Here is a 1,000,139-nt window from a genome sequence, read left to right on the forward strand (position 1 = left end):
GGCAGTCGTATAGCAAGTGAAAAGAAATCAAAGCTTTGCAGTCTGGCTAATGAGAGGTTCTCTGAAGGGCATTCTGCGGAATGCATTTCTCTTGGCAGTTGCTCTAGTGGACTCAATTCACTTCTAAGCAGATTTCTTTAATCCTTAGCTCTAACTGGGTCAGCATCATCTGATTTTAAGTATTATTACAGGAGACATATGCACAATGATTATTGAAATAGCTACAACAAACCTGCCTGGAAAGTTACCTTTTCTTGGAAAAATGCTCAAAAGACCCAATTCACATAAGTGGACAAATCTCTGGTGGGACCACCACTATTGCAGGGGAAGGAACAAATGGAGGTGGCCCTCAGATGATAAACATGCCAAAACTTCCATTGAGATTTTTGTTTAATAGGCTGCTTAGGAAAAATGTTTAATTAGCTTACCTTATTCTCTGTATTGGCTCAGGAAGATTCTGTTGGGTAATTTGTGGACATGGACTTGAAAAGAATTTTCACAGTTGGGAGGGTAACACATTTTGTTTTTCAATCAGAAAATCTAAATAAAACAATCAATCGTGCGGTTACCCCTTACCGGCGGCAATTATCAACAGGTGGGTCAGTGATACTCGTTCAAGAGAGCTGTTAGGTGCTACTCATTAACTTAGAATCCTTTCCCTGTCCCCGATCATCTTGCTGGATTCTCCTACTCTTTGTACTTTGTTGGTGATTCTCTTTGAGGTTGTAGGCTTACAATTATATTTCATCTACAAATAGTGATCATTTTATCTTGTCCTTTCCAAGTTTTTTACCTCTACATTCTTTCTCTTGCTTAATTATATTAGCTGATATTTCCAGTACAATGTTCAATAGTAGTTAAATAGCAGTAGCGATCAGCATTCTATGTTTCTCTAGATCAGTTTGCCTCTGGTGTTGTTCATCCATTAAGTGTGATGCAGACATTGGGTTACTACTCCACTCCATCCCCAAATACAATTACAAGAATAGATTTTATGTTACAGGACCCTCCAGAGTTTACAAATGTAACAGGCATTATACTGGCTGGGCCTAAGGAAGCCATCGTACCATTTTTCAAGTAAATGATTTAAGGAAGAGAGGGTCTTATTCTGTTTGCTTTTGAGGTCTCTAGATCAAAAATTCACCACAGGAAACACACTTTGTTCATCTCCGCATTCCTAAATATTTATTGCCCAAATGTGCACGGTAAGAACCATCTTCAAATGCCCTTTCATCTTTGTAATTAACACTTGAAGTTATGAAGCCAGATTACCTAGAATTCCCCAACTCCTCAGGTACCATTTTCATGCACCTACACAGTTCACTAACCATGAGGACTTCTGGTAGTCAGTAGGCCTTTTAGCTCAATACTACTGCTCTTTTCCCTCAGGCAAATTTCCCTGCCCATTTGTAATGTCACCTTCCAGTTAGTGATTTCCACAATAGAAAAAGTAGCAACTCTTCTTGTTTAATGGCCTTCAGAAGCTGGTGAGTGTCAACAGGCTGAGGATTAAAAATAGGATGAGACTCCAGGGACCCTGAAGGCAGGATTTCCTTGCTTGTCTCAGATTATACAGGTAGGGTGTTGGGAATGGACAGGAAAATGAGGCAAGAAAGAAGGAATGAGAGCAAGGAACAGTTCTCCCATTGACATTTGCCAGTGAGAGGACACAAAGATGTCAATTTACTGAGTAATTCCATTATATTCTCTGGGTTGGTTATATTAACATGTTAAAGGACATGTGAAAGTATATTAAAGTGCAAAAATACTCACACCTATTACTTAATAGTGAGATTAAGGGCCCTGATTTAGTAATCTGACCATTCTATGTGTGAGTCTTGGTTCTGTTGATTACGGGTTCTGTGATTATGGGCAAGTGTCTTAATTAAGACTTAGTTTCCTCATTTGTAAAATGGAGAAACTCACCAACCTGTTTCTTCTGCTTATGTGGATATAATGAGAGAATGTATATAGAGTACCTAGCAGTACCTGGCACATAATGGAGTCTCAATAATTGTTAGGTACCATGATTTTCTATTTAGGCTTCCTTAAGTAATGTGATTTATATTTCATATAGTAAGGACTAAAGGCAAAACTCCAGGGCAAAGAGGGTGGGCTATTCATTTCCCTCTAGTTCTTAGTGCCATTTAGAACCATAATATAACTTCCCATGAAATGTATTTCATTTCATAACCAAAGGAAGTGTGATTCAAAATGTTGAAAACCAAATGTATGGCTCACCGTCTTGAAAAATATCTGAGGCCATGATTTCAGAGGAGACACGAGTCTTTGAAATAGGTTTTGAAAATGAGTGTATATATGTATACTATATATACTATACTATATATACTATACTATATATACTATATATATATATATATATATATATATATATTAGCTCTAAGAAGGTCATAAAAAAATCAACAAGTAAATATGATATGAATGGACTAATGTGGACATTTAGACTATCTTGGCTATCTTTTAAACACATTAGTCAAAAGCCGGAAGAGGGAATTCCTATAGGCACAAACAACACTTACTAGAATAGCAGGTGAAATAGTCGACTCATAGTCGGACTCATTCATCAAATTCAGGGATCAGCAAACTTTTTTCTGTAAAGGGACAGATAGGAAATATTTTAGGCTTTGCAGACCATAGGGTCTCTGTCCTAACTACTCAACTCTGACTTTGCAGCTACAGACACTAGGTAAATGGATGGCATGGCTATGTTCTAATAAAACTTTATTTATGAAAACAGGTGGCAGACCAGATGTGCTCTGTGGGCCATAGCTTTTTCATTCTGATTTAAACCATATATCATACTCTAACGTGACGTACTCAACTATTCAGAAACAAACTTAATCTGATCTCTGTACTGGTTGACAATTTGTGCATCGTTCACACATAAAGATCTATAATTATTTATTATATATACTATATATAATTGATGTATTATAAATATGTAACAAAGTTTAAATGTTTTATTTAATTGTGAAAAAGCTTAAAACTGTATTGTATTTGTTTTATGCCAATATTTCAGTTGTTCACAATTATGTGTCCCTTTACAATAAAAAAATACAGTTAATCTCATTTGTGAATGTGAGATTCACAGAAGTCATACTATTCAGAATAAGGTTTGATGGCTTTGAAACACTAGGAGTCCATCCCTCTCCCAATATTTCTGCTTTGTTGTGTATACACTTTGATTTTTTAAATCTGTAATCCAGTTCTGGATTTTTTCCACCATTACATAAAATATTTATGTTGTCAGCACTGAATTTGACTGGAAATTTAAAATTTATATATGTCAAAGACTAAGTGCTGAAAGAAACTATCAACATATTTTAAAATCCAACTAATGAGATTTAACTAAACCACATGATTCAGAAACAGGCTTAGGTGCATCTTCTTTATGCAATCCAGATGACCATCACTGATAAATACTATGATTCTGGTATAAAAATATATAGGGATGCCTGGGTGGCTCACTCAGTTAAGCATCTAACTCTTGATTTCACCTCAGGTCATGATCTCACAGTTCATGGGACTGAGCCCCATGTGTGATTCTCTCTCTCCCCCTCTCTCTGTCCCTCCACTGCTTATGCTCTTTTTCTCTTAAAATAAATAAACATATATATATATATATATATATATATATATATATATGTATACACACACACACACACACACACACACACACACATATATATATATATATATATATATATATATATATATATATATATAAACACAGTTGTTAGCCCATGGCTATTACATAAAATATTTGAAAATGAAGCTGTCAATTGTCATTTGGAGGACAGAAGCTTATGTTTACCAGGAGACAACTATTAAAAAAAATCCTGTCATCTCTTTTTACAAGTACATAATTTATATTGGAGACTTTTTTTTTTTAAACCACTGTAGTCAGAAACATTATTTCTATAAATCAGCACTTAGTTCCATTCTAGAGGGTAAAATTGCTTCTTCCTGATTTTACTTATTAGTTTGACAGCTGTGCCTTATTGAAAATAGATTAAAAGAGGGCATTTTATGGAAACAAAATAATCAATGGAATTTAAAAAATTTTAAATCGGCATTTTGTATTTATAAGCTTCAAAACATAAAATGTAATGATGTCACTCAAGAGGTGTACAGAATGTCACTGCTTGTTTTGGCTGCAATGTTCTCAGTGCTCTGAAAGCACAAATTCGGAAAGAATTTGAAGTTGAGCAAGATCTAGATATTTACTGTTTTTTTTTAAAGAACATCTTGGTCCCAGGCCAAAAACCTGTTGTTTTCTTTAAAAAGGAATGAATGTCAATTAATTTTTTACAAACCCAACTTGAAGGGCATTTAATTAATAGCCAAGTTTGACTGAATTCACAGATGTATAACCTCATAAATCAATAAAGAGCTCACTAGAGTTTGTTGAGAGGTAGAGGCAAAGTACGTAAAACAGTACCTGACCTAATAAAATCTGTTTATTTTAGCTATTTATTATGATCAACATTTCTTGTAATATATACTTCATTATGGGATAGAACTACCACAGTCTTAGAAATCAGATTTGCTTGGGTTCACATCCTGATAAAACTAAATTACTTAACCTCATTGGATGGTTTCACCAGGGGCAAAATGGTGATATTCCAGATTCTATAGAAGACCTGAAAAACTGTTCTTAATTTACATTTCTTATTTCTTCTCTCTCTCTCTCTCTCTTAAAATAAATAACTAAACAAGCAACTAACTCTTGATTTTGGCTCAGGTCATGATCTCATGGTTTGTGGGATCAATCCCCGCTTGGGGCTCTGTGTTGATGGCATAGAGCCTACTTAAGATTCTCTGTTTCCCTCTCTCTCTCTCTGCCCCTCTCATGCTTCAGCTCTCTCTCTCTCTCTCTCTCTCTCTCTCTCTCTTTCTCTCAAAATAAAGAAATAAACTTTAAAAAGAAGAGGAAGCTGATTAGGGGTTTTTCAGGCATTTTTCATTTTGAGTTCTTGTCTGCAAACAGGTATATAATGTCCTAAAGAAAAAAAAAAAGGAAGAGAAAAGAAAGGAAAAGGGTTGTCACTTCATATATCTAAATCAAACTTGGGTATCCCTTGATAAAAAAGCCCAATTGACAGATGGACTCACTCTCAGAATAATAGAGAAATTATATATTTTTTTTAAACAAGTTATTCTCAGTGTACAAGATGCATAGGTATTAGTGAATATTCTTTTCTGCTTTAGAGAAAAACTGTTAGCTACTCACTAGAAATACCTATCCCCAAAATTATATTAAAAGATCAAAGCTATACTTTGAATGAAATAGTAAAGTTATATATGAGTGTGTATTTATTTATTTTTAATGTGTATTTAAGTTAATGTAATAAACAACTACAAAACACAGTTTTTGTTTTGTTTTTCTTAAACACACTTAGTTAAAAAAAAACGGTTCTATGAAATTACTTTTATGAAAATTTCAGCAAATATTTCCACAAGACAAATTCATAGGAGTGAAATTGGTGGATCAAAGAGTTGTCATGATTTTAACAGGCATATATTGATAAATAAACCTCAGAAAAGCTACACCAATTTACACAACAACCAAACGCAGGTGTGCCCTGAATCCCAAGGCTTTTGCCAACTCACTCAATTTGCTGTTTTCAGTTACATTCAACCCACAGTGAGAACATATCCTATTAGATGCCTTAGATGCCCCTTCTTATCTGATCAACTAATAAATGCACTATAACATTCGTCCTGTCCCATTAAGGTTGAATTGTTCTGTTTTTGGTAAAGACAACACCATTCTCCCCATTTACTGTTTACCCCCAGGCTTACTTTCTTCTCTCTCCTACAGTCTGGACCCGTGGCCCACGTTTTCTCAAACTAGAATGCTCAGCTCCTTCAAACCTCGTCCTTTTTTGCAGTGTCTCCCCCGAAAAATTCCCATTCCTGGAAAATTCCAGCCCTCTGCTCATGGCTCCTCTTTATTGCTGGAAAACATCAAACAAGTCTGTGCCTCGGCACCATTCTGGCTTTGAACTTCAGCTGCCCTGAGCACAGCAGGCAGTCCTTTCCCGTTGCCGGGCCCTCCCCCCACATCTCTTAGGCAGAGCTTTGCAGACAGGAGGCCATCAGAATCACTGGTCAGTCTTCATCTCAGCTGACCTTCCTCCTTACCTGACACCACTGACCTGTCTCCCCTGGGCTTCCAGGGCAATGCTGTCTCGTGTTTCTTTCCCAGGTCCTTCCCCACATTTAAGGACCACTCTAAGGGAACTGAGCGGTTGTGGTCGGGCTATGGGCACCAACTAAAATATGTTCCTTAAGTTCCGAGGGACAAACTTATCGTGTAATGGGTAAGAGTGCATACTCTGAGGCCCACGTGCTGGGTTTAGCTCAGCTCTACTGCTTTTGCACTGGGCAAGGCAATGTCACTGTCCCTGTCTTCATCTACCAAGAAAAAAAAAATCATAATTGGATCTATGATGATGTGTGGCCTAAATGATGTAATCATGAAAAGTGTTCAGAATTATCTGCTATATAATAAGCACTTGAAAAATGACATTTCTCTTTCTACCATCTGAAGGTACAGTAATAAAATGGCAGACTGGAGACCAGGAAGAGGGTTCTCATCAGACATTGAATCTGCCGACACCTTGATCTTGGAGTTCCCAGGCACAATGAAAAATGAATGTGTTTTCTAAGCAAAAAAAAAAAAAAAAGAAAAAAAAATTACTAGTCATAATTGGGAGCCCTAAATAATAGGATAATGAAATAAGCACAGATACAGGCATCAGACTGGCTTCAAATCCTGACTGAACAATTCACTAGGAGTATGATATGGGGTATGCTGTGACACTGATCTTGGCCTGCTGGACTATGTGTTTAATGAAGCTAATTCTATCTTTTTTATATCACGGCATTCTTATATGAGGTAAAATAAATAGAATTAAGTATCTAGTGCAGTACCCAGAATAAAGCCAGCAGAAATTTTCTGTTTTTTATTGCCATGCTTTTTAGACCCTGTGATTATTGATACTATCAGCAAGCAGATAGCAAGCAGACCAAATTTAACATGTAGGGTTCTACTTTCAAATATATATTGGAATTTAGCTCTACTAGTGTATAAACAGTGCTAGTATAAACTAGCAGTTAACAGTGGAGACTTTGCCATCGCAGCTATGAAGTCCTGCAACTAAAAAAATTGTCATACAGAGAAAAACAGTGAATAAAGTGGTATATTTTAAAGAAATAAAAAATATACATATATATGTATGTGCATAATGAGTTAGACAGACCATAGCCAAAACCATTTAGGAACAACATAAAAACTCTATAAATTTCAGAAGTCTAGTTTGACCCCTTTTGAGCAGTTAGACTAATATACTTAACTGTGGGACCAGAAGTTGTAAAGAATTCTCACTTTACACAACACATACCTTAGTTGTCATTGATTCATGGCAGAATTTCCAGTCTGTAATTTTAGTACTATGCCAGTACATATTAGATAAATTAGTTTTACTGGCCATTTTAATACCTGTACTTGTAACATTTGATTGACACATTATCAACCCATATTTGTACAAACCAGGGCTATAATTAATTCTGATGCCTTTTGTATCTAGATACAATAAATGGCTATTTTTCAAATTATCTGCTTTTTGGAAAAATACGAGTCATACTATTTTAGTTTCAATATAAACATTTGCTTGTATCCTCAAACTTTGTATACAGGAAAATTCTGCTATCATTCCTGGAAAAAAAAAAGGTATTTAGCCAAACCGGACTTTTCTAAATGTAAACTAGAACTCCCTGAGGGCCAGCTTCTGACAGTAATAGGTTGTCAGCTTCACAAAGACAGGGAGTATTTTTTAACTTCTATTTTGTCTGCATTATCTGGTATAGTGGATGGCACATGGTAAATTGTCATTAAATGCTTGTTGAATTGAATTACAAAGAAATGTATACAATGTGACCTACAGCTGTCTAAAATACACAAAAATCTTTCTCTCTCCGGAGGTGCCGACATTTCCACTTGTGCCTGGTGGTCACTGATCAGGACCTCAAGCCTGGGAGGATAATGTGCATCGGTAGCCTTGTCATTCCATTTCTTCTCTGAATCTACAAAAAATTCCTGCAGCAATACACATATCCTCTGATGTCCCCTTTTGTTAGTCCTATGTGGCCTAAAAAAGTTCTTTGAGAGTCCCGTGATAAAAACAAAGGCAAAGTAGACTATAAGGGTGCAGACATAAATGGATTACCAAGAAAAGGACCAATGGAAATCTCTGGTAAAAAAAAAAAAAAAAAAGACTGAAATGATTGTTCCAAAAGATCTCATTGTTTTCAATGGACCTGCCAAGGTGAAGCACCTTGCTTATAATGGTCTCTGACCTTTTTCTCTGAGACCAGAATTCGGGATAGATAGCTTAGATATGTACCTGACACTAATCAGGAAATACATGACATTTATATTTAAGATGTGTTTAGTTATATTTAATGATCTCATTCCCGAGTTCCTTTTTCATTAAAGTAGCTTTCATTGCTATTTTTGTAGTTATGAATAATTAGAAGGTTTGTGCCAGTAGACCCTGCTCCTAAATCAGTACCCCCAAATCCTTGGGCCTCTAGCTTTTGTTCAGGCTCTTTGAATTTGAGCAGAGTACAATTTTACTATGAAATGGTGCAGTGAAACTGTGCAGTGAAAGGAAAGGGGGGTTGGGGTGATAAGCCTTAAAACATAAAGATATAATTACTGTCCAATACAACCGAGCAGCTTACTTACGAGAGTAGTAATTATTGCTTATTGCTCTAAGGAAAATAGAACAGGGAAATAGGAGAAACTCCTTTGAAAAATGGAATATCTTTTACAGTAATATCTAATGTATATTATAAAATTCTAGGGGTGCCTGGGTGGCTCAATTGGTTGAGCTCCCGACTTCAGCTCAGGTCATGATCTCATGGTCTGTGAGTTCGAGCCCTGCATCGGGCTCTATGCTATCAGCTCAGAGCCTGGAGCCTGCTTCAGATTCTGTGTCTTCCTCTCTCTCTGTTCCTCTCCCACTCTCACTCTGTCTCTCTCTCAAAAATAAACATTAAAAAATAAATAAATACAATTCTAAAAATAAAATAAACAAATATCTATGAATACAGCAACAGTGAGATCACATTCATGTTGCCCAGGAATGGGAGAACAGGAAACAGGAATAAAGATCTCTGGCAGGGAGGTGAGAGCACAGGACACAAGCCATGTCAGTCAGCAAAGGATGCTGTGTGGACTAGGTAACGAGGTTTATCTGCTCCCTGCTGATATTACAAAGAGGGCGATATCTAAGAGGAAGATTTCACTCACCTCAAGGCCTTAACGATCTTAGGGCTGAGAGATGATTTAAACCAACATCTTCCCCTCCAAAAGATTCCTTTCGAAATATGTTTAAGAGATATGCGGTCATCTAGTCTTTGTTTTGAATGTGTTCTCACCGACTGAGAAATCATGGGGTCACATGTTCCATTTAGAACTATTCTAACTGTAAAATGGCTTCCTGACATTTTTGAGCAGCAGTCTGTCCACCTATGAATCCCAGCCTCTGGTCACAGTTCTCCCTAAAGGAGCAGACAAGCCGTGTCCCTGTAATCTCTTCACACTCCAGTATGTGAGGACGGCTGTCATGTCCCCGGGTTTCCTCATTCCCAGGCCAGTGTGTCCCCAGTGGTCCATCCCCACTACCAACAAGTGTTATGTCTAAAATGTTTTAAAACTATACATTTAATGATCACATATCATACCTCAAATATTTGGCCAGTCACGACTTCTATATGATTTCAATGGAGTTGGCTAACATCGGGGAAACCCTGAACAGCTCTGGGAACATTATTTTACGAGGAACGTTTTCAGATAATAGCTTAGCCCAAATAAGATTATAGGCTTTAAAGAATTCCCTTTGAAATTAGATTTAGTTTAAACAAAGGGAAGTAGTGAGGAAAGAAAAGACTTATTCAATGGCTAACCAAAAGAATTTGCAACTAACATAACCCACTCAACTCTGTCATGTTAGGAGATTTTTGTCTTTATTACATGAAGTCTTTACAGGATCCTAAATAATTTAGGGCTTGTTCTAGAATGGGTCTTAATTTCTGGTAATAGCTAGAAACACTTTGTTTTCTACAAAGCTAATTATAAATATTCAGTTAAATGTTTAGGGCCCACATTTCCAGGGGGTCCCTCAAATAGCACTTGGTTTAGAGTGGGACCCAAAGTAGTTGCTAACAGTCAGCCTATAAGCCCCAGTGCTGCGTGGAGAGGTTTTTCTAAGTTTAAATTCAAGGGATTTATTTAAATGAATAAAATTTCTGTAATATATAGCGTGCACGCACACACAAACTCAGCTGTGGACTTTGAGGTAGGTTAAATCCTAGACTGTACCTTATGCAGCCTGGGGTCCTAGGAGGACGGAACACAGCCAGGAAGAACAAGACTGCAGCAGTCTGGTGGGAGAGTGGAGGAGAAAGAAAAAGGTCAAAAAAAGAAGCTTGTGGGTTCTTCTACCTTCTTCTCTTGCTAGCCATATTACCTCTGGGCATTTATCTTCTTTGAGGCCACTAAAGGAAAGTTCAGAACACCTATTCTGCCTCTGAGGATCATAAGACCGCCTATGTTAACGTACCTTAAAGCACATCTGTAAAAATTAACAAGAATCAGTAAGACTGGGTTGACTGTCTACACCAGTTTGGTGAGAACTACTATCTCCATATTTTTGAATCTTCCAACCCACAAAAATGGAATATCTTTCTATTTGTTTGGTTCTTCATATAAAAAATAGTTTGTGTATTTCAGTATAGAAATAAATATCTCTACACATCTCCCCTTAGACTTCTTAGCTCTTGGATGTTTTGAGTGTTATTTTAAATGATATCACTTCATAAAGTCCATTTTCTATTTGGTATTGATTTATAAATATAAGTGACTTTTGAGTACTGTACTTGTAAGAAGTTTGTTAAATTCACCTACTAATTCTAATAGTCGGTAAATTCATTTGGATTTTCTATGTACATAGTATCTGCAAACAAATGACTATTTTATTTCTTCCTTTTTAGTCTTTATGCCATTCATTTTCTTTTCTTGCCTTATTATATATGGCAAGAACCTTAGTACAATGTTGAATAGAAGAAGTGATTATGGGAATCCTTGTGTCATTCCTGCTCTCAAGGGCAAAACTTTCAGTATTTTACCACCAGATATGTCTGCTAGTAGACTGTATAGCAGTTTACAGAAGTTCTATTCATAGTTTGCTAAGAATTTTTTATAAATGGTTGTTAAATTTCATCAAATCCTTTTTCCAATTTGTATCAGTTGAGATAACTATTTTTCTCCCTTTATAAAAATTAACGTGGCAGAGTACATTGGTTTCTCAAGTGTTAAGCCACATTTGCATACATTGAGAATTAATGTCACTTGGTAGTGAGATATTATCTTTCATATCCATTTCAGGGTCCCTTATTATACATCATGATGCCTTTGTCATGTTTTGGTATCATGATTAGGATGGAGTTAGTTGGGAAATATTCCATTTTTCTATTTATTGGAAGAATTTGTTTAGAATTAAGGTAATTTCTTCCTTAAATGTTTGAAAGAGCTCACTGAAAAGGCTTTATATTGTCTTTGTGGAAAGACTTGAATAACTGATTCAACTTCCACTAACAGAAGACACTCTCCAGATTTTCCATTTGTGTTGTCAGTTTAATTTTTTGAGGTATTTGTCCTTATTCACATTTTAAAATTGATGTTAAATGTTCATTTTATCATCACATCTTTTCATTGTTGGTGTAGTCTCCAATGATAATGTATTTTTCATTCCTGATGTTACTTTTTCTCTTTTTTTATTGATGTCTTAATGGGGGTATGTCAGTTCTCTTAAACTTTTCAAAGAACAAGCTTTTAGCTTGTTTTTGTTTAACTTTTTAAAAAAAAAGTTTATTTATTTTGAGGGACAGTGGGGGGGCAGAGAATGGGGGAGGGGCAGAGAGAGAATCCCAGTCTCCATTCAATCAGTGCAGAGCCCAATGTGGGGCTCCATCTCAGGAACTGTGAGATCATGACCTGAAGCCAAGAATTAGACACTTAATTGACTGAGCCACCCAAGTGCCCTTAGCTTCGTTTTCTATTTCACCGATTTCTGATTTTTGTTTTCTTCTTTCTGCATTCTTTGTTTTACTCTTCTTGCTTCTTGAGACGAAGTGTAAATGATTTTAGTCTTTCAACTTTTCTAGTAAATATAGTTAAGGCTATACATTTCTCTCCAAGCATTGTTAGCTGTAGCCCACAACTTTTGATATGGCACATCTTCTTTATCATTCAGCTTAAAATATTTTCTAAAGCCTGTTATTTCTTCTTCGTTCCATGGATTATTTAGAAGTGTGTTCTGTTTAATTTCCAGGCACCTGAGAATTTTCTAGTGATCTTTTGTTACTGATTTCGAGCATCATTTCCCTGAATTCAGAGCATATTTTCAATTATTTTGATCCTCTGAAATGTTTTGGGGCTTCCTTTATGGCCTGCTTATTGTCAGTTTTGATAAATTTTAAATATGGTTTTAAGTAAAACATTGTCATTGTTGGCAGTATTTTCTATATATCAATCACATCAAGTTTGTTAACTGTTCTTCAGATCTATTATTTTTCCTACTTGTTTGTCTGTTTGTTTACAGGTATGTTAAAGTAACATACTTTATGATTGTGGATTGTCCATTTTTCTTTTTAGTTGTCTATTTTTTGCCTTATAAATCTGAAATAATGTTATTTACAATTGTGAAATCTTCCTGGTAAACTGGCTTACCATTTCAGAATATCCCTCTTCCTCTCCAGTAATGCTTCCCGACTTCAATCTGTTTTATCTAACATTACTGTAGCTACACCTGTTTTTTCATTAGCTGTTACATGGTTGATTTTCTGCCATCCTTGTACTTTCTATGCACCTTTACTTAATATGTGTGTCTTGTAAATCAGAAATACGTACGTAGGCTTTGTTTTCTTCCCCAATCTGACATTAGCTTATTACTTGAAGTATTTGATCCATTTTCATTTAATGTAATTACTGATTTAGGTGATTTTATACCTACTATCCAACTACTTGTTTTCTATCTGACCCACTGTTTCATTTACCTTTTTTTTTTTTTCTGTCTTGTCTTCTTTCGGATTACTCTTTTTGATGTTATGATACACATTTGGGTTAAATATAATACAAATTATTGTATTTACCACTTCCTTGATGATACCAGAACTTTATTCTTCCATGTTTTCCACCTTTTCCATATTATTGTTACCATGTATTCTAACTCTACAAAATTTTTAAACTTCACATTGCCAGTATTGTTTTGTAACAGTCAAAATTCACTCGCATTCACTTTTTGTAAAAATCTTCTTTCCATTTCTGTATTTCTACTTAGGATCACTTTCCTTCTGCCTAAAGACCTCTCTACAGACTTTAGTTAATGCAGCCCTGCTAGTAACTTTTTTTTTTTTAAACTTCTACATTTCGGGGGCGCCTGGGTGGCGCAGTCGGTTAGGTGTCCGACTTCAACCAGGTCACGATCTCGCGGTCCGTGAGTTCGAGCCCCGCGTCAGGCTCTGGGCTGATGGCTCGGAGCCTGGAGCCTGTTTCTGATTCTGTGTCTCCCTCTCTCTCTGCCCCTCCCCCGTTCATGCTCTGTCTCTCTCTGTCCCAAAAATAAATAAAAAACGTTGAAAAAAAAAAAAAAACTTCTACATTTCACATTTATAGAGAATATTTTTATTCTACATAGAATTTTGGGTTGACTTTTGCCCCCCAGCACTTTAAAAAGTCTTTAATGATGTCTCTAATGAGGTATAATGTTTCCTTGCCTACATTAATAAGAGGGGCATAATGAAAAAACTAAAATTGCTTAATGCAGTGATTTTAGAAACATCTCCTTCACCTTAAATTCAAGGTCATAAAATTATGATCAGAGCTTGAAGACTTTACAGATCTAGCCCAACTTCCTCCCTAGTAATAATCCTTATAGGAGGTTAGTGTTTGCCTTGAATACTTTTCCGGTTTTGAGGAATTCACCAAATCACAAGATAATGCATTCTATTTATAAACAGTTCTAATCATAAATGGATTCCTTAGAGAGCACTGAAACAAAATCTGCCTCTGTTTTACTACCAGTCATGGGATCTCATTCTGCCTAAAGGAGCAAGTAAGATGTTTAACTTCAATCCTTTGTTTTCACTTCTAGCATGTAAAAAGAACTACTCTGTCCCTGGCTTCCAGGGTAAGCATCACTTTCTCTACCCTGCCAACTCCACCCTCAACCTTCACTAACTCCACATTCACAATGGGTCACTAATCCCTGTCAATTATGTTCCTAAAAATAAACTGGAATTAGGTCAGTGGCTTAATTTAGGACCTATTTCTCACCTGGATTGCTGACTCTTTTCCTGATTATAAACAGAAGCTAGGAGATCTCATGCAAACACTATTCTCTATATACTTAAATTCCTTAATAGCTCTCCATTACAGCACTGTTTTCCAAACTATTCTTTTGGAACTGAGTGTGGAGAGGTAGAATTGTTTGTTTATTCCATCACCGCTCTGTTTTTCTCTCATTATTAGCAAAGTTTAACCTACAAAATTTGCTGCAATCCAGAAAAACTTCACCAATTTTAGATGCAGTGGTTTTAAGAAATGAATAAACTTTAATACGCATGTACGCTAAAAATGACCTTGGAGTTGGAATATAACCCTAAATTTTAGTATCCTAGCAACTAGTAGGAAAAACTTTAGCCTGAAAGTATATTATTTATGACAGCCTCTGGCTTAAAAATTGAAGATGAATTTAGAAATGACAGCATTTATAATAAAGACACCTGGGTCCAAGTCTTAGCACCCTTTCTTATTAGCTATATAACATAAAGTTATTTAATCTCTTTGAAGTCTATTTGCTCATCTGAAAAAGGCAGTTAAGAATTCTTGCCTTGGTAAATTTACCACAGGGATACTTTACAGTAGTTAAAAAAAGGAAAAATATGCTTGCAGCTACAAACATTTACATGGATTAATCTCAAAAATATGAATGTAAGAAGCCACAAAAGATTCAATGATGCTCTGGTAAAAGGTTAAAACAGTCCAAATTAAATAATATATAGGTAGCAAATTTTTTTAAAAGCCAGGAAATGGTGAACATAGAATTCAAGACAGAGGTTACACCAGAGAGGGTGTGTGTCGGAGGAGGGGGAAGAGACAGTCATGTGATCAGGGAGGCTGCTCTGGTGTCTCCCTAACATTCTCTGAAGGGGATATTGAGAGTTCATTTTATTCTTTAAACGATACACATATATTATACACTTCTGCATTTGTGACTCAAGTTAAAACAAAAAGTCATTTAAATCTCCCAGTGAATCTGAGTTAAATATGTATCTGCACTTGTCGACGGGGAATTCATAGGTTCACAGCTTTTTCCTGTGCTGAATACCACCACCATGGACTGGTTTCACTGGCACCCGGCTAGATGAACTCTCACAACTTTGAAGAAAATAGCTGGATGCAGGAAAGTTTTTAATTCATTGGAAGTAGATCTCAAAAAGCAAATTTCTGGTGTAAAATGAAATGAGATACAGATAATTAATTTAGTGGAGAGCAACCATGTGTCAGGCTTTGTGCCTACAATTGTAAATAAGATCTTACCATACTTGGTCTGTGCCCTGATTTTATTTCAGGGCCACATTCATTTACCAATTATCACTCTCTAGACAATGAAAAGCTCATTGGTCTATTCACATTTGTAACTCAGAAACATGGGAAAGTAGTCTTTTTCACCCTATTTTCTGAAAAGTATGTTAATTTTATGTATATAGGGTAATAAACTTTAGTTGTAAAGACATTAAAAAACAGCATATGTAATATGGCTTATTCAGGAAGTATTAATATTTAAAATTTACTTGCAAGTATTAGAGTGGGAACAAAAGGGATATTAAAATAATTTAAAACATTCTATGAATTTCACAAATATACCAATGTATGTTTAAACATTGCTGATATATATGTATAACCTTTCATTTGCAGACTTGTCCTAGTGAATTTAGTAAACAAATACTTAATACTTGCTTATTATCAAAAGATCATGAATTTGTCCTTTCCCTTCCTTCTGATTGGGGTGGAAGATTCAGCCAGATGACCAGGGCTGAGGATCGAATGGTTAGTATTGACATCATTAGGGTCAAGGCTCAGCTGGCCTGGTCCTTGTGGTTGAGACTAGGGTTTCAACTGGTGTTATTAGGGAGTCGTGTGGTCAGGGCAGTGCAGTGGTGGCTGACATATTTGACATATTTGGAGCTAGGTGGCCCAATGCAGCAGCTAGCATTGTCAGGAGGCTGGTACATAAAAAGTAAGCAAATAATATATTTAGGTTTATGGGAGCCAGATTCCTCACTATGAGAGAAAGGAGTTACAAATATGGAAAGGGAAATAGTAAACTCTAAACTATTGAATTAGAATTGAAGGTACTAATGTGAACTCAAGGTTTTTCAATATATATGTATATATAGATACACATATAGCATATGTCTGTGTGTACACACATGTATTTCTTTGATCTGTCTGCCAATAGGGCTTAAAACCAATGGCTCTCCAAAAGCAACGAGCACTTCTCAGGTCTTGGTTTCCATATACTATTTTCCATTTAAAGGAACCAATGTTCCTCAGGAAAAAGTAAAAGATAAGCTTGGGATACCTTCATGTGCCAAAAAATAAGGAAGAGCTAAAAAAAATCAAAAGGACAGGAGAGCCTGGGTGGCTCAAGTCGGTTTAGCGTCCTACTTTGGCTTGGGCCATGATCTCACGGTTCATGAGTTTGAGCCTTGCGTCGGGCTCTGTGCTGACAGTTCAGAGCCTGGAGCCTGCTTCAGATTCTGTCTCCGTCACTCTGCCCCTCCCCTGCTCATGCTTCAGCCTCTCTCAAAAATAAATAAACATTAAAAAAATTTTTTGTTTTAAATCAAAAGGACATAGAAGGAAGGTGTAATAGGCTCCCATAGACCAAATCTGGAAAAAGTTCAGTATCGAAATAAATGATAGTCATATATAGGAATTTACTGAATAAAGGAGGAATCCATAAGTCCACATTGATATAAATGAATAAACAATAAATGAATGGAGAAGGGACTGCTTTTCCTCACATCAATCAAAGCATAAGCAATGATGAATTCACTATTTGGCAACCAGAAGAGTAATAATTGATTCAGGCAACAGGTGTTAATAGACTCAAACTGGTGACAATTTGATGGGAAACAGGACCTTCACAGTCTCAAAAACTCTCCTCACAAAGTTCTTTTCATTAATTTTAAAATAGACAAAACTGATAGATACTATCCTAAACCAAGTGATCGAAGTTAACATGACCAGCAATGGGACAATTTGACATTGTGTATCTCCTGGTAGGATATAATGAGAAGAATATCATTTCTGACAAAAATGTATATCCTGAGGAAAAACTGGATAAACCCAAACTGGATAAACCCATGTAGGGACATGCTACAAAGTACCTGGCTTATACTCTTCAAAAAATCAAGGTCATGAAAGAAAAGACTGAAAAACTGTTCCCGGTCAAATGAGGTAGTAAGACAGGACAACGAAATGCACCATTTGATCTTGCCTAGGGATGCTGGAGCAAAGAACATTGGGACAATCAGCACATTTGAATGTGGTCTATGGATTGGATGTCCTACATCAATGTTAATTTCCTGATTTTGATTGTCATACTATGGTTCCATAGGAGTGTTCTTGTTTCAAGGAAATATCGTTAAAGTATTTAGGCGGGACGGGGAATCATGTCTGCAGCTTACTTTCAAAATTACATTGGATGACCCTACATTTGAATTGATAAGTGATAGGTAAATGAACACCTTTACAATTTTGAGGCTTCCATTCCATGCACATCACAGAGCACTCCATTTTTTCCAAGATCTCTTTAAATGCTTCTTGATGGAGTTTAGATTGTCTCCATGAAGATCTTGTATATATTTTGTTAGATTTATTCTTAGGTATTTCCAACTTATTTTAAGAGATCTTTCCAAAAAATTTTATTGCCTATTAGTTACTGATATGTAGGAATATAACGGACATCTGCATATTATGAATGTAGCAACTTTGCTAAACTCCCGATGTTACTGAATTATCTACATATATAATCATATCAGCACATCAAAACAATTTCTTGCCTCTAGGAAAGAAAAACCCAGAGATTACATTGATGATAACTTATCATAAAATATACAATGGTTGCCACTGAAAGAGACTTTTATAGCTGTACAAATGCTGTAAGCAACACAATGTTAGCTGGAAGTAGTGTCGCTTTAGTATAATGTTTAAATTAATTTTAATCACTCAAGGAAGGGAGGTGTGATTTCATTTGCTTCTGAGATCTCTGGACAAGTCCTTCACAGGGATCATCTCTTCTTCATCTCTACATCAAAAGAAATACATTGCCTGAAGTGCACTAAAAGTGACTTTAAATATTCATAGATGCGAATTAACTTCTCACTATGTAAAATAAGCCTATCTAAGAAAGTCTGGATCAACCCTTCACAAATGACTTCTTGCAAACTTGAATGAGACGCTTTCCACAAACCTTTCTAGTGGCGTGGCAGCTCTAAAAGGACTCCCCACTATTGCTCTTTCCCTTGACTCACATTCTTTCCATGTGTCATAAAACAATTTCCTATGAGGAATTGCTGCCATGTTACTGAGTAGAGTAGGGCACAGTGAGTACTCTAGAAACAGCAACATCTTCTGGGAGATACTTGCTTAATGTCTCAGGAAACTAGAAGCACCCATAGACTGACGGTTTAAGCTGGATGAGACGCCAGAGGGCCCTAAAGACAGAAAGGCCCAAGTGGAACTCTCACATGTGAGCTTTAACAGTAAGGGGAAACAGAGACGCCAGTTGATTCTATGACATATGTTTTGACTCTGTTGTCTCAATACATTAAAAGAAAACTGAAGGAACTTAAAGGTATATTTTCTTTTTTTTTTTTTTTTTTTTTTTTTAAAGGTATATTTTCTAAGTTTCATTATGGGATGATGAGAACGTTCTGGAGATGGGATAGTGGTAATGGTTGCAGAATAATGTGAATGTAGTTAATGTTATTGTATACCTAAAAATGGTTAAAATCGCTAATGTTATGTTACACATATTTTACCACAATGAAAAAATTTTTAAGGTGCATTTTATATTGTTAAATACTACCTGATAATACTTAGTAATAACACAGTAAGAGTAGTAACCATCAAGAGTCTGATAACCAGTTTGAGACTTGACTCCAACTGTGATACCAGTGGAACCTAGAGCACATCATAACTAAGCCTCAGTTTCCTTATCTGTAAGACAGGAATAGTAAAGTACTTACCTACATATTATAGGTTGCAGTGAACCTGAAATGAAATCATTTATGTAGGGATTTAGCAGAGTTCATGGCACAAAGAGAGGGCTCAATAAATGTTGGCTCTTATTTACTTTTTAGGTTTTTGAAGCAATATGATTCTTTTATATTCTGTACAATAAAGACTAACAACAAGGCTCCAGAACAAAGGAGTGAGTTACTCATTTCTCCCTAGTCTCTAATGTCATATAGAGCTATAACAGCAATGTCCCATAAATGCATTCCATGTTATATAGTAAGGGATGTATGAGCCCAAGTGTTGGCCATTAAGCCAACAGTTAATAAACCTTAAAGTCTCATGCCCTAAGAGGCAACAATTTCAGAGAAGCCATGAGAACTTAATTTATACATGAGAAGCCATGTATACACACACACATATATTTTTTATCAACTATAACAGGGTCATATAAAAGCATTTTCTACAAATATAATTCACACATAGGAAAAGAGGCTATTTGACTTTTTTAGTCCCTTTTATACCCTATTTTAGGCAAAATAATGAAACCCAGAAAATAACAGGACTGTACTAGTTCTAAAAACTGAGAATTTGATAAATGAAATACATCTGTCCAATCATCTACACCTTCTCTCAAGTTCCAAACAATGATCCTTATCGAACTATACTCTTAGAATCAACTTAAATAAATCTCTGCATGATTTGGATGAAACATACATCGTCAATGGTTAAAAGTCCTGGTAGAAAAAGTACATAGAATTACTTAAAAGCGAAAACATTTCATACCAAAGGAGTGGTTTAAAAAAAAAAAAAACAAAAAACAGACAATATGAAGAGGAAATGCACTGAATTTTAAAACATTTTTGGACCATTATATAAAATACCAAAAGGTTCAGAACTGTTGAACAACAAAAGTTTATGCAGAACAAAGCCAAGAGGTAAAAAAAAATATTAAATGTATTAAAACCATCTAAAGCCAAATAAGGCATAGCTGAACTATGTAATTTAGAAACAAGCTTAAGTGCACTTTCTTTGTACAATTCAATTGACTACCACATGGAAAATCTGACAATTAACCAAAATGCAATTAAATAGAGATTTGCAAGCCTTTTGGCCATTATGTAAATATTAAAAAGTGAACTGCCAACTGAAAAATAAAAGGTTACATATATACCATACAAATGGTCAAAGACACACTATAAAATTGTGTGAACAAAACAATCCTACCAAACAAAGATCTTTCAGGCACTTGCATTCAGAAATATTTCTTTTATAAATAAGCAACGTAGTTTCACTTCAAAAAATAAAGCTGATTTTCCCCAATTGCACCTGTTAGTTCAGAACTATATCATATATTAGGGATGCATTTAAATGAACCATTTTATGGGAAAAATCAACTGAACTTTAAAAAACATGAGTCCACCTATTTATTCACAACTTTAAAAATACATATAATTCCAGTGAGGCACAGATGGGGCCCTATCAAAACAATCTACCATTCAACATAACCAACACAGTATAATGTAATACAACGACAAATAGCAAAATCCATGATTTGGCATACTATACAAAAGGGGCCCTGTCAAAAGTTTCTTTCACAAAACATAATACCACAAAACAAAACAACAAAAAGAGAAAAGCTGAATTCTGACAACCCTACACAAACTGTGGGATTTCATCTTCAAGGTCTTCGAATTGTTGCATTCGTTTTAGCCTTGGTCTCTGACACGCTGGCGGCACATCAGGCAAGTTCCGCTCCTCAGGGCTCTCTTTAGGCTTCCTGGTGGGCTGTGTGGGGGCAGCAGGAGCGTTTTCAGAGTCTGGCACTGTTCTTAGCGCGTGCCCCTGGGGGGTGGGAGTTGTGCTGGGAGGCGGTGCTGGGGAGGGTGCTGCAGCTTTCTCTTCATCCCCTTTCACACCACCCATGGGAGCACGTGGTTTATAAAATGTTGTCCAATGCTGCGGCTGCAGTGTTCTGGGCGCTCGGACAGGAGCAGGAGGACAGGAATCAGAGGACCGTCTCCCAGACACCTGTCTCGCTGGCCTCACTGGTTCTGAGTATGGCTTACTGGGCTGGGCGGCACTGACTGGGTGGCCCCCAGTGATCCTGGGGCTCGTTGTCAGTCCTCTGTCCTGGAGTGCACTGGGCACAGTCACTGCAGTCTTTACAGTTAGGCCATTTTGTTCCCATTGTTGCTCCCAAGGGCTTTGTAGAGTTGACTGCTCAGAGCCATCCAATTTGGAACAACCAACAGAAGGAGTATCTTTCTTACTAACTCCTTCAAAGATAGGATTCTTGCAAAACTTGTCGGAATTTACAGTCCCCATATTTCTGCCATTTCTCTCATTTGGAGGGCTTGCCAGAAGAAGTAGTCTATCTACAGGCAAACTTACAGGTCTCATCTTGGTCCTTGGAGCATGCCTTTCAACACTGTTTGCTTCCCTATCTGATTTCAGATTAAGTGGCTTGGAGGTTTTACAAACATCGTCCATCTTCTGTGATGCTGATTCAAGCTCTAGGTCTATAAGCAAACCCACTTTGTTGTCTAAAAAAGGAAAAGATTTATTTAAAAATCAAATTTCATGGCATGTGGTTAACAAGAGAGTCTGAATGATTTATAGATGAAGAGCCAATCAAAACAGCAAAAGTCTTATGTATTTTTCCAAGTTATTCTCAATTATCTATGCAGAGCTCAATTTGCTGTTTTCAGTTACATTCAATCCACAGTGAGAACATATCCTATTAGATGCCTTAGATGCCCCTTCTTATCTGATCAACTAATAAATGCACTATAACATTCGTCCTGTCCCATTAAGGTTGAATTGTTCTGTTTTTGGTAAAGACAACACCATTCTCCCCATTTACTGTTTACCCCCAGGCTTACTTTCTTCTCTCTCCTACAGTCTGGACCCGTGGCCCACGTTTTCTCAAACTAGAATGCTCAGCTCCTTCAAACCTCGTCCTTTTTTGCAGTGTCTCCCCCGAAAAATTCCCATTCCTGGAAAATTCCAGCCCTCTGCTCATGGCTCCTCTTTACTGCTGGAAAACATCAAACAAGTCTGTGCCTCGGCACCATTCTGGCTTTGAACTTCAGCTGCCCTGAGCACAGCAGGCAGTCCTTTCCCGTTGCCGGGCCCTCCCCCCACATCTCTTAGGCAGAGCTTTGCAGACAGGAGGCCATCAGAATCACTGGTCAGTCTTCATCTCAGCTGACCTTCCTCCTTACCTGACACCACTGACCTGTCTCCCCTGGGCTTCCAGGGCAATGCTGTCTCGTGTTTCTTTCCCAGGTCCTTCCCCACATTTAAGGACCACTCTAAGGGAACTGAGCGGTTGTGGTCGGGCTATGGGCACCAACTAAAATATGTTCCTTAAGTTCCGAGGGACAAACTTATCGTGTAATGGGTAAGAGTGCATACTCTGAGGCCCACGTGCTGGGTTTAGCTCAGCTCTACTGCTTTTGCACTGGGCAAGGCAATGTCACTGTCCCTGTCTTCATCTACCAAGAAAAAAAAATCATAATTGGATCTATGATGATGTGTGGCCTAAATGATGTAATCATGAAAAGTGTTCACAATTTTCTGATATGTAATATGCTTTCAAAAAAAGGACATTTATGAAAACTGCTGTTCCTAATTGGGAGCCCTAGATCACAAGAGTGAAATAAGCACAGATATAAGTTCAAATACTGACTCAACAATTTATTGGGGGCATGACCTTTGACTTTATTTAACCACCCTCAGACTATTAGGCTATGAGTCAAATGGGGCTGGTACTACCTACCTTACAGCACTGAATTGTTATGAAGATCAACTCAGATATACGGAATCGAACAATAATCACAGTGCTTAGCACAGAGCAGGCAAATACTTAATGAATGTTAGCTTCCTTACCTTTTAGATCCTGTCAGACTATGATCATTGATACAGGATTACACATCAAATTTAATGTGTATCACTACATTTTTAAAAACTGGAAGTTAGCTCTGGTGATACATCGAATTATAGTAACAAATGGAAGCCTTTCACCAGCTTGACAGCTAACCCCTGCAACTAAACTTATCATACAGTGAATAAATTGACTGTAGTCGAGTAAATAAAAAAAGATATACACATATTTATGCTTAATACATGAAAGGTGACAGGTAAAAAGCACTTGAAAAAAGTTTTAGGAGTTTTAAGAGTCTATTTTTAATTTTAGGATTCTAGTTGACTTGGTATGAGCAGTTAGGTCAATACAATACTCTATATACTAACAGATTGTATGATAATTCATACTGTTCAACACATTTCTGCCTTGACTTTACTTGAAGGCAAAAATGAAAAAGAACTTTTTGGAAAGGGAACAAAAACGACTATGAATTCCAAGATGTCTTATTGTAAAGAATGACATTCGGGGCGCCTGGGTGGCGCAGTCGGTTAAGCATCCGACTTCAGCCAGGTCACGATCTCGCGGTCCTTGAGTTCGAGCCCCGCATCAGGCTCTGGGCTGATGGCTCGGAGCCTGGAGTCTGTTTCCGATTCTGTGTCTCCCTCTCTCTCTGCCCCTCCCCCGTTCATGCTCTGTCTCTCTCTGTCCCAAAAATAAATAAAAAACGTTGAAAAAAAAAAAATTAAAAAAAAAAAAAAAAAGAATGACATTCATTCAAATGTAAGGTATAGTATAGAGCAACTTTTTAATGGCCAGTAAAGATCCATTTACTAATGAAATTTCTTTCTCTGATTTCTTTTGACTTCACTCATTTTGGCTTTTAGACATAGTTAACTGGCACAGTTTTAAGTCAGCAGACATGTATTTTACATGGCCACTCACCGGTGAGACATGCATCACATTTTTCTAATGCGTTTTGCTTTCGTTCTGATTCCTCAAATGATGTAGCTGGCTCAAAACTTTTGGTTTCACTACCCACAGTATGCATATCCTGTTGATGGAGAAGAATTTTAAATGTAAGAAGTAAAACACACCTTAAAACAATTCAAAGATTTTTTAACTTACTAATACAAACATTACAAATTTCCAACACAATTCCATAAAGGTCAAAACTCACTTCCTTTGAAGAGAAAAACAGTGACTTCATAGAATGTTCTGGGTCTCTTTCTTCTGGTGACAATAGAGGCTTTGGAAGACAGCCTTGATCAACAGGAGATGCAACACCACCTATACTACACACAACTACATCTTGTGGCTGCAGGGACCCATCGAAGATCTTCTGTGAGTAAGTAATGAGGAACTCTACCAACCGTGCTTGATTTGAGTATTCAGCAAGAGAGGAGATGGTGACAGGTGCTGTTGTGGGCCTTGGCCTAATGAGACTTGGGCCAAATATCACCCCCAAATTTTTGGAGTTCATTTTGTTTTCTTCTGCATGATCCACGACTCTGTGAAATAGAACACAGAAAATTGTATAAGATTCGCCTATTAGATTTCCTTGATGGTAGTTTACTATGGGTTGGAAAGGGTGGAGGAAAAATGGGTGGTACAAGTCTAGAAAAAGGATATATTTATTTGATTAGATATTGACCACACAGAAAATTGGGTTTCACAGTATTGGATCAAATTTAATTAAGTAGAAAGAACTACTAAAGTTTTACCAGCAGAAAAGCAGAAGCAAAAAAACCCTAAGAGCTGCTCCCATCTTAGTATATACCACATCCTCCAGGTGTTTATGCTGGAAAGTTAAACATTGTCGATTTCTCTCTCACTGCCACAGCTAGTCTTCTGATTCTGCCTCCTAAAGATCTCTCTGCTCTACTGCCTTGTTTCAAACTCTCCACACCTTTCACTTCTAGACTACCCAAGAAGTTCTAAACTGCAGTAGAGGACCCCCTCCAACTCATTCTCCATATGGCTGCCAGAAAGACCTAACGAGCAAATCCGAACATGTTAAATTCCTGGATCAAAATTCTTCAGTAGGTACAGAAGGAAGACAGTCAACTCATCTGGCAGGTATGTATGACTTTATCAGGCCTCTACCTAACTCACTTCAAGCTACTGCTTGCTTTGTCCTAGCCTAACTGAATTACCTATACTTCCCAAATGCAAACTTATCTCGTGTCTCTGTGTCTGTTACCTCCTGCCCGGAATGCCTTTTCAGATTCTTGGTCACCAAACCACCACCCAGTTCTTCACATCTGGCTAAGGGCTACCTTCTCTGATTCACGACCTTCCAATCCCCCATGTTCCTTTGCATGCTGTGCACGGCTCCCTTAGAACAAGAACCGTGCTGCAACTGCACTTGTCTGCAGGTCTGCCCCGAGGCTGACAAGCACAACAGGTGACAGAAACCTTACATTCTCATCCTTATTTTCCCAGCAAGAGCCTGGCACATAGGAGGCAACTGAAGGAAGGATGTTAGCTGTAAGAACATATATTCAATGTCTCCCTTTCCCTAACACATATTAGAAAGAAAATGTTCCTTTTAAAAACATCACAACAATATGAATGCACTTAATACTACTGAACCATACACTTAAAAGTGGTTAAGACGGTCAATTTATGTGTATTTTGCTACAATTTTTAAAAAACCAAAAAAAGCAAAACGAAAACACTGATTTCCACCCACTAATGAATGCTTGTCTTATACAAAATTCTTACCGCTTAAGATGAACTATGAGGTAATGAAGACTGTTAAAATTTGACACTGGCAGTTGTCTTAAGAGGTCCTTGCTTTTTATAAGAATTCGGTTTATTTCTATACATATACTCGGCCATTTTTTGTCCTCGGAGTTATCCTTTTTTGACTCCTGTTCTTCATTTACATGTTGGATCTCTTTTGCAAGGTCTATAAATTCTTTGTACAATCTGAATAAAATGAATGGTTCTGGGAGCTAAAGAAATAAGATTACATTAGGAATATCAATCTGTCCATTTTTCCCCCGTTAATAATTTACTGACTAGCTACTGAGTGATTTAGCATGTCCATTACGATTCACAAGATTTAAGGTTAATCCTCATTATAAATGTACACGTTTGTTACCGATGCGATCTATAAGGTGAATCTGACATCGCCAAAAATTATATCTATATTAAATATGAGTTAATTGATAATCAGTAAAACTTTTTTTAAAACCTAAAGCTGCATGATGGGAATTTAAAACTCTGCTGTACCCTATACCAATTACATTCATGACTGCCCCAAAGTTAGCAAGATCTAGAGCTGTTTTATTAAAACCATATTAAAAGTCATATTAATAACATTAACTAGAAAAAGTTTATATTCTGAATTTTATTGGTATGGGGTAGACAGAGAACAAAATAATACAGGGTCCTTGTGTTTTACTTTGGCCAGACTGAAGACCAGCATAAGACAATATGGCTTACAAGAAAGACACTGTCAACATTTTATCTAATTTTTAAGCACAACTTGAATTGCCCTAAGTGGGTTGAAGAAAAGTTCCTCTCTCAAACTATCAAGGGGCATGATCTCCCTACCGGCATAACTGATTCCAACGTTTACACTGCTCAGCAATGGAAACAGCATATCTCTGGCTAGCTGGTGTCCTACACTATCTGTGGTGAGGTTGGCACCCACCTCTCCGATCTCCCCTGCTGGAGGAGAAGCCTTGACATTAATTTTTACCCCTACTACTCTGGGATCTAAAGGAGGTCACTTAGCCTCTTGAGGTTTCAAATTTCCCATATATAAGTAAAATGAAGACTGCTTTCTAATACTGTAAGAATTGAATAGTTTCCCCACACTAAAGTGTTGGTCCCACAGTATTCCTGAGACGGAATAGTACTGGACTCCGTTTATTTCCTCTCCCTGACTGGCTAGGAGAGATAAAGGATGATTCATTGTGAGATTAAAAGTCATTCAGAGGTACTTTGTCTCCATTTCTCAGCTGAATTCTGCAAATATGAACATCCTGTAAAAAGAAATATAGTTTTGTGGGCTAACATGACGGATCCAACATTTGTACCTAGTTTCTTTCCCTCTGCAACCCCACTAAAACACAGTTAAGCCCACAAGACTAGCAGAAAAGGAATGTAGATAAAAGCAACATTTCAGCACTGAAGAGCAGATAAATAAGTAATGACAGCAGTCCTGAGAAAGGTGAAATGAGAAACAACACAATTTATAGGAGACTCAGGAACTGTCAGCACTAGGTACTCTGATCCTGGAGAACGGTGAACTATTTAAGAAGTATTAGATATCCAGATCCTTGTCTCAGCAACATGCTTCTGACCAACCTCTTCCCCAGAAGTGTGAGAATTTTTTTTCTCTGGGCAGTGTAGAAGAGAGGGCTTCTGGATGGGCAAAGTCAAGCACAAACAACAGGTGGTCAACTTCTAAAAATAGGGATTTAGTGATTGTATGCATGCTGAGGCAGAGACCATGGGGTCTTCTTGCCCAAATTGGCTCACAGAGTTCTGGCACCACACCTATAGGCAGGGAAAGACCCTTCTGTGGGGTATGAAGCCAGCCTGAGAGCACAGACCTAGAGATACAGACATCAGGTGTTTCCCAAATAGCCCTTCTAGATGACACTAAAGCTCAGAATCTTTAAAGCCTTCACGTATTCAAAAACTTCCAAAGAGACTTCAATTTCCAATTCTTCCATTTCAAGTAGACAACCACAGAAGAAAGAATCAAAATAAGTTTCAAAAAAACCAAATGAAGGTCTAGAACTGGCAATATTGCAATCACTAGCCACACAGGGCTACTGAGCACTGGAAATGTGGTTAAACGACATGTACTCTACATGAAAAATACACACCAGAATTCAAAGACTCAGTAACCTTTCCTTCTAATAATTTAAAAATACTGATTAGATGTTCAGATGATATTTCCGTATGTTAAGTATGAAAATTAACTTCACCTTTTTATGTGGCTCCTAGAAATTTTACTATTATATATAGGGCTCACATTATATTCCTACTGAATAGTGCTGAAGGCTAAGCAAAGAATCCTTTTTAGAAAAAAGCTGTGAATATCTCAGATAAATAAAATATTACATTCATTAAAAAAGGATGCTGTAAAAGGAACAGAGAGCCAAGTTCTTGGAAATTAAACCATGATCTCAGAAATGAAATAGATCAAAGTAGATGTGGAAAATAAAACTGAGGAAATCTTTTTAAAAAGTGTTAAAACAAAAACAAAACAGAGAGAAGATGAGGGAACTAGAGAACCAGTATAAGGTGTCAGGTATACACATTTAAGTTCCAGAAAGAAAATACAGAGAAAACAGAGAGGAGGAAATGAGCAACAAAATTAGTCCCAAGAACAAAAGGCCAAGGAGGACAGAGCTTGTGGGGTTCCTGGAAGGACAGAGGAGAAGACACATGCATCAAGGCATCAAGGTTGTGAAATTTTAAAACAATGGGGAGAAAAGAAGATTTGACAAGCTTTCAAAGAGAAAACAACAGCCCTCATACAAAAAATCAGAAATGAGAAAGATTTCAGGCTTCAAGGAGAATAAAATATGTCTCAAAAAAAAAAGTCTTCAAAATTGTGAAGGAAAAGAATTTCTAGAGTAAGATACTATAACCTTCCACACTATCCATACTCTTTCATCCCATTTAAGAAAGCAGAATAAAGACATTTACAGATAAATAAGATTTCAAGAATCTACTCTTATTCCACCTTGCTCAAGGATGGCATGACCAAAACAGGAACATAAACCATGAATAGGAAGACAAGACACAGAAGACAGGTGTCCCCCTCAGAGGGGAGAAGGTGAAGGGAGATCCTAGGATGACAGATATTCACAATAATTAAAAAGGATCTAGATGCAGAACAGAACTCCAGAGATGGACATGGCCAAGACCATCACTGCTCTGCTCTCTGTGACTCCCTCTTCATTTTCACCCAAGGACAGAATGCAGCCATACTTGACCCGTATCTTTTTTGCATTTGGCTCATCATAACAATGTGCTGATTGTTTCTACAACTGCTCCATGAACTGCTGCCTGAAGCCACTAAGGCCAATTATTACTTTACCCCACAGGAGTGTTTTCTTTGGATCTACTCCTAAAAGCCCCAGATTCAACAGTGAGCATAAAAAGAAAAAATACAGAGCAGCCCACCCCTGACCATATTCCTGCTAAATCTCCAGTACTCAGCTTATTTGAAAGCCCTGCAGATGCCCCAGATACACTGAACTTCATGTTCCCAGGATGCACTCATGATCTTGCCCACTTGGCCTCCCACATTAGCTATGTGAGAATATCAATGAAGGTAAAGTTGGACTATGGCCTTTGCTTACATAGGTAGATTTATGCTTTCCTCTCAGTTACCTAAACTCATTACCTCTCAGTCCTCAATGACACATTAACAACACACTGTGTAGGAACATACAACAGGTATTAAAACTATTAAGAAAAGAGAAGGAGGTATTAACAAGGTTAGAAAAGAGCCCAGGGGCCGAGTTGAGCACCACAACTGGAGAAGGGCACACAGGAGCCTTCTACAGGGTGATGTTCTATTTCCTTTTTTTTTTTTTTTTTTTTTTTAAATTTTTTTTTTTTCAACGTTTATTTATTTTTGGGACAGAGAGAGACAGAGCATGAACGGGGGAGGGGCAGAGAGAGAGAGGGAGACACAGAATCGGAAACAGGCTCCAGGCTCCGAGCCATCAGCCCAGAGCCCGACGCGGGGCTCGAACTCACAGACCGCGAGATCGTGACCTGGCTGAAGTCGGACGCTTAACCGACTGCGCCACCCAGGCGCCCCAATGTTCTATTTCCTTAAGTGAGGTGATGGGAAATGAATGTTTTGATTATTATTGGTCTTTAAACTATATATGTATTTTATATGCTCTTTGATCTGTACAATTAGAGACACATCAATATAGTCTATGTCAATGAAAATATATGTGTAGTAAATGTTATCAGCAAAACACAAGTCATATTTTTTCTGTTTAATGGTACTTTTCAAGGATGAAAACGTTACCTGTCGAAGGTATAATTTCAAGACGTCACAGATGTCATGTGAACTAAATTCTGAAATGTCTACCAAGTGCATTCCATTTTCCAAGGCTTGACACAGTTTTTCAGTTTTTATTTTGTTTCCACATACACGATAAATTCCCTTAAGAAAATGGAAAAATTGGGCAAAATTCTCCTTTAGTATCAATGGTTAAATGAAGACATATAAATATATCTGATGTGTCTATTTCAATTTTTCTTAATAATTAAGGAAAAAAACTAGGGCCAAGTGAGGTATTTTCCAAATAAATCTGAACAAATTCAGTTCCTTATTAAAAATTGAGAGCACTGTTTTCCTTTAAAGTCTCACCATTAGAACAAATCACATAGGGATTTGTGTTTTTAAACTTAATTTTAAGAGTTACAATGTACCTGTAGACACAAAGCTCTGTGTTCAATCTCTGAAGCACATATTTTGAGTATAAATGGGATGCCATCTGATTCCTTTTTTGCAACTTGTGTGAATTCTGCTCCAAATAAGTGTATTTTCCCTGGAAGTTTCTGATGACCACAAATGATGACTAAATTTTCCAAACACTTTCGGTGACAAACAAGGAGACACTACAAGAAAATAACAGTTAAAACATGGTTCACTCACTTTAAAGCTGTGAACAACAGAGCAAACTAGGCAGAGTGGTAACATAACAAAAACGAGTTTAAAAGGTAGTGGTGTTTGAAATACACTCAATATCTGAATGAAATATAAAATTACAGAAAGTACACTATAGTTTAATTTCTTAAAAATATACCTGCAAGAGATCTCAATCAATAAAATTAGCAACAAAAAAGTATACAGAAAAGAGCATAAAGGAGCTAATGTAATTCCAGAAATGTCTTACCTCTTCACATTCAACACCTTGGAATACTACAATGCCTTCACAATCCCTACATTTTGTGGGGGACCTTAATTTTCGAAACTTGTGAGTGAGAGCTGCCTTTGACATCAATGTTTTCTTAAATGTTCCAAGGGAGTTGGGTCCTTGAAACAGAGATAAATTAGTATAAGAATTATAAAATGGTATAAAAATTGTAACACACAATACTAAGTTTTAAAAAATCTTTAGACCTTGTAATAATTCATGCATTACAAAAAGCTGTTAATTTGAGTCTGTAACATCAAAATAAACATTCAATTTATAGATCTCTTCAAGGTAAACATTTATTAAATATTTGAGCAATGGGTAAAAATCATGACCAAACCAGTAAGATACTTCTAATATAGCATGGCATAATGTTTTCAGAATCAGTAATTCTACACTGTTATTAATATACTCTTTATAGCACCTGGAAGGGTATTATAGAGGTGGCATTACATTCTTAGAAAATGCCCCTATAAAAGCTTGAAAGAAAGAAAACTAGCTGTATGAAACCAGTTTGTCAGTATTATTTGCATTGAAGATAAAGCTACTCTTCTTTTTTTTTTTAATGTTTTTATTTATTTTTGAGACAGAGAGAGACAGAGCATGAGCAGGGGAGGGGCAGAGAGAGAGGGAGACACAGAATTCAAAGCAGGCTCCAGGCTCTGAGCTGTCAGCACAGAACCCAACGCAGGGCTGGAACTCATGGACTGCGAGATCATGACCTGAGCTGAAGTCGGACGCTTAACCGAATGGGCCACCCAGGCACCCCAAGCTACTTATTCTTAATTCATTATAAAATTACAGATAATACTAGCTAGTTCTGTATCAATACCCTACCAGAGGTCAGATGTTCCATATTATTTTAGTTAATGATGCCCAAAAAGGTATATCAAGTTTTCAAATGTGCAAAACTTATTTATATGAGTCTAATTCAAGTCATTAAGGTAACTGATATCTCTTGTATCTGTCAACCTCTATAACTTTCCTTGTCCTCAAGAATGTATTTACTTTTTCTGCCTAGCTTCTTCCACTATTTCTTTTAAAGAGACTTTTTCTGAGTTTCTCATGCATTGCAACCTTTTAACAGTTCGGTCACTGTATTTGATTTATAAAAGATCAAAATAACTAGCCTATTTTGGCATCAAATACATTTTAGAGTTAGTTTTGTTGCTTATTCTTTTATTTTTATTTGTAACATTTCACTAGTACGTTATTAACCCATACTTTACATAATTTTGGAGGATATATTTAAGTCATTATAATGTCTCTTAACACACAGCAAAGTAATTCTTTATACTATTTTCCTAATATCATGCAGTGCTGCTGACTCAAAGGGTTTAGAGGGTACATGATTCACATTAAAGCAATACCAGCTTCTGAAGGGGAAGGTGGCTCTCTCTCATCTAAATCATCGGCAGAAGACATGGTTCCACTGGATGGAGTTCGTGGAAGTTTTCGATGAAAGTCTCCTAAAAGAAAATTGTGAATACAATCACCTGACCAATGTAGAATTTAAGAAATGGGTAATGACAATATTTTTGGAATAACACAATCATACTATTCTGCTCAAGAGAACAAACAGAAATAGAAAAAGCTGCTTCCATTCGCAGACTTTGGATATAGGGAATTATGATATTTATTACTAGGAACAACAGAAAATTCAACCAAACCTGACTTTTCCAAATAAATTTAAAATTGAGGAATCATACATTCCAGTAAGACGTTACTGCCAACTTCTGATAGTAAGTGTTAGACACTGTATGCTTTATAAGGGCAAGGAATACTGGCACAATGGTAAATTGTTATTAAATACTCGTTGAATTGAGTTACAAAGAAATGTATACAGTGTAACCTAAAGCTGTCTAAAACATACAAACATCTATGATTACAGCAACACAACAGTAAGATCACATTAATGTTGCCCAGGAAGATGGGAGAATGGGAAGCAGGAATAAAGATCCCTGGCAGGGAGGTAAGAACACAGGACACAAGCCACGTCAGCAAAGGACACTGTGCAGGTATCAGAGCAGCTGGACTAGGTAACGAGGATTATCTGCTCCCTGCTGATATTACAAAGAGGGCGATATCTAAGTGGAAGATTTCACTCACCTCAAGGCCTTAACGATCTTAGGGCTGAGAGATGACTTAAACCAACATCTTTCCCTCCAAAAGATTCCTTTCAAAATATGTTTAAGAGATACGTGGTCATCTAGTTTTTGTTTTGAATGTGTTCTTACCGACTGAGAAATCATGGGGTCACATGTTCTATTCAGAACGATTCCAACTGTAAAATGGTTTCCTTACATTTTTGAGCAGCAGTCTGCCCGCTTATGAAACCCAGCCTCTGGTCACACTTCTCCCTAAAGGAGCAGACAAGCCCTGTCCCTGTAATCTCTTCACACTCCAATATGTGAGGACAGCTGTCATGTCCCCAGGTTTCCTCATTCCCAGGTCAGGCATCCCTAGGTCTTTACCATTTATCTTGTGACTAGTTTACAAATTTTTGTCTTTATCACATGAAGTCTTATAGGATTCCAAATAATTTAGGGTGTGCCCTAGTTTGGGTCTTAATTTCTGGGGATAGCTACAACCATCTTGTGTTTACAAAGCTAATTAGAAATATCTAGTTAAGTATTTAGGCTCTTATCTCCGGGGTGCCGCCTGAATGGAGCTAGTTTTAAAGGAAGACACAAAGTAAGCCTACAAACCCCAATGCTGCATAGAAGTTATTTCTAAATTTAAACTCAAGAGATGTATTTATATGAATAAAATTTCTGTAATATGTAGAACACTATAAAAAATATCTTGGACTTTTGAGGTAGGCTAAATCTTATAATATATCTCCCACAGTGCCAAGGATCCTAGGAGAAGGGCCAGGAAGAATAGGACTAGAGCAGTCTTTGGTAAAAGAGTGGAGGAGAAAGAATGTCAAAGTAAGAATCTCATGGGTTTGAAGTAAAAATCTCATGGGTTCAAACGCCACCTTCTTTTCCTGTTAGCTGTATTACCTATGGCTTATCTTCGTTAAAGCCACTAAAGCAGAGTTCAGAATATCTATCCTGCCTCTCTAAGGAGCATGGAATTCTCTTTATCAAAGTACCTTTTAAGGTGCATTTATAAAAATTAAGTAACTATAGGCACAAAAAGTGGTGTTAACTATATTGTTCATCTTAGCAATTAACTACAAAGCAATCTAAAAAATACAGTTATGTTCACAGAATAGTATACTATAGAAGATATGGTATGAAATAAATACAGCTATTCACATCAACATGAATCTTAAAAAAAAAGATGAAAGAAGTCACACACAAAAAATAGTATATAATTCCATCTGTATAACATTCCAAAGAGGGAAAAGCTCAAGTAGATACAGGCACTAGCACATTTAAAATAGCTACAGAATTATTAACAAAATTCAGGATGATGGCTTATTCTGGTGGGCAACAGGGCAAGGTTTTCAAGGAGGTGTCCACAGGGCCCTTCTCATATACTGATAATATTTTATTTCTTATAGGCTGGGTGGTGAACACATGAGGATCTGTTTATTTTTCTTTAAACTGTGCGTGTATATATACACACTCCTCTAGGACACAGTTCCTTATAAAAATAGTGTAGTTAAAATATATCCCCCTAAAAGGAGTATTTCATTGAATTTTCTCTGCTAGACTTAAATACTTACGTACCTGGACTTATAGATTCAGAATCCAGAGATCTAGATTCACTGCTTCCACCAGTGCTCTCAGAGTCACTAAACATCCCAAATGTCCATGACCTTATAAAAGAAGGACCTTCAAGAAAAGAATATTTAAAGTCAAACTTGGCTACAGAAGGATTTCATCAGGCAAAATACTGACATTACAGAAATGAGACAAGTCAAATTCCTTTAGCAGTGATCAACCATTGACTTTAAGATAGTTGCAGTGTGGGATGCCTGGGTGGCTCAGTGGGTTAAGCATCCAACTTCATCTGAGGTGATGATGTCACAGTTCATGAGTTCGAGCCCTGGATCTGGCTCTCTGCTGTCAGTGCAGAACCCGCTTTGGATCCTCTGTCTCCCTCTCTCTCTGCTTCTCCCTCACTCACACACTCTCTCAAAAATAAAGATTAAAAAAAAAAAAAAAAAAGAGCCACAGTGCTTACAACTTTGACTAAGGTCTCACAGAGTTATAATTCAAGGCCTGATTTTTAAACTTCAGAGCTGCAACTCATTTAATAATCACATTTAAATAATTTGATCTTTCATAAATTAGAGCTCCCTTTAATGTTAAACGCTACCTGTTACATCAGCACTATTGGAGCATCTGTCCTCTTCAATCTTACTAGAGGGGTCAGCAAGGCGCACTACATCTTCTAACGAGTCGCTGGGTCCATATCCAGAAGTGTGAAGACTATTTGTTAACTGCTTATTTACATTCCTAAGAAAAACCCAAATAAAATTCATCATTTAGGAGAATAACTAATTAAGAGCGTATTTTATTCTATTTTCAGAAAAATCTGTTGATTTAATGAAGAGTAATTAAACTAAGTGAATATCAAGAATAAACATTATAAGGGTTCAGCTTCTTAAAGGAGATGCGAAAAAAATTTATTAATCACTTGAACTTGTTACAGCTGAAACATGGAAAAGAGGAGCAAAAGTATAGTTAATAATTCGTGTCATGGTTAAACGTTTCTAGTATAACCACTGCAGAAAATGGAGGTTGTTAAAAGTGTGGGCATTCAAAATTGACATGGTTTGCCACTCTCAGAGGATGTCTAAATCTCAAAGAACTGAGCCTTGTGTCAAACTGAAAAGCTTTAGTCTTACATGAGTTACATCGGGATATTAAAAAAATTCAGAAATTCTGCTGTTAGAAAAGACACCAACTTATACCAGATAGAAACTTATTTTATCTTTTGAAATAATTTCATCTATACATTAATTCTCACCCATCAACTTTTTCTTCTTCAGTTGAATTTGTGGCCTTGACAAACTCACTGTACTCCTGGCCTGGGTCATAGAGTTTGGCGCTATCACAGAGAGACTGTAAATTGCTTGCAAGGGAGGCTGCCTGTAGGTGTTGCATCTGGAAGAGGTTAACTGTTACCTATGGTCACAGAGACAAAAGGCAAAATAACTTATGCTATCCAGAATGCCTTGTAAATATACATTTATTTCAAGTGCCAGCACCAAGAAAAAGGCCACACTGGGAAGCATACAACACTGAACATCATCGTGAGCATATTATGTTGCCTGACTTTGGGCAAGGTCTAGAAAAAACAAACAAACAGATTTAATCCAACATCTAGAAGTAATCATTGCCGCAAAACTGTCTTTAAACTGCAAAGTTCAAATCTTTTTTGTCCCCCAGTCTGCTCCCTGAGTCAGGAACTTAAGTCCTTTTCTTCTGGATCCTCTATGGTAGCACAGTGTCCTAAATGCTTTGTAAAGGGGAAATGACCAAATGAACAGTAATAGAAAGTGTCATTAGCCAAAGTCATCCTGTAATTCTGCACATTTTCTGGTATTGCTCACTCAAACATATACGACTTCCAACTCCATGCCCAGCTTTCATCACCTACATCAAATTTTTAGTTATTCCAGGGTACATGGATTAGAGCAAATGTTTATGACAGCTATTCAACTAGAATTTACCTTAATTTCAAATAAGGGAAAAAGTTTCTCTCATATAAATTAGTAATAAATCTAAAATAAATTTAGTTCAGTGTAATTTTCTACCCTGTATCTTTTTAAAGATAAATTTTTCTTAAATGTACTTTAAAACAAAACAAAAAACAAAGCAAAACAAAACAAAACAATTCTTGTTCTAATTCTTTTCACTCTTCAAAGCCCATTGATTTGCTTAGGTCTTTAATGACTGACCTGGTCATTTCTCCTTCCTCTCAGTCATGTAATTATGGTCTTTATCCCATAACCTTCAACACTTCATAATTCAAGACAATTTTAGATATTCAGAAGTAATCCTTGATGTCCATGATATAACTTACAATTTTTCTGGGATATAATGTCATTTCTGTATCTTCTCTAAGATAGTGAGAGAACCTGTCTAGCATCTTTGTATCTCAAATAATTTGTCTTTTCTTGCAATCTCTAAAAAATGCGGTATGTCCTAGGGTGAAAATAAAATTTTTTAAAAAACAATTTGAGAGATGGTGTTGAAAAATAAGTCACCCAAGTTCCCAAGTTCTGCTTTTGATGGAGGAGAAGAGAACATAAAGAAATATGAGAAAGTCATGGTTCTTCCTAGAAAATAATATCTATATTCAAGAACTGAATGTTGGATTTGGTATATGTTTGGATCTGCATGTGAATAAATGCTAGTCAGAACAACTAAAATTGATCAACTAAATTGGTTCCAAAGAACTCTAGTCAATAAGAAATTTTTTCACAAATATATACACAGAACACCTTTATTATAACTGTCTCTATACATTACATGCTGTAGAGATTTTTGTAAGTTTGGGGATTTGTCCAAATTTGAGAGACTTTAACCTCAAAGTCTACTTCATACACTGATAGGTATTGCTCTCCAATTTTTCAGATGGGTTAATTCTCTCTTCCTAAATATATGCTACACTCTTTGAGAGCATATAACTGACTTAAATTTCTTTTATATACATAGTGGGCATTAATAAATACATACATGCTATATACAAAATTAAGTAACCTCTTATTTACATCAAATTAAAGGAAATCATAATTGTTGGATCACCAAATAGCATTTTTTAAGAGGTATGTAGACAAATAAGATTATAGTTTGTGAAAGAGCTTAAAACCATGCTGTACGAAAAAAATCTGATTTGCGGGTGTTTAGTCTGAAAAAAAAAAAAAAAACATCCAGGAAAGGAAGATAACAATTATCTTTAAATATTTAAAGTGTTATTCTGTAGAAGAGGGAGTATATCACAATATAGTATGACCTGAAAAGGCCACAAGAAAACATTTTTTTCACTCAGTAGAAACATTATATTAGTTTTGGAGCTGTCACACCCAGGCTAAATAATCATTCAGCAAGACAGCACGGTATTTAAGAGCACAGGTTCTGAAGTCATTCAACCAAGTTCTATCCTAGCTTTACAACTTACATGCTGGGTGACCTTGATCAAGTTATTTGTAACCTCTCTAAGCAAATGCTTCAAAAAAAAAAAAAGTTAATGTGCAAATGAATCATATGGGGGATTCTGTTCAAAATGCAGATTCAGATTCCGAAAGTCTGAACTGAAACCTAAAATTCTGCATTCCTCACAGGTTCCCAACGTCATGAGAATGGGACTGGACCAAGGACTGCATTTGGAGAAGAAAGGTTTTCTAAACTTTAGTTTCTTTCCCAGTGAGACGGAGCTAAAAAACAGTTATATTTACTTAATGGAATTGTGTGAGAATTAAATGAGTTAATGTAGGCCAGGAACTTAATACACTGGCAGGTGCATACTCAATTTTAGCTATCATTAGCTATTGTCTGAGGTGAAAAGGACTCTTCAAATGTAAAGGGTTGGCCTAAGTGACTCATAAGGTAATTTTGATTCCTGGGATTTTATAATTCTTTTACATCATTTTGTTAAAATTGACTCTATAAGTTAATCACATATTAATTGGAATTTGGTAAATGAATGAGATACAATTTTAAATACTCAGGAACATTTTATGGAGAGTTTCTGATTCAAATGGAATAGGCTCAATGCTCCCAGTCTCCCACCAAATTCTCAACTATCTGAAAATGCTGAAAAGTAAACAGTAGCAGGCAGATTGTAGAAAGGAACCACAGGTGTGCGTGGGTGGCTAGGTCGGTTGAGTGCCCAACTCCTGATTTCGACTCAGGTCGTGATCTCACAGTTGTGGGACTGAGCCCGGTATCTGGCTCTGTGCTGAGCATGGAGCCTGCTTGAGATTCTCATTCTCTCTCCATCACCCCCCACCCCCGCCTCTCTCCCTCGCTATCTCCCCCTTCTGCCCCTTTCCTGCTCACGTTATCTCTGTCTCTCTCAAAATAAAGAAATAAACATTAAGAGAAGAAAACTACTAACCAAGGTATGAGCAGTCCAGTGCTATGCTTCCTGTATTTCTTTTGCTACTTGTTTCCCAGCCAATACTGAACTCCTATTCAAAGACATGTGACTGAAAGAGTGGGGGGAAACCTTCTGGTTTCTTTTGTATGTTTGTTTTCTCTTGTCCCCCAGCCCCAAAGCAAGTTCCAAGCACAAAGACGCAGTGCTGTAGCAGTGGTGGCAGTAGCAGCTGAGCAGACATCTAAAACTTGGAGAGGAATTCTCTATGATCAGATAAACTGTGATCTGAAGAGGGAGGGGTCTGAAATACCTGTTGTTTTTTGTCTTTATCCTTTTCCTACTTGACCCTCACAGCAGCAGAGTAGGCCTACTAGGTTTCAGAGCTAGAAAACCTGGAAGGGATTCCTTAGGAGCTGTGAAGTGAACCTAACTAGGTAGATCAAATGCTTGCTGAAATTTTTTAACAATAAACATTCAGTATAGGTTATAAAGTCACATAAGGTAATACTGGAAAGTGCAGGATATTATCCAAAATTACTTGTTAGAAGAACCAGGAAATCTCAATTGACAAGAGAAAAGACAATAAACAGACACTAACCCTGAGATGACTCAGGTATTGGATTATTAGATAAAGACGTTAAAGCAACTATTATGACAGTTTAAGTACAGGCAAACAATCTTGAAATATGGTAAGACTGAAGTCTCAGCAGAGAAATGGAAGATATTAAAAAATAAAAATTTACTACTGAAAAATATAGTAATCCAAACAAAAAAATTTACTATTTTGCCTGTATAGGAAAATGGAGATAACAAAGGGAAGAGTCTGTGAACTCAATGACAGATCCAATAGAACAACAATCAAGATAAAAAAGAGGGGTGCCCGGGGTAGCTAAGTTGGTTAAGCATCCAACTTTGGCTCAGGTCATGATCTCAAGGTTTGTGGGTTCGAGTCCAACGTTGGGCTCTGCGCTGACAGCTTACAGCCTGGAGCCTGCTTCAGATTCTGTGTTTCCCTCTCTCTGTCCCTCCCCCACACCTGCTCTGTCTCTCTCTGTCTCTGGATAATAAATGTTAAAAAAAAGAGAAAGAAAAAAGATTAGGAAAAAAAAAAAAGATCCTCCAGCCCCTTAGGATAATAACAAAGGTCTAAAATTTGAGTCACTGAAGTCTCAGAGAAGAGGAGAAAGGGCTACAAAAAAAAAATTTGAAGAAACAATAGCTGACAACCTCCCAAATATTCCAAGAGTCAAACTTGTAGATTCAAAAAGTTCAGGGAACCTAAAAGAGAACAACTTCAACAAAATTCACACTCAAATGAGTGTTGTTTCAAAATGCTGAAAACCAAAGACAAAGAAAACACCTTGCAAGCAAAAAACAAAACCCCCCCAAAAACATTCCATATAGAGGGAGCAATAATTCAAATGACTATGGATTTCTCAAAGTATATAGATGTAGCATACATGTATCAACTACAACCCAAAGCAAGTAAAAGGGACTTACAGTGGGACTACGTGCTTTCTACATTCTACTTGAAGTGGTAAAAATATTAGTTCTAAGCAGAAGAAAGTTTTTATAAACATGTCCCTACAGCAACCATTAAAAAAAAATTGTATAAAGCAATATAGTCAAAAACCCAATAAATCTAAATGTGGATAACAAATTAATTAAAATGTAAATGAGCATTTTAGGTAAATTAAAATATAACTCTAGGGGCACGTGTGTGGCTCAGTCAGTTAAGTGTCTGATTTTGGCTCAGGTAATGATCTGAAGGTTCATGAGTTCGAGCCCCACATTGGGCTCTCTGATGTCAGCATGGAGCCTGCTTCAGATCCTCTGTCTCCCTCCCTTTGCCCCTCCCCTCCTTGCTCTCTCTCTCTCAAAATTAAATAAACATTTAAAAATATATATAATTGTAATACCTAAATAAAAATAGATTAAATCTGTAATATAGATTAGCTGTAATTCTAAAAAATTATCAATTTATCCAATATAAGGCAACAAAATGGAAACAAAGGGAAACATTAAGGTATAAACAGAAAAAAAGAGTAGGCCTAAATTTGAACATACATTTCCATTAAATAGAATGGCCTAAATATTTCACTTAAAAGACACAGATTATCAACAGATTAAAAAAAAAAAAAGACTGAACTATATGTTATATAAGAAATTCACTTTAAATATAATGAAACATAAGATAAAAACAGGGAGGCAAATGATAAGAGACCCTTAAATACAGATAACGAACCAAGGGTTGCTGGAGGGGAGGTGGGTGGTGGGATGGGTTAAATGGGTGATGGACATTAAGAAGGGCACTTTACAGAATGAGTGCTGGGTATCATATGTAAGAGATGAATCACTGGGTTCTGCTCCTGAGGTCAAGACTACACTGCATGTTAATGAACTTGAATTTAAATAAATAGATAAATAAAATGATAAAACTAAAACTAGAAGAATGTAAAAAGATATACCATGATAAAAATTGCTAAAAGAAAATTGAAATACTTATATCAGTATTAAATAAAGTAGACTAAAAAATAAAATAAAAATTACCAGGATAAAAAGAAACATTTTGTAAGGATAAAAGGATTAATTTACCAAGAATATGTAACAATCATTAATGCACAAGCAACTGAGTTTCAAAATACATAAAGCAAAAACTGATACAACTAAAAATATACAATATGTTGAAGACTTCAAAACTCCTTTCTCTGAACAAACTGATGGTTACCAAAAGGGAGGTGAGTGGGGGTTGGGTTAAATAGATGATGGGGATTAAGGAGGGCACTTGTTGTGATGAGTATACTTATTGTATGGAAGTGTTGAATCACTACATTATACACCCGAACCTAATATTACACTGTATGTTAACTAGTGAATTTAAATAAAAATTTAGGGGCTCCTGGGTTAAACATCTGACTCTTAACTTCAGCTCAGGTCATAATCTCACAGTTTGTGGGTTTGAGCCCTGGGTAGGGCTCTGCACTTGGGGTTCTCTCTCTCTCCCTCTCTGTCCCTTCCCTACCCTATATTCTTACCCCTATAGAATAAATAGCACCATAAACCAACAACAACCAATTGACATAAAATACCCGAGGCAACAAAAGCAGAATACATACACATTTTTAAAAATATATGCATGGAACATTCACCAAGACAGACCATATCCTGAATCATAAAACAAACCACAATAAATCTAAGAAAATTGAAATTATACAAAATATTTCTCTCATTATAACACAATTAAACTAGAAATCAGTATCAGGAATATATCCAGAAAATCCTTAAACACTTGGAAATTAAACAATCAACTTCTACATTTCCCATAGGTCAAAGATGAAGTCTCAAGGGAAATTAGGAAATATTTTGTAATGTACAAAAATAGAGCCATAAAATTCAAAATTTGTGGGATGTAAGCATTACTTAGAAATCTAAATACTTAAATATTTGTATTAAAAAAGTACAGAGGTCTCAAAGAACAATCTAAGCTTCCACCTCTAAAAAAGAAGAGCTAAAAGAAACTAAGATGAAAAGCAAAATAAACCCAAAGCAAGCAAAAATAAATGAAATTTTAAAAAGAACAATAGAGAAACCAATGAAATTAAAAGCTAGCTCTGGGATGCCTGGGTGGCTCAGTCAATTAATCATCAGACTCGATTTCAGCTCAGGTCATTATCTCATGGTTCAAGCCCCACATCAAGCTCTGTGCTGACAGAGAACACTTGGGATTCTCTCTCTCCGCCCCCTCCCCCATGTGGCCCTGTGCACTCGCATGTGCTGTACTTTCTCTCAAAAATTAATAAACATTTTAAAATAAATTAAAAACAAATAAATAAAAGCTAGTTTTCTGAAAAGGTGAATCAAAATGATAAACCTCTAGCCAGACTAACCAGAGGGAAAGAAAGAAAGCACAATTACCAGTATCAGGAATCAAAGGATATCACTACAGCCTATTGAGACACTGAAAGTTTATAGAAAACCTATGAACAACTGTTTGCACATAAATTACACAACTGAGGTAAAAGGGACTGATTACATGAAAGCCACAAACTACCAAAAATCACCCCAAAAGAAATAATTAACTCAAATAGGCCTATATCAAAATAAATTGAATACATAATTCCAAAAAAACGGGGCACCTAGATGGCTCAGTCAGATGGCATCTGAATCTTGGTTTCGGCTCAGGTCATGATCTCACAGTTTGTGAGTTTGAGCCCCACATTGGGCTTAGCGCTGACAGCACAGAGCCTGCTTGGAATTCTTTCTCTCCCTTTGTCTCTGCCCCTCCCCTGCTCACTCTCTGTCTCTCTCTTAAAATAAATAAACTTAAAAAAAAAAAAAAAGAAAGAAAGAAAGAAAGAAAGAAAGAAGAAAGAAAAGAAAAACCTTCCAAAAATGAAAACCCTAAGCCCATTTGCTTTCACCAGAGAATGCCACCAAACAATTGAAGAAATTAACACCAGTTTCTCTTCCAGAAAACTGATAAGAAGGAACACTTCCCCATTCATTTTATAAGACCAGAATTACCCTGATATAAAACCAGATTAAAAAAAAACAATAGCAAGATACCAATGTCTTTCATTAACAGAGAAGAAAAAGAAAAAAATACTCAACAAAATACTAACCAAATTGAATCCAGCAACATATAAAAAGAACAATGTATAACAACCAAAAGCAGCTTATCCAGGAATAAAAGACTAGAAATCAACACTCAACTATTAATATAATCCATCATATTAACAGACTACAAAAGAAAAACTGTGTTATCACATCAAATGATGCAAAAAAATCATTTGATAAAATCATCTCTTTTTTTAAAAAACAAAGACACAATTATAAATGTTTATAATAATTTAATTAGCAAACATTGCATATTTAAGTTTTGTAAATTGTATTTATACATGATTTGTTCTAAATATGTTCCTCTCCCATATTTAGGTGTACATGAAATAGTATATAAAGGTACCTATAAAAGAATTTAGAAAATATATACACATATATTAAATACATACTATAGCAGACAGATTTGCTAGTTTATGCTGTAATAAAAAACAATCCCAAAATTCTCAACAGTTAAAAAAAATTCTCTCTTCATGATAAAACTCTCTGCAAATTAGAAAAAGGGAAATTCCTTACCCTGATAAAGGGCATCATCAAAAGACCTATAAGCTATTATATTTAATGGTGAAAGACTAAATGCTTTGCCCTTAAAATCTAGAATAGGACAAAGATATCTTCTGTCACAGCCACAGTCAGTGCAAAAAAGAAAAAGAAATAAAAGGAATACAGACTGGAAATGAAGAAATAAAACTGTCCCTATTAGTAGATAATATGATTTTCTATGTAGAAAAGCCCAATGTTTCTACAAAAAAAGTTCTAGGACTTATTTCAGCAAGGTTGCAAGATTCAAGATCAATACACAAAAATCACTTGTATTTCTGAATACTAACAATGAACAATTGAAATCTGAAATTAAAGAAATGTGTATGCATAGATACATACACATAAATTATATGTGGTATGTATTTAATCTATTTATTTATTTGTACCAATCACATTCACAATAGCCGCCCAAATACATACATCCATACCTAGGTTTAAATCTAACAAAACATGTGGAAAACCTTTATGCTGAAAACTATAAAATTCTGATTAAAAAAATACCATGTTTCTAAATAAGTGGAGAGACATACTCTCTTCATGGATTGAACAACTCTATATATATTTAAGATGCTACATATACAGTCAATTCTTCCTATCTGATCTAAGGTTTAACACAATTCCAATTAAAATACTAGCAGGCTTTGTTTATAGATACAGACAAGCTGATTCCAACATTTTTATGGGCAAAGAATCTTAAATACTCACAACAATTCTAAAAAAGAATAAAGTTGAAGACTCACACTACCTGATTTTAAGACTTGATATAAAACAGTAATCAACATAGTAGAATTTGGGCCAAAGGAAAGGTACATATATCCATGGAACAAAATAGGGAGTCTAGAAACTGACCTATAAAAATTCGGTCAATTGATTTTTCACAAAGACGCAAAGGCAAATCATTGGAGATGGCTCAATGTTTTCAACAAATGGTACTGAAACAAGTGGACACCTGTATTAATGCTTTTCATTTTCCATATTTTATAATGTTTTGATATCTTAAAAAGCTTGCTGGCTGGGGAGAGTCTGCTCCTCCCAGGGCTAACCAATTCTTAGCCCAGGGGTAGAGGGTGGAGGGGGCACATCTTTCATATACAACCTGAACAACCTCATTAACTAACTCTCACACACCAAGTCGATATTTTCTCCTGCTCTGAATCATCCCAGGGCTAGGTACAAGCAACTAGAGACCACCCCTATATCCCAAAGCACACTGGACTTATTCAAGCTAACCAATCCTATACTGCTTATCCTGATGTACCTTGCTTTTCCCTTGAAAACCCAATAAAGGCTATGTACTCAGCTTTCCCCTCACTCCTGCCTCTGCTTCACCAAACCTGGCACTTCTGTGACCCTGTGTGGCACAGCATGTTCCCTTCTCTCGGGAAATGGAAGTAAGCAGTTCATCTTTCAATAACATTGACCTCTCCATGTCAGCATTCAGTCATTTCCATAAATTAAAACCCCACGGGTATAATTTTAATACATCTATATGCAAAAAAATACACCTCGATCTATACTTCATGCCTTATATAAAAATTAAGTCAAAACAGATCATATATCAATGTCGAACTATAAAATTTTTAGGAGAAAACATAGGAGAGAAGTTTTTGTGACCTTTAGTTGGGTGAAACACTCTTAGATATAATGCCCAAAGCATGACCCATAAAAGAAATTCCTAAGTTAGACTCCATCAAAATTAAAACCCTTTGTTCCCTGAAAGAAACTGATATATGAATAAAGTTTCAGACTGGAAGACAAAATATGCAAACCCAACAATAAGAAAACAAACTCAAGTTTTAAAAACTGGCAAAATAGAGATTGCAAATAAGTCCTTGAAAAGATGCTCAGTATCATTAGTCACTCCAGAAATATAAATTAAAACAACTACCACTACACACGTATTAGAACAGTTAAGATATAAAAACAACAACTGACAAGTGTTGTGAAGGATGCAGAACTACCGGAACTCTCGTATATTACTGGTTAGAACGAAAAATGTTATGGTCATTCTGGAAAACAATTTGGCAATTTCTTGTAACGTTAAACAGACATTTACCATACCATCCAGTAATCTCGCTCCTAGGTACTTACCCTAGAAATATGAAAACTTATGTTCACACAAAAACCTGTAAACAAATATTCATAGCAGCTCTATATTCACAATCACCCAAAACTCGAAACAACACAAATGTCCAACTGATAAATGCATAAACACTGTGGTACACTCATGTAACGGAATACTATTCAGCAATAAAAAGAAATGAACTATTGATCCATGCATAGCACTGCTGAATCTCAAAGACATTATGCTGAGGAAAAGAAGCCAGTCTCCAAGTTACATGCTATAGGATTCCATTTATATGACACTCTGGAAAAGACCCACCTATGAACACAGAGCACAGGTCAATATTTGCCAGGGGTCAGGGTTGGGTAGACAGTCTGACTACAAAGGGGCACCATGAGCAAAATTTTTTGGAGTGATGGAATTGTTCTGAATCCTGATTGTGATGGTGGTGGTTACACAAATTTATACATGGGTTACAGCTTGTGAAATGTATACCCAAAAAAGGTATTTTGTATATAAACTTTTAATAAAAGTCATTTTAAAGAGGCAAATGAAAATATTTGAGGGAAGGATACTTTTTTCCCAAATAAATCACTGGGTTCAATTTTAATATTTAGTTTATGCAAATTTTGAAGAATAGATCTTATAGTACTGATAGAAGTTTCAATGGTCAAAATCCATTTCGTCAACCAAGTTAAGAAAGACAGTGGCTTAGAGGCATGTTCAAACTCTCAGACTTTAATTTTAATTGGACAAATCATCAATCCATGGGGTGGCTGTCCAGATAAAAAATGTAACTCAAATCATATACTGCTATGAAAAACTGAAAGTCAATTTTCAAACTCTAAATGTTTCATTAATCTCAGAAATTAAATCCCTTAAGAATCATGACCCATCAAGCATCGCACTCCCTTCTGCAGATATTTACTCTTTTTTGCCCCTGGCCTTCAAAATACTGAAAGAAAAAAAACTTACAGCTTTAAGGGTAAGATCACACTGAAAAACAAGTTTCTGGAGTTGTGTTAAAATTTCTCTTTTGGTATTTTCTAGATCATTTCGTCTCTCTTCAACATTTGTCACACAAACTTTGTAGAGTTCATTTGCTTCTTCTACCTTCAGGAATATCACAGAAAAAAAAAATAACACTGACCACTAGAATTTACATTTTAAAACAAATACATATATAATAAAACTCAATTTAAATAATTGAAAAATCTTTTTATACAAAAATTATGAAATAATCTGTTTCAAAGAGAATATTTCTAAAGATAACAATCTGTTCCGGTCAGTGATTCATGGGCACCTGACTTTAACGGACAGTCAAGTAGGACTTACAATTAGTATACTATGTACGAAATACATGTGTACTTCTATTTAACAGCCTTTTCTATTTACAGTCACCATTTTCTTTATAATCTTCTTATAAACAATATAAAGTTCCAGCCTAGCTTTGCTATCAGGTACTGGAATCAGTATACATATACACACAGTTGCCTAAAAGTTGAACTTCCTGAATAATCAAGTCAAAATATTAAACTACTGCTTTCTCTAAGATACTTTTTCATAAACAAACCCAAAGATTTAGAAGGTAGGCAAAAACCTCTTAGCATACTGATTCTCAGCGTGTGGATCCCACCACCAGCAGCAGCAGCATCACCTGGGGACCTGTTGGAAGTGCAAGTTGCCTGGGGCCAATCCTAGAGCTACTCAATCAGAAACTCTGGATGGGGGGAGGAGGGGGCAGTAGCCTGTTTTAACAAGCCTTCCAGGCAATCCTGAGCCTTAGCAGATTATTGCTAATTCAACTTGCAAACAAAAAAGATAATTACTTTTTGAAGAGCCTCCTCTTCCAACCTTCGCTTTTTTTCTAGCTGCTTGTTGAGATTTTTGACTACTCCACCACTTGAGCACAGATGCTCCTCTTCTGCACGAAACATGGAAGATTTTGCTTTTTCGTACTCATCCTGACGTTGCATGCATAACAGTTTTGCCTTTTTAAGAGCAGTCTCTGTTTCAAGCTACACAGAAAAAAAAAAAAGACTATTAAATGCAGAATAAGAAACCCTAATGTATAAGCTTCTTTAGCATATTCAACAAGCTAATTAAGACAGCATTTTAGAAAAACTACAGAGTAAGATGCATCTTCTACGGTAGATGCTTATATACTGCAGATGATTTTAGATATTCACAAATAGGTAGATGAAACTCCATCATAACTTATTTTTTTGTTTTTGTTTTTTAAATTTACATCCAAATTAGTTAGCATATAGTGCAACAATGATTTCAGGAGTGGATTCCTTAGTGCCCCTTACCCATTTAGCCCATCCCCCCTCCCACAACCCCTCCAGTAACCCTCAGTTTGTTCTCCATATTTATGAGTCTCTTCTGTTTTGTCCCCCTCCCTGTTTTTCTATTATTTTTGTTTCCCTTCCCTTATGTTCATCTGTTTTGTCTCTTAAAGTCTTCATATGAGTGAAGTCATATGATTTTTGTCTTTCTCTAATTTCACTTAGCATAATACCCTCCAGTTCCATCCACGTAGCTGCAAATGGCAAGATTTCATTCTTTTCAATTGCCGAGTAATACTCCATTGTATATATATACCACATCTTATTTATCCATTCTAGATGAAACTCCATTATAATACTAACCATTTTGTTTTGTTCCTGTTTCCAAAGTTCTTTTATTTCTTTCCTTTGTTTTTCCATTTCATTTTTCCTCCCAAGTAGAGGCTGTCAAGAGCATTTTAAAAAAAGGAAAAAAAGCTGTTATCTAAAGGTATGCTGTTGTTAAAGAAATGTGTATTACACATATACATTTTTACCTGCACAAATTTGTTGGCTTGGAGTGCTGCGATTGTTTGTTGCAAAAGGTGACTGTTTTTGATATCACTATGAAGAGCACTGGTAAATAGAGACTGCAATGGCATAAACTCCTAGAATTCAAAATTGAAAAGTAAATTTTCCAATAGAAATAGCACTAAAGTTCTAGATCTCCCATTACTCTTCTTCAGAGGGAGAAATTTTAAGTTTAGACTTTGTTTTTGCAGAAAAACTAGTCATAAATACGACTATATGAAAAAAATACTGAAGAATATTAATTATAAAACTAGGTAGCAAAACTAGTGGCTAACAAGACAATCAATATTTGCATAAAATTGTGAATTTCCTCATTTTTTTCCATAATGGATATCCATGTAAGTTTAAAAGGATTTTAAGTCTAGGGGTGCCTGGGTGGCTCAGTCAGTTTAGTGTCCAACTTCGGCTCAGGTCATGATCTCATGGTTCATGAGTTCAAGCCCCGCATCAGGCTCTGTGCTGACAGCTCAGAGCCTGGATCCCACTTCGATTCTGTGTCTCACTCTTTCTCTGCCCACACCTGCCGCCCCCCAGCATCCCCCCCCCCCCCCCGCCAGCCTGTGCTCTATCTCTGTCTCTCAAAATTAAATAAATGTTAAAAAAATTTTTTTTTTAAATAAAAGGATTTTAAGTTGAGCATTTCATTTCTTTCCTATATTAACTACACAATTTTCTGATTTTGAGAGGCACTATCAGTAGCTCATTTGGGTAACCTCTTGGTACAAAACCCTAGGAGTTCACTGAACACTTACCTGCATTCCAATGTTACTTCTAGTTGCCTCTGCCAACTTGACAATATTTCTAGTGGACTCCAATTCTGAAAAGGTCAAAGAAAGTATCAGAAGGTAAATTAACTTATTTTTCCCTTCTATACTCTAGAATTATTTGTAATTCCCAATTTAAAGAGTGAGCACACATAGTAGTCTGCATCATATGATACTGTGACTCTTAACCAGAAATGCTCATGAAACCCACTAGGAAACTTTCAAAATATAGTTGTTTGGCCTCAATTCTTAGGAGATGTGACCTAGGCCTGTGTATTGCCCTTTTATAAGGCTATTCAGGTGATTCTGATGGGCATTCCCTATAAAGGGCAAATAATGTGGTAGAAAGAGCACAGGCTTTGGGTAAATCCCATATTCTTCCAGTTACTTATAAAATCCTAGATAAATCTGCTATCTGACCTTAGGCAAATCACCTGTCTTGTTTGCCTGAGCTGTAAAATGGGAAGAATTCTTTTCTTGCCTTCTTTCCAGGGTTTTGGTAAGGATTAAATGAAGTACAGGATGTGAAAGTATTTTGTCAACTGAAAACACTGGGGAAAAAACCTAACTATTAAGATGTTTCCATCGCCTGTGCTCATACACCTATTGTTGCTTTTATTTCTTTTAACCATATTATCTGATTGCAATTCTTTTCACCCACTGAAGTATGACTTCCTTAAAGTCAAAGACAGTATACTATTTGTCTTTGTGTTCCCAGATCGAGTGGTTGGCCCACAGTAAAGTTCAGTAAGTACATTTATTGTAAGAAAAGTCTTTCCTATTTCAAGAAGAGAAAATGGACAATGATTTTATTCACTACAATGAAACAGCTACTAATTTGGAATCACATTAGTCATCGTCTGTAGAAAATGAATTGTGAACAATTTAGTTCTTACAGTCCAAAGTTAATCAGATGCCCTAAAGGGCAACTCACCCAAGTTAAGCTTCTTCTCAACCCATGAAACTATGTTCTTGGTATATTTTGACCACGTTTTAGCATAAGACAAAGCCAATTCTACAGAATCAGTGTTCTTTAATAGCACGCTGTCTAGCTCTATGGGAGAAAAATTTCCTGAAAATAAAAATACCAAGTATATATTAAATATCAGCACATAACTCTAAACAAAGAAGCATTCAAATCCTAAGATGTTCTTCAATGAAAACTGTTTTAAAAAATTTCAAGTGGCAAATTTAGACATAAAGGTCACAGTTCAAATTTAAAATGGTTTTAAATTATAATGTATGTTTTATTCTTAATATATATTCCTATTATTCATCAAGTTACAAGCCCTATAGAATTTTTTTAAGTTTATTTATTTATTTTGAGAGAGTGAAAGAGAGCAGGGGGTGGGGGCAGAGAGACAGGGACAGAGAGAGACTCCTAAGCAACTCCACACTGTCAGTGCAGAGCCAGATGAGGGGCTCAAATCTGAGATTGTGACCTGAACCAAAGTCGGACGCTTAACCAACTAAGCCACCCAGGGGCCCCAAGCCCTTTAGAATTCTTGACCAGTCTCTCCATTATCTATCTACTGTAGCAGGTTTTTTTCCCTTAAGTATTTATGTAAAGTTTGACACATCAGTTTGTGTTAAAAATGAACACTTTAGGTTACCAAGCAAGACATTAAGTAATCCAAAAACACTTATGAAAAGTAATCGCAAAAAAAATTTGACTAACATTTTAAGTACCTCAAGCATTACCTTTTTCATTAGATGAGTCCACCGATTCCACAGAAACATTTTCAAAAGACTTACAACATGGAAGAAAACAAACTTAAGATTAGAGCAGAAGCTAACAGATTTTTGCTTCAGAAACTTTTCATTCTGATTTGTTATGTGACATAATTCCTGTTAAAGAATGTCAAGTATTTAGAACTCAAAGGGCTTAAGAAATCTGTTTAAATGCTATGACATCTTATAAGAATTGTATACCTATTTACAACTGCAGTTCTCAAGATCTAAGAATAAATAACCTCATTGTTTGCTAACAGCATTAACATTAATAAATCCATTCAAAACATACAATTCTGCAAATTTTAAAAATATTAGGAAGTTATAGAAGCAATCTAAATATTTATATTGTCACTTAAACAGAATACAAAGACCTGCTTCTTCCAGCCATCTTTTACCATTTTATCATATAATAAGCATTTCTCTGAAGGTCTAGTGAACAGTTTAGTGCAGAATGTTCTATGATGATGGAAATGTTCTGTATCTGCACTGTACAATAAGGTAGATACTAGTTACATGTGGTTATTTGAGCATATGAAAAGTGGCTAATGTAAATCAGAAGTATATTTTTTATTTTACTTAATTTAAATTTAAGGAGTTACATATGGCAAGTGGCTACCTTACTGGACAGTGTAGGAAAACATATCTACCAAAAATGTGAGATCTTAAACAAATTTGATCTCTTTGGTTGGGCAATACAGACCATGCAGGGATTCAATGCAAAAGGGATTAAAGAGACTGGGTTTGAAGTCCAGCACTCACTTAGTAGCTGTAGGACACCGGGCTCAATATTTAAGCTCACGTAACTTTGGTTTGCCCTCTGTAAAATGGGGATAAGAACACTACTTCCCTAAGGCTACTTTAAGGATTAAGATGGTGGAGGCTGAGCACAGTGCATAGTACATAATAAACAGCATTAAGTAAATGGCAACTAGTATTTAAAGATATTTTTCAAAACTCTTCACCAAAGTAACTTTACTTTACAATTAGAATTCTATCATCATGGACCTTTAAAGCTCAATCTCGGTTTTATAATTAAAAACTGCAAAAAGGAAAACAAGGTGCAAAAGAAAAAAGGAAAAAGTGTTTTCCTATTAAGAATTATTATAATAAGTGTGCACAATAGAGGCACAAAAACAAGAGATACGAGTCACACCAAAAATTTTAATTGTCCAGAGCTGTCACACTGATATAATGTTATTATATCTTCTGAATTAGTAGTTATGTTTAAAAGATAAAATTAAAGGAAAATTATAAATAATAGCAAAATAATTAAAGATCACTAGTGTGATATGGTTTATACATTACCCTCCCTGACTAATCAATGGATGACCTCAGAAGTAATCATTATTGTTTTCTCAGTGTTACTGTACATATAACAAATACTTCAATTAGTCGTTCATATTTTGTATCGTTTTAAGATCTGCAGTTTTTATACTACTTTGATATAATACAAAATACTTGGCACAGTTCCAAGTATTTGCTGAAATCTTTTTGGATTTGAACATTCTTAACAAGAAATGATCAACATATATCCTTATTGCAGTTTTTTAAAAATGATTATTTGTTTGTTTATTTATTTATTTATTTATTTATTTTGAGAGCAAGTGAGGGAGGGGCAGAGAGAGGGAGGGAGAAGATAGAATCTCAAGCAGTCTCCCAGTTGTCAACCCAGAGCCTGACACAGGGCTCAATCCCATAACCATGAGATCAGGACCTGAACTCAAATCAAGAGTTGACACTTAACTGAGCCACCCAGTACCCCCTTATCACAGTTTTGAAAAATAGCTTCTTGCATTTAGAGAACAATTTTTAGTCAAACAAAAATATTACTATTATAAATCTTTAAAGCAATATTCTACAAATATTCTTCATGTTCTATTATTCCACAGCAATTTTTCTTCAAATTGGGAACCAGAACTGGAATCCTCTGACATAATACTCTTAGGCAGAATTAAGACCTTCAGGTCTACTAATAAGTGTTTCATGGTAACAAACTATAGGCTGTGTAAAAAGATTAACACCCTCTCTACTTCTTGCATTATTTTTCTGTTTCCACCAATCTTTAAGATCTGTGACAATGTCAGGAAGAAAAAATGGTTAAGAATTACTTACTAAAATTTTGGACCGTATGACATATAGATTCATTACATAAAACACCATAAAACTATCAGAGATAGTCTTTTAAAATGATAGCTCCACTTAGAAAGTATAATTAAATTTTTGCTCCAGAAACTGACCATAATCATATTAAAAAAATTTTTTTTAGGGGCGCCTAGGTGGCTCAGTCAGTTCAGCGTCCGACTTTGGCTCAGGTCATGATCTCGTGGTCCGTGAGTTCCAGCCCCGCGTCGGGCTCTGTGCTGACAGCTCAGAGCCTGGAGCCTGTTTCAGATTCTGTGTCTCCCTCTCTCTGACCCTCCCCCATTCAAGCTCTGTCTCTCTCTGTCTCAAAAATAAACGTTAAAAAAAAAAATTTTTTTTTTTAAATTTTTTTTAATGTTTATTTATTTTTGACAGAGAGACAGAGCATGAGGAAGGGAGGGGCAGAGAGAGGAGGAGACACAGAATCGGAAGCAGGCTCCAGGCTCTGAGCTGTCAGCACAGAGCCGGATGCGGGGCTCGAACTCACAGACTGCGAGATCATGACCTGAGTTGAAGTCGGACACTCAACCAACTCAGCCACCCAGGTGACTCTACCATAATTATATTTAAAATGAACTGATCTGTTTTTCTTGCTCAACTCAAAAACTATCAAAGACTACTGCTGAGATTAAAATCAGGAAATTACTGAAATATTATGTTAAAAATATTAAACTCTCTGCTTTCACACAAACCTGGCTTACCTTGCTTTCCCGAGAAACAGGCAGCCGCAATAATGAATCATTGCCTACATCTCCCATAAGGAAGTTTGTCAGGCTATCCAGGGAAGTAAGAATAAGAAACAGAAATAAAAAGACAAGTCATTACATTGCTCTGTCACAGGCTTTACCTTCAACATGTAATCTAGAATAAATTTTTTTTTAAGTAAGAACCTTAGAAATAAACTCCTAGGAACTTATTCACACAGTCACTTGCAAATGGATGTTGCTTCTGAACAGCTCTAAAGACACTGGCAAATACAGTAATAAAACAATAATGAATATAGCTTTTCCAGTATTGTGACAATATTTTATATTGGTTAATATTTACTTTCCAAGTCTCTACTGATGTGACATATTCTGAGATACCCAGGCCCAAATTCTTTAAATGACAGTCTCTACTTACATATTCCCAAAGGTAAAGGCCAAGGTTTCAATGGAAGAAAATACTTCTTTGAAGAGATCGTTTTTATTTTCTTCATTAACTTCTGTGAAGTTCACAGCTATGGGGAAAGGTTGGTTACAATAAATGAGAGAGAAAACATTTTATTTTTTAATTATTTTTTTAATGTTTATTTTTGAGAGAGAAAGAGAGCACACGTGAGCATGTACATGATCAGGCAGGGGCAGAAAGAGATGAGGAGAGACAGAATCCCAAGCAGGCTCCGCGCTGCCAGCCTGGAGCCTGACACAGGGCTCAAACTCACTAACTGTGAGATCATGACCTGAGCCAAAATGAAGAGTTGGATGCTTAACTGAGCCATCCAGGTGCCCTGAGGGAGAAAACATTTTAAACTAGATTCACACAAAGTCATTTAATCTCTTAAAAATTCACCATTACTTCTAGAAGCACTAGAAGATTTGGGAACTGAGAAGCCTAATACACAAAATGAATATGATGTTCAAGTTCTTCATTAAAAAAAATCATACAAAAGAATCAGCTTGCATAAAAGTAGCTGGCATTCCAAACTTCCTACTCCATGCATTACATAATTTAACACATCTAAAAAGTGATGCAATGTGAAATCAATCCATCTTGAAGTCACAGAGTCCATATTACATCAGACCTCTCATTAAGAGCACCCTATTTTCTCTATGTTTATTGCTTTACGGCATTTAAAAAAATAGATAAATGCACTGTGGGCCCACTTTAGTCAAATGAACTATATTTTTCACTAAGAATTACCACTAATTGACACCATATATACATTTGACACAGCATAAATCCTACATACAAAGCATATCACATAAACACCCAATGCTTTAGAAAATTGAAATTCCTAGTTATTTATAGCTTTATTTCTTTCAGGCTCTTGGGCTCTGAGGTTCAGGCTAATTTGATATATATAGCTGTCTCTTGTTTGCCAAAGAGACAGTCCAACCATTTTGCATTTTGTGAAAAGCAAATTGTGAAACATAACTGAAAAAGGTTTCTTATTATAACTTCTCTAGGCACCTTTGTTAAAAGCCCAGATATAATTTACCAAGACAAAATCTGAAGGTGGAATTGGCAATTTTTTTTAAAGTAACCCCTTCTACTTAAGTTGAGTTTAATGAGCAATTGGCTCCCTGTGTCCCGTCCTCCCTAGGATCCTAGCCAGTAAAGGAAAGGTAAAGAGACCAAGTGAAGAGGAAGCCATCCTTTGCTTAAAACAAGATGTTTTAAAGCTTGGCTGCACAATACAATCATTGCTTAAAACCAAAAATCTGGGTCCTACCGCCAAAAATTCAGATTTAAAAGGTCTGATGAAGCATTGGTATTTGTTCAAAAATCTAGGAAGTTTAAAAACCAAAAATCTGGTCCTACCACCAAAAATTCAGATTTCAAAGGTCTGATGGAGCATACGTATTTATTCAAAAGCTCTCCCAGGTGATTCTAATGTGCAACTGGGGTTGAAAATGCTTGCTGGAAAGCAAGAATTCCTAAGCAAGGATGAACGAAACCTCAAGCCTCTAAACCTCATGAAATTACAACCAAGCTTTTACATGGATAAGCCTCTGTAGACATGAGGGGCTCAGGTCTATATCTTTTATTAGACTCTTCTAAAGTATCCCCAATACAAACAAAAAGAAAAACTTAAGAACCACAATAAATAATTTAAAAACTATTTTTGGACTTCTGCTCTGGCCAAGATGGAAAATCAGGTTTATACTTCTGTCTGAAACAACTAGAAGAAACTCATACCAAATACATGAAACAAAAATTTTCAAGACATTGGCTATCAGGCAATGAAGGACAAGTATCTTGACAGACAAGAAACATGGGAAACAAGAAACATGGAAAGCTCAACAAGAGCCCCAGCTTACTGCCTAACATCACACAAATTACATTTCCCAGCAAAGGAAACTACTATGGATAAAGGTCACTTTATAATAATGGAGTCAATTTATCAAACATAATTCTATACAGTTATGCCCCTGATAAACAACTGAAAATGCATGAAGCAAAACCTAGAATTGCAAATAGACAAATTTATTTACAGTTACAGCCAGAGATTTCAATAGCCCTGTCTCAATAATTGACAGAACAGGTAGATGGAAAATCAGTAAGGATATGGAAGACTTCAACGATACTATCAGCCACCTCTCCTAGACAGACATTTATAGAACGTTCCATCCAGTAACAGCAGAACACGTCTTTTCAAATACACACTAAATATTTGCCAAGATAGACTACATAATGGGCCATAAAACAAGTTAAAATGTGTTTAAAAGGATTCAAATCAGGCAAAAAATGTCCTGTGACTAGATGGAATTAAATTAGAAATAACGGAAAGATCTCTGGAAAATCCCAGATACCAGGAAACTAAATAACACACTTCTAAATAACCCATAGCTTGAAGAAGAAAAAAGGAAATTAGAAAATGTTTTGAACACAAGGAAGATGAAAACACAACATATCAAAATTGATGAAGAAGGGGGTGGCGCCTAGGTGGCTCAGTAGGTTAAGCATCTGACTCTTGATTTTGGCTCAGATCATGATCTCATAGTTCATGGGATGGAGTTCAGCGTCAGGCACTGTGCTGAGAGTGTGGAATCTGCTTGGGATTCTCTCTGCCCTTCCCCCCATGCCTTTCTCAAGACAGACAGACAGACAGACAGACAGACAGAAAGAAAGAAAGAAAGAAAGAAAGAAAGAAAGAAAGAAAGAAAGAAAGAAAGAAAGAGTTTTAATAAAAGGCAGGCAGGTGTAGAAAGGAGGGTTTACAAAGGGGTACACATCATCTGAACTGTGACAGTTTCACAGGGTATGCATGTCAAAATTGATCAAATTGTGTCCTTTAAATACATGTACTTTATTGCATTATCAGTTATATGCTGCTTTAAACATCTCATTGGAAAGTAAACTTTATTATTTTTTTTATTTGGATTTTATATTGAGGTGTTTTTTTTTTGAAGATTTCATTTTTTATTTTTTATTTATTTTTCTTTTTTTAAAAAAAAATTTTATTTTTCAACGTTTATTTATTTTTGGGACAGAGAGAGACAGAGCATGAACGGGGGAGGGTCAGAGAGAGAGGGATACACAGAATCGGAAACAGGCTCCAGGCTCTGAGCCATCAGCCCAGAGCCTGACGCGGGGCTCAAACTCACGGACCACGAGATCGTGACCTGGCTGAAGTCGGACGCTTAACCGACTGCGCCACCCAGGCGCCCCTATTTATTTTTCAACATATGAAATTTATTGTCAAATTGGTTTCCATACAATACCCAGTGCTCATCCCAAAAGGTGCCTTCCTCAATACCCATCACCCACCCTCCCCTCCCTCCCACCCCCCATCAACCCTCAGTTTGTTCTCAGTTTTTAAGAGTCTCTTATGCTTTGGCTCTCTCCCACTCTAACCTCTTTTTTTTTTTTCCCCTTGGAAAGTAAACTTTAAATAGTAACTTATAATGTATATTTAAAATAACTTATAACCAGCAAAAATGTAAAGCCTACTTATATTTCCTAACCTTAACCTGTTAGACTTTAAAGAAAAAAAAAATACCTTATAACACCACACCAAATTCTACAATTATTGTCTCTTTCCTAAATGGTTTTCATAGCACTAAACATGACTGGGAGATTTAAGAAGTAATTGTGAATAGTGAAAAGGCACTTACTTGAACATCTTCTTTCTTTGCCTTCCTCCTTACTTGAATGAAATTACAACCATCCAATGAAAATTCCTATTATTGCCCTTGCCTCCAATTCAAAACAGCCCTATATTTCTAACATCCTTTCTTTTTTTTTTTTTTTTTTTTTCTTTTTCTTCTGCTCAGTGTTTCAAAGAAAAGTCTTTGGCTCCTTTCCAGTAATAAATCTTCCCACTCTCTCCTACATTCTCCAAAACTCTGGGCCACCTTCCTCCATAGTTTTATTATCTCTCACTCAACTGACATTTTTTCTGGGGCGCCTGGGTGGCTCAGTCGGTTGAGCGTCTGACTTTGGCTCAGGTCATGAGTTTGAGCCCCACATCGGGCTCTGTGCTGACAGCTCAGGGCCTGGAGCCTGCTTTGAATTCTGTGTCTCCCTCTTTGCTCCTCCCCTGCTCACACTCTTGTCTATCAAAAATAAATAAAGATTAAAAAAAAATTTAACTGACATTTTTTCTTATGCTACTAACATACTCAAATCTTTCCTATGTGAAAAAACTTTAATTTTACCATATTTCCTCTTAAACCTAACATCCAACTTAATATTTATTTATTTATTATTATTATTATTTTTTACTGCCAAATCTCTATAAATAGGTCATAACTAAATTCACCAGAATTTGGCTTTTCATCCAGTTTAATCGTTATCAGAGGCTGAAAAACTTTGTCTGTAAAGGGCTTGAGAGCAAATAGTTTAGACTTTTCAGACCATACGGTAGGTTGTAACTATTCAACTTGGTCTAAAGGAGCCATACATAAATGAATGAGATATGGTGATATATAAATGAGTAAGAATGGCTGTGCTCTGGCAAGACTTTATTTACAAAAATAGGCAGGCCAGATTTGGCCCACCAGAAGTAGTTTGCTGAGCCTGGTTAAGAGAATGGGTCCCGAAGCCAGTCTGCCTAGGTTAAATCTAACTATGTCTCCTACTAAGTTAAGTAACACAACTGCTCTGTGCCTCAGTTTCCTTATTTATAAAATATGGACGATAGTATGTATTTTGAGAACTGTTATAAAAACGAATGAACTCAGAACAGAGCCTGCTACACAGAAAATGCTCAATAAATGTTAGTTATTATTTTCACTCAAAACCACTTTGAACACTGGCAACAAAAACCTATTGGTCAAACTTGGAGGCCTTTTTTCTTCCAAGTTTTCATCCTACCTGACTACTCTGCAACTCTCAACAACTCTACCACCTAATTTGTGTGCAACCTTGGGCAAATCTCTCTATGTCCCAGCTTCCTTATCTGCAAAGTAAGAGTTGACAGAACAATATAGTATTGACCTGAAAAATTTGCTGTGCAGATTAATAGCATAATCCAAGCAAAATTTAACAGTGTCTAGCATACAGGAAGTGTATCGTCAATAATGTCTGCTATTACTACTACAAATATTAACCACTTGCTTCCATCTTGAAGTCTTCTGCACTGTTAGAAGCAGTTTGTTATAGATAGTAACTAGAAGGAGAGGGCTTCAGAGTTTCAGACCAGAGTTCAAATCTAACCATTACCACTTCTGGAGTTATTCTGGATACATCACCTCACTGCAATTTCTTCGTCTGTAAAATGGTATATTATTCAAAGAAATGTCAAGCGCTTAGAGTACCCTGCTTGATAGTGAACATGGTGCCCTCACGTTCTATATCTATCTATTGACAATTTTACTTAATAGTCATTCCACTCAGCCTGCAGTTCTCACTTTGGCTCTCTTCTCTATACATTATGCCCACAGAATCACATCCTCTTTCATATCTTTGAGGTAAATGGATCCTTAAAAACTACCTGTCTAGTTTTAACCTCTGAGCTCCAGATCCACACTTCCAATGGTCTGTTTGATATATTCCTTCTGCTTCCCAGGCTTTACCCGCATTATAATCTCAACATGTCCTAATTGAACTCTACCCTCTCTTCTGGTCTGCCCTTTAAGCCAACTCTTTTCCATACATTTCTTAGCTCATTATCTTTACTTTCAAGATGCCTCTAAAATATTTTCTTCCTTTCCATTCCCACTGCCACTTAGTTCAAAAGGCCACATTTTACTTCTAGTCTGGACTATTTAACAACCTGCTAACTGGTTTCTCTGTCTCCACTCTCTTCTTCCTATTAGACATTCTTCAAAATTCCATCAAAATTTTGCTCAAGGTTTAAATAATTGTCTCCCTTGGGTTCCTTATTAAGTCACTAAGCACTAAGGCACATTTAGTATCTCTTTAAGAAATCACATGAATAGCTTTCATACATATCATCTATTAGTGACTTTCAAACTTTTTTGACCACAACCTTGCGTAAGAAATACATATTATATCATGACCAAGTATACCATACACACATAATAGTTATAAGTTATATAATACCTATAAAGTTTCTGAAACATTCTTAGGTCTTTTTTTTTTTTTAAGTTTATTTATTTATTTTGAGAGACAAAGAGTGAGCAGGGGAGGGGCAGAGAGAAAGAGAAAGAATTCCAAGCAGGCTCTGTGCTCTCAGCACAGAGCCTGATGTGAGGGTCCATCTCATGAACCGTGAGATCATGACCTGAGCTGAAATCAAGGGTAGGATGCTTAACCGACTGAGTCTCCCAGAAACCCCACATCCTTACATCTGATACAATACTGTTGTATTCTGGTTTTTCTTTTCTATTCTCTTTTGTATTTTAAAAATGTTGGTCACAATCCACTAACCTGATGTCATAAATTAGGGACCACAGGTGAAAACCACTGAATTAAAAGATATAATGAAGAAAATTTTCACCTTATGCATGGGAAAAAATGTTTAGGGGAAAAAACAAACCAAAAACAGTAAGACTTACAAAATGAAAACCTTAAGTTGCTTCTGAGAAACATAAAAGACAACTTGAAGAAATGAAATGCATACTTATGTTTTCAGAAATGCTAAGTATATAACTTCTCCTTAATTCATAACTTTAATTATGACTTTATGAATTTATAAACCTTACTCATCCCCTCAAAAATACCAATAGATATTTTTGGGAACTACATAAGCCAATTCAAAAGTCCTGATGGAAAAATAAAATCCTGAACAAAAAGAGTAATAGAAAGAGGAGTTACTCCTTTCAGACACTAAAACATACTTTACAACTACAAGAAAGATGGTGTGTATTGGCACATGACTTAACAAATCAGTGGGACATAATACAGTCCAAACATGGATATAAACACATATGCCAGTTTAGTGTACTTATGATAAAAAGGGTATCTCAAATCAGTCAGGAAAAGATGAATTATGTGATAAGTAAGCCAGACATGTAGATACTCTAGAATGTATCAAGGACTTAAATTTAGTAAATGACACCATGACAACATTCAATGAAAAAACACTGGAGAATGCTATTATAATCTCAGAGCAGGGAAGTCCTTCCTATTACTTAAAACCCAAGAACCATACAAAAGATTGATAAATTTATTCTTTTTTTTAATGTTTATTTATTTTTGAGAGAAAGAGGGCTGGGGAGAGGCAGAGAGAGAGGGAGACAGAGGATGTGAAGCAGGCTCCGCACTGACAGCACAGAGCCCGATGTGGGGTCTGAACTCATGAACTGTGAGATCATGACCTGGGCCAGAGTCAGACACTTAACCAACTGAGCCACCCAGGTTCCCAAGACTGATAAATTTAAATGCAAAAATAAAATAAAATACCATAAGCACATCAAAAGATAAAGGAAGTCTGCAACTTACATCAAAGTTTAAGGACTAATTTCACTTAACACAGAGTTTCTACAAATCAAAATAGAAAAAAAAGACCAACCATCAAAAAAAAGGGTCAACTCACATAGAAGGATGTATAAATGCCTCCAAAGCATATGAAAAGACAACTGCACTCAAAATAAGGGAAATGCAAATCAAATCTACACCGAGATGCCAATTTTTACTATTAGACTGGATAACAAAGTGTGGTAACCAACTGTGTTGGCAAAGGTGCGGTAAATCAGCATTTTCAGCACTGCTATCAGAAAGGCAGAACCACTGCAAAGGGTGTTTAGCAATATCAGAAATACAAATACAAATGAATAAGGCTATTCATCAAAGCATTATTTGTAACAGAAAAAAATTGGAAACAATCCAAACATCTATTAGTGAACTGGTTAAATAAATTATATAGCACATAAATATAACAGATTACCATGCAGCTTTGAAAAAAACAGAACAAATCACAACAAAAGAATTAGGAAATGCTTTATGTACAGAACATAACTCAGAACAATGAGCAAGGAGCAAAAAGGCTACCATTTGTGTAAAAAGGAAGGTAAAGAAGAGAACATATTGTATCATTTATATATGCATAACATGTCTCTGGAAAGATACACAAAAAAATCAATAATAGTTGTCGCTTATCCAGGTAAAGGAAAGGGTAGCTAAGTGAGATAAAATAGACACTTCACTGTTGAATACTCTTTTATGCCATTTGCATTATGAACCATTTGAATGTACTGCCTATTAGAAAATTAAGTTTTCAAAACAGAAAGAAGACACGAGGCTTCTACAATTTTAGATATGTAATTAAAAGCTTTTTTTGTCAATTTTTTGTCAATTTTTAAATCTAGGGCAAAATACAGATCATGAAAAACCTAAATAAATGGTCCTAGTCCTATTAATTTATATTACAAGACTGACCAAAATAACTATAAATCATGAAAACACAAATACTTAAGTACCTAACAAATTACTGAGCGCTGAAGATGTCTTTTATCTACTTCAAAAATAAGCTGTATCTCTCTTACCATATTGCAAATATTTTGTCAGACTGAACTTCCTGCTTGGAAACAGGAGGAGACACAGGAAATACAAATCACTATTAGAATGAATGAGGAAAACCTTATCTTTTAAAGTTTTTAATTTAAAGTTTTAAAATGTTCTTTTAAAGTTATTAAAAAGGTAAATTCCAAAGTTAAAATAAAAAGTAAAAGGAGTTAAAGATTCCAATTTCATTCCGATGCATTTAGTATGCAGAGGAAGCAGACAGACTTTATGCATTAACACCTGTAGAAGCACAAACAAGATTAGACCTCCATGATTCTAAAGTCATTCTGTGTATGTCATCTTTTAATGTTTTGGTATATTTGTCAAATGCATCGACAGTGAAGACATTCAGAACAAGTCATGTCACCTTTGTTTTTTTAAATGTAATCACGGGTTTAAAACAAAATGATCTTCACGTTCCTGTCAGCTTTCTGATCCTAATGTATGACAGCTTTTTTTCTTTAAATTTTCCCCCTTTAAAATAGAAATAAAAACACGCTTTTATAGGTTTTTTTTAAATATTAAAATAGCATATGCAAAATATCTAGATTGCCAGAGAACAGAGATTCAAAAATAGTTTCTACCTCCCCCTTGCCTTTCCAGGGTTTTAAAATTAAATTATCATTAGAAGAAAAAATTAAGTATGTTTGAATTTGACCTCAATTTTTCGGGTCACTGAATATTTTTCATTTGAGGTATCAGTGATGTTCTTAGATGGCCTCAACAATAAGAGTGAGCTGGAAAGGTTTTATTTAAACACATAAATTTATACCAAGGAAAACACAATTTAAAAAATTTTCTAATCTCATGGGGCATATTGAAACAGAAGTTTAGGAACAAAAAAGTAATCTTTTAAATTTCACCCAACACAAAAGTAAAATTGTAACAATAATCCCAAGGGTAAAGACACTCATAGTGGGAGATAATATTCAAAAGATTGCTTTACCTCAAAGGAAAAAAGATCTCCAAGGCAGCTGAGAGGCCACTTTCTTCAAGTCTGTTTCTGGAATGTGGACACCAACTATACACAGGCACACTCCTTCCCCAGGACATCCTGACTGCACACAATAGCTACTGACAACAATTGAATGAACTGTGGTCGCTATTTCCAAGCATGGAAATTTTACTATCTATAGACGCAAATTTCCCTATCTAAGTTAAATGACACTTATAAACAATCTATTTAAAAACAAATTTGGTTACCAAGCGCATTTTTAAAAGTCGCAACAGAAACTACCCATTTTTCTCATTTAAAGCCATCTATATGTTTCTCAATGTTTGAAATACGGGGGGAAAAAAAAAGAACCACACAAACACAATACATCTATGTCAAAAAACAGAGGAAGTGTTCTTCAGGTATATGGACCATATTTTATTTTATTTATTTATTTTTTTTTTAAATTTTTTTTTTTTCAACGTTTATTTATTTTTGGGACAGAGAGAGACAGAGCATGAACGGGGGAGGGGCAGAGAGAGAGGGAGACACAGAATCGGAAACAGGCTCCAGGCTCTGAGCCATCAGCCCAGAGCCTGACGCGGGGCTCGAACTCCCGGACCGCGAGATCGTGACCTGGCTGAAGTCGGACGCTTAACCGACTGCGCCACCCAGGCGCCCCAGGACCATATTTTATTGACAAGCTTTTTATTTTGTCCTCATGCCTCACTCATCCCTTGACACTTGCCCTTTGCCTTCTCTAGATAGGAGTGTGTTCACCAATTGCACCATGTTCTTCACATCCAGATTTCTCGTGCAAGTGCCCCAAATCACAGTCCCAACCTCCACCACCCCAACTCAAAAATGCCCACTCAACCTCTGAGACTCAGTACAGTAATTTCCCTGCCCCAAAGAATCCTTTCCTTTCCTTACTCAACCTGCAGGTAATCACTTTCTACAATTACATTACTTGAATTCATATTACTTGTAAGTGACATACAACACTGACAATCACTTCTTGTACTCTAATTTAAAATTCCGTGACATCTTTCTCCAGACCATCTCCTTACTTCTTAGGTGTTCATCAGGTTTCTCCATCCTCTCTCTGTCCCTGGGATCTCTTACTCAGCCTATATTTACTCTGCACAGTCTGAGTTGGTCACCTTCTTCCATTACCACCTAGACACCACACCTTTCAAGTCTGCCTCTTCAACTCACATTAATCATCAACATCCTGCATTTCATCAAATCAGTATCCATCCCCTCCTCTAGAACAACCACATTCCACCTCCACCACACTCAAGCTTCTGCCTTAGATCAGACTGCCAATCCACATCCAGTCCCTTATTTCTACTAATCTCCTAACTGAATTCCGTCTCATTCTTCTCAAATACTCCCTTCACTTTCAATCCTTCTTATGTACTGTAGTCCAGAAAAACAGATTCTAACACTTTGGGTGGCAAGTCCTTTCATTAGAGGATAAATCCTAATTCTTGATTCTTTATTATATGTAATACACGTGTGTGTGTTTATCCATACATATAATTAGTTTCACTTTTTTTACATTAAAAAAAAAGTCTTTTTCTCTATTCAGCTCCCTCCTTTAAGTGGAGTTGCTACAAATTACCATTTTCCAGCACCAATTGTCCTCACAAAACAAGGACTTTTGTACACTAATGACCTACTTCAAAAGAGCATGCCCTCTTTCAAAAAACTCAAAAATTTTAAATATCATTTGTTTAATTTATTTCAGGTAGTATTTTTAGGCTGCTTCCTGCCAAGTAAGTTTTAATTTTCGAAAGGAAAAGAGTTTTAGGTGTGACTCCATGGGAATATCCACATATCAAAGTATACATAACTCCTACTGACACGTGATACCAATACCACATGGGGAGATGGCACTATAGTCATTATAGACCAAAATGTATCACTTGGATGCCTTTTGCCCACACCACCCACATTTAATAGATCTTTCTTACCTTTCACTTTTGCAGTAAGCATTTCTGCAGCATTTTGAAGATCAACAGAATTGAGGTTCTGATGTTTATTCATTACAGATTTTAAAACACGGAGGAGTTCATCCAGACGTATATGAATGACTTCTTTAAAGCAATCTTAAAGAAAAAAAAAAAGGTTTGTTTCCCACCAGGTTTCAGGAATGCAAACTATGACAGATCATTTTGAAACACACTTTAAGTAGAAGCAGTGGCCCCACAATTTTTGCCCACTATACGTTCACTTGTGTTTTCACCATTGCAGTTAGTATATATAGTTTATACAGCCTTCAAAAATTCATAATTGTTTTAAGTCAGTAAAGATTTCAGTTACAGTCAAGTTAGTACTACCTTTTTCAGTTTTCCCAGTCTAAATATGTCTCCAGATTTCCTTTGAGGCAACTTCGAGGTCAGTTTTTCCTGTTTTATAGTTTCAACCATAACATGCTTTAGAATATATATGGTAACAGAATTAAAGCTCAACAATACCTGGTATATAAACTAATACTAAAGAACACTTACATGTCAAGTTTCCACATTAGAATTGATTCTTTGCATTAGGTAATTATTAGATTAAAAGTCATATAAGAACTACCATTTGACCTGCCCATTTTAAAAACCTGTGATATAATTTACATATGACAAAATACACAGATCTTTATATGGTTCAATGAATTTGTGTGCTTTTAGGAAAATCGAATTTGTTGCCAATGATGAAAAATTGAGACATCATTCCAAAAATTCCAGATTTCTGCAATTTACTCTTGAAAACTCAAAATCTGGTTATAGCAGGCTCACATCCTCCTTGGCCATAAGCAGCTGTAACAAAGCAGCACTGCTCTCTTGGGTACCCCCTTCTTCCCAGTCTCTACCTGTCTACCCCAAGCCTGCTCTGCTCATTTATACCAACTCTGGGCAGATGGAGGCAGGCAGGATTTTATAATCCCTGGAAACAAGGTGGCCATATGAATTATCATTCAAACCAAAACACTCTAAGCAAGTAAAAAGGGTAATGCTACCCATAATCGTGTCAGCACAATAGGCATATTCCTGGACTGTCATCCCAGGCAAATAAGAACGTATAATCACCCTAAACTTTGAAATCCCTCAAGTAATCCTCAAACATCTAAAAGGACAACCACCTTAAATGCAATACTCTGATGTAATATTCCTTTCTGTAGCCTTACATATAGCGCTAGTTTAATAATAGTTAACATTTATTAAGGGGTTCCTAGGTGCCAGGCACTGTTAAAAGCACTTAAAAAGGTATTATCTCATTTAACTTTCATATCAATCTAATTAGGTAGATAATTTTAAAATACCTATTGTACAGTTGAGAATATTGAGGTACACCTAAGTTCACCAAGTTACTAAACTGTGGGGCCAGAATTTGAACCCAGAGAGTATAATTACAGAAGCCATGCTCTTAATGTTACACTGCCTCCCTACTGAAATAGCTTAAAAAGCAAACAAAACCCATTTTTTAAACACAATGTCATCTTATACAAATTTTTCAGAAATGTTAAAAAGATAACCATCAGAAAGAAAAACTGTCTTTAGATTAAAAAACAAAAATGAAAAATTCTACCACCATCTACCAAATATTCCATTCATTAACTACATTATCAAGAGAAAAAAAATATGTATAAGAGGTGTAGGCAAGGTAGGGAGGAAGATCTATCACGGCAAAGAGTAATTCCAGGAAGAGGCAAACAATAGTTCAGGGAGAGATGGAAGCAGAGAGAACAGAGTACCTTCAGGAGAAAACATGACTCATTCATCCAATAAATTTTAATTTTAAAGGTGCTGGCCTAAGTAACCTTAGAATGAGTGAGTCTATAAGACTAAAAGAAAACAAAATGCACAAAAGTATTATATTCTATTGTATTGACAAAGTGCTTCCAATGAGGCTTTGGTTAATGATTCTGATGTTGTTATACATATGTATTGGAATTGAACAACTGGGTAAATGGATGGTGGATGGTGGGAACCAGGAATCTCACTGTTGGCACAGAAATTCACAAATAAACAGGAGAAGGAGGCTATAAGGATCCATACTGTGGTAGATTACAGTTGGATGCTTCATAAACCTATGTTTATGGAGCACCTGGCTGGCTCAGTCAGTAGGGCATGCAACTCTTCATCTTGGGGTTGTGAGTTCAAGCCCCACGTTGGGTATAGAGATTATTTCAAAATAAAAGCTTTAAAAAACGAATTCATGTTTAGCTTAATACAGACACAGGTGGCTGTATCTAATATAGAAATGTTTATAGATATGTGTATTTACACAGGTTAGTATACACACATATATTTCTTTGATCTGTCCACTGAAAGGGCCTAAAGGAAATGAAACCTATCACTGTGAGCTTGGTTTCTAATACTGTTCTCTAATAAAAGGAAAAGGAACCAGGGCTTCTTAGAGAAAGGGATGACCCTAGGACCGGGGAAGGAAACATGCAAGATGAGTTAGAAGGATCCAGTAGAACCAGAAAGTAAGAGCTTAGAAAAACTAACCCTCACACTGAATAAGGTATGCCAAGAGCACAAAGGAGCCAACTGAGAGAGCTCCTAATGGCCAAAGCTAGAAAAATTTGAGCAACAAATAAAGTAGTACTGGATTATAACCCAAAATATAAAATAAATATAAATGAGCACATACTGACACAAATGAATAAATTAACACGTGAAAGAGAAGAGACAAATCTCTTGTATAGAAGAATGCCAAATAATTTATGTAGATCTTTTGTCCTCAAGGAGGTGGAGCATGCACATAGTGACTTCCTTCCAAAGAATACAGTAGAGAAAAGTGAACAAAATGAGTAACTTTAGAGAAACTTTACTATTAAAGACAGGTGACCAAGGTCAACATTAACAGTGATATACCACGTTAATAGTAATTATTCTTGACATGATCCATGATGAAAATGGCACTTCACATATGTTATCTTCCTCCTCAATATCCCGATCTAATCATGAGAAAAACATCAAATTCTAATCAAGGTACATCCTACAAAAAAACTAGTACTCCCTAAAATCGTCAAGGTCATCAGGGCGCCTGGGTGGCTCAGTCAGTTACGCATCCAACTTCAGCTCAGGTCATGATCTCATGGTTTGTGGGTTGGGGCCGCATGTCCGGCCTTGTGCTGACAGCTCAGCGCCTGGAGCCTGCTTCAGATTCTTTGTTTCCCTCTCTTTCTGCCCCTCCCCAGCTCACGGTCTGTCTCTCTCTCAAAAATAAAATAGATGGGGCACCTGGGTGGCGCAGTCGGTTGAGCCTCCGACTTCAGCCAGGTCACGATCTTGCGGTCCGTGAGTTCGAGCCCCGCGTCAGGCTCTGGGCTGATGGCTCAGAGCCTGGAGCCTGTTTCCGATTCTGTGTCTCCCTCTCTCTCTGCCCCTCCCCCGTTCATGCTCTGTCTCTCTCTGTCCCAAAAATAAATAAACGTTGAAAAAAAAATTAAAAAAAAAATAAAATAAAATAAATTAAAAAAAAATAAATAAAATAGACATTAAAAAAATAAATAAATATGGGAATGCAAGCTGGTGCACCCACTCTGGAAAGCAGTATGGAGGTTCCTCAAAAAACAAAACATAGAACTACCCTACAACCCAGCAATTGCACTACTAGCCATTTACCCATGGGATACAGGTGTGCTGTTTCGAAGGGACACATGCACCCCCATGTTTATAGCAGCACTATCAATAATAGCCAAAGTATGGAAAGACCCCAAATGTCCATCGATGGATGAATGGATAAAGAAGATGTGGTATACACACACACACACACACACACACACACACACACACACAATGGAGTATTACTCAGCAATCAAAAAGAATGAAATCTTGCCATTTCCAACTACGTGGATGGAACTGGAGGGTATTACGCTAACTGAAATTAGAAAAAGACAAAAATCATATGACTTCACTCATATGAGAACTTTAAGAGACAAAACAGATGAACATAAGGGAAGGGAAACAAAAATAATATAAAAACGGGGGGGGGGCAAAACAGAAGAGACTCATAAATATGGAGAACAAACTGAGGGTTACTGGAGAGGTTGTGGGAGGGGGGATGGGCTAAATGGGTAAGGGGCACTAAGGAATCTACTCCTGAAATCACTGTTGCACTATATGCTAATTTGGATGTAAATTTTTAAAAATAAAAAATAAAATTTAAATAAATAAATCATAAAATAAAATAACTGTCAAGGGCATCCAAAGTGAAGAAAGTCTGAGAAACTGTCACAATCACGAATAGCCTAAGGAGACATGAGAATTAAATGTAATAGGATAGGATCCTAGAAGAGAAAAACAACATTAGGAACAATTTATGGCAATATGAATAAACTATGGGCTTTAATCAATAAGAATGCATCATTAGTATCAAATATTGGTTAAGAGATGTACTCTACTAATGTAAGATATTAATAAATAAGGAAAACTGGGTATAAGAATATATGGGAATTCTCTATACGATCTTCTCAGTTTTTCTGTAAATCAAAAACTGTTCTAAAAATAAGGTCTATTTAAGCCAAAGTATGGAAAGAGCCCAAATGTCCATTGACAGATGAATGGATAGAGAAGATGTGGTATATATATACAATGGAGTATCAGCTGGCAATCAACAAGCATGAAATCTTGCCATTTGCAACAACGAGAATGGAACTAGAAGGTATTATGCTAAACGAAGTAAGTCAGAGAAAGACAAATATCATATGACTTCACTCATATGAGGAATTTAAGATACAAAAGAGATGAACATAAGGGAAGGGAAGCAAAAAGAATATAAAAACAAGGAGGAGGACAAAACATAAGAGACTCAAATACAGAGAACAAACTGAGGGTTGCTAAAGGGGCTGTGGGTGGGGGGGATGGGCTAAATAGGTAAGGGGCATTAAGGAAGACACTGGGGATGAGCACTGGGTGTTATACACAGGGGATGAATCACTAGAATCTACTCCTGAAAACATGATTGCACTATATGCTAACTTGGATGTAAATTAAAAATAATTAAAAATATACATATAATAAAAAAATAAGGTCTATTTAAAAAATGACATACAAATGGGCAAGAAATATTAGGAATTTTATGTACTGTTGGAATTTTCCCCATAAATATATGTTACTTTTATAATTAAACATTTGTTTTAATTCCTAGGGAAAATGTGGTATGCAATTTAAAGAATTATCTTAAATGATCACTATATGGTCTGTTTTATAATTGTGTATGTTAGCTCATTCAGTAGGTTTACTTGGTTGAAACAATACAGCTTAGTGGTTGGTTAAAAACATTATCTCTAGAACCAGATTGCTTGAATTTGAACTTCAGTTCCATGGTTCATAAACCTTGGGTGAGTTACTTAACCTCTCGGTGCCTCAGTTTCCTCATCCATAAAAGGAAGATAATGGTAGCTACTTTATAGGATTATTGGATTAAATGAGTTAAAATACATAATGTACTTGGAACAGTGGCCAGAACATAGTAAGCCCTCCATAAATGTTTATAGCTATTTTTATTAGTGTATGCAATAGTAGAAACAGGTTAATAACATAGATTAGGTCTGAAATGGAACCTCATAGCTTTGAAATAAAACAAACTTCTGGAAAATAATACAATTTGAATAGCTTTAAAAAATAACATATAAAAAACAAAATAAAGCTAGTTAATGGTAATACTGCTGCCTACTTATCAAAATCAAGGTTGAATGATTATCTAATATCATAAAACCTAACCTATGTTAGTCCTAAAAAAGAGAAAGGAAAGCCAGTTATCTCTGTCCTGTATTCTTGATGTTTCACAACAAAATCTACAGATATTAATACACTTGGGGAATGCTGTAAAAATACTTATTTTAAGATCTCAGGTCAAAAGAGCTTGATTGTGGAGTGTCAACAACCATCAATATTCAAAATTAGTGTTGGGTATTAAGCAAGAACTACAAGATACTAATGGCTTCAGTGCCTAAATAAACCAAGGTAATAAATTCTGGACTTGTCAGAGCCAAGGAAATTAAATATGTGGAATTAAATATATTTCAAAACTATTATGTTTTTCAATTTTCTTAGTTTTAATTTCTAACACAATAAATAGTAACAGATACAGCCCACACAAACAAAAATCTTCAGGATCCTCAATAATTTTTAACAGTATTAAGAGGTCTTAAGAATCCCTACCATGGTTTTTCTTAAAAATCACTGCAAAACATTCCAATAATTGTTAACATAAATGTTTTATCAACTTGAAATTCTTTTTTTCCTATAAGGAAGCCTTTATAAATAGATATTGAAGTTGTTTCAAATCAAACTATAAAAAACAGTAACTGAGTTCTTTAGTAATAAATTTCAGAAGTGTCTCAAATTACCCTGTAATTCCAATTTCCTGTAACTGAACACTTTTCTGAAGCCTATAAATCAACAGAAATAAACATGATAGCTACTTTTTAGAAATGTTAATTACAAGGATTCATAAACTTTCCTGAGTAGATGAGTCAACTACTAGAACATCAGTATGTCCTGATAATACTTCAAATGGGACTTAATAATTTAGCAAGCTCTTAATTATGTATTATAAGTGGTAAAAAAAAAAAAAGTTCCATTTTTACCAAACGTTCTTTCCCCTTATAATAGACTAAAGCTATCTCATGTTATTTTTATGAAGCAAAAAGCCTCTTAAACTGAAAATACAACTTTGTAAAAAGGGCTTAAGGAATTTAAGCAGCTCTTTCACCAACAGTACTCTTCCCACTCCACACCCCCCCACCGCCCCCCAAAAACAGTCGCAGTAATGAGCAAAGCAAATGAGGTTAGTAACTGTTCTTCCCCAATACAAAAGAAAGCTGTAAGTGGCTAATTGGTGTGATAGAAAATAATGGATTCGGGGGGGGGGGGGGGGGGGGGGGTGCCTGGCTGGCTCAGTCAATAGAGCAGGCAACTCTTGATCTCAGGGTTTTTCACATCAGGTGTGGAGCCTACTCAAAAAAAAAAGAATAGATTTAGATCAAGAAACCTGGGTTCCAATGCTTGATCTTCCACTTCCTTGAAATAACCATATGCAACTAACTCTTAGTTTCTCTAATCCCTGATTTATCATCCATAGAACAGAATTAGTAAGAACACTGTTCTAGCTACTTTGTTATTGTGAATGTCAAATAAATGAACAAAAAGAAAACTGTTTTACTGACTTAATACACATAAATAGCTATTATTTCTGTTAAACCTGTAAGCCAAACTAAATACCTTTGACAATAGATTTGTCTCACATAGAACTACATTCAACAAATACACTTACAGCAAGGTCCTACAATATTTTGGCTAATGGAAAAGAGACCTTTAAGTTTCAATTTCATTTTACATGTAAATTCTAAATTAATGAATTAACTAGAAATAAAGTTATTATTAAAGATATATTTTATATTTCTATTTTTATCACGTTATAGTATTTAATTTAGTCATATAACTAAATACAAGACCATTTTTAAGTTTTATAGTGCCCACATTGTAAATGTAATGAAATTTATACTACAAAGATATTCAATATGCAGTATTATAACATTCAGCCAAAATCTTAATACTAGTTATCTAGAAGAGTAAAACTCCTGTATCCCAATGTTTGCTTGTTTATCTACCATCCCTGTAATATGGTAATTTGAATTTTAATTTATCGTTTCATTCATTTGTGCCACTTATTTTCGGCTTCACTCAGCTTATCAAGTGAAAACAGATTAGCTAGCTCCATTTTTTGGTTCTCATATATTAACACAATACCACAGTGTTTATATTGCAAACACTTCATGGAAATGCTTAAGTAAATAAATGAAAAAACCATGGTGTTTTCCTTGATTTAAAAAAACTGACAATAATTTTTAAAACCAGTCTTGTTAATTCAGCTTAACCTCTGTGGGAAAGCAATGAAAACAAGGAGGAAAATAAGTTTCAGAACATATCACTAGGAAACTCCCCTTTTTTGCTGTAATGACTTCTGAATTTACATGATAAAAGCAAAGCCTGAACAGCAGCTTTCTTTATCCAGCCACTTGGGGATTATAAAATAAATAGCTGGCGTTCAAAAACACTCATTCTAAGAGCTTTACAAATATGAACTCTAATGTTCACAACATCTCACTGATGTAGGTACTATTATTTCCTTTCAACAGATGTAGAAACTGAGGCACTGAGAAGGTAAGTAACTTGCTCAAGGCTATATACAACCAGCAAGTGTCAGAATGAGGATTCCACCTCAGTGTTCCACCTCTAGAATTGTGCTCTTGATCACTAGGATACATTAACATGATTAAAGAAGTTACAGCTTAATGACAGGTGATCTGCAGTCTGTAACTTCTAATCAAATATGCCAGTTACTATTATAAACGGTGTTAAATTATATAAACCATTCTAGGCAAGTGCAAAAAACAGTCTCCTAAGAGCTGGTACATGTGTCATGAATGAGCTACCTATATTTCACACTTCATTCCTCAAATGTTCACTTCTAAGTCATAACCTATCAACATTTACCTGAACTTCTCCTAAGTGCTATCCATTAGAAATCACTTCTGGAGAGGTTTCCTTCTAAAAGAACACAGTAGGAGGACATATCTAAGACTAGCAACCTAATGTTTTCAATATTTCACAAAATTTCTGGCACAATATAGAGGATGAAAGTTAAATATTAATATAAATATTAAGTATTAAGTTAAATATAAATATTCATCAATGGTAAAATTAACACTCATTGATATTTGTTGAAATAAATTTACACATTCTCCTATATATTCACCTGAGGAAATCTTAATTAATCAACAAGACAGGATTTCAATTGAAACTCTGAAAATTTATGCAGAACTTCCCTGTCACGACTGAATGTATTAGTTAATGGCATTAATTTTTTAAGTTTATTTGAGAGAGAGAGAGAGCTCCCCTGCGTGAGCGAGCAGGGGAGGGGCAGAGAGAGAGGGAGAAAATCCCAAGCATGCTCCATGCTGTCAGCAAAGAGCCCAACGCAGGGCTTGAACTCACGAACTGTGAGATCATGACCTGAGCCAAAAGCAAGAGTCAGACGCTTAACCCACTGAGCCTGAGCCACCCAGGTGCCCAAGCATTAAACTTTTTATCTAACTTCTCCTATTCAAAAAAATTTGCTTTACAAAGTTAACATAACTCTTCTGACTCAAGTTCTGCCAAATTCAGGACCTACACAGAATTCATCAGAAGTTATCACTTATAAGATTCAGTTATATTTTTATAAAACAAAAGTGATATACCCTTAAATTAGAAAGTTCTTTTTTAATTAGAGAACTTTATTTGAAACAGATGATAAAGTTTTATCTTCCTTTCTAGCCTATTTAAAGAACAAAACAGGGGCGCCTGGGTGGCTCAGTTAAGCATCTGACTCTTGATCTCGGCTCAGGTCAAGATCTCACAGTTTGTGAGTTCAAGACCTGCATTGGGCTCTGCACTGACAGAGGGGAGCCTGCTTGTGATTCTCTCTCTCCCTCTCTGCCCCTCCCCTGCTCTCTCTCTCTCTCTCTCTCTCAAAAATAAACAAACATTTGAAAAAATAAAGGACAAAACAAAATAAGGCACCATTGTCACAACAGTAAACTTTTATTAAAATCCATTCTTAAAATAATGTTACATAATAAAGATGTAAGAAGTATTAGACTAACTACTGATTTTCCTTAAAATATATTTTACAGTGGCAATGGACCCTTCTAAGTGCTGAGTGCAGAAAAATTAAGTAATTTGCACTATTCTTTCTAATCTAATTAAAAAGCCTTGCACCTTTCAAAATCACTGTTGAACCTCCTTGAATGGTGTTTTACCTGGAAATGAGGAGGTATGCCACAGAGTTTAAGATTATTCTATGAACTAGAACAACACTTATGAATCTGTTCTTTGGAATTCAGAACACATTATTCCTCAGGGGGACAGCTGTGAACTTGAAGTAGTTTATACAGCACATATGTTAATCTGCAGTGTTAAATATAAACACAGACAGTATATGTATAACAGAGTGCATTCAGCATTTTAATATAAAATGTAAAATTTGGCCTTGTAATTATTCATACTGCACCTTAGTAGCACTGGATAGAAATCTAAAACTTCAAATTCCACATGTGCGACTTATATAAGAGAAGAGGATAACCTCCTCCTGGAAATAAACAGTGGTCAGAGAAGCAGCAAACTCTATCAGTCATCCTATCTAAGTATGTGTTTTCAAAGTCCTCTGATGTCGCACATTAAACTCTCCATTTTTATTTGTAAATAAAAAGAGCAAAAACAAACTGCATACCTATCTTTCATATTACCACAGAGCTCTTTGGTAGATGCTTATTTCTGTCATCAGTTCCTCAACAACTATAACAATATGAGTTTCACATTCTCACTTGGGAAATTTTCACAAATACCACACTTAAGATAGTTATCATAAAATTCACCTTTAAAAAATCCTATAGGGGCACCTGGCAGCTCAGTCGGTTAAACATCCGACTCTTGGTTTCGGCTCAGGTCATGATCTCACGGTTCATGAGTTCAAGCCTTGCACTGGGCTCTGTGCTGACAGCATGAAGCCTGCGTGGGATTCTCTCTCTCCCTCTCTCCCTGCCCCTCCCCCACTCCCACTGTGTCTCTCTCTCTCTCTCAAAATAAATAAACTTAAAAACTTTTTTAAAAATAAAAATTAAAAAATTCTATAGACTGGTGGGAGGCAGATGTCCTCTAAAATGCATTATATAGTTTAAAGACATATACTTAACTGTCTTCTCTAGCTCTGAACTCTTCAATATTCAGAACAATGTAGAATCTCCAACTCCAATCAAATTTTGGGAATCACAGAATTATAAAACTGATAGCATCTGGTATAGCACCTCATTCTTAAATCATTAAATGACTTAAACCATATTCTAAAACTAGTCAGTAGCAGAACAAGGCCTAGAACCTAGAAAATGTGATTCTCTTTCCGGAGCTCTTCTGCCATCAATTACTGACAATTTTTATCAATTTGTATAATTGGGCTGGAAACTGATCTGCTAGTTCAAATCAAAGAAGGGCATGAAAGCTATATACTTCAAAAGCAACTTAACAGGATTCCAAATAGACTAAGAGTTCCTACTTCTAGGTAAAATTTTCTTAAATTTGCTCTGATAACTTTTTCTAGGTTTCTTTTAATGCTATAGAATTAAAAAATATTTACAGTTCAAGAATTCATCTGAATGTTTTTGAGATTGATAAAGATCAAATGTCTATGCCAGCACCATCCAATAGAAATTTCTTCAATAGTGTAAATATTTATATCTTCCACTGTCCAAGATGATAGCCACTAGCCACATGTGGCTAATAAGCACTTGAAATGTGGGTACTGCAACTGAGGAGCTGAATTTATGTTAATTAAACAGCCACATTTCTAGAGATTACCATATTGGACAGTGCAGGTCTAGATAATCTCCACTAAAAACAGAACTGGTTGATGAAATAATGAAGACTGAGTGGTATTTTTAAAGTACTTGCCATGTGAAGCAGTTGAGACACCAAGGAAAGAAACACCATTCTGCATTTATAACCTCCAGATTCCAAACGAAATCACTATATATCAGCAATGAGAGGTTGATGAAATCACACAACCTACGTTATACATACAACTCATCTGTGAAATGGGGCTAAAAGTACCTGTCTTTGGGGGCACCTGGGTTGCTCAGTCTGTTGAGCATCACTCTTGATTTTAGCTCTTGTCATGATCTCATGGTTCATAGGATTGAGCACCACATCGGGCTCTGCTCTCATAGTACAAAGCTTGCTTGGGATTCTTTTTCCCTCTCTCTTTGCCCCTCCTCCACTCATGCATGCGCTTGCTCTCTCTCTCTATCTCAAAAATAAACATTTAAAAAATAATAAAAATAAAATTTCCTGTGACTTAGTAAATATGGAAATAAAATGGAAATCACTACGTTTAAAAAAAAAAAAAAGGCACCTGCCTTTGTGGAACTCTGTGATTAAATGCTGTTTCCCTGTAAAATGTAAAGCACCATATATAATTAAGTATCATTTCTAGAACTAGTTTGAGAAAAAGGAAAACGTGGCTGTAAACCAATCACAAAGCTGTTAATCCAAGCCTAGCCTCAAAAATATGAACACCGGAAGCAACAGTCAACTGATTTTGCATATCATTGCCTCATGACAGGTAACGTATATAAAGAAAATGGTATTCAGATTAAACCAAAAAGTGATTTAACTGTATACCTACATTCTGTATTCTTAAAAGCTAACTTTTCAGCAATTTTAACAGCCAATTGATATGAATTAAAGGGTAACAATGCCAATAATTTGGCATCCTTCCTCTTAAGGAGGCAAAAGACAAAATATTGACAAGGCCACTGACAAGGCTCTGTCACTCCAAAAGGAAAACAGTGAAACAGCTCTCTGTCTGACCAGTTTACAACTGTGGTGGAATAAAGAATAGCAGAAGTCCAGGGAAATTTCTCAATACCCAGAAGACAAAAGTATGGCCCATGTCTAGTGTAAAGGTATATAATAACACCATATTAAATAATTACAGAATTTTAAACTTTTTATCTGCTTTCCTGAAGATTATATCTTGTGTGATTCTTATAATAATTCTGTTAAGGAATAGTCTGATACTCTAACAAGCTAGAAATCATAACCAAGATTAGACACAAACATATTATTATGTAGCATTCTTATTATATATAATGAGGTGAATTTATATATTTATATATAGTCCCTTGTTTAAGAAAAACAAACAAAAAAAGTTTCTATCGACTCAAAACTAGTATATTTCTGGATCTTGATAACAAGGATCCAAAGACAGAAAATAAATTCTTGTTAAATCCAAGGTTTATTTTGAGATAGCATACACATATCCTTTTAACTCTGATTGAAGAACCAAACATTAAAATCAATCCAAGGTAAATAATGAAAATTCTCTGGCCACAGCTCACTAATGACAGCGCTGGTTATCCAAAAGATGGTTTTTACATTTTAAAAATTAATTTACCAGCCATAAATGGCAAGCATTTTTATTATTAGCAATAAAATCAAGTATTTAAATTTTGAAGTACTGGCTTTCTTATTAAAAAGATAGTATCTTTACAAAATGTTAATACTAAATGTCCATAAAAACTTTGTTTCCATATGCCTCCTTTCATCTCAGGGGTTAGCCTCCTTTTGCCATATTATAAATTTTTCTCCTTTTTCACTTAGAATCAACTTTCAATCCTCTTCCTTCCTAGTCTCTGAATTGTCTATTCACAAATTAAAACTCACATTAAAAAAACTGAAGTTAAAGAGTTGTCCAATTTGTTTTAAATTACTATCATTTTAAATCTGTGAGAGAAGAGATAAATATGCAAGATCAGGATTTTTAAATGCTATCAATCCCCTGAGAACACAAATAAAAACAAAAATCAGACCTAAGAATCTTATTTATATTAATGAACATTTACTTAAATTGATACATTAAAGAAAACCATACTTTACCCTAAATTGAGGTAAATGATTTGTCAACCAAGACATCATTTTAAATTTCACTTTCAAAACTAACCCAGTTAATGAACTTACATCAAAAAGAACGACTCTTACTGTAAAATTTTCAAAACTAATTTAAAACAATTAACCCAATTAAGAACAAGCCTTTATTTAAAGCTAGGCTTTTTAAAATAAATGGCAGATAGTGTCATTTGGCAGAAATTTGTTCCCAGTATAATGCTTAAAGTATTTAAAATACCTTTTCACAATAAATTAAAACTTTATTACCAATGAATCAACTATAATTAGACTTGAAAATCAAGCTATTAAAATGAACAAGAATATAGGCAACTTATTTATTTATATATATATTTATACATAGTCTCAAAAACATGATTTATGTGACTGTTTTAAGGAAAATTCAAATACTAAAATTTTGAGGCTACAATTCAAGTCCAGTTATTTTGGGCATTTCAAATTGAAAAATTAGGTTAGAAATAAACTCTTAAAAGCAGCATATTTGTACTAAAAGCATCTTAGTACAAGATGTGATTTTATGATATTTCTAGAACATGTATCAGAAAATGAATATTTAACATATATACAAAAAATATTTATTAAACATTTATGTCTATGAAGCCCAAGGAGGTCTCATATAAATAAAACTAGTATCTTCATTCTCTACATCCAGATCTACCATTATGAATATGGAAATGAACTACTATTTATCACAAAAGAATAGGGGCTGTATCTTTTTTATCACTGCCATCAAATATGAATATAAAACAGGCATCAAAAGTTAAAAGACTTAGAGACTAAGATCAAGTTGGGGAATGCAGATGTGTGTAACTCTTTAGAAGAATCAAGTCTTGGGCTTCATTGTCCATTTCTAACTAGACAGAGAATAAATTCTGTGACTATCCCTTAATTCTATAATAGGTTATATATGGGAGGAGCACCTGGGTGGCTTAGTCCGTTAAGCCTCTGACTTCGGCTCAGGTCATGATCTCACCGTTCTTGAGTTCAAGCCCCGTGTCAGACTCTGTGCTGACAGCTCAGAGCCTGGAACCTGCTTCAGATTCTGTGTGTCCCTCTCTCTCTGCCCCTCCCTTGCTTGCACCCTGTCTCTCTCTCTCAAAAATAAATAAACATTAAAAAAATTTTTTTTAATAGGTTATGTAGAACAGCAAAACAGAATTGTGATTTTTGAGGAACAAATTCACTCAAATGCAGAGATTCTAGATTAAGTTTTAGGAACAATATAGAAAACTAAATCTAGGTATAAGTATCAAAAATGTAAATTATAAACATTAGTTTGCTTTTTATAGACCAATCAATGCACCGTGGTACCATTAACAAGAAGGTTACAATTTCAATGATCTAAAATTTTTCCATGTTCAAATGGGCCCAACTGCTAAGAAGCAAAGACTGAGTTTTGGTTTTTGTATTATTATTTCCTCACATCTACCAACGCTTCTATTATGTATTATACTATATCTAATAATAAAATAGTTTACATCGTAACACCAAACACCAAACATCTGTTGGGGAAGAAGCTGTTAATTAACTAAAGCAGAATACCCTGTTCCTACCACTGTGTAAGCATTTATCTGAAACTAGGCTGGCATTTAAAATTTTACCAACTATCCAGTAAGAATGCTAAGAGAAAATAATTGACAAACCTGAAAGAATAGCTTCTTTCAAATATAGTAACATATGCGAGAACTTCCTGATATCATTCACCAACTCCTTGATGTAATCCGGATCAAAAATGGAATTGGAACTTATGGACTTGAGCCCCATTTCAGGAGCTGTAACATCGGTAGAGAGTTGGCCTGATGACAAAACACGTTTTTTCTTTGTCTTTTTCTGTTTGTGAGCAATCATCCTTTCACGGAACAGTCAGAAAAACTGAAATCCTTAAGCAGAAGGGAAAAAAAAGAAAAGAGAGAAACACAAAAACTACATCAACCAGGGGAAACATTATACTAGGTTTTCACAAATAGCCCATAGCCCACCTAGTATTCTATTAGTAGTATTCTATTAACAACAACAAACACTGTACTACTGATGGCAGCAGCTTCCATTTATTAAGTGCCATTGATCTTGACAACTCTATGATGTGCAAACTACTGTTCTCTTCATTTCACAAATAAGCAACCTGAGTTTTGTAGGTGAAATAATTTGTCTCAGTTCTCAGCTAAAAAATCATGAACTGGTACTTAAAACCCAGATTTGTCTTGTTGCCAAAATCCATTCTCTTAATAACTTCCTCTTAACTCCTAGGGTACAGAATTTTTTAAATTGTAAAAGTTATTCTGAAATGTCATTTAGTAGAAGAAAATATTCTACCACCATGACATCAGCTTCAAAAATAAAGATGCAGTATGAGTTCTGAAAAAAGAAAAGACCTGTTTTCAAAACCCCCTCCCCATCACTTACTATGTGTATCGTGATAAACTGTTAATCCTCTCTTAACTTTGGTATGCTCATTAATAAAATGGGAATAACATTCTAACAACACCTACATTGTGAGATTATGGTAAGCATTAAAAGATACAATGGTATAGAAGTGTACGACACATAAAAGAAGTTCAATCATAGTTATTTTTCAGTAATAACGCTTACATACACACAGACACACACACACACACACACACACACACACAGATTTGAGGTTATCAATTTTCAGCAAGAACATTTTTTTGTTGAAAACAAGTTCTAAGGGTGTCTACTAATCTGATACACCCTAATTGATTGAACAAATAAATGTATGAATATCAGAGCAATATTTTTGTTAATTTCAGGATGGTATAGTAAAAACACAGTCTTTTGAAATGAGATTTAGACTTGACTTCTGGCTGAATCCTTTCTAAACATACAACCTATACAATTTGCTTACAGGCTGTGTGAGAATTAAAAGTGACCACAAAATTAAAAGATCTCATATGTTAAAACACAATCCTGGCACATAGTTGGAACTCAAGAAAATCTTAGCTTGTTTCTGCTTCATCCTCACATTTTACCTTTCCAGAACTGAAAGTCCTAATTTTGTTTGCATTTCTTACAATCAAAAAGGAAATTACTGGAGAAATTATGTTAGTTCAAGCATATCACTAAAGCATTTTACAAATATTTTGTCTTCAATATTTTATTACTTTCAGAATGGTAGAATTACTAAGGACTCTGTGAAACTTACAGTGGGAAGTTTTATGTAATATTCACTTCCAGGTCATGTGTAAGATTTATTATTGAATCACTTATTCTTTCCTATACCTCACCCAATTCTCTAAATTTTTTCCTTCCTCATCTACAGTATCTTTAATCTATCTACTTCTATCTATACTATCATACTAGGTAAATTTTGTGAATGTTTCTGTGCGGTATGTGTGTTGGAATGCATAAAACATATTCTAAGGAACCAGGTGATATACTCAGATGTTTTCTATGCTATCGCATTTCATTTTTTAAAATGGTGGCTACAGCCCACCAAATTGGTTTTATACTCATAATGGGTTATGACCCTACAACCTGAAAAACATTGACTATTTGACTCAGGATCCTGTCTATATACATTTCCATTTGCCTGGGGTACTCCTTCCCCTTTGTTTACTCATTCTGACCTCAGCTCAAAGATCATTTCCTCAAAGAAATCTTCCTGGACCACCAATACCCCTGTAAATACCACCACCAAAGCAGAATGGAATCTCCTCTTAAATGCATTCTAGCATCTTACACTTTTCATCACTGCACTTATCAAAGTTCAAATAGACTATTCATATTTTCCTCTCTAGACTATAATCTCAAGGGATCAAGGATTCAGTTTGCTAACCATGTGTTCTCAGCTCACAGCACAGTGCCTGGCATAGGAGGGATGATCTACTCAAAACTATTTGCAGAATAAATGATGTTGCAGAATGAATACTGGGTTTATAAATTTGTAAAGTTGCAATTAATTTTTACAGAAAAAAAAAGGTTAACTTTGGATTATTGCAGTAAAATCTGTAAAAATCTGTCTCTAAAACAGTATATTTCAAAAAAGAAAAAAACAAGTATGTAAAGCCAATAAAGGCAAGATCACACAAAACTGGAATCAAAGTTGGACTTCTACTCTTCTTTCTCTACTGTTGAGGTTTATATAAGGTTATATAAGGTTTCCCTACCTCTCTTAGCTTTTAAAGTTCTTTTATTAAATATTTTTGTTAATCTCAAATTATTTCTGAGAATGTGATTTCTACATTTAAGCTAGTTCCAACTTACCTAACATTAATCCTTAAATGTGTAGATAATTCTAAAATGAGCCTAGAACAATTTTTTAGTACAATTATTATATATGTCTTCCCACCAACACTAAAAACAGGACAGTACCTTGTGTGGGAAGCTTTCACAAATCACTAATTGAGAAGACAACTCCTAACATCACTTTTGCAGCTTACTTATTAAAGTCACTCTGATTAATTCTGACAGCTTTTAGTTTAGTAAAAAGATACTTATTAAAGACATATATCATAAATTTCAAATAAAACAACTCACCTATCTAAGCAATTTACCTATTTCACCATCTTCCCTTATGTCAAGTTAGTAACCCAAAGTTGTAAAAAGTGTTTCAATACTCAAGACTAAGAAAATCTATAAGCAAACAAAATGGGGGGGGGGGGGGACAAAGGAACTAAAAAGAGTTATACTTTACCTATATTCAGCATTATAGTGAGTAATGTACTAACTTTCTTATATATACTTTACTATTTTTCATACTTCAAACTGAAAAAAAAGGAAAGATGAACAAAGTTTATCCAAGTTTTTGTTTTTTTTTAATTTTTTTTTCAACGTTTTTTTATTTATTTTGGGACAGAGAGAGACAGAGCATGAACGGGGGAGGGGCAGAGAGAGAGGGAGACACAGAATCGGAAACAGGCTCCAGGCTCCTAGCCATCAGCCCAGAGCCTGACGCGGGGCTCGAACTCACCGACCGCGAGATCGTGACCTGGCTGAAGTCGGACGCTTAACCGACTGCGCCACCCAGGCGCCCCTATCCAAGTTTTTATAAAATTGAACTATGACAGTGAAAACATTTGGAGGATATACACTTTCCGAGATCATACTACTTTCCTATGTCCCAAAATGAATACCCTCTAGTTGGTGGTAACATAAAACGTAGTTACTAACATAACATACTGCAAGAGGCAATTTAATTAAATGAGGTAATAATATAAAAAACACTTAATGCTGTGCCTGATTCATCATGAACACTCAAAAACTGTTAGCCATTATGACTAGCTGTGCTTTATTGTGGGAGATTGTGGGGTTTTTTTTAACATACTTAAGTAATGAACAAAATGTGGGCTTTACCACAATATATCTGTAGATTGCGAGCAAGAAATATACCACTGGAAACATTTCCAGACACTTAACTGACTTCGTGGAAACCTACTAAATGGCTTCCAAGTGAAGTTTGAACTATGCAAACAGACTGTTGAGCAAAATATTTGTTAAACTCTAATTCTCATGCATCTCTTCCAACTTCAAACCATCAACATTTACAACGTGTTTTAATCACTTAGCAAAGAACTTTGTAGCAAACAAAATATTACTATGCAAAACTACTTTCTCTGTATGTTGTCAATTCTAAGTAATATATGCATTAGAAATGTGAACATTAACTTCCCAGTACCCTGGAATGTGACTTTCCCAAGACTTGAGTAGCCTCTATTAATCAAATGTCCTATGCCCCATGTACATCCTCCCAAGAACACATCATTACAGAAGTGTTTTCATTTTAGGCACTGGGCTGTTTAACAGAAGTATAAAACTGCCCCCAAATATCTACTTAATAGCTCCCATTTTACTATTCCTACGTCAGGAAAAATTGCCAGATATTTCAGAAATCTGCCATTTCAGCACAATTTCTGATTTGGTAAGAATCTACTTAAAAACTCTTGTAAAAAATCAGAAAAATTCATTCTGGAGGTTTTTGATTATACTTTTGTACAGTACTCCCCACAAAAACAGCATACGGCCATGTCAAAAGGTTTCATCAATAATATGCAAATAACTAATTTCTAAAGAAAGGCATGCAATGCACATACACTTCATTCCTGTGCAGTTAGAACCTAGCACGTTTAAAAAAGAGGAAGCTGCCCAACCTCCCACGCCTCCAGAATGTCTAGCATTCCTGGCAGGCATGGCTCTCTCTTGACCAGCCAAAACTACTCAATGCCAAAGAGCCCGCTCCCCATCCCCATATTTAAATACAGAGTGGGGAAATGGAGCAACCGAAAAGGGCAGTGGACATGGATAGAGACGGACAAGAGATGCCATCACAGAGACAGCTGGAGAAAGGGGAAGGGGTGCTCAGCTCCTGACCTTAGCAGCTAACAGTTCTGCCCTCCCAAATGAGGTGAGGCCAATTCCTTCTTGAGAAGGAGAGTAGGAAAAGATTAACATGGAGACACAAGGCTCATCAGTCGCTAGGGCTCCTGAGCTCACCCACCAAGAATAAAACAACAGTCAAGCCCGAAACAACGGAATTGGGAAAAACAATTGACACTGAGGCCTTAGAACGACAGAGCCCTCCTCAGCCCAAAAGACCGAGACGAGAACAATGCACCACGGAAATCCTGAAATGGCTGAGGAATGGAACCCAGCTGAAGTGAGGGCTGCTGTCAGGACAGGTGGGAGCGAGACGGGTCAGAGCCAAGACCAGGCTCTTAGCGGTCAAAAGCATATACTTTAAACCTACACTCTGACAATTACTAGCCTGTGTGCTCCGGCAGGTTAACCTCATTTTCTCCGCGTAAAAAATGAGTTAAAACAATCATGGAGCTGTCGCAGAGCTTAAAGAAGTTAAAATGTGGAGCATTCTTAACAGTACGTGCACGGTGGGACGTGCTATGTGCCTGCTTTAATTTTAATCGTCATCTGCTCTGGGCTACCGCTCCCGCCGCGCCCCGCTCGCCCCGTCGGACCCCTCCGGGAGGACAGGAGCACGGAGGACACGCGCCCGGCCTCCCGCGCAGCCCTCAGCCGCCTCAGCTCGGGGGCCGCCGCGTGGGCCGCTCACACCCTGGACAGCAACTGGCCGGCAGCACCGCCGACGACCCCAGCCCGGAGCCCTGGCCGCCGCGGCCGGAGCGAGCGCCGCCGCCCCACACTCACCGCGGCGCTCCATCCCGCGTCCTGGACGCGGACGCCCGCCCAACACTCACGGCCGCCGCCGCCTCCGCCGAGGGCTGGAGCTCGCCGCCCCCATCCCCCACGGCCCGCGGACGCCCGGCCAAGCCGCCGCCGCCGCCGCCGCCGCCCCAGGAGCTACGGCCACCACCGCGCCGCTCGGGCCGCCCCGCCCCCAGGCCTCGCGCCTCGCGCCTCCCGCCCCTCCGCGGCCCGCCCCCTGAGGCCCAGCCCATTGGCCCGCGCGCCCGGGGAGGCGGGGCTCCGGCGCCCAGCCGCAGGTTGGGGCGGCTGCCGGCTCAGGCGCGCGGGGCGCGGGCTGTCAGCTGCGCCCCAGCCGGCAGGCTGTCCCCAACATGGCAGGTCGTGTTAGCCACCCTGTGCGGTTTGTGGCACAACAGGCGAACCTCAGGCACAAGTCACCTGAAGAGTAGATCTGGTTAAAAGGAGCTTATCAGATGATCAATCTACATTTCTTTTAAGGTACGTCTTCCTCCCTCTCCAAACCATTTAAGAAAACAAAAACAGGACTCCACACAGGTAAAGTGTAATGCAGGCCTGATCCAAATCCCCTCTATAGAGGAAAAATATTTTCCACTTAGACTTATATTACTTTCTTAAACTACAATCTCAAAGTTCACTCGGAATGAGAAAAAATGTCTGAGGAAATTAAAATAATTACAGAAAGCATTAGGGGCCCAAAGCAGGTAAGCTTCCATATCCTACTACACACTGAAACAAGCAATGTCCTTTGTCTCAGTACTGGGACATTTAGAAAGAACTGATGGAGAAACACAGGACATGTGGGGCAGGCGACTGTGGGTAGTGCTGGAGACAGAAAAATTATCACCATGGGAGAAAGGAGAAAAGGACACAAGGAGGGTGTAAGGAGGAAAAGTAGAAAGAAAATGGGGGTACAGACATAGGGAGATGAAACCAAGGAAGGCAGAAAAAGGTGGTGACAGAGAAAATAAGAATGATAAATAAAAGAGAGAAGGAAGAGAGACTACCTACTTAGAAAAAAGAAGTGAGCATGACAGAGCCAACACATGGAGTAGTGTGACTCATTGACAAAGAGATGCATCTTTGAACTTTTACAGGAAAAAACAATGTTGGGGAAATAAATGTGGCCCCTCAGATGCTACCTGGAAAAGATAAATATGAAAACGCTCAGTTCCATGGTTATTTCAGCTGTACACTGGATTTTCAGACTCAACCTATACAAATTTACCCCTTAAGACCCCAAACACAGCAGTACTAAACATGCCAGGGATACTGAGTTTCGTCAAAACCAAACTGTCCTTATAAAAACACTTAAAAAGAAAACTGCACCATGGACTCTCACCACAGAAACTGATGATGCCGTGAAAAGAAACAACTAGTAGGAGGAGAGGTCAGGAGTCCCCAGGCCAAAAGGGGACTGGAGCAGTGCAATGCTGATTAAATCATAAGACTTGGGGGAAGAAATCTGAGGTACTCCAGCAACCTCAAACATCCCCTTACATCTATTTTAAACTGTATTAATTACTGAGTGCTATCTTATCCACCATTACCCTTAATAAGGAGGAATGTGTTCCTTACTAAAGTGGAATTTGCAATGTCACTGCCAATGTCATGAATAAGGTCCTGTTGGGGAGAAAAGATGTGTGGGGAGGAGGTGGTGGTATGACAGAAACAGTAAGGAGCACAGAGAAGGGAGAAAGAGGAAAACGTGAAGAGAGACAAAGATGTGAGGAGGTGAAAAACAACTGTGAAGAGGAGAGAAAGGCAGAGGGGAAAAGAAGACAGAGAAAGATGCAGAGACAAGTGGAAGGAAAGGAAGAATTTAAATGGAGACAGAATAAAGAAGAGAAGAGAGAGAAAAAGAGGTGATAGAGAGAAAGAGATTGACAAACTACCCCCTGATAGAGAAAGGGAAGAGGGATACCTCTCATAGTTCTAGGGAAGAGAAGCCAAGCAGGCCTCTATGTTGTTACATGAAAAAGATAAATATAAGAACCCAGGGTGAAGAGTTGAGTCTTCAATATTCATTGAAGTTGGGGTGCCTGGGTGGCTCAGTAGGTTAAAGCGTCTGACTTCGTCTCAGGTCATGATCTCACTGTTTGTGAGTTCGGGTCCCACCTCGGGCTCTGTGCTGACGCTCAGAGCCTGGAGCCTGTTTCAGATCTGTGTCTCCCTCTCTCTCTCTGCCCCTCCCCTACTCACTCTCTCTCTCTCTCAAAAATAACTAAACATTTTAAAAAAGAATATTAGACAGTTAAATTATAAGTAAGGTTATCTAAGGGAAATTTTAAGAAGTCTCTCAATCCTAATCCTCCTTTTACAATTTTTTAAAAATACATTATCTGTCATCTTCTTCACCCTATTCTTTAGTAAGGATGATAACATTTGGAAACATTTGTAAAAATGTTAGTTCACCTTAAAATTAAAAGGGTTATTTTATTAATTCCCCCAACTTGCATTTTAAGTAATTTTATATCACACAAACAATATCTTTCTGTAAGTTCAAAATTCTTGATTTAATAATTAAATTCTAAAGTGCTAAAAAAGAAAGAAAGAAAAAGTAAAGCCACCTGTATATCTATTGTTGAAGTCCAACATCTTAAAATGTATAACAAGTTGCAGAAAAAACATGGAAGATACATAATTGGGAATAAACTACTTGTGTTTTTACCAGTTTACATTATTATTGTCTCTAGTATTTTTTCCCTCTGAAAGAGAAACTCGCATCCTCTATAATGCTGCTCTTGAGTCAGCCATTCTATAAAGCCTCAACTTGCATATTATTAAAATCTTTTTCATGTGCCCTCTGCAGTGTTAACATAGTCAGCATTGTTATTTTTGCTAGGTATGTGTCTTCATATTCCTGAAGTTATTTCTGTGGTTTAGGTAGCCAACTTTTCATACCAGAACATGGGTCTAAAAACATTTTACAATGTCTGGAGACACTTTTGGTTGTCACAACTGGGGAGGAGGTTGTACTGACATCTAGTGGGTAGAAGACAAGGATGCTGCTAAACAGCCTACTTGCACAGAAGAGCACCCCCCAATTCTTATACCCCCCCCCCCCACTCCTAACAGAATTGTCAGGTACAAATAGTATCATGTTTGAGAAATAATGTCAAGGTTGAAAAACTTTGCACAGGCCTAATTACTACTTTATAAGCAATATAGAAAACAGAGGAACATGTTAAATTGTATCACAGGATGCACCCAGCAAAATCTAGACTGTGGGTCATTTTATAAAGCAAATAACACAATTTCTTAAAAAGCAAATTGCAAGGAAAAAGATGGAAAGAAAATCTCTACATTAAAAAAGACTTAAAATTTTATATATATCAAGTACAGGAATAAATGAGACAAGACTTATCCTTTCACTTATATCCTTTTCAGAACTGGACTATAGACAGCATAGAACTGTGATCCTTGAGATACGGGGTCCCAAACAAATGACGTAGGCCTTCAACTGCTGCAACTTTCTGCCTGGAGACACATTCTAGACCATGGCACAGGAAATGGAAAGACAAGCAGAGCAAACTGGGGCAGCTGGAATCTTTAGGACAGAGTACCAAAGAGGAAGGAGGTAGGCAAAGGAAGAGCTCCAGAAATTTGCACAGGCAATTCTTGCTGAAGTCTCTTGCTGAATACAAAGTTGCACTGTATGGGTGAAACCCCACAAGGATAGACAAAAAATTTCCAGGGAGCTGTAACTGAACAATTCCCAGGGTTTCCACTGGGTTGGAAGACCTCTGAGTATTCACCAGCCAGTGCTGAGAGACCTGATGAACACTGAATGGCACGTGTTAGTAGTGTATCTAACCCAGACCTAACAAAAATGGTATTCTAGATTAACCCCCAAAAAAGCTTCAAAACAAGCCTCATTTGGTAAATTAAAAAAATTAATATTTAAAACAAAAGTAATAACAATGTGTCGTGGCATTCACAACATACAGAAGTAAAACGTACAACAATAACACAAAGTAAGAAAGGAGGGAAATGAAACTATACAATAAGGTTCTTACATTATATGTAAAGTAGCATAATATCATTTAAAGGTATATAATAATAATAATTAGAAAAACCGTAACAGGAAAAAAATGTTTATTAAAATCTTCAGAGATATATTTAGGAAGCCAATAGAAGACATAAATGGAATTTTAAGGAATTAATCCAAAAGAAGGCAGAACAAGAATAAAATGAGAGAGAGAAAAAAAAGCAGATGAGACAAATTAAAAACAAATAGCAAGATGACAGACCTAAACCCAATCATATCAATAATTACACTAGATATAAATACTCTAAACACCCCCACAAAAAGGCAGAAATTATCAAATTGAAAAGTAAAACTCAACTACATACTGTCTATAAGAAACAGACTTGAAATATAAAGACTGAGATAGATTGAAAGCAAAACAAAAGAAATAGATATACCATTAAAATACAAATCATAAGAAAGCAGAAGTAACTCAATTACATCAGACAAGGAGGTTTTCCAGGGATAGAGTATCATAATGATAAATGAGTCAATTCATCATAAAGACAATCCTACAAATACATGCATCTAAAAAACCCTCCAGAATATATGAGACAAAAACTGGCAGAAATGTAAGGAAAAACAGACAAATCCCAATGATAGTTAAGATTTAAATCCCCTCTCATTAATCGATAAACAACAGAAAATCTGTAAGGATATAGAAAATTTGAACAATACTATCTACCAACTTGACCTGATAGATATTTATATAAAACTCCACCCAACAACAGCAGAGTACACGTTCTAATCAAATGTACATGAAATATTCACGAAGATAGACCATATATGGGCCATTCAACAAGTTCCAATACATTTAAGAGAAAATGAAAACATATAGTGTAGGGGCACCCAGATGGCTCAGTCGGTTAAGCATCCAACTCCTGGTTTTGGCTCAGGTCATGATCTCACAGCTTGCAAGTTTGCACTGTCAGTACAGGGCCTGCCTGAGATTGATTCTCGGTCTCCCTCTCTCTTTGCCCTTCCCCTGCTTTCTCTCTCTTTCAAAAATAAATAAGTAAACTTAAAAAGAAAAAGAAAACATAGTGTATGTTCTCTGACCCAAACAAAATTAAATTTGGAGTAACAGTAAAATAATTGGAAAACCCCCCAATACTTGGAAATTATAAAATACATCTTTAAATAATAGTATTCTGGGGGCGCCTGGGTGGCGCAGTCGGTTAAGCGGCCGACTTCAACCAGGTCACGATCTCGCGGTCCGTGAGTTCGAGCCCCGCGTCGGCCTCTGGGCTGATGGCTCAGAGCCTGGAGCCTGTTTCTGATTCTGTGTCTGCCTCTCTCTCTGCCCCTCCCCCGTTCATGCTCTGTCTCTCTCTGTCCCAAAAAAATAAATAAACGTTAAAAAAAAAAAAAAATTAAAAAAAAAAAATAAATAATAGTATGCTGAACTGAATGAAAATGAAACATAGCATTTCAAAATGTGTAAGTTACACAGTGAAAGCAGCAGTTAGATAAATATACAGTTCTAGATGCTTTTAAAAAGAAAGTTCTAAAAATCAATGATCCACTTAAAATCAATGTTCTACTTTAAGAAGCTAGAAAATGAAGAGCAAATTAAACACTAAGTAAGAGAAGAGAAATAATGCAAAGAGTGGAAATCAATGATATAGAAAACAGACAAAAAAGTCAGCATTGTTATTTTTAATTTTTAGATGGAGACAGAATAAAGCATTGTAACAATGTAACTGAAAACTACTTCTTTGAAAAGATCTATTAAACAGATAAATGTCTAGCTAGACTAGTTAAAAAATAAAGGGAGAAAATGCAAATTATTAATACCATGAATTAAGAAGAAACATCAGTATAGACCCTACAAATATTTAAAGAGTAACAGGAATGTTACAAACAAGTTGCCAGTTCAACAAGTCAGATGAAATGGGAAAATTCCTAGAAAGACACAAATGACCAAACCTAACACAAGAAATAGAAAATGTGAATAGTGTTATATATATTAAAGAAATTGAATTCATAATTTGAAATGTCTCACAAAGAAAACTGCAGACTCAGATGGCCTCATGATGAAGTCTGTTGAACCAGATAAAATAATCCTACAAAAACCCTCAGAAAATAGAGAAGGCAGGAGCACTTCTTAACTCATTTTATGAGATCAACATTACCCTGATAACAAAATCAAAGACATTACAAGAACACTTTAGGCCAAATTTCTGAACACAGGATTAGCAAGTCAAATCCAATAATATATGAAAAAGGATAATACATTATGATCAAGAAGGGTTTGTCCCAGGAATGCAAGTTTATTTTAATATTCAATAGAGAAAAACCATCTGACAAAATTCCACATCTATTCATGATTAAAGCAGTCAGCAAAGAATAGAAAATGATTTTTTCAACCTGATAAAAGGCATCTACAAAAAATCTATAGCTAACATCATAGTTAATGATGAAGGGGATCATGTTTTCCGCTTAAGATAAGAATTAATATTGTTACTGAAGGTGTTAGCCAGTACAATAGAACAAGACAAACAAAACACATTGAGGGGCACCTGGGTGGCTCAGTTCATGATCTCCTGGTTTGTGAGTTCAAGTCCCCCTTCGGGCTCTCTACTGTCAGCACCAGAGCCCACTTTGGATCCTCTGCCCCCCTCTCTCTCTCTCTGCCCCTCCCCTGCTTGTGCTATCTCTCTTTCTCTCTGAAAAATAAACATTAAAAAAAGGGGGGAAAAACAGAAAACACACTGAGATTGAAAAGGAAAAAGTAAAACACTTTATTCTAAGTTGACATGTTTGTGTACCTAGAAAATCCTAAGGAACCTATAAAAAAAAAAAAAAAACACTACACCTAATAAATGAATATTATAGGGTCACAGAATATAAAGTCAATATACTTTAATCAATTTTACTTCTATATACTAGAAACAAACAATTGGACAATAAAATTTTAGAAACTCATACCATTTACAATAGCATCAAAAAACAAGATTTTTAAGGAATAAATTTAACGAAATGCATGCAGGATCCTAAATTTAAAACTACCCAACAGTAATGCAAGACATTAAAGAAACAAGTTAAATTAAAATAAATTTACTTAACAAGAAATTAAATGAACAAGTATACCATGTTCATGGATTGGAAGGCTCTCTACTGTTAAGACTTTTTTTTTTTTTTTTTAATTTTTTTTTCAACGTTTATTTATTTTTGGGACAGAGACAGAGCATGAACGGGGGAGGGGCAGAGAGAGAGGGAGACACAGAATCGGAAACAGGCTCCAGGCTCTGAGCCATCAGCCCAGAGCCTGACGCGGGGCTCGAACTCACGGACCGCGAGATCGTGACCTGGTTGAAGTCGGACGCTTAACCGACTGCGCCACCCAGGCGCCCCGCGACTTTAATATCTCTCAAATTGATCTACAGTTTCAAGCAATCCCAAACAATATTCTCCCTGGGGTTTTTTTGTAGAAATTGACAGACTGGGTCTAAAATGTATAAGAATAAAAAAACTGCAACAGCCAAAACAACTTTGAAAAAGAACAAGTTGGAAGACTTATACTGCCTGATTTCAAGACTTAACTATGGACCTACAGTAGTCAAGACAGCACGACACAATAAGACATAGACCAATAGAATAGAGTCCAGAAATAGAACCATATATATATAGTCAAATGATTTTCAAGAGGTGTCAAAGGAATTCACTGGAGGAAAAGATGGTCTTTTCAATAAATGGTGCTGAAATAACTTGATCTTCACATGAAAAACAAATGATCCTGGACCCTTATTTTACAGCACACCTGAAATTAAACTCAACATGTATCATAGACCTAAACGTATAACCTAAATCTATCAGCCTTTTAAATTCAGGATTCAGAGAGGGCAGGCAGCTGCCTGTTTTTATAAATAAAAGTTTTGGGGGAAGACAGCCATTCCTAATTGTTTACATATTGTCAATAAATGCTTTTGAACTAAAACAACAGTTGAATAGTTGAGGTGCTATAGTCTATAAGCATAAAATATTTATAATCTAGTCTTTTCAGAAAACAATTGAGGATCCCTCTTTTAAAGAAAACATGAGAGAAAACCTAGGGAACAATTTCTCAAACAGACACAAAAAGCAAGAACCACAAAAGAAAACACTGGTAAATTGGACTTCAGGAAAATTTAAAACTTCTGGTCTTTGAAAAGCAACTTATGAAATGAAAGACAGCCAAAAACTGGGAAAAAATATCTGACAAAAGAATTATATCCAAATCATATCAAGAACTGTTACAACTCAATAAGAAACAACCCAATAAATTAATGAGTGAAATATTTGAACAGAAACTGCAAAAAGTGGCACACAAATGGGCAATAAGCACATGAAATAGTGTTCAACATCATTAGTATCAGGGAAATGCAAATTTAAACCACAATGAGATACCACTAAATATCTACTAGAATTCTTCATTTTAGTTAGGTTGAAATACAAAATTTGGGGTAGGATGTGGAACAACTAAAACTCTCACACATTGCTGCTATATCAGGTACCACTTTGGAAAACAGGGTGGCAGTTTCTTATGCAGTTACACATACGTTTAGCATACAACTCAGCAGAAGTGAAAACATACATTCATCCAACAACCTGTACACAGTACATAGCAACTTTTTTCACGATAGTCAAAAACTGGAGAAAAATCAAATGTCCATCAACAGATGAATGAATAAACAAATTGTGTTACAGCCTTACAAGGGAATACTACTTAACCATAGTTATCCATGATACAACAAAAACCATGGATGAAGCTCAAAAGCATACTAAATGAAAGAAGTCAGGCACAAAAGAATATATACGATATAATTCCATTTGCATGAAGTCTAGGAAAGATGAACCTAATCATCTGATGCCTGGGGACAGAGGTTGTGGTATGGTGGGGGATGCAGGGGAGTTCCAAATGAGCATGAGGGCACTCATCACTTTTTGGAGTGATTGAAATATTCTAATATCTCGATTATGGAGGTGAACACATAATGTACGCATTTGTCAAAACTCAAAGTGTATAAAAACCTAACAGCATGCTAGTGCTTAATGGAAATATTAGGTAAATAAATTATAAAATTATAGAATGTTACATTTGAATAGTCCCTCAAACTCAACTTACTCCCCTTTCTTAGCACTTTTCAATATGTTTTCCATCTTCTTCCTTAAAAGGGAAGACTATGGTATTCGAAAACTTTCTCAATGCAAGTATGAAACATTTTCTAAGAAAAATTCTTATCTAGGGAGGCAGTATAATCAAATGGCTCTTTTGCTTAATCAGAGTAATAATAAAGAAAGGGCAAACGCTCCATAAAAATCCTAGTTCCTGACTTTTGTTTTAAACTTTCCTTGTCTCTTTACACATGAATGTGTCCTTACGTATTGGGGGCACTTCAGTGGCTGAGTCAGGTGAGCATCTGGCTCTTGATTTCAGCTCAGGTCATGATCCCAGGGTTGTGGGATTGAGCCCCATGTCAGGCTCTGTGCTGAGCATGGGTCTTGCTTGAGATTCTCTCTCTCTCTCTCTCTCTCTCTTTTTCTCTCTCTCTCTCTCTCCCTCCCTCCCTCCCCCTCTGCCCCTCTCCCCTGCTCATGCTGTCTCTAAAATAAATAAATAAATAGCAGAATCAGTGGCATCCTGGTAAGCATAGAGATAACCAACAATTCTCTTCAGAAGGGCCTTTCTGCCTGTGCTTATTAAAATAATTCTCTTAATTTCAATCTCACACAAAACATTGTTTCTTCCAAGAAGCCACTGAAAACAAATCATTCTTCTATTTTCCTATGGGACATTCAATATACTTTCTTGGGTAACCCAATATATTATGCGTTGGGCCCTGTTTATTTGAAATTACCTACTTCTACCCAATAGACTGAAAGGATCCACAGGACTCTGTCTAACATAGAGTGGGATGAAACTAAAGTTTCTGGGTGAATACTGAATGAATCATCAATGGCACAGGATTACAAATCCTTCCAGGGGGGCCTTCTGGGTGTGAGCTTTGTTCAACATAGTGCTCACTCCTGAGACCAACAGCAGTGGTTGTAGAAGCTCACATTCCTAGGTCAAGGGCTTCTGCAGCTGGGAAGCCAAGGCTCGATAATTTAGGAGGATGTTCTATTTTAGGCAGGTGGGCAGAGTGGGAATTGACCAGCCACCACAGATTTGCTGACAGTGCTTTCTTCATCTCAGCCAAAGTTCTATTTCCTACCAATTTGGGGACTAAAACATTTTCTACCCAGGCCTACCTTACTTTCCTTCAAGTTCACTCTCAAACCCTTCTTAGAATCCGGAGACCAGAGCTATTTGTACTATAAAGCTAGCAGAAGTTAAGCTCAATGCTCCTCACTTGCACCCTTCCTACAATCAGGAAGCATTTCTAATTACGCATTTCTGGCAAACTGCCTAAAGAAACCTCTGAAGAAAGGAATCTAAATCTCCAGGACTCTCATAATTTGTTCTGACTTCTTTACTGGTGAATTCTTTTTCTTGAAGAAGCTATCCCTTTCCCAAACTGAATAAAGGGGCAAAGCTAATTCCCAATCAAAGATGAGAAAAGGAAAAAAGAAATGAGGAACAAAAAGCTCCTTGGCAATTTTGGCTCTATCACAGTCTTGAAACTTTCACAAAACACTTCTTCACACTCCCAAAAGGTAAAAAAATAAAAAATAAATAAATAAAAAAAACACAAAATCACACACACTCTGGGAAGATCCAACATTAGAAGACAGAAGAACGTCAAAAAATTCAAAAATCCCAATGTATGGAGGGGTGGTAGTGAAAACAGTGATCAAAACAAAAAACAAAAACAAATAAAAAACACCTCACCCTTGTCTGGAAAGAGGAGCGGTGGTGAAAAGGCGAGATAGACCCTGGACATGTCAGAGGGTTTCAAAGACAAGGAAGGTCCCTGGCTACTCTTCAGGTCGAAGGAAGGCCGCCCCCAAGCACCAAGTTTTGATCACAGGGTCCTGGGACATCCAGGGAAACAAACTCACAGGGATACGTTCTCCTATTAGGTAGCTGCAAGCCCCCGCCTGTCAATTCCATTTTGCAAAGCACAGGACTTGTCCTAGAGCCAAGGCTTGGGAAAAGGTGGATGGAGGTGATGGTGAAGGGACAGTTACTCTGGGAAAAGAGAGGAGTGGGGAGAAGGGAGAGTGGAGGGGAGTGGTGTGAAGACAGTGACAGATACGCACAAGTAGGGGCACTCAGAAAGGGAGAGTGTTTTTCTACATTCCGTTCTTTCTCTGCCTCTCCAAATAATAAACAGCCTGGGCCTAGGTTAGGTGAAGTGTGATAAGAAACGGCGGATATAGAATACGAGATGTCTGTTATTTTATCTCATCGTTTCCATTTGTCAGACTGAAATTTCAGCAAATGCCATCAAACTGCCAAAAAGATCCCAAGTGTCGAAGACGAACGTGAAGTCCCAGTGAAGTCCCAACGGAGTAAGGGTGAAGGAACTCCTGAATTGCGCACGGAAGCGATGAGGGCGTGTGGCCAGAAAAGGGAGAGGGGCTGCAGGACGCTCAGGGGCACCAGAAATGGGATGGAAGCCCGGCGAGCCTCTCCTCCGCAGCCGTGCGGCGTCGCCTAATTCAAGATACCCATCCGGGGTACGGAGTGCCCGCGCAACGACTGCTCGCGCCCTTCCCGGTTCCTCCGCTCCCGCCGCGCCCCGCTCGCCCCGTCGGACCCCTTCGGGAGGACAGGAGCACGGAGGACACGCGCCCGGCCTCCCGCGCAGCCCTCAGCCGCCTCAGCTCGGGGGCCGCCGCGTGGGCCGCTCACACCCTGGACCGCAACTGGCCGGCAGCACCGCCGACGACCCCAGCCCGGAGCCCTGGCCGCCGCGGCCGGAGCGAGCGCCGCCGCCCCACACTCACCGCGGCGCTCCATCCCGCGTCCTGGACGCGGACGCCCGCCCAACACTCACGGCCGCCGCCGCCTCCGCCGAGGGCTGGAGCTCGCCGCCCCCATCCCCCACGGCCCGCGGACGCCCGGCCAAGCCGCCGCCGCCGCCGCCGCCGCCCCAGGAGCTACGGCCACCACCGCGCCGCTCGGGCCGCCCCGCCCCCAGGCCTCGCGCCTCGCGCCTCCCGCCCGGCCGCGGCCCGCCCCCTGAGGCCCAGCCCATTGGCCCGCGCGCCCGGGGAGGCGGGGCTCCGGCGCCAAGCCGCAGGTTGGGGCGGCTGCCGGCTCAGGCGCGCGGGGCGCGGGCTGTCAGCTGCGCCCCAGCCGGCAGGCTGTCCCCAACATGGCAGGTCGTGTTAGCCACCCTGTGCGGTTTGTGGCACAACAGGCGAACCTTAGGCACAAGTCACCTTTTGCATCCTCCCGCAGGTAGCTGGTCCTCTGTTCTTGTTTAAGTGGACATTCCTTTGGTGGGCACTGAATTTCTCCCAGTCGGGAATCTGGTCTTAACTTGCTTTGTCCGCCTTCTTCCCACACCCTCCTTCTTTCCTTCTGAACAAAAATACATTTTGTGCTCAATTTTAAAACTGCCCCCACGCTCTTCTATCTTCGACTGATTGTCATTGTCAGAAAACAAACTACTCAAAACTTGAAAATTTATATATAGTTCCTCTCTATATATAGAAGTATATAGTACTTCTATATATATAGAAGTTGCTCAATAAATACTAGTTGAGTGCATATCCCCCTGATTATGTTCCTTGCTTCTTACCATTAGATGCGCCCTGAGTGATGGGACTCATCAATGCTGTAAGGGAAACGAACAACCAAAATTAAAGCCTTTATCATGATGTTGGATCACACATCATAGATGAAAAAAAGTACAGAGTTTCTATTTAATAGAGTATAAATGAGTAACACTTAACATCTTACAGGGAATATCCTTCCTATCATCTATGCTGAGACATAACAGGCACCTGATGAATACTAGCTAAGTAAGTGGGCAAAATTATAGGAAGGGACTTTGAAAAAAAATCCCTCAATCTCATACTCCCTTAAATCTTTCTCAAAATATCTTAAATACCTGCCATAGTCTCCACTTTTCCTCATTCGTCTGGAGAAATAGGATATTTGAAAGCATTCTCAGAGAAAGATGGTAATTCATTTCGGCAATAAGTACAATTTTTAACTAAGAAAGAATGAGCATCAAAAATCTGTGCCCTGGGACAGACAGCTATGGGTTTGGTAAATAAAAGAAGGAATAAAGGGCAAGCCCTCCACCAAATCCTATAGCAGTGTCCCAGTACATGGCCTTGTAAGCTGAGTTGTTTTTTACCTATAAATGTTTCTTGGTTAAAGAAGTGGTACAGAATCACAGCTTTGGAGCATGAGGAATCACAGACAAACAAAAAGTCAGAGACATATTGGATGCTGAATTAATAATGAAGCTTTTTCACAGATGTAGTATTTCTATTTCATAATTATAATATTTGTTAATAACACATAACCACTCTGTCCATTAAAATGTTCTTCGTTCTTTCCATGATAAAGAGAATACCACTTCTGTTCGCAAGCTTTCCTGTTCTCCCTGAAAATCAATCATCCAATTTGACATTACATGATACATAGAATCCTATTTTTGTGCCACTTATGATTCTCATGAACTATGTGATTGTTTATTTGTAGTTATTAGTGTATGAAGGCCTACAGTACTATGTTACTTGGCCTATGTCGAATGACCAGTTAGCCCAGGAATGAAAATCCTTCCAGGATGCTTTTTCCTTTTTTTTTTCCCCATAAGCTCTGCTGGACCTGTTGGAACTAGTGAAACCGAGTGCAATGGCCACTAAACACAAAAGCTATTCCAGGTACCCTTTGCCCTGACTTGAAGGGCCTGATAATGAAGGTGGATATTCCATGTGGCCAGTGGAGATGAGAGTCCAGCTCCCACAGAAGAGTACAATAAATAGGTGCTATACTTCTTGGTCATGCTTCAATGACGGTCTGTTTAGGAGAGTGTAACATGGTCCACCAGACCTCTCCCATGTTTATTTATTCCACAAATACTTAGTACGTCCGATATGCCAGGCATTGTTCTAAGCACAGGGATTATATTAATGAACTTTAAATCCACTTCCAGACTCCCCTCAGCTATGATTAAATGCCTGGAAGAAGAAAAAGAAATCATGGAAGCTGGTAGCGGTGGCCCAAAGGCAGGTATATTCCCCTTCTTTGCTATTGTCCTTGACCCTCGCTGCAGGAGCATTTAGAAAGAACCACAGAGAGCCTGACAAGACATAGTGAGTACAAAGGCTCCAGATTCCAAAGTGTACAAAACTCACCAAGCAGGTTATTAATCTTGATTCCATAATGGTTGTAATTGAGAAACAAGGAATCAATTCAGACCACATGCTGGAAATGAATGTGAAAGAGATTGCAAACATCCAAGAATTCTGTGTTGTCACAGGAGAGGAAACTAAGATTGACTGAAAAAGAAAGAAAGAAAGAAAGAAAGAAAGAAAGAAAGAAAGAAAGAAAGAAAGAAAGAAAGAAAAACTCAAGTGAGTATACAGATATATCATATTCATTTTATGTCTAAATTAACATATTAAATTTCAAACCCCAGTTCTTTTTCATGTTAAGTTCTCTGTAAGACATTTGATGACATGAACCTCTGTGCTTGAGTCACCACATACCATGACCCTAGCTAATGTCCTAAGAACATGTATAAAGAAACTCCCAGTAATTCATGTTGGCACAAAATAATACTATTGGTCTCAAAAATTGAATTATTGGCATTATTGTAAATAAAGATGATGATGATGATGATGATAGTAATAAAACTAGCCCTCCATGATCTACTCTGTGGTAGACACTGTCTTAACTATTCTTTATATTTGGTAAGTACTTTCCTTCTCACAACAACCTTATGAGGTACTATTATCATCCTCACCTTACAAATGAAAAACTGAGGCACAGAACCAAAGAAGTGCAATGAAGAGTTTCTGCTGGGCTTAATGAAAGTTGATGTTAAGATGAAGATAAGCTTTTTTTTTTTTTTTAATATCATTTGTTGTCAAGTTAGCTAACATACAGTGTGCTCTTGGCTTTGGGAGTAGATTCCCATGATTAAGATGAAGATAAGTTTGATCATTCTTTCCTTGGAAGAGATAATGGACAATCATTCCTCTCATTCTTCCTCTACCACTCTGGCCTTCTTGCTGTTTCCCAGATACCCCAAGGTCCCTCTTGCACAGAGCTTTTGCCTTTGCTGTTCCCTCTATGTGGACTGTATCTACATGACTTCCTCTCTTTTCCCTCCCAGTCTTTACTGTTGTTCCATATCATTGACATATTCCCTGGCCACTCCATAGAAAACAACATGTCTCCTTTTTGATACTCCCCATCTTTCTTAACCTATTTTAAATATTGCCACGGCTGTGGACACCTGGGTGGCTCAGTTGGTTAAGCGTCAATTAAGCGTCCAACTCTTGGTTTCGGCGCAGGTCGTGATTACAGTATGTGAGTTCAAGCCTTGTGTTGGGCTCTGTGCTGGCAGTGCAGAGCCTGCTTGGGATTCTCTCTCTCTCTCTCTCTCTCTCTCTCTCTCTCTCTCTCTCTCTCTCTGCTCCTCTCCTGCTCATGCTCTCTCTCTCTCAAGATAAATAAACTTAAAAAAAGAGTTGCAATGACACTTACCCCTCTACAGATTTAGTATAGTTATTAGTTTATTTGTACAAATTTTAATTTCCCCTCACTGGTGTGGGAAGGCAAACTCCCTGATGAAGGGATTCTGCTTGTTTTATTCACTATTGCATCCTCAGCCCCTGGAAAAGTACTTGAAATTAATAAACAAATGAAAAAGTTTAAAGAAAATAACATGTGCCTAAATACTAGATTTCTCTTTTGAAAAGATTAGTTTGTTAACATTTTGAAAATGTTAATCTGAAAGGAGAACCATAATGCTTTGTTCCACAAAAACTTTACATTAGCTGCTTAAAACCAACATATTAACACATGACAAGTTTAATTACTTCACCCAATCTGTATCTGAAAGAACCATAAATAACTCTAAAATCTAAAATCATTTCCTTCCTTCTTTAAAGTGGAGGGGCAAACATTTTCTACTATTGTTTTTCTTACATTTGTTCTGCCAAATGCTGACTAGATAAGAAAGCAAATATAGCTACCCCTCACCTGTACATTCTATTCCACGGTTGACACTACATTTTGGAGTGCATCTTGTTATTTGATCCTCACAAAAACCTTATGAGAGAGGAAGATGAGATCTGTTTTTCCCAAGAGCATATCATAAATTTTCAGAGTCAGAGGGATACTAGAGTTCAAGTACTCCATTTCTCCTTTACTTTATAAGGAAAACCCAGCTCAGCATTCCCAGGGATCACACGGTTAGTCATTGGCCTGATTAGACTGGAACCGAGACCAGAGCTCTTTCTATACTAACTGATAAACTACCTTTTTAGACAATCTGTCAGTCTATGAAATGATATTGGAGCACCTACGCAACTCATTCTTTGCTTCATGTGTAAATATTTAAGCTATACTAACATGTTTAAATAGGAAATTTGTTCTACATATTTACTCCTATTATTTTGGAGGTCTGACCTATTAAGTAACTAAAATTAATGGTCTTCAAAAAAATGGATGGCTTAGATGGACCCAATGAGGAGTTTGGTTTGCTCTTGAAGTAGAAAGTTGTCCTGAGACATTCTGGAACACATGCACAGATTACTGCCTTTCTCCTAGAGAGAAGACTGGCTGGCTTTAGGAAGGAGTAAAGCCCAATGGAAACATTGCTAATCTCTTTCTTTATCTACCCACTGAACAAATATTGCTGAACCCTGAGAAACAATGCTACCACTAGGGACTTTAATGAGTGTTTATCTTTCTAACTGCATATTTATATAGGGGTGGCTGCCTGTGGCATGCTTGCCAGAGGATTGGGAAGTGGCTGCTTGTAAAAGTTGAAAAATATTTAGTTTTACAAACCTGTTTCAGCAAAGTCTCCTTTTAAGTTTATTCAAGAGGAGGTTGCATTCCATAGCATCAGAAGAACTATTATTATCTAGTCATTTAGATGCCTGGATTTAAATGATTTTACTCTGAAACGATCTCAATAGCTAGGGCTTAAATTAGAAGGAAGAAAATATAGGGAAAAACAGTACTATGAGTTAATAATCCTATTTACTCCTATTGGTCTCTGGAAATGTCTGTAAACACTTCTGTTTCAAAAACCTTAGAAAATATTCATTGATTATCATTGATGGACTGATATCGTGTGCCAGTGACAGATTTGACATTCTTATTATGCTTGATGACAAATTCAGTTTAGGATGCTCATCAGTGTAATTAAATTTTGTCTGGGAGCTACATGGCCCTAAAGTATATGAGGTCACAAATATAACTATATATGCTACTAGCCAGAAAGCTGATGAAATACCTGTTATGTAACATCACTGAAACCATCAGCTTAGAATATTCAGGGTGGAGAACAAATGGAGTGGCAAACAAGGCATCAAGACAGTAAGTTGCCTTGCTTAGGAGTTAGCCTGAGTTGCACTGCAGGGTGAAACATGCTTTAGATCTCTCCTGTGAATAGATAAAGACAAATACTCTTAGTTGGAATGGACAAGATCAAGCCAACTTCTAATGACTTCCTTCTGGGTAATGACTAAGGATCAAGAGGGGAAAAAAAAAAGAGTTCCATTCTGGAAAAATGACTAAAAGATAAAACAAACTTACCAAGAAACCAGAATGTAAGGAAATGAGTAGACCGGTAGAGAAGAGGTCTTGATATAGACCTTGGAGTTACTTAGCTGCTAAAATAAGTAGAAGCATAGGATGTGGGTCAAAGAACAGTGGCTTCTAAAAGGACTCTATGAAGATGTCTCACAGACAACTGATACTTTACACAAGTTTTTCTTGAACACCGAGTCAGTGAAATGGAGCTGCCAATTCCAACAGCAATGTTGTATTCATGAATTAGTGTTTGAACTGCTATGAAACTGAAGGGGCTAGATGGTTTTTGTAGTGGGGACAAGGAAGGACCATGGGGAGGCGGAAAAGATAAAGGAGATAGAAAGCACAGGGAAAATTTCTTGAGAACAAAGTAGATCACTAATTTATCTTACAAAGTGTTATGCGCTGAATTTTGTTCCCTTAAAATTCATATGTTGAAGTCCTAACCCCTCATATGTCAGAATGGGACTATATTTGGAGATAGGGTCTCCAAAGAGGTACTAAAATGAGGCCATTAGTGTGGGTCCTAATCCAAGATGACAGGTGTTCTTATAAGAAGAGAAGATTAGAACACAGACACACACAGGGAGACCATGTGAAGAAACAGAGAGAAGATAGCCATCTACAAGCTGAAAGAAGCCTCAGAAAAAACCAGTCACACCAAACTCTTGATCTTAGACTTTTAGCTTCCAGAATTGTGAAAAACTAAATTTCTGTTAAGCCACCCAACCTTTGGGACTTTGTTATGGCATCTGTAGCAAACTAACACACAAGATAACACCATTTAAGTTCTAGGAATCCAATAACAATACCATTAATGGGTTCTAGTTCGACCTAAGACCATTCCCTTCTCCTGCCCCTTGAAATATTAAGTCCAAGTCTGGCTGAATGTTGCCATTAAGGCATGTCTTCTTCATAATATTCACAAGTCGCAATGAGTCACTATCACTCCCACTCTAGGGTGTAGGCCAGGATGCAGCATCATCTCCATTGTAATATTGTCATTAAAATCAGAAGGCAGGATGTTTACAAGTCTGGTATTCTGTGAGTATTTTCAGTGGGAGGGGACTGGTTTCTGCTCATTGTAGAAGGGATGCTCTGGTCTCTTTATTTGTATCTAACAGAGAAAGATTTAGATTGGCAACTTCAAGGATACCATAGCTGCCACTGCAATTAGTATTGGTAGCTAGTTAATAATAGTAATTCCATTGCAGTTCTTGGTTCATAATAAGAGCTTAATAAATATTAATTTACTTTTTGGTTATTGTTTCACAGCATTTCATAGTGTACAAAGCTGTATCACATATGTTATCTCAATTTATCTTCAAAACAAGTCTGTGAAATATGAATTATTGTTATCATTCTTATTCAGATTTCTGATAAGAAAGTTGTATCTCAATGAGGGTAAGCTATTTGCCCAAAGTTGCACAATCAGTTAATAGCAGAGATTGAACTCAAAGCAAGTTCACCTGTGTCCTCAAGCAGGCCTCTTTACAACTCACCCACCATCTGTAAATAGTCTTGTTGCACACTGTAAGTTTCAAATAATCTACTTTAATCAAAGAATGACATTTCCTCTATATTTCTGTATTACGTACATTTATGTATGTCAAATATTCTGGATAATAAAGAGCTTTGACATTAATTATATATATTGTGCCTATTTTACAAATACTACATGAATAAACATTTTGCACATACAAATTAGCAGAAGAAGAGAATGTCCACAAACCCCCTCGGTAAATTACTTCTCCCACTACTGGCCTTGGTTCAGAATTCCTAAAGAGTGAGTACTCAAAAAAAAAAATAATAATAATACTTAGGAGATACTTTCTCTTACGTACAGAATTCAAACTACTAATACCAAGGGATAGATTACTACCAGGTACTAATCTTTAGATATACTATGGTGTATTTATTTTATAATATATATAATTTATTTTATTTTGGCTGTATATATGTGTGTGGGGTGGAGAGGCGACAACATTGTTTTATAAGGATATGTCTTTTGATTCTTTATTCTAGACTTACAAGTAAACTTTTGGAACACAATCCATTCATGGATGGGGACTCCTTAAAAGTTCAGAATTGTCAAAGAACTAGTTTATGTTACTCTTAAACCAATTATTTTATGAGTCAGGGGCTCTTCAAGAATCTTACAATGTCTCTAGATTATTGTGACATATGTGACATAACCCAGTGATGTATGCCCTAAAGATGCAGAGAAGGTCTAATTAATAAGACACTGGATAATGACAAAGCATTAATGAAATTACATAGGTGTTACTATGATGTTGGAAATTCTGTAAGAATCCCTGATAGCACCTGAATGAAGTCCAGCAAATGCACTGACTGACGACTCACCTCACACGCTTTCCTTCTTAGAGAAGGAAGATGACAGAAGCCCATGTCAGAGATGTTTGACTGTGGCAACAAAGGGCCAATTATTAGGCATAATATACAAACATGTTAAAATAGAGGTTGAAAATTAAAAACGCTAGAGGTAGAGTAGGGGCTGAGAGTGCCAAGAAATAGGCATTTTTTCCTACTTAGCTCCAGACCACTGGGATCATGGGTAGGGTGACCAAACACATATCCCTACTTGCCTCAGTCAGTTTCACTTCATGCCTGTTGTTCAGGCATAATTATTAATAGAACCTCCTCTGGCTCTCAAAAATGTGCCAGTTTGTAAAATCTAGCACATGGCACTCTAGTCATAGGAAAATTTAGGCATAATATTGCCTGGTCTTCTGATTTTTCAACTCAGAAATTTGGGCTTTTAATAAAGAACACCTTTGGATCTTTTTTTTTTTTTTCAACGTTTATTTATTTTTGAGACAGAGAGAGACAGAGCATGAACGGGGGAGGGGCAGAGAGAGAGGGAGACACAGAATCGGAAACAGGCTCCAGGCTCTGAGCCATCAGCCCAGAGCCCGACGCGGGGCTCGAACTCACGGACTGCGAGATCGTGACCTGGCTGAAGTCGGACGCTTAACCGACTGCGCCACCCAGGCGCCCCTCACCTTTGGATCTTTAATATGGGCAACAAATTCCAAATTTGTAAAAACTTTGTCCAGGTGAAGGGGAAAACTCATGTGGGGCAGAAACTGCCGTGAAAGCTGCCAGTTTGCGAGCTCTAGGTTAAAACATCTGGATGATATGAGAGTGCTCTCTGGTTTGTCTCAGGAGAATTTGTCTCTTATTTGGCTGGTGAGAAAAGTTCTTTGGGTCATTCCTATATGGGAAGGCCTTCTTTCTCTAGGAAGTTCCAGTGGAAATCGGTGCAGGCTGTACGAGAATAAAGGCCTTAAATGAGCAGCTTGGGCCAGTTGTTTGCCTTAGTAATGATTATAGCTAGCACTTCACATGTACTAAATTCATCACATAGATGATCTCATTTACCCTTCACAATAGTTCTGTGGGGAAGATACTACTGTTTCCATTGTTCTAAAGAGGAAACTGAGACTTAAAAAGACTAATTAGTTTGAACAAGGTCACCCCGCTAGTAGGTGGTGAAATCGGGATCTGAACTCATGTCAAACTTGACTCCAGGGATGCCTGGGTGGCTCAATCGGTTAAGCATCTGGCTTTGTCCCAAGTCATGATCTCATGGGTCATGAGTTCAAGCCCTGCATCAAGCTCTCTGGTGTCAGCACAGAGCCTGCCTGGGATCCTCTATCCGCTCCCCACCCCCCATCCCTTCCCTGCTCACAGGCTAACCTGCTCTCTCTCAAAAATAATAAATTGAAACAAAATTTAAAAAAACACAAAACTTGACTCCAAAGCCCACACCTTTATCCTCTGTGTCTTCTGCTTCCCAACATAGTGAGATCAACTTTCTACCACCTTCACCTTGGGACATTTTTTTCATTTGAGTGAATCCTTTTTGACCTCTTGTCACTATGGAAAATTACAATCTTGACTATGGGTCTATAAGAAGATATTTTCTTGCTTTTATTTAGGGCTTTAGACCAGAGGACCAGTGGTCAGCCCAAATCCTGGAATGGGGGACACCTTGGAAGTTTAGAGCCAAAGTCCCAGTTAGTTATAAGCAGTGCTCACTTGCCAGGTGTCCCTTCTGCTCAGATCGCTTGAGAATCTATGATGATGCTACACAGTTGGTCAAAAATTTAAGGTTTCATAATCTTAGACATCTCTTTATCCTGTATCCATTTTAGAAATATAAGTAAGAATTAGACCTCATCCAATGGAGACTAAGAAAAGCATAGGATTTCCTTTACATTACCAAAGATTGGAGAATGTTTAACATGTTATACTGGGCTGCAATATGTCCCCCTAAAACTCATGTCTGCCTGGAACTTCAGAATGTGGCTTTATTTGGGAAAAAAGATCTTTGCTTATATAATTTATTAAAATGAGGTCACACCAGATTAGGGTGAACCCTAATCTGATGACTGGAATCCCTGTAAGAAGAGAAAGAGACACAGAGACCTACATAGAGGCAAAATGGCTATGCAAAGATGAGTAGAAATTAAAGCAATGCAGCCTTAATTTTAAAACCAAGGAACACCAAGAGCTGCTGGTAACTATCAGAAGCTAGGAAGAGGCAAGATTCTCCTCTAAAGCCTTCAGAGGGAGCATGGTCCTGCCAATACCTTGATTTGGGACTTCAAGCTTCCAGGACTGTAGGAGAATACATTTCTCTTGGTTTTAACATCCAAATATGTGGTAATGTATTACAGCAGCCACAGGAAACTAATACATATGTTAAAGAAAAAGTGTTTGCAATTTCTATCAAAATAACACCAGCATTCTTCACTGAGTTAGAACAAACAATCCTAAAATTTGTATGGAACAAGAAAAGACCCTGAATAGCCTAAGCAAGCTTGCAAAAGAAAACCAAAGCTGCAAGCATCACAATCCCAGACTTCAAGATGTATTACAAAGATGTAATCATCAAGACAGCATGGTATTGGCACAAAAGAAAAGACACTCAGATCAATGGAACAGAATAGAGAAGCCAGAAATGGACCCACAAACATATGGCCAGCTAATCTTTGACAAAGCAGGAAAGCATATCGAATGGAATAAAGATAGTCTCTTCAGCAAATGGTACTGGGAAAACTGGACAACACGCAGAAAAATGAACCTGGACCACTTTCTTATACCATACACAAAAATAAACTCAAAATGGATGAAAGACCTCAATGTAAGACAAGAAGCAATCAAAATCCTAGAGGAGAAAGTAGGCAAAAACCTCTTTGACCTCAGCCACAGCAACTTCTTATTCAACACGTCTCCAGAGACAAGGAAAACCAAAGCAAAAATGAACTATTGGGACCTCCTCAAAATAAAAAGCTTCTGCACAGTGACGGAAACACTCAGCAAAACTAAAAGGCAACTGACAGAATGGGAGAAGATATTTGCAAATGATGTAGCAATAAAGGGTTAGTATCCAAAATCTATAAAGAACTTATCAAATTCAACACCCCAAAACACCAAATAATCCAGTGAAGAAATGGGCAAAAGACATGAATAGACACTTCTCGAAAGAAGACATCCAGATGGCTGACAGACACATAAAAAAAATGCTCAACATCACTCATTATCAGGGAAATACAAAACAAAACCACAATGAGATGCCACTTTACACCTGTCAGAATGGCTAATATTAACAACTCAAGCAACAACAGATGTTGGCAAAGATGCAAAGAGGAACCCTCTTGCACTGCTGGAGGGAATGCAAACTGGTGCAGCCACTCTGGAAAACAGTATGGAGGTTCCTCAAAAAATTAAAAATGGAACCACCCTATGACCCAGCAATTGCACTACTAGGTATTTATCCAAGGGATACATGTATGTTGTTTCGAAGGGGCACATGTACCCCAATGTTTATAGCAGCACTATCGACAATAGCCTAAGTATGGAAAGAGCCCAAATGTCCATTGACAGATGAATGGATAAAGAAGATGTGGCATATACATGTATACACACACACACACACACACACACACACACACACACACACACACACTGGAGTATTACTTGACAATCAAAAAGAATGAAATCTTGCCATTTCCAACTACGTGGATGGAACTGGAGGGTATTATGGTAAGCAAAATTAGTCAGAGAAAGACAAATATCATATGACTGCACTCATATGAGGAATTTAAGATATAAAACAGATGAACATAAGGGAAGGGAAGCAAAAAGAAAATAAAAACAGAGAGGGAGACAAAATTTAAGAGACTCTTAAATATAGAGAAACAAACAGAGTGTTGCTGGAGGGGTTGTGGGAGGGGGAGTGGGCTAAATGGATAAGGGGCATTAAGGAATCTACTCCTGAAACCATTGTTGCACTATATGCTAACTAACTTGCAAGTAAATTTAAAAATTAATTAGTTAATTAATTAAAAAGAAAAATAACAAAAAGAAAGAGAAAAAGAAAAGAAAAAAAATTTAATACTGTAATGCCCATTCAGAATAGAATGGAGGAATCTGTGTTGACTGTTTAAATTCAGAGTTTCCAAGTTAAACGTTCAGGAAGTATTTCCTAACACACTGTTAGCTAAAGAATATATTCCTCAGAGAGGCAAAATTCCCTCCCTAGATAATGTGAAACCATCTGTGGAATTTCAGCAGAGGACCTTAGGCATCCAGTGCGTTAGGTGGATATGGCTGACTGTGAGCTAATCTTGACCAAGACTTGTGATAGGAAGTCCATCTAATTAATATACTATCATTTGGAGTATCATCCCAAGTCTGAAATCCAATATGGCTAGGATGAACCATAGACATTTGAATATGTGTGGTAGTCTTTTCCCATTCTCTGCCATGTGTGCCCTGTCTGACTGGCATGTGATTCAGTTTCCTTTGTGGGACTATAATTCCCACAATCTCACCAGCTTTCATTTCTCTAAGGGCAGATCCTTCTGGCTAGGGTCTGTCCCAAATTGGATGGACTCTGTGCAACAGGGAGGAATCCCTTATACTCTCAATTTCTAGAATGCCTCCATTCTGAGGAAAGCTAGCCACAGCTTCCATATCCTGGACTCAGCTACCAGGACGCAAATTCTACCACATTTGCATGTCTCATCCAAGAGCAGCCCATATGTAGTATTCTATGAAGTAATCAGACAAGAGAACTCTACCCAATGAGGAAAAAGGTAAGCAACAGCACTAATCAGACCTTCTATGTTGGAGAGTTTAAATCTCTGGAGAATCCCTACTGTTGGTAGCAGGGACAGAAGTTGGAAAGAAAAAAACCTATATAGAAAAAACATACACAGAAAGTAGAAGCCATGAAGGTGACAGATGCTGTTAGTGAGCAGAAGCCATGAAACAAAAAGAAAACATGAAGTTGGCAGCAAATGGCAGGAATAGTAAAAATAAAGACCATTACTGGTGACTGATGAATGGATAAAGAAATTGTGGTTTATATACACAATGGAATACTACTTGGCAATAAGAAAGAATGAAATATGGCCTTTTGTAACAACATGGATGGAACTGGAGTGTTATGCTAAGTGAGAAAAAGTCATACAGAGAAAGATACCATATGTTTTCACTCTTAAGTGGATCCCGAGAAACTTAACAGAAGACCATGGGGGGCGGGGAGGGGAAAAAAAAGTTAGACACGGAGGGAGGCAGTTTTAAGAGACTCTTAAAAACTGAGAATAAACTGAGGGTTGATGGGAGGTGGGAGGGAAGAGAAAGTGGGTGATGGGCATCGAGGAGGGCACCTGTTGGGATGAGCACTGGGTGTTTTATTGAAACCAATTTGACAATAAATTTCGTATTAAAAAAAAAGATACAAAATGATGGTTCTACAAGTCCTAAGGAAAATAAAAGATGAACAGTGTAAAAACAAAACAAAACAAAACAAAAAACAAGGCCATGAAATCACCATGTGCCTCTGCCAAGTTGCATCAGATTAGAATTCTTGGATACCCTCACAGTGATCCTGAGTAGCCAGTCCCCTGTTGGACATTGACACTAAGACTGCTCATTACCATAGCTTGGCTAATCCTTCCAATCTCCACTCTGCTGTTTCCCCTTTCCCAATTTACTTTCTGCAGAAGTTCTGGGGTGCCTCATAAATCAAGACACATGGGTTATAATACTGATTCCATTCGGTGATGAAGTAATAAACATTTGTGTTTATTTCAACAAGGCAGAGTCTCATTTATCTTTACTGTGTTATAAATATGGGTCAAGTATTGCTACATCTCAACAGAATTAAAGATTTCAGCAATTTAGAAGTAAAAAGTTTGGGGCGTCACATGTCTGGTTTATCTGCAATCAGAAACAGCAGTGCTCTTTGGGGCGCGTAGGTGGCTCAGTTGGTTAAGCGTCTGACTTCAGCTCAGGTCATGAACTCATGGTTCGTGAGTTTGAGCCCCACATCGGGTTTGCTGCTGTCAGCAGCACACAGCCTGCTTTGGATCCTCTGTCCCCTTCTCTCTCTACCCTTCCCCTCTCATGCTCTCTCTCTCAAAAAGAAATAAACATTAAAACAAAACAAAACAGCAGTGCTCTAAAGATGTTAGAAGGCTTGCAGACCATATGCACATGTGTGATTTTTGAGGCATGTGCCCATGTGTGAATTTTGAGGCGTGATTATGAAGTGTCAAACAAGGAGACAGAACTCCTCAATGTAATGAATTTCACCCCATGCCCTAATTCCCCTTAGGTATTACACAGTATGTTTCTGCTTTTTGTCTATAATAACACATATTCATTTTAGAACATTGGTGAGAATGTTAACATGATCTATAACATCCCTACCCAAGATAGTAATTATTAATGTCTTAGTATTCCTCAATTTATTCTTTGTGCATTTGTAGATATATCTAAATTTTTTCACAAACCCACAAACCGTGAGGTCATGACCTGAGCTGAAGTTAGATACTCAACTGACTGAGCCACCCAGACGCCCCTGTATCAATCCTTACTTTCTTAGATTAGATCCCTAGAAATGTACGTTTTGGGGGTGCCTGGGTGGCTCAGTTGGTCGAGCGTTAGACTCTTGATTTTGGCTCAGGTCATGATCACAGGCTCATGGGATAGAGCTCTGCATCAGGCTCTGAGCTGGGCATGGAGCCTGCTTGAGATTCTCATTCTCTCTCTCTCTCTCTCTCTCTCTCTCTCTCTAAAAAGAAAAAAGGCAAGGCAAGGCAAGGAAAGGAAAGGAATGGAAGTTTTGGGCTAGGCATATTTTCACAGATCTTTCAACATAATGCCAAATTGGTCCCCAGAAAGAATATACCTATTCACAGTGTTTGCAGTGGCATATCAGAATGGCCATGTCACCATAGTGGCATTTGATTTCTTTCTCCCATGAGTTAGTGTAAGTCCCACTGAACCAAGGAGTTATTGCTGGCTCCTCTCTGAGTCTTTCTTTGTTAGGTTCCATACTGATCCTCATCTCATCTCCACTGTTCATAATTGGCGTCCAGACATTCAAAGCCTGCCTCTTCCATCCCAAGAGTGGGAAGGCTTTGGTCAGCAAGAACATCAATAGCCTTTGCCCTGCTAGTCAGTACAAGTCTGGAAATGGTCTTTGGCTCTCAGGCTGAAATAAGATCTAGGTGCTTTGATATCTTTGGGCAATGTTTCTCCCTGGATGCCGCTGGGTGTCCCTCTATAGCCCTCTTCCTCTTTGGGCTTTTGAGTTCACTCAGGGGAGTCCCAACTTGTACTCCACAATCAAGCTGGTATCTGCTTTCACTGCATCACTTTGCCTGCCCCATTTCCTGGGACTGGGCTATCTCTTGCTCTTCCCTACCTCGTTTTGGATGGCTTTCCTTGAAAGATTTAGCTTTATATTTCATAATCCTACATCCCAACAATCTTCCATCCCACCTACTCCTGGTCTCTGCCAGAGGCCATTGAGGCCATTCTCTTTAACTGTTGCCCCGTGTTAGTTATCCCTCTGACCCTGACATCTATAAAATGGGCCAGTTTTTTTCAATATTTTTGCTTGGTCTGGGTCTCTTATTACCATCCTCTCCTCTGGGAAGCCACCTCTGCCCTAGATTTGCCCTAGCTTTGCCCTTGACTTTGGCGAGTGCTCTCACTTTGGCTCAGAGTTTTTTCTCTGTTCCCAGCACACCCTGGCCCGTGTGCTGCAAGGCCAGTGAGAAGCTGACAGCTCAAGGCCTTGTTTCAGGATATTAAGGGAGTGTACTAAATGAGCACTGAAGGGCTGTGGCAGATTGCCAGTTTCATCTTAATAAACTGTGTTCCACTCCCCAGACTTATCCTCTCCTTGCTCCACATCCATTTGGTCCTTCCTACCTCCCGTTTATTTAAGCTCCATCTCTGGCATCAGTACCTTGGTTGACCTTCCCTCTGGCCTCTGGCCCACCATATGTTATTCCTTTTCCCCCACTTGGCTCTTCCCTCCTACCTTGGCATTACTGGCCTGGTCTGGCTTCCCTCTGAGCTGTATCCATAAGCTGTCCTAGCAGGGATGCCCTGGCATTCCTAAGGGCACTGCCTCCTCCTGGGCTTGGCCCTGTTCCAGAAGCTACACAGATGGGATATTTTAACCCCTCCAGTCTCAGTTTTCTTCTGAGAAGATAAAGCATAATACTTGAACATGGGCAGCTCAAGCTCAGACCATCCCTTTCCAGCAAATCCTTTCCAGGGACATACCTTAGGAAGAAATGTGGAGAATAGGGGCAGCCACTTGGATCTGAAGAAACGCTAAGAAACACCATCAGCTGTTGCCTAGAATGCCCTGATCATCTCCCTATGGAATGTCCTTCCCCAATTCCAGATTGTCAGTTGATTGGGAGCTACCACAGTGCTTTCATCACACAAATGGGATCTCTTCTCCTTGCTGTTGCTCCTGTTACTCAAGCCCTCATAACTTTTTCCTTAGACCAGCTACTGACTGTCTAAATCACCCTGCTTCAAGGTTGGGGTAGCTGGTTTCCCTTAGTGAATGCTACACGGCCAGGGGCTATCTCACCAAAAGTAACAGGGGACACCAAACCAAGAGATTGAAGAGATGTCTCTCAGTGTGTGAATTCAAAGTCCAAAAATCCAAGAGTCTGGTGCCTTTCCACTCTGGCAGCTGTTACAGACTTGGCACAGCACCAGGAAAGCAGAGGTAGGAAGAGTGGGAAGAAGCACTCTTCTTGTTTCTGGTCTATTTTATGAACCAGCAGGCAAGGCACATGATGGTATTCTTTCTAGTCAAGCTTTCTAGTCAATTCTTTCTAGTCAAGCAAGAGCCCAAAACCTACTCAGAGTTCAGGCAAATGGAATGAGAGGAAGGGCTGGCCCAGTTAAAGCTAGTAGGGAAGTAGGGGTGACAGGCTCATTGGCGTGGCCAGAGCAGTGGGTGGTCCAAGGGTCAAATGCCAGGCACTAAATAAACACTGGTCACTGTCATTCCCCTCCTTTTGTAATGCTTATTCCCAGGCTCCCTCCTGCTTCAACAAGGACTGGGAAGTCCTGAAGCCCATGCTACTCCAGAAACAGCTCTCCACAGAATGAATACACTCTCCCCTCCAGAGTATGTTCAGGAATTATCAGAGCTTTGAATGGGATTCTGAATCTCTCTCCTTAGACAGGATCTAACTTTTCCTGTGCTTACTGTATAGATCTAAAACCTAATACTATCTTCGCCCTTCTACTTTCTTCTCCTCCCCATTTCATGAACTGGCCCCCTTAGTGCTATGGCCTTTGCTTCTTTTCTTTTGCTCTGTGGTGGTGTTTGGGGTGTAGAACACATAGTGATGCTGGGAGAACCAACTTATTCCCCTGGTTCTAAAAAGGACTCTTTGAGGTCAGTAGATTTCCTGTTAGCCAATCCTTACTAAATTCATGATAGCTTACTTCTCAGTATTCATACCCCCCTCCCCCCCTCCTCCCCCACCCCCCCACCCCCGCCACTGCCCAGCATTCCCATTCTCAGCTTTCTGAGTCAAACTTTCTGGTTCCAAAGACACATATACAAATAAATTATTTGTGACAACCTATCATTAACTCCTAAAGGAAATACACCTATTGCCATTCTTTAATCTTTACAGCATTGGGCCTTGTATGCATGAGGAAACCAAGGCTCACAGAGGTGAAGTGACTTATCCCAGGTCACATGAGTCAATAGTAGAGGCAGGACAGAACTCAGATCTTCTGTCTTCAATCCAGGAACCTTTCCATCATCCTATCATGCCATCCTCAGTGCTTGGTTCACTTTGGCTTTTGCAACACTGTCTCTTGAGTCGAAATTACTTCTATAGCTAAGAAATAGGCCAGTTGCCTCTGCAGCATTTTCTTTTTGGCTTTCTACAATGGAGCTTCAAAATAATATGACCTGCTAAGGTATAGAATTGGGGCATCATGGGAGTATCTTAGATCCTCAACAGCTGTGCTAGTAATCTCCAATCCTGGAAAGTGCTTATTGGTATGTTCTCACTTAAGATGCAGGGCTACAGCCTTGGTTTCCAAAGGCAATAGTGTCACAAGAATGTGGATGATGGCCGTAATGTCCTTAAGTCACTGTTTCTAAAGTTCTGGGAGCAAGTAACAGTGCAATATGATTATCAAATCCTGTTTACATTTCTCTTCTGTTCCTGTGAAGATTTAACTCGCTTACATTTTATCTCCCACAATAGACACAAATATAATAGTAAGGTGTAGTGGAGTGTGCACTGTCAAGAGTGACATGGTGGATTCTGACATCAAACAAATCTAAGATCATATCCTGACCTTGTTATGATTATCGCATTCCTTTGAACTACCTCAGTCTTCACTATATAACAGGAGACCTTGATATTCAAACTACTAGATGATATAACTGCATTTCTTTGGCATACTGGCAGCGTTAATATTTGTTCTGTTACCTTTTCCCTGTTTCTCTAGCTATTTTAGTTATTTTTACCCTGTGTAAGCTTTAGTTAAACATAGGCTTCCTTTGACAAACAGAAAAGAATGATGAGTAAATTTCATTAATTATAGTTCTGTTTCATACTTTGATTTTTAAAATTAATTATGTCTGTCTTAATTCAGATACTCATTTTAAATATAGCCACTGAAACTCTTAGCTTAATTAAAACATTTGTATTATATGGCAAGACCTATAGACGATATTCGATATGTTAATTTCAAAGATGTTCACTTTACTAATTCCCTCTCCTTCATATATAAGTTTTTGTTCAAATCTCACCTCATTAATAGGGTTTACTCTGGTCATCCCATTTAATTCTGCAAGCTTTCACCTTCCCACACTCCTGCCACAACCCCCACCACTACCACCGGCACTCTTGAATCATTTTATCTTGCTCAATTTTTTTTCTATAGCACTTAACACCATCAAACATACTATGCAATTTTGTTATGTCTAATGTGTGTTTCCACGTGGACAGAAGTTTCTCTCTCTCTCTCTCTCTCTCTCTTTCTTTCCCTCTGTCTTCTTCTCTCTCCTTTTCTCAATATATCTCAAGTCCTAGAAAAGTGCCTGGGACACAGATATTCAGTGACTATGGTATATATTAATATTTGTTAAATGACTACACTGGTGTATTTAATTAAAGCAGGTCCACTTAGAACTACCAAATGATTATCCTCCACAGTAAAAATATAGGCAAATCTCTGGGCCATTATTTCTCTTTTCTTATTTTCCTGCTAAGCTAAACTAGACCTTAATAATGACTGTTTATATATACCTACATGTGTATCTATGTGTACTTATAAGTACATATATAATATGCATAGAAATGCACATACATACACATGTGTAAGAAGATAAAATTTTGTTTCATACTGCAATAACTTTTAAACCTGTCAACAGAGTGTAACACTTTTTTCCTTTTTTCTATTTTGAGATAATGAATTTTTTTTTTTAATTTTTTTTTCAACGTTTATTTATTTTTGGGACAGAGAGAGACAGAGCATGAATGGGGGAGGGGCAGAGAGAGAGGGAGACACAGAATCGGAAACAGGCTCCAGGCTCTGAGCCATCAGCCCAGAGCCTGACGCGGGGCTCGAACTCACGGACCGCGAGATCGTGACCTGGCTGAAGTCGGACGCTTAACCGACTGCGCCACCCAGGCGCCCCATGAATGTTTATTTTTAAAGACATGGATATTTCATCACATATCCCTGGGGTGAATGCCCTGGGGTGAAAGTCCAGAAAAGGTTCCTTTTCAAAACTCCCAGAGATGAGTTCAGGTTTGGCCCTGATCCACTTAGGCAACTGGATCATTCTCCATGTTGGTGCTTGAATATGGAGCATCATTTTAGAGGGAAGCTCAGAAGGAATCTGTTTTTATCTAAAGTATAGTTGTTATTTGCTGTTTAGCCCTGGCAGGCTGACTTGATTCATTTGTTCATGAACATTCATTTCATTAATTTATTTCTCATTCTTTGTCAGGCATTATGCTAGGTCCTGGTTATATACAATGAAAGGACAAAGTTCCTCTTTTTAAGGAATCTAATCTAGGACTAGTAATAGACAAGTAAAAAAGGCAATTATAATACAATATGAGTGCCTCTTTACAGCTGACAGGATGCTAAAGGAACACAAGGGGCTAGGATATATTTGTGGTCTCTCAGTAATGCAAACCACTGCCAACTTCACCCTTAAATAACCAGATTTTTGAGACTGGATCAGCCCTTCTGACTGCTCTGAAGTGGCAATTGCTCATGGCCAGGAACAGAAGGAGCAAATTTTATTATTATTACCATTATTATTATCATCATATTTTTAATGAAGAAAAGGCAGTTTACAGAACAAGGAATACAATCATACTTATAATTAAAGCAATGCAAATTAAAATAATAATGCAATCGATTTTTTAAATTATTGGGCACCTGGTATGTGCCAGGCAGTATGGAAGGTGCAGGAGATATAGCAGAGACTGAAACCTATGAAGTTGTGGCTTTCAAAGAGCTTATATTCTAGTTGGAGAGACATAAAATAAACAAATAACAAATGAGTAAGTAATAGGTAGGTGCTTAATCATATAATTAGAGTCCTGGCTAAAGCCCTGTTGCAGTGGGTCCACTGGGCCCATGGATCTAAATGGGGGTCACGTCCCTTGTTCTCAAGTGTGTAATTGAGACTAACAGACTTGAAAGTTGGAGATGGAGAAAGCCAAGGGATAAAAAAACAATATTATAGTTTTGCTCCAGAGTTATGCTAATGACCCCACTTATCCCAATATAGTCTGAAAAAGAGAGCTGGATTTCTCTCAGGACATTATTACATTGATAACATCATGCTGATCAGGCAAAAAAACAACAAAAACACAAAAAACCAAAAAACAAAACACAAAACAAGAGGTGGTTAGCATCCTGGAGACCTCGGTAAGATACGTGCACTCCAGAGGGTGGGAAATAAACCCTATGGAGATTCAGGGATCTGCCACTTCAATAAAGTTTTCAGGGTCCAGTGGTCAGGGGTGTGCGGGATAAGCCTCCAAAGTAAGACACATGTGACTGCAGCTTACATCGTCTGCCACAAGGAACAAAACACCACACCTGATAACACTTTTGGGTTCTAGAAGCAACACGTTCTATGCCTAAAAATTGTGCCAGTCCATATACTGGTGTCTTGGAAGACTACCAGCTCTGAGTGGGGCCCAGAGGAGAAAACAGCTTTACACCAGGTCCAATATAAACACCTGAGCTGCTCGGGCTCTAGGTTCCAGCAGATCTATAATGATCAAGTTGTTAGCAGTGGAAAAGTAGAGTTCATGGTAAGTCTCAGTGGGAGAGTCACAATGTAGGCTTCTGGAGTTTTGGAGCATGGTCATGCCATCTGTATGTAAACATTATACACCTTTTGAGAAAGAGTTCTTGATGTGCTACTGAGCCCTAGTAGATGTGAACTATTTGGCAATGGAATACCAAGTACCTAGTGCCTACACCTATCCGTGATGAGTCGGGTCATTTGGGTGCCACCAAGTTTTAAAGTCAGACAGATCCAGCAGTAGTCCATTAAAAGACAGAACTAGTACAGCCAGGATTGAGCCTAAGCAGCACAAAGAGGCACAAGTAAGCTTCGTGAGCAGGTGGCCAAAATCCCCATGTCACACACAACAGTTATAAAAGCATTTCTCCTGGGGCATCTGGGTGGCTCAGTCATTTAAGTGTCTGACTTAGCTCAGGTCCTGATCTCACAGTTCGTGAGTTCGAGCTCCGCGTTGGGCTCTATGCTGACAGCTCAGAACCTCGAGACTGCTTCAGATTCTGTGTCTCCCTCTCTCTGCCCTTCCTCCTCCTCATTCTCTCTCTCTCTCTCTCTCTCTCTCTCTCTCTCTCTCAAAAATAAATAAAAATTAAAAAAAAAAAAAGTATTTCTCCCTGGGGCACCTGGGTGGCTCAGTTGGTTGAGTGTCTGACTCTTGATTTCAGCTCAGGTCATGATCTCATGGTTCATGGGATCAAGCCCCATGTTGGGCTGTGTGCTGACAGCAAAGCCTGCCTGGGATTCCCTCTCTTTCTCTCTCCCTCCCTCCCTCCCTCACTAGATTTCTCTCTCTCTCTTTTTCTCTCTCTCTCTCTCAAAATAAATAAAATATTTAAAAAGAAACCAACAAAAGCACTTTTCCTTCAACCTACACCTATGTATGCTATACAGGGGGTCCCTGGATGAACACCTCAAACAGAAGGACAAAGCCTGAGTCTAAATTATGAATGGGTTGACATCACATATGGGAGCAAGCCAAAATTGGACAGCAGCTACATTACAGCCACCCTCAGGGTGGGCTTGAGAGAAAGCAAAGAAAGAAAATCTTCCTAATGGACAGCTGCCGGCAGCATGCCTTCCTCTTTGTGAAGAAAGAGAAGTATCCCAAGATAGGAAAGTATATTTCTTATCTACTGCTGTATTACAAATGATCTTACCAGTTTAAAACAACACATATCTCATAGTTTCTGTGGATTAGAAAGCTGGGTGTGGTTTGGCTGGGTCCTCTGGCTCAGAGTTTCTCTCAAGGCTGCAACTAAGATGTCAGCCAAACTGGGGTCATCTCTAGGCTCCACTGAGGGAAGATCTGGAATCAAGCTCACTCACGTACTTGTTCTCGGGATGCAGTTTCTTACAGGATGCTCTGCAGAGGGCCTCTGCTCCTTGCTGCCTGTTAGCCAGAGTTCCTCTGTTCCTTGCCACATAGGCCTCTGTAAAATAACTTACAACATGGCAGCTGGCTTCCATGGGAGTGGGCAAGTAAGAGAGTAAGAGAAGGTGAGCATGATGGAAGCTAGTCTTTTTGTAAGTAATCTCTGAAGTGATATCCCTTTGCTTTTACTGTGATTGATTTGTGGGAAGTAAGTCACTAGGTCTGGCCTGCAATCAAGGGGGAGGGAATTACATAAGGGTATGGACACCACTAGGTGGGGGTCATTAGGAGTTATCTTAGAAACTGCCTTTCACAGTACAGATTCCCAGGCAATGGCCGTTAAAGCATGTGAATGGCCTAGTGAAGGTAGAGCTGAGGCACCCATTTGGTTGTAATACTTACAGGATGGAGTGCTATCCTTCAGGAAACAGTCTCTTTTAGAGACTTTTTTATGAGACTGTATCCCCTCTAAGAATAATATTAAGGATGGAAGTAGTCTCACCATTATTCCCAATGACTCATCCTAGTTATTCTGGGATCTGCACGGTTAGAAGTCCTCGTCTGCCTTGGGGCGCCTGGGTGGCTCAGCCGGTTAAGCAGCCAACTTCGGCTCAGGTCATGATCTCTCGGTTTGTGAGTTGGAGCCCTGCAACAGGCTTTGCTGATAGCTCAGAGCCTAGAACCTGCTTCAGATTCTGTGTCTCCCTCTCTCTCTGCCCACCCTACCTCCCAACCCACTTTTTCTCTCTCTCTCAAAAATAAACATTAAAAAAAAATTTTTTTTAAGGAAGTCCTGGTTCTCAAAGGAAGTGCCCCCTTGCCATCAAACAGAGCAAGGAGTGCCATTGAATTACAAGGTTTAGCTCCCACCCAGATACTTTGAAACCCTTGTATTCAGAGACCAGCTAACAAAGAATAAAATCAGAACAATTAACCCTAATCAGCAAGAGAGATGGGCTGCTTTTATACAATGGAGGCATGGATGAACACATGTACTTGGGTACCTCCTGGTAATATAGCAACCCTGGTGCCCAAAGGATACGAACAGCCCTCAGGAATGAGGGTTTGGATTCAACCCCCAGGAGGGCCACCAAAACTTGTTGAAGTGAAGGTAGAGCATGAGGGAGATTTAGAATGGAGAGTAGAGGAGGGAGAGGGCGAGTACCAGTGTTGACTCTAAAACTAAGTGCAGACATGGGACAATAGCTTATTCTACTAACCTCCTTTTTCTAAGATTCTCCTTAAGACAAAGGGACTATGGGAACTGTGGATGAGCTGCTCTTTGAACTTGTATGAAGTGAGTGCCTTGTGAGGCGCTAGGTGTAGACTATGGTGACCATGGAAGTGTGTGGTTCAGATCTCCCTTCAAGAAAACCAGATGTAAGGCCAGTTGTTGCACCTTTGAGGCCACAGTCATCCTAGGCTGGCCCCAGCCAATGCCTGAGATGGGGGCGGGGGGACGGCTATTGTAGAGCTAGGCCATTTCTGCCTAACACGAGACCTCTCTAGTAGACTATCTCAGCTCAGAGTAGAGCTACAGCACAGTTCTCCCTCCTCTTCCCTCTTCACATGTGTTAGACCTGCATCACAATCAGAAGACTCTTCCTGCCTGCTGCCACTCTCTCTCTAGCCCCTTAATATCCTTTGGGGGCCTTGCCCCCAGTAAATTTGGGCACACCTAATTCCTTCTTGGTGACTGTTTCTCGGAGGACCCGAACTGACACAAGAGCAGAGTGAACTTACCCCTTGAAGTTCAGGGTGAAATTCCAAAAGAAATTTCTTATATCTAGATAGATTCTAACTCAACACATAGGTATCCCAACTACACACATTCAACCTACAGTCCCACTTATGGAGCATAGATTTGTCCATTAACAAAAACTATAAATTCCTGATGCTCTGGGCAGTTAGCCACAGTGCCCAAGCAGATAAACCCTCAGATGGGTAGATGAGTACTGAAAGAAGTCAAGGTAGGAGTTGCCTGCTGCTGCAAATTCCTGCAGGGCAGAACCTTGGTCAATGCCAAGACTTTGGTGAAATCTTGAATGCTAAGGGAAAAACTAAAATCCTACTTAAGTTCCATGATCAGAAAAGGAAACGAATAAATAAGATGTGAGGTGAGTCAGAGAGCTGTCCTCCTTTACATGAGCTACAATCCACTCTGCAGGACATCTGTCTGATGAAAGGACTTAAGCAATTTAACAGGAGTGGTCAGCAGGCTTTCCAGAAATAAGAGTTACAAGTTAAGTAAAAGATGCCTTTGGAGATTCTTGGCTTGGTTTCCTATTTATCACTCAGACCTTTCTTGCTACAAAAAAAAAAAAAAAAAAAAAAAAAAAAAAAAAAAACTGATATATTTTGTGCTCTTCCCTCCCCCCTGCATTTTTTTCAAGACATTTAATAGAAGTGCTGTGGGTGTTTGGTTTTAGAAGCAAGGGAGTAATATGTAAGACTGATGCCAAGCTCAGGGATAAAGTAATATCTAAGACCAATACCAAGTATGTGAGGTCAAGCCCCTCTTCTGTCTCTTACGATTGAAGCTAGTGCAAAAGCAAACTTCTCATATCAAAGCATGTTTATTAAAAGATCTTGTCTTAGATTTTTTTTTTATAGAAATAAAGACTTGTTTTAGAGTCTCTGTTCTGAGGAACTGAGCATTTTACCATCAAAAAGTAGTTGAACCCAAAGTTCTTTCAAATGGCAGTGCTCTAAAGCTAGAGAATGCTCTGTTTTTTTTTTTAATTATTATTATTGTTATTATTATTATTATTAAAAAATTTAAAGCAATGAGGAATAGCAGAAAAAAGACAAGAAGGAATTTAGGCAAGTTTTTAAGTAATAAAAATAACAGCTACCATATGCTGAACACGCAGTATGTTCAGGTTTGCAAGGATTAACCCATTTATTCTAAGCAAAAACCCTTTTAGATAGAAGACCATTATTACCCCATTATCCAGATGAGCAAACCAAAATTACAAAAAATTGAGCGACATGTCCAATGTCACACAGGTCTGTACAACTCTAGGACAGGAGCTGGCAAACTCTTCCGTAAAGGGCCAGATCATAAATGTTTTGGGCTTTTTGTGGGCCATACGGTCCCTGTCTCTCTGTTGCAACTACTCAACCCTGCCTTTGCAGCATGAAAGCAGCTATAAACGATAAGGTAGATGAATGGGCGTGACTGTGTTCCAACGGGACTTTATTTACAAGATCAGGCCAGCTGGGTTTGCAGGTGGGCCTAACCTCTGTGAATGTTGTTTGCTGTTCTCCGGTGGGACAGTGTTTTAAATTGTGAAGCACATGGGTTGCTTTTCAAAATAAATGCATTTGGAATCCTGCAGAGAAAATTCTAACCAAGTTGGAACCATGTAAAATAAACTCATTCATTCAGCAAACACTGGGTGGGTGCTTGATGCCAGGATACTGACAATATGGTGATAACAGGTACCTTAGATGGAGTTCACAGTGGAAAAAAAATCATGTAAATAGACAATTTTTGTGTTAATTTACTGTGTAAGTGCTATATGATAAGGGCAGTGATTGGGTAGCAAGGGGATGTAGAGGCAGGGCAACTATCTGACCTGAGGAGTCTACCATTGGCAGAATGGGCCAATGATCCAGAGTCAACTCCCCTTAGCTCATTCTTCAGGAGCAAAGGCTATCTGGGTAACAGAGGGAGCATGGCTTCACCTTGCGGTGCAGTCTTCATTCGTTTGAAACTCCACCTCTTTACAGTGTAGATTTTTCACAGCAAGGGCTTGACGATGTCACCTGGAGGTCTGTTCAAAAAAATTAGCAGTTTATTTTTAGGGATCTTAGTTTCTCCGACTTTGCTTTGAACTCTTACCCTGAGAAGCACTGTGCTCACTCTCAGCTGCTATCCACTCCCCCAAACAACAGCGAGTAAGTGGCTAGCTGTGGATTGGTCTACCAGTAGTTCTGAAACCAAGCTGTCTATGAGATACTTGGTGGAAATAGCATTTTAGGGCCCTGATCCTACAGATCGTGATTTAGAATGTCTTGGTTAAATGTCTGAGAATCCAACTTTTTAATAAGCACCACAAGTGATTTTGATGTGCATGAACTATGTTTAGAAACTGCTGGTCAGGAGGATTTCTAAAGTTGCTTTTAACCTTTCCAGGCAGCTATTCTGTGTTTATTGCCATGACTACACTTACAAACATCCTACCAAGAAGGAAGGAAAAATCTGACTGGTTTTAGGGATGTTTACCATGGTTACTACCTTCCCATCGCTACCATGTAGGGACAATGATTTGTTTGATAGGCTGTTGTGTGGAAGTCAACTTTGTTGCCCTAATATGCTGAAGGATGGTTAGGAGTTCCTCCTTGTTAGGCAACAGAATAAAAATGAGAATCTTGGATAGATCATGCCTGCATGCTTACTTCAGCAAAAAAGTACACACAGCAAAAGAGCCGCACCTGTGTATAAATCAGGTCTAGCAAGGCTCAAGCAAGATTCTTCCTGCCTCCAGGCTCTGGACAGACAGAGGTTGGCGGTCTTCTTAGCTCCTGTGTTGGATTAAACTAATGTTCAGTAGATGGGGCGCCTGGGTGGCTCAATCAGTTGAGTGTTGCACTTTGGCTCAGGTCATGATCTCACAGTTCCATTCATGAGTGTGAGCCCCGCATCAGGCTCTGCACTGACAGCTTGGAGCCTGGAGCCTGCTTTGATTCTCTGTCTCCCTCTCTCTGTTTGCCTCTCTCCAGCTTGCGCACGCTCTCTCTCTCTCTCTCTCTCAAAAATAAATAAATAAACATTAACAAAAAATAAACTAATGTCAGTAGGGTCACTGAGTGCCAGCTGACAAAACTTATAAACTGGAAAAGCAAAAGAGTAAAGGAGAGGGAACAGAGAAGAGAAGGAGTTTTAGAAGGCAATGAGAAAGAAATGTTGGGGTGGCAGAAGGTTTCTAAATTCCTGATTCAGCTGTACAAATTAGTCCAATTATTGGCTTTTCAGTTCTCTGGCTCTCCAAAGACCTGGGATTTTCATCTTTTATTCCAAATTAGGGCACTTGGGTAGAAGCATAGCCATGAGCCCAGCAGGAGGATTTTCAACCTAAAAAAAAAAGTTCTGGACACCATTCTGGATATTAAATTATTTCATTTTCTCTTCAGAGAGTATAGGGAAAGGAGTGTCTTATTAGGCTATAGAAATATGACTAAGATGATCTCATAGGCACAATCTTATAAAGGCATCAATGATCACATTAAGCTGTAACTGTTCGTGCATAGAGCTGATTTTTAGAGATTTTTAAAAGACATAATATAGGTATTAGAAATTCCCAAGTCCCTGTTTTCTTTTGCCACTGTAGTTCCTATTATTGGTATGTTGAAAAAAAATACTCTGTAGGTTTCTCGTTTTCTTTTTGTAGTATTTTCCACCCTATTTCTGAGTATTGTAAATGGCCAGCTAACTTTAGTGAATATTATGACTTTAGAGTCTTAGCACTAACCAGCCCATAGGTTTAACTCCCATAGCTGTGACGCCCCCAAATTGTTACCGTGGCCTTTATGAATACTAAAAATGAAGACAGGCAATGCTTTCAACTGGTTTTGACACAGCAGGAACTTTCCCAAACAGCCAGCTCTTAATTTTCCATGCTTTAGAGCAGAGTGCACTTTTTCATCTTACTTTGGAATGTGTTTTTATTCTAACATTTGAATATGGATGTTTCTCGAATTCTGGGAATTCAATGGACTTTAAATAAAATCATGTTGCTATTCGGGGAAGATCCAGCTCTGAAGAAATTGGAGAGCAAGCCAACTTCTCATTCTTAAAGATGAGTTAAGTATGCAGGGGGAGGGAGTAATGTCACAAAGAAACTGAAAGGCAGATTTGTCATGGATTTGGATAATCAACATTTGGCTGTGCTGAATGAGACAGTTCAGACCTTGTTTTTCCACAGATCATGTTCCTCTAAATTACTGCTCAAGGTGCAAGCAAATGCTCTGTTTTGACTAGGATTTTAAACAAATTATACAATAGGTATATTTAAAGTACCATTTATTTTTTTTAGGTGCTAAGTAGACGGGATTTTGTTCTACCACGTGTGTGCTTGCATGAGTGTGTGCCCGTTTGTGAATAAGATGGTACTCCCCAAGTCTGCTGGGGAGGAAGGACCATTCCACTGTAGCAATGAAATAATTAACCTTTAAATTTCCTCTTTCCCTTTCTTTGAAATTCTCTCCTCCTTCCCCCATCAAGGTAAATATCCCAAAGTGTGATCTGCCCATCAGGGAGAGAGGAGAAGGAAGACAAAAGAGCAAGCTGGTGATTTGCTTTTCCCTAAAATACCTACTGGAGGAAGGCAGGTTGGTGAGAGCTATTCTTCTCCATCAATGGCTAGGGGATTCTCCCAGATGTAACACCTGAAGGGAAAACAATTCAAGCCCTCAGGAGCAGAGGGGTTAAGTCATCTGGGGAAAATAAACGCATCTTGGTAACTCCAAATTTTATCTGTTTATTGACCAGTTGATTAAATCTTGCAAGGAATTTTCTGTACACCGATAACATACCCATTCCTAATTCTACTATTTGCACAAAGCCATGAGATTGAGATTCATTTACACACACACACACACACACACACACACACACACAGTGTATTTTGTACAGTTTAGGGTCCTCTGCTTCCCTTAAAGGGGATGTACTGAGAACAGTCATTCCACGTTGCCTTAATAAAAGGTAAGAACTGGAAAGGACTTTGACAACCTTGTCCAAATTTCTTCCTTTAATAAATCAGGAAAAAGCAGCCCAGAGAGGTTCAGTGATTTTTCCCAAAGTTACACAGCTAGTACCTGGCATTTCAAAGCCTAAAATCCATCGTTAAGGTATATGCATGCATGTGTGTGTTTCTCACCACCAGGGAGGAATGTTCTGAGAGACATTGTGAAACTCATTAAAAAATTAACCTAATGGAGGTTGAAATTGAGGGTGTCTTAATTAGTTATTAAATTTATTAAACCAAACTTTGCTCTGGACCCTCAGGGAACTGTCACATTAAAATAGTTTAAACCATATAAAAACCTCACTTTAATTACTAAGTAGGCGTGCTAGCCTGGAAAGATGGGTTTTGGACCAACCCGACAGTCAATAAATACGAGCAAATGCTTCACAGCATTAGGCTGCTCGTCTGGTAGAACTGCTGCCTTTCTCTGTCACAGGACTGAGAACGAGTAGGGTGAGGAGGACTGTATTTAAGCTAATGGGTAAAGGCACACATGTGACCATTAGGAAAGATACTACCTTCTGATGTGCAGGAGATGAACCGGTAATAATATTGATCAATTTGCATTTGTAAGGAATCAAGGTAGTCTAATTACCACGTACATTTGTAAAGCATCAAGTTTACTAGCAACTTGTTAATCCAGCTAGTATTCATATGAGCGTTGGACACCAGTGTCCTACTTTCCTGCTTCTCTGACCATTTGGCCAGGTTTGCTATTTCTCATGGTTTCCTTTTGTCCCTTAATGCAGTGGTTCTCAAAGAGCAGCTGTGAGGGTCCTCCAGATGGTTAATCTCTAGCAGTCTTAATATTTCTGCGTAGATTAGGGAGCAGCTGCTTATGGTATGAAGCAATACTTCACGTGCCATGTGATTTCATGCCTCTTTTTGTCTGTGTCCTACCCTCTGCCTGGATTGCCCCGCCTCTCTTCTCTGACTGACAACTGTCTACGTTATGCTTCAAAGAGAAGGTTCAAACGTCATCTATGAGGTTTTTCCCTGACCCCAGATGGGTGGCACTAATCTCTCCTTTGTGTGCCATTTCACTTACCACATGACCTCTATGACGACACTTTCAGAGCATGTCAAAATCGCTTCATTTACCTTTCTGTCTTTCAAAGGAGGCCATGATGGCAGTGACTTTTATCCAGTTCTGTGGCTACAGGGACGACCTGAGTGGCCTTTAATTCATGTTTGTCAAATGTGTGCTGTTGTTTTACTATTTTATGACTCACTCCATGAGTGTCTTCATAGGATCTCCTCTCTGATCTAAATTTTGTCTTAATTCTAGGACCCCACCTCTACCTCCATTCCCACCCACTGTCCTAAGGGCCCTCACTTAAGAGTGGGGTTAACCTGGGCTTTCACTATAGCTATAATCTTTCCCTTAGGGTCTTTCTTTCCATTTATTCTGAAATAAATTATTTCCATTTATTATCTCTTTGAGAGAGAGAGAGGCAGAGAGAGAGGGAGAGAGAATCCTAAGCAGACTCTGTACTGTCAGTGCATAGCTCAATATGGGGCTTGAACTCCGGAACACAAGATCATGACCTGAGCCAAGATCATCAAGAAGTCAGTCAAGAATCGGACACTTAACCGACTGAGCCACCCCAAGATTTTATTTTATTATGTTTTAAATGTTTATTTACTTTTGAGAGAGAGACAGACAGAGACAGACCACGAGTCAGGGAAGGGCAGAGAGAGAGGGAGACACAGAATCCGAAGCAGGTTCCAAGCTCCGAGCTGTCAGCACAGAGCCCGATGAGGGATGTGAACTTGTGAACTGCAAGATCATGACCTGAACCTAAGTTAGGTGCTTAACTTCCTGAGCCACCCGGGCACCCCAAGATTTTATTTTTTAAGTAATCTCTATACCCAATGTGGGGCTTGAATTGCAACCCGAGATCAAGAGTCTTGTTCTCTACCTACTGAGCCAGTTGGTGCCTCTGTCTCCTATCATCTTGATGCTACTCCCCACCACACATCTTGACCACGTCGAGCTTACACACCATTCATCAAAGTTTCCTTCTACTTTCACAGTCCCCAGACTTTGCTCAGATTTGGCTCTCATTGATTTATTCATTCACACTTGCGTTTCACTCATTTATTCAATAATTTTTGAGCACTTACTATATGCCAAGCACTGTTCTTTCCTGTGTTCTTCCAGGACCACCCTTGTCTTCCTTTAGAAATTTTACTCATCTCCTAATCTCCTCTAGTTAGTCCTGATTCTTCCTTCTTCTTCCACCGTTTAGCATTTGGTTGTTTTGTTTTATTTTGTGTTTGTGTTGCGTTTTGTTTGATTCATTTTTTTTGGTCTGGCTTTCTTCCCCAGCAGATGAAGAGTGCTTGGAGGACAGGAGATGGTCTGCTGGGTTGTGTCTCCTATCCAACCTGGCAGAACCTTTTACAGGGAAATTTCCCACAGGAGAAGTCCCTTGAATTGAGAAGTAAGTAAACTGTTAAGAAACCTGTAGAGGGACATGGAAAGGTTGGAAGCTTCCAGGGTTCTTACTTGTACACTCTTACTAATCTCTCCCAGAAGCAGCATAAGCCAGCTACAGTCAGCATGGTGAGCTCAAGGAATTCACCATTAGGTACAGAAATCTAATGCTACTGGATTGTATACTTACAGATGGTTAAAATGATAAATATTATATTATTTATTTATATGTTACCCTAATTTAAAAGAAAGAAATGTTTGCCCTGAGTTAGGAAAATTAAAAAAAAAAAAAGACAAATAACTTAGGAGCACTATCAGGAAGGGGAGTTGTTTTGGGAATGAAAGAAAGAATGTCTATAGCTTATCCTGATGCCTTTCTGCAAACTGCAATCTGATCCACTATCGCATTCCTCTTCCATAACTGGGAGCAGGGGATGGATTTGTCAAATTATCTTACAGATGGAATGATGGTGGGAGAAGCAGAGAAGACCGGTGTTTCTATTCCACTTTCCTGGGCCACATCCTCCATCAGTCCTTACTTTCTGGGCATAGCTTCCCAACTTTGAATAATGACTTCCAGTCACATAGAAGGGTATCCATTTTGAGGTTTAATTATATGGGATGCCTGGCTGGCTCAGACCTTAGAGCATGTGACTCTTGATCTTGGGGTCGCGAGTTTCAAGTCCCACGTTGGGTGTAGAGCTTAGTTAAAAAAAATTTATCTCCACAGGTAACAACTGTGGTCTGTTATGATCATCAGATACCAAAATGGCCATAATATTGCTCTTTGAGATACAAAAAACACTAGAAAAAATTTGTGTCATATAATATATTGGTGTACACGTGCATCTTAATATCACACATATCTACACACATATCCATACCTCTGCACTTACAAAATATTCACACAGATAGGTGTGTACACACATCTAAACTCACTTTCTAAAGCAAGTGTCTGTGATTTTCTAAAATGACACTAAATCCTTGGGTTTGCCAAGCAGGACAGCATGATAGGGAAGGGAATGGAGCCCTTGTGCCATCATATCTCTCTGGGCAAGCACAAGGTGGGAGGTGTGCTAGAGGCTGCTTTTTCTGAAAACAGCCCAGCACTTAAAGCTAACCCTGAGTTCAGCACCATCAGTGAGACAAGCTACAGCACCTCATGGCAGGGCATCACACAAATTCAGGAGCATATCAAAGCATTCGTCACTCTGATGGCAGGAAATAGGCTGAAAGAATTTGGAGAATTGCAATCACACATAATCGCGTTATCATTGGGAACTGCAGAATTTGGATTATGTGCACATAGGCTTCTCCTTTTAAATGAGTTCCTCTAGCAGGTACTGTTATAAGCACTCAAGGGAAAGGGGATTCTGGGTAAAATCAATAAGGAACCAGCTGCCCACTGGTGGGCAAACGCTATACAGTGTGAGCAGTAGGATGAGAAGCAGCTAGAGTGGGTGGAAATCAACTCGGAGTGATAAGCACAGCCTTGGCAGCACTGTTGGGGGAATTTTCCCCCAGGGGACGTGATGAGTTAAGGCTGTCATGTTGATGGACATGCAGTCACTGAGGCCCTGCATGGAATATTCCATAGGGTTGAGCTTCCCAGCATCTACAACAGCATGGTGTATGTGGGGGAGAGCTATAGCTCTAACCAGATCTATCTAATTGCCAAAATGATCCTAGCTCCAGGTAAACCTCTTTTACCTAAGGTAGAGACCAAGGTAGCCCACAGCCTGGCAATCCTCTCAATACCTCCCAAAGTTGGCAGATAACCAGAATCACCAAGGAATTCTTAAAAAAAAAAAACAAATTCCTAGGCTCTACAACCCAAAGAGCCTGATTCAGAAGATCTGTGCTAGAGCCCAGAATCCTGCCTTTTAAAGAAGTTTGACAGGTGGTCTTGAGGTCCGACAGGTTTGGGAACCACTGGTTTAAGTGGCAGTGCATTTTTGGTAATGCTTGGTAAGAAAAAAATTAAAGAGACGAGAACAAGAAAGATGATGGAATGGGATCTAAGAGCTCCTTACCATCTCTCAGGGTCATCGGTGCCCTTTTCTGCAGAAACCCACAGCCCTGAGGGTTTTTGGTAGCTGATGAGAGAGGAAGCCTCGCAACTCAGAGAGCTCTGAACTGCTTCATGCCGAAGAACTAAGAAAGGGTCAGGTGTAAGCTGGTTAGGATGATTTCCCTCTCTGTGTGTTTTGTCCCCAGGCAACAATTAAGACAGAACATCTGAGTGAATCTAAATTATTCACATCTAGTTCAAATCAGTATTTCTCCCTTGTGAGTAAGAAAGGATGTATTTGTCCCCTGTTTGTGTACATGGTTCCTCGCTTTTCTCTCCCTTGACATTCTAGGCCCTGGTATTTAGAACTTTAGAAATACCCAGTAAAAAAGTTTAGCAAAGACACGGACCAGCTGTCAGCAACCTTTTTTTAAGCTTATGAAAAAATGCGTAAAGCATTGTTCTAATCCCCCGTGCCAACTCTATAAAATTCCTACTGTTACTGAGCATATTTTAATGAGATTACAAACATGGCAGTCTGTTCTCTTACCAAAAAGGTGGCCACTAGTTTGAATGGCAGCCTAGGTACCACTGCCCTTATCTTCAAAGCACTGCATAATCACAAAGGTATTCTGCACAAGGTGACATTACTGAGGGACAGTCTGGTGGCCATGCACACACAGTTCACAGGGTCGAGTGCTTTATTTTTTTTTTAATTTTTTTTAATGTTTACTTATTTTTGACAGAGAGAGAGAGAGACAGAACGTGAGCAGGAGAGAGGCAGAGAGAGAGGGAGACACAGAATCCGAAGCAGGCTCCAGGCTCCAAGCTGTCAGCACAGAGCCCGACGTGGGGCTTGAACTCACGAACCGTGAGATCGTGACCTGAGCCAAAGTCAGACATTCAACCGACTGAGCCATCCAGGCGCCCCAGGGTTGAGTGCTTTAGACAATTCTTAAAAGGTACCACCCATGTGACTTCTGAGCATCACACCTGTCCCTCACATCAAAAGAGATTTCTTAAGAGGTTAAATAGGAAGATACATAGTATATTTCAAAGTCACACTTTGGAATGCCTCCAACTGCATGTTATTTCTTAAATCACATTTGATAGTTCACATGGTTACCAAATTTCTAGAAGAACATAGAATTTCTTTTAGTCATGCTAGGAAGAGTAATGAAAAAGTGGTAAATTGTTATTCTATTTGTTTTTCAGTGGGTGAGTCCAGAAAGCAATCCTACCAGCATTCATGTAACTTGAACTATGTGCCAAATTGGACAACCATGCTCTTTGCTCTGACATCTTGGTAGAAAATGATGTGTAAATTTAATAAATAAGTAAGATTTTTTTAAAAGTAAATATTTCAGGGCACTTGGGTGGCTCAGGCAGTTAAGCATCCGAATCCTGATTTTGGCTCAGGTCACGATCTCACAGTTTGTAGGATCGAACCCTATGTAAGGCTCTGCACTGACTGTGTGGAGCCTGCTTGGGATTCTTCCCTTCTCTGCCCCTCCCCCACTTGTGCACGTGCTCTCTCTCTCTCTCTCTCTCAAAATAAATAAACATTAAAAAAATTTTAAGTAATTATCTCAAAATGTAACTATAAACTTAGAAAATCAGTGGATACTGTGAAATGACAACATAAAGTTATTTTATATATGTATATTTTTAAATATTTATTTATTTGGAGAGAGAGAAAGAGATAGCATGAGGGAGGAAGGGGCAGAGAGAGAGGGTGAGAGAGAATCCCAAGCAGGCTCCACAATGTCAGCACAGAGCCTGACTTGGGGCTCAATCTCATGAACCGTGAGATCATGACCTGAATAGAAATCAAGAGTCACTTAACTGAGACACCCAGGCATCCCAACAACCTAAAGTTCTAATTCCATTTCCAAACATCTTTATTGGCACCAGAAAATCCCCCGGGTGGGGAATTGTACTAGTTTCTAGTCATGTAAAAAGGTATGAGACATGGCTCTGTCCCAGTTGCTTACAATCCTGTTTGGAAAACAGACTTTGAACATGAAGAAGAGGAAGAAGAAGAAGAAGAAGAAGAAGAAGAAGAAGAAGAAGAAGAAGAAGAAATCACAGAATTTTCATCAAAATGATTTCTTCACAGATCATTTTGATCCTGGCAAGAATCATTTGAGGGACAAAACATCCTAGATCTGGAAACATAGTTCAGATAGTTTAAGTGTAGTCTTCAAAGAAAAAAGTCAAAAGAAGAGAGAACTAATTTACTCTATTCTGAAGTGCTTGAAGAGCTTCCCTTCAGTAATTTCTTAAGCTGAATATTAGGATTTGTAAACTTTTAAACCAAAATAACTACCATTTCCTGAGAGACTTCCATGTATCAAACATTTTACACCCTCACCTTGTCTTCAATGTAGAGATTGTTATAATTATTTTACAAATGATAGAGCGGAGACTTGAACAGGTTAGGACACATACTATGGTAGATCATATTACTGTTCACCCTTATTTGTCCCTCTCTGTGTGAATGCAGATGTGCTCATATGATGCTTCAACCAATAATACAATGTGAGCAGACTTGATGTGGGTCACTTCGGGCAGAAGCTTTAAGGACCGGTGTATGGTTCGCCATGCTTTCTCTCTTTGCCATGAAACCCAGATGGAGGCAGCCCAGGTCCTGGAGTGAACACCACCAGAGTAGAGCCATAGTCAGTCCATGGTGGACATGCGGCATAAATGAGAAATGAAACTGGGATGTGCTAAGCCACTGGTATTTTTGGATTGATTGTTCTGCAGCAAAATCTAGTCTATCCTGACCAATATACATAATAAATGGCAAAACCAGGATTCAAACCCAAGTCTGTTTAATTTCCAAGTCCTGGGCATAGAAGAAAAGTGCTTGGCACAAAGTAGGCACTCCATAAATATTTGCTAAAGGAAGGAATACATAGCTATTGCCCAGAATCAAACATAATACTTCAGATGTGATCTGAGCCACATAAGAGCCATTAGGAGTACACACATTTTTTTTTGCGCTGAACATCTATTAATAAGGTTTAGACTGCATTAGTTTTTTTGTCAAATATTTTTACTTATTTAACAAAAATGTATTATCTATCTAACATGTACAAGTACAGAGTGAGAGGTCATGGCTGATACAAAATTAAAGGTAAAAATAATTGTCTTTTAGATATTAATAATCTCATGAGTGAGAGTCACACATTCATAACCTACTGTGTCACAAAACAATGCATAAGGAGTTGGAGAGACTGTATTATTGAATGCAGACTGAGAATGGACCCAGACAGCCATGAATTTCAGTCATTAATTCTACAAATATATGTTGAGTATCAAAGAATGATTTGGGTGCTATGTTTGCCTCTGCAGATACAGATTTTAAAAAAATACCAGCCCCTTGATCTCAAAAATCTCACAAGCCAGTAGGAGAGACAGATTCATTAATAGGGAAGAGCTGTGATAAGGTCAAGCTCAGGAAGCTACGATCTATAGAGGAGGAATATGAAATCGGTCTGGAAGAGCCAAAGAACGCCTTATGGAGGAAGTATTCCTTGAGTTGATTATTAACAGATGAGTGAGGTTTTGCAAGATGAAGAAAGGAAGGTTGTACTGGTGAGGAGAAGAAATTGATTCAAGTCCCAGTGGACAGTAGGTAACAAAAGCCAGGCGGGTTGCAAAGGCAAGATGGTATGAAAGAGCATGACTTGCTCTAAGAGACAGCAAGTGGCACACTGTCTTAGCTCGGGCTACCATAACAAACTAGCATAGCCTAGGTGGCTTAAAGAGTCATGTATTTTCTCATAGAGTCACAGTGGAGGTTAGAGCTTCAGCATATGAATCTTGAGGATACATAAACCTTCAATCCATAACATAAGCCATGGTGGAAAATATGATAAAATTTGAGGAACAGTGGAGGAAAAAAAATGAAGAGGTAAGACGTACAAGGTACGGTAGACACCCATTTAGATATACTCTCAATTTACAGTGATTCCCAGGTCTTTGAGACTGTCCTGTATACAAGAGGGAATCCGTGCCATGTGCTCCTTCCGTGAATCTAGAAATGAATTGATTCATCCAAGCCAGGCCACTCAGAATATTATTTCTAGGAATTTTGAACCTAGAAGCAAGGGACACAGAGCCTGAAAGTCTTTAAATTGAGTCACATTAACGACAACCCTATAGAGAGAAGGGCCACCATAAATAGTGCACAATCAGTGCAATGATGAGTGGTAGCCCCGGTTAAGCGTTTTTTTCTTTTTTGTTTTTTAAGTGAGCACTATGCCCAATGTGGGGCTTAAACTCACAACCCTGAGATAAAGAGTTGCATGCTCTACAGACTAACCTAGCCAGGTGCCCCCTGGTTAAGTAAGGTTTTTTTTTTGCTCTTGCTACTGAAATCCTCAGAACTGTCTTGGTTCAGGTTCTTCCTGGTGGTTGGTTGTTCAATTCCTCCAATTCCATAAGCCTCTCCAATATCTTTCCAATAACTATACTCTTTTTTTCTTGAGTTAGACAGAAGCTGGTGTTTGTTCCTTGCAGCCAATGGAATTTACACTATTAGAGATTATCATATCATGCTAGTGTGTCTGGATTTTACCCTCAAGACAATAGAGTTACTAAAGGGTTCTGAGAAGGGAAGTAACACGGTAAGACTTTTGTTTTGGAACGTTACACTTCTTGTGGTATAAAAGATGGGTAGATTAGAATTATAGAGATTGGTTAGAAGGTTGTTATAACATTCTAAGCAAGAACTAATGAGGTCAGTAGGAAAAGAGAGGATGAATGGATTTCAAAACTGTTGAGAAATAATTAGAACCAACAAAGGCTTGATGACCAAATGAATGAATAAGAATCAGTGCATTATGAGTTAAAGATGGTGGCAGAAAGATGGATCTCAGTGACTGGGGAAATGGAAAACAGAGCCATTTGGTAAAGGGGGAAGACTTGGGCCGACTGTGAAGAGAAATATCAATCATTTAATTTGTAACCTATTGAGTTCTGGGTAGTGGTCAGACATAAAATTAAAAGTCTCAGCAATTACATATTCTGATTTAGAGCTTAGGAGCAAAATTTGGCCCCTAGACTTAGGAACCATCTGCTTATAGGTTGTTTATGCTGGTGACCATTAGCAGTGGATAAGACCACCTGGAGAGAGGAGAAGAGCATTCAATGAGAGGAGGATGAGAACAGAGAAAGGAGTGGAACCTCTGGTGACAGGAGATAATGTTGAACTGAAAGGCAAGGCAGCAGAGGGTTTCAAGAAGGAAATTGACAACATGGTCAATGTCTTCAAGAGGCCATATAAGACAAAGCCTGAAAATTCAACTGCGTTGAGAAATTAAGAATGTGTTGCTGATAATGGAAAAACAACGTCAGTGGGCAGTGTGAGACTGAAATGTATTGGAGTTAAAGTGAGAAAGAGGTGAGAAGGGTAAAATGGCAGTGTAGATGCTCCTTTCAATTCAAGCAGGTTTGAATTCTACTTTTCAGGAGAAAGAAAATGTTGTCTAGGGATGCCTAGAAGGCTTGGAGGTGATTTGGAGATCGTAAAAGAATAGCGCCACCCATATGTACAAATGCATGTTCCTCTCCATCAGTGCTAGGTAGAGAGTGGAGAAGGTGGATAGTTGGATTGACTCAGGAATGGGATTTTTCCAGGTGGACATGTAGCAGAATGAGGGGACATGCAATTGAGAGTATTAAGCAAGAAAGAGATTGAGGGAAAAATATCTTTGTTTTTAAACTGCCTGGAGAAGGAATAAGGACAAGCTGAGACTAAGAAATTGGAGGTGGGGTGTAGGAGTCAAGAGTTTTAGTGCTTTTGATGCAATTATGAAATATGTATTGACAAGTTTAGGAGACTGTGCCCAGATACTGGAGTTTAAGATTTCAGAGATGGAATAATTCCAGTTGATGACAAGATCTGGGATGTGAGCAAGAGTGTAGGATAGGAGCACGTGGGTGGCTCAGTCAGTTAAACATCTGGCTCTTGCTTTTAGGTCAGACCTTGATCTTAGGATTGTGGGTTCAAGCCCCATGTTGGGCTCCGTGCTGGATGCTGGGCATGAAGCCTACTTAAAAAAAAAAAAGCATATAATAGAAAAAGTAGATAATGGGTAAAGATTAAGGATCTGTGAAGCTAAGCTACTTGAGTACATTTATAAGTCGATGAGAATTCATTAGAGAGGGAGAGTGTATTAGTCATCAGGAAACATAAATACATCAGGATCATTTGAGGAAGGGAGTGTTTACAATGGTGTAGTTACAATATAGGGAAGCTACAAGGGATTGTAGAGTACCCTGGGGCAAGAAATAGTGGAACAAGTAACTCAGATTGAAAGGAATGAGGGAAGGGAGAAATTATCAGAAGCCAGAAGGAAAAGGCTGTCTTGAGAAAACAATGACTTTGCTCAAAGAAATAGCCATCCCCAAAAGACTTTCAGGTGAAGAAGTCAGAGAAATACATGCTCCTACCTCAGGCTCCTCTCTCTCTCTCAGACCTCCTGTTGGGGCTTCCCATTGGCCAACCCCCCAGAGGACAGAGGGCAAAGAAGCCTGCTGATATAGTTCATACAGACTTCACCTCCCCCAGCAAAGGCAGGGTAGAGAAGGATAAAAAGTGGCTCTGGAGAGGCAAACAGAGCTATCTAGACGAGTGAGGTTAGAGATACAGGCTAGAGAAGGGCAAATTGATACTGCGGATTCTTGACAAGGTGGGAGGGGATGAGATCCAAGTCTCAGATAGATGAATGGGGCTTAAATAGGAAAGATAACTCCTTTATTGTGCAAAGAGAATTAATAGAGGATGAGTTCCATTTTGTGAAGCAAAGTCATCAATAGAGATGGAGTGGGGAAGAGATGATGTTCTCATTAGGGAACATAAAAGAAAACCAACCAGAGAATTGTAGAGGATTGCTGACCATCCTGAGAACCTCTATGAGGTCTAGTCATGAACTTGGGGTGAAATCAACCTGCCTTTGTGTGATTTTTTTCTCGACTGCTGTTTAATTGCTCATGTTCAGGATGGAGAAAGCAGGTAGTTAGACTCCACAGATTGAATTTTTGCCAAATGGAGACCAGGGAGTTTTTGAAATGTTGAACCGTAAATCTAAGTTACAAAGGGAGGATAGTGAAGTCAGGAGGGGACTAATGCAAATGGAAAGAGGGGAGGAGTTGGTAGAAAACTTGGCGTCCTGAGAAGGCATCATTGAGCAAACTAGCAGGAAAGATGAAAGGTGTAGAAAAGAGTATGATGCTTGAACTCATGACTTTGAGGTTTGTATTGGTCTGCAGAGGGGCTTTCAGACATATCTGGATCCATAGATTTGGAGGATACTATTACCATTAGCTATCTGGGTTCTTTTTTTTTCCCCCCCATTTCTAAGTTTATTAAAAGGTTTCTATTCTTTACTCTCTCCGGCAACAGACAGACTTTCTCCATATGACTCTATATGGAAATATGGCTACTGGCCGCTGCAAACTCACCTCCTGGCATTTCATGATACTTTAGGAAGAGAAACTCTGCTGCTTGAGTCTCAGCCCATCCTTTGGGCACTTATATGCACTGGGCACTATGCAAAGTCTTTTACCCATAAGGTTATTTAATCTTCGTGACAACCTCTGTGAAATACTGAACTGGATGGTCACTGGTTGCCTCTTTACTGTCCGTTTCCCCTTCCCTTTTCCTAGTAGTGCCCAGATTTTCTTTGGGGATATAGGAGACCCCCCATTCTTTGCAAAATTCTTAAAGAATGACAGATTCCACTCTCAGATCCAGTGATTGTCTCTGACTGGTTAAACTGAGCCAGAGGCACCCACCCACCTGGTCTTTCATGAAGATTTATTAGCAGCTCTTTTTAACTCACGTACATATACTTTAGAAAGCTTTATACTGCATAAGTATAAAGAAGTAAACTTACTTTAAAAATAACATGTATTTTCTATTATAAAATTATGTTCATTGTAGAAAATAAAAGTAGTATGTCATTTATAGTGAAACTGAGAGTTTATGGTTATTTCTACAAAGATTGAGCATTGGGTCTTTGACAAGGAGAAAACAAAACAAAACAAAAAACCCAACCTTCCTTATTTATCATTCCATAGAAAAATCACCTTGACTTTGATCATTTTCAACTTATATTACCTAATTTAGAAACACCAGTCATGACGAAAATGAAGATCACCTATACTGAAGAAGTCTCTCATTCTCTCTTTTTCTTTCTCACATTCTCTTTAGATTTGTGTTTATTTATATTTATAGGATTTTACATAAGACAAGTTCAGCACAGTCCTTAAAAATTGTTTTTGTTTAGCCTACAATGTATTAATGAAAAACATGTACTAAAGAGCGATGAAATAAACGTGTCCTTATGGTCAAGAATCTATGAAACTATTTGCCACAAAAGTAGATGGAGACATGGAGGGGGCACCTGGGTGGCTCAGTCAGTTGAGCGTCCAACTTCGGCTCAGGTCATGATCTCACGGTTCATGAGTTCGAGCCCCGCATCAGGCTCTGTGCTGACATCAGAGCCTGGAACCTGCTTCGGATTCTGTGTCTCCCTCTGTCTCTGCCCCTCCCCTGCTTGCTCTCTTTCTCTCTCTCTCTGTCTCTCAAGAACAAATAAAAATAAAATAAAAATTTTAAAAGTTTAAGAAATAGATGGAGACATAGAAGACTAAATAAGTATACAATGAGTTCATTTATATAGTTCCACATATTTAATCTTGCAAACCCAACTCATGACAGCACATTTATGAAAACAAAACAAAAACAAAAAAAAAACATTAAAAACCTTAGAAAGTAATAATAAACACAATGCTGCCGAAACTCAGCTCCACCACATCCTCAGTTCTGGTTTGGATGTAACACAAGTGTTTTCAATTGCACTGGGTGGAGACCCTGGCAGGAAGGAAGCATCGGATATTGCTGGAACATATCTTTGTTTGAGCAACAGCTAATGAGAAAGGTCACCATTATGCTTTGCTTTCAAACACTGTGCCTGTTTTGAAATTAGTACCGAACATTTCATCATAAATGTTGATTTATAATCATGGAAGTACACAACCGGGTAATATTAACTTTTTTCCTCCTAAGTGGAGAATAAGAACCAAAGCTTATGTTCTCACCACTGTTTTGATCGGAATATGTCAGTAAAAGATAGAATGACTTCCAATTTATGGGCTCAGGGTTCCTGGCTATTTACAAAATTCCAGTAGTGGATTTAAAGAAAATGTAGCCTTATACATTCCACCCCCCCCCCCCCCCCGGAGTTTTAGTGTTATTTGTATTCCTGTTAATCTCACTGCCAGTGTTTGAGATGCAAGACTTTTGGGACTTTGTTTCCTAACATTTTATTGTATTTGTTTAGTGGATCCAGTTAGTGGACTGAGATCCTAAGAAAGAGCTCAATTTTTTTTCTGTGCAAAGTGTTTACGGACAAATGCAATAAACTTGAGAAGGCCTCCTTCCAGAATGGGCTGACTTATATCAAGGATAGTAAAAGCAGCAATAACAATAAAAGCAGATATTTCGGCTACAACTTTGGGAGTGGGGAGAGGAATCTCTTAAATCTCTCCGTTTATATTTTTGGTTTTCCCTGTTGGCCAGGCTGTTGTATTCCCATGTCCGCAGCACGTTCCACTGTGGGAGCCTGGAACTCTGAGAATAAACTTTGGGAAAGGCTGGGTCCACCCTCTGGGGATAAGGGAGCCAGAGGGAGGAAGGGGAGGGGGTAAAGGAAAAGGCAAGGGGCCGGCTGTCTTCCTGTGTTTGGATGACCTTTCCTTATGTTTATCTGGCAGGACTGGGCAGCTATGCCGGGTTCGATGTCAGTCTGCCATGTTGGCTGCAAGTGACCTCTTTCTTAGCTTCAAGTGGGTAAAGGAGCTTTGCTCCTGCTGGAGGGACTAGATTAAAATCTCTGAGAAAACAAAAAAGTGTACAAGTTTGTGAGGGGTGAGTGCCTAGACAAAGAAGGCTTCGCAAACAGACACATATGCCTGTGTCTAATGGGTTCCCAAGGGAAAGATCTGGGTGTCTCTTGGAGCCATTTGAGGCAGGACCCACCTGTGCCTCTGCCCTCTTGCTGGGCACAAGACTAGAGACTGCCTTCCTTCTCCTGAATCCTCAGCATTTAGTATAATGCTCCCCACCCACAGGGACTCCATAAGTATTTCGTAAATGAGTAAATAAATGAACGAATGAATGAGCAGTCACCAAGAGGTGACTGGGCAACAGGCAGCAGGTCATACAATACCTAATCTATTCTCCAGTCCCTGCTCCAAGGGCCTTGGGTAGTAGCTGTAGCTCCACTTCAAAGCAACCATTTTCAAACCTCCCTGCCTCACATTCCTAATGGGTGAGTCACTTGTTTCTTCTGGGCAGCTGGGTCGAACTTTTTTGGTTTCTACCTTTCCTTTGTATTTCATTGTGAACCTCTCACCCTGGTCTGGCCTTAACTTAAATGTTACTTCCCCAAAGAAGCTATCCCTTCATGCCCTCCCTCTCCTCCATCTAAATTAGAGGCCCCTGAGAAACTTCTTATGAAACTGTTTTCTTCATAGCACTTAAGACAATGTCTAATCATGTTCATTTGTGTGACAATCCATGCCATGTCTGTTTTCTCCACTAGATTACACACTCCTTAAAGACAGGGAACCATATCTATTTTCTCATCACTATAGCACAATACCTGACATATAAGCACTCAGCAAGTATGTTACATGAATGAATGAGCCAATTAGGGAACAGATTATACCTGAGAGGAGAATTCGTAGGTTACTGAGTGGAGGTAGAGGATAAAGGTCAGAGTCCAAAAGTTCTATTCCAGTCAGACCTTGGACACTTCACGAGTTTGAGATTCTGGAAGAGGACAGAGTGGTTAACAGACATAAATAATGTTGTTCATTTACCTTTGGAAGCTAGCTATCACTCAGAGTTCCTGGGAGTACCGGTAATTTTCTTTTTCGTACCCAACATAGCAACTTCTTCCACCTTTTCAGTAACAGAGGAGGGTATTTTGGTCACCGGGTATCCAAACCTCAGAAGGACTCTTTTTTCCTCATACCACACAGCTCCATAATACTTCTTGTTAGTTTCATCCTTCCCATTCCATTGAGGACCACTTGATCCAGTGGACAAGTCAGGTTTCTTTCCCTTGCAAGTTATAGAAATTCAACTCCCACTAGCTTAAAACCAGGAATGTATTGGATCATGCATCCAGGAAGTTGATGGGGACAGTTGGCTTTAGATGTGTTTAAATCTAGGGGTCAGACGATTGCTCAGGATTCCGCCATCTCTTTGCTTACCTTAAAAAGGACAGCTATGACCCCTGGCTCACAACCTCCTCGTAGCACCAGAGAGGACTCTGAGTGCCCCCATGAGACCACTCCTGAATCAATCCCTTTTTGGGGAGAAGGGGCAAGACTCTGACTGTCCTGGCTTGGGTAACATGCTCACTCTTGTAGTTCTTGTATGAGGCTGGGGGTGGGGCACGGTAGTAGAATCACAGAAGGAGTTCCTCAAGGAAAAGACAGATTGTGTAACTAGGATGACCTGAGGAAATGGTGCTAAATAATCAAGAACAATAGAATGCCTTCCTGCAATAGACACCCTGTGCCAGGTGCAGCGGTAGGTCTTTAACCTACACGAGGCAGAATGTACAGGGGAGATAGGGATGCACTATGGAATCGGATTGCTTCAGTCTAAATCCTACCTCTTCCTCTTACTAGTTATGTTATTTTGGGCAGATTAACCTCTCTAGGTCCAATTTTCTCATGATGAACCAGTGATATAAGACGTTCAATAGACTACTAGCCAGCCTTGAAAGGGAAGGAAATTCTGACACATGCTATAACACAGATGAACTTTGAAGACATTATGCTAAGAGAAATGAGCCTGCCCAGAAGGACGGATGCTGTATGAGTCCACTTATATGAAGTGCCTAGAGTAGTCGAAAACATAGACACAGAAAGTGGAAAGCAAAGGGCTGGGGCTGGCAACCGGGAGTTACTTTTTAATGGGCATGGACTTTCACCTTGGGAAGATGAAAAAAGTTCTGGGGATGGATGGTGATGGCAATTGTGCAACAATTGCGTGTTCGTAACCCCACTGAACTGTATGCTTAAAAGAGCTAAAATGGTCAATTTTGTGTTATGTATATTTTACCAAAATAAAATAAAATGGTGATGTAAGGATCAAATGAGACACCAGGCATAAATGTGAAATACTATTAATTCTCATAATAATCTTTAGAATGAGGTATTGTGATCTCTAGCTTTCTCACTAGATGGAGACTTGGAGGTTAAGCAACTGATTCAAGGCTACCCAGCTAGAAAGTGGCAGAGCCAGATTCAAACCCAGTACTTGACCCCTGAGCCCTGCTGTTTTCCATTATACCACATTTCTTCCCAACACACTGCTGACTAGCTACTGTTGCCTGATTAATATTTTAAAATGCTACTTTGATTACATCAAGCTCCTGCTTAACAAAAACTTAAGGGATCTACCCCTGGTCTAAAGCCCAAATGCCTCCCCAATGGCAACTCTCCTTGCCATCTGACCCGTTACTTTTCCAGTTTCACCTCAAGGTCAAGGACCTGCTTTACCATACACTGTGTTATCTATGTCCATAGCATATACTGGTTCTCCTGCTGGGACATTGTTGAAATTCTCCCCACCTTTCAGTGCTCGGCTCAAGACCCAACTCCTCCAGAAAGCCCCACCTAACTGAAAGAAAGACATTGTTACTGCTTTCCCTTCCCTGCCACAGTATGTATTATTTGATAGTGATGCATAATGTGCTTTAATAGAAGTTATTACTTCAGGGGTGCCTGGGTGGCTCAGTCAAGCGTCCAACTTCGGCTCAGGTCATGATCTCATAGTTCGTGGGTTCGAGTCCCACATTGGGCTCTGTGCTGACAGCTCAGAGCCTGGAGCCTGCTTCGGATTCTGTGTCTCCTTCTCTCGTTGTCCCCCTCTCCCCACCCCCACTCATGCTGTGTCTGTCAAAAATGAATAAACATTTTTTAAAAAGTTATTCCTTCAGTTGTTTATGTCTTATCTCCACAGCAGGCCACCTGCTCAGGGAGAGCAAGGATCGTGTTGGTTCTTCTTTACATTTCCCACAATGCTGCCTTAGTGTTTTGCTTTGCACAGCAACTTAATAACAATGTCTTAATGATGCTGATTCAGGAAACATGACAAATGATGACTAGTTCACTCAACCATGATTTGGACTGAGGAAAAACATGTATTATTCCCTTTCTTGTTAGAGAAGGTGCTGGAACTTTTCCTTGTACTTTTAGGCCAATTCAGGACATAATGTTCCTAGTCAGCTTGGAAATGAAAAGATTGAGTCTGGTTAAAAAGCTGATCTGCTGGTAGGCCTGTGTGAGAGGTAGATGTCTCCTACTGATTAAATTCTGAGAAACAGAAGCAGGCAAAACTATTTACAAAGCCACCAGAGACAAAGCAGTGTTGTTTTGTTTTGTTTTGAGCACATCCCCCAAAATATAAAAGGTCGTTTCAGGTTCTGCAACTAGTGTCTACTGTGCAAATACTGTAGTCTCTACAGAGGTCCTGGAAATGTTATCATAATGTCTTCAAGTCCATAAACCTTGCTAATGACACTGTCCTTACCTCCAGCCCCTGCTCAAATGCTAGTCCTCTGTGAACCATGTAGAAGATCTGCAGACGTTCTCCAGGAAGAGAATCAAGGTCAAGGTGCTGGAAACAGTGCAGAGATGATATTCAGCAGAAAGCCCTCTTGCAGTAGTTCTGAGTGGTTATCAGGTTTGTCCTGATTGGCCAGTTCCCATTCTTTAAATATTTTGAGCATCATCTCTGAGCAAAGGGACCAGCGCTGGAAGTGCAGGTAGTTCCATTTGACTGGAGCACAGAACACCAATTGGAGAATGACAGATGAGGCGGGGCAAAGGTAAGGACCAGACCTTGAAGGAATTCAAATCAACCATTTGGGCAGATAATCCACAAAAAAACTGTTAAGGAGAAAATGACTATTCAGCACATTTTCAAAAGATGAGAGATACCAGCTAATAGGTTTTTATAATGTACTGGGTGAGAGATGATGATGGAAACTCAAACCAAGTGCCTGGGTGTTGTATGGAAACCAATTTGACAATAAATTATATTGGGGGGAAAAAAAAAACTTGGCCGTGCCAATGGATAGGAGGGGATAGATGTAAAAGGTATCTTTTTAGGTAAAATTGACTAGATTTATGATTGATTAGAGGTAGTGGGAGAAGAAGTGTCAGGAGGAGTCAGAATCTGAAATGTGAATTTTCCAATTGGTTGTATTGCAAAGAATACATTGATGTTTCATGTTTATTTTCCCTCTCTTACCTCGAAGTTCAGGGAATAAGTTGTGGTGGATCATACAAAATACATGAGCAGAGCAGATGACCATGAGGCTGCTGGCCACTCTTAAAAACTGCAGTCACCTGATTTGACCACATTTTGGTTCAGTGAGCCTGCACAGGAACTGCTTATTTGAAATTGCATGAGTTCAGCTTGCCATGACTGAAGCAGATATGGAGAACATTCTGAAGGCTTATGGCAACTATGAAAGCAGCAGGCAGAAGCCTTTGGATGAGGCCATTTCCAAACCTTCTCACAGGACATCGTTTCCTCTTTGCAGTAGTTGAGCCCTGGGTATCATCGGGACTGCTACAAATACTTTGGGGCTTTCCTCATCTACAGAGCAGTTGGGATGGGAATGGGGAGCATGCCGCAAGTCTGGAGAGCCCCAGGGGAGAGACTCTGAGTTATGTCCCCAAGGTGGAACAGAGAATCACCTGGGTTTGCAAGGGAGATAAAATGTAAAATGATTGATTTTATGATATCCATCATCGAATCCCTTATGACTGCCTTCTTGAATAGTTCTTTAACTTTGCTTGTCTAAGTAAAGGAAAACATAATAAACCACAAACAATTTGAAACATTAGTAGACTTTTACATTTCATCTAGATCTCGGCTCTTCGATTTTATAACTCGGGATTTTATTTTGAATGGGATTTCTTCCAAATAGCAGCAATTTCTCCTCTCAGTGAGGACCAAGACTATAGTATCTTTATAATTTTAAAAATAAACTGTCCTTTGGACCTGCAAAGAAGTATTCAGATGTCGTAACCTGAAAATGCCTCAGAATTTTCCCACACTCTAACAAATCCCTAAACAGTCAAATGGATATGCACCAACATTTCTAGATCCCCTTGGGAGCACATTTGAGAATGCTTAGTACCGAAGAAAATGTTAGGGAAATATATACACACTCAAGAAATAGGGGTTTACACCAAAAGTGTTCTCCTGTCAACACAAGGAAAGTATCTCAAATATAACATGGTAATACATATAAGATAAATTATTTACACAATACAGAGAGCAGTGTCACTTAACCTTCTTGCCAACAGGTTAACATTTTTATCTTAGTAACATGTTTAAAGAAACAAACCAGTAAAGAAAAAGAGAGAGAGACACGAACCAAGAAACGGATCCTTAACGACAGAGAACAAACTGATGGTTCCCAGAGGGGAGGTGGTGGGGGATGGGTCAAATAGGTGATGGGAATTAAGGAGTGCACTTGTCATGATGAGCACCGGGTGATGTATGGAAGTGCTGAATCACTATATGTACACCTGAAACTAATATTAAACTGCATGTTAACTGTATTGAAATTTTTTTAAAAAAAGATATTTGAAACAACACAACAGGAAAGTTAAATGCCTCTTCATTTATTTGGTGAATAGAAAACATACATATTTCTTTTTTTTTTTTTTTATGTTTATTTTTGAGAGAGGGTGCAAGCAGGGGAGGGGCAGAGGGAGAGCGAAGCAGAGGATCCCAAGTGGGCTCTGGGCTGACAGCAGGGAGCCCTGTGAGGGATTCTTGAGATCATGACCTGAGCTGAAGTCGGACGCTGAGCCGCCCAGGCACCCCAAGAAATAAAAATATCTTAATTTCTTTTCTTCCTCCCTCCCTCTGTTATGCTTATCTTAGCCACACCCAATCCCAGAATGAGCCCAACGAAACCATTCTTTGGCCTTCTACTTAGCGGCTAAGCACTGATGGAAAGCATCACCCAAACTGGAAATAGATGCTGTTATAAATTCTTGGCTGCCTCCTCATCTGCAGGACAATCTAATAAGCTAGCTCTCTATTATCCATAACAATTGTTTCATACTTCACTCTCCTCAAACATCTGATCTTTTCCTCTTCCTCCACGCCTTATTGTAAATGAATGGCTTCGGATAACATTTCATTACAGAAAATATAAGCAATCTTGACCGAAACCATGAAAGGACTTTATCAAGGAACATCAAGTGGTTATAAAGATTGTCCAAAAAGTAAATACACAAGGATAGCCGAGAAAATGGCAAAAACAAAAATGACAGGGGCGATATTGCCCTCCCAATTATCAAACAAACTATAAAGATTCCATAATTAAATAACGTGGGGTTGCTGAAATAGATAATGCCTCAAATGGCACAGGCCGGAGACCACATCTTTAGAATATAAGATAAGATAAAGGTAACATTTCAAAACAGAGGATAACGATAGAATATTAACAAATGTTGTTGGAAAAATTGGCTGTCCATTTGGAAAAGATAAAGTTTTATCTCTGCTTCTCAGAAATTCAATAAAAATGGATAGATTTTAAAAGCTGTGTGTTAAAATACAAAACAAAATTATAAAAGTACGAACTGGAAATATGGGAGAGCGTTTATAATTTTCCTGACGGGAAAGGCCTCAAAAAGCCAGACTTAAAACCAAGAAATAAATAACCCGAAAATCCGACAAACTGATTATCATCCATCCAGTGTACACCCTGACCTGGCCTTTAAGGAAGTCACCGTGGTAACATCTATCAAAATGTTCCCATCTATTTATTTCCAAGATCCTTTCTCGAAAATGTTCACATATGCATAAAGACGTTCCTTGTAGCACTCTTTGAAACCATTAAAAATTAGAGATGAGGGGCACCTGGGTGGCTAAGCATCCGACTTGGGCTCAGGTCATGATCTCATGGTCCGTGAGTTCGAGCCCCTTGTCGGGCTCTATGTTGACAACTCAGAGCCTGGAGCCTGTTTCAGATTCTGTGACTCCCTCTCTCTCTGCCCCTCCCCCACTCGTGGTCTGTCTCTCAAAAATAAACAAACAGGGGCGGGCGCCTGGGTGGCTCAGTCGGTTAAGCACCGACTTCAGCTCAGGTCACGATATGGCGGTCCGTGAGTTCGAGCCCCGCGTCGGGCTCTGGGCTGATGGCTCAGAGCCTGGAGCCTGCTTCTGATTCTGTGTCTCCCTCTCTCTCTGCCCCTCCCCTGTTCATGCTCTGACTCTCTCTGTCTCAAAAATAAATAAAACCTTAAAAAAAAAAATAAGAAACAAACAAAAATAGTAAAAAAAAAAATTAGACACACAAAAAAATTAGACATGATCTCACTGTCCTATAGTAGAGTAATACTTTGAATAAATCATATACACTCATGCGATAGAAAGCTACAAACTTTTCTTAAAAATGAGGTGGATAATAATGGATTGACATAAAAATACCTTCAGAGAGAGATAGAAGAAAAAAATCAAATTTCAGGACAATAGAATATGTATGTTCACAATTACAAAAAACAATATCAAAAACAGTTGTATGTGTGCGTGCATACATATGTAAATGTGTAGAAAACACTGTCAAAGGATATACATCAAACTGTTAATTCCTAGTACTCTGGTGAGTTGGCAAATTCGATTTGGAAAGATGGAAAGTATTTTAGCTTTTACTATACCTACCTCTGCCCTGTTTGAATTTATTACATTGAACATATATTCTAGTATACTCCTATAATGGAATTAAAAATTAAAAAGAAGAAAATAGAAATTATCAGAACCCGTTGCACATAGCAAAGGCAAACATTGTTTCATTTAACTATTGTTTTCTGAAACATTTGTTTTGATTGTATGTGTGTAGAGTACAATTTGTTTCAATTGTATGTGCTAGAGTACATGCTGAATCAGTGCAAAATAGATTTCTTTCCAGGAGTTAGTTGCATTTGAGTGCATAATAAATGACCAAGGATCTCCTGACTATTCATCCTATTCATTGATTTTTGCTGCCATAGAATCCTGTACATGTGTATTTAATTGTTTAAAAATTATTTTGGGGGCGCTTGGGTGGCTCCGTCGGTTGGGCGTCTGACTTCAGCCCAGGTCATGATCTCATGGTTTGTGGGTTCAAGCCCTGCATCAGACTTTGTGCTGACAGCTCAGAGCCTGGAGCCTGATTCAGATTGTGTCTCCCTCTCTCTGCCCCTCTCCAGCTCATGTTCTCTCTCTGTCTCAAAAATAAATTAAAAAAAAAAAATCATGTTGAGGGGTGCCTGGGTGGCTCAGTCGGTTGAACACCCGACTCTTGATTTTGGTTCAGGTCATGACCTCACCATTGTGAGATAGAACCCCTGGGTCAGGCTCTGCCCTGGGCTTGGAGACTCTCTTAAGGTTCTCTTCTCCCTCTTCCTCTGTCCCTCCCCCACCCACATGGACACATGCGCACATGTTTGCATTTTCTCTCTCTCTCTCTCTGTACCTCTCTCTCAAAAAAAAAAAAAGAAAAAAAAAAAAAGAAAAGAAAAGAAAAAGAAAAAGGAAATCATTTCGAAAAGTACTCCTGAATTTAGGAGGGTAATTTTAGATAAACACCCTAGACAAGAGCAACGCTATACTTTCTCCCTATTAAACAAATGCTACATTCGGGAAATTAGAGAAAGTTATAAGAAGTCTAATTATTTCAATGGTTTTGACTGCTGGAAAACATATCCACATTTTCAACACCTGTAAGATGTTTGTTTCTGAACAGCTCCATCTAGCAAAGCTTCAATGCTGCTACTTTTTTTTTTTTCAATGTTTATTTCTGAGAGAGAGAGAGAGTGTGTGTAAGCAGCAGGGGGTGGGGGCTGGTGGTGCAGAGACAGAGACAGAGAGAGAGAGACAGAATCTGAAGCAGGAGCTGTCAGCACAGAGCCCGAGGCGGGGCTCAAACCCGCAAACCATGAGATCATGACCTGAGCCAAAGTCGGACACTCAAAGGACTGAGCCACCCAGGCGCCCCCTGATGCTGCTACTTTTCATTCCTGTAATAATAGTACTCAAGAATGAGCATAACCGTTTATGTCATTCCTCTTTATGCATCTTTGAATCCTTAGTGGATTACATAGGGCCTGGCACAAAGTAGGTAGTTAGGTCTATTGTTTTGAGTTGATTGAACTTGAATTATTCTGATTATGATAGAATATCTTAGGGTGCACATGGGTGGCTCAGTTGGTTAAGGGTCTGACTCTTGATTTTGGCTCAGGTTGTGGTCTCACGATTCCTGAGGTTGAGCCCCACATTGGGCTGCATGCTAACAACTCGGAGCCTGCTTGGGATTCTCTCTCCTCTCTCTCTCTCTCTCTCTCTCTCTCTCTCTCCCTTCCTACCCCCTCCCCATCTATCTTTCTAAAAACAGATAAATAAACTTTAAAAAAAGAATATCTTAGAAAAACAGACTTTAGTGATCAATGTTTAATGATACCCAAATGGGAATAATTTTAACTAGTTTACAAAATATGTTCACATGAATTTCCCTTCTCCCTGCCACTCTCCCCCCAAACCTCTATAATATAGGGAGGAAAGATAGTACCAGCAGTAGTAGCAATTTACCCCATAAGCCTGCCCTTGCTTCATGGGAGAAATTAAGCAGCCTACTCAAGGCCTCCGTCTGAATCTCTTTCAGTTAGGTCCTACTTTCTCTACTTATAGTTGGGTACACAAAGCCAGGCAGGGCATTTGGGGATTGTATTTCTTGATTGCACAGAAACACACAGTGTCTGGAAAAACACAGGATAGATAACTAATGGCTACTCTCTTTTTCTCCAAGGAAGTGGCTTATGATCCCTGCTATAAATGCGAAAGCCAAGTCATGTCACCATCTTCTTCGTTTCCATTTGTGTTGGATGGGCTATATCTTGTGCAGCATTTTAAGTCCTCCTGACCCCACCTCTTACTCCAGCCACTGCTCCAGGCACCCATTCTGAGTAAATTGCAAAGGTATGTGACATGGCCTTCCACTTGCAACTCGGGTATGTACCGCCCAGTCAATGCCCACCAGGCCACCCTTGATCATTGGAGAAATCCTTGGATAAATTCTCCCCTTTAAGTCCTCTGAGGGGACAGTTCTGAAACGCTTGTCATAAGACTCCTCAGAAGCTCATCTGGGATTGAGCACCAGTCACCTGCAGTTCCTATAGCCCTGACCAATTTAGTAACACATCCTTGAACAGCCCTTCCCTCCCTCCTTCCCTGTTTACTCCTCCTCTTCCCAGTCCTGCTCCTCAGGATCACATTCCCAAATGTACAACATGGGGGCTGTGTGTGCGAGCCTTTGGCTCACACTTTCATTTTGGAGGAGCCCAGACTCGGACTGGGGTGGACCCCTTCCTTTAAATGGAGTGAAGAAGGGGCGCCTGGGTGGCGCAGTCGGTTAAGCGTCCGACTTCAGCCAGGTCACGATCTCGCGGTCCGTGAGTTTGAGCCCCGCGTCGGGCTCTGGGCTGATGGCTCGGAGCCTGGAGCCTGTTTCCGATTCTGTGTCTCCCTCTCTCTCTGCCCCTCCCCCGTTCATGCTCTGTCTCTCTCTGTCCCAAAAATAAATAAAAAACGTTGAAAAAAAATTAAAAAAAAAATAAATGGAGTGAAGAAATATTTCTGTACAATAATACTTACAAATATTTGTTTCACACTTTCAGGAATTCTATTTCATTATCACAAAAAAACTTATGGGGGAGATGTCTCTGCCTCCACTTGATAGATGAGGACCACAGAGGCTCAAAGAAGTTGAGTAACTTGACCGGGGTCACATCAGCTAAAAAATGGTAGGACCAGGACTCTGCAAAATTCTTGGAGGAAAAATCAGTGCCTGCTTTGCTATGACACAGCTGCCTTCTATCAGAATATTTGCAGAGGGCTTTGATCTCCGGGCCTCCCCCTCTGGAAAGTGCTCTTCCTCGTTTATCAGCTCTCTGCCACAGCACTCACAGCTGTTCCAAACACATCCATGCTTTTTCCAGCCTCAAATACACCACACGTGGAAGGTTTTCTTTTCTTTTCTTTTCTTTTCTTTTCTTTTCTTTTCTTTTCTTTTCTTTTCTTTTCTTTTCTTTTCTTTTCTTTTCTTTTCTTTTCTTTTCTTTTCTTTTCTTTTCTTTTCCAAGAAGTTTTGTTGTGAGGGAGTACAAGGAATAGTCAGTGGCTGGAGAGGGCAATGTGGATCAAGGAAAGGAGTTTTGAAGGTGAGCAGGTGCATGAGCTGAAGGGAATCCCCCAGAAAAGAGAGAGAGTAGGTAAGAGGAGATGAGTACCAAAGTCAAGTATGGAGCCTGGCTTTCAAAGGGGTAAGAGTTAAGTCCTCTGTTATAATGAGAGGAAAAAAAGAAGAAACTCCAACAAATAAGTTCAGGTCTCTCGGTAAGTTAAAATCTTGCCTAAGCAAAAACACAAACCACAAGCTCCTTCTGATCCTGCCCTGCACATTCTGTGAAAGCAGGGCCATGTCTGGTTTGTCTGCTACTGCTGTATTCTAGTACCAACCTTTTGGAAAGTTCTCAATAAATGTATGTGATTGCTAAATCAATAGATATAAATCAATGTGGTGCCTGGGTGGCTCAGTTGGCTAAGAGTCCAACTCTCGAATTTGGCTCAGGTCATGATCCCAGGATCATGGGGGACGAGCCACGTGTTGGGCTCTGTGCTGAGCATGGAGTCTGCTTAAGTTTCTCCCTCTCTCTCTCTCTCTATCTCTCCCCCCCCCCACCATCTCCACTTGTGCACGCACACACACACACACACAGTCTCTCTCTCAAAAAAAATATAGGCATAAACCAAGTATACACTTCCCTCACTACCAAAAACTCTGAGACTAATAGTAAATGATGAAGAGATTGATAAAAATGTCATTAAGAATTTTAGTAAAAGTTGGGGGCGCCTGGGTGGCGCAGTCGGTTAAGCCTCCGACTTCAGCCAGGTCACGATCTCGCGGTCCGTGAGTTCGAGCCCCGCGTCAGGCTCTGGGCTGATGGCTCGGAGCCTGGAGCCTGTTTCCGATTCTGTGTCTCCCTCTCTCTCTCTGCCCCTCCCCCGTTCATGCTCTGTCTCTCTCTGTCCCAAAAATAAATAAAAACGTTGAAAAAAATTAAAAAAAAAAAAAAGAATTTTAGTAAAAGTTGAAATGACCCGCAAAGAAATCATTCCTCCGAACTTTGCTATTTAATATGGGTAAATACACACATGAGGTCCAAAAAACCCAACTACTCAGGTATGCCATGGCAGAGCCCTCATCTGGCAGCAGTACTTGCACAAAAAAGACCCAGGGGTTGTGGTAGCCAGAGGGCTCAGGGTGAGTTATCAGGGGGAGGGAACCACTGAAAGGGGAACGAGATCCATGGCTTCCAGTACCTGTTGAGGGAGGGTGTCTCTGACCAGGGGAAGAAGGGATCCCTGCCTACTTCTGTAGGACAGAGTCTTTGTTATGGTCTCCCTGTGCCATCTTTTCACAGGAACAAGATTGAGCATGCTCAGTAGAAAGCAACCAGGCTTTTAAAAAATATACTTGAAATATTCTCATATGAGGACCAGTGAAGAAACTGGGTATGTTTCATTGCAGCAAAAAGACTCAAGAGGACCAGAATGGTGATTTTCAAATATGTGGAAGGCTATGTGACCTTTCCAGAACATTCTCCCTGAAACTTCAAAGCCAACCATTCTTTGACCTCACTTGGGTCCCAATTGATTGGTCCTACCTCCTTTTCACTATCTCACTTCCATGTTGGGTTAGCTCAGATTACATAGGTCAACATGGTCATCAATTTCCTGTTTATATCCTCAAAGTTCCCACTCCCTTTTACCTATCTGGTGCTTGCTTCAGGGCTAAAGCAGGGGTAAGGGGACTGGGTAGCCTTTCATGGTCCCCAAGACCTTTCTTTCAATTCATGACTATTCGGAGGGAAACTTCCATCCCCATACCTGCTACTTCCTTCCATGACACATAAATTATGTCCCATTCCTGGCCTCCTTCTCTCCCACTTGCCCTCCCCCACCAACCCCCCTCCAGATAAAATGATGTACCTGACTGGTGACTTTGGAAGGAGAAACTGGGACCTGCATCAGATGGGAACACCTTCCTTGCCTTTCTCCTCCTGGCAGTGATATGCCCACATTAGGTCACTTGTTTTCAGCCCTTTCTCCTCCATGCTATGGAGGTCCACTGAAGCTTGGGCCTGGGTGAGTATGCCTAAATAGTAATGTCTAATTCTGGGGTTCGATGTGTCAAAGTTCACTCAGTTCTCAAATTAAAGCCATGTTCTCCAGTTGCCTCTCCCCTCAATCCCGAGGGAGCTTGCTGCCTGCAAGAAGCATCCGTTTCCCTCTGTACATGGGGGATGGATGCCAAAGCCCCAAAGGAATCAACCTTTCCAACCCCTTCTCATGCCTCCCTCCCCACCTCCAAGCCTGACCCTGGAGAGAACATGCCCTCACTGCATCTATGCACCAGGAACTAGGTTAATTGTGACACAAATGTTTGTAGATTGAATAAAATAATAGATGCTATATGTTTTAAAGCAGAGCACACTTGAGGGGTGGGGACAAAGGGAGGCCTGGGAATTGGTGGTTCAATCTTTATGACCCAACAACGAAATCGAATCTTAAGTGACCTCAAACCCTTAGTGCTGCCTGGAGATCCTAACCGGTTTCCTCAGATGACTTACTCTCCCCTTCTAAAGAGAGGATTTCACTGATTCTCCTCTCTCCTCAAAACTACTCGCTTGCTGAGAAAATAAAAACATAGTAAGAGAGTTTCTACAGAGGTATCATTAAGGCTATCAAATGTCTGCCTCTGTATCTTTTTATTCTGTTCTTGCAAGCCTCCATCTGCAACTGCCCACGTTCCTCTCCAAGGCCAGCCCTCACCTGTGCCCTGGATCTCTTCCCCTCCCCCCATCCAAAGCCCTTGCTCTTGTTCCCTGAACACCAGACCCCGGAGTGGTCATTGTTAATCATCAGTCCTTACAGATGAAGTCTCCTCTCTCCTCCCTGGCTTAGGAGACAGCCTTGAGCTGGTTAAGTCCTCCACCCCTTCTCTGACCCCTTTGCTGGCTTCTCTTCTTCCTGTGGCTCCTTTAAAAGTAAGTGGTATGCAACACTGTTTCTGACTTTCTTCCTTTTTAACACTCTCTCTAAACTCCTGTTAATCATTACCTTTAGATGGTATCAATAGTATGAGAAAGAGTAGCAAAAATGCTAGAAGGAATACTTTAATAAGCAAAATGCACTTTGGTTTGCATTTTAATGACAGTTCTGATTTCAATTAGGAAGACCTAAGATTGAGCCCAGCTCTGCCACTTACCAGGTTTGTGTCTGTGGGCGAGACTCCTAATTTCTCTGGGCTTCCATTTCTGTGTTTATAAAATGGGGATAATAATGTCTTACTTTACATACATTATCTCAATGAAGTTTGAATGATGTATGTGTAGAAAAGTTTTGTAAAATATAACTTGATCTGTAGGCTTAGATTCTATCATGACAGACCATAGAAAGGGGTCACTAAACCATTGTCTATAGGGAATAATAATTGATATAGGGAATTGTCTTTTCATTTCTTATTTTTTAAGATTTTATTTTTTAAGTAATCTCTACACTCAATGTGGGGCTCAAACTTACAACCCCAAGATGCACCCTCTACTGACTGAGCCAGCCAGACACCCCTTTTTTCATTTCTATGTACTCGTGGGGAAGAGGCTGTACATGTAGGACCAAGATTGACTTTTAGGTCCTTTGTCAAGACCAGTCAAATCAATAATGCTCTGTAACTGCCCACGGACCCAGGGTCAAATCCTCAAATAATCTAAAAATAGGCAACTGACAGACTGAGCTGAAATGCCTCTTTTGCCCAAATCAACCAGGACTCCATTTGGCCCCTAGAAGTTAACAATCCGAGAATCTTCATTGACTTCGCTCCCACCAGCCCTGCCTATTTGCTGATGGTAGCTGGAATCTGGCTGAATCATCCTCCCCAGTAAAGGGGGCTCATTTGGGGTTTCAAGCAGGCACGTCAGCACATTCCTACATAAGAGAGGGGAAGTTGAAACATATTCCAGACTGAGCTTTCCTTTTAGCTGCAGATCAGACAAGGAGCCGACCTTAGTTTAATTTTGCTTGTTTGTTGTTGCTGGGTTTTATTTTGCTTTTTCCCCATGACCTAGAAGTGCACACTTTAGGGGGAAAGGAATCCTACTGTTCTACGGTGGTTCCATGAGAAGCCGAGCTATTTATTAAAAGTAGGAAATAGTTTAAGCTGTTCGGCTGAGATTTTAACAGCTCTTGTCTAATTGTTAACATACAAACCTCCCTTACCAGAACATTTGTAAGGGATGACTTCTTAACAGAATCTGAAATCAACCTTTTCCCAAAAGGGCTGTTAAAAATTACACATTTGGAATTTTGTCCCAGCCTGACTCAGCTGCTGAATTCCCTTTTAATATTTCCTGAGGGGTGGGGTAGAGGCAAACAGCTTTATTCCATTTAATCAAGCACATGTTAAAAACCTGGTGTCAGATTTGAGTACTTGCTAAAGGCAGGGTGACCAGCTGTCCTGTCCCAGTTTGCCCTGGAGGGGGGGATTTCCCAAGACATGGGCTGAGTCAATCACCCTAGAAAAGAAACCCGAGTCCAAATCACTCATGGGACAGGTGAGGACGCTGAGGCCCAGCAAGATGAAAGGATTTGCCCCGGTATCACTTGAGTGGCTAACACTCATTGCACTGCTGGACTAGGACCCAGATCTCTTGACTTCATGATCATGGCTCCATTGACACATTGCCCTTGTCCTTGGCAGTAAGATACGGGGTGAACCATGCAGAAGAATTTAGGTTTGATTACTGGCAAGGGACAGAAATCTGGGTGGGTGGGTGAATGCTGCCTTTGGGTTGATTGACAGCACCTCTCTGAGGGGTGGGAGTCAGTTGGCACACTTCCCAAGTGCCAGGCACAGTGCTAGGCCCAGTGTCTTGATGGAAGCCAGGAGTGTGAAGGAGGTTTCTAAGCCAGAGACTCTCAATCTGAAGACAGTGGTATCCTCAACAGGAGGATATTTTTATTGTTATTTATTTTTATTTTTTAGGTTTCTTGATGTTTGTTTGTTTGTTTGTTTGTTTGTTTATTTATTTTGAAAGAGAGAGAGAGAGAGATGGTGAGCAGGGGAGGGGCAGAGAGAGAGGGAGACAGGGAATCCCAAGCAGGCTCTGCACCAATCAGCACAGAATCCTACATGGGGTTTGAACTCACAAACTATAAGATAATGACCTGAGCTGAAATCAAGAGTCGGATGTTTAACTGACTGAGCCACCCAGGCATCCCAAGAGGAGGAAATTTTTTAATCCTGTGACTTTTCAGTTCTGTTCTCTCATGGGTCTCAAGAAATCTTAGAGAAGTAAAAAATTGTACTATTTGCTCCAAGAATCAGAATAAAGACAGGAAGCAGTGGTTGCTGGTTACCTTTTCCGGGAGTGGCCCAGAGGATGTTTACAGGAAGGATTCCTTTCTGCCCTCTGACTTATGGAGCTTTCAGACTAGAAATAGCACCTCCAGAGTAGAAGTCCTAGGGGGCCAGAGCAGATACAAATGCTAGATAAAACCGAAATGCAACATCCTAGGAGACAAAGTGCCTTTGCACATCCCTCATAAGAAAAGGAGAAATGCTGGAGAGCATGTGGAGAATTTTTGTTAATGCAGGATTGCATCTCTGTCCCTTCTGTTCCCCTCTTCAGGCTTGCTCTTTTCCTCCCCCCTCTTCCCTAAATTTCCTTCCATCTACTAAACAAGAATATTAAATGGAGACGGGGGCTGGAGAAGCCTGTAGGATACATGGTTTCCCCAAATCATAGGTTATTTTAAAAGACCAGTCATCATTGTCGTTATTATAGTTACATCAAGTGAAATTATAGTATTTATCAAGTACACACCTAATTTAACATTGACTGGAGTCAGGCTTGGCCTCCCCTCCTCGGTGGAATTGTCATGCTAGCCCCACATGCCAGGGGACAAATCCTTGTGGATCACTGCCTTGTGGAGTAACCGTGGTCAAGTTACCCAGTTTCCTCATCTGAGAAATGGAGAGAACACACGGCTGTCAGGAGGGTTACCAGGCAACCACAGAAAGGAGTTAGCAAGTCGTTACCAAGGCAGTAAGTACAGCAGCCCATCCAGGTTTTGTGGGACCTGAAGATGATATAACTTTGGGGGCCCTCTTTCATAAAAAGAATATAAATCTCACTTTTGCAAGTTTTATATGAATATAGGACTATATGAACGTGTTGCTAAGGCCCCTCCCAGGGTCTGGGAAGGGCTTCTTAAATTGAGATTTTGAAGCTTAAGCTTCCTCAGCTTCAAGATAAACCTGCTTCTAAATAAATGTTCAGAATAGATGTTAGCCTTCGCCGGTAGTTATATATTTGAAAATGTTTACGGAGCACTTACTATGTGCCGGGCTCGGTGTTGGTGGTGTTGCACATCTGGAAATGCTGTGCCTTAGGTAAAGGGAAGGTCATTAAATATCAAAGCAAACCAAACTCCTTATCTAAAGAATGTACTTTGATTTGACAAAACATCCCAAAGCTAATAAATGGCTGCAAAGCACTTTGCAGACCTCGTTAACAGAAACACTGTACCAATAAACCCGATGAGCTTTTGTGGTCATCATTTTTATCTTTTCCTTCTTTAAAAAAAATTGTGGTAAAATATGCATAATGTAACATTTGCTGTCTTGAGCATTTTTAAGTGTACGGTTCAGGGCATCGAATATACCCATATTGTTGTGCAACCATCACCAGCATCCATTCCCAGAATTAGTTTTATCTTGCAAAACTGAAACTCTATACCCATTAAACACCAACTCTCCATTTCCCCCTCCCCAGAGCCCTTGGAAACTGCCATTTTATTTTCTATCTCTATGATTTTGACTTCTCAGAGTAGTCAAATACTCTAAGATGGTTTGTATTTTAGATTTGTAAATACCCACTTACAGAGTACTTCATACAGGTAGAGTCATACAGTATTTCTCCTTTTGTGTCTGGCTTATTTCAGTTACCATCGTGTCCTCAAGGTTCATCCATATTGTAGCATAGGTCAGAATTTCCTTTCTTTTTAAGGCCGAATAATATTCCATTGTATGTGTATACTACACTTGGCTTATCTGTTCATCCAGCGGTGGACTTTTGGGTTGCTTCCATGATTTAGTTATTATGACTAATGCTGCTGTAAACATCAGTGTACAAGTGACCATTATGTTTGTGTTCCTTTAGAACACATACTTCAATTATCACTTTCCTTTGCTCACATGCCAATTAAATAAAGCAATCAAGTGCCCAGGAGCCAGTAATCAAACTTAAATTTTCCTCACAGTTGACCCCATATCTTACTGTCCTTTCCTCATTGTCAATTCTTGGCTCCTTTGTCATAAGTTAATTAACTGTATACACGTGGATTTGTTTTCTGGGTTCTCTATTTTGTTCTATTGGTCTGTGTCTGTTTTTATGCCAACACCATAGTGTTTTAATTATTACAGCTTTGCGATATAGTTTGAAATGAGGGAACAATGATGTCTCCAGCTTTGTTCTTTTTTCTCAAGATTTCTTTGGCTATTTTGATGTCTTTGTAGTTCCATACAAATGTTATAATTATTTGTTCTATTTTTTTGAAAAGCGTCATTGGAATTTTAAGCTCTCTTAGAACACCTTTTGCTGCATCCCATACATTTTGGTATGTTACATTTCCATGTTCATTTGTCTCAGTGTATTTGTTAACTTCACTTTTACTCTATTCTTTGATCCATTGGTACTACAGTAACATGTTGCTTGATTCACATATTTGTGAATTTTCCAGTTTTCTTCATGTAATTAATTTCTAGTTTAATACCATTGTGATCAGAAAAGATTCTTAATGTGATTTCAATCCTATTAATTTTACTAAGACTTGCTTTGTGACCCAATATGTGATCTATTTTGGAAATGTTCCATGCATACTTGAAAAGAACGTGTGTTCTGTTATTTTTGAATAGAATATTCTCTATATATCTGTTAAGCCCATCTGGTCTAATATGTTGCTTAAAGCTGATGTTTCCTTATTGATTTTCTAGCCAGATGATCTATCCGTTGATGTAAGTTGGGTACTAAAATCTTCTACCATTATTGTATTGCTGTCTGTTTCTCTTCTTAGGTCCGTTAATATTTACTTTATATATTTAGGTGTTCCTTTGTTGACTGCATAAATATTTACAAATGTTATATCCTCTTGTTGGGTTGACCCCCTTATCATTATATAATGCCTATTTTTGTCACTTATCACACTCTTTGTTTTCAAGTCTATTGTGTCTGATATGAGCACAACTACCCCAGCTTTCTTTTGGTTTCCATTTGCATGGATTATCTTTTCCCATCCCTTCACTTTTAGTCTATGTGTGTCCTTACATCTGAAGTGAGCCAGCATATAGATGAGACAACATATAGATGGGTCTTGCTTTTCTTTTCTTTTTTTTTTTTTTTCTTTTTTAATCCATTCAACCACTCTATGTCCTTAGATTGGAGAATTCCGTCCATTTACATTTAAAATAACTATTAGTAGGCATGTATTTATTGCTATTTGGGCTGTTTTGTAGTTCCCCTCTGTTCCTTTTTCTCTTGTTTTATTCTCTTCCTTTGTGCTTTGATGACTTTGTTAATCTTTTAAAAATAATACTCCTTCAAGGAGGGCACTTGTTGGAATGAGCACTGGGTATTGTATGTAAGCGATGAATCACGGGAATCTACCCCCCGAAGCCAAGAGCATACTATATACAATGTATGTTGGCTAACTTGACAATAAATTACATTAAAAAAATAAAAATAAAAAAACAATACTCCTTCATGTTACTTTTCTGCTTTAAAACTACCCATTAACATGCTGCCATTTCTCTAAAGTCTATCTCCTTATTTGGACATTCAAGCCTCTCCATAATCTGCCCCAATTTTACTCTAAAAACTAATTTCCCAGTAATCACCTATATGCACTCCCTACAGAGGACAGCTCCAAGCTGGTCATCTGCATTGTTATCTTGTGGCTTTGTTCATATAACCTCCACGCAAAGCATGGTTAAATTCACCTCACCAAAAATGTGCTGAGACTTAATATATAATGTCCATCTGTATACACTCTGACCATCAAAATCCTACCCAGGTTATTCCATTTGGTCAATGAACCCCTCCTGTCCATCCTGTTTGCTCTAATAGCAGCAGTTTCCAGTTTGGGGCATTTATGAATCAGTGTACGACTTCAACATAATAAAGTCCAATATAGGGTTGTCAACTTTTTTATTCTGCCAAAATAAAGACTTTTTTAAAAAGACCACCATCACAATGATCTTATGAAAGAAAAGATATTTTACCACTCAAAAAGACCAAAAGGCACAGTCTCAGAATAATGGTCAGTTCTTTCAATGTTGTACCCTTAGCTTCAGAAAAACTCATTTATATTCACTTATATATTTTTTTATTATGTGACTGTCTAAGGGAGTGAAAACTACACAGGCTAGCACTTGGGAGTGATTGTACAGCACCTGGTCTTACCACCTGTTTAATACTTACAAGCTGCCTCAGGGCACAGTTTGCATTGGTCTCTTCTAATTTAACTTCTTGTGCATGTGTGTCATTTCCTCAACTAGAAGGTAAACTTTATAAGGAACCCGTATAAGAATCATCTCTTTAACTCCCCAGAAAGGACATGCATATATAGAATGTTTGATAAATATTTGTTGAGTGCACGAATCAGCCTAGATTAGGCTTTCCAAGTCTGTGTAACCAATAAATCTCCTCTTAATGGAGTATGAGCACCCTATCCTGAGGCAATTTCTTTCAATATACTTCTTTAAAAAGAGTTAACCAGTACAAATTGTTTTGCTTTTGAGTGAAATCTGAAAAAAAATTTTTTTAACTCTGACATGAAAAGCAAATAGCTTCTTCCTCGAAGCGGTAGCAAGCCACAGCAAAGAGAATCAGTGCAAACATAACCTGTTGTTTCATTGATCCCAGTTATTTGGGGCTTTGTTGGTAGGCATGCATGCAGTGGGTGCTTCTGATCTGACCTGACTTGATAGGGTGGTTGGCTTTCCTTCTGTGGCTCCTCCCCGTGTGCGTAAAGCCTCCATAATACCCATGTTATTTCTTTATCTACCTGGGTGATTTAAAAAAGAAAGAAGCTTAACATCTTCCTGGCCAAGGCTTGGTTTTAGATTCTGGAGTTGATGGAGAACCATGTAGAGAAGTGTCTTTTGGATTTAAAATGTATTTTTTTCCCACTCAGCTTCCGGAGTTATCTTCCAAAAATATAAATAAGATCAGGTTGCATCCTTGCTTAAAATGCTCACTGCCTTTCAACTTAATTCCATTCAACAGCTATTGATTGAGTGCCTGCCACATGTCAGGCCCTGTTCTAGATTTGGGGGTTGTGCCAGTCAACAGAACAGATAAAAATCTGTGCCTTCCTGAAGCTAATGGAAAAGGGTAGGGGGGAGACAAACAAGAAACGTAATAAATAAATACTGTATTATACCGTTAGAAGGTGATATATGCAAAGGAAACTAATCAGAGGGAGGAGGCTATTACAACTTAGATGAGATGGTCATGTTAGGACAAATTGAAAGAGTGGCTGAGCAAAGACTTAAAGGAGCTGAAAGATGTTGGCCACGAGGGCATCTGAGAGAAGAAATAATGCTTTCCTACAGCACGACCTCACAGGTACCTTGTCACTTCATCACATGCACACTGGCCCTCCCTCACTGTTCTCCAGACAACTCAGGCATCTCATTCCCACCTCAGGACTTTGCCGACACTGTTCCATCCACTCAGCATTCACCCTTCCCATCCCTGGCCCCTGGCCCAGCTCCTTGCTTTCAGGTCTCAATCGAAAGACCACCTCCTCAGGTGGACTTCCTTTGTTCCCCAACGCATTATAGCTTAGGTGCCCTCCCACAATTATTCTTATAGCCCTCCCTTCAGATACTCAATAACTAAATGAGATACTGGATAAAACAAATAAATATGAAATAATAAATAGGTGTTTGAATAAATGAACAAACAAAAAGGGCTAAAAAGGGGTGAGCTCGTTAAGAACAGGACTTCTGACTTGTTCATTTATCCTCAGTGACAGGCGCATTGTTGCATGTAGTTGATGGACTTTACCTTCATAAATAAATGTCATTATCAAGGATGGATAATAGGGCTTGGGTTATGATTTGCTCAAATTTAAGCATAATAATAGACAAACAAATGAGATTTTAAAAGAAATATGAAGCATTGAATTGGGTTTGGAGAATGATTTCCCTGCCTGCTTCACTCTTTCAGCAGAGTAACCCTTCCCTCCAGATGAGGTTGTCCTTGGTTTCAGCCCTTGGCCCAGATGGGCCCTTTCAGGACCATTTCCCACCTAGTAAAGGTTCAGATGGTACCTTCCTCCTTTCCTGAGAGTCCTGGTTTGCTCAGTAGTGGTGTCCTACCCAGCAGAGAGTTTTTGCTTCTTCTTCCTCCAGTCTGAAATCAACGTGTGCTTCAATTTCCTCTGTGTTTCAGTCAAATTAATTAAAAATAGCTGCTGTATCTCAAATTCTCAATTACCTGGGGTAATAAAAATATTTAAAAACTTTCCCCCATTATCATTCATACTTTTGGGGGTATCTCCAGGGGCTATTTTCTTGTTGATGTTTGCTCAGAAAATGCCATAAGAATGATAAATGTATCCATTTAACTACCCTGACTTATTTCAAAATGTACCTTACGTGACTTATAAAAATCATGCAATAAGAGGTGCCTGGGTGGCTCAGTCATTTAAACATTCAACTCTTGATTTAGGCTCAGGTCATGATCTCATGGTTCATGAGTGTGAGCCCTGCAGTGTGGAACCTGCTTTAGATTCTCGATCTCCCTCTCTTTCTGCCCCTTTGCCACTCGCTTATGCTCTCTCTCTCTCTCTCAAAATAATAAATAAACTTTTAAAAAATCATGCAATAAAATTGAAACAAAAGAAGAAGAGAAAAAGACAGTAAAGTGAAACAAGAAATAATGCCACTGCAGAGCAATTCCAATCATGGGGATTCAAGCAGTTACTACAGGGGGACCACAGATTTGGCTCTGAGCAACAAAGAAACCATATCAGTCATAAAACTCACCCTGTTTTTTTTTATTTTTTATTTTTTTTTATTTAAAAACATTTTTCTTAATGTTGATTGATTTTTGAGACAGAGACAGACAGAGCATGAACAGGGGAGGGTCAGAGAGAGAAGGAGGCACAGAATCTGAAACAGGCCCCAGGCTCTGAGCTGTCAGCACAGAGCCCGACGCGGGGCTCGAACTCACGGAGTGTGAGATCATGACCTGAGCCAAAGTTGGCCGCTTAACCGACTGAGCCACCCAGGCGCCCCAAACTTACCCTGTTTTGTAAGATACCTACCAGGGGCTCAGGATACTGGAGACCTGAAAGAAGTTTCTCCGGTGCATCTTTGGAAAGGATACTGATGTCATGAATAATATGTAAAGCAACTCAGTTCCCAATAGTTGTTTCTCACAGGACTTAAGTTAGGGCCTCACAGCAAAGTGAAGTCCTCAAGAACGCAGTTTTCTGAGGGAACAAAATGATACAGTTCAAACACGAAGTTCTTTAACTATCTGCCTTGATCCAGGGATTAAGTTTAAAATAGCTGAAAGAAATGACAGAATATATCCTTCCAGAGATGTTCTCTTCTTCAATCAGGCAGCAGAGAAGTCAAGGATAAATTGTGTGGCAGGGGACCTAACGTGTGTCGAAACTCTGTGTTTCTGATTAGATGCAGGTGCACACCTAGGAGCTTGGCATCCACAGGTGAAGAACCAGGCCAGGTATCTGCATAGACCTATCTCTGTAAAGACACAAACTAAGGTGGACCCATGGGCCAGGGCCAGATTTTTCCTTCAGAGAACAGTTCACAGTTCACGTTTGCTCTAGCACAACAAAGGGACAGCCAAAGCTCCATGGAGCATGACCACCATGTGACATAAATAACAGCCCTCCCACAAACATACATTCCACAGTTAAATATCAATTCCATTTTCTGTTATCCTGTTTTGGTTTATTTATCCTATGCGTCCCCACCCATTAGTGTAGATAGTTGAGACTATTAAAAACAAAATCAACCTGCAGAGAAAATGTCATTTTGGATTAATGAGCGGGGCCCTTGGCTGTTGGTTTAGTGTTTAATTTGGCTTCCTCTCAATCTGGTCCTGTATATGAGATAGGTCACCGCCAATAGCTTCCTCTACCAGCAGGATGATTTTGTTTTTTAGAAAATATGTACAATTGGTAAGCTGTCAAAGTGAGTTGCACTTAAAGTATGCATTATTCAGAGGAAGAACATATTTTCAGCACTACTTGAAGTCTGTATTCCTGACAACGCATTAAGAGTTCAACACGGTAATCTTATTGTTTTAGCTCTTGCTTTTACCATTACTCATGCAGCATGACTGGAAAAAAAACTAATGATGATTTTCCCTCCCACCGTGCTGTGTGTCTGTGTGTGTGTGTGTGTGTGTGAATTTTTTAAAACTTCTGGTTTGGGATGAATGCTCCTAACAATCCACCATCTGGTGTCCAAATATTTTTACGGACATGAATCCAAATACCACAAAATCACTGCCATGGCTCAGGTTATGGGAGTCCTTTTCTTAGGCAGACTTTTTATTAAACGTGATTATTCTCAAACTATGAGACTCTCAGCCAGGAACATTGAGATTTAGCCTCGATGACCAGTTTAAAAAAAAAAAAAAAAAAAAAAAAACTGATGGAAGGGAGAGAACTCTCCCTGGAGCTAATCTTGGGACCAAAAAAATGAACTTTTCTTTTTATTATCACACTCGGCAGTATACAGACTGAATCAAAGTGACACCTTGTGCCGCATTCCTGCTGTAATCATCACGAATGAAGAAGATAAGGTGTGAGTAGTCTCTGTGGGAATCAAGTTTCAGCCCTGTCAGGTGTAATCAGAACTGCGGTCTTAAAACAAAGGCCTCCACTCCACCTCCTCAGTCAAGGGACAGTTCATTTCCCCATCCCCCAAACCCTAAAACGAAAAAGAAGGATCAAGTCTGCTGGAGCAAAATAAAACCAAACAAAACAATAGCGAGCTTGAGTGCTACCCACCCACCCCCCCACCCCCCGCCGACACCCTGGGATCAATGAGCCTACGTTAAATATTGGATACCCCTCCTTCTCTAATGCAATAATGACACCAGCTTTTAAAAATTAAGATTTCCATTTTAACCCTTGGTGAAGAAACTTGGTGAGTGAGCCTACGTGTTTTGACGGAGTTCCTAGGACACCACCCTGTGGGGAAGGGTAAGAAGAACATTTTTTTTTTCCTCAGAAAAGAGATAATAGGTTTACTCAGGATGTCACTCAAATTTTTACAGCACAGAGAAAATTGCTCTGTCAGTGAATGTGCCACACAGAGAAAATTAGAACTCGTGTGGCTGGATTCCCTCGCAAAGTTAAAAATAGGGGCAAACAGAGCCAAAAGGATGACATATCCTCTCAGCTTCCAGCTTTGCTAGTGAAACCGATTGGAATGTTCATTAAAATAATCACAGAATGCAGCACGCCCATAGTTTGTTATTGGTAAGACTGTCCCAGAAAGACTGGATTTTGATCCAGCGGCTTTGGGAAGAAAGGGAGAGTTACCACTCCCATTTCAGAGATCGGCAAACCCGCGTACAGTGGAAATTAAGCAGTTGTGCTAGGGACCCTGCAGGTCAGCAGTGAGCTGGAGATAGGTCAGAAAGAGAGAGGAAGTGTAGACATTGGTGATAAGGTGATAACTAGAGGAAATTAAAACCAAGTAGTGTGGGAAAAGAACAATTAGCCAAGACAGAGGAGCAGGAAGGAATACAGAATGAATTACAATCAGAGGAAACAGCCAGTAACAAAGGAGAAGGGACGGGAGGTGGGACACCGGGTGGGAGCTTGAGAGGAGTCAGAAGAAATGATTTAGGCAGGCTGGCTCTCTTTGGTTCCGTCAGGGCCTTATTGTTTGGTTGCTGAGGCTCATAATTTAACCCCTTTATACCTCAGAGTGTCAAACTCTACAGTAGCTATCTTTATTCATGAAGCTCTTTGAGACTGTTACATGAATATTATGAATTCCAGATGAGAATGACTTCATAATTAATTTAGAAAAACTGTCTGTCACCCCAAAAAAAGGGCAAAAGTCTAAGCTTGGATCAGTCAGCAAAATCTTTCCATCAGAAACCCAAGAAACATCTATACCACAGGTATTAACAAGTGTAGATGGTTTAAGACCAAGAAGGCAGTTTTCATGAAAATGGGATAGTTTTTTAGAGAAGACACATAGCAGTATTTAAAAGTTATTTCTGTGACTATCATAATTACCTAAGGAGATGAAATGTTTTTATAACTAGTAGTAGATCATGGGAAAAAATACGGTTGCTTTATGACAATAAGCATGTGCTTATTTTTAAATCAATGTGTTTAGCATACATGATTATTGGCACAAGTGAAAAAGAGTTACCATGAGCCCAAAATAAAATTATTTTTGACTCACTCCTAAAAATCAATTGGCAGAAAGCTAAAGGAAGCTCAATTTTGATCAGCCCGGATGTAATATCACGGGAGAAAGGCAAATAGAAGGATGAACCACAGAAGCTGGTCATTGAAGAGAATGGAGAGTTGATTATAAAGTAGATGAGGATGTTAAATAGGATTAGAAGAACCAGATACTATTACAAAGGGTTGATTGAGGGGCAAAGTGGATAATAAGGCAAAGTAAGGCTTCTTTAAAACCCTCTGTGTCCAGGAAATGAATTAACTGCTCAGAAAAACTACTAAATGAGGAAGGACCACATGAGAATAACCAAAAATGACCATGGGAAAAACAGAAGGCTCTTGATTTATAAAACCAGCATGCTTAAAAAGAAGAGGTTTTAAAAAGGGGTAGGAGGACTGAAACAATACTAACAGGGTACAAAAGTGAACTGAGAAAAATCTGGAGTAGACAGTGATGGAAGAATGGCTTTAGAAAAAGCCACACGATGAGATATTCTTTAAATACCTTAAAAGCCATAGTGGGTAAGGGAGAACATTCAGGAACTTAAATTATTGAAGTAGGTTTCATTTTAATTTATTTTAGTTTAGTGCTTTGGTCTTGTCTTCATGAAGCCAATAAAATGTATCAGCAATGGAAACAGGGTCAGAGGAGTGATAAATTAAGGGCAATTAGGAATTTCCCTCCAATAAACGAAGAGGATTCAGGAAGAGGTAACTCCTGAGCGGGAAGAAACACTGCAGAGATTAATGCTGCCTTAATGCAGCGTTTGGATGCCTCCTTGGAAAGGTAGAGATATTCAGGGAAACCAGAGCCAAGTAAATCTCACACGTTTCTAGCAACAGACCAGGCAAGGAGCAGGAAATTGCTAGCCTTTCCCTTTTAACTCAGAAGCAACTGAACAGTGTAAAGGTAGATAAAACACAAGGATAAAATGACCAAATCCCTAGCTAGGTATAAGTTCAGAAAATAAAGCAATCCAGTGTTGAGAAAAATTACCTCTTGATTAAAATCCTTATAGAGGTTTTGGCCACTTACATTTATAGAGAAGGAAGGTAAATACACATTTGTTGGCAATATCATCATATTCTACAAATGTTATGTGTTAACTAGTATCTCAGAGTAGAGACTGGTTAGGACATATTGAAAGCGGACGAAAGTTCTCCCTGCTTTGAGACTGGGACACTCTCAAGGAGCTGACATCCAGGTGGACACAAAAGTTCCCACAAGCTTGGCCATCCAATGATAGGAAAATACCTAAGCTTTACAGTGAACACAAGAGCAAGAGAATCTCAATCTCAGATTCACCCACAAAGAGAGGACCTCACAGAGAAGGTATCCATGAGGAAATCTTTGAAGAGAGGGGGTGGGGAAAACAGTTTGCTTGGCAGAGAGGGAAGGGGACATAGGGTACTTCTGATACAGGAGGAACCTCTGAGAAGGTCCAGAGTCCAGACTGGGAAATCAGACTGAGGATTCCTGGGCAGAGCTTGGTAAGAGCACACGTTTTGTAAGTCATGATGGGAAAGGTAAGGTATTCTAGAAAAAGGCATTTTATGGCATGGGCTGTATGGTGAGGTGAAGTAGGTTGGAAGTCCAGCTCCATCACTGTAAACATTTTTTAAAACCTCTCCGTGTTTTGGTTTCCACCCCTCAGAACTTAGCTTACAGATTGTTTCAAGAGTTAAGTGAGATAATCATGCGGTTTGAAGTGTTGGGGTTCAGAGCCAAGGCCAAGTTTCTTTCTTGAGATGTCTTTGATGCAAAAAGGTGTTTTTATTTTATTTTTTATTTTTTAAGATATTTTATTTCTTTTATTTTTTTGAATGTTTATTTTTGAAAGATACAGAGCACAAGTGGGGAAGGGGCAGAGAGAGAGGGAGACACAGAATCCAAAGCAGGCTCCAGGCTCTGAGCTGTCAGCACAGAGCCCGATGCAGGGCTTGAACCCACAAACCGTGAGACCATGACCTGAGCTGAAGTAAGATGCTCAACCTACTGAGCCACCCAGGCACCCCTAAAGATTTTATTTTTAAGTAACCTCTACACCCAGTTTGGGGCTCGAACTTACAACCCTGAGATCAAGAGTTGTGTGCTCCACCGACTAAGACAGCCAGGAGCCCCGTCGGTGCAAAAAGGTGCTTTTATTAAAGCATGAGGCAGGACCCATGGGCAGAAAGAGCTGCATTTTAAGTGTGAGGGCTGACAGACTGTATACTTGGGAGTTGGGGAAATAAAGACCAGGGGAAGTTTCCGAAAGGGCTTTCATATGTTAAAGAAGACTTACAGATCCTAAAGACCTGACTATCCTCAAGCTAAGGTTTTTTTTTTTGTTTTTTTTTTGTTTTTTTGCCTCTAAGCAGGCATTAGCATTAAGACTGTAGGGAGTTTCAGGAGAAATGTTTTACCCTGCCTGCCTCAAGTATTTGTCAATGGGCTGTAGGTTATAAGGAAATTTAATTTTATCTCCATTTCCTTTGGCCTTTGTTCTCCACATCACCTCTGCCCCCCCCCCCAACAATTTTGACCCCTAAATCTTTAAGGCTGCTGAGGGAGGAAGGTCTTATCTTCTGTAACTTCTTCCTGCTGAAGAGGGGCAGAGAGATGTCCCTACCTATGGGTCAATATTGGTCAGTCTGGGAATGTATAGGGGAGTTACGAAAGGCAGAGGCAGCTGAATCCAATGTGGACAGTAAAGAAGTATCTCTGTGGAAAGGATCATCTGTTGATGTGAAGTCATCGTAGTGATGGAGTCTCAGCAGAGAGACACTGAAAAAGGCAATATGTTAGGATGAATACGGCTATAAGAATGAGAAGTGCAACAAAGAGACCCTTAATAGTTGACCATAATGCCCCTCCAAACCAGTAATGTAACCAATCACTGAAAAGGAGGGAAAGATTTTGTAGAGCCTTGATTTGGGTATTCATATCTTTTAATAGCTTTGTGACATTTTTGTGATCATCTGGGATGTACACACAGCATCCTGTGTTAATAATGTCACATGTACCACCTTGTGCTGTTGTTAGGACATCAAAAGCCATTGTATTTTGTAGAACAGCCTTGCTTATCTGTGCGACTTAAGTATTAAGTAAGGAGATGCTGTTCTGTGAATCATTGAGGACCTTCACGGTGCATTTATTAAGGGCTTCTATACGCCAAATTACACTTTCTAATCCTACAGATGGAGCAAAAATGGACACCAAGTGATTATCTGTTTTCTAGATTGTGTCCATCTTATTTTTAAATTGGGAAGATCACCTGGGGGAAGTGATGGTTGGATAACGCACCCGTGAATCCAGGCAAAACCTAAGGTGCGACGATGACCTAGAGGATATGTGGTTAGTTCCACATAACCAGTGGATTTCATTTGGAGCCAGCCATCTGATTCCAGGTCGCCTTATCCAACCAGTAGCAAGCCAATCGGCTGCCTGGAGCATAATGGTTTCAGAACCTGTTCTTTTTTTTTTTTTTTTAATTTTTTTTTCAACGTTTTTTATTTATTTTTGGGACAGAGAGAGACACAGCATGAACGGGGGAGGGGCAGAGAGAGAGGGAGACACAGAATCGGAAACAGGCTCCAGGCTCCGAGCCATCAGCCCGGAGCCTGACGCGGGGCTCCAACTCATGGACCTGATCGTGACCTGGCTGAAGTCGGACGCTTAACCGACTGCGCCACCCAGGCGCCCCGAGAACCTGTTCTAATGATAACCATCCTAAATGCCATGTGCTATTTGCCCAAGTGTCATATGTATGATTTCTTGCCTCCCCCATAAAATTGCCGTTGGACTGAACTGTCCAGTAGTGGGTGTGAGACATAAATATCCATCCCAAATTTGATATATGCCATCCTCAGTATAGTGATAAGTGGGGTTTTGTAAGTTAGGCACTCATTAGAGGGCATCAATTCGTGGGTTTGTAAAGTCAGTTAATATTTTAATAGTTTGAGGGTATGAAAAAGTCTGGTTATGTCTTGGTAAATTCCATGTTCTATTGGTCATGGGCTGGGAAGAAACATTCTAAGTAGTGATAGATTTATCAATGAAACGTGGTATCATTATATATTATTTCTGAAATATAAGTATACAGAGAGTGCCAATCAGTGCCTTGCAAAGGGGAAAACCCACCAGGGAATTCAGATGAACTTGGCTTGAGCAAATTCCATATATCCAACAAGTTGTTTGAGGTCGCAGTTCAGTGTAATACTGTGCCCGTTATAGAAAGGAATTGTCAGCTAAGATAGATGAACAGAAAACAAGGAGAAAATATACAACCTTCATTGTTGTTTGAAGAGGAATTTTAGATTTTCTACAGGTTCACAGGTGTAAGAAGGCATGTTAGTTTGCTCATTGGTTTCCTGTGAAGGAGGTACAGGTTTTATTCTAGATATGAGCCCATGAAGAGTGCCCCTCTAATTTTACCGCAGTGGGAGTACATATGGACCTTTCTATTTTGGATTTAAATCCCCCACTGTATTTGACTTGCAATCTTTTAAATCATATCTCTAGGACTTACGTGCGGCGGACTTTCAGTTGTAGTTAAATCAGGTTTGGGGAGCATGTGATCAGTATACTCATTAAGTAACTTACCATTAAACCAACCTTAAGTGAAAAATTTGATGGAGTATTATAATCTTGATCTAATAACAAGTCTACTGTAAGAAATGGCTTTCCATATAATAACTCAAAAGGGCTAAGTCCTAGAGGTTGTTTTGGAGCTGTTCTTACTCTGAGAAGTACTATTGGTAAGAGAGTAACCCAATTTTCCTGGGCCTCTGGACTAAGTTTAGTAAGGTATCATTTTAGAGTATGATTAGCTTTTTCTACCTTCCCAGAGGATTGTGGAAGCCAAGCTGAATGCAGAAAATATTTAATTTTTTTTTTTTTTTTAGAAAGAGAGAGAGAACTGAGGTGGGGGGGGTGCAAGGAAGGGGCAGAGGGAGAGGGAGAGGAAGAGAGAGAATCTTAAGCAAGCTCCATGCCCAGCAAGGAGCTGAAATCAAGTCTGATGCTTAACCAACTGAGCCACCCAGGCACCTCCAAAATATTTAATTTTAAAATCTTGTGCTATTTATTTGCATAGTAAAAGAAGGACCATTGTCACTCTGAAGGGATCATGGAGGCCAAATCTAGGGATAATTTCTAGCAAGAAAACTTTGGTTATTTCCGTGGCTCTTTCCATTTTACATGGAAAGGCTCGATCCACCCAGTGAAAGTATCAGCAAACACCAGTAGGAACTCATAGCCTTTGCAAGGACGCATTTGTGTGAAATCAGGCTGCCAGTCCTCTTATGGATATGTCCTATGGCTTTGGATTGGTTTTAAAAGTGGGGGAGGGCAGACCGCGTCTTCCAGATTTACTTGTGCACAAACAATATAGGATCGGCAGACCAGTTTTATTGTAGCTGTTAAATTTATTCGATCAAATATATTTTTAATACAATGTTTTAAAGTATTTTGCCCAAATGAGTAGCCTGGTATAAACCCTGTATTATCTTCCATTGGTTATTTTTGGGTATAAAGATTTTTCCCTTATTATTAACAAGCCAGTCCTATGCATTTTTTGAATATCCTCATTCCTGCACTTTGTGAATTTCTTGGTCTGAATAGATTGGAATTATGGACTTTATTGGAGTTAAGATTGGTATGAGACTGAATATTTATTTTGTGCTGCCTGTTTGGCTGCATGGTTTGCCAAGTTGTTTCCTTTAGATTCTAAGATCATATCCTTTTTTTTTTTTAAGTTTATTTATGAAAGAGAGAGAGAGAGAGAGAATGAGAGAATGCTTGCATGCAAGTGGGGGAAGGACAGAGAGAGGGAGAAAGAGAGAATCCCAAGCAGGCTCTGCACTGTCAGCACAAAGCCCTGTGCAGAGCTCAATCTCACAAACTGTGAGATCATGACCTGAGCCAAAATCAAGAGTCAGATGCTTAACCGACTGAGCCACCCAGGTCCCCCTAAGATCATATCCTTCTGAGGTCCTTTGAGGTGAACTGCAGCTACCTCCTTAGATAGATATACAGCCTCAAGAAGAGAAATAATTTCAGAGGCCCCTGGATGGTTCAGTCAGTTAAGTATCCAACTTCGGCTCAGGTCATGATCTTGCACTCTGTGAGTTCAAGCCCTGTTTTGGGCTCTGTGCTGACAGCTCAGGGTCTGGAGCCTGCTTCAGATTCTGTGTCTCCCTGTCTCTCTGCCCCTCCCCTGCTTGCGCTCTGTCTCTTTTTCTCAAAAAATAAATAAACATTAGAAAAAAAAAAGAAAAGAAAAGAAATAGTTTCAGGCCCATATTTGATGGGGGAATTACGGCTTGATAATAATCCCCTTTCCTTCCTCCATGGGTATGTAGCAATTGAAGAGTATGGATAAGTGCTATTAATTCAGCCTTTTGAGCAGAAGTATTTGTTGGAAGGGCTTTTGCCTCAGTGGTCTTAATTAAACTAACTATAGCACATCCAGCTTTTCTCTCTCCCTTATCCAGGAAGCTACTGCCATCAGTAAACCAATTATCATCTGCATTTTCAATAGGGGACTCCTTTAAATCTGGTCTGCTAGAATAAACAAGATCAATAATCTCTGAGTAGTCGCAGTCTATCATACAAGTATAATGGCCAGGCATAAGGATAGCTAGGCTTAAGCTTTGACAGGTTTTAAGTATTATTTCAGGTGTATCTAGCCTGGTATTTGCTAAGTGGCCTCCCGTCATCCATTGGTGGCCTTTGGTTTCTAAGACACTCTGGACCAGATGTGGAGTCATCACTCGCAGAGACTGTGTCAGAGTAAGTTTTGAGGCCTCTTCTACTGGGAGGCCTCTTGCAGCCACCCCTCGAAGACAAGCCGCCACCTTGAGCGACATTATCGAGTGACTTCGGAAAATAGCCCACTGGTCTTGTTTCACTTCCTAATTTCTGGGTAAGAACTCCCACAGCTTGTCCCTGTTTTTCTGCTTCATATACAGTGAAAGGTTTTTCTAAATTTGGTAAAGCCAAATCGGGGGCTGGCAAAAGCTTTTAATGTTTGAAAGGCCGTCTGCTGGGCTTTAGTTCAGAATAAAGGTTCCTCATCAGGGCTTTTAACTGAACCATACAATGGTTTGGCTAAGAGCCCAAATCCAGGAATCCATACCTAGGAAAGTGTAAACTGGGAAGAACCTGCTATTCCTAGGAAAGTACGGAGTTGTTTTCTCATAGCTGGGGGTCCAGGATCTAATATAGTCTTTTTCCTGTCAGTAGACAGGATATGGTGACCTGGCGTTAGCTCATATCCCAAATATTGTACTTTCTGTTTAGATATTTGCATCTTTTTAAGGAAGATGCAGTACCCTCTCCTGTCTGCCAAGAAATCAAGTAAAGTTACAGAATTGCCATCAGACATTTCTCTCGTGGGACTACGGAATCAAATATCATCCACATACTGAACTGTAGTCCCTTGAGGCAAGGCGATAGCATGAAGGTCTTTACTAAATGCAGTCTCAAAAAAGGTGAGGACTGTCTCTAAATCCCAGTGGTGGCTTGGGGAGACCATCCATGTTAACTGAGCAGCCTGGGGGCTCAAAGGTGAGGCCCATTCAAAGGCGAATAGTGGCTGCATTTCCTCACTTAGAGGGCTGCAAAAGAAGGTGTCTTTTAAATGAGTACTATAAACCAGTGGGCATCACCAGGGACCTGGGTGAAAATAGTGTAGGGATTTGGGCCTATGGGATGAACAGGCATAAAGCTTCATTTATAGTTCTCAAGTCTTGTACCATTCAATAGTCCCCACTTGGCTTTTTGACTGGTAAAATTGGATTGTTATAAGGAGATTGACAAGGCTTTAAAATACTATGTTTGAGAAACTTATCAATAAGTGGTTGCAATCCAGCCTTTGCCTCAGGTTTTAAGGGATATTGTTTTCTATGAAGGGTAGTGATTGGGTCCTTTATTTATTTATCTTTTTTAAATGTTTATTTATTTTAGAGTTGGGGGCAGGGACAATGAGAGGGAGACAGAGGATCCAAAGTGGGTCCAATTCGGAACCATGAGATCATGACCTGAGCCAATGTTGGATGCTTAAGCGACTGAGCCACCCAGGCACCCCTGGTTGGGTTCTTTAAAATCACTTTAACTGGTTGGGCTTTAAGAGCCGTCCTAGGGCTTCCTAGGATGTCCTAGGACATCCACAATCCCAGACTTGTGGATTTATTTCCTTCCAGCTAGTAGTAGGGATAGCAGGATAAGGTTTTAGCTCTCCAGGTGTTAAAGAGAACAAGCCATCCCCTTCTTTAGTAAGGGAAAACCTGCTTCCCAGTTTACACATTAAGTCTTGTCCAAGTAATGGAGTAGGACAAGACAGAAGAAGTAGAAAAACATGAGTAACCCATTGACTTTTGTATATACAGGTTAAAGGCATTGTCCAATGGCACGTAGTTTCCCCTTCTATGCCAACAATTTTATGGTTAGAAAAACAAGCAGAACCGGAGTGCTGAATAGGAACAGAGAAAGTGGCTCCTATATCAATAACAAAATTGATAAACTTGCCTTCCACATCCAGAGTAACCCAGGGCTCAGTCATCTTGATGTCAAAGGGAGCCAGACCAGCCTCAGGGCCCCATCACGCCAGATCCTCTGGTTCCTGCTCTGAGGCAGGGAAGTGAGTTCCTGTCTCCCTCTCTCTGGAGATGAGGACAGTTTTTCTTCCAATGTCATTTTTTTCTTACAGACAGGACATGGCCCTGGTGGAGAACATTTGTTTAGACATTCTTTTTTCCACTGTCTGATCTGACCACAGTGCTAGCATGGAGTCTTACCTGATTCTTTGATACCAGCTTTTTCTTTGGCCCCTGGTTAGTCTGGTGTCGTGGGGAATCCACAATAGTGGCAGCCAATATTTGAGTCTGTATTTTACCCTGCAATTCAGCTCTCCGGTCCTTTCCTTGCTTTAAGGCCACATCTGTATTATTGAGGACTCCAGTTGCTACCTCTAGTAGGTTCTGGGGGAAGAGGGAAGATTTGAGGACCTAAGGACATTTTAGTCAGTTTTTAGTGGCTGTCAAGTGCCAGCTGACTTATAAAATGCAGGTTTAGTATAGTTGTTCCCTCAGGTGAGGTTGGGTCCAGATTTGCATTTCTACGGATAGCTTCTATCAAATGACCCTGAAATAGAGCTGTATTCTCACCAGCTCCTTGAATAACTTCCTGAATGGTATCAAAATTTACAGGTATAGTGAATCCTTTTTTCATTCCTTCTGTTAAACAAGTAATCACATGATCTCACCTTTCCCTTCCTTGTCTGTCCTCCTGATAAGTTCAGTGTGCTTCAGTATTTGGAACAGCAGCGCCCCCTACCGGATAACGTTCCCTATCTCTGGTTGCTAGAGATCTTCCAAATACATCCCCGATACAGTTCCTTTCCTCATGGGTGCAACGAGTTAATATGATGTATATATCTTGCCAGGTCAAATCAAACAGTATATACACTTGTTAATTGTTAATTCAATAAATTGAGAAGGGTTTTCGCAATATTGTCCTAATTGCTTTTTTCTTTTCAGTCAAAAGTTCTCACATATTTATTACTAACCTACTGGTACAGAAGCATAATAGCAGAGAAAAATCATTTCCCCGATAAAGCATATCTATTGTTCAGGTAGTAGGGAGGTTTACAGAGTGATGGGATAGGAACACGTGACCTTCATGCAGCATAAATATGCGTGCCATCGCACGAGCGATCTCTTACAGACCCAGCTTGGTTCTTCTCCAATGCCGCCTCTTGGAGTTGTACCTGATTTTATTACCAGTCTTCATCTGAACTCACTAGGGAATGGGATGATTCTGCTTTTGTTTCCTGGCCAGAAATCGCTTGATCCCGAAAGTCTTGTGAGAAGACATGGCAAGGATCAGTCACCCGCACACATCATGATCCGTCCTAATTATTATTTTATCTGGGCCAGGTCTGCCATGGAGAAGGGGACATGGACTTGAATCATGCCCATTTCTCCATTGGCAACTTTCCTAAGAAGATGCATTCCAAAGTTAGCTGGAACTCCTGCAAGATGAGGAATCCCACTCCTACTTTGTCCAGCTGGGCTGGGAGCAGACAGGTCTTGGGGTCTATAAGGAGGAGGGATAGCAACAGAGCCAGTGTCCTCTTTGTCTGGACTGGTCAGTGACTCCTGAAGTAGCCCTGGCTTATTAGGAGGAATGGGCCTATTTAGACGGTCATCATCCAGTATATCCAGATGGGGTTTATGAACCTGGTTGGTGGTAACACATTCTACAATAGGCCCTCAGGTCCGAATCCTGACTTAGGGCCATGAAGGCCTGGATATAGGTACCTCAGTCCATTTTCCCTGCTTCTTGCAGAAGAGATCTGATAGATCATACAGAAGCTTAACGTCCCAATAATGGCCATCTCCCCTCATCTCCTAAGGAGTACTGAGGCCATGCAATGTTACAGAAGAAGATCAGTTTTTTCTTTCCTAGATCTTACAATCTGAATTGATTTCCATGAGTTAAAAGGCATCCCAAGGGAGAATCCTTGGGGGCTGAAGAAGCTCCCATGCTTCTAGAAAAGTAGAAAAGGTCCACAGCCAAACATCCCCTGCCCCTGTCTCCTGGGTGACATCCCAGGCGCAGGACATGTCAGAGCTTCTTGGTATCAAAAGCAATCTGAGGCATTCTTTGAACAAAACCGCTGTTGGTCACCATTCCCATTGTAAAGACCTGTAGGAGGGATACTAGCTACCACCTTCCCCTTCCCCATTTGCTTTCTAGACTATAAATGGGTAGCACTGAATGGATCAAAATACATGCTTTGCCTTGAAGAATCCTTCCTTTTTAACCCATAGAAAGCACTAGGAGAGTTTCTCAAGGGGAAATTACCCAACTTTATAATTTAAGTAGCCAGTAAGGGACACTGATGGAAAACAGTAAAGACAGAAATCCATCATGATCTAACTGACATTCCAATACATGTAGTCTTTACAACCAGCTTCCCTAGGGAAAGATCCTGGTTGGGTTTAATTCAGTCGGTTACTGGTTTTGATGTGCTCCAAGTGGAGGTCTCGAGGCCAGAAGCAGCTAGGCCAGAGATGTGAAGGGTGTCACATTAGACCAATGAGGAGGAAACCTCACACGGGAGGCTTAAGACTGAGCTGTCCTGGTGAGTTAGGTGGCTGTCCTGTGCCCAACACAGACAACTTTTGTATAAGAATGGGAATAAAGAGAGGGCATCAAGTTTCTGAGTCTTTATTAGCATTCCGGCCAAGGTACTAACTTCCAGCCAAAAGGCAGGCTTTCTCTTCCCCATAGAGGAGCCGTGGGTTAGAGGATTGCAGCCTGAGCAATTGACATGAGAGTGTTCCAATAAGACCATACTCTCTGAAAAGCTCCTGAAATGAAAGTAAAGGGAGAGGAGAGGAGTACTTAACCAAGTTTGCACCGAGGCTCAGAGTCCAGATGAGAAGACGCAGGCCTCACGTTGGGGTGCCAAAATGATGCAGTTTGAAGCGTTGGGGTTTGGAGCCGAGGGCCAAGAAAGAATTCTTCAGACTTCTTTGGTGCAACAAGGTGTTTTTATTAAGACATGGGGTCAGGACCCCTTGTGGGCAGAAAGAGCTGCGCTGTAAGTGTGAGGGGTGACTGATCACATAGTTGGGATTGGGGAAGGTAAAGGCACAGGGAAGTTTCCAAAAGGATTTTGGAATCCTTGGTCTGGTGACCAAGACTTACAGATCCTAGACGCCTGACTATCCTCAAGCTAAGGTTGTTTTTGCCTCTAGCCAGGCATTAACATTCAGACAGTTGGGAGTTCCCGGAGGAATGTCTTACTCTGCCTGCCTCAAGTATTTGTCAATGGGCAATAAGGAAATTTAATTTTATCTACATTTCCTTTTGCCTTTGTTCTCCACATCAATAATATGTGAAAAATAAGAACTCTAACAATAGCTATCACTGTGAATGAATTGTCGTCAGTGTGAGGATGAGAACACACACCTTCCTAGCTTCCTCAAGGTCATCTCTGGCTGACTCCTATGGCCTTTTCCAACCTGTTATGCTCTCCAAAGACCAGAGCCCCACCTGGCCTTCTGTCTCTAAGAGGTGGGAGGAAGGCCCACTTCACCCTCAATTTCCCTTTTTTCCACTCAGTCCATTTCTTCTGTGTTGATCTGCCCTCCTGTGTAGGAGAACACAGTGCCCCACTCCTTTCCAAGGCTACCTCTGACCCAGCCCAATCAATGGTTAACTCAAGCCTCTGGCAGCAAGACGGTCTCATCACTAAGTCCCACCCACTCTCCTCTCTGGACTCCTTTCCCTCAGGCTCTGGCCGCGCTCTGCTTTTCTCTGGCTTCTCTGGCTTCTCCTCTTTTCCTCCAATGTTCAGTATTCTAATGCTAACTTCTCTCCTTCCAGCAAGAGCAAAAGTCCTCTCTGCATTTTGAGCCCTCACTGTTGAGACGGTGGCTCTGAGGGTCACCAAAGAAGAATCTAACCTGTTTTTTCTTCCTCTTCTAGTCTAGCTTCTTGTGATTCTGCATTTACCTTCAGTGACAGGTTGTTACTCTCTGTTCTGATTGTTCCTCTTGGAACAATCTTTTCTTTACTCAGTCTGTTTCTGTACACATCTCTGAGGATTCTAGACTTAGTGTGTTCTGTCTCTTATGCTGTCTTATGCTGTTCTGTCTCTGATGCACTGTAATGCCCCCGATTTCGAATCCGAGAGACCACCAAGGAGCCGATACCGATGCAAAGGGTTTATTTGCAAGCTCAGCTTGGGCCCAAGTATACCTGACACAGCAGAGCAGGGACTTGGACCCCTAGGTTAAGAGGCGTAGCAGTTTTATACGGGCCAGTGGCCAATGAGATTGTAACACACACAGAAAGTTGCATAGTCATGTCAGTCCACATGCAGGTGGCCAATTGAATTACAATTTACCCTATAGTAACTGTTTGAACTAGCCTATCATTCTGGTCAGAATTGGCGCGCAAGTTTGGCGGGCAAAAGGCGGGGTTTACATTCTTTGGCGGTTAGGGGTTCCGTATTCCTATACGAGCCAATTTCCAGTAAGGGTGTGCTCAGCGGCTTGACTAGGGTGGGGGAGTGTCTTAGGCAATAAGTAGGTCATGTGGGGGTTATACATGAGATGGTGGGTGTAGCACAAAATGGAGTTAGTCTTTCTCTGCTTGTCCAGGGGTAGGGGATTTTTGTTAAATTCCTTGGGTCCCACAGTATTTCCACTGGGCAGCCTCATCAAACCTACCACTTAACCATTTCTCTGCAGGCCATTCCTTCACCACCCTCCTAGGGTTGGAATTTCCAGTTACCTTTGAAAAGTTCATGCCATTGCCTTTTCATTTCATTTATTCATCCATTCAGGAAAATATTTGAGCACCGCTGAATCATCATCTATCTCTAAAATCACCTATTTCTCCATTTCCACCCCCATCTGCGTTTTGTCCTGTCCTTTCTCTGGATAAATTACATTAATCACTCCACCTGAACGAGGATCTCAGAAGCCATTTTCAGCCTCCTCATCTAGACATCTGCTCAGCCACTGAGTTGGTAGTGGATCCTTTTACATATCCCTACTTTTCTTTCAAGAAGCCGGAAGCTTATTTCTTAGGGGTAGGAGCTGATTTTATTTCTCTTTGCAAAATGACTTAGTTTAGTTTCTAGGACTGAGGGCAACTCCATAAATACTGTTGAATTAAACTCAGTTGATATCACTCATAGAGCAATTGACAGCTACGATAAGGATCTTAGAAGACGCATCTGTTAATTCCCTGGCAAAAAATGCACTCAGTTTTCAAATAATACCTACAATTAAGATTCTGAAACTCTGTAGAAATTGTACAAAAAAAATACATAATGGGCCTAAAAACATTAATTATAAAGATGGAAGTAGAATTGTTCAGAGAGAAGACTATCCTTTGTTTTGTGAAAGACCTGGCACGTGAAAGATGAAATCCCCAAGGATAAATTGCCTTGTATGAGAAAAATAACAAGAATTGAAGGTTAACAGCCAGAGGAAAGAGAAGAAACAAAGGGAAAGAGGAGCCAAGGGAAGTGAGGTGAGGGGGTAATGTGAGGGACCACCACGAAGAGAGCCACAAGTGGTTAGGAATGGCCTAGTAAGTTTAAAACCAGTGGGGTCCAATATTTATTTTCCTCTATTGGCTGTGCTGTGCTTTCACATGACTCCCATCATTTTCTCCTGTATTTTAGAACCTCAATAAAAGTCTGCTATGTGGTGCTCCAAGCCAGCTGTGGAGCGTCATTCACTCAGATCTCTCTTGGGGAGAAACTGCTACAAACAATGCAATTAGGTTGGCCTCCAGCTCGTGCACCTTGGGGACCCACTGCAATGTTCACACCAAGGCCGCCATCTACCTGGGCTGCTCCAGCCTTGACTGAACTCAGCGGAGACCTCTAGCTCAGCCATTTCTGCCCAACGCAGGACTCTTCCACTGGGCAATCTTTGCTCTAGATCTCCCATCTGCCTGCTCAGGACTTTCCCAGAACTGTACTGTCTTCTGAGGCTCTTCTTACAAATCCTCTTCCTTCCCCTTCTCTCGTCACAGGTGTCAGACCTGCATCATGTTCTAAGGTTTCCCCGCCCACTCCTGTGTGTGTGTGTGTGTGTGTGTGTGTGTGCGCGCGCACGCGTTCTCTCTCTCGCTCTTCCCTCAAGAAATCTCAAGATTTCCTCAAGAAATCTCTTGCATTTCTAATTCTGTCCTGGTGACCAAATCTCAGAGGAAATGAACTGACACAGTGTGTTGTTTTTCTTGACAGTAGGGTGTGGGGGTGCAGGAATTGGAGCATTTTCCCCAGTGGGGTAACATGGTGTGGAAAAGAGGCCATGCACATAGGAGGTGAAGGGTTGAGTGGGGATTGAGAATTAACAGAAGCAGGAAGCTGAGCCCACAAGTGATTAGGAAAAGAATAATCTAGAGATTTGGAGAGGGAAGCTGGGCTTTCCATTTCATTTTAATCTTAAAGGATAAGTTAACCTTAGTAGCTAGAGAACTTTCCAGGGTCTCCAGGCATCTTGCTGTGTGTGAGCAGGTACAAAGCAAGAAGCTCATGATGTGCTCCAAGGGAACTGGAGGGTGGTGAGAGAGCACTCACAGAGCTTGCAGCTGTACCCACAGCACCCGCCGCAGGGCCTGGCAAAGAGGAAGCTGGAGAGGCTAGCTGAATGAACAAAATTCGCTGTTCTAAGTGCACACAAATTTCCTGATCTGGGTGAATGACGTTAGATCCTCCATGAACTGTGAATGATGTCACCAGTTAGTGACCACTAAGAAATTTGGAAGAGGGGAACAGCTATGAACTAGGTATGGAACAATGCCATTGTGCCATTTCAAACAAGATGACCTGCTTTGGTCACTCACAGTCTGAACACGGTATGACCACTTTTACATTACTTTTAATATAACTGCTTCATTCTGCAAGATGATCTGTATCTCTCTGCCTCATGGCCACCTCTGCCTCACTTACTTCCCATTGTCCAAAAACGCTGAGACTCACTCAGTCTAAGAGGAGAGATGAAGACAGCTGGTCTTACTGGCTACACTAAGTGCTTCCCATGCACTCTATCAAGCTATGTTTACCTAATTAAAAGAGTCCACTAAAGAGACTTTTCCTGAGCAAAGAAAGACTGCTCCATGCCCTGGTGTACATTTTCAACACCTCTCAGATACCCTGTTACCCCAATGTGTCAGGTGATTCTACCAACTAATGACCAGTGAGTTGATGGGATGTTCAACAAGATTCTCGAATGTGTTGTAAAGGCAGTTTCGATAACCTATTGTATAATAAATACTTGGAGAACTCCCAGGGTTTAACTGAGGGTGTCTGGCCCTGCATGGCCATGGGACACATGTGCATAGCTATGTGAAAGGGGAGCTCCTGTAAAAATTTACTATTCATGGTCTTAGTTCTGAACTGCCTTTCTGGACCTATTCTTCTTCCTGTTTCTCCTCTACTCCTGACCCTCTGAGCTAACAAATTTATTGTTTGATGTCCTTCCTCTGTTCCCCGATCTACTTTGGACTTGGTGTTCCACTTCCCCTCAGCTATGACTGTTGCTTCTCCCAGAGAAGACTCTGATCCTCCCCTGCTCAGGGCTGCTTTTGGCCATTTCAGGTAAACACCTCTCCTAGGTAAACTGGAGAACGTTTCAACGGGTGCTCCGCTCCTGGGGGCAGAACACCTAGCAAGTTTGGAAGTAGAACTGGACACTGGGAAGGCATGAGCTGACACAGTTCTGCCTTCAAATGCTTGGAAAAGGCATTTTTCTTATTCTCTAAGGCCCCAAGAGATAGAATGAGCCATAGTGGGACGTTAAAGGGACAGAGTATAACTTGAAAGAAAAGCAAGAGGCATTTGACAGCAGTCAGAGCAGCCACAGCTGTCATTTCTTGTCACTGGAAGGTGCTCACGCAAAGACTGGCTAGCCATCAAGTGGAAACTGGAAAGTGGAAAAGTGGAAAGTGGAAACACTCGCAAAAGGAGTCATGCATCCTATGGGTCATTTTACTAGAGGTCTGCAGCGTCCTTCAATGCCGTGCTTCTCAGAGTCAAAACTTTCATGATTCTTTAAGTTAAAAACAGAAAAGTCAGATGCTTGCCTAGAGGGAACGGTTTGGAGTGAGGATCATTGGAGGGTCACTTGCATAGAGGAACTGCCAAGAAGGAAATTACAGGTTGGGATGAGAAGCAGGAGAGTTTGAATCTGGGCTGGGAAGAAACCATATCCTCTGAAGGGACCTGGTAAACTGTGCTTTTCTGTCTCAGATGGATCAGCTTAGACCTGAAGAATGTCAGCAATTTTCCTCTTCCCACAGGGCCAATCTATAATAATTAGTTTTACTACTTTTTTCACAAGCTATTAATTATTTTAATTAGCTTGTTCATGCACTCAAGTTGTTTACAAGCACTTTCCTTTTTGTAGCGCATCAATAAACAGTAGAAGGGAAACTACCACCTTGGAGGGACCCAGGAAGTTTTTACCAGGCAGGCCACGGCCCAGAGCATGAAGGAGTTTCTTCTGCTCTACACTGGGGACCTCCCAGCAAGAGCGTCTGAGTCAAATGGGTATCCTCTGTGGTCATTGCCCCCTCAGTCAAAGCAACAGAGGGCAAACAACCTGTTTTTTGTATGTTGCTCCGACAACCACCACCACAGAGTAAACCCCAAAGGTTGTGGATGGTTAATAGTAGGCTTTTATTAAAAACCCACATATTTGGCATCTCTTAGTTATCTGGTTTGACTTCTGATTTCACCCCTTACTGGTGTGTGACCTTGTAAAAGTCACTTCTCAAATTCTTTCTTTGCCTGTCAGTGAAGCCAAAAGCACCAAATCAGTGGAATTCTTTTGATTATTAAATGAGTGGGCACGGAGAGTAGGTGCTCACACAGCACCGGCACTGAGCACTCATTCGATCCTCACCTCCTCTTCCCTCTTGCCTTCTTCTCTCCTCCTCCCTCTTCTACTCTTCCCTTCGCTGCCAAAACTGGGACTCTGGCTCCAGACTTCAGGGCTCTTACTTCATTATTGTTCTTAAGTCTGTACTTTACAGAAGTAGGAAAGAGAGAAAGTGAAATAACAATTTCCAAGGAATTATCGCTATTTGAATAGTCCTATTGGGACGTCTGAAAGACCTCAAGGGCCTTTTCTCCGGGGCTATTACCTCATGCTCTCGAAAATTGTGCACATGCGCCATTTGGAAAGTGTGTTTCTCAGTAGGTTCTTTCCACCTCCTGGGGACAACCAGGGGCGGGACGGGGGCGGGGTTTGGTGCGCTAAGGTAAGAGGCTCCTCAGGCTCCACCCACGGCCTCAGGGGATTGACACCCCTCCTCCCACCCCTTCCCTCCAGGGAGGAGACAGGGACTGGGAAAAAAGACCTTGTGTGCTGATAATTTTTGTGATTGAAAATCCTATTTGGAGCTTTCCTTTAACAGAGCCCAGCACCCCAGAAAGCCATGCTGCTATGTTCCCCGCACTGTCTCTCATTTGCTCAGGTATGAACTTGGAAGAGAAACCCGGAGTCACCAAGGCAACTCTGCCTTCACAGTAATCTGTCAAAGCAGGGCACTGGGGCTCTTTATAGCAGATCTCAGGAACCCCATTTTTTTTCTATGCGACGGGGGTGCTAAATCACCACCAGTGAAGTGTAATGTTTTTTGAAAAGTTTTTCATTAAATCTTCAATAGATTAATGGAAACAGAAAAATTTTTCCAGGAGTTTTTCTATGACTAGAATCTAGAACAAAGAGAAAAAAAAAAGGTGTACGTTGAATTGAAATGTTTGTACTTAACCCCATGTGTTGTATTTTTGTTTCAATTAAATATACTCATGTACTATTTTTTTGGTCTAATTTAAACAACCAAAGAAGGAACTGACCAATCAGGTTTCCAAAAGGAATCTTTTGGCACCGTCTTGTGACCATTTATGGTACAATTTAAACAGAACCAAAAGCAGCCCTCTTTAAGTTTTTTAAAACGGTCTTCTGGAACTCTCTTGTGGCGCATCGTGGAACTGAAGAAAACAACAGCTACCGAATAATGCCCCTTGTCTCACATATGGGGAACGCTTTTGCTCCTGCTGCTATTATAACTATTATTCCCTGAAGACTTACAGCACAGCCACACTCACTGATCTCTTTGTGTGACTTTGAAGCACAATATGAGAACGACCACGTCTCATTTTCATCTCAAAGATGGAAATAAAAGGGGACTTGCTCCCACATTTTAACATCTGTCAAGAACCACAGAATTTTAAAGCTGATCAGTCAAGAAAATATCAACTCTCCTCATGCGATGGTCATGCAGCAGGCCCACTTTGACTAGTAGAGAGAAGCGCCTGCCATCCTGGGCACCTTATTGTGCTCTCTAATCTCTTTATGTGTGTCAGTAGTTAATTTTCACAACTCTAAGAGGAAGGACTCTGTGATAATCTTATCCCCCACTGAGAAAACTGAAGCCCAGAAAGGCAATTGCCAGAGGCCAGTGACTGACAAGAAAGTGCCAGAGCTGAGATGTGGCCAGATCATTCCCTCAGAGGCTGTGTCCCCAACCGCTACTTCACACCTCCTCTAACTCTACTAAGACTCTGGGCGTGATTTTAGTGACTATTGTCATTCTGCGTTAACCTTTCCTGTTGTTATAGCCCTTCAGCAATGTCACCTAAGTGCTTGTTAAATTGGTGATGTTAGTGTTAGTCTTGAAAAAAAGTGACTGAAAATCCACCCTTGATGTGAACGTGGACTAAAGGTGTGATAAAATTTGAAGTGCAATATTAGCTGTCAACAAAGTCTCCAAAATGGAAATAAAGGAAATCCCTCTACCTTTTCTGCATTTATGAAGAACCACAAAATTTTCAAGCTGGCCAGCCAAACAAGTGCCATAATGTCTGTGCTGTTTATATAGGGGAGACTCTAAGGGTTTCTTGACTTTGGCACTATTGACATTGGGGCACTATTGACACATAGGGCTCTCCTGTGCATTGTAGGATATTTAGCAGCATCCCTGGTCTCCTCTACCCATTAGATGCCAGTTGTGACGATCAAAATGTTTCCATTTTGGTGGTGGTGGAGGCAGCAGAGAGGCTCAGATTCTTCTGGGTTGAGAACAACTGAGATAGAATATACTATGAAATCATTGCAATAAAATGAGAAAATACAAGGATTATAGCCAGCATAACTTTAATCTTCTCAAATTGTCCTCAGAAAGGGGGAGAAGAATGGAAACAATGAAAAAAATGCCATTGGCCTGGCTGCAAGATCAGCCCCCCCTGAAAAATGACACAAAACTATCACGTTTATACACCTGACAGCCGAGAATGAACACCCCCCCCCTTACGTTGAGTCCTATGGAAAAACCAACGTTGAGTATGTAAGATTTCCATGATTGCATTGCCATGATTGCATCATAAAATGTGACTGTTATGTTTCCAGAAAATCCTAAAGACTTATTCTCCTGATTTCCTGACCTTCAGGTTCTCTGCGGGCTCTGGCTTTCACCTTCATCAAATATTTCACTCACTTCTCAGCACCCTTCCTGAGCTATTCTCAGGTAATGACTGTAATCCCTCTTCATATCTGATGTCAGCTCAGATTTAGATCTCCTCCTTCCACATATAGACTCTAAGAGTTTCCAAGGATAACCTCATCTACTCCACCATTCTCCATGGTTGTCAAAATATCCTAACTTAAATGTTTCAAAATTTCATCACTCTCTGCTAACACTTTTAACCTCTACCTTTTTTCTATGATCAATATTTCATTCATTTATTCACTCGTTCATTCATCACTCATTTGGTGATTACCTATTATGTCTTCTAGGCACAGTATTAAATGCCAGGAATACAAAAAGCATTAAGCTGGTCTCTAGGGAGGGCACCTGCAGTCTAACACTGAAGAGGGAGGGAGCAGGGAAATGACAATGCATTGTGTGTGGCAAATGATAGGATGCAGGTGTCCACAAAAGGCTCTGGGAACATAGGAAAGGAACAAATTCTGCGTCGGGGTAGGATAAGGAGGCTTCACTGAGGAGTTGGGAATTAATCTGAGTGTAGAAGAATAAATAGGAGTTTGCCAGGCAAAGAGCATGGGGTGGTGGGGGGGAGGTGGAGGAAGTGGGGGGGTAGAATGAATAACCTATACATAGACCAGATCTGTGAACAAGTCTGGTGAGTTTCTATTCTTGCCTTTTAGATAGTCTCTCAAGATGGGAATCTTTTCCCTTCCCTTGCATGTTGATGTACTCCATGTTGAACTAATGGCCACCACCTCACAGCCACCACCTCACCAGATTCATTTTTTTCTAGCCACACTGTGGCCCTTGCTCCAGAAGGTTCTGTCACTCTCCCACTCACCACCTCCTCAGCTGACTCCTCTCTCCCTTTCTGCTCACATCCAGTTCCCAGAACCTGTCACTTCCATGTCTGTCATCTCTGCCTCGCTCAACCCATATCTCTTGTCCTATGACCATTACTGCTCTTCAGACATACCTTACCTCTGTTCTAGAATCCGGTGAAAGCCTCCTGACTGGCTCGTGACTTGCGGTCTCTCCCTTTTCCCATCTATTTGACCATAAGCTACAACTTATGGAACCGTTGTGGGGATTTTTGGACGACTCGTTCATGCGTTGACTGAAAGGCAGGCAAGGCAGGCATCTGGTATTTGCAGCCTTTCATGGAGATGAGCTCTGTGGTAGGGAATAAGTAGAGACGGCAGGGTCAGAGCAACCAACAGTGCGGCCACCACAGTTAACAACCAGACCTGGCTGATGTCATCCCTAGCCCCATGCTCACAGTCCTTGCCATGGCTTAGCAGGCTCCACACAGCCCTCGTGGTTGTGAATCACACAGGACATGCGCTCTCCCACCTCAGGCCTTGTGCTGACTTAGTGGCTCCCTGTATTCTTCACTCTCCCTCATTTCCTCCAAATTACGTCTCAGATGTCACCTTTTCTGACCCATCTCTCCAACAACCCTCTGTAGAACAGCAGCTCTCTGTGATCCCGGGAATTCTTACCCTCCCTGACTTACCTCTGTGCTACTTTTTCATCTCCCCTCCATGACAGCAGTGACTTTGTCCATTTGTTCTCTGTTGTATTCCCTGGGTGTGGAAGAGTGTCTAGTCAGGACTGAGTCAACACCAGCTGAATACATAATGGAAGAGTCAAGTTCCATTTCTTCTTTCCCTAGCAGTATCTATATTTCCCAGCCATGGGATCTGGGTGAGGTTTTCCCACCTCTCCGTACCGGGATAGAGTGGAGGGAGGATTTGACTGGCCTAGAAGCCCCATCCTCTTGCCATCAGTCATTGGCTTAAAGGGGCACTTCCCCAAGTCCAAGTCAAACAGCGAAGCAGTGGTTGGTTCAGGGCTGGGAAGGTGGCCCAAGTTGGTCTGATACAGGTAACACTCCTTTGGCTTGGTGGTCAGGGAAAAGGAAGCTCTGTTCTGTGGGTGGGCATGACTTGCCTTATAGTCAACAGCTGTAGGTACTTTGCTCTCAGGAGAGACTCCAGCCTGAGGACCAAGTCTGAAAGCCGCGCAGAGAGCATAATAGACAAGTAGAGCCAGGGCCTCCACCACCATGTGAATCTCTCCTTCTGAAGCCATTGCATCTCTACAACTTCTGGATTCCTTGTTTCGTGAACTGATGAATCCCATTATTGTTTAAGTCAGCTTGATGTCAGTTTTTCTTTTTTGTGCAATCCAAAGCATCCTAGCTGATACACTGCCCTTAAAATGCTATTGTGCCCTAGTGATGATTTAAGGACACTGATCAATTAGAATGTTTATTATTGAATCAATAAATTCATTCGTCAAATATTTAGGGAGCACCATACAATGACTTTAAAGTCAACTAAACGATCATGGCTATAAAACCGACGTTGGGGCGCCTGGGTGGCCCAGTCGGTTAAGCGTCTGACTCTTGGTTTCAGCTCTGGTCATGATCTCACAGTTTCAGGGGTTCGAGCCGTGCATCAGGCTCTGTGTTAGCAGTGTGGAGCCTGCTTGGGATGCCCTGTCTCCCTCTCTCTCTGCCCCTCCCCCACTCACACTGTCTCTGTCTCTCTCAAAATGAATAAATACACTTAAAAACAAAAACAAAAAACACCTCATTTGAGGGAAAATGATAAGAGATAGGGAGTGTTCAGACTCGAGAGAAGTCTTCTTAGACAACAACTTCATGATAGATGTGGCCTCATATTTGAAGAGGATGATGTGTTTAGACATGGATTTGGCTAACACCTGCTGGAATACAAGATATTCTTAATTCTGCTGTAGGTGCCAATCCCTTCTCCTAAGGTACCAGGGGGAAATACATTCACAGAGAACAAAGCAAGGAAAGGCAAGACCTTGTGATTAGCTCAGACTTCAACTTTAGATCACTGTGCTTCCTCTCAAAAGAAAGGGGGTCTTAACCCAAGGCAGACTGTCCTGGAGGAGCTAGCATCAAGGCAAACAGAAGGCCTCCTCTGTTTGCTTCCACCCCAAAGTGCAAACCCTTGTTGTGAGTCTTACCACTCCAATGGGAAGAGAGGATACCTATGCCGGTCTGAACCAGATGGGGAATCCAATGCAGGAATAAAAGATGCATATCTCTATCTCTACATTCCTTCCCTCTACTGAGCCACCAGATGAGATCACAGCCTTGGTCAATAGAAATACAACCTTATAAGATCTTGATCTGGGGTATCCAGCTAGGCCACGCAGGGATTCCTGCCTGCATGACCTATGAGATAATAAATTCTTGTTTTTAAGAGGCTAAGTTTCTGAAGTTTCCAAAGGTAATTTGTTACACAGCAATAGAAAACTGACACAAATGGGTACGTAGAGTTTCATTGCGTAAATTTAGGTTGTTTCCAACCTTTCCCAACTGCAGTATGGCACTGAACACCTTTAGACATATGTCCCTACGTGTTACTAAAAGAAGTTGTGTATGATAAATTATTACACATAAAATTGTTTACTCTTATTTTAAGTTATAATACTGTCAAGTTACCCTCCCAAAAGTTATATACTGATTTGTACTACCAATAAAATATGCTTTTTACCCCATAACCTCGCCAATACCAAGTATTATAGATCTTTATCATTTACCAATTTGAAAGGGGGAAAAAAGGTTTCATGTATTGACTGCTTACCCCATGTCAAGCCCTGGCTCAGTGCTTGACATACCTTTTCCCATTTGATCCTTAGGGTAACTCTATGATGTGTTATTATGACCCCATTTATTACCCCAATGATGAGAACAAGACCTAATCAAGAGTACATAGTTAAGTAGTAGACCAGGTACTCTCAGGAAGTCTCACTTAGGAATCTGATCTTTAAATGGCTGGTGAGGGAGCCTGGGTGGCTCAGTTGGTTGAACGTCCAACTCTTGATTTCAGCTCAGGTCGTCATCTCATGGTTCCTGGGATCTGCCAGGTGTTGGGCTCTGAGCTCACTGTACAGACCCTGCTTGGGCTTCTCAGTCTCCTCTTCTCTCTGCCCCTTCCCTGCTCTTGCACTCTCCCTCTTTCTCTCAAAATAAATAAATAAACTTAAAAAATAAATGGCTGGGGAAATTTGACCTAGTCTCACATGGCCATTATACTCCTAGTATTTCTTTTCCTGTAATTGCATATTTGTATTTTCTCCTTCTGTGCTGGGTGTCTTCTGTCTGCTGCTTGAGGATTCACAGTCTTCCTACTCGGCCCTGCTGTCTCCTAGAAGTTTGACTTCTCTGTCCTTCATTAGCAATGCCCCAGTGCCCTAAGGCTCCCTGCTGGGTTTAGCCAGTGGAGAACCTGGCAGGAGATTAGAGGTGGGAAGAAAATAAACTCCAAGTATTTACTCTGACTGGCTTTGAAAAAAGGTCATTGTTCTTCTCAGGTGACCCTCTCTTCTTCTAGGCTCCTGTAATTTTTCTCTCCTATTTTCACACATAGAAATGATTCCTGATTGGCTGCCAATAGCCTCAGGTAACTGTGGCTGTCCTATACACACAACTATACAAATAGTCTTTTGTAAATGAAGCCTCCTTGCTTTATCTTGAGTGTGCTATTATTTTAGATTTTCTATTATGTTGTCTTTTCTCACTGAATTGTAGGCATTCTGTATGTTGAGGTCATAATTCTTTGTCACTTGATGTGGAAGCATCTATCTTGGTTTATTATTTTTTAGTATCATTCTTAAAAGTGAAACAGCTGTGGGGTGCCGGGGTGGCTCAGTCAGTTGGGCGCCCGACTTTGGCTCAGGTCGTGATCCTGCGGTTCGTGAGTTCGAGCTCCACATCAGGCTCTGCGCTGACAGCTCAGAGCCTGGAGCCTCCTTCAGATTTTGTCTCCTTCCCTTTCTGCTCTTCCCCCACTCCACACTCTGTCTTTCTCTCTCTCAAAAGTAAATAAACATTAAAAAAAAACAGTGAAACAGTCAGTTACTTTATGAATAAAATGGGTTTAATTGGGAATAGCAGAGGAATTTCAATTCGGGACATGTATGCCATGGCAAACCATAGGAAAGTGCAGAGATCAAAGGAGAGAAACATTACTTTATAGAGGAAAGGTAAACATTGGAAGGGGCTGCTTTGAGCCAGAGTCCAATTAAGGAAAGCATGAGTTCAGGCTGGTGATGGTTTCTCATTGGCTGAGTTGTGGCATTTTCTTATTGGCTGAGTTTGCTACCAGGCAAGAAGAAATACTCCCTTTGCTTTCTACTCCTGCTGGAGTAGTAAAATCGGCTCCTTCCTGTTGGGAAAGTGTATAAATCTCTTCCTGTTAGGGTCTGCAATTGACCATGAGTGATGGGGCTTGAGAATTCCTTTTGGCCTTGGGTCCATTTTATGTGGATTCCTTTATTCAGTTGCAATAGTTTTATTTAAGATGATTTCTGTGTAGGGGCGCCTGCATGGCTCAGTCAGTAGAGCTTCTGACTTTGGCTCAGGTCATGATCTCAAGGTTCGTGAGTTTGAGCCCCACATATGGCTTGCTGCTGTCAAAGCAGAGCCTGCTTCAAATCCTTGGTCCCCTCCCCCTGCCCCTTCCCCATTTGCACTCTCTCTATCTCTCAAAAATAAATGAACGTTAAACAAAAAGATGATTTCTGTGGAAATATTTTTATATCCTCACCCAAGGCCCCACCTTAGAGAATGTGGCCTTGACCTTGACAAATCCATTGCAACTCACTTCTCCACTTTGGGGTGGGATGAAATGCCTGGATCCTAATCCATTTGTGCCCCAAATATCATCTTGCCCTCCTTAAAAGTTTACTTTCCTCTTCAAGTATATGGAAAGGTTTTGTCTGTACTCCACCTGACTTGTCTACTAGATGCTGTTCCTCAACGTCATGTGCTTCCTCCTCTGCTCATGGCTGCTTCCTACCTGGAATTCTTAGGCATGGTTCCCTGCCAAAAGGGCTCCTCTACTTGTACCGGTGGAGGAGTGAATGTGGGGCAGGCCACGCTTTGTTTATCATATACTCCCTTTACTTTCTAAGATACCGTTACATGAGCCTGTACGGTTAATCAGACTTTGGCTTTGGGGGTGGGAGGAAAGAGAGGGTGCATTGCAATTGAGGTGGAAATTATTATAATACGGGATGGTGGAGGAAGGAGACTTGCACTGAGGGTCTAATACGATTTTTCCCAAAGTACATGTAGGAGGTTCGCTTATTCATAGGGAGTTCCTTGTGGGCACACCTGGTCACTAACATCACTCCTTATCCTGGTATCTTTCTTCTAACCATCTAACCCCTCCTCTCTGGATTCCTCTCCTGAACCTCCCAGAGAAATGTTGTTCCCTGTCCACATGGTCAGTCTTGCCCCCAGAATTATTTTGTCACCTCTAGTGTTAAACTTTCCTTAGCAGAGTGAAGTGAAAGAGGAGCTCCAGCAGTACACCAATGGAACAATCTTGCCTTTGCAAAAGTCCCCCAGAACTGTGTGCGGAGGTACTCCAAACCCCATGGAAGAGTCTAGGATGGGCAGCCCGAGTCTAGTCCCTTTTGAAGAAGCTCGACCTGCAGAAGCTGCAGACACTTTTGCATTTTTCCCATTCTCGAATGTATTCATTTCGGTTCTCGGTCTCCTGTTTTCCGATTGTGTCCCTTCAGGCTTCACAGAGTAAAAAATGGACCATAAAGGGCCACTCCTTTAGCCATACAACCCCACAGCAGCTTTGAAAGCACCTTTTGTGAAAAGATGGGGTTTCATTTTTAACCAGGGGCTACGCTTACCCTCAGTTTGGGGGAAAAGGCGGGAGGAAGTCTTGGCTACATGTCTTAGGGAGAGGAAGGCAGATGGGAGACAAAAGAAAGAGGTCCATTTCACTCTGTCTCCTTAAAGGACGACAGGCCCAACAGTCAGATTCTAACAGTTGTTACTACAACAATGGAACGGGACACTTTGGAACACAGAAGCTCCCTGTCCTGGGAAGTATGTGATTAATGGGATGTCATAGAAAGGATTACCTGTCTTTTAAGAGCAAACACAAAGTCTTTCTCTTTACCTGACCTTTTAAATCAGTTCTTTACTATTTAAGGATATAAATGTAAAGTCATAATTGGACTTGGCTGACTGTTCATGAGGGAAGAATGCCAAAGGAAAGGGGGATGGGATCCGGGCATGGGTTAGACAGGTAAAACAGGCTGTGTTACATTGTTGAAAGGAGAAGATATCAGTGTGTGTGTGTGTGTGTGTGTGTGTGTGTGTGTGTGTGTGTCTGTGTGTGTGTTGCATAAAGCTAGATGCTGGTAGGCTGAGCTGGGCTAACAGATTCATGAAGAGGTAATTAGCTGGACAGAGGCTTCCCTAGACTCTTGGAACACAATCCACTGCATCCCCAGGAGTTATCTGCCTCTCTTCGCATTGCCCTGTGGGAGCTGGGGCTTGGGACACTGACACAAGTACTGATATTTGGCTACTCCTACTGTTATAATGAGGTCCTTTGTCTATGATCCAAGAGTCTTCTGTTTTCTCCCAATATCCATGAAACTGTGGCAGGCTAACTCAGATTATAGGATGGTAAAATCTCAGACTCTTCGCAGTTCTTGACAGTCTTGGTACCAAGAGGGGATGTAGACAAAGAGGCTAATTAGCAGATTTTTCGAGGGAAGTCTCTGGGAATTGGCAGTGAACATGTTACCAAGTTTTTGATCAATGAGGCACGGTTCTCCATGTTTTTGCCAATTATAAGGAGGAATTGAAGCAAGCTGAGGACTAGGAGGTAGGTTCAAAGTCAGCTGTGTGAAGTGGGGCTTGGAGCATTGCTAATTCATCTTGGTGTAGGGAGACCCTCACCGGTTTGGCAGGCAGCTTCAGGTCTGCCCTGCTGTAACAACTAGTGCTAATATTCATCCTGGATGAGCAGGAGGTTTGGGCCTTTTTTAAAAAAAATTTCTTTTAACGTTTATTCATTTTTGAGAGATGGAGACAGAGTGCGAGTGGGGGGAGGGGCAGAGAGAGTGGGAGACACAGAATCTGAAGCAGACTCCAGGCTCTGAGCTGTCAGCACAGGGCCCTACACGGGGCTCGAACTCACAGACCATGAGATCATGGCATGAGCCAAAGTCGGACGCTTAACCGACTGAGCCACCCAGGTGTCCCGGGCCTTTTTCTAGAAGAATGGCAACAACTGGATCATTAGTCCCTCCTATGGTCTATCATTCCACTCTCAGATTCGTTCAGACAAGAGCAAAGTGTCTCAGCGGCTTTGCAGTGGGTCCCAGCCATTATCATGGTTCTTTGGGGGAGATATCCCTGAGACAGCTTCCATGGGAAGCCACAGAAGAAATCTAATATTTGAACTCGTAAGAGTTCCTGGGATTGGATTTACAATGCCGCTGCAGGAGATCCGCTGGAGAATGAGAAACTGACCCGAAGAATTCTACATAAACTCTTATGGTCAGTTCTCACCCGCCAAAACTTACACTGGAACTAGATGAAGTCTCAAGAGATGTTATTTTGATAATGGGCAGCAAATGCCCCAGATTGAGATAGATTCCTTTAAAAAAAAAAAAAAAGTTGCTGCCGTGTGAGCCATGCCCAAGTCAGCAAAAAGGTGCAAACCCAGTAACACCAGCCAGAATATAAAGTGGCATGGCTACTGAGTCAAGGGGTTCCTAAGGCTGAAACAGGTGGTATTAGCCATGAGGATTTTCACCCAATTTAAATTGTTGAACCAGCCAAAAGCACTGCAAGCTCATTTGGTTGAGCCATGAGCAGACACCATACTGTTTGAAAGTAAAAGTAAATATAAAGCCTTACTGGCCTGGAGAAGCTCTTTTGTCCTGTGTCCCCCTGAACCCTTCCTCTTCCCTCTACCGTTGCCTCAGCTGATGTTAGTACGGATGTTTTATGGACCTTCCAGGATCCATAATGTCCACAGGCATCTGGCATCGACCTTCAAAATTTCTGATTCTGCTCCCATCCCCTTATCCTAGTCCACGCACATAAGTAAATCAGGTTTGGTCACCGAATACAGCTGTCCTCGGAAAGGGATCATTTCCTCCTAGCTGCTTTCTGGGTAATGATCAGGACACAAGGGATGAGGTGATAGGGACCTATTTTGAAAATCTGAGATTTCTCCATGACCATTCCTGGGCATGGTATGTCTTTCTCTCCCCTAACAGCGACTCCAGGCCAGCATGGTTGGCACATCCTCCAGATGGCAGCCCCATCAAAATGGGGCCTGGGAGATTCAGACTTAACTCTGGTTCAGCCACCTGGATTCTCTGGCTGAACTGACACGGTCCCAGATCATAAGGATAGTTGCCATTTGGTTGAGGACGCCGTCATCAATCCCCTATCACAGGCCAATGTGGAGGCTGCAATGGGTCTGTGTAACTTTTGTTAAAATGTCCAAGTTACTTTTTTTTTCTGAATAAAAGGTCTGAGTATGATTAGGGGATGATTGAAGCAAAGGTGAAATGATCAACGCCGAAAGTGGATGCAGAAATTTGAGGCAATGGAGGACAGGCAGCAGTAGCACCTGGGATGGGAGCATCTCAGACCCTGAGACACATGATAGACAGAGAGAGAGAGAGAGAGAGAGAGAGAGAGAGATCTGAATGATCTTTGTTTTTCCAAATCACCTCTGGAGTCTTCCTCATGAAGGAAAACCTCTGGTGAGATTCTCCCAAACCATTGCAAGGACTTTCCCCCCCCCCCCCCCAAGGGCTTTTGATTTGACTGACTGCCTGATTTTGTCATCATCTGCCTGATGACTCTGATTGTGATTTGACCACTAGTCACCTTACCTTTACAGGGGAGTCAATCAGAAGAGGCAGAGGATGGTCCCAGCTCCTGCACCTCCCACAAAGATAATACCTGTTAACACATCTAGATGTCTTCACCCCTATTCTTACAACCATCACTAATAGATAATAGATATCTATTACAGATAAATGCCCCCCAACTGCCCTCAGGCAGTCCTTCTATAAAGAAAGACTAAACTCAATTATTTAAACTCAGCCGGGGAAGTTCAAGGTTTACCAGCTGGCCAAGAGGTAATGTTGGATGTTCTGTCAATGTCTCCCTTTAAATGATATAGGTCCTACTTAGCACCCCCCACAACTATAAACAACACTTTCATTTCATGGTCATGATGTACATATGCCCTCGGGACTATACTTGCTTTGTGGAACTAGGACATTAAGCTCCCTGCCTTCTGAAAACACAATGATTTGCAGCTTTGCCATGGTCATAAGAAATCTTCAAGTGGTTAGGGAAGCAACACTAGTAAATGACGAAGCCCTCACAACTAAGAGATCTCTCCCAAAAGATGCCACCCTTGGTTCTCAAGAGAGATTCCCCAAGAGATAACTGACTTGTTATTTATGTGCACCCTGTGTACACCTATCCCTATATCAGGACTCATCCGATTAGAAAAAGTGGTACAAAAAATTAGTCCCTGACTGTGGTGGAGGTGATCAGTGCTAGTGCCTCATCCCCGGGAAGCATTCAAGTGGGCCTCAACTCAGCAGGTAAGGTTGCTACAGATGAGAGAATTGCCCTAAACTTCCTCCTGGAGGGCCAAGCAGAGCCGGTGCCATCACAGATACATCCTGTAGTACCTGAATTAATGTCTCAGGCCAAGTGGAAACACCAATACAGAAATATAAGGAGAAAATCCCCTGACTTTCTAAGGTAGAACCTGATGATATATGGGATTTCTTCAACTGCCTGGATCTGGAACCCTGGGAGGCATGGTCGGGGTGAATTCTACAGGTTGGTTTCAGCCTACTGGTTTGAGTCCTACTGATAGTAGACTAATTAGATGTTGTACTGTACAAATTGAACAGATTTGGTCTCAGCCTCTCTTGGTCAGATTCATTAGAGTAGCCAATGGAGTGGTAGACTCATCAGAAAAGTTTCCAGAGTATAAGAGAGTGTAGATAGATGTGCTTATCTTTTAGTATAATAATAAAGTGTACTTTCAGAGCAAAGAGCCGGCAGGGTAACTTTTTTTTATTATGAAATATTTTGTTTCTCTAAGCTCAGGGCTCCTTCCCTTTATATGTACATGTGTCAGCTGGCCCTTTCTGCGTCACCCTGTGGGAATTGGAGCACAAATACTCATGCTTTGGTATTTACTTTGCGAGTAAGAAAGTCCTCAGCCTTTGACCCTGGAGTCTCAGGTCTTCTGCCAGGATCCATGAAATTGTAGCAGCCTAACTTCTTAACTTGTGAGTGGGGTAAAATACCACAGTTTTCGACATTAATCTGTCCTATTTGTTTTGTACCTAATGGATTAAAGCTTTCCATCAAGTAAATCTAGGATAATCCTGTTCCTCTCCACCCACAAAGGAAGAACTAATGAAGGACCAGGGTGATGTTTGGTGTCCTTCACAGCTTTCTCCCCATTTGTGGGTTGCCCGTGCTCTTTAAACAGCCCTCTCCCAGGGGTAAAATGACCTCAATGGATCGCTCCAGGCTCTGCCTCTTGCTCTCTCTTGTGCCATCCTATCTCACCCCTGCAGCCCGTTTCTTCTCTTTGTCCATGTTAGTTATAGTGGCCATTGTTGGTTGGCTCTCTAGTATCCATTGTCTATCATTCCCCCATCCTTTCAGTTGAAGCTCCTGTGGGAACCCAATACCATTCAGACATATTTCAAAGCATCCAGGGGAAGCAAACCCTGTCCCCAGCTTCAGACGTGGAATTGAGTGGTGTAACAGCAACATATTCATTCTCTTTGCCAGGAGATCTATTCTGGCCAGTGAGATCTTAGAGGAAATCTGAGGAAGAGCTTCTCAGAAAGTTACCTTTCTCTATTAAAAGATAGCCACAGAAAGAAGCACATCCTATTTCCAGTCGGGAGGTTTGGAGCTTCTGTAGCCATTTGATCCCAGCTTGCAAATAAGGCACCATTCAGGATGGCAGAACAGAGAGACGACCATAATGTCGTGATGTTCAATCAACTGTGAATCCCACTCTCCCTCTGGGAGATAATGCATTTCCTGAATGTTTAAGTCTTCTTGAGTATGAGATTCTATTACTTGTTAGCATACAGTGAACTAAGTTCTGGGCACTCTTCTAAGTACCTTAAATGAACGTGTGTAGTTAAGGCTTATAACAAACCTATGTGTTTATTATTTTCTTCACTTGGAAGACAAGGAAATCTAGATACAGACAGCGTAAATATCCAGCCCAGGTCACACAGCTACTTAAATGACAAAGCTAGGATTTGAACCCAGATCTGGCTCAGAAGCTACAGATATAACCACTAATCTAGCACTTCTCACTATGCTGTTACTTGGGGTCTAAAGCATTTCAACTGATACTAACTGTTCTTTGCTTCTCAAGGCTACCTCAACTGACACTTAGGCTTTGGACCCCTTTGACCTCCAAGCTCATGGCTGCAAGCCAGTTTCATCCTCCCATGTCCACCTTCAGGGCCCACTGCTTGCCCAGAAGAAGAGATTCAACATTAATATCTAACTTCATCTCTTATTTGAACACCTAGGAAGGCAGCCCAAAGTTAATACATGAGTTCTTATTTAGCAGTTTTAAGCACCTTGATATGACCAACGTGTTCAAAGGGCATCTGCGGTATTGACCAAATAATGCCAATTACTGACTGGCAGTAACTGGGAGCTCTTATATTTGCCCTACTTCTGTCGAGGAAACAGACAAGCAGCTTCTCAAGCCTGTCTCAGGGATATACACACACACATATACACACACACACACACACGCACACATATATCTACACACATGCACACAGCACAGTTACTCACCATGTATGACATCGGGCAATTACCAGATAGCAATTACCTTTGCTCCCCTTCCTTTTGTCTTGGAAGTCCCTTCTCCTCTCCTCATTGACTGTTCTGGCTACTGGTCACATTCTTCCCAGCCTGTGATTAAGGGGAAATCTGGACTTTGCACTGGACGTTTCTGCAGCCCACTGTCCCTGCCCAACCTCTCTCCATTACTATTATCGGTAATGTTTCAGATAAATTGCCAAAATAAATTTTTTTTTTAAATCACTGGAGAAATGAGGGCAGAAGTGAAAGGTGTTCTAAGGCTGGGGACAGAGGGTATCAGTGGGTGGATCTGTTTGATTAAATCAGGAGTGCTCTATTGCTTAACATTTTTACAATAGAAATGTTGAGTAACTCATTTCCACATTTTCTCCGAACCACAAGGGGTGTGCCCTTGAGGGAAATGGAGATAGGAAGAGTTCACCTTTGAGAGATTCTTAAATGTTACAAGATTTCCTTAGAGCTACATGTGGAGAACTTGGCTTTTTTCCAAGCCAAAAAGCTTTTGTATTATAAACATCCAAAGCCTCCTTTAAAAAAGATCTTAAATGAAGCAGATGGTTCAAACTGATCTGAATTTGGAGCTCAAAAAGCTAGAAAGTCTCTTTTGTAATTCACACTGGACTTTGAAGATAAAGGTCAGAGTCTTGAGAGGTCTCCTTTTCACATGGATAGTTGAAGAAGAGAATGCTAATAGAGGGTTGGGATTTTTCAATGTGTGAAGAAAGTATTTATTTTATATTTTAAAAATCCAAGTACTCTTTTCTCTAGACCAGAGAGAGAGAGAGAGAGAGAGAGAGAGAGAGAGAGAGAGAGAAATGATCATAGGTATCAGAAAAAAAGACGGAGAACAAGGATGAAAGGCTGTGCATTCTATTAGACTTAGCCCCTAAGACAACTCTATGAACCTAAATGCTTAACAAGAACTGAATGCTGAATACATTACGGAATACTCACACAATGAAATACTACATAATGATGTGAGTGAGCAATTTACAATAACGTGCAACAGATCAATCTCAGGATATTGGGTTTCGGAAAGATACCAGATGCAAAATAGTACATTCTGCATGACTCATTGACAAGAAGTACAAAGCAGAGAAAGCTAATCTATGCCATTAGACATCAGGATGGTGAGTACTTTGGGACATAATGACAGAAAGGGAGCACCAGGAGGATGTCAAAAGTCAGTGAAATGTTCTGTTTTACAACCGAGGGGCTGGTTAACATGGGTGTGTTAAGTTTGTGAAAATTCAGTGTAGCTTCAAAATTGCAACAAGTCTATGAGAATATAGTTATTACCATTTCCATTTGCACATGGGGAGTCTGTGGTTCTGAGAGGCTGATGACTTGGTCAAGATTAAGGATTTGAGTCAGGATTTGATCTAGGCTGCCTGCTTCCAGGGCCCAGGTACATAACTATTCTGAGGAGTTTCTGTTGCTGCATATCCTGGCAACATTTGATGTCAGTTTTTTGGATTTGGACCACTCTAATAGGTGTATAGAGGTATCTCGTTGTTGGAATTTGCAGCTCCCTAAGGATATGTTGTACATATTTTCATGTCCTTATTTGCCAACCGTATATCTTCTTTGGTGGAGGGTGTCTGTGCAGATCTTTTGCCCATTTTTTTAACTGGATTGTTCATTCTCTTTTTGTTGGGTTTTAAGTGTTCTTTCTATATTTCAGATAACAGTCCCCATCAGATATATCTTTTGCAAATATTTTCTCCTGCTCTAGGCCTTTGTCTTCTCATTCTCTTGACAGTGTCTTTTGCAGAACAGAAGCTTTTAATCTTAGTGAAGTCCAGCTTATCAATTATTTATTTGATGGTTCAGGACTTTAGTTTAAAATAGTCATTGCCAAATTCAAAGTCACCTAGATTTTCTCCCATGTTATCTTCTAGGTGTTTTAGAGCGTTGCATTTTATATTCAAGTGTGTGCTCCACTTTCAGTTAACTTTTTGTTGGGTATAAGGTCTGTGTGTATATACATTTGTTGCTTGTATGTGGATGTCCAGTTTTTCCAGCGCTAATTCTGAAAAACTATCTTATCCCCATTGTATTGCCATGCCTCATTTTTCAAGAGTTGATTGGCTATATTTATGTGGGTCTATTTTTGAACTCTCTATTTTGTTTCATTTACCTTACTTTTTTTTTTTTTCTCCAGCACTACCCTGTCTTGATTACTGTTACTTTATAGTAAGTCTAGAAGTTAGATAATTTTGTTATTCTCCTTTAATATTGTATTGACTCTTCTAGGTCATTCACCTCTTTATATAAATTTCAGAATCAGTTTGTTGAGATCCACAAAATAACTTGCTGGAAATTTCATTAGGATTTCACTAAATCTATAGATGAAGTAGAGAAGAATTGACATCTTGACAATATCGAGTCTTCTTACCCATGAGTATGGAATATCTCTCCGTTTATTTAGTTTTTTTAAAATTTCTTTCATGAGAGTTTTTTAGTTTACTTCATATAGATCATGTACATATTTTGTTATATTTATACCTAAATATTTAAAAAATTGGTTCTGGGGAGCCTGGGAGGCTCAGTGAGTTGAGCATCAGACTCTTGATTTCAGCTCAGGTCATGATCCCAGGGTCTTGGGATTGAGCTCTGCATTGGGCTCCATGCTGAATGTGGAGCCTGCTTAGGATTCTCTGTCTCTCCCTCTGCCTCTCTCCCCCACTTGCATTCTCTGTCTCTAAAATTAAAAAAAATTTTTTTAAGAAATATATAAATATCTCCTAACAATTTTTTTTATTCTAATGTAAATGATCTTTGTGCTTTTAATTGTAAATTCCATTTGTTTGTTGTTGGTGTATAAGAAAGCAGCTGACTTTTATATATTAACTTTGCACCCTGTAACCTTGCTGTAATTATTTATTAGTTCCAGGAGATTTTTATTGATCCTTTCAGATTTTCTGCATGGATAATCATGTCATAAATGAAAAAAAAAACAGTTTTATTTTTTCCTTTCTAATATGTATACCCTTTATTTTATCTTCCTGTCCTATTGCATTAGCCAGGACTTAAAGTGTGATATTGAAAAGAAATGGTGAGAGGGGACATCTTTACCTTATTCCTTATCTTAGTAAGAAAGTTTCTAGTTTTTACTTGTAGGTTTTTTGTAGATTAAAAAAAAATCAACTTGAAAAAGTTCTCTTTTCCTGGTGTGTGAGAGTTTTTATCATGAATAGATGTTGGGTTTTGTCAAATGCTTTCTTTCTGTCTATTGACAAAATAATGTGATTTTTTTTCTTCTTTAGTCCTTGATGTAATGGGTTATGTTAACTGAGTTTTGAATGTTGGATCAGCTTTGCATCCCTGGAAGAAACCCCACTTATTGCAATTGGTCATGCTGTGTAATTCTTTGCTGAATTCAATTCGCTGATACTTTATTAAACTTCTGGTATCCATATTTAAGAGAGATGTTAGTCTTTGGTTCTCCTTTTTTGTACCATTTTAATTTGGTTTTGGTATCAGGACAATGTTGTCTTTATAAAATGAATTAGAAAATACTCTCTCCTCTTCTATTTTCTGAAAGTGATTATATAGAATGAGTGTTAATTGTTCTTTAAATGCTGGGTAGAGTTATCTAGTGAAACGATATAGACTTAGAGATTTCATTTGGGGAGGTTTCAAGATTACAAAGCCAATTTCCTTAATAGTTATGAGCTATTCAAATGGTCTATTTCATATTGACTAATTTATGGTTGTTTGAGCTTTTTGAGGAATTGGTCCATTTCATCTAAGTTGTCAAATTTATGTATGTAGAGTTGTTCATGATATTTTCTTATTATCCCTTTGATGTCTGTAGGGTCTCTAATGATATCTCCTGTTTCATTCTTGATATTGGTAATTTATGTCTTTCTTTCTTTCTTTCTTTCTTTCTTTCTTTCTTTCTTTCTTGTCAGTGTTGCTTGAGGTATGTCAATTTTACTGATCTTTTCAAAGAAGCAGCTCTTTATTTATTTTTTCTATTGTTTTTCTGTTTTAAATTTCATTGATTTCTGCTTTTACCCTTATTATTTATTTTATTCTACTTGCTTTGGGTTTATTTTGCTCTTTCATCTCTAGGTTCTCGAGGTAGAAGCTTAGATTATTAATATAAGACTTTTCCTTTTTTCTAATGTATGTTTTTGGTGCTATATATTTCCTTCTCAGCACTGTTTGAGCCATGTACCCAAATTTTGATATGCTGTATTTCCATTTTCATTCAGTTCAATCAATGTATTTTTGTTTGTTTCTCTTGTGACTTCTTCTTTGACTTGTGTCTTACCTAAGTGTGTTGTTTGGTTTTCAAGTGTTTGGAAATTTTCTTGTCATCTTTATTGATTTCTAGTTTGACTCCATTGTTTTTGGAGAGACACTGTGTGATTTCAGTTTAGATTTGTCTTATAGCCTAGGATACAGTCTATCTTGGCATATGTTTCACAAATACTTGTCAAAAATATGTGTTCTACTCTTGTTGAGCGGAGTGTCATATCAATGTCTCTTAGATCTTATTGGCTGATGCTCTTGTTGAGTTCTTCTGTATCCTTACTAATTTTCTGTCTAGTTGTTCTATCAATTGTTAAGAAGGGGGCCTTGGGACACCTGGGTGGCTCAGTCGGTTGAGCATCCGACTTTGGCTTAGGTCATGATCTCATGGTTCATGAGTTCGAGTCCCACGTTGGGCTCTGTGCTGACAGCTTAGAGCCTGGAGCCTGCTTCGGATTCTGTGTCTCCTTCTCTCTCTCTCTCCCCCTCCCCCACTCACATTCTGTCTCTCTCTCTCTCTCTCTCTCTCTCTCAAAAATAAACATTAAAAAAAAGAAAGGAACCTTGAAATTTCCATCTGTAACTGTAAACCTGTCTATTTCTCCTTGCAGTTCTATCAATTTTTTTCTTACATATTCTGGAGCACTGACATTGGTACATATGTTTGTTTTAATACACAGACTGTGAGGAAAGACTTAGCTAAAACAAGGACATGAACTTTGCCCCATGGAGTGACAGGCTGATATGACTATGCCAGGCACCTGAGAAGGACAAGCATTTAAGGTACAAAGGGCAAGTTCTTACTTCACTGGACAAACCATCACTTACCAGATGCCTCTCGATATTGCTATTTTCTGACTGAAATCTCTGAAATGAATCTCAGGATAGAAGTCTCCAAATTCTCCAATGCCACTTATGATTATCTTGAAATGGAGTCAACCCCACGGTTCTTAATAAGGGCTCTTAAAAATGAGTTTTTAAATGATGAGTTAAATGATTTATTTAACTCAACTAGGCATTATGATTTCCATTTTTCAAATAAGGATACTGATGCCCAGAACATTTAATAATTTGCCAGTGGTCACCCCACCAAGGTGACTGGGTCCAGTCCAGGAGCCTGTTTCCTCTTCACTCCAAGTGGTCCCTGCCGTTTGGTTCCCTGCTGTTCAGGAGACTGTATTTGCAAAGTCTGGGTGGCTACTTTGTGCTAGGCTCCGAGGGGGATAGAGGAAAACAAGACAGGGGTTTTTGCTCTCAAGCACCTCACGATCTTAAAGCCTCAAGTGCTACCATTTAAACAGTAGTTTAATTCTTAACTGCTCACGTTTCTTGTTGTCTTCACCTATTCACCCTCAGCAGAGGAGGTAAAGCCGTGAAGAGATGGATTGTCTTTCCACGGTGTTGATGAATGACTTGGTGGAGTATAACGTGAGAAAACAGTCTGTACTCCACATTGCTTTAACAAGAAATGACGTGTTTGTTTAAATAGCCGATCCTTCTCGGTCACTTAAGGTATCATTTGATTTAACAACTTTAACGTGCTACAGGTTTTGAGGGGAAACATACATTCGGTTTTAACCTTTAATCCGATGGCCGAGTTGAAGGAAGCTCCTTCCTGACAAGACTGTGTCCTGTGGCACAGGCTATGGGGAACTGATTGGGTCGCTGTTCGCCTTAACTTTCTCGACAGGTGTTTTGCTTGGCACACGACCTCCCTGGAAAACGTCTGGTCCAACAGGCCCTCACATAACCATTCCCCTCAAAGCAAATCCTGTCCCTGCCCTTTTACTCCTCGGTTCTCGCAGCCCACAGTTTATTTAAATCTTTCATTTCCTTTGAGGGTCAGAGCCAGAGCCACAGCTGCCGCGGAGCCCTCCTATCCCAATCCAGCCTGTGGGGGTTTCCTCCCCCGTAGTACAGAATGGAACTTCCTGTACCCTCACTCAAAAACATAGGAAGAGCACAGCATAACGGTTAAGACTTCAGGCTGTTGCTTAGGCTTCTGGATTCAAGTTCATCACTTACTGGGTAAGTTATCTCAGCCTCAGTTTCTTCATCTGAAAATGGAGATAGACCCCACAGGTTAAATTAACTCCTAGGAAGGTGCTTGAGCAACCAAACGCCCGTCAAAAGCTGAATAGACAAACAGAATGTCATAGATACATACAAAGGAATATTATTCAGCCCTTCAAAAGAACAAAATTCTGTCACATGCTGCAATGTGGATGAACCTTGAGACATTATGCTAAATGAAAGAAACCAGACACAAAAGGACAAATACTGGGTGATTCCACTTAAACGAGGTAACTAGAATAGTCCAATACATGGAGACAGAAAGTAGAATAGTAGCTACCAGGAGCTGGAGGAAGGAGAGAAAGGGGGTTATTTTTTGTGGGGTACAGAGTTTCAGTTTGGGATGAGGAGAAAGTTCTGGAGATGGATAGTGATGATGACTGCATAGCAATGTGAATGTACTTAATGCCACTGAACTGTGCACTTAAAAATGACTAAAGTGGCAAGTTTTAACAAAAAAAGTGCCTGATGGCACAAAGGCATTCTGGATTCTATTTTCCTGGCCATGGAAAATATTTATAATAATCTTCCAAAACCATTATATTTCAGCACCCCTATGTGTAAGTTATGAATCTTGGAGCAATCATTACCCACAAGTTGAGAAATGTCACCCTAATCCAACTTCAGGAGACATTTACCTATGTTGCTAAGCATTTATCTGGAAATTTTCATAAACAGTGGGGAAATACACACACACAGACACACACACACACACACACACACATTCCAATAGCATTTATAGTGCATAATCACAATTAAGAAAAAAGTTCTGGGGCACCTGGGTGGCTCAGTCGTTTAAGCATCCAACTCCTGATGTCAGCTCAGGTCTTGATGTCCAGGTTGTGCACTCAAACCCCATGTTGGGCTCCATGACGGGTGTGGAGACCACTTAAAAAAAGAAGAAGAAAAAGAAAAAATGAAGTAAGAAAAAAAGAAAAAAAATTTCAGGAAAAAAAGGACTGGAAGGATATTCACCAAAATGACAGAAGCTATATTCATTTTCTCTTCACATTTAATATATATCTGTAGTTTTCAAATTTTAAGAAAGTGAGGAATTTTTAGAAGTGCAGAAGTTACTTTTACAATCAATCTCTCTCCTCTCACCCGGGCCTCCCCCTGCCTCTCTCTGCAGGAGGTCCTTCCCCTTTCTAAGCAGAATACCTCCCTGTGGGCCAGAGCCTGGGTAGAAATCTTTGTGGGATTGGCGATGGCCATCTATGACTTAAATGATGGCCTTGAAGTCCATGGTGAGCAATGAGTTCCTCAGGACAAAGGTGGGATATCAATTCAAGAGATCCTAAACTATATTTTAATTTGATAATAGAAACAATAAAAGCCTAAAAGTTTCATAAACACAGGTTTATCCTTTTCAAAGCAAATGTTAAATTACTAAGATATCTTAGATTTTATTCTCTTCTATTATATGTAACTAGCCTTGGGAAGACTGTCGATTCAATTCAGCGCATACTCATCACTTACTATAGACGAGGCAGTTTGAAGAAATGCAAAGCTGAACTTCAAACCAGTCGAAGAGAAAATGTAAGTACACAAATAATAATATCACAGTTTGGAATATGGTCAACTCAGCAAAGGCAGTTAAGTGCTGTAGGATGTCCATAATAATATTTTATACATTTAATACTTTGGAGTCATGATAAAGATTATAAATATAACTATTTGGGTTTTCTAAGTAGCCAATCAAATCTTTAACCATTAAAGAAATTCACTGGAACAAGTAAGGTTTTCAGTGAGTAACATTTCCATTTGATTTAATTTTCAGAGTTAAGCATCTCAGTCTGTAATGATTATTCTGAGCTGCTATAGAAGTGTAACTCATTCTTTGATTCTCTAACATTTTCTTCTCAGTAGATGTGCTCAGATAAATTATTTGCCTTTGCTTCTATATTCCAAAACCTTTTTCTATGTGAAACTTATTCTGTTAAGATAAGATTAAATCTCCATTTCACAATTTAAGGAAAGTCTGATGCCCTCCCAAATGTGTCTGTCAAGCCCTTGGGTAAGACAGTGTGGGCATGCTACTGATGCGACCGCTTACCACTGTCACCTTGGATGGGTCACTTACTTCATTTTTCTGAGCCTTTATTTAACAATAGGCCTTGAGTGGTTGCGATAGTGTATGTCATCTACTACTCACTGTTGGTTTGCCAGAGACTAGAAGAGGTGGTCTGCAAAAAAAAAAAAAAAAAAAGACACTGAAAGTTAGTCATTTCTGTTCTTATAAGTTCTTGGAGCCTCCGTTCCACCAAGCATGACACCAGGCTCTTATCTTGTCTCTCTTGCATTCTTGCTCCTCCCAGCTCTCCCTTTCACTCCACCCCTTCCCTTCAGGGTTCCCTGAAGATTTCCAAACTTTACTATTATGAAGAACAATTCCATTTCTTGAACCCTTTTCACAAACTCAGTTTTTGGTTTACTTTTGCAAAGCCTTACCAATTAAGATACTCAATTCACAATGCAAATATAGGATCAGGTATTCATCAAACGTTACAGGAGAAAATAGCAACTTGTATTTTGCATGGATGAAGGTGTCAGCTGGACATTGTCAAAGGTATGTGATATTCACTTTTTGTAGATAATCCATGTTCATACAAAGGTAGCTGCAAAATAATTTGTAAGCAATTTATTCTGGATGTATGCTAAGTGTTTCTAAAGATGTTTTGCATTTTAAAATAATTTTTAGGGAAGAATTTTTTAGTAAAATACTGATTTGTGAAGTATATGTTGGCATATTATATTTTTTACAAGATCTTCCTCAGATTTTTATGAAAAAAGAATGTGTGGAATGACTTTAACTTTCCCTCTTACAGCTCGTCATAGTTTTTTTTTTAAGATTTATTTATTTATTTTGAGAGAGAGAGAGTGGGAGCATTAACGGGGGAGGGGCAGAGAGAGGCAGAGAGAATCCCCAGCAGGCTCCGTGCTATCAGCTCACATGGGACTTGATCTCATGAACTGTGAGGTCATGACCTGAGCCAAAATCAAGAGGCAGATGCTTAACCAACTGAGCCACTTAGGCACCTCATCACCACGTTTATTTGAAAGTACGGTCCATGTACAGAGCAAGAATTTGATCTCAGGTGTTTACACAATCTACATTTCCTCATTTGATGATCTGGGGTTATTTATTCTAGTCCCACAGTTTCGATTATATCTTCCACCTGAATCATGCACAAGTAGGTATTTCTGATTTATCCCCTAAGGGCAGCATCTGCTGGCTTTCTGCTGAACATCTTCCCTTGGTGTACATGCATCTCCAAACCAAACCATCCAGAGCAGAAGTCATCTTTTGACCCCAGACACCCCCACCTAGCGTTCCTATTCTACTCTGCCTCCTGTGGCCATCACCTTGAGTCATTACCATCCTCTCAGTCAATCAAACTTGAAATCTGTGTAATCTCCAGGTTTCTCTAAAATTTCTTGTCAACTTGTTGATTCCACCTCCAAAATGCCTTTTGAATTTTTTCCCTTCTTTCTACTCTTAACCACTATAGCAACTACCCTCACGCAGGCCTCATGCATAGATCTCCTTTCACCTTTGGTCTTCTCCTACACATGGTGCCTAGGAAGGTGTTTCCATAGATTCCACAGTATGGTTGTTCTCTTTGCAATCCTCATATGACTTCCTATCCCATATAGAATGAAGTTCAAACCTTGTATTCAAAGCCCTTTAAATCTTGACCTCAGCCATGTTTTCAGACTCATCTTCAATTTATTCAAAAATATTAAGTCCACTGTGTGCAAGGTGCTCTGCTGGGCGCTAATGGTGAGCAACACCAGACATAATTGCTGGCCTCACTGGGCTTCTTCGGGAATATGTTCCCCTGCATCTCTGAATTCAGTAGCCCCAAATCACTCATCGCTAGCCAGGTATGCTTTAGGCTTTCCTCTCTATAGGCTTGTCCTCCACCTGGAATGTCTTTTCCTTCCCCATAGTCACCTGTTGAATTCTTCAAAGACCTAAATCTTGCTTCTTCCAAAATGCTTCCCGGATTTCCTCTTCTGTTTATTCATTATGGTACAGAGTAAAAACTACAAACCTTGTAGCCAAAAAACAGTAGGTTCCAGGCCTGTTTCTGCTACTTATTGACCATGTAAACTGGAGCAGATGACATAGTTCTGCAAAGCCTGTTTCTGCATCTGTAAAATGGAGGCAACAGTATCTATCTCACATGGTTGTTCTATAGATTAAGTAATACAGATAAAGTAATATAATGGCAGAAAAGATGGTCTCAGTCTATCTTTTATGTTATACATGTGTAGAAATGAATGGTTATCCTATCCCCGTAGAGGTGTTAATAATAAACAGTCCAGATAGATCACAGTTTTTCACCATGGCAGTATCACTTTACCTGTTTTTTGAGTTGAATATTGTTATCATATATTTAATCCTTACTCTGACCCAGTCATTGTATGGAATCTCATTTAATTATTGCCAATCCTATGAAGTATGCATTATTCCCTTTGTTTGATATTGCTTATTAGCAAAACAGCATCTATTTCCACCCTCTTCTGTGCTTTCCCTGGCATTAAAGGGACTGGAGGTTAGGAACTACATTTCTGGATGCAATTTAAATTCTGCCAATAAGATACACTCAAGATAATTTGGAAACGGTAGAGAAGGTTGAGGGAATTCACCCAAAAGAGAGGCAGATACGATAGCTTGGGCAAATGTGAGTTTTTGCAGATCTGGTCAGATTCTCTGTTCTACCAGTAGTGACCAGCCTTGGAGGCTATTTTTTCCAATAGCTCCACATAAAGAAAATTTGGAGAAGCACTCTACTTGGCTCATTTTGTGTGTCTTAACTAACTACTTTGTTTATCCCATAACCGACCACTGTGGCCAAGGAAACAAAGCTCCCTAAGAATATGCAGCTCCATTTGGATCAAGTGGCCATAGAAGATAGAGGTACAGTTCCTCTAAATAAGTGGAGTAACACAGATATGGCCACTGAAGAATCATCTTGGCCTGAGTTTCCAAAAAAGCAGTCTTGCAAACAGGTTGTTTGTTTAAGAAGGGATCCTAAGCAGTAGGAGTGAGAGTCTGGAGGAATAAGACAGGGAAGGGAAAAAAAATAACCCTAAAATTCCATGATGCATTATTGATTTGGCAATCACTGTGGGTAACTGGTACTCAATTCTGCCAGCATGTATTATTACTTTGATTTGTTAACTTGGCTGAAGGAAGAAACCTAGAGATTCTTACTTCACAGGTTGGGGGACCAATGTGAAGGCACTGTCAGCTACTAACTATATGTGTCCCAACTATACGCTCATAAATGAGAGAAATAACCGCAGGGTGGGTCCAACAGATCTACTGAACCCATAGTGAGACATATTTGAGCTAGGACTCCATTTATCACTTGGCCTCCCTATGACCCCATTTTAAGCAGAGAATAACAAAGGTACTTCAGGTCTCTTGATTCAGTACGAACACATAGCCCTGGTCCCTATATTCAACAGTTCTTAAAAAGTCTGACAATTCCTTTTTGCCAGTGCATATTTACCCGATGAACAGTCTTATATCCCTCTGGGAAAGGATCATGGTAGTGTTTATCATATATACTTGCAGTAGCATTGCATTGTCTTTCCTCAAAGGGATCTACCTCTCCCTCAATGAATGGGCTTTGGGTCTGGGAAGTGACATACTTAGAAACTGGGTAAAGGGCTCTTTTTCTCTGAAGTAAGAGCTGGTGAAGATTTCTGTTCTCCAGCTCTCGATTTTTCTGTTTTATTATACAAGTCAAGTAACATTCTGGTTGGCTCTCCATCTGGCTCACCCCTAGGAACACCATGGTTTGTTGGCTAATTCCTGAGGGTCAAAGCATACTGCGTACTACTTACTATAGCCTTGCTGCCCATTAGGACGTATGCCCCCTTTATTCTAACAGGTAAACACTGCCATTGGTGTCTGCCATTCCAGAATCCTACCATTTCCTCGATAGTAGGAATCTCAGTTTCATGGCAACATCTTCTGTCAACCCCAGCCTATACAAGACAGCTGTCACAGAGCTTCTCAAATTAACTGGTATCCCTTAGCAATGCGTTCCTCACCGCGTTAGTGAGAGAAGTGTCCTCTGGTTCCTCCTGGGGAACGCTGTCAAGTATCGGTTTCTCTGATCACAGATAATAACCTCATTCTAATATTCTTATATCCCCCAATCTTCAGACCCCTTCCTCAGCACTATGCCAAGTCAGTTTCAGCACCTCCATCTCATTTATCCTAGGCTATCAGAGTGTGCAAGCTTCAAAGAGCCTTCTCAGCAGCATGTTGGACACATTACTGGTGTCCTTGACAGAACACCAAGCTCCAAGTCATGGAGAAGTACTCCCAATATCAATAAGCTATACTCCACCCAGCTTTCTATTCCTGCCTCCCACCACCATCCTCAATCCAGTATGCTCAAGATCCCTGCACATGTGTCCCCCGGATTCCTAAAATATTCCTATTAACTAGGTCCTGCAATTTTGGGGCTCATAAGCCCTTCTTCTTGGCACAAGAACGGTATTTCTGCTCAGGGGGCTATGAAGTCTTACTGTAGTAGTCAGCCTGAGGAAGAAAAGTATTATCTAGAGAAAAACCTGCCTCAGGTGTGATCTTTCAAATGTCTTCAGACCGGGAGAAGTTGCTCTCTTCTACAAAGGTCAAGAGCTAGTGAATAGAGAGCTGGTCTCAGTTGCCACTATGGAAAAAGGTAGTCCACTTCATTTATTGTAGATCTGTGAGAAGCTAGCTCTCCTCCAATGGACTGACATTGGCAGGGATGGTCTATATACCTTCTTGCCAGGTTTGTGCCATGTGGGAAGTTCATAAAAGGATATAAAATCCTGGGGCACATGGCTGGCTCAGTTGGTGTAGAGATTACTTTAAAAAATAAAATCTTAGGGGAAAAAAAGAATATAAAATTCTAACATAAGAACAAAGGAAATATTTATATTCAAGTTTATTAAATACTCCCCCCAAAAAAGAGGATACCAAACTTAGAGGACTAAGTACACCTTGAAGCAGAGTTCATACTGGTCACATTTTATTCAGAACATGTAGCCTGAAGTCAGGACACAATACAGGCAGATAAGGAGAAGGCCTTGAGTAAGCAGAGGAACTTAGATGCATTGTTTTAGATTTTGGCTAAGGAAAAAAGAAAACTTAGATGGATCTTTAGTGCTTTTCATTGAAATGATAGTCACAGTTGCCTTGCCTCCACTGTAGCACTGAAAAAGGCCTCCAACCTGTGGTAATTCCCAACCATGTGCAGATGCTGTGATTGGTCTGTGTATGTGAACAGGTGAGCGGCTATGAAAAAAATTTAGTGAATTTAGAATTCTGTGTGTGTGATGATTTTTTTGAAATCTTCTTATTTAAAATCTAGCTTAGGGAAGAAAACCATCATTTGTATTTTAATTGAAAATATTCAGGACTGAGGAATTTGCGGAATTTGCCCCAAAATATTCTTTTCAATAATTTAGTTGTTAAACTGCAAGCAGTTTAAGCAAAGCTATTTGGATTTACTGTTTTGAGAACAGTTAGGCCCTCTACAGAAAGAATCCAGTAATTGTGACACCATCTTAAGCATTTTCCTGATGAGAGGGAATCAGATCCCTAAGGCTTGACCCTGGGCGAGAACTTACCCAGGTAGTTAAATTCTTTGCTTGGAATAGGGATGGGGTGAAATAACCCTTACCTTAAGAAATCTGGAACAGGGGCGCCTGGGTGGCTCAGTCGGTTAAGTGTCCGACTTTGGCTCAGGTCACGATCTCGCGGTCCGTGATTTCGAGCCCCGTGTCGGGCTCTGTGCTGACAGCTCAGAGCCTGGAGCCTGCTTCCGGTTCTGTGTCTCCCTCTCTCTCTGCCCCACCCCCGTTCATGCTCTGTCTCTCTCTGTCTCAAAAATAAATAAACGTTAAAAAAAAAATTAAAAAAAAAAAAGAAATTTGGAACAAAGAGGGGACTGACACAGTATCTGGAACAAAGGTGGGCCTAAGATTCAAAGGAAAGACGTAAGTGTAATTACAGGGTAATATATAGTACAAAGTAAATATTGTTTTTTCTTTTTGTGAAAGCAGTTTAATAGGTGATCAATCATGGATCTAATCACTGGCATCTGCAAAGGGTGAGGAGTTCAAAGATAATCAGCATTTGCCTTATAATCTTGCGTATTTTTGTAATATGTTTTATATGCATTTTTCATGGTTCACAAATGTGAGGCCAGACACCTGCTTTCTTGACCTGCTTTGAAAACATAAGCAGAACTATAGTTGTATTAGTTGCATTATTAACTTAGCTCCACACACCATTTTGTTCCCAACTTATCTAGTATCTGATCTTATCAGGCCCCAAATTGCCGCATTGTCCAGAAGAATGCATACTTCCAGATTGTTTGAGGCCCTCCTTCTAAGGTTTCAAGAAGACCTCTCTTGTGGATAAGCTGTCCTTAAGCACAACAAAGCAAAGCAGCTTTAGCAATGATCCCCTGTCTTCTTGTTGGGCTGCCTTTCTGATAATAAAGCTTCCTTTGGCTTCAAAACCAGTGTCTCAGCCATTGGCTTACTGCACATTGAGTGCCTGGACAAGTTTAAATTAGGCAACATACGCACAACGTTTTTCTCAGCTAAAAGGTAAGTCCTTCCAACAGGAGGCCGAAGTACTAATTATTCAATAAATAACACAATGCCAATTACTATATCTTACAAAACAGTCAATGACTAAATGTTTTCCATAATTCAGAATACCATAACAATGTTCTAGTTTTGTTTTTAAAGTTGATCCCATCTCTAAGAATTTTAACAGATTCTCTATGTTGAAATTAGTTTGCTTTATGTATTAGAAAGTGTGCCTTAACTTTGGAGCAGAGAGATCCTGGTACTCTTATTAGGCACGTAAATTCAACCTCTATAAGATCATCTTACTCTGGAGGATGATCATGACTATTCAGTGAGTTGAATTTTGATTATCAAGCACTTATTAAATGCCTATTATGTACTAATATTATCATGCTGGCCACTGGGGCTCGAATGAAGCAAATATTTTATAAGGCAATTCATGTTCCACAGTACAGGGATTTAGGACCCTTGTACCTCATGTGGCCTAAAGAATTTTGGAACTCAGAGGAAATGAAAAAGATCATCTTGATCAATATCTTCACTTCTCAGATGACTACACAAGGCCAAGGGAGGTTAAATGAATAAAACAAAATCTCAAACCAGTTAGCTGTAGAGTCAGAATTACAAACTAGGTCTCCTTGTTCTTGGCCCTCTGTTTGTCCTGCTATACCTGACAGAGGACGTCCTCTCCCTGGGGATAATAGATGGATGCTTTTCCAGAAATAAAGGCAGAGCTTGAAAATAGCATTTCCTCCATACTTTCTGCCCTATTCTTTTCTTTTTTTTTTTAAGTTTATTTATTTATTTTGAGAGAGAGAAGGAGAGAGAGAGAGAGAGAGAGAGAAAGTGACAGAGCACACAAGTGAGGGAAGAGCAGAGAGAATCTTAAGCAGGCTCTGCACAGCCAGCACAGAACCCAACATGGGGCTCAAAACCCACAAACTGAGATCATGACCTGAGCCGAGATCAGGAGTCAGATGCTTAACTGACTGAGCAACCCATGCACCTCTTATTTATTTTACATTTAAAAATATAAAAGGGGCACCTGGCTGGCTCAGTCAGAGGAGCATGTGAAACTTTTTTAAATAAATAAATAAAAGCTGTGGAGTTTTAAAATTCATCAAAATACAGCCAGTCTAACATTAAAAAAAATTTTTTTTAATGTTCATTCATCCTTGAGAGAGAAAGAGACAGAGCACAAGTGGGGGAGGGGCAGAGAGAGAGGGAGACACAGAACCCGAAGCAGGCTCCAGGCTCCAGGCTCCAGGCTCCAGGCTCCAGGCTCCGAGCTGTCAGCACAGAGCCCGATGTGGGGCTCGAACTCACAAACCGTGAGATCATGACCTGAGCTTAAGTCAGATGCCCAACCAACTGAGCCACCCAGGCACCCCCAGACAGTCTAACATTTTATCTATTTCTTTTGTCCCTGACCACAGATATATGTATCAACATAGATGCAATTGTATGTATTAATTTTTTCACTAAAAAATCATAAGCATCTTTTCTAAATTATTATAGTCTCATAAACATACTTTACACAATTAAGTTTATTGGTGGTTTCCATTATAAAAGATGCTACTTGGTCACTCTAGGAAATTCACAAGTCAGAAAAGTAAAAAATTAGAAGAGAAGAAAAAAGCACCTATAGTTTCACTGTGTATAAATTCACCCCCTATGTGTATTTTGGAACCATCATTATAATATTTAATGACTGAATAATTTTTAATATTTTTTCCAACATCTACAATCAATTTTATTCTAATATAATCTAAACACATACCATTTAGGAAATACCAAGAAAAATATATGTACAAGAGTTGACGCTATTTCATTTGGATAAAGCTGACAAATTCTTGCTATGAGTATAGTCCAGGAAACATCTCCGAGGAAACCTAAAATATTGGAATAGATGCTGTGGCCCCCAGTTTGATAGCTCTCAGAGACAACTGAAGTTGTCAATGTTTGGTACTAGATGTAAAATGTCATTGGTTACCCTGCAACTGTTAAGGCTTCTTATGCATCTTATATCTAAATTCTTAAGCAGATTGTCGTCTCATAAATCCAAGTCTTCTGGAATAGCCTGCAGTGCTAAACCTGCAAACCAAATACAAATCTCTATTCCATCAAAACACAGTTTGATGCTTCTTCAACAGCCTTTTGTATGTACTCAACTTGTGAGATCCCAATGTAACAATTTTTCCTCCAACATTTTCAATTACAGATTGTGGAAGATTCTTGCTTTCACTGATTCCTCGGATCCACCCTTTTACCAGATTATTTAATTTTCACAAATTAAAATCCTGCGCTGCAGTTCCTTTTCCTCTTCAAAACCCCCAAAGGGCTTCACAGTCTCAATTAATTTCTGAGTAAGTTGGCAGTCAGTCTCTTTGGGGGCTGCTAAGAGGTGATGTCACAGCGCCTCTGTGGTCCCTGTGTTTGCTCTGATTCCTGAGGTTTTACCTGCAAGCAGCATGCGGTCCAGCGGCCGCAGCGCCGGGTCACTTCTCCGCCCCACCCCGCCCCTCACCTCGCCCCGCCCCGCACCACCTCCCACCGCGCCGCCCGCCGCCACCGCCGCCGCCCAACTCAGGATCCCCCAGCTCCCAGGAGAGAGGGAGGTAGGGACGCCACAGGTCTGGGTCCAAACTCACTCCCCCACGGCCCCCGTCGCTTTAAGTGCTTCTCCTTCCTCCCCCTTGTCCTAACACGGCAACGCGAGTAATGTTTTATCTTGACAGAAATATTTTTTATTATATTTAGGTGATTGCGTTCAGAATCCTGGAGGGAAGTAGGGGCTGAATGGGTTGTTGAGTTGGTTTGTGATGTTGTGTAGTGCTGTTGTACAATATTTCTCCTTGAAAGCATAGGGCAGAATTCTATTTCTCCACCCTCTTGAAGTCAACCATAGCTTTAACCAATGGGACAGGAGTGGAAATAACTTGTGTTTGTTGCAAGTGGAAGCCTTTAAAAGTCAGTGCACGGTTGGCTATGCCTCTTCCCTCCTGCCGCAGTGACATGCAAAGTACCAGATGGTGGAAGTTACATCAGCCTGAGTCTTTGTGTAAGGAGAACAGTGCCCACAGCAGGACAAAAAAAAAAAAAAAAAAAAGAACCTCAGCAAGAAATTATATTTGTTATTTTGAGACAGTGAGATCTTATTACTGCAGTCTATCCAGTTTAATGTTTTGCTTTAATCTCAGAAGCATTCTATCCATCTCACATTGAAAAGACTGCTGGTTTGTCGTGTGATTATCTGCAACTCCCCTGATCACCTCATGTGATTGTACCTTCCCTCTGTTCCTGTTCCATATATATCTTTCCCAAAGACAAGATAATCTCAGATAGAAGAGGACCACTTTTTAATTGTGATAAAAATAGTTGCACTCTGGCCTAAAACCTGAAAACAAAGCAAATTTGGTTTTTATAAAGAGAATTGTGCTGCTTTGAGAAAAGAATCTGTCTCTAAGAGTCCAGATGGTTGTCATAATTCTTTGACTAAAGAACTTGAAGACTAGGAGCACCTGGGTCACTCAGTTGGCTGGGCAACCAACTCTTGATTTTGGCTCAGGTCATGATCTTAGGGTTCGTGGAATCAAGCCCCACCTCTGGGCTCGCACTGACAGCTCAGAGCCTGCGTAGGATTCTCTCTCTCTCTCTTTCTGCCCCTCCTCTGCTTGCTCTCTCAAAATAAATAAATAAACTTTTTTTAAAAAAGAACTTAAAGACTAGAATGCTTAGCACAATCTGATAGATGTTCAATATATACTTATTTGGAAAGACAGTCAAGTGAAAGAGGGAGAAGGAAAAGTATGTGGAGTTTTAAAATTCATAAAGTGTATTGACTATATATATATATATATGTGTATATATATATACACATATATATATATACACATATATATATATATAATCAGAATAGTTTAATTTGCAGAAAGAAAGTGTATCTATCTTAACCAGGAGGCTCCTTACAACATCCATCTGATAGAGACATTTCCAACACCGTTGGGCCTATGAGATCATAAGGTCCAAGTAGCCTGAACCTAATGCGGAGCCTTTTCTTGATCTGGATGCCACTCGGGACTGGATGCCTCATGTGCTACTACTAAAAGAGTCAGGAAACCATGCTTAAATATGGTATGTACAAAAAGGTCTTGTCCTTGTGGTGGGACATTCCAGGTACAACTTGTCTATAACATTTTGAGGTGATATCTTAACATTGGACCCACAGACACTCACTGGTGTGCCAGAGCCCTGAACTCTCAGAATTTAGCTCCATCTTTAGCACCCATGTTTTTCATTAAAGCATCTATCTGTGATGCTTTATTTTTCTAATGCTTTCTTTTTCCCACTCACCAGGCACAATTAGCACAATGTAACCAATGTAATGGACCGATGTGATAATGTGTGAGATATTAAGATTGACATTTTACTGATAGCAAATGAATAAAAGCATTTTCTAGGTCAGTATCTGCATAGTAGAGCCAGACTGCAAATGACATCATTACCTAATTAAGGCTTGCAAAATTCCACAGTTATCCTCCGAGACTTTCTTGGGTTTTGCCACCAACTAGATGGACAGTGAGTGGGAAACTGAAGCCATTGGTAGGTTTTTATGCAGGGGGAGTCTGGTTCCCTTGGAGCAAGGGGAGGTGATGTTGCTGCTGGCAGTGAAAACTCAGAGGCTATGGGGATTTGAAGTTCTCAGCCCCATCTCTTCTGCTTAGAAGTCTTAGGTTCCTACTCCTTTCCTATTAGTGTCTTAACTGAGCATAAGAGCCTTAATGGTATTGTGCATTTAACGGACACTGAAACTCTGCAACTTTTACAGTTAGGTTCTGTGTTTAATTCTCAGCTGCATCTGCCCCGTGCCTATAGGATCCAAGGGATTACTTTAAAAATGTGATGCTTTCTGATTATCCACCCATGCCCTGCATTGGGCTTTAAATGCCTTAAATTTTACCCTTTTTTTCTATATATGCTCTCCAGGGTTGTAAGACATGGCCATCCCAATCCACACAATCTTTGTACCTACCATTGCCACTAAATGCCATTCCCACTTGGTCTTCTAGTGCCTCGCTTTTAACCTTTCCGTCCCATGCTATGAGTGATCTGTGTCCCCATTTCTCCCTAGCAGGAAGGTTATTTATGTGTTCCATTTCCTGGAGCCATCCCACTCCCCTTTAATTGCTTGATCAGTCAGGGGCCTGGCAGGAAAGAGATGGAACCCTCAAAAAGATGACTAAAGAAAATTTAATGACATTACTACTTACAATGTGTGACAAGATATAGGGAAACTATACAGGCTGGAGGAGTTCTACAGGGCTGGCAACAGCAGGAAGCCTATGGTCTCTAAACTGGGGAAAGCAAGAAGAGGGAGGGATGGCTGAAACCAGTGAGAATGCAGTAGTAGCAGGGAGCGAGGGAGCTGTGGCCTTAGGTGTAGGAATGCATAACCTGTCACTTCACAAACAGGCAGTCAAGAGAATCGACCCATCACACTTTCGCTGCCCTCTCATTTTCTGGTCTCCGGCCCGTCCCAGTTGGAAATCTGGTTAATGCTGTTGATAAAAGTCAGGGGCACAGAGCAGAGTGTGAAAAGATGGTGAATGGATATGAGGGAGCAAATAAAGACTCTGCCCTCAGTCAACCCTCTTCCCTTTTCCCCTTCAGCATCCACCATTAGTCTTTTTTTTTTTTCTCCCCTAGGTGAAAAATTCATTTCCCTCAAACAGGGTGCATACCCAGAGTCCCATCAGCTAGTATAGCATTCCTGGGTGTTAACAATGCAGTCATATTCTCACCTGAAACCTAAGACATTGGCCACCACCAGCCATCGGCGCTCTTCATATAAAACTGTAGATCTTTTAGGGCACTTGGGTGGCTCAGTCGGTTGAGTGTCTGACTTTGGCTTGGGTCACGATCTCAAGGTTGGTGAGTTTGAGCCCTGCGCGTTGGGCTCTGTGCTGACAGTTCGGAGTCTGAAGCCTGCTTCAGATTCGGTCTTCATCTCTCTCTGCCCACCCCCCACCCCCCCCCCCCCCCCCCCGCTTACATTCTGTCTCTCTCAAAAATAAACATTAAAAAAATTAAAGTTTTTTTTTTTGTAAATTTTTTAAAATGTTTTTATTTACTTCTGAGACAGAAAGAGACAGAGCATGAGAGGGGGAGGGGCAGAGAGGGAGGGAGACACAGAATCCCAAGCAGGCTCCAGGCTCTGAGCTGTCAGCACAGAGCCTGACGCGGGGCTCGAACTCACAAACCGTGAGATCATGACCTGAGCCGAAGTTGGACACTCAACCAACTGAGCCACCCAGGCGCCCCCAAAATTAAAATATTTAATAAAAAAAACCCTGTAGATCTTTTAAAAAGAAGATAAATAATCAATTAGCATAGAACATTGTTGCTACCATCTAACATGGACAATATCCAGCACAGTATGGTCCTCTGGCCCCTTAGCATCTATGTGACTCATAACATGTGTGCTCTAAGAGGCAGTTGGAGCTCCTTGGAGGAAAATGGTTCTCAGGTAAGAGACAATTTGATACCAGGGTAGCAAGGGCAGAAGGACAAATCAAGAGCTTCTGAGCTGAGTTGTTTTCATCATCAGGATCCAATTATCAGTCTTGATCAGCATGCTTTGGTCACCATTTTTAGAGGAAAGCAGGATCCAGGTTCAGAGAAGGGACTTAGTAGAAAAGTAGTGAGGTGGTGGTAAGAACTTCAACCTGTTAGGCCGGTGTTCAGAACTGGGTACTACTTCTATCTGGTAACAGTACAGAAGGTGAAGGAGATGAGCCTCTTCCAGCCAATGGTTAGATAGACAGAAAGCAGCCCAATGCTCATGTAGTACACTGTCAATCCACAAATACTGAGCGTTACCATGTGTCAAGTATTGTCTTGAAAACTGGAGGTATGATGTTTGAAAAAAAGAAAAAAAAATCCCTGTCTTTACTGAGCTTGGGTAGAAGCGAGGAAGGCAGAGGTCAGATACATTAATTCAAATGGTTAATTAGTTAGGGGCGCCTGGGTGGCTTGGTAGGCTAAGCATCCGACTCTTGATCTCTGCTCAGGTCATGATCTTATGGTTAGCGAGATACAGCCCCAGGTGGGGCTCTGTGCTGACAGTGTGAAGCCTGCTTGGGATTCTCTCTCCCTTGCTCTCTGCCCCTGCCCCACTCGCATGCATGCTCTCTCTCAAAATAAATAAATAAAAAGGGGCGCCTGGGTGGCTCAGTTGGTCAGGGATCCGAATTCGGCTCAGGTCATGATCTCATGGTTCCCGAGTTCAAGCCCTGCGTCAGGCTCTGTGCTAACAGTTCAGAGCCTGGAGCCTGTACCAGATTCTGTGTCTCCCTCTCTGTCTCTGCCCCTCCCCAGCTCACTCTCTTCTCTCTCTCTCAAAAATAAATAAACATTAAAAAAATAAATAAATAAACTTAAAAAAAGAAAAACCAAACGGTTAATTAATTAACACAGTGAAATGTGCCATGGAGAACTCTTTGGCAATATCAGAGCACATACCAGGGCCCTACCTAATCTGGAGAGTCGGGGAAGACTTCTCAGGGAAACAAATGTATCTCACGATCATTAGTGAGCAGGTGTGAGGGCAGCAGACCACTTCCAGATACCACATCCGTGAAAGGGCACCTAATCACTAGCCCACCAGCCTTGACTCTGCCGAGTTCTAGGCCCACACAGGATAGAGCTAGATGGAAAACTGGCCCCAGAAGAGTCCAGAAGAGACATAGCTGTGAGTGGTCACATGTAGTGGCTCCAATTCCATTTCCTCCGTGAGTCTAATATTTCTCTTTGTGTGGGTGTATATGACAGAGAGAGAGAGAGAGGGACAGAGAGAGGGAGAGAGAACACTTTCATGTCTTTGTCTCCATTGCTATTTCCTTGTTTGCTCCATTGTTGGGTCTTTAAACCTGGAAACCGACCCCAGCAACCATTAAAAGTGACTCTCAGATACTTGAGGTAAATGCTAAACTTTCTCACATTATTCCTGCCTTTCTTTCTCTCCGTGGTTCCTGCATCTGCTCAGATTTTACTCTTTCTGTGTTGTGGCTAAGAACTCTGAAGTCCTATAAACCTGGGTCCCAATGCTGGCTTTGCCAGTCACCAGCTGTGAGACCTGGGACAAGTTCCTTAGTGTCCCTTAACTTCAATTTCCCCAGAGAAATTAGTAGTAACAGAGGCTAGTAACAGTACCTCCCTCACAGAGCTCGTGTGAGAATAGAACAGGATATGCCACTGTAGGTGGAAGCTCTAGTTGTTAATTCAGTTTTTCCTTTTTCACCACTTGGACCTGACAGCAAAGTCTCGATACCGAACTTTGACACTCATCCTCCACTGGGACGCCGACTGCAGTTACTCTCAGGTGCTTCTCATGCTGGGCCACTTCCCATGAACCCCTCATCCAGCCTCGTGCTCTAGGACGCCATGACAGGTTTAGCCATGAAGTCAATGGCCCCGCAGGGGTATCAGGCAGCTCCTCCTCATCTCGCTTCTCAACTTCAACCTCTCTCATTCCTTAAGCTGTTCCTAATGAGGAAACAAATTTCTGTGGATTTTTCCCATATTTATGGAACAATTTTACGTAAATTCTTAATTTTAAAGTCACACAAATATAATGATACACATTTCACTATATGAAAAAAACTCCCAACAACTGAAATGGCATGAAGTTGCTTTGTACTAATGCTAATGTTTTCTATGTGTCTGTGAGCCTGGATGGGGATGAAATGGTTCCCCAGCCCAGGACTAGATGATCTCTTGAGGTTCTTTTAGAGATATGAACAGGAAACTAATGACGAAATAATGAGTTCTAGTCTTACATGATGTGCAAGGTGTATGCCCGGGCTTTGTTGATAGGTTCAAGATGTTGTTGGCTGGTATTTCAAGAAAAAAAGAGTGTTGTGGTCTATAATTCTCTATTTACATTTTTTAAAAAGAGTTATTTATTTATACTAGTTTCTTACTTGATCTCTGGATGCAACAATAAGGCTCCTGACTGGGCAAATATATTTTTAACTGCAACACTAAATGTATTTAAAAAAATACATTTTTTTTTTTTTTAAATTTTTTTTTTCAACGTTTATTTATTTTTGGGACAGAGAGAGACAGAGCATGAACGGGGGAGGGGCAGAGAGAGAGGGAGACACAGAATCGGAAACAGGCTCCAGGCTCTGAGCCATCAGCCCAGAGCCCGACGCGGGGCTCGAACTCACGGACCGCGAGATCGTGACCTGGCTGACGGTCGTGACCTGTCGGACGCTCAACCGACTGCGCCACCCAGGCGCCCCAAAAAAATACATTTTTAATGTTTGTTTATTTTTGAGAGAGAGAGAGACAGAGAGAGAGTGGGGAGGGGCAGAGAGAAAGGGGGACACAGAATCCAAAGCAGGCCCCAGGCTCTGTGCTGGGGCTCTGTTCTGTCAGCACAGAGCCTGATACGGGGCTTGAACTCATGAACTCCAAGATCATGACCCGAGGAGAAGTCAGACATTTAACTGACTGAGCCACCCAGGTGCCCCAACACTGAATGCATTTTATCCTAACATTTTTCTAAACTTTTTTTTCTTTTAAACAATTTAGATTTACAGATGTTTCAAAGATACTACACTGTGCACTATTTGGGCATCTGGGTGGCTCAGTCGGTTGAGTATCCAAATCTTGACTTTGGCTTAGGTTATGATCTCATGGTTCCCAGGATCAAGCCCATGCTGGGCTCTGCACTGATGGAGTGGAGCCTGCCTGGGATTCTCTCTCTGCCTTCCTCTCTGCCTCTCCCTCCCTCACGTCTGTGCACATGCTTTTTTTCTCTCTCTCAAAATAAACATTAAAAAAAAGATAGTACAAAGATAAGTTAGAAAGACAGCACAGAGATGGGTTACAAAGATAGTTTAGAGAATTAATTCTTATATGTACATTTCTTGGAGATCCTGAGGGTTTGGTTCTGGATCTACCAAAATAAAGTGAATATCACAGTAAAGCAAGTCAAATGAATGTTTTGGTTTCCCAGTGCATGTAAAAGCTATGTTTATACTGTACTGCAGTCTATTAAGTGTATAATAGCATTACATCTAAAAAAAAAGAATGTATATACCTTGATTAAAAAATATTGCGAAAAAATGCTAACCAATCATCAGAGCTACCAGTGAGTTGTAATCTTCTTGCTGGTGGAGGGTCTTGCCTCGATGTTGATGGCTGCTGACTGATCAGGGCAGTGGTAATCTCTTAAAATACAACAGTGAGGCAACTGGGTGGCTCAGTCAGTTAAGCATCAAAGTCTTGAGATTGAGCCCCACCTTGAGCATTGGGCTTCATGCTGGGAGTGGAGCCTGCTTAAGATTCTGTCTCCCCATCTCCTTCTGCCCCTCCCCCACTCATTAGCACACACACATAATCCCCCCCTCAAAAAAAGAGACAACAATGAAGTTTATTGCACCAGTCAACTCCTCCTTTCACAATTTCTCTGTAGCATGCAGTGCTGTTTGATAACACTTTACTGAAAGTAGAACTTCTTTCAAAATTTGAATCAATCATCTCAAACCTTGCCTTTGCTTAATTAGCTAAGTTGATATAACATTCTAAATCCTTTGTTATCGTTTCAACTTCAAAAAGGTCTTCACAGCATCTTTGCCAGGAGTAGATGCCATCACAGGAAACTACTATGTTTGCTCATCCATAAGAAACAACTCCTCATCCGTGAAAGTTTTATCATGAGATTGCAGCCGTTCAGTCACATATTCAGGCTTCACTTCTAGTTCTCTTGTTAATTCCACCACACCTGCAGTTACTTCCTCCACTGCAGTCCTGAGCCCCTCCAAGTCATCCAGGAGGGCTGGAATCTGCTTCTTCCAAACTCCTGCACATGTTGATATCATGACCTCTTCCCATGAATATGAGTGTTCTTAATCGCATCTAGAATGGTGAAATCCTTCCCAGAGGGTTTTCAATGAGCTTTGCCCAGATCCATTAGAGGAATCACTATCTATGATTCCTCTATCTATAAGGCAGCTATAGCCTTATGAAATGTATTTCTTACATAGTAAGACTTGAAAGTCAAAGTTACTCCTTGAACCATAGGCTGCAGAATGGATGTTGTGTTAGCAGACATTAGTGACATTAATCTTGTTGTGCATTTCCATCAGACCTCTTGGGTGACAGGTTCATTGTTAATGTGCAGCAATATTTAACAAAGAATATTTTTTGTGAGAAGTGGTTCTCAACAGTGGGTTTAAAATATTCAGTAAACCATGTTGTAAACAGATGTATGTCATTTAGGCTTTATTGTTCCATTTACAGAGCACAGGAAGACCAAATTTAGCAAAATTCTTGAGGCCCTAGGACTTTCAGAATGGTAAGTGAGCAATGGCTTCAACTTAAAGTTAGCAGCTGTGTCAGCCCCTGACAAGAGAGTCAGCCTATCTTTTGAAGCTTTGAGGCCAGGCATTGACATCTCCTCTCTGGTGATAAAAGTCCTACATGGCAGCTTCTTCCAATAGACAGCTGTTTCATGTACATTGAAAATATGTTGTGTAGTGTAGCCACCTTTACGAATTCTCTTAGCTGGATCTTCTGGATAACTTGCTTCAGCTTCTATATCAGCACTTGCTGCTTCACCTTGCACTTCTATGTTATGGAAATGGCTTCTTTCCTTAAGCCTCATGACACAACCTCTACTAGCTTCAAATTCTTCTTCTGCACCTTCCTCACCTCTCTCAGACTTCATACAATTGAGGAGTTAGGGCCTTGCTCTAGATTAGGCTTTGGCTTAAGCGAAATGTGGCTGGTTTGCCCTTCCATCCAGACCACTAAAACTGTCTCCAAATCAGTAATAAGGCTGTTTTGTTTTCTTATATTCGTGTGTTCGCTGGAGTAGCACTTTCAGTTTCCTTCAAGAACTTTTCTTTTGCATTCAAACTTTGGCTACCAGTTTGGTGCAAGAGGCCTAGCTTTTGGCCTGTCTCAACTTTTTTTTTTTTTTTTTTAACGTTTTATTTATTTTTGAGACAGGGAGAGACAGAGCATGAACAGGGGAGGGTCAGAGAGAGGGAGACACAGAATCTGAAACAGGCTCCAGGCTCTGAGCCGTCAGCACAGAGCCCGACGCGGGGCTCAAACTCACGGACTGTGAGATCATGACCTGAGCCGAAGTCGGCCACTTAACCGACTGAGCCACCCAGGCGCCCCTGTCTCAGCTTTTGATGTGCCTTCCTCACTAAGCTTAGTCATCGTTAGCTTTTGATTTAAAGTGAGAGATGTGTAACTCTTTCCTTCACTTGAACACTTGGAGGCCACTTAGGGTTATTAATTGGCCTAATTTCAATATTGTTGTGTCTTAGGAAATAGGGAGGCCTGAGGAGGGGAAGAAAGATGGGGAAATGGTCCATCGGTGGAGCAGTGAGAACACACACAAAATTTATCACTTAAGTCTGCTATCTTATATGGGTTTGTGGCAGCCCGGAACAATTACAATAGTAACAGATCATTGCTTTGTTCTTCAGAGATCATTGATCACAGATCACCATAACAAATGGAATAATAATGAAAAGTTTGAAATATTGTAAGAATTACCAAAATGTGACACAGAGACATGAAGTGAACAAATGCAGTTTGAAAAATGGTGCCAGCAGATTTGTTTAAAACAGGGTTGCCACAAGCCTCCAATTTGTAAAAACAAAAACAAAAGCAAAAACGCAAGATCTGTGAAGTATAAGAAAGTTAGATATACCTAGATAGTTTTCATGCAGCTTCTTTTAATGTTATTACATTGCATGTAAGTAGGTACCTTTATCAAACCTAAGGAATCAACACTGGTACAGCACTATTAACTAAACTTCAGACTTCATTGAAATTTCACCAGTCTTTCACTTACTTTTTTTTTCTGCTCCAGGGTTCAGTAGGTTACCACATTGCATTTGATTACCATATCTCTCTTATCTCCTCCAAACTGGGACAGTTTCTCTTTCCTTGTTTTTCATGAACTTGACACATTTGAGGAGCACTAGCCAGATATTTTGTAGAACGTCCCTCAATTTGGGTTTGTCTGATGTATTGTAATGACCAGACTGGAGTTTATGGGTGTTTTAGAATGTCACAGAGATGAAATGCCTTTCTCATTTCATCATATGAGGGATATATGATATCAACATGTGCTAATCAACTTATTACAGTGCTGTAAACCTTGACCACTTGGTTAAGATGGTATATGTCTGTCAGTTTTCTCTACTGTAATATTACTGGGTTCCCCCCTCCCCCTTTTAATACTCTGTCCATTAGAAGTCACTTACTAAATTCAGTTAACACTCAAGAGCCAGGAAAATAAATGACTCCTCCTAGAGGTGGGATTATCAAAACATTTGTGAACATACATTAAAAACACCAAAACATCTCATAAATGTTTGGGGGGAGATGCTTTGAGGCTATGCAACTATTCGGTTCCTCTTTAAAGTTTCACCCACTAATTTTAGCATTCATCCCAAATCTTGCCCACAATAATTATTGCCGTGGTGCTCAACTGGTAACTTTTCTATTGCCCTCGTTCCTTCTATATTTATTATTCAGAACTTTGGAATTTTTCTGTAAGGAAGGATTTGCTTCTGCCCCATTTATTTGTTTCATCATTTGTTTATATCAATTAAGGACTAATAGATACTTATTCCATTCTTGGGTCATAATCAAATACTATTGTCATTACTTTTTGTTGTTCAAATTGTTCTGAGTTTGGCCAATGAAAACTCCTTATTATTTCTGTACCATCCATCTATCTACATGGGTTCATACTGATATCTTTGACTCATTCAACTCCACAGGGTTCTTTCTAGCCTTCCTGTCTTTACTTGTTTGTAATTTACTCTCCCTGACAGCAAGACATATGACTTCCATCATCTGTAATTTATTTATGTATTTGTTCAACCCTGGTATCCTTGTAAAGCAGTTACCAGAATTGCTAACCTGTCCTCTCGTGTGAAACATGGTTACTAAGTAGCCTACCGTGTTTTTTGTCCATTCTTTTTGTCTTTAGTCTTATAGTTTCCAATAAAAATTACTTGGGTCAACTCTTCCTCCCCACTCCCATGCAGTTATGTCATACTTTCTCATATAGTTAGATTCATTTGTTGTGGTTGGTCTTCATTCTATCTTGGGATTCCGCAACAATCCTGAGTTAGCTTTTCAAATTGCATGCAGTAAAAGAGTAAAAAAGTTTACTCTTTGTGGTATATAGTTCAGTGGGTTTTACCAAACACAGAGGGTCATGTATTCACCACCACAGTACCACATAGAATAGTCTTGTCATCATAAAATTCCCTTGTGCTGCTCCTTGTACTGAACTCCTTTCCCCTGCCCTAACACCCCATGATAGTGTTTTCAAAAATAAGCATTTTTAAGTGATAAAGAATGTTAGGAAGCAACTTGTCCTAAACTTTTCCATCTTATAATTTTTGGTATTTAAAAAAGTTATGAAAGTACTGTATATACATTTGTGTTTACAGGTAGAGAAAGCCACAATATAAAAAACAATCCTCCTTCAGTAGTTAGCATGTGTGAAGATGTAAGAGCTTGTCTATCGGTATGTTTTTGGCACAGTCTTGGACCTTTAAATCTGAAGTGTTTCATGGTAGTAATAGTTCCAAGCCCCAATCTCAGAAGTAACCAGTGTGAAGTTCTCATATATGGGAAATATGAGAAATTTGAGAACCAGAAATTAAGGTCATGCAGTTATTTATGACAACACACGAGGTGGAACTCACACTCAAGGCTCCCAGTCCATTGTTCTTTCCACATCCTGGTGTTTTTTCAAGGCATGAGCTCAGATCAACCTGCCACCCAAATGCAGATGAATGTGAATCGGATAACTTGAAAACACCCGTGAGGTAGTAAGTAGGCGGCTTTGACGTCAGTTGCTGCTGTAGACAAAGGGACACTTGTGTGTGTGTCTAAATCCAGATGATTTTTATTTTCTAAGTTATGCCATGGAGGACTATAAAAAAAATCTTTCCACTCTGGCCACAGCAGGTATGTGATAGGGATTTGTAGAGAAGCTCATAGACAGAAGGCATCAGCAAAGATTCTCTTATGGAAGTCCCTGTTTTGCAAAGATTTAAGCAGTAGCAATTAGAAGCACAGATTCTAGAACAATAAAAGAATCATTGATAAAATCTGTGCCCTTGAAACTGGACGTGGAGGAACTGAAGAGAATGAGAAACTCTGGAATATGTATAACTGTGAAAATGGAAGCACACCCCTCCCCCACCCACCCCACCAAAGGACCAATGTGGCACTCTGGAGCGAAAGGAGTCAAGGAGTGAATGAGCAGAACCAACCTGACCAAAAACATAGGGCTGCTTGCCACAGGACCGGCACAGGACGTCAGTCACCCTAGTGCTACCTGGCTGAAGGCTCCACCAGCATCTAGAGCACGGGAGCTGTGCAACACTAAAATTATACTGTGATTATAATACGTGTACTTGAAATATGGCACAGCTATCTCAACTTACATTATTTCCATTGTGTAATTTAGTTGCCTTGAACGAATCCTTCTATTGCTTGAGTAAAGAGAACTCCTTAAAAAAAAAGAGAGAGAACTCCTTTATTCTGTTAAAGATAGATGTCTGAACTGGGTGGAACTCACTAACGTGTGCTTACAGCCCTGATTGTTGCCCAGCGTCGGCAGACCAGGACAACATCCCCAGGAGAGGATGGTGCCCAAACAGGCCCCGGTTCCATGGAGATATGCCACTTCTCACATATATGAAACAAAAGCTCCACGCAGCAAAATCCAGAAATCCTTGCAAGTGTAGAAATATATACATTTTTCGGGATTACAAACTTACTATTTTATGTGTGAAATTAACTGTACATCTCACAGGGCATTCTTAAATATTCTAAAGGTTATCTGAGTGAATGGCAAGATAAATTATTTCCCTTGAATGTTTTTAAATACCCTAGGCCTTCATAAAATAAATTATGTCCCATTCATATTTTTAGATATTCCACGTCTTTCTCAGGACACGACAGCCTTAACACTGGAACAAATTCCAAGGACATTTAAGTGGATGCAGCTTCTCTTTCAACCTGAATTTACCTTTAGATATCTCCTTTAAAAAAATAGCTTGTTTGTTTATTCATCACTTAATTGGAGTTACAATTTAAGGCACAGATCTAAAATGTTCAGTTTGATGAGTTTTGGCATTTGTAAATATCCATGAAACCACCACCCCAAACAAAATATGGAACATTTTCATCATCAGAAATTTCCCTTATGCTATCTTCCAGTCAGTTTTACCCCACTTCTAAATCCAACCACTTTCTGACTTCCATCATAAATTTATTTTGCCTGTTCTTACATTTCATATTCATTCAATCAAGTAGTGTGTGTTGTGTGTGTGTGTGTGTGTGTGTGTATTCTTTCATTCAGTGTTTTTGAGATTCATCCATGTTGCTGTATTTGCCAGAAGTTCTTCCTTTTTACTGCTGAATGGTGTCCCATCATGTGGCTGTGCCATAATCTGTTTACACATTCTGTTGTTGACACTGGAGTTTTCCAGTTTAAGGCTGTTATGGGAAAGGCTGCTATAGATATTCTTGAATTAGTCTTTCTTTTTTCCTTTTTCTTTTTTAAGAGTTTATTTATTTTTTTTTTTAATTTTTTTTTTCAACATTTATTTATTTTTGGGACAGAGAGAGACAGAGCATGAATGGGGGAGGGGCAGAGAGAGAGGGAGACACAGAATCGGAAACAGGCTCCAGGCTCTGAGCCATCAGCCCAGAGCCTGACGCGGGGCTCGAACTCACGGACCGCGAGATCGTGACCTGGCTGAAGTCGGACGCTTAACCGACTGCGCCACCCAGGCGCCCCAAGAGTTTATTTTTTAAAGTTTATTTATTTATTTTGGGAGAGAGAGAAAGAGAGAGGAAGTGTGTGTGTGTGTGTGTGAGAGAGAGAGAGAGAGAGAGAGAGACAGAGAGAGTGTGGGGGAGGGGCACAGAGAGAGGGAGAGAGAATCCCAAGCAGGCTCTGAGCTGTCAGCAGAGAGACCGATGTGGGGCTCAAACTCATGAACTGTGAGATCGTGACCTGAGTTGAAGTCAGAAGCTTAGCCAACTGAGCCACCCAGGAGCCCCTATATTTTTCTTTTTTAAAAAGTCTTATTTTGAAATAATTTCAAAATTATTCAAATAATTTCATAATTGAAATAATTTCAAAAATTATTTTTGCAGCTACCAAAGTTACAAAAATTAAAATGACACAAAATCACACATATACCCTTTATCCAGATTTATTGATTGTAAATATCTAACTTTTGTTTTATCATTTGTGTGTGTGCTATTTTGTGTGTGTGTGTGTGTGTGTGTGTGTGTGTGTGTTCTTGAATCATGTGAAGGCCCTTTACCCCAAAATGATGGCCCTTTACTCCTACAAAGTTCAGTGTAGGTTTCCTTAAAATATGGATATTCTCTAATATAACCACAGTACAGATCTTCCTTGACTTATAATGGGGTTACATTCTGATAAGCCCATCAGAAGTTGAAAATATTGTAGGGGCATCTGGGTGGCTCAGTCGGTTAAGCGTCTGACTTCACCTCAGGTCATGATCTCATGGTTCGTGAGTTGGAGCCCCACGTCGGGGTGCTGACAGCTCAGAGTCTGGAGCCTGCTTCGGATTCTGTGTCTCCCTCTCTCTCTGCCCCTCCCCCACTCCTGCTCGCTCTCTCTTTCAAAAATAAATAAATCAAAAAAATTAAAAAACAAAAAAGAAGTTGAAAATATTGTAAATTGAAAATGCATTTAATACCCCATGACCTACTGAACACTATAGCTTAGCCTAGCCTACCTTGATCATGCTTAGAACACTCACATTAGCCCACAGCTGAGCAACATCATCTCACACACAAAGCCTATTTTATAATAAAGTGTTGAAAATCTTACGTAATTTATTGAGTACTGTACTGAAAGTGAAAACCAAAATGGTTGTATGGTTACAGAATGGTTGTCAGTGTATCTGTCGTTGCCCTTGTGATCGCATGGCTGATGAAACCTTGCTGTCCCTCATCCCACAAACAACAAAATCCAGTTTAGGGTTAGCTACTGCTTTAATCGTCACCTCTTTTTAGCCTCCTTTAATCTGGAATGTTTTTAAAGCCTTTCTTTTTATGACACTGACATTTTTCACAACAACAGTACCCCTCTCTTGTTTAAAAAATGTTCTTCATTTTGGGTTGTTCTGATGTATCTTCCTGGTTAGATTCACATTATGCATTCTAGACCAAAATACTGCATAGGGGATGTTGTATCCTCAGAATAGCACATTTAGAGGCATAAGATATCCATCTGTCCCACCCTGGTGTTGTTGATTTGAATTGCTTAGTCAAGATGTTGTCCAATTTATTCACTAAAATCACCATTTTTTACTGTTGTAATTAATAGGTGGTCTATGGGAAGATAATTTAGGATTATGAAAATATCCTGTTCCTTATCAAAATTTCCTCCTGGATTTAGCATCCATTGGTGGTTTTTGCCTGATTCAATCTTTACTATGATTATTGCAAAATGGTAATCTTTCAACTTGTGTACTCCTCCACATTTACCAGTTTGTCCTCAGCATTGAACTATAATTAAGAGCTCTCTCCTCTGCTTCCTTATTTATTTATTATAGATATGAACTCATTAATTTCTGTTTCTTCATTGGCTTATAATTCGTTACTGTGCTTATTTTGGTGCCCAAATTATCCCAGATTTGGCCAAGAGGAGTCTCTTCAAGAGGGCTCTTGTGTTTTTGTGACATGCTTCATCTTTTTTTTTAACCACTTCTTATTTTCTGGCATAAGTAGCGCTTTCAGACTTGTACTCACTTTGTTCCATGCCTAGAATTAGCCATGTCTTTGAGGGGCCCTCGTTCATTTTAGTGAAGAATGATATTAAAGACCAAGATCTTTAATAGTAGGTACGAGGCATGATCATTGCTACCAGCATCTTTGCTTCTTGGTCCTTTCAGTGGACAGAATTAAGAAATACACAAATGTTTACACATATATACGAATGTACACCTGCAAAAACATACACATACATGTTGCGACCAGCGCAACAAACACCGAGCTCAGGGTCCTGAGGGTAGGGGAATGTAAGAAAGAAAAGAAGAGAAGCCAGTTTGGGAACAGGAGGGTCCCCTGGGCTGATGGCCCAAGTGGCGGCTTTATTGTTGCTGTACACAATCTTTTATATCAAGACTTTTATGGATCAGGTCATTCTAAGAATAAACAGGTTTCACATGATCGCTGCCAGCCAAAACATTTAGTTCTGTGCACCTTGAACTTTCTAAACGGGTCACAACAAGACCTTGTTGATAGATTGCTAGCAAAACACAGTTCCCATGTTTGTTCCTCTTTGACCCGGGGTAGAAAAAGGGGGGTAACATTACTGCCAACACCCACAGACCACAGGCTTCAGGAATTAGCTTTCTCAGCCTTGACAAGGCTTTCGTATGCCTTTGCAAGTGGGGGAATGGGAGGGGGAACCACCGGGTTGGCTGAGTCAACAGGGAGACGTTGCTCGACCGGGTCTCAGCCTGGCACCGGGGTCCGGCCTCCCACACATACATACTTATACACACACACCATATACATATTTTAGAAGTCATAAATTCATGCCTGAGATCTCCAATTCCAATCCATCCCCTCAGCATCCTTTTCTCATTTTCTTCCATTCCTTATTTGTATGCTCCCTCTCTCCACAGGATATCTAGCTCCCAACAACATCTGTATGTTGCTCAGTCCTGTAATACACTCTAACGTAACTTAGAATCACTTTGCTGACACTACTATAATAAACGAATCTCTAAAATGAGTCCAAGATTCACTTGTAATTCTTTTCTACTCCCCACCTTGCCCAAGACTAAGGGCGCACAGTCAAACATTTATCTGTAAGTTACTTGGCTTCCTTCCATCTTTCCTTCCTTGGTTCTTTTCTTCCTTAATCTTTTTCCTTCCAGTATGGTTATGGTATTCATTTGAAATACAGTTAGGTTCGTGTCATTTCTTTTGCTTAGAGTTTTTTATTTTCCTCCCATTCTTAGCGTTTGAATTTAATTTTTGAATGTGTAGGACATAAATATGCTTTCAAGATCCAAAATTTTGCAAAAAGATATTCTCAGAAAAGTGATACTCCCTTCACATCCCTTCCCACCCTCTTTCTTCCCACCCTTTGTATGCCACCAATTTCATTGTTATCTGGTTTGCTGGTTAGCGTTTCTTTTTGTAAAGATAAGCAAATATATGTATATATCCCATTTTCCCTTCTTTTGTATGTAAAAGGTAGGACCTGTTTAAGCTCTTATGCTTTATTTTTTTTTAAGCTTATTTATTTATTTTGGGGTGGGAGGGGCAGAGAGAGGGAGAGAGAGAGAGAGAGAATTCCAAGCAGACTCTGCACTGTCCGCATGGAGCCCAATGTGGGGCTCAAACCCATGAGCCATGCAATCATAACCCAAAACAAAACCAAGGGCTGCAATCATAACCCAATACGAAACCAAGGGCTGGATGCTTAATTGACTGAGCCACCTAGGCTCCTCTCTTATGCTTTTTTAAAATCTTAAGGGCACCTCCTGAAATAACTTCCTTGCAGTTTTTAGAGATCTGCTCTGTTATTTTTTACAGCTGCATAGAATTCATTGTGTGTCTGTGCCAAAGATTTTTCAATCCATATCCTATATTTAAGTCTTTGATTAGTTTCCATTATTTCATAACTTCAAATCATGCTTCAAGAAGAAGTAATCCTGTGCCTATATGTTTTTTTGTTTTGTTTTGTTTTGTTTTGTTTTGTTTTGTTTAAATTTCTGGAGTGTACCTACTTCCTTGTGTATCTAAATTCCTAGAAGTAAGATTGTTGGGTTGAGGCATATATGCATGTATGGTTTTGTATTTGTTTCCATATTGCCAAATTCCCCATACTTTTTTCATTCTCACAGTGATGTATGAGGGTGTCTGTTTTCCCCATAGTCTTCTCACAGAGTAACATTGTCAAGCTTTTCAATTTTTGCCGACGTTACAGGTAAGAAATGTATATCAGTAGAGTTTATTTTTCATTTCTCTTATGAGTGACGTTGAACATCTTTCAATATATCTAAAGACCATTTTTTATATCTCTTTTTGTGAATTGTCTTTTTTTGTCATTTGTCCATTTTTCTTTGTTTTTTCCCCCAAGTTTTATAAATTCTTTATAAATTAGGGAGATTAGCCCATTATCTGCAAAACAGTTTGCAAATATGTTCTTCTAGTTTGTCATTTATCTTTTGACATTGCTTACACTGTTTTTTGACATATCAAAGCTTAAAAATTTTCATTACTTATATTTTTTATTTTTTTTCTTTTACTGCATCAGGATTTGTTAGTCATAGTTAGAACACCTTTTCTGATACATAGGTTATAGAAGAATTCACCCACCTTTTCCTATAGATTCCCCATACACGTGTAGCAGGATAATTTCTTAAGATATCAGTTTTTGTTTTCTCTCATCAGTTTTCCCTTTCCCTTCTCCTACTCAGGGAGCAAGTTCTATGCATCATTACCTCAGCTGGGCTCTGTACGAGGGCTGCATGACTTTTGATCATCAAAGCTTAAAGGGAGCCTGGGGTTTGAGGAGAATGAAAAGGTCCTGCCAGAGACTGCAGGAGACAGGGGTTCTTTAACTGTATAGTGTACCAGCTCCAGCTGGAGGCTAAGTCAGAACACCTAGCCTCATCCAAGATCTCCTGACTTGAAGGGAACTGTGCAGGCTGAGACAATGACACTCCAGTCACAGTGAGTGCAGAGGACTGATAAATGGAGGGGCCTCTACAAAGCCTTTGTGAAGTGTTAGACTCCAGAACTTTGACACCCTCCATCCCAAAAGGAAAAAAGACTAAGTTTATCTATTTGTTTTATATTTCAATTTCATTTTAAATATATAACGGTTTCAAAATAGTTCTGGGATAACTGGAGATCCACATGCAAATGAGACAAATGAAATGAGAATGAAATTAGACAAATACTTCACATCGTATGCAAAAATTAACTGTAGGGGTGCCTGGGTGGCTCATTCAGTTAAGCGTCTGCCTTTGGCTCAGGTCATGATCTCAAGGTTTGTGACTTTGAGCCCCTCATCAGGCTCTGTGCTGACAGCTCAGAGCCTAGAGCCTGCTTCGGATTCGGTGTCTCCCTCTCTCTATGCTCCACACTCCTGCTCGTGTTCTGTCTGTCTCTCAAAAATAAACAAAGGGGTGACTGGGTGGCTCAGTCGGTTGACTCCTGGCTTTGGCTCATGTCATGATCTTGTGGTTCATGGGTTTGAGCCCTGCATCGGACTCTGTGCTGACAGCTCAGAGCCTGGATCCCATTTTGGATTCTGTGTCTCCCTCTCTCTCTGTCCCTCCCTTGCGCTTAGTCTGTCTCTCTCTCTCTTAAAAATAAACATTAAAAAATTTTTTTAATTAAAAAAATTAAAAAAAATTAACTCCAAATGGATCAAAGATCCAAATGTAAGAGCTAAAACTATAAAACACTTAGGAAGAAACACAGGGGATACATTTTCATAACCTTAGATTTGGCAGTGGATCCTTTGATATGTCATTAAAAGTACAAGCAACAAAGGAAAAAATAGATAAATTTGACTTGAACAAAATTAAAAACTTTTGTGCATTAAGGGACATTATCAAGAAAGTGAAAAGACAGCCTAAAGAATGGAAAAAACTATATGCAAATCATGTATCTGATAAGGATCTAATGACCAGAATACGTAAAGAACTTTACTTGACTTGAAAAGACATTTCTCCAGGGGCGCCTGGGTGGCGCAGTCGGTTAAGCGTCCGACTTCAGCCAGGTCACGATCTCGCGGTCCGTGAGTTCGAGCCCCGCGTCGGGCTCTGGGCTGATGGCTCAGAGCCTGGAGCCTGTTTCCAATTCTGTGTCTCCCTCTCTCTCTGCCCCTCCCCCGTTCATGCTCTGTCTCTCTCTGTACCAAAAATAAAAATAAAAACGTTGAAAAAAAAAAAATTTTAAGAAAAGACATTTCTCCAGAGAAGGTGCGCAAATGACCAGCAAGCACATGAAAAGATACTCAGCATCATAGGTCATTAGGGAGATGCAAATCATTACCACAATTCACATTCACTAAGATTGCTATAATAAAAACAAACAAACAAATAATAGGTGTTGATGAGAACAGGGAGAAGTTGAAACCCTCATTCACTGTTGGTGGGAATATAAAATAATTCAGTTGATGTGAAAAGGAGTTTGGTGGCTCCTCAAAAAAGTTAACATAGATAGGACATCTAGCTGGCTCAGTCAGTAGAGTATGTGACTCTTGATCTCAGGGTTGTGAGTTCAAGACTCACGTTACATGAAAAGCTTATGTAAAAAAAAAAAATTGTCATAGAATTACCATATGTCCAAGTAATTATATTTCTAGGTATATATCCCAAAGAATTGAAAACAGGTGTTCAAGCAAATACTTCAACATATCTGTTCATGGCAGCACTATTAACAATGTCCAAATGTCCATTAGCTGATGAGTGGGTAAATAAAAAAAGTGGCTGGGGCGCCTGGGTGGCGCAGTCGGTTAAGCATCCGACTTCAGCCGAGTCACGATCTCGCGGTCCGTGAGTTTGAGCCCCGCGTCAGGCTCTGGGCTGATGGCTCAGAACCTGGAGCCTGTTTCCGATTCTGTGTCTCCCTCTCTCTCTGCCCCTCCCCCGTTCATGCTCTGTCTCTTTCTGTCCCAAAAATAAATAAAAAAACAAAACAAAACAAAACAAAAAAACGTTGAAAAAAAAAGTGGCTGATTCATAACATAGACTGTTATTCAGCCATAAAAAGATTGAAGTACTAATAAATGCTACAATGTGGATAAACCTTGAAAACATTATGCTATGTAAAATAATCCAGACACAAAATGTCACACAATGGATGATTTCGTTTATTTGAAATATCTGGAATAGATAAATCCATAGAGATGGAGAGCAGATTGGTAGTTGCTGGGGCTGGGATCAAGGGAGAGTGGGGAGCAACTGCTTACTAGGTATGGGGTTTTCTTTTGGAACGATGAAAATATTTTAGATCTAGGCAGAGGTGGTAGTTGCATAATCTTGTGAGTGTTCTAAATGCCGCTGAATTGTTGACTTTAAAAGACTTAATTTTAGGGGTGCTTGGGTGGCTCAGTTGGTTAAGTATCCGCCTTTGGCTCAGGTCATGATGTTCAAGCCCGGTGTTGGGATCTATGCTGACAGCTCAGAGCCTGGAGCCTGTTTTTGGATTCTGTGTCTCCCTCTTTCTCTGGCCCTTCCCTGCTTGAGCTCTCTCTCTCTTGTTCTCTCTCTTTCTCAAAAATAAACATTAAAAAAGTTTTTAAAAAGATTAAAATATTTAATTTTGTTATGTGAACTTCACCTCATTAGAATTTTTCTTAAATGTAATATATGATGTATTTACATGGTTAAAAACTTAAAGATACCAATTTATTCAGTGTAAATATTTCTTTCTGCATCTTACCCCCACTCAGTTACCTTTCCTACAGTCAATATTATCAACCTCATGAATATCCTTCTAAAGATATTATATTTGCCCATAAGCAAATAAGTATATGTTATTTCCTTTCTACTCTTTTTATGAATGGTAACATTTAACATACTATTCTGCTCCTGGCTCTTTCTTCTGCTTAATGTTATATTTTGAGATCATTTCATATTAGTACATATAATCAATATTCCATCACATTCATCTAACCTGTCCTCCACTTGTGGGACTTAAAGAATGTTCCTAATTCTTTGCTTTTACAAAGGTACCTTATATCTATGATATTTCACTGCCTGAGAGTACATTTAAAGAGTCAATTCCCTGAAGTAATTTACTGAGTCATAGGATGTGTGCATTTCTAACTATTTTTAAGCTATTGATCAATTGTTCTACAATTTGTACTAATTTACATGCCTCCCAGAAATGTTAATAAAAAATTACATAATGTGTTATCAAACTTTGGATCTTTGCCATTTTGATAGGTGAGAGTAAGTATCTAAGTGAGGCTTTATTTTCTCTATGTGTGAGAAAAACCTCTTTTCGTATTAATTTTAATTTTTTATTATATGAACTATATTTCTCATATTATTTACCCATTTTTTAAATTCAGATTATGGCCTTTTTCTTACAGATTTGAAGGTACTTTTAGGAAAATAACCACTGGTCTATGAAATGAAGTACAATTTTTTTTCCTACAGTTTTCTTTCTGCTCTGTTTGCAGTGTTTTGTGTCACGAAAAAAAAAATTTTAAAGTAGGCTTCATGCCAAGCATGGAGCCCAATGTGGGGCTGAACTCATGACCCTGAGATCAAGAGATGGACACTTAACCAACTGAGACACTCAGGTACCTCAAGAAATTATTTTTAAGAGGCCAAATTTATTAATTTTTTTCTTCGATAGCTTCTGGATTTTAATATTTGTGAAGGTCTTCCCCATACCAAGATTATAAGATAATTATTTCATGAAGAATTCTTTCCTCTCTTTTTTTCTCATAGTTTTATGGTTTCTTTAATTTTTTTTCTTTTTGTTCATTCTTTGAGCAATTTGGAAATTATTCTGTTTGGAGAATGAAGTATGTATGGATCATAGTCATTTTTCAGATGATTCGGGATTAGAGAAAAATAAGACTTGGTTTCTTCCCTTGTGACGGTTTCTTCCATTTAAATAAATAAGCATTATAGAAGCTGTGACAGAAATCTGAACAGAGTGCTTTGGGGACATCAAGGGAAGGAAAACAGAGTCCAGAAAAGGCTTCATAAAGAAATAGATATCCAATACTTACTGACAATCTCAATGACCATTCCTATACCCTTCTGGAAACTCTTCCAATCATGACTTCTGTGATCCTCATGACTCCAGATTCCCATATTGCCTCTTTAATTATTCTCACTGTCCTGGATTGTTTTCTTTCCTCCATTGATCAAATATATGTGTTCTACAGGATTATATTTCACTTCCCAACTGCCCATTCTTCTTTCTAATTCTTTTTCAGTTCCAAATATTCTCTTTTTTGTATATGAAGACCTCTAAGTCCATATACATTTTTTTCTGAGTGTATAACTAAAACTGTTTATTATATCTGGGATTTTATATTTATGAGTATTTGATTAGTATGTGTTCCCCCTACTAGACTGTTCTGCATAAAGACTGTTTTGTTTTTATCACCACTGGTCCCAGTTCCTGGCATATAGTAAGTCGTTAATAAATATTTTCATATAAATAAATGTTTAGTACTGATCTCTTTTCCCTAAAAACTAGTTCTTAATTTTTTGATTACTTGCTGAGCATTTCCACCAGGTATTCCTTTTAGCTCCTCAAAATCAATTTGCTCAGTTAAACAAACACTGAGATTCTGGCTAACACTGTATAGGACCTGAGGATATATTTACTCTAAATAACAGAAAACACAATAGTAAGTGCATATGGTTTTAATCCTTGTGACTTAGGGCAGCACTCTGCAGTAAGTTAAGTTCTATTTTTAACTTTTTGTTGAAACTCCACACTGTTTTCCACAGTGGCTGCACCAGTTTGCATTCCTACAAACAATGCAACTTACCAACAAGTGATTCTTTTTTAAGCAAAGATGAAAATGATGAATTTTTCCTGGTGACTTGAGGTGTTTACCTTGTTAGAGAAATGAATGCTAGTTTCTCTTAAAAAACATGCAACTATTCAGTAATAGAATTATATATGAGACAGAGGTAGCACAAAGGGAATGATTAACTTGGCAGGAGGTGGGGAGTTGGGGAATGTGGTCAGAAAAGACGGTTTGCAGGAGGAGACCATCAAAGCTTTATTTTAAAGGATGAACTGAGTGGGGAGTGAGGATATTAGGGGAGAAAGGGGTTGGTATTTCAGGTAGAAGGAATAGAATATTCTAGGGAAGACCACAGAGGGGGAATATCAGTGTGTATTTATCTCCTAGGGCAGAGGTGGAATATGTCTTTTCCAGGAGAGGAGTGCCAGGGTAGGAATTCAGAGAGGTAGGCAGGGCTTATGTCAGAACTAGCTTTGTGGAAGGTGCTTCACGTCGGATTTGGAATTTACCTTGGTGATTAGGAACTAGTGAGGAATCAGTCATCTGCATCTAATTATCTTCCCTGGCAAGAATGTTCCACTTCTGTGCTCCTGACTTCAGGTAACTAATGTCATCCTCTCAGGCACTCAACCAGGAAATATTGAAGTAAATTTAAAACTTTCCTTTCCATTAAATAACAATCTCACCATCCCCATCCAATTTGAACCCACAAAGTGTTTTCCTTCCTGTTTGCTTGTGCTGCCTGACTCAGGTGCTTACAACCTTTCACCTAGATTATTTCAAGAGTGTTCAGACTGGATTCTCTGCTTGGTATTTCTTCCTGCAATCCATCCTACACGCTGCCACTGGCATGGTCTTTTTAAATAAAAGCTGAGATCATAACTCTTCCCCCAAACCTGGACTCCTCCCTCTTACATGCAGAATAAAATTCTACCTGGTTGAATGGGTGTTTTAGATCTTCCACCTTGACTTCCATTAAACATTTCAAGCTTTTTTCTTATTTCACACCCTTTCATGAACCTCCACCCAACACCAGACTTAATCATCTTGCTTTGTGCCTTCTTGTCTTTGTATCTTTGCTTCTGTTATATCTTCTCCTTTTTAAAAAAGTTTATTTATTTTGAGAGAGAGAGACGTAAGAGGGGCAGAGAGAGAAGGAGAGAGAGAGAATCCCAAGCAGGCACTGTGCCATCGACGCAAGAGCCTGAGGCAAGGCTCAAACTTACAAACTGTGAAGTCATGACCTGAGCTGAAACCAAGAGTCGGACGCTTAATCCACTGAGCCACCCAGGCAGTTCTTCTCCTAAAGCCCCTTCCTTCCATCTGTTTTTCAAGGCTTGGCCCCAATCACATCAGCTGCATAACAAATTACCCAAACTTAGTGGCATAAAACAATGGTAAACATTTATTGTCTCTCACAGTTTTTATGGGTTATTTTGGAGCATCTTGGTGTAGCGTTCTGGCTCTGGATCGTTCATAAGGCTGCATTCACCCGTGGGGGTGGAAGATTCTGCTTCCAAGGCTGGTAAGCAGGTACTGGCTCTTGGTGGGAATCCATAATTCTTCTCTAGAGCTGTTTGAGTGTGCTTCATAGTTTCCCTGAGAGCAAGCAATCCAAGAGACCAAGGTGGAAGCCACAATGCCTTTTATGATCTGGTCTCAGGAGTCACATGCTGTCACCTTCACCACATTCATTCTGTCACAAAGACTAATCCTGATGTGAGGGAGATTACACAAGGGCATGAATACTGGAAAGCAAGGATCATTGGGGATGATAATGGAGGATGGCTAACATAACAACTCTTCAAGAGGCTTTCCAGATTCTCTAACTCCCTGTGCCCTTCTTTTCTCTGTCCGCTATCCTGTGCATACCAAATTGCCTGATTGTTAACGGAGATGTAAAAATCAGAGCTCTTGGATAGCTTCCAATAAAATCACATTTTTCTTAATTATTAACTATTATAAAGTGTGGACCTGAAAAATTGCTTTGGTTAATTATCAGAGGGCATGTACTAAGGAAATTTGTTCTGTAAAATCTTAAGTTGTCAGAAACTCTGTTGTTTCAAACTCATATTAGTGAGAGAGAGGGAGATGTAAACCATCGAAGTAAGTCACTTTGACTTGGAGAAGCTGCCTCTGAGTTTCAGAAAAGGGGTTTTTGGACACAACATTCTACATTGCTCTTAAATTTAAGTTACTAAGGGAATAGAACCCAGAGTAGACTTCTCAACTCAGGTCTGATTATTAACTCTTTATATACAGATCTGATTTGCTCTGAGTCTATTAAATACTGTTTCATTTAGATTTTATCTAAACTCCTTTCTTCTAATAGTATAATGACCCCCCATTTCTTCCTTTTTTTTTTTGGAGACACACCCGTAATTCCTCTGCTGTGTGGCATCCTCTCTGTAGCAAGTTAATAAACTTAACTTTGTTGGGTTACAGGTTTGTCCTTTGTGGTTTTACCTGATGGGCTTTATGAACAGCTAAAATTATTTGAACACACATTAACTAATTTCATTTTTTAAGAATCGCTTATGCTTTTTGAACAAGGGTACCTTTTAGAATATCTTGCCCAATGAGTCATTTTTATCTTTCCTCTGATCTGTAGTCTATTTCCTAAATATATCTTTCCTCTAAACTTGCATGCCCTTCCTTCATTGCTACAAACTTCAAGATAATATGTCACTTTCTCTCATGGTTCCTAACACTTTTATATTACTGTGCAATTTATTGGTGAATTAATAATATTCCCTCTTGTCCTCTTGCATGGCTCTTTCTCTGGTCCTTTAGGATTCAGCTACAAAATCATTTTCTGTCAAGCCCTAATTGAAAATCCTAGTCAAAACTAAACATTTTCTTTTTTCATGCTGTCATAGTGCTTTGTCCATACCTTTAGTGTGACACTTACATATTTATAATTTTTTTCAGGGGCACCTGGTGTCTCAGTCGGTTAAGCATCCAACATCAGCTCAGGTCATGATCTCACCGTTTGTGGGTTCGAACCCCACGTCAGGCTCTGTGCTGACAGCTGAGGGTCTAGAGCCTGCTTCCGATTCTGTCTCCAACTCTGTCTGCCCTCTCCTGTTCACACTCTGTCTCTCTCTCTCTCTCAAAAATAAATGAAACATTAAAAAAGATTAAAAAAAATTTTTTTTTCATATTTTTTCCTCCTCTACCAGCCTTTGGAGAACAGGGATTGTGATCTGTTTATCTTTGTATCCTCTGTGCATACCAAATTGCCTAATTGTTGAATGAGGTAATGAAAATGTCTACATGCCAAATGGAGAATTTAGTAGAAAACTCCACCTTCGAAAAATGTAAACAGTTACCCCCCCCCCCCCCCTTTGTGATTCTTGTAATCTGTATTAGGTTATCTCCCAGTTTATACTGGGAAAACACCTAGGAAAAGTTTTGTGGGCTACTTTAATATGGGCTACTTTAACACGTAGGCTACTTCAATATGTGTTTTTATTATGCAAGGTTTTATGCATTTATTTTCTGACTCCAGCTTCTTCAACCGAAGACAAGGATTCACTAAGTTACTGTACATATGCCAGTCTAAATGCTAGGGATAATGATTTCTGCAGCATAGTGCCAGCCAGAAGAATGCTGTAATCTGTAATGCCCTTCTGATTCTGGGAGTAAGGCCAACGCTCCCACAACGCACAATTGTTATTTCTGAATGTCCCTTTGCAAAGAACAGTGTTTCTCAAACTTTTTGTTTGATCAGACCCACATTAAAGAAATACACTTTATCACTGCTTGGGACACATGGTTACAAGACTGGAATAAAAATTTCTCAAAACAACTCGTTTACATGTGATGCACTATGAGATTTTTCTGTCGTCTATCCTTACCGATCTCTCTCTCCAACACACATATACACACAGATGGTCTCAATCTACCAAACTGATTCCACAGTCCCCTAGAGATTATAACCCTTGGCTTAGAAAAACTGGCTTGTAAAAAGGTTCTCCATTTGTAGTCATTCTTCCCACATTTTCCTATATCTCTTCGGAGTTTCCGACGGTTATTTTCGTCTGAATAATTACGGTGCCTTCGGTTTTGTGTAAATGTTCTGTGATGGGGCCATTCCCCTTCTTCCTGCGCTCCTTTAAGAGGGTGGTAACGGCCCTTCACCGTGCAGGGGGGGAAAGGGGGAGGTGGAGTGGCAGGTCCCACCAGGTCCGGTGCAGGGCAGGCTCGCTTTTCCAGTTCTTGGGCAAGGTCGGTGTGTGCGGAGGTGGGAGTAGAGGTGAGGCAAGGGAAGCAACCAGGCCGGGGAGAACTAATGAGCACCAGACCAAGGACCCACAGCGTCTCCGCGCCGGCAATCCCGGCGACTCTGCGGGGGTCCGCGCGTGCGCAGAAAGCATCCCAGGACTGTTCCGGCCTCCGTGGCGCCCGCGCGCGCTCCCGCCGAGCTGAAGTCAGGGGTGGGCTCCAGCGCGCGGACGACGCGGCGGCGCGCGCTAGGGGGCGGTCCTGCGCGGCCGGCACCTCCCTCCCTCCGCGCGCCCCTCTCCTCCCAGTCTGCCCCGCGCTTCCTGCACTAGGGTATCCGCTGCCGCCGCCGTCGCTGCCGCCGCGTCCCCGTTCCCGGCTCGCTTGCACTGGCGGTGCTATGGCGGCCTTCAGCAAGTACTTGACGGCGCGAAACTCCACGCTGGCCGGGGCCGCGCTCCTGTTGCTTTGCCTGCTTCACAAGAGGCGCCGCGCCCTCGGCCTGCACGGGTAAGAAGGCCCCTGGCCGCGCCGCCTTCCCGGGCCCGAGCGGGCGCGCCCCGCGCGCTCTCCCTTCTCTCCTGGCGCCGGGTGGCGGGTCCCTTTGCCCGGCGGGGTCAAGCGTAGAGGCCGGCCACGGCTGCTGCCAGGTTCCAAAGTCAGGGCGTCTGGGTTTCCCTGCGGCGCCGTTGTCCCCAGTGTTCCCTGCGCCCCGCACTCTGCCCCCGGGATGTGACTCCCCACACCCTCTAGCAAACCTGTGCCTCTGCCCCGGGGCCTCGTTTCCAGTGCTCTCTGTGCCTTTTCACTGCCTCCAGGAGTGTGAATCTTTCTCCAGCGCCCCCTGGCATTCTTGTGCCCCGGCCGCGAGGCTGTTGCCCCCAGCCCACCTGCTGTGCCAACTTTCTGGGTATGTTCTAGTTTTGTCATCTCATTTCCTGAGAGACCGTGGGTTTGCCTTGTGGACGTGTATGTATGATTTGAGACTGAGGATTGTACTCGCCAGGCTGGAGGCTGTTGTCTCAGTCACTTGGCTGGGGTTTGACACGATTCCCTAGTAGTTGTTGAAAGTCGTGATGATGGTTCCTGCCAACTATCCTGGGTCCATTTGGCAAGATTGCTTTTGTAAAGTGGTTTCCCCATGGAGGTGGTCAGTGAACTCCCTGGCATTTCATCCGGAAAGGCTCAAGTGGTTCCGTAGTATTTGGAACGCAAGTTTCCCTCCTCTGGCTCTTGAGGTGGAAGGTCAAAGTGTGATTTGGCTGAGGATCAAGATCCTTTTTGATTATATTCCGCTGCTTTCTCCTCGAGAGAACTTAAGGTTTAGCTTTAACTTTGGGCGATTGTAAGATAAGAGGAAGGAAAAGAGTATTGAGTTACTGTTGTGGGGTTACAGACATAATTTTTTATTAACTGGGAGACACTTGGCTTCAGCAAATGAATGAGGAAAGGTTACTTCCCAAGCTTTCTTGCCATTCATTGGATATTCCATGTTAAATCTTGGCATACCGCTTTCATGTATTTTATTTCATTCATCTCCCTGGGCAGGTACTGTTGCCTCTTGTTTTTGTTTTGCTTAAAATGTCTGACTAGTAGTAGACTTAGGACTAAATCACTAAGAAGTGACCTTCCTTTCATGAAGTGTTTACTAACGTTCTCCTAGAAGTTTTCCCATCTTACTAAGGTTTGAAGTGATGGTCTTTCTTTTCCTTTCTAAATTTGATTAACAAAGTTGAAAATGATCTGCATCTTTGTCCAGACAATACAGCCCCAATTTGCTTTTCTTCTATTCAATTTGCTTTTAAAATGATTTATTCTGGAAAATATAAACAGTTTTTTTTCTATTGGATTGTATGCTTTCTGAGCTCCCAGTTGGAAATGGAAGTTGTTATCTGGAATATGTCAAAATGTTAAATGCTATAAAATAGCGTTGAATTTTATTAGAGAAATGTTTCAGTGCATAGAACAGGTATTTTAGTGTCAGGTAGGGGATTTGAGGACAGCTCTAACAGATCTGGCTTACTTTGTTTTATCAGAGTATTACATGTGTAATGTGTTTGTAATATAGAAAAGTACACATAAGTGGAGAGCTTCAAGATTTTTACAGATAGAACTCACCCATGTAATCAGCCTTCAGATCTGTACCCAGATAAGAATATTATCAGCATCTCAGCATCTCTTCATGTCCTTTACAGTTACAGTTTAGGTGGCTCCTGATTTATAAGACCATAGATTATTGAGTAAGGAAAGTTTTATTTTATTTTATGTTATGTTATTTTATTTTACATTTACTTATTTTTTGAGAGAGAGAGAGAGAGACAGAGGGAGACACAGAATCAGAAACAGGCTCCAGGCTCTGAGCTGTCAGCACAGAGCCTGAGGCAGGGCTTGAGCCCACGTGCAGTGAGATCATGACCTGAGCCGAAGTCGGACAATTAACCGACTGAGACACCCAGGGGCCCCGAGTAAGGAAAGTTTTAAATATAATCTCCTGGGAAATAGTAGCAAAACAATACAATAGAAATGGTTTTACTGAATTTTAGGTGTTTTTATCATTTACATTTTATTGTAAAATGCGTTAAAACTATCTTTTTTGAGAAACTTAGTAAACTTTTTGGGGGATTAAATTATGCAACAGTTAATTTACTGAACAGAAGATTGTTAACCTTGTGTATTGGCATGGGTAAGGAAAATCTTTATTTTCCACATTAAATATTTTGTGGGAGGAGAATGCAAATTAAGAGCAGATAAGCATGATGTTTAAATTACTGAGATAAAGTAAGCGAATTACTTTAAAACCATTAAGAATGGCATTGAGTCTATTTTTGTAGATGTTATATTTCCAGAAACTTTTGGAGATCTTTCAGATGCTATCTTTGGCTGCACAGTTTGAAGATTAGAAGATTAGAAAATTCTGCCTTTATATTTTACTGGCTTTTCGGGCATCGTTTGTAACAGGGCTAATTAATTTTCCTATCTGGTGCTTAATTAAGGAACCTGTGGCTGCTTGACCTTTTTTCATCTGTGCTTTTATTTTTTTTTTTATTAAAAAAAAATTTTTTTTTTTTTTTAACATTTATTTATTTTTGAGACAGAGAGAGACAGAGCATGAGCAGAGGAGGGTCAGAGAGAGAGGGAGACACAGAATCTGAAACAGGTTCCAGGCTCCGAGCTGTCAGCCCAGAGCCCGATGCGGGGCTCGAACTCAGGGACCACGAGGTCATGACCTGAGCGGAAGTCGGACGCCCAACCGACTGAGCCACCCAGGCGCCCCTCATCTGTGCTTTTAATAATAAGTTTGTCTTAGAAGATATCCCTTAGAATCAAATAGGTAATAGAGCTAGAAAAGCCACTTTAAAAGTTATAATGTCACATTATTCCAAACATTAGGAGAACAAGTAATTTAACTTCCTGAGTTATTTTTTAGTTTTGTTAATGCAGTTTTTTCAAAGTAGGCAGAATAACTACCTATATATACACTTCACTGAAGAAGTACCATCAACATTCTGCCATTCATGTTTCATCTATAGCCCCTTGCCTCCCACTCCTTATTTTTACAGATTTTTAGGTAAATATATATATTGAACAGTATAAATCTTGCTTATACATTTTTTACGTAAATGCAGTACAACAGTGTAACATAGCCCTATCATAAATGAGAACATTTTCATCTTCCTAGAAAGTTGCCTTGTGTTCATTCCTCACTACAGTATACTAACTTTTTTCACCTTAATTTTGCCTAGTCATACATTTTATTTTATTTATTATTTATGGGGAATAGTGGAATCTTTATTTATGGATAAAGGAGAACACATAATCAGTTGAAAGGAAGTTAATGGGTTTCAGAATGTTGTGGGATGGAGAGTGTGTGTGTGTGTGTGTGTGTGTGTGTGTGTGTGTATGTATTACACACACATTAAAAAAATGTATGACAGGGATGCCTGGGTGGCTCAGTCAGTTAAGCATCTGACTCTTGATTTTGATGCAGGTCATGATCCCATGGTTTGTGAGTTCAAGTCCGGTGTTAGACTCTGTGCTGACAGTGTGGAGCCTGCTTGGGATTCTGTCTCTCCCTTTCTCTCTGCCCCTCCCCTGCTTGCACTCTCTCTTTCTCTCTCAAACTAAATAAATAAACTTCAAAAAATATATGACATCTTAGAAAGGATACATTTTTGTTAGGGAGAAGAAATTTAAATGCAAGTTAGTTAAAAATGTAAGGTGGTTACAGAATGCGTTGTACAGACAGATATGCCTTAGAAGTTCTGAGAAAGGGGAGATTAATGTGTTTGAGAAAAGTTAGGGAAGGTTTTATGAAGCTAAGCCCAGAAAGGGGGTAGGAATGGATAACTGCAGATAAATTGAACGTTAATAGCAGCCTTTATCAGATTTTTGTTGCGTTTTGTGATATGAAGATGCTTTGTGGTTCCTTTTTAATCCAGCTTCCACTGCCACCAGAACTCTTTTTAAGAAACACAAATATGATCATGTTATTCCTTCATTAAAGTCTTTTGGCTCTTCTAAAATACAAAATTCTTTTTTAAAATTAAAAAAAGTTTTTTTGATGTTTATTTTGAGAGAGAGAGAGAGAAAGAGAAAGAGAAAGAGAAAGAGAAAGAGACAGAGAAAGAAAACTAGTGGGTGAGAGGCAGAGGGAGAGAGAGAATCCCAAGCAGGCTCCATGTGGTCAGTGCAGAGCCAGACTTGGGGCTCGAACCCACAAACTGTGAGATCATGGCCTGAGCTGAAGTTGGACGCTTAACCAACTGAGCCACCTAGGTGCCCCTCTAAAATGCAAAGTTCTTATCATGAGAAAATCGTGTTCATGATCTGGTTCTTTGGTAGTGCTTCTTATCCTCATCCAGCCAAATGGAATAGCAGTTCTGAGTAGGAGAGTTTGCTCAGCCTTTGCAGTTTGATTGCAATAACTGTCCTCCCCACTACTTCTCCCCTACCCTTTGGTGTTTATTTTCTTTCAAAACTCAGTCCAGTTAACACTTTCTCTTAGGTGTTTTCTGTCTTTTCCTGATTTCCAAATTGATGTTGTCCTTTGCTCTAATGACACTCTAAGCATTTCTCGACTTTAGTAGTTAGCACTCTGCACTCTGTATTGTAGTAGTTTGTTTTCTTGGCTTCTGCCTGCATCATATTGAGTCTCTTGAGGGCATGTACTGTGTCATTCTTAAATTCCTAGTTTGCATATGTTACAGGATAGACAATTAAGTGTTTTATGGGGTACACAAATTACATAGGGTAGTTGAAGAATTTTTAAGTGTGATTGTCTGATAGACAGTTGGAGATGTAGGACCAGTAAAAACATGAGTAGAAATTACATGAGTGGGAAATTATAAGCCAATTTTAGAGGGCAGACAAAGACACCAGTTGCACTGCTGTAGTATTTTATGATCTTAAAACAAACAAACAAACAAACAAAGAAAAACCCACGAAAAACAAAAACAGAACAAAGCAGTTTCTTTCCCTTCCCATGAATGCTTGTCAAGTTCAGATTTCTCATCCTGAATTTCAGAGCCCTCCCTCACCTGGTCTCACCTTACCTGGCTAATCTTATCTGCCATTGCCTGCCAATGAGTACTCCGTGTTCCAAATAGGCAATTTTGCACTGTTCTCTGAACAGGCCACACTCATTCTAGGTTTTGAAGCTTTATTCATATTAACCATCCTTGGAATATCTCTAGATTTTCTGTTTTTCAGCTCTTATCCTTTAAGGTTTAGGTTAGAGTCACCCTTTTCGTGAAGTATCATTCAACAACTCTGGATGATCTAAATAATGATTCTTTTAACTTTCTGAAGCATGAATTTAGCATACCTTTTCCTTTGGATCAAACCATTTTATTGAGGGGCTTCTGCAAAAGGTCATTAGGCTGGGAGCACAGTGAGATCTGACATCTGCAAGCCTGGCTGGGAATCTCTCCAGCTTCACATGTGCAAAAGGTGAGGCATTTTTAATTGCTTGACTGGGTGTGAACTAATTTTCAGCTATCAGGGTATAGCTAAGTAAACCAGCTTATAGAGTGATCCTTTATCCTTTTCAAAGCCCAGTCTATAGAGATGGTGGGAACACTGTTTCCTCCCCCAAATATTTTTCAGGAGTTTCAGGGAGATTGTGTTTTTCTTAATTACACCTTATTTCACTTTTTTGTCTCTGCTCTGTTTTATTTTATTATTTATTTTTTTTAATTTTAAAATATATATTTTCATTTTTTTTAATTTATTTTTTTTAAAGGTCTTATTTGTAATTAATCTCTATGCCCAATGAGGGGCTCAAACCCATGACTCTGAGATCAAGAGTTGCATGCTCTTCCAACTGAACCAGCCAGGCACCTCTAATATGTTTATGTGTATACACACATATACGTATACACATATACATATATATATTTTAACTCTAAGTATAGTTGACATAGTGTTACATTAGTTACTGTTTTACAACATAGTGATTTTACAAGTTTATTAGTTATGCTTTGCATCACAAGTGTAGCTACTGTCACAGTACAGTGCTGTTACAATACCATTGACTATATTCCCTGTGCTGTACCTTTTATCCCTGTGACTTATTCATCCCATAACTGGAAGCCTATACTTTCCACTCCCCTTCACCCATTTTACCCATCCCCCACACTCCACCCCTATCCCTCTGGCTACCATCAGATCTCTCTGTGTATGAGTCTGTTTCTGCTTTTTGTTTATTTGTGTGGTTTTTTTGGGGATCCCACATATAAGTAAAATCATATGGTTTTTGTCTTTCCCTGATTTATTTCACTTAGCATACTGTTGTCTGAGTGCATCCATTTTGTCTCAAATGGTAAAATCTCCTTTTTTATGGCTGAGTAATACTCGTGTGTGTGTGTGTGTGTGTGTGTGTGTGTGTGTGTGTGTGTGTTTACCACAACTTTATCCATTCATCTATCAGTGGGTGCTTAGGTTGTGTTCATATCTGGCTGTTGTAAATAATGCTGCAATAAACATAGGGGTGCATGTATCCTTTTTTTTTTTAATGTTTATTTTTGAGAGAGAGCGCAAGTAGGGGAGGGGCAGAGAGAGAGGGAGACAGAATCTGAAGCAGGCTCCAAGCTCTGAACTGGACGTGGGGCTTGAACCCACAAACCACAAGATCATGACCTGAGCCGAGTTGGACGCTTACCCAACTGAGCCACCCCGGCGTCCTGCATGTATATTTTTGAGTTAGTGTTTTTGTTTTCGTTGGGTAAATACTCAGTAGTGGAATTAATGGATCATATGGTATTTCCATTTCTAATATTTTGAGGAACCTCCATACTGTTTTCCACAGTGGTTATACCAATTTACCTTCTACCAACAATGCATGAGGGTTCCCTTTTCTCCACATCCTTGACAACACTTGTTATTTTTTGTTGTTTTGATTTTAGCCATAGTGAGTGACAGGTATAAGGTGGTATTTCATTGTGGTTTGTTGTTGTTTTTTGTTTGTTTTAAATGTTTATCCATCTATTTTGAGAGAGAAAGAAGGAACCCCAAGCAGGCTCCACACCCCAGCACAGAGCCAGATGTGGACCGGAACACATAAATTGTGAGACCACGACCTGAGCCAAAATCAAGAGTTGGACATTCAACTGACTGAGCCATCCAGGCGCCCCTCTTTGTGGTTTTGATTTGCATTTGCCTGATTAGTGATGTTGATCATCTTTTCATGTGTCTGTTGGCCATTTGTATGTCTTCTTTGGAAAAATGTCTATTCAGATCCTCTGCCCATTTTTAATTGGATTATTTGTTTTTTGTCTTTTTTTTTTAATTTTTTTTTTTTTTGGTTGTTGAGTTGTAGTTTTATATATATATATATATATATATATATATATATATATATATTTTGGATATTATCAGATATATCATTTGCAAGTATCTTCTCCCATTCAGCAGGCTGCCTTTTTGTTTTGTTGATAGTTTCCTTCACTTTGCAAAAGCTGTTTTAGATCCCATTTACATTGTCTCTCTTTTTTATTTTTTCATCTTGTCTCTTGAACCTGTCTTTTTAGTATCTGCCTTGATTCCTGTAAAGCATCAGCCACAAAGCAGGTAATTGTGATAGAGTTCTATTGAAAATTTGGGAGTGGTGGCAGGAATTATATCTCAGCATAGCGAACAGCTTAAAATGGAGACATTCTTTTATTTATAAATTCCTTTGATATTTCCACTGTTTTAAGTTTGTTGACTATTTTTCCCTGAGCCTCAGCCATGTTGCCTGTTGCTAGATCTTCTCTGTACCTTTTGGATATTCTCATATCTCTAGCTTCTACGCCTTGTACTCCCTCCCACTAACTTTACAGCTTTCCTGCATACTTCAAATTCAGCTTTCTTTCCTTCCTGAGATCTGTTCCTTTCAAATCAAGCTCTAGAAGGGGCTGGCTTCCCTTTGCTCAGTTTGACAGGCCCACTAAATGTTTTGCAAAGTTCAAGTATGAGTCAGGTGAGGGGCTGGAGCTGCATAAGACTCTTGGGATGAACTATGAATGGAGTTTTTAGGCCCCATTTAGAACCTCAGAATAAAAAGATGGTGGTTAAGCGAAAGACCTGAAGGAATTTGCCAAGAAAAGCATCTGTGTACTGAAACCAACTAATGCAGGTCAAGTCCAGAAGCAGTGTTTTCAGAACAGTAGAGCTGTCTGGGGTCTATTGGGCAGGGACTGAGTACAAACTCTTTAATTAATTACACTTCTCAGTTTCTGGCACATTAGCATCACTGGCCAGGCATTCGTTTTCAAGGCTTTTTGTACTTGCGGTTGCCTTGCCTGATATGCTCTTCCCCAGGTACCACACTGCTAACTCCCTCCCCTTTTTCAGTCTTTCTTCAGATAACTTCTCAGGGAGACCTTCCAATGCCATTCAGTTTACAAAAGCATTCTCGATACACACACTGTCCACTTTCCCAGCTTTTCCTTATCTGTCAAATGTGATATTTATTTTACATATTTATCTTGTTTATTATATGTCTCTGCCTTTAGGATGTAAGCTCCATGAGGGCAGCAATTTTTGTCTGTTTTGTTTATTGATACAACCTCAGTGGCTAGAACTATGTCTGGCATATAGTAGGCTCTCAGATAAAAATTGTTGAATGACTCTGTTTCTGAGATGCTCATTTCTTAGGGCTGTGGTTACTTTTATCTTAAATAACAAATTTTTCTTGCTATGAATGTTGTCTTTTTAAGTATATTATCAGCCATTTAGGAGCTGACCCCTTTTATATGCATTGGTAAAACAAGTCTTAGAAATTTATAAAAATGGTATTATTGTTTTATAATCTGTTTTTCACAGTTACAATACAGTGGAACAATACAGTGGAAACATTAAAGACAATTAAAATTAAATTGTCCATAATGTCATCACTATAACATACATATTGTTTTTATTACCTCTTATTTCTCATTTATATGCATATAGTTTTACATAATTATAAGGTATGTGTTTTGCTGTTTTCATTTAACATGTAGACATCTTCCCTATGTTTCATCATTAACTTCATAACTATAATTTTAAAGAAGTACATAAATACTCTTTCCTGTGACTGTATCATAATTTATTTTGGGCATCTAGTTTGCTTCTGTAATTTTTCTAGATAATACTAAATATATTTGCAGGTAAACATTTCTGTCTCTGCAGAATTATTTCCTTGGAATAAATTGCCAGAAATGCGATTATACAATTAAAGCTTATGAACTTTTCTTAGTTCATGCCACTATTGGGTTCTCAAAAACTGTCGAGCCTTCCTAAAAATTTCCTCAAAGGTGCCCCTGAAAATCTCCTCAAGAAGCCTTTTTGAATTGATAGAATCATTTACTCTCAGAGTGTGGAAGGTATTTAAGTTACTAGGCCTCTGTATTTTTTCCGTTGCTGCTTTCTGAATATGATACTCATTTCTCCACCTCTTAAAGAAGAAGTCTAAAACTCAGTTTATTATTTTAAGTGTGGTCTGATTGACACAGAGTGGAATGGCTTGTTATCTCCTTAGTGATCCTAAGCTTTGTTAAAATCAGGGGAATTACATTTATTTTTGTGACAGTCGTCAATACTCTTCACTCATATTTAGCTTTACACAGTTGGTTTCCCTCCATTTGCCTTCCTTAACCTGTTGTTGTATTTGATTTTTTTTTTTTAAATTAAAACTGGGTGCAGGTATTTATGCTTATCTTTGGACATACCACTTACTCTAAATTTTTTCTTTTTGATCCTGCTCATTTAATTAATATTCCTTCTGTATATTTTCTCAATAAATTTAAGTTATTGGATAGGACCAAGTATAGAACAGTGGATTTATACCTCTGTAACCTTTCTTTAATTGATACTCTTTGGGTGTTGGATTGGTTCTCATCTTCAACTTACCGAGCGCTTTTCACACCTTTCCTTCCAGTAATGACCTGGCACTCTGACAGTAGGGCAAGGAATCTAATCCATACTGGGCCAGTTAAAGTCCTTTAAGTTGTTACTGCTGGAGGTTCTTTCTTTTCTGGTCATGGAGCTGTGAAAATGAGACCTTAGAGCTGTATGTGAATGAAACTCTGAGAGTAAATTGGTTTCTTTTGCGTGGAAAAGGTGGAGAACTCCTGATTTGGGCCATCGTCAAATGCTTTGTAGCATAGTAAACAAAGGTTACAGAATTTTCATGATCCCTTCAGAGAAGGGAATGAATTTGGTTCCACATGACTTTTTGGTGAACTTGTGCTTGTTCTTAGAATTTACCATTTCTGATAACTGATACCATGTTGTCCATTTGGATAAATTGTAATTCCACCCGCCCTCCCCCCCCCCCCCCCCCCCGATCATTGTCACTCTCATCCATGACCTGAAGAATATCATTACCTTCTAATCTATTACAATAAAATACAAGCTGGAATTATGAAGAAGAAAGATAGGCTCTTTACAGTTTTCTTTGCAATTATATATGCCAAATTGAATTTTATAAAAATGGGTACTGTATTTCTCTATTGTTATTTCTTTTGCAGTGATTTGCATGGAATGTTAGAGTTGTTTAAAAATGGCATTTCTAGTCATTTCTACAAAAAATTTCACATCAGGCCCTTGCTTAAGAACATTGCTCTCATTATGACAGTCTTTTTATGAAGAAATCACTTTTGTTTTAGGCATTTCTGTCTAAAACAGCCTCGCATAAATGCATTTCTGTCTATCCAGCCTTGCATAAATGCAAGGATAAAATTCTTTTACTAAGTGATGGTTGTGCTCTTCAGTGGGAACTAATGTACATTGTAAGGGCATTTGAAGTCTTCTTAAGTACAACCATAGTGAGTGTGTTTAAAAATGGTTTATTTTTATTTATTATATAAAATGTTTATTTTTGAGAGAGAGAGAGCATGCAAGTGGGGTATAGGCAGAGAGAGGGAGACACGGAATCTGAAGCAGGCTCTAGGCTCTGGCTGAGCTGTCAGGACAGAGCCCGACACGGGGCTTGAACTCATGAATCATGACCTGAGCCAAAAGTCTGAGGCTTAACCGACTGAGCCACCCAGGGGCCCTTAAGTGTTTTTTTTTGTTTGTTTAGAAACATGCATTAGTAATCCTTTTGCTAGATTAACAGCTTTGAATGAATGCAATTAAATTAGTATAAAATTGAAAATAAAGCTCATCAAAGCATATTCAGCTAATTTGGTATCTGTTGTTACCCTGGGAGACTTCACATTTGAGTCTGACTTTAAGAGATTTTAGTGTTTTGCTAATGGGCGGGGGGGTGGGGGGGGTGGGTAGGGGTAGAATGTCTTCTGTGTGGGGAAAACAGCATGAGCAAGGGCATGGAGTTAATGAGTTATGATTTGAGAACAGACTGTGAAGACATGAAGCTGGAGGTATGACTATTAACTATTTATTGAGCACTTACCATATTTTCAGCATTGTTCTAAGTATTTTACATTTATTCCTTACAAATGGTCGTTTGGGATAGTTGTTTTACTATCTTCGTTTTACCAGTGATGAGTCAGGTAAAAATGGTACCTGATTATGAGAGTGTTTCAGTTTGAATTAGACATGTGGAAGGTAAAAGACAGAATAAAGCATTTTTATCAAATCCTTCAGGTGGGCTTAGATTCAAAAGAATAGTCAGTCAGTAGTCACTCAGGAGTTAAAAAAAAAAGTCTGAGGTTCAATGCAAAATTAATTGTTAAAATTTTATGGCAAATGTTGATACTAAAATACTGGAATCATCACGAAATAGTCTAAGATTTCTAATGTCTTTTTATTGTATATTACTCTACAGATAAAGAAAACTGCATAAAAACACATACATAACTTAATGACTTTTTGCTTTTAAGATAAACACCCTTGTAACTACACACAGGTCTAGAAATAAATCGTTGCCAGCCACTCCAGAAGGCTTCCATGTGCCCCTTCCAATCACAGCCCATTCCTCTCCCTTGCTATATAATTGCTATCCTGACTTCTATAGTAATTGCATCTGTACGTCTCTTTTTTAATTTTATTGTCCAAAGGTGCATTCCTAAGCATTGTTGTGTGTTTTCTTGTCTCTCTTAATCTACATGTCCTGCTTGCTTTTTGTCTTGCCCCTTTCTTACAGTTTATAGATTGCACTGATTGCATACATTTTTCTTCATTCTCTGTATTTCCTGTAAATTAGTAGTTGGATCTAAAAGCTTCATCAAAGTTTAGATTTTGTTTATTTTTTATTTTTTTGGACAAGAATACTTCTAGGTGTTGAGAGATACTCTCCATCAAGATGTATGTAGTGTCTGGTTGTTTCTTTTTGTGATTTTTAGCAGCCATCGTTGCCTGATGCCTTGATCAGTGCATTTATTATGGCTTGTAATATGGTGATATTTGAATTGTCATTCTTTATTTGTAAGGTGGAATGCTTCCATAATAAGAAACTTTTCTTTACTATTTGGTTACCCAGTGGTACAATTCAATTAGGAAAGGTAGGATAGATACATGCTTCTTAATTGACCAGTTTTCAAAATAATCCGTCAGTTCCCTTGTTCTCTGAAGGTGACCAATGAGTTGTTCTTAAATGTCATTATGAACCTATTGATTTACCACAAGTAAATATTTAATGCTATTTTATAGATGCTTTGGTAGAACTCTATTTTATGAATGTAGTGGATCTTATAAATGAAATATAAAATGTGCCTCAGTTATCAACTCTTTCCACTATGTATTACTTCTATATAAATTTTAAGAGCAGCATGTTGGGATTTTGATGAAGATTGCTTCTAATCTGGATCAGTGTATGATTGCCTTTTTTTTTTTTTTTTGATTAGTCTTGCCATAAGTTTGTAAAATGTGTGAAGTTTAAAAAAAAAATCCAGCTTTCAGTTTTGCTTTACCTCTATTTAGTGTCTGTTTCTTACTTCATTATTGTTTTCCTTTCTGTATTCTTTTATTCTTTACACTTTCTTCAGTTAATTTTATTTTTCTAATGTTCTGAGAGATACGAATTTCCAGACTTTGTTTTCCCTAGAGTGTGCAGTTAAGGTTATAAAGTCTTCTCTAAGCACTGCTTTCGTTGCAGCACACAGGTTTTTTGATGTATAAACTTTACCATTTTGTAAACGTATTTGATATGTCTATTATACATTTCAAAAATATTTTTATTTTGTTGACCCATGACTTTTCCCAAGTGTATCTCTTTATTTATGTCAGTTATCTATTGCATAAAAAATCACCCCGCAACTTAATGGCTTTTTGCCACAATTCTGTGGGTGGCTCGTTTTGTCTGGGTTTGCTTGTGAGGCTGCATTCAACTAGAGGATTGGCTGCACAGGAAGATTTAAGATGGCTTTACTTCTTTCTGGCTGATGGTGCTGGCTGGTGGCTTGGGTAGTAGGTGCCTTGGTTCTCATCTAAGTAACTTTTTATTATCCAGTAGGCTTGACCAGTTTCCTCATGTGGTAGTCTCAGGTCAATATTCCAAGAGGCAAAAGTAAAAGAAAGGTTTTTGCCACATTCTTTTGGTTAGAGCAAGTCATAAGCTCGGCCCAGATTCAAGGATGAGAAAACAGATTCATCCTTTTTAGGAGGAACACAAAGAATATGTCTCATATTTAATTTACCAGAATTTCAGGACATTTGGAAATTTTTCTTCTATTTTTATTTTGTGTTATTGATTAACAGCACAATTGCTTTGTAGTTAGTATTTCTTTTTTCATTATTTTATTTTTATTCCTTCTAGTAGTTTGGAAATTATTCTTTATTTTAATTTTTTCTTTTACTGGTGACCCTAGAAATTTTAACATTTATTAAAATTTTCAAAGTTAAACATTAATAATACTTTATCATCCTTGTAAGCAGTAAAATGACTTTAGAGCAGTGGCTCCTCTTAGTTTCCTCCTGATTTATATGCGTTTGGTGTGGTGTTGTTTTTCCTTTTTTTAAAGTACTAAAAGACATTATTATTGTTTTATGTAATTTTCATTTAGAGTTATATTTACTACTCTTTAGTCTTCATTCATTTTTGCAATCTGCATCTTCCAACTAGAATCATTCTCCCCGCCACCAGCAATATGATCTTTAGTACAAATCTACTGATAATGAACTTTATGCATTTTGTCAGATAATATCTTTGCTTTCTTTCGTGGAAGTGTTTTTCCCCTGAATATTTAATTCTTTATTTATTTTGGGAGAGAGAAAGACAGCACAAGTAGGGGAGGGGCAGAGAGGGAGAATCCCAAGCAGGCTCTGCATTGTCAGCGAAGAGCCTGATGTAGGGCTTGATCCCACAAACTGTGAGATCATGACCTGAGCCTACACCAAGAGTCAAATGCTTAACCGACTGAGCCACCCAGGTGCCCCTAGAATATTTAATTCTTGATTGGCAGTGATTGTCTTTCCACTGAAGATTTGATTCCACCATCTTCTGATTTCCATTATTAATATTGAGAAGTCAGCTATCAGTTTATAACTGTTGCCCCTTTGATGGTAATGGGTCTTTTTCTCCTCTAGCTCTAACTTTTAGGGATTTATCTTTATCTTTGACTTTTCCGGAGCTCAATATGATTTGGTTAGGTGTGGATGTTTTTATCTACCCTGCTTAGGATTCCCAGGGCCTTTTTGACTTTGTGGATTGGTTCATCTTCCATTTTGGAATATTCTCAGCCATATACCTTGTTCTCTTTCTTTATTCTTCCCGGACACCAACTAAGATAGTCTTGTTATAACCACAGTCTCTTACTTTTTTTTTTTTCTTTTAAAACACTTCATAAATTTGTGTTTCATCCTAGTGTGGGGACCATGCTGATCTTCCTTCTCAGTATTATTCCAATTTTAGTACATGTGCTGCTCATGTGAGCACTCTCTTGTTTTCCATTTTTTTTTTTGTTTACTTTTTATTACACTCTGGATAGTGAATTCTGATTTAGCCTCGAGATTATTAACTAGTCTCTTCAGCTGTGTGAAATCTGCTAAAACTATTAAATATTTAATTTCATTTGTTTCTGTGTTATTTTTTTAAATGTCATTTGGTTCTCTTCGGTTTGTGTTGCTTTTTATAATTTACTTGGTTTGGTAGATATCTTTGTTTTATTTTGTGTATTTCTTTTTTTTTTTTTTTTTTTTATTTATTTTTGAGACAGAGAGATAGAGCATGAGCAGGGGAGGGGCAGAGAGAGAGGGAGACACAGAACCTGAAGTAGGCTCCAGGCTCTGAGCTGTCAGCACAGAGCCCGACGCGGGGCTTGAACCACAAACTGTGAGATCATGACCTGAGCCGAAGTCGGACACTTAACCAACTGAGCCACCCAGGCGCCCCTTTGTGTATTTCTTTATATACAGTCTGGGGGAGGCTGGGTGGCTCAGTCGGTTAAGCAGCCAACTTCAGCTCAGGTCATGATCTCACAGTTCGTGGATTTGAGCCCCATGTCAGGCTCTGTGCTGACAGCTCAGAGTCTGGAGCCTGTTTCAGATTCTCTGTCTCCGTCTCTCTTTGCCCCTCTCCAGCTCTCACTGTGTCTCCGTCTCTCTCAAAAATAAAGTAAAAAACGTTAAAAAAATTTTTTAAAGACAGTCTGCATTGTCTTTTAGGATGTGTTTGGCAGTTCCAACGTCTGAAATCTTTTTGGGTCTCCTGTTTTCTTTAATTTCTTCTGGTTCCTGTTTATGGAGTCCGTTTGCTGTGTTCTTGGTTACTTTGATTATGGTCTGGACATTTTATTTCAAATTACTTACAGGGTTGTGCCTAGGTGGCTCAGTTGGTTAAACAATCCAGCTCTTGACTTTGGCTTAGGTTATGATCTCACAGTTTGTGGGTTCAAGCCCTGTGTTGGGCTCTGTGCTGACAGTTTGGAACCTGCTTGGGATTCTCTCTCTCTGCCTGTCCCCCTACTCATGTGCTCTGTCTCTCTCACTCTCTCAAAATAAATAAATAAATAAATAAATAAATAAATAAATAAATAAATAAATAAACTTAAAAAAAAACTAAAATTACTTGTAGGAATAGTTTTGAGGCTTATAGTAAACATACTTTTCTTTTAAGAGGAAAGTTTGCTTTTTACAGTACCTGGAGGCATTATCATTCAGGTGTCATTCAGGTTCAACTTAAACCAAATTCCTTAAGAGCACAGTCTAAGATTTTTTTTTTTTAATGTTTATTTATTATTGAGACACAGGGAGAGACAGAGCATGAGCAGGGGAGGGGCTGAGAGAGAGGGAGGCACAGAATCTGAAGCAGGTTCCAGGCTCTGGGCTGTCAGCACAAAGCCCCATGCGGGGCCTGAACTCAAACCGTGAGATCATTACCTGAGCCGAAGTCGGATGCTCAACCAACTGAGCCACCCAGGCGCCCCCAGTCTAAAATTTTTAGTACAGCATTTTAATAAACGCAAAACTGACATTTCAGAGTCCATATTTTTGTTTCCCAGAGGAGTCATATCATTATGTGTCCACATTATTGTCGTGTTAACAATGCCTTTCAAATCAATAACTCTACTCTTGAACTTCAAATGTAAAATTTTTAAAAATTGTCTTCTGGACAATTCCATATAGTTATCTTATGGGGACTTGAAATCGAACATGTTTACAGTGAGTCCACTTATTTCCCTAACTGCTTTTTCTTTTTTTTTTTTTTTTAATGTTTATTTACTTTTGACAGAGAGAGAGAGAAGGGGGGGGTGGAGACAGACTCTGGGGCATGAGCGTAGGAGGAGCAGAGAGAGGGAGATACAGAATCCAAAGCAGGTTCCAGGCTCTAAGCTGTCAACACACAGCCTGACGCAAGGCATGAACTCAGGAACTGAGAGATCATGACCTCAGCTGAAGTTGGATGCTTGACCGACTGAGCCACCCAGGCGCCCCTCTGTGAATGCTTTTTCTACCGTTATTTTTTTTTATGGCTAACAGAATCACTGTCCTCCAGTCACTCACGGTGTAATTGTTTGTGAAACCTGAGGAAAATGATCTTTGCCTTTCATGGCATCAGTTTGGAACTGATGGTTTCTACTATCTCCTCTATCTTTACACAGTTTTTAAAGTCTGTGTTCTTCTCCACTTTTTTCCATATTCATTCGAACCTTGAACAATGTAGGGATTAGGAGTACTGAACTCCCATGCATTTGACAATCTGTGTATAATTTTGGACTTCCCCCAAATTTAACTACTAATAGCCTATTATTAACTGACCAGAAGAAGCCTTACTGATAACATAAATATTGATGAACACATATTTAGTATATTATATGCATTATGTACTGTATTCTTATAGTGAAGTAAGCTAGAGAAAAGAAACTATTACTCAGAAAATCATAAGAGAAAAATGCATTTACAGTCTCATACTGTAAAAAATCTGTGTGTAAGTGGTCCCGCACCGTTCAAACCTGTATTGTTAAGGGTTGGCTGTAGTCCCAGCTCTGATCTATTCCCTCACTCTGTCATTTCTAGCAGTTTCCCTATCTTTCTTTCCATTCTGATAGCCACCGCCTATGTCCAGGTCTTCACCTTCGGGCCCTAATTAACCTCATTTGGGTGTATGCCATGTATGCGCACGCACACACACACACATGCACACACACACACACACACACAATTTGATGTGGCTATGGAAATGAATTGAAAGAGCTTAGAGATGATAAGGAAACTATTTAGAAAGTAGGTAGGAAGAGTATAGTACTTTATGTGAGAAATTTTGATGGCCTGAATTGAAGTCCTGGAAGTACAGATGAAATGAAGAGCATAAGAGAGCGATTGGATATGAAGAGTATGAGAAAGGGAGAATACTTAAGAATAATTCCCAAGTTTGTGGTTTGGGTGGTAGCTTAGATGAAGCTAAGGCTGAGTTAGGGCCCAGGTTCAGTATGAGAAGATGAAAGACTAGATTTGGGGTAGAAAAGTAAGTTTAGAAGTATTCATTAAATATTATTTAATTTTTAGAATTTTATTTTGGAATATACTAATAAATTGATTATTCCATCAACACTAATGAAGCAGTGATTTAAAACCAATTCATTGTTTACAAAAGAAAAATAATATAAAATAATCTTGGACATTAACTGGAATAAATAATTCTTTATACTCTTTTACCCCCTGCACTGGTAATGAATTGTAGCAATATTATTTCACCTATCACTTTAAATGAATGTTGATTCCATTTTTATTGACCTTAAAATTTTTGCCTGTATTTAAATGGTAAATTTGTAGAAGAACTGTAAGAAAAAAAAGTAGTATATGCTTAATTTCATGCTTATACATATTTAAGGAAGCACCAGTTTCATTTAAGGCCAATGGTGGGAATTTTTTTTCCTTCAAAAGAGGTTCATAGGGGCGCCTGGGTGGCGCAGTCGGTTAAGCGTCCGACTTCAGCCAGGTCACGATCTCGCGGTCCGTGAGTTCGAGCCCCGCATCAGGCTCTGGGCTGATGGCTCAGAGCCTGGAGCCTGTTTCCGATTCTGTGTCTCCCTCTCTCTCTGCTCCTCCCCCGTTCATGCTCTGTCTCTCTCTGTCCCAAAAATAAATAAACGTTGAAAAAAAAATTAAAAAACAAAAAAAAACAAAAAAAAACAAAAAACAAAAGAGGTTCATACATTATCCCAAGTCTGAGAAATACTGGCCTGGAAGAATGAACTAGGTGAGAAAAGCTTTAGGGACAAAATTACTGTTCTGGTTAAATAAATTCTGATTAAGGTTTTCAGAATTGTTTTCTTCCTTTTTTAGTTTGAAAGCTCTTATCTAAAAACTTCTTTGTTTTAATTCTTGACAATTTCTTTTTCCTAGTCTTTAGTTGTCTCTTCCCATCTTTAGGGAACTTCCTGCCTGTTAATTTTATATGTTTTGCCAGCAGTATTAAGGAACAATTAACTCCATCTCCCCCTCCCTCACCTCTCCAAAAATAAAGAACAAACAAAATGCACTATTCTCTTATGTTCTTAGGAAGGAATCTTTCCTAGGTATCTGTTAGTATTTTTTTTTTATGGCTTTATTGAAACATTATTGATAGACAGTAAACTGCTGATATTTAAAGTATACAACTTGATGAGTTTTGGCATGTAACACCTCTGAAATAATTATTGTAATCAAGGTAACGAACATTTCCATCATCCCAAAGTTCCTTGTGACCCTTTGTAGTCAGTCTCCTCCTTGCCCTTAGCTTGAAGCAACCACTAATCTGCCTTCTGTAACTACAGATTGGTTTTAGTTGCTCTAGAATTTCCTAAGTGGAATCATACGTTATATACTTTTTTGTCTAACTACTTTCTGTCAGCATATTGCTTTTGAGATTCATCCATGTTGTGTGTATCAATAGTTTATGTTTTAAATTGTTGAGTACATTTTATGGATATACCACTTGCTTGTTGATGGACATTTGGATTGTTTCCAGTTTTTGACCATTAAAAATAAAGCTGCTGTGAACATTTATGTAGAGTATATGTATGGATGTATGCTTTCATTTCTCTTGAGCAAATAGGAATGGCTAGGTTGTATGGTAGGTGTATGTTTAACATTTTTTTTTTGAGACAGAGCATGAGTGGGGGGGGGGGGCGGGGGCCAGAGAGAGAGGGAGACACAGAATCTGAAGCAGGCTCCAGGCTCTGGCTGTCAACACAGAGCCCAACGCGGGCCTCGAACTCACAGAACGTGAGATCATGACCTGAGCCAAAGTCGGACCCACAACCAGCTGAGCCACCCAGGCGCCCCTATTTAACTTTTTAAGAAACTGTTTTCTAAAGTGATTGTATCATTTTATATTCCCATCAACAGTATATAGGAAGATTCCAGTTGTTCCACATCCTTGATAATTCTTGGTATGATCAGTGTTTTTAATCTGAGCCATTCTAGTGGATGAGTGTAGTGGTGTCTCACTGTTATTTAATTTGCATTTCTCTAAAAACTAAGGGAGGGGCGCCTGGGTGGCGCAGTCGGTTAAGCGTCCGACTTCAGCCAGGTCACGATCTCGCGGTCCGTGGGTTCGAGCCCCGCGTCGGGCTCTGGGCTGATGGCTCAGAGCCTGGAGCCTGTTTCCGATTCTGTGTCTCCCTCTCTCTGCCCCTCCCCCATTCATCTGTGTCTCTCTCTGTCCCAAAAATAAACGTTGAAAAAAAAAATTAAAAAAAAAAAAAAACAAAAAACTAAGGGAACGTTTGAGCATTATTCATGTGTTTATTTTCCATCCATACATTTTCCTTGGCACAGTGTCTTTAATTCCTTTAAATCTTTAAAGGAATTGTCTTCTTATTTGACTTAAGATTATTATGTATTCTGAATATGCCTTTTTCTGGGATATATGTTTTGTTTTGTTTTGTTTTTAAGTTTATTTATTCTGAGAGAGAGCACATGAGGTGGGGAGGAGCAGAGAGAGAATCCCAAGCAGGCTCTGCACTAGTAGCCTGAGATCACCACATGAGCCGAAATCAAGAGTTGCATGGTTAACTGAGCCATCCAGGTGCTTCTGGAAATATGCTTTATAAATATTTTCTTTATCTTTTGAAGAACAAACATTTAAAATTTTGATGAAATCCAGGTTATTGATTTTTTTTTTTTTTTTCTGGTACAGCTTGTATTTTGTGTGTCCTATTTAAGAAGTCTTTGTTTTAACTCAGGGTTACTAAGGTTTTTTTCCTGTTTTCTTCTAGAAGTTTCATAGTTTTAGCTCTTACATTTAGGTCTGTGTTCCACTTCCAATTCTTTTTTGTATATGGTGTGCAATAAGTGGTAGGATTAATTTATTTTACATATGGCTGTCCATTTGATCTGGTACATTTGTTAAAAAGATTGTTCTTGGGGCACCTGGGTGGCTCAGTTGGTTAAGCGTCTGACTTTGGCTCAGGTCATGATCTGGTGGTTTGTGAGTTTGAGTCCTGTGTTGGGCTCTGTGCTGACAGTTCAGAACCTGGAGCCTTTGTCTCCCTCTTTGTCCCTCCCCTACTTGTGTTCTATCTCTCTTTCTTTTTCTCTCAAAAATAAATAAACATTAAAAAATTTACATAAAAAAAGATTATTCTTTCCCCATTCAATTATCTTAGCACCTTTGTCTTAAATCAATTGGCCATAGGTGGAGCTGGATGCTGCACTTGATCCCGCAACCCTGGGATCATGACCTGAGCCAAAATGAAGAGTCAGATGCCAAGGGTGCCTGGGTGGCTCAGTCATTTGAGCATCTGACTCTTGATTTTGGCTTAGGTTATGATCCCAGGGTCAAGGGATTGAGCCCCTGTGTCTGGCTCCACGCTGAGCATGGAGCCTGGTTAAGATTTTCTCTCTCTCTCTCTCTCTCTCTCTCTCTCTGCCCCTCTGCCACTTGCACTTACCCTCTGTCTCTAAAATTAAAAACAACAACAACAACAACACAACTTTTCTGATGAGATTGGTGGCAGTATTAACAAATATAATTTTTAAAATATTGCATAATAAAATATATTACATTTGGAAGGTCTGCTACGCAACTCAGTGAATCAGTATTTTCCAAAATTCAAATGCATATTACAAAATTTTGCATGGATAAAATATCCACTAAAAGTAATGTACTATAGACCAATGGATTTTATTGTATAGGGTACAAAGAGGTTCATTGATTTCATACTGCACTGTAACATTATAGTTATGAAAATTATGAAGTACTCCCATTTGACAACTATCTGTATCACAATAGAAAGAATGACTCTGATATGAGAACCCAGTTTTCTTCTACTAAGTCAGACATGAATAAGATTTTCCGAAATATAAGACAGTGCCACTTTCCTAACTAACTTTTTTGTTTGGGAAAATATAGCTATTTTTATAAAAAATTTATGTAACATTATCTTTAAATGAATTTTGTTGTACTCTGAAATGTAACAAGACAACTATTGACTAATGACTGTTGTAGTTATTACAGATACCTTGCCATTAGTGTAAAAATCAGGAATATATTTTGAACACGCTGACCTTTATTTTAATGCATTTAGCTGGTTAGTTGATCTTTTTGGTAGCCAAAGAATACACAAGAGTAGAAGACATGACTGTCGTAGAGCCTTTTTTAGTTTCATAAGATAAAAATCAAGAAAAGGTAAATACTGAATATTTGTTAGAATTGAATCTGCCTACTGGTAAGTAGATCATGTTTTGGAAGTAAATTAACTTCTCTCCAGGCTGTAGCGTGACATTTCAAGTGAAAACATGTAACTCAATAATTAGGATTCTGGCATACTAATTCTAATAAATTCTAATTTATCATAAAATTTATCATAAAATTCTAATTTATCCTGAATGATCTACATATATTTATGTAGCTAGTGTCTTCAATATTGAGAACTTTCATGGAAAACATTAATTCTTTTTTTAAAAGTTTATTTATTTATTTGGAGACTGAGAGTGCGAGTGGGGGAGGGGCAGAGAAAGGGGGAGAATCTCAAGCAGGCTCCATGCTGTCAGTGCCTGATGCCAGGCTAGAACTCACAAAACTGAGATCGTGACCTGATCGAAATCAAGAGTGGGATGCTCAACCGACTGAGCCACCCAGACACCCCTTAAAGAATTGTTTTAAAAAGTGGAATTTAGAAAGCCTGTAAAAGAGAGCTCATAATTAATTGCACCTGCCTGAACATACATATAAAGGCATTTTCTAAAACAGTTTTACAATCTCATAAAAAATTTAAAACAGAAAAGCAATCCTGTAATACAATTGAAAATAGAAAAAATAATAAACCCAAGCACTCTTAGAATAAGAGCATTTACTAAACTGTGGTTAAGTTTGGCTTGCTAGCCTTGTTCAGTGATCTGGTATCTTATAACTGAAAGTGTTCATTTTAGATTGTTGGAGCCCCACTAAGTGTTGAACATAGAGGATTGAACAATATATGCCCCCTGTAGACACGGAGGTATGCTACCCACATTCCCCTCAAATAAGGGCTTACGGTCCAGCTATAAGGAGTTGGATAACCAAGTGACCCCTTCTGCCTGCATCTTAGAGTCTGCCTTTGTTACAGAGTCACCTTCCCCAAGTGATTGACCTTTCTGGACCAGCATGCATTTGTAGACTGAACAAGGAAAAGGTAAAAAGACCTGGTCTTTTCAACCTTTCACAGAGCACTCTTATGGACAGTACTTGCTACAGGGTTTCCTGCCTGGTTGGTTGAAATTTTATTGGGCCTGCATCACAGTTTGAGTTTTGTCCAGACTTGCTTTCCTTGCTTTCCTTTCATAGGTATTGATCCCCAGTAAACATTTTGTACCCCAAACAGCACCTCATGTCTACTTTGGAGCGACCAACCTGCAGTAGCTCCTGATCTCATGGAACTGATTTATAGGGAGGAATTATCCATCAAATGAGATTTAAAATGTGATCAGTGTTGTACAGAATTATAGGGTTCTATGATAGTGTGTTACAAAAAGAACCTAAGCCTGATTATTATGTTGTTTAGGGAGGTAACCTAAATTAGTGGTCAGACCTAGATGTAATTACCAGATTAATTGCTTTTGAGTAGCATGAACCATGCCACTTATGTACCAAGTCAGTTTTCTATTTGTAATATGGAATGGCACATGGTCCTTCCTCCTTTAGGCCACTAACCTGGGATTGCTCACATGGCTGGGAGAAGATTCCTAGCAGCAAGAGAACCCAGTGCACAAATAGTTTGCAAGCCCTCGCTTGTGTTAATTTGCTAATATCCCATTGGTGGAAGCAGTTTGCATGGCCAAACCTTGATTCAAAGATGGAGAAATAGACTCTGCCTCTCCATGGGAAAATGAGTGTGTGTGTATTAAAAATTAATAATCCAATGCTTGATATAGTAGTAGTTAACATATTGAGCATTTTCTCTAAATAATAGTAAGGGGCAGCTGGAGTATTATATTTAATATGTTCTATCTTTGTGTGATATGAAAGAGAAGGAACTCACTTGGAGAATTTGGTATATTCTTCTGATGTCTTAAAATAATTTTTATGATGGGAACAGTTTGCAAATAAAGCTCATTCTCTTTTCTTTTTTCCTCTGCAGTAAGAAAAATGGAAAACCACCATTACAGAACAATGAGGTAAAATTTTAAATAACCTACTCTTTGGGATTTCATGTATTTCATTTATTTTGTTACATGAATTAGGATAAAATAATATATTAGAATTAGAAGGGAACTTATTATTCAATCCACTGTTTATTATAGGAATTCTTTTTGAAATAGGATTCCTTGATAGGTGACTTCCAGTATTTACTTGAATCTGTTCATATGATGAGGAGTAGTAACACCTAGGAGGCAGCCATTGCTGTATTAGTTCCAGCCCATAATGAGATTAATCTTCCCCTCTACCCTCTTAGTGATTGATTCTATTTTGTCTTCTGTAGCCATACAGGACAAGCCTGCTCTGTTTTCTCTAATAGACTTTCATATTGTTTGAAGATAGTTTATCTGTCTTCTACCTATCTGTCATGGTTTCCAATCTTTTTCAATTCCATATACATTCTTCTGGACCTACACTGATTAGTTTCTCTAGACATTATTCTTAGTCTAGAACACTTGACTAGCATGGAATATATCAGCACTATTACCGCTCTTAATATGAAAGCCATATTGCTGAAATTCAGCCTAGAATTACATTTATGTTTTTGCTCCTAACTGCTGTTTACATTGAATTGAGTTTTTGGTAGATTGTAACCTTCATTTATCCTTTAAAAAAAATTATTTTAATGTTTGTTTATTTTTGAGAGAGAGACAGAGTGCGAGCGGGGGAGGAGCAGAGAGAGAGAAGGAAACACAGTCTGAAACAGGTTTCAGGCTTTGAGCTGTCAGCACAGAGCCCAATGCAGGGCTCAAACTCATGAACTGCAAGATCATGACCTGAGCCCAAGTTGGACACTTAACTGATTGAGCCACCCAGGCGTCCTTCCTTCAGTTACTTTCTGTTGAACAACTCTGTTGGCAGATTCCCTACATCTGTATTCATCAGTTGAATTTCTTCTTTAATAAAAGCTTTATTGAGATGTAATTTATAGACTACAAGATTTATCCATTCAAGGATACAGTTCAGTATATTCGCAGAGTTGTGGGGACTAATTTTAGGAAATTGTCATCTCCCCAAAAAGAAATTCCATACCCATTAACAATCACTCCTCATTAACCTCTTCTTTTAGACCCCAGTAATCACTAATCTATTTTCTATTTCTGTGATTTGCCTATTTCAGAAATTTTATGTAAAAAGAATCATAATATGTGGTATGTTATGACTGCTTCTTTTATTTAGCATGACATTTTCAAGGTTCATTTGTGTTGTTGCATGTATCAGTATATCATTCCTTTTTATTGCCAAATAATATTCTGTTGCATAGATTTACCACATTTTATTTATCCATTTATCAGTTGAGGGAAATTTAGGTTGTTTTCATTTTTAGGTTATAAGGAATAATGCTGCTATGAACATTCATGTGCAAATTTTTGTGTGAACCTGTGTTTTCATTTCTTTTGAGTAAATACCTAGGAGTGGAATTGCTGGATCATATGGTAACTTAGTTGATTTATTTTAAATAAATATTTATTTCTATACATGGCAGCTTATTGGATATGTGCTATTAGTCTATAGTATGTCTGTACTGTTAGTGTAATTTTGAATGTAATTCTGACGTCCAATAAGTCCGGTAGAAGGCATTCTCCATAATTAAAATTTTAGTTACTTATTTATTTATTTTAATATTTATTTATTTTTGAGAGAGAGAGAGAGAGAGAGACAGAGCATGAGCGGGGGAGGGGCAGAGAGAGAGGGAGACACAGAATCTGAAGCAGGCTCTAGGCGCTGAGCTGTCAGCAAAGAGCCTGACGTGGGACTCAAACTCACAAACTGTGAGATCATGACCTGAGCCGAAGTCAGATACTTCACTGACTGAGCCACCCAGGCGCCCTAAAATTTTTTTTTCATGCTTGTTTATTTTTGAGAGAGATACAGAGAGCTCAAGTGGGGGAGGGGCAGAGAGACAGGGAGACACAGAATCCAAAGCAGGCCCCAGGCTCTGAGCTGTCAGCACAGAGCCTGATGTGGGGCTCAAACCCATGACCCATGAGATCATGACCTGGACCACCCAGGTGCCCCATTTTCAGTAATTTAAATTGGCCTTCTCATTGTTCTTCAGAATTGCTGATATTATTGACTATGTAATTAGGACCAAGGAGGTTACTCCAGCATCTCTTAATCTTTATTTGTTTGCTTGTTTTCGGTTATGGTTTATTTGGCTATGACCATATCCAACTATAGCAAAATCAGGTTCATATTTCTTTATTAAGGGCCACAGTAATTTTCTAAGAACATCAATTCTTGATAAGTTTATTGATTCATTTATAAAGTCGATCTCCCAACAAATATTGATTGATCCCTTCATATATGCCTAGTTATTGGTCTTGTCTCTGGGTGTACAGCAGATATGAATATAAGTCCTTACCCTTGTGGAGCTTACATTATACATGTCAGTTAATATACTAGTAAAATGTTCTTAACAAAGAAGAAAATGGGAAGAGTTAGACATGACTTATTCCTAGTAAACTCATGCTCGCTTCTAGTAATTAGTGTCTCTTAATGTACCCAGATCTTCCATATAATATCTATTCTCTGAATATTCCAGAAATTGGTGTCAAAATTGCTGTTCTTTGGTTTCTGTGATCTTTTTCTCTGACTGTGAAGAATGGGACAAGGTTTGTTTATCTCAATGTCTGGCATATTTCTATCTTCATAATCTCATATCTAAATTATATCTGAGTAATCAAACCTTAATTATCTTAGTTATATCTACCATCTGCATCGTATCATATCAAGTTCTAGGACATCATTAAAACTTGTCAGTACAGCTAAATTCATTCACTGATTCTTTAATTTCTATTTTTGTATAACTTTTTTAGCATATACTTATTTGCTCATTGTATAGTGTGAGCAAGATAACTTTATGTTAGATTAAATAGTTGACAAAGGGATATAATACAGTATGCACACTTATACCACATTTGTAAAATTTATAGGAAGTGAGCACGTATACACATACATACATATATGCTGAAATGAAATCTGGTGGGATATTTGCCTGGTAGTTGATGTCTCTAAATGATAGGTATAGGCTCCTTATTTTTGCTCTTCAGACTTTTTAATTTTTCTGTAGTTAATGTGTTACTTAGGAGGGAAAGCAGTTAAAAAGGGAATGTTTTTTTGCATTGAAATTTTTTTATAATGTTTGGTGGGATGGTACAATTTTCACAAGACATGAGATTTAAGAAGAAGATTTAATAGAGTTACACAGTAGTATAAACACATAGTTGAGTTGATTTAAAAATACTTCTTTAATTTTGATGGCAGTATACATGACATAAAACTCAAAATATATAAAGGAAAACACAGTACTGTGTTTATGGGGAACCATAAATTCAAATGGGGAATTTAGCATTCCCATGCATGTTTTATACTGATGGGGTGTTTGTATGTATGTGTATCTTCATAAATGTTAGTGTAAGTAGAACTATTTTGCATATTAAAAATTCTATAAATTGAATCATGGATGTATCATTCTACTTTTTTTCAGCTTAATGTTTTTTAGTTTCAGTGTTAATGTCTGTGTTGATAGCTGAAGATCTAGTTAATGTAACTGCTCTGTAGTATTTTGTTGTATAAATAGGAGCTGCTTCCTTTTTTACAGGTGTGTAGAATTTTCATTGCATAAATTTTCTATAATTTATATACTATATCATTATTGATGCATATTTAGGTTTTGATTTTATGATAATATACGGTGTGCAGATGTTTTTCATTTATGTGTTTAAGCATATGTGCAGGAACACCAATAGGATAAGTTCCTAAAAGTAAATATGCTGAGTTATTTTACATTTTACAGCCCGTGTACATTTTACATTTTGTTAGTTGCTATTATAGGTATTACATGATAGTCGTATCAATTTGCACTTTCCCAACAATACACCGGAATGCTTACACTCTTGTCAGCGCCATATGACCTTTATTTTATTTGCTGTTTCAAACATCTGTTTTAGTTCATTCTAGTTCATCTCACCTTTCTAAGTTGATTGGCACATCAGTTGGAACTTCTTTTTGCCCTTTGACCTAGTTGCCTCCTGAGTGTTAGGTACATTATTTTCTGGTTGCATTTTTCTTTCATTATTTAAATGGTCTTTATCTAATGGTTTGCTTTTTCTATAATTTTAAGTTTTAAATTTGTAACATCAAAGTGTTTTTTTGTATTTTTAAAGAAATAGTGGGAAGTTCCAGGTGGGGAAAGTCAATTGTGAAATTGAAGTGAATTCATAGGATGGGCTAGTAGTGTTTATGAAATGTACTGTCTCTGTAGATGCTCTCCTTTAGATTGGTTTCAGGTATGAGTTTTATTACGTGTCAAGACTGGTAGAGCATTTTGGTACGTCTTCAGCCTTTCTGAGCCAGCCTTCTAGTCCAGGGGTTTCTTTGCAAAACATGCGGTGATGACTTTAGGAATTATATATGCAGTTCCTTCATGGCTTGAAATGAAATGCAAATCAAGTCAGGCTTTCAGAAAGCTTATGGGTTAGGAGTGGTGACAATAGGAGCAGTAATAAAAGAGGAGGAAGAATTACATACCAAGTAGCTGTTAAGATTTTAAAGTGCTTCAATGTGACTTTCTTATAACTTTTCTAAAACTGTCCTCATTGTTTTCCCTAGATCGTTTTTTGAAAGCAACTAGAAATAGGTAATCTTCTGTTTAAGTCAGAAGATGGCCATTTAATTTATTACTACTCTGTTTATTCAAGGTATTGACTACATGTGCAGTGAGGTGTGGTAGGGAGGCAGTGACAGTATAAGTTTTAACTTTTTTTTTTTTAAAGGCAGTTGATATCTATTGCCTTGTCTTTATTTTTTTCTTCCTATATTTTGTCAGTTGGGGGAAGTAAAAGGGGAGATTTCAGTTGAAGTTGTAGGGTTTAGCTTGAGAAGAATAAGCTAGCTAAAGTAAATAGACTGGGGGCGCCTGAGTGGCTCAGTTGGTTAAGCATCCCACTTTGGCTCAGGTCATGATCTCACGGTTCATGAATTTGAGTCCCACGTTGGGCTTGCTGCTGTCCGTGCAGAGCCTGCTTCAGATTCTTTCTCAGTCTCCCGCCCCTAACCCATTCCCACTCGCTCTCTCTCAAAAATAAATAAAAACATTAAAAAATATATTAAAAAAAACAAATAGACTGTAAGTAGCACGTTTGGTCTATTTTACTTACTGGTGTATCCACATCATTCAGAACAGTGCCTGGGACTGAGTGAGTATTTATTGAATGAATGCATGCATGTGTGAATGAAGTAGACTGGGCCTCTAATTCAGTAGAACGAGTTTTGCAACCTTCATAAGGTTTGAAAGACCTAAGCTCCGTTCTAGCAGTAACATGGTGGGCTGATTGTTACCCATCTTAGTCTTCCTGATGTAACTGTACAAATACAGCCCCTTCAGACTTCCTTTCTTGGTTTACAGTTCTGTAATGCAGTCAGTGCCTGTTAAGATTATATAAATATAAGGCACTTAGCACAGTGTCTGACATACAGATGGAAGATTATTATTATTCTAATTCAGTATACAAACTATTCATTTCAGGTTCATCAGCTTAGATGAAACATATTTACACTAAAGTTTAACTATAGAATTTACTATACCATGGGTATTGTTTATCAAGAGCCTACTAGTTAACAAATAAGTAACTGATTATGGGAAGTGGGGAAGGGTCTAGGGAGGGGATGGGATCCTTCTGGTGTGTGTTGCCTACTGCAGGAAGTTTCTCCTGTATATTCTTCCAAACAGTCCAGGAGTAATAAAGTAAATAGCCTCTACCATACCCAGTTCATCTTACATTTTCTTTATCCTTGCGAACACTTAGAAGAAATGTCTGAGGATGGTAAGATTAATCACTGCTCTTAAGTTTCTTCAGTGGTTTCCCACTACACTGGCAATAAACTCTAAGTCCTTACTGTGGCCTCAGGGGTCTGTCTTTTGCAGGCCATGTCAACCTCTTCAGCTTTTCTCATTTTTAATCTCTTTGCTTTAACATTTCTACACTCTTGCTCTTCGGTGTACGCACTAATTTTAATTCTCAACGCTGGGTTTTTGTGTTTGGTGTTCCCTGTGCTTGACTACCCTCCTGTCCCAAAGTTATCACATGGCTTCACTTTATGTCGCAGCTTAAATGTCACCTCCCCAAAGAGCTCTTGCTTTCATCCTACCTGAATCTGTATTTTTCTTCTGGTCCTGCCTAGTGTACCTGTAACAATTTATTGGTTTATTTTTATCTGTATTTCTTCTGTTAGAATGTGAGCTGTAGGAGTAAAGGTACCTTGTCTTAGAGTTTACAAGGAGGAGAGAGTGAGTTGGTAGATTGCATGTTGGAAATGCTAAATGATAAATATAGGAAACTAAAAGTTCCCGGTAATTAATACCAGGAAAATTCCTGTTCAGGATTTTAAAAACATTCTACTGTTAATCAGGAAGTAGATAATAGTAAGTACTTGACCATTTCTTAGCTGTGTCTCTGATCTCATCTTCTGCTTCTATCCTTTGCTTCTAGTTCCAGCCAGATTGCCATTTCGTTGTTCCTCAAGCAACTAAATTGAGCTTTCACCTTGGCATTTTACACTTGCTGTTTCTTCTGCTTGCAGTGTTCTCCCGGATATTCCCGTGGCCCAGAACTTCTCACTTCTTTATTCAGTTTCTGATAACATTTTATTTTTCTTGAAAACATGTTTGAAGAGCAGTGCAAGTTTGCACTCTCTGAATGCAATATCCATTTTGATAATTGTTATTACTGACTTCGATGAAATGTGGTTCTTTAATCTTATTTGTTATAAATATCTTAACTTTTTTTGTTTTAATGTAGAAAGAGGGGAAAAAAGAGCGAGCTGTGGTGGACAAGGTGTTTCTTTTAAGACTCACACGGATTCTGAAAATCATGGTTCCTAGAACATTTTGTAAAGAGGTAAGTCTTATGAAATTATATTGTTTAACTTTTGAGGTTACATGAGATCAGACCAATAGCTTTTGTTATTCTACAGGTCAGATGTTTTCTGTGTAGGTAATGAAGACTACTACTAAATTTTAATTTTTTTTAATCATCTCCTGTCATGTAAGTACTCTTGTTGTTTGGTGCCAGTTTTTAAATAGTTTTCTCTTGTTTATGAAATATTCATTATATTTTGTGTGACATGCTAGATAGAGTACTTCACTGCAGCTACCTTAAATGGTGTTGTTGTATTTTTAATTAATTTGAGGGAGAAAGAGAGGGTGCGTGTGCACTTGAGCTGGGGAGGGGCAGGGAGAGGGGAGGGGGGAGAGAGAGAGAGAGAGACAGAGACAGAGAAAGAGAAAGAGAAAGAATGAATATCCTAAACAATCTTGGAGGAGCCTGGTACGGGGCTTAATCCCATGACCGGGAGACCATGAGCTGTGCTGAAGTTGAGTCAGATGCTTAACCAACTGAGCCACCCAAGTGCCCCCGTATTGTTTTCTTATAGCTAAATTCTGTTAATAAAAACAAGATTACATTTAGAAAGACAAACATTTTTATATCATTGAGACATTAACAAGTCACATTGATTTATGGATGGAATATGTTTGAGGGTTATGCTTTTGTATTTGATTAAATATGTTTTTGAGATGCCCAAAATGATATATGAATTCTCCCAGTAGTTTCAGGATGTGAGCTGGTTCTAGGAATAAATTTTTATTATCTTTTCCTTTGCCCTTTTAATCAGTATTACCTTTATCATTATTTGAGGAGTATTTTTAATGATTAAAAAATAAGATAATGCTGTGTTCTCCATCTTTAGTCACCGTCTGTACCACTAGAAATATCATTACCTTTCACTCTCTTTCCCATAATTCATCTTTTCAGTCACTGGGATTGGATCATTTTTCATTCTGAATATTCTTAACCTGGATATTGTAGTGTTCTTTAGTTAGTTTCACTTCAAAGAAGCTCCCCTTTTTATCTTCTCTGCCAAATTTATTTTCTTTTTTTTTTTTTTTTAAATTTTTTTTTTCAACATTTATTTATTTTTGGGACAGAGAGAGACAGAGCATGAACGGGGGAGGGGCAGAGAGAGAGGGAGACACAGAATCGGAAACAGGCTCCAGGCTCCGAGCCATCAGCCCAGAGCCTGATGCGGGGCTCGAACTCACGGACCGCGAGATCGTGACCTGGCTGAAGTCGGACGCTTAACCGACTGCGCCACCCAGGCGCCCCCAAATTTATTTTCTTGAAACGTGTTTTCCATTGTTCACATTTTAAAAACCATTAGCCTTATAATCTGTGAATAGCAAGAAAAAGATAGGAAGTTCCCAGTGCACTGTAATCCCCAAAGAGAATGCACATTCCTTCGTCACACTGGACTTGCTCTCTTTCTACTTCACTTTGGCATGGTGGCTTGTGGATTCCACCGTTATGCAACTGTAAAAAATAATTTAGTAGCATTTTTCCCCCAAATAAGATAGAGATAATACATGTTCCTTGAAGAAAAATTGGAAAATGCAGGTAGATTTTTTTCTTCTTGGTGTCTATTAGCCTCTCAGAACTTCTGTTGTTATTTTGGTGTATAGTACATATTTTAATAAAAATGAGATCACCCTGACACTTTTTAAATCTGCTCCTTTCTTTATTTTTAAATGTTTTGTAGGGTAAGTCACAACCTGACTTTGACCTGTCTTTCAGTATCATCTGCTTAGAATATTCTTTGCTATTTTGTAGTCAGGCTCTGTGCTCTTGTGCTTTCCTGACCTCATGTCTATGACGTCCTGCCCTCTACCCCAGCAAAAACAGATATTGATAAAAAGTAGCTTAATGCTCAGTATCTTCTTGTGAAGTTTTCTCATTCTCCAACCACCTGACTGAAGAATTATTATTTAAAATACAAACTTCTCTGGAAAGATTTGTATATTCCCCTCTTATGAGTTAGCAGTTCAGTACTTATTTGACCTTTTAGCAAGGGTTTGCTGAGCGTAAAATGAATGTGAAACATTGGATGGGTCTCCGGGAATTAGTAAGGAAGATAAGAAGGGCCTAAATTGGCCAACCTTGCAGCTTTGTCTAGGCCTAGCCATGCTGCAGAGTCATTTTACACACTATCTTTGAGAAATATAAAAATCCAAGTTTAACCCCAGTTCACCAAAGTGAGGTAAACTCCCATAGAAATCACAGGAGATTGGAAGTAGGGATAGAGAGACTAACTGATTTAGGAAATAGAGAAATGATAATACTGCATATGAATATATGGAAGTAGATCTATATCATGAGGTAAAGGACTGCCTAAATCAGTGCAGATCTTTAGTTTATGACATGTTCACAGACCCATTAACCGTGGGAATAGTAGTGATTCTAAGGACTTCTTTGTAGAAAGGTGCTTCAGGAGTGTCAGTAATCAAAGTTTGCCAGATTTTGCTAAAGTGAGCCAAGTCAGGTTGGTACTTATTTCAGGGAAAAATTAAGCCAAGAGCATAAAATGAAGGAAAAAAGAAACTATCTTTGTCTAGTGTTTCCTTTATATGTCAGTGATTAATTTAGGATCGAAATTGTGTTTAAGATCTGAATTGAAAGTTAGCATTACAGTTAAAGTGACATCTGCCCATAGTGTTTATTGAAATGAAGAGATTCTTCTGTTGCCAGTTGCATACCTAACTTTCAGATGGTGGAGAGTGTAGGAAGATGGTATCTTTGCTTTCTGGCAGATGTTGGGGGGTAGCAGCTTTGACTGCTCAGTTACACAGACTTTCTTTGACATTGTCTTTTCTTGTGGTTTCGTTATTCTGTGTTTATGACTCCCTGCCTCGTCTTCACGTAAAGTGCTGTATTTTGAGTGCCTTCACCTTTTTAAAAAACTATTTGTTTTGTAAAATTTACATAAATAATAGTTGCAGTTGCCACTCAACTCCATATCTTTGACTTTAAATACATTATCCAACAAATGTCCCTGCTGCCACATGTCCTCTTCCCTGACTTGAGCTTCTATGTTACTGTCATTACTCTTCCAGTTTAGAAGATTTAAGTGGGGTCAGCTTTGAATGGTGTGTGTGTTGGAGGTTGGAGGGTAGGCTCTCATCTCGCAGAGAGAGTTGACTCCTCACTCAGTCTCTCATCTTTTCCCCTCGGTGATCTGTTTTCCACAGCATTAAGTAATGTCCCCTAAATGACACTTTTCTACATTTTGTTCTACTTAGAGGCTTACAGTAGCTTAATACTGATAAATTCTGCTGGATATGCAGTACCATTATTCATACGGTTTTAATCTATTTTCTGTTTCCCATTAAATCCTTCATCTTTCTTAACTCATAATCCTCATTCTCTCCTGTGTTTTCCTTGGTCTGTTTGATTTGTTCCTAATGTCATAACCCTCTTTTGCCACCCCAGGCCTTCCTGTCCTGCCACTTATCACATGAAGCGATGGAAATATACTTGTCTCCTATGCTCTGTTTTCTTATTTTTTATTTCTTATTTTATATGTAAATCTTATTTTATTTCTTATTTTATGTGTAAATAACTAAATTGAGGGCAGGGGCAGTATTAGAGATTTTTCTAACAAATTGAACCAAATTTATTCCATTAGGCAAACTTTTAGCCTGTAATATTTGTTAGTTATTTAACTGTACATTAACAGTTACTGTCCTTTTTCTTTATTACACTTGTATATTCACAGTACAGGACAATCATAATACACTGTGCCTCAGGTAATTTAAGTTCTACTGCTACCTTCTGTTATTGGCTAATTGTATGAAGGGAAGTCGTTTGACCTGCCTGGGATTCACTTTTGAATTCTGGATGACAGGTTAAATGATTTATAAGGCTTTTTTCATTTGTATTTTTAAATTCTTTTAAAATTATATTTAAAAATTACCTGTAGGTAAAATGTCAGCTACTGTATTAAAGCTAGAATAAAGATTTGAATTTAGAAATCAAAAATCTTCACCAAAGTAATGTTTCTTTTAACCTTTAAAAATGCATTTATTTAATTTACTGTGCCTGGTTTATTTTAGACAGGTTACTTGATACTTATTGCTGTTATGCTGGTGTCTCGAACATACTGTGATGTTTGGATGATTCAAAATGGGACACTCATTGAAAGGTACTTTTCTATTCACCTTCCTCCTATATGTATAAAATACTAATTTGTCTCCTATGTAACATTATCTTAAGCAAGAAATAGATTCTAAATTACATATAAATATTTAACTCAGGTGATGTATTTGTTCATTTACTTAAATGAGTGTTTCCCATGTGCCAGGCACCATGCTACTCTGTGATAGGGATATATTGGTGAGCAGGAGAGACTCTGTACCAAGCCCTGCAGAGCTGACAGTTTATACAGGGCTCGGGACAAATAAACAAATTAAAAGGCAGTGTATTAAATGCTGTAATAGGGGTTTAAAAAAGTCACCAAGTTGGATATTTGAAATTAATCAGATAATTTGGAGGAAAAGATCAGAGCATTTCAGGGAATCACATTGAGAATGTTTACTGGAAAGAAGAAAACAATTCTTAGACATTTTCTTCAGTTTTTGAAGTTAGTGCTTTATTATGTTTTTTTCAATATAGTCTTTCTGCATATTATCACTACATTTGATCATTTTGAATTTAAAAACAGTAACAGCTGGGATATTAACATTTATCTTAATAAAGATTTTACTCCTTATGATACCAATTTGAACATCAGAGTAAAATATTTTTCTTGGAATTCTATTTCCTAGTGTGCAATATTTTATCGGAGAATTTCTTAAAGTACTTAATTAATCTAAATTAATTCGTTCATTTTGAATGACAGTACTTAAAATTTTTTAATGTTCCCAAATTTTGAAATAAGGGTTGATTTTTTTTTTTTTTTTTTCTTTCTCGATTTGCTTCTCAGGATTTATAGGATGAGAAAGAATGCTTTGTGCCCTTGTTCTGACTCATCTCTCTAGGAGAATACAGAAAGTCATTTGCAAAGGACTAAAGCCCCAACTACACGTCTTAGAACATGCGTAATTGTACAGGTCTCCCTGAAACCTGTGGTCAGTCCCCTGTCTTTTTCTTTTAATCAGAGTAGTACGTGAACAGCTTAAAAAGGAGTACATGAACTGGACTTAGTCATAAACACACCAGTCCTGTGCCCCATTCTTCCACTTTAACTGTCGCTCCCAGAGTCAGTTCTTTTCTTTTCTTTTGTTTTTACCATTTCATCTCTGTCTCTGCGTTTCAGTGTAACTTACGTTACTGTCGTAGATTTTTCAGTGTTAGAGAACATGCATTTATTTCCTACTTTGGAAGATGAGAATTTGCTCTTTTATACTCCTACCCGTGCTCACCCTCTCATGTTCTACCTCATTTATTGTTAAGTCAGAATTTATTGTTTACGTGATTTTGACTGTTTACCGCTGAGCTACATGCTGCACTTTGGTAGTTTCTTTTATGTACAACTTTTTGTTTTTCCTGGCATTTAAAAATCACAAGTTTTTGTTTGTTTGCCTTAGTTCTTTGCCTACTTCTTACTAATTCGGCTCAGACTTCCTGACAAACTGTAAAATCTTTACAGTGTTGTAATATGGTCCTGCACACCAGGATTTGATTTTTGTCTCTATTTCCACTGCACCTCATACCTCTTGTCAATTTCTTGTCTTCCTGCTCTACTCAGTATTGATTTCACTTTAGGCTCACTAAATAGCAGTCCTTTTTGAGTTTGCTTTTATCATGATCTTGGGAATTTCCTTTATCTTTCTCTTTTGCATTAAATAACCTGTTTTCTGAATCCTTTGTCTCCCTCTTCCTTAGTTTACTTTCTCATTTTGGCAGGTGCAGTCTTTTTCTGAGAAAGGATACCAGGGAAGTAAATTTTTGAGGCCTTCCTTGTAGATCTGATAGTCTTTCTTCTCCTCTTAAACTTGACTGATAATTTAGCTATTAATGCATTCCAACTTGGAATTCATTTTTTGTTAGAATTTTGAAAACATCACCTGTTTGTTGTCTTCTGTAGAGCTTGGCAGTTCTCAACCTTGGTTGCAGGATGATTTGAATCATCTGGGGAATTTTGAGAAGGAATAATATCTGGGCTCACCTCTACGCATTCTGATTCAATTAGTCATTACTTTTTGAAACATCCCAGTGATTCTAATTTGCAGCCATGGTTAAACACTGCTGGTCTAGCTGCCATGTTGGGTGTGGAGGCCCATTCTTGTGCAGATTGCCCTTCCTTGGCAGTACATCTATTTTAAGTCCCTATGGAAGCTTTTATTTTTAAAAAAAAATTTTGTTTTTCAACGTTTATTTATTTTTGGGACAGAGAGAGACAGAGCATGAACGGGGGAGGGGCAGAGAGAGAGGGAGACACAGAATCGGAAACAGGCTCCAGGCTCTGAGCCATCAGCCCAGAGCCTGACGCGGGGCTCGAACTCAAAGACCGCGAGATCGTGACCTGGCTGAAGTCGGACGCTTAACCGACTGCGCCACCCAGGCGCCCCTGGAAGCTTTTATTATCATTTTTTTATTGTTCACGTATTGCTGGTATTTGGGAATTTTACTGAATATTGCTGTGAATTTTTTTTTTTCATTGTTCTGGGCACTAGGTGGGCCTTTTTCTCCCCTCCCCTCCCCAGGTAGGCTTCATGCCCAGTGCAGAGTCTAACGGTGGGGCTTGAACTCACAACCCTGAGATCAAGACCTGAGCTGAGATCTAGTCAGATGCTTAAGTGACTGAGCCACCCAGGTGTCCCACTAGGTGGGTTCTTTTCTTTCTTTCTTTAAAATGTATTTATTTATTTTTGAAAGAGACAGAGCGAGCAGGCAAGGGGCAGAGAGAGAGGGAGAATTCCAGGCAGGTCCCAAGCGCTGTCAGCACAGAGCCTGATGCAGGGTTTGAACTCACAAACTGTGAGATCATGACCTGAACTGAAACCAAGAGCCAGATGCTTAATTGACTGAGCCACCCACGCACCCCATAGGTGAGCTTTTTTCAATTTGAGGAACTCATTCTGTATTCTGAGATATTTTCTTGTGCTTTTGAAAAATTTTTTTCTCTCCCTTTTTTCTGGAATCCTTATTACTTGAGTGTTGGAACCCTAGACTGATCATCTGATTCTTACAATTTCTCTACTGTTTTCATCTCTGACATTTTCAAGGAAATTTCCTTTTACTGTATCATCCAGTGAACCTGTATTTGTCATAATTTTATTTCCAAGAGTTATCTTTTTGTATGGATGTTCATTTTTAGAGCAGTCATTCTTTCAAGTGTGACTTTCTTTGCTTTTTTCTTTCCTCCCTTCTTCTTTTCTTTCCTTCCTTTCTCTTTCTCTCTCTCTCTCTCTCTCTCTCTCTCTCTGTCTTTTCTCTCTCACTGTCACTCTCACTCTCTCCCTGTCTCCCTGCATTGTTTCTGTTTCCTTCTTGGCCCTTTGTTCTCATCTTTGTTGTTTATGTTAGCAACTCCGTCACTCTTGCCTCTCTATTCACATTTAAAAGTGAGGGCTGAAGGAAGCCAAGTTGAGGGCTTATTGACGGTCTGGTCTTCCTGAATAGTATTTTACAGACAGTCTGGTCATTTTTGTGTGTGTACTCTAGTGAGGAATTCACTAAAAAATTCTAAGAAGTTTGTCATTAACATAAGTGTTTATTCATTGCTGCTAGCATATCAGCTTTGGAGGATCAGTTTTATTGCTAAGTTCTGTTTATATGGGCTGTGTGCCTAAGTAATTTGAGTCTTTTGTATAACGTAGAGAAGACATTTATACCCTTTTACATGATTGTAGAATTTATAGTTTTTCCTTTGATGACTTTATTATCTAAATGCCATATCTATTAATAAAAATACAGTCTCACCAATTACAGCATTGTTAGATACTTAACAGCAAAAAATGTGCAGGTTATATACACTATGAACTTATTAGCTATCTGTGTAGAAAGTTACATATTATCTATAAATAACCTTGCACAACCTTGGTATAGTATAGGAAAAGTAGTTTATTTCGTAACTTTTTTCCCCTTTTATTTACATTTTGTGATTTCACGTTTTGTAATCTAAAATAATATTTACTCTTATAAACTATGGATTTCCAACTTTAACTGAATAGACACTGATATTAGTTTTCTCACAGACTTAATGCCCTGGAGAAAATGCATTGCCAAGAGTAGGTGGTACATTATTTGCTGATGATGGACAGGAGGAAGATTATTATCTGGCATAAGCCAGGTTATAATTCTGTTAGATAGAGTAATCGATTTGTTGGGTACTCAGTTTTAAAATGTAGTTTTGAGATGTAGAAAAAAAATGAAAAACAAAACTACTTAAGGGTTTCTAAATAACATTATTTTGATACTATTTAAACGTACAGAAGAGTTGCAAGAACAGTGCAAGGAGCTTCCTTACACTCTTAACCCATATTCATCAATTGTGAAATGGTCATTTTAAAGTTAATTGTTAATTTTCTCCTTGATAAATATTTTTGAGCTTCTATGTATGAGATCTTTGATCTTTGGTTAAATTTAACATCTTTAAATGTGAATTCATAATATGAAAGTTTTATTTGAAAAGTAACACATTCCTCTAACTCGGTACTAATGCCACATTGTAAATTGGTTTATCTGTCTTTTCCTTTTTGCCTCTGCCACGGAGGTTTAGATTCATGTATTTCTCCTAAAAAAAAAAAAAAAAAAAAAAAGTCTCAAAAAGACTCATGATGGTCCGTAATGTACATTTTAATATCCCTTACATGTTTATTTGTTAGCAGTGGCTAAAAGCTTTGGAGTATGGGCACATTTTAACAGGACAGACTCCTTCTTTAAGGTAGAGACTGGTAATTCCATGATTTGAAGGAGAATCCTTCATACCTTGTTGCTGCTACAGTGGAATCATAAAGATATATTTTATTTTCACCCAGGCTACAGGCAGCATTTTAAAATCACCAAATCATCATTTATAAAAGGCTTAAATGTTTTGGAAGTAATAATAATGTAAATAAACTGTAAAATTATTCTTTATTATTATTTTTCCTTTGCAGCGGAATAATAAGCAGAAATAAAGCTTTATTCAAGAAACCATTTTTTAAATTTATAGCTGCTACTCCAATGGTAAACCATTGCTGAATGATAGCATGTGCTTTACCAAGTTTTATAATCTTGTGTGTTTCACAGCTTGGGCTAAAGCTAAAGCACTTTGGTTTTATGTAAAGTTTGGTTCAAGTCATTTTAACTTAAACCTCTAAACTTTTTGTACTGTCTTAATTGCTTCTTGTTTTTAATATTCTTTAAAAAAATTTTTTTTAATGTTTATTTTTGAGAGAGAGAGAGAGACAGAGCATGAGTGCGGGAGGAGCAGAAAGAGAGGGAGACACAAAACAGGCTCCAGGCTCAGAGCTGTCAGCACGGAGCCCGACGCAGGGCTCGAACTCACGAACGGTCAGATCATGACCTGAGCTGAAGTCGGACGCTTAACTGACTAAGCCACCCAGACGCCCCTTTAATTTTCTTGTTTCTACAAACATTTTTATATGATTCTATTTTAGCTTTTTCTAGTTCAACATAAAATTAAAAAACAAATTGTTTAGCACTTCTATCAAATTTGGACTATTAATTTTTTATCAGTCTAAAGGAGCATTTCCCTAAGTATGTCCTGTCTATGTATGACAGAGGAGATGCTACACGCTATAGAACTGTCTCAAAAGAGTTTCAGTGCAACACATCATACTGTAAGAGCTTTGAGAAGACCTTTTGTAAAGACATTTGCTAGCTTTGTTTAGCCCAGATTTTCCAAATTTATTTGACCATACAACTTTTTTGCTCTAAAAGACCAGTTAACATTACATGGCATTATTCACCTATTCCCTCATAAAAATAAAATTATTACCATATCATTTTTTTTGTGGTGTGGAGCTAGGTTTTGTTTTGTTCTGTTTTTTTCAGTTATTTTGAAAGAGCAGAGGAGGGGCAGAGAGAGAGAGAATCCCAAGCAGACCCTGTGCTGTCAGCATGGAACCCAACTCTAGGCTTGATTCCACAAACTGAGATCATGACCTAAGCCAAAATCAAGAGTCAGATGCTTAACCGACTGAGCCACCCAGGTCCCCGTGGAGCTAGGTTAAATCATTTAGTGCATTGCTTTTCAAAATATATTTTACATATTTGAATATTAATAAATGCTATTTGAGAAAAGAGTGTGTGACCAAAGAAGTTCTATCATTTTAGTAGATCACAGACATAAGGTACTCAGAGATCCTTTACTTATATGATAGTTTTCAAAAAAGTAGTGGAACCCTTACTTTGAATAAGTTCTTAATGGATATTTTTAGAACAGATAAATATGTAAAACAAATGAACATAAAAGAAGAGTTGGTTTAGTTTAAGTGTGTTAACACCTCTGAAGCCTCTGCAAAACCATCCTGAGGCTCTGAGGAACCCCACTAATCTACTTTCTGATTTATCATTTAGTCCTGGGGTCAGCAAACAAGCCTCCACAGGACAAATCCCACTGCCATCTGCTTTGGAAAATTTTATTAGGACACAGCCAGTCTCATTCTTGGCTGTTTTTGCTTCTGCAACTGCAGAATTGAGTAGTTGGAACAGAGACCTTCCTGCCCACGAAAGCTTAAAATATTTACTCTTGACCTTTTGCAGTGAGTTTGCTGATCTGTCATTAGTCCGTCTCTGCAATTAGTTCATACAAATGAGAATCATGGTATTAAAATATTTAAAAACAAAGAAATACTAGCTAATTTCATCCATAATAACCCATTCCTGACTATAAAGTTAATTGTTTTGCCATCTAAGCTCCTTTTGTGGCAGTTTAAGCCTTTTTTTAAATTGCCATTTTTACTAAGGAAAGAACTAAGGAAATTATTCATATTTGATTTTGCCATTTATAGAGGGATTTGCAGGCAGCCTATGTAAAATGATTAAATTTCAAAAGTTAGAAACATGTTTTTGCAAGAAAGTGTTTTTCAGCACCTTTTTTTCTTATTGATTCTTTTGAGTCAATAAAAATTTCCAAGAGTAATTTTAGAGCTTTACAGGGTTTTTAGTGTGAAATATTGCTTCTTTTGCAACTAATGCATTGCATGTGGTGGTTTGCAGTGGTATCATTGGTCGTAGCAGGAAAGATTTCAAGAGATACTTATTCAACTTCATCGCTGCCATGCCTCTCGTAAGTGTAATTCTTTAAAAATCTTTACATATGGACAAATTTGTATCTTACTAAAATCTTCAAAGATTTGTTTGTACTTCTTAACTTTAAAGATTTATGGTACTAAGTTCCTATTCCGAGTTTAGTTTTGTAACTTACAGCAGAATCTTTCAATGTAAACCTTTATCCTAGATAGAAAAATAAATTGGATTGATGTGTATTTTTTTTTTTTTTTTTTTTACCTTTAGGCCAGGGTATCTCTGATGTTTAGTAGCATTGCACTTGATGGTAGTAGTGCCCCTCCCCCAGTTTTGATGACCAAGTATGTCTCTAGGACATTGCCATATGTTCCATGGAGGCTGGGGTGGAGGTAGACACGGTGGCAAAATCACCCTGGTTGAGAACCATTGCTTTAGGCCATTTATAGTAACTTGAACCACTGATGTAGTTTAAGTTAAATTGGATTTATTTATTTATTTATTTATTTATTTATTTATTTGTTTGTTTGTTTGTTTAAAATGGGAATTTATTATCTATTTATTAAAAATAAAGGTCAGTGTTTGGTTTAAATCATAAGTGATTTTCTTAGCTTGGTTCTTTATTGTCACTATAAGAATTTTAATATAAATATATCAGTGAAAAAAACTTGATTGTAAAATCCAGTTAATCAGAAAATATGTCAGAGATTTAATAAAGCTTGAGGAATATACATACATGGCTTTTAGACCTTTAAAAAATTGAGATAAGTAGTATAGATATCAGTAAAAGATTGAGATACAGTAGGCGGCCAGTGTTTTCTTGAGAAAATGTTCATGTAAATGAGTTTGGAACTGTGGAAGAATTAATTTATTAATTTTAATATAATGATGGAAAAGAAATAAAGATGACTCTAGAAATACTCTGGAAATGGTATTAGTTGGTGTGAAACTTAGAGTACTTTTTTTTTTTTAATTTTTTTTTTCAACTTTTTAAATTTATTTTTGGGACAGAGAGAGACAGAGCATGAACGGGGGAGGGGCAGAGAGAGAGGGAGACACAGAATCGGAAACAGGCTCCAGGCTCTGAGCCATCAGCCCAGAGCCTGACGCGGGGCTCGAACTCACGGACCGCAAGATCGTGACCTGGCTGAAGTCGGACGCTTAACCGACTGCGCCACCCAGGCGCCCCTAGAGTACTTTTTTTTAAGAAATGCAAATGAAAATAGAATTTCATTGTCTAGGGTTGTCAGTGCTTGTAGTAGGAAACAAAATATAAACGCAAATGTTAGGACTCCTTTACATTGGATACAAAGGTGACAGATTAGGCTTTTTGTTTGTTTACAAAAAAAGTAGCAAGGTGCTTCTCATAATTGATGATACTAACATATTCTAAAATTGAGTGTCAAGTTAGGTTTTAATAATATATCACGATAGTATAGCCAATTGCATTTGGTTTAGCATATTGTCTTTGTATCTTTGTAAACTCTAAGTAAAACAGAACTGAAGTACATCAGTTTGGACTGTTGGTAATAAAAATCATAGGATTTAGGGACATACCCAATGAAAGAGAAATAAATTGTAATTTTATAAGTAGAAATGTAGTGAAACCAGTAATATCTGTTTGTTTCAGATCTCTCTGGTTAATAACTTCTTGAAGTTTGGGTTAAATGAGCTCAAACTGTGCTTCCGCGTAAGACTAACTAAATACCTCTATGAGGAGTATCTCCAGTAAGTGATAACCTATTTTTGTATTAAAAGTGCTTAAATTGAATAGAAATGCTTATGATATTGAGATATAGAGGTTTTTCCTTTGTATTGAATATGTTTTTCAAGGGAATTGCTCTTGGACCCAGAAGCATACAGGGAAAGCCCTCAGTAATTTAGACTCTCCTACGGGCCTTTCCGTTAATTGACAAGTCATCCTTCTCTGGATGTTCTTCCTTGTTTCTAAAATCAGTTAGGACAATCTTTAGGGACTCTTCCAGCTCCGGACTTTTCTGTTCTATGAATTTACACTATGTGCTAAAGTGTGATTGTTTGTTTTAATGTCATTTTTTTACTGCTATTATAGAGCTTTCACATACTATAAAATGGGAAATCTGGACAACAGAATAGCCAATCCAGACCAGCTGCTTACACAAGATGTAGAAAAGTTTTGTAACAGTGTAGTTGATCTGTATTCAAATCTTAGTAAGGTAAGTTTCTTTATTTTCTTTTTTTAAACTATCAGAAAATTATAGGCTCATTCAATCATTTCAACACATGGATGTTTTGATAAAGTAATAGAATTAAACAATATTACAAGTAGAAAGAGCCTTTTGTTTTATAGGTGCAGATATATAGAAACCAGAAAAGGTGGTACTAGATTTGGGGTTCCATCTTAGGTCCTTGTATTCAGTGTCTTTACACTACATTGAGAAACTACTGAGTTACTCATGGTTAATTATCACAGTAGAGCTTCCTTAGTTGTTGGAAGGTGATACATGTTTTTCCCACTTGATGGTCAGTAGACATTGGTCATGCTGTCTCTATTTTAAGTTTTTAAGAACTGTTTCTTTTATGTATTTGTTGATCTATATACTGTTATAGTACATTATATATAGTGGGAACTCTGCGTGTTGACAAGTATGTGTTAAATGTTGAATAGTATTTTATATTTGTTGTGTTAGCTATATATCTATGCATTCCAGTTCTTTTTAATTCCTTACCTTCTAATATTTACGTTACAGCCATTTTTAGACATAGTTTTGTATATCTTCAAGTTAACAAGTGCAATAGGAGCTCAGGTGAGTTTAATCTCTTTTAAATTGCTCTAATATGGTGTTGTAAATAGCTGGAGTGTTTGTAGGAGTTTTTATATATCTCAAAGAATGTGCTTTTATGACATGTACCTAATAAAGTCTAGTTTATAAACTCATACTGTACTAGAGACTTAGAAAGTATTCTAATTTGGTGTTTTAATTTTCCTTAAGGCAGATACTTGGAAAGTTTCTGTGGCATTTATAACCGGAAGTGCTTTAACAATGACATACATGTACTTACTGTTGTAAAGTAATGGCTAAATAAGAAGAGATTTGGAGGCAGCCATTTTAATATGAAACTTGAATGTTAAAATGTCAGAAATACCTTTAGAGTGGCTATAACTGTTTATTACATCATATATAATTTTATAAAAATGTAAATGGTTGACTATCTCATGAGCCTTATTACCCTGTCTTTCTGATACTCGTGTTGGTAAGAATGACCTTTAGATTTTCTCCGAGTATTCTCATTGAAGTATTACTTTAGGCATTTAATACATTATTGTTACATATTTATCACACAACCATGTAATAATGTGGCCATTGTATATATATGTGCATGTGTATGTGTACACATTTTGTAGTTGAGAATATATGATTTCTATAGTGGATTTAGCTTTTTTTCCAGAATACTGAGAAAGTAGTTTTTTATTTGAATTATCTTATCTACCTTACTAACTTTTTGCTACCCTGTGATCCAAGTTTAATCATTCTTCTAGTTTGTTTTTACTATAAGCAAGTGAATAGGCCTAATGCCTCTCATCTGTGTGCTCCAATATTTTTATCGTACTTAGTACATTTTTATACTTAAATAATCTTTCCATGTATCGCTGTTATCCAATTCTGATTCTCAAAGGTAGAAACTATGTTTTAGTTCTTTCCTTTGCCCATTCTTGCAGTAATTGTTGAACTGCACTGAATCAATCATATTTAATTAAAAAAATATTGAATACACATTATAGTCCACACATCTTGTGTTAGGTGGTAAGGATAAAAACATGAATAAGACACAGTTCCTGCTGAAGAAGGTTTACAATCTAATAAAAGAATAGATATTCAGATTATTATAAGGTCGAGTGCTAAGTTCAGTAACAGAAGTTTGAATAAAATCTTTAGTGTCCGGAAGAATTGGAGGTGATATTTGAGCTGCTCTGAGGAGGATGACTAGGCATCCATTAGATATGTCAGGTTTGTCAGGCATAAGAACAACTTCATTGAATGGCGTGTTCAGGAAGTTTTTTCAGCATGGCGGAACATACAATATAGGTGGGAGTGAGGGATTACCTGTGATGAACTTGGAGAGGTGAGCTTAAAGCTTCTCCCTTGGGTTGGTCAGTGGGTGATGTGGTGACTCACCAAGTTACAAGCTGTGGCAGCTGCAGGCAAGATGTAGAGGGAAGGGCAATTAGAGCTGGCTTGGGGGACTTTGCTTGAGGCCCTACAGAGTAGTGAGGTGTTAAGTGTATGGTACTTACTTGGAGATATTGTCTTGGATTCTTAAGAGTGATGGGAGTAGAGATAAAAATTTGGCAGAAGAGATCTAAGGAAGAAACCTCAGGGAATATTAACATTCCAGGAGAAGGCAAAAAAAAGAGGTCTGAGACTTTCTGTGGAATCTTAAGGGAATATCAGGAAGAGTTTCATCAGAAGAGTTTTAGATGCTATAGGAAGAGTGTAGACTGCAATTAAGAATTTTTGGGTGAACAAATTCAGGAGAGCGTACAGTGTTGGAGGAAGAGTTGATGAGTAGTTAAAAGGATGAAATGCCCAGTGTGTCCTTTCTCAAAAAAGAGTTAAGGGGAAAAAATTAACCAAAAGAGCAGTTTTTCTCAAAGCCACTGGAGCTAATTATAGAAATTGTACATGTTGCATCCGGTGAATGTATTATGATATCCTTAAACTTTGTATATTCTCTCTTCCAATAATAATAGGGCCCAGCAAGTATGATGGCCTACTTGATTGTTTCCGGGCTATTTCTAACTCGACTTAGAAGACCCGTTGGTAAGATGACAATAACTGAGCAAAAGTATGAGGGAGAGTATAGATACGTTAATTCCCGGCTCATCACCAACAGGTAAGGAGCAATGTATTAAAGGAATTTAGCTGTGGGGCACCTGGGTGACCCAGTCAGTTAAGCGTCTGACTTTGGCTCAGGTCATGATCTCATGGTTCATGAGTTCGAGTCCCACATCAGACTCTGTGCTGTCAGCACAGAGGCTGCTTTAGATCTCTGTCCCCCTCTTTCTGCCCTTCCTCTGCTCCCGCTCTCTCTCTTAAAAATAAACAAACATTAAAAAATAATAATAATCATTAAAAAATGAAGGAATTTAGCGGTATTAAAAATGTGTTTTTATGAATATTGATGTCATATAAGTTAACTCCAAAAAGTGTGGTAGACAGTGTTACTAAAATTGTGTTTGTGAATTTCCCTCTTTTGAAAATATACATTATGAAAGATAATCAGTTTTATACAAGAGTAATCTTCCACATTTCTAACTCTTTTTCTTAACTGTGTAGTATCCTTGGTTCACCTCTTCATATCTTTTATTGACTAATTTTCTGTTCATTTCACTTTAAACATGCTCAAAATATAATTCAAATTCTGATTTACTTACAATACTTCTTCAAGGAAAATTCTATCTCAGCTTATCCACAAATACTTTTGAGACTGTTTGGAATTCTTAGTAATTCAGTCTTCCTGCATCTGTCTCTATTTTCCACATAGTTTCCAAAATAGGAAGAAAAAGCATTAGGCTTTGGAGCCAGCCTGACTAGTTTCAAAATCTGCCTCCTCCATTTACCAGTTATATATTATACAACTTTTGGCAAGTTAGTTATAGCTTCACTTTTCTTGTTTATGATAGGGCTATGATAGTTAATATAGGGCTGTTGTGAGGATTAAATATGAAATATATACAAAGCTTCCAGCACAGGTTTTGATATATAGTTTGTACTCAGTAAATTTTCTCATGTATTAATGTATGTATGTATTAATCTGTCAACCTTACCTCATTTTGAGAATCCTGATCTTTATTTAGTACCCCATAAGCATTTACAGACTTATTCAGAATACTTTTTTCAGGGGCACCTGGGTGGCTCAGTTGGTTAAGCGTCTGACTCTTGACTTCAGTTCAGGTTATGATCTCACGGTTCGTGGGCTTGAGCCCTGGTCAGGCTCTGCGCTGACAGTGTGGAGCCTGCTTGGGATTCTCTCTTTGTCCCTCTCTTTCTCTGCCCCTCCTCTGCTTTCTCTCTCTCTCTCTCTCTCTCTCTCTCTCTCAAAATAAATAAATAAACTTAAAAAATATTTTAAAAATATTACTCTTTTAATAATTCCCTCTTCCTTTATTTCCTTGCATTGCTAAAATGGTACCAATGTTAAATAGAATTTTGTGCTACTGTAGGGAGGCTGAGGAATAGATGATTGGTTGAGTAGAGAGGTGATTTACCAAGTGAATGGAAGATGGTATCAGCTAGAATGCTTTCTTTTACAAGAAACAGAAAACCCTGGCTCTTCTTTTATGTTCTCTTGGCTCAGCCCTCCTTTGTACGTTCCTCTTTTCCTCAGCCTAAGTTTTCTTGTGATTACAAGATGGTGAAGCAGTTCCAGATGTCACCAGCACTCCTCCCCTGTAAAAAGTCCAGAAATCGGAACAGGCCACCTCTTCACAAGAGCAGGAAAACTTTCCCGGAAGTCCCATGGCTGACTTTGTTTCACCTCTCATTGACCAGAATTATCACTTACCCATGTCTGAAGCAGTCACAGTAAAGTGATTCCCTGAGACCAAATGGAACTCATTCCTTGTAGATAGATAACTAAGAAAATTGGAGTTCTCTTAGGAAGAAGGATGTGGAAGAGAATTAATGGTAGATGCCCAGCCATAGTATTCTAGGATGTTTTTGCCCTTTCAGGTTTTAGATTGGGGCTAAAATGACTCAGTGGAATGTTCACTTTATCTTCCTCCATGGGCTTAAATGTGCAGAGGAGGTAGAAGGAAGTGAGAAACTAATTATAGGTATAGAATTGTTTTTCAACTGGAACTCTGATACCCTGTGGCTCGATATGATTGTGTCAAGGAAATGGTGAAACAGGTCAAACGTGATTCATTTTTATACGAAGGTAATTTTACTTGAAGGGGCTGAGGCAGGAGCTACCTTGTTTTTATAATGGGAAAAAGGTACATTTTGGAGTAGAATATGCAATTCACATAAATTTTTAAGGGAAAAAGAGACTTTAAGGAAATATTGGGTGTTTATTGAAGGCTTTTCAACTCTGCCCTCTAGACTCCTATGTAAATCTTTACTTTCCTCTGCTGTAAGAGCTACTTTTCTGGGAATGTTTACATCATACTGATGTATGGGAAGACTAGACTTGAGGGTCAGGTATGGTTTACAATCTTATCTGCTTGACTTGCTAGCTGTATGACAACAGATTTTCTTAACTGCACTGAACCTTTCTTCATCCGTAAGAATGCCCTTTTTCTTCTAGTCAAGATTCTTGTGGCCCTTATGGACCCATTCAGTCCAGCTCAAGAAAAGGAGAGTTGTTGTGAGGAAATGGTGGGGTTCCCAGAATAAGAATGACTGTTCAGCTGGGCCTCCTGGAAGCTGGCACTGTGAAATCATTTGGAGTTGGTTTGCTTTTCAGTCTTTCGAAGGCTGCATGTCATGGCATCGCTCAGTAGCTTCTTCTACCTGTTATTTATCCTCTCCCTCCTGTGTGTAGGGTCTGTACTCCATTTGTCATCTATAATGGCTGTCCCAGCCCTGCTTTCCTATATATCATAGCAGCTTCCTTCTTATTTTTTATTAAAGAAATTAATTAAATTTCTGAGGACTCACCCGGCACATCTTTTCCAACCAGGCTACAGGTGGCATATGCAACATATGGCTGCAGTTCAGTCTGTGATCCGGTTAGGTGTGTGTTCCTGTGCTCTCTGGTCAGCTGAGCTTGGAGCAGGATCTCCAGCACAGAACTGTGGCAAGACACACCCATTAAGCCTATAGTCTTAAGTGTCCACTGAAGTTTTTTTTTAATGTTTATTTATATTTGAGAGACAGAGACAGAGCATGAGTGGGGAAGGGGTAGAGAGAGGAAGCTACAGAATCTGAAGCAGGCTCCAGGCTCTGAGCCATCAGCATAGAGCCCAACGTGGGTCTCGAACCCACAAACCGTGAGGAGATCATGACCTGAGCCGAAGTCATATGCTTAACCTGCTGAGCCACCCAGGCACCCCCTAAATGTCCATATCAATAAAATATTCGGTCATCAAATACTCTATTTCAGTTGTTTTTCAGGCATAGATAATATTAAAATTAATTACTAAATTATTTTCTTTAATAGTGAAGAAATTGCCTTTTACAATGGAAATAAGAGAGAAAAGCAGACAATCCACTCAGTCTTCCGAAAACTGGTAAGATAACATGCTTGAGGCTCATGTATTTATGGAAAGATTATTTTTGGCCCGTGATTATCTGTATCTATAGGTATATATCTTTAATCCTTAAGCTATTCATTTTTAAACAGCTGTGAAGTATTTTTATGCTGTGTTTTCATAAAAAATATAAGAATAAAAACTATCCTATTAGTGTAGTAAGCCTCCTGTTACAAACATTATTTATTTATTAAAATAATTGTCAGTGTATTTTTAGAGATGCACAGGCGTCTTATTTAGAGATAAATTCTTTGGTTTCTGTAGCATTCTTGAAGATATTATTATGATGATTATTATTTAGAATAGGGGTTGGCAAACTGTTTCTGTAAAAGACAAGATAGTAGATCTGTAGCTTAGGCTTCTTAGACCGTATGGTCTGTGTTGTACCTATTCAGCTCTGCCCTTCAAAAGTAACTCTACACTCTGTGTAAATGAGTGGGTGTGACTGTGTTCCAGTAATACTTTATTTACAAAAATACGTGGCAGGCTGCATTTGTACTTTGGGCCATATAGTTGGTTGACACTTGATTTAGGGTTCCAAACATTGTTTCTTGTGAAAACTGTACATACATCAGTTCTTTTCTTGCCATTTGGAAAATTTGAATTCGAGGAATTTTATTCATTCATTTAAAAGATACTGAGTGCCATCTAGGTGCCCATGCTTGTTCCAGGTGCTGGTAATATTGTGGACGTGACATACAAAATCCTGCCTGTAAGGAGCTTACATTTAAGTGGAAGTTTGTGAAATTAAGTGTATATTTGAAGTGATTTAAAAAGGTTAAGGAAACTCCTTTTAAATTCCTTATTTCAGAAATTGGATTTTTGCCTTACTTATATTTAACGTGACTGAACTTTGATAGTGCTTACTGATAAAATGCATTTAGGGTAATTTTCCAGGGAACTGCTGCTGTTCACCAGCTCACTCTTTACATGGCTTGCATATTCTTATCCTTAGATTTTAGCCCCAAAGTTAACAGCTTATTGTGCCCTTGCCTTCTCTGGTTAGTCTATGTGAAATGGCCTTCCCGATTTAACGATCTGTTTCTTTAAAAGCATATATTGCAATTTATATTTATCTTATTTGTTTTCTAGTTTGTCTCTTTCATGAGGATGTAAACTCCATGAGCCCAGGGACCTTGTCTGTTTTATTCACTGTTGTATCTCCAGCATTGAGCGTAGCATATAACACATGGCATTTGGTGAATAAATGTTCCAGTCATTGTACTTTCACAAGAGGTAGTAAGCCACCCTGACATGCATGGAGTGAGCAAGTTAGTCACAGAATAGAAATATCAAGGAAGATGGTATTCCTGGCCAAGAGAACAACAGAAGGAAAGCCTTAAGACAGGAACATGTTTGAGGAACCAGTATTTCTGGAACTCAGAGAGGAGGAGCAGCTTAGATTAAATTTAGGATAGAGCCCAGTGCCAGATCATGCAGGGCCTTGAATAATCTGATAAAAAGGCAAAATACAAAACATTTTTAGATTTGTTATTTTAAGGTACTGCATTTAACTGAGATTAAAGCTGCAGACTAGGGCTGCGCAGCATTGATTACATTAGCACTTGGTTCAGATAGAGTGTAATATGATTCTTAGAGAAAGCATAGACCAGATGTCTCCAACTAAAGCAAAGCACTGAGTGCCAATCTAAGCAGCTAGTGTTTTACCTAAATTAGCTCATCCTTCTGTTTTGTTGTTGTTGTTTTAGTTATTGATCATTTTCAGCATATATGTATCTGACCATATTCTGAATACAATATTATGTGCAAATAATACCACATTATCATTTATATGTGATTTCCATTCTGTTTGCATAAAAATGGTTTCATAGAGTATTTGTGTGGCATCTACTCTGTGATCAGCACTGTGCTCAAGAAAATGTGATGTACAGTGTAATCAGAGATCGTAGGCACTCTAAATATTCATGGAATAAATCTTACAATTTTTTTATTTTTAGGGTAGATTCATATTTTTATATACGTACAAAATATATATATTTTTGTTTTTGCTTCTGCCAGGTGGAGCACCTACATAATTTCATTTTGTTTCGGTTTTCTATGGGCTTCATTGATAGCATAATTGCCAAATGTAAGTATGCTTTAAAATGGATAGTGGAATGAGATTTGTGGAAAAAGTGAAGTGTTATTAATGTTTCAATCCTAACTGTTTTGTGTCAGATCTTGCCACTGTTGTCGGTTACCTGGTTGTCAGTCGTCCTTTCCTAGATTTGTCTCATCCTCGACATGTCAAGAGTACACATTCAGAACTTCTAGAGGTAAAGTATTAGTAACCGTTGTCATAATAAATGGAAAATTTCAATATAAAAACAAAAGCTGATTTTTAGTCTTAGAAACATAAGTGAAAACCAATATTTATTTCTTTTTAAGGATTACTACCAAAGTGGAAGAATGCTTTTGCGAATGTCTCAAGCTCTGGGTCGGATAGTTTTGGCTGGCCGTGAGATGACGAGATTGGCCGGGTAAGTAAGATTAGTAATGATGAACAAACAGTTGCAGAGAAGTTTTAAAACTGTGTAATACTTAATGATTATGCCCAGTTGAGGTTAAGATAAGGGGCAACGAAGTCCCGTTTCCTACTCCTGGAAGCTGATTTAGGACCTTTAAAGAAGATTTTTCTCTGATAGTAAACTTTTCATGTTTGCTTAAGACAGCTGTTTTGAGCCTTCAACCAGGTTAGTGGTTCTCAAGCTGTCTGCTCTACGGACACTAGTATTCGATAAGTTGGGAAATGTTAAGTCATGGCAATCTTTTCTTAATTTACAGAAAATTAAGTTAATGAAGAGAATTTTCGCATTTGAACTTTTTTGTCCTCCTCTGTACTTTTTTCCCCCCATAGGTCTTGTTACTGGCAACCTAGCAAAGGATAAACACAGATGAAGTTGATTTTAATGGGTAAAAAGTAAAAAGTCACTTCGTGGTGTCTGTGGCTGCAGTTGTAAATATGGTCATACTGTTAGGTGAAGTTGTTCTTAGACCATAAAATGGAATTAAATATTTCAGTATTTTAAGCTCTAATATAAAGGGCTTGGTATGGTGTAAAAAACACCATCATGTAAAAAGTACTTCTGAAGAAATTGGATCACATCGGATCCTTCCCAGACCTGTGACCCATCCGCCTGTTTCTTCTTTATTCTTCCTTATCTTCTATGGCAGTTCAGGGCTTCATTGCAAGATAGAGGAGATTGTCTACTGCTATGAGGAGTCTGTTTCTCTTGAGAATGCGGACACTCTTCTTGCTTACTAATAACTTTTCTCATGTCTTTATGGTTCATGGTAGATGGGGTGCTTCTGTTCCTTTGGAAGGTTTCTGCTTGATTTTCACTCTTTTGATTCTTTGATGCAGATTGCTTTCTCTTTGACCATCATGTTATTTTTATTTCCTCAATGTCTTGGCGTTAGCTTTGATTTCTCTCTATTGCCACAGTGATTTCCAGCTAATATTAACACTTCATCTTTTCTCCCTTTTGAAGTAGGAAAGAGAGGAATCTTCCGTATTTGTCCGTGTTTATAGGAAGGTAGCAGGCATTTTGGCATACTTGTAATAAATGCCTTCCTCAGACGGAGAAGCTAACTATACTTGGCATTGTAGCTCATTCTAGCAGGAACTTGGTCCATACTTCCTATGTCTAAGGAATGCACTAGTACTAGTCCTTAGTCTACTAGTCTAGTATCTACTAGAAACTTCCTTAAAATTCTAGTGGCATACAACTTTCTTGTCTCACCTGTTAAAAGAAGTAACTATGTGTTGAGGTGGGGATCCTATGAAACCTCTTCCCTTATCCTGTTCCTGTTGTCCTACTGAAACATAATAAAGCATGCATACACTATTAGCACTCATACTTTCTGATGATAAGACTTCTTCTTTTAGGTTATTTCATTTAAACTAAATTATAATTTTGGAAACTTGAGTTCAGTTTGAATAAGTTTTGAAGTTACACAATGTCATATGTCGTTACATCTCAAATAACAAAAATAATAGAGATATGATGGCCTTTGGAGTTTTCATTAGGACTTTTTTGTGTGTGTGTTTTTTTTTTTTAGTTTTACTGCTCGGATTACAGAATTAATGCAAGTACTAAAGGATTTAAATCAAGGCAAATATGAACGCACCATGGTCTCACAACAGGAAAGGGGTAAATATGAATGCACTGGGCCATATAGTTTAAATTTTGGCTGACATAATGTGGTGCTTTAATACTTATTTTCCACTTAAGGTATTGAAGAAGGAACACAAGTCATTCCCTTGATACCTGGTGCTGGAGAGATCTTCAATGCTGATAACATTATAAAGTATGTATTGAAAAGTTCTTTAGCACCATAAACATTTGCTAACTGCATAATAGCCTTTCTCTTTCAGCTGCATTTGCTTAGTATTTAATGTAAAATTTTAATTTTTTTTTTATCAATTTCCTCTGTAGATTTGATCATGTTCCTTTAGCAACGCCAAATGGAGATATCTTGATTCGAGACCTTAATTTTGAAGTAAGTTTTTAAATGATTGTATAAAAGCTTAGATCAGATTCAGAATGTGAAATGGAAAACTGTTTTCTGAATATTTAAAATAACCGTAAGGCTTGTCTTAGTCTCTGAATCCGCAAAATTGTTTTAAAAAGTAAGTCTTTGAAACACTTAGAAATCTATTTTTCTTAATTGTCAGAACTTTAAAGTTTCCTGTATTACTATGAAAAAATCTTTTGCAAATGAAGTCTGTCTCAAGAAAGCGATAGAAGGTATAGTTACTTGTAATCTCTGGTGAGGAATGAATATTTAAACATGCAATATAATTTTATTCTAAGTTAAAAAAAAACTATGGTTTGGTATTGTTTTGACCGTGCAGGAGGGTCTATACCTATACAAACAAAATACAGAATTTGTTATAACTGAAAACATGGAAGAGCAGCACAGTAGCACTGCAGAAACATCTCATGCCAAGTGAATAGTGCTGCTGAGTCAGTGTGGTCTGTTAATCAAATGGGGATATAGCAGATGCTATTAAAAAGAAGAAGCAAAGATGCGTAGTTTTGTGATTTATAAGACATTCCCAGACCTGAGGAACTATAACTATTAGGTTATATGTCTGTTACGACTTTATGAATAGTTCAGATCTGAAAATCTTGTTGATTAGTAACAAATTCCTATCATGGAGGCTGTCTCCCCAGGTCTAGATATCATTTCTCTAGAACAACACTGTCCCATTGAACCGTCTGCAGTGATGGAAATGTGCCATGTTTGCTTTGTCCAATATAGTAGCCACACTTAAAATTTAATTTTAATAAGTTAGATCTTAAATAGCTACACGTGACTGACCTAGTGGCTACCATATTGGACAGCACAGCTCTAGAATTCTTCTCCACATGCCTACATGAGTGGCCTTCTATAATTTGTTTTATGTGGAGCGTCTTTTCAACTACTTTCACTTTAGAAATGTCTGATAGTTGGGGCCCCTGGGTGGCTCAGTCGGTTAAGTGTCTTGACTGCGGCTCAGGTCACGATCTCATGGTTTGTGAGTTCAAGCCCTGCGTTGGGCTCTGAGCTGTCAGCTCAGAGCCTGGAACCTGCTTCAGATTCTGTGTCTCCCTCTCTCTGCCCCTCCCTGCCCCTCACTTTCTCTCTCTCTCCCTCTCAAAAATAAATAAACATTAAAATAATAATAAAAAAGAAATGTCTGGTAGTTGATAAAATAAGTATCGTTACTGGATTTGTTTTGCAATTGTTATAATCTTCAGCAAGTTTTCGATTTTGTTCCTCTTAGTAATGTATATTTTTTAAGTACATCCCCACTTTCTTTTTAAGGAACTATAAAAATGAAAAATGTTAGCTATGCAAAGTACTTTGAACTTATTTGACAATGAGTATTATATACTACCATATTTATTTTCAAGCCAGGAAACACAAGAATACATAGGGAAAGTGTAAATATAATTGGTAAATAATGAATGACTCCCAAGTATCCCAGAAGTGTCTCATTTAATTCTTGGTGTGCCAGTCATTGTGGTGTGCTCCCTTGGCATAGTAGGTAGCCACCTACCTGGCTTGATTTCAGGGATAAAGAAGAGCTCAGAACCCCATTTTTGTTACACCAGGGTGAAGGAGGGCCATGGGATTTCTCCAGTGAAGAATCCTCTTGGCCCTTTCTCCTACTTTCCCTCACTTTGTCTTGATGCAGAAATAGATTACACCAACAATACAGATGTATACTTGATTAAGCATAGTGAGAATGGATTTGGGATCTATACGTACAGATACACGGAATAGAAAAGATCCCGATTATTGTCTGAGGTATTACCTACTTTGTCACATGGGTATCATGCTAAAGGTGTCACTTTCTTTTTAGTCCTGAAGCCCTTCTTTTTAAAGTCCCTATGTTTGGACTTAATAAACTTCTGGCTAGTCCCTATAGCTTCACTTCTATAGTCTCAGAAAGACCATTACTTTTTGCTCTTATTTTGGTTTCACTTGGAAAGTCTTTTGAGTCCCTAGTTATGCCCCTGCTTGTGTTTTACTTTGTGACCGTGTTTCTTAGGACCTGTGATCTCTCCTGTTGATTCTTATTTTGTTTTCTCTTCCAGTGGAAACTGTTTCTTTGACTTGTGCTCTTTGGGCCTAGTGTAATATATTCCTCTTCTGTCTCTCTCTGAGTTAGGTGTTTTAAGTTAGACTTGGCTTTTTCTCCTTTATTTCTGTCATTTTCCTTAATGTAGCCTTCCTTTATTTAACAAACATCCTTTACTTCTTTGTAACCTTTAGTTATTTTCTACCCATTTGGCTTACATGAAAATAAGGATTCCTTTCTCCTGAAAAGAGGCATAATAAAACAGACTTGGCCACCAAAAAATAAATGTTTAATGCTTTATGATTATTTTGTCTTTTGGGTCACCTAATGACAAGATAATATATACCTCTTTAGGATAGGGGATTTTATCCCTCATTCCTTTATAAACTCCCCCACCACAGATGTATTTATCCATTCAGATGTAGACTGAAGAGACCCTCAGAGATTAAAGACTTGTGGATTATAATGTAGGCATTAAAATAGTACTTTGTAAGTTACTCAGATTTTAACTTTTTTAGTAAGGCACATTTATAATGTTTGAAGAAGCCTGTGAATCTTCATAAGCAGCATACTTTTGTATATTCTCTTTTTTACTTAAATCATATTTATGTGTGTAACTGTTTTTGATGAAGTCTTATATCTGGGGGAATATTTTATTGGTAAAAATATAGTGGTACAGAGCGCTTGTTGACCCCTTAAACCGATCCTGGAACCTCAGTAATTATAGTGTTATTAAGAACTTCGTAACTATAAAAGGCCATAAGTGAAAGTTACCCTTGTGTTTTAGTCTTCATTTAAGCTGGGGTGGGGGGACATTTTTATAAATCTTTACCATGGCAAAATTATCGCTGGCTTATCATGACTGAGTCATAATCGGAAGTTTGCCCACCATTACCAAAAGCCATGGGGGTAAAGTTATGGCTGAATCCAAGACATTTGAGCATAAGAGAGTGCTTACAGATGTATGTAAGTCTTATTATTATTTTTACATGTCATTATAAATTTGGTTTTTGGATTTCCTGGCATATTGCACCAAATAGAGTGGAGAAGTATTGGATATCAGTGAAAACCACAATGAACAGTTAGGAACAGAAGAAGGTCTATATGATTGATATGACTCAACGCGTAGTAGTGGGGAACCATTTAATTAACAGCCCTGAACTTTAGGAGCTCCTAAGGAATCACCATTATAGTAAAGTAAAATTACTATATATAATCAGAAATATTCACTATATTCAGTTTCACAGGAAAAGGTAATAGGTAATTCCTTAGGAAGTCCATCAAAAAGATTCTTTAAAAATAATTTCTCGGAAAATGGGATAGTTCATTTTTCTGGAAAAATCATTCAGTATAGTTCATTCTCTAACACTGAAGTACAGAAGATGTGGTATTTTATTGTAGATCAGTTATGTGGTAGGCTAGTCATTCTCAACCATTTTTAAAAAGAAGCTCATTCTTTTGTTACTGTGGTAAAATATACATAACGTACAATTTATCCCTTTCTACCATTAATTTTTTTTATTGTGGCAAAATGCACATAACGTAAAATTGAATCTTTTAACCATTTTTTTATAAACAGTTCAGTGCCATTAAGTTCATTTACAGTGTTGTGCAGCCATCACCACCAACCATCTCCACAAATTTTTATCGTAACCAACAGAAACTCTGGACCCATTAAACAATAATTCCTGATTTCCCACTCTCCCCAACCCCTGGTAACTACTATTCTACTTTATGGATATGACTATTCTAGGGACCTCATGTAAGTGGAATCATACAGCAGTTGTCCTTTTGTGTCTAGCTTATTTCTTGAAGTTCCATCCATGTTGTAGCACGTGTCAGAATGTCCTTCCTTTTCAAGGCTGAATCCTATTCCATTGTACGTATAGTCTACATTTTGTTTATCCCTTCATCCTTCTGGGTCGCTGCCACCTTTGGCTGTTGTGGCTAATGCTGATGGCTGTGTTTCATCAGAGTAAAAGGCAGTCCTTTCAGTGGCTCCCAGTGCCCTGTAGGATTTGCCTGCACTGCTTTCCACCAACCTCTTACTTCTCTCAGCTCTTTTCCTACTACTCCTTCCTCCCTCTCAGTTTTCTCAACCTCTTTTCTGTTTTTTGACAAGGATACGTACATTCCTGCTTCAGTGCCTTTGAACCAGCTTTTTGTGGGTAGGGTTAGGCTAGAGCAGTTTTCCTCTAGATAAACTCTAATTTACTCCTTTCAAAGTTGCCCAGTTGTCATTTCCAATGAGTCCTGGTCTGACCACCTTAAAAATGTAACCTCCCCTAACTGCTTCCAAATTTCCTTACCTTGGTGTATATTTTTTTCCATAGCACTTATTTTCTAAGATACTATTTAGTTTACTCATTTATTGTGTGTATTCTTTATTTTATGTCTCTCCCACTAGAATGTAAACTGGTACGGGCAGGTTTTGTTTGTTTTGTTTTTTATTCATTAGTGTAGCTCCATTACCTAAAGCAGAACCTGACACTGAGCATTCTATAAGTATTCATTCAATTAAGTAATAAGAACATAAGGCCTCAACAGTTAAAAAAATTTGTCAAAGGCAGGTTCCACAGCTAGAGTAACTCATACCTTTGTTGTCTCCTTTCCTGCTGTGATACATTGCTCTGTAATGTTGTGAGCTGAAATTCTAACCCAGGTTTCTAATTCTTCACAGGGTTGATTAACACTTATATGAGACCATAAGCTCAGAACTTAACCACTCTTGATTACGTTTTTTTCATTTAACTTTACATCATTGCAGAGTGATTTGGTGGCACTTGTAAATATTAATAATGCATATATACTTCTAAGAATCTGATCTGTATAGAAACATTTCTCACCAATGCATAAATTCACTCACTGATTCCAGTTCATTGCAGTATTATCTAAAAGAGCAAAGCAAAATGCAAAAGACCTAACAAAAAGGAGGTAGTTAAATAAATGAGGGTGCATTCTTAGAATGGAATACACTGTAGGCATTTAAAAATAGAATGGGAGGAATCTGAGTATACTGACTTAGAATATTTGTGATATATTATTAAATAATAACATATAGAACATACATAGTATGATTGCTTTTTTTTTTAAAACATATACACACATACTTGTTTTCAAGAATTCTCAAAATTTATAAGCGGCAGTCATTGACTTTTAAATGAAAAAAGTGAGTAAATATTGACAGTAAACAAAAATGAAAGGTCAACCAAACCCTCCACTGCTTCTACCTATTATCACATTTATAGACAAACTAGAAAGCTTATCGTTAGCAAAGAACAAATTGACTCAAAAGAAATGTTCACTGAGTATATATTCCCTATTAATTCATGGACTGATTTTCAGGTTCGATCCGGGGCCAATGTTTTAATTTGTGGTCCAAATGGCTGTGGGAAGAGCTCACTTTTCCGTGTTCTTGGCGAAGTAAGTACAAATTGGCCTCAAGATATTGTAGTCTTCTTTTGCCATACAATCTACTACATGGTGAAATTTATAATTGCTCCTCTCCCCCTTCCTTTTCCTTTTATAGTTATGGCCTCTTTTTGGAGGACGTCTAACTAAACCTGAGAGAGGAAAGTTATTCTATGTTCCTCAGGTAAGACCTTGTTTATTTTGTAATCTTTGATTTAAAGATCTTTTCATTTATTTTTAAAGAATTCACTTATAATGATTTTTGCTCTGCCACTATCAGAGACCTTATATGACCCTTGGAACACTTCGAGACCAAGTGATATATCCCGATGGAAGAGAAGATCAGAAAAGGAAGGGGATATCTGACCTAGTAAGGAAATGCTTATGGACTAGACCTACTGGAAATCCTCCATATCAGATTCTTTATCTTAATCAGTTAAGCATTTTAACTGCCAGGTAGTTTATCCTAGCCTGAAAAGCCTTCTAAAACCTTGTCATTAATTATAACTTTCCAGGTTGAGGTAAGATGTTAACTACTTTGCTTAAATATGGTTTGGTGAATTTAACCTTGTCTTTAAACTATTACTTTTTTTTTTTTTCATTGCCCTTATCTTTTAATTATATGCAATAGTGTTATTCTCTTTAAGCTACCACATATGTCAAAGTTAGCATAGATAGGAAGTAAAGGATTTAGGGCTATCTTTGTGTCACATTCTTTTGTGAAATGTGCCCCTTTAAGTAATATTGGCAGTAGAATTACAGCGATTCTAGTTTAAAAAATAAAGCAAGCTAGAGAATGTTGGTTTACATTAAGTGTGATTTAATCTTTAATCATTTTGCTGAAAGGTACTAAAGGAATACTTAGATAATGTCCAGTTGGGTCATATCCTTGAACGTGAAGGAGGCTGGGACAGTGTTCAGGATTGGATGGATGTCCTCAGTGGTGGAGAGAAACAAAGAATGGCGGTAAGTTATTCTTGGACTACATTGCATGACAGGGCAACTGATTGCTTAGGGTCACTCTTACAGTCCAATATTTTGATTAATCAAGGCGCACAGTTTTATCTTAATCTTTTATTTAGTAAGTATTGTTGAATGGATTAGTTTAAATGATAATAGAAATGCTTGAAAATATATAACTTGCATGTACATTTAGAAGTCTGAAAAATCCATAAATTTTCTAATTATATTACTATTAATTCATTGGGGATTAATTAAAGTTGGGGAAACTTTCCATCACATTGATCCTGGGTTATATGGTAGTCCAAGATGTCTTCTATCTTTTTCCTGTTGACCTCTCACTGAAGCTGTTCTTTCTGAAATATCAGAAGGTAGTAGAAATCATCCACTCTAACTTTGTTCCCACTTTATTCGGTTCCTGCCCTGCCCTCTACCATTATGTGTGTCCTGGTTTCAGGGCTCAGTATCTGCTACCCAAAATTATTTAGATTTCTTACATTTTCCTAATATGAAGAAGGGTTTGCAAGGAACTGTTTTAATTTTGTGATTGTCTAAACTTATTCCTGATCAAACTTGACTACAGGACACTGCATATTAAGAGTGATACCTTGAGTACTCTGTTAAGAGGGATAAGTTTTAAAGAGTCATTTTCTAACCCTGCATACCATAGTTTGCACAGATCCAGAGGAATTTTTTTTCCAGTGTTAACCTTGTGGAAATTAGAACTGTGGCTAAGGAAAAACAGTAAAAGAAATGGCTTATTGCTGAATTGCTTACTCATTATCTTTAGATTCTATTCTCCCTTTTCTGTTGCCTCCTATTCCCTGATACTGCATATTATTTTTCCCAAAACATACCCATTCTATATGAACTTAATAGTGATTTGTCTGGCTAGTGCTATAGCATAAGATTAATTGATAGAGTGAAGAATGAGTCATAAACAAAAGAAAAGAGATGTCAGCCACACTCAAAATGGAAATTGGGTGGTAGGAGTGAGAATTTGAAGTGATTGGGGTTTCTGGAATCAATTTAGTAGATGACTATAGAAATAACTGCAAGTCAGTAGAGCAAATTTAAATTCTTGTTACCATGACTTCAAAGAAGATGTCCAAGATTCACAAATGGACACAGTATAAATCCAGAGAAAGAAAAATAAATGTGCTGAACTAAGAACTCTATGTGTAGGGTACAGAAGGGATAGTTCTTCTTTGAAGATAAGACGTTCAAGGTCTGGAGGAGTGAGAGAATATGTTAGGGAGAGGACAAGGGCCAAAGAAGGAGCCCTGTAAAACCAGATGAGCCACTCTGGAGCGCCTGGGTGGCTCAGTCGGCTAAGCGTCGGACTTCGCCTCAGGTGATGATCTCACAGTCTGTGAGTTCGAGCCCTGCTTTGGGCTCTGTGCTGACAGTTCAGAGCCTGGAGCCTGTTTCAGATTCTGTGTCTCCCTCTCTCTCTGACCCTCCCCCATTCATGCTCTGTCTCTCTGTCTCAAAAATAAATAAATGTTAGAAAAAAAAATTAAAAAATAAAATAAAACCAGATGAGCCACTCTAGAGTTGGTTGGGAAATGGAGGAGCTTACCCATGACAGGGCTGCACGACCAAGCCATTGGCAGGTGTGTTCTGTGTAGACCAGTGTTTGCAGAACTGACTGTGAAATTTAAAACCGAGCATATTGCTTTGCTACCTTCAAAAGGTTTGTGGGGAGAGAGAGAAGGCTAATGCAACAGATGTTGATGTTGGTGAAGTTGGGCGAAGAGTTTTTGTGTGGTCACTTTACTGTTCCTACAGTTCTGGGTAGGCTTGAAAATTTTCAAAGTAAACAATTGAGGGAAGAGAGGACATAATTTTTATAAGTTATAAAAATTATAATTTTTTAGGAGTAATAAGCTTGAAAGGTCTAACCACCCCAAACAGTGAATCTGTAAGAGTGATGGTTGGTATAAACAGATGAACCAAAAGAACTTTTGGGTAAGGAAAGTCACGTTTAAATTTGAGGGAATGGAGTAATACCTTTGAATAAAGGGAGGTCTGGTGAACACATTTCTAAAAGTTCCTTGAAAAACGTCATTATAAATGTAGGGAAATGAGATTATTATTCCATGATCTTAGTGAAAAAAACCTTAATTATGGTTTAATTTTCACAGAGTTCACTATTAGCTAGGAATCTACTCTGTGCAGCCACTGAGATAGGTGCCTGCCCTTGATAATTGAGTGAGGAGATACAGATGTTCTCAGCTATCTCACACACAAGGCAGTCTTCAGTTACAGCTGTAAGGAAGGTGCACTGGGATAACACGAGGGAAGGATTGGTTTTGCATGGCAAACTCTATCTAACTCTCCTGACAACCCTGTCAGTTAAGGTACAGACAAGGGAAAGCCTTGCAGGCTACTGAGTGGCAGAACAGAGATTCAAGTGCAGGTGGGTCTGACACCAGAATTCTTGCTCTTTTTTTTTTTTTTTTTTTTTTTTTAAGTTTATTCATTTATTTTTGAGAGAGAGAGTGGGAGTGGGGCAGAGAAAGAATCCCAAGCAGGCTCCACACTGTCCTCGTGGAGCCTGATATGGGGCTGAAACCTATGAACTGTGAGATCATGACCTGAGCTGAAGTCAGATGCTTAACTGACTGAGCCTCCCAGGCGCCCCCAGAATTCTTGCTCTTGACCAATATGTGATACAGCCTCCAGTGTCCAAGTGGACTGTCTGTCCAGTTCCCTTCTCTCACTGTCTGTCACAGTCTCAAGTAACATCTTCCTTACCTCCCCTGCACTTGTTTGGGCCCAGCCATTACCAGCCAGGGTTGCTCTACCCAGTATCGTAAGTTGCAATATCTTACTTCTCTGATTGATAGTTATCTTTCCTACTCCTCTATTCTTGTTCTTCCTATTTAGTAAAGTTTTTTTTTTAATTATGAAAAAGTATGTATGATAGAAAAGTTGGAATATTTTTAAAAGTATAAAGAAGGGCCAAAACCCCCCTTACCAGAGATACCATTGTCATAAAGTTTTTAGTGTTTTTTAAATCCATTTTTGCAATTCTTTTTCTTTTACCTAATTGGCAACTGTCTCCTTGCTTCAGACACCCTGATATTTTGAATATTGACCCCTCCCTTTTCTTATGATTGATAAGTCTCCTTCTGACTCTGCCTCCTTTCTGTCCAGTACAAACTTAATAATCCAGGTCCTGGCACATAGAAGGTACTCAGGTAGTATTTCTTAAAGGAATGAACAAATGATCCCTTCCCTTTAACTTCCTTTCCCACTTTTTGTTTCCTCTTATTACCTCAACCTCAGCCCAAGAGCAGTTGTTTGCGTTGGCGTTTGTGTACATAGGCTCCTGAGCGCAGCTGAAAGATCAGAGTGACGGGGGTTGGTACCGCCACGCTTTCATGGCTTCCAGTCTTCCAGGGGCTCACAGCATGGTCGGGCGATCATTTACTTACTTTTGCCCCTCTCTCTTATTTTCCATGAGTATCATTTATAAACTACCAATCTCAGGCTTTCTACCCCATTGCCTACTCCATGTCTCTCTGCAGAACAGCTCAACTTCTCTTCAGAGGAGAAAGAGAAGCTGTTATGTCAGTGAGATGACAGCTCATTTTTATTGAGTGCTTAATAGATGATAGGCGGTAGGCTAAGCCCTCTCCATTCAATTCTCACAAGTCCCCTGGGGCAGGAACTGCGGAGCACCCCGTGTTTGGAGGAAGGTGAGCTATAGCACAGTGAAGTGTGCTGCCACACAAGGCGGGGGGTGAAGGTGACCACCGAGGCGTAGGCGGTGGCGTGTCCAGCTCAGGTGGCAGTACAGCTGCAGGGGTCATGGACTTATTCCCGTCACCATCTCGTACTGTGGGATCAAGTACTGATGGCGGAGTGGGAGAGAGACACGTGAGAAAATCTTTACACGATGTGCTGGGTGTGGTGAGGTAGGTATGCAGAGACTTCCATGGGGACACAGAGGAGGGGCATTTGTGGAATACCTTTAGATAACCAATCCTCTTCATTGAGCTTGCACTAGGCTGCCCTGACCTCCCTCATTCTGTCTGGAGGCTATGTCATCCTTCCTCTTGAGAAAAGCTCAGTGTCTCCATGTTTTTGGACCCTCTCTCCTCTGACTTTATCGTATTCTTTCCTTCGGTTATGCACATGTGCAGACACACACCCTGTATTCAATCTCTTCTGGTCCTTCTCTTTCAGAAAGACATTCCAGGTCTCCCTGATCTAAAAGGCAAACTCAGCCTTAACCTCTGTCGTCTGTACCTTTCATTCTCTGCACAGATGAACTTCTTCATAGTCTATACTTAATGCTTCCCCTTCCTCACCTCATCAAATAGATACAAACCCCAAGAGAGCTGCTTATGTTCTGGCCATTAATTTATCAAATATTTAAATGTTTCCTTCATGCAAATATCGAGTGTACAGTAGTGATTAAAATAATCTCTGCTTATGCAAATATACTAGCCTCGAGGAGTAGACAAAGAAACAAGACAACACACAGTTCAAAACCTATGAAGCACTGCAGAGATGTTAAGGAGTGACCCGCTTAGATTGTGGGACAGGGGTCAGGGTAGGTTTGAGGAGGTGGTCTAAACAGAAATTTCAAAGATGCGAGAAGCAGAGTGCGGTGCGGTGTTTGAGACATAAGAAAAATGACATGTGCTAAGCCTCTCTGGCCTTAGACACCTTGTATCCTGGTCATACCTTGGCCAGAATGTGGAGGTTAGAAAGTAAGTAGGAATCCGATTATGCAGGGTCTGTGGGCCATGCTAAGGAGTTTGGGTTTTGTTCTTAGTGAAGTGAGAAGTTGTTGAAGGGGTTTAAGCAGAAGAGTGAAATTCTTGGATTTACATTTCTGAAGAATCCTTCTAGTTACAGGGAAAATGGATTGGAGAGGAGTGAAAGAGGAACTAGGCCATTTGTGGTCCTCTAGGCAGGAGAGGATTGTATTCTGGGCTGAGGGCATGATTTTGGAGATGCAGTAAAGTGAATGGACTACAAAAGACTGAAGGACTTACTCGAATGGACTAAAATGAGGGGTAGGAATGTGGAAGGAAGGAGAAGAAGGGAAAGATCAAGGAGGACTCATGGCCTTCTAGGTTGAGCAGCTGTTTGATAGTGTGATTTGCTGAAATGTTTAAGATGGGGGTGGAGTACATGAATGGATTTTAAGGGGAAAATCAGATAACAAGTAGAAATATCAAAGAGGAATATTTATATATCAGTCTTGTGATTAGAAGAGAAGGATGGGCAAGAAATACATATTGAGAGTTTACAAATGTAAATAATACTTGAGATAATGAGATTTAATGAGATCACTCAGACAATGTAGGAAAAAGAGGAGAGGACTTAGGAATTGGCCCTGAGGAACCCCAACATTTAGTGGTCCAGCAGAAAAGAAAATGCTGGAAAAGAAACTGAGGAAGCAGCCTAAGAAGTGAGAAGAAACGTTAAGACTATGGTTTCATTGTTACTTTCTCAAGAAGGAGGAAGTGGTCATCTGAGTTGCATGTAGCAGAGAAGATAAATTGGGTAAGGATGGAAAAGTGTCCATTGGTCTTGCAACATGGTGATCGTTGTTGGGGGCTGATGACCAGCTGGCATATCTGTTAGACAAAGGATCAGGGTAAATAATTCCCAGAAAATAAAATACGTATGGAAAATAAATGAGCACAAATTCAGCATTTTTGCCAATCAAAGAAATGGAAGCTGTAACGATCTTGATGTTAATTTTTACTTACAAAATTTGCAGAGCCTTTAAAAAATGAGCACACCCAGTACTGACCTCAGGGATATAAAATGGGGGCACTCAAAAATAATTGGTGGAAATAGTAATTGGCAGCTTAATATCAATTGCCATGACTAAGGTAACAGAATATTTAGAAGTAAACACTATTTGCACTTGAGCCATCTAGAGTCTGAATTCCAAGATTTGGTTACAATATATACCCTCTAATCTTGTTTAGAGAACTGTCTCTGATAGTTTAAAACTCAACTTCATTTCACATCACAGCTTAAATGTTTTGATGAACTCTTAACAGTATTTCCCATGTGTTACATTTTCCCCTTTGTTTGGGAAGACAGTAAAAACAGGTTTTTTGATATTGTTTCTGTTTTGGGAAAACATTTTTTGAGTTAAAATAATTTTTGCACTTCTTTTACAAGACTAAGTGTAAATCTAGTTGAGCTTACTAGTTTTTGCATGTTGTGATTACACAAAATATTTCTTTCTGTGCTTCAGATGGCAAGGTTATTTTATCATAAACCCCAGTTTGCCATTTTGGATGAATGCACAAGTGCTGTGAGTGTGGATGTGGAAGGCTACATTTACAGTCATTGTCGAAAGGTAAGCACTTTAGGTTCTCAGTTTTAGGGTTTGTGTCATTCTTCTCTGTGTACTCTGTGTCCAGCGAAATATCTGTCCAAAGAGAAGATTTCAAGTTATTAAGTAACGAAATTACTATCAAAGAAGGATGTATCCACTGTAATAAAGATTTCAAATGATAATTAGTAGATATGAATAAAAGAAAAAGAATTGTAAATGATTTCTGTATATAATTCTTTAGCCGTATCTTAGATTTGAAACAAATAGTATATTTAAACTCACTTCCAACTTTCTTACCAAAGTTTCTTTTGGTAGCCCTTTCTTTAAGTAACTATTGAGTGGTTACTAGCAGTATATCCTAACCATTCGCAGCATTGTGTAAGTCAATGAAGTACAGGAGTCTTTTAACAACTTGTAGCTGTTCTTTGGGGGTTTATAGTACATATAAAAGGTCATATCGCATATTTACAGTGTGAATTCCTACCCATCAGTGTTGGTACTAGCAGCAGCAGCATCTCCTGGGAACTTGTTAGGATGCAGACTCTCTGGCCCTACCAAGTCAGAGTCCACATTTTAACAAAATTCTCAAATGCACATTAAGGTTTGAGAAGCATTGGCATGATGACAAAGGAATGCATGTGCTACATTCATCTTTGTAGGAAGATTTTCATTACTGATTTTATTTCTGTAATGGTTTGTTTTCTATTCTTGAATCCGTTTCAGTCATTTATAATTTCTCTATGTATTTGTTCATATAAACTTTCAGATTTATAGGTATTGGAGGTATTTATAGGTATAGTCCATTTGATCAATGATTTAGAGGCTGGTAGTTTTGACCATGCGACTTCCCCTTACATTTAGTTGTAGGCTGTGAGTCCCCACATAAGATGTGATTCTCCTATAAAGCATAGATTCCATTTAAAAGAAAAAAATTCTTATGGGACTCCCAGTTGATAATTTAACTTATACTACTGTAACAGCAATTGAATATGTATAAGTATGAAATCAAGTATGAGCCCCTTGAACTTAGAGCTGATTTACAGCCACAAAACTAGTAAATTCACAAATTAAGTACAGACAAAACAGAGTTTCAATTTGGTAACATTAAAGAGACCTCTAAATACTGTTTTGCTGAAACCAAACCACTGGTTTAGGATTTAATTATGGAAAGATACAGTCTGAGGTCCAGATCTTATATTTTGAATTTTGTTTATGTATCTTCAGCAATTCTAACAAAAAGAATGCTTTCATTAAGTTGAGATCTGATCCAATTATTGTGGAATCATAAGAATAAATAATTTCTGAAGTGAGCTCTCAAAGATTAAATAAATGTTGTACCACTGAAATGTATTTTATTAGTAACTTATTTTGTCATGCAGTTTCTGACCAATTTGAGAACCTTTCCACGTGACATCCAAAGTCACGGCACATTAAAAGCTTTAAGTGCTGTCACTTTAAGTAATCACTTGGTACCAGCAGAAGTATAAATCCAGACTTGGGCACTTAAATCTCATGTCGAAATGATCCGGAATGTACTTAGGCTAATTTTTAAAAAATTATCAAAATGAAAATAAAATTAGAACTCATGATGGAATTTTCTGGATATTCTGGCATTTATCTCTGTCAGCCTTGAGAGATCCATTTTAGGAAACCATGATCTAGAGCAGAGTTTCTCAGTCACCACTCTTCTGACATTTTGGGCTGGATAATCCTTAGTTGTGGGGGGCTCTCCTTTGCGTTATAGGATATTTGGCAGCATCCCTGACCTCCATTCATTAGATGCCAGTAGCTCTCTCAGTTGTGACAATCAAGAATGTCTCCACGACATTGCCAAGTGTCCTCTAAGGGATAAAAATCCTCCCGTCCCCAGTTGAGAACTACTGATCCAAAGCATCTGTAGTTATATTGATTAGTGTTTTGTTTTTAATCTTTATTACAGTCTAAATCTTTATATACAGTTTAAAAACCAATAAGCTTTTTGGGGCGCCTGGGTGGCTTAGTTGGTTAAGCGTCTGACTCTTGATTTTAGCTCAGGTCATGATCCCAGGGTCGTGGGACTGAGCCTCCCCCCGCCCCGCTCCCATGTTGGTCTCCGAGCTGGATGTGGAGCCTGCTTAAGATATTCTCTCTCTCTTGCTCTCGTTCTCTCTCTCTGTCCCTCACTCCCTCTCTCCTTCCCTCCCTCTCTCCCTCCCCTTCTACCTCTCCCCCACTCATGCTCACGCTTGCTCTGCTCTCTTGCTCCTTCTCTCTCAAAAAAAATTAAAAACAAAATAAAAAAATGAAAACCAATAACCTTTTAAAACCACAAGATTTTTCATTATTTTGCAGCAAGCTCAGCTGGGTAGCCAAACCTTGCCTGAACTAACAAAAGATATTTAAACTCTTAGACGTCTCAATGTCAGTGTTCTTACATGCTGCCACAGAAACATTCATATGTTTAATTACAGAATTCTTTCCCAGAACCCTCCGGTGATGATACTACTACTTTTCCAAAATCTGAATTCCAAGACCTATTCCAAAACAGGGGTTCCAATAAAGGATTATGATCCTGTATTGGAAAAACAGATGTACTGTAGACAACACTATATTATATAGATTTAATTTTCCTGATTTTGACCTTTTGCTATTTTAACTGTTCTTGTACCCTTTTCATATATTTTTCGCAGTAAAATAGGAAATGTGTTGGGATGTATATTTTCTGCTCCATACAAAATAGTATACTTAATGCTAGTACCTGTTGTTTTTTTATTTTTAAAGACTTTATTGATATCTGTTTGTTTTTGTTATGTGGCCAATGGTCAGTACTTTGTGTTACCTTGAACATCGGCGTCCGTTGTAATTTTTTCTCTTTCACATTGATTTTTAACTATAGCTTCTGAAGACAGTCATTTTAATAGCTTAAAAATATATACTACTTTAATTTGTGATTCTGTGTTATTGATGTAAACCTAAATCATTTTCTTTCTATTAGGTCGGCATCACCCTCTTTACTGTGTCACATAGAAAGTCTCTTTGGAAACACCATGAGGTTTGTATTTCTTAACATTGAATGGTATAGGGGAATTTTATCTTATTTAAATATGTGCATTCAGGTGGTTATATGCTTTTAGATTTCTTGGTGTATGTTCCCTTTTAAATACATACCTTGAAGTACAAAAGGTGATTCTATTTCAGGTATATAAAATAAAATCGGTTTTTCTTAAATATTGTAGTTGTCAGTTTTGAAAGTTCTAATACATATAAACAAGCCTTCATTGTATTTGAGAGATACTAGAAAACCACTTGTGGTTCTCTGTTTTTATAAATGACTGTTGTATAATAACTGACTAAAATTTACACACCCTTATCACAGCTATTGCTAAGTAAAGTTTTGCTCACTACCCAGTATTGGCAGGAGGGGAAAGAGTCTCGAGGATTAGATGGCAGAAGGTTTAGGGACATTTTTAGTGAGATCATGGCTCTAAAGGGGAAACTGAATAATGTCGGCTATGTTTACCATTTCACTGTAACAAAATAGAATCATTAAGTAGTCGCTATAATTTACACAGAGATTGCGTGAGGTTTGCACTGGTACAATACCCTATTTATTCTGGTGCTTAAGCAGAGCCATTCTCGGTGTGGCAGTTCTTTTCAGCTCTTGATGTAAGGTGATCACACCCCAAACTAAACCCTGTTGATTCATTTTCCCTCCCTCCCTACTTTCTTTTTCTCTTTCTTCCTTCTTTTTCTTCCTAAATGATACATTTTAGGTAGAAGAACGGGTTTGAGAAAAATTAGAACAATGGTATAGGGTACCTTGTGCCTTAAAATACATACCTCATGGAGCAGCGTTTTCACCAAGTACTGGGCTACATAAATGTCCTTGAGGGATACAGAGTACTGTCTTTACCCCCAAGAACCTTATGGTTTATGTGATCGTGTACAAATGATCAAATGAAGAGCATGGGATTTAAAGTCAGAAAACCTGGGTTTAAGCACCACTGTTTCTGGCATCAGTTGCTTCCTTCATTAATAAAGTTTCTTATCCTTGCCTTCCTGTCTCCTAGATTACCATGAGGATCAGAGAAATAGCCTCTATGAAAGTGTTTTGTGAAAAATAATGGAATTCTGTATAGCTGCTTGACTTTTAAAGATTCTTTTTATGATCTTATGACATAATTTGACCATTTTTTCATGAATGAAGTGAGAAAGTGAATAACAAAGCAGTTTAAAAAATGTCCAGGCCTTTGTGTTTTCTCAGGGGTTCATAAACATTACAGCCAGAGGGCTGTGAGAGGACTTGGGCTTGATTTCCCCTCTTTTTCTGGTGGTGCACACAAGCAAAACATCAAGAAGTGATTATGTGAAGGAGGGGTGACACGTTACGATGTCAGAGGCCACAATAGCTAAGAAATAACAACATAGAAGACGGAAAAACAAGTCCTTTTTGTAAATAAAAAGCCACTAAATAAAACAGAAGCCTTTGTAACTGCCGTCCTAAGTGTCTTCAGTGGATAGGGTATATAGGAACTCTGTATAGCTCTTTTCCTCCTCTGCTAAGACCAAGAACTAACAAAAGCCTTAAGTTAGAGGTCCCACACTGATCCAGGAAACCAGATAAAGGAAGTATTCAAGACTGCCCTGTTGATCAGTGTGTTTTTACACAACCAAGATCAGATCCTTGTTTTTGTGGAGTTACAGAAGCATTCTGATTTGTAGGAGGCTTATACATTTGGTTCCTTCAAGATAATAAGGAATTCTGGTATTTTAGTTCTCATAAAGGAAAGTACTATATCCACTCCAAGCAGAATTATATTGTTGCTATTTTTAAAAAAGATAAGACGTCTTCATTTAGTCTTATTACCTTTCTGTGTATAAAACTTTTGACGGTTTTAGTAAAGCTTAAAGTAATTCCCAATCGTACTCTTGCATAATAACCTCTACATAAATTGCTGACAAAAAGGAAATTCTCTTAGTCATTGATTTTTCTCCCCTGCTTCTTCCCTACAGTACTACCTGCATATGGATGGGAGAGGCAATTATGAATTCAAACAGATAACAGAAGATACAGTTGAGTTTGGCTCTTAGAACCCAGAGAGCTGTACTGCTTCAATGAATTCATTACAGAACACACTTAGAAATATACAGTACATTGTAAAATAAAGTTGAGCTTGTTTGTTTTTAAACAAAGCAACAAATTAGCTATGAAATGATTGAGAACAAGTTGTTACAATTAATATTATATAGGAGATTGCTAATTGTGTATATGTTGGTTTAATTATTAATATGTACTAAGAATGTCCTTATTCTTGTGGTTAAAAACCTGCCTAAATTAAATTGGGCTTAAATCAGTGTAACCTGATTCATCCTGGGATGTAAACCATTTGAAGTCAGCTAATTTGACTTTGATGGCTCTATCTTTTCCTTCAGTGAAGAACCCTATTAAAAACTGGGGTCATCATTTATCCTGTTCTAACAAGATAGTTTTGAGTTTCATTTTCTTGTGCTCCATGATAGTGGGAAACAAATCAGTGTATTATCAAAATGTACAACATCAATGCATAATAGCATTTATTACACGGTGGCAGATTTCTTTAGCTGCCACCACTACACTCATTCCTTGTATATGTGTCTTGGGGTACATTTGACTCCAGGAAAGCCATTTGAATTTTCTTTGGCTAAATCATAAATGTGCCCCTCTCAATCTGCAGTATTGAGTTGTTTTGAGGGTTCTTTGTGGTGATATAACAAAAATTTATGTGCAGTCTTGCTTACAAGGGGTGGTTACTATGTTTCACACCTGATCTTCCCAATGTTTGGGATATTAAAACACAAAGTCCTTATATATCAAGCTCAAGGTCTTTAAGAGTGTTAGATTTTTAAAAAGAATCGGATGGATTTGTGTATGGTAGAAACCCATTCATTAGAAGTATGGTGGTTACACGGCATTAAACTCCGGATGAGCCATAGGAATGCACTACAGGAAGTAATGCACTGAGTATGCAATGTTATCACTGTCTTTGACCGTGATTTTATGTTGGAGAAATATGTTATAAATGATTATGCACATGGGTGAATTATGTTTCTTAGGCACTGGTTTATCTCTGTGAATCTTGAATAGCTTTTTTATATTTGGGTTATTATGTTGAACTATCCTAAGAGAAATTGATTTCAGCTCACCAAACCACATTAATGACTTGTATTATTTGCACAGGGAAAACTGAAACTGAATATTATCAATAAGCTAGATATGAAATCAGTTTTATCAAACTAGGGTTTAGAAAGGGGCGTTTTATATTCTTATTTCTGTATAACCGATTTTGGTTTTTTGCAGAATTAACTATGAGAATCACCGGCTACCAAAGTAAAACTTGATGTACTGATTCCATAATACATAACTTTCAGTTTTTACCACTCTCTTTGGCAAACTTGTATACTTACTTATTTTCTGTTCAGATTAAAAAGAATCAGATATCCTGTACAACCTTTGCTTGTTCTTTTTATTCTGCTATCTAAAAACTGGGTAGTTCATACATAGTTCATATAATCTTGACTTGAAAAACACAAAAATAAATTGACATTCAGAAATCTCTTTTAGCACCCAATGTCTCTTTTAAAAAAGTTTTGTTAAATTTGATTTTAACAGAATAAATTTCTCTTTTAGAAAAACCACCATAACACCTTCAGTGTATCAGGGCACCTGGCTGGCTCAGTTACTAGAGCATGTGACTCTTGATCCTTGGGGTCATGAGTTTGAACCCCACGTTGGATGTAGAGATTACTTAAAAAAAAAAAAGTTAAACTACAAACTTTAGTGTACCTCACAAATGCTGCCACATAACCAGGAGACCTTAAAAGATATCAGTCCTGGGAAAGATTTTAAGTTACGGAGGAAATTTTAGATTTTCAGATTTCAAGATTACCCTAAACCTACTAGTAGCTGCCTCCTAATCCCTTCTGTAATGGATGTTTACCATCAAAAAAAAATTGGTTTTTTTTTTAATTTTGTCTTCCTTTTAAAATTTAACAAACATTTTAAAGCGCCTCACCATTTGAGGCATGGAGGAATATCCTCCTGGAGAATCACCATTACATTAACATAATGATGGTTCTGAGAAGATCTACAATAAAGAAACCAAACATTCCTAAAACATGATTGAACAGGGAACATCTTTTTCATCATAGTTCCTCGTAACATCGACTATAGGCTGCACTGGGAAATAGCAGTTTAGTCTGAAAAATAAGCCAAAGGATAAGTTTTATCCAGGAGCAACATACTATTGCGTACCAAGCGTATCACTCTGTTCCAACACCAAGCTTCTAGTTTTCATACAACAGAAAATAGGGATGTAAACAACTAAGGTTGTTTGCTATGCATTAATGGAATAAACATGTATCTAGGGTTTGCCTCTGCAGGGCAGGAAAAATGTTACCTTCCCCTTTGGGTTTTTGGCTGGGCCTGAGAATTAAGTTGACACAAGACGGACGAACAGGAAAGAAACCTTTATTTAATACAAGTTTTCGGTGGCACAGAAGCCCTCATAAGGAGATGGCCCAAAGACGTGGCATAACCTAAAGGCTTTGATACTGGGTTGAACAAAGAGAGGCAGCTGTGGAAAAGCAGATAAGTTATGTGAGGAAGCCAAGAAAAAAGGTTTTGTATAGAATTCTCTCAGTCTCAACATCCTGCCCTTGAATGAAGATGGTACTTTCCTTCTGGTTGAGGGAGGACATCTTCAGAATGGGGAGGACAAGTATTAGCTTGTTTTCAGAAAGAAAAAGGGCAAAGTCAAAGTGCCCTTCTTGTACCTGTTTTTTTTTCTGTGTCTTTAGATCGCAACTGTCGTTATGCCGAAGTAAGCATGTCTTGGAGCGGCATATTTTGCCACCCTTCACCTTTTTCCTCCTCTCCTAATGATTAGCATTTGACTTAAAACTGTAGTGATACTATAGGTTGTATCATTTCCTTATGTAATTTTCACACTTAAAATTGGTGTTTAAAAGTGTAGTTTGCCTAAGGGCGGAGTGAATTGTCTTGTCAGATGGACTTGAGCATTGTTAGTTGTAGGAAACTGTTTACATTTTTACCTACACCAGTCATTTTTCCTTTGCAAGTCATTGAAATGTTCTGACCTATAAACATGCATGTCACTTGGAAAAAATCTACCAAAAATTACTGAAAAACAGTCCCCTCCTCACCCCTAGAGGCAACCATTTTTAATTGTTTTGTGGTAATTCTTATTTTTAAAATAATATGCTCTACAGCTACGTCTAGATTTATCAATTTTAAAACACTTCCTATTGCCCATTTTGTCACTGGCCCTGAACTCAGGACTGACCTCCTGAACTCAAACTCCTAGAAGCTTCTGCCTCAGTCATACTTTTTGAAAACTAACTTAAATGCTGGAACAGAAAAAAGAAAAATCTGAAGAAGACACCTTAGCAGATGAATCAAAAAATGCTTCAGCCTCATTATAATGGTAAAATCCCCTGAATGTTCATCCCAAGCCCTACTAACAGGAGCCTGTCTTCTCTTGTTCAGGGGGTCACTGCTTTGGAAATTACACCCTGTGATCTCATTGTTTGTGCACATGAGGACCTTGTGAGGCAACTCCCATCTGGTGCAGTCTGTCTATAGGTCACCAAGAAGCGGACCAACTTTGGTCCCGTAACAGATTTGGTGACCCAGATGACACTCTCGTCCTTCTGAGGTTCTATATTTCAGTTCCCTGGTTTCCCACGGGCAGAGCAGTGGGTAACAGCAGCTGCCCAGGCTATTGGGGCCAAGCGAGGATTCCTTGGGGGGACTCTCCCTTGTTGGTGCCTGTGTTACCCTACAGCATAGAGACGAGGCTGGACCCAAAAGTCAAAGCCACCTGCAAGGTTTTAACAGGTGTTACAGGTCTAGTTGAAGGGAGGTACCTTATAAAGAGGGAGGCTACGCTTACATAAAGTTCCCGCTCCAATCCAATCCGCTAATAAGAGAAAAAAAAAGCCACCTCATCCTGATTGGTTGGAAGGGCCGTGTCCCTACCGGTCGATATTGGCAGGCAATTCAGGTTGGCACTTTTGGGAGCGAGAGTCTTCTGTGTTAAGCCAGACTTGTATATGGGGCCACGTCGTGGTCACAGTCTCCTTCTGCTCTGTAACAGAAGCAGTTTAACAATAACAGCCCCAGGTGCATAAGGTTTTTCACTTGGAGCCTGTTCCATAGTCCCTAACTGTCTCAACCTGTGTTGCTGGAGCGGCCTCACTGCCCCATTGGGAGACCCAGCAGCTACACTGAGCCTTCTGTTCAGAAGATCCTTCCACGGAGGTAAGTGGTGCTGATCCCACAGCACAGCTAGAAGAGTTACTCTTCGAGTTGTCTCACAAAATGTGGGTAATCGGCAAAAAAAAAAAAAAAAAAAAAAAAAAAAAAATCTCGTTAGTCAAGCCTACTTTGTTCAAGTCAAGCTGGGGGATTGAATGCTCCTTTAAATCCAGCCTAATCATCCCTGGGTTGAAGGATTGCAGCAGCCGGCTGTTTAGAGACTCGGAAGCACCGGCTCAGCAAAGCGGGAACAATCTATTGAGCGCTCATTTAGGGCCTGGATACCTGGTTGGTCTATTTGTCTCAGATACCTGACATTGTTGTGTTGTTTAAAAACCCATCAGTCTTCCCAGAGAGGCTGTGAGATTGTGTAAAAATGCATACAAATTGGGACCCTGAGGCCCAAGGTAGTCAAGTGGTCCTTAATACCTGTTTCTTCCTTTTTTTTAATATATTTTTTTAATTTTTAAATTTTTTTTAAAATTAATGTTTATTTTTGAGAGAGAGACACACAGTGTGAGTGGAGGAGGGGTTAGAGAGAGAGACAGAATCTGAAGCAGGCTCTAGGCTCTGAGGTGTCAGCACAGAGTCCGACGCGGGGCTTGAACCCACAAACTGTGAGATCATGACCTGAGCTGAAGTCAGACACTTAACCGACTGAGCCACCCAGGCACCCCTAAATGTTTATTTTTGAGAGAGAGACAGAGTGCGGCGAGCAGGGGAGGGACAAAGAGAGGGAGACAGAATCCTAAGCAGGCTTCAGGCTCCAAGCTGTCAGTCCAGAGCCCGTCTTGTTGCTTGAACTCAAGGACCATGAGACCGTGACCTGAGCTGAAGTTGGCCGCTTAACCGACCGAACCACCCAGGCGCCCTTTAATACCTATTGCATATCTCAAAGTGCTCCAGATATCTGCAGAAAACTTCAAAAATTGGCCATAGGTCCCAACACTAACTCCACTCAGTGGACAGAGACAGCTTTTAGGGTATTCAATAACTGATATGTGACAGAGGGTGAAGAAGAAGACAAGAAAATGAAGACAGACTGCCGTTGTGGCAGTGGCTCCAGTCTGCATGAGGTAACTCAGGGGAAGAAAGGAAGGCCCCATGGGTGAGTGTCCCTAGTCCCAATCGTGGGACCAAGATACCAAAGACAAGATAGGGTTACAGTCAGTGTGCGTATTGTAAGCATGAGGAGCGCTGGGAATGGGATTGCCCATACTGCCCCGGGGAAGGAGAGGGGATGGGCAAAACCAAATCATTCCAGGTGCCCCTCATAGAAAATCAGATCCTCATCTCCCACGAGGAGCACCTGTGGCCCTAGTAGAAGAGCCAGTTGGCTTTTTCCTTGATACTGGGGCTGCCTTCTCTCTGCGGATCACCCAGGACGATAGCCTTTCCAGTAAAAATATAAAAAGAGTCTCGGGAAAAAGAGACCAAAAGATTTCTGGAGCTTTTGACCTATGAAACAGGGCCCAAATTACTAAAGCACCCCTGTTCAAACCTGGCCCGCAGCTTCCATAGACTTACTTGTCATCAAGGATAAGTACAAATCTTAATAAGGTTTTTGTGTCTAAGTGTGCTATGTTTGACCTCCGGATGGTTGTTAAAAGTAATTTGTAAAAGAACTCCATTTGATTTAAAGGCAAGTGCTTGTAAGAATTGGGCATTGTTGGGGTGCCTGGGTGGCTCAGTTGTTTAAGTGACCTGCTCTCTATTTTGGTTCAGGTCATGATCTCACGGTTTGTGAGATGGAGCCTTGTGTTGGGCTCTGTGCTGGCAGCGAGGAGCCTGCTTGGGATTCTCTCCCTCTCGCCTGATTGTTCTTCTCTCTCAAAAATAAACAAATAAACTTAAAAAAATTGGGCACTCTAGAACTCCAAAATATAAACTAATGCAAATGCTTTTCAAGTTCACATGATCTTTGATAATCTCTTGTAAATTAAAATCCAAGTTTGTTGAGCATCAGCATATCTTTTGGAGTTATCAACATCAAACTTATTACAGTAATCAACTTTTATTCTACCTGAATGTATGGTGCATCTGTAGCACCTTGTCAATAAAAATGGCTTCAAGTGATGGTTGATTTTTGTCTGCGAAATCGTTAAGAACAAGTAGGTTGAATAGATAAAAAGGCCTGTAGGTAAACTTGTGAGTGGCTTCCAAAATCTGTGGTGACCTAAAACTTTAAATCTTTGCTGGATTAGATGATAAACTGGGTTGAACTCACTGGATATATAAGTTGGATAAAATATGGAAACGTTGATCACTAAAAATAAGCTTATTCACTTTTGTCCTATTACAGAGAAACTAACAATAACTTGGGTCTGTTAGTAATCATATTTTATGCTTTATGAAAAATGGTATTGTGAAAAGTAATGTTTTTAGGAATGATGAAATATATCCAGAAATTTGCTGACCTAAATGGTTCTGGTGTAACAGCTCACAATTGCTTTACTACTTAGTTTTTACTAGAAATTAAAGTCTCTAAGCATTTAGAATTCTAATAATTGTAACTAAGACTACTGGAAATAATATGGGAAATAACTGTATGCAAGGAAAGTAAGATATGTGTTTTTGGTAATAAAGGTATGAGGAATGGAAATACATTTTTGTTGAGGAGAAAGAAAGTAACTTGTCCTAAAATGAGACTGGTTGTATAGGAGAGGGAAAATTCAGAATAAAATCTGAAGTTAAAAAGAAAATTGTAGAAAGCCTGTGAAAAAGAAATCTCTGGAAAGGAGTTTTATGTGTGATCAGGACTGAGATGGGAATGAATGAGTTTTATTTATTTATTTATTTATTTATTTATTTATTTATTTATTTATAACTCTACCATTTAATCACTTATTTATTCAGTCATTACCATTGAAGACTCTGTGGGCCGGTTACTGGGCATTCCTGGATTTATTCAATATTTATTCGTTCAATATACATTATTTTAGTGCTTACCACATGCTCTTTACTATTCCAGACTCCTTACTGTATTCTCTCCCTAGGACTATAATCTTGGGAGGTTCTGAAGATGGTCAGCCATGGGAAACTGTGCATGGCCATGGAGTCCAAATTGAACTTTTTAAAAAATATAATTTATTCAAATTAGTTTCCATACAACACCCGCTGCTCATCCCAACTGCCCTCCTCAATGCCCATCACCCACTTTCCCTTCTCCCCCACCCCCACCAACCCTCAGTTTGTTCTCAGCATCCAAGAGTCTCTTAAGGTTTGCCTCCCTCCCTCTCTATAACTTTTTTTCCCCCTTCTCTTCCCCCACGGTCTTCTGTTAAGTTTCTCAAGATCGACATATGAGTGAAAACATAGGGTATCTGTCTTTCTCTGACTGACTTATTTCACTTAGCATAATACCCTCCAGTTCCATCCACATTGCTGCAAATGGCCAGATTTCATTCTTTCTCATTGCCAAGTAGTATTCCATTGTGTATATAAATCATATCTTTTTTATGCATTAGTCAGTTGATGGACGTTTAGGCTCTTTCCAAAATTTGGCTATTATTGAGAGTGCTGCTATAAACATTGGGGTACACGTACCCCTATGCATCAGCACTCCTGTATCCCTTGGGTAAATTCCTAGCAGTGCTATCTCTGGGTCATAGGGTAGTTCTATTTTTAATTTTTTGAGGAACCTCCACACTGTTTTCCAGAGTGGCTGCACCAGTTTGCATTCCCACCAACAGTGCAAGAGGGTTCCCGTTTCTCCACATCCTCACCAGCATCTATAGTTTCCTGATTTGTTCATTTTAGTCACTCGGACTGGCATGAGGTGGTATCTCAGTGTGGTTTTGATTTGTATTTCCCTGATGATGAGTGACGTTGAGCATCTTTTCATGTGTCTGTTAGCCATCTGGATGTCTTCTTTGGAAAAGTATGTATTCATGTCTTGTGCCCATTTCTTCACTGGATTATTTGTTTTTCAGATGTGGAGTTTGGTGAGCTCTTTATAGATTTTGGATACTAGCCCTTTGTCCGATATGTCATTTGCAAATATCTTTTCCCATGAAATGAGTGAGTTTTAAAAGTACACTGGTATAGGGGCACCTGGCCTAGCTCAGTCAGAGGAGAGTGTGACTCTTGATCTTGGCTTGGGGTCATGGGTTTGAGCCCCACATTGAGCGTAGAGATTACTAAAAAAATAGAATAAACTTAAAAATATATACCGGCATAGGTTGGAATTTGATTTACTCTTGATAAAAAATTGTAAACAAAGTTTTTTCTTGGGGCGCCTGGGTGACTCAGTTGGTTGAGCATCCGACTCTTGATTTCAGCTCAGGTCATGATCATGGGATTGAGGCCTGCGTTGGACTCTGCACTGAGCCTGGAACTTGCTTAAGATTCTCTCTTTCCCTTTGCCCCTCTCCCTTCTCGTGTTCTCTCTCTCTCTCAAATCAATCAATCAATAAATAAGTAAAGATTTTTCTTTATCTACCCAGGAAAAACAGTTTCTATGCTTTGTTTTTATCAGGTCTTTGATTATTTAAGAAAACAGAATCCTCTTAATAACCTCCTGTTGAATCTCTTATTACCAACTTGAGCAAAAGTTTCATAATGATCTGTGATCCCACTTAGACATGGGCTTTAAAACCTTCCAATATTTTTTTTTTACAAACTTCCCCAAATTCAAAATCTAAATGAAGTCTTTGACTAATTAGGCTTGTTTATTTGGTTTGGGAAGCATTATCAACTAAGCGATGATAAACCTTCTTATCTTGTATGGGTAAGATTATCTTGTATGGGTAAATGCTATGGCTGTTCTAGAAATTAAATGGAATCCCTCAAGTTCTAGTAGGTCCTGGTATAATGTCATCACTTGTAATTCTGATTATTGAGGTGTTGTATATCACAAAAATACTATAGCCAGCAAGGGATATATAAGGTATTGAAAGGAAAGGCCCAAATTTTGGAGGAAGCTGTAAAATACTTGGGGTTTATGATGTCTGAGGGGCAGTGAGGTCTTCCTCAAGAAAGGAAAATAGTATTATGTCAGCTGGCCCACCAAGGACCCACAGTTGTGTGGGTTTTTGGGAATGGCTGGTTTTGCCGCATCTGGATTCCTAATTTTGCCAATTGCAAAACCCCTTTAGGATAATCTTTAAAAAAATTTTTTTAAATGTTTATTTTTGACAGAGAGAGAGACAGAGCATGAGCAGGGGAGGGGCAGAGAGAGAGGGAGACACAGAATCCAAAGCAGGCTCCAGGCTCTGAGCTGTCAGCACAGAGCCTGACGTGGGGCTTGAACCCACAGACCGTGGGATCATGACCTGAGCCAAAGTTGGACACTCAACTGACTGAGCCACCCAGACGCCCCCCTTTAGGATAATCTTAAAAAGACTTGAGACAGACCTGTTTGAGTGGGATGCAAGCATATGATCAGGTTTGCTCTAGTCACAAAGGTCTCAAAAGTGAACTTGTGTTCAATGCAGAAGAAGTATAGGTATTTGTTTCCATTTTAGATGGGGGGGGGAGGGCAGACAGTCCTCACTGTGAAGATAATATATATTTTTTAGTGTTTTTTTATTTATTTTGGGGGGGTGGAGAGAGAGAGTGATCATGAGCAGGGGAGGGGCAGAGAGAGAGAGAGAGGGAGAGAGAGAGAGAGAGAGAGAGAGAGAGAGAGAGAGAGAGAATCCCAAGCAGGCTCTGTGCTATCAGCACAGAGTCTGATGTGGGGCTCGATCTCACAAACTGTGGGATCATGACCTGAGCTGAAATCAAGAGTCGGATGCTTAACTGACTGAGCCGCCCAGGTATCCCAAAGATAATATTTAAAAAGATGTAAAGGAAGTGAGGGAGCTGGCCATATGGACATCGGGGAAAGAACATTTTAAACAGAAGGAAGTGGTAAATGTGAAGGTCATGAGGCGGCCATGCCTGGCCTGTTAAAGTGTGATAGGCAGCCTCCCTATTCTCACCCCCTGGTGTTCGTGCCTTTGTATAATTGGCTCTCACACTGACTTAGTGCTGGCCCAGTATGATGAAAGAGCACAACAGAAGTGACCATGTATGACTTTTTTTTTTTTTTAATTTTTTTTAACATTTATTTATTTTTTTGAGACAGAGAGAGCATCTGAGCTGTCAGCACAGAGCCCGACGCGGGGCCCGAACTCACGGACTGTGAGATCATGACCTGAGCTGAAGTCGGACGCTTCACCAACTGAGCCACCCAGGCGCCCCGACCATGTGTGATTTCTGAGGCCAAGTCAGCAAAGGCATTGTGGCTTTGCCTCGATTGCTTGGATCGCTCACCCTGAGGGAAACCAACTGCTGTGATGTTGAGGACACCCAGGCAGCATGAGGAAAGGTCCCAGGCTATAGCCAGTGCTGATGTGCCAGCGTGTAAGTGGGCCATCACCGAAGCAGGTCTAATCCCAGCTCCAGTCTAGCCTTCAGACAGCCATAGCTCCAGATAATATCTTGAGTGCAGGCCTCTTGAATACCCTGATTGAGAAGTGCTTCTGATCCCTTCCTGAAGTCTTGACCAAAGGAAAACATGACTTTTGATGTTTTCTTTTCATTAAAAAAAATTTGTTTTAAGTTTATTTATTTATTTTGAGAGAGAGAGAGAGAGTATACAAGTGAGGAAGGGTCAGAGAGAGGGAGAGAAAGAGAGTCCCAAGCAGACTCTGCACCATCAGCACAGAGCCTGATGTGGGGCTTGATCTCACAATCTGTGAGATCATGACCTGAGCCGAAACTGAGAGGCGGACGCTAACCTAAACTGAGCCACCCATGTGCCCTGCTTTTGTTGTTTTTAACTGCTAGACTTGGGGATGTTTTGTTATGCAGCACTGGATTACTAACGCCTGATGAAACATTAAAGAGGCAAAAGTAATAAGACAGTGGGTCAAGGGTTCAGAGAAGCAATGAGGGCTTAGATTATGTGGGACTTTTTGGTCACAGAAAGCACTTTGACTTTCGTGTCTGATGGGAAGTCATTGGGGTGACATGATATGACTTAGGTTTGAATAGGCTCCCTCGGGCCGCTGTGTTGAGGCATGGACTGCACACACAGGGGTCGAGGCAGAGGAGTGGGTGAGGAGGTCCTCGCAATAATCGCCTAAGAGGCCGAGAGGACCTGAGGACTGGGGCAGGGTAGTGGTAGTGAGTGTGGTGAGCAGTGGTAAAATTCTGGATGTATTTTGAAGGTAGAACTGATAAGACTTGCTGAAAATAAGTTAAAAGCCTGGACAGAATATAAAAAAGCAACCTCTTAAAAACATCCTAGAGCCGGCATATAATGAAGAATTACCTAGCCGAGATCACGGAAAGGCCTAGAGCCCAGAAGGATAAGCTAGAGATGCTCTGTCCTGGAAGTAATTGCAGAGCCCAGAGCAGGAAGCTGAGAGCTAGAGTGAGTCTTTGAATTGGGCTCATAAGGGTCAGTCAGCTGCTGCCGAGAATGGGAACCACTGCACGCTCCGAGCAGCTATCCTGGAAAGACAGAACAGGCTAAAAAACCCTGAAAAAGATCCTGGCTAGTTTGTGCCAAGAAACACAGGAAAATTGGTTGAGACTATTATTACCAATATCCCTTTCTAGGATAAGGGCTGCCTCAAGAGGTAGACTCAAACGTAGCTTATTCAAGATGACTTATGGGAAGGGCGCCTGGGTGACTCAGTGGGTTGAGAGTCCAACTCTTGATTTTGCCTCGGGTCATGATCTCATGGTTCATGAGATCGAGCCCCATGTCAGGCCCTGCGTTGACAGTGTAGAGCCTTCTTGGGATTTTCTCTCTCTGTCTCTCTCTGCCCCTCCTCCACTTTCTCTCTCTTTCACTCTCTTTCTTTCTCTCTCTGCTCCTCCCTCAAAATAAATAAATAAACTAAAAAAAAAAAAAAAAATGATGTATGGGAGGCCCTTTCCTACAAACTCTACTCCTCCTCACTGCCAGACCCAGAGGGTTCTCTGGCTATTAAGCATATAATTAACCTTTGACAAGTGGTGGAGACACTCAACGAGTATGGAAGCTTTTACCTCCCCCTACCTACTGAAATTGGACTTCACCCAATGGACCTGGGGAGAAGGTGTACCTCAAAAGTTGGAAAAATGGGTTGCTGCAGGACCAGTTACGCCCAACTAGACAGGGCTCCACCTAGTAGTATTAGCCACACATTCTTCCTTAATATTAGAGGGAGGGGTTCAGTTGGGTAGCTCAGTTGGTTAAGCGGCCGACTTCGGCTCAGGTCATGATCTCACGGTTCGTGAGTTCGAGCCCCACGTCAGGCTCTGTGCTGACAGCTCAGAGCCTGGAGCCTGCTTCACATTCTGTGTCTCCCTCTCTCTCTGCCCCTCCCCTGTTCATGCTCTTTCTCTCTCCCTCTCTCTCTCAAACATAAAAATAGACATTTAAAAAAATAAAATAAAATAAAATTAGAGGGAGTCATGGCCTGGATCCACCACTCCAGAGTGAAAAAGGCACCGGCACCAGAAACTCAGGAGGAGGCGCTCCCAAAACAAATGACCACAAGTACAGGTATGAGTCACTTACAGGCCTGTAACTTCTGTTCTTCTGCATCCACGAGGTAAGTGAAGCCCCCACGGATAGAGGTTCTCAGGTTTGAACTCTGAGAGTTTCAATCTGAATGATACTGGCTCTGCTGATGTGGTTTCTTCAGTCTTGTCTCACCCCTTGAGTGGGTGAAATCATTTTCTCTGCGACTGTTCAATAACGAGTGCCTCAGATCATAGTTAGCACAGTAAATGGATAGTTTTCTGGTTCTCTTTGTCCATTGGGTTCTAGAAACTGGGTGCGATGTTTTAGCCTTACAATCTCAAAATGAACGCTTTTCCTGATATTAGTTTTTGTCACAGTCGTTCTAGGGATATCTAAAACTATCAACATAGCAGGGCACTCTTGGGAATTAAATTCTCTGGTGAATTTAAGTAAGAGATACTAGACTGGCTGTGGACTCCCTGTTAGTGGGAGGAAGGTCTGTGCAGTAATTAATACTTCATGTAGTACCTGGATTAATACCTCAGCTGTAGTAGAAGTAAATATTAAGAAAATCTTTCATCAGGCAGCTTGCCTACCTACCTTCAACCAAAGAGGAGGACCCTCCAGAATGTGCAGAATGGCACTACCCACCCAGGATCACATGGTTCCTCTCTTCTCTGGGGTCACTAATAATCCTGCTATTCTCATCAGTTTTTGGACCCTGCATACCCAACTCTTGGGTAGTTTGGGGTCAAGCGTATGGAGGCTGCAAAACTGCAGATGGTACTAACACAAGGGTGTGAACAGCTAGAGGTTAAACCCAGTGACACACAAGCATGTCTCAGACTAGCGGGGAAAACAGTTCTGCTCCTCTACTAACCCCTGTGACGTCACACACGTCAGGCAGGAAGTAGCTGCGGGAGATGGCCCCTTGGCCTGTGCCCCTTAAGGATGAGGAGCAGAGTAAAACTAGAGGAGGGGTTTTGTCACCAGCCTGACCTCCTGAACTCAGGAACCTCCTAGAAGCTTCTGCCTGTCCATCTTACCTTTTAGAAACTAACAAATGGCTGCAACAGAAAAAGAAACATTTGAGGGAAACACCTGAGCAGATGAATCAGAAAGTGCCAGAAAGTGTCTCGGCCTCCTTATAATGTTACGTTGACCCTCTGAATCTTCATCCCAAGTGCTTATAAAAGGAGCCTGCTCTGCCTTGTTCAGGGGGTCATGGCTTGGGGAATCAGCATTCCCTGTGGTCTCCTTTCTTGTACAAATAACACGACCTTGTGAGGCAATTCCACATGGAACTGGTGTCTGTAGCTCACGCAGGAGCGGCACTCCCTTTGGTCTGCCACATCCTCCACTGAGAGTTAAATCCTTTAAACCATTTAAATTCACTTAAAATGAATTTTAAACACTCTATTGAAGCATAATACATAGGCAGCAAAGTCCATCAATCTTAAGCTCCATGAGTTTTTGGAAAGTGTGCATACTCATTATCACCCTCCAAATCAAGAAACAGAACATTTTTACATCTCAAAGGTCACCCTCCTGTTGCCTTCTAATTCTCAGCCCCTAAGAGCCACTATTCTCAGTTCTGTCACATAAATTACTTGGTCTGTTTTTGAACTTCATATATATTAGATACCCTTCTGTGTACGACTTCTGTTCCTCAACCTTGTGAAACTGATCCATTGTAGATGTGGCAAGAGGTCCCTCATTTTTATTGCTGTATAATATTTAATCATATGAATAGACCATACTTTATTCATCTTCCCATTGGTGGGCATTGGGTTTTCTGTTTGGGGCTATTACAAATAGCCCTAATAAACATTCTTTTTTTTTTTTTTTTAATTTTTTTTCAACGTTTTTATTTATTTTTGGGACAGAGAGAGACAGAGCATGAACGGGGGAGGGGCAGAGAGAGAGGGAGACACAGAATCGGAAACAGGCTCCAGGCTCCGAGCCATCAGCCCAGAGCCTGACGCGGGGCTCTAACTCACGGACCGCGAGATCGTGACCTGGCTGAAGTCGGACGCTTAACCGACTGCGCCACCCAGGCGCCCCGCCCTAATAAACATTCTTATGCACATCTTTTGGTGCCCATGTGTGTGCAATTTTGGAGTGGAATGTGTTCAGCTTTGTTATGTTTTGCAGACTGTTCTCTGAAGTAGTTGTACCATTTTTACACTCCCACCGTTAAGTATATGAGAATTCCAGTTTCCCCAGTCCTTGCCAATATTTGATATTGCTAGTGGGTTTTTTTTTTTTTTACTTTTTTCTTTTCATTTATGTATTTTTAGCCATCAGCAGCAAATCTTGTGGTTTCATTCTGCATTTCCCTGATCAGTAATGAGGCTGAACTTCCATTGCATGTTTATTGCCCATTTGGATATCCTCTTTTTTGAAGTGGCCATATAAATCTTTGGGCCAGCTTTTATAAATTGTCCTAGTGATATTACAGATTTTTATATATTCTGGGTATAAGTCCCTTATTACATAAATGTTCTAAGATCAGACAACGCAGACTTTAGGACAATGAGCATTTCTCAAAAAATAGACAAACAAAAAACCACATAAATGCTTAAACACAATTAACCAACTTGACCTAACTGGCCTGTGTAAACGGCAACTGTAGATTTCTTCCAATCCTTGAATATGATAGATCTGTCCATTTAAGACTTCTTTAATGTTTGTCAGTAACATTTGGTAGTTTTCTGTGTAGAGGTCTTATACGTCTTCCATTAGCTTTGTTGCTAGACATCTGATGTTTGTCGTGTCCTGGTATAGATTGTATCTATTTAATACTCCTAACCGTTGCTACTGAATAGAAATGCAGTTAATTTTTGTATATGGATCTTAGTGACAGATTGTATTTTTCCAAGAATGGTTCCCTGAATATATACCCCATCCCACATACTCTTTACAGTGTGGAGAGGTGAAGTCTATATTGCCTCCTCTTGAACGTGGAAATGTTTGTAATTTGTTATGATAAGTTGGGAGATTTGGGCGTCGATCCAGGAGACAGGATCAGGAGAGGCAGTAACACACAAACCTTATTTGGGTGGCGCTTGAACACAATTGCCTGAGAGGGAAGTTCCTCCCAGTAGCAGGGTCAAAACCCATAAGAACTGACAGAACTAAGGAGAAATTAGTTCCAGAGATGGTGGTGTGGGACCAGCACCCATGAGGGGAACAGGACAAGGGGACCCCCCGGTGGGGGAGGGGTGGGGGGAGGGAAAATCAAATGGACTCCTCTGTCTAGGTAATGCCGTTCAGCAGCAACCGCTCTGAAGGGCAGCAGGAGTTTGGGTCTCTTACAGCTGTAGTGTTGTCTCGTCTGTGGTTGGCAGATGTTCAAGGCAGTTTCATGGGCTATGTACAGTAAGTATGCTCTAATTGGCTAAAAATATGGGAGGTTTTTTTTTGTTGTTTTGGGTTTTTTTTTTTTTTTTTTTTCACTATATTTAAAGCAAATGGATGTGTGAAGATTTGAGTTTGGCACTGGTGGGCTTTGGGCTGATGGTCCTAGACTGCTGTGAAGAAAGAAACAGCAGGCCATTATAGGCTAATTTACAGGGACCATCTTGAGCCCATTTATAGAACACTTCTGCAACGAATAGAATGTAGCAGAAATTCCAGTTAAATCATTTTATGTTTTTTTAAAGTTTATTTTATTTTTGAGAGAGGCGGGGGTGGGGGGGGGGCAGGCAAGGAGAATCCCAAGCAGGCTCTGCACTATCAGCACAGAGCCCAATGTGGGGCTTGAACTCAGGAACCACGAGACCATGATTTGAGCTGAAATCAAGAGTCAGAGGCTCAACCGACTGAGCCACCCAGGTGGCCCCCAGTTAAGTCATTTTGAATTCATAATCAGCATTTGCTTTCTGATGAATGTATAATATAGTTCATTGCAGAGCCAAGCAGAGAGCTGTGTTTGTTTCTTACTGTCTTTTCTCTCTAGTGTCCCATAGCCTTCTTTTTTTTTTTTTTTAACCTTGCTCTATCTGCCATAATTATCATAACAGATAATCTTTAATTACTTCCCACTGTGCCACCATATCAATGTTTTATTACTTTCCAGAGGTGTTCTTCCTGGGGTCTTCTGGTTTATCCTTCCCTCTGGTTCTGGAGACCGGCTGAGCTGCTAGCCTGACACTGGGCTCTCCTGCATTGAATGCCATGTCCTCCTCTACTTTGGGTTTACTCCTTTAGAGTGGAACATGTCCTGCTGTGGCTTTCTGGGACAGGGTGCATGGGAGGAAAATTCTTTGAAGTCTTTCATGTCTGAAAATATCCTTATTCTGTTATACTGGAGGGATGTTCGGCTGGAATGCTGAATTTAAGCTGAAGATCATTATCCCTTAAAATTTTTGTATATTCATCAGCCTCTTATATTTGTTTTCTTAATATCCAGTATGCTGTCGAGACTTTTTCTCCTATCCCGCCGCCCCAACACCCATCCCGCTCCAGATACTCCCCTGCCATATCTGGCAAGTCCTAGTGTCTGAGTTTCTTCAGATCTCTTTGTCAAACACACTTTATTTTTGGTATTATCTGATGCCCAAGATACGGTTTTAATGATGCAAGCATTCCCCCTTCCTGGAGGACTTCTGCTACTCTCCCGTCTCCCTTTCCCCCTTTGCCTGATTAACTCTGTATCCTTTCCTGGAGATTTTACTTACTTACTTATTTATATTATATTTATATTTTGAGGGGGAGAGAGAGAGTGTGAGCGGGGACGAGGGGCAGAGAGAAAGGGAGAGCAAGAATCCCAAGCAGGCTCTGTGCTGTCAGCACAGAGCCCGATGCCGGACTCAAAATCACTAACTGTGAGATCATGACCTGAGCTGAAACCAAGAGTCAGAAACTTAACCGACTGAGCCACCCAGTGTCCCTTTAGCTGAGATTTTTAAGTAGTTCTTCCAAGTCTAAGTTAGATGGCCCCCGAACACCGTATTCTTGACCCACATATTGTTATCGATTACCTATTATTCTGTTATCGTTATTTGACATTTTACTCTACAAATATATGAGCTCTATAAGTGTGGGATTGTGTCCGTTGTATTTTAATCAAATGCATAATGCCTGGCACATAGTAGGTGCTTAGAATTAGAATAAATTAATGAATTCAAATGCATAATCATGGCTCTTTTTTTTCAAGGCAATTATGATTGAAAAAAGGAGCCAAGGCAAGTAAAGAATTATTTTGTACAACAGTAAGGGTCCTGAGAAGGAGCGTAAGGGTGTAGAGGGGTAGTGGGGAGAGTGTTCTGGGAATCCAGGGGAGGAAAGCTTCTGGCTGACATCCAGGAGACATTATGAACTACCTTGAAGGGGGAGCTCGGTAGACACAAGGCACATGAATCAGTGGAATTGAGGCAGGAAAGCTTTCGGTCTTTAGACAGCTGCGGATGAGGCAGAGGTCCTCAAAGTACTGTCTTTGGAAAATAACAGAGTGCGTCTTTGGAAAATGTAATATTTGTAATATCATGGCTCTGCTTTTACTCTTGGCATGGGTTAATAACTTGCTGATATTTAATGCTAATGAACGGCATCCTCTCATCAAGTCTGTGCAGTTCTATCCGTTGGTGAGGTGTGTTTTCCTTCTCCACCCTATGTCCCCTAACCTGCTTTTGTGAAATCGGGAATAGTGGCCTCAGTCGTTGGGAAAGCACACAGAACAGAGCTTCTCAGACCTCGGTGAGGGTACACATCACCTGGAAACTGAAGATTCTGATTGAGTAGGTCTGGAGTGGGGCTTGAGAATTTCCATCTCTCACTAGATCTCAAAGCATGCTCAAGCCGCTGTCCCCCCCCGACCGCACTTGAGGTAGCAGGATCTGGGGTAGAGCTCTAGCTCTGGACCGCAGAGACCATCACAGGTAGAGTTGCAGCAGCTTGGAGAAGGTACTGTGGTTCCACGACTCTGGCCACTCCTGCACTTACAGGTGTTTGGTTTTACCACGACTCCCTTCTTTTTCTAACCCAGTCTACAAGCAGTCTGGTCATGCTGTCGATCCTCCTCAGGACCTGTAGATGGCGCCACGATCTTAGTTATCAACCACTCTTCCATCTGCAGCTCTGGGAGGGAAAAGCATTTCCTGCCCCTCCAATTGTGCCGGTTCTCATTCTCTGGCTTGACACGTGCTCGGAGAACAAAAGTAATTTTGCAGATGAAGCATCGTCTTTTGGTGGTGTTTGAAAATCAAGTTGGAGAAAGCATTTTAGGTCAGGAACCGTTTCCTTAAAGCATTGTTTTAGAACCCTATTTAAAAGTTTATTTAATTTTGCGTGTTCAAGATGAATTGCAGTTTTTCGGTTTCAAAATTCTTGGGTTTTTTGTTTTTTTTTTTTTTTTTGTATTTTCATTTCCCCAGAGGAAGAGTGTTAGTCTTAGTTGTTAATTATTGATGGTCTAATAACGTGTTATAATGTAATTTAGACTAAAAGGAGCTGAAGAGCTTTAGGTCAATTAGTGCACCTGACGAAAGAGAAAACAGGCTTCCCAATTTCATTTAAGTTCTCTTGAAAGAGTTTCTGTTCCTTGCAACAGGAAAAATCCTAAGAGATTCCTACATGACAAATGTTCTCCAAGGCAGTATAGTCTATAGTTGGAGAATCTTATCATGCTGTATGTATTAATTTGATTGTGGCTCTACAGCAGGCTGCATTCTGACCTTTGCAAGGGCTAGGAATGCCCCGTTTGGGTCTATAGCTACTCTTACTGCAGTAAACAATAGATTAAGCCAGTGGTTCTCAAACTTGATTGGGCATTAGAATAACTTGGAGAGTTTCTTGTTACAACACAGATTGCTGACTCCTGTTCTTATCCCACTCGCAAAAATTAACTCAGAGTGGATTACAAACTTAAATGTAAGATTTGAAATCATGAAACTCCTAGAAGAAAACATAGGAACGAAGCTCCTTCGTAATGAATTTTTGGAAATGACACCCAAAGCACAAGCAACAGAATAAAAAATAAACATGTGGGACTACATCAAAATATAAAGTTTCTCCACAGCAAAGGAAGTCATCAACAAAATGAAAAGACAACCTATGGAATGGGAAAAAAATATTTGCAAACTATATATCTGACGAGGAATTAATATCCAAAATATATACAGTACTCATATAATGTAACATCAAAAACCAAAAACTGAAAGTAAAAAATGAGCAAAGGACCTGAATAGACATTTTCCCAAAGAAGACGTACAAATGGTCAACAGGTACATGAGAAGATGCTCAACATCGCCGGTCATTAGGGAAATGCGAATCAAAACCATGACGAGATATCACCTCACAGCTGTCAGAATGGCCATGGTCAAAAAGACAAGAGATAACAAAAGCTGGTGAGGACATTGGTGAAAGGGAGCCCCTGTGCACTGTTGGTGGGAATGTAATTGGTGCAGCCACTATAGAAACAGTATGGAGGATTCTCTAAAAATTAAAAATAGAAATACCATACAATCCAGCAATTCCACTTCTGGGAATATATCTAAAGGAAATAAAAACACTAACTCGAAAAGATGCCTGTACCGCCTCATTCATAGCAGTATTATTCGCAATAGCCAAGACATGGAAACAACCTAAGTGTCCATCGATGGATGCGTGGATAAAGAAGTTGTTGTGCAATGAAATACTCTCCAGCCATAAAAAAGACAGCTAAGACAGTTCTACCGTTTGCAACAACATGGATGTACCTTGAAGGCATTATGTCCAATGGAATAAGTCAGAGAAACACAGATACTGTATGATCTCACTCAGAGGTGGAGTCTAACAAGAACACCACCACCAGTATCACAGAAAGAGATCAGACTTGCAGTTACCAGAGTGAGGGTTGTTGGCCAGAAAGGGGAATTGGAGGGAGGTGGTCGAAAGCACAAAGGTCCAGTTAGAAGATAAAGCTGCACTAGGGCGGGCTGGAAAGTACAATAGACGACTAGCCAGTGCGGCTGTGAGATGCACAGGAAAGCTGTTACGGGAGTCGGTCCTAAGAGTTGGCAGCACAAGGCGAATTTTTTTTTCTTTTTATCCTATCTGTGTGAGATGATAGATGTTAACTAAACCTGTTGTGATCATCATTTCGCAATATGTGAAAATCAAACCATCATGCTGTGTACAGCATGTATACCTTACACGTATACAGTGATGTATACCAATCATTTCTCAATAAAACTGAAAAAAACCTGCACAGATTTCCAGTTCTGTAAGTCTGAGGTCAGGGTTATAAATTCGCTTTGCTTTTTTTTTTTTTAAATGTTTATTTATTTTTGAGACAGAGAGAGAGAGACAGAGCATGAACAAGGGAGGGTCAGAGAGAGAGGGAGACACAGAATCTGAAACAGGCTCCAGGCTCTGAGCTGTCAGCACAGAGCCCGATGCGGGGCTCGAACTCACGGACCGTGAGATCATGACCTGAGCCGAAGTCGGATGCCCAACCGACCAAGCCACCCAGGTGCCCCTAAATTTGCTTTTCTAACGAGCTCTGGGGTGATGGTAATGCCGCTAGTTTGGGGATCCTCACACTTGCAGAACCATTGGATTAAGCTAACACAGGAGCACAGCAATGGTTTGGAAGTATCCAGGAAACTGAATACAATTTCTTTCACGGAATCAGATATGCACACAAGATTTAATCTTTGCCAACACGCAGACAGCTTCCCTTTAAAAGGAAACAGTGTGGTTTAGCTGTTGGTCAGGGGAGGATATTAAAAATGTGAACAAGTGGGAACCCAGGCATGGAACAAAGTGTAAGCAGTATTTTTTAAAATGTTTATTTATTTATTGAGAGAGAGAGAGAATCCCAAGCAGGCTCTGCACTGTCAGCACACGGCCCGACATGGGGTTCAACCCCACAAACCCGTGAGATCATGACGTGAGTTGAAATCAAGAGTCCGACGCTTAACCGACTGAGCCACCCCGGTGCCCCAAAGTATAAGCTGTATCATGGGTGGATGCCAGCAGGGCCAGGGATCTGTCCTACAGAGTGGCAGACCTGCGTGTACTGATTTAGGACAGAGAAAATTCTTCTTCTGCCTCCACAACAGCTGATGAGTGAAATCCCACCAGCACTCTCTCATTCTTCTTTAAAGTATGACTCTAGGTAAAATACTGTGATGAGTCACTGACACCTTACTGTAAGTGATTTTCAAATGCTTTTTTTTTTTTTTTAGTTGGGACAGTGGGATGATGTGCTCTGGAATACCCTTGACCCTTCTCCCTGTTCAGTCAGTCCACAGTCCTGTGCTCCTTGTTAGGGAGAGATAACAGGAGCCGAAAGCAGAGAAGAGTGGAGTTTCCTCTGGTTCTGGACAGTCTGGACAGACAGGACTAGTGCACAGACAGCAGATTGAAAGAGGACATGGCCGTGAGTACGAGCAAGGCTCCTGCCACCTCCAGCCCACCACGCCCGCCTAGAAAAGATTTCCTTGAGCAGGAGGGAGAGACTAGACACGGGAAGTGGAGGGACCCAAGGCAGGAACAGTGGCAGTGGACACAAGTCCAGGGAAAAAGTGGACGTCCCAGGGAACCGCCACATTACTCGGGATGGTTTCTACCAGCTGGTGCAAAGAGAGCCTAAATGAAAATTAAGTCAAGTGTTAAGAAAATGAACAATCCTCCTCTATAAGCTTCTGAATGAAAGTCACGTTGCAACAGCGATGAACCTCAGGCAACCCTTGGAGAAGAAATAACACGCTAAATACACATGTCCTAGAACAGGTAAAAATTGCGTTTGGGAATGAGTTTATTTCCTATTTGATGGACAGAGATCATTGTTCATTTATATAAGAGATGGATATTTGGATTTTAAGCCATCAGTTGTAACTAGGGTAAAATGTCTTTGGATTTCACAAGTCAAACTTCATCAGTATTTTAAGATCATAATTTAAGGTCATAGAAATCCCTTTTCAAAGCTTGGAAGTTGACTTTAGTAACAATCAGCTTTATGATACTTTAAGGGCCGGGATAAGTAACGAAGTATACTCTGGCCCGCTGGAGGGCAGTAGTCTCTGGATGCCGCCAGCCAGGACTCGAGGCTTTTTCTGCTCCCAGCGCTAACTGCTGTGTTGATTTTAGAGGCAGCTGTTTAGTCTCAGCCATAAGGACAGGTGGGGAAACCTGAGGCGCGGCGACAATGTGCGGTATGAAGCCTCCCGAACGTGGCCTCGTCGGGATGTGTAATGAATTCCTTCCCTGTGAACAGCCAGCCACCTCATTAGTACCCCGACCTGCTTTCACTCGGCCTGTGCTCTCTTTAATGGGACCATTCAAATTCCTTAGATTGGGAGGCCGCGCGGTCACGTAACGCTGCGACTACGCCTGGCAGGGAACAAGCAGCTTGATGGAAACGCTCCTTCGGATGCCCTCTCTGGGACGTGTTCTCCCACCCCGCCCCCACCCCCCCCGCCCCTCCCACGTCTAGTGCACTAAGCTCTTTGTCCCGGCCAGCCCCGCGTGAGCAGGACTTCCAGGTAATGGCCCAAGCACACCTACCTCAGGACATGCGCCCCTGCCAAGCTCTCTGTTGTTGACACTGCTGCACACGCACACGCACCCCGTCCGTTCTCTGGCACGCTGCAACAGGGTAGACCGAAACGCTGCAACAGGGTATGATTCAGCCTCTCCCGCATCCGTGCGGATCGTCCAAGGCAAGCGCGCCAACAAAACTAGCCCAATAAACCAACATGTTCTCCTTGACGTCTCCAAAGTTTCGACCATGTATTCGCCTTTCAGGCTACCACTGGTAGGGGAACAGCAAAGGGGTTTTTGCCCATTCTTCCACAGACTGTGATGTTCTATCACACATTTCATGTTTAGAGTTTTACTGATAATGCTTGGAGTTCTTTGGAGCAGAGGAACAGATGAACTTAAAATTTATGAACAGCTGGACAGTGAACAGATTCTTTGCTTTTTTTTTTTTTTTAATGTTTTTATTTATTTTTGAGACAGAGAGAGACAGAGCATGACAGGGGAGGGGCGGAGAAAGAGGGAGACACAGAATCCGAAGCAGGCTCCAGGCTGTGAGCTGTCAGCACAGAGCCCGACGCAGGGCTGGAACTCACGGACCGTGAGATCATGACCTGAGCTGAAGTCGGACGCTTAATCGACTGAGCCACCCAGGCGCCCCTCTTTGCTTATTTTAATGTCCGCTCGGGTCTCCTTGGCGGGGCCGCTTCCAGGTGGGTGTGCCATCTGGAGGCTTTAACTACACTGACTGCACCGGCCCAGCCTTTCACAGTGGGAAGCAAACACGGTTGAGGCCCAGCTACGTGCTGGGAACGTCCCTTCCATTTCGAGTTAGAATCCTCTTCCAACACATTCGTGAGATCAAGACTTCTGCTGTGTTTTATTTGTATTTGAACATTTCCATTTCTCTTCTCTAGAGGGAGCTAATGCTGTCAGTTGGACCGAGCCATGACTAAGAGCCTGCTGGCCCCGCCACCATAAAGGGGAAGTAAATGTGAGCCAGACCCAGTCCCGCCCGCAAAGAGCTCTCCATTTACTTTTTGTTATTTTTAAATGTTTGTTTATTTTTGGGAGAGAAAGAAAGAGAGAGGGAGTGCAAGTGGGGGAGGGGCAGAGAGAGAGAGGGAGACACAGGATCCAAAGTAGGTTCCAAGCCGATAGCAGAGAGTCCGATGCAGGGCTTGAACTCAGAACTGTGGGATCATGACCTAAACCAAAGGTCATGACGCTCAAACGACTGAGCCACCCAGGTGTCCCTCAATTTAGTTTGCTTTTAATGAACTCTAGACACTCCACTTCTCTATCTTACATTGTCCTTTTGTCCAATTTTCTTTGAAGACAATAATCCAAAGAATTTTTCCTTTCTCCTCTCCAGCTCTCATCTCCAACTCAAACTGATGCCCATGGGAAGAAATCACATCTTCTAAATCTGCAGTCAGTTTTATCATTTTCTGTCTTCCCTGTAATGCCATGTGTCCCTGCCATTGCCATGCGACGGGCGGTGCCTCCTTGCAGGCAGAGTATTGTCAGGCGTGGTCAGGTATCTTGCCTGGGGCAGTTGCACGCGAGCAGAAGTTTTGAGTTTTTTTTTTTTTAACAATTTCTTTTTGATTTTAATTTAATTTAATTTTACTGAGAGAGAGAGAAAGCACATGCACAAGTAGGGAGGGAGCAGAGGGAGAGAGAGAGAGAAGTTTTAAGAGGTGGCTTAAAGCTTGAAGATGTGACTACTCTTCCTCCTAATTTTTTGCTTTTCCCTCTGCCCTGACCCAAACAGAGCCTTCACCTTCGGTGTGGGTTCTAGAATGAGAACCTAATTAAGAAGAGCTGTGGTCAACTTGCAGCCACCAAACTAATGTACGCGAGAATTCAAGGTAATGCTGTGTGAGCCACTGAGAATTTGGGGGTCATTTGTTACCACAGCAGTGCCAACTCGTACAATGGCCAAATGGTAAACAATACGTGGAAGATATAATCAAGACGATAGCCACGATTCCCAGTCACCTTTATTTATATAAAAGTATATTAAATAAATTATCTCAATATATACAAACAGAACAATATTACTTCTATAAATAGATAATCCCCATGTATAAAACCTCTTAAAAATATATAAATATACACAATATTGGCCGTAAAAGCTCGAAGTACCTTAAATCATAAACTCTATGTGGTTTGTATAGTAGTCTTATAAAAATATAGTTAATTGTCAAGTGCTTAATCAACAGCATGGAAGTCAGTTAAAGTGCTACCCTTAAGGTGCTTTAGGAATGTGCCCCAAACAGAAGTCTTCTGCATTTCACACATTCACATAAACGTTTGCCAATTGTTTTGAACCTCCAAGAGAACTCAGAAAAGAAGCAGCAGAAGACCCTAAACACCATATATCACAAAAGCAGAGACACAGGTTAGACAAGTCCACCCAATGTCCATTTTACTCTCCTGTGTGATTTGAAGTCAGCTTCTCAAAAGCCTTCCAAAAGTCTACCCAGGAGTTTTTTGTTTTTGTTTTTGTTTTAAGGCATTTGTTCATTCGTTTTTGATGAGACAACCTGGTTTCATCTTGGGTGTAGAATATACATTCTAGAACATGATATGTGCAAAGGATGTCATAGTGTTAAACAGAAATTTTAAAAACTTGGAATGGGTCGTACCGTTCGTTACATTCCACAGCGTCTAATGCTGCTGTCGAAACCAGAATGCTAACTGTGAGAACAGGTCGGATAAAGAGCTATCGCTGAGCCCAAGAGTCTCCGTGCTCCAAAATACTCATTTGTGTTTCCAAATATTCTATTCTCTTCAAAGTTCTTGGTCGCAGTGCAACATGAACTGGGCCATGGTCGGCAGCTCCAAGGGTGTGTTCTTTATGCAGCATTGAGTGGGGAGCCCTCCTTCCAACCTCGCCCCCTGCGCACCTTCCTGCACTTGTACAGGGACACCCCCAGGATGATGGTCAGGATGATGACTGCAAGCACCACCATTCCAATGACGAGGAACATTTCTGGAAAACAAAAGGTCCCAGTCAACTTTGAGAGCTTGAACTCCATTTATCAGCGGGCAGAACGGAGGGTGTAACTCTAAATTACACCAGCCTGCTTTTGCGTAATTTGAAATTTCTTTCTTCCACCCTTTCCACCACAACATATTTTGATTAGGAAAGAACTGGTCAAACCCTAGATGTTTTAGGGCAATTGACAGTGGCGAAATCATTTAATGGGCTACTTAATAAACTGGATAATGTTCACAGCCAGGAGATGGTACACGTAAATGGGAGCAAGAACAGCTTTTGGAAACAAGTGGCTAAAAATAATGCTGGGTTTGGTGGCAACAATTATCATAGTATAAGATAAATGATCAGTGCAAAGAGCAAGATGCAGAGTGCTGGCAGGGTTCAGGTCAATAGAGATGATCATTGGTTGGGGCAACAGGAAGGGCTTCCTGGTGGAGGAGGCATGTGAGACGGTTCTCAAAGACACATTTCAGTAGATGGAGCAGAGGCAGGGAAGCAGCGATCTGGGTGCGCATGAAGACAGAGAGGCAGCAGAACTCCAGCTGGCTTGAGGGAGATGGCTGTGAGGACTGTGGGTAATGATGGCCCAGAGGGGTACAGGACCAGAGCGAAGGCCAGCCCTTTTCTTCCATTATGGTTAATCAGCAGGAAATATTTGTTTAAAAGTGCTTTTAAATTTTCAAATTTCATCTTAGCAAGGAGCCATCCTGTGACTTTTGATCTCAGAATGTCCTCAGAGTACTATCCCTATAAAGCCTGGAGGGAGACTCAGGCTGTCAGTTTCATGGACGAGTCTGAACCCCTCTCAGCACTGCCAGTTAGGAACTAGTCCTCACAAGGGGTCTGGGCCCCATGTAGGCACACACACTCACATAGGTATATTTGCTAGAGGCAATCCCCTCCCTTCATGGGTTAAACTTCCTGTCTTCTGTGACAACAGCCCATAGCAAGTGCTCACAGATGTCTATTGGGTGCAGCTGCAGCTGGCCCAGAAACTCCCCCAAAACCCACAGAATCAGAATTTAAGTGTGAAAAAAATACCCAGAGAAATCTGTGATTTGATGCTAAATGCTAAACATGCACCGTGTGTCCATTGCTCAGCAGCGAGCTTGGCACACGGTAGGTGCTCAAGAAAACACTAGCTAAAACAAGGGAACAACGCAGAAACATTTTCAAATGCCTAAAATTGTAAGAGTCTCCCCCAAACAACATGACCCAAACAAACAAACAGCAACAACAACCAAAAACAAGCCTGTTTCTCCCTGAACAAAAATACTTCCTGGTTCTAAGGGTGCACTCGAACTCTGGAAAGTCTCCATGCCTCCCAGAAGAATAACGGACAGAGCCATTCACCTCTGGACATACCTTTCTCTTGGCTAGTACACTCGATGAGACTTTCTGGACTCTTTTGGTTTACTTTCCGTGATGGAATCACTGCTTGAACATTGAAACAGTAGCTTTCTCCTTTATCCACATCAATCAAAAACTCATTAGTGTTTGTCTTGGCTGTTTTCTGTTAAAAGATCAAGAGTTCTTAATTTATCTGGGCTCAGAGTGAATTCTTTCCCCTTCACTAAGTCAACTGTGGAAGCAAAAGCCTGCAGGGGCACACCAGACATATAATGGATTAGAAGTGACTTGGCTGGTCAGTTCCCCCTGATAACTGCTAAGGATGCTTCTTCCTAGACCGAAAATACCCAACTTAGGCCCATCCAACCCAATTTAGCTCCTTTAGAAGATATTTGCAATAAAGGGAAAAAGGAATGAAGCATTAGTTGTGAATGGAAAACAGACTTTGTCTCTGGGATCCTCAAGAGAGGAAGAAATGGGAGAGCCAGCAGGAGCCTCAGAGAAGACCTGGTCCAGCCCCTGGCTGAGGAGCCTGTGTATCCGAGGGGCCACGTCCAGAGTCACAGAGCCGGGACAGCAGGCACCCCTGCCCCTCCACCACACTGCACTCTCAACCACCCCATTCTGGCGTCTTTGAATTGAGGGAAGAAGTGGGCTGTAAAGTCAAGGATCCACAATTTAAAACAAGTCCTAAAATCAAATGAAAGAATCCTCACCTTTCCCGTACTTGAAGCTTTCCAGTAATAAAGTGTGTAACTTAAGTCTTTGCCAAAAACATCCCGGAGGCTTAGGAATGTGCCGTTCATCCTGACTAAGGTACGTGCATCTTGTACGGTCACATTCAGTTTTGTCCCAACTTGTTTGTAACTCTGAATCATGGGCTGTCCGAGCTTTGCTAAAACATAGAAAATGAGCTTCATTGGAACCAAAGAATTCTATACCAAGTAGAATCGCATTTAGTTATCACAGTTAATAACAAGCCAGTACACACCCCACCCCCCCACTCCCCCCCCCCCCATTGTAAAACAGCCGCATAGAATACGCTCCCTGCAGGAGTTCGCTCCGTGGCTCCAGAGCGGGACATCCTACGGCAGTGCTATCCAGTGCATATATAACAGCCACAGATGTGATTTAAAATTTCCTTGTAGTCGCATTAGAAAATGTAAAAAGGAACAGCTGAAATTAAATTTTAATAATACATTTCATTTAATCCAAAATAGCTAAAATATTATCATTTGGCATGTAATCAATAGAAAAAACTTTGGAGATATTTTTCAAAATCCAGTGTGTATTTTATACTTACGGCATTTAGCTGTGGGTGCTCAGTGGCCATATGTGGCTAGTGGCTGTTGTATTAAACAATACAGTTGTGTACGGTTCCACATTTGAGATAGAGTAAATTAGGGGCTGTGGGAAGCCCAGGAAATGTCCTTGGTACCTCAAGGAACCAGTGTTAACTGGTCATCTCCTATGCTTAGGCTGAAGGACAGTAGAATAAGCCCAGTAATTTAACACGAATTATACGCAGTTATATGTGTGTGTGTGTGAGCACATGCAAAATTAATATATAAAATACTTTCTATCTCACGTCAAGGAAGGATTTGAAGTGGCTTAGAAGAAACTCAAGAATTATAAAAAGGGGAATGAGTGTCACTGAGCCTGCACCGTCACTGAGGTGGCTGTGGCTGCGGTGGCCATGCTCCAGCTGAGGGCCCAGAGAGGGAGCAAAGGCCACAGAGGAGTTTGAAGGCAGACTCTGGCCAACAGGGGCTCAGGAAAGGCACACAGATTCGCTCAGGGGTCAGGCCGCCCCCTATTTCCACCCTCCAAGTAGATACCTGAGGGACCAGGTGGTTGACGGTCCCTCCCCCCTCCCCCCTCCCTGCCGGGAGAGAGCGTTCTCACTGGGCAGCCGCAGGGCTACACACAAAAGCACCAGATAAAAAACATGACACGCTTCCATTCTAACCTTTCGTTCTAATTCTTCTTAAAAGAGCAACTGATTTCACCCAGCACGATGTGCTGCATCTGTTTATTTAAAATACCTAGTTCTGACCAAAAAAAAAAAAAAAAAAAGTTGAAATCTCCTACTTGGCAGGAATCCTCTGCATTCCCTTTTTAGATGCTCAGGTCAGCTTACTGGGACAAAGGCTGGGGAGGAAAGCATTCCTCGTTTTCAAAACCAGCACGAAGGAGGCAGGCTGGGAGCCTGCCCAGCACGGCATCACGTGACGCGGAGCATGGTCAGGTTATTTAAAAAGGTCAGCGAGCCTGATTGTGGACTCAGAGGGACACCGGACCTACCCCCTGGATTTGTGACTGTTTGTGAAAACCCGAAATGGGGACTAGTGGTCTGATAATGGAAGAGAAAATTCAGGAGATTTAGTTGCATCTGTAATATATAATCTAAATATCCTCCTAGACGCTGAATCTCCAGCTTTGATGCATTTTCTACTCCCCAGCCCCTTCATCCAGACAGTTGCTGGGAGGGCCTGGTGACAGAAAAAAGTTACTCAATGACACTGTTACCAACTCCAGAGTTCACGTTCTGTGAACCTCCTAGCACGCCTGGACGGAGCCAACAGCGCTGTGGCACTTACCAATTTCTGAGAAAGAGAACATGTTTAAGGATGAATATTCTTTTCTTTTAAATTTATTCTTATTTTTTAATTTACATCCAAGTTAGTTAGCATATAGTGCTATAACGATTTCAGGAGTAGATTCCAGTGACTCAACGGATGAGTATTCTTTATGGAATAGCCCCTGCAAGTCACAAGCTCACAAAAACATTCAGACCACGAATGAAAGGGTATTACACATTGAGCACTTACTCTCTAAGTAAGGTGTGAACTCTGGGGAGTTTGTAAAGTGAGGCTCCCCAGCGTAATCGGTGGCATCAGCTGGGTAGGAAAAGACCCGGGCCAGGTACGTCTGATTCACATTGTTCACGATCTCGTCGGTGAGGTCACACTCCGTGTCTGTGGTATAGAAGCATTTGCTTTTCCAGTTGCCTAATCTGGGGCTGAAGGAAGGAGGAGGAGCGTATGAGGATCCGCAGCTGAGACAGACGGCTTTCTGGTGTGGTGCCGGGTTCCAACACCACTCACAAGCAGTCTGAGTAGGCATTTGCTACGCCGAGTCCTTTGGACGTATTTGAGTCCTCACAGCAAACTGGGGATGGCTCTGTAATTACTGTTTTCACAGATAAGGCAACTGAGGCAAAGTGAGATTGGGTGACCAGCTCATACAGCAGGACTTTGGGCCACGCAGCACTTTGCCTGCCGAGTCTGTGCCCTTAACCATTTGTTAAATGTCTTTCTTAAAATGTAGACAATTTGTTAGGGTCACACGGGAGAGAGAGCAACATCCCATCAAGACCCAATTATTTGTTCCACACGTATCTTTATCACGTTCTGTAGTCTGTGTGGAACATAGCCAATGTAGTAATAATAGAATCTACATAATAATCTATATCTTACATTTGACTGACCATTGCTGGTATGGTTATTTATCATTGAATCTACTGTATGCCAGATACTGTACAGGGCCCTTTACACGGGCTACCTCATTTGATAGAATCCTTTAAGGAAGGGATTGGATCTTTTTTACATATAAGGACACATGCTCAGGACCACTAAGTGACTTGTACAAGGTCACCTAGCTGATGAGGTGCGGGCTGAGTCTGTCCATCTCATTTTACTACATGCCTCCCTCACTTTACAAGATATGAATACAGCCCATCAAAGTTTACAACATAACAATAAAGGCAGGATCGGAGGGTCTGAGAGACTAAGAGACTGGAACAGATCTTTCTTTTGTAAGACGCCATTGAAGGGGAAATACTTTAAAGAACTGCTAAACATGAAATTATTCTAAAGGACCAAAACAATTTGTAGATGAATGCCCCTGCTCCTGGATCCACACACTTCTGACCCACGTATATTGACAGCCACACTGTTCTCTCCTTTGGCATCATGGACCGCCAGAGAGCCCTGCCCACCATTTAAGACCATGCTCCAGTCCCACTTTCTCCAGGAATCTCCAGATCTCCTTTCTCAGAATTGACCTCTCTCCCTTGTTCCCAGCAATGATACCTCCATTAAAGCACTTACTGTGAACTTGGTCCCACTCCCCATTAAGCAGCAGGGCTAACCTGAAGGATCATACATAGCCAGGCCTCACTGAGTGTTAGGCAGTTTGCACTTACGGGTTGGATCAGGGGGAAGATGGAGCTGCCATAGGATTCGACTGTCTCAGTCCACACATGAGAGCCATAGGTACATATTTTTTTTTTAAAAATCTTAACTAAATATCGAGGCTAAGAGGATGTGGGCAAACACACTCTTTGCCCTAAAATTCACAAACTGAGATCGACACAGAAATATTTTTGTTTTCTAGATTTCTCTTTCTGTGAAAAAGTAGAGTCTGTCTCAATTCCAGAATGACAAAAATGTTTTTTTAATAGTTATATCATTTCTCTTTTAAACAGTGAATCAGAGCATGACGATTCCTCTCCATCACTGTGGCACACACATGGTTCAGATTATCAGGGGAAAGACTCCTGGGCTCTGTGACTATGTTCCATCTGAGAGACAGGCATTGGGCTCCCCCAGCTCACTCGTAGAAATCACAGTACTCTATGGTGAAATTTAGCACAAGCGCCTGGATCACTGAACATAGTAAAGTCATGTGAACAGGTAATGAAGGGGCGATTCTGTACTACATTCCTCTAAATGCTATTGCCAGCATTAATATTTAAAAGACTTCAAGGTTTCTCTAGGTATTGTACACCCTCCTGATTTGGAAATCATAAATGTCCCATCTGAATTACTAAAAAATTCCAGCAGAATCCAGATTCACCAATTTAGGAGCAGGTTGTTTTCTAGAAGGTGTGGAAGTTTAGTGTTAGAATTCAGAACATTTCTGTTCTTACTCATGGGGAGGCTGCAGGAGAGTATGTGTCTCCCAGGAGCAGGATTGGGGACTGTTCACAGGCCTTGGGGTGCAGGGCCAAGAGTACGGGGAGATCCCTCTCTTGGCAGGAACTCCCCACCCCCACCCTCAGGCACCGCCAAGCTTCAGCTCAGCTAGGATGTGTGCACATCGCGCTTCATGGGGGACGTGTTCATTTAAATATTAGCAGCCTTGCAAAGTCTAAGAACGTAGGGTTAACTAAGGCTTAGGTTTAAAAATCAGGTAGGGGCACCTGGGTGGCTCTATCGGTTGAGGGTCTGACTCTCAATATTGGCTCAGGTTGTGATCCCAGGGTCATGGAACCGAGCCCGTATTGGGCTCCATGCTCAGCAATGGATTCTCTCTCACTCTCCCTCTCCCTCTGCAAACCACCCCCCACCCCACTCTTCTCTCCTGCTTGTGTGCTCTCTCCCTAAAATTAAAAATAAAAAGAATAATCTTGGGAGATTATTTACAGTTGTGATGGGGAAGTGATTTGTTAAAAAAGAATAAAAAAATAAAAATTAAGTAAATCATAAATGTTTCCACATGTTCACCAAACATAAGACTGAGTATATTTAGGAGTAAGCATTCTTCCTAAAATCTTATTTTCTCAATCCAGAAGGAAGGTGTTTTACTAAAGTAAGCTTCAGCTCTCTATAAGAGGAATTAATTACTAATTCTCAATTAGTGGAATCTGAATTGACAAGTTTGACCACAATTATAATTATTCCCTGGGGTTATGAAACCCCCGTATCTCTATCTATACATGAACGAACACACACACACACACACACACACACACACACACACACACACACACACACAAATTCTCCTCCTTGTCTAGCAAACAGTCGTCATGAAGTTCATTTTGAAAAACAAGAACATCCACCTAAAAGACCCACTGCGTACTTAGGAGCTGTGTTCAAACACAACAGCAAAACATCTTTAATTCTTAGCCAGTGGTACTATTGTGCCTTTATTCAGTTAGTGTTAAAATAACTTCCACAGCAGCTCTCCTCTATTTAATAAGATCTCTAGCAAGCCTCCTAGAACGTTTCAGAGACCCCAAACTCACCAAGAATATGGTGAAAACCATCAAGGAACAGAGATGGCACATGTCCGACATTCAGACTGAACGTGCAAATCACCAGCTCTTGGAGAGAGCTACCAATCAGAGCAGGATGGATGAGTGCAGACAGAGGAGGATTTCTCCCGGGCTTAGTGAGTCACAGATTTGACCTCCGAGATCATGGATGCAACTGAATTTTGAACCAGTGTCTAAAGATTAATGAATCAAACACTGCTTAAGGGCAATGTACACATTTGTACTCCTCACCGTTTCCTCCTGAACATGTTAGATCTGGCTCACAGTCTAGACAGTTAGCGTGCTGAGAGGATGTTAGTTATCTTCACTTGCGACCCACACCTACCCATGCTGCCATAGTCTGCTCAAGAGAGTTCACCTACCTATGGCTTACACTCCATTTGAGAATCTTCCCATCCTGTCCAAAACCAAGTAAAACATTCTATCAGTTTAAGCTGAGGAAATGTTGCAGGCTTCATAGACTATGCCTCTGGCCAGCAAATTACCACCAATGCCCTCTTTGTCATCTGTTAAATACTCTCATCCATTAATCAGCTTTAAAGACATTTGTATTCAGCACAGGGAAGTGGAAACATCGAAAACCTTAATTTTCTTTTTTCTTTTTTTTTTTTTTTTTTTTGTACGTAGCTTACCTTATCTGAACAGTGTAGACATGATTGATGGGTTTGGGTTCCCACTCCAAAATTGTCTTGAAATTAGTTGATTTCCAAGTTAAATTATATGCTGCCACTACATCTGTAATGCCTTTAAACAACAGAGAAACAGCTATTATTACGTGAACTCAGTACATGATTTCATGTTGATGCTATAAAACATCTTCCCATCCCTCCCACATCACTATAAACTTCATATTAATTTTTTTTTTTTGCAACCACGAAAGCTTCCATTCACTACTGAATTATCAAGACAAAAAAACATTCAAGTTTTTCTTAATTTTCTTAACTTCTCTTAATTTTCTCCTGGCAAGATTGACCTTGTAATCTAAGAAAATCCTTGTTTGAAATGATTTATGGAGGAAGCCCTGTGATAACCTGACCTAGCACACAGCCCAGGAGCTATCAGCCTCCTGGGAGGTCCCAGGCCAGCCCAGGAAGTGCAGGACTCCAGAGGTCCCACTCGCCAGGGAGGGCCAGGTAGGATGGGTTTGGGGTAAGCTATGGAAGAGAGCAGATCCCACATGTGTGAGAGAGGTTAGGGCCGCATACCATAAGAAAGTCAAATCTTGACTTTTCTCATTTGTATCTAGCATGTCTCTATACTGAAACTTTCAGACAGCCAGGCGGAAGTGTGGCCTGTCACACCATCAGATATATTCACTTAGGACGCTTTATTATTAAGGTCTGCTTTGCCAATACGCAGCAGGTCACAGTCTCTGCCCTGCCCCCCCACACCGAATAAGCATAAGGGTCATGCACCATGTGGTGTCTACGCCAATCCAAGCGACTTTTTGCCACAGGATTGCCTCTAATTGAATCTAAAAGGCGATCGAGGAACCACAAGTGCCTCTCCCGCTCCATCAGGGAACGTGCACGCGCAGTGAAGGATGGTATCTCTCCAAACCCTGCACGACGCTGACCAGTGCAGGTGCGGGTCCACGTCCACCACCTTCAAGGTCGCGGACCACTGGAAAAGACTGGCTAAACTTAGAGCGGGAGCCACACTCCACGTGTGCAATCCCAGCGGCCGGACACCGAGCAAGCCTCTCCAGCAGAAGCGGCAGCCGCCTCCTACCCTCCAACTCCCGCCTGCGCGCCCCGGGGGCCGGCTTCGCTGACACTTGGGCGAGAGCTGCCGCTTCAGGCGGGCGAGCCCATTCCTCCGAGCCTCGCGCTCCTGGGCTTCGGGGGCGGCCGCCACTCACCGGAGGCTCCGGTCACCTGCAGGAGGACCAAGCCGAGCAGCAGCATCCGAGCGACGGTGTCCTCGAGGCAGGGAGTCCGGGGTCCGGGGAGGGTCTCCATGTCCACGAGCTGGCGGCGAGGTCGGGAGGATTCCGTTGCGCCGCGAAGGCTGGGGAGGCTGGGCTGGAGGCCCCTTTGGGCACCGGCGGCAAGGGAAACGATCGCGAGGAACCCCGAGTCTGGGGGAGCTTTGGCCGCGCGCGCTTTAAAGAGTCGCGCGGACGCCGGCGCCTCCGCAGGCCCCCGGCCCGCCCCCGCCGCTCCTCCCCACTCCCGCCCCCGGCCCGATCACTGGCCGTCGTGCTGGGCGGACCCCGGGACCGGTCCCCACCCCTGCTCCGCCCCCTCCGGGTAGGAAACTCCGAGGAGTGATTCACGCGTGATTCAACCGCGCCACCGAGCGCGGTGCTGCCCTTCGGTCCGGCGGCTCCAGGTGCTGCGGGGAACCGGGTCCCCCGGCCCCCAGCGCTCCCCACCCGGTCCCCGGGTCGCCCAGGCCGGCGACCCCGACGTCCGGCCTGAGTGCGCAGGTCTTGGGGCTGAAAGCGGGGGCGCTTTGGAAGCAGTTCTCGAGGTGGAGGGAAAGGATTCTTCTCTACCGTTTGGAGACCCAGTGCTGTCCCGGCCGGTGGGAGCGGCAGCACTGACGGGGTCTAACGGCAGGTAGGGGCTCCGGGCTCGGTATTTCCCCCGCGCTTCGCCCACGTGGGGCCGAGCCTCGGAATCTGCAGCCAGGTGGCCGCGTGACTCTGAGCAGGGCTCCCTCCCAGCCTTCGTCTTCTCCCCCGAAAGCAATCATACCTGGCCTTCCCACCTCACAGGGCCCTTAGCGTGGGTCGCATCCCACAAAGGTGGTGCGAATGCAGGTGTCTGCACACAGGTCCGAAGGTCAGTTAGCGAGGCTCAGGCCAGCCCCGCTGGGAGTAGTAACTGGGGAAGAGCTGCTTCAGGCTGGCAGTTTGCCCCTGGGAGAACTCCAGCATGACATCTGCAGCCCTGTGGTTCCCGAAAAGACTGCTCTCACACCGAAGAAGACGACGTTCGTGGGACTGAGTCCCACCCAAGTGTAGAGAAACCAAAAATGAAAAAAAAAAAAAAAATCAGACTTTTTTTTTTTCCCCACTAGTCTTCAGCATTGGTTTTTGGAACCTATTTCTGGCTTCCTCTTCTGGGCTTTCCTGTAAAATTGTCAGGCGATAGGATGTTACCTTGTATTCTACTAAAGCGGCATTGTAGAAAGCCTTGTTAAAGTGTTTGCCATCATTCCTTTATTATTACTCCTTAGTTGCCTCCAAGACAGACTGGAGAGGTGTTCGGGAGAAAGTAGATAGAGTCTCCCACTTTTTTCTAGGGAAGTCAGCCTTGCATTTGCATTTAGTGTATACTAAATACTGTATATTTCCATATAGCCCGGGAAACCGTAGCATACACTCCTTTTAAAAGAAATAAAACCTCGCAAAAGTTTTGTTTTCTCCCTTTGCCTGAACTGAAATAGCACATCCAGTTCTTGTTCTTTTTTCCTAGAAGCTGAACGCTGCACTTGGTGGTTTCTTTTTGTGGTCTCTTCCAGCTCTATACCCCACAAAGTTTGTATTTGCAAAACGAGACCATGTGGGCCTCCTTTTTGTAGTCTCCCGCCTGAGTCACTTTCCCTAACAGATCTTTAGCCCAGCCTGGGATGTGATTCTTTGTACCGGAGTTGAAGGTACCTAGGAGAAAACGTTACACTTGCTTTCTGAGACCCAGGGAATCGTTGCTGTGTCTACAGAGTGATTGGCTCCACTCGGAGTCCCTGACTCTCCTGAAACATAAAGGGACTTAAGTGTGTCAAGGTCAGCAATTTGGCAAGAAAAGTATGTTTCACGTTAGACGGTGACACAGAAAAAATGCCTTAAAGGTTGATACATTAGATACTTATTTTGCAAATTCACCCAAATTATCAGACAGGGAAGAGAGGAATTTGTTGAGTTTCTGCGTAGGTTTTTGAGTAAATATAGAATTATATCCTTCAAGGTTTGAAAAATGCTAAAAATTTTTTTACTACTTCCAAGAAAAAGAGGAAGCAGACTGGCTATAGTAAATAATATCTCTGTGATATCGCAGTCAATCAGACTGTGGCCAGACGATTTCTAGATCTCTGATGCTTGGCACTGTTAAAAGTACATTCCTAAAATTTCACTGTTGATATTTATTGCACAGAAACCAAGTGATTGTCAAAAATTATTCCCTACCCTTACACATTTTTTTTTAACCCCCTTCGGTAAACCTGAGCTTAGCAGTTACCAAAGTTCCCTCCGGTTTGGTATATCTTGGAGACTCGGAGAAGTTGGAAAAATTCTTAAACTATAATGATAATCAGGCTGGCTGGACCACTCCCTTTATGGTTAAGTCATAGAGTATCAGAAGGCTGGCAGGGACCTCACAAACATTCTTTTAGGGATGAGGGTCCTACAGACAGCCTCACCATGCAGCTCTGGTCTTCTGACCTCAGGAACTTTTCTTTCCACAACCATACTTTCCTCTATTCCAGTGCATGGAAATAAGACTGGCTTATAAACCGTGACTTACTTGATTAGTTTATTCATCCATAGGCACTCAACAATGCTCTCCAAGCAGGTGTAGAAAATGCTTGCAGTTTGGGGAACTCACTGTTCTCTGGCAGAAATATCCTGATGGTTATTCCTTGAAGCGTGCATACATGGAGACTTGTGGAGCAGCTGCATAGCTTTTGCATAACCAGTGATGTACTGTGGTTGATGAGGAGTGTGAGGATGAGGGCCATGTTGCAGCCCTTCCTCTGTGCCCCCCGCGAACTTCACTGACTTGACTTCATGGAGTACTTCACTTGATTTCAACTCTGTGTTTGTTGTCTTTCTTCCCCACTAGAGCTCCTTGGGGGTAGTCAGGACTGGATTTTTCTTCTTCACATCTCTCAACGCTTTGTGCAGTTACCAGCACAGGGTAGGCTTTTATACATTTGAATCAATGAAAACTTTTTTTTGGAACCATGCTTGCGGCCAAATATTTTCGCTGGCATTCAAGAGATGAGATTTGCCATTGAAGTTTTTCTGTCTAATGGCTGGGCGGTGAGTGTTCCATAAAGCTCAGATTGGTAAGAAAATACGAATCCATCATGGGTTGTAAGGTGTCCCTTGACAGTAAGCTCTGGCTGTCTCACTAGTGACTAATGATTCTTGCTACAGCAAGAAAATCTAATCTGGAGGAGAGGTAGCTGAACAGCAGAAAACAAATGTGGAAGTTTGGAAATGGTTAGCAGTTTTCTAACAGCCTGGATTCTGGGGTGATTCAGAAGATTTTCAGTCATATGATGAGGCTGTTCTTGCATGGAAAGGCTTCACGACTTTTCAGAAGAAACTGCACAAAATGTATACCTCTCCAGGAAGGGGACAGGCTAAGCTTTATGATCGCAGGTGAGATTGAGAGTAATTTATGTAAAACTATTATATTCATATAGAATGGTAAAAAGAGCAATGGATCCTTTTTACCCCAAATTCAGGAAAAGGGCTAAGTCTGAGAAAAGGCCAGAGGGACTTAGGAGTGGGAGGGAACACAGAGTTCTGGAAAAAGAAAATATGACTTAGCAGAACTTAAAACAACATCTGGGAGGGTATAGTTAGTCATGGAAAAATTGGCAGTCATGACTGTGCATTTTATGAAAATAATTATGTACTAGTTCAAAAGTTAGTGTTTAGACTGAAATTAAATAGTCGAAAGCCTGTACGATGAACTCTATTATCCTCGCCATGCAAAAATACTTCTATTAGCTGTCTAAAATCATTTACAGGAAGCTTTACCGAGTACGTTATCGCACAGCACCAGTATTTTCAAAGCATAATTTTAGAGAAATAACTTCCAGTTCAAACCGTACACAGGATTAGTATGTTCAGCACAAAAGTATCTTTATAAACCCAAGGCTTATCAAACAGCTTGTCAACCTCCATTTCTCCATTTCATGAGCAGTAAATGTTATTTTTATTCTGTGCGTACAATGTTGATAAACTAGGTACCTCCTAAACACAAGTCGTGGATATTGTTTTAGCAACAAAAAGTCATTTAAGATGAAAACCTTTAACGTATATTCTCATTAATATAGCACATGTACTTTTAAAGTTTGTACACGGTATCATTTTATGTAAGCATCCCCTAATTCCCAATTTCTATAGCTCCTTATGCTTGACATATGCACTAACTCGATGAACAGGAATCCGTTCATTCAATAAATACTTGACTATCTTCCTGATGCTGAGTTCTCCCTAGACCTTGGATATACAGAATAAAACAAGGAGTCTCTTTCCTATTAAATATATGAGCACTCCTACTTACTGTCCTGGTTTTAATTGTTTGCATGACTTCCTGTCAGCATTTTGGATTGGATATAAAACAATCTGAATGTTATTTATTAATAAATTTTCTTCCATGCCAAAAAAATTTCTAAGGTTAGGTATGTCATGGTCAATCCATCGGACAGGTATCTTCAACTCAGAAAATTATCTGTAGCCTTAAAATCCATGTACTTTATCAGTTTGAAAGTGTGGATGAACTTTCAAAATTTTGCACGTGGAAAAAAAGTCAATATCCCAATATAGAGAGCCATGTCTATAAACAGGCAAAAGATGGCTAAGTATGGGATTCCTCAGAGGAAGAGTTAAAAAAAAATTGGTGAAATAACTAGTTTAAAAGTACTCACATCTGGAGGCCTTGTTCTTTTTTAGATAATTTATTTGTTGACATTTTATAAAATAGCATAGTTTACAGATGCTGTAGCATATTAGCTCGCAATCCATCCAGTCACTTGCCGCCTTTAATGGATGATACTCCATCCTGTTACAGCAATCCCTCTTTCACACAGAGCTTGCAAGCTGGAAAGTAATTGCTGAATAAGCAAAGTTTTCTGCACATTGGAAGCATGGTTCTAGCATTCGGCTAGTTGTACTTGCCAACCTAAACCACTACCCTCTGTTACTATATTGCAGCAACTCCAAGTTCTAAATCAGCTACACACCAACCACAAAATGACTCCTCTCCCCTGTCATAAGGACCATAACAGGACATAGTCTATAGAGGGAGCTTGTGGTACCATGACAGAACTGGGTTTTCAGGATTTGGTAAACTTTATAGACAGCTGTTAAATTGACCAAATCAAAAGGATGGGCCTTAAACCTGGCCCTTATTTTTAAAAATAGGTTTTGTCTTACATCTCCTATCCTTTACGGATTTGTCAACCCAGATCTTCCCGTATACAGGCTAATAAATACGTACTGAAGGATTACTGTGTGTAAGGCAAGGTACTAGGAACATTATGAGTCCTTTTTTTTTTTTTTTTCTGTTTGTTTATTTTAGAGAGTGAAAGGGCGGGAGCAGGGGAGGGGCAGAGAGAGAGAGAGAGAGACCCAGAATCCAAAGCAAGCTCTAGGGTCCGAGCTGTCAGCACAGAGCCAGACGTGGGGCTTGAACCCATGAATGTGAGAACATGACCTGAGCTGAAGTCGGACGCTTAACCGACTGGGCCACCCAGGCGCCCCATGAGTACTTTTTCTAAAATATCTTGCAAGCTAGTCAGAGAGCTGAAGTAAATGTGTAAGCTTCCACAGGAGAAGGCGGGGGGGTGGGGGGTAAGTGAAATGCGACACATCACCATGTCTCTCACTAGTAGATTGAGAGCTCTGTGCCAGCAGAGTCTGCTTTATCTTTACTGGCATCCCTAGTGCCTGGCGTAGTGCCTGGCACGTAGTGGGTCCTCCACAGCCATAAAGCTTTGTTTAAAGATATAGGAGATATTTGGGACTTCGAGGAGACAGTTCACTGTTGCTATTGTCTTTTTTTAAGTTTCTATATTTATTTTGAGACAGAGAGAAAGGGTGAGGGAGGGACATGGAGAGGGAGAGAGAGAATCCCAAGCAGTCTCTGTGCTGTTTGCGTACAGAGGGGTTGAACTCGCAAACCATGAGATCGTGAAATGAGCCAAGATCAAAAGTCAAACGTTTAACCTGCTGAGCCCACAGGTGTCCTGAGAGAATTCACTTTTCACTGGGATGATGAGAGAAGGTTCCCTGGAGGAAGGCATTATCTGAGCTGGATCCCAGGGGAATGGGTAAGGGGGGATGGGTAAGGGGGGAAAGGGTGAGCCAAGGGCTGAGGCCTTTGTGAGCAGAGTGGGGGCCACACACACCAGGTTTGGAGATCCTGCAGGTGACAGGTGTTGCCAAAAGCTAGAACATTGGGTCATGGGCAGCTCTGTGGGCTCCACTAAGAAGTCTGGACTTGGTTCAGCAGACGGTACCTTAAGAGGCTTACTCTTCTGGTCGTGGAATGTCAGAAGAATTGAGTCAAGGGGCATAGCGGGAATCTAACCCCCTAACCCAAATGGTGGCTGAGAAATGGAAAGGAAGGACAGCTGTAGGAAACTGTATGAAGGAAGAAGCTGCAGGACTCAGTGACTGATTGTAGGTGGGGGCAGGAAGGAGAGAGAAGAGTAAGGTCTTGGGGCAGAGAGAAATGGCGGCACAGGTCAAGATGGAGCCTGGAATGGAAGGTTGGCAGCTCAGAAGCTGTGAATTTACACATGTTGAAGGGGAGGGGCAGTGGACATCTAGGAAGAGTGCCCAGCACAAAGAGTTGGGAGCGGGGCACTAAGGCTTGCAAAGAGATTGAGGGTAGAGCTAGAAATTGGGAGACATTTGCCTAGAGGTTTGGTCAAAGATGTAAACGTGGACAAGGTCTCCAAAGGAGGGTCTTTAGTGACAGTAAATCCCTTAGCAAGCACTAACAACCTGCTCAGCCTGGCTCAAATCAAAGGGGCATTTATAAGTTTGTGAGTCTGGGAAGCTCATAGCCCAGTGGAAGGGTTACAGAACCAGGGCCTCTGAGACTGGGTTTCTCTCTTGCTCTTGCCTGCTCTTTCTCCCACTGAAGCTGGTCTCCATTTGTGTCTGCACATGGACTCTATGTGGTAGGGCCTGGTTACTGCCAACAGTGTAGGGCAACATTCTCTCAGCTCTATCACACCAGGGTACAGCCATCATTCTGGGGAAGGACTTTGTCCCTATTTGGGGCATTTGTTCACTCCTTGGCCAGTCACTATTGCCAGAGGAATACTAGGCCTGGCCATGTGTCCACTCCTGGGGTCAGGGAGTGGGTCTCCTCTACTAGAAAGAACAGGTCAATAAAGTTAGCCATCAGACAGAAACAATCGCTACCAGTGGGTCTAGAACTGAGGCTGGGACATGACTGGAGGAGGAAGATGACCTATGGAAGAAAGTAGAAGAGATTCCGGAGAGATGGGGGAGGACAGATGGGACCCCAACACTGAAGGAGAAGAGTTTTAATAAGAGAGAAGGGGCCAGGGCACCTGGGTGGCTCAGTTGGTTAAGCATCTGACTCTTGATTTTGGCTCAAGTCATGATCTGACAGTTTGTGAGTTTGAGCCCCCGTCCAGCACTGTGATGACAATGCAGAGCCTGCTTGGGATTCTCTCTCTCTCTCCGTCTCTCTCTGCCCCTCTCTCAAATAAATGCTCTCTCTCTCTATCTCTCTCTCAAAATAAATAAACTTATAAAAAATTTTTAATTAAAAAAGGAAGGGACCATGGCAGCTAACAGTGAGCAGAAAGCCAGTTATGTATGTAATTATGATGGGTACTAAAAAACAACCCCAACTGCTAAAATTAACTTGGCTACCCATCTTGTCAAGTTTCTTATTTCTTTGGGTTAAAACTAGGAAGATCTACACGGCTGAATAGGGGAGAGACACATTAGGTTTCCTTAGTCATTCAGATCAATTCAATAAACTTTTATTAACCCATTTCCCCTATGTGCTAGGCGTGATGTCAGGTGCTGGGGACACAAAAAGAAAGATGTATTCTTGCTCTGAAGATTCTGAGACGAAGGACAACCTGAAATTTACAATAAAGCACAGGAAGTGCTATGTTCCTTAATCCCATGAATGTTTATGGAGCAGCTACTATGGACTTGACTAGTGCTGGGTACTTGGGGGAGGTCCCGTCTTGCCTGGTCAGTGGCCAGAATCCCGATCTCACCCTCCTACCACAGTCAATGCCCCGTACTGAAGTTAGTTGTGAGGTCATTCTCTTCTGCTCTGGTCTAAGCATCATGCAGGCAGGAATGTGTCTGCCTTGTTCCTGCACTGAAGGCCAGTAGCTTAGATGCTAGTATCACATATTTGCCAAATGAGAGAATAATAAACTATACATAGCCCTGACATGATGTCATTTTCGAGAATCCAGGAAACATGCAAAATAACTTTGTTCTCTCTACATTTTCTTTCTTCTTAGCTGATATCATGCCGCCAGTGGAAAAGCGAATGGTCATTTGGAAGCATTCAGCAGCCCTCAGTAGCTGTCCATTTCTATTATTTGTGGCGAGTAAAAATCACCAGAAAATACTATTCTAGCATTCTCTAGGTATTAGCTTATTTAATCCTCACAACAACCCTGTGAGATGTAGGTAGAATTTTATACACATGAGTTAACCCAAAGCCCAGAGAGGTTAAGTAACTCACTCAGGGTTACCCAGCTGGGAGGTGGCGAGAGCTGGGATTTGACCGTAGGCAGTTAGCTCCGAGGTGCACCTCCGCACCCACTATACCAGGCCACCTCTCCACAGGGCAGCGTTAAGGTGCGCACCTTCCCTGCTGTACATCCCTTTTCCTTTTTCCCAGTGTTTCCTGCCCTTGTGAAGCTGGCCCTCTCTGAGGTTCCTGGCTTTGAAATACGGGGAATTTCCAATAGAAAACCATGGCAAAACCAGGCCTTAGTTGAGAATAAAGGGCTCCTTCTTTTGCTTTGTTTCCACCTCATTTAGTCCTTAATAATTTTTGACATCCAGATTTTTTTTCTCTCCGGAGTGGGGAAAAAAAAGGAGACCCTAGCCTGAAGATGTCTTTTCCCCCCACTGACAACTTGAAACAAAAGCTCTTCCCTGTTTCTGTTTTTCATTAAGAAATTGGGGTCATGATGATAATTAACAAACCAAGTTTAGGTTAGGAAGGCCCTTCTGACGTACTTCTTGCTTATGCCATAATTGAGCTGATGAGCTAGTTGAATCTAGAATCACCTCCACCTATCGATCCACCTTCCACATGCCTTTTCTAACATGTGAATTCTCGCCCTATTTGATACACATGTCCAGGCTTGAGATGGAACTTGTCGTAGAATCACTTATATTTCTACTGGTCTATGTGTACGCTGATTTCTCCTTATTCGAGAGCCCAGAGGGGATGCTCAGGCAGGTAAGCTCCCTCCCTCGGGTTGCAGAAGCCATCTCCACCTCCGTGGCCCTTCACTTGCCCACACCTTCTGCCTCCTGCTAACCCCTGAGCTTGCCTCTGGAAACAAGTCAAGTGGCCCCAGTGCCGGGGTGACAGAGGCCTTTCTTAGCTGAACAGCTACGATCTTTGTGCCTTTCCTATGTGGTCATTTCCACGTCACCTTTAAAGCATCTTAGAAAAATGTCGATGGTATCTGAGATGGTATCTTCTCCCCCCTCCCACTGGAAACATTTTTATCATTTGGCAGTCAGGTTCCAATAATCATTAAGGGCATCCACGAGGCAACACCCCCTGGGGGCAGCAGGAGCTGAGTGAGACAGCGTGTGCGATGTTAGGGGGCTACGGGGAAAGATAGGGAGAAATCTGTTTTTGTAATAGGGAGGAGTTTGGGTCTGACTCTATGACATGAACCACAGGTTCCCACCAGCTGCCCCCGAATACTCCAAGAGGTACTTTGGGGTATGTGAACACTTAGTCCCCATACCCGAGGAAGTCACTTTGCCTCTTTTTATGTGGGGCAGAAAGGTTGTGTTGTAACTGGGGATATTACTCTAATGCTATCAGGCAGTACTCACAGACTCTGATTCCCGGTGGCTGTTTAGCCCAGTGGGGCAAGGATGGTTACCGCACTCACGCCGTGATGGGTACCAAGAACATCAGGTGTGTGAGAGATGCCATTCCGTGGGTCTTTCACAGAGAGTTCCACCCACCCCGAGTTACCCAAGAGAGCTGCTCCCTACAGTGCAGCCTCAGCTCTCGCTGCCACGCTATTTCCTGACAGTATCTGGTGCCTCTCCAGATAGCCTCCACTTCTCTCTGCCTCTGCTTTGATCTCTAACCTCGGTAAGCTGGATCTGACATCGGCTCCATAAAAATCTGGTCCTGGACCTCTGACCAGGAACTTTGTGTCGCTAAAGAAGTGTGCATGCAGGCTCCTTGCTTCCTTCTGTGCCTGTGACCTGTTGGGCAGGGCACTAATTCTTTAAGTCAGCATTTCAAAGAGAAGATTAAGAACAAGTTAAGCCTTTAGTTCAAAAAGTTCAGTTAATCCTAGAGCAAAGCACACTGGGTTTTGAGGCCATGTGAAATAGCCAAGCCTTAAAGTCAACAGTGGTCATGGAAAAGTCACACACAGTCCTTCCACTAAGAGGGAGAAATTTATATGGTGAGTGTGTGTGTGCGTGTGTGTGTGTGTATGCGTGCGCACATGTGTGTGCACAAGCTGTTTGATTTCTCAGGGTTTTCCTTTTCCTATCTGTAAAATGGGCACAATGAATCAGTGGTCCAGATGGCCTATCCTCTGTTTTGCTATCTTAGAGATGGATGTGTGGACCAGAGCTTTTCTTCCTGGCTGCTACATGCTTGTTGTATCAAATAGTTACTATTTCCAATTTTTTAAAAAAGTTTTAAATTGACATTTGTCTTCTTCTAAGGATTATATAGTTTATAGTTTCTGTGAACATACCTCCTAAACTGACTTGGTTCAAAGCATCCAGTGGTTCCAGACATAAACTGGTTATGCGAGCTGGAGACCAAACTGGAATTCACTCAGATATTAGGGGCCATTTACTTGTGGGTCTGCTTATTTTATCTCGGCATTGGCACATGTAGTATTATGGTTATCACGGTCTCAGCAATACCCATGATTTACTGAGGTCCAGACATGCAGTGGCGCACAATGGGTGCACAGCTCTCGGGGCAGATAAACCTAACCAGGTACACCAGTAGGACACATCACTCAGAGGGGGGAGGCTTGCTGGCAGCTGATTGCATGACAAGGTCTGTACCTGTTCCTTAGTGCCCATCTCTTTCCAAGGTCAGTGGGAGGTGCTGTTCCGGGAGGAAGAGAACTTGAGAGGGAACGGCTCAGAAGGTGAAGCACAGAGCATTTTCTGCGACTCTCCTACGTGCCTGTAAGACTCTTCTGCGAAAACTCACTGGGTTCTCCCTCCACCTAAAAGCTCCTGAAACCTCCATTCTTCAAAGTGTTCTTCATCAAGAAGGGATGTTCACAGAAACTATAATCCTTAGAAGAAGGTAAGTGCCAATTTAAAACGTTTTTTCACAATTGGAAAAGGTAAAAGCATGTAGTAGCCATCGAGAAATGGTCTGGTCCACACGTCCGTCTCTAAGATAGCAAAACAGAGAATAGGACATCTGGACCACTGATTCATTGTGCCCATTTTGCAGACAGGAAAAGGAAAACCCTGAGAAATCAAACGGCTTGTGTGCGTGCACGGGCATGCACATACACACACACACCATATAAATTTCTCTATCTTAGTGGAAGGAGTGTGTGCGACTTTTCCATGACCGCTTTTGATTTTAAGACTTGGCTATTTCACCTGGCCTCAAAACCCTGGACAAGCTGGTGGTCTCTCCCCAATACCCACCTCTGAACACTCCCCTCTTTGCGAAGCACCATCTAAATGAGTAGGTTTTCATTTGCCCGAACACTTCATAAATAAGTAATTGTTTGGCTCGTATTGATGAACTTTTGCATCTAGATCATCCAGATTTAGTCACACTAACCATGTACTGGGATGATCTAATTTACGTCTGATGAAAATCCTGGAGAGGAGGTGCTGTGATTTCCCCCGTGAGAAAACTGAAGCGTAGCAAGGCTAAAGTAACCTGGTCAAGATCACACACTGGGACGAGGCCGAGCTCACTCTCAAACCAGGTTGTGCAGCTCCAGAGCGAGTACAGTTGAGCACGACCCAGCCTGCTAGCACCTCATCCTGGGCACTCACTCTGTGCCCGCTCAGGGCCGGGTGCTGCAGGGAACCGGGGAGAGCAAGATGTTCCCCCTGCCCTCACGGGGCCCCAGGGAGGTGAAGGCAGCAGTGTGTGCTATAACACGGGAGATGCCGTGCTAAGTCCGTGACCCTGGAAGGACAAAAAGTGCTGCAGCGGCCTGAGAAAGGAGTCCTGAGTTCTCCCCGGGGAACTGTTTTATCTTTTCAGTCTCACCTGGCTAACTTGAATTTTTTGTGCATTAAAAGGATGACTCAGACTTTGCAAACTGGGAGAAAGTACCTATACAACAAAACAAAACAAAATAGAAAAAAAAAAAAGACTTTATGGCTTTAAATAAAACCCCTTGTTTGCCTCCCCTGGTGAGTGGCAGGTAGTCTGGGACACCCTTCTGTTTATTCTGTTTGCCTTTTTCTTGTATTGTCTGCTCTGCCTAACAGTGAAATTCAGCTTCCTTCAGCAGCTAACTTCATTGCCTTGCAAGGCATTAACCTTGGTAGAAAATTTTCTAATTAACGCCGAGGAGGAAGGGCAGGCTCTGAAGCCTTTCCTGCCCTCCCATACCTGTTCAACGACTCCGGCAGCTTTCTTTGGCAAGCCAGAGAAGCAAACGAACGGAAAATCCAACCCGTCTTCAAGTTTATCCCAAAACAGTTGTTGGATTAATGTATGAGGTGGACTTGACTGCTCCAGCCAGTGACGGTAGTGACACTGTTTTGAGCTTATAGACAAAGCCTAAACCTTCAGTGATGTCTCCAGGTGTTGAAAGTAACAAAACCCCTTAGGGAAGTGTCATGATTAAAATACCACTTGGGAATGGGCCTGAGCGGACTTTTTTTTCCTTGACAAATTCACTGAGAATGAGGCAGCAGGAAGCCATGGGTGGGGAGGGGGTGAGCAGATCTACCCTGGGTCAGAACAGAGGAGAGGTGCTTCCTGGGCAATCGGGCTGAGCTCCAGGCTGCAAGTCTGGGTGAGGGTGAAGGGTAAGGAAGTCCCCCCACCCCAAGCAGACTTCCAGCAGCCCTTATTCTTTCTGGAAAACATAAACAGATTGAGGGCTCTGTACAAATTGCTACATGATACCCAACATCCTGTGTCTGAGTAAGTGGACATGGCTAGCTCAGGCCTTGATTGTGCTTCAAAATTTAACCTCTCAGGGTGCCTGGGTAGCTCAGTCAGTTAAGCATCCAGCGTCCAACTTCAGCTCAGGTCATGATCTCACAGCTCCCGCGTTGGAGCCCGGAGTCAGTTTCTGTGCTGCCCATTCAGAGTCTGGAGCCTGCTTTGGCTTCTGTGTCTCGCTCTCTCTCTCTGCCCCTCTCCTGCTTGTGCTCTGTCTCTCAAAAATAAGTAAACATTAAAAAAAATGAAAATAAAATTTAACTTCTCAAGGCAAACAGATATGTAGGGAAGCAGAGATTCTATACCGAGGATGTTCGGGTTTGAGCATGACTTATTCTCTCTTAGGAAACAGAAACGTATCTTCACTTTTAAGATAACAACAGTACTGTCCCAGGACAGCGTAATACCAGGAGAAACAAATATCTTAAATAACAAATAGAGTCTTCATTTCCCCTTATCGGTCCAGAGGAACACATTAAAAAAAAAAAAAAAAAAAAGATTTGCAATGTAAGAAGTCTTGTCCAGATGTATTTTCCCCCTAAATATTAATAAATCAAAAAGTAAATTATGGTACTAGACTATTTAAATTAGGTATATTTTTGCAAGGCATTAATATAAAAGGAAGAAATTAGGGTCAGATATACTGGGCTCTACTCCCTTCCTTCTTCCAGAAGGAAAGAAGGACTGTGAGGCCTCCCCAGCCCCACGGGACCGTTCGAACTTCCTCAGGCCTCAGCAGAGCAGTGCAGGGTCCCGTCTTGTGTCTGTCTGGTGGCTCCAGGGAATTTCCTCAGCTGCTTTCCTGCCTGAACTTCTTTCTTTTTTTAACTCATGTAAAAAAAATTAAGACTTTGTTTTTTTTTAAGAGCAGTTTTAGGTTGACAGCAAAATTGAGCAGAAAGTACAGAGATTTCCCATAGGCCCCGGGGCCCCCCTACATGCACAGCCTCCCCCATTGCGAACATCCCCACCAGAGTGGTACGTTTCTTACAACAGGTGAACCCACACTGACACATTGTTGTCACCCAAAGTCCGCAGTGCACGTTACTGTCCACTCATGCTGGTGTGCATTCTACAGGTTTGGATAACTGTGTAATGGCCTGAATCCATTATTATGGTGTCATACAGAGTATTTCACTGCCTTCAAAACCCTCTGTGTTCTACTCACAAAAATAGGGAATGTTTCATGCATTCGTGTGTCATTCTTGCAGGGGGGCCAAGCTAATCTTCTCTGTATGGTTATAGCTTTAGGACATGGGCGGCCGAAGAGGGCACTGAACTTCTTATGAGGCAAAACCAAAAAGACTCTCCCTTGTTGAAAATCAGCCCTCAGTGACTGGAGGGCTGCAGAGTTGGCTCAGGTCAGCTTTGTGTTGCCCTGACCGGTATTGCCACCCCTTTGCCCTGGTGGGGAAACCAATCTCCATCGTCTATGTGAATCTGTGGAGGACTCAGGTCCCTGGCAGCAATTTCTGGGTTTGGAATTGCATGGATTCGCCAGTCTTCCTATGCTGAGGGCAGGTTCATTGCTTTTCTAATAAAATGTTCATAGCTCTGGTTCCAGGCAGAGAATTGGCACACAGTAAGTGTTTGTTGAGTTCAACTGAATAAAATAGAATTCAGGGGAGAAATATCATTGTTCTTTATAGTAATATCTCTATTAGTGAAGCAGGTGTGTCCCTAGTGCATGTGTAATTGCCATTAACGTGTCCGGCAGAGCCAGGAATAACAGAGGAAGTGGGAGTTTCGGTTTCTCTGTGACCACATCCTTCCAGGACATTCCCCCTTCCCTCTCCTCCAGATAGAGTGGATGGTATTGCTCTGGCTCATGTGAAGGGTTGAGGGGTTTCTATTCATCTGCAGTGCTTAGAGTAGTGCCTGGCACACTGCAAGTGTTCAGTGAATTTCTGTGGAATCAATGAATAAACCATGGTTCTGCACCCCAGCAATGGGAGGGCCTTGGGAAGCTGTAGCCTGGGCTTTTGCAGTTCTGGAATTAGACCCACGAGAGTCCAGACACACAGCCATCCACCCTCTGCCAGAGCTGGGGCTGATTCTATCCTGTTTGGCTCCTTAGCTGCTGCTTTTAATCTCCATTCTTCTAGACGAGCTTTATTAGAATGAGTTGTATCTACAGGAAGCGAGTTCTGTTTACCTTCTGAATCTTCTACTTTGCAATCCAACCATGCATTATGATTCTTTAATACTCCCTTGGAGTTCATGCTTCCTGGATTTCAGCCCATTCTGATGGCCATCTTCCTCACTTTCCTAAAAGTGCTTTAATATACTTGATAATATATTTGATATAATATATATGATATTTGTTGTCACGGATGAGCAGGAAAAAGTCCTTTGTGCCACCTAATCCTCTTTAATCAGTGGCCTACAGCAATACTTTCAAGCTCTCCCTTCCCCACCCCATCCTACCCACCACCATATTTGCAGCCTATTCACCACCCCATTGTTGATTTCTGAATAGTGTATTTCCCATTAGATTAGGGATTGGTCCTTCTCTGTCCAGCCCTGTATGGTAGGGGAGTACATTTCCCAGGCTCCCTTTTAGCTTCTTAGCATAGTCATTGGGAAGAAGTGGTAGGAGACTGATGGGCGACAGGAGGGGAGAAGCCAGGGTATCTCTCTCCATCTCTAGCCCCCACTTTGGTCAGCACGCCCCCTGTCAGCTGCACCTCCTCCGTGGACCCAGCATGGCAGTTCTATCCCTGGGATCTGGTAACACTACCTATTGTGCCTCCATCCCTAGGGATAGTGGCAGATGTTTGCTCGTGTTCTTCTTGAGATTGCTTCCCTGTGTCCTCTGTGGTTTCTTAGCTCTTCCATGATCTCTGTAACCAATTCCATGTATTAAAAAAAATGTTTATTTACTTTTGAGAACGAGAGAGAGAGAGAGAGGGAGAGAGAGGGAGAGAGAGAGAGAGGACCATGTAGGTGGGGGAAGGGCAGAGAGAGGGGGAGACAGAGGATCCAAAGTGGGCTCTGTGGTGACAGCAGAGAGTGTGACACGGGGCTCAAACTCATGAACCGTGAGATCCTGACCTGAGCTGAAGTCGGACGCTTAACCGACTGAGCCACCCAGGCGCCCCATGTAACCAATTCCCTGTATTAAATCCAGTCTGGCTTGAGACACCTAGAGTGGTTTCTGGTTTTTGACTAGACTCTAGTAGATACAGCATGCAAATACTACTGCTGACTTCATGTGAACTCCTCACTTTTCTTCTGACTCCTCTGTGGACTGAAGCACTTACCTCACAAGGTGTTGTCATAATAAGCTGTTTGTGGAAGATCTCTGAGATCCTGGAGTGGCTGGCAAATTATAAGCAAGTGCAATATGTCATTAATTAGCTTTCATCCAAATACTCTGTGCATGCTAAAGAAGGCTTAATTTCTATTCTTTTTGGAGGGACTATTTGAAAAGTCCCTGGTTGAAGAGGCTGCAGCACTCCCTTGACAATGCTTTGGCTTGCCTTCTAAGCCTGGAGGCAGTTGTGGTACCTGACTTGTCACTCACTCAGTGCTGGGTCACCTTGCACCTGTCCCAAAGCCATTCATCCTCTCAACTTTGGGTTCCAGTGGGCACCCAAACCTATATTTAGGGTAGCTGTCCCAAGGGACCCGGCAAATGACTCAGGGCTGCAGGTTTCGGTGGAGCATGGCTTTGAGGGCTGGATACACCTGGATTTGAATCCCAGCTTTGCAACTCCTGAGATGTGTAAGTTTGGAAAAATTACTTCACTTCTTTAAACCTCAATTTTTGTTTAATGTCAAATGAAGAGAAGAAAGTTTCACATCAGGCTTTACATTAGATGGTTGCCTCAAAGAAAAAGATCTATCTTAAGGCCCCAACCAGAGTTTACAAATATTAAGACTTGGCTACTGAGCGTTGGATCTTCTCCTTTCCCATCAACACAGTATGTAAAGTAATACATGTTCTGTATGGTCTGTGGAGAATCCCAAACCCGCCCCTGTCCAAATCCAGATAGGCTCGAAAGTAACCTAGAACCTAAGACTTTTTATTTTTATTTTTTTATATTAAAATATTTATTTACTTATTTTTGAGAGACAGAGAGTGCATGCAAGCAAGGGAGGGGCAGAGAGAAAGGGAGACAGAGAACCCCAAGCAGGCTCTGTCAGCACAGAGCCTGATGTGGGGTTCGAACTCATGAACTGTGAGATCATGACCTGAGCCAAAATCAAGAGTCAGAGGCTTAACTGACTGAGCCACCCAGGTGCCCCAAACCTAAGACTTTTTAAAGAATACAATAATTATGTTTCTGATAAAACATCAGCCTCCTTAATTTATTTCTTGTCTGTGCTTATTCACCTTGCCTATTTATTAAACATGCTTGATTTCTTATTCTTTGCAAGTAGGATATGAAAAGGGAGAGATAAGGAATGTTTAACTTTGTATAGCTCTGATTTCACACCTGGTAAATTTTGGATGGTGTTGACAGGAATCCAGGTCCTGAACGTCTGATCTTGAGGGACTAGGCAAGAGTCTTTCATTATGAGATGTAGTCTAAGCTCTGGCTTGACCAAACTCTAAGCTGGAGGGCATCACATCGGCATTATGCTTTTGTTTTGAGCTCCCTTGAAAGGAATTGATTTCTGCTGTTTGGGGGGAATGGGCAAAATATGCCACTAACTTAATTTTATTTAATAACTCTGTTAAATGGTTTTAGCCAGTGCTTTCACTATTTAAAAGGGAAAATGTAAGCCAGTCAACCCACATTATGATCTAAAAAGCAAACCCTGTTAGGTGAATGGGAATGTGGAGGAGGAGGAATTCCACATCTCAAACTATCCTACCAAGTGCTGATTTGCATAGATTTGAACCGCCTGGCTGGGAAAGAAACTGGGGCACAGCTTTATCAATGAGGTATCAGAGATCTAAAGACTGAGATGTTCTCAGATGAAGAACCTCAGAACCTCAACTCTTGTCAAAGAGGGACTTTTGCCATAGGAGGTGGTCAAGGGACTTTTGGGGCAGCTGAAAGAAGCCTTTCCCCTTCTTGCCCTTTGAGGAGTCAGGGGAAGGGTGGGCCAGGTGGTGTGAGGAATTGCTGGTCTGTCAGAATACATATAGCTTAAATAGCAGCAGAGTCAAAGTTCTTCTGACTCTGAAACAATAATTCAAAAAGCAGCATGTCTCTGGGGACTGGTCCTAAAGAAGCCCCCAATGAGAATACGAGGAAAGCCCAGGTAAAATCGCCCTTATGTAGGACAGATGTGATCAATGTTCTTAGCTTCTCTTTTCAGCTTTCTTGCCCAGCCTGCAGGTTTGCAAAGGAGGCTTTGGAGAACATGTGTGGTCATATGTTCACTCTCATGGGCCTAAACCAGGCAGCACCCCACTGAGCATTTTTCATTCTGCAATCTTTCTATTAAGTACTCTGGATTCTTCTTACCTGAATTTAAATAACACTTATCTCTTTCTAAAATGCTACGTACATATTTTTAATTTTGTTAAATGATTGTCCACCCTCCAGGACTATGATTTCCTTGAGAATAGATATCTTTGTGTGTTTTATTCGCCCACATATGTCCCCAGCACCTAGAACAGGGCTTGAAACCTAGCAGATCTTCAATAAATATTTGTTGAATGCATGAGTGAATAAACCACAATCCTGGTTTCATATTTTCAGTATATCAGAAGGCTAATAATAGATACTTACATTTAAAAAACATTCAAGAGTAAGTAAAAATTCAGCTCAGTATCTTTTCCCTCTCTATACCTATAGTCTACACAGCTGGTTGGACCTGTGTAGATTCCAAGTTGGATATCTTAGCCAGATTAGAACAGGATTCTTTGTGGTCACTCTGGAGATAGTACTGGAAGGCAGTGGAATTTGGGGACACAGAGGGCTCTCAATAGGAGGGAGACACTAGCTGGACTTAATGAATTTGCCACTTGAGTAAGTGGTATAGACCGGGAAACACAATTCATTTATGTGCTTCATTATGTAAATGAACTCCATGCTTAAAAGTTCATAAGAGACTACTATCTCTAATCATAAATTCAATTAACTTACCAGGCTGGAAAAACAGAATTCAGGCAGACAAGATAATCAAGCCAAGCTTACTACATTGGTCTCTCCCATTGGAAAACTGAACAGGAAGGCAATGATCAGCTTAGTAATGCTGGATTCAGAGCCAGGTATCTTAGTTCTAGAACTCAGATGTTGGAGCCCACACTCTGAGGGCTGATGTGTGTTTCTCCATAACTGGGCACTCTACACCCCCATTGGCCTCCATTCTACTTCCAGTCAAGGCACCCTCTGGTCTCTTGGGATGGTGTGTGGATGGGCCAGCCAGATTCTGAAACTTTCCCTTTTCTGTGCTTCTGTAGGTGATTAACACATTCCATGAAATATGTTCATGCTTCAGTCAAGTCTTGGTCTGGCCTGGGAATCCTTCCATCTCACTACTTCTTAGATTAAACATGCATGCAGATCATATTTTTTGAGTGTTTGCCCCATGCTGACCAATCCAAATGGTTCTTCTGCAACCCACTGGATGGTTTGACTCTTCAGAAGTTATGCATTTCTGTCGTTTCCAAATGTTTGGGATATCCCTCTATATCCCCTATTCACTGTCTTTGCCTATCAAGTAAGCTCCAAATACTGATGGATCTGCCCTCCTGAGCAGCCTCTCCCACAGAGAGCAAAGCGATGACTCTCTGAGCCAAACCTTCTGGTCCCTGATGATTAGTTTCTTCCTATAAATCAGTAAGTTGTCTTTTGAGTGTATATGACCACCTCCAGTGAAGTGAACTCCCCTCTCGTGAGTTCAGCTTGTTCCTCTAGAGCTTGATCATTCCTGGCACATTGGAAAGTCACCACAGGATTGAGAGATGTGGCCTGAAGGAAGCTCACATTAGTGGCTGTCTCTGCATGGGTTCCTCACCCATTCCCACACCACAGCCTCTCTCGCATAAATCCACCCACCTTTAGAGCCCCTAAGCCCCTGTGCAGCGGATCCACCCTGTAGTTTGGGGCCCAGCCCATGACTTTTGGGAGGTGAAAAGCTGAATTAGCAAGATGACAGATAGAATGATCCAGAAAATCCTGTCCTTCTGGGAAGTCACTGGTCTTACACCAACTCTTGAGAAATGTGTCCCTATGATCCCAGCCAAGAAACCCATTAAGTTCATGTTCTGAAACCTGTGAAGCTAAGGACCCCAAGCCCGGGGGCCCCTCCATGGGCAGCACCAGTGTGGGAGAGCCATTTTTACCACCCTTACGACAACGGGGCCACTGAGTAATGTTTAGAACAAAGCTTTGATGATGCAGAATAACTGACACACTCTCCACATTAATGAAAGTAAATTCAATTACATTAGTTATACTTTGCATGGTTTTGTTTATTAAAACTAGGAAATGGACAATACACTTTGGAAAAAAAACATTAAGCAAGGCTTGAAATAACAAGAGATTTCTTCAAATAATTCTGTTTATAATACCAGGGCTATCCAATAGAAATATAATCCACACCACAAATGTAATTTAAAATTTTCTAGTAGCGATATTAAAAAGTAAAAACAATTTCCCTACCTACTTTTGTCATATCCTAGTAATAGATAAACTATGAAAAAGGTAAAAAGAAACAGGTGAAATTAATTTCAAGAGTATGTTTTTCCAGTCCTGAGGAGAACGTGCCTCCTCCTGGTTGGGCAGATAAACCTTCATCCTAACATATGGAATCATGGACCCTAAGGCAAGACTTGTCTACATTCATCACCGACAGCGGGGGACATTCAGGACTGAATCTTGGCACAAAGAATGATTAACAGCTGTGGGGACCAGAGGTAGCAGGTGAAAAAGAGCCCGTAATCAAAGCTTCTGACTTCATTTGGAAAATGTGGTCCTAACTTAAAAGTGAGATTACTTTCCCTTTTCACTGCTTTGCCAAATTAACTCCTTTGAGAAGAAAAGCCACGTTATTCTTTTTTTTAATGTTTATTTTTAATGTGTATTTTTGAGAGAGAGCACGTGAGGGCACATGAGTAGGGGAGGGGCAGAGAGAGGGACAGAGGATCCGAAACCCACTCCAAGCTGTCAGCAGAGCCCCCCGACGCGGGGCTCGCTCGAACTCACCAACCACAAGATCGTGACCTGAGCCAAAGTCACTCAACCGACTGAGCCACCCAGGCGCCCCCCACGTTATTCTTTTTATTGCAACTTGTCCGTAGGCTGCTGTAGGAATGACCGTACATAGTAAGACAAACTGGATCTCGATAATTGTGAGAGCAGCTTGCCTGCAGCTTGGCTGGCATTCATGGCCTTCCTTTTGATACAAGATCAAGCACTTACAAAGCACATGTTGTGGGACCGACAGGGTGTACTGGGCCCTGTAATGTATAAAGAAAAAAACCAAGCCCTTGTCATTTTGCCGAAGTTAGGCTTTTTTAGAAAACAATACAATATCTAATATAATGCTAATTATGTGGCATACACGCTACATGTAATAAAGGTTTTGAGGAGAGAAAAAAATATGTTTCACTCAACCAATATATCCAAAACATTATCATTTCAATATGTAATCATATAAAAATTATTAATGAGGTATTTTATATTCTGGTTTTTGGGAGTTTTGTTTTTTCTACCAAATCTTCAAAACTCAGTATAATTTATACTTCTAGAACATCTCCATTTAGACCAGCTGTATTGGAAGTTCTCAATAGCCACATGTGGCTGGTGGCTACTATGCTGGACAGTAATGAGACCCTTCCATCCCACAAACTTTTTTTTTTTAATAATGTTCATTTATTTTGAAGGAGAGAGAGAGACAGAGCATGAGCAGCAGAGGGGCAGAGAGAGAGAGGGAGACACAGAATCTGAAACGGGCTCCAGGCTCCATGCTGTCGCACAGAGCCCGATGTGGGGCTTGAACCCATGGACCGTGAGATCATGACCTGAGCCGAAGTCAGATGCCCAACTGACTGAGCCACCCAGGCGCCCCCACAAACTTTCTAATTAATTGAGATTCTGTGGTTTTGAACTCAAAGAAGGCATTATTAATTTACCTTGACCTGGGCTTCTGGGCACAGATGACAAAGCTCATGTTAATAATGTGCTAACGAGCTACACCCTGGGGTTGTCCCTGGAGTATTCCTGCTTCTGTTCTGTTTTGCAGACACAGCCAGAGTGATCCCTATAAAGTCTAAATTAGATACCATCACTTCTCTGCTCAGAACCTTTCCAAGGCTTCCTAGCTCAGTCTTCTCATGGCTTACAAGGCCCCACACAGTAGAGCCCCTGCCTACATTTCTGTCTCATTTCCTGCCATTCCTGCCTGTCCCTCATTTGCTCAGCCACACCATTTGTTGCTGTTGCTTGACCTTGCCAGCACACTCTTGCTCCAGGGACTTTGCACTTGCTCCTCCCCTTCTGCCTGGAACACTTTCCCCCCACAACTTCCCAGGGTTTACCCTGCACTTTCTGCACAAATGTCAGTCATCAGAGGAGCCTTCCCTGGCCATTCTATACACTTGCCCTTAAAGAGGGTTGCTCTTGAGGCCCCCTTCTTGTCATCCTGCATCCCCACCCGCTTACTACCTGCCTTATTGCTTTTCATGGCACTTGCTTATTTATTAGTTAATTTTCTGTCTTCCCCAGCCCCACCCTACTAAAATGTGAGTTCTATGAGGGCAGGGACTTTCTCTGTTTCTTTTGGAGGCACTGAAGCCCCAGCGGCAATAATATCTGGCACATAGTAGGTGCTTAACAAACACTGGTGAGTAAAGGAAAGAATCCAACTTGGCAAGAAATGCTTATAGGAATAGGAATCACAGGCTTTCATAACAATAATAGATTTATATTTAAGATCCTTATTTGAGTTCAGTCTTGGAACTAAGCAAGAGTTCTCCTGGTGGTGAGTAACTCACCTGAACAGAAAGGCAACGGCCTGTCATCCAGGTCACCCCGTCCAGCTGGGGTCTCTCTCTCCATGACCTCCTTATTGCTCTTATCACTTCTCAGCTGTTAACAGGCCTGGATTAGACACACTGTTTTTATTTGATGAACCATAAACTGACAGTCACCTAACGGTCCTAGATGTGCTGCTTCGCCATGTTGCCTGCTTATAGCACCTCAGATTGCTTAAAACCAGATCAATAATCTCAGTCAAAGAATTCCTGTCCCATGAGTATCTGACTGCCCTTCTCTTCATCAGTATTTAGATACATTCCCATCAGGAGTGCGGGGTGGGGGGGTGGGGGTGGGAAAGGCTCCATATTCATTCTTTAGGTCTCTGGAATTCACAATTATTTTCCTGTCTGGGTTGGGTGTGCACAGATGCAGCCATCAGCGGCTCCTAGCTCCTTCGTGCCTCTCAGGCTCCTGCGTTTCCTTTGTTCTGCTTTGGGGCAGATCGAGGGAGCTGCCTCAGAACCCACCATTTAGTGGGATTTATAAAAAGCCCTCCTGCATTAACTCTGTAAGGTTGTGTAGTATCTACCCTAGTCTATATTCTCACAGGCTCCCCCCACCCCGGCCCCCAGGGCCTACGGCACAGAGCTGTGAAGTCACTGGTCAGGGGTGGAATGAGACCAGTGGCCATGGGATGGATGACGTCACCAGGATCCAACCTGAACGTCCCCCAAATGCGCCAAAGACATCATGTTCTCACCGGGTGAACCGTGAGAACTGTAACCCACCGGGCCTCTGATGTGTTAGCTGTGAGATTGGACCAGTGTGAGCCCACAGAGGTCTGCACGCTTGGAACTACTCAGAAGGATCGTTAGGAAACACAGCCACAAATGCTGCCACTCAACCCAGCTTCAGCGCGTGATGAAGCGTGTGCTCCAGGGAGGTGCGGAAGAGAGCGTCGTCTTCTTGATAAGCGTTCTTACTTTACAGTGACAGTGTAGAGTAAACGCACAGTGAATTCTCACTAGTTGTAGGACAAACCTAAAAAATCTTTTTATATAAGGACATAGAAAAATGTAATGGCCACAGGCCATGAGAAACAGCCTGTCAGGATTAAGCAAATTATTCAGAATTTATTTGAAGCTGTGAAAGCCGTTCCTTTTTTGCACAGCTGAGTCATGGTGTAATTGTCAGACATTCTGTGAGCACACTGAGCAAATTTCTCCCTGCTATTCTCTATCCTATATGCTGTTTGTTTCTTTAATAGTAGTAATTATAGGGGTGCCTGGGTGGCTCAGTTGGTAAGGCGTCTGACTTCGGCTTAGGTCATGATCTCGCGTTTTGCAAGTTCGAGCCCCCTGCCAGGCTCTGTGTGGACAGCTCAGGGCCTGGAGCCTGCTCCAGATTCTGTATCTCCCTCTCTCTCTGCCCCTCCCCTGCTCACACTCTGTCTCTCTCCCTCTCCCAAATAAATAAACATTAAAAAAATTTTTTTAAATCGTAGTAATTATACATTTATTTGTTTTTTTTGTTTCTTACCTGTATTCCTGACAAGACTATAAAGTCCACAAGGCAACAGAACATTATGTATTTTATTCACCAGTGTGTACTCAAGAACAAGTACCATACCTAGCCCCTGGAAGTTTTTAAAAATAATATTGACCACTAATAATATAAATTGAATGAACAGATCAGTGTCAGTCTTTCAACAACATGTTTCAACAAAACGGCCAAATCAAGATAAAACATTTTCCACAAGTCACTGTTGTAGACACCAATTTCCAAAGTGTAAACTATTTTTGAAAGAGATAATCAACTAATCCAATCCAGGAGTTAAAGCATGTTAATTCTTGAGAACAAAGTGATTCCAACTAGGCGAACAGTAATTTGTGTTCCAGAATTTTATATTCATGTAATGCAGGTGTCCCCCACTATCTGAAAGTAGAGTGTTCTGGTGAAACTTTCATAGGCCCAAATGGCATAAAGCCCAGTGTATCTGCTGCTAATTTAGGTCTTTCTTAAAAGTCGAGTGGTCTTTCCTAAACTTTCAGAAGGGAGGGGATACCCGTATTGATTTATTAAAGTTCACAAACTTTGTCAAGTTTTACTCAGAGAGAACTGGACCATGAGGACGCTGGCTAACACGGTCCGGGAATGTGAGTAAGGATTGACCTACAGCTCAGTAATGGGAGGCTCTGCCTGCCACGTTAGGACCCTAAGCGCCATTCACTTCACGTCCACAGATATTGACCCGTGACTTACAGTGCTCCAGGTAGCATGATGGGAATTAGATGCCCTTCTTGTATTCAATGGACCCATAGTCTGTCAGAGGGGAGATAAGCTTGATGACGTTGACAAGCACACACATAGGAATATGGTCGCTGTGCTTTAGTCACTCAGAAGAGAGGTGGCTTGTTTCCCTGGTGTGCTGGGGACACTTCCCACCGGAGATGGCTGTGGGGGTCAGCCCCTGAAGAGCCCATGTTGTGGCCCTGGCACCTGCTATTTCCACTCCCGGAATAGATCCTGGCCCTAGATTTTCCAAACCCCCTCACACCACCTCAGATTACCCCCTCAGTCACTATTTCTCTGTTTTCTTCTTGGCACTTAACATTATCTGAAGTTATCTTGATGTTTTTTGGTTTCCTTATTTGGTGTCTGTCTTATCCTTCAAGTACATAAGCTCTGTGAGAGCAGGAACCTAGTTTTCATTGTGCATTAGTGTATGCACAGGGGCTAGAAAAGTGTCTGAGACATAGAAGGAAACCAGTAAATGCTTGTGCAGGGATGGAAGGGTGTAGTAGCATGAAGGAGCCTTTGGAGCTTCTTGATTGTGAGATGACGTGATGAAATTGTTCTGGAAAAGCCATTCTGGCAGTTGGTTTAAGATGAACTGTGTGGGACATAGACTTGGGACAAGAACAATGAGGAGATTCCTGCAGTAAGTTAGATGTGAGTGCTACAGGTCAGGAAAGGGTTGTGGCAGGAGGAAAAACACGTTGAATCCAAGGCATATGTTGAGAGAAGAGACTCCACTCGCTCTGGCCTGCCTTTTCATCCTATAGACACAGCTCATTCCCACTTCAGCTTTGTGGTTGTCCCCTCTTCCTACAGCTCCCCTTCCCCAGATCTTTGCTTTTTTTTTTTTTTTTTTTTTTTTTTTTGAGAGAGAGAGAGAGGGAGAGAATCTTAGGCAGGTTCCACACTCAGCATGGAGCCCAATGTGGGGCTCAATCCCACAACCCTGGGACCATGGCCTGAGCTGAAATCAAGAGTTGGATGTTCAACTGACTGAGCCACCCAGGCAGCCCCAGGTCTTTGCATTTTATTTAGGTTTCTGTTAATGTATCAGAAGTTCTTTATTTAGAGAGTTCTTTCCTGACCCCCTTAAGCATCCCCACACTATACCCTGGTTTTGATTTTCTTCTAGCATGCTTACCCCCTGTCATTTACGTTATATATACTACGTGACATTACACATCACAAGGACGTTCCTTGAGGCCAGGGGGCAAAAACTCCATCTGCCTTGTCTACCACTGTATCTCTAATGGATGACACATCACAGGGGCTCAACACGTATTTGCTGAGTGAATAAATAGATTAGATTGGGTATGATGGTGATTAATGAGAGAACCTATCAAGGAAGACCTGAGTCACTAGGAAATTAAAATAACAAAAATAGAGAGCTTTCCATTAAGACAGACTCCACTAAGCCTCTATGTTGCAGCATCGAACAGTACCTGACACATAATAGGCCCACACAATAGACTGATTTAAAGTGAATGAAAGAACACTTGTTTGCTCTTCCAGTTACTATATTGAGAAACCAATAAAAATGATGTCCTCAGTGAAGAACTTTCTTTCTTCAGAGATTTGACTAATTCATACTGGTTCTCGCACCATTTTATATGTACCAGTAAAGCTTTGCTGGATTAAACTAAACCATTCATATCATTGATTCATGGTTGCCCTGGGAATTACAATGAACATCTCATAATACTCTAGTGTGAATGAATGACAACTTACTTTTAAAAGTATATAAAACTTTGCTCCTTTATAGCCTCATTCTCTCCCCCTCCTTCACAGTTATTGTCATAAAAATTATGTTTTTATGCATTTTTCACCAATCAACACAGATTTATACTTATTGTTTTATAGAGTTGTCTTTTAAATCAAAGAGGAGAAAACAAGTTACAAACAAAAAAAATACATCTATACTGTCTTTCATATTTGCAATGTCATCTTTACCAGTTTATTTCTCCATATGGATGCAAGTTATTATCTAGAGTACTTTCACCTAAGCCTGAAGGAAGGATTCCCTTTAATATGTTTTGTAGGGCAGGTTTGCTACTGACAAATTCTCTCCATTTTTGTTTATCTTGGAATGTCTTAATTTCTCTTTCATTTTAAAAAAATGTTTATTGTGTGTGAGAGAGAGAGTGCAAGCAGAGGAGGGGCAGAGAGAGAGAGAGAGAGAGAGAGGGAGAGAGAGAATCCAAGCAGGCTCTGCACTGTCAGCACAGGGCTCAATCCCACAAACCCATGAGATCATGATCTGAGCTGAAATCAAGAGTTGGACATTTAACCGACTGAGCTACAGGTGCCCCTCGCTTTCAGTTTTGAAGGATAGTTTTGCTGGACATAGAATTCTTGTGGCAGTCTTTCTGTCAGTACTCTGAATATGCCACCCCACTGCCTTGTGGCCTCCTTGGTCATGGATGAGAAATCAGCTGTCAATCTTACCGAGACTCCCTTACACATGATAAGTCCCTTTTCTCTTGCTGCCTTCAAGATTTTCTCTTTGTCTTTAGCATTCAGCAGTTTGATTATGATCTAAATGTTAATCTCTTTCTGTGTATCCTACTTGGAGGATTTTTCTTTCTTTCTTTCTTTCTTTCTTTCTTTCTTTCTTTCTTTCTTTCTTTCTTTCTTTCTGTTTTTAGCTTCTTGGATGTGTAGATTGTTTTTCATGAACTTTGGGAAGTTTTCAGTCATTATTTCTTCAGATATTTTTTCTATCTCTTTTTGTCCTTTTCTGGAACCATCATTGTGCGTATTTTGGTATGCTTGATGGTGTTCCACAGGTCACTGGGAGTTCTGTTCATCTTTCTTTATTCTTTTTGTTTTTTTTCTATTCCTCAGACTGTATAATCTCAATTGACGTATCTTAAAATTCATTGCTTCTTTCTTCTGCCAGCTTAAATATGCTGTTGAACTCCTGTAATGAGTTTTTACATTTCACTTATTATATTTTTTAACTTCAGAGTTCCTATCTGGTTCTTTCTTATAATTTCTATCTATTTGTTTGGTGAGACATCCTTCTCATACTTGCCTTTAGTTCTTTAGACATAGGTTTTTTTAGTTCTTTGGGCACATTTAAAATAGCTGATTTGAAATCTTTGTCTAGTGTAAGTCTAATACCTTGGTTTCCTCAGGGACAGTTTCTACTGACTGTTTTTTCCCCCTGAAAAAAGGCCATATGGGCCATATGTTCCTGTTTCTTTGCACGTTTCATAATTTTTTTATTGAAAATTGGACATTTAAAAAATATAATTTGGTAGTTTTGGGAATCATTGTATCCCCTCTCAGCATTTGTTGTTGCTGCCGATTTGGTTAGTAGCTTTTCTGAACTAAGTCTGGAGTTTAATTCTGTATACTTTGTCATGTATGGCCACTGAAGTCTCTGCCCATTTAGTGTTGTGGTCAGTTAACGATTGGACAGAAATTTCATTAAAATGTGTGGGACTAATAAGTCTGCTGAGGAGCTCTGTGTGAGTATTTGGGGACACACCTTCAACATTTGGATAGGCAGTTTCCAACTCTTAGTCTTCACTTCCTGCTTGCGTGCAGGCTCACTGTCAGCCAGAGGTGAGAATTTAGGACCTTTCTCAGGTCTTTCCTGAGGTTTATGGCCCTGGGCATGCACGAAGCCTTCTAGATTCCCAGGAATATATGAAAGCTTTTCAAAGTTCCCTATAGATGTTTCACTCCCCAGCTTTTTCTTTAAAGATTTTTGGTCAGCCTGTTTGACCCAGCTGTTATCTGCCACCTTGGGCAGCTGTAATGTTTTCAGCTAATGCTTCTGGGGAAAGGGCTCTTCATAGTGGGTAAGTTCCAAGTCAGTCCAAATAAAGACGGTTTTGTGAGTGGGGTCTTCTAAGAACCACCAGAGAGATCAAATATTTCCAGTTCTCTGAGAATAGAAATTTAAAGGAGCCCCAGCTCCATTCTGCCCCCTCCAGTGGTTGCAAGGATGCTGGTTTTCACCGTGCTTGAGGGTCGTTGGTTATCAAGGCTACTTTTGGGTTGGGGAGGTGAATTGGAGATAGAGCAAGTTAAAATGTCACAAAGCTTGTCAGTCTTGCTGAGATTCAGCCTTTTTTCTTTCTTTCTTTTTGAGAGAGCACATGCATGTGGAGGAGGGGCAGAGAGAGAGAGAGAATCCCAAGCAGGCTCCACACTGACAGTGTGAATTTTACATTTCATTTATATTTCACTGACAGTGTGGAGCCCTATGCGGGGCTTGATCTCACGAACTGCGAGATCATGACCTGAACCGAAACCAAGAGTCAGACACTTAACTGACCGAGCTGCCCAGGCACCCCTCAGCCTTTTTTTCTCAAATAAACTCTTCTCAGATTGCCATAACTCTTTGACTAATTTCCAGAGTTGTGAGAAAGTAGATTCTGACAATTTTTGCAAGTGTTTTCACTGCTTTTATTGAGATTTTTCAGAGGCCCACTCTCTGCCAGTTTTGCTGCTATCCCTCCACAGATTCTTTCAGTGCAATTTATCCTTTCCTTGATGTAAACTACTATTTTCGAAATATTGACCACCTAAAGCCACAAAGTGTTTAGATTTATTCTAAATTTTCAGGAACTGAGTTTTCTGAGACAAACGTTTACTTTTATAAAACTACCAAGGAAACAAGGCAATTTAAGTAGGTACAAACAGAAAGCCACAGAGAAAAGATAAATTGTTCGTGGCTGTCTACAACTTTCACCATTACTTATGTCTTTTTGCTTTTTGTTTTAGCATGGACCTGATTACTCTGAAAATACCTGGTTAAGGTTCACCTGTGTGTCTGTTTCCCATCTCCTCCCCGGGCTTGGGTAAGCTTGAAACAGTATAAGACTGAAGCAGTCTTCAGCAGCCCCTTCACTGTTGGCCATCTTTGTTGTATTAGTCAGCTTGGGCTGCCATAATAAAATACCACAGACTAAATAACAGGATGGCTTAAAACAGAATGGCTTACTGGCAGAAATAACAGCAATTGACTTTCTCATAGTTCTGGAAGTTTGATGTCCAAGATCAATCAGTGCCAACAGGTTTGGTTTCTTCTGAGATCTCTCCTTGGCTTGCAGATGGCCACCTTCTTTTTTTATTTATTATATTATATTATATTATATTATATTATATTATATTATATTATAATTTATTTAAATTCAAGTTAGTTAACATACAGTGTAGTATTGGTTTCAGGAGTAGAACCCAGTGATTCATCACTTAAATATGACACCCAGTGCTCATCCCAAGTGCCCACCTTAATGCCCATCACCTATTTAGCCCATCTTCTTATTATGTCCTCCCATGGCTTTTCCTCTGATCACATAGGCTCCTTCCTATAAGGACACCAGTCCTATTGGATTAGGGCCCCATACTTGTGACCTCATTTAATCCTAATTACTTCCTCAAGGTCCTGTCTCCAAATACAGTCACAACGGGGGTTAGGTTTCAACATATGAATGCCGGTGTAGCGGGAGGAGGAGGGGGCACAATCCAATCTGTAGCAAGTGTCCAACATGCAATAAGTAGGTTCTCCATTAACATTTCTACTGATGATATGCATCCTCTTTTGTCCCTTGTCCTTTATGCTTCTGTACCGTCCGTCCTTTATCCCTCTGTAACACGTCCCAAACTAGGCACAGTGGCTTCTGGTCTATTGGGAGAGCAGCACTGTGTGGAGCTTCCAGAGTAATCTCAATGCCACAGTTCAAAGCCCCACTCTGGTACCAACTAGGTCAGTTAACTCACTTTCTCTGGCTTTTGTATTCTCGGGTGCTTTGGCTCTATTCTCTTTCACTTCTCTCTACCCTCTAGGCCCTGGACTTTATACCGACTCCTACTCTAAACCGTCTTTACTTCAGCCTCTGTGTAGCACATCTAGGGGTCCACTAGTAAAATATATCCTGGTACATGCACTGATTAAACACTTCTGAGTGGTCTCCATCTCCATCTGGGTAACGTATGTGTTTTCAGAGATGCTGTCCCTGCTATGGCTGCTCAGGCAAGAGTGGCATTAGCGTTGCTGGGCAATGTAGTTCAGGAGGGAAGGGAAGGTGCAGTGTGGGCTAGTGGCGAGATAACAAGGGGTAGACCAGAAGCTGGGAGTCCCCTCACATATACTTACTTCACCAACTTTCACCGAGAATCTGCTTTGTTCTGGGCGCTGTGCAAAGTGATGGGCCAGAGCTCCTATCAGTGGCTTCTCTGACCAAAGGATTGGGCTTGGCATAAACTACAGCACTGTAGTGGAAAAAATGGCCTGCATTTAAGTCTTGGGTTTATTGTTTATTTCTTTCTGACCATAGACAAGCCACTTCGTTTCTCAGAGTCTTAGTTATTACAGTTTTATTTATTTATTTATTTATTTATTTATTTATTTATTTATTTGAGTTTATGTATTTATTTTGAGAGAGAGAGAGAAAGGAAGAGAGTGAGGAAGGGGCAGAGAGAGAGAGGGAGAGAGAGAATCTCAAGCGGGCTCCACGACGCAGGGTTAAATTCACCAACTGTGAGATCATGACCTAAGCTGAAATCAAGAGTCAGATGCTCAACCAACTAAGCCATCCAGGTTCCCCTAAGTTATTCTGTTTTTATTTTTTTATTTTACTACTGTTTTTAATATTTATTTATTTTTGACAGAGAGAGAGAGAGAGGCAGAGAGAGAGGGAGACACAGAAACCAAAGCAGGCTTCAGGCTGTGAGCTGTCAGCACAGAGACCAGCAGGGGATTGAACTCATGAATCCTGAGATCATGACCTGAGCTGAAGTCAGATGCTCAACTGACTGAGCCACCCAGGTGGCCCAGTTATTCCATTTTTAAAATAACGGATGGGTCAGGTGATCTATATGCTTAGTTCTACCATGTTGGCTCTCATCTTCTAGAATTCTCTACTGGGAGTGTGGATTCTGCCTAAGGAAGAATCTGTATCTTTAATGTTGATTTCAGCACATGGCCACTCCAGCTGGGATGATGGGAGGAGAGAGATACATACAAGCGGTTAATGTTTGGGGGAGAAAGTTAACCCTACAGTTCATTCAGAAAACATGGAAGTGAACTTTTAAAGGAACCAAATGTTTGCATTCTTATGCTATCCTTTGATGATATTTTTCACGAATAGCTCACATACGGTGAGAAAGAACTCACCTTCACAGTTTAGGCAAAGAGAGGTGTATTGTGGGTTATTAATCCTAAAGAAATTCATAGTAAATGCAGACTTAAGAGGCAAAACTCTCGTTTGCCCAGTGTCACAGATGAAGTATCACATGTTGATGTGTTGCAATGCAGGAGCCATGTTTTGTTAGCTTCCCTATTCCTAGCACCAGGCTGCACAGAATGGACATTCGATGGACACAATAGTCCTTGTTCTCCAAATGGAATTTTCTTCACCTTACCTGCTGAAAAAGAGAGGTAAAATCAAGACCCAATTTTAATACTGACTTTGTCCCTTAAATTGTTGGAGAACTGGATTTCATTATTTTCAACAAATTCAGTGGAAATTGTCCTCACCTTTGGAATAAACAATTTAAGCCTTTGGCTCCCCAGAGCCTCGTGTTCAGGCTAACCGCCTTGGTGGCAGCCTTCAGGGACAGCTTGTATGTCTGAGGGTGGCAGCAGATAACAAGAGGGAGGAGGCTCAGGCTGCTGGCTAGAGCTGGATTCATGGTCAGGCTCTGTCACTCACAATTTGTAACCCTGGCAAGGTGTTAATCTCTCAAAGTTCACTTTCCTTATCTGTCAAATGGGGATAATACTGTCACCTACCTCACAGAGTCATTATGAAGATCAATTTTAAAAAGGCCTGAAAGTATACAGTGGCTGGCATGCAAGTTAAAAGCACAGAAAATCTTAGCTTGAAGAACTGACAGTAATGGGCAGGAAGAACTTTTCTATTTCTTTTATTTTTTCAAGATCCACGCAGCCTACTATAGTAATAATTATTATTATTATATTTTTTGTAACTAGTTTTAATAGCATGATTATTTTTATAATTATTTTAAATATTATTGTCGTATTTGGGGACTTTAAGTCTTTGTACTTTAACATAATTGAGAAACTTGGATGCTTGTGAACTATGGGTACTCAACCAACCTGGGAAGTCATTAGTTTGTCTTTTAGGTGTCCTTTTAGAAAGTCTCATAAACCACCATCTCTTATCATTGGGGTGCTTACAAAGGTCGGAAAAAACAAGTCAAAAGATAGATGCAGTCAAAGAAGGTCAGGAAAAGAAAATATCAATAAGAGCCTTAATTCTTTTAAAGAACATTTACTCTCATCTCATACATTTGTGTTTATAAGCAGCAGCATATTCTCTATGAAATAATGCTTAAAATCGTTGAGGATTTACATGTAATTTCTTCAAAGCCTTCCCAGGAAATAAAACATAAATGAGTTCTTGATACTGATATAAATATTTTTAAAGTCTTTCCAAACCAGTGAACCTAAACACTTCCTTTCTTTGTGCCTTGCCCGCCTTCTTCCTTCAAATGAGTACTGTTGTTATCTTTAGATCCCAACGGCGCTTTGGATTTATGTACTGATGATTAGAGAGTGAAATTTTAAGAGTCTTCTCTCTAAAGTTTTTAGAAATACAGTAGTCTCCCTTATCCACAGGGATATATTCCAACACCCCCAGTGGGTCCTCAAAATCATGGGTAGTGCTGAACCCGACATATACTAGGTTTCTTCCTATACATACCTACCTATAATAAGGTTTAATTGATAAATTAGGTACATTAGAGATTAACAACAGTGAGTAATAATAAATAGGCAATTATAATAATGTAACTGTAATAAAAGTTAGGTGAATGTGGCCTCTTTCTCTCTCAAAATACCTTTTTGTAAAAAAAAACAAAACAAATCAAAATACCTTTTTGTGTTATATTCATGTTTCTTGAGATGATAGGAGGTGATAAAATGCCTACGTGAGGAGATGAAGTGAGGTGAATGGTGTAGGTGTTCTGACACAATGTTAGGCTACTACCGACCTTCTGATGATACATCGGGAGGATTACCTACTTCCAGAAACTGCAAATGATGGGAAACTACTGTATTTTAAACCACTACAGCCAGGTAAAGAGAGATTGTCTGAAAATCAAGCTAGCTTTGCCTCAAATTATCAGAAATTTAGTGAGCACTGATTCCTTTAGAATCCCCAAAGAAATCTTTTTTATTTTCTCCCAAAGAAATCTTAAGCAGGGTCGTGGTGATCTTGGAGAAGGGAGAAAAATATGAGCTATGTGCTAGAGAAAGGTTTTGGTCAAAATTCTATTAAAAACAGGAAGGTTAATATGCCAGGACCTGATTAACCTTCATTGGATCAAATACACAGCTCATGTGTATTTTCTAGAGAACTTTGGGGGTAAGAAATGAATGACCTGATATCTACACTTGTTGAGATGCCAGAGATTGAAGTCACAATAACCTGGGGTTGAGTGAGGTGTCCTAGCTGCTCTATTTGCAGAGGATTTTTCCATGGACCAGAGGCTTCTCTGAAGTTTACATACATGCACAACTTCCTGTGTCCACTCCCGGCAGACCCAAGGCCTCCCTCATTATCTGGGACTCCAGATCTCACCCACCTTGTAACAGTTACACTCACAATTTTTCCTGAGTCAGGGGACAGGGTCAGTGAAAGCACAGAACAAGACTAGAGGTCTAAGTAAATGAAATGACCCTGCTATTTTCTTTCCCTCTGCTGGCACAGCCTTCTCCTGAGTGTCTCACTCAAATATGGGATTGTTTGTTGTTGTTGTTGTTGTTGTTGTTGTTGTTGTTTTTAATTTTTTTTAACGTTTATTTATTTTTTGAGAGACAGAGACAGAGCATGGGCTGGGGAGGGAACAGAGAGAGAGGCGGAGTCACAGATTCCGAAGAAGGCTCCAGGCTCCAAGCTGTCAGCACAGAGCCTGATGCAAAGCTCGAACTCATGAACCACGAGATCATGACCTGAGCCGAAGTCGGATGCTTAACCGACTGAGCCACCCAGGCCCCCCCAAATATGGGATTGTTTTTAAAAAATGTCTCAAGCCAGACAATAACCTTTGGTTCACAGTGAATGGACCAAATGCCCATCAGTAATAGAATGATTAATCTGAGCCGTATTCAACACAGTGGGATGCATTGCAGTGGTTAGAAGGAGCCACCTGCTACTAAAACCACAATATGGGTGACTCTCATAAACACGGCATTAAGTGAAAGAAGCCAGGCACAATAGGGTACACGCTATTTTCTTTCTTTTATATAAAACCCAGAAACAGGCAAACTAATCAGGTAGGTCTCCCTTTGGGGAAGGAGGTATATGAGGGCCTTCTGGGGTGCTGGTGATATATATTTTTTAACATTTATTTATTTTTGAGAGACAGAGAGAGAGTGTAAGTGGGGGAAGGGCAGAGAGAGAGAGAGGGAGACACAGAATCCGAAGCAGGCTCCAGGCTCTGAGCTGTCAGCACAGAGCCTGACGCGGGGCTCAAAGCCATGAACCTGAGCCGAAGTCAGACACTTAACTGACTGAGCCACTCAGGTGCCCTGATACTCTGTTTTTTGTTGTTGTTATAGTTCTGAGTGCTGGTCACATAGCTGTGTTCTTTGTTAAAATTCACTAACCTGTACACTAATAATACATGCCCCTGATGTATTCTTAATTTCATTAAAAAGCTTTTTAAAATGATATATGGAAGGGTGCTTGGGTGGCTCAGTCGGTTGAGCATCTGACTTTGGCTCAGGTGATGATCTCCTGGTTCACAAGTTGGGTTTCTTAGAGTCGCCAAATTTTAGAGGGCAGGTGAGGTAGAACAGATGTGAGGGTGCTGGGGCACAGGTCACACAAAGGCCTTTTGAGCATCGAAATGCTTGTAGTTCTGTGAGTGTTCTATTTGTTCTTTGTTTTTATACTGATTGGTAGATGATCGCTGTTGTCCCATGAGTTTTAACAAACAAGAAAGAAAAGCAAATAAATGAATTGAGCAATAGAGGCATCTTTTGTTAAAATATTTGGATTTTGATCTCAGTTCTTGAAATAGCTTCAGAGTAATAAATGTGAGGTGGATATTTTTTGTTATTCATAACAAACCCTTGTTAACCACATCTGTGTTTATGTTAATGGAGTGACTTTTGGAAAGCCCCTAGGTCACCACTGGATGGAGGCTGGTTGCCAAGAGAACCAGTTATGATTCGAAGGTTGGAACTTCCCATGTGGGAAGGGGAGACAGGCTGGAGGTTGAATTCATCACCAATGGCTAATGATTTGATCAATCATGCCTATGGAATGACGCCTCTATAACAAGCCCAAAGGACAGGGTTTAGGGAGCTTCCAAGTTGGCTAGGAAGGTGGCACACTGGGAGAAGGCACAGAAACTCCACACCCCTTCCCACATACTTTGTTCTCTGCATCTCTCCCATCTGTCTTTCCTGAGTTAGACCTTTGGCTTTGAGTGTCCCTCTCTTGCAACCCTGGCTCAGAAGTCTTCTTTGGTACCTGAAATTGACTTCAAAGCAGAGCTAGAGAGTTCCTCCCTGTATGACCAGGGCTCCTGTATCAAAAGCCAGATTAAGCCTATTCATTTTGTGTGACCTCTCAAGCTAGCACCTTGCTTAGATTTCATCCTACACAAAGACCTACGATTCATTGAAGAGCGAAAACACTTCACGGTTTTTCCAAATCTGCCCCCTGGTATATGAAACAAATTTCATGCAAAACGAGATAATTTCTCAGGATGCTTGCCTTTCCAATGCACATTGCCAAAAACTGGCACTGCCTTGGTTAGCGAGAGCCCAGGGGTCATCTACATTAAACACCATACCCTTGTGTGCTTCTGCTGAAGGGTCTGCCTTAGCCATATCTGGTACGCAGGATCCTCTTTCTCTCCATCCCCACCCCCCAAGGCACTTGTGCAGCCATAGAAAATGGCCTGGGATGGGCTGTTGACCCAGGGTCATGCATAGTCTGTCTAGCTCAAAATAATGAGCTCATCCCAGGAATTTCAATGAAAAATATCGAGAGGATGAGTTAGCACGAGGAGCTGAATCACAAAGGGACATATTCAGGAGTGGATGAAGCCAGGACCATGCAGGGCCCATGGTCATGACATCCAAAGTTAGGGGCGAGGAGGAGTGACACCCGAAGCACCAGCCAGGAGGAAAAATAAGACTGAACAAGCGGGAAAGAACATGGCAGAAGGTGGAAGAGCAGAAAAAGAGTAGCTGAGAATATTTCCTGAATATTCTGTTTCTTTGCCTGCGTTTCTGTGCACTCCTTAGAATAAGGAATAAACCTCCGTTCTTTGTATGTGACCTGGATAAATATCTATGTCTTGCATCCAAAGCCCAGAAAAGTTGGAGCAGATGCACACACTGCTCCCTTCTTTCCGCCCAGTGACTGGGAGCAGGTGTGGAGGAATCCCGGATTATTCTTGTTATGGATTTTCGGTGCTGATAGGGCTTGCTAACTCATCAGTGACCCTACAAACTTTCCAGGCCTCAGATGGACAGGTCTCTAAATTACAAGACTAAATAATTATACCTCACTGAGTTTCCTCATTTCCGGCTCCCTTCCAGTTTATAGACAGGGCCGTCCTTCCGGGTGAGAAATGGCTTGGGGGAATAAAGGTCATTGATTCTCATGGCTTTTCTTCCTGTGATTTGTAAGGAGGGGGAGGAGGGAATTCCTCAAGAAGGCATTTTGCATTTCTGTCCAAGAAGAAACTAGAAAAAGTCCATCACCTTGCAGCACTGACTATTCTTTGATTTTGCATGATCATGCCGTTAGGCATTAAAAGAAAAAAGGCCCAAGCAGCAGTGCTGAATTTTAGGGCACTCCTAGCTCATCTGGTGCTTGCTGTTTAGACTGGATGGTTCTGGGCGGGATGGGTGCAGACTTCATCCCTGCAACCGAACAGTGGGGGTGCTCACATCAGCCCGAGGGCAGAACTGCCAGATCCTGGACTGTGTCTCCCCAGTGTGCCTGTCACCGGTCTGTCTTCCAAGCGGGGCTTTATTGCACAAATGAATGCTTTATGGCTTTTTTGCACTTGGAAGTTCACTGAAGGTTGATTGATTCAGTTAGTTGCTCTTAAAAAGAGTTCTCTCACTGTAAACTTGCTTTGTGAGATGAATTTAAAACAAGCCAGGCTGATCTGACTAGCTCTGCTTCTCTCCTTGTCTACCGCCTTGAGAAGCATTTGAAACTGTTTGCCGAGGAAATCATGTTTTCTTCAAACGTTCATTCCTTTCCGTCTTGTGGATAATCGGACTGTTAAGGCCCCACCGCTTGCTGCTTTCCACCTGTAAAAGCAATTGGAATCTGGGCTGTGGGCTGAAGCAGTTAACAGGGTGTCCCCTCCACTCTGGGGAGCGGCCCCCTGAATGGGAACAGTCCAGAAATTCCTAACTGCCAGGCCACTGCAGTTGCCCTCCTAACTTGAGGCGCTCTGACTCATTTCTCTCACCCCACTTCTGAGAGGCTCAGGAGCCCAGTTCCGTCCCGGGGAGGGGGGCAGCATGTGGCTGGGACTTAGAAAGGCTTACAGAGAGAAGAAAAGAGTCCCATGTTTTCCCTGCCAAACATGAAACAGAGGCCCGCTTGTGCCCCTTCTCTTCGGTCATCCTGCCTCTGTTCCGGAATAATTTGCTCCGTGAAGAGTGGGCAGGGGCCCCAAGTTGCAGCTCCCTCCCCACCCCCACCCCCATAGCTGTTCTTTCATCCCTGTGGTAATTCCCACCCGAGGAATGTCTCTGGTTTACCTCAGAATAAACCCCCTTCAGGAAGAAGTGTCCAAACAACCCTCCAAAACAATAGTGCTGATGAGCGTGGTGGCATTCCTTCCCTAGTGGGAAGGGGGATGGTCCCGAAGATGAATTAACCCTGTTGCTAAGCAACCGTCTCTAACCCCAGTCCCAGATGAGCAAGATGAGAAAGAACCAGGCCACTGATTTCCCAGTCTCTGCTCATTACCAGTCACGGCTTTGTCTGAACTGAGGGCGTGCAGATGTCCTCGGGCTTGCTCTAGTGGCAATGCTGGCTTTCATGACAGAGTGACAAAACAGCCGTGGCCTGGAAGCGGGCTGGGTCACTTCCTGCAGCCCTGATGAAGTGTCCAAGGCAGCGAGGCTGTGCCAGAGACCAGCCCTGTACAGCGCAGCTCTCTATACCTTTTCTCAAGCCACACAACCCTGGGCGCTGAGTGCCAGTTACGCTTGACAGATGATAGGTTTGAAGCTCAGAGAGATGCAGCGACTGGGCTAAGGTCGCCCAGGAAGTGAGCAGCTCATTTACCCGGCTCTGTCTGGGAGAAAGCACTGCGGTCCCCCCACGTCGTCAGCTGCGGTTGCCAGGCTTCTGCCACACCGCTGGGGAAGAAGAGTGGGGCCAGCCACGCAGGTACTGGTGTTCGTTATCAGACTAAATATTTGCAGATGAAGAAGGCCTGCAGAGCTGCTCACCAGCCGGTCACGATGTGATTTCTTTCTGGTCACACAGCAGCTTACTGTCTGTCCACGTAGTTATGCTCATCTGGAGTTGAGGGAGAGGCTGAGCCTTCCCCGCTTGGCGCGGGAGGGATGAAGTCAGGTCTTCCTGGCGGGTGAGGAGTGTTACCCTCTTACTTCCTCTCAATGCAGCCCCCCAGTCTCTGGGGCAACAGCAACCCCGAGGCCCTGCGACTCGAATTTACTACACTTTTTCTTCCTGAAAGCTCTTCTCATCCTCCCAGACTCTTCTCAGTGGAGCCTTCGTGACTGTTCCCCTCCCTGTTCTCAGAGCGCTCTGGGTGACAGGGTGGCCACCGTGGTCCCGCACGCAGGTTCCCGTGATGGGCGGACGTGTTGCCCGACTGCTGGAAGCTTTGCCGGAGGACGGTCTTCAGCCGCCTGGCTCCCCAGGGATGGCCCCGGCTGCCCGAGTCGTGCCCCATTCCAGGGGCCCCAGCCAAAGATTAATCAGTGCAGTGACCTTCCCTCGGCCTAACTCTGTGAGGCCTTTCTAGCACTGGCCCTGCCCGTGGGTGGCGGAGGCCATCACCAGGCCTATGCTGCCGTTGGACATCCCCCTCTCCCCGTCCTGCATCCCTCTCTGCCCTTCCGCACGTGTGGATCCCAAGGGCACCCTGCACGCTCAGCTGTGTCTCAGCGTCTGCTTCCTGTAGCGGTCACCTGCCACTTTCTCCCTTAGACCTTCTCTGTACGTGACTGTCCTGCCCTTTAGACTGAGCTCCTTAAGGGCAGGGGCTGAACCTTGTTTATTTCCCAACCCACAGTGCCCAGGGCAGGCGTGTAGTAGGTCCTCAGGAGAAGTTTGAGGATAAATAAATGTAGTCATTTACAAGCTGTTGTGAGACAGAGGAAATGAAAGGCGGGCTAGGGCACCTCATTCAGTGCCTTTTGTTTACTGTCGCCTTCCCAGAAGAGTATGAGTTTCTCTTATCCTGTCCTCCCCCCCCTGCGTCACTTCCCACAGGCAACTCCAGTCTCCAAACCGGGATTTCCCCCCAGACTCCATCTGTCTTTCTGGACTAAAAACTGGGTTCGGGATGTGGTCTCTCGGGAGCCGTTGAAGTAACAGGAGAAGCCAATGTATGGGCTGGAGGCTGCTTATTCCGGAAGAACGACCTTGTGCTCCCCAGCTCTCTCCACGTGTAGACATTTTTCTCTTAGTTGATTCCTATTTATCTCAACCTTGGCACTTTTCATTAAATACTCTGTTTCAGGTGAGATCAACGTGTTGCTGACACCTAGCCAGGCCCGTCCCAGGGCTCTCAGGAGGTGGCACCCGTGGGGTTGGCGCTTGTGGAGGGAAATGCCATGTTGAGCTGGGACACAGTTAGCAATCAAGACGAGGGACTTGGGCAGAACAGCAATTCCTTTCCACGATCCTTCCTGGAAGACACTTCAGGGACAGGTGCTCCCATCTCCATTACCCCCACAGAGTTAGGAGGAATGGGCAGTTCTCTGAAGGGAGAAGCTCTGATAAGCTTCACATGAGGGACCCCAGCGGGCACGCTAAAGAAAGCTTCATGGGTCTCAAGTCACAACCCTGACTGATCCTGGGATTATTGTGTCAGGAGCTTCAGTACTCTACCCCAGGTGCACTTTTGAATAGCCTGGGCCCAGCCACCACGGCTGTAGAGGCTCCTCGCTGGGCCTCCTTGAGGACTGGAAGGAAATTGGCCCAAAGGAAAAATCGACTGAGAGTCTTATCCCCTCACGGAGGACTCTCCTCCTCTCCTAAGCAGGCCAGGCACTTTCCTCGTGTCATCTCAGGCCCAAAGTGGCTCCCTGTGACGTGACATTGGAGGCCCCCCCCCGAGGGAGGACATTCCTCTGATCTGCAGTCGTGCAGCTGTGCTTGTGTGGGGATCAACACATAAACAAGAGCCGCCCAGGCGGCATGGCAGACTCCTAAGGTAATCAGAACGCATTTTTATCTGTAGTCTCAGCATTCTTCATGATCTGTTTACTGTTGGTAATTCTTCCCTGCCCCTGCATGAGAACTCCAGCAGGCCCCAAAATGTTTTTGCTTATTATTTAGGAGACAATCCTTGAGTCCTTTTAGGCTTCAAGTGCTGACTTAGCCCAGCAATGAGCGTGTCTAGTTCCCAAGAGCAGTCAACATCCTGAACCCAGTAAGAGGCCAAACCTTGTCTCCTTCCCCAGTGGCTGCCTGTGGGCTGGAAGCCAGCTGTGGGGAACTGGGTGGCAGTCTGGTTGACTTCTCCTCAGTCTCTCTGTGGCTGGCCCATGGGCTCATGGCGCAGGGGAGGACGAGGAAAAAGGTGAGGAAAAGTCTCACTTCATGGATGGAATCGTCATAAACTGGCCTCACCTTTCATGGACGACCAGTCATCTAAAGCCGGCTCTCCCTCTCTTGGGGTGTTCTCATGAGCCACTTATAGGTTCCCCCCGGACTCCCCACTGTGACAGTGCCCTTGGCCTCCACATCAGGACATTTCCATTTCAAGAGGTTATTGACACTCCTTTTTCAGCCTTTAGTCATTTACCTCCAACTACTCTCTACTAGAGTCTCTCTGCACCTCACAGAGGTGCAAGATCCTTAGGCCAAGATCTTAGGTGACCCCACATGAGATCTCTCTCCTTAAAGTCCATTGTCCCAACACTACACAACCCTTACCCCAACAAGCCTGGTGTTCTGGCCAATCCTGCCACAGTAGCAGTCTCCTGGCTCAGCTTCCAAAGCTGGGGGCTCAGTCAGTTGACTGTCTGACTCTTGATTTCTGCTCAGGTCATGATCTCGCAGGTTGGGAGATCGAGCCCTGTGTTGTGTTCTGTGTTGAAAGTGTGGATCCTGCTTGAGCAATCTCTCTCTCTCTCTCTCTCTCTCTCTCTCTCTCTGTCTCCCTCTCCCTCTTTCTGCCGCCCCCCAAAACCTATGGCTCACAGGGATGATGCTACCAATAAACTTGTTGTTTACCTCATAGAGTCAAGATCACTAGCAAGAGGACAAAGTCCCAGATTTAGTCATTAGTGAAAAGGCAATCTTTTTGGCAATCTTGGTTATAAAACTCAAGGAACTGAGCTGTGCAAACTCGTGACCACAGCTCTGCCCCTGTGGACTGAGGGGGAGAAAGAAAGGCTGGAAATGGACTCAGATGTCAGTTTGGGTCACAGCAGAGGTGGAAGGGGGTGAATAACAGGAAAATCTTCTGCTCTTTGAGCAGCAGTGTGGTCAATGGCATGGATTCTAGACCCAGGTAGCTCTGGATTTGAATCCCAGCACCTGCTGACCACCCATGATGTGTGTAATTTGGGGTAAATATTTCACGACCTTGAATCTCAGCTTCTTTAGTAAAATGTGGATGTCCCTTACCTCACATGGTGCATTCATGATAACAAGATGAGATTTTAGGGGGAAAGTGACTGCACAGTGACTGGCACCTGGCAAGCTCCCCATAAGTCAGTTCAGCCCCACCAGATGCTGTGTTTTACGGCGACTCAGGAGAAGAACTCTGAAGAGGTCATACATGTTACCCTGGTGAAAGTCACAGCAAAACCTTTCAACCCTGAGCTGGAAAAGCAGGGACGTAGGAAAAGGTATTTACTGATCACATCCTGTGTGTCAAACTAAGACTTAAGAAGAGTCTTCTTAAAGAGCATTTTGAAAGAGCTTTCTCATTTAGTATTCCAAATAATGCTATGACATTGGTAGTTTTTATAAAAAGAAATCAAGGCTCAGAAATATCTCAGATTGGCTTAGATTTGAATGCATGGGACAGAAAAACTGAAAATAATAATGACTTAAATAGGAAAGAGAGAGACATAGTGTTAGCACCCAAGCTTCTCCTATCTTGTTGCTCTCCCATCCTCAGCATTGGCTTCCACTCCGTGGCTCAAGATGGCTGCTTAAGCTTCAGCCATCCCCTCCACATTCCAGCCAGTACGAAGGAGGAAGGACTAAAGAAGGGTGCACCTTCTTCCTTCAATGACACTTTCTGGAAGTTGTACACATACTACTTTTCCTTACGAGCTATTGGCTAAAACTTAGTCACCTGGCTACACATAGCTGTCAGGGAGTTGGGAAATGCAGTCTTTATTCTAGGCAGCTCTGATTTAAAAATCAGAGCTTCTGTTACCAAAGGAGTAAAGAATGGATAGTGGGCCGAACAACGAACAATTTCTGCTATGGATATTAAGTAACTTGCCCAGAGTTTTCCAGTTGAACTCTGTCTGAAGAAGATGCTGGTGCTACCAGAGGGAAGAGGCAGTAAGGACATAGGAGTGTGAGGAGGTAGAAGCTTAGGATAATGTCGGCCCTGCTCCAGGGTCTCCTGTCTGCTCTGCTGAAACTTCAGTTGCTTTGCCAGGAGTCTAGTCAAGTACCTAGCCACCTGAATCTTCACTGAAGAAGAAAGCCACATGGCTTTGGCCATTGGACGCTGGTGCTAAAACCTACATGGCAGAGGAGAGACGAAATATGTCAAAGTCAGTGTTGAAAGGGTGGGAAGGGGTAAAAAGTAGAGCGATTTTCATTTCCCTTCAGCTTTCTGCCTCTTGGCTTGTCTTCAACAATGGTTGACTCATGGTTCCATTCTATTTTAGCTGGTACGTGGTCAGCTTTTACTCCATGGAAGACCCCAAATGGGCCCTGGGGCGGGGGGTTGTTGGGGGAAGATCATTGGAAAGATGTGATGGCCAGGGGACCTGTGAGATGGACCTGGGAAATCTAAGTCTGGATAGCAAGAAGAACTGGAATTTGAATTGTGATCTTTTGACTTCACGTTACGAACAAGCAAGACGAATGAAAGCAAGACTAAGCAAACCCAGCTCTCTCCAGAGTAGATACCCCTAATGCCAACACCAGACATGGGTACCCCACTTTACAAAATGTCCCTCAGTCTCTTGTCCAGGCAATGATCCAGGGCCATTAATGGCTAACAGAAGCATCACAGCCACCAGACCCAACTGAGGACACGTGCAAATAGTCAACATGCTTCAGTAGCCCCAGGGGGCAATGCAGAGCTGAGAATGGTCTCCAAACTGGTTTTCATAACAATGACCTTAAGTCAGCAAGGCAAATGGGATCCTATCCTCATTGCACTCTTATTTCAGAAAACAGTGAGTGCGCAAGAGATCTGAGGAAATCAAAAATGTTTAACACAGATATTTAACCAAGAGTAAATTGTTTAGAGCACTTGTAAGTTTTCAATAACGTGGAGAGGAGTTGTTGACTCTGGCAGATGGAGTAGGCGGCTTCCGAGGAGAAGGGATCGCCCCAGAGTTTCCCACCATGAAGCTGAGCGCCCAGGACACTGTGGTGGATGAGCACTGGGGTTCCGCAGCATATGCCAATTCCCTTTCCTTTCATCAGGAGAGGAAGAAGGGAATGAGCTTCCAAAATGCCTGTTGGAAATTACATTGATTTACCATTTCCATTCTTTATGACATTTTTCAGGGATTGTTAAATGTTTCTGGTCAGGGCTGTGTTATTATTTCAGCCTTAGTAGCCCTTTAAGGGTTCCCGACACCTCTGGAGAGCAGCATGTGGACTGCATCAGCACTGAGTGGGTCTGAGCTATAATAGGGTGTCCTCTGACCCTAATCCCAACCGCCGTCTGGATTTATGGGTTCCCACCAGTGCAGAGGGTGGGTGGAAGGACCAGGGAGGCTCACTAGCTGCGCGATCAGCCTAGGGAGCTGGGATTACATAGCTGGGATCTGCTCAAAGCACCAACTTCATAAGATTCCCCCATTTTGCACAACCCTGCAACAGAAGCCACATCCTCATTGTGCAAGTTCAGGTTTAACCACAGACCAAACAGCCTGTGCCTTGCTAGGCAAGGAGGGGCCTGACCCACTGAAGAGTGCTTTCTTTTAATAAGGAGGAAGGGGTTTTTTGGAGGGTGGGAATCAGGGACCCTAAGGTTTCAGATTAGGACACTGTGCAAGATATTGTCTTATAACTTGTTAGGTCACTGTTCCAACATGTGATTAAAATAAGCAACTGATTAAAATCCAGACATAATGCTATTATAAAATATTTTAGTTTGGACAAAGCCTGAGAAAAACTCAGGCTTCTCCTCCACAAAAACTGACAAAACAATTTATGCAGAAAACTCACGGTTGTCCAGTGAATTGAATGAATGAATACACGCAAACCATGGGGGAAATTCTAAAGGCTGAGTTGAGAGAACAGTGGATGGTAGAAATAAAACTTTTATCTTGAAGCTGTAATAAAAGGAAACCCAATAAATTAAATGGGCTACAGGATTCATGAAGCTGAGTTATAAAAAAAATAATAAACACAAAATCCCGTGGGTCAGGCAACATAAAAATAAGAATTCAGAGTCTTTGTTTAAGAATAGGCTCTTTCCTGTTTAGACAAAGAGCCTATCAAGGAATTGATGCAAATGTGTTTCTGTTTCTATTCTCATAGTTCCACTTTTCCTAAAATTACTTTCTGTAGCAGATGTAACAATTAAATGAGATACTATGTGTCACTAAGCTTCCGTGCACAAGAAAAACAAAATACATGTGGTTAAATTGGAATCTGAATAGTGCTGTTCTTCCTCCGTATTCCTTCTCCTTTTTCCAGTCTCCTCTGCTTTGTTGGTTCTGTTTGAGAACTATGTCCCTGGATCAGTGCTGACGTGGCCCTGATCTCCAGGAATTTTGCTCATTCACATCCTCAGTCAATATTTATTGAGTTCCTATGATGTACCAGGCTCTCTTCAAGGCCCTGGAGACTCAGTGTTTAAGGATGACAAAGTCCCTGTTTGCATGTGAGGGGTAATAAACCAACAGATGCATAAATCTATGGTATAACTTGGAGTCCTGTAAAGTGCTCTCAAGAAATGCAAAGGAGAGCAATGGGATAGAGACCAGCAGGTGGGGGTTGGGGGACATTTTATGTGGAAAGATCAGGGAACCCTCTCTAGAGAAGGTGGAGCAGTGTCCTGAATCATGTGAGGAGTAAATCCACAGGAGGATCTGGGCAAAGGACGTGGCAGAGGCAGAAGAAACAGCATGTGCAAAGGGCCCAGAGGTGGGAAACAAGACTGGTGTGATTTTAGGAAAACAAAAAGGCCGTGTGGCTGGAACAGAGTGAATTGCAGAGAAGGTTGTTGGTGATGAGCCTAGAGGCTTGCTGAGGGGCCAGGTCACGTGGGGCCTCATGGGACATGCTAAGCGGTTCATTCAGATTGTTGAGACGTTATTGATGAAAACAGGATTGATGAAAAGTTATTGGAGGGTTTGAGTCACAATATCGTTTATGTGTATTAAAAGGATCAGTCTGCCTACTGGACAAAAGGGCAAACCAGAAACAGAGACACCAGTTAGGAGAGGCAGTGTAACATAGTGGGCAAGGCTCTGGAGCCGGACTGCCTATGCCGTTAATGAGCAACGTGAACATAGCCAAGTTAAATGACTCGTCTGTGCCTCGGCTTCCTGATCTGTAAAATGGGGATGATCGTAGTAAAGTCTGCCACTTTGTACAGGTGGAACCACCCCCTGGAGCAGTGAACACCGTGTGAAGGGTACCTTTTGGAGCTGTGCAACACTGTGGTCTTACTAATAACAGAGGTGGGTCTTTCTACCTCGTTGGGTTAAACGGTCAAACACAGAGAAGTGCTTAGAACAACGCCTGGCACCTAGGAAGAGTTTAATAAATATTAGCTATTATTTGTAGTCCGGGTGAGAGATGGTGGCGGCTTGGACTAAGGTGCTGGTGGTACCAACCGGGGTGGTGAGTGCTCAAGTTTGAAATAAAATGTGAAGAAAGAGCCTGCGCTGGCTCCCAGGGGCACAACAGGTCCCGATGATGGAACTCGAGGGCTCCATCTTCACCAAGACTTCTAGGTGGGGGGTTTTTTCAGTCTGATTCATTTTGGAGCTGAGTTTTTCAGCATCTTCCCCACCAGTATGTTTCCCGCCTCGAATGATGAGTGTACGTAGTATCTCATTGATAGAGTGACCGTGCAGGGAAGAGAGTTCAGTGCTTCTCTTGTCTTGTGAGGATAAAGGGTGCAGAGCCTTCAGGAGTTACTGTCTTGAGGCCACAGTGTCCCTGAAGTCCTTAGTGTCCCTGGTTCCTGAAATGCCTGTCCTTGTGCCCTCAGACACCCTCCATGGCCCCCAAAGGGCTCAGTTAAGAAGCAGCCCAACCAGGAAAAGAAGCACCAGAACATACATAAAAGCAGACGGTTCAAAGGCACCATTCATTTTCATTTCATTGCTTTCATCAACCACAGAACCCAAGTCAACCATTTAAGGTTAAGAAATTTGTTTAGAGGGGCACCTGGGTGGCTCAAGGTGGTTAAGCGTCTGACTCTCGGTTTCCCCTCGGGCCATGATCTCACGGTTTGTGAGTTCGAGCCCCACCTTGGGCTCTGCACTGGCAGCCTGGAGCCTGCTTGGGATTCTCTCTCTCTCTCTGCCCCTCCCCACTCTCTCTCAAAATAAATAAATAAATAAATAAATAAATAAATAAATAAATAAATTAAAATAAAATAAAATAAAATAAAATAAACCCTGAAATTTGTTTAGGTTCTGTTCCATTTTCTACCCACTTGGCCCTAAGGGATCTCAAACACGAATCTTGGAGGCGGCAGGGGCATCGGGCGGGCTCAAGAGTGCAGACGCCTAACTCCTCCAGGGTCTTCCTCAACCCCCCAGCATGGCAGCCATGGGGTAGGAGGTGTGGGTAGCTCTACGTCGCTGGTCTGCCACCCTCGGCCTTAGGTGCCAGTGACATTGCTGTCTGGTAACTCATACGTGAGGTAATCTCATTTTATTTGTTCTGGACGCGTGAGGCATGCGATTCCTTCTTCAGAAGTTATAAAGTGGGGCCCCAGCCAATAACTCAACATAAAAAGAGGCTGCCGTTTTCTCATTCTCAGGCGCAGTAATAATTCCTGCCGTGAGCCAGTCATCATGGAAATGACTCAGGCTTTCTCTCCTGTGTTAATAAGGTTTAACTGTCTTTGGTCCTGACTCAAACTGGCTGGGAGCAAAGCCCAAATATTAGAAGCTATACCGAAGTGTGCCACTGTGTAACTGTTTACTTGACTTACCCGGATACTCTGCAACCCAGTCATGCCAGCCCTTGGCCTTCCTTCTGAGTCGGCTGCCTTCTTAGCCCAGTTCACCCAATGGGGGTATCTGTTGCCCTCTGTCCTCTTTTGCCAGGGAGCTGAGACCACGGTTCTGAACTCAAAATCAGGCATCTGGCTCTCTTTGCATCTCTAATATTAGCGATGCTTCGTGTCTTCTTGGGGGGGGGGGGTCCCAGTATGAGAACTGATCCAGCCCCAGGTCTCAAGTGAACCCTCTGGTTAGAGGGCTATGACGGAGGGACCCTCCGGTCTTCTTTTAGTTGAAATGATCACTCTGGGGTACACCTGAGATCCTGGCAGTTCAGAAGTGAGCCAGAGGCCCTTCATTTATCTGCAGACATTATCGATTATCCACCCAGCACCCGGCAGTGCTAGTCATCAAGGACAGAGAGACAAAGGCACAGTTCCTAACATCAGGGACCCCGGTATGGTGGGCTGATGAGAAAATAAACAATTGGAGAACAGTGTGGCCAGTGTTGTAACAGATCTTCAGGTGCTACATGGAATTCAGGGGGTACCTGACCCGCACCGGTGGCGAAGAAAGAATTCCTCAAGTCCGGCATGCTTAAATGTCTCCAGAAGGGTGCACAGAGCCATGTAATCAGAGAAGGGTCAGGAAAAGTGTTCCTAAAGGGAGAGGGAACAGCATGAAAGGCATGTGTGACAAAGCCAGCCAGCTGTGACAGGAAGATCTACTTTCTCCCCCTTCCTGGGCTCACAGCCCCTCTTGCAGTGTGACAGAAGGTGTGCAGACATGATGGGTGGGCCTGACCCAGAAGACCCTGTCCTATATGCCTTTCCCTGGGCTTCCCCACGTCAGCTAACTGGGAGCAGGTAGGAACCAGAGCTCGAAGGGCTCGCATGCCACTTGCAGGAGCTCCAAAACTGAGGTGCGGGTGAGAAGAAATCACATTTTGTTTTTAGAATAAAAGAGATGGTACATTGTCAGTGGTGAGGTTGAACTTGACCTGGGCTCTGTGCTCCTGGAAGACAGCGCTATTTAAGAAATCCCCTGCCCTTTTGTTTTCCCAAACCCTTTATCCTTTGCTGTTCCAAGGCTAAGCCTCAGAGGACCACCGTGGCCTCCAGTGTTTCAAGATAATAAGACCCATCTGCCTCCTTTCTCAAGGCTTCTATAGGACTCGAGGATGACTCCCTTCTTTACCAACCCACCTAGAACCCCAGGGCCCCTTCCTTTTTTGTTTGAGACTTTCCTCCCCCATCATCATTCTCCTGATTGCAATAGCTGGAATGAAAGCAGCTCTTTCATTGTCTGTGGCATTTGGTTTTTATGTTAATACAGTAGCATCGAACTGAAACTCACTTCTACTTGGGAGTAGACGGCTATCTGCTTTATTTTTCTTTAACAACTTTTATTATATATTAATTTGTCACCAGTCAGCCATGAGAATATAGACTCCTTGAGGGAAGAGTTTGTCTTCTTCACCATTTACCACCGTATCCCCAAAGGCCTAGAACAGTTCCTGGTACACAGTAGGCACTCAATAATTAGGACAACTCATGGCGTGTTGACCCCCAGCCCATGTGAGCTTTCTGCCATCCTCCCTGAGCTCCTCCTGCCCTTCTCTCTCTTGTCTCTCTCCCTCTTTCTCTGTGTCTGGTTGTCTCCTGCTCTAGCCCCTTTCTGCCCACCTGCCTGCCCCTCTCTTCCCTCTCTCTTTTTTTATTCAAGGTTTTTTTTTTTTTCTTTTTTGAGAGAGAGAGAGAGAGAAATCTCATGAACTGTGAGATCGTGGCCTGAGCTGAAATTAAGACTGAAGCACGTGGACGCCCCTTCATTTTGATCTCTTTCCTAATCCCTCTCTTCCTCTTGCTTCCCTCTCTCCTCCTCAGGCCTGGCAGTCCCGTCTCCTCCCTTCAGCCCCTATTCCCCAGTCAGGTTGTTCAGTTGGGAGTGTGCAGGGTCAAGTGAGAAGGCTCCACCTGTGGCAGGAGCGAACCAGCCAAGCTCATGTCTGTATCTGCTGGGTCAGGACAATTCTAGTGACTCTGGACATGCATTTGGCCAAGGGATCCTCCAAAGTTAAAGATTCACTCAAAACTAGCCAAGTGAGTGTTTGGAAAACAACCAACAATTGGTCACTAAGCTTTGCTCTAAGCAAAATGCTGAGAGCTGGGGAGGAAACAGGGAACAGGATGAGGCCCCTGCCTTCGAGGAGCTCCCAGTCTATTAGCCAGGGAGGTTAAGGCCCACAGGTGATCTTCTGGGAAACAGTGGGGGAACAGAAACAGGCAGATATAGGGTGCCCGTGTGGAAGCCAGAGAGTTCTGGAAGGCATCAGATGCTGTTAACTTTGGGGCATGTGGCCTATATGTGAACGATGGCAGCCAGACAGAAGAGGAGACCAGGCATTCAGCTGCAGAAGGGAAAGCATCTGCTCATGACTGCCAGGCTCCTTCGGGCCACTTGGGCCAGGGCTTGAAGAGAGGCCCCTTTGCTTGTCCAACACCTGCACTGCCTCCTCTCCCTGCCCCCTCCCCGAGGCTGAGGAAAGGAGCCCAAATCAATGCCTGCAGATTTCGGGAGAGCACAGAATCAGCACCGATGAGCGGGACCTTCAGTCGTGGCTACAGAAAGCATCACAAAGCCTCAGTGTCCTGCCGCTGGGTGACCTACCCTCGGTCCTCAACGGGACAAAGTGTCTCAGCAGAGTCGGGCACAAGCCCTCCCCCTAGTTTCTTACTAATTATCAGCTGAACTGGTTTAGCTGCTCGGAAGCTGATTAATAAGACCTGCCGTATCAACCCCTTCCTCTCCACATCAGCGTCCAATACTCTGGGGCACAGGGTGGGGCGAGCCAGCTGGAGGCAAGGGGAGAAAGAAGGCAAGGGTGGTCTGTGCTGGTGCACCCACTCCAGGCAGATGGCAGCCTGCCCAGTGTGAGAACTGTTTATGCTGAGCACAACCTGGTCCTCTTGCAGCTGCTTCTACAAGAAGGGTGGGCCAGAGTCCTCCTGGGAAATTCCTGGGGGAACCTTGTGGCCTCCTAAGGTGGGTCCTTGTTCTATAACTCTGGGAAGGCAGAGGAGGGAGAGAGTGTTCTAGAGCCCTGGCATTTACAGATGTGCTTTGGGGAAGGAAAGAGAGGAGAATGGCAGTAATGAGTAAAGCCAGCGATGAGTGCGTGTTTGCCCAGGAGGCTGATTCTCGGAGCCCAGAGGGAATAGCGAGGGACGGGGTTAGCAGAAAGGGGTTAGCGTGAGTGTTTGCTCGAGCCACCCCCGAGTTCCTCCAGGAAGAGAGCCCCCATTTGGTTATCCTGATAACTTGTGCCGCTCTCCCCAATAACTGTGAACAAAGTACCCACTGAAAATATCCCCTCGAAGGCTTGTTGGCTTAGTCATTCCTTCCTTATCAGTGACGGTCTCCCTACGTGTATTTCACTCCCCTGGCTGACTCACAGATTCCCTTAAAAGCTGCACTTTTTGCGCCTTGGAAAGATAGTTTTATAATACCATAGCTGCTCCCTGGCCTGTGTGCTGTGTGAGTTGGTGTGTTATGAGTGTGCTGACAATATCTGAAACCAAAGTTCATGGCCCAGGTTAATGGATATTTAGGACAAAGTTCCTGGTTCCATTTCCAAATCTCCCTCCCTCGTCAACTGGGATATTTTAAAACACGTCTAAATAGCAATGCAAAAAAGACTAACTTGATTTACTTCTGTCTCCACTAAAAAAAAAAAAAAAAAAAAAAAAAATTAGCATTTTCCAGGTTCCACATTTCAATATTAAGATGCCTTACGTTATTGAAATGTCAATAGCAGGGGCGCCTGGGTGGCTCAGTCGGTTAAGCGGCCGACTTCGGCTCAGGTCACGATCTCACACTCCGTGAGTTCGAGCCCCGCGTCGGGCTCTGTGCTGACAGCTCAGAGCCTGGAGCCTGTTTCAGATTCTGTGTCTCCCTCTCTCTGACCCTCCCCCATTCATGCTCTGTCTCTCTCTGTCTCAAAAATAAATAAATGTTAAAAAAAAAAAATTAAAAAAAAAAAAAAGAAATGTCAATAGCAGTAAAGCAACACAAGGAATCCTGGAGGCAGGGGAGCGACAAGGGGTAGATATTTCTAATATTTAATGACCATCTGTGCTGTGCCAGGCACCATGCTTTGCACACATTTTATCCCTCACAGGAATGGGGTGTTAAAAAGTGTGATGGATCTCATTCCACGGTTGAAGAAAGTTGAACAAAGGCTCAGAAAGGCTAAGTGCCATATACAAGTTCACTTGGCCAGTAGAAGATGCAGCTAAGACCCGAGTCCACATCTGCGTGACTTCAAGGCCAAGATCCTTCCCACCACACCAGAGTCTGTCCACAAAACCCAGGATGCCTTCCTCAGCCACTGGAGTCTCCCTTGACCATCCAGCGGCACAGACAATGGTTGTTGCCTTTGGTTATAGTATCAACGCAATGTGTCTTTTTTGTGTGTGTGGAAAAGCAGAATTATCTACTTAATGAAAAAAAAAAACAACTTTTAGATATAATTGCTTTATGATTTACAAACTTCTAAAAAATCCATATGATTTAACTCTTACCACAACCCTGTAGGGTAGTATCATTGTTAGGGATTATGGTAAACACCTGTTGTTTTTGCCAGTCCATTATTTTGTTTTGTTTTTTTCTGGTACCTTCTGCTTCCTTTAGGGGATCACTCTTTATTCACCAAAGTCCGTGTATTTTGTCTGAGGCTGATCCCACCCACTGGCTCTGGGGGTCTAGACCCAAACCTAGCCGGTGAGGGCACGTCATCTTTGATCGGTTTTGGGGTGACCACACTGGGCCAATCAGAGCAAATGGGAGTCAGCTCCTGAACTTTGGCGGGAGTTTTCTTTTTGTTGGTGATGCAAAGCTCTAGGAAATGCTGCTGATTGTCTCTGCCTGTCTTTGCAGAAGGCTGCTCTGAGAATGGAACCGCTACAGGGGAAGTAGAGCTGAAGAAAAGGCAGGGAGCTGGGCCCTGATGACAGTGTCTGTGCACCTGGGTCCAGTGGCACTCTAGGTCCCGGAAGCCTGGACTTCTCGATTCATTTTTTGCTAATTAATTTGCTTTTGCCTAATCTACTTTGAATTGGGTTTTTATCGTTTTGTTATGTATCATTCAAGTTATTGCTCTCCATCATCAAAGGAAATCTGGTTCATGTCATTGCCTTCATCATTGTCAACCTTAGCGACTGCTTATTAATTGGGGGTTCTGCAGACAAAAGAAGCATCTAGCCCCAGAGATTTCATATTTTGTTATGGGGTGGCAGGGCGTGGTGGTGGAGTGAGTGCTGATAATAACAGTATAAGGCATTGTGGACTAAAAATTGCATTTAAAACCACCCTTCCTCTTTCCCTTCCTTCTCCTCAATCTCTCTCTCTCATTGGAAAGGGTACAGAGGAGTCTAGAGAAATGACAGAAGTGGGGAACTAGGAGGAAGAAGTGGTGTTTGGAGACGTTGTCTATTGGGAAGGAAACAGGACTCCATGTGAAATGCACATTAGGCAATATCAAAGGTGACCCTGGGTATTTGATGAGAGGTCAGAAATGAAGATGCAGCTTTTAGGTGTTACCCACAGAGGTGAAAGATGAATTTTCAGAAGCTTATACCGTATAGGGAGAGCAGGGTACTAGCACTGAGCCGTGGAAGAGACGACTAGTCAGCATCAGCATCATTCAAGGGAAAACTCACGCAGAAAATTTACATGAGAACACGGGATAGGTGTGTCTTCAGGTATATATATTGATTTTCAGAAAATGCAGACTCTTGTTAGAGTAATAAAATGTATTATTCCTCCATACCTCATTAATTTCTTTGTCAGTTGGAAAAAATGTATTTAGGGCAAAATGCCTCCAGCGATTTTGACCACAATAGATAGTTGTCATTTGAAAATAATTTCAGAGTGTCAGAGAATTAAATAATGTTTATGTGTAATTTTGACTAAATTTGGAATCGAAACAAAATGCCCACTCAAATGATAAGACTGAAGTGTTATTGTAGAGCAGAGCCTTGTCAACTTTGTGTGTAAGTCAAGGGTCTTTTAATTATTTTGAGAAGTCTGCAGGCTAGAAAGCACATCACATGAGAAGATGGTACTCTGATTGGAACTACTATTGGAAATTCGTATGTAAGGATTTTGTTTTTTTCTGGCTTCGTGGAGCCAATGTTTACTATTATTTTTTTTAATGTTTATTTAATTTTGAGAGAGAGAGAGAGCACGCGTACGCACACAAGTGGGGGAAGGGCAGAGAGAGAGGAGACACAGAACCCGAAGCAGGCTCCAGGCTCTGAGCTGTCGGCACAGAGCCCGACGCGGGGCTCGAACTCACGAACCCTGCCATCATGACCTGAGCCAAAGTCAGACACTTAAGTGACTGAGCCACCCAGGCTCCTGGGAACCAACCCTTATTTATCTAGAATGAGAGAGAAAAAAGAAAGCAGGGGGCATATCACACTCCTAAGAGTGTGTGTACTTAAATGCAAGTATCCTGGACAATAGTAGTAGACAGATTTTGAGCCCACTTGATTTTTGAAGCATTTCCCTACTTTTCCTTAAGTAAGCCCTGCCCTCCAGGTCACAGGCTCTTTGCACATATTTATTGAGGCTGAGGCTGATGATGACGTCAGTCCTTTTTCAACAAAGTCCCCTGAAGATAAAGGTCAGATTGGCTATGTAGAGTTTCAGACCAGATCCAGAGCTGAGCACCACTCCGAGGGCATGGACCCATCCAGGAGTGCAGCTGACATTTGAGACGGGATGTTCTTCATAATGCAGAACTGTCCCTTCACTGCAAGATGGTTGGCATCCCTGACCCCTGCATTAAATGTTTGCAACACCCCCCAGTCACTCTGACAACCATATCACCATCCGCATTTCCAAATGCCCTCCAAAGGGTACTGTCTCCCTTTCTTAGGCTAGGGGATTGCCTCTTTGGGTCTGAAGACGTTAGCTCTGGAGAACTTGGAGGGTTAAGTGTTAAAAGATAAACTGAGGCACGTTAAACGTTTTTTAAGAGTTTATTTGAGCACAAATTGACCTGAATGGGATGCAGCACCAAACCAGAAGTTGTCAAGAGTGCTTGGAGGAAAGGAGCTGAGGGTGTATGTGTTGGGGGGCTTATATAGAAAAAATGCAGAAGCAAAGAAAGGAAATTATTTGGTTGGCTGTAGCTTACAGCCTAGTTGGCTGTTTGTGGTTGGTTGTCCTTAGGGTTTGATTTCATAACCTTGGGGCATTTACAGACTCAGAATCTGGTCTCTTTCCATAGACTGCCATTGAACTAGAGCCACCTTAGTCTAACGGCCTGCTTGTCTAATTAATTTAACATGAGAGACATACATGCCGAACCCAACCTCACTCCACCATCCATTTCTGCTCTTGACATGTTTCTTTCATCTCTTTTGTTGTCAAGCAGAAATAACAGATCTGTTGGGATCTCATTCATGACTGTCATCACCTGACTTTCTTACTAAATTACATACAAACGATATAGGCCTGTACATTAGAGTTAAGACTTTGGAGTCATTCCCTGGGAAGGAAAAGTTCCAGAAATCCAGAAACCTGGGAAGTGGTGTGGAGCCAAAAAGACAAAGAGAAGAATGAAACTGGACCACTTTCTTACACATACACAAAAATAAATTCAAAATGAATGAAAAACCTAAATGTGAGACAGGAAACCATCAAAATCCTAGAGGAGAAAATAGGCAACAACCTCTTCAATCTTGGCCACAGCAGCTTCTTCTTACCTGATGTGTCTCTGAAGGCAAGGGAAATGAAATAAAAAATGAACTATTGGGACCTCATCAGGATAAAATCTTCTGCAGAGCAAAGAAGACAATCAACAAAACTAAAAGGCAACCAAAGGAATGGGAGAAGATATTTGCAAATGACATATTGGGTAAAGGGTTAGTATCCAAAATCCATAAAGAACTTATCAAACTCAACACCCAAAAAACAATCCAGTGAAGATATGGGTAGAAGACATGAATAGACACTTTTCCAAAGAAGACATCCAGATGGGCAATAGACACATGAAAAGATGCTCAACATCACTCATCATCAGGGAAATACAAATCAAAACCACACTGAGATACCACCTCACACTGGTCAGAGTGGCTAAAATAAATGAACAAATCAGGGAACAACACATGTTGGCGAGGATGTGGAGAAGAGGGAACCCTCTTGCACTGTTGGTGGGAATGCAAACTGGTGCAGCCGCTCTGGGAAACAGTGTGGAGGTTCCTCAGAAAATTAAAAATAGAACTACCCTATGACCCAGCAATAGCACTGCTAGGAATTTACCCAAGGGATACAGGAGTGCTGATGCATAGGGGCACTTGTATCCCAATGTTTATAGCAGCCCTCTCAACAATAGCCAAATTATGGAAAGAGCCCAAATGTCCATCAACTGATGAATGGATAAAGAAGATGTGGTGCACACACACACACACACACACACACACACACACACACACTGGAATACTACTTGGCAATGGAAAAGAATGAAATCTTTCCATTTGCAACAACGTGGATGGAACTGGATGATATTATGCTAAGTGAAATAAGTCAGTCAGAGAAAGACAGATATCATATGTTTTCACTGATATGTGAAATTTGAGAAACTTAACAAAAGACCAAAGGGGAAGGGAAGGAAAAATGAGATACAGAGAGAGAGGAAAACCATAAGAGACTCTTAAATACAGAGAACAAACCGAGGGTTGGTGGAGGTGGGGAAAATGGGTGATGGGCATTGAGGAGTGCACTTGTTGGGACGAGCACTGTATGTAAGTGATGAATGATGGGATTCTACTCCTGAAGCCAAGACTACACCATATGTTAGCTAACTTGACAATAAATTAAAACAAAACAAAACAAAAGAGTAGCAGTCCTTCCTTGGAGCAAACACATGGCTTGTGAAACCCTTCTTGGGGTGGAGGTGTGGTGGGAAGATGACCTTGGTCTGTGACCCACTTTGCACTTGCCTTTGCACCTGAGGCGCTCAGCCAGAAGCCTCTCCCTGCATCTGTCTGTCAGACATATGACACTCCAGCTGCACCCCTGCCCTGACTGTGCCTGTTCCCAATTGTGCTGTTTTATTTGTTGTTGATCCCAGTGCCCGAGGCCCTAATGTGCAGAAACTGTCATAGCTAGGCTGTTGTATTTCTGAGAAAAAACATTTAAAGGATTTTTTTAGAGGGATAACAGAACTTGGCTTCCGTGGGGGAACACGTGGGATGTCACAGTATAGGCCTGCTATCCTAAGAGCGTTAAGTCATGGTTTCTACAATGTTTGCAAGGCCACACGGCTGTCCACACCACTTTCAAGTACACCTAGATCATAACGCCAACCTGGGCAGCTGCTTTAAGGTGCCTTGTAACTGCTTCCTTGGATATAATAATGTATCTGGAACGGAGCGACCACTTAGCCCTCAGAAATATAATTATTTGGGCCACCAAAAGCAATGTAGAGGGTTCTTGATGGTCTGTAGAAACTTGGAGAATGTAGTGTAATGATAAAGAAGAGAACAGTCAGTGGCATTCTGGATTCAAGTCACAGATTTACTCTTCTAGCTAGGTGACCTTGGGAAAGTTACTTACCCTCTCTTATCCTACCATTCTCAGGTATGAAATAGGAACGATAATAATATAACAGGCGCTTGTGACAGAGGGTTGTTGAGAGCATTACATGAAGTAAAGTAAGTGGAGAATTTTGTCCATTCCTGGCATGTTGTTGGGCATGTATTTATTACTCAATACATTGTAATTATTGTGATGAATATCTCTGTAGAAAGAAGAGTAGGCATTTGAGAAAATAAAGCTTTTGTGGGAGAGAAAGTAAGGGGAGAGGGGAGGCCAAAGAAGTAAAATCCCTGTTTACAATTACAAATTAATTTTATTAATATTAACAAAATATTGTTATATTTTGTCATAAAGTTTCAGAGAAAATTAGGAACATAGGAAAAAAGCAAAAAAAAAATTGTGGTGATATATATGGAGTTAATTGAAGGAAAAGGCATTGCTTTAAGAAGCAAGAATTGGGAAGCCTTTGAGTTGAGATGGTAGAATTTATAGCTGGTCTCCTTGCCCACCAAGAAGCCCTGTTAATCCAGATTCCTTCGAGAACTAAGAGATTTCTTACATTCCTCTGGGGGCAGTGGAGTGGCCTGGCCAGCAGCAGCCCCATTTATGGGCAGAGCCTCCAAAGCCCCCAGATTGAACTGCACATAACAAAGCTGCCTTCTGGACAGGCGCGAAAAGATCAGGGTTTGCCTCTTTCAAAGGGCAGGAGACAGCTGCTCATGAGGCAGTGCAGTGGAGGGTTAATACAGAAATGCATGCGGCTGGACTTGATTTTAACATAAAAGAAAAACCCGCTGACAGTTGTATTTCCTGTCAGACAGCCCTGTGGGTGGGTGGGGTCTGAGGGTTCCTAAGAATGAATGACAGATACGAGATGTGCAGCACGTAGCCGGGCATCGAGGAGGTAACGAGCTGTCGGATTAAAACTCACCTACCATCCACTGAGCCCCATTCCTCCTTCAGGGCCCTCTCTGGTCTCCCGTCTTCCAAGAAGCATTATTAATGTCACCCGTACCGGAGATGATGATGAACTATATTAACTACGGTAATGACCATTCATTTCAAAGCCAGCAGGTGCTAGGCCCCATGCTAAGAGCTTACCACATATCTATTTCTTAACAATCCAATCCTAGAAACAGTCCAACATGCTTTACGCATATCCTCTCTAATTCTTACAACAAGCAACATAGGTTTTACGATCCTTGTCTTACAGACGAGAAAGTGCACTTAGAGAGGTTGTAGTGTGCCTAGGGCCGCATGGCCTGCTGCAGACAGAGCTGGCGTTTGGACCCTGAACTTCTCGAGGTCAAGGGTCTTCTTGTGTCCATCATGCCCCTCACAACATGACCCCTTAGCCCATTGTTCTGCAGAAGGTTCTCAGCAAATACTAATTTCTTAAGTGATCCAAATTCATGTTTGCCGTCTACACCAGGAGTGGTACTATGAGATGTGCCTTTGTGTGTACGTCCTAGGAGTAGCAGGAAAAAGAATGTGGATGCAGTCTCTGAAGGCGCTCGGGCACCAGAACCCACCTGCCCTGGGCTGGCAGCAGCCAGGCTGCCCCCTCTAATCCTGCTCTTCCACGTCTCAGAGGATGCCAGGATTTAGAGCTGGAACTGGCCCCACAGACTGGCTGGTCCTGACCCCTTTGTTGTATAGACATTGCCATCCATAAATCTATAGGTCTACAGCCTTGATGAGTGAGGCCCAGAGAGGTTGAGTGAGTTCACTAAGGTCACACAGCTAGGAAGAGGCAGGGCTAGAACATGAACACAGGCCACCTCTTAAACCTGCATCCAGCCCCCTTTCCACTATACACCAAGACATAGTGTGAGGGCACGTGAGAGCAGAAGGGGTCTTTGCTTGGCTGACCATGGTGATGCCAAATCCTCCCTGGAGCTGAGATAGAGTGACACAGAGCACTCGCTTGCCCGCCATGATCTGCCCAGCCATCACTTACAAGCAGCCCCGGGTGCCTCTGTGGGGCAGGCAGGGAATCTGCCTGTCTGGACCATTTTGTCTGCGAAGAGTCAGGCCTTAGGGTAAGGTTTATTTTCTTAGAGTATAATTCTGCATGCTCCCTTAAAGACCCATCGTGATGTTCACCCAAACAGGCTGAAAATTTGTGGTAGTTGTCTCTAGATTATATTTGGTTTGCTTTGCTTATCTCAGCTTTCAACTGTTATCCCTGTCCGAATACTCCAAGATGAACTATAGGTATGGACATTGTCGTTATTTTATTTTATTATTATTTTTTAATTTTTTTAAACGATTATTTATTTTTGAGACAGAGCATGAACGGGGGAGGGTCAGAGAGAGGGAGACACAGAATCCGAAGCAGGCTCCAGGCTCTGAGCCATTAGCCCAGAGCCTGACGCGGGGCTCAAACTCACAGACCACAAGATCGTGACCTGAGCTGAAGTCGGACGCTTAACTGACTGAGCCACCCAGGCGCCCCGTGGTTAATTATTTTAAAACATGCAATTGAAAATAATTTTATTGGAGGAAGAGACTTTTTCATGGTCTGTACTAAGTTTCATGAATTCACTGCTTTTTCTTTCCTGAAGGAAATTGTCCTCCACAATGGAAGATCAAAGATCAGCACATTCTTGGGTATATGTTAGTTGCAAGGCCCTGTGGAAAATAACTAAGTACTGTGAGAATTAGCCTCTGCCCTCAAGGGATGTACAGTTTAGTTGTAGAAACATAGTAATAAAGGTGGCAGATATTGAATACTTCCCAGGGGCCAAGTCCAGCGGGGACTGTGACCCTCCTGGACTATACCATCTGCGACATTTGAAGCCATTTCCTAGCAAACTTTTAGTTCCTGGGCAGAGGGGTCTGACTAGCCTCCCTTCCCACCCGCCCCCCTCCACTTCCATTTGGTGCTTCCTTGGCCAAGAACACGAGGGCGCTACCTGTGTGAGTTGGTCAGGTTGGTCTGCAGCCAGAGAATGTGGGGGCTGGCCACGTCCCAGCAACACCACACCCAGATCTGCACACCCTCCACATTTCTCTGCATTGCTCGGGGAGAGGAGGTAAGCCTGCTTGGCATGACTCAGGCCACGGAAGTGAAAAGCCCAGACGCGGTGGTTCGTCAGTTTCTCCCAGGTCTTAGTCCACGCTTACTAACCCAGCAGCATGTATAGACTCTGAGACCTCAAGGCAGTAACGGGGAGTCTCTGGGGACCAGCTGTCTGAGACCCGTGGGTGACAAATATCATTTGATTTCATTTCCAGGGCCGGCAGGTTTTTTTCCTCTTTCCTTCTTTATGAGGGAATTTTTCAGTAGGGTTATATGAAACAGCACCCCTCAAGCTTGTTCCCAAGCTCAGATCTAAGCAGGAGTTTTCAACATATTCCTGGTTCTCTCCAGTTATGGGCAAGAAACAAATGCCATAACCAAATTTTATGACATTGTGGGAGCAGTGTCCAAGGTGAGCCTTGTAGAAATGGCACGTAAAGGGGCCCTGCACATCCTGTTTGCAGTTATAGGGACAGGGCAACGTTCACTTTACGGCTTGGCCTTGTGCCCCGGAGGCCAGGCCTAGCTCCAAGCTTCTCCTCTGAAGACGACCTCACAGTTCTCACCCAAGGAGTCCTAGGCCGCTCATGAGCCCTGCGGTAGAAGTTGACTCCTCCAGTGCTAGAGAGAAATGGGATGGCCCAGTGCCTGAACGGTTTCTCCTTAGCGGCTTCAGATGGATGGAAAGTCGAAGAGCCCTTCTCTCTCATGAGGTGTGTGTGGGGGGTGTCTTTGAAGAGCCCCTCTCAGTGAGCTTCCGTGGGGGCGCTCTGCCTAGTACAGCACTTATCGGGAACCTACTGAACACCACACCTGTGCCAGGCACCATAGAAGGAATGATGGATGTGCCTTAGTTGTGTCCCCAAGGGCCTCAAAGCCTGTGGTTGCTGAGATAGACATAATTACTAACCCAAGATGGCGGTAAGAGCCCACTCCTCCCATATTCATTGCGGTCTGCTCTTCTCCTGGATTTGGGCTTGATAGCATCCTAAAGGAAGCACTGTCTCTTCAATGTTCCCTCTTTTTTTCCCCTCATTTTTATTTGTTTGAGAGAGAGAGAGAATGAATGGGGGAGAGGGACAGAGGGAGAGAGAGAGAATCTTAGTCAGGCTCCATGCTCAGTGTGGAGTCTGATGTGGGCTCAATCCCATGACCCTGAGATCATGACCTGAACTGAAATCAAGGGTTGGACGCTCAACTGACTGAGCCACCCAGAAGCCCCTCCTCTTTCTTTCTAACACTGATCATCCCTCTGCGGGTTTAAGTGGGCTGACGAGGGAAGGAAGCACATTCAGAGTGCATTGAACGAGCAGGTTACCACACTCTCATTCCTACTGGGGGGCGTCTGGGAAATGGTGTGGAGTCTGCCTGGCCTTGCCCCCTCCCCATCCCATGCACGGGGCCAGGAAGCTGGGAGAGGTGCCTGCCAGTTCTCTCCATCCCTGGTGGGGGGCACAAACTCCCAGCAAGCCCGGCCTGCCCTGCCTGGAGGCCGAGCACCTTCCCGCAGAGAAATCCCTCAGGCAGGTTCACAGAGCACACAGGCCCGTGGAAGGGGGAACATGGCTGGATGTGGCTGAGGCATCCCAGTGGCTGCCTCACCCACCCAGGCCTGGGCCTGGAGACGCCACACAGAGATGGAGGCCAAACATTCTGAGGCTGAGAGGAACCCCAGCTGGCTGCATGGGAATGGCCAAATTAATACCCAACCCCGGCAAGAGGAATGGAGCTCCACTGGTGTTGACCTCTCAGCCTCTTCCCAGCAGGGGAAGCGGGGGCAGACGTGTTGTCTCCTACAGCTCTCTGTCTTTATGAAAATGTAGGTGCTCAGGGATGTGGGTTTGAATTAACCTCACACATACATAATGATGCTTCCTCGGTCCTTGGCTGGCCTGAGCACAAGCTCAGAGTGTCACCTGCACAATTCTTACACCAACTCAACACACAGCTTTTGTGGGGTGGTGGTGGGGGCAGCTGCTGGGTAGGAATGGTCTGGTTCCTGCTTTTCAGCATTATGTAAATGTTCTGAGACCAGGGACTGATCTTGGACCTTCTGGAAGCTGCTCCACATTCTGAGTATTGGGGTGGGTTCAGTGTTCGTGCCTGCCTGTCAGAGGGAAGTTTCTGTGACGGTGAAACGGGTCTGTGAGATGCCCAGTATGGCTGTCATGAGCCAGCTTCCTGGGAACAGCAGTGAGCCATCCTGCCTGGCTCCCCCATCCAGACTCGACAGGGGCTAGCAAAACCCTCAGTCTGCATGGGGTGGGGGGGGGGGGGGTGGCTACACTTGGCCCAAGTTCACTTGGGAAGTGACTGGGCCTGCTCCTGCATGCCAAGGAGCTTGTTAGTATTTATGAGCTGTTTATTAGCCTTGAAGGAAATCAGCCCAAACCCTGGCGGGAAGGGAGGGCTGAGGAGGGAGGCTGTCTTCACCTCAGCGCCCCAGCTTTTGTTTGTATAAATAGCTGGGTGCTTGGCCAGCTGCCCTCCTGCTGGTGGAGTCTGTGAAGCCCCGATGCCCCGTGCGTGCACACACTGAGGCCTGGGGCTGGCAGGCAGATGGGGACCTGGGACAAACCAGCAGCTCCTCCTTCCCCAGGCTCTGAATGTGGGGAAGGAAACATTCAGGTGTAAGGCCCCTTCATCCTCACACCAAGGGTAGATTGAAACCTGCCAGGTGTCTTTCCAACGCTCTCACTTTTCAACTGCATCACACCTGAGTTTTTTAATCAGGAGCACTCACAGGGCAAAGGAAAGGTAAGTTTTCCCCTGTTGACCAATCACTCGCTCCGTGGTTGGGCCTCTGCCCTAGAGCAGAGCAGGCGGACCAGCCGAGGGACCTTTCTGAGGTGAGTCTCCTCCAGCTCAGAGATCATAAGCACTTACATCCAGCCCGACCTGCCGAGGCCGTGATGCTCTTCTTCTTCAGGCCAACATAGCCTCTTTAGTTTGAGAAGGGAGCAGCCGCGGACCAGAAAAACCGGTCATTCTCCAAAGATCCTGCCTGGGAAGAAAGCAGTTAGTGTTCGACCTCAAATTCTGTATCAGATTCAGGGGGCCACACCCAGCAAAGCCCAAGCATTTTCCTCCTCTGCTGGGAATCTGGGCCTCTCTGGTGCAGCTTGGGCTGCCTGAGAGTGGTCTATTTTTAAGGAGTACAGGAGCCTTCCGGAGAACTCATTCCAGGGAGAGAGCCGGTGCAGTGAGCCAAGCTGGGAGCAGAGCGTTAGGTGTTAGAGGCCAGGCATGATTCTATCCTCAGCCTGGCTTCTCAGACTTGTTACTGGGCCACAGGGAGACAAGGGCTGGGAGTAAACCACACGTTTAAAAAAAAATTCTAGCCCCGTCCCACCACTCACAGAGTGACTTCGGGCAAGTTACCTAACCCTTCAAGGGCGGCCGCCTCTAGCAAATAGCCATATATGTGTGGTTCCTAGCTCAGAGAGTTGCTATGAAGTCGTGTGAGTTCATGCTTGCAAACTGCTTCGAATATTGTAAGTGCAAAATATTGGGTGAAATGAAACCTAAAGCATCTGTAAGATTACGGGCCCAGGTAGCACTACTTTGGAACTCTACCAGTGCATGAGGAAGGGAATGGAGCACTTTCTCACCTCTTTCCACAGACCACTCACTTCTCCAGCCCATGAGAGAGCAGCACTCAGAACAGTAACTGTGCATCCAAGGTGCTCCCCACCCCCACCAAGCGAGCACCCCCTGGGGACACAGACCCCTGGGACTGAGAGGTGGTTACTGGGAGGAAGCCTTGTAGGAGCGGGTGAGAGGGTACAAGCGGGTACGCATTACTTTTAATGTGGCCTCTTCCACACCCTGTAACCAGCGAGGCCTGAGGAGCTGGGTCACAGGCAGAAGCCCTAGGCGCCACCCAGAGTCACAATTTCTTAGCAGCCTGAAGTTCAGAGAATGGGAAGGGATGTTTCCTGGTAGGGGCCTAAGGCTCGTGGGCCTAGCTTCTCTCCACCCCAGCTATTAGTTTATGGTATTTAGTAAAACTCTTTGGTTCTTTTCTCACTTCTGTGGTGCTGAAATCTAACTCTCACAATCCCCACTCACAGAGAGCTGTGTTTCAGATCCTCTGTGTTAATCATTGGGGTGGTTGTTAAAACTGACCAAAAAGATTTCTAGAAAGGATTTTTGAAAAGCAGCTGGAACCGGAAGTTAAGCCGGAAAATGGAGGCCCATGCTCTATTGGACAACAGGAGTGCTCGGAGCCCCTCATTCTAAGGAAGGGCCAGACCACTCACTCCATGCTTAACAAGAGGCTGACTCCCTGTAACTTTCACCCCACTCCCTTCTGCAATATAATTAGAGACCTGAGGAAGGAGAGAGAAAGAGGGCAAGTTTCGGCCAGTGCAGTGTTCACTGGGGAAGGTTACTTCCTCCCCGAAGTGAGGTGGAGAGCCAGATGTGCTCTAAGACTGAAGGGCCATCTGCGTGGATCAGAACGTGGCAGGACTCAGAAAGTTCTTGCGGGAGCACAACTGATGTTCCTGTTGTTTGCAGGCACCCATAAAACTTTTAGGTCAAAACCTCGAGATTTCCCAAGGCAGAAGGCCTGTGGGAGCAGCCTGGGCAGAGGGCTGCGGAGGCCGCTTGGTAGTTGCTTGACAACAAGCCAAGTGGCCAAGTGAGGCAATACCCACCCAGAGAAGAGGTTAACAGCGCAGACTAATGCTGGCCAGATGGAGGTATGGCTGTCGCCAAGGGGCCTCAGTTCCGGGGCTTTCTCAGGGAGAGAGGGAAGGAGAGGCTTATGCTGGATCTGAGATTGGAATTTTGACCCAGACTGGGCTGGACGGGCAAAGGTGGTGACTGGGGAAATGCACCTTATTATATTTGTTTTCCACTTAGTTGAGGCTCCTCAAACTATTTTTGCAGCCATGAATTCTAGGGGCTTTAAGGACATATTTTCTTCTTGAAACACACGATCTGGAGAAACCCAGAAAACGGAGCAAGAATGGAGGCCTTGTTTGCAGCAGAGTTCTGAAAACGCTGAAGCATTCCTCAACGCCCTGACACCTGTTTCTCAACCGGCTAATACATAGCATATTAGTTTCCTATTGCTGCTGTATCAAGTTACCGCGGACTTAGCGACTGACTATAACAACTTTATCACCTTATGGTTCTGTAGGCTAAAAGTCCAACATGGGTTTCATTGCGCTGAAATCAAGATGTCAGCAGAGTTACACGGAGTCCTCACATGACGTCACTTCAACCTCTCCCCTTGCCTTTCTCTTCCATTGTTAAGCACCCTTGATGTTATATCAGGCTCGCCTAGATAATCCGGGCTAATCTCTCAATCTTAGAGTGAATTGGTTAGCAACCTTAATTTCATCTGTAATCTCGTTTCCCCTTTGTCATGTGACCTAACATAGTCACAGGTTCTGGGGATGACGACGTGGGCAACTTTGGGGGGATCATTATTCTCCTAACACATGTGACTTATGCATTACTGAATTCAGTTTAATTAAAAATACACGTGAGTCCCAGGTCACCCAAGCTAAGATTCAGCCACATTCCATTGCCTTGCCTCCGGGGGTTGGGGGAGGCTTACTGTGAACTGGGAGGCTGTGGCCAAGGGACTGCTGGACTTTCGTCATGTCTGGAAGGCCCCACAAAAGGCATTCAATCCCTCTTAGGCCCCGAGCAGGGGCGACTGGAGGAGCACGTGCCCTGCATTCACCCCTAGAGGTAAAGGGGCTCTGAACCCCCCCTCCGAGCTGCCACACGTGTGCATCAGCTGACACCAGGACTTACTCTTTCCACTGATAAGCATCTTCTGCAGTAAGTGCCCGAATTTCAAAATTCCAGGCAGTTTTAACCGGTTTCTGGTGCTGGAGATGTTGCCGACTTTGGGAACAAGGAAGGAGGTGAATGTTGTCACAGCGTTCCTGAGCATTAAGGCTCACCTTTCTCCGGGTGGAATCTTCTGGTTAAAGGCTGCATTGGTACAGGTGTGGAGGAGGAGGGAGCTAGAGCCGACCCCTCCTGACCTGCCTGGAGGGTTGGTGGTGGAAGGGCTCTGCAGACACTGGGGCTCCAGCACCATTAACTGTGCTTACTGGGATGGGGAAGCATGCATTTCGTACAACTTTCCTGTGTATCGCAGCACTGGTGTCTAGTCCCTGGCTTCCCAGCTTGAGATGCACCAGCAGCTCTTGTACCGCCTCTAGATATAAAAATGAGGATCGGCCCCCATGCTAAGAGCTGGTTCCCTGGGCCCTATAGGTGTCCTGGGAGTAGAAAGAGGCTTTTGTGCAGCTTCTCGCGTTTCCATCAGTCACTTGGGTACTCACCCTCATTAGTGGGCCCCCACAGTTTAGGTTGGCCCTGGGGCAGGGGCAGGCACAGGTCCAGCAAAGCTCCTGGGACAGGAGAATGTTTCTGCTAGTGCTCCCTATCCCCCATCCCATCACCAGGGCACCTTGAGGGCACCAAACCTTCCTTCAGGCCGCCCTCAGGGTTGGTGTCCAGGCAGCTGAGGCCCCTGGCCCTGGAGCACTGCTACCCCCCCCCCCCCACCCCCTTCAGTTCTTGGGCACAATGACTCTCATTGTCTCTCTTCTCTTATGCAATAAAGCTTAACAGCTTGTTGGAAAGAACACGATGGCCTGTTAAGTCAGAAAATCAAGCGTAAAAACTTATTTACCCTCTTGGAGAGTGGAAAGGGTCCAGTCCTCTCTTAGAAACACAAAACCGCTGGGACCTTGACACAACTCTTTTCCAGGAGCATTCATTCCTTTAAGATGAGGTCACTTTCCCCCAGGGATGGTCCAAAGTCTCTACCTTGGAAACACAAAAATCCACAAATCCGCTCTCTAAACACGTTTTCTAGAATGAACATTATTACTATCATAATGGGAACAATAATCACCTATATTTCTGAATGTTTGAATAGCAAGGCCTTGCAGATGGAAGCCAAATGCAGTCACGTTTCCAAATTGGTAGGAGCGGTTTCTTTCGTTTGGATGTGGAGCCCTAGCCTTGCATCATGATTTTGTCACAGTTATTTGAGGGGTGAAAAAACAGGACGTTTCCTACCCCAGAAAGACCTCTGGATTAAGTCCAAAGACCTGGTTGCTGATTCCAGCCCTTTTACTGACTTGAATTTGAGACTCCGTTTCTTTGGTCAGGCATGGAAACCTCGTAACACTACCTCCCACCTGTGACAAGCCAGGGAGGGGGGGCAGTGCATGCATATTGGAGGCTCCCGGTGGCCCTGCGTCATTATTAGGTGGCCCTGGAGAGGGGAAGTGGTGGATAATTCCTGAGATTTTAGTGATTCTATAGGCAAGGGTAGCAGAAAGCATCCTGCTTACAACCCCTGCCACCCCCAAGCGCAGCATCCGAAGGACTCCCTCGGCAGAGATTGTGACAGCAGCCACAATGGCAGAATGAGCCAAGGAGAAGCAGGGGCTGGGAGAGGGGGCCAGAGGAGGTCAGACTTGCTGTCACTTCCCTTGTGGTGTCGGTGAGAGCGCTGCCCAACCTGGCAGTGAGGCAGGGCAAGACCCACTTCCAGGACAGAGTTCTAGCAGAGTCCTTTAGGAAACCTCAAGGCTGGGATTCTCCCCCTTGTCAGCATGTCCCCAGGCCCAAGCTGTGGCCCCAGGAGAGCCATGCTGCCCGCCACAGAAGCTGTCATAACCCTATGCTCCAAGACTTTGCCTCTAATCCTATCTTTTTAAAAGATTTTATTATTTTTGAGTAATCTGTACATCCAACGTAACCCAACCCTTTCAACCTCGAGATCAAGGGTCACACACTCTATGGGGCCCCTGGGTGGCTCAGTCAGTTAAGGGTCCCACTCTTGATTTTGGCTCAAGTCATGATCTCACTGTTGTGGGACCATATCTGGTCCATGGAGCCTATTTGAGATTCCCTCTCTGCCCCTCCCCAACTTGCACTCTTGCGCGCGCGCTCTCTCTCTCTCTCTCTCTCTCTTAACTACCAGTTGCCCAAATCTGCATTTGTGCCAGCGGGCTCTTTCACCCATCTCCCAGTTCAGATCTGGGGAAGGATGCGTAATTTGTGCTTCCTTTAGGCAGCCAGAGGTGCTGAGAAATTAACATATGCCCTGCATATGCTCAACTGGACTCTGGAATCAGCCTTACAAACATTCCAGCAACCTGGCCCTTGGGTGGAATACATTTTCCAGACAGTTTTATACCTTTCCCCAGAGTTTCCCTTTAGGTGGAAGCTTTAGTAGCTCACTATGGTAGCTGATTTCTTGGCTTCCTTTCCTTCCCTGGATCCCTTTCTCACTCCCCTGCAAGTATTAGCCGCACTGGCCAAAAAAACTATTTCCGCTTGAGTCTTTGTCTCAGGATCTGTTTCTGGGAGAACTCCAACTAAAAGAGGTACAAATAAACACAAATGAATAGGAACTGGTAAAATGCTTGATACATTACAAATATTCAAATAAACGTTTGTTCCTTTGAAGAGACAACAACGCAAAATCTATTCTCAATGCTTATCCCAGAGCTGAGTGCATAGTAGACATTCAATAAAAGCTTGGAGAGTGGGGAAGACAGCCTAGTCAAGTATAAGCTAGGTAATCACCTGGTAAGGATATTATAGAGAGGTTGAAGAATCACCAGCTAAGTGGGTAAGACAGCCTTTGAAAATCCATACGTTCAGAGCTCTATGGGTGTGACTGTTGCCACAGCAGTGGTGGGGAGCCTCCCAGGTGCTAAGAATGGGATTTTTGGTTGGCCTGTCTCATTTTCCTATTGAATTTCCCACAAGCATTATTTTAAACAGCTTTATTGAGGTATAATTTATAGATCAGAGTATTCGCCACTTTCAGAGTTGTACAACTATTACAACTTTTCAATTCCGGAATATTTTCATCACCAACCCCCCCCCAAAAAAAAAAACCGGTGCCTATTCTCAGTCACCCCATTGTTTCTCCTTCCAGCCCCTGGCAAGCACTGTCCTATTGTCTGCTTCTGTAGATTTGCCTATTCTGGATATGTCATATAAATGGAATCGTGTAATGTGTGGTCTTTGTGGATGGATTCTTTCACTTGGCATAACATGCTCAAGGGTCATCGATTGTTGTAACATGAATCAGTGCTTCATTCCTTTTGATTGCCAAATAGTATTCCATTGCATGTATATGCATCCTTCGTTTATCCATTCCTTACTTGATGAATATTGAGTTATTCCCACCTCCTGGCTATTATGACTAATACTGCTATGAACGTTCATGTACAAGGTTTTGCACATTTAAATGTTTTCATGTGTGTATGTATACACACACCCCTAGGAGTAGAAATGCTGGGTCATGTGGTAGCTCCGTGTTGAACTTTTTGAGCACTATTTTACATACCTACCAGCAGTGAAGGAGGGTTCCAATTCCTCGTCATCCTCACTATTCTTGTTATTAGCTGTCTTTTTCTTTTATAGCCATCCTAGGCTGTACAGAGTGACATCTTATTATCGTTTTGATTTATATTTCCCTAATGCTTAATGATGTTGAATATCTTTTCACATGCTTATTAAGCATTTGCTCATCTTATTATGAGAAATGGCTATTCAAATCCTTTACCATTTTAAAGTTGTGTTTGTTTTGCCTTTTTTTATAGTTTAATGTATTTTCATAGAAATCTTACAGGAACAGCATAGAAGACAGACAACATTAAAAGCCTGGACTTGCATGTAGGACAACTCAGAAAAGTATAGTGAATGTGTTTTTTGTCTTTTTATTCTTGAGTTGTTAAGTACTCTTTATATATTCTGGATACTGGACCCGTATCAGATATATAATTTGCTAATATTTTCTCCCATGCTGTGGCTTTTCTTTTTAGTTTCTTCATGGTGTCATTTGAAGCACAGAAGTTTTCAATTTTGATGAAATCCAACCTGTATATTTTTTGCCTTTGGCTGCTTATGCTTTTGGTGTCACATGTAAGAAATTGTTGCCCAATTCAAGGTCATGACAATTTATACCTCTATTTTCTTCTAAGAGTTTTATAGCGTTAGTTCTTATGTTTAGGTCTTTGGTCCATTTTGAATTAATTTTGATACATGAGGTGAGCTAGGAGTCCAACATCATTCTTTTGCATGGTGATATCCACTTGTCCCAGAACTATTTGTTACAAAGCAAAGAACTATAGAATTGTCTTAGCACCCTTGTCGAAATTAGTTGACCACAAATATAAGAATTTCTTTCTACATTCTCAATTCTACTCTACTGATCTATATATCTTTATTCTAGTGTTACAATATCTTGATTCCTATACTTTGAAATTTTTTTCAAAAAATTTTTTAATGTTTTATTTATTTTTGAGAAAGAGAGAGGGAGGGAGGGAGAGAGAGAGAGAAAGAGAGCAAGAGAGAGAGAGAGGGAGACACAAAATCTAAAGCAGGCTCCAGGCTGTCGACACAGAGCCTGACACAGGACTTGAACTCACAAACTGTGAGATCATGACCTAATCCAAAGTCAGACATTTAACTGACTAAGCCACCCAGGTACCCCTGAAATTTTGAAATCAGGGAGTATAAGTCTTCTAACTTTGTTCTTTGTAAGATTGTTTTGGCTATTCTGGGTCTCTTGCATTTATATGTACATTTTAGTATCAGTTTGTCAATTTCTGTAAAAAAAAGTCAGCTTTTTGATAGGGATTGTGTGTGATCTGTGAATCAGTTTAGGGAATGTGGCCATCTTAACAGTGTTAAGTCATTCAGTCTACAGACATGGGATATCTCCCTATGTATTTAGGTCTTCAGTTTTCTCAACAACGTGTTTTAATTTTCAGCGTGCCAGTATTGCACTTCTGTTGTTAAATTTGTTTCTAAGTATTTTATTCTTTTTGATACTATGGCAAATGAAAATCTTAATTTCATTTTTGATTTTTCATTGTTAGTGTATAGAAATACAGTTGTTTCTTTTTATGATCCCACAAAATTTTAAAGTCTGTTTTTTTCCCTTCAAAATCAAGAGTTATCATATCCAAGAAATATTTTGTCCATCTTAAGGCATGGGATTCTTTGAGGCCTGCCACAAAGCACCAAAAGCTGGCTGCTGTCCTTGAGAGAAAACTGGGAAAGAAAATCTTGATGTCGGGAAGTAAAGTATGTGATTTATTTAGTCCAGATAAGGCAGGTTCACGTAGCCATGAACTTTAAAAAATAAGAAGTCCTTGAGCATAGAATACGGCTCTGGGGGTGCTACAAATAGGTTACAAAGTGAAAGGTTAAACTCAAAGAGCCAATAGTATTATGAGGGCAGGAAAAATGCATGGTAACATAAAACACATAAGAAGCCTCCTAGAGAAACCAGGTATGCATTCGAGTACCAACTTTGGCATTAGCTATGAAATACCATGAGATCATCCAGTCTGCTCCTCCAAATTTACAGATGAGAAGACTCAGTATGATGTGCTATATAGGAGAAAAAGCAAAGGGTTTAGAGAGAAGTGACTGAGTCATCACTATCAGGAGACCTTGGGAGAGGCTCCTTAGCTCCTGTCCACTTCAGTTCTTCATCTGTAAGAGGAGAAAAATGTTGCCTGCTTTGTAGGGTGATTGTAAGGAATCAGTGATTGAGTGAGTCACCAGTCTTTCCTAGCACCATGTGCCAGGCACTGTGATCGGTGCTGGGGACAAAGCGGAGAACAAAAGGGACACAGTGCATGACCACAAAAGAGCAGATTTAGGGTGATGCTTAAGGGGCACAAGGCTCAGCATGGTTTTTCTCTGGCTCATTGTAAGTTTCAGTTAAATTTCCCAAGGGCAGGGCCCCATTGCATTTATGTCTAAATCTTGAGTGCCAAGCACATGCCTGACATCTTGTAGTTACTCAATAAGTTTGTTGAATTAAACAAATTTTCTTTTCTTACCCCAACGCAAAGGAGGACTTCAGACACTGAAGGGGAGAAGAGCGTTTTCCTGGCAAGAGCAGAGTGTTTCAGGAGGAGGTGACGACAGGCATGGAGATTGGAAAGAGAGTTGCTGGGCCAAAGGAAAAGGTACGTGATCGGTTGAACCACAGCTTATTTTATTTTTAAAAGAAAGATATCTCATGATAAATTAAAACAAAAACAGAAGAGCCTTTCTGGTCCTCTCTCCCTTTCTGCTAACATCTACATGTGAATGTATTTCCTCATCAAATACATCAGTTATTCTTAAACATGTAGGCTAAGTTTTAAAAGAAGTAACTGTGGTGTATGTTAGCATCACTCTGAGAAAAAAAATGCAAGGAGTTCTGTGCATACTATCACAAGTTTGAGCCCATCCAAACTGGGATGATAAGAATTCTGAGGGCGGGGCGCCTGGGTGCCTCAGTCGGTTGAGCCTCTGACTTGGGCTCAGGTCATGAACTTGCCTGGTGAGTTTGAGCCCTGCATCGGGCTCTGTGCTGATGACTCAGAGCCTGGAGCCCACTTCTGATTCTGTGTCTCCCTCTCCCTCTGTTCCTCCTCCGCTCGCACTTGCTTTCTCTCTCTTTCAAAAATAAAGATTTAAAAAATTAAAAAAAAAAAAGAGTTCTGAGGGCAACATGGCTACAGGCAGGAGGAAATAACATCATGCTCTGGGTCAGGAGCCCAGGCCCCTGTGAATCACTGTAGATTTCTGCCTGGGGAGGGCCCCTCATTTTTCTTGCCAGGTCCACAATAGCTTGAGGAGTACAGAACTGCTGGGAGGGAGCAGACGGAGTGGGAACCAGGCTGGGACCACTGAGGCAACGGATCACCGTGAGCCGTGTGTCAGGCATTACACAGAGCCAGCCGGGTCCCCGGTCCTTCCTTGCCTTATGAAGTCAGCCCTTTATAGACTTTATGAATGAGAGCAAAGAAGAGTAAATGTTGAAAGCGATCCTCAGGTGGAAATCCAGACACTTGGATTCTAGGTCTGGCTCTGCTTCCCACTGTCGGTATGATCTTGATGGAGTCACCTCAGTTCTCTGAGCATCGGTTCCCTCAGTTGTAAAATGAGAAGTTGGCAGTAGGTCAGACGTGGCAAATACCCAAGAGGCAGGCCCCTGTACTCTGTCTCATCCATGGCAGACATTAGCGGTCAATCACCCCTCACTTCCTTCCCACCCAGCCGCCTGTAACTCCTTCACAGACCAGCGTTATGTGGAGCCTACACCAGGCACGTGGTACTGGAGCACAAGACATGACCTCCTTGCCTTCCTTTACCTGAAATTATGTGATTCTAAATCCTATATGGACTTGTCCAGGCTTCCTACTAAAGTTGTCATGAGGCAGAAAACTAATGAGTCCATAAAGTCAAGAAATAGCCTGACGTGGCTCAGTGTAATGCAAGCTGTACTATTATTTATGCAGAGTGCTTGCAATACCGCTATCACACAGGGCTTTCCAGTTGCTGACGGAAGGGGCCTACCTACTGAGCTTGGTCAAAGATGGTCCCTGGGGGTGGAGATTGAGTAGCCGGGCAGAAACAGAGAAAAGGATTTTGAAAGGTTTTTTTTTTTTTTTCAGAAATATAAACTTCCAGTGCTATGCCAGAATGAATTCCATGCCGTGCCAGAACTGTTAGGGCAGCGTTGCTAGGAAATTAGCAGCTGTTAGTCTGGATGAGTTTCGACAGGAATGTGTCATTCGTGCAATGCAAACGGAGAGGGCTTTGAAGTGGATGGAGCTGGTCTCTGTCAAGTGCTATTTAAGGAAGCGTAGCACAGGGCTTTTGAGACAGAGCCAAGGTGGAGAATCTTTCCCAAGGTGATCCAATTCCTGGGGCTGGACGGCGTGCGGTCACCTTGCATCCGCCAGGCTTGGCATTGCCCTCCCTCACCACCGCTGCCTGGCTTTCCCTGCTGGGCCTGGCTGCTGGTGCCTGGGACCAGAGCGACGGCTGAACTGGAAGGAAGGTGATAGATACCTCTTTAGAAATGAGCCCCAGAAAAATAAGATAAAAACAGAGAGGGAGGCAAGCCGTAAGAGACTCTTAAATACAGGGAACAAACTGAGGGTTGCTGGAGGGATGTTGGGGGGGGGGATGGGCTAAATGGGGGCTGGGCATAAAGGAGGGCGCTTGTTGGGATGAGTACTGGGTGTTATATGTAAGTGACGAATCACTCCTGAAACCAATACTACACGGTACGTTAACTAACTTGAATATAAATAAATTAATTAAAAAACAAAAACAGAAACAGAAAAACCAGAAATGAGCCTTAGAAAGCTACCTCACCCCCCAAAATTCAGCCTTTGGAACTGTGAATTGGACACCTTAGGAGAACCCCTACTCACCTCCCGCTTCACCTCTGATGTGTCTTAACGATTTATTTGTTTAGAATCTTTCTCCTTTCTCTCTCCTTTCTCGCTGGAAGCTCCATGAGGGTGTGGAGTTTTGTCTGGTTTGCTCATAGCTGCTTCTTTGGTACCTGGAACAGTCTCTGGAACACAATAGGCACCAAAAAGTGTTTGTCAAATGACCAAATCCATTTATCTCTTCAATATTTTGTTCGTCCAGAAACTGGATTTGTTTCAGCTAAGGAAACTTCTGTTGAATCTGAATGTCTGGAATTATTCCTGGGGTTTGGGTTTGGGATCCAGGAGGGAGTTTGAAAGGAAAGAAGGTTCCCACTGAACCTTGGAGAAAGAGACAATATAACAATAGCGTCCTTCATGGATCACTTCTTAGCCTGCAGCCGTGTGGTCACTGCGCCTCAAACAGCCCTGGGAAGTAAACGAGCAAAATAAGTAAACTTAGTTCAGGTTTTCAGAGGAAGAGATGGAGGTTCAAAGAAAGTCCAGTAGAACCTTGGATTGAGAGTGATTTGTTCTGTGAGTGTTCTGCACGGTGAGCAAATATTTCTAACAAATTTTAACTTGATAAATGAGTGATGTCTTGAAATATGAGTAGTATGTGATGGCATCACATGACCCCAGCTGAGCCAATGGTTCTTGAAATTCGGTTTGACGAACAAGTTTGGATTACAGACATGTTTCCAGAACGAATTATGCTCGCAAATCAAGGTTTTACTGTAATTTGCCCGAAAACACATGTCTACAACGTGGTAAAGCCCAGGCCTTTATAAAATATACAAGTGCCTCCCTCAGCTGCTGGCCACCAGCCCTTCTTTCTCCTCCTTGCACCGTCTGTCCAGCTAGCTGCTTTCCAGAGGGGCAAAGCTGTTCTAATGACCAGGGTCTGACAGAAGTCCCTCGGAGAGTAGAGTATCGTGTAAATGACTGCAGACTTGCCTGTTTGTTTGATCTGCCTTGGTTCGAGATTTCTACTACTGTGAGCTCTAAAAAGCAGACTAATTCACTGTGATTCTTACTCATAGGATGAGAGAATGTGTGTCAGAGAAGAGAGAGATGTTCAAGTTTGGAATCAGATTTCCCAAATAACTAAGGTGGGAGTCCTGGGTAGGATCAGAGTCAGCTGGCTCTGTTTTAGGGAACCCTTGGTTTGCACTACAAAATCAAATTTGTTTCCAATCAAGTTTAGGCTTAGAGATCTTAGTGATGTACCCCTGTTCCAGGCCACCAGACAGCCCTCTAATCTGCAAACTGCAGACTGGAAGACACTGAAAATCTTCTGACTGAGCAACTGAAGATTCCAAATTAACCTCCCAGCAGTCTGGAAACATCCTCTGTGTGAGATGGTTGGCCTGAGATCTTTCTGAAGGAAGTTTAAATTCTGGTCCTGAGAAAGTACCATTGATCTGTGTGTATTACAGGATCACTGGATGTCCAGGGCAGTGGCATTGGCCTGCCTAGCGTAGTGGGGTGAAAGAAGTCGGGGTTTCACTGCAAATAAATATCCTCCAAGCAAATATTTAAATAATACAATTTTCTTCTAATGGAGCTTCTCTTATGTCTTATTCATGCCAATTTTTTTCTCTTTACTCATTCAGTTTGTGAAATAATTTTAAAACTTTAACATTAATTTCTTTTTTTTTTTAAATTTTTTTTTTTCAACGTTTTTTATTTATTTTTGGGACAGAGAGAGACAGAGCATGAACGGGGGAGGGGCAGAGAGAGAGGGAGACACAGAATCGGAAACAGGCTCCAGGCTCCGAGCCATCAGCCCAGAGCCTGATGCGGGGCTCGAACTCACGAACCGCGAGATCGTGACCTGGCTGAAGTCGGACGCTTAACCGACTGCGCCACCCAGGCGCCCCTAACATTAATTTCTTTTGCTAGGTTGTCAGGCAAAAACCACATCTGTTTTCAGAAAGGGCCTCGATATTTGCTCACACCCTGATGAAACATGTTCCTCTGTTAGCTCTGATGGGAAGGTCGGCAGCATGGTCTAAATACAGCCATGTCCCGGCATCCCAGCCCAGGGATCCAAAACCCTGCAGGCCAGAAACTGACAGATGAAAAGATATTCCGCATCATGAGATTAGGAAAATGTGAATCAAGGCCACAGCGAGATATCACTTCCTTCACACTAGGATGGCTAAGATAAAAAAGATAATACAGAAATAACAAGTGTTGGTGAGGATGTGGAGAAATTGAAACCCTCCTCAAACATTGCTGGTGGGAGTGTAACACTGAACGAATGTGGGACATTCTTTGTAGGTAACATACGGAATTGCAAAGTGACCAGTATGCAGCTCAAATTTACCACAGCTGGACTGGAACTCTTCATTTCTCAGGGAAAGCTGCCCCTCTTCCAGTTTGTCCAGCCTCTTGTCAACAGCATGGACGTCCGTATAGTTGCTCAAGCCAAAACCCAGGAGTCACTGAGGACTTCTTTGTGCCTTCGTTCAGTCCATCGAGAAGGACTTCAAACACCCGTGCACCGTCTCCCACTTGTACTGCTCCCGGCCTAGTGCAGCCCCCATTGGCTGGCTCCTCATCCCTCCAGAACCCTCCATTCCAGTCTCTCTGTTCCTTACAGGCCAGGCTATACTCCACAGTTGGGGTAAATCACATCTCATCACTGCTCTGCTGAGAATCCACAGCGACTCCCCAGCACACTCAAAATAAAACCCAAAGTTCTTGCCATGCTGGCAGGACTCAACACGAGTGGCTTTTTGTCCCTCTGGCTTTGCCTCGTACCTCAGTCTCCCTTTCACTGTGTCCCAGGCACACCAGTCAGCCTACTTTCTGTCACTCGACACGTCAAGCTCATTCCCATCTCAGGCCTTCGCACTGGCTCCTCCCTCTGCCTGGAATGCTCTTCCTCTGGAACATTGCATGGCTCCTTCTTTTCACTTTGGTTCAGTTCCAATAGCATGTCCTCAGGGAAGCCACAGCTCCTGTCCTCTACTTTTTCTGTTCTAGTTTCTTTATAGCACCCGATACAATCTGAAACTGTCTTGCGTGTTCGTTTACATGTCAAGTACTGTCCTTTTCCTCGACTGTAACATAAGCTTCACAAGGCCAGAGGCTTTGTCTGGTCACCCCCAGCTCCTAATGCCTGCTGTGTAGTGGCTCTGAGTAAACAGTTCTTAAATGACTGACATGATATCAGTGCTGCAGCACTGGTTTCAACCGTGCCTTCTTCTAAGCATCACATAAGGAGGTTTATAGAAAATAAGATGGCTTGTTGAATACCAGCCTAGGAAATTAGGTTTAAAAAAAAAAGTGGATAGGACGCTTAGATGAGCTCTTAGCTTTGCGATACCCCAGGGCTCTGTTGTTGGGGCACCTCTTCTCCGCCCGCGCTCACCCTGGGACCGTCGCCTCCGGTGTCATGGCCCCAAGAACCCCCAGCTTGTTTACACCCAGCCCAGGTATCTGCCTGAAACTCCAGCCCACTCATCCTCACCTGGTGTCTAGCAAGCCCCTCAAACTTAGCGTGTCCAAATCCACTGTCCCCCTATTCTGCCACCATATTCAGGGGTCGACTGTACACCCGCAATATGACCCTTTCTCACCTGCCCCTGCTACTAGGTGGCTCGAGCCCCATCACCTCTGAACTTCTGCAAGTGTGTCCTAACTGGTCTGCCTCTGTCTCCTCTGTCTGATCTCAAGTCTAATGACCCCTAGAGTGACCCCTGGGGATTATTCACTCCCCCGCTCAGAACCCTGCTCAGAAATCTGCTCAGATGGTTTTCATCTTAGGCAGCATAGGGTCCAAGCGCATCAAAGCCCTCCCAGTCCTGACGAGGCTCTTCTTCCGGGCACATGATACATGTGACTGTGTCACTACCTCCCTTGCGGCTCTCCAGCCACGCCGGCCCCCTTGCTGTTTCTTCCACATGCCCAGCACACTCCTGCCTCAGGAATTTTGAACTCGCTGCTCCCTCTGTCTGGAATGTTCTTCCCCGGGGATCCACACAGCACACTCCCTCACCACCTCAGGCGTTGCTCAAAGAGCAACTTCCCAGAAAGTTTTTCTCAGATCTCCATTCTAAAATTTACCTTGCCTACCGTCTTCCCCTTTTCTGATTTGTTTTCTCCTTTTTACCACACTAATATACATATATGCATATGTAATATATGTAATATTACAGGTATGTGTAGGTAGAGGTAATTACAATGTATATATAATATTGCATATATGCACACGTAACATACATAATATTGCATATGTACATAGGCATGTGTAGGTAATTATATAGGTAACACACACACACCATTGCCAATGGCGTATGTAATTTGTTTCCCATGTATCCCCCACTAGAAGGTAAGCTTCCTTGTGGGAACTTCTGTCCGTTTTCTTCAGGGTAGGATCTAGATGAGTGCTTGCTGTGTAGTGGGCATGCAGTAGCTTTTCTTGAATTTATTAACGTTGATGAAGCCAGGAATGAGGCAAGAACACAAAACACATGGTGTGAGGTCTTCATACTGGTTAGTATTGGGCCACTGACTTAACCCTCAGCTTTCTGACAGTCAATACACACATGAAAGCGGCTTCAGTTGTGTGAGTCAGAGCGCCTGTCTGTCAAATCACACCGTTCGGGAAAAGCATAACTCTTCCTGAGAGTAGGGCCGGAGAGAAATTTCTCGCACGGGCCCCTCCGAAGAGATTATATATTGTGAGCAAGGTCCTCCACCAGAACATTTAGAGAACTACGGTCAGGCTCGTAATGTTTCTTATGACATTCTCCAATGGGTCGATGCATTATGCCAGAGCGTAATTAAGTAAAAGCAATTGCATGCAGGGTCAGAACAATGTGGTCCAGAAGACAGCCTTTTATTCATCTGGATTGTTCCAGGAACAAACCTTCAGTACCCAGGAATAGACATGCTTCGTGGCTCCTGGGCCGCTGCTCTCAGTCAAGCTCTTGTTGAGCTCTACCTGGCAGAGTTCAAGCATACACCTGCTGAGAAATTTGTGGATAATCTATTAGATGAGGCTTTCTTGAAGTATTATGGAGGTTGTTACCAGTATAGCTTTGGAGGGGCCATGATGGTCCATGCAAGTAACACACCTCGGGGCCATGCAGTGTACAACCTGCACAACCGTATGAGACTTTCCTGTTTATGAGGCTGGGTAAGTGTAGAGTCATAGGCTTTAACCTGTAGCCGAAGCAGATATATTTATAAAAATATAACAAGTGCAGCACATATTTATAAAAGTTCCAGTTCCAAAAAAGAACACATATCATCCACTTACTACAGAAATGAGCTAAAGGAGCAGCAGCGGGCAGGACCAAGATGCTCCATTAGAAATAACTTAGAGTTGGATCTAACACAGAGAATGGCCACAAGAATGTTGGTCTGAACATTTTCAAAGCAGGTAAAACAAACTGTGTCCTTCCCACCCACCCCTACCCCATGCCAGCTATAAAGTATCTCAGTAGAATTCCCATTGATCTGCTCACTTGGGAGGGTGGTTTCCAGTTCAGTGCACAAACTGTGAAGGAAACATTGAGGTAGATGACTGAATTACCTTGCTCTCTGGGATTGCTAGTCATTAGCCACTCAAATCGGAGCAGTTACCCAAACTCATGACTATGGTAAGCTTTTCCACTCAGAAAGAATGATTCTATAAAATTTACGTTAACACAAACGTTCACTCTTCCACGCAAGCGCTCTGAACTTGCACAGCATAGGAAAATTTATATTTCCCTGTATCCATGTGTAAGCAGCACATTTCTTGCATTTTTGTAGTGAGTCAAGGACTTTCATGAGAATTAATTTCACACATCCTCCCTCTCCCAAAGATATGCATTTTTTGTCTTTCGTTTATTGGAGGATGTGAAGAAATCGCATGGTAATTAAGTTGAAAAGTATGTAAGTCGGTGATGACTAAGCAAACACCTCAGCTTTCATAATCACGGCCGGCTGAAGTCTCCAGGAATGCACTCACTGGGGGAGGTGGGGGAGGGGTTAGAAATCAAACCCTCCCGGAGAACTGACCATGTGCCAAGCGCTAAACTAGGCACTTCCCTGAAGTTGAGTAGAGAGTGGGGTGGACGTGACTCTTGACCCTAAAGGACATCCCAGTCTGGTGGTGCAAAGTTACCTAGCATGGGGAGGCAGTGCATGCTGAGTCCACTGAGAGGAGCTGACCACGCGTGATGCCTGTGGATGAGAGGGCTCTGGAGCCTCTGAGGGAAGTAGGCTCTGAGTTGGTCCTAAAGAAGAACAGGATGTGGAAAGTTGGGGTCTTCTAGAGGAGAGGGGCTCACCACCCTCCTACCTGTGACTTCTTATGATCTCTGTCAATAAGAGGGAAGTTAAACTTGGACATGTTCAGGCCACTGTATTCGTGGGTCTCTTTGCTATAGCAGCTTCACCTAGAGCCTAAATGAGACACCTGTGGAGTTTTTCTTTGGCTCACTTCTTCCTAATACATCCAGCCCAATATGACTCAGCAAGAAGGAAGCAAGGGGGCCAATGACAAGTGGATCCATCATTCTAAAAAACAAACAAACAAACAAACGATAACTTCCCACTGACTCTGCCAGGCAGGGGCTATCACTCACTTCTAGAGATAAAGGACCAGAGGTGCCAAGATTTTCCAAGGTCACTAACAGCTAGTAAGCAGCAAAGATCAAGAACGCACATAGATGTTACTTCCTGTGACTCACGTGTAATTGAGTGTAGACAGGGAAAGCCTCAAAGTACCATATCAGGTGTCACCCTGGGTCTCTCTTCACTCCAGGAGGGCAAGGGTAGGATCCCTGATGTGCTACTGAATCAGACAGGTGCAGGTGGCCTGGGGAATGGAGGAGCAACATTCTTTTAGAACTAGAAAGGCACTTGAAAATTTCCAGTTTAACCACCTCATTTTACAGATGAGAAAACTGACGATGTGGAGGTTAAGTGGTTTGTCCAAAACAAAATGATGCCTAGATAGTTCATGGCTCTATTCAGCACAGCATGCTGAGAACATTATACCCACGATCTTCATGGACAAAAGGCAAATTAGGATATATGTTTTCTTGTAGATCTTTCTCCTTTGTTTCTGCGTTCAAGAAGCAGATAATGAGGGAGGGTGTTCAATGTTGATGGAGAAGCCAAGGACGGAAATACGCTTTAGTTATGGTGGTACAGAGCTGACCCTTGACCATGTATGTTTATTTCGGCTGTCTCTTTAATGACCAATGAAAAACGTGGTCCTCATCAAAGAGAGTCCAGGCCCGGCCAGCAAGTAGAGAGGGATTTGCGGGGAGGGGCAGGGCTGTGGGTGAGCATAGGAGGAAGGAGGGCCATTGGGAAAATCTGATAATAGGGAGGCCATCAATGCAAGCATCCTGGGACCCTGAGGATTGGAGGCACGCTGGTTTGCGTGTTGGAGCTCAGCATTGCCTTCCAGAAAAGATATTTCGGTGATGAAATAAGAGCTTTTGTATCTGTTTAGGGAGCTCACTACATTCCCTGAAGGCCCCTGACTTGAGCAGGCTGAGTCAGGAACTGGCCCATTTGTTAGATAAACGCAAGAGATTTATTGGTTTCTCAAGACTTTGTTAACTGGTCCTGTATGGGAGTATTTCCCTTTCCTTAAATGGATCATTAGGAAATATTGGACACAAATCAGGAATTCAATTTCTAAATAAACACACGTCTACCCACACAGATAACTTGACTCATTCTAGTACAGGCAACTTCTAATAAAGAAGGTTTTCTTCATTTCCGAGACTGACTTTGGACTGGAACCTAGGTGAGTGCCTACAGGGGTCCCTTAAGAGTCTCTGCCTCGGCTGCTGTAATCCGACATGTCACAGACAAAACGCACCATATACGTGAAAGTTTTTAAATCTACGTGTTTTCATATGCTGGTCACTCAGGATGATGTCTGTAGATCATATTCTTATTCCCACTTGATAGATAGGGTAAACTGAGGCCCAGAGTAACAGAGAACTGGCCCAAATTCACACAGCAAGAAACCATCCCCAGTGCCTTTTTCCACCTTCACACAGCACATGCGCTCTTGGCACGTAAGTGAAATGGCACAGGTTAAAAGAGAGGGGGTGAGCCACCAAGAACCCATGGAATTTGTTCATTCATTTAAAAAAGTTTTACTGAGTACCAGCTGTATGCCAGGCACCATTCTAGGTGCCAGGGAATCAGCAGTAAATGAAGCAGAGAAGAATCCCATGGCTGGCTCTTCTGGTCCTTTGATTCCTGTCCCTTTCTGGCTACTCACACCTGATATTAGAGCTTACTGGTTTACATTGTGCTTTCCCACGCGCTGTCCCCTGGGCCCCTCGCAGCCACGCTCAGCTAGGCTAAGTGCGTTGCCCAGAGGCTCACGGTAGGGCTACAGGCATGTTCCTACTGAGCTTTTCTGACAGAGCTCTCTCCAGTGGCCCTGAGGCTATAGGCAGTCTCTCCACAGCCAGCCAAGGGTCAGAGCTACTGTTGGGAGCCTCCAGGAAGGAGCCCTCCCAGCTGCTCCACCGCTACTCCCACCCTCCATGCCTTACGCAGTCTAGCGGGTTTCTCAAGAGCCAAGTGGTGGGGAAGAGAGTCCCCCCAACACCTGGTAAGTTCAACTGTCAAAGCCAAAGGGTATGACTGCAGGCAGAGAAAAGACACAGGTATTGGTGCCCTTTCCTTGTGACCTGTGTGTGGCTTGGAAGAGACCAGGGCTTGGTGGAGGGTCCACAGGAGCTAGAGAAGGAGGCTATGCCGTGTTAGGTTGGGGCGTATGCACATCCATGATTCATACTTATTTGCTCTAAAAGCAGCATTGGGCCTCCTGCTGGCAGGGAGCTTCCAAGGAGGCAGGAGGCAGGGTCCCTCTGGACCAGGATGGGCTCAGCCTGTAGGAGGCAGGAAGTGGGGAGTGAGTGCCAAACTATACAAGGGAAGGTAAGCTGGTTGTGCCTGAGATGTTCTGATTAGACAGGTGTGCTGTCAGATCCTGGACCATCCGTGAGAGCTGTGTGACCTCGGATAATGTGCTTCACTGCGACACCTATCCCAGTCCTGTTGTAAGGACACACATGATACTTGAGATGCATGTAAACTTACCTGCACACAGTCACTCCTCTGTTTTATGTGTATTTTAAATTTTTGTAATGTTTACTTATTTTTGAGAGAGAAAGAGACAGAGTGTGAGCGGGGGAGGGGCAGAGAGAGAGGGAGACACAGAATCCGAAGAAGGCTCCAGGCTCTGAGCTGTCAGCACAGAGCCCAAGGCGAGCTTGAATCCACAAACTGCGAGATCATGACCTGAGCCAAAGTCAGACACTCAATCGACTGAGCCACCCAGGTGCCCCTGTTTTATGCTTTTAATTGTTTTATGAGTAACTTTTCTACATATGCTTTTCTCTTTTTCCATATCTTTAGGATATTTTTTTCACTTCAGTGTGAAATACATTGATAAGGTTTCATTAGTGGGCTCTTTATGTGGCTTTTTTTTTTTTTTTTTACAAGATCAAAGATGGTTTTGATTTCTTCCAGAGTCCCAAATTCTCAGATGAGGCATGTTTCTGGAAGTCATATAGTTCAGGGATGTTTCAAATAACAACACAGTCTTTAGTAGATGAAGTCTCCGAATGAGGCTGTAATAAATGTCTATGTCCTCAGCTTATACTACCAGTATATCTTGAAACCAAAAGTAAGATGATTTTCCTGTTCCCACAGTCTATTTAATTCTTGTTTTAAAATATGAATGTTTCTACCATTTATAATTTTCTGTTTTGGAGGATTATTCTGACCACCACCTTTATGATGTTTTCTAATTTGCTTCTAAGTAGTGACTTTACTAGAGGCAACAAGTCTACCCAGTAGTCCCGTGAGATATATTTTCCCTCCTGTGAGTTCTTGGTGACCATAGGAGGGCTCCTATCATCACCAAAAGCTACAGGTTCACCTGTACTTCTCATTCTTCAGAAAGTTAAAGCATTCAGTCTTAAATTCCTGCTAAACAAAATGTGAGCCATTGTCTCACGGTTCTGAAAAGCCTCAGGGGAAAACATCCACTGTATTTTGATGATGGGCTTTCTGCCCATGAAGAATCACTGAAATTAACCAAATCTGTGGACTCTCATGGGGGTAATTAATTGTTCAGGCAGGTGGCCGGCTCAAGACAGTTCCTTTTCTCTGCCCCATCACAGCCCCCACTTCTAGGAGACTGTTTTCTGTGACAAGGATTTGGAAGAGAATGAGCTTTTTTCTGCCACAGATCACCTTGTGTAGTTTATTTGGGCATTCTGTAGCTGGTCTAACTGTTCTATCTACGTACACAGCCAACGCTTTTGGAGATCTCTTAACTCACCGTCCTGTTCTTATTAGTGAGATTAGACATTGTTTTTTGTTTTTTCTAGGAACCTCATTGGAGTGATCCTCCATATTACTACAAAAGTTCTGTGTTTGTTTGCTTGTTTGTTTTTATAATTTATTGTCAAGTTAGCTAACGTACAGTGTATACAGTATGCTCTTGGTTTTGGTGGTAGATTCCCGTGATTCATCACTTACATACAACACTCAGTGCTCATCCCAACAACTGCCCTTCTCAGTGACCATAACCCACTTTCCCCTCCTCCCGGCCCCCCCATCAACCCTCAATTTGTTCTCTGTATTTAAGAGTCTTGTTGTGTTTTTTTTTTAATGTTTATTTATTTATTTAAGAGAGAGAGAGAGAGAGAGAGAATCCCAAGCAGGCTCTGCACTGGCCCTGCCCTTCTCAGAGCACAAAGAACCTGATGGAACAGAAAGAGCTAAAACACGTGAAACTTCCAAGGCAATGCTACCAATTTCCTGCCCAGAAAAGTTGTACCGATTTATTTTTTTATCAGCAGGTGCCAAAAGGAAAGATTTGGGAACCTTTGTGAATTCCTCAAGCCTGTTATTACTGTTACAGCAATTAACAATAAAACCTATAAAAGACAAGGAGGTCTTTAAAAGACGTCCCCACAAAGGGGACATTGAGAAGTTGGTCTGAGTTCCCAGGGTGTGGAAAAGTGACAGCAGGAAATTGATAAGACACAGCTTTAAAAAGTCCAAGGGATGAGGGCGCCTAGGTGGCTCAGTCGGTTAAGAGTCTGACTCCTGCTCAGGTTACGATCTCACAGTTCATGAGTTTGAGCCCCACGTCAGGCTCTGTGCTGACAGCTTGAAGCCTGGAGCCTGTTTCAGATTCTGTGTCTCCCTCACTCTCTGCTCCACCCTGGCTCACACTCTGTCTCTCAAAAATAAATAAACATTAAAATAAATCAATAAGTAAGTCCAAGGGATAGAAGGAAGGCCGATGTGGGGGAAGGGTGCCTGTGGAGGTACTCCCCATGTGTGTTTTCATGCCTGAACTACACAGAAGCCTCCTGGGGGCAGGATGGTAGCTCTACTTTACCCTTGCACTGATGTCTGGGTCAGCGCTGGGCACACAGTGGGGCTGGCTCCCACTTGGAGGAGGACCTGAAAGTGGATTTAAAAATGGCTGCCCGCAGGAGGAAGGGACAGTGGAATGCTGGGGCCGGGTCTGCCCCAGGCATAACTAGGAGCAAGTATCAGGTGGAAGAGACCTAAATGCCTTCAGATAACCAGCTCTCAACAACTTTGGCCACATTCTCAACAAAGCATTGAAAGGAGAGTATCATCCAGGCTTTATGGACCCTGTAACCTAATCAACTCACCATCAACCAGCTTGCACCCAGCACCTATTTAAATGCCTAGCCCTTGAATTGGGCCCTGCGGGGCTGCAGATGGGGTGCAAGCTGTGTATCTGCTTACGAAGAGCCTGTGGTCTTGGTGGGGAGGCAAGACCGGTGTGCCCAGGAAAGCACCACAACCCACACAAGCTTGTGCAATGTCAGACCATGCACTGGGTGCAAGATGGTGTGGTGGAACCCTGAGGATAGGAGAGGGATGGACAGGACGGGGGCTTTGGCGAGGAAGCGAGGCTCGAGGCTTGGAGACCCCAGGGTGGCTGCCTTATGTCCTTGCTTCTTGTGAGGTGTGAGGAGCTGACCCTTCTGACAGGAGGAAAAGCAGCACCCACCACTTTCTAGGCTCCCTGCTCCTCCCAGCAGCCCCCAGCTCCACACATCAATGCTCAAGGGCTACTGGCGAAGGGAGAAGGCAGAAGGAGCAAAGAGGGGTGATCACAGAGCAGACAGAGCCCCAGCTCCTTCAACCGGGCCAACTTTGCAGCTGGCTCTCTGGCTGCAAAAGTGGATCTTCAGGGTCGCTTGCCCCTGGCAGGGAGGGGTTGGGGATGCATCTAAGTACATCTTCTGAGAGTCCCCCGGATCTGATAAAAGCCCCCAAACCCAGCTCTGCAGCAAGGATCTGTCAACATCCTCACAATTGGATATCTGAAGTGCTGGCGTATTCACCCTGCTTAATCACCGCCCCACCCCTCTGAGGAAAAAAGCTGATTTCAGTCCCTTGAGGAGAGAGAAATAGCAGCGACCTTTCCGCAGGACTGATAACTCGCTCCTTATAAGGAGTGGACAAACAAAAGCCCCATGCTCATGGCTCAGGAATGCGCGTCTCTGTGTGTGTTCTTTCTAACATTACCTGGTAATAAGCCTCCACACCTGAGCCCGGCATTTCCAGGACAGCGGAATGGAGTGGACCTGCCTTCTCCTGGAGCCAAGAGAGTATTGATTGCTGTGGATAATCCCAACCATGAAGTTTCTCAATCAGGGCTGTAATTGGATTTAATGTGACCAATGAGCTGTTAAGAGGGGGAAAAAATGTTTTCTAAATTTGAGAAGCAAACTTTCTAACAGTTATATAAACTCCTGCCTCAGGGTGGATTATTATATAACCCCTGATAAAAAGAAGGGTCAAAATTCACAGCAATCAAAACTAAACGTCCCTCCAGGACCTAACAGAGTAATAAACCGTCAATAATTTTAGCTATTCTTTATTTATAGTGCCTCCCCTGCATCACACACCTGGCTTAGATTGGTTAATTCCTCCGGTAACCCAAGGATCATGTCCGTTTTACTGATAAAGTCTACTGAAGTTCAAGGAGAGGTTAAGTCATTTGCCTCAGTTCACACGGCTAGCGAGTGGAAGCAGAGAACTTAAACCCAAGTATTTTTGACACCAAAGCCAGAAGAGTTCTTTCAGTGGGAGCCTCAAATACTTTCATGATTCTTCTCCCACCCCCAAATGACCAGGGTCCCTTCTGGGCTGTGCACAGTGAAAAATGAGTTTGGCCACTCCAACTTGTCCTGTTCCTCATGAGGACTTCCCAGACTTTCAAGGAATAAAAGAATGTTGTGTTTCTTCCTAAACTGTTTTTCCCTCCAGTCTTGTGCTGCTCAGAAAAAAAAAAAAAAAAAAAAAAAACATGGAACCAGGAAGACAAATCCCAGAGTGCTCTCTCTGCTCAACATTGGAGGCATCCAGCCGGCAGGGCAGCCTGAGGTCTTTTTGTGAAATGCTTCATGGCTGAACTGCCCTGTCCCTATCCTCTGGCCTCCACCAACACCCACCCAGGCTTCATGTCTCTGGCTCCTGGAGCTAGTCAGCTGGGCCAAACTCACCCCAATATTTGGTGTGGCTGCGCAGACATTCTGACACCTCGACCCCTCATTATTCATTCAAACAAATATTTTGTACTCATTATATATGCAAGGCACAGTCCTAAGTTCTTGTGGGATAAGGCAGAGATGGTCACTGCCCTCTGGGAGCTGACATTCAGGAATGTGGAGTAAATCACCAACTAGTTAATTGCTTGACTGCAATTATGTAAGTCCTGTAGGGATTGCTAAGTTGCTAGAAGAGTCCGTAACTGGGGCAGGGATGAAGGTCCTGCTAGGACTGAGGGATCAGGAAGTCTCCCCAGGAAGAAGACAAGATGGCTGGATGCACAGAAAGAGGGGTCAGTGGTACAGAGGGGTAAGTAGGATCTGAACCTGAGGGCCCTGTGTAGATCTGGGCTTGATCTTTGAAATGATGAGACTCATGTGTAGGGTTTAGGTGGTGACTTATATGTGTAAGTAAATCAGGGAAGAAAGAAATGATGTGTATGTCAACAAATTCTAGATCATGCTGAGAATTAACAATTGCTTTTTGGCTTTTGGTCCCCCTGAAACAGTAAATTTCTAGTCAGTTAAATGCTGTCACTCAGAAGGGGGTCATAATGTTCGCTCTTGACAATGGTGATTTATGCTCAGGAAGTGGAAGCATTCCCTCGCCCGTGCCGCAGTCTGGACCTGGAATGGTCTTCTCCCATAGCCACACTCAGAAGTAGGCCCCTTGAGGCCAATTCTGAGAGGTGGATCTGGGAGCGGAGGGTGGGGGGAGAGGTAAGACAAAGAGTAGCGTGGTGCTGGGACCTGGTCCCTTTTGTCAGGATGTCCTTTCCCACAAACCCAAACAGCATTCTCAGAGTCTGCCCTGACATGTCACCACTGACGCCTTTGACTCTGGAGCCTTTTTCCACGGCAATAATTAAGGCCTTGCCCCAGAGGACCCAATGAAGTCTCCTCTCACCCTACCATCCTGGGTCTTAAGTGCCTAGAAGGAGATGCGCTGTTCCCAACTGAATCCCTAGGAGGAATATTTATAGTGGACAACTCTGAGAGCTAGTTGGGGCCTAGGGAGGGGATGGAAAGAAAAAGTTCGGGTATCAGGAAGGATTTTTTGATCAATCGAATGGTGGGGAGGCAGCAGGCAAAAAACCTCTGTGACTATAGCATGACGCACAAAGAGATATTTGAAAGCTTTGAAAGCTCGACTTGTCCAGAACCGAGGAAGATTGAAACACACACACACACACACACACACACACACTATATGCTTCTTATGTAAGGGAATGTTAACCTTTCTTTAAAGTATTGTTCTTGGGGTGCCTGGGTGGCTCAGTCGGTTAAGCGTCCGACTGTGGCTCAGGTCATGATCTCACGGTTTGTGGGTTCGAGCCCCACATTGGGCTCCGTGCTGACAGCTCAGAGCCTGGAGCCTGATTCAGATTCTATGTCTCCCTCTCTCTCTGCCCCTCCCCCACACTCTCTCTCTCTCTCTCTCTCTCTTAAATATAAACATTAAAAAAATTTTCTTAATGTTCTTAAAATTATATTGGGAGACCACATTTTTTTAACTTGTGAGAATGTATCTCCCAATCTCAATAAAACGTAACTAAAAAAATCACAAACATCCCCTAACCATGACTATATTTAGTGTCAGTGACCAAAACGCATGACGACTTGCAGTATTAGCAACCTAGTGGCAACGCCTCTTCTGCCAGCCTCTTTTCCTAGTATTTCGTACATTATCACACATCTGAAAATTTTCCATGGAGCTTGTCCCCTCCAGAAAAGTGCTGGGAGCGAGTTCCCAGGCAGTGCTGCTATCATGTGCTGAAAAGAATGTGAGAAAAAGGAGATAACATTTGAAATGGGGGGAAACAGTGGGAATTTCTAAACCACATGTTGTTAGTTCTGCTTCACAGCTATGATGAATTGACAACCAATTAGCAAAAGGCCAAATTTATGTGTGTGGCATTGTCTTGGGTGGTGGCTGGATCCCAGAATGTCACGTCACCAGTTCCACATTGCGTGGCTTACGAGCCAAGGCGTTGTAGAGTCTTTGCCCCATGCTGGGGCTCTGTTCCCAGCAGAGGAGGAAATGTTTCCTTGTTCTCCAGCTTGATATAATGGCTTGTGCCTTGGCTGAGGCATCAGGAGACTGTTCTAGAAGCAGTCAGCTCTGCTTATTACAGCTGTGTACTTTGGCCTAGTATTGTAACCTCCTGGAATCTCTATTTCTGTATCTCTAAAATGACAGCAACAACTCAACAGCATTTGACTGACGACAGACTATGTTAAGATTTATTTTTTAAATGAGTTTATTTATTTCGGGACAGAGAGAGAGAGAGAGAGATGAGGGAGGGGTAGAGAGAGAGGGAGAGAGAGAGAATCCCAAGCAGGCTCCGCACCATCAGCAGAGAGGCCAATGTGGGGCTCCAGCTCACAAACCCTGAGATCACGAGCTGAGCTGAAACCAAGAGTTGGATGCCTAACAGACTGAGCCACCCAGGCGCCCCTGTATGCTAGGCTTAAGTGTGTATGAGTTAGGGTGAAGTCATGGATATAAGACATTGAATGATTATTGCATGTAAGATGACTCCAAATATTAGAGCGTCCCCATTTAGCCAATGAGAGTTTAATAGAGGATTCTGTTGATACGAATATAAAAATATATATATGTATGAATAGAGGATTCATATTTATATCAATAGACATAAATGAATGAGACAATTATCTGTGTATAATAGTTAACATATTTTAATTACCTATATATAAAATCACAAATGCTGTTTATTAATTTATAAACACTGATTAATATGTTAATAGTTTAAGTGATATAAGTAAAATCTTGGATTGCGAGTAACTTATTCTGCAAGTGTTCTGCAAGATGAACAAACATTTCTGATTTTAACTTGATAAACGAGTGATGTCTTCAATACGAGTAGTATGTGATGCCAACCATCACGTGATCAACTGAGCCAATGGTTCTTGAAATTCGCTTTGATATCCAAGTGCTTTGGATTGTAAGCATGTTTCTGGAATGAATCATGCTCACAAACTAAGGTTTTACTCTATTTAAAAATCACATCTGGGGCGCCTGGGTGGCGCAGTCGGTCAAGCGTCCGACTTCAGCCAGGTCACGATCTCGCGGTCCGTGAGTTCGAGCCCCGCGTCAGGCTCTGGGCTGATGGCTCGGAGCCTGGAGCCTGTTTCCGATTCTGTGTCTCCCTCTCTCTCTGCCCCTCCCCCGTTCATGCTCTGTCTCTCTCTGTCCCAAAAATAAATAAATGTTGAAAAAAAAAAATTAAAAATCACATCATGTTAACAATGTAGACATGTAGTCTTTACCCACTCGCAATGCAATGCTTTTAATCAGACTCTTCCAAGGTGCCTTATGCATAAATGTCTTGGTCTTCAGGCCAGTTTTCTGGAGCACATCATCTGCATATCCACCCAGGTTGCTTGACATTCAGCACTTTTTGAATCTAAGTACAATGTTGTCATTGGAAAATTTACCCCAAGCTACAAGAATCCTTTCCTTATTTGTGATCTCATAAGATAACCACTTATTTTTAAACTATAGCATGGAGTAGTATTGATTTTTAACATGATCTTTATATGGTTTGTTTACTGTGGCCTCTAACACTCAATAGTCAGGGGTCAGATCCCCAGGAATAAGTGTGTCAGATTCCTCTTTCCCCTACCTTCCTGTATTGCCAGGAATCTTCCATAGGATCCCACATTAGCATTGCTTTAGATGGCTTAAGACTAAGATGTCTTCATTTTGTTGTTCAACATAAAGTGATTAAAGAAGTTTCCTGTATTCTGTAAGGATTCCAACATAAGATGACTCTGAGGTATGATTTTGGAGGTAAAAGGCATGATCATATTTGACAATTGCAATAGAAGTTAGAGGGTATTCAAAATCCCAGCTACCATCCTCCTGACAAGACATTAATAAAATATCCTTGCCTTTTGTTCAGTTGAGACAGATTAGAGTTTTTCCCGAGGAGCCTTACCAAGAACCGAAGGAAATCTAAGAACTAAAGATAGAGACCTCCGAGGGTCTCAGTGTTACTGTTCCATTCTGCATTCTGCAGGCTGCAGGCATTGTCTGTCCTGTGCTTGTCTCAGCTTTTCCCCCCGCTACATCACTGTGGGATTGGGGTCGGTGTGGGGATGATAATAGAAAGCCCCTGGGATTTGGAGGAAGGCGAACAGAATTCAAACCAACATCTACCTCTCACTGGCTTGAAGACTTTGGATACATCGCTTCACCTGTCCAAGCCTTGATTTCTTCATCCATATAATGGTGAGAAATCTCTTAGAGAATCTTTGAAGATTCTCTCTGAAGATTAACTGGGATTGTGTATCCAAGGTTCTCAGCCCAGGGCCAGTCCGCTGAGGTAAGAGTTGTTGGACCCATTGACAACCATCAAGTCCATTTTGTTCTCTTGTGTATTTCCTGGGGTGGACAGTGAATGGGCAGGGTAAGATGGCCCATTTCCCCTTTCTAGGGATGGCTTAATAATATGGTAGCCCTAGCAATGACTCTGAACCACTCTATTACCTTTTTTCCAGTGAGGATTAAAGTTTTATTTGATATTTACTAAATGAAATACCTTTGTCAGGGGCGACCTCCAGGTGTCAAGTTAGCTTCTTTGATTTAGCATCTGATCTAGAAAAAGCACCCACCACCATGGTCCAAAGTTATTCCTCGATCTTTGGAGAGGAAGCAAGTTTGTAATTTTTCCCACTTGCACAGGGAATGTTCCCCAGACAGAGGAAGGAGAGGCACTTGTCAATGCACCTTTGCCTCCTGAACCAGCCACACATATTTCACAGGGCCTAAGAAGTCTTAGCTCTTCCATGGCCCCCCAAAAAGTAGCATCCTTCCACTTCTGTGGTCTCCCCTCAGTCAGGCCTAGCTAGGCAAGACAAAAAATTAGTTTAACTCTCTCCTAGATGGGCCTATCTTTATTGAAGAACAGACCTTGATAAGTATCTAGAGAAAGAAGGTGAGATCCTGAATCATGCCTTAGCTGAGGACAAGCACATTAAAAATTAAATTGATTTAATTGGGGTGCTGGGTGGCTCAGCCAGTTGAATGTCTGACTCTTGGTTTTGGCTCAGGTCACGATCTCACATTCATAAGTTGGAGCCCTGTGTCAGGCTTTGTGCTGACAGTGTGGAACCTGCTTGGGATTTCCTCTCTCTCTCTCTCTCTCTCTCCCTCTCTCTCTCTCTCAAAATAAAGTTAAAAAAATTTTAAATTGATTTCATCAACAATTAAATTTTTCTGAATTAGAATTTAATGGGAACTCAGAGGTAGGGGAGAGCAGATAAAGTTTAGTTGTGGAGGGATTGATGAGAAAAGAAAGATGACAAGCTGTATGGTTGGGGGCAAAACAAACTGGTAAGAACAAGGAAGTCTACTTGATGATCTGCAATCATCTGCTCTGTGCTGGCATGATCTGCCCCCACGCTTCCTTGCCCCTCCAGGAAAACCCATTTCACAGGCATTCACACAGCCTTGGTGGGAATCTAGGGAAAGTGCCGAGCTCCACATAGGTCGCCCTGGCGTGAAACCGGGACAACATCTACAGAACAGGGAGCAGAGGTAGAAACTGAATTCGATGGGAAGTCAGCCTCAAGGCTGACTATGAAGAAGACTCCTCAGAATTTGCGGATGTCTGAGGGGGTGATTTGTAGTTCTGATAAGTCTGTATATGAGCCAGGGTTGATGTATCTTAAGGGACAAGATGTATTCTCTGGGTGTCGTGCACATGATACATCTTGGACAAACTCGGCCAGTTTATCCCAGCATCTTTGGGGCAGCCTTGCTGGGCCTCAGGGGTGTGTGGCTCTAGAGCAGGGAACTCTGTACTGTATAATCTCAGAGATAACCACCATCTTCCTAGCCTGTCTCTCTCCCAGAGCAGAATCAGGACCTGCGGGCAGAATTCTTCGGCATTCCCTCCTTCCCTTGTTCTGGGTCTCCAGTCTTCATTGGGTTTACATCTACCATGTCCCTCTGAGATGGAGGTGGGCAGGTGGTGGGTCCTCACCTTCAGGATATACAGAAAGAGTTCCAGAGAAGTTTAACTGCAGGTTCCAGTATCAAAGGGAGGCTCTTCCCATGAATCACAGCATCCTGCCCATCCTAGCCCTGACTCCTGTGTTCCAGGAACGAGCTGGCCAAAGGAAGCCTGTGGGACATCTTTAGGGCATTCACTCCCCTCCTCTGCCAGACACAGAATTATCTGGTCTCTCTGTATCACCCAGATGTCTGATTCCCAGCCAGGGTCTCTCCCTTCTCCAGACATTCCAGTGGGTTTGTAGAAGTGGCCATGTTGACTGTGGAACCCCTCGGCCTTAGACCTGGCATTTTTCCCTCCTTCAACTTCTTATCAGCTGCTTCCTCAGGGAATATTTAATAGAGAAGAGCCAGGGACTGACAGGCTCACCGGCTCTGATTTGTCCTCTCAAAGCCTCAGCAGACTCCCTGGCTGATGGTTTGCCCTTATCAGTATCCTGCAGGATTTCTGCCACGTAGATCTTCTGATCTGCCCCCTCTGTTCTTCCTGTGGACATTCCCCCATCCCCTGGCTTTCCCTGCCAGGATGCTTTTTGGCAGAACTGTTGGCTTGAACTGTTGCTGGACCTCTGGGAATATGAAGACAAACATATTAAGAAAACCTTAGGTTTTAACTTACTCCTCTCTGGGGCACCTGGATGGCTCAGTCGGTTAAGCGTCCGACTCTTGATTTTGGCTCAGGTCATGATCTCATGGATTATAAGTTTGAGCCCTGCGTTGGGCTCTGCGCTGACAGTGCAGAGCCTCCTTGAGATTATCTCTCTCTCCTTCTCTTTCTGCTCCTCCCACATCTCTCTCTCTCTATCAAAATAAGTAAACTTGAAAAAAATTTTACAGGGCGCCTGGGTGGCGCAGTCGGTTAAGCGTCCGACTTCAGCCAGGTCACGATCTTGCGGTCCGTGAGTTCGAGCCCCGCGTCGGGCTCTGGGCTGATGGCTCAGAGCCTGGAGCCTGTTTCCGATTCTGTGTCTCCCTCTCTCTCTGCCCCTCGCCTGTTCATGCTCTGTCTCTCTCTGTCCCAAAAATAAATAAACGTTGAAAAAAATTTAAAAAAAAAAAAAAAAAAAAAAGAAAAAAATTTTACAAATTTAACTTAACCCTCTCTTCACCAATCAGCTTGCTCCCTCCGTGCCTGTGGCTGAGGCATTTGTAAAGTATCCCCAGAGCCTGGTCATGACCTCTGACACATCTTTCTGCCCCTTAGGAAACTCCCCCTTCTCACTACCTTTTAGACTCTACAGAATTCACTGGGTCTTCCTACTTTGAAAAATACTAGCTAAAATTTATTGAACACATTATATATTCCAGGCACTGTACTAAACACTTTATAGTCATTGTTTATTCAGTTCTTGCAGCAAGCCAGTAGAATAGGAGCTATTATTGTTCCTTCATTTTACAGAGGAGGGAACTGAGGCACCCAAAGGCTAGATAACTTTCCTACATGGTCAGAAAGGGACTGCTAACTCCAGAGTCTGTGCTCTTTTTTTTTTTTTTTGAATGTTTATTTATTTTTGAGAGAGCCAAGTAGCAGAGGGGCAGAGAGAGGGGAACAGAGGATCTAAAGTGGGCTCTGACAGCAGTGAGCCCAGCCTGATGTGGGGCTTGAACTCACGAACTGAGAGATCATGACCTGAGCTAAAGTCAAATGTTCAACCAACTGAGTCACCCAGGTGTCCCCAGAGTCTGTGCTCTTTATGTCTGTCTTACTGGGCCTTATTATGTATGTCAGTTATTTCCTTTGCTAAAAGAAAAGAACTGCCTACTTCCTGCCCACACAGTGAGTACATGAGTATATGTGGCTGGTTGTCCTTTGCCTCATATACGTAATGGGTAACAAGTAGTGTTGGATGGGTGGAAGAATGGATGAGTGGATAGGTGGATAGATGGGTGGACAGATAGACAATAGGTGGGTAGGTGGGAGATGGATGGATGGATGGATGGATGGATGGATGGATGGACAGACGGACAGACAGATGGGTGGATAAGTGAATGATGGGTGGGTGGATGGATGGGTGGATGGATAATGGGTAGATAGACACATGCATGGATGGGTGGACTGCCATGTGATCTAAGATCTTTTGTATAGAAAAACATTTTGGAATACAAGGAATGCAGATAATCCAGAGATGCACCCTCTCTGGCTGCTTTGTTGCTTTTTTGTCCAAATCCTACAGGCTGTTATGTTTGCAAGAAGAGGGCTTTCTCCAGGTACCTAAGCCCACAGAACAAACAGAGCGGCTTTGTTCCTACTAATAGTTATTTCCGCCTGCATTTATTTTCTTAGATGCTTCATGCTAACTTTGGAATTTGAAACATATTTGCTTAGGGAGGCTCAGTTTTTAGGAAGGCTAGCTGTTCTCTGATCCCAGCGGGGGCCTGTGGCCCAAACCTAGCTCAGGAGCATCAGGCTGTGGGATTTGTTGTTTATGTCTGCAAGTCTGAGGCACCCCTGTTGTGCGGAAACAAGGAAATACACGTGAACCAATATACTGCTACAAAACAGAGGCTAGAACTGGGTATAGCCCTTCCTTTTAACCCAGAACAAGTTCTGGAAAAGGTGAGCTTGCAGGATGAGAACAAACTTACCATCAGGCCTCCCTGCTCCTTCACTTCCAGATTCCCACCTATCTTCACTCTGTTTATACAGCTCTCAGATTTGTCTTCTTTTTCTGTTGGTTCCATATGACAAACTCACTCTTGCTAAAGTAGTAGTGAGTTACCACTTTCCTCTCCTGTTAGAAAGATACCCCTCAGTAAAAGCCATGTTAAACTCGAAGGAAGACTTGCTCAAATTATACCAAGCAAGTGGCCCAGGCCACTGGGCCTGTCATTCAGGCTAGCCTGTTCATTTGTGATTTAGCTTTATGTATTCTTTTATTAACCTGAAGTCAGACAGGTCTGGAGAACAACTCAAGGCCAAGTCTTTTTCTCCTTGACTCTGGTATCTCTAGAGAGGCTCTTCCTGTCTTATTCAGGACCAGGATTTGGGCACAAATATGTGAACTGCTCTCACCAACCCCACCACCCTCATTCCATGTCTCACTGGCGGGTCTGTAACTTACCAGAAATGGCCTGCCCTGCCCCTTACATGGGATCCATCTGCCTTTTCAGAGTGACCAACAGGCCCTGGTTATGAGGCCTGGGCTGCCGTGTGCCTCTGGCAGGACCTGACATTCATCTTCAGGTACTTGTGGTGCAAGAAAGTAGAGTTACCTCCATGGTAATGTTTCCAAGATATTGACTAATACATACATTTTGGCCTGGACATAAAAAAAAAAAAAAAAAAAAAAGGAAAGAAAAATTGTATTTTCCCATCTTTGGTCTCACTCTAAGCTTTTCAATAAAATCCACATGCCCAGCTCTAATCGTTTTGTCTGAGTATGTGCTAAGTGAAAATCATCTTTCCAAAAAAAATAAATAAATACGAGTTCTTTATTTAGTAAAGCGAGTTCTTTCCCTAGTGCTCCAAATCCTTTTTGTTATTGAAATGACAATGAGAGATTTAGTTGTCATATCCAATCAGCTGATTTAATGTGAAAACGAATTAAGTCTTTATGCCCCATGAACTGTGAACAAACCTGCCCATTACAGGTATGCCCCAGTCCCTGGCAATCATTTATGCCAGGTTCCGGAATTTCTTTTTAATTCAGATGGGAGAATGATTAGAGGGAGGGAAGATATGCTCCTGGCAGAAGGAAAGTTGCCAGTGTGGTGCCTGTGTGAAACTGGGAGAAAGGCATCCTGTCTTCTGGGCGGATGCAGTGTCTCCTGGTCCCAGGGCTCGGGGAGCAGAGTGCAGACTGATTTCAGCCCTCAGCCCCTCAGCAGGTGGTATGTGAGGCAGCCCCAGCCCCTGGCCACACAGCCTTGTGAGAGGGTCTCTGTCCTGCTCTGGAGAGGGTTAGTCCAGCCTCAGCTCTTGGAATGCCTGCTTTAGATTTGCCCACCAGAGACCTGAGGACAGTGAACAAGTCAGTGACAGAGTGATGAGGGTGAGAGAGTTCCCAGGCTGGCCAAAGGCTGCATTATCCCTGCTTATTCAGAGGCTTTCATCGACCATGTCTACTCAGCAAAAATGACATTGGATCTCAACCCATGCAAACTGTAAATTTCTCTGAAATCATCTATTCAAGATAGCTCTTAGCTATGTAAAGCATAATTGATAACAAAGCTGGAAGCATCCTTGAGAGGCAGTCTAGGTCACTCCCAGCCTTTAGGCAAAACCACCTCTAAACTGTCCTAGAATCCTGGCAGCTGATGGAGAGGTCACTGGTTTGAGCCTTCCTTGGAAAAAACATTAAAAAAACCTTTTTTTAAATGTTTATTCATTTTTGAGAGACAGTGACAGAGTGTGAACAGGGGAGGGGCAGAGAGAGAGGGAGATGCAGAATTCAAAGCAGGCTCCAGGCTCTGAGCTGTCAGCACAGAGCCCGACGCGGGGCTCAAACTCACGAATTGTGAGATCATAACCTGAGCACAAGTTGGATGCTCAACCGACTGAGCCACCCAGGCACCCCAGAAAAAGATTTCAGATGGACTCTCAAGGCTTCCTGAATGCTTATATTTTTATTTGTAATTATACCATGCAATACAAGGAAAATTCGCTATTAAGTCAGATATCAGCATCCTATTCCCACCACAATTCTCTTCCTCCTCCTCCTCCTTCTCCTCCCTTTCCTCCTTTTCCTCCTTTTTTTCTGGTCTGTTCCCTGGGAGACCACTCTGAAAAAGTTATTAACAAGTTGGAAGTTGTTTGAGCGAGTGCTCAGGCACCACATCTGTGACGGAGTAGAGGAAGCAGGACCAGGCAGAGTTAGAGGCAATTGTCACTGTAACCACCCTAGTCCCAGCTTAACCCAGCAGAACACGCTCCTCGCTCCCAGCATCAAAGGCATCTGTCTCAAGAAAGGACTGTGATGGGTGCAGGAAGGGTCCTATGCCCACTCCTTGGTCCAATCAGTATGGCCAGCAGGGGATGAGCAATTATGATTGGCCAGTCCTTGGTCACATGGCCACTGATATCAGGATAATGGGGAAGCTTCTTGCACAGACAGCAATATCTACCACACACCTCTAATGCTATATCTCTCTGAAAATTGCTGAAAATATTAGTGCCTTAATACAGTGACTAATAGGAGACACTCAGTAGATGGTCATCTTCATTTCTTTTATCGGCATCATTAGAACTAATACAATGTTTTCTCTAGTCTTGGGGCAAATGGGTGCTGATAAAATCAACATTGGCTCAAATCTCAGCCCCAAATTTGAACTGAGCCTGAACTTTTCTGAACCGAGAATGTTTAGCAAACATGTTACTCTAACAAATTTGATCTTTGTGTGTCCTTATACTTTATGAGCCAAAATGGGCCTGAATCATGGCAACCATCATAAGGATGCTTATCTCTCTAACAGCTTCAGTGCTCTGAAAGTATTTCCCAACAAAGATAGTCACCAGTGTTTTTCTGACCTTTTCATAGAGCCAAAGCATTTGGATAAAATGTAGAAAATTCCTGTCTCTGAACTGAGTGTCCGCTTCTTTCAGGGTCTCATTCCTAAGGATGGGTCTTATATGTCCTTCCCCACCTCAAAACCTTAGGCCTCTCCAGAGCCTCATGAAGAATTAAGGACAGAGAGGTATGGGCCTTCAGTGACAATCCCACCACCCCTAGTCCCCTGCATAGTGCTGTACTGTGCCAACTGGATATCTGGACATTCCCCAAACTCCCGGCACCCTGCCCTTTGCATCTGTAACATGCCATTCCCTCTGCAGGAACACATTCTTTCCACTTCCTACCCACCCCTCAAAATCCTATCCATTTTCAAGCCCCACCTCAATGATCTCTCCTCCAGGAAGGCTCTCCTACCCTTTCAACCAGCTGTGATTTTGACTACCTTTTAATCTTTTTATGGAATATACATTGTGCCTTATGCTGTGTTCACCTGAATGATGAGTTTTGTAATTCAACTCAAGGACATTTATTGAGAACCTACTATGTGCTGTGCCAACCAACAGGGGGCTCTTAGTAGCCTAGGTATTGCATATTTCAACAGATGAATTTCCAGGATTTTAAAAAAGATTTACTTCTAGCTCATGTTTCAGATAATACTGTCACTGCCTGCTCAGAGCTTCGCTGTCCTCAACTACAGAATGAGCTTTGGGCTACATGGTCACCAAAGATCCTTTCTCACTCAGCAATGAATCTTTTTATATTCCTTTTTTCCCCTGTTTATTTATTTTTGAGAGAGACAGGGGGAGCATGAGCAGGGGACAGGCAGAGAGAGGGGGAGACACAGAATCTGAAGCAGGCTCCAGGCTCTGAGCTGTCAGCACAGAGCCCATGTGGGGCTCGAACTCAAGTACTGTGAGATCATGACCTGAGCTGAGGTCAGATGCTTTAGGCGGCCTGAATCTTTCTTATATTCTATATTCACCTTGTCAGCACTTCCAGTGATCAATTCTGCTCCTCTTGTTATCATCCAGTGATACAGTGTGCCTCTGAGCTTCAGAGAATGTGGGCAGAAGTTTGAAATTAATATGTAATTAGCATATCTGTGTTTGCTAAACATTGTCAACCTTGTGGTTAAGTCGATGACAAGCCACCCTGTCTATCTAGACCTCAGTCACCTCATCTGTAAAGTGGGATGGTTGCAGCAGAGGCCACTATGGCCCCTTCCAACTCTGATGTTCCTTGATTATCATTCTCTGTCTCTCTCTTCCCACAAAGAACTCATTGCACTCTTTAAAGACATTGCTGCCAAGCACCGAAACACATACTCAGCCACTCCCAACCTCACTGAGGGAGATGAGTCAGTTTTAAAGTGGCTGCAACTTGGTCTAGAAGGCTTGAAGTTCAGTCACCAGCCACCATTCTCAATGCAAATTTGCTGTGGGAATCAGTGGATCAAATTTAATTTCTGGAGAGAAAAGGACAGTAGCCAACACTACTTCATTGAAAAACTCCCCCATCTTACCTCATCTCCCACCTCCCTTTGCCCTCTTTGCTGCCTCCACTCCTGGCCACGTTCCCCTGTGTGGAATGAAGCTTTGTCTGTGGTGCCATGTTGACTCTTCATCGGACTCAGCCTGCTTCTTGGCCAGCTACCCATCACTCAAAGAATATGATATTCAATGAAAATTTCAGTCTGTTAATTCCAATTTTTCTAAGTAGAAAAGAAGGGTTGTTTTTTTTTTTTAACTGACTTCCTTTTAGACTACTATGTTAGCCATGATTTCCATCTTCCTGTCAAATATGCCGGTGGGATGCCCCACATGAGAAGTCTGCACCATGTGCTTAAATGCTCCCACCAGCTGAGCTCTGTGTTTACCAAGAATCAGCCACGCTCGTCCCCCAGCCTGTTTATAGGAGTCCTTGTGACTATGGTGATGTACTTTACTTGAATATTATATAAATCAATTAAGTATGAGTACAAAGAGAGTTGTTTGTTATCTAAAAACCAAAGGAATTGCTCAGTAAAGAGTAGACAAAATTAAATTCCTAAAAATATTTGCAGTCAGTTTTGCTGTATGGCATAAGTGTTGCTGTTGTGTGACAAACAATGAAAATACAGAATCATCCTACATTCAGGTTGTTATGCACTGTCTATGTCTTCTTGTTCCACTTTGAAGAAGCTATAATTAAAAATTGTAGATGAGACCTTATGGTGGTAGCCGATGCAAAAGCGACAACACAAATGCCAATCAAAAGGCCCCAACTCAAAAGAAAAAAGTCTTAGCCCAATCAAAACATTGACTCACATAGTAAGTTTTAAGTTAAAACACAATACATAAGCTGTGTTTGAATCAATTGTTTCATGTATTACATCTAAGAAGATTTCAACTGAACATAGATGAACACCATTCTGCAATGTAGGACCCAATTATTTTACAGAACTTTTCAGTTCACAGTTTACATTCAGATCTTAGAGTGTCTCCGTAATTTTTATTATTATTATTAAAAGTTTTAAGCACGTACAAAAGTCGAGAGAAAAGTAGAGTGAACCTCCGTATCCCATCATCCAAATTTGCCATCCATGTTTCATGTACTTCTTTTTTTCCTTTCTGATATATTTTCAGCACACTTTAGATATTGTGTCATTTTTATCCCCACTTACTTTATTAGATATCTCTAAAAAATATAAAATTAAAAAATAAACAGTGTCTTATCTAACTACAGCACCATCATCATGCTTAACATAACTAGCAGCAATTCTATGGTATCCTTTGCTACTTTGCACATACTCAATTTTCTCAGAATGCCCCTAAAATGCCTTTGTACTGTTAGTTTGTTCAAATCATGATACAAATACAATGTACACGTTAGGCTTGGTTATGTCTCTTTGGTGTTTTTAAATTCAGAACACTATTTTCTCATTTTTTGTTTCTGCTCTTACTGGTGAAGAATTCTTACTTTTATTAAGAGAGATGTGAGAAGTTCAAAGTAATTGACAAGGGTTAGTGTAATGGCAAGGAATCTCAAAAAATGCCAGAATGAGCCCAAAGTCTTTCAAGGTGGTCAGTGAGCTGATGCTCTTATGGCCCACAGAAAAGATTTTACTCCTCTCTGACAAAATAAGCAGAGATCTGGAGTCTGGATTTAAAGGTGAAAGGTTTAAAGTTCTAAAACAGGTTCATTCTATCAACAACAAAGGCTTAAGCCATCAAGGAAATGCAAATCAAGACCACAGTGAGAGACCACTTCGTATCCACTAGGCTGGCTATAACACATATGACGTATAATAATACATGACCCACTAGAAATGCAAGGTGGTACGCTGAAATGGTGCCTTGGAAAAACATTCTAGAAGTTTCTCAAAAGGCTAAACAGAGCTTACCACATGATCTAGCAATTCTACTCCTAGGTTTATACCCAACAGAACTGAAAACATGTCCACACAAAACTTATACATAAATGTTCCTAGCAGATAAGTGGAAACAACCCAAATGTCCACAATGAATGGCTACATTCCTGTGCTACATCCACAAAATGAAATGTTATTCACCATAAGGAGGAATGCAGTATTGATACATGCTACAACATGGATGAACCTTAAAAGTACACTAAGTGAAAGAAGACAGTCCAAAAAGACACGTATATGAGTGCATTGATATGAAATGTTTAGAATTGGCAAGTCTGCGAGAAAGAAAGCAGGTTCGAGGTTGTCTAGACTAGGGAGATGGGGGAATGTTAGAGGGGGTGGTGGCTGAGGGGCGTAGGATTTCTTCTGAGGGTGATGAAGATGTTCGGAATTAGTGGTAATAGTTGCACCCCGCTGTGAACATACCACAAGTCATGGACTTGATACTGCCAAGGGTGAATTGTGTGGCATATGAATTGTATCTCAGCAACACTGTTAAAGCATACACACACACACACACACACACACACACACACACGCGCGCGCGCACACACACACAAAGGTTTGAGTCCATTTTTAGCCAGCTTTGAGCATGCAGAAGGACCCTGCTGGGAGGGTCCACCTCCAGAGAGGACAGGAGGCCTGCCTGTTGCTGTCACAAAGTATGACTCAGTGCCAGTGCAGGCCACCAAGGGAGAGTACATGGTCTCCTCTATTGGTCCCTACTGTCTTCTGGAGTGGGTTGGTCCTGGGTTATGAACTAGACAACCTCCTGACCTTGGTTTCAGTAAGACCATGAAAGGAAACCCAAGAGGGTCACAAAGGAAAATTCATTTTCATTTTCGCCCACCTGATTTCCCGCCGGACTGACCACATTTCCTCTGAGGCCTGCGCTAACCCTTGTTTCCTGCCTGCCTTCATGGAAGACAGGGTAGTTCGGGTCCAGATGCTTCACCCTCAGGGAAGTAGAAAGAGAGGGAGAAGCTGTGGGTCAGCCACACCACCTTGACAGCCTCCTTGCCCCCTGAGAAAGTTGGAAATACCCAGACAGGAAGTCAAAAGTGGGCTTTTCTAGGCAGTCGATGAAGATAAGACTCCATTGCCACATGGGTTCAGCCTGGGCTTCTGTGTGATTGGCGGGACTGTTGAGCAATGCCTAGCATGAGATTATAGCCAGGGAGCAGTGGGATGTTGGTGCAGACGTTTACTTGCCTGATTTTGAAATCTTCAGGCTGTTCAAACTGTTGTTCTTGTGAGAAATGGAATCTGCCTGGCCCACGCATCTCCAATTATCCCTCAGGCCACAGTATCCTATGCCCATTTGGCAAAGGCACAGGCCTTAGGAGAAGCATGTGAGCCCCCTGAAATTGCAGGGCAAGTGGGTCTTCAGAAAGGCCTCCTGGTCTGCTGTTTATAGGGAAAGCTCCATTGATGGAAGGGCAGCCGTGGGTGGGCCCAATTCCCATGAGGCTTTGAGGACTCTCCTGGGACAGCAGAGACCTTACAGTGCCCTCCATCTTTGCTCCCACTGCTTCCCATTCCTTATCCCACTCAGAGGAAGAGGAGTCACAGGCCACAGCCCTTCCTAGCAGCTCCAAGGGAACAGGTAAATAAACAGAAGACAAACATCAGTAAGAAAGAGGGCAACTCGCAAAGCAGGTGTATCCAGGGAGAAGAATCCGGAGAAAATATTAAGTGGTTGTTTGGAGCCTCGATGCTAAAGAAGTGCCCTCTCTACCCTTGCCACTCCATCCCCTTGCTCTTGTCCCCAGCCCTGGACCCCAGGAACCCGCACCCAGGAGCTGGTTGTTCTGTGTACCTGGCCTTCAACATGTCCTCTGTCCCCCCACCTCTTCTCCTTCCTCTCCACCAGCGCCCAGGCCCTGCAGTCGGGCAGGTGGGAGTTAGAATCCTTGCTGGGTGATCGTGGCCGAGAGACCAGCCTCATGCTTCCCACTTAGGCTGTGCCTGTCCCAGGAGCACTACCAGTGTGCACCTCCTGGGGCCATCCGTAGTAAGGGTTGAATGAGAGATGTTAAGCGTAGGAAGTTTTTCTTTTTTTTTTTTTTAAATTTTTTTTTTTTCAACGTTTATTTATTTTTGGGACAGAGAGAGACAGAGCATGAACGGGGGAGGGGCAGAGAGAGAGGGAGACACAGAATCGGAAACAGGCTCCAGGCTCTGAGCCATCAGCCCAGAGCCCGACGCGGGGCTCGAACTCACGGACCGCGAGATCGTGACCTGGCTGAAGTCGGACGCTTAACCGACTGCGCCACCCAGGCGCCCCAGAAGTTTTTCTTTTTTTTAATTCTCTCTTCTCTCTCTTCTTCCACTCTTTTCATTCCTTCCCCTAAACTTAACCCTTGCCAGGCTCAAGCATCAGTTGTAAGCTGGGAGTGCCCCATTTATAGCTGGTTTTCAGGGTGCCGTGCAGCACCCTCTGACCCCCTGTGCCTGGCTCTGGAGTCCCCTGAGCTGCTCCCTCAAGCCCTGTCTCATGCACAGGAAAGGGGTCCCGGCAAGGTTCAGCATATCGTCAATGGCAGCCCCACGTTGTGACTTGCAGTAATTCTGTGTTAGATGACATTCAATCCTGTGTCTGATATGGAAACAAGGGGCTTTTTAGCTGTTGCCCTTTGAGGGCCTGAACATCATCCTCCCAAGACTGGAGGCTCCTGTGAGGGGCACAGCTCTGGTTTGCTTCCTTTTCAACTTTGGCAGGCCCTTTGTGCAACAACACTGTCCACACGTGCTGTGGCTGCTACCTGGACCCATTTCAGTCCTGTGGAGGAAGCACCCGAGCAAGCATGAAGGGATTGAGGGGAGGGGGTGTTTGGTTCAATTCTAGAACTCTATAAATAAGGATTCAACCTTTCACTTTGGGGCTCACGCGTCACCCTGTAACATTGAAGCCTTGTAACTCCCCTCCAGTGGGAGCAGAGTCCCTGGGTAGGGGGAGAGGGCAGTGATCAACCCCTCCCCGCCTCCACACCCTGTGCCTAGAGAAGCCTAGGCTCTGTAGGGAGCACCCACCAGGAAGGTTTTATGCACCGAGACTCCTGCCTGTCACCATGAGGTCTCCTGACTATATGGCAAATGTCTGTCCAGCTGCTGGGAGGTCAGCCTGCCCTGCCTTGGCCCCACTCCTGAAGCAAGGGCCTCAGTAGTTGCTGGAGGTCAGCAGTATTAGTCAGGGTTCTCCAGAGAGACAGAACCAATAGGGTGCATAGACAGATGATGGATAGATGGAAGAGAAAGAAGAATTTTCCTTCTACCTTTCTAAAGTCTCAGCTGAGGTCTCTGTAACGAAAGACAGATTAACAAAAGAAAAATAAAGTTTATTGACATGTATATTTCATGCATATATGGAAGAAATTCAGAGATGAGTAATTCAAAGGTGGCTAGAATTCAGAATGAAATACCATCTTCAGCTAAAACAGAGGAAGAAGGGTGTGGGAAGGCCAGATAAGGGGTGGCCAGGAAAAGAACAGTAAACAAAAGTAGTTTGTTATACAGATTTAAGTTGGTGCTTTCTCCATTGATGAGTCTCCAGTGATTTAGTCACCCTTCTCTTTCTGGTACAGAGGAGATACCCTTAGAAGTGGAGATCTCCTTATCAATGTAAATTTCCCTTACAAAAGCTCTGTTTTTAGAGCTTCTCCTGTGTGTGCTGTTTTTCAAAATAATCAACTCAAAATAATCCTGATGCCAAAGAGGGATTATTTTGGAGTGGCATCTTCTGGTCTCCTACAATAGATAGAAAGAGGTTCATTATAAGGAATTGGCTCAGGAGATTATGAAGGCTGACAAGTCCCAAGATCCATAGGATGAGTTGACAAACTAGAGACCCAGGACACCCAATGATGTAGTTCAGTCTGAAGGCCAACTGGTTCAAGACCCAGGAAAAGCTGATGTTTCGATTTAAGTCTGAAGTCAGGATAAAAGCTGATGTCCCAGTTTGAATGCAGTGGCTCAGAAGGGAGCTGGGAGTAGATAAAGACCCGACCTTCCTCTCCTCCACTCTTCTAATCTCTTGTTAGAGCCTCCTTGGGAAACCCAACCAGAGGTCAGAGGACAAAGGAAACTGCCGATACAAATCTTCAGCCTCCTGGAGCATAGAGCATGGTGGGAAGATAGGAAAATCCATCTGAAGGGGCAAGTGGAAAATATCCAGTGCATCAGCCCTTGATTAAAAAATAAAAATCACATTCTTTTATTTAATATCCAAATCACAGCAATTCTGAGCCCCTCCCTCCCCCAGTTATAATCTATTCTCCTCAACCCTTATAGAGGGTACATGCGCCCAACTTTTCCTACCAGTAGCACACAAGTCCTGGGACATTGCCTGCTGTTGGCTTTGGCAGGATCCATGCTCTTGTATGATATATGCTCTTTTTAAGTCCTAGGTCACATGGGTTAAGAGAGGATAATTTTAGAGATTTTCAGAACTTCGTGGGTACCTTATCTATAAAAGTCACAGATGTGGCTATCTTCTAAAGTAAAACTACCTCTAGGTCATGAGTTTAATATACTAGATTTCTGGGTCATGTTATTGGACATGAAATTAGGAGATATGTCTTTATCTTCTAGTCAGGGGACGATGGGGATTATGATGTATCAGATCTAGGTTTCATATGAATTAAATATAAGGAAGATGAAGAAGTTTGAAGGTTAATATGATTCTAAGTCATGGGAAAACTCTGCTTTCAAAATTTCATGATCATTTTGGATAAAACTTGGGCCATGTCTGAATCCAAATGGCATTGCCTATTTTCAAATGGAACTGGTTTTGTGACTTTGTGAGCTTTAGAGCCAGATTATTCACTTACAGCTACTATTACAAATCTTTTCTTGAGCTAAAATGCTACATGCTATTGTAATGAACTTATGAAATTCATTGGCAACTTCCCGGCACCCCTAGACTGGGACAGATTGGCGCCCAGAAACATTTGGTGTGCCAAAAATTATCATTCTTAAAGGCTTACTACCAACATTTTAAGTCTAGAGTCCAGAATCCTTCTTTTAAGAATTGTGGTTCTATAGTCACTGGTGACAGTTCTTAGAACTACTTTGGTGACTTGCGAGTGTGTATCAATCAATGTCTACCTCTTTCACCTCCAATAGGGAGTGATGAAATTCTGCCTAATCTGTACTCATAGCCAGGATGCCTTTTTCTTTTTAAGTTTTTGAAATTAAATCCAGTTGATTTTTTTTTTTTAAATAAACTCTATGTGTATTGTGGGGCTTGAACTCATGACACTGAGATCAAGAGTCACATGCTCTATTGACTTGAGTCAGCCAGGTGCCCCACCAGGATGCCATTTGGAATGTTTTTCCTGGAAGAGAGGAAGGTGGAGAGGAGATGCTAGATGTTTCTAACATCACCTAGTGCTGGTTAGAAACTTTGGGGATATGAAAACATTAGGGGATTGTATGAGAATATTTTTGGTTACAAGGAACTGAAAATCTCAGCTCAAAAAGCCATATACAACAAAGAAAATTTCTTATTTTACCAAACAAAAAGCTCTGTGATAAAATGGCTCCCAAATTAATGACTTTCCTGCAAATCCTTATGGCAAATCTTCTGGCTTGTCCTCAGATTATCAATTTGTAGTTATAAAATGGCAGCCACGGCTATAAGTATCACATGAAAACACAACAATGTCAAATAAGAGAAATATCCCTTTGCCTCTTTCTCAGAACCCTCCAACAGGATACTCTTATTTCCTATCGGTTAGAATTTAATCACATGTTCAGGCTTCAATCTATTACTAGCAAAATAATCAACCGGACTGGCTAAATTTCATCAAGACCCAACTTCTGGAAGCTGGGGGTGGCCTCAGTACACCCCAAAGCACAACGTCCTCACCGAGGAGGGGACACTGAATTGAATGGTGGTTTAGTTAAGAAGGAGGGTGGGCACAGGGCCCATGGTAGACAGCAATCTCACAGTGCCCACTGCAAACATCTAGCCACATGCCTGAAAAAGTGTTGCAGGTTTGAAGACCCAGGTAGGATGGAAGTGATGGACAAGTCAGTAAACTCAGGGCGAGATGTTTTCTCAGGGATGCTGCCATCTGGTACTCATTCTCCACATAGGTAAAAAGAGCTCTGTTCTAGGAAACTGGGTGGAAAACAAAAACCTAGTAGATATCCTTTCAGCATATGCTTGCAAATGTAAAACAATTTTATACTTTTAACTGGATAAGTGTCTTAATGTATAGCTCTCAAGTGGATTTTAAAAGATCGAGGGGTAGAATTCTCAGTGTCAAACACTTGAGTACTCTCAAGTACTGGTTTCCCCAGAATGGTCCTCTACTCTGACTCATTAGACAACAATATGTTGGACCACTGTACCAATTGTTAATTGGGAACATGTGGTCCCTGGACCTATGAGGAAGCTAAAAACTTTCAGGTGGAGTTTTCACATCATCATAAACTGCCTACAGGTGAAAGGAAATGTTTGCTTTTCTGGGTCACACCTAGTCTTTCTACCACTGATGACTGGAGGACTGTTATTTCATAAGGTCTAGACTTTTTATCCTGCGCCAAGCACACACCTGTCTATGTGTGACTCAGCCATCGGAGAGCCAGCCGATAGCCACTTAGCCTCTCCAAACAGGCTGTTTTTTGAAAGCCCCTCAAACAGCCTCAAAAAGCCTCCCTTTTCCCATTCTTGTCCCTTCTATCAACCTGAGGTAAAATTTATAAGCATTATGTTGAAAATTTCAGGGTGAGTTTTTATACTATTTAGGCACAGGCTAGTAATTTTCCAGAAACATGGGTTACTGAGACAAATGAGTCATCTCTCCAGCCAAATTACCAATCCTTTCATGACTAAAGGCAACATTTTCTCAACCAAGTAGCTGTTGGCTGGGCTCAGAAAGGCAGAAAGAAAATTCTATCTTGAAAGGGTAAAAAATGAAATGTCTTTGCTCCATGTAAAGTCACCAGTGGGGGACATTATTGTTCATTGGTGTCCCCCATGATGTCATTTGTCAAATAAATATGTCCACCAATAGCAAGTGGTCTGTCTTCTGGTAGCACATGGCCTATTGGATTAAAGTCCTGCTTGTGGAAGGCTATCCTTCCTTCAAGCCCTAATGTGTTCCACTCTTTTATAAATATGTCTTCCTACTCTCTCAGGAAGGCAGGACTATGTAGGAGTTAAGGGCTCCAAGCTAGAGTTTCTGCATTCAAATCCTAGTTCTGCCACTTACCTTCTGTGGGATCTTAGGCAAGTTATTTCATGTTTCCTTACCTGTCAAATGGTACAAGGGTTTCTACTTCACATGTGTGTTGTGACTCTTATGTGTAAAGTAATTGGGATACAGCAAGTGCTCAATAAATGTCAGCTTATTATTATTTTTTAAGTGATTATGCCCTCTAACCCAGAAATTCTGCTTCTAGGAATTCATTCTAGGGAATTTATCATGGATTTGTATTAAGAAAACTGTTCCGGGGCGCCTGGGTGGCGCAGTCGGTTAAGCGTCCGACTTCAGCCAGGTCACGATCTCGCGGTCCGTGAGTTCGAGCCCCGCGTCGGGCTCTGGGCTGACGGCTCAGAGCCTGGAGCCTGTTTCCGATTCTGTGTCTCCCTCTCTCTCTGCCCCTCCCCCGTTCATGCTCTGTCTCTCTCTGTCCCAAAAATAAATAAACATTGAAAAAAAAAAATTTAAAAAAATAAAAAAAAAAAAAAAAAAGAAAACTGTTCCTTTAGCATTTTTAATAACATCAAAAACTAGGTACAGTCTGAGTAACCCAGAATAGGGAATTGGTTGAATAAATTATACTACACCCATAAAATGAAACACTATTCAATAATTAAATACCAGTATATTTCTAGTTATGATGTGGAATGATATTCATGAGTTATGGTCAATAAGTGATATACATATAAAATAATATGCATAGTGATACAGTATTTTATAAAAAGGATGAGAATATGTATATGCAAGGAAAGGGCATACCAGATGTTAATAATGTCTAGGATTTTAGACTATTTTTTTCTTACATATATTTTTAACTTTTCTGATATTATAAGTAATCATGTAAAAATTCAGTGAATTCCAAACTGCCTTTTATTATTTATTTCTTCAACTTGGCTGACTGACCTGAACCTGGGTCCCTCTCAGGGAACTAGAAGAAGGCTGTTCTAAGAATGGGTACCTGGTCAAGGAAAGCTCACCTTTGGGTGGGCCCAGTGACCCATGAGGTGTGAGAGGCTCTGCCCTACATGGAGATAGTGAACATCAGGCAGAATGGCTCTTTTGGGATCTAGACAAGAGAGTCAGGAATAGGGTGGGCAACCTGGCAGGTGAAGAGAACAAACCAGGGCCTGGAAGATGGGCCAGAAACACTACCATAGAGAGAAACCATGGGAGAAAAGAAAAAGAAGGAGGGTCCCTGTGCTGCCTTTGGCTTGCTTGTTCTTGGACCCATTTGGTTAAAACCAACTTCAATTTATGAGACCATTTTTGAGTGAATCTATGCGTCTCTTGGCAAAAACAACTGAACTACCAGCTGTCTTAGCACCGTCTTTCAAGATGGATTCTGAATTTCTTCAGGGCAGGCAGCATGCCTTCTTTATCATGCACATGGAGCTCAAGTCTTGACATATTAGTTGTTCATTTAAGCTTCATTCATTCATGTCCTCACTCAACACATATGTAATATGCATTTAGGGTGTGCTAAGTATGCTTTTAAGCACCAGGGTTACAACCATGAAAAAAACAGACCCCAAATCCTGGCTCTATGGATTGGTAAAGAACAATAAATAAAATGTATGGTGTGTCAGGTCATGACACATGCTAGTGAAAAAAATATATCAAGAACAGCAGTACCAAGGGTGGAGAGTGGGAAGAAGGAGTTGCAATTGTAAATAGCACATCCAGGGAAGGCCTCCCAAGAAAGAAGCACTTTAGCAGAATCCTAAAGGAGATGAGGGGGCATGCCATGCTATTATTTGGGCCAAGAGCGTTCCAGGCAGAAAAAACAGCAAGTGCAAAGCCACGGGCACAGAGAGCCTGGTATGTTAGAGAAAGAGCAATGGCACCAATGTGGCAGGAGGAAAGTGAGCAAGGGGGAGACAAGGGAGATCGGGAAGCAGGTTTTTGCGGTAACCCAGGGGAAAGGTAATGGTCACGCAGAGGAGTGTGGTAGTGATAGCAGTGGTAGGAAGAGGCAAGACGATGTTCTAGATGTAATTTGAAGGTGGAACACTGCAGGAGACATGATATCCTAAAGAGATATGACCCCAAACAAAGGTTGTGGCTTCACTTTCCAGTTTTAGATTGAAGGCCAAGGTTACCCCTCAACATGTCCCTGCCTGGAAAAACTATTGACCTTTCTGGCATAACATGACTCATGTTGGTTTTAAACAATAGGACATTTCCCTGGCCCTCTGCCTGGATGAATATTCGTTCTCAAACTACTCCCACCTTTCTGCCTTTCTGACTATTCACTAATAGCCTGAAATAATTGAATTGTCCTCTTCGATATCTACTTATCAAGTTTTTGGCAAGCTCAGATGAAATAGCGAAATTCCCCTTTATTTTTTTTTAATTTTTAAGTTTATTTATTTTGAGAGAGAGCATGTGCGCACCGAGAGAGAGGGAGAGAGAATCCCAAGCAACCCCTGATGTGGGGCTCAAACTCACAAACCTGTGAGATCATGACCTGAGCCGAAATCAATAGTCAGATGCTTAACCAACTGAGCCACCCATGCATCCCAAAAAAGTCCCTTTAAAAATAATCCACATATTTATTTTTTGAAGATGGAAAACAGACTCCCCATAGCCTTGGAAGGGAGTAGAACAAGGTGGAATGGAAGGGAGATGGTAAGGAATGCTCAGGTTCAATGCTCCTGGTGTATAGTCGCCCTTGGCTTGAAAGCTGGGAAGACCCTTGGGAAAGTGATTAAGGTTCCTCTTAATATGCTGTGAATCACTGCTGAGGAACATCAAACAGCATCATGTGACCTCCAAGACTTAACACACTTCCAAATATAGCTAATAAGTTACTAGGAAGAATCTTAGCCCCTTAAAAAACACCTCACTGAGGCTGAACAACATAGCTTCTGTGAAATCAATAACCAACCCTTCTCCTCCACCTCCGTCCCCCACCAACTGAACACTGTTAATCATAGGACGACCAGACAGCTCTGAAACATACATTGTCCCCATCTTCCCAGCTCCTAACAAAGTGTTCTGAATATGAGTTAATAACAGGGAGAAAATTATGCTCGAAAGCATGCCAGGAACGGGGCTGTTGAATTTCTGAGTCAACTAGAACTAGAGCTAGTATCTGCTAGAATGTGTGGTTTAATTGCTCAAGGTCATTTTCAAGGAGCTGTACTAGAGGCTGACAAGCTTTATTGGAATTATTGGAATTTTTTCAAGCTTGGTCTTGTTGGCCCTCTCTCATGTAGGCGTCAGATATAATATCAGAAGTCTGACTGACCAAACTTCAAGTCACATATTTTCTTCCTTGCCTGTGCTCACTAGTTTTTCCTAAATCCATTAGTTCTAGTGTCAAATGATCTGGTTTTGAAATTTCACTTTACCACTAACTGGTTGTATGGTCTTTAACAAGAAGCTTAACAACACTCAACAAATATTTATTGAATACCTACTGTGTTCAGGTTCTGTAAATATTGAAGAGTATACAGTTGTTTGAGCCTTGGTTTTCTCATATGTAGATGGCACTAATGTCTCCTCCCTTGATAGTACACTCAGCAGGGAGTAAGATTAGGGGGAGAATTAAGTCAGATGCTTGCTCAGCAGCCGGCACATAGTAGGTGCACAGTGAATGACATCCACTACTGTAATTTTAAGAAAAGATGTAGATTTTAAAAAGGGGTAAGGAACATTTTCTCAATCTACCACCCCTTGAACAGGCAGGTAAGAAAATCTGGTCCTCTCTGAGAAAGTAAGCAAAAGTTGACTCTAGTGCTTTACAATCTTTTGAAATGGCCTCTCACTGGTTCATGCCTATGTTTCTTTGATGATTAATTTTACGTGTCAACTTGACTGGGCCATAAAGTGCCCAGATATTTGGCCAAACATTATCCTGGGTGTTTCTGTGAGGGTGTTCTTAGATAAGGTTAACATTTAAACTGGTAAACTGAGTAAAAGCAGATTGCCCTCTCTAGTGTGGGTGGGCCTTATTCAATCAGTTGAAGCCCTGAATAGAACAAAAAGGCTGATCCTCCTCCAGGTAAGAGAGAATTCTTTCCTGCCTGACTGCTTTCCAAATAGGACATCAGCCTTCTTTCCTGCCTTTAGCTGTGAACTGAAACCTCAACTCTTTCTGGGTCTTTAGCCTGCCAGCCTTCGGACACAGACAGCGTCACTAGTTCCCCTGGTTCTCAGGCCTTTGAACTTGGACTGAAAGTAAACCATTAGCTCTCCTGGGTCTTGCTGGCTCACCCAACAGGTCTTGGGACTTTCGAGCCTCATAATCACATGAGCCAATTTCTTATCCTAAATCTCTTTATATATATATGTGTATATATATATATATATATATATATATATATATATATGTATATATATATATATACATATATATATATATATATATATATACATATATATATACACACACACACACACACATTTACATTTATATATAAATGTATTTATATATATACATATATATAAATATATATGGTGTATATGCATATAGTCTCCAATAGACTATATATACACATATATACACAAATAAAGATATATACATACATGTATATGTATGTACACAGAGATAGATATATACATATCTATAGCATATGTATGTATACATCCTATTGGTCTTTTTCTAGAGAAACTTTTTTTTTTTTTTTTTCAACGTTTATTTATTTTTGGGACAGAGAGAGACAGAGCATGAATGGGGGAGGGACAGAGAGAGAGGGAGACACAGAATCGGAAACAGGCTCCAGGCTCTGAGCCATCAGCCCAGAGCCCGACGCGGGGCTCGAACTCACGGACCGCGAGATCGTGACCTGGCTGAAGTCGGACGCTTAACCGACTGCGCCACCCAGGCGCCCCAACTTTTTATTTTTAGAGAGAGAGCATGCACATGTGAGCTGGGGAGAGGCAGAGAGAGAGGGAGAGAGAGGGGGAGAGAGAGAGAGAGAGAGAGAGAGAGAGAGAGAGAGAGAATCCCAAGCAGACTCTGCATTGTTGTGCAAAGCCCAATGTGGGGCTCAAACTCACCAACCATGAGACCATGCCCTGAGCTGAAATCAAGAGTTGGATGCTCAACCAACTGAGCCACCCAGGTTCCCCTAGAGAAAGGTTTCTAATACAGTTCCTCAACTGATTTTCTACCACTCCCCATAATCTATCCTGTATACTCCAGCTGGGCTAAACCCATAAATCTCCTTGGCCTCCCATGCTCTCATGTGTCTTTCTGCCTTTGTCCAAACTTTGCCTTTGCCCTAAAGCCCTCCTCCACCCTAATCTTCAGGGTCAAGTCCTGCTCTCTTGTGAAGACTCAACCTTAGTTTCACCTCACTCAGAATGTAATGCTTTTGAATTGGGGCCTTCTCTGACAACTCCCAATGCTTACTTCATTCCAGCACCTATATCCTGTCATTTATTGTGACTGTGACTTTATCTGGCTCCAACAATAGAAGGTGAACCCCTTGATGACATGGGTGGGGACCTATTATTCATGGTATCTAGCGCTACGTTAGTTGCATAGGAGAGAACCAATAAGTGTTTGTTGCAAGAATAAAGGAGTAAATGATTGAGCAAATGAACAAAGGCATCTCTTTCCCCATTGAGATATAAAATACAAAGGTTAAGAGAAAAGTTATCCTAGAATCATTCAGCCAAATCAATGAATTCACGTGGTCACTAGCCACTGGCTTCAAAACCCTATTGAACAAGGGCTTCACAAAGAGCAGTACAGGTTTGGAGTAGATGTTGAGGAGAGAAATATCCCTTTCACAAGCCAAGAAAGCATATGGGCATATTTCCTTTAGTTTTGAGTGAGGTAATATTTCTAGAGTGATTCAAGATAGTCCTCCTTCAAGATTTTTGAAATTGAAAAGAATAACCATGGCCAATTCTATGAGTGAAGGAGGTTCATAAGCCCCAATAAAAGAATGCAATGCAACTTCAGATCCCCCACTGACCATGAGATTTCTTCCATGTTAAATACTTACTACTATAACGAGCCCACCTGTGAATGCCCTTTTGTAATTCAAGATGAAAACTCCACCCTTCCACGGAGGCAGTCCTAGCTAGAGAGGGTGGAAGGCAAGGCCCACACAAAGTGATGCAAAGGGTTCAATGCTAATCAAATCTTCCATGGGCCGCTGCTCTTTGTCCTGAGATCCAAAGGGAGATGTTGGCAGATCCGGGTCATCTGTGACCCGTCACGCTGAGATTCAGAGGGCAGCTGCCATGGATTCTTACTTCAGAAGCACCATTAATGGCATCACAGGCAACCATGTCCTGTTGGTGCCTAGGAGGTCTCAGTGAGACGAAGAATCCAGAAGACAAGAGATAACAGAATTGCAAAGTTAAGAGTTAGGGGCAGATATATTTCCTGATGGGTCAGGGACTTGTAGGGAAAAGAGAAGAGAGTCCAGCAATCCTGGGCAGGTCAGGTTGGGCTAAGGAAGAGCCTGGGATAGAAGACTGCCCTCTTATCCTAGACATCTGGAGTTCTTGTGTCTCATCCTAGTGTCTGCAAACCCAGAGAGGTTTTCCTAGAGATGAGGAGTCTCCTCTTGACATCCAAGGGTCAGAACTGGGGAGAGCAGTGAAAAGAGGTTAGTGTGCTGTGGACAGATGAGTGGAGAACTAGAAGAAATTGGAATCCACGTGGAGTATAAGGAGGTAGCCTTGCACATGAAGAGGATAAAGCACCAACTTCATTTGATTTGAAAAGTCTCATACTGCCAGGATCTGGATCTCAGAGATAAAACTCTCTTGGCTACTCCCAGTCACTTTCGAAGCTGTTAAAACAGTGTTGTCATAACACCACTCTAAGAGCCGTTAAGTTGTGTATGGTGTGGTCCAGACCACAGAAGCAATAAGAATTTAGTACCCTCTATTAACTAAATTTTGCCTTTAAATTTTCTTCCAATTTATCATTTTCAAGATACCTTTAGCTTTAAAAAAATATATTGTCATCTCTTGCTTTCCAGAAAGTGGCTGAAAATATCTTACTATTCCAGACGAAATAAATCTCTCCATAGCCAAGCATGTGCCAGGGAGAACTGGGCTCACTTTTTTTTTTTTTTCTGCCTCCTTAAACATATCTACCTTTAACAAATGTGTTGATTAAGTACATTTAACAAATGTGTACTGATTGCACACAGTGTATTTTAGTATATTCAAGCCATGAATTGCCCAACATTTTATCCAAGAAGTAAATGTCACTGTGATTAACAAAACCTTGAGTAGTTTAGGTAAACACAGATTTCATTGTATAGAATCCCTTTGCTCACATGGCATTGTTTATACATTGCCATGGTCAGTTCCCGGGTCCCTACGTTCAGCCCTGGCTCTGGGTTTCCAGGTGATGTTGCAGGATTTTTTGCCACAATATCCAGGATTCATTGTCTCACCACTTCGAAGAATGAAGAGATGGACACAAAATGAGCAGCAGGCAAACGTTTATCAGAATATAAGATTAGAAAGGAAGAATAGGAAAGCTCTCTTTACAGACGGGGAGGGGGGACATTCGAAAGTGAATGCCTGAGGACTACAGGCAAGGCTCCTTGTTTTATAAGGTTCTGGTCAGCCCTGTCCCTCCCCTTCCCCTTGTTCCTTCTCAGGTTCTACCCTTATTGGCTGGATAGCTCTGGGTGCTGGGTTGTCCATTCCTGACTGGTTGGACTCCATTATATGAGGGGTGGTCTATGGCCATACTTAGGTCTTTTGTCAAATTCCTGAGCGGATACCTGAGGGGGAGTAGGTAGGGTCTGTTAGATTCTTAAGAGGAACCTTATGCCTGAGAGGGTTTGCTGTAGTCAGACACTCCCAGCATTGTTCCAAAATATGTGTTTTTCCATACCCAGGGACCTCAGGTCCTATGCTTTCCCTCTCTGCCTATTTTATCTTATCTTTTCCTATCATAGTGGTGTCAGGGACACAGTTCTCCTTGCTCTGCCCAGATTCGTTACCACTGAGAACAAGAGCATTATCTGGTTTTCCTGGTCTCCAACCACACCTAAACCCACATCCTGCAGGACCCCTGTGTCTCAGCTCAGAGGGAGAGGAAACAGTAGTGCCCCACACATGCCCCTGGAAACCCATCTGGATCCCAGGTGAGAGGAGACCCTCCTCAGATTTCCAAAGGCCTCCCCCAACCCTCTGCCCAGACCAGAAGTGAGCCCTGCTCCCGGCCCACCTTCAGGAGGCCTCAATCTATCCCAGTCCTGGAAGAAAGGTTGCTTATTTCCCAGGGTGGGCTTTGAGAAAGCCTACCCAAGGTCTGGGTGGCCCTCACCTCAGGGAACAAACAGTACCCAGAGTCACCCTTCAATGACCCTGGCTCATGGAGGAGGCATGATGTGAAAAGTCCCCAAATCCTCCCTCTTTGGCTTTACAATGCATTGTCTTATTACTTCCAGATGTTTTTACTAATAACATTTGCTTGATCTAATGTAACAGTGAGTTTGTGTTCCCCGAACATCTAGTGGATGTGGGGAAATAATCTAGAAGTGAGTGAGAAAATTGAGTATTTTAGACTAAATACATTTTTGCCTGGATGATTCTCACAGTTGATAATCCACCCACGACAGCATACAGATTGGAAAGGAACAAATAAAACTATCTTCATTTTTAGATAACATAATGGCTAGTGTAGAAAATCCCAAGGAATCTAAGAACAAACAAACAAATCCCTCTTGGAACTAATCGTTTAGCTAGGTTGCAGGATACAAGATCAACATTCACAGATCAATCATAGTTATATATCATATCAATGACCCTATGGAAATCAAAATTTAAGACAGTACCATTTCTAGGGTCCATCCTACACCTTCCAAGGGAGTGCAAGCTCTTTGAGGAGGGGTCTGCTTCTGTTGTGTACACGTCTGTATCCCCATCCCCTAGAATAGTGCCAACAGATTGTAGGGACTTAGAAAATATTTATGGACCGAGTGACTGACGGTTGATTAAACAAATAATGAAAAAGAACAGAAACAATCTTGCATACATGCAAAGAACAGGTCTGAGCTCCTGGTAAGAACAAGGCAGCGATGTTTACATGTGCATGTTTTATACAAGGTCCACCTCACAGACCTTCATGGGCTACCCCGTAAGCAGCCATTTGTCCTTCTTCAGAATTGCTATAAATAATGCCAAAAGGGTCACTGTGCAGTACCCTCCATTCAACTCTAGTTAAAGCATTTCCTGAGCCATACTGTGTGGCTGGCACTGTGCTGACAATGGGGCTTCGGAGATGAGCAAAGCCCGCTTCCTACCTAGAAGAAGCTCCTGATGCGGCTGGGTGAGACAGACAGCCAAGAGGATGTTCCCATCGGTGAGGACAGTGAGCAGAGCAGAACCCAAGTCTGGCCCGAGGGTGACGCAGAAGGCTCCCCAAGCCATTAGATAGATGGGGAGATGGGCAGACAGGCAGATAATCACTCCTGAGAGTGTAATTTCTGTCACACAGCCTGCTGAACACTACTTGCAGGGTCGTCTTGGTGATTCTTCTACTGCCCTGAAAGGTTAAGTTTATTCTTCCACTCACCTGAGCCTGAGAGAACAAGCAGCATTAGGCAGGTAAGAGGAAGGGAGAAGGTGCTCCCAGGTCAAGAGAGGATTATGGCCAAAAGCAGGGATGTGTGCCCTGCCTGGGATGTCTGAGGGTTTTCCAGCACAGATCCTTTGTATTACTGTGGAAAACTAGACCAAGACTGAGGTGGGAAAGGAACCAGAAGTAGTTTACGGGAGCCAGACCCTGGAAGGCTTTGTTCGCAATGCCAGAGACTGTCAGTGACCTTCAGACGGGGCTCTGTGGAAGCCTGGCACTCACAGGGCTCGGCCACGGTGCTGCAAATGTTTTGGTTCAAATTTCCCTCAAGAGGTTTTAGAAGAATGTTCGTGCTTTGCCCATACATCCTGCTCCTTAACACTTGAGTGCACACCTGCTTGCACTAAGCTCCCAGCCCTTGCGTTCCTTGAGATCTTGCTCTGACCGCCTGAGTCCACTGTGCCTGGCCACGTAGCTGGTTGCCCACACCCCATAGCCCTCAAATAATACAATTGGGTCTAAAACCCCAGCTTCATTTCCCCTCGGGAGAAATAACACTGAGCCACGTGGCCTGTGCTGGCTCCCAGAGCTCCCCGGTGGAACCAAGCTCTGGTTGTCCACGGAACAATTGATTCCATCTCCCCCTCCCCCCGCCCCCATTCCCAGTATCACATCCCTAGCCCCTCTAGGGGTTTTGCAGGAGCTCCTCCCAGAGAAACAGCTGCATTTAAATCCTTGTATCAAGGTCTGTTTCTAGGGCAGCCCAAGCTAAGACACGTGTGCACACACACAGTATCTCTGGGAGGACTCAAAGAAACAGAACAGTGAGGAAAAGCAGTGGTTGGGTATGAGGTGGAGGGAAGTTTATTAATCATTAAATATTATTTTTTGCCTTTTGGCTTTTGGACTATATCTATGGATTTTCTATTTAAAAATACTTTAAAAAAAAAAAAAAGGCTACCCAAAAGGTGCTTGTGTGGTTCATTCAGTTGAGCGTCCAACTCTTGATTTCAGCTCAGGTCATAATCTCAGGGTCGTGGGATTATGCTCAGCGTGGAACCTGCTTAAGATTCTCTCTCTCTCTCTTTCTCTCTCTCTTTCCCCTCTCCCTCTGACCCTTTCTCCACTCGTGCACTCCCTCTCTCTAAAATAATAGTAATAATAAATAAATAAATAAATAAATAAATAAATAAATAAAAGGTACCCAAAATATGTACCTTAAATTGTTAAAAAATCAACGGTAATTTTAAATCAATAAAATCATATGTGCTGTGTATCAAATGTTTACCTATTGGTGACTGCCAGCGCATTAATTCATGCTGCCAGGCAAATGCTCTTTGATATGCTCAGAAGAATTGACCTTTTCTGCTAATTTGATTAATGATTTTGAATATTCAGTAAAGCTATCAGTGAGGAGAAAGACTATCTCTGGGTGATTTCTTAAAATTAAGGTCTGTTGGGGTGCCTGGGTGGCTCACTCGGTTAAGTTTTCGACTTCGGCTCAGGTCATGATCTCGCGATCTGTGAGTTCAAGGTCCCCGTCGGGCTCTGTGCCAACAGCTCGGAGCCTGGAGCCCGTTTCAGATTCTGTGTCTCCCTCTCTCTCTGCCCCTCCCCTGCTCATGCTCTATCTCTCAAAAATAAATAAACATTAAAAAAATTAAAAGAAAAAAATGTCTCCACCTTGACAGAAATAGCAGCTAGCAACTTTATTACGAGATTTTTTAATTGGAAAAAATGTACACACACTGGCTACTTTTAGATGGCATCCTTTCCCAGGAGCAAAAGAGAGAGAAAAGAGTGATGGAGAAAGTAGGAGGGAGGGAGGAAGAGAAGGAAGAAGAAAGGGGGAAGAAAGCAAGGCATACGAGGCCCCTCAGCAGCCACATCTTGTGGAAGTAAGAAAGGCTGTTGGTCTGCACGCTGCTTCCCTGCCTCTGGTAAGGTAGTGAGGACTGTACATAATGCCTGCCCTTACCTCTCCGGCCTGCTCCACTCGGCCCCCTGGCCCCTTCCAGCTTTCCAAAGCAGACTCTGGGCCCCTGGGGTGGGGCTCACGCAGCCAGCTCAAGAGAGTCCCACGCTCAGGTCTGTGGGGCCCGGCCCCTCCCTGCCACCCCGAAAGCTCACAGTGGGGGGCCTGGAGGGGGACCCCCCCAGCCTCCTTTCCAGCTGTATGCCTTGTCCTCCTGATTTCTCTTCCTGGGTGGGGGCAGAACCACTAAAATCAGAGAACTGTTCTCTTTGGAGAAGAAGTCCTTCACCTCTGAGGAGGGACTTATGTGCCTACCCTCACTGTTGGTGTTGTCCCTGTGGGCTGGCCAGGCCGGGACACGCTGTGGACTCGACTCCTCTCCATCCCGATTTCTATGTAGGCAATCCCTGGTTGACATGGAAGGCCAGTAAGTCTGGAATGGGAAAAAAGTCACAGAAGGGCAGCACTGTAGGGGAGGAAAGGGGGGTGGGAGGGATGCTAGCTTGGGGTGAGTGGGATGCTCTGGGGTGATCCCAAGCCCAGGCCCCACGTCCTCTGCTTCATCAGCAGGAAGCTAAGGAGTCCAAGCTTCAGGGTCCCTTGCTTGCCTTTCCAAAACCCCGTGCTTTAATTTCATATTTGTAATTTTATTTTATTTCTTCCTTAAAGAAGACATTCCTAAACTATAAGGGCTTCAAGGACCCAAACGAAAGCCAGCCCTTATCACCAGCTGGTTTGGAGCCACTCTCCTCCCATTATCACTTGCCAGGACGACTCCACACCTGGCCTGCTGGTCTCCCTAATTACTACTTCCCTGACTCACCGGTCTCACGCCACGGGTCCCCTTGTTCCTCAAACACACCAGGTGGTGGCCAAGGTGTCACTCTCTGCCCTGGCTGTTCCCCCTGACCAGAATGTTCCTTTCCTGATGCTCACCTCCTATATCAGCTCTGGTGGCACCTTCTCCATGAGCCTTCCTGGAGCTCCCTAGTTAAGGTGAAATTCCCTGCCCCCTCCACCCTGCAGCACCCCACCCTCCAGATCCTACTAACTTCCACGTCATTTATCATTTAAGATACCTCGCAACCTAGCTACTGATTGCTTCTTTCCTGTACCTCACCCCACACCATGAGAACGTAAGTCCCATGAAGAAAGGGAAATTCAAAATCTGTTTTGTTCACTGATGTCTTCCTGGCGTCTAATACATAGTGCGGGAGGCATTTGGTTAATATTTGCCTCATTAATGCATGAAGTTGCAACACCTGAGGCAGGGACCCTGCCGGCTGCAGTGTGGACACAAGTCTGGCCAATGAATATCCAAATGAGAGAAAACAAAGTTCCTTCTCAGACGTGACTCGGCTTTACAGGCTGGGGAGGTCCCCGGACCACAGGCTGAGGACACAGGCGCCAGGACATCCTGGCCCTGCCTATCTGCCTCAGGATGCATCATCTCATCCCTGGACAGTGCTGCTACCCAAGAAGTATCCAGAACTGCTGAGCCTGGGATAAGAGAGGGGCTGGAGCCTGCTGTCTGTCTCGAGGGTTGGTGGCAGGGACCGTGGGACTTTTCATGTATGTGTCCAATCCTAGGAGAGCATAGCCAATTAGTAATACGGCCAAGAGCAGAGATGTTTACTCAGAGCCGGGGCTGATTTCCTGCCTTTGCACATCTGGCAGACACACACCCGCTGGCCTGACCTGGGGATGCGGTCGCGGAGCTCCCTCGTATGAGGGCCTCGTGTCGTTTTAACCCCATGGGGACACATCTCTGAGTGGGATTTGTCCTGGCGCTGGGAAGAGGGTGTGTGTCTGTGAAGTGCAGGGTGTGGGGGACACCGAGATGTCCACGAGGCACCCCCTTCCTGGAGCGGGTGATCCACAGTCAGCCGATCAGGACCCCTCCCCCCTGCAGACAATGCTGATGACATCATGGTGACCCCGGGCTTTATGTAGTCATGTAGGGTTGCCAAAACTCTTGGTCATGCAGCTTTCATTTCATGGTCATCCAAACCTGTGAGGAAGACAGACCAGGAAATATCATCCCATTTTCCACAGGAAGAATGTGAGGCCGAGTGGCTAAGGGATGCACAGGGTCACAGAGACAGCACAGGTCAAGGAGAGACTGGCTTCTGCAGTCACAGCCATGCCCTGTCCCGTCTGCTCAGTGACATGGGCCCTTTACATCCCAGGTTTAACACTTGCCGCTTCAACTTTTTCCTAGAAGCCTCCAAGCCCCCAGGTGCAGTGACTTATTCCCGAGCAGTGGCTGGAATCAGTCACTCAGCTGGCAGAACAGTGCCCCTGGCCTTGGTGCCCCCAGCACACTTAGCTTGCTATCCTCTAATCACTGTCGGGACACCGTAAATGTCCTGCCATGATTACCAAATAAGAACAAATAGAAAAAGACATTTCTTTTTGAAAAATGCTCTGAGAGTCAGTACAAATTGAAGGGGCCACAGCTGGGTAAATTTCATGATGGGAGGAACCAGGCTGTGTACGGAAGTAACATTCACGGCTGTCTTCTCCTACAAGCTTGCAGGTGTCAGACGTCGTGTTGAGTGCTTTGCACGCTATCTCATTTACGCCTCCCGGCTGCTCTATGATGTAGGTGATACTGTTATGCCTATCTAACAGGTAGGGAAACTGAGGCCTAGAGTTTCATTCAGTGCTTAAAGCCTTACTGCTGGTTAGCAGTGAAGCCCAGAGTCCTATCTGGGGTCTGTGTGGTACAGCCCAAGTTCTGAACGTCTACATTGTACTGCTCCCCCACCCCCACCTCCCGTGGGAATGCAGTTCAGCAGCCTGTGAGGAGTCCTACACGAGTCTGAACCTCCCCGTCTCTTCATTCATCCTCTGGCTCTCCGTCCCCTCTTTCTCCCCCTTATCTCAGGGTCTCTTTCTTGGGCTGACCTGGAAACTCAAAATCTGTCTCTTTTGGTCATGCAAACGATCTATTTGTTCAACACATGGTTTCGGGCGACTATCCTGTGCCGAGCTCCATTCTAGACGCTGGGGAAATGGCAGCAAACAAAACAGACAAGAACCCCTGACTTCACAAGGTGATCATGCTAGCGGAGAGATAGCCACGAGCCCATGTACAAGGTAAAGTCAGGGAGAAGGCTGTGGGGGAAATAGGGCGAGATGAGGTGGGATAGAGAAGGATGGGGCGCTGCTGCTCTTTGAGATGTGGGGTCAGGGTAGCTGTCCCTAAAGAAAAGGCTTTGGGGCAGAAACCAGAGTCTGGCAAGGAGGAAGTCACACTGCTGTCAGGGGAAGAACATCCCAGTGACAGGAAGGAGCTTGGCATTATCTCCAGATTTAGCAAAATAATAGTAATAGTGATATAAAGAAATAATGATATAAAGAAATAAGGAAAAATTGGGCACCTGTTAAATTTAAATTTCAGGTAAACAGTTTAATTTGAGACATATTCATACTAAAATAAATATTTGTTGTTGATCTGAAATTTAAACTTAACTGGGAATCCTCTTGCTTTATCTGGCAACCCTCGCCTTGTGTGAGTTTATGGAACGGCAAGAAGACCGATGTGGCCGAAAATGAGGCAGCAAGAAGGTGGAGGGAGACGAGGAGGGGAACTTGCGGACGGGAGGGAGGCTGACATTTCAGACCTGGAGAAACCATCTAAATATGCTTCCAGTTGTCCCGGTGGAATTTCCTCTGGGTTGTCCAAGAGAGAACCGTGTCCTAGGAGCTATAAAAGAGGAGATAGGAAAGCAGGCGCCACAGGAGGAATTATCTAGTCTGGGTCACAGAGACGTTTGGGACTGCATCATCTCTTCTCCAAAGGCGAAGCTCTAGGAAACCTCCTGACGTCAACGTGACCCTGTGTCTTTGACCCATCAAAGAAGCTGGACCCCGAGCAGACAGAATGAAGGAGGTGGCATGGAGCATGAGCCATTAGCCCAGGGATTAAGCTGTAGGAAGTGCAGGGCTGTCAGTGGGGGAAGGGCATCTCCTCTCTTGATGGAGTAAGGAGGCGTGTGGAGTCAGAGATCAGCAAGGTGTTTGGGTTCCAGGATTCCTGGCGGCTGTAACCCGCAGAGGGGATCGAGCAACTGCCAGAAAGAAACCGCAGTGACACTTCCAAGCTGTAAGTATTAAGGTTGAAATAGAAAACACCCTTTGAGGGGCGCCTGGGTGGCTCAGTCGGTTAAGCGTCTGATTCTTGATTTCAGCTCAGGTCATGGTCTCACAGTTCATAAGATAGAGCCCCGTGCTGGGCTCTGTGCTGGCAGTGCAGAGCCTGCTTGGGGTTCTCTCTCTCCCTCTCTCTCTCTCTCTCTCCCTGCCCCTCCCCTGCACTCTCTCTCTCTCTCAAAATAAACAAACATTAAAAAAAAATCACCCTTTGAGGTTAAAATGTAAATAATCCAATGAGTCTCCTCCTGGCTGACTTCGGAATCTCCAGACAAGCAAGATAAAACCAGAGTAGACATTTCGGGGAAACTTTCCGCTATAACCCCAAACACCTACTTCATAGGTCACCTCAAGGATTAGATGGGGAAACATAGGTAAAGCCCTGTGCTTGGTATGTATGACTTTAAATGTTCTACGTCTCTACCCTATCCTACCCTCCCTTCCCAAGTTCTGGGACCCGGATGGACCTTGAGTGCCTCACAGAAATTAAAAAAAGAAACGGTAATGTCAGATCCTGGACAGCCTGACGCTCAGCACTGCAACTAGACCTCTTCCCTTTCTGTAAGCGGTAACCCCACGGGGTTCGTGAGCCTGGCACACAGCAGCGACCCGGAACGTGCTGCTGCATGCGTAGCATGGAAATCATTGGCTCATCCTTATGGGCCTCCTGGAGTCAGATTTCTCACATTCAAACCGACAGAAAAGGAAGTAGGGCTGCCAGACTGGGGCTCCAGAGAATCAGGAGCAGGCTGTTCCCCACCCTTCCCAGGCCCAGGCGGTTGCCTCATAGCCCTACCGAAACGCAGGCCAGAGAAGCAGCCGGCGCCCAGCACAGCATCTGCCTTATAAGGACATTGGCCAGGCCTGCCAGGTGTGTCATCCCCGGGTCCACCAGGAGGCCGGTGACGTCCCCAGTGAGTCAAGGCCGGGTGGGTGAAGCGGCCTCAGAAAGCCGCATGGGTGGCAAGTGAGAGTTTTCTCACTTCCCTCTCCCCTACATCTTTCCATGTGTTTTAGATTATTATCTCATTTACCTTAGCAATTGGAGAAACAGAGAAAAGGATTTTTGAATGGAAAAAAAAAAATACCCATGAGTATTACTTCAGGAACAAACGAAAGGCTCTCTGTACTTTTTTTTTTTTTCTTCCTGGCAGGGTGGGTGGGGAGATGAAACGAAGAACATGTAGTTCTGTGGACACATCCCCTTGAGAATTAACACATGGGCAGCTCCTGTCCAAGCCCAGGCAACGTCCACAGTGAGGGCCAGACTGTGGCCCTCGACCGAGGGGCGTCCTCCGGGAGACCTGGGCTCCTCCTATGGTCTCCCAAGGGAGACAAGCCAGGATTGGGCAAGGAGCCTTGGGGGAAAGCACCCTTCTGAATTATATGAAGGCAAAGCAAGGGCTGTCGGCCTGTCCAGAGACAGTGTGGAATTGAAGTTAAGTGATAAGGTTTTGAAATCATACAGATCTGGGTTCGAATCCTCAATGTGACGCTTCCACTGGGTGAACTTGAGCAAGTCAATTAGTCTTTGTTAAGTCTTTTTTTTTTTAATGTTTATTTATTTATTTTTGAGAGAGAGAGCGCACAGCGGAAAAGGGGCAGAGAGAGAGACACACAGAATCCGAAGCAGGCTCCAGGTTCTGAGCTGTCAGCACAGAGCCTGACACGGGGCTCAAACCCAGGAGCCGTGAGATCATGACCTCAGCTGAAATCAGATGCTCAACCAACTGAGCCATCCAGGTGCCCCAGTCTTTGTTAAATCTTGACTGCCCCTCGTGTGTTGTAATCGTTCATTTAACAAATACCTACAGAGCTCTTTCCAGTGCTTTACTCGCATTAACTCTTCAAATATACATAACCAACCTATGAAGCAGACTCTATTATCCCCATTTTACAGGTGAGGAAAGTAACTTGCCCACGGTCACTCAGCTGGTCATCGGTGGTATCAAAATTTCACCCCAGATTGGACCCCCTCTTGGGCCTGTGCCCCAAAATGCTACGCTGTGCCGCTGAGAGTTTATAATAGTGCCCACTTCACCTGATAGGATTAAGTGGACCAGAGCACGTAAAAGCTCCTACCGCCGAAGCACGCATGTGGTAAATGTTCAATGGACGTGACCTGTTGGTGCCCATTATCTAAGATGTGGGGGATTACTTGGAAGCAGACCTTGAGAGGAAGGTGCCAGTGCAGGTGACCGAGAAAAGTCACCCCTGGAAGAAACTGGTGCAGGAGTGGGGGAAGCAAGCAGGGAACTGGAAGGAGACACAGTTGTGAGATTTTAGGCAAAGTATTGCAAGGGAAGGATTTGTGAGTTTATCCCCATCAAGGTGGTGTTGGGCTTTGTGCTCCCAAAGGCTGTTGGGCCCTGGCTGAGGGGTGCCCTGAGGAAATGGAAACACCCAGGCCCTCTGGGCTCTGCACTCCAGTCATCCGCAGGCAGTCTTCTAGAGGAAGTTGAAGGCATGGGGCTGTTAGAAGAAATGCAGCAGAAGGCAGCTCCTCCTACCCCACTCCTGCAGCTGGGCCCCAGGCTGGACTGATTTTCACCATCTCCCTCCCCTCCCACTCTTTCTAGATTCCCTTCACTCTTCACCAGCACTCCCGCTGGTCTGGGTGGCCTTCTGGCTGAGGTGACATAGATCACCGGAGGTTCTGAACCCCCTGTTACCAAGCCCTTGGCAGGTGTGTTTGCTAGAATTGCCCATCTACAACTAGAACTGGGCACCAACAGATGTCCCAACGGATCCCCTAAGTTCCAGGCCTGTTTCTCCTCATCCCCACGATGCGGCAGCAAACCCACCTCCTCATGATGATCAGATGCAATTGCTCTGCCATGTCGGGTGTGTGCCTTGTCCCCATCTCTGCCACCACGACGACAACTCTGTTCACAGACCAGTGGTGTCAGCATGGGGGCGGCTAAGAGCAGGCCGCCTGATGTCTCCAGGTCAAGTCACTCTTTTTGCCTGGTTGTGGAGTCTCTGATTCTACAGTGGATTCTCTGTGCGTCATGTATGATATAACAATCCCTACACTTCAGGCTTCCTCTGTATACCCTTCTCCCATATCACCTCATCCCCAATCTTCTGATCTTGCTCTTTCCAGACCCCTGACCAGGTGGCCAAACCACTTGTCACAGCTCAGGATTCCCAGTATAGTCTTACCTAAAGCCATTTCTCTCTTCACAATCTGGATGACTAGCTACACTGCCGGAATCTCTGCCCATCTGGAGGATTTTCTCCCGCCCTCCTACTCTTCGTAGGTCCCCTGAGCAGAGCTGTGATTCAGTACGGTCTATTCTCAGCTCATACCAACATATCTAGTCAAGTCCTTCATGAGCTGGGGCTGGATTTTCTGTTTCTTCTCTGCCAAGGGGCCCCAAAGCAATGGAAATGACCAGACATGCGAGTCTGGTCAATTTGATCAGTTAACTTACTCCTGCTCTCTGGACCTGCTCAGGCCCAGTCCTGGTCGTGCCAGGATCACTCTAAGATAGATACTGCTGGGCCTCTCCAACCTCATGACTTGGTGGGAATGGCAGCACTCAGTCCATGATGGGTAGCTCTAGATGCAAAAATATCTGAGGACTTCTGGCAAGATGTTCAGTCTCTTCCCATGTTCAGTAGCCTGCCAAGACTTCCCTTTCAAAAAGTGCATACTTTTTTGCTGCAGATAGCATACCCCGGCTCCAGAACTTAGAGCAACTCTCCAAATACAACTTGTCAGATGCACATGGTGCTTTTGATTATCACAGATACCTCCTGCATCATGGGATTTTTCCAGTTTATGGAGCCCAAGGACTGCATGTACATAACCTGGACCTCCCTCAGAGACCTCTCTGGCTCTGGGACCAAATCAAAATTGCCAGCCATTTGAGTCCTCAGATAAATGGGATGGAGCCGTGTTCTCAAGTCCTAGCTCCTAGCCAGACTTCTAGAGATGAGAGCAGCAGCCTGTTCTGAACACTGAAACCTTGGAAATGGATGGCATCACCCCTTGTAATGTTAGAATGAGCAATAGAGCTGGCATGGAACCTTAGGGAAAATCAAGAGAGGAAGAGAGAGGATGGGAGAGAGGGTGGGAGACTGAGAATCCCGGTACACATGCTGCCTCTCCACAGGCTCTGAGATGTCACAGTGGTGAGTCAAAACCAATCTAAGTCCCACTCTTTAGCTCACTTAGTGAGCCAAGCTCAACACTTGACTGTCACTGTAGTTTGCAATGCTGATTTAAAGTCACTAGTGTAGGGAATTCAATGCTTCTGTTTCCCGTGTCATGACCCCAACCCAGTCAAATGTGTTTCTGCTCACATTAGTTCTTTATGGTCAGAACAACCAGCCTCCACATGGGTGGTATTTCTGCCCTTGTATTCACACAGTGACTTTTGCACAATCCCAAGTAGCTCTCTATGCCCCCCGGCTCTGCTTCCTCACCATCTACCCTCTTCATCCCAGGCATAGCCCCTTGGAGAAGATATTTCAACACAAGGAAGTAGATTATTGTGAAGGAAAAGAAAACACACCCTTTAAGTGTCCATGCTGTCTTGGAAATGAGGCACATCCCTCAGCTGCCCAAGATTCCCAGCTGAGGGTCGGGCAGGTTGGGCTGACCGGGAGCCAGACTTGTCCACCAGACACGTGTGTTTGGCACTTGCCTAAAAGAGAAGTAATTTTCAGCAAATGTTAAAGGGTGTTTACTCTTTCTTTAAGATGATCCATTTTCCACTAATTCAGCTGCCTTCCCAGAGCCCTCGTACCCTGGCCCAAATCACACTTTGGAAAATTAAGTACTCATTCTCTTTACCATCAGTTGTGTCCCTGGTTACATTAGAAACTGCCTGAGGAGGCTAGAGGCTATGATGGAGCCCACAAGTGCCCAGGCCTGGGGTGCATCCATTGGAGACCCATAGGGAAACGAAGTGAATCCAGGAATGCGGCCCACTGGGACCCATGGGCCTCGTCCAGTGTTTCACCCATAGCAGCCTGTCTAGTCACACAGCCTGTTGATGACGGTACCAGGACTATTGCACAAGGAAGCAAGGAGACACAAAAGAGTGGCTGGACAAGAGCATGGCCTTGGCCAGGCCTCCTTCTCTTACCAGCCATGTGAGCTTGAGCAAATCGCCATGCCTCTGTTTCCTTGTCTATAAGACAGAGAGAGCTGAGGAGCCATAGCTCAGAGCTGACAAGAAGACCAAGAAGGCAGATCGGTGGAAAGCTCATGGCAAAAGGCTGGAGTAGAATAAGTACTCAATGAACATTTAGCAAACGGAAAACAGAACTTCAAAAGAAAACCATATAAACTCAATGAAGCATTTGGTACTTCTAAGCATATTGGCACAATTTTGTTAAATATCTTGACATTTCCAATTTAACTCTACCCAGAATGCAGTTGGGAATTGGGGCTCTTGGTTCCCTAAGCACAAGACCGTTCCTTTCTGAGAGAAGGGCCCACGTGGCTTTGAACACTGTCCAGGCTGTACTGAAACATGCATTGTCCGTGCAGTGACCTGCACCCAACCCGGAAGCCAGAAATGGAAATTGGGAGTTATACAACCAGAGGCAAAATGGGGAAGTGGTCAGCATTCTGTGGAGGAAGTGGAGTGAGGTTCATAAAAGCAAAGGTTTTCCCTGTTCACAAACACTGTCCTCCTGTGGCCTCACTTGCTGTAGGTTGGTAGGAAGAGAGGGGAGAGGTGGCCTCAACCCCCCAGAGCCCCTCCCACGCCTTGGCTCATGCTGTGTCCTCTCAGTCACACTACTCTGTTGAGATCCTCATTACCTATTTATGCCACTTATGTGTGTCTGCCTGCCTGCCCATCATGACAGGTTTCTTTGGTTTCTAGAACCTCAGCAACTGGCACATCTTTTTTTTTTTTTTTTTTTTTCCTTTCATCCCCATTGCTGTTTTCACCAAACAGGCTCTGTGCACCTCTCTGTTTGTTCACCTGCTGGGTGGTTTTATGCTACGATTCCATGAATCCAGAGGTCAACGTCTAGCCAACTGGACCATATTTGCTCAGTGTTGTGGATTTAGGTGGCATGCTATGAGAAGCATCTAAGGTTTCACATTCTAAGCACTTCACATGTATCAACTCATGTTTCATCTTTCAGACAACTTCCTCAGCTTGCATTCAATAATTATCCTCACATCATGGGTACAGAAAGCAAGCACAGACAGGTGAAATAGTCTGCCCAAGGATACAAGGTAGGGAGAGGAACCAATATGCAAACCTCCTGGCTCCAGAATCCGTTTGTAACACTGCACCATGCTGCAAAAACAAAACAAACAAACAAAACATGGAAATGATTGTTCTCAAAGGCAGTGTAGTAATTACCTTTACGGGGAGGCAAGGGATAGAAATAAGAAACGGGTGAGGGAGAGATCCCTGGGTACCGGCAGTGGTCCCCCCATGACCTAGGTGGTGGTGACATAGGAGTTCACTTTTTGATGATTTGTTGAACTGCAAGTATTTCTCATGCAACACCTCTTATCAAGAGGCAGGGAGGTAGGAGGGCACTGAGCCTTGTGATTGTGCCTATACTCTGGTGTTTGACTTCTCAGCCCATTCTATTCCATGATGCAGTGGGGTCCCCAACTTTGTGTTGTGGAGACTCTGGCACCACAAAACCTTCCAAGGGGAAATACCTCCTGGGCACTGAAGGAGCCAGAGTACCTGAGGGGCTCATGTCATTTAAATAACTGTTATCCTGGGCTCCCTAATCCCTGGGGCCTGGATCTGAAAGTAGAAGCAGGGGCTTCTACCAAACTTCCTGTCAGGCAGCTGAGAGGCCCCTGGGAAGTCTTTCAGAAAAATCATCCAGAAAGGCCAGGGCAAGGCACAGCCCAGGACAGCAAGGGCCGGAGCCATGCCTGGGCCTCCAGTCCTCCATGCTCTAGTCTTGCCTGACCTGTGACCTCCCAGTGCCTCGACCCTCATCTCTGCACCATCTGAGACCCCCATGGGAACAGCAGCCTCAGACCTCTGCCTCCTCAGAGCTCTCTGGCTGGTGACAAAGAGCCATTTTCCACTTCTGCCCAGAATGAGGTTCTAGCTCTTTCATGGAATTTCCAAGTAGTGAGGCACATCTGAACCCAGTCTGAGGTAGGTGGGACCCTGCCACATTACTGTGTTCTTCTCATGGCCCCTTGCTCCTTGCGGGGGGCCCCCACAGTGTCATACCTCCTGGGAGGAATGACTTGTGGCTTTAGGGAGAGTCAGTCTCTACAGTGCTTTAGGGTTCTGGCACTGGTATGCTGATGATGACACCAGAATTCCCCTTCCACCCCCTAAAAAGCCTTTAAAGTCCAGCATGCTTCCCAGCTCCCCTTCATGGTTCCATTCCTATGAACTCAGCAGTCAGTAGAGTCCTGTCTTCCCCCCCGCACCCCACCCCAGCCCCCGCAACCCCTCTCCACCCCCCACTCCTAGGCCAGCTCAGCCTCTCCCAGGACACTCACTCCCAGATCAGCATCCCACAGCCCTGTCTGCTGACTGCCTAATGTTCCCTCTTCTGCTAATACTCAGTAAACAGTAACATCTACAGAGGGTTTACAATATGGCAGACACAATGTCCAAGGCTTCTACACATTATCTCATTGAATTCCCATTAAACAAAGCTCCTGGCACATGGGAGGGGTTCCATAAATATTTCTTGACTGGATGCATCCTCATGACAATCTTTTGTGGGAGGTACTATTAATCTCATTTCACAGGTGAGTAAATTAAGGTTAAGAGATGTTAAATAACCAGCCCAAGGTCACAATGACAAGTGTCAAAGCTGGGATTCCAAAGCATGTCTGTTTCTAGAACTTATGTACTCACCCCCATTGATTTACTGCAGTTTATTGGTTCATTCAACAAATACTAATCCAGTATCTACTATATGCTAGGAACTTTTCCATGTACAGCGGATACAGCAAGGAATAAAACAGACAGAATTTCAGCCTTATGGAGCTTACATTCTAATAAGGGAGACATACATTAAGCATAATAGATAAGCAACATTTATAGTATGAGATTAATTGTGGTAAGAGCTAATGAGAAGGAAGGGGTGGAAGGAATAGGGGTGTCATTTTAGATGGAGTGAGCAGGAAGTCCTCACAGAGAAGGGGATAGTTGAATAAAGACCTAAAGGAGGTTAGGAAGACAGCTCTTCACAAATGCAAGAGAAGAGTGACAGGTGCAAAGGCCCTGAGGCAGGAAGGTTCTTGGTGAGTTCTAGAAACACTGAGGAAGTCAGTGTTGTTACAGCGGAATCACTGACGGAGAGAATACTGGGAGCCCAGAGAGTAGTGGGGTTAGCTCATATTGGGCCTTAGGTCATTGTACAGAGTAGTATGACTGCTGAATGCCATGGAATCCAGTGGAAGATTATGAGTGGAGGTGTGCCATGTTCTGATGTGGCTTTTAACATGATTACTCTGGCCGTTGATGGAGACTTGAGACAAAGCAAGGCAAATGTATCAGCAAGGAGACCGGATGGAAGGCTATGGCAAAAACCCAGATAAGATATTACAGTGGCTTGGATTGGGGTGGTAGCAGTAGAGCTAGGAGGAGACAGTTGGTTTGGGATGGGGCTTTAAGATGGTGCCAACAGGATTTCAGACCCTCTGCGCCCAGCTGCAAGTCCCCTAGCCCCTTGGACACAGCACTTCGGAAACTGAACTCATTCTCTTGCCTTGGGAAATTTTCATCCCTCCTACACTTTTATTTCTGTTTATACTACTCCCATCCAGTTGCCCAGGCAAGAAACCTAGGCATCACCCTTGATTCCTCCCTCTGTCCACCTCCCACATCCAGCTGGCCACCCTGTCCCGTCCCATGTGTTCTCTCCTTCTTTATCCCCACCTCCTCTGCCTTCATGCAGTCCCACATCCCTCAGGCCTGGCCTCTGTCAAGTTCCTCTCCTCTGGCCTGGCCTCAGCAGACTCCACACGCACCAGATGGATCTTTAATGGGAAGCAGACCGCATCCATTTAAAACTCTGCTAAGACTGTGTTGAATAAAGCCCAAGTCCTCTGGCCCAAAGCTGTCTAAAAGAAATGCAATGCAAGCCACATACGTAGTTTGGAATTTTCTGGTAGCTGCATTTTTATGAGTAAAAAAAAAAAATAGATGATATTCATTATAAATATATGATTAACCCAACAGCATGAAAAATACTAAGGAGATATTTTATATTCTTTTTTCACTGAGTCTTCAGAACCCAGTGTATAGTTTACACTTACAGCCCATCTCAGTGTGGACCAACCATGTGTCAAGCGCTCAGTAGTAATGAGTGGGCACTGGATTGGATAATGTGGCTCTAGCTATTCAGCCAGAGCCCCTTTCCTCATGGCCTTTTCTACTGCACTGCAGTCTCCTCCCTGTTCCCATATCACCTTCCTCCATTACTTGTTCCTTGTGCTCTGGCAGATCTCATCACCTTGTAGTGCCACAAACATGCCACGCTGCTAACAACGCCCTGCCCTTGCACGTAAGTTCAGTGGCGTCCCTACCGGCTCTCGCGGACCAACTGTGCACATCTCTTCCCCACTTCCCATCCAGGGATGCCATATCAGTGGCTGACATCCTCCATGGTGGGAGTATGTTCACCACAGAAATTGACAAACACTACAAATCAGGGCTGTGGGGGCGGCTGGAAGACCATTTGTTAAACATTTAGCAGCAAATCACTGCACATAATGTTTCCCTTTCATAGCGTTCCTCTCTCACCCTTAGTTCATCTATAAAGCTTTCATCGTCCGCGGTCTGTGTATATTTGCACCCCTACTAGACTTCCAGTTCAGAAAATAGAGCCTAGTTTTCTCTATGCAATTCTTGGCACATGGTAGTTACTCTCTTCTCCTCTGCTTTTTGGTTCCCTGAACACCCGATCAAAATGGCTAGTGTATAGAAGAGGACGTAAAGAGAAGTTTAATACATAAGCTTAAAAATGAAACTTATCTGGGTTTAAATCACACTTCCTCTACTTACTAGTGATGTGGGCCCAGGCAGCATACGTAACCCTAAAGAACATTGATTTACATGCCTGCAAAGAGGTTTAAAAACATATTCACCTCAAGATTATTGAGATGATTAAATCATATAAACCGGTCTAAGAACTGGCATGTACCAAAAACTTGAAAAGGTTTAGATATTATTATTAAGCCCTTCAGTTTTATCACTTGTAGAAAGTAGTTGCTCAAAACCTTTTTGTTAAAGTAAATGTTGAATGAAATTTTAGAAGTTCCTTGTGTCTGATTCATAGTGTGTATGAGTCAGAATTCCAGCTGGAGACAGATGGCATGTATACTCAAAGGGCTGACTAAGGAGAGTTTATTGAAGGACTGTTTACAAAGGTCTGAGCAGGGCTATGCCTGTTACCACCTTTAGAACTGAAGGTGTGACGGTGGCGGGGGGGGCATCTCCCTGAGCCCAGTGAGAAATGTAGCTGCAGGAAAGGTCACACAATGGGAGTTGGCACCCACCCTTTCCTAAAGGAATCCAGCAGCCATCAAGCCATCAAGCCATCAGGGAGGGGTTGGATAGATAGCCCACCTTGCTTTCCTCCAGCTCTTCTGGAGGACCTTCTGCCAGTGCTTCCTCTTGGCCGAGCCCAACTACAACCCCAAGGGCAGAGAGCCCTTGCACAGTTTCTGAAGGGCAGACTCTTGGACAATGAACATGAAGGGGAAGGTGGAAGGTGGGCTGGAGGCCCAAAAGGAAGCTTGAGATCAGAGTCTTCTAGTGGCCCTAAACCACCCAGCCCCTGGTGCCGGGGCTTGTTTACCCACTGGAGATGACAATCATTGAGACTAGGCAGTGGTTCCTTGGTTTTGGCCTTGAATGATAACATCAGATAGCAAGCATTCATATGGGCTAAGTTTGGTTACTTAATCTGTGAGTCTGTTCCCTCAAATGCAAGAAAGCTGATTTCATTTCATAACCCTCCACTTTGTGGGTATCCAACCATTCTAAGAGGATGTTGCCTACATCCAACCTAACAGATTCCCACTACAGCAGAAATATTTTGTATCTTCAATAATTCTCTGCAGAAAAAGAGAAGAATTGGTGCATATGTACAGCCTTAATTAAGACACTTCTATAGCAATTTTACCTTTATCATCCTTATAGTTCTTATAATTTTTCACCTGTGGTCCTTTTCTCTAGTCTTCTTTTTTTAAAAAAAATTTTAACATTTATTTATTGTTGAGAGAGTGTGAGCAGGGAAGGGGCAGACACAGTATCTGAAGCAAGTTCCAGGCTCTGGGATTTCTGCACAGAGCCTGATGTGGGGCTTGAACTCATGAACTGTGAGATCATGACCCGAGCTGAAGTCAGACACTTAACCGGCTGAGCCACCCAGGTGCTCCATCTTTTCTCGTCTTCTAATCAGTCTCTAACACTGGCAAAAATCTCCTGATTTCAGAAGAACTCTTAAAATACTGGTTTATTTTTGCTATTGGTGTAATCCTGGAAATGATGTGTGGTTTTGTTGGGAAAGCCTGGAAGGAGGCTGTAATCATTTCCTAGCTTTATTTTGGAACTCTTTATCTCCTCTGTAAATCCTTTGTGCTGGCAAGAATGGTTAGGGCCAGAAGATCAGTTTCACTTTCCTATTTGTTCTGAAGTGTGGCATTTTGAGTCTTCCCTTCCCTGCTAACAATTTCTAAAAGTACTAGCTGAAGCCTCTTCCACAGGAAACAGGGAGAGGGGGAGAGAGACAGGCAGTGAAAGACCCAGATTCAACCAACATTTTGATTGGTCCCATAGACCATAAGTAAGCCCCATCAGGGCGGGGACCACATCTAAGTGCTCACCTGTGTCCCTGGTGCCTGGCACATAGCGAGTGCCTGGTATTTTGTAGAATTTGACTGAACGAATGAATGCACACTACCTGCTAAACACTTACAGGTAGGAGATGGTGGAGATCTTGTTTTTCACAGGAGAAAACTGAGGGCCCCAGAATATTTATAATGTCAGCAGTGGGCAAGGCCCCCATCTCAAGCCTTCTGGCTTTTGTGGTGCCAACGCACCCCACTGCTTCCCATCCAGGATGTGGCCTCTCTTCATCAAGCCACTTGCTTTACCTTTGCTATTCCCTCACCCAAGTTCAACTTTTCAGTAATAAGCCTGGATGACAGGAGCTTCCATGATCAAGAGCCCCTCTCCCCACAGCTCATTCCCCCGTATGTGCGGCTGTCTCTTTAATGTTGACCTTGCCCCAGGGATCTTCCCCTTCTAATCTGAAAATCTGCAGCTCTGTGGGGGGAATTCTGAGCATGTCCCAGAGACTCCTCTTTGAGTAAACTGTTGTTGAGATATTAGAAACGGTGGCTGCCCTGGAGCCACCACCAGCCAGTAGTGGCCTCTGTGACCCAGTGGCTTGGCAGCTCCTGGCGCTCTCCCGGTCTGGGGGGAAGCCCGGCTACTTTCAGGCTGTCTGAGGGTTGGTCCCCACATCTAGGCATGACCTGCTTCCAAACAGTTTCCCCTTCCTGCCTCCAGCTCGTCCCCACAGGCCCCTGAACAGCCCTGGCTGAAGAGCACCGGTGAATGGTGAAGACAGTGCCTTGTTTGGGTCGCCCTCCACCCTGCCCCCAAGATCCAATGCTTCACTGTCCAGGCTGTCTCCCCACCGGCAGCCAGACTGACCAGCTTGGGGACCTTTGCTCGTCCTGGCTCCATTCTCTGTGACGGAGGCAGCTGTGGAGCCAGCTAGCAAAGCTGTGACCGAGAGGCATGACTTTGTCTTTCTGCCGGCCCTTCTCCCCCATTTATAGGTGCCACTTTGACAAAGCCTGGACTCTTGTATGTTGGCCTTGGGACCATGTCACATTTAAGCACAATAGCCAAAATGTAATTTAAAAGGAAGTTCTTTCTTTGCTCATCCCTCATGCAAGTCATTACAAAAGACGAACACAGATAGGAACAAACATTAAATTTCCTTTTGTGTCTCCTTTGCTCATAGCTGCTCTGATGGGTCTGTGCTCATATCCCTGAAGAAAATTCCTCTACTCCCTTGTCCTCATGCCTGCTCTTTCTCCTCCACCCCCATATTCCTCCTCCCTTAAGGTTTTATTGCATAGCTTGACTTGGCTCCTCTCCCAGCAACAAGGAATCTTACTTCTCTGGAAGAGCGGAGAAGTCGGGGCTGCGGCAATGAAAGAGTTCTCTTCAGGGTGCAGTGGGGGAGGGGGTAACAAATACACAGAAATGAGCTTGGACCCATCACCTCGACATTTTTCAGAACACGCACAGCCCCGTTCGTTGTTTTATTATTAGTCTCCAACCATTAGAAATACATTTCCAGGGGCGCCTGGGTGGTGCAGTCGGTTGGGCGTCCGACTTCAGCCAGGTCACGATCTCGCGGTCCCTGAGTTCGAGCCCTGCGTTAGGCTCTGGGCTGATGGCTCAGAGCCTGGAGCCTGTTTCCGATTCTGTGTCTCCCTCTCTCTCTGCCCCTCCCCCGTTCATGCTCTGTCTCTCTCTGTCCCAAAAATAAATAAACGTTGAAAAAAAAATTAAAAGAAAAAAAAAAGAAATACATTTCCAATTGATCTTTGTGATGGTTAAATTGCCACATCAACAATTACCCTTCCAGCTTGGAAACTAACCTATAAGCTGGTGAAGGGCAACTCTGGGCTCGCGTCTGGCTTAGGAATAGGGCTGGGCTGAGTTCTAGTTGGTCAGCACATCTGGTGGATCAAGTGTGGCCTGTGACTACATCATGGCTCTGCCTGGTGTGCAAGAGCCTGTTCACCCATTCACTCACTCACCTGTCCGTTCGTTCATTCATTCATCATTCATTCATTCAACCGAGATTTTCTGTGCAGCCATTATCAGTCCAGCTCTCTACTAGATATGGAAGAGGCAGAGATGAATACGCCTCACCTTCAAGGAGCTCACCTCAAGTTGGGCAGACACATACACGATCTCATCAGCTATAACAGTGGTGTAACAGCAGACACAGAAACAGGGACCACGGGGCCACTGGAACAGAACAACTAAGTCTGATGTGGGTCAGGGGTGCATCAGTCTAAGAAGGCTTCGGAGAGGTGATATTTGAGCTGGGTCAAGCAAGAAAAGCAGAAGTGTTTCAGACGAAGACTGGAGTACAGGCATTCCAGGCAGAAGGCATAGGATGGGATGTGGTGGTGACAGGAAGGAGGGTGCTTCCTTTGGGGAAGAATGAGAAGTTCAGAAGGCATGTGGCACAGTAGTAAGGGAGGATGCACATGGGGAGTACAGGGGGCAAGACTGGAAAAGACCTTGGATGTTTAAAAAAATGTTTTGGTAGAACACAGAAAAAGTTTAAAGTCACCATACTGTCCGTCATTTATTAAATGTTATAAAGGTAAGACATGGTGAAAATTTCATCTCTGCCCATCCAAAACGACCCCACTGAGGAAACCACTGCTAATAGTTAGAAAATGTCCCTTCTTTTTCCTCAGTGTATGCAGGGATTTTTATACATATTTAAATCACATTTTAAAAAGAAAAACCAGGGGCGCCTGAGTGGCTCAGTCAGTTAAGCATCTGACTTGGGCTCAGGTTGTGGTTTTGCGGTCCGTGAGTTTGAGGCCCGCATCAAGCTCTGTGCTGACAGCTTGGAGCCTGCTTCCAAGGCTCCCTCTCTCTCTGCCCCTCCCCCACTCATGCATTTTCTTTCTCTCCTCTCTCTCTCAAAAAAGAAATAAACATTAAAAATTTAAAAAGAAAAACTGAAGTATTTTATACCTAACAATCTGCAATTTTTTTCCAGTGAGTAATACAATAGAGATATTTTTATAGGTCAATTTATACAGGACTATTTTGTTATTTTTAACAGACAATGAGGAATGAGTAAAGGGCTCTAAATGTGAAGATGAGTGAATCGGATCTATTTTATGTGGAAGCTGCATGAGAGAGAAGAGGCCAGGGAGTTGGCTCAGGGAGGGTAAGGGTAAGAACTTCATTGAAAAGGCCACAAGGATGAGATTTATGAGCAATTTCTCAGGTAAAATCAGCAGTGTTCAGGGACCAGCAATAGATGGGCAATGCAAGGGATTTGGTGAAGGTTCATTTTGTTGTATGTATAGAAGCTACTCGAAGTAGATTCCAAAGAAACATTTGGAAGGGGAGATTGAAGAGCGGGAGCTACTTGGAACCCAGAACTAGAAATCTATCAGGAGTCAAGATGACCGACTACCCTCTCTTTTTTTTTAATGTTTATTTATTTTTGAGAGAGAGAGAGAGAGAGCAAGTCAGGGAGGACAGAGCAGAGAGCCTGATGCGGGGCTCAAACTCATGAACTGTGAAATCATGACCCGAGCCGAAGTCAGATGCTCAACTGACTGAGTCACCCAGGCACCCTGACTGACTACCCTTTCTAGAACCTCAGTCTCTCATTCCAGCCTCTCTCTGTAGGTCCTCCTCAGGGTCCTCTGTCTGCTCCTCCAGGCACTCATGTCACTCCTAGCTGTACTAGGAGGCACTACAGAGCAGGCTCCAGTATAGATAGATCGTGAATGTGTGTGTGTGTGTGTGTGTGTGTGTGTGTGTGTGTGTGTGTTCAAAATTCCCTGGACAATGTTAACACAGAGCAAAGGTGAGAAACTCTAGTTGGCATGTGTTTGCTGTCTCGAGACACCATTCCCAAATTCCCAGGAGAGGATGTGATTGGTCCAGACAGGTCAGGGGTCGCTCTGGTCCAGTCAACTGTGTACGTTGCGGAGCAACGTGCAGAATAAACCTGGTGGTAGCCCAGCCTCCAGAGCAAGGACGGGAATGGGGAGGCAGGGAGTGGCCTGTGACAAAATCAAGATTTTGTGGTTCCACACAGCACAGGCAAAGCAGGTTTCATGTTTACCTCCTGCTGTGCTCCCAAGGGACAGAGCCCCGGCCTCAGTGAAAAAATGAGTGCTCTGTGTCACTGACAAGGGTCCCATCACACCCCTCTCTGCCTAAAAGGACAAAGGGAGTGACTTAGTCCCTGGGCTAAGTCAGTCTTCAGGTCTGCTCTCTGGGAGCTGTCCTCCCCAAGGAGCCAGCACGGCCTGAATCTGCCCCAGTCTCAGAGCCTTTTATGTCGTAGGGATGGCAGAACTCAGACCCTGCATCTCAGACCCTGCATGTCGTAGGGATGGCAGGAAACACTTCTCCCGAAAAATGGAAGCAGAAACAAACAGCTGCAAAATGATATTCCATTAGAATCAGCTTCTTGTCTGTCAGAATGAGTAACAGGGAGTGACTTGTGGCTTCATGTTTCCATCCAGGTTTCGGGGAGGAAGGGAGACGAGAAAGAACCGACCAGAGGAATTTGAGTCGTAGAGGAGGCGGCCATTTGTTGTGTCTTTCCCCGTATTTACTTGAGGTTGTTAGGTCTCTACTCCCACTCACCTAAGATACTCTCCTTAAATGGATAATTCCCCACATGGGGCTTCCACCAGAGGAAGGGGAAGCTTGGTAACATCTGAGGGGACTTAGCCCAACCACAAGATATTTCTGTTTCCTACTCCTCCAACTCAAAGTCACATCACTCCGGGTGGGACTGCGTCTTAATATAGTTTAGCAAACCTCAAGAACAGCCCAGTGGTGGGTCTAAAGCCAGCAGCCTCTTTGTGTTTCTGTTTTGCTAGGTCTTATCTTTCCTTTTAACATCCTACCACTCTTTCAACAGCGTTTCAGTGCTTTGCCCGCTCCAAAATTTATGGATGTGTTTTCGAATGATTTTCTTCAGTTTTGTTTTCACATCTCTGCAAAAGATAAGGGAGTTACATTGTTGTGCCAAGTCAGAAAACTTACTTGAGACTCAAAAGACCTTAAGACAAGTTCCAGATCTGCCAATTACTGGTTTTGTAACCTCAGGCAAATGACTTTGGTTTCCTCCCCCATTCTCCCATGTCTGTGTTTATACTTCTATTATTATATGTATCACATCTCCCTGTCCCCTAGGAGATTTTAAACTTCTTAAGACCAAGCTTTTGTCTGTCTGGGTAACAACCACAATGCCTAGCACAGTGCCTGACACAGAGCAGAAGTCCAAAAATGATTAAAATTTAACCTCTCAGAATCTATGAAATTAGGATAATCATACCAAATTGTAAACATTAAATAAGGCAGTTTGCATGATTTAGAAACTATAAATAATAATGTCTAAAAGCTGTCATGATGTCATTATAAAAATTTGTGTAGTTTTTTAAAAACTATGGTTCTACTTTTTTAACATTTACTTATTTATTTTTGAGAGAGAGAGGGAGAGAGAGAAAGCCACAGGGGATCAGAGAGAGAGGGAGAATCCCAAGCAGGCTCAGCACTCTCATCACAGAGCCCTACGTGGGGCTTGATCCCATGAACCATGAGATCATTTCAGATCAACTCCTGATCTGAAATCAGGAGTTGGACACTTGATCAACTGAGCCACCCAGGCACCCCCAAAAATATTAAATTAATTAAATTAATTTTACTTTATAATTGAAAAGTTTAGGGTAAAGGATTTGTGGGGGAAAGCTAAGATTTCTCATTTGTAATAATCTTATTAATCATGTATCTTACTCTGTTTCTAGTACAAGCCTCTGTTCTCCCCTGCTGTGTTTTTTCATTCAACTAGTTACATTGCTTAATGGCTGATATATTTGGTATAAAGGATGACAGCTATAAACCAGGGTTTCTAAACCTCCCCATTATTGACATTCTGAGGTAGATCATTTTTTTAGTGTTTATTTTGAAAGAGAGAGAGAGCATGAGCAGGGGAGAGGCAGAGAGAGAGAGGGAGAGAGAGAATCCCAAGCAGGCTCCACACTGTCAGCACAGAGCCTGATGTGGGGCTTGATCTCATGAACCATGAGATCAGTACCTGAGCTGAAATCAAGAGTTGGACGCTTAACAGACTGAACCCCCCCAGGCGCCCTAGAGCCAGATCCTTCTTTGTTGGGGGTGGAGGGCTGTCTTGTGTATTGCAGGATATTGAGCAGCATCTCTTCCTGCCTCTACCCACTAGGAGCCAATATCACTCCCTCCCAGTTATAAGAACCCCAGATATCTCCAGGCGTCAAATATCCTCTGGAAGGAGGTATAGGGCAAAATCGTTCCTCCTCCCTTCTCTGTTGAGCACCATAACTCTGTTGAGCTCTGAAGTTTTGATTTATGCTTTTTTCTTCTTTGATCTTCTATTATTAGCTTTCTCAATATTTAAATGTATCAGCTCAGATTACTCAAGCGCTGAGTTCTACTCAAAGCATTTTTTTGCTGACTTGGGTTTGAAGATAGGCATGTCCTTCCACACATCTCATTTGTCAGAGAGAATTTTCTAGCTTGCCAGAAGAATTCCCTCTTTCTGCTTCCTTCTTCCATACCCAGGGTTGGTACAGCCTTAATATCTGTCTTTTACTCCAGGACTTTGGAGATCAAGCCCACAATTCTATCCTCATTTCTTCTAAGAAGGAAGCAGGATTCTTACCCCTAGGGCCTCTGAAGGCCTGACTTCTCAGAGTTCCCCCAAGTAGACACATAATCGAGGCCCCTCTGTGAGTCTCACTGTACTCAGGGACCCTAGGTATATGGCATGTATACATGTAGGTGTGATCACTTCATATTACCACAAAGAACAGTGTCTCTTAAGTGAACTACGCCTATCTTCCTATTCACACATGTACCTTTGTTCTTCACTTCTTTCCTTTCCTCTGCATTTGGTGTCTTCATGGACCTACCCCAATTCACAGGCAAAAACTTAACTTTTCCATCCCTTTGATAACTGGAGCCAGTGCCATAGTCTTCTCACTAAAGATGAGATGCCTACCCTCTGCCCCATGACCTGTCTACCCACCCTCCTTTGAAGAGCACAGAAGTTCATGGTCTTGTCTGACATTTGTTTTCTCCAACATGCAAAATCTGTTATTAATAGTCTCCAATTGTTTGCCTATGAACTTGGAAAGCATCAATTTACCAAGTACAAATGCTACCCACTTCTCTGAACACCCACAATACTGGCACTCAACAAATGCCTCTCTCCCTGCTAGAAAGGATGCTGCCCCATCAATGGAGAATGTCCTATACCATGCACACAGCTTCCACACCTCCTTGAGAAACCACATTCAGAATGGGACTTGCTGTCATCTGATTGTGTTACACACATGTTGGAGGCTCAGTATCTGATACATAACACTTCTATGGCTGTTTTTGGCAAGACGGTTTGCTAACTCAAAATTGCAGTCTTAACAAAGTAGTGTGACCAGCTACTTTTTAAGTTAATATTGTGAAGATGAGTTGACATCTTAGAAGACAGGAGAGCAGTTAATTAGGAACCCATCTGAAGAGATTTGGAAAGGCTGTTTAATGTCCAAAACGTTTTGAAATAATTCTCTTCACATTGACAACCACCATCACCACCACCAGCTTGAGCTCTGACTTAGTTCCTGCTGTATATTGAAAAAATCCTGGTGAGGTTTTACTGGAGATAAATATTAGTATCTCTTTCTTAAAAATGAGGAAACTGAAACTCTGAGAGATTGTGTGAACTTGACCAAGGGCACAAAGTAGTTAAGTAGCAAATTTGGGATCTAACCCAAAGCTGGATAAAGTGAGATGCTGGATATTACCATAAAGGATACGGTTTTCTACAAAACTTGAAGCAGAGTAAAGTTCTTCTTGTCTAATGCCGACAATTATCGCAGTAAGGAGCTCTAAGAAAAAACATAGACTAGTGTGAAAAAACACAAGATTAGGAATCAGAAGACCTAGATTTTAATCCCCACTTGAGTACTTTCTAGCAGAATGATCGTGGACAAACTTATTTACCGTGGCTGAGCATCAATTTTCTCATTGAAAATAGAGATTAAGAGCTGTTGTGAATAATTATATTAACTGTTTTCTCATAAAATTCTTGTGTGACTATAAGCATTTCCCAAGGGGCACATCATCAAATCACGGGAAGAACCTGGCTTCCCTACTCAAGTCAAGCTGGACAGCCATTGCTGAGGTGGTCATAAGGCAATGGTGCTCTCTTTCCCATAATATCAGTGATGACACAGGCAGAGTGGCCATGTCAGGCCACGGGGGACGCCTCTCTAATAGGCTGACCACACTTGGAACACAGACAGGGCCTCTTCTGAGTAACCACAAGGAGAGGACAAACAGACTCAAAGGCACTCCTCCAAGCGGCTGGCCAGCACCCGTAGGCTTTGGAACACTGGTCAACCCCAGACCCTGGCAGGAGGGAAAAGTCCCAGCTCTCCAGTTAGTTGCTTCCACAAAAGTAAACCAAAATGAGTCAGATGAGGATGGAGAAGCCTGCAGAGACACAGCCTTCCATGTAAGGATCACCAGAAAGAATTAAAACTGGAGATGGGAGAACGCGAAGAACCTGGGCAGCTGATGTTCCTTCCCAGTGAGTCAATATGTGAGACACGGGCAGGACGTGAGCAGCTTGTGTGTGTGCATGTTCACACTCACGTGCAAGGAAGGACCTTTTGTATTCTTCTGCCTCCTCTTGGTTCGTTTGTCAGCTGCTGCTCACCATTTTTGTGGATTGGAAACTTTAAAATATTATTATTAGAGGGAGAGCCTAGTTCTTTTTAATATTACAAAATTGCCCTTTGAAAAGTTTGGATCAGTTCAGTTTTCATTCTTGAAAATAGAGTATAAGAGGGTCTGTTTACTTCACCAGTGGCAACACTTTGGGATAATATTATTATCTCCATTTATGTATTTTTTAAATTTTAAATGTTTATTTTTTATTCTTTTGAGAGAGAAAGCATGAGCGGGGGTGGGGGGGGGGGACAGAGAGAGGAGGGGACAGAGGATCCGAAGCGGGCTCTGTGCTAACAGCAGCAAGCCTTATGTAGGGCTCAAACCCACGAACCACAAGATCATGATCTGAGTCAAAGTCAGACACTCAACCGACTGGGACACCCAGGTGCCCCTCTCCATTTATATTTTTAAAGTAATACATACTTGTGATGAAAATTACATTCATATAGTATATAACGCTGAAAAATCTGCATCTCCCTCTCCTTACCCTGTTCTACTTCCTGTGTTAACCAACTTCAGCCAACCTGATTTTCGTTCTCCTAATGATTGCCACAAAACTAAATAATATGTTTACACCTCAATTACTTGATTTATCAACTTTCTATAGTATTTATCGCCTCCTTCCTTGAGGATTTGTGATAACTTATCCTCACTATGTAAATGAGGAAATTGTCCCTTTACTCTGCCCCCCATACCCATTCTCCCTGTTTTCTTCACATCCTGTCTCCTGCCATAACCGCCCCATTCCTTTTATAATGTTTATTGGGTTTGCCATAGTTATATTCCATTCTGAAACCAAAGTCTTTCATACTTTTTCTAAAAATTTATTCTAAAATTTGAAAACCAATAAGAAGCTTTTATAACCGTAAACATATAAAAATTATTTACTAAAGAATCAAGGAAGGAAGGAAATAATCTAAGCTACTCAAAAGAGATTGTTCAAGGGGCGCCTGGGTGGCGCAGTCGGTTAAGCGTCCGACTTCAGCCAGGTCACGATCTCGCGGTCTGTGAGTTCGAGCCCCGTGTCGGGCTCTGGGCTGATGGCTCGGAGCCTGGAGCCTGTTTCCGATTCTGTGTCTCCCTCTCTCTCTGCCCCTCCCCCATTCATGCTCTGTCTCTCTCTGTCCCAAAAATAAATAAACGTTGAAAAAAAAAAATTTAAAAAGAGATTGTTCAAAAATCAAAATCAGAGAAGTCCTCTTTTCTTACCTTAATTAGTTTCTCACATCTATACCTTAATTTAGGTTGCTTCTTATTTTTTTTTAAAGGTTTTTTTTTTACATTTATTTATTTTTGAGAGACAGAGTGAGACAGAGCCGTGAGCGGGGGAGGGACAGAGATAGAGGGAGACACAGAATCTGAAGCAGGCTCTAGGCTCTGAGCTGTCAGCACAGAGCCCGACACGGGGCTCAAACCCATGAACTGTGAGATCATGACCTGAGCAGAAGTCGGACGCTCAACCGACTGAGCCGCCCAGGCATCCCTAGGATTTTACCTCTGATTTTACACTAGGATTTTACCTCTGATTTTTTTTTTCTGGGGTTTCTACTTACTTTTTAAAACTAATTTACAATAGAAACATATCCTCATGATCATATCATTAAGAACATCCAATTTCTGGGAGCCTGGGTGGCTCAGTTGGTTAAGCATCTGACCCTTGATTTTGGCTCGGGTCATGATCTCATGGTTTGTGAGATCGAGCCCTGCATGGAGCTCTGCTCTGACTGTGAGGAGCCCGCTTGAGATTCTCTCTCTCCCTCTCTCTGCCCCTAACCCACTCGTGTGTGTTCTCTCTCTCAACATAAATAAACTTTAAAAAAAAATCCTATTTCTTTTTTTTTTAATTTTTTTTGACGTTTATTTATTTTTGAGACAGAGAGAGACAGAGCATGAACAGGGGAGGGTCAGAGAGAGGAAGACACAGAATCTGAAACAGGCTCCAGGCTCTGAGCTGTCAGCACAGAGCTTGACGGGGAGCTCGAACTCATGGAGTGCGAGATCACGACCTGAGCCGAAGTCGGACGCTCAACCGACTGAGCCACCCAGGTGCCCAAAAAAATCCTATTTCTTAAACATACCATTTTGAACGGCCTAATTTTATCTCATTGTGGTATAGGTATATACCAGTTGCCACCACGTGTTTGTTTGTTTTTTTTTTTCATTTTAATTATACCCTTAAGTTATTTATAATATCTCTTGGATCCCTTGACTTTCTCTTTCTTGGATTCTTCTTTCATCTCATTGAAGAACACACACAAGTAATCTTTTAATGCTATGGTCTGAATGTTTGAGTCCTCCCTCCCCCCAAATTCATATGTTGGAATCCTAATCTCCAATGTAATGGTACTGGAAGGTGGGCCCTTTAGGAGCTGCTTAGGTCATGAGGGTGGATCCCTTGTGAATATAATTAGCACCCTTATAAAAGAGGCTCCAGAGAGTTTATTTTCTCCTTCTTCCATGTGAGTTAGTGGCAGTTTGCGCCCCAGAAGAGGGCCTTCACAAACACCTGACCATGCTGCACCCTGATCTTGGCCTTCTAGCCCTCAGAACTGTGAAATAAAAATTTCCATTATTTATAAGCTACCCAGTCTGTGGTATTTTGTTATAGCAGCTCCCAAACAAAGACAGTGGATAAATGTTTGAGTCTCTGTTTTGTCTATAGACATTCTGAAAGTTGAAAATCAATAGTCAATATTTTGTCAATATTATAATATACAATATTATAACTGTATAAATACAATATTATAGTATTATAACTGTATAAATATTATTAACTGAAAGATTGAGTAGTGCGGTTCTGAAAAACTCTTTATGTGCCCTGATATTCACTTAGTGAATAATTTGGTTGAATTGATAATTCTGGAAAGAAAAATCATATTCCTTTGGTATTTAAAGGCATTGTTGCACTAGGTTACTCTTCTGGCATCTGAAATTACTGACAAGAAGGCCATGGCCATGTTAAGTATTCTTTTATGATACTGTATCTTTACTCCCTGGAGGCATTGAAAATCCTCTCTTTGCATTTCATGTTCTAAATTTTATCACAACATATATGGGTCCTTTTAAAAATTCTTTTTGTATAGTCCTCAGCAACTCCTTCCAATTTGAAAACTCATTTTTCTTTTGATAATGTTTCTCCTTCATGTTCTCTGTTCTTTCTGGAATTCCTGTCAGATAGATGTTAGACATTTTTTTTTTTTTGAGAGAAAGAGAGGAGGGGGGAGAAGGGGAGAGGGAGAGAGAGAATCTTAAGCAGGCTCCATGCTAAGCAGGGAGCCAGACATGGAGCTTGATCCCACAACCCTGGGATCATGACCTGAGCCAAAATCAAGAGTCGGACACTCAATCGACAGAGCCACTCGGGCTCCCTAGATGTTAGACATTTTGAATTGATCCTACATGCCTTTTAACTTACCCCTCATATTTTTCATCTCTCTCTTTCTAGACTATATTCTGGCGTATTTCTTCAACTTTCTTTCAGCCCTTCTACTGAAATGTTTAATTGTCATGAACTCTGGCTGTCCTTGGTATATCCATTCACATTTACGAGTATATGTTAATAGTAGAGCATATGGCCTTGCACTGCTCACTTTAGATACAGGGGTAGAAGTCAGGCTGGTGGGATGCTTCTCACACCCCCACACATCCCCTTTGCATGGCCTTCACAAGGACAGGCTCACTGTGGAGGGCCCACCGTCCCTCAAGGAGCCCTAGATCTCCCCGGGCCAACTGTTGAATTCCCCTAAAGAGCACACTCGTCTCTGAAGGGAGCCAGTACATGGCCAGCTGCTCTGCACCTGTGGCAGGGAAGCGGTGTGAGTGAAGGTGGCCAACTGGCTCAGCTGCCCACAGCCTTCCCCACAAATGGTCATCCTGATAGCCAACCCGCATTCCATTCCTACTTGACCGTTCTGTCAACTCAGAGCTTGGCACCGCTTCTGAAAGATAGCTCTCCTTCCAGGAGTCCATCTCTCTCTGCAGCGTCCTCTCATACCTCATACACAGCTTCCCCCTCTGAGGTTTATTTGGCATTTCAAGCCCAATGACTTTCTATCTTCTAGAAAATTATCAAGAACTCTGCTGATGTCCCTACCTGCTACATTCGGCACCACAGTGAATTTATTCTCTTGTGTACATCTTTGCTGCCATTTCAGTAGAGCTTCTGAGTGGGAGGGAAGGATCTAGGTGGGCTCACTTCAACTCTCTGAACTAAAACCTAGCATGGTACTGTTACCCGTTGTAAACTTTGTGTGGGACGCAAAAAATATACATCTCATCTTTCATTTGCCTTTCTATAACTTCTAGTGAAGTCGAGTTGCTCATACTTGGTTGGTCATTTTAGCTTCTTCAGTGGGCAGCCTGCTTACATGATGCATGGTTCCAATATCATCCAGGTCCAACAGATGTTTTTTTCCAGCTCCTTGCACAGGCCACGTGAGGTCGCCAAGGCATGCCGCTCGTGAGCTCTCAGTCCCTGTGTGTCGTAAGTCGTTCTTTATGAATTATTAATCCACAAAAATAGAGCTGCCAGTTAAAAGAGCTCAATGTTCTCCTTTCTCAATGTTTCCTCCTGCTTCCATTTCCTGACTTTGTTGAGGAATGAAGGGATGTACCACGTCCAGATGTTCTCTCCTGAAGGCAGGTTTCCATCGTGCCACCTCCCTGAATTCTGACTCTCTGCTCTCAGGCCTTGTGGTTGGAGCCCCCTCTTCTTGCCCATAAAAGGCCTCTGGAACATGCCAGGCTGGCACCCCTGCCCCAGATTCCACTCCCCGGCAGGACGTCAGTGTAAGATGAAAGGCTCTGTGAGTGGCGCCATTCCTGCATCTGGTGGTCACAGTGACAGGTACCAATGCCCATGATGTCAACATCCCAGGACACCCCCACTTTGGTTTATATAAACTGAACGCTCTCTGTCCCCCGTAGCTCAGAATCACAATGCTACTTGATTTCAATAATCTGAGTACTCTTTGAACAAAGCTCTCTATTTGGGGAAAGGCATCAAACCCCTTCTGAAAATTAACCCTTGGAAAAAAGGCATGATAATCCTGAGAAGACTTGAAGTCATATATGTGCCTCTTAGGAGTTTTATTTTAAGTAAGACAAGGAACTTTAATACACTCATGCAGCAAAGTGGGAAGATCTGGGGACTTCAGAACCCACGTTCTCCCTCCCAGCCGCGCAAGGGGCCACAGGACTGTGACTTTACCTGTGGCAGATAGCCTGTGCCTCAAAGCCTCAAGAATGATCCTTCTCCTGCTTACCTCTCAGGTGCACAAACTTCTAAATTTAGGACAGATAAAGAGGAGCCAGACAGAATGGCCTCTAATGAAAGATGAGGGGTGGCTTCTCGCAAAACTTCTGGGAAGGCCACAATTTTATCTTAAACCATACTGTCACGGGAAGAAATGCTGCCTAAGGAGACTCAAAGAATGGGACTCAAACAGGAACATCCCATAGAAACCTTCCAGGCATCCTCTCTTGCAACCCGTAAAGGCAAAGGACTTTGCATATAGTAGATACTTGTATCATTCTGCTAGGGCTGTCCTAACAGAATACACAGGCTGGGCGGTGGCTTCAACAGCAGACATGTGTTTTCTCACGGTTCCTGAAGGTTTGTGGAAGGCTTGGGAGACAGAAGGACTGAGGCATACTGCCCACACTTGAGGAGCTCAGAGAACCCTGCAGGCAATAGACAATGTCACCATACCACTCAGTATGATAGGTTCTGTGAGAGGAGGGAGCCCTGAGGCAGCCTATTCTGACTCAGGTGGGACCAGAGTGGTGTCTCCAGGGAGAATATGGATCTCACTAGGGGCTGGGCAGGCAAAAAAGAGGGTCAGAGAATACCAGGCAAGGGAGCAGGCCATTCAAGTCATAAGAGAGAAAGTCTTGCCCCTTTGTGGCACTCTGAGTAGTTGAGTGTGGTGAAAGGTAGAGCATAAAGTGGGGGACGGAGGGGCGCCTGGGTAGCTCAGTTGGCTGAGCGTCTGACTCTTGATTTGGGCTCAGGTTGTCATCCCAGGGTCATGGGATCTAGCCCCGTGTTGGTCTCTGTGCTGAGCATGGAGTCTGCTTAGGATTCTCTCTCTCTCCCTCTGCCCCTCTCCCTCTCCTGGCTCACACACTCTCTAAAAAAAATAAAAGAAATTAATTAATTACTTAATTAAAGAGTGGGGGAGGGAAGGTAGGCAGGAAATGAGTCAAGAGGGGAACGAGGACATATTAAGGAGTTTGAATTCTTACCCCAAAGGAAATAAATAGGTAATCACTAAGGGCGTTAAGTAGGAGAGTCACAAGAGCTTTGCAGTTTAGAAAAAGCAATCGTGTAGCAGGGATTCCAGACTGAAGGGTGAGACAGGAGGTCAGTGCATTGGCCCCAGAGAGAGACGGTACAATTTCAGTCCAGAGCCGTGGCAGTGAGGATGGAGAGCAGGATTGGATTCAAGAGACATTTAAGAGCCTGTATTGGACTTGTGACAGAATGTGGGAGGTACAGGAGAGGCTAGGGCAAACATCTAGCTTTCTTTTGGGTACATGGGTGAATGACAGTGTCATTCACCGCAGTGTAACTAGGAAGAGGAGCAGGTTTGGAAAGAAAGGTGAGCAGGTCGATGAAGCACACTAAGCTCTGGGGGTCCGTGAATCCCAAACAGAGATATTCAGGAAGATTGGATTCAGGGCTCCAGAACTTGGGAGGGGACTGGCTTCATGACTGGAATTTGGGAGACACTGGCATATTAGAGTAGGTGCTATAACAGGACGGTGTGAGGTCACCCAGCAGAAAGATGCAGACACCTATGTCATTTGATGGATGGGGAAACTGAGGCCAACCCAAGCTCTCTCAGCTGATACATGGCCGAGCTGGGCCTGGAGTCAAGTCATCTGCCCTCCAGTTCCATTGCCATTGCCAAGCTTCTCCAGGGAGCCTGGAAATGAGCCCAGCCATACCTGGGAACCAGCAGATTGTACTTCTGTGGTTCTTCTGCTTTATCTGTAGTTAGCAGCCCTGGAGCAGCACCTCAGGTGGAAAAGACTTTGCTGTGTTGCTCTTGGGGCTTCTTGGAGGTTAGTGCACATACCCATCCTGGAAATGCCCTTGCATGGGATAAGGCATGAGATGCACACATCTGCTGCCATTTTCATGCTTGCATTTGAGGCTTACAGCTGCCCAACAGGCCTCTCACTTCCCTGCCTCCTTCTCTAGACTCTGCCCACATTAGGCTCTTTGCTTTACCTCTCCTCTCCACCAGACTTTGCCTATGTTAGTCCCATTCCATCTCCACTCTAGAATCTAGGTTCTCTGCTAGACCAGTGAGAAAGCAATTCCTGCTAAGATGAGCGTTAATAGGTTCATGAGAAATCCACCCCATGGTACCTACTCTTTCTAACCAGAGTTCCTGGAGACATGTAGGCAGTGGTGCTAACGGCAAGAATTTCAAGTGACTTGGCAGATTATTGAGGAAAGAATAGGAGTGTGAGCAGGAGAGGAAGCAGAGAGAAAGCTGGGAGGTAGATCTCCATGAGTATATTTAATATCACATTAAGGTGTTCGGATTTGAGTTTTATTCAACATCGTGAGATAGGAGTCTGCCGGTCCACAAACCCCTTTTTGTAATGACAGTTGATGTTCTATTTCACCACCTGGCAAAACAATTATGTGTGTTGACTGTGTACACACACACACACACACACACACACACACACCCCACAAGCATCTCTCACCTCCTGGTATGAAATACAACAGAGGCAGAGTAAGAGCAGTTTTCAAATCAAGGCTGCAAGTTTCAAATCTACTTTCTCAAGTATTGTGAGTGATATTGGTGGATCCAGGGCTGGGCCAGCTTTGAAGCCCACTCAGAAATAGTGTTTACTAAGGGATGGGTTGAGAAGAAATCCTCTGCATGAGGGATGTTTTTTCTCTCTTGGCAAAATATAGTTTGCTGCTTTCAAGTTAATGAAAAGAAGAGTGGAAAAATAAACATCTGAAAGGTCCTTTAAAGGAAGTGCAAATCTGGACAGACTGAGAAACACAAAACAGTCTGTCCTGCTCCTGCTTGTCCTGTTCCAGCCAAGACTCAAGCCACAGTGACCTCAGGGTCACTGAAATAAAGAGCCCATTGGGGTTGGGGCTTGGAATGGAGTAAGGTTGTCTGGCCCATGAGGCACAGAGAGCAGGCTTATCACAAGGGTCTAAAACTCTATGCAGGCCCTGGGGCATCCTGCCTGCCTGCCTGCCTGCCTGGGTAGCAGATGGTTGGCGGCCTGACCCTCTGCTGTAACTCCCAGAGAAGCGCTGGACCTCAGGTGGCGGGTCAAGCCCAGCCTTCGTCCCAGCTGCAGACAGGAAATACTGAAGCACTGGGAACCAGGGCAATGGAGTTCATGAAATCACATGCTCTCTGACTGGAATAGAATCGCAAGGCTGTCCAGTCACACTCCCACCAGTTGGCGTCTGAATTTCCTCTACAACATTCCCATCCGGTGGTCATTAAGCCAGAGCTTGAGGAGCCCCCATGACAGGACATGATTATCCTTTAAGGAAGGCCGTTTTATCTTCGCACGGTTCTGACTGGAGGGGCAGTCTTGCTGACACTGAGTCTGAGCGCCTTCCGAATCTCAACTACCCAGTGCGAGATGATCCGCAGTCACATAGATGCAAAAATTCTTAACCAAAATTTAACAAACAAAACCCACAGCACACAAAAAAAACAAAACAAAAAAACAATCAGCTGTGACCAAATGGAGTCCAGCACAGCTATGCAGGATGGTTTAATGTTTGAATACTAACCAGTAAAATTCTTCATATTAGCAGACTCCAAAGGAAAAACTGTATGTATGATCAAGTCAACCGATGAAGAAAAAGCATTTGACAAAATTCAGTGATTCCTAATAAAAACTGACATCAAACTAGGAACGGAATGGAATTTTCTCAGCTTAATATGGAGCATCTACAAAAAACCAACAGCCAGCATCATACTTATTAGTGAAAGACTGAATTCTTTCTAAGAATAGAAACAGGAAGGTTATCTGTTCTCATCACTCATATTTAACATAATACTGGAAATTATAACCACAGCACTAGGGTAAGAAGAAAGAAATTAAAAGCATACAGGTTGGAAAGGAAGAAATAAAGCTGTCTTTATTTGCAGATGTTATGATTATCTACATAGAAAATCCCAAGGAATCTACAAAAACAAAAAAACACCTCTTTCAATTTATAAGTGAATGCAGGAAGATAGAATACAAGAAAAACACACACAAAACAATCACAGTTCTGTGGACACCAAAATTAAAACCACAATACCAGGAGCACCTGAGTGGTTCCGTTGGTTCAGTGTCTGACTCTTGATTTAGGGTCAAGTCATGATCTAACAGTTTGTGAGATTGAGCCCCATGTCAGTCTCTGTGCTCTCTCTCTCTCAAAATAAATAAATAAACTTAAAAAAACCCACCGTATCATTTATAATCACTTTAAAGAAAATGAATTACTTACATATACAGTTAGCAAAACAATGTATAGTATATATAGGCTGAAAATTGCAAAAAGCTAGTGAAAGAAATTAAAACCTAAATAAGCGTAGGGGGTGCCTGGGTGGCACAGTCATTTAAGTGTTTGACTCTTGATTTCGGCTTAGCTCATGATCTCGCGGTTTATGGGATCAAGCCCTGCATCCGGCTCTATGCTGACAACATGGAGCTTGCTTGGGATTCTCTCTTTCCCTCTTTCTCTCTGTCCCTACCCTGCTCTTGCTCTCCCTCTCTCAAAATAAATAAATAAACTTTAAAAGAAATAAATAAAACCTAAATAAATGAAAAGACATACCCTATTTATGGACTAGAAGGCTCAATATAGTTAAAGATATCACTTCTCTCCAAATTGATCTGTAGGTTTAATGTAATTTCTTTTCTTAATTTTAATTCAGTATAATTAACATGCAGTGTCATGTCAGCTTCAGGTGTATAATATAGTGATTCAAAATTCTGTACATTACCCAGTGCTCATCATGACTGAGTGTACTCTTAATCCCTTTCACCTATTTCACCCATCCCCTCATCCACAACTCCTCTGGTAACCATCTCTTTGTTCTCTATAGTTAAGAATCTGTTTTTTGGTCTGTCTCTGTTTTTTTGTTTTTTTTTTTTTGCTGTTGTTCATTTGTTTTGTTTTGTTTTGTTTTTAAAGTTTATTTATTTTAAGAGAGAGAAAGCGGGGAATGGGCAGAGAGAGAAGGAGAGAGAGAATCCCAAGCAGGCTCAGTGCTGTCAGTGCAGAGCCCAACACAGGACTCGAACTCACAAACCATGAGATCATTACCTGAGCTGAAATCAAGAGTTGGTCACTTAACCGATTGAGCCATCCAGGCTCCCTGTTTTGTTTTTTAATTTCACATATGAGTGAAATCATATGGTATTTGTCTTTCTTTGACTGACTTATTTCACTTAGCATTATACTCTCTAGATCCATCCATGTTGTTGCAAATGGCAAGACTTCATTCTTTCCATGGTTGAGCAATATTCCATTGTGTATATATTCTTTATCCTGCATCTATTGATAGGCACTTGGGATGCTTCTATACCTTGGCTATTGTAAATAATGCTGCAATAAACAAGAGTACATATATCTTTTTAGACTAGTGTTTTTGTATTCTTTGGGTAAATACCCAGTCGTGGAATTACTAGATCATATGGGAATACCTATTTTTAACTTTTTGAGGAACCTCCATACTGTTTTCCACAGTGGCTGCCCCAGTTTGCATTCCCACCAGTAGTGCACAAGGGTTGCTTTTTCTTCACATCCTTGCCAACACTTGTAGATTCTTGCAGTTTTGTTTTTAGCCATTCTGACAGGTGTGAAGGATACTCATTGTGCTTTTGACTTGCATTTCCCTGATGATGAGTGAGGCTGAGCATCTTTTCATGTGTCTTTGGCCATCTGTCTTTGGCCATCTGTCTTTGGCCCATTGGTCTTCTTTGGAGAAATGTCTATTCATGTCTTCTGCCCATTTTTTAATTGGGTTATTTGTTTTTATGGTGTTGATTTGTATAAGTTCTTCATATATTTTGGATACTAACCCATTATTGGATGTGTCATTTGCAAATATCTTCTCTCATTCAGTAGGTCGTCTTTTTACTTCTGTTGGTTGTTTCCTTTGCTCTGCAGAAGCTTTTTGTTTTGATCTACTCCCAATAGTTTATTTTTGCTTTTGTTTACCTTACTTCAAGAGACATAATCTTTTAAAAATGTTGCTATGGCCGATGTCAGAGAAACAAACTGCTGCCTATTCTCATCCAGGATTTTTGAGGTTTTATGTCTCATATTTAAGCCTTTAATCCATTTTGAGTTTGTTTTTGTGTATGGTGTAAGAAAGTGGTCCCATTTCATTCTTTTGCATATAGCCATCTAGTTTTCCCAACACCATTTGTTGAAGAGACTGTCTTTTTCCTGTTGCATAATCTTGCCTCCTTCATCAAAGATTGACCATATAATCATGACTATATTTCTGGACTCTCTATTCTGTTCCATTGATCAATGTGTTTATTTCTGTGTCTGTACCGTACTGTTTTGATTACCGTAGCTTTGTACTTTATTTTGAAATCTGGGATTGTAATACCTCCAGTTTTGTTCTTCTTCTTTCAAGTGTGCTTTTGACCATTCAGGGTCTTTTATGGTTCCATATAAATTAGGATTATTTGTTCTAATTCTGTGAAAAATGTTGTTGGTATTTTCATAGAGATTGCATTAAATCTGTAGATTGTTTTGGGTGGTATAGATATTGTAACAACATTTGTTCTTTTAATCCATGACCATGGAATGTCTTTCCATTTGTTTGTGTCATCTTCAATTTCTTTCATCAGTATTTTATAGTTTTCAGAGTGCAGGTCTTTCACCTTTTTGGTTAAATTTATTTCTAGGTATTTTATTATTTTTGGTGCAGTTGAAAATGAGATTGTTTTCTTAATGTCTCACTTGCCATTTCATTATTAGTGTATAGAAATGCAACAGATTTTTATATATTGATTTTTTATCCTGTGACCTTACTGAATTCATTGATTAGTTCTAGTAGTTTTTTGGTGGAGTCTTTCGGGTTTTCTATATATAGTGTCATGTCATCTGCAAGTAGTTAAAGTTTTACTTCTTCCTTATTAATTTGGATGGCTTCTATTTCTTTTTCTTGTATGACTGCTGTGGCTTGGACTTTAGTACTTTGTTGAATAAAAGTGGTGAGAGTGGGAATCCTTGCCTTGTACCTGACCTTAAGGGAAAAACTTTCAGTTTTTCACCATTGAGTATGATGTTAGCTGAGGGTTTTTCATAGGAGGCCTTTATTATGTTGAGGTGGTTTTAATGTAACTTCTATCAAAATCTCAGCAAGGTTTTTTGTAGATATATACAAACTTATTCTAAAATTTATAAGGAAAGGCAAAGACTCTAGAATAATGAAAACAATCCTGAAAGGGAAGAAGGTGGGAAGAATCACTTTCCCCAATATTAAGACTTAATATACATTTAAAGTAATAAAAACAGTGTGGCTTTTAGTAGACGGATAGACACATAGAGCAATAAAACAAAACAGAGGACCAAGAAAGACTCATACAATATGCCTGATTTTTGACAAAGGTGCAACAGCAATTCAAAGGAGGAAAGATCACCTTTTCAACAAATATTGCTCAAGCAATTGGACATGGATGGGAAAAAAAAAAAAGGTTTTTGGCAGGGAGTCCTGCCTTTTGTTTGTGAAAAAACATGGATGGACCTTGAGGGTGTTATGCTGAGTGAAGTAAGTCAGACAGAGAAAGATGCTGCATGGTACCACTTAAATGTGAAATCTAAAAAAAGTCAAACTCATAGAAACAGAGGGTAAAGTGGTTAACAGGGCCTGGGGGGAGAGAAAGAAGGAAAGGTTGGTGAAAGGGTCCAGACTGCCAGCTATAAGATGAAAAAGTCTGGGGATCTAATGTATAACATGGTGACTCTTGTTGATAACATTGTATTTTACAATTGAAATTTGCTAAGAAATTAGAATGGTAAGTGTTCTTACGGAAGCAAAACAAAACAAGGTAAGAATGTAAGGTGATAGATATGTTAATTAACTCAAGGGAGGAAATAGGTTAATAGCATATATGTCTATCAAATCATCATGATGTACACTTTAAATATTTTATCATTTTATTTGTCAATTGTACTTCAATAAGGGTGAAAAGACCCAGAGTGAGTGGCTAAAGAAACTATGTATATCCATATCATAGAATACTACTTAGCAGTAAAAGGAAATGAACTATGGGGCCCCTGGGTGGCTCAGTCAGTTAAGCACCCAACTCTTGAATTCCAGCTCAGGTCATGATCTCGCAGTTTGGGAGATGGAACCCCACTTTGGGCCCACACTTGGGATTCTCTTTTTCTCTGCCCCTCCCCCACTTGCGCTCTCTCTCTCTCTCTCTCTCTCTCTCTTTCTCTCTCTCTCTCTTTCAAAAATAAATAAATAAATTTTAAAAAAAGAAATGAACTATTGATACGCTTAACTTGTATGAGTCTCCAGAAAACTGTGTTGTGTGAAAAAAGCCAATCTCAAAAGATTATAGTCTGTGCAATTCCATATGTATGACATTTTTGAAATGACAAAATAGTAGAAATGGAGAACAGATTCATGGTTGCCAGTGGTCAGAGATGGGTGGAGAGGAGGGAAGTGGTATGGCTATAAAAAGGCAACAGAAGAGATCTTTGTGGAAATGGGAAGATTCTACACCTCGACTGCCCTACCTGGCTGTGATATTGTACTAGGTTTTTTAAGATGTGACCATTTGGGGAAACTGGATAAAGAATACAATGGATCTCAGGGGGCGCCTGGGTGGCTCAGTCGGTTAAGCATCTGACTTTGGCTCAGGTCATGATCTCACAGTTTGTGAGTTTGAGCCCCACATCAAGCTCTGTGCTGACAGCATGGAGCCTGCTTTGGATTCTCTGTCCCCCTCTCTCTGCCCCTCCACAGCTCTGTCTCTCTCTGTCAAAAATAAATAAACATTATAAAGAAATTATGTATATATATATATATACACACACACATATATGTGTGTGTATACATATACACATATATGTATGTGTGTATACATACATACACACATATATACATGTATACATATATACATATGTATATGTATACATATATACATACACATATGTATATATGTATGTATATACATATAAACATATGTATATATACATATATATGTATATATGTGTATATATACATATATATGTATATATACATATATATACATATATATACACATATATATACACATATATATGTGTATATATACATATATATGTATATATGTGTGTATATACATATATATGTGTGTGTATATGTGTATATATATATATACACACACACACACACACACACACACACACACATACACATACACATACACACAGACTCCCAAGGCCCAGAATCAGAATCTTCAGGGGTGAGATGCAGGTGTCTAATATAAAATCTGCCTGGATTTGAAACCACTGAGACGGGGAATAACATGAGGTAAGCAATAAGAATGAAATAGGTTGGGATGGAGTGTGGTGCTATGTGATGGAATGGGCCTTGAATCTCTTGCTCAAAAGTTTTAAGATTATGAAATAGAAATACATATGATTTCTGAGAAGGGAAGTGATGTGAGTAAAACAAAGCTGCCACAACTGAAGAAGTTCAGAAGTGGTGGTTCCTGTGTATCCATAGAATGGTAACGACTGGTTCACTCTTCCTAAGTTTCAAGAGTGCCAAAGGCTGGTCAATGCTTTCTTTGCTGACCACATTAATAAATGATGTAATTGCATCATGTGATTCTACAATTCTGGATGATGATTTTTCTCAGTGATTTTTGTGCCAGAAGTTCTTTATCTTTATGAACATATTCCTAGTCTCTACATTTCAAATATTCTGCCATGCAGGATGAGAGGTTTGATCCTGTCATGATTTTTAAAGGGGCATCAGAAGGTGGCTGTCCAGCTCATGGCACTCTTCCCTGAGAACCGCCCAACCGCCCCTGCTCTGTCCATAGTAGTGCACAACGTTTAGCAGCTATGCTTGAGCTATATGGCCTTGTTCACCTAGGTGAGACAGAGTCCCCAGGAGATCAGAATTAAGATAAATAGACATGAACTGGCCTTCTCTGGTCCTGTAACCTGTGCACGGGCCATTCAGGTGTTGCGGGACGGGATGGCTGAAGTGGTGAAGGTCATCCTGCAGAGAGAGAGAAGGCAGCTGATTCAGGGAGAGGCAGAAGCCAGGACTGACTGGGGCTCTTGGGGCTCAGTGACTCTCAGCTCTCAGTCACTTCCTGTCTTGGGTGACCCCAAAGCCCCCACAACCTTGCAATATGCCCTTTTTCCTGCCACAGCTGCTTTGAAGTGGCATTCTGTTATGAGCCAATTCAGGGACTTGATTTTGATAGTGAATACCGTCATAAACCCACTTACACCTGTTACTTTCAGTATGCCGATTGAAAATTAACAAAGGAATTTTGTACAATTATCTCCAAAGGTGAATTCATATCCAGTGCTTTTTGTTTTTCCTTAAAGTAACAGTGATGCTGACTTTTCCGGTCAAAGAGGAAACCACTGACCAAGGCGGGACTGAGGTGGTTTTCTGGAAGGGAGATAGAAGGAGGAACCTCTTCCCATGTCCAGGCAGTGGCGCAAAGATTGAAGCTCAGAAACAAAACCATCCTGAAGTTAAAACACTTCCTGCTATTGGCCTCTCTTTCTCCATTTGGAAATTCTGTCTTAATATGTCCTTTAAACTCTCCAGACCTTAACTTGAGCCTTTTTCTGAGGAGACCGGGAAACAGCTGTGATTGGTGTCTCTCCTGTACAGACAAGCTGTCACTAAGGTGCTATTCAGCCCTTTTTTGTAGGCTAACCAACTCCCTTCCCCTCAGCTCTGCAACCTGTGATCTTTGCCGCTCTACCCAGACTGTTATTCACTTGCTCTTCCTTTCCTTGCTGCCCCTCCCGGCTCAGTGCCCACCTTGGGGTTGGTGCAGAGAAATGGAGGTTAAATCCTCTCTTTCTCCCTCCCAAAGTTTCCATTAGCGTCTTCTCTTCCTTCCCTTCCATTCTTTCTGCCATTTCCAAAGTTCAGGTCTCATCAACTCTTACCTGCCTTGTGGGACTAAGACCTCTGCCCTCCCCTGCCTTCCTGCCGCCTGCATTTATCCGCCCACAGATTCCTTCCTTGACCAAGTCATGTTCTAAGGCCTTGCTGTGATCCTATCACTCCCTTGCTCCAAAGCCTTTCCTCTTGCATATGGAAGAAAGTGTAGACTCTAGGTTCGTGTATTCACTCCGTTCCCTATGAGCGGGCCCAACTGATCTCCCACCGAACCCCCTTTGTGCTTCCTGTGGTCCAATCCAGCATGCTGGGTGCCCAACATGACCCTGGGAACCTGCCTATGTTTTCTGGCTTCTGCATACCCTCTGTCCAAACTTTCTTCCCCTTTCTCAGCTTGTCCAAGTCCTAGGTGTTCTCCCCTAGCTGGGTGTGCCTTTCTTTGTGATTCTCCTAGTCAGAATGAATTAATCTGCGCCACCCAGTCACACAGTTTATGTTTTTGTTCATAAAACTTTTCAGGGTCTGGCCTGTAGTCCTAGAATATGCACCTGTCCTTCCCACTAGAAAGCCAGTGCTTTGAGGACAAGCCGGGCCCTGCTGCTCCCAGTAAGTTCCAGGTCCCTAATTCAATGCAGGGCATGGCAGTGTGTGATCTCCGCATGTTGGTTGGGTTAAGTTTGCAAAACTACGTGCCCATAGGCAAGCTGTGTGCCCACAGCAGTTTCCTCTGGTCATGTGACTACTGTTTTAGAAGATGCATGAGGTCAAATGACTCAGCAAAATTCTGCAGGCCAAATGACAGGAAGTAAGAGCTTCAGAAGCTGACTCGATTAACACTGATCTAAAACACATGTGTCTGGAGCCCCGGTGCCGGTGTGGGAAGATTTTCCACAGCATATGCCAAGGGTCTGCAGCCTGATCCTGTGCCCCAGGAGGAGCCAACGCACCACAGGCTCCCCTTGGCATCTGCTTCCGCATCGAGGGCACTTAGGAAGCCTGCGGGGCCTTGAGCACACCTGGAGTTACGCCTCCCCTAGCCAAGAAATCCATCTGCCCGGATTTCCCAGATAATGGAAACTTGCCCCTAAAGGCACCAAAACTTTTCAAAGTAAAATCCACTTTTGATCAACAGTTTCCAAACAGAAGAACACATTCCTGTGCTTTCGTGTCTTCTCAAGCTGTCATGAATGTTATTTGACCACCTCTTGATAGCTCTGGGCTGACCTCAGGTATATTAGTTGCCATTTTTCCCACGGGTGGCCCACTTCACTGCTACTGTTTTACCTTCAAATAATAACGATTGCAACAAAAATAGCCAGCATTTATGAGCCCTTCCTATGTGTGCGGCTCACGGAGGAACACTGTACGTAATGATTTCATTTTGGCTTCACGACATCCCTAAAAGGGAGATGTTATTTTTCCCAGGTTTGGGGTGTGAAAACTGAGGAGCTGGTTAAGTAACTCTCCCACGGTTACATGGCAAGTTAAATAATGGACAGTGGTCCTAACTCAGGCAGTCAGCTCCAGAGCCCACGCTGGCAAGTCCTTTACTCTGCGGCTTCCCTAGGCACAAATTGGCCTGAAATACGGTGATCGACTCATCCAGGGACTTTCCTGGGCTTAACACTGAAAACTCTCAGTCCAGGAAAAACCACGGTGGTTGGCCACCCTAGCTTGAAAACAAGAAAGCTTTCGCTCACCAGAACACCTGGCTTTTGTAAACTGGATCTGTGACTTGCTATCATCTACCCCTGACCGTCGAGGATCGGAAGAGGACCTCTGAACCGGGTCAGACCAGGAGGGCCCGACAGAGAAACAGGTCCCTTAAGATAGTTAATGTTGCTCTCCTTGAAGACATGTTTGTTCAACACGAGTGGGCAGTGAGAAACTTCTACGAGTAAAAATCACATATTTCTTTCTTTATATTCGAAACAGGAAATGGCTGCACACATTTATTGTGGGCAGTTTTCTACGTCAGACTGTGTTTGTGAGGCATGTTAAAGAACATCTCATTCAGTTAGCGAATAATAAAGAACACCTCACTTCCAAGGAACAGTATCTCAGGCGTTATGCATTACTCAGCTTCACAGGCCAGCTGACCGTGACTCATCTCTGCGCGTGCACACAGGTGGCAGGGAGACAGGTCCGCCTGCAGCCGTGCCCCACTGCTTGCACGGAGACATCGCAAAAAGGAAGGCTTCCCTGGAAAGACCGACAACGGTGAAGTCTGCATTAAGGAACCTCTTCCACCCATAGGAATAGTTGCAAGTGAAACCTGAGTTAACTGATCCCACACTTCTGGTTTATTCCAGTGGGGTTTTAGCACTCCTTCAAAACCAGTGGCTGCACCTTTCTGGGGACCTCCTCCTTAATCTGTCTGGCGCTCTGGCCCAAGGAAAGTGGATGGGCTTTGTGACTGCCTTTTCCTCAAAGGCCTTTTCCAAAATCTTTCATAGCTGGGAAATCAAGGTCAATGGCAATCTGGCCCCCAGAATGGCAGGGCTGCTGTATTTGGAGAGTGTTGCTTCCACAGGATATTAAGTGCTCCTCTGAGAGTTCAAGATTAATTTCTAGGCAAAGCAAGTGCAGTGGCTTTCTGCCTCACTTCTCGCATTTGTGTAAGCCTGGACATTATCTTGGCGGGAAGACAACGTTTTAAGGAAAGAGGAGGCAGAGGAAAACTGATCAGCCTAATGGCAAGATGGATGCTGCCGTCTTCCCCACAGAAGCTCCTGGCTTATCTTGCATTTGCTTTGAGGCAGCTTCCGACAGGAACTGCACTCAGAGCCAGGCCCTTGGGGGTGCCCTTGAGCCTCTCCAGAGGGATCCCCAGCTCCAAGCAGGCAGTGGGCATTTGATCAGTCAGCCACATTACTCTTCAATGAGTTAAATAATTTTTTTAGGAATCAGAAACCAAAGAGTTTGAGATTGCCAGAAAAGGTAACAAATTTGCTTTTCCTTAACTGTATAAAAAATTGTCCCATGGAAAATTATAAGGGCATTTTTAAAGGGCATTGGAGTTTTGTTTTCCATTTTCTTCTTAAATTTAATTTAGCTATTTAGGGAATTGCTTATTAAAACCAAAAGATCAAGATATTTTCTCCCTTAAAGCCACATCTGGTCTGTTTTCCTTCATGGGACGTTCATAGCATCTTCAGGGAGGGAAGTGATCACCTCTACTGGGGGAGCCAGCACTATTCTGGTCCAGTCTTCATAAATACTATTATTCAGTTTGTGCTTTTCCCAACTCTCAACTACCTGGCCCATTCATGGGCTTTTGAATGTTGCACGGAATTTCTGCAAATTGCCACTGACACGGTATTGAAAGCCTGCACAGGCAAACACCTCTGTGCTATGGTGGAATCCTAGATGGAGTTGGCTGTGACCCACAGCAAAGTTAGACCCTGAAACACAGTCTCTGTCTGCAGGAGCCTGTCTTCCCCAAGAACATTAAGTGAGGACCCCAACTTATTCTGTTCAGTTACCTCAATACCCAAATAGAAAAACCTGTTCAGACCATCCACTTAATGGGAATAGAGGCAGAAAAGGCTGACCAAAGTGGGTAGGCTCAGAAATGTAAAGCCATTTTCAAAGAAATAAAATCTGACTTCAAATTAATGCGATCAAAATGAACTATAATTTGAGTTATTTGTGTAAGGCGTTAAGGCGCAAAGTAATAATGACATCTTGAAAGTTAAAATTAAAAGAAAGAAAGAAAGAAAGAAAGAAAGAAAGAAAGAAAGAAAGAAAGAAAGAAAGAAAAAATGTACTGAAGTTATGACCCCTTCCAAATGGATGTACTGAGGTGAAAGCTATGAAACCCTTGTTCTTTGGCCCTTTACATTCAGTTTAACGCAAGGTAGATCCAGTCATCCTCATGATTCACAGATTCCATATTTGCAAATGTGCCAGTGGCTAGAATGTATCTGTTCTCCCCAAATCAGTGCTCCCTATTCTTCTGCGCTCACTAGAGACAGCATGAAATTTGAGGCGCCCACTGCACTGCTTTCTGGCTTTCTAGCTGAGCAACACCACTGAGTTCCAACAACAGTATGCTCTACCTTCTTGTTTCCACTCTCTTCCTATAAATAAACATCCTTTTCACAGTCTATTTAGTGTCACGTTTTTCACATTTTGGTGTCTTTTCCTGGTGATTTCGTGGTTTAAAATGACTCCCAAGTGATGTGCTGACGTGCTGGCCAAGATTGCAAAGCTCCAAGCTCTAAGGGGCCTTATGGAGAGAATACATGCATTAGACGCCATGCAGGCATGAGTTACGGTGCTGTTTGCCGCAAGTTCAATGTTAATGAATCAATAGTATATATAATAAGGTGTCTTTCAACAGAAACATACATAAAACAAGGTTATATATTGACGGGTGGAGGAAACCGCTGTGACCAGAGGATCACAGGAATCTAACCCTGTATTTACATTGAAAGGGTGGTTCAGTGTTTGCTAATTCAACGTTCATAGAAACTTTATGAAACATAACTACCACAAATAATGAGAATATTTTCTCAAGCTTATAACGGCCCTTTTAAGGAATTTCAACTCACATGTGTCTCTTTGTTGTCAGTTTCTGTTCACCCTCACTTATTAAGTATCGATTGTGTGGGAAACATGATGATAGTTTCTTAGAGGGTCCAGAGATGACTAATGCCAGTATCCTTGCCTTTCAGAAGCTTCTGGTCCAACAGAGACAAGAATTTGGATTGATGGAGCCTAACAGCATGAGGTAAGAAAACTAATACCTGTTCAGGTGTTTATCATCACAGAATCATAAACTGCAAGACTTTGAAAAATCTGGCCCACTGCCTCCTCCTCCAATACCGCTCTCACCTGGCTTCCAGGGTACCAAACCATATCCCCATTCTCTCCTAATCCCCACATTCTCCTGCTGCTAAATGTCGGGGTGCCCCAGAACTGAATCCTTGGATCACATTCTATCTACACTCACTTCCTTTGTCATATTATCTGCCTTTCTGATTTTAAATATTAACACTGATGACACTCCCTGACCTCAAAATTCACATATCCACCTACCTATCTGACTTCTCCATTTGAAAGTGCAAGGGGATGGGGTGCCTGGGTGGCTCAGTTGGTTAAACCATCCAACTCTTGATTTTGGCTTGGGTCATGATGCTGCGGTTCATGAGATCAAGTCCCACATCTCTCTCTCTCTCTCTCTCTCTCTCTCTCCCCCTTCCCTGATCTCTCTCATTCTTCTCTCTCTCTCTCTCTCTCAAAATAAATAAATCAACATTTTTTTAAAAAAAGAAAACAAAGGTCAAGGGGCATGTCAGAATTATCTCAAACTCCTAATATCGGCTTCTGATCTCACCCCACTCCAACCTTCTTCATGTCAATAAATATGTCACTTTGTCTGTAGAAGATCTATTTCATTTATTTTATTCTATTTATTTTTTCCAAAAATAAATCACACAACAATATATCCACTCACATGTGCTCTTGCCATTTCCCCATCAAGAGATGGAGTCTATTTCCCTCTCTTTGACTCTTGGCAGAACTTTGTAATTGCCTTGATGCATAATGTTGCAGAAGTGAGGCAAGACTTCCACAGTGATGTCATAAGTTTGATACACAAAATACCAACAGCATTTTTCACAAAATTAGAATAAATAATCCTAAAATTTGTATGGCAACACAAAAGACCCCAAACAGCCAAATCAATCTTGAAAAAGAAGAACAAAACTGGAGGTATCACAATCCCAGATTTCAAGATACACTACAAAACTATAGTAATTAAAACAATATGGTAATGGCACAAAAATAGACACATAGATCAATAGAACAGAAAGCCCAGATATAAACTTATGATTATATGGTCAATTAATCTTTGGCAAAGGTGGCAAGAATATGCAATGGAAAAAGTCTCCTTAAATAATGGTGTTAGGAAAACTGGACAGCAAAAGAATTCTGCAAAAGAATGAAATTGGACCACTTTCTTATACCATACACAAAAACAAACTCAAAATGGATCAAAGGCCTAAATGTGACCTCTGAAACCATAAAAATTCTAGATGAGAGCACAGGCAGTAATTTCTCTGACATCAGCCATAGCAACATTTTTTTAGGTATGTCTCCTGAAGCAAGAGAAACAAAAGCAAAAATTACCTATTAGGACTATATCAGTATAAAAACTTCTGCACAACAAAGGGAACAATCAACAAAACTAAAAGACAACCTACTGAGTGGGAGAAGATATTTACAAATGACAAATCTAATACAGGATTAGTATCCAAAATATATAAAGAACTTATACAAATCAACATCATAAAACCAAATAGCCCAATTAAAAAATGGACAGAAGAGGGGCGCCTGGGTGGCGCAGTCAGTTAAGCGTCCGACTTCGGCCGGGTCACGATCTCGCGGTCCGTGAGTTCGAGCCCCGCGTCAGGCTCTGGGCTGATGGCTCGGAGCCTGGAGCCTGCTTCCGATTCTGTGTCTCCCTCTCTCTCTGCCCCTCCCCTGTTCATGCTCTGTCTCTCTCTGTCCCAAAAATAAAGTAAAAAACGTTGAAAAAAAAAAATTTTAAAAAATGGACAGAAGACATGCACAGACATTTCTCCAAAGAAGACATTCAGATGACCAATAGACACATGAAAAGCTACTCAACCTCACTCATCATCGGGGAAATGCAAATAAAACCAGAATGAGATATCACCTCACACCTGTCAGAATGGCTAAAATCAAAGCCACAGAAACAACAAGTGTTGGCAAGGATGTGGAGAAAAAGGAACCCTCTTGCACTGTGGTGGGAAGGCAAACTGGTGCAGCCACTGTGAAAGACAGTATGGAAGTCCCTCAAAAAAATAAAAAATAGGAATTACCATATGACCTAATAATGCCACTACTGGGTATTTACCCAAAGAATACAAAAACGCTAATTCAAAAGATATATGTACTCCTCTGTTTATTGCAGCATTATTTACAATAGCCAAGATATGGAAGCCACCCAAGTGTCCATTGGCAGATGAAGGATAAAGATGTGGTATAGGGGCACCCGAGTGGCTTAGTTGGTTAAGCGTCCAACTCTTGATTTTGGCTCCAGTCATGATTTCACAGTTCGTGGGTTCGAGCCCCACCTCAGGCTCCACAGGTGTGGACCCTGTTTGTGATATTCTCTCTCTCTCCCCACCCCTGCTCCTCCTGTGCTCATGTTTTCTCTCAAAATAAATAAATAAACTTAAAAAAAAAGATCTGGAAAGATGTGGTATATATATGCAATAGAGTACTACTCAGACATGAAAAGAATAAAATTTGCCATTTGCAACAGCATGGATGGATCTAGATAGCATAATGTTAACTGAATTAAGTCAGTCAGAGAAAGACAATACCATATGATTTCACTCATGTGGAATTTAGGAAATGAAACAAATGAACAAAGAAAGAAAGAGACACCAAAAACTTAATTTTTTAATTTTTTTTTTTCACCATTTATTTATTTTTGGGACAGAGAGAGACAGAGTATGAACGGGCAAGGGGCAGAGAGAGAGGGAGACACAGAATCGGAAACAGGCTCCAGGCTCTGAGCCATCAGCCCAGAGCCCGACGCGGGGCTCGAACTCACAGACCGCGAGATCATGACCTGGCTGAAGTCGGATGCTTAACCGACTGCGCCACCCAGGCGCCCCACCAAAAACTTAAATATAGAGAACTGATGGTTATCGGAGGGAAGGTGGGTGGGGGGATGGGTGAAATAGGTGAAGGGGATTAAGAGTGCACTTATCGTGATGAGCACTGAGTAATGTATGGAATTGTTGAATCATTACATTGTGCATCGGAAACTAATAAAAACACTGTATTTTAATTATGCTGGAATTAAGAAAATACTTTTCAGGGAAGAAGTTTTTGGTACAAGCTCCACCTGGCTCTCTCTCTTTCTGAGGTGACGCACCCCTGGAACCTTGGAACCCAGACACCAAGGCATGAGGAAGCCAAGCAGCCACATGGAAAGGCCACATATAGATGTGGCCAACAATCAGCATCAACCACCACATATGTGAGTGAGCGAACTCTCAGAAGAAACAAGCCCCCGACGTTGGAGCTGCCTCAGCTGACACTGAGTGAGCAGAGGCAAGCTGTTCCCTCAGAGCGCTACCCAAACTGCAGATTTGTGCGCAAAACAAATGTTGCTGTTGTTTATGCCACCAAGGTAGGACGTGACTAGTTATGCAGCAATAGAAATCTGAAACACTCTTGTTAGAAATGCTCAGGCCCAAACCTGTGGTCATCCTTGCCACCTCTCTTTCTCTCGTACCCCATTCCCAATCGGTCAGAAAATGCTCACAAAACATATCCAGAATCTGACCTCTTCTTGCCACCACCACTGCTACCAATCTTTCAACATAGTTCCTCACAGGAGTTATTTTGGTAGCTTGCCAACTAGCCTCCCTGCTTCCACCCTTGCCCCTCTTCGATCTCATTCTCAACACAGCAGCTAAAGTGATCCTATTAAAAGTATGTCAGATCATATTAACCCTCTAATCAAAAGCTCTAATGGCTTCCCATATCGTGATACAATTTCTTCCAACCTCCCCATGAGCTCTCTGTCCCCATTTCCTACTCTTTTCAGTCCCCAGGTACACTGACTTTCTTAATGCTCCCTAGACACACGGGTCTGTTCCCACCTGGGCCTTTGCACATGGTTTACTCCTTTACTTCCCTCAAGTCTTTACTCAAATGTCACCTTTTTCATGAGGATGTTCCCTGCCACCTTAGCCTCCTTCCCTGCTTCATTTTTCTCCACAGCACTCCTCACCACTCACATAATTTTAATTATTTATCTGCTTTCTCAGTTGCCACTTTTCACACCACCACCACCCTCACACACACAGAGACCACAGAACACGTAGTAGAGTGTTAGCTACATGATGTCAGGAGTTTCTGTTTTAGTCACTATTCTATCCCTGGCATCTTAAACAGTACCTGATTGACACATTGAAGGCCATTGATAAGTATCTGTTGAATAAGTGGATGGGATTAAATGCTTAGACCAAGTCATATTATCTAAGTGGCCTTAGGAAAATTTGAGCCCAGTCTTTTGCTCTAGCTTTTATACCATGTAAAATACACTAAGAGAATACCCAAATTAATCAATAAAGAAAATGTACTGTCTTAGAAATGAGACATCCTGAAATGCTTCCCAAGTTGATTATTTTAGAAGCATGATGATGGTTCCCAGGACATAGCATTTTCTATCTTTTCTCTCTACCATCTTTACTTATTGTATATTATGGACTAAATGTTTGTGTCCTCCCCACCCCCCCACCCCCCCCCCCGCCAAAAATTCTTCTGTTGAAACCCTAACCCCAATGTCATGGTATTTGGAGGTGAGCCCTTCAGGAGGTAATCATGACTAGATTAGGTGATGAGGGTGGGGCCCTCATTATGGGATTAATGCCCTTATAAAAAAGAGGAGGAGGGGCGCCTGGGTGGCGCAGTCGGTTAAGCGTCCGACTTCAGCCAGGTCACGATCTCGCGGTCCGTGAGTTCGAGCCCCGCGTCGGGCTCTGGGCTGATGGCTCAGAGCCTGGAGCCTGTTTCCAATTCTGTGTCTCCCTCTCTCTCTGCCCCTCGCCCGTTCATGCTCTGTCTCTCTCTGTCCCAAAAATAAATAAACGTTGAAAAAAAATTAAAAAAAAATAAAAATAAAAAAGAGGAGGAGACACAGGATTTTTCTTTCCATGTGTGCATACCAAGAAAAGACCATATGAAGACAACCAAAAAGAGTGCCCTCACCAAAAACCTGAGCACCCTTATTTTGGACTTACAGCCTCCTGAACTGTGAGAAATTAATATTTGTTGTTCAAGCCACAGAGCCCATTGTATTTTTTATGGCAGCTCAAGCAGACTAGGGCGGTATGGCAGATATTTCCCCAAGATGGCCACCCCTATATATTTCTTCTATGGCATGTTTTTCATGCAACGAGGCTGATGTTCCTCCCACCGAGAGGTGGTGTCTATGTTGTAGGGGTTGTAGACTGTCAATCCTAATCAACAGAGTGAGGTGGAAGTGATGCTATGTGAAACCAGATTACCGAAAGCATACAGCTTCCACTTGGCTCTCTCTTTCAGGATGCTTCCTTGGGAACCTTGACAACATATTGTGAGGAAGCCCGTGCCACACGGAGAAGCTGACATGGAGAGGAACTCAGCCCTCCCGCCAGCAGGCAGTTCCAATTTGCCAGGCATGTGAGTGAGCCATTTTGGAAGTGGGTCCTTCAGCCACAGTCAAAACTTCAAATAAGTACACCTCCAGCCAACATGTGTTTGCAACCTCATGGGAAACTCCTAAGCCAGAACCTCTCCCAAATTCCTGGCTCACAGAAACCATGAGAGATTTTTGTTGTTTTAAGCCATTAAGTTTTGGGGTAATTTGTTAAGGAGTATTTGTGTGAACCAGATTGATGTCATCTTGGACAAATCCACTGCGATGACTCCTCTGTGACATGAAGCCTTCTTGAGCACAGCACCCACCCCCCAAATTCTTCCTTTTTGTTTAACCACACCCTTAAGTACACTCTTGGAGCATGACATCCTTGATCTGCTCTGGAGATATGACTATGATTCTCAAACATTCTCCTCCTGGGTGGTCTCCCAGTCTCTAAGGCTATGAAAACAGGTCAAAACAGATCTTACAGGAGGTGGGGTCGCAGAGATATCCTCTTGCCACCAGCCAAGACATGCTTCTGTCCATAAGTCCCTTTAATGAATCATTTCTTGATAAGCTGTACTTGTTGGCCTTATTCTTCAGTCTTACAGCCCCTTTGGCCTTTGGAGGACATTTTGTATATACCTCCCTTTCACAGAGCAGTATTGGCTAAATTAATACACTCAACATGTTAGCTTTGTCCTTCATAGTTAAGGCATGGCTGCTACAGCTTCTGACATCTCATCACCGTTTCAGAAAAGCATGACAATATTCTAAGAGCAGAATTAAATTAACCTTATAGGCACCAAGCAACTAGAAACTTTGGAGTTCAACTCTGAACATAGGATTGCAACATTAAGAGCTACAGGACTAGCTAGTTTTTTGTACTCTTGTCAAGCTAGGGCAGGGACCCACTCTAAAATCCACATTATCTTCGCCACTAGTAATCTCACTGATGAAACTGCATTGGTAGCATCCATTATGCTAATTAGAAAGCCACCAATTTCATCAGCAGAAACCTATTTCTAACATTAATTATGTCAGCTGATAAATTGTCGCTGATCAGAGATAAAGATAGTGGAAGCTTTTGCAGTAGCTGTTTCTGGAATACAGGTTTCCTAATTAGAGTGCTGGCTTTCCACCTTAGGATGTAAATTCTGAATTAGGACAAATGATAGTACCTAGGCTATCACGTAACTCTGGTATATGAGAACACTCTGCCTGTGGTAAAATATTTTAAAGTATATTACAGACATTACAATGCCCAATTGGGTCTCTTATCTCAAGTTCATTTCTACATCCCCCTTCACACATCGCCTTCAAGTCTCCCTGTTAGTTTCATTAGTTTCTGAGGAACCAAATCTACTCATACAGGGATAGGTTTTGGGTTTTTTTTAATTAAAAAAACTTTTTTTTTTAAGATTTATTTATTTTTGAGAGAGACAGAGACAGAGCTTGAGCGGGGGAGGGGAAGAGCAAGGGGGAGACACAGAATCCGAAGCAGGCTCCGGGCTCCGAGCTGTCAGCACAGAGCCCGATGCGGGGCTTGCACCCACAGACGGTGATATCATGACCTGAGCCGAAGTCGGATGCCCAACCGACTGAGCCACCCAGGCGCCCTGGGATAGGTGGGGTTTTTTTGTTTTGTTTTTTTTTTGATACTCCATCTAGGACAAGCTGCAGAAACTGTTTTGGCTCTGAGATCCGCTAAATGCATGCCCATTTCCCAAGAAAGGTAGTGATCCGTGCAGGCAGTTGAGTCCAAACCCGTGTTCAAGAAGGACATACCCCGCATTTCTTTCACTGCCTCATCACTTGCATCTTGAGTCAGGGATCCTCATTACGGTTGCAGATAGGATTTGGTCCCTTGGTGCCTAACAGATTAAGACCAGAACTGTGTTACTCCAGGCCCCAAGCCCAGCACAGAGCCCAGCACGGGGCTTGATCCCACGACCCTGGGATCATGACCTAAGACGAAATATAGAGTCGGGCACTCAACTGAGCCACCCAGGCACCCCAACATGCTAAGTGTTTTTTGTTCATCAGCTGATGTAATTCTGGCAGCAGCCCTACATGGAAGGAAGTGTTGTCCTACTATGTGTTTCAGGGAAGTCAAATACCACACCTCAATTCTCACAGAGCTTCTTGTCCAGGTGAAAGAAATCACTGTGCAACACAGCAAGTGCTACCACAGTGGCATGTCCAAAAGCAGAAATGCTGACAAGGAAGACAGAAAAAAGCTCCTTCCCCACATGAATCTGGAAAGATTCTTTGAAGAGGTACCATTGAAGAATGAGAGGAACTTTACCTGATCAGGAAGAATCTGTTGCCATATTAGATTAACTCAAAAATCAGAAAATGATAAAGAAGAAATCAAGAAGGTCACTGCCACCTAAAAATATCACAATAACGGAAATTACTTGGGTTTTCATAAGGCTATAGATTAACGTAGATGCTGCATCTTTTTTTTTTTTTTTGCAAAGAACAAACGAAAAAAAACCCACCTCATGATTTCAGTTCTTGCTTCATTTCCTCCTTTATGCTAAGTAATACTGCCCATGAGGCTTCTCTCTTAACCTCCTGCCTGCCCTTCCCCCTGCTTCCAGTCCATATGTCTGTTAATCACGTGGTTATTTTTCCCAGAGCCGAGTGCTTGAGCATACTACATCTTAAGAAATGTGCCAGAACAGGTCAGGGGAGGCCCCTTCACTTTCTAGGAACATTGGCAGCTGCATGAAGGCCTTAAGTGACTGGTTCTTCATTTAGGTTCTGGCTTTAACTTACACGCAATCACATATTTGTAAGTCAGGAAATGTGGAAATGTGAGATTTTTGCTGTTCAGCACTCATGTTCTCCTCCTAGATGATAGGAACTCAGGTGTTCTTGGGGAATCACCTCTCCCCCCAATCTCAGTCCAAGAGCTTGAAAGTGGTCACCTGTCTCCAGGCCTGGCCAATCAAGGTCACAGTCATACCACATGACCCATGCAAGGCCGATGAGCATCAGCTTGGAACTTTCACGGGTCCTCTTGGGGAAGAGGAATACTCTTCCCATGCTGGTGACAAAGCTGGTGCGATATGAACCTGGCACTATAGCTGCCCATCTCCGCCACCACCTGAGGAGAGCCTACCTGACAATGAGGCTAACATAGTGTCGGTGTTTCTGCTCAGGCTGGTTGTGCCCTTCATGGCTTTCTTCTTGCCCATGCATGAGGCTACTAGTGTCACTGCAACTGCACTACCAGACGAGCTTCTGATGGGGACACAGTGACTGCCGATACTGCCTTTATTCAAGAGGTCAGTGGGGCGCCTGGGTGGCTCAGTCGGTTGAGCGACCAACTTCAGCTCAGGTCATGATCTCACGGTTTGTGAGTTCGAGCCCCGCGTCGGGCTCTGTGCTGACAGCTTGGAGCCTGGAACCTGCTTTGGATTCTGTGTCTCCCTCTCTCGCTGCCCCTCCCCGACTCATGCTCTGTCTCTCTGTCTCAGAAATAAATGAACATTTAAAAAAAAAAAAAAAAAGAAGTCAGTGCTGTCCCTCACCCCTACCTAGATTCCTGACATCCTGGCTGAGACCCTATAACCTGTCCAATTACTTAAAAATCTCTCTTGCTGGGGCGCCTGGGTGGCTCAGTCGGTTAAGCGTCCGACTTCAGCTCAGGTCATGATCTCACACCCCGTGAGTTCGAGCCCCATGCTGACAGCTCAGAGCCTGGAGCCTGCTTCGGATTCTGTGTCTCCCTCTCTCTCTGCCCCTGCCCTGCTCACACTCTGTCTCTCTCTCCGTCTCAAAAATAAATAAATACATTTAAAAAAAATTTTTTTAAATCTCTTTCTTGCTTAGTGCATTCCAACATTGTCCTTGTCCCTGGCCAAGACCTGCCAGCCCCTTCTTCATGTCCCAGAAAGTATATCTGAGTTAGTCTGGAACTCTCTCAAAGCCAGTATCAGCTCCTCCATCAGGAGGGTGACACTGTTTTATGGCCGTTTTATGAAGATTTAGACTCTCTACCTTCCCCTGAGGCTCCAGGGTCTTCATGCAGAAGAACAAGGTGCCAGACTGCCACCTGGACATCTGTGACCTCAACACAGGTGCCGTGTGAGACTGCCTGCTTTTCACACCAATTCCAGACTCCAGGAGAGCCTGAATGAGGCTACATGGAGCATATCCCTTCAAACCAGCATCAATTTGTGACAGTGCTGTTCCTTATGTATGATGCCCAGCTGTCCCTCAGATAGCAGCCTCATGCCCAACCTTATGATTTTCTGAGAGGATACCCTGATTTTGCTCTGCTCCATCTGAATCTCGCTGAAAGTCACGACTGCTGGTGGCCAGGCATGATGTTTCTGGGCCACATTCTGTCCAGCCGGAGCATCTAAGGTATTAACATAACTGGAGGGACTCCTCTGTGGTTTATTTAAGATCCTCTGGTCTTCCTGGGCCACTGAAGGAAATATCATAGCTGCATAATGGTCTATAAAATCCGAGTCTACATTCCTGATACTCTACCACACTTCCTGCTAGGAATTAATCACAAGAACAAAGGCCATTCGTGTTTCTTAGCAATGCCTTATTTGTGAGCAGATTGCAAAACAACCACAGCTAAACCAGAATTTCAGTCAGATCTCAACTAAGTTTGGTTTGTACTTGTCAAGGTCACTTATCAGCCAATTCCTGGAACTCAGATGCGTTTTCCCATGGAAACAGTAGGACAGACTGTATGAAGGCCTCAGGTCAAGCCATAAGTGCCTGCAGTAACCATGGTACCGAGAGCACAATTTCAAGAACTCCCAATCACTATGTACAATGTTGCCTCTATAGGAAAATGCCTGTCAAGCTCTCATGCCGGGTTCTCAGAACATCTTTCTCAGCCCCACATTTATCCTGGCAGCATGAGAGAATTTCCTCCTTTGATTAAGCGTTCATTCATTCCTACAAATATTTATTGTGCAGCTAATCTGTACCAGCCATTGCTCTAAATACTATAGATATAGCAGTGAACAAAATTTACTCCCTAGATGTTCTGAAATGGGGGCATAGGGTCAGCTGCTACCATATTAACCAGCATAAGGGAGGAAGGGCTACCCAACTGTTTCTTCCAAAATAACTAGGGTGTCCCAAAGGTAAATTTTCATTTATACCCTTGAATGCATACATGAAGACTCTCAGCATGTCAGTTTTCTATCTTAGCAATGTTTACATCTGGGCTTCATTTTGCATCCCCTTTTTCACATCTGGCTGTTGATTCTCAAATGGACCAAAAGCAAATCACCAAGATAAGAAATATTTTCTCATTTTGCATGGGGCAGAGAAGACCCTGGGAAGCACACCGTGTCTTGATTGACTTTGGCTTGAGGGCTTCTAGTACCTTGGGAATCATGAAAGGGCTTGGGGAATCAGGGAGTGATAGCAATGTTCCTCACATCGGTGGAGGTGGCTTTCCAGCCAATCCAGACGGTAAGAAAGAAGTTAGATTCTTATGCTTCCCAACCGCTCTGGGAGAACCTTCTGGGTAAAATCAACTGGACTCTTCACCTCTCTAAACGCTGCTTATTTCCTTATGTAATTGAGCATGCTGCTACAAGACTAACTGAAAAACGGGGTTTATGCATTAGTCCTTCACATTCATTCACTCAGAGCACCCAAACTGTCTCTAAATTGAAAGGAATATTGATAATTTTCAAGTACTCTTGCTCCTTATATAGTGGTCCTATAGGTTTACTCCCTACCGCCATGTTTGATGTGTTTGTGATTGCTTTAAAAAACAAAATCCTTTTTGTTATGGCAGCACAATGAACTCCAAGAATAAAAGATCTTCTGGCATTTGATCGCTCTTCCTTTTCTTTCTTAATAGGCTATTTATATGAAAATATACTTAAAATGCATATTTAAGTATTTTTTTTTGATTTGCAAAATATCCAAAATAAAAATCAGTGACTTCCCAATAGCATCATTAGATCACAGGCTTCCTTGGGACAGGGAATCTTTAGTTCTGTTGCGGAGTGCATGGTGAACAAGATACTAATAATAAACAAAATTTACTAATTTCTAATTAAACAAAAATACTAATAATAAAATAAAATCTAAGAGCTATACAGATATTGTTCAAAAACTGGTCTGGGCTTTCACTACTAGGGCGTCACATTTTTCTAGTGACCTGACACCAGACAAAGATAAGCAATCTTCTAAAGACACGCACAAAATGTTTCTCCAATATGTCTGCTTAAGTTTATGGGGAGGGGAAAATCATACTTGTTTTATTTGGCAATCATAAACATGACCTAGATATGCGTAGAAGATAACAAAATTCCTTCTCCATAACTCTTATTCCCATTAGAGAATGACTTCTCAAAGGTCATTAGACTAAGTTCAGAGACTCGATGTTGGTAAACAGAGCCTCCCTCTGTCCTCCCGGGAGCAAGTGCAGTCGTGATCCAAACCCTTGCACCAGAACTTGAGACCAGGTACGAGCCCATCGCACCAGAGTCTGGTCCATCCTCATCCCTGTGGCCACTGGTGCCAAACACTGAGAGGGCAGGTGGGGGCGGCTGGGCCTCCTCTCCTTGTTTTTCATCCTCCCATAGGGATAGAATATGGAGGTGGCAACAGAGGAAAGGAGACATGAACAAGTGTTCATCCCCTTTAGGGGTCTGAACATGAAGAACAGGAGCCCAGCCTCGGGGGGAGGTAGCAGCTTGGTGGGGCTTCCTCCCCAGGAGCCCTCCTGCTCTGTCTTCAGACATTTCTGGATTGGAGGGCTTACAGTCACCCAATTTGACTCCAAGCTCTGCCTTGTTCTGGCTGTGTGACCTTGGACATGCAACTTTCTCATTCATAAAATTAGGAATAATATAAATTCTACCACTTAGGCCTGAGGATAGAATGAGCTAACGTTTGTACAGGGTAACAGAGCACCACATCTGGTACCTGCAAAGCAGGCCACAGTGGGTTTTACTTCTGTGAAACTACAAAACTTACACTTCCTCTCCCATATTGGAGAAGAGGCTTCTCCGTTTGAGCCCAAAAGATCCAGAGACTTGACAGCGTACAGGTGATGCCCTGAACTCAGCATGATGGTCAATAAAGGGATTCCAACCTCCCGTGCTCTGCAAGTCCCTGAAAACAAGCTCGGTTTGTTCTTTGCGTTAGAGAGTGGTTGACATCACTGCTCTATTTTTTGAAAACAAAATGCCAAAGTCCTGGAGGATGCCTTGCAGAATTTCCCCACACATTTCTCATGCATTTCCTGCAAGTTGACGTTGCAACCCCAGCAGATCAAAAGTTAGGCAACCCTTTTCTTCAATACCACCTACGTAAAGAGCACTGTGCTCTGCTTACAGAGTCATGAAGAGTTGGGGAAAAGAATTTCATAAAATACCCGGGGCTGAATACGAGGATGGTAGCAGTGTAGATGGTGGACTGAGCGCTGAGTTGGGAGGCAGGAAAGCCTAGGTCCTGGACCCATCCCTTCTGTTTCATAACTGTGTGATCTTGGGGCGCCTGGGTGGCTCAGTCAGTTGAGCGTCTGACTTCAGCTCAGGTCACGATCTCTCACTGTCTGTGAGTTTGAGCCCCGCATCGGGCTCTGTGCTGACAGCTCAGAGCCTGGAGCCTGCTTCGGAGTCTGTCTCCCTCCCTCTCTCTCTGCCCCTCCCCTTCTCTCTCTCTCTCTCTCTCTTTCTCTCAAAAATAAATAAACATTAAAAAAAACAACCTTGTGATCTCAGTGTAGCGGTCAACCTCTCTGGGCCTATGTGCTCACTTGTACAATGCAGGGGGTGGCCTAAATTGACTAGAAGGTGCCTTTCAGTCTGAGGTTGTGGTTATGGAGGAGAAAGGGGACGTGAAGAGATGTGAGATAAATAACAGAGCAGCAGTGCATCCCAAATCTGGAGACGGCCAGACTAGAGCAAAGGGGTCATCGATTGAGTGGAAAATATAAATTCCCACTTTTCCCAATTAGGGTTAAATGTTTTACATTCTTGAACTGTCTGCTTTCCTCAGCTTATTGGAAGGAACTCGTAATGAGAACATTATGAGTCCTCTGAGTTCATGGGGACAGAAACCTGAGCCGCCGGTGAGAAACTGACCCTCTGGAACGCGGAAATTCTCAGGAGCCTTAATAAGAACATGCACCACTAATCACTTTATTGTGACAAAAGTGTTACAAAACCCTGAGTGAGCCTGGGTCAGAAAGGAAGCTTTAGCTTCCAGGTGGGAGCAAAATGATCTCATGGGAAAGCCAGGCTTTGTTGTTTTTCACCTGTGGATAAAATCCTGCCCTCCACCCCCCCCCCCACCCCACCACATCATTTCACAAGAAGAATCCGTGTCAACATACACAGACAGCCTTGAGGGAAAACACAGCAGCTTGCTGTGCTGAGGAACAGGCCGAACTGAGGGTGTGCCTCTCCCGGGCCTACTGCCCAGCCATCCACCCTAAAGATAAGCCAGCCCAAACTGGCTAAGGCCGGGTTCTTCCCTGAGCCAGCTGGGGGCGAGCAGGCAGCCCACTGGAATTTTCCAGAGCTTGCAGGCATCAGTGTCGGGGGGCGGGGGGCAGCCAAAGTGCCCGTTCAGCCCGCCCACCTCCCCCAGGCCCAAAGAACCTCACTCCAGTTCCCACCTCTGTTGGAAGAGCTTAGGCAAGAGGTCTCCCATTTCCCAAACCTGGAAAGACCCTGAAATGAATCATAAATATGGAAACACAGAGCTCTCTTGGGATCTCCGTTATAGAAACAGCCGGAAACAGCATGCCTTCTCATCTCCCCATTGATGTCAGCTGACCAGGAGAGTGGGTTTTCAGATCATATGTGGCGACCACTCACGTACACACTGCAAGGTGAGAAAGCCCACTGTCACCCAAAACAAACACCACCAAACACCGCTACCACGAGGAGGAGCAAACAATAGCCATTAAACCATACATTCGCCCTGAGAAAACAGGCAGAGATGGGTTCTGAACTTGCCAGGAGTTCCCACGCCTTCGTGGCTTTCAATCTTGTCCTCTCCACCTGGAACGCCTTCTTTGGCTGGTTAAGTTGTCCTTGTCTTCAAGACTCTCTGGAGATCAGAAGACCTCTCTCAGAGCACCTGGCCTGCCTCCCACAGCACATGTAGACCGTGTCCTCATTACCAATGCGTGCCAGTGTCTGCATCCTGAGCAGCTCCTGTGTGGGCCCCACGTGCCCGGCTCAGTGTGTAGCCAAGAAAGAGCTCAACAAAAGATTTCAGGCAAATGATTAATGGCCAAATGATGGCCTTCAAAGGGCTTCTACTCCAGGAGTTCCTCGAGAAATTTTATCTCATGTTCCTTTACAACATGGTAGGACTTTGGTTTGGGGCATAAATTTATAATTTTATTGGGTCTTGTCAGTGGTAACATCCTCCTTGCAACTAATCACGGGTGGGGAAAGAGGATAAATTAGCCCCGGCTGCCAAGTACACAGCACCCTGGGAGTGCTACTGGAACGGCAGCATTTTCCAAGCAATGACATCTCCCAATGAAGAGAGAAGCAACTGATTCTTGAGAGAGTATGTTCTATTATTTCCATTGAATTGATTAGCAACTGAGGCAGAAAAGTTTCATGGCCAAGAGTCATGATCGTGCAGAATTGCTACAAGAAAGCCCGTTGTTCATTCATTGACCTAACATCTATTTGGCAGGGACCTCCACGGTGCCAGGCACTTTGCTAGGCACGTGGGGTGGTGGTCGAAACAGACTTGGTCTCTGTCATCATGGCGAGACCGTGGGAGCACGGACATCAGACACATAAATATATAATTGAAGGTTGCAATTAACGTTATAAAGGAAAAGCACAGGATACCATGAGAGACAATATAATGGGGGCTGCTGATGTTTATTTATTAAGAACCTAGTGTGTGTCAGGGATTCTGTAATGTTCAGACTTGGCTCATTTGACCACAGCCCTCAAGAACCAAGTCATGGCAGAGACCCAGTGTTCTCCGCTAGGGAGGTCCTATGGCTTTTCTGTGGTCCCGGTCTTCTCATCTGTCAGACGTAGAGACCACAGCAACCTCTCTACTTGCTGTACATCTGAGAGTGATCAATGCTCAAGCACTTTGTCTTCTAAAAATACTGGGTAAAGCTAGTACTGAATAAAAGCTTTTACAGAAATAAGCTGTTATTTCCTTGAGTTCAGATTTATATTCAACAAACAGAACTCATTTCCTCAACCATCCCAACTCCAAATTTTTATATACAAAGGGTTGTGGGGTGGGGGGTTTGTTCTGTTTTGTCTGTTTGCCGTTTTTAAAAAGCCTATATAGGGGCGCCTGGGTGGCTCAGTTGGTTAAGCATCCGACTTCAGCTCACGTCATGATCTCGCAGTCCATGAGTTCGAGCCCCGGGTCGGGCTCTGTGCTGACCGCTCAGAGCCTGGAGCCTGCTTCAGATTCTGTGTCTCCCTCTCTCTCTGACCCTCCCCCATTCATGCTCTGTCTCTCTGTCTCAAAAATAAATAAACGTTAAAAAAATAAATAAATAAATAAAAATAAAAATAAAAAGCCTATGTAGCACTGTTAAAGGTAAAACCACAGGGACGAAGATGTATGCTTTCCCCAGGAGCACAGCATGGGAAGGTCACCTTTCTTTCTCTGAGTCTGAGACATGGAGCCTCCTCATCTGAGATCAGCCAGGGAGCGTCTGGCCTCATGTTTGTTGTCTCCTCCACCTTAGTCCACCCCACAAGGAGACAGTGTGAGACAACAAAGAGAATGAGACAGAAACTGGGGCCCTCTGGCTCTGAGGGGGAGGCCAACCACCCACCCCGGACTTTTCCCTTTCACCCCGCGGGCAGCTGCAGGCCTCCACCTGCAGGCTGGGCTTCCGGGCCCTGACCTCCAGCTGAGGCAGGGAGGGAGGGAGGGATCCCCAGTCCTCGGGCCCAGGTGATTAAAATAGAGCCCAGAATGAGGTCTTGTCGGAACAGACAGAGCGTGAAGGTCCAGTGCCGGGGGGCCAGGGCTGGCTGGTGTTGGGGTGCAGCTCTGGGCAGGCGAACTGCAGGACGCCAGGAGGGCCACCAGGGCAGGGTGGGGAGCTATGTGGCAAGAAAGCAGAGTTTGGCTCAGGCCCTGCCCTCCCCCCAGGTCTGACTTTTCTCCTGCACTGCCTCCTTCCTGCCTGGGGCAACCGGGGACTCAGCCTCTGCCCTGTGAGAGAAGAGAGACGAGATTCACCTAGTGAATTCCTTGTGGCCCAAGTGCAAGAGGCTGGAAGGACCTCCTCTAGAGAAGCACTGCACAGGAGACGCGTCGGCAGAGCGGTAGGTCTCAGAGGTCAGCCTCTTTCTTCTCATATGAGGCTGGGGGGTGACGGCGCACAGTTCATTGGGGCTCCCCGGGCCCTTTCATCCTTGCAGCTACTGTTGGAGATTCTTGTTTAATTATTATTATGTATTTTTTAAAGTTTATTTCCTTCTTGTAATTTTTGAGAGAGCGAGCACCAGTGGAGGGGGGGCAGGGAGACGGGGAGAGAGAATCCCAAGAAGGCTCTGCACCGTCAGCACAGAGCTCCATGTGGGGCTCAAACTCACAAACCGCGAGACCATGCATGACCTGAGCCGAAGGGGGATGCTTAACCACCTGAGCCACCGAGGTGCCCCTGCATTTGGAGATTCCAAAGGAAGAAGTTCGTGGGTCCCTGGCACTCTTCATTTTTTTTTCCTTGCTCATAAAAAGCGTGGCTACTATGTGCCTCCTTACAACGCTGTTACAGAACCATTGGCTACATTCTCTATGCTGTACGTTTCACCAGTAGTTCGGGGCTATTTTTGTTTGTAAATATGGGTTTTCAATATGGCAAACAGATTGAATGAAAGAACAAATATTTAAACATATTCTGAAAATGAATACTTCTAATTCCATTATTTAAAAATGATCTATTTCTTATCAAAAGTAACATCTTGTAGGCTTCTCAAGAATTCTCATTTATTATCCACCATTGTTTGATCCCACGAGAACATTTGCTTTTCATTTGTAAATATGTCTTCTTTGGAGCCCTTCCGTGATTTATTTGGTTATTAAACTCCTAACTTAGAAAGGATTATCTAAAATGTATTCAGTCATAGAACTGCACATCTGGAAGGGTCATTAGTGGTCACTTAGTCCAATATCCCTCCCAGAGCAAAATTCCTTCCACAACCTTGGTCAGTGGTATGCATGAATACCTCCTACATCGGCAAGCTCACTACCTTCTATGAAAGCCTCATCTGTTTTTTTTTTGTGTGTGTGCTGTTAATTTTTTTTTTTTGAAATTTATTGTCAAATTGGTTTTCATACAACACCCAGTGCTCATCCCAAAAGGTGCCCTCCTCAATACCCATCACCCACCCTCCCCTCCCTCCCACCCCCATCAACCCTCAGTTTGTTCTCAGTTTTTAAGAGTCTCCTATGCTTTGGCTCTCTCCCACTCTAACCTCTTTTCTTTTTTTTTTTCCTTCCCCTCCCCCATGGGTTCCTGTTAAGTTTCTCAGGATCCACATAAGAGTGAAACCATATGGTATCTGTCTGTCTCTGTATGGCTTATTTCACTTAGCATAACACTCTCCAGTTCCATCCATGTTGCTACAAAGGGCCATATTTCATTCTTTCTCATTGGCACGTAGTACTCCATTGGGTATATAAACCACAACTTCTTTATCCATTCATCAGTTGATGGACACTTAAGGCTCTTTCCATAATTTGGCTATTGTTGAGAGTGCTGCTATAAACATTGGGGTACAAGTGCCCCTATGCCTCAGTACTCCTGTATCCCTTGGGTAAATTCCTAGCAGTGCTACTGCTGGGTCATAGGGTAGCTCTATTTTTAATTTTTTGAGGAACCTCCACACTGTTTTCCAGAAAGACTGCACCAATTTGCATTCCCACCAACAGTGCAAGAGGGTTCCCGTTTCTCCACATCCTCTCCAGCATCAATAGTCTCCTGATTTGTTCATCTTGGCCACTCTGACTGGTGTGAGGTGATATCTGAGTGTGGTTTTGATTTGTATTTCCCTGATGAGGAGTGACGTTGAGCATCTTTTCATGTGCCTGTTGGCCATCCGGATGTCTTCTTTAGAGAAGTATCTATTCATGTTTTCTGCCCATGTCTTCACTGGATTATTTGTTTTTTGTGTCTGGAGTTTGGTGAGCTCTTTATAGATTTTGGATACTAGCCCTTTGTCTGATATGTCATTTGCAAATATCTTTTCCCATTCCGTTGGTTGCCTTTTAGTTTTGTTTGTTGTTTCCTTTGCTGTGCAGAAGCTTTTTATCTTCATGAGGTCCCAGTAGTTCATTTTTGCTTTTAATTCCCTTGCCTTTGGGGATGTGTCGAGTAAGAGATTGCTACGGCTGAGGTCAGAGAGGTCTTTTCCTGCTTTCTCCTCTAGGGTTTTGATGGTTTCCTGTCTCACATTCAGGTCCTTTATCCATTTTGAGTTTATTTTTGTGAATGGTGTGAGAAAGTGGTCTAGTTTCAACCTTCTGCATGTTGCTGTCCAGTTCTCCCGGCACCATTTGTTAAAGAGACTGTCTTTTTTCCATTGGATGTTCTTTCGTGCTTTGTCAAAGATTAGTTGGCCATACGTTTGTGGGTCTAGTTCTGGGGTTTCTATTCTATTCCATTGGTCTATGTGTCTGTTTTTGTGCCAATACCATGCTGTCTTGATGATTACAGCTCTGTAGTAGAGGCTAAAGTCTGGGATTGTGATGCCTCCTGCTTTGGTCTTCTTCTTCAAAATTACTTTGGCTATGCGGGGCCTTTTGTGGTTCCATACAAATTTTAGGATTGCTTGTTCTAGCTTCAAGAAGAATGCTGGTGCAATTTCGATTGGGGTTGCATTGAATGTGTAGATAGCTTTGGGTAGTATTGACATTTTGACAATATTTATTCTTCCAATCCATGAGCATGGAATGTCTTTCCATTTCTTTAAATCTTCTTCAATTTCCTTCTTAAGCTTTCTATAGTTTTCAGCATACAGATCTTTTACATCTTTGGTTAGATTTATCCCTAGGTATTTTATGCTTCTTGGTGCAATTGTGAATGGGATCAGTTTCTTTATTTGTCTTTCTTTTGCTTCATTATTAGTGTATAAGAATGCAACTGATTTCTGTACATTGATTTTGTATCCTGCAACTTTGCTAAATTCATGTATCAGTTCTAGCAGACTTTTGGTGGATTCTATCAGATTTTCCATGTATAATATCATGTCATCTGCAAAAAGTGAAAGCTTAACTTCATCTTTGCCAATTTTGATGCCTTTGATTTCCTTTTGTTGTCTGATTGCTGATGCTAGCACTTCCAACACCATGTTAAACAACAGCGGTGAGAGTGGACATCCCTGTCGTGTTCCTGATCTCAGGGAAAAAGCTCTCAGTTTTTCCCCATTGAGGATGATGTTAGCTGTGGGCTTTTCATAAATGGCTTTTATGATCTTTAAGTATGTTCCTTCTATCCCAACTTTCTCAAGGGTTTTTATTAAGAAACGTTGCTGAATTTTGTCAAATGCCTTTTCTGCAACGATTGACAGGATCATATGGTTCTTATCTTTTCTTTTATTAATGTGATGTATCACGTTGATTGATTTGTGAATGTTGAACCAGCCCTGCAGCCCAGGAATGAATCCCACTTGATCATGGTGAATAATTCTTTTTATATGCTGTTGAATTCAATTTGCTAGTATCTTATTGAGAATTTTTACATCCATATTCATCAGGGATATTGGCCTGTAGTTCTCTTTTTTTACTGGGTCTCTGTCTGGTTTAGGAATCAAAGTAATACTGGCTTCATAGAATGAGTCTGGAAGTTTTCCTTCCCTTTCTATTTTTTGGAATAGCTTGAGAAGGATAGGTATTATCTCTGCTTTAAACATCTGGTAAAACTCCCCTGGGAAGCCATCTGGTCCTGGACTCTTATTTGTTGGGAGATTTTTGATAACTGATTCAATTTCTTCACTGGTTATGGGTCTGTTCAAGCTTTCTATTTCCTCCTGATTGAGTTTTGGAAGTGTGTGGGTGTTTAGGAATTTGTCCATTTCTTCCAGGTTGTCCAGTTTGTTGGCACAGAATTTTTCATAGTATTCCCTAATTGCTTGTATTTCTGAGGGATTGGTTGTAATAATTCCATTTTCATTCATGATTTTATCTATTTGGGTCATCTCCCTTTTCTTTTTGAGAAGCCTGGCTAGAGGTTTATCAATTTTGTTTATTTTTTCAAAAAACCAACTCTTGTTTTTATTGATCTGCTCTACAATTTTTTTAGATTCTATGTTTTTTAGATTCTAGTTTATGTCTGCTCTGATCTTTATTATTTCTCTTCTTCTGCTGAGTTTAGGCTGTCTTTGCTGTTCTGCTATTTCCTTTAGGTGTGCTGTTAGATTTTGTATTTGGGATTTTTCTTGTTTCTTGAGATAGGCCTGGATTGCAATGTATTTTCCTCTCAGGACTGCCTTCACTGCATCCCAAAGTGTTTGGATGGTTGTATTTTCATTTTCATTTGTTTCCATATATTTTTTAATTTCTTCTCTAATTGCCTGGTTGACCCATTCATTCTTTAGTAGGGTGTTCTTTAACCTCCATGCTTTTGGAGTTTTTCCAGACTTTTTCCTGTGGTTGATTTCAAGCTTCATAGCATTGTGGTCTGAAAGTATGCATGGTATGATCTCAATTTTTGTATACTTATGAAGGGCTGTTTTGTGACCCAGTATGTGATCTATCTTGGAGAATGTTCCATGTGCACTTGAGAAGAAAGTATATTCTGTTGTTTTGGGATGCAGAGTTCTAAATATATCTGTCAAGTCCATCTGATCCAATGTATCATTCAGGGCCCTTGTTTCTTTATTGACCGTGTGTCTAGATGATCTATCCATTTCTGTAAGTGGAGTGTTAAAGTCCCCTGCAATTACCACATTCTTATCAATAATGTTGCTTATGTTTGTGAGTAATTGTTTTATATATATGGGGGCTCCCATATTCGGCACATAGACATTTATAATTGTTAGTTCTTCCTGATTGGTACACCCTGTAATTATTATAAAATGTCCTTCTTCATCTCTTGTTACAGCCTTTAATTTAAAATCTAGTTTGTCTGATATATATATGGCTACTCCAGCTTTCTTTTGACTTCCAGTAGCATGATAGACAGTTCTCCATCCCCTCACTTTCAATCTAAAGGTATCCTCAGGTCTAAAATGAGTCTCTTGTAGACAGCAAATAGATGGGTCTTGTTTTTTTATACATTCTGATACCCTATGTCTTTTGGTTGGCACATTTAGTCCATTTACATTCAGTGTTATTATAGAAAGATATGGGGTTAGAGTCATTGTGATGTCTGTAGGTTTCATGCTTGTAGCGATATCTCCAGTACTTTGTCTCACAGGATCCCCCTTAGGATCTCCTGTAGGGCTGGTTTAGTGGTGACGAATTCCTTCAGTTTTTGTTTGTTTGGGAAGACCTTTATCTCTCCTTCTATTCTAAATGACAGACTTGCTGGATAAAGGATTCTCGGCTGCATGTTTTTTCTGTTCATCACATTGAAGATCTCCTGCCATTCCTTTCTGGCCTGCCAAGTTTCAGTAGAGAGATCGGTCACGAGTCTTATCCGTCTCCCCTTATATGTTAGAGTACGTTTATCCCTAGCTGCTTTCAGAATTTTCTCTTTATCCTTGTATTTTGCCAGTTTGACTATGATATGTTGTGCAGAAGATCAATTCAAGTTACGTCTGAAGGGAGTTCTCTGTGCCTCTTGGATTTCAATGCCTTTTTCCTTCCCCAGATCAGGGAAGTTCTCAGCTATGATTTCTTCAAGTACACCTTCAGCACCTTTCCCTCTCTCTTCCTCCTCTGGAATACCAATTATGCGTAGATTATTTCTCTTTAGTGCATCACTTAGTTCTCTAATTTTCCCCTCATACTCCTGGATTTTTTTATCTCTCTTTTTCTCAGCTTCCTCTTTTTCCATAATTTTATCTTCTAGTTCACCTATTCTCTCCTCTGCCTCTTCAATCTAAGCTGTGGTCGTCTCCATTTTATTTTGCAGTTCACTTATAGCATTTTTTAGCTCCTCCTGACTGTTCCTTAGTCCCTTGATCTCTGTAGCAATAGATTCTCTGCTGTCCTCTATACTGTTTTCAAGCCCAGCAATTAATTTTATGACCACTATTCTAAATTCACTTTCTGTTATATTGTTTAAATCCTTTTTGATCAGTTCGTTAGCTGCTGTTATTTCCTGGAGATTCTTTTGACGGGAATTCTTCCGTTTCGTCATTTTGGATAGAACTGCAGGGCACTTCCCCTGTGCTGTCTTGAATAACTTGCGTTGGTGGGTGGGGCCGCAGTCAGACCTGATGTCTGCCCCCAGCCCACTGCTGGGGCCACAGTCAGACTGGTGTGTGCCTTCTCTTCCCCTCTCCTAGGGGCCGGATTCACTGTAGGGTGGCGTGGCCCGTCTGGGCTACTTGCACACTGCCAGGCTTGTGGTGCTGGGGATCTGGCGTATTAGCTGGGGTGGGTAGGCAAGGTGCACGGTGGCAGGAGGGGCAGGCTCAACTCGCTTCTCCTTAGGTGATCCACTTCAGGAGGGGCCCTGCGGCACCGGGAGGGAGTCAGACCCGCCACCAGAGGGATGGATCCGCAGAAGGACAGCATTCGGTGTTTGCGTGGTGCAAGCAAGTTCCCTGGCAGAAACTGGTTCCCTTTGGGATTTTGGCTGGGGGATGGTCAAGGGAGATGGCACTGGCAAGCACCTTTGTTCCCCGCCAAGCTGAGCTCTGTCGTCCGAGGCTCAACAACTCTCCCTCCCGTTGTCCTCCAGCCCTCCCGCTCTCCGAGCAGAGCTGTTAACTTATAACCTTCTAGATGTTAAGTCCCACTTGCTGTCGGAACACACTCCGTCCGGCCCCTCCGCTTTTGCAAGCCCGACCCAGGGGCTCTGCTTGACCGGCGGGCCGCCCCTCCGCCCCGGCTCCCTCCTGCCAGTCCATGTAGCCCGCACAGCCTCTCCACCCTTCCTACCCTCTTCCGTGGGCCTCTTGTCTACGCTTGGCTCTGGAGAGTCCATTCTGCTAATCTTCTGGTGGTTTTCTGGGTTTTTTAGGCAGGTGTAAGTGGAATCTAAGTGATCAGCAGGACGCGGTGAGCCCAAAGTCCTCCTATGCCGCCATCTTCTTCCCAGAAAGAGCCTCATCTGTTTTTTTAAAGCTGCTTATCTTTAAGTTCTGTCCATCACAGATGAAAGTTTCATGTTGTCTACGTGTGTGCCTCCGACCCCCAATGCAGAACTCAGCACATCAAAAATGTTCAATAAATGTTCATTGCATGAACAAGTAGAAGTTTGAATTCATTCACTCAGTTGTTTAGTGAACATCTATCCTAGGGCGGGTGTTATTTGCAATGTTGAGGGTATGACATTGGACAAGAAAAACACAGTTCCAGGCCCAGGAGGTGTTTTCATTTCAATTGGAATGAATTGTCCATCCAGAATCCCCTTTCCTATTTAAATCTCAGGTACAAATAGAGGGCAGACAGGGAACAGTACCATTAGGACAGGTTGAGGAATAGGTAGGGGTTTCTTGAATAGTCCTAGAGAACTTCCTTGACAACCCCAGAAGCAGACAAGACTTCCTGTCAGGCTAGGCTGGTGGGCATTCTAAGTGCTATTGGAACATTCAAGAAATGCAGGGATGCCTGGGTGGCTCAGTTGGTTAAGCATCTGACTCTTGATTTCGGTTCAGGTCATGATCTCAGGGTTCGTGAGATTGAGCCCCACATCAGGCTTACACTGATAGCACAGAGCCTGCTTGGGATTCTCTCTCCCTTTCTCTCTGCCCCTCCCCTGATTATTCTCTCTCTCTGTCTCAAAATAAATAAACATTAAAAAAAAAGAAATGTAAACTTATTTTATCCCTAAAACAAGTAAAGCAGGATGTTCAGTATAGATAGAGATAAGGTAGAGAGGTGTTAGTACATACATTTACACTTTCCTACTTATCGACACATGTGTATGTATGTGTGTATATAGACATACACATACATATATATACACACATGTATTCCTTCTTCTATGGTTTCAGGGATAGAATTTAGTGATTCGTCACTTACCTATAACACCCAGTACTCATCCCAAGTGCCTCCTTAATGCCCATCACCCCTTTAGCCCATTCCCCCACCCACCCCACATCCAGCAACCCTCAGTTTGCTCTCTATATTTAAGAGTCTCTTATGGCTTGCCTCCCTCTCTGTTTTTATCTTATTTTCCCTTCTCTTACCCTATGTTCATCTGTTTGTTTTGTTTCTTAAATTCCACATGAATGAAATCATATGGTATTTGTCTTTCTCTGACTGACTTATTTCGCTTAGCATAATACACTCTAGCTCCATCCACGTTGTTGCAAATGGCAAGATTTCATTCTTTTTTATCACCAAGTAATATTCCATTATTTATATATGTGTATACATGTGTATTTATGTGTATATATACCACATCTTCTTTATCCATTTGTCAGTTGACAGACATTTGAGCTCTTTCCGTAATTTGGCTATCGTTGATAGTGCTGCTATAAACATTGGGGTGCATGTGCTCCTTCGAAACAGCATACCTATATCCCTTGGATAAATACCTAGTAGTGCAATTGCTGGGTCATAGGGTAGTTCTATTTTTAATTTTTTGCAGAACCTCGCTACTGTTTTCCAGAGTGGCTGAGCCAGCTTGCATTCCCACCAGCAATGCAAAAGAGAGCCTCTTTCTCCACATCCTCGCCAACATCTGTTGCCTGAGTTGTTAACGTTAGCCCTTCTGACAGGTGGGAGGTCGTATCCCATTGTGGTTTTGATTTGTATTTCCCTGATGATGAGCGATGTTGAACATTTTTCATGTCTGTTAGCCATCTGGATTCTTCTTTGGATGCACGTTTATTCTTATTCAAACATACATACTCACATAAAAATGGAAGGATGTTGACTAAATTTTTAAAATAATCATCTCTAGGCATTAGGATTATAAACTTATCCTTTTTGTTTTCTATATTTGATACATCGTATATAATAAACAAGCATTACATATGCAAAAGAAATTTTATAAAGCAAAACAAACAAACAAACAAACAAAACCCAGCGGGTCCCGTGAACTGGTGGTACTCTTGACGCCTTGGTGCTATCTTCTTGCCAGTGCCTCCCTCCACCTCACCTCTGCCTCTCCACACCTTCGGGTCAGGTAAATAGAGTCCCAGCTCAAGCATCACCTCCCCTAAAAGTTTTCCTGATGCCCCCGGCCCCAGGGACCCTGCATCTTTCTTTCTTTGTGTGCAGACATTCATGATGGCACCTACAAGTGTGCGTTGGGTACTCCTCTGGCAGTTTGCAAACTGGTTGTGAGCATCTGGCAGCCTGGCTCTGTGCCGCTTGGTTCTGGACTCCAGTCCCCAGCTTGGTGCCTCACCCTCCACCATCCCCCCTCCAAGATGTGTGATGAATGCTTGGGCCTCACCTAGCTCACTGCCTCAGCTTGTTCCTGGTTTCTGGTCTCCCACTCGGGTCACATTGGCTCCTCCTTGAATGCTCCCTGCTGTCTACTAAGAAATGCAGTGCCTTAGGGTATCCAAGAGCCTCTACCATACGGCACCAGCTCACCTTTCCAGCCCTACTTTTCTCCTTTGTATCCCTTCCTGGGACCACCCATCCTGCCCCCAACAGGCCATGCTTCCCCACCTGTGCTCCTGCTGTTGTTTTAAACTGAAATTCTCTTCTCCGTCTCCATCTAAAGAATTCCTAAAAATTCACCAGAAATTAGGATAACACCAACAGCTACCCTTAGAACTGTGATGGGACCGAATGATACAAGGCATGTGGAGCTCGTGACACTGTGCTTTGCAACTGCTAAGTATATAATGAATAATAGCTGTTATTATTACCATCAGCAGCAACATCATTGCTATGTGTCAGGCACCACCCTCCACCCTAATGATAAAGAGTTTTATAAAACAGTTCTTGCACCCAGGCAGGTAAAAAACTCACTATCCCACAATATGATAGGTATTATGACAGAGCCAGAAACAAAAAAGCTATGGGAGCAAAGGATTGGGGGAGAGACATGGCGTCTTCCCAGAAGACAGGCTGTTTTTACTGAGTCTTAAAGGTCAAATGGGAATTTCACCAGGAGAAAAGTAAAGAATAGGGGAAGATGCTCCCGGCAGAGGAAATACCAAAAGCAAAGGTATGGAGGAAAAAATGAGTTTGGACAGCTGCATGGACCGAATAGCCGAGGCCTTCCTCTTTTCTAGCACATTGCAGAGAATCGCCTTCTACTGCCCAGAGAGCACAGCTGGGGTGCTGGGCTGATGGAGGGAGTGTGCAGAGCCCCGGAACTCTTGGCCATCACTTGTCAAGTGAGGGGACAAGAGGCCTAATCCCTGGTGCGAAGGGCAGAGTCGCTAAGCTCCTAGCTGAGGGAGACGAGAGACCTGGGCCACCCTTCCAGCAGAGGCTTGGGGAAGCCACGGTTGGCAGTAAATGTGAAGAGACAGCCAAGGGGCCGGAGTGCAGCCAGCGGGCCGCCCATGCAGTCCTCCTCATAACAACCATTGTTTACTTTGGATGCTGGCTGTCCCCGCAGTCCGCACACAAGATTTATCACCAGAAGCTAGTCACTCAGACTGTAACACTAACAGCCTTTTCAAACACAAGTCTTCCCCCACACGGCGAGAAGTGGAGGATGTGAAGGGAAAAATAGTGTCCATTCTGGAGACAGCTATCATGCCTAATGGATTTAGAGAAAGGAAGTTCTAGAGACAGGTGAGGAAGTATCCCCCTCTGTATTCAACAACTTCGGTATCGCATTCCTACCACGGAGTAATATCCTAAAATGTTAAACTGTGTACATACATGTTCCCTGTGTTTTCCCCTACCCTCCTTTCAATCAGGAAACCAAGCCTTGTGATGTCTCGAGAGGGGATTTCAGCAACAAAGAGAGTAGATGTCAATTCTAGAGAAATAGAGGTCTCTATTCTTCTGAGGTCGGGACAGGAAGAGTGTCCTTGAGGAGCGGTAAGATAGGAAATAGAGATTCCTGGAAGTGGAAAGCAAATAACAAGACTCCAGAGAGGAATGGTTCAGTGGTTACAGACGCACCAAAGATTCCTGGAGCCCAGGCAGGGCTGTGAGGAGGGAACACAGAAAATAGGCAAACAGGTGTAATTAGAGACCTGCAGAGGTCTCCCTGATGCCCCAATACTTGAAACCCTGGGACAAGGCTGAGTCTTTAAAATGACTAGATTGAAAATTTTTGCTAGTCAAGTCAAATGGGAGCTCAAATAAGTCTTCTTTGCCAGTGGAAACAGCCCTTCTGCGGTCATCTGCATTGCCTAAGGAAGCTGTAATGGTGTCCCCAGAGGCAGTTGCCTCGTAGGACACTGTCAATCCTCCTCAGGACCCACCCCCATCCCCCCTCTTTGCTTCCAGACCTGTAACTAGACTAAGTCCCAGCAGGCCCCAAAAGAGGAACAAAATGTGACCTGTGGGGTGGCACGCCACCCTGCCAAAGAAGTACATGATTTTTCCAGTTTATATGAATGGAAATCTGGGGAATATGTGTAGGAATGGTTACTAAGGGTGTAAGATAATCGCAGAAGGAAAACAAAGTTGGATCGGGCCAAACTGATTGATATGGGCCTACTAAGCAACACTCTGAACTTAATGCTGTGGCTCAAGGGATTAGAAAGGGCTCTAACAGTTTGGTTCATTGGCTGAAGCATGGACCAAAGAGTAGCCTATACTAAATGACATTAAAATTGCAGAACTGTCTTGGTGGATTGTAGAAGAAGGTATCTAAAAGCTTAGGGTGACTAGAACATTAGAATGGACTTAAAGTTTTTTTGTGTTTTGGGTTTTGTGGGGTTTTTTTGTTTTTGTTTTTGTTTTTTAGCAGGGGAGGTGTGGAGAGAGGGAGAGAGAGAATCCCAAGCAAGCTCTGTGCTGTCAGCACAGAGCTCAACATGGGGTTCGAACCCAAGAACAATGAGATCATGACCTGAGCTGAAATCAAGAGTTGAATGTTCAACTAGCTGAGCCACCCAGGCACTTCTAGAGCGGATTTATCATATAAGATCTGCTCAAAGGTCCAGAGGGCATATTTACCACTATGACTATGAGAAATTAATTTCTGAGGGAACCCTAGCATCCTGCAGAAACTCTGTGGTCACTCTTCTCTGAGGCCAGTAATCTCCATAGTAACTGCTATCACTAAATTGCAGTCCTTAGATGTAATGGGGATAATTAGATCCTGGGGTAGCAGGGGCCAAGTGGTGACACTTAATTGCCAAAGACAAGGTGGGTATGGTCACCCTACTGGATTATGGTCACCCTACTGGATAGCAGTAATCAGAATAGTAGGACTTACAGAGACCTATGGCCTTGACTAGCTGATCATGGTGTCCCTAGAAGTGACACAGACAGGCAGCCTATTAAATTCTTACTTATCTATGTAAGAAGAGTTGAAACCAAATGAACTGAAGTCTAACTTGAATCATGAGAGTAGAGATCCCTGGCCTCTCAGTGAATTCCTGGACTTGAGCCCATTTAGAGACCCAGGACCTTGAATGAAGAAGAGGCTGGACTTCACCATACTGCCCCAAATTTATACCATTAATATATCTTCTAAGGCAAAGGATAAGTTGTGTGTCTGGCACCTCCTACCACCAAAAAGTGTGATTCTGTATTTTGGAAAGAACATACTTCTCATTTGGGTATACTACTCCAGCCCGCTTACCGAGTGACCTGAAGAGCTACTAGTTTTGAGTGGAGCCCAGAACAAAAATGGTCAGCAGCAGAGCCAGCTACCATGCAGGCTATTATGCCACTTGGGCCATACAGCCCAGCAGATCCAAGAGTGCTTAAAGTGTCAGTGGCAGAGGGGCACCCAGGTGGCTCAGTTAGTTAAGGATCTGACTCTTGATTTTGGCTCAGGTCATGGTTTCATGGTTGTTGAGTTCTAGCCCCAAGTCTGCTTGGGATTTCCTCTCTCTGCCCCTTCCCTACATGTTCTCTCTCTCTCTCTCTCTCTCCCTCTCTCTCTCTCTCTCTCTCTCACACACACACACACACACACACACACACACATTAAATAAATAAGTTTTTTTTAATGGTGATTAGAACTTACAGAAATTTTTTTAAAAAGTATCATTGGCAGGTAGAAATGCTATTCGGAGCCTTTGTCAGGCCTGTATAGGTGCATCATAGCACAAATCCTTAGGAACAAAGCCCTGCCATCTCCTGCAGATAACTACTGTCCTCTTGAGAAACAGCTCTTGGTCAGTTACTGGGTCTTAGTAGAGAGTGAACACTTACCTGTGAGTCACCATGTTACCATTAGACCTGAGCTGCCCATCATGAACTACGTGTTTTTTGACCCATCAAGACTTAAAGTTGGACATGCAGAGCAGCACTCCACCATCAAATGCAAGTGGAATATACAGTCAGGCTGGAAGGCACAAGAAAATTACATGAAGAAGTGGCCCAAGTGCCCTTTATCCATGATCCCCACTGCTGGTCTCCACATTACTTTTTCTCTCCCAGCCTACATCTATGGCCTCAAGGGGCATTTCCTACAACAGCTGACTGATAGAAAACTCAGGTCTGTTTTACATATGGTTCTGCAACATATGCAAACACCACATGAAAGCAGATGGCTTGAGCACTGATAGCCCCTTTCTGGAACATCCCTGAAGGACAGTGGTGAAGAGGAATCTTCCCTGTGGGTAGAACTTCAAGCAATGTACCTGCTTGTCCATTTTATGTGGAAGGAGAAAGGGCCAGATGTGTGATTGTAAGCTGATTCATGGACTATGGCCAATGGTTTGGCTGGATGGGCATGGGCAGAGATTTGGAAGGAACATGATTAGCAAACTGGTAACAAGGAAATTTGGGGAAGAAGTGTGTGTATAGACTTCTCTGAATAAGTGAAGATATTTGTGTTACATGTGAATGCTCACCAAAGGGTAACCTCAGCAGAAGCTTTTAATAATCAAGTAGATAGGATGACCCATTTTGTAAATACCAGTTAGCTTCTTTCTCCAGCCACCCCTGTCACTGCCCAATGGGTTCATGAACAAAATGTCCCTGGTGACCAGGTTGGAGGTTATACATGGCTTAGCAGCTTAGACTTCTACTCACCAAGGTCAACCTGGCTATGGCCACTGCTGAGTGATGAATCTGCCAGCAGCAGAGACCAACCCAGAGTCCCCAATATAATATCATTCCCCAGCGTGATCAGTCAGCTACCTGGTGACAGGTTGATTACATTGGACTTCTTCCATTATGGAAAGGACAGTGTTTTGTTCTTGTTGAAATAGACACTCTAGATATGGATTTGTGGTCCCTGTGCACAGTGTTTCTGCCAAAACTACCATCTGTGGACTTGGAGAATGCCTTATCTATCATCACAGTATTCCATACAACATTGTGTTTTTTTTTTTACCAAGGAACTCACTTCACAGCAAATGAAATGCAGCCATGGGCCCATGCTCATGGAATTAACTGGTCTTACCATGTTGTCCACCATCTTGAAGCAGCTGGCTTGGCCTTTTAAGAACTCAGTTATAACACCAGCTAGGTGGCAATATCTTCCAGGGCTGAGATGAGGTTCTCTAGATATATGGTCCTCTGTATATGCTCTGAATCGGTGTCCAATAGATGGCATTGTTTCTCTCATAGCCAGGATTCACGGGTTCCAGAATCAAGAGGCACAAATAGGAGTGGCATCACTATAACTCTTCATGATCTACCAGCAACATTTTGCTTCTTGTGCCCACAGCCAAATTCTCTGTTGCTCTAGATATCTTGGTTCCAAGAAGGAAAACACTTCCACTAAGAGACACAGCAATGATTTTGCCACCCAGCCACCTCAGTCTCCTCACAATTCTGAATCGATAGCAAAGACGGGAGTTACAACTCTGGTGAGGGCGACTGATCCTGATTACCAATGGGAAATTGGAGTGTTAACATACAGTGGAAGTAAGAATCTCCTGAAATACAGGAGATTCTTTACAGCATCTCTTAGTACTTACTACCATGCCCTTGTGATTAAAGTTTATGGAAAATTATAACAACCCAATTCAAGCAGCACTACCCTGCGGAAAATGAAAGGATTATTATGAACAACTTATTCCAACAAAACAGACCATCTATATGAAATGGAAAAATTCAAAAACAAACAAAAACGAAAGCAAAATCCATGAATTATCAAAACTTGACTCAAGAAAAAGTAGAAAATCTGAGTAGACACACCAATATCAAGTAAGAACATTGAATTAGCAATTAAAAATCTTTCCACAATCGCTTCTTGGCCTTTGGCTAAGATCAAGTGTAAAAACCTTTCCACAAAGAACAGCCCAGGTCTGATGGCTTTCACTATTGACCTCTATCAAACATTTAAGGAAGAAACAATGTCAAACCTATATAAATGCTTTCAGAAAATAGAATTTGAGGGAATATTCTCAAATTCATTTTAGTGGCCCAGTATTAACCTAATATAAAAGCCACACAAAGAAATCACATGGAAAGGCAATTATATTTTAATATCCCTTATAAATAAAGATGCAAAATCATTAACAAAAAATAGCAAGTCATAGGGCTCCTGGGTGGCTCAGTTGGTTAAGCATCCCACTCTTGCTATCGGCTCAAGTCGTGATCTTGCAGTGGTGAAATTGAGCCCCTCATCAGACTCTGTGCTGAGCATGGAGCCTGCTTAAGATTCTCTCCCTCTCCCTCCCTTCCTCCCTCCCTCCCCCTCTCTCTCTCTCTCTTTATCTCCCTCTCCCTCTTTCTCTCTGTCTCTGCCCCTCCTCCCCCTCAAACTAAAATAAATATTTAAAACAATAGCAAACCAAATCTAGCAGTAACAACAACAAAATCACCAGGACCAAATGAAATTCATCCCAGAAATACAAGATGGGCTTAACATCCAAAAATCAGTAAATGTAGTATACCTTAACAAAAGAATAAAAGACAAGTCCATAGACTCATCTCCACAAATATAGAAAAACATTTGGCAAAATCTAATATTTATGATTTTTAAAAAACTCAACAAGCTAGGAACAGAAGTGAGCTTTCTCCACCTGATAAGGGGCATCTATGGGGAAACCTACAGCTAACCACATAATTAATGGTAAAGCCTGCATGCTTCCCCCCTGAGATTGGGAATAAGGCAAGGATGTCCGTCCTACCATTTCTATTCAACATTATGCTGCAGGTTCCAAGCAGGGCAATAGGCAATGGAAAGAAATTAAAGGCATACATACTGAAAAGGAAGAAGCAAAATTGTCTTTATGTTCAGATGACATAATCCTGTAGACAGAAAGTTTTACAAAATCTACAAGAAAAAAAAATTAGACCTAATAAGTAAGTGTGGCAAAATCACAAGATAAAAGATCCTGTTTTGTAGAAATTAACAAGCAATTTCTAAAATGTATATGAAAATCCAAGAGACTTAAGATAATGAAGAAAAAGAAAAAACTGAACAAGAGCAACATTAAAGGACTTACTATAAAGCTACCGTAATGGAGACAGTGTGCTATTGGGGTAAGGAGCAACATATAGACCAATGAAACAGAATAGAGAGAACAGAAGTAAACCCTTATATTTAGGGTAAATGAATTTTTACAAAGATACCAAGGCAATTCAATAAGGAAAATGATAGCTTTTCAACAAATGCTCCTGAAACAATTGGATATCCACATGCAAAACCAAAATGAAACAAACCGGAAAACGAACTTAGACCTTCACCTCCCGACTGTACACACCGTGCATGGTTTTAACTAGCTCATAGGCCACGATGTAAATTCTAAACCTATGCAAATTTCTAGAAGAATATCCTTGTAACCTAGGGTTGGGCAAACACTAGCTGGAGCTAATCAAACAAAAGCAAGATCTATAAAAGGGAAAAAAATGCTAAATTGGGCTTCAGCAAGGTTTTATTCTTAAAAGATACCACAAAGAAAATGAAAAGACAGATGGTGGCTACACTTGTGGTGAGCATAGCGTCACATATAGAAAAGCTGAATCACTGTGTTGCACACCTAAAACTAATGTAACACTCTATGTCAACTATACTCAAGGAAAAAAAAGTTTTTTTATTTAAAAGGCAAGTCACAAATTGGGAGACAAGTCTTGCAAATCCTGCACCTGATAAAAGCCTTGTATGTGAAACTAATCAAGAATGCCTAGAATTCAATGAGACAAACAACCAATTAAAAAATGGGCAAAAAATTCGAATACTTTCCCAAAAAAGATACCCACGTGGGTGATACGCACATGAAAAGATCTCAACACTGGGAGTCATTAGGGAAATGCAAACTAATACTTCAATAAAATACTTAACCCCTAGAATGACTATAATAAAGAAGACTGACCACACCAACTCATACGGTGTTGGCGAAAAAATAAAACGGTAGATCAACTTTGGAAAACGTTTTCAGTTTCTCAAAAGGTTAAACATACCCTTACCACTTGACCCAGGAATTGCACTCAGTATCTATCTGTGAGCAATGAAAACCTATGTCCACAGAAAAACGTGTGAGCGAGTATTCATAACAACCTGGTTGATAATAACCACAAACTGGAAACAATCTAAATGTTCATCAAAGAGTGAATGAATAAATCTGCTGTGGTTTGTCCCTACACTGGTGTCCCGCTCAGCAGTGGAAGGAGCGACTACTGATACATGCAGCAACACGGATGAGACTCAAAACGCCACAGAGGGAAAGACACCGGACACAGAAGACTACATGTTGCCCAATTCTGTTTACATGAAATTCCTAGCAAAGGCAAAACTATGGAAACAGGAATTAGATCAGCAGTTGCCTGGGGCTGAGGGTAGGAGCCTGGATTGACTCTAAACAGGCAAAAAGGAACTTTTGCGGGGAGACGGAAGTGCTCCAAGAATTGCTCCAAGTGGCAAGGCTACATGAATTTACTAAAAGTCAGCCAACTACGCAGTTGCAGCGGATGAGTTGAATGGTATAAAAGCTGTCCCTTAATGCCGCTGTTTTTGAGAACTAGAATAATTCTTACACACTTGAATTTGTAGATATAAATTCATTCCTATTTCATCAGTTATAATTTTCCCCAAACAGAAATCATCCTTTTTACTATAAGAATCTGTTTGGACAAAAGTGGGCAATTTGCCCTCATCATTCTGTAATTTATTTTGAAATTACAAAAGCTGCAGTCACATGCCTTTGATGACATCTCCTTCCAGATATCTGCTGCTTTGCAATTATTCCATTCGGGAACGGCTCAGTCAAAACAAAGAGTACGCAGTAATCACAAGGCCCAGGTACGATACCATCCCCTTAGCGTACTGTCTTTCTTCCCAATCTATAGCAAGGATTACTTGGAGCCAAGAGGACTGCATTTCAAAGACTGAGAAGACCTTCTGGAAAATTTAAATTTCTTATTGTATTAAGTCTTACTCCCATTAAAATAGAGAAGGAATGAAGTTCCTCATGAAGCCACTATCTGGAGCCTGTTCGGGAAGTCTTCCAGATCCAGTGCCATCCATGATCTGAGTTCTGGGATCTTGGAAACCCTGAAACTTAATTGGCCTCTTTGGCCACATTTTGCAAATCTTCCATACTTGGAAAGTTCCAAGAGTGGCTTAAAAGGCTTTTAAAATTTTCACAAAACAAAATTCAAATCATGTTTATGCTCTTTCTAAACCTATAAATTTCAACTTAATTGAATGGCTGATGGAATTATCACTCCAAATAATACAGCTGTATGAAATTTGAACCAAACTATATACCTACCAGTTAGTGCAGCAAAATACACAAAATAAACCCGCAGAGCAAAGTACCATTCTCGGACGAGATACCCAAATCTAGTAGCAGAACACCATGGCTCAATTTCCAAATGGTGGGCTTTAAGGGAAATGTAACTTTTATGTCAAGATAATGGTTATTTCTCCAGTGGAAATAATAATGGAAATAATAGTGGAAATAATAGTGGAAAAAATAGTGGAAACAATAACATCTTTAAATTTGCTTTTCTTTAGAGATCACCGTTTCTTCCCAGCTACCACCAGCATGCTGCCCCAGAGAAGGAGAATGTCTGTCACTAGCTTTCATTCAGAACATTATTTTGACCAAACAACTCTGAGAGTCCAGGTGGCTGAAAATGGTCTCCCAGAAAAAACTCAACAGACCTAGCAGCGTAAAAAGCCACAGAATGATGTAATCTCAGAGGTGAAGGAGACCACTCATCTAGCTCAGTGATCATCTGTATATTTTCCCTGGTGTTCATCTATGTAATTCTACAAAACCATTACTCTCCAAGTTAGGAATTCCATATTCCAGCCATTTCTTCACGTTTGGTTAGACCCTTGGATCCTTCACACAGAGTAGGGAATCAGTTCTGGCTGTATTTGAGGTAGATGACGGGACTTCTGAACCTGGGGAGAATCATACCAAAAAGCAAAGGTACATGTCATGAATGTAAGCACAAGCAAGAAAATGGTTCCTTCTCTCTTCCCAGGATCATCCCATTCATGGCCCATCAAGTCATTTTGAAGACTTCAAATGCTATCCACAGCTCTGCCTGAGGAAGGGAGGAGGATCTTGCAGAGGTCTGCAGTTTCTGTTCCTGGTTTATAGTTTACATTTTTGTGAGACAGCGATAGACAGATACTTCCTCTATCCAACTTAGTACGCTTAAATTGTGAGTCATTTACAGCAAGTGAAAGGAATTTCCAAAGCCCTTTATATATATATCCTTTGGGGGTTTTTTTATTAACTGAGGTTTCAACATATCACAAATAATACACATGAATTCAATTCGTAACCCTTCCAAAGAAGGACTTTAGAGCGATTATCTGGCATAAGAATCATCTTGCCAAACAGTCATTACTCATGGGCCTGGGGGTACCTTGCATTCTTTCTAAAAATGGATCTTTCCATGAAAAAGCACAATATGTTGGTGCTGGATGAGCTAAAACTACAAAAGAAGCTATTTTTGTCCTCCAGGCAGTTAATATTATATTCTAAATGGAGACAGCCAAATAGTTTACAAAAGAAGGGAAAAAAAGGAAACGAGATATACGGAAACACACTGTTTTTCTTTTGCTCCAGTTTACATTTCTGAAATATCTTTTCCTATTACATAAAACCATATTCTCTAGACAATTATGTCTGCTAATGACCGTCCCCACCTTGTAGAAGGCAGTGACAGTAAATTCAAAGAACAAAAATGAAAGAAAATAGAGATCATATCATTCGATAGAATAGGCAGCCGATTCTAAAACACATCTTCTCTTTCTGTCTTCTGAACCAGGCTCTGCGTTAAAAGGTAGTGTTGGGAAAGCATGTGATCTATAATTAAAAAGATGTCATTACAAAGATCTGTGTGGGCACAGGAGCTCCAGTCACTTACAAACTGATTTCGAGCAAGATACTCCATCACCACCAGCTCAGTTTCCTCATCTGCAAAGTGGGCATCACAGAAACCGCCTCGTCGAGGAGCAGGAGTAAATGAGGCGGGAGGAAAGACTTAGCACATTGCCTATCACAAAGCAGGCACCACAGCGATGAGCAAGTAGAATCCTTGCTCTTAGGCAGGATTTTGGAGGAAGGAAGGGAAGAGTGAGCAGAGAAAAGAAAACTGAGAAGTGAAAGGACAAGTACAAAAGAGAGGAGTTTGCCTGGTGACCTTCCCAGATATCGAGGTCCTTTCAGTATCATGGCATTGGAGACCACATTTTTCCATCGTGGTCATTCTGAAATCATGCACCACTTACTTTTCTGTCCAGTGAATTTGTAAGGCAACTAGTCATAAAGCTCCTACTTTTCACAGACTGAACTGAAGTACTGAAATGTTGGAGGCCCAGGGGCAGAGCCAGAAAGGAAACCCACAACTTACTGTGGACATTCAGCTTCTCTGTCCATAAGCAACAGAAATGGGTCTAACTGTCATTTAAAAAAAATCTCTTATGCACGAATGTAGGTGAAAATATTAAATACTTATGATGATACTGTAAATAGGTTTAAAATACACATCATAAGAACTAGAAGAGCACATCGAGAAATATAAACATTATTTTAGGAGAAAATTACATGCAATATTTCTGCTGGATTTCCATTATTTGAAATCTTCACAATAAAAACTACACTATGAATGCATAGATCCTAACACAATCAATACCATTCTTTTATCTTTTTCTTTCTTTCTTTCTTTCTTTCTTTCTTTCTTTCTTTCTTTCTTTCTTTCTGTATCTTTCTCTAAATACTAAAGCCTGAAACCAGTAGTGAAGAAGCAGGCCTACCTACCTGGAAGGTTCCCTTCCATCAAGTTCCATGATGCATGGATATACCCAAGAGCTAATTTTCTAGTAACTAGGGCCCATTCCTAGCACACTTACTTGCCATAGTCTAAAGAAATTCAGGAAGAAAGTCAGAAAACCACTGACAACTAGATGCAAAGCGCCTGGTTTTTAAACCTTAAAGGCAGATTCTAGGGACCAGCAATCCAAAAGTTTGAGCACCACCATCCTGAATACTTGCCTTAATGTAGAAGCCCTACACTCCCGAGTAACTAGATAGTCCAGAGCTGGAGTGAACCTTTCAAATCACCTCCTGAAGGATGCTAACAATTAACATCAAACCTGAAAGATGGTCGTGGCTTTCTCCTTAATCCCACCCTCATGCAAAGCAGCATGGAACCATTGAGCAGCCATCGTCTCATCATGAAACACATGCAAAAGAAGGGGAGAGAAGAAACAGAAGGTGAGTGAGAGCAGTGAAGGTGTAGAGAAAGGAGCAGACAGAACGCCTGCATTCCCGAGTTCAAGAAGCCCGTTTGTCAGCTGAGGCAGCTGCCTGAAGGAAAGCCAAGCTGTGCTTCGAGCAGGGGACGCTGTGTGTCAGCAATTCCCCAGGAGCCTGGTGCCTCCGGGAAGAAGCACTACAGATTGCCCACACTGGGACAATCCATCCTCCCCTTCGAGAGAGACCACAGAGCTCCTATTTCTGGGCAATGTCCACAATCTTATACTCGCTAAGACTGCCACTGAGAAGTTCCTAGCATTGCACTCTGATTCCTGGACGAGTTTTCTGGTGGCAAATAGGATATTTTTCTCTTTCTTAGATTGGTATGATTATAGATGGAACACAGTCATATAATAAAGAGGTGGCTTTTGGCCAGTTTTATTTCACAAGAAGCTTGAGGATTTCCAAAAAGCATGATATATGAGTTTTGATTCATAGCATCTTAAAAAAATTGTGTACCAAAACGTACATACACACATAGCGTGCAAATGCTTCGTAAGCGTCATGTTTTTCTAACCATCTTGGTCTGCTGCTCCACTTCCTGCCTTCGTGAACAGGATGTGACCCAACAGGATGTAGCTCTCCCTTGTTTTCCATTTTTCAGTTCTAAAAGCCCTATGTCTGGGTTTGATGACTTGATTATTGACCTCTGGTAAGCATGGCCACAAGAGGAAAATCCATACTCCAATAATCTGAGCCCCTAAGATTGTGGGACTTTCTGTTCTTCCCCTTGGTGTCTGGTAATCTCCTCTCTCCAAGTAGATGAACAGCAGGTAACAACTGAACAGCCGATTCATCGTCTGACTGCATCCACAACGGTTCTGCTACATCTCTGCCAAGGGCTGTGTTTCTCCGGAGGGTGGACATTTTACACGGAGGGAGAAGATGGCAGGGTCCTAATAAGCTCATAGCCCAACCACTGCACCCCAGCCCCGTTGATCATCTGAGATCTTGGGCACTTGCCCAGCTGGGAGTATACAGGGGCCTGACCCTGGCCATCAGAGCTGCTCCCCTCTAACAGGCTGTCATTTGTCCAGTTTTCATAGATGAATTAACTGAGGCACAGAAAAGTTACGTAACTTGCTCAAGGACAAAGCTTATTCTCCTCCAGCATGCTTCTCAGGGAGCAGTAGTAGAGGAACTTGGAGACTTGAGGATTGCCAAGTGTGGCCAAATAGATTAAAGACAGATGCCATGAGAGGGCATGAATGACTCCCTTTGACTTCAATCCCCAGCTCCTCTTAGCCACCTGCCATTCGCCAATTTCTGGAACACTTTTGGAATCCAGTTGCATATCTCACTTGTGCCATTCCCCACCCCACCCCCCGCCCCGGGGAGGGGGGCACCTTCTGTAGATTTACCACTCTCCCATCTTCGCTTCTCCAAAACAGTCTTGGGACCAGGCGCCGGTCCTAGTGGCCTTCAGAGAGCTTCCTATGAGTGTCACTCCTCTCCTGAGGTCCTTTCCATGTACAACAGAGAAACAAAAACAGGAAAAGGGAGGGAGGAAGAGGTTGTCCCAGGCTGGCCTTCTTGAGATTTCAGAGCTGGGATCACACAGTCAGCACCTCCAGCCAGTGTTCAGGCCCTCAGACCACCCACAATCCCCTAGACTGGTTTGGGCCAGCAAGTGGTGTATTTTCCTATCTGAGGAGACAGCATCAGAGATGTAAAGTAGCCTCTGTCTTACTGCAAAGCACACAACTGTCCACTGTGCCACAATGAGAGGAGGGAAAATGGCTCGAGAGAGAGGTGGGAAGGAGCTAAGACCTCTGCTGGGCAGACACATTAAATTTGGGGTTCTAGGGGACAATCTAGGTGGACTGCCTAGCAGGCGATTCAAATTCTCTATCGGATGGGACTCTGACCTATTAAATAACACATTGGTTCTCCCATAATGTGGTTTTATTCATGAGAATCTACACTATCTCCCTTGAGTTTCCTTGCTATAATTCACCACTAAATCACATTCAAATAAGCATAACTGTGATTTGTGCAGCTGACAGTTCATAAGCCAATCTTGGGACCCTTCTTTAACTTCATACTTAAGATGGAGTTAAGTCATACCTTCAGACGACTATGATATTTTAAAAATATGTAGTGTTTAACGGACAAACAGAATTATTCAAATACAGTTTTTGAATTTTCTTATTACTTCTTGGTATAAATAATAGAAATGGTCATAAATTGGCTATATTATGAGGATATTGGAGACACAATTTTTAATTATCTTATTTCTAAATTCCCACGATTATGAAACTATCACTTTCTTAACAGTGTTATAGTTACCTGCATGCACAGCATGGAGTACCTATTACATGGTGAGCTGCTGGCTCATCGTCTAACCCAACAAGTCTGGCACTGTGCTTTGCACACAGTAGGCTTGCAAAAAATATTAGAGGTCTTAAATTTAAATAGTGACCCTCAAAAGTGACCCGTGCTTAATAGCGAGAACGGTTACACTTAACCAAACTGTTTAGAAAGCTAATCACGTTGCTTTGTTTAAATGTGTGCCAAAACAATTTTAAAATAGGTATCAAGTTGAAAGGGACATCAAACCAAAGCAGTTTTCCAAAGTAACAATCTAGGCATGTCACTAATAATACCATCACATAAATCTCTCATAAATTAACTCATTAATGTGGATTATGGCATTATAGCATTTGTTCTCAGCCTTGGCCACAAATTTGGATACCTGAGGCCAATCTCTAGAAATTACTTGGTCCAGCAATTAATTAAAGGATAGGAATTTTGGGGGGCACCTGGTGGTGGCTCAGTCGGTTAAGGATCCGACTTCGGCTCAGGTCATGAACTCGCGTTTCATAAGTTTGAGCCCTCGTTGGGCTCTGTGCTGACAGTTCAGAGCCTGGACCCTGCTTTGGATTCTGTGTCTCCCTCGCTCTCTGCCCCTTCCCCACTCATGCTCTGTCTGTCTCTCTCTCTCTCAAAAATAAACATTAAAAAGCTTTTTTAAAAAACATAGGAATTTTTAAAATTCTAATGTTCAGTGGAAGCTGAGAACAATGAACTATATTTTACTCTTTCCAAAAATATGATTTTCCAAAATATTCAACCTCTCTAGTAACTTAAAAAATTAAGAAAGAAACAATAACTTGTCACTATCTCAGATTTTCACATAGGCAAAAACTAAAAAGAATACTAATATTGAAGCATTGACATAGTGTTTGTTCAAACTGTGAGTTACCACCCATTGGTGGCTCATGTAATTAACTTAGTGGACCATATCTGGCTTTTTTTTTTTTAAGAGAGAGGGAGGGCCCAAATGAGCAAGGGGCAGGGCAGAGAGAGAGAGAGAGAGAGAGAGAGAGAGAGAATCCCAGGAAGGGCAGAGAGAGAGAGAGAGACAGAAAGAGAAGCAGGGCTCACCCAAAGTGGGGCTCAAGCTCAAAGCAGGACTTAAACTCAGGAACTGTGAGATCATGACCTGAGCCAAAGTCAGATGTTTAACGACTAAGCCACCCAAGCACCCCATGTCTGGTATTTAAGAAAGTTTTGAGGGGCGCCTGGGTGGCGCAGTCGGTTAAGCGTCCGACTTCAGCCAGGTCAAGATCTCACGGTCTGTGAGTTCGAGCCCCGCGTCGGGCTCTGGGCTGATGGCTCAGAGCCTGGAGCCTGTTTCCGATTCTGTGTCTCCCTCTCTCTCTGCCCCTCCCCCGTTCATGCTCTGTCTCTCTCTGTCCCAAAAATAAATAAACGTTGAAAAAAAAAAAATTAAAAAAAAAAAAAAAGAAAGTTTTGAAAAGGAGAGGGAGGGGAGAGGAGAGAAAAAGTTAATTCCATCTAGTCAGGAAAATAGTAAACTTTGTTTAATGTGTATATACCAAATCACTATGTAAAATGTATTTCTGACAGTAAGTCAAGCTGCACAAGTTTGAAAAACACTCTAGAATGTAGAGGAAAAACATACCATCCTGCAGCTCTGGGAGGTTGTACATGTGCACAAGTTTTCCTGAGAGCCCTTTAGCAACAGGCGTTTAGAGCCTTGAAAATGTTCACTTCGACCCAAACGTTTCTCATCTAGGAATTTATCCTAACGAAATAACCCCCCTAATGCACATTTTTGTGTAAGGGAGGTGCATTCCATTGCTGTTTATTATAGTGAGAATTTTTAAATGTCCAGCTATGTGGATTATGGTTAAATACATTATGAGATACCATGCAATAAAATACAATGCAGTCGTGAAGAGCACTGAAGTTGATTGATCTCCATTGACTTGGAATGATGTTCAGGTACGTTAAAAAGAAAAAACAGGTTATGATACAGTGGATGCAGTATGATCCCACTTTGGTGTCTTTATATGTGTATTGAAGCTATGGAGAGAAAGGTTAAGTGCATAGACTTGGAGCCCAGGGAGTTAGGTCTCACGACCTGGCTCTGCCATCCCCCGGCTGCCTGGTCTTAAACAAGAAGCTGAATTTCACCAATGCGATGGGGATAATTCGTGTGTCTACTTCGAAAGGGTGCTGTGAGAATAAATTTCCTTATCACATGTAAAATTCTCCAAGCAGTGCCTAGCACTTAGTAATCGCTCAAGGAATGCTAGCTGTATCTACCCCAGAGAGAGAATGAGTAATTTCCCACTATAAAGTCTAACTAATGGTGGTCATTCTCTGGGTGCTGGGTTTACTGATGAATTGCTCTCATTAATTTATACATTTTGTATACTTAAAATTTATAATCCAAAAAGTCAATACACAGCATAAAATTAAAGTATGTAACTCTATCTTTGAGTTCTAAAATGTCTTTAATGACTTTAGGCTAAAAAATAAATAATATTAAAACGGGCATAGCAGTAAAACACGTTTTAATTGGATTTTACTTGCTACTTTAAAGAGATAAGGTTTGAGGGAATTTTTTTCCCCCTATCAGGCAATGAATTCTGCTCTGGAATTCGGTTTCCCTGATTTTGGAATTTCTGTAACTTCCGTGACTGGTACAAAGACTCTGCTTCCCCGTCCCCTTCTCTGAAGGTGTCCTGTTTTCCCTCACGCTATCAGTCCAAGCAAGGATGCTGACAGAAATCTATATTAATTTGCCCCATTACACAGGCCCCCAAGCTATTCCCTGTCCGATATCATAGTTTAGGCAATTGAATGTCTCATAATAATGATGACATCCTATCCAAAGAAAACGGTTCAAACTGAGCTGTCCTCTGTGTTTATCCATGAGTTATGAACAGAGTCCTTAAATGGCATTGTATGTGGGTGGGGAATTCATTATTAAAGAAAGCTGGGAATTACAGAAGCACGTGGAGAAAGAGATTTGAAATTCACCCATTGTTTCTCTGTTTAAAACCCATTGACGTGCTGGTATATTTCCGTCCAGGCTCTGTCTTTATAGACTATCACAGGCTGCTGTAGTCATGTTACAGACACAATTAAGTCCATTGTTCTTTCCTCTTGGCATTACATCATGAGCCTTTGCCATTCTGTCATATAAATTTCCAAAACATTATTTTAATGACTGAATAAAGTTTTCTTGGATGAACAATTTAGCCACTTCTCTTTTAAAAGGCATTCAGATTGTTTTTAAGTTTTGGCTAATATAAATAGAACTATGGGAAAATTTTGGTGAACGAGCTTTTCACATAGGTAAAATTGTTTCAGCTTTTTATCATGTGTAGAGTCCAAAAGGAAATTACTGTGTCAAAAGTAATGAGCAGTGTATGTCTTAGGATAGATGCTGTCACATTACAACTGATCTTGTTTTCTACTTCCTGTCCTACGTTGGAGTTGCTATCATACATTGATACAACTCTTTTTTTTTTTTTTTCAACGTTTATTTATTTTTGGGACAGAGAGAGACAGAGCATGAACGGGCGAGGGGCAGAGAGAGAGGGAGACACAGAATCGGAAACAGGCTCCAGGCTCTGAGCCATCAGCCCAGAGCCCGACGCGGGGCTCGAACTCACGGACCGCGAGATCGTGACCTGGCTGAAGTCGGACGCTTAACCGACTGCGCCACCCAGGCGCCCCTGATACAACTCTTTAAAGAGGCACTGGAGATATGGATTGTTCATTTATACATGGCCTTGTTCCCCAAAGAAATCTGAAGCTGCTTACAAAAGCAAGTACAGCTAAACAAACATTTTTAAAGTGGGAAAGTTAGGCTGAAGACGAAAAATAAGTAACAGCTAGCATTTATTGAATACTTATTGTGCACCAAGCATTAAGACTAGCACATCTAATCTCATTTAACTCCCACAGAAAAGAGGTAGGCATTGTCATGCCCATTTTACAGATAACAAAACCGAGACCTGAAAAGTTAATAACTTGTCCAATTCCACAAAACCAGTATGGGACAGAGCAGATATTCAAGCCCTTAATTTTTATGCTGTACTTCATTCAGGGCTACACTGAGTTACCTTTATTAGAGGTGAGCCAAAATAAGAAAACAAAACTGTGGATAAGGGAGACTACTGTATATGAAAACTTAAAAACAAACAAACAAAAAAAGCTCATTGATGTGGAGAACAGACTAGTGGTTGCCAGAGGTGGGGGTGAAATGGGTGGAGAGAATCAAAAGGTACAAACTTCCAGCTATAAAAGAAGTAAGTCCTGGGGATATAACGTACAGCATGATGACTATAGTTAATAATACCATATTGCATATTTGAAAGTTGCTTAAGAGAATAGATCTTAGAAGTTCTCATCACAAGAAAATAATTCTGTAACTCTGAGTAGTATTGGACATTAACTAGACTTAGTGTGGTGATCATTTTGCAATATGTACAAACACTGAATCATTAGGTTGTACACCTGAATATAATGTTATATGTCAATTTAAAAAAAAAAAAGGTGTCTTGCCAAATAAGATAGAAAAGGACATCAGAGACGAAGTGACTCGAGGAGCAAGAGGCACACACAGTAACAAGTGGATTCTGGCCCAGGAAGCAGAGCCAGGAGGGGGACAGAAGTATCAGACACAAGGAAGGCTGGGCAAATGGGCCTGCCCACCGCCATTGCACACAAGCTGTTCACGATAATTCTCAAAATGGTCACACAGTACAACACTTTCTGTTCCTAATAGTGATCTGTTGTCATTGAGAAAGATAAGGCACACATACCCCCCCATTTGAAGCCACCACACTATTCTGTGTCGTTATAATACCATTTGTCTCTGAAATAGTACACTATAAAAGTAGATAGATCTGCCAGCCCGTACGGGAAACAGCGATCTGTGTTTTCCCATGCTCTGAGTGCAGTTGTAAGCTCTGTGATAATGACAGCTGAGTCTTCTGGCCATGAGTATTAACTCACATCTGTAAATGCTCTCTGCCATGGAGCCCTCTACTGTTCCATCCTGAGCTGATGTTCAGCACTGCGTGTGACTTATTCCACTGTGGTCTTGTCCCCTGTCATTTAACTTGTGTCCTAGAAAACAACTTTGACCTGGTACAGACCTTGGTACAGTAGACCAAGTGTGCAGAAGTGATAGTGTGCTCGACCTGCCACCAAATAGACACATTTGTGTATGTGTGTGCACGCGCCTGTGTGTATAGACACAGATTATAGATTCAAGTTGTTCTGGCACTTTAAGTTGCCCTCAAGGCAACTATTTGCGGAGGAATAAAGTTAAGTTCAGCAGGCAACTTGATATTTTGAGGGGCAGCGTAAATATCACTGGAGCCTTGACAGTCCAACGAACAATTATTTGACTGGCAGCTAAAAGAACACATGTCTGGACACAAGTCACGACAGAGAGGATTGGATGGTTCTGAGAGGCCTTCTTCCCAGAAACCTTGCTGTGTGGGGCGAGCTGGTCCAGCTGGCTCTCCCCTTGCCCAATTCCACGTGCTCTAGTCCTTGTGTTCTGCAGGCTGAGAAACAGTTTGAGCCTGGGATCTAGGAAGCCATCAACAAGTATTTGTTGAATAAATGATTTTCATCAAAATTCTCAAAATAGTGGAGACATCTAAAAAGTTAGATGTCAGTTATCTAGAACTCTCACCAACTTAGAATTCTCATTTTCTGACTGTATCATTGGCGTTGTTGTCATATCAGACCCATTCATCTTTTTTACTTTTTTAATTGAGATATAATTGACATATAGCATTGTGTAAGTTTAAGGTGTACCGTGTGTTGATATGATATATTTGTATATTGCAACATCATCACCGTAGGGTTGGCTAACACCTCCATTACATCACGGAATTACCATTCCTTTTTTTTTTTTTTTTAATGTTTATCCATTTCTTTTGAGAGAAAAAGAGAGAGCATGAGCAGGCAAGAGGGGCAGAGAGAGAGAAGGAGAGAGAATCTTAAGCAGGCTCCATGCTCAGCATGGAGCCCAATGTGGGGCTCGATCCCATGACTGTGACATCATGACGTGAGCCAAAATCAAGAGTTGGATGCTTAACCGACTGAGCCACCCAGGGACCCTCATTTCTTTTTTGTGCTGAGAACATTTAAGATGGTGTCTCTTCGCAACTTTGAAATATAAATACAGCATTGTCGATGATAATCTCTATGCTGTGCATGAGATCTCCAGAACTTACTCATTTTGCAAGTTCAAGACCCATTCACAGAGGTAGTAGAAACCACTGCACCCGCAGCTGACCCATGACAGATGAACAGCACGTGGGGAAGCAGAAAGGGCAGCAGGAACCAGACCAGTCCTGTAGCTTTGTTTTTCCACTGCCCAATAAGCAAATTAAAAATCATAATATCATTCAATCCAGTACTACAGAAATTCGGCTAAGTGAATATGATCCCAACGCTAGTCTGTCGGAGTTGCCAAACAATACATACAAACAATGTAGAGAACTTGTTTTGAAGACACATTTTGTGCCCCACCTCCAGAGATTTTGACTTAGCAAGTCTGGGTGGGTCTGGGAAATCTACCTGTTGAACAAACACCTCAGGAGATTTTGCTCCAGGAACCAAACTGTTGGACCGTAAAGCAGTGCCATATGGTCTGCGCACCAAACGAGGGCCCAGGATCCACAGCCCCAAGTCAATTAGCTAACTGGGTGAATAGCACAGGTGCACTCTCCCTATTGTAAATTAACAGGTCTGTTTCACATTCTGTTGCTAACCTAAGCTTTTAAAAATTATATTACACTAGCTGGAGTTCATTGAAACTGTTGTAAGCCAAGTTCTAGGGTAGGCATACAATAATAATCTTCCAAATTAGCCATTTTTTCTCACCATTGTTTTATTTTTATTTTTTAGTTTATGTATTATTTTGAGACAGAGAGAGAGACAGAGAAAGAGAGAGAACAAGTAGGGGAGGAACAGAGAGGGGGGCGGAGAGAATCCCAAGCAGGCTCTGCACTGACATATATCAGTACAGGGCTCAAACTCACAAACTGTGAGATCGTGACCTGAGCTGAAGTCGGACTTTTAACCAACTGAGTCACCCAGGTGCCCCTGTTCTCACCATTTTAAAGATGAGGAAACTGAGGCTTAGAGAGGGTAACAAGTTTACCCAAGATCGCACAGCTGGTGAGTGTAAGAATCTGGTTTCAAACTCCAGAGTCTGTCCAACCCCAAATGTGCAGTGATTCCCAGACAACTAAAGAGGGCATCACTTTTCCTTCTTCGGTAAGACCTTGCATTCAGTGATTTTGAATATTATCCATGGGTAATTGATGCATTCCTGGCAGTACTAAGGTTCATAACATATTGAAATGTCCCCCATTCTAAGACAGTGTTAAGATTTGATAAGAAGCCACATCAATTTAATAACAGCTTTCAATGGGCATAAAATTCTACAGTATATTATATACTGAGTGTAAGAAGCCTCACAATTTTGGAAACGTAAAAATGCAAACATAAATAATAAAGGAAGAGATCTTAGAACCAATGAGGGGGGGGAAACACTACAATTTATGAATTATGGCTGGTTTGACTACCCAGTCACTGGCTTACAGTGCCACCTGCTGTAAGAAAGTGGCAACTACATTAGCCCTCCATGCCAGGACTTTGCCAGAACGCTGGTCTGCGGTTTACAACTGCCAGGGGTCTAACAGAGCAAGTGCCAATATCAGATATGATATGGGGATACAGAATGAAGGCAAAAATAAAATATAAGAAGAGGAAAAGTAAGGATTATGGGAGAGAAATATAAAATCAAAGTAGAGAGGTGCTATCACATCGTTGATCATTGTGTACCTAATATCTACCTCTTTGTCACATGCAGGACATTTTGCATATTTTATCTCTAACCTATGTTATTGATCTGTCTTATAGAAGCTTGCCTTTTTTTATTTTTTCAGTCTTTTCAAAGAATAAGGTTTTGTTTTGTTTTCATTGATCATCTCTACTGTAGTGTCACTTCTGTTTCACATATATTCATTCATCTCTGCCATTTGCTTCCTTTACCTTACTCTGGGTTTTTGGTCTCCCTACCTGTGCCATGTAGTTTTAAATCATAGAATTTCCGAGCTGGAAATAGACATAGAAGAATCTGGCTCTCCTCCCCCATTTTACGAAGAGGCCCAAAGAGATAGAAGGTTTGCCTAACTTCCTACAGCTGGTAACGAGGTTCCCACACTCTTGATTTATTGCCCTTTCTTCATATCTCCCCCTCCCATATTTTCTCTCTCCTTTCCTTTTCCTCTTTCCCCTCCCAGAACAGAAAAAGACAAGATTGCTGGATTGATAAAATTCAGGAGAATTAGGCACACTTGTCCCTTAAAAGGTTTTGGCATGTAAGAATTTTTAAATTTTTTTAATGTTTTTTTTTTTTTTTTTTTTTTTTTTTTTTTTGAGAGAGACACACACAGTAAGAGTGGAGGAGGGGCAGAAAGAGAGGGAGACACAGAATCTGAAACAGGCTCCAGGCTCTGAGCTGTCAGCACAGAGCCCGACATGGGGCTCCAACCCACGAACCGCGAGATCATGACCTGAGCTGAAGTCAGATGTTTAGCTGACTGAGCCCCCCAGGTGCCCCCACATGTAAGAATTTTTAAAACACAGTACTTTGGTGTTAGTGGTTAGGTTTTTTTCCTGTTTTTACAACACTATACAGTTAATCCAAATGGACAGATCACCTATTGAATGAGAAGAGAGAAAAAGTCACAGGTAAATCAAATATAACACAATATTAGAAAATAAAATTCAAAGTGCCTTCTAGATGTTTATACCTGTATCTATTAAAATTCTGATATTTATATCAGATATTTGGCAAGAAGCAAAATAGATGATATCTTTATGTATCAATTATTGGTGTCAAAATGCAAGTGGAGTCCTATGCAGGTTAAACAGATGAGCACTTGCAGCCATGAAGTATTAAACGGTGTAGTAAAAAGCACTGGTGCTGAGAAAGTTAAAAGACACTGAAATTTGACTTCTGGGCTTCTGTCCAGCCCTTGAATGCCACCCCCCGATCTTCAGAAACCCTGGTGACCTTGACGTCTAGGTATCCCCTGCCCTCTATCAACACTTTTAATAAGAAAGGAATCTGGCATTAGTCGTTCATAGCTTAGTATGGAGTTATTACTCAAATGCCCTCTCCCAAGGCCATTTGTATTTTGTTTTCCTTCAGAGTGGATTAAAAGCCTTTTGTGTCTAAGAAGTTTGAGGTAGTGCTGACCAGGTCAGCTAGGCATGAGGAGGAGGTGTCTTGGAAATCATTTCTTCCACCCACACTATCGAAGACCCTGCATATTTCAACCTGTTAAATTGACCATGTCCTCCAAAAATATACAGTCCCTAAGAGCACTTCTCAAAGCAGTGTTAATAGTTGTTAACACACACACACACACACACACACACACACACACACCCCACGACGTAGGTCAGTCTATAATATACTGATGAACTGTGTGATGCTGTGAAAGGGGTATATTTCTAAAATATATCTCACCGCATGGGGCGCCTGGGTGGCTCAGTCAGTTGAGCATCCAACTTTGGCTCAGGTCATGATCTCCTGATTCATGAGTTTGAGCCCCACGTTGGGCTCTGTGCTGACAGCTCAAAGCCTGGAGCCTGCTTCGGATTCTGTGTCTACCTCTCTCTCTGCCCCTCCCCTACTGTCTCCCCTCTGTCTCCCTCTGTCTCTCAAAAATAAATAAATGTAAAAAAAAATTTTAAATGTATCTCACCACAGGACATTTTCTTCAAGTAGCATCTGCAGGTCTGTAATGGGTAAAATAATGCCACCCCCTCCCCCAAAAAAAGATTACAGCTACCGGAACCTCAGAATGTGACTTTATTTGGAATAAAGATAGGTAAGGTAAGGATCTTAAGAGGAAGTCATCCCAGATTGTCTAGAGGAGGCTCTAAATCCAAGGTAAGGGTGTCCTTATAAAAGACAAAAGAGAAGATACATGGTGGCCCAGGGAATACGGCCATGTGGAGACAGTGGCGGAGACTGGGGCAATGCCAAGGGGCACTCTGGGCCAGTTGAGAGGAAAGAGTCTCCCTCTCTAGAGTCTTTAGAAGGAGGGTGGCCCTGCAAACGTTGATTTCAGACTTGCAGCCTCCAGAACTGTGGGAAAACACATTTCTGTTGTTTTAGGCGACCAGAGTTGTGATAATCTGTCACAGCAGCCTTAGGATGCTAACACAAGGCCGAATGTCCCTAGGAACACACAGGGGACCGGGTCCTACTTCCTTCTGTTCAGTTGCCAGTCCTAGCAAAGAATTATTCTAAAGGCTTTCTGATGGCTTTGCTGTTAGAACTCTGGTCGTTCATATAGAGACCTAGGAAGAAGAAGACGGTTTCTGCAGATGGGTGTGGACACAAAGTGTCCTAGAGATGGCTACAAACATTTGGTGAAGGAAAGTAGCAAGTGGCTTCAGTTCATTTATGGCAGTGTTCACCCTGCACAAGTGTGGAAACCAAGGAGGTAAGAGAGCTGATTAATATACAAATAACATGGAAAGCTGACTAAATGGAAATTGTGGGACAAAGGAAAACAGACTAGACCAAGCAGTCAACCTCTAGTAGTGCAAGTGTTTTTATCTCAGCATTTGAAGACTCAGAAATTTGATTGTTCTGCTTTTCTATATTACAGTCAATAAGTCTGTGTTTAAAATGTCCGGTTAAGTCTATGAAGGACCAGCCTCAAATTTAAAACCAAACGTGAAAAGCGCAACGTTGAGTGAGAAAAGTTTCTTACAGCTGTGTACCATTTACCACTAGTTTTTATAACATCCCCTTAAAAAGCAAACTAAATTATGTTAGGTAAGGTTTAAGATACTGTGAGATGAGTATGTTTAGCCAAGAGATTGAAAAACAAAATTCAGAACAGCGGTTATGTCTGAGATTGAAGGTTTGACAGGGGTTGTGTTTGAGGAGGGACATTATGGAAATGTTCTATTCCTTTTTAAAAAAAAAATTAATGTTTATTTATTTTTGAGAGATAGAGAGAGACCGAGTGCGAGCAGGGAAAGGTCAGAGAGAGAGGGAAATACAGGATCCAAAGCAGGAACCAGGCTCCAAGCTGCCAGCACACAGACCGACATAGGGCTCGATCTCACAAACTGTGAGATCATGACCTGAGCTGAAACCAAGAATCAGATGTTTGACTGAGCCACCCAGGCACCCTCCATTTCTTTTTTTTAAATGTTTCTTTGTTTGTTTATTTTGGGAGAGAGGGAGAGAGCATTAGTGAGCAGGGAAGGGACAGAGAGAGAGAGGGAGAGAGGGAATCCCAAGCAGGCTCTGTGCTGCCAGCACAGACCCCAACGTAGGGCTTGAAGGCACGAGCTGTGATACCATGACCTGAGCCAAAATCAAGACTCGGACACTTAACCAAATGAGCCATCCAGGCACCTGGGAAATGTTGTAGTTCATAAAATGGGTGGTGGGTTTGACTGTTCATGTTACTATGTCTTATAACTTAGATATGTTACATATGTGACACATGTGTGTTACATATAATTTTACCATGCAATATATGATGTATACAAAAGAATATATGAACACAAATAATGCAACTTAACATATTTAAACCAATGTAAAAAAACAACAATTTTTTAACCCACCTGAAAGTCCCTTGGGGCTGGAAGAAGAGTTCCAAGGATCACATTTAGGAAGAGAGCCTGATGGCTGTCCTGTCCCCATGTCTCACTTCCCCATGAGAGTTTTCATACTTGGTTCTCACCACGTGGGTTCTCCCATACCATGCCCAGCCCCCAAACTGTCTCTCCTGCTCCCAGCTCCTCTGAGGTACAAGGAGGACACAAGCCCCTCTCCTTCCAGTCCTCTGAGCACAACCAGGCCAATAGCAATCTCCAAAAGCTGTTCTACAATGTGAGGGTGAATGGGAAAGGTATAAGCGCAGAAACACAAGCAGAAACTTGATGTGGCATGCTGGCCCTAAATGGCTGGGGACTCTTTGCCCTCAGACTCATCATACCCTCTCCCTTTCCCTTCTTCCCTCGCTCACGTTCATCCTCCAGCAGTTCTATGTTGCTTGGGGTTTTCCAGGCACTTCCGTGCATCCAGGCTTTGTTCATGCTGTTTCTTCGGCCTAGAATGCCCTCTTCACCTTTCTGTGCGTCATCATGTCTTATTCACCCTTCACCACTCAGCTCAGACATGCTTTCCCACGAAGGCTTCCGGGACCATCACACTGGGCAGAGAACCCCCCACCACATTGCTTATCACAGCCCTCATGTGAGCATGAGCTCCATGAAAGGGCAAATATTCCTATGTGGTGCCTGTGCCCCTTGAGTTGGCCCAAGTCCTAGCACAAAGCAAAATGCTCAGTCATTGTAGGATCAAGATAAGCTAAAAATAATCAGAGTTCCAAAGACCAGATTTCTGATCCAAAGATCTTAAGGAGAAAAGAAGACTTTTCTGAGCCTCCAACTTCCTCACCCTGAAATTACCTCAATCCAGCTCCAAAGGGCTGGGACTCCTTTGCACACACACCTTGCTCGACTCCCTTATCCACCATACCCCTGTTCATAGCGAAATCGTTCCTCGCAACCCTCTATTCTGTCCAAGTGCGTCTTGGGTCATTCCTGAACCAACTATAAACACCAAAGTTCAAACCCAAGACCCCTTGGATCCTTCATCTCCTTTCCGGCTTCCAATCCGAGGGATGACTCTTCCTGGCTGACAGGAAAGGCAAGATGATAAAAGATCTGAACCCTCAGGCCTGAGTTCATAATCCAGCCTCCTCTGGAGTTTTATCACATCCAGTATCACACTATTTTCACCATCGTGTGTCAGGCTATAGTTCAAAGCATGCTGGGAACTCAGCCACAGAGCTAGTGAGGCAGGGGAGGAAGCCTGAGGAAAGTGAGGTGAGGGGTGGGAAATCTGGCCTTCCCCCGGTGCTGGCCCCAAAGCACAGATACTCAGTAAGAATAAGCAATAAGATACCCAGGCTGAAGCTGAGCTCACGCTGTAGCCTGCACCTAAGAGACCTGACCCAAAGGGATGACGGTCACACACTTGAAAGCAAAGTGGGCAACTGGAGTGGCTCTAATTGCATCTCCATCTGGCCAGTTTGCAAGCTGCTAGAAGTTAAGGAAGTGCCAGAAACTTGGGAAGAGGTGCAGATGAGAACATCTGGAAGGCCAAGTGTGAGAATCTGACAAACAGGGATAGGTGGGCAGGAGAGGTGGTATGAGGAAGGGGATGGGGAGGTTCCCGCAGAAGGGGTGAAAATGTTCTGGCCAAAGCGCTACAGGAGCACCAGGGACCCAGGTGGGGTTGGAGAGGAGACCGTGAGAACGTGGCACCTTGGCGAAGCCAACAGCTCTGAAGACACAACCACCCTAAGGCCAAGCAGGGGCTGTTGCCTCTTGAGGAATGCATGGGGTCAGGTGGAGCGGGGAGCGGCGGGGGGAGTAAAGAAGGGGGAAAGGCAAGTGTGCTCAATAACAGGTGCCTGCAGACGATAAGTGTCAGAAGCTTCCTAAGTGGAGGCTCTGGAGGTGGCAGGCACCGTGGTTTACTCCGTATGTGTGCGCAAGGGTGTGTGTAGAGGTTCAAACACACAAGAATAGAGAAAACAATTTTTTTTTTAATTTTTTTTAACGTTTATTTATTTTTTTTGGGACAGTGAGAGACAGAGCTTGAACGGGGGAGGGGCAGAGAGAGAGGGAGACACAGAATCGGAAACAGGCTCCAGGCTCCGAGCCATCAGCCCAGAGCCTGACGCGGGGCTCGAACTCACGGACCGCGAGATCGTGACCTGGCTGAAGTCGGCCGCTTAACCGACTGCGCCACCCAGGCGCCCCGAGAAAACAATTTAATGAGCCTCATGTATACTTCCCCAACTTCAGCAATGATCAGCTGGTGGTCAATCTCGTTTCCCTCCACACCTCCACCCGTTGCCCTTTGCCTTGGATTTTTTTTTTAAAAACTTTACTTTTAAATGTTTATTTATTTTTGAGAGGTGGGGGAGGGACAGAAAGAGGGGCACAGAGGGTCTGAAACAGGCTCTGTGCTGAGAGCCCAGTGTGCGGATAGAATTCACAAACAGTGAGATCATGACGTGGGCCGAAGTCGGATGCTTAACTGACTGATCCATCCAGGGGCCCTTGCCCCAGAGTTTTTAAAGCAAATCTCAGACAGCCTACTATTTTGTATAAGTTTTAGGATGTAAATCTAAATGGTAAGCACTTCCCTTAAATTTAACCCCAATGACATCATCAGATCCCCAAATTCCTTAATATAAATTGCTTCAAATTATCCAATATCCAGTGAGGATTCGCATACCCTAGATGGTCCTCTGAAGGTCTTTCCTTTTATTTTTGCCAGTTGGTGTAATCTGGATCTAAACAATGTCCTCTGTTCTCTGTTAAAATACCTCTCAACTCTCTTTTAATTTTTAGGTTTCCCCCCCTTTTTTTTTCTTAAAATCTTTTTGCTGCTGCTACTGTTGTTGTTGATGTTAAAACAAGGTCCTGTGTCTGAGACTCTCCCATTCTCGGTTTTGCTGATGGCATCCTGTGGTGTCATTTGACTTGTCCCTCTGTTCCCTATATTTCTTATAAATTGGTAGTCAGGGGTGCCTGGGTGGCTCAGTCGGTTGAGCGTCCAACTTCAGCTCAGGTCATGATCTCGCCGTCTGTGAGTTCGAGCCCCACGTCGGGCTCTGTGCTGGCAGCTCGGAGCCTGGAGCCTGCTTCGGATTCTGTGCCTCCCTCTCTCTCTGCCCCTCCCCTGCTCATGCTCTGTCTCTGTCAAAAATAAATAAAACATTAAAAAAAAATAAAAAATAAATTGGTAGATTAGTGTAGATTTTTCTGGTTGACTACCACAGGGGGCAATGTGTTCTTTCTTCATTGGGAGAAGACTAATGTCTGGTTGTCCCTTTGTTGTCATGTTTGGCAGACTGTGATATCCTAAATTCTGTCATTCCTTCTGCACTTATATAAGCCAGAATATTTCTATAAAGAGAAATCTCCATCAATTATGTGATTACCCCACAGCACAGTTCATATAGGAGAGGCGGGATACGTGCTTGATTCCTCCCCTTTCCTTAACCAGTTTCAAAATAATGAGTCTGACCCCTAGAAACTTTAAGAGAGAGAGAGCACACGAACAGGAGAGGGGCAGAGAGGGAGAGGGAGAGAGAGAATCCCAAGTAGGCTCCGAACTGTCAGTGCAGAGCCCAACGCGGGACTAGAACCCATGAACTGTGAGATCATGACCTAAGCCAAAATCAAGAGTTGGACACTTAACTGACTGAGCCAGCCAGGCACCCCTGAGCCCTAGAAACTGCTAAAGGCAACCAATGAGGCTTTATTTTTATTTAGTATTATTATAAATGTATTAATACAAACACATTTGATGTGTTTCAAGGATGGGGGTATTTATAGGTTTTTCAGGGTCTGATTAAGATGCGTCCTTCAGTGCAGACAGGCTGATTAGATTGGACAACTTGGTCATGTCATAGTTGACACGGACATGGGAAGGGGAGGGTTTGAAGTGAGTCTTGAAGGGTACAGTTGTGTTATAACTCTGTTGACTGATCTGTGGGTCACAGGAAGAGCTGTTATTCTGACAAGAACTAGTTGGGCAGTTGGTCCATGGCTCCAATAAATGGATTTTTAGGAAATTCCTAAAACAAACGATAAAAATATTTGAAATATTTCTATACGGCTTGAGATGCACCCTTGCAGTCTGAGGTTTCTTTCTTTCTTTCAACCTTGGAATTTAGCTCCATTAGGTCTTCAAATATTTCCTCCTCTCCTTTTTTATAACATTCCTTTTCCTGTCCTAGTTCTATACCTGATACTCCTTAGGAAATTTTAAAATAAGCTGCCTTATTTCCTTTTTTTAATGCTTTCCTGCTTCCGCTGGGGAGTTGCTGAAACCGCTCTTCTAATCACTAATTCCTCTTCAGCCGTATTGATTCTACTAGATTTATCCCACATTATTATTAATAAATAGCATCAACAAACAGTCATTCCAATTATTATATTTTTCATGCTTCATATTTCTCTCATTTAGATTCATGGGGTGTTTTTTTTTTTTCTCCTGATTCATATTCGCTCTTCCCATCCCTCACGTAGTGTTTGCAGAGAACCACTTGAAGGCGCCTGCCTGAGGGCTTGGGTTCAACTCCTAGTTCTACAGCTTACAGCTGTGTCTCACTGAGCATGTCCCATCGCTGCTTTCCCGTGCCTCGGTTTCCCTCACTGCAGATCAGGGATAACAATGATTTCTGCTTTGTTGATGATTTCATAATGCTTGTCGAGCCGCTAGAACAGAATCCGACACAGGTAAGTGCTACTTCCTTGTCGGCTGGGCGTAACGCAGTACTCCACCCCTCGGGAAGGATTTGTTGAGACTCTGCTTCTTGCTCTTCGCAGAGGCGCTAATGAGGACTCGCGCAGGATCCTGGCTGAGCCGGGGCCTGCGCTGGAGCAGCCGCGGATTCCGCGCTTCCGTCGGCGAGATGGGCATCCCGGCAACCACCACCGCGCAGATGGTGGACGCCGAGGGCCTGGGAACACTGCGGCCCTCCCGCTAACAGGTGACTGACCCGGGCGGGCCCGGAGCCGCTCCGGTGACGCCGAGGGCCAAGCTCGAGGCTCGCGGAGGCGGCCGCGGGGCGGCGCTGCGCCCCTTCCGGCCGCTGGGCCTTCTGGCCGCAGGCTCCTCTGCCGCGGGGCGCTTCGTGGGCTACCAGTCTTCGGCCCGGCGCCGCAGCACAGGATGCAGTGTCCCGGCGCCGAGTACCTGGTGAGTAGCCGCCGCGCGCAAAAAGGCCCCGCGGGAAGGCTGGGAGCCCCAGGGGAAGGTTCGGGCAACTCCTAGCACCTGCCCGTCCGGAAGCTTCCGCCTTCCCTATCCACCAGGATAGAGCCCAGCCCGCCCCTCGCCTTGTTCTGGGGACACGTGGCGGGGAGGATCTAGGACCCCACTCGTGTGCTCAGGCGGAGGCGCGGGAGAGGCTGGCTGCAGAGCACAAACTTGGGGCGGCCTACAGGTGCACCTCCAGGTAAGGAGTTAGCGACTGGGGACTTCACTTCTACTCCGCACAGAGCAGGTTGTTTCAGAGTCTCTGTTGAAAGTTTCAGGAGGCCACGTTAAAAAAAAAAAAAAAAAAAAAATGAAAGGAAGGAAGAAAAGTTACTTTGAACAATCTTCAGTACATTTGGATTCAGTTTCCAGGTTATGACCCATATGGTTATTTATCCCCTTTTCCTCAACTTTCCAACCCCCCCCCTTTTTTTTTTTTTTTTTGGTCTGGAAGTTTTCTGCAGAGAGAACCCCCCGGAAAAGAGAGTGGAGACCTCAGATTTATAGGAAGTGCACAGATACGACATGGCTATTCCTCTTCTTTCTCTTTTGGACTGGTTTGGTAAGTATAGATGCCTAGTAGGGAAGAGACCACGGTGTGTTTCCTGAAATAACTGTGCCCACATGTAAATCGTATTCCTAGTGCCTTCCCTGGGGAAGCCTAGGGATCCAGGTGGTACCAGGTTAAAGTTTGTGCTACAATGAGAGACACCTGCCATTACCACACAGTAAGCATCGGTCCTGGGGAAGTCCTATCAGGTGTCTCTTAATCTCCTAGGCCGGCTAATTTGGAGAGGCTGTCTTATTACTGCAGGCCACAGTCTAATGAAAGACCCCATTAGGAAATGAGAGTCACTTCTTAGGATTGTTACTTAATAGGCCAGCGTGTGATCCCTTATTATCTGAGCTCACTACCTGGAAGTTCTTTTACCATCACAGCCCCCCAAACAAAATGTTCATGAACTGTTTGCCGTTCGGGCGAAAATCCTAGAGAGAAATTACTCTCACCTCAGCTGAGCGTCACACACACACTCTCTGTATGTTGTGTTTAGCAAAGGAAATGAGCCTTTGATAGAAACTCTCTAGTTAGGTGATGAATTTTTTCCCCATTCTAGTTTCTAGGTACATAGGATTGCTGGTAGACCTCATCAGGCTGTGCCACATGAGTCCTGGGAGGGTTTCTTGGCAGCTAAATCTGGATGCTTTGATACTTATTTTAGATACTTTATTGTGGGTAACAGCAGAAGGAGCCCTTCTCAGCTTTAAAGATCATGTTCATGAAAACATCCATTCTAGACTGAGGCACGCTGTTTGCTGTGCGGTTAATGATTAATTTACAAAGCAGCATAATAGCTACCCCATAGTAATTACCTTTGTTGCAAAGATTTCAATTTGAATAGACCCTAAAATACCATGTTTGTTCCTCTTTCTTTGGAAAAGCATTTGTTCGCTGGTCGACTTTACCTACCGGTGTCTCACAGACATGGTTACAGGCACAGTGGAAGGTTGGGTCTTCAAGGTGTAACTGAATGTCGTGTGTTGTCCCTTTCATGGAGCCCTCCTACGGGAGGAGCCGGGAGAGAGCATGTGTGTATACACCGCATCCTTCTTAGCTTCCCCACAGACAGCTGCTGTTCCTCTCTGGGCCTGCTGGGGTTCCGGTGCAGGGAGCAGCTGTCCTGCAGGCACCGGGCAGTTTCTGCCTCAGGTTGTCCATGTTCCTCGGTGATCTTCCCTAGCCCCTCCACGGTTCAGACCTAGCACATCACTGCCAAACTCTCAGCCCAACAGCCGCCTGGGGAAAGGATTTGTAGATGGCTCATTGCAGCCTGAAGAATTATGAGCCATCTGAGAGGTGGCACAGAGCTGGGAACTGTTTTCAAATTACATGTCATTTACAGAATAAATTTGAAGGCTTCAATATGCCAGCATTCTCTTTCCTGTATTGCATTTGAATAATGAGAACCCTTCAAGCTGACTGGCTTTTCGTGTCTTCTGCAACTTTTTTTTTTTTTTTAACCACAGATACTTAAAAAAGGGCAAGGAGGCTTTTCCGCCTCTGCTGTTTAGCTTTCTGATCTTGTGACATCTTGAGCAGTAGTGAGGTAACATGCTAAATGGGGTTATTGATGGTACTGCCCACCCCCCCCCCCCCCCCGAGTTAAGACAAAGGAGGTTTAGGGTAAGGGGCTAGAGTTACAGGCAGAGATGGTCTACTGCCAAGAGAAAGAGTAGCCTGCCTGTGTTTATATTTGCATAAGATGCACAGAACAGAATGTCTCAAATTCTGGACTGTCTCTGCCTCTACTTACCTCTCCAGTGTCCTCCCCCACCTGCCCGCTTCCATTCCCCTTTTAAGACTCCATTTTCTGGATCTCCCCTGGCACAGTTGACGGTGACCTCCTTGACAGCCTCACCATACCTCGTAGACACGCCTACTGTATCACCATCTTACGGAATTGTAATTGTGTGTTTGAAATTAGAACAAAGTTCGAAGGTATAAAGTAGAAATATGGCAAGGACTCAGTGTGCACCAAATCCTCCCGCCCTAAAATACAACAAAAACAAAATGTCCGCTCCTCCCACAGGCTTCCCAAGGGAGATATTAACATAAAGAATGCTGGTAAGTGGAAAATACCACTTTGCTATTAGCTCTCTGGTGAGCCGGGCAGCAGCACAGGACCCCTTTCCTCCAAGACCAGACCCAGTCAGGACCTTCCCACGCTCCAAGCCGAGAGGGAGGAGAAGCTGCAGCCCGGGGCTGAGTATTCCCATCCCCACAGCCTCTAAGTACAGGATGAGCCAGCTGTCCCCCAGCAAAGGTGATGCTCTCGTCCTGGAATCAGACCATGAGACTGAGGAGGTGCTGGGTGTGGGAGGGACAGAGAACCCGCCCATCTTCTGGGCTGAGTTCCTTGAAGGCAGGGACTTGGTTTTGTTCATATTTACGTCCCCTGGTCACAGTCTCTGGCACACACTGGGCGTTTCAAGACTATTATTTTGATTTCTAAGTTAGTAACAAATGCAGACTATCTGAAACATATTTGACTTTGGGACAGTCTACCTTTAGGACATAGGGCATCATTACTACATTTTTTTTTAAATTTTTTTAACGTTTATTTTTATTTTTGAGACAGAGAGAGACAGAGCATGAACGGGGGAGGGGCAGAGAGAGAGGGAGACACAGAATCGGAAGCAGGATCCAGGCTCTGAGCCATCGGCCCAGAGCCCGACGCGGGGCTCGAACTCACGAACCGCGAGATCGTGACCTGAGCCGAAGTCGGACGCTTAACTGACTGAGCCACCCAGGCGCCCCATATTTTATCGAATGATGTACTGTATCCTCACTCCCGGAACGATCATGTCAGCACTAGTTTTTCAATGCTATTCAATGCACTCACTGTAAATTGGGAAACTTACAACACTAAGATCACATCATGGGGGGAGGTACACACTCAATCTTAGTGGAGGGGCCCATCACTACATATGATGAATGGGACAGTGGTTTGAGCTGAAGTTTCAAGTATTCCATATTCATGATGATATTGGGGAAAAAAGTGACTATAGTTGCAAGAGGTTGTTGTCCAGAATTCCTGAGATTCTTTATTTTGTATATTTTAAGCACTTATTCCAAAACACCATTTTCTCACTTGTTATGAACAGTATCTTGCTACACATCAACTGTGTTGTCTCTGCCCCTGAGGGTCAGAGTCCCCTAAATATAAGACAAAAAAAAAAAAAAAAGAGAGAGGATGGGTGGGGTGGGGAGAAGGAAGAGAGGAAAAGAGGGAAGGCAGGACCAGTGAAGGAAACTTGGCGGGGTGTGGGGTGGGGAGGACAAGGAAAAGGAAAAGAAGGGAGAGAGTTGGAAGGGGATAGAAGGAAGCTTGGGGAAAGATGTGGCATAGCGGGTGGGGGGTGGGGGGGTGGGGAGCGCTTAGATAAAGCAAGAACCTCCAGGGGGAAGAAAATTTGAGTTGCCCTGGTAAAGTTAGGCCCAGAAGAAAAAATGACAGACTCATGGAGAAGAGGATACAGAGGACACGGAGGTAAGAACACAGGCAAGGATCCGTTCAGCCTTTTAGGATGTTCTCCCTACCTAACTTGTTAAAACAAGGGTGAGAGTGACAGCCTCCTGACTGATTTGAATTGTTGACATTGTTGCTGAAGGAGAGAAGTACAGTGATGCTGGGGAGATTCATTGTCTACCTGTCTCCACTTGATATCAACATCTTGAGGGATGCAGGGGCCCGTGTTTTCAGCCTGTTGGCCAGCCTCTCATGTGCCACTTGAATTTTACCAGCTGTTCATCATGGGCTACTCGATGGTGGCGGGAGCCACGGGAAGACTCCTCTTTGGCTATGACAGCTTTGGCAACGTGTGTGGCAAGAAGAACTCCCCTGTAGAAGGGGCCCCTCTTTCAGGGCAGGACATGACCCTGAAAAGGTAAGTGTTCAAGTAAATCCCCAACCTGCAGGGGCTATCCTATATTTCAAAACTGTATAAATTAGCCATTTTGAGCCTGGAAAATGTTTTCTCATTTAAAACAATCAGCCCATCTCATAAAAAAGGAGGCATGTGTACGGTAGTGAAGACACAGGTTTTGGAATCAGCTGGTCCTCTGTTCAGATTCAGCCGGTGCTAATTTTCAGCCATGTGACCTTGGGCAGAGTACTTAACTTCTCTGAACCCGGTTTTCATCTTTTCAACGGGTTGTTATGCCGGTCTCACAAGGTTATTTTAAGGATCCACTGAGACACTGCATGAGCTAAGACTTAATCTGTTAGTGGCTACTATTGTTATCCATAATGTATCAGAATCACGTTACCAATTGATGTTACCAGTTGTACATCATCCACAGTATTTTATCTGTGTGGTAATTCCTGAATCCCACCTGGGAATTCTGGGAACTTGTGTTCCACTCCCTCCCCAGTCTGTGGTCTCAGCTATGGCACTGTAGTCTCACTACCCCCCAACTCCAACACAGAAACAGAAAAGGAAGAGAAGCAATTGGAATCCCCTGAGAGGCAAGAAAGCCTTGGCCATGGTTTTTCTAAGATGGAGGCTGCCTTGAAGTAATTTTTTTTTTTTTAATTTTTTTTTTCAACGTTTATTTATTTTTGGGACAGAGAGAGACAGAGCATGAACGGGGGAGGGGCAGAGAGAGAGGGAGACACAGAATCAGAAACAGGCTCCAGGCTCCCAGCCATCAGCCCAGAGCCTGATGCGGGGCTCGAACTCACGGTCCGCGAGATCGTGACCTGGCTGAAGCCGGACGCTTAACCGACTGCGCCACCCAGGCGCCCCAAAGAAGTAATTTTTGAGACTTGATGACCAAAAGCCCCTCCTACGAGAGAATGTTGCAGTTTTGAATAGATCCTGAGTACAAGTTTGGAGTCACCAAATACAGTTCTCAGACCACGCCCCTTCTACCACTCAGTGTTGCCCCTGAGGAGAGGGGCTCTACATTGCTGGATGTGGATCACGTGGACACATTTCCTCCTGCACTTGGGGATCACTTTAAAAAAGAAGGAAGAAGGGGGCTGCCCCCCCCCCGAGGGGGGGGATGTATGCGTGCATGCTGAGAAATAGTCTTCCTCTTGGAGATGTAAAGTATGCATTCCCAGGAGCCAACAAGTAGAGGCAACCAGGTGTCCCATCAGCAAACACAGTGTTGTATGTGTATAGAATGGGATGTTAGTCGGTCTTAAAGAGGAAGGAAATTCTAACACGAGGTACAACTTGAGTAAATCTTGAGGATGTTAGGCTAAGTGAAATAAGCCAGTCACAAAAAGAAAAATACTTTGTGATCTCACTATCTCAGGTTCCTAGAGTAGTCAAACGCACAGAGACAGAAAGAATGGTGGTTGCCTGGCACAGGGCTTGCTTAGTGGGTACAGAGCTTGGGTTTTGCAAGGTTATAAGGAGTTCTGCGGGTGAGTGGTGGGGATGTACTTAATGCCACTGCGCTCTACACCTAAAATGGTTAGTATGGTAAAATTTTATGTGTATTTTACCACAATTTCAAAAAAAAATTAAACTGTGTATCCTAAATTTGGGAAATCTGTTCCCCCGTCTCCTATCATACCACCTCCCTCTGTTCCGCCCCCTCCCCGCGCCCCTTCACCAGGTCCCTCCAGGACTGCCTGTCTGGCAGGCTCCCGGGCTCCCCTTCTGGCGTCCCTCTGATCTCAACAGCCTGGGGAGGTGTTGGGCATGGTCTGGGAGCTACCGGTGCCAGCCTGGCTCATGACCCCGCTAATAGCAACAACCAGCTTTGTTCTCGGCCCCATCTACCCACTGGTGGAACAGTTGGAGTGGGAAGGGTCTCGTGACTTTCCTGGCTCTCAAACTGGCAGGTGGGGGAGAGGGGCAGGCTTTTCATTCACAGCCGGGGCCTCCCTCTTTCTGCTCACTCCCCTGAGGTCAGCTATTCTCTGAAGTACAGTTGAACACTCGGGTGCAAATATGTCTTCCGTGGACTTGGCTAGTAGTTCACGCACTGGCCTGATCTAGCATTCCATGTGCAGTTTAATCCTTTCCCTTCCTCGGCGCCTTCCTCAGGCCACCCCTTAGGTTCTCTCCCAGGAAATGCTGAATCTGGAAAAGGGAAGTTTTATTACTATTTGAGCATGATTTCTCCGCTGCACAACTCCATAGATGACCCCCAGTAGGCATAATACATGGTAAATTATTCTGAGGTGCTTGGCTATAAAAGTTTGCCTTAATTATTCCCACATTTGATAACATGGGTTTTAAGGCCCCTAATTAAACCCAGTGAGAGGATATGCTCTAAGATATTCTCATTTCATCTGTTTCCTAGACACGTATTCTTTATGAATTCCTGCAACCCGGAAGTCAAGGACGTGAGGCTCAGTTCCACCATCCTGTGCGTGTCGAGCTGTCCTGAAGAGCAGCTTGATACCCTGGAAGAGGTCCAGCTCTTTGCAGACAAGAATGGTAGGCACCAGGGGACGGAGCTCGCTCTTCCCCCTGAGGGCGGGAACCATAGTGGGGTAACCTGTGCAGACCTAGGTGACAGATTCCCCTGGCACTGCTTTCTCTGCAAAACTGGAGATTGTCATTGCCTGTGGTAGCCTCTTCTTGTGTGCGAGAGGCCATCAGTGCTTTCTCCTGGGCCTTGTACAGCCTCATTCAGCTTTATCTGGAATTTATCTGAAACCCTAGCTGTTCTGTGCTCACTGCCAGGGGATGGCCTTGCATACAGAGTATAGTGTAGACTGACACTTAGGGCCCAAAGGCAGCGTCAGACGGAGGTCAGAGAGCTCTGTGCACAGGGCACATCCAGTCCTAGAGAGGAGCTGCCGGCTTTGTAGCGAGTTGCTGACAAGTATGTTCTTTCATTACAATGTTGGGGCCCAAGGATACTTGGCACTAATTGTTTACGTAACTGAAGCACCTTGCCCTGAGCCTGCTTGTGAGATTTATGTTACAGGGATTAAACAAGAAAAGGAAAGTAAAAGAAATTCGAGGCAACCCGCTGCAAATTCTATCTGCCTGTGAAATGATGTGCCAGATTTTTAAAAAATTATTTGCAAGACTGGGTTAAAAATATCAAGCCTATGCAATAAATCATTCCTCCCCCCTCCAAAAAAAACCCTTCAAATAATTTTTGTGCCAATTGTATAACTTTTAGTTTTAAGTTGAGATTTAGGAGAGAGAGAAAGAGAGGCCTCAGTCTGACCTCGAATTGGATGCTTATTCTTACTGTGTTTAGATCATCTATAGACGTGTTTTCTAAACCTGAGTGATTGATTCCATCTCCTTCTTGGTTTGGTAAAAGGATGGTAGCTTTCTTACTGGCTCCCCTAGAAAGATGAGAGGGAGATAGTACAGTCTGTGTGTCTTCTGCTTCCAGGGTCTTTCCTGTGTGTTTACAGTTTGAATTCCATCAACTACACCCAGAATCCAAATGCAGACTCATTGTGTCCCAGGCTGCCCGTTCCTCCGAGGTAAAAAGCTTCCATATTTTTTCTTTATCCATCAACAGAAGTTATGGAGTACTTGCATCTGTTGCTCTTGTGGGTATTGTTGGAAGCAGGAAGGAGATATTTGGTAGAGCCCTACGGTCTACAGAAGGCCAGGGATAAACAAGGAGGAGCTATCTATCTGCACTATACATGATGGACAGTAGATTAGGAACCAGGCTACAGAAGGAGAAAACTCACCACTGGAAATACACATAGTCAGAAAATGACAACACTGGAGCTAGCAGAATTCGTATGCGAATCACCAGTTGAGTGGTTTGATAAAGTAGTTGGTATGTGTTTTTTCTACTCCAACTACTTATTACAAAGTAGAAAGTAATTTCTCTTTTATTGCAACCAGACATTGGTTAGTTTTTACAACTCTAGATGTCTCCCTAAGAAACAGACCTATATGGGCGAGGCCAAGGGGCCACCAAAAGCACCTGCTCGATGAGGACAGAAAACAGGTCCTTCTCAAGGATTCCACTTGTGAACTCCTTTTAGAGTCAGCCGTTCGTATCAACTAGTGTAGTACCTGGCACATAGGAGGTACCTTACATATATTTGTAGAATAAAGCTGTAATGGCGACACGGTAGTTGTATTGCCACGGTAAATGGCTCACATTTGAGCCATCGAGAAAGGTAATGGGGAAAACACAATTACTAATCATCGCCACCGTCAGGATGCTGAGATGTTCTGAAGGAAGACTTGGTTTGTTTTGCATTACCATGCTTTTAAAAGTTGTAAGTATACTTACAGTGAATGAGACCTCTGTGCAAAATCCCTGAGAAGTAATGATAATTGAAGTAGAACAGGGCATTGGGCCAACCATCCAGTAGAGTGTTTATCAAACTCTTGGCTGGGACCCACAGTAAAGAATGTATTCCATCTATACATACACCTTCACGCATCCTTGTGAGTATAAAACAGAAATGCAAGTCTGTCAAAACAAGATTTCCCCTTACTGCAAATGATTTGTCCTAAAGGTTTCAATTCTGTTTCACTTTTTAAAAACAGCAGTTTATTTCACCATCTTCTAATGGGTTGTGAGTATAGCTTGAAAAATGCTGATCTAACAGGTGCTAAAAAATAAAAAATAAAACTCCAGTCGATTTTAGCTACATAGGAGGAAAGAATATAGTTAACCATTGTCCTGGCATCTAAAATAAATACTTTGTGTTACAAGTAACTGGAAGAGGAGAGAATTATTTGCAGAGGAGAGTCCCATTGCATTTTTCTGTATCTTATTTTTTAAATTCTGAGTTTTGTTAGATATCATAAACATCTCTCAGTGAAACATAACTAAAGCCAAAAAAGTAAACTACAGTGGCTTAGTAGGTTAAAGGAAAATTATTTAACGCTTGAAGGGAGGGGTTTAACTTTGTACATTTTGACCATCATTTTGCCATTTCCCCTCCCCCAGGCCCCAGCCAACACCTTTCTACTGTCTGCTCCTGTGAAATTGACTATTTTAGATTCCACATATAAGTGAGGTCATATGGTATTTGTCTTCTGAGAAGATTGTTCTAGGGAACACAATTTGTAAGTGTGCCTGCAGAGGGAACTGGAAGAGAACGGAATTTTTCAGGCTGTAACTTAACCAGAGGTAGATAAATTCTTCCTATCAATGGGATGGCGGCTGTAATTCTGTGGGAAGCTTGTATCTTGATATTGCTGCTGATAATAGCGAGCATTTATTGAGCTTTTGATACTTGCCAGGTACTTTCTAAGCTCTTGACATATTCATTGACCTGGACCTCCTCAAACCACTGTGCTGTAGGTCTTGTCTTCATCCCGGTTTTATGGTAGAAAAAACTCACGCAGGAGCAGCGTAAAGTGGCATAAGCAGCAGGTGGAGCTGGCCTGCAAACCCAAACAGGGTCCATATCTTTCTGTAATCCAAAACCAACCGTCAAGGCTTCATTGCTGTTATTTTACCTGGCAGATGGCCTCCTTGGGCGCACACCAAGGTGGGGGTATGGAGAGCCCCATAGCATGTGTCCTAGGGTCCCCATTTTTCTGCCACACCTGTCCTAGGCCTTTCACCCCCCAAATGCAGACCTTTCCATGGAAAGACAAACCTGTTGGTTGACCTTTCTCAACAGAGGGAGAGAGAAATCGCCTTGAGGGCTCTGTTTCCTTTTCCTACACAAGCAAGAGTTTGTTCTAAGATGGAAATTATCATATTTATCATGGAAGAGCAGTGCCAAGAGTGAAAGCTTGAAATCATGAGAAGTGTGGCCACAGGGCCAAAAAACATTTTCTAAATACCTCTATTGACTAAACCAATTGTTTCTTCTCCCTCTGTCGATCACGTGAGGAGAAACATACCCTTTTAGAGTAGTGGCTGAATATCAAGAAGGTTTGTGTCCTGAGGTATGAGCTTTTAAGAGCAGTGAAAAACGACAGAAGATAACAAGCAAGCGTATCTTTTTCCCTTTGGGGTTCCACATAATATTGTATTTTGAGTCCCCATGTATTTAAAATCCAAAAGGCTTGGGGTTTTCCATCAATTAAGTTCTAGTCCTCACCTCCCACGTGGGTGCCCGTGCACATCACTGAGTTGTTTGCTCGGATGAATTCCAACAGCGTCATCGAAATGTACAGTCAGCTCTACGAATTACTTCCTGCAAATCTGAGTGGTTTTGCTGGTGAGAGAGGAAAAGGAGAAGTGGGGAAGAAACCACGGTCTGGGGCCCAGTCACACCCCCTGCCCCAGCTAATCAAGTCCTCAGAGGGCAACTGGTCAACCACACACATCAGGGGTGACCCACACTTTACATGCTTCTCTGTCACTCTCAGGGCTGAGATGGGTCATTCTTTACCAGCACAGGGTTATGAAATGCCTGAAAAGCACCATCTTAACAAACCTTGTTGACAAAATTAATGTCTTAGGGAGAATTGTGTTTGGGGAAAAACAAAATGACATTAGATTTACATCTGACCTTATTTTTCAGAAATACTAATTGAAAGTTCAGAAAACATTTGCTCTAAAAACAATTCAGATTTATTGGTATTAAGACTATTTAGTAGGGGCATGCCTGGGTGGCTCAGTCGGTTAAGCGTCCAACTTTGGCTCAGGTCATGATCTCACAGCTTGTGAATTCGAGCCCTGCATCGGGGTCTGTGCTGGCAGCTCAGAGCCTGGAGCCTGCTTTGGATTCTGTTTCTCCCTCTCTCTCTGCCCCTCCCCTGCTCGCACTCTGTCTCTTTCTCAAAAATAAATAAACGTTAAAAAATTGTTTAAAAAAAGACTGTTTAGTACTAGAAAAGGAAAAAATTAGAGGTTTAAAACTCAGAGAGCAGGAAGTAAAATTACTCTGCGGTGGTAAGAAAATTAGCTGAGGGGCCCCTGGGTGGCTCAGTCAGTTGAACATCCGACTTCGGCTCAGTCATGATCTCGTGGTTCGTGGGTTCGAGCCCCGCGTCTGTGCTGATAGCTCAGAGCCTGGAGCCTGCTTCAGATTCTGTGTCTCTCTCTGCCCCTCCCCAACTCATGCTCTGTCTCTCTCTCTCTCTCTCTCTCTGTCAAAAATAAACAAACATTTGAAAAAAAACTTTTTTAAAGAAATTAGCTGAAAAACTACAACTGATAAGAGAATTTATTTAGGTGTCAGGGAACACAATTGATAAACCGAAATCTGCAGCATTCCTATATTTTTTAAAAGACAACTTTTACCGCAGTGAGAAGAAATACAAAAACGAACTGGGTACTTCAGTGCCTAGAGACAAATGTAACAAATATACAAGAACCATGAAAAGAACACTTTATTTATTCATTTATGACATCATTTTTTTTTCAAATTTTTGTTAAATTCTAGTTATCATACAGTGCAATAGTGGCTTCAGGAGTAGAATTCAGTGATTCACTTACATACAACACCCAGTGCTCATGATAGCAAGTACCCGCCTTAGTACCCATCACCCATCTAGCCCGCCTCCCTCCCACCTCCCTCTGTCATCAACCCTCAGTTTGTTCTCTAAGACATTCACATGGTTTGTTTCCCTCTCTCTTTTCCCCCTCCCATATGTTTATCAGTTTTGTTTCTTATATTCCACATATGAGTGAAATGATATGGTTTTTGTCTTTCTCTGATTTATTTCACTTAGCATAATACATCCTAGCTCTATCCACATCATTGCAAATGGCAAGATTTCATTCTTTCTGATGGCTGAGTAATATTCCACTGTATATATATATACCACATCATCTTTATCAGTTCATCGGTTGATGGACATTTGGGCTCTCTCCATAGCTTGGCTATTGTTGATAATGCTTCTGTAAACATCGGGGTGCATGTACCCCTTTGAATCTGTATTTTTGTATCCTTTGGGTAGATACCTAGTCGTACAGTTGCTGGATCATAGGGTAGTTCTGTTTTTAACTTTTTGAGGACCCTCCATACTATTCTCTAGAGTGCCTACACCAGTTTGTGTTCCCACCAGCAGTGTAAGAGGGTTTCCCTTTCTCTGCATCCTCACCAACACCTGTTGTTTATTCTTTTGTTAATCTTAGCCATTCTGACAGGCATGAGGTGGTATCTCATCGTGGTTTTGATTTGTATTTTTTTGATAATGAATGAGGTCGAGCATCTTTTCATGTATCTGTTAGCCTTCTGGATGTCTTCTTTGGAAAATTGTCTATTCACGTCTTCTGCCCATTTCTTAACTGGGTTATTTGGTTTTTGAGTATTGAGTTTGCTGCGTTCTTTATAGATTTTTGGATACTAACCCTTTATCAAATATTTCATTTGCAAATATCTTTTCCCATTCCATCGGCTGCCTTTTAGTTTTGTTGATTGTTTCCGTAGCTGTACAGAAGCTTTTTATTTTAATGAGGTCCCAGTAATTCATTTTTGCTTTTATTTCCCTTGCCTCAGGGACATATCTAGTAAGAAGTTACTATGTCTGATGTCAAAGACGTTACTACCTGTGTTCTCTTCTAGGATACTGATGGTTTCCTGTCTTACATTTAGGTCTTTCATCCGTTTTGAGTTTATTTCTGTATATGGTGTCAGAAGGTGGGCCAGTTTCATTCTTCTGCGTGTTGCTGTCTAGTTTTTCCAACACCATTTATTAAAGAGACTGCCTTTTTTTTCTGTTGAATATTCTTTCCTGCTTTGTTGAAGATTAGTTGACCGTAGAGTTGTGGGTCCATTTCTGGATTTTCTCTTCTATTCCGTTGATATATGTTTGCTTTTGTGCCCATACTAGATTGTCTTAATGACTAGAGCTTTATAATATAGCTTGAAATCTGGAATTGTGATGCCTCTGGTTTTGTTTTTCTTTTTCAGGATTGCTTTGACTTTTCGGGTCTTTTGTGGTTCCATACAAATTTTAGGATTGTTTGTTCTAGCTTCGAGAAGAATGCTGTGGTATTTTGATGGGGAGTATATTAAATGTGTAGGTCGCTTCGGGTGGTATAGACATTTTGACGATGTTTGTTCTTCCAATCCATAAGCATGGAATGTTTTTCCATTTTCGTGTGTCCTCTTCCATTTCTTTCATAAATGTTCTATAGTTTTCATAGTACAGATCTTTTGCCTCTTTGGTTAAGTTTATTCCTAGGTATCTAATTGGTTTTGGTGAAGTTGCAAATGGGATTGATTTTTTTATTAAAAAGAACATTTTAATATGTTCCTGAGGTATAAGGAATACTTAAATGGAAAGACGGTGTTGACAGTATGACTCAGCATTATAAAAAATGTCATTTCTCCCTAAGTCAAGCTATAAATTTGTCATGATTACAAACAAAACAGATTTTTTTCAGTAACTAGATAAGTTGATTTTAAATTTGTAAGGAAAGTTTTTTAAAAATTAAAAAAAAAATAAATCTGAAAAAGGAAAACAATGGAGACTAGCCCTTACAGTTTTTAAAAACTATTGTATTATAAAATTTAATAATTAAAATACTGTGGCCCTGTAACTGAACTAAAATGAGTTTCCTCCTTGGTGAGTCCCAGGTAGAAACTCCACCAGGTAAGTCATCACACAAAGGAAACTTTATTTGCCACGAAGAAGGAAATTATGGGGAATAATTTACAAAGCTGTGACTTCCCCAGCAGGGGTGAATGGGTTCCTTTTATTTACAGTTAAGACGAATATTTAGAAAGCAAAGCCTTGTCACCTAATGTAGAGGGAGGCAAGTTCGTGCTTGTGCCTTGAGGAAACGTGCCTGTGCGTACATTGTATGTTACGTAAGTGAGACTTGTGCTTCTCTTTGGGTGGACATTTTAGTATTATAATGAGGTAAAGGTAACTGTCTCTCACTCCATGGGTCACTCCATGGTCCTATGCAGGTGTGAGTCAGGGGTTAAGCTCAAACTTGTGTGGGTGGTCTGGGCCAGCTGGCACTCTTCCTCAGGACAGTCATTATTGTTTGAGGGATAGTTTCTGTTTTGACCACAGTTGCTATGCCCCTTGGGTCTTTTGTCTGGATTAAGAGAGAAGTTGGAAAGAAGGATTTAAGGGAAAATGTAGGACAGAGGTCAGCAGGTACCAGCAGACGAGCAATAAAGACCCTGTCTTGGGGTCTAGCTGGTGACAGCACTAGTTCATGTGTAGAAAAATCAATAGAAGTTACTAAGCAATCCAGGAATAGACCCAAAGGCTTACAGGAATTTAGTACATGATAAAAGTGACAAATCAGTGACAAAATGACTGGCTATTGAGTGAGTGGTGTTGGGACAACTGGACAGGCATCCAGGGGAAGAGCTGGATCCAAACCTCATGCCTTATATGAATAAATTCCAAGTGGATTCAAGATTTTAATGTATAAAGTGAAACTGGAAAGTATGAGAAGCCATGGGAGAATTCTTCTATAACCTGAAAGTAAAGGAGCCTTCTATCCATGACTTAAAACTCAGAAGACATAAAATTAAACAATTGATGAAATGAACATCTCTGCCTGAGAAAACACTAGAAGCAAAGGAAACAGGCAAATAAGTTGCAATTTGTATAAATATATTAGTTTCTCTAATTTATAAAAAATCTTATTAATCCAACTTCTGGAAGACCATATCTCAGTATAAAAAATGAGATAAAAAATATGAATAGATGCTTCAAAGAAAAAAATAGTGTTGTTTAAACATATTAAAAGAGGCTGGACCTCCCTCAAGATAGGGGAAATGCTGATGTTTTCACACTCCCGATGTTTAGGTGACAGCATCCAAAAGTTGGATGATGCACTCCACTGACAAAGGTGTAGGGAAATAGATACTTTCATACATTGCTGAGGCAGAGATCTGAGGAGGGCAATTCATCAATATTCATTGGTGAAGAATGTATATGCCTTTAAGTCAAGCATTTGTGCTTCTAGAAATTTAATCTACAGGTATACCTGTAGAGTATGAAATGACATTTGTACAAATGTATTCACTGCAGTGTTTGTAAGAGCAGAAGAGTGCAAACAATCTCCGTGGCTGTCAGTAGCAGGCTGCTTAAATAAATTACAGCATTGCATTTAATGTAACAATATTTAGAAAGCTAGGAATAGCTGAGAATGTTCTCTGATAAAAGAGCGTCAGTGAGAAATCTCCAATTAATAGTATACTTAACTGTGAACTATTGAATTCTTGCCTGAGAACAAAGCAAGGTTATCTTCTCTGACCACTTCCATTCAGCATTATAATGGAGGTCCTAGGAATTGCAAAAGAGGAAGGAAAAGAAATAGAAAGGAAGAAATGAAACCATCTTTTTTACAGATGACCTAATTGTTTATATAGAAAATCCAAAAGAATCTACAAAGTAACTACTAAATGAACTTAACAAAATTGCAATATACAAGGTCAAATTGCATTTGTATGTATTTGCAACAATTAGGAAATAATTTTTAAAGTCCAGGTTTAGCGTCAGAAGAATATAGCTAGGAATAAATTTAACAGAAGACATGGAAGATGTGGACTGAAAACGTTAAGACCTTGCTGAAATTAAAGAACTCCAAAATAAGTGGAGAGATAGACCTTGTTCACGAGTTGGAAGTTTTAATATTGTTAGGATGTCATTTCTCCACAAATTGTCCTACATATTCAATGTAGCGCCCCCAACATAATTTTTGTAGAAATTGACAAGTTCATGCCAAAAAAAAAAAAAAAAATGCAGAAAAGCTGAAGACCTACAGTCACACAAAAAATTCTTGAAGAACAAAGTTAGAAGACTCATACCAGCTGATTTCAGGAGTTACTATGAAGTTACAGTGATTAAGACAATGTGGTGTTAAAAAACAAAGTTCAGGTGTACCTGGGTGTCTCAGTCAGTTAAGCGTCAAACTTCAGCTCAGGTCATGATCTCACAGTCTGTGAGTTTGAGCCCCGTGTCGGGCTCTGTGCTGACAGCTCAGAGCGTGGAGCCTGCTTCGGATTCTGTGTCTCTCTCTCTCTCTCTGCCCCACTCGGGCTCTGTCTCTGTGTCTCAAAAGTAAATAAATGTAAAAAAAAAAAAAAGTTCAACTGAATACATTTGAAGTTCTAATTGGCTTTATTAAAGAATTCATGAATCAGACAGCATGTACCCAGCAGGTAGAGGAGAGCTCTGAGAAGTTGCACAAAATGGTTTTTATAGGAAGGTGGGTGGGATAAGAAAGTTATTAGCAAAAGGAAAGGATTGTTCCAGGCAAGGTAGCTTTCTTTCCCTTAGGAAAAGGAAGGGGTTTTATGTAGATTACTTCATCCATATGGTGCTAACTGAAAAATTCCTGGCTGACTGGTTAAGACTACATGGGGGGGGGGGGGGGGGGGGACTTGAAAGTGCAGCTAGATTAGATATTAAGCCCCAGGCTTGGAAACTTGGTCTAAGTGACACCATTTGGGGCATATAGATTTCTCTTTCTTTCTTTCTTTCTTTCTTTCTTTCTTTCTTTCTTTTTCAATGTTTATTTAGAGAGAGAGACAGAGTGTGAGCAAGGGAGGGTCAGAGAGAGAGAGGGAGACACAGAATCTGAAGCCGGCTACAAGCTTTGAGCCGGCAGCACAGTGCCAGTATGGGGCTTGAGCTCACGAACTGTGAGATCATGACCTGGGCCGAAGTCAGACGCTTAACCAAGTCACCCAGGTGCCCTTGTAGTTTTGTTTTTTAAATTTTTTTTAACATTTATTTATTTTTGAGGGACAGAGTATGAGCAGGGGAGGGACAGAGAGAGAGACAGAATCTGAAGCAGGGTTCAGGCCCTGAGCTGTCATCAGCACAGAGCCCATCGCAAGGCTTGAACCCACAAACTGTGAGATCAAGACCTGAGCCGAAGTCAGATGCTCAACTGATTGAGCCACCCAGGTGCCCTTATAGTTTTCTTTTTTTAACAGTTACTCCATTTTGATTAGATTCTCCAAGTAACTGAGAGATGTGATCAAAATTGAGCTATTGCTCTGAAGTTCTTGAAGTTTTTGTTGTTCCTTTGTGTTGTATCCAAAGGTCATGACATTTTTGCTTAACCTCTGTGATAGTCACAGGACATGGCTTCAGGTGTACATTCTTTAAGTGGTTTATTTTCTTCGTTCCTTATACATTCCAGTCTTAGGGAGATCGTTTGTTTGTTGGTGAGCCACTGTGATCATGCATGTAAAGCTTTTGAGGGAATACAGTGCACCAGGGAGATTATTATGATCCCTATAAATAGGATAATTCCCAATATTTGGAGTGCACTTTAGAACCATGGTCCCCAAGACCCCATGGAAGGGGTCACCTTTTTAAGTCAAGTGATGTGTTCTGTGATTTTATGTAATTGAATTTCAGTTTCCCCATAAGTGTTAATCCAGACACAGCAGGTGATGTTGGCCAAGGCACAGACACTTCCTTGCTCAGCTAAAAGAGAATGAAGAATTGTTCTAGTATCAAGGAGAACTTTGGCTAGAGGGATCTTTGCTGGGCTGCTATTGTTTTAACAGCAGATTTTGCAATAATTTTATTAAGGGAGAGTTTTTAATCAGAGCCTCCCTTACATTTATCCCTAACCAGAGAAATAAGGACCTGCCATAAGAAGTGAATTCTGGTCATGAAACTCTCCTTGGTAGGTCCTTTTTAACTCAGCAATGTAAATTAAGGAGAGTCAACCAATTAGATGTCTGATTTTGCTTGTGAAATGTTAGAGGCACCGTTAGATTTTTCTCTTAGCCTGAAACAAGAGGTTCCCCCCCTTAGCAACAGCCTGGGAGATACTGAGGAGGGAGCTATCTTTCCAGGCCAGTGCCACAGTACAGGAAAGGAAGAGAAGGAAAAGGGGGTTTACGTTTAAAGTATGAAGTCTAAGTCTGGCTAGATGGATGCAGAGGTATCCAGCGTGTGTGCAGAACAGTGTCAGGTAGATCTTTCTTTAGCTGTGAGATGTGTTTCCAAGGCTCAATGTCTTTTAGGTTTTACAGCTGTGTCAGTGTTCTGGAGCACTTGGTAGGGTCCCTTCCTTCGGGTTCAGAGCCGTTTTTTCAGCAATGATGTTTCCACAATACCCAGTCACCAGGTTCCAGACTGTGACCAACAGGATCCTTTGAACTTGGGATAAGGGAAAGCATCTTTAACATGTTGATGGTGGGCTTTAGCATAAGACTTAAAAGACTTACAGTAGCTTATCATGCTAGCACGGGAGAGGATCAGCAGAAAGTTGTTTACTGATAGAATTCTACAACATTAGCGAGGTCTTGTTAAGGTTTGTATGATTTGCTCCATGCACTGGTGCTTTGATCACAGGGGATGGTGAAGGAAACATACTTTCTGACAGTTTCTTTGCTTTTGTTGGGAGGCATCAACCTTGCAGCAGGAAAAACCTTCAGCCCATCCAGAAAACATACCTCCAGTAACAAGAACATGTTAATAATCCATGCTAGGTGGCAGTTGAATGAAGTCCAGCTGGAGATGTTCAAAGAGGGAAGAGGTTTGAGGCCTCTGTGAACAAAAATTTTTCCAGACCTATGAACCTGACAGGTTAGACATTGATGGTAAGTGGTTTTCACAGTCTTATTATAGAAGTCTCCCCAGCAGTGTTTAATTATAATTCATCTTAGTGTTTATATTTGTTTTTGAGACAGAGAGCATGAGCAGGGGAGGGGCAGAGAGGGAGGGAGACACAGAATCTGAAGCAGGCTCCAGGCTCTGAGCTGTCTGTCAGCACAGAGCCCAACACGAGGGGCTGGAATCCATGAACCGTGAGATCATGACCTGAGCCGGTTTGACGCTTAACTGACTGAGCCACCCAGGAGCCCCAATTGTAATTCATCTTAAACACCCCATAGTGGGTAGAGGAATGCAAAAATTAAAAAAAGGGGTTTGTCAGGGAATCAGGAAGAACCAGTTGGCCATCTTGGCCACAACACTTAACACTTAACTAACACTGTAAACTGTTTAATGTACAGCTATTGTTTACCCATCTTAATTTCTCCAGGTTTAGAGCAGACTGTTGCCATGTTACAAGGACATTTATCCTTCTGTGGACTGTAGCAGAATGGACTTTATCCACATGTGACATAATCTTATAAATATGATGTAAAGGACAGAGGCTTAGTATTACTTATTTGACAAGGTGTCCCCTGTAATTTACATATCAAATAAGCCTAATTAGTTTAACAAAGTTTTGGAATATTCCAGGTCAGAGACTTCACTTAACATTTGATTTTAGGAAGTTTGTCAAAGTATCAAAAAAAAAAAAAAAAAAAAAAAAGGTGTTAAACCATTTGCCTACATAGGGTCACAGGTCATTATGAAATTTAATACTTAAAATGTAAAGACGCTTTCACCATTTTATGAAAGGAGACCAAAAGTCCAAGAAAATCTTGCCTTTTTACCAGAGAGAAAACCAAATTCTAATTTTGTACCAGCTTACCTGATATTAAAACTTATTTTTTAAAATGAATTCATTTTAATCTTTTTTTTTTTTAATTTTTTTTTTTCCAACGTTTATTTATTTTTGGGACAGAGAGAGACAGAGCATGAACGGGGGAGGGGCAGAGAGAGGGAGACACAGAATCGGAAACAGGCTCCAGGCTCTGAGCCATCAGCCCAGAGCCTGACGCGGGGCTCGAACTCACGGACCGCGAGATCATGACCTGGCTGAAGTCGGACGCTTAACCAACTGCGCCACCCAGGCGCCCCAAATTCATTTTAATCTTAACCAGCTTGACTGCACATTAAAATTCCTTTTCAGAGATTCCTTTTCCACAAATGTTCTACAACTTTTCTACCTTCTGATTTTGTCCTATGTTTTTCCTCTTTAAACAACCAGCCTTATTTTAGGACAAAATTACTTTTTTTCTCCATAACAAAAAATTCATCTCCATTTCTCACACCTTTGTTTTTTTCACTGAAAACACATCCTTCTTCCTTCAAATATGGAGATATTCATATCAACCTATCAGGTGTCATATCAGCATTCTTTTTTTTTTTTTTTTTTTAGAAAAAGCATGTGTGTGTGCAGGGGAAGAGCAGAGAGAGAGAGGAGAGAGAGAGAGCACACAAGAGACAGAGAATCCCAAACAGATTTCACTTGGAGCCCAATGTGTGGGGCTCTATCTCAGAACACATCATGACCTGAGCTGAAGCCAAGAGTCAGACACTTAACCTACTGAGCCACATAGGTGCATTCTTTAAATTTGCAAATTTATGAATATATTTCAAAATTTCTAAAAGCATGTACCTTTTGGAATATGTTAAAGTATAGCATTAACATATCCAAATATCTTTTAATTTCTCTGTAATGAGAAACCAAAAGTGGATAAACCTATGCTTAGCAATTAATGTTTTAGTATTTTGCTTATTTGGAAATGATGTGTAGGTATTGAATGAATTTATTCCTCATTTAACTTAACTCCTCATTTAACCTAACTCAGCAAAACATTAAGGTTTTTAGGTTACCAAAAAAAATTTTTTTTGAGAAAACTATTTAAGTAGACATAAATAGTGCTAAAAAGTTCATTTGTAAACTTTTATCTTGCTTACATCTACTTAAAGTACTCGTCCTTAATAATTATGTTAGCTTACCTACAAAAACTTCATTAAACATTAGGTAAAGTCAGCCATTATCCTAAGCTATCTTTTTTTTTTTTTTTTTTTTTTGACAGATCTTACAAGTGCTAACATGAATTTATTTGGCTAGTAAACTCCGAATAAAAATTTTATGTTGGGGTGCCTGGGTGGCTCAGTCAGTTAAGTCTCTCACTTTGGCTCAGGTCATGATCTCACAGTTTGGGAATTCAAGCCCCACCTGGGGCTCTGTCCTGGCAGCTCAGAGCCTGGAACCGGCTTCAGATTCTGTGTCTCCCTCTCTCTCTGCCCCTTCCCCACTCGCACTCCGTGTTTGTTTGTTTGTTTCTCTCTTTCTCTCTCTCTCTCTCTCTCTCAAAAATAAACATTAAGAAAAAAGTTTTATATTTAATCTTGATGATTCTACTGTGTCTCCCTCTCTCTCTGCCCCTCCCCCGCTCTCGCGCTCTCTCAAAAATAAATACACATTAAAAAAAATTTTATATTTAATCTTGACCACCCTAAAGACACGTCTGTTTAATTAAACCATCAAACTTCAGTTAGCTCTCATATCAAATATTTTTCCAGATCAGGTGAATTTGAAAAACATTTGGGTTTCTAGTTTCTGGGTTTTTTTTTTTTAATGTTTATTTATTTTTTAGAAAGAGTGAGAATGTGTGTGTGCATGAGCACAGGAGGGACAGAGAGAGAGAGGAACAGAGGATCCAAAGCGGGCTCTGTGCTGACAGCAAAGAACCCAGCGCAGGGCTCAAATTCACAAACCATGAGAGATCATGACCTGAGCTGAAATTTGACTCTTAACCAGCTGAGCCACCCATGCGCCCCTGGGTTTCTAGTTTCTACCTAAGAGTTTTAGAATGGCCAAACCATATGAGCACTTTCCTTCAAACCATCTAAATAGAGCTCTTTTACAGATTAATTTTAGCAATACCATCTGAAGGTAGAAAATATCACATAACTACAGCATACATATACATACACACATATATATGTACACGGTGTGCAGGGGCACATAGCACCTGGCTCTGGGGGCCCCAAGCAGACCAGGTTCGGCCACTTACCGCTAACAAGATCCAAAAGCAGAGAGACCAGTGGTGGGGAAACAAGAAAATTTATTTCAGCTAGTCCCCTCTCAGGACCACAGCTGACTAGTGTCTCAAAGACTGTCTCAAAGTGCCGAAAATACTCCCAGGTTTTATATTAGGAAAATCTGAAACAAAGGTCGATGGGTAGGTGCAGGGGGACAGTGAAAGTCAAGCTGATCATTGTCTTGAGGTCAGTCCTGTGGGGTCTTGCAGGCTCCGGACAGTCCTTACTGCTTGAGGGGCAGTTTCGGTCCCATCCTGGGATGCCTTCCCCACCAGGTCTTTTGCCTGAGTTAAGAGATAAACTGGAAAGAACTTAATCGGTGAGAAAATACAAACTGATGTCAAAAACGAGGTAGTTGAAGTCCTCTTTCATTTGACACACAGGAACATTGAGAGACACAGAAAACTTACAGCTTCTATTTTAAAATTACCTGCCATGAAATAGGTATGAAATTGACTAGTTATAAAATTTGGATCTGAGTTAGTTTTTCCCGTAGATGGAATAAGTTAAGCTGAACTGTCAGATGACTACAACGTTTTAAAAAATATTTGTGGAGAAGACACTGAAGATGTGTTGTCTTTGGCAAGTCAGGTTCCAAATGACCTTTCCCCCTTTTGTTTTTTCTTGATAAGAATACCTCCCTAAAATTTGCACTTCAAAGACATGGGCTGGAAAAGCCCAGGAGAACACTAGACAGAACACCAAGCAAGGACAGTTTAAAGGCACAGGGAAAACACTCCCCTACCCTGCCCCACCAATGACTTTGATCCCCTTAAAGCCAAAAGTTTTCTACTTACCAGCCTTTTGAGATAAATAGGGGAGGCTTGGGAATTGGTAGAAAGGACTGGTGTTCTTTGAATTGTTTCTGGAGTCACCCCTCTGGTCCTGTGAAGACAGCTTTGTAAAACCAGGACGGCTGTTTTTAATTCCTCAGAGAACTGGGTTGCCACCTAATATCAAAGTGTGTATAAATACACACCCACCCACCTATAGGCATACCTTCTTTTCCTCTGGGTACATTTAGCTTGGGGGCAGAAGACCCCCCCCCCCCCCCCCCCCCGCCTCCAAAAAAAAAGTTCCTCTCAGGCTCTGAATATCAGTTTCCAAATTTGACCAGATTTCTGATTCTGGAGTTATTAAGTCCTTTCAAATATCTTGTCAAGTTCCAGCCAGGTCAAACAGTGAATATTTTTGGCAATATTAAACAACCTCCTGGACCCAAGAGGCATCCTCAAAGAGGGTTATGTAAAATATAGCATCTTCACAAGATCTAAAGTCGCTTGCAAAGATAGCCCAGGAAAGAACCAACAATCTGCATATCCCAGGCAGAAAAAAAGAAAGTCAGGCTATGTTCTTAAGATGCAAAAGGAGACAAGCAAGAAGGAAATAGTTATTCCCAGGACAGAAAGGAAGGGATAATGAATGTGTATGTGGAAAGGAAGGGACAATGGTGAATTTTTATTCCCTTCTCTCAACTGGGTTCAGGAGGTGATCTGTTGTTTTTTTTATTTTTGTTAATGTTTATTTTTGAGAGAGAGAGAGAAAGAGACCACCAGCGGGGAAGAGGCAGAGAGAGAGAGAGAGAGAGAGAGAGAGAGAGAGAGAGAGACTCCGAAGTGGGCTCCAGGCTCTGAGCTGTCAGCACAGAGCCCCACATGCGGCTTGAACTAACAAACTGTGAGATCATGACCTGAGCCAAAGTCGGATGCTTAACCGACTGAACCACCCAGGCACCCCAGGAGGTAATTTATAAAAACTCTTGAGGATCCTCCTGGAGTTGAAGAAACACTTTAACTATGGCCGTTGGTTCGACCTTTGACCAAGGAGTGAGAGATATCTGAAGTGGATCACCTGTAGCCTGGAATGGTCTTATTTCAAAAGGTCACTGTGTCCCAGTCTCTTCAGAATGGAAAGCCAGTTCAGCCTGAGGCTTACTGGGGTGGGTACTCAAAGAGTAGAGGGGAGCAGTAAGAGTTACCACAGTCTTACAGTCTTGCGTTAGATACCTTTCCTCCTTTTTCATTAGCCTTTCGTAATGAATCTTTCACTGAAGCTATTTTGGAATCTTGAAATCTTTTGGAGGCTTCTGCATGCCAGCTGCAACAGGTATCCCATTCTGTTTAATTTGGGAACTCTTGCTTTGCTTTGGAGTGTACTTCTTAAAGGAATGATCTTGTCTAATTGGAAAGTTCACCATAATGGCCATTGTAATTACACATTGTTCTTGGTGAACTTTTTTTTTTTTTTTATTTGCTACATACCTGCAACTTCCAGGAGTATAGTTCTTAGACATAAAATAAGCGAGTGCCCCGGGAGGTGACCTGCTCAGCCCTCTGGATACAGAGGATCTCATTCCTTTTAGTTAGGCCTTCGTGTTCCCAGCTAAACTAATACCAGAGAGGGAGCCACTGCTGTGCCGGGGATTGTGTTTTACAGCGTGCCTCATCACACAGTTTTCTCGAGGTTGGCAGGTGACCTAGTGTTAATCTAACCTGTTCCACGACTAACCGTCCTAATGCAGGAGTCTTTAAGTTAGGCGGCAAACACTCTAACAGATCTTAAATGCTCCACCCATGCCCACCAATTTTTGCGGCATTTTGGCCTCCAAGATCCCTGCTAGCAATAGCCTTTATTTACATAAAACAAGACAAACATGTGCCCCGACATACCAGCAGTAACCAGACCATGGCATTGCAGACTGGCCAAGAGAGGGGCGTGCAACTAAAAGGAATGAACCGGCAATACACATCACAGCTAAGTGGAGGAAGCTTTACACAGAAGAATACATACTGGATGATTCCACTGAAATAGGAACATGGCAAGAATCAAAAGTAGTTTATAGTTGTATAAATCAAATTAGTAGTGCCTCTAAGTGTTGGAGGTTGATTGGAAGAAGGTTTGAAAGGACTGTCTGGGATGATAGAAATGTTCTACATCTTGAAAGGGGTGATAGTTACATGAACATCTATATTTGTCAGAGGTCCCTCATTGTTTATTTAAGATCTGTATATTTCACTCTATGGAAATGTTATTTCAGTAAAAGTAAAGGGAATCCCTTATATACTGATATAGACAGAGCTGCAAGATGTTTTCGTTTTAAGAAGAAAACAGACTACAGGGGCACATGGGTGGCTCAGTCGGCTAAGTGTTTGACTCTTGGTTCTGGCGCTCATGGTCTCGTGGTCTGTAGGATCAAACCCAAGTGAGGCTCCACGCTGACAGCACAGAGCCTGCTTGGGATTCTGTCTCTCCTTCTGCCCCTCCCCAACTCATGTGCATGCTGTCTCTCTTTCAAAATAAATTAATTAATTAAAAAAAAAAGACTATAGAGCAGTATGCTGTATACTAAGTATAATTTATGTGTTCACATACATGTAAGTGTATATATATGTGCACGTATTTGCTCATATAACTTATATCAAGCAATCATAACCTATAGGATGTAGTCAGAAAGCAATTTTATTTTTGTGTCTCTTTTTATTTATTATTAAAGTATTACATAGAGTTATGTTAGTTTCCGATGTGCAACATATTGATTCTATACGTGACTCAGTGCTCACAATGGTGTTTGTCACCAAATGATATTACAATATTATTGACTATATTCCCTATGCTGTACTTTTCATCTCTGTGTCTTAGGTATTTTGTAATTGGATGTTGTACCTCTTAATGCCCTTTTGCCTATTTCACCATCCTCCTACTTACCTCCCCTCTGGCAACTATCAGTTCTCTGTATTTATGAGTCTGTTTTTTGTTTTGTTTATTTGTTCATTTCTTTGTTTTTAGATTCTACATATAAATGAAATCATATGGTATTTTTTTCCTCTGTCTTATTTCACTTAGCATAATAACCTCCAAGTTCATCTATGCTGTCGCAAATGACAAGATCTCATTCTTTTTTAGGGCTGAATGATTATATAGTTATATATATAGCTATACATAGTTATATATATATACATAGTCATATATATATATAGTTATGTATATATATAGTTATATACATAGTTATATATGTATATACATAGTGTTATATATATACAGTTATATATATACATAGTTATATATATATAGTTATATATATACAGTAATGTATATAGTTTTTTATATATATAGTTATATATGTAGTTGTATATATATTTATATATATAGTTGTATAGTTATATATATATAGTTGTATAGTTATATATATAGTTGTATATGTAGTTATATATATATAATCATATATATAGTTATATGTACAGTTATATGTACATAGTTATATGTATATAGTTATATACATAGGTGTATATATATACTTAGTTATATATAGTTATATATATTATATAGTTATATATATATGTACCACCTCTTCTTTATCCACTCATGTATCGATGGACACTTGGGCTTCTTGCGTATCTTGGCTATTGTAAATAATGCTGCAAAAACATAGAAGTGTATATATCTTTTTGAAATAGTGTTTTTGTTTTTTTGGGACGTAAACACCCAGTAGTAGAGTTATTAGATCATATGGTAATTCTATTTTTAATTTAAAAAAAAAATTTTTTTTTAACGTTTATTTATTTTTGGGACAGAGAGAGAGCATGAACGGGGGAGGGGCAGAGAGAGAGGGAGACACAGAATCGGAAGCAGGCTCCAGGCTCTGAGCCATCAGCCCAGAGCCTGACGCGGGGCTCGAACTCACAGACCTTGAGATCGTGACCTGAGCTGAAGTCGGACGCTCAACCGACTGAGCCACCCAGGCGCCCCTCTATTTTTAATTTTTTGAGGACCGTCTGTACTGTTTTCCCCAGTGGCTGCATCCATTTATATTCCCACCAACAGTGCAGTTTCCTTTTTCTTCACATCCTTGCCAACACTTGTTATTTCTTGTCTTTTTGATTCTAGCCATTCTGAAAGGGGTAAGGTAATATCTCACTGTGGTTTTGGTTTTCATTTCCCTGATGATTAGTGGTGTTGAGCATCTTTTTGTGGGTCTGTTGGCCATCTGTATGTCTTCTTTGGAAAAATGTTTATTCAGGTCTTCTGCCCATGTTTTAATTGGATTATTGGTTTTTTGGTGTTGGGTGGTAGAAGTTCTTTTTATATATTGGATATCAGCTGCCTATCAGATATATCATTTGCATATATCTTTTGCTATTCAGTAAGGGTTAGGGCTAGGGCTAGTAGGTTGCTTTTTTGTTTTGTTGATGGTTTCCTTCACTATACAAAAGCTTTTTATTTTGAGGTAGTTCCAATAGTTGATGTTTGCTTTTGTTTCCCTTCCTTGAGAAGACATATCTAGAAAAATGTTGCTAAGGCCAATGTCAAAGAAATTACTGCCTATGTTTTTTTTTTTTTTTAATAGTTTTATGGTTTCAGGTCTAGATTTAGATCTTTAATCCATTTTGAGTTTAGTTTTGTTTGTGGTGTTAGAAAGTGGTCCGGTTTAATTCTTTTGCATATGGCTGTTCAGTTTTCCCAGCACCATTTATTGAAGAGACCATCTTTTCCCTGCTGCATATTCTTCCCTCCTTTGTTCTAGATTGATTAACCATAAAAATGTAGGTTTATTTCTTGGCTCTCTACTCTGTTCTATTGATCTATGGGTCTGTTTTTGTGCCAGAACCATACTGTTTGGATTACTATAGCTTTGTAGTATATCTTGAAATCTAGGATTATGATACCTCTAGCTTTGTTCTTCTCTCTCAAGATAGCTTTGGATATTCAAGGTCTTTTGTGGTTCCATGCAAACTTTAGGATTATTTGTTTCAGTTCTGTGAAAAAAATGCTTTTGGTATTTTGATAGGGATTGTGCTGAATCTGTAGATTGCTTTGGGTAGTATGGACATTTTAACAGTATCAATTCTTCCAACCCATGAGCATGGAGTATCTTTCCATTTGTGTTGTCTTCAATTTCTTTCATCAGTGTTTTATACTTTCCAGAGATTAGGTCTTTCACCTCCTTGATTAAGTTAATTTCTTGGCATTTTACTTTTGTTTGGTGGAATTGTGAATGATTCTTAATTTTTCTTGCTCCTACTTTCTGTCTCTTTAAATTTATTCAGTGGGACTAGTTTTTCTCTGTCCCTGAATGAAAACACAGTTCCCAAGACTACTTTGGTTACTTTTAAGCAATAATTACTCAGTCACTTTAAGTTGTAATAGATACTTTCCATCCAGTAATTAAAATGTTCAGTCCAATATGATAGACTTTAGACTTGACTGACAGTTGAAACTTCTCCCTCCCCCAGCGTGGGCCAGGAGCAGATGGGAAGGCTTTGGCTAGGGAAGGGGGCTGCAGTCCTCTGCTCCATTCTCTTCTCCTCCTCATCTCTTTCTCTGCCAGTCCACTGAGACAGGCTTCTGACTCTCGGGCCTGGCACAGCAAAAGTGAGGAGGATTAAGAGGAAATAGGGGTGTTCTTATTTGACTGATACAAGTACCAGTTTTCTGGGTTTGGGAGATGTTCCAGCCAGCTTTCTTCCATAGAGACTTTTTGGATTCTTTGGAGATTTCCTGTCCCTGGGGCTCTCTCAGCTGCAGTGCTCTTTACATGGTCAAATACATCTCTGCTCTGGCTGGTTATTTGCTAAGTCTTCCTTCGTCCTGTGACATTAAGCAGCCACTTCCAGCTTCTTTCTGCTGAGGGCCCCACAATTTTCTATGTAGCTGTCTTGGACACCAAGGACACTAGCCTTCACTTCCCAGGGCTCAGACCTTAACCCATGGTGTCATCTGAGCCCTCTGAGTTTTCCAGGAAACCCTTCTCATCTGACTTGGGAGTGGTATCTCTCACCTTCTTTCCCTTGGGGGAGGAGGGGGGCATGGATGGATTCATGTGAAAATTCTCTCTTTCAAAAAACAAAAAGTCTTTAGAATTTCTCTTTTACATGATTCAGTGTACTTACCAATGCCTGTAGAGAGTCAACTTTACTGTATCCAAATAAAAAATAAAATCAACCAAAATATCAAGAGTTCTCGGGGTAGAATGTAGACCATGACATATGAATTTAACTTAATACGAATATATGACATAACCTCACTGAAGGGGAAAGAGAGAAAAGGACCTGACCTAAGTACTTTGGAAAACAGCTTTGTGACTAAATACTGTGAGCTGAAGACAAAAATAACTGTACATAAGCACCATGCTCTAGTTGGCAAGTTTGTTTGTCACAGGAGTACTAGTTAGCAATTCTGACAATACATATGAGGATTGATTATAAGAGGGCCCAGGATCAGTGACACCCCAGTAGCAATGAGCATACCTACTACCCAGATATTGGTTTCTAAATACCATTTTCCAAGGTATTGACTGATTTTAGAGCTTAGATAAGGAAAATAGTTTGGCATAATCTTACAGAGCCAGAAAGTGAAAATGTTCTCCAGGAAACAAAAAAAGGTAGGGTGTGTCAAAATTACCCAGGGCCAACATGAAAGACCTCCTAGTGGCCAAAGCTGCAATGATTTGAGCAACAGAATAAATAATGATCATACTAGATTATAACCTCAAGAGCAAAGTAAATATCCATGAGTCCACTGATAAATGATTGAATAAATGGGAGGAGTGCACAAAGGAATAAATCTTTACAAAAGAATCCCGAATAATATTTGTAGATATGTCCTGCTTAACTTCCCTCCCCTTGAGAGTGGGCTGGGCTTAGTGACTCACTCCCAAAGAATATAGAATATATTCTGTAGAATATAGAATAGTAACATGCCAATGGAGAAACCTAGCAGATACCAGCCTCTTTAACCACGTAATCAAGGTTAACTTCATCAGTGATGTCATGTTGTTCTTCATGTTCCCCAGTGTGGTTCTATGGAAAGTGCAGTTCACCTCCATGGTGTTCTTCCCCCAAACCCAAAAACAGCAGTCTAATTATGAGAAAACATGAGGGACATTGTACAGTGTGAGGGACAATTTACCAAATACCTGACCATGAATCTTCAAAAGTGTCAAGGTCATGGGAAACAAAGAAGGACTAAGAAACTGTCATAGACCGATGGAGACATGACAACTAAATGCAACGGGGCATCCTGGATTGGATCCTGGAAGAGAAAATAAAGGACATTAGTGGAAAATGGTAAAATCCAAATAAAGACTGTAGTTTAGTTAATAGTATAGTACCAATGCTAATTTCTGAATTTTCACAAATGTACTGTGGTTATGTAAGATGTTAGGGGAAGTTGGGTGAGGTATACACAGGAACTCTCTGTAGCATCTTTGCAAGTTTTCTGTAACTCAAAAATTATTCCAAAATTATAAGTTTATTTTCTAGAACATTCTTCTAATCTCCAACTCCCAACCCTTTTATACTTTCTGTGGAACATAGGGGTGGTAAGGACAAGCCACCTAGTTTTCTAAACAGTGTTTTTGGCAAGCCCAGAATGGTGGGGTCTGACATCTCATTTTGGAGTATAATTTTTATTATCTTTGAGCTTCAGCTATAGACTTCCATTTAAATTTCCTGTTATACTCACATATGTTTTTAAAAGTCTCTAGAACAATTTATAGAGGGGGACACCTGGCTGGCTCTGCCAGCAGAGCATGCAGCTCTTGATCTCGGGGTTTTGAGTTTGAGCCCCACATTGGGCGTACAGTTTACTTTAAAAAAGAGAGAGAGAAAAGAATTAGGATGATACACTAGATAAAGCAAAACAACAGTTGCCTGTGAAGAAATAATTTTCCTTAAAGAGAAGAGACAGCCATTTCTCACAATTTATTCGTTCTATTGTACCTTCTGGAACTTGAGCCATGTGACTGTATTACACCTTCAAATTTTTTAACTAGGGAAAAACTGCTTAGTTGTTTTACTCTTCTCTTGAATCACTATTCAGGGAGTCAGGAACTATTCCTGTAATGTTATGACTTCCTGAGAGAGATTCTTCTATGTTCTATGTTGCGTTCATTTAAAGTTCAGAAGCCATTTTTTCTTCATGATAATACAATATTGTTTGCATTTGGGTTCTCCCTTGTTTCATCTTCACACATTTCAAAAAAATGCTTGGTTTTTAGCAATGTGTCTGATAATTTGATGCTTCTTGGGTTGGGATTATTTCCACTGTTGGGTGGCTCAGTCCGGTAAGTGTCCAACTTCAGGTCAGGTTATGATCTCTTGGTTCATGACTTCAAGCCTGGTATCGGACTCTGTGCTGACAGTTTGGAGCCTGGAGCCTGCTTCGGATTCTTTGTCTCCCTCTCTGTCTGCCCCTCCCCTGCTTTCTCTCTCTCTCTCTCTCTCTCTCTCTGTCTCTATCTCTATCTCTCAAAAATAAATAAACATTAAAAAAATTTTTAAGTCATTAGAATGGATATCCCTGAGCATTTTTACGTTTCAGGAAGGGACCCCAAAAAGATCAGCTTTTTCATCTACCCAAGGCAGTTACCAACCACAGCTTTATTCATATATTCATCGCTCGCTATCCACTCTGTTCGTAGCAAGCCTCTCAAGCCTTATGCACCTACCTTCTCAAAGAGGACCGAATGGTAGTTTCATTGACCCAACTTCCAGTTAAACCAGCTCTTATCTCTACCAGTTCCTTAAATGCCATTCTTGTGTTGGAGTTGGTAGTTTGTATCCAAAAAGGGCCAAGACAGGAGAATCAGAAATGTCACTCTCCAAGTGTAGCGTTCCAGTTTCTCTGGGTCTCCATCATCATTCCCCACCCAGAGCATCAGCTAATTACTGTAGCAGAGCGTACAGAAAGAGCTTGCTTTCTTTTCATTTTTCTTTTCTTTTTTCTTTTTTTCTTTTTTTCTTTCTTTCTTTCTTTCTTTCTTTCTTTCTTTCTTTCTTTCTTTCTTTCTTTCTTTCTATGTTTCTATGTTTCTATGTTTCTTTATTTATTTTGAGGGAGAGAGAGAAAGCCAGCAGGGGAGGGGAAGATAGAGAGAATTCTAAGCAGGCTCCATGCTGTCAGTGCAGAGCCTGATGGGGGGCTCAATTGTATGAACCCTGAGATCATGCCCTGAGTTGAAATCCAGAATCGGACACTTAACCATCTGAGCCACCCAGGTGCCCCTTGCCTGGCTTTCCAAGGTGTGTTCTGCAAACAGGATGCTAAACTTCTTTTTATTACTGCAGATCTTATGCTTTCTTGGTTGTTGAAATTTTTAAATAAGCATTTTTTTAAGTTAACTAATTAAATATCTTTGCCGTTTCTTCTTTTCTTTTTAGCAAGTCTTTCCCCTTGTTTAACAGATGCGTCCCTCAAACACCGGAGTGCTATTCCTTGTTTGCATCTGTTTTGATAAATGATGTTGACACCCTCCATCAAATTCTAAGTGGAATAATGTCAGGAAGAGACACAATCCTTGGTCTGTGTATCCTTGCATTAGGTAACTTTAAATTGCTTTTCTTTCAGTGACTCTGCCAAAGTTTCTAGCACTTGCGTATGTTGTACGATGAGAATTAGCCTCTTAAAGATAAAAGTTCACATGTTTTCTTTATAAAGATTTTCAGTGTTTCAGGTTCAAGTGGGAGAGGGGACAATAAAATTAGGGAGACACCAGCTGGCTCTCTGCCAAGAGGCCTCACCGAGTGTGGGTTGTCTTAACATAGTGGCCATGTTCCGGTACCTGGTCCTCAGCTCTGCATAAGGATGGATGTGTAAAGCATATTGCCAATTTGCTAACTGGCCACGAAAAGTACAACTGTCAGGGGGACCAGAAAGCCATGTCTTCTGGCCAGAATGCCCTCTCCCCATAGGCAAGCCAGATTAGAAGGCCGCATGGGAGCAAGAGAAGGAGGCGTGTGTATCTGTGTTGAATAGCATCAGAAGGCAATGGCCTGAGGTAGCCAACCGCCTGCTTTGGGTTATAGGCAGGTCAAGGCCTTGAGCTGTGACATGCCTCTTCTGGGCATTTCTGGAAGCAGCTACCCAGTCTTGGCCCTTTAACTTCCCATTTCAACTTGATGAGCCCCTTTAAGAGTTGACTTTCTCTTTGAACAAGTTGATACATTCTGCTGTGTGGGCAGTCGTAGTGGCCTGCTATCTACCCCTTCTCCAGTGGCCGCTTCCCAACCTTTTTGTTGAAAGGAATTCTTTGATCAGCCATGATTTTGCCAGTTTACTCATCAGATTTTCCCTAATTTCCTTACCAAAATGTTACTAATTCCTAAATACTTGGGAATACTTAACTCATCACCATTATGTAACTTCTGGACTTCTTAGGACCCAGATGTGCCAGGCATTGTGCTTACTTTACTTTACTCATTAAAGCCTTGTCAGAATCCTGTCACCATTTGAAGGAAGGGAAACTGAGGCATAGAGAGGTTAAGTGACTTGGCCAAAGTCAGGCAGTGAGTAGAGTAGGTGGCAGAGCTGAGACCCAACCCAGATGTATCTGATCCACAAATCCACATTCTTAACCACTACACCAAAGTGTCTGTAAGTAACGCTGATTTCTTTTTTTTTTAATGTTTATTTTTGAGAGAGACAGAGCATGAGTGGGGAAGGGGCAGAGGGAGAGAGAGGGAGACACAGAATCCTAAGCAGCCTCCAGGCTCTGAGCTATCAGCACAGAGCCCCACGCGGGGCTCGAACCCATAAACTGTGAGATCATGACCTGAGCCAAAGTTGGATGTTTAACCTACTGAGCCACCCAGGCGGCCCCAAGTAATACTGATCTCTTGTTTAGGAAAAATGTAAAATTATATATAAACTCACTGCAATACTTAACATAAGGTCATAAGCTTAAAACCCCAAATACTGGAAAACAATATGCGGATTTTTTTTACATATACAGCTTACCATATAATTGGAACCTTAAATTTTTCATTTCTAAAGGCATTAATTTTTCATATTTAATAAAAATTCCTGAGAACATTTAAAGTTAAAACTTTATATAAGCCCAATAAGAAGTGAAAAGAGTTAAGTGTGGTAAATAATAATAATAATAATAATAATAATAATAATAATGGTTTATTTGGACTTAAAAAAAACATTTTGGGTATTTGGGAATAAGACCTGATTTAAAAAAAAATTAATAAAAGAAGAATTGCTAGGATTTCAGAAACTGGCTTACTGTAGCAGACTGAACTTATATATGCTTTAGAGAGTACCCTGTGTATGTCTTGTTATTTTTTTTAGTAGATGTTTAAGATATTTAGCGATTGAAGGAAATTCTCAGTCCTCCCTCCTCTGGGAGTCATTAAAGCCCTGCCATCATTACCTTCACACCTCGGTTGCTGTTGGGGTTTATATATTTTGCTTAATTTTTCAGCCTTGTCTTTGGCCATGATGTTCACCTTCTGGTTCATCACCACCCTTCTGGTTCACATTTTCATTGCACTGATTATTTCGGGACTGCTGTGTAAGTATTTCTACTTGATTGATTTCTTTTTGATTAAATGCAAAGCCTTTCCATTAAGTACAGAACTTACAAGTTGGCACTTTTAAGCTAAATGGGGCTCAGAGAGTCTCTCATCCAACCCTGTCATTTTACATATGAGAAAACTTGGGCCCAGAGAGGACAAAGGGAGTAGTTTGTGTTGCAGATATTAGCAAATTTGATGCCAATCTGTTGTCTCTGCTGCACTCGGCTGCTGCTTAGTCAGGCCTGCCAATCCAGAGTGGTCCTGGTGACCATACCATTAACAGACGACTCCAAGTCTTGTGGAAGCCTTTTAAAGAATATCTTCTGAACTTCCACATCAACCATTGATCTTGGGTCCCCACAGTTGTCATGCAAAGGCTCCAGTCTAAAAAGACTCAGGCCCTGAGCTGGGGAAGGTCCCAAAGAGCCTCTCCTGTACCTGCTGGTTCCCCTTTTGTGGCTGGAATGTGGGTCCATCCAAGAGTTATCAGGAAAGGAGGTCTGAGAGGTAGGGGCACACAGGAAGTTCAAGGCAGCAGCTATTTACCAACTGGCATGGGACATTTTAACTTTTAATAATCGATATGACTATAGAGTCTCATTCCCCTTAATCTGCCCTCAGCAACTTAGAGCCCTACGGCTCACAGGTGCACAGCGTGCCATGCTGGAGGACAGGCACCACAGCTTGTGATGGACACTTTCTCACTTAGGACAAGTAAAGATGAACATGACCTTCCTGTAGTGGTGCTGTAGGTGGCGTTGTAGTGTTTAAACAGAGAGCAGTTGCAATATCAGAGTGTCTACCCTGTCTTGTGACCGCCAAGCTGACCTCCCAGTTCCCACAGGAGTTGTCACCAGTGGAGCTCACTGGGCAGGTCTAGACTTTGGACTCTAATGTTGTTCCCCTCACTGTCCTGTCCGTGCACTTTCCTCCCTGCTCACGCCCATGCCCAGTCTGTAGGCTGGGCTGACAAGATGCACCTGTGTTCTAGCATCACCTTCCCGTGCCTCCCAAGGGCAAGCAGCCACTGAGGGTCTGGGCGGTCCTTGGGGAGGCCACCCTGGCCCTGCCCAGCTCCTTCAGAGGGTCGGTTGTTACACATCAAGCCCCAGGCCCGTGGGACCCACTGCCGGAGCCAGGCCACCCAGTGCTGGGGGTTGGGGGAGGCGGTTATCCCACGTACATGTGCTGAGTTCCCCTGGTGTTTTGCCTTCTAGTTGTCTGTGGTGTCTTATGGTGGCTGTATTACGACTATACCCATGACCTCAGCATAGAATTGGACACAGAAAGGGAAAATATGAAGTGTTTGCTGGGGTTTGCTCTTGTATCTACAGTAATGACGGTAAGAGACGCCCTTCCAGCAGGAGGTCAAGTAGCTCGCTAGAACTCTGAAATCCAAATAATTTAACCAAAAACAACTAGAATTTGGTTTTGTTGTTGTTGTTTTTTAATCTCAGAGTATGCATTACGTAATAGTATGATGAATACACATACATGTTTAGGACTTTCTCTCTTTTATTTGCAATACCTACATAGGGATAAATCAAAACCTTCCAAAAAACAGGAAAAAAGAAAGCCTTACCTTCTTTCCAAGTCATTTCTGCCATGTCTCAGAGGTTAATTTCCTACCTGTGCTGATTCGTTTTCCTTGAATACAGTAGAACCATTTTTACCCCCAAGCAGCTATAAGGTGGACCCTGGAGGAGGGCAGACTTACGACAGTTCCTCTTTCCTGTTTGTGAGCAGACTCCCCGTTCCAGCCAATGGATGCTCTGCTCCCTCCAGGGTGTGACAGCTCCCACTGCCCTTGAACACAGAGAGTCCTTTATTTCCAGACCTGCTGGCCACTGGGTTATTTTGGTTTTCAGAGAACCTGCCGCCACCTCTGTGAGCTCCCTAGATGAAAACAGGCACACGCGGAGTTATGGAGGCAGCAGATACTGGTTGTTGCGGGAGAGAGGTTGGCTGTTGCAAACCATTGAGGTCACTCCCCAGGTGGCACTGAATGGGCTAGAATCACAAGGCCCTGGAGGGACCGTGGAGTTGATTTTAGGCAACCACGGCCATCCTTGCTTGTGCCTTGCTTGCTAACCGTTTTATGGATGAGCCACAGCTAGGTTTTCCACAAGCCCTTAAATTCTTCCAGCAAACGCAGACTCTCTCACAACTCACTTCTCTCCTGAGGAGATCCTTCAGTTCCCCTATTTGGTGGTCTTCACATTTTCTCATTTCTAGTGAGGTTTCAGGTTTGTGTTCTTCACATAAACTGTATCTCAGGAGGCAAGTGTGTGATTAAGTAAAGCTTCTGATTTGTCCTGCCTCAGGCAGGGACCAAACCCATAACTGCTCCAGGGCCTGAAAAGGAGGCTGGAGAAAAAAGGAACCCCCTGTAACCCAGCCGGTGCCGAGCTGTTGGGCATGGAGGAGGGGGTGGGGAGCAGGGCTCCAAGCTGGGGGGGGAGAGTGTACCTTCTCCCTTAGCCCTCCCCAGGGCTTCCTTTGTCTCCACACACTGAACCATTAACTGCCACCAGACACCAAAGTCAGGAGAAGTTCTCTTCACTAAGGTTGGTGAGAGGTGAGGCTGTGAAGGAAGAAAGGCTGTTTGTACCTGTGTCTGTCAGGACTGTTCAGGGGATGGTATAGAGGGTAGAAGCGAACCACAGCTCATACACCATTGCTTTGGCACACCTATCACAGCTACTTACTGAGTTCCCACCACGTGCTGGCTGCTGGGTGGGCATGTCCTCACAAGAGCCCTAGATTGTTGATTGCTGTGTACTTGAGTCCCTGTCATACACTGGGCCATGCACTAGGCAACAGAGCTAGCAAGATACAATACACAGATAGCACCTGCCCCATGACTAGATAAATTACAGAGCAAGCAATGTCATGACCTGGCACACAGGGAAAGATTCCAGCCTTTGCGGTCTGAGGCGGACGTCCCAGCCCATGGCCCACTACCCACTGTGTGACCTCACAGAAATGTCTTGGCCTTAGGCTTGGCTCTCCTCATCTGTTGAATGGGAATATTCCTACAAGATTCCCCTAGGGCCATGGACTTCCCTCCTCCCTGGGGAGCATCTGCCGTGGAAACTCAGCATTCCCACAGAGAGCCACCCCTCATGCTCCCTGACAGGGGACCCAGGGCTGGGAAGCTGGGCTGGCTATGGGGCAAGAGAAAACCACTTTCCACCTGCTCCTCCCCCCACCAGCCCAGCTTGGCTCCCACAGACCCCCGCACAAGATGAGGGAAAGAGGTCAGGGAGAGAACGTCATACTGTGTCCCCTAGTCAGGTACCACTCCCTGTCCTCAGTGCTGGTATCCAAGAGGAAAGAGGAGTTAGCAGCTGCTCCCCTTCTCCCTCACTCTGCCTTTCTTACCCCACTTTTCCAGAGAAGCAAAAGAGGGAAACAACATTAGCAAGAGGGGAATAGAATCAAGAGAAAGGTCACCTCCCTCGACCCTCATCCTTCTTGCTCACGTGGGAGCCCCATCTCACTTCTTCCCTGACCTGTATGTTGGAGCCCAACGGAGACCCTGAAAGTCTCATCTAGTGAAGATTTCCCAGGGAGATCCTTGTCTGCTACCAGGACACTTGGCTGGGATATGTTCCTGTCTCCTGAGTTCCCAGAAGCTGCCTCACAAATCAACTAGAAAACATGGTTCAGGGAAGATGGGGGCTGCCTATGAATATTATTTAAATAGTTTTATTGTAAGCGCTAGCAGCAATGGAGAAAAGAGGGTAAATGGCCTTAAATGCACACCTCAGGGCATCAGCCTAGGAGCACAGGCTGAAGGGCAGCTCCCTGCAGCTTAGAGCCCAGATGAGTGAAGCCAGGACGTGGCCCCCATGGTAAGTCAGCCCTGCTCTTCAGCCCAGCCTGGCCCACACCCCCGGCACCATCCCCGGTAGGTAATGCTGATGCCTGCTGAAAGTTGACTCTACGCTTCTAGTGAGCATCCTTGCAGTGTACTTAGAGTGTGAGAGGAGTATTTTATGCATATATATAACTTGTAAAACACACATGTATTTAAATATACACATGTTAGCTTTCTACTCAGGAGCTAGAAGCCAAGTTTATTTGCCTAAAGATCATATCATTTTGCTTCATGAAAATTTTAAGTGAAACAAAAAAGGTTCCTCTTTTTTGTTGATTGTGGTAGGCATCGAGAATGCAGAGTTGGAAATTCCTGCTTAGCCTTTACCACTTACCGGGGTCCGGACATCTTCCCCAGTTCCTCCGGACACCCATGTCTGGGTCGGGAGGCTCTGCTCCCATTTTATCCCACCTTCCTTCAACTTCCTTCCACTGTATTGTAAGATCCTTTGGGCCAGGAATGCCCCAGCCCAGCTGGGGGAGAAAGGGTATCTAAGGCTAAAGGAGAAAGGGTATCCTGTCATGAACACAAGAGGGAGCTGTGGAGGTTCCCTTGGCAGAAGGCTGAGAGGCAGATACAGGAGGGGCCATGCCAGGAAGTTCCTTATCTGTAGTGATAATGACCTTGATCTTTATCCAGAAGCACAGGGGAACCATGGAGGGATTTTGAGCTAGGAGGTGACATCATTGATTCTACTCTTTACAAAGACCCCTTTAGCTGTGGGTTAGAGGAGGGAAAGGGGTAGGGGTTGGGGACCAGTGGAATTAAAGACAGAGGCTAAGGAGGTGGCTGTTTGGGTGCAGATAATTGATAAGACCTGAGATAATTGATAAACTTGGGAAGAGAAGGGAGGTTAGACTGAGATATCTGTCAGGAAACTGAACGCAGGAGATGGGGATTGTGCCCTCCACTGGGCCAGTTCTTGACAGTAAGGGACGGCTCTGCTCTCAGCGAGCTTAATCTAATGAGAAAGTCAGATGAGTAAACATTTGCCGTATAAATTCTGAGTGCTACAATTCCTAAGTTTGGGATAATATGGAAGCACACAAGAGGGGAACCATCCTTACTCTTGGAGAGGCCAGAAAAATTAGGGCCACTGGAATAGGAAATATGGAAGAAGGAGAAGATTCTTCTATGAAGATAATGAACTTGGTTCAGGATGGGATGAATTTGAGACACTGTATGACGTCCACGGCCTGGCCGGTAACTGATGTGCTTACTCATCTAGCACCTAGAGAGAGGTGAGGCTGGAGGTTCTTCTTTGAAGGTTATCAGCCTCCAGGAAGGACGCTAAGACCACAAAGGAAAAGGAGTCCAAAGACTGTAGAAACAACAAGAGGTAGGAGGAGAGCCAGAAGAAAGAACAATCACAGAGGTCAAGAGAGGAGACCGTTTTAAGAAAAGAGGAATGGGCAGAGATTCACATGCCGTGCTCTAGGTTAGGTTGCGGGAGTATGGGTGGCAGGTGGAGACTAGTCAGTGCCGATGCTTGTGTGTGAAGAGCAAGAGGAGATGGCAATGACTGGGCTGGGATGTGGGGGTGAAGGATGATTTCTTTCTTTAGTAAGAAATTTATATGGAGGGAGGCCAAAACCAGCAAAGAAGGCACAGAAGGTTGCTTTGAGACATAACCACTGTCCTTTCCCTCATACTTACATCCCTTGCCTTTTGCAGTCTTCGAGCATTCTCTGAGTATCTTGCGTATTGTGGGGAGGAGGTGAGAGATAGAAGACAGTTCTCTGACCCTAGAGGACTTTCTTTGCATTTTCTCTTGTTCTCTGACAGGGACTGTGCCTCGTTCATGGTTACAGCTGCAGGATCTAGCACAGGGGCCAACACATAATAGATGCCCACTTAGGATGTGAATATTTTTCTGTTTAATTATAATAAAAGTATGAGTAGCTATCTTAAAGGAGCTGTTGGCTGACACGTCAGTAAAATATTAAGGTTTGCTTTAAGCCTTTCTCTTATTATTTTGAGTAATTTGCTCTAACCCCTTTTTCTCCAGGCAGTTCTGCTCAGCTTGATTTTTGTCTTCAGAAAGAGAATAAAATTGACAGTCGAACTTTTCCAAGTCATAAATAAAGCCATCAGCAGCTCTCCATTCCTGCTGTTCCAACCACTATGGACTTTTGCCATCCTCATTTTCTTCTGGGTCCTCTGGGTGGCCGTGCTCCTGAGCCTGGGAACTGCAGGTAAGGGTAGAGGGTTCCATCGCCTTTGAGTTGTACATGGAAGACCCTGCCATTTTGGAACCATTGACCTGTTTTGTAGGGACCAAGCCTCCGGTGGAACTGGAGGTGTCTGATGACAGCAGTGATGGTGCCAGGGGCTCTGTCGTGGGGGGGGGGGGGGCAGAAAATCCTTTTCCTTTTTTATACTGGCTTTAAAGAAGCTGAGTGTGTTTCTCAAGAGAGCAAATTCAGTAAGGACTAAAAGAGCTTACATGAACAAAAGCCTCTAGAAAGAGTATTAGCAGGGCACCCGGGTGGCTCGGTCGGTTGAGCATCCGATTTTAGCTCAGGTCATGATCTCTCGGTCTGTTGGTTCGAGTCCCCCATCGGGCTCACTACTGTCAGCCTGTCCATGCAGAGCCCGCTTTGGACCCTCTGTCCCTCTCTCTGTCTCTGCCTCTCCCCAGCTTACACTTTTCTCTCTCAAAAAAATAAACAGTAAAAAAAAAAGTTTATGGAAACAATACTATCAAATGTCTCTGGATTTAAATTTTGTCCAAGATAATCTGCCAACTCCTCTCAATTCGGGCAATCAAGAAGGGCCCAGGAAAGGCCCTGTTAAGAGTCTGGCATGCTCAGCAGAGCCAGCGTAAGTTTAAAACAAGTGCAGATGGACGTTCACATTGCTTAGGTCCTGAGAAGACAATACTGAATCCTCCACCTTCCTGTTATATCTGTACGATGGTTTTCCACCACGGGCATTCCTCAGAGTCAGCTAAGGTGCTTTATTAAAATGCAGTTGCCTGGGCCCTGTCCTCAGAGATGCTGATTCATTTGGTTTGAGGTAGGGCAAACTATATATTTTTGAAGCCCCATAACAGAGCAAAGAAATGCTATGTAAAGTACTGTCTGAAATGAGGTAAGGAGCTTTGTCAGAATATATATCACTCCCTCATGGAGAAAGTCTTGCTGTGGGGGAAAAGAAGTCACCAGAAGGAAACGATGGGCTTAGTCAAGCAGTAGGTCTGTGTTCTGGCTCAAGCTCCGCATCTCACTGTGGGCTAGTAACAAACTGTGAGGACACGCAGCTAGGCTCGCAGGCACATGTCGAGCGGCCCTGTTCTGGATCGTCTCTGACTCCCGTGTTTGATTTGGATAAGGCCCACATCCACACTACGATGGGAGTACGAAAGAGTAAGTTGCTTTCTGGGACTGTCACCAGACAGATAAGAGCCACAGCAGATGTCAAATCAATAAGGCTAATGTAACTCCTTACCGTTTTATCAAGTTTATTTGGTCCCCCGTCAGCTCTGGTCAAATATGTAAGAACTGCTGTGTCGTAGATTCTTAGGAAATTGGGGTCTCCTCTCTGTCCTCTGGAGTAGAAGGCTCATTGGAGATGGCTTCGAGATTGTCAGCAGGCTCCCTGGGAGACACAGCCCACACTTCCAGCCTCAGACGCGCTTAGGAGCAATCTCTTCTGTTGCTCTCTAGAAGCTTTCTGAAGACCTGCAGTGAACTCACAATAATTATCCATGAAGAATCCTTGGTTAACCAGATACATGACTGTAATCAATCAGGATGAGTTTGGGAGTAACAAAAAACTAAAAAAAGCAGTGAATTAAATAAGACATAAGGTAATTTCTCTCTCACATAAATGAAGTTCGCAAGGAGGAGGCACCGTGCTCGCATGGTCCTGTAGAGGTCAAGGACCTGGGCACTATCCTTCTTCCATTTCATTTCAGCACCTTGTGGCTGACATCCTCTACCAATGGCTTCCATCTAGTAGCTGAAGCAGACACTCAGGCTCCAACCATGTCATTCCAGCCCTTAGGAAGGTGGCGGAGAGGAAGGCGAACATGCCCTCTGCCCCCGCCCCCCAATTCCCGAAGTCAGGCCCTCACTTCCACCCCCTTGACCACATCCTAGTTACCGGGCAACACCTACCTGCAGGGGAGGGACGGGAGATGTGGTGTCATTGGGGGCAGCCATGCGCAGTGCAAAAATTAGAAGTTCTCTTGCCAAGGAAGAGGGAAGAACAAATGTTGTGGGGCAATTGGAAGTCTCAGCTGAGGGCAACACTGAACAATTCCAGTTTGCCCACATGAGGTCATCTCAGTCCTGGTCAGAAAGGCGGGCAGTGGCCTTGGTACGTGCAGAAAACAAGCATTTGTTGGAAAGGGCCCAAATTCCTGGCTCGGGATTAAGACCTTTCTTATGTCCTCTGTGTTAAGCAGTGCAGTCCCCCTTTGTCGTACGCGCTGTTCTGCTCCAGTTATGGGTAAGGGAATTGAGGAAGGTCACGCAGCTAGGAAGTGGGAGGCTCTCTCTGGCTCCTGAGCCCTAGGAAGGGACCCGTGCTCTCTCCACCATCTCACATTTCCCATGGCTGCTGGGACACAGAATGAGCCTCCTCAGTTTTCTGTCAAGTCAAAGCAGTATTGTGACCACAGCAGCTGGCTGGCAGATGTGGCCTGTGCCCATAATGGTGTGTTTGGGGTCTGTGGTTACAGGACAACATGGCAGGGCCAGAGGTCAAAGCCAATTTGGGCTGGGAGGGAAGGGTGGCAGGGGGTGACAGGGGGTGGCACACTGGGTGTTGGACTGTAGTACGTGAACCCCTGCCCTAAAGAATCACCAGAGAAAGGGTGAGGTCGTGGGAAATATGGCTCATGACCAGGGAAGGAACTTCGTTCCTCCTCCAGCCTCTAGGGCACAGCTGCCCACCCCAGCCGTTCACAGTCGGCTGTGAGCATGGCTGAAGGAAATTGTCCCCATGTTATCCCACAGTGCTTTGGGGTGGGGCACGTTCATTTGTTCTTGCTTTAATTCGTAAGGGTTAGGGGAGCGTCTCGGGGCTGAGGCCCTGGGCAAGGCCCTAGGGAGGAATGGTGGTCTCTCCTCACAGCACTTAGAGTTGAGTAGGACACAGTGACAATTAGACATGCGCTCATGGTGAAAATCGATGAATGTCACACTAGGAAAAATTTGGGGAAGCTCCAAGAGCAGCGGAACGGGGCTCTAACCCACTTTGGGAGTCAGGGAGGGCTTCTCAGAGGATGGGCTAGAAATTGCCAGATCAGAAAATGCAGAAAGAAGCCAGAGGGGATTCGACAGGGGTCACAGGCAAGCACCAGGAGAGGACAAGGAGAGAGCCAGTCCTGGGATTGGGATGCAGCTGGAAGGGAACAAGCCCAGGGCTGCCTTGGGAGTGAGCTGCCAGCGTGGTGCCCCTTCAGCTCCCCTTTAGGCCCAAGTTGGGCCCAGGACTTAGGGGGCATGAAGTAGCCTCTGCCCCAGGACTGAGAACAGGAGAGGCAGGGAGCCAGGAAGGTGATTCCGTGGGGCCGAAGGGAGTGCCTCAGGGGCCGTGTGCTGAAGTGCGGCCATTCCCTGTCAGCGGAAGGAGGAAACCAGGCAAGAGGGTGAGGAGCAGAAGGGCAGGAAAAGCTGGGTCCCCGGGTCCTGACCTAGGCCGGTGAGCTAACTGATCTTCCCTTTACAGGAGAGAAGGGATCACACAGAGCTGTAGCCTTCCCTCCGCCCTGGGCTTGGGCAAAGTAAAAAACAAAACAAAACAAAACACAAACAGACTGCTGTCCCCTCAGGCCACCTGACTCTCCTTTCCACTCACCTGTGGGCTGAACCAGGTGCACAGAACTCCTTTGTTCTCAAAGGCCTTTTCACTCGGTGCCAAGCCACCACTCTGGGTGTGGGCGGGTCATTTCTTTGCCTCATGTCATTTTGACCTCTGGGAGATGCCCCGGCCACGCTTGTGGGAGGCTGGGGGCTGCCCTCAGAGCTTGTGAAAAGAAGCCAGGTGATGTGGGTGGTCAGAGATGGCTACGCAGCACCTGACAGTCTCATTTCACGTCCCCTCAGGCAGTTACAGGATCCTCCAGTTCTTCAGTGCTGTGGCGGTGTCCACAGTGGGTAACGTCGTGTCAGATGGTTGAAGAAACTAATATTTTAATGTGTAGAAAAGAAAAAAAATACAGAAAGAGTGAACTTGGGTTGTTTTTGTCCAGATGAGCAATTTCTCCAGTGACTATAAATCAGCCTCTGAGCTAGTTGACAAATTCTGGCTTGTTTGGGGATTGTTTCAGCAGAGCACATCAAGGCCCTCCAGCAATGACATTTATTAGCCCATCGGGACTTGTCTGCTACCGACAATGTGACAACGACTGCTAAAATCCAGTGGAAGAAAGTGAAAACTGTAATAACCTTGGGAACCCAGCAGGTGCAGGTGGCAGGTTGGAAGGAGCCCACGTGGTCTCATTATGCGCCGTTGTCATTAAGGTGGTCCGGAAGCCCCAGGGTCAACCGTGGAAGAGGCCCATCTTGGGCCGGCACTTTCTCCCCCTATGTGCTGCAGTTAGGTGATCACAGGGATGGATTTGGCATGCTTGGGACAGGCAGAGGGCCGTGCTTGGAAAGGAGGTGGTGGGGTTGGACAAAGGGTGTCCCATCAAGGGACCCAGGATCCAGCTGGCTCTGGGCTTCCTTGGGCGTTAATGTTCTGTGCTTCCCTTTCCCCAGTTTTGCAATAGAAAAATGATGCTTTCCCCGGATGCTTTACAGGGATGTGAGGAGGCCGAGATGGGGCCAGAACTTTGCTTTGCAAATAAAGGACCATATATGTTCCTTATATTGGGAATTACTGTTAACTAAAGAGTACCTGGAACTAGCTTCAGCTTTACTCTCCGCTCTGCCTGGCATATTTGAGAGCACAGTTTAAAAGACAATTGTCTTCTTTTTTAAGTGATGAGAGATCTAGAAAATGATTGACATTAGTTCACAAAAGCCTCCTAGCAGCCCCCACCTGCCCTAGGAACAGGTGGAGGGAACTTGCACAAGAGACATTTGAAGCAGCTCCTGCTTTTTGGAAGTTTATAGCCCCTTTGGGAAAGTGCAAAGGAAAACAGTCTCCATGAACATCTTCGTGCCTTTGCCCCTGCTGTGACCTTCATCTGGAAACATCTCCTCTTCCCAACTTGCCCCTTTCTACCCGAAACAGCTTAGAAAGCTAGTCATTCTCCAAGAATTGCTTTGAGCATTATATTTCTTAGAAAATCTATGAATTCCCCAGGCATACTTAATAGTGCTTCTTCATTTTCCTTGCATTTTTTAATATTCTTCATTCTTTCAGCAGATATTCATTGCATGCATACTGCTGCAGGCCTGGGAACTGGAGGTACAGCCGTGAATGAGGCAGAGGCGCTAGTGAGTGGGCAAAGAGGGAATAAATAAGTAAATATATGTCAGACGGTGAGAAGTCCTATGAAGAACAATAACGCAAGTTAATGACTTGTTACCATCCAACTAGGGAATGGACATCCTGAGGGCAGGGGCCATGTCTTTTTCTTTCTGTGTCTCTTTATTCAGCGTACAGCCCCTAAATGAGTCCAGTAAATGTGTCCTGAATCAGTGAGTGGATTTGCATCAGTGCTGTGTGAAATGAGATATACACATAGGTTCTACCTCGAGATTTTCTTCTCTTTCCCCCTCATCTTCATGCTGTCAGAGTAGAAGCTGAGCCAGTGGGAGACACGGGCAGGAGGGATGTCACTAGGACGCTTGAGCCAATTTGCTGGAAGAGGCCAGTACATAGAATGTACTAGAAAGTCGAGCCCTTCCAAGTTGGGCCTGCTTCCTTTGGGAAATTATCCCAACCATCTGGACTGCCTTCCTTGAGAAATTGCCATGTATATGATCATGAATGTCACCTTAGTCTTTCAAAATGCTTTAAAGCTTGCTTATAGTTTTTAGATTTATGGTTAGCTTCATGATGAATTTCCTCCAGGTTATATGGATGATGTACAGAAAATTGTCTCAGATCTCTATAGTAGGATATATTAGGGATATATAGGATACATTGAGATATACATATGCTATGCTGAGGAAGTTTGATTCAGTTGTTTGTTCAATAAATATTTATTGAATATTTAGTGTATCAGACCCTGTTGTAGAAGCTAAAGGTACAGCTTTCCTTCTAGTTTTGTAGCTAGAGGAGGATAGGGGGACAGGCATTAAATAAAATATGTAAGTGAATTCACAATACATTAAAAGTTGATAAGTGGTATGGGGAAAATTAAAGCAGAGGGGAAGAATGAGAAATGCTTAAGGGGAGGTGCAATTTTAAAAAACAGTTTTTTTTTTTAATCTTTATTTATTTTTGAGAGAGAGAGACAGAGTGCGAGCAGGGGAGGAGCAGAGAGAGAGGGAGACATGGAATCCGAAGCAGGCTCTAGGCCCTGAGCTGTCAGCACAGGGCCCAATGCGGGGCTCAAACTCATGAACCATGAGATCATGACCTGAGCTGAAGTCGGACGCTCAAGTGGCTGAGCCACCCAGGTGCCCCAAGGGGCGGTGAAATTTTAAATGTGGTGAGTGGGGGAGGGCCTCATTGAGAAGGGGATATGTGAACAAAGATTTGAAGGCGGTAGGGGCAGAGCCATGAGGCTGTATAAGGGAAGGGACCGTGTTCTTGGCAAAGGGAGCAGCAAGAGGCATGGGTACTGGGGGCACAGCAGGCAGTCCTTCCACTGGAGTGGAGTCAGAAGGGGGTCAGAGAGGGCGTGGAGTCAAATCCTCTGGGCTTGTAGCCTTTATAGGAGCTCTGGTTCCAATCTGAGATGGGAAGCCATTACAGTTTTAAGTAGAATATTTACATGATCTGACTGACGTTTTACAGGCAGCCGTCTAGGGAGGAGCATAATGGCCATGATGTGACGTATTGGATTCTGTGTCTATTCTGAAGGATCTCCCGATTTATTTGTGGAGGGATGTGAAGGAAAGAGATTTAAAGGTGGCAGTGAGCAGCTGGAGGATGGGACTGCCATCAGCTGAGATGGGGCAAGACTCTGAGTGGAGCATTTCAGGGGAGATCATATTGGTTTTGATTGTGTTAACTGAGATGTCTCTTCGGCAGCCAGATGGAGATGTCAAGTGGGCAGTTAGCTGGTTGAGTCTGAAGTTTCTGGAGAGGTCCCAGTTAGAGATCTCACTTGGAAATTTGGGAGCATATAAATGGTATTTAAAACCATGAGAATAGAATGAGTGCAGAGAGAGAAGAGTGGAAATTTAAGGACGATACTCTGGGAATCTTCAGTGGTTGAGCGGTCCTGGAGCTGAGGAGGAGTACAGAAATGAAGCTGGCTGGGGCTTCAGGGATATGTGGGTGGCGTCCAGTGTGTCAAATGCTGCTACCAAGTGGGATAAGACCCAAAGACTATCCACTGAATTTAGCAACGTAGAGGTGAAACAAAACCGCTTGAGGGAGTGGATCATGATTGCAGTGGGTTTAAGAGAAAGAGGCAGAAAAGAATTGAAAAGAGTAAGTAGAGGCAGTCTTGAGGAATTGGGCCATAAAGAGGAGCAGAGGAGTGCCTGGCTGGCTCAGTCAGAAGAGCATGTGACTTGTGATCTTGGGGTTGTGAGTTTGAGCCCCACATTGGGTGTAGAGATTATTTTAAAATAAATAAACTATTTTTAAAAAATTAAGAGGAATAGACAGATGGCAAGGAAGCTGGAGGAGAGTCAAGAGTAGGTTTTGTTAAAGACGAGAAGTGGTTAAAAATGATTCGGTTGAGAGGAATACTTGGATGAAAGAAAAAAGAGGGGAATATTGCTGAATAGCTATCATCAGTAGGTGAGAAGGGAGATCCAGAGGAAAGGTTAGCCTTAGGGTCACTGACAATTTATCATATTAAGTAGGGGTCAGGTAATGGGCTCATGCTGATGGCAGGTAGATGTCAGGGGTAGGTACTGGCAGAGGTTTTCTGATTGCTTCAATTTTCTCAGAGAAACCAGAGGTGAGATCATTGAGAGAACGTGACAATGGGGGGGGAAAAACCCTTAGAGGTTGAAGGAGAAATTAGGAACAGTCCAGAAGAAGGAGAGGTGAATAGACCAATAAAGCAGTATGTGAGTTCCTGAGAGTCCCTCAGATGGTATCTTCTTTCTGATTTCTTGTTTGCTTCTTTCACATCCCCCACCTTAATTGCTGATGTCTAGCATAATTCCAACGTATAGTAGATACTTAATAAATATACGTTAAGTCCAGAACTGGAATTCTGTCTACCTGTATTTCAGTTACAGCTAACCTGTCTTGAACTCATTTGTTCAAGTGTCTTACCCATTTAATCCTCAGAGTAGCTGCATGCATGGCGCTCGGAGCCATAAGACAGGACAGGGTCACCAAGGACATGAGGAGTAGGTATAAATGTCTTCAGATTGCACGTGATGAGACAGATGTTACAAGGTCCCCTCTGCCTGAGCGTGGTCAGTCATTAGGGGTGGTGCGGAGATAGATATAAATCTCAGCCTGTGTGACTCAAGCCTAAGCCTATAACCACTGCCTCAGGGTTCATCTTGTCCACCCTTTTTATCTTTACAATGAGGGAACAGGGGCCCAGGTTGCTTATCACAAGTGTCACAGCCAAGACTGGAACCAAGTCCTCTCCCATTTCAGTACCCTTTGCACCTTTATTCTTGAGATCCACAATATCTTGGGATCTATCTGAAGTCCAGTGCCCATTAGCCTGTGTTAGCTACACGTTGTAGTGACTATGTTGTTAACAGTCCTTATCCACAAAGCCGCTCCTCCTTTGATGAGGGGCTCTTGCCTGCACTGACACTGTCATCCAGGAGAGGGCAGTCTTGTGCGCATAAACACGCCTGCCCCACCCACAGGTTGTAACCACTAGTTGCTAGGCTTTCACCCTGGAGCCACAGCACCTCATTCTTCAGAAAATGTTTGCCTGAAACTGTGCTTCTTGAGTAACAGGTTTATCCCCCAGGTGGCATTTGGCAGTGTCTGGAGACATTTCGGGTTGTTGTAACTAGAGGAGGGGAGGGAGGTTGCTCCTGGCACGTAGTGGGTAGAGGCCAGGGATAATGCTAAATATCCTACAGTGCACAGGCAGCCCACCCCCTCCCCCCCTCCAACAAAGGATTATCTGGTCTGAAATGTCAGTTGGCATGTTGAGAAGTTGAGAAACCCTGCCCTAAAGGAAAATCTGTAAACAGCCTGGTATAAATGAACCAGAGGAACAAACAGAAGATGGTTTAGACAAAGATATTTAAAGACAGCAGTGACCAGAATTTCTAGATCCTGCTTCTTTGGTGACTGCCATGGATTTGAAGGCTTATGTGAACCTTGACTTACTTTAGCCACTCACTCTTGCCCCTCAGTGTGCCGAGCTGGAATATGTATGACTGTGCTCTTGATGGCACAAGGCAGCCAAGAAGAGACCGTCCCCCATTAGCCTCCCGGGCCTCTGTATTTACCTTTCATCTGTCAAAGAAAGCATCCCTCCTATTCTATGGAAATGTTCACCCCCAAACCACAGGACACGCTGTCGGCATGTTCTTGTGAAACCACAGTCTATCCCCAGGAAATACAGTGTGCTTGTTGGTTGACCTTGCTCACTTCTGATATTCTTTGGAGCGATTCTCCAAGTCTCCATCGACCTGACCTACCTAAGCCCGTGTGTTAGTGGTGAGGGGTTGCTTCCTTTAGCGTTGGGAATGCTTTCCTGAGGCACACTTATTTTGGAAAAGCATAAACACTTATCAGTGCTGTACCTGAAACAGAAATTGCCTCTAAGGCAGAAAGAGCCCAGCGCTCAATCAAATATTAACTTCTCTGTAAATCAAGCTGCCCCACTGTTTTTTCACAATGTGACTCTTGTTCAGCAGAACACAGAGCCTAAGGAACTAAGGCCAGCCTTCGTCTGTGGAATCACATTGCGCTACAGCATGGTTATCTTCTCCCACTTCCTTTGCAGAGACCCTATTGTGAATGTCTACAGACACGTGAATTATGAACCTAAAATCGATTTATACCTAAGAAGGAAAATCTGAAACTATCTTTAAATGTTGTCCAAGTTGTTGGTTTTGCCAAAGACTGAAGTGCCTATCTCTTACTTAACAGTAGTTTATTTTAAATACATAATGGAGAACATCTAGAAATCAAGCATAGCCACTGAGCTGGGATTTGGATTTACTAAATCCAAACTGAACTGAATTGAATTGCAGGGCTAATTCCAGGGTATAATTCAGGGGCTTCTTTAGATGAGGGCAAATAAAGCAGGGTATAGCCATGGGAATGGCAGGGCATTGTTGGGGTTACCATGCTGGTCTTGATTTAATACAGTATTGAGTTCCTGAAATTTAATAAAATCATGACCACTCACAAAGTGAAATTTCCATGGACCAGGCCCTGTCTTCAGCATTTACCATGTAATCTCATTTAAACTACCAGCAGGAAGTTTAGTCTCCCAAAGGAGACTAAATAGCTTGCCCCAGTCTAACCAGGAAAGGATAAAGGCAAGATATGAACCTAGAAGTTTAACACGGAAACCCAATAGATATTTTATTATTTTTTTAATCTTTATTTATTTTTGAGAGAAAGAGACTGCGAGTGGGGGAGGAACAGAGAGAGGGGGAGACACAGAATTCGCAGCAGGCTCCAGGCTCTGAGCTGTCAACATAGAGCCTGATGCAAGACTCAAACTCATGAACTGTGAGGTCATGACCTGAGCCAAAGTCAGACACTTAACTGAGCCACCCAGGCGCCCCTCCAATAGATACTATAAATGTGTTAGAAGAGTTAGTCCTTGAAATGAAACCTGAAGTGAATCCCTTGGAAAAATGAAGACCTTGTCTCTTTTAGGAACTCTATGTTTTTGGTGGAGCAGGGGTCTAGAATATAGTCCTAATGGCTTTGTATGATTTCACCAAATTTAACAAGCTTTATTTGTGTCACAAAGTGGTGTGGTAGAAAAACCATGGGTTTTAGAGTCAAATGTGTCTGGGCTTATGTGCTCCTTCCACTAATCATGAGCAGTGAGACTTTCTGAAAGTTTCTTGATTCTTCCAGACCTCAGTTTTCATATCTACAAAGTGAAATGACCATTGCGTACAGGTCAAGTGTCTCACAAATCGCCCACCCCTCAGTCATTATAAATATTGTTATGGATATTATTCCTAAGTTAAAAGTGTGTTCTCATTTTTTAGTTTGTGCTATGAAGACCTTCAATTATGGCGGATGCTTCAAACTTGACTTTGGCATCTGTGTTTCACATAACGCCAACAGCCAGCCATGAGGGAGTGTGGCCTGTTGAATCATCTTCCGTGCTTAGGAAAACATTGGTGTAAAGCATGTTTGTGTTTTAAACTTTAGGAGCTGCACAGGTTATTGAAGGTGGCCAAGTGGAATATAAGCCTATTTTAGGCATTCGGTATATGTGGTGGTACCATTTGATTGGCCTCATCTGGACTAGCGAATTCATCCTTGCGTGCCAGCAAATGACTGTAGCCGGCGCACTTGTTACTTGCTATTTCAACAGGTAGGTCTAGCGTGTGGCTCCTATTGATTTGTCTATGTGCTTCATGTTGGGTGTCACAAAAGATATTTTGGAGTCTTAAAAGCAGTTGGCAGAAAACTAAGGTAAAAATTGGAGCAGGATGCCTATTTGGTAGTGAAAAGAAATAGTATACCTTAAATTTGTCACATTTCCAAGCTCTTTTGCCTTGAGCTAGAAAATTCAGAAGGAAGCAAAGCAGGGGCATAACCAAACTACTTAGAATTGAAAGACAGCTGAAAGGAAAGGTTGACTTCGGTAAATATTCATTCTCATTGTCTTCAAACTTAAAAAAAATTACCGGTCTATTTGGAACACATGTCAGTAAGTTCTGCGAGCATTATTTTATCCTAGCTAAGTGAGAATGTCTTCTTGGAAAACTGTTTTAATGTTTATTTATTTTTGAGAGAAAGAGAGAGAGGGCGCATGTGCAGGGCCGGGGCAAAGAGAGAGGGAGACAGAGGATCCAAAGTGGACTCTGCGCTGACAGAAGAAAGCCCAGCACAGGACTCAAACCGGGGTCAGGGGACCCCAGAAAATAATTTTTAATCCTAAGGAAATTGTATACAACTCTAAAATACAGTTCGTGTTCATATAGTTAAATACTAGTGAGTTAATGACTTCTTTGTTCACCGTGACACTTATTTAAATGTTTTCACCCCATTACCTCATCAAAATAACTGAGGACTCCCCACCCCCCCCCCAAAAAAAATTTTTGTGTGTGACTCTCCATGGGGCAAAGAAAAAACCACAGGCAAGTGGAGCAGGCCAGGACAATGACAGGGTTGGACTGAGAACAGGAAGTTTACTCCCAATAGGGCTGATCCTCCTCTAATCTTTCAGACCAAATGAGCAGATAAGCATGAGTATTCATGGGGGTAAGAAAGTCAACCAGGGATGATTCATCCCAGTGAGCAATTACCTCCCGACAGTAAGGAACCCCGTGGGTGTTAATACGAGGGTGCTGTTTGGGAGTCTTCGTCCCTACAGACTCTGTGGGACGCACACAGGGGCTGTAGCCCTTGGCCTTGAGAACCTCTGCGCCCCTGGGGGTGGGTGGCATGTGCCGCTTGCTCCTGAGTATGGGAGCAAAGATTATTTTAACCACATTGGCCAGCAGGTAACTTATGTCTGTCTGATAGCAGTGATTTTGTGTTATCTTAGAAGCACAAAGCCAAATCATTTTCGATGAGGGTTTCGCTTTACACTTCCAGTGAAGCATATATCTGTGTCTCCTAACCCCTCCTCCCCCTCCTCCTCCTCCCACTCCCCTCCCCACCAAACCCGAAAGAATGAAAGAGGAGGCACGAACACACCAGGACAGTAGGAAATGACAGAGAGAGGAAACACCAACCAAATGACGAAAGCTGGAGAGAGGATGGATGGGTAGCGACTGAACCGATTGCATAAACCTAAAAAGGTCTGTCTCTGGGGTGAGGAGGTGAAAATAAGATACAGGCGGACTTGAGTCACAAAAATTCCAGTCAAAAAACTGGAATTCAAGTGTGAAATGTACTTCTGAAGGTTAGCTACAGGTCTTCCTAAAGAGTAGTTAGGCTCCAGGGCCCTTCCCCCAAACCAGCAGAAGACAGGTGCTTTGTTCTCTGGAGAGGTAAAGCAGAAAGGGTCTGGACTTGGGGCATCTGGCACAGCTGAGGTTGGGGGTGAGGCTGTGTACTGAAAGAAGGGGGAATGAGTGAAAGGGGGGTCCTGGTGAAGAATAGTGAGGACCCCCTCCCCCTCACTGCCACCACCAACACGCATTCCATGGCTCAGCTCCTAGGATGTTGAGAGCAAGCAGGTTGATATCCTGCTCTCACCTCCACCCCCACCCCCACAAGAGATTAGAGGATTCTTTGGAGAAATTACCAACCCAAAGTAAGGACCTACAGGTAACCTGGTTGGGGCAGAGGGAGGAGTCCCTCAGTGAAATGATTCCCTGACTGAACCAGACAGTGAAACTCACCAGGCAACTGTCACCCCTCATACAGAGCTTCCAATTCTTTCTTTAGGGCCTCAGTCTTAAATATGGATTGGTAGCCAGTGATTCTTAAACATTCACAGAAAGCCTCTGGTGAACGAAAAAGTTTGAAATGAACAAAACAAACAGAGGGAATTAGGGAAAATGGAGACAGAGCAGGCACTAGGAAAAAAAACTGCAAAAAAAAATGAACTAATAATATTCTCAGAAAGAACAAAGAAATACTGCATCCATAAAATAAGTACCAAAAAAAAGGAATGAAATACCTCTTAGTAATTAAAAATATGATTGCAAAAGTGAAATTTTTCTATTCAAGGATTAAAATATAAAATTAAATAATTTTTCCAGAAGGTACAGCAAAAGGACAAAGCAAATGGAAAATAAAGGAAAATAAATAAAGTTAGAGGAAACATTTTGGAGACCCAATATCTGACTAATACGAGTTCCAGAAATAGAGAACAAAGGAAAAAGAAGGGAGGAAATTATCAAAGAAAATTTCCCAGAGCTGGAGGACATGAGTAAAGGGGAAGATCCCAGAAGTTTCTAAAGGGAAGACTGGATCACAGGCAAAGGATCAAGAACTAGAATGGGGTCTGATGTTCAACAGCAACTCTGAAGCAGGAATACAATGGAGCAAACAAGGAGAGATTATTTCCCAATCTAGAATTCTATGCCTATTCATACTGTCAGTCAAGGGTAAAGGAGAATAAAGTCATGTTCAGGACTGCAACATCCCAAAAGACTTCACTCCCCATATCCTTTTTTAGAACGTGTTCTGCTCTGAAATGGACAAGTAAACCAGAGAGGAAAACATGAGTTTCAGGAAATGGGCTCCAACACCATAAAAAAGAACAGGGAAATCCTAGAAGGGTAGCTATGTAGCAGGTATAAAAAACATCTATGGGGTGACTGGGTAGCTCAGTCAGTTAAGCATCTGACTGGATTTTGGCTCAGGTCATGATCTCATCGTTATGAGATCGAGCCCTGCATCAGGCTCTGCACTGGGTGGAGAGCATGCTTGAGATTCTCTGTCTCTTTCTTCCCCTCCCTTGCTTGCTTGCCCAGGAGCACTCTCTCAAAAACAAACAAACAAACAAACAAACAAACAAACCTAGTCCAAGGAGAAGCAGGAGAGCAGTGGACTCCAGGAGGCATGTCTCCAAGGAGGAAAAAAAGGGAAAAAAGAAACTAAGAGAATACCAGATGTATTTGAACATGCAGAGGAAAGATTTACACTTTGGTGAAGCATTCAGTAAAGCCAATGGGAAACCAGACAAAATAAAAAATGTGAAACAATTATTAACTTCAGGAAAACCCAAAAGTTGCGTAGGAAAGGAATTATAATCAGAATACAGTACTTGGTTTATAAGTCAATAAAGATAAATATATAATTTTTTTAAAGAATATACTACTTAGATCAGTTGTGAATCTTATATATGGATAATGTAAACACTAAATTTTAACTAAAACATACTCAATGGTAAAAGATTGAAAGTTTTTTCTCTAAGATCAGGAACAAAAGTGCCCTCTCTCACCACTCCTATTCAACATAGGACTGGAAGTCCTTGCCAGAGCAACAAAAAGAAATAAAAGATATCTAAATCAGAGAAAGAGGTAAAATTGTCTTTGTTTGCAGATGATATGGTCTTATATGGAGAAAAATTCTAAAAACTTCACTAAAAAACTGTTAGAACTAATCATTGGATTCACGAAAATTGCAAGATACAAAATCAACATTGCAGAAAACAGTTGTGTTTCAGTATTCTAACAACATATTGGAAAAACAAAACAATCTCATTCACAATAGCATTAAGAACAATAAGATACTTAGGAATAAGTTTACCGAGGAAGTAAACAATCTGTATCCTGAAAACCGTAAAATTTTGATGAAGGAAATTGAAGAATACACAAATAGACATTTCATGTTAAAATGTTCATACTGTCCAAAGCCATATATAGAGTCAATGCATTTCCTATCAAAATTCCAATGTCATTTTTCACAGGAAAAAGAAAGCAATTCTAAAACGTGTGTGGTATTAAAAGATCCTGAATAGCCAAAGCAGTCATGAGAAAGAAGAACAAACCTGGAGGCATCACACTTCTTGATTTCAAATTATGCTTCAAAGCTATAGTAATCAAAACAGTGTGGCACTGTCATGAAAATGACACATATAGATCAGTGGAACAGAATCAAGAGCCCAGAAAGGGAAAAGGATAGTCTCTTTAATAGGTGTTGGGAAAACTAGTAACTATAGACGAATGAAATTACACCCCTATCTTATATCACAAAAAATTAATTTGAAATGGTTTAAAGACTTAAACATAGGAACTGAAACCATAAAGCTCCTAAAGAAAACAGGGACAAAGCTCCTTGACATTGGCCTTAGCAATGTTTTTTTGAATATGACACAAAAGCATAGCAACAAAAGCAAAAACTACAAAAAAAAAAGTGAGACTACATCAAACTAAAAAACTCTGCACAGTGAAAAAAATAATAAAATGAAAAGGGAAAAAACATTTGCACATCAAATATTTCATGAGAAGTTACTATCCAAAATATATGAAGAACTCATATAATTCAATAATAACAACAACAACAAAAATCCGGTTAAAAACTGGACAAATGAACTGAATAGATATCTTTCCAAAGAAGACATATAAATGACAAACAAGTACATGAAAAGGTGTTCAGCATCACTAATCATCAGGGAAATGCAAATCCAAACCACAGGGAGATATCACCTCACACCTGTTAGAATGGCTGTCATCAAAAAGAGAAGAGATAAGAGTGTTGGCAAGGATGTGGAGAAAGGGAGCCCTTGTGCACTGTTGGTGGGAATGTAAATTGGTACAGCCACTATGGAAAAACCAGTATGGAGTTTCCTCAGAAATTAAAAATAGAACTACCATATGATCCTGCAATCCCACTTCTGGGTATATATCCAAAGGAAATGAAAATAGGATCTCAAAGAGATATTTGCACTCCCGTGTTTATTGCAGTTTTATTCACAATGCCAAGCTATGGAAACAACCCAGATGTTAATCAACAGATGAATGGATAAAGATGTGGTGTATACACACAATGGAATTTTATTCAGTCATGAGAAAGAAGAGAATCTTGCCATTTGTGAAAATATTGGCTCTTGAGGGCATCATGCTAATAAGTGAAATAAGTCAGAGAAAGACAAACACCATATGATCTCGTTTATGTGCAGAATCTTAAAAAGCGAAACGGAGAAACAGAAACAGAGTGGTGACTAACACGTGTTGGTACAGCTGGGGGAAATGGGCAGATGTTGATTAAAGGGCATAAACTTCAAGTTAGGATGAATAAGTTCTAGGGATCTAATGTCCAGCGTGGTAATAATAGTTAATAAGACTGTATCATATACTTGAAAATTGCTAAGAGGAGTGCCTGGGTGGCTCAGTCAGTTAAGTGTCAGACTTTGGCTCAGGGCATGATCTCACCACTTGTGAGTTCGAGCCCTGCATCAGGCTCTGTGCTGATAGCGCAGAGAAAATTGCTAAGAGAGTAGAACTTAAATGTTTTTACCACAATAAAGAATGTAATTATACGACATAATGGGGGTGTTAGCTACTGCTGTGTTGGTACTCATGTTGCTGTGTGTAAGTATAAGATCAAACACCGCACACCTTAAATTTGCACAATGTCATCTGTCAGTTATATCTCAATAAAGCTGGGGGGGAAAACCCTAAAAACTTCAATATAATTATATTGAGAAGGGGCAAATGGGAAGATGTTTAGGTTGTATAAGAGAAACAATCAACAAACATCTTTCAAAGTGAGAAGTCAGTAGACAATATAAGAGGCTGAAAAAATAAGACCTGGCAGGAAGAATGTAATTGGGAAGCATAAGGGGAGGGTTTCAGAAGAAATAGCTAGGATGTTACCTCTGGGGAAGAAAACTAGCAGTGGGGAAAGCAAATTGCTATCTTTCCTGCTTAGCCTCATGCTATTTCACTTAAGATAGTTCATGTATTACTCTGGGGCACCTGGGTGGCTCTGTCAGTTAAGTGTCTGACTCTTGATTTTGGCTCATGTCACGATCTCACAGTCATGAGGTCGAGCCCCATGTCTGTTGTAGAGCCTGCTTAAGATTCTCTCTCTACCTCTGCCCTTCCCCTGCACATGCTCGCTCTCTCGCTCTCTCAAAAAAAAATATTTGATATATTACTTTGATAAAAATAAAATGCATGCTGACTGATTTAAGCACTGTTTCTTTATTAAAGAGTTCCACTGTCTTTTTTGCTTTGTGTCTAATTTTGAAATAAGGTTTTTCTTTATCTCAAGGTTGCCAATATCTCATTTTAGCCTGCACTCAGGGTAAGGAGTAAATATAGCCAGAATGCATTCAGCTCTGTCATTCATTTAAGCAGTAAGAGAGCTGACGAGTTCATACAAGCACCATCAAGTATCAGGATATGGCAACCTGTAAAATTTCTCTTTTACAACCATTTGCTTGAAGAGGGGTCAAGGGAGAGCCATAAAGATGTGGCTGGAGATGTGATAGAAGGAACTAGGACCGTGCAATTTGGAGAAGGGACGCTTGAGGCATGACGTCTTCATCACTTTCAAATACACAAAAGATGGTTTCCAGCTGCTCTCGATTCACTGAGAAGGAAGTGAGGGAAATGGGCTAACAGATGAGCCTGTAGAATTTAGCTAGGAGACAGATTTCCTAATCCTAACAGGAGTTGATGAGGACAGCTACAGAATCCTGTTCTTCATAGTAAAGACAATTTCCTTTTTCCGTAGAATTGGAAACATGAGCCTTGCAGGGATGTTGCTGCAAGAAACATCAGGAAAAGAGGGTCTCTTCAGGGACCACACTGTGCTCCTTTGCTTGGGACCGATTTACATTGGAGGTCATCCCTCCCATTCATGTCTGTCCTTGTCCAGGAGCCTTGGCACAAAATTCATTTCCCATCCTATTGAAGAGTTCGCACCACGAGGCTGCATCTAAGTAGAGCTCAGACTTGCCTCTAGCGCCCCGAAGTTGCCGGCTTGGCCTTCTGCTCTGTTGTCCGCAGGACTGGTAGTTGCAGTACAGTGCTTGTGTATCATGACCCGAAGCTGCTACAGGACTTGGGTGGATGGGACCATTAGCCTCTGCCCAGCGACTTGAGTTGCTGCTGTGTGCTGGGGCTCTGGCTCCCTTGCATGGGGCCGGGCACCTTTCGCACTCAGGACAGCCACAAGTTTAAAAGAAGGGAGAAGCTGGGCTTGTGGGGCACATCCTGGAGTCCTCTACCCTCTCCTGCTACCCAGGTCTTTCTCATGCCACGCCCCCAGAATTGGGGTGGCGGGGGCTCCACACGGAGCAGGCTCTAAAGACGGAAGGTAGGCCTGACAGGAGGCCCCAGCTTCCTCATGGCTCACCGCTGGGTGGCCCAATACGCCCAGCACTGCATTGCCACCATTGCCATTCCACAAGCCAGTGCTCCAAATACAACGAAATTCAGAGATAAGTATTATTGTAAGTCCCACCAGATACACTCTGTTACTCCTTCTGGGGACGGGCTTTGCTGATTGTAAATGAGACAAAGGCCCCAGGCAGAAACACAGCAGGGAGGGATAACAGGGTGATGTTACCTTTGAACATGGAGAAAGGTCTAAGAAGAGAATGTGGGAGTCTCAAAGACACTCCACTCATTTAACCCTTTTCTGTAGGCTCGTTTCTAATTTGGGAGGGTGGGGGCAGGTCTTGAATGACTCCTGGCTCCACGAGCCGGCCTAAGTGTAAAGGGCCGCCTTTTAAAGTTGTCTCTCTCATCACATGATAACCCAGCTTCTGGAACTTCTGCATCTTCTTCCAACCAAGCTCCGGAGAGCCTGGCATGATAGCCAGGATGTGTCATGGACCACAGCAGTCACTCCGCCTGAAATGGTTAATCTCGTCCCCGCTAAACCTTCTCAGCAAGATGATGCTCAACCCCAGACTTCAAAACCTGGGGGACCAGACTCCAAAGCCTCCATTCACAGTGGCCTACACATCATTTGTTTCCCCACCAGATGGAAAGCAGGTGTTGTCCTCTTGTCACTGCACCCTCTCTTGAGCACGATAACGAGTTCTGAGGCACATAAATCTCCTAAATGGAAAAGTAAACATTCTTCCTTTAAAAAAAAAAAAAAAAAAAGCTGAGGAAAGGGAAAAAATGTGTCAGATTTTCCTGGCCTGTATTAGTCTCCTAGTTTATCAGATCAAAATGAATTCGTATCAGCAATAGCTTCCTTGGTATTTCCTATTTTCAGTAATATTGAATTGAAACACACATCACCCTTTTTGTGGGATGATTGGATTACAGTTCCTCCGCTCCCAGTATTACTTTGCACGTTCTCTTTTCCTTCCTGGATGATTTCAGTAACAGCAAAATACAGCCATTGCCAACACTTGAGACATTTCTGGCCGTATTCCTTTTCTCCCTCAAAACCTAGGCTGTTGTCAAAACCTTAATTCATCGTGACTTATTAGCAACCGGAGCAAGTTGTAGAATAATCCATTATGAAGAAACCAAGCTTCACTTGGAATCCGAGAGGTGGCTTCTCGGAAAGAGCCTCATTTTCTAGAACTGGCACCAGCGGGAATTCAGAGGGTCAGGGGAGGGGTTGCACCAGCCCTCCCTCCTTTGTTTTATCTTTCAGGTTTGGGGTAGAGTGAAGGCTGTGCCGTTCTGTTCGTTTTCAGTTTTTTCTCCCCCCGCCCCCGCCCCTGCCTGTGAAACTGACTTTTGCATTCTTGTTTGCTGTGTCATGACAAGTTCCACAAATGATTCACACTGAAGTGACCTTTAAAGAGCAGAGCAGAAATCAGCTGGATTTTAGGAGCCTAGAGCTGTGCAGAAGCCAGAATTTTCTATCCCTTAACATTAAGCTGGAGCTCACTGGTGTCTCTGTGGCTGCCTTTCCTGGTCATGTGATTCTGGTGGTGATTTTAATCACTAAGCTAATGCTGGCAGTATTTACACATGTAATTGAAACCTTGGAAATTATTATATCATCAAGCTTCTGAAAATGAGATTTATAGGGTGACTTAAAGAATTGGTGGAGGGGGAGGTGTTGTAAAGAGGGAAACGTTTATTTTAACTCATCAGTACTTTTTTTTTTTTTTTAATTTTCTGTTCTGTTTGTTTGTAGCATTGAGTGCCATGAAAAGGAGTCAGTCCAAGAAAGAATTTAACCTTAGCTACCAAGGAGTATAAAAGTTTTGCCAAATGCTTATTGCATTACTGCTTTATAAATGTTAGTACCATTGATGATTTGAACCAGAGAGAAGTTTTAAATGGTGTTTTTTAAATGTCGCCTTTTTTCCCCTGTTCCCAGAAATAAAAATGACCCTCCTGATCGCCCAATCCTTTGGTCTCTCTCCACTCTTTTCTGCTACCATCAAGGAACAGCCATAAAAGGGTCATTTTTAATCACTGTGGCAAGGATTCCAAGAACCATCCTCAAGTACATTTACAACACTCTGAAAGACAAGGTAAGGCAGCTCAGTCATGCATATTGCACGGGGTGTTTGACTTGCAGAAAAGTTAGTCACTGGAAAACTACAGCAGGTCCCTGGACAGGAATGTGAACCTGTGACAGTGGCCATTCAGCAGGCTCCAGTGTTCTTGAGCTCCCATCCCTTACCCAGCCCCTAGCAACCTTTTGGTTCCCAGCCTCTGTTTTGTTTATGGTTTTGTTTGTTGGGGTTTTTTTGCCAACAAACTGGCAGAGGTGGGGTGGGGAGGGAGTCCTGCCTTAGCTGGTTTTCCTTCTCACATAAATGCTGAACAAATGGGAGGAATTTTCACATGAAATTCACACACTTTTTTGTGGGCATGCTTTTTGTTTAAATATTAAATATTTGTATATATATTAGTATATATATATTAAATATATATTATATATTATTTAAATATATTTAAATATATTAAATATTAAACATACTAAACATATTATTTGAATACATTTAAATATATTAAATATTAAATATCATGCTTTTTGTTTGAATAAGAAAAAATACTACAAGATAGGAATAATATTTGTTTCTGTTTTAATGTAAAATATTCCTTACTCCTTTGTTTTTTAGAGGTGTCATGGGAAGTGACCTGTGTGTATATGAGGGACAGAGGGAGCTGTGTGTGTGTGTGTGTGTGTGTGTGTGAGAGAGGGAGCTGTGTGTGTGTGTGAGAGAGAGAGTTGTGAGAGAATGTGTGTAAGAGAGAATGTGTGAGAGCATGTGTGAGTGTGTCAGAGTGTGTAAGAGAGTTGTGAAAGAATATAAGAGAGAGGATATGTGTGTGAGAGAGTCTGTGTGTGAGAGAACACATGTGTGAGAATATGTGTGAGAGAATGTGTGTGGGAAAGAGTTGGGAGAGAATGTGTGTAAGAGTGTGTGAGAGTGCTTAAGAGAGTGTGTGAGAGAGCTGTGTGATTGTGTTAGAGTGTGTGTGAGAGAGTTGTGAGAGAATGTGTGTTAAGAGTGTGTGAGAGAGCTGTGTGTGGGAGAGAGAGAGGGAGAGAGAGAGAAAACGTCCTAAAGAATGAGAAATGGACAAGTTGACCTAAATCTCAGCTCAAAAGACCGAAAACTGTAGGGCTTTTGTGCCTGGGGGTTTTTCTCCTCCCTGGTTTTTATTTCCATGCACATTTGGTTATGAATGCCAGTGGAAACCAGAACACCAGGAAAACAGCTGTTCTCATGGTATTTCTGGCCTGCCAAACAAGGGAGGGTTGGACTTTTCCCAACTTTTCCGTTCTCACACAATGTTAATCTCTCCCCATCCCCACCTCCGTGCTTGTGACTTGGTCAGAGTTTCACAAGTTTACCTAATTCTAACCTTTTGGGTATAACTATGTGTCCTTGGTAAATTAGGGAGATTTTTTATTATATTTTAAATTGTTTGATATTTTTAAGTCCATAATCAAGACTTAAGATTAGCTTATCAATTAGGAATAATTGATTGAATTTCACATAAAATTATCTAGCTTCCTCATCATGAAGTGCACGTGAAGAAGCTGCCCTGATCATAGAGTATTTTCTTGTATTTCTATTGAAAGATTACATTGTAGATACTAATTATGTACCCAAATTAAAAAAGAATCAAGTCTGGGGTGCCTGGGTGGCTCAGTCGGTTGACTACCCGACTCTTGATTTTGGCTCAGGTCATGATCTCATGGTTAGTGGGTTGGAACCCCCGGTTGGGCTCTGTGCTGACAGCTCAGAGCCTGCTTGGGATTATCTTTCCCCCTCTCTCTCTGCCCCTGCCCCCCAACCTCAAAAATAAGTAAATAAACTTTAAAAAATAGAAAATAAGTGTAACTTTTTGGAAATCCTATAGTGAGGTTTTCAGGGCTAAATTTCAAGTGATAAAAATATATATGCGTTTTGGTCACTTGAAGAGGCATTCCACTTGCAAGCCAAATCTAACTACTCTGGTTCCTGCATTTTCCAATTGATCCTTCAATCTCAAGAAGGGTTTTTTTGAAGGACAAAATAGTTTTTTTTTTTAATTTTAAATATATTTATTGTATGCATCAGCAATAGATAATCACAAATTATTGAGCAGTAGGGGACCTTACCATCCTTCCTAGAGCTAGACACCTTAAACTCTGGGGCAGCAGCCTTCCCTAAATGTAAAAGAGAAGTCAGTGAATTGGTCACTTTGGCAAAGGTCCGAAGATTATCACTCCTGAGATCCCAAAAGGATCAATGGGCCAAACTCCCCTTCAGTGATGTCACTACTGTAGAAATGTGTCCTGTCTTAGGTTAAAAAGATACACTTTTCCTCAGCAGTACAGCTCCGTACCGTGTCTACAATTTAAACACTTCATACAGCCACTGTGTGATCTTCCCTACGTGAAATGGCTCATTCACAACCACAGCCAGGCTGAAAAGTATCCAGATAAAGTTTCATCCAATTGAAGTAACACTGGGACAAGAAAATGTCCATATAAGGTTGAGTGACTCCTGGGGTCCTCAGAGAGCACTATTTCAGGATTGTTTACAGGGATTTTTTTTTTTTTTTTAATCTGGGAAGTGGGTGGGACACATTGAATTACCCCTCCTCCATGAGTTTTATTAAATTATTCACTCTTGAGTTATACACATGTCCAAATTATATTTCAGAGGACTAATTTGTGCCTTGAAATTTAGCCCTGAAAGTCTCAGTATAGGATTTTTTTTTTTTTTTTTTGCAGAAAAACTTGATTCTTTTTCTTTCTTTTTTTTTTTTTTTTTAACGGGCACATAACTAGTATTTACAATGCATGGTTTTATTGTCTTTGGACATGAATTTTTCGTGAATACAAACTGGTTTGAAAAAGCAAAGTTTAATTGATGACACTCAGGGGAAGACGCAAAGAGATTTTTTTGTTTCTTACTAGAACCAGAAGGCTCAGTTTACCTTTGCTAGTAAATATAAACTAACCCATATCCATTTTTGCTGAGGTCAACAGCAATCACAACAAGGTAAGCCCACAGGAGAGACACTTCACTCATCAGTGATAATAATGGTAATAATTAGTAGCATATGTAGAATAGAAGGACTTCTCCCGCACTGAGAGAAAATTGCTACCGTGCTTCCCCAGGTGCATAAATCTCAAATAGAAACATACTGTGTGTCTGCAGAAACTGCCTGCTTGCTTCTTTCCTGTGTTTCTGACTGTTCATTTGGTTTTGATCCCGGTCCCACCAGCATAATGCATGGTCGACGCACATGTTCAGATGCTGCTTCTGCTGTTTCTGGTGTCTTGACAAATGCCTATGCCATCTCAACCAGGTACGCACCCTACCACATATCCCGGGGACACACAGAGGGGCCCTCGAGTGGACTCCATCTCTTAGGTCAGGGGTTAGCAAATTTTTCTGTAAAAGGCCAGACTGTATAAATATTTTAGGCTTTCGGGCCATTCAGTCTTGGTTGCCACTACTCAATTCTGCCGTGGTAGTAGGAAGGCAGCCGTAGACAATATGCAAATGAATGGGTATGACTGCGTTCCAAAAAACTTTATTCATGGACACTGAAATGTGAATTTCATGTAATTTTCACATGTCAAGAAATGTTATTCTTCTTTTGATTTTTTTTTCAACAGTTTTGAAAATATGAAAGTTATTCTTGAAAGCAGGCTGTCTGGTGGATCTGGTTCCTGGGCTGTAGATTATAGATCGTTACCTTAGAATCTTAGGTCATTAAAGCCATTCTTCACATTCTGAAAGAGATGTGTTTCTCTTCTCAGAAATAAAAAGGGGAGGAGCCTTTAGAAATTCCAACATAATGAGTATGTGTCAACTGAGAGCTAATTTTCAATGTCTTCTTCAAGAACTATAATTTTCCTAAAATAGGAAAAGAATTGCCTCTCTGATTTTTATATATTTCACCAGCTTTTCCCTTTCAAGCTATAAATATTCCTTTAAAAATCAGAAAAGTTATATACTGCAATTGTTTGAATTTCAACTTTTTTTCTCGAGTCTTTCAAATTGATAGAAATTTAAATATATGTTAAGTTTTTCTGTAGATAATTTAGGAAATTAATAGCCCTTAGATTTACACAAAGCAGTATTTTTCTAAGTCAGCAGACTGTTTTATAATTTAAAAGTCCACAGAAATCTCACTTAGCAAAGTATTCCTTAATATTGCCCCTCTTCCCAATAAATATAACAGCAGAACTAAAGGGACTAATTAATTAGACCATCCATGTTTAATGTCTTGTTACAAGTGGTATTGAGAATACCTTTCATTGTTCAGGGGAAAGTGTAATCTTCTTATAGTAAAGCTCTATTTTTAAGGCTGTTAAGAATTTTAGAGTTCATCTTAGATTGTATTTAGTTTTCATTTGGTTTGCTCTCAGCCAGCATGTATAAAACACAGTAAAATACGAAACAGCACCTTTCAGAATGGTGGGTTGTATAGCAAGTGAAACCAAATCCTGTGAATGTCTTGTCATGGATGTAATATTCTAGCCTCCCTCTTCCTAGAACTGTGTGCACATATCCCGACACCGACTTACTCTGCAAAGATTTTGAGATGTGTTATAAAAATATACCAATTGTAATAAAATATATACATGAAAATCCAGGCTAAGAAACACATAAACTAGAAAGACAAAAGCAATGGGACCATTGATATGCAGATATCTATGTTGTCCACATGGTCCTACAAGGCCTGTCACTATATATGTAAATTCATGTTCTTTCCCTGTCCCTCCTTCACTCATGGAAGCCTAGGGGCTCCTTGTGGATGCTGTAGGAACCAGCACTTCAGGAGAGGAGGGAAAGGGCTGAGGAGAAAGAAAGGTAGGCTCGGTCCCATACCTGCACCACCTTACCCTGCCTTCCAAACAGAACTTATCTGAGCCAGTAGTGGGATTCCACTGAAGGTTTCATTTGAGGACAGGGCTCTACTGCTAAGATACATTTGTGAACCACTGTCCTGTGTTATGTTTATGTTTATTTCCTCTGCCTTGTTATCCTAAGGGACATATGTTCTGCATTCTGAAATTTCACCACCTCATATTAACCCGATACCCTTTCCCTTGGGAGTTCAAAATGTTCCCAAGATCATAAGTAGCACTGGTGTTAGCCACACTATAGTTACCATTATGAAGGTGAGAGACCCTGTAACAGATGTACAATGACAGTGATTGTCTGAGTCACGAAAAAGCTCAACTAGCCTTGATCCCGTTCGTGGTGAATCAGTGTTGCAAACAAGGATAGATCCTTCAGATTCTGATCACGGTGCTGGTGCAGTAGGCCTTGGCCTAAGCCAGCTGTCAGAACATCGTTCACTTGGGGTGGCTCCTACGTGACCAGGCAGGTCCAGCTAACACAGTCATCGCTGGGAGGCCTGAGATTTAGGAGATGGAGAAAAAGGAGGCAGCATGGAGAAGGAAGAGGAAGAATTGATGTGAATACTGATAGGGAGGGAACAGTCACCTCTGGTCTGAATCAACTACCGAGGGGCGCCTGGGTGGCTCACTTGGTTAAGCATCCGACTCTTGATTTTGGCTCAAGTCATGATCTCATGGTTCATGAGACTGAGCCCTGACTCAGGCTCTGCATTGACAGGGCAGAGCCTGCTTGGGATTCTCTCTCTTTGTCTCTCTCTGCCCCTCTTCCACTTTCTCTCTCTCACTTTCTTTCTTTCTCTGCCTCTCCCCTACTCTCTCACTCTTGAAATAGATAAACTTTTAAAAAAACAAATCAACAACTAGAAAGCAGAGTAAAATAAAGATTTTAAGAATAAAGCTAGTTACTGTATAATGGTGGTCAGAGTTGTGATCTCCTTAGGCAGGAGACGAAGGAAAGGGAGGCTAAAGTGAGAAAGAATTTAGATTTGCCTTTTGAAAAATATCCTGGCACTGTCATGAGCTACCAGAATATTTCTCTGGAGAGCTGAGACCTATTTTATTTGCCTTGTTTTGTGCAGTCAGAGCTGGGAAAGGCTAAAAGAGAATGAGCCCCATTTGTTTGCATCAGAACCCAGATACTCTTCTTTACTTAACATCAAGGAGCTGGTTGTGTTCCACCGCTGCTGCTCAGAAGCCCAATCCATTTTCACCAGCCCCGGGAGGGTGGCAGGTGGTAGTTGCTGCATTTTATAGACACCCAGCCTGTGGCTGGGCGGTAATTCACTTGCACACTGGGAGATGAAACCCCACATCTCATCGTTTCTCATTACTTGTCTCTCTGTGTTGTAAATGCCAAATATGTGCATACCTGAAAAAATTACACGTGTGCGCTTCGCCCGTTTATTTATCCAACAACTTATTTGCTTGTTTGTGGTGTATTCGAACCACTTGAACCCCAGCATCAAGGGGAAGGGGACTGTGGTGAAAACCAATATACAGCAAAGCCAGGCCTCCCAGGAGCTGACAAGCTAGTTTGAGGGACGGGGAAACAGTACGAGGCATTTGCATGAGATCTTTACATAACTGTGCGGAGAAGTGCGTGTTGAAATGTTGGAATGGGGACAATGGAAGTTGAGGAAAGGAGAATCTCGGTGGTTAGGAGAGGTGTCTCAGAATACGTCGCGTTTGCCATAGAGCACAGAGCACCCGCTGGAGGTCAGCGGCTAGTAACAGCAGCAGGAGCAGTGGGCTTTTAGCACTCACTCTGCTGACAGCTGTAAGCTAAGTAATCTTCCTGCATTCATGTCCATTGTTGTTCGTTTTCACCACAGCCCTCTGAGATAGTACCTCCAATGTATAGATAAGGAAACTAAGGCTTGAGAGGGCATATAGCTAGTAGAACTAGGATTTAAATCCGTATCTATTTTGTCTCTGGGACCCAAGCCCTTAACCACCATGCATTTTTTTTAAGTTTATTTATTTATTTTGAGAAAGAGTGATAGAGGGAACAGGGGAGGGGCAGAGAGAGAGAGAGAGGGAGGGAGAGAGAGAGAATGAATCCCAAGCAGGCTCTGCATTGTCAACACAGAGCCCGGCGCGGGGCTCGAACTCATAAACCGTGAGGTCACAACCTGAGCCAAAACCAAGAGTTGGACACTTAACCAACTGAGCCACCCAGGTGCCCCGCCACTGTGCATTTTTAAACAAGAGGAGGGAGTCACAGCTCCTGTCTGTGGTAGATCTCTCCGGTGCCTGTCCAAGCCAGGGTCCAAACCAGTCAGTTTTCTGGCAGTTGAGCAGATCGTTTACAGGGCAGATTTTGGTGGAGGACAAGAAAAATTGAAAAGGGTGAAGGATGAATCATGCAATTATAGATCCAGAAAAGGCTTGTCAGGGCCCACCTCCTCCCCTCTGACAAGTCGAGTGTCAAAGTTTCTGAGAGGATGGACTGGCTGTTCTCAGAGATTTCCAGTGGAGCAGATCCTGTAGCCTCCCCCTCCCTTCCAGCACTTTCCAGGAGCCTGACTGAGAAGTTCCCCTGTGGGGCTCTGCAAGCTAACCCAATGGCAGACACACCTCTTATTTCTTATGGTGTCCACACAGTTCCTTATGGAAATGTGTCTCTGAGTGTACATCTCTTGTCCATTGATGACACGAATGTCTATCCCAGCGCTGATGGTAGTTTTAGATCAGTGTTCCTCTAAGTTTGAAACCTACTCGTAGGCCACAAGACTCTTCCTGATGTTTGCAACCAGACCTGCAACATTCCAGAATGTTCTGTCTTCAATTCTTGTAGGCAAATGGCAAAATTTCATGGGTTTTCCTTGTCACATACAACAAAGAGCTATTAACCAATCAGCCAAGTACATAGTGTGTTACTAAAGCTTTACTAAAGTGTGCTATTTATGAACTAAAATTGATGTTTTACTTCGTTTCCTGAGGACGCAAATTGATAATTCTGTCAAGACGTCAGGCTGCCAAAGCTGTGCCTGGCAACGCTGCCAAGCTTGTGAATGTGCTCGCACAGTTGGGCGTCAGCAAAGTGGGGAAAGAACACTTTGCGGTGGGTGTACCGCCAGAGTCACTCCGGGTTGGCTGTCCTGTTCAACTGTAGTTCTTCCTGCCTTAACTAACATTTTACTGTGTGGACTACTTGGCTCTTGTTTAACGTGTGTCTTTTTGTCACGTTGAGCATTGCATTCCTCTTTGATCCTTTGTTCTTCCAGCAGAAGTGGGAAAGGGGGTGCAGGAAGTGAGCTGTGGGCTCTGGGCAAACCATCTGAGGATGACTCTTCCCGCTCCGTGTCCTGGAAGGAGCTCCTGGGTAAAGCAACCCCTAGTCAGATGTCGCAGCAACTGCCTTCTGCCTACCTTGTGGCGCTGGGGTGAATCCCTCCACCTTCCTGAGCTTCCATGGAATGAGAGGCTCAGTTTAGGTGACCCCAAGGTGTTCATATCGCTTTCTGACCGTGTGGTGGTCACACCGCCCCATCGCAGAGTGGGGAAAATTTGAACCGCATGTTTCTCTGTCAGATTCCAAACGACAGGCTTGGTTTTTTTCACATTGTACTTTTCATCCATGGTGAGGACTTGCCCTGGGATCCCAAAGATCAGCGAGCCACAGTTTATGTGGCCCCGATCTCCAGCCTCAGGGTCTCGTGGAGTACACCGAACACGTGAGGGGGCCATGGGGCTGCATCCTCTCCTGGCAGTTCCCCTGGACCACTGCTACGCAGGGATAACAGCAAGTACGCAAAATGACTGGTGACAACATACTGATGAGACGCCAATCACCTCTGTCATTCTCACGAGTGGAGAGCACAGTACCGCCCGGCAGCTTTCACGTCCCTCCTTTCCTGCCGTGGGCCATCGTGCAGGTGGCTGGCTGACTGATGGAGATCTGCCGAATCTCCTGTTCGCCTTAATGCAGGCCATAAAGCCACAGCCTACTGTCCCTGGGCATCTGTCTAGATAGGAGAGACTAAGTTCATCAGAAATGCCTGTGGCTTCCTGTCTTCCCGAGTAACAGATATACCGGCCCGAAAAGCCCCAGATAATCCTGTCCAGTCCGGGGCAGAGAAAAACTTGCTGCTGCCCGGAAAACACACGCATCTCTCCCTTCCCTTCTTCATACCCCACCCCCGCACCCCACACTGCCTGCCAGTCCCTTTCTTTCAGTGTACATAATGTTGGTCTCTGTCTTCCAAGCCTTTGGCGGGCTTGATTTTGTAATATCTCCAAGCCTTCTCTCCCCACTGCTGACTTTCCCTGCATTAGCTTGGTTTCAATGACCCTCTTTCTCATAGTCCATCAATAGCAAAGGCACTCGGTGACCCGTCCATGTCAGGTTCTGGTTCATCCCAAGCCAACTGGCAGATCTCCAGTGACTCCTCTCCTCTCTCCCCAGGGCAGCATGTACATCTCATGGAAAAAAAAAACAGTGATGAATATTGTGCAATTTCTCTAGCTAAATTATGAAAATGATGTAAAAGGTCTTAAAAGGACACAGTGCTTTTGGTAGCGGACATTGCCATAATAGGTAGCATCATCCCAGAGCGTCCAGACAGCCATTCCCTCAGTGACAGCGGTTCTGGATCCTGCCACTCCCCAGCTATTCTGGGGCAGCCAGCTGATGGTGAGGGCCCTCAGAGGTGCCCCCAAGTGTGCGTGTTTTAGGAAGAAGCTAACATGTGTGTCAATATGATAGTTTACATTAAAGCCCATTTATAGACGATGGTAATCCTCACAGCCCAGCTGTTTGGTGGCAAATGCTGCTACCCTGGCTTTAGATAGAAAGGAATCGAGACACCTATTTGTCAGGGGCCCCAGACTGTCTGGGGGAAAACGAACTGTCTCCTCACGTTGCCTGGTGCATGGCTCTGAACCCGCTGTGCTTAGGGCCATGGCTGTATGTGCCTTCCTTGGGAACAGCCTCTCTGGAGCCCAGCTCCCACCTGCTGTGGGTGTGACAAGAGTCACAGCTCAGGAGGGTGAGGCCCCAAAGCCCTCTTCCCCAAGTGGGCCATAGCAGCTTCTCCTGTTTTGGGGGTAAGGCCCAGTGAACAGCTGCCATCTCAGGTTGGACTCTGAAGTCCTTCCTGACTTGAAATTCTTCTGTCTTCTCAGAGAGGCAATTAATATTTGTTGAGTGAATGCATCACCATGGGGTAGGGAGGGTAGGCTGTGCATGCAGCCCTCAGCTAATCAGAAAACCCTCCAGAGAGGCAACTGTTAGGCATTATTATCTTGGCTCTCCATGGGGTGTAACTCCTGGAGACAAGAATACCTCCACTTACTGGGCACTTGCATTGTGCCAAGCACTGTGCTAAATACATGTATTAACCATCTCCGTCTCACAAATAATCCTGTGAGGAAGGTATGATTATCCTTTTTTGTCTGTTTTTGTTTTAAATAGATGATGCAGTCAGGTTCGTACAAGTTAAGTAGCAGCCTGCTCTAGGACAGGAAGAAAGTAACAGAGCTGAGTGTTGAAGTTTTGGAGACCTAATAAATCCTTGTCCAAGTTCTGAACAACTGAGAGACAAAAGAGTTAAGCAGGTGAGGATTAAAAATATCACCTTGAGAGGCGCCTGGCTAGCTCAGTTGGTGGAGAGTGTGACTCTTGATCTCAGGGTTGTGAGTTTGAGCCCCTTGTTCGGTACAGAGATTTCTTTAAAAAAAAAAAAAAAGTCTTTTAAAAAATGCCTTAAAACATTAAAAAAAAATCACCTTGAGTACCTGAGAAGTGTGTCAGAAAATGTATTGTAGGAACAGTTTATTAATGTCTCATTCCTGAAACAGACCAACTCACCCTCTCCCTGGCCCAGCCAATGATGTAGACCTGCCTCTGGGTTCTCCTCTGTAAGCTTACCTCTGAGGAGCTAAGAAGGTGCTCTCTCAGTGACAGGTGGATCCCAAAGAGAAGAACAAAGGGCTGAGCCAGCCTGAGGTCTCCTCCTACCCCTCAAAATTACCTTAAGTCAGCCTCCCCTTCAGGGAGCACATGAGAGGTAATATCCTAAAGGAAGTCTCTGGCCATGGAAACACAAATACAAGGTTACCCCACACCAGGATTCAAACCCAGGTCTCCCGCAGTCTATTAGGGCATTTCTTCCACAGGGTAGGAATCCAGATCCTAGAATTCTAGAGATCATGGCACACCCTCACCTCATGATAGCAGAGTCTGGGGTCCAGTGGGCTTCAGAGCCTCAACCGGGGTCAGCTCTTTTTATCCTCTTCTCTACCTCGTATCATTTTCTCTCTCTGCCTCACAAACATCATTGAGACACTGGGGACAGACAGGTATGCCACATTACACAATGTGAGCTGCCCTAGCTTACCTTTTAAGCAGAACCATATGTAAATCTCCTCCATTCCTTGGGCACCATGGAAGTCAGTCTCATGCTCCTGAGCAAAACAGTGGGGAACATTTGGATCCTGAAATGGGTGGGATCTCCGTTCTTATTAATGGTTCCAAGCTCTCAGATTCCTTCTACAAGCCTCTTCTCTTCTCACACTTTAGTCCCTTTTTCTGGAAGACATTTATCCATATCTGATGAAAGCTCCTTCTTCCTCCCCCTCTTTCCCCCTCCCTGGGTCTGGACCATATACCCATTTCCCAGCAGTTTGATAAAGTAGAAAGAAGAAAGGCAGGTCTGGGCTCTTCCACTTATTGTGTGACATTGGACAGGTTGTTTAACTTTTCAGCCTCAGTTTTCCTACACATAAAGCAAAATTCTTAAAGAATTTTTTAAATTTTATTTTAGAGAGATCTAGGGGGTAGAGGGGCGGAGGGAGGGGGAGAGAGAGAGAGAGAGAGGTGGGGGGGGGATCCTAAGCAGACTCAATGCTCAGCGCAGAGCCTGACATGAGGCTTGATCCCACAACCCTGGGATCATGATCTGAGCCAAAACCAAGAGTCAGACACTCAACCAACTCAGCCACCCAGGCGACCCAAGCAAAATTCTTAAACCTATCTCATAGGCAGTGAGAAGGTCAGCCCAGCGAATACATATAAATGTGATAGCATGGTGTCTGGCTCAGTACATGCTCCATAAGTGTTAGTTTCTTTTGTGAGGGGAAGGGGGGGATTTGCTTACTTTCGTTGACTTATTCACTCATCAAATACTGGGAGTCTTCCATGTGCCAAATTGGATAGAACAATGCCTATCTCCCAGGATTATATATAAATAAATAATGTTTGCAACGCTCTTAGTTTTGTGCTTGACGTGTCGAGGCAGGTATTGACTACATGGAAGTCACTATCATGATTATCGGCCCACTAAGTGAAGAGCTCTGCTTCTGTCCTGTGCATTTAGAGTGGAGCTACTGGGGTTATTCATGAAGCCTGCTCAGAATTGTATCAGCATCCATAGAGAATTCCTCAAAATACACCTTTCTCTTCCCCACCCACCCTCAGCCATAACCACTGCACTAATGACTTGCTGGAGGCAGTCGAAATAGGAGTGGTGCTGCCAGTCCCCACGGTCCAGAATAATGCCCAGGTTTCCCTCTCACGAAGGGTGACGGTGACGGAAATCAACATTCACATCCAAACCCATGATCAGACCACCAGAAAGGACTGTAGCCTGAAGTTAAGGACACATGCCCTGCACAGCAATGCATTTGGCCCCTCTTTTCCTTACCTAGAACTCATTTTCTGGCTCTTCACACCCATTTTCAGCAGTCCAGGGCCACTGTGTCACCTCCTACCAAGGGCAGCTGGGACTTTTTCCAACAACACTGGTTCAAAGGGCATCGGACCCAAGGAATTACCATGTGCTTCACTGTAAGTCTCTTTTCACAAGTCAGAGCAACCATGAAGCAACCCCTTAATGTCCTTCGTACCTTCTCATCATGGCATGCTCTAACCACACTCAGGAAATATGCTGAGGGAGATGGCCCATGTTTTTAACTTTGGTTTATGAAAATTACCTTTGAAGTTAGCAAAATGCAGTTTCCTCGTAAGTAAGCAGGTGACACATGAAAATACTGCTCTGAACAGCACCTGATATGGGGCTGTGGCAGCTTCAGACAGACTATGTTCTTCTCATCCACGAGCTTGTGTCTGCTGCGGGTGCCACGCTTGCTGGGCCACCGAGGCTGGGCCTGCCGTCATCTGTGATTCAGGGCCAGGAGTGGGGCTGAGTTGGGGAAGGCGGTTCAGAATGGAAGACGGAACTTAGTTCTCAGCATTACCCTAAGTGCTTAAGAAATGTAAACGTTATTTAACCCATCCTGTAGGTGACGGGGATTAAGGAGCACATTTGTTGTGATGAGCACCGGCTGTTCTAAGGAAGTGTAGAATCACTATATTGTACACCTGAAACTAATATTACATTGTATATTAACTGGGATTTAAATAAAAATTTTTAAAAATGTAAGATGATAGATTAAGTTTCAACATTTCCCAAATTCATTTAGCATGGGAAATGAAATTAATCCATGAAGTAGCTCCTACCCCAAATCTAATCTTCCTCATGATGGAAAGCAGGTTTCTTCATGTCATTTCTCTCTATCTGAGACTGCTTCTGGAACAGCTATTGTCAAAAGGCTCAGACCGCCCACCTCGGAATTTGTGCCTTCCCCTCCATACCCTTCTAAGCAAGACCGTGACTGTGAGGACATTCCTCTCCTGTCATCCCCCAGTCGTCTTTGTCTTCGACATTGAGACTAGTTTGGGAGGAAGGAGTGATTGGTGGCCAGGGACTAAAGGATGTATTTGCAGACAACAACCTGAAAGATGCACATCATAGTGGTTGAGGAAATAAAGGCCCCTTCGATGCCCCAGTCACTGATTCATGTTCTGCTGCAGGCTGGAATCTGACAGTGCTTTGGGCCCCCCGACTTCCATGTGTCATCCTTGCCTGACTTCATATGGGTGTGAATCTCAATCACAAAGTCAGGTGTGTAGAAAATACTGTATCGTGTCTCTTAACCTAATTTCTGACTTGAGCTCCATTATACTGGACTGGAAGTAAATTTCAGCTGTTACTCTTGGGCTATCCCCCCATGGGCTTTTAGGAGATTTCAGGTGTCCCCAAGTATTAGTACACATGGGTTGCCCTTAGACATCCACCCTTCCTCTTCATGACATCCCATCTTCAGGCTTTGTTTTGGGGAGCAGGAATCTTTTGCGAGTCTCCTCATGGTCCTGTCTGCCTGGATGCGTAGTGGTCAGATAACCAACCTTCCTGCTTTGTGTGAGACGGTTCAGGTTTTAGCCCTGAAAGCCTGTGTCTCTGGAAGTCCTTCGCTCCTGGCAAACGCAGACCCTAGGAGTGAGCACTTCCCGTTAGAGTCTTGCCTCTTCTTCATGCTCTGCTGAGAAAAGGGAGACCTAGTGTCCCGGGTCAGGACCCACAGATCTCTTTTCCCTCTTTCCTTCAGCCCAGGGGAGTCTCATCTTCTAATCTAGGGGTGGAAGAAGACCTACACGCTCACCTATGGCTCCGAGACGTTTAGTTCATATCGAGAATCCCCTTCCTTCACCTTCTCCACTGGTAGGTAAGAGCTAAAGAGCTTAAAATTTTGGAAAGCAAAAGCTAGTAAGAGTTGCCAACTGGGTGTCCTCATGCCCCCAGCCCTCAATTGCCCCCTAATCTCACGTAAGGGAATGAGTGCACAGCCTGAGTCCTCCTGGAGTGGGGGACGTGGAGAAGAGGAAAAGGAGAAAGTACACAGGGAAAAGAAACAGGCCAAGAGAGCAGAGGAAGAGGAAGCTGCCACACCTGTATTTGTGGTCGCTGGACACTCCTTCCATTTACAGTGTCATTTCTATAGATGGTTGAGGAGCAAGGTCTGAAACTAGAAGGGGAAACAAGGAGTCTGGGTTCAGTTTGCTTCCTTATCTAGGTGGGGCCAGACGGTTCCTAAAAGTTTTGGCAGGTGGATCCAGGCTTTGACAGTTCGTCAAGTGGGTTCCTCTTCACCCTCCTTTTGCCTTTTACAGAAAGCCTCAGTTGGCGTCGGGCTGGGGCAGGGCAGCGAGGAGCATTTGCTATACTTGCATTCATCCGGGCAGTGAGACAGCTGAGGCCAAATGCCTTCATCAGGACGCATCTCAGTGGGGGCAGGGAAAGGCAGTCGGGGTCTGTCTGCTGTGCCCGTGTCTTGCCTCCATCAAGGTGGCAACAAAGAAGCTTGGTGAGGTCCCAAGAACACGAGGCTGCTGACCTGGCTCAGTGCCCTGCCCCTAGCCCCGACCTTGTCTGTGGATGGAAGGGTGATTGAATACGAGGGTCTGAAGTTTCTCAGTACCAGCCCTGGCTTCATGCCGCCCTCACACAGCTTTTAGCATCTGCTAAGACTAGCAGGGAGGCAATAAAGAAAGCAGAAATTCCGGCTCAAAAGAGCTACCCTTTCTCGTTAGAGCTGCATTACTTTCTCGTTAGAGCTGCACTAACCAACACCTCAGGCGGACTTCCAGGGAAACTGCTTTCTGAGAAGTGACCATGGACAGAGGATGCTAATGTGGAAGGGCTGATAGTCTTTCGAAGCTTCAGAAGGAAAAGATCTGTAATTACAGTAAGCGTCTTTAAGCAAATGCATTTTTCTTAAGAGTTTTTGTGCTACAACCTGGGCCGAGCTATTGTACAAACCAGTAATCATTCTCTGCAAGCAGTGACCTTTCCATTGAGCACCAGGCTCTCTGTCACTAGGCCTTTCCATGCAGGTCAGTCTTTGCCTTAGCAGCCCCAAGCCCACCAAAAACGTGTTCGTGAAGGGACACTTGACTTAAAATTATCTGCCCAAACCGTGCAGTATATGAAAACATGTAAACATTCCCATTTCTGCACTCTGTGTCCTCTTGGCGTTTCCACGGTCGTGCGCTTCAGATCAGAGATGCGTGACATTCTTTTATGGTTCTAAAGAACCAGTCTTCTAAAGTCTATAGATAATAGCCATTTATTGAGTTTTTACAGTATGCCAGGCACCATGGTAGACATCCTACATGCAGTCTGACTTCATCCTCTCGGGGATGCTCCGTATCAGGTGGTGTTACCCTCTTTGTACAAACGAGAAAGCTGAGGCCTACCCAGAGGTTGAAGAGCTTATCTAGGGTGATGGCACTACGATGTGGTGATCCGTAGGACTGCAGTACTGTACCTTAGTGGTTTCATGGTGCTGCCTGGAGTTGCTTGTCAAGGAGAAGGGTAAAGGGGAGAGGAAACCAGTGGTCTCCACTAAAAGCGACAGCCCATCTATTTAATCTCTATCTAATAAAGCCCCAAGTCAAAAAAACAGAACAAGCATTTCCCATTTCATGGATCCACAAGTTGCATCTTGCCTTATGGAAGATCAAGCCTCCCTTCTGCCTTAGTCATTCCCTCCACTGAATATGCACGGGTCAAAGGAGATAAATGGACAGGAGAGCCCTTTGTGATGGTCAAGGGCATATTGGACCAAGGCAGCACTTCCTTCAAAGCTCTGTATCCTGGACACGCCTCATCAATTTTAATGAAATTGTTGTTCTGGTGGGTTTGCTTTGCAGAGTGCCAATGACAGGTCAGGTTCAGCAAGATGCGGGTGCCTGATTTGGCTTTTTCTGGATTTGTGGGAAGAAGGGGCATTGCCTGTGAAGACCTAATCCATGTTTGTCACCTATATCTGGTCACTTGACCTGTTGAGATTTCCATTTCCTCATCAGTAAAAGAAGAGGATGTTCCTGGGTGATGTCTAGGGTGCCTTTTAATCCTAACATTCTACCGAAAGAACAAAGGTAACAAAGATCTGAGTTTGGGTTTTGTGTGAGGAAATATTATTTAGAAAACATTCTTGGGTTGCCAAAAGCAAACCTTTATCATTCAACAAACGTTAGCTTCACAGAGAGAGTTGGGTCTCTGGAAGAGCATCTGAGCAGAAGGAACAGCATTAGAGGGATCGGGAGGGGCCCTGCAGACACTGTAAAGAATAACAATGAAACTCACTAAAATCAGGAGGTGGGACAAAGTGTGCAGGAGACTCTCATCTTCCTTTTTTTTTTTTTTTTTTTTTTTTTTTAGAAATTACTCTCTGGAGAGTCAGAATCTCCTTTAAACCTCTATCTTTATTCTTTTTTTTTTTTTTTAATTATTGAAGTCTGGTTGACACATGGTGTCATGTTAGTTTCAGGTGTACCCCATAGCGATTGCACAGCTCTGTGGTATCCTGTGCTCCCACAAGTACAATTACTTTCTGACACCACACACCCTATTAAAGTACCATTGACTCTATTCCCTATGCTGTGCCTTTCATCCCCATGACTTACTCATTCCCTAACTGAAGTCTGTGTCTCCCACTCCCCCTCACCCATTTTGCCCCCCTCCCCCTCTGGCAACCATCAGTTCTCTGTATTTTCGGGTCTGTTTCTGCTCTTTGTTTTGTTTTTTAGATTCCATATATAAGTGAAATCATATGCATTTCTTTGTTTGACTTATTTCACTCAGCATAATACCCTCTAGGTCCATCCATGTCACAAATGGAAAAGATTGCATTGTTTTTTTTTATAACTGAGTAACATTTCATGATGTATATATGCTACACCTCCTTTACCCATTTATCTGTTGATGAACACTTGGATTGCTTCCGTATCTTGGCTATTATAAATAATGCTGCAGTAAACATAGGGGCACATCGATCTCTCCAAATTAGTGTTTTCGTCTTCTTTAGGTGAATATGTAATAGTGGAATAACTGGATAATGTGGTATTTCTGTTTTTGATTTTTTGAGAAAACTCCATACTGTTTTCCACAGTGGCTGCACCAATTTATGTTCCTTCCCACCACCAGTACACAAGGGTTCTTTTTTCTTCACATCCTTGCCAATACTTATTTCTTGTCTTTTTGATTCCAGCCATTCTGACAGGGGTGAGGTGATACCTCATTGTGGTTTTGATTTGTATTTCCCTGATGATGAGTGTTGTTGAGCATCTTTTCACGTGTCTGTTGGCCATCTGGATGTCTTTGGAAAAATGTGTATTCAGGTCCTCTGCCCATTTTTTAATTGAGTGATTTGGTTTTTTGTGTGTGTTGACTTAGTATAAGTTCTTTATATATTTTGAAAAGTAACCCCCTACTAGATATAGCATTTGCACATATCTTCTCCCATTCAGTAGGTTTCCTTTTGTTGTTGATAGTTTCCTTTGCTGTGCAAAAGCTTTTTATTTTTCCTGTAGTCTCAATAGATTATGTTTGCTTTTTGTTTCCCTTACCTTCAGAGACATGTCTAGAAACATGTTGCCGAGGCCGATGTCAGAGATTACTGTCTCTTTCTGCTAGGAGTTTTATGGTTTCAGGTCTCACATTTAGGTCTTTAATCCATTTTGAGTTTAGCTTTGTGTGTAAGAAAATGCTACAGTTTCACTCTTTTGCACAGAACTCTCTAGTTTTCCCAGCACCATTTATTGAAGAGTCTGTCTTTTCCCAGTTAAATATTGTTGTCTCCTTTGTTGTAGATGAATTGACCATATAAGTGTGGGTTATTTCTGGGCTCTCTGTTCTATCCATGTGTCTATTTTGTGCTGTACCATACTGATTTTATTATTATAGCTTTGTAGTGTATATTGAAATCTAGAATTGTGATACCTCCAGCTTTGTTCTTTCTCAAGATTGCTTTGGCTATTTGGGGTCTCTTGTGGTTCCACAGACATTTTAGTATTATATGTTCTAGTTCTGTGAAAAATATTATTGGTATTTTAGTAGGGATTGTATTGAATTTGTAGATCGCTTTGGGCAGTATGGACATTTTAACAATATTGATTCTTCCATTCCATGGTTGTGGTATGTCTTTCCATTTGTTTCTGTGTCTACAGTTTTTTTCATCAGTGTTTTATAATTTTCTAAAATCAGGTCTTTCACTTCCTCACCTAAGTTTATTCTTAGATATTTTATTTATTTTGGTACAAGTGTAAATGGAATTGTTTTCTTAATTTCTCTTTCTGCTACTTTGTTATTAGTATATAGAAATGAAACATTTCTATATACTAATTTTGTATCCTGAAACTTTACTGAATTTATTTATTCTACTAGTTTTTTGGTGGAGTCTTAAAGGCTTTCTGTGTACAGTATTATGTCATCTGCAAATAGTGACAGTTTACTTCTTCCTTACTAATTTGGATGCCTTTTCTTTTTCTTGTCTGTTTGCTGTCGCTAGGACTTACTTCCAGTCCTTTGTGGTTTTTTCCCCAGTACTTTATTTGAAAGAAGTGGTAAGAGTGGACATCCCTGTCTTGTTCCTGATTTTAGAGGGGAAGCTGTCAGTTTTTCACCATCAAGTATGCTACTAGCTGTGGGTTTTCATATATGGCTTTTATTAGGTTGAGGTATATTCCCTGTAAACCCATTTTCTTTTTTGTTGTTGTTGTTTTAAATTTTTTAAAATTTTTTAATATGAAATTTATTGTCAAATTGGTTTCCATACAACACCCAGAGCTCATCTCAACAGGTGCCCTCCTCCATGCCCATCACCCACTTTCCCCTCCTTTCCACCCCCCCATCAACCCTCAGTCTATTCTCAGTTTTTAAGAGTCTCTTATGGTCTAAACCCATTTTATATATATATTTTTTTAACGTTTATTTATTTTTGGGACAGAGAGAGACAGAGCATGAACGGGGGAGGGGCAGAGAGAGAGTGAGACACAGAATCGGAAACAGGCTCCAGGCTCTGAGCCATCAGCCCAGAGCCCGACGCGGGGCTCGAACTTACGGACCGCGAGATCGTGACCTGGCTGAAGTCGGACGCTTAACCGACTGCGCCACCCAGGCGCCCCTCTAAACCCATTTTAGATGAGAGTTTTTATCATGAACAAATGTTGAATTTTGTCGAATACTTTTTCTGCATCTATTGAGATGATCATATTTTTTTTTTATCTTGATGTTGTTAATGTAGCGTATGATATTGATTGATTTGTGGATATTTGAACCATCCTTATAACCCTGGAATAAACCCCACTTGGTTGTGATAAATGATCCTTTTAAGTATTGTTGAATGCAGTTTGCTATTATTTTGTTGATCATTTTTTGTTCAACAGGGATCTTGGCCTGTGGTTTTCTTTTTGTGTGTGGTGTCTCTGTCTGGTTTTGGTATCAGGGTAATGCTGGCCTCATAGGACTTATCTGAGAGCTTTCCTTCCTCTTATTTTTTGGAACACTTTGAGAAGAATTGGTATTAACTCATCTTTAAATGTTTGGTGGAATCACCTGTGATTCCATCTGGTCCTGGATTTTTGTTTGTTGGTGGTTTTTGATTAGCAATTCAATTGTGTTACTATTAATTGATCTTTTCAGATCTTCTGGTTTTTTCCTGATTCACTTTTGGAAGATTGCATGTTTCTAGGAATTTATCCATTTCTTCTAGGTTGTCTAATTTGTTGGTTTGTAATTTTTCATAGTAGTCTCTTAAAACCCTTTGTATTTCTGTGGCGTCAGCTCTTTTATTTCTGATTTTATCTATTTGGGTCAACTTTTTCCATGATGAGTCTGGCTAAAAGTTTATCAATTTTGTTTATCTTTTCAAAGAACCAGCTCTTGGTTTCATTGATCTTTTCTATTTTTTTAAATCTCTATTTTATTTGATATGATGTTTATTATTTCCTTCCTTCTACTAACTTTGGGTTTTGTTCTTTTTCTAGTTCCTTTAGAACTAGAACCTGTAAGGTTTGGTTGGGGTTTTTTTGAGATTTTTCTTGTTTCTTGAGATCGGCCTATATCACTATGAACTTCCCTGTTAGAACTGTTACTGATGTATCCCAGAGATTTTGGACTGTTGTGTTTTCATTTTTATTTGTCTTTACATATTTTTAATGTTTTGGGGTGGGGTTTTTTGTTTTGTTTTTTGTTTTTGTTTTATTTTATTTTTTTGAGAGAAAGAGACAGAACCCAAGCTGCGGAGGGGCAGAGAGAGAGGGAGACAGAATCTGAAGCAGGCTCCAGGCTCTGAGGTGTTAGCACAGAAACTGACACAGGGCTCGAACTCCCAAACTGCTAGATTATAGCCTGAGCCGAAGTTGGACGCTTCACCAACTGAGCCACCCAGGCACTCCGTCTTAATATATTTTTAAATTTCCTCTTTGACTTCTTCATTGACTCACTGGTTGTTTAGTAGCATGTTGTTTAGCCTCCAAGTGTTTGTGTTTTTTCCAGTTTTTTCTTGTAATTGATTTCTAATTTCATACTGTTGTGGTCCAAAAAGATGCATGATATGATTTCAGTCTTTTTAAATCTGTTGAGATTGGTTTGGTGGCCTAACGTGTGATCTGTCCTGGAGAATGTTCCACGTATACTTGAAAAGAATATGTATTCTGTTGGTTTTGGATGGAATATTCTGTATATATCTCTTAAGTCCATCTGGTTTACTGTGTCAATCACAGTTTCCTTAATGATTTTCTGCCTGAATATCTATCCACTGATGTAAGTGGGGTGTTAAAGTCACTACTATTATCGTATTACTGTCAGTTTCTCCCTTTATGTCTATTAATATCTGCTTTGTATGTCTAGGTGCTCCGACATTGAATACATAGATAGTCATGATTGTTAAATCCTCCTGTTGGATTGATCCCTTTATCATCATGTAATGCCCTTTTTCATTTCTTGTTACAGCCCGTGTTTTAAAGTCTATTTTGTCTGATACAAGTATTGCTATCCTAGTTTGTTTGTTTTTTCCTCTTCCATTTGCATGGCAGATATTTTCCTATCCTTTCACTTTGAGTCTGTATATGTCTAGGTCTGAAGTGAGTCTCTTGTAGGCAGTATATAGATAAGTCTTAGTTTTTAATCCATTGTGCCACCCTATGACTTTTGATTAGAACAATTAGACCACTTACATTTAAACAATTTATTGACTTGTTGCCATTTTGTTGTTTTTGTAGTTCTCCTCTGTTTCTTTTTCTCTGACTCTCGTTATGATTGATGACTTTCATTAGTGTTACATGTGGTTTTCTTTCTCTTTATTTTGTGTGTATCTATTATAGGGTTTGTAGTTACCATGAAGTTCATATATAATATCCTAAGTATAAAGCAGTCTATACTAAGTTGATGGTCCCTTAAGTTCAAACACATTCTAAAAGAACTTTTTTTTTTTACTCCTCCCCAATATTTTATGTATATGTTGTCCTATTTTACATCTTTTTTTTAAAAAAAATTTTTTTTTCAACGTTTATTTATTTTTGGGACAGAGAGAGACAGAGCATGAACAGGGGAGGGGCAGAGAGAGAGGGAGACACAGAATCGGAAACAGGCTCCAGGCTCTGAGCCATCAGCCCAGAGCCCGACGCGGGGCTCGAACTCACGGACCGCGAGATCGTGACCTGGCTGAAGTCGGACGCTTAACCGACTGCGCCACCCAGGCGCCCCTACATCTTTTTGTTTTGTGAGTCCTCTTACTAATTTCTTTAGGTATAATTGATTTTACTACTTTTGTCTTATAACTTTAATGTTAGCTTTATAAATGATTGCTCTACTCCATTTACTATATGTTTGCTTTTTTAAAAAGTGTTCATTTCGAGAGAGAAAATACTGAGTGGGGGAAGGGCAGAGAGAGAGAGGGAGAGAGAATCCCAAGCAGGCTCCATACTCAGGGTAGAGCCAGACATGGGGCTTGATCTCACAATTGTAAGATCATGGGGGCACCTGGGTGGCTCAGTTGGTTGAGCTTCCGACTTTGGCTCAGGTCATGATCTCACAGCCTGTGAGTTCAAGCCCCGTGTCAGGCTTTGTGCTGACAGCTGAGAGCCTGGAGCCTGTTTCAGATTCTGTGTCTCCCTCTCTCTCTGACCTTCCCCCATTCGTGCTTTGTCTCTCTGTGTCTCAAAAATAAATAAACATTAAAAAAAATAAAAAACAAAAACCAATTGTAAGATCATGACCTGAGCTGAAACAAGAGTCAGACACTTAACCGACTGAGCCATCCAGATGCCCCTGTTTGTTTTTACCAGTGAAACTTTTTCCTTTTGCAACTGTCTTACTTCTAGCTATGGCCTTTTGTTCTCCACTTAAAGGAGTTCCTTCAATGTTTCTTGTAAGGCCAGTTGTGTGGTGATTAACTCATTTAACTTTTCTTTGTCTGGAAAACTCTCTATTTCTCCTTTACTTTTGAATGATAACCTTGCTGAGTAGAGTATTCTTGGTTGTAAGTTTTTTTCCTTCCAGCTCTTTGAATATATCATGCCACTCCCTTCTAGCATGCATAGTTTTTGCTAAACATCAATGGATAGTCTTATGGGTTTCTCTTGTGTGTTACTAATTGCTTCTCTATTGCTGTTTTTAAAATTCTCTCTTTATCCTTAACTTTTGACAATTATGTGTCATGGTGTGGATCTCCCTGGGTTCCTCTTGTTTGGAACTCTCTGTGCTTCCTGGATGTTTGTTTTCTACCCCAGGTTAGGGAAGTAGTCAGCCATTATATCTTCAAATAAGTTTTCTACCCCTTTCTATCTCTTGTCTCCTTCTGGGACCCTTATAATGTTTATTTACTTGAAGTTGTCCAAGAGATCCCTTAGTCTGTCCTCATTTTTAATATTCTTTTTCCTTTTTGCTATTCAGGTTGGACGCCTCCCACTCTAATCTGTCTTCCAGATCACTGACCATTCTTCCATATCTTCTAATCTACTGTTGATACCCTCTAGTGTGTTTTTTACTTCAGTTATCATATTTTTCAACTCTGATTGGTTCTTTTTTATGTTTTCCATCTTTTTGTTGAAGTTTTTACTGAGTTCTTCCACTCTTCTCTCCAGTCTGGTGAGTGTCTTTATGACCATTACTTTGAACTCTTTATCAGGTAGATTGATTATCTCCATTTTATTTAGTTCTTTTTCTGAGTTTTTTTTTTTTTTCCTTTCATTTGGAGCATGTTCGTCTGTCTCCTCAGTTTGCTTGACTTTCTATTTGTGTTTCTATGAATTAGACAGAACAGCTACTTCTCCTAAACTTGAAAGAATGGTCTTGTGTATGGTGATCCCCTGGGGTGAAAGACCACCCATCTTTCACCACCAGTGTTGCCTAAACTTAAGATACAGTGTTAAATAAACAAATAAAACCAGTAAGTGATCTTTTAACATTTTTTTTTCTTTTAACATTTTTAATGCTGAGTTTAGAAAGATTCTTTTAGAAACCTAAGGATAATTTATGAAGATACATTTGCCTAAAATTCAGATATTCCTTTACTTCCAGTTTAGTTTCATTTTCTTCTGGTGAAGTGAAATTAACATTAGTATTTTTATTTAAAATAACATAGGGAAGGGTGCCTGATTGGCTCAGTCAGTGGAGCATGTGACTCTTGATCTCAGGGTTGTGAGTTTGAACCCCATGTTGAGCATGGAGATTACTTAAAAATAAAATCTTTAGGGGTGCCTGGGTGGCTCAGTCAGTTAAGCATCTGATTTCAGCTCAGGTCATGATCTCACAGTTTATGGGTTCAAACCCTGCATCAGGTTCTGTGTTGACAGAACAGAGCCTGGAGCTTGCTTTGGATTCTTTGTCTCCTTCTTTGTCTGCCCCTCCGCTGCTCATTTGCTCTCTCTCGCTCTCTTGCTGTCTCTCTGTCTTTCTCGCTCTCTCAAATAAACATTAAAAAAAATTAAAATCTTTAAAAATATATAAACAAATAGAAATAAAATAACACATAGAGTGTTCCATTTTATAACATATGTTTGCCCATCCACTCTTCCTTCCTTTTGTCTGGTATACTTGCAGAGAAATGTTGGGGTACGGTCCACATGATGTTAGCAATGGTTATTTCTGAGGAGTGGGACCAGAGTGATTGCCTTGCTTTCTTTTAAAAAAAATTTTTTCTAATATTTATTTTTGAGAGAGAGACACACAGAGTGTGAGCAGGGAAGGGGCAGAGAGAGAGGGAGACACAGAATCCGAAGCAGGCTCCAGGCTCTGAGCTGTCAGCACAGAGTCTGACATGGGGCTCGAACCCACGAACCATGCGATCATGACCTGAACTGAAGTCGGACGCTTAACCGACTGAGCCACCCAGGCGCCCCTCCTTGCTTTGTCTCTCTGTTGCTTAATTTTTTAATAACGGGCATAGAATAATAAAGCCATTATTCTAAAAATGAGCAAAGAGCAAATAAATTTAAAGAGAACAAACCAGACAGCACTGCCATGGCTCTGCAGGCAGCACAGCTCTCAGCATAGGTACGGTCCTTTTTCCATCCACCTCCCACCTGGCCCCCACCCTGGAGGAGACTGGCAGATTTCCCCTGCTCACCATCTCATTGAGCTTTTGCAGCTAGTGACTACTGAACTCCTGAATGGCTCTGAAGGGTGGCTGCAAGGCCCTGGAAGGCCCAGAGGCTATTTGTGTGTACACCTCACTGGGCATGCGTTCCTGCCAAAAACAGAGCTCAAGATGAAACAGGCTTGGGATGCTTCCTGCAAGTTTTACTGTAATCCCAAGGAAGGATGCTTGGATGTATGGGGATGTATCTGGGCTCAGGTTTCGCTGTATTTCTTTTAGTTTTGAGCGAAGTGTGAATACCAGGGTTATTTATTCACCATCCAGTCTCTCAAGTTTGTTTTAGGAGTTCTTGTTGAATTTTGAGTTGATAAATATCAGAACTTTATGAGGAAGGCATGCCAGAAGTAAATCTGGCTATTCATGGCATGTTGTTTGCCACATGCCTTCCTGCCTATGCGGAGGGAAACTCTGTTTACCTTTTTGAAGAGTCAGTAGAACCTCAGGTTCACATCTTCTCCAGTAAAAGAAGGAACCACTTCAGTTTAGTGGGGGGACAAACGGCTGCCCTTAGCTGAGGAAGGACACAGGGCTGAACTGTGCTGGCTTCAGTTTTGACTTAAGGAGCAAAAATGTTCCTTCTGCCAAAGGTGCGATTAACGTTCTTGGACAACTCTCAGAGTCAATTACGGAGGTAACCCAGCTTTTCTGTCACCTAAAAGTATACTTCAGTCTCTTTCATTTTTCTTCAGTGATTAGCATTTTCTGTAAAAGGGGGATAATAGTACCCGTGGTGATGACTTCAGTGAATGGTCATAAACCGATGAGATTACATAACATGATAACAGGAGGGTGACTCGTCCACTACAAAGTAGAGGGCAAACATAAAGCATTTTTAACACAGAACTTAAGAGCAGGCAGACGCCTTTTACAAGCTGTGGAACAGGGCAACTGAGAAGTGACATTACTTGGTGGCGGCCACGCGGCCAGTCTTTGGAGGCAATGTGATTGGAACCCAGCCTCTTTCCACTGAGCCTTCCTGCCCCATCCTTACTCCGTCTTCACGATACATCTCATGAGAGCACCACTTTGTTATTTGGAGACTTCTGGAAGGAAAAGCACAAAGAACAGCTCACAGTAAATGTTTTCCTGAATGAGTCAGAGATCTACTACGTGGGAGTGATGCAACATGGGTTGCATGTGCAAGCCCCAGGGGCGTGCTACCTCACCTCTCTGTGCTGTAGTTTCCTCAACAACCTTATCATCCAGCTGGGGTTTTCAGACGAGTAAATGAGGTAATGCATTCAGGGGAATATAGAATAAGAACAGGGGTTGGCACATTGTGTTACTCCATGAATACTTGCCATTATTACTATTTATTATTATTATTAATTTGCACACAGAAGTTTCACTTGTGTGAAACTTTGCCTGCTGACAGCAAAAGAAAGAAAGAAAGAAAAAGACCGCAGAAACGAATTAGGAAACTGCCATCAGGACTATGGCAAACCATTTGGGATATATTGCTAAGGTGCGTCTTGATGTGGGGTGCAGGGGAGCCGAGAACCTTGGGAAGAATCCTACAAGTATTACGATTCCTAATGATCTTGTTTCCTCCCCAGAGAAGGGCTCCTTTTCACTGGGCCTGGCCCCTGGCTTGTGACTGCTAATGGCACCAGCGTGCTTAGTGGATGGATGATTGCACCGTATTTATGCATAATTTAAGCAGAGCCCAGTAGACACTGTGGAGGTGCTTAGGGCTCCCCAAAGTCTTAGGTGAGAGGAGGTACGGGGCTTGGTAGCTAAATAGGAGACAGTGATGAGGGGAGAGCTGCCCTGGGAGAGCTTCCAGAAGCACAGGCTGAAAATGACAGGACTCCTGAAACTTTCTGTCTCTCCCCTTGCTCCACAGGATGGCATTTCAGCCTCACTGAGGTCCAGCTCAGGACTCCTCCAGACCCATTTCCCAGCACAATCTCTTCTGGGCACTTCGGTCTCATTCACCGCCTCCTGCTGCTGCCTCAGCCCCTGCCTATCCCAGTTTTCTGCAGGGAACAGTCAACTTCACCAGCTATGCGCCACTTCTGTGAGCTCTTCCTCACTGCTCCCCTCCCGCCTGCTCCTTCCTCCCCGCCACCCCCAGCCTGTGCTTCTCCTCCATGTTACTTTCACATTCGTTCCTGAGTTAGAATTCATTGTTCGCCAGTCCTCACTGCCATGCAGGACCTTCCTTGTCTGTGTCCTTCCCCACACCCTCCCCACCTGCTTGTGACAGTCCTTGAAAGCTGGAAAGCTAATCACACCACATCTAGAGGGGTCTCTAATCCCAGGCAAGGGAGTGAGAAATGGAGATGTAATATTGAGGCGCTCCCATCGTCGAGTTGGAAATCTTTCTTTTCCGTTTGATTTCAAGACGCAGAAGTATCCACTTGTTTGGTGGCACTAAAGAAACGTGCACACTTAATGTTGTCTGGTAACAAATTAGGAGCCTGAAACCACTACCTCTTGTCTTGCTTAAAGATTAGCCTTCTGGGGTGCCTGGGTGGCTCAGTCGGTTAAGCGTCCGACTTCAGCTCAGGTCACGATCTCACGGTCCGTGAGTTCGAGCCCCGCGTCAGGCTCTGGGCTGATGGCTCAGAGCCTGGAGCCTGCTTCCGATTCTGTGTCTCCCTCTCTCTCTGCCCCTCACCCATTCATGCTCTGTCTCGAAAAGAAATAAACGCTAAAAAAAAAAATTACAATAAAGATTAGCCTTCAGGATCTCCTGATTAACACTCACAACCAACAAAACATGTTAACCCAGTCCTTATTATATCCAGTCCTTTCCACACATTGTTAGGGTCTGCAAATTGGCTTAGCTCGTTCACCCCAAGTTCCATCAGCCCAGGCAAATACAAATGCTCTGAGCGAGGACTCACCACCTCGAACATTTAGGGCAGTCCATCTTCCAGCTGCCTGACAAGGAAGCAGCATCTACTGAGAGTAAATATAAATTAATGCTGAAACTGCAGGAATTTTCAGTCCATATCCTGTGTCTCGAGTGATGCTTCCCTCCTCCAGCTATTCATTCAGACATTAATTCTAGGTCTCTCTGTTGCACTCAGGGTTGAACCTTGTGGTAAAATACTAGTGGTGTAGCAACTGCAGGAAGGCATATCTAATTTCCCCGTCAGAGTGGTTTTAATGCTCTCTTTCAGTGGGCATGAAACATGAAAGAAAAGATCAATGGTTATAGGCCCCCAAAAATCTGCAGAGTCAACACATGTGCGAGAAATTACCATTTTAACCTTGAATCATTTTAGCCAAGAAGCAGAATCTATTTTTACTTCTTATGACCAGTAGTGCTGAACTGACCATGGGATGTTGATCCGAAGGGAAAGGAAGGCCTCGTGAAAACTGTAGTCCCCAGTGTAAATTGGGAAGTACACGGAGAACCCCAGTTTAGAGGCCGGAAGTGGTGGGGTGGTGAGCTGGGGACAGAGCCTCACGGCAAAGAAAGACCTGGCTGGGCCCTGGAATGTGGTCTGGGAAGCCAGGCCTGCCCTTTCTGGATCTCTGAGAGTGTGAGGGATCAAAGCCCAGGGATAAAGAAACCCTGGGCCCTTTCCACACCTCCTCAGGGCTGAAAGAGAGGCCTGTGTTTCCCAGTTGTAAATGAGGTCATCCTTGGCGAGGTCTGGATGATAATAGCTCCCCTTTACTACGAGCTTTCTGTGCGCGCTAGGCGCTTTGCTGACTGCTTTATAGGGAATATGTTCTTTAATCCTCCCGACGCCCCCTTGCAGTAGGTGCTATAACTCACTTATAGATGAGGAAATGGAAGTCGGAGAGAGGTTAAATCACTTGCCCAAGACTGACAGCCGGTGGGTGGCAGAACTGGGATTTGAACCCAGAGACTGCCTGGCTTACCTTAACCACCATGCTTTTAAATAGCACTTTGTCCTAATGAAAACTGATTGTGTAATGTCCGGAAAGTTAGAATTAAAAAAAAAAAAAAAAAAAAACATTTACCAGGGGATCTGGAGAAATGCCCTTGATCTTGGTTTCTGGTCTCTAAAAGAAGAATTATGTTATTCTTTATCCACCTACCATACAAAAGTATTTTCAGGATAATGAGTTGGTCATCAGGGCTCATAGAATCTTAGATGACTGAAGATGCTAAGCAAAGAGCAAATGAGTTTCCACCTCCCTACTCAAGACTTAAGTCCCCAAACTGGGGCCGGCTTTAGTTTTGTTTTTTTTTTTAATATTTACTTATTTTGAGAGAGAGAGGGCATGCCTGTGCATGCATGTGTGCAAGGGCACAAGCAGGGGCATAAGTGGGGGAAGGGACAGAAAGAAAGGAGGAGAGAGAATCCCAAGCAGGCTCCACACTGTCAGCACAGAGCCTGGCATGGGGCTTGATGCCATAAACCATGAGATCATGACCTGAGCCGAAATCAGGAGTCAGACACAACCAACTGAGCCACCCAGGTGCCCCTGGGGCAGCTTTCTGCAACAACCAGTTTGGGATTTTAAAAGCAAATTTTATGTTCCATCCAAGTCAGAAACCAAAAGTTCTTTGTGGAACACCATTAAGGCATTTCTACAGGGAAGTCATCTGACATCTGACTGAAAATATCCCCTCTGAGGCAAGCAGGGTACCCTTTGGGGGGAGGTGGGTACCCAGCCTTTTGTCTTTGAAAACCAGACTTTGATCTCTAGTTGGCCTTGGTCAAGAGGGAGTTTGGTAAATTCTACCCCTTTATTCTCCGTGTCCTCTATCACTTACTCTGATTAAGAGCCGTATCACTGGGAGATGGGTTATTGCAATAGACTCCAAACTGGTTTCCCTACAGTGTTTTTGAATGGGTGTAGGAAAAGATTAATTTGTATATCAAGAGATAAAAAAAAAAAAAAAAAAAAACTTGCATCTTTTTCCTAAGCTGAAAGAAATGACAAAACCCCAACAGGTAGTATTACGGTATATTTTTCCAGAGAAGTTACAAATTCTGAGTTGTAAACTGCAGTGCAAATAGCATTTTTAAAGGTTTCAAGGGAAATATAAGAAATAGATGGTTTTGAAATTTTCATATGGTCATAAGAAGAAGGTATTTTGGAAAAAGATCCAGGAAATCTTCCCTTGTGAACATAAACACCACAAACACATACACTTGTCCTTTTTGATTCAGTTATCTCGTTTTTGAAATTTATCCTTAAGAAATTATCCAAAATCCATTGGGCGCCTGGGTGGTTCAGTTGGTTAAGCATCCCATTCAGTTGGTTGAGCTCGGGTCATGATCTCACAGTTTGTGAGTTCGAGCCCTGTGTTGGGCTCTATGCTGAGAGCTCAGAGCCTGGAGCCTGCTTCAGGTCTGTGTCTCCCTCTCCCTCTGCCCCTCCCCTGCTCACGCTGTCTCTCTCTCTCTCTCTCTCTGTCTCTTTCTCAAAAATACATAAACATTAAAAAAAATGATCCAAAATCCAGAAATTAAGATGTCCATTGCATAGTTTTTATAATAGCAAAATATTTAAAATAGTCTATATATGCCCTGTCTACACACACACACACACACACACACACACCTGACAGAATGTGTATTTATTAAAAATTAAAATTATAAAAGCCATGGAGCAACAAGAAAATGCTCATGATATAAATGAAGAAGATACGTAAAGTGATACTGTGCCACGAAAATTATATATTTTTTCATTCCTAGGATTTCTATTTGATTTGCTTTTGACTCTGTCTCTTCACTTTTCATACCAAGCTCTTCCTTCCTTATGGTCACTATTCTTTCCATTGTCTTAGCACCTTTATTTATTTTTTTTTTAAGATTTTATTTTTGGGGCGCCTGGGTGGCTTGGTCGGTTGGGCATCCAACTTCGGCTCAGGTCATGATCTCACGGCCCGTGAGTTCGAGCCCCGCGTCGGGCTCTGTGCTGACCGCTCAGAGCCTGCAGCCTGTTTCAGATTCTGTGTCTCCCTCTCTCTGACCCTCCCCTGCTCATGCTCTATCTCTCTCTGTCTCAAAAATAAATAAACGTTAAAAAAAAAATTAAAAAAAAAAAGATTTTATTTTTATTTATTTATTTTTTTAATGCTTTCTTTTTTTTTTTTTTTCAACGTTTATTTATTTTTGGGACAGAGAGAGACAGAGCATGAACGGGGGAGGGGCAGAGAGAGAGGGAGACACAGAATCGGAAACAGGCTCCAGGCTCCAAGCCATCAGCCCAGAGCCCGACGCGGGGCTCGAACTCACGGACCGCGAGATCGTGACCTGGCTGAAGTCGGACGCTTAACCGACTGCGCCACCCAGGCGCCCCGATTTTATTTTTAAAGTAGCCCTCTGGGTGGCTCAGTCAGTTAAGCATCTGACTGCGGCTCAAGTCATGATCTCACGGTTCGTGGGTTTGAGCCCCGCATCGGGCTCTGTGCTAACAGTTCAGAGCATGGAGCCTGTTTCTGATTCTGTGTCTCCCTCTCACTCCGCCCCTCCCCTGCTCACACTCTGTGTCTTTCTCTCTCTCTCTCTCTGTCAGAAAATAAACATAAAAAAAGGAAAAAAATATTTTGTTTTTAAAGTAATCTCTACACCAAACGTGGGGCCCAAATTTACAACTTCGAGATCAAGAATTGCATGCTCTCATGCTCTACCAACTGAGCCAGCCAGGTGCCCCCCAACCCCATTGTTTTAGCATCTTAAATGCACTTTCTTGAATATTTCAGATTTTTTTTCAGGGTACTGATTCTCTTGTTTGTTGTGGTGTTCTTTTCCTTGGGCCTGGGCCATCTGAAATTTTCCTATGAGCATTACTTCACTGTCTTCAAGGGTGGTTGTCTGTGGGACTCCATCATTCCCTGGCCTACGAGGATGTGGTTTTGCTTGGCCCCTGCCTAGACTCTAGTAATTTCAATGGCCCCAGGCAGATAGTGTATTTCTGTACCACTTTCCCGGGATAGTTGGTTGAGTCTGAATTTATGCTGAGAGTTCAGTTCCCTAACAAGGGCCTGAATATTGTCTTTTACCCCTAAGGGATTAAGTTTCCAGCCCCAACCTCTAAAGCCTTTACTGATTTCCTGCCCGTTGAGCCTGTGGGTTCATGTCTCATTAATTGCTAGGGTCTGCTTTGTTTCTAGCACCTAAACTTCCTTCTCTGCCCTCAAACTCTGCCGTTCATTAAAAAAGTTTCTGCTTTACCTATCATTTCCAGGCTTGTAGAACGATGTCCCATCCACACCGTATTGACCAGAAATACTTATTTTTCCATTTACTGCAACTATGTGAAAATATATGTGAATATAACCAGAGACCAGAAGGTGACTTTGAAACTGAAATGATTTATTATGGGTAGAGATGGTGGGTTTATAGCAACCATTTTTCTCTATTTTGCAACTATTCTGTATTGTCATGATATTGTCTCTAAAACAATATAAGAAGCATCATCTTTTTCACCATTGTCTTTTGTTTCAGAATGCGTACGCTGCAACTGCCATTAATGGGACAGATTTTTGTACATCAGCAAAAGATGCGCTCAAACTCTTATCCAAGAATTCAAGTCATTTCACATCTGTTAACTGCTTTGGAGACTTCATAATTTTTCTAGGAAAGGTGAGATGTCCTCACTAAAATAATAAATAGAGAAACTTGTGATCCAGACGTTAAGCCACAGAGCTAGACTTGAAAGAGAACGAACGTTTCTTGAGTGCTTGCTCTATAGTGGATGCTGTGCCTTATTCTCTCATTTAATCCTTAGTCCTGTGAGGTAACTTATTTTGCAGATGGGAAAACTAAGGCTTAATAACTTGTCCAGGATCGCACAATGGGTAGAGTCAGGATTTGCATCCTAACCCTTCTCTCTCGGCAATGCTCAGTTCTCTAGACCATTCTGGCTCCCACTTTTTCATAGCTAAAATGAAAATGCTACTAGCCTCATTAAATGGATATATTTTGGGGGGCTTCTGTCATAAAACATATGGAAATAGTACTGAAACCTAATGAAATGTCTGGATTATTTAAAGGCATTAAGTCCATAAATACAAAGGCAGGTTGTTAACGTCCCAAGTGGAGCCAGAGGTACATTTCCACTGTCATCTGAATAGCATTTTTCAAGGAATTGTGTGTAGTCTTATGTGCAGTGCAGTGAACGAGCATCTTAGAGCTCTATCTCACGTGTAAAGGACAAGGCCTGAACTTGGGGTCTTTAACAACTCCAGACCTCAGGCTGGACCAAAGATAACACGTGTCCTTTCTAGGTTAACTAAAATATGGATGCAACTGGTATGATAGCCTCTAACTGACCATGCTTCAAGCTGAAGGTTCTTTACACTGGACCACATGGTGTGTCCCTTTGCTTGTGATTGTCACCCATGGGGCCTAATTCTGCACACCTGTTTGCCTGATCCCACTTCCACTTGATTGCCTGCCCTTCGAATCCCTGACCCCAGACCTCCTGACCTTCCTGCCACGTCTGTGCTGTTCCAAGCTAGACATCCTGGCTCCTTCCAACCATTCCTTCTCAAGGACGTGAATGCTGAGGCCTTCAGTGGTGCCCCAAAGTGAACAAGATCTTGGTCTCCAGTTGTGACCCAGCCACAGCCAAATGTGAGGACTCCTGGCTCATTTAGCATTTTGTGCCTCCGTGGTGTTTGGTAAATGTCTCTGGTGTATTAAGTAACAAGTTATAACATGCACGGATTTCACAGGTGTGTGTGTTAGTTGCACATATATTTTAAGACTCAGATGGGCCCCCAGAGATTTTTCATGCAACGGTAGCTCAAACTGATTATGCCTTTCAAGACAGCCTAAATCATCTAAGTTGCAGTTGTTTTTAAATGGATAATATTGCCTATGTTAGTTTGGTAAGATGTTCTCTAATAACTGCTTCCAAAAATTTTAGAATGAGGTTTCATCTTTATAACAGAATTATCTTTTATTTTAGGTAATAATTCATTTTCCTATATTTCCCATAAGGAACATGTAATTGCTAATAAGCTTCTAGTGAGCATGTAACAACCAGTGATTTTTTGTTTTTGAACGAAGTCCCATTCGGACATTCATGTCCGTCTTTGTGGGTATCCGAGGGCAACGGGGATTCCAGATGGACTCCATACCCCATTTTATTTGTTTAAGAATTAGGTATAAAAATTTTTTTTAAAAATATAAAAAGGAACATCATGGTCCGTAATCATGTTGCTGGAAATATAATTACATATGGCAAAAGCCTGGATTAATCCTATTATCTCCCCACACCAGCACTGGAAAGCCCTTCCAGTAATCCCTAGGGTAAAAACAATCACATATTAAATTACAGTATACCCACCCAGTGGATTGTTGCACTGTTATTTAAAAATGGCACTTATTAAAAAGTATTAAATGAAGGCACGCCCGGGTGGCTTAGTTGGTTGAGCGTCCAACTCTTGATTTTGGTTCAGGTCATGATCTCACAGTTCGTGAGACTGAGCCCTGCATCAGGATTCTCTCTCCCTCTGTCTCTCTGCCTCTGACCAGCCTGTGTGCACACACACGCACGCACGCTCTCAAAATCAATCAACAACAACAACAAAAGTATTAAATGAAGATGCTTATGGGAGTGGCACGTGAAAAAACTAAAAATTTTCAGCTTTCATGACATCTATATAAATACAAAAGCTAGGCACAGATAAAAAATGTAAATACATCTACTCTCTTATCCTTACTCTGAATTAACTGGGTCGTCTTGTGGTATCATAGCTCCTTTTTTTCTTAATTTCATTGGACCACATTTTCTGACAAGCCTTCTTTACAACAGGGCACCCACACACGCATGTATATGAAACTACTACTTGTAAATGACAGAAAGCATTTCTCAAATACTCTGGCCAATTTATAAAGGTTCTCAGCGAAGTCTTGTTTTGCCAGGTGTTGGTGATGTGTCTCACTGTTTTTGGAGGACTGATGGCATTTAACTACAACCGTGCCCTCCAGGTGTGGGCAGTCCCTCTGCTGCTGGTTGCTTTTTTTGCCTACTTTGTAGCCCACAGTTTCTTATCTGTGTTTGAAACTGTGCTGGATGCACTCTTCCTGTGTTTTGCTGTTGATCTGGAAACAAATGATGGATCGTCAGAAAAGCCCTACTTTATGGACCAAGAGTTTTTGGTAAGCAGACGTCTCACTTCCTGCTGCAGTCTCTATCCTCAAAATCTCAAAAAGTGTTGAAGACTCACACGTAAAGGAGGCTTGTACCTAGCCTCGTTCGTTCTTCCAGAGGGCTCTGTGTGCTTCTGCCACTGGCCTGAAGGTCTAGAGTGAGATTTGGGTTCTGTTTTCTGAGCTGAACCCACTTCCCTTATTGGAGACTCTCCCTGGAGAGAAGTGAAGCTGAACAATTAATACGGACCAAATGACCTTGGGCAGGTGTTCTGGACAGAGCAGTCCAAGTCCCTTTGGTGCTGTTGGCTGGGTCCGGCTTTTTGGGTGGTCTGGAGGTTTAACGGTTGATCTTTCTCTAAAGCATTTTTGCCTCCTCAAGCGTCATAACAGACCCTTTGTGTTTTAGGGGGCACACACATCACCATCTGTGCCAGTATTGACAGATCTGAGGTTCTCAGGCCTTTTATTAACTGAGGCCCCACCGGTGCAGGAAAAGCCACACCCTGTCAAGTCCCTTACAGCTTCTATCTGGAAATAGCACGCAGCTGTTTCCAACACAGTCGTTGCCTATTTGTCTTATCAGGAGTAGACAGGGATATTTTAACAACTGAATGAAGTCTCTTGGTTGTCTGGGTCAAGTGAGTTTTAGTACTTTTATTCTGTTGTCATAAAACCTAGGTGTTAAAGCCCATTTGATATTTTTAAGATTTTATTTATTTTTAAACTATTTGGTGTTTATTTTTGGGGAGAGAGAGTGGAAGTAGGGGAAAGGCAGAGAGAGAGGGAGACACAGAATCTGAAGCAGGCTCCAGGCTCTGAGCTGTCAGCACAGACCCCGACATGGGGCTCGAACTCACAAACCGTGAGATCATGACCTGGGCTGAAGTTGGACGCTTAACCGACGGAGCCACCCAGCTGCCCCGTTAAGATTTTATTTTTAAGTACACTCTGTACCCAACATGGGCTCGAACCCACAACCCTGAGATCAAGAGTCTCATGCTCCACCGACTGAGCCAGCCAGGCGCCCCTAGCCCCTCTGCTTTTAAACAGCATTCAGAGCACTCCGTGGCTCAGCCAGGCAGTGAGGTTTAACAAGCACATCTATGGTTTTACAATCAAATAGATTCTCCCACCTCCTCCAGAGAAAACCTAAAAATACAATAGCACTTTATTTGTATCTAGCCTAAAGAAATTCTTCCCGATGATGGTAGGAAGCTAACCGAGGCTTCTTTCTCAGATTTATACTTTTCTGATTACAAATCCACTTGGGAATCTACCCCCTAAAAAACTTGAATTCAACAGGGAAAACCTTAAGGATTAAATTCCCCTAAATGATATGGTCAAATAAATAGTTGCGGTTGGTGCAGATAGCTAACACTGGTCTAACTCATTCTTTTATTTTTCAGAGTTTTGTAAAAAGGATCAACAAGTTAAAAGACACGAGGGCACAGGGGGAGGAGAACTCACTAAGGAACGAGGAGGGAACAGAACTCCAGCCCGTTGTGTGATAGGTGCCCATTAGAGTGTTGCCCCTGGAAAGTGTCCTTCTTCTAAGAGCCATTCACAGAATAAATGGTAAGGCCGATAGACCCTATTCTTCACTGTCTTTGTCCTTATTGTTTGGCCATTATAATACCAGAACCATAAAAGTATATCCTATTCCAGATTCAGCAGTTCCTTATTGATGTATATCCACCTTGGGGTATGAATATAAAATACTCCCACCCCGTCCCCACCAATGTTCCTGAAGATGATCTGAAGATTATTCCAAGTTGGATTTAAGGTGCTTTTGAGGCACGTGAGTCTCGATGGAGTAAGCGAGGGCCAAATAAGAGTCAAATACTAGTTTGAATCTTGGCTGTCCTTTTCTGTGTACGATGGGCAGGTCCCTACAGTTTCCCAAGCCTCAGTCTCCAGCATAGAGTGCATTGTTGTGTGGATTAAGTAAAGAAATGATAAAGTATCTTATAAGACCTGGGAAAGAGGACTTTTTAAACAAAATCTGCCTTCACCTATCTGGTAGCTAGCCAGAAAATAATCAGCCTGTGGCTCATACGAATGTTCAAAAAAAATATTTATTTATAAAAAATACAACGGGATAAGTTTATGCTGAGAAATGCAGCAATAAATACAGTTGAAGGGAACAGCAACTCTACATTGATACATTGGCACAAACAGGAAGAGCACACACACCACCCAGACCTAACTGTCTGCAGGCCGATTTTGTACACGCTCCTTTAGAAACACCACTCTGAAAAGATCTTGTCGGTTTAGGTAAGAGAATGAGTACACATATAATCACAAATGCACACGGATCAGGACTTTATTTAAAAGTTAGCAAACAATACTGTAGACATTGATATGTAAATTTCTAAAATGCTGCATCTTAAATTTAGTTGGCAAAGACCACATTTAGCTCTAAGCATGACTTTAGTCTTCCACATAGAAACCAGATAACTGTAAAAAAAAAAAAAAAAAGCTTCCTATTGTTTGAAAATCCCAGTCTAGTAAGTAGATTGTAAAAATGCATAGGTCTTTAATAAGAGAATTGGCTGTACAAGAGTACTCCCCTTTCACAGTATTCCTTTTTACTTCATATGTGAGTTATTGCTTCTGCTGTAGGATTTAACTGTTACAGCACTAAAAGGGAACTATTTAGGGAAGAGGCAGAAAAAGGAAAAGGGAATGTACGTAAGGCAATATTTCTTTTAGGTACAATAAGCATAATAGTGTTTTAGGAAGACAAGATAAAAATTACTCAAGGCTAGCTTGGTTCTCACTGAATAAAAACGGGCTAAATACTGAGCTCCTCTGTGTAAATCTAATAATCAATGCCTTGGTCGCCATATTGGTAATCTCTGGGGTAGTCATCTTGGTACTCTCCATGATATTCATCTGGGTATTCTGCCTGATAATCACTATCACTAATTTCAGACCCATTTGTTCCCGTTCCTTGGCTTCCATTGTGAATGACAGGTTCTGTGGGAGCGGCACAGTATTTCGGATCATATACTTGCCGCCCAAGCCCATACACACTCATTCCTTTCTGGGAAGCAACTTTGTTGGTTCCCATCTGTAGAGAAATTGTCGAGTTGTCCACCGGTTGTAATGTTAGCTTCTGATCGTAGATGTCTCTTCTGGTACCTGGTGCTAACATTCCCGCCTGGTATTAGAACATAGTATAAAAGTTAAAACAGCAGCTAAAATCTATTCTGCTGAACATTTTCTAAGTTATGAAATTCACATTGTGAACGCTAATGTAATAATAACTTCATTTCAGGGGTAAAGCTAGCTTACCAAATAGTCCTGATGCTGAATCTTTCTTAAGTACCAATACTCACTGGCTTTCAAACTAGGTCAGCCCTTCCTTTAAATCCTTGCTCTGCTATAAAACTGCTAGGTGGCCTCTAAACAAGCTAATACTTTTGGTTTTAGGTTTCTCATATGCAAAATGGAGAAAATACCACCTACTTTGGATTTAGGAGAGGATTCAACATAACCAATGTAAAAAGCACAGCGTAATGTGGGCACCCTGGAGAGTTACATGTGAGTACCTATTATGACCACATACACTCTCCAGGCCATCCATTTCAGAAGCTCATCACACATTCAGCAGAACTTATGCCGAGCAGTCCTTAAGGCCTGAAGTCTCAAAGAGCCAGCCACAAGTACAGTAACTCATTTCTCCATTTATGCCAAGCAGACAGTCCAGGTTTAACTGGTAAAAAAGGAAACTTGAATGGCTCCTATACAAGACAGTGCCACATGTGGCAGGACATCTCAACTTTAGGTCACAAGGAGAAAGCTTTTTCAAACCTTATCCCCCACTCCTGTTGGATGTGAGCCCTGCCTGCTCTCCAGTGGTTATGGGAACCTCCCTATGAGGGGCTGATCTATTTTTAACAAGGAAATACTTCCATCTTGCATGGTGTTAGAATGCTGGCATTCTCACCATGCTAGAGCCCCACCTAACTCCTCCTTAGAACACCAGATCATTTTACCTACCAAGTTTCAGAGGCATTAGAAGGAGCAATTTACTTGGATCTGGAGCAAGAAATAAACTTGCTATAATAAACGTATCTCTTTTCTTCTGGTTAGACGGAAAGACCAGCTGTTCTGACTGCCAACACACCATACTTGTGTTCCTATAGAAAGGTCCTCTGATTCTTTTGCTTTCTCAGCAAAACCAACTTTCCTGAAGGAATGTACTTTATACCATACAAAAAATATGTCCTTCGAACTTAGTTAAGTGTGGGATGCCTGGGTGGCTCAGTTGGTTAAGCATCCAACTTCAGCTTGGGTCATGATCTCACTGTTCCTGAGTTCAAGCCCCACATCAGGCTTCCTGCTGTCAGCACAGAGCCCTATGTCCCCCCCCGCCTTGCTCCCTCTCTAAAAATTAAACATTAAAAAGAGAGTAAGTTAAGTGCTAATTTAAATGATCCTTCTCTACTCTTTGCTCCAAGTATAAAAAGGTACTGCTTACCTGGCTGGCTCCTTTGTTGGTGCCCATCTGCAGACTAATTGTGGTCTGGTCAAAAGGTTTGTCAGTTTGCATTTTGGGATCATAAAGATGCCTCCTGGTCCCATAGGCCGTCATACCTGCCTGGCTGGCGCACTTGTTGGTTCCCATCTTTGAAGTTAAAATTAGCAATGATTATCACAGGTCACCACCATATATGACAAGCAAAACTTTGTGTTCTACTAAAAAGACAGAGGGGCACAATTGACAAGTCCCTCTTTGTGCTGAGGCTAGCTAGATACAAAATCTCCATGCTTTCACAACTTTCAAGGTGCTCACTTTATTATTTTAATTTTAACGTTTTTTTAATTTATTTTTTTTTGACGCAGAGAGAGATGGAGCATGAACGGGGGAGGGTCAGAGAGAGAGGGAGACACAGAATCCGAAGCAGGCTCTGAGCTGTCAGCACGGAGCCCAATGCGGGGCTCGAACTCACAGACCGTGGGATCATGACCTGAGCCGAAGTCGGACGCTCAACCGACTGAGCCACCCAGGCGCCCCCAAGGTGCTCACTTTAAAAAGAAAAATCTTGGGGCGCCTGGGTGGCGCAGTCGGTTAAGCGTCCGACTTCAGCCAGGTCACGATCTTGCGGTCCGTGAGTTCGAGCCCCGCGTCAGGCTCTGGGCTGATGGCTCGGAGCCTGTTTCCAATTCTGTGTCTCCCTCTCTCTCTGCCCCTCCCCCGTTCATGCTCTGTCTCTCTCTGTCCCAAAAATAAATAAAAAATGTTGAAAAAAAAAAAATTTTAAAAAAGAAAAATCTCAAACAAGGTTTTAGAGGGCAGAATTATGAATAATTACCCCTGCTCCTCTTCTCCCTACTGTCTATACAGCACAGATAACCAAATTAAGAGGTACTGCATCAGCCACTTAAAGGGACAGAGGCACTCTGACTAGGCAGCATGCTTTTCTACTCCAGGGGTTTGTATAAAAAGTGACAGCAAATGCCAGGTGTCTTCTCTGGCAGCTCAACAAGGGCTTCTTTAAAGTCTCATTGAGATCACCAGCATCTTCATGGGAAAAGGACCACATTTTATTCCTCCAACTCTCATGTCACCGGAGAGAAAGAGTGAGGAATGTGAACTCAACCAAATTCAGAGGAACAAGAATTCTTTTCTCCACTGAGAATATGGCTTTAAGGCCAACCGATATACCCAGTTCTATTAGCTGGGGACGCATTTCTGATGGGTCTTTTTCCTTAAAAAGGAAGGGAGGAAAAAAAAATCATTACAATCCTACCACCCAGATATTAGCTGTAAACCTTTGTGTGTGTCCTTCTAGGCTTTATCTTCTCTACCTGTGTATATATTTATCAATACACATGCATGTAAATACATGTACATTCAAAAATAGGCATGTGCATCTTTAAAGTAAAATCGTGATTGCACTGACCATTGTATTTTGTAACCTGATTTGTTTTCCTTAATCTTTGAATTCTTGTGTATCATTTTTACCTTACTCTGGTTCCTTCTGTGCGGTTATAATTTAACCAACTGACTACTGTTTGGAATTTCAGGTTTCCAGTTTCTTACCAGATACGATTTTGTAGTGTACAAAAATAAATCCACCTCACATGATGCAGTGGCCGCGAGGGCACACTTCTCAGTGGTGGTTTCGTGACATTCTCCAGGGGAACGATGTGAAGGGGAAAAATACCTGCACTAAGTACTTCCAGTAGTGCTTGGCTGCTGTATTGTGCAAATAAATGACTTCGGCATTGAGGTTTTATAAAATTGCCTCATTTGGTCAGTATCATTTAGGAATTTATAAAACACGTTTTCTTAAAAAAATAAAGACAATGTAATTAGGGAGGAAAAGTCATTTCCTAGAGAAACAATTGTCAAGTCTGATGGCATGCCTGAGGTTTCTTCTGAAACCATCATCAATGTCTCAGGGGCTTTGAATGGACGTAAATTATATAAACCACATATCCATCCCCAAAACCTACATTAGCATGGATCTCATCCATTCCTTACTTATGAGAGACACACTTTACATGGTGAGAACTGACAATACCGAATCAAGCAGTAACACGTTGCTTACCTGCAAACCAATTACACTCTGGCCAGCTTTTAATTTTCCTTCATCAAAACGTCTTGTTTGTTTTTCTGCATACTTAACTCCGATGTCAATGGTTGTATGGAATCCTTTTGTTTTAGCCTAGACAGAAATTTGCACACTAACTAAAAAGGAACACTGAAGTGGAGATTCTGCCAATAGTTTTTCACAGAAGGAACAACAAAGAAACGCTACTGTCCGTAGATGAAGGCTTCACTAGGTAATACTCAAACTGAGGGGTTGAAAAACATATTTAAGGCCAGTCAGTAATACCTGTGGCTCTGAAATGTTAAGTGTTCTGATTAAGCTCTCTTATATGAGGCAGCTGATGTCAGCAGCCTTTCCATAAAGCTAATAATTATGGAGGAGACAGAGGCTGCTCCCCGCCTAGCCAGAACTCCCATGGGAAAGAAAAGACATAATTCATCACCAACATGGTGGGACTTTTAAAAGCAGCCATTAAAGACATATACGTACCAGACCTGCCAGAGCCACCAGTGTAGTCTGAACCTGGGTCATGTTTCCATTCTCAAAAAGATCGTTCGCTTCAAATATGTCATGTGGCTTCATGCCATAAGCTTGAATAGCCTTAATAAAGTTGCCAATATTCTCCAACTATAAAGGAAAAGAGCCATATAACTTTGGGAGCTGAACACTGACATTCACATTATCTAAACATTATAAGCCTTCGTGACTACTGTAAGATGCCAGGCAGAAAGTTACTTGGCAAGGAGTCTTGACCAGATACATACTAAGCACAGCTCTGTCTGGAAACGGAAAGAGTAAATAGTATTTTACAGTAGGTCACATAATGGTCTTTTTATTTTTACGTAGTCATTTTTTTTTCAGTTCTTTGAAGGCAAGATCTTCCTTAGATAGTTTTAAGAATTCTGTGATTCTGTCTGAGCTATCCAGGGCTAAAATTCTGTCAAAAGGTACAGGATTACTCACCTTAATAATTTATTATCTCAAAATATATAGTCAAAATATCCAATTTTATGTAACCACACCCATTTGTGAACTAAGACTGCCTAATATGGTGTTCTACAATCAACCACTAGTTGTTAAACTCCTTGCTTTTTCCCTCGTTTATCAATATGGTCTAGATTGTATTTCTCTGTATAAGCTGTGTCAAATCCTCTCCAAGAGTTGACAGACTAAATACAACTTCTAAGCTAAGGATCTAATAATCACAGAACTAATTCTAAGTAATTATGGAAGCAGAGTAAAAAATAAAATATAGCCACGTGCATTAATTTCTGCTAAGATGTCTACTTTAATCAAACCTTCGCTGCATAAAGAATAACCAGAGGTTGCAGGTTCAGCTGTTTACCTGAGGCCAGTTTAACGAGGACTCATTAACCTTCTTCACTGAGCCCGGCTGTAGCTTGTTTATGAGTCTGAAAAGTAAAGTACAGGTGACATTTATTGTTCATACGAAAACAAGGACTGGAATGTAAAGTTGGCTCCTTTAACATCAGTAAGAAAGCATTAAAAACATTTCTGAAATGTTAAGGCTTGACACCCTGGATTGGGAAGGAGGACAGCACGGAAGCCTTGTGGAAAGGACCAGAAGAACAGAAACGGCCAAAACTTACTCGCAGAGGATTATGCCATCTTTTAAGCCCAGCTGAAAGTTGGTGCCAATGCTCATGCCTGTCACCTCTTCTATCCAGTTTCGAAGATCTTCTTCTGCCTGATGATCATACTTGGAAGCGATCTGAAATACAAGTTAACCAACTTTGGAAGAATTTTCATTAAAGCATCAAAAACTGCTGACTTCAGCTTGCTCTACTTTTCTTATCCATTAAGACCACAACTGTGACATGCAGTAAATTACACTCATTGGAATTCACTGGCAAACCTAACCAACTATTACAGCTTCAGTAACTAATAAAAAATTTTGGTTAAGGCGGTTCTTAGAGAAAATGTGAACAGTACAGGGAGAGAAGCTGGGATTGAGAAGGAGAAACTATGGATCAAAACAAGACAGATTTCCACTCATGACACACAGGAAGTGACAAGAGTTAATAGCATATTACAGTATGGCAGTCGTCATATTAAATTTCAAAGATTAAGTCATTAAACACCAAATTCCCAAAAAAGAGAATGGCAGGATTCTGACACATGCACCTGTTTTACACAGTGTCTTAACCTGCCAACGCATCTCGGCCAATAGTTTTGCTGCTTGCAGGGTTCTGGTGTTTCTACGCCTCTATTCAGCCAAATGCACACTATGTGCATGTGCACACACATGCACGCACTCCTTGGTACTGACCGTTGTACTGTAAGTACAACTTACACTAAGAAGCTCTGTTTATGTAGTCTATATCCTATAAACTCACAGGAGTCACTTCTAGACTCTTAGTGTACCTAGCATACTACCTGACTTCCAAACATTTAATACAACTAAAAGAAAAATTCCTTACTTAACAGAATTCTATGATAAAGGCAATTTACAAACATAGATCCTATACTATTATACACGCTAAAACCTACTACACACAGATTTTCAAAGATCTCTTCATAATAAGACCAGAAACCTCAATTTAAAAAAAAATAAAATTTACACAAAATATTACTAAAAACCAGTTCTCAAGCTATTCCTTGTCCTAGGAATATTAAAGAGGTCAGTCAACCAATTAAGAAGAACACAGCTGGAAAGAAGAGATTATGTGTCATTTTTCTTCTCACACAGGTGAAATGCCAGCAACACGCAGATCATGCCCAGGGGGATGGAGAGATGATGAGCTTGTAACTGACTGTTGCAGCATCTATGGAAACGGAAATGAACACAGAAACATTTGCTTCCATAAAACATGATTAGGTTTCATTACTGAAATGAATAGTTTGTTGTGGAGAGGGCCCTCAAGTTCTAGTTCCACAGGGAACCCTCTCCTGAACCCTCACCACCAAGCGGCCGGGCAGGGTTTCTGATTCACCGTCTTCACTGTGGAGGGCAGAATCATTGGATTCCACTCATTACTGTATCATTTAGAGAGAAGCAGTCCTTGATCTGCACATTTACTTAGCCAGAATTCTAAATGCAAATTCAATGAGTTTACATTTTCATGTTAAAATAACTAATGCTGTGCAAGGTGTCCTGGATCAAATTTTGGCCTGGAGGTTAGTTTATAAAAGACAGGTCAGGCACAATATAAAGCTAGTACACAATGTGTGTTAACTGCCTGCCCTCTGGTACTTCCATCCCCCCCCAAAAAAACGCCACATTTATTTGATTTCCTGCCAGTCTGGGTTACTGGATGTGGGAACAGGAAAGAAGGAGGCAGTGATGATGGAAGGTGTTGCCAACGGGACACATTCACCTCTGGTGAGCAGGAAGGAGGCATTACTCCTATTACACCTCAGATACGTATTCTTACATAATGAATGTATCTCCCCCAACATAGGGGACATATCTATTTAGATAAATGGCACCTTTAGAAAATGCAGTAAATAATTTGACAGAAAAAAATTTAAGATTTTCACACTAGATTTTGGTTCTAGGTGACTAGAAAAAAAAGCTAGAAATGTGGGCGGGGTGGGGTGTGTGTGCTATGGCTGGAAAGGGACCAGCAAAGAAGAAAAGGAAAAACCAGCACTCCGTAAGTGTTAGCTGTGGAAAACAATCTCCCAGTTGAATTTTTTTTCAAAAGCAAAACACTCAACTAGGAGTTGCATTTCAACGAATCTGAAGACAAACCTGGTAGGCTAGGGTGGGAGGGGTGCGGCCAGGGCTCTGAGCTGCCTCCACCCATCTTGCTATGGGCCCTAGTTCACAGTCAATCCATCTAGCTTCTGATCCATTTCCTGTCTACACAGAAAGAAGGCTGAATCCAATGAGCGCACTAGGTCTCTTTCCATTCTAAATTGTCTGCACAGTTTGGCCAACCAGCAAAAATTAGAGGGAAATTCATTCTCTTAATTTTTCCAAACGTAAAAATGTAAGTAACGCTGGAGGGGCTGGGGGTGTTTTGGAGGGGGGGATGAGCCCCAATGAGGCAAATTTTTATTCAACAACAAAAAAACTCCTAAAAGCATATTTATGTTTCCTTTATGCAAATGTGTCTGACAGATTCAATGCCATGCCCCAAACCACAAAGTGATTACAGATCTAACTTGAAATATCCTAGCAGAAAAGCCAGAGAGAAATTCATCTCCCCTGTGGACTGTTCTCATCAAGGGAGTGAGGAGAGAAAAATCAAGGACTGGAATTAGCTGGAATTAGTCAGGGTTCAAACCCTGACTCCACCACTGACGAGTTGCAAGCTGGAGCTCTCTGGACGGCCGACTCCGTCTCCAGACTTAATGTAATAGCACATGCACGATAAAAATTCATAAGCACATCCAGGCAAAGCTCAAGACCCCAAGTGCTAATCTAAAGATGAAAAGTAGGAATGCATCCCCATCCTGTAACTGTTGCTCCTGGCCTAGGATTTTACTGTAAGTAAAGGAGCAGCAAGGATTTTTCTACTCAAATACCACTTTTTTCAACGTTTATTTATTTTTGGGACAGAGAGAGACAGAGCATGAACGGGGGAGGGGCAGAGAGAGAGGGAGACACAGAATTGGAAACAGGCTCCAGGCTCTGAGCCATCAGCCCAGAGCCCGACGCGGGGCTCGAACTCACGGACCACGAGATCGTGACCTGGCTGAAGTCGGACGCTTAACCGACTGCGCCACCCAGGCGCCCCTCAAATACCACTTTTTTAAATAAGTGAGCTTTCTGCGGACAGCCCAGCTAAATAGAATTCAGAATTTCAGAATATGTACTTGTGAGTTTAAGAAGAAAAAAAAAATTTCCTGAAATCATCCAGGAAAAAAAAAATCTATTTCAAATTTTCTTTTAGCTCCCGGCCTGCAGCACTGTTCCACAGGACACAGAAATCGGAAGTGCTTCCTTTAAAAGTGTATCAGAACACAACCCAAGCAAATATGGTTATATTCTTTAATTACAGAGGATATTTTTTTTTAACTGTTTTATATACACAACCTGTAAAATCAAGGGACTGAGAGCAATTAAAAATAAAAAGGTCTGGCCAGTAACACTTATTCACTATTTCTATCTAAAAAAGCTTTAATTTCTGAACATCAGGCAGAAAATGCTGACAAGAAAACTAGCTTAAAAGATTACTTAATCTCACTTCATTAATACATTATGGAAATGTCACTCTGATTTGTTTAAAAATGACTCTTCTGGGGGGCCTGGGGAGCTCAGTCGGTTGAGCGTCTAACTCTTGATTCTGGCTCAGGTCATGATCCTAGGATCATGGGATTGAGCCTCGTGTTGGGCTTCACGCTGAGTGTGGAGCCTGCTGGAGATTGATATTCTCTCTCTCTCTCTCTGCCCCTCTCCCCTAGTTATGTTCTCTCTCTCTGAAATAATAAAATAATTTTAAAAAATCACTCTCCTGAGTTATTTATAAACATCATTTTCTTTACTCTTCTTCAAGATTTATTTGATTTGATCTTCCCAAGCTACTTTCACAGACCTTCTGCCTGGGTCCCTCAAGTGCACAGCAGCGTTTCCCAGAGCCCTGCCTCCTGACCCCTCTCCCGGGGAGGTGCACGTCCGGACAACTTTGGTACCATCACTGGAGAACCCCCGCTGCAGGCTCCTAACTAAAGCTCACCAACATTCCCCTTGCCAAACACAATCAAAGTTGAAGAAAATGAAGACAGAAAAGCCTCTGGGGCATCTGGGCTGGAGGTGAAGAGAAACCTCCTGCCAGTCATCCTCCTGGCCAGTCAGAGCTCTGCCAGTCCTGCTGCCACCCCCCTGGTATCTTCAGTTGCCCACCCCCGCTTCCTCTTGTGCTGGGGCTCCCGCTCAGGCCCAGGTGGCTTCAGCCTTCTGCCCTTCCCTGGGCTCGCTCCTCAGAGCTAAGAGCAACCAGTGTGGAGTCACCCTCTGGTTTAAGGGCAGCTCAATCCTTTCTAGCTGTATGACCTTTCTCCTGGATCTCTAAAATAACACTTGTTTAAAAAAAGAATAATAATAAATAAACAGTGCAGAAGCATGCAGAGTGTGCATTTTCAATGGGGTAACACGGCCCCGCAAAGGGATGACAGTGGGTTCTTGTGGTGGGAGTGAAAACAACCGTAGACCTTACGGTAACCTGTGACCCTCCCCAACAAACTCTGTCCCTTTGTATTAAATCTGGTGGGAGTCAAGAGGTAATTAGGAAAAACATCTAAAAACTTTCTTTGGGGAAGCAGTGATGGAAAAAAGGCTGAGGAGCATGGAGACAGTAAAAATGCACAGGTTTCTCTTCACCTCCCTCCCCTCCCCCTGCCAAATCCTCCTCCCTTCCCAGAGGTGAGCACCTGTCTGTCTGCCACTTCTGCCACGTGCACACATACATTAGGGCGAATCAAGTATAAAATAACACTACATCTCCCTTCACAAGAACAAGACCCAAGGGCCGACGCCTCAACAGTAAAGGGAGACAGACACAGATCAGACGAAAGCCTGCTCATTGCCAATAGCCAAGCCCTCCCAGCCAAGGAGTTCTGAGAAGTTCCCCGACAAAATCCCTAAAAGGGGATTCGGAGCAATGAGGGAAACGGAGCTTCAAAACCATCTCAACAAGTGACCCCAAAGTGCACTGTTTTATGCACTGTTTTATGGTGCTTCTCAGTGTAAGCAGGGAGCATTCAGCCAAAGTGCAATTTAGTAAGAAGCTGGGGGTGCACCCGTGTGAGGGGCAGTGATTATATATATAACAAGAACTGTCGGATGGCCCCGCTTACACCCAGGGATGTTCTAGAATCTTTGAAAGAATGAAGATGTGTCTTTCCCATGCACTCCTCACAATATATTCTTCTCACAGTGCTTGGTAAAACCTGGAGGTGGGCAATTCCAGATCACTAGGCTCCCTGTCTCACACCACCAAGGTAACCCAGCATTACCCCAAACCCTCTAAGTACGATCCTATTCAATGCAGCGTCCCTCTGTTTCAAGAGTTCCTGTGCCTCATGGATTCTTCCTCCAACGTCCTTCTCCATTACTCCTTCCTTCCGTCCATTATTCAAGTGGCTACTACATTCCAGTTAGGTTCAAAGGCAAAGTCTCCGCCTGAAAAGCTTACATTCTAGTGGAAAGAGACAAATACCTATTAAATACAGTGTTAACACCCTTCCAAAGAAAACTGTAATCAGAAAAGGGATGTTTAAAATAAAGAAAAGATGCCTGGCTGGCATATGCCTGAAGCATATGACTCTTAATCTCGGAGTTGTGGTTTTGAGCTCCATGTTGTGTGTAGAGGTTACTTAAAAATAAAACCTTAAAGAACAGAACCCCCTGGGACTACCAAATAGATTTCCACCTGAAATACCACGAGGCCTCTTCCCTTCTTTATCACCTGCTATATAAAAATATATTTCTTTCTTTTTATCTATCTATCTAGATATCTAGATATCCTTCATGCCCAGTGCAGACCCCAACACGGGGCTTGAGCTCATGACCCTGAGATCAAGACCTGAGCCGAGCTAACAATCTAATGCTTAATCCAATGAGCCACAGGCACCCCCAGCATCTGCCATTCTTGATACCTCATGAAGACAATGAAGAGGCTTTAACATTTTTTTTTTACCTACCTTAACCTTCCCCACCCTTGGCAAATTTTTAAAGTATTCACATTGTGGATACAACAAGCTAAAGATCACATGTCTTGAAATCAAACTTTTAAAACTTCCTAAAACTGTGTTCCCAATTCTAGTGCGACCTAAGTAAATAACTTAACCCTGGTGAGGGAGGTCGTCTTCCTCCCAGGACCATTGTGAGAATGAAGCCTGCTCCACAGGTAAAGAAGAGCCCATCTCAATGCCTGACACATCAGAGTTAATGCTCTCCTTTTTTAGCGGCTTGAGCACAGAAATTACAAACTATTAACTGAACCCCACTACAAACTGTTCGCTTTATTGTCTATGATTCAAAAAGTTCCACTGGGACTCATCTGGGATACTGCCCTTTGCCACTCATCAGCATGCCCACTCCTGCATGTCGTTGCATCCCCAATTCTCGTTCTTTTTCAGATTATTGCTGATGAAAAGGATAAAGTAACTACTTTTTGAAAAACAGATTTATATCTTTAAAAAAATTTTTTTAATGTTTATTTTTGAGAGAGACAGACAGAGCATGAGTAGGGGAGGGGCAGAGAGAGAGGGAGACACAAAATCTGAAACTGGCTCCAGGCTCTGAGCTGTCAGCACAGAGCCTGGTGCGGGGCTTGAACTCACAAACTGTGAGACCATGACCTGAGCTGAAGTTGGCTGCTCAACTGACCGAGCCATCCAGGCGCCCTAAAACAGATTTATATCTTAAGGGTGATAGAGGTGGGAATTCTAGAGAAAAAAATCACTTTTACGTTTGGGATAAGGTCAAGGTAGATTGCATGCCTTCCTCAAGGTCACTATAGAATCTGAGACTCCTTCCACAGTCTGAACTGTGCTAAAGATCTGATGGCAAATGAGTATATTCCAGGGCTATGGAAAACCAGATCTGCCTCAGGTAAACAAGAGGGACACCTAACTGCATTTTTTTTTAATCATATTTGTTTACGACAGAAACTCTGGGAACTCAAAGTGAACATCCTTGCCAGTGAGCTTCCGATAGATGACAGAGAAAGTTTCAACCCTGTGCTCCCCATTGTTCTGCTGTGCTTTAGCCAAATGAACCTTTATAACCTGGCTGCCATCCAGTTTCACGTGGATTCTCTTGCCCACAATTTTGCTTGGGAAAACCAAGTCCTCCAGGATCGCGTCGTGCACGCCTGTCAAAGTGCAGCTCCTGGGACACTTTTGCTTATTTTCTGTATGGCTTTTTTGAGTTGGCTGAGGCAGAATTCTCCTCTGAGCAATAAAGACAACATGCTTCCCACCGAACTTTTTCTCCAATTCACAGATGAGCCGGACTTGGATTTTCTGGAAAGATTTCAGTTGAGGAACGGGAATAAAGATGATAATAGCTTTTGGACCACCACCAACTCCAGTTTCCTTGGCTGCTGTTATATTCAGCTCCTTTAGCTGGGCTTTGAGGTCCGAGTTCATCCCCAGCTTGAGGAGAGCCTGGTATATGCCGGACATGAAGCTGTCCAGCTTCTTGTCATTGGGCCTCATGATCTTCATGCTCAAACTGAACATGGCCTTCTCCTTGGTGAGAGCGCTGGCCCAGGAAGAGCCTAAATGCATTGTAAAGCCGGGCCCTTTTCTCAGAGGTACAGCTGGACCTTCAGATCAACATGTCAGCATACGGCACCAGCACAACTTTTTCTCTCCGAATACATATAGTCAGATAAATGCAAAGATATTATGGCTCAATGTACCAATACTATGAAACTGACAAAGTTTTTAAAATGCCCTAAGAGGAGTTAGTCCAATGCATAAAGCAAACCGCATAACTAATGAATAAGAAAATGCAGAAAAAACAGAATGTCAACTTTGCCTTCTCTAACTAGAAAAAGACCTTCAGTTTAGAATATACAATTTAGAATATACATAGTTAAAAGTTGGACTTTGAAATTTCAATTAAACAAGGTGGGAGTGAGCACAGAGACTGGATTCCCAGAAGGATCCAGACTCAGAAAGAACGATGAACAAAGATGCATGGATTAAACAGCTCACTGATGTGAGATGCCCTGGCAAACAAAAGAACAGGAACCTGCATGAGGGCCCGCTGCTTCCTGACCCCCACCTGAAAGGCAAGGACCTCTCTACTATAGGCTGAAGAGCCTGGCTGTCATGCTAGAGTGGACTCCTGGAGAGAGAGTGTGCAGGTACCTGGGCAGAGGTGGGTAGAGAAAGTCATCCATTACCAGGAGCCAGCATACCTATGCAAGACACATCTAACATGCCTGTACTCTCCTTGGGGACAAGACAGGCTTTAGTCATTTTGTACCCCTAGAGCCCATGCCTAGCGCAAAGTAGGTATTCAACAAATGATTTTTCATCCATTGGTAGTAGTACCCAACTAGAGAAATGCCACAGATTTAAAGATCTATCTTGTTTCGGAAAGACATCTGCATTTGAATACTGCTGGTTTTTACAGGCGCCACATCTCCTTGATCTACCAATCTAGTAATCTTAGATGGACCACTAGGGACATATTTGTTTTACTTTCTCATAAAAGTCCCTATGTCCATGGCACTCCTTAGGTCCAGTTTAGTAACTCTAGAAGTAGGGCCTGGTCAGAAGCAACAACCATGCCCGCTGTGCTGATCTACGTCAAGGTAGGAGGAGCTTCCAGTGATATGTACCTTGAGGCTTAGATTTAGATCTGTTCTCTTCTGTCTTGGTAACAAATTAACAATTGGCAATCTGGAAACTATTGGACATACTTATCAAACGGATAGAAAATTAAATTAGGAATAGCTCAAAAGAAACACAGTTCAGATTCAGAACATCCTAGCTTAATAAATTATTCCAGGTATATGTAAAATCCTGCACCAAAGTTCTAGAACTCGTCATGCATACTCAATAAGCTAAACAACTCTGTCTAAAAACACTCTCTCGGTCTGCACAGGTATACAATTCTTTATAAAATACTATTGCCTGTGTTATTTGCTTGATAATAACAGCTCTATGAGGTAGCCAAGGAAAGGATTACTTAAATAAAACAGGTGTGAGAGGAGCATGTAAACTAGAAAACCTTATGCAATTATCATCGCCCTTACTTTATAAAGAGGGAAAACCAACTTGCCAAGCAAGGACTGGAATCCTTTGACATGGAGGTGCCTCGTCTACCTCATTACAGTGATCAAAACAGAATGACTCAGTGCTTTGTAGTCAAACAAAGGAGTTAGTTAATAATCCCACTGGACTTTGGTAGGTTAAACCATATCTGTGGCATTACCGTGATGAATTCTGAGTGCTGCAGCCTAGAAGGGGACACTGACAAATGGGCAACAGTTTCTAGAAGGGGCAAACTGAATGGGGACAAGATCAGAAAAATCATACACAGCCTATAATGAGAGACTGTTCGCCAGGAATGGCTATATATAACCTAGAAGGGACTTTGGGGGCAGGAGAAGAAACAGGCGGGAGAAGAAACAGGCTAGTACCATCTGAATATTTAGATGAAAGTCCTGTAGAAGAGGAAGTCAATCTGTTCTGAATGCCACACTGCAGGCAGACCCAAGACAAGTATGTGGCAATTCTAAGGAGACATACAATCAGCATGTAAGGATGGAGAGCACGTGAGTGCCAGCGAAGCACAGGGGGAAGGAGACCCCCAAGAAAACCTGCCGGAGAGCGTTCTCTTGCTTCGGAAGGAGGCTGGCTGGGTCTTGAATTTGATGTTGCTGTAGAAATCCTGCTGAAAGGGGACTGTCACAGAAGCCCCTCAGGTCAAAGAGATGAAAACAGAGATGCTCTTGAACACTCTGCTTCCTTCACCTCACCTCTAGGATAGTTGAGGGTCCGCCTCACTCATCACACTTGCAGCCATCTGCCATTTTTACTGCCATCTACATCTTCAGGTACTGGTGTCCTCAGTAGGCACCTAGGTGCCTCCTGAATAACTTGTGAGTCAGCCACATGGTCGGCACTGAAACGTTGTCCTTGGTTTCTCTCATTACAAGGGGCATCAAGGCAGCAAGTCTTCCTTCCATAGCTTTAGAATGTATACTCACTCCTCATCAACTATACAGCAAGTCTGCTTAGTAGGACGGGCCTTGTGACCTGAGGAGGCATGAAATCCACCTCCAAAGCCCTGAGTGTACATTGTATTTACACGGAACTCATCTCTACCAACCTGGGAAATGCTCCCTGCTCCCAGATCGCTGACCACATTCATCGAAGTGCTCCCAGCTGTCCACCCCAAAAGTGAGTCAAACACACACTGCCCCCTTCGTCTGAGCTACTGTTGGGCCATGGGCAGAACGAAGGCCAAGGAGGAGCAAGACCCCAGCCTTCTGGTCAGCCCTCAGTACATCAGGAGCTCCTGCTGGGGGCCCAGTTCTAGGTCTCAGATCTTGAATGCCTTTTCTAACCACAGCGGAGTCTGTCCCTTTGAGAGACCTGGCTTTACACAACCGGTGAAGAACAGAGTTGAAATACCTCACTTTAGACACAGGCTAGATGCTGCTAGTGAGGTTTCACAGGAGTCTTAAGGATATATTAACTGTGCAAGATACCAGGGCCTTTTTCTTCGCAGTGAAAATTAGGTATGAAATTTCCATTAAAAAAGCAGGATGGGATTTCACATTTTCTCTTTTTAAAAAATTGTATGACCTACATCATGAAATAGCATATGAAGATATAGGATACCCAACTTGTTGAGACACTAAGTAAAAAGGTTTTTGGTTTGATTTGCTTTAATGGGGAGTGTGAAAAAAGATGAAGTCAAAAATAAGGTTCCAACACCTTCATGACACCAAGTCCTACACAACTGCCACCAAAGACGGGACAGATGCAAACTATGGCCCAGGCTTCTTTTTTTTTTTTTTTTTTTTTTTTTTTTTTTGTTTTTTTTTTTTTTTTTTTTTTTTTTCAACGTTTATTTATTTTCGGGACAGAGAGAGACAGAGCATGAACGGGGGAGGGGCAGAGAGAGAGGGAGACACAGAATCGGAAACAGGCTCCAGGCTCTGAGCCATCAGCCCAGAGCCTGACGCGGGGCTCGAACTCACGGACCGCGAGATCGTGACCTGGCTGAAGTCGGACGCTTAACCGACTGCGCCACCCAGGCGCCCCGGCCCAGGCTTCTTATACACTGCAACAAAGAAGGAAAAAGTTACAAGACTGACAGAGTTCCTTAAAAAAATATGTTTCCACATGGCTCCCTTTTCCAGTCCTGAAGCCCAAGAAGACCCCGTGATGAGGTCACACGGCGCCCTCCACATCTCAACAATAAAGCCAACTGCACATTTTACCCAACCTAATGCTATCTGAGAGCAGGGAACAAGGGAAAATAAGTTCCTCTGGAAGCTCTGGATCCCCCCATCAGCGTGCTGTGCAAAAGTCTCTTGGAGAAAAAAAAAAAAAAAAAAAAAAGCCTCTTGGAGACTATGTAATAAAGGCTTGCTATAGACATCCAGGCACAAAAACAAAATAAACCCAACTTTGCATCCCTTCCAGATGAAGGGCCCAGGGAATGAGGACAGAGAGCAGTACACAGGCCGCAAAGGGGCCTCAGCAGGACTCAGCAGAGAGCGGCAGCTGAATCAACAGTATATTCCACAGGCAGGCGTCAGCCTGGCCGGTCCCCTCCCACTGCTGCTGCCTGCACCATCAGACCCCAGTGGCTCCGGGAAAACAAGGCCAGGAGCAAAGAACACCCTGATTTCACGTGAGGAGGGGAACACAACGGTGGTAAGGAGGAGGAGAGGTCTCACCCACCTCAGTTGTTTCCAGGTCCTCTTTCTTGCTCCTTCCCAGCTTTTCACAGTGAACCTTCTTCCTTCTATTGCTTTGGTCCCACTCAAAGTGCACACCAAGGCCTTCCCCTTATTTGGTCCATCAGTGGGCACACACCACCCCCTATGTTGTCTGAAAAGGTGCCTTTTCCCCCCCTTTTTTGAATGCAGTTGACACACAGTGTTACGTAGTTTCAGGTATACAGCACAGTGATCCTATTTCTCTATACATTATGCTATGCTCATCACGACAAGCACTCATCACTTTTTTTTTTTTTTGTTAAGTATTATCTCCATCCAATGAGGGGCTCGAACTAACAACCTCGAGATCAGTCTCCTGCTCTACCGACTAAGCCACCCAGGTGTCCCAATCTTTGATTAAACCTGCTGCCGGCTACAAACACCGTCCTGTTTTCTCTTTCATTTCATGACAAACCTCTCCATTTCCTCACTTAGTACTTCTTCCTAACATCTCTGGAAATTTCCTCTATGGAAGACCATCTCTCAGAAGGTCACCAGTGACCCCTCAGTAGCCAACTCCAGTGGCCTGTTTCTGCAGCACTCCGGAAAGCCCCTCCAATCCCCCTCCCTGTGGCCGCTTGTTAAAGAACTTCATCCTAGAGCTTCCCTCTCTGGTCTGCCTTCTCCTCTTCACCTTGAAAGATGCAAGTTCTCCCGAGTTCTGGCTTCTGATTAAAACAGTTAAGAGCATGGGCTCTGGCAACTAAATGCTCTGGTTGAAATCCCAGCTCTACTGTGCTGGGACCTCCTCACCTGTAGACCAGAGATCATTAATAGCACTTAACATCGGAGAGTTGTTGGGAAGAATCAAGGATTTAATTCACGTTAATCATGAAGAAGTCAATAAATGTCAACCCTTACCCTTCTATGTGTGCTTTGCTGGCCACTCCTGTCCAGATACCATCAAGATTTCCTCCTTCAAACTCAGAACATCATACGGAACAATCACTTGACACTATTTGATAGCCATTTTGCTAAGAAATCATCTTGATGCTGCCTAGACTTTCTATTTTAAAAACTACGTATCATCAAATAATTTGTAAAAGCGATGCCCCCACCTCACTCTGCTGCCAACTCACACCTGAGTGGTGGGGTGACTGAGACAGTAGGCGTCAACAGATGTCAGTGACCTGTGACTTGATAATAATGAACTAAAACAAGTGACTTGAATTTTGACAAGCCTGCTCTGATATCATTTTGGTTTACCACCAAGAGGAGAACCACCTTCTCTTTCCTACCTTTGGTGGGAAGGATAAACTAATTTTTTTTAGAGTGTCATCTGGTACTACCTATAACACTTTTATGTATTAGGTCAACAGTTATGCGCTTTTCTACACAAGTACTTTTTAAGGAAATATCCACCAGAAGGGAGGTAATGAATAAATAACCAGAATCTCTACAAAAGACTACAATTCAGTTCTAAAATGGTCGAATGATATCCAAAGTTGCACCAGTGGTTGGGTGGGGGGTAAGGGATACAGGATACTTTCACTACTTCACTGTCTGCACTCTTCACAACAAATATTTCAGTCACAAAATCAGAACAGAAAAAGAGAAGAGGTTCTCACAGGCAAGGAAGATGGCGCCCCAAGGTAGATGCACTGTGTCCATACAGAGATCACTTGTCCAAAAGTCATGGGCTCAGCGGTGATTTGGACCCAGGTCTGGCCCCAAAGCCTACGTCTTTTCCTCCACTAATGTTCTCCCACCCCCACCCCTCTGAACCAGCCCGACAGGAAGTTGTCTATGCTGCACACTGAGCCTTTGGCAGAGGGCTGTGCTGCCAGCCAGCCAGAGGAGGGTTAGGCAGCAGTCTGGGCCTCTGCAGCTTCACATGAAGTCCTTTCCACTCCCGGAGGAGGAGAGGGCATCCAGAAGCAACCTCTACCACCATCACCGCATCAGACTGATGCACCATGAACATGCTGCAGAGTTCGAGAAAATGTTGATTCAAACCAGCCCATGGGGAATCAGCAGTCTCAAAGGGCGTTGCCAGCGTGGTTCAAAAGTTCATAAGAAGATATTTGGCAGAGATGTCTCAGACGAGAAACACTTTAACTCCTCCACGGGCCCCTATAAAAAGGAACCTCCTACAACAGGCATGTTTTAGAAGGTGCTGTAAGACAGAATGCAGGAAAGGGTGTCAACAGAGCAGTCATGGAAAAGAAGAAAATTTAAAAATCAAGCCCAGAGGGGAAGAAAATTCAAAACGAAAGCCTGGCTGGCAAAGCACACGCCTGTGTGTATGTGTGGCCGAGATGAGGTGGGGCTGAGGGATTTCTACAACATACAGGTCTCTCAAGAAAGGTAAGGAAAAAGCAGAGACAAATGCCTCCCAGTCTTCAGAGCAGAGAATGGGCCCATTCAGGGGGAGGGATGTGGCCATACGTGAACTCTCGTGAACTCTCGAGCACGGCCCCAGAGTTCCGGCTTAGCTGCGAAGGCCAAGGACCCTGACAAGCTCACAATATGACGTTTAACCTAAGTATGATTTCTGTACTCAATCAGAACTATGATTGCTGTTGCTATTTTTGCATTCAAAGTAGAATCACATGTTTGAATTATGAGAGACTTACTACACATGGTATTGATTATTTTCTCTCCAATTTCCTCCCATGTGAAACAAAAGGAGGGAGGGAAAATTGCGATCATGAAGCACACACTCTCTCTCCCATTTGTGGAGCCTTGTGTAGCACGAAGCAGGCTGAAAGGCGGGGGATAATGAAGAAAGATCAATGCCCAAAAACTTGGGAAGGGGAGAGAAACAACGAAGTCCTGGCCAGCCCTGTCTAGCCACTCCACAGCCAGGATCCCCTGGAAACGTGTCAGCGAGGAGAGGAAAATGGCCATAAATGCTTAGGTTATGTCTCACCCGAAAGAGTCCTTCCACGCCCAAAGATCTCTTTTCCCTGCACTCCTGCCTCCAATCCCCTGGCCTGCCCACTGCAGGCCACCGATGGCACTCATACCCTGAAGCTTCCTGTTGGCAGAAGGAAGATGCTGAAGAAGTTCCCTCCCTTCCTTATGGGGGAAAACTAATACTACATCTTCTGGGACTTCCTTCACACAGGTCTATGCGAAGCCTTCCTAAGACCATTTGACACTGAAGGCCTCCAGTGCAACCAAGATTTAAACACAAAGGGGTAGGGGCAGGCTCAGGCGGTGGAGCATGTGACTCTTGATCTCCAGGTTGTGAGTTGAAGCCCACGCTGGGTGGAGAGATTACTTAAAAAATAAAATCTTAAAAATAAATGAATAAACACAAAGAGGTAAATATGTTCATCAGTGCACTATGGAGGAATATGAGCCCTATCTGAAAGCAAGAAATGAAAGAGGCATCTTATCTTGTTTAACAGAAATCTATGTCTTAAGAAGAAAGAGCCAAATAATAACATGGCCAGAAAGCAAAGCCTCGAGCTCTCCGAGAAGCACCTGGCTCTGGGGGCAATGTGGACACAATGAGAACAGGCTTCGAACCCTGGCATTTCACAGAGGGAGCACAGGCTACCAGGGGAAGGAGTCTTGGAGAAGGACTCTAGGGGCAGATCATATTCTGGACACAGAAGTGAAATCCAGAGGTATTGTTTGGCATTGTGGTCCCCTATCTGCCAGAAGCCTCATTCAGATACAAACAGATTCCTGAATGAATGTCCAAGTCTTGGAGATAATCTCAATATCTAGAAAACAAGAGAAGCTCAGTAGAACACAGGACCGAACGAAACCAGCAGAGAACCAGCCAGCAACGTGGAACAATGGCAAACATTTACATGATGTGTGCTTGTAGTTCCAGGCATGATTCTAAACACTTTACAAGGACTGTCTATTTTACTTCTCCCAACAACCCTATGAAGGCAGGTATTTCCATATCCTTATTTTGCAGATGAAACACAGGTTACTTGCCCAGAGTCGCAGAGTAAGGGGCAGAAACAAGATTCAAACGCAGTCTCCGTAGTCCACGGTCTTAGGCATGAGAATCTACTTTCTCACTAACAAGAATCAGGTATCTTCAAGTTCACAAGGATTCCCACGGTCGTATGTTTTTATAAAATCTGCCAGGTATTTTTGTATTTCTGGGAATGATTGACATGTTCCGCCCTCCCACACTGCATATGCTTCAGGCCCCACAACCAGGATCTACTCTGGGCTCAAGAAATCCTTAACAAAAACCTGAGCACAAGGATGTGTGAATAACAGCTAAAAGCCCAGTATGGCCAGGAATTTAGGGTTAGGAAGAAGCAACACACACAGAATATATGTTGTAGGAGGCTAATGCCTAGAATAAAATGAAACTTGCCAAAAACCTCTAAGGACGAGCCCTCTCCCACCACCTAGTCATACTGAGAGAGTAAGTTAAGCATTTTCTCATTCTGCTGGGTGTAATGGTATAATTGGCTAAAAAACCAAAGCCATCCAATTGTGCTTCATTTTCTTCTTTTTTTAATGTCACAGATAATAGTGATCGGTTCATAAAACACTTTTAGGTGAAAATACTCACTAACCCCCACGATCTGAACCTGGAAGGGAAACGGTACAGGGGGAAGGATGCACCTCTGGTTGATGACAGTACTTGTGACATCTTCCTCATCAAGCTTTTTTTTTTTTTAACGTAAACTCTACACCCAACATGGGGCTCCAACTCACAACCCTGAGATCAGTCAGGAGTCACATGTTCTACCACCAACTGAGCCAGCCAGGCACCCCATCAGGCTTATTTCTGAAATCTAAAGGAGTAGATAGAGACAAATAGTACAATTTCCACAAAGGAAAGAGTGTAAAAAGCTGTGGGTCACAGCACAGTGAACTTGATAATGATCTTCATTAAAATTCCAGAGTAAATATGTCTCAGCATTTTAGAGAAGAAAGCATGGTACCCCTTCTCAATTTAGCAAATGTATTTTCTTGAACTGTTTTGGTCAAGAGAGGGGGAGAAAAAAAGAGGGCAGGTAAACCACAATGGCATCTCCCACCCAGGAGGCCAGATCCGCTGAGTGACCACTTTGCAGGTGGTCTTTGGGAGATGCAGGTATCCCACAGAGCCTTACAGAGGGGCCTTCTACTGTTCCTCCCTAATCTGGGAGTCTAAGAAAGAGCCTCAGCAAAAGCACAAGAATTATCTTGCTAATAAGTTTTCCAGTGTAACATTAATAAAACAAACTGAAGAAAAGCAATCTGTGAAAATCACCTTGTCCTTCCAAATTATCACATTGCACTACAGAATTCTATTGCGAAGAATAATAGGGTTAACTTCCAATGTTTAAAGATGGTAAAATCTACTCCTGATGGATAAATTCATTAAATCAACAAATACTTATTAAGCATCAACTATATCCCAAGTTGTATTCTGAAATACAGATCTTGACGTAGCTCATCAATGAATAAGACTGGAACCCCTATGGCTGGTGGAAAGAGACCGTAAAGAAAAGCTTTGAATTAAAAGCCTATGTCTGGGGACGCCTGGCTGGCTCAGTCAATAGAGCATGCGACTCTTGATCTCAGGGTTGTGAGTTCAAGCCCTACGTTGGTTGTGGAACAACAACAAACTAAAGCTAGACCCAGCTACATTTTTACCATGATTCCGGTGCTCTACCAGGCAGACCACCTTAGGGTGCAATCTGCGGCTGGAGTCCACAATCACCTGGGGTTAATGTGATCAGGAACACTCTTAGAGCAACTGCTTGTCCAAAGGCAGGCTGGCTGGCAGGCCTCGCGGGACATTTGGTCCTATTTGTTACTATATGATTGTTTAACTTACTCTTCAGTGATTTACAATTTTAGTAGTAAGTCTTCCAACATGATTTTTAACCGTTGAGGGCTACCATTGTTGCAACCAAGAAGATTCCGCAAGAAGCTATGTTGCTCAAACCATACATTCCAGGTGAGAAAACTGTGAGAACGCTCATTCCAGTTCCCATTCTTCTTAATATTTCGGAGAGACGACCCCCCTCAAAGATACGGAGGTAATTTCAGCTCCACCCACTCCCTCCACAACTGATTTCCTCCACCTTCCCTGGGACCTATAAGCTCCCCACAGCATTTGCTGTGAGCCCAGGGAGGGTATGCTTCCCTGCATCCTCAACTTTACAAGGAGGTCTACTGGCTCCAACATCTTGTTCAGAGCCAAGCGTCAGGAAATGCTGTGCTTTCCTTAAGGACCCGTCATGTTTTCTCACAGCTTAAAAGGCACAAAACTGTTTTCCTTTTCATTTTGGTCCCCAAAATGCAGTGGGGGGTCTGGCTCAACCTTACTCCGTTCTTTCTTCCTATTTCTTTCTTTCTGTTTCTTTCTTTTCAGGACCTTACTACTTTATGAGTGTTTCCATATCCCACAGAATTATCTACACCAGCTTCTGTGTTATCTGTATTATCCCTGACCCTACTATTCTATTAAGATCTTTGCGGATTGCAAGTTATTGACCCTTTTGTTGTTTAAAGATGCAGTTCACGGTCCATGCTGGAAGATTCTGCTTTTTTAGGCTGTTTTCAAACTTTTGCCATTAAAAAAAAAAAAGTAAGTCTGATATGTTTTGCCATGTATTATCTATCATCTTGTCAAATAAATATCTTAAGTTTACAGATTTTTCCCCTGCACTTTTACTAATTAAAAGTATTTAAGATCAAAGATTTCCTCAATTCATTGACGAACTGCTTTCACAGCTGGAGTATAAAAAGACCAAAGGCTTATTTAATAGAAATGGAATACTTACAGAGTCAGTGACAAGTCTAAGAAATAGAATATCGATACTAATTTTCAATTACTAAGAACTAATAGCTACAACATAGTCACCGAGTACGTACTACAAGCAGACACATCTCACCGTAGTGTTTAGGGTTGGTAACTATTATTTCCCCCATTTTACTGATTAGGAAACTGGGACAGAGATATATCCATGAACTTGCCCAACATCATACAAGGCAGAGTGACAGAGGGAGAACTAGAACCCATGTCTGCTTGAATCCAAGGTCTGTTCCACACTGCTTCCTGAGGACGTTTGTATTTTTTCCACTTTGTTAAAGCTTTAAGAGGCGGGAAAAACACACATTACATTTAAGCAACATATCAGTTATGCAATACATAAAGAAAACAGAGGAAGAAATCAAAAAGTGTCCAAACCAAGCAGTGTCAAAGTTCATGTTCCATATACCCACCCCTCTGTTGGCACTGTGTCCACAGCTGAAATGCAGTATCTCATACAAAAGCCTTACCAAACATGGATATTTGATTTCCAAGCCCAGAGCAGATGAAAACAGCATTGGATGAGTAATTACAATGTCAAGAAGTGACAGGTGGACAGCAAAAGTGGGGGGGGGGGGGGGTGGGCAGACAACAGTGACTGGTAGTAGAATATCCCTAACTACTTCACTAAGATATCACTTTGAGAGTTTACATTCTTAGAATATTCCGACTCTCTTCTGTGACCTTGAGCAAATCACACCCTTTCTGAGCTTTGGCATCCTGACCTATAAATGATGTTGGATAGCCCCAGCAATCCCTCCCACCTCGAGGGGCTGCTGTGCTGTTAAGATCAAAAGACTTCCTATGAAAGGGTACTGTATGAAGGGCCCATATAAATGAATGGGGTAGTTAAAATATGCCTTTTGTGCTTAAAGGAATAAACCCGCAGTTATAGAAACTCGAAGCTATAACTTTCCAAAGGCTCTGAAAACTGAGGTTTTACTGTTTTTAAAAATGTACAATTACAGTGATCTAGCCAGTGTGTGCAATTCCTTCAGTCTGCTCAATAAAAAGGAGGAAAAGGGCAGAAGCTGCTTCATTAGTCAGCAAAAAGAAATTAATACGGATATGAACATCCAAGAAAAATAAGTCACTTGAAGGACTGCCAAAGTTATCAGGACCTCATTTACAATGCAAAAGGTAGAGACTCAACCGTTCAGCCGTCCCCAGCCAAGAATCACAAGGGCGAATTAAAATTAATGTGTACACGCCAGGCCAGGGTATCACATCCAACAGTTTGGACTTGCGGATTCCTCTGAAAGGATTCCTAAAGCTCCATTTGTAAACCCTGGAAAGAACCGAACAATCAGACACAAACCATTTCTCTGTCCTCTAAAAACAATGTTCAGGAAACTATTTTCGAATAAGGGCAACGCACTAGACAAAGTAAAGAACCCAAACGTTCCAATGTTGGATTCGTAGGTTAAAATCAACTCTTTGCCTCAAAGACTGTTCAGAATTTATTAACTGAATCAGGATGCGCAGGCTGTAACGGGGGGGAGAAGAGCTATAACTCTCCCTTGGGGTTTGACAACGGTGCGCTTCATTGCCTCTATATAATTCACTCCACACCGCGTGCACCCTCAACACTGGGATGTTGCAGCTTTGACAATGCCAGCGTATTCTACCAGCGGTCGGACGGTGCGGTGGCAATCCTGACATGCTTCGGCTCCCGGGAGGTTAATGGGAATTAAACCACAGCAGCCCTCCTTTGTGGCGCTTTGGCCAGAACAGCAGAAAGGAGACAATGAGCGTTCTGTGCGCAGTTCCGCGCCGATTGGCTGCTCTCTCCCCCCAGAAACCCCTGATGTCATGGGCTTGGAATGCAGGGAGGGAGGGAGGAAGGAAGGAGAGGATTTGGGGAGGGGGGACGCCTCTCATCTCTTTCCCAGACCAAAAGTCCCAAAGATAAGCCCAATGCATTCCTAATGCTAGGCAGTGGCAAAGCTGAGAGTTTCCAAACGCAAATCACTCCACACTACAACCCGCCTCGGCAAACATACCCAAAACAAAAGCAACCCACGAAAATATCCTTGATACCGTTGAAGTCTAATGTACTACAAACTTCGGTTTTACAAAAATCTCAACTCTACAGCAGATATCGCTTCCAAAGCGGCGCACTCAGGCTTTGTCTCCGTTTTCCGCAGCAGCAGCAGTTAATTTGCCTCAAGGCACCGCAATTCGGAAACTGTGAAGCGTCCGGGGGTCCCTGGGGTCGGTGGACCGCTCAACGGCCCCCCTCCCCGGGAAGAGGCAAGGAACAATGGGGGGCCCAGTTTGGCCACGTAACCGCCTGACTCTGCTTGTGGCTGAATTCGGCCGGGGGGTTGGGGTGAGGGAAGACGCACGGTCCGGCAGCAGCCCAGGCCCGGGAGGACGGCGGGGGCTGCTTGCCGGGTCCCCAGCCGCGCCGATGGGCCCCACCTAAGGGCGAATGACCAGGCAGGAGCGCCCCCTTCCCGGAGGGGCGCGTCCTGCAGCCACGGACCGGCTCCGGTAGCTGCAGGCCGGCGCTGCGGGATTCCAGGAGCCCGGGAACCCACCGCCCGCCGCCAGTCCTGGCTCGCGGCGCTGAACAAAGCCAGGAGAGCGCGCCTGGGAGACCGGCGCTTCGAGCCCGGGGCCAGGACCGAGACGCGCGGCCACTCTCGCGCCGCCCCGACGTCTCCTCCCCGCGTAGCCGGACAGCCACCGCGCGCAGAGAAGAGCGGCCCAGCGCCGCCGCAGTCCCAGGGACCCTCGGGCGGCATCTAGCCTCCCACCCCTCGCCCTGGGCGTGGCCGCCCCACCAGAGCCCGGGCGTACCTTGTTCTTGACCTCGGCAGAGAGCCCGTAGGAAGGGCCCTTGTTGAAGTGGGTCATGGTGGTTCGGGAGGCGGGAAGAGGCTGCGCTCGGGTCTGGGGGTTTCTAGTACTCGTCTTCCCCGCTCCTGGCCCCGAGGAGTGGCCGCAGCGCGAGATGCTCGGAGCTCGCTCCCCTGGGCGGCGCAGGAGACGCCCAGACGCGGCGGCGGAGCGCGGGCGGTGCCTCGGCGGCTCGGTCCGACTGGGTCCCGCAGAGCCTCCCGCTCCGCTCCCGAGTCCCCCACGAACTGCCCCCGCCTCCTGCCCCGGGCCTTCGGGGATTGGCCGACGGGCCGGACCAATGGAGAGCCGCCTCCTCCCGCCTCTCCGACGAGGGGGCGGGCCGGCCAACCGAAGGGCTAGGGGCGCTGCGCTGTCTCCCGCGCGGGTCTCGGGCCCCCGCCCTAGTCCTCACGCCACGGAGACCCGCGGCGAGGCGGCCCCTCCTCCCTGCCGGGCCGGGGCTGGGCGGCGAGGGCGGAGGCCGGCCGGCGGAGTGCAGCGGCCCTCGGGCGCCTAGGGGCTTCCCAGCGGCCCAGAATGCACGTCAACTTCCAGGCATCCGCCGCTGCGCTCGGGGCTGGCCCAGGGCGGGAAGCCCACCAGCGTCTCTTTCCCGGCCCGGGGCCCCAGATACCGGGCAGGGCTCCTCCGCCCGCTGCTGGGAGCACTGCGAGCAGCCTTGGAGCCCCTGTGCCAGAGAAAGGGGGGCGGGGGGACGGGCCCTCCTCTGACACCTGCTCCTTGCTCTCTACCTCGAAGCCTCCCACACCTGTTGGTCTGACCTCTACCCCGCGGCCGCCACGGGAACAGTCGAGGCTTTGGGCCAAATTTGAGCTCACTCTGTCTTTAAACCTCTAAATGCAGTGCGGAAAAAACTGGGGACTGTGCCATGGCAAAGCCTGGGGCATTTCAAATCTTTTTCTGGATTCGCACCAGCTCCTTTTTACAAGCATCTTTATCCGAAACGCAGTCCAAAAACCCAGGTGGCTGTTGCTCAACTTTTTTTTTTTTTTTTTTTTTTTTTTTTTTTTTTTTTTTTAAATCTAGCGGCTTCTTTGAATAGGAGACCTTTGTACAAGAGATAAATATCCTCCTTTGGGCAAGAAGCGGCCTCCATTCTTTCATGGTTCTGCTTCCTACCCACCACTTTCCCTCCTCTGATCTCAAAGTAACTTAATAAATAGGAAAAAGGGAACATAACTTTCGTCGTTCGCCTGAGCTCCTAGCACTGTACTAGACGTCTTCCAAACATGATCTCATTTACCCCCACAAACAGCTGGTAGGTAGACATCATATCCGTTGTAGAGATGAGAAAAATGAAACTCAGAGACCTAAGTATCCTGGCCAAGGTCTGCCCATCTCTAAAGCTTCACCTCCTCGCCATCACTTTCCTGAGCACACCTAGGACATGTTTCAACCCCTGAGATCCTAGTATAAGAGTTTTGTTTACCAAATACCAGCTACTGTGCCAAAAGAGATCATAGAATCAGGAGGAGACAACAAACATCTCACCACAGTTGAGCCATCCTTCCAGGAGGCACTTTTAAAAAAAAACCCACAGAAAACTGCTATGGACTTTCGAAAGACTGGGGGTAGGGAGTGGGAAGGTGAAGGAGGCTAATAGGGAGGAAAGTGAACGATTTGTGTATGATTTGCTAATTTAGACAGTAGGTAGTAATGATAATTAAGTCATTCTTCCCACACAAATGACACAATTGACCCACAATTAGCAAGACAAGCAGTTTGGGCTGTTTTTCCAGTAGTGTGATAGTGGCCATGTGTCATCGACAAGACCTCACCCACTTTTTTTTGGAGTGTGGGAAATGGCGGCCAGATTTGAGGTACAGTGGAGATGGAAAATATAAGATCACAATCATTTTATTCATTTATTTATTTATTTATTTATTTATTTATTTATTTAAAAGAGAGAGAGAGAGAGAGGAGGTACACGCACAAGCAGGGAAGGGGTAGAGAGAGGGAGAGAGAATCCCACACAGGCTCCACACTCTCAGCACAGAGCCTAACAGAGGGCCCGATCTTACAACCATGAGATCATGACCTGAGCAGAAATCAAGACTCAGAAGCTTAACCAACTGAGCCACCCAGGTGCCACATAATCATGTTAATCTACTTAAAAGTCATTCCTTAAGAGCCTAAATGTCCATCAACTGATGAATGGATAAAGAAATTGTGGTTTATATACACAATGGAGTACTACGTGGCAATGAGAAAGAATGAAATATGGCCCTTTGCAGCAACGTGGATGGAACTGGAGAGTGTGATGCTAAGTGAAATAAGCCATACAGAGAAAGACAGATACCATATGGTTTCACTCTTATGTGGATCCTGAGAAACTTAACAGAAACCCATGGGGGAGGGGAAGGAAGAAAAAAAAAAAAAAAGAGGTTAGAGTGGGAGAGAGCCAAAGCATAAGAGACTCTTAAAAACTGAGAACAATACTTGGGGCGCCTGGGTGGCGCAGTCGGTTAAGCGGCCGACTTCAGCCAGGTCACGATCTCGCAGTCCGGGAGTTCGAGCCCCGCGTCAGGCTCTGGGCTGATGGCTCAGAGCCTGGAGCCTGTTTCCGATTCTGTGTCTCCCTCTCTCTCTGACCCTCCCCCGTTCATGCTCTGTCTCTCTCTGTCCCAAAAATAAATAAACGTTGAAAAAAAAAATTAAAAAAAAAAACAAAACTGAGAACAAACTGAGGGTTGATGGGGGGTGGGAGGGAGGGGAGGGGAGGGGAGGGGAGGGGAGGGCGGGTGATGGGTATTGAGGAGGGCACCTTTTGGGATGAGCACTGGGTGTTGTATGGAAACCAATTTGACAATAAACTTCATATATTGAATAAATAAATAAATAAATAAATAAGTCATTCCTTGTAGAATGTTCAAGAATTATATTCAATTTTGTTATGAAAATCCTACAAAGGTGAGTTTTGTTTAATGGGAGTTATTGTTTAATGGGTATAGAATTTTCATTTGGAATGATGAAAAAGCTCTAGAAATGGACAGCAATGATAGTCACAAAACAATATAAGTATACTGGATGCCACTGTGTACCTAACAGTAGATCTTTTGTAACCCTTCCTCTTTCTCCTCTTTGCTACCCTACCTGACCAAGCAACCACTGACAGGCTTTCTGTTTCTCACATCAGTTTGTATTTCCTAGAATTTTATGTAAATAGAACCATACCTTGTGTATTCCATTTTAACTGGCTTCTTTCACTAAGCAAAATTACTCTGAGATTCAACCATGTGGTAGCATATATCAATAGTTCATTTCTTTGTATTGCTGAGTAGTATTGTATGGTAAGGATATATCACAGTGTACATATCCATTCCCTTGTTGAATATTTGGGTTTTTAGTTTTTGGCTATTGGAAGTAAAGCTGTATGAATATTCATGTGCAAGCCTTTTTATGGACATATGCTTTCATTTCTCACAGATAAATAAGAATAGAATGGGTGGGTTATATGAAAGGTATATGTTTAATTTTTTAAGAAATTGCTAAATTTTTCCGGAGTGATTGTAGCACCTTGCATTCCCATCAGCAAGATGGGGCACCTGGGTGGCTCAGTCAGTTAAGCCTCTGACTCTTGATGTCAGCTTAGATTATGATCTCACAGTTCGTGGGTTTGAGCCCCACGTCAGGCTTTGCTCTGGCAGCACGAAGAGCCTGCTTGGAATTCTCTTTCTCCTCTCTCTCTGCCCTCCCACCTGCTAGTGTATATGCGTGCACTTTATCTCCCTCTCTCAAAATAAATAAATAAACTTTTAAAAATTAAAAGAGAGAGAGAGAGAGAGGTTCCAGTTATTCTATATCCTCACCAACACTTGGTATGATCAATCTTTTTAAGTTTAGCCATTCTAATAGGTGGTATCTCACTATAGTTTTAATTTTAACTAAATTAAGTGAATTAAAAAAATTAACGTGCCTGTCATCTGTGTATCTTTCTCGTCAAGTGTTTGTTCAATGTTTTGCCCATATTTTGTGTTTTAACTTATCCCTCCCAGGATGGATTTAGAAAATCCCGACCGACTTCCAGCAATAGAATGTGTCAGCAAGGTTTAAGTAAAATTTCACATTACAAAATAACTTCCAGGGTGTGTCTCAGCAATCCTAAGCATTTTAGCTGGAACCACCTTTAATATGCAGAACACTTTGAACTGAAATAAATGCTCTTAAGTCAATGCAACCTTTCCAAATTCCCACGTTGAGCAGTTGGGGGGAAGTTGTAAGAAAAGATTCTTTCACAGATACAAATCTGTAGATCATATTGTCACGTATCGTGCCACCGGAACGATCGTAACAAATGTTTTGGAGAATACATCCTATACATCCACAATACAGAAGTACAAAGAACTATGAAGGCATCAGTCAGTTGTATGAAAGGCAGAGGGCTAGAAGGCTCAGAGGAGGCTAAGACTTCAGCACCTAGTATGTACTAATCAGTATTAGCAATGGATGATGGGCAGTGAAATCTTATAATTTATCACCCAAATAGGGACGCTTTTGAGAGTGAAATGTGGTACTACTAATATTTTTTGTCTCATCCAGTCCCGGTAAGTCTCCTTAGTAGCATTCCTTTTCACTCTCAAAAGTGTCCCTGTTTAGATGATAAATTATATGTGGTCAGCTCACTTACAGATATCACTCACAACAATTCTGTGGTGGCAAATATTATCTATTTACATTAACAATCAGAAATTAAGATTCAGGGAGAAAGGATATACAACTTGGCCAAAGTCAAACAGTGAATAGAGAGCAGAATTGGGGTTTGAAATCAGGCCTGCTTTCGGATTTCTCAAAAATCAACTTCCTAGATGCCGTAAGAATCTGAAATCACTCTTGCAAGGTATATCTGCTCTTTTTTTTTTTTTTTTTTGGCTACACTGTATGTCCTTTTGAGGAGTGCCCACCACTCACTCCTGTGATACTGTTAATCTATCAGTCACAAAGCTACCTCCTTCCACAGCAGACGCAGGCATGTGGCAGATCTGTCAAAGGGTTTACCCCCTAAGCACAGTTATGGGTTTGAAGGAGACCTAACCCAGGCTGGGTCCATCAGGTTTCTTTTTGGTGAATAGATATGGAAGTCGAATATTTTGGTTATTCAGACAGAAAACTAACTCAAACTGACTTAGACAAAAAATGGGCTTAGTGGGCTCATGTCTCAGAAAAGGTTGGAGAAGATGTACCTTCAGGCATGACTGGATTCAGGGACTCAGTCACAGGGTTCACAAGCCAGTATCTCCACATACTGCTTCTCTTCTGTTGACTCTCCCCCCTTGGGATCAAATACACCACCAGAAGGTTCAGGTTTGCATCCTAACCTCTCAGGAGCCACAACACAAAAGAAAGCATAACAAGAAAATGAACGGGGGACCTGGGTGGCTCAGTCGGTTGAGCGCAGAGCTTGCTTCGGATCCTCTGTCCCCCTCTCTCTCTGCCCCTCCCCTGCTCGTACTCTCAAAAATAAACATGAAAAACAAACAAATGAAAAAAACCAAAAACAAAAAAGAGAACAGTTTCCCAAAAGTCCCAACAAAAAGTCCTAGAACTGAGTCTTGTTGGCCTGGTTTGGGTCACCTACCCATCTTCGCCACAATCACTTGGCCACAGGAAGAAAAGCTCTGATGATCGGTCTAGAAGGGGTGTCTGAAATGGCGTGGGACGTGAGGAGGCAACGGCCTGCTCTCCCAAAAAGAGGAGCTGAGGGAGGGAAGGTGCACAAACCCAAAGGCAAACCAAAGGAAAGCGATGTTGGCAGACCACATAAACATGATGCCCACTGCACGTGTTCTTTTCAGCATATGTGAGAAGGGCCCCCTCACTTCCAAGGACACCTTTCAGAGCCCTGAACTTAAGTTTTTATTCATTGCATTTCATTCTTTTTCTCAAAGATGGCAGCTAAAATTATATAAGCTCCAGCTCCCCCAAATCGGGAGATACCCTATAAAGGAGTCAACCAGAGGGGCACCTGGGTGGCTCAGTCGGTTAAGCGGCCGACTTCGGCTCAGGTCATGATCTCGTGGTCCGTGAGTTCGAGCCCCGCGTCGGGCTCTGTGCTGACAGCTCAGAGCCTGGAGCCTGTTTCAGATTCTGTATCTCCCTCTCTCTCTGACCCTCCCCCGTTCATGCTCTGTCTCTCTCTGTCTCAAAAATAAATAAACGTTAAAAAAAAATTAAAAAAAAAAAAAAAGGAGTCAACCAGAATGCCACTTCCCCCTTCACTTACATTAAGCACCATGTTCTCATCAAATTCTTTTCCCTCCCTTCCCGAAAGCCTGAAATTGAGGTTCTTATCATCTGTGGCCAAGGAATGACATCCTGATGCCAGCCTTCTTCTCCCAGATTCATCTTCAAAATTGAGGCCTTAGAGCATGGATTTCCTTTAAGAAAATAAATAAAATTTAAATTTAAAATTACCAGGGGCACCTGGCAAGCTCAGCAGGAAAAGCATGTGACCCTTGATCTTGGGATTATGAATTTGAGCCCCACGTGAGGGGTGTAGAGATTACTTATATAAATCTAAAAAAACTTAAAAAAATAGAATTACCGTATGATGAAGGAATTCCACTCTTGAATATTTACCCCAAAAACTTGAAAGCAGGATCATGTAGACATATTTGTACACTCATGTTCACAGCAGCATTGTTTGCAATAGCCAGAAGGTAGCAACAACCCAAGTGTCCGTCAATGAATGGATGAACAAAATGTGACCTATACACTGAAGGGGTGAAAACATTTTGCCTTCCTCCTTTCCAGATTCTTTGGCTGGTCTAATAATTAAATTGATGTAAGACAGATTAGCAGAGAAAAGCAAAGTTAACTGCATACATATGGGAATCCCATAAAGATATGAAGACTCAAAGGGCAGCCAGGTAATATCTTCTGTATAATATAAATATAAGATCGTGGAGCTAAGGAAAAAGGTAAGGATCCGGAGAGACGAAGGGAAGATAGACCATTCACAGGAAGGCAGAGGAGATGTTTGAAAAACAAAGGTAACCCTGTTACAGAGGTAAGTTTCCTAGGTAAAAAGGTTATCTCTAGCAATAGTTCCTTTCCTGCTATAGACCCCCTTTATAATGGATATTTTGTCAGTTGAAGGGGAAGTAAAGAGCTTTTCCCTAAATTTGCTGGGTTTTGAATGGTTTTAGTTCAAAAATAATCCTTATGATGCAAAGAGACACATTTTGAGGTGGTAAAATCTGCTCCCCTTCAACATGTAATATGGAATATCATTCAGCCTTGAAAAGGAAGGAAATGCTGACATGTGCTACAACATGGACAAACCTTGAGGATATTATGCTAAGTAAAACAGACCAGTTGCAAAAGGACAAATACTACAGGATTCTGCGTTTTGAGGTTTCTAGAGTAGATAAAAATCACAGAAGCAGAAAGTAGAATGGTGTCTACCTCACTTAAAAATCTAGCCGCTTGGGGTGCCTGGCTGGCTTAGTCGGAGGAACATGTGACTCTTGATCCCAGGGTCATGAGTTCAAGCCCCACGCTGGGTAGAGAGATTACTTACTTACATTCATACATACATAAGAAAAAAAAAATTATAAGTCTAGAGGCTCCTCATTTGGCCACAGGGCCAAGCCCAACCTCTACTCACAGGGTTGCTATAAGGGAGATTTCAAGAAATCACGTATGCAACATTCTTACAAATAAGCACATTCTTACAAATATTATCCCATTTAATCATCACAAAAACAATTCCAGGGAGATATGACCGTCCTCAGTTTTTTCACATGGAAGAAATAGGCTCAGAGAGGTTAGTAACTTGTTCAAGGTTGCACAGCAGTGATGCTAGAACTACAGTTTAGTTTTTTCTGCTTCTTAAATCCATGTTTTTCTTATCACACTATGCTACATCATTATAGTTCACAATTTCCTCAGGGACGGTGTGTAAAGAAAACAGAAAGGTGAAGCTGAGCTCTAGGATGGCTCAGATTTGGAGGGAAAAAAGAGATGGAGGGGGAGAAACAAAAAAGTACAAAGAAAATCGCTAAAATGAACCTAGAAAACACCACAGAAGAGAGTTGTGGGGTTTTTTTTAACATTTTTTTTAAATTTACTGGTAATGTGGTTTCATTTGTTTATTTATTTTTAAAGTAATCTCTACACCCAATGTGGGGCTGGAACTCACAAGCCTGACATTAAGAGTTGCATGCTCTACCTCCTGAGCCAGCCGGGTGCCCCAAAGCAAATTTTTTTTTTTCCATAGAAGAGTGTTTTATGGGAAAAGGCAAGTAACTACCTAAAATGAAGCTTAAAAAAAGACCATTTAATTTTTCACTATGGTCCTTCTGGATGAGAAGCCTTGGGACCACAGGTTTGGTAGAAATCTAATTATTGGGTTAAAAAGGGAAGAACTGGTGAAGCCCTGGAGGCAGGAGGGGTAGAAACCTCATCCCTAGTGGAAGGAGGCAGAGAAGCAGGGCAGTCCTTAACCCCCAGCCAGCTGGGCAGAGAGAAGCAGAGAGGAGAATCCACAGGGGTACACAAAAGCCCAGGAGTCAGGAAAGCTGGCAAGATGAGAGTTCATGCAGTCACAGGGGCTCACAGTTGCTGAGGGAGTCAAGGGCTTCTTCTGGACTTCTGGAAGAGCCCGCCACCTCTCAGCATCACCCAGCTCCTGCCTCCGTGTCCCCTTCTCCATGTCTCTGTCTCCTTGTCACGCCTTCTGTCTTCTGCATCCTTTTATCCTTATCTTGCTTCATTCCCTACTTGAAGCAGTTGGTAATATCCTAGTAATTGTATCTACTGTTATTCAGATCAGAGAAATTGCTGACTGTTGGCAGTTCAGCGTTCAAAATAAAACCAGTGCTTAACCAGCTGCCATAGAACATGGCTGTCTGGAGAAGGAGAGTTTAGAAAGAGAGGAGAGGCCGGTCAGGTGTTCACAACCTTCCCAGGACTTTTATACAATAATTGTATGTATGTGCTCATGTACATTCTTCTGGGAAAGGATCGTACTCCTTTCATTAATTCTCAAGGGAAAAAGCGATCAAAGAGGTTCAGGATTGGGCACCTGGGCGGCTCAGTAGGTTAAGCCTCTGGCTCTTGATTTCAGTTCAGGTCATGATCTCATGGTTCATGGAATTGAGCCCTACATCAGGCCTCTGCGCTGATAGTGCAGAACCTGCTTGGGATTCTCTCTCTCTTTCCCTCTCTCTCTCTCTCTCTCTCTGTCTTCCTCCTCTCTTTCCCCACTCTCTATCTCTAAAAAAAATAAAAGTTCCGGATCTCACTGCCTTTCACCTCTATCAAATACAGCTGCTTAATTTTAGCTTTTTATTTTTTTAATTTTAGCTTCTTTATAATAATTTGTTCTCTTGATTTTGATAAGGATATAGTCTAAAAGCTTCTGCTTATAATGAATAGGATTAACATCAAGAAACTCAGCTCAGCGATCATTTTGAAGTACAAAATGACTCATATTCCAATGTCACATTCCAATCTTCCTGGTTGGTTATCAAAAATCATAGATAATTTAAGATGGTATCAAAATACTAATGCAGTTTAATTCCTTTGTAAACTTGTTTACTCCAAAATGTAAAGGCCAGTGTTCCTATTGAAATGCAATCCCTTTTCATTGAGGCAGCGGGAACCCATTTTTCTAATGATCTAATGGTCTAAATTTCAGCACACAGCACTGTTCTGACAAAGGAGAGTATTTCCAGATTATGCTGAAAGTTGCTCAGCACCTGTTTCTTGAAATAAATGTGTTTAGCTTTTGGCAAAGGAGACATCTGGAAAAGAAGCATTTTGCTCAATAATATTAAAAGCATTAATATAATAAACAGAAAACTAAACTAACTGAATTTTTCTTTTGGTTTTCATTAGATTAGAAACTCCAGAAGGGCAGGAACCAATCCCTTCAACACTGTATCCCCATATTTAATAGGCAGTAGCCATTCAATAAATAAGGAGATGAAAAATAACAAGCCCCTAACAGAATGGATTTTATAGAAAGCATTTTTTTCTTTTTCTCCTCCTTTTTTACAGCTTTATTGAGATGTAAGTGCTATATAACACTGTGTAAATTTAAAGTGTCCAATATGGGGATTTTTTCGATACATTTATCTATTGCAAAGTGTTTACCAAAATAAGGTTAGTTAATACAACCTTCACCTCACATAGTTCTCATTTTTGTTGGTGGTGGTGGTGAGAACATCTAAGTCCTACTCTCAGAGCAACTTTCAAGCATACAAGATGTATTATTAATTGTAGTCATCATGCTGTACATTAGATCCCTGGAACTTATTCATCCTATAACTGAAAGTTTATACCCTTTGACCAACATCTCACCATTTCCTCCACTTCCCTTAACCCCTGGTAACGATCAATCTATTCTCTGTTTCTGGAAGTTAAATTTTTTTAATTGCAGTATAGTTGACATACAATATCCTATTAATTTCAGGTGCACATCATGTGATTTGAGGTTTTTATACATTGGGAAATGATGCCCACAATAAGTCTAGTTACCATCTGTCACCGTACAAAGTTATTACAATATAATTGACTATATTTCCTGCGCTGTACATTACATCCCCGTGACTTATTTATTTTATAACTGGAAGTTCGTGCCTCCTAAGAATCTTTATCTATGTTGCCCGCCTCCCAGAGGCAAGGTATTGGAGGCTACGAGGCGTTTGGCCTTGAAGGAATAAAGTCCTTTACTCAGGAGTAAAGGTCCTGAAAAATCCTCCTGTGCTCGTCTTCTGAATTAAAGAAAGCTTAAAGTAAGCCCAGATAAGTTAAGTATTGAGGTGACTTAAAAATAAAAATTCTTGGGTGGTGTATCTGATAACCCATCCAAAACAAATGAAATTAAGTAGGTGGGCTCATTTTCCAGCCATTCTAGATAAATAAGCACCTATTATATATTATTATGTTTGTTCAAGTAAAATCCTTATTACTTAGGAGAGGAATGTGGTCAACACAGTAGGAAAAATTTTTCCACTCTTTTTTTTTGTGTGTTTAGAATTGGCGACTCTACTAGTTTCCATTTCTTTCTCCAACTTCGCATTTTAAAATGCTTGGATCATGATCATAGATTTGAAAAATTTTGTGGCCTCACCTAGTCTTTTTTCAAAAAGTTTTCAAGGAAACTGCTTTGTAAAGTGATGCAGGTGCACTTTACTTTCAGCTTAAAGAAGGTATGGTACGATTTATGGGCATTATTCCCAATACAAAAATAAATCCATTTCAGCTGTTAAAATTTGCCTTTGAGTTGTTTCATTTTACTGCTGTCTTGCCATAAGTTATGTCAGAAAAATAAAAACAAAACATATAGTTACATGGAATTTATTTTTTTATTTTTTTTTTTTTAAATTTTTTTTTTTCAACATTTATTTATTTTGGGGACAGAGAGAGACAGAGCATGAATGGGGGAGGGGCAGAGAGAGAGGGAGACACAGAATTGGAAACAGGCTCCAGGCTCTGAGCCATCAGCCCAGAGCCCGACGCGGGGCTCGAACTCACGGAGCGCGAGATCGTGACCTGGCTGAAGTCGGACGCTTAACCGACTGCGCCACCCAGGCGCCCCAGTTACATGGAATTTAAATGATAACACAGTTAACCTTGAACAATACAGGGGTTATTGGATCTTACCACCTTCTCCGTCCCTATGCTCAAAAATCCACATACAACTTTTGATTCCCCAGAAACGTAATTAGCCTGCTGTTGGCATAAACAGTTGATTAACACATTTTTTGTACATTGTGTTTTTTTTTAATTTATTTATTTTTGAGTAATCTCCACACCCAATATGGGGCTCGAACTTACGACCCCGAGATTAAGAGTTTGCCAGCTTTTCCTACTGCGTGAGATGCCCTTGTTAGGTTTTTACATACTATATTCTTACAATAAAATAAGCTAGAGAAAAGAAAATGTTACCAAGAAAATCCTAAGGAAGAGGAAATACATTTATAGTACTGTACTGTAAGAAATCTGCATATAACAGGGACGCCTGGGTGTCTCAGTCAGTTAAGTGCTGGACTTCGGCTCAGGTCATGATCTCATGGCTCGTGGGTTTGAGCCCCACTGTGGGCTCTGTGCTGACAGCTCAGAGCCTCAGATTCTGTGTCTTCATCTCTCTCTGCCCCTCCCCCACTCACACTCTTGTCTCCCTCTCTCTAAAAAATAAACATTTTTAAAAATTTTAATTTAAAAAATCTGCATATAAGAGACCCGCACAGTTCAGATCCGTGTTGTTCAAGAGTCAACTGCATAGTATTACATTTTAAACATATGTCCCCAAGGTGAAATTGCACTTTATTAAGACCTAACTCTCAATTATTTATCTTACACTCCATTTATTCACATATCCTTATATTGGTACATGTGTGTTAAACCCTTCATTATTATCACACAATCAGCCATGGTAGTGATCACCTTTCTATGATGCACGCTTAGGGGAGGAAAACACTTTTCTTCTAACCTCTTAGGTTTTGTAAATGATGACTGCAAATTACACCGACAAAAGACAGATTAACACAACAGATTTATCTGCATGCACATGGAAGCTTCTCAGAGAAGTGAAAACCCAAAGGACAGGGTTAGGCTTGAGAACTTCTATACTATTTTAGCATGGGGCAATAAATTGTGGAGAAGGGACAAAGTTAAAAGATTTTGGCTTCCAGGGGTATTAAATTGTGGGAAGGTAAATATACGGGGGGGGGGGGGGGGAAGAATGAGTAGAGAGAAGGGTTATTTTAGTAAGGTTTGTTATGCAAACTCAGCGATAAGATTCTCCAGTGATTAAGAATCCTTCTTCTCAAGGTGCCTGGGTGGCTCAGTCGGTTGAGCAACCGACTTCTGGAGCCTGCTTCGGATTCTGTGTCTCCCTCTCTCTCTGCCCCTGCCCCACTCATGCTCTGTCTCAGAAATAAATAAACATTTAAAAAAAAAATTTTTTTTTTTAAAGAATCCTTCTTCTCTTCCCGGTACAGAAGAGGGGAGGAGGGAGACCTTCACAACGGGCAATCTGTGCCTTGATTTTAGGCAGAATGGGGGAGGGCAGAGGGTTCCTCCTGGGTCTGCTGTTTCTTAATTGTCTCCACCTCAAAATACACCTTAAATCCATGGGAGGGGCTCATGTTATATATCTGCTCCTTACTGGTTCCTATCAGCATTCCAAGTGTGCAGCAAGTGGCCACAGTTACATTTATGAGTTAAAATTGTGGTGTAGCTGGGGCGCCTGGGTGACTCGGTTAAGTGTCCAACTCTTGATTTCAGCTCAGATCACAATCTCATGGTTCATGAGATGGAACCCTGTCTCGGGCTCTGCGCTGACAGCATGGAGCTGGGCTTGGGATTCTCTCTCCCTCTCTCTCTGCCCCTCCCCAGCTCTCTCTCTTTCTCAAAATAAATAAATAAACATTTAAAACTTTTTTAAAAATTGTGATGTAGTCAATTATACCTCAAAAGAAATTTCACTGTTACCTCCTCAGGACTGCAGAGTCATTTATATACCCATCCGAAAGACTGGTTAATAAATAACTTACTACTTTGTCAGCTCCTTCAGATGTAAACACAAGATACTGTTCTAGTCAGCATCAACCCCCAAAAGATAAATGAAGATTGGCAAATGTGCTCCTAAAACACTCATCTTTTCATCCAACTTATTTATTCATTCAACAAATGTCTGTTGAGTGTTTATTGTGTGCCAAGTTCCCTCCTAGACTTTGGAGCGACAGGAGTCAGCAAGACAAAGTCCATAAATTCAAAGTTGTGGCTTCCCCTGCTTGGATTTTGCTATCTGAACTGATTCAGGGCAAGTCAAGATATTTGTCCTTACATCTTTCATTTAACCCAAAGACACGTGCCCGAGGATAGAAGCACATCTAGTTATTTTTTCTAGTTACTGTAGGACTCACCTGTGCTTCTAGGATAAACTCCAAACCACTTGGAGTTTACAAAGCCCTTTTTACATAAAATGTCTAATAACTAGCCTGAAAACACACACACACACACACACACACACACACACACACACACACACATACACACACCCAACAACAACCAAAAAATGCTCTCTGAGCCTTCTGTGTCTCACCTTTGTATTCTGTGTTCTACGCAAGGGTCAGCTTTTAGTAATTTAGGAAACCAGCTGTGTCCAGAAAACAGAAAACATGTGCTTTTCCATATGTTCTCTTCTGCTTTACCTGGCTCGCTTCCACTAGGCTCATTAATCACCTCCTCTGGGAAGCCTTCCCTGCTCCTAGTCTCAGTCTGGTTAAGGACCCTTCTGGGTTCCTAGGACTTAATTTTTAACCTCCGTCCTAGAAATGATTGTACTATATTATACCGGTCTAGCCTCTCTTTTCACTAAACTGTGTGCTTCTTAAATTTAGACACTCGTTCTTTTACATCTATGATGACCATATTAAAAGAAGGGAAAAAAGAAAGAAGGGTGGATGTGTGTAGAAATTGGTAAGAATTCGCCTCAGAGCCCCCACTCTTTCTTTTTTTTAATGGAAGCAGACCCACCTGGTCCAAACCAGCACCAGTACTTGTCAGTTATGAGACTTTGGGCAAGTTATTTAACTCAGCTGGGCCTCTTACTCTTAATAATAAGTGCTTAATAAACATTTGCTTAATGAAAGAATAATAATGATTGTTAGAGGCTTAATTAATATGATAGTTAACATATACAGCACTTAGTCTGTGCCAGGTATTGTTTTGAGCACTTTCTATACATTATCTGTATTAATCCTCACAACCCTGTGACGCGGCACAGTATATTCCTTCTATAGACGAAAATGAAGACACTGTGGCCCCGCGATGGTGACCTGCCAAGTTACTGAGCGGGCTTCAGAGCCCATTCTCTGAATTATCACTCCCTCCTGCTGGTTGCTGGCTGCAAGAGAGGAGAGAATAGCGGAAGAGACAAGATGATGAACATAAGGATCCCCTGCCCTGCTCAAGAAAAGCATTCTTGGGGCGCCTGGGTGGCTCAGTTGGTTAAGCGTCAGACTTTGGCTCATGTCATGATATGGCGGTTCATGGGTTCAAGCCCCACTTCGGGCTCTGTGCTGACGGCTCGGAGCCTGGAGCCTGCTTCGGATTCTGTGTCTCCCTCTCTCTCTGTCCCTCCTCCACTCGCACTCTGTCTCTCTCTCTTTCTCAAACATAAAATAAAACATTTAAAAAATTTTTTTAAATCATCCTTTACTGCTATTATCGCATTTCCTGGGGATGACCCACCAAAATACTCAAAGTGCTGCTCTTCAATCTGACATTCCTAGCTTTTAGCTAAAATTCCCCCTACCTACCAAAAACATCTCATATTAATTATATGTGGTATGCGGGTCTAGAGGGACAACATAGCTCCTTGACTATGCTTGACTGAAGAGTCTTTCTTCTTAATTGGGACTGTCATCCTCTTTGGCAGAATAGGCAGCTACAGAAGGTCTTTGTGGGAAGATGAGGTCACCCCCTAGCTAGCCAGTCCACCTCACATCCACAGGAGACCTTATTAATTGGGAGAGGGATGTTGGTTTCCTTTCCAATTTCTGAGACTTCCTTCTCATTCACTAAACCACTTAATGTTTATACTTTACTTTTAACTATTATAAATTATTTATTTCTAAAATAACTCATACGTGTCTCTAGGAATTGTTAGTCTCAGGACAGAAGCCTGGGTCAATAAAGCAGACAACTGTCCTCTAAAGACCCCTCTCCCTTCACCTTGTCCACAGGGTGAGTTCCAGCAGTGAGGCTTGTATTTCTTTCTTTCTTTCTTTCTTTCTTTCTTTCTTTCTTTCTTTCTTTCTTTCTTTCTTTCTTTTATTTAAAAACATTAGAAAGAGAGAAAAAGAGAGCAGGGGAGGGGCAGAGAGAGAGGGGACCAAAGTGGGCTCTGTACTGACAGAAGACAGCCCGATATGGGGCTCGAACTCACAAACCATGAGATCATGACCTGAGCCAAAGCTGGACACTCAACCAACTGAGACACCCAGGCTCCTGGCGCTTGTATTTCTTGACTCTCCCGTGACAGCATAGCTGACTAGAAGACCAAGATAGGGCAATTGATTCTCTTGCCTGGGTATTTGATTCTTGGCTGGTCACTTCAACTTCCTATAAATTTAGAAGCTATAAGGTGGTCACCTTCCATTTTATATGTAGAAAAGCAAATAAAGCAGGTTTATTGGTCAGGTTCCAGATTCCAGCTTCTTTAATAAAGACGCAATATAACCCCAGCTTAAATGAGACAGAAGCATGTTTCCCTTTCACATAAGAGTCCAGGGCTAATATGACAGCTCCATGCATTTGGAGACCCAAGCTCCTACCTTATGGCTCCAACAACCTCTACCAGCAGCTTTCATCTCCAGGTCAAAGACGAAGGCTTCAGGTCCCACCATCTTTATCCATGTGCAGGCAGTAAGGAGAGAAAAGAAAGGAGAGGGGAGCTCATTTTTTTGCCACTTAAGAGCATACTCTGGAAGTTGTGCATATCACTTCTGTCTGTATTGCACTGACTGGAGCCTAATAAATGGCTACAATTAGCAGAAGGGAGGCTTGGAAGAGTGGCCTTTAGCTGGGTAGCCTTGCGTCTGGCTACAACTCTATCCTCATAGAAGGGGCAAGACAACAAGCAGCTTCAGCTGCTTTCAAGCTCACACAGCTGGTCAGCAAAGAGTCAACATGAAATAGAGACAATGAGAAAAAAGCAGCAATGAGAGACTTGGGACCTCTGAGGTGAGGAGAGCCACACTGCTTCCTTTTGGCACCCATTTCTTGGTTTCAGTCTCTTATTGATTACCAGCAGCTTGCTTTCTCTTGCTTATCATAAGTCCTTGGCTTTGCATAAGCCAGCCCAGGGAACCTCTGTTCCTTGACACCAAAAAGCCATGTCTAAGACAGTCAACCTGGTGATGTGCTCCTAGAAGGCAACAGTCATTTTGTTGTTGTTGTTCCTACTCAGGGTTTCCATAGTGCTGAAGTTCTGTACATAAATATTGATTGAACTTAATGTATCCTTTTGCAGCTGGGTGCATTTACTAGCTGTCTCCCTTATTTTTGCCAGCGATAGTTTGTAGACTTCCAAATTACTTCAAAGAACAGAAAGGGTGGGCCTACAAGAGGATCAGAGAATGTCTCAGTCTGAGACTGGAAGAGGAGAATACAGTTTTGGCACAGGCCCTTTCCTGAAATCTGTCAGCGCTCCGAGGGTGGGGTTGTGCTCTGCTGCACCAAGGCAGCGGCCATCTTCAGCCACGGTTATGTAAACCAGGAAGACTAGAAGGTCTCCCTCCCTCCTGTGCCTGGACAAATGTTTGTGATGTGTGCATTCAATATTGATGCCTCCAGCTCACCCTCAAATGAAAACGCTCTAGCCTCGACTTGGAGAAGAGTCTTACATGCAACTTTTCTCAGTGTTCTAAGTTTAACCAGCTGGAAAGAAGTACCATTCTATTAAATGCTTTTTAAATGAAGGATTTGCTTTTTTTAATGGAAAAATCTGCATTTCATCAAAGGGATGGAAAACAATACCCTTGACTAGTTCATTTGATACAAAGCCCAGCATAACAACATACCCAAACCCATGCTTTTGTTGATATTCTTGAAGAGAAAATAAAGCAAGGGATTTTGAGAGGCTTGCCTAACAAGGGCCTATAAGCCGTATTCTGAGGTATCATAATGAAAACAGCAGGATTCAAGTTATATCCAAGAACTTTACAAGTCTGCCCGGCATGTAGAAGGTATTCAATTAATTCTTGTTGAATAGGTATGTTTCAAACTGATGCTGAAACCATTAGTCTAGAAATCTCTATAACATGATACATTTAAACATTTCACTCTTAAAACACACAGGATTTGTGAATGAATATCAAAATCAGCTTCATTTATAGTGGGAATGAAATCAAGTCCGCTGGGGAGGAATAGTATGAGTGGAGCAGGAGGACTTGTAAAGCTCTGTGATCTAAAAATTGTAAATGGGGGTGCCTGGGTGGCTCAGTCAGTTGAGCATCTGACTCTTGACTTTGGCTCAGGTCATGATCTCAGGGTCATAGGATCGATCCCTGCGTCAGGCTCTGTGCTGAGCAAGGAGCCTGCTTAAGAGCCTCTCCTTCTCTCTCTCTCTCTCTGCCCCTTTCCCCCTCTCACACTCTTTCTCTCTCAAAAAATAAAAATAAAAAATAAAAATAAACATCGTAAATGATAGCACTGCCATTTTCTGCTTTACTCTAAACATTACAGTTAACTTTTACAGTGCTGAAAGATTCCTAACAGCTCCTAATTTTAGAGAACAGTCATTGAGGATAGAACGCTGCTTGGCAGCATTTGTATTCTTTACTTCTTCCGGGACATTTTTTCAGATGTTATGGTTCAGAGTCTTTTTATGAATGGTATGTTCATTTATTGACATTACGTTAGATAGTGCTGTGGTATTTTCCCAAAAACTGTTTTGTTCAGAGGCAACTAGTTTAGCACTCTGTTGGGAGGTCTCCAAGACCACGTCCAGGTTCGATGATTCATGAGATCTCACAGGACTCCGCTTCCCATGGTACTCATGGCTCTGCTTTATTACAACCAAAGGGCACCAACCAGTCAGCAAAAGAAGAAACACATGGGCAAAGTCTGGGGAAAACCAGGCATGAGCTTCCAAGGGTCCTTTCCATACAGGACATGCTAATCCTTCAGGCAACGAGTTCTACGGGGTGACGGCACATGTAAAATACTGCCAAGCAGGGAAGTTCATTAGAGACTCAGTGTCCAGAGTTTTGACTGGGGGCTGGTCATAGAGGCAGCCTCAGCCTGGCACACACACAAATGCCAGACTCTCAGAAGGAAAGCAGGTGTTCAGCATAAATCACGCTGTTTGTATACGTAATTTAGGCGCAGCAAGCCACCCTCATCAGTTAATTGTGGGAACCTTCTCAAAACCTAAGTTCTTAGACAACAGCCAAGGGCCGATCTTACAAGCAGGCCTCTTTGTGGATAACAACAGTTCAGGCCTGCTATGCTAGCTTTTTTCTGCACAAACGCCATCAGTAGAGTATGAATAATTGTGATAATGATGTTAATAAGTTTGATGGTTTTGGGGTGCCTGGGTGGCTCAGTCGGTGAAGCATCTGACTTTGGCTCAGGTCATGATCTCACAGTTCGTGGGTTCCAGCCCCTCATTGGGCTCAGCTCAGAGCCTAGAGGCTGCCTTGGATTCTGTGTCTCCCTCTCTCTCTGCCCCTCCCTCATTTGTGCTCTGTCTCTCTCTCTCTCTCTGTCTCTCTCTCAAAAATAAATAAACATTAAAAAAATTTTTTTAAATAAGTTTGATGTCTAGTTGCCTTATTTTATTTATTTATTTTTCTTAAAGATTTCATTTTTAAGTAATCTCTACACCCAACATAAGGCTCAAACTCACAACCCTGAGATCAAGAGTTGCACGTTCCATGGACTGAGCCAGCCAGGCACCCCTAGTCCCTTTCTTTAATCATTATGCATTATGCATTATGTAATTAATGTTTATGGAGCCCTTATCACATGCCAGACCATGGTGAAAGTCATTTAATTTTTATAGTATACTTAAAAAGCAGGTCATGTTTCTGTCCCCATTTTATAGATAAGAACATCAGATCCAATGCAGTTAAATACCTTGCTCCAGTCTTACAACTAATAATTGATAGTGCTAGGATTGGACTAGGAGGGGCTGACTTTAAAACATGGGCCCAGTGGGGAGATCTTAAAAATTTCACCCCACACTTTTTTTTTCTTTCTTTTTTTCCTTTCTTCTCACGTGGTCATCAAAAAATTTACACATACGCGTGCACACACATCTCTCTCTCTCCATGTTGTGTTGGTAGGACACAAACACAACCAAGTACAGAACCTAGTACAAGCTGGCTTTCAAATACATGTTGAAATGAATGAATGATTAAGCATAACAACTGAATATCTAGCATTTATGTATCGCATCTTTAGATACCAACATGTTAACCCTTGAAATTCAGTAGAAGGAGCCTAATGCAAGAAACCTGGGTCAGTCATACCACAAAGTACTGTATCTGTCCGTGTGGCCTTTTGTGAATTGTTGTAGTATTTTTCAAAGTTTAGAAAACTTAATACCTTATGGAATAATACACAGATTCATCATCCCTTTTTGAGTCTTACCAGTGTGCAGAGCACAGGATTACTGTTTTTTTTTTAAAAAAGCAAAAGCCATGAGCCATTGAAAGTATGCTTCAGTTTTGTCAAAAAGTCTCGGAGCCTCCCATGCCTTTGGAAAGAAGACTATCTGCCCTAGAGATGCTGCAAAGGGCGTAGAGGTCACGAAGCTGGGAATACCGTCAGGGCAAGGGGAGAAGCAAGTTTTGACAAAGCAGAAGCAGAGTTGAAAAGGATTTCAGAAAGTATGAAATTTAAGGGAGTGATGATTGCTTCTTTGGAATCCATTCTTTCGGGGCTCTGTCCCAAGGTGCTAACAGTACTTAACATTTGGATGGGGGGGCGCCTGGGTGGTGCAGTCGGTTGAGCGTCCGACTTCAGCCAGGTCACGATCTCGCGGTCCGGGAGTTCGAGCCCCGTGTCGGGCTCTGGGCTGATGGCTCAGAGCCTGGAGCCTGTTTCCGATTCTGTGTCTCCCTCTCTCTCTGCCCCTCGCCCGTTCATGCTCTGTCTCTCTCTGTCCCAAAAATAAATAAACGTTGAAAAAAAAAATTAACATTTGGATGGGGCTTTCCCATCCTTTCAAAGTGCTTTCACACATATCTTCCTACATTTTCCTCACAGCAGCCTAGAAGGGAGGACAGTCTGTATTATGCCCATTTTGCAGATGAGAAACTAAGGCAAGGATAAGGTAACTTTCCCAATACCTCAGGACTAGTGACTTGTGGTCTTTTAATCTTGGACGGTGCTTCTCAATCTTTAATGTGCAGATGAACCACCTAGGGATCAGTAGGCTTATTAGGTCTGAGGAAAGATCCAGATTCTTTATCTCTAACAAGTTGTCAAGTGATACAGTAAGAAATTAGAATACAAAATGTGTTACCTTTAAAATGATGGGTTTTCTTATCGTGAGATAAGACCTATATCCACACGGGGCACCTGGGTGGCTCAGTCGGTTGAAGGTCGACTTTAGCTCAGGTCATGATCTCGTGGTCTGTGAGTTCCAGCCCTGCATCAGGCTCTGTGCTGACAGCTCAAAACCTGGAGCCTGCTTCGGATTCTGTGTGTGTCTTTCTCTCTGCCCCTCCCCTGCTCATGCTCTGTCTCTCTCTCTATCTCTCTCTGTCAAAAATAAACAAACATTAAAAAAAAAAATTTAAACAAAACCTATATCCACAAAAGAGTATAAACATTACGTGACTACTTTAAAAAATTATTATGAAGCAAATGCCATGTGACCCCACTACCCAGATGAGACATAGAACATTACTGGAAGCCTTCTCTCTCCCTCTCTCCCTGATCATTAAGACTCTCCCTCCCCCTGGGAGGAAACACTATCTTGACTTTGGGGGTCATCATTTTCTTCCTTTTTTTTTTTTTTTTTTAGGAAAACTGAATATTTGAGGTGATATTTTTTCATTACTCTGGTTTCTGATACTTTGGAGTCACCAGTATTTCACACATGATAATGATACACAGGCCAAGGGATAGATCTTGTCTGTGGAAATCTTTAGTAGGAGAAAGTCCCTTAGAGGAGTCCACCTGGAGCCTGCTATGCAAAAGTGTGCAGGAACAGAGGCAAGCGCCACACTTTAGGAGTGGAGCGTACTAGAATAAATGAATTCTGGATCTTTGTTACTGTATCAAGTCAATATTTAACAGATCAGTTATAGCTGGTTAAAGTCTGTTACTGACAGATAAGAAAGGTCAGTATCCAGAAGAGACAATAAAACAAGAATAGTGTTATTAATGTTCTGCCTGCCTGTGGGTGGTCTTGCTCATGGCCGTTCTGATTCCCCTCACTTCATGAAGTCATCCCTCCTGATTTTCAACAAAACATATTTTCCTAAAACTACTGCTTATAAATATGGATCTCCACTTTGCTCAGTCCAATTAAAAGTTTGAGTGGGCAGCATATTCAAAGGGCCAAGGGCATCAAGAGCTGCCAATGTTTCTGTTCAGCACCAGGTGGCCAGGAAGTTTCGCTTCCTGCAAAAACGAAGATCAAAATTGCCCAGCTAGCTGGTGATAGGACAATGAAGCCTACAGGAAGGGAAGGCTAAAAAAGGCCCCACTTGTCTATTGAGCAGCTCTTTCCCCATGCAATCTGTACATTATGTGTAGTAGTTAGCTATTGCTGTATAACAAACCATCCCAAAACTTAGTGGCTTAATAAACAGTTTATGATTACTCATGACTCTTCGGTTTGGCTGAGAGGTTCTTGTGCTGGGTTTGCCTGGACACGCTTTGGCTGGAGAGTCAGTTGGGCTGGAAAGACCAACATAGTTTCCCACACATAGCCGACAGCTGATACTGGCTGTTGTCTGGGGCACCTCAGATTTCCTCCATGCAGCAACTTGTTCCTAAATGTTTGTCCCAGAGAAGCTAAGTATTCAGGATTTTGGTAAGTCAGTTGTTAAACCACTGGTAGCTTGAAATCAGCCATGGTGGAAGTGTTTATACTGAAAAAATGAGCAAATACTATAAATCAGGTGTTTTTGTTTTTGTTTTTTTTCTGGAGTGCTGATTTACCAGGATACCACTGCCTACATCTATGTGTGTCCTACAGAGCCCCACACAGTGTAGGTCCTCAGGATATGTTTGTTACATTGAATCTTTGGTTAAGAGGCAGGAAGTTGTAAACAGTGCTGCAGTCTCATAAAAAAAAATGTCGAAAAAATTGTGAAATGAGGGGACCAAATCCAAGATAGTGGAGTGTGTTTGGGGGATGTGATACGATTACTAAGCACACATTCACATACCCCACATATCATAAAGAGTATCAGTGGCTCTGTTAATTTAAACTGTTATGGTGGAGCTTTGGATGGAGAGTTTCTGACTCTGGCGTAAATGTGTAATGTATACTTACATATCCCGGAATCGAAGCGGAATAATCAAGTTTCCCACAGGACAGTATTTGTAAAGCTATATTGGTGTTGTGTCTGATAGAGATACAAAGTTTATGGAGAGGTAGGACAGTTCAAGAAACACACCTCTCTGCTATTTTCATGTATCTTTCATCCTGTTTCTGTGTTCTACAGATTTTGATCCATGTCCCTCTTTGACCACCTCTGCACACACCTCTGCCTCTTCCGGTATCGAGTAGACTGTCTAGTTTGTCTATATTTCTCTGAATTTGTTTGGGTTTTCCTCAGATCTCTGCCTGGGTAAAAGAAGGGTATGGGCAGCAAAGTTGGTTTAAAAAAATTTGTTTTTTTTTTTTGTTGTTTTTTCACACAGTCTGCCATGCCACTTAGCTAAGCATTTCACCTGTGCCCTGCCATGGGCTACATCTCACCGCTGACCTGCTGCGTTTCCAAGGGTGGTTTGCATCCTGAGAATGACCAATTAGGTCCTTGGGACAGCCTTACATTACCATCCCAGGTAGCTTCGTGGCTTCTTCTACTGCTTCTCTTTTTTTCCTTTTTGACCAACCTGAAAGAAGTAAAGAATAAAAGCAAAGCATAAAAACACTCTGTCCCTTTTTTTAACTGTGTTACAAAACTCTATCTCCTCTACTGCATTTCATTCCTCCACCCATCTTTATTTTTTTATTTTTTTAGTTTTTTTTGTTTGTTTGTTTGTTTGTTTTTTCAACGTTTATTTATTTGTGGGACAGAGAGAGACAGAGCATGAACGGGGGAGGGGCAGAGAGAGAGGGAGACACAGAATCGGAAACAGGCTCCAGGCTCTGAGCCATCAGCCCAGAGCCTGACGCGGGGCTCGAACTCACGGACCATCAGCCCAGAGCCTGACACGGGGCTCGAACTCACGGACCGCGAGATCGTGACTTGGCTGAAGTCGGCCGCTTAACCAACTGCGCCACCCAGGCGCCCCATCCTCCACCCATCTTTAAACGTCAGTGTTCCCCAAGGTTTTCTCTTCTGACCTTGGCTTCTGCCCCGTCTCACTCACTGGGTAATCCTGGGTGATTTCATCCACTCCCCGCTATTGAAACTCATGATGCAACCAGGCATCCCCAGATCCACGCACTCACTACCTGCTGGACAGCCCCACTGGAAAATCCCAAAGGCTCCCCATGCTCATTACCCCCTCATACGAACTCATTCTCTATTTCCCTAAACCTCAGTTAATGGGAGTCATTCTGGTCTTCTTCTCCCTCACCTTCAAACAAATCCTATTGATTCTATCTGTTTCAGTTATCCAATTTCCGCAAAACAAACTGCCCCGAGACTTAGTGGTTTAAAACAACAATGGTTTAGTATTTCTCGTGATACTACAGTTTGGCCCCGTATCTCGCTATTGTTTTTCTTGGGCTTATTAGAGAAGCTGCATACAGCCAGAGAATTAGCTGGCTGGGAGGTCCAAGACGACCTCACTCATAAGTCTGACAGTTGGTGTTGGGTGTTGGCTAGAAAGCCTCAGTTCTTCCCCACGTGGCTTCTTATACCCACTGGGACAGACGGGCTTCCTTACATCAGAGTCTCAGGGCAGTGCTCCAAACAAGCCAAGCCGAAGCTGCCAGGCCTGTTAGGCCTGAGCTTCAGAACGCTCATGTCACATCTGCTGCATTTCATTTGTCAAACCAAATCACAAGACCAGCCCAGATTCAAGGAGGCAGGGAAACAGGCTCCATGCCTCAACAAGAGAAGCTGTGAAGTCATGTGGCAAAGGAGTGTAATACAGGGAGGGGAGGAATTTATGTGCATTAAACAAATGACCACATCACCATAGTAAGGATTATGGAATTCTTTCTATGTCAAGGTCCATCACAATCAGACCTGCATTTTGGGAAGATGACTCTGGTGGCTTGTACATGATGACTTAGAGAGTTCAGAGATTAGAGGCAGGAAGCCCAGCAGGGAGTTTGTTTCAGGCCAAGCAAGAAGCAGGAGGGCATTATTCAGAGACAGAGCTGAGTGTTTACTATATGCTTTCACACTAGCACAGGTGCTGTAGGGAGATGAGATGTAAGAGATTAGTAAAACCTGATCCAGCCAAGGGAAAGGCACTCAAATGTTTGCTTGTTTAATGAAGAACTTAAAATATTATTTTTATTTTATTTTTAATTTTTTAATGTTTATTTATTTTTGAGAGAGAAGGACAGAGCATGAGCAGGGGAGGGGCAGAGAGACAGGGAGACACAGAATCCGAAGCAGGCTGCCGGCTCTGAGCTGTCAGCACAGAGCCCGACGTGGGGCTAGAACTCACAGACTCTGAGATCATGACCTGAGCTAAAGTCAGATGCTTAACCGACTGAGCCACCGAAATGCCCCTATAATAAATGCCTTTTTTTTTTTTTTTAAAGGAAAGCCTAATGCAAAAAAAGTGGAAGTTGTAGTGAACCACCCTCTTTTCCTTCTTCTGATAATAAATTATCTTTCTCATGGTAAACCCATTCTGATATCTCAGATGGGACAGGTTAGCCTCACCACACCCTGTGCAAAATACATTTATCCTCTCCCCCCGGAAGCACATGTCCCAGCACCTGCCAGAGGGGTCCACCCCTCTCCACAGGGTAGGCTCAAGCACATACGAGTCAAACCTGGACAAGAAGCAGCTGCCCTAGGACTTCCCTACAGACGCGATCTAGGCAGGCTGTCTCTTTCTGCCAGGCCTGCAGAGGCTGGGAGGGTGGGGCTGCCAATGCCGTGTTGTCCATCATACAGACAAGGGTTTCATCCAGAGTCAAGCGGCGCTGTGAGATGGGGAGACTGAACTCTAATGGTGTGCTTTTGCTCCTGGATTCCAGCCATGCCTAGAACGGATGCAGCCTAAATCACACTTTTATATAAACCAAGACGTTCTCTTTTTGCTTGAGCCTGATTAAGTTGTACTTCTTTCACACACAACTAAAACAGTTCTGACTTAACACAAAGACAATCACAAGATTGTATCATCAGGGGTCATGAAGGTTCTGGGCTCTGCCCCTGTGGGCTCCCCTCTAAAGCCATTCTGTATACTTCCACTATGTTATTCTTCGAAAATATTAATTTTTTCATGAAAATATCTTCCAAGGACCTCCAGTATTTACAGACTACTTTGATTCACTTGAAACAAAACCTAGGTTTAATTTGCACCCCTCCCCTCTTTTAAACTGGTATACTTCCTAGTATTCCCTCCAGTCAGATTGGCTTATTGACTTCTTCCAAAATTCCTTTTTCATGCCTGACTCTGTTTTCTTGCTCATGCCTCCTATTTACCCTCCTTGGAATGTTCTCCCCATTCCCTTGTGCCTATTGAAATCCCACTCATATGTCATGTCTCAGTTCAAGTACACTTCTTCCCTAAATGCTTTCTCAGAACATAACAACTCAAGAATTCTTTCCCTTTTCTGAACGCCCATTGTACTTACCATCTGTCCCGCTCCTGACACATACAATAATATAAACTGCCTTCTATTATTTTTTTAGCTTTATTTATGTATTGAGGGAGAGAGAGAAAAGAGAGAGCAGGGGAGGGGCGGAGAGAGCAGGAGAGGAGAATCCCAAGCAGGCTCCGCACTGTTGGTGCGGAGCCTGATGTGAGGCTCTAACTCACAACCCATGAGATCATGACCTGAGCTGAAATCAAGAGTGAGATGCTTACCCGACTGAGCCCACCCAGGCGCCCCATCTTTGCCTTCCTTATTAGATTTCAAATCTGTAAAGGCCTAATGATATGAGGTTAATCACGTAGAAAATTGACAAAAGAGGCTTTGTGTCATGTCAGAAGGAAGCAAATTCACCAAAGAAAACCCAAAAGGGATGACAGTTGAGGTGAAGTCCTAAATACACAGGTAAGAAAGTGAGTGTTCATGAAGAAGATTGTGGTAGTTACCAAATTCCTGCTTCTTTTTCTATGGTAGAAAGTTGTTGGCAGGTAGCTTCCTAGTCAAGGACCACATGTCCCAGCCCCATCATCCTTCTTGATGGGGAGTCACGTGACTCGTTTCCAGCAAGGGAAAGTGAGTGGAAATGTTGTGTGTCTCATCTGGCCAAAGTGGTTGAGAAGCACATGTGCCTCTCTACTCTTAATTTCCTTCCTGCTGGCTAGACAGAGAGGACTTGGGAGGGTCTGGAGGATAATGGCTCATAGGATAGAAGAAGCCTGGGTCTCTGAATCACCACAGGGTGAAAAACCAGCCCCTGACAAGGAACTCTGGCACTGGACTGCTCCTTGAGCAAGACATTAATTTGCGTCCAGTCACTGAAATGTGCAGGATTATTTGTTACAGCAGTGCATTAGGGTTCTCCAGAAAAAGAGAACCAATAGGATGTGTGTATCTATCTATTTACCTCCTTAATCTATTGAGAAATTTATTTTAAGGCACTGACTCATGTGATTTTGATAGATGGCAAGTCCCAGACCTGTAAGGTGGGCCAGCAGGCTAGAGATCCAGAAAGAGCTGATGTTGCAGTTCAAGTCCAAAAGCCATCTGCTGGTAGGATTCCCTCTTGCCCAGGGAAGTTCGGATTTCTACTCTATTCAGGTCTTCAGCTGACTGGATCCATCCACATCATGGAGAGTGATGTGCTTCACACAAAATCAACCAATTTAAATATTAATCTCATCCAAAATACCCTTACAGAAACATCCAAAATAATGTTTGACTACATATCTGTGCACCACAGCCCAGCCAAGGTGACACATAAAGTTAACCATCACAAGCAGATAGTACTTCCTTAATATACACCAAAATGTGTTGAGACTAGCCACCAACACCTGCATAAATGGCATATTTCTCATTCCCTTGTCTTCACCCAGAAGTGGTTCCTACTCTGATAAAGGAAGACATGTTCTTTTCTTTTCTTTTTTTAATGTTTATTTATTTTTGAGAGAGAAAGAGTGTGAGCGGAGGAGGGGCAGAGAGGGAGACACAGAATCTGAAGCAGGTTCCAGGCTCTGAGCTGTCAGCGGAGCCTGACACGGGGCCCGAACCCACGAACCGTGAGATCATGACCTGAGCCGAAGTCGAACACTTAACCAGCTGCGCCACCCAGGTGCCCCAAGAATACATGTTATTTTCAAAATATGCTGAACACATGAAACTTTCTACAGAGATACAATATTTGAAATGGCACTGGAGAATACACTATAGTCATTACACCATGATTTGTCACGTTTGCTTGAGGAAAGATACGGTCACCGGCGCTTTGCTGACCAATTGATCTCCCTGCCTAGAATCAGGCACAGTGAAGATTATCACCAAGGACACTGCCCTACACGTCCATCTTTGACAGCACCAAGGTTTTTTTCTTGCCATGAGAGGCTCTTAGAGGAAGATCACCTGACTCCTGTTGGGCACCATCTGGGCTTTTATGTCTTGGTTCTTATTAAGAAGCTTGTAAGCAGAGTAGAAAAACAGGACTGAAAATAGGACAGCTATACATATGGACCTCTGGAAACATCTTCCTTACCTTCAGTAGCAAAAAGATCAGTCAAAAACTAAGTGGTCTCCTTCCCCCCCCCCCCCCCCCCATCATGTCGCACAAGAAACAAAATATTGTTTCTGAATATTTACTGGCTGCTAGAGGCTTTGTAGTTCTCACGATAACACTGACAAATTTACCATAACCAACATTCTGGTCAATGCCCCATAATGATCTAGGTAACTTACTACCTTTTCCATGAACTCACTCTCAACCACCCCAGACTCTTTATTTCAACAGGCGTATATTCATTTATTCAACAATCAGCAGTTGAGAATCAACTATGGCTGTAACACTGTATCAGGTAATTGTAAATAATTCAGAGACGCACAGGGCGTGGTGTCACATATCTCCGTAAACTCTCTCTCTACACTGTGTGGATATGTGCATGCACATGCACTTAAAAAATAATGCTATCCTAGTTGAACCCTGTGTCTTTTCTGTACTTTCCTTGGCTGAAGTATCTAAACACTTTTTGCCTGTGACCAGTTACAAGGGGGCCGGATTTCTGGGTCTCCTCCCTTGAAAGCTACTGTGTGTCTCTGACTTTGAATTGTAATGGCATTACATGCTCACTACCAGGACAAGAGGGGACACAGATCTAATTTGAGGGGTTGAGGTGGGCATGCCCAGTAGCCTATGGCCCCTTATGCACTTCCTGAAGGTCCCACCCCAATTCTAGAAGATCTTGACAGGTGTGGTATAAGGAGGAAGTCTGCTCGTTTGTTGACTTGCAAAAGAGCTTAGCAAAGGGGCAGAGCCACTGCGCCCCCAGACCATAGGGAATCTTGCACATGACAAGCTCGTACCAGCTTGGCTGGTATACATATAACCGGAACTTCTGGAGACCAGATTCTGGGAAAGAAACACACCTGTCAGTTGCCTCCCTCCCCCTCATTTTTTTTTTTTTTTCCTGTGCCTGGTTCTTGAAGCTCAGTGGGGGTTGGAACCATGACTCTGGAGCAAATCTCCCTGCTTGACAGTGTTGGGGGGATATCTAGGCTTTCAGCCCACAGGACTGTCAGTCCTTCAGGCGCCTCTCGTGCCTCAGGGAGGAGGGGGGCAGTCAGGGGGAGACTTCCTACCTCACCATATGGTGCAGCTCTTGGTTTATTTATCAGACTGAAAAGTTTACGCTTAAGTTTAGGTATTTTTGTTGAATGGAAGCTTTAATTATTCCTCTGGCTAGGCTACAGTTCCAACATCTCAGTTTTCCAGCCCTCGCTCCCGAATTTAACTGCTGCTTTATTTTTCCCTGGCTGAGCCTCAAAAGGGCAGCCTGGAGAGGCTGCAGGAGGGTGGGATTTCCCCTCCTCTTGTCACATAAACAAGGAAGTGAAGGAGGCCTCTGTACTCTCAGAACTACAAGCATGAAGTGCTGCGAGTCTAAGCATTTATATCATTTGGCTGGGACAAGGCATGGAAAGCGCTCTTTTTTCATACCAATTAAACGTGAACCTCTGTGATGCGTTTTGGGACTTGGGGTTATCGTTGGGATTATACTTCGATTCCTGCACTGGGTGTTCTACAAAGCTTTAATAAACAACAACAATAACAGTAGCTACCATTTATAGCTATGCTCCAGGCACTATCCCAGGGACTTTAATGTCGAACACTGAACATTTGTAATTATTCTCATTTCACAGTGGAAATGACGCAGACCCACAGTGGTAAAAGAGACAAATGAAAACCTGCCCAAGGCACACAATAGGTCAGAGTTAGAAGTTGAATTTGACCCAGGGCTACTGTTTAACTGAAGTGCTTTTTTTTTTTTTTTGAGTAGACTTCACACCCAGAGCAGAGCCTAATGGGGCTTAAACTCACCACCCTGAGATCAAGACCTGAGCTGAGATCAAGAGTCAGACGCTTAACTGACTGAGCCACCCAAGTGCCACTACCAAAGTGCTTTCAATTGACTCCACTGTTTCATAGGAAAAATGAAAATCAAATTATACTTTAAAGCTTTTTTGTTTTTAATGTTTATTTATTTTGAGAAAATGCGAATGAGCAAGGGAGAGACAGAGAGAGAGAGAGAGAGAGAGAATACCAAGCAGGCTCCGCACTGTCAGTCCACAGCCCCACATGGGACTCGATCTTGTGAGATCATGACCTGATCCAAAATCAAGAGTTGGATGCTTAACCGACTGAGCCACCCAGGCACCTCCTCAAATTATACCTTAAACCTATGGAGATTTGCTATATATGAGGATCTGGTGAATCCTCTCATTAAGTAAATAATATTTAGTCTGTGTGTCAATCCAGATATATACAGGTATAGAGATAGATTTATATTATAAATATACAATATATAATATTTCGGGTGTGTAATATATAATTTTGGACATGTTTAAGGTGACCTACAGTGTTTGGTCTTTTTATTTGGGACAGTAAAGATGGTTAAAAGAATAGTAAAGAGGGGCACCTGGGTGGCTCAGTTGGTTAAGCGTACCACTTCAGCTCAGGTCATGATCTCCCGGTTCGTGGGTTCGAGCCCCGCGTCGGGCTCTGTGCTGACAGCTCAGAGCCTGGAGCCTGCTTCCGATTCTGTGTCTCCCTCTCTCTCTGCCCCTCCCCCGTTCATGCTCTGTCTCTCTCTGTCTCAAAAATAAATAAACGTTAAAAAAAAAATTAAAAAAAAAAAAAAAGAATAGTAAAGAGACCTCTGTTCATTCCTCAGCAGGTATTTATCAAGTGTCCCTCCGTGGGAAGACGAAGGTAAGAAAAGCAGATGAGCTGTGTCCTCATGGACTGTGTGGTTCTTGGCTTTCTGGAGTGTCACTCCTTACTAGCGGACCACTTAGAAACAGAATGCCCACTTTCTTTGTGGTAATAAGTCAACAGCTGAAAAAATTTTATTTCCTTTTCTGCTTACCACGGTCATGCCTCTCACTGTAAAAATTTTAGAAAGCAACATTATAAGAATATATAACACAAAAAGTTACTCTCCAGGATTGCCGGTCCCAGAGAAACCATCAGAATTATAGAGGAAAACTGTAATATTGAAATCTCTTGCTCCCAAGGGGGAACTGAGGATCGAGGGTGCTAACTCCCTTCACCGGCTCCAGCGCGGCCCTGCAGGACTTGGGGGAGACTTTCCTACTCGGTGACTCCTAACTTAGGGCAAGCAGAAACACAGCTAAATGGAAATATGGAGCAAAATCCTGGCCAGAAGGTCTGACAAAGCCTCTTCTCCCCCTGCCTTGTTAATTTATTTCCATGAAAAGTCGCCAAAGACGTTTAAAATTAGGATTGTTCTGGAAAATCCAGACTAGATGGACACCAGATGTATATAGGGAAACAGGGCCTACCCCCAGGAAACAATAGATGTCTGTTCAATGAAGGAACGAAAACTCTGTACTGATATTTAGAAAATTAAACCAAAACAACCCCGAAATTTATCATGGCTGCCTTCATAGGTTTTATAGGTTTTCAATTTACCAACTTTTTTTTTTTTTTTTTTTTTTTTTAATACACAGCAAAGGGAAAAATAGCCAAGCATTTCTTGGCTGAATTTTTCTATTTTGCTTTCAGTTTCTGCCATTTCAGTTCCTGTTATCACGCTTTGAGGTCCACTGAAGTGCAGCAAACCCCGGGGGTATCCGAGGCCGCTGAAAAACTTGGGCAGGCAGCAGAAGACATTAATAATGTGATGTCAACACAGCGCGCACTCAGGAAACTCCAGGAAAAGGACACAGACATAACCCCGGTACGAAGCACTTTTTGGAAAGGCTTTAGTGCAAAAGGATGGTCAGGGTTTTTACAAGGGCTATGAAGAAACGTATTTAAGTTAATAAAGCTCTTTATTGAGTGTTTACTGTGTTTTACAATGTGCCTTACATCTATTAACTTGCTTTATCTTCAAAACGACCCCATAAAGAAGTCACAACTATAATCCCCACCTTACAAATGAAACAACTGAGGCACAAAGCAGCTCAGGAACTTGCCCAGGGTGAAGGTAACTGGCAGAGACAGAGTTAAGCCAGGCAGGGAAGGGGGTGCGTGGGAGGGGCTGAGTCGAGTTGTGGAAGGGAATTAAGAGGTACAAATTCTCAGTTATAAAATAATTAAGTCACAGGGATGAAAAGTACAGCACAATGAATCCAGCCAATAATGCTGTAATCACGTCGTGTGGTGACAGCTGGTGACTACACTTATCGTGGTGAGCATTTTGTAACGTCTATAAATGTCCAATTGCTATGTTGTACACCTGAAACTAATATAATATTATATGTCGACTATATTCCAATTAAAAAAAAAAATAAAGAAGAAGAAGTCAAAGCAGGCAGTCTGGCACCAGGGCCCTGGTGTTAAACCACTCTGCTACACTGCCTGTCAAGAGGACAGGGACACACGATTTATTCCTGGGTTGCTGAATGTTAGGTTATGTACATTGATCCCCACCCCTGCCCCCCAAATTAAGAGGTGAACAAAACATACTGGAAATGTTGGCAATAACAAGTTAAAAAGCTCTTATGCTTCGTTCTTACTAAATCTATCATTTATTCATTCATACATTTTCCAAAGCATTTATTGGTATCTGCTGTATACCTATATAGTAACGTGCTAGCACCTCTCAGCTACTCAAAGGTGCATAAAGCACAATCCTACCACCAGTGTTTCCAGTGAGTTTTGGAATCATACATAAACAGGTTTGAGTCTCAGTCTTGCCACCTACCAGCTGTAGGACTTAGACAAGTTTTTTCACCTCTTAGAGTTCAGTTTCCTCACTGAGACACGAGGGGTAGCAGCGGTTACCGTATCAGGTTGTCCTGAGGAGTAAATGTGCTAACGTATGTAGCATGTCCAGCAGAGTGCCTGAAACATTATACGCACACGGCAACTGTTAGCCAGGCTCTGATTCACACCCTTGCACCTTGTGAGGAAGAGGACACACAGAGACAAGCAGAATGCTGCCTCACCAGGGCTTACCCAAGGCAGGCCACACAAAACCAGAGGAAGCGAGCTGGATAACGTATGCCCAGGACTGCTCCCCTGCAGGAACACACTCCCTGTGGGCAATGGCAAGACCAGTGGCAGAGTACAGGCTTGGATGTGAGCGCTGGCAACCTTGTTTACTTCAGGGAGCCCCGTAGCCTCAGGAGGTCTGCTTCCTCAGGTCTAGTGAATTATAAGTTGGCCCAAGTGACACCAAAGTTTCTTCTGTTCTTTTTTTTTAAGTAGGCTCTATGCCCAACATGAGACTTGAACTCATGACCCTGAGATCAAGAGTCACATGCTATACAGACTGAGCCACCCAGACACCCCTATAAATTCTATTTTAATCACATTTTTGGTCTTTCTTCCTTCTAAGGCCAAAAGAAAGGAGGCATAATTACATTCCACCACAAAAAGGGTGAGGTTTTGTTTTTTTTTTTTCCTCTTCTTTTGAATTCCTTAGATGGGCTGAGCATTGAGAACAGTCAACTGCTAGCCACTATCAGATTTGTAGAACAGAACACCGGAGCCATAGTGCATCAAACAAAGACCTCAGGGTATAGGATTCTTTTTCTTTTTAGCTTCAATTATCCAAGAAACAGAAGATCACATGACCAGGGAGAAAATTCAGATACACAAAACTCCATACCTTCAAAAGTCCCCTAATTTTATCTTCTCCACAAGTACAACTTTAAATGCAGAAAATGATTTTAATAAAGTCAACTTAAAAAATGGCTTCTGCCCAAAGAACCAGAATGACAACATTAGACCTCGACTCTACTTTGTGTTCTCGTTATCAGTTATTCAGAGGTAGGCAGTGTTTCTTTTAGCTCTCACGGTTCATGTTGTTACCTGAGTTCTAGGTATCGTAAGTGTGTTTCATCTGTGTGCTCTTGAAGAGAACTCTATCATAAGTCAAGTGTCCTCACTTTCGTTCCTTGGGTGACATGCGGTGGAAAGTAAGCCTGGAGTGACAACATGTGGGTGTCAGTTAGAGCTTCTGTGACTCTACAGCTCTGGGTCTTGAAATGTCTTTTGTCCTGTGTCCTCACCTGTTAAAGAAAAATAATAAGGGGTGTCCTCACTTCCAACCCTTCGACCTCTAAATTCCATGCTTTCACATCTGAGTTATTAACTTCTCTGTATGGTACTCACAGAAGAAGGAAAATAAAATATCCAATTGAAATTATTTTTCTTTTGCTGACTACAAGCAGGGTTAGCTTACTCGTGTTTTGGCAAGCTTCTCCTCCTATCGTTCTGTCTTTTGTTTCAACCCCAAAATGGTTTATTTTATATCTCAGACTTATATTCAAATGATTACACTTGATTTATTTTGCATGTCAGTCTAACCACTGAGCATATGTCATCACATCACTTAATTTATACCAGAACAGAAATTTGCTGTGTCGGCTCTGTTAGCCAAAATAGAATCTAGTAATTTACAGTCATCCACAGAAGAATTTACAGGGAAGAGTACTAAATAACAATAGTAATCGTCAAGAAACTCAGGAGGAAAAGTAAAAAATAAATAAATAAATAAATAAAGGCAGATTTCTGTTAAAAAAAAGAAAATTTCTACCACCGTTTAAAAAAAGTTTTGTTTTCTTTTGTTTTGTTTTTCTGGGCCACCTGGGTGGCTCAATCAGTTAAGCGATGGACTCTTAATTTCAGCTCAGGTTCTGATCTCATGGTTCGTGAGTTCGAGCCCTACATTGGGCTCTGCACTGACAGCGTAGAGCCTGCTTGGGATCCTCTTTCTCTGCCCCTTCCCCTCTTACTCTCTCTCTCTTTCAAAATGAATAAATAAACATTAAGTTTTTTTTTTTTTTTTTTGCATCCTGCTGCCCTCAGAGAAAACTTTACAGATGCACCACCCCTCCCCCTCCCACCACATCATTCATTTTCAGATGTGCGGGGTGACCAAACAGGCATAAAGAGAAAGGAAGATTAGATTGTTTTTTCATTAAACTTCAACCCTCAGATTGAAAAAAAAAAAGGTAATAAAATAAATTTTAAGTGTAAGTTTTGTATCCTTTTGGGGGGGTGGGGGTGGGGAAAGGGTTACAGAGAATCTAATGACAGCTATAGACAATCCTTCCAGAAAATACATAGATAAATCCCCCAAATTTCAAACCTTTCTGTGGACTCCAGTTTAAGAATCCTTGGCTTGGTCACTGTGGAAAAAATATTTTAAAATATTGTATGTATAATTAGCAGGCACTTTATGTAGGTAATAATGGCAAGCCAGACCCTTAGTTTTTCAAACTATTTAATACATTATTTGTGTATGGTGTAGATTAACTCCCATTTACAATCCAGCGAATTTATGAAAAGTTAACAGATTTGGTTAAACAAATCTGAGTTTTAGACCATTGTACCCGTTGGAACAGTAGAGGAAAAAGTAAGGAAATCCTTCCATTGTGTAACTGACTTGTTTCCTTTTCATAACTGGAATATGCCTTTTAACACACACTGCCTTAAATCTATACATTCGGCATCCTATGTAAGCCAGGACTCTGGTGGCCCTTAGGTACTTTAATTATATGGACATTCACCTCTAAAATGTTGTTAGACAATGGAAGAAACAACAATTTCATAAAAACCCTGATGCTAAAGCAGAATTATCTCAATTAATATCAAGTTAGAAGTGCCAGATCCCTCTAGCCAATGCTGGTATGAAGAATGTGCTGGCAGCTCACCAAAGACATGTGGCCACTTACCCCATTGTTTTTAGGATAGAAATAAAAACTTATCCTGGCTCCTTATGGATCCCTCCAGGAGTTCTCACTGATCTCCAGAGAAAGGCAGTCTTCTAAGAAAACTTAAAAAAAAAAAAAAAAGGTCACAGACTGGAGATTGTAGTAATAATTTGAAACATGGAGTATCTAAAGAGAAAACCAGAAAGAAAGAGAAAAAGAGATTCCACATTAGAGATCTAGAGTGGCTTTATTAAGCCCATGACTTTAAAGCATGTTGAGAGGCAGACAAGTTACTTCTCTAAACAGCATCACGAATGGAGCTTTCTAAATCAAAAAAAAAAAAAAAAAAAAAAAGACCTTTGGGAGGTGATTAGGTCATGAGGGTGGAGCCCTCATGAATGGGATCAGTGCTCTTATAAAAGAGACCTCAGAGGGGCACCTGGGTGGCTCAGTCTGTTGAGCGGCTGACTTCAGCTCAGGTCGCCATCTCACGGTTCGAGATTTTAAGCCCCACCTTGGGCTCACTGCTGTCAGCCTGTTTGTGCAGAGCCTGCCTCCAAACTTCTGTCCTCCTCTCTCTGTCCCTCCCCTGCTTGCATTCTCTCTCTCGCAAAAAGAAAAAAAAAAAAATAATAATAATAATAATAAACATTTAAAAAAAGAGAGAGATACCTCAGAGAGCTGTCCTGTCCCTCCCTTCCTCCATGAGAAGATACAGCAAAATATGGCCATCTATGAACCAGAAAGTCATCTACACCAGACACCAAATCTGCCAGTTGGATTCCCAGACTCCAGAAGTGTGAGAAATAAATTTCTGTGGTTTATAAGCCATCCAGTCCATGGTATTTCTGTTATAGTAATTTGGAGACACTAACAAAGAAGACATGGCAAAAATGAAACAGGAAAATAGACTCTATAACCATGTCAGTAACAGGGCAGCTGGGTGGCTCAGTCAGTTGAGCATCCGACTTTGGATTTCAGCTCAGGTTATGACCCCAGGGTGCTGGGACCAAGCCCCACGTCAGGCTCCATGCTTGGGAGCCTGCTTGGGATTCTCTCTTTCCCTCTGCCCCTCGCCCCTGCCTGCAGGCTCTCTCTCCAAAATTAAAAAAAAAAAATTAAAACCATGTCAGTAGTCCCAGAAACCCCACACTTGGGGTGAGGAAGGAGCAGGAGTGGGGAAGTGGTACAGTAAAGCACAGAGGCTCAAAGCACGGCATCTCGACTCAGGCAGGTCTGGGCTGAATCCTGGAGCTGCTGCCCAGGGGCTGTCTGACTTTAGGCAAGTCACAAAAAGTCTCTAAACCTCATACCCTTGCTGAGGAAAGGAGTGTAATAATAGCACCTACAGTCCACTGGATTGTGAAAGTTCAAGGTAAGGTAATTAGTGCTAAGAAGCCCTGTGGGTGCCCAGTAAATATTTGCTATAATTATCAGTTATCTTCGAAGGAGATGCTATTGATGGGGTTCAGCGCAGGCCAGCCCAGGGTGTGTCATTCTGGCATGTTGATTATTTTGAATTAAGATTACTTGGGAAACAGCAAGTGCAAGAAGGGCACTCTGACCCTCCTCTGTGCCTCTGAAAGCAAGAAACAAAGTCCCTATGTGAGGGGTACCCTCCCCACACCTGGAGGGCAGAGGCATCCTTTGTCTTGTCAGTTCTTTATAAATGTATTCTTTGTCTGAAAGGTACAAAAGCTCTGCTCTGCTCCCTACTTTGGGTGTCATAACTTTGGGGCCCCTGTATGTACTAGATGAAATTAAACTTGTTGTTCTCCTATTCATCTCTTTTATTACAGTGTGTGTCTTGGCCAAGAAACTAGAAGGGTAGAGGGAAACTTATTTTTTCCCCTACAGATGTGGCAAGCCAACCAGGAGATTTCACCAGCTGGATACTGCTTGCTCCAGGGCTGCTGTAGCTAAGAGATCTTGGGACTTCTGACAAGCACTGGAAGAAGCTAGGAATTCTTACTGTGTCAGTCTCCTGGACTTCCGCCTGCGGGGTCTGTTGGAAATGAGTGGTGAAAGGCCTTTTTAAAAATTGAGACTGGGGGCGCCTGGGTGGCTCAGTCGGTTGAGCATCCGACTTCAGCCAGGTCACGATCTTGCGGTCCGTGAGTTCGAGCCCCGCGTCGGGCTCTGGGCTGATGGCTCAGAGCCTGGAGCCTGTTTCCGATTCTGTGTCTCCCTCTCTCTCTGCCCCTCCCCCATTCATGCTATGTCTCTCTCTGTCCCAAAAATAAATAAACGTTGAAAAAAAAAATTTTTTTTAATTGAGATTGGCAGGAGAAAATACCTGGGCAGCTATTTCTATAGCAACTCTGGTGAAGATTTGGTAATGAGAACGCTTGTTTTCTATCGATCCTCTTCGTCCCAGAGACGGTCATTATTTTCTCCTGTCTCTGTCTTTTGTGTCATTTGTCATAAAGGGAAACATCATGGGTCTTGTGAGGTTTTCCTTTGTCTTATTCTGTGTCCTGAGAGTTTGGCTTTATGACCACTAAGAATATTCCCTCGGCGTACCTGGCTGACTCAGTTGGTTAAGCGTCCGACTTTGGCTCAGGTCATGATGTAGCCGATCACAAGTTCGAGCCCCATGTTGGGTTCTGGGCTGACAGCTTGGAGCCTGGAGCCTGTTTCAGATTCTGTATCTCCCTCTCTCTCTCTCTGCCCCTCCCCTGCTTGAGCTCTGTCTCTCTCTCTCTCAAAAACAAATAAACACTAAAAAAAGTTTGTTTTTTTTTTTTAAAGAAAAATAAAAAAAAAAAAAAGAATATTCCCTCTGGCATGGGCCATCTGTAAGGTGTATATACCGGCATGCATCTGGTGGCCAGGTGAATAGACTGGGATTCTGAGACACGAAGTCAAGCAGTGCTCTCTTTGTAGACTGTGCCAGCAATCAGGGGAGTTTGTTACAAGGGGTTCCAGTACACAAGTGGCCTCTGTAATCTCAACCTTCATTGTCTTGTTAGTGCTGGAAAAGTCCCACTGCAGTAGTATGTGCCCCCGTGCCACAGGTTAGTTTTCGCATGAGAAACTTGGAGACACTATTTTCACTACACAATTCTCACCACCTAGGACAACAAAGGTCTTTGCTTCCTGGATCTTGTGAGGACTCTGTCTTTTGCACCCTCCTTTGGGGATGCATCTTATATCCTGATGAAGCCAAAAACAGGTTTGTTGGTTTGAGTGGCTATGGGGATTCATAGATCCAGTAGTCAATGGCCAGACAGTGCATCTTTTGAATTTGAAAAACTTCTGTATTTGAAAAAAAAAATTTTAGGAGCATTCATCCTAAACAATTGTTTCATTAGTACCTCTGGAAAGACCAAATTAAAAAGTGGATTCAAAGAAGTAGAATGGCTAGTCCTGGGGACTCCTTTAACTAGATGAAAGAGCAGAGATTAAACTTAGAACAAAATTAAAGTTCATATCCAGTGTAAATTCCCTCTCCTAAAACCTGGCTCTCTCTCCTCAGCAAGAAAACTAGCACCCCTAACTCCTCCACCTTCCCCAGAAAATCCCTTCAACACCAAGCTGCTTATTTTAACTTCCCTTTCCCTGCAAGATATACAGAGAACACTCCAGACTAATCTCTGGGCCCAGGGTCTGCAGGTTATTCATGTAAATGCTAAAAGCCAGGAGATAAATTCAGCAGAAGTGCCTGGGCTGGGCAATAAGGCTCATTTTGCTGGCCTCTATGATCAGGCCCTGCTGGCTTCAGGCCTTCCTATGCAATGCCCTTTATGGATATATTCTAGGCCCCCACCCAAAGAATTCATGTCTCCTGGACAACAAAACATCATTATCTTTTGATTCCCATATTAGTTGGAAATTTCCTCTCTGATATAAAAAGGCAAATTCAGGGGTGCCTGGGTGGCTCAGTCAGTTAAGTGTCCGACTTCGGCTCAGGTCATGATCTCACTGTCCGTGAGTTCGAGCCCCGCATCAGGCTCTGTGCTGACTGCTCAGAGCCTGGAGCCTGTTTCCGATTCTGTGTCTCCCTCTCTCTCTGACCCTCCCCCGTTCATGCTCTGTCTCTCTCTCTGTCTCAAAAATAAATAAACGTTAAGAAAAAAAAAGGCAAATTCAAAATAGTACGGTTGAGTAGGCAAATCAACCTCTAAGTGTTTTAATGAAAAAGGTTATGCAATTCTTTGAAGACAGCTTGCAGGAATGAAAATTTAAAAAAGAGTTAAAAGTCAATAATTCTTTTTTTTTTTTTTTAATTTTTATTTTTAAGTAATCTCTACACCCAACGTGGGGCTCGAACTCACAACCACAAGATCAAGACTGACACTCCAGGTGTCCCAATAATTCTTAATTTACAACTTAACTTTCAGAAAAACAAAAGCATAACTCTGAAAGCAACGCAAAATCCACTCAGACCCTTTCCTACCTGCCTTCAGACATGTATAGATGCCGCAGAAATCAGGGCACTGGAAGTACAATGGTCCTGCACTTAAGAAGAAGAAAAAGAGGGGCGTCTGGGTGGCGCAGTCAGTTAAGCGTCCGACTTCAGCCAGGTCACGATCTCGCGGTCCGTGAGTTCGAACCCTGCGTCAGGCTCTGGGCTGATGGCTCAGAGCCTGGAGCCTGTTTCCGATTCTGTGTCTCCCTCTCTCTCTGACCCTCCCCCGTTCATGCTCTGTCTCTCTCTGTCCCAAAAATAAATAAACGTTGAAAAAAAAATTTAAAAAAAAAAGAAGAAGAAAAAGAATTTAGATAGCAATTACCCTAGACTTCTGATAATGGAGAAATATATCCAAATTCCTAGAAGAAAACTTGCATTCTTTCTCTGTCCCTTGAAGACGTAAATCTTACCACGTCTTTGAAATGTAAACACCGAAGGAGGTAACTAAAACTCACTGGAGACTGGGAAATAAAGAGAAATAAGCCTTTTTAAAATACAGATGGATGGCTGTGAAGGCTCTCTTGCTTAAACTCTATAGACTACAGCCTCCTTAAGATTACTTCTCAAGGGCAAATACACATCTGAAAAGTCATCTTCACAAATAGTAAAAAGCTTTAGGCATCTGAATGAATAAACTTATTCCAGCTGTTATTTATAAACTAGTGAGTTTTTTATCGTCATATCTGATTCACGGCTAAAATTGTAAAATGTAAGGTATCTGTCTTTGGCTGTATGTATGTCTATGTGTGTGATTAGCAGTATGGCCATTTATCTACCTCCGAATGGCATTGCCAAAGTTAATTTGTAAAAGAGCTCTGTTTAACTGGCTTAAAAATAAGCGCTTTTAACTGAAGTATTTCTACATCTCAGAAAATAGTAGGAACTAACCCAAAGGTTTTTCAAACCCACATTATCTAGGATAATTTTTGGCAAATAAAAAGCAGTTTAAATTTGTTGGTTTAATTAATACAGACATGTATTATACTTTTAGAGTTCTCAGCAGTTAGTGTGATACTTTTATTCTACCTAGGTTTACTAAAAATCAAAAAAGCTCATGCTATCTGTTACAAAAATTTGTCAGCAAAGAAAAAAAATTAAGATGGTGGCTAACTAATGTTTCATGGAATCTTGAAGAGTAATCTAAGCATGATTGTTAAGAACAAATGAACTCAATACACATAAATGAGATGAGTCTTTAGGTACACTTTTCAGCAGTGATTATTGCTTAAATAGTTTTCCAGATCTTTTTGGTAACTTCCACCATCTAAATTAAATCAGATGATGGGAATTCAACGAATGTCTAGGGGCATTTCCAAATAAGATAACATATGGAAACACTAATTGCTAAACAAATCTAAGCTCACCTACTTTGACCTTTTATTACAGAGGAACTAAGGATATTGGGGCCAATTATTAAACATGTCTAATGCCACATTAAAAACTCTGCCATAAGGAAATTATGTTTCCAGAAATTATGAAATGTATTCATAAATTTGCCAATCTAAAGAGTGCTGGTATAACAGTTCACAATTGCTTACTTCTTAGTTTTCACTACAAATTAAGGTTTCTTAGGATTAAGACTTCTAATTAATATATGCAATTCAAGTTACTTGAAATAATAAGGGAAACATCTCCATATGCAAGAAATGTAGGATACGCGGGGTGTTTGTTTGTTTGTTTGTTTGTTTTTTGGTGAGAAAAGGTATGGAGAATGGAGATGCATCTTTTTGTTGAGGGAAAAGAAAGTAATTTTGTCCTAAAGTAAAGCTGATTATTTATGAGTGGGAAAGATGACAGGGGACAAACTAAAATGGACATAGAAAGTTGTAGAACGTTTCTGGGAAAAAAAAAAAAAAAAGACCTTGGAAAAGGAATTTTATGTGTGATCAACCCGAGTGAAACTGAATGGATTTGTTACAGGGTTTTAAACGTAAGCTTTATACCAATAGTGTACTTATGTAAAACTGAAACTTAATTTTCTTTCATGCACTAAAAGGACAAAGTTTGCTTGGATTCTTGGTCTGTTCCTGATAAGGGATTATAAAAGGTTTTCCCTTACCTTTTAAGTAATCTGCCTAGAAAGCAAATTTTGTGTTTTAATGTGTTCAGGCCTTTGATTACTTAAAACAAACATACACACAAAAACAACCCAACAACTGAGTCTTTTCTATTAAAAGTGCTCAGTTTTACTTACAACTACTTAACTTCTGGTATTTGCCTGCAAAGTCTTTAATTGTTACCATGGTTAAATGGGTAAGTATTGTTTCATAGTGACCTATGATCCTATCTGACCAAGTGTTTTAAAACTTCTTTGATATTTTTGACAAAATTCCCCCCAATCAGATTCTAAATGACGTCTCTTTGACCTCAAACAAACTTTGGGAATTTCCAGAGGGTTCCTGGGACAAGTTAAAGGATTTGTTCTCTCTCCTAATAAGAAGAGAGATGTTACACTAATTAGCCTTATTTGTTGTTTTAAATTACATGGGAAGCATTTGCCAAATAAATGGTGATAAACCTTCCTAGGTTACATTAAATGGGTGAATGTTATTAATATAAGTATACAGAAATTATATAAAATTTCTAAGAATCTGGTATGTCCTGGTATAATATTATCAGTCATACTTGTAGTTATTATCATAAATTTTGTATGGCATAAAAATAACCAAATTTCCTTGTCAGTTACATTATAATGAACTCTCATCAGATATTTAACTATGGGCATTTTTAAATCTTGGGTCATTTATAGACAGTTATTGTTTTCCTCTGATACTTTTGCAAATGTATTTCACCTTCAGAGAGATTCATGGAAAGGATTCTGACAAGTACTCTAGAACACAGTTTCTGATAACTTTGAGATCATCAAACGAAACTGATGGAATTTCCAGAACTAATGGAAACACTGGATTTAAGCAGAACAAGAACTATTAAATGGAACCGAATGCATTGAGTAGGATAATTATACTTATGACTTTGAAACACTGCTGATTTAAAAAATCTTTTGGGGCGCCTGGGTGGCGCAGTCGGTTAAGCGTCCGACTTCAGCCAGGTCACGATCTCGCGGTCCGTGAGTTCAAGCCCCGCGTCAGGCCCTGGGCTGATGGCTCGGAGCCTGGAGCCTGTTTCCGATTCTGTGTCTCCCTCTCTCTCTGCCCCTCCCCCGTTCATGCTCTGTCTCTCTCTGTCCCAAAAATAAATTAAAAACGTTGAAAAAAAAAATTAAAAAAAAAAATCTTTTGTTCTTTCAGATTTAAGGAAACCCTATTTTCTCTTTAACTATGACTTAGAGCAATTTAGTAAAATATGCCTTTGTGAACAAGTATGACCCATTTATCTTTTTCTCCCCACTTCATCCCCCTAGAATTTGGAAACTCTCAGTGAGTATTCTTATATCTGTATGCGTTCAATCAGAATTTGTTCTCCTTATAATAAGACACTGGAGGCGTTGGTTATATTACCAAGATGTTGACTGGAATGTCATGTTTGAGAGAGACATGCATAGACTCAGACACAATCAGGCAGCTTTAAGGAACTAAGGTTGACTTTATGGAGCCAATAAAGTCTCTTGGAAAAATTGGCCTGGTACTTTGTTTACACAGTTCCCAGCAGTCTTACCATGTGAGTAAGAAGGTTACTTCCTGGCAAGTCCAGGAGTCTCAGAATATTTTGGGGACCTTATGAAGTCAACAATTTACCCAAAACTATAGGTGTTACAGTGAAGTCTGATGACTGGTCCTTGGGTTGGCTTCTTAGCCTCGAGAGGCTTTTAAAAGTCCAATCTGAAATTCCTTATGAAAAGTTCCAGTAAAGCAGATTAAAGATTCTGTATGATCAAAAGGTATTCTTGCTGCACTTATACAAATAATCAAGCTCAATTTGTAAATAAATTGGTCTTACTGTGGTTATTGTTGACAGAAATGCGGTGATTGTAGACAGAAAAAACACATTTCAGTAAAAACTATAATATGCCCTTGTGGATATATTAGATTCTAGTTCTGTTAATTGTCTTTGAGGTTTCATTTTCTACCTGTAAACTGGACTAGATCTTGAATTCTTCTAGTTTCCTCCAATATCTGGCAACAACTCTCCAAACTAACATTCCAACTTTTCTCCCACCCTTTCGACTTAAAATCATTGAGGATTAAAGCTGCCCAGTTTCCAAAGCCACACAAGCTAAACCTGGACAACTTGATATGAACTACAGAAATCAACACAATAACATGAAAAGAAAAAAGAAAAGAAAAGAAAAGAAAAGAAAAGAAAAGAAAAGAAAAGAAAAGAAAAGAAAAGAAAAAAAGAAAAATCAACACAACAGCTCATGTTTGGACAATCTTCATGCCTATTGCTATATGGGCCACTCAGAGAGATCTCACTCAGACATTCAAACTGCATATCAGGGGAATCTGTCAGATTGCCCCTGCCTGCCCTCCCTTTGTCTAAAGAAAATTTGAGCCAGACATCTAGAAATCTTTGCAACTAACTGCCTCCAGAACTCAGAAACTAGAAGAGAGTCTGCTCTATTAACCACTGCTTTTTGTTTGTTTCTGATCACTAAATCACTAAACACCTGATTGTTTGTACCATACAGGACTAACTTCGGAAGCCTACCTGCAAGAACACCTACTGAAGTTATAGACACAGATATTTAACTGGACTGACCTATTCTCTGGGCTGAGAGAGAGTCAAGGAGACATGGATACCAACTCAGCATCTAAACTGTAAAACTTCCAGGGAAGTTTCAGAGGAGGGAACTAATGGGGCTCAGGACAGGCTGCCCCAGGGGGTGCCACTCTGGCATACTGATTATTTTGAATTTAAGTTACTTGGGCAACAGCCAGCATGAGAAGGATCCTCGACCCCCTCTGTCCCCCTGGAAGCAGGTAATAAATTCCCCATGTGAAGGGTACCCTCCCTTTTTTGGGGCCCCCGTATGTACTAAATTAAATTTATTTTATTCTTGTTAATCTCTCTTTACAGGGGGCGTCTCAGCTAAAAACCTAGAAGGGTAGAGGGATTCCGCCCCCGCGCCCCACAGCATTATGCATTTACTTCACTGGAGTCACAGAATTATTAAAAAAAAAAAAAAATAGAGCCAGGAGTTCCTTTAAGAACGATAAGTACTCGCCTCTTATTTTATATGTAATACTAAAAAACATGATTAGTAATTCAAGGACTCCCTATTCCCCCACAGGCTGCCTTTGGCTGGATGCACACTGAAGCTGAGACCAGGTTGGATTACTCTGTGCAAGAAAGGATGGACTGTAAAGTCCATTGCTGTATCCTCCAGCATCAAGAACAGTCCTGAGAAACGGCAGGCATGAAATAAATATGTTAAGTGCAAATAGAGTTGGAATAGGGAGAAATCATAAAGAGTGTGACTCGGAAAAAGAAGGGGCGAAAAGATTTTTGTTTTGTTTTTGTTTTAAAGGGAGAAAGAAATAGAAAAAGAATTTTGGCAGCTGGTCATGGAAGAGGGAATTGGCGGTGGGGGTGGGGGGTGGTGGGGGGAAGGAAGTATTTAAAGGAAACCTTAAGGGTGTTTTGCTGGTGATATGTGATGCAACCCCCCCCCCCCCCCCCCCCCATCCTCAGGAGAAATTAACATTGTCAGTCAAAGCTTCTGGAATCGTATTAGGGGATTTGGGCATGTGACAACGCAGGCAACTGACCTCCAGGACAGGCACTGGGCCTAAGAAGCTCGATTACATTTCTGTTGGATCTAGGTGAACAGAGAGGTCAAAGGATTTGCCCACAGACCTAATTAATGGCAGACTAGACTAGAACTCAGATCTCTAGATCCAATTTCACTGACCTTCCCATAAATTGGCATGAGGCTTAGTCGGCTGCCATACTTATTCAATTTCATGTTGAATAAGTCAGACTGTGGTCGGGACAACACATTTCTGGCTGCCCACACACTGGGCCTGTGTTCACAGATGCCTCATTGTGATTGAATGTCCCAAGACTCTAGCCCTGGCTTGACCACGTACCGTCTGTGGAGTCTTGGAAAAGCCACAACCCCTCAAAGTTTTATTTTCATCATCTGAAAAATGGGGGTTAAGACTCCTACCTCTCAGTGCCTTTGCAGGATCAAGTGAGATGTTGTGAAAGCTGCATGTAAGACACTAAGTGTCAGACACATGTTTATTAAGTAGTTACTTCTATTCGTAATTGTTACACTTGCCAGTATGGTATTTCTTTGGACATATTATGTTTTCCTTTTTTCTACTTCCTGAACTGATGCTTCCCAAGAAGACAGTCATTTTTGAAAATCTTATTTTCTTTCATTATGTTATATATAATCAAAATAGAATTTAAATAATTATGGGAGAAACTTGATACATAATTCCTCAACTCAGAGATATATCTTTAGCCCTTTAACAACTTTGCATATATTTAGAGTTTCAAACCGTGTTCATAATATACACTTTTTGCATCATTTTGAAAAATTTACTCAATATAACATCTTAAGCATTTTCTATGCCATTAATTATTCTTCAGCAATATGATTTTTAATGCCTGCACACTAGTCCATTGTCTGGACATACAACGTATAGAACATTTTTCAATTTAGATTGTGTCCAATTTTTTTTTCTATTATACATGATACCCTGATAAACGCCTTTGTGTATAGACTTAGTTCTAAGCTTACTAATCTGTCTCTTCACGTGGTTGTTGTGAGGGTCGAGCGAAGAGAGTACATGTAAAAGATGAAGAATTGTACCTGGCACACTGTAAGTACTCAATACTGCTAGCTACTATTCTTATCACTAACTTCAGATATTTGTGGTTAGTATCCAAACATACCTAGATCGAGTACTTGGTATTAAGTACACCAAATCATGCCTTCTAAAAATACTCTAAGATTATTTTTATAGTTTTGTTCAGAAATGTGCTTTTTCAAACGACCTCGAATTTGCTGGATGTTTCATTACGAATAGTAATTGAAAGTATGTTTGTTTAGATTTTATTTCTGTGCCTCAGGATGTCCTTGGAGGGAAGGTGGGGGTCTTAACATATTTGAAGTGATTTCCTGGTTTTAGAGTTTAAAGGAAGTCAACAAAGACCTACATATTGGATTGGTCAAACACTTGTCCGACAGGGTCAAAATCTAGTTAAGTTACCTTCTTGATATTCCGTGGCAGGACCCGCAGCTGTGGGTCAGAAGTTCGGAACAAAAAGTGAAATCCTAGGATTAACTGTCATACTCTTGTATCAAATACTTTGCTGTTGAATCGACTTTCCCATGGTAATTGCGTTTGGATGAGGCTTTGCCACCAGGGCCGTCTGCTGCATTCTCAGCTGGCACGGAGAACACAGCATGCAGGAGAAAAGCAGCCTCGACGGGTGGCGGACAGCTTTTCAGGACCGGCTCTGTGTCTCCTGAGAGCCCCTGGGATGGCCGATCCTGTGCTTTTGTTGGGTGACAGCATGAAAGGGAAGAGCCTGAATCCCAAGGTGGTAACCTGAGCCCCGCTCTGCCACTGACCAGCTGTGTGACCTTGGGCAAATGGCTCAAGCTTCTGCATCTCCGTTTTAGTCTCTGGAAAATAGATATAATAATAATAATAATAATAATAATAATAATAAGTAGCTCATTAGGCCCACCTCTAACACTTACAGGACCCCAGCCAAGAGTATAAATAAAACACCTCAGGCCCACAGCCCATCCCCCTTTTCTTTCTACCTGGTCCCTGTCTCACACTGTGAGGACCTTTCTGAAGTGTCCACACTCCCACCTGTAGGTCCATATCTTTCCACCCTGCCTCCTCCCCCACCCTTTCCAGGAAGCCAGACTTGGGAAAGCATACCTGGGGAAGAGGCCCATGCAAGCCCTACAAGGAGGCTTGGGCCACTGAAGCAGGTGATTCAGGGGTCCAAGGCAGCCAGGGTTTGGTCTAGAAAGGGAGTATGGGCCCAGGTGGTCACGCCATTCTGGCCTTGCAAGGAGGGAAGTGGCAAGTGTGGGGCCTCTATTGCCTGGATCTGAGGGTTAAATGGGTCGATACACGTACTGTGCTTTGTGCGGCACCTGGCATGTTGCTAGCGCTCGGTAGATTTAATGGCCACAATAACCATAGTAGCAGTTCTGTTCTCGGATGAGACTTCAAGTCCTTCATATTATGTGGTGAGGAAGCACAGAAATATTAAAATTCACCACTGTGAAGCACATACAGGACCTGAACCCAGGGCTCTTACCACGCAGTTGCCTTTCCTCTGCTCCACAAGGCGCTCTCTTCAGCAACATGAATACGTGGGGTCAGAATCACCTTTAATAGTCAAGGTCCACAAAGGTGACTTGTGCTATCGTGATTTTCTGAAAAGGGGGAGGGAGTGTGTCCGCCTTGCAGAAAGGGGCACCTTCAGTGGGGGTCAGCGCTCCGAGGCCTCCTGTGAGTAACTCCATGTTGATGTTGGAACATGACAAATATTTACCGAATGATGAGAAGTACACGGATAAAGAAGGTGACATTTTGTACTTGAAAGCAGTGTATTGAAAGGCCCAGGAGTGAATACTTTAAGTCAGAAAAACCTATGCTGGTTCAGGTATCAGATCTGTAGACTGACTGAATTTCTTTTTTGTGAGTTAAATATGAACTAAAAGTAATTTTGAAATTTCCTTTCTTGTTCTCATTGTAAACCCTGGTTTGTTTCATTTTATCTCTAATAATACCTTCTTTGACTTTTTAGCATCTGTAGATTTCTCACATGATATTTTATTTTATTTATTTATTTTATTTATTTATTTTTATTTTTATTTTATTTTGTAGGTTTCAAGCCCAGCAAGGAGCCCAACACAGGGCTTGAGCTCACGGCCCTGAGATCAAGACCTGAGCTGAGATCAAGAGTCACCCACTTAACTGACTGAGTCATCCAGATGCCCCCTCATGATTTATATTTTTAAAACTTTTCATTATGGAAATGTTTAAACACATAGGAAAGTAGAGGGAATAACATGATGAGTTTGGTGTATCATGCTCCATGCATCCACTGTCCCCAGTTTCTGCAGTAATTATGTACAGCTAATCCTGTTTTATCCATAAACTCTCCTTCTTTCCCTATCCTGGAGATGAGTTCTGAATCAAATCTCAGAGCTTCTATCATTTCAACCATAAATCCAGTAATTTGTTTTCTCTAAGATTTTTGGCGAACGTTATAAGCTCTCTCTTCATCTGGCCACTTCAGATTCAGCCTGTTCTGCAGGGGAGTCAACGGACCAAAGCTTGGGCCTTTCTAGAGGCCTTGCACGGTTACACATCCAGAGAATTCAGGCTTATCAGCTTGAAAATGTAGCCTCTTTTCATTGGGTTGCCTGGTGGGAACTGAATAAGGGACCATTTTGGATACTTTTTATTCCTTGCCGAATTTCTGCCAACTCTGTATATGGTATTACCATAAAAGTCTTGTTTTCTTTCCCTTTTATTTGAAGAATGAAACTGCTTTTCCCTTTTTTTCAGAGAGAAGATGGTCTCAGTTCCAGACTCCTTCATCCCCCCTGCTGCTGTTCAGCTTTCCTTCCATTTGGTTCCTGCACAAGTCTCAGTTTGCATATTCTGGGCTTTTGCAAATCCCTGGGTCTCCCTGGGCGGGGAGGGTGGCCCTAGTCAATGCCTTCGAAAGATTATTGCGCTTCAATCACTAGGGTTCAACTGAAAACTTAAAAAAAAGTTATCTGTGTAGGCACTGAATTTTAAATCATTACCCTAAAAAGACTCAGGGGTGGGGGGTGAGGGTGGGGGGAAGAATACCAAGTTAGAAAAAAGATTTCACATTTCCCTGCCAGAAACACTGTTCTTATTTTCGGTTGAATGGCTTGGCTATTAATTAAGTTTTTGTGCTCAGCAACTATCTCGTTTTCTACATTCTTGCTGTTAATCGTCATATATGTGACACATGACTTCTGTTTAAATGCTAAAGTTTATTAGAGTGGAAAAAAAAGGTATTCAGGGAAGGAAAAGAGATTAGGAACCAAGTCCAACCATTTGCTTATTCATCTGCATATGGTTAAAAGATTTAAAAGAATTCATTGGTTTCTGTTTCACTGCTACATGCAGGCCAAGGAGCAAGGGTTTTGAAAAAAAGCCTTTTCCTATCCATGGTGTAGAAATACATTTTCTTCCTTTTGCCTTGGGGGCAAGAAATCGTTTCCTCTCCTAATATTAAGCCAAAGTAACCAAACTTTGGAAGGACTGGCTCCTTCTGAGAGGTTATTGTTCCAATTACCTCTTGCTTTGTAACAAATCCTTCAAAATTTAGTGGCAGAAAACAGCAACCAGTTCATCTCGTTCATGGACTCTGTGGGTCAGAAATTCACAGGGCACAGCGGGGCCTCTTCTCTCTTCCAGTGTTTAAGCCTCAGCTGGGAGGACTAGAGAGTCATGGAGTGACGAAAATGGTGGGCTGGAATCATCTGGAGGCTTCTCTCCTCACACGTCTAGTACTTTGGATCAAGATGACTCCAAGTCTGTACTTGGAGGCGACTGGGAACCGGAACACTCCCACGTGGTCTCTGCGTGTGGCTTGGGCTTCTCGGAGCATGATGGCTGGATACCGAGAGGACATCCCAAGGTGGAGCATCCAGAGGGCAAGCATTTCAAGACCAAGTCAGAACATCACTTCCTACTCTTGCTGCATTCTAGTGGCTGAACAAATCACTCAGGCCAGTTTAGATTCAAAGGGAGCGCCACTGGACTCTACCTCTTGACGGGGAAGTCAAGGTCATTCTGCAGAAGAACACGTGGATGGCTGACTTTGACAACACAATTACTCAGTCATCTTGGCTCTTGGCTGGTTGTGAGGCTGTATAATGGGGCGTCTTTAGTGAGGAGGTTGGGGAAGGAGTTATTTCATGCTGAGACCATCTTCTTCCTCTGGGCCCCCTCACTATGCTATTTCATCCAGTCCTTACTCAGCTTTTCCCCAAAGCCATGCTTTGTCTCCAGCACCTTCAGTCTTTGTTTAGTCTCTGGCCGTGGGCAGAGCTGGAATCACAATAAACAAAAACACTCCCTGTGGCAGCTTCCTGGCTGCTGTGCTTACTTTTCTGTTTGGTCTTTTTTTATCTGCATGCACACCCACAAATATCTATATATATGGATAGATTCCTTGACTACTGACTGAAAAATAATGTTTTTTGAGAAATAATTCACATACCATAAAATTCACCCATTTAAAGTGTGCATATGATTCAGTACTTTTTGGTATAGTCACAGAGGTGTACAACCATAACCACTATCTACTTCTGGAACATTTTCATGACCCTAAAAAGAAATCCCATATCCATTAGGAGTTCCCTCCACTGCTCCCTTCCACAGCCCCTGACAACAATGAATTTGCTTTCCGTCTGTGGATTTGTCTACTTTGGACATTTCATGTAAAGGGAGTGGTAGGATATGTGGCCTTTTGTGGCTGCTTCTTTCACTGAGCATGTTTTCATGGTTCATTTATCCATGTTGTAGCAGGTTATGTATTAGTATTTCACTCCTTTTTGTGACCAAGTAATATTCCCTTGTATGGACATACCACATTTTGTTAATCTGTCATTGCTCAGGGGACCTTTGGGTTGTTTCTGCTTTTTTCCTATTACGTAATGCCAATATGAACATCTGTGTACAAGTTTTTGTGTGAATGTATATTTTCAATTCTCTGGCGGTATATACCTGGGTGTAGAACCGCTGGGTCATACAGCAACTTTATGTTTAACTTTTTTTAACTTTTTTAAAAATGTTTTTATTCATTTTTGAGACAGAGAGATACAGAGCATGAGCAGGGGAGGGCAGAGAGAGAGAGAGGGAGACACAGAATCTGAAGCAGGCCCCAGGCTCTGCTGTGAGCCCAGAGCCCAATGCAGGGCTCAAACTCAACGGACTGTGAGATCGTGACCTGAAGTCAGACACCCAACTGACTGAGCCACCCAGGTGCCCCTATGTTTAAGTTTTTAAGGAATGCCTAAACTGTTTTCCACAGCTGCTGAACCATCCTATATCCCCACCAACAACATACGAGGGTTTCAATTTCCCCACGTCCTTGGCGATCCTTGTTATTTTCTGCTTAAAACGTTTTTAATAGCCATCCTAGAGAGTGGGAAATGGTGGTTACACTTTGTTTAAGGACACCCTTCCTTCAGGCCACTTACGTACCATGGAAGTCACCTTGGTTACGTGGAGTTATTGAGGGCTTCTTGTGTGCCAGGCTCTGTGGTAAAGGCAGCACATGTACCACCTTAGTTTGGTGCACACAAGTCTGTAAGCAGGGACCATCATTATGCCTATCTGATGGCAAAACAAACCAAGGCACAAAATAAATTGCTAGAAAAGTGATGCAGTTTGGAAGACATGCATTTCCTGTGTTAAAAAAAAAAAAGAGAAAACATGGATACTAAGGTAGGAATTAAGTAGTTTAAGTGACAGGTTTGAAAAACATTTTTTCTTCCCAAAACAAAACAAAACAAAAAACCTCTGGCAGGCTGTGGTTGGCAGAATTCTCACACGGCTGCCAAAATTCCAGACCATGGCATCTACACCCTTATAATCCCCAAGTATGGGCGGGGTCTATGAATAATATCATGAGATATCGCTTCCCTGATTATGTTTCATTAACATGGCAAAAGGGACTCTACAGATGTAATTATGGTCCCTCAGCAGTTAATTTGGAGTTAATTACACGGGAGATTATCCTATGTGTGCCTGACCCAGTCACATGAGTCCTCCAAAGAGACCAGCAGCAATATAGACTCTCTCTCTGGTCTTTACGGAACAGGTCACCATGAGTCCTACAACTGCTAGGAAATGAACTCTGCCAGCAGCAACCTGAATGAGCTTGGAAGAAGGTCCAGAGCTCCAGATCAGAACTCTGCCCGGCTGTCTCCTTGACTAAAACCTCATGAGACTCTGAGTAGAGAAGAAGTTATGCCCTGCCTGGATTTCTAACCTACAGAACAGTGGGATAATGGGTGTTGTTTTAAGCCGCTAAATACAAGGCAATTTGTTACCCAGCAATAGAAAACTAGTACACTGGGGTGCCTGGGTAGCTCAGCTGGTTAAATGTCCGACTTCGGCTCAGGTCATGATCTCGTGGTTCACGGGTTTGAGCCCCGCATCGGGCTCTGTGCCAGAGCCTGGAGCCTGCTTTAGATTCTGTCTCCCTCTTTCTCTGTCCCTCCCTCCCCCACTTGCATTCTGTCTCTCTCTCAAAATAATAAACATTAAAAAAAATACTTAAAAAAAAACTAGTAACAGAGATGGATCATTGACTAAAGGCTGGTAGAGGAGATGGAAGTTATTGATAGGCCATTGTGTAGAGCAACCGTTCTTAAAATGTAGCCCAGAGACCCCCAGGGGGTCCTCAAGACCTTTTCAGGGGCCTGGGAGGTCAAAACTTTTTTCATAATAATACAAAGATGTCATTTTCCTTTTTCCTGCTCATTCTCTCCTGATTTTAGTTTTCTAGATGCTACACGATGTGTGAGGATATCATTGCTCTGATGGCTAACAGAATGTGTCCTTGTGTATTCTTGTGTTTAAAAAGTTTCCCTGGGGGCGCCTGGGTGGCTCAGTCGGTTGAGCGTCCGACTTCAGCTCAGGTCACGATCTCATGGTCCATGAGTTCGAGCCCCGCGTCGGGCTCTGGGCTGATGGCTCAGAGCCTGGAGCCTGCTTCTGATTCTGTGTCTCCCTCTCTCTCTGTTCATTCTCTGTCTCTCTGTCTCAAAAATAAATAAAAACGTTAAAAAAAAAAATTAAAAAAAATAAAAATAAAAAAATAAAAAGTTTCCCTGTCTTAATTTCTAATGCAGTAAATGGTGACAAATATATCCCCCATAAACAAAAGTTTGTTGGGGTCTTTAATAGTTTTCAAGGGTGTAATGATGTCCTGAGACCAAAAAGTTTGAGAATACTGGTCTAGAAGAGCTGTACTAAGTAGGTCTAGACCAAGTCTGTAGGTATGAGAATTTATGTTTGGTCAGTGCCTACATTTTGTCCAAAACTGTGGCACGTGTGACCAAGAGTGGAGCACGTTTCTAAGTACAAGGTATTGCAATATGATGGTTTGTAGCTCAGGGCTAGTCTTAGGCATGGGTGGCTATGTCACAGAGGTGTTTAGAGAACAAGTTGCTAAAACAAGGCTGTGGGAGGTGGGGAAAAGTTTGTGGGGAGTAAGTTGGGAGGGGAAGTGGAAGGAGGACAAGTATTCAAGGCTTATCCTTCAGATCTCAGCTAAAATGTGCTTCTTAGAGAGGCCTTCCCTGATATCCCTTGCTAGAGCACCCAATACCTTCTCCTCCATCACAGCACCCTATTCCTTTCCTTTCTAGCCTTTTTATTATTATTTTTAAGTTTATTTATTTTGAGGGGGCATGTGGGTGTGAGTGGGGGAGGGGCAGAGAGAGAGAGAAAGAGAGAGAGAAACCCAGGCGGGCTCCACACTCTCAGTGCAGAGCGTGATGCAGGACTCAAACTCACAAACCTTCTGTGAAATCATGACCTGAGGTGAAATCAAGAGTCAGATGACTTAACTGACTGAGCCACCCAGGCACTCCTAGCAATTTTTTTTTTTTTTTTTTTTTTTAAACCTAACCTAGCTGTTAAGGTAAGTTTGGCTGGAGCTAGAGCGCCTTGGTTCAAATCCCAGCTCTGCAACTTTCTAGGTATAAAATCTTGGATAAGGTACTTAATCTCTCCATGCCTCAGTTCCTCAACAAATGTGCTAATAAAATGAGGAATTTATGTTGAAGAGTTAGCTTAGGTTGTGACCATGGGACTGAAGAGGAAAGGGTGGATGTGAACTAGTCCAAAGGCAGATTAAATAGGTGAATTCAGATGACAAGGAGCCAAGAGGACAGAAAGACAAGGGAAAATTCTGGGGATATTAATAGAAAGCGGCGGGCGGGGGGAAGGGCAACCAGTTACATATGGATTAAGGAAAGAGAGTAGAAAACAAAAATGATTCCAAAGTTTGTTGCTTGAGAGATAGGGCGGAGGCTAGGATCCGTTAACCACTCTGGAGGGAAAAGGGAGAGCTATATCTAATCCACGTTGAAAGTGAGCTGGCAGCAAGGGGCACCTGGGTGGCTCAGTTGGTTCTGGCTCAGGTCATCTCATGAGATTGAGTCCCACCTCGGGCTCTGCACACAGTGCAGAATCTGCTTGGGATTCTCTCTCTCCCTCTCTCTGCCCCTCCCCTGCTCATACTCCCACATGCACACACACACACTCTCTCTCAAAATAAATAAATGTTAAAAAAAATAAAGTGAGTTGGCAGCAAGAACATAAGTGTAGATAATTTGTCTTTAGAGTGCTAGAGTGACAGGCTGAACAGAAGAAAGTTCAGGGCAGACAAGAAAATCTGGGTGTCTGCTCACTGCTGGACAGAGCTGAAAATCATGGGGAAGAAACTCCACCTGGCCCCAAATACTGAACTGTATGGACGAGGACAGTATTCTTTAACACTCACAAAGATGTTCTTATTGTGGATAAAAGAGGCTTAATACATTGCTGTCAAACTCCTTTTGGTGAGATGGGGCTTTTCAGAAGAAATAAAGCACTGATTCAATCTAAGGAACTGCACAGTAAGGGGGTAGTACATTTCCCAGTTTGAATCTATCTTTGGAAGGCCAAATAAACACCATGTTTTAAGTTGCTTTTATGAGGGAAAGCGAGGGTCATCTCCTTCCTAGCAGTCTTGCTCTTCAGTCTAAAATGGCACAACATTCCTCTTGTTGACACGGTTTCACAGCACTCTAAGTTCCTGGCTAAAGCTTTCTGTGATGACTTTTGGATGTCCTATTTGAAACAGTCAGACTTTCTGCCCTGGCAAACTGCTGAGACCCTTTAGGACAACTGAACTGTAGATAAAAATCTTCCAGGGAAGTAGGTGTGGGCAGGATGTGTGGTTTCCTTGTCTCTCATTTAAACACTGATGCAATTAATTTTTCATGAACAGTCTCTTCCAGTAAGAGGTACATTCCAGAGTGTTTCAAGAGAAATCAGAAAAGACAAGCTAGGTCCTGATCCTCAGTTTGAGTCGAGACTACAGCACTGTTTTTTAATGTCACAGAAAGACACAGCAAGGAAGCTGTGCCCCCACTATCATCTCAAACCAGGCCCCTTTGCAAACGTGACCTTGAGGACCTGAGTTAGCCATAACACCAACACAACACACACCAGACCATGTAATCTGGAGCCGAGCCAACCTCACTCTGAATGTGTCCACAGTAGTCAGAACCCAGGAAGATTTTCCTAAATTTTTAGTGATAACACACACACGAGATTCTTTCTCTGACATTCCAGGCTAACCACGGTCTAGGTTAAGGCTCTGCAAAACATCTGGGACATACAATGCTGGAAAAAATTATGGCATCTTTTCTACAACTCTCCATGGCCTGACGGGATTCTCTGCAGCAGGATTACCTGTGGGGACCCAGGGGAAGCTGCACTGGCACACTGACAGGCATTAACTGACCTGGAAACGGTCCAATTTCACTTATTTACCTAGGGCCACTTAAACAAAGTGCAGAAAAAAAATTCAAAGGTGAAGAAATATACATGCTATTATCCCTAAAAAGATCACTTTCTGTCTAGAAAAGTAGAGGCTTATTTCATCTGACATTCTAGGCCTTTCCATCAATGGAAGCAGGGACAGCACCTGAGATTTGATGAGTAAAGTCAAGGCACACAATGAACTACCACTAGGCTGACCTGTGGCAAAATACCATCCTTATTCTGAGAGTTTTCTCAGCCAAACACCTAGGAAAATGTCCTGATGACAGACGCTCCTACTTTACCCAGAGATGTTCCGAGAGAACAGTAAAGGCTGGATCAGCCTCAGCATTTTAATTTCATGGCATCTCAGGTACTCATGCCTATTTTCACTGACAGTCGATCTCTTCATTAATTTCCTTATTAGGTTTACATCATCCTTATTAAGCAGATTTAAAAGGGAAAAATAAAAACTCGAACACTACAAGAGCTCTTCTCACTGTCTGTTGCCTTGTTAAAGGCGAGAGCTTGAAGGGGGAATGGAATGTCTGTTCGCTGAGGAGCCACCAGGCCAGGCTCTGTGCTGCGTGTTGTCACAGATTCTCAAGCAGGACCAACTAAATAACTGGTGGTGTCCAGTGCAAAATAAAACATGGGTCCTTTGTCCCATATGCATTTGAGAGTGACAGCAGAGTACTAACCCAAGTGCAGGGCCCTCCTGAGTGTGGGTCCCTATGTGGCTGCACAGGCCACATGCTCATGAAACTGGCTTTGCTCTCAAGCTAGGCTGCCCTAGGCTTGAATCTGGTCATGTGATTTTACTTTATTTTATTTTTTTTAACGTTTATTCATTTTTGAGACAGAGAGAGACAGAGCATGAACGGGGGAGGGTCAGAGAGAGGGAGACACAGAATCTGAAACAGGCTCCAGGCTCTGAGCTGTCAGCACAGAGCCCGACGCAGGGCTCGAACTCACGGACCGCGAGATCATGACCTGAGCCGAAGTCGGACACCCAACCGACAGAGCCACCCAGGCGCCCCTCTGGTCATGTGATTTTAGACAAGTCACCTGTAAAAGGGGGATAGTAATAGTCCCTACCTCATTGAGTTGTTATTAGGATTAAATGAGTTAATATTTGACAAGTGCTTAGAAGAATACCTGGCCAGCAAGAACTTACCTAAATGCTTAGTAAAACTACACTCTGCCAAGGGGTGCCTGGGTGGCTTAGTCGGTTAAGCGTCCGACTTCAGCTCAGGTCATGGATTTGCGGTTTGTGAGTTTGAGCCCCGCGTCGGGCTCTGCAACAGCTCAGAGCCTGGAGCCTGCTTCAGATTCTGTGTCTCTCCATCTCTCGACCCCTCCCCTGCTCATGCTCTGTGTCTCTCAATAATAAATAAACGTTAAACAAAAAAATTTTTTTTAAATATACTCTGCCAAGCCTAAACATCCCAAAATGCCAGGGACGGTTACAGCCATGACAATGTGAGCTTACTAAAGCATTTTTTTTTTTTTTTTTTTTTTAAATTTTTTTTTTTTTTTTTTTTTCAACGTTTATTTATTTTTGGGACAGAGAGAGACAGAGCATGAACAGGGGAGGGGCAGAGAGAGAGGGAGACACAGAATCGGAAACAGGCTCCAGGCTCTGAGCCATCAGCCCAGAGCCCGACGCGGGGCTCGAACTCACGAACCGCGAGATCGTGACCTGGCTGAAGTCGGACGCTTAACCGACTGCGCCACCCAGGCGCCCCTTTTTTTTTTTTTTAAGTAGGCTCTATGCCCAGCATGTAGCCCAATGTGGGGCTTGAACTCACAACCCTGAAATCAAGACCTGAGCTGAGATCAAGAGTCAGACGCTTAACTAAGTGAGCCACCCAGGGGGTCCCAATTGAACATTAAAAAAAAAATTTTTTTTTTACATTTATTTATTTTTGATAGAGACAGAGCACAAGTGGGGGAGGGGCAGAAAGAGAGGGAGACACAGAATCCGAAGCAGGCTCCAGGCTCTGAGCTGTCAGCACAGAGCCTGACGCAGGGCTCGAACTCATGAACCGCGAGATCATGACCTGAGCCGAAGTCGGACGCTTAACCGACTGAGCCACCCAGGCACCCCTCCACTTGAACATTTGTAAAAATGTTTTTGAGTTTCAGGGGTTGGGTGGTTTAGTGTCCGACTCTTGATTTCGGCTCCAGTCATGATCTCACAGTTCATGAGTTCAAAACCCTTATTGGGCTCTGGGATGACGGTGTAAAGCTTGCTTTGGATTCTCTCATTCTCTACCCCCACCCCGCCCCTTCCCTACTCATGTGCTTGCACACACATTCTAAATAGATAAATAAACTTAACATAAACAAATACAAAATACAAAGGAAAAAAATGTTTTGAGTTTGGATTCCTGAAACATAGAATCATGTTTTTATTACTATGACAGTAGTCACCTTTTAATTTATTTTAACAATTAAACAAGACATTTCAAAAGATATTCTGGATTCAGGGCAACTACTCACAAAGCAAAACCAAAGAATAAAAAAAGGTACTGGTGTATGCTCACGGTTCTGGAAGCCTGTGGAATGCAAATTGTCATGAAGCCCATTTAATATAACTGCTTCCTTTATACTGAAAGGATTCACTAGGGACTTTACTGCTTCCATACAGGAAATAAAGCCTGTTGTATCTGAACAAAAACTAAGAAATATCTTTCTCTGCTACAATGCAGAATATTGTAAACAAAACAAAACAAAACAAAGAGCTGCAGAACAGGAAATGTTACTAATCATACTAATTCTATATTTAGTTGTAGGAAAAATATTACTAAGTCAAGTCAGCAGATAACTTGCAGGTAGTGACAGAAAAGAAAAGAAATTTGGTGCCCAGAAGCATAAATACTTAATGATTTATAAACGTTTGTTTTATAAGAGCACCCTCAGTTTCTTTACTGAGTTACACATTTTTTACTCCTCACCACCAATAATTCTCAGGACCTTCAGAAACCTTTATAATAAACATGTAGTTTTTCTCTCCCCCAATTATGATAAATATGTTTGACTGCAAAATTCTAGAGAAGAAAGTTGTCATTTGTCAGACAATTCGCCCGAGGTACACCGACTTGGGATACTTCTCCTTAAGAGCCGGCCACTGAACAATGAAGTAATCGGAGAGGTGAAACAGAATCTTTCCGGACAGGGATAAATGTTCTACTCGGCAGATGCTTTCAACATAGACAATGATCACTTTCTTTATTCCTAGTATCCCAAGGAGAAGGGCAGATACGCAGACAGGAACACACGTTCCTGGTCCATTACACAACACCTTAAAAAAAAAAAAAAAGTTGAAGGTCAAATTAACATACAGAATACTAATCTAAATGAGGCATTTAAAGTTAAAAACAGTCACATCTTAGAGGAGACTTTTTATTATTCTAAGCCTTGAATTATTCCTTATCAAGATCTAGTGTGCAGCAAACCCCATGCACATAGGAGTAGACAGGGCTCCGTGCTGGCTCTCCTGCTTACCAGCTGTGTGGCTCCAGGCAAACAACTTAACTTCTCTGCTACCACAGGGTGTCTAGCACAGTGCCTGATGCTCAGCCAGGATCCACTGTGTTGTGTTGCTCTTCTCCAATTGCTTGCGGGTCACACAAATACACAGAAGACAGATAAAGTCAGCTACGAGTCACTATTTTCTCATGTACCAACTTGTTCTTGTTGATTTTCTAAAATAATCTTTATAACGGTTGGAGCATTGACATGTAAGATGTAGAAGAAAATGTCTTTAAATGACTATGTAGGGTATTTTTGTGGGGTATATATAACCATTTTAGGAGTCCAGGCCAACAAAGGGGATATTTGAGAGAAGGCTACTAAATGAATGAGGTTTTTTTTCCCCCCACGAGAATTTAATCTGTGTTTGTGGTCCAGAGATTTTGATGCTTTTGAATTTTGCTAATTTTTATAAAAAGCCACCGGTTAAAAACAATTTAGAAATAACAATTGTTATTTGGCAAAAGTAACAAGAGAAACAGAAATCCAACTCCTAGAGCAACTGCAAAGACTTTTTAGAAGACTTTTAGGAAAATGAGAGGAAGCCTATTTCATGGAATTGTCAGTAAGATAATTTATTATTATTTTCTGAGAAAAATTGTTTTGCACAGCATTGTAATCATGTGCCCGTATTTACTTAGCAAAGCCTAATAAAGCATTTTTTTTTTACTCCACAAATCATAAAACAGGAGATTTGTGGCTGTCTACACGTGCCTGCTGGGCATTATCTACCATGTCACATGATCTTTCCAGCACATAGTCCACAAAACTTATCAGACATCAGAGAATCTTAGAGTTGAAAGTGTCTCCAGATATACTGTCTGACCATCTCGGCATTTCAGAGACTGTCCCGATAGACGATGGACTGGACGGACATTCTGCCAGGGCTGTAAGACTCGGTCAGGGCTCTCAGGGTTTGATAAGTTATCTGATCTAGGCTCCGCCCTTCCTGGAGGCAAGCCCACCTGACACACCATCCACAGGACTTTGGGAAGAGAGAAGGTAGCCTGTTTCAGGTGGGAACCAATCTTTTTTATGCCTTCCTTAAAGTGGCTACCTACCTATCCCCTGTCTTTATGAAGAGTTTTTGTTTAGTTTTTCTTGAATTACCAGCTACTAAGCTGCTCTCCAGACCAATCTTCTTTGATCCCTATTGAGTTGCCCTTATAACTTTTTCTTCACAGACCCTGAAGACACTGTAATAGGAAGAACATGGGACTGAGAGTCGGGAACAGGGTACAACCCTGTTCAACAGTGTTGAACTGAACAGGGTTCAATTACTGTCTCTTTACTGTTGGGACAGTAACGAGAATCACCACCTAGGCTCTCACTGCCACTCTTTATCAACAACTCACTGTGGCCAGGTACTGTACTAAACAGTCCACACACATTATTTTAATTACTCCTCACAGCAATCATTTGAGGCAAGTTTTATTGTCCCTTTTTGCAGAATAGGAAACTGAGGCACAGAGAGATTTGGCAAGTTGCCTGATCGCATGTTGAGGAGTGGAGGACGTCTACTGCTTCAGTCACTTTTTACCTGGGACTCGGTTACCATATGTACAGGGAGAGTGGACTCAATGACTTTCCCTGTCAGCTCCAGGATTCTTCTAATTCTATGACTCTAATTCGCCTCTAGTTTTGTCTTATGCCTAAATTACAAGATTGTTCTGAATCCTTTCAGAGTTCAGAATTCTAAAAATCCTATTGATGCAAGGTTTCTCAACAGTGGCATTACTGACATTTTGGACAGGATAATTTTTCATTGTGGTGGCCTGTCCTGCACATTGTAGGATGTTTAACAGCACCCCTGGCCTCTACCCACAAGATTCCAGTAGGCAAGACAATCAAGAATGTCTCCAGGCATTGCCAAATGTCTCTAGTTGAGAACCACTGCATTAATGTATTCCCTGATCCTTGGCTTATTTGTGTTGCATTTCTCAATCTTTTTTTCCATGGAACTGAACAAAATAAAACCTACAGCTAAAAAATAATGTAAAGATTGCTTGTTGGGTCTTCAATGTCACAAAAATATTTTCACGTTCGTTGCCTTTGAAACAAATGTACATATCCATGTGTGTTCATTTCACTACCTGAACATACAAACTGTGAATGTTCTGATGGAAATGTCTGTATACAGGCAGGGAAATGACTGGCCATTGGTGGGAGATGCATTAACAACCTGCTACAGATCAGAAATAGAGATTGTTAAGCTAAAAGTAGAAATTAAAGGTATTCATTTGTTTATCTCTGTGCTCTATTTCTATTTTGAGGCACCTTACTATCGAAGTCCTCGATACGATAAAACCACAAAACCATAAATCAAGTACTTAAAAAAATGGCATGGGGCACCTGGGTGGCTCAGTTGGTTAAGCATCCGACTTCGGCTCAGGTCATGAACTTGCGGTCTGTGAGTTCGAGCCCCGCATCAGTCTCTGTGCTGACAGCTCGGAGCCTGTAGCCTACTTTGGATTCTGTGTCTCCCTCTCTCTCTGCCCCTCCCCCACTCATGCTCTGTCTCTCTGTCTCAGAAATAAATAAACATTAAAAAAAAATTTTAAAAATGGCAAATTCATCTTGAGGAAAACTTTGGCGAAGGAAAGCTACTTTTAATTAAGCACAGGTTTTGACCCTGCATTTTACAGAAGCCTAGGCAAGACAATTAAAAAACTGTGGACTGTGGAGTTTCCACTGTTTAACGAAGCATATCAGAAAGACTTATTCCAAGCATTGAACAAAACAGAATTTTAAGTAAAAAAGATGTTAAACAATATAATGGTTGATCTTGTCTTTTTAAAAAAACACAGAAATACTCTTCATATTTCTATTTCTTAAAATGGACATTCTCAAGAAATATGGGGGCATTGCTTTTATTGTCTTTCCTCCTTTCTACTTTGTAAGCTCCTCATGGGCAACTTCTAGGACCATCTATGTTCTACACCTGGAACAACAAAAGGCACTCACTAAATTTTGCTCAAAGGAAGGAGTGAAGGGGTAAAGGAGGGGGGGAATCCTTTGCCCATTGTATATAGAGTGGAATGCTCCATTTGCTACACTCAACTCCATTTGTAACTCTATCATACACACTTACCATAAACATAAAGGCTGTAACTGACAGCTTTTTTTATATTAAATATAATTTATTGTCAAGTTGGTTTCCATACAACACTCAGTGTTCATCCCAACAGGTGCCCTCCTCAATGCCCATCACCCACTTTCCCCTCTCCCCCATCTCCCATCAACCCTCAGTTTGTTCTCAGTATTTAAGAGTCTCTTAAGGTTTGCCTCCTTCTCTCTCTGTAACTTTTTTTCCTCTCTTCCCCTCCCCCATTGTCTTCTGTTAAGTTTCTCAGGATCTACATATGAGTGAAAACATATGGTATCTGTCTTTCTCTGCTTGACTTATTTCACTTAGCATAATACCCTCCAGTTCCATCACGGTGCCGCAAATGGCCAGATTTCATTCTTTCTCATCGCCAAGTAGTATTCCATTGTATATATAAACCACACCTTCTTTATCCATTCATCTGTAACTGACAGCTTTTTAGAAAATCATCCCACATCCACTTGCCTTTTCTTCAGGGAACCATTGTACTGTATTTCTCTCTCTCTCTCTCAACTTAAGTGCTTGGGTAGACTCCATAACCAACTATAAGGAGAGGACATATGACTCCAGTCTGACCAGTCCTGGCATCAAATTCCCCTGACAGAAGTCACTTGTTCAGGGAAGAGCACCTAATCCAGTGAGAAAACCACAAGATGGAGCGGGACATTTGTTGGGGCTGCTGAGAGAGCAGTGACTTTTCTGCTATACGAAAACCTTGGAGGATGTAGGCCTGGCACTGTTAACACTTCTCTTGCTACCCTGAGAATGAAGCCATCACAAAGCAGAACAGAGCAGAACTGAGAGATGAAGACAGGCCAGGTCCCAAAGGTAGCATTTATGATCCATGAATCCAGCTGTGCCTGAAGGAAACCAGATCTATCTCTAGACTTGCCAGGTATGTGAGGGAATACATTCCATTTTTACTTAAGACAGCATGAATCAGGACTTCTGTCACTAGTAATAAAAAGTGTACTAATTGACGTAGCCCTTGATTTTGTCTAACTCCCTGACTAGCCTCTGACTAGTTGTAGTGCCAACTGTTAAGTGTTCAACATGTGCCTGCTAGATGAATTAACGAGCCAATAAATAAACTTTCTCTGAGAGCAGAAAATCCAAAAGATGTACTAAGGATAATACAAGTTATAGGTCAAGAAAACAGAAAGAGGTCAGGGCTAATATAAAGTCATGAGGGTAGATGAGCTGGATCAAGGATCAATGGTTACAAAAGGATTGTTGCTCTGTAGATGTGGGTCACCACAGGCCCAAGTCCTGTTGGCTGAAACTTAACACTGGCATGTATGAAGAAATATAGTTAATTTGGGGAGTCTGAACTCAACTCCTGGCCTAGTGGGAACTCCATACACACAATGTGGGCCAAGACCTTTGGGGTCTGGATTGTTTTGAAGGTAAGAGACCATGAAGCTGAGAGCGATCCAACAGGGAGCACGTGAAGGAGAGATTAAAAGCCAGATGGGGAGCCCAACTAGGGCTGCAAGTGCAGGGAATGGGCAGAAAAGCAGAGTCTGACTCTGAGGTACCTGCCTGAAAGCTAGGCTTTCAAACAGCTTCTTGCTGGTGGAGGTGGAGGCTGGAGACAGCTCGTGAATGGCAGGGACAGAGCTGCAGGGAAGGTTCTGCAGAGCTTCCAGGGTCATGGATAAAGCTGGAGAACTAGAGGCCACTGTCAAAGCTGAGCTGGCTTAAGCAGGTAGTCTCTGTGGAGGTCACAGGTTTCAAAATCAACAGTCCTGTTTATTAGGATACTGGTTTCACTTTGTAGACAGGTAAATGGAGAAGATGCGGGAGGGAGCAAACACGGAGGTGGAGGAATAGTCCAGAGACACAGGGAGAAAAACGTCATAGATATAAGGCTTAACAGGAAGCAAAGTCAGATAAAGTGCTTAAGAGAGCATCTTCTTATTTTAGAAAAATAAGAAACCCACAAGGTCACCTGACTTAGCCTATGACCCAAAGTGTGTCAAAGATAACGAATCAATGTTTCTTATAGCCAAGAAAGCTACAAAGATAAAGATCATCAGATTTGGCCAAGAGAAGAGTAATGGACACCTCAGGGATAGCTATTCCAGTGAATCTTTGGGCTAAAATACAGGGCAGGAGAAGAGGGAGCCCAAAGGGGAAGAGAGCTCCAGTAGGAGCTGGGTGAATGAAGCAGGCTGGGGAAAAGGTTTATAGAATGGAATGAATGATCTATATGTGAACATAAAGATCAGTGGAACTGGTGGTGAGGCAGGAACTTACTCTACAGAAAAGAGTGAGTTCTTTCAACACCAGGAGAAAAGAGTTAGAATTCTGAGTATTTTTGAGGTTGGTTTGGGAAAAATTGTATTTTTTGAGAACACGACAAAGGATAAGAATGATGCCACTGGAAGTTTGCTCCCAGTGGATTTTCTTTTAAATGCTAATAATTTTCAGCTCATTGTGTAAACCACGAAAAGCATAAAGAAAAAAAGTAACCTTTCCAATCTCATCAATCTGTTAAATTTTGGTGTATTCTCTTTCAGTGAATGTCTTTATATAAACATTTATATTTTACTAGAAAATAGGATCACATATGCACATACATAATTGTGAGAGCTTATATATAAATATTGTAGAATTCTGGTTAGCTATAGTTTTGTGTGTTATAAAAAGTCTTTAAAATTCCATAATTTTTTTTTCAACGTTTATTTTATTATTTTTGGGACAGAGAGAGACAGAGCATGAACAGGGGAGGGGCAGAGAGAGAGGGAGACACAGAATCGGAAACAGGCTCCAGGCTCTGAGCCATCAGCCCAGAGCCCGACGCGGGGCTCGAACTCACGGACCGCGAGATCGTGACCTGGCTGAAGTCGGACGCTTAACCGACTGCGCCACCCAGGCGCCCCAAAATTCCATAATTTTTAATGACTGCCTATGTCATTAAATTCTATGGCTAGCTCATAATTCAATTAACTCTTCCCTGTTAGAAATTTAGATTGACTCCTTTTCTTTCTGTTCTAAATCATGCTGTTTGATGCCTTTGTATAGATATCTGTGACCCCTAATGTTTTAATTTTGGATTGAACTACGTTCCAGAGTTCTTGCTGAGGGAGAGGTTAGAAGAAACAGCTTCAAGGACTTAAGGAAGTTGCAGAAAGTTTATTAAAACAACTGTCATGAATTGGGAATGGGCCATGTGGTGTTTTGGGTTTTGTTCCTGCCTAGAATCTGTTTGAACAATTTCTTACCGTATGAACTGTGGCAGCAAGCAGAGCCCAGCTCTCATGGCCTAAGTGAGACTCCTTTCTAGGTCCCCTCAGCAGCTCGTGGACGGGCCAGTGACTTGACCAGATGTTTCTGTCTAGATCTGACCAAAAGCCAGGGGTGTAGAAAAGCAACTCTGGAGAAGAAACGGTTTCTGTGACAAAGCTGCCATTGAAGAGACTCCTGTCCAGTACTCACAGTGGCAGGTACAGTGTTCACTCTCCAGTAGTAGTGGCAGAAGTGTCTTCCCAAACCAGGTCTGTGGCCATGGAATTTTGGCCATGGCCCTAACTGTTCTGCTCCCATCTTGTCCCTCCATGTTTTCTAGTCCGACCTCACTGGCTTTCTCAGTAATTCTGAGAGCTCTTCTTTTAAGGTTCCCAGACCCAATTCCAAAGTGTGTGTGTGTGTGTGTGTGTGTGTGTGTGTGTGTGTGTGTGTAGGGGGGAGGAGTGTGGATGGTGTCCCTACACACAGTACCAAGCAATTCTCGGATATCAGCAGCATGACTGAGAATTCAACTCAATTTTGACGTTATCTGGGGATAGTACCAGCATCCACAAGTTTAAGGACCAGTCCTAGGAGAATGCTCCTCACTCCCTACTTCAGACATCAGTCACAAGCCCCAGGCTATTAAACCTGTATTTCTGATTGACAGGCTATAGCCTGGAAGTTAGAATGACTTCCTCAGTAGGTTCTTTTAATTTCCTAGAGCAGCTCACAGAACTCAGGGAAACATTTATGTTTACCAATTTATTAAAGGACGTGAATAGTCAGAGGAAGGGGGAGGTATAGCACGCCACTGTCCCCAATCTCCAAGTATCCACCAACCCAGAAGTTCTCTGAACCCAGTCCTTTTGGGTGTTTATGGGGACTTTACTATATAGTCATGACTAAGTCACTGGCCATTGGCTGATTCAACCTCCAGCCCTTCTTCCCTCCCCCGAGATGGGGTTTGGGGGGAACTTGAAAGTTCCAACTTTCTAATCACAGGGTTGGTCCTCCTGGCAACTAGGACCCGAAAGTCACCTTCATTACTATAACACAAGACTCATTCATTGCCCTATCACAGGAAATTCCAAGGGTTTTAGGAGCCTTGAGCTGGAAATCTTGGACCAAGACTAAATACATATGAGAAATATATTCATTTCATTCATTCATTCAAATGACCAAATAATATATTTCTTATAAATCACATAATTTTAGCTTTCAATAGCCTTTCACTAAATTCTTTTCCTATTTCAATTAGCCAGAGTGGATTAAACAAATTTTTTTTTAAGTTTATTTATTTTGAGAGAGAGAGAGGCAGAAAGAGAGGAGACAGAAAATCCCAAGCAGGCTCTGCACCATCAGTGCAGAGCCTGATGTGGGGCTCGAACCCCTGAACTGTGAAATCATGACCTGAGCCGAAACCAAGTTTCAGATGCTTAACCGACTGAGCCACCCAGGTGCCCCAGCCAGAGTATATTTACCAAGAATCTGTACTGGTATGGGAAGAACAAAGACGCAGAGTAGCAAATGCAGAGTCAGACGAGGAATGGATCATGTCAGGGCAGAAACAACATTTGCGCTGGCAGGGCTAAGAGCACCGAAGCACAGGGAGCAGACACAGTGAGACATGGATGAGGGCAATGCCACAGGAAGGGCCAGGTGAGCAAGTACTCCAGTATGGGAAGGGGAGGTGAAAGACCTCAGCCACAGAGGAGGAGGGCAAGAGCGGTGAGGAAACAGCTCTGAAAACTGGAGGGAGAAGCATCTGTGAATAATCAAGGGAGGGAGGAAGAAAATGCAGTTGGAGAGCAGGTGGTCTGTAACATGTAGAGGTTAGTCAGGGGACCAGAAAGCTCGGGTGAAGCCTGAGGAAAGGCAGTGCTGAGTGTCCACGACCAGTGGAAGTGGACGGCAGGAAGGAAAAGGATGAGTAGCAGATGGGATGACATATTCCTTGGCTCACAATGTGGTACATTGCATTTCTTCTTTTTTATGGATATTTGATCATCTGAGTATTAACAGTTAAACAGAAACATCTAAATATCAAAAATAATGTGAAATAACCAAATGAATCCTAAACACTAGAATCAACAGCTATTTATGAACCTTAAGGTCTCTTACAATTCCACTGCTAACACACAGAATTTTCAGAGTTGTCATCATTGTGTATGTAGCATTCTGAGGTCTACTTTTCCAATTCCATCACTGCTTCCATTCCATGTGCCACACAGGCATTCACTGCTTTGCAGCATGAACGTGCTATAGTCTACCTGGATACTTCCTAGCTTCTCTTGACACAGGTATAGCTTTCATTTTCTTCTTTTTTTTTTGTGAGTGAAGAATGAAACCGAACTTATTAATGTAATGACATCATTTGTAATGATGCTTTAAGCAGTGTTCACAGAAAAATAGACCGCCAATTTACACATGCTGAGCAAGAGGTAATTGTGTTTACCACCAAAATACTTAGGTTAGATAAAGAATTGACACCATTGAGAGAGAGATACCGGCTTCCAGGTACGGAATGAGTAAGTCCTAGGGATACAAGGTACAGCCAATGGCATAGAGTCAATCCTATAGCAATACTGTTGTGTGCTTTCACATGATAGCTACACTTGTGGTTAAGTACAACTTAATTTATAGACATATGGAATGACTACGATGTATGCCTAAAACTAATACAACAAATGTATGAACAGTATTTCAATGAAAAATTGACATCCTTTACACTATCTTTAATTTCTCCTTCTTTGCCATTAAAAAATCATTCCTGGGGCACCTGGGTGGCTTAGTCGGCTAAGCGTCCGACTTCGACTCAGGTCATGATCTTGCTTTCATCTTCTTTTAAAAAGGTAAATTTAATAAATTGCTTTTTATCTAGGCTAATGTGCTCATGTTGTAAGGATACTGATTTTATTGCTGGCTCCTCAAATTATCAATTACTTGCACTTCGCTTGGTGACAACTCAAAAAAACTGTTCCTAATGTAAATTAGGTTCCTGGACCAAATTCCAACATGTGTGTGTTTTGTGTGTGTGTGTGTGTGTGTGTGTGTGTGTAGGCTTCCCCACACCAACAGTGATCTAGATACCAGCCGGGTGTCTTACAATTTAACTCAATTCTGACACTACCTACACAGAGACAGAATCAGATTCCAAAGGTAAAGGGCTCAGTCCTGTAAGTCCACCCTTCACTTCAGATACCAGTCACACACCCAGGATGGTATCTGTGCTTCTGGCTGACAGGCTACAAACTGGAGGCTCCAGCTACCTGCTCGAACTCAGGATACCACAAGCCCATGTTGTTACTGGTACTTCTGCCTGAATGGTTCTAAATCAGAGGTTCCCACAATCCCTTGCTTGAGTTCAATTAATTTGCTAGAATAGCTCACAGAACCCAGAAAAAGCCATTTACTCGCTAGATTACTGATTTATTACAAAGGATGTTAAGGGATATGAATCAACAGCCAGATGAGGAGATACACAGGGCAAGGTATGGGAAAAGGGCATGTGGAGCTTCCATGCCCTCTTGGAACTTGCCATTCTCCCCAAATCGCCATGTGTTCACTAACCTAGAAGCTCTCTGAACCCTGTCTTCTCGGGTTTTTGTGGAGGTTTCCTTACACAGTCATGATTGACTATATCATTGGCCACTGGTGACTGAATGTACCTCCAGCCTCTGTCCCCTCTCTGAAGGTTGGGAGGGGGGTTGGCACTTAAAGTGCTAACCCTCTAATCACACGGTTGGCTACACTGGCAACCAGCCCCCATCTTAAGGACTCTCCAAATAAAACCTTTACTGCTCTCATCACTTAGGAAATTCTAAGGGCTTTAGAGGAGCTTTGAGTCAGGAACTGTGGATTAAGACCAAATATATACGAGAAATATATTTTGGGTCACCTGAATGGCCATAAACATGCTTTTCTTCTAAATCACAATATCGCACATTGCAACAAAAAAACAACAGTAAATTTTCATCCTGTAGGATCTTCTCCAGTTAAGTTCCCTATATTGACACTGATTACTCCAGTTCAGTCAGAATATTCTTGTTTATGTTGCATTCACATAATCCATCAAGAGGCTGGACAATATGGTGCTTATGGGCCAGGGATTTACGATCACACAGACATGGGTTGGCTGTTTCACAGCAGTGTGACCAGGGACAAACTGCTTATCCATTCCATGGCTCAGTTTCCTCAATTATGGATTACTTCATTCAAGAAGTATTTATTGAGCAAAGATAACATGCCAGGTACTATTCTGGGTATTAGGAATGTACTGATGAACAAAAGTCCCTGACTTCACAAAGTGAACGTTCCAGTGGGTAGACAGAAAATAACAGATGCATGTGTGAACATACAACAGAGCAGGCTAAGGAAAGAGGAGATATGGAGGTCAAGTAAGAGCTGGGAGGAGGTGACTTGTAAGTAAATATGTGATGAAGTGGTGTGGTCTTCTGAGGAAAAGAGACACCAGAGCAAGAGGCAGGAAAGAAGAGGCAGATTTTGTGGATGACTGTAAGTTACTGAGGGCTAATGAAAGGGTTTGGGGGGTTAGGGAGGGGCAGGAGCTTGAGACAGATCATAATCTCACAGAGCTGTTATGTCCAGGTGAAACTCTATCTTCAGGGTTTGGCGTCTCGTGGTAAATACTGGAAACAAAGACACACAGGGCCAGATGACACTGGCATGATGGTGTCGTGGGGAGGCAAATGATAAGCTTTAATGCATTCTTCTTCTTGGGAGCTTGTAGTAGGTAGGGAGAGAATGTCAGGGGTGGGGAAGAGTCATTAACCAGAAACAAACCAGAACATGAGGAAAACAGCATCTACTTAATAGTGTTACTGTGGAGATTAAATAAGCTAATACGTGTAAAAGCATCTGATGTAGTGCTTGGCCCATTTTAAAAATTCAATAAATGGCAGTTATTATTATGATCCATCCAAAAGTCAAGGAGTGTAATTATGGCATTTTTCAAACTCTTGAGAGTGTTCCAAAGGCTCTTCCCTCACTCTGTCACAGGCATAGTGCTGACCTGGCGCGATTCATCTTATCTGTCAGAGGACACCTCATAAGAGTAACCCAACCATCCATTTTGTCTTTACCTTCCAGTCATGTTTTTTTGCTCCCCTACAAGTGACGCCGGTGCAAGAAAATGATGGAAGGAGCCTGATTACCAGCAGTGGTATTTTCCGGATTTCCACAGACAGTAGACAACTGAAGGATTCTTGAGCATCCCTGCTTTGGGCCTGCGGAGCCCCAGTAGTGTATCTCTCAGCCTGTGGCCAAATGGCCGTGAAAGTTGGTGGCTGCAACACGGTCAGCAAGCCTGATAACGTGATGAATAAGCTTCATCTTGTTCATTTCAAAACAGGAGAGGGCTATTTTATCCTTGCATGGGAAACTAGACTCCCAACCTTCTGGCGACCTTCCTGATTTGTCAGGTTTGGGTTCAGCAACAGGGGTGGCAGGTAAACAGGGAGCAGAGACATGCAGACATTGGGCTCCAGTGTCCCCTCCATAACTCAGGATGGTCAACTGTAGTTTCAGTACATGTCAGCAGGATCGTACAGACCAAGGCTTCACAGAGCTGGGCACTCTATACATGTTGACGGCCAATCCTCCCACTCTGAGTGTGGAGTAGGCGAAGGAACTCAGATCTTGTTGGGGACACACTGGGTTGGCGTTTCATTTCCTTGCCCTGATCTTCCATCATGAAAAAGTAAATACGTATGTAAAATTAACACTTAAATTTTTTTTTTGGTCTGGTTAAGCCATGCTTGCTCTGCATCAATATTAAAGATCATTGTCAGGCTAATCAAACATTGTTCTCCTAACCCTTCCTGGAAGCAGCTGAGGAAACTGAATTTTTTAGTTTTCCGGTTCTCAGGACCAAACGGTCAAGGTGACGTTCATTTCCTGCCTTCTTGGTGTTTGTTTGTTTTCACTGTATTTTCCATGGTCTGAAATGATTTCACAGAGATCTTTGAATCGTAGTAAGTCAGTATTTTTTCCTTTGTTTTCCCTGCACCCTATACTCACTTGCTCTCCCAGAAGCAGATGGCTAGCGCTAGATGCAGCCTCTGGGAGTCATTTAGCTCAGTCCTCTCCCTATTGCCTGAGAAAGAAGGGCAAGACCTCGACCTTTACAGGCACCTACTATTGCCAGGCACAGGACCTGTGTGACATTTTGCATAATTACCTCACTTAAACCTCACAATCGTTCTCTGGAGAGGATGCTGTTGCTCTCATGTTCTGGACAAGAAAACTAAAGCACAGAGAAATGAAATGACCTATGTAAGATCATACAGCTGAGACTCCAACCCAACTTCTAGAAGACGAGTCTCTCCTGTCCACCATCCCGGTCTGGCTCTGCCCTGCACCTGTTAACCAGATCCACCATTAGCTGGAAGTAGGCTTAAAGGCAAGGAGGGCTCCAGGGCAGATAGGACTCAGGGAGTTTAATTGAAGGTGAAATTCTGACAACTGTTACTAATATTTTATAGCTTTAATAGAGACATAAGTGGCAGACCAGAACATGCCACTGGACTCGGATGGATTAGGAAAGGCTTTCAGCAGATTAAATAGAAAAAAATGGTTAACATTTTTATAAGAAAAGGGAGTACCCTTTCTAAACAGGAAGAACTGGCTTGATCAGAGCAGTTATATAATTCCTGACTTCTGTCAAGGCCCTCTCTTAACTAGATAAGTGATAGTCTTCATGATCTAGTCAGCAGTTCTTCTTAGATAATTTATGCAGAGATTATTTTTGCACTACAGGCATATCTTGTTTTACTGCACTTTGCTTTATTATGTTCCGCAGATACAGTGGTTTTTGTTTTTGCTTTTGTTTTTAACAAACTGAAGGTCTGTGGCAGCCCTGCATCGAGCAAGTCCATCAGTGCTGTTTTTGCAACAGCATTTGCTCACTTCAGGTCTCCGGGTCACATCTTGGTAATTCTTGCACTATTTCAAATGTTTTCATTATTATTAGATTTATTATGGCAATCTGTGACAAATGATATTTGATGTTACTATTGTAATTGTCGTAAGGTGCCACAAACTGTACCCATATAAAACAGCAAACGTGACTGATAAATGTGTTATGTTCTGACTGCTCTACCAACCAGCCCTTCCCCTCATCTCTCTCCCTCTCCTCGGGCCTCTCTGGTTCCCTGAGACACAATGTGTTGAAATTAGGCCAATTAATAACCCTACCAAAGCCTCCAAGTGTTCAAGTGACAGGAAGAGGCACATGTCTCTCACTTTAAATCAAAAGCTAGAAATGACCTAAACTCAGTGAGGAAGGCATGATGAAAGCCGAGATAGGCCAAAAGTTGCCGAACAGTTAGCCAAGTTGTGAATGCAACGGAAAAGTTCTTGAAGGAAATTAAAGGTGCTACTCCAGGGAACACACCAATGATAAGAAAGCAAAACAATCCTATTGCTGATATGAATAAAGTTTTAGTGGTCTGGATAGAAGATCAAACCAGCCACAACATTCTCTTAATGCAAGGCCGAATCCAGAGCCAGACCCCAACTCTCTTCGATTCTAAGAAGGCTGAAGGCGACACTAATGACTCTTTCCTAAAATAGGAACACTGGTAGGAAATGAGAGAAGCAATTAATTCTAGCAGGAGTTGTTTCAAGGGATTTAAGGGAAGAAGCCATTTCAGTAAATAAAAGTGCAAGGTAATGCAGCAAGTGCTGATGTAGAAGCTGTAGCAGGGTATCCAGAAGACCTACCTAAGTCAAGTCATGAAGGGGGCTCCACTAAATGAGATTTTCAATGTAGACAAAGCATCCTTCTATCGGATGAAGATGCCATCTAAGACTTTCACTGCTAGAGATACCTGGCTTCAAATACTTGGCTTCAAAGCTTCAAAGGACAGGAGGACTCTCTAGGAGCTGATCCAGCTGGTGACTTTAAGCTGAAGCCAATGCGCACTTACTATTTTTTTTTAAATATGTTTTTTAGTGTTTACTTATTTATTTTGAGAGAGAGAGAAAGAAAGAGAGAGAGTGCACAAGTGGGGAAGAGGCAGAGAGAGAGGGAGAGAGACAGAATCTCAAGTAGGCTCAGCACTCTCAGCACAGAGCCAAACGTGGGGCTTGAGCTCATGAACCATGAGATCATGACCTGAGCTGAAATCAAGAGTCAGATACTTCACTGATGAGCCGCCCAGGCACCCTGCTCACTTATCATTCTGAAAGCCCTAGGCCTCTTAAGAATTTTGCTAAACCTACTCTGCTTGTGCTCTAGAAATGGAACCACAAAGCGTGGATTACAGCACATCTGTTCATAACATAATTTACTGAATATTTTAAGCCCACTGTTGAGAATTCCTGCTCAGAAAAAAGATTCTTTTCAAAATATTACTACTCACTGACATTGCACCTGGTCACCCAAGAGCCTGGAAGATGTAGAACAAGATTAATGTTGTTTCATGCCTAACACAACACATATAGATATAGATATATGGTTCCCCTGGTGGACCTGGGCAAAGTCCATTAAAAACCTTCTGGAAAGGATTCACCATTCTAGATGACATTAAGAACATTCATGATTCGTGGTCAAATTGTCAACATGATTTGGAGTTTGGAAGAAGTTGATTCCCACCCTCATGGATGGCTTGGAGGGGCTCAGGACTTCAGTGAGAGAAGTAACAGCAGGTGTGGTAGAAATAGCAAGAGAACTAGAATGGGAAGTGGAGCCTGAACATGAGACTGAATGGCTGTAATCATGATAAAACTTTCACGGATGAGGAATTGTTTATGAATGAGCATAGACAGTGGTTTCTTGAGATGAAATCTACTCCTGGTGAAGATGCTGTGAAGACTGTTGAAATGACAGCAAAGGATTGAGAATATGACATCAACTTACATGATAAAGCAGTGTCAGGGTTTGAGAGGATTGATTCCAATATTGAAAGGAGTTCTACTGTGGGTAAAATGCTTGCAAACAGCCTCATATGCTGCAGAGAAATCATTCATGAAAAGAAGATTCAATCAATGTGTCAAACTTCACTGTTGTCTTGTTTTAAGAAATTGCCTCCACAGCTATCACCCTGATCAGTGAGCAGCAGTCAACATCAAGGCAAAACCCCCCACCAGCAAAAAAATTACAATTCACTAAGAGCTCTGATGATGTAGCATCTTTTAGCAATAAAGTGTATTTATTTTTTTAAATGTTTGTTTTTGAGAGAGAGAGAGAGAGAGAGAGAGAGAAAGCGTGGAGGAGGGGCAGAGAGAGAGAGGAACAGAGGATCCCAAACAGGCTCCATGCTACCAGCAGACGGCCGATGTTGGGTTTGGGCTCATAAACCACAAGATCATGACCTGAGCCGAAGTTGGACGCTCAACCAACTGAACCACCCAGGTGCCCTGACAATAAAGTATATTTAAATAAAGGCATTTGTACTGTTTGTGTTTTAGATATAATGCTATCACACACTTAGCAGAATATTAGTAGAGTGTAAACAGAACTTTTATATGCACTGGGAAACCAACAAAATTCATTTGACTTGCTTTATTGTGATATTTGCTTTACTGCTGTGGCCTAGAACTAAACCCGCAATATCTTTAACCTATGTATAAAGAAATGTTTATGAATTTTTATAGGGGATTATCTGATTCTTTAATTCTGAGTCAAAAGGATACATAAAAGCACTTGTTTCCGATATTCTGGTTGTGTATTCGTGCGTGTGTGTGTGTGTGTGTATGTGTGTAAAAGAGAGAGAGACACTAAGACAATGAAACAGAGGCAAAATGATAATATTCAACAAACTTAGATGCATTAAGTAGTTGTACTTTGTTGTGGTTAAACACGGTACTCTGCAGCCAAGCCTGGACTCTACACCTTGAATAAGCTGTCAAGGTTTTCCAAAGAACATGTGCTTCACTCTGTTTTCAGGTATTCAAAAGTTATTTTCCTTTCATTGTCCATCACACATTTGTCAAAATCAGGGTGTTTTTTGAGGTTTTTATTGACTTCAATCTTTAGCTGAGTTTTGTTAATAAGTATGTTTCACTGCACTAATGACTCTCTCGTATTATAGACTCAGAAGACAGGTACCTTAGCAGGGGCTGAGAGAAGCAATGAGTTTATCCCAGTTCCATTCAGAGAGGACCCCTTTAAACCAGAAAGTAGAGGAAAAAAGACAGTCTCTTTAGCAAATGGTGCTGGGAGAACTGGACAGCAACATACAGAAGAATGAAACTAGATCACTTACACCATACACAAAAATAAACTGAAAATGTTTGAAAGACCTAAATGTGAGACAGGAAACCATCAAAAACCTAGAGGAAAGAGCAGGCAACAACCTCTTTGACCTCAGCCACAGCAATTCCTTGCTTGACATATCTCCAAAGGCAAGGGAACTAAGAGCAAAAATGAACTACTGGGACCTCATCAAGATTAAAAACTTCTGCACTGCAAAGGAAACAATCAACAAAACTAAAAGGCAACTGACAGAATGAGAAAAGATATTTGCAAATGACCTATCGGATAAAGGGTTAGCATCCAAAATCTATAAAGAGTTTACCAAACTCAACACCCGAAAAACAAATAATCCAGTGAAGAAATGGGCAGAAGACATGAATACATACTTTTCCAAAGAAGACATCCAGATGGCCAACAGACACATGAAAAGATATTCAATGTCACTTATCATCAAGGAAATACAAATCAAAGCCACACTGAGATACCACCTCATGCTGGTCAGAGTGGCTAAAATGAACAACTCAGGAAACTACAGATGCTGGTGAGGATGTGGAGAAATGGGAACTCTCTTGCACTGTTGGTGGGAATGCAAACTGGTGCAGCCACTCTGAAAACAGTGTGGAGGTTCCTCAAAAAGTTAGAAATAGAACTACCCCTATGACCCGGCAATAGCACTACGAGGAATTTATCCAAGGGATACAGGAGTGCTGATGCATAAGGGCACGTGTACCCCAATGTTTATAGCAGCACTTTCAACAATAGCCAAATTATGGAAAGAGCCTAAATGTCCATCATCAACTGATGAATGGATAAAGAAGATGTGATTTACATATACGATGGAATACTACTTGGCAATGAGAAAGAATGAAATCATGCCATTTGCAGCAATATGGATGGAACTGGAAGGTATTATGCTGAGTGAAATAAGTCAGTCAGAGAAGGACAGATATATGTTTCCACTCATATGTGGATCTTGAGAAACTTAACAGAAGACCATGGGGGAAGGGAAGGGGAAAAAATAGTTACAAACAGAGAGGGAGGGAGGCAAACCATAGGGACTCTTAAATACAGAGAAGAAACTGAGGGTGGATGGGGGTGGGGGAGAGGGAAATATGGGTGATGGCCATTGAGGAGGGCACTTGTTGGGATGAGCACTGGGGTTGTATGTAAGCCAATGTGACAATAAATTATATTTAAAAAAATAAACCAGCAAGTAGAGAGATGACTCTATGCTAGCATTTCTCAGGCCTCCGTATCACATTCACCCAGGGGCACTTGACCAAAATGTATTCTTTCTAAAGCAGAATCTCTGGGTCCAGAATCCTGGAATATGCATTTGAAACAAGCTCCCATGTGATTCTGGTGCAAACTATAGCTTGTAAACCTCTGTTCTATACTATAAGAAGGGGTTGGCACCCCAACTACATTTATTCCTGCAAAAGGGGTCTGTGTGTGCTAAGGGAGAAGGAGATGTGGCTACCTGTGATCCATCAAAGGCCATCCTCTCTCTCATCCTGCAAGACCATTTTGGGGGCAGGAGTGCAGCTGAACTCATCTGGAGGAGTTTTTTAGTGAGTCCGAGCTTCCTACTAGCAGAGAGAACTGCCAGAACTCTGTTGGCTAGACTCTTCAAAATCAAGTAGCCTAAGATAGGGAGGAGACCTATCTTAAAGGACTTGAAGTTAGCTCCTTAATTATCTGTTAATGCTTTACAAAGGATTAGTTAACAGCATTCTGAGAGTAAGGACAGGAGACAGAGAAGGCACCTGAGGACAGAAAGGGACATTAAATAGGGAGGTAGCAGGTGTCCAGGCAGCATCTCTTCTGTCACTCAAAGTCATCTTAGCTGCCAAGGGGCCCCATTTCACCTGGGCTAAAAGAGCATCTGTGCAGACGTGGGGAATGGTTTGCTGCTTGCTTTTTGGCATAACAACCTGGGTTGTTGGGAAGGAGGACCCGCTGGACAAGCGGGACCTCAGTAGCGGGGCTGTGCCAGAGTCATCTCAAGGGCAGGGGCGACAGGTTTTAATCTAGCAGGTAATCTGAGAAATATCCTGCCTGACCCAAAGCCAAATCTTGTTAAAGAAGAGATTCTCAACCACTCTGGAGAGAATACCAAACCTCTGGGTTTTCTAATTCAAATATGGAGCCCCTGTTTTTTGAAACAATAGTTTCTGTCTAATTGCGAACAAGATGGCATCTCTGAGCAGTTGACAGTTCAAGGAAAGGGCATGACTCGAGGTGAGAGCATGGATTCTGGAGCCACACTGCCTGGGAGTGAATCCTGGCTCTGCCACTTCCTACCTGTGTGAACTGGTGGGAACTATTTCACCTCTCTGTGCCTCAGTTTCATCATCTACAAAAGGGGGATTCAAGCAGTGCTTTCGACATAAGGACTAAGTGGGGTAAGGCCTACAAAGCACTTAGAACTCAGCAAGTCCCTTATGCCTATTTGCTATTTTTTTTCTTAGTCTCTCTGCCTAGGGTTGCCTCACAACAAATACCAAAAGATGGGTCTCAGAGCTGACGGGGGAAAAGAATCCTTGTGTCATCGGTACGGCTGATGTTCTTTCAAGATCAACAGTGGCTCTTTTGATTTCATTACAGTCTTCCCTCCTCCCCCAAACCCTGCGGAGGGCACTGCTGGGCCACGGTCCAGGCATCTTCTGTCGGGGCAGCAGGTTCTCAGGTCCCCTCTGAAGAGCCTTTTAAGGGAAAAGGACGTAGGCTGGCAGAAGAACAAACCCCTATTTTGTGTAGTTCAGCTACCAGGGCAAATATAATGCCCTCCAAATTATTTACTGGTAAAGCTTCCCAGGGCGAGACTGAAAATAAAATTCTGTTAGAAATCCACTCTAGGGTATGAAATAGAATTATCTCCACCAGGATTAAATCACACTTCCTGAGTCTGACAGAGCGTTTCCAGGGAGAGTGAGTGCCATGCAGCCTTTCAAGCCACATTGTCATTCCTGACTCCTGCCCCCACTGACTGTCAGCCCATTCAGCCTCGCCTGCCAGCTCTTTGCGGCTTGAGTCTTTGAAACAAGGAGCTGGGTCCAAAGACAAAACCGGGGTACTTTTGGTTGGGGGAAATGTTGGCAAGGGGAATTCTGGAGAAGAGCTGGAGCAAGGCACTCACTCACACACCTGACAGACGCGAACTTTAAATTTGATGTGAATTATAATCAAGTGTGTTAAAACCCACGTTGCAGTTCTAATAGCTACCACCAGCCAATCACTCTGGGCTTCTCAACCTGCTATGACTTTATTAAGAAATTTCTTCACGAATTCAACAGTTATGGCCTGAGCAGAATGGGAAGCACGGTGTAATGATTACAGTATGGATGCTGCAGTTTCAGACTATTTCGGTTTGAATCCTATCTCAGCCATTTAGTAGTCATCAAACTTTGGGCAAGTCAATTTTTTTCCTTATGCCCCTATTTTCTTAGCCACAGAATGGGGCTAAAAAAAACAAAAACAAAAACAAAAAAAAACGGCAGGTAACTAACTCATAGGGTCATTCTAAGGATTAAGTGAATTAACATGTATATGGAATTGGAATGATGCCTGGCATTTTTCTTGACACAGGGGCCTGGGAAGATGAGTGAACCACCAGGGAGCCTACAATCCATAAACACGGTACTGTATTCAGCTCCTATCATGTACTTTGCACAAAATGGGTGCACAGAAAAAGTCTTTGAGGGGTGGGGCGCCTGGGTGGCTCAGGTAGTAAAGTCCTACTCTTGGTTTCGGCTCAGGTCATGATATCATGGTTTGTGGGATCAAGCCCTGCATTGGGCTCTGTGCCGACAGCATGGAGCCTGCTTGGGATTCTGTCTCTATCCCCCCCTCACTCGCTCACGTATGCGCACATGACATATTTCTCTCTGTGTCAAATTAAATAAATAAACATTAAAAAAAGTCTCGGAGAGTTGGCAGAAATTGCTGATTCACGATTGGATCTCTAGTGGTGCTGGGCAGTTTAGCATCACAAAATACCTCAAACAACAACAACAACAACAACAACAACAACAACAACAATGCTTTGTACACTGCTACTATAAATAAGAACAAAAGCTTTGTAACATGTCATTAGTTAAAAACTATCCACTCCAATACTGAGTGTCTTTAAAAACTATGAAATGAACAGAAAAGTTTTAGTCTTTCAACAGAGGAAATAGTTTTTCACTGCCTTATATAATCACTTCTAAAATTTAAAGCATATGTTCACCATTGATATGCCAATAATGCTCTGCTACGAGGGACCAGAGCACTATGTTCAATCAAGAAAATCCTTTAGACAATATATAGATATAAAAGGGTGAGAAGAACATCATGGACTGTTCTAAAGCCATAAAATCATTCCCCTCTCCTTCCCCTTCCACTTTGCAAGAGTATTCACTGATCTTTTCTTATTCAGTTTTTAGATCTTTGTTTTTAAAATCTAATAGTTCTTGTAGCATCCTATAAAAACAGACTACAAGGAGAGAGCCTGTCGCAGGGACTGAATTCTTTCTAACCCAGGCAATTTAAGGCAAAAGAAGAATCCAATTAAAAAAACCCCAGAGATAAAGATACAGTCCACAATACAAATAACATCTAGCAACGTATCTAATGAAGTACTTTTGCTAGATCTGTGTTTGAAAAAAAAACAAAACAAAACTGGGTAGACATAATTATGCAAGAGTGAGGAGAGTTTATAACATCTTCACATTCTCGAAAGCATGTGGCCCCCAAATGTCCCTAACAGAGTGATTTCTTTTTCTGCCTTCCTTTCTCCTCTTCTCTCTTTGCAGTCAGTGCAGGCAAATCACTGTGTTATGCCAGACCCTGCAGCTCTGGCTGGGCAGGGGGTTCCTTCTCCAGCTCCCTCCTGGGGGAGTGGTCCACCCCTTTTATTGGCCAACTCCATCTTTCTTTTGGCTCCAACTGTCTTCCTAGGCTGGATCCCCCATTTTAACCCTCTAATCCTGCTGGGAAAGGGCCTCTGGTAGGACTACCATTTGAAATCCTGTAATTTTAAAAAACAGTCTTTTTATCTGATACAACTCTCTTTCCCCCTCTCACCCAAACCTTGCCAATTCTGTTCCTAAACCCTCTTCAATGTGGCCCTGCCCTTGATCTCCACTACCTGAGGTGAGCCTCTCACCTGACTCACTCAGAGCCTCCCACCTGTTTTCCCGGGCTCGCTTCCTCCTGCTCCTCCACTCCACTCTCTGAGTGCTGCTGCATGACTTCTTCCTAAAATACAAACCTGATCGTGTTGTCAGTTATCGTCAACAGACTCCTGCTTTATGTTCCTGCTGAACATAAAGTCCAAATGCCCTGAAAGATCTTTCCCGAAACTCCTTAGCTTCGTCATTGTGGTTTCAAGGCTCACCTCAATTATTTTCTATGGTAAAAGAGAAACACACGAGTATCATTGAAGTTAATATAACAACAATAAATGTGAGGAATCAAGACATATATTTCACAAATAATAATACCTGTTTGTGACTACATATTGTACTTTTTTTTAAAAAAAATTTTTTTTTTCAACGTTTTTATTTATTTATGGGACAGACAGAGACAGAGCATGAACGGGGGAGGGGCAGAGAGAGAGGGAGACACAGAATCGGAAACAGGCTCCAGGCTCTGAGCCATCAGCCCAGAGCCTGACGCGGGGCTCAAACTCACCGACCGTGAGATCGTGACCTGGCTGAAGTCGGACGCTTAACCGACTGCGCCACCCAGGCGCCCCTACATATTGTACTTTAGTGACCCTTCAGGTACAACCGGTTTTGTAGTTCTAAAGTAGACTTAATTGTTCTAAATGCTTTCTTTGTCCAAATTAATGAGTTTTTCTAAAACACATAAGCCAGGATTAGAAAAGATTTGGCCAGTGTGCGTATTGGAAATCAAAACTTTAGGACCGGTATTTCCACTTCCTATTTTTTTTTTTTTTTTTAACGGGGGATGAGGAGGGGAGAAATGACCAAATTAGGGCTCAGAAAGAGAAGAGAGAGAGGGCAACAAAGACGTATCTGATTCCTGAATGACCATTTGTACTCCAGGCTGGTCCTGACCAAAGCAGGACAGTTTACAGGGACTCATATTATTTGTAAATAGTATCTCATGTCATTCTAGTCCCCATGGCCACAGTAAGAGATGGGTATGATTGTCTGTATTCTACAGGTGAAGAAACACAGCAGCAATATTAATTTTGCTTACTATGGCAATCACTGATTAAGTGTAATGCTTACAGTTAAGAGGGAAAACTCACCCCTCCTGTTTCCCTGGATGGGAGAGTAAAGTGTCTTTTTCTCAGCCTTCTCACTCAACCCTTCCCTGGGGAGGAGGACTGCCAGGCTTGCCTGAGCAGTGAGTTTAGGAGAACAGACTAAGAATGCTCAGCCCTGCCAAGCCCATGGGCCTTTTCACTCTCTTCCTTCTAGCCCTTCTTCCACACCCACCCTCTACACTGGCTTGTGTGCTGGGTAGAGAAGAGAGGCAGGCCTGCAGTCTAATTCAGGGGAGAAGATTAGTAAACCTAGGGTGGCTGCACATCAAAGCCACACCCTCCAATCTGGCTTTCATCACTCGATAAAGCTAATATTTTCCTCTCTAGGTCTTATTTCTCAATTGGTTATGAACATAAAAGGGGAAGACAGAGGGCTATTAACTGGCTCCCTAAAAACTAAACAAGGTACATCATAGGTGCTCAATAAATATCTGTTAAATGCATGAATGAATTTGCCCAAGGCCACAAAAATAATAAGCGAAAGAACAGAAACTTCAATCTATGTCTGACAGAAAAGCCCATGGTTTCTTAAAATTCCACTTTAGTGCTTCTCATCGAATGTTCTATTTCCAGGTTCCGATTCATGCTTCTGCATGGCGGCCAGGAAACTGGAAGCCCTGGCATCCGCTGGCGTAAAAACACATGTATGCCTAACAATTTGGCGGGTAATCCATTCGTCTACAAGAGTGGTTACGGGTGGGTTCAGCATGTCTGCTTGTTCTCAGCTGTATCGTGGGCCACTACTGAGGGAGCCCTGTAGGTACATGAGATGGACCTAGAAGACACGGAGAAGTAGAGAAGGTGGCACCAGCAGTGTGGAACAGACAGGGACGGGAGAGACAGGCAGCCGGGCAAGAAGCAGCAAGTGCAAAAAAGGGGCAGGGCAAGGAACTGGGGACCAAGAGAGAACAAAGGCCCAACAGGGCTCTGGGGGTTTGCGGGAATGGGGAGGAGGCAGGCGAAGGAAGAAGGATCATGAAAATCCCAGCAGAACAAAAGGCCACAGACACAGGAGATAAAAATATGTCCAAACAAAGAACACGAAGGGGAGATGGATACAAGAACAGGAGTAAATCACAGGCTATGAAAATAGCCACAAACTGATTTTCCATTTCATGTCAAGATGATGAAAAGTGAGAGCTAATCTGTGTGCCAGTAGCCTTCAGGAACTAAGAAATAAAACACCCAGGTTGAAAATAGTTTGGGGAGCCAGAAGATGACAAGATTCCTCCTGCAGGCAAAAGTGAAATTAAAGTAATGACAGCATCCCCTACCCCTTTCCCCTACCTTCCCGTCCCCCTCCAGTCACAAAAGAGTGGGGAGCTGTCTGGCTGGCAACCATGTATGATCTCAGCGGGGACCCTGTTCAGGCTGAGCTAATATAGTTGCTTTTTAAGAGTATCTGGTAGAATTCAGGATTGTGTGTTCACAAACACCATATAAAAACAGGGTCGTCTTTGCCTTCCAAGCAGTTTTTTTCGCTCCGTTTAAAGGCCGGGCTGAGTCTTTTTTTCCCCTGGCTGGAGTGGCACACAAAGAATTCTCTGACACGCTGCACCCACTGCAGATGAAAGCGCTTAAGTGTGAGTGAAAGCAACAATGTTTAGAGTGACATTTACTAGCTGCAAACAGTGAAATCAGAGAGCTTCAGTTCTCGGAGATTAAATGTCAGGCTTTAAACATTTAGCAGAGTATTAGCTATGGAAGTTTTTAAAATTTAGGATTTAGCTTTAGACTGCAAGCAGGACTTGAGACAGAGAAAAGAAAGTCTTCTTAAAGCAAGGAAACAATTGAGCCATAAGCTGAATACGACTATGTATTTTTAACTGAAGGTGAGACAGCCGCAGGGCAGTTACTGAGTTCAGCTCACCAAACCAGTGGTGCTGGCTGTTCTTTACTGTTCCAGATTAGTATGAGGAAGTGGACGTTCCCTGCACTTCACATTTCGGAAGACATAAGCCAAAGGTCTAAAACACGGGAGTTTGTAGGCATATAGTTTTTCCACAGCAGATATGGACTTTACAAGCCCAGGAGTTTTCACATTACTGTTTCAGAATGAATGCTTTTTAATGCATCTAAAAAGGTTAGGAAAATAGATCACTTAAAAATATTTTTTTCCAAGGTTAACTTTATTGGTGACAAAATTGGCTATAACTGCCAAATAGAACATCCGCTTTTGTGACTAATAAAATCTCAAATTTGACAATAGTAGCAATTCTTTCTTTCCTTCATTCAAAATGGCTGATAAGCAATTTCTCTACGATGCTTATTTGGGGTGCTGGGCAGATACAAAGCCCATGATAATGGTTAACATTTCAAGCTTTATTTTAAACACTTTATAAGCATTACATTATCCCCACTTTACAGATAAGAAAACTGGGGCTTCGGGGCGCCTGGGTGGCGCAGTCGGTTAAGCGTCCGACTTCAGCCAGGTCACGATCTCGCGGTCCGTGAGTTCGAGCCCCGTGTCAGGCTCTGGGCTGATGGCTCGGAGCCTGGAGCCTGTTTCCGATTCTGTGTCTCCCTCTCTCTCTGCCCCTTCCCCGTTCATGCTCTGTCTCTCTCTGTCCCAAAAATAAATAAACGTTGAAAAAAAAAAAAAAGAAAAAAAAAGAAAACTGGGGCTTCAAGAGATTAACGACTTTGCCCAAGACCACAGGACTGCTAAATCAGGTGGCATTCAAACTCTAGCCACTGTCTCCCAAGCCTGAGCACTTAGCTTCCACCCCAGGAACTCTCAGTCTGGCAGAGACCACGGGCATGTGGACAAATAAAGTTTAATGCAAGAAAGCCACAACAAGATATGAACAGAGACACAGATTCTGTCTCAGGTCTGAGAGCTGAGGAGACACAGGACGTAGAGTTTTTCTAGGTGAAAAAGGTAACGTTGTTTCAGGCATAGGAAACTACGCTCCCAAAGCATGGAGGGCTTGGCATGTGTGTGGAGGCGCCAGAGTTCACCGTGTATTTGACCCGGCAAGTATGGGAATGGGAAACAAGGAGATTACAAGAGGCCGAGTGGAGACATAGAGGGAGGCTGGAGTGGGGGAAATAGAGGCCACCAGAGTTAGGAAGGGCAGAAGCAAAATGATCTGGCAACTGGCTGGATGTGCACAGGGAGAGAGAGGAATCTATAGTGGCTAGCATTTTAGACTGCTGTAAAGACTGACAACGATGGAGGTAAGACAGGTTGGGAGTGGGAGTAAAGAAGAGGAAGAGGACACTTCAGTTCAGTTTTAGAAAAGCTGAGTTACAGACACTTGAGGGATACCTGGGTATCTGCTCTACTGCAACTTTACAAACACTGAGCGCCTTTTGTACCAAGTACTAAGGAGGCCACAAGAGAACAAAACTGGGTCTTGCCTTCCCGGAGTTTTCGTACCATGTGGTCTTATTCTTAATGGTGGCAATGTGTCGGGCAACTAATAGGATAGTTTCTGGTTGTGATAGTGACCTGGGTGGGGGGGGGGGGTGGTGATACTATTTGTGCTTAGCAGACAAGTGCCACAGATACAGACATTCTGTGATATTTGGGACAAATATCTGGGATATTTGTTTAACAAAACAAAGCACTATCTTATATCCCACTGGATGTCCATATAGGTGATAAGTATTTGAGCTCATACCCTAATCGTCTTTCACATAGAAGGACAAAAAAAATTTTTTTTGCAAGTTTCATATACACATTGAATTTTCCCAACTAGAAGTACCATGAGAATTGAGCAAAGACTATATACATTGCTTTGTTTCCCAAGAGCTAGCTGTTCACTATTTAAGAAAATTACAACAAGAATTGGAGGAGTTGAAAAAGTTCTGGAGATGGAGAGCAGTGATAGTTGCACAATAACATGCATGTACTTAATTCCACAGAATTGTCTACTTGAAAATGGTTAAAATGGTCAATTTTATGTTATATATATTTTAAAAGAAAAAAGTTACAAGTTAAGAAAGAAAAAAGATAATTACACGGCAGGCAGCAAACCCACTGTTTTCGAGCTACCATATGATACATTGTATCAGTCTGCACTGCAGCTGCCCTAATCATGCAGACTCCACATTCTCATCTACCTCCTTGACTGCATCTCCTGGTGTGGTCATGCCTGGAGATACTATAAAACATGTAATGTGATGACAAATCGCTTGCTTTTTATTTCTCCTTTTTATTACAGCTAGGGCATTACATTGCATTTTTGGAATTCTGTGATACAGGAGAGGATTATATTAACTATGAATTTCAGTTCAGCATAGGAAGGGGCATGTTACAGAGTATGTGTTAGGTAAAGGATACATTATGTCGAAAGGTTGAGAACCCTATTGAGAGACAGACATATGTAAGTGCAACTAAAACACAAGGCAACCATGGAAATACCTCAGAGAGGAAAAAGTATAAAGGGAGAACAAGGGAAAGAGATGTTATTGGCCATGGGGGATCTGGAAAGATCCGTGGAGTAAGGAAAATGTGAGCAGGCACTGACGGATGTCCTCTGTTAGAAGAACTACACAGATGTGGGGCTTGGGACCTGATGCCTCCAATGATGACCATTCCTTTTGGCATGACTTTGATTTTTATCAAGTTCTTTTTGATGTTCTTCCTGTTTCTCCCCTGCAGTGGCCCTTGTTCTGGGAAGTTCTAGTAGGTAGAGAATGATAAATCTCTAGCCCATGTAGTATCTTTTCCAGAATCTAAAAACTGTGGTCTCTTTAATAGTCTCTGGTTAATCTCTTCTTCAAGCTAATCTCCTTACTTCCTCCAACTGTTTCTCTTATAACTTGGTTTCATATTCCCTCGCCATCTGGGTCATTTTCCTCTGAACATGTTCCCATTTGTCAGCGGCCCTTTAAAAGTGTGGTACCTAGCATTAAATGTGATTTCCAGAGCTGAAATATGGAACTGTATTTCCTAATATCCCAAAAAGGGGGAAGTGTTATCGCTCCACACAGTGAGATCAGGATGGAGAAGGGAGCAGGGGAGGACCTATCTTAATCATCACTGTACTGCCAATATTGAAAACTTTTTCTTTTTTGTTTAAGCAAGTTAAATCTGAATTTTTAAAAAAAAATTTATTTAGTTTTGAGAGGCAGAGAGAGACAGAGCACAAGTGGGGAAGGGGCAGAAAGAGAGGGAGACAAGGAATCTGAAGCAGGCTCCAGGCTCTGAGCTGTCAACACAGAGCCCGACGCGGGCTCGAACTCACAAACTGTGACATCATGACCCGAGCTGAAGTTGGACGCTTAACCGACTGAGCCACCCAGGTGCCCCTAAACTTGCAACTACAGTTCTGATTTCTGTGTCTTTTATTCATAGTTTTTGTTTTGAGGATTAAATGAAAATGTGGGTCTTATTAAAAGACACTAACAATTATTTTTTTTTAATGCTTATTTATTTTGAGAGGGAGGGAGGGAGGGAGAGTCTGAGTGTGCATGTGCAGGGGAGGGGCAGAGAGAGAGGGAGAGAGAGAATCCCAAGCAGGCTCTGTGCTGTCAGTGCTGAGCCTAACACAGGGCTCGATCCCACAAACCATGAGATCATGACCTGAGCCAACATCAAGTCACGTGCCTAACCAACTGAGCCACCCAGGTGCCCCAACACTAGCAATTATTTTTATTTGCTGCTAGGATGTGCATACTGCCATTGTATAGTAATTTCTTATCTGAAGACTTAACAGATTGGGCCCTGCCCACGTCCCAAGTCAATCTAACCAAGACTGGCAGGTACACCACCTTTTCTAGGGGGTTGGTCCATAAAGTGGAGTTAGTATTTCTGCCTTAAGGACGGATGTGATGTGTGTGTTGAAAGCCCCTGAATTCCTGTGTCCAGTGAACCTCTGCTTGAGCCCCACCATATGGATAATTTCACCTAGGCTCCTTATTTTTTCATCTCATTTTGGTCTGAGACTGAAACCCTGCAGTAACCTCACTGGCACCTGACAACAGGCTGTCCCCTGGGGCTGAAACAGTCCCAGTTCATCTCCCTATTCTGATGCTACAGACACTTGAACCACAGTGACACCATCCATTGGTCTGAAACTTTGGAAGCCATGTCTACAAAGACATCACTGAGGCATAAATACTAGCTTGCTATCCACCATGAATTCACTGCCCTCGAATGACTGACCAAGGAATAGGGGACAGATTAGCCTCAGAAGTCTAAGCACTCTATGTCATTTCTACTGGCCACCCAAGTTCCAACATGCTTTTGCAGCTGAACAAGACGAGCTTGAAGGTAAACCAGGAGAGCAGGTCTGTTAGCTGATGTATCCCACCCCCTTAGAACAGTGCTTAGCATGTAACAGATGCTTAGATATGGTAGACATCTATCTTTGTTTTGCCCAGCATTCCTTTTTTTGAGAACTGCTTTTTCCCTACTCCACATTATTCTGATGGGGCTCCCAATCATGAGACTGAACAAGGTAGGAAATCATGTCATAAATCTGGAGCTCATTAATCTCCATGTCCCTAGTCCCTAGATTCCCTGCAGTTAAGCAGATATCTGCACTCCTTACTTCTGGAGAATCTGAGTCATGATGTGAAGAGGGCTGATGAATGTAGGTGGGTACATTCTGCAAGTACATCATTCAGAGACTAAACTTTATATGAATGCTCATCATGAAACCCAAGCCAACAAGGTAATACCAGTACCAGAATTTATCTTATTCACATTCAAATAAATTGGAGATAAAACTTTTTCAAAGTTCTGATAGATGGAATACAGTTTTTATAATGTCAGCTTTTCTGTTTCCTCAGAAAAAATTTTAATCTGTGAAATATGAAAAAAATACATATTGGATTAAAATAATCCAACAAATTGGGGGGGCGACAGGAAAAGTTATGGTTTGCTTAAGGCTTTTTAAAAACTGTGGTAAAAATATATAACATAAAATTTACCCTCTTACCCATTTTTAAGTGCACAGTTCATTGGTGTTAAGTATATTTACAATGCTGTGCAACTATCACCACTACCTCCCTCCAGAACTTTTTTATCATACCCAACGAAAACTCTGTACTCAAAAATTCGCCTTTCCGCCGCTCTTCCTAGCTCCAGGTAACTGCTGTTCTTTCTGTCTCTATGAATTTGCCTATTCTAGGCAAATTAACTAGAATTATGACTGCATCACATTAGAATTATAAGTTATACAATATTTTCTCCTTTTGTCTGGCTTATGTCATTTAGCACACATTTTCAAGGTTTATCGATATTGTGGCATGTATTAGAATTTCATTCCTCTTTAGGGCTAAATAATACTCCATTATTTGTATGTACCACATTCTATTATCCACTTATCTGTTGACAGACACTTGGGTTGTTTTTATCTTTTGGCTATTGTGCTATGAACACTGGGGTACAAGTATCTGGTTGAGTCCCTGCTTTCAATTATCTTGGGTATACCTAGAAGTGAAATTGGGTGGATCATGCAGTAATTCTATGCTTAACATTTTGAGGAATCTCTATAAAGCTTTTCAAAATGACTTATGAAGTAAAAATTTATTAACTTAGGAACTATATAAGCAATAAGTTATTCTTCACCTAATAATTCACGTATCATTACTGGAGACAGAAAGAGTGCTGTATTAAATAGAACAGAAGATACATCATTTCCCTGTAGTAAAGGAGGGAACAGGAATTTCCAAGTAGCTACAAGTCCCCACAAAAGTAAGAAGTCACAATAACTGCAACTTGCTAAAATGTAAACACCAGGATCTTTACACACATGAAATATAGTCTTAATAAAACTTAAAACTTTTATTCCTAAATTGTGTAAGAATAAACCCCAGGATGTGATCATACAACTGGTCTCTTCTGTATGCAAAATAATTGATCAGTACCTATCTAAAGTGCAAAGGTTATGAAAGATAATGAAAGACTGAAGAAAGTAGGGAACTAAGGAGCTCTGATATTGGATCTGGAACAGAAAAAGGACAATGGTGAAAAAACTGGTAAAATCCAAATAAAGACTGTTAGCTAACAGTACTGTATACCAGTGTTAATATCGTCATTGTGATAACTATACTATGGTTACATAAGGTGCTAACCCTAGTGGAAGCTGGATGAATGATATATAGGAATTCTCTACCATTTCTGCAACTTTTGTGTGAATTTTAAGTGATTCCAAAATAAACACTAAAAAGAATTATAATCTCTGGACTTTAGTGGGCACCTGAAATTGTTAAGCCAAATAATCAGAAATAGCAATAATAAATTTGAAGTTGTAAGCCTCTTCCTTGAAAAGAGGCTTCAACATTCACGAAGAGGAGAAAAGACAGTAATTTTATAGCTAGTGCCTCCCATAACCAATTTTCTCTTGCACCCTATTGCCATCTTGGCCTTACATTTCTTCCTTCTAGATCCATCCTCCTAACCCTTTTAACTCAGACTTTATATAAGAAGGCTCTCCCAACATTTATATCTTCTTTAAAAAAATTTTTTTAACATTTATTTATTATTGAGAGACAGAGAGAGACAGAGCATAAGCATGGGGGGGCAGAGAGAGAGGAGGAGACACAGAATCCGAAACAGGCTCCAGGCTCTGAGCTGTCGGCACAGAGCCTGATGCGGGGCTCAAACCCAAAAACCGCAAGATCATGACCTGGGCCGAAGTCAGATGCTTAACTGACTGAGCCACCCAGGCGCCCCGAACATTTATATCTTCTTAACCATCCCTTTCAACTGTTGCCAAATCAATGTTTACAGTCCAGATTGTTCTCTGAGCTTTGACAGTACACCCACTGGCCTACTGGACATCCCCACTTCCAAAGGCCGCTGAAATTCATCATGTATCTAAAGCTAATCCTTCATTTCACTCACTTACCCAAGTCAGAAATGTAGGACTCAGCTTAGACTTGTCCTCAATCATCCGCATCCCTACTCCTATGAGCAGACAGACCATCCTACCATGGTCTATACTGTAGTATAACATTCAATATCTTCCATTCGCTCAAGTATAAAGTTGAAATCCAGCCATCTTTATCATTGATAGACACAGTGAATTTGTACCCAAAAAGCCAAAAGAGATTGTAGAAAGCAGTACTTATAAACTCAGAACATTTTCAATGTTGAAAACACATTTTTTTTTCTTGAAGGAGAAAGTACTTGCTTTGAAAGCACATATGCCCGAATTGGAATGATACAGAGATTAGCATGGCCCTTGTGTAAGAGTGACATGCAAATTTATGAAGTACACTTTTTTTTTTTTAATAAAAGAGAGAGTGAGCGCAAGTGATAGAGAGAGAGGCACTCTTAAGCAGGCTCCACGCTCAGAGCAGAGCCCAATGTGGGGCTCGATCCCATGACCCTGAGATCATGATCTGAGCCGAAATCAAGAGTTGGACACTTAACTGACTGAGACACCCAGATGTCCCTGAAGTATACCATATTTTTAAGAAATTATACCAATTTTCCACAATCTCTGTCAGAGGACAGAAATAGAAGGAATACTTCCTAACTTATTCTAGGACACCATAATTATCGTAATACTAAAACCAGACTACGACATTACAGGAAAAGAAAACTACAGACCAGTATCTCTCATGAAGATAGATGCAAAAATCCTCAATAAAAATATTAGCAAATCAAATCCAACAATGTTTAAAAATAATTATACACCATAATCGAGTGGGATTTATCCCATGTATGTAAGGTGGTTTCAACATTCGAAAATCAACTGATGTAATGTATCACATCAACAGGCTAAAGAAGAAATATCACATGATAATATCAATAGATGGAGAAAAAGCATTTGACAAAATCCAATACCCATTTGTGATAAAAGCTCTTAGTAAAGTAGGAAGAGATGTAAACTTCCTCAATTTGATAAAGAATATTTCTAGAAAACCTACAGCTAACATACTTAATGGTGAGAAGCTTTCCCACTAAGATTAGGAACAAAGCAGGGATGTCCCCTTTCATCACTCTATTTCAACATTGTACTAGAAGTCCTAGCCAACGTAATAAGATAAAGAAATAAAAGATGTACTGATTAAGAAGGAAGGAATAAAACTGTTTTTGTTTGTAGATGGCATGATCATCTATGTAGAATATCTGAAAGAACTGACCAAAAAATTCCCAGAATAAGTGATTATAGCAAGGTTATAGAATATAAAGTTAATACATAAAAAGTTAATCACTTTCCTACTAAACATTGACTTTAGAAGTTAAAAACATATTACCATTTACATTAGCACCCTAAACAATGAAATACTTAGGTAAAAATCTAACAAAATATGTTCAGATCTGTCTATATGAAGAAAACTATGAAACTCAGATGAAAAAAATCAAAGAACTAAATAAATAGAGAGATACTCTACGTTTGTGTATAGGAAAACTCAATATTGTCAAGATGTCAGTTCTTCTCAATTTGATCTACAGATTCAAAGTAATCCCACTCAAAATCTCAGCAAGTTATCTTATGGATTTCAACAAACTGATTTTAAAGTTTGAATAGAGAGGCAAAAGACAGAGACTAGCCAACACAACACTGAAGAAGAACAAAGTTGGAGGACTAACACTATTCAACTTCAAGACTAACTATAAAGCTACACAATCAAGACAGTGTGGTATTGGTGAAAGAAGAGATACATAGATTAAAAGAATAGAACAGACAGGGGTGCCTGGGTGGCTCAGTCAGTTGGGCAGCCAACTTTGGCTCAGGTCATGATCTCATGGTTCATGGGTTCGAGCTCCATGTTGGGCTCTGTGCTGACAGCTCAGAGCCTGGAACCTGCTTCGGATTCTGTGTCTCCCTCTCTCTCTGACCCTCCCCGCTAACGCTCTGTGTGTGTGTGTGTGTGTGTGTCTCTCTCTCAAAAATAAACATAAAAAAAAAAAGAATAGAACAGAGAGCCAGAAATACGATTAATTGACATTTGACAAAAGAACGAAGGCAACACAATGGAGCAAAGACAGCCTTTTCAACAACTGGATATCCTCGTGCAAAAAAGAACTTCGACACAGACCCTACACCTTTCACAAAAACTAACTCAAAATGTATTACAGACCTAAATGTAAAATGCAAAACTATGAAATTCCTAGAAGATAACATAGGAGAAAATCTAGATGACCTTCTTTTCAGAGATAACACCAAAGGCATGATCCATGAGAAAAATAATTGATATGCTGGCCTTCAATAAAATAAAAAATTTCTCTCCTTCAAAAGACATTGTCAAGAGAATGAAAGAACAAGCCACAGACTGGGAGAAAATATTTATAAAAGATGCGTCTAATAAAGGACTGGCACCCAAAATATACCAAAAAAAAAAAAAAAAGTTTTAAAACTTAACAGTAAGAAAATGAGCAACCCAATTAAGAAATAGACCAAAGATATTAACAGGTACTTCATCAAAGAAGATAGACAGATGGCAAACCAGCATATGACAAGATGCTCCACATCATATGTCATTATGGAAATGCAAACTAAAACAACAAAATACCCATAAGAATGGGTACACACCCATAAGAAGTATAAATAAGCAGAGCACAAAAGATGTTTAAGGCAGTAAAACTATCTTGTATGAAATTGCAATGCTAAATACATGTCATTATACATTTGTCAACACCTACAGAATATACAACACCAAGAGTGAAAGATAGTGTTAACTATGGACTGTGGGTGATAATGATGTGCCAGTGTAGGTTCATCGGTGGTAATAAATGTACCACTCTGGTGTGGGATGCCGACAATGGAAGAGGCTATGCGTATACAGTGGCAGAGGGCATATGGGAAATTTCTGTGCCTCCTGCTGAGTTCTGCTGTAAACTTAAAATTGCTCTAAAAAATAAATTAAAAAAGTGAGAGAAAGAAACAAACGAGTATACTAACATTTCTATTAGCCATGTGATCATCTATTTGTGTATTATGGATTAGAAAATACCACAAGGATGAGTTAGTTCTTTTTGCTATTCCTAAGTTCTACAAAGAAAAGAAATTTATCGTTGACTGGAAGGCAAAAAAAATATCAGAATATCATTCCACATTTAGTGAAAGGTTGTACAAATTTGGAAGATAGAATTCCAATTCCAACCAGGCCTAGCAGAAATAAAAACAAGCAAAGTTCTTCATTGTATAAACAATGAAATTGAATAAAGTCAGAGGAATTGTTCTGACCATATATTTAGAATACTTTGTGCTGATCTGGCCACACTATGATCAGAAAGCCAACTCAGAAAAGAATGAGGGATGGTGGGGGCATCTGAATTAGCCTAGAAACCTAAATACCCTAATTACTTCCATATAAAACAGGATTAAGATTCTTTACCATTCCTTATTACTGAAATTCACAAACTAAATTTGACTATTGCTTCAGTCGTCACTTTTAATGAATCAAAGTGATAGAAAGTAAAAATAATGAAAACATTTAACCAAACTTCATTTAATTATTGTTTTATCATATGAACTTTCATGTAAACGTGATTTAGATCTTTTGGTGAATGTCACTGTAATCCCAAATCTCTAGTTTAGGGAAATAATAACATCCAACTCAATCAGAAGTGGAGTTGGAACTAAACTTTTATGAACTATCTTATAGTCATTTTCTCTTATTAGAGTAAGCTACCATGTTGTTGTAGTAGAGCTCAGTAAGGTTTTGCTGCTCATTAAGTTAATAATTAGTTCTCCATATTGGTTACTAAGACATACAAATGCCAGATATGGTGGTCCCCAAGGGTGTGTTAGCAGAGTTAGGAAAAGTTCTGAGGTACCTCTAATCAGACAATATTCTACAAGTTAGTCACATACCACATCTTCATATACTGGCTTCCCCTCTTTAGAACATCTATGCTTCAGAGCCAACTGGGCCTGTTCCAAATAGCCCTGCTTTGGTGGACTTTCCTAGTACATCATTTTAGAATCAAGAATCAAAGACTCTTAAAGCTGGGAGGAAACTTAAAGATCAAAAATGATATCACAGGAAAAAGTATAATCTGGTAAGATGCTGTTCAACCCTTTCTTGTGTCTACCCTGTTGATTAAACAACAAAACAAAACAAAACAAAACAAATAATCCAGAAGAATCTTCCCCTTTTATTACAGATATCAGGGTTGCTTTATGTGTAAATATAGAATTGTCTCATTTTTCCAGTGCAGGATCAAAAGCAGCCTGTATCGGAACTTGACCAAAACCTATTGTTTATTCACAATTTATCCTAACCCTTCATTTCTTCTGATGGAAGTAATTTTCCCGTGCTTTATAATAAAAACACAGCAACCAGAACCTGGATGTTTACAGTGTTTTGCCAACAACTAAAGCAAACAATACCCCAAATCTGAACTGGCTATGTAGACAAAAGAAATCAAATGATTACTTCAGAGTTCCAAAACCAATTTATTGGTCTAATGAGGGCTAGACTCCAACTTGGACACTCAACTGTTTTCAGGTCCCTAGTGAGATAAATGTTTTAGCATGTATTTTTAGCCAGGAGTTATTTTTATTTTAATAGCACTGCTTTTAAATAAATTTTCCTTAAAAAAAACCCCAAAACCCAAAAACCAAATAAAAGACCCTCCAGCATTTCTAACTTTATGATTCTCTAATTGAATTATGCGATTCAACTATGAAGCAATGGTTAGTTTACTTTACCCAATTTTTATCTTTTTGCGTTTAGAATCATTCTCAGAAATCCAAATTGGCTGATTACTGAACAAGTTCTAATTACTCCCCAAAGTCCAGGGATCCTGGACTTTTAGGATTGTTCACTGTTTGGCTGGGAAACAGGCTTCTTCTTGTAGTGCCTGATCTGCTATGGATTTAAAAACTGTCTTAAATGGCTATTTGTTCTAGGTTCTTTGAAGTACATTTGCTGCTCCTGCCTTCTGGAACTATTCTGACAGACATGCTGAAGCCTCATGCCATATTCTTCACTATGTAGTTTGTGCAGCCGGGAAAAATGGGATAATGGCTCATAAACCTGCTCTCACCTCCAAAAGAGGGCTTGGGATTTAAAACACCTCCAAATAATCGCAATGATGTTTCTGTCTAGAACCCTGACGGAAGTCAGCCAGTTCAGTCCCGAGTCCGCATGATCCCTCCTTCCTAGCCTTGCTCTTGGGGCCATGCCTGCCTCCTACATTCTATACCCCTCTGGGCATAAATGCCCTCCATGTCTCGTTGTCATCTCGGTCATCCACGGTGCCCAGCTCACAGCAGTTATTTGATGAAAAATAGTAACACATTTGTGAATAATTTATTTGCAAATAATTATAACCAGCTGTAAATAATAGCAAGCTTATAAAATAGTAATTCAGAAATAAAGAACTTCAAAGGATAGACATTCAGATTATAATCAGTAAAATCTTGCTCTGATACCTAGGTCTTAACATCCAAGGAAATGGCATCAGAAAGCAATTCTACATCAGGGTGCCTGGGTAGCTCAGTCGTTAAGTGTCCAAGTCTTAATGTCGGCTCAGGTCATGATCTCATAGTTTGTGAGATTGAGCCCTCACAGAGCAGAACCTGCTTGGAATTCTCTCTCTCACACTCTCTCAAAATAAATAAATAAGCATTAAAAAAAAAAAAAAGAAAAAGAAAACAAGTCTACATTGATAGTTGCAGGTCCTTTCCAAAAATAAAAAATAATTCAATGAATAACATTTTCCTTAAGAATCAAGCAGCATTTTGGCAGAATGGCAATAAAGGAAGGCCTGAGTTCCTAAGGCTTGGTTATGTTTCCTAACCCTTTTCAATATGAAGAGAGCTCAGCCATTTTAAACTTGCCGTGGCACTCTGAGGAGAGGTGAGGTCCAAAATCCCACGCTTTTTGGTAAGTAGGAGGACATGGCACACCTGGCTAGTGGGGACGGAGAGAGTCCCAGTAAGCAGTGGATCACAATTCACTTCTCAGTGGAATCAAGAGGGACAAAAGGGGGGGTAGTAGAAGCAGAGATATTTAGCTGACCGACCAAGAAGGAAGACAGTGCTTTGGTGGGAGCTGAGATCAGGAGTGGCTAATTTCTATCACGGTGTGCTCCAGTTCCCTCCGTGTGAGTTATTAATGAAAGACCTCTCTAAGCACCTGACACATCACTAAACTCTGTAGGGGATAACGACGAAACCAGAAGACTTAGTTTTTGAACCTTAAAGTGCTCACAATCTAATCTGGGGAAGGAGAAAATTAACGGAGGTTAAGATGACTAGAAAACAATTACATGCTAACTTATAAGTTCAAGAGGAGTTCACAGAAGGGACAGATCTGGATAGAATGACAGTATAAGGCAAAGCTCAGAAGAAGCTTCCAGAAATGAGGGAATGAATTATGTAACTGAGAATCGGTCCCATGTTGATGAGCTCCTCCTTGATTCAGAAAGATGTCCTTGAATGGTGGCCCAGCAGAAGAAAGCTGAGATTCACTGGTAAATCCTGACAGACTGCTTTTGGAAGGGCTGGAGACTGTGATGAAAATACAACAAGAGAGCCAAAAAAGAAAGAACAGAGAAGCAAATAATCCTTGGTTGTTTTCATGCCTGAAGGGGCTCACTGTGGCATGAAAATCAACATGAAAACAGTTAGGCATACCACATCATCCAAGCTGGGCACTGTGCAGACATTCCTTGGCTTAAGTTAAAAAAAAAAAAAAAAATTAACTCCTTGTTAGCCTCTCGGTTTTTGGAAGAGAACATTTAACCTACTGACCAAGGGGGCAGAGGAGGACCTAGGAATTATCACGGAGGACCCTTATGTACATACTAGTTTTGTTCACATAAGACTGTGAAGTAGGTGTTATGGTCCCTGTTGTAAAGATGAAGAAAAGGAAGTTTATGGACATTAAACAGGTCACTTAAGCTTGCCTAAATATCAGAATGGCAGACCTAGATTCTGAACCCCAGTATGTGTGTTGCCCAAGTCCATTTCCTCTTTTCCATGTAAAGAATATATACTTGGTTACCCTTAGAGAGGAGAGAAATCTATGTTTCATTTGTAGTGTAGCCTAGAGCTGAGCCTGGAGCTGGGAGTGAGAAGAACTGGTTTTTCTTGTTCATGCTTTGCTATTAGTCCTAAGACTCTGGACAAGGCATCCCCCGCCCTCCCCCCCCAACTCTATTATCTAAGCTTTAAAAAGAGAGTGTGAGATTAAATCATTGCTAAGGTATTATCTGTACAAGTTTATGATTCTATGTGTACAAGTATCCCCACCAGGGAATAACTTACTGTGACTATTCTAACAAAAAGAAGGGAAATATGAAGAAACACATTGATCTTTGTATATAGAAATCCACCAAGATAATAATAATAAGCCATTTTACAAGTATTAACTCTTCTGTCACAGGCTCTAGGACTCTAAAGAGGAAGGGTTCAGGGACAGCAGATTTGTCTTGATACTGTGCATAATAAGCCTACTGCCCTCACTAACATGACCTGCGTCTAGTCCTTTATGATGTGTATGAGACCTACCAGTCACCCCTTTATACTGCTACCACCCTTTATGGTCCTCAAGACAGAGTGTGAAGGCTAGAAAGCAACACGGTCCACTCAGGGAGCCCACACATAAGTGAAACAGAGGTAAGAGACCACACAGACCACATATCCTGCATGGGGAAGTCACTAGTGAGCTCTGGCTAATTTTTGCACTGTGGTCACGTGCCCTTCCAATTTTTCAAAAATAGCCAGAAATGTGGGTTTTGTGCAATGTGAAATATGCTGATCAACTACATGGTCCAACTACTGACCAACTATATGAATAAGACAAAACATGTCTGTATCTGTATGTGGCCCAAAGAGCATCACTCTGCTTCAGAATTAGCTGATAAAAAAGAAGAGTCAGGAGGCCTGAGGAGTGCTTGTCTTAGAAATGAAAAAAAGAGCTTACTGAAGTAGACGAAGAATAGGCACTGGGAAAAACCTTATCCAATTCACATCTGGATGAAGTCCATCAGTGACCCATAAGCTCTTACACATCTATCTCATAATGCTTCGAGTTTTTGTCAACACCTATCTGCTTCCTACAGCCAACAGCAACAAAACCCTTTCAAACAAAGGTGAGTGCGCTGGGTTCAGGGACAGAAAAAAGGGACAGAACTGTTAAAAATTAAAACTAAGTTCTATTTCTCAATAGACCTGAGGTAACAGTATAGTTTCTGTAGCAGAAACTGATCAAGGCAGCTGCCCAAGATTGGAGGTTAACAGGCTAAACCCCAGGGTCTTTGTAAAGAAAGTAAGGTAGGAGAGGATGTCAAGGGGAAGATGAAAACTGGGGCTTCAACGTGGATCCCTCTGGGAGGTCAGAGGTGTGAATGAGAGAGAGGCAGAAAGAAAGAATGGTCAAAGCATGAAAAGAGACACAAGAGAGAAGGCTATTGGATAGGCAAGACGGCAGGTGCATAACCAAGCTTTTGAATGCATGTATGTGAGTGATAGGTGTTCCTTGAATAAACCGTGAGGAACCCCAGAAAGAATCTAAGAGCTAAGTCACCATCACAATTTCAAGAACACATTTTGGGCTTCCACTCTATCTATGACACTATGAGGTCCAGTACGTTCAAGGAGCATGAAGTCATTCCAGCAGGAGGTGAGGAGTTAGAAGTTTTGAGTGGTAGGCAATCACCTTCTCAGCAGAGAGAGTGGCCTGTTTAAAAGCAAGTGGATCTGACATTTGTGCTTCTTCGACTGTGGCCTTTTATCATTCCCATTTGATAGGGAGGAGAAATTAAGCTCAGAGAGGCCAGATGATTAGTTTCAAGTCACACACCTAATTATCGACAAAGCTGATTGTAAAACCCAAACCTCCTGATTCCCAGTATGGCACTTTTTCTCCCGTACCACAACTAAGATATAGCACATGGATGCAAACCAGAGAAAACAATACTATGGAAATTTAAAGAAAAAATGTTAAGCAAATACTCAGGGGGAATTCTTCATGAAGCCTGTAAAATAAAAAGGGGGAATTCTCCTATGACCCGAAGACTGGAAGTGTGCCACACAGAAGCCTCACCCAGTTCCCAGAGAGAGAAGGGAAATCCACACCTCCACGGACTCCCAGCCCCCACCCTGCCCCACTTCTGGCCTCCTTTGGCAGTGAACAGTGAGGAACTTTTTTCTCCCCATGTGACTGTACACAGGTGAATCACAGCTCCTTGAAAAGCTGAAACAGGACAGCTGGCTTAGGAATAATAAAAACAGCAACAGATCAAGTCCCTTGAGCTTCGGGTGCTGCCTCCACTAACAAGACTTATCTACAAAATCCGGTATCGTGTAAGCAAATCTTTAGAAAAACAGCATCTGGAGCTTTGAAGATGTGGACACAATTGATCTGAGCATGTGACACCTGTCTTTAGAGAAAAGCAATTATTTAGCCCATAAGAGCAAATGTGTTTTCACAAACTGTCAGCTATAAACACTTGTAAAAAATTGCTTTGTGAAAGATCTGTATAAATGGCTTAAAGGTGAAATCAGGAAGACCAAGAATGCAAAACGGTATTCTGGTAACAAATGGAATTTGCTGCCCTTTGCAACTCTACAGCTGATCCTGCCACAGATTTCATTCTTTATGATAGAATATGGAATTTGTGACATCATGATATATGAAACTTATAAACGTAGTATTCACACTTCTCAAAAGGAATGATCCACATGTTCTTCCTATAATTCAAAGGTCTTATCAGCAGGGAACTTCTTGCTGTTTGTTAAGTTTATTAATTTGTTTTGAGAGAGAGAGAAAGAAAGTGAAAGCAGGGAAGGGACAGAGAGAAGGAGAGACAGAATCCCAAGTAGGCCCTGCACTGACAGTGCCCAATGCGGGGCTCAAACTCACGAACTGTGAGATCATGACCTGATCAAGGTCGGATGCTTAACCAATTGAGCCACCCAGGCACCCGACTTCCTACTGTTTTTAAGAGTGTGCAATACCAGCTCAAGTTCTCTGGCCTATTTCTAATCCAACCCTTCCACTCCTTTAAACAAGAATGCTAAAGCATCTTTTTGTGTAAACCACAATAGTGTTTGAAATTTGCAAGGTGTTTACTCGTTCCCCTTAGCAAACCAAGGATAATCATAGTTATCAACGCTGACTGGAAAGTCTTTTTGAAGAATATTTTTATAATTATTTGCCAATGTGTCTTAGAGAAAATCAGAGTTTGTCCTTTTGACCCTGTGGAAAAGGCTCCATGGAAGGCGAGAAGCATGTGGCTGACATCTAATAAAATGCTGTCCTGGTGTAAGGAGAATCTTAACACCCATACTCCACGTAGAGAAGTAGTAACTTTTCCACAGCTGATTTAACTTCATACATGTTTAACACTAGAAAAAGAAATTCATGACCAGGAAGCTTCACTGTATTCATGCTACAAAAAATAAGGATTATACCAGGAGGCCAGGAGAAAAATCACCAAAAAGCAGCTACCAAAGAGGAAATGCTAGCCTAAAAAGGTATGGTTTCACCCAATGACTTGTGGGGAGGGAAATAAGAAATCCAAAAGACAGACTATGAAGAAGATGGCATTTAGTCCCCAGAGACTGTTACAAAACACTGACTAGTGTTTGCATGTATACACTGTATGCATGTATACTTAGAGTGTGTGTGTGTGTGTGTGTGTGTGTGTGTGTGTGTGTATCTCTATCTCTATAGATATGTATCTAGATAAATCTCTATCGATATACACACATATCTATACATGGATATCTATATATTTATATCTATATCTATGTATTTTTTAAAATAAGGTAAAGCCCTAAGTTGTTCCAGGACACTCAGGCATTAAAGTAAAGCAACTGTTCATGAAAATGTTTTGGAGCCTAATACAGGAGGTGGCTGTACAACACTGTACATGTACGCACTGCCACTGAATCGTACACTTTAAAATGGTTAATTTTATGCTGTGTGAATTTCACCTCAATGAAGAAAATTAAGTAAAGCAACAGTATTCTGCTTAAGATGAATGTGAAACTTGCCACTTCCTTTTGCTTTCTTTGACAAAGGCAATATTTAAATGTTATCAAAAAATCCTTAGATGAATTCCAGGGATTAATTTAGCGGGGGCAAAAGTTAACCAAGGAGCAGTTATGCAGTGCTTTGACTCTTTCCTTCCTATATCCTTCCCTCGCCAACTTCTCTTTAACAGGTGCTGGGATTGCCAAGATGAGTAACACATCCCACCTTTCCTCAAGTTCAGAGACTGCATTTAATTTCTCAACTCTCCAGGCTGCTTCCATAGGAGCTCTGGTTCTAGACATCTCCAAATCTTTAATGAGGGCACTTGGCTAGGACTGCTCCCACCCCATACTCAATTATTTGTGTTTTCTGCGTTCCCTTCTTATCCTTTTGCCCTCACACCAGATGGAGGTTTTTAAAATGCTAAGCTAAAACGGGCGTTTATTGATTTTCAGATGCTATAAAAATAGAGCTATCCCCATTCATTTGAAACTTTAAAGAAGGCCCTTCAGAGGCTGTGAAACTAAGACTGATTCTAGGAATCACATATTTAACTGAAGATTGTTTCAAAGATTTTCTTTCTCTTCATCCCACCCTCTGTTCTCACTTAGCCAACCAGTGCCTCCCACCATTCTCTCCTGCAAGGCCAGAGCTCTCCCAGTTCCCTGCCTCTGACCACACGTGAGCCCTTTCTTTGGAAACAGCTTTGTTTTCATCGCGCTTCCCTTTCTCATCCTCTCGCCACTGAATTCCTTTTCCTTCGGCGTTCATTTTTGTTTTCACTGTAGCCACATTGTTATCCTTAGGAAAACATGCTAGCTTTCACCCTGAAAGGAAGAGGCCCCACCAGGCCCCGGAGCTCACAAGTGCCTGTGATGGACTGGCACAGTGACAAGTCAGAGAGTGACGCAGGCAGAGTGAAACGGGAGAGAAAACCGGTAGGCAAAGCCACGCTGGCTTCTGCAGAGAGGAAAAACGTCACGTTTGCCAAGTGGAAAAAGGATCAATTTAGAAAGGAAAGAAAAATCATTTTCAAGCTTTGGAGAGTCCCCCAAAATGAAGAAAAAGAAAAACAACTCAAAGCAATCTCTGATGATATACAGCCTAATTTTGACCCAGATTTTGTTCTGAGGTCACTCAAAATGTGAAACAGAAGTCATAACGTTTAAATTAAATACCTCATTTGTGGATGGAAGCAGCTACGGGTTGTCACCCAGCCAATGTGTCAGTGGCACAGCTGGTAATTTCACCATGCAGCTGGGAAAGGCAGTCTGTCAGTCATAAGAAACCAGATACGTGGGAGGATTTTCACATAAAATCACTTCTCACAGTGGACTCTGACCATTGTCAGACTTGCTAAATGCACGTATCACGATACTCAGTTTGTTCTTCCATACCTTTATTAAAGTTGTGAAGTTTACAATGCGTGTACTGAGGAGAAATACAAGCTGGGAAAAAGGAACACTGGCATCACTTTAAGGTGGTACAGAGGACTGGTTAACAGAGGTACAGGAACTGAATGAATTTAAACAAATGTCTCCCAAGTATGATTTCATTAATCGTAGACAACTGTGGTCTAATCGTTTCTTATTTGACTTGGCTGGAAAAGTCTTATTCTCACTTTACTCCATTTATAGATAGGCATCTTGGGTCAGCTGACCCTTTCTTTGTCTAGCTAAGTTTCCTTTGAACACGTTATAAAGGTTTTTGATCACCAAAAAATATAATACCAGATGAAGGTCATTATACAAAGAGAATGAAACTAACAGCAATCCAGCGGGAAAGGAAATTTACTGTAAGGATTCTGGCTTATCAACAAGAAGCTAATTGACTTCTTAATGTTTCAAACACATGTCAATCAACAGGCCAATAAAATTTTTATATACTATGCAAACAGTGGTAATTACAGTTTGTGGCTCACCACAGAAACTATCTAATGAAAAAAAAATCATGGTATGGACAATAACCCACTCTCCATGTCATCAACTTGCTACTGAACTTAGAAATTTCACTCCTCCAACTGGGTATGGAACACGGGAAAAACTAACTAAGTAAAATAATGGCCTTCTTTCATACAAAGCATGATCGTACATGTAATAAATACATCTAAATTTGTCATGGTGAATTAAACCAGCTTCAGCTTCAGGCAAAGAGGCAGAGTATTAGGCTGAAATGGGCCAATTCTTTCCAATTTGTTATACATGTAGAATCTGAAATTTATTGTTTACTTGATTTAAAAATTAAATCAGGTTTCATTTTTGTATGCAGAGTGCTTTCTTTGCATATTTCATTTAACAATAGCCAGGCTGGAATGAAGCCAGTAATCAAACACTGCAGACTTGGGAAACCCTTCTGGTTTTCCAAACTCTCAATAAAGCCTGAGAAGAGTACCAGTTTAGGGAGTGGGCGTCTTTGTTTTTGTGATGACTCACATCATCCAGTATTCATTCATTTATTTTGAAGTCATTCCACAAATATGTGGAAGGCACTTTTCTAGGAAGGGACCATGGGAAACACAACAACACACAGCCCTTGCCCTATAGAACTGTACAGATTTTCCCCCCAACATAAGCAGTCCTTTTACTGTAGTTTAATGATTAGCAACCTCACAAATTCAACTTTCTCTTCTCCTTGAAACAAACTAATTTTTCCTCAGGAGTATGTTTTCAAGAGAGTAGGAGATCAGTCTACTCACTCAAAGACTGACTCAAAGAGGCCTACCTTCAGGAGAAACTAAAGAAGACACAATAGTGAAGAAATATTTGGGTTTTAAGATGGAAACAATGAACTACAAGGAATACTGAAAATTCATATTACTGTGATATCAACATGTCTATTACACTAGGGGGGAAAGGGCTTAGAACAGATTATGAAGGGCCAAGATCAAGGGGACTATTTTAGCCATGGTTTTAGAAGGGTTAACAAAAACGTGTTCCATGTCTCTTGTGGCTATCAGTAGACCTGTTAAATAAAAAATCAGCAAAGACACAGAAGAACTCAACAACACTGTCCACCAACGCCATTTAACAGGAAATTCCAGAACACTCCACACAACAGCAGAATACACATTCTTTTCAAGCACCCGTGGAATATTCACCAAGATAGATTGTATCCTGGCTCATAAAACAGACCTCCACATATTTAAAAACAAAGCATGAGGGGCGCCTGGGTGACTCAGTCGGTTGAGCGTCTGACTTCGGCTCAGGTCATGATCTCGCGGTTTGTGAGTTCGAGCCCTGCGTCAGGCTCTAGCTCGGAGCCTGGAGCCTGCTTCAGATTCTATGTCTCCCTCTCTCTCTCTGCCCCTCCTCCGCTTGTGCTCTGTCTCTCTCTGTCTCTCAAAAATGAATAAATGTAAAAAATTAAAAAAAAAAAACAAAAAAAAAACCAAAGCATGTTTCCTGATCACAATGGGATCAAACGTGAAATCAATAACAGAAGTGTAATAGGAAAAAAAACTCTAAATAGTCAAAAATTAAGCAAAGCACTCTAAATAATCCATCGGTCAAAGAGGAAGTCTCAAAGGACATAAAAAAATACTCAGAACCAAATAAAAATGCAACATATCCACATTAGCAGGATGAAACTAAAACAGTGCTGAAAGAGAAATCTGTGGCACTAAATGCTTACATTAGAAAAGAGGAAAGGTCCTAAATCAATAACCTAAGCTTCTACCTTAAGAAACCAAAAAAAGTGATACCTGGGTGGTTCAGTCGGGTAAGTGTCTGACTCTTAATCTCAGTTCAGGTCTTGATCTCAGGGTCCTGGGTTTAAGCCCCACGTTGGGCTCCGTGCTGTGCATGGAGCCTACTTAAAAAACAGAAAACAATCCCCCCAAAAAGAAGAGCAAAATTATCCTAAAGCAAACAGGAGAAAAGAAATAATAAAGAACAGAGAAAAGAAATGAAACAAAAAGCTGATTCTTTACAAAGATCACTATTGTCAAGACTGACAAACATAAAAAGAGAAAAAAGGGAAGACAGACTTTGCCAATATCAAGAAACAGAGGGTATAATTACAGATCCTAAAGCTGTAAAAACAACAACAACAAGACAACAAAAGGACAATAAGGGAATAACACAAACAACTCTATGCATGTGAATGTGATAATATAGATGAAATGGAACAATTCCTTGAAAATCACAAACTACCAAAATTCACCCAAAATGAGACAGATAATCTGAATATTCTTATGACTGCTAAAAAGCTTCTGAAAAAGAAATCTTCAGGGCCCGATGGCTTAACTGGGGTATTTTACCAAACATTTAAAGGAAAATTAACATCAATTCTAAACAATCTCTTCCAGGAAACAAAGAGGGTGAAACACTTCCTAATCATTTTATAAGGCCAATATAATTTCATGACCAAAAGCAGACAAAGGCAGTTCAAAACACAAAGGTAAAGACCAATATCCCTCACAACTATAATCATAAAAATTCTCAACAAGTTACTGGCAAATCAAATCCATGTATATATAAAAAGAATTATATACCATGATCAGGTGAGATTTATTCCAGGAATGAAAGTATGTTTCAGTATCTGAAAATCAATCAATGTAATGCACCATATTAATAGGCTAAAGAAAGATCACATGATCCCATGTATTAACTGATGCAACAAAAATAAATGACAAGGGGCATCTGGCTGGTTCAGTAGGTTGAGCGTCCAACTCTTGGTTTTGGTTCAGGTCATTATCTCAGGGTCGGGGGACTGAGCCCTGCATCAGGCTCCACAGTGATTAAAACTCTCTCTCTCTTTCCTTCTGCCTCTCTGCCCTGCTCTCTCAAAAAAAAAACAAAAAAACAAAAAAACAAAAAAAAACAGTGACAAAACTCATTGCGTCATTAATGATATTATTTTTTTTTCATTTGCAGCAAATCATGAACAGAAGTTGTGATGATTAATATTATGTGTCAAGTTTGGCAATGGGGTGCCCAGACATTTGGTCAAACTTCATGCTGGGTATGTCTATGAGGGTATTTTGGGGTGAAATTAATAACTGAATTGGTAGAATGAGTAAAGCAGATTGTTCTCCCTACTAATGTGGATGGTCCTCATCCAATCAATTGAAGACCTGACTAGAACAAAAAGCCTGAGTAATATCCTATCTTATTGGCTCTGGTTCAGTTTTTCTGGAGAACGCTAACTAATACATAATGGAAACTTTCCCAACTTGACAAAGAGCATCTATAAAAAACCCACAGCTGACATCATCCTTAGTGGTGAAAGACTGAATGCACTGCCCTAAAATTTGGAACAAGAGAAAGATACATGCTTATTCAATATAGTACTAGAAGTACTAGTCAGTGTAATAAGGCAAGAAAAGGAAATAAATGATATACTGGTTGGAAGGGAAAAAATAAAACTTTCCCTTTTTGCAGAATACATGATTATCTAGAAAGTCCCAGGAAATCTATTTTTTTTTTCAACGTTTTTTATTTATTTTTGGGACAGAGAGAGACACAGCATGAACGGGGGAGGGGCAGAGAGAGAGGGAGACACAGAATCGGAAACAGGCTCCAGGCTCCGAGCCATCAGCCCAGAGCCTGACGCGGGGCTCGAACTCACGGACCGCAAGATCGTGACCTGGCTGAAGTCGGACGCTTAACCGACTGCGCCACCCAGGCGCCCCACTATTTTAAAACTCCTAGGATTTGTGCTGATTCATAGGGGCACATGTACCCCAATGTTTACAGCAGAGCTATCAATAATAGCCAAATTATGGAAAGAACCCAAATGTCTATCAACTGATGAATGGATAAAGAAAATGTGGCTTATATATACAATGGAATACTACTTGGCAATAAAAAAATGAAATCTTGCCATTTGTAACAACGTAGATGGAACTGGAGGGTATTATGCTAAGTGAAATAAGTTAGTCAGAGAAAGACAGACATCACCTGTTTCATGCATATGTGGATGTTGAGAAACTTAACAGAAGACTATGGGGGAAGGAAAGGGAAAAAAATAGTTTCAAACAGAGAGGGAGGCAAGTCATAAGAGACTCTTAAATACAGAGAACAAATTGAGGGTTGATGGGGGCATGGAGGGGAGGAGAAAAAGGGTGATGGGCACTGAGGAGGGCACTTGTTGGGATGAACATTGGGTGTTGTATGTAAGCAATGAATCACGGGAATCTACTCCTGAAACCAAGAGCATACTGTATACACCATATGTTAGCTAACCTGACAAATTATATTTAAAAAAATAGGAATAAATAGGGGCGCCTGGGTGGCTCAGTTGGTTAAGTGTCCAACTTTGGCCCAGGTTATGATCTCACAGCTTGTGAGTTTGAGCCCCACAATGGGCTCTGTGCTGAGAGCTCAGAACCTGGAGCCTGCTTTGGATTCTGTGTCTCCCTCTCTCTGCCCCTCCCCCCACCTCAAAAATAAATGGGCATTAAAAAAATGTTTTTTTTAAAATAAAAAATAAATACTCCTAGAATTTAATAAGTGAGTTCAGCAAGATCACAGGATATGAGATTTAAAAAAAAAAGGTCCATGGTATTTCTCTATGTTAGCAACAAACATACCAAAACCAAAATTAAAAACGCAATACCATTTAAAATTAACAATCATTCCAAAAAAAGTAAAATACCAACATATCAATTAAAAAAAAAAGCATGTATGTTGTGTGTGTGTATGCTGAAAATTATAAAATGATAATGAAAGAAATAAAAGAAGACCTAAATAAGTGCAGACACATCCATGGCCATGGATTGGAAGACTCAATATAGTAGAAATGCTGATTTCCCAAAAAATGATTTATACATATAATGCAATTCCTAACAAAATCCTGACAAAATTTTATTGTATATGTACACAAGCTTATTCTAAAATCTGATAGAAAGGCAAAGGAACTGGAATAGCTAAAACGATTTTGAAAAAGAATAAAGTGGGAGAAATCACACTGTTAACACTTCCTATACAGCTATAGCATTCATAATAGCGAACTGGCAGAGGGACAGACACAGAGATCAATGAAACAAAGAATCCAGGAATAGAGAACACAAACACACCAACCAAACTGATTTTTTTAAAAAATTTCCATCAGATTTTTGACAAAGAGGCAAAAACAATTCCATGGAGAAATGACAGCTTAAAAAAAAATGTTTATTGGGGCGCCTGGGTGGCTCAGTGGGTTGAGCGACCGACTTTGGCTCAGGTCATGATCTCACGGTTTGTGAGTTCGAGCCCCGCGTTGGGCTCTGTGCTGATGGCTTGGAGCCTGGAGCCTGCTTCAGATTCTGTGTCTCCCTCTCTCTCTGTCCCTCCCCTGCTCATGTTCTGTCTCTGTCTCAGAAATAAATAAATATTAAAAAAAAATTTTTAAATGTTTATTTAAACAGTGTGCATGTGTGCACAAGTGGTGAAGGGGAAGAGAGAGATTCCCAAGCAGGTTCTGAGCTGTCAGTGTTATGTCAGTGTTGTGTCTCATGAACCATGGATCATGACCTGAGCTGAGATCAAGAGTCAGACGCTTAACTGATTAAGCCACCCAGGCGCCCCAGGAAGGTTTAAAACAAATAGTACTCGACATCTATAGGAAAAATGAGGCTTCATCTAAGCACTATATTTTACACAAAAATTGATTCAAAATGATCTATGGATTCATGGGCACCCAGGTGATTCCATCAGCTAAGCATCTGACTTTGGCTCAGGTCATGATCTCACAGTTCATGGGTTTGAGCCCCGCATCTGGCTCTGTGCTGACAGCTCAGAGCCTAGAGCCTAGAGCCTGCTTCGGATTCTGTGTCTCTCTGACTCTCTGCCCCTCCCCCACTCACACTCTGTCTCTCTCTCAAAAATAAATAAACACTAAAAAAATTTTTCAAAATGATCTATGGATTCAAAAGTAAAACAAAACTATAAAACTTTTAGAAGAAAACATGAGGAAGTCTTTGGAATCTAGGACTACCTGGAATCTAGAACTCTTCACCTGAGTTCTTAGATGTGACAACCAAAATAAACAATTGATAAATTAGATTTCATCAAAATAAAAACTTTTGCCTGTGAAAAAACCTGTTAGATGAAAAGAGAAGTTATGACCTGGAAGAAAATATTTGTAAACCATAATACTGGACAAAAGCCTCATATCTAGAATATATATAAGAACTCTCAAAACCCAAAAGTAAAACAAACAATTCAGTTAGAAAATGGGCAAAAAGACATCAAGAAACCCCTCAATGAAGAAGGGATACGATGACAAGCACACAAAAAGATACTTACCATCATTAGCAACTAAGGAAATACAAAATAAAATCATGATGGCATATCACTACACACCTAAGAAAGAGAGATAACATCAAATGCTGGAGAGAATGGAGAGAAACTGGATCTCGCATACATTGCTAGTAAGATGTGAAGTGATTTGGCCACTATGGAAAATAGTTGGCAGTTTCTTGCCAAACTTAACTGGAATCTTCTATCAGACCCAGCAATCTCATTTGTAGGCATTTACCTACAGAAATGAAAACTTAACACCTATAGAAAAACCTGTACATAAATGTTCACAGTAGCTTTATTTATAGCAGCAAAAATCTGAAAACAATTCAAATGTCCTTCAATGCATGAATGGCTAAGCAAACTGTGGTACATCTATACAACGGAATTCTTTTCATCAATAAAAAGGAATTACTGATACATGCAAAAAACTGAAGAGATCTCAAGGGCATTATACTCAGTAAAAAAAGGTCAATCTCAGAAGGTTTCCAACTCTTTGATTCTATTTACAGAACATTAAAAAAAATTTTATTTAAATTCTAGTTAGGTAACATACTGTGCCATACTGGTTTCAGGAGTAGAATTCAGTGATTCATCATTTACATACAACACCCAGTGCTCATCACAAAAAGTGCCCTCCTTAATACCCATCTCCCATCTAGCCCATCTCCCACCCATCTCCCTCTATCAACCCTGTTTGTTCTCTATCATTAAGAGTCTTATGGCTTATTTCCCTCTCTTTTTTCCATTCTTCCTGTATGTTCGTCTGTTTTGTTTCTTAAATTCCACAAATGAGTGAAATCATATGATATTTGTCTTTCTCTGACTTATTTGGCTTAGCATAATACACTCTAGCTCCATCCACACCATTGCAAATGGCAAGATCTCATTGTGTTTGATGGCTGAATAATATTCCATTGTATATATATGCCACCTCTTCTTTATTCATTGGTCAATGGACATTTGGGCTCCTCTCTACAGTTTGGCTATTGTTGATAATGCTGCTATAAACATACAGGTGCATGTGCTCCTTCGAGTCTGTATTTTTGTATCCTTTGGGTTAATACCTAGTAGTGCAACTGCTGGATTGTAAGGTAGTTCTATTTTTAACTTTTTGAGGAACCTCCATACTGTTCTCAAGAGAGACTGCACCAGTTTGCATTTCTACCAATAATGCAGCAATAATGCAAGAGGGTTCCCATTTCTCCACATCCTCCTCAACACCTCCTATTTCTTGTGTTGTTGATTTTAGCCATTCTGACAGGTGTGAGGTGATATCTCATTATAGTTTTTATTTGTATTTCCATGATGATGACTGATGTTGAGCATCTTTTCATGAGTGTTGGCCATCTGGATGTCTTCTTTGGAGAAATGTCTATTCATGTCTTCTGCCCATTTTTTAAACTGGATTATTTTTTTGGGTGTTGAGTTTTACAAGTTCTTTATATATTTTGGATAGTAACCCTTTATCACATATGTCATTTGCAAATATCTTCTCCCATCCAAAGGCTGACTTTTAGTTCTGTTGACTGTTTCCTTTACTGTGCAGGTTTTTATCTTGATCAAGTCCCAATAGTTCATTTTTTCTTTTGTTTCCTTTGTCTCTGGTGACATGTCTAGTAAAAAAGTGCTATGGCCAAGGTCAAAGAGGTTGTTGCCTGTGTTCTCCTCTAGGGTTTGGATAGTTTCCTGTCACACATTTAGGTCTTTAATCCATTTTGATTTTATTTTTGTGTATGGTGTAAGAAAGTGGTCCACTTTCATTGTTCTGTGTATTGCTACCCAGTTTTCCCACTGTTTGTTGAAGAGACTGTTTTTTATGCCAGTACATAAAACTGTCTTGATGACTACAGTTTTGTAATATAGACTGAAATCCAGCATTGTGATGCCTCCAGCTTTGTTTTTCTTTTTCAGGATTGCTTTGGCTATTTGGGATCTTTTGAGGTTACACACAAATTTTAGGGTTGTTTCTTCTAGCTCGATGAAAGATGCTCGTGTTATTTTGGATGGGATTGCATTAAATGTATAGATTGCTTTGGATAGTATAGACATTTTAACAATGCTTGTTTTTTTAATCCATGAGCATGGGATGCTTTTCCATTTCTTTGTGTTCTCTTCAATTTCTTTCATAAGTGTTATAAAGTTTCAGAGTACAGATCTTTTACCTCTTTGGTTAGGTTTATTCCTAGGTATCATGGTTTTCAGTGCAATTATACATGGGACTGATTCTTTGATTTTTCTGCTGCTTCAATGCTGGTGTATAGAAATACAACAGACTTCTGTACATTGATTTTATATCTTGTAGGTTGCTGAATTCATGAGTTAGTGCTAGCAGATTTTGTAGAGTGTTTTGGGTTTTCTACATAGTGTATCATGTCGTCTGCAAGTAGTCCAACTTTGACTTCTTCCTTGCTGATCTGGATGCTTTTTACTTCTTTTTGTTGTCTGATTGTGGAGGCTAAGACTTCCAGGACTATGTTAAATAGTAATAGTGAGAGTGGACATCCTTGTCTTGTTGCTGACTGTAGGGGAAAGGCTCTCAGTTTTTTTCCAATAAGGATGATAGTAGTTGTGGGTTCTTTGTATACGGCCTTTATGATATTGAAGTATGTTCCATCTACCCCTACTTTGTTGAGGGTTGTTTTTTTTTCAATCAAGAATAGATGCTGTACTTTGTCAAATGTTTTTTCTGTATCTATTGGCAGGATCATATGTTTCTTATTCTTTCTTTTATTAATGTGGTATATCATATTGATTGGTTTCTGAACCAATACTGAACCAGCCCTGCAGTCCAGCAATAAATCCTGCTTGATCATGGTGAACAATTCTTTTAATGTACTGTTGAATTCGATTTGCTGGTATCTTGTTGAGAAATTGTGCATCCCTGTTCATCAAGAATACTGACCTTTAATTCTCCTTTTTAGTGAGGTCTTTGTCTGCTTTTGGAATCAAGGTAATGTTGGCCTCATAGAATGAGTTTGGAAGTTTTCCTTCCATTTCTATTTTTTGGAATGGTTTGAGAAAAATAGGTATTAATTCTTCTTTAAATGTCTGGTAAATTCCCCTGGGAAGCCTTCTGACCCTGAACTTTTGTTTGTTGGGAGATTTTCTATTACTGATTCAATTTCTTTGTTGGTCATGGTTCTGTTCAAATTTTCTATTTCTTCCTGTTTCAGTTTTGGTACTTTGTATGTTCCTAGGAATTTGTTAATTTCTTCCAGATTGTTCAGTGTGTTGGCATATAATTTTTCATAATATTTTCTTATAATTGTTTGCCTTTCTGTGGTGTTCATTGTGATCTCTCCTCTTTTGTTCATGATTTTATTTGGGTCCTTTCTCTTTTCTTTTTGATTAGTCTAGATAGGAATTTATCACTTTTATTAGTTCTTTCAAAGTACCAGCTCTTACTTTGTTGATCTGTTCTACTGTTTTGTTGGTTTGTTTGTTTCTATATCATTTATATCTGCTCCAATCTCTATTATGTCCATTCTTATACTGGCTTTTGGCTTTATTTGCTGTTCCTTTTCTAGCTCCTTTACGTGTAAGGTTAGGTTGTGTATTTGAGAGTTTTCTTGCTTCTTGAGGTAGGCCTGTATTGCAATATACTTCCCTCTTAGGACTGCCTTTGCTGCATCCCAAAGGTTTGGGACTGCTGTGTTTCATTTTCATTTGCTTCCATGTACTTTTTAATTTCCTCTTTAATTTCCTGGTTAACCCATTCATTTTTTAGTAGGATGTTCTGTTACCTCCATGTATTTTGGATCTTTCCAAATATTTTCTTGTGCTTGATTTCAAGTTTCATAGCATTATGGTATGAAAATATACATGGTATGATCTCAGTCTTTTTGTACCTGTTGAGGGCTGATTTGTGACCCAGTATGTGATCTATTCTGGAAAATGTTCCGTGTGCACTTGAAAAGAATGTATATTCTGCTGCTTTCGGATGAAATGTTCTGAATATATGTTAAGTTCATCCAGACTGTGTTATAGCTACTGTTTCCTTATTGATTTTCTCTTAGATGATCTGCCCATTGCTCAAGCAGGGGATTAAAGTTCCCTACTATTACTGTATTATTATCAATGAGATAGTTTGTATTTGTTATTGATTTATATATATGGGTACTTCCAAGTTGGGGGTATAAATATTTACAACTCTTAGATCTTCTTGGTGGACAGACCCCTTAATTTTGATACAATGCCCTTCTTCATCTCTCATTACAGTCTTTGTTTTAAAATCTAGTTTGTCTGGGGGCGCCTGGGTGGCGCAGTCGGTTGGGCGTCCGACTTCAGCCAGGTCACGATCTCGCGGTCCGTGAGTTCGAGCCCCGCGTCAGGCTCTGGGCTGATGGCTCGGAGCCTGGAGCCTGTTTCCGATTCTGTGTCTCCCTCTCTGTGCCCCTCCCCTGTTCATGCTCTGTCTCTCTCTGTCCCAAAAATAAATAAACGTTAAAATCTAGTTTGTCTGATATAAGTATGGCTGCTCTGGCTTTCTTTTGATGTCCATCAGTATGATAGATGTTTCTCCATCCCTTCACTTTCAATCTGCAGGTGTCTTTAGGTTTAAAAAGAGTCTCTTGTAGGCAGCATATAGATGGATCTTGTTTTTATTATCCATTCTAATACCCTATATATGTCTTTGATTGGAGCAATTAGTCCATTTACATTCAGAGTGATTATTGAAAGATATGAATTTAGTGCCATTGTGTTACCTGTAGAGTTGGTGTTTCTGGTGATGTTCTCTGGTCCTTTGTATTCTTTGTTGCTTTGGTCTTTTTTTTCTCCCCCCTCCACTCAAAAGAGGCCCCCTTAAAATTTCTTGTGGCGCTAGTTTAGTGGTCACAAACTCCTTTAGTTTTTGTTTGTCTGGGAAACACTTTATCTCTCCTTCTATTCTGGTTGACAGCCTTGATGGATAAAGTATTGTTGGCTGCATATTCTTCCCATTCAGCATGTTGAATATATCCTGTCATTCCCTTCTGGCCTGCCAAGTTTCTGTGGACAAATCTGCTGTGAACCTGCTTTGTCTTCCCTTGTAGGTTAAGGACTTCTTTCCCTTGCTGCTTTCAGGATTCTTTCCTTGTCTGTGTATTTTGTGAATTTGAGTATGATATGCCTTGGTAATGGCTGGCTTTTGTTGAATTTAATGAGAGCTCTCTGTTCACCTTGGATTTTGATGTCTGTGTTCTCCCCTAAATTAGGTAACTTTTAGCTATAATTTGCTCAAATACACCTTCTGCTCCTTTCTCTCTCTTCATCTTCTAAGTCTCCTATGATATAAATGTTATTACATTTTAATAAGTCATTGAGTTCCATAAGTCTACTTTTGTGATTCATTACTTTTGCTTCTCTCTTCCTTTCAGCTTCATTATTTTCCATAATTTTATCTTCTTTATCAGTGATTTGTTCCTCTGCTTCATCTATCCTTGTTTTTATGGCATACATTTGGATCTGCATCTTGGTTATAGCATTTTTAATTTCAGCCTGACTAGATTTTAGTTCTTTTATCTCTGCCGTAAGGATTCTCTAATGTCTTTTATACTTTTGTCAAGCCCAGCTAGTATCCTTATAACTGTTGTTTTAAATTCTAGTTCAGATGTCTTATTATATCTGTATTGATTAAATCCCTGGCCAACATTTCTTCCTGTTTTTTGGGGTTGGATTCTTCCATCTTGTCATTTTGGAGGTGAAAAATGAAGGAAGGAAGGAAGGAAGGAAGGAAGGAAGGAAGGAAGGAAGGAAGGGAGGAAGGAAGGAAGGTTGTAGATGTGTTTTGGGTTGATTGTTAAGAGAAGCTTGATAGAAAAAAATATATATAAAAACTTAAAAATAATTCAAAAAGTAAAGAAATTGCTCTTCTGTATAAAAAAAAAAAACCCAAAAAAAACAAAACAAAAACAAACAAACCCAAAGGAAGCTAGATCCTGTTTCCCCCAGAGCTGAAGCTTTGCAGCACTCTATGATCAGTAGACTTGGTACGTGCAAGGGGGTTATGCTGGTCTGGGAGAGGGGTCTACTGCTCTGATTCTCAGGTGGACTTACTCTAGTGGAAATACACCTGTAGGGTACAGTGAGGGCAGGGCTAGGTGTAAGTTGCTCAGGTCTTCATTTGGTGGCACTCTTTTTCTCTCAATGAGGTCGGTCACTGCTGGTGGGCAAGGGGTAAAAATGGTTCCACCCTGCTCTCTCCTTCTGGAACAGGGAGCTCATGCCCACCACTCCTCAGGAAGCCCTCACAGACAAACAATTGCCTCTCCAGGGGGTCCCTGTCTTTGAGCTGTCTGCCTGCCAGACAGCACAGAACACCTGTGTTTTATCTTAGGCACAGCTAGGTTTCAAACCCCACACATCAGAGACCCTTGTGGCAGAGACCCATGCTGATCCTCTGGGGGAGGGTCTCACTGCACTGTGTTGGATGCTGGCTTGTCCCAGAAAATAGTTACATGACTGCACAGAGGTTCAGAGTTTATGGTAAATTGTAATACATAGCCAGCACCAGGGTTGCTGTCCTCAGCTAGCATCTTTGTTCCTATGCTGGTGAATGGGGTAGCTCAATGGTGCCCGCAGGATCCCTTGCCTATGGAACTGCTGTATCACCTCTACCAAATGCTCTTCAAGCAGGGGAACCACTTCTCCCCGTGAACCACAGGGAATCCTCAGACTGCACTGCCCACTCCTGGGGCTCCTCCCTCGTCCCCCACTAAGCACAGCCATGCACAATCCTGGTAATGCTCTTGACCTCCAAAACTTCAGACACTGCACTCTGCTGTTTATAAAAAACTAGCGCTATTGAAATCCTCTCCTTGAGACAAAGCATAAGAGACTCTTAAAAACAGAGAACAAACTGAGGGTTGATGGGGGATGGGAGGGAGAGGAGGATAGGTGATGGGTATTGAAGAGGGCATCTTTTGGGATGAGCACTGGGTGTTGTATGGAAACCAATTTGACAATAAATTTCATATATTATAAAAAAAAAAAAAAAGAAAAAGAAAGAAATCCTCTCCTTTTTCCAGTCAATGGTTTTGGGGAAAAATTTTTTTGTGCAGTCCCCTGTGAATGTTTTCACCCTTTTTTTCCCACTCTTTCTCTCCTGTTCTCTCTCGCTCTTCTCTCTGTGATCAGGGCTCCTTCCTCACTGCTGCAATCGTGGCTCTTTTCTCCCCAAATCAACTCTCAGCATTTCCTCCCTTCCACGGGTCATTTTTTCTGCTTGTAGATGTGCAGCTTTGTTCTCCAAGACATCTGATCGATTTCTTGAGTGTTCAGAATGATTTGATATTTCTCTAGCTGTGCTTGAGGCAGGAGGCAAGCTTAGGGTTGCCCTACACTTCTGACATCTTAACCTTCTCCAGAACATTTTGAAATGACAAACTGTATAGAGGTAAAACTAATTAGTGGCTGCCAGGAGACAGGGATGGGGGGAGCACAGGGAAGCTCCTTTGCAGTGATGGAACAGTTTTGTATCTTGATTTTCATGGTGGTTACACAAATACACGAATAAAATAGCATAGAACTATACATATGCACACATACAACTGCACACGAATACATATAGAAAAACAGTGAAAACTGAGTAAGGTCTGTAGTCTGGTTAACAGTACAGTATCATACTAATATAAATCTTCTGGCTTTGACACTGTACTACAGTTATGTATGATGTCACCTTTAAGGAAAGCTGGGTGAAGAATATAGGAACATCTATGTATTATTTCTGCAACTTCTTGTGATAATTGTTTCAAATTTTTTAAAAAGCTAAAAAAATGATGTGTTCAAATGCTTTTTAAAAAGAATCTTGAGTAGCAGAACAAGCTGTTGCTGTAGAAATGGAAGAACAATTTCTGATTTCATTTTTTTCCAACAGAATTACTCTCTATTGCATGTCTACCTATCATTTCTTTACTCTATTTTTCTTGAAGCTAACTAAATAAAAGCTTCTCAAGGACATAGGCTCTATTCTAGTAACCCCTTTCAGTGCCTACTGCAATACAGATGTTAAAAATAAAATACTAGTTTTGAATTGAGCAAGTTAGCTAATTCTGGCAGAATCCGATACATTTATAAAGAGAACTAGAGTTAAGTTACACTGACTGGTTTTGCGATCTTGGTTACTTACACCTCTCTGGACTTTGGGCTCCTCATCTATGGAATGAATATAATGAGTATTATGTGAGAAGACTGTTAGGAAAATTAAGTGAGTTAATGTATGTAAAGTACTTAGAAGAGTACCAGACAAATCAGAATAGCTCAATGTTATTTTTCTAAAAGATTTTAAAAATATGACTTTTAGGTGGATCCATTCTGATGAATCAAAATGATAATGATAATCTTCACTCTTTTTTTTTTAATTTATTTTTGAGACAGAGAGAGAGAGAGCAGGGGAGATACAGAGAGGAAGGGGACAGAGGATCCAAAGTGGGCTCTGTGCTGACAGCAGCGAGCCTGATGCAGGGCTCAAACTCACAAACCGTGAAATCATGACCTAAGCCAAAGTTGGACTGCTTAACTGACTGAGCCACCCAAGTGCCCCTAATCTTGACTCTTCTTAAAATGACAGTTTTGTATTCTCTCTTACCCACCTTTGCTTAAATGTCATCTCTACTCGGAAGCCTTACCCCACTTCCCAGAGAGGATGTATCACACTACAACCATCTAGCTATAGGCAAGACTGCTCTACTGTGCTAACTTTTATAATCTCTTGCACACAGTATAAATCCTGGCACAGAGTAGGTCAACAAATATTTGTGAATGAACCAACCACTGACATATTCCCATGGCAATTTTTACTTGCTACCATTAAGGAACTTGGTATATTGAATTATAATTATTTTCCCATTTGTCTCCTCCATTAGAGTGTAACCTTTTTGAGGCCAGGGCCCATGTCTCACTCATGTTTGCACCCTCAGTAACTAGCACAGTGAGTGGAACATTTATTAAAGATATGTACTGAGAGGCTACCATGGGCCAGGTATCGTTTTCCAGCAGTGGACAAGGCAGTCACAGTTTCTTATGGAATGACAATAAAGGATAATAAAAAGGGTAATTTTTATTGGGACTAATACTATGAAGACAATAAAGCATAACAATGCGACAGAGGAATAAGGAGAAGTACTAGTAGTCAGGCCTTTGTAAGGAAATGATACTTGAGCTCAGAACAAAATGGAGCCGGTCATGTTTAGGTCAGGAGTAAAGAGTCCCAAGTACAGGGAACAGCAAGTACAAAGGCTCTGAGATAGGAATCAGTTGGGTTTGTTTAAAAAAAAAAAAAAAAAAAAAAAAAAAGGCAGGTGTGGCTGGCACATAGTAAACTAAGGAAAGAGAGGAGAAAAGGTCAAAGAAGCAGGTCAGGGCTGGAGCATGCAGGCTATCCTAAATTTAAACTCTATTCTAAGAGCACCACTGGAGGATTTTAAGCATGAAGTAACAGAATCTAGTTTACATTAAAAAAATTACATTGGCTGTTAAATGGTAAAGAAAAATTGTGGGGGATCATGAACTTCCTTCCACAGGCAGACAAGTTAGGAGACTATGCAGTGGGGTGGGGGGGCGGACGGCATGGAGGCAGTCAAGATGGACTGAAATAGACAGATGGGTGATAAATTTCAAAGACATGGCTGGCAGGACTTGCTACTGAACACGGGAAGTAGGGTGTGGGAAAGAAGAATCAAAGATGTCTCCTGGGGATCTGACTCGAACAAATTTACTAAAACGGGGAAAGAAGAGGAAATATCTACTATTCTGGACTAAGAAAGTTTCAGATGTCTATTAGATAACCAACTGGAAAAGTAGCACACAGCAGGCACTTGCTGCATACTTTTAAAAATTACCACTTTTGGGATAGACTCATCTACAAATCAAACATATAATACAGCATTCCAAATTTGGCTAACTCTATTTGCTGCTTCCAAGATAACAAAGATAAACAGAAAAGAGTAAGTGACTGAAAGGACCAGAGATCTCAGTTCATTTGATGAAATCTCATTTTTGCTATTATTGATGCTCCTCGACCCAGATTTTTAATATAAAGGTGCCAAATAACCTCCTGCGGCTTAGTGCCTCAGTTTCCTCAGCCATTAAACGAGAATAACAGTATCACCTATCTTGTATGGCAATCGCTTAGTGCCACATCTGGCATATATAAGTGCTCAATAAACATTACCTGTTATGTTCCAGACGGAATTTCCATTTAAAAAACATTAAAATGTTCTATTATTCAACACTCATTTTGGAACAACAGGAAAGTGTCTGTGTTTATATTTTATAGATGGCAAAGTGAGGTACAGAGACAGTTGAATGGAGCAGTACACTCAGGTGCATACAGTTAAAGTAGAGCAGACAGGCACCTGGCCATTCAGGCAACTCCAGTGATTTAAGGTACGATGCTGCTATCTCTTCTAAGAGTGGGTTTTTCTTTCACTTTTTTTTTTAAAGAAGTAAAAAAGGAATAGTGCTTTGTGACAAAAGTCATAAGAAAGTCAAGGATGAATGCAGAGAGATCTGCATGTTGTAAAAAAGGCCTCTTGACCCTTAACTTTTCTCTGTAAAGTGAAGGGAAATACATTAAGTGCAAATTCATTTTGTGAAGCCAACTGTATGGGAACAGCTGATCGGGTAACGCTCAGGTTTGAAATGATTTTCACTAACTCAGCTAAGAATGGAAATAAGTACTTCACATCCCCCAACCCCTTTTCACTCTTATTCCTTTAGAAACGTCATAATAGTTTTTTCCTTCCATTCTTTTACAAGCAAATTTATAGCATTCATAAAATTTTAGACTAAGTCAGAAGGAAACTGAGAGGATATCTAATATATTCTTTCATTTTAAGGTAAAGAATGAGGCCCAGAAGGGAACTGACGAAAATGAAATGAAAGCCAAAGTGGCCTGGGACCAAGTGTCCTAATGCCTCACGGGTTACTCTTCCCACTACAAGGGTATCAAATGCCGGGCCAGGCAGTCACCAGAGCTCCTCTGTGTCTATGACAGCCATCATCCATCATGTCACTACTTCCTTCTGAGCCTTAACCCTTTGGAGTCCTAAACCACACTTAAGCTAGCTGCTGCCAGTGATGGTGGCCACGCCTCTAGTGATCTAGTAAATATAAACACCAGATTTCCTGCTTAAAATATCAAGACCTTTTCTCCCTTCCATTCTGCCTTTTGAATTTTAGAAATAATTAAACTTTTCTGGGCAGTAATGTTTTTTTTAGGGAAATATCTAAATTCTACACACTGAAAATGTGGCTGGAGACTGTGAAATAAACTCACTTTGTCTAAAATTTAAAAATAAATATAAGCAAAAGTAATCTATGGTGACAAAAATCAGAAAGTGGTTGCTCAGGGCCAGGGAATGACTGGGAAGAAGCAGGAGAAAACTTTCTGGGGTGACAGAGATGTCCTCTATCTTGAGAAGGACACAGTCAGACTATACACAAGATCTGTGCATCTCACTGTTTGTAAACTGTATCTTTTAAAAACAATCTAAATACTCATGCAGAAAATTCAGATTTTAAAATTCTCATCCAAAGAAGGGACTTGAACTGCAGTTCAGCTGATGAAAGGCAATGACCAAACTCAGAGATCGTTCAAAGTCAAGCTACACATTTCTGTTCCAACTACTCATGAGAATAATACCCACTAGACCAGAACTTGTGTATATGGAGGGCAAGTGAAGAGCTTCCTTTCAGGATATGCTGATGAATGGATTCTGTCTTAAAATAGGAAAGAAAGTGTTATTTAAGAACTGTGTACACTCCTATGATAACATATCCACCACTCTCCATGGTCTACTAAAATGCATTTAGAATTTAATAACAGAACTTCATCCTAAAGACCACAGAGAACTTAAGATGATAAGGAAAGTAAGCTTGAACACAGTGCAGTAATTATGTTTTTAGATTTTTATTTTCTGTATTATTCTCCTATAAAACTTGGGTGTGTGTAACATTCTGCCCACTGCATTCCATATCTGGTAACACAGTCTTGACAAAAAACAAGAAGAGTACTGAAAAGGAATAAAAAATTGGCTCTCCTCTGGCTGATAAGCACATGATGTTGGCTCAGGAACCATAGGTGAGTAGGAAGACAAATTGGTTAAAGACACTGCTCTGTTAGGGCTTATCACAAGAGGAGGGGGGGAGAAGAGGGCAAATTTAGAGTTTAAGTTACAGCTAGAAAGGGAAGACAAATTTCTCACCTCTTTCAGCAAAGTGCATTGCATGATAAATTTTAGCATATGATCATAAAAAGGTCCAGTATAGAATCTGGCATACTGATAAAGGGTAGCTGTGTAAGAAAACACTATGTTCCATTACTAATGAAAGACCCACAGGAGACTGACTGTCCCTCTCCTTAGTGATGGTCATACATACCAAATCTGGCTTCACTCGGTGAGTCAGGGGAAAGGAGAGCCACATAGAGTACAAAGTGGTGAGCACTGTGGACAGCCAGGACTGCTGAACCTCCCGGCTTCTGGGAATGCGGTGAATAAAGTATTCGGGAAACTAGAAGGAAAATAGTAACAATCCAAGTCAACCGGGCCATTGATAACCAAGGTAAACACAGCAACAGTTAATGCTTGTAGACACAGGTCATGCTTTATTTAAAATTTTCATTCTAGGGGCGCCTGGGTGGCGCAGTCGGTTAAGCGTCCGACTTCAGCCAGGTCATGATCTCGCGGTCCGTCAGTTCGAGCCCCGCGTCGGGCTCTGGGCTGATGGCTCAGAGCCTGGGGCCTGTTTCCGATTCTGTGTCTCCCTCTCTCTCTGCCCCTCCCCCGTTCATGCTCTGTCTCTCTCTGTCCCAAAAATAAATAAACGTTGAAAAAAAAAAATTAAAAAAAAAAAATTTTCATTCTAACTACTTGTAAATTAAGTTACAAAGCCCTTCCCATGCTTTATATGACACACATCACCAGGTTATGACAGAAAAGTTCCTAAATATCATTAAAAATGTTAAAGTTGGTGTTGACAATAAGTTGGGATAAATTTTCTACAAAATATGTTTTAGGCAAAGAGGTTAACATGCTGATACACAAATTGTTCTTACAAACCAACATGTAAGGCAAATAATCTAATACCAAGATGGCCAAAGGAGATGGACAGAGAACCCCAAACAGAAGAAACTCAAACAGCCAATAAACACAAAAAGATGGTTAATAAGTAAACATAAAAGAAAGCAATAAATCATTTTTTACTTACCCAATTGTCAAAGACCATGGTTACCCAGTGTTTTTTGAGGGTGCTGGGAAATAGACACTTACATTCCCTGGTACAACTTTTGCTTACAGCTTTTTGTGAGGGCAATCCAAAAATATCTATCAGAATTTTAAGTGTGTCTACTTTTGATCCACATTTCTGTTTCCAGAAATATATCCCACAGATTCACCTACATGCTTATTCACTGTATCATGCATTGTATTTGTGGAAATCAGAGACAGCCCAAATATCCTCCAATAGGAAATGGAGATGTTCACAACAAAATATATGAAGATAAATTAACAAATGACAGATTTATATGAGCTTACATGGAAGATGTGCCAAGCTAAATTGTTAAAAAGAATATGCAAGTGGCAGGACAGTATGTTTAATACGGTCCAGGGTGTATTAACAAATAACAACACATGTGTGTTGGTATACACAGATGTACACATATTCGTATCTGCTCAGAGAAAATCTGGAACTATTCACCATAAACTGCAAAGAGGGGATATTTTTATTTTCCAGGTCATGTATGTCCACACTTAAAATTTGCAACAAGCATGTACTGTTACTTTCATAATAAAAGAAATGAACATTTCTCCTTGAATCAAAGTTCTTGGTATAGTTGTTATCTTTTGCTATGTAACAGATTACCTCCAAACCCAGTAGCTTGAAACAACAAATATTTTTGTTTCTAACTTTCTGGGGGGTCAGGAATCCAGAAGCGGTTTAGCAGGGTTATTATGGTTTGGAATCTCTCATGAAATTGAAGTCAAGTTGTTGGCTGGGGCTGCAGTCATCTGACGGCTTGACTGGGGCTGGAGGATCCACTTCTAAGGTGGCTCACTCACATGGCTGGCAATTTAGTGCTGGTTTTTAGCAGAAGATCTTACTTCTTTGCTACATGGACTTTTCCATAGGGCTACTTGGGTGTTCTCATTACACAGCAACTAGCTTCCCAAAAGCAAGTGATTCGAGAGAGGGAAAGGCAGACACCACAATGTCTTTTATGACCTAACCTCAGAAGTCACACTTTGTCATTTGCACAAAGTCCTACTGGTTACATAGGTCAACCCTATTTAATATGAAAGGGACTACACAGGGGGCTTGAAACCCTGGGGGTTTCTTGGAGCTTGGCTACACAGGTTAAGTCAGACAGTAAAGGACTAAGTATTTAATACACTCTTCTCCCCATCCCCCTATTGGCTTAGAGGTACAATATACTCCTTGAGAAAATAGAAAAGGCTTTTCCTAAACTAGTGGAAGACATACAATTATTGGTCCTGAGACTGTGTGTTTAGAAAAAGATATGAAATTGTGTCTGGAGGCTTTTGTTGAGCCTCCAGTATGAGCCTCCAGTATGAGCCTTCCTCATACTCCAGGAAGGCATGAGTATAGTTCTTATATATACTGCACAAAATGCAAATGTACTACACATGTGACTACTTTGTTTCACATGTGACTGTAAAGACTATTTCCTCCTCCTTTCATGTTACACCAGTGGAGAAGGAGAGATCTGGATTCAATATATTATTCACTATTTCTATTTATTCATCATTTATTAAACCAACACTGTTTTTCCTTCCAAAGGATTAAAGTACTAAATGTTGAACTAGAAAATAATACCGAATAGTTCCCAAACTACAGAGCAAACAGGGAGCAGTAAATAACCAAGTGGGGACAAACCTGTGAGGTGTTTTCTTTGAGATCTGTGCTTGCCTAATTTATGATTATTAATTGGAAAACACATAACTGGCAAAACCGTACTATGAGCCAAAATCCCTCATCAGAAAACTTTTGGGTCAGAAGTATTTTTAACAGGTAATATGGGGCATCCTTGGAAGTTTGGGGGAAGTAACCAAACATATTAATATCTCTGCAGCAAAACATGAATATTCACACTAACAAGGATAAATAAAGACTATAAGCCTTAGGCCAATTCAAATCAGGTTTTGCTGCCAAAGGTGTGACAAACTTCAGATCCCCTCCATCCCCCAGTTTTCATAACTTTTTGGTAATTTAGATATGGGATTGTGGAACTTGTACTGCAAAACACATTTGAATCCAATAAGATGTCATTGCTACTATTACAGCAAAAATAACCCAGTAGGGTCTCATTCTAAAGGTTTTTTGGATGTTACTTCCCAGTTTTGAGGCCTGATCTCCGTATCTATAAAAATTTCTTCAAAAATGCATGGGTGTTTATAATGTCCCTTGAATCTCTTAAAGCTGCAAGCATATAACTTTGTAAAGAAGCAATGTGCAATATTTCTGGATATTTTTAGTGTCTTGAGGGGCTGGAGGCAGTTTGACTAAGGCTCTAGCAGCCCAACTCCTCAGATTCCATCTGCGCTCCAGAGGGGCAAACACACAGGCCTGGTAGGGAGGGGTTTTTCAAGGGCGTCTGTCTGGGTCTGAAGACGGCAGTCTCAGACTAGGACATGGAAAAAGAGACTACATCTCATCCCAGAAAGCAGCTTGAAGAAGCAGAGAAGATGGGTTTAGGAAGTCTTGTCCATTCTCAGAGGAGGAACAGAAACTAGTAGTGGGATGTTCTGGGGTGGAGACTGAGGGACTTCCAAGACGGAAACTAGAAAACAGGCCTGAGGGTGAAAAACAAGGCTAGTGACCAGCATGATGGCCTCTGCTTCTGGAGGTGCATGCAAGAAGCCTGACCTCAGCCTCCAGATCAGATGCCAGGCTGAGGAGCGGAGTCCCAGTTCCACTTGTGGCTGGAGCTAACTGGGCCAATGATCACACACCTACAGTGGCCGATCACCCAGTTTGCAGAGGAGAGTCCCAGTATAATTATTAACAGTGCCTCTTCTGCTCTCAGAAATGTCCCAGTTGAAATGATAAACTATGTAGTGACCCATAGGGCAGGACAATGAGTAGGTTCTTCCAAGTCACAGGGAAAGAAATTTATTCAGAACAGCAGGAGGCAACATGATGGGAGAATCTGCATTACCATTAAGGATAAGAGTGTAAGTGGTAGCTGGGAAGAAAGCCAAGCTGAAAGTTCTGTCAGTGAGATAAACAGGAAAAGAGTCAGGTGATGATGAACTCGGGGAAGGACAGTGATGAGGAGCTAGACAAGGGATCAGAACCATGACCCTGACTGGCAGGGACAGGACAGTCCACAGAGTCCACAGCTCTATACTGGAGAGGCCCTCCAGCTCCAGATCCCATCCAAATCTTGCCTACATTATCATTTTTTTGATAAGAAGTTCAGATAATTGGAAATCCTACCCAAAAGATTTCTCTCTAAATCCAAGTCTCTCACCACCCATTCCCCCACTACAGCAGGCCAGTTCTCCTTAGACACACCTTCCCGACTAACCTTTCTAAGATACCCCCACCCCACGTGTACCCGGACTCTTCCTTCCCCCATGGACAGGCTTGCTCTACGTTTTTGTTTTTGTATTTTGGGCTTTTTTTTTTTGAGAGAGAGAGAGAGAGAGAGAGAGAGAGAAGCAGGGAGGAGGAAAGAGAATCTTAAGCAGGCTCCACTATCAGCAGGGAGCCTGACAGAGGGCTCCATCTCATGAACCGTGAGATCATGACCTGAGCCAAAATCAAGAGTCGGGTGCTTAACCAAATGAGTCACCCATGCCACTCTACTGGCATACTATATACTTATTTATTTACTACCTGTCTGCCCCATTAGAATATAACTTACCTGAGGATGCCAGGAAATTTAATCACTGCAATCTCAGCGCTTGTGAAGAGTACCTGGTTTACAGTTGATGCTCAGTATTTATTGAATGAGTGATTCAATGTTATTTATTGCATGTTAATAGATATTAATCCAATCTTCTTGTCACCTAGCTGAGGTATATTTAGACGGACGATATAAAAGGGCACAAAGACAGTGATTTCAGAGTGCACCTTTAGGGCCTTATTTGTAGGGGCCACTCAGTAAACAGATTAAAATGAATGGAATTCTTGGGGCTAGAGAAAAAACCTGAGCAAAGCGGGGGACTGGAAGTTTATAAAGAGCCAGAGCCAGGAGGCACCAAGTTCTAAGGGCTTGGGGAAACAGGAGGGAGAATGAGAATGAACCAAAGACCAATGCCCTCTTCCCTAACAATGTGTCCCAGGTAGAGAGCCTAGACTGCTCTCTATGAAACTGACCACTCACAAGGGCCTCAAGAAATGTCTCAACCTTTGTGGGTCCTCTCCCTAGAAAACAGATCCATGAGAGAAGAGTGTCCCCAGAGCTTTGAGGTCTGAGCATATAAGGGAAGGGAGCCTGTTAGGCTAGACAAGAACAGCAACCCATTCTGCACCTGACACTACTTGGAAAATTCTATGCCTTCAGTTTCGGTATTATACCTTCTACACGGGTGTGTATTGAAGTGGATGGGAACCTGGGCCATTTTGGTAAAAACAGGGCTCTCAGATTAACTATGCTTGACACACAGAAACTGGTGCTAGGGTATTTGATGTCCCATATTGCCTAAAGGAAACACTAAGGGTCAGGCCATGGAAAAATCTTGAGAGGTTTTTTTGTTTTTTGTTTTTTACATATAAAATAATCAAATACATGAAGAAATCAACAAGGAAAAATTATTAATAGAAAGATTGTATTTTGGTTTTAACAAAAGTTCCTTTGAAGACAAAAGAATGGGATGGAGTTTCAGAGAGCGACAGTTCAGGCCTGGCTATGACCTTTGGCCAGACATTCTCAGGGATTGGGGCATCTGGAGAAATCCAAATGAAGGCATCCTCACAGACATAACTATTTTTGTTAGTCTGTACCTTTGCCTTGAGGGAAATGTCCCTGACCCTCTTTTATGTCCTACTAATGGGATGCAGGACACAAAGGAAGCCTCATCCATCATTTTACCACCCCTACCCCTCACCTCTAGACCCAATATTTAGTTTAGGAGAGGCCACACAACCCAAGCAGGGTCAGTGTTCCCTGGATCCTGGACCCAAGAAAAGTAATTCCTTTGAAAGACACTGTGGGATGTTAAACTGGCTCTGAATCCATTCCACTGGGGACATGAAATGCATACTTCAGTGTTCCTCTATTCACTAGGCTTTTCTATAATGACTCAAAAGTATTATCATATTTGCCACCAAAACATGCTATTCCGCATTCCCAAGCCAGGAATCGACAAAGGAACAGCAAAATCTATCATAAATAAATTTCCTGGTTATATATGAAGATCATGAAAATATACACTGGCGTTGGCAGGGACGGAGGGTGGGGCACCTGCTCCTGTGGCTCCTTCTTCTAAAACCTCTACACACATTCCATATCTAGCTACTTATTCCCAACATCCCTGCTATTCTTGGTCCAAACTATGACCATCTCTCACCATGACTACAATAACCTCTCAACTCATCTCTAACTCTCCTCTGGCTCCCCTACACTTTATTCTCTACAGAATCACCAGAGATTATAATGTATAGCAGATCTTTCCTTTCATTCTCCTGCTTAAAACCCTCCAAAGGCTTACCAATGCACTTGGGATAAAATCCAAATTTCTGACAACTGTCTCTGAGGTCCTGTGTAACCTGGGCTGCCTTATCTCTCTAATGGTTCCTTGTTCACTCACCAACCACATCAGCCTTCTTTCTTGTTGTGTGAATACGTCAAATACATTCCTTCCTGAGGGCCTTTTCGGTTCATTCTGAGTGGTCTACCGTGCTCCCTAGATTGGATCAATCCAGGTCTTGCTTGAACATTACCTCCTCAGAGAGGAGGCAGGCTCCCCACGTGCCCCTCCCCCGATACACGGTCACCCTCCACCACACTGTCTTATTTTGCCATCTTCACAGAATTACTCATACTTCCAATTAACTTGTTTGTTTGTGTGTTTGACTGGTGTCTGCCTCTCTCTTCAGAACACAAGCTCCATGAGAGGAAAGGATTTCATCTTGCTCACTGCTGTAACCCCACTGTGCAGAACGGTGTTTCATACATCATGGGTGCTCAGTCAATACCTGCTGAACAGATAAATGACTGTCACTACAGTTTCTAGAAGTCCAGTCTGTGGTCTATGCTGGATAGGATGCTGACTCTTTACCTTGTAACATCTCAGGATTGTAAGAGACCAACTAATCCAACCTCTCCACTTCACGGATGAGAAATCTGAAATCTCCCAAGGTGACACCGCCAGCAAGTGGTAGAACAGGTCTTCCATGTGCCCTGAAATATGCTCCTGACTCACCCTTCTAAAGGCCCTTCTTTGATCTCTGCACCTCAGTTCTGAGGAATACATAATGAGCTGAACCAACTTCCCATGGAGCCGTGTTCCCTGCCTTCTGTTGCTTCTATATATAGCCAGCTACCCATTCTGACCCATTTTCTTTTCCTTCTCTGTTCTTCAACTCACCTACCCTCTATATCTACAGCCTCCAACCCACAGAGCTTGCCTGCTTCCCTGGCTCTGTGGGGACTGAGCTCCCTGCGCCCTCCGGTCACCTTCTCCTTCATACCCTGTTCTGTGCTGTAGGTTTGGCATACCAGCCCCAACTACCACTGTTACCAAGGTGTCCTTCCCGGCCTCCAAGCCTTTTTGGTAAAAACAAACAAAAAACCCCCAAGAAAACAAACAAACAAACAAACAAAACAGAGTAAAAATACAGGGACTCAGAAATCCTCAGAGTTTTTGTTGAACCTTAGCAAGTCCTGTTGTTTTGCTATTGCTCCTGCCTGGTAGCCAACTGGGTTACATAGAAAGTATATTCTACTTGAGTCCTTTTTTTTTTTTTTTTTTAATGTTTATTTATTTTGAGAGAGAGAGAGACAGAGAGAGAACGTGAGCAGGGGAGGGGCAGACAGAGACGGAGAGAGAGAATCCCAAACAGTCTTTAAGCACTGTCAAGCTCAGAGCCCAGTGTGGGGCGTGATCTCACAAACTGCTAGATCATGACCTGAGCCAAAATCCAGAATCGGATGCTTAACTGACCCAGGCACCCCGAGTCCTTTCTTTCTGTGCAGTTCTATGTGTATATCCTGCAGTGTGTGCATTTCTTGCAACATGATTTGGTCTCTTTCACGCAACTGGCAGTAATATAAAAGACAAAGAAGTGAGATTCTCTCTCTCCCTTATTCTCTCTGCACCATATCTTAGAAAAAGACACATACTAGTTAGTGAAACCTCCTTTTCATCCATCTATCTAAACGTCCTAATTAAGAAGGGGCAGAGGCCACGTGCTATAGTACTGTATGTATACCCACAGAGCTTCCCAGTGTTTCCTACACAAGCTTGACTGGCGCCTAACTAGACATAGAGTGGCAAGACAGCCAAGAAAGGGAGAATGTTTACTAAAAAAAATAATAATAATAAAGTAGAGAAATGGATTTTTTTTTCCTCAGTCTCTAGTTTGTCTGAAATTATGTGAAACACTGAGTTAAATGCTAATAGTATATGACAACTTGTAACTTTCAAAGTATCTTCCAGAATTACATCACTGCTAAAACCCACAAACATATCTGGCTTTAGATCTGTGACAACCTAAATAGAAGTTTATAGTGATTTAGATGGAAATAATTCCACCAAGGAATCCAGATGGCATCATAAACCACAACAGAGCAGATTAAGTGGTCTATGAAGTCATTCTCTGCTGTTACCACACACTGAAATGTACAATATGTTTATTATTTAATGAATGCCACACTATTGCAGAATCTTGGAAACAAGACAAAACTAAAACGGTAAAATTTCATTCAACCAAAAAGGGTTTCAGCTTTCTTTTATAACCGTTTTCTTAACAATGCAAAGTATAATGTACATACTGAAAGAAAACTATGTTGGATGGCTCTATCATTCTGAAATCAAGATGACCATAATTCACTGTACACACAAAAATGTCCTTATGTGCATGTCCTTTAAGTACTTGGTAGGTGCTCACTTCATGGTAGCTGATGAAGGAGCGAAGGGGCCAAGGGTCCCAGACTGGGTCTTGCTGATAACCAGTTCTGTCACCTTGGGTAAGTCAACTTCTCTAGACCTCAGTCTTTCACAAGGAGGCCTTGCAAGATCAGGATCCTCAACTAGCCACCATGATTCTACAACTGGCCCTCAAGTCGAACTCATCAAAGACAAGCAAGGCTGATGCTCCCTGCTTGTCCCATGGCTTTCAAGCCACTCCTCACTTCACCTTTAGAAGCATTCCACTCCTGGAGGTCAGGGCAGCAAGGAAATAAAAAAAGTCATTTGTTCTTAAAACAATTATGGGACTCTGGCCACTCAAATTTTTAATGTCCTTTGTAATGAATATTAGTTGTCCTCTTCTCAGCCTCTTACTGCCCCCTTCTTTTGCCAACAATAACCAATTTTCTTTTGGGTAACTCACTCCTCTCACACTCTCAGGCACAGTTTTGGTGGGATGTTAGCCCCTGTCTCCTTCAGTTCCAAACCTCTAGTACCATGAGAAGGCCTGGAATGGCTTAAGCAACATGGGAATAACCCTCATCCCTGGCCACAATGACTGGCTGAAAGACAGGGCTATAATCCAGCTGAAGACCATGAGACTGGAGACATTAGGAATTTGCTAGAGTTTCTGGGAAAAAGCAGTTTCCTCTCTCTCTATCTTCTACACGTTGTAAGAGACCTTTTTCCCTGCAGGCTAGTGCAAAGATAGAAAGCCAGGAGGTACTACTGGGTTTTGCAACCCTGAGGGGAGAGCATAGCTGCTGGAGCCAGCACTGTGGGGAGCCTGATGGCGGTGAGGCTGCAGAAGATAGAGCAGACAGACATTGACCATCGCTAGTGAAATTGCTGGGCACGTGGACCAAGTCTCACCCAGAAATAAGACTGAATTTTTCCCCTTTGCAAGTAAACAAATTCCTCTTAGTGCTCAAGCCAGTTTTAAGTTTAGTTTTATGTCACTTGCAACTTAAACACCCTTCCTTTTAGCTTTAAAACGATATGAATGTTTAAAAAATTTAAAAAAAGGGGGGGGCGCCTGGGTGGCTCAGTCAGTTAAGCATCCAACTTTGGCTCATGATTCATGATTCATCATCGGCTCATGATTCATCCGATCTCACAGTTCATGAGTTCAAGCCCCGCATTGGGCTCTGTGCTAACAGCTCAGAGCCTGGAACCTGCTTCAGATTCTATGTCTCTCTTGCTCTCTGCCCCTCCCCTGCTCACACTCTGTTTCTCTCTAAAAAATAAATAAACATTTAAAATAAATAAATAAATAAATAAATAAATAAATAAATAAATAAATGTAAGACTATTTCCCTTTTTTACAAAAGAGAATATATCAATATCATAGATGAACACTGAATTGCAGTGCTGTGTTTTTCATTTCATTCATTAAATACCTACCAGGTGACAGGAACGGGGCTGGAAACACATGGGTGAGGAAGGCATTCATAAGGAATTCAGTAGAGAGTAGCAGAGCAACACAGAAAAACTAGCAATTGCAATCAAAGAGCGTAATACAAAAGGAGATATAAGTATTAAATATAATGTTAGCACCTAGTAAGAAATGATGCACTATACTTTGAGAAGCTAAATCAGGCTTTATGGAAGAGATACTTGATCTCACTTCTTGGCAGGATGTAAAATTTACCAGGGATAGCAGAGGGGGGAAAAAGGGTCTTCCAGACATGTTCAGAGCAGTGACACATGAAATTGCATGAAATTTGGGGGGAACTGTTTGGTATACAAGGAGCACAGGAGAGAACAGCAGAAAATGGAGCTAGGGAGGCAGGGCCTTCAAAGCCATGCTGAGGAGCATGTACACGAAGCTAAAGGCAATGAGGAATCCTTGGAGGATGATGAGAGCAATGTGACCACATCTGCATTCAGGAACCACCACTCTGGCAGAAGGGGTGGGGCTCCCCCAGAAGCAGATCCCTGAAATATATCAGGAGAACGATGTCCAAGGCCTAAAGGATACTTGCAGCACTGAGGTGAAGGAATGGAGAGGGCCAATGGTGGGAAGGAGGGACTTAGGGAGGCTGGAGAGTTTGGGGTGACTCTCAGGTTTTTAGGTGGGGTGAATGGTGAAAGGGGAAACAGGCTGAGAGCATATCATTATTCATTATGGTCTGGTTTTCAGCATAATTTTATGAGTCAGTAAAACAGTAAGTATAAAATGTATCAATGTTAGAAGATATTACAGATAATTTTTAGGTTGAAATGGGGCAGATGGGTTTGTACCTAAAATGGGGCAATGGGTTGACCTGGCAGGTACACAGAATAAGATAACCTACGAATCCATGAAAAGGGAGCACTCAGAAATGCAGGTTCTAGGCAGGCACCAGAGGGCCCTACCTGGAGCAGCAGCCTCATTTGTCTTTCGTAAGTCAGGCTTGAGAGCCAGTTGTGGGGATCACGGAGGCTTTCTGAGGACCCCCTGATCTCGTCCAGGCCTCTACTTCACAGTAAGAGAATGAGGTCTGGAGAAGCTACCTCCCCTGGTTATCAGCAGGACCCAGTCTGGAACCCATGGCTCCTCCACCCACAGGTCACTCGGTGGCACTTCCTCATCAGCTGCCATGAACTGAGCATCTATCTGGTCCTTGACAGACAAGTAGACATGCCTCTGCACTCATCACTTTCACTTCCCGACCATGATCTGCCCTTTGGTCAATCCTGAAACTGAAAGTACAATAGTCAACCTCATTAGTTGCGTGGCTTGGAATTATGTTATGCCTGGCATGATTCTAACTACCAGCTCCATAATTATTTCCTGGTGCCTAATGGCTAAAAGGCACGAAAGAACCTTCGTTTATGCAAAAGGAAGGACAAAGGGAAAGAGGCCACATCCTGATTTTATGACAACAACGATGACAAATTATTGTATGCTCGGGACCATAACATAAGTATACATTAAAAAAATATGCTTTATGTAAATGTTTACATGTAAACATTGGTTATTAGAATGTCTCTAATTCACTTCAAAATGGAAAGGAGCAGCACTGTATTCTACACTGCTACTGGCTCTGCATGTTGTAAGAACCCCACATATATTAAACTGGCACAGGCATTCTGGGCACATGATCAGAAAGTCGAACAACTGCAATGTTATTCATAGTTTCTTCAATTCCATCAATTCAGAATCTGATGCAGAGAAAGTTTAACCTGACTTGCCTTTGTTGTAGAGATGGAGAATGGGATAGTTAAGATTTAGGAAAGAATTTAAGAGACTCAGCTATTTAAAATACTTCAGAACCGGGGCGCCTGGGTGGCGCAGTCGGTTAAGCGTCCGACTTCAGCCAGGTCACGATCTCGCAGTCCGTGAGTTCGAGCCCCGCGTCAGGCTCTGGGCTGATGGCTCGGAGCCTGGAGCCTGTTTCCGATTCTGTGTCTCCCTCTCTCTCTGCCCCTCCCCCGTTCATGCTCTGTCTCTCTCTGTCCCAAAAATAAATAAAAACGTTGAAAAAAAAATTTTTTTTAAAAAAATAAAAAAAATAAAATACTTCAGAACCATGTATACATCTACCTGATAACAGCATTTTGAAAATACTCATCTATTCACTGAAACAGCCACATCAGGATCTCTGTTTGCAATAAACTACCAACATTTTATTTTGGTATTTCACTCATTTATAATGGCCTTCACCAAATTAGACGTATTCTTTATACCTATAATTGAATGCAGTCAAGATCCACTCTAAAGAGGAAAAGTGTTTATATAGATTAATCACACTCTAAAAATGAATACCACGAGTTTAACAGAATTCACAAACTGAAACGAAACTCACGATTGCAACTATATAATTTACAAAAGTATTTCTTTCAGGATTGCTTGGGAATTGTGAAAGAGAATGAGCAGATGCATTAGATTTAGAAGTTTCAGTACGTTATAGCCAACTTCAGCCCACTCTGTGAAGTCAGCACCCCACCTTGTGGAAAATAGTAGGTGTTGTTGAATGGAAGCACGCCATGTTAATTTCAGAGGCCATGCTTGATAAATCCTGCAACCACCAAATTGCCACTGAGTTATACACATACGTAGAATAAAAGATACAAAACAAAATATTTCTATTTATTAAAGTAGCAGAAAACTAACGTGTTTCCAAGATACAAGTATACCCGTCCCAAAAGACTGGTCCTTATGATATGTGTTTGGGTTATTTAGAAAATAAATATTTCCTATGCATAGATTACTATTTCCACAGGTGCTTTTACTACTTCTTAGTTTGTTTCAAAACATAACTTTAATTGTTTTCTAATTGTAACTTAGAAAATACAGAAAAATGTTCAAAGACAAAAGCAAACATCAACCATTATTCACAACCAATAGATGGTCCCTCTACCCTCTGCACAAACTTAAAAAAATATTGGGTCACTTAAATCCTTTCTGTAACTGAAAGCATTCTAAGATGACCTCAGGTTTCTAAAACTGAAATAATTTTTTATCTTTTAATTTCACCAACTTCTTTCCCAATCTCCTGTCATGGTTCAAAAACACACCCACCATTTGTCCGAATGTGTCCTGTGTTTTCCAATTTCCTAGCCCTGAGATCTCTCCTTCCCCTGTATTCAAAGCACTTACTTTTTTTTTTTAATCAAAGCTATATAAATAAATATATGTATACACACACACACACACACACACATATATTTGTATGTATGCATGTGTGCACACACACACGGTTTTGAAGTTTCCTATGAGACTCTCAGTTTGGTCAGACACCTGAGGTAATTCATCAACATTACTGGTTTCTTGGAAGCATCCTTTCTGGAGCTCTCTGTCCCCCTGCTCAACTTCCAACTCCCAACCAGTTGTTCTCTAGGCCTGCTGTATGTGGTGGTCTTCATATGGAAACTCCCTTCACTGCCATCCTGAAAATTTCCTTCATTTCTCTTCTGGGCTGGAACCTAGATTCTAGGACCACAGTCTTCCTCCTTCTTAGGTCCTCCTTGTTTTGGTGGAGCACATCCTCTATGAAACGTCGTATGGGAACTGGTGTGAGGATTGCTCTAATCATTATTCTGAATGCCACTTGGACTCCGAACGTGACTCATTTTCCTTCGCTTTTTGGAAATTTTATCTTTAGTTCTGAAATTGCATGATGATATATCTTCTGTGACTATAGTTTTACTGGGCTGGGGATATTCCTTTAGTTTGAAGGTCACATCCTTTAGTTGTAGGCATTTTTCTTGGGTGATTTTTTTTTTTTTAATGACACCTGCCTGTGTTATTGTTCTTTCTGGATAGTAGCCTTCCAACATCCAGTTTGATTATCTAATTTTATTATCTTTTCTCTGTTGGTTTTATCTTTTCGTTCCGCTTTATACCAGAATTCTTCAACATGATCTTCCAATATTTTCATTTTTTTATTCCTACATCAAAATTTTAATAGGCAAGGATCTTTCTAGCTATATGAGGTTTTTTTAAAAAATGGATATCATTCTTTATTTAAAGACACAATGTCCTTTCATTTCCCCGAAGATACTGTTTTCCTTTAAGCCCTTCCCCTATGCCCTGGCTCATGATTTGCCCTTTCCCCTGATTCCTTTTCGCAAAGTTGCTTCCTCAAATAGTTTTGCTTTTTTCTTATGTTGAGACTTCCCTCCAATGTCTGTAACTGTGGATGTCGGTTCATGCCAGTGATTCTCAGGATGGGGGTGGATTTCTCCCCCAGGGACATTCAAGCAAGGTCTAGTCTTCAAGACTGGCGGGGGCGGCTTGGGCGGGGGGGGGGGGGGGGGGGGTAGTGGTGAGGGGCTAGGAAGACAGGGATTCTACTGGCATCTAGTGGTTGAGGCCAGAGATGCTGCTTAATTAACATCCCACAATGCCTCCTCACACGATTTACCTGACCTCAAATGTCAATAGTGTCGAGGCTTGGAAACCCTGGTTCATACTAAAGAATGAGGCATTAAAAGGCAGACTCGAAGCTCTATGCCCTGGGTAGGGTTGTCAAGGGGAAGATAAAAATAGTCATAGTGAAATAGCCATTTCACTGGGGGAAATCCTAAATATCAGAATCTATACTTCTATTCTCCTGAGCAAATCAGTTTTCTGAAAGCTAATCTTCAATCTTGTGCCTGGGGGAAATAAATGTAGCATTCTGGGAGCTTATTGGAAAGGAGATCTAAGGGGTGCATATTGGGGGGACAAGGAGTAGTTAACTGTTCACTCTCCTTACATCTTCTGTTCACAGGGCAGTGTCTATCCAAAATATGGCTGGGTGTTCCCAGAGCCAAAACCTTTTTAGTTCAACCTCTCCAGGGGTAAATGTTGGGTTTTCTACCATGATAGGGTAGAGAGTCTACCTGGTCTATAGGCAGATTTCAACCAAGAGGCCTCGTTTCAGCCCCAATTTGTACTCCGGCCTCCAGAGGTAGCACTGCCCAGGGGTACTTTGATTAATTAACTAGCACTACCCAATGACACTTCACTTGTTAATTAATTCTGAAGGTTGCCAGTATTTGTGCTTACGCCTCTCTTACTGCACAAAACATTTCTTGAGGCAAAAGGGCACTTCCTTTCCTTATTTGAGTTCTTTGTAAAACTTGGTCCAAATTTTGCACATAGAAGCTAATCAACCAACATCCACTTTCGATTTTCAAGAAGGATTTTACCTTGGGGAAGCTGCAACTTCTAGGAGCTGTTCTGCCCATCTCAAACAAAGAAGAGCCTATTACACAAATGCCAGTACTGCAGCCTCAGCAAGGTGCTTGGTGAATCAAATCTTTAAATAAAAACACTCTCCAGGTGGAAAGACTGCTCTCAAGCCATATAAAGCCTTCTCAAGTCAGGAGAGGAAAATTATCCTTAGCAAGGATCTATGTTTCTAAATAAGAAATGAGACCGCTTCTCGTCACCCTCCCCACACGGATTAGTATGTGTTACAACATACTAGGAATGTCCCCTCTGGCAGCCATTCTGAAGATCGGCCCTCGGGCCTCCATGGAGCAGTGATGCAGGGTGCCACCACTCCATGTTCAGCGGTGCACTGCCACCTGGTGGGAGCAGGAGGGGTAACAGCGACACGGCTGAGGAGGCCGCACAGTACAAGGATGCAAGTCTTTCAACACCTGGAAGGGCTCTCGGGGACCATTTCTAAAGGCTGAAGGACCTTTTCGGTTGGGAGAGAGGGAGAGGAAAGAGAAAAAAAGGGACAGAGCGCAAGGGCGCAGGACTCAGGAAATAGTTTTGAATCAGTGCAGGGAGGGCCCGTGCAGTCCCTCTGACTCCCAGGGTGCCTGTAAGTTCTTCAGGGCAGAGGCTGTTGACTCTTTTAGGTGGTGCGAAATGTTGTTTACAAAGACACTGACACACAGGGATGCTCCACCTACAGAGTTCCCCAGGTCAGTGATGACAACTTAATTCTTAAAATTGCTCAGACCCAAAGTTTTGTAGTTCTGCTTGATTTCTCTCTTTTCTTCACATTTCTCTCTTTTCTTCATATCCAATCTGTCAGGAAATTCTATTAACTCTATTTTTAAAAAAATATCCAGAGTCCAACCATTTCCCCCATTCCTACCCCTTTCGGTGCAAGCCACACCACGTCTTTTGTGCACTGATTCAACCGCCTCCTCAGTGGTCTCCTTGCTTTCATCCTTTGCCCTTAGTCTATCTGTACAGAGTGATCGGTTTAAAACCGCTCCCCATTTCCCTCAAAGTAAGACAGAGAGTCCTTACAGTGGCTGATGAGGCCCTATATCATCTGGCCCCTGCACCAACCCCTCTTATCTCCTCTCTAGAGCCTCCCTCCTCTGACTCCCCTCCAGCTACCAGGATTCTCTGCTGTTTCCCCAACATCCAGGAATGCCCCACTCTATGGCTTTTCCAGAGACTATCCCTTCTGCCCAAAGCCCTTTTTTCCCAGGTATCCCCATCTTCTTTAAGGACCTACAAGCAACTTCAATTTTTTTCTTCCCTGTCAGAATTCCCAATCCCACTACCCCTGTGCAATCTTCCCACAGCACTGACCGCCTTCTAACAAGCTTTAAGATTTTTTTATTTACTATGTCCAGTGTTACTGTCTTTCTGATCCAGCTCACATTCAGTAAGCTCCATGATGGCAGGAATTTTTTTGGTATGTTTTGTTCATGGGTGTATCCCAACTGCCTATAATAATGCCTGGTCAATGGAAAGCAAATATTTATTGTTGAATAAACAAAGTTTAAAAAAAGAAGGAAAACATTAGAATTCTGACTACTATTGCATTATGAATTTTGTAAAACTGAAAATCTTTCCTTTAAAAAAAAGATTTCATTTTAAGTAATCTCTACACCCAAATTGGGGCTCAAACCCACAACTCTGAGATCAAGAGTCGCATGCTGTACCTACTGAGCCAACCAAGGGACCTGGAAAAGTGAACATCTTTGTAAAAGATTAAACATCAGAAACCTGTTTCTGTATTTATTCCTGTCATATTTAACATCTATGGATATGAATAGAGGGCATAACAGGTTTTACTTAGTGACCAGAACAACAACTGTTTGGGATATCTCTTCTATTTGTCTCTGCCCCACGTGATATTTATACTCTTTAATAAGTTTATTACATTTACTCTAAAACAAGAGTTCAATCAACAACCTAGCAGAATGCGAAGTGCGAAAGGGTTGATGTGCCCTTCAATGTCAGCAAGTTACTTAATTCGGGCTTTTTGTTAACTTTTTCCCTAATCAAGGTAAAACCCACATTTAGAATATTATAGAAACCCACGTTTACATACTAAAGACAATTTGGAAAGTTAAAAGAATACTTGCGCGCATGTGTGTGTGTAAGTACAAAAATGTTTACTGCAGTATTCAGCGAAAAATTGAAAAACTGCTGAAAACTGCAACAGGAAAATGGTACATCAATACCACAAACCACTATGCAATCATTAAAAAGTGTAAGGTAGACCTATATGTACCAACATGGACAGCCATCAAGGTATAGAGTTAAATGCAAAAACACTGAAAACAATAGATAGGTTTGATTTATGAACTAGCCATCCCCTGCCCCCAACCCATTTATGTAGCTATGTGTGTATGTGTACATGTAATTCATAGTATTTTCTTACAGTAAATGTACAAGAGAGAAAAAGTCATACCAGCAGGTATAACTCGAGCTTGCAGTGTTTATTTCTAGAGAGTGGGACTGGGGCAGGAACAGGGAGCTCCTACTTTTTATTTTACATAAAGTTAAGTAAAGAAGTTCTTTACTGTCCAAAGTTTTTAAATTAAGAAATTAAAAAATGGGGGGGGCGGTGCCTGGGTGGCTCAGTGGGTTAAGAATCCGACTTCGGCTCAGGTCATTATCTCGTCATTGGTGAGCTCGAGCCCTGCATCAGGCTCTGTGCTGACAGCTCAGAGCCTGGAGCCTACATCAGATTGTGGATTGTGTGTCTCCCTCTCTCTCTGCCCCTCCCCTGCTCTCACTCTCTCCCCCTTCTCTCTGTCTCAAAACTAAATAAACATTAAAAAAAAAGAAAACTATAGGAAAGAAAATTTGGAGAGAAAAGAGTAAAGAAACAGAAAATAATCACTTACAATCTTGCCTCGGTTGATTGTGGGGCAAATTTAATAAGGATTTGCTGAAATATACACATAAGTATAGTGTCTTATACAGAATGGGCACTCATTTAATATTTTTTGAATAAATGAACAAATAATCTTTCTTGGTAAAACAGTATAAGCTTATTTATAGAGCAGTGGGAAATCTTGTTAAATGACCCCAAAGTAAAGCTGGCTTCAAATCAGTTTTCAGCACCTTCTGTTATTGTATGTAAGAAAAATGCCTACTCTGTAATTTTTACATGTCGTTTTGAAAATGTTTTATTCAAGTGTTGCTGAGCTTTTTTCTTTAATGATATGATCTAAAAGGGCTAACTCATGCTCTAATAGAAGTTGCTCCGAGTAACGGTTGTCAAGAAAGGCAGTTAACAGATAAGGCTCAGACACAGAAGCAAACGGAAGGATGAACCAAAATCCACCGTGCAATGCCCTGAGCCTCGTTTCCTTCCACATCTCGCAGGGGTGGGCGTCCCTGGTGAAACAAAGGCCAGTGTGGGGACACTGTTGCTCTCCAGGAGGAAAGCTCTGGTTTGATTTTTCACCTCCCTTCATATAACACAGCTCTAGTAATTGGTTCTACTTGGGAAAGTTACCATCCAATCTTTCTGAAAGATATTACTTTAGCTACACTTTACTTTAGAACTAATCCCAGTGGAAATTACATTTCCTTTAGAAGGCTTTTTGAGATATTTTTTTCATAGAAGTCATTTCACAGCTAAACATTTGTTTCCTTGTTTGTTTGTTTGTTTTGGCTTAGCTTTTGCTCATCTTTCTAATCTCAGTTGCGTCATTCCAGTAGGATTGAGATGTTTCTCCCAAGGAAACCCCGTTTCTCTTTAAATGCCAACCATGCAGAGAAACATAAGCTATGAGTAGAGTTAAAAAGTACACCACAAGTAATTATTTCTCTTTACTCCTGTGTAATTATAAATACGGTGAATTGCAAGCCTTAAGATTTTAAATACCATTTTAAAAATTACACTCAATCAAAGGAATCAGGAGAAATTTGAATGAAGTTTCTGCAACAAAAATAGGTCATCCCTACCATTTCATTAGCAAAATTACATTAATTTAAAGTTTAGCTTAAAAATTCGCTGTATGATTAACAACTGGTAATCTGTATCTCCTGATTTCTGAGAAGGAAGGTCTATCTGTTTTTGGAAGAGCAGTCTTGTGTTGCAAATGTGGGCTTTGGCTTCTCACCAGAACCAAGTGTGAATCGATGCACTTTTATTCCTAAAGAGCTCTGAGCGATGTGAACGAGACACCTTGCCCAGGCACAGAGTGCAATTACTGTTAATGCTTTCAAATGGTGCAGATTTTCTGCTTCACTTAAAAATGCTGAAAATCAAACTATAAAGGGAGAGTCAAAGTCTTTAACCACAAGAATATTATCTGTAGCTAGGAAATTGCAGTTGGTACAGTTATATCAGAAAAAAAAAGCAAATTGGGTGAGCGGGGGTTGCTATTTATACAAACAGCCCAGAGCAGACATCAACACAGAGAACGCAATAAAACTCCAACTTTGATTAGAAAATTAATGTGGCTTTCGTTCTGGCAAGATGGCAATATAAACTAACCTGAAAACCCTCCTTCTGTAAGCAGATTAAAATGCTATAATAAATGTAACAAAATATGGTTTTATCTGAAGTAGAAAGAAGGGAAATCCCTACTTGCCAGACATAAGAAAAAAATGAGAAAGGAGAGGCAGCCTTTGACACAGAGGCCTGGGAGGAAGATATAACTATGCCAGTGACCCTGGGTTGGGCTCTGAGGACCCCCGTCCTGTGTTTGGGGGGAGAGGCCCAAAGAAACAACAAACTGAGAGCTGATACTTGTAGGGTAATAACAGCTTCCTATATTTGAAAGTTAGAGTACCCTGGGGCTCAGTTCTTAGTCTTCCACTAATTTCTAACTATACTCAATCCCTTGGTGATCTCATCCAGTTTCTTCTTTTAAGTACCATCATGTAAACACCGAAGAGTCCAAAATTCACATTCAGTCAGACCGGAGCTCTCTCCTGAACTTTGCGTTCACAGATCAAACTGCATAGTCAACATCTTTGCATGTATATTTAAAGACATAGCACACTTGGTCCTCCTGCTCCCTCATGCAATCCTCTTTGCTTTTTTCTGATAGCTTGGGCCAAAAATCTAGATGTCATCCTCTACTTATCTCTTCCCCACACCCACACACATCGTATCTGCCTTATAGACAAAATTTGTCTCTACCTTCAAAATTTATCCAGAATCTGACCACTTCGCATCACATCCATTTTTGCCATTCTTGTCCAAACCACACTGCTCTCTCACAGGATTACTGCTAAGGCCTCCAAACTCCTTTCCTTGCTTCTGCCCTTCTCCTCTTTAGTTTAGTCAGCAGCCAAAATGATCCTACTAAAATATAAATCAGGAGCGCCTAAACAACATGCTACAAACCACCAATGAGTCAACGAAGAAATCAAATAAATAAATAAATAAATAAATACATGGAGACAAATGAAACTGGAAACATAATGGTCCAGAAATCTTTGGAACACAGCAAAAGAAGCTCTGTGAGAAAAATTCATAGCAATACAGGCCTACCACAAGCCTATCTCAAGCAAGCAAACCTTACACCTAAAGGAATTAGGAAAAAAAAACAAACAAAACCCAAAGTTAATAAAAGGTAGGAAATAATAAAGATCTGAGTGGAAATAAGTGAAACAGAGACTTTAAAAAAGCAATAGAAAAGATCAATGAAACCAAGAGCTGGTTCTTGGCAAAGATAAGCAAAATTGATAAAACTGTAGCCAGACTCATCAAGAAAAAAAGAGAAAGGACCCAAGTAAATAAATCAGAAATGAAAGAGAAGTAACAACCAACACCACAGAAATATAAAGGATTGTAAGAGACTTCTCTGAAAAATTACATACCAACAAATTAGACAACCTAGAAGAAATGGATAAATTCTTAGAAAAAGATAATCTTCCAAAATTGAATCAGGACAAAATCTGAACAGAATGATTACTAGTAACAAAATTAAGTCAGTAATCCAAAAAACTCCCCCAAAACAAAAGTCCAGGACCAGATAGATATACAGAATTCCTCTTAAACTATTCCAAAATATAGAAGAGGAAGGAAAGCTTTCACATACATTCTTTAAGGCCAGCATTACCCTGACAAAGACACAAGGAAATAAAAAACCCACAGGCCAATATCTCTGATGAACATAGATGCAAAAATCCTCAACACAACGTCAGCAAACCACACTCAACAATATGTTAAAAGGATTATTCACCACCACCATGTGGGATTTATTCCAGGGGTGCAAGAATGGTTCAATATTCACAAATCAATCAATGTGATACACATATCAAACAAAATGAAGGATAAAAATCATGATCATTTCAGATGCAGAGAAAGCATTTGACAAAATTCAACATCCATTCGTGATAAAAACTCTCAACAAAGTGAGGTATAATAAAGGCCATATATGAAAACACAGCTGACACCATACTCAATGGTAAAAAACTGAGAGCTTTTCCCCTTATATCAGGAGCAAGACAAGCATATCCACTCTTACCACTTCTTGCAACATAGTACTGGAAGACCTAGTCACAGCAATCAGACAAGAAAAAGAAATAAAAGGCATACAAATTGGTAAGAAAGAAGTTAAACTGTCATTATTTACAGATGACATGATACTATATGCATAGAAGACTTTATAGACTCCACCCAAAAACTATCATAATAATTGGATTCAGTAAAGTTGCAGGGGATAGAATTAATATACAGAGATTGGATTGCATTCCTATACACTTAACAAAGTAGTAGAAAGAGAAATTAAGAAAACAATTCATTTACAACCGCACCAAAGGAAATAAAATGCCTATGAATAAACTTAGCCAAACAGGTGAAAGATCTGATCTCTGAAAATTATAAAGCACTGGTAAAAGAAACTGAAGACAACACAAACAAATGGAAAGACATGCCACAATCATGGATTGGAATAACATTCAAAGTAATCTATACATTCACTGCAACTCCTATCAAAATACCAACAGCACTGTTGACAGAACTGTAACAAATGATCCTAAAATTTGTACGAAACCACAGAAGACCCTGAACAGTCAAAGCAATCTTGAGAAAGAAGAACAAAGCTGGAAACATCACAGTTTCAGATTTCAAGATATACTACAAAGCTATAGTATAAAAAAAGTATGCTACTGGCACAAATACAGACTCATAGATTAATGTAACGGAATAGAGAATCCAGAAATAAACCTATGCTTATACGGTCAGTTAATCTATTGACAAGGGAGGAAAGAATATACAGTGAGGTGCTGGAAAATGGTGCTGGAAAAATTGAACAGCTATATGCAAAACAACGAAACTAGACCACTTTCTAACACCATACCTTAAAAATAAAAACCAAAAAACTTAAAATGAATTAAAGGTGAGACAGGAAACCATAATACTCCTAGAATAAAGCACCGACAATAATTTCTTGGATATCTGCCATAGAAACATTTTTCTAGATATGCTTCCTAAGGCAAGGGAAACAAAAGCAAGAATAAAATATTGGGATTACATAAAAATAACAAGTTTTTGCACAGCAAAGGAAACCATCAACAAAACAAAAGGCAACCAAATGAATGGGAGAAGATATATGCAAATGATATATTCAATGGAAGGTTAATATTTCCCATATATAAACAGCTTATACAACTCAACACCAAAAAAACAAATAACCTGATTAAAAATGGACAAAAGACCTGAACAGACGTTTTTCCAAATAAGACATGCAGATAGCCAATATATACATGAAAAGATGTTCAACATCACTAATTATCAGAGAAATGCAAATCAAAGCCACAATGAAATATCTCCTTATCCCTGTCAGAATGCCTTGAATCAAAAAGGTAAGGAATAACAATGGTTGGTGAAGATGTGGAGAAAAAGGAACTCTTGTGCACTGTTGGTGGGAATGTAAATTGGCACAGCAACTGTGGAAAACTATATGACGATTCCTCAAAATATTATAAATAGAAATACCATATGATTCAATGATTCCACTCTTGGGAATTTGCCCAAAGAAAACAAAAACACTAATTCAAAAAGATATACGCACCCCTACGTTTATCGCAGCATTATTTACAATAACCAAGATATGGAAGTAACCCAGTGTCCACTGACAGATTAATGGGTAAAGAAGATTTATACACATGGATTATCAACTATAAAAAGGAGGAGATCTTGCCATTTGTGGCAACATGCACGGACCTAGAGAGTATTATGCTAAGTGAAATGAGTTTCTTTTTCTTTTTTTTTTTTTTGAAGAGAGTCAATCTTTTATATATGTGTTTAATTTTAAGTGAGCAAAGATCTTTATAGCATTGGACAAAAAGGAAATTCAGTTCTTTACTAGAATGGCACTACAAACTCCCTTTTGCATCATAATAATCAAAGAATAGTTGCTTTTTTTTTTTTTAATTTTAATGTTTATTTATTTTTGACAGAGAGAGAGAGAGAGAGAGCATGAGCGGCGGAGGGGCAGAGAGAGAGGGAGACACAGAATCCGAAGCAGGCTCCAGGCTCTGAGCTGTCAGCACAGAGCCCGACGCAGGGCTCGAACTCACAGACCGTGAGATCATGACCCGAGATGAAGTCGGACACTCAACTGACTGAGCCACCCAGGCACCCCAAAGTGTGGTTGCTTTTTAAATTTTGTAGAACATGGGGCGCCTGGGTCGAAGCGGCCGACTTCGGCTCAGGTCATGATCTCACGGTCCATGAGTTCGAGCCCCGCCTCAGGCTCTGTGCTGACAGCTCAGAGCCTGGAGCCTGTTTCAGATTCTGTGTCTCCCTCTCTCTGACCCTCCCCCGTTCATGCTCTGTCTCTCTCTGTCTCAAAAATAAATAAACGTTAAAAAAAAAATTAAATTTTGTAGAACTTGTTTATAAAAATACCTAGCCCTGGTGTGTGGGGCTATGATTTCCCTTACATGTGGAATCTAAAGACAAAGGAATAAACAAAAAACAGAAACAAACCCATAAACAGAGAACAAACTGACGGTTGCCAGAGGGAGGGAACACAGCGGGGAGGATGGGCAAAATAGGTGAAAGCCAGTGGGAGATACAGGCTTTCAGTTATGGAATGAATAAGTCATGGGAATAAAAGGTACAGTATAGGGAATATAGTCAATAGTACTATAAAAACGTTTTATTGTAACAGATGGCAGCTACACTTGTGGTGAACGCAGCATAACATATAACCTTGTCAAATCACTATGCTGTACACCTGAAAGTAATGTAACAGTGTGTGTCAACTACACTTTAACTAAAGAAAAAGTAAAAATAATAACAATAAAAATAAAAATAAAAGATCACATCGCTCCTCTACCTAAAGCTTCCCAATTGCTCCCCATTTCACACACAGGGAAAAAAATTCTAAGACTAAAAATGGACAACATGGCCTTAAAAAAATCTGATCCCAACATGCCCACCTTGATGTCTATGGGCTCATAATCTGTTCAGCTCTTCCTCACTTACTTTGCTTTGGCCAATTTGACCTCTTTGTTATTTCAAGAACATGCCAGGCATAGCCCCACCTCAAGATCTTCTTTGCAGTTATTGTTTTCTCCAAGAATTCTCTTTCCCCAGATGGCTTTATACTTCACCTCCCTCAGGTCTTTGTTCAAATGCCACCTTTCATGGCTACTCTAACCTAAAATTGCAACCTCCCAAACCTAAAATTTAACCCCCCAATATTCCCTATTTCCTTGCCTTGCTTTATTTTTCTCCTTAGCATTTATCACTAACACATTACAAATTTTACTTGATTATCTTGTTTATTGTTTCCCCATTGGAATGCAGCCACCATGAGGGCAGAGATTCTTGCATGTTTTATTTACTACTATATCACTAGCACGCAGTAGGTGTTCAATAAGAATCTGTTAAATAAATGAATGAATACTAAATATATATTTATGAAGGAAAAAAATTCAACCTAGAATTCCAAATGCAGTATGCAATCAAAGGAAGATCAAAACCAAAATATATTCTCAGGAAAACAAAAAACACGGAAAGAATAAATCACTTAACAGACCTTCCATGAAAGAATTAATAAAAGATATACTCTGGAAAAAAGACATTTGATCCAAAAGGAAGGAGTAGAAAGAATAAGCAAAGAAAATGCTATATAAATCTAGATAAGCACTGACTGTATAAAATAATAGTAATAAGTAATTTGGGTGGTATAAAAACAAGGTAGAACCAAAACACTAAACAATAGTATGTAAGATGGGAAGGGGTGCTTACACTTAAAACATTCTAGGGGCGCCTCAGTCAGTTAAGCGTCTGATTTCGGCTCAGGTCATGATCTTGCTATCTGTGAGTTCGAGACCCACGTCAGGCTCTATGCTCACAGCTCAGAGCCTGGGGCCTGCTTTGGATTCTGTGTCTCCCTCTCTCTCTCTCTGCAACTCCCCCGCTCACACTCTGTCTCTCTCTCTCTCTCTCAAAAATAAACATTAAAAAAAATTTGTTTTAATTCTAAAAGCCTTGTTTTTCAGGAGGAGGATGGAGATATTAAGTTTTTGACTTTGAGTTAGGTATCCATGTAGACATTTAAGAATAATGTCTTGGGAGAATAGAATAATTTCCATTCCAGGGGAAGGAAAAAAGGGAATATAAAGAAAGCTAATTAATCCAAACAGAAGATAGGAAGGGAGGATGAAAAGAGTCAAAAATCTTTCGGTAAGTAGAAAGAATCAAATAAAATAGTAGAAATAAATTTAATACATTAATAATCACAATAAATATACAGGTACCAAACAAGCTACTTCAAAACCAAAAATCATTGTCTTTTAATTTTAAAAAGTGTTATATGTCATTTATAAAAGACACACCTAAAACACAACATATCAATAAGTAAAAATAAAGAGATGGATAAAGATATACCACGTGAACACTGTAGCACAGATTACAAAAGTGGCAGGAGAATATTATGAAAATAATTATGTTAACACATTTGTAAACTCATAAAAAATGGACATATTCCCAGAAAAATATCTTAGCAACATTGTCTTAAGAACAAACAGAAAGTCTGAGGAGTCTATAACTACAACAAAAAGAACACATCAGGGCTAGGTATTTTTATAGACAAGTTCTACAAAATTTAAAAAGCAACTGCGCTTTGATTATTATGATGCAAAAATGAGTTTGTGGTGCCATTCTAGTAAAGAACTGAATTCCTTTTTTGTTCAATGCTATAAAGAGCTTTGCTCGGGGCGCCTGGGTGGCTCAGTTGGTTAAGCGTCCGACTTCAGCTCAGGTCACGATCTTACAGTCTGTGAGTTCGAGCCCTGTGTCGGGCTCTGTGCTGACAGCTCAGAGCCTGGAGCCTGCTTCAGATTCTGTGTCTCCCTCTCTCTCTGCCCCTTCCCCATTCATGCTCTGTCTCTGTCTCAAAAATAAATAAAAACATTAAAAAAAAAAAAAAGATCTTTGCTCACTTAAAATAAGCAAATATATAAAAGATTGACTCTGTTCAAAAAAAAAAAAAAAAAAGAAAGAGCAACTGATATTTACCCAAATTTCTCCACAGAACAAAAAGCTGTATACTCACATAATGAGATTAGTTTAACCTTGATACTTAGGAACAGCACAAGAAAGGACAAGTACAGGGGAATCCTATTCATGAACATTAATGAAAAAACCCTACAAATATATTTGTAAACAAAATCCAGCAATGTGTTAAAATATAACTCGCTATGAACAAACTGGGTTTATTCCAAGAATACCACAATAGTTTATACCATGTAACTGCCCATGAAAACAGATAAAATGGTTAAAACAATATGATTATTTGAGACGAAGAAAAGACATTTGATAAAAATCAACTAAATATGATTTAAAATTAAACTCTTGGAAAATTTTTAAAATCAGAAAGAATATAAGGATGACCAGTACATTGCTTCTATTAGTTATTGTTCTGGAGAGTCTAACAACAAAATGAGAAAAAGAAAGAAAAGGTGTAAAGATTAGAAAGAATCACAATTGTTACTATTTGCAGATGATATTATTTTGATAACATAAAAGTGTACTTAACATAATAAGATATCTTGATAACATAAAAGTGTACAAATTATTGGAATTAATTAGAGTGTAGCAAGGTGGTTCTTACAAGATCACTATACTCCAATCAATTATATTTCTATATACTGAAACACAGGAAAGATCATTAAAAGGTATATCACTTACAATGATAATGAGACAATACAAGGTACGTAGAAATAAAAACAACAAAAAATATGCAAAACTCTAGTGATGAAAATTAAAAATGTTACTGAAAAGCATTAAAGGAAACCTAAATAATGGAGAGATGGATGATGTCCCGGGACAGGAAGATACCATCACGTAGATTTCAGTTCTCTTCAAACTGATGCATGGATTCAATTCAATTCATACAAAAATTTTAGTATGTTTCTTTGTGAACTTGCCAAAGCTAACTCAAAAACCCATGTGAAAAAGAAAGAACCCCTAAAATACTCCTGAAGAGTAAGACTACGGGAGCTTGATATTAGCAGCACACAAACCAGTTAACAAAGAAGAAAGCTCACACACAGATCTATACATATGCAGCAACTTGATATAACAGGGGTAGCACTGCACATTAGTGAAAAAAGGAGCATTCAGTAAATGGTGCTGAGCCAGTACTCGTAACTACTGTGCTAGACAGTGCAGATCTAGACTGTTCAATATTCTTGGCTAATAAGGGCTCTGCCAGCAAATGTATTGATCACTACTGATTTCTTCACCAAGACTCCCTCTTCCCAGTCTTGTGAGCCCCATGGAAGATACACAATGGATAGCTGTCTGTGGGGGAGGTGGGGGTTGCAAGTACATCCCCCCCCCCTTAATCTGTAGTGAAAACAAGAGAAGAGGAAGTGGATTCCTCCCCTTATCAAGTCTTGGTGGGAAGGTGTCTCTCCACCTGCCCTCTCCTCTAAGTGTGGCACATGGGGTGGCCAGCAGAAAGGACAACAGGCATGTTCATGCTATCACCCTCAGTGGCTCTCCTCTGCATTTTTGCAGAAACTCTTCCCAGCTTCAGATTCGTAAGTATAAAATCTTTTAGGAATGAGACAGTATTTCTTTTCTAAGGAGACTTGCATTGCCCCAGCAGTAAATTAACTGATGGAAGGAGGTAGTCTAACAGAAATGCTTAGTCCTACAGTGGTGGTACCACTTTGATAGTAAGAAAAAATAACGGCACTTTAAAAATTCAAAATCTTTGGCTTTTGTATTAAGGTGAATCAAATCTTGTTTGGACCTAGATGATATTATGTTAAGTAAAATAAGTCAGACAGAGAAAGACAAGTGCCATATGATTTCACTTAGAATGGAATCTAAAAAGCAAAAGAAACAAAGCAGAAACAGACCCATATAAACAGAGAACAAACTGGTGGCTGCCAGAGGTGAAAGGGCGAGGGAATGGGCAAAATGGGTGAAGGGGAGTGGAAAGTACAGGCTTCCAGTTATGGAATGAGTAAGTCACAGGGATGAAAGGCGCAGCATAGGGAATAGAGTCAGTGGTACTGTGACAGTTTTGCATGGTGACAGATGGCAGCTATACTTGTGGTGAGCACAGCATAACATATAGAGTTATCAAATCACTATGTTTACACCTGAAACTAACGTAACACTGTGTGTCGACTAGACTTAAATTAAAAAATAAATAAAATAAAGTGAATGACACCCAACTTATTGGGCTCTAAAGTGTCTACAACAACGTTCCAAATGTTTCATTAAACCATGAAATTCAGCAAATAAACAATCCATATGCTGATGGACCTGGAGGGAAATATTCAGTATATATACTGAATTAAAACTAGAGCCTCCAATTGGATGCAACTTTAGAAAGAAGAAAATAATACATACACTAATAATTGGGTAAAAAGCTACCTGTTCCTTATGTTGAAAACAAGAATTTGTAATTTTTTAAATTTTATATTTTTAAGTAAACTTTATCACTGCTGTAATATAATACTATATTCCTCTTGTGCAAAAAATCACCATCATATTCTCCAAATTCTCTACCAATTCTAACATACACTATGATTCAATGACATTTTTAAGTCTCTGATGCCGCGAATAAACCCTGAAGCATTCTTTTCTAACTTAGTTTTTTGGGTTGGAAAAGAGTACACAAAAGAGGCCTATGAAGAAAAAGTTTCAGAGAAGACACGTTTAGGTAAGCGACACGTATTAGGCAGGACCTTACTTCTACTTCTCGGTCTCACTTTTCTCATTTGTGAAATAAGGATCTCGTTATCTGTCTCACACATTACTAAGAGGGTCAATAACTAGCACACAGGGATGAGTAGTGTCCCCCCTCAAATTCCTGTCCAGCTGGGATCTGTCAACGTGACCTTATTTGGAAACAGGTCTTGTAGATGGATCAAGTTAAGATGAGGTCATAGCGAATTAGGGTGGGCCATACATCCAATGACTGGTGTCTTTATGAGAAGGGAATGTGAAGACAGAGACACAGAAATGGCCCTATGACAATGGAGGCAGAGATTAAAATGATGCTGCTACAAGCCAAGGAACACCAAGGACTGCTGGCAACCATGAGAAGTGAGGAAGATTCTCTCCCCTTCAGAGAGAACACGGCCCAGCAGACTCCTTGACTGCAGACTTGTAGCCTGAACACTCAGAATGTGGTACTCTGTTACAGCAGACCACAAGAAACAAATACAGCATTGATGCCTAAAACAGAAATGAAGCATTTGGCTCATCTCCCACATAGAAAAAACATACCATACGTTTTGTTAGGGCTCAATTCACAGCAGGCAGATTCTAATGTTGCTTGACATGGACTCTCCAAGAACACATTTCCATAGTGTTTTAGTTAGGGATCATGTTTACAAGTGACTAATACTCAACTGGAGTTTAAAAGGCCTGGGAATGGAGTGGAGTGGGGTGGGGAGGTGAGAGAGGGATTTGAGGGGGAGTGAGAGAGGGGTGATATTAGTGGATCCTGATTTTCCCATGCAGATGCAGCTGGGCGTCTGGAGTTACTAAAGGCAGGACTCACCATCTGGTTTCTTATTTTATTCTTCCTGTGCATTAATTTCCTTCTTTCCTCCAACTGTAGTCTGTCTTTACCCACCACATGAAAACATGACTGCCAGCAGCTCCCAAGTCTTAGCTTTCACAAAGTGTGCCCCCAAAGAAAGACTGTCTCCATTTTCTGGGTCCCCAAGTCCAAAATGCCCAGTGAAACACTTTGAGGGGCCTGAGCGGGGTCAGCTTCCACTCCTGAACCACCTGCTGCCACCCCATGGCTGGGAAGGCACCAGAGGAGGGATGGATGGAGACAATCTACACAAGCACTAGCTCCAGTTTCCTTCATGATAAAGCACAGTTTCACTTGGGTTCTTTTACCCCAAATTCTCACTAAAATGCTAAAGCGAGCAGCCAGAGGTACAGAAGTAATTGTAAAGGCAGATACAAAGACAATTTGAAGACAAAGAAGTTGTCAAAGATAAATCATCGAGAAATGCAGGACCTTGATAAAGAACTTTTAGTGAAGAGCCAATAAGCACATCAACTGGATGTCTTATGTAAGTTTAAATAAAACAATTTTCACAGTTGGACTTAACTGAAAAATAATTTCCTTCCTTTACAAGAATAAAAAAGAATATAACAAATTAAGCTACCACTTGAAGACACACTTTAAAGGAAGTCTTATCTTTTGGTAGTAGAGGAAATACATTTCATCAGCAATAAACATTTGACTGCCCTGTAAGGGCAGGGCACTGAGGTGCCACAAGATTGTTTCCAGAGATAAATAAACTCAATATATGACTTTTAACTTTCTTAGAAATAGAAATGATCACTTACCATGGTACTGGGGTCTCTATCAGCTCGATTTCGTTCAAAAGAATTTATTTTATGGGCACTCATTTCATCAGTATCAGCAATGATATAATGTCTGGGAGAGTAAGCATTGGACAGGTGCTCAAGCAGCCTCAGGATCTCAGTGGTGTGCCCACCTGGAAAAAATATTGAAAGGCCTAAGATTAAAAATCCCACAATGTGGGGGCACCTGGGTGGCTCAGTTAGTTTGGCTCAGGTCATGATCTCTCCGTTCATGGGTTCCAGCCCCGCATCGGGCTCTGTGTTGACAGCTCAGAGCCTGGAGCCTACTTCAGATTCTGTGTCTCCCCCTCTCTCTACCACTCCCCTGCTTGCACTCTGTCTCTCTGTGTCTCTCTCTCTTTCAAAAATAAATTTAAAAAATTTTTTAAAGAATTAAAAATGCCACAATGTGGTTATTAGAGGGGAGGCAGGTGGGGGGATGAATTAAATAGGTGATGGGGATTAAGCAGTGTACTTGTTGTGATGAGCACTGGATGTGCACTGGACGTGTTGAATGTACATTGTACTTTACACCTGAAACTGATATTACGCTGTGTTAACTAACTGGAATTGAAATAAACATTGAAAAGAAAAAAGAAATGCCCAACGGACATATCCATTTGGCTCTGCTATACTAATGTTATGTTTTATGTATTCCTCAAAAGACAAAAGCAACATCTGGAAATAATAATCAATGCCCTTGTATAAATACTACTTTTATATGGGGGAAGAGGATAATAAAAGTAAAACAATAAAATTGGCACTAGCAGTAGGTGCTAAGGAGGCACAAAGAAGTAGAAGACACAACTCCTGTTATCAAGAAGCCTGGTACAAGGGGAAAGAATGCACACAGACATGTAAAGAGTGATGCAAGACAGCATGAAAAATTTAAATGAGGGCAGAGGGGAGGCAAGCAAATGGTTATGATAACAACCTTGTAAGAGTAGGGGAGATCCCTGATAAAGCTGAAGCCGAAGCTAATGGACACAGAGCAGTAGGGAGGCCACTGGGTGGGATCATTAGGACATGAGATGGCAAAATCTGAGATGTGGGCTCAAGGAATGGGGGAAATACTGGGGAGAAGGACGAGAGTGAAAGAAGATCAGGAAAGTAGGTTGAAAAATGGAAAAACTGTCACTGAAGGTTTCTGGGCTGCGAAGTAATGTCAGGGGGGCATGAGCACTGACCCGCAGGGCTCGGGGATTCCTAAGGAAGACTTCTGTTCATCACTCTAACCCCAGCTCCTAAGAGAAGTCTCAGCACACTGCAGGCCATCAAATATTTACCAGTTTCACCAAACAATGGTTCAAAGTTTGAAACTGTACAATCTCCAACATTTTAATGCTTTAATTTCAAAACCATGAATTCAAAAATCGACTGTGTAAATTGAGGTTTCCTTCATGAAAAAAAAAAACACAAAAGCACATCAATCTATCGCATTAACTATGCAGCATTTTTAAGCAAAGCAATCAAACTCCTTCTCAACGAGCCCTCTCATACCCATTTAGTTTCATTTCACAATCTCTCAGCCTCAGCCAGGTTGATGTCCTTAACATTCTCTCTATTCATCTTGTTATCTCCTCCTTGTCTCTGGTCACACTGTTCCCCCCACCTACTAAACTCTCCTCCACTGCTACTGTTGCAAGAAAGTGCTTTTGATAGTGAAACAGTGAACATATAGAACAAATTAAGCATGTGGTTTCTCCCCATACACATATTTTATTATAGTAGAAAGGGAAGGATTACTCTCTACATTGCAGAAGGGACTAGATGTAGAAATAAAATTGGCATAGATTATGTGTGAGTTTCAGGAATTAGAATCATAATTTAGCTTTGTAACTTGTCACCCATCTTTGTGTCTGGGGCATGTAATTTACACATCTGATTTATGCTCATTTTTGTATTTTTGTTTTTAGCCTTGAGAAAGTATGGTGGTTTGCAAAGTAGGTACTTGCTTTCACAGCTGGACCAATTAAGGATAAAAAGGATAATTTCCACATTTTCCACTGCAATTAAAACTTCATTATACCTGCTTTAACAGTCTTTTCTTTTCTTAAAAGGAAACACTTACTGAATACATTCTTTGAAGATTTAACCTTGCCACCAACTGAAGTCGTTACAATGATGGGCCTTGTCTTCCATTTTACTCTTTTATTAAGATATATTCTTTGGGAACAAAATCTTCTCAGTTCTACCTTACATAATGCTCAATGTCACTCATCATCAGGGAAATAAAAATCAAAGCCACACTGAGATACCACCTCACACTGGTCAGAATGGCTAAAATGAACAAATCAGGAAACTACAGATGCTGGCAAGGATGTGGAGAAACGGGAACCCTCTTGCAGTGTTGGTGGGAATGCAAACTGGTGAAGCCACTCTGGAAAACAGTGTGGAGGTTCCTCAAAAAAATTAAAAATAGGGGCGCCTGGGTGGCGCAGTCGGTTAGGTGTCCGACTTCAGCCAGGTCACGATCTCGCGGTCCGTGAGTTCGAGCCCCGCGTCGGGCTCTGGGCTGATGGCTCAGAGCCTGGAGCCTGTTTCCGATTCTGTGTCTCCCTCTCTCTCTGCCCCTCCCCCGTTCATGCTCTGTCTCTCTCTGTCCCAAAAATAAATAAAAAACGTTGAAAAAAAAATTAAAAAAAAAAATTAAAAATAGATCTACCCTGTGACCCAGCAATAGCACTACTAGGAATTTACCCAAAGGGTACAGGAGTGCTGATGCATAGGGGCACATGTACTCCAATGTTTATAGCAGCACTTTCAACAATAGCCAAATTATGGAAAGAGCCCAAATGTCCATCAATTGACGAATGGATAAAGAAGATGTGGTTTATGTATATAATGGAATACTACCTGGCAATGAGAAAGAATGAAATCTGGCCATTTGCAGCAATATGGATGACACTAGAAGGTATTATGCTGAGTGAAATAAGTCAGAGAAGGACAGGTATCATATGTTTTCACTCATATGTGGATCTTAAGAAACTTAACAGAAGACCATGGGGGAAGGGAAGGGGAGAAAATAGTTACAGAGAGGGAGGGAGGCAAACCACAAGAGATTCTGAAATACAGAGAACAAACTGAGGGTGGACACGGGGGTGGGAGAGAGGGGAAAATGAGTGACGGGCATTGAGGAGGGCACTCGTTGGAATGAGCACTGGGTGTTGTATGTCAGCCAATTTGACAATAAATTGTATTTAAAAAAATACACCCAGAATCCAATCTCTTCTCTCCATCTCCTTTGCTCCTACCCAGCTCCAAGCCATATTACTCACATTGATTATGACCATAGCTTCCTGGTCTGCTCCCCCAGCTTCATTTGTCTATTCAAGTGTCTACGTCCATCTATTCTCAACACAGCATCCACTGTGACCCTATTAGAAAGAGTTGATCAAATGATTTACCTCCGCTCAAAACCCTCCTGTGGCTTCCCTTCTCACATGGAATAAAAGTCATCTTGTAATCTAACCCCTTAATTTGTTACCTTATGGGCCTCATCTGCTTCTACCCAGTTTTAAGTCTATTCCAGCCACTGTAGCCTCCCTGCTGTTGGACATCCTGTCATTCCCCCAAGGAGGCTTTCCCTTACAATTCTAAAATGCAATCCCCCTCCCTACCCCCTAGTATTTATCACCATATAATTTAATATGAAATCTATTTATTTATTTTGTTTTTGTCTCCCCCTACCCTTGCTCAACCATGACATGACGGCAGGGACTTCTGTTCATTTTATTACTACTGTATCTCCAGTGCTTAGAAAACAGGAGGCACTCCTATTATCGAATGAATGGGTAGATGAGCATTTGATATTAAATCTAAAATTTGGAGATCATATGTTGTTTCAAGTAAAAGTAGTAATTTCGATTGATGTTCTTTCAACGTTTATTTATTTTTGGGACAGAGAGAGACAGAGCATGAACGGGGGAGGGGCAGAGAGAGGGAGACACAGAATCGGAAACAGGCTCCAGGTTCTGAGCCATCAGCCCAGAGCCTGACGTGGGGCTCGAACTCACGGACTGCGAGATCGTGACCTGGCTGAAGTCGGACGCTTAACCGACTGCGCCACCCAGGCACCCCTCGATTGATGTTCTTTGAATGTAAGTGGTTGATTAATATCGTTTTATGGTATCTAAAGACTATTTTTTAGGTAGTCAAGGTAAACACTGAAAATGCCTTCCCCCTCCTCCAACATTTTGGGCATGAAGTGTTAAACTGTTCATCTGAATATAAGTCTTTCTTTGACTTGGATGATTCTTTGAGGGCCTTGACCTCTCCCTACCTTGAATGGTTTGAATGACAAGGACCATTTGCCAGAGTAATTATCAGTCTTAATTTTGGTTCTCAGTCCACCAAATCTAATACTGTCAAATGAATGGCAGTAACATCCATTCACCCATTTATTCAAGACAGACACCTGGACATCATTCCTGAACCTTTCCTTTCCTTACTTCCTACTTTTAAACCACAAGATCTGTGATTTTTTTATCTCCTAAATCTTATTTAAATGCATATACTTCTCTCCATCCCCAAACCCATCACCCTAGTTTGGCTGTCATCATTTGTCATCTGAATTATTCAAAATGTTCCTACTTGTCTCCCTACTTCAATCTTTGTCAAAACATTCCCTTGACAATGTAGGCTGAATGATCTATGTAAAAGCTTAGATTTAATTGGGTCACTCTCCACTCAAAAGTGTTTTAAAAGATCCTTTGCTACCAGGATTAACGACAGTCACCATAAATGGGATGCCTAGGTGGCTCAGTCGGTTAAGCATCTGACTCTTGATTTGGGCTCAGGTCATGATCTCACAGTCCTGAGATTGAGCTCTGACTCGGGCCCTGCGCTGAGCATGGAGGCTGCTTGAGATTCTCTTTCTCCCTCTGCCCTGCCCTGACATGCACGCTTGCTCTCTCTCTCTCTAAATTTTTTTTTAAATGCTTATTATATGCCAAGCACTTTGCTAAACCCTTTTAATACTTCCATACTTAATCTCTCTTCACCTCTTCTCATCCCATATTTTTTAAGGTGGAAACAGAAGGCTCAGTGAGGTTAAATAATTTGCCCAAGATCACCAAGTCAGTAGGTGGCAGAGATGTGACTCCACTCCAGGATTATGTCAATCTAGAACCTGTGTTCCTAACCCCTAAATGGAACGAAGCAGTGGAGTAGTGCTAATAGCTTTATAGAGCATGGGTTTACAATGCTCTTCAGGATCTGCGCCTCGTTTACCTCTCCACGTTGAACTCAAAGCAACAGTGCCCTCCCACCGCCAGCCCTTGCAAGTGCTATCAACTTCTTTTCACACCCTTCCAGTCCTCAAAGCCCCAGCTCCCCTTTCCTGGTCATCTCTCAAGTCTCAGTTTAGACAGCACTTCTTCCCAGAATTTTCCGGTCTCACATTCAGATAAAGCGGTGCCCTTCCTGAAGACTTCCATAGCAGTCTGTACGTCCTAGATTACAGCAATTACCTATTTTGTTTTTTTGTTTTAGTTTTATCTAATCTCCATTCCCTTCACTGCCGTACCCTTGCACCTTTCACACTGCTTGGGACACAGTCACTACTCCACCGTAAGTAGTAGTATTAGTTCTGTTATTTCCAGAGTTTAGCATAATGCTTGGTCTCTCCTAAATCTCCACATGATTAAGCGAATAAAGTAATGAATTCTACTTGAACATAGGTTTACAACATTTGCTCATACTAAAATTATTATTGTATCTGGATGCCATCTCCTAGCATTTCTAAATATACACAATATATGTGTCTCTGTCAGAACTAGACCATTTCAAATTGTAAGCGCCTACAGAGCTGGTAATCTCTGTTTTGACTGTATTACCCGATAGGACAGCTTGTTGTTCATACTGTGACACAATATTCTGAAACGTGTATTGTTCTATGGTCAGGAGATAGTTGTTTCTATCCTCATGGATTTTGTGTATTTATAAATGTGGCAATTCACTTTGCTTCATTCATCATGCAGTGTTCGTGATTTCTAAACGAAACACAACATGCCTAGATTAACAACGCAAAACAGCTTTTACTACTCAGGAAAATTGCAAGCTGGCATCATAAAGCTGCTGCGTCCCCTCCGTCCAATGTACATAATATAGTAATGTAATAATTTGTTAGAAAAATATACGCTACAGGGAAGCTCAATTATAGACAAGCGTAAGTTACTCATTTGTCATTAAAAGATGCCTGGGCCGCGTCAGCAAGTCAGTATTTCGCCCTGGCTGGGCTGACCGGTTCCGGTAACGCAGGGAAACTACAAATTGCAGCATGCAATGCTCCAAAAGTGCTAAGGAGACCAGAGGAGAGCGTCGCGGTGCACTCTGGGGTTTGTAGTCACCGACCCACGCCCCACTACTTACCGGACCCAGCCACCACCAAGAGACTGAGAGACTGACGGGGCACAAGGACCCGAGAATGGAGCACAACCCACAGCCGCAGTGCCAGAAGAAGCACGGCCACCGCAGCTCCCGCCGCGGCTAGAATAAGGACGCTAACCATGCGTAGCTACGACACATACGTACAGCCCCCACCCGTGCGGCCTCTGAGACGAGGTCAAAGTTCAACAAGTACGGGCGCTGTGGAGACTCAACCGGGGCGTGGCGACCCTCTTGATGGGCGGGGCTTGCCTACGCTGGGAGGAGTTCGGGGCGAGACGCGGAAGCCCCAGCCCCGAGGACTTTGATGGCTTGCCTCCCGGATTCTGCGCTGCTGCCGTCCAAGCACAAAGTGAAATTCGGCAAGTAAAGCGCAAAAGTGTGATTTCCCCCCGTGACGAAGTCAGGCCGCCTGTGCGCCCTAAAGGCCCCAGAGCTCCCAAGTTAGGAGGTGTTCCAGCGCCACTAACTGTGAATTCCACCTGAGGCCAATAGCATATACAGCCTTTTTTCTTCTCTTTTCTCTCCTCTCCCCTTTCCTTCTTCCTTTTTTTTTTTTTTTTTTTTTGTCTTCCTTGCTCTCTCCCTCTCTCTCTCTCTCTCTCTGCCAAAGAAAATGTTTCTGTTGCACATGCAGACATTACTGTGCTTGCCTATAAAAGGTACCTTGGTACAAAAAGTTGAATTGAGGGCCCTCATCTGAATCTCTTTCCGAACACTCGTGTATTTAACTTTTTCTAGGCATTTTCTCAGATCTCAGTGTGATCAGAGTGGCAGAGGGTGATCACCTCCAGTTATGCCATGGTCCTGAGAGGAGTGGAAGCTTAGTGGCTCAAGGTAGCAGGATAGAGAAGGCAGCGTCCTACAATTAGTATTCAGTTACTACAAAGCCAACACCTCCCCCAGCTCCAATTTTGCTCATTTTTGTTGTCTATTTAATCCACATGGCAGCAATATAAAAATACTGAGATTACAGAAGTCCCTTCACCCCAAGTGTAATTTGCCTTCAGTCCAGTACAGACCTATAGGTTAGATAGGACAAGTGTACAGATAAACAGGTCCTGAAAGATGAAACAGTCTGCTCGAGTGAAATAGTGGCAAATCTAGGCTTAGAAACCAGAAATCCTAACTCCTGCTTCATAGGAGTATTGCATTGTGTATTCCTTTGCTAAGCTCAGACTTGCTCGATTATCACATTTGCCTAGAGCCTAGCATGTGTCTTCCCTTTTTAAAATTTTTTAAAAAATGTTTATTTACTTATTTTGAGAGTGAGAGCAAATGAGCAAATGGGGAAAGGGCAGAGAGAGAGAATCCTTAGCAGCCTCCGTGCTGTCGGCACTCGATCATAGGAACCATGAGATCATAACGTGAGCCAAAATCAAGAGCCAGATGCATAACCAACTGAGCCACTCAGGCACCCCTAAAATGTGTCTTTTAATGTTTAGTTATTTTCGAGACAGAGGGAGATGGAGCATGAGCAGAGAAGGGGCAGAGAGAGAGGGAGACACCGAATCCAAAGCAGGCTCCAGGCTCTGAACTCTCAGCACAGAGCCTCATGTGGGGCTTGAACTCGTCAACCATGAGATCATAATCTGAGCTGAAGTCAGACACTCAACCAACTGAGCCGCTCAGGTGCCCCTAGAATGTGTCTTCTAAAATGCAGTCTTTTAAGAGAGGCCTGGGATCAGGTTATTTAACCAGTGTGTCAATTTCCCTTAGGCAAGTGTGGAAAACATTTAGGGATGTGAAAGCATCATTTTCTGGCTAATGGACCTCACAGCACGGAATATTCAGTCTTCCATCAAATCGTCTTAACCCTACATCCTTACAATAAGACCAAAAAGTGATTATTATTTCCCTCTTTACAGGTAAAGACGCGGATTCTATAACAATTAAATAGTTTGGGGCACGTGGGTGGCTCAGTCGGCCAAGTGTCTTGCTTTTGATTTCGGCTCAGGTCATGATCTCATGATTCCTGAGATTGAGACCTGCGTCAGGCTCTGTGCTCTTGGGATTCTCTCTCTCCCTCTCTCTCTTCCTCTCCCCAACTCGTGCTTTCTCTCTCTCAAAGTAAATTAATAAATAAACATTAAAAAAAAGTTAAATAGTTTGCCTAAGATTTCTCAGCTAGTAATAATTGTGGGCTTAGAATTCAGTGCATCAAATTTTGATGAATTCAGAATCCCTTGGGCTTATAAATACATAGTTCAAAGTCCAGAGGTAGGGCCTCTGGCACGGTATAAAAAACAACTTAAGTATATTACAAAGGATATAGTTTTCTTTCATCTGCCCACTCTACTATTCCCAACAAGCGTTTCAACCTAAGACTCTCCCCTCATACTTAAAAGAAGATGTTAAGGTCTTAGAAATTACATCCAGATGGGGAAATCTCTGGAGCCAAAAAAAAAGAGGTTATCTTGTCATTGGGTCTCTTTTTTAAGGGCGAGGAAACCTTTTCTGGAACCCCTCACAGCAGACTTTCTTTCACACTGTCTGGCCGTGTTTATATCACTTGATTATTCATAAAAGGAATGACACCTCAGAGCTGGCTGGGGTCGGGTGGAGGATGGCGTACAGTTACCTGTTGTATCTGGCTATTTGATGGAGGGTGGGTACTGAACACAATGGTCATTCTCTTGGAGAGAAGAAGTTGGAAGAGAGTAGAGGAGAGATGATTGTTGGTTAGGCAAATAATAGTGTTTGGATTGCTGTGAGACTGTTGTGTCCCAGACGGCTTTGTAACCCGACACAGGCAACGTAGATGTCAAGCATATTAATAATTACTAGACTGCAGGTCTCAGAAGACATCCATGCATTCTCCTTTACCCCATCTCCTCACTTTTGTAGTTACCTGTATCTGTAGGAAATATCAGCTTGACCACATTGGCATGCAGCTGGAATGAATGGAGATGATCAAGCATTTAGGGGCTGCCAATAAATGGAGCGAATGGAGGTAGAGTAGCAGACATTGTTTAGAGTTATTGGTTGAGTTATTCTGAATTAAGGCTAGGGTCAAACTGTTCAGTGTTCCTGACAAGAAAGCTGAGGAATGCAGAGAGGAGCTAGGTGGCAGGCAGGGACAGGAACAAAGTTGGGAACTCCTGAGCAAAATCAATGTCTATTGGGCTGTGACAGGCGCAAAATGTATAGATAATCACAAGGTCAAGGAGCTGTCCTGGATTAATCAGGAAAGGCAAGGCTTAGTGGCAAGAGGCAGTAACTAAAATTTCTCTTGGGCAGGTAAATTGCACTGACAATGCCAATTACAGATAGATGAAAGTAAATTGTATGCTGTGAAAGCACGAAAAATGTATTAATAATTGACAAAATGAATAATAATTTTGAGCCATAACTAATTTTAAGTAAAGTCTGTGGGAAGTGATTTTTATTATCTTCTTAACTCTATTTTCTTAAGTTTCTTTGGCAAATATCTATAATTCATGAATATTTTAAAAGTTAGGATTATTTTGCACTATTCAGTAGGATTATACTGAATACTCAGAACCTGCTATGTGCCAGATTTAGGTACAGAGGATCTCATATGAATAGGACAGGACAATAGCCCAAACAAGAAACTTAGATTAGAAAGATGACAGCGGAAATAGAAGAGGGTAGATTTGAGATACATTTTATGGATAGAGTCATTAAGACTTGTTGATGGATTAGATATTGGAGATCAAGATGGCTTCTAGAGTTTTCACCTCAAAACTGGTTGGATGGTATCATTTGCTAAGAATAGACAGCCAGGAAGAGAAACAAGCTTTTGTGGGTAGAGAAAGGGGAGGAGAGGATGAAAATGAAGTGTTCTGGTTTGGATGTTACTTTGAATAACCTGTTAGACATCCAAGTGGTTATGTCAAATAGGTAGTTTCATGTACAAATCAGAAGCTTGGGTCAGAGCTAGAGGTATAAATTTAGAACTCAGCATAAACATGGTGCTGAAAGCCATGGGAATGAGTGAGATCACCTAGGGAGGGAGTATAGGTCAGACCTGTGCAATAGAACTTTCTGCTTTCATGGAAAGGTTTTACATCCATGTTGTCCACTATCTACATGCACCTACTGAGCACTTGAAATGTGGTTAGTACAATTGAGGAACTGGATTTTAATTTTATTTCATTTAAATTATTTTAATTTTAAATAGACACATGTGGATAGGTGCTACTATATTGGACAGCTCAGGATTGAGAAGAGTATGGGGTCATCAACATTTTGAGGTCTAATAAAGGAGATTCAGCCAGCAAGGAAGATAGAGAAGGGAAATCCAGGGAGATAGAGGAAAATCAGGAAAGGGTGGTGTCCACAAAACCAAGAGAGGAAAATGATTCAAGAATGGGAATGCAGGGGCACCTGGGTGGCTCAGTCGGTTAAGTGTCTGACTTTCACTCAGGTCATGATCTCACGGTTTGTGCGTTTGAGCCCCGCTTTGGGCTCTGTGCTGACAGCTTGGAGCCTGGAGCCTGCTTTGGATTCTGTGTCTCCTTCTCTCTCTGTTCCTCCCCCACTTGTTTTCTGTCTCTCCCTGTCTCTCAAAAATAAATAAATTTTTAAAAATTTTATAAAAAAAAGAATGGGAATTCAGTCAGCTATGTCACATGCTGTTCATAGGTAGGACACAATGACTTGAAAACAAGCTAGTCACTGAGGATCTAAACAGGAGTAGCAGTTCCGTGAAATGGTGGTTATAGAAAGCAGTTGGAAATGGGCAGAAGAGTCAATGGAAGATGAAGAAAATCAATGTCTGTAGACAATTACTTCAAGTTTTTCTTTGAAAGGTAATGGATAAATTGGATGGGAAAAGAAAGAGAATTTGGAATTGAGGAAACTTATTTTTTTAAGATGGGAGTTACTGGACATACTCATTTGCTTTTTAAAATGATCCAGTGGAGGGGCGCCTGGGTGGCTCAGTAGGTTAAGCATCCGACTTCAGCTCAGATCATGATCTCACAGTTTGAGTGAGTTCGAGCCCTGAGTTGGGCTCTGTGCTGACAGCCTGGAGCCTGCTGCTGATTCTGTGTCTCCCTCTCTCTCTGTTCCTCCCCCACTTACACTCTGTCTCTGTCTCTCTCAAAAATAAATAAAGATTAAAAAAAATAAAATGATCCAGTGGAGGAAAGTTGATGCAGGAGAGAAAGGGAATGAGAATAGGAACAAAATTCTTCAAAAGATGAAAAGTGTTGGAATGTACAGCACAAGTGGAGGCGGTTGGGCTTTGATAGAAGGAGGGACCCTTGTCATATCCTGCAGGGACATAATGCAGGTACTGAGAGGTTTATAGAATTGGTGGTAAATAGATGAGGGTGTTGAGATGGGAGTACAGAGTATGAGAGGCTTGAGGAAAAGAAGATATGCAATAATTGTCTTGAAAAGTAATTGGCATATTCATTAGGATCAGCGTAGGATTTCTGGGCAGATTGGAATGTCCCTTTGAAGCTTGTGATAACAAATTTAGAGAGAAACCAGTCAGCCTAATTTTATGTCTTTTTCCCCCTACTGGAAAAGGCAGATTGTTGGCTTTAACCAAAGTTAGATTTTTGGCAGGTGAATATTTTAGCGAGATAAGTTTCTTCTCAAGGGGGTGAGGTCCATGGAACTTTCTCTGCATGTAGTGGGAAGTGAAGACAGGAGAATAAAGGTAGGAGAGTGGAGTAACAGTGGCAGACTGTAAGGTCAGGGGGTTGGAGGCCAAAAGAAGGTTGAAGATTGCAATGAAAGAACTAGAGCCAGTGAACTGTAGAGACAAGTGGTGGTGGTCAGAGAGTGGGATGCTTGAAGTCACTGTTGTGTTATTATTGGTAGTAGTTTTTAGGGTATGACTATAAAAATGGATGAAAAAGATATGGGGGGGCCACACACATGGATGCTCAAGTCACTAAGGGGTGGAGAGGATGATAATGAGCTCAAGTCTTCAAAAAGTAAGAGTTTGGAAGATGAGAGCAACCAAAAAGAACTTTGGGTATAAGCTGGATTATCTTCCATTTGTCCCTCAAGATTCACACTTCTCCACCCCACTCAGAGCCATGGGAGCTGAAACCTATGGATTCAATCAACAGTTTTCCTTGCTCTCTGGTTCTAGTTGGGTTTGGCCAATGGAGAGCCTCAGCAGATCTGATGCAGGGAGGCCGTGTCCCTCAATGGGAGATTTCTGCTCTTCAACATGACTTCTACACACCTCTCTCCTTCTGGGCCCCAGATCTTCCTTTCCTTGTTCCTTCAGGCCAAGGGGTGGTAAGAGTTCCACTGTTACCAGCCCTGAATCCCTGCACTATTCCTCGTGCTTTCTTTACCTCATTCACACCTCTGTAAATAGTCCCTTTGTTAAATCATCTTCAACTTAATACAAATGTACCATCTCTGTCCTGTTGGGGAAGTACAACTGCATGAGAAGAACTTCAGAGGAGCTAGAGCTTTTGAAGGAAGGAGACCGGTGGCTTGGAGGCAGCGATGTGAATTGAGTTTCCCCGCCTTCTGTGGAGGTGTGGGAAACAAATGGCCTCTATTTGAGAGACGTATTGAGGAAATGTGGGAGAGCAAGTCTTCATCTTCTGCCGGGAAGTGGAGAAGTCATTCAGAAAGAAGTTGAAGGTGTAGGAGGGGTTTGCAGGTTACAGATTAGGAGGTTTCAAAGAATTCGGTGAAAGGGTTTGAAGGGTGGTGAGGAATGCGAGTTGGTTCAGATTGGGGGAATTTACAAATAACCGTGGAGGTAAGAATCAGGATGATAATGGTTAATCTGGAAGGCTTCTGGGCATTGAAGTAAATAGGGATGAGGGCAGGCTCTCAATTCATTTCAGTTCAGTTCTACTAGTACCTAGTATGTGCAACTTGCTGGGGGTACAGTGGTAAGGCAGTAAGAGTTAATACCCAAGCAGTGACTTAACAATGAGCCTGACTATGTGAACTGCACACCTCTTGACAGGGCCTCCTAGAGAAAAGCCACCCAACCCATGCTTTCATGGACTGCTTGGAGTATGGGCCACTAGGGACCCTGGCAGGTAGGCCCCTTCCCACCAGAGTTCAACAATCTTCGATCCTAATGAGGGTAGTAAAGTGCGGGATAAAGAAGACTGAAGCTCTTCTGCAAGAGCCAGAAAGACCGCTTTGGTCAGCATTATGTTTGCCCATGACATGGTAGGGTAAAGCTGGAAGGGAGTTCTTAGTGTGGGCCACAGACAGAACTGTGAACACCAGGACTGATGGTAGTATGCCTTACCATTAAAGATGTTCTGCAAGGTTGGGTAGGATAGGTGATAGAAATTGTCCCCGTACAACCCAAATGATCTACATTATAGCCAAGTCCTTGTGAGATATACTAATATATGTTTACATTGCACTCTTTCCTGGATAAAGCCACTTGCTAGGATTCCTTGAATGCTAACCCTTGAAGGCTAAGGCAATTGTTAATACGTAATTGGCATTTATTGTGTGCTTACTGTATGCAGGCACTTGGAGCATGAATTAACTAATTCTCACAATAACCCTACAAGGTAGGCATTATAATGATACGATTTTACAAATGAAGACATTAAGGTATAGAGAGATCATTCGCTCTGGGTCACACAGCCAGGAATTGGCAGTCAGAATTCCAAAAGCCTCACACTCTTCCCTTCTACAGTATCATTAAAAGTATTCATCATATATTTACACCAGCTGTTGTGCTATATATACCAAAGGAAGGAAGATAGAAATATAATGCTATTTACTATGACTAACTTTTCCTTTATAAAATTAGAACTAAATAGCAGGCAAAGGATTTTTAAAATGTGGCTTTTTCAGGGGTACTTGGCAGATTCAGTTGGTGAAACTGAACTCTTGATCTAGGAGTTGTGAGTTCAAGATCCATGTCGGTTATAGAGCCTACCAAAAAAAATTTTTTTTCAGTGGCTCTTTCATATTCCAGTAAAGAGTTGCTTCTCTGTTTTCTAGATTTTTGTCCAACTGCATTCCAAAATGATAGCAGGTTAAATAGATATGTATCTGTCTGTCTGTCACTCTGTGTATAATCACTCTTGATTCATGCCTTTTTAAGATAAATTTGCAGTGGGGGCGCCTGGGTGGCTTAGTCGGTTAAGCGGCCGACTTCGGCTCAGGTCATGATCTCGCAGTCCGTGAGTTCGAGCCCCACGTCGGGCTCTGTGCTGACTGCTCAGAGCCTGGAGCCTGTTTCAGATTCTGTGTCTCCCTCTCTCTCTGACCCTCCCCCGTTCATGCTCTGTCTCTTTCTGTCTCAAAAATAAATAAACGTTAAAAAAAAAATAAAAAAAAAAAAAGATAAGTTTGCAGTGAAATTACTAGACACACTAATTTTATTGCCTTACCTTATGTTCACTTATCTCAGATACATCTTTCCAGATATCTTTATAAATTCCTTGCCCTAGCCCTATACACACAAAATGCCTTATCATTTCCAAATTTAACTCGACATTAAAATCTCATTTAAAAATACATTTCCAGACAATCGTGGTATCACACCATGTCGTACTGTTTATTAATGACAACCACAGCAGTAATAGCTCCTTTCAGTTACCATATTTCCAGTTTTAGACCCATAAGTAAAATCAGAAACAACTCTGTTTCTGTACTAAACACTGTTTGTCTTTGAAATCTTGCGAATTAGTTTTCTTCTCATCCAAACCCTCCTTCCCCGCAAAGCCTCTGCCTGGCACGTCTATCAAGTCTGTCTTGTCTTCTTCATTGTACATCTGCCCTTTTTACAATATCTTTCCCAAATTCTTTTTTTTAACTTTATTTACAGACCCTGAAACTTGATTGCCATATGCTTTTTTTCAATGTCTATTTGAGAGAGGGAAGAGAGAGTGCATGTGTGAGCATGAGTGGGGGAGGGGCAGAGAGAGGGAGCCCAAAAAGTTCAGGTCCCGTCTTGAACTCATGCACCATGAAATCATGACCTAGGCTGAAACCAAGAGTCGGATGCTTAACTGACTGAGCCACCCAGCACCGCCCCCCCCCCAAATTCTTTTTTTGCTGCAGCAGTGCTCTTTGTCCTTGTTAGAAACACACAAATTTATATCTTCTCTCTTATCTGACTATACATTATTCCTTAACTGTCTATGAAGAGAAAACATGGTCAACGTGTGAAATTCACATGTATGATAAAACATGCAGGCTACCATTTTGTAGGCATTTATGTACTTTCCCAACTACCCCTCATTACCTCCTATGAACTTAAGCACTGTTATTATCCCTATTTTGTAGGTGAGGAAGTTGAGGCTTTACCACGGTAAATCATCACTGCTGCTGCTTTGATTTGATTTCCTGTGGATATACTGTGGCCATCTAGTGGCTTCAGGAATATGGTGATGTTACCTAGGGAAGGGACTTAATGCAGAAAACATGTTACGTTAGAAGAAGGGGATAAGAAGAATGAAATATACAGATGTGCTTCTTAAAGGTTAGTGTTATTTTCTCTTGGAAGTGTTGTGTAAATAATATGTGAATACACTTTACAACAGCAGGTAAATAGCTCTTGCTGTGCTCTTTAACCTTGTTTGTTCCCAGCGTCTCCATGATTTATTTAATATCCTGTTCATATTTCCTCAACATTAGGTACCCTCTTCATTGGGAATCCCTTCTCAATTTGTTACAAACAGGCTTGTTAATTTACCAACAACAGCTTTTGATAGAAATCTCAGATGACTTAGCTGTTTCCCAAACTTAAGATTCCCTTCGCCACACTAGTACTCCCATGGGACTTTGCTGGTTGTATTTGTTTTGGAGTAAGTTAAAAGACAACTTAAATGAACCTGAGAAAGTCTTACGACTTTGTAATACTTAATTAGTATTTACCTAGGGAACTGTGGAATAACTGCATCTTAACTTGGAAATTTAAAAGAATCTTTAAATTTCCCTTTCTGAACAAATGCTATAAACTAAATAAAACCTTTTATGGTCAGTGTCCTCCATCAATTATGCCCTGTCTTTCCTGAATATGTAACCACTGACTCACTGTGTCTTTATCCTTAGCCTATAAAGCTCAAGTCTCTCCCATTAAAAAAATAAAAGCAAAATCAATAAAACCCTCCCTCAATCAGTCTGGCTCAGCATAACTCCTTGAAACTACCAGCCAGGCACAGCCCAACCACATGAAAATGGCACTCCAGTCTTTAACCACACCTTTTACACTTTTGCCAGAGTGTTTTTCCACTCCCAGTCTATTTCTGTGCAATTGGGCTATTTCATGGAACTGAAGCCTTCTGGTGAGCACAGAGCAGTTTTATTTCAGTTTTTGAGAGGCAGTCATCCTCATCATGTAGCCAGGCAGCCTATTCTGTGGACTCCTAGCATGTGGAGGGTTCCTCTCAGCATATGGAGGAAACATGGCCCTCTCAATGCTACAGAAATAGGTATTGATTGACACAGGCCTTGCCCTAGAATGACACTGTCCTATGCATAATGGATCCCTCTATGGTGTACTGACCCAAAGACTGTCTGAGTGTCTAAGAGCTTGGTTGAATTTGAGCAGACCTGATTTGCTCCTACAAAAAGAAACAGAGCCTTTCTCTGATAAAACTTTCAAATAAATGGGGTATGTCAGATTTGCCCTATCTTAGCCTGTGTTCCCTAGCAGCCGCCACCATATGGCTATGCCATAACTTTCTGAAAATACTTGACAAACCACCCAAGAAAGGGATTTTCAGATGCTTCCTCTCCATTTTTTTTTTACATTTCTTTCTTCTAAGTCTCTCATTCTGGTGGTCTCTCTCATCCTTCAGAAATATTCAACCAGTTTCCATCAAAGGAGGCTTTATTTCTTGGTTTCTTTTTCCATATCCCAATACCTCAGACTTTATCAGAATGAGCATTCTTTTTTTTTTTTCTTTTTAACTCAGTCATTTGGGGCTCCAGAGGATAATGGGCTTAAGTCTCATGACTGAGGGTGAAGGTGAATCTTCCGATAGTTGGTTAGTCTCCCACCAAAGTGATCTCTGTGTCTTCTGAAATGTAAGCACACATTGCAACAAGAAGCACTTCTTTTCCTCAGAGACAATACACTCTTCTCCTTTATTCATGAAATATTCTTTTTTTTTTTTTTAAAGAATTTTGGCCTTATAGTATAAGAACAAGAGATTGCTAGTTTCTCTTCCACTTTGCAGAAACAGCAGCAACTTTACGTAGAATTTGTTGATTCTGGGTCTCTTATGGGAGTTTGGGGTAGAAGTGAGTTATTTTTAGTTTGGTCTGCCAAACAAAAGTACCTAATGTTTATATTTTACTATTGCTGATTCATATTCCTCTGGTTCATTCATATCTATTGATTTATTGCCCCCCCTCCACTCCCCACAATTGATATTCTGAAGAGGAAGGGTTTTGCCCAAAGTCCACCTGTGGCTGAGATGTTTTGGGTCCTTCATTTCCACACGAGCTTAGATCCCTGATTGTCCAGGGAACAAGCCATCTATCTCATGCAGACATGGCAACTGAGAGTGGAGTAGATGGAGGCACTGTCTCTGGAGGCCCCAGGACCCCATTACTGTGGGATTCAACCACTGTATCCAAGAGTAGTTCTGAACTTGGGGAAAACTTTACCAGCCTAAGATGCAGAGCACTTTGCTTTCCAGCTGTTCAGGGCACACATTATGTATATGCTGGGCAGCTGGAACTGGAGGTCACCCTCATCTCCAGAACCCGATACCCCAATTGGTCCCTGGGGGCTGGTTCTCATCTTAGTCCACACGTAAGTGGAACTAGTCATAACTAGTTACCATTTTATCTCTCTCTCTCTCTCTTTTTTTTTTTTTTTGCCAAAAACTCAGTGTTTTTAAAAGAGACAAGTCCATGTTTGCTGCCTCATTTTTCTTTGTTCATTTTCATTCTGTATTTCGCAGCAATCCAGCTTCTGCCACAGTGATTCACCAGGAACCTCTAGATTTTTGAGTCCAGAAGAGCATTTCCTCTTCTAGCCTTTCTTCTCTTCTCTCAGGCAATTGCATTTTTTTCCCCCTCCCATTGACTTTCATTACTATATTTTCTTCTGATTCTCCTCACATCACTATTGTTCTATCTTGATATTCTTCTTTAGTTTTTCTTTTATCTACTTCCCTTAAAATAAGAAAAAAAACTTAAAAACATATTTGGAAGATACTAGAAATAATAAAATGGAAACTTGCGTAGCCACCAGATGGATTTTCCCTTTCTTTTATTCTTTTTCATGCTGCTGTTCTCTTTCCTTCTAAGAAATAAATTCCTACTTACCACATTTTGGTCTTTGAATTTCTAAGGATTCTTAACTTTGGGAATCCTTTCTTCTTCTGTGGCAGATGAATGGCTGCCACCATAACATCTCTTCTTTCTGGTGCATGTTCGCTTAGCTGGAGACTCCTTCTTGTCCTCTTTTACAAGTAAGTATGGTTTTGTGGGGACGTTCTTGCCAATGGACTATAACTAGAAGTGGAGAGTACAACTTTGTCCTTACCTTTTTGAAAGAAGGCGGCTTGCCTTGCATTGTTTGCTGTCTCCTCCATGGATGGGTCTACGACCAGTTGCACCCATCAAGATGAGGAAGACATCCTAGGAGAGACTGGAACAACAAGATAGAAGGAATCTGGGTCCTGAATGACCTCACAGAACAGAGTGCCCTTTCAGTCTAGGCCCAACTATTAGGTGAGAAGGGAAGAAATTATTTTCATTTTTCATTTCTTTACTTTCATTTTTCACTGCTTTCTGGGGTTTCTGTGACAGCAACTTAGCCTTTAATACAAAAACTGATACCTGGAAATGGGGGACCTCTAACAAAATCTTAAAACATATAGTATTACCTAAATGGTCAGAGAATTGTCAGTGAAGAAACAGATCTTACAAGCTGGAAAACTGGTGATTCTTGTAGTGCCATTGCAAAACATTTGGTAAAAATCTTACTCAATTTGGAAGACTGACCATGTTTCTCATATGGCTGCATTTTAGAGGAAGCATTTGGAAAGAACCAGAATACAAATGTGTAACTGTTGTTCCTTGGTTAGTTTAGGAAGGTTTTTCAAGAAAGAAATGAGCTCACATAGGAAATGATGGGTTTTCAAAGAGAGATGGAAGGAAATAGAGCATATAGAAAATTGGGGCCTCACAAGGTTGGAAAATCCAATTATTTCTATAGTCAAACAGGAGAAGACTGTTTTTTAGAGACTTTCTTAAAACCCACCCGTTAAGGGGCGCTTGGGTGGCGCAGTCGGTTAAGCATCCGACTTCAGCCAGGTCACAATCTCGCGGTCCAGGAGTTCGAGCCCCGCGTTGGGCTCTGGGCTGATGGCTCAGAGCCTGGAGCCTGTTTCCGATTCTGTGCCTCCCTCTCTCTCTGCCCCTCCCCCGTTCATGCTCTGTCTCTCTCTGTCCCAAAAATAAATAAACGCCCACCCGTTAAGATCCCTTAGCCAAAGAAATCTAGCCTTGCAGCAAAGGTCAGATTAGGGGTGTTACCCTCACTTATTTTTTTAAAGATTACCTCACAGTAGCCACCATTAAAACAATGAAAAGAAGAACAAATAAAGCATAGAAACTAGAGAATAAGCAAGTTTAAGAGCTCGGTCCAGAAAAGAACTTTGGGTATAGTTTCTGGCACATGTAACAGATTGGAGATGAATAGCATGGAAGCCTCCTAAGATCTTGAGGAATTGTATTGCCAAAGAAACCCAAAATCTGACGTGCAAAAGCCAATCATTGTGTCCTCAAGCCATCTCCAGGAAAGCATACTCTCCAAGATTCACTGAAATTTTGAACCTGGAGGATTACAGGCAAGGGAGAACCTCCCAGAGTATTGAACCCAGGGGCACTGTGGGCATAACCAAATGCATCCAGGTGGGTTAATCAGGGAACTCCTTCCATGGCCAGGGCAGGAATTTCTGTCTGCAAAAAAAACTATGAAGGACTACTGGTTGTTGCATGTTCCCATTCTGTCCTTTTTGAAATGGAAGTTTTGTTATAATTAATCTATTCCTGCTTCACCACTGCATATTGTGTTAAGAGTGGGAATCAAGTGGGGTGCCTGGGTGGCCCGGTCAGTTAAGCATCCGACTTCGGCTCAGGTCATGATCTCATGGTCAGTGAGTTTGAGCCCCGCATCGGGCTCTGTGCTGACAGCTCAGAGCCTGGAGCCTGCTTCGGATTCTGTGTCTCCCTCTCTCTCTGCCCCTGCCCTGCTCACACTCTGTCTCTCTCTCAGTCTCAAAAATAAATAAACATTAAAAAAATTAAAAAAAAAAGAGTGGGAATCAAGTAACTTCTTTTTAGTTTATAGATTGTTGGACTGTATGTAGCTACATCTACACATAACAGAGAAGGCTATACTTTTCCCAGAGATACTGCACTTTGAGCTGGCTACAGAAACTGGATAGGGCCACATACGGTCTCTCTTAGAGAGAGAGGTCAAGAGGTTTGGGAAGAAGAGTACACTCAGATATTTGAATGTCTGAAGGATCAAGTGAACTTCTTTGTTTACCTTTGCCTTAATTAATGCAATCTTTCTGGGGATTCTGATTTGCTTATTCAGAAACCTATCACCTACATGTTGACAACTCCCAAACCTGTATGTCACGCCAGGATTCCCTTTTATGTTCTAGATCTGTATTATCCAACTACATTTAACCCTTAACAACATGTACAGGTCCACTTATATGTGACTTTTTTTTTTTTTTTTACAGTACATGACTGTAAATATATTTTCCTTATAATTTTCTTGACATTTTCTTTTCTGTAGCTTACTTTATTGTAAGAATACAGTATACAATGTGTATAACATACAAAATGTGTTAATCGACTGTTTATGTTATCAGTAAGGTTTCCAGTCAACAGTAGGCTATTAGTAGTTCAATTTTTGTAGAATCAAAATTTATGTGCAGATTTTTGACTGCATGGGGGTCAGTGCCCCTAACCGCCATGTTGTTCAAGGGTCAGCTGTACCAAAGGTATCCAGGATACCTTTGCCTGGACTGACCGCAGGAGAGATCATAATCACAATATGGCCAAGACTAAAATTATTTTTGTTTAAACATGTACCTGCTCTGTGATAGATTACAATTAATGGTCACAAACTCATCCCCCCACTATATATGCCCCCTTGCACTGTGACTTTTCTGTTCTTCCTATCAAGAAGTAGATTCTGGATCTCCACCTCCTAATATCTGGGCTTGCTTTGTGACTTGCTTTGGTCAGTAAAATGCAGCAAAAGTAAGGAGGTGGGAATTGTGAGTCTAGAGTAAGAAGCCTTGCAAGCTTTGCTGTCACCCTCTTGGCAAGCTTCTATCATCAGGTGAAAAAATGTGGGCTGACTTCTTTGAAAATGAGAGGCTATGTGGTAAAAGATGCCCAGCTGGCATCCAGCATGAACCACCAGCATGACCGGTGACATAATTTGCAAGGCCCAGTAGCCTCTTTATTCTATAATTATTGAGAATCTCAAGACAGGAATAGCAGAACAATAAAGTCAGCACAAGTTGCATGCCCATGAAGCTGGCCTTGACCCTAGAGAAACCATCTTGGGCCATCAAAGCTCCTGCTAAGCTGCCATAGCTGACTGTCACTATGAGTGAGCCCAGGCAAAACCAGCAGAATTTCTCAGCCAAGTCCGGCCCAGATTGTTGACCCACAGAAGTGTTAGCTAATAAATGATTATTATTTTAAGCCATGAAATTTTGTGATTGTTTAGGCAGCAATAACTAACTAAGAAATCCTTGGTTGTAATCTCCTATCTGGGATGAGTAAAGCCTGAATCATTCACCCTCACCCATATATTGTCATATCATCTTATGAGGCCTGAAGAATCCTTTGTGCTTTTAATCTCCCTATGTATTCTCTTCTTGCCTAGGAATGTGGGTTGTGGAGTCAAGAGTGTCCAAGTGTAAATCCTAGGTCCTCCCATTACTAATTGTGTGACCTTGGACACCTGTTTTACCTCTTTGTGCCTCTATTTCCTTATCTGTAAAATAGGGCTAACCTTATCTTTCATTTTAGGGTCTGAGCAGGTTAAATGAGGGAACACTTACATAAACAGCACTTAGCACAGTGACCATGGTGTTACTATGATTGCCTTGTTTGCACGCTGTCTGTGAGATTTAGGATGAACTGTGTGGGAGCCCCACCAAAGCCCTCTGGGGCACACAGACAGGTAAGCAGACACAGTCCTAGAAGAACTGCAAAGTAGTATGAGGGTAGCAACTCGAGCTCTGGAGTCAGACTTGCATCCCTTCCATCTCAGCTCTGCCTTTGGTTCTGTTTCTTTTGCAAGTTATTCTCTCCCTTTAGGTCTTACTTTATGTGAACTGTAAAGTGGAAATAATAAGAGCAGATTTCTGATACCATTGTGAGGCTAGGAGGACTAAGTGATTAAGTGAGGCCTGGTGTATAGAGGAAGCCCATGAGCCTGGCCTGTAGAATATGCCTGCCACGTGATATCCGAAATTGAGTATTGGTCAGAAAGGCAGGCCAAGATCTCTCTGCGAGGGTAATTACCAAATATAAAGTACACTATATACAAGACTGTAAACAGGATGTGAGGTGAGAGATCAGGTGCCAAAGAGAGGGTGAACAGATTACATCTGGAGACCAAGGCAGAAGTGAAACCGTTCGGGACTGTGGTTGCTGCATCAGAAAGTCTGGACAATGTAGTGTATGTTTCCCAAACCTCTCAGTAAGCTACAATAGAAAGTAAAGTGCTCTAGAAGCTGATTTTGGATTAGAGGGAACAATTCAAACAAATCTCAGCTTGCCTTCCACCAATTAGCCTTTGAGGGCCCTCCCCCTTCATTTTTAGGTTGGTTCTTGTCTTTTCTTTCCTCATCAGTCAAGAATCCATTTATTCACCAATTATTTATTGAGTACTTTGGAATACAGTGGTGAGGGGCAAACCAGTTTCCTGTCCTCCTAGAGCTTCAAACTAGCAGGAGAATCAGACAATGAAACCAGCAATCTCAGCACTTTGTGAGAATTTAGGAATCAGGGAAACCTTCCTGGAGGAAGTTAGACTTAATGTGAAACTTGAAATTTAGATGAGAAAGGATCAACTAGTCAGAGGATTGGGGGAAGAGAAGAAGATTCCAGGCCAAAGAACAGCCTATGCAAATGCATGGAAGGAAGAGATAACCAGAACTTTGTGGGATTTAAAGCCGTTCAATAGTGCTGAAAAATTGAGTTCAGAGCCAGAAATGGCTAGAGAGGAGATAATGAGGTGAAATTTATTTACCCTGTTAAGGAATTTGGACTGTATCCTAAGACCAATGGGAAGCCAATCAAGTGTTTAAGCAGAGGAATCACATTTTGAAAGAGTACTCTGATTATAACGTGGAGAACAGAAGGAGCAGGATAGAAAGTCCACTACCTGATTTTGTAAATAAAGTTTTATTGGAACACAACCATACCCGTTCATTTACATACTGTCTTTAGCTGCTTCTATTCTGACTGTCCTGCCCTTTCAAGAAAATGTTTGCTGATCCCATGGTGACTGTTACAGTGACATGGGTAGGACAATGGTGGTCAGCTGTGGGAAAGGCAGTAGGAAAGTTGGAAAGGCATACCTATGGAGTTTGTACCAAATCATGAATGACTCTCAAGAAATCATGACCCGGATATCGGCTAAGATCATCTGTTTTGTTTTTTAACACGTTAAAATGGGTTCAGGCCCCTATTACACAACTCTTAAATGAGCACAGTACCTGCTGATTGTTTTGCCAATTTCCCAGACATGTATGATTTGAGCATTACCTTGGGCCCTGCTCCTACTATTGGGTTCAGTTATGGACTCTGTTCAGGGTTTGCTGTCTCCATTTTGCTCCTTTTCTCTTTTAGAGTGGACCTTGGTCCCATCATTTCTTCACTTACCCCACCTCCACCCCCACTCACATGGTGTATGTGTTTGTGGAGAGGGATGGGAGCTTAGGGATTATGGAAGGTTTACTAAAGATTTGGAAGACATGAGAGGAGTCAAAAAATGCAAAGAAGATAGAGTGTTATAAAAATATATACTATTTTATTACAAATATTATAAAAATATTTTAGGTGTGCTGTGAAGTTACTCTGTCTTCCATCTCTTTTCTCTCTTTCTCTTCTCTTTTCTAACTATTTCTTTCATACACCTAAGTGAGTGTCTGATGTGGAACAGTTTGGTCTCTTATGATCCTGTCTCTTGCTAAACCCAGCTCTTGATCATACCATCTACTCACAATAACTCATCTAGGTGCTTTCCTCTGAGAAGACTTCTAGGACCAACTGTTGAGAAAATTGGTTTAACTTGACCATAGTAACAAGGTGGCTCAGAACCAGGGTACTAAGGATAGGTTTGGATCAAATAGGTGTAATGTGATATGTCCAGCTGGAATAGCCAAGAAAGGAAGTAGTCCAAGGTGGAGGAGAAGGGCAGGTAGCCAAGTAGGGAAACCAAGATCGTTTCTGCAAGAGTAGTGTAAGAATAAGACCTTAGGGGAAGGTGAGGTTGTAAATAAGAGAGGAGGCCAAGATTCTCGGATAAGGCTGTTTTGCTATAAATCAATCTACTGTGTCTGAACAAATCAAACAACCCAGGTAAAAGAGTATTGTAATATGTTCTTCCTTCGAAAAAACCTAAACTAGGTCTCTGTGTATTTGTATCACAACAAAAGTAGCAATAAACAGCTGTTAGTACCACCACCGTCATGTAGTGAATGCCTATTAGATCTGAAGTACAGCAGCAGATGCTTACCTACCTTCTTTCATTTAAGCCTCATGATGACACTATTATTATATTCATTTTACAGATGACGAGAGGTTCTCCTCAAAGGGGTTCGCCTTACTTAGGTCATGATAAGTGGCAGGTTGTTTGACTTCAAAAGTCTTGATCTCAATAATACTAGTCTTTGCTGTCTCATAAGTGTTTGCCTTGCCCCCAATTTCTAAACCTTTGAACCCATTCCCTTGTTTAAAATCTGTCATTGCTTTCATACCCTCCTGAGCAGAGTCTGCAATAGTTAGTATGGCATAATTTGTTTTCTCACAGTCGTTGCCTACTTGACTGGTCTTATCTTTTATTGCTGTTTCCATAAATGCATGTTGAGTTCCAAACATTTCTGGTTCCTGGGACCATGCTAAGCTCCTCCATGCTTCTAGGGTTTTGCATGTTCTCCTTGTTTCTGCAGTATGTTTCCTTCCTATCTGCCTGGCCTTTAAAACCAAGGACACAATTTCTGATCAGTCTCTCTGGGAGATCTCATAATCTCTCTCGGTTTTGATTCTTCTATTAGTAAATTGAGATGATATTTCCTACACTTTGTAAAGAGTTATCTGGGATGCATTGTGGCTTTGCCACTCACTGGCAGTATCATCTTGGGAGAGTTACTTGATTTCTCTAAGCCTCAGGATTTTTTCTTCATAAAATAGGATAGTGATGGTTATTTAAAACAGCACCTGGCACAAAGTAAGTATTCAGTTAGAGTGAATAATACAGCTATTATTATATGGCTCTTCTGTGAATTAAATAAGATTAACAAGCATAATGATCTAGCACAGTAATTGTGAGCACACTGCGCTTTCTTAGTGATTTCCTGCTCACCCTTTAAGATTCAGCTCGAATTCCCCTTTATAATGCTTTTCTGTGAGCATTCTGTACATTGCACACATGGTTGGCCATTTTGTCAATTGTGCTCACATACCTTTATTTTCACTCATTATATCCCCTTATAATCATTTGCCTAAGTTCTCATCTCCTTTGCTAGCCCAGACTTCTTGATGACAAGGACTATTTTATTATCCACCCAAACCTCGCATGAATAGGTATTTCACACACATTGGTTGACTGACTGACTGAATACAGCCATTAATAAATGAGGATGAATCTCAAGGAACTTAGAGTCAGTGGTAAGACTACCACTAGTCCTAGCACCACTATGTAATGTTTCTCGAGTATCACGTGCTCGACATCAATCCTGGGTGCTTGGTGCTCATTAACTCATTTCATTCTCACAAGAGCAATATTAGTATTATCCCCATTAAAATGGTTTTTTTTAATTATGAAATCTTATTACCATTTTATAGATAAAGCAACTGAGGCTCAGAGAAGTTAAGTAACATACTCAAAGTCACACAGCTAGCAAGAGGTGTAGAAAAAATTTTATGTTTCAGTGGAGAACTGCATTGCCCAGAGGACATTTTCTAGACCCACCTGATTCACTGTCTTTGAGCTATTGCACATCTTTCTGGATTATCTGATGGTAGCCTTTTGTCATGTTCAAGCCATTTTATAGCCCTGTAAGTGTGTTTCTTTTGGATTCTGTTTCGACCAGGTTACAACATCTGCCTGGTTCCCTCATTGAATGAGTTAAGTGAAGTCTTTAACGTTTTTTTTTTCTTTGTACCAGAGTCATAGTTTTAGCTTTTTCTGAAAATTATCTTTTGACAGAGACATAACTGGAATACAACTCCCAGTCTGACTGACTTCCAGGCTCAGTTCTGCAACTCTGAGGTCTCCGGGATCACCACACACTGTCCTGGGGCGCTTTGCTCTTAGATTGTAGAGCTCTTACCTTGACCTCCTGAGACTCTGCTTCTGTAGCATTTCTATTTTCGTTTTTTTTTTTAATTTTTTATTTTTAACGTTTATTTATTTTTGAGACAGAGAGAGACACAGCATGAACGGGGGAGGGTCAGAGAGAGAGGGAGACACAGAATCTGAAACAGGCTCCGGGCTCTGAGCTGTCAGCACAGAGCCCGACGCAGGGCTCGAACTCATGGACCGCGAGATCATGACCTGAGCCGAAGTCGGATGCTTAACAGACTGAGCCACCCAGGCGCCCCTATGTTTTCGTTTTTTTAACAAGGTTCCAGTTATTCTGTTCCAGGTGGCCTGAAAAACACTCTTTGAACAACTTTTTTTAGTAGAAGAAACAAAATGCCTGTACAAAGTGAGTTGTAAATTAAGTTTCAAAGAAGGAGAGAAGAGGAAGAGGGAGATTCTGTCTGGAGGAATCTGTAAGTTTTGTAAAGAAAGTGGCATTCTGTTAGGGTCTTAAACTAGGAATGCTTTTCGCGGGGAAAGAGGGGGAAGAAAAGACTTTCTGTGTTCCAGAACACAGCATGAACCAAAGCAAGGAGTCAGGAAAATGCATGGTGTTTTGGGGGAATGGCTAGTGGCTGGATTTAGCTAGACTGAGTAAAGAATGTGAGAGGGAGAATATGAACCATAAGCCTGGAAAGGATAGGTTCCAGCTGGAATGGAGGCCTTTCATGCCATTCATGTATTTGATAGGTAATAAAGAAAGCTGACTGAAAGGGAAAGAGTAAGATCATCAACAGCAAGTTACAAGAATCCTGAAGAAACATGAGGATGGAGAGACAGAGTCAATCTCTGAATGCCAAGGAATGGAAAGATGTGAGATCACAAGGATTTGATGTCTAACTAATGAATATTTACTAAGGGTTTGTTGTATGTGAAACGAAGTGCTAAGCACTAGAAGAACATGGGAATAGAAATTATTATCCTGATATACAAAAGCTCAAAAAGGGAAGATGCCAGAGAGACATCAGAGGTTGTCTGAGAAGGTATACAGGTCTAAATTTGGAAAGTCATGGAGGAAGGGTGGAGGAGGTAATTATACGGAAGGTGATTAGCAAGTAGAATTGACAGAATTTGTTGTCTACTTAGATGCGGAGGAGAGTGTGTAGGGAGAGTCTAGGAAAATTGAGGTTTCTTAGGTTTGATGATTAGAGGCCTGATGACCCCAGGTCATCTATTTTATTGCATTTAAAGAACATACTATGTAGTAGGATGTTGGGAATAAAGATCTGGAGCTCAAGAAAGAGAGTGTTAGGTATTGTATAAGTTGAGTGGGTACCAGATATACCTCAGTGTTTGGGAGAATAGAGAGGACAAAGATAAATACAAGCTGAGATCGGGTCCAAATTGGACGAAGCCATTTCCTGGAGTGGGTGGAGGTGAACTGAGTAAAAGGTTAATTGCAGACTTTGGAGCTCAGAATTAAGCAGAAAGGCCCATGTGGTATTGGGTGCAAGGAATCATCAAAGCTTGGAGATGAAAAGGTCAAGGGCTAGGAGTATGCAAGAGCTTATTAAGAAATGAGAGCAAAGAAGGGGGATCACACTAGAGAATGTGTTTCCCAGGACTGACTTTAGGGGTTACTGCTACATTTGTTTGGAAGAGCTACTTTCAGCGAGCAGTGAAGCTCCCAAGGAGTTTAAGCGACAGAAAATACTCCTTCAATTCCCACAGAGGGAAGAAAAGAGAGAAGTACACAGAGCTGACGGGAGCATTCAACTCTCCAGGAACTCCCTAATGTTAGGTGAAGTTGGGGAAAAATATTGAAATTCTTGGAGATAATCTTCTACAGAAACTAGGAAGGGCTGAATTCTGGGTTCAGGATGATTAGGTGATAACAGGTATGTCAGTGAGTTAACTCTGTATTTTTATATTGATTTCCAAATTCAAAGAATGGTTAGTTTTTCTTGTTGGAATGGTCATTACAAACCAAAGAAGGGCAGATCTGCAAAAAACAAACAAACAAACAAACAAACAAACAAAAAACAAACACACACATCTGCGGCTCCATTGTTTAGGAGACACGTGGTTTTGAACTTTAGCTCTATTTGTCCCCTCCACTTTCCAAATCAGTATAACAAATGTTCAAGGTAAATAGTTGTTTTTAACTGTTGGTTATAGTTACTTATTTCTAAGAATTTCTTACATGGCTAGCAATCAGAATTTACACAATTGTTTAAAAGTCTCCCAGGATGCTCTTAAAATGTGTATTCTTTGTTGAAAGAATTAATAATTTGGGTTAAGACAGGGTGAATTGAAATGGAATTCCTTTCACCTCTACATTGATACATTGGGGGGCTACTTTCCCTTTCCCTCCTAGTAGAATACTGTGTGCATAAAACTGTGTTAAAAGCCACATCCTGATAGTTTTTAAAATGTCATCTGGTACAGGACTTCCAGTGCAAACCAGTGGTCAGTTCCTCTGTAGGGGCTCTAAAAGGAAAGGCAAAGTAGTTCTTTAAATTACTTGATTTTTTCATCTTTTAATTTTTTTAATTTTTTTTATTTTTTGAGAGAGAGAGAGAGAGCGGAGGAGAGGCAGAGAGAGAGAGAGGGAGGCAGAGAGGCAGACAGAGTCCCAAGTAGGCTACCCGCTATCAGCACAGAGCCCCACGCGGGGCTCAGACTCACAAACTGTGAGATCATGACCTGAGTGGAAACTAAGAGTTCAGACGCTTAGCTGACTGAGCCAGCCAGGTGCCCCTTGATTGCCTTTTATTAACTTTAATTGCTCAGGATAAAAAAGGAGGAGAAATAAGTCATTCTTTTGCTCTTTTCCTCTGTAGGGTGTAGATTATGGTTAAGATTCTCCCTGAGCTGTAGAATTTTGGATTTCCAAAAGAATTCCTTGACAGGCCGGGAAAAGCGGGGAAAAGATGTGAGGGGAGAATCCATGCAGAGCACCCCGCTTGCAGGGTGCAGTATAAGGTGCAAAGATGTATAGACAGAAACTTTGTCCTTAGGCAGCTTAAAATACAGGTGTCTTTAGTGACTGATCTCCCAGAACACAGTTGTGAAACTCTCAATTGTGCTTTGGACTCTGATGGACCATAATGTTGCCTTTTCCTTCAGCGATGGGCCTTGATAACGGGGCACTTGTCCAGAACTCAGCTGGACTTTGGAGGAATATATGATCTAATTTATTTATAAATTCAGAAAATATTTATTATTTTCCTACTGATGATAACAGAGGTGAATTAGAAGTTGTACAAAGAGGGCTGGAGCCAAGGAGAGTAGTTTGGTGATGGTGGCTCTGAGGCACACAGGGGATGCTACTGTGGGGCAGTAGGGAGTCAGAGGTGACTCCGTGGTTGGTGGATCATGTAGCCTTGCAGAGAGATTGAGAACCACTGAAGATAGTGTTCCAAAGGTCCAAATCCTGGAGGCTTTAACTTGTGTCCGTAACTATTCAGGGGAAAAATGAGTTTCATATTTACATCAAAAGAAATAATTTCTATGCTTCAAAAAACTTGGACATTTTGTTTCAATTTGGTGTACATAATATTTTTTGTGAAATGTTTGATTTATATTTTAGGGGAAGAATTCAGTGATTAAGTTAAATATCCTGATGGTCTTTTCATTATTGATATTATAGTTTCTAATGCATTATGCATAGTTACTACTAATAACCTTTCCCGTACCCCACAATCAATTTCTTCCTACATTTTGGTTATTAAACATTATGTTAGCATTTTGGGATACTCCATGTGTTGTTATGAAACATATCTGAGAAAGATTGAAAATATTTCATTGTAACCATCTTTCAAAAACCTTTTTTTACCTCATATTTTGTAGCAATGTGAATTTTAAAATCTGCGACTAGAATCATACCTTTCCTTGTGGAAAATAAATTCCCACAAGGTGATTTCTTTTTAATTAAAACTATATTGGCTTCTTTTTGAAGTAAGAAAAATTTCTTAGTATATTGCAAAGTATAACAAAAGGATTTTGAAAAGAGATGGCAAAACATTTACTCGCTGGAGGGCAAAAAATTTTTTTTACCAAAATGCAAAGAATGCAGACCTCAAGATTAAGTGGGAGATCTGAATGCAGCATATACATTTTCTATGTAAATAATAATTATAACTTTTCATGTAGAGTGTCTAGAACAGGAACATATGTTGGTGATGACCACGATTTAGATGTATGGGCGTGGGTTTATTATAGTAATAGTATATTACATGAGCATTTGTTATAATGACACTGGGAAATCAATTTGATTGGGACATGTAAGGGAGAGAATATGTATATTAAATAAATACTGTTTTTTCTCTTTCCAGTTATTTTTAGGATAGTTCATATAAATAGTGCAAGTAAACATATAACCAGTGAAGTAGTAGATTTATATGACTACAAAGATTTGATTTGGAATTTAATATGCTTATGAGTGGATGTGGTGGGGCAGATGTTTATACTAAGGAATATTTCTAAATTCTAAAATTGCATTTAGCTGTAAGGTCTGTGAAAACTACTTAGGAATAATTCAACTATCAACTTTATTTTTAAAGAACATCTTTGTTCATAGAATAGGATAGGGAATAGATTCTGACTTCTATCATATGGTATATGGGTTTTTCATGCTTTAAAACATTAAGCATGAATTTTAATATGTTGATAAACAATAATACTCTACTCTTACCCAGTTAAATCCTATCTGCCTTCTTAGAGGTGTTTGGGATCTAGAACTTAAAAAAAAAAAGGTGGGGGGCATCTGGATGGCTCAGTCAGTTAGGTGTCCGACTCTGGCTCAGATCATGATCTCACAGTTCGTAGGTTCGAGCCCCATGTCGGGCTCTGTGCTGACAGCTCAGAGCCTGGAGCCTGCTTTGGATTCTGTCTCCCTCTCTCTCTGCCCCTCCCCCACTCATGTTCTGTCTCTCTCTGTCTCTCAAAAATGAACAAATGTTAAAAAAAATTTTTTTTGAAGATATAGCTTCATAAATTTCCCACTTTTTCCTAAAACGATGATAGAGCCAATCAGAAGAGAACATAGTGAGAAGTAAATGCTCCAGAGTCAGAGTAGTGGGAAAGTAGAATAACAATCTATTTCTGGGATGAAGTCGGTTAATTTTAATTTGTATGTCTTTTATGAATGAGGGCCACTTATAATGTGTACAGGTCATTTTTGTATTTCTTTTTCTGTCACCTGTCTGTTAATGCCCTTTATTTTTCTTTGGAGTGACAGGTCTTTTTCTTCTTGATTTCTAGAAGCCTGTTATATATGTTAAGGAGGGAGGCCTTCTTTATCTGTGATTTGAGTATCAAAATTTTTTTTCTTGGTTTGTAATTTGTGTTTCGACTTTGCATATGTTATTATTGTTTTTTTTTTTTAACCTCATAGTGGTTTTTGATTCTTTTTTTTTAATGTTTATTTATTTTTGAGAGAAAGACAGAGCGCAGTCAGGGGTGGGGCAGAGAGAAAGGTAGAAACAGAATCTGAAGCAGACTCTAGGCTCTGAACTGTGAGCATAGAGCCTGACACAGGGCTCCAACCCACAAACTGCAAGATCATGACCTGAGCCAAAGTTGGACACTTAACCAAGTAAGCCACCCAGGCGCCACTGGTTTTTGATTCTTAATTAGTTAGATTTATTAATATTTATGGCTTCTAGATTTTAAGTCCTAGTTAGAAAGACCTTCCCATTCCAAGGTAAGAAGAGAACTCACTCATATTTTCTTAAAGTACATTTGAGTGTTCATACTTTACATATTTGACCCATTTGGAATTTGTCTCATACAATGTGAGATATAGTTTTAACTTCATTTTTTCCAGATAATACACATTTATTAAAAAGTCCTTCTTATCTCACTGATTTGAGATGCCACTTATTTGGGTCTATTTCTGGGTTTTCTATTCATTTTCGTTAGTCTATTCCTATGATAATCCCTAATTTTTCATTTTTGAGGTTTTGTAGTATTGGCTATTCCTTTTCAAAAGTGTTTTGCTGGTCATTCTTGCTTGTTTACTTTTTCATATGAGCTTCAGAATCAGCTTGTCCTATTCTAAAAAAATAGCCTCTTGGTATTTTCATTGAGATCGCAATACATTTAAAAATTAAAATTAAGGGAGACTTGACACACATGAACTTTTCCTATCTAAGAACATGGTCTGTCTTTTCATTTATTCAGTCTACTTTTGTTTCCTGCAGGAGTGTTTTAAAGTTTTCCTCATATAAGCTTTGCATATTCCCTGTTAAGTTTATTCCTAGGAACTTTACATTTTTGCTATAATTGTAAGTGGAGTCTTTTCTTTCTTTTATTTTGTAAGGGGATATTGTGTAGGTGTATGTGTACAAATATACACATGTGCATATATATATTTATATGTACACACACATATATATCATAGACTTTCATAAATTTTATATCCTGCTTCCATACTTAATTTTCTGTTGTTTATATATTTTCTCAGTTGATTTTCTTGGGTCTCCTAGGTATATAATCATATAATTCACAAATAATGACAACTTTGTAATTTTTTCCCAATCGTTCCCAATTTCTCTTTCACTACCTTGACTGATACTTCAATTATCACTGTATTATCAGTGGGAGAGTGGGTATCCCCTTGTCCTCCTCTACCTAAGCAGGAACCCTCCAGTCTTTCTCCATCTAATCTAAACTGACTTTGAATCTTAGAATTAATTGCTAGTCAGACATTGCTATTTTGCTCTTCCTGGAAAACTGACAGTTTGGTCCAACAGTAAGGTCCATAAATGTCTGGCAGTAAGGGATTGCACATTATGGTGCATCTGGTGAATGGGATAGTCTGAACAATTACAAAATAATATGTATGTGTTAGTCCTTTTTGTTTAAAAAAATCAAAGTATACACAAATACGCATGGAAAAGTATCTGGGAGGATATTCAACAAACTAGTCTAAAAGTTATAAATATATTGTTGTAGCATTATTTATAGTAGCCAAAATATGGATGCAACCTAAGTGTCCATTAATGGATGAATGGATAAATAAGATGTGGAATATTACTTAGCCATAAAAAAGAATGAGATTTTGCCATTTGCGACAACATGGATGGAACGAGAGTGTATTATGCAGAGTGAAATAAGTCAGACAGAGAAAGACAAAAACTATATGATTTTACTTACATGTGAAATCTAAAAATCACAACAAACAAAGCAAAAACATCTATAAACAGAGAACAAACTGATGGTTGCCAGAGGGGAGGAGGATGGGTGATGTTTAAAATGAGTGAAATGGAGTGAAAGGGACAGACTTCCACTTATGGAATGAATAAGTCATGGCAATGAAAGGTATAGCTTAGAGAATATAATCAATGGTGCTGTAATAGTATTGCGTGTGACAGATGGCAACACACTTATGATGAGCATAGCATAATGTATAAAGTTGTTGAATCACTATGTTGTCTGTCTAAAACTAATGTAACATTGTGTGTCAACTATGCTTCAATAAAAAAGAAAGGAAAAGAAGAATAAATAAGTTTATAAAATGGAAAAAAGTTATGAATATAAACTGGTGATTGGTAACATCAATTTCAACTAATTTGAAAAATTTGTAAAAATTTTTAAAAGTTCTTGAAAATATTTTAGAACAATTAAAAACAAGTTAAAAACAGTTAAGAAAAATAGATTTGTGTTTTTCCCTTTTTCTGTTCTGTATCCCTTTCTGTTATTAAAAAATTTTTTTTTGTTTATCCTTATTCTTTGCAAAGTGGTACTAAAATGATAGTATAGAAAGGGGTTAACAGGATACAATCCACAAGGAAAAAGAAAAGAGGCGAAAAGTCTACAATAGATGAAAGATTTCAATAAATTCCAGAAGTTGGATGGAGTAGAGATAATTGACTTGACAAAGTGGAAGAGGGGTTTAACCAAAGTGCTTCAAAGAGACTTAGCACTTGGCCATCAGTGTACCACAAAGACAGAGGTGAGGCATGGAAAGCAGGAGTGAGGCACAGACCTGAAGAAGGAGAATTGCCCACAAGTTCTTTATGAAGTTCTTGGACACCACTGGGTCCCTTCTCCCCCTCCTTCAGCCATCCTGCATTCATGCACTTCAAACTGACTGTACTACCACCAAAGTCCCTCCATGAAGTAGGAAGTTTCTTTTCTGGGAGAAAGGAGTTTATCTTTTGATGGACAGTTCCCATAACAAAAGGACTGATTGGAGAATGGGAAATAAAAAGATGTTTGAAATGGAAACTTCAGTAGAAGGTTGGAAGTAATTCTCCTGGTCCAGGATTTCTCAATCTCGGCATGACAGACGTTTGTGATTGGGAATTCTTTGTTGTGGGAGGCTGTCCTGTGCATTGTAACGTGGTTAGCAGCCTCCCTGGCCTCTACTCACTAGATGCCCATGCATGCCAACCAAAAGTATCACCAGACATTGCCAAATGGCAATGAATCAACACCCCCTGCCCTTGCCCCAATTGAGAACCTCTATCTTAGACAATAAAGAATAAAAAATGAAAGATGCAGAGATCATCAGGGGAATAAAAGGACAACAAGTCTAGAGAATAATAAAGAAGTCCCAACATCCTGCTCACAACAGTTCACAAAGAGAGAAAATACAATATGAGGAAATTAGTGAAGAAATAATAAAAGAAAAAAATTTGCAGATAAGATTCAAAGCACCCCTGAGGGTCTAGCACAATCAAAGAAAAAAGACCCATTGTAAGGTACATCGTTGTGAAATTTGAGAGTATAAAGATAGTAGGAAGATTCTAGAAAGAAAAACAGGCCAGATACAGAGGAAGGGGAACTGGAAAGGCACTAGGCATGTATTTCACTGGCAACCACAGGAAGTAAAAGATGGTGAAACGGTGCTTTTAAAATGCTGAGGGAACATGATCTTCAACCTATCCAAATTATCAATCAAGGATGAGACTAGAATGTAGACATTTTCAGATATGCTAGCACTCTAAAAAATTTACCTTCCAGCACACCGTCTTAGTCAACTACCAAAATCTGCTTTAGCTTAAATCAGAGAGTGAACTTCCAATGTTTGGGCTTGGAAGATATTATTGATGGGCATTTGATAGATATGTTGAAGAATCTGAATAAAATTTGGGTTAGATACATTAAAAAAAGGTGAAAAAGCTGGGCAGTTATTAACTCCAGGGAGAACAGGAGATTGTCAAGAGAAGCATTATCATGGCACCTTACTTGATTCAGCAATGGACTGTATTTACACTGACAGGATGATATAAACACAAATTATTGATTTGAATAAAAGTTGTGATGTAGCTGTGTGAGAAGGAAGGGTGGAGGCAAAGTGGTGGTGGTGGTATGTGGAAAAGAGCTAAATCCTCAATACCATTGCAAGAAGTCAATGAATAATGTCTAACACTGAGAGTCAGAAAACATTGGCATAAGCATATCATTTAGGAAATGAACACCTAGCAGGGTCATGTGAAACGTGGGGTGATGCTATGTGGGGGAAAGTTGGGCAGGGGATTGATGTGACTTGGTGTTTTTGCTATAAGCCTTTCTGAACTATTTGAATTTTCACTTATATGTATTACTTTCATTAAAAATAAAAATACACACAAATTACTGCATACGTATAGGAAAGAAATCAAAGAAGATAAGCAAAAAGTACACAAAATACGTAAAGATCTCACCCACCCAGAGATAACCATTATATCCTGAAATAGTTTTTTCTTCAAAAATTCGGAAAAACAAATGAAAGGACTTTTAAATACTCAAAAAAAAAAAAAACCCTCACAATTTTTTATAATTAAAACTACCAATAATAATTATAAAAAGTAGTACCGGTTATTAATTTTTGACTAAATCAATGTTTCTGATCAAATGCTTGGTGTTATTTTGGTTATATCCTCACTAACAGAGCAGAGTGGATATTGCAGCAGTCTTCCAAAATATTTTTACTTTAATTATCTTGTTATTTTAGAGAGAAGCAACTTTTGGTCTCAGTTTGCTAAATAATTGTTTCTATTTAGTAGGTTAGGAATTTTTGGAAACAAATTCATCAGGAAAATTTGTCTTCAACAAGTAGTTCTGGGAAAACTGGACAGCAACTTGCAAAAGAATGAAATTGGACCACTTTCTTACAGCATACACAAAAATAAACTCAAAATGGATTAAAGAGCTGAATGTGAGACCTGAAACCATAAAAATCCTAGAAGAGAGCACAGGCAGTAATTTCTTTGATGTCAGCCCTAGCAACATTTTTCTAGATATGTCGTCGTCATCTTCTTCTTCTTTTTTTTTTTTTTTTTTTTTTTTTTTTTTGAGAGAGCACCTGTGTGCCTGTAGGGCCAGAGAGGGGCAAAAGGAGAGAGAGAGAAAGAGAGAGAGAGAATCTTAAGCAGGCTCCACACCCATCATGGAGCCTGACACAAGAGTCGATCTCAGAAATGTGAGATCTTGACCTGAACAGAAATCAAGAGTTGGGCTTTTAACCAACTGAGCCACCCAGGTGCCCCTCTAGATAGGTCTTCTAAGGCAAGGGGAGAAAAAGCAAAAAAAAAAAAAAAAAAAAAAAACAAAAAACAAAAAACTATTGGGACTACATAAAACAAAAACAAAAACAAACAAAAAACTTCTGCACGGCAAAGGAAGCAGTCAGTCAACAAAACTAAAAGGCAACCCACTGAATGGGAGAAAATACTTGCAAATGACATTCCTGATAAAGGGTTAGTATCCAAAATATATAAAGAACATATACAACTCAACACCAAAAAAACAAATAATCCAATTTTTAAATGGGCAGAAGATATGAACAGACATTTCTCCAAAGAAGACATACAGATAGATGGCCAACAGACGTGTTCAAAGATGCACAACATCACTCATCAGGGAAATGCAAATCAAAACTACGAGATATTTCCTCGCTCCTGTCAGAATGGTTAAAATCAAAACCACAAAAAACAGTAAGTGTTGGCAAGGACATGGAGAAAAAGGACCCCTCGTGCTCTGTTGGTGGGAATGCAAACTGTGGAAAACAGTATGTATGAAAAACAGTCGCTGTGGAAAACAGTATGGAGTTTTGTCTGAAAATCAAAAGTAGAATTACCATATGATCCAGTAACTCCTCTAGTGAGTATCTACCCAAAGAATCCCAAAAAACACTAATTTGAAAAGATATATGCATCCGTATGCTTATTTCAGCATCATTTACAATAGCCAAATTATGGAAACGGCCCAAGTGTCTGACAGGTGAATGTATAAAGTAGATATTGTGTGTGTATATACACGTGTGTGAGGATGGGTGAAATAGGTGAGGGGGATTAAATGTACACTTATGATGAGGACTGAGTAATGTATAAAATTATAGAATTGTTGAATCACTATATTGCTCACCTGAAACTAATATAATACTTTATGTTAATCATACTGGAATTAAAAAAACAAATTAAAAAAACAAATACAGAAAAGATACATAGAGAGGAACAGGTGTAATAAACCATATCTCTTGTCTAGAGACTATGAAAAAACATTTTATCAGAAAAATTTGCCTCAAGAATTTTTGTATTTTCCTCTATTTTTAAGCAAAGATAAATTTCATCTCTCTGAATTTCATTTCTCTGTTTCAATGAACAAAAGTACGAAAAGTACTGCTCAGCTTTGATAGTTCACAGTTAACAAGCAGACAAACTTCAGATAGTAAATATAGAATTGGGGGGAACTTTCCATGGAAATATTGGGAAAACAAAGTTAAGAATGATTAAAGACTTAAATGGGAATAATGAAATGACTATTTTTAAAGAAATTAAGCTGCATTACAGTTTTCATGAAAAATATGCAGTTGATACATTTTTCTACCTCCTAAGGTCATTTTGAGTTTTGACTAGTTTAAAATTTCAAAATTCACCTAATATTTACTGAATTCCTTTCCTTATCTCAGGCCTTGTCCTTGATGTATTCACTTACATGCTCTGTATAATCTCACAATAATCCTGCAGATTTGATGGTGCATTTGCAGAGGCCTAACATGAAGGAATATAGTGGGACATAGAGTGGATTTCTGTGCGTTTACTTGGCTTTGGCTGCTGCTGTGGGTGTTAGAAAATATGCATATTAAAGATAATGATGGTGCATTTATCAGGGAAAAAAAAGCAACTATCAGACACGAGACAGGCACAGGGGAGGATCTGGAGGAAGTGTCTTGAGGCAGAGTCCTGAGATGACACGTGCAGTCTATACACTTAGGGCTGACCCCACAGAAGTGTACACACAACCATCCTGCCCACGCAGATATGGGGCAAACCAAAGTTGTCAAGAACTGTGTGAAATAAATATGATGGGGCAGGTTGTGGTCAAACGGCACTGGTGCCCTGGTATGTCCCCAGAGTCTTGGGGAGAGAATGGAGAAATGCACTTGGAGGCCTACAGGATCTTCCTCCCTGCTTGACTGCAAGCAGGTTCCTGTTCCTATAGGGTAGAATAGGTTTTGTCTTTCTAGGTTAGTCTGAGGTACTTTAGCCAAGACTGGGTCTCCATAGGTAACTGTGAATTATTATCGCCATTTTATAGATGGAGAAATTGAGCCTCAGTGAAGTTCAGTTAGCTAACATGTATTTGTGTGCATGTAAATATTAGGCAAAACATATTAGCTCTATTGATAGGCATTTCTTTTCTTTTTTTCTTTTTAAATTTTTTTTAACGGTTATTTTTTCTTGAGACAGAGAGAGACAGCATGAACGGGGGAGGGTCAGAGAGAGGGAGACACAGAATCCGAAGCAGGCTCCAGGCTCTGAGCTGTCAGCACAGAGCCCCATGCGGGGCTCGAACTCACGGACCACGAGATCATGACCTGAGCCGAGGTCGGCCGCTCAACCGACTGAGCCACCCAGGCGCCCCTTGATAGGCATTTCTTACAAATAACTGCTCTACATTATTAATAGAGGTGCTTACTAATTAACATTAGAACTCACCTCTTTGTGAGAAAATATTTGTGATCACTTTTCACAAACTATAACAGCCTAAATGTACTTCTTCATTGTTTTGTTTTATTCAAAACAATTCCATCCTGTTGATCCAGAACATTTGAAGGTTTTTGAGGCTCTATTTAGTAGGTCAGAAGAGCTACTACTGAATGGCAAACTTTATGCGCTGGACAACTTGGAATTCTCTACCAGCACCAAAAATCAAATCCTACTTCCCCACCCTGACAGCAGAGGGGCTCCAGGTGTTGGGTGTAGGCGCCTTGCTAGTGCACTCTCTAGGGTTTTTCAGGGATTCCGGAGGGGGCTGCTTCGAGAGAACGTGCCTCTTCCACACGCCCCCTACCCAGTTTGGAGTGCACCTGCAGCCCCAAGCAAGAATAGGGCTGACTCGGATTTGGCCAAGTCAGACGTGGCATGAAAAATCAGCAGTTACTCTTCCATCTCCTTTCTGTTATAAATACAATATAAATTGATAATCTGAAAAGAATTTGGGTTACGTGGCGAGCCCGGATACTGACCGCTGCGGATGCGGACTGAGACCGTTCTCGTCACTTGCTAGTTTCGCTACTTGTTTTGGGAAACCGAGGCACCGCACGCCCTGTCCCTAGCGAGGTGGGTTTTTGCACGATCCCACCGCAGCCCGCCTTGGGTGTTCCCGTTTCCGAGCCCTTTCCGGGACCCAAGTCCCAGCTCCCGAAGGTCGGCCCCACAGCTGGCCGCGGGGCCCCGCCCCCTTTGGCCGCGGGTCGGAGCCGCCACGAGCCGGAGCGGGAGCTGGAGCCGGAGCCGGAGCCGCCGCGGCCCCTTTAAGAAGCCGCTCTGCGGTAACCCGAGCCCGCAGTCCGGGCGGGCGCGGCGGCCGCGGCGGTAGCTGTAGCCTCCGTGTGACTGCTCCTCCAAGCGGCCCGGGGCCCGCGGCTCCCCTGGCTCCCGCCGAGCATCTCGAGGGGCGGCTCTGGCCGGCGCCAGCCCTCGGGCCGGGCCGGCTGACCAGGCGCCCGTGACCACCCGCCGCCCTCCCCGGCCCGGTGCAGCCGCCGCCCGCGCGCTAGTCGCCCCGGGACCCGGCACAGGTGACGCTGTTTGGAGGGGGTTCGGGGAAAAGGGCGGGCTCGCTTTGCCCCGCGGCTCCCCCGCGCCGCCGAGCGCAGTCCCCGGGCAGGGGCGCCGCGGTTTCCCGCCCCCGGCCTAGCGCGGCCGCGGGCTCCGGCGCCCGGAGCTGGGTGGGCGTCCCGAGCGCGGGAGGCGGCCAGGGGCGCCCGGGCGGGCTGCAGCAGGTGTGTGCGGCCGCGCAGCATCTTCCCGGCCCCGCGGGCTCGGGCGCCGCTCGGGGCGCTGGCGGGTGTCCCGGGGCCCGCGGCCCCGCGCCGCCCGGGCGCTCCGCGTCCCGCCCCCGCCCCCGGTGTGCGCGATTCGTGCTGCGGGGTCTGCCCGGCGGTGCCTCTCGGCTCTTAGCTCAAAGGGATGGGTGCGTGGGGGCAGCCAGGGAAAGCTTTCTTGTTAGAGGCCGGTACATAGTCTGATGCATCAAGTGGGTAAGTCTCCCCCTTTCCCACCTCCCCTCTACTAAATAAAACAAGCTTTTATTCACCCTTGTAGTTCTCAAGTGGGTCCCATTTTTAGCCACCTCACGCAGTAGGGTCTAGTGGGAAAGGGGCTGGGTTCTTTTTACAGCTCTACCATTGTAACCCCCTCAAGTTTATTGAACTGAGAACCTCGGTTTACCCAGCCTTGAAATGGGATCCCTAATGCTAGCATTTTCCTACAGCCCAAGAGGGTGGGAAACCCTCTGTGAAAGTACTTTGAGTTGTCAAAGTTCATTAAAGAAAGGCTCACTGTTGCTAGCCAGTATTCTTTTTTTTTTTTTTTTTTTTTGAAGTACACATCTGAGTGTTAGTTTAGCTCACATTTTAATGTGAAATTATAAAATTGTTCTTAAAGAGTGATCTGTGACCAGATCACTGGTTGAAATGAATCTGATACCAGTTTGGGGACAAGATGGAAGAGTTTGTGTGGATGTTAGGAGTTGACATGTGAAGCAGGAAGAAACCGTCATTTTGGTGAAATCTTCGCTCAGTCGTAAGTGGAGTTGAGACAAATGGATCTTGGATTGTGTGTGTGTTAAGAAAGATACTGCCGTCTGGGCACATGGTATAGGCTAGAATGCAGCTTCATCTTTGTGGAGCCAGTGAAGGTAACATGACAGAATCCCAGTTTCCTTTTACGTGTGAAGTAGAGAATTTTTTCCCCGTGTTAATCTTTTCCTTAAATTGGAGGGATGAAACTGAATTAGACACGTGGCCCCCTGCTGTGCTAGAAAATTGGAAAGAATGGCGTGGGGAGAGGTGGACTTCGGATGACTTACCACCTCCCTGCTCCTGTGCCATCATCAGATGATCCGGAGAATGTATTTGGAGAGTGCTTCTTTTCTTCCTGCCCCTGCAATTCCTTTTGCTGCAATACCTCCCTCCAGCGTTGGGATCCTTGCTGTGTGATCTCCTATGAGTTTTACCTGCTGGAGCTGGGCACCTGGCATCCAGCCGCTCAGCGGTCATAATTGTTTACACTATGAGCTTTCTATGCCTACGCATTTCAGTCTAAGCCTTCTTGACCTTGTTGGAAAGAATAAAGGCTCTTTGCAGCTAAAGCTGTGTACACTTGGAGGTGCCTAGGAAGCTGAAGGTCAAGAAGCTGAAAGTAACCCAAAGAAGCTGGGTCTTCTCAAAGACCCTGGGGGTATGGTGCAAGAGTTGGCTTATCTTTTCCTTGCTTTTTTGAAACCTCCATGGAGAGAGGTTGATTTGATTACCAAGGGAGACGGAGGCCTTGGGAGCAGGGAGCTATCAGAAACGTAACTCCGAGCTACACTGGTTGAGAGCATTCCCAGCAACGGAGTTGGGAGGAGGAAGTGGCGACTTGGGAGGGGATGGAGGGCCATCCCAGCAACCAGAGAGGTAGTAAAGGGGCCCTGGAATCCCGACTGGGAAGTGGGAAAGGAGTCGGGCTACAGAAAGGGAGTAGTGGAGCTTCCAGGCAAATTCTAGAATGTGCCCTAGGTGTGACCTCTCCTTCTCTCCCTTACCCTCAGAGAGTGTTTCTTGCCATTCTGAGTCTAATGCAGCCCTCCCCTCCCCTGGTGCTCCAAAAGAGGCCCACCCAGCTCTTATGTTTCTCCCTCCAAGCTGGCCTTCCAAGTCTGAGAAGAAACTGAGCAGAAAACTTCAGACCTCCATGTCTCCCCACCCCCTTCTTCTCAGATCAGTGTCCCATATCCTACACATTAAGGCTCCTTTTAGCTTTGATATCTCTTGGAAGGTTAAAAAGTAGGGTAGTCGTTTTGGCAGAAAAAAGTAAACTGAACAGTGTACAGGAAGATACAGCAAACTAGTTTTTTCTGTGGAGGAAGATAATGAATTAATTGTCTGGGCGAGAATTGTGGGCGGTTGGACAAGGGAGGGCAGGAGGGGGTGGTGGAACTGTGCCGGACAGCTTGTGCTCTCGTCCTTGAGAGAGGAAAGGATGCCACCACACGCGTGGAGCCACCTTGCTGTGCTCTCCCTCCTTCCATTTGTCTTGTGAGTGGAAGAAGATAGCAATATGGAGGTGGAGTAACCATCTGTTCTCAAGGATGGGAACCAGACTTTAACTCACCACTCGAGATGAGCTATATTCACCTGCCATTGCTATCAGGCACTGAACGTATGACACCAGAGAATGCATTACATCAGGAAAGCAAGGTTCATTTTGTAAGAAAATCTGAGGTATTGTGAGAGTGACTTTGGTGGTGGTTTTTTCTTGTTGGAGATGAAAGGTAGCACACAAAGAAATGGAGTCCTACTGCTCTGAGGTTTGTTATTCATAGGGAGACAGTTGGATGTTCTGCAAGCAGATCCCAGACCTGAAAAGAAGGCAGGAATAGCAAAGGATTTTTTGTTTTTTTCTCAGAACATTGGTCTGTTCAAGGAGAAGGCAATCCTGTGGCTACATGAGAAGGAGCTTGTGAATCATTGTAAAAGGCCAAGGTTTGTGAAAACAGCGGGTAAAGAAGACAGCTGGAAGTCAGTTCAGAGCTTGAGCCAGCATGAGGAAGAGAGTTGCTGAGCAGTGGGACGGATAGCAAGGGGTGGGGTGGGGGGGGGGAGTCTGACTAGAGGAACAAAGGCTTGTCTATAGCAGTGTTTCAAACGTTTTTGGATTACAACACAGTACAGAATGGGTTTTGCACTGTGACCCAGGACAGAAGTAAGCATGTGTGAGTCTGAAACCAGTTTCATGAAACAATATGTACTCTCTTGTGTACCGCATTCTGGTTTCTGTTTCTATGCTTCTGTTCCTATTCAGTGTTCTGAAAAACTCATCATCTATTAGTGGATCAGAGTCCATTGTCAGGAAACCATTTGCCTAATGGATGGATAAACAGGTTGCATTTGGGTTGGAGATGCTGGAGGAGGTGGAGGGGAGCACAGAGTTGATCGGGAAATCTGGACCCCTGTTGGTCCACATGGGACAGGTGGGAGTGTGGGAGCCCATCTGGTATGCTCATTCATGCAGGACTTACATTAGTGAACGCACCTGGATGGACAGGTGCCAAAGGGGACTTCCTATCAATTGTATCCACTTCAAAGCAAAATGGTTTCGAGGGAAAAGGTAGCGTGGAAGGAGTAAACTTGAATTTGAAAACAGTGTCTTTAGAGCAGATTTTTCTCTGTAGGTGAAGAGGACAAATGGATCCAAAACAAATTGGCTGGTGGATTTAGGCCACGTCCACTTTCATCACCTGGATAGGGAGCAGAGGGGCTCATAGTGTGAAGTGTAGGCTCATAACTTTCCTCACAGCTTTGAGAAGTTCTTACAGAAGAAGTCAGTGCAGTGTGTTGTTTCAAAACTCCATGTGCTGATCAAACTCATTAGGAAATTAGCTGCTTGCCTCCCAGAGAAATGGAAAAGTACTCTCATTACCTTGTGTAAAAGGGTTAGGTTATCAAAGCTTCCTTAGACCTCTAGTTCAAGATCTACAATCAAACTGGAATCATCATCCATAGGCTTTGGGATTGCCAAAAAAGCTTCTTGGAGAAATAGGTGAGGCAGCATGCAGCATCCTTGAGCTAATTTCCAGGATCTGTGGCCTGGAGTTAATGAGGGGCAGTGTATCTGCACGCCTTTGATCGCCTTTTCAGAACACTTACCACCTGCCTCCTCCACCTGACACCATCACCAGTGGGCAAGCACAACAGAGCACAGAAGAAAACGTGCACGGGGGTCAGGGTTCACTCTGGTTGCCTCCTTATTTGCTTGTTTTCATCATCCATATTCTGACCTAGGTGGAGACTCCCTTTGACTCATCCTTGCTTTGTTTGATTTTCTTACCTCAGTTGATATGTTTTCAGTGTGTGGCTTTACTTCTCCTCAGCTGTCTGGTATATATATCTAATGCTTTCTCCGCTGTTACCTCTGAGCTCTGGACTTAGCGGTGTCCACCTGACTATTTGCATAGAGTCCCATGGTTGGATTCTGGCCTGTGTTGTGTTGGTCACCACCATATCCCATCATGGCCACCCTAGAAATAACTGTACATTGATGGGTTAATACATTGGTTTTGATTTAATTTTTACATTTTGGGGACATGGAGAATCTATCTTGGTCAAGTTAATTTAATTACCTTCTCCAAATGGGCTTAAAAATACCTTTCAAAATTACATTTTGAAGACAGAGAAAACTTCTATTTGGTATATATTTATTTGGTGCGATGGGGAAGAAGGAGTTTTCATTCAGGGAGAAATTTAGAACAATTAACCCCCCATCCTCCTTTACAAAGTGTTAACATTTTAGGGACACAATTCCCCAAACTGGTCTTGCTCAATTAACATGTTTTGCTCTAATACGTGCAAAAACATTGAGACAGTTAAGAATTTAAATGTTTTCTAATTTATTACCTGCTATTTTAAGGACTTGTAAAGACTTCGGCTATATGCTAATTGAGAAAGATTCGTTGCCTTTTCAAATTTTAAAACCGTGTGTGAATGTCAGGAAACCAATTTCCTACCTGCTTAGTGGAGGAACCCAGGGTGGGATGAAGGCTGTAAGGGGGGGGAACCAAGTTGCCCACCTGGGAGGCCTGGCTGCCTGGACTGAAGGGCAGCTGGTTGGGAGTATCCCAGTTTAGGATCTCCTAACCAAAACCTCGAGACGTTAGGCATCTTGAGGATTGGTGAATGCTTTAAAACCTCAAGTTGGCGGGGCGCCTGGGTGGCTCAGTCGGTTAAGCGGCCGACTTCGGCTCAGGTCACGATCTCACGGTTCGGGAGTTCAAGCCCCGCGTCGGTCTCCGTGCTGACAGCTCAGAGCCTAGAGCCTGTTTCAGATTCTGTGTCTCCCTCTCTCTGAACCTCCCCTGTTCATGCTCTGTCTCTCTCTGTCTCAAAAATAAACGTTAAAAAAAAAAAAATAAAAAAAAACCTCAAGTCGCTACATGTTTTCTGCAGTGTTCTTTATTTTTAAATGACAAAAGCGAAACTTGCTCGTTTAAAAAAGAAAGAAAAAGAAAAACCATTAAAACAGCCAACACTGAAGAGAATGACAGTTCACACTTTCCCCTTTCTCCACCTGCTGTCTCCTCTGGTTTGACTCCCAAACACAACCAGGTAGCAATTTGGGGGCACAGCCCTTCTTCTCTACAAATGCCAAAATAATCCAGTTAGGTATTTATGAAATATGTATTATTTCACAGCCTGCTTTTGTCCCCCCCCCCCCATAGTGAATGGTGAATGCCCTTCTGTATCATCTTGTGCATTTGAATGTCTGTGTAAGCTGTGATGGTGTGGCTGTGCCAGTATAATCATTTCCCCATCATTGGACCTTAGGGTTTCTTCGAATGCTGTATTAAACACCCTTGGACATGCATCCTTTCACACATCTGTGCATTTGTTTTGATGATAAAAGATGAAATCATCAGTGTACTGCTCATTTTATAATCTAGTTAACACAGTGCTATCAAAATTTACATATTCTACCATTTAGTTCCCCAAATATTCATTCAGCTGTAAAAGTAGAGTGCTAGACACATAGTGGGGCAATGCACAGCCCTTGCTTCCAGGAGCTCCCCATCTGAAGTGGGGGGGGGGGGCTAGGCATAAACACTGGTTATAATTCCTTTAGTTTTTTTTTAAATTTTTTTTTTACATTTTATTTATTTTTGATAGAGAGCACAAGTGGGGGAGGGGCAGAGAGAGAGAGAGAAGGAGACACAGAATCCGAAGCAGGCTCTAGGCTCTGAGTTGTCAGCACAGAGCCCGACGCGGGGCTCGAACTCACAAACCGCGAGATCATGACCTGAGCCGATGTTGGACGCTTAACCGAATGAGCCACCCAGGCACCCCATAATGCCTTTAGTTTTATTTATACCCTACCTTGTTCCAAAAGTGATCTGGGATGGCTTACAAAGATCCATACAATATGATAAGATACAGTAGATATAGGATGAGAAAGAAAAATAAGCCAAAAGAAAATAAGATGGAGTTATGAGTGAGGTTGTAAGGGTACCTTCAAGTTCTGGCTGTAGGCTTTAAAGCAGCCTAGGAGAAGAGACAAACAGCCCACAGCAAGGTTTAAGGTGTCCAGAAGAGAAACCAAATTGGAGAAATCCATCTATTCCTGATTCTGGGAGGTGAGAGAAACTTCTTTGGATTTTCAGCAAGAAAACACTGCATATGCAATGGCCAGCATTCTCAACAATGTCCCCAATGTTGTACAAACCCTAGTGACCTTGCTTCAAGATGCCATTTCATGTCCTGTTCCTCCTTGCTAGCGAGGGGTAACATACCTTGGCCCTTCTCAGTAAGAGTCATTAGGGTGAGGGGTAAGTTCATGGGTTTAATCCAGAGAGCTTTAGGAGTACCAATGAAAGTAGCAATCTGGTATTATTCTTAGACCATGTTTTCTACAAGGTAGAACAGGATATATAATCTTGGTGGAATTTCTGTGAGTAGAACCCACTTCCCTAAGATTACTAGCCTTGCAATTTACAAAGCAAGAAGTGAGGATATTTATTGTTACAGTTTTTTTAATTTTTTTTTAAAGTTTATTCATTATTGAGAGATAGAGACAGAGCATAAGTGGAGGAGGGGCAGAGAGAGGGGGAGACAGAGAATCCGAAGCAGGAGGCTCCAGGCTCTGAGCTGTCAGCACAGAGCCTGACATGGGGCTTGAACTCACAAACCATGAGATCAGGACCTGAACCGAAGTCGGATGCCCCACTGACTGAGCCACCCAGGCGCCCCCATTGTTAAAGTTTCTATTTAAATTCCAGTTGACATACAGTATAATGTTAGTTTCAGGTGTGCAATTTACTGATTCAGCGCTTCTGTACATCACCCAGTGCTCATCACGACAAGCGCGCTTCTCTATCCCCATCACCTATTTAACCCCTGCCCCTCACCCACCTCCCAGAAGTGAGGATTATGTTTAAATGGCATTAATGTATTGGGACTGTAACAATGAACAAAATATTTTCCTCTTAAAACACACATGCAGGGGCGCCTGGGTGGCGCAGTCGGTTAGGCGTCCGACTTCAGCCAGGTCACGATCTTGCGGTCCGGGAGTTCGAGCCCCGCGTCGGGCTCTGGGCTGATGGCTCGGAGCCTGGAGCCTGTTTCCGATTCCGTGTCTCCCTCTCTCTCTGCCCCTCCCCCGTTCATGCTCTGTCTCTCTCTGTCCCAAAAATAAACGTTGAAAAAAAAATTTAAAAAAAAATAAGGTCATTGTAGGGGCACCTGGGTGGCTCAGTCGGTTAAGCCTCTGACTTCAACTCAGGTCACGATCTCGCGGTCCGGGAGTTCGAGCCCCGCATCAGGCTCTGGGCTGATGGCTCAGAGCCTGGAGCCTGTTTCCGATTCTGTGTCTCCCTCTCTCTCTGCCCCTCCCCCGTTCATGCTCTGTCTCTCTCTGTCCCAAAAATAAATAAACGTTGAAAAAAAAATTAACAAACAAACAAACAAACACACATGCCCAAGTCTGCAGTTGGTCCATGCAGGAAGGATGGTATGTGTTGACACTGAGGAGCTCCGCAAGTGAGAAGGCCCAGAGCCATCATTCCAAGAAATCTTGAGAGCATCTCCAAGCTTTCAGTTATTACTAGGTGGTAGCATGGGAGAGTATTAGCAAGACTCAGAGGTCTACAGATTGGGGCAGTGTGACCCTGTTTTGTGAAGCTGGGAAAGTTCCACTCTCATGAGCCACCTGGGTCTGCGTTTCCATGACCACATCCACTTAAGTCTTGCCTCAGAACATCGTCCCAGGACAGTTCTTTGTTACCAAGTCTGTCGGTCAAGCTGAGGTACTTTAACAGGACTTACCCTAAATTTAAACGTGAGGTTTGTATGTTTGTCAGTGTTAACCTTGAGGTCACCCAGAGCAACGTGTGACTGATTTGCACATCACCTCTTAGCTTGTGAAGTGTTTCAGAGAAACGTGTCTGTGTGTTCAGATTTTTTTGGCTGCCTGATTAAGTGTCAAACCAGATACTGAATCAGGCTGCTAAGTGCCACATGTATTGGGAAACAGTGCATTTGGCAAAGGCAATCTATGGGAAGAGGTCAGAAGAGAAACCGCTCTCAAAGTACCTTAGTAAGGGTGTTAAGTGGCCCTTAGGGACCAGCATGAAAATTCACCTAGAAAATTTAGAAACTCCTTGGCTGTTTTCTCATTTAAGCCACTACACCGCCCAATCAGATTAGAGGTGAAGATAAGCTGCCGGGCTCCTAAGCCAAAGGTGAAAAAGGAGAGGGAAACGATGACACAGCTTCAGATACCAAATATCTATCCCGCTGTGACTTGGTAACATTTGAGAGATGGGTGTAACATTTCTTGGTTAGGAAAAGGTGGTGATAATAAGTGCTATCCTTTATTGAGTGGTGTTTTGATGTATTCCTGAATAACCACCCCCGGAACCTAGTGGTTTACAACAATGATTTCTTATTTGTCGTGACTCTGTGGGTGGCCAGGCAGTTACCCTGCCGCTTCTAGGCTCATTCGTATGGCAGTATTCAGCTGGAGGGTCCGCTGGGCTGGAAGGTGGAAACAGGCTTGCCAGCGGGGCTGGGAGCCCATACTGAGTGTTGTCTATCAGCTGGGTGTCTCGGTTCTCCAGGTGGTCTCATGCTCCAATAGACTAGACCGGTTTCTTCACATGGCAGGTTTAGAGCAGCGCTCAAGAGAGCAAAAGGCGGATGCTGCAAGGTCTTTTGAGGCCTACCTATGCTTCAGAAACCTCACAGCCTCTCTCCTACCGATTGCGTGTCAGCAGATGGCAAGGTCAGCCCAGATTCATGGGGGCAGAGACATAAATTCCACCTCTGGGTGACAGGGGTGGCAATGTCACACTACTGAGGAATTATCACAAGTAGCTACGTGTGCCGAGCACTGTGCCTGGTACATTGATTTCATCTCACGTAAGCCAGACAACCCTCTTGCACTGTAGGCGTTCTTACTCCCTTTCATCGGACTTGCAAGTTAGAAAGGTCATATTCTTCTTGCCCATGGCAACTTGATAAATCCTGGGACTAGGATTTGATTCTAGGTCTCTCTCTAGTTGAATGAAATGCATTTTAAGACTCAACAGGTGGGAGATTTGCTCAATTGTTCTTCAGCTCCTCTAACGCAGTTAATATTGTCTCTGATTCCTGTATAGAGCAGGCGAACAGAGAGAAACATAGAAGGCAGGCAGGCTTTGTTCTACCTCAGCCACTTCCCTGCATCCCAGAGACTCTCTCAGGGGGAATTGGATCAACAATTTGAAGGTGGGATGGACCTCCCTCTCTCCTTAGGTTCTGATTTCCCAGCTTGCTTGGCAGTGATTCCTTTAGAAAAGGAACAAAACATATTTTGAAAAATCTTGCTCTGTCCAGCTTTTCCTTGATTTCACAGTGTTGGCAGGAACCCAAGAGATATCCCAAGCCAAGAGGCTCCCTTCCAGAAAGGGAATTGCAGGGAAATCGGGACATCCAAAGTTGGGTAGAGGTTGGCTGCAGAACCTCATTCCTCTTCCTGAGTCCCCCAGGTGACATGACACCACCTGCTTCAGCTGTAGGGCTCCTCACATGCTAACCTCTTCTAAGACTAGGAGAGTGTGTTTGTTGTATTTGAAATGTTGATTTCCTTAAAGGTGACACCTCCAATTGTACACATTTTCAACCCCTTATTATTTGTGCCAAGTACTGTATTTGTGTGATCTTCCAATTACTGTTGTCTCTTGGTTTAAGACATTCTGGTTTAACCAAAAGCTAATGGCTACCATTGGAGCTCTTAGGTTTGAAAAACAAAAACTTCTTTACAATAAACTTTTAAGTGGGTTGAGATGCTAGGAAACATTTACCAAGTAAATAAAATGTGCCATCTGTGCTCTCAGGCTTAAGGTCCTAGAAAGTGAACTGAATTTCTAAGGGGAGAATTCTATGGTGGATTGGGGGCTGGGAACCAGCAGAGTAGAAGGGAAAGCTGGGGAAGGTGGCCTTTTTTCAATTGTCACTCCCTTATACTTCTTGTTAGGCATTAAAAAACAAATCCCATATCAGAGAGTAGGTGTAAAATGAAATTAAAAAATGTAAATAAGACAAAAACCTTAAAAAGTTGACACAACATAGATTAACTATATTAGATTTCATTTTATTTATTTTTAAGTTAGTAGCCAGAATATGTAAAAAGTATAAATGAGCATAAGTTAGGAAAATAAGAATAAATGTTTTATTAAAATCCTAATTGAAAATACCTGTAATAGGGGCACCTGGATTGTCCAGTTGGTTAAGCTTCTGACTCTTCTTTTTTTTTTTTTTTTTTTTAAATGCTTATTTATTTTTGAGAGAGACAGAGACAGAATGTGAGTGGGTTGGGGCAGAGAGAGAGGGAGGCACAGAATCTGAAGCAGACTCCAGGCTCTGAGCTGTCAGCACAGACCCTGACATGGGGCTCAGACTCACGAACTGTGAGATCACAACCTGAGCGAAAGTCAGTTGCTCAACCGACTGAGCCACCCAGGTGCCCCTAAGCTTCTGACTCTTGATCTCAGTTTAGGTCTTGATCTCAGGGCTGTGAGTTCAAGCCCCGCATTGGGCTCTGCGCTGGGCATGAAGCCTTCTTAAACAAAACAAAACAAACAAACAAACAAAACCTATAATAGAAGGGAGACCTAATCAAGTGCTGTGGGAAACAGAGGAGAGAAATTATTTCTTGAAAGAGCAGGAATTCTCAGGGAGGGGTTAAGGAGGAGATACCCACCCGTCCTTGCTGTGCCAGAATATCGTGGTGGGGACTCTGGGCTGAGTGAAAAAATACCAACCTCCCAACCCCCCAACAACAACCAAACTTTAAAAAGAAGACTACAGAATCTTCTTGACTGGTCTGCATAAGAATACATACAGAGAAAGTACTGTATGAGCACATGTGAGGGCAGGGAGAAGCTCTGGGATATGAAATTTTGAAAAACAATGAGAAGGGTCAGAGAAAGATCTAGAAGGCACTAGCATAAGGAGACAAAAGGGAAATCTTGGACTAAAGTGATTTGTAGCAATATGAATTAGCTATTACAACAGTTCTCCAAGTTGTTGCAAGATGGGGCCACCCCACAGCCCCTGAGTGTGGGGGTCTCTTACAGAGCCAGTTTGGGGAACAGAATTTTAGCCTCCCTCCTGCTTGTACATCCTGTGATTGTAATTATTACATAGGACGGTGGGAAAAATAAAGGTCAGGTAGAAAAGTATGAATATTTAACCTTAAATATTTAAAATTTTGGGGCGCCTGGGTGGCGCAGTCGGTTAAGCGTCCGACTTCAGCCAGGTCACGATCTCGCGGTCCGTGAGTTCGAGCCCTGCGTCGGGCTCTGGGCTGTTGGCTTAGAGCCTGGAGCCTGTTTCCGATTCTGTGTCTTCCTCTCTCTCTGCCCCTCCCCCGTTCATGCTCTGTCTCTCTCTGTCCCAAAAATAAATAAACGTTGAAAAAAAAATTTTTTAAAAAATAAAATTTTGTTATTAAGACAATCTATAAACCAAAAAAAAAAAAAAATTTCAGGGAGGTGTCCATTGCCAGGGTGTGTAACATGGAGAATTGAACAATTTCTCTTTGATTTGAATTCTGTTATATGCTCTTGGAAGAAAAAGGATTGAAGGAATGGGAAAAATATAAAGGATACCCTTATTCAAAGTTTAGTATCTTAAGTGACAGGGAAGAGCCATAGAGAATTCTTTTCTTATCCTCATGAGCAGTTCCTTGTTAAATCTTAAGTAACATCATATATCTGAGAAAGGGAGTGTAATTTAATCATTTTAATTTAGGGTTCCTTACTCCTTCCTGGTTTAGTCTTCATTTTCTTCCCATTGCTTCTGTTTAAAAAGCAGTACCATGAATGTTGGAGGATTTATGGAAGTTAGGTTGATTTCTTATGTAGCTGCCTTCTGGTAGACCTTCACACTAATGCTGATGGTACTTGATACTCAGGAAATGAAAGGAGGTGGAATGTTTCTGCACATAGTTTTCCTAACTTTTTTTCATATAGCTTTTGATGTAGAATGAAAATAACAGTAATGACAATAAAAAACAAAAAGTATAACTGTAGTTAGTTGAGATCTTTGTACATATTTGATTAGATGTTTAATGGTTTTTACAAGAATAAAAAGACAAAAGTGGGTAGTGTGCTAGTTATTTTTTTACTAAGGGGGGGGTGTTATTGTCTCCGTTAATTACTAACATTTCACAAGCACTTAGATAAGCATTTACCCATATGTAAATGCAAACAGAAACCAGAATGAATAGGTGAGGTGCTGGTATGGCTTTTTTGAAAGGGTTTTTGTTTGGTTTGGTAAATGTCTCATCTTCTGCAGTCATGCGTTCATTTAAAAATGGCTTATAGTTTGCAAGTAGAGACTTTTAAAACACTTTCACATGTTAGGCTTACTGACATGGTAGACAAATCAGTAAGTACTTCTGTAGTTGGTAAGAATATGAAAATACAGTGCAGATGATAATTATTATGAAACCTTTGAACACATACTATTTGTTATAAGGAATTTGGGGTAGACAAACTATATATGCTACTGCTATGACCTAAATGTTTGTTTTCCCTTCCCCACCCTGCAAATTCATATGTTGAAATCCTACCCCCAGGAGGTGGTAGTATGAGCCAGCAGGGTCTTTGGGAAGTGATTAGGTCATGAGGGTGGAGCCCTCATGAATGGGATCAGTGCTCTTGTAAGAGACCCCACTTGAGCCACCTTGCCCCTTCTGCCAGGTGAAGCCTGTGACCTGGAGGAGGGCCCTCACCAAACCATACTGGTACCCTGATCTCAAACTTCCAGCCTCCAGAACTGTAGGCAGTAATAAATTTCTGATGTTTATAAGCCACCCAGTCTGTGGTATTTTGTTACAGCTGTACAAATGGACTGAAGCACTTATTCAGGATTAGGTCACTTTAAAATATTGATGGGTACTTTTTGCTCTTGGACATTTGAAGTGATTTTCCTTTTGAAGGAAACATGTTCTCAGGTTTTCCCAGTGTTCTGACTACACTGTAAAATGAGGGACCTGTTGCTGATGAGATACTAGCAGAATGAAAAGCACATATAAGAATATGAGTATCTGTTATTGTCATTTTATTTAATAGACATTTATTGAGCACATGCTATATGGCAGGCCTGCGCTAGGCATAGGGATGCAGTGGTGAGGGAGAAAATGTTCATGTTTCCCACCTTTATGGGTCTCACATTTCTCTGGGGGAAGGAGACATTCATTGAAATTGCAGCTACATCTGACAGAGACAAATACCATATGATCTCACTCATGTGGAATCTAAAAAAAACCAGATTAATATACAAGCAAACAAATAGAATCAGACCTATAAATACAGAGACCAAACTGATGGTTGCTAGAGGGGAGGGTGGTGGGGAGTAGGCAAAATGGGGAAAGGGGAGAGGGAGACACAGGTTTCCAGTTAAGGAATAAGTCACGGGGATGGAGGGCACGGTGTAGGGAATACAGTCAGTGGTACTGCAGTAATGTCGTATGGTGACAGATGGTAGCTATGCCTGTGGTGAGCCTGCTGTAACATACAGAATTGTTGAATTGCTATGTTGTGCACATAAACTAATATAACATTGTGTGTCAACTATACTCAAGTTAAAAACAAATTTTTAAAAATAAATTGCAGCTGTAAAGGCGAGGGACTTGGCACTCTGAGAGCAGATGAGGGGAGGGGGGCTGATCTGGTGCTGGAGCTTGGAGAAGGCTTCTCTGAGGAAGTGAGGGTTGACCTGAGAGCTGAAGAAGTTTGAGAGTTAACTCGGGAGTAGCCAATAGAAAGATCAAGTTGCAGAGAATAAAGGGTAATGGGGAGCAGAAGACTCCCAAGGCAGCCAGAAAGGATGGATTCAAGTGGTGAAGGTGCAGGTAGTTTGTGTGCAGGTAGTGTTTTCATATGTTGGCTTCTATTTTTGTGTGTGTGTGTGAAGTCAGATGGGGGCTATCTGTTAAGAATGGGGGTGGATGGTTAGAGGTTTGAAAAGTAGAGATGATTTGGAAAATCATTTGTGGAGTGGGAAAGGATTGGTTGGCCTAGGCAGTGCGTGGGAGCACTGTGCAGCCTTGAGGGTTGTTTGATCCCACTGTCATTCCTCACTCACCAGCCTCAATCTCTGCGGGTATGTGACATTTCCCAACAGCGCTCTGATTGTTTAGGGCTCATCACTGAGTAAATAGTTGAGCAGCTCTGGGGTTGGAGTTTTGCCAGCTCTTGGCAGTGGAAAGGGAATGTGGGGTGTTAGTAAGAGTATTACTGAAATGATGGTCTCTAGGATCTAAGCTGATGAAAGAGGGAAATAAAACAGAGGAAAGGACTAATGCATTAGGAACAAGCAAAGAGGCCAAGTAGTCTTGAGAATGTTGTAATACTGAGCACACCTGAAGGAAAAGTCAACAGGGGAATACTTGAAATGCTGTTTCTGAGGCAGATAAACAATGAGTAAGGGACAATAAAGGTCCCTGATTGGTTGAGGTGGCATGGAAGAGGTGCCATTTCTGATAAAGAAGGACTGAGTTGTTAAGGAAATCTTGGCCTCCTACATAGTAAGAAGTCACTCAGATTGATATCAGGGCTGGAGGAGATCAGTGAACTGAGACCAAAGTCCCCGAATGGAAGGAAATGTTCAGGAGGTCGGAATATAACACTGAGGAGGGGGAGAGGAGGCATTACTGAATAGTAGGACCAAAACACTCTGGGTGTTTCCAGGGAGCAGGGGGATGGAGGAGTAGGGCCTGAAGGAGACCACAAGGAGCAAAGAGTATATAGGCTGGCCTCCTGACTCTGAAGTGTGGGAGACTAAGGCATCCGCTCCCTGAGAGGGGCTGCTGGGGAGGAGGAGTGTCTTCAGAGCACGTGGAGGAGAGGCAGGGGATATGGGTGGGGAGCAGCAGCCCCAGGGGGTTTAGTGGACAGGTTGGAGAGGTGGAGGGAGAGAGGGACTGGGTCAGGTGGCTGCCAGGAAGGAACTTTGGAGCATGACAGAGGTAGTCCCATGGTAGAGGATAGATTTCTGCAGTGGGGTCTGCCTGCATGGGTGTGTGTTGACTGATGTAAACAGGGATGAGTTAGGGGCCTAGGGCTAGTGGCCAGACACTGGTCTTGTTACCCTTGGCTGGAGTGGTAACAGACCCAGAAACTGCATGCCATCTTGCTGCCGGGGATGGATGACGGTGGAAGCAGAAACTTCGTGTCTGCCATATGCTGAGTACTGTTCTAAGTATCTAGCACACATGTGGTTTGTGCCTTAGGACAGCTGTACCAGGTTAGGACTGCTGTTACCTCCATTGTGCAGGAAACTGAGGGCCAGATAAGGCAAATTTAGAAATCTGTCCCGGGTCACACAGCAAGCAGTGGAATAAGGTTCAATCCCAAGACCACGACTGAGCCTGTGTTTGTCCCATCATGTTACGTGTACTTAATGTTTTCCTACAGATGTAGTTGTGATTTTTAAAAATCTAAATGATGGACTGTTAGAAGCTTATGTAGTATTTAATGCAAAATTGTCTTTTTAGATACCAAAGTTCAGTTCAGTCTTAGAATCCCAGAATCTTTGAGAGCTCTCTGAAGGCTAGACTTGGGCTCAACATCTCTCCCCCCACCCCCACCCCCACCCCATGTCCTTTTATCTCTTCCGTGATGGATGCCCAGGCACCTCTAAATTGTTAGAAGGTTCTTCCTTGAATTAAGCTGAACTCTCCTCTCCCTGTAATTTTTGCCCATTTGTGCCTTTTTGAGTAATGCAGAATAAGTTCCATCTTTTACTTTTTTACACGACAATGAAGATGTTTGAAGGATGCTCTTGAGTCCTTTCTAAGTAATCTTGTTCCCAATGGTTTGTGATTAATTCAGAGTAAAGTGGGACTGGTAAGTGTCTTGATCCAAAGGTACATTTTTATGCTAACTACCTGAGCCTGAAGTTTGTTTTTTGTTATTAGTATCTTCGTTACATTATCATCTCTCATAGGTTTGTGTATCTTCAACTGCTGAGGCTTCCACTGTGTGTGTGTGTGTGTGTGTGTCAGAGAGAGAGAGAGAGAGAGAGAGAGAGAGAGAGAGAGATGTAGCCAATATGTTAAGTCCTATACTTAGGCATTGCCTTTGGACAATTTATTCCTGTTATACTTTTTCTTTTTGATTGGGACTCACTATTTCCGCTTATGAAGAGAATTTAGGAAACTGATTCTGTTAACCCATTACATTAGCTATCCTTCCCAGCTCTGCATTATGTGCAGGTTGAGTATCATATAAATATTTGTAAAAATGTTACTAATACAAACCAAAAAGAGAGAACCTTATAGGATATTAGAATATATTTCTCAAGTTTATTTTAGCTCATTGATCCACAGGCTGCTTCTAGTTTTTCAGCTAGCTCTGGGTTTACCTAATTTTGTTTTCCAGCCACATTTCTTCATATTATTCATAAAGCTTTCAAGAGGAACTTTCAGAACTCTCCTGGAATCAAGTTATCCTTCATTTGGTGTTCTTCATTCTGCCAGGATTTGACAGTCAGTTAATTGTGGGAATAAGGGATAGGAAGGGGACCAGAGTGACTGAGCTATTCTAGATTGGAAGATGGGAAAGTGTGGTGGATAGCACCATTCTCTGAGCTGTGGTACTCTGGGAGAAGTACTGGTTTGGGATTAAGTTCAGCTTGAGTCATGTAGTGCCCATGGGGCCTCCAAGATGCCCCTAAGGAGCCATCCAGAGGGAAGGTGATCATCCAAGACTAGTATGCTGGGGGATGGTGAGGTTTGGTTGCACACAACAGAAGCTACGTTAAAGATTTGGGTCATATACCCAGGCAGAGCCTATAGAGTGCAAAGAAGAGGTTCTGGGTTGGGGCAGGGGAGGTAGACATTTCAACACTTGAGGGAGTTCATGCTCGACAGCCTCCACTTTTTGGTGAAATGCGAAGGAACCATATCTATTATAAGAGAGAGAGAACTGAAGATTTAAGTCCAGTGAGTGTTTGGAATCAATGTGGGAAATAGGAAAGGGAACTTAGGAAGGACGGGAAAAGGAATGCTAAACAAGGAAGCATTCTTCCCAGCTTCCCCCTTCCTTGCTGCCCTTAAAGACAACCACACAAGACCTTTTCCTCTTTAACATTTTTACTGCTGATCACTATAGCAGTGGTTCATGCTGTGTCAGAATGGGAAGGAGTGCAGTTCTGCATGTGTCTGGAAGTGGCATACTTCCTAGGGAAGCCCTTGTATTACAAGAGAATAACGAACATGGGAAGTGAGAGTAATCATTGTGTTTCCAGGTCGGTAGTTCTAGATTCAGCTGGCGGAACTGAGTCTTGCACTTCAGCCTTAAACAGTCTTGTTGGGACTTTAACAGAAGAGAAGATGTCCTGTTGGTTTGCACTAAATACCTTCCGATATTTCCTCACTGTTTACGTGTCCTCTCTGTTGGGTATTTATTTCACGGAAAGTGGGGAATACTCCCTTAGCACCCTGAGCTTGGCACTTTATGTGCTAGTGATCAGTTTCTTTGCTTCCCTACTGGCCTATAAGCGTGTCCCTTTTTGTATTCGAGACCTGGCACAGGAGTTGGCTGGTGGGCATGTGACAGATGTCCAATGAACTGTTGGCTGAAGTGAGGGCTGAGTCAGTTTGGCTGCGCTTTTTCCGGTGACCCTGCCTCTGGGAGTCCTGCTGGAGGGGGCTCGTATAAGCTGACGGCAAAGAGATGTACTTCAAACCTTCTCATGTTTTTCTTCTAAGAAACCAGCTTGAATGGAAGCTTATGGAAACCGTCTTGGGAGAAAATGTTCAAACATCATTGCATTCTGGAGGCTTCTGGAAGAGTTTCTCTGGTGTGAATCAAGATGGGCTAATTACATTGTAAAGTTCATGTCTAGACACTCCCCTTGTAAATTGCCACAGAAATATTTCCCACTTCCTGTTCTGGCTGTTCCTTCCTAGCCTAGAATCCCCACTTTCTACCAGCTCCTAGCCACATGTAGAGGTGTAGGAACCAGGTCTAATACTTTTCTCCTTTTACTGTGTATTCTACTCAATAATCTCCAAACTCTCAAAAGTTCTTAATCTATGTCAGTAATTAGTGTTGTTTGGCTTTGTCCATTTTCCTCCTTCTCTTGCCTGATTTGGTGAATGAACAGAGGTACTTGCTTTCTACCAGAAGCCTTGGTTTTCTGGGGGAAATTTATAAAAAAAATCACAAGATTTGTCCTTGATTTGGCATGACTAATGAAGCAAGCAGCTGCTTAATAAGAAGCAAAGCTGAGAGTAGAACAATTTAATTAGCTTCTGTCTGTTGAGCCTTTAATAGAAGCCACAACTGGACTATATGGAGCTCTTTAGTTTTAAATGAAATGTTTTTGTGAAGGGAGACTCTCGACATGTCCCTCAAAGACCCCAGTTCAGTGAAAGGAAATCTGTTAAAAATATAAAGTAGCCAGTATAACAAAGACTTAATAAAAACTAGCTGTTTTAGGAATGGGGGAATTTCTTAATGGTGAGTTGTTAGAGTGCTTTTGTTTTTTAATGTATTGATTACATCAACAGTTCATTAAATGGATAATGTGTAATACTATGTTTTGTAATACAAATTTTAGCAAACATTAATGAAATAAATGCTCATTATATACGTTGAATTTTAACAAAAGTGAATGAGTAGCTCACATCCAGCACCCTCCAGGACTCGTAGGAAACGTGTAGAAAGAACCCTTCAGGGCAAACCATCCTCACATTTAAGATTAGACTGTCCACTCTTTTCTGGTTAGTGGCTTCATTTTCTTCATTTATCTGTCCACCTGGCCCCCATTTGCTTTAATCTTAGAAAACCATTTTGCCTTTTACATCTCACTTAGTGAATTATAATGATGTTTAATTTATGCACAAAACTTACTTTTATGTATTATTTGGTTAATAGGCTAAAAGATCACAAATGAAAAAGTTTAATACCCCAAAACACATGTTGAATTAAAAAAAAAAAGTAAATGAGCAATAAAGTTAATGGAACCTCCTGCAGAAGAATGGTATTATCAATATTTTCACTGAGCACACACACCAGAAAGAAAGAATGGGGAAAGAACTCATTACAGACACATGAGTTCTGTCAGAAGGGGCCCTGTGGGAGCCTGATTCTTATTACAAGGTCCTGGTTGGAAGGGAATGAAGTGGGGTTATTGCTAGTGCAGTCAATGACTTGGTTTTTCTCTAGTGAATTGGCTCCACGAGGTGACTTTATTTCTTCACATTAGGCAGCTGGGAATATGTATTGATTCATTTCCTTTTCATTTGAGGGTCAGCTCTATCAAAGATGGAGCCATTTCTAGAAATGCTATATTTGCTAGATATGAGTAAATGCTTTAGTGTCTTTCTTTTGGTCTGAATGTTCCTAAGATTTTTAGGAGACAAATAAAGTTCAGTTCAATGAGAAAGGAAACATACTTTGAATGTGTATATATGCATATTCTTTCTGCTAACTACTCTACCCTTAAAACCTGAAATGCTTTTATAAAAATCTTTTATTATAAAGATAAAAAGTCATGGAGGATTTTTGGTCCAAGGATGTGTGTGATTGCAGAATTATTTTTAAAAGTAAAATACTAATTTAAGTAGAAAAGAACCAGATGGTATTATTCTTCTTAAGATTTTAATTTTGGTTTAAATGTTTTTTGTCTCACTGTACAATTAGTTTTTATAACATAATTATTTTTTGTTTTGCTGTTGCAGATAATGTTAGTTTTATTGTGATTTTTGGCTTGTTTCCTAGAAATTATCTAATGAACTCATTTTATAGATGAGGAAATAGAGGCATAGAGAAATCAGGTGATTTGTCCTAAGTTTAATTAAAAATTAATATTACTAAAAGAATACCTTCAGTTATAGTACTTGAAATTTCCTCTTAATGTTAAACACTAAGACTTAGATAATTTTGAATATCATGCTATTAAATTTGCCACCTGAGATTTGTAAGAGTGAAATATTTAAGATAACCGATTTTTCCCCTTTTTTATTTTAATACAGATATAAGATACATGACAAATAGCTGGTAAAGACTTAAAAGTCTTTTAGTTTCTTTGTATTCTTAGATTTGTGCTAAATTAAAATAAATTACTAAAAATATAACCACATACTCTTTTAAAATTAAAAATTAATGTAGATTTATTATGAGCAATTTAAAGCAATTTATAGCCATCATTTCTCTTAACAGGTTGAAGAAATATGGATACCAACACCAAACTGATCTTCAGCACTGTTTTTACCAGCTTTTTCACCTTTCAGCTTCTTTTCTACTTTATAAGTTCCTGGTTTTCAGCAAAAGTTTCTCCAGGTTTTAATAGTCTCAGCTTTGAAAAGAAGATTGAATGGAACTCAAGGTAAAGCATATGAAAATGTAATTGATTTTAAAAAGTGAGTTTTATGAAATAAAATCATTTAAAATATTTCCAAAAAATCTTTCATTTAAGATCTAACAAAAGTTAAGGTCAGATTTTTTTTTAAGTTTATTTTTTATTTTGAGAGAGAGAGCACGCAGTTGAGTGGGAGAGGGGCAGAGAGGGAGGGTGAGAGAATCCCAAGCAGGCTTTGTGCTGCCGTAGAGCCCGACTTGGGCCTCAAACTCAGGAACTGTGAGTTGTAACCTTAGCCAATATCAGGAGTGGGACATTTAACTGACTGAGCCATTCAGGCACCCCTAAGGTCAGATTTTTTTTAATTTGACCTTGGGAATAAATAAAAGGAAAGTAAGTAGATAGATCTTGTATGAGAAAATTCTAAAAATTCTTATATTGAAAGATGTTGGGAAAAATTGAACTTTCTGGGGAAGTGTGGGAAGGTTAAGTAGGCTTCAGCTGATTGCAGAAGAGTCCTGTTTTACATTCTTCTCTGAAACATTTATGAGAACAAACACATGTCTTTGGAAATGATAACATAAACAAACGTTAGTTAGGGCTGTGAGTAGCCTATATATAGTGTTGGCTGGCTTAGCCAGACTGGGGGAAGTTATGCTACTCACCAAAGAACATGGTGTGTGGTTAGCACATCTGTATCTCTCTTTTAATGAACTTTTCATTATAATTCAGAGACCAGAATGGACTCTTTTGCTAAAATAAAAATTGCTTTTTAGATTTTTTTAAACAAAGAATAAAGGGAAAATGAGTAGTACATGTAAGTGATAGAAATCTGCAGGAGTTTTACTTCGTTGGCTTACAGTTTTTGTGTGAGTGCAACTCATTAATCTTTCACGATATGTCAAACACAAAATGACTCTGATGAGTGCTTCATGTGCTTTGGAGCATTTCGCCCCCAAACCACCGGGCATTTGCAAACTGCAGTGCATTGGAGCAACTATGGGTATATTCTTTTGTTGTTACTTACTTGAAGTTGATGCTAACTGTAAAATGAATTCAGCAGGTCTCTAAAATCGCTATAATGATTTCTCACTGAATTTTCCTTTTAGAATAACTTCTGCCAAAGTCGAAGTGTTTATTTGAGGATGGTCACATTTGACCAGAAATTCCCTGTCTTTGAGCCAAATTGTTTTGTAGGCATCCACTTTTATAACTCAGACTGGGAATAAGACTCGAGTTTCCTTCTGCACCTTACAGTGATTTTTCCAGTTCATACATGCTGTAGCTCTTTTTACCCCAAAAGTGAGAATTATTTCTCTCTGTATTTTTGAAAAATAAGAAGTAGGATTTTTGTTTTGTCTTAAGAATAGTGCGAAGCTGCTGTTAAAATGTGGGATGCAAAAGATACTAACCATTATTTTTAAAAACCCTTTCTAACCTGGAGATAGGTGGAGAATAGGGAAAGAGAAGGAAGGGGCCAGGGACTGGGTTAGGAGACCGATTTGCTGAGAGTCAGTTTTGAACTGTTTTTCATTTCCTTTTCACCATGGTTAGGGTAGGTAAGGGCATTTGAATCTTGGAGAGCAGCAGGCCAAAGAAATAGGGATGGTACAGAGAGAGAGGCAAAGATGAAAATGAAACGAAATTGAAAACTACTTTGCATTATTCAGTCTTACTGCTGCCATTCTATGATGCACGGAATCACCATTTGGGAAACCAAGTTCCTATTTGAAAAGGAGTCTAGGATTATAGAAGATTCATTACCCTACTCAAATGATGTTCTCTTCTCTCTCTTTATCATATTTACTCCTGTTCCCACTCCAGCTTGGTTTACATGAGACTTAAGCTGTGAGGTAGAGTGCAAAGAAAGAAAAAAAATTGGCTGCTTTTTGTGTAAAGTACATGTATATGTCTTGAAATTCAGCTTCTAGTCTTCAAACACCAAGATCAATATAGCTCACATAATTCTTACTAATAATCAGGAAAGTTTCTGAACAACTAGTTGTCTAAGCCGTACAGTAGCAAAAGGAGGGAAAAAACCCCAGAAAATTCACACCCGAGGGATAACAGTTTAATTAATTATAAGTGATAAATTGCTATAATTCATCGTTGCTTTTTTCTGGAAAAAAGCATACCTGTAGGTATTATTTATATCTTGTAATTAAAAAACATTTTCTTATATCCACTTGTTTTCCTATGGTATAGAAAGCCCAATTGTGTTGAATACTCCTAATTTTGAAATCTACTTCTCTAATTTTTAACTCTTATCTGTTTGAGCTAAATAATTTGGCAATATTCTTAATACTTGTGAATGATTAAGTCAGTAACTTTAAATTGCTGTTCTACGGTGGTCATTATTTCACTGCCTTTTCATTAGCATAAACATTTCTTTTTAACCTTCTTTGAAAAAAAAGTATGTTCGGGGCGCCTGGGTGGCGCAGTCGGTTAAGCGTCCGACTTCAGCCAGGTCACGATCTCACACTCCGCGAGTTCGAGCCCCGCGTCGGGCTCTGGGCTGATGGCTCAGAGCCTGGAGCCTGTTTCCGATTCTGTGTCTCCCTCTCTCTCTGCCCCTTCCCCGTTCATGCTCTGTCTCTCTCTGTCCCAAAAATAAATAAACGTTGAAAAAAAAAATTTAAAAAAAAAAAAAAAAAAGAAAAAAAAGTATGTTCTTTTGGGTAGAATCTTGGTGTTTCATTTTAGACAGTGAGGAATCTACATCTTGCTTTACCAGGAATCTGATTTTAAAGAATACACTGAAATGCTTATTAACAGAAGTTTCTGAATGAATAGATTTTTAATGCAGCCTGCAGTATGTAAGCACAGGGTTTTTTCTTTTTCTGCTCATTGTAGTGGGAGGTTGTTTGACCCAAGTTAAGTTTTAACTTTTCTCTCATGAATTATATGCCATTTCAATCAGCTAAGCCTTTTTAATCCTTCCCATTTACCATGTAACATTTCAACACAAAAGGGAATTTGAGGACTAAGTATCAGGAACAAAAAGTTGTCATTTTTCCAAGGGGAAACATTCTGATCTAAGTTTACTAAACACTAGAGCAAGTTAGTAAGAAGTTGTGGTTTCTCCTTCCGTAGAATTTTTGAATGGCAGTAGAATGCTGGTTGTATGATTATTTAAATGGAGTGTTTTATTTGACATAAAGGAACTTAAATCCTTAGACTGCTATGTTCAGTATATAGGTGTGTTTGGCGTGAAAATTCCAGACTTGTAAACCAGATAAACGGGGTTAATTATTCACACTTCAAAATGATCCTTTGGTATTACAAAGGATTCTTTGTTAGTGCCTTTAAATTAGTGAGGATTTTTGAGCATTTAAATATGATTTGATTTAACATGATATATCTATTTAGGACCACATCATTTATTAGATCGAGGATATTGATTTTTCAAGTTACAGTAAAATTTTCTAATATCAAGCTTTATGTTAGTTAATATATATTTTTATGTTTATATGTTTTATGTTTATGTTATATATTTTTATGTATTTTATGTTTATGTTATATATTTTAAGTTTATATATATTTTTTTTAATGTTTATTTTTGAGAGAGAGACAGAGACAGAGCTTGAGTGGAGGAGAGGCAGAGAGAGGGAGATAGAATCCGAAGCAGGTTCCAGGCTCTGAGCTGTCAGCCCAGAGTCCGATGCGGGGCTCAGACTCCCAAAATGAGAGATCATGACCTGAGCGGAAGTCGGATGCTTAACCGACGGAGCCATCCGGGGACCCCTATTAGTTGATATATTTCACTGTTAAAGAATTGGGGTCATATTTTAGACAGAAGTTTATTGTGCCCCATTAATTTCTAAAGAGAAAGTTTTGTCATTCCTTTGTCCTTTATTCTAACGAAGAGAAAAGAATCTTCATTACTTGTCAACATTTTCATTATGTGAATAAATATATTGCATCCTGTGTACAGTTCTTTAGCAAATCCGAGAGCTTGGGTGTTGGTTGAACCATTAAATTATTAGCAAGATTTCTTTGTAGAAACATGTTTTTCATCTAAACCTTTCTCCTTCTATACAAGAAAATTCAGCCTGGATTTCGTGAACATTTTGCTTCGCTTGAGCATGTCTTTTAAAAATAGATTTTCTGTATAAATTCATGGTCCTCAATTTTTCTGTTTAGAAGTGGTTTCATAATAATGACAAAAAGAGACTAATAATAGCTGCTCTAGCTTCCTCATGAATTGGTTACAGGAATCAAGTGCAGCAATGCATGTGAATGTGCATTTGACACTGAAATCTCCAAGGTAGTAAGTTTTCATTTCATGATCCATTCGAACCCTGATTCAAGGATATGGAATTGGTTAAGGCCAGTAGGTTTGGAAGTTATTCCTAACTGATTGGAACGGGAAACTAATGGCACAGCAGTGCTGTTAGTGATGGAGCTTGGAGTCAGGTGCCAGGTAGTGGGCTCACCAGTTGCCGTCTGTCTGCACAAAACTCTGTCAGCTGCATCATCAGATATGCTTCCACTTTGGAACTTTTAACGAATAAGTGATTCCACAGTCTTCTAGCAGGAAACTGTAGACCTGGGCAACCTTCTCGTTATTAATTCCAAAGTAAAGTTGTAGCCCTTGGATTTCCAAGTGACAATTTTGTTATGCTTTTAGAGCTACTCCATTCCTATACGTAAATGCTTCCAGATTTCACATCTTCAAATGTTAAATGTCTTTGCCAGAATTAAAGTTTATTGCAAAGAATCTAAAATCTTTGTATGTATTTTGTTTCTTTTCAGGGTAGTATCTACATGCCATTCTTTGGTGGCTGGGATTTTTGCCCTCTACATTTTCTTTTTTGATGAGGCTGCAAAAGCTGATCCACTTTGGTAAGCTGTTTCTTTCCAATATAGTCCATTTGATTCATGTTTTGATATTAATTATTAATAAGAACATTTCTTACTTTAAAACGGAAAATGTATTGATGGTGCATGGTTTATTAAAATGCTTGTGCTCAGACTTATTTTAGCGAGGTGCAATAAAATGATTTATTTTAGATTTGAATACAAATAATGAAGGCCACTTTGCACTAGCATTGCAATTGTTACCCAAGACGGAGAATGTGATGATAACGATGTAAACATTTATACTGACTTAGTGAGTAAAACCAAGTTGTTGTTACCACTGTTCTGAGCAAAAAATGAGTTCCTATTGAGATAGGATAGTCAACTTGGATAATATCTACTGAAGACTCAGTTTTGTGTTTAACCCATCATTTGATATCAAAGGTATAACAATGAGAATCATTCATATCCATGTGAGAGGACTTTAGTACCACACGAGAAGATTTGAAGCACTAATAATAACTGTGTTCAGCCATAATAGGATAATTTGTAAGGTGATTCTTTTTGGAAAAATTAAATGTTGTTGCAATGGCAGAGATACTGAAAACTGTTCCCTAGAATTATAGGAGAGGGCTTAATTCAGCTTGGTTTGAGAGGTGAGGTATGTTTTGAGCAAGCCCTGCATAGGGATGCAGTAGATGTGGGGCTCTGGGGAATGTGGGACGATATAACTTTTGACTATTTGTTTGACTGCAACGATGTCATTTTAATAAATATGGAATTATGCCCATCAGGATAGTACCAGTATTGGTAAATTTTCATCGGGAAGGTATTTTTCAGTGAATCAACTTAGTGAATTTAATTCCATGATGAGGTTTTTTATGTAATCTACCTAAACAGTTTCTAAGGTTTTTTTCATAATTTTATTAGAGTAATATGGTTGTCAACGGAACCAGTTCTTTTGGGAGATGAATTTTATGACAAAGGTTTGATTCATTGATCAATTTTTGTCCCTATCAAATGTTTACCTTGTGTAATTTTTGATATTTTCACATTTTCTTTGATGCTGTAATTTATTCCAGGTTCAATTTTCCTGGGCCATATTTGCAGATCAACATTTGTTAACAAGACAGGGCATCTAACCTTTACATTTGCATTTCAGTTTAATTTTGTCTTCATTTCACCAAGAGTTCACATTATAAATTGATGAAAAGACTGATAATTCGTATTTGTTTCTTGGAGTAAAGATGATTATTAAGGCAAATTGTAGGACCTTGATATGTATAGGTGTTGAAACAGCAGGATTAAGCTGTCTTGTTCCAACCATTTCCCAATAGTATATGGTCTCAAGATCAGGGGCAGGCTAGAAGATTTCTTGAAGTATTTGAGTCTCTGATTTAGAATAAGGAATCAAAAAACATCAGCATCTGGAATTCTGTTGGAATCCTTTCACAAACAAATCATATGAGAACACATTTATAACAAGTTATCTTTTGGTAAAATTGTTTATGTAAAACTTTTAGCTCATGTAAGAAATTATCATTCGTGCAGTTAGAAGTATATCACAGCTAACACAGTGCCTTGTGCAAATGACAATTCACCATTCAGGAATCTATAGAAAGCATTTTAATTATACTCTTCAGTAGAATAAATGTAGCTGTCATCTATAACGCATGTGCTAAAAAAAGAATTTTGTTTTTAAATATTTATAGGGGTGACTCATCGTTTGTGAAAGTGAATATCTCTATTTCTTCGGGCTACCTCATTTCTGGTATGTGATAAGTTGATCACTGTCTGTTTCTTTTTAAACTACTCATGGGATTTTGCAAAGAATACATAGTCTATTCTTTTGGTTTATATATTTGAGAAGTAGCTTGTAGGACTCATACACAGGAAAAAAAATATCTGCTGTGATGGTAGAGCATGAAACTTTTTTCCTGTTGGCTCTCTGGTTCTCTTTGAAGATAGAGCTGCAGAGTGGGGCCTCAGTTAGGCCTGGATATATATATATATATATATATATATATATATATATATGTGTGTGTGTGTGTGTATATATATATACACATATATACATATATATATATATATATATTTTTTTTTTTTTTGTACTAGCAATGGTCCATTTTTGGCTTAAAGAGTCTCTTAGGTGGAATTCCTGGAAAACTCACGAAGCTAAGCATCAAAGTCTCTCACTTGTAACGGCCCTTGAAACGTGTTCCTATGCTCATGGTTTGTAGTGTTTGGGTAAAGATTGCAAAGGGAAATAATCATAATCAGTTAAGATCAAGAATTCTTCCTACACCATGTTTCCTTCTGTCATATTTCCCCTTGTGTGAGATGGAGTTGGAATAGCCTTTTACATTATGAGACAAAGGGGGAAATTAAGTGACGGTATGCCATTTGAACTCTTTGCAAAGATGTTGTAGACCATCTCAATAAGCCAAAAGAAAGAACAGTTCCCTGATTTGGACATTTTATAGAGAGGCCTGTTTTATAATTTTCAAATTTAATAAATAGCTGACAGAGAATCTAAATAAAAATAAGGAGATATGAAACAGAAGTGATACGATGAGTGATGGGACTCAGTAGAAAATTTTCTGCCATCAAGAAGTGAATTGTAAGGAAAAAATTAGATTATTATACCCAAACACATTCATTATGAGGAAGAGATAAATTTTGAATTAAAATAATGAGTAAGCTGTTGAGTTATTTGATGGCCCAATTAAAAGAAGAGTGAATCATGTGAACACATTAGAAAAAGATTTGCTTGTTTGGCACAGAATGTGCTGTCATTGACAAAGATGACACAAAATTTATAATACGTTTGCCTCATGCACTGGTTGATGAGCGTTGTCAGTTCAGAGAGTAATCAGTACCCAAAAAGTCTTATATGAAGGAAACTTGATAAAGTTTTCTCCAAATAAGATAATAATCTGAAGCACTTATGAATTATGAACTGAAACAAACTTTTTTAAACCAAGCTAAATGAAAAGCGAACTCTCTATGGAAAATATTACAAGGTCATTATCATATAAATTGGTGAACAAAGACTATACAGCCAAAGTATATAGAGAAGATGTATCCAGAGAGGTATATCATGCAGTTAATTACTAATATGATTTGCACATTTGTGCTGTTTATTTTCCCTTTAAAATTTCCCTTTAAAATTTCTAATCTGATTTTTTCTTTTTATACATATTCACATCAGTAATTTTTATTTTTTGTGAAAAAAGGTTCCCATATTATATAAGCTTCAACCCATTAAACCTGAATCCTCCCCTGGTTTCCATCTATGATGGCCATTTCTTCCATGTCTAAATTTCACGTTTAACCATTTGGTAAAGAAAATAATTGCATTTACATTTTTGAGAAGTTTCTGTTTTGTTAAACATTGTTTTGTTAAAGGAAACCATTTTCTGAATCGTGGTGTTTAGGTTCAGGATCTTTTAAAGAGAAATTGCCTTGATGTCTTTCTTTGCATATCTTTTTAATAGTCATAGTTCTTGTTTTGTTTTTTCCTTTTTTTTAGCTGTTTTGAATTAATATTTAATCACATCCTTTAATTTTTAAAGGTTGTTTGTTGAATTTGTCTTATAAACGAGTTGGTCGTTATGTACCTTTTCTGCAACCAGCTTACCTGTTGGAATTGTTGTAGTAACAAACATCAGTAATTTAAGCTTACTTAAAAGTTGTTTTCATTCAATAGTATTTCCATTTTATTTAACCCCAGAAACAAGTTATTTATTTATACTTTCAACAAATATGTAACCTGTGAATATATTCAGCAAATAAGTATTAACTATATAGGCATTGTGTTAGACTCCCACGCTTGTTCTTCGTCCTGGAGCAGTCACAGTAGAGTGGGGGAAACAGCTGTACGGAAACAGATACTTTACAATAAAGTGGGTATTGGGACTGGTGCAATATGAACAAAGTGGGGTGGGCTCAGGGTGGACTGTGACCAGTTGTCAGGAAGACAGAGTTAAATACACTTGAGAAACAGGACAGCTTTCTTCCTATGTGATATCTCACTTATGTTTCCTTCTTTCAGATTTGTTGATTCTCATTTTGTATTGGAAAGTGATTGGTGACAAATATTTTATAATCCATCATTGTACAGCGCTGTATGCATACTCCATTGTACTGGTGAGTGCCAGGATCTGTGGTAGCCTGACAAGTAGACAAGATTGGGAGTAATGACTTACTGGTGAGCAGAAACCTAAACATCCAGTTCCCAGTGTATCAAGACCAACTCCAGATTCATTCAGGGCTCATGCTTGTGATAGGTTATCTTATTCATTAACAAAAATAATTACGTGTGTGTTTGTATTAGTGTGTCTGTTTGGATTCATAAAATTTAAGAAAGGCGGATGACCCCAATTTCACTTAATTTCACTTAATTTTTTCACTTAATTCAATTTCACTTGAATTTTCACTTAAAATTTTTACGATTGTGTAGCTGTTGGTATTTGCCCGTCTTTCTAGATGCGTTTATGACTTAACAGCCAGAGCTAGGGATAGATTCTTGTATAACTAGATTCAGTATTTCTTCTCTATTCAATTCCCGTACAATTACATGTACATATGTGATTACATTTAAGTAGACCAGAGCAGTGGAGGAGTCTTGCTCAGAGACTTCATCAGACTTCCAAGCCTGAGCTGATAGAGGATACTCACAGCAAATCTCAGGCAGTAATGCATAATAAATTTTAGATCTAAAATTATTTTTCTACATTACACATTTGTAAATTAGTGATTTTACATTCCTTTTACATTAGATAGGTTTCTTCACAATCAATTATTTTTTAGTCAATCTAGATATACCAACAAGCCCCAAATAGATATTTGGAAATAATAGATATACGTAAACCAGAATAGTATAAATTTTATGTAATAGTTATGGTATACCATTTCATGTTTTCTCCTTTTTTTTTTTTTTTTTTTCAACGTTTATTTATTTTTGGGACAGAGAGAGACAGAGCATGAACGGGGGAGGGGCAGAGAGAGAGGGAGACACAGAATCGGAAACAGGCCCCAGGCTCGGAGCCATCAGCCCAGAGCCCGACGCGGGGCTCGAACTCACGGACCGTGAGATCGTGACCTGGCTGAAGTCGGACGCTTAACCGACTGCGCCACCCAGGCACCCCTGTTTTCTCCTTTTTAAAACTTAAATATAGCCACTGGCTTTTTTTTTTTTTCTGACTTGGTATTGCTAAAGTCCTTATGTTACCAGATATCTGTGACTATTTGGAGGGCTTTAAAATATTAATGTGTATTAGTATTCTTCTATTTTTCTTTATATTGGCCTGCACAAAGATAGCTGGTGAATCAGATGTCAGTTTGGCATTATTTCTGCAAGAACCAGATATATCAAAATATCTCTCTGTATCACCCACTTGAAGTAATAAATCTAAAAAGTTAATACGAATATTTAAAAAACTATGCTGGTTTTAATGCTATCAATAAGTGCTTATGTATACCCAAAAGGTATCCTTAATCACTTTGTTTTTCTGAAGAAATCTGCTATTTTTAACTGGCATTTCCTACTGTTTGTCTTCTTTTTAGATTTTAATTGATTATAGGTAGTTGTGAAATATAGACTCTTACCTTTTACAGGTCTTAAATATCTGGTGTACAAGAGCTTATTTCCTAAACACTTGGTAAAAAGCATGAAAGCTGACTAACAAAACACTGGTTAAATCTGGGAAGAATGTGTGGGTGCCCATGTGAGTTTAATATCATGCTGCAGTGTAGAAGTAGGTTCTCTGAACATGAATCACAAATAACCATTGTGCTATGAAAAGAATATAAGCTGGTGAAAGATAACAGGTCACTTACGTGGATTTGTAAATGTGAATACTATGAGCTGCTATTGTGCTCGGCCACTGAATCACGGGCTTGGCAAACGGCTGGCTGTGCGTGCATTGGCAAGTTGAGTAATTATGTGGGATGGATACTGTTTCCTCTTTGGACTTTTATGCCTTTATTAAAAAAATCAATAAAGTGCATGCTGGATATTTAAAAAAAAATTAACTCTTCATTTAGTTAAGTTGATAAGAAAATCAACTGCAGTGTTTTCTAGAGGTGATTGCTTTTTTGATACCTTCCTGTGTTCTATTGTATGAAATGAATGATATGAAGTAAGTCTATCGAATTAAAGTGAATCTATTCATAGGGAAACAAGAAAATTAGAAAATAATAATTGTTCATAGATGTAGTGATCCTGTGTCATTTATAGATTTTACATTTCCTATTTGACTATAATGAATTCCCAGGTCACTTTGTGCTGTTTAAGGCTAACAAAATAACAACAGCTACTACTACTATTATTATTTTATATAAACTTTTATGAAGTTCTTCACTTATATGATGAGAACTGGTATTTGGAAAGTACTTTGACTTGATACATATGAGACTGTTTAAGCTGTTTGTAGCAGCTTCTTAAAAGATTTTTCTGATTGTAACTAAATAAAACTTAAAGTGGAAAATGGAGGCAAGTTATCCGTAGGTTTTAAACATATGCTGTACTGAATAGTTGAAAAGTAAGATTCTTCTAGATTTAGGTTATGAAATAAGTTGTATGTAGGTTATATAATGTCTTGATCACTAGTTTTGTACCTTTCTTTAGTGTATTTACTGGCATTTTAAGATTCTCTGGGGGGAATAAGTTAGAGCTTAAGGAATCTTCTGTATATAAAAAGGTAAAAATCCTACAGATTTTCCCCTAAAATTCAGCTTTTCCTCCCTTGGTCAGGATCCTAGTTGTCAGGGAAAATATGACAGGGTAATCTCTTATAAAGGGTGTGAACACATTTATGCTTTAAGGTCTCTTTCTAAGGATAAACCACTGTCTTTTGTACTCCCATTGTGATCTCTCTGGTAGCCTTAGTTTTCTTCTGTGTTTCCTATGAATCACCCTCTCTCCCCAAATCACACCTTTAGGTAACAAGTTATATAACACTGGAAAACATTTAAATTCGAAAAGAAAAGCACTCCTGTAACAGACTTTCCCCAACTCTTATGCATTGGTTACACTACCCTGGAATTTAATCATTACACCATTCAGCTGCAATCCAGGAAGAAAATTTGGTTTCAGAGGCTCTTGGTGCCTTTATTTAAGGGTATTTAAGGTGCAGTGTGAATACCTTGAAGGTGAGAACTTGTTTCTTGTTTAATGTTCTGCCCCAGTGTCCACATTTTAAAAACACTTTGCAAGGAGGTATGTAGGAAGTGGTGCTGAAAAATGAAAGGCTTGTTATGTCAGATATGGTAAAGTTGTAATTTATATCAGGAGACAAGAATTAGAAAAATATTAGTCTTAGGTTTAGTCTAAAGAATTTCCACAACACCATGCAACAAATGCCATGACTCACTAACAGTTTATCATTAACAGTGTTAAACTGTTTAAATGTTTTAAGATGGTTTGAATAGTGTTGCCTATTCTCAGTTACGCATAAATAATGTATTTCCTTCTTTTCCCCATTAAGATAGTCTTAAAGAAAAATTTTAAGTAACTATCATGGCTGTTACAACAACATTTTAAAAGTAATAAAATTTCAAAAATTAACATTTCTGTTGACTAGGCAAGTATTAAAATAGCCAGCTAATATAGCTTACTAAAGCAAGATTCAGTAGTAAGGTCTGTGTGATTTCTATTTCCCACTAAATTTTCATATGATATAACATGTTAGGGGCACCTGGGTGGTTCATTCAGTTAAGTGTCTAATTCTTGGTTTCAGCTCAGGTCATGATCTCATAATTAGTGGGATCCAGCCCCACTCGGGCTCCACACTAACAGCGAGGATCCTGCTTGGGATTCTTTCTCTCCCTCTTCTCTGTCCTTCCCCCACATGCACACTCTCAAATAAACTTAAAAACATATTAAATATTGGGGCTCCTGGGTGGCTCAGTCGGTTAATCGTCCAACTTCGGCTCATGTCATGAGCTCACACTCTGTGACTTCGAGCCCCGCGTCGGGTTCTGTGCTGACAGCTCAGAGCCTGGAGCCTGCTTCAGATTCTGTGTTTCCCTCTCTCTCTGCCCCTCCCCTGTTCATGCTTTGTTTTTCTGTCTCAAAAATAAATAAAAACATTAAAAAAAGTTTTTAAGTAAAAAAAAACATTAAATAGTTACATCAAAGAAAATATTTTAAAAACTGGAATAACATGTTAACCTTTTTTCCACTGAAATAAAAGATTATCAAAATATTGTCATCTTATACTGTAATGAGCAAAGACTAGCAGAAGTAAGTCTTGAAGTATTTTATTATTATTTATATAGCTTACTTATTCAAATCTGCATACAACTAGAATTATACAGTGAGCTTATAACTCTTTCTACTAATTGAGGGATTTAGTCGTGGTAAAAATGTTAAGTGGCCATTTAAAAAATAATATGTGTTATATACGTTTGTGCATCTATGTGAAGACATGTGATGTACATATGTAGGGGTGAAAAAAATGTGTTTGGGTTTTGGAATTTGTTTTAATATTTACTTTTTTAAATGTTTGTTTATTTTTTAAAGAGTGGGGGGATGGGCAGAGAGAGAAGGAGACAAGAGAATCCCAAGCAGGCTTCCTGCCATCAGTGCAGAGCCTGATGCAGAGAGAGAGAGAGAGAGAGAGAGAGAGAGAGAGAGAGAGACGGGCAGAGAGAGAGGGAGACAGAGAATCCCAAGTAGGCTCCCGCCCTAAGCACAGAGCCTGATGCAGGGCTTGATCTCACAAACCGTGAGATCATGATCTGAGCCAAAATCAAGAGTCAGACACAGAACTGACTGAGCCTCCTAGGTGCCCCTAATATTTACTTTTTCTTATAGAATATCTGAAGTGACCATTGCTGATATTTCATGAACATAACAAACCTCTTTAAGGCCTTCCTCCATTTTGTTTTAGGAAGAGTTCAAGGCTACCTCTTCTTTCCTTATACTGTGCTTAACACTTCACTCTTTTCTGTGTGGAAAAGCATCCCCTCAGATTTGCATAGTTGGATCATTTTAGCAGAACTGTCTCCCTTTCTTTCTCTAACCTGGCTTGGCTTTTGAAGCCTGTTTCCTTTCAATACCGGGAAAGGAAATAGTTCATATATTGGACTTATGTGTGAAGATAAAATAGATGTCAGCCAAGATGATTGCCATGTCTACCCAGGTCAATATTTTGTTCTTAATTAGATTTTTATTTTATTATTATTATTTTTTTTACAGTTTATGTGTGGTGAAGCTAGTGATTTTTTTTTCTTGATTAGATTAAAAAAACCCCAGTCTTATATGATTCTCCTTGTACGATGTGCTAGAACAGTTAAATCCTTGGACACAGAAAATAGGATAGTTACCAGGGGCTGGGTGGAGGGGGTATTGTAAAGTTACTGTTGAATGGAGGAGTTTCGTTTTGGGGATATGAAAAGTTCTAGAGACTTAAACATTTAAAAGTAGTTAAAAGAGTAAATTTTATGTTATGTATATTTTACCACAATAAAAAGATTTTTTTTTTAACAAGCTTATCAAATGACTGAAACAAGGTTAGGAAGGGGAACTAATAATATGCTGGATGATGTATTACATTTTTAAAAAGTTTCAAGCTGGAGCAGTAGGCTGAAACAAATAGATGGAACCTAATAATGATAAATGTTAGGTTTTGCGGTTAGGTATGACGATGTATATAGGTAGGGAGGAATGATCTGGAAGTGATAAATGACCACAACTTCAGTTGAGCCAATAGCATGTCACATCTGCTTAAAAAGAAAGCTGTTTTCAAATTTAGACTCTATTAGGGGAGGCACAGCATCCAATTCAAACAAAAATTACAGTTTTCCTTGTTAGACCACACCCAAGCTCATTATCTGGAGCCCTTGACCTTGAATATACGGGGGGGGGGGGGGGGGGGGGGGGAGGGGGGGAGGGGAAAGGGCTGCCAGATGACAGAGCAGAGATTAGAATAGGAAGCTATTGTCCTGAGACAAACAATTGAAGGACCCAGAGAGGTCAGCCCACAAAAGATAAGTTGTAGGACATGATGGTTTGGAAAGGTCCTGGGGAATGTGAGAGGATTATTAAGTAGAAGAGAATGGACTAATTCTGGATTAATTCAGGTGTTAGAACTAGGACCTTTGGGGACAGTAAAAGTGAGGCAGGTGAGACTTCTATTTTACAGAAGAGACACCACTGAATAAAAAGAAAATTATAACAATGGCCTTTTAAAGTAGTTCTTCCTACCATAAGGTATCTTCAATCAGATAGATATGAAAATAGATATAATAAGTAGAAACTTTGAGTAGGAGTTTGCACTAAAAAATCTTTGAAGTTTTATTTTAATGATGAAATTCTGTGATTCAGCTGTTTTGTTAAAATGATTTGATTTGGTTCTAATGCTCGGGGGGTAGGCAGTGGGCAAGTAAGAATAAGCTAAGCTATGTCACCAGGTTCCTAAGTAACCCTGGAAGGAAGGGGTGAAAGCAGCTGGCCTGCCAAACCATTTGTTTCTTGGGAGAAAGGGAGGGGAAGAAAGGAGGGCCGGTGACTCTAGTCTAACCTTGTCAGCAGGACCTTTGGGTAGACAGAGTACTGACACTTGCTGGGAGAAGAGACCTTAACTGTGGAATGCCTTTAGGATGTCCCTGGTTAAAGACAACCCATGGTAAAGAGAACAGAGGAATGTGAGGCCTGCCTCCTTGGAGAATGTCATGTGCACTGTACAGCTTTTGGAGAGTATAGAATGGACATGTTTTATAAGTTAAACTCTCACTGCTGTGTGGGAAACTTGGCGAACCTCGCTTAGTAGAGTGTTCATACCTTCTGGGCCGGAGTTGCCTGTTCAGCACAGGGAGGACCTGACTTACCAGCTGCCTTTGATATCCTGCACCTCTCTTTGTGTCCTCTGAATCATTTGATGGCCTGTATCCTTGGAACATTTACTAAAAGCTCAGTACCGGGAAAGATCACGGTTTCACATGAGTCTGATTTGGCAATCATCTGATCCTGTGTGTTCACTCAGACCTTCGATTGTCTTGTAAATAAATGATCAAAAACCTTTAATGATTAAAGTTTAGCGAAAAGTTATTAAATATAGGATGGGTTTTGTTCCCAAATGTCACTTTTAGATTGGTGGAACTCTGAAAGGGGTTTCCATGGAAATGTGTTAAGGCTCCGGGTCCGTGCAATAACCTATAAAGCACCTCACTATTGCTCCCATGGAACACAGTCACATTTTTACACGAGTGTCCGGTGTGGGATGCTCAGAATTTCTCTCCAGCCCTATGGTGGGAAAGGGTGGCCACCCCACTCCCACCCATCGATGGCAGCACAGTATGTAGCACCACGCCAACAGAAGTAGGTGCGTCATACTTTTAGTTCTCTTTCTCCCTTCCCTTTGAAGGCCCTGACCCTAGCTACTCTCAGCTGTTAGAAAATTAAATTTCCCATGGTAAGAAAATCCAGATTTTCATAATCACTGGCCAAAAGGAGAATTTTCTTTTAAGCTCCGGAAGGGATCAGACAAATCCTGTTTTGTTTTCCCTCACAGAATCACGTAGAGGCCAAGGCAAGTATGAGTTTTACTACAGGCAGAGAGCTCCTTAAAGGTAGATGGCAGAGGTGGAAAAGCCATATTGACCAGAAGTGAATTGTGAGTTTTGTCATAATTTGCTAACAGTAAAGTATCAAAATTTGTAATTTATTTGTCTAAAACTATAAGACTTGAGCCTGTTCCTTTAATCGCATCTATCTCATTTGTATTTCAGTAGGTTTTCTTGAGTAGGAGAGAAGGGGATACGGTGGTGAGGAATCACGCATAACCTAAAGCTTATCTCATGGTTGCCATGTCCCACCTAATGCTGTCACAGGTGTACTGGATTAAACAGGTGATGAGTCATTGATATACCGGAGCAGAAAATATAGAAGCAAGACTGAAGCATAGTCCTCCACCCCTGTGTGGTTTTGAACGAAGGAGCTCTGGGGGTACAGGGGACAAGGCATATGATGGAACCTGTGCAATTCCGTTAGGTAGCTAAGATTTGAGCGTAAGAAACTATCAAAAAATTCAAGGAACACATCGCCCACTGATAAGTCGGTAATGCCATTACAATTTAGGGAACGGAAAGATGACTGTGTTAACTTCTGTTAATTTTTTTAGTCTGAACATGGATATATGTAAAAAAAAATCTGAGACTGTTGAAATATAGGGCTTAGTAAGTCCAATGTTGTCTAGGTCTGATTCTTCAGAGATAACTACTGACCATACTTGATGTATATTCTTGTAGTGAATATGAGTTGTGCATAAATTTTCCTATATATATTTGTGCTTTTTTGAATTTTCTAAAAGAGCTTTTGAGGTAGATGGGACTTAACCTCATTCTCAAAAAAAAAATGTTTAGATTAGCAGGAAAAAGTGGGGAGGACTTCCTAGGTCAGAAGACATGAGGAAAATCCCTGAAGAGAAGAAGTCAGACCTTCGGAGGTGATAGTAAGGACTAGGGTGTCAGGGTGGATCTGTGTGCGCTCGGTAGTGGTTGTACGTTTGGATGAATAAGATGGAGTCACTTGATGGAGTCAACATCCCAGATCACCAGACTTGCATTTTCACTTTTCACAGAGTTGTTGTAGTCCCACTAGCCAAAAAAACCCCAAAAAAACAAAAAACAAAAAAACTTGATACAACTGGCATACTAGAAAGATAAGACTGATGGTGATATGTAGAAAAAAAATGCTACATGGGGGGAGGAAATGTTGTAGGAGGTTATTGGAATAATATGAGTGATAGATTATGAAGGAATTTAATTTTAGGGGTTATGGTGGTGGTCATGTTAATGAAGGGAAAAAAAAACCTAAAAGCCATTTTGTAGTCAACAGAGCAGGGTGACTAATTTGGATTTCACAGAATGAAGGGAAAGAAGAGGGCAAAAGGATCCAGAGCACTAAAGGGATGTGATACCATGGAAGGACATGGGAGACCGTTTGGGCAGTAAGAGACTTTGAGAGGCTGTGAGACCTTGTGGCAGTAGCACAGCTGTCCCAGGGGCAAGGGGCCCATATGCATTAGAAGTAAGGTTTGTCTTGTGGGGGCAGGGGCAGGAACCAGAAGAAGGATGATCCTCTAAAAGAGGCAGAGGAGAACTTCAGAGAGGTAGAAAGAGAACCACAAAAGTATACATTTGGGAAGACCGTGATTAAGGCCCCTTCTAGCAACACTGTGAATTGAAAAAGGGCACTGGGGAGGCTCATTTGGTTAAGTGACCCACTCTTGATTCCGGCTCAGGTCCTGATCTCGCAGTTCATGAGATAGAGTCCTGCATCCGGCTCTGCCCTGACAGTGTGGAGCCTACTTGGGATTCTCTCTTCCTCTCCCTCTGCCCCTTATATCTCTCTCTCTCTCTTTTCTCTCTCTCTCTCTCTCAAAAATAAATAAACATTTAAAAAAGCTATGAAAAATGTATAGGCAGAGGCCATTTGAAGAAATTAGACAGGTCATTAGTTTTTATTTGAGGATTAGAAAATATTGACAAGCAAAAAGAAAAAATAATTCCCAAATCCCACAACCCAGAGATGACTATATTTACTTAATTACCATTTACATTTAGGTATTTCCACTTTTTTCCAATGGGTGTATGCATAAGTCAAAAATAGCATTCTGTGTTTGATTATATATGACAAAAATGGGCTCAAAATTTAAAATTTATTTTCCACATTGAAGTATTGCATACAACAAAATAACTGGCAATCTTATGTCAGAAAGCAAGAAGCCTATCAAAGACTAATGGGGTTATGTCTAAAGGACATAAGAACTAACATGAAAGCTCTCTCATTGGCTAAAAATGTGACATTTTGATCATCAATTAGAATAACTATTGTAGCCATTGAAAACCATTGACTCATGAGTTCTTAATAATATAAAAAAAAAAAAAAGTGGGACAGTTCTTGCATGGGATCTCTCATGTGGGTGCTGTTAAGTAGCATTTGGGACTGGAGTCCTCTAAAGGCTCAACTGGGTTGAAAGAGGCTCATTCCAGCGTCTGGCAATTGGTGCTGGCTCTCTGCTGGGACCTCAGCAGGGCTGTCGCCTACAGTGCCTGTTTGTGGCCCCTCCTGCGGCCCCTCTGCAAAGCTTCTCATGACTGAGCTTCCGAAGACCCAGGATGTTACTTCCACTGCATTCTGGTGGTCACGTGAGTTTTCTAGGGCAGCCTAGATTCAAGGGGAGGAAAATAAGACCCCACCTCTTCATATGAGGAGCACTGTGCACATCTAGGAAGGGAAGGAAGTGATGGCAGCCATCTTTGGAGACTGTCACCGTCTTATTTGTCAATGTTGGATGACATTATCTTCTTGTTACGATAAGCATTTAACTCTCACATCTCTCTTTCCTTTCCCTTCTTCCTTTCAGTGTTGTTAAAGGAATTTTAGTTTCTAAGTTCCTCTGAAAACTTCCATTTCTAGTTCTGTAGCACCTCTTGATACTTTTTAAGGTGAGGGTATTAGTGCTCCTATGCTACTTTTTGTGTCTCTAACCACTACTTCACTTCTCAGTTTGTCATTTGTACTTGGTCGGGGGTGGGTTGTATTGTCAAGATTTTGAACCAAGTTTTCCTTTACATCTGTTTGATCCTACACAGAGAAAACCAATATGAAAATTATGACAATCAATTATGACAATCATATTAAAATAGTGGACTGCACAAACAAGATTACATTTCCTGTCTAGTTTTTGTTTAGAGTTTCCAATGCTTCCCTTTTTTCTTGCAACATGTTCTTGGCCTTTATCATATATTTGAGTTGTTCCATACTCTCAAGGATAGCATCACATCTCTGCGATCGTTTTTTCCCAGATACCTGCCCTTGGAACCCTCCATTCTCCACTTCAGTCTGAACAGACTGCTCTCTAGGTCTGCTGCCCAGTGTCCTGGGCTTCCTGCCATGACTTTCCTGGTTTGGGGCCACTGTTTTCCTGGATCCCATGTCTGTCTTTCTTGGTTCACTCACTCATTATGCTGCAGCATAACTTCAAATGATTTCTTAAGGAAGAGTGTGAAGGAGGTAAATTCTCTAAGTTTTTTGTAAGTTCTGAAAATGTGTTTTATTCTCAGGCCATCTGGTTGGATCATTAGCTCTATTGGCAGCATGTGGATATATAATCATATTTAACTAATTCCCTATTGTTATACGTTTGTTCTGAGTTTCACTATTGTATATAACTTGCGTGAACATCCTTATATCTTTTCATATTTGTGCCATACACAATTATTTTCAAAAAATAATTCTGTAGAGAGGAAATCCTGGGAAAGTGGGATGCATTTTTAAGTATATGGACATGTTCTTCTAAAATTCTCTTTGGAAAGGTTACCCTGCACCTTCAAAAAGATGTTTGTGCATGTTTGACTTTACTGGCTAATGTGTAGAGATTATTGTGTGTAAACATTTTTTTTTTTCACCAAGAGATTGGTTGGTTTTTGTTGTTTGTCCTCTTTGTTCTTGATGTCTGAAGACTGCCAGTTAATAAGGTTCAGGAACTCTGAAGGGGGTAGACCAGAATTTTCTGAGCAAATTGGAAATGGTACCTGGAAAGAAGATAGACATGAATGGTCTTTAAATATTTCAAGGGTTATCATGTGAAGAAGAGATTTTGGATTACCATGATCAGAAGTAGGACTGGTAGATGGAAGTCAGAGAGGGTGCATTAGAGTTCTGAAACTTATGAATAGCACTCCCAGGAAGGAGCAGACAGCTTTAGGAGATGCTACACTTCTCACCATGGAGTTGTGCAGGCTGAAGGGTAAATTGGAAGAGCTTTGGTAGATTTAAATCTACCAAATCTAGCTTTGGGATTTAAATATCAGTTGGTAATAGAACGAGGCCATCTTCAGAGTGCATTTCAACCCTACCACATTATGATGGTAAGAAACATAAAGTTGTCCTGAACAGAGTGAAATTTGAGCTGAGTGAAATATAGTTGTGAGGTGGAAAGTTGGTGTCACCTATTTGGTAGATAAAACTGTTCCCCCGTGGAAGTATTTATTTTCCTTTTCAAACTGGATGTTTTTTTCCTGCAACAATTAGAAAGTAAGATTGACGACTTTTTGAGAAGTGATGTGTGGACATAATTTATGTTTTATCTTGAAATAGCAATAGTGAACCAACATTTAGTCCTCACTAATTGTGATGGCGACCTGTCATTCTTATTATCATCCCTTTCTGCTCATCGTTTCAGGCTGGGCCCTTGGTCCTGTGAAGTCATTCAAATATCAGTGAGGTGGAGACTTCTACATAGACAGGATGGCATAGGCCCTTTTAGGACTTGTTCTTAAACTTAATCAGTCTTCTGTACAATCAGGATATGAAAAATTACTGGGTTCAGTTTCACCTTTAACTGCAAAATTTTTTCCACTATTTTACTTTTTATTTATTTTATTATTATTATTTTTTTTAGAGAGTGGGAGAGCAGGGGAAAGGGGCCGAGAGAGAGAGAATGTTAAGCAGGCTCCACACTCCGCATGGAGCGCAACATCGGGCTTCATCCCACAACCCTGGGGTCATAACCTGAGCTGAAATCAAGAGTCGAATGCTCAACTGACTGAGCCCCCGATATGCCCCTTTTTTCCACTTTTTGAGTGCCTTTTCTATTTTCATATTTTTCTTGGTTGCTATTAGTACATATCTTGTTCTCACATCAGTTCTGTCAAAAAAGATGGTATTATGCCCATTTTACAAATGGAGAAACTTAAATTTATTTATTAAAAAAAATTTTTTTTAACGTTTATTCATTTTTGAGAGACAGAAGAAGACACAGCACAAGCAGGGGAGGGGCAGAGAGAGAGGGAGACACAGAATCAGAAGCAGGCTCCAGGCTCTGAGCTGTCAGCACAGAGCCGACACGGGGCTCCAACTCACAAACCATGAGATCATGACCTGAGCTAATGTCGGATGCTTAACCAGATCTCGGTGCCCTGAGAAACTGAAATTTAGATCAGCTTGGCCAGAGGTCACCCAGGAGTGCTAGGGTTCAAATCCTGGCCTCCATGCCACAGGCTTGTGATCCTGTCCTAACATCCCTGCCTCCCCAGACTTACTTGCTTAATTATCATAATGAATTGCCCAAATAGAATAAGAGTTTGAAAGATTCTAGCAGTCAGCTGGCCAATAAATATTTATGGAAATTCTGCCATCAGCAGCAGGATATAGTGGTTCATAGACACTTCCATTTCTCAGTTAATTTTGTCATTCCACTGTTTCATAAAATGGGGAAGATGAGGATGGTGGGAGGGGCAGCCATACACTCCTAATAGCAGCTCTTTAAAAAAAATTCACCATATTTATAGAGAGATATGGAAATGGGGTTAGAGAAGTTCAGTAATAGTCACAAGTCATGCAGTTAAGAAAGGGCTTCTTAGTTTGCTGGCATGCTCATACATAACCAGCTTCTAGCCATTTTCCTTCTGATCCATAGCTGTCATGCAGGTCTCAAATTCTCCTACCTCTTTTTTTTTTTTTTTCAATTGAAGTATACTTAAACAATATCCTATTAGTTTCAGGCTTACATTATCATGATTTTATGTTTTTATACATTGCCAAGTGATCTCCATGTTAAGTCTAGTACCATCTATCACCATATAAAATTATTACAATATTGTTGACTATATTCTCCTTGCTGTACATTATATCTTTATGACCTACTTATAACTGGAAGTTTGTACCTCTTAACACCCTTCCCTTTCCATTCTGTTAGCCTTCTGACACCACCCCCCAACTAACACGCCTCTGCCAATCATTAGTTTGTTCTTTGTATCTAGAATCTGTTTCTTTTCCCTTTTGTTTATTCATTTGTTTTTTTAGATTCCACATGTAAGTGAAATCATATGGTATTTGCTTCTTTGTCTGACTTATTTAATGTAGCCTAAAACCCTCCAGGTCCAGTCCATCCTTGTTCTCAAATATGGCAAGATTTCATTCTTTTTGATGGCTAATATTCCATTGTATATACATACCACATCTTCTTTATCCATTCATCTATTGATGGGCACTTCAGTTGCTTCCACAGCTTAGCTGTTGTAAATAATGTGATGAATATAGGGGTGCATTGGTGTTCTTGTTTTTTTTTCAGGTAAATACTGAGAAGTGGAATTGCTGTATCATATGATAGTTTTATTCTTAATTTTTTGAGGACCCTCTATTGTTTTCCACAGTGGCGGCATCAGGTTATATTCCCACCGACAGTGCATGAGGGTCCCCTTTTCTCCATACCCTTGCCAGCACTTACTTTTTGTCTTTGATATTAGCCAATGTGATGGGTGTGAGGTGATCTTCCCCACCTCTTACTTGCCAACCCACTTTTTTCTGTCTTGTTTCACTAATCTAAATGTATCAAGTTTTGGAGATTAAATATCAAGACTTTTTTTATCATAACACATTTCTCATGACCTCTAATTCTTTTCTACTGATCTCTTTACAAAATTAAAATCTGGATATTTTTCTCCTTTTCTTTTACAATGGAACACTTACATTCTCATCAGAGTGCTCACCCACTCAGATATAGGTTTGCAGGACTCTTAGGAATTGGTTTTGGAGGTGATTCTCCTTGCTTCACACTGAGGAGTAGGCGAGGTTCAACTCAGGAAATATGCACCAGGCACTGTACTAGGCTTTAGGGATACAACAGTAAACGAGACACAAGGAATATAGATAATTTGCAAGGGTGTAAGTACTTTAACAGACAGGCAGAGAAATCTGTTGAAACACCTGACCTAGCTCAGGATTCAGGAGTCAGGAAAATATTTCTAGAGGGATGCAGCTGGTCTACCTTGATAATGCTATAGGATCTGATGGGGGGTTTGTAAATCTTCACTAATTACAATTTCAGAGAAGTATGGAACTAGTTTCCTGAGGGCTTAGAGATTCCTAGATCATCTGTAAGCTAGGATGGTAGTTCTCTAACTTTAGTCAATATTGGAATCACCTGGAGGGCCTATTAGAACTATATTGCTCATCTGACCTCCACGGTTACTAATTCAGTAAGTCTGTGATGGGGCCCAAGAAAATGTACATCTAGCAAATTTCCAGGTGTTGGTGATGCTGCTAGTCTGGGGACCACACTTGGAGAACGACTGTGTTAGATATGAGAGAACCATTTTCTTTGGGAAGAGGGAAGAGAAATTAGAAGAAAAGCCAGGATGCTATGCCCATTTCTTTTATAAACTCAAGAGGTTTTTTCAGTGTGGAGATACTGCATTTTGGCTAAATTTAGATGAAAGCAACATATCAAATTGACTATTTTTACTAGTAACTTTTAGTATTTAGAGACTATTATAGAGTCCGGTTTTATCTGATACTAATTTGACACTTTGGTTAATAGTTACTTTTAATTTTATAACCACTTGAAAGGAGTTCGAAGAAATCTTCTAAACTCTCAAAAAAGTCTTAGACATAGTATAGTTAATAAGTTTGTATTTTTAAAATTCACTAGAGAGGGGCGCCTGGGTGGCGCAGTCGGTTAAGCGTCCGACTTCAGCCAGGTCACGATCTCGCGGTCCGTGACTTCGAGCCCCGCATCAGGCTCTGGGCTGATGGCTCAGAGCCTGGAGCCTGTTTCCGATTCTGTGTCTCCCTCTCTCTCTGCCCCTCCCCCGTTCATGCTCTGTCTCTCTCTGTCCCAAAAATAAATAAACGTTGAAAAATAAATAAATAAATAAATAAAAATAAAATTCACTAGAGAGAACTGTTTACAATTGTTTCTTAAAATTTAAGAGTAAGGCGATTGCTACTATTTCAATATTTTGCATGACTTTGGACTGTCTGCTTAAAAATATTTTAGAAATCACAAACAAAAACTTAAAAAATTTCAGTATTGCATTTCATATTTGGATAAAATGATTTATTTGAAAGATATAGTAAATAATTTAGCAAGGCTTTGGCTGACCTTAGGAATATATTAACTCATATTTTATAGCAATTTGGTATGTCATATTCTCTAAACATTGGGTATAGTTACCTAGAATGCCACACATTTAAAAAAAAAAACTAAACAAAAGAAGATTGTTAGGAAAAGTAGATTGGAAAAAGAGCTACCTTTAACTGAGGGAGAAAGGCAATGTTATAGATGGGAAAATTTATCTTTAAAAACAAAAGTGAGTGTTAAGTACATGAAGTTATTATGATAGAGGATTATACTAATCGACTATTTCTGAAATTTTTCTGTCTGGTTCAAGTAAGAATCTCACTAAAGTAACTCTTTTCTTTGCATTTGTTGCCTCCCCAAGGGTCATGTTCTAGTTGTGCACTATTTTCAAAGCTCTTCTCCCTTCCCCTAGTCACTGAAGAATTTAAATATGGGAGAAGAGGAAAGCAGAACATTTCAGCTTTTTAATTTTACCAGGATGGTCTCCAACTAAACACAATTAATTATTTTTCTGACCTTTTCTTAACTGAAATATCCCAGTCACTTCCTTTGCAAACACTCACCTAAACTTTAAATAAATCACCAAAACTAAAAAATAAGTCCATAAAACATCCAGGAACTTGGAATATGAAAGGCAATTTGCTTCCTATTACTTGAAAGTGCTTCTTTGTGCTGGATGAGTTAGAGAGGTCAGACATTTACTCTTTATTCATTCCTCTTTCTCAGAGCTAGGAATGTGATTTTAATTATGTATTAAAATGAAAAAGTTTACCTACCATTTGGGATTCATTATAATAAAATTCATAATAAAGAAGGGAGTGGCCTGCCCAAGTCCATCCTGGTTTTACTGTTTTACTACTGAAAATCCTGTATCCTGTGAAGTCTTTCCCTTTGATGCAAAAAAATTGTGGCACCCACGATTTGCAGTTCATAATAATGGATCATTTATTGTCGCATTACACTGAATGATACCATGGAAGTGTGTTGTAATCATGAGCATTAACAGTCGTCTTTGCCCTTTGGAAGATCAGATGAGAATGAGAACACTAGGATACCAACACCAGAATGCCCCCAAAGTTCACCATTAAGAAGGTTATAGTTATTATATATGGAAATATGTATAATATATATTATTATATACTTTAGTATATAATGATGTTATTATGGGTGGATGGAAAGACACATGGGTTAGGGTATTAGATAACCAAAAGAGACTAGACTGTACAATATGCAGAAAAGAATTTAGGATTGGGCATTGTTACGGATTGAATTGTATCCTACCCCCAAATTCTTATGTTGAGGATCTGAGCCCTAGTACCACTGAATGTGACTTTATTTGCAAATAGGGTCATTACAGATGTTTTTGGTTAAGTGAACATGAGGTCATAGGTGAATAGGATGGGTCCTTTAATCCAACATGACTGGTATCCTTATAAAAAGGGGAAGTTTGGACACATACATGCACGTAGGGAAAATGCCATGTGAAGATTGGAGTTGGGATGCCTAGAAGCCAAGGAACTGCAAGAAACTAGGAGAGAGGCCTGGAGCAGATCCTTCCCTAGAACCTCCAGAAGGAGCATGGGCCTGCCAACACCTTGATCTCAGACTTCTAGCCTCCAGAACTGTTAAGACAATACGTTTCTGTTGTTTAAGCCACCCATACTGTGGTACTTTGTTATGGCACCCCCAGCAATCTAATACAAGCCTGCTAGAGATGGGGATGGAAAAGCGCCTAAAGAGACTGCGTCTCACAAGTCTGAAATGAGACAGACAAGTACATCTAAATGGAGCTGTACTTTTTTCATCTTCCAAAAAGACACTGACGCTCAGTTGAAATAATAGCAGGCATAAAACTTGGACATACCACATGGATATACACATTTTATTGTTCCCTTGACTGTTCTATGAAACCGAGTAAAGTTACATTTCCCGATTCAGAGGTTGCAACGAAAACATCCTGTCGGCGAAAAAGGGGTAAATTCTAATAACAGATGTGTTGGTTTCTCACAGTAGAGAGAGCTTATTCTGTTGGATATTCCCAATAATCATGCTTTCTTTCCTCTAGCAGATGTTGCATGGAATGACAGCAATAAAAACATGTTTCCCTAGCTCTTAGCTCCTGGGATTTGAAAAATGGAGTTTCAAGTTGAATTTTTGACTCCTATGAAGATTATAAAGAAACCACATGAAATAACAATTGTTGATGTGTTGTTCAAAGACAAATTAGATTTTGCTCAATACATCTGCACATTTGGCAGGCAGTGCAAATGTAAACGTGGCAAATTCCATTCGGTCTATACACTTCTCACCAAAGAAAATGAAAGATACTACCTGTGAAACACCTTCTACACCTCACATAGAAAAGTGCCACAAAGAGAAGAGATTTGCTTACCTCTGATGTTGAGGCTCTCATAATGAAAGTTCTTTCTCACCTTTAGCTTCCTCAAAACCTGAAGAACCAATGACAGTTTTGACTTCACAGAAATGGAGGGAGATGGCTTCCATAGACCTGTGCCTATAAGATAGCTACAATTATTGCCAGCATGAGTTGGCCAGCCGTAAAATCATATGTGTAGAGTGTGAGGTAAAGAGAATGTCCTTCTGTAATTTGGAAATAAATCGAGGATGAGAAAACAGAAAAGTATTACATTAAATAATCAGATATTCATGTACTGTTTCTTTAAAACTGATGACTGCTGAGGAACCCGTAAGCATCTACAAAAGGATGAACTATTAGCACCTCTGTTAGTTAATGTAGTCTGAGGGTTGTGACAAGCATACAATGGAAGAATGGCTCATTTGGGGAAATAAGACTGCTTCTGAACTCAAAAGCATTACCAGAAAATGGTAGCCACATTGAACAGGATTTTCTTCACTAGAACTGTAACTTATTTGGAATCCATTTTGTATGCTTTGCAGTATTGAAAAAGGATGGCTATTTTAGAAGTGGATAGTTTATATGATGAATTTGTACATGCAAAAGACCTTAGAGACAAATAGCTGGTCTATCAAAACAAGCCTATAGATACAAAGTGGATGGACCTTTTCAGAGAGCTGGGAACTTAATTCTTGTAACTCCAAAAAGCCTGCTGTTGCTAGTAAAAGTCTCAAGTATTTTATGCTCACACCTTTGTTAAGAAAATATTTAGGTTGAGGTCATCCTATTGGAGTGATACTGTAATGTGGATTCCTAAGAGCAGAGCTACAAGTCAAAGTAATTTTATGTTGGACTGTATTTCATTCTTGAAAAAAAAATATGTGTGTGTGCGTGTATATGTGTGTGTGTGTGTACTTGCTTGTGTACACGCACACACACACGCACACACACACACCAAAGGCTGTAGGCAGTTCAGAGAAGTAATACTGGAAAAAGAAAAAGAAAAATCTGTATTGTGGATAAGAAGATGTCACTATTATTTTTTATTAAATATAGGTAACAACTATTTAATTAGTCCCATTGTATTTACATTCTCCTTTTACAAAGTCTCAGATTTATGTCTGTGAAAAATATATAATAATGTAGCCTCCTAAATTTAAATATCCAAAAGAAAGTTAAAAGGGCAAAAGGAAACCTAAAAATATTACAGTTTCACGCATTTTATTTGTTAAATTAGTCCTATTTTTTTTTTAATTTTTTTTTTTCAACGTTTATTTATTTTTGGGACAGAGAGAGACAGAGCATGAACGGGGGAGGGGCAGAGAGAGAGGGAGACACAGAATCGGAAACAGGCTCCAGGCTCTGAGCCATCAGCCCAGAGCCCGACACGGGGCTCGAACTCACGGACCGCGAGATCGTGACCTGGCTGAAGTCGGACGCTTAACCGACTGCGCCACCCAGGCGCCCCAAATTAGTCCTATTTTTAATTACGACTAATTACCACTATTAACTAATCTTGTTTGTTTAAATAAAAGCTTTTATTGTAACAGAAAAGTAAATAATACAGAAAAATATATAATTTCAAATAAACACCGACTCTTCATATTTCCATGATAAAGTCGTGACACATGTACATAGTTATTTCTCCAATGTTGTCATGTGTGCTTGGACTGGTATGGCTATGCCTCTCTTGACTTGAGGTAAAGCCAGTCACCCCCTGTGCAGAGTACTCACCTTGCCCACTGCCTTTGCCCCTTTGTCCCTCCTCCTTCCGTTTCTCCTCATCACACGTTTCAGTTTCCCTAAGGCCAGTGAGTTTGAGATTATAAAAAGTTCTAGATTAGTCTGGAAAAGCTAATTCTTGAAACCAGCTCTGAATTTTTAATCTCTAAAATAATTTCCGTGGAGAAGAACTGAAAACCCTTCAAATAAAAAGGGTTTTTTTGTTTTTTGTTTTTGCTTTATATTCCCATTTGGAAGGCAGCATGTATATAGCTTTTAGGACTGAAGTTCCATGTATACCTAATGTTTTGGGGCAGGTAGGATTATTTCTTTTTATGTACAATCATAATTCTGATTTAACTGGAAGTGGTGGAATGACTCTATTTACCTAGTAACAGTTTTTAAATTACATGAATTTTTGGAATGTATACGTTTGGTGTTCTTTCTAATGCTTATTAACTCTGCTCTACTTTTCCTATTATTAAACTCATACAGTGTACCAGGTATTATGTTTCTAAATTCAGAAAGGTCCTGAAAGTATGGGTTTTAGCTGTAGGATCTTCCGATTGACAAATATTTTTTCAGGTCAAATGTGATAGATCAGTTTTAGCATGTGTTGTTACATTTGGCAGATAAGCATCGGCTCACAGGCTCACATGTTGTTAATTAGGATATGAAGTACACTTTTGAGATTTTAAGGTGCTTTCATTAATAGATATAAGAATGAGTTTCTATTAGGTATTTAATTGCTCTAAAATTCCTCAAGTGCTGAAATTCACACTACTTTGGTAATTATTTCTACAGCAATTTGAGGATGCCGTTACTGATGGCTATTTGCAGAATTCATTAATTCAACATGAGACAACAGCTTAAAATCTGTTTTTATAAATGAACATAAGTGTATACAATATGCTATCTTTTAAAAATAATGTAGAATTCTAGTGACATTTCTAATTTCTCATGAAGAAAATTAGGAGACTTGGTCTGTTTTGACATTGATTGTTATTTTATGCTGAGAAGTTATTGAATGTTCCTTTAATATTTGGAAATTTTGATAAGAATGGCCTCCCTGACATCATGTTTTATGTTTATCATCCAGAAGGATGGAGTACTGGCATACATTGGGAATTTTCGCCTGCTTGCAGAACTTTCCAGCCCCTTTGTGAATCAGCGGTAAGTTACTGATATCATTATTTTACACTTATGCGGTTTACCTTTAGTTTGGGAAAATTTTTTTCCAAGATCCTAAAGCTACTAAATAAAAATGAGAATATGTGATATGAACTGTTACCACCATTGTGCAAGTGAGGAAAGTAAACGTTGGAGGGGTTGGAGAAACTTGTCCAAGATCCCCTAGCTAGAAAGTGGTGGTCCTAGCGTTTGAACAGAGCTCTCTCAGAAAGGTGATGATGCTTTATTATACTTGGGTTCATCTTGGGTCCTGTTCATATTCTTTTTTTTTTTTTTTTAAGTTTATTTACTTTGAGAGAGAGCATGTGTGAGCACTTGTGTGCATGCGTGCGAGCAGGGGAGTGGCAGAGAGAGCGTGGGGGAGGGAGGGAGAAAGAGAGAATCCCAAGCAAGTCCAAACTGTCAGTGGGGAGCCCTATGTAGGGCTCAACGCAGGGTTCAAACTCGAGAACCATGAGATTATGACCTGAGCCCAAATCAAGAGTCAGATGCTTAACCGACTAAGTCACCCAGGTGCCTTTCCTGTTCATATTCTTGACACCAACTTACTCCTGTTCCCAAATTCTGATATTGACATTACCTGAGTTCCTCATTTAAGAAAAACAGTGTTCTAATTTTAGATTTACAGAAAAGTTGCAAAGATAGCACAGGAACTCTTATATCCTCCTCACCTAGTTTTTCCTATTGCTGATGTCTTCTATTACCCTGGGACATTTGTCAAAACTGAGAAACCGATATTGATACATCACTCTTAAGTGACCTACAGACTTTGTCGGATTACACCAGTTTTTCCATCAGTGTTTTCTTTTTTGTTCTAGGATTCAATCCAGACTGCCACACTGCATTTAGTTGTCATGTCTTCCTGGTCTCCTGTAGTCTGTAACAGTTCTGAGTCTTTCCCTGTTTTTCTGACTTTGACAGTGTTAAGAAGTACTGTCCAGTTATTCTATAAAGAGTCCCCCAGTCTGGATTTGTCTGTTTTTCTTATGACTAGATGGAGGTTATGGGGTTTGGGGAGGAATTCCATGGAGGCAGAGTGCTCTTGTCATCACATCGTATCAGGAGGTACATGCGTCCACATGACATCAGTGGGGATTTGAACTTTCATCACATGGTTGAGGTGGTATTTGCCAGGTTTCTCCACTGTGAAGTTTTTTCTTTTCCTTACTCTGTTCTTTAAGAGCAAGGTACAAAATGTAGCCCACTCTCAAGGGAGAGAGGGAATTAAGCTCCACCTCATGGAGGGAGGTAGTTACTCATATTTGCCAATGGATTTGTAATGAGGCTTTATTACCCTTATCCTGTCATTTAATGAGGTCTACTGATGTTTTTTTTCTGTGCAGTGTTGGCTGTTCCTTTCACTCCATATCCATGGTCCTAGTTGGGGACCTTCGGGATGTCCATGGTTCACTTACTGCCATAGCCTTCCAACTGACTTCCCTTGTTCCAGATTCACCCTCTCTTCAATCCTTTCCTCACAGTGCTGCCGACGTAGTGTTCCCTGTGTTCCATTTTCTATACCTTATTTTCTTCCAAAAACTGAATCCTGTTTAGACTCTTCTCTTTGACATTCATTGCAGCATGCTCCCTGTGTCTCCAGCCTTATTTCTTACTACTCATTAGAGTCAGGTTTGAACACTTACTGTCTCATGCACCTCTGGGTTATTCTGACGTTTCTTTCTTTATTCACATCATCCATTTACCCTCCATCTTTGAAAAATTTACCTATCTTTAAAATCTTAGGTCAAAGTCCCAAGCCAGGGGAGGCTCCCATGACTGCATGTAGCCTTTTGTGACGTAGTATAGAGATAACCCAGAGAATTGAAACTGTCAGATCAGACTCACGTGAGTTAGAGAATATATCCGGTATTAAACCTTACTAATAATCTCAAGGATCCTGATACATCAAAATGGCTCCCTGGGTCCTTTTTGCATTGGGCACACTCTGGAAGTTATCTATGAGGGCCATAAACAATATGCATAGTTCATATTGCGGACATAGAAGGACCTTTCTTGGTTATGACACATCTCCATATAATACTCAGATAATTACATAACTTATGTAACATTCCCCAGAGGGTCAGGCCCCATAAATCTGTATGTACATCCTAGGTTTGTTTGCCATAAGCAATCCTAGAGTAGGTTAAGTCCTAAAAGCATTCGTGGATGAGACTCTCCAGCAACACATACCATTAGTCTATTTATCGGGAGGCCTGTCATTAGTATGCTTACCAAGCAATTAGCCTGATCTTTTTTTCTTGCCAAAGGTGGTGGGGGAAGGGGGAGGAGTGGTCCTTCCACCCGCAAAACAGGAAAGAATGGGTTATAGATCTGCTGCTTAACCTTTTCTTTCCCAAGTGCTTATACACTATCTTATTTTGTATGCCACTGTTGCGGATGGTGTAATCTTTTTTTAACATTTACTTATTTTTGAGAGAGAGAGGGAACATGAGCAGGAGAGGGGCAGAGAGAGAGAGACACACACACAGAATCTGAAGCAGGCGCCAGGCTCTGAGCTGAGAGCACAGAGCCCGACGCGGGGCTCCAACCCATGAATCGTGAGATCGTGACCTGAGCCAAAGTTAGACGCTTAACCGACTGAGCCACCCAGGCACCCCTATGTAATCTTATTTTTTGAGGAAGATAATCAGTTCCTTGGGCTCTGCCATTTAATTTTTTAAAATAATAATTCTTCTGCAATCCTCAAAGACTGAAATCATGGAAGTATAGAGCAAAGAGCACGTTCTTTGAAGTCAAAAGACCCACATTCAGACCCAAGCTCTCCCACTTACCATTGGACATGAGTGGAAGACTATTTAATCTCTCTAAGCCTGGTTTCTTACCTATAAAACAGGGATAACGATGCCTATAGGCCTCACAGTTTGTTGTGAGATTCAATGAGATTTCATGCTTGCCGTTTGGTATATGTTCAATAAGTTCTAAATGACGTACATATTCAGTATGCTAAACTGGAAGTGCATAGTCTGTGCTTACTTTCTCTACTTTTTTGTATCTTTTTTGCTCTTTAACTCATTAAAGTTAGGCTTCCTCCTCTGTCATTCTGCTGGAACCGCTTCATTAGAGGCACCAGTGACTTCTAGTTGCAAAATCTAGTGAACACCCTTGGTGCCTGTCTTGTGTCTCTCTGTGGACTCGATGCTATTCCTCACCTCCTTCTAAGGCCCAACTCCCTTTGCTTTCATGACACTGCACTCATCTGGTCCTTGTATTTCTCTGACCATCCTCTCTCACTCTCCTTAGTAAGAGACAGTTCCGTACATGCTGGTGTTCCCTGAGGCTCTCTTCTGGGCCCACTGATCTTCCTCTGGGGTGGCCCAGTGCTTCTCCCTGGGGTGAGTTCTATTTTCAAGGCAGCAGCGATTACCTGTTTGCTCATTTCGGCATAATGAGCAATGTGTGAGTTTTAAAATCAGATACACTCAAGTTGCAATTCAACCTTGCCACTTACCTGCCCTGACCTTGGGTAAGTTATTTAACATCCCTGTACTACAGTTGTTTTCTCCTTAAAAAGAACATATTTAATACTACGCACTTCTTTGTGTCTTAGTCAAGTGTTTTCTCCTCCCAGGTGGCACATCAAATTCAACATGTCTAAAATAGAATGCAACATATTTCCCTCTGTAGTCTCATATCCTCTCGTTCAGCATGTGGCCCAGCCATTCTTGGTCACTCCCGCTCGATATGTGGGAATCACCTTTGACTGTTCTCCTTACCCACATTTGGTCCATCACCAGGTCTTACCAGAAAACCTCCTAAATATTTCTTGCCTTGGTCACTGACTCTCCATCTCTACCGTCAGTGCCCTCGATCATCATCTCTTGCCTAAGCTACTGTACCAGTACTCTAACCCTGTACTACCCAGTAGGGTAACCACAAGCCACATGTAACTATTTTAACATTTAAATTAAGTTAAAAATTCAGTTCTCAGTCTAACTTGTAACATTTCAAATGCTTCACAGCCCCATGTGGCTAGTGTCTACTGAATTGGGTAGCACATCCATAAACCATGTTCGTTACTGCAGAAAGCTTTTTAGGACAGTGCTGTTCTAGACTGCAGGTTGGCAAACTAAGGCTCGAGGGCCAAACCCATTGCTGTTCTTAAGCAAATGAAGTTTTATTGGGGCACAGCTCTGTTCACTTGTTTACATGACTGCTGATACACTGCAACAGCAAAGTTGATTGTGACAGAGACCATACAGCTTCCAAAACCTCTTACTTTATGTCTACTCTCTCTTTGTGGAAGAAGTTTTGCTGATCCCTGCTCTAGATCGTCTACCTGTCTCCGGTCCTGTTCCCCTTTTGTCTCTCTTCTCTATCAGTATCTTCCATGATGATCCCCCTAAAACCCAAAAACGAACATGCAGCTTCCCTGGTTGAATCCCCTCAGTGGCTCCTGCTGCATTACAGGATAAGATGTGGGCTCTTCAATGTGATACAAAATTTTCCAAGAATAGCTGTCTTCTCTCTTTCCACCACATTTTTCCCTCCAAAATCTCCTCTCATTCCAACTTGTCCATATGCTGAAAAGGTCTCCTGGCTCATCCTTCAAGACTCAGCCTGAGGATTATTTCCATCACTGAATCCCATCTCTTTTGGGTTGAGCTGGGTGTCCCTCACCTGTGCTTCCACAATAGTGACATACATTTACCCCATTAGGATTAGTGTATTTTATGATAATGTTCTCTCTTTCTCTCTCTCTCTCTCTCTCGCTCTCGCTCTCGCTCTCGCTCTCTCTCTGTTTCTTCTGGTTCATCTCTGTGTTCATTAGATCAAGGGTGCAATTTTGTTCAACTTTGCATGGTCCAGCACTCCAACATTGTCTGGCACATAGTAGCCATTTAATTGCTTTTTGAAAAAATGACCCCTGGGAAGTGATCAGTTAAACTTTAGCATCTCTTGAATGTGATTCAGATTATGAGACTTTGAAGCAGGAGAAAATTAACTGACGCTTAAAGGAACTTCAATTTGTTTTTGTTTGAAACTCTCTGAGAACTCATAAAATTAGAGATAGCTTAATTCTATACCTTTATCTAAAATCTTTGAGTCTTTAGTAAATTAAGAAAGGGAGAAGTGTGTTTGGAATGTGAACAAGAAATGGTATCACGGAAGAGCAAGCAGATAGTAACAAAATCAAGCGCAGCCACTTAAGCTCTCTTAGAGTTTTCTGTTGGTTAATTGTTTTCTTTAGAGTTTGTGGTATTTTTATGTTTTCTCTATTTTGGAGCTTTGTATAATTTAAGAAGACACATGGGATGCATGTGGTGGCTTCTAGAGGGAAGAGGACTAAAATAAAGCTTAGACACCTGGGCTTCAGTTAAATTTCTGCTGCTGAGTTATACCCGTGCATCAGGTTTCTTTTTATAAAAACTAATTCAGTGGTGGTAACTTCTTTCTTCCCTAAATGCAATGAACTGTCATGAGGACATATTTATGCATTGCATTGATATTAAAATTCAATATCTTATAAGAACTTTGTACATATGCTCCTTGATATGTGAATTCAGTACTTACTAAATACCTCCTCAGTACCCAAATGTCCCAGTCCCTGCCTTCCGGGACCTTCAAGTATGGTGTCTAGTGGTGTGTCTGTGTTTGAGAAAATAGGACTTAAAAATAGAAAATAATGAGCTAGTAAAACAAGACATTATGTGAAAACAAAAAAGTGCTGGTATTAATGGTGTAAAACAGCTGCTCTCAAACTTGTAGATCTCATAAATTATTGAGGACTTGAATGAACTTTTATTTCCTGTGGGCTTCTATCTATTGATATTTGCCAGATTGGAACTTCAGACTGCGACATTAAAAATATTTATTAATTCATTTAATAGCAACAATAATATTTTATGTCAACATAATGTGTTTTTTGTATGAAAAATAACTACATTGCCAAAATGAAAACAATCCTAGAGGGAACAGTGTCCCGGGTGTACATTTTTGCAGATCTTTCTGGTGTCTGGCATGATGGTATTTAGCCGGATTCTCAGGGCTGGCTCTGTTTTCAGTCTGTTGTGAAATGTTGTTTTGGTAGAAGCACATGAAAAAAACCAAAAAACAAAAAACAAAAAACCCTGGCCTCTCAGAGTTAATAACGTAGTAGGAAAAGGTAGAAACACTTTAGTAGCCTTTTCACATAATTGTGGATATTCTTCTTGAACATTACACCAAAATACACCAAGAGGTAGTTTCTTAAAGGTTAGTTAAATGTAGAATCTGAAACCATATCAACAAACTTTCTATACATAGTTACATTCAAGTCCATTGGTCTTTCTTGCGCTTTGAATCTTTTGCACATGCCTAATTATGTAACATCATGCCTTGGTCATTTGGCCGTTTGGGTCGCTGAGTTATGTAGGTCTTCCAAATGTTGGTACATTTATTAGTAATATTAAAAAACGTCACATTAGTATCACCACTGATCTCATTTAAAAAGTCTAAGTATTGGGAGGCTACCAAATTCATAGTGGCAGATAAAAATTTTCCAAAATTCTGATTTTCATTTGAAAGTTCAAATTCTGTTGTTGGCAACAAATACAAGCTTCTTCTCTCGATGTGACAAACTCACTTTTCATTTTTGAGAAAACGCCTGCCAAATACCCGAGTTGAGATAACCATAGTTTTTCAGGGTTTTTTTTTTTTTTCAAGTACAAATGATGGTCCATGGAAAAAGCATGTAGTTTAGCTCACAATTCAAATCATCATCCAAGGGTATTTCCACCAGACAACTATTATACTTTGTAGCAGACGTGTGTTGTATATACTTCCCATTTCATCACACAGAATATTAAAACGATATACTCAAAGGCCATGATTCAATGAAATTATTATTCTTCATTGGGGGCGTTCTTAAGTGAAACTGGCTTTATTCCCCCCCCCCTTTTTCTAACTTTCTTTTTCTTTTTCTTTTTTTTTTTTTTTTTTTACTCCCTTGTTTTGTTTTAAACTGCAAGAGTGTGGCAGGAGAGAATACAATGTCTACTAGTACCATTTTGTGCCATTGCCATGATTTGCACTAAGATGCCAGGTTTATCTACCAGTGCTTTGCACCATCGTTATAGAAGTCAGCCCAAGGAGCAAGGTGGATAATATTTTAATATTATTATGAAAATAGTTTTCCCCTGTACCCCCTCCAAAAAGCCTCAGAGGTCCAGGGACCACATTTTAAGATCTATCATTGATTGATATTTGCCATGCAAGTCTTCACCTGAGAAGGTGGGAGCTATCCTTAAAATGTTTTGGGATGATTTTAGAAGTGGGTGGGGAGGGGAGGCCCTCCATTCAAGCAGGAAGAAATGAACACGAGTTTTTAAAAAGTGACATAAACATGCCATGTGAAAGAGAAACCCAGACTTGTAGGATTAAAGAGTATGCCTTAGGGGCGCCTGGGTGGCGCAGTCGGTTAAGCGTCCGACTTCAGCCAGGTCACGATCTTGCCGTCCGCGAGTTCGAGCCCCGCGTCAGGCTCTGGGCTGATGGCTCAGAGCCTGGAGCCTGTTTCTGATTCTGTGTCTCCCTCTCTCTCTGCCCCTCCCCCGTTCATGCTCTGTCTCTCTCTGTCGCAAAAAATAAATAAACGTTGAAAAAAAAAAAATTTAAAAAAAAAAAAAAAAAAGAGTATGCCTTAGGAAGAGGGTGGATAGGCATAGAGGGTATTGAGTGTCAGAGAGAGCTGATTGAACTTGATCCAGTGGACAGTGAGAATGTAGTCTAGTAGAGGAAGACGTTCTGAAAATAGCCCTGAGTTAATTGTAGTTTTTGGTATTTGTAGGATAGATTGGAAGATTGGAGGCAAAATGTAGAGTTAGGAGGTTAGCAGACAGCTCTTAGTTTTGTGAATGAATGGTGTGATTTCATTAGTCCTGAAAATAAATAGGAGTCCAGATTAGGCTGTGGGTATAGAGAAAAGACAACGAAATAGAGATTTTCAGGGAAGAAAAGGGGATTTTGGCAATGGATGAGAAATTAGAGGTAGGTAAAAGGGATGAGTTTAAGATCACTTAACTATATACCTTTGAGGAATTGACCCACGAAAAGATACGGAGTATGAGGAAGACTGGGGGCGGGGAAGGTGGTGGATTTGGCCTGGAGATGTTAGATAAGAGGACAAACAGAGCGTCTGAGTGGAAATGTAGTGAGAGGTACAGAGAGGAATTTTGGGATGATCAGGTAGAGGTGACATTTGAAGCCATGAGAAAAGATGGCATTTAAGTGATAAAGTTGAGTGTCTAGAATTGAAGCATAAGATAAGGAAGACTACATACAATGAAGGGATAGTTTAGAAGGGGAAGGAGAGCCAAAATAATATTGGGGTGTGGGGCAACTTTTCTAAAATTAAGTTCCTGAACCCCTAAAATTTCAGGATTAATATTAAATACCAGTGTTTACATGCCTGAAAGAATTACATTTGCAACCAGGATATAACCAGGGTCAGCTCACTGCCCAGTCTCTGTGTAGAGTCCCAGAAACAGTACAGCATCCAAAACCTTTTTGGAGTTTTTCCAAGGATGTCAACAAAGATCGTTTGTTACTCACAGAAACACTTCTTAAAATTCTCTTCGCTCCTCTTGAACTCACAATATCTCCAAGACCCTGCAGTTTTCCCAAGGCTCATTCAAACTTCTGATCCTTAACTCCCAACTCCAGAAACTCCCGGAACCATTGCTGTGTGGAGGGATTGATTCTATGATCCCATCCTCTTTCCTCACGTTTTTTCTTTCTCTATCTGCAAAGAACCTTCCTGCTCTTTCCTGATGTGAGTTACACCAAATAATACCTTGTTTTTACATGATTTGTAGTTAGTACCACACTCTGCACAGTTAATTCCCAGGACTTAATTGAAAGATTCGATTTTCTTTAGAAGGGCAGTGGAGGAAGAAGTGCTAAATGACCAAAGACAGATTTTTCTCTGTGGGGTTGGGTGAAGATTATAAACACCTACAATTTTCTATCTTTCCTGTACACCTGTCTTAGTAATAACTGTGGATGGTGGGTACAAGAGTGTTTTCCCTCTGTTTCTTCTCACATGCATGTCTTCCTTCTTCTTCCTGCCTGTTTCCCTTTCAGCTTCAATACATATGTTCACAAACTGTTAGCCTTTATTTGATGGAATGAAAGTGTGTTCAAATTAGGGAAGATGTAGATGCCAACAAAATAAGTGGTCCTTATGACGTGAGAGAGGAAGATAAGAGTATATAAATATTATTTCACCTTGTATTAATATATGAGCTCTTCCCTTTAAAAGAGACTGACTTAAAGACCAGGCACTAGTCACATGGAAAAATTGGCAGACGATGAATATGGTTGGTGATTGCATAGTAAAGCCAAAGGACAAGTTCCATAAGTCTGGATTTTTACATAATCACCTTTCCACACAATCAAAAATTTGGAAAGTACACGAAGTGCTTGGAGAACAGGAAGTAGTCTGGACCAAATATAGGACTTATGAAAAGAGAAAAGACTAGAATCAAGGGAGACCAGTTAGGTCAATGTAGTCATCGAGGTAAGACATACTGAGGACCAAAAATTATAATGGCAGCAGCGGGAATGGAATGAATCAGGAAGGGATAAGGAAGACTTTTAGCAAATAAAATAGGGCTTGGTTACAGACTGTGGAAATAGTCTAGGGTGACTGCAAGTTTCTGATTTGGATGACTAAGTCATTGGTGACACCGTTGTTGAAGATTGTAAAGATCAGTAGGTATAAACTTCCAGTTATAAAATGAGTGGGGATGTAAGGTACAGTGTGGGGAATACAATCAATAATGTATCAGCTTTGTATGATGACAAACATTAACTAGACTTACTGTGGTGATCAATTCTGGTGTATACAAATGTGGAACCACTATGTTGTATACCTGAAACTAATATACTATGTTATGTCAACTATACTTCAGTTTCATCAATCAATAAAATCTACAAACCACACACACACACGCACACACGCACACACACACGCACGCGCATTTTTCACAGAAAGACCTGAATTTGAACAAAGAAAAAGCAGACATTGGGATGCTTGTGACACACGAACACACAAACTGTACTGAAAAGATGGCCCCTGCACTCTTTCTAGTCTTATCTGGCTGTCTGAAATATGGCCATTTAATTATACAAAACAATTTTGTATGGCTCAGTGTTATATGAAAGCTTGCTTGTGCAAATTCCTTAATTTGTATATTAGAATGGCATTTATTCATGAAAATAAAAATGTTTCCATGTGTCAAAAACAAACAAACAAACAAACAAACAAATGATTGGGAGGGTCAGAAGAGAAACAGGCGGTTTTTGTGGTGGTGGTAATGTAGAGGAGGGGTTGCCAGGCAGGGAGTAAGGTATTGATTCTTGGCATGTTGAGTTTTAGGCATATTTGAGAATTTGTGATTTGTAAATGTTCACCAAAAATTAGGTGAAAATGTTCAACAGTAACTTAGAAATATGCAACTACAAGTAGTCTGTGTGAGAGAACTTGAAGTCAAAGATTTGTGCTAGGGTGGTGAGCCTCTGAGAGTGGATGAAATGACCTTGGTAGCACATATAGAAGGGAATGGTGTTTGGGAGACACACATATTTAAAAAAAATTTTGTTTAATGTTTATACTTTGAGACAGGGAGAGACAGAGCACAAGCAGGGGAGGGGCAGAGAGAGAGGGAGACAGAATCCAAAGCAGGCTCCAGGCTCTGAGCTGTCAGCACAGAGCCCAGTATGGCTCTAACTCACGAACCATAAGATCATGACCTGAGCTGAAATCAGATGCTTAACTGACTGAGCCACCCATGCGCCCCTGGGGGCACACATATTTAAGGGACAGGCAGAAGAAGTGGAGACTGAGAAGTGTGATTATAGGGAATCAAGAGGAAATAGTATCATGGAAGTCAGGAGAGACAGAAGTGTGATGGTTGGCAGTGTCATATGCTATAGAAAGGCCACCTGAGATGAAGGCTAAGGTGAGCCCACTGTCTTGGGCCTGGGGAAGCCACTGGTGACCAGTTCCTTTGCAGGGGAATGTGATCATATTGTACTGGGCTGTGAAGTTTCACAAAAATGTCTGTGAATATACTGTTGACTTCTCTTTCAAAAAGTTGATAGGGAAGACAAGCGAGGAGAGACTTTTGGATTAGAATTGAGCATGTTGGTGAGAAAGAAGAAAGGATCGATCTAGATGGAACAGAGGAAGGGGAGAATTGATGGACTAAAGTCCCAGAAGGTGGAGTGGGGTCCTGAGCATGGCAAAGAAGTATACATCTGACTATAAAGGTAAAGGTGCCCGAAAAGAAGTTTCAAGACCCTGAGGTCAGAGTTTGGGGAATTCATGCTTGATGGAACCTTAATACCTCAGTAGTTAGAAGAGGCCAGTTCCTCTGCAGGGACTAAGAGGTAGAAAGGAATGAGGAAGAGAAGTGACTTGAGTGGTGACACAGAGGTTGGAAGCACTTTATGGAGAGTGTAGAGTTAAGTAAAGGGACTAAAGCAAACTTGAGAATTCAGCAGAAGCCCAGCTCTCTTTAAATTATAGTTGTGCCTGCCATTTCCCTTAATATCTGTATGGGTGAGGAGGGGCGCCTGGCTGGCTCAGTCAGTTAAATGTCCAACTTCGGCTCAGGTCATGATCTCACAGTTTGTGGGTCCGAGCCCTGCGTTCGGCTCTGTGCTGACAGCCCAGAGCCTGGAACCTGCTTCAGATTCTCTCTCAGCCCCTCCCCTGCTCATGCTCTGACCTTCCTTCTCTCAAAAATAAACATTTAAAAAAATATATGTGGGTGAGGAATAGTTATTTATTGAGTTCTTAATATGGCAGGGGGAGATTCTTACTGTGTGTCGTAACAGCTTCCTAGCAGAAAGGAGGTCCTGTCGTCGTCCCCAGGTTTGTAGAGCTAGACCTGAGGCATAGAGGTCAATAACAGGAAAGCCCATGCAGGTGTTAAGTGGCAGAGGCAGGCTCTGGAGCCCCGGCAGCCTGTCTGCAGAGCACAGCACCCACCTGCTGTGTATGTGACGTGCCTGGGAAGGCTGGTGTGATGAGCTTTTGGAGGTAGGCAACAAGGGTGGGATGGGTGAAGTGGCGAGAGACCTGAGGGCGCTGATAGGTCTTCTGAAGCCAACCAAGGTCAGGGAGGTAGGAACGGAAGTAATCAAAGTCTGAAGGCTGATACTGAGGGACTTGAGAGCCAGGAGGTCAAAGAATGGCTTTAGGTGGAAATGGGCAAAGTGAAACGTGGGATGCTAAGGGTTGTGATGACAGAGGTCATTTGAGTGATCCCAAGGCCACCGTATAGTCGAAGAGGTGAATGGCTGAGGGTAACGGGAAGTCCTTGGAGTAGAGGAGACTGTAGGATGGAAGATCTGGATTAGAACAAAAGATTTTGACTTGACTGCTTCAGTGACGCTTTTCCCATTTGTGATATTTTATTAATTTGACCATTGCTGCCTAAATAGTTTCTCTTTTAATTGCCTTGAATAATTGAGCTTCTCTCTTGTCACCCTACGTACACTTAGAAATTGTAACATACCTCTTATCCTACCAATTACTCCTACTTGATCTTTTGATCTCTCTTAGTAAAATATTTGAAGGTTTTCTTAACTGTTAAGCTTTAGCTACCGAGGCTGAGCAGTTTCTAGCTTAGTCATAACTAATTCAGCCAAGTTAAATATTAAGATACATGGACATATTTTACTATAGTTACAACCTAATCTCTAAAATAATGAGGTAAAATTAGGCAAGATCTTTTTTTTAAGGAGAAAAAAGCAGAATAGAGAAAGTACTGCAATTTTAAAAAGAAGCTTCATTTAAGAATAATTTTAGGGGTGCCTGGGTGGCTCATTTGGTTAAGCGTCCGACTTCAGCTCAGGTCGTGATCTCACGGTTCATGAGTTCGAGCTCCATGTCGGGCTCTGTGCTGACAACTCAGAGCCCTGGAGCCTGCTTCAGATTCTGTGTCTCCCCCTCTCTCTGCCCCTCCCCTGTTCGTGCTTGGTCTCTCAAAAATGAACAAACATTGAAAAAAATTAAAATAAAAAAATAATTTTAGACGTCTCCAAAAGTTGCAAGGAAGTTACAGAAGGTTCCCAAAGATTCCTCTCTGTTGTGATGGTTTCTCAGACTTTGGTTGTTTTTTGAGGAGTCCCGGTCAGGTGTTTTGCAGAGTAGTTCTCAATTTGGATTTGTCTCATGTTTTCCTCATCATTAGACTCAGGTTATGGGTTTTTGGAGGAAGACAGTGGAAGTAAAGTGCCATTCTCACGACAGCGTGCCAGGCCTGAACACTATAAACATGACTTACACTGTTGATGTTCACCTTGCTCACCTGGCTGAGGTAGAGTTTGTCACATTTCTGTTTTAAAGTTACTCTTACTACATCACCTGCCTTCTATACTGAACTCTGGAAGGGAGTCCCTGTGAATAGCAGTGGGGAGTTATGTTTCAACTCGTTGAGATTACAATATCTACGTAAATCATTTGTAATTATTCTGTACAGGATATTTATCTTTTCTCCTCCAATCATTAATTCCTTCATTTGTTTATATTACTATGGATCCATGAATATTTATTTTATACATCAGGTTTTTTTTTAAATCCAATACCACATTATTTATTCATTGTTTACTTTGTTCAGAATGTTACAGCTTTTGCCATTGAATTCTTTCACTTGGCTTCTGTGGCCCTTTGATATAACCTTATCATTTTGCTTTTGAGCACTTTCTTACTTTCTGGTAGTAAAAAATATTCTAGATCCATATTGTATGTATGTTTGCATTCATTTTTTTGTGTGGACATAAATCAGTTGGGAAAAGTACCTAAGAGTGTGATTGCTGGGTTGTATGCTATGAATATGTTTAGCATTGTAACTGCCATATTGTTTTCCGAAGTGGCTTTACCATTTTGTTCTCACCAGCAATGCTTGAGGGTTCCTGTTGTTCCATATCCTTGCCAGCAATCGGGATTTTCAGATTTTGGGATCTTAATTATGTTTATAAATATGCAGTAGTATCTCATTGTTTTAATTTACAGTTTTCTAATGACCAATGATGTTGAACATCTTATCATATTCTTATTTTCCTTTTGTGTATCTTCCCTGATGAGGTGTTTAAGGTCTTTGGCCCATGTTTTAATTGGGTTGTTGCCTTATGGTTGAGTTGTAAGTGTTCTTTTCATACATTGGGTATATTATCCTGTATGTATTTTGAAATATTCTCTTCCAGTGTGTTGGGTGTCTATTTTAACAGTGACTTTCACAGAGCAAGTTTTTAACTTTAGTAAAGTCCAACTTATCAACATTTTTTTTCTACGGTTTATGCTTTTGGTGTTATATCTAAAGTACTATCGCCAAACCTCAGATCATGCAGATTTTTTTCTGGGTTTTCTTCTAGAAGTTTCATAGTTTTTCATTTTACATTTATGTCTGTGGTTCATTTTGAGTTATTTTTTGTGCAAAGTGTGAGGTCTCTGTGTAGGTTCATCTTTCTGCATCTGAACATCCATTTGTTCCAGCCGTTTGTTGGAAAAATGATGCTTTCTCCATTGAATTACCTTTACACCATAGCCAAAAGTCAGCTCAGTATATTTCTGTGGGTCTATTTCCAAGCTAACACTGTTGATCTTTCACCAATGCCATGCTGTCTTGATAACTGTAGCTTTATATAGCAAGTCAATCTTGAAAGTGGGTAGTATGAGTCTGCCAACTTTCTTCCTTTTCGGTATTGTGTTGGCTATTCTAGGCCCTTTGCCTCTCCATAGAAATCTTAGGGGGGCTGTTCACTGAATTTTAAAAACTGGAAACTAAAATTAAAATGGTTAATCCTCAGCGATGCAGAGTAAATGTGATGCTTTTAAAAATTTTTTCCAGGTGGTTCTTTGAAGCTCTGAAGTATCCTAAGTTTTCCAAGGCTAACGTCATCAATGGAATTCTCATGACAGTGGTGTTCTTCATCGTGCGGATTGTCTCGATGCCTCCTTTTTATAGCTACATTTATTCTGTGTTAGGAACAGAAGCCTACATAAGGCTTGGATTTTTAACCCAATGCTCCTGGATCTCTACTTGTATTGTTTTGGATGTGATGAATGTCATGTGGATGATCAAAATTACAAAAGGTTGCGTCAAAGTCATCTCTCTCATCAGACAAGAGAAAGCCAAAAGTAGTCTTCAGAATGGAAAACTTGACTAAAAGTTGGCTATTGATAAGCATACTTTATTACTACCCGCATTATATCTACTGATAGGATGAATTCTCGGCATGTTCTTGTGCTTCTTATTAATTATACTTGTTATCGAGGGTTTCAGTGCTTTCTTTTTTTTTTAACCTTTAGAAAAGAGAAACTAAAACTTAGCTCTTAGTCCAAAATTTCGTTTCTGATTTTCTTCTGCATTATAAGCATGGATAAAATCTTAAAGGTTCAAATAAAAAAATTATAAATATAGTGGAGAATCGTTCCAGAAATCTGTTAACCCGCATTGGTATTTTTCTCTGTGAAAAGATGACTATTCTAATTTGATGTGCTTGTTTTGTGTCACCAGGTTTTCTGAAAGAATGGAAACTGCTTTTAAATTTGTAAATAGCTCTCAACCTTTCGTTGTACTGTGCTCATTTTGTGCTATGGCTGTCAATACCTGTGGAGGGTTTAATTTCTGAATTGTTGAGCTGTTCTTTTTCTTAGGCTGTTAGTAATAATGTATTTTTTTGTTTATATATTCTATCATCTATTAGTGGTGAAGTATTTTGCTTGCTTTGGGAATATTTAGTTAGTTCAGTCATGGAAAATACTTCTTTCATTTTTCGATTTTTCAGACCTCACTTTATTATTTCTATTTTTAACATTTTATCAAAGTACTGCTTTTTTATTTGTAGTAAGGCTTAAGACAGATCTTTCAGAGCTCCTTGAGAGATGAATTCCTCTTTCTAAAAATGCATGTTGTAGATGACTATTTAGGCTAATAAGAGGAATCATTAAGAAAAAAGCTTTAACACTGCTGTCTCGGTTTCCCTGGCACTTTTTCCATGAAAAAAAAAATATGATTTCTATTTGCAAAACCTCCCCTAAGTTCAGAACCCAACATCATCAGCACCAAAGTGTTATGCAGTATGTATATATCATGCTCCTAAGGTAGGCCTCTCCTTGATGAGGCCAAAACTCTAAAAAATCAGTATTCACATTTTACTCACAGTTCACACCCATGCTTGCTTAGTCAATATTTTGAGTGCTTTGACTTTCTATCTTTCCTAAAGTACAGGGAAAAAAAAATAGATAATTTAATCCAAGTATTCTGATCATCAATATTCTTGTCTTATGCGATAATACATGACTAGGGACTCTGGTTTTTTGATTTTTGGGTTTTGTGTGTGTGTGTGTGTGTGTGTGTGTGTGTGTGTGTGTGTGTGTGTGTAAGTATATGTTTGCTTTTTCTTTGATTCTTGCAACCCAAATATAGAATTATATAGTTATCTATTATTGCCTTTATTTTTCTCAAGTACTTGACTTTAATGATTGTTCTTACGTAAGAAAAAAAGAAATTTAACCAGTGACAGATACTTGAATTTAATTGAACCCAAACCAAAAGATCGAATCCACTCAGTTTCTCAGTTGATAGAAGAATGATTCTCTTTCATCGTTCATGTTATGATGAATCAACTTTGATTTAATTTGACTTGATTTGATTTGATGTGATCTGGCTGTCTAATGCAGATAGAGCCTGATAAGTTTTAGACCATGTAAAGAAGGTAATTGAAATCTCAGTCGGTGAGAAAATCAAATTGATCAGCTTATACTAGGCATACTTATTTTTGAATGACTTAAAGTAATGTAAAGTATAGGTATTTGCTTTTAAAGCTACTGATATTACATTGATAATTTGTTACCAAATCTTGTGCCTTCCACATCATAGGCACTTAAATGTGTATTGGTGGTTTAGAGAGGGTAGGAAAGCACATGGTTTTATCTTGTTCTTTTCTTGCTCTTTTGCAAGAAAACTGACTTTTTAAAAGGAACACATTTATATTAGAAAACTATTTTGGAAATCAATTCCTTTAGAAAGAAGCAAAACTTGAAATAAATATTTTTGACTCTTTGGATATTTCTATAGTTTCTGAACAGATTTTAAACCCACCACAAAATGAAGTCAGTATAAAGCAATATATTGCAATGTATTGTAATATAAAATTCACTGCTCAGTGAGTTTCCATATAGTAGTTTGGGTTTTTATGCTTGCTACTTCATGCTTAAAACTTCATTTTTACTTTCATTGACAGTACTTTTCATCAGTATAGCTGCTCAGTGAGCAAGTGTGTTTAAAATAGCAATGCTTTGAACTAAAGTTTGTCATTCCCTTGGTCAGCAATTCTTATTTTATGCTGCTGCATGACAGCTAATTCAACATCCAGATTCAATACCCAAAAGTAGAAGCTCCATGTTTCCTCTCACAACGCACATGAAATGGAAGAGACACTGCAAACTGCCGTGCTACTTTAAATCAGATTTTCATAGGAACTATACTTCGCTCTTCTAGGATTGTGTCCACCTACCTAAGATACAAGGCGTTAAAGACAGAACATATCATTTATTAAACGATGAATTTTTCATTTATTAAATGACAAACTTTTGCTAGACATTTTACATATTAAATATTTTGACTACATGGATTAATTTAAATGATTCTATTAGGTGTTCTGATATTTAACAACTCTATTAAAATATTTGTAGAACATAAAAGCAAATTGGTATAAATTTTTAAGCAACTCTATTTTTATAGAAAAAGATTAGTGACAACCTGTAACTATAAAGATGTTCTTTGAACATGTAGTAGTCTAAAAAAATAAACGATTCTTACAAAATTTTAGAAATGAATGAAAATCAGCATGCAAGATCATAGATTCTGCATCTGACATTTGGGAGAATTTAAAAATTATGAGTTTGAGTTCATAGAGTTTGCATTCTTGTGTCGAAAATCTTTCTAGTGAGTATTGTTTGCATTTATTTAAAACTCAAAATGGAGTTACCTATGAGTAAAAAAAAAATTAACTCCTGCATAAGTTGTGTCTTGATACCTTATAGTGAGTTAAGATGCAATTTTTATTCCACCTGTTTTATTCCACCTGTTTAGTTTTGTTGTTTCATGGGCTAGCACTGTGTTAAGAGAAATAATAATGTCTTCACCATTCCTAAGGGTGACTGATATACCGTGGATGCCCCAGTACTATTGTAAAGATCTAGTTTTAAAAACTGCCTAGTATATGGGTGTTTGAATCAAATCCTTTTCTAAATTTTAACCTACTTGATTCAATCTTTTGCTAAACTATCAGTTTTTAAATTGGATACTTTCTTTGAGGTGTATCCGGTGTTTGGAGAACCGTCCCTTCACTGGCATGAAGGGTCAGCTTTATGCGTTACACCATTTGTCATCCTGGGTTAGAAACAGTCTTATGGAGATGTCTAGGGGAGAGTTGTAATATTCATGTTCTGTTTTGCTTTTGAGGGAAATAAACATGTTCCAAAAGACACTATTAAAATAAACGTTTGAACAAATTTCTGTTTCTAGGTTACTCTTAACTCCAATACATAAATATACATATGAACTGGCTTATCAGTGGTTTACTCTGTTGCTTGAAATGGAAAAGTCCATGTCATTGTTGACATCATCACTTATATTCGTGGAAGACTATGCATTTATATGTTTTGAATTCCAGAAGAAGCAAACTCGTAGAATTTTATCAGAAATGTGGCACAGTGTTTCTCCGCAGTTATGAACCAGCACAGCAGTGAGACCCCTCCTGTGTCTGGAGACCGTGGGCACACGCACAAACCGCCCAGCCTTACCCACAGCTGGTTGACGACAGGCACACTAAAGCTACCGAAAGTGAGTTTTGACACGAAACATACGTAGTACGTGTGAGAACAGTGGGAAGCCAGCAGGACCTGGAGTTGTAGACACCACGACTGATTTTCCCTTAAAAGTCATGATGCTCCTCCATCATGTAGAAGTTTCTCTCTGAATCCTCCCAGCCCTTCCATCTCCTCCTCTTAACACCCTGACGATTTTATCGGCACCTCCATCTCTTATGCCAACACCTTTCAATGTCAACTCTAGAGACTTCCCCATGCCCTTAAGCTTCCCAGCCTATTGTGGCAAATTTCAAAGTATTCAAATATGTTCTTCCGGGGCGGGGGGGTGGGGGGTGGGGGGGAAGCATTACAGTAAGTTTAAGTGGGAATCAGACAAACCATAATTGCTAAGAGGCTTTGGGAAGCCATTTAGTACTTAATAACACTTGTTACAAGATGAGACAAGGCTAATGAGACTATAGTTTTATTGAGAAACATCTGTAGTCTCTTTCTTAAACTGGCTCAGCAGGAAGAGCTTTAGAATATGTTTCAGCTGGGGAGTCATTGCAGGCATGCACATTATCTAAATGCTCTTCCTTAGACCCTATGACTGGAAGAGGAGGAACTGAGGTGTCTGTGGCAGCGTTACTGAGTCCTGCTCTTTAGTTGACCAAATTTAGTTATGGTCGTGTATCCTTTAAAAACAAGCCGACCAGCAAGTGGATTACTCAGCATATTTTACAAGTGCAACACCCAAGGACTTGAGCCCTGTCCCTTTCCAGCCTAGACTTCCAACTGCCTCTATATAGCCTTGGTAGTAAGTTGTACCTTTATTTGAAGATATTTTGGATAACAATGAAGAACTGAAGGCTAGCTGCTAAAGATTGGGTTGTTTGCATTGAAAATGTTTACACTGATTCCCTTGAGCAGTAGACGGTTTTGATATCAGGCCCTATATATAAGACCAAAAACAATGAGAAATATTTCTAAATCTTAAAGATAGAAATACAATACCTCTGGCTAAAAACTCGTTAATTATCATCTGTATATGTTTTTCTTTGTATCTTTACATAATTCTTTCTGTAATTAAGCGCGCGTTAGGTGTTTGCTGCTTCTTGGTTAATAAAGCCTGAAAATATAACTGTAAATAAAATATGCTATATTTTTTCTGTTTCTTGCTTGGTTTGCTTCTAGTGTGGTCATATCTGCTTTTTACTTAAGGAATTTTTGCATAGATAATATTCTCTTACTGACTTGTAACTAGGATGGTTATGAGGTTTTTCTGGTAATTATTAGAATTTGTAAAAATAACCTTTAGACATAGATTTCATTTGAAAAAGTTACTCGAAAATTGCAGCAAATGTGATAGCTATAGTGATCTATACAATTTTTTTTTCTGGGAATATATACACATTACTACTTAATTGTTAGAACGATTTTGGAAGTCTTTCAAAATACATTTAACACTTTGAGAACACGCCTTCTAATTTATTTCCATAAGGCAGAATGAAGAACTTTGTTTTCTTTACAAAATGTGAGACTTGGTTATTTACACATCAGTGTTCATCAGATTTATCAGCATTTAAAATAGCAATTTAGTATTCTTTACTTTCGTCTCTGGTTGTGCTTAATTTGGAGGGGATTACTTAATATCTCTAGGTAATTCCCTTAACATTTTCAAATGTTTGTATACTTTATATGTGTGCCAATTTAAGGTATATGCAACTTCTAAGCAATAATCTGCATGTTATACAAGGTTGGCATTCCTTTATCATGACAATTTTATTTGATATGAATTTTAAGAATGTGTATAAAATCAATATCCTATATATAAATCATCCCACCTCCCAAGGAAAACCTTCAGATTTTCTTGTGTTAGAACACTAATGTGGTGCGAAGCTTTGTATTTTGTGAGAGAAAATTAATAAAACCACAGTTATTTAGTGCAAAAGTTCGAGTCTGCAAAGTGTACACTTTAATAGTAATTAATGAATGCATTGATGAGAAAAATTACTTTCCTCCAACCCAATCCTCTCTTCTAGCTCTTGAATCCTAAAGCTCCTATTTATTCTTCACGATGCTTATAGGACTTGTTCACCCTGCTCCCTCCCTTCTCTCCCTGAGGTCCCCGCCTTGGAACAACCCGGAAGGCCCAGCAGACAGCATAGTCATGCTTGTTGATGGAAGGAATGGCGCTATCTAATCAATAGGCTCTTTTAGATTAGGTAAAACTTTGACAGTTATGTTTTTAATCTCCCTCCCCGTGTCCTTTAGGCCTCTCATGCGGTCTCAAGTGTTTTTTGCCAAATGTCTTGGCTGAAATTCCTCCGTTCTCAAATTGCCCCTGGCCTTAATCTTGCATCTTGGTCCGAGAATATCCGGTAGATCAGGAAGCAGAGAGCTAATTGAATAGAATACTGAAGTGGTTTGGCCTTTGGAAAGAGTATCATGAGTCATGCTTCAGAACATGCCTAAAATGTTGTGTCAAGACTGGCAAAGGAACAGCTGAATTTCAAAATTAAAATAGCAGCCACAGCTGTTAGTGGAGATAGGCCACAGGTAAAATTACAAGGACTGAAAACCCCTCGAAGCAAGTGTAAATGGGTGCTCTCTCGCTCACACCTCAGGCGGTCTCAAAGATGAGCCACCCTTTATTTCCTGTTCCTTAGTCTTTACCAAAGTTAACTTACTGCTTTCCCTCCCTGTCATGGGTCTTGGACATGCACAAAATAAGCAAGTTGGCAACTTTGCAATTTCCCCCCATTCTAGTAACTGATAATCTGTTCCTAGATGCTCCTCACAAATCAGACTCTTCACAGCTGCTTGAGTAGCCCATGGCTGCTTACAGCACAGTGCTACTAGGCTTGGAGCCTGACTCCCACCTTGGCGAAATAGCCCCTTCCTCTGCTCATCTGCCTCCCGCTAAATTCTTCCACGTCTAGTCTTGTCTTCTTACCCAATTATACCACTCCAGAAATTACCCGGGCAGTACTTTCAAAGAGGACTTGTAGGGAGAAATGAAATGTAATATGGGTGATGGGCTGCATTTCTAGGGAGTATAAAGTTCAGGGATAGATGGAAATTTGGAAAGAATGACACAGAAAAGGCGAGGTAAACTTCAGGAAATAGGAAAAACAAAGTAATAAAATGCTATGCAGGTAAGCTTTGCATTTTGGGTGACATGAACTTCTCAAAAGTGACTACGGTGAAATTCGTGTACACGTTACAAGAATTTTTGTCTTGTCTTTATTAAATTGCAATATGAACATTCATTGTATATGCCTTTTTTCCTTCAAAATTTTATTTAAGTCCCAATTAGGTAACATGCAGTGTAATATTGGTTTCTGGTGTAGAATTTAGTGACTCATCACTTCCATACAACACCCAGTGCTCATCACAATTGCCCCCCCTCATCCCCATCACCTATTTCACCCATCCCCCCACCCACCTCCACTCCGGTAACCATCTGGTTTGTTTCTTAAATTCCATTTATGAGTGAAATCCTTTGGTATTTGTCTTTGTGTATGCATATACATGCAGGTATGGTGTGTGTGCATGAATCTATCATCTTTCTATCTTAGCAGTGTGTCACCCACTGCTGACAGATGTCTCTTTTTTTTTTAATTTTTTTTTGACATTTATTTATTTTTTTGAGAGACAGAGTCTGAGCGGTAGAGGGGCAGAGAGAGAGGGAGTCACAGATTTGAAAGCAGGCTCCAGGCTCTGAGCTGTCAGCACACAGCCCAACATGGGGCTCGAACTCACGAACGCGAGATCATGACCTGAGCTGAAGTCAGATGCTTAACTGACTGAGCCACCTGGGTGCCCCTGACGGATGTCTCCATGCAGAGGCAGGACTGAGCAGGCACCCCAGTGGAACAGTGATTCTGGTGGACTGCCTGAGCCCACAGCAGACGTCGAGTCCTGGTCTGTTGTAGTTACCAAAAAACCCAACTATGCCCAATGATTAAGCTTTGTGGAATGATTTGTGTTGTCAGGTTCATCATGAGAGGTTTTAGAAGATGAAATGAGCAGTTTCAAAAGTATACTGTGCTGTGGACAGAAAGGATGTCTGAATGGATGTGGCACAAGAGGGTAGGATTTTGTTTGAATTGTAAACTGGAAAAGAGCAATGTGCAAAGAGTGAGGTGCCCGAGAGCCTAAGGTACCGGTGAAGAAGTATCTTCATTTCTGAGAGTCTTAGTTTTGTGATCTGTAAAATCATGTTTCAAGTATCTCTGATGTTCCTTCCAACTCTCCCATCCTGTTAGTAAGAGCTTTAATTCGAAACAAAGCAATTAGAACGGAGCAACTGAGGGAGTTTCTCAGGTGGGAGTACAGAGAAATAGGCAGTAATGGAGAAATTGACTAAGCAACGGTGAAATGGTTAAGCCTGATGTGTGGCCTTGGACAAGGAAGAAAAACAAAAGGGCCAGATCTGGTAAATATTGCAAAGGGAGAACCAGAATGGTTTAGAAAAACTGAACGGAACTGACAGCTAAGGCTGTGGAGCGGGGAGGTGACAGATGCCATTGGATGTGATGTCAGAACGTGGGGAGCCGAGGACTCAGCTGGAGGTTGGAGAACGACTACTGTCGGCAGCTCTTAAGGGGACACTGTGGATGAGAGGAAAGAGGGAAGTCAGGGACTGAGGCATTTTTCTATAAATGAGGAAGGGCAAGGTACAGTAGCTGGAAGAGCAGAGTAGAGCCTGGGGTGGACTTCTAACATAATGGCAATGTGAAGAATTCTATCTGGGGGAAAGAAGAAGTCTCTCAAAATGCCTCACTGTTGTAGTTTCTATTGCTTTTCTCATTTCTGAACCATGGCCTTGCCTTGACCCCTCATATCTGTGTGTTCCGGGTTCCTGACTGTCACCCATAGTCTCCCCATGGTCCTTTCAGAGCTTGGGTATGGCCTAGAGATGATACCCAGGGGCCTTATTCTCTGGGTATCATCTCTAGACCGTACTAAGGCCCCTTCTGGAGAGTCTGGCTGCAGGTCTGGTAGTTGGGGGCTGCTGCAGATGGAGAGAGCTGCAGCCTGGGGGGGGGTGTTAACTGCCTAGGTGCGGTGGTCTTTGGATGGTGGGGGGGGGCAACGTTCGAAGCAGGGAGCAGAAGCCGATATAACCTGGAGCAGGCACAGGGAGGCTGCCGTGAATGTGTTAGGTCTCCAGTTTCTGTGTATGAATTGCCAGGAAGGCGACACGGAGAAGCACTCTAAAACGTTCCCTCTTGGACTGCCATACGGTCTCCTAATTGGTCTCTCCCACTACACACTCTCTTCCTGCCCATCTGTCACACACGCTACTGACTGACTCACTTTCAAACACATCCTCAATATGTGTCACAGCCCTGCTCTGAATTTCTGAATATTCTGAGAATACTCTCCTCCCAAGTCTAAACTCCTACAAGGAAATTTAAAGTTCTCCGTGATCTTGCCACACCCTATCCATCCAGGTTCCAGCACGCGGGTGCCACTATCTGCACCTGCTCGGCCAGCTGCACACACCCTTGCACACTTGCTGTGCCTGTAGCCTAGAGGGCCTTGACTCTCACAAATCTGTCACCTACGTATCCTCAAGACACATGCTAAGAGAATCCGTTCCTCTCTTCTCCACTAAAAACAAAACAAACACGTCCAGATAGAGTTAAGAGGAATACACTCATTAAATCATGTTAGTATTTATTAAGCACTGGCTAGATTGCCCAGTGAGTTCCTGGAACAACCCGGATAAATAAATTCATTCTTGACTGAGCCTGGATCTCAGAACTTTCTGTCCTGGCGAAGCTTCTACGGCCACAGCCAAGCTGTTATGTTTTCTGTCAGCCTAAAGATCAAAGACATTAGTTCACCACCCCCACCGGCTAGGGCAAGTAGTAGGAGCTCAGCCCTCGTCAGACTTCTGCACAGGCTTTCATATTTTGAGTAGCACGGTGGAAGGACTTCATCTGGGAGTCTGAAAACCTGGATTCCAGTTCCAGTTCACCACCTGCTAGTGACCAGTTTAGGCAAGTGTTTTCACCTTCTTGACATTTGGTTTTCATCTGTCAGGTGATGAGTTCGGCTGGGTGAATCGAAGGGCCCTTTTCTTTCAAATTCCAACATCCTATGATAATAGTAATTGGAATCGAGGTTGGGCAGCCTATGAGCATAATTCCCATCAGCCAGCAATTCTAGAATATTGGTTTCAGTTGCATAAGTTTTTGGAGGTGGCTTAAATTCAAGCTTTGATTGTGATGGTGTGCCCTTGAGTAAGGCCCCTTGTCTATGCCTCCTTCTTCCCCACTTGCAGGAGGAGATGGTATCACTTGCAATCGATGAACCTAGCCAAAAGAGGCTGAGTATAATATTTGCTGAGTGCTTCAAGATTCTTAGGGGAAAGAGATAAAGTTTTAATGATGTACTTTCCCACTATACTTGAAGCCAAGTTGATTTTTTAAATACTCTTCCCAGTGTTAACCTTTGAAAGATGTAAACATCTTGATCATGGTATCCAAAAATGGAACCCATTTTCTTTATTTCCCACAAGAAAATATAATCAGAAAGGAAAAGAGACAACTAATGAAAATGTAAATAGTAAGTTATTTTTTCCTGTCTCACCAAAACAAAAAATCTGAATCCTCCAATTATCTTGAGAAGTCAGTCTACCACTAATAGGTCAATTACCTTGGTTGACTCAGTACTGGGTAAACCAGACTTTCCATAAGATTTCTGTGTTCTTAGTGACTCTAAGCATCATGGCCTGCTAGGGCTATTTGATAGGCTCTGTGCAGAGTGAAGTCCAGGATCAACGAGGATGGGGAAATTATTTTAACAATGTTTATTGTCTGTGACTTAGTTGGGCGGTACACTTAGTTGTTTCCTGTAACTTTATTGGTCTTCAGCTGACTGGTAATGGAATAATCTATAGTAAAGATCCACTCCAGGTTTTTACACCCTAAGACACCATGTCATGAAGAAAAGTAATGAAATAAGTAAATCTCCATTGCTCTAGGGGAAGATGTGAATGATTCCTTAGCATTCTAATGAGTAAAAATAAATACTAATTAGGATTTATGTTCTAAAGAATGGAGTGAGAAAATGAATATGTCAGTATGTTAATTTTTTTCTTTAAAAATGACTAAAATACTTTTATTTATAACTTTGGACCATTCTTTTTAGTAAGGCGTCTAAGCTGTGTATTAAAAATGTGAGGCACCCTGGGGTGCCTAGGGGGCTCAGTTGGTTAAATGTCCGACTTTGGCTCAGATCATAATCTCACAGTTCGTTGAGTTCAAGCCCCACATTGGGCTGTCTGCTGTCAACACAGAGCCTGCTTTGGATCCTCTGTCTCCCTCTCTCTCTCTCTCTCTGCCCTTCCCCTGCTCGCTCTCTCTCTCTCTCTCAAAATTATTAAAAAAATATTAAAACTGCGAAGCCAGAAAGAAGTCTACACTCCACTGTCCATCCCTTTCGTGACTCCCCAGTCATTAGCTTCAACTCTTAAATATCCTTATCCCGGATCTAACCAAATGCCTACATTTTCTATGTTTGACTCGGGCTCCAGAGACCTGCTGGAAAGCCTGTGTAATTGGAGTCATCACAAGTTCATGGTCTCAGTCATTCACTTAAAAAACACTTACACATTAGGTACCAGGTACCATGCAAGGCAGAGGGTATAAACAGTGAACAAAACTGTCGGGTCCTTCTCCACAGGGAACAGAGGTAAGGAGCAGCAAAGCATATATATGTCAAGCGACTCCATGGGCCATGTCTCCTTTCCTCTTTCATCCCAGATCTAGCACAGTGTTTCACATAGAGTAGGTCACGCGATCAGAAAACATCTAGTCAGCACTTACTATGTGCCAGGCTCTATTTTAGGCTCTGGAGGACATCACTGAACAAGGTAGACAAGGAAGGCTCTGCCTGCTTAGAACTTACATTCTAGCCACTGGAGAACAGCAGTAAACAAGCCTGAAAAAAAGAAATTACAAGGTAATTTCAGGCAATGCTAGGTGCTGTGAAAGAAATAAAAGACAGTGGGGATTGGGAGGCATTTTAGAAAGGCCATTTTGTGGAAATGACCCTTGTACTAAGACCAAGTGTTGTGTTGAGCAGTCCGGGCAGAGGAAATAGCCAGTGCAAAGTCACTGAGGTGGGGATGCTTTGGTGTGTTTCATTAAAGGAAGTCGCTGTGACTGGAGTATGGTTAGTGAGGGGGAGGAGAGAGATAAGATGTGGTCTGAGAGGTAAGCACGCACCAGATCATACTGGGCCGTTAGGCCGTTGTAAGGTGTTTGGCTTCTCATCATGCTTAGACGAAGCATTCCAGGTTGGAAGCAGTCCAGGGGAGAAATATTGCGACTTACATGCAGGCTTTCGCACATTTGTTAGCACAATACCCAAGAAGACACATATTCTATGTTATGACTTTGTACGTGAACACATATGCATAAACAACAAGTTCATGAGACGGTCCCCTTACCATGAGTGATGTGCTCTGAGATTTTCTTTTCGATTTCACTGTAAAAGAAGAAATACTGGTTGTCATCCACTAAACTGATTTCATAACTCATCAATGGGTTGCAACTCACGATTTTTGTAAAATACTAGTTCAAACTAAAGTGCTGACAGTAGAGATGGAGAGAAATGAACAGATTCGGGGTATATTTTAGAAGTAGGGTTGACAGCGGTTATTGACAGACTTGTGGGGAGGTAAGGAAAAAAGCATGATAAATGATGATTCTCTATGATTTTGGCTTGAACAAATGGGAGGATGGCTCTATATCCTGAGATGGGGAAGACCAAGGAAGGAATATGTTTGAAGGGAGGGGTAGAGGGGAAATCAAGAAATCTTTAAACACTTTGAAAAATTCTGATTACAAATGTTCATATACATATAGAATATGTGTAACATTAATTGCGCAAATCACAAACCAACAATAAAAAATCTTTTCATGTAGACTTTTAAAAATGCTTCTAAAATGTTAATTTTATTTTCATGATAGAAGTAAAGCCTGGTTACTAAAATAAAAGAGAAAGAAATGGGATCCATGGTATGGCCGCATAAAAATGACCACGATTGGTTTTTTTAATGTAGGAAAGTTTGTTTTTTAAAAATGTTTATTTATTTATTTTTGAGAGAGAGAGAGCACACAGAGGCATGCCTACATGCTTGAGCAGAGGAGGGGGAGAGAGAGAATCCCAAGCAGGCTCCACACTGTCAAGGGCAGAGCCTGACACAGGGCTCCAGCCCACAAACCATAAGATCATGACCTGAGCCAAGATCAAGAGTCAGATGCTTCTAACCAATTGAGCCCCCCAGGCCTCCCCATGATGAATGTTTTAAATGTTTCCTTAATGTAACTTTTTCTATGCATTTTTTTTTGTCATCACCTAGGCTTTTATACAGATAATTGTTTAGGATTGGAATTATGTAAGTAGTTTAGAGCTAATCAGTGGATTTGGAAACAGTGAGGTTCATGGTCATTGATGCTTAATAAGTAGCTTTATTTTGTAATAATAGGTGATTTTAGTGGGAAACCCAGTTATTTAATCCACTCTTTCTCAAACTTTAAATATCTACACACATGATCACATCATATTTTCTCATCACTTTCATATATGTGCCCAGATTGGGACATATATACTCCATACACTCTCCAACATCCAGGATTTAAAATTTTCTTCAAATATAAAATAATAACTAAACATGCTTGTCCAAACTACATGTGTCATTTCTGGCCTCCTTCACTCTTCATTCTGATGCATCTCTTTAAAATCTCTATACTTTGAAACTTACTCCATGACCCCATTCCTTGATGACCAGGGCTTTCATCAAGCCCGATTGGTCTTTACATACAGCAAAGCTTATTTCATGGTTCTGATAACTGTTAGATACTGTGTCTATAGTAATCTCAAATCCACAAAAATACATACTCTTATATTTCATCACTTACTAGTCACTCTGTTGAAGCATTGTCTTGGGCTTTATATAAACAAATATGAGGAAGAACATGGTCCTTGCTTCAAGGAGTTTATAAATCCAGTCTCCTCATTAGACAACTTTTTTTAAAAATATAAAGTATATCTTTTTAAACCTTATTTACTTATTTTTTTGAGAGGGGGTGAGGAGAGGGACAGAGAGAGAGAGAGAGAATCCTAACCAGGCTCTTGCTGTCAGCACAGAGCCCAATGTGGGGCTTGATCTCATGAACCACAAGATTATGACCTGAAACAAAATCAAGAATCAGGCACTTAACCAACTGAGCCACCCAGGCAACCAACTGAGCCACCCAGGCACCCCATCAAATAACTTTTAAAAAATAAACTTTTATTTTAGAACAGTTTTAATTTATTGAAATATTGTGAAGATAGTACAGTGCCCACATATCCCAAACCCAGTTTCCCCTTTTATTATCATTTGTTACTATGGTACATAGTTTTACAGTCAGTTTGAATCATACCATTTATAGAATTTTGAATTCTCAACTTTTCACTTTACAGTAGATCATAAGTATTGTTTCCACTTAAAGTGAATATTAGTGCTAGCCAGGTACTCTAGATTTCCCCTGTGCCACTCACCTCATTCATCAGATGAGGAAGTGGAGGTTAAGACCAGAGTATGAAGTAAAACCACAGCTGAAGGCGCCCATCCCCAGGTCCATGAGTATAATATGGCTGCTTCTCACCTACCAGTGAGAAGATGTGAGGATGTAGGGAATAGTTCTTCATGCAGTCATTCAACCACCCAGTGCTCACTGAATGCCCCCTGTATATCAGAGATTATTCAGTTGGTACGGAAACAGCAATACAGCTGTTCACTCTCTCTTTTCCCTACTCTCCAGTAATTTATAAATGTTTTTGAGTTGAGATCACAGAATAAAAGGACATTGAGTTTCTGCTTTCCTTCGGTGAAGTGGGAAGGGCAAAATGTACTGGGTAAAGACAGCTGAACGTAATTTCAGAGGGTTGTTGTGGTAGGCTGATGATGGCCCTCCAAAGATGTCTATGTCCTAATCCCTGTAGTCTGTGAATGTTACTTTACATAGCGAAAGGGCTTTTGCGGATGTGATTAAGTTAAGGATCTTGATTATACAGGATTCTCCAGATGGGTCCAATGTAATCGCAAGAGTTCTTATAATACAGATGGTCCCTGACTCACAGTGGTTCAACTTCCAATGGTGTGAAAGCAATATGCATTCCGTAGAAACTGTGCTTTGAATTCTGAATTTTGATCTTTTCCCAGGCTAGCAAAATGCGGTATGATGCTCTCTTGAGAGGCGGGCAGCGGCAGCCCCAGTTCCCAGTCAGCCACGTGATCACGAGGGTAAACAACCAAAACCATTTTGTGCCCATTTGGTCATTCTGTTTCTCATTTTTATAGTAGTCGATAAATTACATGAGTATTCACAACTTTATTATAAAATAGGCTTTGTGTGAGATGACTTTACTCAACTGTAACGTTGGTGTTCTGAGCACATTGAGGGTAGGCCTGGCTGAGATACGACGTGCAGTAGGTTAGGAGTATTAAATGCATTTTTGTCTTATGTTATTTTCAATTTCTGATGGGTTTTTCAGGATGTAACTTCATCCTAAATTTAGGAAGATCTGTATAGGGAAGGAGGCAGAGGAGGTGACAAGAGGTGCCCATGACAGGGATGGGATTACCAGCTGGAGACTCTGAGACGGAGAACATGGGCAGCCTCTAGAGGCTGGAAAAGGCAAGAAACAGTTTTTCCTAGAGCCTCCAGAAGGAATGCAGCCTTGTCCGTGGTTTACTTTTAGTTCTTTAAGACCCATTCTGGACTTCTGACCTCCAGACCTATGAGGGAACAAATTTGTGTTGCCTTAAGCCACCAAATTGGTGGTAATTTGTTACAGCAGCAATAGAAACTAGTGCAGTTGGTAAGCTGACTACTTTTTAGAAAAAGAAAGTATTCCTAAGATATTATAGGATTATAGAATGTTTGCCTCTAAGGTTCAACACTGCTCTATCTAATCCAATAGCTTCGTTTTTTAGAAGAAAATAATGATGAAAAGGAAAGTATCGGACAAACTCTTCCCTATTCAAACTGATTATAATACTTGGGGTTTGAAACCATATATGTAGCAACATGATTCATAATAGCCCTGAACTGGAAACAACTCAAATTTCATCAATAATAGAATGGAAAACCCATTACTATCTATTCCCACAACGGAACACTACACGGCAACGACAAAGTATGAACACAATTACAAGGAATAATATGGATGAATCACATGAACTCATGTTATTGTTGAGTGAAAGAAAACAGATACAGAGTTAATACCATATAATTGCATTTACATAAATTTCAAAAACAGGCAAAACTAATCTATGATGTTAACAGTTACCTTGGAGAGGGATGGGGGCTGGGTAAATATAGGGAGGGGGCAGGATGGAGGCTTCTGGGATCTGGCCGTGTTCCGTCTCTTGATCTCAGTGCTGGATACATGAGTGAGTTCATTTGGTAAAATTCAGGTGATTTGTGCAAACTTCTGGATGCTATACAGCAATAAAAAGTTTACTTAAAATAAAACCATGTAAATGTGTGCTCCCCATGGTTGTTTTAACAGTTGTTTGATATAAAAGAATATGAGCCTTTAGGGGGAAAATAATGAGCAAAATCCCCTGCTGGAGCCTTCTTGGATTCATTGCCCAAAAAGGGAACCAACACCCCTCCTTGGCTTTAGAATATTGGATTTAAAAGTTTGTTCTAAAACACTTGAAACACTTACTTTATGCTGTAGGGAGAGCTTCTCTCTCCTTCTTCCCCCAGAACACAGTATTTTCAAGCTAATATTTTAAAATATTATTTAATTGTGGGGAAGTACTTTGGCTGGAAGGAAAGTCTTTAATAAGTTAGCGATAAATAGTGATTGTGTAATTATGGTTCTGTGGAAGAATGAGGCTTTCTGGTGTGCTTTCAATTGTATCTACCTGGGGTATCCTTTATTTTGAGCAGACTGCTGGTAGAAAGCTAAGGCTAGAGTCTGACTAAGGAGACCTTTCACACTAAATATTGAGGGAGGGTAATCTGTACAAGTCTGGTGGATTCATTTATAGAATGCTGAACAATTTAAATTTAAATACTAAATAATCTATTGATTAAATGGTTTCAATAACAAACATTTAAATAATAAATATCCTAAACAGATTCCATGGGGAAAAAAAATTTCCTATAACAAATATTATTTGTAAGCTGCGTGGTCCTCACATAACTTTTGATTTCCTGGAAATAAACAAAAAAATTATAGCTAATGGTTGACTATCTTGGGGGAACTTCTTGCTCTTCAGCAAACGTTGAGGAGAAGTGCAATTAAATTTAAGTAAAGCTTTACCCCGGCAGACTAGTGCTCTGTTTATTGTGCTCTTGAGGTCACTGGAGTGTGAGCACTTCCAACATTCTCTTATCTTTGCTGAGGAGGATGAGAGCCAGCACAGCACTTAGAATTCTCAAAGCACTTCTACAAACAGGATTACTTCAGCACAAGGTTCATTATCAAATGTCATTGTGACCTCCAGCATTTCTTTAATTTTACCAAAGCCCGAAAAAGTTTGAAGGGTGCTTGTAATTTTATTTCACAATGTTGAGGGAGCTGAAATTATAAAGTGAATATTGACTTAGTACAACTTTAGTTTTGGCACCTTACTTTCTACCAAAACAAAATGAATGAAAGTTGGTGCTCAACTCTGGTGGAGAATATTAACAACAACAACAACTATCAAAGGGACATAATATGTAAAAACTGCAGTGCTGATCAGGGTAGCTAAGAGAGTATAGATGCCCTTATTTTTTTAAGTCAAAGTTGGCAGCATTTCTGTGTCAAATTAAGTAAGCTATAGAAAAAGATGATTTCATGTATTACTTCATCCGTAATAGCACTTAAGTTAAAAAAATCAGTTGGGAGAAGTTTTGTAGCAACAATATGAGATCTTAGAGAACAAACAGAACAAAAAGCATATTATGGACTAGATAACATTTATGAATTTCAGTGAAAAATATTTTCCTTATTATCTCTCCATTTTTAAAGACCTCAATACTCATTTATTAATAGCCTAGCATAAGGGAAGATTGCCTTCCTTCCTTCTTTCTACTTTCTTTCCTTCCACAATGAGTGAGGTATAGTACCAAACTCAAAGCTCTTCTCATTGTGCTTACAAAGAATCAAGGGCTTTATTCAAATGCAGATTCTCATTCTGTGCAGGGTTGGTGCTGGGGTTGATTGGAATTCCTGTTTTTGGGGTTTTTTTTAGGACATTTTATTTTATTATTTTTTTAAATTTTATTATTTTTAATGTTTATTTATTTTTGAGAGAGAGAGAGTGTGTGTGAGCAGGGGAGGGGCAGAGAGAGAGAGGGAGACACAGAATCCAAGGCAGGCTCCAGGCTCCAAGCTGTCAGCACAGAGCCGGATGCGGGGCTTGAACCCACGAACCGTGAGATAGTGACCTGAGCCAACCAACTGAGTCACTCAGGCACCCCTTATTATTTTTTTAATATAATTTATTGTCAGGTTGGTTAACATAAAATGTGTGCAGTGTGCTCTTGGTTTTGGGGGTGGATTCCTGTGATTCATCGCTTACAATTCCTGTTTCTAATAAGCTTCTAGGTGATGCCAATGCTGTGGTACCTTAGACCACACTTTGAGTAGCAAGGATGGGGGAATGGTCCGTCCTCAAAAAGTCCATAGCATAGTGACAGCCATTTCCATTCTCCACTGTAGTTCAAAAAGTCTCAGCTTATTTTTCAGATTACATGTACAACCCAGATGTCAACAGAAAACTTCTCTTCCCTCTCAAGATCTAGATAAAATTAGATCAAAACACATCACTAATTCTGTAGCCTCTGAAAAACCAAAGATTTTCCCACAATTTATGGAATGAACTCAGAGGCGAGACCTGGCCTTTCTCTCATTTCCTCAAAAAATCCCCCTGAACAAAGATGTTGTCTGCAGGCTTTACCAAGAGGGGAGAAAACAAAGGAGTTGACATGACACAAGCACAAATACTCTGAAAGGAACTGTGGGCTCCTGCTTCCACAGGATGAGTCCAACATTGGAGTCTTGTCACTGTGCGAGGTGCTGTATCCGCCCTGTACTACATGGTATCAATGTCACCCATGAGCTCATGCTTCCTAAGGGAGGCAGGGAGCTGGTAGTTGAGCTACGTATGATCACACACCCATCTGGCACTCTCCTTTAAAACAAGCTGGCCAAAACTTTCTTTTGTCTGGATAGATCCAGGAAAATCCATCGTTTAGCAGCGCTCATGGCAGAAAGGAAGAATGCACACCATGGGGAGCTGTGGGGTGTCTCCACATGATAGGATTTGGGCTTATGCTAAGTGATTTGGGGAGAACTTGAGGAAGTAGGGCTGTGCTTAGGATTGGATGTTGTCAGGAAACAGGTAATTCTATGATTATTTTAATCAATCTTACCTAAAAGGAGAGAAGACTAGGGGTGACTGGGTGGCTCAGTCGGTTAAGTGTCTGACTCTTGATTTCAGTTCAGGTCATGATCTCATGGTTCATGGGATCGAGTCTGGCTTCAGGCTCTGCGCTGACAGTGTGGAGCCTGCTTGGGATTCTCTCTCTCCCTCTCTCTCTGCCCCTCCCCCGCTCTCTCTCTCTCTTTCCTGTATGCTCTCTCTCTCAAAGTAAATAAACATTAAAAAAATATTCTCTCTCTCCCCCTCTCTCTGCCCCTTTCCCACTCATATGCACGCACTCTCTCTCAAAATAAATAAATAAACATTAAAAAAAGAGAGAGAAGACTAGATGGAGGCTAGCCTATAATTGGTAAAGAAGCAGCAGTCATTCATATCAGGCAGGATAGAAGGCTGTTTAGTAATTTCTGTGGTTTGCACAATGTTTGTTGCAGACATGATTACGGAGTGGCCTTTTTTTATGGTCCTTCACGGTCATGGTCACAAAGTGGCCTTGCCTGATGTTGACGTTCTATGAAATTGTTGATGTGCAACAGGAGAGCCCCAAGGCCTAGCTGACAGTACCAGGCCAATTTCCGGAGGTCAAGAGCTGCTTTTCTCTTTCTCAATACATTTCAGAAGAAAAATATAATTACCTTTGTGTTTTTTCTCAGAGTCGTATAACATGGAGATAGTAAAGTGACAGACTGGACGAAATTTTCGAGATGAAGCACATAATCTTCCAAAATGGCAATATTTGTGGGTTAGGCAGAGAGAGCAAAACCCGTGTCGCTGGTGTGACCTTTACAAATTTACAAACGTGATCACGTTTCGTTTAATAAGTTGAGTCCATGTTAGCAAGGAGTTTCCATACTCGTCTTCCTCAAAAATGTCCAATAATGGCAAGTACAGATTCAACCCGAGCGCGGAGCTTTGTGGGTCCATCCTCTTCCAGGAATCAAGTGAACACTGGACTCTGATAAGTCGGTTGCCTCCGTTTGAGTCCACAGGTATCACCATTGAAGACCGGTTTTGCAGTTTGATGGACGATGTTGGGATGCCCTTGCTGGTCTGATCGATGGCTGTGTTGATCGCGGAAGTGCCATACACTGGGCACTAGGTTATAGCTGGTCTTGTTTTGTTTTGTTTTGTTTTTCAGCTTCTCGGTGTCTCTTTGCGGGGCTACAGTTCCCAGATGTGGGTTAGGCAGCCAGGGTGCCAGCAAGCTGGAGAGATGCCTGGCTGCAGAGTACTAGCTGAGACCTGAGACCCAAGAAGTGAATTCAGTGCCCGGGGTAGTGTCAGGACACGCCAGTTCTTTTTTCTTTTCCTTTTCCTGAGAGAAGAGATGTGGACTTCTGCATCAAGTAGCTTTGCTTTAATTTCCAGCATAGTAACATATGAGCTGTGTATCCTTAGATAAGTTAGTCTCTCTGAGCCTTTTCTCATCTGTTAAGACTAGGAGTAACAGTGGCCTTGCGCTTTCCGCTTCCTTTGTATATGGCATCTTCCTTCACATAGCAAGCCTCTCCTTTTCCTCCCCTTTCCACTTAATGGGAATCCTACCCATCCTTGAAGACCAAGTTCCAGTTGCTGTTTCCTCAGTGGCTCCAACCTACTGTGATCTCTGCTCCTTTTGAGCTTTTTATAGTAAACAGATACTCGACGTACTGCTCAGTTGGCACTTATCAGTCCCTTCCTTTGTAGAACATTATTCTTACGGAGAGAGAAAAGAGCCAAAGAGGTAGGTTTAGAATAAACTGTTTTGTTTATTTTTGCACCAACTTTCTGGTTCAGGTCTCCTCTTTCTGCATCCTTTTCTTTTTATTTTCTTAAGAGTTTATTTTTAAGAAATCTCTACCCCCAACGTGGGGCTCAAATTCATGACACCGAGACCAAGAGTCCACATACTCCTCTGACTGAGCCAGCCAGGCATAACCTCCTCCTGCATTCTTGATCTCTCAGCAGTAAAACATATTGCCCTGGTACTTCTTAGATATTCCACTGTGAGTTCTCATTGTAGTTTGAATGGGGGGGTGGGGGGGGAAGAGGCAAAAATGCCATTGGATGCTGCTTCTCCACCAGGGGTGTCAGGCTTCTCACTTTCCTGGCCATTCCCCTCACCTCCCACTAGATTAGGAGAGCTATACGCTTTCCCTCTAATGACTGAGATCAGCTCCACCATTGCTGCCAAATGACAAAACGTCAGGCGAATTTCTCGCCAGTTGTTGGAACCATCTGGCTAACACGGGACCCAAGCTAAACTTAAATCGTTTCACCCCTGCTGGTCTCCAGCAAGAACTTTCTCCAAATTGCTCCTGACGCTGCAACCAACGGTGTTTTCTTGCTCCCGAATCTTTGGCCAGGCCCTGCAGTGATCTAAAATGGTCATCTGGAAGCTCTACTCCATTTCAAAGCCGATCCCCAGCCTACAAAGAGCTTATTCACTCTGGCTCTGTGTCTGGCCCTACCCCACTTCTGTCTGGGATTGTGTCGTACCATTAGCTTGGAATAATTTTTTATTATTATTAAAAATGTTTTTCTACCTCTTGACCCCCTTCACCCCTTTCTCTCATCCCCCACCTCTCGCCTCTGCCAACCACCAGTCTGTTTTCTGTATCAGTGAGCTTGTTTTAGTTATTTAGTTTTTCAGATTCTACCTATAAGAAGGATCATATGGTATTTTTCTTTCTCTGCCTGACTTAACTTCACTTGGCATGATGCCCTTGAGGTTCATCCATATCATCACAAACGGCAAGATTTCATTCTTTTTTGTGGCTGAACAATATTCATTGTATGTGGATATATGCCCCAATTTCTTCATCCATTCATTCATCAGTGTACCCTTAGGTTACTTCCGTATCTTGGCTATTATAAGTAATCCTGCAGAGAACATGGTGGCGTGTATATCTTTTCAAGTTGGTGCTTTTATTTTCTTCAGATAAATACCTGAAGTGGAATTACTGGATCATATGACAGTTCTATTTTTAACTTTTTGAGAAACCTCCGTACTATGTTTCATAATGGCTGCACCAATTTACATCCCCACCGACAGTGCACAAGTGTTTCCTTTTCTCTACGTCTTTGCCAACACTTGTTATTTCTTGTCTTTTTGGTAATAGCTATTCTGACAAGTGTGAAGGGCCATCTCATTGTGGTTTTGACTTGTATTTCCTTGATGATTAATAATGTTGAGCATCTTTTCATGTACTTGTTGGTCATACATGTCTTCTCTGAAAAAGTTTATTCAGATCTTCTGCCCATTTTTAATTGGATTGTGGGGTGGTTCTTTTTTTGCTATTGTTTATGAGTTCTTTGTGTGTTTATCAAATATATAATATGCAAATATTTTCTCCCATTCAATAGGTTGTCTTTTAATTTTGTTGATGGTTTCCTTTGTTGTACAAAAGCTTTTTAATTGGATGTAGTCTCCAATTTTATTTAATTTTGTAGTCTCCAAATTTATTTTTGCTTTTGTTGCTTTTGCTTTTGGTGTCACATCCAAAAAAATTATTGCCAAGATCTATGTCAGGGAGTTTACTGCCTATGTTTTCTTCTGGGAGTTTATGGTTTTAGGTCTAAAGTTCAAGTCTTTTAATCGATTTTGAGTTGATTTTTGTGTGTGGTGTAAGAAAGTGGTCCAATTTTCCCAGAATCATTTATTGAAGACACTATCCTCTCCCCATTGTATATTCTTGGCTCCTTTGTCATAAGTTAATCAACCATATATGTATGGGTTTATTTCTGAGCTCTTAATTGTGTCTATTGATCTATGTATCTGTTTTTATGCCAATATGTTTTAATTGCTATAGCTTTGTAATATAGTTTGGAATCAAGGAGCATAATGCCTCCAGGTATGTTCTTCTTCTTTCCCAAGATTGTTTTGGCTATTCAGGGTCTTTTGGTTCCATACAAATTTCAAGATTATTTGTTCTATTTCCATGAACAATGCCACTGGAATTTTGATAGGGATTGCACTGAATATGTACATTGCTTTGATCGGTATGGACATTTTAACAATATTGATTCTTCCAATCCATGAGCACAGAATATCTTTCCATTTTTTTGTGTCTTCTTCAATTTCTTTCATTAGTGTCTTGTGGTTTCCAACATACAGGTCCTTCACCTTCCTGGTTGAATTTATTCCTAGGTATTTTATTCTTTTGATGCAATTGCAAATGGGATTGTTTTGTTAACTTTTCTTTTTAATAGCTCATTATTTGTGTATAGAAATGCAACAGATTTTTGTGTTATTGATTTTGTATCCTACAACTTTACTGAGTTTATTAGTTCTATCAATCTGCAAATCTATTCATCTGCAAATAATGATGGTTTTACTTCTGTTTTTCCAATTTGGATACCTTTTATTTCTTTTTCTTGCCTAACTGCTCTGACTAGGACTTCCCACACTATGTTAAAATGAGGAGAGGGGGCATCCTTGTCTTCTTTTTGATGTTAGAGGAAAAGCTTTAGGCTTTTCACCATTGAGTATGATATTAGCTGTGGGCTTATCATATATGGCCTTATTATGTTGAGGTACATTCCTTTTGTATTCACTTTGTTGAGAGTTTTTATCATAAGTGGATGTTGAATTTTGATAAAATTTTCTACACTTTTTCTACTTCCATTGAGATGATCATATGATTTTTATCTTTCATTTTGTTATTGTTATGTGTCACACTGATTTGCAGAAGATAAACCATTGTTACATCCTTGAGATAAATTACATTGATCAGGGTCGGGTGTGTGATCCTTTTAATGCAATGCATTGTTGAATTTGGTTAGCTAATATATTATTAAGAATTTTTGCATCTATATTCATGTTCTTGTGGCATCCTTGTCTGGTTCTGGTGTCGAGGTAATGCTGGCTTCATAAAATTAGTTTGGAAGTGTTCCCTCCTCTTCTATGGAATTGACTCCTGGTTCAGGTTCATTATGGCAACATAGGAAGATCCTGAACTGACCTCCACCCACAGACACACTACATACGGAACAACTCCTCTTTATTTATTTATTTATTTATTTATTTATTTATTTATTTATTTATTTTTTAATATATGAAATTTATTGTCAAATTGGTTTCCATACAACACCCAGTGCTCATCCCAAAAGGTGCCCTCCTCAATACCCATCACCCACCCTCCCCTCCCTCCCACCCCCCATCAACCCTCAGTTTGTTCTCAGTTTTTAACAGTCTCTTATGTTTTGGCTCTCTCCCACTCTAACCTCTTTTTTTTTTTTTTCCTTCCCTTCCCCCATGGGTTTCTGTTAAGTTTCTTAGGATCCACATAAGAGTGAAAACATATGGTATCTGTCTTTCTCTGTATGGCTTATTTCACTTAGCATCACACTCTCCAGTTCCATCCACGTTGCTACAAAAGGCCATATTTCATTCTTTCTCACTGCCACGTAGTATTCCATTGTGTATATAAACCACAATTTCTTTATCCATTCATCAGTTGATGGACATTTAGGCTCTTTCCATAATTTAGCTATTGTTGAGAGTGCTGCTATAAACATTGGGGTACAAGTGCCCCTATGCATCAGTACTCCTGTATCCCTTGGGTAAATTCCTAGCAGTGCTATTGCTGGGTCATAGGGTAGGTCTATTATTAATTTTCTGAGGAACCTCCACACTGCTTTCCAGAGCAGCTGCACCAATTTGCATTCCCATCAACAGTGCAAGAGGGTTCCCGTTTCTCCACATCCTCTCCAGCATCTATAGTCTCCTGATTTGTTCATTTTGGCCACTCTGACTGGCGTGAGGTGATATCTGAGTGTGGTTTTGATTTGTATTTCCCTGATAAGGAGCGACGTTGAACATCTTTTCATGTGCCTATTGGCCATCCATATGTCTTCTTTAGAGAAGTGTCTTTTCATGTTTTCTGCCCATTTCTTCACTGGGTTATTTGTTTTTCGGGTGTAGAGTTTGGTGAGCTCTTTATAGATTTTGGATACTAGCCCTTTGTCTGATATGTCATTTGCAAATATCTTTTCCCATTCTGTTGGTTGCCTTTTAGTTTTGTTGGTTGTTTCCTTTGCTGTGCAGAAGCTTTTTATTTTCATAAGGTCCCAGTAATTCACTTTTGCTTTTAATTCCCTTGCCTTTGGGGATGTGTCGAGTAAGAGATTGCTACGGCTGAAGTCAGAGAGGTCTTTTCCTGCTTTCTCCTCTAAGGTTTTGATGGTTTCCTGTCTCACATTCAGGTCCTTTATCCATTTTGAGTTTATTTTTGTGAATGGTGTGAGAAAGTGGTCTAGTTTCAACCTTCTGCATGTTGCTGTCCAGTTCTCCCAGCACCATTTGTTAAAGAGACTGTCTTTTTTGGGGCGCCTGGGTGGCGCAGTCAGTTAAGCGTCCGACTTCAGCCAGGTCACGATCTCGCGGTCCGTGAGTTCGAGCCCCGCGTCAGGCTCTGGGCTGATGACCCAGAGCCTGGAGCCTGTTTCCGATTCTGTGTCTCCCTCTCTCTCTGCCCCTCCCCCATTCATGCTCTGTCTCTCTCTGTCCCAAAAATAAATAAACGTTGAAAAAAAAAAAAAAAGAGACTGTCTTTTTTCCATTGGATGTTCTTTCCTGCTTTGTCAAAGATGAGTTGGCCATACGTTTGTGGGTCTAGTTCTGGGGTTTCTATTCTATTCCATTGGTCTATGTGTCTGTTTTTGTGCCAATACCATGCTGTCTTGATGATGACAGCTTTGTAGTAGAGGCTAAAGTCTGGGATTGTGATGCCTCCTGCTTTGGTCTTCTTCTTCAAAATTACTTTGGCTATTCGGGGCCTTTTGTGGTTCCATATGAATTTTAGGATGGCTTGTTCTAGTTTCGAGAAGAATGCTGGTGCAATTTTGATTGGGATTGCATTGAATGTGTAGATAGCTTTGGGTAGTATTGACATTTTGATAATATTTATTCTTCCAATCCATGAGCAGGGAATGTCTTTCCATTTCTTTAAATCTTCTTCAATTACCTTCATAAGCTTTCTATAGTTTTCAGCATACAGATCCTTTACATCTTTGGTTAGATTTATTCCTAGGTATTTTATGCTTCTTGGTGCAATTGTGAATGGGATCAGTTTCTTTATTTGTCTTTCTGTTGCTTCATTGTTAGTGTATAAGAATGCAACTGATTTCTGTACATTGATTTTGTATCCTGCAACTTTGCTGAATTCATGTATCAGTTCTAGCAGACTTTTGGTGGAGTCTATCGGATTTTCCATGTATAATATCATGTCATCTGCAAAAAGCGAAAGCTTGACTTCATCTTTGCCAATTTTGATGCCTTTGATTTCCTTTTGTTGTCTGATTGCTGATGCTAGCACTTCCAGCACTATGTTAAACAACAGCGGTGAGAGTGGGCATCCCTGTCGTGTTCCTGATCTCAGGGAAAAAGCTCTCAGTTTTTCCCCATTGAGGATGATGTTAGCTGTGGGCTTTTCATAAATGGCTTTTATGATCTTTAAGTATATTCCTTCTATCCCGACTTTCTCAAGGGTTTTTATTAAGAAAGGGTGCTGGGGGGCGCCTGGGTGGCGCAGTCGGTTAAGCGTCCGACTTCAGCCAGGTCACGATCTTGCGGTCTGTGAGTTCGAGCCCCGCGTCGGGCTCTGGGCTGATGGCTCAGAGCCTGGAGCCTGTTTCCGATTCTGTGTCTCCCTCTCTCTGCCCCTCCCCCGTTCATGTTCTGTCTCTCTCTGTCCCAAAAATAAATAAACGTTGAAAAAAAAAAATTAAAAAAAAAAAAAAAGAAAGGGTGCTGGATTTTGTCAAAGGCCTTTTCTGCATCAATTGACAGGATCATATGGTTCTTCTCTTTTTTTTTTGTTAATGTGATGTATCACGTCGATGGATTTGCGAATGTTGAACCAGCCCTGCATCCCAGGAATGAATCCCACTTGATCATGGTGAATAATTCTTTTTATATGCCGTTGAATTCGATTTGCTAGTATCTTATTGAGAATTTTTGCATCCCTATTCATCAGGGATATTGGCCTGTAGTTCTCTTTTTTTACTGGGTCTCTGTCTGGTTTAGGAATCAAAGTAATACTGGCTTCATAGAATGAGTCTGGAAGTTTTCCTTCCCTTTCTATTTCTTGGAATAGCTTGAGAAGGATAGGTATTATCTCTGCTTTAAACGTCTGGTAGAACTCCCCTGGGAAGCCATCTGGTCCTGGACTCTTATTTGTTGGGAGATTTTTGATAACCGATTCAATTTCTTCACTGGTTATGGGTCTGTTCAAGCTTTCTATTTCCTCCTGATTGAGTTTTGGAAGAGTGTGGGTGTTTAGGAATTTGTCCATTTCTTCCAGGTTGTCCCATTTGTTGGCATATAATTTTTCATAGTATTCCCTGATAATTGTTTGTATCTCTGAGGGATTGGTTGTAATAATTCCATTTTCATTCATGATTTTATCTATTTGGGTCATCTCCCTTTTCTTTTTGAGAAGCCTGGCTAGAGGTTTGTCAATTTTGTTTATTTTTTCAAAAAACCAACCCTTGGTTTCGTTGATCTGCTCTACAGCTTTTTTAGATTCTATATTGTTTATTTCTGCTCTGATCTTTATTATTTCTCTTCTTCTGCTGGGTTTAGGCTGCCTTTGCTGTTCTGCTTCTACTTCCTTTAGGTGTGCTGTTAGATTTTGTATTTGGGATTTTTCTTGTTTCTTGAGATAGGCCTGGATTGCAATGTATTTTCCTCTCAAGACTGCCTTCGCTGCGTCCTAAAGCGTTTGGATTGTTGTATTTTCATTTTTGTTTGTTTCCATATATTTTTTAATTTCTTCTCTAATTGCCTGGTTGACCCACTCATTCGTTAGTAGGGTGTTCTTTAACCTCCATGCTTTTGGAGGTTTTCCAGACTTTTTCCTGTGGTTGATTTCAAGCTTGTGTGTGCCTTTCATTGTGGTCTGAAAGTATGCATGGTATAATTTCTTTTTTTTTTTTTTTTTAATAAAATTTTTTTTTTCAACGTTTATTTATTTTTGGGACAGAGAGAGACAGAGCATGAACGGGCGAGGGGCAGAGAGAGAGGGAGACACAGAATCGGAAACAGGCTCCAGGCTCTGAGCCATCAGCCCAGAGCCCGACGCGGGGCTCGAACTCACGGACCGCGAGATCGCGACCTGGCTGAAGTCGGACGCTTAACCGACTGCGCCACCCAGGCGCCCCTGCATGGTATAATTTCAATTCTTGTAAACTTATGAAGGGTTGTTTTGTGACCCAGTATATGATCTATCTTGGAGAAGGTTCCATGTGCACTTGAGAAGAAAGTATATTCTGTTGCTTTGGGATGCAGAGTTCTAAATATATCTGTCAAGTCCATCTGATCCAATGTATCATTCAGGGCCCTTGTTTCTTTATTGACCGTGTGTCTAGATGATCTATCCATTTCTGTAAGTGGGGTGTTAAAGTCCCCTGCAATTACCACATTCTTATCAATAAGGTTCCTTATGTTTATGAGTAATTGTTTTATATATTTGGGGGCTCCGGTATTCGGCGCATAGACATTTATAATTGTTAGCTTTTCCTGATGGATAGACCCTGTAATTATTATATAATGCCCTTCTTCATCTCTTGTTACAGCCTTTAATTTAAAGTCTAGTTTGTCTGATATAAGTATGGCTACTCCAGCTTTCTTTTGGCTTCCAGTAGCATGATAAATAGTTCTCCATCCCCTCACTCTCAATCTAAAGGTGTCCTCAGATCTAAAATGAGTCTCTTGTAGACAGCAAATAGATGGGTCTTGTTTTTTTATCCATTCTGATACCCTATGTCTTTTGGTTGGCGCATTTAATCCATTTACATTCAGTGTTATTATAGAAAGATACGGGTTTAGAGTCATTGTGATGTCTGTATGTTTTATGCTTGTATTGATGTCTCTTGTACTTTGTCTCACAGGATCCCCCTTAGGATCTCTTGTAGGGCTGGTTTAGTGGTGACGAATTCCTTCAGTTTTTGTTTGTTTGGGAAGACCTTTATCTCTCCTTCTATTCTAAATGACAGACTTGCTGGATAAAGGATTCTCGGCTGCATATTTTTTCTGTCTAGCACACTGAAAATCTCGTGCCAATTCTTTCTGGCCTGCCAAGTTTCAAAAGAGAGATCAGTCACGAGTCTTATAGGTCTCCCTTTATATGTGAGGGCACGTTTACCCCTTGCTGCTTTCAGAATTTTCTCTTTATCCTTGTATTTTGCCAGTTTCACTATGATATGTTGTGCAGAAGATCGATTCAAGTTATGTCTGAAGGGAGTTCTCTGTGCCTCTTGGATTTCAATGCCTTTTTCCTTCCCCAGTTCCTGGAAGTTCTCAGCTAATTTCTTCAAGTACCCCTTCAGCACCTTTCCCTCTCTCTTCCTCCTCTGGGATACCAATTATGCGTATATTATTTCTTTTTAGTGTATCACTTAGTTCTCTAATTTTCCCCTCATACTCCTGGATTTTTTTATCTCTCTTTTTCTCAGCTTCCTCTTTTTCCATAACTTTATCTTCTAGTTCACCTATTCTCTCCTTTGCCTCTTCAATCCGAGCTGTCGTCGTTTCCATTTTGTTTTGCATTTCGTTTAAAGCGCTTTTCAGCTCCTCGTGACTGTTCCTTAGTCCCTTGATCTCTGTAGCAAGAGATTCTCTGCTGTCCTCTATACTGTTTTCAAGCCCA

At 41.4% G+C, this 1,000,139-nt stretch overlaps 9 protein-coding genes, 3 long non-coding RNA genes, 3 other non-coding genes and 4 pseudogenes across 46 annotated transcripts; 6 read left to right on the forward strand and 13 right to left on the reverse strand.

Annotated features, from left to right (window-relative positions):
* Window positions 1-331: 331 nt before the first annotated feature.
* On the reverse strand, window positions 332-13,518 carry LOC147578181 (uncharacterized). Its single transcript, XR_015254886.1, has 3 exons — window positions 10,415-13,518; window positions 2,541-2,612; window positions 332-540 (listed from the first exon to the last, which is right to left on the reverse strand). It is a non-coding gene; the product is annotated as an uncharacterized LOC147578181 (long non-coding RNA).
* LOC147578182 (UPF0729 protein C18orf32 homolog pseudogene) lies at window positions 8,072-8,308 on the forward strand (annotated as a pseudogene).
* Window positions 13,519-20,232: 6,714 nt separating the features above from the next.
* ARHGAP29 (Rho GTPase activating protein 29) lies at window positions 20,233-87,259 on the reverse strand. Of its 5 annotated transcripts, XM_086717601.1 has the most exons (24): window positions 87,097-87,213; window positions 84,632-84,702; window positions 81,624-81,860; window positions 66,448-66,582; window positions 55,042-55,138; window positions 54,621-54,693; window positions 51,745-51,793; window positions 50,978-51,115; window positions 50,032-50,096; window positions 49,246-49,356; window positions 49,073-49,153; window positions 48,251-48,439; window positions 47,397-47,534; window positions 36,119-36,276; window positions 35,465-35,604; window positions 34,873-34,977; window positions 32,560-32,658; window positions 31,169-31,308; window positions 30,702-30,890; window positions 30,295-30,432; window positions 25,998-26,230; window positions 24,451-24,781; window positions 24,216-24,324; window positions 20,233-21,948 (listed from the first exon to the last, which is right to left on the reverse strand). In XM_086717601.1, the coding sequence occupies exons 3-24, from the start codon at window positions 81,826-81,828 to the stop codon at window positions 21,059-21,061; spliced, it is 3,813 nt and encodes a 1,270-aa protein (XP_086573727.1). In that variant the 5' UTR covers window positions 81,829-81,860; window positions 84,632-84,702; window positions 87,097-87,213; the 3' UTR covers window positions 20,233-21,058. The 5 variants fall into 5 exon arrangements, with proteins under 5 accessions (XP_086573727.1, XP_086573726.1, XP_086573728.1 ...); XM_086717600.1 differs by lacking the exon at window positions 84,632-84,702 and having other exon boundaries at window positions 87,097-87,253; XM_086717602.1 differs by lacking the exon at window positions 84,632-84,702 and having other exon boundaries at window positions 81,624-81,852; window positions 87,097-87,240.
* LOC147578183 (uncharacterized) lies at window positions 86,061-99,788 on the forward strand. 2 transcript variants are annotated; one of them, XM_086717605.1, is made up of 2 exons: window positions 86,061-87,594; window positions 98,495-99,788. In XM_086717605.1, the coding sequence occupies exon 2, from the start codon at window positions 98,678-98,680 to the stop codon at window positions 99,500-99,502; it is 825 nt and encodes a 274-aa protein (XP_086573731.1). In that variant the 5' UTR covers window positions 86,061-87,594; window positions 98,495-98,677; the 3' UTR covers window positions 99,503-99,788. The 2 variants fall into 2 exon arrangements, with proteins under 2 accessions (XP_086573731.1, XP_086573732.1); XM_086717606.1 differs by lacking the exon at window positions 98,495-99,788 and adding an exon at window positions 90,505-91,097.
* A 42,522-nt stretch (window positions 99,789-142,310) lies between these two features.
* LOC147578184 (uncharacterized) lies at window positions 142,311-146,987 on the reverse strand. The gene is made up of 3 exons (XR_015254217.1): window positions 146,680-146,987; window positions 143,798-143,901; window positions 142,311-142,960 (listed from the first exon to the last, which is right to left on the reverse strand). It is a non-coding gene; the product is annotated as an uncharacterized LOC147578184 (long non-coding RNA).
* A 10,379-nt stretch (window positions 146,988-157,366) lies between these two features.
* On the forward strand, window positions 157,367-322,834 carry ABCD3 (ATP binding cassette subfamily D member 3). Of its 15 annotated transcripts, none has more exons than XM_086717610.1 (27): window positions 157,367-157,486; window positions 208,594-208,781; window positions 209,959-210,100; window positions 210,260-210,365; window positions 212,048-212,197; window positions 272,667-272,703; window positions 279,529-279,627; window positions 283,674-283,762; window positions 290,731-290,800; window positions 292,388-292,485; window positions 292,829-292,952; window positions 293,487-293,543; window positions 295,490-295,632; window positions 298,903-298,972; window positions 301,013-301,082; window positions 301,172-301,269; window positions 301,382-301,473; window positions 303,056-303,147; window positions 303,229-303,304; window positions 303,433-303,496; window positions 308,913-308,990; window positions 309,097-309,162; window positions 309,259-309,348; window positions 309,825-309,944; window positions 316,177-316,281; window positions 319,235-319,291; window positions 321,253-322,834. In XM_086717610.1, coding segments are annotated over exons 4-27 (2,025 nt in total). In that variant the 5' UTR covers window positions 157,367-157,486; window positions 208,594-208,781; window positions 209,959-210,100; window positions 210,260-210,363; the 3' UTR covers window positions 321,331-322,834. The 15 variants fall into 15 exon arrangements, with proteins under 15 accessions (XP_086573736.1, XP_086573742.1, XP_086573741.1 ...); XM_086717616.1 differs by lacking the exon at window positions 212,048-212,197 and adding an exon at window positions 271,656-271,721; XM_086717615.1 differs by lacking the exon at window positions 212,048-212,197.
* On the reverse strand, window positions 178,777-181,724 carry LOC112848799 (large ribosomal subunit protein eL39-like). Its single transcript, XM_086717607.1, is given in 1 exon segment — window positions 178,777-181,724. A coding segment is annotated over 1 exon segment (156 nt). The 5' UTR covers window positions 179,609-181,724; the 3' UTR covers window positions 178,777-179,452.
* On the reverse strand, window positions 190,374-202,611 carry LOC147578185 (uncharacterized). The gene is made up of 3 exons (XR_015254887.1): window positions 202,461-202,611; window positions 191,280-191,349; window positions 190,374-190,936 (listed from the first exon to the last, which is right to left on the reverse strand). It is a non-coding gene; the product is annotated as an uncharacterized LOC147578185 (long non-coding RNA).
* On the reverse strand, window positions 219,128-225,975 carry LOC112864392 (poly(A) polymerase alpha pseudogene; annotated as a pseudogene).
* LOC112849096 (U6 spliceosomal RNA) lies at window positions 263,450-263,560 on the reverse strand. The gene has a single exon (XR_003222538.1). It is a non-coding gene; the product is annotated as a U6 spliceosomal RNA (small nuclear RNA).
* Window positions 322,835-346,456: 23,622 nt separating the features above from the next.
* F3 (coagulation factor III, tissue factor) lies at window positions 346,457-356,993 on the reverse strand. The gene is made up of 6 exons (XM_086717631.1): window positions 356,751-356,993; window positions 355,522-355,633; window positions 351,660-351,850; window positions 349,545-349,723; window positions 348,844-348,991; window positions 346,457-347,469 (listed from the first exon to the last, which is right to left on the reverse strand). Exons 1-6 carry the CDS (start codon window positions 356,848-356,850, stop codon window positions 347,333-347,335), a joined length of 867 nt encoding a protein of 288 aa, XP_086573757.1. The 5' UTR covers window positions 356,851-356,993; the 3' UTR covers window positions 346,457-347,332.
* On the forward strand, window positions 356,979-691,629 carry SLC44A3 (solute carrier family 44 member 3). 11 transcript variants are annotated; one of them, XM_086717625.1, is made up of 25 exons: window positions 356,979-357,453; window positions 359,677-359,751; window positions 359,994-360,221; window positions 365,102-365,230; window positions 365,958-366,057; window positions 367,913-368,133; window positions 430,186-430,302; window positions 525,179-525,234; window positions 530,598-530,714; window positions 541,786-541,961; window positions 582,234-582,606; window positions 583,121-583,228; window positions 586,970-587,112; window positions 589,490-589,626; window positions 590,546-590,639; window positions 614,862-615,022; window positions 616,910-616,999; window positions 618,221-618,345; window positions 622,895-623,081; window positions 634,249-634,414; window positions 643,753-643,909; window positions 647,112-647,195; window positions 676,374-676,511; window positions 678,801-679,037; window positions 680,438-680,625. In XM_086717625.1, the coding sequence occupies exons 11-25, from the start codon at window positions 582,580-582,582 to the stop codon at window positions 680,537-680,539; spliced, it is 1,956 nt and encodes a 651-aa protein (XP_086573751.1). In that variant the 5' UTR covers window positions 356,979-357,453; window positions 359,677-359,751; window positions 359,994-360,221; window positions 365,102-365,230; window positions 365,958-366,057; window positions 367,913-368,133; window positions 430,186-430,302; window positions 525,179-525,234; window positions 530,598-530,714; window positions 541,786-541,961; window positions 582,234-582,579; the 3' UTR covers window positions 680,540-680,625. The 11 variants fall into 11 exon arrangements, 9 of the variants coding, with proteins under 9 accessions (XP_086573751.1, XP_086573750.1, XP_086573749.1 ...); XR_015254888.1 differs by lacking the exons at window positions 359,677-359,751; window positions 359,994-360,221; window positions 365,102-365,230; window positions 365,958-366,057 and adding exons at window positions 682,467-682,577; window positions 691,063-691,629 and having other exon boundaries at window positions 680,438-680,606; XR_015254889.1 differs by lacking the exons at window positions 359,677-359,751; window positions 359,994-360,221; window positions 365,102-365,230; window positions 365,958-366,057 and adding an exon at window positions 691,063-691,629 and having other exon boundaries at window positions 680,438-680,606.
* LOC112849083 (U6 spliceosomal RNA) lies at window positions 371,147-371,253 on the reverse strand. Its single transcript, XR_003222528.1, has one exon. It is a non-coding gene; the product is annotated as a U6 spliceosomal RNA (small nuclear RNA).
* On the reverse strand, window positions 442,195-445,152 carry LOC112864399 (KATNB1-like protein 1 pseudogene; annotated as a pseudogene).
* Window positions 681,089-708,810, reverse strand: CNN3 (calponin 3). Its single transcript, XM_025912561.2, has 7 exons — window positions 708,524-708,810; window positions 687,208-687,329; window positions 686,943-687,009; window positions 686,087-686,224; window positions 685,595-685,711; window positions 683,518-683,664; window positions 681,089-682,194 (listed from the first exon to the last, which is right to left on the reverse strand). The coding sequence occupies exons 1-7, from the start codon at window positions 708,578-708,580 to the stop codon at window positions 681,853-681,855; spliced, it is 990 nt and encodes a 329-aa protein (XP_025768346.1). The 5' UTR covers window positions 708,581-708,810; the 3' UTR covers window positions 681,089-681,852.
* LOC147578186 (small ribosomal subunit protein eS7 pseudogene) lies at window positions 692,994-698,036 on the reverse strand (annotated as a pseudogene).
* Window positions 708,811-767,970: 59,160 nt separating the features above from the next.
* ALG14 (ALG14 UDP-N-acetylglucosaminyltransferase subunit) lies at window positions 767,971-870,183 on the reverse strand. The gene is made up of 4 exons (XM_025912581.2): window positions 869,952-870,183; window positions 863,562-863,713; window positions 832,403-832,534; window positions 767,971-768,900 (listed from the first exon to the last, which is right to left on the reverse strand). Exons 1-4 carry the CDS (start codon window positions 870,088-870,090, stop codon window positions 768,670-768,672), a joined length of 654 nt encoding a protein of 217 aa, XP_025768366.1. The 5' UTR covers window positions 870,091-870,183; the 3' UTR covers window positions 767,971-768,669.
* On the forward strand, window positions 801,054-801,157 carry LOC112849067 (U6 spliceosomal RNA). Its single transcript, XR_003222516.2, has one exon. It is a non-coding gene; the product is annotated as a U6 spliceosomal RNA (small nuclear RNA).
* Window positions 870,184-904,309: 34,126 nt separating the features above from the next.
* On the forward strand, window positions 904,310-976,002 carry TLCD4 (TLC domain containing 4). Of its 3 annotated transcripts, none has more exons than XM_086717632.1 (7): window positions 904,310-904,447; window positions 925,120-925,285; window positions 930,014-930,103; window positions 931,771-931,829; window positions 934,113-934,207; window positions 955,134-955,207; window positions 970,084-976,002. In XM_086717632.1, exons 2-7 carry the CDS (start codon window positions 925,131-925,133, stop codon window positions 970,400-970,402), a joined length of 792 nt encoding a protein of 263 aa, XP_086573758.1. In that variant the 5' UTR covers window positions 904,310-904,447; window positions 925,120-925,130; the 3' UTR covers window positions 970,403-976,002. The 3 variants fall into 3 exon arrangements, with proteins under 3 accessions (XP_086573758.1, XP_086573760.1, XP_086573761.1); XM_086717634.1 differs by lacking the exon at window positions 904,310-904,447 and adding an exon at window positions 904,740-904,909; XM_086717635.1 differs by lacking the exon at window positions 904,310-904,447 and adding an exon at window positions 905,334-906,071.
* The last annotated feature ends 24,137 nt before the right edge of the window (window positions 976,003-1,000,139 follow it).

This window comes from Puma concolor, chromosome C1 (assembly GCF_028749965.1).
Source record: "Puma concolor isolate L17-30 chromosome C1, mPumCon1.1.hap2, whole genome shotgun sequence".
NCBI classification, from domain to species: domain Eukaryota; kingdom Metazoa; phylum Chordata; class Mammalia; order Carnivora; family Felidae; genus Puma; species Puma concolor.

Excerpts from the sequence above, each read along its gene's own strand:
- ARHGAP29 (XM_086717600.1), bottom strand. The coding sequence starts at position 81,828 with ATGATTGCTCACAAACAGAAAAAGACAAAGAAAAAACGTGTTTTGTCA. Across the intron at positions 49,154-49,245 it reads AAGCCAACAAATTTGTGCAG|CCTCTACTTGGGAGGAAAAA; the intron begins GTAAAAATGTAT and ends TGCTCTTGACAG. Across the intron at positions 21,949-24,215 it reads ATGTGATGCATGTCTCACCG|ACAACAAAGTGGGTTTGCTT; the intron begins GTGAGTGGCCAT and ends TTCCTTTTTTAG.
- LOC147578183 (XM_086717605.1), top strand. The coding sequence starts at position 98,678 with ATGGGATGGAAGCCCGGCGAGCCTCTCCTCCGCAGCCGTGCGGCGTCG.
- ABCD3 (XM_086717608.1), top strand. The coding sequence starts at position 211,367 with ATGAAGGTGTCAGCTGGACATTGTCAAAG. Across the intron at positions 290,801-292,387 it reads TCATCGCTGCCATGCCTCTC|ATCTCTCTGGTTAATAACTT; the intron begins GTAAGTGTAATT and ends TGTTTGTTTCAG. Across the intron at positions 298,973-301,012 it reads ACTCAGTCTTCCGAAAACTG|GTGGAGCACCTACATAATTT; the intron begins GTAAGATAACAT and ends TGCTTCTGCCAG.
- F3 (XM_086717631.1), bottom strand. The coding sequence starts at position 356,850 with ATGGAGACCCTCCCCGGACCCCGGACTCCCTGCCTCGAGGACACCGTC. Across the intron at positions 355,634-356,750 it reads GCAGGTGACCGGAGCCTCCG|GCATTACAGATGTAGTGGCA; the intron begins GTGAGTGGCGGC and ends TGTTGTTTAAAG. Across the intron at positions 347,470-348,843 it reads GTGTACTAGCCAAGAGAAAG|AAATGTTCCTCGTCATTGGA; the intron begins GTATGTCCAGAG and ends TTTGTTTTCCAG.
- SLC44A3 (XM_086717625.1), top strand. The coding sequence starts at position 582,580 with ATGCAGTGTCCCGGCGCCGAGTACCTG. Across the intron at positions 623,082-634,248 it reads CCTGAGCCTGGGAACTGCAG|GAGCTGCACAGGTTATTGAA; the intron begins GTAAGGGTAGAG and ends TTTAAACTTTAG. Across the intron at positions 679,038-680,437 it reads TTATGGACCAAGAGTTTTTG|AGTTTTGTAAAAAGGATCAA; the intron begins GTAAGCAGACGT and ends TTTATTTTTCAG.
- CNN3 (XM_025912561.2), bottom strand. The coding sequence starts at position 708,580 with ATGACCCACTTCAACAAGGGCCCTTCCTACGGGCTCTCTGCCGAGGTC. Across the intron at positions 685,712-686,086 it reads TGGTGGCTCTGGCAGGTCTG|GCTAAAACAAAAGGATTCCA; the intron begins GTACGTATATGT and ends ATTTCTGTCTAG. Across the intron at positions 682,195-683,517 it reads CCAACAAAGGAGCCAGCCAG|GCGGGAATGTTAGCACCAGG; the intron begins GTAAGCAGTACC and ends TTCTAATACCAG.
- ALG14 (XM_025912581.2), bottom strand. The coding sequence starts at position 870,090 with ATGGTTAGCGTCCTTATTCTAGCCGCGGCGGGAGCTGCGGTGGCCGTG. Across the intron at positions 863,714-869,951 it reads CTTGGTGGTGGCTGGGTCCG|GTGGGCACACCACTGAGATC; the intron begins GTAAGTAGTGGG and ends TATTTTTTCCAG. Across the intron at positions 832,535-863,561 it reads ATAGAGACCCCAGTACCATG|TTTCCCGAATACTTTATTCA; the intron begins GTAAGTGATCAT and ends TTTTCCTTCTAG.
- TLCD4 (XM_086717632.1), top strand. The coding sequence starts at position 925,131 with ATGGATACCAACACCAAACTGATCTTCAGCACTGTTTTTACCAGCTTT. Across the intron at positions 930,104-931,770 it reads GCAAAAGCTGATCCACTTTG|GGGTGACTCATCGTTTGTGA; the intron begins GTAAGCTGTTTC and ends AAATATTTATAG. Across the intron at positions 931,830-934,112 it reads TTCGGGCTACCTCATTTCTG|ATTTGTTGATTCTCATTTTG; the intron begins GTATGTGATAAG and ends TCCTTCTTTCAG.